This window comes from Odocoileus virginianus, chromosome 6 (assembly GCF_023699985.2).
Source record: "Odocoileus virginianus isolate 20LAN1187 ecotype Illinois chromosome 6, Ovbor_1.2, whole genome shotgun sequence".
Taxonomy (NCBI): domain Eukaryota; kingdom Metazoa; phylum Chordata; class Mammalia; order Artiodactyla; family Cervidae; genus Odocoileus; species Odocoileus virginianus.
The window spans coordinates 12943171-13963181 of NC_069679.1; the positions used below are offsets into that span (position 1 = coordinate 12943171).

At 45.0% G+C, this 1020011-nt stretch overlaps 21 protein-coding genes, 3 long non-coding RNA genes, 2 other non-coding genes and 4 pseudogenes across 45 annotated transcripts; 17 read left to right on the forward strand and 13 right to left on the reverse strand.

Moving 5' to 3' along the window:
• Positions 1-17206: 17206 nt before the first annotated feature.
• On the forward strand, positions 17207-234141 carry NEO1 (neogenin 1). Of its 9 annotated transcripts, none has more exons than XM_070468796.1 (29): positions 17207-17428; positions 83247-83564; positions 90678-90953; positions 93014-93167; positions 106285-106421; positions 135961-136115; positions 137656-137776; positions 168532-168751; positions 175749-175903; positions 180201-180349; positions 180766-180904; positions 183807-183856; positions 184801-184948; positions 188676-188786; positions 189869-190063; positions 196835-196930; positions 199633-199856; positions 199939-200077; positions 202154-202261; positions 207499-207693; positions 208368-208400; positions 211489-211557; positions 216128-216275; positions 219816-220054; positions 220604-220696; positions 224594-224752; positions 228470-228733; positions 230751-230887; positions 231578-234141. In XM_070468796.1, the coding sequence occupies exons 1-29, from the start codon at positions 17299-17301 to the stop codon at positions 231659-231661; spliced, it is 4446 nt and encodes a 1481-aa protein (XP_070324897.1). In that variant the 5' UTR covers positions 17207-17298; the 3' UTR covers positions 231662-234141. The 9 variants fall into 9 exon arrangements, with proteins under 9 accessions (XP_070324897.1, XP_070324900.1, XP_070324901.1 ...); XM_070468799.1 differs by having other exon boundaries at positions 199681-199856; XM_070468800.1 differs by having other exon boundaries at positions 168592-168751.
• A 9416-nt stretch (positions 234142-243557) lies between these two features.
• On the reverse strand, positions 243558-294021 carry HCN4 (hyperpolarization activated cyclic nucleotide gated potassium channel 4). Its single transcript, XM_020893528.2, has 8 exons — positions 292470-294021; positions 267830-268253; positions 258312-258473; positions 256073-256291; positions 253991-254137; positions 253654-253894; positions 253061-253225; positions 243558-252963 (listed from the first exon to the last, which is right to left on the reverse strand). Exons 1-8 carry the CDS (start codon positions 293255-293257, stop codon positions 251498-251500), a joined length of 3612 nt encoding a protein of 1203 aa, XP_020749187.2. The 5' UTR covers positions 293258-294021; the 3' UTR covers positions 243558-251497.
• A 191-nt stretch (positions 294022-294212) lies between these two features.
• On the forward strand, positions 294213-477986 carry REC114 (REC114 meiotic recombination protein). 3 transcript variants are annotated; one of them, XM_020893535.2, is made up of 7 exons: positions 294442-294508; positions 363471-363663; positions 393029-393118; positions 459892-459975; positions 466988-467203; positions 475025-475102; positions 477727-477986. In XM_020893535.2, exons 2-7 carry the CDS (start codon positions 363505-363507, stop codon positions 477889-477891), a joined length of 792 nt encoding a protein of 263 aa, XP_020749194.1. In that variant the 5' UTR covers positions 294442-294508; positions 363471-363504; the 3' UTR covers positions 477892-477986. The 3 variants fall into 3 exon arrangements, with proteins under 3 accessions (XP_070324908.1, XP_070324909.1, XP_020749194.1); XM_070468807.1 differs by lacking the exon at positions 363471-363663 and having other exon boundaries at positions 294213-294508; XM_070468808.1 differs by lacking the exons at positions 363471-363663; positions 393029-393118 and having other exon boundaries at positions 294213-294508.
• LOC110137267 (small ubiquitin-related modifier 1-like) lies at positions 384479-384768 on the reverse strand (annotated as a pseudogene).
• LOC110137265 (pleckstrin homology domain-containing family A member 3 pseudogene) lies at positions 456255-458411 on the forward strand (annotated as a pseudogene).
• On the reverse strand, positions 477974-542421 carry NPTN (neuroplastin). 2 transcript variants are annotated; one of them, XM_020893530.2, is made up of 9 exons: positions 542063-542421; positions 510487-510834; positions 505421-505592; positions 502084-502178; positions 490865-490998; positions 487435-487708; positions 480414-480423; positions 479521-479595; positions 477974-478993 (listed from the first exon to the last, which is right to left on the reverse strand). In XM_020893530.2, exons 1-8 carry the CDS (start codon positions 542370-542372, stop codon positions 479535-479537), a joined length of 1404 nt encoding a protein of 467 aa, XP_020749189.2. In that variant the 5' UTR covers positions 542373-542421; the 3' UTR covers positions 477974-478993; positions 479521-479534. The 2 variants fall into 2 exon arrangements, with proteins under 2 accessions (XP_020749189.2, XP_020749188.2); XM_020893529.2 differs by having other exon boundaries at positions 480414-480435.
• On the reverse strand, positions 537121-541426 carry LOC139035573 (uncharacterized). Its single transcript, XR_011488177.1, has 2 exons — positions 537857-541426; positions 537121-537180 (listed from the first exon to the last, which is right to left on the reverse strand). It is a non-coding gene; the product is annotated as an uncharacterized lncRNA (long non-coding RNA).
• A 113-nt stretch (positions 542422-542534) lies between the features above and the next one.
• Positions 542535-629183, forward strand: CD276 (CD276 molecule). 2 transcript variants are annotated; one of them, XM_070468809.1, is made up of 10 exons: positions 542535-543613; positions 615810-615936; positions 618128-618469; positions 618651-618965; positions 619571-619909; positions 620078-620374; positions 624143-624277; positions 625037-625078; positions 626443-626478; positions 627781-629183. In XM_070468809.1, exons 1-10 carry the CDS (start codon positions 543587-543589, stop codon positions 627801-627803), a joined length of 1683 nt encoding a protein of 560 aa, XP_070324910.1. In that variant the 5' UTR covers positions 542535-543586; the 3' UTR covers positions 627804-629183. The 2 variants fall into 2 exon arrangements, with proteins under 2 accessions (XP_070324910.1, XP_070324911.1); XM_070468810.1 differs by lacking the exon at positions 542535-543613 and adding an exon at positions 596359-596703.
• Positions 574192-574562, reverse strand: LOC110137261 (ribosomal protein eL22-like; annotated as a pseudogene).
• On the forward strand, positions 576698-577325 carry LOC139035474 (NADH dehydrogenase [ubiquinone] iron-sulfur protein 6, mitochondrial pseudogene; annotated as a pseudogene).
• Positions 629184-653704: 24521 nt separating the features above from the next.
• Positions 653705-666149, reverse strand: INSYN1 (inhibitory synaptic factor 1). 2 transcript variants are annotated; one of them, XM_020880981.2, is made up of 3 exons: positions 666062-666149; positions 664899-665605; positions 653705-654528 (listed from the first exon to the last, which is right to left on the reverse strand). In XM_020880981.2, the coding sequence occupies exons 2-3, from the start codon at positions 665052-665054 to the stop codon at positions 653806-653808; spliced, it is 879 nt and encodes a 292-aa protein (XP_020736640.1). In that variant the 5' UTR covers positions 665055-665605; positions 666062-666149; the 3' UTR covers positions 653705-653805. The 2 variants fall into 2 exon arrangements, with proteins under 2 accessions (XP_020736640.1, XP_020736639.1); XM_020880980.2 differs by having other exon boundaries at positions 666043-666130.
• Positions 666150-668883: 2734 nt separating this feature from the next.
• Positions 668884-691261, forward strand: LOC139035574 (uncharacterized). Its single transcript, XR_011488178.1, has 3 exons — positions 668884-669415; positions 684253-684631; positions 689022-691261. It is a non-coding gene; the product is annotated as an uncharacterized lncRNA (long non-coding RNA).
• Positions 668973-669045, reverse strand: TRNAE-CUC (transfer RNA glutamic acid (anticodon CUC)). The gene has a single exon. It is a non-coding gene; the product is annotated as a tRNA-Glu (tRNA).
• Positions 691262-793783: 102522 nt separating the features above from the next.
• TBC1D21 (TBC1 domain family member 21) lies at positions 793784-807634 on the forward strand. Its single transcript, XM_020880993.2, has 11 exons — positions 793784-794007; positions 801079-801186; positions 801321-801424; positions 802317-802411; positions 803183-803293; positions 803438-803538; positions 804449-804545; positions 804908-805008; positions 806250-806366; positions 807016-807099; positions 807476-807634. Exons 1-11 carry the CDS (start codon positions 793948-793950, stop codon positions 807506-807508), a joined length of 1011 nt encoding a protein of 336 aa, XP_020736652.1. The 5' UTR covers positions 793784-793947; the 3' UTR covers positions 807509-807634.
• Positions 807635-834623: 26989 nt separating this feature from the next.
• Positions 834624-837994, forward strand: SDR39U1 (short chain dehydrogenase/reductase family 39U member 1). Its single transcript, XM_020880975.2, has 6 exons — positions 834624-834722; positions 835038-835144; positions 835234-835316; positions 835713-835834; positions 836834-836977; positions 837246-837994. The coding sequence occupies exons 1-6, from the start codon at positions 834707-834709 to the stop codon at positions 837656-837658; spliced, it is 885 nt and encodes a 294-aa protein (XP_020736634.2). The 5' UTR covers positions 834624-834706; the 3' UTR covers positions 837659-837994.
• A 17-nt stretch (positions 837995-838011) lies between these two features.
• Positions 838012-848046, reverse strand: KHNYN (KH and NYN domain containing). 4 transcript variants are annotated; one of them, XR_011488179.1, is made up of 9 exons: positions 847887-847994; positions 847028-847248; positions 845093-846213; positions 844804-844934; positions 844621-844717; positions 841514-841621; positions 841204-841305; positions 838771-840756; positions 838012-838491 (listed from the first exon to the last, which is right to left on the reverse strand). XR_011488179.1 is itself a non-coding variant. In XM_070468814.1 (8 exons), exons 2-8 carry the CDS (start codon positions 847226-847228, stop codon positions 840504-840506), a joined length of 2013 nt encoding a protein of 670 aa, XP_070324915.1. In that variant the 5' UTR covers positions 847229-847248; positions 847887-848046; the 3' UTR covers positions 838012-840503. The 4 variants fall into 4 exon arrangements, 3 of the variants coding, with proteins under 3 accessions (XP_070324915.1, XP_020736633.2, XP_020736632.2); XM_070468814.1 differs by having other exon boundaries at positions 838012-840756; positions 847887-848046; XM_020880974.2 differs by lacking the exon at positions 847887-847994 and adding an exon at positions 847650-847742 and having other exon boundaries at positions 838012-840756.
• A 280-nt stretch (positions 848047-848326) lies between these two features.
• CBLN3 (cerebellin 3 precursor) lies at positions 848327-852948 on the forward strand. Its single transcript, XM_020880990.2, has 3 exons — positions 848327-849384; positions 849667-849786; positions 850108-852948. Exons 1-3 carry the CDS (start codon positions 849085-849087, stop codon positions 850303-850305), a joined length of 618 nt encoding a protein of 205 aa, XP_020736649.1. The 5' UTR covers positions 848327-849084; the 3' UTR covers positions 850306-852948.
• A 5693-nt stretch (positions 852949-858641) lies between these two features.
• NYNRIN (NYN domain and retroviral integrase containing) lies at positions 858642-879512 on the reverse strand. Of its 2 annotated transcripts, XM_070468812.1 has the most exons (9): positions 878958-879512; positions 878602-878816; positions 869714-870366; positions 868083-869597; positions 867009-867139; positions 866779-866875; positions 864853-864954; positions 864530-864631; positions 858642-863365 (listed from the first exon to the last, which is right to left on the reverse strand). In XM_070468812.1, the coding sequence occupies exons 2-9, from the start codon at positions 878797-878799 to the stop codon at positions 860488-860490; spliced, it is 5676 nt and encodes a 1891-aa protein (XP_070324913.1). In that variant the 5' UTR covers positions 878800-878816; positions 878958-879512; the 3' UTR covers positions 858642-860487. The 2 variants fall into 2 exon arrangements, with proteins under 2 accessions (XP_070324913.1, XP_020736638.2); XM_020880979.2 differs by lacking the exon at positions 878958-879512 and having other exon boundaries at positions 878602-878873.
• Positions 879513-901134: 21622 nt separating this feature from the next.
• NFATC4 (nuclear factor of activated T cells 4) lies at positions 901135-910343 on the reverse strand. 2 transcript variants are annotated; one of them, XM_020880992.2, is made up of 10 exons: positions 910037-910343; positions 907844-908939; positions 906208-906370; positions 905401-905600; positions 904973-905145; positions 904399-904539; positions 903449-903504; positions 903058-903184; positions 902282-902863; positions 901135-901551 (listed from the first exon to the last, which is right to left on the reverse strand). In XM_020880992.2, the coding sequence occupies exons 1-10, from the start codon at positions 910134-910136 to the stop codon at positions 901484-901486; spliced, it is 2706 nt and encodes a 901-aa protein (XP_020736651.2). In that variant the 5' UTR covers positions 910137-910343; the 3' UTR covers positions 901135-901483. The 2 variants fall into 2 exon arrangements, with proteins under 2 accessions (XP_020736651.2, XP_070324916.1); XM_070468815.1 differs by lacking the exon at positions 910037-910343 and adding an exon at positions 909315-909461.
• Positions 910344-910966: 623 nt separating this feature from the next.
• On the forward strand, positions 910967-912892 carry LOC139035575 (uncharacterized). Its single transcript, XR_011488180.1, has 2 exons — positions 910967-911166; positions 911893-912892. It is a non-coding gene; the product is annotated as an uncharacterized lncRNA (long non-coding RNA).
• An 18354-nt stretch (positions 912893-931246) lies between these two features.
• RIPK3 (receptor interacting serine/threonine kinase 3) lies at positions 931247-935346 on the forward strand. The gene is given in 11 exon segments (XM_020880972.2): positions 931247-931422; positions 931623-931763; positions 931902-932211; positions 932720-932865; positions 932991-933037; positions 933247-933414; positions 933516-933601; positions 933830-934171; positions 934315-934375; positions 935002-935120; positions 935122-935346. Coding segments are annotated over 11 exon segments (1545 nt in total). The 5' UTR covers positions 931247-931402; the 3' UTR covers positions 935227-935346.
• A 989-nt stretch (positions 935347-936335) lies between these two features.
• Positions 936336-951916, forward strand: ADCY4 (adenylate cyclase 4). Its single transcript, XM_020880999.2, is given in 27 exon segments — positions 936336-936431; positions 936722-936927; positions 938158-938355; positions 938460-938621; positions 939173-939322; positions 939768-939916; positions 939999-940110; positions 940819-940946; positions 941080-941238; positions 941492-941624; positions 941827-942000; positions 944476-944519; positions 944652-944738; positions 944931-945000; positions 945338-945435; positions 946090-946174; positions 946281-946418; positions 947333-947443; positions 947661-947754; positions 947757-947844; positions 948014-948098; positions 948549-948707; positions 949631-949777; positions 950069-950176; positions 950294-950408; positions 950702-950826; positions 950906-951916. Coding segments are annotated over 26 exon segments (3231 nt in total). The 5' UTR covers positions 936336-936431; positions 936722-936768; the 3' UTR covers positions 951059-951916.
• A 576-nt stretch (positions 951917-952492) lies between these two features.
• LTB4R (leukotriene B4 receptor) lies at positions 952493-954714 on the reverse strand. Its single transcript, XM_020881001.2, has 2 exons — positions 954399-954714; positions 952493-953789 (listed from the first exon to the last, which is right to left on the reverse strand). Exon 2 carries the CDS (start codon positions 953772-953774, stop codon positions 952725-952727), a length of 1050 nt encoding a protein of 349 aa, XP_020736660.1. The 5' UTR covers positions 953775-953789; positions 954399-954714; the 3' UTR covers positions 952493-952724.
• A 2594-nt stretch (positions 954715-957308) lies between these two features.
• LTB4R2 (leukotriene B4 receptor 2) lies at positions 957309-959407 on the reverse strand. Its single transcript, XM_020881002.2, has 2 exons — positions 959070-959407; positions 957309-958711 (listed from the first exon to the last, which is right to left on the reverse strand). Exon 2 carries the CDS (start codon positions 958692-958694, stop codon positions 957618-957620), a length of 1077 nt encoding a protein of 358 aa, XP_020736661.1. The 5' UTR covers positions 958695-958711; positions 959070-959407; the 3' UTR covers positions 957309-957617.
• A 1857-nt stretch (positions 959408-961264) lies between these two features.
• On the forward strand, positions 961265-964182 carry CIDEB (cell death inducing DFFA like effector b). The gene is made up of 5 exons (XM_020881005.2): positions 961265-961452; positions 961822-961966; positions 962865-963014; positions 963250-963440; positions 963612-964182. The coding sequence occupies exons 1-5, from the start codon at positions 961412-961414 to the stop codon at positions 963742-963744; spliced, it is 660 nt and encodes a 219-aa protein (XP_020736664.1). The 5' UTR covers positions 961265-961411; the 3' UTR covers positions 963745-964182.
• Positions 964158-970016, reverse strand: NOP9 (NOP9 nucleolar protein). The gene is made up of 10 exons (XM_020881000.2): positions 969664-970016; positions 969042-969491; positions 968008-968118; positions 967634-967775; positions 966799-966991; positions 966042-966182; positions 965525-965650; positions 965119-965355; positions 964803-964908; positions 964158-964440 (listed from the first exon to the last, which is right to left on the reverse strand). Exons 1-10 carry the CDS (start codon positions 969908-969910, stop codon positions 964283-964285), a joined length of 1911 nt encoding a protein of 636 aa, XP_020736659.2. The 5' UTR covers positions 969911-970016; the 3' UTR covers positions 964158-964282.
• Positions 970017-970096: 80 nt separating this feature from the next.
• DHRS1 (dehydrogenase/reductase 1) lies at positions 970097-978337 on the forward strand. The gene is made up of 9 exons (XM_020881004.2): positions 970097-970321; positions 970715-970889; positions 972053-972196; positions 972339-972418; positions 976143-976275; positions 976590-976736; positions 977285-977354; positions 977689-977769; positions 977947-978337. Exons 2-9 carry the CDS (start codon positions 970740-970742, stop codon positions 978081-978083), a joined length of 942 nt encoding a protein of 313 aa, XP_020736663.1. The 5' UTR covers positions 970097-970321; positions 970715-970739; the 3' UTR covers positions 978084-978337.
• Positions 978338-981366: 3029 nt separating this feature from the next.
• Positions 981367-981470, forward strand: LOC139035739 (U6 spliceosomal RNA). The gene has a single exon (XR_011488458.1). It is a non-coding gene; the product is annotated as a U6 spliceosomal RNA (small nuclear RNA).
• Positions 981471-991991: 10521 nt separating this feature from the next.
• Positions 991992-997767, forward strand: RABGGTA (Rab geranylgeranyltransferase subunit alpha). 2 transcript variants are annotated; one of them, XM_020880953.2, is made up of 17 exons: positions 991992-992095; positions 992408-992462; positions 992631-992741; positions 993119-993243; positions 993434-993621; positions 993879-994082; positions 994388-994471; positions 994558-994640; positions 994729-994830; positions 994934-995039; positions 995145-995196; positions 995331-995419; positions 995535-995623; positions 995718-995834; positions 996458-996571; positions 996816-996903; positions 997558-997767. In XM_020880953.2, exons 2-17 carry the CDS (start codon positions 992460-992462, stop codon positions 997704-997706), a joined length of 1704 nt encoding a protein of 567 aa, XP_020736612.2. In that variant the 5' UTR covers positions 991992-992095; positions 992408-992459; the 3' UTR covers positions 997707-997767. The 2 variants fall into 2 exon arrangements, with proteins under 2 accessions (XP_020736612.2, XP_070324918.1); XM_070468817.1 differs by lacking the exon at positions 991992-992095 and adding an exon at positions 992160-992260.
• Positions 997768-1000076: 2309 nt separating this feature from the next.
• TGM1 (transglutaminase 1) lies at positions 1000077-1014639 on the forward strand. The gene is made up of 15 exons (XM_020880996.2): positions 1000077-1000191; positions 1000919-1001230; positions 1001386-1001574; positions 1002543-1002791; positions 1003180-1003298; positions 1003406-1003513; positions 1003934-1004108; positions 1004528-1004666; positions 1004792-1004895; positions 1007546-1007634; positions 1008172-1008325; positions 1008432-1008713; positions 1008843-1009003; positions 1009344-1009480; positions 1014237-1014639. The coding sequence occupies exons 1-15, from the start codon at positions 1000167-1000169 to the stop codon at positions 1014460-1014462; spliced, it is 2469 nt and encodes an 822-aa protein (XP_020736655.2). The 5' UTR covers positions 1000077-1000166; the 3' UTR covers positions 1014463-1014639.
• The last annotated feature ends 5372 nt before the right edge of the window (positions 1014640-1020011 follow it).

The window sequence follows — 1020011 nt, forward strand, 5'->3', positions numbered from 1 at the left end:
CATCTGCCCAACAAACACTACCCCAGTGCCTACTGTGCCAGCTCTCTGAATTAATGAGACAAACAAGGTGTGGTCCCTGCCTGAGTGGGAGAGCCAGACCTGCAAGTTGTAATATGGCAAATAGTGTAATCACAGACGGGTGCTCGAGATGGTAACTAAACAGAAGGGAGCTGATGACTGTGTGATGGTGGGATTGTAAGAATATGGGGTTTGGGACAAGGAGAGCTTCCTTGAAGAGTTGAAATATGAAAGAAGACTTGGAATTTACCAGGCATACACACCCTAAGCAGAGGGCACAGTTTGAACAAAGGCATGGAGGCATGAAAAACGGGATAAGGACTTCCCTGGTGGTCCAGTGGTTAAGAATCCCCCTGCCATTGCAGGGCACAGAGGTTCTATCCCTGGTCTGGAAAGATCCCACATGCTACAGGGCAACTAAGCCCAAGTGCCACACTACTGAGCCTGCATTCTAGGGCCCATACTTGACAACTAGTAAGCCACCATAATGAGAAGCCCCAGCACTGCAACTAGAGAGAAGCCCTGCTCACCGCAACTAGAGAAAGCCCGTGGGCAGCAACGAAGACCCAGTGCAGCCAAAAATAAACAAACAAATAGTAAATTTAAAAAACAATAAAGATTCAGTCCTATTTCAGCCTTTGTATTTCTAGACCAAGAAATGTCAATATTAGCCAACCCAGTGTTTTTAATATCTTGGATCTTATAGAAGCTGATAATATGTTTACAGAAGCTGGGGTTGAACATACTACTGAATCTGTTTGTGATCACTAAGCCAGCCCAAGGACTGAGGGAATTAGCAGTTCAACTTCACCCGTGACCTCAGCGGCACTCGGAGTCCACCTTCTTTCTCCTCTAATCCAGCCACACTACCTCTTGGAGCCTGTGCTTTAGGAGAACTACTCTCAAATGGTTCATAAGGGCCAATCAAGGAAGCTGTGGATATTCAGGGCTGACCCCCTGGAAGAAAATCATGTTTCCTCATAAAATATCTTTCAGTATCAAAGTCAGAGGAAGAAAACTAAACCGTGTAGTTCGTAGGTTATTGTCTAGGTTGATATGGTCCACATTATGGCTCATAGTTGTTGAAGTATCTCTGGAATCCAGTACATGTAGATGGAAGGAATCTGGGTAATCTATGAAAGTAAACAAGCGAGGGGTAAAGCAAGGCACACAAAAAGTCCAATTCTTTTGATTTATGGCTTTAATTATTCTACTTGCAGTGGTTACCCTTTCTTTCTCTTAGAGCTTTGTGTTGGCGAAAGAGGATTGTGCAATAAATGCTATTTTAAAAACATTTTAATTTTTATTTATTTGGCAGCACTGGTCTTAGTTACAGCACGTGGGATCTTTAGTTGTGGCATGTGAACTCTTAGTTAAGGCATGTGGGATTTAGTTCCCTGACCAGGGTTTGAACCCAGGCCCCCTGTATTGCAAGCATCACATCTTAGCCACTAGACCAGTGAAGTCCAAATGATCTACTTTTAATTTGCTATTTGGTCTGTGAACAACCCATTTAAAGTAAAATCTCAGGATCTTTGAGGTTATTTTAGGGTTCTAAGCATTGATGACGATATCAGCATGTGGCAATCCTCAGAAAAATATCTTCCTGCCTTGTGCCGTCACACACTTCCAGGGGATTTCTTTTGCATTTTATCACGTTACATTCTATTACAGCATTTTGTTCTTGCTGTTAACTTCACAATCCAATTATTAAAGGAATCCTCTGAAGTTTTTCCCTTAGTGTTTGCTTCATTCTGATTAAAAGAGCTAAACTGAACCTTTTGAAGATCTCTGTCAAGTTGACTGAAATAGTAAAAGTTATTTGTCCTCACCCCATTTTTGTCTTCAGAGCACCACATCTAGAACTGAGAAAGGAATGTAAGCTGTTGGTAACCTAATACTTCTTATTTGTCTTGCTGAGACTGCCAACACAGTAGCCAAACTACTGTAATAATTTCTAGAAGGCATCTGTGCCATTAACGTTTGACTTATTACGAACTACACCAAACCCCTCAAATCATTTCATAGGAGTGAAAGCGGCTGTCAGGTGATAAGAGCTCTCAGTTGTTACTGACTTGGGCTAGGTTTGCATTCTACTCACAATTTTCCACCTTGTATTTCCACTTGTGTTTGAATCAGGGCAAAGTTGCATTTGGACTGTTAAAATTCATTCTATATTTCTTTTAATAGATACAAATCAAGGGCAGCCTTAGAAATGCCTAGTTGTCAATATATCCAGCTAAGTTAGAAGTAAATGTCATGTCTTCTAAAGGGTGCATTTTCTCAAGGAAGTACTGTTCAGGCATATTTCTTACCTCAATTAGTCTGATTTAGTGGTTTAGTTGGTGAGCTAGAGCCTCTGGCACTGAGTAAAATAATTTGATTTCTAAGCTGCTAGTAAGGGACTAAAAACTGTCCTAAACGATGACTTCATGTCCTGAAAGCAGAAGTACAGATCTTGACACCCTTGGTGGCATAACTGTCAGCGAAACGTGGTAGGCTTTGATTGCGTTTTCATCTAGCATTTCATTTCAGCGCCTCTCAGTGTCACATGCCTGAAGAGTCTGACTTTGACCATCAATTCCCTAAGAATTTGGGAGGTGACAGGATGGATGTTCCTTTCAGAAAGTCAGTTCCCTGAAGTGATTCTTTTTCTTCTCTAACTACCTTTAGCTGGCAAAAGGTACAAGCTGACAGCCCTCAAGACAGCACCACAGGGCATGTTTTAGAAAAGGAACAGGTTATTCTCAAAGGCTATCAGTCTGGTCTCTTTTCCCCTTAACTTCATTCAGAGGCCATGAAATTAATTGCTGCTCAGATATGGACTCTGGAAAAGCATTCACATTATGATCAGACCACCCACAACCTCAATCCAGTGGGAGAATTGATGGCATAAGAGATCAGGAGAAAGGGACCAAGATAACCTAGACCAAAGTATTGTATTCTTCTGTCTCTTAGGTTCCTGATGAACCGATCTGGCTAACAGAGCATTAAAAATAATTATTTATCACCTTGAGAAATTAGAAAGCTATCTCACTTGCATTCCTTCCTCAACAGCAAATCTCAGGGGGTTATTATTATAATATTACATATTATATATTATATTATTGTTATATTATTATTATTATATATTATATATTATATATTATAATATTAGCTAGGAATTTTTTGATTGCAAGTGACAGAAAACCAAATTAGCCTGAGCAAAGAGGAGAATTTTTTGGACCAAGACCAAAGCATTTCACAAAACCCGAAGTGTGGTTGAACCAGTCTAGTGCAGAGATGCAGCTATAACCCAGAAACACCAGACACTGAGGATTCAGATGACACTCAAGTGTCCTATTTATTGTTGCTGAAATCCTACATGTCAGCTTCATTCTCCCTTGCTGGACACGAGTTTTCTCCACATGCTGAAAAACACGGCCTTAGTTTTTGTTTTGGAATTTTAGGCTTTAAATCACCAGAAACTGGACTCTTTCAGGATTCAAAGCAAAGAGCCCCTTTGATTTGGGACTCCATCTAAGTCAGGTACACATACATAAACCAATCAACTATGGCTAGTGCATTAGAGTGTCATGACTGGACAGTCTCAGGTCAGGAGTCTATATCAAGCCCGATCAGCTGTGGCCAGGAAATAGGATCACACTGAACTAACATGGTAGCACCAAGTGCTTGGAAGAGAATGGGTGAGTGATAAGCACTCCCACAGGTGTCCACTGCACAAAGCTAAAGCAAAAAGGAAAACATTTAGACACACTACAAAAGCAAAGCAATCTTAGGCACAAATAAACATAAAGAAAGTGAAGTTCAAAGACAAAACCATTCGGTAAAGAGACTAATGTTATTTTGGTAAGAGGTATATTTCAGAATAAAAACACAATGGAAATAAATCCTAAAACATCAAGTAATACATTATCAAGAACACAGAGTAAAACCTATTAGAAATAGAAGGGAAAATGAATTGTATATGTGTAAAACCAAAGCAATTCCATCAAAAAGCTATTTCAATTGACAAAAAGAGTTCAATAAAATGGTAGGATTAGATAAATACACAAAAATCAATAGACAGCCTGTGTAACAGCAATAATGTGTTAAAAATGTGATGAAAAAGGAAACATCATTCCTAATGGCATCGAAAATGCAAAAATGGTAGGGAGCAGACTGGGATGAATATTTGATCATTAGTATAAAATTTATTTAGAAGAATAAATCATAAAGAATGACAAAGAATATATATTAATGGTAAGCCTAATGAGGAAGAATTAGCCCTGCCAAATATTAGAATGTCTTAACCTGAATAATTAAAACACTGTGGTTTTAATACAAAATAGATAAATGAACAAGATAAATAACTTTGAAACAGATCCTGATGTACTTAAAATATTAATACTGTATATGATAAGTGTAATTGCACAAATCAATGTATGAGGACAATATATTCAGCAGAGAGCACTGGGACAAATGGTGGTTATGGAAAGAGAAAGCCACACACTACTAAGACTTGAGTCAATCAAGGACTTCCGTGGTGGTCCAGTGGTTAAGAGTCTTTCTGCCAATGCAGGGGACACAGTTTCGATCCCTGGTCCAGGAAGATTTCACAGGCTGAGAGGCAACTAAACCCACATGCCACAACTACTGAGCCTGAATGTGCTTTACAACAAGAGAAGCTATCACAATGAGAAGCCCAAACACTGCAACTAGAGAATAGCCCTCACCACAACTAGAGAAAGCCCTTATGCAACAACGATGACCCAGTGCAGCCAAAAATTAATTAATTTTAAAAGAGTCAAACAAGAATTTGGAAATTTGCAGCAAATGTGATAAAAGTTAATTTTGTGCTTTTAAAAAACTCATTCAGATTAATAAGAAATACAAATAAGTAAAGATTATAAAATAGTGTCAAAACACAATGATCCCACTGCAAAGCTGGGAGTACAGATTGCTATAACCCTTTGGAATGTAATTAAGAGTACATATGTATCAAGAACATGAAAAATATTCACACTTCTTGACTCTAAATCTTTCACTGGTAAATTATCCTGACAAAATAAATTTAAAAAGTAGAAAGTCCTGTGAACCAATCTACTCACTGCAGCATCATTTGTGTTAACTACACTCTATAAAATAGTAGCCCTGTCATCTTCCAGCCCCCTTTCCCTGTTTTATTTTTGTGGCATTTATTATCACATGATGATTGTATATTGTGAGTCTTTCTCCACTAGAATGTAATGCCAGGAGAATTTGCCTACTTTGTTTCCCACTATATTTCTAGGCTCTAGAACCCTACCTAGCACATACTAGGAATCTGACAAATATTTGTAGAATGAATGAACAAATCCAAATGTCCAACAATAAGAAATGGTTTGCATAATCATGATTCACTTACCTAATATTGTGAAGCTATTATATGCATTTTTAAGAATTATAATTAATTACATGGGGAAGTATTTATCATGAAATAGAAAGTTTAATAGATAATAAGTTTATGATGAAATAATAAGGATAGGGGACTTCCCTGCTGATCCAGTGGTTACAACTGGTTAACACTCTGCTTCCACTGCTAGGGGCGTGGGTTTGATCCCTGCTTGGGGAACTAAGATCCTGTATGCCTTATGGTGCAGCCAAAAATAAAAAGAAAGCAAGATATAAATGTGTGTGTGTGTGTGTGTGTGTGTGTGTGTTCAGTTCAGTCATTTAGTCATGTCCAACTCTTTGTGACCCCCATGGTCTATAGCACACCAGACCTCCCTGTCCATCACCAACTTCCAGAACCTGCTCAAACTCATGTCCATTGAGTTGATGATGCCATCCAACCATCACATCCTCTGTCGTCCCCTTCTCCTCCTGCCTTCAATCTTTTCTAGCATCAGGGTCTTTTCCAATGAGTTAGTTCTTCACATCAGGTGGCCAAAGTATTGGAGCTTCAGCTTCAGCATCAGTCCTTCCAATGAATATTCAGGACGGATTTCCTTTAGGATTGACTGGTTTGATCTCCGTGCTGTCCAAGGGACTCTCAAGAGTCTTCTCCAATACAATTCAAAAGCATCATCGGTGCTCAGCTTTCTTTATAACCCAACTCTCACATCCATACATGACTACTGGAAAAACCATAACTTTGACTAGATGGACCTTTGTCAGTAAAGTAATGTCTCTGCTTTTTAATATGCTGTCTAGGTTAGTCATAGCTTTTCTTCCAAGGAGCAAGTGTCTTCTAATTTCATGCCTGCAGTCACCATCTGCAGTGAATTTGGAGTCCAAGAAAATAAAGTTTGTCACTGTTTCCATTGTTTCCCCATCTATTTGCCATGAAGTAATGGGACTGGATGCCATGATCTTGGTGTTTTGAATGTTGAGTTTGAAGCCAGCTTTTTCACTCTCTTCTTTCACTTTCATTAAGAGACTCTTTAATTCCTCTTCACTTTCTGCCAAAGTGTGGTGTCATCTGCATAGCTGAGGTTGATATTTCTCCCTGCAATCTTGATTCCAGCTGTGTTTCATCCAGCCTGGCATTTCGCATGATGTACTCTGCATATAAGTTAAATAGCAGGCTGACAATATACAGCTTTGATGTACTCCTTTCCCAATTTGGAACCAGCCCATTGTTCCATGTCCAGTTTTAACTGTTGCTTCTTGACCTGCATACAGATTTCTCAGGAGGTAGGTAAGATGGTCTGGTATTCCCATGTCTTGAAGAATTTTCCAGTTTGTTGTGATCCATACAGTCAAAGGCTTTGGCATAGTCAATAAAGCAGAAGTAGATGTTTTTCTGGAACTCTCTTGCTTTTTCTATGATCCAACGAATGTTGGCAATTTGATGTCTGGTTCCTCTGCCATTTCTAAATCCAGCTTGAACATCTGGAAGTTCTTTGTTCACATACTGTTGAGGCCTGGCTTGGAGAATTTTGAGCATTACTTTGCTAGCATGTGAGATGAGTGCAATTGTGGGGTAGTTTGAGCATTCTTTGGCATTGCGTTTCTTTGGGATTTGAATGAAAACTGATCTTTTCCAGTCCTGTGGCCATTGCTGAGTTTTCCAAATTTGCTGGCATATTGGGTGCAGCACTTTCACAGCATCATCTTTTAGAATTCGAAATAGCTTAGCTGGAATTTCATCACCTCCACTAGCTTTGGTGTACGTGTGCGTGTGTGTAGTGATTATGAATTTTCCTGCACTACTTTCCTAAAAAGTTAGTACACTTCAAAAAAATTTCAAAGTTTCCTTTTCTATATACATTATGATTACAAATATAGGAAAAGAAACTTGTGGAGAGAAATAAAACTGGAAGGAGATACAGCTAAACACAGGTGATTTTCATCTTCAATTTACTTTGGGGCATTTTCCAGGTGTTCCAAAAATGCATTTCTTTAATATTGGAAAATCTGATAAATGCAACACCAAATAGGACAGTTTTTAAAAAATCACCAATGATAAGAGGATATGATTTCAAATTAAAACAATGACAAGAGGGAAAAAGAGAGGAGAAAAAGCAAAAGTGCTAAAACTAGAAAATTATAAGCGAATGCTTTGATTTGCTGCTGCTGCTGCTTAGGCACTTCAGTCATATTCGACTCTGTGCAGCCTGCCAGGCTCCTCTGTTCATGGATTCTCTAGGCAAGAGTACTAGAGTGGGTTGCCATGCCCTCCTCCAGTGGATCTTCCTAACCCAGGGATTAAACCCAGGTCTTCTGCATTGCAGCCAGATTCTTTACTGCTGAGCCACCAGGAAAGCCCATGCTTTGATTTATTTTTGTATAATTAGATAAGTTTGGGCTTAAGCATATGAAAAGCTATAAATCTGATTATTTTTCGAGTCACTGCTTGCTTCTGTTATCTAATTAGATCACCACCCTTATGTTCCTCCTCTGTAGAAATTCCTAAGTCACTGAGTGACTTCTCAAAAATGCAGATTTCTGGGGCCCACCTGGGAGTCTCTAATTCAAGAGGACTGGCATGAGGTCTGGGAATCTGTGTGTGTTTTAATATTTATTTATTTATCAACTGGATCTTAGTTGTGAGTGGGATTCTCAATCTTCATTGCAGAATGTGGGATCTTTACCTGGGGCATGTGAGATCTAGTTCCCTGATCAAGGACGGAACCCGAGCCCCCTGCATTCAGAACACGGAGTCTTAGCCACTGGAAGTCCCCTGTGTGTGTTTTAAACACAGTCCCTAGGTGACTCTGTGTTTGGAAATCCCTGGGTTAAGTGACAGGAAGACTTTGCCTCCTAGGAGGAGCACCCTTGAACCTCTGGGGTAGAGAAACCTCTCTTACATTTGCCCTTGGGTCACTACCATTTCTGCAGTGTTGCCCCAGCTGCTGTCGTTCTCGGCTGTCCACCTGAGGGCATGTGTGAGGAATCTAGAACCCTCACTGGAGGGGCCAACAGACTGGCCCTCCTCTGGTCCTTGGGTCTCCATGTACTGACCCAAACACCAAAGGCTGTGCCAGGCTGGGCTGCTCCTTACCTTCCACAGAGGTCAACATGATATACGGGTTAGTGTCACCACTGAGTCAGAACCCCTCACACAAACATCATTGTCCTGCAGGCCCATTTTAAAGCATTCTGTACATCCTCCCCATTGATGCAAGCTCTCAATGCTGACCCCTCTTCCCAACCATTTCCTCTGTTCCCCTGGAAGTCCCACAGGACGGAAAACAAATGCCTCCATTTCCCCAGTCCCTGCACATGCACTCCCTCTATCTCCTGCTTTATTTGAAAGTTGGCTCTTTCCTGAGGCCACTTCTGTGGACCCTGTTTGTTCAGATCTCAAGTGACCAGGAGGAGGTATTAATATTCACCTGGGCCCCCCCTGTCATTTCTCAACATTTTGCTTATATTTTTGGGCAAAAATGAAAAATCCCAAGCGAAACAAAAATTCTGTTCAATTTTGAGAAACATGGCACCCAGGCAACCTGTTCACTGTCTTTTTTCCTTTCTTTGCTGGTCATCTAATGATGGGCATCTGAGTCACTTCTCAGATATCTTAAGTCTAAAGTGGCTTTCCCTACACTGCCTCTGCCTGCTCCCCTTCTTCTCCCTCTCCACCACCTTCAACACCTAGGAAGTGATTGCATGGCAATGTGCATGGCAGGAAAAGTCCAATACAAAAATAGCATTCCCATTGATTCTTTCTATAGCAAAACCTGGAAAGAGGCAGTCTCTTTTTGTTTCCCATTAGTAGTGAGGTTGTGGGGGTAGTAGCAGTGGGGCGCCTCCTGTATGGGAATTTCTCAGCTCAGGATGGGCCAGGAAGGGCTGAGAAAAGGGGACCAAAACACAAGTGGCCCTTATAAAGGACATAAGCTAATGGAATAAATAAGCTTCTTGTGGTTTTTAACGGTGTCTAATCAGCTTCCTAGTGTTGGAGAACTGTCTGTGTATGTGCCGGGGGAGGAGTTATAACTTGAAATAAGGAGCCTGATAATCTCTGCTTGAATCACTGCTTACTTGTTATCTAATTACATTACCACCTCTGGTAATCTCTTTTATTTTTTTGTCACTTCAAATCCTTTGTGAAAAGCAGCTTGGGGTGTGTATGCGTGTGTGTGTGTGTGTGTGTGTGTGGGTTGTGTGAGATATGAAAGCTCAATGGTGGGAAACCAGATAGAGTTGAGTTCAGAGCAGTAAGAGGGAAACCCCCAATATTTCCAAAACACACAAGTAGTCCACACAAGGAACAGCACTGAAAACTACTACCTAAAAGTTTTATGGTTTCCTTAACTCTCCTGAAACAGTGAATTCCTAGTCTTGAATACATAATCTTCTCTTTTGCGCTCCTGATCCCTTACTCATGCATAGTACCTTTACTCATTGGTTTTCTTGAGTGCTCCAATTCTTTGACATTCTCCTTTTATCTCAGTCGTTCTGTCCACTCTGGATTTATTTTCTTCCCTGTATAGACTAAATTATTTCCCACCTCAATAAATTCATTTTTCAGAATCCTTGAGTGCCTCAGTTCCTTGTCCTTTTACTTCCTCACCTACACCTAGAAACTCTAGGTCAGTAGAACTATCTACCATCTCTCTTCCTACCATGCATTGCCTGATGGAGAAGAATCACCAATGTATCATTACTAATTTCCGCTGAACCCATCTATAGTTCGTTCTCTTAAACCCTTCTGTGATGCAAACCTTTACTACCCTCCTTAAATACCCTACCACGTCCCCTCTCTTCTTGTAGTGACGGCCATGTTGCCTATATCTTGCAGAATATCAAGATGCTCTAGGGCAAATTTTGTATACTCTCACAATCCCATTTGCCTATACCCATCAGCCTTGGTGTTTCAGATGGTAAAGAATCTGCCTGCAATGCAGAAGACCCAGGTTTGATCCCTGGGTTGGGAAGATCCACTGGAGAAGGGAATAGCAACCCACTCCAGTATTCCTGCCTGGAGAATTCCATGGACAGAGGAGCCTGGTGGGCTACAGTTCATGGGGTCACACAGAGTCAGACATGACTGAGTGACTAACACACACACACACACACATCTTTGCCTCTTGCTTTTCTGGCTCTTCCCATCCAGGCAAAACCCTTGACTTATGTCTAAATTCCCTTCCATAATTTAAAAATCTTTGTATCAACATCAGATATGTATTCCTTAGACAAATGATTATTAAACCAGGTACCAGGCTGCGCAATTGAGATACAACAGACAGAACACAGCTGCAATGCCTATTGAATTCTTTGGTACCTCTTCTCTATGAATTGCACATTCCTCCTTTATTTATTTGGTTACAGTGGGAGCTGTCATATTATTCCCTGGATGGTTTGGAGTGGGCGTCTAAATCGAGGCTGGCAACTGGGAAATTTGTAATTGGGACTGACAGAATCACAAGGAAACAGAGTAACTAGGAAGCTGATAGGAGAGGCCATTTTCTGTGATATGGACCAAGACACACAGAAAGCCATTCTGCAACAAGAGTGAAGCGGAGGCAGATTCAGAGAAATGTACAGAGACAAGAGACTTTCCAAAAGAGGGTTTTTTAATTCTTTAAGGTGCTCTAGCCTCTGGTTCTATTCCTGAGGTCAGATTGCATCTTTGTTCCAGGGTTCTTCCATTAAAAGTTCTTTCTGCTTATGATAGTATTTTGTTTTAGGTTTTTGTTACTTGCAATCAAAAAGCAAGATTCTGTCATTCTTACTGGAAAGCTGGACTGCCTTATTTCGTGAGTGCTGTCTGTTGGGACCCATTCATGTATCTTTTGAGGATAAAATTTTTGAGGACTGCTGGGCAGCAAATGTCAGAATACTGCCTCTTTCAGTCTTCATTAAGGTGTCACAAGAATGGAACATGCTCAAATATGGCTGAAAGCTGCCTGGAAACCACAAGGCCAGGGTGTAACTCTGTTCTGTGAAGTCCTTTTCGCCTGTTGCCAGTTGCCTGAGACTACTGAGGTCAGATAATCATGGGCTTTACTGAATTACAGCTGCCAAATTATCTACTATGCTGTTTCTACAGCTATCAATTATCCCCTTTCTCTCTTGAATCGTCAACACATCCCTCTATATTTGCTCCTCTTATCAGCATTTAAGTCCACTCCCCTCTCAACAAAATCCGTTTGAGAATTCCCAACTCTTTCTTCCTTCTTCTTCTTCCTTGAAAAAGGTGTTCAGACTCAGTGACAAGCCTTAGCCATCAGGTGGCCTTACTCTCTGGTATAAACGCACTTACTAAGGTTGTAATGAGCACCTTATCACCAGATTCAACGGATGGTTTTCAGATATTACCTTATTTGACCTTTCGGGAGCACATGACACTACTGATCATTCCTATAGTCCTGAAACATTTTCTTTCCTTGGCTTCTGTGGTCCATATGCCTCTGGTTTTCTTTCGTGTCTGCTTAGTTTCTTTGCAAGTTCCTCTTTCTGTTCTATACTTTAAACATACCGGTGTTCCTTGGCTTTTCACCTAGCCTTCCTTTCTGTCCTCAACTTTCCTGGGACAATTGAAATGCTTTCTTGGCATTACCATATATACCTGAGTATAAGACAAACACCCTCCCTCTTTCAGCATACAATAATCTCTTAGAAAAGAGGGAGTCACTTTATATTCATTCTGACCCTCAAAACGTCCTTGAACAACAAAATGCTCTTAGGGGGAACACTCATTTGTACACAATGATCTCATTCAATGTTCATCTAGAAGCCACCTGACAGAATTGGTAAGAAAGGAAACAAGGAAATTTAACACAGATTTAGACATTACTTCTAAAAAATTCCTTCATGTTTGCAAATATTGGATGTCCTTGTAAACAAGTCTTTGAAAGATGATATAGAAGATGATATGATAGTGAATATGATTACAGGATGAATGACATAATGTGATTAGATATAGTGGTCTGGAATAAAATTCTCAGTGACAGTATCATCTATAGGGTCAAAAACTTAGGGGGAACGGGAGATGAGTGTCTTTTAAAACTATGTCAGAGGGACTTCCCTGGTGGCACAGTGGATAAGAATCTGCCTGCCAATGCAGGGGACATGGGTTCTATTCCTGGTCCAGGAAGATTCTGCATGCCACGGAACAACTAAGCTGATGCATCACAACTACTGAGCCTGTGCTCTAGAGCCTGGGAGCCGCAGCGACTGAGCCTGTGTGCTGCAACTACGGAAGCTCATGCACCCTATCACCGTGTTCTGCAAGAAGAGACGTCACCACAATGAGAAGCCTGTGCACTGCAAGGAGGAGTAGCCCTCAAGAGCTGCAACTAGAGGAAGCCCAGGCAAAGCAATGAAGACCCAGCGCAGCCAAAAAAATGGAATGAATACATAATTTAAAAGATCTGCCTGCACCTGAAAAAAAAGTACTTAAAAAAAAAAAAGCAATATCAGAGGTTCAAAATGTGACCTTGGTGATCACAAATCTCTATCAGGAGTTTCAATAAAATTATTTTTAAAATTACATTTTATAGAAATAAAATGTTTTATTTTTTAAATTACATTTTACATTTTACTTTAAATATGTAATTTAAAGTAAGTATAATTCAATTAATACATTGAGCATTATAAGTGGATTCTTGATTATTTCACCTGTGTCTCTAAAGATTTATACATTCAAGTTGACCACAATTTTATTAAGTGGAGGGATTTTAATTGGGAAAATGGGGCCTCACCCTGTATTCAGAGGCACCTTACATTTGGGTATATATGGTTTAGCTGATGACTCACCTCTCTCTGGCCCAGGTCTCCCTGTGAAACTCTAGAGGTAAATAACAAACAGTTCACTGTTTCTACTCAAATGTCACATAGACACTTTAAATTAAACTTGTCCAAAGTTAAACTCACTGTCTCCCATTACTCCTCTTCCTTGATCCCTTCTCAGTGAATGTCACCACCTTCATTCAGTGGCCCAGGCTGAAATCTGTCATCCATGTCTCCTCTCCCCCACACACCCCTGTGGTTTCTGTCTCTTAAATCTCTCTTATCTGTTGCTTCTCTTAATTCCCTCTGCTTTTACTCCAGGCCACTGGTATTTCCTTCCCAGGCTACTGTTAACAAAAATCTGAACTGGTTTTCTTGGTCTTTTCTCTTTTTAACCTGCACTCCAAAGCAGCTTGAGTAATCCTTCTAAAATGCAAATCTGATGTCAATTCCCACTGCAGGGGTAGTCAAGTCCTACCCTTCTTCTCCTTCTATATTCCTCTCAGTTTAGAGACTCACGCTGCTCCTCTAATTCTCCATCCCTCCTCCCCCGCCCCCACACACAATTTAGTCAGATTAGATGCACTTACTATGTTTTCCCACACTCCTTATCTTTCCTTACCATAACACTCTTCACACTTCTTTGTTATAATTGTTTATCTTTCCTGCTAGGCTGGGAACCTTGTCTATCTGGCTCACCGTTGCATTCTCCTGACACCTGGAAGGACCTGAGACACAGGCATTATAGACATTAAAATGAAAGGACCAATAATTTTATTATTCCAGCACATCTGGCAAATAAGGGGTCCTCAATAATAGTTGCTGAATTCATCGTCTGTTGTTGAACCAAAAATATGTGATTAACTAAAGAAACGTGTAAGAAGCAAAATTACTACTACGAAGGCCTTGTCCCTAAGGAGCACATACTCCTCTGAACTGGGTTCAACCAGAGATGGTCCCCAGAACAGGTGGCCTTGGGAAGAGAAAGGAAGAAATAGAGATTCCTACCTAGTGGAGTGTAAAGTGCAAATGTAAAAATGTCAACATCTGCGTAGAAGAAAAACCATCTTCTTAGGAGATGGGTAACTCCTAGTTAAAAAGTGCTGTGACTAGGAAATGTTCTATAGTGGGACCTACTTGTCAGGGAGCTAGCTTTCTTTCCTACCTTGGATACTGGTTTTCAGCCAGGAATCAGCTGCAGTACCTAATTACTGCTGACAATTAAACACTGAACTACATTGCCTCTCTAAAGTTGAAAAGTAATCCTTCCACTATAGAGAATAAGATTCTTACTAAGTTTTATATTCACAGGCTTTATTAATTTTTCATTTAATTTTTCTATCAAAGTACACTTAAATTTCACAAGAATATTTGCTCTAGTTATTTTTGGCCTGTGCTTTGATAACTTATACTAACACAATGGCCAGTCTGTTTTCTTTGCTGTAAAAGTGTCTTTGTGCACTATTCCTTGAACATGGGCCTCACATTCTAACTTTACTTAGATAAAAAAAAAGTGTTAATTTCATGAATGGTTTAATATCACTTCATAGGTTAATATAGTTTAGACTACATAAAATATGTTGACTAGTTGTATAAATGCGGATTGAGGTATTAGTTGAAAATCTTGTTTGGAGAATGAAAATGATAAGCTGCCTAAGAAAATCTTTTCCAAGATGCCTTACTAAAGATAAGAGAGATTAACTACCCCAGGTGATGATTTTTAAAGGGAACCTCTACAATGTCATTTACACTGAAACAAGGTGAAGGATCTGAATTCAAGTGTGTCTGAGTTACTTTACAATCCTACTCTTGAATAGTTACAAAATTTGTAACTTTTAATCTGGGGCTCCATTTATTAGTACTGTATTAGAGTGGGTTTTGTTAAAACTGATTTAAGCACAAGCCAGCAATATACAACTCAGTCACCCTATTTTACACAAAGTGTTTTAAAGTTTTGATTTTACCCTGATACACACAGTGGACTGATCAATTAACTAGACAGTTCACAAAGGTCATACATGAAAATCAATCTGATTACTTCATTAGTCACAAATCATATACTTTTCAAATTTGAAGATAAATGCAAATTTTGTTTTAGAACCCACATTACACATTTTATACTTACAACGAAAATTTTCCAGGCTTAGAAATGATGCCTGAATATCAACATTTGCCAGGCAATTTATAGTTTCCAAAGAGCTTTCTCGTTAATTATCTCAGAAAACTGAATAATGATGTGATTATTAAAGGTTAATTAAGCAAATACTTGGGAAGTAATTGGGAAGTAATGTATTTCTAATTTAACAGGTCAATCAGGGGTATTTAGGAAATATTTTTGCTGGTTAACAAGTCTAACCAAAACAAAAGGTATTTAGATTGTTTCCCTAGCGCAAAACAATAAGCCTGTGTTTGCGCTTTTAAGAGTCAATTGTTTTGAAGGGTTTCTGACTCCACTGTTTTGATGATTTGAGAGGTTTTACGAGGATTCTGAGCTTATCCCTCCCAATGTTACCGCAAACCTTACACTGCTTTCTGTCACTTCAGAATAAAAGAAAACTGAATAAAGTAATTACGAGATGGCACAGACGGCTATGGAAGTCAGAGAACTAGCCATCTACTTGTGGAAAGCAACACATTTTGATTATTGAGTATACAGAATAACATTGAGTATACAATATATAGAATAATTGTTAACTCATATTAACAATCAAACATGACTCTCCAAGTGTATAACCACACAATTTTTTTTTTCTCAAAATATCTTCCATGGGTGCAACCTGTACGATTTTCAGTATTCTCATCAGCCGTGTAAGGACAAACTGCTTTCTCCTAACTTTGCGTGACCTGGTTCTACCTCACGATTACTAAGTGGTTTAAAATCACAACGCTCCAGCTCCCGGTTCACCAGCGAAGAGATGTGATTTCCTGGTACGAAAACGCGAGGTGGCCCGCAAAGGTAGAGGTAAAAGGTCTCAGAGCCCGCGGATCGGCCCAAAGGGGGTCATGGGGTTCCGCCCAGGCCCCCACACCGGCTGGTGGAGCGGACACCGGCACCTTTGTTTGCGCTCCGCTTCCCTGGACCCCGGCCGAGAGCCGCGGGTGGGGGCGCGGGCCCCGCGGTCCGAGCGGACCTGGCACTGTCCCGGGGAAGCTCGCGGCGAGGGCTGCCAGGCCGGGAAGCGGGAGGTCAGCGGCAGCGCGGTGGGCCCCCTCCCACGGGAGCCGCGCCAGGTCCCAGCAAGAGCCGGGCGGGATCACTATTGTTTTTGGCTGGCACATAAATCCCCGCGCCGACCCTCTGCGCACCCAGGTTTCCTCCCGGAGGCCATTTGGTTTCCTCTGAGGCCCTATAAAGAGGCCCCGGGCCCAGGCTGAAAGAGGTGCGCACCCGCTCCGGCCTCCCGGACAAGCACGGGCTCGGAGCGCCTCTCATCCTCTGGTCTCCGCAGCCAGAGGCGTCTGGGGAGGTGAGGCGGGCGGCGAAGAGAGAAGGGGTGTGTTTCTCCCGGGTGCGAGGAAGCCAAGAGGAGGAGGAGGAGGAGGAGGATCCGCTTCTCCGGGGTTTCCCTGACGCCAGCAGCAGCTCTCGGCGCGCGCTCCCCGCGCCCGTCCGCGGCTCCGGGGAGAAGGGGGAGGGGAATGGGCCCGCCGCCGCGGCCGCGAGGCGTCAGCCCGGATTGTAGCGGGGGCGGGCCGCGCGCGGAGCCGAGAGGGTACGGGCGAGGGAGACGCGCGCCTGCGCGTGCGCGGGGGTGCGCGCCCGGGGTCCCCGCCCCCCACCCCTGCCGCCCGCGGTCTCCGCCCCCCTCGCGCTGGTGTGTGTGGAGCCGGAGTCGGCGGCGGGTGGCGGCGCCTGGAACCTAGAGACGGACCCACCCCCCCGCCCCCCAGCCCCGGAATGTACTGACTCCCCCCTCTCTGCTCTCCTCCCCTCTCCGCCTCCCTGCAGGAGGGAGGCGCCCCCGAGTCTCCCCTCCCGCGAGAGGGGCCGCGCGGGCCGGGCCGGGTCGGGCTGGAGCAGCGGCGGCGGCCGCCGCGGGAGCCAAGCCTGCAGCGAGGACCGGCTGAGGCGCGCGGGAGGGAAGGAGGCGAGGGCTCCGCGGTGCTGCCGCCGCCGCTGCCGCTTGCCGGGAAGAGATGGCGGCGGAGCCGGGAGCCTGGCGACTCCTCAGCACCTCCTTCTTCTGGCTCTGCTGCCTGCTGCTGCTCGGGCGCCGGGCGCCAGGCGTCGCGGCCGCCAGGAGCGGCTCCCCGCCGCAGTCCTCAGGTAAGCGGCGGCCGCGGGGCGCCGACCCGGGAGGCTCGGGGTGGGGGCGGGGGCGCGGTACCGGCACCGGCTGCGGCTGCGGTGTTTTTGTTTAGGATCCAGGAGGAAACGTGCAGGAACTTCTCTGTCTCGTCTCGGGTTGCTGAGGAGAAAGGGGATCGCGCAGGGTGGAGAGTGGAGTGGGCAGGACTGGGGCGCCGCCAGGAGAGGGGCGGCGGTGGGGGCGCATCGGGGGCTCCGGGGTCTAGTTGGGCGCTTTGTACCCGGAGGCAGGTTCACCCCTCGCCGCCCTCCCCTCCCCCAAGGCTCATCCCACTTGTAAGAGTGGGACATTCTTGCGCTCACACAAGCACCAGTAGAGGCCACTGCACACCTCATTAAATAAACAATCGTATGGCCAATTCATTAATTTCAGGAGAGGGGGGAGTCTTGAACTCCGCATTCCCTGGCCAGGGATTTCCCAGCTGAAGTCCCAGGGAAGCGCTGCTTGATCTCCAGGGACTCCTCCTGCGGGTTTTGTAGCCCCGAGGCTGCGGCAGAGCGAGTGTGTCCGAGGGTCACGACTGACCCCCCGTAACTGGTGGTGTTGACTTAACGATGAGAGCGCCTTGGAGAACAGCTCCAAGTGATTATATCTGTTAGTGTTTCCGTTATGAAAATACCTCTTTCCTGGGGATTACGACGATATTTACAGCCTGTTATCTGGCTGTTAACCTAGGGAATTGTCTTAAGTATCGGCTTTTAAGTACTTGCACGTTGTTTTCAAGTGGCAATATTTAAATATATTTATCCACAAACGCTATTTTCAGACTTTGTCGATTATAGATTATTGAAATCACCTGCATTCCTATTTATTTAAGGGGACCAATGAACAAAACGCCAAACCTGCCCGTAAGGACCTTACTGTATAATTGAGGAGCGGGACACACTCAGCAGAAGGGCAAATTAGCATGTAATCTGTTTAAATTATTTGACCAAGGCGGTGTATCATAAAACTTGACAACTTTCACCTAGTTGCATGAGGTCTGAAATTTTTATATTTGAAAGTCATTTTATCAGGCACAGTGGCAGCTTCTATTCAACTAAACTATTACTTATTTTTCCCTGGTTTATGTTTAAAATCACACTGCCATGTAACTTGTCTGATAAAAGCTTTCTTTTTTTATTTTCTCACAGAGTATATGTAGCACATAGGTTTTACCAGTGTTAAAAAGTTTTAAACCCAAAGTACTATCAAAACAGCTACCTAAACAATAGGTTTTTAGTATCAAGCTTACACTTGTACATTCAACCTGGAGTACACATGTTGATCCTGAAATGTAAGTACCTGATCCACCCCTTTCTGTTCTTGTGGATAAGCAAGAAAAATGTAGCTATCATAGAAGACTTATTTAATTTTACATGTACAATTTTATATATAATTCATCATGTTTGTGGTAGGTAATTGATGGAGTTTCTGTTTAAAATTTTGTCAGTAATTTTGTAAGTAAAGTGCTAGTAATTTTAGATTAATAAAAATAAGTCTCTTAGGAAGTCATGACAACTATTTCACCATTAATTCATTTGATGGACTTTTATTTTGTGCTGATGAGAGGTGCGAAGCATGGCTGAAATGTGCACTTTGCCTTCATGGAGTTTGCAGTCCTGCGTGTGTAGGAAAGACAGCCATTTAAATACTAATTATATAGTAATTAAGTTGTTCTGATAAGCACTACTGAGAAGACTAGGTTTTGAGAAAGCTTAGACTGCAGGGACCTAACCTAGACTGGGTGTCAGCATGTCAGCAGTGAGATCTGAATAGGAGCAGAGGTGAGGAGACGCACAGATAATTAGTGGTACAGTTGGGTCTCAAGCATGAATCTTCTGATTCTCTGCAGAGTGTTTTCCACAATCCATCCGGCCTCACTGCAAAAGCAAAAGGAGTAACTGCAGCTAGGAAGGGTTGGTCAGTTGGTCGCAGGCTGCAAAGACATTAAGGGAATTGAAAAGGGAGTCAGCAGTGACTGAACAAACTGTTTCAGTAAATCATATGTCTTTTGTCAGTGGCTTAAATTTTTTATTTCCGTTAAGGGGTAGTCTTAGATACCTTTCTGTAGGGAACTATAGCAAATAGGTGGTGGGATATAGAGATACTTGGTAGTAAAAGGAGAACAATAGAGTGTGGACAGCAGGATAAATTGGGTGTTTTTCCCAACATTGAGTAGACATGAGATGGTAGAGGAAAGAGGGGAGGACTGGTGAGAGAAAATGGTCAGCAGTGGAAGAGTTGGAAGTGATTAGCTACATGGTCTTCAGGAAGGAAGGAGAAGCAGATTACTGAAAAGATGTGCAGGGACCAAGAGAAAAAGGACATGACAGAGCCGCTTGTGCAATGCAAGTCTTCTCTAATTAGAGTGATAAGGAATGGTGCACAGGTGGAATTAGGGTGCCAGAATGGAGACTGGTAGGAAAACAATGTGAGAGCTCATTTGAAATCTGAAGTTCGAGTTTCAGGAGACTACATCAGCTGTCTACACTTTCAGTGGCAACTTTTTGTATCCCAGGAGCAGAATTAGTGAGAAGTTTTAATCCAGTATTGATTACTTCTGAGTTACATGAAATGTAGAGATTGTTTTTTAAAGGTTTTATTAAAATAATCAAATATTCAATTTTCTGATCAAATTGCAGAAGAATATTTGATAAAATGTCATAATGACGCTGAGGCTAGCCTTGACCTAGACTTCAGAGGTGTACTATAGAGACCATGTAGCTATACTTCTCTTTTGAGGTAAGAATCCTCTTGTTAACATCCTGCGTAGATGACTGTCAGCCTGAATCATTAATTTGATGATGTGATTCATTACCTCACAAGGTAGTCTGTTCCATTTCAAATAACTTCTGTTAGTTATTTAAACTAACAGAATGTAAACTTTGCTTTATGCAGTACATTTAACTTTAATTTTCACCCTCCCCATCTTTCTTGAATTTTTTTTCTCTTTTCTTGCCTTTTTTTGGTGTCACCCTATCTCTTGATTTATGTTGTACTCCTGTAATCAATTCTTCGTTTCAGGTTTTTCTTTCATCCTCTCATTAAATATTGGTGTCTAAGTTAAACTTTGCTTTATGCAGTACATTTAACTTTAATTTTCACCCTCCCCACCCCTCTTGAATTCTTTTCTCTTCTGTTGCCGTTTTTTGGTGTCACCCTACCTCTTGATTCATCTCATACTCCTGTAATCAGTTCTTCATTTGTTTTCAGGTTTTTCTTTCATCTTCCCATTGAATATTGGTGTCTAAGTTTGATCTTATTCTGTACATTTTACTTGTCTTCAGTTGCTGATTTAAGCCAGTGACTCTCCTGGTCCACTCTTCACGTATCACTCTCTAGCTTCACGGAAGAGGTACCGTACATTACACAAGACCAAAGGTAAACTTATCTTTGCTCCTCTTCTCTCATCCCCTCTCTCCAGACAATAACAAATCAATTTCTGGTCTAGGACTCTTATACTGATTGATTGATTGCATGGACTTGTTTTCCTTTGTTACCTGTCTTGGACATCACTGTTCTTCACTCAACCAAGTTGAGATTTAGAAGTCACCCTGGACTCTTCCCCTTCCCTCTTTCCCATAGCCAGTCTGTGTGTGCGCGCTCAGTCATGTCTGACTCTTTGCCAGCCCATGGACTTTGGCTGGCCAGGCTCCTCTGTCTTATGGAATTCTCCAGGCAAGATGGGTTGCTGGAATGGGTTGCCATTTCCTCCTACAGGGGATCTTCCCAACTCGGGGACTGAACACTCGTCTCCTGCGTCTCTTGCATTGGCAGGTGGATTCTTTACCACTGCACCCCTGGGAAGCAACCCCAACTATAGCCAATAGTTCTTACCACTGTGCCCCTGGGAAGCAACCCCAACTATAGCCAATAGTTCTTACCACTGTGCCCCTGGGAATCAACCCCAACTATAGCCAATAGTTCTTGCCACTGTGCCCCTGGGAAGCAACCCCAACTATAGCCAATAGTTCTTGATTTTTACCTCCTAGGTATTTCTTGAATCATCACCACCTCACCGAGTAACAACAGTGCCCCTGTGATTAATCTCTTTATCTCCACAGTTAGCCTCTAGAAATCTGTCCTGCCCAAATGAGCTTTCTTACGTATTTTTATGAGCATGCCACTCTGCTACTTATCACCTCATAGTAGTGTTCCATAGCTTGCATGTTAGAGTATAAACTTCTTGGCATGGAAATGGGGAGGCATTTATGTCTTTCACCACAGTCTCCCACACTCCCAGTTTAAAGCCTCATTTCTTCTCACGTGTACCCAGTGGTCCACCTCTCCAGGTTAACTTCAGGTCTCCAGGCCGTTGTTCATGCTGTTCTTTCTTCCTGGTGATGCCACTTCCCATCTTTTTTTTTTTTTTTCCATTTATTTTTATTAGTTGGAGGCTAATTACTTTACAACGTTGCAGTGGTTTTTGTCATACATTGAAATGAATTAGCCATGGATTTACATGTGTTCCCCATCCCGGTCCCCCCTCTCACCTCCCTCTCCACCCCGTCCCTCTGGGTCTTCCCAGTGCACCAGGCCTGAGCACTTGTCTCATGCATCCAACCTGGGCTGGTGATCTGTTTCACCTTAGATATACATGCCACTTTCCATCTTATCTGCTTTTGAAACTCATACTCATCTGTTGAGTGAATTTTTCTCTACTCGCCTGTGCCCCCAAAGAGATGTAGAGTCATCACTCTGTGTCCCCATAGCTCTTTGAGTCCTTTTCATGTCATGTTACTTCTTTCTTATCTTCTCTACTAGTCTGAACCTCTTGAGGGTTTGGATTTTTCTTAGCTGGTGTAAAACAAGCATCTGGCACAGAATTGATTACCATTGTTTATTTATTGAATACTGAATCTCTTTTATTTTTAACTCCTGGGCCTTATAGCACATATCTGATTCCTTTATATGATGGTCCTTCACATGTCTGATGACAAAAATTTTGTGTGTGTATGTGTTGCTTTCTCTTTCTTCTTTTTCTGGATATGCTGCAGTTTTAGTATTTAGTAGCTTTGTCATCTTTGGAAAGATCAGTGATCATACTAATTGATCTGTAAACAGAGACAAATGCCCTGCTTTGCCTGCGTAATAGAATGAAGTATAAAAGAGTTTGTAGATTTGCAGGGTGAATGCTCAAAGGAGATTAGAAATGTGACTGCTTTTAGTAAACCATATGAAAATTAATATGTGAATGGTGAAAAAAGACTTACCATATAGAGGCTGAGGGTTTGAACAAGACTCATGGTTCTACAGGTTTGCCTTGTGGCTCAGTTGGTAAAGAATCTGCCCACAATGCGGGAGACCTGGGTTCGATCCCTGGGTTGGGAAGATCCCCTGGAGAAGGGAAAGGCTACCCACTCCAGTATTCTGGCCTGGAGAATTTCATGGACTGTATAGTCCATGGGGTCGCAGAGTCGATCATGATGCAGCGACTTTCACTTGGAGAAGGAAATGGCAACCCACTCCAGTATTCTTGCCTGGAGAATCCCATGGACGGAGGAGCCTGGTAGGCTACAGTCCATGGGGTCTCAAAGAGTCGGACACGACTGAGCGACTTCACTCACATGGTCCTACACATTGCCATATGTCTCTTGGGGGCTATAGACAAGCAAGAATAATACCTTGTTTTTCTGAGTTGTCAGAAGAATACAGTGTTTTGATAAAATTGCTGATAAACTGATAGGTACAGTGTCTGTGTAGAAAGAATGGTTTTAATGTTTTTTATGAACTTAAAAACATAGTATAGTTCTATTAAATTTCTGGAAGTGTAGTTTTTTTTTTTTTCCAGCATTAATCATTGTTGGTTTCTTTATTACTTCTTGCTAGTATAAAATATAGGGATAATATTAAATCATTATGTAGAAGCTCTGTTTATCTATTTAGTAGTCTTTCTTGCCAAACCCTTCACTTTTTTTTACTGACTTTTGTGTGATTGGGAGATGTTTACCAGGCAGTTGGTGGTGTTTTGGTTTCTGGGTAAAATCGCATCAACAGTAAGAAAGCAGTCAGGGGAAATGACTGTAGTTAAAGATCATATTGATCAGAGAGTTAATGAGGTGAGAAAAAAATCTTATGTTTATGACTTTTTCAAAATTGACTTTTGTCATGGGACACAAGCAATGAAAGCTGATATTAAAATATAGCCCCAATTTTGGGATTTATTCAGAATCAAATGAGTTTTTGACTAAAAACTTTTGGAGATAGAGACAAAAAATTTCATATAGACCCCCTGGTATAATTTTGGTATTTTTCTTTCTAGTCACTGTCTATATGGCACATAATTTTTATGTTGTAATCATGGTATATGTACAACCTTTTATGTACATTATGCCATTTTTCTTTGTTGCCACACTATCTTTAAATCATCAATTAAAATTTTAAAAAATGCTTAAGTACGTGTTTGTTTGAAGGAAAAGAAAAAGTACCTAAAGTAAATCTTCCACCAACAAATTCCTTTTTTTAACCCACAATTAACCACTTCTAATACTTTTCCTTCTGTATTTATATATGTGTATGGTTTTATTTTTTACACATAAGCAAGATCATACTACTTACTGTTTTTCAATTTGTTTTTGGTTAACAGTGTGTTGGCGATCTTTTCATGCCACTGCCTACAGATTTCCCTATAATATTTAAAATGTCTGTATAATGTTCCAGTGAATCAATGCAGTATTAATAGTGGCCAATAAAAGTGCTATCTATTGAGTACTCACTGAGCTGTAAGTGCTCTGCCATGCTCTGATACCTGTGTTAAATCCAGTGTACAACCCTGTGAGGAAGACTGTAATATCTCCCCATTCTACAGGTGAGGTAACTGAGTCTGAAATATTAAGTGAATTGTCATAGGCCTCACAGCTTTCATGTGGAAAAGTTGGCATTCAGATCCAGTTCTTTACAGATCTAAAGACTGTTCTCTTTAGTATACTGCATACTGCTGCTAATGATGTGCATACTGCTGCATAATGCTCCTTTTATGGATGTTGATGTTGTTTTCAATATTTTGCTCTAATAGAAAATGCTGTAATGAACATATAGTCTTTCCCTTTATATTTTCGATTCCCTTATATGGGATTATTGGTGAAAAGATAATTTTTGTGTGTATGTGGGAATCAGGGTTCCATTAATTTTAAGAGTGATGAGATCATTAAGAATAATTGTACTTTTACAATTCTTCAAGATATTTTCATCTTTAATTGTGAACTTAAGGCCAACATTTTAAAATGCAGGTCCCATAGCTTCTCTGTTTCGACTCGAAACTGAAGAGATTAATTAATTATTTAATTAATAAGTAATTTCAAAGGTCACTTCTATCTTCAAGTTTCTATAACTCTGAAGTCTATAAAATTAAGTGGTAGGCTTATCTCAGCTAAATGACTTCTCTTCTGTTTGTGTTTGAACACTGATCATTTCTGTTCTTTGATTCAAGAATTACCTTTTGTTATTCTTGAAAGCCCAACTTACTGTACGTCTTTTTTCCCCTTAATGTGAAGTTGGATATGATTGGGAGAATCTTTTAAGTTGCCTGTTAATGGTCATATATGATTTTACTTCATGTGTGTAAAGATAGCTTTAGGGCTGATTTCAAGAAATTAAGTGTTAAGCAATTGTAACATGTTTTAAGTTGCAGTATTACTTGAAATATTAGATAATTTTAGGCTTATAAGGGATGTAAACTAAACTGGCAAGGTTACTGATCTAGCTGAAAAGAGCAGATTTTGCTTCTCTCTTTGACTTGCTTATGTGAAGAAAGGGGAGAGAGAGAGGTAGTGATTTTATATGTCTTATTTCACTAAAATCAGTACTTGAGTTCTTCTTTTTAAGGAGTTAGCAGTTGGACAGTTTGAGATTTGCATTATGTCTTTGCTTTTCCTATTAAAAAGAATCATGAGAAATAACCTCTTTTTGAAAAAAAATTTTATTGAAGTATAGTTGATCTACAATGCTGTTATTAAAAAGTGATTCATTTATATATATTCTTTTTCATATTCTTTTCCATTATAGTTTATTATAGGATATTGAATACAATTCCCTGTGCTATACAGTAAAACCTGTTTATCCATTTTATGTATAGTAGCTTGTTAATCCCCAACTCCTAATTTATCCTTCCCCATCCCCTTACCCCTTTAATAACAACCATAGTTTGTTTTCTTTGTCTGTGAGTCTGTTTCTGTTCTGTAAATAGTTTCATTTGTGTCATATTTAAATTCTGCATGTAAGTGATATATATGCTATTTGTCTTTCTGATTGACTTCACTTAGTTTGATAATCTCTAGGTCCGTCCATGTTGTTGCAGATGGCATTAAAAAAACTTCCCTTAAACTTGTTTTACGGCAAGAATTTTTCAATTTAATTTGTAGTCAGTTGGATAGTTGTTGTATAGCCAAAACTAAAAATCGAGGTAGTTTTGACTAGTTGCAAACATGTTATCTTGGAGGTATAATTATGCCAAAGCCATGCACTGTGGAGTTACTAAGATTCATTGGACATGTTTTCTATCCTTAGGAAACCTTGGTCTAATAGCAGAGATAATAACTTAATTTGGAGAGAGAAGGTATAATTACTGCTGTAGGTGGAAAAACAAATTCTGGAATTATTGTGTTACTATTAATCAAAATAATAGTACTGCTTTTCTCATAGTTTTGGTTCTATGTGTTTAGAGTAGTCCTAACTTAGTTTAAACAAGTCAGTAGACTAGAACTCTCAAAGGGAGTTATTTTTCATTTCCTCTGAGTGAAATGATTACTGGAATGTTTGAATATATGAGAATGCTAATAATGGAAGCATCTAGGGGTACAGCTACTTCCATGTCTTCGGGAAATCCGGAGATTGATTGTACAGGTTTTCAGGATTTATTTATTACTGGTCAGTAACAGCCAATAAAACTTACAGAGGAGCCCTGAGCAGAGTGAATTTTTAAAATGATAACCGCATGGAAACTGAATATAGAATATTTGCTTTTCAGCTGCAGAGTGAGTAAAAAAAATTACCAAGATATATCCTTATATTAAGGTCTAATTAAGATAATAACATTATCATATACAAATTCAGGGAATAGGATAACATTACAAGTTTTATTTATAATTTTTTATTCATAGCATGACTTTTAATGTAAAAACTAAAATTTGAGGATCTTTTTGGTTAATTCTTGAAAGCTTTTGGTTTGAAGGGTGTTGTTGTTTTAGAGTTACACAATGTTGTATATCCAGGAGATTGTGTGTATCTTGTGGCGATTAGTGAAGTAAAAGTGAAAGTTGCTCAGTTGTGTCTGACTTAATTCTCTAGGCCAGAATACAGGAGTGGGTAGCCTTTCCCTTCTCCAGGAGATGTTCCCAACCCAGAGATCGAACCCAGGTCTCCTGTACTGCAGGTGGGTTTGTTACCAGCTGAGCCACAAGGGAAGCCCCCTTTATTAATAACACCCCAACTACATAGAAGTCAACTGTCTTGAACCCTCACCTCCAAAACACAGCTGAAGACTAGAGGATAAAAGAAATAATCAAAGTCTCTATATCAAAGTAAATAAGTTTCTCAGAGTCCCCGAAGTCTTTGTTTAGAGCCTGTTTATCTTTAATTCACATGTAGTTCTAACAAACTCTGTTATCTGATTTCTGAGTCCATAGTTGATCAGAACTGGTTGGAAGACTTATTTTGGAAATGACCTTTAACAATAGCAATTAGTCACCTTTGTAATGAAGAAGATGTGAAATAAGTATAAGAACACAAAGATCTTCTCTTAAACAGAAGTGGTTGTCTCAGCCAGATTGAGGAGTTTCTTTTCCTTTCCATCACTGCTAATGGATATTTCCTGCCCTTGGCCATTTCTTTTGCCCCTTCTTCTATAGATACAGTCACTGTCTGGGAAGAGATATCTTCCCTCAGAAATCTCTGGAGTCCCATCTCATCTCAGAGTATTAGTGTGAGTCCAGGTCGGCCCTTGAGGTGGGAGAAAAGGAAATGTGAATAGAAAGGAAGGTGAGGTGACAGGGCAGGGTTCCTTCTCTGCTAGTCCGTGCCCCTCAAGCCGTAGAATTTCGCTATTGGCAGCATTTTAAACCCTGATGGCTCAAATATTTATATGAATTTTAATTTGGGGAGTGACATTAATTGTTGATTTGATTTTAAGAAAATAAAAAATATTTTTAAAATTTCAAACAATATCTCACTCCCTAGAGATAATCACTTTTAATGGCTATGGACTTTCTGTTTTAGGTATACAATTAAATCTTTAAAATATATAATATATACATATACAAGTGGGATTGTGCCATGCATTCTGTTTTCCACCTTGTTTTGGGACATCTTTCCATTGTGAGTACATATAATTTATCACAGCTGTTTTGATAGCCACATGGTATTTTATAGATGCTATCATAATTTATTTAACCAATTGCATTTAATGTTCTCAAATTATTTATTGCAGTCATATGCAGTGAACCCACTTTAACAAATGTCTTTGTGCACATGTTCGAAAGTACTATAGAATAAGTTTGTAAATGTTGGAATTGTAGGATAAAACTGTGTGTGTTAAAATTTTTTCTAGTTATTTCCAAGTTGTTCTTCAAGACACTGATTTTTCTCTATCAACAGCCTATTTATCCACACACTTGCCAAAATACTATTTTCAGACCTCAGGCTTTGTCAGTCAGGTAAATGAATAAAGTATATCTCTTTAAATTTTATATTTTAAAATTATTAATGGAGTTGAGCATCTTTCCGATTTTTATTAATGGTTTATATTATTTCTGAGAATTGTCTGTCTTTTGTTCATATTCCTTTATCCTTTCTCAAATTGATGGTTCATTTATAAATATAAATTAGATAATATACTTTAGGAACAATGTAAAACTTACGACTGTCAAAACTCCCGTGGCTACTTGTGGTTTTTCACAAAATGAGAAGCACACAGAGTCATTGAGTCAGCCTGCTTACCTGACTTCTGCTAACCACTGCTGATGTTTGCTTGCTGTGGATTCATAAACTTTCAAATGGTTCTGTTTTGAAGGAAAAAAAAATCTTAATCATTGGTTTGAGTGAAAAATTGGAGTTGAAACATGATATTACCTCTTTTAAGACAGGATGACTAAGTTTAGAATAAGTTCAGTTAATCAAATACTTGAAGGCTGGTTTGTCTCAAGATACCAAGGTGCTTTAAAGTGGAAAATGGATAAAGGATGAAACAGGAAAGACAAGTTTAAGGGACAGGATCTGATTTCCATTTTTGAATACCCTGAGACTGAGATGCCCGCATAACGTCTCTGTAAAGGTATTGCAGAATTGGGAGGTCTGGCTAGAAATGTAGGTTCAAGAATTGTCTGATAGAGGTGATACTTCAAGCCATGGTGGTGGTGGTTTAGTTGCTAAGTGGTGTCCAACTCTTGTGACCTCATCTACTGTAGCCTGCCAGGCTCCTCTGTCCAGGCAAGAATACTGGAGTAGGCTGCCATTTCCTTCTCCTGGAGATCTTCCTGACTCAGGGATCAAACCCGGATCTCCTGCAGGCAGCTTCTTTACCTACTGAGCTACAAAGACTAGATCATTTCCCTGAGGGAGGAAGAAAAAAACCTAGGGCAAAGACTTCATTGGGTGTCCAAAGGAAGGAAGTAATACTGTGTCTGTAGAAAAAGGTAAGTACCTAGAATCAGAGCTATGAAAAATGATAAAACTCATTTAGTTCCTGGATATCTTATTTAGAAACATTTATGTGAATAAATGGGATAGTGATAAAGTAATCTTTGTTATTTTCCCTTACCTCTATATGCATGTCGTGGCCCTAGGTTAGAGTGCTAGGCAGGGAGAGGGGAGGCTTAAAAAGACAATTCTGAGCAATTCTTTACTATAAATAACATATGTAATAACTTACCACTCTACTGAACTGAGGTGGGCAGTAAATGAGTTGTGTGTTCATGCTTAGAACAGAACCTGGTTTATCTTAATCACTCATTAAACATAAGCTCTTGTTTTTTATTATTTTTATAAACTGGATGGAAAGGCTAGCTAAAGATACATGAAAATTAGATAAAATTTATATAATTTGGCTTATATTATCTGATGACAGTGTATTACTAGATTGTTAAATGAGTGAATTTATGTAGGGAAGGATGAAAATTTGTTTAGTTTGGAGTATCTGGTTAATAAGTTTCTTGGAGGAGGCGAGACTTGAGCTGGTTTTGAAGGCATGAGTAAGCTTTTTATATGGGTAGGCTCTTCTGGCAAGGAGAGTAAAAGGAAGAGCAATATGAGTTGAGGCAGAATGTTCTTGATCAGTAAACTGTTTCTTGAAAAAGCTCATTTCTGTTACTCTGAAGTTTATCATTTGTCATGAAATGGAGGGGTAATTATTAGATGATGAAATCATAGGCCAGATAATCTTTTAAAGATTGTGATGCTAGAAAGGAAGCTGGAGGTAGTGCACATTCCAATTTTTGATGCCTGAAAATCGACCTTATCGTGACATATTTGTTTCCTAAAATGTCATCTATTTGCTGTTAGGCATTGCGGGTATCTTCTGAAACATTTGATTTCTCTGGATTTTATTCAAAACTGCAGAAATAAGTTTCAGGATGATGTGTATTGGGAAGTACTGAGGAATTCAGAAAACTTAAGATCATGGCATTTAGTCCTATCACTTCATGGCAAATAGATGGAGAAACAGTGGAAACAGTAGCTGACTTTATTTTGGGGCACTCCAAAATCACTGCAGATGGTGATTGCAGTCATGAAATTAAAAGATGCTTACTCCTTGGAAGGAAAGTTATGACTAACCTAGACAGCATGTTAAAAAGCAGAGGTATTACTTTGTCAACAAAAGTCCGTCTAGTCAAGGCTGTGGTTTTTCCATTGGTCATGTATGGATGTGAGATTTGGGCTATAAAGAAAGCTGAGCGCAGAAGAATTGATGCTTTTGAACTGTGGTGTTGGAGAAGACTCTTGAGAGTCCCTTGGTCAGGAAGGAGATCCAACCAGTCCATCCTAAAGGAGATCAGTCCTGGGTGTTCATTGGAAGGACCAATGTTGACTCTGAAACTCCAATATTTTGGCCACCTGATGTGAAGAGCTTACTCATTTGAAAAGACCCCGATGCTGGGAAGGATTGAGGGCAGGAGGAGAAGGGGAGGACAGAGGATGAGTTGGTTGGATGGCATCACCGACTCAATGGACATGGATTTGGGTAGACTCCGGGAGTTGGTGATGGACAGGGAGGCCTGGTTCATGGGGTCACAAAGAGTTGGACAGGACTGAGCGATTGAACTGAACTGAGAAATTAAATTTTTGCTACTTTATGAAGATATCCTGTTGATGGGCAGGGCTGTGGTCCCTCCCTGTTACTTGACCTGAGGCCAAACTATGATGGAGTTAATGATCATAATGGCAGCCTCCTTCAAAAGGTCCCAAGCACAGCATTGCTGCACTCAGTGTCCCCAACCCTGCAGCAGGTCACTGCCAACCCTTGCCTCTACCAGAGACTCCTGGACACTCATGGGCAAGTCTGGGTCAGCCTCTTGTGGGGTCACAGATCCTTTCTCCTGGTGCACACAAAGTTTTGTTTGTGCCCTGCAAGAGTCTGTTTCCCCAGTCCCGTGTAAGTTCTGGCGGTTCTGTGGTGGGTTAATGGCAACCTCTCCAAGAGGGCTTATGCCATACCCAGGTCTACTGCACCCAGAGCCCTTGCCCCTGCAGCAGTCCACTGCTGACCCATACCCTGCAGGAGACACTCAAACACAGCTCTGTCTCAGTCTCTGTGGGGTCTCTGGGTCCTGGTGCACCCAAGGTTTGTTATTTGCCCTCTGAGCATCTCTGGCAGGTATGGGGTTTGATTCTAAATGTGATTTCATGATTTTGCCCCTCCTACCATCTTTTCCCTTTGACTTGGGGTATCTCCTCAAAGTCACTCCAGTGCAGTTATCTTCATTAACTACACCATAATTTGGCCTCAGGTCAAATAACAGGGAGGGAACACAGCCCCACCCATCAACAGAAAATTGGATTAAAGATTTACTGAGAATGGCCCTGCCCATCAGAACAAGACCCAGTTCCCCCTCAGTCAGTCTCTCCCATCAGGAAGCTTCCATAAGCCTCTTATCCTTCTCCATCAGAGGGCAGATGGATTGAAAACCACAATCACAGAAAACTAACCAAACTGATCATATGGACCACAGCCTTGTCTAATTCAGTGACACTATGAACCATGCCTTGTAGGGCCACCCAAGACATATGGGTCATGGTGGGGAGTTATGACAAAACGTGGTCCACTGGAGAAGGGAATGGCAAACCACTTCAGTATTCTTGCCTTGAGAACACCATGAACAGTATGAAAAGGCAAAAAGATAGGACACTGAAAGATGAACTCCCCAGGTCAGTAGGTGCCCAATATGTGCCTGGAGATCAGTGGAGAAATAACTCCAGAAAGAATGAAGAGACAGAACCAAAGCAAAAACAATACCCTGTTGTGGATGTTACTGGTGATGAAAGTAGAGTCCAATGCTGTAAAGAGCAATATTGCATAGGAAACTGGAATATTAGGTCCATGAATCAAGGCAAATGGGAAGTGGTCAAACGAGATGGCCAGAATGAACATCGACATTTGAGGAATCAGAAAACTAAAATGGTCTGGAATGGGTAACTTTAACTCAGATGACCATTATATCTACTACTGTGGGCAGGAATCCCTTAGAAGAAATGGAATAGCCATCATAGTCAACAGAAGAGTCCAAAATCCAGTACTTGGATGCATTCTCAAAAACGACAGAATGATCTCTGTTCATTTCCAAGGCAAGCCATTCAATATCACGGTAATCCAAGTCTATGTCCCTACCAGTAATGCTGAAGAAGCAGAAGTTGAATGGTTCTATGAAGACCTACAAGGCCTTCTAGAACTAACACCCAAAAAAGATGTCCTTTTCATTGTAGGGGACTGGAGTGCAAAAGTAGGAAGTCAAGAAACACCTGGAGTAACAGGCAAATTTGGCCTTGGAGTACAGAATGAAGCAGGGCAAAGGCTAATAGAGTTTTGCCAAGAGAACGCACTGGTCATAGCAAACACCCTCTTCCAACAACACAAGAGAAAACTCTACACATGGACACCACCAGACTAGTCAATACTGAAATCAGATTGATTATATTCTTTGCAGCCAAAGATGGAGAAGCTCTATACAGTCAGCAAAAACAAGACCAGAAGCTGACTGGCTCGGATCATGAACTCCTTATTGCCAAATTCAGACTTAAATTGAAGAAAGAGGGAATACCACTAGACCATTCAGGTATGATGTAAATCAAATCCCATATGATTATGCAGTGGAAGTGACAAATAGATTCAAAGGATTAGATCTGATAGAGTCCCTGAAGAACTATGGACGGAGGTTTGTGACATTGTACAGGAGGCAGGGATGAAGGCCATCCCCAAGAAAAAGAAATGCAAAAAGGCACAATGGTTGTCTGAGGGGGCCTTACAGATATCTGTGAAAAGAAGAGAAGCGAAAGGCAAAGGAGAAAAGGAAAGATACACTCATTTGAATGCAGAGAATAAGAGATAAGAAAGCCTTCCTCAGTGGTCAGTACAAAGAAATAGAGGAAAGCAATAGATTGGGAAAGACTAGAGATCTCTTCAAGAAAATTAGAGATACCAAGGGAATATATCATGCAAAGACGGGTGCAGTAAAGGACAGAAATGGTATGGACCTAATAGAAGCAGAAGGTATTAAGAAAAGCTGGCAAGAATACACAGAAGAACTATACAAAAAAGATCTTCACGACCCAGATAATCATGATGGTGTGATCCAGACATCCTGGAATGTGAAGTCAGGTGGGCCTTAGGAAGCATCACTACTAACAAAGCTAGTGGAGGTGATGGAATTCCAGTTGAGCTGTTTCAAATTCTAAAAGATGATGCTGTGAAAGTGCTGCACTAAATATGCCAGCAAACTTGGAAAACTCAGCAGTGACCTTAGGACTGGAGAAGGTCAGTATCATTCCAATCCCAAAGAAAAGCAATGCCAAAGAATGCTCAAACTACCCCACAGTTGCACTCATCTCACACGCTAGCAAAGTAATGCTCAAAATTCTCAAGGCAGGCTTCAACAGTAACGTGAACCGTGAACTTCCAGATGTTCAAGCTGGTTTTAGAAATGGCAGAGGAACCAGAGATCAAATTGCCAACATCCACTCGATCATTGAAAAAGCAAGAGAGTTCCAGAAAAACATCTGCTTTATTCACTATGCCAAAGCTTTTTACTTTGTGGATCACAACAAACTGGAAAATTCTAAAAGAGATGGGAATACCAGACCACCTTACCTGCCTCCTGAGAAATCTGTATGCAGATCAAGAAGCAACAGTTAGAACTAGACATGGAACAACAGACTAGTTCCAAATTGGTAAAGGAGTACGTCAAGGCTGTATATTGTCACCCTGCTTATTTATGTGCCGAGTACATCATGAGAAGTGCTGGGCTGGATGGAGCGCAAGCTGGAATCAAGATTGCCAGGAGAAATATCAATAACATCAGATATGCAGATGACACCACCCTTATGGCAGAAAGTAAAGAACTAAAGAGCCTCTTGATGAAAGTGAAAGAGGAGAGTGGAAAGTTGGCTTAAAACTCAATATTCAGAAAACGAAGATCATGGCATCTGGTCCCTTCACTTAATGGCAGATAGATGGGGAGACAGTGGAAACAGTGACAGACTTTATTTTTGGGGCTCCAAAATCCCTGCAGATGGTGACTGCAGCCATGAAATTAAAAGATGCTTGCTCCTTGGAAGAAAAGTTATAACCAACCTAGACAGCATATTAAAAAAAAGGCATTACTTTGTCAACAAAGGTCCACCTACTCAAAGCTATGGTTTTTCCAGTAGTCATGTTTGGATGTGAGAGTTGGACTATAAAGAAAACTGAGCATCAAAGAATTGATGCTTTTGAACTGTGGTGTTGCAGAAGACTCTTGACAGATCCTTGCAGTGCAAGGAGATCCAACCAGTCCATCCCAAGGAAATCAGTCCTGAATATTCATTGGAAGGACTTATGCTGAAGTAAAACTTTAATACTTTGGCCACTTGATGCAAAGAACTGACTCATTTGAAAAGACCCTGATGCTGGGAAGGATTGAAGGCTGGAGGAGAAGGGGATGACAGAGGATGAGATGGTTGGCTGTCATCCCCAACTCAATGGACATGAATTTGAGTAAACTCTTGGAGTTGTTTATGGACAGAGAAGCCTGGTGTGCTGCAGACCATGGGGTCGCAAAGAGTTGGACATGACTGAGTGACTGAACTGCATTGAAGAGATCCTTATTTTTAAAAAATTTTGTGGAATCTTTGTGGAATAGTGTACTTCTTCTTCAGAGTAGGTGTATTTAGTTAAGAGATTTTGCAGTTTCAGAATCAGCCTTATCTATCAGCCATAAAAATTTTGGGTAAAAATATCAGATAATATTGTGGTAATGACTCAATATGTAGTTCCACTTTAAGAGTGTTTTAAATTTGCCTCTGCATATGCATAATATTTTGGCCTTTGATATAAAGTTCTCATGCTACAGTCTTTTTCTTTAGAATTCACTGGACAGCCCCCTGGCTCCTCCAGTTCAATATTGTATATAATATTAATGTTTACTATGTACCCTCATACCCTCATGGAGAAGGCAGTACCCTCATGGAGAAAGCAATATCCTCATAGAGAAGGCAATGGCACCCCACTCCAGTACTCTTGCCTGGAAAATCCCATGGATGGAGGAGCCTGGTAGGCTGCAGTCCATGGGTCGCTAAGAGTCAGACACAACTGAGCGACTTCACTTTCATGCATTGGAGAAGGAAATGACAACCCACTCCAGTGTTCCTGCGTGGAGAATCCCAGGGATGGGGGAGCCTGGTGGGCTGCTGTCTATGGGGTTGCACAGAGTCGGACACGACTGAAGTGATGTTGCAGCAGCAGCAGCAGCATACCCTCATCTTTTTTAAAAACCTCTGTATACTTGTAGAATTTTTTTGTGTGTGTGAACTTTGAGATTTAGAAATTTCACCAGAATATGATTAGATGGAAGTTTATTCATTGATTTTTTTTTTTTTTCCCCCTTTTTAGAAAGTAGGTACATGGCATTGCATTTTGGTTAGGCGTTAGATTTAAATTCAGCCAGTAATATGAAAACTGAAATATGAAATATTTGAATGTGAAATATTATCATTTTCCCACTTCACATTCCTTAGGAAGCCCTACATTGTGCTTAGTTGCTCAGTCGTGTCTGACTCTTGTGACGCCATAGATTGTAGCCTAGCAGGCTCCTCTGTCCATGGGATTCTCTAGGCAAGAATACTGGAGTGGGTTGCCATTTCCTTCTCCAGGGGAGCCCTGCTTTGGAGGCTGATATTTCATCTCTCAATAAGTTGGGCCTAGATAGCTTTTCTTCTTAGCATTGAAACAGATTTTTTTTTTTTTTTTGGTTGATCACTAAATAAAGAGGAAGATTTGCATTGTTCAAAACCATTTTTTAAACTCTAGAATTGAAAGTGTAATGAGATATTCATACTAAGAGAGGCACACTGGCGCTGTGCTCAAGTAGAAGAAGAACAAGTTCATATCTCATATTGCATGCTTATATGGAATGGCAGGTAGAATGGATTGTTTTGTTTAAATTTTTTCATGTTCTTTCCTGTATGGTTGAACTCATTTAGCTTAAAATGTGTGTATGATGTGATTTCTCTTATTAGTGAGTTGTTATTGTTCTGAACACATTTATCTTTTTCAAGGTAGGAAAATTTCTTCTGTTACTTTACTACCTATACTCTGTTATCTCTTTCTGGAAATCCAGATAAGTATATTTGCTCTATTTCTCTTTCTTTGGTGTGTTAATTTTTGCTTTATGGTTTTGAGACTGTGTTATTAGGTACATACAAATTTAGATTGTTATCTTTCTGGTGATTAAAGTCTACTTTTTCTTTTATTAATGTAGTAGTATCAGCTCTCTTTTGATTAGTGTTGAAGAATTTTCACCCTTTTATTTTCAGTCTGTTTTGTAGTCTTATGTTTTATATGTAGCAAATTGTTAGGTTTTCTTTTTTATTTAGATTGACAAGTTTTTGCCTTTTTTCTAGGGCTCTTAGTCTATCTACCTGTAATGTAATGGCTGATATACTTGGCTTTAAATCTCCCATTTTATTATTATTTTTTCTTTCTTTGCCTGTTCTGGGTTCTCTTTTCTCTTTTTTTCTTGCTTCTTTTTGGTTGCATTTTTTTCTTTTAGTTTACCAGTTGTATATTCCTTTACTCTTCATCTTGTGCTTCTTAAATATATCTTTGACTCATTACTTTTACCATTTATTGGGTAATACAAGGCCTTTAGAACACCGTAATTCTATTTTTCCTTTTCTTTTAATTTTTATGTTGCCATTGTTACATATTTTAGTTCTGTTTATATTTGATATCCACAGGACATTATTATTTTATGTCATTACTGGTTTAGATTTACTCATGTTGTTTTTATTTATCAGTTGCTCTTCATTTCTTTCTGCATCTCTGAGCTTCTATCTGGGATTATTTCCTTCTGCCTGGAGAATATTCTTTAGTGTTTAGGTCTGCTGGACATGAATTCATTCAGCTTTTGTCTGTCTGAAAACCTTTGTTTCATGTTCAGCTTTAATTTTTTTGGAGTGGGGGATGGTAGATGTAGAATTCTAGGTGGACAGTTTTTTCTTTCAGCCCTTTAAGAATGTCATTTCACTGTGCACTGAACTCTATTTCTGATGAGAAATCAGCCATAAGTCTTATTTTTTCCTCTTGTGGAGAATGTGCTTTCCTCCTTTTTTACCCCTTTGGCTGCCACTTTTAAAATTTGTTTTCTATCTTTGACTTTCAGAAATCTGACTGTGATGAGCCTCATTGTCAGTTTCTTTGTATTTTTCATCCTTACAGAGTTTCTTGTATCTGTGGAATGATTACTTTAATCACTTCTGCAAAGTTCTTGGCCATTATCTCTTCAAATATTTCTTCCCCACTGTAGTTTAGTCTAGTTTGGCTTTTTTGAATCCTCATCATTCTGATGGGTTCAGAAAAACTATGGTTTTTGTAGCTGATCTGTCCTATTTTGGCTCTTAGGGTAAGAGCAAGTCTCTTATGACTTTCTACATTCTAACCAGAGGCAACACTCTATTTATTGATTTCTTAATTTCATTTATTGCATTTTTCAGATCTAGAATGTCTGTTTTGTCTTATAGTTTCTAGGACCCTGCTGAAATTCTCCATATTGTATCTTTATTCCTTTAATCCATCCTGTCATATGTGTTCCCATGAGGATTTGCTTTTGTATTTGTTATTTCTTCTGGTTTAGGGGTTTTTGTGTGTTTTTATGTGCTTGTTTATTTGTGATTGAGTGTTAGGGATTGTGTATGAAAAATCTGAATGCTACTACTATCTTCTCCCAGAAAGGATGTACCTTTGCTTCTCTTCTGGTATGTGGTTATATGAAGTTACTAACAATCTCAGATCACTTTAATACATTCAGGGATTGAGATGATTTAAAAGTGGGCTTCAGAATTTATGAGCTGAAGTATTTTGGGTTTACCTTTATTTCTTGCATGTAGCCCTTTGAGGTCCTAATCGACAGTTTAAGGAGTTGACCTTCCGCCTTGGCAGTCCCTCACTCCAGTTTTTGTCCCCTCAGGGCTTACATCTGTCTAAAGCTTCACTCATCTTCTCAGTCTCTTCAGCAGTGGTGGCCTTTAGAATCCACAGATAACCTCTAGGTGAAAAAAAACCAGCTCCAAATACCAGATTTATTTATTTGGATTTTCTCGTTTTCTGGATCTTGGTCCCTTAGCTCCTCATGACCTTGATTGCCCTCACACAGATCTTTTATATTTTGTCTAGCTTTTTATTTCTTTTCAATGGATGAGTTGATTGGAATCATCTACTTGGTCATTCCTGGAAGCTGGAGCCTTGCAATGCCCCTTTCATCATCATTCTTATTTGTGTTCTATGAGAAAATGTCACCCTTGTCTCATTTTTCATCATGGACAGTCTGCATTTATTGCCCCTGTTATATTTTGCTTCAGTTGATGGAGCAATCACTTCTATAGCTCCTAGGTCTCTTAAAGGTAATAGTGATGGTGGGATGGCGTCTGTGTGTGCTCAGTACTGCTGGTTAATGTGGACTTTTTTTAAACTTATGTGGGCTTATGTTCTAATGCTTCAGGTCTAGATGAAAGAAGAGAAAATTTTAGACTTTAAGTAATTTTATGTTGCTAGATCATTGGTTTGGTGGTTTGTAGGGATTAAAGCCAAGGTATAGTTAGTCTGTTGTGAAATTGGGAGGTTTATTGCTACAGTGTTTGTTTTCCATGCTGGAATTAAAAAATTTGCAATTTAAATGCTGGCAGTTGGTTGTGGAGATAGCAGTAGCAGCCTCTTCTCTTTCTACCCCTTGTCTCAAAACTTTGTTTAGCACATGATCTGCAGTGTGAGTGCTTTGCCAAAAGCTTTGCCAGGCTTCTTTCTTGGAGGCAACCCTCAGCCCACATATGGTTGGCACTCTTCTGTGATTCTCACTGGGCTACAGATTTTTCTCCCAGGTGTTTTTAAAAAATGTAATCCTTTGATTATTTCAGTGTATATTGGTGGTGGAGTGTTGGGTAGGCATTGATTACATTTATGAGCTCAGCTTTGCCATCTTGAACTGATAATCTACACTGTGTATGTTTTCTCTTTTTCAGTTGGTTTAGTTTGGAGTCTGATGCAATTAAAAAAGAATAGTTCTTATTATTTTCTTTTTACTTTTATGTACATATAGATTATAATGAAATTTCTGAATGACTCTAATAGGCCAATTAACTCTTGCCTGATAGGAACTCTTACGCATGTGTGCTAAGTTGCTTTAGTTGTGTCCAACTCTTTGCGACCCTGTGGACTCCTACCTGCCAGGCTCCTTTGTCTGTGGGATTCTCCAGGCAAGAATACTGGAGTCGGTTGCCCTGTCCTTCTTCAGGCGATCTTCCTGACTCAGGGATGGAACCTGTGCCTGTTACATCTTTTTCATTGGCAGGTGGGTTCTTTACCACCTAGCACCACCTGCGAAGCCCAGGAACTCTTACAGAATGGAGTATTTTTTTTTCCACAGACATTTTTTGCGAATGTTGAGTATATTTTCAGGGCTGTGCCAGGTTTTGAGATTATAGATTTGAGCAAGTCACTCGATCCTATGTATCGGTACTTGAGGTTGAAAGACTTTTCTTTGGGAGGATGAAGGCAACAGTATTCTTAAAATGATTTTTTTTTAACCTATTGTTAATTATTCACGTGTATAAAGAGTTGATAATAGTTCTTTATGTAGAAAATATTCCAGTTAAAGTCTTATTTATAATTTTGGTTGTGTTACTCATTTCCCCCCATATATAGTAAATTTCAGTTTGTCCTCGACCAGGTGACCATATCAAATAATAAGGGTTCATGTTTTACATATGATTGCATTTACTCATGTATTATGAAAAGTAGGATGGTATGACTTCTTTTTTTAATAAGGAATTCATAGTTCAGTAAGATGGGTGGGACATGAAACAAAAAAGTAGAAATATTATATATACATTATACAACCTTTTACTTACAGGAAGAAAAATTAGGAATCTGCTTTAGCCTTAAATCTAGAGTTTGCCAGTCTGAGAATCATTCTTTGAAAGTGGTTTGAATGATTAGGTATAGTAGCAGGAATTAGGAAAGTAGATAGCTGAGGCCACAGGGGGGATTGGAAAAGAACATGGCTAGCTTCATTATGTGGTTTCAGAAGAACAAGGTGTTATCTGTTACAGACATGAAATATACTGTAAGGACATTTGGCTGTCTTTCACTTTATATCCAGTTAGAATGGTACAATTTAGTAAAGGCTGTTCAGATTGAGTCTTCCTCACTAATGTTTTGTTATGATGTACGTTGTTTTCCTCACATGCTGTTCTTAGGTTAAATCCATTATTTTATGTATGTTATGTCATGGACTGGCTGTGACAAAGGATACCTGATGCCAGACCTTCCGTTTTCAATGAAGCGGCTTCCACACTTGAGTGTTGCAACATTTGGACGTACTGGTGTGTTTTGTGAGATACTGTGAAGTGTTAATACCTTTAATTACATTAAACAAATGAAGAATTATTCTACAAACTGTAAATATGACATATAAATGCAGTTTAATAGTTCAGTTGAAGAAATATTTTTTAAAATAATATTTTTATATATTTATTTATTTTTGGCTGTGCTGGGCCTTCGTTGCTGTGTGAGAGCTTTCTCTAGTTGCAGCGAGCAGGGGCTGCTGTCTAGCTGTGGTGCACAGGCTTCTCGAGGTGGCGGCTTCTCTTGTTGCAGAGCACAGGCTCTAGGGCACGTGGGCTTCTGTAGTCGCAGCGCCTAGGTTCAGAAGTTGTTGCGCACAGGCCTATTTGCTGTGTGGCATGTGAAATCTTCCTGGATTAGGTATTGAACCTTTTCCCCTGCACTGACAGGTAGATTCTCAAATCACTGGAACACCAGGGAAGCCTTGAGGAAATGTTTAATGAATATTTGTTATGTACCATAACACAAGATAATTTCGTGATGAAAATGAATTATGGAAGACATAGAAAAAAGCAGAAGTAAGATTCTTCCATGCCTCCCCACCCACCCAATGACATCAGTGGTTTACAGTATCTTTTAAGATTAGTTAAGGTCTTCATAGGGGCTGGTTCCTTTAGCCAAGGCCAGCATGCTTAAGTAATTTTTGAAGGATAGTCACTATTTCTCAGAGCATTATTATACACATGCTAACAGAATCTATACTCCAAAGGCCTGGGAATCTGCATTTTCAGAAACAGCGAGGTTTCTTATTTGAAAGCTTGAGAAATATTTTCTAAGTGTTGACTGAAAGTCTTATGTATATAAACTTGAAAAATTCTTTCTCCAAAACAGTGAATTTCAGACTGATTCACTCAGTAAACCTTTATTGAGTACATGCAACATATGCTAAACTTTATGTTGCAAGTGTTGAGGATGATTCAGACTTATACCTTGCCTTAGTCAAGTTCACTTTAATGGGAATGAGATAGGAAAGGTGATTTGTGCATGGCCTAACTTTAAAGAATTTGAAATTCCACTAAAAGGTATTTAAATAACCATTATAATACATGCAACAGAAAAGCCCACAGTGTGTATACATGTGTAGTGTTACTGGTGTTGCCTCACAGTTAGGCTGTGTGATAGTCTGCACAGTCTACACTAATTTCTTGGATTAGGATGATGGAGGTGGAGAAGAGTTTATGGAGTAGGAAGACATTTAGGTGATAAAATAGATTTTGGTGGTAGGTTGGACTTTGTGGTGAGAAATGTGTCCAAGATGACTCCTAAGGTTCTTAGGATTTGTATAGTAGGATGGATGGTGTTATCTTTTAAGGGGAAAGAAGTAAGTTTATGGGGAACAAGAAGAACCTGAATTTAATTTTGGACATAATGAATTTGATATGCCTTAGTGTTATCCAGGGGGGCAGTTTGTTACTGTCCAGAGTGCAGTGAAAGATGTGGACTATAGGTTTGTGAATCATCTGTTTAGAATATGGTCAAGTGAAGAGGGTGGGCTGTTAGAGGGCAGAGAAGTGAGTGGAGGAGTAGGAGGAAAACCAGGAGAGGGTTGTATCATAGGCATCAAGAAAGGAGTATCAGATTTGCTGACAGATTAAGTATGGTGAGACGTGAAGGATGTCTTTTGCATTAGGCTACCCATGAGTCATTGGTGACTTTACCTAAGAGGTTTAAGTGGAATTTGAAAGCAGATTGAGGGACAAGTGGGAAGGGAGAAAATTAAGACTGAAAAGTTCCAGAAATTTAGCTGCAAATGGGGATGACTGAAAGTAGTGGTTGAGGTCTAATAAGAATGGTATGTGTGTTCAATGGGTGAGACTCTTGAGCGTGTTTAAAAGGCATTAGAAGACTGTTTGAGAGGGGGTAGTTTGAATATACAAGGAAAATGAAATAATCAATAATATGTTTCCTGGGGAGGTTGGGAGAATATGGAGTTGGTTCTAAGCACAAGTAGAAAGATTTATAGTAGGTCACAGAGGAGGAGAGAGGCTTCCTCCGCGGCTCAGCAGTAAAGGATGTGCCTGCAATGCAGGAGATGCGGGTTTGATCCTTGGGTCAGGAAGATGCCCTGGAGGAGGAAATGGCAACCCACTCCAGTATTCTTGCCTGGGAAATCCCATGGACAGAGGAGCCTGGCGCGCTGCAGTCCATAGGGTCACAAGAGTTGGACATGACTGAGTGACTAAACAGCAACAACAGAGGAGGAGAGATACGGTACTCTTCAGCTGGAGGGAAGGAGTGTAGAATATGTGGTTATTCTTAATATGGAAGTGAGGTCTTCTGCTGTGCATGTAGAGAGTTGAAAAGCAAGAACCAGTTTTCAGGAGAGTTGGGGAATGAGTTGATCACAGAGTTATTATTATCAATACTTTAAAAAAAGTACTAATACATGAATATACCATACTAGGTAAACCATGAATTTGAATTCTGTGGGAATAGCATGATTTTCTATACCTTTTCCCCTCTTACAGGCCAGGGGCCCATGAGGCGAGCACTTTCGGGGTAGTAGGTTGTCAGTAAATATTTACCCTAAACTAGGCTCTTTAAATGAAAAATGCATCAACAGCAACTACTCTTGACTGTCTTAAATTTTTCAGACTAATGATAGAATTAATAAGTGAAGGAGGCCTCTTCTTCCGTGTTTAGTTCACCATTTCATCAAATCTCTCCCTGCAGCCTACTAATAAGCTTTTATTTTTAATTAACTATCTGATTTACGCAGCAGATTTTGCTTATTTGAGGACTCAATCCATGTCTAACAGATAAAGGTAACAACAGCTCAGGCATAGTTAAGATACATTGTAAATGCATTTGGAATTGGACCTCAGGGCAATTCACTTGGACACATCCATCTATAAAAACCTGTGGTGTCTAAAAATGGGGACTTCTGTAACCTGTTCCCCCCTATTTAGAGGCTAATTATGTAGTTTATTTGTCTCAAGATTAGGCAGCCTCCTTTCTAACCTGTCCCTCGCTTTGCCCATTTCATTACTCATGGGTAAGGTAAGGAGAAGAAAATCATAGAAAGGAGATAATGACTAAAATGAAACTCTCTTGTTTGCTGATTTCTTGCTGCTGCTTTCTTATTTCTGTGGTCCATTGGAATCTGTCAGATGTGTTATAATATTTAGTGTAATAAAATGGGTTTTCAGTGTGTGAGGGTAACTCTTGTGTTGTTTAGATGATAGAGATAATGAACAGTTCCAAGCAGATAGAATTATTTCCTTATGTTTCCATATAAGCATATGGCTTTTAATGGGCGGGGAGTAGCCCTTTTCTCTGTGTCTGTCTTCACACCCCTCCCCACTGTAACTGTCAGTCTTAATCCATAGCCCTAGGCATCCCCAGCCTCCTCTCCCCACTTCCATTGATTGCTGTGTATGAGTATGAAGTGCTGTCTTTTGGTGACCTGAGCGGAGTGTGACCAAGGTCAGGCAGGGTGCAGAGGCCAAATGGAATTCAGATTATGATCCCTAGACCATGTCCCCTCTAAGTAGTGGCCTTAATTTTTATCTCTGTATCCTCAGGGCCTAATCCAGTATCTGGCATGTATATGTCTCCAGAAATGTTTTATTTTTGAATGAAAGACTATTTCAGAATTAAAGTATAGGAGACATTATTTATCTTTCTGATTTTATAGATGAAAAGCATGAGGCTTAGATTCAGAAGTAGCTATTTGTGTTCCTCTGATGTAGCTAATTATATTTTAAACCATACAAAGAGGTAAGTGAATATAATATATAATCGCAGTCTTCCAGGAACCCCAAGTTAAGGAGGATGTCAGTAAGCCATCTAGCAGCTTTCCTCTGTGTGTGTGTGTGTGTGTGTGTGTGTGTGTGTGTGTGTGTGTGTGTGTGTGTGTGTTAGGTGGGGTAGCATTTGATGTTAGTGGTTTTTGTTTTCATTTTGTTTCTGGTGCTGATATTTTTGGGATACTGTGATACGGTAGGTACAGAGTTGCAGAAGATGTAGCTTTTGCACTAAAGGAACTTGTCTAATGTATCATGAGACAACATAAGAATCAGTATGTCTTAAAGCGATATGTGATTAAATGCCAAGTAAGTGGTATACTTTTATATAAGCCAGCTTTATAAAATGAAAAAAATGCTAATGATCCATCATTAGGAAGACATGCATTTTCAATTGCTTTTCTAGAAGTGAAAACAAATTTGAGTTTGGAGAACTCTGTGTTTGGAAGTACATGTGGTTGATTATTATCTCCTTGATGGAGATGACGGATGGGTGTTGCTCGCTGTAAACTGTCCGTGTGGAGATTAGGCTGGTCGATGGAGTCTTTGTGTCTTATGATGCTTTGTCACCAGCTGAGGAATTCAGCCCATTCATTTCAGTTGAATGGTGCTGGCCTATTGTAAAATTGTTTTATCCACATGTGTGTGCATGTGTGAAAAAAGTTATGAATCTTTTTTTTTTTTCCCCCCACTGAAAGAGGATCTTCAAGATTAACTGCTTCACCCCTTCCTTTTTCTCTGGTCCACTTGATTAGCTGGAACATTACTTGAGCTCTAACTGACACTATAACTTTTTCTCTTGTAAATTGTAGCTTATTTTTCCTCTGTTGAATTTCCTTTCTTGCTAAATTTAGCAAAAATTTTCTCCACATATAGCATAACTTTATCATATTTCAATTGTTTGGGGAAGAGTTGAGTGTGGAAAGTGAGGGTAGAAATTTGGGAGGGAAATGGTGAAATGCTGACTTCAGTGAATTTATCAGAAGTACAGAGAACCAGGAACATAGGTGCAGTTCTGATCTCCCTTCTGGCTTCTTTTGGTTTATCATGGCATAACTTCACCTGCAGACAGTCATGATGAGTATTTTTCTTTTTATCAATAGCAACATGGGGATTCCTGTGACATATAGAGATATAAGAAGCTATAAAGATAATGACATTTAGTGTATAACATTTACTCTCAAGTGTTTGTAATCTAGTTGAGATGTACTACCTTCAAAAGGTTTATGGTCTGATTGAGGGGTAAAGGACCTGAAAAAGTTAAATCACTGTGGCATATATCTTGTCCTTTGTGCCAGATGAAGGCTCATTACTGTTTTCTCAGGGTTTAGAAAAGTGCCAGGTAGTTGATTTTCAGTAAGTAAGTAATCGATGGGGGTCTTCCCTATAGCTCAGATGGTAAAGAATCTGCCTGCAGTGCAGGAGACCTGGGTTTGATTCTTGGGTCGGGAAGATCCCCTGGAGAAGGAAATGGCAACCCACTCCAATATTCTTGCCTGTAGAATCCCATGGACAGAGGAGCCTGGCGGGCTACCGTCCTTGGGGTCGCAAAAGTGTCGGACGTGATTGAGTGGCTAATACTTATTATTACTACTATTGATCGATGGATAAATAGAAGGTAAACATGATAGTAAACATGCGAGAGCCTCTGAGGGCTGTGGGCAGTTGGAGAAGGCCTGGGATCTTGACCAGTGCAAAAGGTAAGTAACTTTTTTGGTCTGATTTTGTGTTTCTGATTGCTCCTGACCTCAGCACTCCCACTCCTCTCACCTCTTGCTTCTTCCCTCTGATAACTGATTTCTTCTTCTGAAGCAAGCCTGATTCTCTCACTTCTGTTCTGCCACTGCTTTGTTTATCTCCTTAACTCTTCCTTTCTTCTTCTATTCCAAAGTCATGGCTGTTTAATCTCCTTGGGTTTAGAGGGATCATGTTTTGGTTTATAAGGTGACTGTGTTTCCTTAGGACCTAGTTCCCTTAGGTCCTAGTTTCTCTAGGTCCCTAGTTCTCCCTAGGTGAGGCATTATCTGGAAAAGACCTGAGTTATCAGAAAAAGTTTCAAAACATCTATGATTAAGAGGAAAATTCTGTAGGATAGGTGACACACACAGCAGTTTTAGAGCCACATTTTCAGGCTGTCATAACTACATTTTAATTGGCTATATTTTTTTAAACACAAATTAAGCTGGTTATGTTCTCCACCCTCCTCAGTTTTGGCAGTATAAAGGCCTGTTTCACAGAGAAGAACACGTAAACAAGTAAGTACAAGGAAGCTTGTGTGAATGAAGTTGTGCTCTATAGCTCAGTGACTTTCTCTGATTTAAGATGTAGCTCTTGGCAAGTTCAGATAGTTTGTGTTTTCTGAGGGAGAAGTCCAGTCTATTTAACTCTGTTTAGTAAAGACTTAATTATGATTCTCCAGTGGGAAACAGACTCTCAGACTCATTTATTCATTCAACAAGTATTTGCATTGAGTAGCTAACATGTGTGAGGTGCTGTGCTAGGTATTGGGAGATGGAAGAAATATTATCAACCTAATATAGGGCATGGCATGCATAAAAATAGTCATAATGCTGTGTAGAAAGTGATGGATGCTATAAAAAGGGTGCAGAGTGCTTTGGGAGTTCTAAAGATGGAGAGGTTACTTCCAGAAAGTTACTCAATTAGCCTGAGTGACTCAGGGTACACTTTATAGGGATGGTAGAATATGAACTGGATGGGGAAGGGCTGTGTTGGAACACAGGCTGTTGGCCCTGGCTGAGTAGAGGATGTGGAGATGAGAAGGGGGACAGGAAATACAATGAGCAAACATCTGTGAGTAGGAAAGCATTTGTATATAGGCACAGAAAATACTTTGCAATTAGAGTGTTAATGTGAAGCACAAGATAGGGATGGGAGCTTGATCTGGCAATGGAGTGTGCTGTGAATTGGAGGAATGGGTTGTGAGTCTAGGCTATTTACTAAAAATTGGTGTTTCTTGGACCATTTTTCCTCTAGTCAAAAAGTTATTGGTTTTATTGTGGGGGGGGGAAAGTATTCCCTACTAAAATAAGTTATAGAATTCCTTGGAAGAATTGATACTGATATCTTAGATAAAAGACTTCTGTGATACACTGTATTCAGTTTTGTTTCTGTGTTAAAAATAGTGGCTGTTCCAGTGTTCTGTAGATTTTATCATTTGAAATTTGTTGCAGTTTTTCATGATGATGTCTTCAAGGATGATTGAAGAGCAGCAGTGTAGGTGATTGGGCTGATCTCACTTGTCTCTTCTCATTCCACAGAAGGTTCTGTGTAATTTAGATAATGGCAGTGCTTGCTACCTTCCTACTCCATAAGAAGTCCAGTGCCAGTAAAACGTTCTTAGAAGGTTTTAGGGGCCCGATGGAGTAGGGCATGGCGTAGGCAATCGTTGGTTACACAGATATAGGAGATGCCCTATGCTTCTGCTATGGAACATACAGTTGGTTATATTTTCCTTGTGTCTTTCTGCAAATCTCTTCCTTATGCCTCCTCACCAGCAGCGCTGGGTGTTTCTAAGGTTTGGGGAACTTTGGACAAGTTGGTTAACCTCTCTGTGCCTCAGTTTTCTTGTGGAAGGCTCTATATGTTGGAGACTTAAGTATGTTCCACCTAACAAGTCATTTACTCTGTGGTTTTATTCCTAGTAAGTGACAAGCAGGAATTTGAATTTAGGCAAGACTGTTAACCAGCTGGCTATACTGCAAAGTACTGAACAGTGTAGATTTCCCTTCTGAAATGCTGGCTTTTTTCCTGTTTGACATGCACTCATTCCCATTTCCTTTGTTTAAGTCGTACCTACTTCTGCTGTTCCAATGAGAAAGGAAAGAAGTTCTTTTTAAATTGTTTGGGAATGTATGTGGTGAAGATAAGGCCCATTACAGTATTGGAGTCGTATCGTTACTCGTTATTTACTGACTCAAATCCTTTGCTCCAAAGAGCAGAGGTTTTGCTGTAAAAAGTTTGGTGTATATTGTATCATATGCTGTTATGATAGGGCCTCAAATTTGTGACCCTAGGGATACAAATTTTGTAATAAAGTTATCCTCATGTTAAGACATACAAGGTAATTTTTAGAAATCATTTCCCCTGAAACCAGAGTTAGTAAAAAATGCTAATAATTTTTCTTGTTAATGGGTGAAATTACCTAATCTTAATCTTGGCCGTTTTTTTTTTTAATTTTAATTTTTATTGAGGTATAATTGAAGTGTAGATATAGTTGAAAGGTAGATGTAGATTTTAAGTGTGCTAGTCAGTCAGCTTGAATATATAGTTTTAATTTTTTGCATTTTTTCAATTGGTTTGTGAAAATATATTCTAATTTAAATAGTCTCTCTTTGTTTTCTATGTATGTTATGAAATTCATATGTATTTTCAACACATATGTTTTCTACTTAGGCATATGTCAAACAGTAATCTGGTAGTGGAGGTGCTCTTTTGTATGAACTTCTGATATACTTGAATAGTTTCCCTTCAAAAACGGACTGTTAGTGTTGGATCTACATAGAGTGAATAAATTTCCTGGGAGGAAACGATAATAAAATATTCAGGAAGTTATTAGGAAATGGGAACTTGTGTTCTTGTTCACTTAGATAAGCTGCTGAAACCTTTGTGTATATTAGAACAGTTTGTATTAGAGGAAGAAATGAGAGGTTTGGCAACTTTCTTCTGATAGAGTTAGGGGCTGTGGACTCTAGAATGATGGAGTGTATGGTGCAAAGTTGAAAGAAAAATTTCCCAAAGCAAAGTTGTTTGAGAATTGTTTTGTCTCTACTTGAGTGTTTCTGTCAAGGAAGAAAAGTGAGAGCTTGCGGAAGCTGGGTTATGTAAACAAGAACCTGGGGTGGAGGGGTGGAATTGTTCCCTATGCTCCCCTCCTCAGTTCTAACAGTTTTTCTTCCTCTGCTTTGTTCTCTTGTCATCATTAGACTGTTTGGCTCTGTCCTTAATTTTAGCCACTTTGTTCTAAAGTAACTAAGAACACTCACTCTCTAAGCAGTATTTTTCCTTTTATTGACTAGCATTGATGTATCAGCTGTTGTATTTAGCAAACTGGATTTAGGGGCTTGTTTTTCCTTAGCATGTGTTCATGGCAGGGCGATTCACCCTTAAGTTTATGAGTTCTGGATCCCCTCATTTTCAAGGACCCCTTTTTTAGGGTCTGGAGAGTCTGACAATGTGTTCAGTGCTTACATATATATATGTATATTTTGTGTGTGTGTGTGTGTGAAGTCTGCAAAATTGAGACTTTCTTCCCTATTCTTTTTCTTACAAAAGACCCCCACATTATATATTTTTCAAACCCTGCAAAGTTCAGATCAGCCCTGGTTCATCAGGCAGCTTGAGTATTGATTTCTAATTGTGGCTGAGGTAGATTTGAAGGAAAATACCAGGAAGGAAATATTAGTGACGAAGCTGAGCTATTTCCTGAAATTTTCAGTGGCCAGGGGTTTATTTCTGAGTGTCAGGAGCTATCCGCTTTTGCAAACATGGATCAGGAGGAGGCAGGAGAAGTTGAATTAGGGCTGGAGGAGAGGTGGAAGGCACAGTATGCCACAACCTGGGTGGTGCCCAGGTGAGGATGTTCTCCTTAGAAAATAAGCGTTTGCAAGAAGTGCTTCTAATAGCATCTTGTAACTGAGAATCCATTCGAAGATAACATACTTCATCTTGAAATCTAGTGTATTTTTAGAATTTAAGAATCAGTTTTTTGAAAAATTTTGAGAAGTCAATTTCTTAGTTAACTGACTCACTTGAGATTAGTCTTTATTGATTTGAATGTTTCTGAAAACACTGAAATGTCACTGATTTTTCTTTTTTTTGGTTGCTGTCACTTGAGATTTGATAGCTTCTTGGTTTTTGGTAGGTGTTCTTCTCTTTGTCCTTTCTTCTTTACTCTTCATTTCTTTTTCCACAATTTCTTTTCATCTCTTGCTTTCCTTATGTTTGGATTCAAAGCTCTTTCTTACACTTCTGAGGATTTTGAATGACTGGACTGTGGGTAACCACATTTTAAAATTGTATTTTAGTATTCTGCTTTCTTTAAAGATAATTGTGTGCTCTGCATGGCCTGGAGACAAATTTACAGTTAAATAGAATGTAATGTTCTAAGGAGCAATTGTATCTAGCCTGTGGTTAACTGACTCAGGTTCAGATATGCTTAAAATTATTTCACTTTTCCGGGACTTCCCCGGCAGTTCATTGGTTAAGACTTTGCCTTCCAATGCAGGGAGCTCGGGTTCAGTCGTTGGTTGGGGAGCTAAGATCCCACATATGTCACAGCAAAAAACCAAAGTGTAAAACAGAAGCAATTTTGTAACGAATTCAGCAAAGACTTTACAAATTGTCCACATTAAAAAAATCTTTTAAAAAAGTTATAAAAAAAATTTCACTGTTCCAAAAATTCCTTCTAATTGGACTAACTTCTCAGGACTGATAAGAGCTTTTCTAGAAAGTTGTATGGATCTGCCACCTGGTGGTGAAGTATTATAGCAAGTATTACAGCAAGCATTGCAGCAAATATTTCATATTACATTGTGAAGTATTTGATAAGCATTAAGATTTAAAGTCTACTTAAACTCTTCAGATATGACCTTTTTCTCTCCTAATTGTTTTGACTGAGAAAATGTTACTTAAACATTACAGAATAGGGAAATTTCAATTAATGTATTTCTGTCGAATGCATTGTATAGGATTCTTCCTGGCTAATGAGTTGAATAGTTACTCCAATCAATATGAGAATGTACTCCCGTTAAATTGAAAAAGATGAGCTTTTTGAGAAGTTTGCTAATTATTTGAAGTTTTTAATATGAATAGTCATTGACTCAGAAAAAGAAATCATAGGACAATTTTTTGGAGAGAGAAATAAAGCATACTGTTTATTCACCTTGAAAAACAGCTGCAAGCATTTTAAAGCTTTTTTTTCTTTTTAAGCAAATAGATTAGCAGTATCTTATGGCCCTCAATTAGATTATTAGTACAAAGAAATGTTTATTATATACTGGGAACTGTGTTAAGTATGGAAGAAAAAGCAGTGAATAAAAACCCAAATGTTTTTTAAACATGTGAAGTTTATAATCTAGCAAGGGAGACATACTTACAGCATACTTATAATTTAGTTTCATTCAGTGTGGCCTGATTGTTTTCCAGGATGTTTGTACTAGTTTATACTCCCACCAGCAATACATTTGAATTACCATCTCTATCCTTGCCAGTATTTGATAGGACTTATCTTTCTAACCTGTCATTTTGTCACAGGTATAGTGTTATTTCAGTGTTAGTTGAATTTGCATTTTTCTGATTACTAATGAGTTTTGCGATGATTGCAGCTGTGTAGCTGTCAGCTTCTTTAACTTTCCTGTTTACATCCTGTATTCATTTTTATGTCAGGTGTCTAGTCGGTCCTGTTGATCTGCAGTTCTTTGTACATTCCTGATACCTAATGAGTGTCTTGCAGTGATTGCAGCCTTCCAACTCTCTGCTTCTGTAACTTTTCTATTTACATTGTATATTCATTTTTATGTCAGGTTACTAGTTTTTATTGTTAATTTGCAGTTCTTTGTACATTCCTGATACCATTTTTGTTGATTCTAGACATTGCAAATCATTTTTCTCTGTTCTCTGTTTACTTTGCTTGTGGTGTCCTTTGATTAGAAATCATTAATTTTAATGTCATTAAATCTATTGATTTTTTAAGAAAATTTCACTTTACTCTTTGTGCATTTCTGTGTTAGTGACCCTTGGTCTCCTACATTCTCTGCTTCTTTAATAGTTTTAGATTCCATACTTAGATAACATATCTATTGAGTACCTGTGATATTCTAGGCAATGAGTATAGAATTGTCAACTACATATACTAAGTACTTAGCTGAAGTATGAAGCTTAAAGAAGTGCATCAGAGCAACCAGGTGGTTGGTGGTATTATTTACTGATTTAGGAAACATTGGTGATGAGAAAGTTTGGGGCAAAAGTAGGGGTTGAGTAAAGATAATTAGTTAAATTTTTAAATTAACATAAAATTAAGGGTGCATGTACATGTAGTTATAGGAATTTTATCAGTGTATGGTGGATTCCTTTATTTACCTGATGAAGGGCAACCAGATTATCTTCATTTTGTAGGGTTTGTAATAAAACAGTTTGTAATAAAACTCTTATTACCCTTTATGTATAGGTTTTTGTGTCAACATGTTTTCATTTCTCTAGAGTAAATATCCCAGAGTGAGATTGCTGGGCCATGTAGTAGGTGTTTAATTTTATAAGAAGCTGCCAACTTCTTTTCCAGAGCCGTTGCACTTTTTTATACTCCCTCCAACAGTATGTGAGAGTTCTAATTGGTGTCCTTACCAGTACTTGTTATTGTCAGTTTTTGTTTTGTTTATTGCCATTCTAGGGGTATCTTGAAGTTTAAATTTGCATTTCTCTAATGACTAATGTTGCTGAGCTATCTACATGGCCCAGCGATTGGGATATTTACTCTAGAGAAATGAAAACATGTTGACACAAAAACCCATACATAAATGCGAATAACAGTTTTATTCATAATCCCTATAAATTGAAGACAGTCTGGTTGGCCTTCATCAGGTGAATAAAGGAATCCCGTGGACAGAGGAGGCTGGCAGGCTACAGTCTATGGGGTTGCAAGAGTCGGACACGACTTAGTGACTAAACTGCTACTGCTAATGTTGATGAGCATCTTTTTCTGTGCTCACTTGCCATTATTGGTGAAGTATTCATTTAAACCTTTTGCCCAGATTAGGTTGTTTTCTGATGGTTGAATATTCAGTTTTTAGTTCTTTATATAATATATACACAATTTTCTCTGTTACTGGTTGCAAAAATTTTCTCCCAGCCTGTCTTTTCATACTCTCAATCTTTCACAGAGCAAAAAAGTTGTAAAGTTTAATGAAGTTTGAATTACTAGTTTTTAAAAATAAAATCCCTCTATCCTCTTTTTATTTCTGGCTGTGCTGGGTCTTCGTTGCCACATGTGGGTGTTCTGTAGTTGCGGCGCATGGGCTTTTCGTTGTGTGGCTTCTCTTGTTGCTGAGCACGGACTCTAGGGTGCATGGGTTTCAGGCATTCGGTTCATGGGCTCAGTAGTTGTGGTTCCCAGGCTCTAGAGCACAGGCTAAATAGTTGGTGGCGAATGGACTTAGTTGTTCCACAGCATGTGGGATCTTCCCAGAGCAGGGATCACACTCATGTCTCCTGCATTGGCAGAAGGATTCTTTACCACTGAGCTGCCAAGGAAGCCCTATCAGTTTTTTTTTTTCCTTTATGAATTATGATTTTAGTCTTATGTCTAAGAATTTGTCTAACTTAGGTTTATAAAATTTTTTCTCTTCTGATTTCTTTTAGGAATTTTATAGTTTACATTTAATATTTGGATTTATGATTCATTTTGAGTTACTTTTCATGTAAAGTCATGGTTTTTGGTCCTTTTTTTGGCATATGGATGTTTAGAGCCAACTATGCTAAAAAGACTATCCTTTCTCCATTGAATTGTATTTTCATCTGTTTCAGAAATCAGTTACCATAATTGTGCGAGTATACTGGATTCTCTTTTTGGTTCCAGTGATCTGTATGTCTGTCTCTCTGCTAATACCAAAATGTCTCCCCCCCCCCCTTTTTTTTTGTATTAGTTGGAGGCTAATTATTTACAACATTGCAGTGGTTTTTGTCATACATTGAAATGAATTAGCCATGGATTTACATGTATTCCCCATCCCGGTCCCCCCTCTCACCTCCCTCTCCACCCGATCCCTCTGGGTCTTCCCAGTGCACCAGGCCCAAGCACTTGTCTCATGCATCCAACCTGGGCTGGTGATCTCTTTCACCCTAGATAATATACATGTTTCGATGCTGTTTTCTTGAAACATCCCACCCTCGCCTTCTCCCAGAGTCCACAAGTCTGTTCTATACATCTGTATCTCTTTTTCTGTTTTGCATATGGGGTTATCATTACCATCTTTCTAAATTCCATATATATGTGTTAGTGTACTGTATTGGTCTTTATCTTTCTGGCTTACTTCACTCTGTATAACGGGCTCCAGTTTCATCCATTTCATTAGAACTGATTCAAATGAATTCTTTTTAATGGCTGAGTAATATTCCATGGTGTATATATGTACCACAGCTTCCTTATCCATTCGTCTGCTGATGGGCATCTAGGTTGCTTCCATGTCCTGGCTATGATAAACAGTGCTGCGATGAACATTGGGGTGCAGTGCTGCGATGAACATTGGGGTGCATGTGTCTCTTTCAGATCTGGTTTCCTCGGTGTGAAATACTGTATCTTTGTTGTTGTTGTTCAGTCACTAAGTTGTGTCCAACTCTTTGCAACCCTGTGGACTGTAGCATGCCAGGCTTCCCTGTCCTTCACTATCTCCAGGAGTTTGCTCAAACTCATGTCCATTGAGTGGTGAAGCCATCCAACCATTTCATCCTCTGTTGCCCCTTTCTCCTCTTGCCCTCAGTCTTTCCCAGCATAATGGTCTTCTCCAATGAGTCGGCTCTTCGCATTAGGTGGCCAGAGTATTGGAGCTTCAGTATCAGTCTATCCAATGAATATTCAGGGTTGATGTCCTTAGCTTTGTAGTAAGTCTTAGAGTGACTTGAATTCTCCAACTTTGTTTCTCAATTTTTAAATTCTTTATTCTACTTTGCTTGCTTTTCTACATATATTTGAGTCATCTTTTCTTTGTCTACAAAAAAACTAGTTGGAATTATGATTAGAATTGTGTTAAATCCATAGAACAATTTGGGGAAGAATTGACATTTTAACTGTGTGAGACTTTCAGTCCAGAAACAAAATGTCTTTTCATTTATTTAGGTCACCTTTGATTTCTTTCATCAGCATTTTATAGTTCTCAGATACTTAAGTATTTCTTGTGTGGGGAACTATTGTGAATAGTTTTGTTTTCTCATTTTGATTTCTGATTGTTGATTACCAGTATATAGAAATATGATGGATTTTTTTTTGGTATGTTGACCTTTTATTAATTTTTCTTGCCTTATTACACTTGGTAGGATTTCCAGTAAAGTGTGATATAGTAGTGATTTAAGTGCAGACATCCTTAACTTGTTCCTGATCTTAGGAGGAAAGCAGTTCAGTTCTTTACCATTAGTGATGTTAGCTTTAGGACTTTTGTGGATGCTAGTTATCAAGTTAAGTTTCTGTCCTAGTTTGCTGAGACTTCTTTTATCATGAGTGAGATTTGAATTTTGTCAAGGACTTTTCTGCACCTTGGTGAGATCATTCAGTTTTTCTTTTTAGTTTGGTAGATTACATTTAGTCTGGTGGATTACATTGTTTAATTTCTGATTATAAAAATAATCTTACATTCCTGGGATAAACTCCCACTTGATCATGACTTAGTATTCTTTATATATATTGCTGGATTTAATTTGCTAATGTTTTCTTAAATTATTTCATCTATGTTAAAGAGGAATTTTGATCTGTAGTTTTCTTATTCTGTCTTTGTCTAGATTCAGTAACTGGATAACGCTGGCCTCATAAAATTAGTTGTGACATGTTCCTTCCTTTTCTATTTTCTAGAAGAGATTGTGTAGAATGTTACTTTTTCCATAAATATTTGGTAAAATTCAATTCTGAAACCAAATATAAAATATGAAAACTTTCATAATCACAATAGTATATTTATTGCAGAAAACAAAGAAAATATTATTAAAAACTTAAAAACTATAGAAATGAATAAAGAGAACCCAAATTGCTTATCTGACAATTCACATGATTATGTTTAACATTTCGGAATTTTTTTTCTAATTTTCTTCTGTATATATGCTTGTATATATATTTTTTATTTTTTTTATGCTTGCATATTTTTAAAATGAATATGTGTGTGTGTGTTTAAAACAAAATTTGGCCGTTGGCTCAGCCATAAAGAATCCACTTGCAGTGTAGGAGACTCAGAGATGCAGTTCAATCCCTGGGTCGGAAAGATCCCCTGGAGGAGGAAATGGCAATCTACTCTAGTAATCCAGTAATCTTGCCCAGAAAATCCTGTGGACAGAGGAGCCTGGCCGGCTATACTCCATGGGGTTGCAAGAGTCAGATATGACTGAGTGATTAAATAATAATAACAAATTGGGATAATATTATAAGTGTCATTTTATACCTAGACTGTGTGTGACTACCTAATTTCACTGAATGCCATAATTTTATATAAACAGTATTTTAATGTTAAACATTTCAAGGTGGTAAATTTTTTTTTTTAATAACCTTTCTCCTGACATTTTACTTAATATTTATTTCTGGAATTAGAGTTTGACATATTGATATTTCACAGACATTGCCAAATTGCTTTCTAGAAAGAATGTGTAAATTTTTACTCTTAAGGGTACTTTAAAAAGTTTGTGTATATATTTACATCTTATGTGTAAATGCATATAAAACATATTAATATATATGAATCTTTATGTATATACATAGTTAAAGAAATTTTAAGGACTGAAGTATATTGTTCTTAAAATGAGTGTGAATACATTTTATAAATGTGCACACTTATGGATATAGTTTTGATATAGAAAGTTAAACTTTTAAATTCCAAATGTGAAAAAATTGTCAATTTTTATCCTTCTAATGATGTGATCTGTGATTCACAATTTCAATAATATTTTTCTCTATTGATTTTATCATTGAGTTTATTTTACACAATATACCTTTACTAAAATTGTTTTTGAAAATATGTTCTTTAAATTTTTTATAGGAACTGCTTATGTCATTTGTGTCAAATAGATATCTTGATTTACACAGTTAGGGAAACAGATTCCTTTGGTATAAAAGTAGGTAAGACACCCAAAATAGTAGTAAGGAATCTGTTTTACGGTATATTTTAGCAAGGTTACACATATACAGTTACCATAAGCCCTGGTTTGCTTGGGGAAGTTTTTACCTGTTGCTCCTGGTATAATTATTTTTACCATCTTTTCTTACTCTCAGAAATGTCCTGGTTTGGATAATAAATTTATATAAATCACTCTGTATTTATAATAAATTGGACCTTTTCAGAATATAAACATCAAAATATTTGAACCAAGTTTAACCAACTAAGGAACTTTCAGATTGGTATTTAGGAAATTATGTGTGCTCAGGAAAAACAGCGTTTTTTGACATCTGTCAGTCCTTTGTCAAATATGATTTTCCAGTGGCAGTTTTGAATATAACTGGTTTTATATTTGTGTACCAGCATTTTAAAATTTACCATTTCAATGTATGTTCAGTTTTATTCAGTTCCCTTTAACAGAGTAACAGGACAACAATTATTGCTTTCTCCCACTGTAGACTATGTTTTCAGGTCTTTGAGATAGTGTGAAAAACAGAACTTTTCCCCCCATGTCTTGGTATGTATAGATAGAAGCCTGGACTCAAAAAATAAATTTTATCCATGCTTAATTTGTGACAAGTGTTTTGCCAAGATTCACAAAATGAAAAATGAATCCAAATGCAAAGAATACTCTATTTCAGGGTAACTAGGGAAGAAATACAACCTGCAAAGCACAAAACTGTGGGAAGCAGAAAGTTTATTTTATGCATACTATTTTCTGGGTACTGTTCGACATTCAGGGGATGAGCACTGAATAAGATAAACAGTTCGTGTCCTTATGGAGCATATAGTTTAGTGGGGAAGACAGAGTGTTTAAACATACACTTTACTAAAAATAGGCATTAGGTATCCTGAACTTTAAGGCTTTCCTGGTAACTCAGGCAGTAAAGAATCTGCCTGCAGTGTGGGAGACCCAGTTTTGATTCCTGGGTTGGAAAGATCCTCTGAAGAAGGGAATGGCAACCTATTCCAGTATTCTCGCCTGGAGAATTCCATGGATAGAGAAGCCTGGCAGGCTACAGTCCATGGGGTAGCAAAGGGTCAGATACGACTGAGCAACTAACACACATACACAGTTCTAAACTATAAAACTACAGTATCATGGTGTGATGTGTTAGGAGTTTACTATTTCCTATATAAATTTACGCAATCTACATAGAATGAAGTGAAGTGAAGTCACTCAGTCGTGTCCAACTCTTTGCGACCCCGTGGACTGTAGCCCACCAGGCTCCTCTGTCCATGGGATTATCCAGGCAAGAGTACTGGGAGTGGGTTGCCATTTAGATGTGCCCAAATCTTTCTTGGAATTTAATCAAGCTAGGTGCATCTTTTCTGTTGTTCTTATGTACACATTTTATGTGAGTTTTTATGCAGGCTTAAATTTAATCAAAATCTCAGTAAGATTATATATAAAATAAGGACAACAATATAGCAAGAACTTATCAATGACAAATTTAGAAAATGTTCAGTTCTAAGTCTAGTTGTATATACACTTTATTCTGGGTCTACACGAAAGTGAGTTAATATGGATGCATAAAGCATCCAATTTAGAGTTATGTGAGGCCAAAGTTGTCTCAATATCATTTAAAAGCTTGAATTATGACGTTAAAGAAACTAGGAGAAGGGGGAGGGAGGGACAAGCAGTAAGAGGATAGTAAGAATGTTATAGCCAACGGGGATAAGCCCAGGTCAATCAAAATCCAATGAGGAGATAGAAACCATGCCAGTAATTTCAGCAAGGAAATGTTAATAAAAATAATTGTTATTCAGGTCAAAGGCAGGAGTAACTGCCTTTGTAGTAGTAACTCCTTTACTACTAACAGGAGTAAAAGAAAACTCTTTAAGATGTACAGAGGTAGGTACATCCCTTTAGCACCCTTGTCTCGGCTGATCCTGGTATTGGGTCACTGACAGAGGAAGCATGTTATCTGAAGAATCCAGTTCCAATAGAAAGTAGGGCAATGAAGGTGGATTTAAAGCTGAGAGGCAATAAATTAATAACTGGCTCAAGCATCACAGGAGAAGGGGTTTTACACAAAACCTCTCATTATTATCATTTCTGAGAGGATACTATAGTATTCTATCAAATTCATCTTATTGTAGACATCTCTTCAATCCAATCTGAAATTTTTGTAGTTTTCCTGTCCTAACTGAAACCTGACTTCCCATGGACAATCCTGGTCATTTCTCTATATCCCAATGACCAAAGAACAGTGAGTGACTTCAGCACTGTCCTAATATCCTTCTACTGATATTTCCAAAGCATTAATCCAGATTTCATCTGTCACGAAGACAGAAAATTTGCATGAAGTTACCAAAGGACAAGAATATAGAAAAAGAAAAGAGGACTGCTCTTTGTGAAATACTTTCATTTAGAGAATCATAGAAGGTGGCAGGGAAGTAAAGATAAAAGAAAGAATTTTGAAAGTGCACTGTGGCAGGAGAGAGCCTGAAGGATGAGGGGATGGGTGGTCAACATGAAACCCCTGAAAGCTTTAGAAGTTAAAGGGCTTGATTTTTTACAAAATAGAGATTGTTGGTAGTCCTGGAAAAAAATTTCAGTACAGCCAATGAGTGCATAAGCCAGGTTGTAAAATGTTAAGGAATGAAAAGTGAGGAAGATGAAGGCAGGAGTACAGACTGCTATTTCATGAAGTTTGACAGTGGAAGGGAAAGAGAGACAGTCTCTCAGGGCCTTTGCAAGCATAAGAGAAAGGTAAAGAAGACTTTTTTTTTTTTTTTTTTTTAATTTGACAAACGGGGCGTTTTTTTTTTTTTTTTTGAATCAAGGCAAAGATCTTGTAGAAAGAGATTGAACAGGAACAAGGGAGCAAGAGCGTTGTTCCAAATGATGAAATAAGATATAGATGAAAATGTGAGGGGAAAAAAAATGATACAAGGAGAAGAATGGGAATAAGGAATTATGCCTCTTCTAGAGTTAAACTGGGATTCCCTAGTGGCTAAGATGGTAAAGAGTCTCCCTGCAATGCCGGAGACCTGGGTTCGATCCCTGGGTTGGAAAGATCCCCCGGAGAAGGAAATGGCAACCCACTCCAGTATTCTTGCCTAGAGAATCCCATGGATGGAGGAGTCTGGCAGGCTGTAGTCCATGGGGTCGCGAAGAGTTGGACACGACTGAGTGACTTCACTTTCATGTTAGTTAAACCATATGAGATTGCTGATATTTGACCAGTTTTTACCTAAAAATTTTGTAATTTCAAATGGTTTAACTTGATTTTAGTGACAGAATGTAATAAAAGATGGGAATAGAGAAATTTGAAGTACAAAGATAAGTCCAGTTTATATAAAAGGAATTGCATTTTCTCAGTCAAATAGGAGGCAGAGTCACTTAATATAATGGGCTCAGTTCATGAAACAGGGAAAAGGGTTGGGATATATACTGTGTGGAATGTTAGGCTGGGGAGTCCAAGACATTGGTAAATCAAGAGGCATGGTCTTAACAAAAAAGAGAGGCACTAGGAATGGAGAGGATGGGCACACTGGAAAGAGATCATTCCCAGTTAGTCTGGGATGGAATTGGGTGAGATAGAAGATAATGAAGTTTTGATGCTACAGGAGTGAAAAAATGTTGCTTCCCAAGAAGATTTGGAAAGGAGGGAGAAGTGTTAGGTTTTACCTTGTTGGGCTTGAGTTAACATGAAGAAAGTCAAATTTGTGTACTGTTGTTTCAGCTGAGGGCTGAAATTTGGAAAATGAATAAAATGAGAAAATAAATACAGAGAACAGGTCATTTTATTTTATTTTATTTTGGTTAATAACTCAACAGTGTCCTAAATTTTCAAACCACTTATCTTGCTATATCTGTTTCTTTTTTTGAGATATAATTGATATAGCTTTGTATTAGTTTTAGGAGTACAACATATTTGATATATGTTTGTGTTATAAAATGATTACCAGGATAAGTTTACTTAATGTATACAGACTTACATTTATTTTCATTGAATGAGAATTTTTAAGCTTTGCTGTCTTCGCAGCTTTCAAATATACACTATATTGATAACTGTAGTTACTGGGCTTCTCTGGTGGCTCAGTGGCAAAGAATCTGCCTGCCAGTGCAGGAGATGCCTGGGTCAGGAAGATCCCCTGCAGAAGGAAATGGCTGCTCACCCTGGTACCCTTGCCTGGGAGATCCTGTGGACAGAGGAGCCTGGCGGGCCGCACAGTCCTTGGCATCGCAAAGAGTGAGACATGTGTTAGCAACTGAACGGCCGCAGCAGCAGTTACAGCCATGATGCTGTTCGTCACCCGTGACCTGTTTATCTGATAACTGGAAGTTTGTACCTCCTGACCACCTTCATCCCTTTCACCTACTCTCCACCCTTGTTTCTGTTAGCCAGCAGCCTGTGCTCTGCATCTGTGCGTTCAGTTAGTTTGTTTGTTTGTTTTTCAAATTCCACGTATAGGTGAAATCCTACAGTATTTATTTTTCTCTGTCTGACTAATTTCACTTAGCATAATGCCCTCAAGTCCATCCTTGCGAGTGGCAGGATTTCCTTCTTTTTTATGACCAAATACTGTTACACTATATGTATATCCCACATTTTCTTTATCCATTTATCCATCATTGAACACTTGGATTGTTTCTGTGGCCCGGCCTTTGTAAACAGTCCTGAAGTGAAAGTGGGGATACAGATATCTTTTTGAGTTAGTGCTTTCATTTCCTTCGTTTCCATCCAGAAGACTTACTGGGGCATATGGAAGTTCTATTTTTAATTATTTGAGGAAACTTTGTACTATTTCCCATAGTTTGTTATACCAATTTACATTTCCACTAGCTGTGCACAAAAGGTTTTTTTTCCACAGCCTCTCTCCAACGCTTGTTTGTCTTTTTGATAATCACCATTGTAACAAGTGTGAGCTGATCTCATGGTGGTTTTGATTTGCTTTTCCCAGTTGATTAGTGATGTTGAGCACCTTTTCATTTACCTGTTGGTTATCTGTATGTCTTTTTTGGAAAACTGTCTATTCTGCCCATTTTTTAACTGGATTTGTTTTGTTTTTGTTGTTTGTTTGCTGTTGAATTGTATGAGTTATTTGTATATTTTATGTATTAATCCCTTACCAGACATATGATTCGCAAATATTTTCTCCTGTTCTATGGGTTGCCCTTTCATTCTATTGTACAGAAGCTTTTTAGTTTAATGTAGCCCCACTTCCATATTTCGGCTTTCACTTTTGCTGTCATTATTTCATCTTCTTCATATGTATTAAAATATTTTTTATTCAAGGTATAGTTGATTTACAATGTTATATTAGTTCCATGTGTGCAGCAGTGATTCAAAAGTTTTATAAATTATGCTCCATTTAAAATTAATATAAAATATTTATATTCCCTGTACTATACTATATATCTTCATAGCTTATTTTATACATAGTACTTTGTACTTCTTAATCCCCTACCCCCATCTTGCTCCTTCTCTCTTCCCTCTCCTCATTAGTCACGACTATTTCTTTTATCTGTGAGTCTATTTCTGTTTTGTTATACTTTTATTTTTTATAGTCCACATAAAATTCTAACAATATTTGTTTTTCTCTCTCTGACTTAACTTTACTGAGTATAATACCCTCCAGGTCCATCCATGTTCTTGTCCATCCATGTCATTGTTTCTTGATTATAGTTATGAAACTAAATTTTGTTTAATTATAAGCAAATTTCTTTTGTCCCCTCCTACCCTGTTAAGTAGGAAATTTTGCCTTTTTAAAACTGGGCATATTTATGTGAAGTAAAAGAAGTGGGAGTACAGATTAGAATTAATTTGCTTAGTTCAGTTCAGCTGCTCAGTCATGTCTGACTCTTTGCAACCCCATGGACTGCAGCACGCCAGGCCTCCCTGTCCGTCACCAACTCCGGGGTTTACCCAAACTCATGTCCATTGAGTTGGTGATGCCATCCAACCATCTCATCCTCTGTCATCCCCTTCTCCTCCCGCTTTCAATCTTTCCCAGCATCAAGGTCTTTTCCAGTGAGTCAGCTCTTTGCATCAGGTGGCCAAAGTATTGGAGTTTTAGCTTCAACATCAGTTCTTCCAATCAATACCAGGACTGATCTCCTTTAGGATGGACTGTTTGGATCTCCTTGCTGTCCAATGGACTCTCAAGAGTCTTCTCCAACACCACCGTTCAAAAGCATCAATTCTTGGTGCTCAGCTTTCTTTATAGTTCAACTCTCACATTCATACATGACTACTGGAAAAACCATAGCCTTGACTAGACAGACCTTTGTTGGCAAAGTTCTGCTTTTTAATATGCTGTCTAGGTTGATCATAGTTTTTCTTCCAAGGAGCAAGTGTCTTTTAATTTCATGGCTGCAGTCACCATCTGCAGTGATTTTGGAGCCCCTCAAAATAAAGTTAGCCACTGTTTCCCCATCTGTTTGCCATGAAGTGATGGGACCGGATGCCATGATCTTTGTTTTCTGAATGTTGAGTTTTAAGCCAACTTTTTGACTCTCCTCTTTCACATCCATCAAAATATGGTATAGTATCAACTAATGGACCGGTCACTTGACTTTTTAGACACCTGTGTCACCATACAAAGAATGAGATCTTATATACTGTAGATGTTAATTATAAATTGACACATCCTTTTTGTAGGTGATATTTATCAAAATTTAAGATAAATATTTTTGACTCAGTAGTTCTGCATCTAGAAATCTCTTCTACAGATATCTCATACATGTATGTGCAAAGAGTTGTAGGTACAAGGATGCTCATCAAGGCATTGTTCATAGTAGCCAAAGGTTGCTCCTGTGCTACCCTTGCTACTAGCAGAAAGTTGGAGATGGCTTGAATGCTAACCAGGAGCTCTAACTCTGCTCTGTAAGGTGGCCCTATGTCCCAGTGAGCCTGGGATGAGCCTTATTTATACCTGCACTACCAGCATCATTTGAAGAGTGCTCTCTTTCCCTCTCAGTGGTGTCCTAATTTGGAAGGTAATTTAGATGTTACATATGCACACTAGTAGCATGGATTACTATGCCTCTGTTCAAGAATGAACTATATGCAGTGACATGGAGCTATATTCAAGATACATTGTTAAGTGAGTTGCAAAATAGTATGTACTGTCCCTTTGATCTTTTAAAGTAAAATCCCTAAACTCTGTGTGTGTGTGTGTGTGTGTGTGTGTGTATGTGTATGTGTGAATGAAAGAGACTGAGAGGATTGTTAAAAAGATGTGGAAGAAAAAAAAAAATTAAAAAAAAAAAAGATGTGGAAGGATTCACACTAATTTGTTAAAAAGGTAACCTCTAGAGAGAGATGGTGACCCCATGAATGGGCATATGTTGATTGATTTTTTTGTAAATAAAGGCAACAAAATGGAGGGAACTGTTGATTGCCAGCAAATTCTATAATTTTTAACTAGAAATCATTAAGAAAGTAACTATTAACATAAAAAATTATAACTATTATACTGTCTTATATTTTAAAAATGTACTGATAGAAATCATAAATTTATCACTATAATTCGACATTTACAAATAAATAACATTTTCATATTACTTCCTTCCTATTCCTTGTCTCTGTATATACATAGTTTTAGATAGTTGTTATCAGAGCTCAGAGTTAATTTCATATTTTTTAAAGTCACACTCTATAGTATGCTTTTTGCTACAGTCTAGTACTTGGCATTTGTGAATGCTTAGCTACATATTGTGCTAAATGTTCTCCATGTATTATATTATTTAACCCTCTCAACTGCATTATGAGGCAAATGACCCCTTTATTCCATTTTATAGATGAGTAAACAGAGACTAGATAATTTGCCTAAGGTCACATAATTAGCAAATGATAGAAATGGAATCTGAATTCATATAGCTTGACTCTTGAACACATACTGTTACCCACTACTCTTGTTACCTCCTTTTATAATATCAATATGCTAATAATTTATTTAGCCATTCTAGTTATATAGCTGGTTTATAGGCTTTAAAATTTGATTCTCAGAAGTTTTAAATTAAACAATCTGGTGCCTCCTCTTCAGGAACCTTTACGGGTACTGGTATATATACATGCAGTTATGGTTCAGTATTATTTGACCTTTCCTTATTCATTACATTCCTGAAAAGATACGAGGTGAAAATTTGTTTATATAACCACTTTTTTTTTTATTAGTTTCACTATTCTAAAGAATTAGTTCTCTGGAAAACAGTATTTTTTCTCTCAAATAATAAAAGTATTTAATAAAAATCATCAGTGAACTCAGCACTGTGTTTGGTGCCTTCACAGATTCTGCTTTTGTGTTTTATAATATTCTTTCACATGACACCTGTAAGAAAAGTTATTAAGTAAACACTTAAAATGATTTGTGGTTGCTCAATAATAGTGTGTAAAGCTGAACTGTCTGTTCCCATAGAGAGATTATATGGTTAATTCCCAAATCTTTTGTTTGCCTTTAGAATATGCATTTATGCCTGTGTTGAAATAGGGTAAAATTACAGGATTCCTATAGAGAAGTTACATTTATAATGTAGGAGGGGTTAGATAGCTTTCTGACTTCTGTTCCCTGGATCTAGGTTAGTTACTGCTCTTTTATCTTTGGGTGATAATAGAGCATCAATTTGGTAGAGAACTCTTAAGTGCTAGCTAGATAAGTGTCAGCTGCTGTCTTTGGTCTGAGGGAGATAATTAAGAGCTTTATTCTAAAGCTTACCTGTTGGAGTTCTAGATACTTGTTAACAATATGTTTTGTTCTTATTTTATCTAACAAGTAATTTAGAATCCTCTGCTGAATTATGTCATTTGTCAGTATTTTTGATGGTACTTCTGCTAATCTTTCTAAAAAATTTTGCATTTAATATAGCATTTAGTTGATGACAGTTTCATTGGAAATGTTCATTAGTCCCTTGATCTTGAATGGTTACATTATGTAGCTTGTGTACCTGTTCTTTTTCAGTTATCTTGTGTTTATATTTTATGTTAGTCCTAAAGATTTTCACACATGAAACAAAAAAGGTGAAAATAATAGCTATGTTATATAATACCCACTTAATTATGTTTCCGGTTGTTTTATGTGTCATAATTATTACTTTTTAATAAACTTTATTTTTAAAATTAGTTTTAGATTTACAGGATTATTGCAGAGATAGTACAGAGTTGTCATACTCCACACAGTTTCCCCGATTATGAACATCTTATATTGGAATGACGGAGAAGGCAATGGCAACCCACTCCAGCACTCTTGCCTGGAAAATCCCATGGACGGAGGAGCCTGGTAGGCTGCAGTCCATGGGGTCGCGAAGAGTCGGACACGACTGAGCGACTTCACTTTCACTTTTCACTTTCATGCACTGGAGGAGGAGATGGCAGTTCCCTCCAGTGTTCTTGCCTGGAGGATCCCAGGGACAGGAGAGCCTGGTGGGCTGCTGTCTATGGGGTCGCACAGAGTCCAACACGACTGAAGCAACTTAGCAGCAGCAGCATATTAGAACAATACATTTATTATAATTAGGGAGCCTATATTGAACATTATTGTTAAAGTCCGTACTTTATCCAGATTTCTTTAGTTTTTATCCAGTGTCTTTTTTTTTCTGTTCCAGAATCTTAGCAAGCATACTATACTACATTTAGTTATCATGTTTCCTTAGTCCCTCTTGACTGTGAGGATTTCTCAGACTTTTTTTTTTTATGACATTGGCACTTCTGAGATGTACTGATCAGGTATTTTATAGTGTTCATGTTAGGATTTTTCTGATGTTTTTCTCATGAGTTAAATGGGTTTATGGTTTTTAGTAGGAAGACCTTAGAGGTAAACTGCTGTTGTCATCATATCATTTCCAGGGTATATAATATGACTTGGGCTTCCCTGGTGCCTCAGACAGTAAAGAATCTGCCTGCAATGCAGGAGACCTTGGTTCCATTCCTGGGTTGGGAAGATCCCCTGGAGAAGGGAATGGCTACCCATTCCAATATTCTTGCCTGTAGAATTCTATGGACTGAGGAGCCTGGCAGGCTACAGTCCATGGGGTGCCAAAGAATCAGACACAACTGAGTGACTTTAACTTCCACTTTTCATAATATAGCTTATCACTATTGATGTCTACCTTGATCACCTGCCTAAGATAGTCAGTGTAAAATTTCTCCACTGTAAAGTTAGCACCATCTCCTCATCCTCTGCTTCCTGCTGCAATACCATACTCTTTTGGGAAGGAGGTCTGTGCACAGCCTATTCTTAAAGATGGGTGATTATGCTCCTCCTCCTTCAGGGCAGAGTATCTTTTTAAATTATTTGAAATTCTTGTACATGGGAGATTTTTCTTCTCTCCCGTAACATGTATTCAACCATTATTTACATCAGTATGATTCATGGATATTTGTTTTATACTTTGGGTTGGCCTTGGAGTGAAAAATGAAGCAGAGCAAAGGCTAACAGAGTTTTGGCAAGAGAACACACTGGTCATAGCAAACATCCTTTTCCAACAACACGAGAGATGACTCTACACGTGGACATCACCAGATGGTCAATAAAAATCAGATTGATTATATTCTTTGCAGCTGACGATGGAGAAGCTCTATACAGTCAGCAAAAACAAAACTGGGAGTTGACTCTGGCTCAGATCTTGAACCTCCTTATTGCAAATTTCAGACATCAATTGAATAAAGTAGGGAAAACCAGTAAGCTATTCAGGTATGACCTGAAACAAATCCTTTATGATTATACAGTGAAAGTGACAAATAGATTCAAGGAATTGGATCTGATAGAGTGCCTGAAGAACTATGGACAGAGGTTCGTAACATTGAAAAGGAGGTGGTGATCAAAATCATTCTACAGAAAAAAAAATGCAACAGGGCAAAATGGTTGTCTAGGGAGGCCTTACAAATGGCTGAGAAAAGAAGAGAAGTGAAAGGCAAAGGAGAAAAGGAAAAATATACCCATCTGAATGCAGAGTTCTAAAGAATAGCAAGGAGAAATAAGAAAGCCTTCCTAAGTGAACTATGCAAAGAAATAGAGGAAAACAATAGAATGGGAAAGACTAGAGATCTTGTCGAGAAGATTACAGATACCAAGGGAACATATCATGCAAAGATGGGCACAATGAAGGACAGAAACGGTGTGAACCTAATGCACGCAGAAGATATTAAGAAGAGGTGGCAAGAATACACAGAAGAGCTATACAAAAAAGATTTTAATGACACGGATAACCATGATGGTGTGATCACTCACCTAGAGCAAGACATCTTGGAGTGCGAAGTCAAGTGGGCCATAGGAAGCATCCCTACGAACAAAGGTAGTAGAGGGGATAGAATTCCAGCTGAGCTATTTCAAATCCTAAAAGATTATGCCATTCAAGTGCTGCACTCAATATGCCAGCAAATTTGGAAAACTCATAAGTGGCCAAAGGACTGGAAAAAGTCAGTTTTCTTTCCAATCCCAAAGAAGCACAATGCCAAAGAATGTTCAAACTACTGCACAATTCCACTCATCTCACATGCTAGCAAAGTAATATTCAAAGTTCTCCAAGCTAGGCTTCATCAGTACATGAATTGAGAACTTCCAGATGTTTAAGCTGGATTTAGAAAAGGCAGAGGAACTAGAGATCAAATTGCCAACACCTGTTGGATCATAGAGAAAGCTAGAACAATCCAGAAAAACATGTACTTCTGCTTCATTGACTATGTTAAAGCCTTTGACTGCATGGATCACAGCAAACTGTAGAAAATTCTTTAAAAAGATGGGACTACCAGACCACCTCACCTGCCTCCTGAGAAACCTGAATGCAGGTCAAGAAGCAGCAGTTAGTCATGGAGCAATGAACTGGTTCCAAATTGGGAAAGGAGTACATCAAGGCTGTATATTGTCACCCTGCAGAGTGCATCATGCGAAATGCCAGACTGGATGAAGCCCAAGCTGGAATCAAGATTGCCAGGAGAGATATCAGTAACCTCAGATATGCAGATGATACCACCCTTACAGCAGAAAGTTAAGAAGAACTAAAGAGCCTCTTGATGAAGGTGAAAGAGGAGAGTGAAAGAGCTGGCTTAAAACTCAACATTCGGAAAGCGAAGGTCATGGCATCCGGTCCCATCACTTCATGGCAAATAGATGGGGAAACAGTGGAAACAGTGACAGGCTTTATTTGCTTGGGCTCCAAAATCACTGTAGATGGTGACTGTAGCCATGAAATTAAAAGAAGTTTGCTCCTTGGAAGAAAAGCTGTGACCAACCTAGACTCCATATTAAAAAGCAGAGACATCCCTTTGCCAGCAAAGGTCCATAAGGTCAAAGCTATGGTTTTTCTAGTAATTATGTATGAATATGAGAGTTGGACCATAAAGAAGGCTTAGCATTGAAGAATTGATGCTTTTGAATTGTGGTGTTGAAGAAGACTCTTGAGAGTCCCTTGGACTGCAAGGAGGTCAAACAAGTCAATCCTAAAGGAAATCAGTCCTGAATATTCATTGGAAGGACTGATGCTGAAGATGAACCTCCAATACTTTGGGCAATTGATGTGAAGAGCCAGCTCATCGGAAAAGACCCTGATGCTGGGAAAGATTGAAGGCAGGAGGAGAAGGGGACGGCAGAAGGCAAGATGGTTGGATGGCTTCACCAACTCAGTGGACATGAGTTTGAGCAAGCTCCAGGAGATGATGAAGGACAGGGAAGCCTGGCATGCTGCAGTCCATGGGGTTGCAAAGAGTTGGACACGACTGAGCAACTGAACAACAACAAATAATACCACTTCATTTTGTGTTCTAGCTTCCGAAGACCTTTCATTTGTTCATTTGTCTCTTTGATATAGCACCATCTTGGCTTTGTTTTGCTTTTATATTTTGTTTTGCTTTTTTTTTTTTTTGCTTTTGTACTTTCCATCACTACAAGATGTTCCAGACTTTTCTGCTTTGTTCCTAGAATTAGCCATTTCTCCACTGAACCCTGGTTGCTTTCATAATACCTATTTTTTAATAGCAGTTTTATTGAGATATAATTTGCATATCATTCACCTGTTTAAAATGTAAAGTTCAGTGACTTTTTCAGATATTCACAGAAATGTGTAGTTATAACAGTAAATTTTAGAGCATTTTATCCCTGCAAAATGAAGTAGGAAATGGCAACCCACTCCAGTATTCTTGCCTCAAAATTCCATGGATAGAGGAGCCTGGCAGACTACAAAAGAGTCGGACACAACTGAGCGCACACACGCACAGGCATCCCCACAAAAAGAAAGCCTGTACCTTGTTAGCACTCACTTTGCATTTCCTGTTTTTCCTCCAGCTCCCCACCAAGATAACACTGTTTCTGGATTTATCTGTTGTGGACATTTCATATAAATGACATCATACACTATGTAGCTTTTTGCACATTACTCTTACTTAGCATAATGTTTTCAAGATTTATCCATGTTGTAGCTTCTATCAGTACTTCATTTACTTTTATCACTGAATAATAATCAATTGTACTGATATATCACATTGTACTTATTCATTCATTGTTTGATGGATATTGGGTTGTTCTCATGTTTCTTCTTCTGGCTGTTTCTTCTTCATGGCTTCTTCATGTTTCTATTTTTTTTTTCCATTTATTTTTATTAGTTGGAGGCTAATTACTTTACAATATTGTAGTGGTTTTTGTCATACATTGACGTGAATCAGCCATGGGTTTACATGTATTCCCATCCCGATCCCCGCTCCCACCTCCCTCGCGACCCGATCCCTTTGGCTCTTCCCAGTGCACCAGGCCCAAGCACTTGTCTCATGCATCCAGCCTGGGCTGGTGATCTCTTTCACCCTAGATAATATACATGTTTCGATGCTGTTCTCTCGAAACATCCCACCCTCGCCTTCTCCCACAGAGTCCAAAAGTCTGTTCTGTACATCTGTGTCTCTTTTTCTGTTTTGCATATAGGGTTATCATTACCATCTTTCTAAATTCCGTATGTATGTGTTAGTATACTGTAATGGTCTTTATCTTTCTGGCTTACTTCACTCTGTATAATGGGCTCCAGTTTCATCCATCTCATTAGAACTGATTCAAATGAATTCTTTTTAATGGCTGAGTAATATTCCATGGTGTATATGTACCACATCTTCTTTATCCATTCATCTGCTGATGGGCATCTAGGTTGCTTCCATGTCCTGGCTATTATAAACAGTGCTGCGATGAACATTGGGGTACATGTGTCTCTTTCAGATCTGGTTTCCTCGGTGTGTATGCCCAGAAGTGGGATTGCTGGGTCATATGGCAGTTCTATTTCCAGCTTTTTAAGAAATCTCCACACTGTTCTCCATAGTGGCTGTACTAATTTGCATTCCCACCAACAGTGTAAGAGGGTTCCCTTTTCTCCACACCCTCTCCAGCATGTGTCTACTTTTTGGCTGTTATGAATAATGCTGTGTACATTTGTGTACAAAAATTTTTCACAGTTTTCTTGTTTGAATCTGAATCAAGATCTACACAATTGGTTCGTATGTATGCATTTTAAATTTCTTTTAAGCTAAAATTATCCCCCTATACCTCCCTTCATTCCTTGTAATTTATTTCTTGAAGTAACTGGGTCATTTGTCACCAAGAATTTTCTCTCAATGGGGATGATGTTGATTGCAACCCCATGGGGTCTGTTACCATATTACTCTGTCCTTTTTATTTATTTTTTCTTAATTTGTCATTGGATCTAGAGCTTGATTCAGGGTTTTGCTTTTGTTTTGCTGAGACCACCACATAGATGGTGGTGGTGTTTGCTTTTATCAAGAGGCATACATATCATGTGTGTTTCCCTGTTGCTATCAGCCATCAGAGTTCAGCATACTGTAGCCATGGGTCACATCTGGTTTGTGGCCTGTCTTTGTACATAGTGTTAGCTAAAGTTGACTTTAAAGTTGGATTTTGAAAGCGTTGTTAAAAAAATGAAAAAGAAAGAATATGTGACTGAAACTGTATGTAGCCTGCAAAACCTAACATACTTCTCGCCCTTTTCAGAAAAAAGTTTGCTGACTCCTGGGTCAATGATGTTTATTTCCCCGAGTGGTTAATTTATTAAGGTTTGCAAAGTTGTGATATCATGTTATTCTTTAATTATTAGATGGACTGCTTCCATAAACAGAAACTTATTTGATCAATTTTATTGCCATCAGGACCAATTTGATTAGAAAAAACACTAAATTACATGCCACTGTTTAAAATAATGATTTGATTCTGTAATGTTCTCCAAAGTTGACCAATTAGTGTTTTTGTTTGTTGGTCATTATAATGTAATATGCTTGGTCATTCAGTCACGTCTAACTCTTTGTGACCCCATGGACTGTTCCCCACCAGGCTTCTCAGTCCATGGGATTCTCCAGGCAAGAATACTGGAGTGGGTATCCATTTCCTTCTCCAAGGGATCTTCCCGACCCAGGGATTGAACCCAGGTCTCCTGGGTTGCAGGAAGATTCTTTACCATCTGAACCATTGGTACCCAGCATATCTGAGTGTTTCAACTTTTTATGTAATTATAGTGACTAATGCTTAAGTGTCCCATGTTTGGCCAGTCTTGAGTCTTTGGGGATGACCTTAGTAATCATCAATAGCTTTGTGTTTTCTGGTGTGACAAGATGTTGCAGATTCATTTCATATTCCAGTTGCAAACCGGGAATTAACTAGTTTTTTTTGAATGTTGTTTTGTGTGAAAAAAAATGGAATTTAGAGGCCCCATCTGGGTATGGAAAGTATTTATTGCTGCTGAGCTGAGCATTGTCACCAATCCTTTTCAGTGAAGTGTTACTAGGAAATAACATATTTTTAAAATAAATAAAATACAAATTCATGTTTCACACAATTAAAACAGAGGAATACATGGCTTTTACTTAATCTTACTGATTTTACATCTGTATTGCTTCCACAACTGAGGATCTTGTTTTCTGTAACTCAGTGAATTTACTCATTTGCTTTATTCCAACACACACACACAGACACACACACACACACACACACACACACACACACACCCGTTCCCAGTCTCAGTATCAATAACAACTGCAATAAAATGGTTATTAAAACAGTTTAAATTGTGTCCTAAATTCTTGACTAGCTTCTTTTTGTGTGGTTAAAAGGATAACTGGAGATTTAGGTTTGTTTCATTTCTGATTTTAATTTTTAGAGGCTTTGAAATGTTTTTTGTTTTTTAACTGTGTAAAATATTTACATGCTCCTAATGTCAAATCTATGAACAGGATCTATTCAGAGACATCCAACTTCAATTCCAGTCTCCTGTAATCATATTTTTTCCTTCTTAGCTGTATTAAAACTCTGTGGATATGTTTTAGTATCTGACCTTTCTTAGATAAATATACCCACTTTCTTCAGCCTTGCCTTTTCACTTGATTTATTCTAGAGATCACTCCATGGTAGAATATAAAGTTATTCTGTCATTTTACCTATTTACCACTGCATAGTACCTCATTGTGTCAGTGTACCATGGTTTGTTCAATGTGTCCATTGTTGGTATCAGGATTTTTTCCATGCTGTTACTGCAAGTAGTGCTGCAGTGATGAGTGTTGCTTGCACCTGTTTGCGTATTTTGGCCAGCCTGTGGAAGGAGTAGATTCAGAGACAGGGGCTTGCTAAATCAAAGTGTGCTAGATGTTGCACTCCCTTCCCTAGCGGGCATGCCATTTTGTGTTCCCATCAGCCTGTTTCATTGCCTATAGACTATGTTGAAAACATTTGGGTTTTTGCCACTATGATAGGTGAGAAGTTGTATCTCAGTGTAGTTTTAATTTATATCCCTTATGAATGAGGTTAATTAAGCATCTTTTAAAATGATAAAAAGACCATTTTAGTCTAGTTCTACATCTGTGTGAAAATGGCATGTAATTATAGTAGTATAGAAAGTCATATTTTACTTCCACAAATGTATTTACAACTACTTGGTTATAATATACATGCATATATGTGGCTTCACTGTGTGTATTTTGGGGCTCATTCTTATCTCTCTGATACAGTCGGCATCTCTCTTAGATTTTAGAAGTCTCCTTTTCCTCCCCTCAATTATTTCAATCATAAGTATGTTACCAAGAGATTAATAGATCAGTGAATGAAATATGAATTTGTCTGTGACAGCATTACAGCTTACTAATGCAGGCTTGAGTCAACAAGTCTAAATTCAGTTTAATTTCATCAGTAAATAATACAGTTGAACAGAAGAATTCTGGAACCTGGTCTACAGACCTTGTAAGACAATCACATGAATTTTCTGAAACACCTGCTTATTCTGCAACACGAGCTTTACATGCATGAAGTTCTTTGCAGAAAATGGTTTTGACATTGTAAGACTCATTGTTAAGGATTTGTAGTCTTACGTTCTTCTCTTCAGGCTTCCCTGGCGGCTCAGATGGTAAAGCATCTGCCTACAGTGCGGGAGACCCGGGTTCTGTCCTTGGGTCAGGATGTCTCTTTTATATTTATTTAAGTTGTTAGATTGTTCTGTGGGATTTCATAAATATTGCTTTTGTTAGTAAAGCTGCTGACAGCAAAAGCTTTCAATAAATTATTCATATGCTGTTTGTTTTCTGTGTTCAAGAATTAATACCTCTATATGCAGGGGTTTTTTTTAGCTGAACTTGATAACAATTTGTAGACATATGGTGAACAGTACACTTGAATACAATGTGTAATGCTTGTTTTCAGTATGAAAAAAGTAATCTATTAGTGATCCTAAGAGCAACATCAGCTCTCCAGAACATAGCTGATTACTGAAGAATAATAGAAAAAAGCTTTAAAAAATGTGACATAATTAAATGTCAGAGAAATTTCTGCTCTTTAAAGATGTGGGCCGCTGGATTTTATCTGTTTTCGTTTGTTCCCTACCACTTGTGTACTTACTATTCTCTTTGGTTCATTGAGAACTTTAGGTCTTTTTTCACCATCTTCCTCTCCATTCCAAGTTCTGGATAATTTGTGTGTCTGCTTTGCTTATTATCTTTTTAATACCATCTTCAGTACTTTCAATATTTTAACTTCCTCATCACCAATGACTTCTCTTCATGCCACTTCAAATATCAGCTTCCATAACTGCATCCTACCCCTTGTCATCACTGAGCAGTGCTGAAATGTTGAAATTATATAACAGTCTCAGTATAGTCTCCTGTCTTTCCAGGTTTCTCACATTAAACTGGCACCATTTTTACCCATATCAGTTCACTCCTGTTTATTTCCTTTCCTATCTTTCTTAGATTCCATTGACAACCAGTTGCTGATACCTTCAACTCTCCTGTTTTGTTGTCACTTTCTACTCATGTGCCTAGAAAAAAATCAGTTTTAAATGTTTGAACTTTCTCTTTCCTTTATTCTCCGCAAAGTCATGTTCTTCTATTTGAGCCTCTTTAAATACGGTTACCAACCTTAACTGGGCGCTCAGTGCAGCTGAGGAATCCAGTTTTCCCTTTCTTTGTGCTTTCTTCCGACTGGAGCTACTTCAGGCGTTCACCACTACCTGCAGGCACCTTCCTCACATCTCCAGCCTACCCACACCATCAGCAGCTGTTCTCTCCTTATGCTTAAGAGACTGTATGAGCAATTAACAATGACTCCTATAACTTTAAAGTCTTTCCTACCCAGAGTATCAATTAAGGTGTTTTATTTCAATCATTACAGATTTTAACTAACTTCAGCAAAACAGAAAGTTTATTAGAATGATGTTGGATAGCTTAAAGGATCAATGGAAAAACTAAAGAACCAAAGTGTCTACTATAGCATTTAGATAAAAAAGGTTATTTTTCTATAAATTATCACTCTTCTCGGTTATATAATTAATTCTATCTGTTTGAATTTTCTTGAGACATTATGCCTAACGATGTATATGTTGTATGTTGTACAGTTTCTCATATACTGTAATTGCCTGGACAATCAACAATCCAGTGGAGTGCTTTGCTCTCAGTGTTTTAACATTGCAAAAGCATCTAGGAGTAAGGAATTTTTTTTGGTAAGGACATTTTTGTGTATAACAGTACCATTAATCACATCTAAGAAAATTAAAATGAATATCATCTAATATACTAAAAATTTTAATTCACCTGAATATTCCCTATATGCTATTTATAAACCAGGACTCAATAAAAGTTCACTCATTGCATTTTTGTCTCTTTAGTCATTTTTCATACCACTCTTAATATTGAATTTGATCCCTCAGTTAAGGTGGTGATCATTATGTTCATTATAAAAGTACTTCTCGTTCTTTTATAGTTAATGAGTAATTTGTGGATGACCCTCTGAAATTGTGTGACTATCCTTTTTTCCAGAAACCTCACTACTATTGCTCAGTAGTTTGAGCAATAATCAATAATGAATTAATTATTACTACAATTTAAAATTGAGTTTCTAAAAAGTTTTGTTTTTAAGTAGGAGTTTCTGAGTAAATGTTAAAGAGAAGATGTTGATAGTTGTTTAAATTCTGTAATTTTTACTATTTAGATATGGTAGACTGGTTGTTTGTATTTGACAGCCAGAGCTTTGCTTTGATACCTCACATCTGCTGTCACAGTTCATAATCTTTTACTCTTTGCAGAAACAGTGCAGCTTTTTTTTTTTAAGAAAGAACTTGCTTGTTTGCTAAAGAGAATATTAATGAAGAGTAGCATAGTTCATTGCAGTACTGACCAGTAGAAACGCAGTGTAAGCCACGTACATAATTAAAAATTTTAATGTGCCAATTTCCATGTACCATACCACATAAGAAAACCAAAAAGAAACAAGTGAAATTAATTTTAAGATATTTTATTTAAATATATCCAAAATATTTAAACATGTAATCAGTACAAAGTTATTGAGATATTTTGCATTCTTTGTGTGTGCACACAAAGTCTTCTAATTTTGGTGTGTATTTTATGTATTTAGAATGTCGCATTTCACATTTCCAATAGCCTCATGTCACTAAGTGACTGCTCTACTGGGCAGTGCCAATATCCAACTGAATATTGGTTTAGTGGTTATGATCTTGGTCACAGAAAAGCAGGACTAACTTGATTCAAATTTTGCTTTCTCCATAGGTAGCTTCTAAAAGTGTTAGTCGCTTGTTTCTGGGTGGCTCAGTGATGAAGAATCCGCTTGCCCGTGCAGGAGACGGGCTCAATCCCTGGGTTGGGAAGATCCCCTGGAGAAGGAAATGGCAACCCACCCCAGTATTCTTGCCTGAGAAACCCTTATGGACAGAGGAGCCTGGTGGGCTACAGTCCATGGGATCGCAAAAGAGTCAAACATAACTGAGCAACTAATTAACTAACAATAGGTAGCTTCATGATTTTGGACTTTACTTATTCTCTTTGTGGCTCAGTTTTCTCTTTGTAAATGAGAATAATTACTAATACTAGTTTGGAGAATTGAAAGAATACAAACAAAGCACTAGAGTAATGGGTGGTACATAGTATATATTCAGTAAATGTTAACTATTACTACTGTACCTTTAGACTTGGTCCCATAATTACCATTTTTTCATAGATGTATTTTTTAGAAATAAGACTAGATCTTGGATCCCTTGACTTCACTTTTGTATCAGGCTGTTTGTTGCCCTCAGTCTCCTTTACGTCCTGTGTGGTGACTTCAATAAGATGAACTAGCTTTTCCAGGACACTTTTGCTTTCAAGTGTTTACTCCTCTAGTTACTATAATTCATTGAAATGAGTGGGGAAATCCAACTCTGCAAATCACAATGAGTTAATAAAAGACATCGTTATGATTTTTTAAAAACCCACAAAAGTTTGACAGCTGTAATAACACTGGGTTGATGTATTTCTCTTTGTAAAATCCAAAAATTCCTCTCTATTGCAAAAGCCTATGTAGTTGTAGCAGCGAGATAAAATGTTAACATATGGAGTAGAGGTGATCTTGAATATTCATGATAGTTGTATCCAGTTCAGAGTTATTTAGAATATGTTTTAGATTACTATCCACTTTTGTATTAGGTCAGAGTAACTATAGATGATTGCACGGGAAGTAGTTAATGAAATTTTACAAAGGACATATCCTTTTTAAAAAATGTTGACAATTTACTGTGATAAAACATTTTGCAGTCAGAATACTAGTAAATTTTTAAATATTAGTCATGTTAGAAAAGTGTGAAACATTTAACAAAGTAGTATAGAATTACAGTGAATTGGTAAAACAGTGTCACCATTTGGATCTTTGGGTTACACCTCAGTGTTAATATTTGCGTTATATTATATAGCATTGAGCTTATATTTTCTTGTGTAATATACAAAAATGGAACTAAAAATTCTTGTTTCAGAAATTCAGAAGACCTTGCATCAGGTTTTGGGTGAGATGTATTACTCTTAGGACAGTCTTCTGGCCACAAATAACAAAAAGTTGCTTATAAGATGTTTAGATAACTATATGAACATGAAGATTTATATAGTTAATAGAAGTTCTATTTAGTGTAAAAATTTTTATATCTTTCTCATATAGAAGAATGAAAAATTCAGATTTTCCCTTAATTTTGAGCAGAAGTACAAGTATTGCTAATATTGTTGGCATGTTAACTGTTATTAACGTACCTTTCCTAAGAATTAGAGGATTTTCAGGTAATTGTTCAAAGCATTGGTGATATTGTTTGCAGGTTATCAGATTGTATCTAGTCTTCTTGCTGATCACATAGAAAGTTATGAAATATTAATGTTCTTTTATTTATGACACTTTGAAAAGTGATAATAAAACATTTTACACAGGGCAGATTTGAAATCATCTGAATGTAAAATTTTCAAGAATGAGGCTGATCTTAAACAGTGGAAATCTGATGTTATGCAAAGTCACTAAGAATCACTAATACTTAATTTCACCTTGGCCCACCCACCCACCAAATCTGCAGAGTTCCAAAAGGGATACAGACAAAACACAGAACAAGCCAAGGTGCAAAGGGCAAGGAGCACTGACAGACCAGAGGTCATTTTAATACTCTTGGAGTCTAGCCTCCTAGTTGGGAAGGTAGGCCTTAAATACAAAGTTAATTGGGCAGGATAAAAGACTTTTTCAGAGAGAGAGTTGTCAGGGAAGGCCTCTGTAGAAGTGACAGCTGGGTGGAAACATGAAGAATGAGAAGGAGCTAGACCTGTGATGTGAGTGGTTGTAGAGCAAGTGTTGAGGCAGAGGGAGAGCAAGTGCAGAGACTCTAGTGTGGGAAAGACGGTGGCTTGTCCAGGAAACTGAATTATGTGGCCAGAGTGTACTGAGTTAGAGTGCGATATCAGATTAGGTTGCGGAAAGGCAGGAAGCAGATCCTGTAGACTTTTTGAATGCCTTGGCAATAATGAATTTGGATTTTATATTAGCTGTAATAGGGTGCTGTTGAAAGATAAGGCAGAGAAGAAAGATGACCAAACTTGAGTTTTAAGGTCTCTTCATGTTATTTTATACATAATTGTCAAAATGTGATTAAAAATAAAAAGAAAGTCCATATTTTATGCATAGCAATTTCTAAAATGTGACTGGTAAACACAGAGTTGCTAGATGTTAGCAGTTTGGGGGAAAATAGTGTAGGCTTTTGGACTGTGAATAGTTACTATTAATTGAGGACCTGTTACCTGCCAAGCAGAAAGTGAAGTCACTCAGTTGTGTCTAACTCTTTGTGAGCCCATGGACTGCAGCCTACTGGGCTCCTCTGTCCATGGGATTTTCCAAGCAAGAGTACTGGAGTGGGTTGCCATTTCCTTCTCCAGGAGATCTTCCCGACCCTGGGATCGAACCCAGGTCTCCTGCATTGTAGGCAGACGCTTTACCATCTGAGCCACCAGGGAAGTCACTGCCAAGCAGAGCGTCCCTCATAGCTCAGTTGGTAAAGAATCTGCCTACAATGCAGGAGACCCCGGTTTGATTCCTGAGTCAGGAAGATCTGCTGGAGAAAGGGATAGGCTACCCACTCCAGTTTTTTGGGGCTTCCCTTGTGGCTCAGCTGGTAAAGAATCCAGTAAAGAACCTGCCCGCAATGTGGGAGACCTGGGTTCAATCCCTGAGTTGGGAAGAGTCCCTGGAGAAGGGAAAGACTACCCACTCCAGTATAGTGGTCTGGTGAATTCCATAGACTGTATATAGTCCATGGGGCCGCAAAGAGTCGGACATGACTGAGTGACTTTCACTTCACTTCACTTACCTGCCAAGCGGTGAGGTGGGTGCTTTTACACATCTTTACAGAAATCTCCTTAAAAGGAAGCCATTATTTTATAGGGGAGAAAATTGTTTTGTAGGGAATTCAGTCCTGAATAATCATTGGAAGGACTGATGATGAAGTTCCAATACTTTGGCCACTTGGTGCGAAGAACTGACTCATTGGAAAAGACCCAGACGCTGGGAAAGATTGAAGGCAGGAGGAGAAGGGGACGACAGAGGATGAGATGGTTGGATGGCATCACCAACTCGATGGACATGAGTTTGAGCAGGCTCCAGGAGTTGGTGATGGACAGGGAAGCCTGGTGTGCTGCAGTCCATGGGGTTGCAAAGAGTCGGACACAACTGAGTGACTGAACTGAACTGAGGGGAGAAGCAATTATTTTATAAGGGAGGAAGTTTTGAATACAGAAAGAAATTAACTAGCCCGTCAGAGCTAGGATTTGCAACCATGTCTGCCTGGCTGCGTTTTACCAAAGTTTTTTCCCACTTGGCTGTTTTTGCTGGGGGAGGGGAAAAGGAAGAAGGTTGAAGACTAAAGAAAAGAAAAGTGCTCTTACTATAATAAATTTTTATTGAATAAATTCACAGATTTTTCATTTTGAAGCGTGATTGGAAAGGTAGATGCTATAAATTAGAACAATCAAATTGAATTTCTGTATTAGGACATTATGATCTTGAAAAAGAATTTCTGATCCAGCTTTGATTATAACTGACATTCATTTTTTAAATGATATATCTGTACCGTAAAAACTTTTCAAAACGTGTTTATCAGTTAAAATCATACATGTAATATTAACAACTAGCCACTTATCTAACTTGAAATTCCCAGGAAAGGAGTTCTGCATGCTTCATAGATTGAGTTTTTGGAGGAATTAGCTGTACGGGGCAGAGAGAGGACATTGATTGTTGTATAGCAAAACGGGATAGAAAACATTTGTTAATGCATAAGTGTTCCCTGTTCTTAATAGATAACATTAGTATATTTGGTTGAGCCCTTAGGATGTTGAATTACTTGAACTCACTTTTAAATGTTTTAACTATAAATTGAGAACCAGAAGCAAGAGAGCCTGAACTCTATGGTGATAGTGAACTCTGAGAGCTCAGGAAGGATGAAATATGGGATTAAGGATTGACTGGATGGAATAGGATGATCAAAAGTAATGTCAAAGAGTAAAAGAAATATGAAGTCCATCGACATTAGTCTCTTGGCTTAGAGTGAAGAGATAATTTTCCTAGGATGAATAACACTGTACAGAGCACTTAAATTTGTAGGTGTATAAAAATGTTTGCTTATCCTTCTGTTCCATATTCCTGCTACTGTCAATAACTTTGAACCTCTTTAGGCAGTAAGACAGCTAGATATCTTTTTATTTCTGCCAGTATTCATATCCTATGTGTGTTTTTTTTTTTTAACTCTGGGTACAATACAATTTAAAATAATTATTGGCCACATAATTAAAGTGTGCAGTGAGTGTTATGATTTGTTGATATTTGGGAGTGGGGGCATTTCAGCTGAAATGAGTTTCTTGTGGATATTTTCCTTTCATAAGATGGAATTCCATCAAGAAGTGTGAAATATTCTATCAAAAAGTGAGGAATAGCCTATCAAGAAGTGAGAGCTATTCCATTAAGAAGTGAGAAATTTACAGAGACTTGGGAACATAGAAGAGATCAGATAGGATCATTAAACCTATTTCAGAATAATTTGTATGGTGACTCTGGTTGTAGTAAACTAAAATTAAACAAACTTGAGTGGATAGGGAATCAGAACCCTGGTGAGAAGTATAGGACGGTTTTTATACAAAGTCAGCTGAGAAGTGAGTGTCTGATGACACTTCTACTGTGACAAAGGAAAAGTGGTTAAAGACAGTGGTGATGGATCTTTTGAAAAATAATCCTCTGTCCTCAACAAAGGATTAATCACCACCACCAACAGAAAATTTGTTTTTAAAAAGATGACAAGGATGTGTTAAGCAATTGTTCATAGTTTTTAAAGTAAACAGTACAGAAATCAATGAAGTGAAAACCCTTCTCTCTATATCCTCTCCATCAGCAGCAGCTCAATCCCGCTACTCTACCTAGGAGAAAACTCTATTGACTGTTTAGTGTTTATTTTTCCAGACTTCTCCCTCTATATTTACATTTAAATATATGCACATACACATATATACTCGTGTACATATATTTTAATGTAAGTGGGATCATCTTGAATGTTTTTTTATTTAGCAAATATATGCATTTTGACAATCATTAAATCTCAGTATATGAATATACCCTAGACTTTTCATATTGTCCCCATCTAGGCACACTATATATATAAAGATGAAAATAGCTTTATTTCTGCTTAAAGAAACAATGAAACCACAAAAGTAGTAGCACAAAACAGAGCTAAATTTTTAAAAATAATCTTAGGACAAAGAAAACCTTTTAAAATATAACAGGTTTGCTTTTAGGTAGTTAAAATGTATTAGCTAAAAATCAGAGTAGAAAAAAGAACATTTACAAAACATCGTTATCTATGCCCAAAGATTACTTTTAGTCAATAGGATGAATAATCCATTAGAAAAATGGACAGAGTGTGTAGTGAATTTATGAAAGAAATACAGCCAGTAAACATAGAAGAGATACCTCGTTACCAAAGAAGCATTTCCATTTTCTGCCTCTTTTACATTCTGTAGAAAATTTCACTTTTTGAATACTAGAATTTTAAATATTTCTAAATCTTATTATAGGGTTACAATAAAGCTTCTACTAGATATTCATATCATCTAGCAAGGCTGGATTATTTCCAGTAGCAGGGTCTTTTTTCCTAAATGGGTCAAGTTTTGATTTCCTAATGAAAAGTAGGTTTTATTAATTAGATGTGAATATGAATTTATTGGATATTCATAGTAAAATGACTATATTTTTGTATCATACCTAAAGGAGAAGTCCAAAATAATTTTTGGACATACTATATTTTCTTACAGAAATAATAGAGAAAAGTTTTGTTTAACTTTGTTCTTTCTCTTTATTATTTTTATAGGATCCAGCATTCGGACATTCACTCCATTTTATTTTTTGGCGGAACCAGTGGATACACTCTCCGTTAGAGGCTCTTCTGTTATATTAAACTGTTCAGCATATTCTGAGCCTTCTCCAAAAATTGAATGGAAAAAAGATGGAACTCTTTTAAACTTAGTGTCAGATGATCGACGCCAGCTTCTCGCAGATGGGTCTTTGTTTATCAGCAGTGTGGTGCATTCCAAACACAACAAACCTGATGAAGGTTATTACCAGTGTGTAGCCACTGTTGAGAGTCTTGGAACTATTGTCAGCAGAACAGCCAAGCTCACAGTAGCAGGTAAGTTTCACTGAATAATTTATTTGCATTTTGAAGTTTTCATAAAGAGTAAATCTTGGTGAAAGTGGTGTTATCCTAGCATTTTCATTAAATTGGTCACAGCAAGTACACTCATTTAACAGGCATCAGTTGAGCATATACTGTGTGTAGGATTATGCTTGGATTTGCTCGTTCTGTAGGGAGAAAGCTGGAACACTTTTCCCTTTCTGGTGGCTTCAGGGTGTTATCAGAAGTACTGAACCAGGTCTTCTAATCTTTTTAACCTGGAAATGACAAAAGTTGTGTAGGAAAGTTGAGTTACTTTGATTATGAACTTTTATCCTACCCAGCATAGCCATTTAGTGTGATTCTGTAAAGCTTGTAGTATAGCCAGAGACTTGGTTCTTTATGCCTTAACCAGGGAAATGACATTTAATTGGATTTTTAAAAATCTGTAGGATGTATGTATGTGTATATACATGTGTGTGTGTGTATATACACACACATATATAAACACGTGTGTGTGTGTGTGTGTGTGTGTGTGTGTGTGTAGGATTCCCAGGTGGGTCAGTGGTAAAGAGTCCTTCTGCTAATGCAGGAGATGTAGGTTAGATCCCTCGGTCAGGAAGATCACCTGGAGTAGGAAATGGCAACCTACTCCAGTATTCTTGCCTGTAAAGTTCCATGGGCAGAACCTGGCAGTCTACAGTCCTATAGTCCATGGGGTCGCAGAGAATTAGACACGACTAAGCATGCACACATGCATGCATGTATGCCTGTGTGTGTGTGTGTGTGTGTATGAATGAGTAGAGTAGAAATGAGTATGAGTAGAAAAGTTGTAAAGAGAAAAAAGTCACTCCCTTTTAGAGCATTCCTATTTGAAGAATGTTGGAAAGTGTAATAGCAATTAAAGATCTAGAAGAGTAAGCTATGTTTCCTACAGAGGTGTAGTGGACAAACATTCAGATCAGTGTTTCTACACTTGAGAATCAGATGAAGTAAGTTCTTGTAAAGGGTCACATTGTACAAAAATTGTTTTATCTTTGGTTTATATTCTCACCTTGGTGAAATGTGAACATGTGAAAAAAGAGTATGTCTGAGACAGTAGTTTCCTATCTTATTCCCATTCCAGAGTCATGGTCCCCCATCCCCTGCTCACTCCAGGTTGTATTAATATTTGCTCATTCACTCAGTGTATGATGGCTCTTTTCTTCTTTGGAGCCAAATACTCAAAGTTGAATTTGAGTGTGATGTGTAGTCACTGTAATTATTTCATAATCACAGATTGAGGATTGAGGCGGGGGGGAAGAATCAGGCCTCTTGACAATTTGCCTTTTCCTTTTTTTCTTCTTTCTTTTAAAATTCCTTTTTTGCCAGGCTGTCTCCAACTGTTGATAAATAAGTTTACATTATGACTGACTGCCTGTATAACTCAGGTTCTTGAACTGGGCTTTTAATCTTGACTCATTCCTCTCAACTGTCCCCCACATCCAGTCACCAAATCCACTGAATTCTGCTTCCTAATTTCTCTGTACTTGATTCACATGCCCCCTCCTGAGGCCACTCCTGGTCATCCCTCAGCACAGCCGAGTAACTGTCCGGCATCTCATTTTTTCCCTTCTCTTACCCCATCTCCACTCTGTGGTCAGAGGACTCTTTCTCACCCTTCAGTGATCTAATGTAAACTGCATCAAGTTAATGGCTGACCTCTAACAGGCTTCTTGAGTCCTTTCATGAGCTGGCCTCCAGTTCTCCAACTTCGTTTCTTAGCACTCCGCCCAGAAAGTGGAAACAGCTTACATGTCTATCAAGTGATGGATGGATAACTACAATGTAGTATATTCATACATGGAATATTATTCAGCAATAATGAAGAATGAAGTGCTGAGATATATATATATATATATTATACACACACACACACACACATATATATATTCAGTTCAGTTCAGTCACTCAGTCGTGTCCGACTTTTTGTGACCCCATGAACCACAGCACACCAGGCCTCCCTGTCCATCACCAGCTCCCAGAGTTCACACAAACCCATGTCCATTGAGTCAGTGATGCCATCCAACCATCTCATCCTCTGTCGTCCCCTTCTCCTCCCGCCCTCAATCTTTCCCAGCATCAGGGTCTTTTCAAATGAGTCATCAGCTCTTCACATCAGGTGGCCAAAATATTGGAGTTTCAGCTTCAACATCAGTCCTTCCAATGAACACCCAGGACTGATCTCCTTTAGGATGGACTGGCTGGATCTTCTTGCAGTCCAAGAGACTTTCAAGAGTCTTCTCCAACACCACAGTTCAAAAGCATCAATTCTTCGGCGCTCAGCTTTCTTTGTAGTCCAACTCTCACATCCATACATGACTACTGGAAAAACCATAGCCTTGACTAGATGGACCTTTGTTGACAAAGTAATGTCTCTGCTTTCTAATATGCTGTCCAGATTGGTCCTAACTTTCCTTCCAAGGAGCAAATCGTCTTTTAATTTCATGGCTGCAGTATCATCTGCAGTGATTTTGGAGCCCCAAAATAAAGTCAGCCACTGTATATAGTAACATGAATAAGCCTTAAAAGCAGTGTGATAAGTGAAATAAGTCACTCACAGAAGACCACATATCATATGACTTCATATATATGAAATGTCCAGAGTAGGCAAATATATAGAGCCAAACAAAAGGTAGATTGGTGGTTTTCTAGGACTGGAGATGGGAGGAATAAGGGCATGGAGTGGCTGGGAAAAGGGTGAATGTAAGAAATGGGAATGACTGCAAGTGAATACAAAGTTTCTTTGGGGATGATGAAAGTGTTTCAAAATTAGATTATAGTGATAGCTGCAAAACTGGGCTTATAAATTTGAATTGTGTACTTTAAATGGTACCTTTTAAGGTATATAAATTGTAGCTCAATTAAACTTTTTTAAAATGCTGCCAAAAAAAGAGATGCTGCTGCATTGCCATTTCGAAAGATTATTGATTAGAGTTCTTTGTTTGCAAGCAATAGAAACTGACTCTGGCCAAGTCAAATACAGATGAGGAATTTTTTAAAACCTACTAAGTTGATAGCTCATAGAATTAAATGTGAGAGGTCATTTTCTCTGGGCTGTCTCGTGTCTCCACACCAGAAGTTTTTCTTTGACTGTCTGGGCAGTACCCTGGCTGTGGGTATTTTGTGCCTGAAGGTGGGATGACTGGGTAGTCTAAATACAGACACTGTTAATCCCATCGTGTCAGCCTCATGTCTCACTCCCACTCTCCTTCTGCAGTTCTCCAGAGGCAGTAGGACAAACTGGTCTCCCACGTGTGAGCACAGGAAGCTGCAGCATTTTCTGCCTCGATGTGTCGGTTATGAGTTTCTCCATCTGCTTTCCCTATCCAGAAACTTTTTGAAATCTCTTGTCTGCCAACTCCACATATGTTGTTGTGGGTTTATATTTTTAAAAATTACTCATTTTCATGAGAGCACAGGAGGGAGAATATTTTGACTTTTTAAAAATAGAACTGGTTCTTGGTTTTATTTGATTCCTTTTTTCTGGTTTTATTAGTTTCTGTGTTTATCTTTGTTAATTCTTCAAATTTTCTAATTTCTGAAAAGTAGATATTTGGTTAATTATATGTTTATTTTTTCCTTCAAAAGTCCTCTTGAAATAAGAGTATAAAAAATTGTAGCAGGGTTAGACAACTTTTAAGAGTAAAGTAATGCTTAAAATTCTCCAAGCCAGGCTTCAGCAATACGTGAACTGTGAACTTTCAGATGTTCAAGCTGATTTTAGAAAAGGCAGAGGAACCAGAGATCAAATTGCCAACATCTGCTGGATCATCGAAAAAGCAAGAGAGTTCCAGAAAAACATCTATTTCTGCTTTATTGACTATGCCAAAGCCTTTGACTGTGTGGATCACAATAAACTGGAAAATTCTGAAAGAGATGGGAATACCAGACCACCTGACCTGCCTCTTGAGAAACCTGTATGCAGGTCAGGAAGCAACAGTTAGAACTGGACATGGAACAACAGACTGGTTCCAAATAGGAAAAGGAGTACGTCAAGGCTATATATTGTCACCCTGCTTATTTAACTTACATGCAGAGTACATCATGAGAAATGCTGGGCTGGAGGAAGCACAAGCTGGAATCAGGTTTGCTGGGAGAAATATCAATAACTTCAGATATGCAGATGACACCACCCTTATGGCAGAAAGTGAAGTAGAACTAAAGAGCTTCTTGATGAAAGTGAAAGAGGAGAGTGAAAAAGTTGGCTTAAAGCTCAACATTCAGAAAACTAAGATCATGGCATCTGGTCCCATCACTTCATGGGAAATAGATGGGGAAACACTGGCTGACTTTATTTTTGGGGGGCTCCAAAATCACTGCAGATGGTGACTGCAGCCATGAAATTAAAAGACGCTTACTCCTTGGAAGGAAAGTTATGACCAACCTAGACAGCATACTAAAAAGCAGAGACATTACTTTGTCAACAAAGGTCCATCTAGTCAAGGCTATGGTTTTCCCAGTAGTCATGTATGGATGTGAGAGTTGGACTATAAAGAAAGCTGAGTGCCAAAGAATTGATGCTTTTGAACTGAGGTGTTGGAGAAGACTCTTGAGAGTCCCTTGAACTACAATGAGGTCCAACCAGTCCATCCTAAAGGAGATCAATCCTGGGTGTTCATTGGAAAGACTGATGTTGAAGCTGAAACTCCAATACTTTGGCCACCTGATGCGAAGAGCTGACTCATTGGAAAAGACCCTAATGCTGGGAAAGATTGAGGGCGGGAGGAGAAGGGGATGACAGAGGATGAGATGGTTGGATGGCATCACTGACTCAATGGACATGGGTTTGTGTGAACTCCAGGAGTTGGTGATGGACAGGGAGGCCTGGTGTGCTACGGTCCATGGGGTCGCAAAGAGTTGGACATGACTGAGCAACTGAACTGAACTGAAGAGTATTATATCCATATGGAGTAATTGACCATCATAGAACGAGAACACCTGGAATTATGTTTCTCATAATTAATTTGTTAGCCTTTAAAGAAACATTTTGTTGCAGTCTGAGCATGTTAAAGTCACTTTTTAAATACAATTTTCTTTTCCCCTTGGCAAAAACAAGTTTATTGAAGAAGAATGGAAAGAACACCTAAGGAAGAGGTGGACCAAGCCAAGAGAGGCTCTGGCCTCATTTTTATATAATTTTTAAAGGTTACTTTCCCTGATAGCTCAGTTGGTAAAGAACCCATCTGCAATGCAGGAGACCCCACTTCGGTTCCTGTGTTGGGAAGATCTGCTGGAGAAGGGATAGGCTACCCACTCCAGTATTCTTGGGCTCCCCCTGTGGCTCAGCTGTTAAAGAATCCGCCTGCAATGCTGGAGACCTGGGTTCGATCCCCGAGTTGGGAAGATCCCCTGGTGAAGGGAAAGGCTACCCACTCCAGTACTCTGGCCTGGAGAATTCTATGGACTGTATAGCCCATGGAGTTGCAGAGAGTCAGACACAACTGAGTGACTTGCACTTTCACTTCCATTTACAGTTATTATAAAAATTATTGTCTATATTCCCTGTGTTGTGCAGTACATCCTTGAGCCTGTCTTACACTCAGTAGTTTGTACCTCCCCCTCCCTTGTATCACACCCCATACTTGCCTCCCATAACCACTAATTTGTTCTCTATATCTCCTCCTAACCATTACATTCTGTGGCATCTACAGAGTATTTATGACTTTTTTTGGTTAATATTTTATTTTGAAATGATTACTAATTTGTGGACTTGTTGCAAGAATGAAACCAAGAAATCTCATATATTCACTCTTATTATCTGATAACATTTTACCACATTTGCCTTATCATCTAATATGCACATACCCAAATAAAAATTTTTTTCTGACTCTTTCAGGGTGATTTGGGAATGTTACCCCAACCCGAATACTTCTGTTTATATTTCCTAAAAAAAAGAACTTTTTCCTCAGTAAACATCCATCAAGATCAGGAAATTAACCTTAATAAAAAATGCTATCATTTAATTGATAGGTACAATTCAAATGTCACTAGTTATCTCAATAATGTTCTTAATAGCAGGAAAAATAAAAGTAAAACTTTGCCCCATCATCCCTCTTTCTTTCCAGTCCTGGATTACAAGTTTAGTACTTAGTCATTCTCTCTTTAGAGTTTTACAGTCTCAAACCATTATTCAGTTCATCCTTGTCTCATTTTGGATTTTCTAGTTTTCCTCCATGAAGGGATTCAGCTTTTGCATTTTGGGGAGGAATGTCACAGAAGAGATGCTGTATTCTTAGTGCATCATATCAGAAAGCATGTGGTGTTTTGTTCCATTACTGGTAGTGTTAACTTTTATTACTTGGTTAAGATTGTCTGTACTATGCCTCTCTACTCTAAAGTTAATAAATATTTTGTACTTTAATTAGTAATAAGTATTTGAAGAAGATATAATTTGATACTCTATAAACATCCCTATTCCTCATCCAACTTTCACTTACTAGTTTTAGCATTCATTCTTCATTCTTTGCGGCATTAATTATCATTATCCCAGAGTTAGCCAGAGGGAACTCCTTTTGATCTGACTTCTGTGTTCTTTGGCTATGTCCATTTTAGTCTTTGGGTACTTCTTTGCTTTCTGTCACAAGATGTTCCAGACTGTTATTTCCCTACTCTAGTCCTAGAATCAACCATTTATCCAAGTAGCCTTAGTTCCTTGAGGTGGGAGAATAGTATTTTAGAAATCATGATCAGGTCACCATATGTATTCATTGTTACTGAAGTAAGATGATTCTGGGCTCTTTCTGGACAGAGCTAGGATATTTGTGTGTGTGTGTGTACATATTTGTAATAACTGTATTATTGTATTGTATACAGTACAGTAACTGTATTGTAATAACTGTGAAATGTATATATATTTTTACCTCACTTCTTCCACTATGAGGAATCTGACTCCAGTTACTCCTAGTACATTATTTACTTGATCTGTATTCCGGTATGTAGCCAATTTCCTGACCCATGGACCTTCTTTTTAAACCTTGTTCTACTATACTTGTGGCCAAACAAGCTGACTTGCTCCTGGTTCCATGACTATTTTAAAGTAATTTTTAACTACATTTTATACTTTTTTTCTTTTTATTTATTGTCCAGGTCTTCCAAGATTTGCCAGCCAACCAGAGCCTTCTTCAGTTTATGTTGGGAACAGTGCAGTTCTGAATTGTGAAGTTAATGCAGATTTGGTCCCGTTTATGAGGTGGGAACAGAACAAACAGCCTCTTCTTCTGGATGATAGAGTTATCAAACTTCCAAGTGGAATGCTAGTTATCAGCAACGCAACTGAAGGAGATGGGGGACTCTATCGCTGCATGGTTGAAAGTGGTGGGCCACCAAAGTATAGTGAGGAAGCTGAATTAAAAGTTCTTCCAGGTATTAATTCATTATCTCATGTGGTTTAACTAAAGTGAAAGTGCAGTCACTCAGTCATGTCCAAGTCTCTGCGACCCCATGGACTGTAGCCTGCCAGACTCCTCCGTCCATGGGATTTTCCAGGCAAGAGTACTGGAGTGGGTTGCCATTTCCTTCTCCAGAGGATCTTCCCTACCCAGAGATCAAACTCGGGTCTCCTGCATTATAAGCAGATGCTTCACCATCTGAGCCACCAGCAAAGTCCTAGTTCAAGGTAGAAAACAAAAAACTATTGCTCTATAGCAATGTCTTCCAACCTACTTTCTGACTTGCTTTTATATAGAAGATGTCTTATTTCTGCCATGTCTTATTTCATGGCAGACAGAGGTGATATTTTTTCTCTGAATCTGTGTTATCAGTCACAAATCCTCCAAACCAGCTTGAGGTAAACAAGATTCTTGGTGTCAAAAGATGAACCACCATGAAATATCTGAAACAAAAAATACAGATTGTTTTGTGTACCTAAGGGAGAGCTATGTTTGTAAAGCATAGTCATCTTGAATAATGCAGACTAATGAAATTTTTTGCAAGACATTGTTCTTGGTTAGGAGACTGGGTTGGGAAGATCCTGTGGAGAAGGAAATGGCAACCAACTCCAATATTCTTGCCTGGAGGATCCCATGGGCAGAGGAGCCTGGCAGGCTACAGTCCATGGGGCCTTAGTGACTAAACCAAGTCTCCTATAAAATTTTTTGAAAGACACTGTTCTTAGTGTGTTGGTTAGGAGACTGGGATGGGTTGATGTCAGTAATAGAAGCATGTTTTATCATTGGTTACAGAGGTGAGAACGATGTCAGCCTTAGAAGCAAGGGGTTCCACCACCGAATGGCTAATAACTTTTAGAGGCATTGGATAAACTCATTGGTTGGCTTTCAAACTGAAGACAGTTGTGCTGAAGTGTTAGACAGTGTTTGTTACCATGACTGCAGAACTGTCATTGGTTAGTTACACAAGTTTAAAGCCAGCTCTGGTGGTTGTCACAGTGGTTATAGAACATGTTTTCCTAAGAGTTTGGAGCAAAGAGTCTCATCTCTGCCTGAGAACAGTCTTTCTTCTCCAAACTTAACAGTAGAAAGATGGTACTGATGAATCTGTTTTCAGGGCAGCAGTGGAGATGCAGACATAAAGAACAGACTTTCAAACACAGTGGGGGAAGGAGAGGGTGGGATGGATTCAGACAGTAGCATGGAAACACATACATTACCATGTGTAAAACAGATAGCAAGTGGGAAATTGCTTTATGATGCTGGGAGCTTAGGCTGGTGCTCTGTGATAGCTTAGAAGGGTGGGAGTTGAGAGGAAGATTGAAGAGCCTGAGGACATGTGTATATCTACGGCTTATTCGTGTTAATGTGTGGCAGAAACCAATACAATATTGTGAAACCATTATCTCCCAATTAAAAAAAAAAAACTAGAAATATCACCCCATCTAATAGATAACCCTATCTTCTACCCCAGGAGTATGATCTTTTATATGCCTGTAAGAGGGTGACTCTATAAAGTGTGAACACACATATAGTGGTAGCCTGATAGTTGCACCATTGTAAAAATTAAAGGAGTGACTGTCTCAGTGAGCAAGTTAAACAGATGAAGGTCAAAGATTTTTAGAAGTAGCACATAGGTATAGGGAAGGAAAAGAAAGGAAACCTCTTATGATATCTCTGTGAGTGGTGAGGATGCTAAGGTCCTGAGCTTGCTCAGTCTTTTTCCTATTTGTACCACTTATGAAGTATTTTCCTTATGTTATCTTTTAAAATGAAGGGGGTTCAAGTCAAATCTCAGTTTGGTGACCAGTAAGGACACTGAAAGCAGGAGCTATAACTTAAACATGTTTAAGCCTCCCAGAGAGCCTCAGACAAAGTTTTGTACATGGGAATTATTAAGAAATGCTTGCTAATTTAAATGGAATTTTCCTGTCATTTTTGCTTAAACTGTTTTATTGTATAAAGCCACACAGACTGAATCAGAATTTGCTATAGTGTTTTCTTAACCATTTTCTTTTGTTTAAAATTTTTTTTCAGATCCTGGTGCAACATCAAACTTGGTATTTTTGAAACAACCTTCTTCCTTAATCAGAGTCATTGGTCAGAGTGCAGTGTTGCCATGTGTTGCTTCAGGACTTCCTACTCCAACCGTTAGATGGATGAAAAATGAGGAGACAGTTGACACAGAAAGGTACCATTGTCTGCTTAAAAGCCTTTTTCAGCCTTGGCTTATGACTTGGTCTAATCTTATTTGAGAGTATTGATTAATTTTAAAAAGATTATCTCTTTTATTTTTATTTAAACACATCATGATGCTTATTTATCATTCTTGAAATATGTTTATACACTATATATGATTAGGATGTTTAAAGAATGCTTTTAAGATATTAACAGATAATTATTCCATTGGTTCTTCTTAGCTTAAGGCCCTAGGACTTCCTTCCTTAAGTTGTTGGAAGAGTTTCTTATGCTGACTACCTGAGATGTCTAACTTACTCTCATATGCATTTTGTCAATGATAGTTTTTTCCTTTACTTAAACAGTAAAAGAAAATGTATTCCTCATTTTTTTGTTTTTGACTTTTAGAATCATACCAGCTTCCTTCTATGACCACAAATTTTTCATCTTACACATAAGCCTTTTCTGTTGACATTGACCACTCTATTTTCCCTCCCAAACACTGTCATTAATTCCTTTTGTTGTTGTTCAGTTGCTAAGTCATGTCCGACTCTGCAACCCCATGAACTGCAGCATGCCAGGCTCCCCTGTCCTTCACTATTTCCGCGAGTTTGCTTAGATTGTTGTCCATTGAGTTGGTGATGCTATCTAACCCTCTCATCCTCCCCTACCCTCGTCTCCTTTTTTCTTCAATCTTTCCCAGCATCAGGGTCTTTTCCAGTAAGTCGGCTCTTCACATCATGTGTCCAGAGTTTTAGAGCGTCAGCATCAGGCCTTCCAGCGATCATTCAGGGTTGATTTCCTTTAGCATGAGTGTTTTGATCTCCTTGCTGTCCAAGGAACTCTCAAGAAGCTTCTCCAGTACCATAATTCAAAAGTATCAATTCTTCGACTCTCTGCCTTCTTTATGGTCCAGCTCTCATATTTGTACATGACTACTAGAAAAACCATAACTTTTGACTGTACGAACCTTCATCAGCAAAGTGATGTCTCTGCTTTTTAATATGCTATCTAGGTTTGTCATAGATAAGTGTCTTCCAGGAGGCAAGTGTCTTCTGATTTCATGGCTACAGTCACCATCAGCGGTGATTTTGGAGCCCAAGGAAATAAGATCTGTCACTGCTTCTACTTTTCCCCCTTCTATTTGCCATGAAGTAATGAGACCTGATGCCATTATCTTAGTTTTCTGAATGTTGAGTTTCAGGCCAGCCTTTTCACTCATCTCTTTCACCTTCTTCAAGATGTTCTTTAGTTCCTCTTCACTTTCTCCCATTAGGTGGTATCATCTGCATATCTGAGGTTGTTGATATTTCTCCTGGCAGTCTTGATGCCAGCTTGTGATTCATCTAGACTGCTATTTCGCATGATGTACTCAGCATAGAAGTTGCATAAGGAGGATGATAATATGCAACCTTAACATACTCTTTTCCCAATTTTGAACCAGTTCATTGTTCCATGTCCAGTGCTAACTATTGTTTCTTGACCTGCATACAGGTTTCTCTGAAGACAGGTATGGTGATATTCCCATCTCTTTAAGAATTTTCCACAGTTTCTTGTGGTCCACACAGTCAAAGGCTTTAGCATAGTCAGTGAAGCAGAAGTAGATGTTTTTCTGGAATTTCCTTGCTTTTTCTATGATCCAACAAATGTTGGCAATTTTATCTCTGGTTCCTCTGCCTTTTCTAAATCCAGGTTGTACATCTGGAAGTTCTCAGTTCATAATTGCTGAAGCGTGATTGAAGGATTTAGAGCATAACCTTGCTAGCGTGTGAAATAAGCACAATTGTGCGGTAGTTTGAACATTCTTTGGCATTGCCTTTCTTTGGGATTGAAGTGAAAACTGACCTTTTCCAGTCCTGTGGCCACTGCTGATTTTCCAAATTTGCTGATATATTGAGTGCAGCACTTTAGATTTTAGATGCTCACCTGGAATTCCATCACTTCCACTAACTGTGTCCATACTAATGCTTCCTAAGGCCCACTCGACTTCACATTCCAGGATGTCTGACTCCAGGTGAGTTGACCACACCATCATATTTATCCAAGTTGTTAAGATCTTTTTTGTATAGTTCTTCTGTGTATTCTTGCCACTTCTTAATCTCTTCTGCTTTTGTTAGATCCTTACCATTTCTGCCCTTTATTGTGCACATTGTTGCATGAAATAGCCCCCTGATATCTCCACTTTTCTTGCAGAGTCTCTAGTCTTTCTCATTCTGTTGTTTTCTTCTATTTCTATGCATAGTTCATTGAAGAAGTCTTTATTTTTACTTAATATTCTCTGGAATTCTGCATTCAGTTGGGTATATCTTTTCTTTTTTCCTTGCCTTTCACTTCTTTTCTTTCTCAGCTGTTTGTAAAGCCTCCTCAGATAGCCACTTTGCCTTCTTGCATTTTTTTCCCCTTGGGATAGTTTTGGTCACCACCTCCTGTACAGTGTTAAGAACCTCCATCCATAGTTCTTCTGGCACTCTGTCTACCAGATCTATTCCCTCGAATCTATTCTTCACCTCTTCTGTATAATCATAAGGGATTTGATTTAGGTCATATCTGAACGGCCTACTGGTTTTCCCAACCTTCTTCAATTTAAGTCTGAATTTTGCAATAAGGAGCTCATGATTTGAGCCACAGTCAGTCCAGTCTTGTGTTTGCTGACTGTAGAGAGTTTCTCCATCTTCGGCTGCAAAGAATATAATAAGTCTGAATTTCGGTACTGACGATCTGGTGATGTCCATGTGTAGAGTCGTCTGTTGTGTTGTTGGATGAGGGTGTTTGCCATGACCAATGTATTCTCTTGACACAACTCTGTTAGCCTTTGCTCTGTTTCGTTTTGTACTCCAAGACCAAACATGCCTGTTACTCTGTGTATCTCTTGACTTCCTACTTCTGCATTCCAATCCCCTGTGATGAAAAGGACATCTTTTTTGGTGTTAGTTCTAGAAGGTCTTAGATCTAGTAGATCTTCACAGAACTGGTCCATTTCAACTTCTTCAGCATTAGTGGTTGGGGCATAGACTTTGATTAATGTGATATTGAATGATGTACCTTGGAAATGAGCTGAGATCATTCTATCATTTTTGAGATTTCAGGCAAGTCCCGGGTGGTGCTGGTGGTAAAGAAACCATCTGCCAATGCAGGAGACGTATGAGACACAGGTTCTATCCCTGGGTCAGGAAGATTCCCCTGGAGAAGGAAATGGCCACCCACTCCAGTATTCTTGCCTGGAGAATCCCATGGACAGAGGAGCCTGGTGGATTATGGTTCATGGTGTCACAAAGAGTTGGACACAACTGAAGTGAATTCCCATGCATGCACTGCATTTTGGACTGTTGACTATGACAGCCACTCCATTTCTTCTAAGGAACTCTTGCCCAGAGTACTAGATATAGTAGTCTTCTGAATTAAGTTCACCCATTCCTGTCTATGTTAGTTCACTGATTTCTAAGATGTTGATGTTCACTCTTAACATGTCCTCCTTGACCATGTCCAGTTTACCTAGATTTATGGACCTAACTTTCCAAATTCCTATGTAATATTGTTCCTTACAGCATCATACTTTACTTTCACCACCAGACACATCCACAGCTGAGTGTCGTTCCCACTTTGGCCCAGCTGCTTCATCCTTTCTGGAGCCCTTTGCTCTTCCCCAGTAGCATACTGGACACCTTCTGACCTAGGGGCTTGTCTCCTGGTGTCATGTCAGAGTGCCCTTTCATATTGTTCACGGGATTCCTTATCGTCCTGTTCATGGGCTTCTTGCATCAAAAATACTGGAGTGGTTTGTTATTCCCTCCTCCAGTGGACCATGTTTTATCAGAACTCTTCAATATGACCTGTCCTTCTTGTATGGCTTTGCATGGCATGGCTCATAGCTTGAGTTATGCAAGCCCCTTCGCCCCAACAAGGCTGTGATCCATGAAGGGCCATTTACTTCCTTGAGAAAGGTTTTTTCTCAGTTGTATTCTGGTAAGAGAAATGGGTGGTGGTGATGGAGGTGGTGGTAATTCTGTATGATTTATTTCCATAACAGAGTCATCCTGTGCATTGTAGAGTGTACAGTAACATCCCTGGCCTCTGCCCATGAGATGCAGTAGCACTCCCAAGTTGTGACAACTAAAAATGTTTCTAGATATCGCCAGATGTCTCTCAAGAGACAAAATTATCCCCAGTTGAAGACCATTTTCCTGGAGCAGTGCTGTCCAAAGGGAACATGATGAAAGCCACATACATAATTAAAAATTTTCTGGAACACATGGCACTACTAAATACAATAATTTATACAATGTACTGGTTAAAGTGAAATTTAGTTCTACCAAAGCAATAAAGTTTATGTTTAGTCCTGCTTCAGATCCTATATTTACATTTCCTCAGTCAGTCTAGCCACATTTCAAGTGTCAGTAGCCACATGTGGCTGGTGGCTATTGTTTGGGTAGAGCAAGTGTAGATCTTCATTGACTAATTCAACGTAAGCAGGTAATCTTAATTTGTGTAGTTCAGTAAACAAGATATGGAGAGGAGTATCTGTCTAGTCAGCTTGGTGATCAGCCTTTACTGATCAGTGGGGATGCTAGAATACAATCAGATTGTTCCTCACATGTTCCATTAGCCAAACTGATAGTACCATCTTCAGTATCACCTGACTTCTTACTGAACACCTGTCCAGTTACCAGATTCTGCCTATACTTTACTCCCTTTCCCCTACTCTTTTTTCCAGCTAAATATTATACAAAGAATTCCTAAGACTTTAAAGGGATTTTTTTAAACCTACACTTACTGGAAACATAGGGAACCTTAAGATAAGGTATACAGAATTTAAGCTCTTAGTGTAGAAATTTTAATTTGCTACTTGTTAGAACAAAGTATCTGGAATAGAAGAGCTGAGATAGGTTATTTTTAAAGCATTTATATTTTATCTTTGTAGAAGTACATTCAGAAGACAAATAATAAGAGTTTGATTTCTTATATAAGAAATAAAAGTGAGAATTTCCATGATTCTCATTTGTTTATTCAATAATTATTCAACAAGTATTTATTAAATGCTCTTTACGTTAGGCCCTATTCTAGGTACAGGAAAGAGAGTAGTGAACCAAATAAGAGAATTTTGCTCTTAGGGAGTTCATATTCTAGTGGACAAGAGTCAGGCAATAATCATATGAACATAAAATTTCAGTTTATAACAAGTGCTGTGAAGAAAATTAAGACAAATTTAGTAATTTCCTAGTTACATTACTTTGAATTTTAATGATAAATAGGAGACAGAAGACTGAGTAGACTTTCCCATCTTGAGTTCTGTAGGCTTCTCAACACTTCCATTATGTGGTAGAAAAGTCTGAGAAGCATTGCTTTGCAATGCCACTGTCTCAGGAAGCTTCAGAAGAATATAAGAGCAAGACAGTGTTGGTGTTCTTCACACTCGTGTTTCCAGACCCAGGCACAGTACTTGGCATATAATTGGGTAGGAAGAGTGTGACCAATGTATTTTGGTTGAATATCTGAATGCAGTATAGGAAACTGTAAGTAGGTGAATGGAACACAACAGTGCTTCAGGTTAGATACAAGTAATTATTCAAAGTATCCTTGTTTCTGCCAGAGTCTTATGGGATATGTAGATAGACCTTAGTTAATAAATTATGTAGACCTCAAATTAGAAAGATATTTAGAAATTGAAAGAAAAATGTGGCTAGAAATCTAGATAGTAACCAGACTGGCTCTCATGAAAAAGAAAAACCAAACAAATTATTAGACATCCTTCTCAATTATTAATCTTAGGAACTAGTTAAGAATATTTCAAAACATTTCCATGACTTTTATAAATGTGTTAAGAATTGATATATTTGATTAATCTTTTGATCACATTTGTTTGGATCCAAACCAAATATAGCTATTGAAATGGGGGTGGTGGTAGAAATGTATCCCATTCATTGAGTAGTTTTATTTGAAAGGGAGAGAATTCAGAAAATACAAATGCTAAAGGCATGGTGACTGACAGCAAAATGTAATTTAGTAATTAAATAATGTTATGTTTTAGTGGAATGATAGATTGGAACTCAGCTGCAAAAGGAACAGGTTATAGTTATAAAAGTGCTTAATGTTAGATTATAACTGACAATAGTAGGAAAATTAGATTAGAATAAAGGACAAATGGAGGACTTCCATTTCCGGGAAGATTGAGTCGTATTTTCCCCTACTCTTCCTGTTGCACACAACTGAAAACTCTGGACATTACATGTAGAACAGATGTAAGACTCTGAAAGGTGGAGAGATGAAGGGACCTTAGACCTAAGAAACAACATGATGTTAAGTTCCCTGGGTTTTGTTTTTACCTTGTATATCCCAGCTGATATATATATATAAGAAGCTGATATCCTGGAAACATCACTAGGCACAAACAAAACAGCACTCCCAAAGTGTATTTTCTCTAGCCAAAGGACCAGAAAGGGGCAGTAAGATAAAAACTACCCCAACTACTCTAATCATTCCTGCTCCAGACAAATACCACATAAAAAACTGTGGCCCCATCCTCTCCCCTGCCAGCAAAGGCCTAGTGGGATGCCTGGACTTCTCCCTTCACCGTGTTGTGGTGAAGTCTCCCATCCTCCCTACTCTGTGGTGTCAGAGGCTAAGTAGACAGCCGAGACTTTCATCCCAACCAGGCAGTATTGAGGCCCTGACCCCTGCTGTATCAGTGGAGGCCCCTGGGGAGCCTGGACTTTTATCCCACCTGGCAATAGAGACACTCTTTCCCAGCTTCCCTTCTCCGCTAGGGTGGTATCAAGGGAGGCCTGTGGACAGTCAGGACTTTCAGTACCTTGTAATGTCGAACCCTCTCTCTTCATGGTGTTACTGGACGCCATGTGGGGAACAGTAATGAGGCACTCTTACTGCACCCAGCCAGGGAGCAATCTCAGTGGAGGTGTAATGAGGAGCCAGAACTCTCAGTCCTGCCAAGGCATAATGAGGAGTCCCCCTTCCCCCTCAGATGTCAGTGAAGACTGAGAGTGGAACCTGGACTTCCACCTCCACCTCACTTAATGAGGTAGCACCTCCCCTTTCCCCTGGGTGTCAGAAGAAGCTACCTGAAAGCAAAAGGTTCAGTAGGATCCAGAATCTTATAACATAATGCCCCAAATATCCAGATGTCAATGGAAAATTGCTCACCATACCAAGAATAAGGAAAATCTCAAATGAGAAAGGACAATTTACGCTTAAACTGAGATTATAGGTCTTTGAATTATGTAAGAAAGATTTTTAAAGCAGTTATCATTAAAATGCTTCAACAAGGACTTATGAATACATTTTAAATAAACAGAAAAATAGAATATCTCAAGAGATAAATAGTCTCTTTAAAGGAATAGAAGATTTATTAAAGAAGAACTAAATGGAAAATTTTGAACTAAGACAATAACAACTACAGCAAAAAAACCCAACTCATTAGATGGGCTAACAAGAGACTGGATGGGATAAAGGAAAGAATTAGTGAACTGGAAAAAAAGGGAGACAAAACAAGATGATTGATACTAGGACTGAACCGCGGGTGCCACTACGACCCTGCAAACATTGAAAGGATAATAAGAGAATACTATAAACAACTACTAGTCATGTAGTCCAGTAGTCATGTATGGATGTGAGAGTTGGACCACAAAGAAGGCAGAATGCCGAAGAATTGATGTTTTTGACCTGTGATGCTGGAGAAGACTCTTGAGAGTTTCTTGGACAACAAGGAGGTTAAACCAGTCCATCCTAAAGGAAATCAACCCTGAATACTCATTGGAAGGACTGATGCTGAAGCTACAATGCTTTGGCCACCTGATGCCAAGAGCCGACTCTTTAGAAAGACCCTGATGCTGGGAAAGATTGAAGGCAGAAGGAGAAGAGGGCGACAGAGGATGAGACAGTTGGAGGCATAGCTAATTTAATGGACATGAACTTGGGCAAATTGCAGGAGGTGGTGAAGGACATGGAGGCCTGGCCTGCTGCAGCCCATGGGGTTGCAAAGAGTCAGACACGACTTGGTGACTGAACAACAACATAAACAATTGTATATCATATAAGTTTGACTTAGACAAACCATTTTCTCTAAAACACAAACTACCATATCTAACCCAATATGAAATAAGTTAAGTAGCCCTCTTAACTCTTAAGGAGATTAAATTTGTAATTTTAAAACTCTCCCCAAAAGTCTGCAAGTCCACATAGCTTCATTGGAGAATTCTATCAGTGTTGAAAGAGTTAGAACCAATTTTACACAGTCTTTCTGGAAAATGGAAAGAATTGGAGCTAATATTATATAATGAGAATTTTACTATGCCTCACATTTTGGGTGCATGTAAATTCTGTGTTATCTCCTGGGAAACACTATGAACAGAGGAACCTGGAGGGTTACAGTCCGTGAGGTCTCAGAGGAATAGGTCATGACTTAGCAACTAAACAAGAAAATTAAAACCTTCTGCTCTGTGAAAGACCATGTTAAGAGGATGAAAAGATAAAGCTACAGATTTTTTGTGGGGACAAAATATTTGCCAACCATATATCAAACAAAGGAGGAGTATCTAAAATGTGTAAAGGTATCTCAAAACTCAGTATTTAAAGAAGTATATAATCCAGTTAGAACGTAGACAGAAGAGTCAGATAGTTCAGTTCAGTCACTCAGTGGTGTCCGACTCTTTGCGACCCCTTTGACTGCAGCACGCCAGGCTTCCCTGTCCATCACCAACTCCCGGAGCTTACTCAAATTCATCTCCTTTGAGTTGGTGATGCCATCCAACCATCTCATCCTCTGTCAGCTTAGATAGATGGTTCACCAAAAAAGATGTACAGATGGGGAAAAAAAAAAGATGTACAGATGGTAGATAAGCACAGGAAAAGTTGTTTAGTATCATTAGCCATTAGGAAGTGCAAATTAAAACCACAACATACCACTGCATACTTAAAGAGTGACAATGCCAAATGTTGTCAAGTACGTGGAGAAACGAGATCACTCTGGCATCGCTGGTAGGAATGTGAAGTGATGCAGCCACTCAGAAGAACTGTTTGACAGTTTCTGAAGAAATTTATTGCAACTGTCATATCACCTAGCATTAACATTCCTGGGCATTTATCCCACTGAAAACGAACTTAGGTTCAGACAGAAACCTGCACGTGTATATTTATAGCAGCTTTATTCATAATACCCCCAAACTAGGAACCACCCAGCTGTCTTTCATTGAGTGAAGGATTAAGTAAACAATGTCTATTCATACTCTGGAATTACTGTTCAGCAATAAAGGGAATGACCTATTGACAATTACAACAACCTGGATGAATCTCCAGAGAATTATGCTAAGTGAAAAAAGCCAGTCCCCAGAGGTTGCATACCATGTGACTATTCATGTAACATTCTTCATGAAATGCCAAAATTATCGAAGTGGAGAACAGGTTAGTGGTTGCCAGGGGTTAATGAGGAGGTGGGAGAGGGAGGGAGGTGGATATGGCTATAAAAGAGCAGCAGGAGGGATCCTTGTGGTGGTGGGAATGTCAGTCTCCTAGTTCTAGTTTCACAAGATCTTATGTTGAGGGAGACTAAGTAAAGGGTCCATGAGATCTCTCTGTATTATTCCTTGGACCTGCATGTGAATCTACAGGTACCTCTAAAAAGTTTAAGGAAAAAAAGCAAATGAGAGTGTATGTAAGATTAGCTTTCACCTCCCCTTCCCCGCCTGCTGTGTTACAGGAGGAGGTGTCTAAGAAGTTCTTTTGTGCTCTGGATTTTATTTTCCATTTTCTCTAGTACTTTTGTGAATCCTCTTTTCAGATGTTTTCCTCTCCATTGGCTACCTCTCTTTTCTCTCTTAAAAGCTTACCTGTCTCTCACTCAAATAACAGCACATAAAAACCTAAATTAAACAAGTCATTTTCTTCTGTGTTCCCCTTCACACTTACTGCCCTGACCATAAGAGTCTTTTTTGAAGTGTGCTTCTTCCTCAGCTTTTCCATCCAGTCTATCTGTCATTTTACCTCCTAAATATCTCTGAAATTCACATGTGTTGCTAACACCTTATTCCAAGCTGCTGTTGATTGTCATGTCAGTTACTTCAGTAGCCTCCTTTTAACCTCACATATACTCTGGCCTCATTCCAAATGCCCTTGCCATAGCAGTCTTTTCAAAGCCCTGGTCTTAACTACATCATTGTCAACTTCCCACCCACTTTTAAAGATGTTTAATGGACTTCCATTTTTTTCAAGTTAAGGACTCAAATTCTTAAAATGGCTATCAGAGCCTTGTGTAGTCTGGCTCCATCCTCATATTTTTGCTTTTTTTTAATTCTTACATCTGGCCATATTTGTGATTTTTTGATTCCCAGATACACTGTGATCCTTTCTGTCATAATCCTTTGCATGTGCTAGACTTGCTTTTTGAAATCTTTTCCTCCCTTTCATTATTAGTTAGTTCCTATTCATTCTTCAGATCTCAGCTCAAAGGTCATTTTTATCAGTGAAATCTCTTCCTGATTTTCTGACACATTCTTTTGGTATACCACTGTGTCGTGAAAGATGCTCAGTAGTGTCCAACTCTTTGTGACCCCATGGACTGTAGCCCGTCAGGCTCCTCTGTCCATGGAATTCTCCAGGCAAGAATACTGGAGTGGGTCACCATTTCCTTTTCCAGGGTAATTTAGATCAAACCCGGGTCTCCTGCATTAGAGGCAGATTCTTTACAGTCTGAGCCACCGGGGAAGCCCATAACTCTACCGTTGTGTAGAGTTACTATATTTTTTTTATGTCCGTCTTTCCCTCTGAATTGCACGACAGCACTGATTTTGTTTTTGCTTTTTTCAGTACCCCAGCTGTTACCTGACAGACATAGGGACACCAGAAAATAATTGTTAAATGAATGAATAAATTCCTTTCTTTAACTTAATCATCCAGCTTTTCAAAAGAGTGGCCATCATTTCATGCCTTCTCTTTACCCCTATTGTTACTGCCATGATTCATCCTCTTCTCCTTAATTCCATTACAATGACTTTACAACTTCTACTTGTTTCTTCACTAAATCTGACCATGTTATTAATCTGCTCAAAAGCCTTTCCCTTTGGCCAAAGAAATAGGTCTTAGCACACCATATTCTCCTCAACTGACCCCTGGTTACTCAGACACACATGTGTACATACACTCCTTATGTCCAGCAGTGCTCAGTTTGGGTCCGTTGACCATGAATACTTTTCCACTTACTGTCTCTATTGACTGCATCTTTGAATTTTGGAGCTCTAAGAGCTTGATTTCCTTTGTTCTATAAGCCACCATATGTTACGTGAACACCTTAAATCATTTCTGAGAAGCTGTTGGACATTCTTCCTCCCAGACTTCTTTTAAGGAAAGTAAAATCAGCTGCTTTAAGAAAGACTGACTTCTACTGTTCTTATACTCATGGCAAATATGAGGCATAGCAAGCATCAGGAATGTTTCTTAGTATAATTATTAGATACAAACTGCTATACCTCAGTTTCAAAAGTACTACACTAACTAGTGTTTCAAATTATGTTCCACTCAGCTGGGTGTCATATGTGTGTAGGGCTGATTTACCCTTTATGAATATTGTTTTCCATTTATGAAACATAGTAGAAAATTTGACCAGTAGTAAAATATAGGATATTAATTTTTGTAAATTTGCCTTGTTTTGTGAGGCACCCAAACCTTGTTTTATCTCTGTTTCTTTTATCCTAGTCATTCTTTCTTGCTTTCTTCTGTTGTATGTTGTCTAGCTTCTCTATCACATGAAGTTGTAATTTGAGGGTGTAATTAAGATAGTTCACATTGGAAGGCCACTTGATAAATTTAGTCATGATCTTTCAGAGTATTTCTTAGAGAAGTCACAACATCTGATTCTGGTTTTCCCTTCTCGGTACAGAAACTTAATCTTGCCTGTTGGATTCAGGAAGACTACTCAAATTCACAGTGTACTAAAACTTAAGTCAGTATAGTGCTTTATTTACAAAGAGAATTGTTTTAAGCGTGGTCCAGACTGAATAGTGATTTCCTCTGATTTTTCTTCCCCATCAGGAATTGATATGAAAAGCCAATTGTAATCAGAACTTTTTTGTTGAGCATAAATACAGACAGGAACTATAACAATATTAAGAGCTATAAGAAAAACCTGCCTGTGAAAGCCCAGTTAGTTACAAAACCTTAAAGTAAAAGTAAAATTGTAACTTTCCGAAGTCTCTAAATTTAACTAAACTTATTAACTTTATAAAAATTTCATCAGAATATTGATTTGTGATTTCTTCCTTAATGTTACAGAATGATTTGGCTTTCATTTTAAATATACTTTTTGAGAGAGAGAGAAAGGGAGGGAGGGAGTGGGACAAGAAATGAGATTTTCTTGTGGTAGCTATTTCACTTTCCAGGGATTACTTCAAATAATGTCAATATAACATACTACAATGTTACAGATAGCAAAATTCCTTTATAAAAATACTTTACCTGCACAAAAATTAAAAAATATATATTCTCTTTAACTAGACTTAAGTCATGTAGAGTTGGGTCAGTAATGTTTAGCATCCTTGCTGATAATGGTGTTCTGGTGGCCAGTTTGTGCCCTGTTGCCACACCCAGGAAATTGCTCTCTGTCAACCATTCTTCTCTCTCCCTTCCCTCCCTCTTTTCCTCACTTTCCTCGCCAAGCCACCATTGGAAACTTTCAGTAGGCACTGTGACCCCACAACTTACTGTTTCTGATCTGACGTGTTGCCCTCTCTGTTAGTCATTTGAATGTGGCATCTCTGTGCTGGTGTGACTCTCAAGAGTGAAACCAGACTTCAGAATTACACAATTTGAAAAAAAAAAAAAAAAAAACTGGGTGGAGTGGTTAAGCAGGGATGGATTGTGGGGAGTGGAATTGGTCACAACAGTGGTATCCCTTTGGGAATAATTAGTGTCAGAGATAATTCATTGTAACATTTTGATTTGTATTTATGATATTTATGCATGTGAAATATGAGCAAAGTAAATTGGACTAAATTAAATTCTGATATTTTACATTGGTCTCAGTCCATCTGTAGCTGTATAAATAATATAAGTGTTTTATCTGTTTTATGTAGAGAGTTTTTCAGGTATCATATTTCTCATTCTGAAACATATCAATATTTTTAATGCAGCTCTGGAAGGTTGGTATTGCTGGCAGGTGGTAGTCTGGAGATCAGTGATGTCACCGAGGATGATGCTGGGACTTATTTATGTATAGCTGATAATGGAAATGAGACCATTGAAGCTCAAGCAGAGCTTACAGTACAAGGTATGCAAATATTTATTGTATAAATTTAAAAAATACTGTTGTACTTTATGGGTTTTCTAATTGTTAAACATTAATGTAGAAGAGGCAAATACAGCATAATAGTTAAAAGTCTAAGCTTCAAACCAGGCTGCTTGGGCTCAAATGCTGGGTCTTGTATTTCCTAGCTGTAGAACTATAGGAGATTTACTGCTCTGAGCCTCATTTTCCTCATCTGTAAAGTGAAGATAATGAGTACTTACCTCATTGGAGTTGTTTTCAGGATCAGAAGAGTAATACTTGTAAAACTCCCAGAATGGTGACTAGAATATGGTATAAGCTCAAAATTAGTTGTTGTTATCTGTAGTACAAGGTAGAGAAGGGTGCAGTCTGGGGCATTTGGAAGATCACTTTTCTTGTCTCAGAATGCTTTATTTTTCTCTGACCAAGAACCACATATCCTAAGCAATGGTGTTCCCACCTTTCAGGTGAATAGATCACCCAGAAAGGAGAGAGCTGTGGCTTTCAGTGTAACACCTGTTTGATTTTGTGATTTTTTTTTTTCTTTTCAACTAATGCTGACCATCAGAGCATCTCTCTTATAGGTTCTGTGATTCGGAAGTCAAAGAAAATGGCCATGGCATATACACATAACCTCACCATCTTCCTTGCTCTTCCTCCATCTGGAAGTGTACTGTCAGAGGAACATTTACTCTCTCTCCTATGACTTGTCTGCAAATATTTGTTTGAAATAAAAATCTTGAAGACCTCTGTTACTATTAGGGAAATCTGACACTGCTTGGATATGTGGAAGTATATGTTAGCTCATGACATTCAAGTTGTCTCCAAGTGTATTATATTTGATAAACTGCTTCCTGCTGTGTGGTTTAGGGTGGTTTCATGTTTTATATGAAAGTCTTTCTCTTGGTACATTTTGTGATTTTCAGAGTGGGAAGTAGTTACATTCCTACTCTGATAGGAATTAAGGAGCACATTGGGGTTCTCTGCTGGCAGAGGCATAGAATGTTTATATTCTCTACTGCTATCTGTGGGTGGATTTATAACCTCTGAAAACCAAAAGAGCAAGTCTTAGAGTTTATATAACTATTACCTCACTTGAGCTCAGCCGTTGCTATGGCTGGATGGAAAGTAGGTTTAGACCAATTCTAGAATGACCAGTTTATTTCTTTGCCTCTGTGTCGATGGAACTGGACATATAAAATATTAGTGAACTCCATCTTATTTGGAACTCCATCTCATTTACTCTACAGACTGTCAAGTTAGTAGAAGAAAGTATAGGAGGATAACTTTGTCACCTAGGAGAAGGAAAAGATTGTTTTAAATAAAACTTTGGATGCAGAAATCATGAGGCAAAACATTGATGGCTTGGATCATGTCAGATAAAGCATGTTTTTCTTGAACGTTCAGATGATGAAGAAGAAATGAGGAGCAAAGGATGGGTTAAATATTTGGGTAAATCTAAGTGGATGTTGACTATGTAGAATGATAATGTTAAATGGGATTTAAAATAGAATACACACACACACACACACACATATAAGTCAGGAGTAAGGATGTGGACTTAGTCTTCTAAGATTCTTAAAATGTCCAGGAAGTGGTAAAAGTACTATGTTATATTAGAGGCTAATAAGGCAGGGATGTGTTCTGTAATCTTTGTGGGAGGCTTTGAAAGAACAATAGAAAAATCTAACTATAACAAGATAATAGAAGAAAGTAAAAATAAAAAGTTCTCCAGAAGGTAAGAAAAGAAAGGAAAAGGAACATAGAATAAGGTAGACTAAGAGAAAGCGAACAGTGAAATGGTAGACTTTTCATATTATTAAGAGTTAATATAGAAGGAAAATAAAGTGATTCTAAATATGTATTGTTGTTGTTCAGTTGCTCAGTCATGGCCAACTCTCTGTGACCCCACGGACTGCAGCATGCCCAGCTTCTCTGTCCTTCACTATCTCCCAGAGTTTGTTAAAACTCATGTTCATTGAGTCAATGATGCCATCCAACCATCTCATCCTTTGTCACCCCCTTCTCCTCCTGACCTCAATGTCACAGCATCAGGGTCTTTTTCCAGTGAGTTGGCTCTTTGCATTAGGTGGCCAAAATATTGCATCTTCAACTTCAGCATCAGTCCTTCCAAAGAATATTCAGGGTTGATTTCCTTTAGGATGGACTGATTTGATCTCCTTGCTGTCCAAGGAACTCTCACGAGTCTTCTCTAGCACCACAGTTCAAAAGCATCAATTCTTTGGCACTCATCCTTTTTTATGATCCAACCCTGACATCCTGTACATGACTACTGGAAAAACCACAGCTTTGACTAGACAGACCTTTGTTGGCAAAGTGATGTCTTTGCTTTTTAATATGCTCTCTAGGTTTGTCACAGCTTTTCACCCTGTTTGTCAAGCAGCAGGGTGTCTTTTCATTTCATGGCTACAGTCACCATCAGCAGTTATTTTGGAGCCCAAGAAAATAAAATCTGTCGCTGTGTCCACTTTTCCCCCATCTATTCGCTATGAAGTGATGAGACCAGATGCCGTGATCTTAATTTTTAAATGTTGATTTTTAAGTCAGCTTTTCCACTGTCCTCTTTCACCTTCATCAAGAGATTCTTTAGTTTCTCTTCACTTTCTGCCATTAGGGTCATGTCCAGGCAAGAATACTGGAGTGGGTTGACATTTTCTTCTCCAGGGTATCTTCCCGACACAGGGATTGAAACCAGGCAGGTGTCCTGCATTGCAGGCGACTTTTTACTGTTTGAGTCACCAGGAAGCCCAGATATGTATTTCCTCATAACGTAATCTCAAAACAGGAGAGGCAGAAACTGATAGAACTACAAGAAGTAGACTAAAAAAACCCATAGTCCCAAGTGGTAGATTTTAATACACTTCCATAGTAGATAGGATATGTAGAACAAAGCAAGTAAATACAAACAAAAACTGCAAACCGTCATCATATAAAACTGAACAACACAATTAACAAAGTTGACTTGACATTTTAAAAATATTGCACCAAACAAATGAATAAACTATTTTTATAAGTGCCTATGAAACTGTTATTAAAATATGCCATATACTGACCATAGAACAAATCTTAACAAATTTATGAAAATTGAAATTCTATGGAATTCTAATTTCTGTGGAATTAAGGTTGAAATCAATGACAGAACTCGGGGCTTCCCTGGTGGCTCAGACAGTAAAGAATTTGCCTGCAATGTGGGAGACCTGGGTTTAAGCCCTGGGTCAATAAGATCCCCTGGAGGAGTGCATGGCAACCCACTCCAGTATTCTTGCCAGGAGAACCCCATGGACTGGCGGGCTACCAACCATAGCGTTGCAAAGTGTCGGACACAACTGAAGCAACTAAGTATGTAGCACGCAGGGGATGCTTAGAGGAAGTGTATAGTCTTATGTGTGTTCAGTTGTGTTCTATGCTTTATGACCTCATAGACTGTAGCTGGCCAGGCTCCTCTGTCCATGGAATTTTCCAGGCAAGAATACTAGAATAGGTTGCCATTTCCTACTCCAGGGGATCTTCCGGACCCAGAGATCCAACCCATGTCTCTTGTGTCTCCTGCTTTGGCAGGCAGATTCTTTTACTACTGAGCCACCTATGAAGCTCTTACTTAGTACATATATTAGAAGGGAAGAAAGGCTGAAAGTTTAGTGATTTAAATATTCATCTCAATGAATGGATAAAAATGTGATATGTATATGTATTAATATGTATGTGTATATGTATACACATATTCACACAATGGAATGCTACTCAGCCATAAAGTATGAAATAATATCATTTGCAGCAACACGGATGGACCTAGAGGTTACCGTACACAGTGAAATTAGAGAAAGACAGATATCATATATCATTTATATGTGGAAGCTAAAGTGATAAAAATGAACTTATAAAAGACTCAACAGATACAGAAAACAAACGTATGGTTATAAGAGGAGAAAGGAGGGGTGAATGATAAATTAGGAGTTTGACATTAGCAGATACAAACGTACTATACATAAAACAACAGGGTCTTACTGTATAACACAGGGAACTATATTCAATATCTTGTAATAAACCATAGGGAAGAAAATATGAAAAAGTATATATATAACTGAATCACTTTGCTGTACACCAGAAACTAATACAACATTGTAAATCAGCTGTATTTTAATAGAATGCATGCTTAAATAAGTATCTATCTCAAAAAAAGCTAAAAGAGAAAAGAATAGCAAATATAACCCAAAGAAAACAGAAAAAAGAAAGTAGTCATAAGAACAAAAATTAATGAAATAGAAAGACATTCAAAATAAGGTGTTTCCACAAAGGCAAAAGTTGGTGCTTGTAAAGCATAACAACGTTGATAAACCCCTGAGAAGACTTAACATATAAATTGACAAGATCTTTATTTAGACCAGGAGTCAGCAAACTACTATGGACCACATCTGCTAACTCCTTATTTTTTTTTTCCCATTTATTTTATATAGCCTGTGATCTAAAAACAGTTTATATGGTTTTAAATGGTTGAAAAATATCAGAAGAATTTAATGATACATAAAATTTTATGAAATTCAGATTATACTGTCCATAAATGAAATTTTATTGGCACAAAGGCATACTCGTGTATTGACTATGGCTGCTTTCATGCTATAGCAGAGGATTTGAGTAGGCCCACAGAGCCAAAGGTTCTCACTGTCTGGTCCTTTTCAGAAAAGCCTTTGACTTCTGATAAACTCTATAAAGAACTATAGATTAATAGGTAAACAAAGACAGATAAACCAATAGAAAATGGGCAAGACTTGAACCTCACAGATCTCTGTGTCTTGCATGCTCAGTCATTCAGACCTGTGGACTCTTTGTGACCCCATGTGCTGTAGCCCCTGGCTCCTCTATCCGCAGAATTTTCCAGGCAAGAATACTGGATTAGGTTTCCCACTCCAGGGGGTCTTCCCACCTGTGTCTCTTGCATCAGCAGTTCAGTTCTCTGCCACTGAGCCACCTGGGAAGCCCTCACCAGCTGGCTACTAAACATTTGAAAAAGAGGTGGTGGTTTTTGGTTTTCAGAGGAATGTGAACAAAAGCCACAATGAGGTAACTCTGTACTTCACCAGAGTGGCTAAAATAAGAGAGACTAACAATACTGGGTATTGGCTAGGATGAGGAACAGTTGGGATGCTAATATACTGCTGTTAGAACTGTACATTGATTTAATCACTTTAGCTCTAATGCTGTTTGACAGACTCTAGGAAATGGCAACCCTCACCAGTACTCTTTTTCTTTTTTCCCCATTCATTTTTATTAGTTGGAGGCTAATTACTTTACAATATTGTAGTGGTTTTTGTCATACATTGACATGAATCAGCCATGGATTTACATGTATTCCCATCCCGATCCCCCCTCCCACCTCCCTCTCCACCTCTGGGTCTTCCCAGCGACCCAGGCCCTAGCATTTGTCTCATGCATCCAACCTGGGCTGGTGATCTGTTTCACCCTAGATAATATACATGTTTTGATGCTGTTCTCTCAAAACATCCCACCCTTGCCTTCTCCCACAGAGTCCAAAATTCTGTTCTGTACATCTGTGTCTCTTTTTCTGTTTTGCATATAGGGTTATCATTACCATCTTTCTAAATTCCATATATATGCATTAGTATACTGTATTGGTCTTTATCTTTCTGACTTACTTCACTCTGTATAATGGGCTCCAGTTTCATCCATCTCATTAGAACTGATTCAAATGAATTCTTTTTAATGGCTGAGTAATATTCCATGGTGTCTATGTAGCACAGCTTCCTTATCCATTCGTCTGCTGATGGGCATCTAGGTTGCTTCCATGTCCTGGCTATTATAAACAGTGCTGCGATGAACATTGGGGTGCACATGTCTGTTTCAGATCTGGTTTCCTCAGCCACACCAGTACTCTTGCCTGGAAAATCCCATGGACCGAGGAGCCTGGTAAGCTACAGTCCATGGGGTCGCAAAGAGTCAGACACGACTGAGCGACTTCACTCACTCACTAAAACTGCAGACAAACTTATTTTATGATACAGTGGTCGTATTCCTAGGAGTATACTCATCAGAAAGATATAAATATATGCATCCAAAAACATGCACAATGTTGTTCTCATCAGCTTTATTCACAGTGAATCAAAACCAGAAACAACACTAGAATAGGAAAATAGTGCTCTAATCATATGATGGCATGTTGCCAGTAATGAAAATTGGGAGTCCAGTGCTCAGCAGATTGATAAATCTACAAATATCATTGGAGGAAGAAAAGGCCAGGCATACAATAATGCATACTTTATGATTCCATTTTTATAAAGTTCGAAAATAGGTAGTACTCATCTGTGATTTTAGAAGTGAAAATAGTGATTACTTTTGAACAGGTTCAGGGTAGTGACTCTTGTACAGTGGAGTTTTTGTTGTGTTAATATTCTGTTTCTTAATGTAGGTGGTAGTTACAGTAATTCAGGCTGTAATGTTAATGTGTGTCACATGAGATATTTTTTGTTGTTTATAGATAAAAAGTCATGTTTAAACATTTTTTGGAAAATTTAATTTTGAATCTTGTCCCATAGCTGAAAATATTTGTTTCTTTTTCTGAAGGGAAAGCAATTACGAGAAATGGTTTTGGGTCATATATATAAATATTTATTTATATAGTTATTTTTGTATTTATAGTCATACCTGTCTGATTTCTGTTGTTTTTTAAAAAGTTATAGCTACAGGAAATGCCATAGTGCATGTTAATGCAGAAAGGGTTATAAGTTCAGTCTTCATCTGTTAAATATTTCAAATTTATTGTTTTATCGTTAACTCCTGGGATTTCTACACATGCTGTGACGTGAATTAGCCCACCGTGTATTTCCTGTCATCTTAGATTGTTGATAACACTTAAAATGGGTCATGAGTTTTTTTTTAAAACAGGAATTTTTCCTTTTCTCTTAAAACATTCATTATAGTCTATGATACACATCTTCCTACCCCACAAAAGAAGAAAATTTTCCATATGTATTTTTGTGAGGTAAATTGATATACTCTAAGTTAATTAAAAATTTAGAATTCCACAGTCTTTCTCTGAAGTCATACAGTAACATCATCTACTTTTCCTGCCCTTCTTTTCTATTCTGTCTGATCTCTGTCCACATTAAGATAATCATTGCCCCTCTTCTCATGGTCATCTTCATGATCTCATTTCCCTTTACTTCATGCTTATTTACGGTAGTCTGCCCTCATTTATTAGAACTCTTGTTCTCTTGGCTTAGGTTAAAAGCAAACTGCTTATGATGTATGTACAGAACAGAAGCAGACCCTTCGTGTGTTAACTGAGAGATACCACAGAGAAGCAGTTAAGAGCAGTCTCTGGACCCAGCATACCTGGGTTCCAGTCTTACATCTGTCACTTCTTAGCTGTGTGAACTTGGCAGAGTTACTTAACTTATCTGTGTCTTAGTTTCTTTTATCAGTTAAATGAGTTGTTATAAGGCTTAAAGAAACTTCTGGCGCTCTTCCACCTGAACCTGGGATGGAAATGAACTCATCTTTATCAAACTGTGTTTAGTGTCCTGGACACACTGTGTGATATGGTGGGGCTCTGTTCTCCTATGTCCGCTCATGAGCACGTGCTCAGTCACCCCGTCATGTCCAACTCTGTGCCCATGGACTGTAGCCTGCCAGGTTCATCTCTCCATGGAATTGTCTGGGCAAGAATACTGGAGTGGGATGCCATTTCCTTCTCCAAAGGATCTTCCGGAACCCACATCTGCATTGCAGGCAGATTGTTTACCACTGAGCCACTTGGGAAGCCCCCTAGCCTCTCACCCTAAGCTAAAATTTCCAAATTTCCAGATAGTTCTTTTCCTGATAGCTCTTTGAAGCTTTTCATAATCATCTTCTCACCCTCAGGTAATTATTATGTCTCTTAAAATAACTTTCTTTTTACCAGTAGTGCTTCTCACTGATTTGTTTATGTGCCTTTCCCCACTACTACTAGACTGAGGTTCTTATCAACAGGGACTGGTCATAATAATTTTTTGTCATTGTGCTAAGTCGCTTCAGTTGTGTCTGACTCTTTGCAACCCCATGGACTGTAGCCCTCCAGGCTCCTTTGTCCATGGGATTTTCCAGGCAAGAATATTGGAATGGTTTGCCATTTCCTCCTCCAGGGGCCTTCCTGACCCAGGGATTGAACCGAGTCTCTTAGGTCTCCTGCATTGGAGGCAGGTTCTTTACCACTAGTGCCACCTGGGAAGCCATTGTCATTGTAGGTTATCAGCAATTAATTATTGAATAAGTGAGTAAAACTTTGTGTTGAAATTTTGAAATGGACAGCTAGAATAACTTAATGTTTGTGGTTACTTTATTATTCATGTTTTCCCTTGCAGCTTGCTTTTAATAGATTTCTGAGTGAGTATGAGTTGATAGTCACTCAGTCATGTCTGACTCTTCGCAATCCCATAGACCATAGCGTGCCAGACACCTCTGTCCATGGAATTCTCCAGGCAAGAATACTGGAGTGGGTTGCCATTTCCTTCTCCAAATAAATTTTAGTTTTGTTTTTTTTTTTTGGCCTTGCCACACCACATGTAGGATCTTAATTCCCCAACTGGGGATCGAACTTGAGCCCCCTCCGGTGTCTTAAGCATTGGACCACAGAGTCTTAACCACTGGACTACCAGGGAAGTCCCAACCTCTAATATTTTTAAAGCAATTGGAATTATTTTCTTTATTTTTATTTTTTAATTGAAGTCTGGTTGATTTACAATGTTGTGTTTCTGGGGTACAGCAAAGTGATTCAGTTATACATATGTAATATACATATTCTTTTCCATTATAAGTTATATATTAAATATAATTCCCCATGCTATACAGTAGGGCTTACCTGTTTTACATATATTAGTTTTTATTCGCTAATCCCATCTCCTAATTATCCCCCCCCCTCTTTTCCCTTTGGTAACCATAAGTTTGTCATGTCTGTAAGTCTGTTTTGTAAATAAGTTCATTTGTATCATATTTTAGCTTCCACATATAAGTGGTATCATATGATATTTAGCTAATTTACTTCATTTAGGGTCACAGTATCTGGGTCCATCCATGTTGCTGCAAATGGCATTATTTCATTCTTTTTTATGGCTGAGTAGTATTCCATTGTATGTATGTATAAGTGCACACAAACGCACACCACATCTTCTTTATCCATTTGTCTGTTGATGGGCATTTAGGTTCCTTTCATGTCTTGGCTATTGTAAATAATGCTGATATGAACATTGGGGCATATATATCTCTTGGAATGATAATTTTGCACAAGATATATGCACAAGAGGGGGATAGCTGGATCATATTGGTAGTTCTACTTTTAGTATTTTGAGGAACTTCCATGATGTTTTCCATAGTGGCTGCACCATCCCGTCAACAGAACAAGAGAGTTCCCTTTTCTCCACACCCTTTCCAGCATTTATTATTTGTAGACTTTTTAATGACAGCCATTCTGACCAGTGTGAGGTGATAGATACCTCACTATAGTTTTAATTTACATTTCTCTAATAATTAGTGATGTTGAGCACCTTTTCATGTGCCTGTTAGCCATCTGTATGTCTTTGGAGAAATGTCTGTTTAGGTCTTCTGCCCATTTATTTATTGGATTGTTTGCTTTTTGTTGTTGAGTGGTATGAGCTATTTGTTTATTTTGGAAAATAAATACTTTTCAGTCACATAACAGTATTTCTCCATTCTGTAGGTTGTCTTTTTGTTTTGGTTATGGTTTCCCTTGCTATGCAAAAACTTTTAAGTTTGCTTAGATCCCATTTGTTTATTTTTGCTTTTATTTCAATTGCCTTTGGAGACTGACCTAAGAAAACATTGGTATGATTTATGTCAGTGAACGTTTTGCCTATGTTTTCTTCTAGGAGTTTTCTAATGTCATGTCTTATATTTAAGTTGTTAAGCCATTCTGGGTTTATTTTTGTGTATGGCATGAGGGAATGAAAAGCAACTGGGATTTTGAAAAACAGTTGAAAAGTTATTCTGGAAGAAGATGAATTATTGCCCTCATTTATATAATTGAAGTTATAATTACCACCTTCATATACACATATATTAACAGTACTTTATCATCTTTTGAAATTCCCATTCTTGACCTTTTGAGGCCTTCAGTAAGTCAACATAAAACAAAAACCATTAAAGAGGAACTTTCTTCCAAATGGCTGCTTAAAAATTCTCATAATCCATATTTTCTTCTTGTTCAAGACTGTGTACATTGAATCCCTCCATTTTAATTACAGCCTCATGAAATGCTCCACTCCTTTGGCTTGATAACACTGTCTCTATCCTATTTCTCCTTTTATTTCTCTATTTCTTCTCTTTTTCTTTCATGAGCATCATTTCTTTGTCTTGCTCATTAAAATATTAGTATTTTATTAGTTACTAATATTCCATGAAGTTTTGACTTCGGCTTATTACTCTTCATGCTCATGGTTTTAAATATAACTTACATAACAATAACTTCCAAATTCCTAGACCAGGCCCTCTGCTGAGTTTCAGACTTTTATAATTAGGTGCCCACAGTTACCTCCAATTTCACATGTCCAAAATTGAACTTAACATTTTCCCCTAAATATCTTTCTCCTCTGATTATTCCATATCTCTGTCTCTACCCACATATTCTCTTGTGCTAGAAACTTGGGAAGCATTCTTGATCATTCTGATCTTTTTAATTTATTCCCATATCCAATTCTCTAGGGTTTTTTCTTCTTGCTTTTACTCCCCTAGTTTAAGTTCAGTTAATCTGTTTCCTAGGTCCTCTGGAGAAGGGAATGGCAACCCACTCCAGTATTCTTGCCTGGAGAATCCCTTGGACAGAGGTGCCTCACGGGCTATATTCCGTGGGGTCACAAAGAGTCCAACACTATTGAGTAACGAACAACTACTTCTACTAGATAACTGCAGTAGTGTGGTAACTTGTCTCTTGTTCTAACCTGTTCCTTCTTCAATTCCATTCTTCACAGTGGCTAAAGTGATCAAAATCCTTTCATTAAAAATTTGGAAAAATAATTTCAGCAGATACAAGAGGCAGTTATAAATCAACAAGAACCAGGTGAATGTGCACAGTCGTTCAGTCCTGTCTGACTCTTTGTGACCCCCATGTACTGTAGCCCACCAGGCTCCTCTGACCATGGAATTTTCCAGACAAGAATACTGGAGCAGGTTGCCATTTCCTGCTCCAGGGGATCTTCCTGACCCAGGGATCGAACCCCCATCTCTTGTGTTTCCAGCATTGGCAGGCAGATTCTTTACCACTGTGCTACCTGGAGAAGGGATAGATAAAATAGTCAGTTTACAAAAATGGGTTGAAAATTATCCATTGACCTATAAAGAGTTCACCCTTGATAGTAGTAGAATAAATGCAGGTTAATGTAGCCCCTTTTGGGGCAAAATTACAGTGAAATGGGAATTCTCATACATTGGTGATAAATGTGAAAATTTCTGAAAGTGTTAGTTGCCCAGTCGTCTCTGACTTTGCAACCCCATGGACTGTAGCCCTCCAGGCTCCTCTGTCCATGGAATTTTGGGAGATCTTGACCCAGGTCTCCTGCATTGCAGGCAGATTCTTTACCATCAGAGTCACCAGGGAACCCCACATTGCTGGTAGTAGCAGGGCAAATTTAACCTTTTTTGGAGGGCAGTTTGATGATTATAATCAAAACCCTTAAAACTTGAACCTACTTTGACAAGCAGTTTTTTATCTAATAATTTGCTTTAATGAAATAACCCTTGATGTGTATAAAGATTTAGGTGTAGAAGTTGTAATGATATATATTTATTGGAATTAGAGAAAAATTCCAAACCACTAAAAGGGCCAGTACTACATGATTGATTAAATAAATAATGGTCTGTTCACATATTGCTTCCCAGTTGACTCAGTGGTAAAGAATAGGCCTGAAATGCAGGAGATGCGGGGTCTATCCCTGGGTTGGGAAGATCTCCTGGAGAAGGAAAGGACAACCCATTCCAGTATTCTTGCCTGGGAAATCCCATGGACAGAGGAGCCTGGCAGGCTGCAATTTATGGAGTTGCAAAAGAGTCGGACACAACTTAGCAACTAAACTAAATGTGTCAGAATACTATGCATCCAGCAAAAACCATATTTTAGAAGAACTATTAAATGACAAGATGCTTTGAATATTAAAGAAAAATAAATTTCCAGAATAATATGTAAGAAATATGATTTATGTCATAAAATTATCATATTCTTTGACTTTCTTTTAAAAATTACTTCAGACTAATTAGCAAGAAACCTTAAGTTTCTTCCCCTTGAGGTCTCCTCCCTGTAATTTTCAGAATGCTAGATATTTACATGTCGTAAAGGGAGCCATTTTTCTTATAAATGCCTAGCAGAGCAAGAACCAGAGCTTAAGTCTGAGCAGTATTGTTGTTGCTTCTCAAGGTATTTTAATTTCAAGGACAACAGCTATCTGCTTAAACCCCATATGGCTCTTTTGCAGTACTGTCCCTTCTGTGTCGAGTCTTTCTCTTTTCACACTCTTGCCTGGCTTTCTTCTGAAATCTCTGATACTCTGGGCCCTGCTCACTGCCATCCTTTGTACCCGTTCTCTTCCCACTAACTTCCGTTAGATACTCTTTAGTTTTCCACATATGCCTTATACATATCTTTTTTGCTTTACCTGTCACATTTAAATTTCTTTTCATTTTGTATATCTTTCTCTCCTACCAGACTTGAGTTCCTTGAGGACAGGACTAGGTTTTGTCAACTGTTAGATCCTTAGCACCTAACGTAGTGTGTGTGATTACATATTTGACAACTAATGGATGAGATTTTGGGACATTTTTATAGTTTGCTGTCTATATCCAGACTGTTTCACTATTTCACTTTATAAACTTATATTTTTGATGTTATCTCTATAAATTAAGAATGCTTTACAATTGTTTTATAATCCTACATTGGGAACTAAATCATTTTTAATTGATTTTCAGTTCTTATTTTTTTATCATATCAGTGGTCATGTTAACTTTCAGATAAATCTCATATTTTACAAGCTTGAAATAATTTTCTACTAGTTATGTAAATTTATTCTGAACTATGGTAGCCTCATTTCCATGGTAACTAATCACCTTCAGGAAAGAACCTGAAGGTATTTTAGAAAAGACAAAGAATATCCAGTGAACTAAAATGAAATGTGATGTACGGTTAGAACCTAGATTTATGTGGAATACAGACGCATGATTTTTGACCACAAAAATGTTACAGAATAGAAGAGCCACTGATATGCCTAAAGATTTTGTTTACTTGTTGTTCATGTATTAGTCAAAATACAGCCTGAGAAGAACTCAGCTCTTATGTGGTTTTATGTTAACAAATGACCCTAATCAGGAGGAAGCTTTGTGGAATTAATAATCTGGAATTGTGGTGTAGAAATGGATCCCTGGTTTCTGTAAAACCACTAAGAGCACCTCATGGAAAGAATATGGTATGATGAAAAGAGAGATGTTTTTGGAGGCATGTCCATGTGATCTTGGCAAATTAATCAGTTTACTTCATCTTCATTTTTCTTATAAAATGAGAACAGACTTCTTTGTTGTGATGGTGTACAGAAGATGCCTAATATAGCACCTGACACATTACAGGTATTTAGTAAATGTGCCTCAGCTAATGTCCTTGGGATTCAAAGAATCTTTTTTTCTATTTGAGCCCTCTTCCCTTGATCCTACTTTCTTTGGTTCTTTTTTGCCTATTTACCTAGATTCTGCTTCTTCCTCGGGACATTGAGATTGACATCTCAAATGACTTTCTGTTTTAGTTTTGTCCCATGCTACCAACTGTCACATGACCTTGGCACCATGTTTTGTGGTCTGTGAGCCAGGCCAGTCATATTCACTCTTGTGCCTAGTCTAGCTACTCGTGCTCTATGCGTGCCAGACTTTGCTTGTCTAGATGAGAAGATTGAACAAAATATTAGTAAGTATTCTTCAATCTTTACTTAAAGAACATAAAAATTGCCATATTAGGGCAAATTCATGTGCCTTCCAGCATAGAAATAAGTGAAGAGGTGTGACTGTCATCTTTGGCCTTACTTCCTCTTAGGTTGGTGCATAAGTAATTGTGATTTTGCATTGTTGAACTTTGCCGTTTGATATCAGACTATATTCCTAAATAAATGTGGTTATGTTGTACATCATTTTAATGTGCATTTCTATTTTTTTGATAGTGGCTTATTCAGTTTGGTGTCACTCAGTCATGTCCAACTCTTTGCAACCCCATGAACCACAGCATGCCAGGCCTCCCTCTCCATCACCAACTCCCAGAGTCCACCCAAACCCATGTCCATTGAGTCAGTGATGCCATCCAACCATCTTCGGTCGTCCCCTTCTCCTCCTGCCCTCAATCTTTCCCAGCATTAGGGTCTTTTCCAATGAGTTAGCTCTTCGCATCAGGTGGCCAAAGTATTGGAGTTTCAGCTTCATCATCAGTCCTTCCAATGAACACCCAGGACTGATCTCCTTTAGGATGGACTGATTGGATCTCCTTGCAGTCCACTGGACTCTCAAGAGTCTTCTCCAACACCACAGTTCAAAAGCATCACTTCTTTGGCACTCAGCTTTCTTTATAGTCCCACTCTCACATCCATACATTGACCACTGGAAAAACCATAGCCTTGACTAGTCGGACCTGTGTTGACAAAGTAATGTCTCTGCTTTTTAATATGCTGTCTAGTTTGGTCATAACTTTCCTTCTAAGGAGTAAGCGTCTTTTAATTTCATGGCTGCAGTCACCATCTGCAGTGATTTTGGAGCCCAGAAAAATAAAGTCAGACACTGTTTCCCCATCTATTTGCCATGAAGTGATGGGACCGGATGCCATGATCTTAGTTTTCTGAATGTTGAGCTTTGAGCCAGCTTTTTCACTCACCTCTTTCACTTCCATCAAGAGTCTCTTTACTTCTTTACTTTCTGCCATAAGGGTGGTGTCATCTGCATATCTGAAGTTATTGATATTTCTCCCGGAAAACTTGATTCCAGCTTGTGCTTCCTCCAGCCCAGCATTTCTCATGATGTACTCTGCATATAAGTTAAATAAGCAGGGTGACAATATACAGCCTTGACGTACTCCTTTTCCTATTTGGAACCAGTCTGTTGTTCCATGTCCAGTTCTAACTGTTGCTTCCTGACCTGCATATAGGTTTCTCAAGAGGCACTTCAGGTGGTCTGATATTCCCATCTCTTTCAGAATTTTACACAGTTTATTGTGACTTATTACTTGCTGTTTATTTTATATTTATTTTAGACTAGGGAAATGATGTTAAACAAAAAGCAAATTCAAGCAATTGTCTTATGCAAGTTCAAAATGGGTTGTAAAGCAGCGGAGACAACTCACAAGATCAGCAACATATTTGAACTAATGACTATACAATGCAGTGGTGGTCCAAAAAGTTTTGCAAAGAAGATGAGAGCCTTGAAGATGAGGAGTGCGGTGGCCGACCATCAGAAGTTGACAATTACCAATTAAAAGCTTATTGAAGCTGATCCTCTTACAACTACACGAGAAGTTGCTGAAGAACTCAACATTGACCATTCTACAGTCGTTCAGCATTTGACGCGAATTGGAAAGGTGAAAAAGCTCCATAAGTGGGTGCCTCATGAGTTGACCGAAAATAAAAAACACTGTCATTTTGAAGTGTCAGCTTTTCTTTTTCTGTGTAACAACACAAACCATTTCTCCATCAGATTGTGATATACAACACAAAATGGGTTTTATACAACAGCTGGTGATGACTAGCTCAGTGGCTGGACCGAGAAGAAACTCCAAAACACTTCCCAAAGCCAAACTTGGCCAAAAAAGGTCATGGTCCCTGTTTGGTGGCATGCTGCCCATCTGATTCATTCCAGCTTTCTGAATCCCGGCAAAACCATTACATCTGAGAAGTATGCTTAGCAGATAGATGAGATGTACTGAAAACTCCAACAGGATGAGCCCAGTTCTTCTGCATGATAATACCTGACTGCACTTCACACAACCAGCACTTCAAAAGTTGAACGAATTGGTCTATGAAGTTTTGCCTCATCCACCATATTCACCTGATCTCTTGCCAACCACTTCTTTGGGCATCTTGACAATGTTTTGCAGTGGAAATGGTTCCACAACCAGCAGCAGAAAATGCTTCCAAGAGTTCTTCAAACCCTGAAGCACAGATTTTTATACTACAGTAATAAACTTATGTCTTATGGGCAAAAATGTGTTGATGGTAATGGTTCCTATTTTGACTAAAAAGATGTGTTTGAGCCTAGTTATAATGGTTAAAATTCATCATCTGAAACTGCAATTATGTTTGCACCAACCTAATGTGTCTTGACCTCAGAATTTTAAGCTTAGCCCATTCTGGGTCTCTTATTCATTGACTTTAGCTATCTTGTCTTGAATCTGATATATATTCCATCTTTTTGAGGGAATGTGATCTATATAGTATTTACTATATTTTATTGAACAATATTTCTTTTACTTTAAGGGTTGCCATCAAATTTACCAAATTTGTTGAAGAGATCCGTGCTAGGAAGAGTGTTAGTAATTTTAATCATATTTTCAGTAAGTTTCTTGTATTAAATACATTACACATCTTAAACTTTCCATTCTCTTCTTTAATTTTAGTTATATTCCACTTTCTTCATAAAAGAAATGATAGCCAGAATTGGGAACAGCAGGAAAAGTTGAGCAGTTTTATAATTATCTTACTAAAAATTGAACTAAGAAGCTCCATAATGGGAAGGAAAATCTCCTAGTGAGAATATCTAGAAAATATTCAATATCTCTTCTTCATTGCAGATTTCTTCCCCATTTACACAGTCCTACCCTCTACCATTAAGTGTTTATTGATGACACCTTTAGGTAAACCCAGTGTATACACAGGGATGAGATTTTGCCCCAACAGGAGCGTCTTATCACAGTACAGTTACCCTCAATTTATCTGAACTATACTGCTTTGAATAGTGATCTACATTTTAGAATAACTGCTGAAAAGCTAAATGAATCTAAATCTATTCTGCTTTTCCCCAATCTTCACTGTAATGATAATCAACATTTTACTGGTCCTTTTGGTCCAGAAAGATTTCTTAGATTGAGATCACATCAGAGATTTTCAAACTTCTTTGGAGATTGGGGCAAGGAACTAAAGTAAAATCTCACTTGGAAGGCCAGAAATTTAAAACAGGTAAACATGGAACTGCTCTACTGTAGGGCTTCCCAGGTGGTGCTAGTGGTAAAGAATCTGCCTGCCAGTGCAAGTAGATGTAAGAGACATGGGTTTGATCCCTGGGTCAGGAAGAGCCCCTGGAGGAGGGCTTGGCCACCCACTTGAGTCTTCTTGCCTGAGAATCACATGAACAGAGGAGTCTGGCAGGCTGCAGTCCATGGGGTTGCAAAGAGTTGTACATGAATGAAGTAACAGCATGCATGCACTCTACTGTAAGTTGGGCAGGGTGGGGGTGGAGTTTCCTCACCCCACCCCTCCACTGCTTTTTAGATTTTCTTTCTTGTCTGTGATTACAAATACAGAATTTCAGTGACTATATTAAAAGTAGTATCAAAGATATTTTTCAAGCAATATTTATTCAGAATCTACTATAAATTAGGCAGTAGGCAGAATCCAAATCACTGGAGATAGAATCAAATAGGGTGAAGTCCTCTTCCTCAGGTGTACAGCAGGCAACCTCCACAGTGGCAAAAGCTGCAATGTTATGTGCCAGCTGTCTTTGGGATTCGTTCTTGTTCAGTTATCTCAGTGATTCCTATTCAGAAAGTAGAAGGGGAAAAAATGACATGATATTTTTAATAGATAAATTTGTTCCCCAAATTCTTGACATCATATTGTAAGTCAGAAAAGGATAATGAGTCCAGGCTGTTTTTTCAGTTGTTCTTTGCCAGTTGCCATAACATGGGTGGACCTCAAGGACATTATACTAAATGAACCAGTCGTGTCCGACTCTTTGGGACCCCATGGACTGTAGCCTATCGTGCTCCTCAATCCCTGGGATTTTCCAGGCAAGAGTCCTGGAGTGGGTTGCCATTTCCTTCTCCAGAGGATCTTCCTGACCCAGGGATCGAACCTGGGTCTCCCGCATTGTAAGCAGACACTTTATCGTCTGAGCCACCAGGGAAGCCCCAATGAAACGTTAGAGAAAGACAAATACCATTTGATCCCACTGATAGATGAGATCTTAAAGACAGCAGGAAACATTGGTGATCATTGGCAGTGGAGGGTGGGTGAAATGGATGAAGGAGATCAAGAGGTACAGCCTTCCTGTGATAAGGTAAACAGGCCATGGGAATATAGTATGTGTAGCATGGTGAGTGTACTAAGCAGTACTGGTTATATATTTGAAAGTTGCTCAGAGAGTGGATCTTAAAATTTCTCATCATAAGAAAAATATTTGTAGTGACATTTTTTTTATGTTAACTAGACTTACTGTGGTGTTCATTTTGCAGTATTACATATATTGAATCATTACATTGTACACCTGAAAGTAGTATAATGTTACATGTGAATTATTTCTCAGTAAAAGTTTAAGAAAGGAATATTTGTGTGAAAGACAAAATTCAGTAATGATCACAGAACTAAATTATTTTCTTCTATAATAGTTTTGAAGAAACAAAATGGACAGAATTTGGCATGTGAACCTTGGAATACTGAGAAATGACTAGGGTCAGTTAGGTATTCTGTGTCATTGTCAAAACCAGATCATTTGGGAAGATGCTGATCTTTACCATCCATTTCTGCTTCTGTCTTATATGGTAATATTCTTTTTTTCTCAACTGTTTTTCAAATGGTAGTACTTCTTTGATTTTTAAACCCTTAATCATAGTAATTTTCTAGTAATAAGAATGATGGAGTGCTGAAGAGTTATTTTTTTCCTGAGGAAAAAAAATCTTTCCTATTTTTTTCAACACTTCTCTGTGTTGGGAAAATCTCATAAAATGTTGAAAGATTTTACAGCAAACACCCACCACCTAGGGTCTGCAATTGACATTTTATTGTAATTGCTCGTATCATATGTATATTGCTATATCTAGTCATCTCAATTTTTTGATACATTTCAGAGTAAGTGGTAGACATCCCTGAATACTTCAGTGTGCATATCATTAGCTAGACATAATACTTTGTGGGATTTTTATTCTTTTCCGGTAAAGATTTATATACAGTGAAATGCACAGATCTTAAGTGCGTTGTTAATGTGTTTGTTGGGCTACACCATGCAGGTCTGTAAGGGCTGTATTTGCCCAGCTTCAAGACTGAAAAAAGAGCCCAGAGTCAGCAACAGAGATATCAGTGGTTTTATGGATGGGAGGATATTACATGTCTGAAACAAGATCCTGGAGTGGCACACCACTGTGTGTAGCAGATGGTGGGGCAGGATATGGTGGCAGTCTCCATTCCCAGAGAAGGGGGGAGTAGGAGGACTACCAGTTCTAGAGGAATTGATGGCTCATCAGTTACCAGGGTAATCAGCAGAGGGACAGAACCCTCACTGCCTCTTTGATAAGTAGGGTAGAGAGTTCTTTTCTAAAGCTAGAACACCATGGAACATCATTAGCTGAGGCCTGGGCCATATCTGTAGGAAGGTCAGTCATGTGAGTAAGGTATAGGTGAAGCAGGCACTGGTTATGCAAGGGATGTACAGATAGGAAGAGAACAGCCATCTTGGGTGGCCTGACTATACAATGTTCCAACAGGACGTGTTACTGTACAACCAGAACTGTTCTCAAGATACAGACTATTGCCATCACTGCAGAAAGTTCCCTTCCCAGGAAATCCTCTCCTTACTGCCCCAGAGCCATGTACTCCTCTGGTGTTTTCACACTGTCTTATTTTTGCTTCTTCTAAAGTGTCATATAAATGTAATCATGTCATGTGTAGTTGTTATATAAGGATTCTTTCACAAAGCATAACATTTTCAGTTCAGCCATGGTGTTGCATATATTAGCAATCTACTCCTTTATATCACTGAGTAGTATTTCCGAGTATATTACAGTAGATCTCTCAAAGTGGTTGTACCAATTTCCCTATCTACCAACAATGTATTTTTGGTACCTTTCTACCAACAATGTATTTTTGGTACCTTTCTACCAACAATGTAGAAAGTTTGTTGGTACCAATGTAACTTTCTCCCAACAATGTTCCCTTTCTCCGCGTTGTGGCTCGCATTTGGTATTGTCAATCTCTTTAATTGCAGTCATCCTGGTGAGTATGTAGTAGTATCTCTCCATGGCTTTAATTTGCACTTCCCTGGTGATTAATAATGTTGAATACTTTGTGAATGAATTGGTCATTCCTGTATCTTTTTGAGGTTATTTTCTAGATTTTCTAAAGTTAGATTTCCTTATAAAGAGACTGTTAGGCAATTGTCTTGTTTATTGGTTCCAGAAAGAAATGGCCAATAGAAAAATTAAAATATTAATATAATTTCAGGCCCTTGGTTTTCATGTCTTTAGAAATAATTGAATCTTAGTTTTCGATCACTTCTACTTTTATTATTTTGGGATTTGAAATTTTTCTCAGGATACCTATTTGAATTTCTCCTGAAGAAGCAAAGGAGTAAGTTAAATGTGCTATGAAATGTCAGTAATTTACAAATTGATTCCAAATATGTTTGCCTCCATATATTGTTCTTTGATAATATCTGTCCCTGGAATAAGTTGTCTTCATCTTATTGCTGTACAAGTATTTTTAAAATCTGATCATAAAATCTGGTCATTGCATTGGCAGTGGTAAGACACATTTTTATCAAAACCCCTGGGATTTTACTTTTGGCATTTTATGCTTTTAGGTAAGTTATTTATGATTCATTGGCCGTGAGGTCCAGTCAAAGAGAGCTAGAGAATCTAGATCAAATCATTGGTGTGTTAAAATGAGAAAATAATATGTAAGCACACTGTCACATTAGCCAGAGTTGTCATTCTCAGCCCTTTTTATGGGAGCATGATAATTGATTTTCAGTGGTGTGTAGCAGAATTATATTTTACATATATATGCTTTACATTTTGAGACTTTAAAGAGATTTAATAAAGTATGTGTTACAATACTTGACTCATAGCTGACACTCAACAGATTTTAATTCCCTTTTCTCTTGTAAAATCCTTAAGAGATATTGTTACTAATCTACTGATTGATAAAGCTTCTGAAAGGCCCCAAAGTATATTTTCCTCTTAAACCTTTTTCTTGGCATGCTGAAAATAGTTGGCCAGTCAATGCATTTTTTAAAATTGGAATAGTGTACAGGACAGTGGAATTATGAGCCATTTTGATTTGCCAAGAAATTTTATTATAGTAGAATATTCTCAGGTAACTTTTATTTTCTTCACAAAACATAATCTGTATATTTTATCACGTTTATGTTATATGGATCTACCTCGAAAGTTCTTTAAATTATCTTTTGAGTTAACAAGCTGTTTTCACATATATATTTCTTATATCTTTTTAAGGAAAAGTAATTCCCTAAGATCACAAAACACATTTGAAGGCAAAACTCAGAACTTCTGGTTGCTAGTCTAGTACTCTTTAATCAGTGTTTACCAGTTCATTAGGGTCTTTATTCTCTCTCAGTGGTTTAAAAACATTTTTAACTACTATAAATAGTAAGAAATACACTTTACTCTATAACCTAATATACACATATATGTCTGTCTTTGAAATAAGTTTTACAAAGCAATATCTACCCATACTTTGTGAGATAAACATTGTTTTTTAATCCACTCCATCTTGTCTTTTCCTATTCCATGTTTTAGAAAATTGATTTCATGAAACATTGATAAGTCAGCTGACAAAGGGTTGGGAGTAGTCTGCTCTGATGGAGTATCTAATCACTGATATTGTTGAGAATTGCTGGTATATACTGATGTTTTTTTCATCAGTGTGTAACTTATTTAGTTATCTTTTTATGGTAATTTCTAAGACTACTGTTGCTAGAGTTAAAGGTATTAATGTTTAAATTTTGAAGTTATTGTTTTTACCTTCTGTGGACAATGTACTTCTTCAGTGCCTGCACCAGAATTGGCTGTGCCCACTGGACTGCCCTTGGTATACCAGTGGGGGAACAGTTTGGAAAAGAAGAATTCTGCTATGTACTGAACTGCTGGAGCGCGTATTGAGCAGCACATTCAGAGACTTATTAAACTTCTACTCAGAGCTAACATGCTCATTTTCAGCTGTTATGTGGAATTTTCAAACATGCATACTTTAATTTGCATTTGGAAAAAGTATATAGAGATTTTTCTCTGCTAGGCCAATTTGGAGAATTTTCATGAGTGGTAAGGAGTGAAAAATAAATATGCCAGTAACAGTTTGATAAATAAAGAATATGTTTAGGAACAAGCTTTTCATCTTTGGAGATGAGGAATTAGTTCCGAAGAAGCTTAATGATTATTTAATCATTTTGATTGAATTATAGTTCAGGGAACTATTTTCATTCAAGGTTTTCATAATGAGATTACAAAATTATTTCTCTAGACTGTAAATTGATACTGCAAAAATAATTTTATTGCTTTTTTGCATTATAAGAATACTTGATATTTTATATTCCCTTCACGAAAGCAAAAGGAATATGGAAAGAAGAAAAATTAAAGTCACCTCTAATCTCATCACCTACAAATATCATTGCTGTTAACCTTTTAGTTTATATATTTCAAGCTATTTCGTGAACAAATTCATGAGTTTTTTAAATGAAGTAATGCTATTTATTCTAGTTTTGTTTCTGTGTCTTCACTGGGTATCGTGCTCATATCTTGGTATCCCTCCTACCTTCGTATCACACTCCTTATCTCCAAGTAGCCACTGACGTGCATTCTGTCACTGTAGGTTAGTTTGCATTTTCTGGAATTTTATATACATGCAGTTACACAAGTGTTATATGTGTTCTTTTTTTTTGTCTTCATTCAACCTATGTGAGACACACACACTACTGAATGTAGTTCCTTTTTTTTTTTTTGCTGAATAGTATTCTAGTGTATAAATATACCACAGTTGTTCCTTTACCTTTGATGGACGTTTTGGCTGTTTCCAAATTTTGTCTACTTAAAGCTGCTATGAACATTCTTGTAATTTATCATTTAATTTTAAGGTGTATTTTATCATACAGAAAATTTTCATTTCTGTGTATCAACTATGTTGAGATTTTTCCTCTTGGAATTAAATCTTGCTTAGGCTGCAGATTTCCCCCTTTCCTCAACTGAAAATATTCTTTCCCGTGTTCTTCTAATACTTTTGTAGTTTATTTTTACTTTTTAATCATTGGTTCATCCAGAGTTTTTTAAATATATAGTAACAAGTAGAGATCAAACTCTGTATTTTCCCAAATGGATTGTGGCAGAAAGTGAAGATGAACTAAAAATAAAAAGTATCTTGATGAAAGGAGGGTGAAAAAGTTGGCTTAAAGCTCAACATTCAGAAAACTAAGATATGGCATCTGGTCCCATCTCTTCATGGGAAGTAGATGGGGAGACAGTGGAAACAGTGTCAGACTTTACTTTTGGGGGCTCCAAAATCACTGCAGATGGTGACTGCAGCTATGAAATTAAAAGACGCTTACTCCTTGGAAGGAAAGCTATGACCAACCTAGATAGCATATTAAAAAGCAGAGACATTACTTTGCCAACAAAGGTCCATCTGGTCAAGGCTATGGTTTTTCTAGTGGTCATGTATGGATGTGAGAATTGGACTGTGAGGAAAGAAGAGCACTGAAAAATTGATGCTTTTGAACTGCGGTGTTGGAGAAGACTCTTGAGAGTCCCTTGGACTGCAAGGAGATCCAACCAGTCCATCGTAGAGGAGATCAGTCCTGGGTGTTCATTGGAAGGACTGATGCTGAAGCTGAAACTCCAATACTTTGGCCACCTGATGCGAAGAGCTAACTCATTGGAAAAGACCCTGATGCTGGGAAAGATTGAGGGCAGGAGGAGAAGGGGACGACAGAGGATGAGATGGCTGGATGGCATCACCGACTCTATGGACATGGGTTTGAGTAAACTCTGGGAGTTGGTGATGGACAGGGAGGCCTGGCGTGCTGCGATTCATGGGGTCACAAAGAGTCGGACACAACTGAGCGACTGAACTGAACTGAACTGAACTGAGAGTAGTCAAATCATAGAGATGGGACTTAGAATGGTGGTTGCCGGGGGCTTGTGGGAGGCCGCAGAGTGGGGTGTTACTGTTTAATAGGTATAGAGTTTTCAGTTTTACACAATGAAGAGTTCAGGAGATGGACTCTGGTAATGGTTGCCCCAACTTATGAATGTGCTTAATACCACTGAGTTGTGCAGTTAAAAATGATTAGGATAGTAAATTTAATATTTTCCTTATTTTACCACATTTTTAAAAACTTGAGCGGGAAAGTATATGGTAACAAGTCACTTTGCTTGTTTCCCTAGTTTCCCAGTTACCCTCCTATGAGATAACCACTGGACCAGTTTTCTGTGTATCCTTCTATGCGTCTGGTAGTTACATCTCTTCCCTTTGAATTCACATCTGTATAACACTTGGTCTTTTTCTCTTAAAATGTCATACCTTTTTCTTAACAGTTTGTTAAACACGTCTTTATTATCTCACTCACAGCATGCAGTGAAATGTCTTTGTAGCTTAGTAGTTGCTCATTTAAATACCTGTTTAATAATCGAGCAAACGAATGTTATGGTCCTGGAGAGCACAAGAACTGGGGAGTTCTCTGTGTGTAGAAAGGTGGTGATGTGTACAGTGTTCTCCTTTAGTGACCTCTCATGCCAGGTTCTCGCACCTTAGCAAGGTGGAGTAATCCAGGAAAACTTGTTAAGATTCTGATTCTGTGGCTGTTTGGAATTCTCAAGCATGTGTGGTGAAACCCAACAACCAACATTTTCCTAAGAATCTTTGTATTTCTCTGCACATAGTCGGTGATTCTCTCTTGGAGATACATTGTCCTGAGTCATTTGTACACTCCTACAGTGCTGAAAGGAGAGAGCTTACAGATTGAGTTTAGCTATTTTGGGAGCATGTCTAATATATGTATAATACAAAGTGAAAATAATCAACCTTGAGGCGTCCATATCTTCTTTGTGTAGACATGGCACACAATTAATGTTCCTCATAGTAATACAGGGATATCATTCAAAGAATGCCTGTTAAGTCTTGTCAGGGAAGAGGACCCTATATTTAATTAAGATTTTTTGTGAATTCTTCACACACAAAAAATCATGTTTATAGATATTTGTCCAATTTAAGAGCTTTAAGAACCCTAAGACCCCAAGTTTGAGAAACATTGCACTAGGATTAAATTCTACAATTACATAAGCCAGCTTATAAACATAAATGTGAGCGCTGAAGTTATATGATTATTAAGATTTTATATTATCATAAACATTTAAAAGCACATTTTAAAACATATGCAGAAAATTCACAGCAAAGAATAGATTGATTAATTTCTATTGGAGAAGCAGTGGTATAAAACATTAAATCCTTGAGAAGCTTGAGAATGCTTGAAAAATTCTTGTTCCCAACATGTAATTTTCTGATAGTGCTGACTAATCGATTTTTTAGAATTCAGGTAACCATTGATGTCAACAACTATTGAGTAACAGCATTGAACACCTGTTATGGTTTAGGCCACTGAGGTTTCAGTAGTAAATAGGGCAGTGATGGCCTAGGAATGGGGAAGAAAGGGCGGGCGGTGGGATGCTGTGGATCAGGAGAAGCTTCTTTTAAGGGATTGTTTTTAAAGATCTGAAGGATGAGTACCTGTTAGCTAAGTTGAGAGGTAGGGTTAAGAAAATGCAATGCACCTGGACGTGGAGATGCAGGGAGAGGATAGAAATGTAATTTCAAGTTCGTGTGGCAACTTTGTCTTAATGTTGCTTCATGACTGGTTTCACCTGTTTCACCTGGAGACTAAGGGAAACATTTACCTTCCTTGGAACAAGAAGCTTTCTCAAGAAGTATTAAGGGTTCTAATGTATTTTTGTTTCATTAGATGAGCCAGTACTGATAGCATATTTATGATTAGACTGTCAGACAACATCCATGAAGGGATTTCAAGCTGTTAAAAATGCTTGGGCTTTATTTGTTGGGTTTTCTTTAAGGGCTTACATGTAATTTTGTGAATTATTGAAAAGAAACTTAAAAACAGCAAGTGTGCAGTTTAACATGAAATGGGCAAAATTGCTTTGTTTCTCTAAAGTGCTTTTTTTAAGAATTTCAATGCTTAAACTTTTAAAATCAAACAATAGAAACTCCAACATTTCAGAGCTAATGTAAACAAAAACTGTTATATCCTGAATAGCAGCATAATCAAGTAACCTTGAAACATTGGTGTTGGCCCTGTATTGTTTTCTGTTTGAATTGAGTGGCAGTTTCCAGCATTATATAACATTGATGTGATTCACTGATGTTTCCAGTAAGGGAATTTTGCAAGTATAATATGTTTTAGTATTAGGTTCTACTTGTGCATTTAGCAATTAAAATTATTCTTGTAATGATGATGGCATTAGAAGGGATTGGGAACTGTCAAAGAGAATTGGAAGGTTAATTATCTCTTTGGTAACGAAATGCATAATCTTCCATTACGATGCTTATTTTCTTATGGTAATTGACTCATTTGCTCTCTGGTTATCAATTTAACTTCCCAACCACAAACATCTGCTCTTACATTGTGTTTAATTGGGGTGAATTCTATCTACGAAGAAGTTAAGATCCAGAGAACATTTTAAAGGTATTATTTTATGATTCATGAGAGGGGAAAGTAAATGATGAATGAAACATTGTTTCTGATGACTTTTTCTAATAGTCTTTGAAAGTCTGCTTACTAAAAATTCATACTAAAATTATATTAATTGGATTTTCTTTTGAAGAGAATATTGCTATTTTACAGAATTATGTACTCTGCCTTAAGGGGAGTCTCAGTCCTTTAGACTTAAGGAATATGTCAATTCCTCAGAAACAAGGTACCATAGGGGTTAAGATTGAAGGCTTCGAAGGTAGAAAAAATCATTTCGTTTGTAATTATTTAATCCAAAGAAGAGGGATGGGTACAAATTGAATGTGACTATTTGCTTATAATTTTTTAAGTGGAAGGGTAAATCATTTTTAAAGATGTTAATGGTTACCTATAGGTAAAGAGAGGGAAAGGGTAGAGAAAGCAGAGTGGAAGCAAGACCTGTTGGACTATACCTTTTTTTTTTATATTTAAAATTGCCAGAAAGGAGAAGCAAAATGAAAATGACTCTAAATGTGTAACTACTTGATAGTATAGCCACACAGAAAGTTAAAATTCCAAATGAAAGTAACTACTTCAAATAAATGTAACATAGTAATTGGACAGTAAACACCTAGTAGAATAGTCACAAGGACAAAACTCCAAAAATCCTCAACTTTTTTCTCTTGGTGGAAATGTTGGTCTACTGAGTCTACTGGGTGTAAGATAAAGCATATAAGGAATTAAGTTGGCATCACTGAGAACAGAAATTTTTTGCATGAGAGAAAGGAAATAGAGATGAAAAATGAATAGGTTCCAGTTAAAACCTATAGTCCCAAACTTAATTGGAGATACTAAAATGAAATCATAATTTTATATTTAAAAAGTACAGATTTCCTGACTTTATCCTCAAATCGGGCCCAAAATCAGTGACCAGAAGATACTAAAGACCACTCAGGTCATGTCAAAAAGGACTCAGGAAATTCCAGTGGATCTAGGCTTCTTTTAGTCAAAGATGGGGTAGTATGAAAATGAAAAGAGGGTTAACTTTAGTGGATTGAAACAAACCAAATATATTTTAATCCATGAACTCAAAAAAGCCTTCATTGATCACATCTGGGATGTGATATTAGAGAACCAGATCATTGTTTTGAAAACTGGTAAGCACAGAAAAAGAATCAAGCATTATCCTGTTCTTTCTATAAGAGTTATACTTAAGGGTAACCAAATAATTGATGAGGAGAATCATAGAAAGGAAGATTCGGCACTGTAAAGGTGTTAAGTTGGTGCAAATCCAGCCCAGTCTCATTGTAGAAGGAATGTTAGAATGAGTAGTACTATTTTGCAACTCCTTTTGTGATTATCAAAGACTTTTAACATCACGAGAGACACAGTCACACATGAACCTCCTGATGGAAGGACAGGGCACTGCCTGTGAAGTGGTCTCTTTCAAAGAAGAGTGGATTTGGAACTGAGAGACCATGAATTGATAACTGACATTATGTGAAAAGCTCTTATGAATAGATAAGAAAACTGAATACTGTGACTGAAAAAATAGCAGAGTGTGTGTATAGGTAATTCACAGAAGGATAAATACAGGTGACTAACCAATGTTTAGAGGTCAACCCTAAATATTCACTGAAAGAACTGATGCTGAAGCTGAATTTTGGTCATCTGATGCAAACAATTGGTCATCTGATATGAGAAGTTGGCTTAAAACTCAACATTCAAAAAACCAAGATCATGACATCCAGTCCCATCACTTCATGGCCAGTAGATGGGGAAACAATGGAAACAGTGACAGACTTTATTTTTGGACTCCAAAATCACTGCAGATGGTGACTGCAGCCATGAAATTAAAAGACGCTTGCTCCTAGAAGAAAAGCTATGACCAACCTAGACAGCATGTTAAACTCAGAGACATTACTTTGCCAACAAAGGTCTGTCTAGTCAAAGCTGTGATTTTTCCAGCAGTCACATGGATGTGAGAGTTGGACTATAATGAAAGCTGAATGCCAAAGAATTGATGCTTTTGAACTGTGGTATTGGAGAAGACTCTTGAGAGTTCTTTGGACTGCAAGGAGATCCAACCAGTCAATCGTAAAGGAAATCATTCCTGAATATTCATTGGAAGGACTGATGTTGAAGCTGAAACTCCAGTACTTCGGCCACCTGATGTGAAAAACTGACTCCTTGGAAAAGACCCTGATGCTGGGAAAGATTGAGGGCAGGAGGAGAAGGGGATGACAGAGGATGAGATGGTTGGATGGCATTACCGACTCGATGGAAATGAGTTTGAGCAAGCTCTGGGAATTGTTGATGGACAGGGAGGCCTGGCGTACTGCAGTCCATGGGGTCACAAAGAGTTGGACATGACTGAGTGACTGAACTGAATGTGACATTTGTATTTCTTTGGAGGGTGGGTTACTCATCAGTCTGACTGAAAAGGAAGATAATGTCAGTCTTATCAACTCTTTTTGAATCGTAATCATGGCTCTTCCAAAATGGTTTAAATCTTAGGGAAATAGACTTTCATATTCATTTTTAAAGACAGCTTAGAACTTTCCAATTTTTCAGTACCGTCAACTTAGTAAATATTTCTCAACAGAGAAACTCAGAATTATCATTATAATTATTCTGCCAGTTAAGTAGACCAGAATATGAGTTTTTAAAGATATGTTTTCTAACATATCTTTAAAAATATGTTATGTTTTCCTAAAAAAAGTGAGTCTCAAATAATTAAAAACTTTATGAATTCTGTGACTTTTTAATTGCTTGAAATATAAATAGCTATTTTTACTTTTATTCATATCTTAATTTCCTTTCTATTTTAAAGCCCAACCTGAATTCCTGAAGCAGCCTACCAATATATATGCTCATGAATCTATGGATATTGTGTTTGAATGTGAAGTCACTGGAAAGCCAACTCCCACCGTGAAGTGGGTCAAGAATGGGGATATGGTCATCCCAAGTGATTACTTTAAGATTGTAGTAAGTATCTTTCAAAGAAACTTAGCTCTGAAACCTTTAACTCTCTTAAATGTAGTCACCAAGAGATCTGTTATCCATAGTACATGAACTGGTGTATTACGATGAAGACAGAAAAATTCACTTAGAATACTGTTATTTCATTGGCTGATGGGATAAAGCTCGCCCAAAAATGTTTTGGTAGCTCACATACGATCACAGAGGAAACCAGTGTTTGAACTCAGCCTGAAGTTCACATCCCCTGATCAATAGTCTAGTCCTCCTACTCAGCATACTAGCATTTTAAAATATAGCCTGCACCACTTTCTGGGTAATGATTATCCTGTGTGTGTATTCACAAGTACCAGTTGTCTTCATAGCTCTGTAGTCAAGGAGCAGAAATCTGTCCTTGTTATACTGATGCTCAGGCCCTTCAAAATAAGTATACCCAATGTTGGACAGTTGTGAAAATAGACATAAAGATTCTTTTAAAAAGTAAAGCAAAAGTAATCAATTAGCCTTAATCTATTAAGAAGACAGCCATGTCTGCTTTTTACTTAATAGATATATAGTAAATGCTGGTAAAGAATCCACCTGCAATGCGGGAGACCTGGGTTCGATCCCTGGGTTGGGAAGATCCCTTGGAAAAGGGACCGGCTACCCACTCCAGTATTCTGGCCTAAGGAATTCCATGGACTGTATAGTTCTGGGATCACAAAAAGTCGGACACAACTGAGCGATTTTAACTTTCACTTTAGTAAATATTATCCACTGTTACTATTATTATTATCTAATATGCTTATAATAGAATTATCTAGGTTTTTAAAAAATGACATATCTTAAGATGCATGTATGACATTCATAGACATAATCAGAAGTAATTATAGTTGTTAAAGACAATGTCTAACTACAAATTTCTCACATAAGTAATTCATTCTTCATAGGAATACAGTTTCTATTTTTAAAATGCATAATGTTATATGTTACAAAAAAGTAATTCACAAGTATTTAATCCTAATTAAAAAGCAGTTTGTTACAGTTAACTTAGCATTTTACTTTTTATCATTATTTTCATCCTATTATAAAAAAATCTTAAACTTATGTTGTATTATATCAATAGCAATAATGATATTTGACATTCATATGCTACTTGATAGTTTAACAAAAACTTTTATATAGGGGGGCTTCTAATCTGTTATAACGATAGATATTAGAAATAATTTTAAGAAAGTACCTTGAATTCACAAATTCAGCCTTTCACTATGGTGACATAGTATTGCATGCCAGATATTCCACCAGGCAAAGGTTTAAGTTTGCATACATTGCAGATATGCCTTTCTATAAGGATTGAATTCTTAATTGTTGATGATAATGTTTCCTTTTCTAGTCAGTTAAGTCAGTACCTTGTCATTAAAACTGAGTCAACATGTTCATAGGTAAATAATATTCAGTATATGAATCATATAATTGTACTTGTGTTTTTCTCTCCAGAAAGAACATATCCTTGAGATCTGAACTAATGTTCATCAGTTGAATCATAAAATTTTGTTTTTTTCTTCCTCAGAAGGAACATAATCTTCAAGTTTTGGGTCTGGTGAAATCAGATGAAGGGTTCTATCAATGCATTGCTGAAAATGATGTTGGAAATGCACAAGCTGGAGCCCAGCTGATAATCCTTGAACATGGTAAGAGGGACTGAAATAGTAAGATGAGAGAGATTGACTGTGTGTGAGGAGCTCATACCTATCACAGGACCTATCACTCCAGGATACCTAGTGATTAATAAACTGTTTATAAAGGTAATATAGGGCATAACTACGAGAGAAAAAATAGCCATCTAAATTATCTGTGTTGTTTTAAGCGACTGAGAAAATTTTGGATAATGTTGAAAAGAAATTGGTATTAAGAAAAGAAAAACTGAACATTTATAGTCTTACACAAATAAATGGATACTCTTCAGATTTAATCTTATTTAATCTTACAAATACATTTCTAATCTATTAAAGTAGAAAAACTTTAATGTTTATTTTGCAGTGAATTTTTCTTTAATTTTTCCAAAGTAAAAATTAACTTGCCTTTTCTGATTTTCACACACCCAAAAAATACTTATTAAAAATTCAGACAACATTGAGAAGTAAAAAGGGGAGAAAAAACTCATTTTGTATCAGTCAGGGTCAGTTCTAGGGAAACCGCAAAGTAATTTCACTTAAAACCAAATTAAAAAATTGAATATTGTTTAGTAAAAATCTATTAACTGTAACAGGGGATTGAAGTACCAAGGAATTGGCTAGTAAGAAGTAAAAAGAATTCTAATGAATATAAAAGAATGGCAGACATAAGGAGCAGCCACTGGAGAGGATGTGGCTATGGTTTAATGGGTGATGGAGAAGTCGCCGTGCTGCCATCCCACAGAAGCTTGCTAAAAAAAAAGACTGCACCAGCAGATTTGGGGTACTGAAGGAAGCTACTCACCAGCACTCTGTACTGATAAGGTTTTAACACGTGTCAGGTGGCAAAAGGAGAAATATGTAAAGGGCTCAGCTTCATTTTTGCAGAGCAGGCAATAAAGTGTGAATGTGGAGCTTAAATAGTAAATTGATTACAGGCACATGCTTTAATCCCTGCCATCTAGGAGTACTGGGTATAGGCGTGCATAGATGTGTATATGGTTTTATAACCTGTTTTCTTGCAACAGCATGCTGTGGACATGTTTCCATATCATTGAATATAGATCTGCATAAACATTTTTCATTGTTGAATAGTATATATGCACTTTGTTTTATATAAATGATTCCCTATTGGTTAATATTTAAATTGTTTCCTTTTTTTTTTTTACGATGATGAAAGAGTCTGTGCTGAACTTCCTTATATGATTATATTCTCATACTAAATTATTAGAAGTTGAATTGTGAAATTGATGTGGATAACTTTTATGTGAAATTAATAAAGATAACTGTTGGATATACTATTTGTTTTAGCAGGAGAAGTATTTTTCATTTTGTGCATTTCTCAAGAATGTATAAGGAAGAGCTGCTTTACACATCTGATTTGATGTTTGAGTCAGATTTAAGTTCAGGTTCCATTGTGGTCAGGGAAGCTCATTGGCAAAGATGGCATCTACTCTGGCTTTTCACTAAAATAGCATATAGATTTTTATATACTGTTTTGAGATCGGGATGACAGAGGATAAGATGGTTGGATGGCATCACCAACTTGATAGACATGAGTTTGAGCAAGCTCCAGGAGTTGGTGATGAACAGGGAAGCCTGGCATGCTGCAGCCCGTGGGGTTGCAAAGAGTCAGACATGACTGAGCAACTGAACTGAACTGACCTGTGTTTTATCCTTTTTGAAACAAGCTTTCAGAAACAGACGTTTTGTGAGCTAGTGGAAATTCTTAGTGACCTTGTCAGGTATGCATTAAGGATGCATGGATTCCAAGAAGAAGAGTAAATGTCTTATTATTTTTGCTATTTTAATTTGCAAGATAAATATTTCTGTGGAAAACTAAAAGAGATTATAGCAATTTATAAAATCTTATCTCTGCCTTTCTGAAGTTTTTGATAGTGTAAGGGAAGTGAGAGATGTGCGTGACTTGAATACCCAGTCCATAATAAGTGTTATTTTTCTTTTTTTTTTCTTTTTTTTTCCATTTATTTTTATTAGTTGGAGGCTAATTACTTTACAACATTGCAGTGGTTTTTGTCATACATTGAAATGAATTAGCCATGGAGTTACATGTATTCCCCATCCCGGTCCCCCCTCCCACCTCCCTCTCCACCCGATCCCTCTGGATCTTCCCAGTGCACCAGGCCCGAGCACTTGTCTCATGCATCCAACCTGGGCTGGTGATCTGTTTCACCCTAGATAATATACATGTTTCGATAATAAGTGTTATTTTTCTAATTCAAATAAGGCAGCATACAGTTTAGGAGAGAGGAATTCTGTGTGAACAGGGAAGTTTTTCATGCAATGTGTTCCCTTTATGGGGCTCTCTAGTGGCTCAGATGGAAGTAAAGCATCTGCCCGCAATGCAGGAGACCTGGGTTCATGATAGGACCAGATGTTAAAAAGAGGACCTGGCTCACTATAGAAACAGAATAGTTAGAGTATCTGTTCCTATAGAAAGGTGGCCTGTAAAGGCAGAACAGGATCAGATTAATCATGGCCTTCGTTATAAACAGTCAAAGCAATTCTGTAGTAAGGGAGTCTAATGACAAAGTCAGATTTAATTAGAAGACAGTGGCCGAAGAAATATTGTTATAAGACCATGAAGAAATAATAAGTACTTGTACTAGAGAAATAGAAAGAATCCTAATAAAGAGATGATAGTATCTAATTCAGACTTTATCAACTGATTGGATATAAAGCATTATTATAGAGGAATCAAATATACTTCTAAGGTTTTATTTGGGTGACTGAAAAAATGATGCCTTTACAAAAATCAAAGAAGAAATTTAATTGAGGTGGAAGTAAACTTCTACTCAAGCTGTAAAGAACGTACTTAGAACATACTACCCTCACCTATGATCAAAAGCTGGATCATGTCCAAAACCATAATTTCTATGAGCCCATCAGGGAGCTGAGCTTGCGAAACAACCAAGTAACCTAAATTGCAAAGAATTAGACAACCTTCCTCTCCCAAAGAATGGGTCATGAGTTGTTTCACCTTTGGTAGAGCATGAGAGAAAGAGATGGCTGCCATAGAAATGCATAAGAAAAAATTAACTAAAATTTTAACAGAATTTTGAAGACTAAGTATGGACTAGTTTGGAATCACTGGGGGCCTCAGATAAAAGGGGAGTTCACACTTGCTTGCAAATATATTTCCCTGGGGCTCCAGAGGATGTTCAGTGTTAAGACAGGGGACAAGGTAGAGACTCGAAAAAAAAGTCATTTTGGTGGAGTAAAGGTGAAGGAGGTGATCTGTGGATGCTGGGAGACAGGTGCAAAGCTCCTCCCATTTACTCAGACTCCCTTAAGCCTCCAACCAGTAGGGGAGGGGCAGAAAAACTTATTTCATAAATTACTAGAAGGACATTAGAAACAAGGCTACTCTGCTTCTTGGGGGAGGATCCTCTGGTCCCTAGGACACAGGCAGAGACCCACTGCTCCTGGGAAAGGGTAGAAGAGAAAACCCTTTACCTCTGAAAGAAGTGCATAAAACTGCTTTGGGCCCTGTGATCCTACGCCAATAGCTAGGAGAGGTCTTTACTACTGGAGGAAGAATAGGGAACTACCACTAAAGACCGACACAAATACGGAGCAGATTCTGGCTGCCATAGAAAGAAGAGGCACCAGGCCTGCTTGTTACTGAGGCTGTATTGTGTGCTCAGTTGCTGAGTTGTGTCTAACTCTCTGCAACCCCATGGACTGTTGCCCACCAGGCTCCTCTGTCCATGGGATTCTCCAGGCAAGGATACTGGAGTGGGTTGCTGTGTCCTCCTCCAGGGGATCTTCCCAACCCAGGGATTGTACCCAGGTCTTCTGCTTGGCAGGTGGATTCTTTACCATTTTGCCACCCGAGAAGCACCCATATTATACTTGATCTTAGCCAGAATTGTATTAGGACAACTGAAAATCCCACCTTCTCCAACCATGACTTTATCACCAAGTAACAGATATATTTAATGGTCAGGAGCTCATTCTTATTTCTGCCTTAAACCACCACTATTTTCTGTGGACTTACACCTCAATGTCTTATTTTATCTACTTAAAGATAGGATTTATCCCCTTACTGGTTTTTCCTTCTTACCAGTTCCAGTTGCTTAAGTTATTTCTAATAGAACCTGCATCTGTCCTGCTGATTTTTAAAACACTTCTCTCTAATCTCAAGCTTATGTATATCATTTAAAAATATGATAGTCTAAAAGAATCTGGGAAAGGGAACTCATATAGAAAAAATGACACTTCACAATTTTTGAATGTATGAAAAAGTGAAATATAAAATCAGTGTAGGTTGAAGGGATCATACATTATATGGAATAAACAATTTGTTAGTGATTTGGAAAGAATTAAACTGTACATTTACCTTATATCAATGAAATAGAGTTAAAATTTAAATTAAATCCATAAAAATGTTGAAAGATGATAGAAGAGTCTCACCATTTACAGTACACCAGGATTTGTTAATTCATTCACCAGTTAATAAGCATTTAGATCATTTCCAATCTATCACAATTTAACTTATAAAAAAATGAAAGAATACAGATGAAAAATTTGGTGTCTCAGGATATAAAAATTTAAATGTTTTATATGTGAAGTATGAGAAATACTTTTAACTAAAGAGGACAAGCTAGGGAAGAATATAAGAATTACAGAAATTTGGCTGGATGGTATCACCGACTCAATGGACATGAGTTTGGGTAAACTCCAGGAGTTGGTGATGGACAGGGAGGCCTGGCGTGCTGCGCTTCGTAGGGTTGCAAAGTCCAACATGACTGAGCGACTGAACTGAACTGAACTGAATGTTGTGAATGTAACAGGAATGCATGCAAATGGATATGATAAAGTGACTAGCATAAGCATATAATTCACAATATGGCAAAGATAAAGATAGTTTCTAAACATGAGAAATGTTTCACCTCACTTAAAGATATAAAATTAAATCACTTTTGGTGAGATGCCATTTTTACCTAATAAAGATTTTATATATTTTAATGAACATTCACTATAATGTTCAGTATTATGACTGGTTAGGGTGATTATGTTTATGTCTTTCACCCTCAGTGACAATGTAAATTGTTACATCATTTACTAAATCCATTTGGACAGTTATCTTAAAAATTACTGACTCAACCTATTTACTGTTGTTTTAGGATTTTTCCCTAAGGAAGGATTTTTTTTTTTTTTTTATGAAATTAGTTTTTATTTTGACCTCAAAATAAACACTTAACATTTTTCCAAAACTCAAGATGAATACTGAGAAACAAGGGTAGAAGATTATTTTTTCCTTCCCTGGGGAAACCAGTAAGGCAGACGTTCTAACGAGGCTTGCAAGGCTCTTTCATTGGACTAATCTAGACAGTTAAGACCCGGAATCAGAGATTCAGACAAAAACTATTAATATCAGCACTGGTAATTAAAAGAGAAAAAGGTAGGGATACAGAGAGAAGAGTTAGGAAATGACTTGGATATCCCAAAATAGATGAAATAGTTAAAATAAGTATAGTACAAAGTTATGATGGAAAAGTTATTTGGCCATTAAAAACCATGTCTTTGAACAGTATTTACTGATACCAGGAAAATCTTGGTCAAGTGGTAAAGTACAAAATAATATGTATCAAATAATCCAAATTTAGTTGAAAAGATTAATATGTTACACATTTAGACAGTCCCATACTAAAATGTTAACAGTGGTTATCTTTGAGTAGTGATATTTTCTCAGTTTCCTAAAATAGCTCTATATTATTTTTATAATTAGTAAGGTTTTTTTTTTTTTTTTTTTTTTTACTTAATAGCAAAGCCATCTTTCAGTCAGTGCTGCAGTTTGGAAAAGATACCAAATACATAATTTTGAGAACTTTACCAAAAACATCATGGATAGCAGTTAAGAGTTGCAGTTAAGTTTACAGTGAACACTGAGTGTACAATGTGATGATTTGATGCATATATATATATATATATATTGCAAAATGTTTACCACAGTAAGGTCAGTTAACACATCCTTTTGTTGTTATGGTGCAAGCATTAAAGTTCAATATTCATAGCAACTTTCAAGTATCCACTACAGAATTGTTAAGTATAGCCAACATGTTGTACATTACATCCCCAGAACTTAGAACTCTTAAACTAGAAGTTTATACTCTTGGACATCTCCCCATTTCTTCTATCCCTCAACCCCTGGCAACCACCATACTGTTCTCTTGTTTCTCTGAGTTTCATGTCAAACATACTTCCTTAATATTAAACATTTAAAATGTAATTTTTAATGTTTACACATGCATTTTTGGAACAGTAATTCTTGATTTTAGAAGATTGTGACTTTAAAACTATTTAACACGGCAGTATTATTTGCTGCTAGTTCAAATTATGTCATTTTATGCTAATATACTTTATGTTTTATAATCATGTTTGAATTATTTTTTAAGTATTAGCATATAAATTATTATGAGTAGTAAGAAATAAGGTAAAATGTGTTTTTGTCTGTTAAATTTTTATTACCCTTTCTTCCTGTCAGTTGGAATTTAAAAATAGATTCCAAAACTATCATGTAAGGCTAAAATGTAAAAACACAAATGTAATTTTTCTCTGTACATTCATTCATGTCAAGTCTGATAATTGGCAGTTTTTTAGTTCCAGTAAGGGAAGGTGGGTTGATGAAAAGGGAGCAATGTGAACTTGTTTTTAGTAAAGGAAATTCATACTTTACCAACTCATTAAATGACTTCTAGGATATTATGGCCATGGTAGATAAGGATACATAGCGAATTTTACTTTTTTTTTAACAGAGGCATTTGTAAAAAATTCCATTTTGTATCTGAGGTAAATATTGAATAGTAGAAGGTCTGGAATAAGTGACTAATGACCTGGCATGATTAAAAGTTGGCTAGATAGCAGGAAATTGTTAGTCATTAGTGGAATATTTTAAATCTGCTGCACTAGAATGTATAATAGTTGGTGTTGATTTTAATTAAAAGATTAATTCTGGTTAGTTTTTTGCTTTTTTGTACTAGTAATTATGGGCTTCCCTAGGGCTCAGTGGTAAAGATTCTGCCTGCCAATGCAGGAGACATGGATTTGATCCATGGGTCAGGAAAATCCCCTGGAGAAGGAAATGGCAACCTACTCCAGTATTAGTGGCCTGGAAAATCCCATGGACAGAGGAGCCTGGAGGGCTACCATCCATGGGATCACAAAAGAGTTGGACACAACTTAGTGACTAAACAACAGCAACAACTAGTAATTATAACTTTAAGAAAACTCTAAACTCAAGATAGCTGTGTTGAAATTTGACTTCTTAACATGAATTCCATGTCTAGGAGCTTTCTAATATTGAAAATGCATCTAATCTCTATCCCTGGCTTCTGGTTCTTATCTGGCATTAACTTGCTGAGTGATTGGATCAGGTACTGAAATTCTGTGATTTTTTTTTTCATTTATTTTTATTAGTTGGAGGCTAATTACTTTACAATATTGTAGTGGTTTTTGTCATACATTGACGTGAATCAGCCATGGATTTACATGTATTCCCCATCCCGGTCCCCCCTCCCACCTCCCTCTCCACCCGATCCCTCTGGGTCTTCCCAGTGCACCAGGCCCGAGCACTTGTCTCATGCATCCAACCTGGGCTGGTGATCTGTTTCACCCTAGATAATATACATGTTTTGATGCTGTTCTCTCAAAACATCCCACCCTCACCTTCTCCCACAGAGTCCAAAAGTCTATTCTGTACATCTGTGTCTCTTTTTCTGTTTTGCATATAGGGTTATCATTACCATCTTTCTAAATTCCATATATATGCATTAGTATACTATATTGGTCTTTATCTTTCTGGCTTACTTCACTCTGTATAATGGGCTCCAGTTTCATCCACCTCATTAGAACTGATTCAAATGAATTCTTTTTAATGGCTGAGTAATATTCCACGGTGTATATGTAGCACAGCTTCCTTATCCATTCATCTGCTGATGGACATCTAGGTTGCTTCCATGTCCTGGCTATTATAAATAGTGCTGTGATTTTTAAATTTTATATATAATTAAGGAATTAAATGATCTGAGGTCCTGCATCACTCAGATAATCTGTAAAATGTAGTTTTAGAAACAGATGCATTAAATATAAGGTGTTTTTCAGGACACCCTTTCTGTCTAGGTATTAAAATAAATAGATACATTATTTGCAGAAAGATTAAGGCATTCCCAGTTAATAATTTTATGTTACCTGCTACAGTGTGTATAATGAAACAAACCTGGTGCTCAAAATCTGAAGTATTGGCTTTATGTCTCAGCCCTACTAAGATGAGGTAATCTCTATGAGTATCAGTTTTCTTATCTTTATAGATAAATAATAATAATATGAATAATAATAGTATAAACAATAATCTTTGCACAGTACACATCTGAGGGGAAAAATGGAATGATATATGTAAAGTATTTTGTAAATTGTAAGTACTCTAAGGTAGTAGTAATTTGAAAGAGTATGCAAAGGCAAACTACTGAATGGGAATTCAGTTGTCATTAAAGCAAATCAAAGTGCATATAAAAGGCTAACTTCATGAAGCAAATTTTGAGGATTTTTTTTTAAGAGACAACAAAAATCCATTCAATATTCAGTTATATCATTAAAATTTGTAAAATAGGAGAAAAGATCTGTGTGACCAGATTGCAAGGTATTTGAAATAAAACTAAGCTTGGCATGAAAGTAGATGAACATAATACATTCATGGTCAAAACTTAGAATGTGTGATTGACTGAAATAAAAGTAAATGGACTTTTCTTTTAATCTTTCCCCAGTCTCACTTTCTAGAGCTAGCCCTTGTTAACATACATTGTATATGTGTTTATTCATTCAGTAAATATTTGTTGGACAGAATTCTGTATGTGATATAAAATTCTGTGTGCATTGCACTACATGGTGGGGATTAAATAATCAACAAGCAGATATGATTCCTTGCCCTCATAGTGCTTCCGTTGTATTAACGGAGACAGACCTTTATGCAAATAAATAAACAAAATCAATTAATTAATTCTTGTGTGTACTTAAGGAAAATAAAAAGAATGCTCTGATTAAGAGTTATTGAGGGTGTATTGAGAGTTACTTTAAATAGGATATACAGAGAGTCCTTTCTGATGGGCTGTGCAAGTTGGGACCTGAGCATTACAGTAATCTTCTCTCTATATATATATATGTGTGTGTGTATGTGTTTATTTGCAGATATGAAATCATTTTTTGTGATTTTACCAAATAGTATTTTATGTACATGTCAGTACTTAAAGGTTTACCTTTTTTATTTTAACTTCTCTATTCTCATCAGACTTGAGTATGAGGAGGCTAGTGTTTTGCATTCTTGATGACAATATAAATTCTTTTGAAATGTAATTTAATAATAATTTAGAATTCACACACCCTTTCATCATATAATCCTCTTTATAATTTGTTTTGGGGAAATAGTTACTAAATATTTAAAGATATTTGTGTTAGACTAGCATAAATCTGGAAACAATCCAATCATGCAGCCAATAAGAAAGCTGATTATTAATAAATACATGAATATAATGTAATACCAGATACCTGTTAATAATGTAGATCTATATAAGATAAATAAGGTAGATATGGGAAAATACTTGTTATATTACCAATAAGGCAAGTTGCAGAAAGGATTTGTGGAAATAGTAGGAGAGAAGGCTTTGGATTTAGGAATGCTTGTATGTGTGGTGGCAGTGGTTTAGTTGCTAAGTCAGGTGTGACTCTTACAACCCTGTGGACTGTGGCCTGCCAGGCTCCTCGGTCCATGGGATTTCCCAGGCGAGAACGCTGCAGTGGGTTGCCATTTCCTTCTCCAAGTGATCTTCCCTGCCCAGGAACAGAACCCACATCTCCTGCGTGCAGCGGGATTCTTTACTGCTGAGCCACCAGGGAAGCCCCAACAGATAGGTAACGGTTGTGCTGTAAGAAAGTCTTAAAAATCTACACAAGAATCTGTTAACTGTGATTATATATGAAGAGTAGGACTGGAAAAATCTAAAGATGAGGAGAGAACAAACAATGTACTATTGTAAGTTTTTGAAAAGCCAAGTAAAAACTATTAGAAATTAAGCTTGGAATATTGCAATCAGGTCTATACATAGTGATTTTGACCCTTTTTAAGTCAAAAAAAGTGCTTAGTGTTCAGGGTAGTTTAAAACTTTCTGAGTTTTTATTTCTTGAAAGAAAATGCTTTGTGAGAAAAATATAGGTTTTTAACAGTTATTTGGCAACTACCTCCAAATAGCTTATCTTCTTACCTCCAAATATAACATCTTCTGTTACAGCATTTTTCCATTGGAAGGTGAATCATGCCATATATATACTAAGACAGTCAGTGTAATTCATTAAAATGTTGAAAGCAATTTTGTTTTGGTAAGCCAGGTATTTTATTGAATACACATACTGTGTAAATTGAAATTCATAGTTACTAACCCTACTGTGTAGGCCATCAGAAAAAGAATGTACACTCATGGAGAGTTAAGCTGGGATGGACCTTGGAGACCTGAATATCTAGTCTAGCTGAGCTGGAGTATTAGTAGTGACTCACCTTGTATCACAGAGCTAGCTGGCATCAAAGTTAGGACTGATAACTAGGTTTTCAGTTTCAAAATTCACTTTTATCTCTTAAGAAAGCTTGATGTTTTAAGACACGGATCGTTTATATTCTTTTAATTTCAAGTTTGTCTTTTAAATCTGCAGTCTACTACGGTTACACTTAATGACAAGGTTGGTCAAGTTTATCATTTTGCAAAGATGGCCATGAATCTGATTTGCCAGAGACATTCTAGTTTATGTCTGTTGTCCCAGCATAATTATCAGAAGTGCCTTTTGTTCACTCTGAGTTATCTGAGTATGGATGGTATGTTCTATAGTCACTCCAATATTTCTAGTGTATTGAATCTAAAAGGTTCTAAACAGTTACTAGGGTAGAGGTTTTTTTATTATGAATGTAAAGAATTGCAGTACAAGCTATGCTAAATGCCAAAGTGCTACTGTAATTCTGAATGGGGATAAGTGCTATCTGCTGGATTTGACAAACAAGGAAGGCTTCTTGGAGAATATGGCATTTAAACTTAGCATAGAAGGATGAATGGAATTTTAAATTGGTCACGTTACACAAAGGGGAAAAAAGAATGACATTTCAGGTGTATAAGTAAGAAGGCTCAAACTGCATTTGAACAGTAGAAAGCAGCATAGTTTAGCATTCTCAGAAATACAAAATTGTACATTGTGGAAGGTGTGTTTAAACCAGACTAATACCAAGTTAAAAGGTTGGAATTTTTTGAGTACCTATTATACCCTAGCAATTTTCAAAAGTATATGACGAAACAGTAGCACTTTAGGAGGATTGGTGTATTAGAAATATGTTGAATGAGTTTAGAGAAGAAAATAATGGTATCCGTGATACTGATAAGGAGAATTTTCTACCAAATCAGATATTATGTTTGAAATCCTCAACTAGGTGCTGACAGTGAAAAGAGAAATTCTTTTTATCCCTCAATGGCTCATATATGGGAAATGTTTATTAAATGGCAGGTAGATATTTCTACAAGGAAAATAGGACAAGATTTGTGGTTTTTTAAAATATATTTAACATAAGGGAGCTGAAAAGATTGAAGTTTTACACTGAATACAGGTAGAGAGATTCTCTGTATAAAACCAAGGTTATGCTCTTGGTTTACTTAGGTTAGGAAGTTTGTCAGCATTTCTGGTAAGTTGTTCTAGACTTTTTGCTACCCTATGGACTATAGCCTGCCAGGCTCCTCTGTCCATGGGATTCTCCAGGCAAGGATACTGGAGTGGGTTGGGTTGCTGTGCCCTCCTTCAGGGGAGCTTCCTAACCTCGGGATCCAGCCAGTACCTCCTGCTTCTTCTGCATTGCAGATGGATTCGTTACCCTCTGAGCCACCTGGGGAGTGCTCAGATAGCTCTGGGGAGGTAGAAATAGAATCAAAGTATGATTAGTTTGTTTAACATTTAAACAAACATGACATTTCATCTGTGTCAAAAGTCATGAATTTAAGACTAGGACTTGTGAGGTCCAGGTAATAACTTAGTGCCTTAATTATAATTTTTGGCATTTAGCAGTTAAATAGAAGTTTTGCAGGTGACCTTTCTGGACACAGAAGTGGATGTAGAGATTATCAGAGAGTAGATTTGAATTTGAATTGATGCTATTATTTTGTTTTAAAGAAAGAATCTATTATGCAGTGCTAAAACACCAGAAGGAAGATAGTATGTTTGAATATCTTTTAATTGGTAGCTATATTTAAAAGATGCTAAATTATACAATAATGTCATAGTTGGCAGAAAATCATTTGGGTCTAAAAGACATCACTGACAATCTGGCTGCTTGATTTCATATAATTTCAGTGCTGGATCAGAGTGTATTTCATTTCAGATTTTAGTGTTGTTGAGAATATCTCCCTGTTGACACATCCTTAAGAGAGAATTAGACATAAAAAGTATAGTATAATTTGATATGCATTTTGAGAAATGTTTTTCTATAGTGTTAGCATTTTAAATGTTACTACTGCCTCATAACTACTATAATGTCCTAATATTTTAGCTGTATGCATATTTTTTAAAAAACCACAGTCTTTATTCACCACCAGCATTACTCTCTGAGGTTCCTCTTACAGTTATACCACAAGTGATAGGAAGAATGTGAAAGACATTTTAGCTGGCTTCTAGTTTAATGACAATTTTCTCCTAATATTTAGAGCTCCTCTTCAGTTTACACTCCTTTACAAATTTTAGTAGTTGTAATTTCTTGACAGTTTCTTGCAGTTTCTTGTTAAAGATCTGGATAAGGTACTTCTTGCACTCTGTTACATTTCATACAATCTGAGGAAATAAAAACTGTCAAGAGTTTGGACTTATGAATCTTTAAAAATGCTGTGCTGTCTTGGGAAATTGTGATTAGATGTTAATGTAAATCATTAAGCACACTGGAACAAAGTCAGTTTTCCCTTTTTATTTAGTCTACATGGGTAATGAACAGAAATACTTTACACGTTTTGTCTTCCCTTTCCTCTTGGGTTTTGGAATCTTATTTAGGAGACAGCATTTTGATTTAGGATGAAAGGAGAGAAGGCTATCTTTTTTCTGGGCTCACTGCTGTGATTGGTGCGTCATTAGCGACTGGCACACCTCTTTTAATGAGTGCTTTTGATGTCAGGAAAATGTCAGATGATTTCCTTAAAATTGAAAAATCTCCCCCTCGCACAAGAATGGGAGGAGTGTTTAGTGTTCATTTTGTTTTGTAATTTCCTTCAATTGTTTATATACGATACGTCATTTGTTTCCACCAGCGGTTCACGGCTGGGGCTGCTTGACAGAACACACACCTACTAAAACTTCAGTAGCACGCCTTCCTCTGGTGTCAGGTTAGCTCTGCTCCGCCTTTGGGACTTAGTTCCCAGAGGAGGAGCTTTGAAGTCGGTGGAAGCACTCACATGCAGCTCTGTTCCCTTTCTTTGAAACTGAACACTCAAAATAAGTAGCCTTAGCCAACCATTTTTTTTGAGTATATGTTCACATTTGCCTTGTGCCCCTAACCAGTCTCTGCAGCTATTTGGATAGCTTTTAATTATTTCCTTTTGGAGTATGTTATTCTTCTGTCACACCAGGAAGACCAGTACTGGATTAATATGACTTCATTTGGGCTTCAGACTGTTGGGAGCTCCTTTTAGGGTTTTCTATTCTGCTCCCTCCACCTTCCCTATATAGCAATTATATTACATCTACTGTTCCCTTACTGCTAGCAGATGACTGCATTTCTCAATTCGCTGGAATTTGAGATTCCTTTTGTGATTTAATTCATGGTTAGGTTTTTGGTGGCAGTTCTATGGGTGTTACGTTTACTGGATGTTATGGTTTATAAATATTAGATTAAATCTTTTAAGTATGTTTGTAAAATTCTTTACAGCTTCATCTAATTTTTGTCTACTAAATCTGCCAATTTCTAAGAAAGGTGTGATTATAGATTTGTTCAACTCTAGTGTTTGTATTATTGCATTATATATTTAGGAACTATGTTGTTAATATATTAGGAATCCTGACTTAGCTTCCTGATGTATTACTATGTTTCATGCAATGTCAGACACCATGGGTTATAAGATGCATCCAGGCTTCAGAGATACTAAAATGCAAAACAAATGTGCATCTTAGAATTTAAAAAGCAGGGTATTTATTTTATCAGCAGGAAACATTTGTTTTGCCCAAATTCTTATTAATTTCAATTATGTTCTGTCCACTGTTGACTTTACTATGCCTGCTTTCTTTTTAACAGCATTGCCTGATATCTATATTTTCTAGTCTTTCATTTTCATACTTTTGTTCTTATTTATTTTATAGTGAAGTGAAGTGAAATTCGCTCAGTTGTATCCGACTCTTTGCAACCCCATGGAATTCTGTAGGCCAGAATACTGGAGTCAGTAGCCTTTCCCTTCTCCAGGGGATCTTCCCAATCCAGGGATCAAACCCAGGTCTCCTGCATTGCAGGTGGATTCTTTACCAGCTGAGCCCCAAGGGAAGCCCTCCCCCCGCTTTTTTTTATTTTGTGGTTATTGACTGTAGACCTAGCTTTATACTTACTGTCTTTATGTTCTTGTAAGTCTTGCCAACCCACCTTAATTTGTTTCTATTTATCAAATAGTTATCCTTGAAATTTGATATACATATCCACCCATATTTTCTCCCAGCAGCACTTAGGGTTAATCATGATCTCTCCCCCCTCACCAGATAATTACAAAACTTCACCATGCTTTCACTGCTTTCTTGGTCACATATTGTACCTTCCCCCCAAATACATTCTTTGGATTACAATTTCTACTTTCTTGGAATTGTTGTTTTTATTTTGCTATGTCATCATACATTTTTTAGAAAGGATGTGTGAGAAATTTTCAAGACTACATATTTGAAAATACATTATTTGCTCTCTTTTAAGGTTTCATTGTCTTTTGGCATACTGTTGAAAATCTTTTTCATCTTTGGATAATAGTCACTTGTTTTATTCTCTATAAGCTTCTGGAATTTTTATCCTTATCCTTTGAATTCTGCAGTTTCATAATGTGGATTTCTTCCTCCACTCCCAATTCATACTATCCAGTGTTGAGTGACCCCTTTAAAACAGACATCTGTTTAGGTTCAGAAAATTTTTATGACTTTATGTATTTGACATTTATTGCTTTTGCTGTTTATTCTGTTAAGTCCTCTTAAACTTTCGCTTTTCATGCCACTTCCTGTCCTTAAGTGTTTTTTCCTGGCAAAATCCTTAGAATTATTTTCCAGCCCACTAATTTTATCTTTGAGTCCAGTTTGATTTTCTGCCTACATCTTAGTAAGCTTTTTATTTTAGATATTAGTTTTAGATTTATAGAAAAGTTATGAAGATAATATAAGGAGTTGCCCTATATCCCATGCAATTTCCCCTATTGTTAATGTCTTACCTTAGTAAGATTCAGTTGTCACAAGTAATTGAACAACACTGATACTTTTTCTTATTAACTAAAGATGATACTTTATTCGTAGTTGCTTAATTTTTATCTAATGTCCTTTTTCTGTCCCAGTGTCTGTCCAGAATACCACATTACATTCAGTCAGCCTATCTCATTAGACTTCTCTTGGCTGTGACAGTTCTTCAGTCTTTACTTGTTTTTGATAACAAGTTTTGAGGAGCACTGGTCAAGTATTTTGTAGAATGTCCTTCAGTTAGGATTTGTCTATTATTTTTCTTGTGATTATACTGGGGATATGTGTTTTGGGGAGGAGGATCGAAGAAGTAAATTTCCATTCTCATCACATCATGTCAAGGTATATCCTGTCAACATAACTGGTCCCTGGGTGTTGACCCTGATCACCTGCTGAGGTAGTGTTTGTCGGGAGTGTCACTGTGAAGTGACGCCTTTTCCCCTTTTCCATACTGGACATTTTGGAAGGAAGTCACGGTGCACAGCCTACACTCAAGGAGTAGTGAGCTATGCTCCATCTCCTCATCGGCAGAGTACATAATCTCTTTGCAGTTCTTCTGCACGGAAGATTTGTTTATTCTCCCCTACTTATTTATTTAATTTGCTAATATTTTTTCAAGGATTTTTGCATTTGTGTTCATGAGGTACACTGGCCTAGAGTTTTCTGGCAGTATCTGTGTGGTGTTAATATTAGGATAATGCTTACTTTATAGAATGGCTTAGGAAGTTTTCTGTTTCGATTTTCTCAGAGAAACTGTAGAGAATTGGTATTTATCCTTTGACTGGCTGGTAGAATTCACCAGTGAAATCATCTGGGACTTATGCTTTCTTTATAGAAGGTTTTTAATTATTGACTTAGTTTCTTTAATAGATGCAGGGCTTTTGAGGTTATCTGTTTCTTATTGTGTGTCTTCATAATTTATATTTTTCAAGAAATTTATTTCATTAAGTTATCAAATTATATGGGCATAGAGTTTGAAGTACAGACAACCTTTACAGTGGTGCAAAAGCAATACACATTCAGTAGTAACTGTACTTCGAATTGTGAATGTTGGTATGTCACACAATATCTTTATGGTACTGGGCAGCAGCAAGCCAGAGCTCCCAGTGAATCATGCAGTCGCAAGGGTAAACAGCCAGTAATGTTTACAAGCATTCTGCTGTCCATATAGCCATTCTGGTTCTGTTTTATTATTCTTGTCGTCATTGCTGTTCAGCTGCTAAGTCATGTCCAACCCTTTACGACCCCATGATGCATGTGATTTCTTCCCTACTAAACTGAAAGGTCACTGCGAAAAGGATTTGTGCCTTCTATCATTTTTGTCATTTATCTTTATGATTCCCAGCATTGCCTAACATATACCATTTTGGTAAGTATTATTAGTAAATAATTTATATTTATTCTGCTTCACTTGTGTCTTTATAAGTGGATCCTTCTAAATCAACTTCTGCATCATGTTGACTTATAAATATTTGTGTGGATTTTATTTAAATATGAGTAGAGGTCTTGAGCATATCTGTTTTAATCCTGCTGTTGGGATTAGTATTTATGAATATTTGGGAAATAACAAATAGTTTTAGAATTAATTAGAGGCTCCTCATTATATTGGTATGGATAAAGGTACCTGAATTTGCATAAATATTTCAAGGAGATAGAAGATATTTGGAAGTTATTTGCATGTGAAATAGCGTTTTGATTTCTGCGTCTAGAAGTTAAATAGCATGAATCATAATATGGAAGATGATTCATAGATCAAAAATAGGCATCAAATAAATCATTGTTCTGTCACAGTAAACCTAGAAGGAGAATAGTATGTATATGTCAAGTCTTAAAATCCATGTTACAATTTCACAAAGCAGTTTGATTTTATAAAGTATCTTTTTAATAGTATGTAACAGTCAGATTTGTGCCATTTCAAACAAGTAATATGTTAAGTGTGGAATCCTTGAGATTTATTGGAAAGACCATTTTTTTCTGTTTCAGAAAATTATAGAATTTTAGAGTTACAAATTTTACCTATACAGTTATTGTGTTTACAGTAAGTCACCCTTAGTATTTTCCAGTGATAGGGCATTCTTTCTCACAAGACATCCATCCCATTCTACTGTTGAATAGAACTTTATGGTTTAAGAAATTCTTCCTTGCTAAAATCTGCTTCTATTTTCTAAAGCTTCTATGTTACCTGTACTTTGAACCTATGTTGCTTGTGACTTCTGGCATTCTGGCCAATGCAGAAGTTAAGCAGTTATAAAAATAAGTTTTTTTTTAACAGTAACTCCCAAGTTGGGCATCCCACAGAATGGGATAGGGCATAGGTAGTAGGGCTATAGCTGTTCTTTATACGAGTCTCCTGAAAGCAGATGTTTTTTGTTTTTTTTTTCCTCTCTCTTTTTTTTTTCCATTTATTTTTATTAGTTGGAGGCTAATTACTTTACAACATTGCAGTGGTTTTTGTCATACATTGAAATGAATTAGCCATGGGTTTACATGTATTCCCCATCCCGGTCCCCCCTCCCACCTCCCTCTCCACCCTGTCCCTCTGGGTCTTCCCAGTGCACCAGGCCCGAGCACTTGTCTCATGCATCCAACCTGGGCTGGTGATCTGTTTCACCCTAGATAATATACATGTTTTGATGCTGTTCTCTTGAAACATCCCACCCTCACCTTCTCCCACAGAGTCCACAAGTCTGTTCTATACACCTGAGTCTCTTTTTCTGTTTTGCATATAGGGTCATCGTTACCATCTTTCTAAATTCCATATATATGTGTTAGTATACTATAATGGTCTTTATCTTTCTGGCTTTCTTCGCTCTGTATAATGGGCTCCAGTTTCATCCATCTCATTAGAACTGATTCAAATGAATTCTTTTTAATGGCTGAGTAATATTCCATGGTGTATATGTACCACAGCTTCCTCATCCATTCATCTGCTGATGGGCATCTAGGTTGCTTCCATGTCCTGGCTATGATAAACAGTGCTGTGATGAACATTGGGGTGCACGTGTCTCTTTCAGATCTGGTTTCCTCGGTGTGTATGCCCAGAAGTGGGATTGCTGGGTCATATAGCAGTTCTATTTCCAGCTTTTTAAGAAATCTCCACACTGTTTTCCATAGTGGCTGTACTAATTTGCATTCCCACCAACAGTGTAAGAGGGTTCCCTTTTCTCCACACCCTCTCCAGCATTTATTGCTTGTAGACTTTTGGATAGCAGCCATCCTGACTGGCGTGTAATGGTACCTCATTGTGATTTTGATTGGCATTTCTCTGAAAAGCAGATGTTTTTAAGTCAGACTGTGACATTGCTAAGCCTAAGCCATCACTATTATGTAGCATTACTCCTCCGCTTTAGTTTTCTTTAATTCAATATCATTCTATTTTAAATTTGGAAATCGTGATGAATCCTCTTAGTTTGAGAAAGCAAAAAGACATCTTTTTCTTACGTGTCTCACTAATGAGCTTCCATGAAATATGCCTACTCTGTTGAGAGATACCATTGGGAAAACAACCAGTGTACAGCCTTGAACTCATTGTAACTGCCACATGGTTTTCATTGGCTCCTTTATATGACATATGACTCTCAAGAGCAAATAATTTGCAGCTCTTTTCACATTGTGTAAGTGTTTTTATTTTTAATGAAATGTTGTGATTAATAGCCTTAGTGTAATGGCTGTTTCCCCATTGAGTGTAAATGCCTCATATGAATGTCTTTAATCTGAAGGAACAGTTGTTTTATTGGACTCTTGTTGTTTTTCTGTGCTTCTCAAGATTTTTTGATTGCTTTGTTTGAGATATCTACAGTGAGGGAAAATGAACCTCTCTATTTGAATTGTGAAGTAGGACCCAGTAGAGAAATTTTAAGGGTGAACACTGAGATACTTGAACATTCATATATACATTTTTATGGGAGTTTCAGAATGGGACAAGCACTTATGGCAGTTTTGATTGGCTTTCCAACAGCAGTTATAAAAATAATTTACCTCTTGGCCCACTGGTTTCATGGTGACATTACCTTATAGATAGTATCTGAAATGACAGGATGATTTCACTAAGTCATTTTATTTTATTTTATTTTTTTTTTGGCAAACCAGACTTAAAGTTTTTATTTATTCAATCACTGAACAAATATTTATTGAATGTGTAGTAGACATTAGTTCCTGCAAAGGAAACAAATGAATACAACAATTAATGTAAAAGTACATAAATGTTTCTTATAATGGTAAGAGCTTAGAAATATTTTTAATATAATGTTTTTTATTATAGTGGTACTTATTTGAAAGAGATAATTATTGTAAAAACTTCAGAGTACTTGGAAGTTATACTTCTGGCCATGCCAGAGTAGCTAGTACTGGACTGGCTTTCCTCATGTAAGCAGCTAGAAAATTGGACTAATTATATGAAATAAATGTTTCTAGACATCTGAAAATATGCAGGACAATAATCCCTAAGAGATGACACCCAGCTTTCTTCCTGGAAGCACTTTCCAGGCTGGAGTACAGGGTTAGGAAAGGGGAGCAGAGAGCTTAGCAGTCTCAGAGAGCTAAGGAGACCGAGATCAGAGTTTAGGGCGAGAATGACAGTGGACTTTGGGGGGCAGGCTGCTAGAGAGAAGAGAGATGTGCAAAGAAGCTCAGGAAAGCTGTACAAGGTTCCCCTCGAGTCTCTCACTAAACACGAAGCTGCACAAAACGGACCAAATTCTCCATGGTAGGCAAAGAATGCCTGCTGAGGAAAGAATAGTTACTAGGAATAAAACTACCATATGACCCAAGCAAGCCCACTACTGGGCACATACCCTGAGAAAACCATAATTGAAAAAGATACATGTACCCTGATGTTCATTGCAGCACTATGTATAGTAGCCAGGATGTGGAAACAAGCTAGATGTCCTCTCACAGGTGAATGGATAAAGAAATTGTGATGCATATAAACAATGGGATGTTACTCAGCCATAAAAAAGAATACATTTGAATCAGCTGTAGTGAGGTGGATGAACTAGAGCCTGTTATACAGAGTGAAGTGAGTCAGAAAGAGAAAAATATCATATATTAATGCATGTATATGGAATCTAGAAAACAGGACTGATGAATCTATTTGCAGGACCAGGAGTAGAGACTCAGACATAGAGAGCAGACTTTGGACACAGTGGGGGCAGGAGAGAGTAGGATGAGTTGAGAGAGTCGCATTGAAATATATACTTTACCATATGTAAAATAAACAGCTAGTGGGGAGTTGCTGTATAACCCAGGGAGCTCAGCCCCTCTGTGACAGCCTAGAGCGGTGGGATGGGGTAAGAGGTGAAAGGGAGGTTCACGAGGGAGGGAACACATGTATACCTATGTCTGATTCATCTTGATGTATGTTAGAAACTAACAAAACTTTGTAAAGCAATTACCCTCCAATTAAAAATAATAAATTTAAAGAAATAGCCACTGGAAAGCTGAAAAATTACTAGAGTATACACAGAGGTGAGAAATGTTCACATTCTATTCAACCGAGTAGAGAGAGACCCCATAAAACATTCCAGGCACTCAGCAGATACTATAAAAATGCTGTATTTTAAGAATAGGGCACATACAGCTCTAAATTCAAGGCCACTGTAGAACCATACTAAAAGCTTAGAACACACCTTGATAGGAACAAGTTGGGTTAACTGCCTGCCAGAACAAAATTCAACACTACTTAAGAAAATGACAAAATTTAAACAAGCAGCAGGTAGCATACGCAGTGTCTGACATATAATCAAAATTAGTAGACATGCCAAAAAGAAAATGTGAACCACAATTTGGAGAAAAGTCAATTGTTAGAAAACAAACCCAGAAATGGAAAACATGGTGAAATTAGCAGACAAAAAATTTAAAGCAGCTGTTATAAATGTATTCAGAGATATAAAGGAAAACATGAACATAGTGAGGGAACAAATGGTAGTTCAGTAAAGAAATGGAAATGTATAAAAGAACTAAATGAAAATTCTGTGGAAAAATATGACATCTGCAATAACCCTTGAGGAGCAGAAGTTTGCCAGAATTAAGGAAAAGCAGTGATGCTTACAAGTATAAATTTATCTTTTCGACTGTCTTGTTGAACTATGCGTAAAGGCTGACATAAGTTAATACCAATATAATCACTATTAATGTAACTCTACACAGATTTCAACCTGCCAATTCAGGAGACACAGGTCTGATCCCTAGATTGGGAAGATCCTGTTTTCCATTAAACTTTTTGTGCAAATATCCTGTTTTTCATTCATCTTTTGAGGGTAAAGTTTTTTAACTGCTGAGCTTTAGTATAGAATAGTTAGGTAGCCATGTGTTTTGTAACTGTTGCTGAGAACTCGCCAGGTAGCAGTATTTGTTAGTCCTCTCTGCTTCAGTTTATCCAGAGAACCATCTGGATAAATCTTCAGATCTTCACTTCACATCTTCACTTCGATCTCCTGCAGAGTGATATTAAGCCTGCCTGGTTGCCAACCTACTGGAACTTGTTGAGCCAGGGAGATAGGCAGTTCCAAACTTTTTAGTATGTGGTCGTAATCCTTCTGACGGTCTCCTGTGAGCCCAGAGCCTCTTTGATTTGGTTTCTCCCGAATGTAAAGCTCCATTTTTATGGATGAGTTGGAGATTTTATAGCGCCTGAGGCCTCTGCCCCCTGCACCACCACTGTCTTCTGAAGTACTGCCAGTTCCTCAAGGTCAGTTGGTTTGAGTCTTATCAGTCTGTCCCTCTGGAGGCATTTAGATTGACTTTGCTCCATTAATTAATTTACTTCTCTCTCTGTTTTTGGTTTTTTGGTGGTTCTTTTTTTTTTTTTTTTTTTTCATATATTTTGGGTTGGGATTGCACATATCTCTGAGTTTTATCCAAAGTGGAGTTTGTGTGTCTGTTTCTTGTCCTATTTGTTGTTGTTGTTTTTTAATAAAGTGGTAGACCCAAAAATATATTCAACTCTCTGTCCTGAAACTGAAGCCAAAATAACCATCTTCTGTCAACTTTTCAAATTTACAAACCTTTGGCTCAGCATTTTCACTTTTAGGAATTTATCTTACAGAAATGTTTATACATGTGCACAAAGATATGTGTACGGGAAAGTTTACAGAAACACTATCTATAGGAGCCTTAAATAATTAATTAACCAACTAAATGCAAACAACATAAAGAAATGAATAAAATTGTGATACATTTGTATTATAGAGTAATATGCAGCAATTGAGAATAATGAGACCTGTTTATTATACTGATCGGAAGCTCTTAAAGACATATTATAACATAGGGCAGTTTGGAAAGTAACATGGTTGGTATAATTTCATTCTCATACTTTTGTGTACATGTAAGTGTATTATTAAAACGGTTGGAAGAACATGGACCAAAATAACGGTGGTATTTTGGAGATAATGCAAAGTGAAACTTTGATTCTTAAGATACTTTGTATATTTATGTATTATATAAGTAACTTTTATAACAAGCTTATTCATTTTTATTTTTAAATAAAAGTATGAAATAGATTACCTACTGAAGTAGTTGAACCGTGACTGGAGGTTTTCAGACAGGGGCTCTTGTAAAGGCTCTCTCTGCTCAACAGTGTCTCAGGGATCACTTGGGTATCATTTAGCTCAGGATTGCCCAAATGAGATCACTGTTTGGGGAAAAGGGATTTCATGATCAAATAAGAATCAGAAATGCTAGGTTAACAAACTGAACAGGTTTCTTCCCTACAAAATTGCTGAGTCTTTAACATGTGATAAGCATGACCAATCTCCACAATCTTTCAAATATGATTATTTTCTTTTTCTATGGCATACTTGTTGACACTCCCCCAAAGAAATGTTTCTGGAACTGTACTTTCATTCACATTGCTGTTATGTTTAGAGCAGTAAGCACCATGTAAAGTGGACTCAGTTCTGAACACTGAATTCTGAATAATGCTGTGAATGTTCGGGAAATACAAATTAAGTCATTCCTTTACATATGAAAATGCAGGGCTGGCAAAACAGACATTTTCCCCAATACTTTCTTAACTTTGGAAGGAGGTTCAGAAGATTTTTAAAGAAGCTCTAAACCTAACCTATTTTCAGAGAAAGATTATGAAAAACGAACAAGTTTTTAAAACATTTTGAAAATTACAAATGAAATTTCCAAAGAAAACTTAAATGTGCCTGCTGCTGATAGTTTGCTTGACTGGTATAAGTTGGTGTCAGATTAAAATAACTGCATCCACTTAACTGAGAGCAACATGCCCAGCACTGAATTTAATGATCTCTACCTGGAAACAGTTTTAAGTGCATAAATCTATAAGTAAAGCTCATAATTACAATCTACTAAAAGTGATGCTTTGTCAAGGTCTAGTGTATCATTAAACTGGAGCCAACAACCATAGTGGAACTTGGGTTTTCTTCCTCTTAATATGGTGTATTACACTGATTTCTGGATATTAAACTAGTCTGCAATTCCTGTGATAAATTCTACTTGATCATGATTTATAATCCTCTTACTATGTTCCCAAAAATGGATTGCTAATATTTTGTGTCTATGATGATGAGGGATGTTGCTTTGTAGTTTTCTTTTCATGTGGTATCTTGTCTGGCTTTTATATCAGAGTAATACTAGCTTCACAGAATGAGTTGAAAGTGCTTCTATTTCTGAAAGAGTGGTGAAGGATAAGTACCAAATCTTCTTTTAAATATTTGATAGCATTCACCAGCAAAATCATCTGGACTTGGGCTTTTCTCTGTGGGAAGATTATTATTTACTAATTAAATTTCTCTATTTGTTACATAATTCTATCCAGATTTTGTGTTTCCTCTTGAGTAGCTTTGGTAATTACTGTCTTCCTGGGAACTTTTTTACTTCCTTTAAGTTGTCTAATCTATTGACATAAATTTGTTCATAATCTCTCTCTTTAGTCCCTCAGTCGTGTCCGACTCTGTGACCCCATGGGCAATATGTAGCCAACCAGGCACCTCTCCCTATAGAATTCTCCAGGCAAGAATACAGGAGTTGGGAGCCGTTCCCTTCTCCAGGGGGTCTTCCCGACCCAGGAATTGAACCTGGGTCTCCTGCATTGCAGGCAGATTCTTTACTATCTGAGCCACCAGGGAAGCCACATATTCCCTTGTGATTTTTATTACCTGTATGGTTGGTAGCATTATTCCATCTTTGATTTTTTTATTTTGGTAACTTACATCACACAAGACAGATGGGTCATGGTGAAGAGTTCTGACAAAACATGGTCTGCTGGAGAAGAGAATGGCAAACTGCTTCAGCATTCTTGCCTTGAGAACCTCATCAACAGTGCAAAGGGGCAGAAAGATACGACACTGAAAGATGAACCCCCCCTCCACCCCCAGGTTGGTAGGTGTCCGGTGTGCTAACTAGAGAAGAGCAGAGAAATAGTTCCAGAAGGAATGAAGAGGCTTGGCGTCCATGGCGCTGCCAAGTTATGGATGTGTCTGGTGGTAAAATTAAAGTACAATGCTGTAAAGAATAATATTACATAGGAACCTAGAATGTTAGGTCCGTTAATCAGTGTAAATTGGAGGTGGTGAAATAGAAGATGGCATGAGTGAAAATTGACATTTTAGGAATCAGTGAACAGGAGTAGGTGAATTTAATTCGGATGACCACTATATCTACTACTGTGGGCAAGAATCCCTTACCTCATAGTAACAAGACAGTCCGAAATGCAGTACTTGGGTGCAGTCTCAAAAACGACAGAATGATCTCTGTTCGTTTCCAGTGCAAACCATTCAGTATCACAGTAATCCAAGTCTATGCCCCAACCACTAATGCCAAAGAAGCTCAAGTTGAATGGTTCTACAAAGACCTACAAGATCTTCTAAACTAACAGCAAAAAAAAGATGTCCTTTTCATCATAAGGGACTGGAATGAAAAAGTAGGAAGTCAGGAGATACCTGGAGTAACACGCAAGTTTGGCTTGGAGTACAAAATGAAGCAGGACAGAGGCTAACAGGAGAGTTTTGCCAAGAGAACGCACTGGCCATAGCAAACCCTCTTCCAATAACACAAAAGATGACTCTACACATGGACGTGACCAGATGATCAATACCGAAATCAGGTTGATTATATTCTCTGCAGCCAAAGATGGAGAAGCTCTGTATAATCAGCAAAAACAAGACCGGGAGCTGACTGTGGCTCAGATCATGAACTCCTTGTTTCAAAATTTAGACTTAAACTGAAAAAAGTAGAGAAAAATCACTAGACCAATCAGGTGTGACCTAAACACGATTATACAGTGGAAGTGACAAATAGATTTAAGGGATTAGATTTGGTAGACAGAGTGCCTGAAGAACTATGGACAGAGGTTCATGACATTGTACAGGAGGTAGTGATCAAAATCATCCCCAAGGAAAAGAAATGCAAGAAGGCGGCAAAACTGGTTGAAGAGGGCTTACAAATAGCTGAGAAAAGAAGAAGCTAAAGGCAAAGGAGAAAAGGAAAGATACACCCATTTGAATGCAGAGTTCCAAAGAATAGCAAGGAGAGATAAGAAAGCCTTCCTCAGTGATCAATGCAAAGAAATAGAGGAAAATAATAGAATGGGAAAGACTAGAGATCTCTTCAAGAAAATTAGAGATACCAAGGGTACATTTCATGTAGGATGGGCTCAATAAAGGACAGAAATGGTATGGACCTAACAGAAGCAGAAGATACTAAGAAGAGGTGGCAAGCATACACAGAAGAACTGTGTACAAAAGTCTTAATGACTTGGACAACCATGATGGTGTGGTCACTCACCTAGAGCCAAACATCCTGGAGTGTAAGGCCAGTGGGTCTTAAGAAGCATTACTACAAACAAAGTTAGTGGAGGTGATAGCATTTCAGCTGAGCTATTTCAAATTCTAAAAGATTATGCTGTTAAAGTGATGCACTCGGTATGCCAACAAATTTGGAAAACTCAGCAGTGACCACAGTCTTCATTCCAATCCCAAAGAAGTGCAATGCCAAAGAATGTTCAAACTATGGCAGAGTTGCACTCATTTCACATGCTAGCAAGGTAATGCTCAAAATCCTTCAAGCTAAGCTTCAACAGTATGTGAATTGAGAACTTCTAGATGTACGGGCCAGATTTAGAAAAGGCAGAGGAACCAGAGATCAAACTGCCAGCATCAGTTGGATTATCATTAAAAAAGCAAGGAAATTCCAGAAAAACATCTGCTTCATTGACTATGCTAAAGCTTTTGACTCTGTGGATCACAACAGACTGTGGAATTTTCTTAAAGAGTTGGGAATACCAAACCACCTTACCTGCCTCCTGAGAAGCCTGTATGCAAGTCAAGAAACAGCAGTTAGAACTGGACCTACCTAGAATAACAAACTGGTTCAAAATTGAGAAAGGAGAACATCAAGGCTATTTATTATCACCCTACTTATTTAACTTATATGCAGAGTATATTATGTGAAATGCTGAGCTGGATGAATCACAAGCTGGTATCAAGACTACTGAGAAAAATATCAGTAACCTTAAGACATGCAGATGACACCACGCTTACAGCAGAAAGTGGAGAGGAAATAAAAGCCTCTTGATGAGGGTGAAAGAGGAGAGTGTAAAAACTGGCTTAAAACTCAGCATTCAAAAAACTAAGATCATGGCATCTGGTCTTATCACTTCATGGCAAATAGATGGGGAAAAATGGAAACAGTGACAGACTTATTTTCTTGGGCTCCAAAATCACTGTGGACGGTGACTAGCAGCCATAAAATTAAAAGATGCTTGCTCTTGGAAGAAAAGCTGTGACAAACCTAAACAGTGCATTAAAAAGCAGAGGCATCACTTTGCCGACAAAAGGTCTATAGAGTCAAGTCAAACTATGGTTTTCCCGGTAGTCATGTACAGATTTGAGAGTTGGACCATAAAGAAAGCTGAGCACTGAAGAATTGATGCTTTTGAGCTGTAGTGTTGGAGAAGACTCTTATCCTTTGGACAGCAGGGAGAACAGACTAGTCCATCCCAAAGGAAATCAGTCCTGAATATTCATTGGAAGGACTGATGCTGAAGCTGAAGCTCCAATACTTTGGCCACCTGATGGGAAGAGCCAACTCACTGGAAAAGACCTTGGTGCTGGGAAAGATCGAGGGCAGGAGGAGAAGGAAGCGACAGAGGATGAGATGGTTGAATGGCATCACTGACTCAATGGACGTGAGTTTGAGCAAGCTCCGGGAGCTGGTGATGGACAGGGAAGCCTGGCATGCTGCAGTCTATGGGTGCAAAGAGTCAGATACCACTAAACAACTGAACAACAACAACATCTTCCCTTAATTTATTAGCCTCGTATTTTTAAAGAATGTGAATAAAATTAAAATTTTCCATTTGTACCGAGGTATAATTGACAAATTGGCTTCCCTGAGAGCTCAGTTGGTAAAGAATCCACCTGCAGTGAAGGAGAACCCAGTTTGATTCCTAAGTCGGGAAGATCTGCTGGAGAAGGAATAGGCTGCCCACTCCATTATTCTTGGGCTTCCCTTGTGGCTCAGCTGGTAAAGAGTCCACCTGCAATGTGGGAAACCTGGGTTCAATCCCTAGGTTGGAAAGATCCCCTGGAGAAGAGAAAGGCTACCCACTCCAGTATTCTGGCCTGGAGAATTCCATGAACAGTCCATGGGGTCACAAAGAGTCGGACACGACTGAGTGATTTTCACTTCACTTCAGTTAACAAATAAATGGTAATATATTTGAAGTGTGCAATATAATCGTCTGATACACATACACTGTGAAAACATTCCAACAGTTAAGTTAGTTAACACATCCTTTACCTCATATGGTTACGTTTTTGGGTGTAAAAATGCTTAAGATCTGCACTCTTCAGTAAGGTGAAAACTTAGATAATTCACATGAGACTTTTCTTCTGATAAAGACATCTTAATTTCCTCTAAGCACTGCTTCAACTGCATGTCTTCATTTTTAATATGTTGTATTTTCATTTCATTCAGTTAAAAAGGGTTAAAATTTTTATTTCTTTTGGTTTCTTCTTTGACTCATGGATTGCTTGATTTCCAAATATTTGAGATTTTCCCCGATTTCTTTGGATTCATATATTTGGGGGCTTTATTGTTGTATGTACATGCATTTGTAGTTGTTATTTTCAAAAACGAAATATGTAAGTCAGTGATAACACTGCTCTCAAAAACTGATAACAATTAGAAAAAGTTAAAAAGAATATAGAGGACTTAAACAATCCTCTCAGTCAACTTGGCCTAGCTAACATTATAGACTCTCCACCCAATGACTACAGATACAGATTCTTTTTGAGCACATATGGGACAGTTTTCAGGATAATCCATATGTTGGGACACACAACAAGTTTCAGTATCTTTTTAAAGACCGCAACCATAAAAAGCACAGCAGGTGTTAGATACCACAGCAGGTCTATTCTTTGTCTAAAGTTTGCTTTCCCTTGCTATAAAAGTGGTAAATCTCACAAGCGCAGTGATTTTCTCTTGTAATACCTAGTGCATATGCAGGCATTCGTCCTGGGCCTTTGCATTGCCTCCATGGGATTTGGGGGCAGGGGGGAACTGACGAAAAGAAGCAGGAGCCTGTGATCACCACCATTACCCTGAATGGCATGACCAGGGCTAAAAACTCCTATTGACTAAATCCGGAGGTCTCTTAAGCTAAAAACTATGGTTGGTTTTAATTTTAACACTCCACCACTTCCTATTCCTAGGAAGGGTGATTTAGCCCTTTTAAATGTAGTCTCCATATATAATACAGAGATATGATAGTACCAATTTCATAAAGTTGTAAAGACTAAATGAGTCCACATAAAGAATCCTGATAGCTCAGACAGTAAAGAATCCACCTGCAGTGTAGGAGACCTGGGTTCGATCTCTGGGTGGGGAAGATCCTCTGGAGAAGGGAAAGGCAACCCACTCCAGTATTCTTACCTGGAGAATTCCATGGACAGAGGAGCTTGAAGGGATACAGTCCGTGGGGTGGCAAAGAGTCAGACATGACTGAGTGACTAACTTTCATACAAAGAGCCAGAGTGCCATATAGAAAGTCCTCAATAAATGGTAGCTGTAGGGAGATTTTACATTGGTCTTCCTCTGTCCTTTTCCTTGGAGTATTTATTCTCACTGGCATATTCATTTAGACTGCCTCAGTTTAAAAGATTCTTTCATAGTTCACAGACATTTTCAGGAGGTTGTTTTCCTACTATCTCATTGAAATGAGGTCCAGAATTTTCGTATTTTCCTGTCTGCCGCCTTCTTCTAACTTCCCTGTTAAAGTTATGACACATTTCTAATTAATTCCTTCATTTGAAAATTGTGAGATTAAAATTAAAATTATGAGATTAAATGTGTACTCCAAGGTGAAGGATATTTTAGATGTATATTAGGAATGGACTTCTAAAATCAGAAGTGTCCTGTAACAGAAGGGACATACAGACAAGCATTTGAACAGCAGAGCTCTGATTTGCCACTGTTTCATCTGTCCCATTGAGTCCCTGAAGTCTGCTAGCAGTTGTAATCTGTTACTTGGTAGTGAGGACTGTACCAAACAGATGCAACAATTTGTATTTTGTGTAAACACAAATCAATATGTATTGTATTTGTGTGGCTTTGAGACTTGTGATTCATGATATTATACTGTTGTAATTAAATGAATTGATAAGATGGCAAATGAACTGTAATTTAGTGAATTGAGGAAGGTTATCAAACTTCCCTGGGTATTGCCAACCACAGAGAGCAGACTTTGATGTTAGATTTCACTTGAAGATGTGACTTTTGAACTCCTGCAGAGCTAGAGGCACGTACAGCTCTGCAGTGAGGTCACGATAGTCTGGGGCCCAAGGTAAGGTAACTAGGCTCAGCCATACTACACACATTATTCAATATTTGATACAGTGGGAAAAAATACTGAGGTTTTTTTTTTTATCACATATAAGACTTAAACATGCAAAATTTGACAGATGTTGCATGCGGCTTTTAGAACTAAAGAAAATGACTTGGGCACTGATGTGTGCTTCTGTGAGATGTTCTGTTCTCAGCTGTCACCCTCTGTCCCTCACCCACAGCCATCATAGTGACCAGAAAGTCTGCTTGCTCTGCAGTGCTGTGTCTTGACTAGTGCCCATTAGTTTTCAGTAGTTACCCCTGGCCTGCATGTTAGCCTTCAGTTTAATGGCCTTTTTTATGTTCATTCATTTTATTTTATTTCCCATCGTGGTTTTGTTTATTTCTTTTTTGTTTTTTTTTCTGTTCTCTTTTTTAAAACCGTCGTGGTTTGCCCTTCATATTCCCCAATATTTGCACATGACAAGATGTTGCCATCCCAACATTACCTCCCACTTCACTGACCAGTGCCACTACTGACCATCTAGCACCAGCCACAACTGGACCACTGCCTTCAGCTCCACGGGATGTCGTGGCCTCCCTGGTCTCCACCCGCTTCATCAAACTGACATGGCGGACACCTGCGTCAGACCCTCATGGGGACAACCTTACCTACTCTGTCTTCTACACCAAGGAGGGGATTGCGAGGTAAGTGCCTGTGTGTCCAGAGCCGGGTGGGTGCATCTTGTCCTCCCAAGACCAGTTGTGCCTGCCCTGACTCTCTGCTGTGCAGAATCTGTACCAGCTTTCAGTCCAAAAAATGTGATCACGGAGATACGTCGTCTCTAGTTGTAGGTCACGAAAAGTAAATCCCTAAACAGACGAAGGTCCTGGTATTCTTTCCTGTCTTTCTCGGATGACTTGGGGAGAGGGTAAATAAAGGTATTTAAGTAGAAATATTAAAATGTAACCAAGAATACCCTTTTTAATATGATTCAGTCAAGTACAACCTATAGGCTATGTCTTACTTAGAGCTTTCAGATTCTAGAAATTAAGGGAGTTATATCTGCCTGCACCTGTAAGGTGTGGGCTGCTGAGCTCAAGGGGTCTGCTTAATGACACAAGATTACTGAGTTACCCGTTTTCCTAAAACAATATTTTCATTACATTCCTCTCCATCCCCACTTCTTTCAGGAACTCACATTGCCTCTCCATTGCTTTTGGAAATTTTCCAGAATCACCAGGCTACTTCACTACACAGTCTACCTTTATTTTATCTATGCAACCTTATTTTCCTTTAACCCTAGTTAACTTACTTTCTAATGAAACCAATCTCATTCCTGTCACCCTGCAGCCTTTTTTCCCCCATTTTCTCTTTGGTCACTTCCCTCTTTCCCGTTTCTCAACTACCACTGTAAAATTCAGTTAATCTTTCTTGGCTCAGATTAAGCCCGATGGAGCCCTCATAAATCTTCCTCTACTTTTTCAGCACATGTAGCTTTTCTCTTATATATATATATATATTTGTGCCACTGATACTGGCACTTAGTTATGATAACACATGATCTGATACTGCCATAGTTGTTACTCTTCTGTTATTTTATGTGTGTTTATGTTGTTTTCCCAATCAGTTACACACTCTTTGGGAGGTCCCATGCCATGTGCTGACTGTGTGTTCTTAACATTGCTAAGTAGATCCCTTCGTTGTGCTGTTACTTCACACCAAAATAAGAAAGCTAAAATACCTGTTTGGGTTAAGGCAGTTAAGCTTGTATTTCTACTAGGGTGCTTACATTTGATATATATTGTATTTAATACCAAACTGGCAAGTTCAGAAGGTATAGGTACTTTAAGTCAAGTCAAGTCAGTGCCCCTTGGTTTAAGATTCTTGAGACATCTGAGTGAGTGACATAATTTGAGTCAGATGGATTGCACTGCTCACAGGGTAATGGAAGGTTCATCTGAACACTGCAGTGGATGTTTTGCAGCTAAAAGATAAGGAAACATACTACTAGTCACAGAAAGGCAAGATGTTACTACCCATCTTGAAATGTTTCCAGTAGACTTTCAAATCCCATTGCAAAGTCCATGGGGTTCCACAGAAGGACAGAAGCTTTTAGTAATTCCTCAGAAGCAATCTTACATGCATCACAGGGTCTTTGCTTCTAGTAGAAGGTCTTGTTGTTCCTTCAAGCAGGACTGCGTTTCCTTTGCAAACAACTGTCTGGCTTCTTGTCCATCATCCTCAGAAGGTCTCTTCTCGGGTCTTCCATGACTACCTGCCCAACATAGCCTCTTGGTTACTGTCACACACTGGGGCACTTGCTGGCTTGTTCCCAAGCCAGTTGTTAAATTTTCAGGAAATTTTGCAAATCCAAGGACATGACCCGGTAGCTTGAAGTTGGGCATGGGGGAGTATTTACAGTGACACGGGCTACAAACCAGAGCCAGTTGTTAAACATTTACCGGAACATCACTGTAACATACCACCATGTTTTGTTTTTTAGCTTTTTTTTTTTTCCAGAACACTTAACACTCAGAAATGTTCTCTTTTTATTAACGCATTCATTGCATTTGTCTTGTTCAGTAGAGGGTCACCATCACCTAGAACAGAGCCTGGCTTATCAGTAGCACTAAATAAATATTTGTTAAGTGAGTAATTTTATACAGTGGAGAAATAATAATTATTCAAGAAATAATGTTGATAATTAACCCCCATTTAGTAGAAGGAATAAAAGTTATATCTCTGTCTTGTGTATGACAATGTTATAAATGTATCAAAACATATTTTTTAAAACTTGTTAAGTATATTAGAAAAAAGTATAGAAACCATTTTTATCAATTGGCAGGAGCAGGAGGACAAGGCAAGTATCAATATACATAAAGAGGATCCAATTTGTGTGTCTGTTGTTGAAAAGATGGAGAAGTAAGAAACCTCTGGCCTAGAGTTTTGGATCAGAATTAGTAAGAGATTATAATAAAGTGGAAGGAAGTTTGGAGCCAAGTGTTAAAATGCAAGTAAGAATCTGGACATGATCAATTAAGAAGGGACCATTTCAGACTCTTGAGCAAGCATGTACATGGTTTTATTAAAGAGCTTTTATTAGCAGCTCTTGACAGGTTCTACACAAGATTAGAGAGGAAGAGTGGTGAAGTCAGGGAGACAGATCAGCAGTAGTTGGGTTGATCTAAACATGTGGTGGGGCTTCTTTCCTGGTGGGAAGTCAGTAAAGAATCTGCCTACAATGCATGAAACCCAGATTCGATCCCTGGGTTGGGAAGATCCCCTGGAAAAGGGAATGGCAACCCACCCTAGTATTACTGCCTGGAGAATTCCACGGACAGAGGAGCCTGGTGGGTTACAGTCCATGGGGTCGTGAAGAATTAGATAACTGAGCAAGTAAACACACACACAAGCATGTGGTGGGCCCCGATGAAGATGAGAGCAGTGGCTTGGAACAGTAAATCTGGGGAGTATTTCAGAGAAAGATTCTTGGAAACTGTAGTAATAATGTTTGCTATCTCATTACTTTAAGATCATGATTTCTGAATAGAAGCAGTGAAGGAATAGAAATAACACTGAGTTGGAGACTAGATTCCCATTATTTGTTTTATAAACAAAATTTATTTAATCTTTATAAGTTTACATTTTCTCATCTAAAAATTGAAGATAATGTATTATTTTCATAGACTTAACAACCTTTCGATGTGAGGATATATGCCACTGCCTGCATTTACAAATTCCCCTACTTCTTGCATCTGATAATTCAACCATGAGGGGGCACTGTGTGCCTTGGTAATGAGCTGTATGATTCTGTTGGGTACTCTAGCTTCTTGAAATTTTAAGGGCCCTTCCTCTGCCATTTTACCTGTGAGATATTCCCTTTTGTTTTCAATGCCATTCAACACCAGTATTTTCTATTAGCTACTAAGTGGAAAGTACAGAGTAGGTTATTCCAGAAATTAATAGTGCTTAGAATTGGGCTTCCCTCATGACTCAGCTGGTAAAGAATCCGCCTGCAACACGGAAGACCTGGGTTTAATCCCTGGGTTGGGAAGATCCCCTGAAGAAAGGAAGGGCTACCCACTCCAGCATTCTGGCCTGGAGAATTCCATGGACTGTATAGTTCTTGGCATTGCAAAGAGTTGGACAAGATTGAGCAACTTTCACTTTCAGAATTGGATAAGGGCTTCCCAAAGTGGCGCTAGCGGTAAAGAACTGACCTGCCAGTGCAGGAGACATAAGAGACGCAGGTTCAATCCCTGGGTCGGGAAGATCCCCTGGAGGAGGGCAGGGCAACCCACTCCAGTATTCTTGCCGGGAGAATCCCCATGGACAGAGGAGCCTGGTAGGCCACAGTCCATAGAGCGCATAGAGTCTGACATGACTGAAGTGACTTAGCATGCAGCCTTACATATCTGTTAGTCTGCTCCAGGATCAATCAAACTATACCCTGGGCCAAATCAAACTTGTTTTTATGGCCCAAGACCTAAGGATAAATTTTACATTTTTCAAGTGGTTACACTTTAATAGGTTATATAAATAACTACAGTTGACCCTTGAACAACATAGGTTTGAACTGCACTTTTCCACTTACATGTGGATTTTTCTCAGTAAATTTGTAGTACACTACTTCAGGATCCACAGTTGTTGAATCTCCAGATACAGAACTGTGGATAGGGAGGGCCAGCTTAACTCCGGAGATGGTCGGTAATATTTTTCATTTTGTGTCTTGGCCTATAGATACTTACTGTCAAGCCTTTTAAGAAGTTCATCACCCTGGGCTCATTCTTTCATTTAATACATGAAGAAACTGAAGCCCAGAAAGAATTAGTGACTTTGCAAGCCAGCAGTATTGCCAAAACTAGAATTGGAGCTACTAAGTTCTGACCTAGCACTGTCTTGGTACAAAGTGGACCTTTTTCTTTCTCTTTTGACTCTTAGCTAAGACATTATAACTTAACTCCCATTGTAACCTCACACATTTATGAAAATTGTCCTTCACAACTCACCCCAAATCTTCCCTGAAGTCAAAGTTTTATTTCCAGACAGACTTGGTTCTGTGACCTCAGATCAGTCTACTGTTAGAAGTTTTTTCAAGTGTTAGATGTTTCATCTTAGGGAATCATACCTACTATTGATTTTTTTCTTATCATAATGCTTCTGTAGAAATTTGTCCTAGGTTTTTTCCCCCTTTTACATTATTGTTGTTTAGCTGCTAAGTTGTTTGTATTCAACTCTTTTGTGATCCAATGGACTGCAGTCCGTCAGGCTCTTCTGTCCATGGAATTTCCCAGACGAGAATACTGGAGTGGGTTGCCATTTCCTTCTCCAGATCTTCCCAACCCGGGGATCAAACCCTCATTTCCTGCATTGATAGGTGAATTCTTTACCACTGAGCCACCAGGGAAGCCCCCCGTTTACATAGGCACAAACAAAAAGATAAAGATGATATCATTACTGGAGACAATTTACACATCATAAGGCAAATTTCCATTCATTCATTCTGCATACACTTGTGATGCTGCTCAGGGTATGAGCCTTCTGCTAGTGCTTCTGTAGTCTGTGAACGTGAATGAAACACTCTCTCACTTCAGTTTAAAACAGTGCCCCTTTCACTGTCTTTCTCGGAAAGGTCTTGTTTAAACTTTGATGCACAGTTAGCAGAACAAAGTAATCTGTGCTCTGGCATTGAGCTTTTAGTTTAGTGAAGTGTCACATACCATGCTTCATTTTAGACAGCAGTCATTTGTGATTGGATTAAATGTCAAAAACCTCACACCACAGGAAATCAGTTGATACTCTCCTAAATCTTATGATTTAGAGGTTTAGCTGAAGAGAAAATATCTATAGATATGTGAAGAGTCTCTGAGCAGTAACTTTTGTTACCATGATATTTTGCAATGGACCTGACTGTAGTAGACAAGCAGCCTCTATAAATATGATGTGGGTGGGTACTATTTGTTTGTTTTAATTAAAATAAGGTAGTTTAAAGAACCATAGAAAATTATTGAAAAACACTTGAATCTCTGAAATGCAGATATTCACTTACAATCAGACAAATTGGCATATGGTTATGTAGAACTTAACAAATTTTAATCAGTTTGTTTAACCATTTGTTTAAACAAATTTCAGGGAAAATTATCAATATTTTAAAGTAAGAATTTAATTCAATAGACTTTTAGGTAATTTCAAATAATTTCTCCCACAAAGTAGTTTTGGGCCCTTTTATTACTCTCTTAAGATAGACACCAGAGAAGGCAATGGCATCCCACTCCAGTACTCTTGCGTGGAAAATCCCATGGACAGAGGAGCCTGGTAGGCTGCAGTCCATGGGGTTGCGAAGAGTCGGACATGACTGAGCGACTTCACTTTCACTTTTCACTTTCATGCGTTGGAGAAGGAAATGGCAACCCACTCCAGTGTTCTTGCCTGGAGAATCCCATGACGGGGGAGCCTGGTAGGCTGCCGTCTATGGGGTCGCACAGAATCGGACACAACTGAAGCGACTTAGCAGCAGCAAGATAGACACAGATCTTTCTTCACATAATCAGTAATTCTTACCAAAAAAAAAAAACAGCTATTTGTCTAAAGTATTTTCTTTCATAGTATCCGTTGAAAGCAAATACAGTCTTTGTTATAGTGAGTACAGTACACTGAGCATAATTATTGTAGACACATAGACCCCAAAAATAGAGCCTGGAAGCCACCTGTTTTAAAGAACCTGTTAACTACCTTTATATTTTCATCTCATAACACCAGACCACTAGCCATTTGTACCATTTGTGATAAGATTTGTTAACTATTTCAGTTCAGTTTGAAAATAATTTTTTAAAAAGTAAGAAATAAGATTGTAAAAATCAGAGTAGTTATTAGCTTATTTTATAGATTGCTGCTGCTGCTGCTAAGTCGCTTCAGTCGTGTCCAACTCTGTGCGACCCCATAGACGGCAGCCTACCAGGCTCCCCCGTCTCTGGAATTCTCCAGGCAAGAACACTGGAGTGGGTTGCCATTTCCTTCTCCAATGCATGAAAGTAAAAAGTGAAAGTGAAGTCGCTCAGTTGTGTCCAACTGTTCGCGACCCCATGGACTGCAGCCTACCAGGCTCCTCCATCCATGGGATTTTCCATGCAAGAGTACTGGAGTGGGGTGCCATTGCCTTCTCTGTATTTTATAGATTAGAGTCATTTAAATTTTTAATGTTTTGTTCCCAGTTTTAAGTGATAATCTCTAATTTCCCTTTTATTATTATCCAAAAGATACACAACATTCTTTGATATTTTCTGTGAAAATTGCATCATACCTATAATCACCTTCTGTTTATTTCCCTAAACATAACCCCTTTAAAAAAAAAAAATCAATGATTCTTAAAGTGTACAAAATTGGTGACTAGCTACCCCATTTGAGATGGTACTGAGAAGACTCTTGAAAGGAAGTTGTGATTATGACCAACGATATCAGTGATGTTTAAGCAAGAACATCAGTGACTTCTCAGACATGTGTGACATTGCTCTTAACCAGTGTCCATATTCATGCACCGTTCCACCCCCAAAACCTTCCTTTTTTGAGAGTTAATTTGACTTAAATTTATTAAGATTTTGATGTAGTGTGGTGTCTATAGATACTGCAATGAAAATGAAACTGCACATTCTAGAAATTTCCATAATCAATGTTATTTCTTTCCAAATCCCTGTTTATCCAAAGGGAACGTGTTGAGAATACCAGTCGCCCAGGAGAAATGCAGGTGACCATTCAAAACCTAATGCCAGCCACAGTGTACATCTTTAGAGTTATGGCTCAAAATAAGCATGGCTCTGGAGAGAGTTCAGCTCCACTACGGGTAGAAACACAACCTGAGGGTAAGTCTCCCACCTGTCTGTCAGCCCCACCTGTAGCAAGACCTGTATGAAGGGCTATCTTATGTATAGCTTGGCATACCATAGTTGTGCAGGAGATAACAGTGCCTCACTTTTAGGGATCTTAGTGAATTAGTTACAGGAGATCAAGTTAATTGCATCAAACAGCAGCAAATAGTGTATGACAATATAATTCTGCGGGAAGACACCCAGATTTTACTGATTCTTTGGACCCAGTTCAGATGCCATTCTAAAATCTTCCTCTGATCTTATCTAATATTGTTTTCTGCAGTCCTAAGTTACATTATGTGTTATTTAAGTTGCAAGATGTATTATTGTACATCTTCCTTGAATTATGGTTATGAATATATCTCATTAATTTTATGGCAAAGACAGAGTATTTGTTGTCCTTTTATTTCCCACCATGTCTAATGCAGTACCTCACACAGGAAGTAGGTATTTAATAGTTATTATCAGTGGAATTGCCGTGGTCTTCATACATACCATACTCTTCGAAATCTCTTCAAGGCTTTACCTTGGACCTGTTGTCTTTTGTGCTAAATAATGATACTTCCAGTTACATTTCTTAAGATTTTTCCAGCTGAAATTAGTGTCAAGGTGATTTACCTCATAAATGTCTTCTATGTCTTGAATTTTGTTTTTTAAACTATAGGTCAGAAGTTATAAGAAGCAGTCAAATTTAGAATTAATGCTTTTCTCATGAAGCTTTCTTCTACACTGTACTTTCTTTTAACACAAGCCATTGTTTTTCTTGGGAGCCTTCTCCAGTTTTCTTTTCCTATTAACTACACTAGTGTTTCTGTGTTAACAAATTTGCAGTAACAAAAATTTTACTGTAGCTGAGGGGGGCATGGGCGATAAATTTGAGGAAGCTGCTAACTAGGATACTAAACAGATACTAAATGTATTTACCACTGAAACTATGGAAATAATTCAAGGACTCTGCCTGATGGGTGGAATAAGTAAAGTCAAGAAGCTGTGAAATTTCACTTTCTAATGCTGCAGCAAATTGTTCACCCATCAAACAGCTACTGAGGACTCAGGCCCTGCACAAGCTATCAGAGATGCAGGGACAGGACAGGAATCCTCCCCTTCAAGAACGAGCAGTCAAGATAGGATGCCATTCATCATCTCTGTAATAGAGCATTAAAGGTCAAGAATCAGACCCAGGCAACAACAAGAGAGAGCTGGGTGGGGGGTGGTGGTGTAGACTTAAGGAAAGAATGTGTTCTCACTACAGGGAAAGGATGTTGAGTTTCACAATTACTGTATTCAGATAAGAGCAGGAACAATTTATTAGATTTCTGATTCAATTTTCCTTCATTAATTCCCACGTACAGGTGTCATTCATGAGAGATAATGAAATACAGAACAAGCAGCAGTTACTGTAAAGTTAGGTAAATCAAGTCAGGTTCCTAGGAAAACATGAAAGCTGAGGCTGGTCTTAAAGCCTTTGGCTTAGAGCAAACATTCTTGGGGAAGGAAACTGCTTGACCCAATCCCAAAACTAGGATTAACAGTGTACATGCAGGGTGAGTCATGAAAATGAAAGAGACCACTGAATTTGATTCAGTGCAAGGGTTCCATCCTGGGGCTGTGAAACTTCTGAAGGTGCATGAAAATATTTGTGTGTCTGTACATATTCACATTTGCCTTTGGAGAGAACCTGTGGTTTTCTTGGTCACTTCAGAACCTAAAGTCAGACTACTGAGAACTACAGAACTAAAGGGGGCATTGTCAAGTTAGAGATGAAAGAAGAGATTTACAGAGTGCCTGTCATGTGCCAGGCACTGTACTAGGCAGCAAGAAGTAAAGATGAGTAAGACCTCTGTTCACAAAATAGTGTGGTACCAGACAAGGACTGACAAGGACTGGTAAATGGGCAGTATTGTGATCATTTATTCAAGGGAGTTTGATTAAAAGAAAGTAGCTAAGTATACAGATATGAGAGTTGGACCATGAAGAAAGCTGAGAGCAGAAGAATTGATGCTTTTGAACTGTGGTGTTGGAGAAGACTCTTGAGAGTCCCTTGGACTGCAAGGAGATCAAACCAGTCAGAAGTACAGGAAATCAGTCCTGAATATTCATTGGAAGAACTGATGCTGAAGCTGAAACTCCAATACTTTGGCCACCTGATGCAAAGAACTAACTTATTAGAAAAGACCCTAATGCTGAGAAAGATTGAGGGCAAGAGGAGAAGGGGACAACAGAGGATGAGATGGTTGGATTGGCAGCACCAATGGACGTGAGTTTGAGTAAGCTCCGGGACTTGGTGATGGACAGGGAAGCCTAGCATGCTGCAGTCCGTGGCATCACAAAGAGTTTTACATGACTGAGCGACTGAACTGAAGAATATAGATGGAAGGAGCAACAGCTTCTAGGGAGACTGTTTTAGGGATGCAGAGTGACTATTAACATGTTTTGGCAAAAGAGGAGTCAGTGGAAAGAGATTTCATCTGGATGTGTTCAGCCTGGGGTGGGGGAAGCCAAAGTGTTAGAGTCAGCCCTTGGAAAATATTTTACATTTTTAGCTTTTCAAACCAACTTAAATTTTCACATGTTTTAATGCCACTGTACAGACGAAAGAATTTATTAGCGCCTTTTTTAGGATCGAATTTGCCTACATTTAACCAGCAAATATACTGAAAGTGATTTCAAGGGAATTTGTTCTGTTTTCCTTCCCTTATAAAAAGTTAGAGGAAAGTTTTCCATAGCAGCAGAAGTGTGACAAATCCCACCTGTCAGGCTGTGCAAAATATGCTCTTAACATTAAGTGAATAACATGATTCATGACTAAATAAAGCAAACAACTGTCAGAATAACCATATTCAGGTTTCTCTACTTTGGTAGCTAAACTAATCTTAAACTGTCATGCTGTTATTTAAGAAAGCCAATTTGTTTTACATTTTGTTAGTTTTTTTTCCCCTTTCCTTAAGTCTAATGGATGTCTGTTACAAAAGCACTGGCACCAGAGAAATAATTTTCAGATGCAGAGTGTCCACCAAAGTGTAGACACAGGCAGCTGCCCAGGATTTGTTTATAAATTGGCACTGGAACCTGACAGTCAGACAAAAAGAATATAGTAAAAAAGGATGTGAACTGGGCAGACGGTCAGTCAGTCACTCATGGGGTCTTCCAGTCACATCATCCTTCAGAGGGTCTTGCATAATTCCCTACCTGATCCTCCTGAGTCCACATTTTAGAACCAGGAAGGGCTTGGTTCCTGGCTCCACCACTCACCAACTTTTCCTTCATTTGGGAATGGTTCTTAACTTCTCAGGCTCATCCATAAGTAGGGATGATAACAGTATCTGTCTCATTTGGGTTTGTATGAAGATTAAGTAAAATATAATTTAAATACATGTAAAGCACTTAATGCTGGACTGATAGCAAACATTCAATAAATGGTAGCTCTTTTTAAAATGAGTGTTTATCTAGTCTTGTCCCTTGCTGTTTTTCTTCTGTCCATGTGTTCATATGTTCATTCTAAAAGGCAAATCTGGTCATGTCTTGTCATATTCCTGCTCATAATTTTTCAGTAATTATCTAACACCTATAAGAAATAATCCAAACTCAACAGCAGGGCCTTCTCTGGCTCTTGTTATCCTTTGTAGCATTCTGTATCTTGTGTTCTGTTTCGGCCTGAAACATATAATACTGTCTTCTCACCTGTCACCCCCATTGACTAGAACAGTGTCTCCCTTGATGGTCTGAGAAAACTGCTCATTCTTTCTGCTCCCTAAAAGTCTACTTCAGTCCTTCCCTTTCCTAACCACCCTACCCAGAGCAGGATTATGTACTCTCTTCTTTCCATTTTCATTACAGTTGTTGCCTAATCTGCCAGCACTTATGATCTTCTTTGTAACTATATGTCTTACTTCCCTCTAGACTGGAGTTCTCTGTGGGCAGGGCCTCTGTCCATCATTCATTGTATCCCCATAGCCTGTCAAGAGAAGGCTGCTTTCTGTGATGTCTGCCTTTATGTGCTGCAGTCCTGCTACAAAATAGGGTTTTATAAACCATAAGAATTCTTCAGTGTTCACCTTTTTCTTTGAATAAATTTGAGATATTTCACAGATAATTTTTGGTTTTTGAGTCATAAAGAGGGAAATCATTTAATTATATGTTATCCTGAAACCTCTTGAGTCAGATCACTTGTTTTCTTAGTTTCATTGTTTTATTGTTTTGAAAACATAGCCAGGGTGCCATTATTGCTGAGAGTGGTCTTGAGGGGTACAATAAATTTTATTTATATCTTGCCATCTTGAAATCTTTCTAGTTCAGCTCCCTGGCCCAGCACCTAACATCCGAGCGTATGCAACTTCACCTACTTCCATCACTGTCACCTGGGAAACACCGTTGTCTGGAAATGGGGAAATTCAGAATTACAAACTGTACTACATGGAAAAAGGGACTGATAAAGAACAGGTATAATATGAAGCCTTTTTTTTAATGCATTGATTGGAGTAGTAGAGTTGAAATATATCAATACCTGCTTGTCTAGAAATCTGAGGAAAAAATATGTATAAGAAATGATGAGATGATAAATTCTGTTTCTTAGTAGCAAGGTTCATTCTGTAGTTTTTGCCATCAAAGGTCACTAAACATTATTAAGAAGTATTTCTCAGCAAATTGCCAGTGTTTATGATAAATTTGCTTTGACTATTAAAATAACGTTCTGTAAGAGGAATAAAAATCTGCATTATGTCAAATATAGAATTTGTGTAATTATTTGCTTCATTTCTTTTGGCTTGAGTTGTGTGTGTGTGTGTGTGTGTGTGTGTATATATATATAATATATATATATATACACACACACACATATATGTTTTATTTTACTCAAGGATGTTGATGTTTCGAGTCACTCCCACACCATTAACGGATTGAAAAAATACACAGAGTATAGTTTCCGAGTGGTGGCCTACAATAAACATGGCCCTGGAGTCTCCACACAAGATGTTGCTGTTCGAACTTTTTCAGATGGTGAGTTCTCTTCCCTGGAACAGAATACCGAGCTTGGGGGCTCTGGTAGCACAGTAACAAGATTATGGGCATTGATACCGAGGTTTGGTTCACATACCAGTTCTGGTAGTGTGACTTCAGTCAAGTCACTTTACATGTCTGAGCATGTTTCCTTACATGTGAAATTTAGATAATACCAGCTTCATTGGGTTGCTGTAAAAATCCATTGAGAGGTCATAGAACATGTAGTACCAGGTACTTGAATAGCTTCTTGGTATTTTATTTTTAGTAGATTTTTTTTGTATAAGTGAGTATTATTGCTTGTTCATAGAATAGATCATTCAAGTCTTGGCCTTACTCTACATAGCAATTATATTTCCATGCTAAATAGGCCTTTTAACTCCTCAATATTTTGTGACAGTTTACATCTCACTGTTATTTGCTTAGACCCATGACCTAAAGCAGTCGTTTTCAAAGTACAGCTTGCCAATGAAACTGAGTAGGTCAAGACCCACATTTTTTAAAAAGATATTTTTAGAGTAGAACAGAAAATAACAGTTCATTGCACTTAATGTATATATTGTATCCTGAAACTCAGCTAAATCCAAATGTTTCAAAAATGTCTTTTTCTTAAAAATGTGTGTATATGTCTATAGCCCTTACATTGAATGTATAAACAAGTTTTAAGAGCTATAGTTTGACTCCTTTAAACAAGTGGTCAGACATCACATCATCATTGGAGCAGACTGACATCATGTGATATGTTGCATCAAGAAAGACATAACTTCATCTATTTCACCTGTGCTATATCCCTGCCAAAAATGTTTTAAGTATGATCGTGATGAAACAACTAGACATACATCCAAATTGGTGGACATTCTGCAAAAAAATAAACTAGCTTGAATTCTTAGAAAATATTAGTCTCATGAAAGAAACGAAAAAGGGGAGTCATTATAGGATTAAAGAAAAGTAAAGACACGTAGAATAAAATAAAACATGTATAACCTTTGATTCCTGAATCTGGGAGTAAAAACAGTATAAAGACACTCTTGGTACAATTACTTAATAATTAGATTGGTATAGTATCAGTCAGTATTAAAAATTAGATATGTTATTAGGTATATTAGATAATAGTTTTGTGCTGATTAGATTTTAATGTGATCATTGTATTACAATTTTGTTGGAGAATGTTTTCTTAGGAGATACATACTGTAGTATTTAGGGGTGAAGTATCATAATGACTGTAACTGTCTCTCAGCTCTCCAGAAACAATATGTAGATAGATAAATATGTATAAATATAATGAGAGAAATAAAGCAGATATGGCAGAATATTAGAAAGTGGTGAATGCAGGAAAAGAGTATATGGTGTTCATTGTATTCTTGCCTCTCTTTGCACTTGACATTTTCCAGGATAAAAAGCTGGGAAAAATAAATGCAGACTCTATTTTGATTAGCCTGTGTTTAACATAGGCTTTTAAATCTACCCATGAGCCACTTTTAACTGCATTAAGTGGGTTGGCATGCTGACTCCAGTGCCTGTTGCAGGAACTGAATGTGTCTCAGCGTGGTTGGTTAAGGGCAGCACTTCGGAGGAAGAGAAATCTTGGTTCTTATACCAGTTGAAACAAATACCCTGAGCAAGTTAACTCCCCAGAGCTGCAGCTGTAGTTTTGTCACCTATAAAGTGAGATAATAATAGAAACTCCTTTGTAGGATTGTTGTAAGGATTAAACTACCTGCCATGTAGGAGCATGAAACAGATCTTAGCTGTGATGGTGGTGGTGATGATGAAAGAGAAGAAGACAGCAACAACAATTATGTTGGTGCCTCTGCAGCTGAGTCAGAGGTTCTTAAAAAGGAGATGACTGAAACCATCCATGGACTTTTTTCAGAACACAAATGGAGAAGTCCTTCTCCAGACCCTCTGAATCTCTAGGTTGAGAAATCTCTATCCTCTCTATCCTCCAGAAGACTACAGTGCAGTGGGCACTGCGTTATGTGTCTGGTCACCAAATGTTAGAATGGAAGGGAGGAATTTCCATGTATGGATTAGGAGAGAAAAGCTAAAGTCAGCATTTTGTGGTTGGAGAAGAAACTAATCAGGTTTACTTAAATTTTTTTTTCTTTGTGTAGTTACTACAAAAGAAGACACTGGAGGGCATATGTACAATAAACTTTGAGATACCCTGTCTTATGTTCTAATATGTGAGAAACTAGTTATACAGCTGTTTTGTAACTAATAGTACCAAACCTCTCACATCTGAATGAGTATTTCCTGCTATATAGTTGCCTTCAGAAGCCAAATGGTTAGTTAACTGGACTTCCATTGTCTAACAACTCTTTGCTCTCCTTGAAACTGCCTTCAGAACCAGTTTAGGAATCCCACAAGAAAGCCAAGGTCATTGATCTGTGTACTTCACACTTTGGACTTGTAATGATACTACACAGCTGATTCACTTCCTGTATTAATTAGGCTCATTTCCAGAAAATGTATCCTAAAATAAAGATATGCTATTCCCAAGAATATTCAGAAGGATACATTAAAAGTTCAGAATATAATTGGGCTCTGAAAAAGTGTAGAGTCACCGTCATATCCTTGAAATAAATATCTGACTTCCCAAAGGTATATCTTGACTTGGGTATGGATGTGTATATGTGAATGTGTTTCATTTTAAATGACTTATATATAGCCACACCTGATCCAAATACTGATCAACCAACCAAGTACTGTCAACCTTATCCAAATACCATCAACATGAGGACACTGGCTCCTGGGTTAGACTTTCAGGTTGCGTATCAGTGTTTGAGATGTGAATTTGTGTAAGGTCTGGCCAAGAACAGTCACATGATGTAATTGAAATTAAAGCTTTTTTTTTCATTTCCTTTCTGTTCTTTTTTTGTTTTTTTTTTGGTCTGTGCAGTTCCCAGTGCTGCTCCTCAGAATCTGTCTTTAGAAGTAAGAAATTCAAAGGTAAAACTTTATATTGCTTTTGTTCATTTTTACTGGTAGCCTGTTAGGCCTCAGGAGGGCTTATAAAGAGGGAGATTCTCTATCAAAACAATCATAATCAAGCAGAGAAATAAAGTGACATAAATATTACACTTGCCAGTTTAAAGCTGGACTTAGATGCCAACTTTGGTTTATTCTGTTTAATTTTACTGCGTTTCTCTAATGCCAAAATTACTTTAGCCTTTCTGCAAGTATACTGCTATTATTATGTGAACCATGGCGTTATAGACCTTAAACATCCAGAACCTGCTGATGTGGTTTTTCATACCGGAGCCATTTGTACTGTGAGGTGAGCCCAGAGTGAGTCAAAGGCAGACATCTATCCTATGGTTGCATTGCTGTAGCCAGCTCCCCTGGGCAAGTTCACTGTGCCCTGAAGACCACGTGTGCCTCTCAGATGCCCAGAGCTCCTCCTGGGCTGCACTGACAACTGAGACGGGCAGTCCTTTCAAAAAGTAATCTGGGACTCCTCTTTTAAGAAACAGTCAGCTGATAATTAACAGTCCCCTCTTGGAAAAGTTTTAGACAGAAATTATCTAACTTCACTCTTCTTACAGTAGATGTAGAAGAGAACCTAATACCGATTTACTTCCTCATCCACATGCCTCTGGCCTCCTGTTTTCCTTCAGAAACTTTCCTAAGACTTTTGCCCAGTATCTTCATTCTAGCAAAATAGATCAGGTGCCAGAGTACACTGCCCACAAATACAATCTCCCCATTTCATCTTTGAGGGGTTTAAAATTTAAAACTATCTTTGAATGATTATCAAATGGCTTAGTAATAAAACTCTGAGCACTCTGTTGCTTTTGTATTCCTTCTCTTACACGGTGAATTCAGGGTAATAATACATGAAATAGGACCAAGATCTGATATATTGTCTTTCCCTATAATCTTGTGTTTCCTAGAGTATTGTGATTCACTGGCAGCCACCTCCTCCAGCTGCACAAAATGGACAGATTACTGGCTACAAGGTTCGCTACCGAAAGGCTTCCCGGAAGAGTGATGTCACTGAGACCTTGGTGTCTGGGACACAGCTGTCACAGCTGATTGAAGGTAAGCTGCTTTGCTTGTAGGCGAAAGCTTGAAGATGGTGTCTTTCTCAAACTTTGAATTAACACTAGTCTAATGACTGCTCCTGACTGTTGACTTACACAAATCAAAAATGGTTTAAAAGAATTTGTTCAGTCAACTTCTGACCTGATAAAAATTGTAGAATACACTCTTACAGGTTCTGCCTGTTCTGTGGTGAAATTATTTTAATGTACTATCCATGTAAACAAAGCTACATAAGCAAAGCATCTACTCAATCTAGGTGGTAGCAGAGGCCTACAAAATGATTTCTTCTAACACTGGGTATCTGTGACCTGAAACATTTGTGAATGGCCACAGCCACGCAATAATCATTCCTGCTGCTACAGATATGATAAAGTTTTAGAAAATTCTGTCAGGCATAGCTCTTTTGTATGGTTTTGCCTTTATGTGAGACAAATCAAATGGACCCTAATCTATCTCTAGTATAGTAGTCAGAGTTATCCCCTTCCTCCTTTCTTAAGTAGGGGAAGTAGAGTTGGCTTTGTGAAAGCAAGTTGGCTTTGCATGAGAAGCGTTGGAAGAGAATTTTTGTTCTTTAAATGTTACAATTGTGTGATGAAAGAATAGAGACAGATGCCCCTCAGAGACTCTTGGGGTTTCCTAGCAGAGCTGGTAGAAGAGACCTGACAATTAGAAGTCTTGGCATTATTATCTAAGTCTTGAGAATTAATTTCATCGCCCTTCGGGAACTCTAAACTTTCTTTACATTGCTTCCCTCATGGCTAGAGATGACAGGATTAGAGAAGCTTGACATCGGCTACTTTTTTTTAGTGTCTCCGGGGGCCAGATTCTTGATAGAACCAAGATCTGGGGCAAAAAAGTATAATGGGTCTTCCCTTCTTTATAGGTATAGGGTTTCAAAAAATTGAGAGAGCCATTGACAGTGAAAAACAGTCCAGTAAACCAGCAGGTTTTCTCCATACTCTTCACCTCACAGATGGGATTGACTTCTTTCAAAATGGGGGAAGTTGAATATTTGTCTTCAAGGGTATCTTTCAGTTTTCTCATTTCCTCACTTGGACCCCACAGCTCTAAGCTGCGGCAGATAAACGTGACTGCAGGAGTGTTGCTGAGAAATCTCACCAAAGGAGCATTCCTGCAAAATTGGTCATGGATGTTTTTAAAAGTCAGTCTGATTATACTCCAGACACAGATGAATAACATTTCCCAAAGATGAAGCTTGTATTTTGAATATTTAATAGTAGGTACTTATTATATACCAGGCATGGTTCTTGATTCTAATAAATAAAAATAGATATAGTCCTTCCCCTGAAGAGACTATCCATTTTCTCAGTGAAACATTTGATATATAAGCAAAATACCACTTTCTTAATAAAAAACAGCCTTTTGTTAATCAAGAAAATTCTTGCATTTTAAAATTATATTTAGATTCATTCATTCATTTAATAGACTTTATTGAACTTTTATTGGCATGCAGTGGCGCTGGGTGTATAATGATGAGCAAAAGGTGTATGTGCATTTAGTCTGTCAGTTGTGTCTGATTCTTGGCAGCCCCATGGACTGTAGCCTGCCAGGCTCCTCTGTCCATGGAGTTTTCCAGGGAAGAGTACTGGAGTAGGTTGCCATTTCCTACCCCAGGGGATCTTCCCAACCCAGAGATCAAACCTGAGAAGGGAAGGTGGTTATTCTCTTGAGTATTAACTTGAAGCTGATAAGCATTAGAGGAATAGTATAGGTTCCCAAGATCCTGTATTGAACAACAAATTACAGGATTTTAAGGTTTAGCCAGTAATTGTTGTTTCTTCTTCTTGTACTACTTACAGCACTTAACGCGTTCTGCCGTATCTCTATAATGTGAATCGAGGGCCTTGGTTTTAGCCTGCGAGCTCTGTAGGTCATCTTGAGGGAGAGGAGGTCAGCCTCTGTACTTACTCTCGCTTCACCTACTCGTGTGCACTCGCTCCCACTTGCCGTCACTCTTACATTCCAGTTCCTCGGAGGAGAGGGAATGATAACCTGATGGTTGAATTCTTCTCAAGCCCCAACTGAACCATGTTTGCTAGTAGTCCAGACTGTCGTCGGCTAATGGTTACAGATGCCTGTGTGGCCCACCCTGGCACTTTCCGTGTGTGCAGGGAGGGGAGGGGGTTAGACTGACTGGGGCCTAGCTGTTCTGTTTCTCTTCCTGTCTTGCTGTTTGCTTCCTTGTGGACCAACACCAATCAGGATGGGCATGCAGAGAGCAGGCCCACCTCTCCTCTACACCATGTGACAGATTTAGCTGAGCCAGGGCTCATCCTGCATCCTGGCCAACCTCTCTCTCAGTAGCTCTCTCTTAGGAATTTTTGTACTAGTTTCTGGCCAATGATCCTGTTATTTGAATAATGGGAGGTGTAGGATAATTTTTCATAACCTTTATAAGACCTTTCACAGCATCTGGTATCAACATGCTCTAAAAAATGTATGAATGTGAACTGTACACTCAAAAATGGCTTAGATGGTAAATTTTATGTTATATGTATTTTAACACAAAAAGAAAAAAATTGACCATTACCCCACTTTGTAGACTTTTACATGTACATCTTTGTTACCTTTGATAGATTCTTATATCGCGTACTTCATTAGCTAATAGTAAAAAATATGAAAGACTGCATAGTAAAAAGGCTTTATTCCTCTTTTATTTATTGTATATACTCATGAGCAAGTAGGTTGTTGAGAAATAGATTTCTAGGCCATATTTGATACTTAAAATGTTTCTTTTGTGGTTATGGGGTGACCCAGAGAACAGAGGTAAAGTGGTAGGAGCTACACCTCTGCATTATTTTCTGGTCTTTGGTGTCTTCTGAGACCAACTGACTTTGTTCCCTTGTTGTAAGTCTTTCATTCCTTTGGCCTGTGTTTGGTCTCAGCCTCCTTAGTAACAAAGTGAAAGTATTAGTCGCTCCGTTGTGTGCGACTCTTTGTGACCCCAGGAACTGTAGCCTGCCAAGCTCCTCTGTCCATGGAATTCTCCAGGCAAGAAGTGGATCTTCCCTACCCAGGGGGTTAAACACAGGTCTCCTGGATTGCAGGCAGATTCTTTACCGTCCGATCCACCAAGAAGCCCATTTTGCCGTGCTCCTCTCCAGGAGATCTTCCCAACCTGGGGATGGAACTCGCATCTCTTATGTCTCCTGCGTTGGCTGGCGGGTTGTTTAACCCTAGCACTACCTGGAAAGTCCTCATTTCTAAGGTGTCTTCAAGCTCTTTTAAAAAATCTAAAGTCTCCTGGGAGCTTTATTTATTTTGTTTTCCTCTTGGATTGTTGGGCTTCCTATCTAGAGATAGGAGCTCCTCTGTGCTGTATTTATGTATTGCTTGTTCTGTATTAACTTTAACTGAAATGTTATCAGGATAGGGGTGGTGGTGGTGTTGGTAGTTTAGTCACTAAGTCATGTCTGACTCTTGTGACCCCATGGACTGTAGCCAACAGGTTCCTCTGTCCCTGGGATTTTCCAGGAAAGAATACTGGAGTGGGTAGCCGTTCCCTTCTCCAGGGGGTCTTCCTGACCCAGGGATCGACCCTGGGTCTCCTGCATAGCTGGCAGATTCTTTACCAACTGAGCCGCCAGGGTAGTAGCTTTGTACTAAGATGGTGGGTGAGATACTTACTTTAATGGGAGATTGTAATCTTTTGTTTTTCCAAAGCTCTTGTTTGATCCCCTTTTTTAAATTGTTTGCATTGCAGGTCTTGATCGGGGAACCGAATATAATTTCCGAGTGGCTGCTCTAACAGTCAATGGTACAGGCCCAGCTACTGACTGGCTGTCAGCTGAAACTTTTGAAAGTGACTTAGATGGTAAGAGCAACAATCAGCAGGATTGGAACAGTCTGGGTACTAACTGAAGTCAAATGAGTCAAACTATAAGGCATAGATTTGGGGTGTATGTGGCTTAAATCTGGATTTTAGTGGATTATACTGCTGTCATTCCCGTAATATAGCAAGTCTCCTAGAATGTATTTTTTATAGTGGCCTTTTGAGAACTGCCCCTGTAAGTAGAACCAGAACAAGTAAAAATGTGCAAGTGCTTTAAGTCTGGCTTTTTTACCAAGGCCATGAAGTAGGTGGATGATCTCAAAGTTAAGGCTGCACCCTATAGACTGGCCTCTATTTGAGTTACAGTTTCCCTTTTCCCTCAGTCCTAGTAACCTCACCCTTTTTCTCACCAGTTTATTCAGTGACTCCACATGAGGGTGTGTATGTTGCGTTTATCAGAGCCAAGTGCTGCACTTAAAAGGCAGAAGACCTGGGTACTTAATGTAATTCTTTGTTTACTGATTTTTAAATAGAGATAGGAGTTTATGCCTTGAGATAATGTGTGTGAACGATACTGCAAATTGCTACCTTTTAAAGCCTCTTAGTCTCCCACCATTTAAATCAATTTGTGGTTCTAAGTTTCATATTTTCTGACTTACCATATTAGTTTGAGGAGTAAATAACTGATATCATCACTGTCATGTGAAACTTGATCACCTGTTGACAGCAGTCTTCTATTTAGTGTACTGTGCCTGTCTCATTCCACCGGGTAGAGTGTGGTAATCAGCTATGGGACCAAGAGGAGTGGCAGCAATTGAAAGACAGTTTATTTTTCTCCATTGGGAAGGCTCTTGGACCTCTTTGTTTTTCCTTCCAAATTATAATAATACTGCAGTGTCTTGTGTTTCAGGTTGTTTGAGTTGGTTTTCTTAGGCTGCAGTTAAACTGTGGGCATACTTCACTATACATACAGAGTCTCTTTGAAAATTTTTGGCCATAATGGAAAAAAAAACTCAGCCCCAGATAATTTGGCAGAAACCTAAACACCTTGCCCCAAGGACAATGAAATGTTACAAAGGAAGATGGATCTGAATCTCATCTTGCTCTTCTTCTCTCCTTCCCAGAAACTCGTGTTCCAGAAGTGCCTAGTTCTCTTCACGTCCGCCCCCTGGTCACTAGCATCGTAGTAAGCTGGACGCCTCCAGAGAATCAAAACATTGTGGTCAGAGGTTATGCCATTGGTTATGGCATTGGCAGCCCTCATGCCCAGACCATAAAAGTAGACTATAAACAGCGCTATTACACCATCGAAAATCTGGGTATGTATGCTCAGTAAAGAAAGTAACTGCATGTGTGATTTGTTTCTAACTTTTTATTGTATATTTTATTTTTATAGAAAGCTTTCAAAAATAGTACAATTTTTATTCTTCACTCAGGTTCCCCAGAGGTTAACATTTTATCATACGTGCTGTATCTGCTGTGTACCCAGTGTGTGTGCTCAGTCGTGTCTGAATCTCTGCAACCCCATGGACTGTAGCCCACTGTAGCTCCTCTGTCCATGGGGTTTTCCAGGAAAGAATACTGGACTGGGTTGCCATTTCCTTCTCCAGGGGATCTTCCTGACCCTGGAATTGAACCCGTGTCTCCTGAGTCTCCTGTCTTGCAGGCATACTCTTTACCACTGAGCCATTGGGGAAACCCGTTTTGTCTGCTGCATGTACCTGGTTTTGTTTTGTTTTTTTCTTAGAGCCATTTGAGAGTAATGTTGTCCCTCCACCCACTAATGCTCTAATGTCCCTTTCCTTAAAATGAGGGCATTTTCTAGTATAATCACAGTGCAGTTATCAAAATCAGCAAATTAACTGTGAGGCAGTATCTATAGACGTCATTTATAATTTGTTAGTTGTCTCATCAATGTCCTTTGTAATGAAAGAAAAACATTGTTTTCTGGTGCAGGATCACATGTATTTAGTTAGTGTGTTTCATTAATATTCTTTCATATGGAACAGTCCTTGATTTTTCTTTTATGACCATGACATTTGTGAAAAGTACATTTATTCTTTATAGAATGACCCTTAATTTAGACCTATGTAATATTTCATCATTATATTCAGCGTACACATTTTTAGAAGGAATAGCATAGATTTATGTGTTCTTGCCAGGAGGCAGATGAGAGCCTAATGCTAGTGACGTTAGCTTTAACCACTTAGTTAAAATGGTATCTTCAACATTCCTCCTCTATAAAGTTATTTTTTTTTCCCCTTTCATAGCTAAAAAGTACCTTGTAGGGTACATGTGTTCTTGCCAGGAGGCAGATGAGAACCTAATGGCTAGTGATGTTAACTTTAACTACTTGGTTAAAATGGTATCTTCAACATTCCTCCTCTATAAAGTTATTTTTTTTTCCTTCATAGCTAAAAAGTACCTTGTAGGGAAATGCCTTGAGTCTTTGTAAATATCTGGTTTCTTGTCAGACTTTTACTCAGTATACTGTTTTAGCATCTAGTATCATCATTATGGTGTTTCTAAAGTGGTGATTTTCTAATTCCATTATTTCTTCTGCATTTATTACCTTTCTTTGATAAAGAAGAGCTTTGCTTCTCTTCCATACTGAAGGAATGGCTAATGAGAATCTCTCTATAACTAGTTTTTCTGTCCGTTTGACATCTCCTGTCTTTCTTTGAGCACTTTCTTCCTTTTTGACTCAATATAATATGTTTCAGGCTTATCTGGTATTTTCCTAGCTTTTGCCCTTGAATCAGCCATTGCTCCTGGTTTCTTTTATAGAAAATGATATTTGGAAACCAGTATTTGAGCACTATTCATGCTCATTGTTACTGGGGTAGAAATCCTGAGGAATCTATTAAAAATGCTACTAAAACTATAACTGAGTTTAAAAAGGGCACAAGGTATAAAGTAAATATGCAGAAACAGTTGTATTTCCACACTAACAGTAAGCAATTTATGTGTGTGTGTGTGTGTGTATGCGTGTGTAGAAAATCTATATACTGAAGAGTGGGAAATGATTGCTGAGAAAAGTTAAGACTTGAATAAATGGAGATATCATGTTCATAGATTAGAGGACAGTATGTTATAATGACAATCCTCTCCAATGCAATCTCAAGTAAAATCCCAGTAGACTTTTTTCCTAGACATTCATAAATTTGTTTAAAGTTTATATGAAAAAAGTGAAGGCGATAGTATAGGCAAACATTTTTTTAAAAGAATAAAGTTTAGAAGACCCGTAATATGTGATTTCAGGGTTTATTATAAAGCTACAGTGACTGAGACATTGTGGTAGGGTTGGTGTAAAGGTTAGGTGTTACTGATCAATGGAACAGAAGTTCAGAAATAGATATATGCTCAATTGATTTTTGACAAAAACATTGAGATAATTCAGTGGAAGAGAAGATAGTCTTTTCAACAAAAGGTGTGCGAATAATTGGATAACTCTGTGAGAAAGAAAAGGAACCTTCATTGACCCTTATACCATACACAAAAACAGACCTAAATAAATAACTAAAACTATAAAACTTCTAGTTGTTGTTGTTCAGTCGCTTGGTTGTGTCTGAGTCTTTGCAACCACATGGACTGCAGCACTCCAGGCTTCCCTGTCCATCACCATCTCCCAGAGCTTGCTCAAACTCATGTCCATTGAGTCAGGATGCCGTCCAACTATCTTGTTGTCTGTTGTCCCCTTCTCCTCCTGCCCCCAATCCCTCCCAGCGTCAGGGTCTTTTCCAGTGAGTCAGCTCTTCACATCAGGTGGCCAAAGTATTGAAGTTTCAGCTTCAGCATCAGTCCTTCTAATGAATATTCAGGATTGATTTCCTTTAGGATTGGCTGGTTTGATCTCCTTGCTGTCCAAGGGACTCTCAAGAGTCTTCTCCAACACCACAGTTCAAAAGCATCAGTTCTTCAGCACTCTGCCTTCTTTATGGTCCAACACTCACATCCATACATGACTACTGGAAAACCCATAGCTTTGACTATATGGACCTTTGTCAGCAAAGTAGTATCTCTGCTTTTTAATATGCTGTCTAATAGAATACAGAAAATAATCTATGTGACTTTGGGGTACACAGGGGTCTCTTAGGATGCAAAGAAGTACAAATTAAAAATGAAAAATGAATAAATTGGGCTTCATCAAAATTTAAAACTTCTACTTGGAAAGATACCAGTGAGATGAAAAGGTGAACCACAGACCAGGAGAAAACACTCATCATTCAAATATCGGACAAAGAATTTGAGTCTGGACTATGTTCTAAAAAGTTTTTTTTTAAAACTCAGAAGATAACAGTCCAATGAAAAAGTTGGAAAAAGATTTGGATGGATAGTATACCAAAGAAGATGATATATGAATGGAAAATAAGCACATGAAAAGATTCTGAACTTCATTAATTATCAGAGAAATGCAGATAAGGCCACAATAAAATATGACTACACAACTTCTAAAATTGCTAAAATTTAACAGACTGATAATACCAGATATCAGCAAGGATGCAGAACTGGAACTCATACTTGCTGGTGGGCACTTCTGATGGTACAACCACTCTAGAAAACAGTTTGGAGGTTTCTGAAAAAGTTGACTATACAATCCAACGTTCCCACTCATAGTTGCTTAACCAAGAGAAATAAAGATGCATATGTTCACAAAGATTTCTACACAGATGTTCATAATTTATTTATAATAATCTAAAGGGGGTAAACAAGTGATGAATTTTACTATATTCGTACAATGGAATGCTAGTCAGCAATTAAAAGGAATAGGTTACAGGTACACTCAACAACATAACAAATCTCACAAACATTATGCAGAGCAAAAGAAGCAAAACCACTAGACTTAGTGGAGAATACATACTGTGTTAATACATTTTTATGAAATTGCAGAATGTGTGGCTCTTATTTATGGTGACACAGCAAGGTGAGTGGGGTGACTGGAAAGTGAGGAGGTGGAACTGACTGCAGTTGACTGGGCATAGAACTCTTCAGAGTGTTGGGAATGTGTGTTGTGGTCATGATTTGTTTCTGTTGTTTAGTGCTAAGTAGCAGACTCTTAGACAGGTATATATATTTGTCAGAGCTAAAAAGGCACATTTAAATGGGTACATTGTATTACGCATAAATTATTACCTCAAAGATGAGTTACAGAGCCAACATTTTGAGAAAAAGTGATATTTTATAATAGAAAATGAATTGATTTAGATAGGCATATTTTTCCAAATTAGATATCATTATTGAGATCTTTCTTTGAAAGACTTGCCTTTTAATTTAGAATCTTCCCTTAACCAACTTTTTAAATTAAAATTTATTTGTAAATGTCTTTCCTAAGGACAATTTTAAGTGTCTAGTAAATTACTTAGGGCTTCCCTTGGGGCTCAGACAGTAAAGAATCCACTTGCAATAGAGGAGACCTGGGTTCGATCCCTGGGTTGGGAAGATCCCCTGTATAAGGAAGTGACTACCCACTCCAGTATTCTTGCTGGGAGAATCCCCATGGACAGAGGAGTCTAGTGGGCTACAGCCCATGGGGTTGCAAAGAGTTGGACACAGCTGAGCGACTAAGCACAAGAATAAGCAATAAAGATGACAGGGTCATCTTTTCTGGTAGAAGATAAGCAGCAATTTAATGCTTTAGTCAAAAACAGAGTAGCCTTTTTCTTTTTCCTTTCACAGAGAAACAGCATAGCTAACCTGGGAAGTGTTCCCCACATGAACAGTCTTACAAGGCAGTTGTAGGAGAGCAAAGGAATAGACTAGGATAAAAATACTTCTGTGGTCACCCACTCCTACTGTTTCCTTTACAAAACTACTGAAATGAAAATCCTCTTTCAGTCTTAATAGGAGAAGAAGAATAAAACACAGGAAAAACAGTGAGAAGCGTTGAAGAGAAGTGTGTTCAGAGAAGGAGGAGAGGTGGTAAGGTCACAGTAGAGCAGTCAGGGAAGAAGCTTGACTTGTACTTGAAAGACTGAGTCAGATAGTGATTGGAAACAAGAGGAGCCCTGCATGTGCTGAAGGCAGTAGACATACTTAGTAATAATGAAAGTGCACAGTGAGAAGTAGCAAAAAAAATTTGATTTGGCATAAAGTAAAATAAGCTTGCTGCATTATCAGATAGATTTAAGATACATATAATGTTGAACAAAAGAGAAGTCAGTGGAGTGGAGAAATACATGTAGAAATTCATTTATTAATCAAACTAGAGCTCCCCCCTGAGCTTCAAACCTATGTAAACATCTGCTTGCTGGGTATCTGTACTGGAATATCATAAATCATGATAGAATATCTTATAGTCTATCATCATTTATTCAAAATTAAAGTTAGTATCTTCTGCAAACTTTCACTCAATCAGCAAATACCCCAGACACTGTGCTAGAGATAGAGCAGAGAATCAGCAGATGTGATCCCAATTATTAGAGAGAATTTAATTTTTAAATAATTTAAATGGTTTAGAGTGCTGAGGAGGAGAAATGAGGTGTGCTACTGGCTATGTATTTAGAGAGGTAATCCAGTCTGGGATGGCCCCTTTCAGATGAATAGGCAGTGTCTGAGTAAATAAGAGTGCTATGTGTCCCCAGCATAGGGGACGTCTGCACAGGTTACAACCCAGTAGTAGGAGAGTGCGCCCTGCTCGGTGAGCTGAGAGATGGCCAGTAAAAAGTGAGCACAGAGAATGAGGAGTGGTGGTGGGAGGCACGTAGGTAGCATCAACAAGACTTGATCACTTATGTAGGGAAGGAGAGAGAGAGAAACAACTCCCAGCTTTCTGACTTGAGCAACAGTGTGCATAGTCATGCCATTTATGAACTCTAGTAAAAACTGGAGCAGATCTGAAGGGGTGGAGGAAGGGGAGAAAAAGACAGATATAAGACATCCAAGAGATGGAGATGCCAAACAAACAGTTTCAAAGAGGTCTGGTGCTCAGAAGAAGTCAGGACTAATTTGCATTGGATCACGTATGTATGCTAATCCAACCAAGGAAACGAATGGAAGCACATTGGGAGAGAGTGAAGAGTAGGACTAGAAGAGAGCCTAGGATCAAGTCTGGAAAATGTGTATTGTGATTCTTCTGTCCCCAGTCTCAGTGTATGGCATCACTGTCCACCATGTTGTCCAAATCAACACATTTTCCTGCCAGTCAAGTACTAAGTCTTATTTATTCCATTTGTTGTCAGTTCTTTCTCACACTGGAAGACCAGGTGCCTTTATATATTGCTCAGTGGTATGTGGAAAATGGGCCACCAAGCAGCTTTTGAAGAAATTAAGGCCACTTGAGGTGTCACCACCTTGAAAAACTGCCCAACTTTAGCAGATGTGAGTGGTGTGGGTTAACTCCCCACCCTACAACACTTCAGTGGAACCCAAGTCTTCATTTCTGAAACTAGATTCTTGAAGTACCTGTACTAAACCTTGCCCGAATCAGGAATGTGATAAAGCGGAATCTTCCTGATTTGCCTTAGCCAGTAGGAGAATGAATGCTATTCCAACTATTTATCACCCCTCTTTTTCACCAAATCTAACTAGCAGCATTTTACATGATCACTTTCTTAGCCAGTTGAAATCCTGGGCCATGTCTTCTCCAACCAAGAAGTCTGCATGAAAGCTAGATGAGGTTGGCATTCCAGAGAGTTAAGGACCTTCAGCGATTAACTGGGTTAACAGTTTGTCTCCTACTTCTCTAGCTTGGCTGTTCCAATTACTGCCTCCTCCTGAGAAGGAATGGGGTTTGTTTAATTCCAAGCTGCACCTATGGGCTTGCAACACATGGAAATCCTATTTTTTCTTTTTAATCCAAGCTTTTCACTATACAGTGACATCACTAGACCACTGATGAGTTGAAGCCAGTAGAAGATTCAGGAACAGTTACCTTGCTCCTGGGACTACAGGAAGTCGATCCCAGCCAGTTTTTCTATACTCTGTATGCTCCCATCTCCATTCCTCCCCACCCCTCAGAATAATCCCACATAAAAAATTTTAAAGTATGACCTGGCTTTTATTACAATTAATACTGTACATAATCATCTGTGAATTTTTAAAATTCTGTAGTGAGAGTTTTTTACGTGTTTCCACTTGTTTCTTTCCTTCAGATCCCAGCTCTCATTATGTGATTACCCTGAAAGCGTTTAACAACGTAGGTGAAGGTATCCCCTTGTACGAGAGTGCTGTGACCAGACCTCACACAGGTAAGGTATCCTGTCCATCTCAGGTTGTCAGCATCTTTTCCAGCCGCTTAAGTAGAATGTTAGCATGAGGCCTGCTCCATGGGTGTCAGTGGAAGGGAAAGGACATGGCAATTTAGGGTCAGGCCTCATAGGAGGGTAAATGGGCTTTCAACATGGGAAGTTCCATTAAATCCTGCTTTGCTTTTTAGAAAATACTAATCCTGTCATGTAAACAAATCTATGTAAATGTGTTACACATGTTTTTAATATGTTGTGATCTAGAAAGTGTAGTCATGAGAGAATTAAAAGTGATTTTTCATCTTTTGGTCATGTGAGTTATAATTAAAAGGAGAAAAAAGTTAAAAGGATCTCCGTATCTCTGAGAAAATACATAGGTTATTGATGGAATAAATGTATTAGATTGACAAATCCAACTTTTTTTTATTAGTACCTCAGTTAGGAAAGTATTTTTCTATGTGCTTTTTATAAGTTTTATTTATATAGAGAGTATAAAGCTGTATGTACCATCCATTTGATAAACTGTACATTTATTACAAAAGAGACCAAATATTTATTACTTTTCTTTGTAATTTATCTATTAAAATATCTTTAAAAGAATAATGTAAAGTTTCTGTAGATATATAAAACATGATTTAGATCTAGATCTGAATGAGAAAATTTACTGAAGTGAATATATTAGAATTGTAAATTTTTCTAAATGGTACTGGAAATCAAAGAATTTATCACTTTCAGTAATACTCTTTTGTTTCTCAAAACAAAATTGTGACTGTATTGCCTGCTGTGTATTCTGGATACTTTGTATACAGTATGGATCTGGAATTATTTGTTTTAAAAAGATAATCTCTGTCCCCCCTTTTTATGCTTTTACTTAACAAGATCAATACCATTATTGCATATTTGATAGTTCTGTCCTGTCTTCTGTTCCTGTGTGCTTACAATTTATAAGTTCTTTTAAAAATAGCTTTGGTATGTCAGAAAAGAAAAAACGTAAGATGAAAAAGAGAATATTTAAATAAAGGGTTTGCTACTTTCTTAAATCAGTCTGTAATAGGAAAAAACAAATTTGGAATTATTTTCTGTTATGTGACTTAAAAATAGAGTGTGGCTAGAAATATACGGGAAGAAATGTTTATAAGTCATGTTACTTAGCTATCTTTTCTAAGAGTTGTTACAATAAGAAAAAATCTCTCAGTCTTAGTGATTTTTGCACCTGAGGTGCATTTTCTCTAACTAATTGGTATGTGTCCTGATCTTTGAACAGAGCCCTTGATTATAATGTGTGCTGTTCTTCTGTTATTTTTAGTCTTCATTGTGTAGGAAATACACAAATGGAGATTATTGCTTTAGCTTGGCAATTATTCATAAATAAGGCCCCTGCTGTCTCAGATTTTAGGTTATAGGAAGGACTAGTCACCATAGCAAAATGGGAAACCCATTTTAAAACCTTCACTTAAGATAAATCAGTGTGTATGTACTTAAATAACTGACCGAGCGTTGGGAAAGCCCAGACGGATGCTTCCATATTGCCCCATGTCATGGTGCCTTTGGGCTCACTGGGGCCTTTGTTTTGACAGTGCTACTTAAAGAATATGTCTGCATATGGTTCAGGACAGCAAATGAGTATAGACTTTTCCTTCTATCAAATAAGTGCCCTGATTTCTTAAGTTCATAAAGGCTGTGTCACTTAAATCCTTGATAGCTGGGGCATTTCCCATAACTGATTGGAGTTAATCAGTGGGTTCTTCCCTGAGTCTACTGGAAAAAGTATAAAATACTCCCGCATGTTGTCAGCTTACCTTTCCTTCATGAAGAGTAATGCCCTTGAGTTCCCTTTGCTTTACTTGAATGTAAGCCATGTTGTGGTACTGCTTTTAGACCCTGGACATCAGCAGATCTGAATTGGACCCTGTGTGGGTTTCAGATACACCCAATTTCAAGACCAAGCTACGTTTCCTTTGGCTGATATTCAGATTCAGATTTTAGAGGAGAGGCCCCTACATGTCCAGTGTGATAAGCAACATCCCCAAAATTCAACCACTTTCACTGAAATACCAAAATAGATCATGAGCTTTGTGTTACTTATTTGGGAAAAATACCCTTGATTTTAAAAGCAGTTTTCATCTTTTAATAATCCTTTTTGGATAGAAGGTAGAATTTTCAAGTTATTTAAAGAAAATTTTAAGACAAAGAAAAATCAAGTTTGAATGTTGTGTGCTGTGCTTAGTCACTCAAGTCGTGTCCATCTCTTTTCAACCCCGTGGGCTGTAGTCTGCCAGGCTCCTCTGACAGTGGGAATTCTCCAGGCAAGAATACTAGAGTGGGTTGTCATGCCCTCCTCCAGGGGATCCTCCCAACCGAGGGATCAAACCCAGGTCTCCCACATTGCGGGCGGTTTACCGCCTGAGCCACCGGGGAACACTGGATCACCAAATTTTATTTACCTATTCAATATACATGACATGCAGTTTACAGTAGCAGAAAATGGTTAATTACTATTTCTCTAGATGCTTTCCTGCAATTTTTTCCTGAAAGAACACAAGTGGAAATATTCTTTTAAATGAATGATGGTTATATATTAACTCTGGATTCTCTTTCTCTTTCTTCATTTCTCACCTTTCATTCCATTATATTACCCTGCATTTCCCTTTTATTTTTGTTTATGTTAAAATGCCACTTCCATTTTTAATTACTTTTTACCTCAGACACTTCTGAAGTTGATTTGTTTGTTATTAATGCTCCATACACTCCAGTGCCAGATCCCACTCCCATGATGCCACCAGTGGGAGTTCAGGCTTCCATTCTGAGCCATGACACCATAAGGATTACCTGGGCGGACAACTCCCTGCCCAAACACCAGAAGATTACAGACTCCCGGTACTACACAGTCCGATGGAAAACCAACATCCCAGCAAACACCAAGTACAAGGTACTGGCACAGTCACTCTGGGTAAGAAAAGCTAATTATTCATACTTTGTGATTCTGAAGCTCTTGATTCATATGTTTCCAGAATGCTAATGCAACGACTTTGAGTTATTTGGTGACTGGTTTAAAACCAAATACACTCTATGAATTCTCTGTGATGGTGACCAAAGGTCGAAGGTCAAGCACATGGAGCATGACAGCCCACGGGACTACATTTGAATTAGGTATGTGTTGTCAGAACTTTGTCACATGGCCTTTCTTCTCTTCTCTTCTCTTCCCTGTGAAAGCCAGGGAAAGCCCGTGCTAATGTTGTACCACATCCCAAGTCAGGAGGCGCCTTACCACCTGTCTTTACTACCCAAGGAAAGAACTAAGTGTGTGAATTGACATATTTATAGAACACAGTGAGCAACTACAGGTGGAGTTCAGTGTTTGCTTTCTCAGCTGAAGAATTTTGGTTTTTTTCATCATTGTTCAAGAACATTAGCAAATAGCAGGAAGAAATAATGCAGAATGTACTAGAGTTTAGGAATCATGAAGCATGAGTTCAATTCCAAGGTCAGCCATCCACTGACGATATAAGCAAGTCATCCAGCCTCTGAAGCTATTTCTTCCATCTATAAAAGAGGGATAATTGCTGTCTTTTCTACTTGATAGGGTAAAATAAATTACCCAATAAATAAAGCACATGGTAAATAATAAAGCACTGTGTAGATGTAAGGAATTATGGTTTTTAACTTTGCCTTCCTGGAAAATTGAGATAGAAAAGATGAAGTGGCCTGCCCTTTACCGATACCATGCTTGCTAGAGCCTCAGCACTTTACCAGCGCTCTCCTAAACTGCCCTGGAAGCTTTCTTGCAAACTGGTTAGTGTCTTGTAAAGTCTCCCAGTAGAGTGTTCTTAGGGTTTTTGTCTGTAAGTAAACATGAAAGAAAAAACTCAACTAAGTAAATTAAGGGGAAAGCAAGCCATCTAATTTGAAAGTTTTGCTTGCTTTTTGCTCACTTGTAGGCCTGCCCTTCTGCCTCTTATACTTCCCTGGCATAGGGATGTGTGTAACCATTGGGAGGCTCTGTCTATTCCACCTTCCTGTTTCTTTCTCTCCTTTATGTGAATAATGAAAAAAATGGAACTATAAAGTCTCTCCAGACTGGGTTTGGCCCTGATGTCTTATCTTTGGCACAGTTGGTTGAATTTCCTACAGAGAAAAAAAAGGGATAGATTTGGAGAGAAAGAAATTCAGTGCACAAAAACTTAAATAGAACTTGAGTTTGCTTTCTTTGCCAGTTTTAAAAATACCTTTGTGCTTTCATTCCAGCCCATTAGGTAATAAGTGATATTCCATTAGGAGTTTACATTTCACTGGGCTTCCTTGCGTTTCATACCAGAAAAATTCTAGTATTTTAGGAAAAGAATAAATGTAAGGATATACTTAATATGCTGATTTCCCAACTAGTATCAATACATTAAAAGTTTTCAGCCATAATATGGACACATAAGGGGCTTCTGCAATGCAGGAAATGTGGGTTTGATCTCTGGGTCAGGAAGATCCCCTGGAGGAAGAAATAGCTACCCACTTAAGTATTCTTGCCTGAGAAATCCCCATGGACAGAGAAACCCAGTGGAGCTACAGTCCATGGGGTCGAAAGGTTCAGACATGACTTAGAAACTAAACCACCATTACCATGGAAACACAGATGCCCTGAAGTTCTTATTTAATTGGCTTTTCTGTTCCATAAACAGCTTTACATTTCAGAGCAATAACCTTTAATAGTTGACAGTATCTTTTCAGTGCAAATTTAACATAATAAAACGTTAATTTGTAAATCATTTATTCTTTGGAGGAATGGTGGTTTTCAAACATCTTATTTGGTTTGAAAAGCCAACTATAGGTAGAGATAAAGTTACTTTACACTTCAAAATATTCTAACAAAATAATCCAAATTAGGGGAGATAACGTAGTCTTGGGCACATTACATAACTTTTCTCATTTTCAGTCTCCTGATCTATCAAGCAGGGACTACAGGTGGCTTTTAATTTTCCCTAACCCGTCCTGCCTGACCTCCCCATTTGGGATGCCTGTTCTTTGTCCTCTCAAAATGGTATTCCCTCTTTGGTACTTTGCATATTCTTCTTTTTCTTGGGACTGTTTATAGACAGACAGTGAGTTCTTTGAAGCCAAGAGGCTTTATCTTTTTTGCCTGTACCCTTTATTGTGCCTTCTAAATGGAGAGGGTTGAGGAAATGGTGAATTAAGTTGAAATGAACAGGAATTACTGAAAGTGTTATTCTTTTGTAGTTCCTACTTCTCCACCCAAGGATGTGACAGTTGTGAGTAAAGAAGGAAAACCTAGGACCATAATTGTAAATTGGCAGCCTCCCTCTGAAGCCAATGGCAAGATTACAGGTAAGAGGCCAGAGATGCCTGTGAGTGTGTGTCTGTTCCCTGTTGCTGCATTCTAGAAGAGTGCCTTGTTCTTGGGAGGAATGGGGGTCTCAAGACTTGGCCATTTTTGGGGGTGCTACGTGTCATGATGGTCCTGGAAATTGAAGCAAGGGGTGCTATTTAGTGACATAAAAAGGAGTCACCAGCTGGTTGTCCTGACCCATATTTCATGAAACTCTGATGGGTGTGGGTTGCACTAGACAGCCTTTGGTTATGGTGGAACATACAGACTTATTTATTTTCCTGGAGAGAGCTATTCTTCTCTGTCTTTGACTAGATGACCAGGGTCTTGGGGTTGAAGACCCTGCGTAATTCTACAGGGTGATACCCAATAAGTATAAATTCACCTCTTTTACCCTGAAGCTCAAAAATACCCATTAGGCTTATAGTTCCCTTTTTCACCCAGGACTGCTACTTCAGCTTCCTGTGCTCTTACAACTAAAGTTAAAAGTCTGAGGTGGCCTAGACCTCTGACAGGACCTTGAAATTTCCCTTGGACTTCCAGAGTAGAAGGCACTGTGCCGTCCTCAGCTTTATCAGGGAGAAAAACCTGCCTCTGATCCAGATAATGTATGTTGTGGAGCCAGAGTACGCTTCCTGAAGTTCCTTTGTATGAAAAGGTGGCCTAAGGTGACTGCAGCCATGAAATTAAAAGATGCTTGCTCCTTGGAAGAAAAGCTATAATAAACCTAGACAATATATTAAAAAGCAGAGTGACCTTTGTCACTTTGCTGACAAAGGTCCATATAGTCATAGCTGTGGTTTTTCCAGCAGTCATGTGTGAATGTAAGAGTTGGACCATAAAGAAGGCTGAGTGCCAAAGAATTCATGCTTTTGAACAGTGGTGTTGGAGAAGACTCTTGAGAGTCCCTTGGACTGCAAGGAGATCAACCAGCCAATCCTAAAGGAAATCAACCCTGAATATTCATTGAAAGGATCAATGCTGAAGCTGAAGCTCCAAAACTTTGGCCACCTGATGTGAAGAGCTAACTTACTGGAAAAGACCCTGATGCTGGGAAACATTGAGATGGCATTGAGATGGTTGGATGGCATCACCAACTCAATGGACATGAGTTTGAGCAAACTCAGGGAGATAGTGAAGGATTGGGAAACCTGATGTGCTGTAGTTCATGGGGTTGCAAAGAGTCAGACACAACTGAGAGACTGAACAACAAAGGAAACTGAAAAGCATTTCTTAGCATTGTCTGACAAAACGTGGTCTGCTGGAGAAGGGAATGGCAAACTACTTAGTATTCTTGCCTTGAGAACCCCATGGATAGTATGAAAAAACAAAGATAGGACTCTGAAAGATGAACTCCCCAGGTTGGTAGGTGCCCACTATGCTACTGGAGATCAGTGAAGAAATAACTCCGGAAAGAATGAAGAGACAGAACCAAAGCAAAAACATCACCCAGTTGTGGATGTGACTGGTGATGGAAGTAAAGTCTGATGCTGTAAAGAGCAATATTGCATAGGAACCTGGAATGTTAGGTTCATGAATCAAGGCAAATTGGAAGTGGTCAAACATGAGATGGCAAGAGTGAATATCAACATTTTAGGAATCAGCAAGCTAAAATGGACTGGAATGGGTGAATTTAATTCAGATGACTATTATATCTACTACTGTGGGCAAAAATCCCTTAGAAGAAATGGAGTAGCCATCATAGTCAACAAAAGAGTCTGAAATGCAGTACTTAGATGCAATCTCAAAAATGACAGAATGATCTCTGTTTGTTTCCAAGGCAAACCATTCAGTATCACAGGAATTCAGGTCTGTGCCCTGACCAGTAATGCTGAAGAAGCTGAAGCTGAATGGTTCTATGAAGACCTACAAGACCTTCTAGAACTAACACCCAGAAAAGATGTCCTTTTCATTATAGAGGACTGTAATGCAAATAAAGGAAGTCAAGAAACACCTAGAGTAACAGGCAAATTTGGCCTTGGAGTACAGAATGAAGCAGGGCAAAGGCTAACAGTTTTGCCAAGAGAACGCAGTAGCCATAGCAAACACCCTCCTCCAACAACACAAGGGAAGACTCTATACATGGACATCACCAGCTGGTCAATACTGAAATCAGATTAATAATATTCTTTGCAGCCAAAGACAGGGAAGCTCTATACAGTCAGCAAAAACAAGACTGGGAGCTGACTCTGGCTCAGATCATGAACTCCTTATTGCCAAATTCAGACTTAAATTGAAGAAAGTAGGGAAAACCACTGAACCATTCAGGTATTACCTAAATCAGATCCCTTACAATTATACAGTGGAAGTGAGAAATACATTTAAGGGACTAATCTGATAAACAGAGTGCCTGAAGAACTGTGAACAGAGGTGCGTGACATTGTACAGGAGGCAGGGATCAAGACCATCCCCAAGAAAAAGAAATGCAAAAAGGCAAAATGGCTGTCTGAGGAGGCCTTACAAATAGCTGTGAAAAGAAGAGAAGTGAAAAGCAAAGGAGAAAAGGAAAGATATACCCATTTAAATGCAGAGTTCCAAAGAATAGCAAGGAGAGATAAGAAAGCCTTCCTCAGTGATCAGTGCAAAGGAATAGAGGAAAACAACAGAATGGGAAAGACTAGAGATCTCCTCAGGAAAATTAGAGATACCAAGGGAACATTTCATGCAAAGATGGGCTCAATAAAGGACAGAAATGGTATGGACCTAACAGAAGCAGAAGATATTAAGAAGAGGTGGCAAGAATGCACAGAACTATACAAAAAAGATCTTCATGACCCAGATAATCACGATGGCATGATCACTCACCTAGAGCCAGACATCCTGGAATGTGAAGTCAAGTGGGCCTTAGGAAGCATCACTGTGAACAAAACTAGTGGAGGTGATGGAATTCCAGTTGAGCAATTTCAAATCCTAAAAGATGATGCTGTGAAAGTGCTGCACTCAATATGCCAGCAAATTTGAAAAACTCAGCAATGGCCACAGGACTGGAAAAGGTCAGTTTTCATTCCAATCCCAAAGAAAGGTAATGCCAAAGAATGTTCAAACTACTTCACAATTGCACCTATCTCACACACTAGTAAAGTAATGCTCAAAATTCTCCAAGCCAGGCTTCAACAGCATGTGAACCATGAACTTCCAGATATTCAAGCTGGATTTAGAAAAGGCAGAGGAACCAGAGATCAAATTGCCAACATCCTTTGGATCATCGAAAAAGATAGAGTTCCAGAAAAACATCTACTTTTGCTTTATTGACTATGTCAAAGCCTTTGACTGTGTGGATCACAACAAACTATGAAATATTCTTCAAGAGATGGGAATATCAGACCACCTGACCTGCCTCTTAAGAAATCTGTATGCAGGTCAGGAAGCAACAGTTAGAACTAGACATGGAACAACAGACTGGTTCCAAATCGGGAAAGGAGTATGTCAAGGCTGTATATTGTCACCCTGCTTATTTAACTTATATGCAGAGTACATCATGAGAAACACTGGGCTGGATGAAGCACAAGCTGGAATCATTGCCATGAGAAATATCAATAACCTCAGATATGCAGATGACACCACTCTTATGGCAGAAAGTGAAGAAGAACTAAAGAGCCTCTTGATGAAAGTGAAAGAGGAGAGTGAAAAAGTTGGCTTAAAACTCAACATTCAGAAAACGAAGATCATGGCATCCTGTCCCATCACTTCATGGCAAATAGATGGGGAAACAGAGGAAACAGTGACAGACTTTTTTGGGGGGCGGGGGGGGGGGGCTCCAAAATGACTGCAGATGGTGATTGCAGCCATGAAATTAAAAGACACTTGCTCCATGGAAGAAAAGTTATGACCACCCTAGACAGCATATTAAAAAGCAGAGGCATTACTTTGCCAACAGAGGTCTGTCTAATCAAAGCTATGGTTTTTCCAGTAGTCATGTATGGATGTGAGAGTTGGACTATAAAGAAAGCTGAGCGCCAAAGAATTGATGCTTTTGAACTGTGGTGTTAGAGAAGACTCTTGAGAGTCCCTTGGACAGCACAGAGATCCAATCAGTCCATCCTAAAGGAGATCAGTCCTGAATATTCATTGGAAGGACTAATGCTGAAACTGAAACTCCAGTACTTTGGCTACCTGATGCGAAGAACTGACTCATTTGAAAAGACCCTGATGCTGGGAAGGATTGAAGGCAGGAGGAGAAGGGGACAACAGAGGATGAGATGATTGGATGGCATCACCGACTCTGTGGACATGAGTTTGAGTGAACTCTCGGAGTTGGTGATGGACAAGGAGGTGTGGCGTGCTGCAGTCCATGGGGTCACAATGAGTTTTACACGACTGAGTGACTGACCTGAACTGAACTGAGCATTGTCCCACTTCAGCTTTCAATAGGAATCCCTTTCCTGAAATCCCCAGTCTTTATGTCTTTTTTAATTTAGGTTTTAGAATTTGCCTCTCCCTTAAAAAAATTAAGTATGACTTGACATGGATTGCATTATATTTTGTCCTTAAAAACCAGTAATGATGCGGTCAGTGCCTTTTTGCACTGTGTAGTCTTGTGGTTGTGGGTCTTCCTTCCTCAACTGTGGAGATAGAGTGCCCTCTGGTGGATGTATCAGGTGATGTTTCTCTGTGACTTCACCTACCCCAAGTTTGGGAGAATCTAGCAAAGGTGGCTTGGAGAAGGAAATGGCAACCCACTCCGAGGTTCTTGCCTGGAGAATCCCAGGGACGGGGGAACCTGGTGGGTGCCGTCTCTGGGGTCGCACAGAGTCGGACACGAATGAGGAGACGCAGCAGCAGCAGCAGCAGCGGTGGCTGCCCATCTCCTAGGAGTTTTTCCGCCGGAAATCACACTGGTGAGCGTTCAAATAGCACTGTCAGGCCATTACTGGTTTTCAAAACTGCATTAACTTAATTGAAGTAGACCCTTGAAGTACAGAATGTTGGAATGATAATTAGGATGTTTTCCTTATATAATTTCCTAGCTTTTGAGAATATTTAACCCTATATTTTTATCTTAACTACTTTTATTACTTCAGCTGATACAGATAATTTATAGTCTGGCACTGTTGAAATTGTGGTTTTCTCTGTATTATATTTAATGTAGCATTTAAAATACATGTTACTATTGCTGATTTAATCTGTAACTAGTTCTCTGTTTGTGTGTGCTGTAACATATATCTTTTATTGACTTACTGATTGCAAAAGAAAGAGCAGGAATAAGGTTTCTCTTTCCATTAATTCCTTTGGATAGGTTACATCATATATTACAGCACGGATGTGAATGCAGAGATACACGACTGGGTTATTGAGCCTGTTGTGGGAAACAGGCTGACTCACCAGATACAAGAATTAACACTTGACACACCATACTACTTCAAAATCCAAGCCCGGAACTCAAAGGGCATGGGGCCCATGTCTGAAGCTGTCCAGTTCAGAACACCCAAAGGTAAAGGCCCCCAAACAGTGTTCCATTGTGTGTCTCTTGAGTGGGATTATGCGTGTACATGTCACTTTAGCATGTAGAGACTGTGGATGATACAGGAAATCCTAATGATGTGGTTATGAGCCACAGTGTGGGCATTTATCTAAAAATGATGCTACCCCCAGACCACCAGATCAGTGCTCCCTAGGTTACTGACCTAAACATATCATTGACAAGGGAACTCTGACTCCAGGCTGCTCGAGGCAGATGAACTGCTGTGATCTAAACCAGTCAGATCAGATGGGATTCTCTTGGTTCCCAGACAGAGTAGTAGCGTGTTATTGTGATGGATGATTCTCTTTCAACACATGCAGGCTCTTAATGTGAAAGTCTTGTTCACTGACCTTTGTAGAGAGAAAGAGACAAAAGGGGCCCTCTAAAGAAGACTCTAGGTAAGAAAGTGACAGTAAAATATTGAACCAGGTGAGCTTAGGAAGTAAAAGTAAGTTGGGAGCTGAGTCTGTGGAAATATGGAAAAACATATATGGATTTCTTTTCTGTTAGCATGAAAAAGAAGACTCAAGGTGCTTGGAAGTTCTCGGGGTTTTAATTTTTTCCTTTAAGGATTCTGCTGTCCCATCTTCAAAGCTTGTGATCCTTGCTCTTGTTTTTTCCTTCCCTTGTGCTTGGCCTGCTAGCGGACTCCTCTGATAAAATGGCTAATGATCAAGGTAAATGAGTAGCTGGCCTCTTTCCTTTCCTCTCTTTTGTGACCTGTTACTAGCTTTTTGTTGTTTTTGTTTTTTCCTGAAAATCAGTATCAGTACTGTGTGTTAAAAGTCACATATTTATTGGCCAAAGTAGAGTTGAGTCCATATTTGTGGCACTTGGGGTATCTGAAAAGCTGGAGAATCTACTTAGGAGCTAAACAGACTGGCAGGGAAAAAAACTGGGTTGGACTTCTACAGATGTGAGGAGATAGTCCTTAAATGTGAGTCAGAGTATCCTTGGTGCTAAGATACTAAAATTCTGTGATACAGATAGGGATTTGGGCCATAATGAGAACAAGCACACCAGTTTGTCATATTTGTAGCATCTAGAGTTTTATTGATGTCTCTAAATGAAAAGTTTAATCAAATTCAATTGAATACCCTTTTTTCCTCCCTCAACAGAGAATATACAAATGTACCCTCCTGAATTGTATGATTATCTTTCACAAAATTACGGCTCTCCATTCTCTTGTTGCAGGCTTAATTCAGGGCTCTTTTACCACTTCTTAAATATATTTGCTAATTTTATAAGAGGATAGAGACAGTGTACAATGGAAGTTTAGGAAGTATGGGCCTCAGTGTCACCATTCTGGAAATTATCTGTCAGCATAGTCTCTTCACTGCAGTCGCTGTGGTGGAGAGTTAAACTATACTTTGTGATTTTCATCTCTGGGAAGTCAGCTAAAGTTGGTTATCTGTTTTCTATAGCAGGAGCAGTTAAAGTAAATTGGATGGTTTCTTTTATTCTTTAATAGTAGTTTTTAGAAATACAAAGTCTTTGGATCTTGGTTAATGGCAAGGAAGATTCAGAGTTTGAGGTTTCAAGTTTTGGGGATTTGGAAATGTGTTTGCATTCAATGAGTCTTTTGTTCTATGTTGGGAAAACTGCAAACATGCCCGTGTGTGTGTGTGTGTGTGTGTGTGTGTGTGTGTGTGTGTGTGTAAAGCACCCTGATCATGGTAGAACCTTTGCCTTAAGCATGAAAATAGAACAGTAACAACACTGACTGTGTACAGAGTATATATGTGCTATTTTCTTCCCTCACTTCACCCCATGAGCCAGGCTGCAGTTCTCAGCTATACCACCCCTTTGGTATTTACAATTCTTTGCCCATATTTATTTTGGTATTTGGCTAATCCTTGGATTTCTTGTTCGTAAGTTAAATGTAAGAGGAAAACATTAAACATAGGAGGAAAACATAGGAGTTAAGCCAGTTGGTTTGTTGGCAAAGTGTTCATTGGTAATTATTTATGTAATGTGTTACTCTGAGTAGTTTGGCTTAAATTTGGGCTGCCTGACAAAGACGTACCTTAACTATGAAGAGCCTTACATGGGTCGTGTCATCTCTACCAGCTTATCATAGTGAAAAGAACAGGTGGAATCTTGACACGTGGTGTGTACTGTTTGGGAGGATTGGTGACAGTGGAAGTGAAGTTAAGTGATAGGTGCGGACAGTGACAAAGGTTTGAGGACTGTGAGTTAAAAATTCTAGACTACGCCCCTTACATACCCAGGAACTTCTGTTACCTTTGGGGACTTTGAGCTTCTGGAAACCTAGAAAGTAGATTTGTTTTTTTCATTTCTAGATTTATTCTGTTAAATGAACTATACATAGAAACCTTCAGACTTTAATTTCTTCCATTTCCTCCAAGGCTGATAATTTAATAGAAGTACTTGATATTATCTATAATGTTTTACAGCAACACATCTTGTTTATGCATTTCTAGTCAAGCTTTATTCATAGAAATAACTCTTAATTTATAAGCATTTCCTGAAGCTTCATGCTCTCTGCGGAGTGTAAGATGAGATTCTTCCCCAAAGATTTATTTAGTAGTTAATATTTATAAAACATTTACTTTGTGTCAGGCATTATTCAAAACATTTTATGGGATTAAATTTCTAATTAATCCTCACAACCCTTTCGTGAAGCAGGTGCCATTATGATCCCTGCTTTACAATGAGGAAACCAAGACCCCAAAATAGTAGCTAAATAACTTGCCCAAAGTCCAACATTTAGTGCCTGATGGTGCTGGTCTGCCAGCACAAGCAGTCTGTTGAGCTGGGTGAACCAAGGATCAGCTTTCCCTACAGTTCCTGCAGACCTCTTCAAGAGAAGTCTGAGACTGCCTTCCAGGCCCAGGTGTTTTCTGAGGCCTGCATATGAGTGAAGTCGCTCAGTCATGTCCGATTCTTTGCGACCCCACGGACTGTAGCCTACCAGGTTCCTCCTTCCGTGGGATTTTCCAGGCAAAAATACTGGAGTGGGTTGCCATTTCCTTCTCCAGGAGGTCTTCCCAACCCAGGGATTGAACCAGGTCTCCCGCATTGTAGGCAGACGCTTTCCCATCTGAGCCACCAGGGAAGTCGAGCTTATGAGGTGGTCCCAAGCTCAAGGTCAGCAGCCTCACTTCTTATGTTCCATGATGACGGAGTAGGAGACAGTGTCTTTGTGAGCAACCAGAGGGGAGACTTTGGTTTTTTAATCTCTGGGTGTTTAGGTTGACTGAGCAGAAACTGAGAACCTAATCTGAACCTCTGCTTGCCTTCCTGCTCCCTCTTAAGGTAACTCTATATTTAGAAAGGCAGCTTCCTATTTTGAGAAAAGAATCCAAACACTACTGACACCTGCTCAGCCAGATCAAGCCAGTCCCTCGGAAGAACCCGTTTCTTTAATGGTCCCCTCGGTTCGTTTTCCACCAGAAGCTGCTTTTGCCCTAAGTGCTCTGAGCAGTTTTTCAGCAGCTGTTTCTTGGGCTAGAGAAACCTTAACAGCAAGGGACAGCCTTGTTATACCCTGGATACAGCCATGGAACAGGAGTGTCAGCCTTTCAGATGCCTCATTGCATAGAAAGCTCTACCTTAGTTTGTTTTGCATAAATAGGCTGCATTTTCCCCTGTTGTGTGTACGTGCTACTTCCTTTTCTTATGGACAGCGTAGACTGAAAATACATTTTTTTTTTTTTTTTATAGAAAACACTCACTAGCTGTGAAGTAGACTGGTCACACCAATGGAGTGGGTTGTTACTGACATGATTTCTTCTTCTTCAGCCTCGGGGTCTGCAGGGAAAGGAAGCCGGCTGCCAGACCTGGGATCCGACTACAAACCTCCAATGAGCGGTAAAGCCCTTCCTCTGGCTTTATTTGGCTTCCTGTGGGCACAGTGCAGTTCTGCTTGAAATCTTGAAATGTTTCTTGCAGCTCCTGTGCTGTGAATTATAGCCTATTACCTATTTCTTTTTATTCGATAGAGCTGGCTTTAGGCATTTTCTGGCAAATGTTTGCCAAATTACTGTAGACCCATTTATTATAGATTCAGAAATAAAATTGTTTCCCTGCGTATAAACTTAAAATGATTCTAAACAAACAGTCTTCTCATTGCCCACTGCCTATTTTCAAAATAATTAGAACCTTACTTTAAAAAATAAACCCTCTGGTGGAATTAGCTATCATCTAAAACGAGCCTGAGAGATGCTTTGGAATCATTCATTTCTCTCCACACTGTTTACTGCGGTGCTCTTAGTTTGGGAATTCTAAAAAATTATATTCCCTCTCTCCTAGCCATCCTAAGAGCTGGTGCCTTCTAATTACTTAAATGGTGACACCTGCTTCTCTATACAACGTCACCATATGGAAGTTACTTTCGCACGTGAAATCATTTTATTGTGATAACATTGTGAGGGAGGGAGAACAGGTATCATTATTCCCATGTTTTACATTAAGAGACTCAGGGGAGAAGTAATGTGCCTGGACCTATCCACTTATTATAGAAGCCCTAGAATCAAAACCCGGGGCTTCCATCTTCATATTGTGCCTTTTCTGCTGTCACTCACAGCCTTCCTAGATCAGATGTGGGAATCCAGGATGGTAAAATGTCCACAAAGGTAGTTCCTAGAAGTGAACCATACTGTCTCCTCATGAGAAACACATGGAAGAGAAAAGAAAAAGAGTTTCTAGTCCTCCAGAAACTCCTGGTCTAATTATGGAAATAAAATGGTCTCTTAATCTCCAGCTATCAATTTAAATAAAAAGTATTGCCCAGACTTCAGTGAAATTGGCCACTTCTTTGGAGAGCCAGACAAACTTGCTTGCTTCAAGAAATTTTTAGGCTGTGATTTCTAGGACTTTATGAGTTTCTCCTCCTGGAAGGCATATGTTACATTTATGTGCTGTCCACCCGACTGTGAGAAAAGCAGTTACTTCTTTGTCTTTTCTTTTGTTTATGCATTCATTCATTTATTCACACATATTTCTAAAGGTTTAGGTGCTATGTAACAGACTGTAGAAGCAGGGGGAGTATGTAACAAGCTATCTGACAGAGAGAAGAGAAAGCTTTCTAGAAGACATCTCTGACCCAGATTTTAAAAGGCATAGAGAAAATTACTGAATGTCTAGGAGGGGGTCAAACATTTCTAGGATGCAATGCAATAAGAACATGTATGAAGCATGGCAATTTAAAACAGCCTGCTTGGAACTTCCTTGGCGGTTAAGACTGCACCTTCCGAAACCAGATCTGAAAGAGACACGTGCACCCCAATGTTCATCGCAGCACTGTTTATAATAGCCAGGACATGGAAGCAACCCAGATGCCCATCAGCAAACGAATGGATGAGGAAGCTGTGGTACATATACACCATGGAATATTACTCAGCCATTAAAAAGAATTCATTTGAATCAGTTCTAATGAGATGGATGAAACTGGAGCCCATTATACAGAGCGAAGTAAGCCAGAAAGATAAAGACCATTACAGTATACTAACACATATATGTGGACTTTAGAAAGATCGTAATGAGAACCCTATATGCAAAACAGAAAAAGAGACTCAGATGTATAGAACAGACTTGTGGACTCTGGGAGAAGGCGAGGGTGGGATGTTTCAAGAGAACAGCATTGAAACATGTATATTATCTAGGGTGAAACAGATCACCAGCCCAGGTTGGGTGCATGAGACAAGTGCTCGGGCCTGGTGGACTGGGAAGACCCAGAGGGATCGGGTGGAGAGGGAGGTGGGAGGGGGGACTGGGATGGCGAATACATGTAAATCCATGGCTAATTCATTTCAATGTATGACAAAAACCACTGCAATGTTGTAAAGTAATTAGCCTCCAACTAATAAAAATAAATGGAAAAAAAAAAAAAAGAAAAACATATTCTAAATTAAAAAAAAAAAAAAAAAAGACTGCACCTTCCAATGCAGGGATGCAGTTTTGATTCCTGGTCAGGGAACTAAGATCCCACATTCCTCACAACCAAAAAAAAAAAAAAAAACACCAAAGCATGAAACAATATTGTAACAAGTTCAATAAAGACTTTTAAAATGGTCCAAATTTAAAAAAAAAACCAAAAACACACTTTAAAACAGCCTGCTTTCTCCAGGGACCACACTGCCAAGAAACAGAATAGGCTCAGGTTAGAAAAGGTAGGTTAAAAAAAAAAAAAGGTAGGTTAAAACCGACCTGTCAAAAGCTCAGGTGCTGATGCTAAGAAATGTGAGCTTCCTCATGTAAGTAACATATGTGAGATGTCTGATACTACTGGTAAACGGTGACTTCCCACATACTGAGTATCTGCTGTTACCCTGATGACAGTGGAGAATGAGTTGGGTGCCAAGAGTAGAAAGTCAAAAAAGAGTGGTTAGGAAGCTGCTGCAATAGCCCAAGTGAGGCTTAATATCCCTAGGAGGAAGGTCTAGGGTCCCATTTGCAGCTCACTCTTACTCTAGTTCCGAAGACAGCCTTTGGCCGACTCAGAAGGTAGAGGTCCTTTGTAGTTAATTGAGAATTTGTCTCTGTGGAATGCAGGAAAGAACTGCCTCCCACAGCCCTGCTCCCTGCCTCTGATGCACAGCGCCTGCTCTACCGCTTGCCCCACCCACTAGCTCAGTACTACTGTTAATAATGGTTTTATGGAGATCCCTAATTTGGTCTCATTGTATTGGCTCCCAGTTCCATAGTCTTTCCCAAATATAAAAATGTTTTTTTATTGAAGGTCATTATATCCAGTTTAAGTTGTCTGTCTGCTGATCTCCTTCTCTGAAATAGATAGAAGTGATTCAACCAAATGTAGAAGAATAAGCTCTTAAACTTTCACAATTAGCCCAGCTTCAGCACTGTGCTTGGATGTAGCCTATAAAATCATAGAATAAGAAGCAGAAGGTCAGCTAATCCACTGTTAATGGGAGTCCCACAGTAAATGTAGTTTGAATTAGATCATGAGTTTATAAACCAGGTTGTATATAAAAATCACTTTAGGAGCCTTCCTAAGAACATTGGTTCCCAGGCCACACGTTCCTGGTAGAAATTTCCACAGCATCCCAGACATGTAGGATGGCTCTTTATAAGTACTTCTGGTGACTAAACACTCATTACTTAGCAAAGCAGCTCATCCCGTTATTGTACAGCTTTGATTATTAAGGCAATAAGAGAGAGTGGCTGGAAGAAAAGATGGCAGATATCCATGGTGGTTAAATCTGTGTTGTAGGATTTCCCATATTTTACAGTATGAGCATGCATAACTTTTGTAATGAGGTGGGAAGCAAAGTACAATGTTTCAGGAAGTGGAAGAGCAAGACTAAGAATAGAGCAGGATTACAAACAGCCTTGTAAAAAAAAAAAAGCTGAACCTCACCCAATGAGCATGGAGCAACACTAATAGGAAGAAGATCTGTTTCCTCAAGGTCCTAAATGATCTCGCCTCTGCACATCTCTCCAGCCTCATATCCATCTTTTTTTCTGCTCACATCATTCCCTCTAACTTTGGATATCTCTCTTTGCTTCAGCAACACTGGCTGCCTTTATCTCCCTTGAACGTGCTGAGCTCATTCCTGTCTCAGGATCCTCCCACTAGCTGTTCCCCCTTCTCTGAAATGTTCTTCCTTCGGGTCTTTGTATGGTAGGATCATTCAAATCTCAGCCCAAATGCCATCTCCTCAGAGAAGCTTTTCCCAACCACTTAATATAAACTCGCCACCCAGTCCTTCTGTACCATATCCCCTCCTTTTATATTTTCATGGCACTTACTATAAACTAATAATTTATCTGTTTATTGTCTGCCCCCGCTCCTGTCCTAGCATCTGCACCTTTGTTGTTCACTGTTGCATCCTGGGTACCTAGAACAATACCTGGCACATTGTAACCACGCAGTAAATATTTGTCAGATTAATGCATATGTACAGACCTTTGTTTTCCTGAAACTGAATAAGAAAATTAACTCTGCACAGACTGTGTTTATAAAAACAGACTTTATGATTCAAGTAGTTTTTTGACCGCATCCCAATGCTATATGTTGGGGAAAAAAAACTTTCGTTTTCTATGAGTGTGCATTTTTTAAAAGTTTTGAAAGTCAGAAAACTTAAAGTGATTTACAAATGGTGCTTTATAAGATGAGTTTATATATAAGACACCAGGGGACAGACTCCCTTACTGGTCCAAGCTTAGTGTTCAGTACAATCGGAGAAACTTCTATTGAACACCAGCTTTGTGCCAGGTACACCCAGGGCAGAAACTCAGCTTCCATCATCTAGAGGAGACGGCTGTATCCATGAGGCATTTTTATAGAATGCACAGTGATGACCACTTTTATAAAGAAGCTCACAGAAGTTATCTATGCTCACGTGAAGGTTCTGCAGCCTGTTTGTATGCGCCTTCAGAATTCTGCCACACTAACAAGTGTACCATTTTCCCTTCCCAGGCAGTAACAGCCCTCATGGAAGCCCCACCTCTCCTCTAGACAGTAACATGCTGCTGGTCATCATCGTTTCCGTTGGCGTCATCACCATCGTGGTGGTCGTGATCATCGCTGTTTTCTGCACCCGGCGGACTACCTCTCACCAGAAAAAGTAAGGAGCCCCACGTGTAGCCCATACTTTTTTGTATGTATTCTTTGCTTCTGTGTGACCTCTGTGTCTGGAGTTGTACACAGAGTTAAAATATGAAATACATGAAAAGCAACGTTTTAAATATTTTTAAAGGAAATGCAGAATGATTCCTCTTGTTAAATATGTGTCCTTCTGAGTTCTGGCAGGGAAGCGGGGCGCCCTCAAGATGGGTGAAGGGGGCTTTAGTGAAGGGACCATTTACAGCATCCAGGGTGAAGTTAGCATTAGGCAGCAGTATTCAAGGGCCAGCCACAGTGACAGGCAAGTGTTATCCTTAGAAAGGTGAGAGCTTTTTCTGAAGCAGAGAGAGCTGTTTTCAGAGATCTGAAGCAGCAGGAGAGGACTTGCAACAGGAACCATGTATGGTGGTAGGAATGTAACTACTGCCATCCTCTAGCCCAGCAGGGATGGGGCAGAAGAGAAAATACCTCCCACTCTCCAGTCTCTTGTCTGTGCCTTCTCCTGGCCACACTGAACTGGAAGGGCAGAGTTGCCAAGTAGATATAGTTCATTTAACTCAGCCTCTGAAGTCACAAGACCAAGTGCACAGAATCAATCTGGGAGAGGAAAGTAGATGATGTACAGCTTTGTCGGGAGCCCCTTTGGAGGACTGTCTGTCTCTGGGCTCTCAGTGAATCAGATACACAGGAGTCTGCGGAATTTCATGGCACAAATGCCAGCTGAGATGGAAGGATACCATAGACCTCTAGTTCTAAGTTTAAGAGTATTTTTAAAGATGTGCTCCCAAAGGCTCAGCTGGTAAAGAATCCGCCTGCAATGCAGGAGACGTGGGTTTGATCCCTGGGTTAGGAAGATTCCCTGGAGAAGGGAAGGGCTACCCACTCCAGTATTCTGGCCTGGAGAATTCCATGGACTATATAAGTCCATGGGGTCGCAAAGAGTCAGGCATGACTGAGTGACTTTCACTCACCAAAAGTAGCAGTTGAGGTTGGGACCACAGGAGGCAGAGTTGGTTGGAGGTGTGATGGAGAGATGTATTGATTAAATGAATGAGAAAGGATTATTTATAATCAGCATATCATATTAGCAGAGAGGTAAGGTGGCTTCTAGCCCTGAACTCACCTGGGATTTTGAGGCATGTGGCTAATTGTTTAGAGCAGATAGCACGGTGATCACCATTATGTGGTGCTTGATAACAGCCTTCACTCCTGAAGCTGAGGGAATCCTTGACCCTAGGTCACATTCTGTTCCTATCTCTGGCCAGCAAGACTGTGCCATAAAGAAAAAAAAAAAAAGGAGATTCTTGAGCAAAAACACAATATGGGTAATAGAATAACTTTAGATGCAGTATCCTAAAAGATCATAAGATGGAGGTATTGCTCCATAAAGAGAGAAAGAAATTCATGTCTGTGTGATTATGCTCACAACTGGTCTGCCCAAGGCAAGAATGCATGTATTTAATAACCATAAATCTGTTGAGGTCAAGTACAAGCTACAGTCTAACTGCTGCTAGTAATGACTTTGTCATTTTCTATAGGTTATGTGATGTTTTTAATCTTTCTTTTGCCCAAGTAAAATAGCTTTCAGCAGTTTACATTGTCACTGCCTCTTGATCACTACCACTTACAGCTTCCCCTGCCTTTCATTGTAGAAAACTGTTTTTCCCTAAAACCACTAAAATCATATTTTTCTATGCTAGAACTTTTCTACAAGCTTCTTTTTCAGCATTTCCCATTTATCTATCTTTATGAACTTGATTTTACATCTAGTTTTCAATAAAGATCTTGAGATCTTTACTAAAATACTTAGTCTTCAGATTAAGAGGCAGGAAAATTAGTTTGTCATAGGTTCTGTACTCTGTATTTGAATCTGCAGGTCCTACAGTTCCGGTCCCTTTGTTTAAAAGAGTTGTATCAAGTCTTCATAGAGTTTCCCCCTCCTCCTCCCCCAGTGACCTACTTTCCAAATGTTCCATTGACTGTGGAAAAATATGTGAGCTTTTCTTAGTACTTTTCATCTTCTCTCATATCTGAAGCACCTCCCATTTCAACTGTAGCTGTTTATAGACTCTAGCCCCTCAGAGTTTCTTAGCACATCCCTCTAGAGCCCTGTTACTCAACAGATGAGAACCACCTACCTCAGTGTACCACCATTAGATCTAAAGCCCTTCCGTGTTGGGAACAGTCATTTTCTCCCCCTTCCTCCCATCTGAAACCTCTTCTCAATTTACCTGCTGTATCCCAGTGCCTCCTGCTTTCAGAGACCTTGTCCTTGTGGTTGCCCCTCTGTCAGTACAGCTAACCTCTCCCTCCATTGGCTCCGTCCCTCTAGCATTCGACTGTGCTCAGACTTCTTCCATCCTAAGAAACAATTATAACCTTTCCTCTACTGCATGGTCCTTACCACCAACCACAAAGAAACCCTGTCGCTCCCTTCACCACAAGTTTCTTGAATACTTGTCTCCACTCACCTGTCCATTTTTTTGCTGCCCACTCATGCTTCAGTCCTTTCTAATCCAAATTCTGCCCCCACTGCTTCACCAAAGTTGCTTTTGCTGAGGTTACTACTGACCTCCATGTTGCAAAAGCCAAAGGAAATTTTTCAGTCCTCATCTTGATCTCTCAACACAGTCAACTACTCCTTCCTTCTTAAAACACTCTCTTCTCTTGTATTCCATGATTGTGTGTTCTTTTTCACAGCTTCTCCAGTCTACTCTGCCATCAGATAAACATTCCTCAGGGCCTGGTCCTGGAGTTACCTGCTCCTGTGGCTTCATTTACTTCTGAATTTCAACTACTCCCATATTTCTGTCTCTAGCCAAGGCTTCTCTCTTCTGAGTCTCAGGCTTGCTTCAGTCTCAAACCCAATTGCCTATTTTATGTTTTATATTTAATGTCTCAGATGGACACTTAGTATGTTCAAAACAATTTATAATTCTTTCTGTCAAACCGACTTCTCCCCAGTGTTAGTAAATGGCTTAAGCCAGAGACCTTGGCAATATCCTTTATTCCTCATGTGTCTTTATTTCTGTCTTTTCCCACATCCATTTTTTTCACCAAGGCTTGTCATTTCTGGTTTATTAATAACCACCAGATCTCCCTCTCCCCTCCATTCTCACTGCCCCAGGCCACTGTCAGTCAGGCTGCAGTTGTTGGCAGCTGCATTGTAACGGCCCCCTTGTTTTGTCCCCTACTCCTCAATCCATTCTTCACATCCCAGTTGGTTTAAACTTTTAACTCAAAACTGATCTCCTTACTCTCCTGCTTAAAGCCATTTAGGGATTTCTCTTTACTCACAGAGGCAAGTTCAGACTCTGGTCTTGGCTCTAAAATTCCTTAATGATTTGACCCCAGCCCATCATGCCAGCATCATTTCATATCATTCTCCCCAGGGTAGAACTTCTTGCCTCTGTTTTTCTTGTTTGTAGTTTCTCATTTTGCCTGAAGCATCTCTCAGAAGGACTGTTTTAAACATTCAAACTGTTATTGACCAATAATATTAACAGGTTACTTTTTAAAATCCTCTTAATTTCGTGCCTAGGAAACGAGCTGCTTGCAAATCAGTGAATGGCTCCCACAAGTATAAAGGGAACTCCAAAGATGTCAAACCCCCAGACCTCTGGATCCATCACGAGAGACTGGAGCTCAAACCCATCGATAAGTCTCCAGATCCAAACCCCATCATGACCGATACACCAATTCCTCGTAATTCTCAAGATATCACACCAGTTGACAATTCCATGGACAGCAATATCCATCAAAGGCGGAATTCATATAGAGGTACAGGTTTTTTCGTTTGAACCATTTTCTATTTTGTAAAGTTGCCTTAATTTGGTAATCCCTATAAGAAGTTAGGTTTAGAGAAACATGTGTTACTGCAGCAACTTCTGATGAAGACTAGCTAGCCTATAAAGAGACAGAGCTTCTGTACCCAGGTTAAACAGTCTTCTAGCTCTCTTAGGTCTCTCATCGCACTTCATCAGCTCAAGCTTTGAGACAGCCTAGCCCATGTCTGCACATTTCATCCCATCCCTTCACCTGGAGCCCAGCTCTCATTGTCGTGTTTGGCATATTCTTGGTCTGCCTGCTCTTCCTCACAGACCTGCACTGAAACATGATAGGCAGCATCATGTCAACTGCATTGACTCAACAGAGATTCCTGTAATGTGATGATGGTCATTTTCCTCTTTATTTCACTTCCTGCAACACCTTGTCCCTACTGTGTTGTCTTTGAGTCCTGAATCTGCCTTCACTTGAAATGTTTTACTGCTGAGGCTGCTCACTGGCCTAGACACATGTTTGTAACCAACCTCCATATTTAATGTCTAGGGCATGAATCAGAGGACAGCATGTCTACACTGGCAGGAAGGCGGGGAATGAGACCAAAAATGATGATGCCCTTTGACTCCCAGCCACCCCAGCGTAAGTTAAAAGCTTCTCTTTTCCCAAGTGCTGCCAATTATCCAGTCATATTGGGGAACAGCTACAAATGATCTCTTTAACTTCACTTGATCCTAATGCAAAAATTAATCTACCAAAGCTTTGGCACCTTGAGAGAAGAAGAATCAAACATTTGCCATATTTTGTGATTAGTATTTATTCTTACTAGTAGCTTCTTTAATTTCAGTGTAAATAAACTACAAGGCCAATTTCCACAAATCCCCCAGGCATTAGGGAAGTAACCAGTCTCTTTAAAAGTAGATCAAGTCTCCTCAGGAGAGATGGCGGGGCAGCATCGCTCTAGGCTGGGGCTAAGGATGGCCAGATGTCACAGTGTTCCTTAGGCTTCCCGATACTTGATCAGTGTTGATAGGCATTGCAGAGTTTTTTTTTTTAATCAATAGACTTTATATTTTAGAGGAGTTTCAGGTAGACAGCATGGAGTTTCTGTTTTTATAACTATTTTTCAACTTTATTTGACCTGTGCCTCACTTTGATAAGCATAAAAGTTGCCCAGCCTCCTGTAGTATTTGAAACTCAAGTATATTATCATGATTAAAAACCAAAATACAATGGGACAAGCAAATTACATTTGTACACTAGTGTTTCTTCTCCCTTGTTACTGTTTTCAAGGTGAGGAAGCCTTTCAGATGAACTGGCACAATGGGGCTTCCAGCGGAGGGTCCTCTGAGCCATTCTAAAGAGATAAGCAGCCACCTGCCTACCAGTACCAAATCCAAGTTTAAGAAACTATTTAATCTTGAAATTTGCTCTGGGCTGAATAGTAGGTTAGCAGACATTAATACTGTCAGTCATTGTGTTAGTTGCTCAGTTGTGTCCTACTCTCTGCAACTGTAGCCCACCAGGCTTCTCTGTCCATGGGATTCTCCAGGCAAGAATACTGGAGTGGATTGCCATTCCCTTCTCCAGAGGACCTTCCTGACCAGGGATTGAACCCTGGTCTCCTGCATTGCAGGCAGATTCTTTACCATTTGAGTGTCAGACCTAGATTTAAATCCTGAAGAATCACTTTTCAATTTAGCCTAAATGAGCTTTGGGATTTTTTTGTTCATTTCTTAAAAGATACCCCATTTCAGGACTGTCAGCCATGTCTGTCCACAAGTGACAGAGATTCTAAATAATCACAGATATCCTAACACAGATGGCACTGTATACATGGAAACCAGTGGGATCCCTGAGAGTGTCATGTCGGAACACGTGCTGTCACTCGCACACGATTCTGAGAATCCACTTTGGAAGAATAAAAGACTGATTTACTAAAAGTTCATTTCTGCACAAAGTACTTTTTGCGTAGGGTCCATGATAAGAAGAGGGGCCTATACTTGGACGTGTGCAAGGAAAACTGGTTTTCCTCTCATCAGACATGCCCTGGACAAGGTACCCAGGTTTAGAAATGTCCAAAAAGAGTGAAAGTGTTAGTCAGTCAGTCGTGTACGACTCTTTGCGACCCCATGGACTCTAGTGTCCATGGGATTTTCTAGGCAAGAATACTGGAGTGGTTAGCCATTTCCTTCTCCAGGGGATCTTCCCAACCCAGGGATCGAACCCGGGTCACCCACATTGCAGGCAGATTCTTTACTATCTGAGCCACCAGGGAAACCTCCAAAAAGAGTAGATTAGTTCATTCCAGTTACTTTTGATTTATAAGAAGATAGTAGCTTGACTACTTGATTGTTTTATATAAGGCTTTAGTTCTTGCCTGAACTTGCTTATTTTTAAAACTTGTAAAGTTTGACTATCGCTATTCCTAGATTTGTTACTTTTAAATATGTTACAGAGAAAAGATAAGCTGTACTAGTTGACAGCATTCCTGTTTGTTTTTTTCTTTTCTTTTCTTTTTCTTTTTTTGGTGGCGGGAAGGAGTATGTATAAATATACAGTGTTATTTCATTTGTGCCCCAGCAGCTGAGTGAGTGGATTCTTTAATTCAAGAATCTGATACAAGTGCCCAGATATACTTGAGATCAGGCTTGAGATTGGAGGCTGCATCCCCCATCCACCTACCGTGGCTGTAAATGTCTGAGCACTGCTGGGAATGGCTTAGTGGTGGTGGGATGAGGTTCCATCGAAGGCCTTGCACAGAAGCAGTGGATTCTGATTCAACTAATAGCTGATGCTTGCCAACTATATTCCAGACAGGCACTGTCATATTCTTTTATTTTTTTGTTTACTTAATTTGGAAAAACTGACAAAGTTTTTTTTTTTTTTTTAATCAGCTTTGTTTTACTTTTGTGAGAGTCTCTATACCTAAAGCACTTTCAAGTTGCACTTCCTGGGTAAAAGTCAGGAGTCTTTCCCCCTCACCCTAGCCTTAATTGTGAGAAACACTGATTCTGAAACACCCCACTTCTGAAAACTTCCTGTCTTCCCATGGAGGAGATGCTAACTGCCCAGCTGCCCTGAGGCCTCTCCTCAGCCAGCTTTACCATGTTGTATTTTATTCCCGGGGACTGCCTTCACTTTCAGGTCCCTGAGTTAGTTTCCCGGGCCTTGAGGAGGGGAGGGGGTGGTCCTGCTCCAGGGTCCCTGGCTGGTTGTGCCACCTGCTTGCTTGCATGTGGTGAGGAGAATGCTGCCGAACAAAGGACCTCTATTGTATTGCCTGGGATTTTCTTCACCTGAGTAGTGTTGAGTTCCGCCAAAGATCAGGGAGACTCTTGGTGACCTGACATTTTAATAGAATCCAAGGAGGGCTAATTGAGTTTTATCACAGTTTTTGAAGTCCTTGCTTAAAGGGAAGTGGGGGGTGGGCAGGAAAGACCCCACTTGTTTCTGATCAGCCCTACCTGTTTGCCTATTTCGGGAATCTAGAGCTGGTTATCTTGATGGCGGGCTATAGTCCATGGAGTCCCAAGAGTCAGATATGACTTAGCAATCACACCACCACCACCACCATCTTGGTGTTAAGCTTTCTGCTTCCACAGCTACTCTAAGGGAGTACCTAAGAAAAGTTTGTACCTCAGCTGTGCTTCTGACTTTGTTTTTCCATCTCTAGGATCGATAAGGGCGCTCATTAAAGAAGCACTTTGTCTTCATAGAAAGTTTTATGTGGAATATCTGTGTGAAAATGTGGCTTCATTTGCTAAATGCAGCAAATTGAATTCCTTAGCCAGTGTGGGAAGGAAAGAGGGAATTTAGAAAAAATCCATTTATACTTTAAAATGTGAGTAGATGTGGCTAAGGTCCCAGACTGGAAGCAGGACGAGATGGTGCCCTAGGCCTGTCTTTCATGCTTCTAGTACTAGATTAGACCTTAACCGTTCATTTCCATTTGCATTCCGTTTAAGATATGAAAACTGATTAAACAGCCACTTATTCATTCAGCCTAAATACCTATTTCATGCTTCACTCAGCAAGTAAGAAGAGACAGAATGAATTAGGAATATACTCAAAGGAAAAGGGACTTCTATCTTTATAAGCAGGAGAAAAAAATTATAGATACCGAAACCATCATTTGTTGCCTTATGGGTTTATACTTTGTGACATATTCAAGTAGGTATTTTTAATAACTCATGTAATCCATGTTTACTGTAGAATTGGAAGATAAAGATAAACCAAAAGAAATTTTTAAAAAAAATCTTCACCACTCTTCCCTACAAGATAATGTGTTAACATTTTAGTAAAAATTCTCAGGCTTTTTTCTTTCTGTGTATATATAGAGACATATGCATAAGAGTGTGTTGATTTTTTTTTAAGACAAATGTAGAACCCATGGCTAATTGCCTAAGCTGCCACCAGAAAACCAGGGAATGGTGGTACTGCATGGGTGGGGGTTGCGGGGTAACTGCTCTTGAACTGTGATGTGTGTATGTCTGTGCAAGCATGTTAAGCATTTCTCTGTCTTGTGTTCATTCACAGCTGTGATTAGTGCCCATCCCATCCATTCCCTCGATAACCCTCACCATCATTTCCACTCCAGCAGCCTCGCTTCTCCAGCTCGCAGTCATCTCTACCACCCGGGCAGCCCATGGCCCATTGGCACATCCATGTCCCTTTCAGACAGGGCCAATTCCACAGGTGAGAGATGAGGATGGAGCCCCAGGTTGAAAGCATTCTGAAAGAGTTGGCAAGCTGCACAGGGGAGGACCTGCCCCACTTAGAAGGATTTGGAGTTTTTGTCAGTGTTATCTGTCTATCGTAACAATTTCTGTTACTGACTCAAGTTTTTTCCTATAAAATTCACTTCATTTTTCTCCCAGAGTTTTAAGAGCTCAAGGCAACGTGTCATTTTAGTAAGAAATATAATGCTAATCACACAGCCATGTCTTGTTCCATCAACTTGCATCTTAATTCCATCATACTTTCAGTTTGTTTAATCCTTCAATTTGAAAGGAAAATGTAATCTGGATGATTTTTAGACACTAGAGGTTGCCTTTACCTAATGGTGGGAGGGTTCTTAGGGCAACCGCAAGGTACTTCTAATGTGAGCTCTTGATTACATGTATCTGCTGTGAACCAAAGTAAGGGCAACACACCTGGGGGCAGCAGGGCCAGCGGCCACGCTAAAGTTACGCAGATTGTAAACCTCAGGTTGCCTAGTGGAGTGAAATTAAAAAGGGCTCCCAAGCAGAGATTATCTTTAAAAATAGATGGGACATTAGCCTAACAATCTGCAGTGTATGTAAAGATACACAGTTCTAGACCACCATGTCTCAGTTTGAAAATCTTAAGAAGCAGCTTTGTCAGTTTTAAGGTGCTAAAAAAAAAAACTTCTCATATATACAGTATACTCTTTTTCCATCATTTTAAACTTGAAACTTGTCTTTTAATAGATGCAGATGTTACTAGTAGAGCTGAGTTTTGGTTGTTCTAGAAAATAAGGGAGTTTCACGTGAATCCCGTTTTTAAAAGAACTTTAAAACTTCATGCTTCGAAGCTTGGGTTGCCAGTAACATCCCTTCCTCCTTTGAGTTTTGGTCAATTATAAACAAAGCATCAATGGAGATCCAAGCTTACTAAGACATGCCTGATAACTCCTGAAGTTATCTGCTCCCAAACCCTTACTTTGTTTGGAGAATGCTGCTTGAACTCATCTCTGTAATTTGCCTTTCCCTCCCGTCAGTCCAGGTGTGGGTTCTTGCCTTTAGGGAAAGACAGCCTGCAGGAGGCTGTATGGAGAACCAGACTCTGCCTCACAGACATAATCTCAGAGCAGACCAGAAACAGCCCTCCAGACCTGCTCTTAGAAAGAGGCTTTTGTGTCCTGACTGTATGTCTCCATTTTTAAGGCAGAAAAGTCTCACCCTCTGGGATAGGAGCATGCCTAACTGTGTGGCAGGGTCTTCCCAGGGGGTCAGCCCCCTGTCTCCTCCCTCCTGGACAAAAAGAAGGTTGAAGTTTGGCAGGAAGCATAGAGCTCCCACCCACCCCTCACCCAAGGGGTCAGTGTTGATACAAGTTTGGTTCTGTATGTATTTAGGCAGAAAGCAAAAAGAGGAGAAAGTAATGATTTCCTCCGCTAAAGGGTGCCTTGTTTTAATGACCAGAGGGGTTAAAAGAAGGTAAAACTCCTAATGGAGCCTTTGAAAATGGATTTGAAATGTAGAGCAGATGTTTAGTGATCAGAGCTCTACTACTATTGTATTTCCCTGTCTCTCTGGACCCCAGTGTTGCCACAGCCCATCTTGGGCCGGGTGATCCTTGCCTAGAGGGCATTTTCTGTCTTTTCCTTGGATATTTACTTTTGTCATTACCACCTGATGCAGAAAACACACTTTCACTTGTCCAGTCTTAGACAACTCTGAGAGATCTGTCAGGAGGTAGAAATTCTAGTTACAGTGAGCAGGGGCTGTTGCAGTTTCAGGGCACACCCTTTGCAGAGAATACAGTGTACCGTGCCCTCTGGAGTTGCACTGCGCTCTGCTGCACGTAGGCAGGCCTCTTCTCCTTTTTCACCTTTCCCACCATCTCTGGCCCTCAGAAGCTTATACATCAAAGTAAGGCAGTCGAGGCAGCCGTGGTGTGGCTGTGTGCCTGAGCTGTCCTAACATAGCTACCAGTACATGGTCAGGGCAAGAGCCTCATCCTTTCTCTCTCCTCATCCTTGTTACCCTTGTTAATCAGCTTCCACCCAGCCCAGGATCACACAGAGTGGGACCAGCAGCTCCCCAGGTGAGGTGATAGCTGACCTGAGCAGGCAAGAGAAATGAGACCCTCAGCGCAGCCCTGGAAAGGATGAGAAGTGACCGAGGCCTGGGAGGTTGAGATAGCCAGGCTTTCGCCACTCGGGGAAGGTGGATGAGTCCCTTATTGCTGGATCCCAGGGCCAGACCTTTGAGTAGCACTCTTGACCCATGGCCCATCTCCCGAGAGCCCAAGGGAACAGATTCATGGCTGCCTCAGCAACAAAGGCTGCGAGAGGTTGAATTTCAGCAGGTTGCTCGTGGATTACTACTTAAAAGGGTTAATTTTCCTTGATAAGCTTGAGGAATCTAGGAGTCAAAGAAGGTCTTCCTTCAGGCTGCCTGGTGTCCTCCAGGCCCCTCCTCAGGGTGGGGATGGTGGTCTGCACCAGCTCACACTGTGTGAAAAGCCTTCCTCATATGGTCGCCCTGGGAATTGGTGCTGCTTCTGCCCCTGCAGCATCAAGGGACATGTGGACTGGGCTTGGAAGAGCAGGTAGTGTTCAGTGGATGGAGCCTGGGTTTAGGACTCAGGGGCCAGGATTCAGAATTCTGCCCATCAGTTCTGTGTCCTTGGGCCATTCTTAAGCTCCCAGCATCTGATGTGTTACTGTGAGGATTGAATGAGCTAATGAGTATAAAGCACTTAAGCACCTGATAATCTACAAAGAAAAAAACCTTTATCAATCATTCAAGCCCTGTGTTCAGCACTTTTTATTCATCTTCCTAATTAATCCTCAGTAAATTATGTGTTAGGGTTAGCGTTATTCTCCCTATTTTTATAAGTGAAGAAACAGATTTGGTTACTGCCAAGTTCACTCAGCTCATAGGAAGAGAATAGGATTCAGGTCTATCTGACTCCAGAGCCAGTGCTTTTTCTACCCCACCATGCTGCCTTCCAGAACAACTCTGATGCCTTGTCACTTATTTTGAGATTTTTGTCATGTTTTTCCTGAGCTGCCCCTTCTTCAGGCTGATATACCCCTCTTTTTCTCTCTGGACGCCCAAACACCTCATGGCATTATCTTAAAGCCACTGGCAGACCTTTGGACTTTTCGGCTGTCCAGGCCTCACTTGAGCTGTGGGGCTCTGGCTCTGGAGAGGCTGTGCAGTTGCCAGAGGGGGTACGGGCCTGTGGCACGGCCTCTCCTGCAGGGCCCACTAGGCCTCAGGGCAGAGCTGCTCCTCGTCAAGTACCCAGGTGGCCTTGGTGATGTGTTGTCTGTGAAAGGCTAGTCTCGGAAGCTGTCAGTCAGTGAATAAAATTGTAAATTTTCTTGCTTACATCTTAACAGACACCATATCAGGAACCTTTATGTGTGCTCCATAGTGAGTACTGAGAAGAGCTTTAAATCTGTAAAATTGTGACCACTTAGTTGTGTAGGTGAAAAAAGTCCAGCATCTGGTTGACAAATTCTGGGGGACTCTGAAATTAGACCATTCTTATTTAGCCTTGGCAGTGATGCCAATCTGTGTTCCCTTGAACTAGCATTGACCCGAAGTGCTCATTGAGCCAGTTTCAGGGGCCCTTAGAGGTAGGCAGCGAGAACCCCAGAATGTGCATATGTTCAGTGGTAAAATAAATGCTAACATTTAGACTTTCCTGCTGTAGAATCTGTTCGAAACACCCCAAGCACTGACACCATGCCAGCCTCCTCGTCTCAAACATGCTGTACTGATCACCAGGATCCTGAAGGTGCTACCAGCTCCTCTTACTTGGCCAGCTCCCAAGAGGAAGATTCAGGCCAGAGTCTCCCTACAGCCCATGTTCGCCCTTCCCACCCACTGAAGAGCTTTGCTGTGCCCGCGATCCCACCCCCCGGGCCTCCCACCTACGATCCAGCGTTGCCAAGCACACCGTTACTCTCCCAGCAAGGTGAGCAAGGAAAGCAGCACCGCTGGAGGGGCCCTGTGGCTCTGGCTCTAGACAGCAGTCGCCACTTCTTTGCAGAATAACAAAGCTAATGTCCTCCAAGCTGATCCTTATCCTCTCAGGGAGGATATGGGCTCCTCCTTCGGGAACATACATAAACAAGAGAATAATTTGGCAGGGAGCAAAGGCTGACTTTCTGAAGTATGTTTTGTGTGCAGGATGCTTGGTGGTAGAATCCAGTGGCGTGAGTATGAACAACAGATCTGGGCCTCCCAGAACTGCCTCACTCCATAGGATTCCTGCCAACTGGAGAAGGATTAGGGAGTCTAAAACTTGGAAGCAAGGGAAAAACCAAGGTTGCAGAAATAACCCTGCAGAAGGGTTGTTAACTCTTCGAGTTCACACAGCTCAACAAAGGTCCTCTCACCTCAAAGGCATGCTTTTTTACCTCCTACTGTTTCACATAAATTTCTCTCTTATGATGGTTTCTTTCAGAATAAGTCACTGGTTGTTAAGCTTTTGGTCTCAGGACCCTTTTTAACTCTTAAAAGCTGTTGAAGCTGCAAAAGAGCTTTTTCTTCACATGAGTTATACCTGTCATTATTCACTATATTAGAAATCAAAACAGATTTTAAAACTATTTTATTCATATAAAAATAGCAATAAATCTGTCATGTTAAGGGAAATAACATTTTCATGAGAAATAACTTTCAAAATAAAAATACAGTGAGAAGAGTAGCAGTCTTAGACTTTTGCAGCTCTTCTTTAATTTCTGGCTTAATAGAAGACAGCCAGATTCTCATACCTGCTTCTGCATTTAATCTGTTGCAGTGTATTGCTTTTGTCAAAGAAAATCTGGCCTCACAGATACGTAGTTGAAAAGGAAAGATTATTTATATAAACTTTTCAGACTGCTGTGGGTATTCTTCTTTGACACTGCAGCAAAACTCAGCAGACTGTGATTTCTTAGAGATTTGTTTGTCATGTGGAATTCAAAAGCATATAATTATTCATACTCTGTCCTGTTAAATCCATCTATACTGCACTTTGAATGCATGATACTAAACACCACATGTTGGTCATTTGGAAAGTATTGGTTCACTAAGTTACATAGATCCTCCAAATCTTGATACATTTTGTTAAATAGTATGTAAAAATACATTCATTAATATCATCAAAGTCTGTAAGTATTGGGAAGCCCTCAAGCTCATGGTTGCAGATACAAGTTTTTCAAAATTCTGATTTTTCATTTTAAACTTAAATTTTATCATTGGAAATAAATGCTGTCCATTGTCTTCCCTAAAGTGACTGACAGACTTCATTCACTGTCTAGAAAATGTCTGCCAAATGCTCAAGTCTAAATAACCTGTGTGTCAGTCTTTCTTTGAACTATTAATAACATTGTTGTTTTGTAATGAAAGCAACAGTTCAACTCACAACTCAATTACAAGTGTTTTTATTGAAGACAGCCATCATGCTTTGGTGTGCAGTAGTATTTTATCCGTATTTCCATTTTAGAATATTTAAAAGATGTGTAATCAACTTCATAACATAACTTTTTCTACATTAATTACACTGGCTCTTTTTTAAACTTGGCAAGTGTGCATGTTCATGAATGACTTTACAGCGTGGTGCCAATACCTAATTTGTGCTGAGGCCCCAGCGTTTTTTTCCCACTATTGCTTTTGTACCATCAGTGGAAGGGCAAATGTGTCTTGGTTTTATTGTGAAGAGTTTTGACTCCCAGACATTCTGTGAGGGGCCCTGGAACCCCTCCACTGTGAGAACCACTGGTCTGAGAGATGAGTTTTTAAAGCCGAGCGGACCGTCTGCTCTGGCCTCTTGGATGCCCTGCGCTTTCCCTCCTTCCATCCTGTTCCGTCCCTTTTCAGAGCAGCAGCTCTGTGCTGGGTGTGTGTGCACCCCTCACCCTGAGCAGCGTCTGGACCTCACGTACCTTTGTGAGGATCAGGGCAGCAGGCTCAGACACACCCCTGATGGTGCCGCCTTTCCCCCGCAGCTCTGAATCATCACATTCACGCGGTGAAGACGGCCTCCATCGGGACTTTAGGAAGGAGCCGGCCTCCTATGCCAGTGGTGGTTCCCAGTGCCCCTGAAGTGCAGGAGACCACAAGGATGCTGGAAGACTCCGAGAGCGTGAGTCCCCGGGCTGGCCCTGGGCGCGGGCCGGCTCGCTCATTCCGCCGGCGGGTGCTCGGTGCTCCCCGAGCCTGGGCTCTGCTGCAGGCTCCATCTGCGTGGATTGGCTTGTCACACCGGCCTTCCTTTCAGCTCTGGCCTGTCTCTCTGACCCTCTTGTCTTGGTCTGAACCGTCCACATGTTCTTTCACCCCCAGCCCCTGTTTGTGATCTTCCCTAGCAGGATGCTGTAGAGGAAGTTGCCTGAGCGATTGCTCTCAAAATAAAGTCGGCAGAGTCTCTCCTTGATCTTTCACTCCCGCATTCCAGTAGATATGCTCGACCTCTGCCTTTCCTGGCACAGGACTCTCTTAGGAGGAGAGCTTGGGGCCCAGAGATCCAGGGGTTATACCAGCGGTGTTGACTCCGACAGAGACTAAAGGGGGCAAGCGGTGGGGCCTGTGAGGTCCTTGTGACCCTGGCAGCACAAGTTGGAGGACAGGCATTTTGTGATGGAAAGAAATGAGTGGTTGCTGGCTTGGGCCCATCCTGAAGCCTCTGACTCTACCGGGCTGGCAGGGATGTGGGTAGTCCAGTCTGTCCAGCATTTTTCTCAGTCATCCCTCAACATGGTGACCTCTTTCCATGGGCCCTACTTCTGGACAGCTGTTTGGAGCATGCCTGGTAACGCTGTTCTCTTTTCTGTAGAGCTATGAGCCAGATGAGCTGACCAAAGAGATGGCCCACCTGGAAGGACTGATGAAGGACCTAAATGCCATCACGACAGCGTGACCACCTTGACCGGGACATGACTCCCGGCCCAAGTCTAGAAGTCTTGGGACTTAGCCTTGAAATCAAGGAGTTGTACAGAGCACCAGAGGACAGCACTTGAGAACACAGAGTGAGCAGGCCGCCCGGCCAGCGCCCCCGCGTGGGGCCAGCTCCAGGCCTGGCCACCTGCCTTCTCCCAGTCAGCCTGGAAGACGCCCGTGTTGAGGCAGCTTCCCTTTGCCTGCCGATACCCTGCAGGACTGGGCACCATGGGCCAAAATGCTGTGTCCAGGGAAGAGGCAAGCAGTGCAACCTATGTTTCACTTGGTGGGCAGGCCGTGTCTTCATGCTGCGGTGGCATCGCCTTTATGGAGTGTAGACATTGGCATTTCTGTACAATTTTATTTGTGTTCTATTTTATTTTACCTTCAAAAGAAAAACACTATCAAAACCAAGGAAGTCCGTGGTGTTCTCCACAAGTGGTTGACATTTGACTGCTTGTTTGAATTATGTATGGAAAGTCATTGACAGTGTGGGTTGTTCCAGGGGTTGGTTGGTTTTTGTTTTTGTTTTTATTTTTGATTCTGAGTCATTGCATCCTCTACCAGCTGTTAATCCATCACTTTGAAGGGGGGAGGAAATATTGCATTGCTGTTTGTAAGCTTTTTTATTATTTTTTTATAATTATTAAAGGCCTGACTTTCTCCTCTCATCACTGTGAGATTACAGATCTATCTGAATGAAATGTAACATTGAAAAGACTTGTTTGTTGGTTTCTGTGCAGTTTCAGTATTGGGGTGGGGGCGGGCTGGGAGGGTTGGGAATTGGAAATGGAGGGGCTGCTGAGATCCTGTGAATGTTTCAGTCATTGTACTTTCTTCCAGAAGCCTGCAGAGAACGGAAGCATCTTCTTTATTGTCCTGGCATGTCCATCTCTATTGTCACTAAGTTGCAACTGGAGTTTCATTTGGATCTAGTAAAAAAAAAAGTTCTTCTGTGCAATAGGTGGGTTCAAGGATGTAGCTGCCCTGGCGTCTTGGTAATATCCTGATAATAACATCCATGCTGAGGAGTCAGACATCATATTACAGGAGTGATGCAGTTCAGGGCACAAGCCTGGCACGTTCCTGGGAAATCAGAGAAGAGGATGGACCCCCGTCCTGCTGTTAACCCTCTGACCTTGAAGAAGTCGGATGTTAAGGTGGGAGCTTTGTTCCCACACAAGACTCCTTGCTTCTCCCTAGTTCCTGTCCTTGGTCAGTCCAGCAGTCCAGCCCTCGTTTCTACGTCTCGGAGCCCCTGTGGAGAAGGTGTTAGTAAGAATGAAGCAGGCAGGGGCTGCAGCACCAGTGAGGCTCCCAGTTCTTTCTGAAAACTGTCCCATAAGCAGCAGGGGACCAGGAGAGCGCCCCCCCCCCCTCCCAGCAGCTCAGCTAAGCCCCTAATTCAAACAGGGCAGCAGGAGGTCTCTGAGGGGCCCTGAGAGGCCAGCCATGCAAGAAGCCTCTGGCTTTTACAGGTGGTTCTCGTGTGCTTCTTCTTTAAAAGGAAAGAAGCTGAGTTTTTTTATATATTAAGAATATATGAAGAAAAAATACAGGACTGACCCTCAGGCATCTTCCCTGACTCCCCAGCAAATCCTAGCAGAGTGGGTCAGGCAGATGGAGCTGTGGTTTGGTAGCCGAGAACGATCGTCTCAGTGGCTGAGACCACCAGGGGGCGCTCAGCCTGCGGCAGGCAGGAGCCCACTTGCCTTTCTACATTGGTCATTTCCCCCGTGTAGGTCTCATCGCACATTGGCTCTTCTAGGAGATAAACTCTCTGTTTCTTAATTGGGGGCAATGAAAAGAGCAGTGCTGGACCTTCTGCTGCCCTGCTAGCCGGTCATGGAGGATAGTGCCAGGCAGGATTCTGGAAACCCAGTGCACTTCAGCTGATCCTGAAAAAAGCACTCTGGACACCAGGAGCGCTAGATTCCCCAGAAACTGTCTTACCTTTTGCCCAAAGAGACATGCTCGGTATTCGGGGCATTCCCTCCCATGAACCCTGATACTTCTGTTACCTCAGGGCCTTGGTACCTGCATACTGCCACAGAGCTGGGGCGGGGGGAGGGACCTATTTTTAAATAAATAACTGTTCAAAGTCGGGGGATTTTTTTAAAAGTAAGAAATAGGAAAGCTATTCTGTATTGCACCTTTTCACAATTTAATACATTTTCTTACATTTTCCTGTGATTTTTGAAATTAAACCATTGTATGTCTTGTCATGTCCTAGTTGAGCTGCTGGCCAGCAGCTTCCTTCAGGAAGATTTGGAACAAACGTGTCTGTTGCCTTGTCGCCTGCTGGAGTGGGGCCTGGAGGGCTGCTGGGAACTAGTTTCTGTACACACTTGTTTGGCCTTTTCTGTAGTTGATGCTGTAAACTCTATGGCTTTTTGAAAAACAGTTTCATGTTTTTATTTAGTATTGGAAATCCAATACACTTTTTTTAATTCAATCAAACTGTGGTCTGGACAGAGAGTTATTTTTCTTTTTCCTTAGGGAGACAGAACTTGCGGGGGTGGGGAATCCCATCTCCCTACCTCAAGGGGACTTCATCATTGCCCTCGTCACCATAAAGGCAGGAATGCTCAGGGGCACACAGGGTGGTGTGGCGGGGGAAGCTAGGTGGTGAGCCAGGTGTCCACCAGCCCCAGAGATGAGCCCTGTTCCCACCCCCGTTGCTCCCCTGCAGGGACTGAGAGCCTGAGGGATTGAAGGTCACACCTGTCAGAAAGAGACAGGTGACCCCAGCAGGAAAGCACAGCCATTCCTAAGTGGTGTGTAGGCCAAGTCCCTGATGTGGCAACGTCTGGGGAAGCAGCTTGGTCTGTGTTGGTGCACAGACTGGCCCCATACTCAGCCTGGGCCTTCCTGACCCCGCCCGCCCGCACCTCACACCAGTGTGTGATGGCAGAGCCCTAGAGCAGGTGTCTGCAAGGAGCCTTGCCTGGCCTGGGCTGCCTCACATGCTGACTATGTTCACTGTGTCTTAGCTTGGGCTGCTGTGACAAAAATACCATAGACTTCGGGGGCTGACACAGCAAACATTTATTTTCTCACAGTTCTGGAGGTTTCGAAGTTCAAGATCAAGGAATGGGCAGATGTGGTGTCTGGTGAGGACCCGCCTCCTGGTTCGCGTCTTTTCACTGTGTCTCACCTGGCAGAAGGGTGAGAGAGCTCTCCGGGGTCTCTTTTATTAATATAAGGGCGCTAATCCCATCCTGGGCGCCCACCCTCACAGCCCTATCGCCTTCGTGTGTTGGGGATTAGGATTTCAACATGTGAGTTTGGGGGGATGCACGCGTTCAGTCTGTGGCACCCTGCAAGCTTCCTTGTGGTGTGAGCGTCTGAGCTCAGGTGAGCGCGGCAGCCACAGGCCCTGCCCGGCCTGGGTGTGGAGGAGAGCACGGGCTGGGCGCGGAGCCCAGCGTCCCCACCTACTGCCCCTTTGGCCCCGGGACTCCATCCGCCCTGCAGCCGAGTGATCGGCGGGAAACCCAGGTCCCATCACTCCCGTCAGCCGTGGAGCCAGAGCTCCCCGTGCCGGAGCCCGTGCCCACCTGCCGCAGCCCCCAGTCCAGACGCTGTCGCTTGTGCACCCAGTGTCTGGCTGAGAGGAAGGCAGCCTGGGACACGCTTCTCGGTGTTGTCACACAGAACACCGCTACCGCCTTGTTCCAACAGCCAGGGGGGCCGTCCGGGCCCTCCTCTGCGTCCCTAGATGGAGCTCTTGGCACATTGCATAGTGATTTATCTGTCTTCAGTCTACTTGACTGGACTCCATGGGGACAGGATTTCTCACTTCTCTGAAGACCTAAGGCCAGAGGCGGATTCTGACATGGCAGATGCTTGTCCCCCAGGTGGATGGACAGAAGGCCTGGAGTGTGTGGGAGGCTTCTCACATATGCACCCCCTCCCATTCCCTTAGAGGGGTCCTTGTAAGTCCCTAGTGTTACTGGCCCTTTGTTATCCAGCGGTGAACTTGAATGTTAACAAAGATCTGTCTGCCTGGCACAGTCATATGAAATGAAGCTGATGCCACAATGACGGACTGGGTGCTGGAAACTAGGAAAATGATATCCTCCAACTGGTTCTAAGACGAACACTGAACAACACTCTGTATGAAGAAGCAATGCCCTCCTTTCCCAATCCATCAGCTCCTCCTGAATTTAGCCACCTTCCGGTCAGGGGTGTGGTGCCATCAGGAGAGACGGTAACCATGCTGAAAGTGAGTGTTAGTCACTCAGTCGTGTCCAAGTCTTTGTGATCCCATGAACTGTGGCCCACCAGGCTCTTCTGTCCATGGGATTCTCCAGGCAAGAATACTGGAGTGGCTTTCCATGCCCTCCTTCAAGGGATCTTCCTGACCCACAGATCAAACCTGGATCTCCTGCATTGCAGGTGGATTCTTTACCATCTGAGCCACAGGGAAGCCTCAGCCATCAAATTGATGGGGAGAGGACATGGGCAGGGGGTGGACAAGCCGGGCCAGCCCTACCCTCATACAAAGGATCTCAGACAGTTGGTGCCTAACTCTTCACCTTGGGTCTCCACAGGTGAGGGTGGGAAGGGGGAGAGGTGGGAGAGAATAATTCAAGGAAATAGTACTTTCCATTTTTCCTAATCTTGTAAAAGTGTGTAATGTTGAAAAATGAAATTGACGACTGCAATTACCCTCCAAGCACAGTGGATGATGTTCATCTCCAGACACTCTTACTTGACTGTGGATTAAAGAAATGAAAACATGGGCCTAGACTGAGCTCAAGATGGGAGGTCTTGCTGTGCTGTAGTGAGAAGACTTTGGAATTTCCTGAAATAATCGGGAGAGGGGAAGTAGCAGGCATATCATCAAGAAGATGAGAGAATGAGGGCTGGTGGGAGGATGCCTGCAGTGGGAAGGGGCTTCCCTTGAGGCACTCCAAAGAAGGTTAGAAATGAGATCTGAGAGGGAATTCAATGTCCTGTGCTCGTTGCAACTCCGTGACCTGAACCCCATCAACTCTCCACGTCTTCCGTAACATCTTCCATGTGCACAAGGCCTTGCACAAGTTATTGACTTTCCCCCTTCCAAGAAAGGGGCATCTGGGTCACCGTAGTGAGAGATCACGAGTGTGGCATGGTGAGTGAGGGTGACCAAAAATGGGATTGGCACGAGCCAGAAGTGACCAAGAGAGTTTAAAACCTGAGAGTTCGTGGAAATCAGGGGACACAGGAGAAGGCACGAGACCTTTCCCAGGTCAAGAAATGAGAATCCCAGCCAGCCTTATTCAGGTTTGAAGAGGCAGACTGACCTCAGGAGGTATCTGGGTTGCCACCACTCTACATTTCCAGGCCCTCCACCTCAGTGGCCCGGAGCAAAGCCCTGTCACCCATCATGGTGCACACAGGCGCCTGCCTCTAATTACTGTCCCTACCTTTTGTGGAGGTGGTCTCCCCAAGGAGAATTCTGGGAGCCATTCTAAACTCTTCACTCAACATGATAGCACTTGGCTCAGCAACCCCTGCAGCTACCATAATGTCCCCAGACTGGCTTCTCTGTCATCCATTGTGCAAACTCCTCATCGACCCATCCGCCCACCTCAGCCTCACGGGCGGTCCAGCCTCCACACAAAGTTTTGATTTTTCTAACATCCGGCCTCCCTCCCCTACTCAACATGATGCAGTGGGTCCCCTGTCACCTGCCCTGCAAAATAGGATCCGATGTGACCCTGCTGCCTCTTGGCTTTTGTTTGCCACTTAGCCTGCCCTTTGACCCAAATTTGGCCCTAGCAATACAGAGCCATTTGCACTTACAGAATAAACTTTGACGTCTGACCTCTGTACTGGTCCCTTTGCCTCAAATTGTCTCCCTGACCCCTACCTACCCTCACTGCTGGCTTTCTCTGCCTCATAAATTTCAATTTATTTTTAAACACCCAGCCTAACCATTCAGTCCCCTGGTGGTTCTTGTTCTTGATCTCTGTCTCTTCCAATACGCTGGGAACTCCTTCAGGAAAACAGTCAGGCCTGTGTTTGTATTCTCCCTTCCATTGCCTAGCATATTAGAGGTGTTCACTTGATGAACTTGCCTGGTGAAGAAGATGGACTTGCAGTCACAGTGGGCCAGTGCTGGGGTAATTTGACAAAATCCAAATTATGCTTGAGAGGATATATTCAGAAAGGTTTCGCAGCAGAGGTAAGGCTGGGCTGAGTTTAGGAATTAATGACGCTTTCTGTCTGGAGGGAGGAGGAGGCCCACGCAGAGCTGGGAATCTAACCTGCTCCACATGGCCGTGAGACACCTTGAGGATCCAGCCATCCTGCCCGGCGCTGGGACTTCTGGGACCGCGTGGGCCTCCTGTCACTAGAGAACGTGCTGGGACCCCCAGGGTATGGAGAACACACAGCTAGTGCTCCGCTTCCCCAGATCCCTGAACACTGCAAGGGTAATGCTGGCCTGGTTGAGCTAGGTTTGGTGGGGTCAATCCTAGTGAGTTAAGAATAAAGGTGAGTTTTTTCCATAAACTCAAATCCCAGGTCTTACAGAGAATTCTGGGCAGCTTCCTATAAGAGGACACAAAGAGCTGGGATCTGTTCTTGAAGGCCAAATGATGGATCACGTTCAAGAAAACCAGCTGATGAACATTCCAGACCAACACACAGGAGGGAAACTGGAACTGAAAGCAAAGAGATCTCAGTGTGGGTAGGTAGTGTGAGAAAAGGAGTATTATGGGCCAGTTAGAAAAGTCTTCCTCCCTGGAGAAGCTGGGAATCATTCGTGGTTTCACGAGTGTTCCCTAGTGAAACCACTAGGTGGCTTTTTGCAGGGCTCTGAAGAGCTCCAGTCCTTTCTGTCTCTCAGCACAGAAAGAATTCAGTGAGAGGCAAAGTGATAGATAAGAAGTGATTTATTAGAACAGGATCCTTGCGAGGCTTACAAGTGGGCGGGCAAGCATTATGGGCTACAGTTTTGTAATCAAAGAAAAAGTGGGGAGATGGAAAAGACCATCTTCTTCCTTATTCTCAAGCAGACGCCTTGCTTCCATCATCATCTCCTCCTCCAGGTCGGGCAGGGGAGTTTTCTTGTTCCTAAACGGTCAAGCAAGAACTGTCATGGCACTACAGGAAAATTATTTCAGGTCTTAGTACAATGAGGGTCTTTCACTTTGAAATGTCCCTCTCCCATAAATTATTGTTTTTTATGTGTGCGGAGAGCATGTCCTAGGGGCCATTAACTTACTGAGCTCTCTGGGATGGATGTGGGTCTCAGCCACCATTGTTTTATTGAGTGGGGGCATGTCTCAGGGTTCTGTGGTGTTGTTTTGCTGCTAAGCAGGCCTGCTTGGTTTTGTGGGCAAGCAAATCTGTTTTCTTGAGTGATCATTAACTTACAGGGGTCTCCCAAATCCCCCTAAAATTCCCTATCCACAATCCTAATGGGATTTCTGAACTATTTGGTTCCTGCTCTGTCCCTATTACAAGGACCGACTACAGGTCAGGCATTGAGGATGTGGAATGAGTATGACCATCTCTGTTGATGTGTTCACAGTCTGGAGGAGGACACAGACATGGAACAGACAGAAGCTACCATCCAGAATGAATAGTGCTAAGAGACCTGACCATGTGATCTGGCAAGGCCAGGAAGGAGCTTCCAACCCTGACTACAGCATCTGCCAGACACAGAGGAAGTACCACTGGGGATGGTGAGAATGGTGGGGGATTCACTGGAGAGAGGAAATGGTGTTTCTTCCAGCACTGCTCATACTAGATCTGAAAAGCAGGGAAGACTCAGATACTGGCTGAATAACAACAGTGCTAAGTTGCTTCAGTTGTGTCCGACCCTTTGCGACCCCATGGACTATAGCCCACCAGGCTCCTCTGTCCATGGGGTTCTCCAGGCAAGAATACTGGAGTGGGTTACCATTCCCTTTTCCAGGGCATCTTCCCAACCCAGGGATCAAACCCACATCTCTTAAGTCTCCCGCATTGGCAGTCGGGTTCTTTACCACTAGCGCCATCTGTGAAACCTAAATACAACAGTAAGTAAGTAAGTAAAGTCATTCAGTCATGTCCAACTCTTTGCAACCCCATGGACTGTAGCCTACCAGGCTCCTCTGTCCATGGGATTTTCCAGGCAAGAGTACTGGAATGGGGTGCCATTGCCTTCTCCAGGGGATCTTCCCGACCCAGGGATCGAACCCAGGTCTCCAGCATTGGAGACAGACGCTCTGCCGCCTGAGCCACTATGGAAGCCCAAGTAACAACTGAGAAACTTATGAATTATTTGTTCAAAAGAAAGTAAGGGATTTCCCTAACAGAGGACCTGAAACCTGAACACAAGCGTCAAACAGAAAGAGAAGCTACTGTCCCCTGAGGAAAAGCCAAACAAACAGGAGTGTGGAAACGGAGAGGAGCCCTGGGAGCCGGGAGCCGAAGCTCATGAGAGGGCGGCCCAGGAGAAACCGCCGGTCAGGAAACGGGACCGAGGAGTCTGACTGGCGCCACTGTGTTTTAAAAAATTGGTAAAATTTCTCATCTCCCTTCAGAATTTGTTGACGATTTTTGTGTCAATATTCATAAGGGTTACCAGTCTGTAGTTTTCTTCTTTCGTATTTTTTTTTAAAAATCTGGTTTTGGTATCCGTGTAATACTGGCTTCATAAAGAAAGCGTTCCCTCCTCTCTCCTTTTTGGGAGTTTGTGAAGGATTGATGTCCATGGTTCTAAACATTTGGTGGAATTCACCAGTGAGGCTGTCTGAACCTGGGCTTTTCATTATGAGAAGTTTTATTCCTGTTTGAATCTCTCCGCTTACTATAGGTCTATTCAGATTCCCTATTTCTTCTTCATTCAGTTTTGGTAGTTTGTGTGTTTTTAAGAATTTGTCCATTTTACCTAGGTTATCTGATTTTTTGGCATACTGTTGTTCATAGGGTTCCCTTACGTCCCTTTTCATTTCTTAGAAGTTGGTGGTATTATCCCATCTTTCATTCCTGTTAGTATTGGATTGGCCAGAAAGTCCATTTGGGTTTTTCCATAAGATGTAATGGAAAAATCTAAACGAACTTTTCGGACAACCCAGTATTTTGAGTCTTATCTGTCTCTCTCTTTCTCCTTTCTTTTTTTTGGCAGTAAATCTCTCTCTCTCTCTTTAAACTTTCAAGCAGCAGGTTTATTTTATTTGATAAAGAATTAACAGTTGGGACTTCCCTGATGGTTCAGTGGTTAGGACTCTGTGCCTCCAATGCAAGGGTTTCGAGTTTGATCCCTGGTTGAGGAATTAGGATCCCACATACCTCGGTGCAACCACAAAAAAAAAAAAAAAGAATTAACAGAGTTAATTTGATGCCCCCCAAATGAGGTAACACTGCAACATTTGCATATGAAAACTTTCCTTGAAACACTTACTCAGATTTGTTTTGGCTTGTCAGATCAAAGAAATTTCAATCTCAAGTTTGTTCACATAAATAAAAAATTTGTTACTTTGGGAAGTAACTTGTTAATTTGGGAAGTTTCGGAGTGGCAGTGTAACTGAGCAGCATGCTCTGGGGCCCTTCCCAGGACAGACACCTCTCCCTCCCATCGCTTCTGCTTTAAGTCCTCTCTGAAGTGCCTGATGGCAGTATCTGATGTACAATTCCTGAGTTGTTTCATAGATGCCAAAACCCCCACCAAATGGAAGAAATTAACTACTTGATGACCAAATACTCCATGTGCGCCTCCTGGCACTGAAGGACTGATGATGTTAACCCCTGTTATGTTACCGTCAACCAGGCAGAGAATTGTACATGAGCTGATCACATGCCCTGGGACACCAAATACTTTGCTCAAAGCCCTCACGGAGTTTGGGCTTTTTAAGCACTAACGTCCTGGACTCCCTGTAAGGCATCTTATAATAAATGCTTCACCTTCCTTCACCACAACCTGGTGTCTGTAGATTGGCTTTACTGTGCCCTGTGAGCAAGGGGATCCAGGTTTTGGTTCAGTAACAGCAGTTCTATCCCAGAGTTATAATTACCAGGGGAAAAAATGTTCTCTAGGTAAGAGTTCTGACAGCACTGTAATACTGTGTCCATCCTTTTATACCAAAGAATATACATTTTGCAAAGAGAGTTCATATTTCTATGACATCATTTTTGAAAAATGTTCTCAATTGCCTTACTGTCTCCAACAGGGTCAGTGATCAGATTGTTAAAATTTGTTAGTTTTGTTCATCTTGTCAAAGAACCAACTTTTGATTTTGCTAATTTTCTGCATTGTCTTTCTATTCTCAATTGCATTTATTTCTTCTTTAATTTTTATGACTTCCTTCCTTCCACTTGTTTACTTTGCTCTTCTTTTCCTTAGTTTCTTATGTTATTGATCCAAGATCTTTCTTTTTAATATAGGGGCTTACTGCTATAAATTTCTCTCAGAGTACTGCTTTTGTCATACCCCATATGTTTTGGTATGTTGCCTTTTGCTTCTGTTCATCTTAATTTACTTTCTAATGTTTTCTTGTGCTTTCTTCTTTGATTCACTGGTTCTGTAAAAATGCATTAATTTCCATATATTTGCAAATTTTCCAAAATTCCCTCTGTTATTGATTTTTAAAACCATTGTATGATAGTCAGAGAACACATGTCGTATGATTACAATCCTTTTAAATTTCTTGAGACTTGTTTTGTGACTTAACACATAGTCTATCTTGGAGAATATTTCATGAGCATGTGAAAAAAATATGAACTTTGCTGTTGTTAAGTAGAGGGTTCTAGATGCCCTGTTTATATTGCTCAAATTTTCTACTTCCTTGCTGATCTTCTGCCCTGTTCATCTATCCATTATTGAAATTGGGTATTGAAGTCTATTGTGTTCATTGTTGCACTATCTATTCCTTCCTTCCATCATGTCAAGTTTGCTTCATGAATTTTGGGGTTCCGCTGTTAGGTGTATATATGTTTAAATTGTTAATTGTTCTTGACAGATTGATCCTTTTATCATCTTTTGATCCTTTAATCATTTTTTGATCCTTTTAACATTTTAAAGTAGACTTCATCTTTAGCAACAATTTTGTCTCAACAATTTTGGCTTCAAAAGAAGCCCATAAAATATATAATGCATGTGTGCATTCTAAGTCACCTCAGTCATGTCCAACTCTTTGAGACCCCATGCATGGGCTGTAGCCCACCAGGCTTCTCTGTCCATAGGATTCTCCAGGCAAGAATACTGGAGAGGGTTTCCATGTCCACCTCCAGGGTATCTTCCTGACCCAGGGATGGAACCCACATCTCTTACATCTCCTGCATTAACAGACAAGTTTTTTACCACTAGAACCACCTAGGAAGCCCAAAATATGTATGTTAAATAATATAATGTCAACAAATAGTATTCTATATTATTAATATTATATTAATGGCTATTAGTAATCTATAGATTATGTATTTATATATTAAAGCTATGCAATATAAATTTGAGAGAGGTATATCTCAAAATTATATTTTTTTAAAATCTATCCTGCCAATTTCTGCCTTTCAAGTACTTGATCTATTTACATTTTATGTTAATTACTGATAAGGTAGTATTTACACTTGCAGTTTTGTTGTTTGTTTTCTATATGTCTTCAACTTTTGTCCCTCTGTTACTTTGTTACTGTCCTTTGTGATAAGTGTCCATTTTTCAATGTACCATTTTAATACCCTTGTCAAAAGGCACAAATTATAAAAGAAAAATTTGATGAGTTGAACATCCTCAAAGTTAAAAATATTTACTCTTTGAAAGACATGGTTGAGGAAATGAAAAGGTAAACCATAAACTGAGAGAAAATATTTGCAAAATATACATCTTATAAAGGACTTGTCTCCTGAATATATTATTTATAATTTAATAATCAGAAATAAATGACCCAGTAAAAACAAATGAGTAAAGATTTGAACACTTTATCAAAGAACCCATATAGATAGCAAATAAACACTCAAAAAGATGCTCAGCATCTTTAGTCATTATGGCAATGGAAATTTAAACCAGGAGTTCATATAACATACTGTCTTGAATGGTAGAAATAAGACATGATCAAATACTGCAAAGATCTGCGGTACCTGGAACTCTGATTCAGTTGCTGGTGGGAATACAAAGCAGTATTCCAACCTCAGAAAATAGTCTAGAGGTATCTGATCAAGTTAAATTTATACTTACCAAATGACTCAACAGTGCCACTCAGGAGAAATGAAGATGCAGGCTCACATGAAGACTTGATCATGAATGTTCATAGGAGCTTTATTCTTAGTAGCCCAACTGGAAACAGCCCACTTGCTCACCAGTGGTGAAGGAATAACAAACCCTGGCATATTCAGCCAGGGACACTTGCTCCACAGAACACAAAACAAAATGGACAGACCTTAAAGGCTTTTGACTAAATGAAAGAGATTAGACACAAGGGATGACACACTTCATGATTCCATTTATATGAAATTCTACCTATATTTTGCCAGAAAGGCAAAACTTTAGTGATAGAAAGCAGATTGCCAGGAGCCAGGAGCAGGAGATTGACTGCAGAGGGATGGAGGAGAATCTGGAGGAGTGAGGGAAATGTTGATTATCTGCATTATCAAGGTGGTTCTAGGACTGGATAAATGTGTCAAAACTCCGTGAACTGTACACTGAAAATTGGTGAATTTTGTTATCTATAAATTATACCTCTATAAAGAAAATAGATATGATTAGCAATAGCAACAAAAATTAAAGGTACTAGGAATAAAACTAGCAAAATGCACAAACCTTCATGAAGAAAATTGGAAAGACTTGGCAGAGACAGTTAATGCCCAGTAAATATTCCACATACCCGCCCACATCGAGCAGCCTCCTTTGCAGTTACTTTGGGGCCAAGTGACGAGCAAGGATGAGAAGGAGTGAGGTGCGTCACTGCCAGAGACTGCCGGAGAAGAGTCGTCCAGAATCTGTGGTCTCTTCCAGTTCTCTCTTCTCCTTCCACATGATCTTGGAGACCACGGGTTCCAGCTGCTGGCAGTAAGGAGAGTGGCTGCCTGGCCTGCTGGGGACTTAACCTGAGCTGGAATAAATCTTCACTGTGTTAAACCATTGAAATGTTGGGCTTTTTCTGTTGGGGCCATTAGTGCTAATTGCTCTAATACAAAAGAAACAGTAAAGAAGACCCAAATGTGGGTCTCATTCATCCATAGAAATACAAATTTTAATAATAATGTTCATGTAATTTCAAAGCAGAAGTCCAATGAGTTCTTCATGCATCTTAACAAACTGATTGTACAAAGTATATGATAGCACAGAGACTAGAGTAGCCAAGACATTGTTTAAGAAGGAGGTGAGAGGACAGGCTCTACTAAGATCTACACACTTTATAAAGCTACAGTAACTAAGACGGTTTGAACAAGGATAGACAAGCTAATGTTACTGAACAGAGAGTTTGACATAAACCCAGATGTGACATATAAGTGACGTTGTAAATTAGTAGGAACAATTGGTTGTCTATATAAGACAAAAATGAAATCAAACTGTGTCCTGACATCATACCCAAAGTCTGGGTCAGTTAGGATAAGTAAATAGAGAAAAGCAAAACTTCACGGTTTAAAAATTAACACAGAAGAATATATTTATAACAACAGAGTAAGATAGGTTTCTTAAACCAGCAAAAAAGGCACTAAGGAAGTACTAGACTTTTTAAAAAAATATTGCTAATATTGATCTCATTAAAATGTAAAACTTCTGTTCACCAAAGAACACTGAGAAAAGAAAGAAAGAAGATGTACGCCATACACTGGAAGAAGATATTTATAACACATACAATGAGCAAACAGATGTATGTATGTAAAACTCTTATGAATCAACAAAAAGACAACAATAGGAAATCAGGCAAAATACATGAAAAAATATTGCTCAGAAGAGGAAACATAAATGGCAAATGAATATTCAAAAAAATGCCAACCTTACTGATAATTAGGGATCTGCACACTAAAACACGATTGGATGTCACTAGATTGGGAAAAATAAGAAAGTCTGATGATTGTAATCATCAGCAAGAATGTGGGTTAAGAGTAACTCATACCCTGCAAGTGGGAGTGTAAATTGTTAGAACTAGTTAAAACAACTTGGCATTATCTTGTAAAGTGAAGGTTAAGTCACCCTATGACTCAGTTCTTCCTCTCCTAAATGCAGAGCCTAGAGATGCTTCGACTTATCTGTGTCAGGAGCCACAAATAAGAACATTTGTAGCAACAGTGTTTGTAATAGAGAGAACTGGAAATGATTGACTATCGTCTCCAGAAGAACACGTATGTCTATGGTGACATATTCAGATACTGAAATGCTATACAGCGGTGAACATGAGTGAACTATGCTCCATGCATCAACAAGATCTCAAAATTACAATACTGGATGGGGAAAAAAAGCAAATTACTAAAGAATACATACAGCAGGATGCCACTTATATAAAGTTCAAAATTTTACAGATACATTCAGTGGTGTATGTAAGTGGAAGCAGTATGGTCCACCTCTGGTGCAGGCAATGAAAAGGTGAGTTATTTGTAAAGAAATTTTAAACAATAATAAAAACAGACTCAATCTGCTGCTGCTTATCCTCATGCATCAGTGATTCAGAACAATATTATTGATGAAACCTTCCTCCCCACAAAGACAACTACTTCCAATCCCCTCCCTTCCATCTTGGTACACAACTGAGCACATTGTTTAGAGACATTTTATTTCTGCAGTAAAAAAAGAGTATCATGAATAGCAATGGGATGATTAAAGTTCATCTGAGTGGTTTATCTTGGAGAGCAAGACAGGGATACAATTGGGGACCAGCAGATGCTTCCAAAGGTATGCCTTATGTTCTATTTTTAAAACCAAGTGATTGGTGTATGGCTAATTATCACATTTTTAATATTAAGTATTTGCTATGGTTATATCTTCTTCTGTGTGTATGAAATATTCCACCCTCAAGAGAAAATTGAAAATGCCACATCAGGGGAGGGCCGGGATTGGAGAAGACTCAGTCTGGATGCACTGGAAACTGCAGACTCAAGAATGAAAGGACCACGGCTGACCGTGGCTCCTCATCCATGTGGGGCCTGAACTGAGGGGCAAGCCATGAGTACGGGCAAGGCTTCCAGGAAGCAAGTGGGCAGAGAGAAGATGATGGGGTTATGGCCGGGGGCCCAGAAGCACTGAGCCTTGGGAGAAAGAAGAGCTCTTTCTTCTGAGGCTGAACGGAAAGAGCAGTGAGAGGAAAGCAGGTCCTGAAAGCTGGGGTGGGCTGGGCAGCAGGACAAAACCAGCGGAGATCCGCCTTAGATTTACCAGGGGACCGGGGAGGACCTCGTCTACCGTGTTCTGTGCAGAAGAGGCGGGGGCCAGATTGCTGTTTAGGAGGAGGTGACTCAGAGGAAGGGAAATGAATGTGGGGCGTCCAGACAACTCTCAAGAAGTTTGGCTGACAAGATGAGGAGGGGCAGCTGGGAAGAGACTCAGAGTCAAGGAGGGATTTTATTCAATTTTTAAAAGGTTTTTAAAAAAAACTCCAAGTCTGATTTAACCTCACTGGGGCAGAGAGTGTCTTTGGGCAACTGGCAGCTGTAAGCACGGCAGGTGTCCGCTGGAGTCCGCTGGCATTTTAAGGAGGGGCCGGCTGACTGCCCTGGTGGGGAGAAGTGTATCATTACTGACTGTTCAGAATTGCTGCTAGCTGGAGATGGTGAAAAGTAAGAGAAAGCAAACCACATTTAGTCATTTATATTGTTTTAAGAATTTTCTACAGACTGTGCACCCCTTCTTGCCTGCATGGACAGACTGCGCCTGGCACTCAGCCCTTGGTACATGCCACCAATGGGAGTGATCAGGTCTGAATCACCAGACCCCAGGTGTGCACCCTGGCTCCTTCGCATTCTAGCCAACTGGTCTAGGCAGGTTCCCTCTTTGAGCCCTTGGGCTCACTATATTGAGGCCCTCCCTTAGGGTTTTTTGAGGATGGAATGAGAGAACAGGAAAGCACCAAGTGCCCAGCACACAGTAGGTGCTTACTAAATGTCCTTTTGTAGTCAGGGAACAGAGAAGATAGTGACTGGTATTGCTCCAGCCCCCAGTGGAGGTGCAAGGCCCAGTGCAAGCCTGTGGTGGATCCAGCGAGGGGCTGAGTGGAGGCAAGTATCCCGGATCTACCCCTTGCAAGTTGGCTGGGCATGTAGCTAATCCCTCCCACCCCCCAGTGGCTGTCTGTCTGCAAAGGCCTCCCCATAGTCCCACGACAGGCCTGCATTTTGCCCTGCCCTCCTGGTGGGTCCCTGAGGACCCATGGCCTCCTGGGCCGCAGGGGGCAGTTGTCATGGGGACGCAGGGCCTGCTGCAGCTGCCTCCTTAGCAACGGGACTCCCAGGCCAGTTACCATGGCAACAGCATCTACTAGGCAATCACCGATGGGGATGGGAACGGATTCCCTGCCCTTTTCTGAGGACTTTCCCCTCTGGAGCGCTGGCAACACAGCAATCCTCCGCCACCACCGCGCAGCCCCAGGGAATTTGCTTTCCAGACTCAGATAGCTGCCTCTCTCCTACGCTGCAAGGTACAACTCTGAGGGCCCTCGGGACCCTCTTCAGCGAGGGGTGGAGGAAGCAGCCCTGAGGGTCTTCTCAGACGGTCTGGAGTCTGGCGCCCCCTCCAGCGCCCACAGTGGGGAGCGCCATGTCACACCTCCTAACAGTGAGGCCTCCCTGGTTCCCCAGCTCCCGCAAGAGCCCAGAAGCGGTGTTGCCTCCTTTGCTACTCTAACATGCAAACCTCTGCCCTAGCCATGACACCCTCCTCCCAGCCTGGTAACCTTTTGTGACCCACCTGATCGGGCTGAGACGGCATCTCCCTCTTCAGGATCTCACTGGAGTTCATATACACACTGACTATCCTTCTCCAGGACCAAGGAGTCCCAGGGACTCTGCAGCCCCCACAGCTGGGCGGGGAGGGACCTCAGTCGGGGTCTCACACCCACACTAGCAAAGGACACACACTTTCCCTCTCAACCTCTTCTTAGTGACTCTCATGCCCACCAACAGTGCCCACTTCTGTCCATAGCCAGACCTCACACTCTCACAGCGCTGCTCCCCACCCCCTGCTCTTGGGGGCAGAGTCTTGTGCATACAAGCACCCCTTGCTCTAGGGACAATGTCCCACTGCCCTCTATGGCCAGGCTCTTGAGGCTTCAGAATCCACGCTGCACCCCCCAACCCTTGCCCCTAGAAGAAGGCAGCATCTGCTGGAATTTTTTTATTTAAATAAAATATACAACTCGGTGCATTTACCGTTTTCTGTTTTAAAAGTGGAAGATTTGAAAATTGCTTGTGAGAGATGGAGGATGGAAGGGTCCACTGACCAGACCTGGCTTCTCCAGTCTCTGGAGTGGCTGGGCTGAGTCAGAGCTTTCCTAAACTGTGTGTGTGTATCTGTGTGTCTGTGTGTGTATGGAGGGTGGTGAGACCAAGTCCTGGTGGCAGAGAGGGTCCTCACTACTCATGGCCCTGCACCCCCTCCCTCCCCCTGCCACCTCCAGGTCTAGACCGAGTTTGGATCCAGTCCTGCCCTCCTTGTGGGGCATAGGTAGGTGCCGAACTTCTATGAGCAGCACTCATAGCTGCTGCTATGTGTAGCTCTGAAAACTCAAGGGGGATTCTTCTGCCCAGTAGAGACCAAGGCCAGGTGGCTCTTCTGAAGACCCCAGGATCCTTCCCCCTTTTCTTTCCTGGATTATTGCCTCACACCCCGTGACTCATCTATAGAGAAATGTTGTCCACATCCCAGGACAAAGCCTGATCTCGTCAACATTCTGGCTTAAGAATGTGGAGGAGTGTTCCGGATGGACAAGGCAACACCAGCCCCTCTCATTATTCAGGCCTTGGCAGCCGAACCTCTTCCCACCCTTTAGGCAGTGGATGTACCACTAACCATGGCTCTGAGCTGTTTTCATAATGGCCTCCACTTTGGACCTGCTTCTGGCTCCTGGTTACCTTCAGAATCCAAGTCAGATCCCTTAGCCTGTCACATAAGGCCTTTCTTCTGACCACAGCCTCTGGATCTCTTCCCAAAGCCCCTGACTCCACAACTCCACATCTACCTCAGTCATTTCCCCACTGTGCACCCCATCTGACTCCCTGCTTCCTCCTTCCCTCCCTCTAATCTTCCCACACCTGGAGGCCAGGTCAAGCCCACCACTGGCCACACACCTTCCTAGACCCTTAGAAAGTTCTAGCTACCTCCTGTGTCCTGAGATTGTAAGTCCTGGAGACAGCAGCCAAAGCTCCTTGGGATCTCACCATAGCTCACTGGGGCAAGGTGCTGGGCACATGAGGGGGCAGAAGAAACATGATTTATTGAGCACCTACTATGGGATGTGCCAGGTGCTGGGCTGGGCATGTCACATGTACTACAGTTCTCATCTGGTCCTCATAGGTCCTTGTGAGGTGGTACCACGAGTATTCCCATTTTACAGACGGGTAACAGAAAGCTCAGATAAGTTGTTCCAAGTCACACAGCTAAGAAGTGGCAGGTCTGGGGTTGAAATCCAGGTCTGATTACCTCCAAAATGTGGTTTCTTCCCTCTATACCCTGAATGGGTGTCAAATTCAGCTCCTCTCAACACAATTTTCTAATGAAAGGAACATCAGCTTTAGCCTAAGGTAGGCCTGGATTACAATCTCAGATCAGTCCCAGCTCTGCCACTTGTAATTATGCAATTCTGGAACAATGACTAATACTTGGTTTCCTCGTCTGTGAAGTGGGAAGAATCAAAGTAGCTAAACCTCCTTCAATTTGTAAAATTGAAGAAGTTAATGTGTGTAAAGTGCTAAACCAGTGCTTGGCACAGAGCAGACTCAATAAATAGAAGCTTCCCTCCCCTCCCATTCTACAGATGGGAAAACTGAGGGCCACAGAGGTGATGGGATGTGCTTGAGGCCCTACAGGGTTGGAGAGGCACAGCCTGGAGTCTTCTGCTTCCATGGGGGGAGGTCGGGCTGGGGCTGGATTTGAGACCAGAGATGGGGAAAGAGGAGGCCTGCCGAGAGACCCTGGGGTCTTCTTCCCTGAGGACTGGAGAAGATACTTCCCCCAGGCCCTGTGGTGCCCAGCCTGCGGGCCAAGGCAGGTTACTGGATGGAGGGTGACCTGGGTGTCCTGGCAACATGGGGTTAAACTAGATTGCACACACATGTGCACATGTGTGAGTGGCTATCTACATGGCTCTACAGAGCGCTACATAGCTATACATATACACATCTTACATACATATACATATACATCTTGCTAAATTTGCAGTAGAAAAAAATGCAAGACTCTCAGGACCCTGGCCCATTTGTCCCCAGGACTCAGGCAACTGAGACTCCCTAGGAACAAACTCATGGGCAGCCCTTCCTGGAGGAACGGAGATGACTCCCAGCAGAGTGGGGCTCCAGGTTCACAGCTAAGGGCCTAGAGGTGGCTATTGCCCTACAATGAATACAATGACGGGTCTGCGCTAGGAACCCCAAACATGGGTCATCCCCACCCCTGCCAAGCCCGAGACCCCACCTGCCTTCCTCTGGCTTTTGCACTTGGGCCCTGCCTGCTCCCCTCCCCCCTCCCCTCCCTCTAGTGCTGAGTATTAAAATAGTCTATAAAAGCAAGTGACCAAAAATCTATAGCTCTAAGAATACCTGGTTATTTTCTGCTGTCTTTTGTTTTTCTGGTGTGGGTTTTTTTTAATGATAATTATTATTGTTATTGGTATATCTCCTAATCACAGTTAAACCTGAAGGAAGAAAGAAGGGAGAAAAAGAAAAAAAAGAGGAGAGGAGGAGGGAGGGCCGCAGCTCATAGATTGGACGGCAGTTTGGAGCGCACTGGCTCAGACCTGGCCCCAGGTTCCCTCTGGGGAGCAGCAGTCAGAGGGGGCCCCCCAGAAGAGGTGGCTCTTGCCCCAAATAAAGAAAGAGGGGGTGGCAAAGAACCTGAGGATGTCTTCCGAGGCAGAGTGACGTGCTGGCCAGGGACGGCACCATAGGGCCTCCCGGGGAGACCGAGGCCCCCGCTGCCCCCGCTGCCCCCGCTGCCGCCCCCACCTCTGGGAAAGAGCGGGAAGGCTGCCACCGACTCCCCAGAGGAGTGCGGGGAGGCTCTGCGGAGAGTCTGCGCCCCGTCCTGGGGGAGGGCCGGCTGAGAGGCTGAGATGAGCTTGAGGTCCTGGGTCAGGCGGCCGGGGGTGAGGGGTGGCGTGCCCCGGCGCTGGGGGACCTGGGGCGGCGGGGGGCTGGATGCAGGGGGCAGGAGCAGGGAGCCGTGGGAGCCGGAGGCCCGGGGCGGGGCACTTGGGAAAGTTCTTGGAGGGCCCGGGCTGTGGCCAGGAGGGCTGGGCCCCCCTCGGGGGGTGAAGGCGACAGGAGAAGCCCCCCCTGAGGCCCCTGCCACCAAGGACAGCCGCTCAGGCTGCCGCGGGGGTGTCTCTGGCGTACTCGGCGGGCCGGCGGCCAACCCGGGGGACAGCTCCCCGGGAGGCTGGCCCAGCTGCCCGGGGCTGGACGACGGGGACCTGGCCGAGGGCGGGGGCGGCAGGAAGGGCTCCGTGAGTCCCAGGCCTCCCCGGGCCCCCGGCAGCGGGGGCGGCGGCTGGCTGGCCTGCGGGGAGCGGGCGCCCGGCTGCAGCGGGGTGAGCAGGGGCGAGTCGGACGAGGACAGGGAGCCCCCCAGCGCCTTGTGGAAGTGACCAAACCCGGCGGTGGCAGCGGCCGCGGCGGTGGAAGGCGTGGGCGCCGGGGAGGAGCCGCCGACCCCTGGCGGCGGGGAGGAGCTGGACGAGGGGAGGAGCGGGCTCAGACCGGCCGGCGCGGAGAATCCAGCCAGTTGTTGGATGTGAAAGGAGGAGGAAGACGGCGTGTCCGCCTGGGACGGGCTGCTGGCGGGCGAGGCGGAGCCCAGCGCCGACGGGATCAGAGACTGCAGCCGCTTCAGGTGCCGGGGCGTCTGCCCGGCCCCGAGGCCGCCGAGCCCGGGCCCCGGGGGAGGCCGGAAGATGGCAGCCGGCAGGCGCGGGTGGTGGGTGAGGGCGATGGCCACGGAAGTGGTGGCGGCGGCGGCCTGCAGCGGCGCCTGGATCAGCGGGGTCCAGATGACCGGCGTGGGCGTCGGCGTGGCGGAGGCGGCGGCCTGGACGCGGTGCGCGCAGTGCGCCATCTCCCTGTCGTGCTGCACGATCTGCTGGATGATCTCGTTCTCCTGGTAGTTGAAGACGCCTGAGTTGAGGTCGTGCTGGACTTTGTGGAGGAGGATGGAGTTTTTCTTGCCTGGACCACCGAACAAGATCAGGCGCTTAGGCTGGGGTGGGAGCAGACAGAAGCCCCTTCGCCGCCCCCGCCACCTCCCTCCCGGCAGGCCGCTCACCGATGCGGTCCAGGCGGTCCAGCGCCACCGTCTCGAAGGCCCGCCGCATCATGGGGTACTCCTCCAGCACCTCATTGAAGTTGTCCACACTCAGCGAGTAGAGGCGGCAGTAGGTGTCAGCCCTCACGCTGGCTGTGCGCCGGCCCCGCGTCAGCAGGCAGATTTCTGCCAGGATATCAGGAGTGGGGGGCTCCCAGCAGATTCCAGAGAACCCCACCCCCACCCCGTTCCACCTCGACCTGGGGCCCTGCTGTCTGGGACAGAAGCTTGACAGGCTCACAAGGCCCCATCCCCAGGCTGTGACACCTTCGGATGCCAGCCTGCAACCAAATGGCTACCAGACTAACTTTCCCATCTCTGGAACCACCCCTGTACGAGGAAAGGGCAACCCAGTTTTCTTGCCTGGGAAACCCCATGGACAGAGGAGCCTGGCGGGCTACAGACCGTGGGGTCGAAAAGAGTCGGCTAGGACTGAGCATGCGCCAGGCTCACAGACACCCACTCCCAGGCAGCGGCGTGAGGGTCTGTGATGTCATCCTCAGTGACTCCCCAGCCCATCCCCCTGTCCCCCCAGGACCCCTTAGCTGCCTCACCTCCAAAATAAGAGCCATCCGCCAGCTTGGTCTCCTTGTTGCCCTTGGTGAGCACGCTGACCACCCCGTGCTGAATGAAGTACATCTTCTTGCCAATGGTGCCTTCCCGAATGATGTAGTCCCCAGGCTGGAAGACCTCGAAGCGCAGCTTGGTCAGCATGGATGTCACAAAGTTGGGATCCGCGTTGGCAAACAGCGGCATGGAGGCCACCAGCTTTCTGCAGTTAAAGTTGATGATCTCCTGCTCCCAAGATGGGTGAATTGAGAAAGGCAGGCGGAGGTGAGGGGGACGGCCCAGCAGGAAGGCCTGGCTCCCCTCCCGGGCCACCAAGCTCACCTCCCGCAGTGGCTCGCTCAGCTCGCCCAGGATGCTCTCCTCGTCGAACATCTTGCCCTGGTAGCGGTGCTCGTAGTAGTCGTGGATGCGCTGCCGGGTGTCAGGCGGGAGCTTGTGGAAGGACATGTACTGCTCCACCTGCTTGTACTGAGCGCCAGGAGAGAGAGAGTGTCACCTCCCAGCCAGCCGGTCCGACCGCCCCAGCTGGCACCACGCTGTCTCGGCTGCTGGTGGCCAGAGCCAGCGTGGCTGCTGTGGCCTTTTTGGCTGACCTTTGGGAGTGAGGGCCTCTGCCCGGGTGTGGCCCTGACTCCTAGCCACTTGGGGTGGAGGACGGGCACTACAGCATCCAGTCTTCACCACCTTCAATACAGTGATTCCTCTAAAGGTCGGTCTCTTCTGTGTCACACTGTGGACCAGAGCGGCCTCGCTCGCAGACTCTAGAAGGAGCTGTTTCCCAGCAGTTGTGACAAACTGGCAGAGGCAGCAGAATGGGCTGCATTAGAGGTTTGGAGGGATTGGAGACTGAAGGCAGGATGCCTGACGCATCAGATGGGGCATGTATCCAACCATGGCCTCCGGTGAGGCTGTCTTTGGTTAAAGATCAACTCCAGCTGGGCCTACCAGCTGGAGGGAGGGGCTGGGTAGAGAAGGGATATTAAGTAAAGGTTTGGGGACAAGAGATTTGTGAACTTAAGTGCCCAGGACTTAACCAACTAAGAAACACTCCTGCCCCCCGCCCCCAGGGGTGATGGGTGGGCGCTGCTCCAGCCATCCCTGGATTGTGGGTGGAGAGTGGGGATCCTCAGGTGCATGGCTGGGACAGGAGGCACAATTAGGCAAGAAACAGATGTTCCCCACAGGGGGACGGAAGGGACGTCCCTGTCCCCCAGGAACCATCAGAAATAGGATGTACTAGCGTTCCAAAGAGGTGGGGACACAGCGCTGCTACAGAGCGACGACAAGAGGGAGGCGACGTTCCCTAAGGTTCTTCCAGGTGCCGTGACCCAGGCGGCGGCCAGCTGGGATGAAGGAGGAGATGATGAATGGGCAGCCACTACCAGGCACCAAAGATGGCTCCTGGTTTCTGGCCTGGGCGTCTGCACTACTGTATCCACTAAGAAGACAGACAAGAGGGGAGGTTGGAGTGGAGAAGGCTGGAGACTCTTCTCATTTTGGACATGATGAGGGTGAGGTCCAAAGAGGCATCAAGTAGTGTGGGGCTTAAGAAGGAGGTGGGGGCTGATTATACTATTTGGGTCCCACTGCAGTGAGATGGATACATGAGGTGGGGGTGGGGCTGAGGTGGGAAGACAGCAGCCCCTAAGAAAACGGGAGAGAGAGAAGCAGAGATCTGGGCCCACACAACCAGGGGCCCAATGTGAGATGACTGAGAAGATGAACCAGCCAGGGAGGGTGGGGAAAAGAGCAGAGAGCATGTGGTCATGCAAACAAGTACGAAGCCCAGCAGGGAGTCATAACTGTCAGAGGCCAAGTAAGACAAGGAACCCACAGGACCCGCTGGCTTTAGCGACAGAGGGCAGAGGTGACCTCAGACTCAGTAGGCTGAGAGAAGGGCAGATTCAGCAGCCACAAACGATGCAAGTTGGTTGGATGGGGCGTTGGTTGGTTTTAGGAATTTGTCCATGAGAAAGAGGCAGAGAGCAGAAAAGATAGCAGCCGAAGCCAAATGATGGTGGATGGACAGACATTTCTAAGAAGGGAGAGAGGGAGCAGGTGTCAGTTCTGGTGGGAGGGCCCTGAGAGGAGGAGGCCTGAGGGGCCTGCGGACACGGGGCAGGGGGCCAAGAAGGAAAGGGGCCCTCAGTCCAGAGACACAGGCCCCCAATTACAGCAGGAGGAAAGGGGGTACAGATAAAAGATATTTAGAGGTGTTCTAAGGCTGGGAGCTGAGTGTCACCTAAGAGGAGTCCCCCCTCTGTCGCCCACCCAGGAAGCCTCCATCAAAGGGGGCTGGACCCGTGGAAGCCCCGTGGCCGTCAGTCCGTGCTCCCTGTGGGAAGGAGCGACGGGCAGGCTCTCCTAAGAGAGCCCAGGGTGGACCCTGGCGTTCCGCCCTACCTTCTCCTGGTACTGGCGCCGGGAGGAGTCCAGGGACTGGATGAGGGCGGTGGCATGGCCGATGAACATGGCGTAGCAGGTGGCACCCACAATCATGCTGAGCATGGTGAGCCAGACGTCCGACATGCCCACCGGGGCCTGCCGGCCATACCCGATGCACAGCATGTGGCTCATGGCCTTGAAGAGGGCGTAGGAGTACTGCTTCCCCCAGGAGTTGTTCTGTAGACAGAGGCACAGGTGGGCAGATGGGGAGAGGGGTAGGCCAAGGAGACACAGGCCCTTCTCTCCAGCGCCTAGAAAAGCCACAGCCCTCCCCCCAGCCTAACTCCCAGAGGCTGAGGCCCACGCTGCCAACCTTGTTGTCAGCTGAAAACCTTGGTTGAGGGGCGAGGAGGCTCACACTGGCAGCCTGGGGTGACCAAGTGAATCCCTCACTTAGGCCATTCTCTGGCAAGGTAGGGAGGGCAGGGCTCAGACCGGAAGTCCCAGCAAAGCAACCGGCTGAGCCTAGCCCCAGCCTGACGTCTCAGCCCCTGGGGCAGCCTGGAGTCTCCCTAGTAGTCAGGACTCCGGGCTGGGCCACCCTGCTGTCCTGCACTTGCTGAAGCAGCTCCATCCCCCCCCACCAAGCTACTGCCAAGTGAAGCCCATTTCCCCACTGACCTCAATTATAAAACCAGATATGCTTCCCCTGGGGGGACAAGCTGGGGCAGAATGAGCCAAAACCACTGTCCTCATTTTGGGTGAGCAAAGTTACAGAGCTGCCTAGCTAAGGGGCCTCCTATGTGAACCCAGCCTGCATCCAGCCAGGGCTGCAGCCGCTTGTTACCCTCCCCCACCCCAAAGGTGGATGGTCTGAAACCCACACAAGGCTGGGGGCGGGAGGATGGAGAAAGGGAGCGAGGCTCCTGGCTATTTTTGTCTGCAAAGCCAGTCGGTGTCTCAAGGAAGGCTCAGTGTGGGAACACTGGGCTCGGAAGGGCCACCTCCTAAATTTGGTGCATGTGTGGGCCTGTCACCCACACACAGAGCAAACTACCCCAAATGAGGGGGCTACCAGGTGGTGACACCCCACCTTCCCAGTTCTCTCTGCCCACAAGGCGGGTGCATTAGCATTGATGTGGAAATCAACCCTCATGCATGACCCCCAAACTCTTGCCCAGAGCCCTAAGCACTTCCGAGGTCACCAAGATTGCTCCCAGCACCTGGAGGAAGGCACAGGAACTGCCAAGTTCAAGGTCACTTGGACCATCCTGGACAGAGCTGAGCTAGTCTTGGGGTTCTCAGTTCAGACAAGGGTCGAGGTCTGCAGGGCTAATCTTCAGGGGTGGAGGGGCCCTGGGCTCCCAGCCTGGGGGACAGGGTTGGGGGGGCAGCCCCCAGTTGCCTCCAACCAGGGCTTCCGGCCTTACTGCTGAGCCTCTGGGGACCCGGAAATTCGATCCATATGGCCAATTCATTTACACTTAGCTCATCAAAAGGCTGTTTTGTAAAGGCCTGTTTGATGCTGAAAGATGCCTCAGGGTCTCTTTCACCTCTTTCAAAGCCGGTTTTCCCACCCCTGGGGTCCCTAGAGACCAAACCAAACTAACTGGGATTGAGAGGAGGAAGCAAGGGTTCCCAGAGCCAGAGAAAGGCTCACAGGTCCCGGGGCTCTTCCACCCTGCCTGGAGCTCACCCTGTCCCTGGGAGGCTGTGGGACCTTGCCCCATGGCTGCTCTCACCCACCCACAGGGTTGGAGGGGGAGGGAGGAGATCAGGCTCCACCTAACCTGCCTCCTCTGCTCAGGACCCCACGCGTGACCAGAGTGTGCATCTGTGGGGCAGGGAATGGAGGGGGGTGAGGAAGGGCAAGGGGGCAGAAGGACAGCGCTGGGCTGCTGCTGGAGCAGAAAGTGGCAGCCACGTGGGATCTGGGAGGCTTTTAAAGGGTGTTCTGCCCCTGGGAGCAGACGTGTAAGAGGGCAGGAGCCACCAGCCGGGCCTTCTCACACCTGGTATAATCTGAGGGCGGTCTGGCTGTAGCCTCCCTGGTGCAGTCGGGGCCCTGGGGAAGCTGGGTGGAGGCTCGGTGGAAGCTGTAAAGTGAGAGGCAGCAGCAGAGAGGCGTGGGCGCTGCCCTAATCAGCACCCGGTGGAAGGCCCTACACGCTGGGACTCAAGGGCTCCACACCGGGGACCTGCTCTGGCCAGGGGCGCCCTCCTCGGTCCCCCCGCCACAGCCGGGCCGGGCGCTCACCACCATGTTGTTGATGGACACCCAGCAGTCGTCGGGGAAGTCCTGCAGCATGGGCACCAGGAACTGCAGACAGCCGTCCCAGTGGCAGAGCAGGAGCATCATGCCAATGAGGTTGACGATACGCACCACGGCACTCGCCAGGTCATAGGTCATGTGAAAGATCTGCGGGCAGAGAGAGACAGTGGCCCAGTGGGCGGGGGGGTCTGGCCTGCTCCCGGACCCAGCAGATCCCGCAGTTGCTTGCAGCCCCACGCTGCTCTGCACTCATGGGGTGGTGTGCCCAGCTTGGTGCATGCCCTGGCCGTGGCGAGGAGAGAAGGCGTCAGGCCAGGCGCTGGGAGAAGCAGCCTGCAGGCAGTGGGGCCCCAGAGGGATGCCATCTGGGATCTGCGTGGATGCGGAGCACCTCCCATGGGGCGCCCAGCCGCCCAGGCCAGACACATGAAGGGAGGGCCTGCAGGGTCCATGAGGCCCAAAGTGGGCAGAGAAGCTGCTTCCTCAGCTCTCATGGGCTGTGAGGACAACACGCAGAAGAGCCAGCCCGCCGGAGGCTTCTCAGGGGACCATCGTGTGTGGTCAGGCCAGGCAAATGGTGTTTCCCTAAATCCGTCACTAGTCTCTCAGTAGACCCCAGGGAAGGCGGGCTCGGCCTAAGGCAGTCATGGAACTGAGAGGGAGCAGTATCAACACACAGGCTCCAAGTTCCCACAGTCCTTGATCCCAGACCCCACTCCTGCCCACTTCCTAACTGTGTGACCTTGAGAAAGTCCCTGAACCTCTCTGATCCTTTTTGCCTCATCTGGAAAATGCAATATAACTTCTTACTTTGAGTGGGTTGTCAGAAAGATTAAATTATACATATAAAGTGCTTAGTACTAGGTATGGAAGTATTCAATAAATTGCAAACCATTATTAATTGATATGCTGTTAATAATTTATCCTTCTGATGAGTTAATATGTATGAGAAGTAATGCTCTCCTGTACAGTTTAATAAAATACAGTAGCCTCAACCCCAGCCCACGTCAGCCTCAACCCCAGTCCACCTCAGACCCCAGAGGGGCCCCAGGCCATCCGCAGGTGGATGGCCACCCATCTATCTCTATTCCTGTGGCTCCAAAGTGAGGGGCTGAAGTGTGGCTGGGCAGGCCCGAGGGGCACATTCCAGCACCCCTGCCCCATCCCCTCCTCCCAGAGCTGCCTCTTGGTTCAGTTTCAGCAGGGGACAGAGGTGGAAGGAAGTCTAGAGGGAAGCTTCTGGAAGTTCTGACCTTGCTTCTGGCCTGGGAGACTTTGGGGGTGCCCCCACCCAGAGTTTTGGTCCCTCCATATTACTCCCAGGTAGACAGCCTTCCTGGAGAAGGGCTTTGGGCAAAAACTGTAGACTTGTCAAATGCCACAGAGAGCTAGTTCAAGTCCATTTCAGATGGGGGAATCTGAGACCTCAAGAAACATTCTCTAGATATTTCAACCCCTGGCTAGTGGTCTTTTAGCAACAGCCCTGGAGCTGGTGGTAGGATATTCTGATACTTGAGACATTAGTTTCACTTTCTTTTTTAAAAAGAATTATTATTCTTTTTGGCTGTGGTGGGTCTCCGTCGCTGTGTGGGCGTTCTTCTCTAGTTGGGATGAGCAGGGGGCTCTTCTCCGGCTGTGGTACTCGGGCTTCTTGTTGCAGTGGCCTCTCATTGCGAAGCACAGCTTCCAGGTGCGTGGGCTTCAGTAGCTGCAGTACACAGGCTCAGTAGTTGTGGCTCCCAGGCTCCAGAGCACAGGCTCACAGAGCTGTGGTGCATGGGTTTAGTTGCTCCACAGCACGTGGTATCTTTCCAGACCAGGGATCGAACCTGTGTCTACTGCATTGGCAGGTGGATTCTTTACCACTGAGCTACCAGGGAAGCCTCTTAGTTTCCCCTTCTGAAATGTGGGCTTAGCCTGGGTCTTGGTCTGGAAAAACTGAAGATGAATACGTCTTGCCCATCACCCCCTGGATTGTGCCCACCTGTGGCCCCCTTAGTAGCATGACTCTGGATGTACCAGCTGAAAAGACGAAACAGACCTTGGACAGTTTCATGAACGATGGCAGCTCGAGCTTGTCCCATCACCCCTTATATCCCTGGGACAGAGGGACAGTAACACTGTACCTGCCGGGAGGTACCCAGTCCCTCATTCATCATCTCTTTCAAACTCACACCACCACTTTGCTGAAGATGTTGTTAACCCATTTATACCCAGGCTCAGAGAAGTAAAAGCACTTGCCCTCAGTCATGGTGGCAACAGAAGAGGCAGATTGGAACCCAGGGCTACCTGCAAATTCTTAGACTGGTCCAAGGCAGAAAGGGTGGTTTTCAGTAACTACGTTTTGTAAATAAAGTGAAAGTGTTAGTTGCTCAGTTGTGTATGACTCTTTGTGACCCATGGACTGTAGCCCCCCAGACTCCTCTGTTCATGGGATTTCCCCAGCAAGAATATTGGAGTAGGGTGCCATTCCGTTCTCCAGCGGATCTTCCTGAGTCAGGGGATTGAACTCAGGTCTCCTGCATTGCAACCAGATTCATAACCATCTGAGCCACCAGGGAAGCCCTACAATTCAAACCCAACGTGACCAAGTGATGTGGCCAGATCCACACTGCAAGCTGGACCTCAGGTGTCTCATCTTGGAAGCCTGGCACACAGTGTAATACTGTGGACAGAGCTGGATGCCCAGCAGCCTAGCCCCACTGGGGCCCATAATGCAGCCCCAGGGCTGTCAGCATGCCATTGCCTGGCTGAGCTGACACATCTCTGTGTAAGTAGAGGTGGGCATAGTGACAGGCAGGGCAGGCAGCTCCTGAGGACCAGCGCCTCAGCTGCAGCTCCAAGAGAACATTCCACTTATGTCTCTTCAGTACCTGCTTAGGTACCTCCATGACCCTGGACTCACTAACCTTTCACAGTCTTGGTTGACAGGGGTGACACCAGCTCCCCGACTCTGGGGGGATGGGGAGGGTGAGTGACATGGAGCCACCTAGTCTCAGAGATGGCTAGCATCTGTTCTCACCTCCCACCACCCCTCAGCTTCCCCTCAACTACAATAAAGCTATACATCTGTCCCCACTTCTCAGGGTTGTTCAAGAAATTAAACTGGCTAAGAAAGTGCTCTGGGCCATACAGAAATACATAGGAGGCAGAGTGGGGAGAGGATCATTATTATTAAGTTCCTTCCTTTCCAACTCGTATGAACTGAACGTTTGTCTCTCCAAAATCCATACATTGAAGCCCTACACCTCAATGTGATGGTATTAGGAAGTGGAGCCTTTGGGAGATGATTCAGTCATAAGGGTGGGGTCCCCATGAATGGAATTAGTGCCTTTTTAAGAAGAGACATATGAGACAATATATGCCCACCTAAGGACACAGAAAGAGGATGGTTATCTACAAACCAGGAAGTGGACCCTTACCCCTTACCACAACTTGACTATGACAGCATTCTAATATCCTTCCAGCCTCCAGAACTGTGAAAAATAAATATTTGTTGTCTAAGCCCATCAGCCTGTGGTATTTTGTTCTAATAGCCTGAACCATATACTGCACTGAAGAAAGCCTTGGACCAATTTTAAAATACATCCCAGACTCAACAGCCTGTGATAATGGCTTCTTCCTATGTCTTGCTTTGGGTCTTAAAGACCAGATCAAGGTTGGCACATTTTAATGCAATGTGTCTTTCCTTTTTCTATCATTCTTGTTTTTCTTTTCTTTGTAACTAATTTTCTTCCAAGATCAGGCCCCTGTATAATCTTGCCTTTATCATGATCTTGGCAATGAGTATGCAGAACAAGTGGCAGGGTCTCAGGAACTGAGAAGTGCTTAAGTGACAAAGGTGAAGGTGAGGAAGACAGTGATGGGGATGATAGGGGTCAGAGGTGCTATGAGTGTACACAGTGGCATTTGAAAAAGGCCCCACTCTGGGCTTCTCTGGTGGCTCAGATAGTAAAGAATCTGCCTGCAATGCAGGAGACCCAGGATTGATCCCTGGGTTGTGAAGATCCCCTGGAGAAGGAATGGCTACCCACTCCAGTATTCTTGCCTGGAGAATTCCATGGACAGAGGAACCTGGTGGGCTACAGTGCACGGGGTCACAGAGAGTCAGACACAGCTGAGCAGCTGAGCATGCACTCGCTGAGCAGACACGAGGAACTTGCCTTTGCAGGAGGAAAAAGCTGCTTTTTCCTTCACATGGCACAGACTCACATATCCTCATAAGAGAGACTGGTGGTGGTGGTGGTGGTGGTGGCAGTGTACCTGGTATTGGCTAAAGGGTGCAGGTACTAGGAGGTCCAGTAGGGGTGGGTAGTGAGAGTTTTGGTGGTGTGAGGGGTAATGTGGATGGCTTTCACACACTAAGCTAGGGGCACCAGCATGCAAAGTCTGAGCTTTCTGCAGAGAGTTGGGGGGGGGCACTTCCATTCAGTCTAGGAGGAGATCCCAGATAGTGGACACTCACCCCTCCCCCAACACTCCACAGCACCCAGGTATGGTTCCTGAGAGCAAGGCTGAACGTTGCTGGGAGAGGTTGCTAAACACTCGTGTGTCCCCACTGTGAGTTGGGGCCACAGGCCACCTGCAAGTCAGCTGCACTGTGCAAATATTTGTCTTGCTCTTTATACCTCATTAAAACCCCTGTTTATGATGTTGGTTCTGACTCCAGGGGTTGAGTGTCTTCATTTTGAGGGCCCCACAAGGCTTGCTAGGCAGGTGGCCTGGGCAGTTCCCTCTCTAAGCCTAGCATGGCACTCGAGGGATGCTCCTACTCCTACTCCCTTCTGCATTTTCTGGACCACAGGGCAGCATGTGGTCCAGACAGGCAGGGCAACATGTCTCCCACCACCTCCCACAGTGGGCAAGTGCCTTCTCTGCTCTGAGCCTGTTTCCTCATGCCAGCTCCCAGGGCTGCCTCGGGGATCAGCTGGCACACAGGAGGTACTCAGCACATGGTAGTTCCTTTCCTTCCATCTTTTCCACAGCCCTCAAAACAAAGAGCTGATTTCCTCAGTCCTGGGGAGAGACCAGAAACTGGAGTTTCTGCCAAGGCCTCTTCTTGGTTGAGTTCCTTCCAGAGACTCATTTCCTCCTAGGGAAGAGGAAAAACCTCCTCCCTGTGTCTCTGGAACAAGTGACCACATTAAGGACAGTAGTCCAGGGCCGGAGAGAGTGGTTGGTGTGTGTGTTTCCTGGGTACAAACTGGAGGTGGCTGAGTTGAGCGTCACGCTAGGTCCCTTCCTGGGGCCCGTAGAGAGGACCCACTCCCACCCCCCAGGACCATGCTTCTGGGTCATCCTGAACTCCCAATTCTGAGAGAGGTAGAAAAATTGAGGCCCAAAAGGAGAAGAAACTCATCAGGGTTTGCATAGCCGCGCTGGCCTCACCTTCTGCCCCTAGCCCCTCCCACCACTCCAAGATGCTGCCGAGGGAAAGAAGAGGCTTCTGGGATGGGTCACTGGGGTGCTGGGCCCTGCAGGGGAACATCTGAAGGGGGGTAACCATGGTTTCTAACAATAGCCTCCGTGCCTATAACAAGCTCGCACCTCAGAGGGAGGGAAGAGGCTTGGCTGGGAGAGGTTTGGGAGGAGGATGCTGACCTAGATCACCCAGGATGGAGGCAGAGGCTGGCATCCTCTGAGACAATCGCCTACGCCTGCCAAGACCCTCCACCTGCCCTGACTCCTAGGAGTGGCTACACTAACATTCTGGAACTCTGGACTGGGAGGTTGGCCTGGGCTGGGCTGGGCTGGGGGAGGGATCTGAAGGCTGAGGGTCAGGAACCCAGCCTCTCAGCAGCTTTTCCCTCCCCACAGGAGGCCAACTCCCCAGCCCCTACCCAGGGCCAAGACCATATCCTCAGGATGACCAGCTAACATGATCCTTGCCAAGGGAGGTTGGAGGGGGACTGAGGCCCAGCCTCTGAGAACATCAGAGCACATGCGACAGCTGGGGAAACTGAAGTCCAAAGAAGGGAAGAGATTCATGTGAGTTACAGTCCTAGGAGGAGACAGAGCAGAGTCTTCTCTGTGAAATACCTACTTCCTCAGTTCAGCCTAAGATTGGAGGCCTCAAAGGGCCTCCCTGCTGCTTCCTCCCAGCCAAAGGACTTGGGTAGGCTACTGAGAATCTGGAATCAGGGCTCCTGGGGCCAGCTGGGAAACCCCAATCCAATCCCAGGGGTTCAGTGGGAGCCCTTGGCTAGACAGTGTGCCCGGCAGCCACCAACTCAAAGTAATTTCCTTCCCAGCTGGTCGGCAAGATAAGGGTGTGTGTGTGGATGGAGGGGGGTGGGGCAGGGAGTCTTCCATCTGGCCTCCCAGGATCTCCCTTCCTGCCCATGAGAGGAGGTAACGTTGTCCAGTTCCAGCCCCGACCTGGGGCTTTTGTCCAGGGTCAGAGCCTGCCTGGCCAGATTTGGGTAGCCCAGAGGGGAAACAGGCCAGAGGGGTGGTGGGGACAGTGAAAAGGGTGATTAGGGCCCATCCACGGGCCCACCCTGCCCATCCACTGGCAACTCAGCCAACTCTCCCCAGAATACATGGTCCCCAGGGCCATGGTGAGAAGCAAGGTTCACCCCCAAGGGTCTGGGGCCTGGAGACATGGACTGATGTCAGAGAAGGGAAAGAGAGACGCCTCTGCTTTATTTCCCCCCGTATTCCACAACATGTGGAATCTTAGTTCCCTGACCAGGGATGGAAACACACCCCCTGCATCTCTGCCCTGGGAGTGTAGAATTTTAACTACTGGACCACCAGGGAAGTCCTGACTCCTCTGCTTTTAAACCGCAGACCAGCGGTAAGTTCAAGACACACAGAACTTCTGGGGTTTCTTGGGGACTCAGGGGCCCCACATGGTTCTGAATTTCCACCTGGGACAGAAACCAAGAGACAAGCCCATCAGGACATTCCAGGAGGTTCACCTCCATCTTCCTTCTGCAACCACTCAGAGCTGCTCTGGCCACCACTACCCTGACCCCCCACAGGCACTATCCCCTCTTAGCCCTGAGTTCAGACCCATGTGCCAACCCCTCTCTGCACCATGTCCCTCAAGTTCCTCAAACCCAAACTGTCCCAAAGAACTCACCCCACCCCCTTCTCCCCTCCACTGCCTGCCTCCCCAGTCTGAGCTGGGAGTCTCTCCTAACAGAGGGAGCGGTAACAGACCCAGTCAGCCTCCTTTCGGGCTACCTAAGAACTTGGGAAGGGCAGAAAACTGGAGTCGGGAGACCTGGGTCAAAATCCTGCAACTGGGACAGCTGACCCCTTCACCCTCAGTTTTTTCTGACAAATATGGATAATAAATCCCACCCTGTTGACCTTGTCACCCAGGTGTGAGGAACCAATGAAACCATGGACAGAAAGTATTTGAGAAGAGTAAACGCCCTGTAGAAGCCGAGGGGTTACAAGAAAATTGAGTGGGGAGGAGCGTCTATTAAACAGTTCTCTGCACCTGGCTTCACACCAAGGGTTTTGCAAACATTATCTCTTTTAATCCTCACAACAATCCACTGAGGAAGGTATGACTTATTCCCACTTTGCAGATAAGAGACTGAGGCTCGGGGTTAAGGTTGCCTCTCTGTCAGTCAGCCAGGATTTTAATTCAGGTCTCACATGAGTCATCCTAACCCCAAAGCCCACACACGTTTCCACGCTCTGCAGGGATGTGGACCACACTGCTGGGAGCCAAAAGCACTAACTGGACCTGATCCAGCCCTGCTAGAGGTCTGCTGTGTGACCTTGGACAACCATTGCTCCTTCTATCAGCAGAAATCATGTAAACTTTTCAGCCCAAAGAGAATTCCTGTCATGAAGGGATTCTGCCAGGCTGGTGTAGGCACTTTGCAGCACAGGTGTTCATGACACCTCTGACCTCAATCTGCCAGTGCCCTGACCATCAGCCATGGGTGCTGCTGCCCAGGGCCCAGGCTGCTGCAGGGGGCGGGCAGGGGATGGGGCTTACTGCCCCACGCATGGCACTTCCGTCCAATCACGCAGAGGTTCCAAAGACCAGGAGGCTAGCAGTGAGTCATGGCAAGACATGGTCCTCTGCAGAAGCTTCCCCAGGCAGGGGCCCATGCTGGACCCTGAGCCTGGTACCTCCAGGCTGGCCTGCCTGCTGCTGCCAGCCTATAGTCCTCTCTTGCTCCCGTAGATGGCTGCATTCAGCCCACAGATGAGTTAGGTTTGTTTGGAATGGTTTTGGCCACTTAATTCTTTTACAATTTTTATTTAATTTCTATAGCCAGTACTCTGCCCAGGACCCCGAGCATCCTTTTACAGTTTGTGCTCACACGTCTTCAGGAAAGCACCAGGCTTGCATTCCCTACAGCCAGCACTCAAAGTTCTTTATCAGAGGTCTGGCTACAGGAAACCACTTTGCCTGCTAGCACTGAGGGCTGTCAGTGCCCTGAACCAGTGACTGACCGGTGAAGGGATAGAAAATGTCCCTCTCCTTTGCCCTGATTGGGACAGCTTCCAGGTGTGCTGCTGCTATTGTTGTTGTTCAGTGACTAATTCAAGTCTGATTCTGTGACCCCATGGACTGCAGCATGCCAGGCTTCCCTGTCCTTCACCATCTCCCCAGGTTTGCTCAAATTCATGTCCATTGACTCGATGATGCCATCCAACCCTCTCATCCTCTGCCACTGCTTCTGTTGCCTTCAAGTTGAGGTCAGGAGGTGTGCTATATCCTGTCACAGAGCGTCCCCTGAGACTTAGCTTGGTGTCACCCTTGTTTGGCTTCCTTCTTTCCTTTCTATTCCTTTCCTTCCTTCCCCTGTCCCTCTTCTCCAATCTCTTACCAGATTTTCCTAGAAACACTTTCTCCCCCCACACACACACAAAGTCACCTTATACAAATCCTCACCTGAGGGTCTGCACCAGAAGAGCCCAATCTAAGATAGTTGTCAACAAAATTTGCACAAAAATCCCCATTTCTGCTTCTAGATCTAGATATGCTTCTAGATCTGTAGATCTAGAAACCCAGGGCCCATCCCATTTGGCTGCAGTGGCCAGAGATGAGCAGAAGTGCCTGATACAGAGGGAAGATATGTTCTCCAGTCCACCACACTCCTTATTGTCTTTCAAATGGCCATTTTCATACGTTCTGCCAGGCTTATGAGTTTTCAGACCCCACAATAAAGTGCAGCGATTAACAAGGCAAGCTATGGAGTCCAGGTTTACCAATTAATAATTCTGTGACATTATATAAATCCCTTCTATAAATCCCTTCATCTTTCTCTATTTCCTCATGTGAAAAATGAGTACTTACATGTACCTTTTTGGTATCTTCCATGCTTGTTAGAAACTTAAATGGGATACTGCCTGTAAAGTGATTTGTGTAGTATCTAGCACATGATAAGAAGTCAAGAAATTACTAATATTTGTCCTCTTGGAGGAGATGTGCCTACTACAATCCGACAGCCCACATCCAACTATTGTTGGCCTCTCACTCTCCTGAGGTACCTCTTCCCTGAAGAGGTTTGGGTCTGAACACTCACCTCTTCCCACTGGTGAATATATCGAATGAGGCGGGAGAGACGCAAGAGGCGCAGGAGGCTGAGGATCTTGGTGAAACGGACAATGCGCAGGGCCCGGGCAGTCTTGTAGACCTCCGAGTCGATGCGTGTCTCCACAATGAGGAAGATGTAGTCCACGGGGATGGAGGAGATGAAATCTACCACGAACCAGCTCTTGAGGTACTTCATCTTAATCCGCTGCGGGTCAAGGATGATCTCTGTGTTGTCCTCCACCACGATCCCTGTGCGGAAGTTGAGGACCAAGTCGATGAGGAAGAATGTGTCCGACACCACATTGAAGACAATCCATGGTGTGGTGTTCTCATCCTTGAAGAAGGTGATGCCCACGGGAATGATGATCAGGTTTCCTACCATCAGCAGCAGCATGGTCAGGTCCCAGTAAAATCTGCCCAGAGATACACTGGTCAGTCATAGGAGGAGAGAAGGAATAAATGACAGACCCCAAAAGAAAGCTCAGAGAGAGAAAAGGTGGGAGAGAGAAGTCTTGAGAGTTTCCAAAATCCTGCAGGAGATAGGCGCATGAGTACCAGGGCAAGATGTAGTGACGGGCATAGAGAGAGGCTCTTCCTTAGTCATCCTTAGGGATGCTTTCTGCCTGCCTCTCCATGAGCTCCCCGATGACAAGCCTCCTACTCCAGTCCCTACACCCCAGTGAGAGGCTGAGAAGCAAACTAAATAATGACATCCAGAGAGAGGTGAGAGGCTGTTCTAGTGGCAGAAGTGGTTCACCCCGCACCACCCCCAGGCTCAGGCCAGGCTGTCCCATCCTCCCCGATGGTCAACTGTGGCTTGAGACAGGCTGGCATCAGACATGCCACAGACCGTGACCAGAGAACAGGGGAGGACCAGACACACAGCGGGAGTCCGGGAGACTGTGGGCGTGGGATCCAGTCCCAACTCTGTCATTAACACTGTGTGACATCAAGCCGGTGCCCTCCCCACCCTGGGCCTGAGTCTCCCCACTGTGCAATGAAGGCTGGGGTCTGCACACTCAGTCCTATAATTCTGATCTGGCCTTCTCCCACACTGGCTCTTGGGGTTGGCGGGGGGTGGGGGGGTGCGGGAGGCAGGTCTCCCTTTAGCCTATTCCCTACAGTCAGAAAATCTCTGACCATCTTTCTCCCCTAGAAGATGTGTTTGATTCTAACACAGTGGTCGGGAAGGTCAGTGATATCTTCAAATGCAGGCAGCGTGTTTTTTTTTTTTAATATATTTCAACAATTTCATTTTTTCCAACAAATAATATATACTTAGCAAAGTAGATATTTTTCATGTTCAAGTACATATTTAAATAAACACAGATTGCACAATCAATATATTAATCACAATAAAATATTACAAATATTTTCTCATTTTTTTCTTAAAAAGTTTCCTTTAAACATTATTTGGTAGAAGGTACATCCATTGTTTCAGTTAACTGGAAGTTTTTGTGATAAAAAACTTTTTTAAACTTTTATGAGAGTATAGTTGATTGACAATGTTGTGTTAGTTTCAGGTGTAGAGCACAGTGATAGGCAGTATTAATGGGGGATTTCGGGTACCACTCAATGCAATGGAATGAGACCAGTGGGGGCTTCCAGCATCACTTCTCCCAAGGGCTCAAAGCAACTGCTAATACTTCCTGGGGGAGGTGGGGAGGGACCCTCAGGGTGAAGCCTCTGAAAGGTTAAGCAATATGAGGAGGTAAAAACTAACTCACAGGTCTCCTACCTGGCCCACAAAGGGCCCTTATGGAGCATGAAGACAGCACAGTGTAGGCATAGACTCTATGTCTAGAGGCACAACCATGCACGTGCCCAAGAACCAGCCACTCCAGGGCTGGCCCTAAAACAAAAAACTTGCACCGCAGAGCTTTTCCCTCTGTTAGTAATTTAGACAGTTACACAATGACAGATAAAGGTATTATGTTGGGCAGACATAGCATATCTTCTCCCAAGAGAAATAACAGTTCAGCTATCTTTAATTCTCTACTGCAGGGAAGCCAGGAGGAAGAAAGTGGGAGGCAGAAAGACCAACTGTGCTTGAGTCTTCGGAGAGTCCCGCCATAAAACCAAAGTGCCCCTGCCTAATGAGGTCCAAGTTTGAAAAAAAATTACTTCACAGCAAATTGTTTTCCTTGTCAGACTCAAAAACGGTGCTATGAGTCAAGAAGAGAGCAGGGCCTGCTTCAGGGAAGGAGGGCGAGACGGCCGTCCCACCTCACAGAGCCCCGGGGAGTATGGCTTCCTGAAAGACAGCTTCTGGCCGCTCCTTTGAAAGCCACGTTCTTCAGGGGCTCAAGATGAAACTTCAAGTCAGAGCCTCACTGGGCTAAGGCCTTTCATTCTAAGTCTGGTGCCAAGAGGTCAACTTTATCTCCTTCCCTGCCCCACACCCACCACCCTTTCATCAGCCCCACTCCCCTTATGCCACCTGGGAAAACCCACCCCAGCCTTCACACTCACTACACAGAACACAGTGCATCCTGCTAATGACTCGTGGGCCCTGCGAGAGTGGTTTCAGCTTCTATGCTGCTCTCAAGCTGTGTACATGCTTCACTCAGCCTCGTGAACTCATTCAAAAACAGCTGCTGACAACTCATTAGTGCCATACACAGGTATCCCCTTTCACACAGCCAGAGTGCAAACACCCCTATATACACATGGTCATTGTTCCTTTTACTTAATCTCCTGGGAAAAACAAAACAAAAAATTGTGACATAAAGGCCATGGAGGGCCCTGTGGCCCTCTGTACATAAAGCTAATAATACACCCAGACTGGAAGAGTTTCTAAAATTAACAGAGCGGGTGCAAGGCGGCTGGGAATGCTGACTCGGGTAGGCCTGCCACTCCAGTGGTTTCTACACTCTCCAAGCTCTAGTTCTCTCAATTACAGCCCAAATTTGAGACAGTAATTAACAGGAGAATGTTTGCATTTAGTGATCTTCATAAAACCAAATTACACGAGGCAAAAACACCCATTTCCTTGCATTCTGACTAATTGTTTCAATCATGAGTTTCCAGATGCTAAGGGATATTTCTGGTGCCTGATCTGGGCTGGGGTCAGAATACTAGAGTACTTCTTCCCACACACCACTGTTCTGGAGCATCAAAGAGAAACTCAAAAGGCAGCATAATGTGGTGAGAAGAAATAAGTACAGGCTCTTAGGCCAAAAAATTTGAACTTGATTCCTGGTTCCATCATTTACTAGTATGTCATTTAATCTCTCTAAGCCTCAGTTTCCTCATCTGCTCCATGAGGATAATGTTAACGAACTACTGAAACTTTTTTAAGAGTGAAATGAATTGATATTTGTAAAATGCTCTGACCTATGCCTAGTCCATATTTTTAAATGAGTAAGTAATTCAAGTCAACAGGAAAGAGGTGAGGGAGGTAGGTGAAATCTTCCAGGGGGGAGTCAAAGCAAAGCATCTACTGGGGTGGTGGAAGGGAACTTAAAATGGTTCAAGTAGCCAGTGGTGGAAGTCAGGGCCCAAAATATTCCCTGGACAATTGGATGGCAGAATCTATTTATCTCAGCAGAGAGATGCCCTGATCTCAGGGAGCTCATGGTCCAATCAGAGGACAAGTTTTAGACAGAAGACAAGTTGGGCAATGATGTAAGAAACATCTGAGGCAGCCCAGGCATCTGAAAAGGTGGGCTCCTGGGGGCCCAGACGGATGAGGTCATAAAGTGCTCCTGGAAGAGGTAATCGGAGTTGGGATTTGGGAGCTGACCTTGGCCGTGTACACTATGTTCCTTACTCTTTGCCAGACGCTTGCACAGATTTCTGAAGGCTGGACCGGGCGAGAGCGAAAAAAAAAAAAAGATGTTCAGCACCACGGACAGCTCCCGGTGCGCCTGCCAGCCCAACCACACTGGTCCAGCTAGCGGAAGTTGGCAACAGTCTCCACACCTCTCTGGCTCCTCTTCTCCTCCAGTCCTAGTGATCAGAAGCATCTCAAGCGATTCCTTAATGTCCCTGTGCATTTTCATTGGGGAGTCCTTGGTGACTGAAAACCCTCTATTCAAAAAGACCCCAAAACTTGTGTATCAAGCACTTGCTAATATTTGGTGCTTTCAATGCATTATTTCATTTATTCCTCACACCAGGACTAATGTGGCTGCTATTATCTGTATTTTATAGATGATGACACTGAGACTCAGACAGCAGCATCTGCCCAAGTCTACACAGGTAGGAAGGAGCAGACCCCAAATTCAGAGAGGTCAGTGGAACTCCTGAGTCTGACCCCTTGGGATTTTAGGCACCTCAGTAGAATGTGGGGAGGTGGACAAACCTTTCTGGCATCTTTGCATCACACTGGGGAGGTAAGCCTGCCACAGCAGGTGCAGCTCCCGCCCCAGAGACAAGAAGGCTGCAAAGAGGTTTCAAGGGGACTTATCCTCCTGAAGCCAGGCCTCCGGAGGTACCTTCTGGATGAGCAAACCAACACAACTTTCGAGTACTAAAAGCACCCCAGCCATCAGCAGCCAGTAGGGCATAGTTGTACCCAACCTGTAAAAAGGAAAACTGAGGTCCACAAAGGAAGGAATAGTAACATTCCAAAGCCTCAAGCTGTATGCCCAATGCTCCCCTGCCTGCTCCTACTGGCTGTAGAATCATTCATGAATAAGTCCCACGATCCAGACTCTATACATCCATGGTGGCGGGTGGCAGGCCCTGGCAGGGAGGCAATGGATAGCCAGACTCAGGCATGCTGGAGTTGGTACAAACCTGAATTAGAAGACTTGGTCTCCCCAAAGCCAGATGACCTTCCCCATCCCAGGGTTCTCTAAGTTAAGAGGAAGTCTGACAGCAAGAGAGGGAATGGCCTGTGGGTCAACTTTGGTGGAGTGGTGGTGGTGGGGCACATGCAGAAGGAGGGTGGTGCCAGAAAGCCCAACAGCCCCCTACACTGATACCTGGAACAGTTCACGGTCTGAGAGGAAGGTTATGGCCTCAGAGGAGCTGAGGGAAGAAAAGATAGGAGGCTCCTGACCCTGAACTCAGAAACTCAAGGGCCAGACCAAGGGCCCTCTTCTTCCCTGGAGGCTGAAGAGGATGTGAAGGGTGATAAAACAGAGGGAGAAGTGGAGGTCCCAGAGCAGGGATGACCTCTTTTGGTTTTCTCTTGTCCACACCTGCCCACGCTTGCCTCTGAGCACATACGCTTTCTTACACACACACAAAAAAAACATTTTTGTACACACGCTCTCATCTTTGTACCACTGTTCATAGGGAACAATGGGATCATTGTTCATAGGGTCATCTGGCAATTTTGCCTTTGTACACATACCCATTTTCACGCATACATATTCTTGCACATCCATTTGCATACATTTTGACACAAATGGTAGCCACTGGGAATCCTGTCAGCTGCAAGGAAGAGAATGTTTGGTTTTTGCCCACTGAGATCTTTTCCATCTTCAACATTCATCTGAAGTGCTACCACTTCTGAGCAGAAGGTTGGCTTTCACTCAACCTCTCACTGATGGAGATCCAGGTCTGGCCCTGGATCTCCTAGAATGCTGTGGGTTTCTTGAGTGCAGGGGCCTTGTCCCAGACATGCTTGTGCCCCTGCAGGGCTGGTGGCAGTGGGGGAAGGTGTTCCCATGCTTTCCCTCAGATAAGCAGCATTCCCACAGCTCCATCCTGTACCCCTCCCCCCACCCCCCACACAAGAGGCTCCACTCCTAGCACCAGACTGTATTCCCACCTGCCACCTGGAGGGCCTGCTGGCTCCTCCACCCAACAAATCCAAGGCTGAGCTCAGCATCTTCCTCCTCAAAGCTGAAGGGCACAGTCAGCATTTCAATCACCTGGGCTGGAAACCTCACAGCCACCCTCAGCTGCTTTCTCTTTCCTCCTATCTGCCCCTGCAGGTCCCCCTAGCAGTGACCAAGTCTTGTCTGGCCCCTTCAATGACAGCTTCTGAATCTGTCCCCAGAGCTCTGTTCTAGATCAGTTCCCCACTACTCCTCACCCAGACTTTGTCCCTGCCACCTACCTGGTCCCCCGCCTCCTCCTTCTTTCCCTCCACGTCATGTACTCTCTGGGTTATCTGGCCAAACAACATTATGATTATGTCACTCCATGCTTGAACCCCACTTTGGAGACCCCAGTGGCTGTAGAAGAAGGTTCAAGCTCCTAGATCCAGCACCTCTGACTCCTCTTCCCTCTTCTCCCTTCCACTTCGTTCACAGGAGCCAATTGGACACCCAACTTCTGGCCTCACATCCATCCACCTCTTGGTTCCTCCTTCTGAGAATTGCCCCTACCTCTTGAACCCCCATCTTTTGAAGTCCCTTCTCTCATCCAAAACCCAGTTCAACTGCCTCCTCCTCCATGAACTTCACCTGACTGTGCAGTGTGTCTATGATAGCAGTCGTCACATTCTGCCCCTTTCATCAGGTGCCACCTCACTCTCCTTCTAGCCCCTAAACAAAGAAGCCAGGCATCTTCATGTCTGAGAACTTAGATGGAAGCTAAGAGCTTTCCCCTCCATTCCAGGCCCAGTGCAGATAATTGCACAAGCTGACCATGAAGCTGATAAGAATGAAGGACAGCTATCAACAACTTACTATTTGCCAGGTACTCATCTGAGTCCCTTATATAGACTATCTCATCTAATCCTATGAAGTAGATACTATGAATATGCCCATTTCACGGTTGAGGTAACTGAGGCACAAGAAGTTGAGAAATTTGCTGTATATGGTAGATCAGGATTTCACACCCAAATAGCTTGACTCCAGAGTCCCACTTCTGATCACTCTATACAAACATAAACCCAGTTGATAGTATTTTCTCTTTCCTAAACTCTGTGCCTCCTCCTATTCCCTCTTTCCCTCCCAAACCTGTCCCCTGGGCTCTCTTCCATGGTACCTTCATTTTCAACTTCTTCACCCTCTAACCCACCTGCTTTTTCCCTTAACTGAACTTTAGTTGTGTCCTAAGGACGTCACTCTCCCAAACCCCACAGACCTCAGGGTTAGGGTGGAGTGAGCAGCTTTGTTCACGCTAATGCCTCTTCCTGCCTGTGGTAGGAATGTCTACAAGATCCTTGGAGCATCCTGTCATTTGCTGGCCTTCTTTACAGCATCCACGTGCCACTCTTGGGGACTCTGATGAGGCTGGCACCTGGTTCACAATCTTCTGTTCCATTGCGAATCCTGCCTTCATCCTGGGTGAATCCTACTCCCTCTCATCAACCCAGCAATAACACCCAGCCTCCCACTGGCTTGAAGTCCTGCCTCAAAAGTCTTCACTCCAGTCCCTTCCAACAGCACATCCTGGACTGGGTCACTGTCTGCAGTTGGTCCATCTTTAATCTCAGATAAGCAGTGCTCTCTCCCACCCTAACCTCCTTTTCAGCCAATTCTCTTATCCAATCATGCTTAGTCTGTTCTTTGGTGTCCCAGGAGCCTACAGTCACTGGCCCTCTAATTATCCTATGCGAAACCTCCTGCCTCCTCCCATTCCCCCCCGCACATAGTGTGTACTCATCAACCTCTCTTGCCCCATCCTCTGGCCCCGGCTTCACTAAATCATAATTGTAACTCAGAGCCATCATCAGCTCTTTTCCTGTTTCCATGGAGGGGGGTGGGCTGTGCAGAAAACCTCACAACCTTAGACCAGTCCTACTACATACCAAGTGCCTTAGCTCCTTGTGTCTCTATTTCCTCATCAGTGTTTCCATACTCAGCAGGGTCCTCACCTCTGCCAGCCCATCCTCCAGGAGACCCTAACAGCCTTTCCCACCCATTCCCCACAGCAGCTTTTCCAAATTATCTCCTCTCTCCTCAAAGCTCTGAAACTACCACTTTCCCCCTCCCTCCCAGCAGATAACAGCACTTCTTCACAGAGAAAACAGAAGCCCACAGAATGTCCCCTTCTCTTCCTGCCATCAGACTACTCCCTTGCTTGTCTCCCTCCTCGCTTTCCCCTTCCCCAGTCTCCAGGCATCAGTCAATGACTCAATCTGCTCTCTCAACACTGTTCCCTTTTTCCTCCCCAGGAACATTACAGGTTATCCCCTCTCTTGCCCATATCTTCAGTCCCTTCTGATCAGCTTTTAAGATCTCGCACTTAATAAAATCACTCCTGAACCCCCACTGTCTTTTCTCCCCTCAGAACCAAGCTTCCTGAAAGATGTGTGGCCGTCCCCACTCTCTCACTTCCACGTCCATTTCCCCAGCATGCCTCTCAATCCTGCAGCAACACTGCCGAGGCACACATCCTGCTGCCAAATCCCACAATTTCCAGTCCATTCCATCTTGACCCTCTGCATCATCTGACACTGTGCACCATTTCCGCTGAGACTCTCTGCTACACTGGCTCTTCTCTCTGGTTCTCCTTTCCCTCCCGTTGCAGGAGCTCCTCTTTCCCTCTGTGACCTTTAAATGTTTTTGTTCCTTGGGGCCCCCACCTCCTCTCCCTCTTTACACTCTCCTGGGGTGACCTCACCAACTCCCAAGGTCTCAAAATTCTTTGGCTGGCTTCCAAACCAGACCTCTCTCTCCTGAGCCCCACAGCCACGTGTCCTCTTGCTGACTACACATCTACACCTGGATGTCCGATGGGAACTTCATTCTTGACAGAGCCAGATATAACTTAGCAGCTTCCCCCACAAACTTGTGCTCCCAGCATGTGATACTACCATTCATCCAGACACTTAGCCTAGAAACCTGGGAATTAGCCTCGACTCTCCCTTCTTGCTTACCTTCCAACACTCAGTCACGTGGGATCCAGCACGGCTCATCAACCCACCACCTGGCCCACTTCAGCACCTTCCTACCTGGGCTCCTGCCTCTCCCAGGACCCCACAAACCTCAGGGTCTGCATCCTCTCCATGTCTTGCGAAACCCAAAGTCCTTCCAGGCTCCCAGTTAAAATCTAAGTTCCTTGCTGTCATTTGGGGGCACTTTCTGATCTGACTCAGCCTCTTCTAGCCCTGTCCGTGGTGTTCTGCTCCAGAAACACTCAGCAGCTTTCAGTGCCCCAGACACCCGGGACGTTCCTTCTCCTCTTCCCTATGTAGGGCTTTCCTACATACTGTCCTCTGCCTGGAGATCTGCTCCCCAACCTTGCCCACTCCAGGCCACTTGGTTCAGAGGAATTGTCATTTTTCCTGGGAGGCCTTCTTTGTCTCCCAGGAAATCTGGCGAGGTACCCCTTGGAAAGATTGAAGGCAGGAGGTGAAGGGGATGACAGAGGATGAGATGGTTTGATGGCATCACCAACTTGATGGACATGAGTTTGAGCAAGCTCCGAGAGTTGGTGATGGACAGGGAAGCCTGGCATGCTGCAGTCCACGGGGTCACAAAGAGCCGGACACGACTGAGCGACTGAACTGAACTGAGCAGAGTGTTCCTCACACTAGGATGTAATTGTAGTCACTTGACTCTCTGAACTTAGTGCAGTTCCTTTTATGAGGTAGGTCCAAAAAAGCCTGGGGATGGGTGGGTGAGTGAATAAATGAATGACTGAATGAGTCCCTTGGGAGCCAGAGACTGAGTGGCAGAAGGCCCAGCAGAAGCTACACAAAATGGGCAGCCCTCTGAGACCCCGACTCCTTCCCACGAAGCTTTCACAGGCCTCCGAAGGGCAGGGAGGGACTTATCCCGTGCAACCCTCCCCGCCCCCAAGACCTTAAGACTCCCAACAACATCCACTAGCCAACGGCCCCCACCTAGTGAAGATGATGGCAGAAAAGTCACGGAAGAGGAGTGGGAGCTGGGGCTGGGGAAGGTAGATGAACAAGAGATGGGCCAGGAGAACGTGGGGTCGGGGTTCCGACATAGAGGGACGACAGGGGCTGGTGGGGGGTGACTGAGGCTAAAGATGTCAACCGAGGCCATGACTGTGTTTCCAGCCTGACCAGCCCAAGCCTGGCAAGGCAGAACACACCAAGGCTCCTCCTTTCAGGCACGCCCTTTCATTTCAGACACGCCCCTTCATTACAGACATGCCCCCTCCTTTCGGACACGCCCCTTCATTACAGACAAGCCCCCTCCTTTCGGACACGCCCCTTCATTACAGACATGCCCCCTCCTTTCAGGCACGCCCTTTCATTACAGACACGCCCCCTCCTTTCAGGCGCGCCCCCTCGATGGGGACTTGGCAGATTCTCCCATCTACTTGGTAGGCTTGCACAGACATCCAGAAGGTGGGGGGGCGGGGGGGCACGGAAGAGGCAGCTCCATTTCTTCCCTTGAATTCCCCTACGTCTCCCCCGCCTCGAAGACCCAGGATTAGTCTCGTCTCTCCACACTTGCTGTGTGCTCCCCAAGAGCAGAAATGACCCTTCTTCCTTTTCCCAGATGTAGACACAATAGCTGCACCCAGAGGGAGAAGGGTGGGGGGAAGTGAGGTCTCAGTAAAATTGTCTTATTGTTCAATAAATGCGTGTATTCAAGACTGTTGTGGTGGGGGGAGTGGGTGACTGTCAAAAATTTTTTAAATGAATTCACATGGCTATTTCTAAGTAGTGGATTATGGGTGAGGTTTGTTTTCCATATTATAGCTTTCTTTATTTTCTAAATTCCCCATAATGGGCAAATATTACATTTTAATCAGAAAAACAATAAAAAAAATTAATCAGGACTGGTGACCCATGCGGTGAAGAATCCGGTAATGTGAGACACACGGGTCCGCGGGGAACTCCTAGGCGCTGAGACAAAGGTGCTGTCTTAACGCGACGGCAGGAGGAGCAGATTTTCTGGAGGCGGTAAAGGATGAGGAGACAGAGGGAGGCCATTTGAAGGACAGGTGTAACCGGCAAAGGAGACCACGTGCCTGCCCACAACTCACACATACACACACGTACGCACGCACCGCGCGCGGGAACGCACACACGTGGGACACCTTCGTTGCCTTCCCTCTCCCACAACCAATAACAACTGTTGGGAGCAGGGACCAGCCCCTCCCCATCACAGGCTCTCCTGTCTCGTTCTCCGAGGCAGACTGAGCCCCAGCCCCCCTCGCACGCTCCACCCACCCGAGGGGGACGCGGCGCAGGAGTCGGGCATTTTTTGCCTCCCCGCCCCTCTCAAACAGGAAAGCGCTGCCTCCCACCGCCCTCAACCCCGGCCTCTGAGAGGAATAAACGCCCCCCCCGCACCAACCCCCGCTCCGGTCCATCCTCCCCTGACACAGCCTGGGGTCTTCCCCTACAGCAGATGGATGAATTGCTGTCTTCCACCTCCGCCTGGCCACTAGGCTCTATTTTTAACCCACCTCAAACTCTCTGACTCAGAATCACAGGGCTCCCAGGTAGCTGCTCCCTCGGCCGCCCGAGGCGCCCTCCCGAACAGTGCGATTCAGACAAGGGCATCCAGCTAGCGCTGGGCTTACGGTGGATTATCCGGATTCTGGAGTATCTTTGGGAACTCACTTTTCTGTGAGGATGCGCTATTACCTGAAGAACATAATTTGGCTTTGTTTCTGTTTTTTGAAGCCCCAGACAAAATGACCTCTTACCCCTGCCTCTTCTCTGGTATATCTTCCCTGGTCCCTCTCAGTCCTGGGCTGAATTCCTAACCCCTCAGCATACAATGAGGGCTAGTTGCAGCCATTCCCCAAGGAGAAGGTGAGCTATGTGAGGGCTGAAACTGCCAGAACCTTCCCTTCCCCTTCTGTGATCTTTTAATCACATAGCACAGTGCCTAAATTACCTGGGGAATCTTACCAAGATGCAGACTTGGGTGCACTGGGTGTGGGGTGAGGGCAGACACCTGTATTGCTCACAGGCTCGTAGGTGATATTGAGGCTACAGGTCCAGGGGCCACGCTTGGAGCAGCTAGGTTACAGCAGACAGTGCAGCGGTTATGCACTCTAGTGTCTGGATACCTGGCAGTGTGGCCTTGGACAAATCACTCAAGCTCTCTGAGTCTGTTTTCTTATGTACAAAATGAGACCTTTAATCCCACCTCACAGGATTCCAAGATAATTCAATGACATAATATTAATAATGTACTACACAATGCAAGTAATCAGTACATGCTGGCTACTACCATCATCATTATTATACTTACAACCACTCAGATACAGGTCCTGGCCTCAGGACTAATGGGATCCAGAGGTGTGTGGAAAGGGGACATTTCAAAGTGAAGGACCCTCACTGTACTGAGGTCTGACATAATTTTTCCATAGTGCCATGACAGTGCTGGCTTGAGCATATAGGGACAAGAAAACTCCCCCACACAACACAGAGCAGGAACTGATGATGGAAGTGTGATGTTTACTCAAGAATGAGGAATAAGGTGGTTTTCCCCCTTCCCCAAGTCGCCTTTGATTGTAAAACTGTAGCCCACTAAGTTCTTGGCATGGTATCCTCTCACCCACCCACTTGTAAGCCTCACAAGCATCCTATTCTAATAAACCACTTCTTATCCATCACTTGCCTCTTGCTGAATTCATTCTTAGCTGAGACATAAAGGACTGGAGCTCCTCAGGACCCCCCAAACTGCCACCTAGCAGTTTCAGTCCCACTTCAAGAAGCCTTCAGTCTAGGAGGGAGCAGCATGGCTTGCTGGGCACAAAAACCCCAAAAAGGACAGAGCCTGAGAGTGCCCACTGATCAGGAAGGCTGGCCTTGTGGTTGCAAGGAGGAGGTGTGTGCTATCCAGCAGAAGGAAGCTAGACCAGGGGCCAAGAGTCTTGAGTTCTACCCATCTCAGTCTCTTACTTGCTGTGTACCCTTGAAGGAGTCCCTGCTTCCCACGATCCCTGCCTCAATGTCCCCATTGGTACAATGAGAGGATGGAGCCAGACACTCTCTAAAGACATGCTGATTCCATGGATCTCTGCAGTGCAGAGGCTAAAGAGGCTAGCCAAGGGCAGCTGGCCAGGGGGAAAGCTTGCTGAGAGAAGAGTGCCCCATCTCAGAAAACCATGACACTCCCTCCCTCCACCTAATCCTGACCCAGAGAAAAGATGGGGGCATATTGAATGTCAGACTGAGGAGTCAGGACTCTTCTGGGGATATGGGGAGTCATGAACGTGCAGAGGAAAGAGTTCCTCGGGGAAAGGATTGTTATTGCACCTTCTCAACGGCACAGCTGAGCCCAGCCCTGGCCATGAGGAACATCAAAATATCAACCCGTTGCTTCTCTGAAGGCCTCAGCCCTGTACTGGAGACTCGAAATCTGTGCACTCATCAGAGACACAGTAGCATAAGAACGCGCACGCGCGTGTGCACCCACACACCAAACTATACAGCAGGGGTCACCTACTCTACCTGAACTGCCCTGAACTGCCAGGATGCTGTGTTCCTGAAGGCTAGTGCTCCAACCTCTCTGAGCTTCACTCAGACCATTTGGGGGAAATTGTAGAGGGGACCAGCAGTGGAGAACTTCTTCAGCTGGCTTACAAGAAACAAAAAAGGCTCAAGCACAGCTCTTCCCGCTTAGGAGAATGAAGTAAAAATAGAATATCGCTGTGGAGTCACACGTGAGCACAAGCTCAGGGGAAATCAGGTAGGAGAGTTCACCTGCTCCTGCAGGAAGGCACACCTCATCGAGGAGGAGACAGGGTGCATTCAGAGCAGAACTTCCTGAGGCCAAGCAGGGGACAGACAGGGTGAACAAGGACGCCGGTGGAGATGGGGGAGGCTGTGGCTAAACACTGACTCTCTCTGCGGGCCCCTCTTCTTGTTGGGATGGGGCTCTCCCGGGAGTGCCTGGGCTCTGGGGACATGAGCTGGACGGGACTCTGCCTTCCCTCCAGGAAAACACAGTTTGACAAGGACACAGAGCATAGGCCATGTTCCCTGGTGTCCCAACAGGCCCAGAGTTTTATGATTCTTTTTGCTTCTGCCGTGAGGAAGGAAAGGGAATGACTCCCCATGAATGGCCTGGAGGTATCTCACTACCAGGCTCTGGGAAGCACTGGAGGGCTATGGTGAACACACTGCAGTTGGAGACCTGCAGACGGTTAGCGCAGAAAGGGCACTCAGGGTGCCCAGCTCACTTGGGTACTCCCCAAACTTCTACCTGCCCAGGCCTCATGCACGGAGACCCAGGCATCCATAATTGCAGAAAGCTCCCAGGCGCCTCTACAACCACCAATTTCAGAATGGGGGTCGTGCTAAAACCCAACCCCTCTCCAGTTCCATTTTCAGATGAGGAGAGCAAGGCCAAAGTGGTAAGGGCGTGGCTCAGTCCACTCAGCAGCATGGGGCACAGCCCGGTCTCACCTGGCCTCTTGCTCCAGCTGGCCCCCTTGGTCCTGTCCACAGAAGCCCCGGAGCAACACGGCAGGAGGATGACTCCCCAGAGCTTCTGGAACAGGATGGACATTGTCGCATTTCCTTCCCCTGCCAATTCCAAAGCCAAAGGTCCTACTGCTCTGCCCTGCAGGATTCTTCCAGCCTTAGCTGTCCATGTGACCTGGTCTCTGTGGATCCCCCCATCTGAACTGAGACCATGTTGGGGGTTACAGGAGGGGACAGTGGCCCTGGCCCCAGAGAAGTGGTGACTGGGAGGAAGGGGTGGGTGGGGGCCTTTGCCTAGAGAAAAGCCAGATCTCCACGCCCACAGGGGCTGTGATCTAATGGCCCGGGGGTGGAGGGCAACAGACACAGCATAACCGAACAATGTGCTAGGGAGCCCCAGCCCTGATCCCCAGAATAGGGGCTGGTGGAGACACCACAGAAAGAGGAACCCCACATACACTCCAGGAGCACAGGGGCCATGTAAATGCAAGATCACGCCTGGATGGGCCTCTCAGAGTCTCAGGAAACAGGGCAGGAGATTCTCATCAGCTCTACTTGTCAGCGGCGCGGTCCCTGCCTTGCTGGCTCAATTTGCACTAATGGGGTCAGGATTACAGGTTCAATACCTATTTGGCCAATTAGCTCTGCTCCCTTCTCAGCCTCAGACTGGGCTATGACGCTGGACCCCAAGAGAGGGAAGGACTTTGCTGAGGTCACCTGGCAGAACAGGATGAGGGTCAGGAAGGCAAACCCAGCGTGGGAGGGTGTAGTTACAAGCCGGGGAAGCTTGGGATGAGAGGCCCAGGATTCCGGGCTGGGCTGGCCCTGATGTTACATGAGGACAGGCCACAGCTGCAGAGTCCCCCCTCCTGGACCATGTTTCTTCAAAAAGCTGCCAGTGGCATTTAGGAGCCTCGTGGGCTTGAGGGGGGGAGTCTTTCCTGTCCGTGGGGAAGGGGATATTGCTCAGTATCCTCTGACAAATTGTAGGTGGGAGAAGCCCATGGCTGGCTTTGGCGTCAAGTGGCCGGGGACTCAGGTTAATCATTGACAGGGGCTGCTCCAGCCTGTGATGGGGAACCGCAGGGTAATTACTTCTGGGCTCCAGGCCACACACTCAGTGACATTATTACAGTGGTAACATCTGCCTTCCGGGTCTTGGATGGCAGAAGAAGGCAGTCTTCTCAGAGGCTGTGCAGCTGGGGCTGAGGCCTGGAGAGCTGGCCTGGGCTGCAAGGACCCACAGTCAGAGGACAGAGAGAGACACAGACAAACTCACCTGCAAATGCACACACACATACTCATGCAGCATGGAGGGGCAAGACCCGGGGCCGTGGGGTCAGAGACCTCAAGGGCCAAGCTTCAGGAGCGCAGGTCCAAAAGGGCAGGTTTGGAGTAATCTGCCCCCCTTGTCTGACAATACCCAGCCAGGCGGCTCAAGCTATCAGGCACTCGCCTCCAAGAAAGTGTGCATAATGGGTCTCTCTCTCCTTCAGATCCAGCTCAGTTCTGCTTCCTCCAGGAAGCCTTCCCTGACCATCAGTCCAAACTGGTCTATCTCTTGTCTGCCCTCCCGCAAACCCAACCAGGGGACCCTAAAAGGAGCTGAAATACTACCCTCCTATTTGCCAGATGGGTAGAGATCCCCATTCTCCATGATGGGTGAAAACAGTCTTGGACTGGAGCATCTGGTCTCCCAGTGGGCACAACCTCCCTTCACTCACCCCTTCTCAAGCCCAGAAGACAAGGTATTAGCCAGTCCTGTGTTATGTATTAATTTCTGAAAGCCTCGTTTGTGCAGACATAACACATCCACCCACATGGGTAAATGCTTAGACAGACACAAAATCATCATCAGCCAATTATCAGGCCCCCGCAGCTGCTGAGAGCAGACCTGGAGGTCCCACTGCTTGCTCTGCAATTTGTGGGAGCCCAGAGGTGGGGATGGAGTGGGAAGTAGGGAGTGCCTCTACCAAGCCAGCACATCTCTCTGCCCAGCCTGAGCACTACTCTGCAGGAGCCACTAGCTGGCTGCCTGGCTGGGAAGACAGACACAGTCCCAAACAATGAGAGACCAGAGCATGGCAGTAGTGGGCACGTGTGAGGTTTGGTGGCTCCGGCTTCGGCAGCGGTGGAACCTTTGAGTATTTCTAATCCGTACTTTACCTCCCCGAGAAGACCACAGGCAGCTGGCTCAGATGCTAAGAGGTGTAAAAGAAGCTTAAAAGAAGGGAGGGTTTGGGGGGTGGGGGTGGCGAGGCAGAGGATGGAATGGGCAACCTGCCCACCCTGTCCCTAGCCCCCGTGTCTCAGGGAGGCACTGAGGTTGGCTCCAAGACTCTGTTCAAGGACTCCAGTTCCTTACTTCAGACCAAGGCCTTATCTTGGTCCTAGGCTGAGCCCTGATCCTGGTCGCACACTGAGCCTTAAGCCACAGACTGACTCCACTTCTTCACAGACCCCATGACCGTATATTTCTCTGGTGGAGAAAACACAGACACCACTGGCTACTTGTTCCCTTCCCCTTTGAACCCCAACACATCAGTGGCATCCAGATGTAGTTCCAAAATCCCAAAAGTCTCCATGTCGGGCTGTGCAGGGGGAGCAGGTGGGCAAGTGTCCCAGTCCAGATCCCCAGGGGCAGCAGCCCCAGGGTGGGGGATTAGGACAGGCATCACTCAGCCTCCGGATGCTACATTCTCAGGTATGGAAAGGCTTCCTTCTCATTGAAGAGCTTAAATTAAGACGGATCCTGAACATACGCAACAGTCCAAAATTCAGGCATGGGGCTGGGGAGACAAAAGAGTTCCAGTGATGAGACCATTCAAAAGTCTTCCCTGGACCCCTCTCTGGCTGGGGATGGGGTAGGCTATGGAGCCCTAAGACCTCTGAGCCAAAACACTTCTTGAATTATGGTTTCATCTCTGACTTGGACTTACTCTGTGACCTTGAGCCAGTCACTTTCCCTCTCTGGTCCTCTGCTCCCTACCTATAAAATAAAGGCTTTAGGCCAGGAGCTTGCTAAGCCCTGTCCAGATCTGGTACTCTGAGGCCTGTTCAATTTCCCATGCCATCTGAGCTCCTCCACACAGATAATGTGTGTTCAGTATTATCTGCAATGTTTTCATTCTTAGGAGAATGTTTTCTTGAACTACTTTTGTAATTTAGCTTTTAAAAGCTAACATACACACAAAGAAAAGAAGGAAGAGAGAGAATGGACAAGTACAAGTTTTGAGTCCTAGAGAACAGGTTCAAATTCTATGAAAAATTCTGGTGCTTCATAGCTGTGTGATTTCAAGCAAATCCTTTTTTCCCCCCCATCACAGCCTCAGTTTCCATATCTGTGGACTGCGGACAATAGAACCTATTTTAAGGGCCACTATGAAGAATAAGTGAAACATGAGAAATGAAGCTCCTAGCACAGTCTGGCATGTGGTAGTGGTCCATAAATGGTGGTTATTGGTCTGTGAGTCCACCTGGCTTCAGTCTCTATTGGTTTGAGTCTAGAGTTGTAAACTCAGAAGCCTACGGGGTCAGGCAGCTAAGCGTGCACAAGTGATACGGCTGGATACAGGCCAGAGACCACAGGACAGGTGGGGACTGGGGGCAACTGGAGACTGAAAACCAGTTTAAGACCTCTGGTGAGCTCTAGTTCCCTGCCGTGGGGTGGGAATGTGGGGCAGGAATTTCCAGTTTCCGATTTTTCAAGAGAAGCTAGGAAGCCAAATTTCTGTCTGACATCCTTCCGTTTTAAACATTGTCTCAGACTTGTTATGACACACTGCTGGCCAAACAGAACACATCTGGGTACTGTGTTTGGTCCACAGGATGCTGCTTAGCAACCTCTGGTGTAAGTACTGCTGTCTCATTTTGAGCAGCCTCAGTGACAGGGAGCTCACTACCTCACTGGGCAGACTCTCGCCCCGGCTCTGGGTAAGTGATGATGATAGAGAGTGTCTCTGAGTGGCCCGCCTAGGCTCCGGGATCACAGATTTCCAGGGCCCTGGCAATGCTTTCTTGGTAAAGCCTGGCTGGCAGAGAACATCCTCTCTGAAGCCAAGGCAGTGCCCCTGGCCTCCCTGTGGCCCGCTCTGGCTGGGAAATGTGGATTCTTCAACATCCCCTGGGCCCAAGCAGGACCGCCTGGCCGGCCTCAGTAGCCCTTCTATTAATTAGCAGCTGGCAGCAGCAGCTTCGTGAGAGCCCTTGAGCCAAGAGGTATGTGTGCTGGAGCCGGCTGCCTGCTCAGTTACATGACAAGTCCCCCGGGGGACTGGGGCCAGACCTTCTGCTCTGGGTGAATTCCCCCACGGTGGCCAGTGTTGTGACAGGCACAAGGGCCACTCAGGCTGCGATGACACTTGTCAGCCTTGTCATCTAGATGTAGATGGATGCTTACCAGGCTGGGCAGGGGCAGTGAGAAATGACAAGCAAGTTCAGCCCAGTGGGGCCGCTAGGCATGGTCTGGAGTGGGGGAAAGGGCATTAAGATTGAGGACCCCCCCACCCCGAAGGTGCCAAGGCCACTGCTCTCACTGAATGTGTCTCTCCTCCTCCCAGCCAGCCACCATCAGCTACCCCTCACACCAGCTCGCCTGCCTGGCACCTCTGGACTCCCTCACTGACAACATCTGTTCCTTGCCAGAAATCTCATTACAACACAGCAGTCACCATACTCCCTGCCCCTCCTCCAGCCGGCCGGCCCTCCGGCCCTTTGAAGGGGCAAGAAGCTGTGAAAACAGTGGGACAGGATGGATTAATGAGAGCCCTCGGGCTGCCTGGCCTCCTCCCGCTCACCCCATCCCAACAGCCAGCATCCAGGGTTGGCAGTGTCCAGGCAGTGATGCAGAAAGGGAGGGAGGCTGTGGATCTCACATCCCCAAGCCTGTGCCAAACTCTGTGGCTCAGGGCCGCTCGACTCAGTTCACAGAACTCTCCCTGCTGTGTGTCCTAGAGGCCAAGAGGAGAAGAGAGTCTCTGGTCTCAAGGAACTCAGTCAGGGAGCCCAGGTTATGCGTGGAACACACGGTCTGAACCTCAGTACTCTCAGCATGCCTCTAGGCTGAGTACCAGCAGCCTCGGTTCACCTCGCACTAATCAGGATGCAGAAGCTCAGACCCATCCCAGACCTAAGGAGTCAGAATCTGTGTTTTAACAGACCCTTGGTGAGTAGGATGACAGGACACCATGAGAAGCACTGCACTGTAACAGACCCAGAGCTCTATCCAAATGCCATGTGATGGGCAAGGAGGGGGAGATGGATGAGGGTGGCCACATTGGGCTGAGAAGGCATCCCAGAAGACCCCAGGGCCCTCAGCCTGGGAGAGGAGGGCACATGGAAGGCAGAGAGCCCAGCGCTGTGTGAGACAGCCCACTTGACTGTCCCAGAGCCTGGCACTCACAGCAGCTAAGGGAACAAATGGGGCGGGGCTGCGCAGGTGAAAGGCCCCCAGCCTCATCTTGCAGCAGCTGGACAAGGAATTGAAGCATTGCAATAGGGAGAACCCAGAGCTCTGACCCCGCCACCCAGGCGGTGTGAGGGTCCTGGGCCCCCAGCCCCATTGGGTTTCTGTGCACCCGACATCCCGGGAGCACCTCGGCCCCGCGCTGGATGCTGGCCACTGCAGCGCATCCTCCACCTGCCCGAGTCTTAGCAGGTTGAGCACGTCCTCGTCACAGGAGAATCCTGCTGCCCACTGGGCCAGCTGACAGTACCACCCAAGCAGCTCACCTTGGAATTCCCCTCTGCACCAACGCCCTTCCCCCTCCCCTAGCACCACAGCAGCCTGCGGTGCCTTTCCTGGCTTTCCACACTGACAGCAGAAGCGCTGTCCTGGACAAGACCCCCCAGGAAGGCCCCAGAATGCCCCAGGCCCAGCATCCTGCTTTTGCCTGCTTCCTCCTCACCACTGACCTGAGCAACCCTTCCCATGGTTGAAAGGGAGAGAGACAGACAGGGCACTGAGGAGGCAGACAAATCACTCGTCCCCCAGCAGGGCACCTTTCCTCCTAAAGCATCTCACCTGCCCCCCCCCCCCCCCGTTTTCATTTGCATCCTGCAGGCGGTGAGAAGCCCAAGCCTCAGGTTACAGAGGGCCCCCCCCCCACCCCCCACCAAGGCTCTGGGAGGCCAGCCCCTGCCCCTCCCAGGCCAAGACTCTCTTTGGGGCTGGCCCAGAGTGGGGTTCACAACCTGTATGGTTTTCAACTTAGGAGGGGTCCACAGACCCCAGAAATTGAGAGTGTTCATATCAGGTGTGTCTGGACATGTGTGTCTTTCTGGATAGAGACTCTATGGTTTCCAGCAGGTTCTCAGTTCTCCGATGCAGATCCAGAATCACTGGCCTGAACCAAGGACAGAGGCCCATCTGGTCTGCTCAGAACTAAGGGAAGGAAGCAGTGAGGCCAGGGTGGCAGGGCTCACCATCGCTTTTCTGTTCTCTCACAGTTTACCGTACCTCCACCGGGTGACCACAGCTGGACAACTGGTGTCTGGCTTGGCCATAGGCAACAGGATTCCCATTTTTCTGGATGGGAAAACTGAGGCACAGGGAAGGCTCATAAACCAAGCAGGCACCCCTAGTAGACAGGGCTGGGAAGTGACATGAGGTGGGCAGTGGCAGTGCCTGGGCCATGGAGCAGCACAGAACGTCAGTTTTAGGCCAACCTGGGACCTACAAGCCATTGGTCCAGTTTATGTGATTTTGGACCCAGCTGTTTCTGCCCCCAAGTAAAGGATCCTCCAGGGCCTGCTGTTTCCTTTCTTTCTCCACAGCTTCAGAAAGCTTAGGCGAGAAGATGGAATGGGCAGGGGGATGAGAAGAGTCAAGTTCCTGCCTGTCTCCACTCTCAAGACCAAGCTAGAGTTTGGGGCATGGGAGAAGCCCTAGAACTGACATCCCACATAGGGACTTCCCTCCAGCCCCCAAGGCCACAGGCGCAGCCCCAAGATATCTGCTCAGACACCTAGAGGTCACACACTCGGGGCAACCCCCTGAGGCTGACACTTGAAAGCCTGACTAGTTTCTGGGAACAGAACCAGGAACATCTTCACTGGGGGGGGGGTCTCCCCACTTCTTTTCTCTCCTCCTGGGAAAACAAGATCACACAGATACTATTTTTCATTTGTTCCAGGTTCCCACCACCAAGCTCAGCTTCCAAGATATGGCTCATGTGGAAGGAAGGACCCACCCAGGACCCAAGGGCCCAACCAGCCTTGGGCAGGAGCCTGGGGAACAATGTCCTGAGGGGCTGCATGTTCTGGTCTCTTCTCTTGCTGCTGCTGCTGCTGCTAAGTTGCTTCAGTTGTGTCCAACTCTGTGTGACCCCATAGACGGCAGCCCACCAGGCTCCCCCATCCCTGGGATTCTCCAGGCAAGAACACTGGAGTGGGTTGCCATTTCCTTCTCCAATGCATGAAAGTGAAAAGTGAAAGTAAAGTCGCTCAGTTGTGTCTGACTCTTAGTGACCCCATGGACTGCAGCCTACCAGGCTTCTCTGTCCATGGGATTTTCCAGGCAAAAGTACTGGAGTGGGGTGCCACTGCCTTCTCCGGGTCTCTTCCCTTACCAAACCCTAAATATGGCTTCAAAAGGCAAATGCAGGGTAGAAGGGGAGAAGAGGTGAGACAAGCTTGTAGAGACTGGAGTCGTCACGGGGGTAGCCAGGGCCTGGTGTGTGTGCATGTAGAGGGTAGCGTGGAGAAGCAGAGGCAACCAAGAAAAGCCTACTATTTACAGGGCCCAAGTTATATGGGCTCTTCAGAGCATAGCCAAGTCCAGCCCCTGGAAAAGGCACCCAACTTTCTCCCCCAGGAAGAGGAGATGCCAGAAGCAGTCTGTGACGGCAAGCTCTGAACTCCAAACCACAAACTCAATCTATCATGGTTTGCTGGAGATTCTTTATTAAACCAATTCTGTTGGATTGGTGCTTCCTGCCCGTCAAAATGATGAATAAATACTCAAATGGCAGGAACAATGCTTGCAGAAGCTCTTGTGAAGCCTGAGCTGGACACTGGGGATTGGCTCCACATAGAGGCCCAAGGCCAGTGACTGAAACTCGAGGGACTGAGGCTTAGGGTGCTGGGTTGGCTGGGGCGAGTGGGGAAGGGTGGTGAGGCTGGGTTGAGTTGGTGGGTGTTCTCAGCCTGGAAGACTTGGCCATAGTCCTTGCCTCTTTGACCTTGTGAAGATGAGACCAGCTGCTTTGGCCTAGAGGCATGATCACAACCCTTCCACATACAAGAGAGAGTTTTTCTTGGATTTCTTCTCTTGCACTGCACCTAGCATCAGGCTGCATACAGAAGGTGTATGCTTGCTGCTACTAATTCCTGGTGCTTGTTGCACAAACCCAGATTCAAAGCCCAGTCTGACCCTTTTCTGGTTGCCCATTTATCAATCCCATTGCAGCCACACATCCCTATCCCTACCACCCTCTTCTCCGCCATGTCCCAGATGGCCTGTGGTTAGTAGGAGATTCTGCAGCAAGGGGACTGCAGATAGACATGCCAAGATAGGCAGAGTTCGATCAGGAAGGCAGGAGAGGTTGCATAGATGCAGTCAGCCTGGCCCCAGCCCTTCAGCATCCCGAGTAAGGGGCAACTGGGAGGGGAAAAGCCAGTTCCCAGAAGGTGCTCCATTAATGCCTGTTGACAGCAGAAGCTAGGCATACCTGGGGTTGGTCCCTAGCAGTCTCCCATCACAAGCAATGAGGTTGGTGGTGAGAACTCTGAACAGAGGCTTTCAGACAACAAAGCCAGCAGGGAGCCAAGAGAGGGAAGGGAGGTCGATATTGACATGGCCTACCTGCCAGCACCACCAGGGAGTTCAGAGACAGGAGGAGCCCAGGACATCCCCCTGGGGGGGGAGGGGGGATACAGGAGACAACAGCGCCTTCCCATGCCACCCCTAGCTCAGGCTGGGATCCTCGGGTCCCAGCACTGACCTGAGGGGAGGCCACACTTTAGGAAACTGGCACAAGGAACCAGCCACAGTTCCTCATAGGAGGGTCTCCCATCAGCTCACACATTAGCTCACTGAGGATTGTAGCTGTTTGTTTAGTCTGTTCTCTGGCTGCCCATGCCCTCTGGGAACAGGAATCTTGGATATTAGGGTTAGGTAGAGCGATCCTTCAAAATAGGAAAAGGTAGGGGCCCTCCGTTCACCACCTATTTTAAGCCGTTGAGTGTTGCCTGACTGGTCATTCCTAGCACAAGAAATCTCTCTCATTGGATGGAAAACGGCTTTGCTCTCATTACAAACCTAGCTTCCCTGGAGTTTGCAAAGAGGGCTCTGCGTTGGCAAAATGTTCATTTATATTGGCAGGCAAGCAGGGAAGGCAGGGAAGAGAGCTAAATAGGGGGCAGGGCCCAGAGAGAGAGAGAGGAAAAATTAAACCCAGCTCAAAAGGGTGAACGTTTTCCAGACCCTCACTTCAATGTGTGTATCAGGAAAGCCCAGGGAGGCCCCAAGATCTTGATGAGGGTAGGGGCATCCCTGATTCCAACTTCAGAGGCAATCATCAATCTCTCTTTCTGCACAGTACCCCCACAGGCCGGGAGTGGTATCTGCTCCTCAGTGGCATCTACTCTGGTGATGAGGAGGGGGCGGGGCTCCTCTCCCTGACTGGTAGTCACACCGTTTGGGGAACCAGAGCTGACCCATGAAAGACCTAGCAGATGCTGGAGCTTGGACCACTGGGGTGAGAATGGGGCACAGGGCAACTGCTCATCAGTCAGGACACCAGGCATCTTCACTGACCACGACGAGCAAGGTCATGCTGCCCTGCTCATCTGGATGCCAGCTGCCCAGGGTGCCTGCTCCTGGCCCACTACTTGGCATGAGGGGTTGGGCCCAGGGCTAAGGTGGGTGCAGAAGGCTTTTACCCTGGACCTGAGGCCCCAGTGACCTCAGTCTCCCTCGAGCAACCCCAGTTGCAGCTTCCCAGGACACCAGAAGGCAGATAATAATGCCTGGGGTCAGCGCCCAAGGAGCTGGCTCAGATGCCAAAAGGTCACTCTCTCTTCCAGGCCCTGTTCTGCAGGCTAAAAGACCTGGAGCAGCCGCGAGGATGTCCACCCTGACTCTGCAGCCCAGAAGAGGGAGGCGGGATGTGGAGCTTAAGGTGGCAGAGCCTCATCGTGGCTGCCAGCAGGGCTAGGCCAGGCTTTGAACACCTTTTCAGCTTGCCTCTAATGTGGCCAAGAGGATGAGGTTGGGAGGCTGGAGCACAGAGGAAAGTTCTCAGCGCGGTGTAAGAGGAGGTCTGGGGGTGTCTCGGAGCCTCGAGGCGCCCCAAGCTCCCAGCGCGAGAAAGGAAAGTTAACTCCGGCTGAGAGGCAGGGCCGAGAGACAGGAAGCATGCCTGCGACCGCTCAGAGAACCCACAGGACCGTCGCCGGGCCCCCTTACCTGAAGTCGCTGTAGGGGTGGATAATCCAAAACCCGGCCGACTTAACCCTCTCCTGCTCGCGTTCTACCGCCTTCTGGCTGCCGAACATTCTCAGGGAGAATTTGTTGACCCCGGGCTGGAGCATAGCCCCGAACTGGCGCTGCATGAAGCCGGCCTGGCCCAGGCGCACCTCGGCCTCAGGGAGGATCTGGTCTCCAGCGGCCGCGCCTCCCTCTACTTTGATCGCGGTGTCCACCGAGGGCTGCTCGCAGGAGGCGGGGACCGGCTGCGGCGGCTGCTGGGGCGGCGGCGGCGGCGAGGCTGCAGGTTGCGCCGAGGCGCCGGAGCGCTCGGGTTCAGCCGCCAGGCCCGGGGGCGTCCTGTCCTCACCGGGGGACGCGTCACCCTCGGCGATGAGCCGCCGCTCCTCCACGGAGTCATGCAGGTGCCCGTGACTGCTGCCGCCCCCCGCTCCCGCGCCGCCGCCGCCCCGGCTGCCGAGCGATGCCAGGCTCCCGCGGAAGCGCCTGCAGTCGCCGTTCGTGCTGGACTTGCCCGCGCCGCGGGCTGACCCCTCGCCGTCTGCCGCCCCGTGGACCGCGCCCCGGGGCTCCGTGCCGCCCGCGGCAGCCGAGGGTGAAGGCGAAGGCAGCGGCCGCAGCCGGATGCTCCTGCGGCTGGGGTCCTGGCGGCCCCCAGCCCCCTCCTCCTCGGCGTCCTCTTCCTCGTCCATGATCCACGCCTTGGCCCCCACCTGCTGCGGAAGGCTGTAGAGTCGCTTGCGCATGGACGGCGGCAGCTTGTCCATGGCTCCAGGGGCTGGGGCGCGAACCGGGCCAGGGGCAGGGGCGCGGGTGCGGCGCCGCGGACCGGCTCCAGCTCCTCCCGCCGGTCAGTCCGCCCGCAGGGACGCGTCCTTCGCCGCCGGCGCCAGCCGCCTCAGGCGCCCATGCTAGGCAGGCTGTGAGCGGCGGGGAGGCTCCCAGTCCGGCTTCGGGTCCCGGGGCTCTCCGCGCTGCGCCTCCTCCCGGGTCCGGCTGGGCGCGGGGACCCCGCTCTCCCTCCCTCCCTCACTCCCGCGGTCAGGGGCGCGGCGCGCGGCCGGGCTCCAGGCGCCCCGCCCCCGCGGGGAACAATGGGAGCGGGTTGAAGCGGCGCTGCGGCCGCGGCGCTCGGAAAACCGCTCCGGAGCGCAGAGCGCACGGCCAGCGCTCCTCTGGGGCGTGTGTCCCGTGGGCAGGCGGGCTGTCTGTCTGTTCCGCCGCCCGGGCTTTGTGGCCAGCAGCTCGCGAGCTCGCCTCGCTTCCTCTGGCCGAGCCCGGCCAGCACGTCCCGGGGCTCCCGCTGCAGCCGAGCGGAGCCCAGCGGCCCGCCGGGCTTACATCAGCGGCCGCCTCCCCCGGAGCGCCCTCCGGCAGCCCTCGGCTCCCGCGCCCCGGAATATTCATGAAGCCGCCGCAGCTCGCGGGTTGCCATAGGAGCGGCTCCCGCAGCCCGGCCTGCCTACCTGGGCTTCTTAAAGGGGCAGTGGCGCGAGGGCCAGGGGCCGGGAGGGGGGCGGAGGCGGGCCCGGCGTGAGGCGCAGGGTGGACCCGTGCCCGACCTTAGGGGCCGAGGTGAGAGACGACCTTAATCCTCAAAGCTCGAGTGTCTTTCCTTGGCCAAAGGCTGGGAGCGCGCCCAAGCCCAGGGCTCGGGCTTGGGTTGCTAATTCCCCACCCCAAGATAGAGGGGTAGGGCGGGGTTTCCCGGTCTCTCCTCCGAGCACCGGGCTCGCCTCTCCCCCGCGGTTATGCTTTTCAGCTGGGTCTCCGACCCTCCTCCGGGGAGGCGGGCCGTCTGTTGGCGGAGTCCCGGGCCTTCCCGCAGCGCGCCTGGAGAGGGGGTTTCCGGGAAATGCACTGCGTCGGGGCTGCTCCTGGGGTTTTCCTGTGACACGGGCGGGGGCGAATCCCCCGCTGGTCTTTCCCCTGCGGAGTCTCGCGGCGACCCGGCCAGGAGGGCGTGGGGGAAACTCCAAGAGGCACAGGGCGCGCGGTTGCGACCCAAGCCCTTCGAGGTAAGACTTCGAGGAAATGCGCCTTCAGCAGTCACGGATGCGGGGTCGGATCACGCACTCCGGAGTGCTTCCGATGCGGGTTTCCGAGACTAGCTTGCTGCAGCGGGGAGCCAGCAAGCGGGCTCTCCTGGGCGACCTGGCATTCCGGGACTGGCTGTGGACCTCCTTCTCCCTGGTTCTCCTGCAAATTGTGGCACCCCAACGCTAGGGGAGGTCCTGCTCCACCCCGGCCCCTACCCCTGAGCAGAGCTACACAGCCCCCACTCCCTCTGAGTCCGCTCCCCACCCCCACCCCCAGGCCCGCCGGCGGTCCAGCTGTGCAGTCTCCGGGCTTATGGACAAATCCCACCAGCTCTGCCAGAGATACAGCGGTGCTCCTCTCCAGCCCTCTAAGAGCGCCTGACCCCCATCCTCACAAGCAGGGCTAGCCAGACACCCTCCCCCTCCCCTGGGCGGGGGAGGTGGTTGCCGAGATGGCCCAGGGGTTACTTAGACCCTGTCAGGGCCAACGTGCCAGATTAGCTCAGAGATGAGATGGGAAGGGGTTGGCTGGCGGAGGCTGGAGTTCGTGTTAATGCTGAAGTGGATTCTCAGCACTGATAGGGGGGAGGCAAAAAGATCCCCCAGCCCTGCCACCTCTCTAAAGAATAACATCAAGTTTTTCTTGAAAGAATTTTTTATTCTCATTCTTAGCTCACTTGTGACCATCTCTCGCACCCCATTCAGAGCAGAAATTTTCTGCAATCTGGCAGAAGCTTTTCTGCTCTCTACTCAGGACTACAGGACCTCCCAGGGGGAGAGGGAATGACTAGGGTGATGACATCACTGCTTGCTGGCATTTCTACTTTTGAGCAGTTCTGAGCTGACAGTTCTCTGCACAGATGCTGGGAGGCCTAATCCCTGAATGTCCTTGGGTCTCCTTGAGGAGGAGTGTTTTTATCCAGTGGTGAGCCCTGCCTGCCCTGGTGCGCCATTTAACTCACTTCTTTGGGTTTCTGTGTCAGCCGGGAGTTAGGCTGCCCTACCCCAGCTTCAGGAAGTCAACCCAGACCAGCTCCCCAGTGACCCATGGCAGGGACATCTCCTCATCTAGGAACCCCTTTCCTGACCATCCAAATTTTGGCCATGTCCCCCTTTTGGGTCCCATGGCCCAGGAGCTCCCATCAGCCTGACTATTGATTACACAGTACAGGCCGTGTCGCCTTCAGGGGAGAGCTCCCTAGGGGGAGGACAGGTCAGACTCATCTCAGGGAACTCAGCACCAATTCAGAGTTGGGGGGGTGAGGAACAGCAGATCCATAATGTCAACTCAACACATGAGTGAGGGACCCTGGAAATTAGTTAATGTCACTGAAGGGGCTCTGTGTAGTAGATGGTGGATTCAATCACGGTTCTGCTTCCTGGCACCCTGGTGTCACAGGCTGGCCAGGAGTCAGTGTCCCTTAATTCCTCCCCATCTAGCACCTCCCCTCCCCTCAGTTTAATTAATACCACCCATTCAGGGCCATCTAGGACCACCCTTGTGTGAAGAAATGACTGTTTATTAAAGCAGGTTCATGGAAACCCCTTGTGAAGCCTAGTCTTCTCCCTCTGAAAACTGTAATAGAGGATAGCTGTGGCATGCCAGCAATCTGAGGGAATTAGGAGGGGGAGACCCAGGTCTTGCCCTTGATGGGCTCCATGTTGTGGAGAATCTACATTCATGTTCCGGAAAGAGGAGAAAACTCAAGACAGAAAAGAACTGTGTGCTAAATCATGCCTTGACCAGTGAGATTTGAGGAGGGGTACTTCACTGAGGCTTGGGGGTAGCTAGGGAGCACCTTCCTGGAGGAGGTGTTGGATTTGGTGAAAGACCATGTATCCAGCACTTTACAGCTTACACTTCATTTATTAAACCGCATGAAATTTTTGTGGGCCAAATATGGTCAAAACTTTCCAGTTTCACCAAACTCAGCCTAACATTCATACTCCCATTTGCAACCTAGAAAACTAAAGCACAGAGACTTAAGTGACTTGCTAAACATCCCACAGCAAGAATATGATGGAACTGGAGCCACACCTAGGGCTCTACGGGTCAGCCTCTTCTCGGCTGAGCAGGTGACTCACACAGATGGGGGTGGGGGCAGGCCCAGGTACAGGAGGGAGAGGCAGTTCTGAGTCTAGTGTGGCTAAAGCAGAGAGCAAGCAAAGAATGGAGCCCGCACGTCTGTAGTCTCCCCACTGCTTCACTCAGGTCTCACACACTCTCCTTTCCAGCACTGCCTAGAAAGCCTGACATCTACTCTGCACTGACCTGGTAACACAATACACAGGATCTGGGGACCCCAGCAAGGGAAGGCCTTGCCTCTGGGCTGAGATAGGGAGGAGATCTCTGACTCTCCGCTGCAGTGGAGGACTGAGTACCTCTGGGAGACAGATGTGTACCCTGCCAGGCTGCAGGGGTCCTGGGTATTCCCGGAATGCAAACCCAGAAAAAATCTGGGTCCAAGAGAGCATGGGCTGGGGAGAATAGACTTCCTTCCCTAGAAGGAATGCTGAATATCAGAAGACCTGCTGGGGATAGGGTGGGGATGTAGCTGATTATATACATACCAACCGATCAGTGCCACAACAGTGGCAACCTGCATGGGCAGAAAGGAATGGAAAATTCTGGAAGTTTATTTGCTCACGGTCTGCTCTTGCTTAAAGGTGCAACTCTGGGATAGGGCAGTGGCTCCCACACTGTGTAATGCCAAGGTTTTGGCCAGTTCTGCTTGAAATTTAACCAGAAAAAGAAAGAACAATGGAGGATTTTTAGGGTAAGGTTGCCAACGTCCTTTCTTAAAAAGCTGTCTTTATCCTACCATTATATCCTTGTTGCATCTTCTGTGTTAAAATGCCCCTTTATGAAATCATAGTGCTGGGAGAGGGTATTTTTCACGTCCTTGGCTAAATAAAAAAGTTGGCATAGGATTTTGTGTTTGTTCCCCAGAATCATTTTTGAAATGTTATTTGTCTGTGGATTCCAAAAGCCTGGAAGCCCCTGCTATAAACAATAGAGCGTGAGACTGTAAAACAGAAGCTGTAGAATGAAATACTGTCTTTTACTGCCCATGTATTCCTCAGTCTTCCTTGTGTATAAGATGGGTTTAATGATATATACTTCCTGGGACTTCCCTGGTGGTTCAGTGGTTAAGACTCTGTACTTCCATGGCAAGGGGCACAGGTTCAGTCCCTGGTCAGGGAATTAAGATCCTGCATGCTGAGTGGCATGGCCAAAAAGGGAAAAAAAAAATGATGTGACTCTCCTAAATTATTTTGAAGACTACATGAGAAAACAAATGCAGTGGGCATGGCTTCTCATGTGTGGTCTGTTCTTAATAAACACTGAGTGGTAGAATGTTGAATGAAACCTGTGTTAGCCAACAGAGGGGGAGACATGTGGCCTTTGGAATTCAATTTAGGTCATATATTCATCTTAAAAATTGCTATTGCGATGAAAGGGATGTCTTGCTATACAGATTGCTTTTTCTGAATTCTCCATCCTTGATATGTCCTGGCTAGGTGTCCAGAAGGCAGGCTTTCTTCTCTCTGGGGTAGGTGCTTGTTTAAGTGGGATCAGAGGGAACTGACTCAGAGGTCACATCCTTGAGCCTGTGCCCCCAATACATGTACAATTGCATCCTTCTGTTTATCATAGATTCCATTCTCCCCATGCACCATGCAGGTCTGCACTGTGGGCTGCATCAGAGATGTATCAACTTCCTACCGACAGTCCTGATCTGGGGGCTAGGCCCCCAAGAACCCATTATATTCCTTCAGGTTTCCTATCTTCAGGCTTCCTGGTGAAGAAATGGGAAGAGGGGGTGGGACACACAGGGAGCTGGCCAATTGGTTGTACATGTATGGAGAGAAGAAGTCACCTACCCAGTCTTGACCAAGCCCTTGGCTGTCCACCCCTGAGCATGGCCACAACATGGCTGGAGGCCAAGAAGGCAGACAGATTCCCTAGCTCGGGCAGTTCCTATCTGGTTGAAGCAGAGAAAGGCTATCCCACCCAGAGGTTTGTAATCAAGGATCAGAGTAAGTAGTTTAGAAGCTCAGAGCAATGGTGCTCCTGAGCATGTTATGGTCCAGGTAGGCTTCCTGGAGGAGATGGAAAGTAAACCAAGTTTTCTAGTAGGGTTTTCTACTGGTGAATGTTTCTTAGGGGGAACTAGTAAGTGGAGCAGCCTGGTAGGGGTGAGGCTTCTCTCAGTGGGGTAAACAAGGCAGGGTCAGAGTAAAGATCCAGTTTAAGGGGTCACTAACCTGTTGTCCTAAGCTTGTCTTAGGAGAAAGTCTGCTGTCCCCATAGAAAAAGGGTATTGAGTCCTTCCAATCCCCTCTTCCCAACAACCGCCCCCAGGAGCCCACATGCCCACCCTTTCCCAGTGATATTAAGGCACTAGTGAAAGATAGCCCCCTGCCAAGTTCAACTTCCTGTTGGCCTTGCCAACTGCTTTCTTCTCAGCTCTGCCTGGTTTCTTTAGGATCTGGGAGTGTGAACTCTTCTACTGTCCTCTTCTCCACCCTTGCCTCTGTGCAGGACCCCACCTGGGAGTGCCCGGTGCCCAGCTGAGTGAGCCCAGAGGCCTTTCATCTGCAGGCCAGCCCCAGCTCCTTATCCTGCACTCCCAGCTGTTCCCCCAGTACTCTGCCAGATCCCTGGCCAAGACACCAGGCCCCTCTCCTCCCAGGGAGGCAGAAGAAAGATGTGCTGACAGCTCGGCCAGGCCTGGACTGTGTCTCTGTGTCCTGCTGGGGCTCCAGGGCGTCTGGGCCACCTGGACTCAGAGCCAGGCCGGAGAGTGAGGCACTCGCGGTGGGAGGAGGCCCCTGAGGTGCCGGCTGAGCCGAGCTGCCAAGAAGTAAGTACTAGAGACTCCTCTGCCCTATGTCTGGAATTCACAATCTATCAGGGTTGAAGTGAGTTTAGACAGGGGCCCTGGGGGTGGTTTCAGCAGCCTGGGCTGGAGGTGTCAGGGAGGGAAAGAAGAGACAGGATGGCCTGGGAGAGGGGAAAGAGTATGGGCAAATGGGGCAAGATGGGAGAGGTAGTGAGGAGAGCTGGGAAGGCGGAGCTCACCCGGGAACATGAGGTGGCCCCGGGAGTGGGCTCATAGCCCCCCACAAGCACTGGACTCCCCACTCCTGAGCTCTGCTCATGCGGTCCTCCCTGACATGCCCTCTGCCCACCCCCCCAATGCCTCTGCATGTTCTCCTTCTCCCAGTTTCACGTCACTCCTTTCATTTGTTCGGTCACCCACCAGTTTATTTATCTAGCCCAATGTAGAGAACCTCCTATATGATGCTAGAAGGTCCAGTCCCTGAGCTTAGGCACCTCAGCTGTGGAAGGAATGAGACAGATACAGAAATTCCCATCTGGAAGCCAGAGACGAGGGTCATGTGATGTGGACAAGTGGCTGGAGAGCAGAGGAAGGAGGGGGAAGGGCATAGAGGAGGGGAACAGGGCAGACGGTCATGTTTGAATTGGTCTCTGAAGAAGGCATGTGTGGTTTGGAAGAGTGAAGGCAGAGTGGTGGGTGTACCAGGCACCAGGGACCCAGTGCACTGGGCTGGGTCTGGGAGGCCTCAGCCCTGGTGTTGGGGAGCAGTGAGCAGCCACGGTGGGTTCATTCTGGAGGCAAACGGAAGCAACTGGAACCAATTCAAGACAAACCAGGACTTTGGATGTGACCTTCAAGTTGTGCCCTGGGAGCCCAGCCGTGTGCTCAGCTCTGCAGTGAGGGAATGAGAAAAAAATGACACAGTCTTTGCTCTTGAAAGCTCATAGTGGGGTTGCAGAGACTGAAGGAAAACCACAAAACCATTTAGTCATCCTCCCAGAGACAGAGACATGGGCCCCCTCCCCCATCCCAGCCCCTGGGTGCGGGGAATGTGCCACAGCCAGGGCCAGGAGGCTGGTGGGGAGATCTGCTCTCCAGCTCCCTGTGAAGCACATCTTTTATATGAGCCTCCCGGCCCAACCTCCCTCCCACAAGCCCTGCACATCAGGATAACCTGCTATTACATGAGCCTTCTGCTGGACGCCTTCCAGGGAGAGACAGTTCCGCTGTGTAATGAAAGCGGTGCCCCACAGACTACCCTGCAGGGTCTAGAGCGGAGTCAGAGTCAGGGAGAGGGTGATAGAGACTGTGACAGAGACTGATGGGGGCTATTATAGACACTGTGAGGAGACTGTGACAGCGGCAGTGACTGGGGCTGTGACAGAGACTGATGGGGGCTGTGACAGAGACTATGACACAAGGTGTAATAGAGACTGTGACGGGGGCTCTGACAGAGGCTATGACATAAAGTGTAATAGAGACTGACAGAGGTATGACACAAGATGTAATAGGGACTATGACAGAGGCTGTGACAGAGACTGACGGGGGCTGTGACAGAGACTATGACACAAGGTGTAAGAGACTATGACAGGGCTGTGACAGAGTCTATGACACAAGGTGTAGCAGAGACTATGACAGGGCTGTGACAGAGTCTATGACATAGGTATAATAGGGATTATGACAGGGACTGTGACAGAGACTGACAGGGGCTTTGACAGAGACTATGACACAAGGTATAGTAGAAACTATGTCAGAGGCTGTGACAGAGACTGTGATAGGGGCTGTGATAGAAACTATGACCAAGTCTATGATCGGGGTTGTGCCAGGAGCTGTGATAGAGACTTTGTGACAGGGACTTTGATGGGCTGTGCAAAGGCTGTCACAGAGGCTGTGACAGAAGTTGGGACAGGGATTGTAATGGGCTGTGTCAGAGGCTGTGACAGAGGCAGTAACCGAGGCTCTGACAAGGGACTGTGACAGGAGCTATGACTGAGGCTGTGATAGAGACTGCGTCGGGGCTGTGGTAGACCCTGTAACAGAAACTATGACAGAGGCTGTGAGGCTGACAGGAACTATGACATTCTGTGATAGAGACTGTGACAGGACTGTGATGGAGACTGTGTCAAAGGCTGTGACACCGTGTCAGATGTTGTGACAGGGTCTGACACAGGAACTGTGACAGAGACTGGGCAGGGACTGAGACGGAACTGTGACTAAGTCTGGAGCCACAGTCAGAGTTGGGACAACAGTTCCTGGAGCCCAGGCCCACACTCCCACAGCCGACAGTGCAGTTGGCGGTGACAGCAGCAACACTGCAAACACACAGGCCCAACCAGGCCCAGGCGTCTGTGGAACCGCCAACAGGCTGAAGCTGCCACAGGAAGAGAACAGGGAGGTGAGTGAGACCGATTTCCACCAACTCTTCTGAGCATTCCTGTTCGTCCTTCCAGGGGCAAGTTTCTGGGTTGCAGTTTCCTTACTATGCCTGCCTTGGGGAGAGTCAGATCACAGGGTGAGACGGGATAATGTGGACTGACCAAGGGGCCCTGCGAGACTTCAAGTTATTGCAAGAGGTCCCTGAATCTCCATGGCCTCCCCAAGCACAGGCTGCTGACTGAATAAGAAATGTGCCTTCCATGGATATGAACAACCATTTCCCCAGTGTGTGGGTGCTAGTGTGATGAGTAAAACAGAAATGTGTTTTAAAGCATAACTGAATTCATAGTCATGATAACTAACATTTAAGGAGTGCCAGGCACTGCGCCAAATACTTAGCATGGATTAGCTTGTGTAATCCTTGCTAGAACCCTGCCAGGTAAAGGGTATTATCCCCATTTTACAGATGATTAAACTGAGACTGGAGAGGATGACTGAGTTGCCCACCCTCCCACGGCTAGAGGAAGATAGAGCCAGGGTTTGCAGGCAGTTACATCTGACCCAGTCTCTTACCCTTGCCTACCACTGGCAGTGTTCATTGCAGCTGCTCCCATGTCAGATATATTTTGAGGTTTCAAAGTCAGAATTTTTTTTTTTTCAATGAAAAAGAGGTCCCTGTTCTCCAACTGGACCTACTGGGAAGCATTCCTCCAGTCCATGGACATTTCGGAACTCATCTTGTCTCTACCACTCCTTGTGGTGGTGGTTTAGTCACTAAGTCATGTCCAACAATTGTGACTCCATGGACTGCAGGCCATCAGGCTCCTCTGTCCCTGAGATTTCTCAGGCAAGAAGACTGGAGTGGGTTGCCATTTTCTTCCCTAGGGGATCTTCCTGAACCGGAAATTGAACACAGGTCTCCAGCATTGCAGGGGATTGGTGATGAGCAGGACATGATTTTCTGCTCAAGGAGAGCACAGAATAGCTATAATGATTCCAAGGCTGTGGTGGTCATCACAGCTTTTGATCAGGCCCTCACTGACCAACGTGGGTCATACAGTTCTAGACGAGGAGTCACTGTCCTGTCTTGCCGTGCTAACTCTGCAATCTGTTCTGATGGCCCCTTGTCTCAACACCGCTCTGGAGTCATGTTCAGAAGGGAATTCTCGGTCAGGTCCCTTGAGAACACAGGTCTCTTCACAGAGACCACCCTCCTCTGCTGTCCTTGAGGGATGGATCACAGACCACCCCAGCCCGAGGTCAGGGGTGGTGACAGGGCTAGTCCCTTTGGCTTCTCCCAGACCACCACACCTCTACCATCCTTAACACTCCACCCGCCTGCTCCTCTGAGTCTTGCAAGCCACACCCCCTCGTGGCTGTCTCCAGGGTCATTCCCACCTGGCTTCCTGCCCACCTGGAGGGGGCTCCACATGAACCGTGGCCCTGACTCTGGATGTCCAGAGCCCTTCTCAACCTCAGTCACCCACTCCATGGCTATCACTTAGCACTGCTCCACCTTCTGCAATCTGAAGTTCAGGCTCCCCGGTCTGACCTCATCCTCCGCTCCTTCCACCTTCTCTGGATCTTCCCTTTACGCCTGCTCTTCAGTGGTACAGCGAGCTCTGTCCACCCACCTCCTGCCTCATCCCTTCCTTCCCCAGCTTCGACTTCAAGACCCACCAAGCACCTCAACCTTCACCTCCAGTGCCCTCTACTCTCTTGTTCCAGCCTCACAATTTTTTTTGATTGTCAAATTGGAAACACTAGCCCTGGGTCAGTGCAGCCACCCACCTTCTCTAAGGTTCATGGGCTACAGCAGCCCTGCTGAGGTGGTCAGGGAAAAAGTCACACAGCCACTCAACTTTGTTCTCCCTCAAGTTCATAGTCTAGTGTGCCTCAGTGCGACCCACCTGGCAACCCCATTATGTTTTCCTATCTGCCTTGTCTTCATCCACCGGTTACCAATTCCCCACAGTGCTCAACCTCTTCCTGCAGGATCCTTCTCACTCGCATTTAAACCAAAGCAAATCTTTTCTCTCCAAAAAAGGTCCTCCCTGAACCCCACTGTCACTTTCTGTCCTGTCCCTAATCTTCTTAAAGGGTGGCCTTCACTTGCCTTCCTTTCTCAACTGCCACTCATGCCAGGCAAGTTTGGCCTTGGAGTACAAAATTAAGCAGGGCAAAGGCTAACAGAGTTTGGTCAAGAGAACGCACACTGGTCATAGCAAACACCCTTTTCCAACAACATGAGTGATGACTCTACACGTGGACATCACCAAATAGTCAATACTAAAATCAGATTGATTATATTCTTTGTAGCCAGAGATGGAGAAGCTCTATACAGTCAGCAAAAACAAGACTTGGATCTGACAGTGGCTCAGATCATGAGCTCCATATTGCAAAATTCAGGCGTAAATTGAAGAAAGTAGGAAAAACCACTAGGTTATTCAGGTAGACCTAAATCAAATCCCTTATGTCTATATAGTGGAGGTGATGAAGAAATTCGAGGGATTAGATCTGGTAGACAGGATGCCTGAAGAGCTATGGATGACGATTCGTAACATTGTACAGGAGGCAGTGACCAAAACCATGCCAAAGAAAAAGAAATGCAAGAAGGCAAAGTGGTTGTCTGAGGAAGATCTACAAATTGCTGAGGGAAGAAGAGAAGCAAAAGGTAAGGGAGAAAGGGAAAGATATACCCATCTGAATGCAGAGTTCCAGAGAGTAGCAAGAATGGGAAAGACTAGAGTTCTCTTCAATAAAATTGGAGCTATCAAGGGAACATTTCATGCAAGGATGGGCACAATAAAGAACAGAAATGGTAAGGACCTTAGAGAAGCAGAAGAGATTAAGAAGAGGTGGCAAGAATGAACAGAAGAACTATACAAAAAAGTTCTTAATGGCCTGGATAACCACAATGGTGTGTTCACTTACCTAGAGCCAGACATCCTGGAATATGAAGTCAAGCGAGCCTTAAGAAGTATTACTATGAACAAAGCTAGTGGAAGTGATAGAATTCCAGCTGAGCTATTTCAAATCCTAAAAAGTGCTGTTAGAGTATTGCATGCAATATGCCAGAAAATTTGGAAAACTCAGCAGTGACCACAGGGCTGGGAAAGGTCAGTTTTCATTCCAATCCCAAAGAAGAGCAATGCCAAAGAATGTTCAAACTACCATACGATTGTGCTCATTTCACATACTAGCAAAGTAATGCTCAAAATCCTTCAAACGAGGCTTCAGCAGTACATGAACCAAGAATTTGCACATGTACAAGCTGGGTTTCAAAGAGACAGAGGAACCAGAGATCAAATTGCCAACATCCTATGGATCATGGACAAAGCAAGGGAGTTTCAGAAAAGCATCTACTTCTGCTTCATTGACTACACTGAAGCCTTTGACTGTGTGCATCATAACAAACTGTGGAAAATTCTTAAAGAGATGGGAATACCAGACCACCTTACCTGTCTCCTGATTAACCTGAATGCAGTCCAAGAAGTAACAGTTAGAACCTTACATGGAACAACTGACTGGTTCCAAATTAGGAAAGGAGTACATTAAGGCTGTATATTGTCACCCTGCTTATTTAACATCTAGGCAGAGTACATCGTGAGAAATGCTGGGCTGGATGAAGCACAAGCTAGAAGCAAGATTGCTGGGAGAAATATCAACAACTTCAGATAGGCAGATGACACTACCCTAAAGGCAGAAAGTGAAGAGAAACTAAAGAGCCTCTTGATGAAGATGAAAAAGGAGAGTGAAAAAGCTGGCTTAAAACTTAACATTCAAAAGCACTAAGATCATGGCATCTGGTCCCATCACTTCATGGCAAATAGAAGGGGGAAAAATGGAAGCAGTGACAAATTTTATTTTCTTCTGCTCCAAAATGACTGCAGGCAGTGACTGCAACCTCGAAATTAAAAGGCGCTTCCTCCTTGGAAGGAAAGCTATGACAAACTTAGACACATATTAAAAAGCAGAGATATCACTTTGCCGACAAAGGTCCGTATAGTCACAGCTATGGTTTTTCCAGCAGTCATGTACAGATGTGAGAGTTGGAGCACTGAAGAATTGATACTTTTGAATTGTGGTGCTGGAGAAAACTCTTGAGAGTCCCTTGGGCTGCAAGAAAATCAAACCAGTTAGTCCTAAAGGAAATCAACCCTGAGTATTCATTAGGAGGACTGATGCTGAAGCTCCAATATTTGGCCACCTGATATGAAGAGCTGACTCATTAGAAAAGATCCTGATGCTGGGAAAGATTGAGAGCAAGAGGAGAAGGGAATGACAGAGGATGAGATGGTTAGAAAACATCACTGACCCAATGGATGTGAAGTTTTGCAAACTCCAGGAGATAGTGAAGGACAGGGGAGCCTGGCATGCTGCAGTCGATGGGGTCACAAAGAATCAGAAAGGACTGAGTGACTCAACAATAACTACTACTCATCCTTAGCCCACAGACTGGGCTTCACTACACACTGTGTCTTCAGCAAGGCCCAATCCACATTTCATTGCTGTTCCTATGTGGCCCCTGAGCATCATGTGATGCTGCTGACCACTCGTCCTCCCCCATTCTTCTCCCTTGACTTCAGAAATACATACTCTTCTGATTTTCTTTCTATACATCTGGCCAGTCCTTGATTTCCCTTGTGGGGGGAGGAAGGCCTCTTCTTCTGGCTCTTTACCTGTTGGCATTGTTTCTGAATCTGTTGCCAGCCCTTTCTTTTCTCGTGTGATCTGTATCCCTGGACACTCACATCCAGGCCTTCCCATCCTTGCCTTCAGCCCAGACCACTCCCCTGGACTCCAGACCTGTTTGACCAATGGCCTCTTGAATGTCTTACAAGTACCCCTCCACATGCTCTTCTCCAAAGACCCCCTGTTCTTCCCACTCAGTGAATGATGCCAACATCCTTCCAGTGGGTAAAGCCAGAAACCTGGGCATCACTCCTGATGTCTTCCTCCACCCCCCACTTCCCACATCCAATCAATTCAAGCATCTTGCTATTTTTCTGTTAGAAGTATCTCTCAAATATATCTACTTCTTACCATGCCCAGTGACACAACTTCAGATTACTTCTTGCCTAGGCTATGGCAACAGCCTCATAACTCTTCTCCCCGCATCCAGCCTTGTGTTATTAGAATCCATTATCCACAACACTGCCAGAGTGGTTTTCCAAAATGTAAAATTGGCCATGTCTACTGAAGACTCTTCAGTGACTTCCTCTGGAATTAGGATAAAACCCGAAGTCTCTAACTTGGTAAGCAAGCTGCTTTTTAGCCTGGCTGACAGTAATTCCCCAGACTTCCCTTCCAGCAGTGCCCTCCTTACCCTGGCACCCTCCACCCATGCACACTCATAGGCCTTCAGCTTGTGGTGATGGGGAGTCTGTTGTTAATGGCTGAGCTGGTGATTATGGAGATGTCAGTTGTTGATGATTATGGTGATAACTTTAAAACATTACCCACTGCATTTCAAAGGCAATCCTTGGAGGCAGACCCCATTCCACTGTGCTCCCTTGCTCCAGTCTCCTGTTTGTTTATGGGTGCCTATCTCAGGACCATCTCCCCAGGGATTATTTTAGGAGTCTCTGGTCAGGACTGTTGTCCCATGTTGACTCTTAGATATCAGTCTGAACCTACATCCAATGTGCGTCTCTTTCCAGCCTTGAGTTGGGCTCAGCATGTTGTTGAAGGAGCAGCAATAGCAATGCAATACATGTAAATAGCAAGACGATACATGTAAAGATGTAGCTGCTGACAGGACTTGGTGGCGAGGCAGACAAGATCTGCCAGGGGACTGTAGAAAAGGGCTCCAGCCAGCTGGTGCCCCAAGCCCTGTCTCTGCTGTGACTCTGTGATCAACCTGCGGGGTGCTTTGTCCTCAGAGGCTTAGCTCTGTAGCCCTGACTCGCCGACTACCCTCCATATACATTCAGGACTGGTGGCCTAACCCGCTTCATGGGGCACTTGGTTTGTCAGGCTAGGGATCTGATACTCCTGGTGTGGACAACATTAGCATTTATTTGCATCTCTAAATATGCATGAATGTGATTTTCCTAAAGTGGGGAAGGTGGTTGGGGTTAGAAAGAAAGGCGATGATGAAAAGGCATCTGCCCCTTTGATGGTCTGAATAACGGTCCCCAGAGATAATCACATCCTAATCCCTGGAACCTTGTGAATGTTACCTTACACGATAAAAGACACTTGGGAGATGTGATTAAGGATCTTGAATGTGGGGAGATTGTTTTTTATTTTTTGGGCAGGCCGTAAAAGCACCTCTTATAGTGTCCTTATATAAGAGAGAGGCAGAAGGGGATTGACACAGAACAAAAAGACAACATGACCCCTAAAGTATGATGCTATGCTGCTGGCTTTGACTGTGGAGGAAGGGACCACGAGCCAAGAAACACAATATGGCACTAGAAGTTGGAAAAGGCAAGGATTCTCCACTAGAGCCTCTGGAGGGAGTGCAGCCCTGCCAGCATCAGCCCAGGGGAACTGATTTTGGGCTTGTGGCCTCCAGAGCTGTGAGAGAACAAAGGCGTATCATTTCAAGCCAGTAGGTTTGTGGTCATTTGTTACAGCGGTGATGGGAAACTAAGGCAGTCCCTTTTCATCCTCCCTCTCTGCCCCCGCCCCCCTCCCCCACGTCTTCCTCTCAAGTTGGGCTAATCCCCTTGGTGTTAGCTGGGAGGCTGGATACTGGGTGGTAGAGGAAGCCCAGTGCACTCTGGCTCCAGGGAATGGTGGCTTTGGGAACTTGGGAAGGGAGGTGCCTCCTCAGAGCAGTATCACACACAGGTCACTGTCGGAATGGCTTTGCTGGCAGCAGGCACTGAACTAGGACAGAAGAGGAAGAATTCTGAAGATGCCATATGGGGATTGTGGCTGCTGGGGTGATGCTTCAGCATATGTGGGCTCCCTTTTTGGAACTCCCAGAAATACTTGTGGCAGAGGAGGAAGAGGGCAGAGGTCCTGTAGGTGCCAGAAGAGAAACAGCAGGAACTCTGGGTGATGGATGTTAATGGAACTTTATTTATAGTCCCAGACGGGAGGATTTGATAACATTTGTGTTCTGTCACTCTTCCAACTGACTACACCCTCCCTGCCTTTATCCAAGGTAGCTGATTAAGCAAATAATGACTTGCAAACCCTTTTCATCCCTTTCCCCCACTTTCTGTTTAGTTTTCATCTTTTCTTCATAGAGTTGAAGAAATGCTTTCTATATTGGGGAGAATACTCCCTTTTTTTATCATTTATTGCTACAAATACTTATTCCCCATCATCCTGTTTGTTATTTAAGTTTTGTTATGGAGTGATTGTCATGCAGAAATTTTCATTTTTATGAAGTGAAGCATATCAGACTTTGCTTTTATGATCTCTGACCTAGATAGCATACTTAAAAAGCTCCTCCCGACCTCAAGAAATATTCACTTACATTTTTTTGTCTGTAAATGCATTTTCATATACACATGTAATCCATCTTCCCCCATTAATTAGCAATGCCTCTTTTCTCATATACTACATTTCTATACACATTTCTGGAGTCTACGCTCCATGATTTCCTTTCCTTGTGCTAGTCCTATATCACTTCTTGACCACCCATTACTGTAATGTACTATTCTCTCTCTCTTTTTTTTAAAGGAATCTCTATCCTCTACTGCTCATCTCTTTTAGAATTCTCCTATTTCTTTTACCAGATTAAGCATAAAATTATTTGATTGTATTAAAAATCATGCTGGTACTTTGATTAGAATTGTGCTGAATTTATAAATTAATTTAGGGGGAATATATCTATATATATCTTTATATCACGGCAAGAGGAAGGTCTGTCTCTATTTAAATCTTTTTTGTATCTGAGGAGCATCCTGCCATGGTTTCAGCCCTGGTGCAGCCTTTTCTCTCATTTTTGTTTCTTTTTGTTCATTTCTGTCAAGTTTGGGGTGGGTAGTTTTGTAAACCTGCATTTAAGCTACCATGATTCCAGAAGTCTTTAGATTTGCACTGAATTGAGGGCGAAGGCGGGGATGATGAGCTGAAGCTGTGGGTGTGGGTGAAATTCAGAAGGAGAGTAAATGCTAAATGAGAGCAGCAGAAGCTTGCAAGGCTCCAGCATTTATGGGGAAAGTGAAAGCGGTGGATGTGAATGAGAGCAGACATGTGGAAAGGAGAGGTGAGAAACCAGCAGAGAGGTGTCAAGTAAGTCAGAGGAAGGGAAAATTTCAAGAATGGCATAGTCAGTAGAGGCCAGTGTTCTGGCAGATGGTGGAGAATGACTGTGGTGGAGCTGTCGGCTGTGTTGGTTGTAGCTGGTTACTGGTAAGGTAAACTTATCATTTAGTGTTTAAACTGGGACATTTGGAGAAGACTCTTGGACAACAGGAATAAACCAGGATTATTCCTGGCAAACTGGAACACATGGTGACCCTGGTTGGTCGTGACCTCTGAGAAAGTGGTCTCAGTTGATGATGGCCGAGGTGCCCAGGTGCATGGGTTGAAGAGTCAAGACAGTAAGAGTAGATTCTCACTTGTTTTCAGTGGTTTGGGTAATGACCTATATGTTATATGGAGAAGAATCTGAAAAAGAATGAATATGTATATGTATAACTGAGTCACTTTGCTACACACCTGAAATTAATACAACATTGTAAATCAACTGTACTCCAATACATTTTTTTTTTAAGTTTGGCCAGAAAAATTAGGAGAGAGTTGGGTCATAGCTACAGGGAAATTAAGATTGGAAGAGGGTTCATTTGCTTGTTGGTTTTGGAGTCTTAAGGAATTTGTCTGTCTGGGTAGGAAAGAACTTAGTAAAGAGGGAGAGATTGAAGATGCAAGATATAGACATGATAACTAATAAAGAGAAGACATATAGGAGGCGATGGAAGGACTATTAACAGCCCATGCAAGACATGAGTTGAGCTTGGAAGAGAAGACAGTTCTGTTACATGAGAGGCAAATAAAATAATGCATGACAAACCAGTGAAAAGTTGAGGTGTGGAGTGAGAATCTGAAGGAATTCATTTAACTTCTTAAGAGTAGTGGCTGAGAAGGAGGGGGGCCAATTGATATCAGGCCAAAAGCCTCCAAGGTGGCACTAGTGGTAAAGAACCCGCCTGCCAGAGCAGGAGACATAAGAGCCTCGGGTTTGATCCCTGACTGGGGAAGATGCCCTAGAGAAGGGTATGGCAACCCACGCCAGTGTTCTTGCGTGGAGAATCCCCATGGACAGAAGAACCTGGCAGGCTCCAGTCCATAGGGCTGCAATGACTGAAGTGATTTAGCATGCAAGCATGCATGCAAAAGCCTCCAAAAGGAAAGGACTGGAAGCATTTAACTTCTTCCCTTTCGAGATCAACAGGTCAGACTCTCTCTACTAGAAGAGGATTGTTCTGAAGGAGGTCTACTGGTGGTGGGAACTGATAGGCTGTCCAAACTCAGTGCCAGGCACTAAGTTGTCAGGGTTCTGGCTTGTGTATATAGAGCTGGAAGCCCACACATTCTAGGTGCTTTGGCACACCAAGGGCCTACCTCCATTAGAGAATTACCTTAGCGATCTCTTAGAAATCTGGACAGTGAGGACATCACTGCGTTCGTGGACAAAGATGTTGAGACTCTACAGAACCACGTTATACAGGGACACATTGGGAGTAGCAACAGAAGTCACAGGTAATCAGAGGCTCCAGCGCTCTTATCACCTGGCCTTTGGATATACCACCCTTTCAAGGAAGTCATTGATTTGCTTGAGTAATTCAGGCTGGAGGATGCACTCAAGAGAGATACTGTATTTCTTTTTACTTCAGATGGGCTTGACTGGTTAATGAAAAATGTTTATGAAATATTCATCTAATTTATACCCCAACTTGATAAAGCAGGTTCATGTAATAGAATGGTATGCATCCATTCAAAATGATACTAGAAAAAAATAAATGTATTTGATAAAATGAAAAAATATTCAAGATGTGTTCATTGAAAAACTAGTATAAACATGACAATCTGATTTTTGAGAAGAATATGTAATAGGTCTTAACTATGGACAGACATAAGATTGTAGGAATATACACCAGGTAGCAGTGTGTGTTTCTGGGTAGTGCAATGTGGAATCAAGCGTGATTTTTCTTTGTATTTACCTTTATTTTCTAAATTTCCTATGATGTGCTTGTACTGTGGGGTTTTTTTTGTTTGTTTGTTTGTTTTTTGGTCTTTCTTCTTTGGTAAATTAAATAGCATGGTTATTTTGTGAAAAAATTGCTAAGCAGCAATAGGGCCCCACCTGAGCCGGAGGGAGGAATCTGTTGAGGGGCTAGTGGATGCCATTGGAGGCACTCTCTCCAGCTGCCCTCAGCAGCTTCTCTTTCCAAAGGGGAAACAACCTGGCCAAATTTAGCAATGTACCCAGCCCAGTGCTGCTGGGTGTCACCCATGGGACACGTCCTAGAGGAGCTGTCCCACATTGCCCATCTGGGGCTCCACAGACAGCCCACCATCCTTAAGCTAGCATCTTCAATCCAGATTCCATAAATGAAATTTTCTCCCTCCTCCCACCCCTGCAGATGACTATGCTGAGCCCATGTGTGCCCAAGACCAAAGAGAGAGGAAGTTTTAGGAAAACTGAAATATCCAAGGGATTCTTGGAAGGAATAGACTGCTGTTTGCTGTGGCTGTGACTCTGATTACGTGAATGCTGTGTTTGTTCCATTGTACGAAGCTGTGGTTGTACTGACAGACTGCGGACAGAGGAGCAAGAACTCTGTTAGAATCAGATGGTTTCCACAGCTATGTGGGGAAAAGACACATGGCCAGACCAGAACCCAGCACTCAGAGGAAAGGCCCTTTCAGTTTTATCCAGAGTCCTTGGCGGGTCCTATTCAGCATCCATCCTTGTGTTGGATGGTGAGCATGCTTATTCTGCCTTGGGGTGTTGGCCTATCCTCCACATATCAATGACGTGACTCGGGAAAAGTCTTTGGGCAGTTGCTGGGCTCAGAGGCTTTGTTCCAAGTCAGCCTCATTGGAGGCACTTTGTACCTGTATCTGGCTAGTGTGCATCACAGCATAGTTGATGGGTATGAGTGGGACTCTACTGGGCCATATGGAAAGGCCTGGGGGTTACCTGGCACCCTGTTCTTTCCAGACTTCTGAGCTTTGGAACACAATCAGATGTCACCACCTGTCCCATAGAGTCTGTGAGACAGCCACAGACCTCTCCTTGGTGCAACAGGGCTTGTCTCCCAGGAAAAACACCTTTGCTGAACAATAGGAGGCGTGAAATGGGCAAGTGATGAGGGAGGGGCCTCCCCTGACCCCCTCTGTGTGTGTGTGTGTGTGTGTTTCTGCATGTGCACGCGCTCAGTTGTGTCCAACTCTCTGCAGTCCCATCGACTGTAGCCCAACAGTCTCCTCTGTCCATGGGATTTCCCAGGCAAGAATACTGGAATGGGTTGCCGTTTCCTACTTCAGGGGATCTTCCTGACCCAGGGATCAAACCTAAGTCTCTTGCATTCCCTGCATTGGCAGGCAGATTCTTTAATCTGTGCCACCTGGGAAGCCCAAGCCACCTCCATGCCAGTATGAAATTCTTTGTCATCTTTGTTACCCTCTAGCTCTCTCTGAACTTCCCACAAAGGCAGTGAAGGAAATGGGCGATGCATCCGTGACTCATGACAGGCATTCCATAAATATTTGTTGAATAAATAAATGAGTGTGGTAGTGAGTTAATCAATTACCTAATTTCGTGGGCACAGAGGCCTTATGTGGATGGACAAGGAGATGTATTCTTTTTAGGATGGGGACAGTATATAAAAATACCTATGGTTTTTGGCCAGGATTAAAAAGAAAGACTCAGATAAGGTTTGTGACTGTGATTCAAAACTTTCCTGTATTAGTCATTTATATGTATTAATCATGGTACTTTAAATAATCTTTCCTTGGCAGTAGAACCATAGATTATCACATCCAGTCAAGTCTAAGTCTCAGATAAGAAAACTTAGGTCCAGAAAGAGAAGAGAATGTCCAAAGCCACCAGGCTGATGGAATGAAAGTGTGGTTCAGGCCTCTTGGCTCCCACCCTGCAGGGCTCTCCCCACCCTTGATGCCTATGGGATTGGGGTCTTCTGCTCAGGAAGGCAGTTTCTCTTATGAATAAATGTTGGTTGAACCCTTACTAGGTGTTGCATACCTACTGTATGTCAAGCAAGTCACCAGATACTAGTGATGTGATACATTAGTAACTAGATAGTGCCTTGATAAGAGAAGAGACAGGCAGTTATGATAAAGAAGGTGTACCCAGCAAGGGGAGCATAGACTTGGGGTGATTGTTTGGGTTGGGGGAGCTTGGGGTGGGGAGCAGACAGTCCTGTTAGAAGGAGCCTGTCTAGGGCCACCTCCCTAGCAATCCAGCATCACTCTCCCCCCTGCTTCTCTGAGACGCCTGGCTCCACAAGCCCAGGCACCCAGATAAGAGTCACAGCTCAGAGTCTAAGGGGACAGATAAGTGGAGCAGGCTGCTCAGATGGCGGGGGGCCTCAGGCAGGGGTGTCAGTCTCCTGAAAAGGAAAGGACCTGCTGTCCTGTTTGAGGACACGTGGTGGGGGAGGTGTGGACCCCACAGTGGAGGCCTAAGCTCCACGGCCCTCTCAACAGCCTCTTCTCACAGGCGGTCAAACCGGGTTCTGCTCTTCAACCTCGAATCTGTTTTGTTTCGAAACCAAAACTTCGCTAGGAGGTCCTAGATGCCTCCTCATCTCTCTGCTCTCCTTTTTCACCTCCATCCTCCCATTTTCTGTCTCTCCCTCTCTCTGACAACTCACCTGCTCCTGCCTTATCAGCTCATCCTGAGCTGTTCCCTCCAGCCTTCTTAGCCTTCTTCGTTTGGATCACTCCTGGTACTCATTCTCTTCTGGGGAGGTTTGGAGGCAAAGGCAGAGATGGAAAAAGAGGAACACCCATGATTCCTCCTCCTCTTCCCGGCCCTAACAGGAGGGCTAGCCAAGGCAGGGGCCTGTGTGTCAGTTGGGTCCCCACAGGACAGGGAAAGCGTATTCACACTAGGTCATGGTTTGTTGTTGTTTAGTCTTTAAGTCGTGTCCGACTCTTTGCAACCCCATGAACTGTAGCCCACCAGGCTCCTCTGTCCAGGGGATTTCCCAGGCAAGAAGAATACTGGAATGGCTTGCTATTTCCTTCTCCAAGAGATCTTCCTGATCTAGGGATCAAACATACCTCTCCTGTATTGGCAGGCGGATTCTTTACCACAGAGCCCCCAGGGAAGGTCACGGATTAGAGGTTAATAAAGAACATTTATAGGGACTTCCCTGGTGGTCCAGTGGTTAAGACTCTGCACTTCCATTGCAGTAGGTGTGGGTCAATCCCTGGTTGGGGAACTAAGATCTTACATGCCTTGGAGTGCAGTCAAATATGTGTGTGTGTGTGTGTGTGTGTGTGTGTATTTATATTTATATTTATAAAAGGAAACCAACAAGGGACGTTAAGAAACAGCATGAAGCAGCCTCCCCCCCCTGGCCTGAAGGGGCAAATGGAAGGAGCAGCTACTAAGCCAGGAGTGAGGATGTGTCCAAAGAGGGCCACTTGACAGAAGCTGTAGTCTCTCACAGAGGGACAGGGCCCACCCACAGTGGCTTGGCAAGAAGGATGCCCTGGAACAAATGCCCCAACCTGCCCTCTGGCCTTCTGTGGTCCCCTCCAATGAACAAATCCAACCAGAGGCCAGAGGGCAAGGAGATCCACTGATGCAATCCACAAGGTCAGCTTCTCAGACATGCCACAGTAGGGTGGAGAAGTCCAGAGAGTGGGTCTGGAGGGACCAGCTGAAGGTCTCCAGTTCATCTGACTATGTGCAGGGCACACAGTACCATGTGGGTCATCTCATTTAATGACCATGACAGTGCTCTGAGCTATGCATTATCCCCATTCTAGAGACAAGGAATCTGAAGGTCAGAGAAATTAAGGAACTTACCCTGATCCTCGGCTAGAATACAGATTTGAACCAAGGCAGCTTGGCACCTAGATTGTGGTTCTGTCTATGTCTTTGCTCAGAATCTGCTGAAACCAGACAGATAGAATTTTCTGCAGTGATGGGAATATTCTATAACCATGCCACCCAATGCAGTAGCCAGTGGCCACATATGGCTATTGAGCATGTGAAATGTGGCTATGTGACTAAGTGAGAACCTGAGTTTTAAATTTCATTTCACTTCATTTTTGTTTACATGGCCACATGTGGATACCGTGTTGGATCCAACAGGTCTAGACCTCACTCTGTGGATCTTTGGCTGTTGGATCCTGGAGGGAAGAATTGCTCCCCATGTCACTCTGCAGATCGTAAGATTTTGGGGAGGGTGGATTGATTGTCAAAGTCATGGTGCTGCAGGTTGGGGTAGACATGGACCGAGAAAAGATGAGGAGGCATTCAGCTGCGCTTCCCCATCTCAGGCTGAAGAAACTCATCAGATATATCCCTCCACCTTCCCCTGGCCAGGAACACTCTTGGAGGCAAGAGAACTGTGAGCAAGACACTGGGAGTCAGGGTTCTAAGGGAAAGGGGACTGTGGTAGGTCTGCTATTCTGAGATTTTACTGCTACTGCCACTTGGCCTGAGGCAGGCCCCTGGGCACTTTTCATGCTTCTTGATCAGGACTTCTTAACTAGGCTCCTAGGGTTCCACGCATTGTTCCAGGGGAGTCTCCTGAAATTGTGTTCAAAGATTCACAGACTTGCACATATATCTCTGTCTCTAGGAGAAGGCCCACAGGTTCATTAGATTCCCAAAGGTATCTGAGACACACAGATAGGTGCGGAGCCCCTCATCCAGGTCTTTGCAGGGAGAAGTCCTCCTGCTGGCCAGCCACTTCCCTGGAGGCCCACCCTCCCCTCTGTGTTTCTTCCACTCCTGTGGTTTCGCTGGCAGCCCGTCCCCAGAGCCAGCTGGGGCCGCGTGCCTCTCTGCTCACCTGGACACAGTGCAGTGCCTCTATCGACTGCCCTATTTAGGAGCTGCTGAACTGACTGCAGAAACCAGGCCTGCATCCGCCCCCTCCAGAGGTGGCCAGGCTTTGAGGTGGGGTGTGAGCAAAAGTCCTCTGCATCTCAGGGCTTATAGGAAGAAGCCTGAGTCCTAGAGTCAAAAAAAGAATTGCAGTTCACCCTGGATCTGCGCCTCCTTGACTGACGCATTGATGAACATCCCCCAAAACTCTGTTTCCTCATCTATAAAATGGGGGGAATAATGCCTCCCTACAGGGGGTGTTGTGAGAATTAGCTGAGGTAATGGTTCTATAGCGCCAGGCACTCGATAACTGTTAGCTGTTATCTGGCACAACTGGATCCAGAAATTTTCTCCACAGTATTCCTGGCAGAGGGTTGTCCAGCTCTTCCCAGGGAGCTGCCGAATCCTGTGGCAGCCCAGGCCCCATTTGGACAGCTCTGACTGTGAGAAAGTCCTTACGTCAGTCAGGAACTCTTTGAGTTGAAGTGACAGAAATTCAACTCAAATGGCTCACCAAAAAAGGGAATTATTGTTTTAAGAAATTGGGAAGGATAGGAATGGAGGTGACCTCAAGGGCTCTAGAGAGCCGAATAATGTTGTCACGACTTTCCTTCTCTCCCTCTGCAGCTCTTGACTCTATTTTTCCATGTGACTGGGGAGAAGGCAGTCAACAGCTCTCAGCATGTATCATCACATCTTTGTGAACCAGAAGAGAGCTTCTTTCTCCCAGTGACCACACATCGATTCATAGGGAATGATTAAAACAGACCAGCCTTGCGTCACATGCCTATCCTGAGCCAATCACTGTGAGCAGTGTGTGCGCTGGTTGCTCAGTCATGTCCAACTCCTTGAGACCCCATGCATGGACTATAACCCACCAGGTTCCTTTGTCCATGGAATTCTACAGGTGAGAATACTGGAGCAGGTATCCAGTCCTTTCTCCAGGGGATATTCCAAACTCAGGAACTGAACCCGGGTCACCTGTATTGCATACAGATTCTTTACCATCTGGGAAGCCCCTGTGGGCAGGGCCATGGACAGTTGTGATTGGACAGGCCCTGTCATGTGACTGAAGGATGAGAGACAGTGTATCTGCATGGTAGCCATTTTGGAACTGTGTGGAATGTGGGAGAATAGGGTCCCCAAAGGGAGGAATGCTGTTTCTAGAAACCTGTGGAAAATCAGTGGATGTTCACCACTCTTCCTTACATCAGGCTTGATCTTTGTCCTTCTGACAGCCTTCCATTCAGCACCAGCCTTAGCTCTGTCCTCCTGTCCTGCATAAGACAAGGCTGTTCACTCTGCTGAACCAGTTCCTCAGAGACACGAAGGGTCATTATGGGCTGCCCAATCTTCTTTTCTCCAAGCATAGTTGTTCTAGCTCCTCCATCTCTACGGGTACAATGGGTTTCCAACCCCCTTCCTCCTCCACTCCTGGGCGGAAGGCAACAATCTGGTAGAATGGGGACCAGGCTTGAGAAGTAGCTTTTGGAATACTGATGAAAATAATGGGGACTTTACTATTCATTTGTGCAGGTCACTGCTGCTGCTGCTAAGTCACTTCAGTTGTGTCCAACTCTGTGCGGCCCCATAGGCGTCAGCCCACTAGGCTCCCCATCCCTGGGATGCTCCAGGCAAGAACACTGGAGTGGGTTGCCATTTCCTTCTCCAATGCATGAAAGTGAAAGTGAAGTTACTCAGTCATGTCCGACTCCTAGTGACCCCATGGACCGCAGCCTACAGGTTCCTCCATCAATGGGATTTTCCAGGCAAGAGTACTGGAGTGGGGTGCCATTGCCTTCTCTGTGCAGGTCACTAGCATGATGTTTTCTTTAGCCGCACAAGGGCAGGAAGGACAATGAAGAGAGAGAAACTGGGTGAGCAGAGGGAGGAGGGTGAACAGGAGAAAAGAGAGGAGGGAGGAAGGGAGGCAAAGGAAGGAGAAGGAAAGGACCTGGTGAGGGGGTGGGGGTGGGGAGATGATGGGGCGGAAGCTTCAGCACTCTAGAAGCTCTCAGGCTGGAAAGGACCATCAATTCCTGTCAAAGGCACCCAGCTTGTGTGACACAGACTGGAAATGGAGAAGGCTGGGAAGCATTCCCCTGACAATTTAAGGGAGGCTTCCTGAAAGAGGGAGCCTTGAAGAAAGACTGCCAAGCCTGAGCCTGGCTCTGGGAACCATCTCCTATTGCCCAACTAGAGAGAAGGGGGCAGGTGGCAGGAGGGGAAAGGGCTTCCTTCTCATTGCCCCCTCCCCACCGCCCATTGTTCTCCCATTCCCAGTTGGGCTGCTCTGCAGAGGTCACCCTGAGGCTAATGAGAAATCTTCCTGAAGTTTAAAACCAATTAAGCAGCAAACGTCTTCTGATTAGTTATTTCTCTTGATGTGAATTTTAATGAAGCATCTTCTTTCCCCTCCCTCCCTCCCATGCACCCTGGGGGTTAACCAGCCTTTGGTCTGCCTTGAAGAGCCCTCGGGGTGTCTGAAAAGGCTAAAGAGGAACAGGAGAGGGGCTACGACAGGCTCCAAACTGTTTTTCACAGCACAGCATGCTCCTCTGCCAGTCAGCCTGCCTTTCCCCTGACATTTCAGAGTTCCACTGTGTCCTAAGGCAGGGGCTGCTCTCAGAGGGGAAGGGGCAACAGGTGTGAGGGGGGCACCGAGAGACAGTGGGATAGAGGGAGGGTGAGATACAGCCATGAACCTCTGCCAGCTCACTCTAGTCAGAGACTGAGCGCAACATGTAAAAAGTTAGCCCATGACAAAAGCTAGAAGCGCCCTGCGAAAGGCGTGTGACTAGGTGGGGAGTGCCAAGCTGCGGAGTGGCACAGAGGTGGGGCCGGGGCTGCAGGAGAGGGCAGAGTGGTGCAGTGGGTAGAACTCAGTTCTTTGGGGACATGCTGAGCAGCTCTGAACACGGGAACCTCCCATTCTGGCTGCTTATCCTTCTGGAAATGTAGAGATGTGGAGATGCTGGCTCTGGCTTGGCTTTCCCTTGGGGCCTCCTGTGACCTTCCCATGAGAAAACCCAATGGAAAGTTTAGTGTAAGCCAAAAGGAGACTGGGGTAGGATGTGGGAGATGGGGGGGTATTTCTTCTTTTCTGCCCTGAACCCTTAGCAGGAGGACCCCCAGGACAGCATCTGTTGGACCCTATTCAGTTACACACACAGGCAACAAACTGAGGCCCAAAAATGCAGTTCTGTCTTCAGTATGCAGGAGGGCCAGCTGCAGAGTCTCAGGGTCTAGCTCTCTCCATCCAAAAATGGGTATCCTCTAGGACAGCCATCCCCAATCTTTTTGGCACCAGGGATCAGTTTTGTGGAAGACAATTTTTCCATGGACCAGGGAGAAGAGGATGGTTTCAGGATGACTTAAGCACATTACATGTATTGTACACTTTCTTTCTATTATTATTACATTGGCTTCACTTCAGATCATCAGGTATTAGATCCCAGAGGTTGGGGACCCTTTCCCTAGAACCTAAAGCCCCTGGGGGTAGCTGAGACCCAGAAGTGTGCTCAGGAGCCTTGCTGAGCCTGCCTGTTCAGCCCCATACTCCTGACCACTCCTTCGAGCTGAGCAGAAAAGCTCTTTTCTTAAAGGGTGAATAAAGTTCATGGTGTCTGCTGAAGGAAGGAAAGGGGGAAGAACCTCTTGGGAGCTGCTGACAAAAGAAATAAAGATGGATTTTTCTGCAGATTCCTCTTCCCTATCTCCCTTTTCCTCTCACTTCTCAGAGTACCTCTCTCCCCTCTTCCTCTCCTCCCTGCCTCTCTCCCTCCCATCCTTTCTTTGCTCCCTAGCCATGTTGGCTTTGAGGCTGAGGAGTTCTCAGGGATCTGAACAGGCCCTGGACTCCCAGGGAAAGTCTAGTGAATCTCACAGTGATTCCCTGAAAGTCAGCCCTGCTGCCTAGGTCAGAGGAAAGGTATCATTTCTGACTCAGGTATTGGAGTGATGACAAATTTAGAGTGGCCACTCCTAAGCCCAGCCCCTTTGGCTTCCGTCTTGGGTACCAGGAGCCAGCCTAGCCCAGAAGTTTGGCTCCTGATCAGGGCTCTGCAGCCCAGAACTGGGGCTGGCTGTTCCAGGTCTGAGATTTCCCTGAACTTGGCCCCATGTCACCGCCAAGCACCTGAGCCTCTCTGGTTGGCTTCACTGCCCCAGCTTTCTGGAACATGCTGGCTCTGTCCTCCTCATGCAAGTAGTGATGGATGAGGGGATGGATTGGTCAGGTCTCTTGGTGAAAAGGGAACCCAGGTCATACTACCTTGGGCACAAAAGAGACTTTACTGGTAGATGGGCTGGTCCCAGGTTGTCCCTCATGAAAATCTGGCTGGAGTCACATATGGGATACTGGCAAGACATTCCAACCTGAAGAAGCATTGCACAGTCAACCTAGAGGGAGCAGGAATACCACTGGGCCTCTGGAACATTGAGCTCAAGTCTTGAATGATGCCAGGAATCGGGGGCCTTACATCTGCATTCCTGTCTCTGCTTCGATCTGACTATAGATCAACTTCCTATACCTCCTGAGCTTCATCCCTAACAGCCTTAGCTCCTTGAAGGAGATGAAGTCTTTATCTCAGTACCAGTTCAAAAAGTCCCAGAAGAGACATGAGACTGGCTCAGCTTGGGTGTTCCTGCCTCTGGAGCTCTCAACTGCGGCCAGTGGACTAAGCACCAAAATGGCAGCTCCCATGGAAACCCTATGGTGGAAAGGGGGAAGGAGCAATTTACTAGAAGAGGTGGGGCTCTGCCCAGAAACTCATAGGAGGGATGGAGAGTAAGTATCTGCTTCACCCGCCCTGTCACTAGCAGGCCTGTGGAATATATTTGCAGTTCCTGTCATAGAAGTTTTGTGAATATTACTCTCACTAGCTCTGGTTTGTTAGGGCCACAGACAAGCTGGATGTATTCCCTTCCCTCCTTCACAACTCCTAACTTGTCAATGTGCCTCATGGACTGCTCTCACCTGTCACCCCACATGTTGGCCCTGGTGACCCACACCTGCCATCTTGCCCTGGCATCCTCTCATCTTAGTCAGCTTTACTTGAAAGTGAAAGCGAAAGTACTTGCTCAGTAGTTGCTTAGTTGTTCAGTTGTGTCTGACTCTTTGTGACCCCACGGACTTTGTGACCCCATGGTCCATGAAATTCTCCAGGCAGGAATACTGAAGTGAGTTCCCAGTCCCTTCTCCAGGGGATCTTCCCAACCCAGGGATCGGAACTGGGTCTCCTGCATTGCAGGCAGATTCTTTACCAACTGAGCCACCAACAGTTGGGATAAAATCCAAAAATAGAAGCCTAGGATTTGAAGTTTGCTATACCTGAGTTTGAATTAAGTGTCACCATTTACTACCTATTGGATTTGTTTTTGGCAGTGCTGCATGGCTTGTGGGATCCTAGCTTCCTGACCAGGGATCGAACCTGAGTCCCTCTAGTGGAAAGGCAGAATACTAACCACTAGACCACCAGGGAATTCCCTACCTACTAGATCTTAATTTCCATGAGGTCCTGATTTCTCACCTGTAAAATGAAGAAGATAATAGTACCTAATCAACGGGGTTATGGTACAGGTTATAAAAGGTAGTGGATGTAGGCTCTGGGCACCAAGTAGGCACTTAATAAGTGGTAGCCTGAAGAAAAGCCATGCCAAGGTATAGAGTCTTTTCAGCTCGTTTTTCAAACAGCAGGACCACTGTACCAGAGCAGGAGCGATTTGTGGCTGGTGGTAAGGCTGGCAGGATTATCTTCCAGTTCCAGGCTCATGGAAGCAGGCTGGGGGAAGGAACTTCAATCCACCTCCCCAGCTGAGTCCACACACATCCCTTTAGGCCAACTCTCGGGAGCCCCTTGTTTGCTGAGAGAAGGCCAAAGCCAAGCTGATAGCTCTCAGGCCTGCCAGTGGCCTCAGGGAAAGGACTGATTCCCTGGAGTCTGGACTGAGAGCAGAGTGGATCAGGGGCCCTGGACACCTCTGTCCAGAGTAAGCTTCAACTTGCAAATGTTTCAGGCCACAGTGCACGTGCATACTAAGTTGCTTCAGTCGTGTCCAACTCTTTGCAACTCTATGGACCGTAGCCCACTAGGCTCTTCTGTCCATGGGATTCTCCAGGTAAGAATATTAGAGTGGGTTGCCATGCCCTCCTCCAGGGGATCTTCCTGACCTGTGTCTCTTACATCTGCTTCAGGCACAGAGAAAACCCTGAACACAGGATCCCATGGGACCATGGTCTGCATCTGTATTCAAAGCAGCCTTGTACATCAATACCGGCTGCCACTTCTGAGGAGCTGGCCCTGACCAGGTATGGGGTATTGGCAAAATATATCACCCCCTCTTGTTTGGGCCAGCATCCTTGAGCTTCTGGATGGTAGGCATAGAAGTGACGGATGGGGGTGGGGTGCGGGGTGAGGTGCAGCTAGGAGGATCAAAGACGTGAGCACACACATGCACCCACACACTGCCAGCCCTGTGTGCAGAGGGAAGCAGATGGCCAGGACCAGAAGCCCTACCTGAAGCCTCCCAGATGCCTAATAATAATAATTGAGCTGTATTTACAGGGCACTCACCATGTACAAGGCTCTGGGATAACCTCTTTGCCTTCATGATTTCCGTGAATACTTTCCATGACCCCTAGAAGTGGGCATTAATGTCTCTGTTTTACAGATGATGGAATAGCTCAAGGGTTGAGTAACTTGCCCAAGGTCATATGGAATGTGGCAGGGCCAGCTTTCAACCTCAGATCTTTCTGATTTCATAGCTCGGTTATCTTACTGCCCACCCTGTATTTCAACAGACACAGTTTTCTGAAGGAGAGATTCAGAGGGGTCAGAGCATCCTCAGGTCAAATGCATGGTTTCTTAGAGGGAGATCTGGAGAGGAGCAGCTTCAAAATCCTTGGAGGAAGTTGCTGAAAATGCGAATTTTGGGGTCCCATCCCCTCCCTCCAGGCACCCCCTTTCTCTGGGAATTGACTCAGTGGAGTTGGGGGCCTGGGAATATGCATTTTAGCAAGCTGCCAACTCCCAAAAAAATATCTTCCTGTCTCATTATGAAATAGTGATACCGCTCACTAAGATCTCTGAGTCCAGTGGGGCTCAGGACTCTGCATTTGCAATACATTCTCCAGGAGAGACCTATGTTCACTAAAAGTTTAAAAACACTTGTTCAGGGATTTGAACATGTGGCCTTTCTTAGGTCAGTCCCAGGGATCTCTGCAGTTTGGAATTTGGGAGGAGGGTGCTCCTCAGGCTCCAGTAGACACGGTTGTTGCTCTTCTTCAGTCACTAAGTCATGTCTGACTCTTTGTGACCCATGGACTGTAGCCCACCAGGCTCCTCTGTCCTCCACTATCTCATGGAGTTTGCTCAGATTCATGTCCATTGAGTTGGTGATGCTGTCTCACCATCTCACCCTCTGCTGCCCCGTTCTCCTTTTGCCTTCAGTCTTGCCCAGCCTCAGGATCTTTTCCAATGAGTAGGCACTGTAGACCCAGGAGTACAAGAGGGGCAGAGAGAGTAGTGAGCTCTGCTTAGAAAAGGCAGCTCAATTGGGCTTCCCTGTCTATGAGCAGGAAAGAGCAGCAGTTTCTGCAGGAGCCCATCCTCCTCTGCTTCTCTGCCCAGGACCCTTTCCCTGGGAAGCCTAGGGCCATTCCATGGATCCCTCCACACTGAGCTCCTCCCACACCATTCTGCTAGACTCACAAAGCATCTCTCCCAAGAATGTCCTCCCCTGGGTAATTGGACCCTCAGGCCACTGACATTTAAAGAAATGTTCTTGACCTTTTCAGCAGTTCCATAAAATCACAAAATAGAACTCTAAATATTACTGCAGACTCCTACTTGCCCAGACCCTGGCAAAGACTCATTTTCCAGGCCAACTCAAGAATAAGAGAAAATAGCAGAATTGCCCGGAAAAAAAGGGGGGGGGGCTCTTCTCAAAACATCTCCCATTTGGTAATCATCCCATTATGGACTGCTATTATCTGCATCGGAACTCCGTCCTCTCCTACCACCAGCACCATCAACATGCTCCCCCGCACCATCACCACTCATGATCACCCTCACTCTGTTCCCATCAGCACCGTAATTACATTCCATTAAAATACAGAGGATTTATGCTCTTGAATCTCCACAGTGTGAAAAATCTGCTTGTCTTTTAGATATCTGATCCAGGACTTCTCCCCACTTCTCTTCTTCCTCCACTGGTATGGAACAGATGATGAAACAACAGATAGGGAAGGACCAACTATTGGCTTTAGAGGGAAACACAAGAGGACAGAACCTTGGGAGGAGAGAATGAATGTGTTAAACACATTTTGAAAAAATCAAAAAAGTTTAAAAATAGATTAGATATTAGATCAGGAACATCCCTTACATTTACACAGGTCAGACTAAGACCAGAAATGTAAGTTATTTTTTCATATGTTTCAAAAAAAAAGTCTTGTCATCTAAAAAGGAATCTGCAGGCTCCAGTCTGCAGGTCAGATTCAGCTCTTGGCCTGCTTTTGTATGGCTCTTGGACTACCCTGGAGGCTCAGCTGGTAAAGAATCCACCCACAACTCGGGAGACCTGGGTTTGATCCCTGGATTGGGAAGATCTCCTGGAGAAGGGAAGGGCTACCCATTCCAGTATTCTGGCCTGGAGAATTCCATGGACTGTATAGTCCATGGAGTTGCAAAGAGTCGGACACGACTGAGCCACATTCACTTCACTTTCACTTGAGTCCTTTTATATTTTAAAATAACAGCTCTGTTGAGATATAGTTCACACACCATAAAGTTCACCTTCTTGGAGTGTTCAGTGGTTTTCAGTATAGTCACAAAATTATACAATCATGACCACTATTTAATTACAGACTATTACATTTTATCACCCCAAAAGAAATCTGTACCTATTAACAGTCACTTTCCATCCCCCATACCACCAGTCCCTGACAACCAGTTATCTACTTTCTGTCTCTATGAATTTACTTATTCTTGACATTTCATCTAAGTGGAACTGCACAATATGTGACGTGCTCTACCTGAATTCTTTTACTTAGCATGATGTTTTTTTTAATTTATTTTTTATTTGGAGGAAAATTGCTTTACAGTTTTGTGATGGTTTCCGCCGTACAACAAAGCAAATTAGCTATAATTATATGTTTTATTATATACAGCTATATAATGTATACATTATATATAATATAATATAATATATAAACAGCTATATATATTAGCTGTAATTATATATATGTCACTTCCTTCTTGAGCCTCCCTCACCTCCCTGAGTGGGATGAATGGAGAAAGTAGCATAGACTAGTATAGAAAGTAGCATACACTACCACGTGTAAAATAGATAACTGGTGAGAAGTTGCTGTATAACATAGGGGGCCCAGCCTGGTGCTCTATGATGATCTAGAATATAATGTTTTTAAGATTAATCCATGCTATAGCACGTGCCATATAAGTAGTGCATATGAATAATATTCCATTCTATGGATATAGATGTCATGTTTTCTGAAATCACTTCTGACACCGTATGTGTGGTTTTTTTATCAGATACCAAATACATGTCACTTTCCCACACCAACAACAAACCATTCTTAGATACCAACTGCAGGTCCAAACTTCAATTCAGTTCTTATGCTAACTATCTAGAGTTAGCACAGACCTCGCAGTTTGAGGTCTCAGTCCCACAAGACCGCCCCCATTTTATATTACTTTATTTTCAAAGATGTATTTGTTTTTGGCTGCGCTGGTACTTCGTCGCTGCATTTGGGCTTTCTCTAGCTGCGGTGAGCAGGCCTCTCATTGTAGCGGCTTCTCCTGCTGTAGAGAACCGGCTCTAGGTGCACGGGCTTTAGTAGTTGCAGCTGTTAGACTTAGTTGCTCCTCAAGACTGCCTGCATTTTAGAGGCCGACCACAAATGAAGTGCTCGGCTTACTAACACTTCTGACTACAAATGCAGGAGTTGACCTCCCTCAGGTTTGGCAAGTCACCAGAACAACTCATAGAAGTCAGGAAAATGCTTTACTTATAATGACTGGCTTATTACAAAGGCTGCAAATGAACAGCCAATTGGAAAAAATGTATAGAACAAAGTACAGAGTATAGGCAGTGAGGCATAGAGTTTCCATGCCCTCTCTAGGGGGCACCATCTTCCCAGTAGGTCATTGTATTCACCAACCCAGAAGCTCTCTGAATCTCCTGGCTCAAGAATTTTTACACTGAGATCTCTAGCTTGTCTCTCCTCCCCAGAAGTCAGAGGATGGGGCTGAAAGTTTTCCCTCTCTAACCATGTGTTAGGTCTTTTATGACTACCCCCCATCTTGAAGCTATCTAGGGATTCCCACTTTGAGTCACCTTATTAGCGTAAAATCATGTGTGGTCTGAAAGGTCTATAAAGAACAACAAACTTCTATCACTCAGGACATTCCAAGAGTTATAGGAGCTCTGTGCCAGGAACAGGGGACAAAGACCAGATGCATTTTTTTATCATACCACAACATATCACATTTTGATTATCCATTCACCAGCAGATGGACATTTGGATTATTTCTGCCTTCTGACTATTATGAACAATGCTGCTGTAAATATTCACACGCAAGTTTTTGTGGGAACATATGTTTTCCATTTTCTTAGGTATACATCAAGGAATAGAATTGCTGGGTCATGTTTCACTTTTTGAGGAACTGCCAAATTGTTTTCCAAAGAGTTTGTACCTTTTACATTCCAACCAGTAATGTGAGATGGTTCCAAATTCTCCACAGCCGTGTCAACACTTATTATTGTCTTTCTTATTTTAGCTATTCCAGTGGCTATAAAGTGGTATCTCTTTGTGGTTGGCTTTTAAATTTTTGAAGGGTTGTAAAAGCTACAACCCTAGTGGTTCAGTTGGTAAATAATCTGTCTACAATGTGGGAGAGCCGGGTTCGATCCCTGGGTCAGGAGGATCCCCTGGAGAAGGAGATGACAACCCACTCCAGTGTTCTTGCCTGGAGAATTCCACGGACAGAGGCGCCTGGCCAGCTACAGTCCATGAGGTTGCAAAGAGTCAGACACGACTGATTGACTAACACTTTCACTTTCAAAAGCAAGCAACAAACAAAAACAAAGACTATAGAACAGAAGCTGTATGCTATATGTAGGCCATTTTTTTATTTAGATTTTTACAGAAAAGGGTTGCACACCCTTCGTCTGAAATATTCTACGTTATCTATTGAATTTAAAGGAAAAAGTACAAATATCAGGAATTTAAATCTAAATTATTTAGCTAAACTTGAAATTTTATTTTCAATATTCTATCTTAAGTATTTTTATAAAATATTCATAATTTTATACAGCAGAAATTAAAAACAATATTATACTATACTTCAATAAAAAGTTTTTCAAAAAATATTCATAAGAATTCCCTTGTGATCTAGTGCTTAGGACTCAGTGCTCTCACTGCTGGGGCCTGGGCTTGATCCCTGGTCCAGGGAACTAAGATCTCTCAAGCTGCAATGTACAGCAAAAAAAAAAAAAATCACAATTTCAGCATTCATTGTTTTTCTAGTTGCTAAAGTTAAGAATCAGCATCATATTTCAGGGATCACATCTAGATCTAACATAAAAATTTAAGAATAACACAAATTATTTAATTTTGCAAAACATTCCTCAGTCATCATGTACAACTATTGCAACTACTGTGCAAATTCATGAGTGACTCCAGAACTGTGAACTAGAATATAAAGAGAAGCAAGAAAATGATCTCTTGGCACTACTAGGATGGATGTTCCTTGTGTAAAATCTACCACATGCATGCTCTCTGAGAGGAAGGATTTGACAAGTTAATTAATTTGTCTTTACTTAAGTGCTTCTGCTGCTAAAATCCTGTGGGTTCTCAGCAGTGGACGCATCTCCAACCTTAAGAGCAGTATAGTTCAAATGTCTACTGAGTATTCAAATGTGAACATTTTACCTAGAGGTTCTAGGGCAAAAAGGGTGGATAAGTTATTCCCTGGGGCTTGAAATGTGTTAGTTATAAGAGTGGATGTTAGGGCTTTGGGTTACTTGTGCCAGACCACAGTGCTGTGTCTACAGGGGTAGAGGTGCTCATGCATTCCTTAATGAATTTATGTTCTGTGTGTTTGAAATATGTGGAAACCTCTAAAGAACAGGGACTAGTTCAGATCTGAAAGTAATATTGTATTATTATATCAGAAGATATTGAGGTATTATTATTGATTTGGCTAGGTGTGATAAGGATCTCATGGCAATTTTTAAAAGTCATCTGCTAGCACAAATATTTATGGATGAAATGAAATGATGTCTAGGATTTGCTGTATAATACTGCAGCAAAAAAAAAAAATCAGGGAGATAGAGGAAATAAGATTGGCAAAGTATTAATATTAATCATTGTTGAACTGGGTGATGATGTGAGGGTTCATTTTACCATTCACTCTACCTTTATATGTTTGAGATCTTTCCTAATACAAGGTTAAAATAAGGACAGGAAGATTGTGGGGGAGAGGGGAGAGTGCAGAGAGGTTCCTGCCTCCTGGGTCACATGCTTCTCCCCAGAGTGGAGGGGGAAGGCAGCAAGGTCACCCAGGAAGGGGCCCAGATGCAAGTACCTTTCCTAACAACCAGCTTCATAAAAGTGGGATGATAGCACTTGAACCCAGTAAAGGACTAATTAATCCTTTCCAGTATTCCAGCGGTACATGCCACCACCTGACTGATGGTATGGCGATTTTGATGTACACTGTTCTAACCCTCCCTTCCACAAAGAGGGTTCTATTTAGGATCAGGTTACACCAAGAAGGGGCTCAGATGGTAAAGAAGCTGCCTGCAATGCAGGAGACCTTGGTTCAATGCCTGAGTCAGGAAGATCTCCTAGAGAAAGGAATGGCTACCCATTCCAATGTTCTTGCCTGGAAAATTCCATGGACAGAGGAGCCTGGCAGGCTATAGTCCGTGGGGTTGCAAAGAGTCAGACATGATTGAGGGACTAGAACTTTCATTTTCTACACCAAGAAGACTGAGGATTAGGAGACCAAGCGTGCCTGGGGTGACAGATGACAGAAGAGTTCCTGAGAACTTAGGGATTGACCGCCTTGGTAGCTCTTTTCCATATAATTTTAAAAATTCGAGGACTCCTCTGGTGGTCTAGTGGTTGAGAATCCACTTTGCAATGCTGGGAACGCAGTTTTGATCCCTGGTCGGGAAACCAAGATGCTGTGCAGAAACTAAGCCTGAACACCACAACTAGAGACTGTGCACTGCAGCAAAAGATCCCACATGCCACAACTAAGACCCGATGCAACCAGAAAAAAGAAAATAGGAGATAGTTCAGGAACCAAAAAAAGTATATAGAACAGTTTGAATTAACATCCATGCACCTACCACTCAGCGTGGCAAATCTTAACATTTTGCCACCTTTACTTGATATCTTTTTAACAAATTGAAATAAAATATTAAGGATACAGCTGAAGCCTTTATGAATTGTCTCCAATTCCCTTCTCTTCCCTTTCTCCTCCAAGGTAACCACTAGCTTGAATTTGGTGTCCATCATTCCTACGAACATTTTCATACCTGAACTATTTAGGTATGTATCTAGATGTAAATGATAATTAGCCTAGTTTTAAATTTTATATAAATGGTATCACACTCAAGTATCTTTTGGCAATTCACTTTTTTTCCTCTCACATTTTTATAAGATTTATCTGTGTTGATCCTGATTATATCACAATGTATTCAGTTATTCTTCTGTTGATGGGCATTTATGTCAACTTAAACATTCCTCTAACACAAACTATGCAAAAATGAAAATTGTTGTACATGTTTTCTCATGCACCCGTATGAAGCTGGAATTTTATATTGTTGGTAGTAAAAGAACTGTTGGAAAAAAAAAAAAACTGTTGATTTTTGTAGTGTACACATCTTAATGTTTATTAACTTCTCTCCAAAGTAGATGTATGAGTCCATGTTGCGTCAGACTTCTTAATTTTTGCCCTTCTGTTGAGTATGACATGGTATGCCATATTGTTTCAATTTTGTGTCACTGATTATTTGTGTGGTTGTGCACCTTTCCCCATGTATTGGTAACTGAAATTTCCTTTTCTGTGAATTCTCTGTTCAGTCAGTTTTTCTCCATTGCATTATTAGTCCTTTACTCATTGATTAGTAGAAGTTCTTTCTATTTTCTATACATTGACCCTTGGTTGGTTTTATGTGTTACACAGATCTTCTCCCAGTCAATAACTTGACTTCTTAATAATCATAGCTCTTTTGTACAAAAGTTCTTAGTTTTTAATGTAGTTGAATTTATCTGATTTCCATTATTGTTAAAGCATTCCTCCCCCCCAACTTCAGACATGTTTTTCTACTCCAAGGTCACAGATACTCTTTTATATTTCTTCCAAAAGTTTTGAGGTTTTGACTTCAAAATTAGATCTTTAATACATCTGGAATTTATTTTTGTGTATAGTATGAGCTACAGTTCTTTTATATGAATACAACCAATGTTTTCAACAGCACTTCTCATTCGAAATTCTACTTCTATCATATATCAAACATCCATTTAGGCACAGACATGTTGATGGGCTCCCTATTATGTAGGGTTTTCAATTTGTTAATGTTTATTCCAATAATACACTCTCTTAACCACAATGTGTGCATGCCAAATCACTATGGACTGTAGCCTGCCAAGCTCCTCTGTCCATGGGATTCTCCGGGCAAGAACACTGGAGTGCGTTGCCATGCCCTCCTCCAGGGGATCCTCCTGAACCAGGGATGGAATTTGCATCTCCTGTGGCTCCTGCATTGCGGGCAGATTCTTTACCAGTGAGTCAGTGGGGAAGCCCCTTAACTACCATAGCTTTATCCTAAATCTTGATACCTAGTTGGGAGTTCTCTCCTTCAAATTTTTCTCAGCTGTTTTTTATCCTTCAACATTCCATGTAAATGTTAGGATCAGATTGTATCAGATTGTTTAGTTTCACTAAAAACCTTATTGAAATTTTGCCTGAAAGTATATTGATTATAGACAGTAAATTTGAGATAACTGTCATCTTTATAATTTTGATTTTACCCAAATACAAATATTATATTTATTAATAATAAATATCATTAATAAATTAATTGAATAAATATTGTAATTATCCAAATAGAAATATTATTTATATATAAAAATATATACACACTTATTTAGGTCTTTTTTTTCATTTATTTTTATTAGTTAGAGGCTAATTACTTTACAATATTGTAGTGGTTTTTGTCATACATTGACATGAATCTTTAAAAATCTTTCCAATAGTGTTTTATAATTTTCTCCATTAAAGGCCCTTAATGTTTTGATTAAGTTTATTATTAATTACTAGTTTTTGTTTTGTTTTGCTCTTTTACTTATATTTTTAAACAGTGTTTTATAAATATGAATGCTACTGTATATGACTGAAATTGATAATTGAGTATTTTCATTTTCTTCTATTCTTAGTTCTAATAATTTAACTGTGGATTGTCTTAGATTTTTGTATGAAAATAATTTTCCAATGCAAATTTCTCTGCCAAATAATGATAGCTTTGCTTCTTTATTTTTAATACATTTTGACAGCTCTGTTAAAGGTATGTATTTTTTCTTTCTAAGATTTTTTTTCTTTTGCACTGGCTAGAACCTCACGGTACCTTATTTAAAAGAAGTCACATTGGTCGCCCTGCTTGTCTTATTCCTAATTTTAAAAGGACTGCTTTTTGTGCATTTGCTCTAGTTTTTTGATTAATATCCTTTATCAGGTTGATGATGCTCCTTCCTAGACTTATTGTGCTAAGAGGGTTTTGGTTTTGTTTCTGTTTTTTTTTTTTTTTTTTTGTAAATCATGAATGAGGGTTGAATCAACTGCTTTTTCTGCATCTCTTAAGAGAGTCATATGAATTTCTCCCCTAATATGTTCGTGGTTCTGAGTTTCAGAATTTTAGCATTGGCTTGTACGCATGCTAGATTCACCTGGCAAGGATGCCAGAGGATGGTGACCACCACTAATAGAACATGGTGCATTTCCTCTTTCTCCAGTTCCAGTTAGAATTTGTGATAATATAGGTCAGGCCTCACTGACTCAGGCAGTGTCCTCCGGCTTCACAGATGCCTCTCTGGAGAACCATTTTTCCTCTCAGAGAATGGGAGAATCTCTCTGAGCAGCACTCACATATGAAGAAAACCCTTTGCCAGGGGTCCTTCTGCAAGTGGAAGGCCCCAGTCTGTGGGGAGACATGCACCTTCAAAGCAGCAGGGCAAGCGGAGTTGGAGGAAGGCTGGCGTGGCACGAGGTGGTGGTCAGCAGGTAGATGGCTCTAATGGGTGGGTCCGAACTCCGTAAAGACCAGAAGTGCAGGAGATTGTTGTCGTTCAGTCTCCAAGTCATGTCCGACTCTTTGCAACCCCATGGACTGTAGCACACCAGGTTTCCCTGGGGAGGAGATGGGGAACAGAAAAATATGCAAGAGGAACCATGGGGCTAAACCACATGGGGCTAAAGACTGGACTCCAGATAAACCTTGGGATCCAAATATGGCCCAATAGTGAGGGAGAAGGAGGCAAAGCATTGGGACAACATGGTGAGCACATTTTTATATGTTAAAGGGTTGAGGTGCTTCAGGGATTGCTTTATTTTGGCCCGTGAAAATAAATATATGTGAAAATTCCTGCCTCTGAAGGTCATGACTTTCATTTATATCTGTCATAACGTCAGATAGTTTTGTTTCCTTTGATCACCTAGACCAGAACCTACTCCACGAAAGGCATTCTACCTTTCTCATATTTGTTAAGTAGATGTTCATTGACAATTGAGTGAAACCTGTGCACAAAGCAGTCAGCACAAGGCCTGGTGCGCAGCGATGCAGAAACCATGGTGGCGACTCTGGGCGCTGGTTGGAGAGCTGCTAGGTGAGTAGAGACCCCGAGTGACTTTTTAGCCAAGTCTCAGACAGAGAGTGTCTTCTTGACCAAGCCCAGGGTGAGAGCCTGGTGAAAGGGCAGCTCCAGCCTCTCTCCCCGCCCCTTCCCCGTGCACACCCTCTAAAGTGCAGTGGAGCCAGACAAAAGACAAGTGACAGGAGCATGTCAATTCACAGAGGCTGCTCTCCTCAGTCTGGCTTCCCCCAGCTCATCTTTATTTATTTCTGTTTCACTAAGAAAATGAGACACATACGAGCATGTGGGCTGCTTTCTCCTTTCCCGGGAGCTGTCAGCTTGCCTGTCAGAACTTATTCTTGCAAAACCATCAGTGATTAGAAAATACCGTGGTTGATCCCCTTTCCTTGGTGCCTGCAACAGAACTGCAGGAAAACATGGATCACAATTTTCCCTTCCTCCCCTCCTGTTACCCATCTCCTCTCCATGTCCCTGCTGGGGAAGATTGGCCTCTCAACTTCCATTCTACCTTCTAGTTAGATTGATGAAAAAGCTAAAAGCTGTGTTTCTTAGACTCCTTTGCAGCTAAGCTCCTGGATTCAAAGTAGCTATCACCAATAAATGCTCTCAAATTACATTTGGAAATAAGAAGTGAGGGGGAGGACTTCTTCCTGCTATGGCAACAGCTAGACTCTGACTTCTTGTGTCCAGTGTCCATATTTGTGGAATTAAGTCCAGTTGTGGTATCTGTAGAGGTGGCAGCAATAGCGGGTTGCTGATAACTTCAGTGATGTGTTCATTTATTCAGCAGTCTGGTGGCAGAAGCCTGACTTCTATACCACAAATCTCTTCCCCAGACATACCTAATTCCTTGTATTAAATCTCCTTCTGGACAAAATACTTAGAGTGATTTCTGTTTATTGCACTGAACAGACTGATGCATCTGTCCTCTGCTATATCCCCTAAGAACAGGCAGACCTCAGAAATACTGCAGGTTCAGTTTCAGACTACTGCAATAAAGCAAACATAGCAATAAAGTGAGTCACAACAATTTTTTGGTTCCCCGGTGCACATAAAAGTTATGTTGACACTATCGTCTATTAAGTGTACAATAGTATTATGTTTTTAAAAAATGTACACACCTTAATCAAAAATACCTGGGCTTCCCTCATGGTCCAGTGGTTAGGAATCTGCCTTTCAATGCAAGGGACACCAGTTTGATCCCTGGTCAGGGAAGATCCCACATGCTGTGGGGCAGCTAAGTCCATGCATGACAACTACTGAGCTTGCTGAAGCCTGTGTGCCTAGAGCCCATGCTCTGCAACAAGAGAAGCCACTGCAATGAGAAGCCCATGCAACACAGCCAGAGAAAGCCTATGTGTAGCACTGAAGACCCAGCACAGCCAAAGATAAAACAAGTAAATAAATAGAAATTTAAAAAACACTTTATTGCTAAACATGCTAACCATCATCTAGCCTTCCAAGTTGTAATCTTTTGCAATAGTAACTCAAAGATCACTGACCATATATTACCATCAAAAATATAATAATAGCAAAAAATTTGGAAATATTGTAAGAATTACCAAAATATGACCCTGAAGACAACTAAGTGAGCAAATGCTGTTGGAGAAAAGGTCCCAATGGATTTCTTCAATGTAGAGTTACCACAAACCTGCAATTTGTAAAAAATATAATAAAGCAAAGGCTAAAATAGGTATATCGGTATGAAACATTTTGCCCAGAAGACAGCCCATTTCAGTTCAATTCAGTCTGTATTGACCTCCTCTCTGTGCTCAGTCCATTTTCTTGGCCCCTGTCTTTAGGAAGTATCTAGTCTGTCTAAAGAAGCAACAGGCTCACACACAGCAGTCTATAATAATAGCTGCAGAAGGTACTGTTGAGTTTTTCCATGCGTTCTTCTTTATTTCTTATCACAACCTTGTCATGTAAGTGTATCAGGAATGCTTTTGGCCATAAGCATTAGAAAACCCTTCCACTTACTCAGACAAGGAGTTTATTTTTTCCCACATGAATCGGTTTTCAAGTTAGGAAATTCAGCACTGTCTGGCTGATTAAAGTCATTATGAAGAACTAATTTTCTTCTGAAAAGTGAAAGTGTTAGTCACTCAGCTGTGTCGGACTCTCTAAGACCTCATGGACTATAGCCCGCCAGGCTCCTCTGTCCATGAGATTTCCCAAGCAAGGATACTGGAGTGGGTAGCCATTTCCTCCCTCAGGGGATCTTCCTGACGGATTGAACCTGGGTCTCCTGCATAGCAGGCAGATTCTTTACTGTCTGGGCCACTAGGGAAGCCCAATTTTCTCCTATCTACCTATTTTGCCACCATTAGGGTGTTTTTTTTTCTTGAATAGAATAGAATGGATGCTGCCCCTCCAGACATCCCATCCATGTTACAGACAGAAAGAAAGGAAATTGAGTGACACAAACTGTAACGGGTAAAGAGCAATAGCCTCCTCCTTGTCAGACATTGCCTTTTTTTGGAAGGGAAGGTCTCCCTGGGCTCTTCTGCCTGCATCTCATCAGTAGAGTTATGTCATGTCATGGCCACCTCTATCTGAAAAAGAAACTAAAATGTAATTAATTCACTGACCAGTCTCTATAGTAGAATAAGGCAGAAGATAATATGGTTGAAATGAATGCTGAATCAGCTAATCTACAGTAGCTGCCGGGGCAGGTGTTGTCTGGATTTTCCAGATAAGGAAACTAAGGCTGAAAGAAGTCACATGATAGCCTGAGTGAACTAAGATGATGTGGACCACAGACAGTATGTCAGTCTGTCCTGCAGAGAATTTGTGCATTGCTCAGAGAGAGGTGAAGGAGTACCCTTCATCAGTGTCTACCCCAGCCTCCTTGGTTCAATGTCCCTTGCAGTCATCCCCAGATCTTGGACAAGCAACGCGGACTTGTAGAATTCTTGAGGCCACTGCATATCTCTTGAGAAACTGACCTTTCAGATGGTGGTGTTGGAGCACTACCATGGGGGTGTATGCTGCCAGCAGACCAAGGCCACATGCCAGTAAATTTGTGTGGCACCAGCAGGGAACATCAGGGCTAACAGAGAATTTTGCTCATGGTCAAGTTGGTGTAGAGGTTGGTTACAGCATTTGGGATAACTTAAAAGAGAAATGGTGAAGAGGAAATGGCTTGAGGGGGTAGGGGTGGAGGAAGAGTCTTTGTCCCTGTTAAACTGGCTTGGGCTTGAGTGGATAGAGAGACCTGGGGTGAACGGTAGTGCTGGAGAGGGGCGCTGAGGTAGTCCTGAGGTCTGTAGCTATTGTGGATGGTCCACTACAAGACCTCAAGGAAAGTAACTATGAATTTTTGAGAGATTTAAGGAAGGCCTAAATAAAAAGATATATGCCATAGTCACAGACTGGAAGCCAATATTGTAAAAGTAGAAATGCTTTCCCTAAACTGATCACTAGATTCAGTGCAATCCCAATTAAAATCACAAGATGCTTTTATGGAACATTACAGGATGATACTAAAATTTGTGTGGAAATATAGAAAGTGAAGATTAAGCCATTCATATAAAAGAACAAGATAAGGGAAATTGTTTGAGCAGATATCAAGATTTACTATGAAGTTAGAGCAATTAAGACAGTATGATCTTCATGCCAAGATAGAAAATTGAGCCAGTAGAGTAGAATAGAGAACTCAGGAATAGCTTTTGCATGAATATATGACAAAAATAATGTTGCAGATTACTAGGGAAAAAATGAGAAATGAGAGGTGACCATGTAGATAGGTAATCATGTGTGAAAAAATCTGACCCTATTCCCATATCATCTATAAAAAATTTTTTTTGATGAATTGGAACACTCTAGATAGATTGGAGTCCTAAAAAGTAAAGATAGAATAATAAAGTATTTACAAGATAATATGGGAGAATACCTTCACGACCTTAGAGAAGGAAAAATTTTCATAAGAGATACAAAATGTACCAATCATAAAAGAGAAAATTATTCTACATTAAAAATTCTGTTTATTAAATGCACTATTAAGAGGATGAATAAATAAGACATAGAGTGGAGGGAGATATTTTCCACACTTATAACTGACATTATATAAAGAACACCTACAAATCAATAAGAAAAGACAACATAATTTAAAAGTGGGAAAGTACTCAAACAGACACACTGTAAAAAGGAGGTCAAAATGGTGAATATACTTAAGGAAAGGAATTCAGTCTTATTAGTAGTCAAAAAAATACAAATTAAAGCCACAGTGAGATTCTGTTACACATCCATTAGATGGGTTAAAAAATTTTAAAGTCTGGCAACACTAGATATTGGCTAGGGTGGGGAACTCTCTCACACTGTTTTTATTTATTTATTTATTTTCCTTGGGGTATAGTTGCTTTACAATGTTGTGTTGGTTTCTGCTCTACAACGAAGTGAATGAGCTACATGTATACACACATCCTCTCCCTCTCGGATCGCCTTCCCACCCTTCACCCACCCCACCCATCTGATCGCCACAGAGCACCAAGCTGAGTCCCTGTGTTATACGGCAGGTTCCCACTAGCTATCTGTTCCACATATGGCAGTGCACAGACATCAGTCCCGATCTCCCAATCCATCCCCCATCACCGTGTCCACAAGTCTGTTCTCTATGTCTCTACTCCTGCCCTGCAAGGAGGTTCATCTGTACCCTTTTGCTAGATTCCACATGTGAGAGCATTCTGGTGCAACCACTTTGGAAAACTGGCATATTTGAACAAAATTAAAGATTTGCTAACCCTGTGACTCAGAAGTTCCTGAATAAGAAAGTACATGAGCAAGAATGTTCGTAGCAGTATTGCTTTCAAAAGTATCAAACTGGAAACAACCCACATGTCCATCAACAGTAAAATGTATAAACTGTATTATATATTCAATGCATACAAAGGAATATTATACAGCAACAAAATGAACCCAGCTACTATATGCAACAACATAGATGAATCTCATGAACACAATTTGACCAAAAAAGCCAGAAACAAAGGAATAAACACTACATGATTTCATCCATATGACATTTAAAAACCAGCAAAACTAAATTAACTCAATCTAGGCTTGCATACTTAGGTAGGATGTGATTATTGTACATTTCATGATAGTGTACCCCTCTTGGGGAAAAAGGGGGGATAATTAGAAAGGGACATGTAAAGGTGCTCCAATGGTGTTAGATATAGTTTCTCTTGGCCTGTGTTGATTATCTGGGTAGTCACTACATGAGAATGATTAAAATCTACATTCATGTTTTATGTACTTCCCTGGGTATTACATTTCAGAATTATACTCAGAAAAGACTTTAAGAGACCTTCTGATTTAAGCCCATCCCCATTTTCTGATGAGGCAACTGAATCTGAGACCTTTAAATGAGTCATCTAAGGCCATTAATTAGTAACCATCAGAACCAGGAATACCCTCTTGTCTCCAGGGTAAAGACTTTTCCATCTACTTTACATTTGTGTCAACTCAAACATCAGTAGTTCGGTTCAGAAAGGGTTAGCCACACAGCTGGGAGAAGGGCGCTTCTGGGTGACTTGGGTCATCACAAGGGTAGGTAAAAAAAGCCTCATTCTTCTCCTAGGGTCCCAGCCCCATGCTGATGGTCCAGGCAGTATTAAGCTGGGACTCCAGTATTAAGCTGGAAGCTTCACCCTGGTGTACTTAAGGATTCCATTCATTTAAGTCATTCAGCCGTGTTCAACTCTTCGTGACCCCATGGACTGCAGCACACCAGGCTTCCCTATCCATCACCAGCTCCCAGAGCTTGCTCAAACTCATCAAGTTGATGAAGCCATCCAACCATCTTATCCTCTGTCGTCCCCTTCTCCTCCTGCCTTCAGTCTTTTGCAAAGACCCATCAAGGTCTTTTCCGATGAATCAGTTCTTTGCATCAGGTGGCCAAAGTATTGGAGCTTCAGCTTCAGCATCAATACTTCCAATGAATGTTCAGGACTGATTTCCTTTAAGATTTACTGATTTGATCTCCTTGAAGTCCAAGGGACTCTCAAGAGTCTTCTCCAACATCACAGTTCAAAATCATCAATTCTTCAGTTCTCAGCTTTCTTTATGGCCCAAACTTCACATCCATAACTACTGGAAAAACCATAGCTTTGACTATGCAGTCTTTTGTCAGTAAAGTAATGCCTCTGCTTTTTAATATGCTGTCTAGGTTTGTCATAACTTTTCTTCCAAGGAGCAAGTACCTTTTAATTTCATGGCTGCAGTCACCATCCACAGTGATTTTGGAGTCCAAGAAAATAAAGTCTGTCATTGTTTCCCCATCTATTTGCCATGAAGTGATGGGACTGAATGCCGTGATCTTAGTTTTCTGAATGTTGAGTTTTAAGGCAACTTTTTCACTCTCCTCTTTCACTTTCATCAAGAAGTTCTTTAGTTCCTCTTCACTTTCTGCCATAAGGGTGGTGTCACCTGCATATCTGAGGTTATTTCTTCCTGCAATCTTGATTCTAGCTTGTGCTTCATCTAGTCTGGCATTTTGCATGATGTACTCTGCATATAAGTTAAATAAGCAGGGTGACAATGTACAGCCTTGACATAGTCTTTACTTAATTTGGAACCAGTCCGTTGTTCCACGCCCGGTTCTAACTGTTTCCTCTTGACCTGCATATAGATTTCTCAGGAGGCAGGTAAGGTAGTCTGGTATTCCCATCTCTTTAAGAATTTTTAACAGTTTGTTGTGATCCATGCAGTTTTATTTCCCTGCCCTGCTCCATATTCCTTGGATGGCCCTTTTGGACGTAAAAGATCTGGCTGGTGTAATCAGCTCTTGTGAATTGTATGTTTTATTACCTCTCAGTCAAGAAGACAGCAACTTAAGAGACATAGAGTATAAGCTCTGAGAGGACAAGAACCATATTAGACTTGTCCAAAAGGCACTGTATTCCCAGTGTCCAGCACAGGGACTGACACAAAGAAACAGCTCCAGCAATACTGATTGGTCATTTGTTAAATGAGGGTTGGGTGGTCATTAATTGAATGGCCAGCCTCGGATGGTTGTTGGGCAAGAAGGAGCTGGGAGTGAAATAGGGAGCTGAATAAAGTTCCCATTCCTTACCTGAGGTAGTCCATGGTCAGTATATGGGCCTTGTAAGTAAGCCACCAGTGCTTGGAGGAGGGAGAGATTAATGTAGGCTATCTGGTTGAAGAAATCACATTGGAACTGTCTTGAAGGATAAACAGAAATTGAAAATTGGCAAAAGAGAGTGGAAGATATTATAGCATGGGCAACCGCAGTGATGTGGGGAAACTCCAGCCAATTTTGGAGACAATTGGTTTGCCCTCAGCAAATCATTCAGGTTGGAGGGTATCAATTCAGTCAGTGGGTCTCTCTGCCTTTTCTGACTTGGCATCCAGGAGAGCTTTGCCCCGTGGCTCTCACACATCACACCTAGCTTCTGCAGGGTGAGGTCATTCTTCCTCTATAGGGTCCAGCCCAGCCCTTATTGATTCCCGTATACTCTGTACCTGGAACAATGGCTGCCGCCATTCTCAGTGCTGGCCCTTGATGCTCAATAACTAGTTCAGTGGCTTTGCCGAATCCCCCTTTGATCATTGGGTTCTCTGTCAGCAGTGTTTTTCCTTGTGACCGTATGAATTTCAGATGACAGTTCTCCCAGATGTCCTGAATTGCTTTTTTAACAAGTTGAAGTACACAGTTCCATCCTGGCCGTCTCTAAGGCCCCAATCCTTCTGCATTTGGTCCCCTGGCCCCCCATATTTTCAGCAACCAACGTAATTAATGTGCTGTCTAATTTGTTTTCCCAGAACTGTGATTATGCTCAAGGTATCTCAAAGCTTTTTACAGTAATTACTGGGAAAAAGCTCGGAGAGTGTGAACTGTGCATGTGGAGTGAGCTGTCATCTGGCCCTTGGACACTTAGATATTAAAAATCTCTCCAACTGTGTCTGCCTTCATTTGCATTTCCAAATTTTTAGGTTAGAGGGCCTTTCAGTTGATTGAATAATGGGTTAATGGCATCCTCGCTCTAATTAAATCGAGATTGTCTCTTTGTGAAAGTGCACACTTGATCGTCTCTATCTGGATCATTCTAATTGCATTCTGAGAAGGTGCCATGGGGTCTCTGAGGAAGTGACTGTCCTGTGTGAGGGTAGAAGCTCTGGGTAAGCTCTGGTAAGGGAGCTCTTCTACCCAAGAGAGGGTAGAAGCAGGTCCAGGAACACTTAGAGGCTCCCTAGTACTGTGTATTCAGTGTTGCTATGAGACTTGGGATAGCAGGGACCTGCTCTGTCAAGTTGAATCCCATAGATTCTGTACCTTGAACAATGACTGCCGCTGTTCCCAATGCTGGTTCTTGATGCTCGATAACTAGATCTTTTTTCAATTTTTATTTATTTTTAATTTTTTGGTTATGCTGCATGGCATGCTGGATCTTAGTTCCCTAGCCAGGGATTGAACCTGTGTCCCCTGCAATGGAAGCATGGAGTTCCAACCATTGGACTGCCAGGAAAGTCCCATTGATGACTAGTTCTTAAATAAATGAATGAATGAATGATTTGCAGCTGTGTTGTCATACTAACAATCCAGTGGGGTAGTCTGGATAGTCACTTGGATATAGTTTAAATCCCATATTTCAAGATATGATTTTCAGATCCAGAGCATGAGAAGGTTCTGAACATAGGAAAAACTAGGTTTGAACAGTTTCTATATCTCTCCAAATATTGAATATATGAATATGGTCCCAAAATGAGCATTCTGTTATAACAGGAGAGGCAATCTCCTCAACAAACTCTTGCCTTGCTAACAGCCATCTCATTTCTATGCTAGTTATTCCATATGTCAAAATCTTTTATGTGAAACCCTATCCTGATACCAGTTCTAGCTAACTGAAAACATACTGTTCCCTCTAGCCATTCATCTGTATACTTAACTCTAATCTGTTTTTCCCCTTAACCCTAGTAATCCTTGACTGCAGAAAAAGACTCTGCTGTGGTGGGAAAAGTATTCTGGGTATGTCCACTACAAACACTTTGGCAAAAAATATAACAACCAGTATTATTTTTTAATGTGTGGTCTAGCTTACAAGAAAGAAAAGTGAATCTTTCATTAGCCATCAGGGGAATTCAAACTAAAACCACAACGAGATACCATTTCACACCCACAAGGATGATTATTAAAAAAACAAATACAAAATAACAAGTGTTAGTGGGCTGTAGAGAAATTGGAACCCTTATACTAACTGGTGAGAGTGTAAAATGGTGCAGCCACTGTGGGAAAGTTTGGCAGTTTCCCCAAAAGTCAAACATAGCATTATTATATTACCCAGGAATTCCACCCAAGAGAGTTAGAAAACATGTGTTCAAACAAAACCTTATGCACAGATGTTCATAACAGTATTATGCATAATAGTCAAAAATTAGAAACCACCTAAATGTTCATCAACTCAAATGGATAAACAAAGGATAGTCATGCAATAAAATGTTAATACACTTTATCTCAGGTTGCTTTTTCCCTCCACAAAAGTTGACGACCAGATGTACCGCATAGAGTTCTGTCTATTAGGAGGTTTATGGCCTTGAGTAGAGCCATAATGGGTCAGCAGTACATTTTTGGTTCATAGCAACAAATCATTCATGAATGAGAATCAGGTTTTTAAATTTTGTTATATTAGCTGGTCATACAGAACTCCCCATGAGGTCTTAGGTCTGAGATGAGGGAGAGGTATTAGTACCACAGAAGGAGGTGGCGTGGGGATTCGGAACACCTGATAGTGTAAATTATTTGAACTCTCCAGTTTTGTTTGAACTCAGTTCCTTCATACAATTGATTACTGCTGTGCCTCTCAAGTTTGTGACTCAGTGGAAGTGACAGGATCCAACCTTCATAAGTTACATTGTCATCTGGTGCCCCATGATCATACACTCTGTTTCTGCCAGGGCTCAATAGCATGCCAGGAGCTGTTGCTTGAATGATGGATATCTCTCTGCTGCAGACAGCATCAGTTCAGTTCAGTTCAATCGCTCAGTCGTGTCCAACTCTTTGCAACCCCATGAACTGCAGCACTCCAGGCCTCTGTGTCCATCACCAACTCCCGGAGTTCACCCAAACTCATGTCCATTGAGTCGGTGATGCCATCCAACCATCTCATCCTCTGTCGTCCCCTTCTCCTCCTGCCCTCAATCTTTCCCAGCATCAGGGTCTCTTCAAATGAGTCAGCTCTTCACATCAGGTGGCCAAAGTATTGGAGTTTCAGCTTCGACATCAGTCCTTACAATGAACACCCAGGATCGATCTCCTTTAGGAAGGACTGGTTGGATCTCCTTGCAGTCCAAGGGACTCTCAAGACTCTTCTCCAACACCACAGTTCAAAAGCATCGACTCCTCTGCACTCAGCTTTCTTTATAGTCCAACTCTCACATCCATACATGACTACTGGAAAAACCATAGCCTTGACTAGATGGACCTTTGCTGACAAAGTAATGTGTCTGCTTTTTAATATGCTGTCTAGGTTGGTCATAACTTTCCTTCCAAGGAGTAAGTGTCTTTTAATATCATGGCTGCAATCACCATCTGCAGTGATTTTGAAGCCCTAGAAAATAAAATCAGCCACTGTTTCCACTCTTTACCTATCTATTTGCCATGAAGTGATAGGACTGTATGCCATCTTAGTTTTCTGAACATTGAGCTTTAAGCCAACTTTTTCAGTCTCCTCTCAGCATAGCTTTGAGTATTCCAGAACTCAAGAATTCGTACTGCTCCTGTCTCCCAATAGAACTTGCCAGAGATTCCATGCAGCACATTTATCTACCACAGATACTTCTAGCCCCATTGACCTCTGCTGTGTTATTTGAGCCCAGAGCCTTTTGTGACAGCATGGACCTACTGAAGCACCCTGTCTGCCTCTAAGCTCCACTCAAAACCCACAGTTTTCTGATTCATCTGATAAATGGGACTGAATGATATTCCCAACCATAGTATGTGTTATCTCTAAAATCCAAAGAGACCTATCAAGCACTGTGGCCCCTTTTCAATGCTGGGGGTATGAGGTGCAATAGTCTCTCCTTTATTTTGGAGGGGGGCATTCCAGCACACCCCAGACTATTAGACCCCCAAATACTTCACAGTGTGTTAGGCCTCCTGAATGTTTGTAGGATTTATCTCCTACCTTCTGGCACTTGGGTGCCTTACTAAGGCTTCTAGAATACTTATCATTCCTACTTACCAGCTCTAAGTAATATGATTTCATCAATAGAGTGGACCAACCACCATGAGGTTCTGTGGAATGTGGAGATTATCAAGGTGCCTCTGGAATACAATGAGACAGACGGTAGGAGAAGTAATCTAGCTCTAGGGCAAGACTTTGAATGTGTTCTTCTCTCTGTTGGAGGTTAATGCAAACTGCTGTTGATTTGCTTTTCTGATGGAGATTAAAAATAACACCTTCACCATTTCAGTAGATGCATTTCAAGTACCACAGGCTGTATTGATCTTCTCAGTAAAGATACTGTATCTGGCATAACAGCTGGGATTGGGATTATAATTTGTTTAGATTTATGGTAAAAACAATGAATCATCTTTGCCCTGATTCATTTGATTTTTAGGTCTTTCAGGGTGGCACCAATCTCTGCTCTTCCATGCTGGATGCAGTATTATTTCTAATTTACTATCATGCCCAGGAGGCAGTGGTTTAAACCTTCCTTACTATAATGACTCTTGCCCCGCAGGTCAGGGAACCAGATGCTAAGTATATCCATCTCAATTATGCAATCAGAGACTGAGAAAATGGACTTGGGCCAGGACTCCACGTAATGCCTGGCCTCCACATACCCCATCCCTAGGCATGGGGACCATAATGGCATTTTTGGGGTCCCCATGGTAGCAGTGTCAACTAAAATCCTATGTCCAGCAGCCTTCAAATATCCAGATATTCTCACTGCACTCAGTGCGCAATTACATCAGTGACTTAGGTCCCTTTGGAGGAAGGATTGGGAGAGTATCTGCTATATACTCTTGATGCAGCATTGCAGGGTTCTTCAACACAGCTCAGCCCCTTCGATCATGTGCTCTAAAATCTGGCTCAGATTTGGGAAACAGGTGAGAAATCATGACTTTTTTTTCTTTGCAATCAACCTGCTGCTCACCCTCTACTGACTTATTTTGATCACAGTAGTTAAGCAACATCTTCATTGGCTGTCCATTTCCTGCCCTTAGAAACATCATTGTCTGTTAGCCATTGCCCTGATCCCCAAGGATCAAGGCCCTTGATTTCCAACTGACTTTGATGTTCATTATGGTAATTACACCCACATTGTCTCTGAAGTTAAGTGTTGCCTCCTGACCTCCCTATTCCAGAATTCTATCATCTCATTGACACTAGGGACGCCAGTTTTGCAGCAGCATCTCTTACCATCAGCCCTGGCCTATAGAAGACAGACAGCACTGAGCCCTCTCTCTAGCATATTCCTCATTGCCTTAATGAAGGAAGTGTCTTCTGGGCCTTCCCAGGGAACACAGTCAACTGGAGAGGTCTCCGGCATTACAAAAGTCCATTCAAATGCTTACCTCTTTGAGGGTTTTGTCCTCCTCCTTAACACTCTGCCAAGACATCTCTACCTTATTTCCTGTAGACCATCATTGATTCCAAACTTCAAGGAGCCATTCCAACAGCTTATTTAGTGCCAGCTCCAGGCATCCTTGCCGTGATTTCAAAGACAAAGTAATTGAACTGTCAGGGCTTCCCAGGTAGCACTAGTGGTAAAGAACCCACCTGCCAATACAAGAGACATAAAAGACGTGGGTCTGATCCCTGGATCAGGAAGATCCCCTGGAGGAGGGCATGGCAACCCACTCCAGTATTCTTGCCTGGAAAATCCCATGGACAGAGGAGCCTGGTAGGCTACAGTCCACAGGGTCACACAGAGCCAGACACAACTAAAGCAAATTAGCACAGCATGGCACAATGAAAGTGTCTCCATGTCATTAAATCTTCTGTTACCAGCCTTATATCAAATCTTTCTGTCCAGTAATCTTGAGATCCATCTCCATATATATATATTTTGTCATATATTTGTCACAATCTGAAGCTTTTTTGGGGAATAATCTCTTATTACACAAAAAAGACAATATTTACCCCCTAAAGCCATGCTGAAACCCAACCCCACTTATCAATCTAGGAGTGGTAATGGAAAGCTACTCTCCTAGAAGTGTGGGGTACCTCTGCTGGTCCAGAGGATTCCAGGTTCTCAAAGGCATCTATCCAAATATGCCTATCCTGTGTATCAGGATCCTGATTTTATCTTACCAGGGCCATGATTTTAGCATAGATTTGTTAGGGCTATGAATTCATCTTCCTTCACAATCAGATCTTGGTATGATTTTTAGCACAATCTGTCCTCTAGCTAAAGGTAATGAGAATCACTTTAAATATTGCCATGCAGGCTTGATGGACTTCACAATGTGTCTTGATTTGAGAGTAGGCTGTCATGAGCTTGTTATTTATGTTCCTTCTAGATTTCTATGGCAGTTTACCAACCACCTCTACTTTTAGTTGCAAGAAATGGAAAACCCAAATTGAACTGACTTGAAAAATAAAGGGGATCTATGGTTTCCCTGGTGGCTCAGAGGGTAAAGCATCTGTCTGCAAGGCAGGAGACCTGGGTTTGATCCCTGGGTTGGGAACATCCCCTGGAGAAGAAAATAGCAGCTCACTCCAGTATTCTTGCCTGGAAAATCCCATGGATGATGGAGCCTGGTAGGCTACCATCCATGGGGTCACATGGAGCTGGACACTAATGAGCAACTTCACTTTCACTTTCACTCATGGGTTCACATAGATGAAAAGGACAGAGGTGAGTGGAGCTTCAGGGCTTATTTGGTTCAGGGGTTCAGTGATACTGTTCCCCTTCAGAGTCTGGTTTCCTTCCCTCTTTCTGCTCTCCCTTCCAAGGCTTCAGCTTTATCCCAAGACTGGCTCCCTTCATGGTGCTAAAGTGGCTGCAGAAGTTCTGGGCTTTGCATCTGCTTACAATAATGTGGTGTTCGAGAAGACTCTTGAGAGTCCCCTGGACTGCAAGAAGATCCAACCAGTCCATCCTAAAGGAAATCAGTCCTGTGTGTTCATTGTAAGGACTGATGTTGAAGCTGAAACTCCAATACTTTGGCCACCTGATGTGAAGAGCTGACTCATTTGAAGAGACCCTGATGCTGGGAAAGATTGAGGGCAGGAGGAGAAGGGGACGACAGAGGATGAGATGGTTGGATGGCATCACCAACTCAATGGACATGGGTTTGGGTGGTCTCAGGAGTTGGTGATGGACAGGGAGGCCTGGCGTGCTGTAGTTCATGGGGTCACAAAGAGTCGGACGTGACTGAGTGACTGAACTGAACCGAACTGAACAATAATGTCCCAGGGAGAAGACTCCTCTGCAGGTAGCACTTTCAAAAAAAAGAGGAAGTTTCTTTCTCATATGGCCCAAACAGTTGACACTTGAATCTCGTTGGTCACATTGTGTCACATCTCCATTTCTGAGTCATTATCCTGATTATCCCCAAATAATCAGGACCCACCCAAAGGAGATGGGCTACCATCAGGAGGGGGAGATGTCTGAAATAAAAATCTTGGGTATTGCTAGAGTTGCTGGCTAGGCAGCTAACAGATAAAGATAGTTAAGTGTATTCCAAAATTTTACAAAGAAGTTGTATTTCTATGGGAACTGAAGAAAACATAAATGTAAAAATGCTCTTTGATATTCATAATAATACTGTTCTATATGCAACAAAAAATATCAAACTCCTTTTATTAGCCTTCTTCATAGCAATGTACAGAATGAGGCCAGCATTCTAAAGTCAGACTTCACTTAATAATACAATTAGGGGTGATGTTCAAAATATTTAATGAACAGCATGGCACAATTATAAATCAGTCTGAGTGGTCACCCAATCAATCAGGGATCACTGGCTCTTAATACTGCATAAATGACCTTGGCAGTCACTCTCAGCAGAGTACCACATCTAACCATCTGGTCTACCTTCAGTCACCGGTGCTGGGCACCTCACTGTAGCCCAGGGATCCTTACTGACACCCAGCCTTTCACCATACTTGGACAGAGGATCCCCACAGCCAGACACACACTTCAAGAGAGATCAGATTGTTATTGTCAAACAGGAAGGGAAGTATGAGCTAAAGAGAATGAAAATAAAACTCAGCAAAAGCCTTCCTGGTCCTCTGTTGCATTTAGTGAAGAAAGACAGCATCACAGTCAAGAAAAGCCAATGTCAAAATGAACCTGATCATTTGCAGCAGTGTCATATTGGGCAAGCTACTCCACCTTGCCAAGCTTCAGTGTTCACATCAAGTAATATAGAATTGCCTTGAAAATTGGTTATGAACATTTCAGTTCAGTTCAGTCACTCAGTTGTGTCCAACTGTTTGCAACCTCATGGACTGCAGCCTGCCAGGCTTCCCTGTCCATCACCAACTGCCGGAGCTTGCTCAAACTCATGTCCATCGAGTTGGTGATGGTCTAATGAACATTTAGAGGTAATGTAAATAAAAATGATCCTCTGGAGAAGGAAATGGCAATCCACTCCAGTATTCTTGCTGGGGAAACCCCATGGACAGAGGAGCCTGGCAGTCTCCATGGGATGACAAAAGAATCGGATATGACTTAGCAACTAAACACACACGCACAAATAAAGTGTTTAGCTAAGTGCTAGACATTTTAGTTAATCATTGAGTTAATCGAACATAAGTATCTGCTACTACCATCTCGAAGAGACTGGTTGGAAAACTTCAGACAACTCAGGGATTAATTGTAGGATTAGTCCTCTGATTTCTAAAGTAAAGGAAACTCAGGCACAGACCTCTCCATCATTTCACCCCCATTTTGGGCTTGAACCATCCACTCATCCACGCTGCCCTGTCTCTATAAATATAATGGGCTGACAGCCACTAGTGCTGGAAACAACTCTTCCTGAACTGGAATTTCTGACAGCTAACTTCCACAAGCTGTTCATGAGTTATTTCAAGGGACATTTTGCTGTCAATCACTTACCCCTGAAGTGGACTGCACAGCCTGCTCTGCACCCAGGATCATAAGAGGGGCGGGAGCAACATTTGTTTCTTGGAAATTAGAACACTAGTTCATGACCCTTAAAAGGAAGTTGAGAAAAGGACTGTGATGCTAAACAAGAAAAGGAAACTATTCTCATCAGGAACTCAATATATGTGAAGCATTATGTTACTTTGCAGAATCCTCCTAAGAATCCTGGGAGGCAGGTAATAGATTCCTATCTTACAGGTCGGGAAACTGAGGCTCAAAAATGATAATTTGTCCCATCTGGTAAAGGGAGGTGATAAGTTTCAAGTCTGGGACTTTTGGGTTACAAAGTTCTTCCAGTATTTCTCAGAGGTTGTGCTATGGGTACGATTTTGTTTTGCACATTGTTTAGCACCTCTGGCCCCTGGGCATTAAAGGTCACCAGCATGACCAGGTCATTGTAACAATTAAAATTGCCTCCACACATTTTCAAACCTCCCTTTGTTGAGGGGTGGGATGCCCCAGGCTGAGAACCACGCAGATAGATAGATCTATGGCGAATTTATCTGTAATAAAACAGCATCAGATTTCAGAATGGGATCCTGACAGAGTCAGAGGAGGGAGGACAGTTGCAGACTCCCACAACTTGTGTGGAAATACATTTGTGGATCTGAGTGTGTGTCTTCCTACCTGGAGCCAGTAATGCTCCTCTAGGCATAGTGTGTGCATGCAAACCAATGTGCCCATGTGTGGAGCATGCCCTTGACTATGGAGTGTCAAGTCCTAGCCTCCCAGGCCCCCTACTCTCTTCCTCCACATTCAGTCAGTCTCCTCTGTCCTGTTGAGTCCCCCTCCTAAATACATTGCATACACATTCCTGCTACCCTTCTCCTCATCAAGCCCGATCATCTCTCATCTGGAACATTGCAATGGCCTTCCCTCTAGTTGTAGATACCACCTGTTCACTCTTCATACTGCTGCCAGCTTGATCTTTCTAAAAGGCAAATCAAAAGACCACATCACACTCTAACTCAAAATTCCTCAGTCACTGCCACTGCCTTTGCAGTTTTAGAAGCAGACCCTGTATCTAAATGAAATCTTCAAACAGAAGTGCAATATATAAAACAGATAAATGCAGGACTGCTCTGTTGAATTATGTAGACTCCTGGCGACTTCACTTTCACGTTAGCAAGGCACACAAGGTCTTTCATGATCTGTCCCCTGCATACCTCTACAGCAACATCTTTTAATTCTCTAGAATGGGTGTGGTTTGGTGGCTAAGTCAAACCGCCTACATTCAAATTCTTTGCCACTTAATAGCTGTGCAAATTTGGATGTATTGTTTTACATCTCTGTCCCTGCATTTCCTTACTCGTAAATGGTCTAATAGCACTTCATGGAGATTTTTTTAAGAATTAGAAGAGTTTATATTTGTGAATCACTTGAAACAATCCTGGCACATAGTGAATACTCAGTAAACGTGAACTCTTATGACTTTCTTCTTTTAATTTTTAAAAAATTTCATTCATTTATTAGGTGTGTTGGGTCTTATTTGCTGGCATTTAGGACCTTTTAGTTGTGGCACGTGGGGGATCTTTAGTTGCAGCATAAAGACTCTTAGTTGTGGCATGTGGGACCTAGTTCCCTGACCATGGATTAAACCCAGGGCCTCTGCATTGGGAGCATGGAGCCTTAGCTACTGGCCCACCAGGGACTTCTCTGACCTTTCTTATATCTTACCCGGAGTTACCCTAGAATCCAAATTCCCTGGTGGCTCAGAGAGTAAAGAACCTGCCCGCAATGGGAAGACCAGGGTTTGATCCCTGGATCAGAAGGAAATGACTACCCACTCCAGTATTCTTGCCTGGAGAAGTCTATGGACAGAGGAGCCTGGTGGGCTATAGCCCATGGGGTCCCAAACAGGTGGACACGACTGAGTGACTAACACTTTCATTTTTCACAAGTACCCTAAAATGTCTTGCTACACACTCTATTACTTTGTACACTGTATATGAGTGTGAGCAGTTGTGCGGGGCTTGACTATAAGACCTAGAGTCATGAGGCTACTCGTGGACTGATCTAGCATCAAAAAGCTCTCCAAGACTTGAGGGGACTCCAGCCACCAGAGGCTTTAACCAGGTGCCCTCTTCTCTCTGAGCACAGGCTTCTACTCTGACTGGACAGCCCACTCTATTCTCTAAATTCTTATGGAATTCAGTCTGATTGAATTCAGTTTCCAGTGCCCGCTAATTGTGCAAAGTCCTTTGTGCCCAGTTACTTCATTAGACATTCGACATTATCTACTTGTCAGGAGGTCTTCTCTTGTGCAATCAGTGGCCACAGCACTTCAGAGAAAGGCTTTGCTTTTCTTCTCTAGGCAGATCTATGGATGAGGCAGTACAGCTGGAAGGGAGGTTGTGATCAGGCTTTCCACATTATATCCTACAACCTCCATGGAATGGACACCTTTCCACCTTTCTGCCTGGCAAACTTTGCATTCACCTATCAAGTTTGAACCCAAGGACCACATATTTCTCGGGCCCCTCTTCTCTGATTCTCCCAGACAGTACTGGGTGCTGTTTTTATACATGCTGGACCTAGGTACAACTCTCCATTGGAGGATCTGTCTTATCAACCTCTGTACTCCTCTCTGCCCTTTTTTCCCTCAGATACAATTCATATGTAACATTGTATTAGTTTTAGGTATGCATGACCATCTTTTCATTAGAATTCCTCCTGTGTCTCTGCTACCTGGCACACAGTAGGTGCTTAACTAAAAACTTTATTAGTGAATGAAAGAAATTTAGGTATTCATGCAAAAGAAGGTAAATTTCAGCCCATGTTTGTTCCGTTTGCTTCATGTGTTGTTGGTCATGTGTTAGCTTCTCCAGGAACATGTCTTTGATCTCCTGCCTTCCCGGACCTGAAAACAGCATTCCTCTGTGCTCTGTGTTAAGTTTGTGTGGTACCCTGTAGTTTGTCTGTTTGTTTTTTCACATTTATCACCTAGGATGGAGACTTATTTCCTTATATATTTGTCTTTTTGCCTAGAAGGGAGCTCACTGAGGGCAAGAAGTGGGGCTTATTCATCTCTAAAGCTCCTGTGTACTCAAGATACACAGGAGTATCTTGTGTACCCAAGATACTTCTTGAAATAGAGCGGGTGATCAATACATGTGTTTTGAATGCATGAATGAATATAGGCTTCAAAGCTATTCCAAAATAGCAGAAAATTCCCAACCCATTAGCTTAGTCTTTGCAATGTGATCTTGCTGCAGACCTCCTTTTTTCATTGTGTTTGGTTCAGAGTAAAACTACTTATTTTCTTTTCTCATAGTTTTCACAGTGTCCCAGAACATATTTCAACTGACTAGAGGGGGTGAAGGGATGGAAAAAATATCATTAGTGTTCCACTGTAAACAACTGAAACCCACTGTAAACCTCTTCAAAGTGGTTTTTGTATGATTGCTTTGCCTATACAAGGTCACAGCTCTCACAATTGAATGATATGTGGAATTCCTCTACTATCCCTAGTTTCTGTCTGCTTCCTCCCTCCTTTGCAAACTCTGTCATTTCTAGTCTGACACATGTGCATTATGCAAAATGCCAAGATGTTTTTGCAAAAAAAAAAAAAAAAAACAGCTTCTTCTCAATGCTTATTAGCTCAAAAACACCTCAAAAATTCCTCACACCATGCATGAAAATAAATTTCAGATGTATTAGACCTAAATGTGAAACCAAACTGTAAAACTGTGAGAAGGGAAAATAAGTTAATATCATTATGAGTTTCTAAGAAAAAGAGGATTTCTTAAATAAGGCACAAAAATTATGAACAATAAAAGAAAAAATAGATTTGAATCCATTAAAAATAAAAACTAAGTATCATAGACAAAGTTAGAACACAACTAAAACACCAGTAAAAATATGTGCAACATATTTAACAGACAAAGGAAGAGTATCTAGAATATATGAAGAACTGCTAAAAATTAATAACAAAAAGACACACTCAATATAAAATAGGCAAAGGAGCTGAACAAGGAATTCACATAAGAAGAAAACAAAATGGGCAGTGAGCTTATGAAGAGCTGCTTAATTTCACTAGGGATCAAGGAAATGGATATCTAAACAATAATGACTATTTGCAAAAATTAAAATCAGACAACATCAATATTGAAGAAGATGTGGGGAAATGTGAATTTTCAACAGTATGGACAATGTTTTAAACTAGTACAACCTCATGAGAAAATAACTTGACAATCGCTAATAAAATTAGAAATGTACACATGTGATTGAGCAATAATATTTTTAGGTTTACACCCTAGAGAATAAATTGCACATGGTTACATGGAGGCGCATAAAAGAATAAAGGGGTTGGTTTTTTTTTTGTAATCTTGATAAATTTGGGAACCTTTGATGTAACAGTGTAGCTCTCTGTGAAAGTCGCTCAGTTGTGTCCCACTTTTTGTGATCCCATAGACTATATCATCCATGGAATTCTCCAGGCCACAATACTGGAGTGGATAGCCATTCCCTTCTCCAGGGGTTCTTCCCAACCCAGGGATCAAACCTCGGTCTCCGAATTGCAGGCAGATTCCTTACCATGTGAGTCAGCAGTGAAGCCCGTCATAGTGTAGATTGACCCACAAAGCAGAGACCAGAAAAATGTCTTGCTTGCAGGTTTTTTATTTGTTGATTCATTAACATAGAACTCAAAGCCCACAACACTATAACTCATGTCTGAAGGATGTTTATCTGTGCTTAGTCACTCAGCTGCATCCGACTCTTTGCAACCCCACAGACTGTAGCCCACCAGGCTCCTAGGTCCGTGGAGATTCTCCAGGTAAGAATACCGGAATGGGTTGCCATGCCCTCCTCCGGGGAATCTTCCCAACCCAGGCCTCCCGCATTGCAGGCAGGTTCTTTACTGTCTAAGCCACCAGGAAAGCCCAAACACACTTACTTTCTTCATAAGGCACATCTCTTCCTGAGCTCAGGAACACCAGCCAGCACTTCAACATTATGCTTGGGAGTCATTTTAAACAGTGAAATCACCAACAAAGGGTATGTAAATGTGAAAAACGTCACAGTAGGTAGACTACAAAAAGTACCCTAATTTATGATATGAGAATTGAAACAAGAAGGCCGTGTGTTGCCTTGTTCCATCTTTGGGGGGGCTACAAGGATCTGATGACTCAGAATTTTCCCCTCAATGTGTAAGTCTATGAAGGACCATAAAGGGGAGGTTTATATTGATTGGGGCAGTTACAAGGAAAGTTTAATGGGTAGCCAAATTTGCAAATATAAAATCTTCAAATAAAGAGGATTTACTATATATGTAACAGTGGCTTTTCATGAAATGAAGACATTCATGTAACAAGCACCCAAGTTAAGAAATGAAACAGCCCCCCTTTGGGCTCTCTTTGAAGGATAACCACTCTCCTGACTTCTAACATCATAGATTAGTTTGTAGTATGGTTTGTTTTTTCTTTCACATTATGTCAGAGTAAGCATGTATTGTGTACTCTTGTGTGCAGCTTTTTTCAGTATTATATCTGAATTGTTGTTATCCTTATTGTTAGATAAGGCTTCCCTGGTGGCTCAGCTGGTAAAGAATCTGCCTGCAATGCAGGAGTAGGAGTTTCCTGCATTGGTTTGATCCCTGGGTTGGGAAGATCCCCTGGAGATGGGAAAGGTTACTCACTCCAGTATTCTGGCCTGGAGAATTCCACGGACTGTATAGACCATGGGGTCGCAAAGAGTCGGACACAACTGAGCAACTCTCACTTTCAATACAACTTTAATTGTTATATATGATTTGTAATATAATCTATGAATTATATTCATCCATGTTGTATTTATCATTTTAAAATGTCTTTGTCAGTCTGTTATTAATTTTTTTCAGAAGTGAGTTTGTACTCTTATTGTTGCTTCTGTTGTCTTTCTTAGAACTAGATTTCCTCATGTGTTTTACACTTTTGATTTTTAAGGTCATTTTAAGTGACCTTAAAGCAGGGAAATTCTCTGATTCTTCACCTATCCTTTTTTTTAATTAAAAAAAAATTATTGGAGCATAATTGATTTACAATGTTGTGTTACTTTCTGCCATACAAAGTGAATCAGTTATACATGACTCTTTCCTTTACTTTCTAGTAGTGGAAGGGGTGTGCTCCTGCCTTCCTCTAACTCAAGTCCCAGTGCAGAACTGATATAGGCATGTTTCAGCATCCCTCTCCTGCTGCAACTTGGGGCTATTCAGTCTCAGAGCCTGCAGGAGACTTGACTCAGGCCCTGGTTGTGATGTTGTATCTGTTCTGCTGTCTCCTTAGGTTCCTATTGACCTAGAAACAATTACACCAAGAGGCAGGGTGGCAGCCTTGCTAGTGAAAAGTGAAGTCGCTCAGTCATGTCCGACTCTTTGCGACCCCATGGACTGTAGCCTACCAGGTTTCTCCATCCATGGGATTTTCCAAGCAAGAATACTGGGGTGGGTTGCCATTTCCTTCTCCAGGAGATCTTCCCGACCCAGGGGTTGAACCTGGGTCTCCTGCATTGTAGGCAGATGCTTTACCGTCTAAGCCACCAGGGAAGGCCTTGCTAAGCCCCCCTCAAAGAAGGGCCACTGACTCCTACTCCTGGCTTCATGCAGGGAGCCTGACTCTGTTCCGGCCTTGTGTGGAGCTGGTTGGCTCTTGTTTCTCTTTTGGAATGGGTCTCCTGCCACCATTGTCTGGATCCAGACTTGGAGCCCAGCATGCCCCTGGCTTTCACCCTTGCTTGCTATTGCGAATTCCTGGTCCCAGAGATGCTTCCCTTGTCTTTGATCCCAGTTATCTCTTTTTGGTTATCTTTTAATATTGGACCTGTCCTTGCTATATTTCTGGAGATGGAAGAAGTTGTAGAGCAATAAACAACTATATGCTATGGTGCCTAGAAGTCTGTGTTGCTTTGCTTTACAAGGATAGCAAAGCCATTTTTAATCAGATCAATAAAGCACTGTTCAAGAGTCTCCACCTAGGTGGAAACACCACAAATGCCCATCAACTGATGAACAGTAAACAAAATGTGGTACACTTATATAATGGAGTATTAGCCAACCGTTAAAGAGAATGAAGTACCGATGATACATGCAATTACATGGACGGACCTTGGAAATATACTAAGTAAAAGAAGCCAAACATGAAAGACTGTCTATTGTATAATGCTATTTATATGAAATATCCAGAACAGGCAAATCCATAGAGACAGAAAGCAGACTGATGGCTTCCAGGAACTGGGGGAGCAGAAAAGGGGGAGTGACTGCTAGGAGGTATGGTGTTTTGTTTTGGGGTGATGAGAATATCCCCAAACTAGATAGTAGTGATGGTTTCACAACATTGTAAATGGACTAAATGCCACTGAATCACACACTTTATAATGGTTAAAATAATGAATTTTGTGTTATGTGACTTTTACCACAAGACAAAAAAACAGTCTCTATTCTTCTGCACAACTTTTCTACTGCTCCCATTTGAATGTATCACTCCTTAATTGCACCAGCACACTACCTGGTCTGTCCCTTTAGTGCGCATCTTCTACATTTCATTGCAAATTACCTGTGTCTGTCCCTCTGTCAGACTATAAGCATTTTCAATAGAAGAGCTGTGTCCAATTCAGATTTGTTTCTCTGTTACCTTGCTTAGTGTCTGACACAGAGAAAGCCCAACAAATGCTTGCTGAATCAATGAATGAACAAATTAGCTGAACTCAAACACAACCACTCAAAAAAAAAAAAAAAAAAAAATCGCCCTTCCTCAGGGTCTGTCAATTTATTGTTAGAATGCTCCCCTGGGGAAAGGATTTTCATTCGGAAACATATTGTGACACTCTCATTCATGGCTGAAGCCTTCCGTGAGAGAAAACAGTGCAAAGGGCCCTGACCATTCCCTGGGGTCCCCTGAAAACGTTGACCTCCTAGCTTCTGCCAGCCCTAACCTATCGTCTGCTGGAGGTGCAACTGCAACGGCTGCAGACTCAAATATTCAAAATATTCTCAATAACAAAGCTCAGAAATGCTTCTGCTGAGTCATTCTCCAGCACAAAGCATTTTCTTTATGAGGCTCTCATCTGTCCTCTGAGGCGTAAATTGCAAATATCGCAGCCTCACTCTTCAGAGGTGCGTTAAATGACTTCTCCTGGGTCAGGCAACAAATGATGAAATAAGTGATGCATCAAATTGCAAAAGACTTCAAGGGGGTCTTCCTGTCTATGCTCCTATATATGATTACATATTTGTAGGCTTGAGGGTTATAAATTTCCTGAATACACAGCTCTGAGACTGAAATTTTGAGGTACCAAAATTTCTTCCTCAACTTTAGCTTCAGTTCTTTATGATATGGCTGAAGATGTTTCTTCTTGTTCCAACTTGTGTGGAGATGAAGATAGGAAAGGGTTATTAACCACCTCCCCCACGTCAGTGCTTTATATCCTCAAATGACTTTTAAATTATCCCTTTCACTCTTCCATATTAAAATGTGCAATCTTTTTGTTAAAAATAATTGGGGACCTACCATGTGCCAGGAACTCTGGATTCCAACCTAAGTAAAATATAAACCCGCCCTTCAAAGTGGAAATTCAGTCTTTCTTTAGGGTTTGCTTGAAGTTCCTCTTTCTGACTCTAATCCAACTTGCTAAAATGTGCCCCTAAATCTACCAGCAGGCAAACATTTTACTAGCTTATTATTATTCTCTGTGTGTTTAATAAATGGAAAGAGTCTGTGTTAATCTCTCTTCATGTTGTGCCCAATGATCAGCAACCTGTGGACAGGTTGGGATTGTCTGTGCCCAGTCACATTGAAATCCCTTCAATTACCTGAAATGGAGCAGTTAGTTTTTGCCTGTGAAAGAAACAGAGCAGAAACCTGAAAATAATTGCTTTTTACCAGTGAGTGTAGAGTTCCATGGAAACATCCCCTTCTTACACATCATCCCCAGGTCTGACATCACGGAGACACCTCACCTGGCTTGACTTATGCAAACAGGGCTCTTCTGGGAAACCCCACAGACACCAGCAGTGTCCTGCAGTTTCCAATCCCTGTGTGGTTCCTGGAGCTGTGGCTGAGAGACACAGCAGGCAGAGTAAAGATGTGTATTTCTTTGTCATCTAGGAGACTGAAGCCATCATTTTCTTTGCTGTCTCATCCTCCTAGCAAGAAGGGATACATGGGGTCCCTAGCCTGCTTTGAAAAAGACATGCTAGGATTCTGAAACTAGCCCTGCAGCTTGCCTCCAGTATGATGCTGACTACTCATGAGACAAGCATCTCTGTCATTGTGCCACCTACAAAATAGAGTTACACAGTAAAAGGATTTGGGATTTTAAAAAAATGTTTAAAAAAGCTGGTAACAGTCTTCTAAGAGGGGGTCAGAGTAGCTCATAGTCACCTGTCATTCATGAGTCCTGACCACAAATACTGTTGTTCTACTGCTGTTGGTCAGCAAGGTATTGAAGGGTCTGCTTTGGATGTGACTTCTCTCTCCTCTTAATGCCTGTTGTACCATCTTCTTTCGTGTGCCTAAATTATAGCTAAATATATGAAGGCAGGGAACTGTCTGCCTTGTTTGTCACTCTTTTAGTTTGGCTTCCCCGAGAAACAGATGCTGGGACAAAAATTTAAGTGCAAGCAATTTATTTGAGAGGAGATTACAGGAAACACTGGTAGGAAAGGGAGGCAGGGAAGCCAAAAAAAGAACCATTACCAAGAAGTTATATCAGGGGTAACTGGAGCCTGATCCCATGGGTGAAGCCTGGGGAATGGGATATTATACAAATCTCAGAGTTGTCCTACCCGAGGAGTGAGGAAATTGGGGTACTTATATCCCAGTTTCCATCAGACACTGGTTGAGGGCAGTTCCTATATAATAGTAATTGTATATCAATGCAAAAAAAAGAAGAAGCTTAATTCTTACTTCACTTCATGCAAACAATTTAATGTAAGGAGGATCATATGTCTAGACGTAAAAGACAGAACTATAAAGTTTTCAGATGAAAACATAGGAGAATATATGTACAACCTCAGAGTAGTCACAGATTTCTTAGGCAGGACACAAAAAGCACTAAAAAAAAAAAAAAAAAAAACCCTGAAAAATTAATAAAACTGACTTCACTCAGAATTAAATAGTTCTGCTCTTTGGAAAACATTGTTAAGAAAACAAAAAGGCAAGTAATAGAATGGGAAGAGTATTTTCAATACATATATCTAACAACAAACTTGTATCCAGAATATATAAAGAACCCCCTACAAATCAGTAATGATAAAGATTTGAACACATACTTCATGAAATAAAATATACAAATGGCCAGTAAGCTGTTTGAAATGGGGCTCAACATCATTTGGTATCTGGGAAAGCAAATTAAAACCACAGTAAGATGTTACTATAGATCCGCTAGAGTTGCTAAAACTGAAAGGACTTGACATGCAAATGTCAGCATCGATAACTGGAATTCTCATATTTTGTTGGTAGGAGTACAAAATGGTACAACCAGTGTGGAGAACTCTTCGGCAGTTTTTTATGGGATTAAACATATCTAACCAGCAATTCCACTCCCTTGGTATTTAATGAAGATAAATGACAGCACATCTCTACAAAAAGACTAATACAAAAACTGTCTACAACAGCTTAAAAAGCCAAGCAAACAGAAAACAATTCAAATGCCTATCAACAAGTGAGGAACAAATCGTGATATAATCATGCACCAGAATGCTATTCATCACAAAAAAGAAATGAACTACTGGTTTATACAACATGGATGAAGCTAAAAGACAAAATTATACTGAACAAAAGAAGAAGATATAAAAGAATATATCCTGTGGTTTTATATATAGCTCTCTATATAAATATATATGTATTTGTGGCTTCCCAGGTAGCTCAGTGGTAAAGAATCTGGCTGTCAATACAGGAGGTCCAGGAGATGCAGGTTCAGTTCCTGGGTTGGGAAGATCCCTTGGAGGAGGAAATGGCAACCCACTCCAGTATTCTTCCCTGGAAAATCCCATGGACAGAGGAATCTGGTGGACTGTAGTCCATGGGGTTGCAAAGAGTTGGACACAATAGAGTGACTGAGCACATACATACACACACACACATACATATATATATGTATGTATAAAGTCCAGAAACAAAAAAGCTTATCTACAGTGATTAAAGTCAGATCAGTGGAAAAATTCAGACCAATGGTTGCCCCTGGGAGTTGCAAACTGACCAGAGGGAGGCACTCCCAAGGGAACTTGTTGTTCCAAGTTTGGAAATGTTCCGTATCTTTTTTGGATGGTGCTTACATGAATGTATACAGGTGTTAAAACTTGCCTAATTGAATATATAAGATCTGTGTTTTTTATTGTATAAAATTTTTATACCTTAATAAATATTACAGGCTTCTCTTTAAAAAAGAAAACACGATGGCCATTAAAAACATGGATTAATTTGTGTTCTGTCTACCCCACCCCCCCACCCCCCGTCAGCCACTCGATCGTAAGCTTCAGGTGGATAGAACACCTGTTTTATCTTCTGTATTCCCAGCACCTACTACAGTGTCTGGGATCTCTTGAATGCTCAAGTCACATTTGTTAATATCAGAGGTTTTTAAGAGCCTCTGTGCATTGAGCTGTGGCTTTGTATCGAGCTGTGGCTTTGTATCTCTCTCTGCAGACATGATCCATTCTTGGCAGACGCTGGTGGCTCCAGAAACTCGAGCACAGGTGCATTGTCTAGGAAGGGAGCTTGCAGGTGGGAGCCCAGCAGGGCCCTGGGTGTCCTTGGGCACTGACAGGGTCCCAACTGTGAGCACCATCTGCTCCTGTGAAGGGTGTCTGACAGCATCCACAGCCAGGGACCTGGAAGGTGAGCGCCTCTGAGACTGAATATCAGGCTCCCATCCCCATCCTCCTGCCTATGGGGGTGCATGGAAAGTCACTTTAACCCCACAAACTGAAAGTACCCACACATGTACTGCTTTGTAATTTACCAAGAATTTTCCCACAGATGATCTTACTTTATACTCCCTAGGACCCTGGAAGATTGGTATTGGCTAACTCTGTTTCACAGAGAGGTTAAGTGACATCCCAAGGTCACATAGCTGGCAAGTGGTGGAATTGGGATTCAAACCAAGTTTGTAACCATTTACTACTATATTAAATGCAGTACTGCTGTGTCATTTAAGGAACTTTGGAAGCCATTTCTCAAATCTGACCCCTTCAAGCTCTACTGGACTAATGGAAAGATAACTAACAAATACCCCTTATCTTGAATACAAGTTATTCTACATGCCCCTCAAAGATGAGCCTGCCTGGACCACCACTGTGATAGTGTCACTTCTCTATGTCAATTTTCCATACTCTTCACCATATACCAAGTAAAATTCACTCTCCTTAGCTACTGTTCAGTGCTCTTCTGCCTAACTCATCTTTGTGGCCTCATCTTCCTTAAAACCCCTTGCATTCTGGCTGGTTATGTCACTATCCTCATCTCTGCAACTTTACTCTTCAACTTGCCCTCCACCTGGAATACCAGTTTCATCCATCTTCCCTTGGGATGCTTTTACTGACCTTTCAAGTTGGGACTAAAATGCCACTGCCATTCCAGATTGTAGAGTTTTACATTACCTGAATCCTTAAAGCACCTTTCACTTGGCATTAATGTCAGATATCATGGGTACCTCTCTTTGTCTTCTTTATTAGATCCTAAGGTCCTAGAAGGCTATATTCATGCCTAACATATTTCCATAATCCCTGTAGTTACTAACATAGCTATATACTGTAGACATTTAAAGGTGTTTTGTTGAGTGAATAAATGACCCCTTCTCCAACCATGGCCTATGCATTTAATACCCTTTGAAATGCATGGTTTTAAAAATTGTTTGCATTTTAACTTTATGTGTTGGATTAACACAGCTTCCATCTTCCATACACAATGCTTCCAATTTGACCCAGCACAGATACCCAAGTTCTTTGCAAGTGGAGTAGACTCAAGGAGAGATTGCAGAGTCCACAGTCCTACACCGGCTTCACAAATTGCTTCTACTCTCAGGACACTATTTTGCACCTCCATCTATTCAATGAGGGTAATAATCTCTGTTTTGCTTTAATTTACCACAAGGTTGTTGAGAGAACAAATAACAGATGTAGAAGTGCTTTGTTGATTATAAATCATTCAGACCTGTTACTGAGTTGCACCTGCTGCTTGAGCCTCCCCTTTCATCGCTGGCAACATCCCACCCATTTGCTCCTCTCTTTTAAAGAGAACTGGACCATCTGGAGGGGAATGTGTCTAGGGGCTGCAGGAAGATGGATTTCCTGAATGGTGGGTAGAACTGGGGCTGTGTTTTGGTGGGGTTGAGGTGGGCAGCGCTGTTGTCATCCGAAAGGCTGCTGTGAAAAAGGAAGCCACACTTGTCCACATAGCGCAGAGACCTAGCCTAGTCCCAATGTGTAGAAATCTCAAGGCCAGTTACCAGAAATGTCTCAGAGCGGCAGATGTTCTGGGCTTCCTGACGGAAGTTGAGGGCTGGAACTACTGAAAGGCCAACTACCACTTATAAGCGTCACAGTCCCACTTGAAGGTGGAAGTTACCAACACTACTTTGCTCACCAAAATGAGATGCCCAAGGTCCAGAACTACGCCCTTAACCAGAGGGCAACCGCCAACTCCCTACTCGCCCCACCCTCACGCGAGTCTCTGGGGCTTGTCCATTGGCTTCCACTCTGGGGGAGGGTGGGCCTTGGGTCATTTCGCTTTCTGATTGGTTAGCTGCACCGATTGACAGGCGTGCTGCGGCTGCGCAAGCCAGGAAGAGAAGCATGGCGGAGGCGGGAAAAGAGCACGCGGGTCTCGGGTTACGAGCAGGAGACGCGGCACAGTGGCCTTTGCAGCGGTATGGCCGCTTCATGCCCTCCGGCACTGGGGAGCCGCCTGGGCCTGGCCAGAAAGCTGGGATGGCTTCTTCCCCGACATGGAAGGTGAGGCCTGAGGGCGGAAAGGGTTGGGAGGCTCTCACCCGGCGCCGGGAAGGAGGGACGACCGCAGCCTGCTTCGTGAGGGACTGGGATTCTTAACCACTGAGCCATCTAGGAAACCCCTACCTTGTTACCTTATCTTAAATTAGAGATAATAACGGTACCCACTGGGTGGTATGGTTGTGAGCTCTAAGTTAATATATATAAATCACTCAGTGCCTCGTATAAAGTTATAGAAGTGTTTACTGATAAAGTTATATAAGTGTTTATTTTGTCCTGGTGATATGTTTTAATGCTACGGGTTGCTGATCATTCACTTCCTTTTGGTCTGGTTTCACTGCTGGATGTGGACCCTGGGGTTTTGGATTGTGCCTGTGTATGTATGTTGGTATGATTTGGGCAGCAGTGGGTAGGAAAAAAGTGAGAGAATGCAAATTTCAGGTAAAGGATACAACATGTGCAAAGGCCCTGCTCCTGTACAACCTCAGAGAGTGTAATGTACAGACAAAAAGAGCGAGTCTGGTGCTTAGACAACAAGGGGTCAGATACCATGGGATGAGGTTGTCTAGAGAGGTAGGCAGGTACCTTATGAACAGTGTCCTAAAACCAATAGGAAGCCACTAAAGGGTTTTAAGTTGGAGCATTTTCATCTTTGAAAGATCACTCTGGTTGAAGAGTGGAGATAGAATTGGAGAGGAATACGAGTAGAGTTCAGAAGATTCCCTGGAGAAGAGCTAGGTTACCCATTCCAGTAATCTTGGGCTTCCCTGGTGGCTCAGATGGTAAAGAATCTGCCTGCAATACAGGAGACCTGGGTTTGATCCCTTGGTTAGGAAGATCACCTGGAGGAGGACACAGCAACCCTCTCCAGAATTCTTGCCTGGAGAATCCCCATGGACCGAGGAGCCTGGTGGGCTTCAGTCCATGGGGGTCTCGAAAGTGGCAGACATGATTTAGCAACTAAATAACAACAGCAGGTAGAGTCAGGAAGATCACTTAAAATGCTTTTGCAGTGTGGTGGGCAATAGCTGATAACTTGAGGGCAAGGGTGGGAGGATAGGGAGGGAGAATGGCAGTAGAGATGGGGAGACCAGGCATGTTACAGCTATGTTTTGGAGGCCAAAATGACTGGACTTGGAGATTGACTGGATATGAGTGGTGAGAATAAAGAGCTCCTGGGTTTCTGGCAGGAGCAACTGGATTGGGAAACATTGGAGGAAGAACAGTGAAGGAAAGATCCAAGACTTCAATTTCAGATGTATTGGGTTTAAATGCATTTATGCAGCATCCAAGTGAAGATGTTGAATGGAAAAACATCTGGGCTGGAGATGTAAATGTGTCATCAACATGAAGGTGACATTCATAGTTAAGAGATGATACAAGATTTCAGGACCAAGCCTCAAGGTAGGTCAGGACAGGTAGAGGGGACCGAGTCCCTAAAGCAGATTGCCAAGGGTCAGAGAGTTGGGAGATACCAGGAGAAGGCAAATCCATCAAAGCTACAAAAGATTATTACAAGAGGGAGAGAACAATTAACTTTGTTGAATGATGCTGCAGAGTGAAGAATAATGATGACTAAGGTGTGTCCTTGGATTTAGCAACATGAAGATCCTTAATGGTTTTTACCAAGAGAAGTTAAAGTAGAATGAAGTGGGTGGAAGCCAGATAGGGGTGGGCTGAAGAGTAACTAGTAAGTGAGAAAGTGTGACCAATGTGTGTGGACAATCCTGAGAGATTTGGCTGTAAATGTGAGTAGAGATGGGGCATAATGAATTGTTCACCAGTTTCTAAACTATTAGAGCTAAGACCATTAAAAAAGGCATTAAATACTTAGTTGTATTCTGTAGAGCACATCCTGAGAAATTGTAATAGTTATTGTTCAGTCGCTAAGTCGTGTCTGACTTCACAACCCCATGGACTATGGCACTCTAGTCTCCTTTGTCCTCCATTTCTCCTGGAGCTTGCTCAGGTTCATGTCCACTGAGTCGGTAATGCTATCTAACCATCTCATCCTCTGCCCCACCCGCACCACCCTTTTCTTTTTGCCTTCAGTCTCTCCCAGCATCAGGGTCTTTTCTTCCAGCATATCTTTTTGCCTTTAATACTGTCTGTGGGGTTCTCCAGGCAAGAATACTGGAATGGGTTGCCTTTTCCTTCTCCAGTGGACCATGTTTTGTCAGGACTCATTATGATCTGTTCGTCTTGGGTGGTCCTGCAGGGTATGGCTCATAGCGTCATTGAGTTATGGAAGCCACTTCTCCATAACAAAGCTGTGATCCATGAAGGGGAAGTTGTAGTATAGCTTGCAAATGCAAAATTGAATGAATAGCATTAAATTGAAGAATCACTGATCTATCATAGGATCTTGAAAGAATGGAAACGTTTGAGGACATAATTAATTGTTGAAATTGCCCAACAGGTTCCTTGATACCATCTCTTCACACCCTTATAATTCTTTCTCCTCAAGCATCTTTGTTGGGTGCACAGCCTCAGATGCAACTGGGTAACTATTAGACTCCTATCTTGCAACCTGGAGGTCAGGGACATTAGACCATTCTAAGGAGTTATTACATTTCTTTCCTCTTCTTTGCAAGGCTCTTCATAATTGCTTATAAGGAGCAGCACTTTTCAACAGTTTTTAAATGTTTGGCATTAAGCCACAGCTACAGTGACAAGAGATGAGGTTTGCTTTTGCAGTGCTTTTGAAAACTGAACATTTGTACTTTTCTTTGAATCTGTGCCGAACCATCCTACCTGCTGTGATCAGTTTCAGCCTAGGTCTGTCATTTTGGGAGGGAAAAACGAAAGAGAAAACAAGATTTATTCTATTTTATGTGTTCTGTGACTATTGTGCAATAGTAATGATAAAAGATGAGCCATCTAAAGAACTGCACTAAGTCCCATGTGAATTTCTTATTTTAAAAACGTGGTACCTCTGCAGTAAGAAAAAAAAATGTGTGTTAGGTAAAGCATAAAAATATATTATTTTGAAGAATAGAGTCATTCTGGTCTTTTTTTCTCTAGGGGACTTTTTAAGTTCAACCTTGGTTGAATCTATTTTGAGTTTTTTCATTTTTTCCTAAAATTGTGGGGAGAATCTGATTTCCTGCTCCTGTTCTATATAGTTGTTTAATGACAAAGAAGACTTTCATCACAATGGTCACAATGCTAAGGCAAAAATGTTGATTAAGAGAAAAAAATGAATAGTACAACAAGTGTAGTACTTCTAAGACTTGGAGTCCTGGTTGAGAGGTAAGGTCAAGTCTGAGACATCTTATATATAGACTATGGAATGTATATGTATATTGATTTCTTTGTCTGAATTGAATTATTCTTATGAAAAGTTACTGTCTGTAGATAAGTTAACTACAGTTAGGAAGCAGATAAACTTTTTAATTGAAGGATAATTATTTTACAGAATTGTGTTGTTTTCTGTCAAACCTCAACATGAATCAGCCATAGATATACATATATCCCCTCTCTTTTGAACCCCCTCCCATCTCCCTCCCCATCCCACCCGTCTAGGTTGATTCAGAGCCCCTATTTGAGTTTCCTGAGCCATACAGCAAATTCCCTTTGGCTATCTACTTTACATATGGTAATGTAAGTTTCCATGTTATTCTTTCCATATATCTCACCCTGTCCTCCCCTCTCCCCATGTCCATAAGTCTGTTCTCTACGTCTGTTTCTCCATTGCTGCCCTGTAAATAAATTCTTTAGTACCATTTTTCTAGATTCCATATATGTGCATTAGAATATGTTGTTTATCTTTCTCTTTCTGATTCACTTCACTCTGTATGATAGGTTCTAGGTTCATTCACCTCAAATGAATTTCTTTTTCTGGCTGAGTAATGTTCCATTGTGTATATGTACTGCAACTTCTTTATCCATTCATCTGTCGATGGGCATCTAGGTTGCTTCCATGTTCTAGTTATTATAAGTAGTGCTCCAGTGAACAGTGGGATACACGTGTCTTTTTCAATCCTGGTTTCTTCAGGGTATATGCCTAGGAATGGGATTGCTGGGTCATATGGTGGTTTTATTCCTGGTTTTTTAAGGAATCTCCGTACCGTCTTCCATAGTGGCTGTATCAATTTACATTCCCACCAACAATGCAAGAGTGCAAATAAACTTTTTGTAATACTGTGAAAAAAATTAACAATTTAGAAACTTACTTGGTGGACCAGTGGCTAAGTCTCCACACTCCCAATGCAGGGAACCCAGGTTCAATCCATGGTCAGGGAACTAGCTCTCACATGCTGCAACTAGGAGTTCACATGCCAAAGACTGAAGATTCTGCATGCCACAACTAAGACCCAGTGCAGTTAAATAAATAAATATTTAAAAAATCAACAGTTTGGGACTGTGCTATTCAGATGTCAATGTGCATATCCATCATTTTGTAAATCCTGACTTAGTAGGTCTGATGTGAGCAGTGAAATTCTGTAGTTCTAACAAACTTCCAGGTGATATGGGCTGTTGGTTCAAGGACCATACTTTGCAGAGCAAGAGTTTAGAAGACCTTGAATGAAATGGCAACCCTATAGTAAAATTAATAAAAATGGATTTGTGGGGTTATGAGGTAAGGCAATCAGATTAATAATGAATATGCAAATGTTTTATTAATAGGGTTAATATTTAAACCATCTGTCATTTAAGTGGAATGAGCAAATGAAACACATCTTGAACTTGATTTTAATTCCTTACATCTGTTAGCCCAGCCTTTCTGAAAGAATTATCATAAATAATAACAGATTGGTCCATTTTATGTATTTTATGCTTGAATGTAATTTAGTCTACTAATTTGAGAATAATTTTGAAAGGTGATGTTAATTGCAAGTTGCTTTTAAATTAAAGTTATACCACATTTTCCACACTCCAAGGATTTCTCAGACATGCCCTAATTGGTTGAACCTGACACTGTCTTATTTTTTTCCTTTCAAAAGGGGGAAAAAATCCTTTAGTTTTTATAGAAGGAACTTAAAATAATTGCCCTACTTAGAAATTAAGAAATAGAAAATGAAGTTTGTACTTAAAATGAAATTTTAAATGCAGATTCAACATAAGATATACTTTGGGTCCTCATAACAGCATCCTTTGTTTCTTTGTATTTCATGTGCCTGCATATTACATAGCATATGATAGGTGCTCAGTAAATATTTGACTGTGTGGTAGCTTACTTTTCTTAAGATAATGTGATAATTATGGTGTGATGATTTAGTTGCTCAGTTGTACCGACTCTTGTGACCCCATGGACTGTAGCCTGCCTGGTTCCTCTATCTGTGGAATATTTTAGGCAAGAATACTGGAGTGGGTTGCGATTTCCTTTTCCAGAATCTTCCTGGCCCAGAATCAAACCTGGATCTCCTACACTGCTGGTGGCCTCCTGCGTGGCAGGCAGTTTCTTTACTGACTGATCCACCCGGGAAGATATTTCTACTGTTTATTGTTTATTTTGGTATGTTTCTTACAGCAGTCCTATGAAGCAAATATTATTATACCATTGTATAGATAAGGGAACTAAAACTCAGAGAGGTTCAGTGACTTGCCCAGGAACACAGAGAACTTAGAGAATTCACACCCTGGTTTTCATGCCTCTAAAACTTGTCCCTTTAACCTCTATGCCGTTTGTCTTAGAACTGTTAATATTTCATATGGGGACTAGCTGTTCAGTAATATAGATGAGGAATTTTGAGATTAATAACAGGGTGAATGTATAAAAATGATTGTAGCTTTTTTTTTTAAGGAAAATTTAAGCTTCAGTAAAACCCCAAGAAAATTATTTTTTAAAATAGTGAAGTAGTAGTTCTTCTTTGCCTACCTGGTAATTTTTGATTGGATGCCTGATGTGAATTTTGCCCTATTGGGTGCAGGATATTTTTGGATTCCTATAAATACTCTTGAGCTTTTTGCTGGGATAAGTTATTTGGAAGCAGTGTGATCCTTTCAAGTCTTGCTTTTGAGCTTTGTCAGGTGTGACCAGAGCAGCATTTGATCTGGAGATCTTTTTTTTTCCCCTCCCGAGGTGGAACTCTTCAACATACATGCTCTACCCAATGCCTTTACACTGTGAGGTTTCTCTCTCTGCTGATAAGAACAGACCCTCTTCCCTGCTCTGTGGGAGCACTCAGGATTGTTCCTGAGGTCCTTCCCGGTGGTTCTTTGCCCAGACTCTGGGCCTTTGCTCCCACACGTGTATATGCTGAAGTTTTGAGGAGGGGTCTCTCTTGGCGTGGCTCTCTACTCTCTGGTATTCCAGCTTGCATTCTCACCCTGACCTTCCTGGACTTGAGGCTGCATCCCCTCCACTTAGGGACAGCTAGCCAGGTTCTGCCTGTGCTCCTTCTTGTAGTTTGGCCTGGAAACTTTCTCCAAGAAGTATTCTAGGTCAATGGTAAGACTCACTTCCTTTTTTCTGTTATTTCTCAGGAATCATGTCCTTTATTACTTGATAGCCAGTGTCTTAAAAACTATTGTTTCCTCTAATTTGTGCAGCTTTTTAGTTGTTTCAGGCAGGAAGGCCTATTATATACATTAGTTTGACCAGAAGTGGACGTCCATAGTGGGTCATTTGATTCAGCCCCATTTTGTCATTTTTCAATTCAGTTCATCAGTTCAACAAAAATTACTGATTTATCTACCGGGTACTTGTCATTTACTTAGGCACTAGAGAGGCTATGGGATTATCCTTGTGTTTCGTCACAGTCTTCAAATATTGGGGCACTCGAGTACAGGATTACACGTAGGGTCTGATCACTGAAGTGGTGTTTCTCAAGGTGTAATAGGCAGACTATTTTCACCAGTCCCTTGAGGTGCTGGTTGAAGATGCAGATTCATGTTTCCTGCACTAGGCCTAATGAATCAGAATCTCTGAGGATGGCTCTCCAGGTGATTCTTATGTACTGCAATCTGTCTTCATGCCCCAATTCTGAAGGAAAGGTGAGGGAGAGGGAACAGTTGATAAAGTAATACTGATATTGTTTAATTATTTATAATTTATGTAGTAATTTCATAAACCTCTTCCCACTAATTCTCACATTTAATATCTCTATTTAAATCTTATTACCCTTTTATACACAAGAAGCTGAGCTGGGCTAGGTTAAATAGCTTGCCAGAGGTTTACAAAGAAATGGAAGAACTGATTCTAAAACTCTTGTCTTCTTCAAGCCATTCTGCTGTATACTGCTGCATCCTTCAGTGGTACCTCCTTTTATGAAGATGTAGGGGGGGTGGTCATCAAGAGTTGTTATTCTTTCATGTAGGTTGCTTTTTTAAAAAGTTGACAGATTATGTTGCTTTATTAATTAGTATTAAGATTGGCTGTGAACAACAGAAAATGCAAAATAACAATGGATTAAATAAAATGAAAGTTTATTATTTACATAACAGCACAGGGCTGGTATGATACTCCACAGTGTCAGCAAACGAGAATCCTTCTATTTTGTTCCTGCCATGTCTCTGTCTCATAGTCTGCAATAGAACTGATATTCTAGATGGCCTGGTGGAGGAAGGGATGAGGAAGTAGACAAAGGGTTCATACCTGCTGTCCCGTAAGGAAGTTTCTGGTTAGTTGCCACATGACACTTTCTGCTGTAGCCAGAACTTAGACCTATGGTCGTCTTAACTGTATGAACAGCTGGAATATGTAGTCTGAATTCCATGAGATCATGTGTCCAGTGAGAATCAGGGGCTCTCTTACCATATAAGGAAGAAAATGGTTATTGGAAAACAACTGGAAATCTCTGCTAAGAAGTGACAACTCATTCCTGGTTGGAACTCAAAAAGCATTTCTAATAACAACAGCAACAAGCAAAAAAACTTATTTAGTACATAATTACTATATGTCAGTACCTAGAAAGGTGATTGACAGACATCCCCTAAATATTTATTGAATCAGTGAATCAAGGTCAGGCATTCTGGTAAATATCTGATCTTACATGATATCATTTAATCTTTTGATGACCCTAAAAGGTAGTTATTACTATTTGTATTTTATAGATGAGGAAGTAAGTGTACTTGTAAGTTGCAAAACAAGGATTTGATCCTAAATCTTTCTATTCCAGATAGTAGTAGTCATTAGTGTTGTTCACCAGATTTTACTAAGATTGCATATCCCTAGTCTCTTTGAAGTTGTGTGTCATGTGACTGGTTTTGACCAGTGAAAGGTGAGCAGATGAGCAGAAGGTGCCTCTGAAATGTGCTGGAGCTTTAAGAGCCAGTGGATGATTCATCATCTTCTTTCTCTTTGCTTCAGTATGGCAAGTATTGGCTGCCCTGTCAGGGTAAGTCCTATAGTGAGAATGATAGGCAATGTGAGGTAGGGCAGGAAGACAGGTAGAAGGATGCATGGGTAGTATGAGTGAGAAATAAAACCTTTGCTTTGGGGAGTTGTTAATTTCTACAGCACATTCTAGCCTACATCTGACTGATACAGAAATAATTTTTATAATTGTGGTTGTTTAATTGAATTGTATGTCACATACAGCGTACATTGTAGATTGCTTAGGCTTTTGTGGAAGGATCTTCTAACAGATGTTCTAACATTTTTTTCTTTTGACAAAATCATCACTTGTTCCAAAGTACCAGATTATAAATACATATTTCCAACTCTATTCTCCTTAAAAAGCAAAAAGTTAATTTGATTGTGTAACAGACATAGTTTTCATAGAGGCTATGGCTTGTTTGAAAACATGGTTTAAGGTAGAGTTTATCTAGACAAATATTTTGAAGAATTATTTTCAGTTTGGTGGTTGAAGAAGTCTCAGAAGTTATAATTTAAAATGAGGCCCGAGAAAATAAAAATTCATTTATGTTTAGGATTTGTTCCCAGCCTGCTTTGTGCTGGACACTGTTCAGGGCTCTGTTTAGAGATGATTAAGGCATCACTATTGGGAAATACAGCCAGTTAAGCTCAAGTAGCTGCTTATTTGGAATATAGGGTGCTTTTCACCTAAAAATGACAATATGGCATCTGAGAAATAAATTAGAGTGTTTCTTTAACTCAGATTTAGAAATACAGTTTGGATATTGGAACTGTTATAGTTGTGAATGAACCTTGTTAGTGAATAAATAGAAGATAGTGACTATGAAGATAGCAAGGCCGGTGCAGAGACCTAAGATAGGTGTGCCCATGGGAGGTGCTGCTTTCTAGTATGCTGCTGCTAAAGTCGCTTCAGTCGTTTCCAGTTCTTGGCAACCCTATGGACCATAGCCCACCTGTCCGTGGGATTCTCCAGGCAAGAATACTGGAATGCAGCCCAGGTTGGATGCATGAGACAAGTGCTTGGACCTGGTGCACTGGGAAGAGCCAAAGGGATCGGGCCGAGAGGGAGGTGGGAGCGGGGATCGGGATGGGAATACATGTAAATCCATGGCTGATTCATGTCAATGTATGACAGAAACCACTACAATATTGTAAAGTAATTCACCTCCAACTAATAAAAATAAATGAAAAAAAAAAAAAAAAGAATACTGGAATGAATTGCCATTCCCTCCTCCAGAGGATCTTCCCCACCCAAGGATGGAACCTGCGTCTCTTATGTTTCCTGCATTGGCAGGCAGGTTCTTTACCACTAGCGCCACCTGGGAAACCCTTCTTTCTAGTATAATTGGTGATTTCTATAGTATTTATTAGTTTGGGAGATTTTCAAGGATTTCTAAATGTATTGGAGAAATGTCCTATAACTGTGTTTTATAGAAAGATCAATAACCAGAGGGACCTTGATTAGTAATCTGGACATAAAGCCATAAAGATCGTATTCCTCTTTTGGAAGGTAGATATTTTGAGTAAATATATTCTGCTTGTGGCTAGTAATCAAGGTGAACAAGTTAACTTCAATAGCTAGGTTTAAAAGCACTTGAAAATTTTACAATCATTAATTTTATTGGATATATGTGGTAAAAAGAAGGGGAATCACATCTCTTGCTCTGATGCATGAGATCATATTTTTAGATTCTAAAGAAAAAACAAATTGCCCAGGTATTTTTTTTGGTTTGGGTGTTATGCTCTTAATAATTGTATGTGTTTTTGTTATTGTTAACACTTTACATTTCTGTGAAACATCAAAAGCAAAATGCAATTTTACAGTTTGGTAATGGTTGTATAGCAGGACCACTTTTATTAGCATAATATACCCTACAAGTTTGTTGAAATAATTTATGAGTCTCTTTAGCTACCAAGAGTGAGTAAGGAGGCAACTAATAGTCTACTTAACAATTTCACACATTTCCATATTTTATGATGCATAAATCAGCAGTTTGAGCCAGTATATAGAGCTGTGACACTTTCTAAGGGGTCTTAAAAGCAGGAAGAAACTCAAGTACATAATTTAGTTTGTCCCATCTGACAGGTAATGCTAGCCTTTCATGTAAATATAATTTAAGTACATTTGAAGTACTTTTCCATATTTTCATATATTTCTTTTAATCTCTTTGCTAGTTTTAGATTAGTCCTATAGTACATTCTCGCACTAATACATGAATTTAAAATAGAAGACTCTCTGATCATTTCACCAATATATTAATAGAAGCTGTGCCTGAAAAGCCTGCTTGCGATAGGCACGCTCTTTATCTCAGTGTGTGCTACTGTGTTGATGGCAAAATACTGCATAGCCAGAGGTCAGGTTGATGTAGATCTTTCTTTCCCCAGTTTTATTGCGATATAATTGACATTTAACAGTGTATAAAGATGTACAAAATAATGATTTGATATATATATATATATTGTGAAATGATTGCCACAGTAAGTTGAGTTAACCTCCATCACCTCACACAGTTACACGTTTTTCCCTTGTGATGAGAACTTTTAAAATCTGTCGGCAACTTTCAGATACACAATACAGTATTGCTAGCTGTAGTCATGATGTTGTACATCTCCAGAACTTATTTATCATATAACTGGAAGTTTGCACCTTTTGACCACCCCTACCCATGTTGCTCACCACCCTCTTTTTTTTCCACCCGTCTGTCCTGTTGCTATGAATTTGTTTTTTTCTTTTTTAATTCCACTGTGATATCATCCAGTATTTGTCTTTCTCTGACTTATTTCACTTAGCATAATACTCTCAGGGTTCATTCATGTTGTCACAAATGGCAGGATTTGTTTCCTTTTTTTTAATGGCCCAATAATGTTCTATTATTATGTGTATATGTGTATCCACACACCATATTATTTTTTATCCATTCATCTGTTGATCGACACTTAAACAATTAAATAATGCTGCAGTGAACATGGGGTTCAGATACCTCTTTGAAATAGTGATTTTGTTTCCTTATGATGTATTCCACACAGAAGTGGAATTGCTAGACCACGTGGTAGTTCTACTTTTAACTTTTTTTTTATAGGAAGCTCAATACCGTTTTCCATGGCGGCTGTCCCAGTTTACATTCCCACCAGCAGTGCACAAGGGTTCCCTTTCTCTACATCCTACCAACACTCATTACCACTTGTCTTTTTGATAATATTAATAGCCATTCTGACAAATGTGCGGTGTATCTTACTGTGGTTTAGATTTTATCTCTCTGATGGTTAGTGATGTTGAGCACCTGTATCTGTTGAACTTGAACTAGTTCTTTAGAAAAATGTCTTTTCAGATCCCTTTCCCATTTTAAAATTGGATTAATTGGTTTTATGCTATTGATTGATATGAACTCCTTGTATATTTTTTTAATATTAACTCCATGTAAGATAGGGGGTGAGCAAATATTTTCATCCAGAGCTTGTCTTTTCATTTTGTTGGTCATTTTTTGATGTACAGAAGTTTGTTGGTTTGATGTAGTTCCAGTTGTTTATTTTTGCTTTTGTTGCTTGTGCTTTTTCTCCCCCCCATTTATTTTTATTTGTTAGAGGCTAATTACTTTACAGTATTGTAGTGATTTTTGCCATACATTGACATGAATCAGCCATGGATTTACATGTGTTCCCCATCCCAATCCCCCCTCCGGCCTCCCTCTCCATCCCATTCCTCTGGGTCTTCCCAGTGCAATATCCAAAAAAAAAATCATTGCTGAGACCAGTGTCAAGGAGCTTTCTCCCATTGTTTTCTTTGAGAAGTTTTATGGTATCAGGTCTTACATTTAAGTCTTTAACTCATTTTGAGTTAAATTTGTGAGTGATAGGGATCTAGTTTCATTATTTTACATGGGAGTGTCCAATTTTCCCAGTATCATTTATTGAAGAGACTGTCTTTTCTCCATTGAGTATTCTTGGCTCCCTTGTCAAATATTAGTTGACCTGTATATACATGTGTTTATTCCTGGGTTCTCTATTGTGTTTCATTGGCTTATGTGTCTGGTTTTTTTTTTTTTTTGCCTGTACCATAATACTGTTTTGATGACCTAAATCTTAAGCCACTAGAAAGAAAAGATATGAATGTGATGTTCTGACACCTTAAAATGATCTTTTTCTGTGAAAACTTTGTCATTAAAAATAGCTTTTTAAAAAATTTTCTGTTGTGCTAATGTGAACATTCCAGCAAAATGCTAAATTTTCACCCATTAAAAATATTTCCCAAGAGCCATAAATAAGTAATTTTTTTCTCAGATTCCCAGATTGTATTAGGCATTATGATATTTGGAATTTCTTGGATGGGTTAGGGTATTTCATGTAGTACTCTTACTACATGTAAGCTGAATGCTTTTCTTACCCTTTACTTAATCAACAAAAAATCCTTAAGTAAAACTTTTGATTATGCTTGAATTTCTTTAATAAAGGTAGATAGAAGAGTATAGTAGACTCACATGTCCATATTAACAACTTCAGCAGTTACCAACTCATGGTCAATCTTGCTTCATTGATACTCTTTCCATGTCTATCATGTTTTTTTAAAAAAATATTTACTTATTTATTTGACTGTACCTGGTCTTAGTTGCAGCATATGGGATCTGGTTCCCTGACCAGAGATGGAACCTGGGCCCTCTGCACTGGGAGCACGGAGTCTTAGCCACTGGACCACCAGGGAAGTCCCCACTATGTTGTTTTGAAGCACATCTCAGCCATCTTAGCATTTCATCAATATTTTAGTTTGTATCTCTAAAAGATAGAAACTTAAAAAACCCCACAATCATTAAACCATTTTTTACCCAAAAAAAACAGTTCCTTGATATTATCAAATAGTGCTCAAATTTCTAATAGTTTCATAAATTTAATAATTCTTTTAAACAGGACCATACATGGTGATTGATTAGCATTTGTTTTAATCTTTAAAGTTTCTTCCATATGTTTCCCTGATCTACCCCTCTTCCTTCCTTGCAATTTATTTGTTGAAGAAACTGAGTTCTGAAGAGTTTCTGACTATATGATTTTGTGACTGCATCTCTGGAGTGCAATTAATGCGATCCTTAGTCCTCTGTATTTCTTGTGAATTGATAGCTGAATCCAGAGGCTTGATAAAATTCAGATTCAGTTTTTTTGTTTTGGGGGGTTATGGCTAGACTACCTGGTAGGCACTACCTATTGGAAGTGTGTAATGCCTATTCATGTCTCTGGAGTTGCAGCTGTTGCAGCACAATGTCTTTTTCGTTGTTCAGTCTTTCGGTCATGTCCTCTCTTTGCGACCCCATGGACTGCAGCACACCAGGCTTCCCTGTCCTTCACCATCTCCTGGAGCTTGCTCAAACTCATGTCCATTCAGTCAGTGAGGCCATCCAACCATCTCGTCCTCTGTCATCCCCTTCTCCTCCTGCCTTCAATCTTTCCCAGCATCAGGGTCTTTTATAATGAGTTGGCCCTTCACATCAGGTGGCCAGAGTATTGGAGCTTCAGCATCAGTCTTTCCAATGAATATTCAGGGTTGATTTTCTTTAGGATTGACTGGTTTAATCTCCTTACTGTCCAAGGGCCTCTCAAGAGTCTTCTCCAACACCACAGTTTAAAGGTATGAATTCTTGGGCGTTCAACCTTCTTTATGGTTCAAATGTCATGTCCATACATGACTACTGGAAAAAACCGTAGCTTTGACTATAAGACCTTTGTCAGCAAAGTAATGTTTTTGCTTTTTAATATGCTATCTGGGTTGGTCACGGCTTTTCTTCCAAGGAGCAAGTGTCTTTTAATTTCATGGCTGCAGTCACCATCTGCAGTCATTTTGGAGCCAAAGAAAATACTCTGCTACTGTTTCCATTGTTTCCCCATCTATTTGCTATGAAGTGATGGGACCAGATGCCATGATCTTCGTTTTTTGAATGTTGAGTTGTAAGCCAGCTTTTTCACTCTCTTCTTTCACTTTATCAAGAGGCTGTTTAGTTCCTCTTCGCTTTCTGCTTTGTAAGGGTGGTGTCATCTGTGTATCTGAGGTTATTGATATTTCTCCCTGCAATCTTGTTTCCAGCTTGTGCTTCATCCAGTCCAACATTTCGTTTGATGTACTCTGCGTATGTTAAACAAGCAGGGTGACAGTATACAGCCTTGATGTACTGCTTTCTCAATTTGGAACCAGTCTGTTGTTCCATGTCCAGTTCTGTTGCTTCTTGACCTGCATACACATTTCTCAGGAGGCAGGTCAGGTGGTCTGGTATTCCCATCTCTTGAAGGCTTTTCCACAGTTTGTTGTGATCCGTACAGTCAGAGGCTGTAGCATAGTCAATGAAGTAGAAGTAGGTAATTGTTCTGCTATTTGTTGAATCACTGCCTTTACTCTGTTTCTCTTCTTCCACTTTTGCTCCTGTTTTTAAGATTTGCTCTCCTGTGGCTGAGTATTTGTTTCACATTATCTTGTACATGTGAGTTCTTCCTCTTTGTAGTTATGCTCTGTGTTTCTGAATATTTCTCCTACTTGATCATTCAGACCATTAATGTGGTCTCACAAGTGTCCATCCAGTTCTTCAGTTAAGCTACTGAATTTTTATGTTTGTAAAGCATGTTTTTAGCTCCAAGGCTCATTAAATGTTATTTATAATAATAGTTGTTATTTTTTGGCTCAAGTTGCTGTTGATCTCCTCCTGCAGTGTGTTTACTGCTAAGAGCTACGTGTTCTGTGTGTTCTGTTTGTTCTTTGTCTCTTTAGCCTATTTGATATGTTGTTATTTTCCTTTAACTTATGCCTCTTCTTACCTTTGGGGCTCAAGCCCAGTATATCTTAAATGTTAAGTGTTGAAATGTGTAGAGGAGTACAAAGGAGTCAGCTGAGTAAGTTGCCCGGCTCCACTATGACTCCCTAAAGGCTGGGAGAGCACTCAGAATTTCAGAATACACAGGCTAATCTTTCTGGCATAGTTGACCAATTTCTATGGGTTAAGCTCTCTCCCAAGAACTGGGGCATTCCTGCCTTTGCCCTCTGGCTGTTTGCTTAGGCTTGGGTCTCCACTCTCAACGAGGGGGAAAACATACCAGCTCTTTTCACCTAGATTTTGAGACCTCAGCCCACCGTTCCAGCCCACTTGGATACTGATTTTAATAACTGCTCAAGGGAAGCTAATTGGTGTTTGGGTTGGGTTTGGGAAGGGAAGACTGCAGGAATGCAATCAAATTATATTTTTTCTTGAACCTCTTAGAAGTCTTAGATTAGACGTTTTCAAGCTCAGCATACTCTAAATATCTTTTAGATGAAATATGGCAAAAATGTATGGACAATAGTAACTGGAATCCCCAGAAACCTTCAAGTCTTCGCTCAAGCCTCACCTCAGTGATGCCCACATTGACTACCCTGTTTATACTGTAACATCCATGCCCTGTCTTTACAGCTCCCACACCTCCTACCCTGCTTTTTTTTTCTCTAGTGCCTAGCACTTTCTTATATACTGGATAATTTACTTATTTATTATGTTCAGTGGTGTGTCTAGAACATCTGAAGCCCCAAATGGATAATTTTTTAACACTTTCCTCTCCTAAATGATGAAATTATTTTCACAAAAATTTCATAAAGAAAAATATTTATTATGCAAACAGCAAAAGTTCTTTTTTTGAGATTCATTATTATAAGCATGGCAGTAAGATAATTAAGGAAAAGGAAATGCACACAATAGTGTAAGGCAGGAAATAAAAGCACAAATGCTTAGCCAGTTGTTTTTATATCTATTGAACAGCTAAATGTTTGAACTTTGCTTCTTTGGTTAGAGGCTGATATTTTATGTAATTAATTTCTTTGAGAAGTGATTTAAAAAAGTAAAACTGAAAATCTCCACAGGTACAATTTAGGCAACTGATGATAAAATTGCTGATATGTTTTATTCTCTTTTTATTATTTAGTTTGGAAACATTTAACAGTTTTAAAAGAATAATATTTTAATATTAAAAGTATTATTCAAATTTAGTAAAATATTTTGAGTGTGAACTAAAATTTGCACTTGCCGAACAAAAACATTCCATCTTGTTGCTTGCACTTTGGTTGTTTTAAAATTTTTAACACAAATATAAATGCCAAAGAGAAGGTTCCATGAAATGACAGCTTTGTAGTAACTCAAGTTCTGTTTCCTAGTCTTTATAATCCCTGTGCTGTCATTGTTTATTTTGAATATATGATTTAAATGTAAAAGAATGTTGTACCACAGGGTTGAAATGAAGTGCATCCTAAAGAAAGGGTTTGAGACAAGAACTTTGCAGCAAACTTGAGGTATATCAAAGCCTTGTGAACTTCTCTTGAAGCAGATATATGTGGTTAAGTCTGCATATATGTGTGCCAACTCTATAATTGGGAGTTTTCCAGATGAATGTCTATGTAGGAAACAAAGTTTATTAAAGAATTAATAATACAAATCTGAAAATTTGAATCTTAGGTAATATAGTGTTTAAACTCAGCAGTATGTATTATTTAAACTCAGCAGTTTAGAATTTAGATCAACAAAAGATTTTTCTCAGGGAGGGGTATTTCGTCGGTGACATTGATTAGAATTGCTAGCACTTGGTGGTAATAAAGAGCAGCTGCTTTTTAGTGAGTTCAGCTATTGTTTATAAATTCTCAGCAAAGCATTCACATATTGCCTGCACCAGGGTTGACTGCTGTCACCATCCCACTCTTGGTATGCTCCTAATTATATTTATTGTTTACTGTTGTCTATACTTTGTCTTGCATCTCATTCCGCATTAGATCCGTGAGGGCAGCTAATGTTTTGTTCAGTGATGTATCCCATCTAAAAAATGCTTCTGAGCATCAGTTAGGTGCTCAGTAAATATTTGTTGAATGAGCAAATGAATCAATGAAGTGGTCAAGGACATTCCTTTCTATGTTTTTTTTTTCTTTCCCAAACACTTTTGAGAGAGAGCAATACATAGTGGGTACGTTGTTAATGTTAACTGACTGACCTAAATACTTGGTTTATGGCCTCTTCTTTGGACCCTTGAGTTTCCACATGAATTCTAGAAATCAGCTTGTTAATTTCTTCAAAAGAATTTAAAGTTTTATTATTGCTGTAACAAATTGCTACAGACTTAGTGACTTAAAAAAAAACACCCAAACTTAGTTTGCTTACACTTTGCTTACAGTTCTGGAGGTCAGAAGTCTAAAACAGGTCTTAAAAGGCTAAAATTAGGGTGTCAGCAGGACTGCATTTCTTCTGGAGGCTTTAGGGGAGACTTATTTATTCCCTGTTCCAGCTTCTAGAGGCTACTTGAGTTTCTTGCCTTCTCCTACCCTTCTGTCTTCAAAGCCAGCAGTCACATTTCCTTCTCTGACTGACTCTTCTGCCTCCTCCTTTCCCTTACAGGGACCGTTAGGATTCCACTGGGCCCATCTGGGTAATCCAGAATACTCTCTTGTCTCTAGATCCTTAACTTGATCACATCTGCAAAATCCCCTTTGCCATGTAAGATAAGATATTTACAGATTTCAGGATAATGTCAGGAAGCTTTGGGTGGGGATTATTATTCTGCCTATGTCAGCATTTGACAGCATTTAACAATATTAAATTTTCCTACGTGTGAACAAAGTGTCCCTCTCCATATATTTACTGTATATTTCTGTCAGTTTTCAGCTTGTAGATCTTTTACTCCTTTTGTCATATTTATATTAATACCTAACTAGCTCAAATTTTTCATGCTGTTGTAAATCTTGATGTTTTTAAAATCCCAGATTCCAGTTGTTCTTTCCCAGTTTGTATATATTTAGTTTTCATTTATTGATGTTGTATCCTGCAGTTGTTGTAAAATTCATTTGTTAGTTCTAGGGAAGTAAATTTGATTTTCTATGTAAATGATCTTGTTATCTGTGAATTAAGGTAGTTAAGACAGTTTTTCATCTTTCTTTCTAGTCTGAGTGTTTTTTGTTTCTTTTTCTTGCCTAATTTCAGTGGTTAGAACTTCCAGTACAGTGTCGAATAGAGGTGGTGATATTCTTGTCCCTTATCTTAGAGAGAAAGCTTTTAATCTTTCACTGTTAAGCATGATGTTAAGTGTAGTTTTTTCATAAATGCCCTTCATCAACTTGAGGAAGTTCCTTCTATTCCTGGTTTGCTGATTTTTTTTTTTAAACTCGGGAATGGATACTGAATATAGTCAAATGTCTTTTGTGTATTCTTCCATTTATTGAGCAGTGATCCTATGATTTTTCTTTTTTAGTTTATTAACATGGTGAATTACATTCAGTTCAAAATACTTCCTAATTTCTCTCTTAATTTCTTATTTACCCATGGGTTATTTAGAAGTTCAGTCCTGTCACTCAGTCGTGTCCCACTCTTTGCAACCCCATGGACTGTAGCATGCCAGGCTTCCTGTCCATCACCAACTCCTGGAGCTTACTCAAACTTATGTCCATTGAGTCAGTGATGCCATCCAACCATCTCATCCTCTGCTGTCCCCTTCTCCTCCTGCCTTCAATCTTTCCCAGTATCAGGGTCTTTTCCAGTGAGTCAGTTCTTCACATCAGGTGGCCAAAGTATTGGAGTTTCAGCTTCATCATCAGTGCTTCCAGTGAATATCCAGGACTGATTTCCTTTAGGATGGACTGGTTGGATCTCCTTGCAGTCCAAGAGATTCTCAAGAGTCTTCCTCAACACCACAGTTCAAAAGCATCAATTCTTCAGCGCTCAGCTTTCTTTATAGCCCAGCTTTGTAGTGTTTAGAAGTACACTGTCTAGTTCCAAAATATTTGGGAACCTTTTCAGAGATCTTTCTGTTTCTGATTTCTAACTTAATTTGTGCTCAGAGAACATACTTTAAAATTTACTAAGACTTGTTTTATGGCCCAGAGTTTGGTCTGTGTCAGTAAATGCTCTGTGTACACCTGAGAAGAATATATATTTTGCTGATATTGAGTGGTGCCCTGCTGTGCTTAGTCAGTGTCATGTCTGCCTCTCTGTAACCCCATGGACTGTAGCCTGCCAGGCTTCTCTGCCCATGGAGATTCTCCATGTAAGAATATTGGAATGGGTTGCCATGCTCTCCTCCGGGGGATCGTCCCAACCCAGGAATCAAACCCAGGTCTCCCACATGCAGGCGGATTCGTCACCATTGGAGCCACCAAAGAAGTACAGAAATCCTGGAGCGGGGAGCCGGTCCCTTCTCCACCCAGGAATCGAACCAGGGTCTCCTGCATTGCAGGCGGATTCTTTACCAGCCGAGCTACCAGGGAAGCCCGTTGATACTGAGCGGAGTGTTGTGTAAATGTCAGTCGGGTCACATTGGTTGGTAGTGTTGTTCAAGTCTACTGTATGCTTGCTGCTTTTCTGTGTATTTGTCAGTTATTGAGAGTGGGTGTTGAAGTCTGACTATAATTGTGGATTTGTTTACTTTTCCTTACATTTCTATCAATTACTGCTTAATGTATTTTTTATGGTTTTGTTTTTTACAAATAGTTTGTGTATTTTAATGAAGCTGGTACAGATGATGTCCATTTAAAATTACTGTGTATCCCAGGCCAAAAAGTATAAATAAAGCGTTCTGTTATATATACTTCTGCATGAATAACTTTAACTGCTAATGATAATTAGAACTTTTCTGGGATCTTTTGACAAGATTTTTCTTTCATCTTAAAATGCTTTCTTTCAGTGAAGCCATCTTTGGTCATTATTCTCACCACCTCTGACATCTTGATGCCAACCGGCTATTCCACTTCTTTTGGTCCAGACCCTCAGGTGTTACCCTGGAGAAGGAAATGGCAACCCACAGTCTTGCCGGGAAAATTCCATGGACAGAGGCGCCTAGTAGGCTGCAGTCCATGGGGTCACAAAGAGTCGGACACGACTGAGCGACTTCACTTTCTTTCTTTTTCAGATGTTAAAAGTAGCTTCAAGTTAAGAAAAGGTCATTTCTCCACAGTTCAGTTCTCTGAAAGACTTCCGATTCCAACTGAAAGTCATAGACCAGGAGTGAAGCAGTCACATGCTGCAGGGCTGATTGGAAAGTCATTATATAACAATCATTATATAGCACCTGCAATGGGTGATCTTATTTATCATAAGCCTGCAAATCCACGGTTCTGGGAAAGGTGGCCTCTCTGTGCACACATGTAGTTTTTAGAAAGGAGAGTGCAGTATGAAGGGGGCTGAGATTTGATCGGGCTTCCCAGGTGGTGCTGTGGTAAAGAATCCGCCTGCCAGTGCAGGAGACGCTGGTTCTGTCCTTGGGTTGGGAATATCTGCTGAAGTAGGAAATGGCAAGCCATTCCAGTGTTCTTGCCTGGAAACTTCCATGGACAGAGGAGCCTGGGGGGCTATAGTCCATGGGGTTGCAAAGAGTGGTTAGACACGACCGAGCATGCATGCATGAGGTTTGATCACCAAATCAACACGATTAAAACAAGCGATAACAAATAATAGACACTAGAATTCAAACTACTAGATATATTACATAGAGGGGGTGCCAGTTTTCAATTCTGTTTTAAACACCACATTATAGAAGCACTATTTTAAAAAAAATAAAAAAGAATTAAGGGGAAAGAAAAAAAAAAACCTAAACCATTGAATGACCCCCTGTTTGTTCCTGATAAATTTCAATCACATCTTCTCCCTTCAATCCCAGGTCTTTTGGAGTATGATTGTCACCAGTGCTCTGGCCTTCAAAGAGAAACCGGGTTGAATTCATGTGAATGCCCTGTCTTTGAGTTTCTTGAGATATGTCATCATTTTCACTTTGAAGTGAATCTCACTGCTATCCTGTCCAGAAACTTTGAGTTTAATATGTTCTTCTCTCTTCTTATCCCCCAAGTCCTCAATTGAAGATCTTGCCTACTGGTCAGACATGATGATGGTGGCGTCCCTTGCTGTCTCTGCACAGCAGTGGCCTGGCTAGGCAGAACCTTGCCCGCTTCATGTATTTTTAAGTTCTTATTGGTGATGCAAATGTTTAGGATATTATGTCTCTTGACTAATTGACTCATTATCATTATGAGATGATCTTTTCTATACCTTTTGATGGTCTTACCTTAAATTAATATAGCTATTCCAGCTTTCTTTTGATTATTATTCAGTTCAGTTCAGTTGCTCAGTCGTGTCCGACTCTTTGCGACCCCATGGACTGCAGGATGCCAGGCCTCACTGTCCATCGCCAACTCTTGGAGCCTACCCAAACTCATTTCCATTGAATTGGTGATGCCATCCAACCATTTCATCCTCTGTTGTCCCCTTCTCCAACTGCCCTCAGTCTTTCCCAGCATCAGGGTCTTTCCAAATAAGTGAGCTCTTCGCATCAGGTGGCCAAAGTATTGGAGTTTCAGCTTCAACATCAGTCCTTCCAATGAACACCCAGGATCGATCTCCTTTAGGATAGACTGGTTGGATTTCCTTGCAGTCCAAGGAACTCTCAAGAATCTTCTCCAACACCACAGTGTTAGCAGTGTGTATTTTTCTCACCCTTTTGTTTTTTACCTGTTTGTATGTTTATATTCATATATAGTTGTGCCTTGTCTTCTCATCTTGTTGTCAGATTGTCTTTTATTGAAATGTCTAAACCATTTACATTTAATGTGGTCATTGAGAGGGTTAGGTGTAAGTAGTCTTGGTATTTTCTTTGTCTTTGTCCCACCTGTTCTTCCTTTTATATTCTTATTATTTCGGATTCATTAAATATTGTTTTTAGTCCCTTATATCCATCTTCTTTTAAAGAAGATACATAGATAAATAAGTAAATTTATTTTACTTATTTGGTAAGTAAAAAAACAGAATTGGTAAGAATTGGTGTGATTGGGCATAGTTGTGGAAAAGAATTGGACCCATTCTGTTGACCAGTGCCAGCTGCAGGCATTGCAGTTTTCAGTGTATCTCATCAGTTTGCTGAGCATACCTCTCAGACGTTATGGCTTCGCCAGTATTCAAAATTCAGTCTGTAGTAGGTCAGACCGGCAGCAGACCACCACATGGTGACCACAGTCTTTTTGGTGCAAGTTTGGCTGTGGGAAATACTTTGGAACTTCTTCTTAGTCCAGCCACTGAGCTGGTTTTCGTATAAAATCTACTTTTCGTCGCGCATTACAATCCAATTGAGAAATGATTCATTGTTATTGTGTAGAATAAGAGAAGATGACACTTCAAAACGATGATTATTTTGATTTTCAGTGAGCTCACGAGGCACCCACTTACCAAGCTTTATCGCCTTTCCAGTTTGCTTCAAATGTCTAATGACTGGAGAATGGTTGACGTTGAGTTCTTCAACAACTTCTTGTGTAGTTGTAAGAGGATCAGCTTCTGTGATTCTCTCAGTTGGTCACTGTCAACTTCTGATGGCTGGCCACTACACTCCTGATCTTCAAGGCTCTCATCTTTGCATAACTTCTTGAACCACCACTGCACTGTACATTCTTTAGCAGTTCCTGAGCCAAATGCTTTGTTGATGTTGTAAGTTGTCCCCACTGCTTTATGACCAATTTTGAGCACAAATAAGAAAATCGGTTGAATTTACTTTTTGTCTAACATCATTTCCTTAGTTTTAAAATAAATATAAAATGAACAGTAAGTAATAACTCTTTAGCAAAAAACATAGTGATAAATGTGCATTAAAATGATGTATAATATAATCACATTTAAGAATGTATTGCAGTATCAAATGGTAAAGTTCAACTGTGCAAAACTGCAATTACTTTTGCACCAACCTAATACCTGATTTGGATAATGGGGCAGAGAGTTGCTGGCAGTTTTCAGTAGGATGGTCCGGAAAGGTGTTACTTGGAAATATGATATTTAAGCAAAGGCCTGAAAAAGATCAAGGAATGAGTCATGTGGATCTAGGAGGAGACAATTTCGGATAGAACAGCAATTGTAAAATCCCTGAGCTTTATAATCATGAATGTGCCTAGCAGGTTCAAGGAGCAGCAAAGAGGCCAGTGCAGCCAGGGCAGCATGGCCAAAGGGACAATGAGAGCAGAGAGGTCATGGAGGGTAGATTGTGGAGCACCTTGCGTGAGTCTCTGAAAGAGATGGAAAGCTGCTGTTGGGTTTTGAGCTAGAAATGACATGACCTGACTTAGGTTTTAAAAGGATCACTCTGGAAGATGGTACTTTAGGACATTAGTCCGCCATCTTCTTGGATCCCTGGCTTGCTGAATAAAGTCTCTATTCCTTGCCATAAAAAGGACCACTCTGGCTACTGTAATGAGAATAAAATGTGTTGGAAAGGGAGAGAAAGAATAGAAACTGGAAAGCCAGTTAGGAGGTTATTATAATAATCCAGCTAGAGATGATGCTAACTCAGACCAGACTTGTGAGAAGTGGTTAGACTCTGCATATTTTGAAGGACTTGTTCTTGGATGTGGGTATGCAAAAAGTAGAGGATTCAAGAATGATTCCAAAAAAAAAAAGAATGATCCCACAGTTTGACCTAACAAAATGGAAGTATAGAATTATATTCTGAGGTAGGAGGTGGGAAAATTGTGGGAGTCAGAAACCTCCAGCAGTCTGGTCCATGGTAGATGTCTTGTGCATGCAGCCCTGCAGCCCCCGTTTTGGCTCTAAAGAGTGGGCCTTGGACCTGGAACACTTAACTTAGCAAGAGATAGAGTCCTCACAGCCTGTGCTTCTGTGTTCTGCTGAAGCATCATATGGCACCTGGCCAGCTGCATTGCTGTATCTGTCCCCTGGGGGGAGAAGGAGGAGTCGTTTTGCTACAGCCCTGAGGGGTGAGTACCGGCCAGCTGCCCTCCATGGCCGCCTAGAGGGATTTTCTGGCCATGGGGGAACCAGCCTCCAGTACTAAGCTTGATCAAGTACTGTTTCCTCCACTGCTTGACTGTTGTTTTCCATGGTGACTCCAGTACCACGATACAGTGAGCAGAAGTGTTTGGACTTCTACTTCTGGTGACAGGCAACAGATGCCACTTGCTTGACAGTTTGTGAATATTGAATGAATGGGAAGATTTGGATGTCAAGTTAGGGGCTGCTAATTTTGAGGTGATGGACTGTTAAGTAGAGATGTTGAGTGGCCAATTAGGTGTAAAAGTTTGGGGATTTCCCTGGTGATCCAGTGGTTAAGACTCTGTAATTCCTATGCTTGAGGAGCTAAGATCCTACATGCCACGTGGCGCAGCCAAATAAAAAAGATGTAAAAGTTTGAAGGTCAGGGGAGAAAATATGATAAAATTATTTGGAAAGAATTGCCATCTCCATAAATGAGCATTTCTGTCTAACAAGAAATGTATATAAAAATATTCTAAACAGCATTATTTGCAGTAGATTTACACTAGAAAACAATATTCATCAACAGAAGACATAGAAGAATTCTCTATGATTCCATTCATATAAATAAAACTAAACCATGGTGTTAGAAGTCAGGATAAATATTATCTTAGGGGAAGGAGGGAGCAGGTAGTGATTGGGAGATGCACTAGAGTAATTTCTAGATGTTTGTGTTAGTTGCTCAGTCATGTCTGACTCTTTGCAATCCCATGGAGTGTAGCCTGCAAAGCTCCTCCTTCCATGGGATTTTCCAGGCAAGAATATTGAAGTGGGTTGCCATTTCCTGCTCCAGGGGATCTTCGCCACCCAAGGATTGAACCTGAATCTCCTGCATTGCAGGCAGACTCTTCATTGTCTGAGCCACCATCTCAGTAGTGATTGTGTGTTTGCTTTATCGTCCCTCAGTGAACTGTTCATTTAAGTGTTGAGCACCTTTTGGGACATATGTTATAGTTATTTAAAAAAAAATGTCTAACTGTCATGTTAGAATATTGCCTCCCAAAGAATTTGTTTCAGGCTCCAGTTTCAATAGCTGTGCTTGATTGCTAGCTATCCTTGCCCTTTTAAGTGTTCATGAAAATTACAAGGTAGTCTGTTTAAAACTATGATGGAAAAGCATTGTATAAATAATTGAACTCCTAATATTGGGAAAGAGGCTGAATAACAACCACTGAGGGAAATAGTGCAGGGCTTAGCATACCTCCTTTGACATCCAGAATGTTACTCGATTTTTAAATTTGGAATTTAAAGTGAATTAGAGAAAAGTCTTAATTTTCCCCCTCAGTCTTTCCCATCAAGAAGTTTCCATAAGACTCTTACCCTTACCCATCAGAGAGCAGACAGAATGAAAATCACAATCATAGAAAACTAACCAAACTGATCACATGGATCACAGCCTTGTCTAATTCAATGAAACTATGAGCCATACCTGGTAGGGCCACCCAAGATGGACGGGTCATGGTGGAGAGTTCTGACAAAATGTGGTCGCCTGGAGAAGGGAATGGCAAACCACTTCAGTATTCTCCTTGAGAACCCCATGAACAGCATGAAAAGGCAAAAAGCTAGGACACTGAAAGATGAACTCCCCAGGTTGCTAGGTGCCCAGTATACTACTGTAGATCGGTGGAGAAATAACTCCAGAAAGAATGAAGAGATGGAGCCAAAGCAAAAACTACACCCAGTTGTGGGTGTGACTGGTGATGGAAATAAAGTCTGATGCTGTAAAGAGCAATATTGCATAGGAACCTGGAATGTTAGGTCCATGAATCAAGGCAGATTGGAAGTGGTCAAGCAGGAGATGGCAAGAGTGAACATCGACTTTTTAGGCATCAGTGAACTAAAATGGACTGGAATGGATGAATTTGACTCAGATGACCATTATATCTACTACTGTGGGCAGGAATACCTTAGAAGAAATGGAGTAGCCATCATAGTAAGCAGAGAGCCCGAAATGCACTACTTGGATGCAGTCTCAAAAACGACAGATGATCTCTGTTCATTTCCAAGGCAAACCATTCAATATCACAGTAATCCAAGTCTATACCCCAACCAGTAATGCTGAAGAAGTTGAAGTTGAATGGTTCTATGAAGACCTACAAGACCTTCTAGAAATAACACCCCAAAAGATGTCATTTTCATTTTGGGGGACTGGAATGCAAAAGTAGGAAGTCAAGAGATACCTGGAGTAATGGGCAGATTTGGCCCTGGAATACAAAAGAAGCAGGGCAAAGGCTAACAGAGGTTTGCCAAGAGAAGAATGCACTGGTCAAACACCCTCTTCCAGCAACATAAGAGAAGACTCTACACATGGACACCACCAGATGGTCAATACAGAAATCAGATTGATTATATTCTTTGCAGCCAAAGATGGGGAAGCTCTATACAGTTAGCAAAAACAAGGCCGGGAGCTGACTGTGTCTCAGATCATGAACTCCTGATTGCAAAATTCAGACTTAAATTGAAGAAAGTAGGGAAAACCACTGGATCATTCAGGCATGACCTAAATCAAATCCCTTATGATTATACCATGGAAGTGACAAATAGATTCAAAGGATTAGTTCTGATAGACAGAGTGCCTGAAGAACTATGGACAGAGGTCCGTGATATTGTACAGGAGGCAGTGATGAAGACCATCCCCAAGAAAAAGAAATGCAAAAAGGCAAAATGGTTATCTGAGGAGGCCTTGCAAATAGCTATGAAAAGAAGAGAAGCAAAAGGCAAAGGAGAAAAGGAAAGATATACCCATTTGAGTGCAGAGTTCCAAAGAATAGCAAGGAGAGATAAGAAAGCCTTCCTCAGTGATCAAAGTGAAGAAATAGAGGAAAAAATAGAATGGGAAAGATTGGAGAGCTCTTCATGAAAATTAGAGATACCAAGGGAACATTTCATGCAAAGATGGGCTCAATAAAGGACAGAAATGGTATGGACTTAACAGAAGCAGATGCTATTAAGAAGAGGTGGCAAGAATACAAAGAAGAACTATACAAAAAATATCTTCATGACCCAGATAATCACGATGGCATGATCACTCACCTAGAGCCAGACATCCTGGAATGCGAAGTCAAGTGGGCCTTAAGAAGCATCACTGTGAACAAAGCTAGTGGAGATGATGGAATTCCAGTTGAGCTATTTCATATCCTAAAAGATGATGCTGTGAAAGTGCTGCACTCAATATGCAAGCAAATTTGGAAAACTCAGCAATGGCCACAGGACTGGAAAAGTTCAGTTTTCATTCCAATCCCAAAGAAAGGCAATCCCAAAGAATGTTCAAACTACTGCACAGTTGCCCTCATCTCACACGCTAGCAAGTAATGTTCAAAATTCTCCAAGCCAGGCTTCAGTAGTACATGAACTGTGAACTTCCACATGTTCAAGCTGGATTTAGAAAAGGCAAAGGAACCAGAGATCAAATTGCCAACATCCACTGGATCATAGAAAAAGCAGGAGAGTTCCAGAAAAACATCTACTTCTGCTTTTTTGACTATGCCAAAGCCTTTGACTGTGTGGATCACAACAAACTATGGGAAATTCTTGAAGAGGTGGGAATACCAGACCACCTGATCTGCCTCCTGAGAAATCTGTATACGGATTAAGAAGCAACAGTTAGAACTGGATTTGGAGCAACAGACTGGTTCCAAATCAGGAAAGGAGCACATCAAGGCTGTATATTGTCACCCTGCTCATTTAACTTATATGCAGTGTACATCATGCAAAATGCCAGGCTGGATGAAGTACAAGCTGGAATCAAGATTGCCAGGAGAAACAGCAACAACCTCATATATACAGATGACACCACCCTTATGGCAGAAAGCAAAGAAGAACTAAAGAGCCTCTTGATGAAAGTGAAAGAAGAGAGTGAAAAGATTGGCTTAAAACTCAACATATAGAAAGTGAAGATCATGGCTCCAGTCCCATCACTGCATGGCAAATAGATGAGGAAACAGTGGAAACAGTGACAGACTTTATTTTTGGGGGCTCCAAAATCACTGCATATGGTGACTGCAGCCATGAAATTAAAAGACACTTGCTTCTTGAAAGGAAAGCTATGACCAACCTAGACAACATATTAAAAAGCAGAGATATTACTTTGCCAACAGAGGTCTGTCTAGTCAGAGCTGTGGTTTTTCCAGTAGTCATGTATGGATGTGAGAGTTGGACTATAAAGAAAGCTGATGGTGAAGAACTGATGTTTTTGAACTGTGGTGTTGGAGAAGACTCTTTTGAGTTCCTTGGACTGCAAGGAGATCCAACCAGTCTATCCTAAAGGAAATCAGTCCTGAATATTCATTGTAAGGACTGATGCTGAAGTTGAAACTCCAGTACTTTGGCCACTGATGTGAAGAACTGACTCACTAGAAAAGACCCTGATGCTGGAAAAGATTGAAGGCAGGAGAAGAAGGGGACGACAGAGGATGAGATGATTGGATGGCATCACTGACTCAATGGACATGAGTTTGAGTAAGCTCCGCGAGTTGGTGATGGACAGGGAAGCCTGGTGTGCTGCAGTCCATGGGGTCGCAAAGAATTGGACATAACTGAGCAACTGAACTGAGAGAAAAGTCAGTAGGAAATCTTGAGTATCTATGAGTTATTTTGCTTTAATTGTCTCAACTTTCTACCACAACTGTAGAATATATCTAGCAATATAAAATATAATGAGAGTAAATGCATGGTCTCATGTTTAGGTTCAGATGAAGAAAGTGAAAGTGTGATTTACCAACATAGATGATGAAGTTTCAGGATGTTTTGTTGATAGGATCACTCTTCAGTGGGATTACCCCTCCCAAGATTAATGTGAAATAGTAGGCTTCATTATGCAAGTAATGGGAGATGATGAAATCGCACCAAGAGTATTATGGTCAGTTTGGGGTACCCTGTTTTTAAGAGTGACATTACAAATTAAATCTCATCTCAAGAAAACCACCAGATTTTGAGGGGTTATGAAAATGGAGTATATGGCTGAAAAAACAGACAACAACTTGTATTCTGACAACAACTTGTAAAGTATTATTCCCATGTTACAGAAAGGAAATTCAGGCTCAAAAATAATGATTTATTAAAATGTAACTCAAAAGTGGTTGTCTCAGGCACCATTTCTCTCAATTCCTGATTTAATATTGTTGTTTCAAAATATTGGTTTTAGCTATTTTTTAAAAAGCTTGGTTATTAACCCCTGTACGAGGAGAAACTTGAAACTATAGGGGAATGATTACACATTAAATGAGGTTGAAAGGGAACATTTAGATTGGAAGATCAATGTGAGAAGATAGTTTGGTTTTAACTATCAGAACTAACTGACAGAAACATCTTAAATACATTTTTCTCTTTCTTTTTCAAGGTTTTTGACTCCAGTGAAGAATCTGGGCATCTTGTTCTCACCATAGTTATATCGGGGCATTTCTTCATTTCCCAAGGACAGACACTGTTGGTAGGTTTTATGCATATAATATGCATATATTTCTTTGTAAGCTTAACATTAATTTTGTATCCTTAAGGTTCTTCAGTCTCATTGAAATTTATCAGCTTCAACAAATTAAGCATTTATTGAATGTTCTATAACAGAAATAAAAAGACATAGTATTTCCTGCCATTAAAGGGATTTTAGGGTTTTCTTGGGAGCCAAAGTGGATCAAAGGGTTAAGATTAATCAGTATTATAAAGGATTCTTCATTGGGGAGATTGGGTTGAAGACAGTTTAGACTTACAGAGAAATGGATGGAGAGTTTTCTAGATAAAGAACACGTGCAGAGGAATTGTTGTTTAGTAACCGACTTGTTCTCAGTTGGTTATTGTCAACTTCTGATGGCCTGCTGCTATGCTTCTCATCTTCAAGGCTCTTACCTCCTTTACAGAACTTCTTGAACCACCAGTGCATCAGGCTAAATGCGTCGTTGATGTTTCAAGTTGTCTCTGCTGCTTTACAACCCATTTTGAACTCAAATAATTTGCTCGAATTTGCTTTTTGTCTTACATCAGTTCTATAGTCTAAAATAAATAAAAAAAAACACAAATAATAAGTCACTGAAAAATGAAAGTGAAAGTTGCTCAGTCATGTCTGACTCTGCGACACCATGCACTGTAGCCCACCAGACTCCTCTGTCCAGGGAATTCTCCAGGCAAGAATACTTGCCTGGTAGCTCAGACAGTAAGGAATCTGCCTACAATGCAGGAGACCCAGGTTCAATCCCTTGATCAGGAAGATCCCCTGAAGAAGGGAAAGGCCACCCAGGCCAGCATTCTTGTCTGGAGAATTCACTGGACAGAGGAGCCTGGCAGGCTACAGTCTATGGAGTTGCAAAGAGTCAGACATGACCAAGTGACTAACACTTTCACTTCCACTTCAGTAAGTCATTAGCAAAAAACTTGAAGCAAGAAATGCACATTAAAATGAGGTATAACATAACCACATTTACTTAAGAATGTATTCCAATATCAAATGGCAAAGTTCAGCAGTGCAAAACTGCAGTTACTTTTGCACCAACCTAATAATTCCCTGTGCTATACAATAAATGTTTGTGCTTTATCTGTTTTATATATTGTAGTTTTATCTGCTAATCCCTAACTCCTAATTTATCCTCTCATCTTTCCCATTTGGTAACCATGAGTTTGTTTTCTATGTCTGTGAGTCTGTTTTGTAAGTAAGTTCGTTTATATCATATTTTAGATTCAACATGTAAGTGATTTATGATATTTGATTTATTTCACTTAGTATAATAATCTCTAGATTCATCCATGTTACTGCAAATGGCATAATTTCATTCTTATGGCTGAGTAATATTCTGTTATGTCTTGGCTGCTATGAACATAGGGGTGCAAGTACCCTTTAGTAGAATTGCTAGATCATATGGTAGTTCTATATTTTAGTTTTCTGAGGAACCTCCATACTGTTTTCCTTAATAGTTGCACCAACTTACATTCCCACCAACAGTGTAGGAGGATTCCCTTTACTCCATACTCTCTCTCGCATTTGTTATTTGTTGACTTTTTAATGATGGCCATTCTGACTAGTGTGAAGTGATACCTCACTGTAGTTTTGCTTTGGCATTTCTCTAATAAGTAGTGATGCTGAGCATCTTTTTCACGTGTCTGGCTATCTGTCTGTCTTCTTTGGAGAAATGTCTGTTTTTAAATTGGGTCGTTTGGTTTTTTGTTGTTGTTGAGTTATATTATCTGTTGGTAGATTTTGGAGATTAAGCCCTTGTTGGTTGCATCATTTGAAAATATTTTCTCCCACTCCATAGGTTGTATTTTCATTTTTTAATGCTTTGATTCAGTCCCATTTGTTTATTTTTATTGCCTTAGGAGACTGACCTAAGAAAACATTGCTACGATTTATGTCAGAGAATATTTTGCCTGTGCTCTCTTCTAGGAGTTTTATGGTGTCATATCTGATGTTTAAGTCTTTTAATGGCCTTTGTTTTAAAGTCTGTTTTGTCTGATGTGAATATTGCTACCACTGCTTTCCTGTCATTTCCGTTTGTGTGAAATGTATCTTTTTCTATTTCCTCACTTTCAGTTTATGGGTTTCCCTCACCCTAAAATGGGTCTCTAATAGGCAACATATTGTAGGCTCTTATTTTATATCCAGCCTGCCACTCTGTATCTTTTATTGGAGCACTTAGTTCACTGAAATTTAAAGTAATCATTGATAGATATGTATTTATTAACATTTAAAATATTGTTTTCCAAAAGCTCTAATTTTATAAAAATGCATAACATTAAAAATGTTTTTTATTCTGAATACACATAAACACAGATATACTGTAGAAAACTTATGGAATAAAGAAATATATAAAGGAGAAATAAAAATCTCCTTGTTTGAAAGTTTATTTTTTTAAAATTGAAGCACACTTGATTTACAGTATCATGTTAGTTTCAGGTATATGACAAAGTGATTCAGTTATATATATATTTTTCAGATTATCTTCCCATTACAGGTTATTACAAGATACTGAATATAGATCCCTGTGCTATACAGTAAATCCTTGTTGCTTTTCTGTTTTAAATATGGTAGTGTGTATATGCTAATCTCGTACTCCTAATTTATTCTTCTCTCCCCCTTCACCTTTCGTAACCAAAAGTTTGTTTTCTATGTCTGTTAGTCTGTGTCTGTTTTGTGAATAAATTCACTTAATTGTCTTTCTCTGTCTGACTTAGTTCACTTGGTATGATAACTTTTACATCTATTCATGTTGCTTCAAATGGAAAAAATTCATTCTATGTATGGGCCAAGTAATATCCATTGGGCGTACCAGATCTTTATCCATTCATGTGTCAATGGACATTTAGGTTGCTTTCATGTCTTGGCTGTTGTAAATAGTGTTGCTATGACCATTGGTGTACATACATCTTTTCAAATTAAAGTTTTCATCTTTTCTGGATATATGCCCAGGAGTGTGATTGCTGGATCATATGATAACTATTTTTAATTTTTTAAGGAATCTCTATATTGTTTTCCATAGTGGCTGTACCACTTTACATTCTCACCAACCGTGCAGGAGTGTTCCCTTTTCTGCACATCCTCTACAGTATTTACTATTTGTAGATTGAAAGTTTATATTTGAATTGGTATTTAGAAAGAAAGTGAGTGAAGAAACAAGATAGTTATTAATTTCCAGTCAAAGAAATTGTACAAGAAGAGAAATGTAAGAGAAGGCTATTACATCAATTAGCTGTGATTGGTATCTATATTGACATAATAAATTTGTATAGATATTTACTGACTACATAGGCATAATATATTCATTTAGCAAATGTTTATTGAGCAATTTCTGTATGCTGGGCATTGTTCTAGGTGCTAGGGATACAGCAGTGAACAGCAAAAACAAAAATCCCTGTCATGATGGAGTGTCATTGTTCTAGTGGGGACAAGCAGTAATAAATAGATCAAATATATTTAAAAGATATGAATTTTTACTGAATCTCTTACACGTTCTGTTATGGCAGCATCCCACAGTTGTATACTGTGACAGTTCATCCCTCCACTCTAGTGGAAGATGGCTTTATCTTTGAATGTGAGATGACCTGCAAAGGCATCTTTGTGTTCTTTGTTACTTTTAAAATTGTAGCACTACTTGGACAGTTGTGCTTTATCTGCCACTATTAGGGCTTGTATCAGTTGCCAAGAGACAAGATTTCTTGTTTAACTTCGAAAGTAGGATATTCCAGATGATGAAATAAATGATGGATGTCGAGCACAAACTAATTCTCCTTGTCAGTATCATGGATCTTTGCCGAATGGTGACATTAATGCCGTTTGACTTCTTCAGACATAGCATCCCATCCTGTTCTTATCTCTGTTCCATTCTTTTGCACCAATAGTATTTGTTTTACAAACTTTGTATCATACAGGGAATGATTTTTGCACAACAATAACAAGACCAAGTTTATAAAATTCTAAGACATCACTGTTGAGATGTCTGCGGTTTGGTACATGTTGCACATACATGTATAACTTGGTTAATATTTTTAAAAATCTTCTTTAAACACTTTTTAAAAAGATACCTTCATTAAGTTATAATTTACATAAAATAAAATTCACTAAGTTTGAGTGTTCAGTTTGATGTGTTTTGATAAGTATATATATTTGTATAACTACCACACAATCATGATATAGGACATTTCAGTTCATACAGAAAGTTTCCTTGTGCGTCTTTGTAATTCGTTCTCTCTGCCCACCATTGGCATCTAGCAAAACCACTGATCTGCTTTCTGTCACCAGAGATTTGCCTTTTCTAGAATTTCATATAAATAAAACCATACAATATATAGTCATTTTGTGTCCAGCTTCTTCCACTTAGTGTAATACTTTTGAGAGTCATCCATATCGTTCATTCTTTTCATTACTGAATAGTATTCTGTTATGTGGATAAGCCTAATTTGTTTATCCATTTAATTTTTGATAGACATTGCGTTGTTTCAATTTTTTTACTATTATGAATGATGCTGGTATAAACATTTGCATATAGCCTTTTTTTTTCCATTTTTCTTTAGTAAATTCCCAAGAGAGGAACTGTTGCTGGATCATATGGTACATCTGTGTTTAACTTTATGAGAAACTGCAAAGCTGTTTTTCAGAGTTGCATTCCTACAAGCACTGTATGAGGGTTCTGGCTATTCCATGTCCTCACTGACACTTGGTATTGTCAAGTTAAACTATTTAACTGTTCTTGTACGTATGTAGTGGTATCTCATGGTGGTTTTAATTTTAATTTCCTTAAAGGCTAATGATATTGACCATCTTTTTGTGTGTATTTACCATTTGTGTATTTTATTGAAGTGTCTTGTTTCTTATTACCATGTTTAATTGAACTGTTTGTCTTTTCATATCTGAATTATAAGTTCTTATTTGTTCCTTTTTTTTGCATTTCTTTTTTAAAATTTTATATTGGAGATAGTTGATTAACAATGTTGTGTTAGTTTCAGGGGTACAGCAAAGTTATTCAGTTATACATATATGTCATCTATTCTTTTTTCAGATTCTTTTCCCATTTTAGGTTGTTATACAATATTGAGCAGCGTCCCCTGTGCTATACAGTAGGTCCTTGTTGGTTATCTATTCTAAATGTAGTGGTGAGGACATGCCAATTCCAAGCTCCCAATCTGCCTCTCCCTGCCACAGTTCTCCCCTGGTAACCATAAGTTTTTCCCAAGTCTGTGAGTATGTTTATGTTTTGTAAGCAAATTCACATGTATCATTTTTTTTACATTCTGCATGTAAGTGGTATCATATGGTATTTGTCTATCTCTGTCTGACTTCATTTAGTATGATTATCTCCAGGTCTACCATCTATGTTGCTGCAAATAGTGTGATTTCTTCTTTCAGTGGCTGATTTTCATTCTTTTATTCCATTGTGCATACGTACCACATCCTCTTTATCTGTCAGTGGACATATGGGTTGCTTCCATGTCTTGGCTATTTGTAATCAGTGCTGCAGTGAATATTATGGTGCATGTATCCTTTCAAACCATGTTCTCTGGATATATGTTCAGGAGTGCGACTGCTAGATCATTTGGTAGCTCTATTTTTAGTTTCCCAAGGAACCTCCATACTGCTCTCCATAGTGGCTATACCAATTTGTGTTCTCACCAACAGTGTCAGAGGGTCCCCTTTTCTCCCTACCCTCTCCAGTATTTATTGTTTGTAGATTTTTTGACAATAGCAATTCTGACTGGTGTGAGGTGATATCTTATGGTAGTTTTGATTTGCATTTCTCAGTTCTTATTCTGATTATAGCTGTTTTATCAGAAGTGGGTTCTGCAAATATTTCATCCAGTCTGTGGCTTACCTTTTCATTTCTTAAGTGTCTTTTGATGAGCCAAAGCCTAAAATTTTAATGAAGTCCTGTTTTTTTTTCTTTGTGTGCTATGTAAGAAATTTCCATCTACTCTGAGATTGTGATGATATTTTTCTATGTTTTCTTCTGGAAATTTTATGATTTTAGCCCTTACATTTAGACCTATAGTCCATTATGATTTTTGGTAACATTTCATAACATTAATGTTTATTATTATTTTGTATAGTATCCTTTATTCTCTTCAATTAAAGCAATATGGTATTGAAAACATTACTGTTATGGAACATAATCATGGATCTTAGGGAACCTACTTCTGGAACCTTTGAATTAATTTTTAATATATAGTGAGGGATAAGGGTCTGGGTTAATTTTTTCACGCACATATATCGCAGTTGTCCCAGCATCATTTATTGCAAAGTCTGTTTGTCATTGAAATTACCTTGGCACCTTTTTTAAAAATCAGTTTGCTGTGTATGTGTGGCTCTATTTCTGCACTTTCTTTTCTCTTCTGTTGTTGACCTAAATGTCTATTCTTACTCCAATAACTTTAGCTTTGTTGTAATTTTTGAAATTGGTAGTGTAATTCCTCCATGTTCTTTCTCTAAGCTGTTCTGTTACTTGCATTTCAGTTTAAATTTTAGAATCAGCCTGCCTGCAAAAAAGCCTGCTGGGTTTTTGATTGGAATTCCTTTGAATCTATAAATCATCTTGGGGAGAATTGACATCTTAATAGAGTCTTCTGACCCATGAACATATTATAACTCTCCATTAATTTATATCTTTTATTTATTCCATTTATTCATAAACTCTCTCAGCAGTGAATTTGCAGTCTTCACAATAGGTCTTACACATATTTAGTTAAATTTGTCCACAAATACTTTATAGTTAGGTTAAAATAGAATTTTAAAAATCTCAATGTCTAATAATTTGTTGCTAATGAGTAAAAATATATTTGAATTTTTTCATGTTGACCTTATATCCTGTGATCTTGCTGAATTCATTTATTCTTCAGCTTTTTTTGTAGATGTTTTGTAGTTTTTTCTACATAGGTGATCTGTTGCCTGAATAGACAGTTTTACATTCCTCCTTTCAGTCTACATACTCTGCCCACCTCCCTGCTGTTTCCCCCCCGCCCCCCGCCCCGAGATTGCACTGACTGGGATATCCTTTATGATGTTGAATAGAAATAGTGAGAGTTGACACCCTTGTCTTGTTCCTGGTCTTGGGAGAAAAGCATTCAGTCTTCACCAGTAAGTGTTAGCTCTAGGGTTTTTATCAATAACACTTTATGAGATTGGGGAAGTTACCTTCTATTTTAGGTTGCTGAGAGTTTTCAGTCATGAATAGGAGTTGAATTTTGTTGAATGATGTTTCTTTATCTATTGAGAAGTTTTTTTCCTTTTTTAGTTCTGTTGATGTTAACAACTTTAAAAATATTTAGCTCTCACAGATCAATGTTTATTATAGAAATTTTATTTTTAGATTATGTGTATGTGTGTGATAAAATAAAAACACACATTTAAAAAATCTTTTTGGAAAAGATCCTGATGCTGAGAAATATTGAAAGCAAAAGGAGAAGAGGGCAGCAGAGGATGAGATGGTTAAATTGCATTACCAACTCAATGGACATGAATTGTAGCAAACTCTGGGAGATAGTGAAACACAGGGAAGCCTGGTGTGCTGCAGTCTGTGGAGGGGGGTCACAAAGAGTCAGACACAACTTAGCAACTGAACCACAACATTTAAAAAACATTTTGCCCCTAAATCAAAGGATAGTTTTGTCAGTTTATGCAGCGTAGTCAGTATTTTCTGGATTCCACAAGAACCAACACATAAAAGAGGAAACATTTTTAGATTATAGCACGTTTCAGTTGCAATTTTGTGTTGGTATTACATTTACATGCCCTCTCCCTTCATACTAATCTGGATTGTGATATATTTTTAGCATTTTTCCCATAAAAGGTAGGGACAGGATAGCCATGGAAAGTTTTAGCCACTTCCATTTTAGTATGAGAATCTAATTATTGGCATGGATTAAGATGTGCTGTATTTATACTATCAAATTTTGTAGAAGCTGAACAACCACCCCCCCCCAATCCCGAGAAAGTACAAAGTCACTTTTTTCAGAAAGATTAATTGCTCAGGCTCGGTAACAGCTCCCTCTGTGATGTTATTTTATCAAAATCCAAACAGCCTCTGGGCTCTCTGCTTGGACCTGGGCAGCTATTTAGATTTGATTTCCCTTAATCTTCATAGTTCTTTGCCACCTCCTGTGAGGTCCATGGGAACTTAATGCTTCAGATTAAACTGTAGCTTGGTACAGTACTACCATAGTTTTCCATTTTGCCTGTTAAATTAGCACCTGCATCCATGTAAGAACATTATTGCCAAAAGGCTCCGTGCAGAACCACCACTAGGCCATTCTGTTGTTATTTATTTCAGAGGGTTGCTACAACCAAAGGGCTGGGAGACCTTGGCTCCATCTTTAGGCTACCCCTTTCCAGTCTGGGATTTTGAACAGATTCTCTCTTACATACTGTGGGCTTTTAAACTTGTCTTTAATCCTGATAAAATACACACATATGAAACTTAACATCCTCACCATCTTTAAGTGTGCATGAAGTACTCTCCGTTCTGTGCAGTCATCACCTATGTCTGTCTCCAGCGTTCATCTCGAAACGGTGAAGCTCCGCACTCATTAAGTAGCTCCTATCGCCCCTCCCAGCTGAGCCCCTGGCAGCAGCCAGTCTGCTTTCTGTCCCTGGATGTGGCTGCTCCAGCTCCCTCATGCAAGTAGGATCTACAGTGCTTGTCTTTTTGTGACCGGCTTATGTCACTGAGTACAGTGTCCTCAAGGTTCATTTAGTTAAAGTGTGTGTCAGATTTTCTTCTTTTTAAAGGCTGAATAATATTCCATTGCATGTATATACCACATGTTGTTTATCCATTCTTCTGTTGATGGACACTAGGTTTGTTTCTACCTTTTACCTATTGTGAGTAATGCTGCTATGAACATGGGTGTATAAATATTTCTTTGAGACTCTGATTTCAGTTCTTTTGAGTATATACCCAGAAGGGTTACTGGAACATAGGGTAATTCTATTTTTTGAGGAACTACCATACTTTTTTCCCACAGTGGCTACCCTATTTTACACTCCCGTCAACAGTGCACAAAGTTCCAGTATCTCTACATCCTCATTTGTGGTTGCTATTTTCTTGTTTTTTTTTTTTAAATTGTAGTATATAATTGACATATACCATTATTAGTTTCAGGCATACAGTGGTTCAATATTTGTGTGCATTGCAAAATGATCACCACAGTAATCTAGTTAACATCCAAACCTTCCATAGTTAACAAATTTTTTTTCTTATGATGAGAACTTTAAGATCTATTCTATTATAGCAACTTTCGAATATGCAGTATAGCACAGATCTTCTTTAATATGTGATTATGTCCTGATAAACCCATCATAAATTTAAAATATTAATTCAAAAATTGATTTAATCACCTGGCCTACTAAACATCATGGCTTAGCCTTGTTGTTGTTCAGTCACTCAGTCATGTCCAGCTCTTTGTGACCCATGGACTGCAGCATGCCAGGCTTCCCTGTCCTTCACCATCTCCTGGAGCTTGCTTAAACTCATGTCCATTGAGTCAGTGATACCATCCAACCATCTCTTCCTGTGTTGTCCCTTTCTCCTGCCTTCAGTCTTTCCCAGCATTGGTCTGACCCAGTGAGTTGGCTGTTCACATCAGGTGGCCAAAGTATTGGAGCTTCAGCATCAATCCTTCCAATAAATATTCAGGGTTTAGGATTCACTGGTTTGATCTCCTTGCTGTCCAAGGGACTCTCAACAGTCTTCTCAAACACCACAGTTCAAAAGCATCAACTATTTGGTGCTCGGCCTTCTTTATGGTGCTACTCTCACATCCATACACAACTACTGGAAAAACCAGAGTTTTGACTAGATGGACCTTTGTCCACTAAGTAATGTCTCTGCTTTTTATTATGCTGTCTAGGTTTGTCATAGTTTTTCTTCCAAGGAGTCATAGCTTTCTTCCAAGGAGCAAACATCTTTTAATTTCAGTAGCTTAGCCTCACCTATCTTAAATGTGCCTAGAACATTTACATTTGCCTACAGCTGGGGAAAATCATCTAACACAAAGCGTATTTTGTAAATTGTTGAATATCTCATGTAATTTATTGAAATATGCCCTGAAAGTGAAAAACAGAATGATTTTAAGTGTTTTGGTTGTTTATCCTCATGGTCAAGTAGTAATTGGGGGAGCTCAGCTTACTGTCGCTGCCAGGCATCACGAGAGAGCACTGTATAGCATATTGGTAGCACGGGGGGAAAGATTGAAATTCAAAGTACAGTTTTACTGGATTTATATTGCTTTTGTACCATCATAAAGTCAAATTGTTAAATTGAATCATCATAAGTTGGCAACTGTCTATATTATTAACTATTGTCACCTTGGCATACCTTTCATCCCCAGGACTTCGGTTCAGTTCAGTCGCTCAGTCGTGTCCGACTCTTTGCGACCCCATGGACTGCAGCATGCCAGGCCTCCCTGTCCATCACCAACTCCGGGAGTTTACTCAAACTCATATCCATTGAGTCAGTGATGCCATCCAACTATCTGATCCTCTTTCGTCCCCTTCTCCTGCCTTCAGTCTTTCCCAGCATCAGGGTCTTTTCAGATGAGTCAGCTCTTCACATCAGGTGGCCAAAGTATTAGAGTTTCAGCTTCAACATCAGTCAGCATCCCCAGGACTTACTTATTTTATAACTGGAAGTTTGTGTCTTTTGATCCCTTTCACAACCCTGGCAATTGCTAATTTAGTCTCTGTATCTATAAGCTTGTTCCTTTGTTTTTATTTTTAGATTCCCCATATAAGTAAGATCATACAGTATTTGTCTTGGTCTAAATTAATTCACTTAGCATGATGCCCTCAAGGTGCTTTCACGTTGTCAGATAACAAGATTTCATTTTTTAATGGACTGAATAATAGTCCATTGTATATGTAAACCACATCTTCTTTATTCATTCATTGATGGACATGAGGTGGTTTCCATATCTTGGCTGTTAAAAATAATGCTGCAGTGAACATGGGGTACATATATCTTCTTCAAGATAGAATTTTAATTTTCTTCAAAAAAGTACTCTGTGGGATTGCTGAAGCATATGCTTCTATTTTTAATTTTAAAATTCTGTTTTTAGATTTTTGAGGAAACTCCATAGTGTTTTCCTCATCAATTCACACTTCCACCAACAGTGCACAAAGGTTTCCTTTTCTCCACATCATTGCTTACACTTGTTATTTCTTGGCTTTTTCATTATAGACATTCTAACAGGTATGAGTTGATACCTCACTGTGGTTTTGATTTGCATTTTCCTAATGATTAGTATTGTTGGGCGTCATTTAATATACCTGTTGGCTATCTGTATGTCCTCTTGGGAAATATTTCTGTTCAGATCTCTGCTTATTTCTCAATGAGATTGTTTGGGGTTTTTTGCTATTGAGTTGTAGGAGTTCTTTATATGTTTGGGTATTAACCTTTATTAGATACATGATTTGCAGATATTTTCTCCTATTAGTATGTTACCTTTTCATTTTGTTGATGGTTTCCTTTGTTGTGAAGAAACTTTTTAGTTTGATGATGTAGCCGTACTTGTTTATTTTTACTTTTGTTGCTTTTGTTTTTGATGTCAGATTCAAAAAATTATCACCAAGACCTTTGTCAAGGAGCTTACTATAAATGTCTGTTTTCTTCTTAGAGTTTTATGGTATCAGGCCTTATATTCAAGTCTTTAATCCATTTTAAGTTATTTTTTGTTTATGGTGTAAAATAGTGGTCCAGTTTCATTCTTTTGCATGTGGCTGTCCAGTTTTCCCAACACCATTTATTAAAGGGTGTCCTTTCCCCATTGTGTATTATTGGCTCACTTATGGTAAAGTGAAAGTGAAGTTGTTCAGTCGTGTCCGACTCTTTGCGACCCCATGGACTGTAGCCCCCAGGCTCCTCGGTCCATGAGAGTTTCCAGGCGTGAATACTGGAGTGGGTTGCTATTTCCTTCTCCAGGGCGTGTGGTAGATTAGCTGATCATATATGCTGGGTTTGTTTCTGAGTTTACTATTCTGTTCCATTGATCTGTGTATCTTTTTTTATGCCAATATCATACTGTTTAATTATTATAGCTTTGTAATATAGTTCAAAATCAGGGTGCATGGTGCCTCTAGCTTTGACCTTCTTTCTCAAGATTGCTTTGGCTATTCAGGGTATTTTGTGGTTCCATTAAAATTTGGAGATTGTTTGTTCTGCTTATATAAAAAAATGCCACTAGAATTTTGATAGGGATTGCACTGAATGTGTAGATTGCTTTTTGTACTGTGGACATTATAACACTTTTGGTTCTTTCAATCCATGAGCATGGACTCTTTCCATTTATTTGTGCCTTCTTTTTCATTAATGTCTTACAGTTTTCAGTATACATGTCTTTCACCTCCTTGGTTAAATCTATTCCTAGGAATTTTATTCTTTTTGATGCAATTGTAAATGAGTTTTATAATTTCTTTTTCTGGTAGTTTATTATTAGCATATAGAAATGAGCAAATTTTTATATGCTGATTTTGTATCCTCCAGCTTTATTGGATTAATTTACTAGTTTTTTGGTGGAGTCTTGAGGGTTTTCCATACAATATCATGTCATCTGCAAACAGAGATAATTTTACTTCTTCCTTTCCAAGATGGATGCCTTTTTCTTTTTGTTGCCTAACTGATCAGGCTAGGACTTCCACTACAATAAGTCCCCTACATATGAGCCTTCAAGTTGTGAACTTCCAAAGATGCACATGTGTGTTCCATCAACATCAGGTATGAGTGAAATCACAGCTCGCCGCCCCCCTCCCCCGCCCCAGCTCCTAGTGCTGAGGATCCTTCAGCTCTGCCATCTCCCACCTTGTCTCATTCCTCCAGTCAGTAACTCTTCTTGCCTGTTCACGTGATGCCAGCCCCTCTGTGCCAGCTGTGGTACTGTACTGCTGTGCTTTTCAATGTACTATAAGATTAAAAAATTTTTCGTTTGTTTTTTTACATATTATTTCTGTGAAAAGTATTATAAACCTATTACAGTGCAATACTATATAGCTGATTGTGTTAGTTGGGTATCTAGGCTAACTTCGTTGAACTTACAAACAAATTGGACTTACAAAGGTACTCTCAGAACAGGATGTGTTCATAAGTAGGGGATTTACTATACTATGTTGAATAAAAGTGGCTATAGAGAGGGCACCCTTGTGTTGTTCCTAACCTTAGATGGGAAGTTTTCAGCTTTTATCATTGAGTATGATGTTAGCTGTGGGTTTGTCATATTTGCCCTTTATTACGTTGAAGAATATTCTTTCTATACCCACTTTGTTGAGAATTTTTTTTAAAGTCATAAATGGATGTCGAATTTTGTCAAATGCTTTTTCTGGATATATTGAGATTATCTGTTGATTTTTATCCTTCATTTTAATGTGGTGTATCACATTGCTTTGCAGATGTTGAACCATCCTTGCATCCCTAAAATAAATCCCTCTTGATCGTGATGTATGATCCTTTTAATGTATTATTGAATTAGGCTTGCTAACATTTTGTTGAGGATGTTTACATCTCCATATATCGGGGTTATTACCCTGTGATTTTCTTTTCTTGTGGCATCCTTGTCTGATTTTGGTAGCAGGATAATGCTAGCCTCATGAAACGAGTCTGCAAACGTTGCCTTTTTGATTTTTGGAAACTCTTCTTCTATTTTCTGGAAGAGTTTGGGAAGGTTTGATATTAATTCTTTAAATGTTTGATAGAATTCACCAGTGAAGCCATGTGATCCTGATGGATTGTTTTTTACTGATTTGATCTCACTAGTAGCTGATTTGTTCAGATTTTCTATTTCTTCATGACTCAGTATTGGTAGGTTGTCCAGTTTGTTGGCATATAATTGTTCATTACATTGTTCAAATGTAGTTCTTATGATCCTTTGTATTTCTTTGGTGTATTTGTATTCTGTATTTTGTATTCTATATTTTGTATAAATATTCTGTATTTCAGTTGTCTCTTCTTACATTTCTCATTTTCTTTGATTCCTCTTTTTCTTGTTGAGTGTTGAGTCCAGCTACAGGTTTGTTGATTTTGTGTGTCTTTTCAAAGAACCAGCTCTTAGTTTCATTGATATTTTTTCCTGTTGTCTTCTTAGTCTCTCCTTTTTCAGTTATTTTTAATAGTAGCCATTATAATGGGTGTAAGGTCATACCTCATTGCACTTCCTTAATAATTGGTGATATTGAATATCTTTTCATTTGCTAGCTTGCAATTTGTTTATCTTCTTGGGAGAAATGCTTATTCTGGTCTTTGCCTGTTTTCTGATTGGGTTTTTGTTATTGTTGAACTAACTGTGGGATTAAGTTCTTAAAACTATGATATGTCTCCAAACATACACACACACACACATACAGTTAAGCTGGTGAATGCAGGTGTTTTTTATTTTTGTTTTTTGCTAGGTTTCACATGATTTTCTTCTTCTTTCAGCTTGCATTAAGGGCAGGATGAGCCCTGTGAGCCGTTTTAAGGCTAGGGACATGGAGGTGTGGCTTTTCTCAGGCACGGGGTTCTGTACCGTGCTCAGGCAGCCGCCCTTAAGTATAAGATTGCTTTTGCCACCTGCCTCTTTGCTACCCTCTCAGTCCTGCTTGGCTCCTCCTGTCCAGGTGCTGGAGTTACTGATCATGGTGAACTTACCCTTCAGTGAGCTGCCATCTGTTTCCTTTCTCTCAAACCACTTTTTAAAGATGTGGACTTCATAACTTCTTTTGGAATAGTTCTCTAAGTTTAAAAACTTATTCTGGACTTTGCTGGTGGTCCAGTGGCACAGAATTTACCTGCCAATGGAGAGGACACAGGTTCGAGCCCTGGTCCAGGAAGATCCCAGGTGCCATGGGGCAGCTAGGCCCATGTGCCACAGCTGCTGAGGTCTGTGCTCCCTGTTGCCCATGCAGCAGGAGAAGCCACTCCAGTGAAAAGTCTGTGCCACAACCAGAGAGTAGTTTCCACTCACCACCACGAGAGAAGGCCCGTGTGCAGCACCAAAGAGCCAGCACAGCGAAACAGATAGATAACAAGTAAATAAAATTCTAAAAACCTATTCTGTTTATAAATCTACAAAGATCTGCCTTTTATCAGCACCTCCCTTCTCAACTCAGAAGTTGCAGAATCCAGAGTCTTAAGCTAAAGTTCTTAAAGATAGCCAAAGAGAAAGTCACTCAGTCGCGTCCAACTCTTTGTGAGCCCATGGACTATTCAGTCCATGGAATTCTCCAGGCCAGAATACTGGAGTGGGTCATCTTTCCCTTTTCCAGGGGGTCTTCCCAATCCAGGTATCGAATCCAGGTCTCCCACATTGCAGGCGGTTTCTTTACCAGCTGAGACACAAGGGAAGCCCAAGAATACTGGAGTGGGTAGCCTATCCCTTCTCCAAGGGATCTTCCTGACCAGGAAGTTGAACTGGGGTCTCCTGCATTGCAGGCTGATTCTTTACCAACTGAGCTATCAGGGAAGCAAAGAGAGCCAAATGGGGGAAATTATTCTCTAATATGTCAGCCTCTGTTTCCAGGCATTCCTTTTTATCTCAGTTGGTTCTGATCCAGCCCAAGTGTCTTCACCTAAGCAAAATTATGTCTGTAACAAGAAGTTAAATGGCCTTGAGACAATTTTAATTCTATTTTCTTGGGAAATACAGGTTGTCCTGGAAATGGGGTTCATAATTTTTGGTTTATCTTATTTTTCACATTCAGCTCAAATATTCTTCCCAAAGGAATATATTGTTTATCAGTGAAAATGTCATATTCCTATTTAAGTGAGCTCTGGAACTGTTAAACATTAGTTTTAACTCAGTTAATTTTATAAAATATTTGTCCAATCTCTTTAACAAGTGGTGCTGGGAAAACTGGTCAACCACTTGTAAAAGAATGAAACTAGAACACTTTCTAACACCATACACAAAAATAAACTCAAAATGAGTTAAAGATCTAAATGTAAGACCGAAACTTATAAAGTTCCTAGAGGAAAACATAGGCAAAACACTCTAACATAAATCACAATAGGAACCTCTATGACCCACCTCCCAGAGTAATGGAAATAAAAGCAAAAATAAACAAATGGGACCTAATTAAACTTGAAAGCTTTTGCACAACAAAGGAAACTATAAGCAAGGTGAAAAGACAGCCTTAAGAATGGGAGAAAATAATAGCAAACAGAGGAACTGACAATTAATTTCAAAAATATACAATCATCTCATGCAGCTCAATTCCAGAAAAATAAACGACCCAATAAAAAAATGGGCCAAAGAACTAAACAGACATTTCTCCAAAGAAGACATACAGATGGCTAACAAACACATGAAAAGATGCTCAACATCATTCATTAGCAGAGAAATGCAAATCAAAACCACAACAAGGTACCATTACACGCCAGTCAGGATGGCTGCTATTCAAAAGTCTACAAGCAATAAATGCTGGAGAGGGTGTGGAGAAAAGGGACCCCTCTTACACTGTTGGTGGGAATGCAAACTAGTACAGCCACTATGGAGAACAGTGTGGAGATTCCTTAAAAAAACTGGAAATAGAACTGCAATATGACCCAGCAATCCCACTCCTGGGCATACACAGCAAGGAAACCAGATCTGAAAGAGACACGTGCACCCCAGTGTTCATCGCAGCAATGTTTATAATAGCCAGGACATGGAAGCAACCTAGATGCCCATCAGCAGACGAATGGATAAGGAAGCTGTGCTACATAGACACCATGGAATATTACTCAGCCATTAAAAAGAATTCATTTGAATCAGTTCTAATGAGATGGATGAAACTGGAGCCCATTATACGGAGTGAAGTAAGCCAGAAAGATAAAGACCAATACAGTATACTAATGCATATATATGGAATTTAGAAAGATGGTAATGATAACCCTATATGCAAAACACAAAAGGAGACACAGATGTACAGAACAGACTTTTAGACTCTGTGGGAGAAGGCAAGGGTGGAATGTTTTGAGAGAACAGCATCGAAACATGTATATTATCAAGGATGAAACAGACCACCAGCCCAGGTTGGATGCATGAGACAAGTGCTCAGGCCTGGTGCACTGGGAAGACCCAGAGGGATCGGGTGGAGAGGGAGGTGGGAGGGAGGATCGGGATGGGGAATACATGTAAATCCATGGCTGTTCATGTCAATGTATGGCAAAAACCACTACAATATTGTAAAGTAATTAGCCTCCAACTAATAAAAATAAATGGAAAAAAAATAAATAAAGTGATGCACTCAATATGCCAGCAAATTTGGAAAATTCAGCAGTGGCCACATGACTGGAAAAGGTCAGTTTTCATTCCAATTCCAAAGAAAGGCAATGCCAAAGAATCTTTGAACTACCATACAACTGTTCTCATTTCACATGCTAGCAAGGTTAAGCTCAAAATCCTTCAAGTTAGGCTTCAGCAGTATGTGAACTGAGAACTTCTAGATGTACAAGCTGGGTTTCCAAGAGGCAGAGAAATTAAACTGCCAACATTCACTGGATCACGGAGAAAGCAAGAGTTCCAAATAAACATCTACCTCTGCTTCACTGACTGCGCTAAGGCCTTTGACTGTGTGGATCAAAACAAACAGTGGAAAATTTTTAAACAGACGGGAGTACTAGATAGACACCTTTCCGGTCTTCCTGAGAAACCTATACACAGGTCAAGAAACAACAGTTAGAACTGGACACGAAACAACTGATTGGTTGCAAATCAGGAAAGGAGTATGTCAAGGCTGTATAATGTCACCCTGCTTATTTAACTTATATGCAGAGTACACCATGTGAAATGCTGGGCTAGATGAATCACAAGCTGGAGTCAAGACTGCCGGGAGAAATATTAACAACCTCAGATATGGAGATGATATCTCTTTAATGGCAGAAAGTAAAGAGGAACTAAAGAGTCTTTTGGTAAGGGTGAAAGAGGAGAGTGAAAAAGCTGGCTTAAAATTCAACATTCAAAAAACTAAGATCATGGCATCTGGTCCCATCACTTCATGGCAAATATAAGGGGAAAAAATAGAAGGAGTGACAGGATTTATTTTCTTGGGCTCCAAAAATCACTGCAGATGGTGACTGCAGGCACGAAATTAAAAGACGCTTGCTCACTGAAAGGAAAGCTATGATGAACTTAGACAGGGTATTAAAATCAGGTAGAGAGGGAGGTGGGAGGGGGGATCGGGAGGGGAATACATGTAAATCCATGGCTGATTCATGTCAATGTATGACAAAAACCACTATAATATTGTAAAGTAATTAGCCTCCAACTAATAAAAATAAATGAAAAAGAAAAGAGTAGAGAAGTAGATGTGGTCTGGAAATAGCAAAGTGATGTCTCTGATTTTTTTTTTTTTCTAACAGAGGTCCATATAGTCAAAGCTATGGTTTTTCCAGTAGTCATGTATGGATGTGAGAACTGGACCATAAAGAAGGCTGAGTGCCAAAGAATTGATGCTTTCAAACTGTGGTGTTAAAGAAGACTCTTGAGAGTCCCTTGAACTGCAGGAAGATCAAATCAGTCAATCCTAAAGAAAATCAATCCTGAATATTCACTGGAAGGACTGTTGCTGAAGCTGAAGCTCCAATACTTTGGCCACCTGATGGTTAGATAGCATCACTGACTCAATGAACATGAATGTGAACAAAATCAAAGAGATAGTAGAGGCAGAGGAGTCTGGAATGCTATAGTCCATGGGGTTGCAAAGAGTTGATCATGACTTGTGACTGAACATCAACAACATGAATCCCAAGTATAAAAAGGCTATGGCTTAGGAAAAAAGAGGTTTTCTCAGAGCCTGGCAAAAACGGTGTCATCAGACAACAGGGTCAAGGAAAGCTCTGCTGAGATTCACTGTATCTACTGCTGCCATGAGTGGTCACCTTGCTTTTAGTAAGATTCTACTGCCTTTGCCAATTAATTAAGGAAATTAATGTAACTCCACTGTGTATGAATGTGCTTTCTCCCTCCATTCATCTGAAATACATCAGTTGGCATCAGAAGTGAGACTGGACTGGCACAGACATACCACCACCCTCATTAAAAGTTTGGAAGGAATATTGGGAAGACAAGTGAAGAAAATATGGGTGGAGACGAGAGATGAGAGCACTTATGTAAGTTTTTCCCTGGAGTAGTCACAGAGTGGAGTTCACAGACTGTTCTCTTTACCTCTGAAAAGTTGAGCCCAACGGATAACTGAAAAGAGGAAACACAAGATAGTCTGAGGCCTAATTCACCTGGCACCTCACCAAGGTGGGGAGGATGATCACAGATCCCCAAAGGAAGCTGAAAAGACAGGGCAGGTGGAGGAGATTCGATAGGGGACGCTTTCACATGTCTCTGGGATGGGTAGTCAGCAACTCTTCAGACCAGGAATGCATAAGAGCTGAAATATATTTAATGTGGGAAAGTATAAAAACAGAGCAGCAAAATGCTTTATTAACTCTTATAGCCCAACTCTTTCTGTAGGAGAAATAACAAAACACAAAAAAACTGGTATTAATTGATGCCAGTGGTTTTAAATGTGAGAAGTGGGTAATAATAAAGTTATGAAGGACTTTGTCTTCCTTGATCCTTCCTGAAAAAGTGACCAAAGACTGGTTCTAATTTATTTACTTGATTTTAAAAGTTTGTGCCAAATTTTTCCTCTCAGAAAATTTTGAAATTGAGACTGTGATTTGGACAAATATTTTTTTAAATTAATTTATTTATCTTAATTGGAGGCTAATTACTTTACAGTATTGTAGTGGTTTTTGCCATACAGTCACATGAATCAGCCATGGGTGTACATGTGTCCCCATCCTGAACCCCCTCCCACCTCCCTCCCCATCCCATCCCTCAGGGTCATCCCAGTGCACCAGCCCTGAGCACCCTGTCTCATGCATCCAACCTGGACTGGTGATCTATTTCCATATGATAATATACATGTTTCAATGCTATTCTCTCAGATCATCCCCCCTTCTCCCACAGAGTCTAAAAGTCTGTTCTTTACATCTGTGTCTCTTTTGCCGTCTCACATATAGGGTCATCGTTACCATCTTTCTAAATTCCATATATATGTGTTAATATACTGTTGCGGTGTTTTTCTTTCTGACTTACTTCACTCTGTATAATCAGCTCCAGTTTTATCCACCTCATTAGAACTGATTCAAATGCATTCTTTTAAATAGCTGAGTAATATTCCATTGTGTATATGTACCACAGCTTTCTTATCCATTTGTCTGCCGATGGACATCTAGGTTGCTTCCATGTCCTAGCTATTGTAAATAGTGCTGCGATGAACACTGGGGTGCATGTGTCTCTTTCAGATCTAGTTTCCTTGGTGTGTATGCCCAGCAGTGGGATTTCTGGGTCATATGGCAGTTCTATTTCCAGTTTTTTAAGGATCTCCACACTGTTCTCCATAGTGGCTGTACTAGTTTGCATTCCCATCAACAGTGTAAGAGGGGTCCCTTTTTTCCACACTCTATCCAGACATTTATTGTTTGTAGACTTTTTGATAGCAGCCATTCTGACCAGTGTGAGATGGTACCTCATTTTGGTTTTGATTTGCATTTCTCTGCTAATGAATGATGTTGAGCATCTTTTCATGTGTTTGTTAGTCATCTGTATGTCTTCTTTTTTCTATCAAATAAATTTAATGTGTGACACTGTGTAAGTTTAAGGCATATGGCATGTTGCTTTGATACAGTTATATATTGATATGATTGCTGATCTAGTGATAATTGTCACAAACATATTATAGTACCATATTATTATCTATATCCATTATACTGTGAATTAAATATCTGTGGCTTATTCACTACTTGCTCTAAGTTTGTACTCTTAAACACCTTCAATTCATTCCGATCATCTCCTGGTAATCACCATTTTACTCTCTGTTTTTTTACAGGTTTAACTTTTTAAGTTTCCCATATAAGTGGTATCATACATTATCTGTCTTTCTTTGACTTATCTCCATTAGTATAATGTGCTCAGGTCCATCCATGTTCCTTTCTCATAACTGAATATTATTTTGCATTGTATATGTGTTCCACATATTTTTTATCCATTCATACATTTATGGACATTTGTGTTGTTTCAGTACCTTGACTATTGTGAATAATGCCAAAATAAATATGGAAGGGCATGTATCTTGTTGAATCTGTTTTCATTTGCTTTGGGTATATATCCAGAAATGGAATTGCTGGATGTGGCAGATTTAATTTTTAATCTTTTGGGAAACCTCCACATTGTTTTCCACAGTGGTTGGAGCAATGTACATTTCAATCCACAGTATCTAAGTGTTCCCTTCTCACCACATCCTTGCCAGCATCAGTTATCTCCAGTCTTCTTGATGACAGCCAGTCTAACAGGTGGTTTTTGTTATCAAAGTAATGCAGGCCTCAGAGAAGGAGTTTGAAAATGTTTCCTTCTCCTTAATATTTGGAAGAATTTGGAAAAGATTGCTGTTACCTCTAAATATTTGGTAGAATTCTCCAGTGAAACCACTTGGTCCTAGAGCTTTCTATGTTGGGAAATTTTTGATTACCAATTCAATCTCGTTACTCATTATTGGTCTGTTCAGATTTTCTGTTTCTTCATGATTCAGTCTTCGTGGTGTTTCTAGAAATATATCCATTTCTTCTATGTTATGTAATTTGTTGGTTCTGTTCACAGTAGCCTCTAAGAGGCAGGTCTAGTGATGTTGAACTCCCTCAGCTTTTATTGTCTGGGAAGACTTTTATTTCTCCTTCATATCTGAAGTATACCTTTGCTGAGTATTCTTAGCTGGCAATTTTTATCTTTCAATATTTTAAATGTCATTCTACTCTCTCCTGACCTCTAGAGTTTCTGCTGAGAAATTTGCTGATAGCCTATTTGGAGTTCTTTTGTAGGTTACTCTCTTTTTTCCCCCCAGTTGCCTTTAAAATTCTTTCTTTATTATTGACTTTTGACAGTTTTAACATAATATGACTCAGAGCTCTTTCGTGTTGAGATAATAAGTGTTCTGTTAGCTTCGTGAACTTATATATCCAGTTTCTTCTCCAAGTTTGGGGAGTCCTCAACTATTATCTCTGTATTTAACACTCTCTGTTCCCTTCTCCCTCTCTTCACCTTCTGGGATACCCATTATTCTTATAGTTTTGAGTGGATTCAGATAGTTCTCAAAGAGCTTCTTCTTTTTATTTTTTCTTTCATTTATTTTTATTAGTTGGAGGCTAATTACTTCACAATATTGTAGTGGTTTTTGCCATACATTGACATGAATCAGCCATGGATTTACATGTATTCCCCATCCCGATCCTCCCTCCCACCTCCCTCTCCACCCGATCCCTCTGGGTCTTCCCAGTGCACCAGGCCTGAGCACTTGTCTCATGCATCCAACCTGGGCTGGTGATCTGTTTCACCCTTGATAATATACATGTTTCGATGCTGTTCTCTCAAAACATCCCACCCTTGCCTTCTCCCACAGAGTCTAAAAGTCTGTTCTGTACATCTGTGTCTCTTTTTCTGTTTTGCATATAGGGTTATCGTTAACCATCTTTCTAAATTCCATATATATGCATTAGTATACTGTATTGGTCTTTATCTTTCTGACTTACTTCACTCTGTATAATGGGCTCCAGTTTCATCCATCTCATTAGAACTGATTCAAATGAATTCTTTTTAATGGCTGAGTAATATTCCATGGTGTCTATGTAGCACAGCTTCCTTATCCATTCGTCTGCTGATGGGCATCTAGGTTGCTTCCATGCCCTGGCTTTATAAACAGTGTGGTGCAGCACTTTAATAGTGTCATCTTTTAGGATTTTAAATAGCTCAACTGGAATTCCATCACCTCCAGTAGTTTTGTTCATAGTAATGCTTCCTAAGACCCACTTGACTTTACACTCCATGATGTCTTACCCTAGCTGAGTGACCACAGCATCATGGTTTTCTGGATCATTAAGACCTTTTTATATAGTTCTTCTCTGTATTCTTGCCACCTCTTCTTAATCTCTTCTGCTTCTGTTAGGTCCTTACCTTTTCTGTTCTTTATTGTAGCCATTCTTACATGAATTGTTCGTTTGATATCCCGTTTTCTTGGAGAGACCACTAGTCTTTCCCAGTCTGTTGTTTTCTGCTGTTTCTTTGCAGTGTTCATTTAAGAAGGCCTTCTTCTCTCCCCCTTGCTTTTCTCTGAAACTCTGCATCCAGTTGGGTATGTTTTTCCCTTTCTCCTTCGCCTTTCACCTTTCTGCCTCAGCTGTTTGTAAAACCCCATCAGACAGTCACTTTACCTTCTTGCATTTCCTTTTTCAGGGGATGGTTTTGGTCACTGCCTCCTGTATAATGTTACAAACCTCTGTCCATAGTTATTCAGTAAAAAGAAGACGTGGAGCTGACTATGGCTCGCCTCATGAGCTCCTTATTGCAAAATTCATGCTTAAATTGAAGAAAGTAGGGATTCCTGTTACCATTCCAAAAAAATGTATCCATTAGCTTCTGACTAAAGGGATGTTTGCAAGCATTGGGTTCACATCTAAATCATTTTCTAAAGTTGAAAGCTGTCAGTCCTCAGATGTTTCTGCAAGTTTTTCAGCATCCTGGAAATCCAGTGTCCTTCACATCATTTATTGAGTTACTAGGGTTTTGTCGTTGGTACTATTGGCATTATCACTCTAGAGTAAGAATATTCTATCTTTAAATGTATGTTGAAATGTTTTTTTCTTGATTTGTCATTGGCTTTTTAAAAAATGAGTTTTGTTGGAACATAACTTATACACATTAAATGTACTGATTGAATTCTTTGAGTACTGATCAACGTATACAACAGTATAAACCACCATCACAATCATGATATGAAACATTTCTTTCATCGCCAAAAACTTTTTCATATCCTCTCACCCCTAGACCCAAGCAACTGTTTTGTCTTTTTCCTCTGCTTTCTGTCACTACAGATTAGTTTTGCCCTTGCTAACAATTGATATAAACAGAACTATATAGTACATACTCTTTTGTGCCTGGCTTCTTTTATACAGCACAGTGTTTCCGAGACTTGTCCATGCTGTTGTGTGTAGCATGTTCTCTCTTGTTGCTGATTAGAATGTCATTTTATGAGTGGTATCACCTTTGTTTATCCATTCACCTCTTGATGGATATTGGGTTATTTCTGGTTTGGGGTAATTATGAGTAAAGCTGCAGTGAACACTTATATACGTGAAGTCTTTGTGTGGACATATGTTTTAATTTCCCTTGGGTAAAACCTGAGAATGATATTGCTCGGTTGCATCGTAAGTGAATATTTCACTTCATAAGAAACTGCTCTACTCTTCCTCAAAGTGATTGCATGGTTTTGCCTTCCCAACAGGTCTGTTTGATGATCCATGTTACTCTGCACTCTTGCTAGCAAGCACTTTGTGTAATCAGTTTTTATAGCTTTAGGTATTCTAGTTTCTGGGTAATGGTATGTCATTGTGGTTTAATTCTCATTTTCTGTATAACTAATGAAGCACATCTTTCATATGCTTGTTTGCCAGATTAAGAAACAAAACATTTTACTGAGGTATAGTTGACATTGTAGCATTATATGAGTTTCAGATATGCAACATAATGTTTTGATATTTGTATGTATTGTCTAATAATCACCACAATAAGTCTAGTTAACATCTCTACATGGTTATAAATTTTTTTCCTTATGATAAGAACTTTTAAGATAGCAACTCTTAGCAACTTTCACATTCTCAATATAGTATTGTTCAACTGTAGTCATCATGCTGTATGTTATTTCCCCATCAGTTATTTCTTCTATAACTGGAAATTTGTACCTAAGAAACAGAACATTTTGAGAAGCCCCAAAACCTCTCTTGTGTTCCCTTCCAGTCACTATTATAAACTACCACTTTCCCAAAGGCTAACCACTGTTCTGACCTCTAACAGAACAGATTACTTTTGCCTGTTTTTGGACTTTGTATAAAGTGAATAATACAGGATTCTCCTCTGTCTGGGTTCTTTCACTCTTTGTTATATATATGAGACTTGTTCTTATTATTGTTTTCATTTATAGATTGTCCATTCTCATTTTGGAATATATCACAATTTGCTTATAAGTTGTATTGTTGATGATGTTTGAGTTACTTCCAATTTTTAGCTATTAGAAGTATATTGCTGTGGACATCTTAGTATATCTCTTTTGGTGAACACTTGTTGGAGAAGACTCTTGAGAGTCCCTTGGACTGCAAGGAGATCCAACCAGTTCATCCTAAAGGAAATCAGTCCTGGGTGTTCATTGGAAAGACTGATGTTGAAGCTGAAACTCCGATATTTTGGCCACCTGATGCAAAGAGCTGACTCATTTTAAAAGACCCTGATGTTGGGAAAGATTGAGGGCAGGAGGAGAGCGGGATGACAAAGGATGAGATGGTTAGATGGCATCACAGACTCAATGAATGTGAGTCTGGGTAAACTCCGGGAGTTGGTGATGGACAGGGAGGCCTGGCATGCTGCAGTTCATGGGGTTGTAAAGAGTCGTACTCGACTGAGCAACTGAACTGGCTGACTGTATGTATTTTTTTCGGGCATATATGATCAGGAGCAAAATGGATGAGTTTGAAGCAAAATGGATGAGTTACAGAACACTTCTCAAACTTTAATGTTCATAATAATTACCTGAACTCTTAGTAAAATGCTGAATATGAATCAGCAGGTTTGGGGTGTGGTCTGAGATTTTGGTATTTCTAACAAATTCCTAGGTGATGTGTTGTTAACTAGTCCATAGACATCCTCAGAGGGAAAGTTCAGAGAGTATGCCTATATTCAGCCTTGGTAGATACTGCCAAAGAGCTTCCCAAGGTGATTATGCCAGTTTACACTCCCACTAATAATGTATGAAGGAGAAGGCAATGGCACCCCACTCCAGTACTCTTGCCTGGAACCTAATGTATGAAAGCACTCCACGTTCTTGACAAAACTTGGTATTTTTTTTTTTTATTTTGGCAATTTGAGTAGGTGTGTAGTGATATCTCATTTTGGATTGAATTTGTATTTTTCTTATGACAAATGAAATTATATGTTTTTTCTTACGTTTATTGGTCATCTGGATATTATCTTTTGTCAAGTATCTGTTGAAATCCTCTCATTTTTCTATTCGGTTATCATTGATACAGTTCTTGCTTCTGTTACTACGTTTTTATTCCCCTTTTATGCATTTTAGTATTCTGTGATCACATTTTTATTCTTACTATGACGTATTTCTTCCAACTCTCACTGATTTTTGTCTTAGTCTTAGCCAAATCTCAGCTTGTTATTCCAATATCGGATCTTTCATATCTTGTCTCAAAAAAACCCCAGTTTTTAAGAATTTTGTTAAATTTCACACAGGCAGTTTTAATTAAAATTTACTTCTGTTTCTCGGGGTTTTTTTTTAATTTTATTTTTTCCCCAGTGGGTGTTTGCTAGCCCCAGGCTGGTGGTATGCTATAGTTACTCATCCACCTTCCTGCTATTTCTGCCTGCTGTTTATGAGAGAAATTCTTAAATTTCCTAGATCATCATTGGTGTACTGCAGTACATGTCCTGGGGCAGTTGTTTTCAGTGCCCTTGGTTGGTAGTGGTAAAATGGATTCTAGCTGGAGGGATTCTTATTTTTTCCCTATGGACCACCTTTTCCCTAGCTCTTGTCCTTCTTAATGGTGTTTTTGCCAGTATTGCTTCTGCTTTCCCTCTGAGTCACCGCACTTCTTTTCAGGAAGATAAGTCACTAGTTGACTCTTGACATTGTTCTTCCATCCAAATCTATCTAACATGTCTTACAGAAATTCTTCAACAGTTTCATCATGTGAGTGGCATCCATTCCTAGCTTCCAGTGTGGATGTAGTTCTCTCCTATTTTAGACTTGTTTTGGCATTTTAAATGTGCTGGGGTGAAAGTGTGAGTTCAATGCCCATATACAAGAGGTTCTCATCCCTAGAAGTATAAAACCTTTTAGATTATTTTTCTAATTTCTTCCCACTAAAACAGTATTCTGCCAAAGTATACCTTTTCTCTTTTGCATTATTCTGTGAGATTTGGTTGTTCATGGTATTTCAGATGAGGTTATGTCTTAGTGGTTGGGTGATCTATTGTCAGTGGGCTAGAATATCCAAATACAAATCAAGAACATTTATGTAGATAAAAGTAATTCGCTTATTATAGTGGATCTGACACATGAGGCACTCTCATTGGGTGATCTTCGACCTAAGCCTGAGCTACTTTGTTATACTAAGTGTTTTGTGGAAAGTGTGTATCTCTAGCTTCACTGATATGGTAATGGCTCTGATAGGGAATTTAAGGCCTTATCTAGCCTGCTTTGCTTTTAAAACTATAATTATACTTTTGTTCTGTGTAGCACATCGTTGTGGTCTTTTTATTTTTTATCCTTCAGAGACTAATTATTGACAATTTTAAAAAGTGCTTCTATTTTATATTTAGTATGAAAATCCTAAGCATACGAAGCCACTAATACTGACCATTTCTTCTTTTTCTTATCTTTTCTCTAAAGTGAGTCATAAGTTGGGAATAATACTTTTGAAAAACGTTAGCTCCTCACAAAGAGTTATTTCGGCACTTAAAACCCAAGTGCCTTCCCCTCCTCCTTTTTTCATTTCCTAAAATCTCAGAGTCAAATTTGCCAGATTTCATAGATTGTGTCTTTATTTTTAGATCTCCCATTTAGTTTACAAGATTTGTAGTTTGGAAGGAAAAGTGTCTCTTGAGGGCTAAATTCTGGTTGATTCTTATTGCGTAATGTTGAAAGTGCATAAGTGTGTAGCTCTCCAGATATCTGTGACATGTTTTACTATCAATGTCATAACTTCCATCAGAATATAACTTCAATCAGAACCGAAATACCACAGTCTTAAATTTTCTTTTACAGTACAAAAAAAAAGTCTTTAAAAAGTTTTCTTCTTATCATTTTTGAATGCAACAAAATAATTCTTGTATGTTCCTATTACCCTCTTATCAAATTATGTGGCATAAGTTTGGTCATAGTTCTCAGCTAGGCTTTTGGATTTCCTTATCTTGTTAAAACATTATAGAATTTAGTCTTTCTGAAAACACATCTTTGGTATAAATTTTTTTCCCACATTGTTCAAGTCTACACTAGTTCCAATGGAACCAACTCTAGTTGGATTCCTTTAAAATAGCGAATCTTTTATTATTATTATTGGAGACCAGTTGTAATTTTTTAGATCACTAATATTAGCTTCCCTGGTAGCTGGGTTTTCCTGGTAGCTCAACTGGTAAAGAATCTGCCTGCAATGCAGGAGACCCTGGTTTGATTCCTGTGTCGGGAAGATCCCCTGGAGGAGGGCATGGCAGCCCACTCCAGTATTCTTGCCTGGAAAATCCTATGGACAGAGGAGGCTGGCGGGCTGCAGTCCATGGGGTCACAGAGAGTTGGACACAACTGAGTGACTAAACACAACAATATCAGCAAAGAAACAATGAGCAGATTTTACTTTGACTGTTACTGTTAATACTTAAACTCTTCTTTTTAAACCTTTAAAGCAGTTAAATACTTGTGAATGTTTAATACTTTGGTGAAACTTGTTAAGGAGGCACAAATTTATATACTTGAAGCCAAGAAAATGCAGTCAGTTCCAAATGATGAGATTTAGATTATAAGCACCAGCACCATAATCTTAAAAAAAAAATCTTTTTATTTGGAAATAATTTCAGACTTACAGAAAAGTTGCAGAAATACCAAATGGAATTCCCATATACTTTTCACCCAGCTTCCCCTTAACATTTAACATTTGTTGTTTAGTCACTAAGTCGTGTCCAACTCTTTTTCAACCACATGAACTGTAGCCCTCTGTCCATGGGACTTGCTAGGCAAGTATACTGGAGTGGGTTGCCATTTCCTTCTCCAGGGGATTTTTCTGACCCAGAAAAATTTTTGCATCTCCTGCATTGGCAGGCAGATTCTTTACCACTGAGCCACCTGGGAAGCCCACATTTAACATAGGACAGTGACCAAAAGCAGGAAGTTGACTTTGACACACAATACCGTTAATTAACATATCTCGTTCTCAATTCGCCAGCTGTCCCACCCAACAGGATTGGGTGAGATCAATCCCACCCAGGATTGATCCAGGATCCAACCCAAGACCCCCCACAGTGCTCTTAGCTGTCCTGTCTCCTGGAGCTCCTCTAGGCTGGGGTAGCTCTTCAGTCTTTGTCATTTATGACTTCTACTGGACAGTTATTTTGTAGAATGTCTCTGAAAGACAGAGATGTTTGACCTTTATCAGTTCATCATCCTAGACAGTACATGATGTTGATATGTCTCATTACCAGTGATGGTAACCTTGATTACTTGGTTAAGGTGGTATACCAGCTCTCTCCATTGTAATGTAATTGTAACATTATTGTTTCTCCCTTTAGAATTAATAAATGTCTTTTGGAGAGACATTCTGAGGTACCCAGGTTTCCTGTTTCTCATCGTACTTCTGTCCACTCATTTTAGCGCATCCTTCAATGGTTCTTGCTTGCAGCGGTTATTCCTCTGGTGTTTGTCAAATGGTAACTTTATGATTTTTTTCTACACTTATTAGTTGAAATTCCCTTATTTTTAAAAAAGGTTTTCGCTTATTTATTTATTCATTTGTTTGATTATATTAGTATGGACTTGTGGATATTCACTTTATTCCATAGATTGCTGTTTATTTTGTCAGTAACATCATTTTATGAGTTAGAGTATCAGGATTTTTAAATTTCCTCATGTACCATAAAATTCAACTTTAGGCAAAATATTCAACTATTCTTACCCTCAGTGCCTTGAGTCATAAAATGGAAATACTGTCTGCTCTGCTGTATACAAAATAGTTTTCCAAACTATAAAATGTGATACAAATGGTAATAGTGTCAATTATTTTAAATGCCTGTGGTTATTTAGAGATCAAAGGCTGTTTTCAGGGGCAGACTTGAGAGTTAATTCTTTTAGACTGTTCACTTATTTCTACAGGGAGGACCAAGAATGAAGGTGACCAGAAGAAAGCCAAAAATAAATCATAGAAATACAGAGCAGCATGTATTCTCACATTCGACTATACAGTAAATGCCTTCTCACTTCCTTAGAATATTATGCAATAGTAAGTATATTTCTTTGACTATTAGTTTTGAAAACTCCCTTGTTTCATATAACAGAATATATCACCAACTTAAATGTGGCTTATAAAAACAACATTAACTTAATTTTTCCTGTACCTCAAACTATTGTTTGGTTTGGAAAAGTTATCTCTCATGTACTTTATTAATGGATGTATGAAGCACACAGAGCCATAAGGTATTGTGCATGTTACTGCTTTTGGCTTTTTTTCCCCCCAATTTGTTTTGTGAGCCTTTTTAGATAGTGATGACAATACTGTGTGCAGAAGTCCTTGATGTGACTTTCTCTTATTTAGTTTCTGAATCAATATATATGTCCGATGCCCAGGATCATTCATTCCTCCATCCTGTTTGCTCTAGGTGTTTGGAGGATCTATTGAATGCTAAATTCGTGGTTTAAGATTTTATTTTTTTTTGTCTTTGGGGATGAAGGTTTTATTTCCTCCTGTCACAACAGTCAGGCAAAAAATAGTAGACAAAGCTGCTAAGTAGGTCGACTTGCCTGAGCTTGGTGAGGTGGCAAATTCTAATGAGATTTCCTGACTTCAGCAGTTACTAGTGCTGGGAACAGAGAGAAGAAATAGCAGTATTGGGACTGCAAATAGTCAAGGAAGAATAAATGAGTTTCCACTTTGTTCAACATTTGTAACTGAGGAAACAGAAGATTTCACACTATGGAGTGTTTGTTTTTTCTTTTTTTCCTATTTCATGTTAACAAACATGGCCAAATAAAGGCATGGAACCAGAATGAAATAAAGAGATCACAGCAAATGATTCCATTAGTGGGCATTGGCTATTTCAGTTGCCATCTTCTGTGCTCTTGTGCAGTAGACTAGACTTGCCCCCTTGTTGTAGGTATATGTTTATGAGAGCTGGAAAGAAGTGCAGAAGCTATCAAGGTTGCTGTTTTCTGCCAGATATTTGTAGGATGGATGTTTTGTAAAATCCACAGAGACCTCAAAGTCAACAATAAGTGCTGTGAACTTCAAACTTTGTGGTTTAGCTTAGCTTTGGGTTTCAGCTTTATTTTTTTTTAAATTGGTTTTTGGCTGTTTACGTGTTTGTGTGGTGACACACAGCTGAGCTCTCCCCATGTCACCGCCATTCTAACCTGGTCTACACAGTGAGGACATCAGGCTTTCCCATGGAACACCTGCTAGGGTGTTGACACTCCTAAGTCGGTTTACTCTGATTCTTTTCATTGAGTTGATCTGAAACCTCTTATGAGGAGGAAGTACCGTGGGAAAATATTTTTTAATTGCTGCAAGGCCATGTGGAAAAATTTTAAATAGAAATATTAAATAGTCACACAAAAATTCAGTTTGTTGCTGTGAAATTCAGCCCTTCATGCTGAATCATCGGCTTGGTTGACAAAGAATCACTGGATACTTTTTAACAAATTATATTTAAAAACAAAATATCTTTAACACTTGTGTTCCCCTCATCTTTACTACCACTGACTCAAGTTTAGGCCCTCATTATTGCTCTTCTTTTTTAATTAAAAGTTTATTTTGAAATAATTATAAATTTTAGGCCCTACTTATCTCCTGCCAGGGTTATTTCAGTAACCTTCCACTGATCACTTTTCATCTCTTATTTAGTGTCTGTACTGTTATCGGAGTGATCATTCTAAAACCCAAGTCTGATCAGATCTTTCTCTTCCTTATGGTTGCTTCAGTGGCTTGCAGTTGCCTTGGATAAAACTTCCTTGGGTAGAATGCAAGGACTTTAATCATCTGGACCCTGCCTGAATTTTCTGTTTTTAACTCTTGCACTTCCTCAAATGACTTTTGATTCCACGGAAACTGTAGTTTTACTTGTCGCCTTTGCCTTTTAAATTTCTCTGCCTGACATGTTCTTATTTAATTGTCTCACTGATTAGCTCTTATTCATGCTTCAAGATACAAGTTAAACTTTTTATTCTCGATATTGTCAAACATACACAAAAGTAAAGAGGATAGTATAATGAACACCCATGCATCCATCACCCAGCTGCAGATTATTAACAGCAAATCTTTCAACTTTGTTTTTCCAACTCAGTCTTTATTGAAGCCTTCCATGACCTCCCTAGGCAGCATGAACTACCCCTGTCCTGCGTTCTCCTTGGTACCAAGGCCATTCTGCTCTTAGACGCCTCTACGTTGGTATAATCGTGCCATGCCGTGCTGAGTCCCTGAGTCGTGTTTGTCTTTCTGCAGCCCCATCGACTGTAGCCCGCCAGGCTCCTCTGTCCATGGGATTCTCCAGTCAAGAATTCTGGAATGGGTTGCCATTCCCTTCTCCAGGGCATCTTCCCAACCCAGGGATTGAACCTGCATCTCCTGCATTGCAGAAACCCCTTGTATTTCCAGGTTATGGCTGAAAATGTGAAAAGCATAAAAATTTATAGGAAGGTCCAAAGTAAATGATGAAAGTTTATCCTGTGGCTCTTTCCAGTCTTATTGAGGAAGGACAGCATTGATTCACTTTTAAGAAAGCTGATTTCATGGTTTATTTTTCAAAATAAATGTTTCGTTTAATGGAGAGCAGATGCAAAGATGCAGCGTAATCATTGGAGCAGTAAATACTTAAATATATACAGTTCAGGAATAGAGTTTATTTTCTTGTGAAATGAGTTTTATTAAGATCATATTCTGTAAATGCGCTCAAGATTTGAGAGCGTTCTGTTGTGAAAAGTATGACACTAAGAGCGGTATTAGTGAGGAGAGAAGGTGATTCTGATTTATACATGCTGCGTGCTTGTATGCTCAGTCTCTTCAGTCGGGGTCCGGCTCTTTACAACCCTGCGGGTTCCTCTGTCCATGGGAGTCTCCAGGCCAGAATACTGAAGTGGGTTGCCATGCCCGCCTCCAGTGGGTCTCCCCCACCCAGGGATTGAACCCACGTCTCCTGTGTCTCCTGCATTGCAGGTGGGTTCTTTACTCACTGAGCCACCTGGGAAGCCCATACGGACTGTAACATTCTATATACTTGTGGACTCCATGTCATTATTAAGAAACAAATATTATGGAAAAAATGAAAATAAAATAGCAAGCTGAAGACTCAGTTTCCACAGTAACATTTTATCCCACTAATTAAGGTTAGATTCCACTTAAAGTTTTAGTACTGAAAATCTGTCAGAGAATTAAAAATATTGAAAATTTTGTGTTGATTTTATGAAATTCTGGCCAGTTCTTTAGATTACTGTTACCTCCCTCCCAAAACTATTTGTAGACTATTATTTGAAAAAGGATGATCTCTTCAAGGCATGTGTTGGTAGTGAAATTAAATAATTTTTCTTTTTTTCTTTTTTTTGCTTTTTTCATTTACAGCGAATTACAGAAGATTTAAGGGTTATTTAAAGATACTTTGTTATGAAAATAGTTCAAATAGAAAAATGTAGGGAAAAAATAAAACACTTTGCACCCAGCTTCAACCAGTCTAATATTTTTCTACATTTCCATCAATTCTTACTGAAATTGATTACATTGACTAGAGAAATGCAAACTTAAACACCAGTGACACACCATTATATGTCTATTAGAATGGCCAAGATCAAACAAAAACTACAAGAGGAACTATTTGTAAGGATGCAGAGTAGATGGAGTTCTCACACTTTGCTGTTGGGAATTCAAAATCATGCAGGTGCTTAGGCAGAGTTTGGCAGTTTCTTGTAAAGTTAAATACATGCTTACTGTATGACCCAACTGAAGGCCCTTAGATATTTACTCAAGTGAAATGAAAACCTATTTTCACATGAAAATTGGTTCATAAATGCTTACAGCAGCTTTATTTATCACCCTAAACTGGAAAGAACACGAAGTCTCTCAATCACTGAATGTATAAACAAAAGTGTGGTCCATCCAGGTAGTCCTCTCAGCTGATGCACACAGCAACTTAGATGAATCTTGAGGGCATTTTGCAAGTGAAAGAAGCCAGCAAAGGAGAGGGCCTACTGTATCGTTCCCCCTCCCTGACATTGGCTGTGGTTGTTTGTCAAGCTCAAAGAACTGTAAACTTTAAAATGTAGATTTTGCTGTATGTGAATTATAACTTAATAGATATGACTTAATTTTCTCCCATCTTTTAAGGGTATAACAAAAACATTTATAGAAAAAAGTGCTATAATGCCTGGAATTCACCTCAGATTTGGCAGTTGAACTATAGATTAAATAAAATTGTCTGTGAATGAGTTGTTGGATTGGAGGATGAGTGCATAAATTGTTAGTTTTACTGTTCTCTCTACTTTTATATGTGCTTGAAATGCCCTGTAATACAAATTTTTAGTGTTGCTTATCTGATAGATGTGGAATGGGATCTCATGTGTTAAATTTTTATTTTCCTAATTATAGTGAGCATTAGCATTTTTTTAGATTAGCAATTCAGGATTCCTCATCTGTGAATTGCCTTTTTTTGGTGCCACGTCCATTTTCACATTAGCTTGCTTGTCTTTTACTTGTCAGTGTTAGACTTGTCCGTATTCTGGATATTAGTCCTCTGACATGGGCTAGTATATGGGTTGCAGACTGCTTTTCCCAATGTGTCATTCAGTTCAGTTCAGTCGCTCAGCCGTGTCCAACCGTTTGTGACCCTTTGGACTGCAGCACACTAGGCTTCCCTGTCCATCATCAACTCCCAGAGCTTGCTCCAAACTCATATCCATTGAGTCACTGATGCCATCCAACCGTCTCATCTTATGTCATTCCCTTCTCCTCCTGCCTTTAATCTTTCCCAGCATCAGGGTCTTTTCTAAGGAGTCAGTTCTTCACATCAGGTGGCCAAAATATTGGAGTTTCAGCTTCAGCATCAGTCCTTACAATGAATATTCAGGAGTGATTTCCTTTAAGATTCACTGGTTTGATCTTGCAGTCCAAGGGACTCTCAAGAGTCTTTTCCAACACCACAGTTCAAAAGCATCAATTCTTTGGCGCTCAGCTTTCTTTATAGTTCAGCTCTCATATCCATACATGACAACTGGAAAAACCATAATTTGACTAGACGACCTTTGTCAGCAAGGTAATGTCTCTGCTTTTTAATATGCTGTCTAGGTTGGTCATAGCTTTTCTTCTAAGGACCAACCATCTTTTAGTTTCATGGCTGCAGTCACCATCTGCAGTCATTTTGGAGCCCAAGAAAACAAAGTCTGTCACTATTTCCATTGTTTCTTCATCTATTTGCCATGAATTGATGGGACCGGATGCTATGAACTTCGTTTTTTGAATGTTGAATTTTAAGCCAACTTTTTTAGTCTCCTCTTTCACTTTCATCAAGAACCTGTTTAGTTCTTCTTCATTTTCTGCCATAAGGGTGGTCTCATCTGCATCTCTGAGGTTATGTTATTTCGCCCAGCAGCCTTGATTCCAGCTTGTGCTTCAATCCAGCCCGGCACTGCATGATGTATTCTGCATATAAGTTAAATAAACAGGGTGACAATATATAGCCTTGATGTACTCCTTTCCCAATTTGGAACCAGTCCATTGTTCCATGTCCGGTTCTAACTGTTGCATCTTGACCTGCATACAGACTTCTCAGAAGGCAGATCAGATGGTCTGGTATTGCCATCTCTTTAAGAATTTTCCACAGTTTGTTGTGATCCACACAGTCAAAGGCTTTTGCATGGTCAATAAAACAGAAGTAGATGTTTTTCTTTGTAGCCAAAGATGGAGAAGCTCTATACAGTCAGCAAAGACAAGACTGGGAGCTAACTATCGCTCAGATCACAAACTCCTTATTGCCAAATTCAGACTTAAATTGAAGAAAGTAGGGAAAACCACTAGACCATTCAGGTCTCCTACAGTGTAGTAGGAGCCTCGAATGAATGATCCTATATTCACTGTTTGTGGCATTCTTCATGTATCAAAGTTTTAAATTTCTCTATAATTTGATTTGGTATTTGGTCAGTTTGTTTACCAGTTAAATATGTATGACCTAAATCAAATCCCTTACGATTATACAGTGAAAGTGACAAATACATTCAAGGGATTAGATCTGATTACAGAGTGCCTGAAAAACTACAGACGTAGATTCATGACATTGTACAGGAGGCAGTGATCAAGACCATCCCCAAGAAGAGTGTGTCACTGGTGCGTTCTGATTAGTTTATGGTGGCTTTACCTGCACGTTAAGTTTCTAGTTTTTACATAGGTGGATTTGTCAGTGTATTTGTGTTTTGTGCTATTATATCTTGCTTCATAAATGCTTCTGCAGAAATATTTTCATATCCCTTTGTTTTTCAGTCTTTCTGGAATTTCTCTTTGTGTACAGCGTGTTTTAGGAACACAGAGTTGTTTTTTTTTTTCCTATGTGGATGACCAGTTGTCCTTATACTGTCCTTTTCTTACTGTTCATCCCTGGGCTGCCCACTGACGTTGGTTACCTTGCTGGGCTGTGGTCCTGCTTGGCAGGAAGAATCCTAGCCTTACCTTCCCACTCACAACTAGCAGTTGTTTCCCCTTCCCTTGAGTTTCTTTAGATAGCTTGAGATGTATGCTCTTTAGCTTTGTTTCCCCTCAAAGTTTGGAAGTCGGTCATTTAAAATTCTTCCTCAGAAATATGTTTTTGGAGGAAGGCAGGGAGAGGAGCAGATTACTGCTAATTTTACACATTGGGCTGCCCTGGAATGATCTGTTTGCATTGTTTTTTGTTATTTATTAAAGCATTAATTATACATATATGCTGCATAAAAAAAATCTTATGGATTTTGCTAGAGACTATAAATCTTTTACTGTATTCTATTTTAATTTGGATTAAGAAACCCTGGACCTTGGGCTGTCTAAATTTCTACAACGTAATTTCATTCTTTTCTGTAACCAAACTAAATTACATTGTATTCTTTGGTCATGCCATATTCCTTTACTCCTCTGTACATCTGTATCTGCTGTCCTCATTTTCTCCTGTGACTTTTTGCCCGCTTCCCTGCTTCATGTTACCTTGCTCACTAGTATGTGAGTTCTCATTGTCATATTTATCTTTTAATTACACTCACCTAGCACTGTTTCTACAGTGTAGTAGGAGCCCCGAGTGAATGATCCTACATTCACGGTTTGTGGTATTCTTCATGTGTCAAAGTTTTAAATTTCTCTATAATTTGATTTGGCATTTGGTCAGTTTGTTTACCAGTTAAATATGTATGTATTATTAGTCAGGTCCTACTGTGTATACTTAACCTATTTAATCTCAAATTTGCTAGATCCACCGAGATTCTTATGGAAATAGTTTTTTGCTTCCTGATGCTGTGTGTATAAATTTTCTGACCATCTCTTTGGTGCAAGCTCGTTGGGATCCTTTTACAATTATATTTTTTTAACCAATGCCCTTTTCCCTAAATAGAGCCATTTCTTATCCAGTGTTCAGCTCTGTTCTCTGTCTCAACCTGGTTATAGTTCATAGAAAAATTCTGATTATATCTTGCTTACTGTAGCTCTTTAACATTGTACTCCTTAATTTGAAAAGGGTTTCTTCTTATTTTTATTCCTACTGATGGAGCATTTGAGGAGGGCATGCCTGAGAAATGTGGTTTGTATAGAGAACATCCTTTCAAAACTGAAAAGAATTAATGCCCCACTGCTGTTTTTTTTTCTTTTCATAAATAAATGTTTTTGTATTGATTTAGTCTTTTTATGCAGAAAACTCATAGTAGGCCCATAAATTAAAGTTAAGGAAAGCTTTGTTATTTCTTAGAAACTAAAAGCTTTCCTTTTTGCATTTGGTCTTTTGTCACACACATTTTCTAATAACGGAAGATAGAGAACTGAGAAATAGGACTCTGAATTGTGACCCTTCTCTTTTTGAAAAAGCTTTGCCACATTGTCTTGTTCTGTTTTTAATGTCACTTAGTATTATCTAAGCTGTACTGAAATAGCAAGAGGTGGCATTCTACCTAGCTCAGCTGGTTCACTGCCCTGTTATAATTACTACTACTTGTGAAATCTAAAACTTAAAAGTTTAAAAAGATGCCGTGGTGCTGATATAGCATAGCTGAAGTGCCACTAGGAATGATTTCAAAGGAAGTGCTGTATGTAATTCTTTAGGAACTAGATCAGCTATTAATATCAGCAGTGAATAATGTGGATATACTTGGTTATAGTTTAATTCAGCCATATTTATTTCTATATCAAAACTAAATCCATTCATTTGTAGAATCATTGTTACAGCAGTAAATCTTTGAGGATATAAATGTAAATGAATGAAAGTGAAAGAAAGTGAAGTCACTCAGTTATGTCTGAACTCTTTGCGACCCCATGGACTGTAGCCTACCAGGGTCCTCTGTCCATGGGGTTTTCCAGGCAAGAGTGCTGGAGTGGGTTGCCATTTCCTTCTCCAGGGGATGTTCCCAACCCAGGGAATAAATGAAGGGGTTTTGTAAATCCTGTCTTACTTATATGCCTGAGAAACTGATGACCGTGTCAAACATAGGTGCCCCTTAGGAGATCAAAAGCAATACAGGTCTAAGAGAAGGTACTTATATAAATTTCTGTACTGACTTCATAAATTAGAAACTTAGAAAGGATTTTCTAAATTACCAAGGAAAAGATTCAAGAGATACTGACTGTATAAATGTGGAAAACTTTGGCATGTCCAATAAAATCCATTGTTGTTGCTCAGTTCCCTAGTTGTGGACCTCATGGACTGCAGCACGCCAGGCCTTCCTGTCCCTCACCATCTGCCAGAGTTGCCCAAGTTCATGCCGTTGCATCAGTGATGTCATCCAGTCATCTCATTCTCTGACACCCTCCTCTCCTTCTGCTCCTAACCTTCCCCAGCATCAGGGTCTTTTCCACTGTGTCGCATCTTCACATGAGGTGACCAAAATATTAGAGCTTCAGCTTCAGCCTCAATCCTTCCAATGAGTATTCAGGGTTGATCTCCTTTAAGACTGACTGGTTTGGTCTCCTTGTTCTCACAGCAAGTATACTGGGGTGGTTTGCCATTCCCTCCTCTAGTGGATCACATTTTGTCAGGCCTCCCTACTGTGGCCTGTCCGTCTTGGGTGGCCCTGTAGGGCCGTAGCTTCACTGAGTGACACAAGCCCCTTTGCCGCAACAAGGCAGTGATCCGTGAAGGGGATATAATCCATAACCAAACCAGAAAAATTTAAAGTGGAAGGAAGGCCACTCTAAATCAGATATAGAAACCCAGAATCTATAAAAAATTGATTAAGTTTTGCTGTATTAAAAAAATAAAAATTTTCTGCATGAATAAAATGGCCATAAAGTTTTTGAAAAAGAAGAACAATGACAAACTAAAAAAAAAATTTTTTTTCAAGTTAAGACCAAGTGTTCATTTCTTGGATTATATAAAGAATGTCTGCAGTTCAGTTAATAATAAATTATAACCCCATTTGAAATGGGCAAAGGATATAAAAAGATTATCCACAGAAATGGAGACTATGTGTACACTTTAGATAAAATATATCATGTATGTGTATCTGCTTATTTATCTAGAGGTTTTATAAAAACTTGGTCTCAGTGGTTGCTCATGTAGGTGTACTGGGTGGCTGAGGACAGAAGAGAAGAGGACTTAACTAATTTTTAATTTCCCATTTTTTAAAATTGGTTTTAAATGAGTATTACCATAGATAAGCACAGTCCAATAGAAATACTTCTGATGATGAAAATTCTTACTGTCCAGTATGGTAATAGCCACATGTGCCTTTGGAATCAGCTTTTGGAATGTGGTTAGTTTAACTGAGGAGCTGAGTTTTTAATCTCATTAAATTTATTATTTTTAATTGAAATGTAGTTACTATACTTTAGAGGCTTCCCTGGTGGCTTAGAGGGTAAAGCATCTGCCTGCAGTGCAGGACACCAGGGTTCGATCCCTGGGTCAGGAAGATCCCCTGGAGAAGGAAATGGCAACCCACTCCAGTACTCTTGCCTGAAAAATCCCATAGATGGAAGAGCCTGGTAGGCTGTAGTCCATGGGGTCGCTAAGGGTCAGACACAACTGAGCGACTTCACTTTCCTTTTCCTTTCGAGTTACTAGATTATGAAAAATGTATACAATATAGTGGTTCACAATTTTTAAAGGTTATACTCTAGTTTTAGTTATTATAAAATATTGGCTGTGTTCTGTGTTGTACAATATATCCTTGTAGCTTACTTAAACTTGATAGTTTGTACCTCCCACCCCTAAGCCACGTGTAACCCCCTCCTCCCCTCCCTGTTGGTAACTGTTAGTTTGTTCTCCATATCTTAAGAGTCTGCTTGTTTATTGTTATGTTCACCAATTTCTTGTACTGTTTAGATTGCACATGTAAGTGATATCATGCAGTATTTGTCTTTCTCTGACTTTATTTCACTTAGCATAATACCATCCACGTCCATCCTTTCCTTGCTGCAGATGACAGAATTCTTTTTTATGGCTGAGTAGTACTCTGTTGTATATATACACCACATTCTCTTTATCCATTTGTCTTGATGGATACTTAGATTGCTTCCATATCTTAGTGATTGTACATAATGCTGCTGTGAACATTGGGGAACACGTATCTTTTCGAATTAGTGTTTTGGGTTTTGTTGTTGTTGTTGTTGTTGTTTTTTGAGATATACACCCAGGAGTAGAATTGCTGGGTCTTACAGTAGTTCTCTTAGTATTTCGTGAAATCTCCATACCGTTTTTTTACAGTTGCTGCACCAATTTACATTCCCACCAAGTGTATGAGGGTTCCTTTTTGTCCACATCTCACCAGTATTTGTTATGTATGTTCTTTTTGATGATACCTATTCTGACAGGTGTGAGGTGATAGCTCATGGTGGTTTTGTGTTTTCCGGATGATTAGTAATGTTGAGCCTCTTCTCATGTGCCAGTTGGCCATCTGCATTTCAAAGAGGATCTACTCTTTATTTGAAATGCTTTTTAACATTTTGACTTTTTTCCATTATATATTACTCTTATCTGTATGTATACATATGCATATGTGTATTTTTTATGTTAAAATAGAGAAACATTTCCCAGGGAGACAAGATTGCTTCCAGGCTGAGTCCTAAGAAAAAGTAAATTAAGGTAGACCAGTAAAACTTTGGGGAATATATTGATGAATGAAGTACCCCATGCCCTGGAAATGAGACAGCATTCTGGGCCAAGCCTTACTCAAAGAGATATTGTGAAGGATTTGTATAAGCCCCCAAGGTGTTATAGTTTTCTGAGACCACACCTATGGATTCCACTGTTCCAACAGTTATTTGGGGGTGGGGGTTGAGAGAACTTCACCAGAGCAGAGGTATCTTCTATGTCTTTAGACCTTTGTCTTAAGAGATTTCAGGTCCTTAATAGTCCTTAGGATTTCTTAGCAGTTTATGACCTTCAAAAGTCTTCTGTTTATAAACTAGATATGTAGGTGTTCATATACTTCACCCTTCCCACTTATTCCTTTGCACACCATATAAAAGAGCTGGTTTTTATCCTAAGATAAATAGTGTTACCAAATTCTCAAGCCTGTATGCCTGACTCACTGTGAGGCCCATCAATACTAAACACTAGAGTTTGGAATAGAGAACGATTGCTCCAAGGAGATGAGTGGCTCATGCCCTAAGAACCCTAAAGTTACTGAAAGCTTTCAGCAAAGCCCCTTCGAAAGCAAAAGGTGAGGGAGGGGCATGGTTGTTGCAGACTTCTTGAGGTCAGGTCATGGTCAGGTAACGATGTTCCTGTAATCTCTACCAGATGAATGTTGTTCTTTGTTCTGAACAGAAAGGGCAAAGTCCCCGGCTTTCACCCTCCAAGGTCCTGGTCCTGACTAAGAGGAGGTAGAGCTCAGTTGGCAGCTCCTTCAGGGCCAGGTTCCCACATCCTGTTGTCCCTGAGGGAGCTAGGCACCCAACCCAAACTGGCCCTCAGTCTCCTCAGGCTGCACAAATGGGAGACCCCAGGTATCATAGACTGCAGCCCAGGCCGCTGCTCGTAGGTTGCAGAGACAGGGATGAGACGTTCACTGCTCCTCAAGGCCTGGGTCATGGCTAATGGAGGGCCTTAGTGAGGGCTCTGGAGCTCTGCAGGATGTAGTCCCCAGTTTGTTTCCTGGGCCCTCCAACTCACCCACTGGCCCAAGGCTGGGTGAGCAGGAGGGGCCTCCAGGAAAAGACCTGAATCCGCCTCTTACCTCACTAGTGACCACCACGCCACTAAGCCTTGACTGAAATCACTTGCCCAGTGGTCCCTCCTTGACGGTTGCCAGTGTGGCAGGGCCACTGTGGCCCTGACCAGTAGCTGAGCAGGACACTAGCAGTTGCTGACTGACAGTTGGTTGCTCGCGGGTGGGGCCCACTGAGGCACTGAGCAATGGCTTAGCAAAACTTGTTCCCTAGTTAACAGGGTGCAGTCACGAGGCTCAGCGGTGGCCGCCTGCTAAGGGCTGTGCTTGTCCTGCTCTGTTGCAGTAGGACATTTTTGAAGGATTCTACGCAGGGGAGTGACAGTTGTATTTTTTTTTAAATGAAAACGATCTTCTCACAGTTGTGCAGCAAAAAGGCTGGATGGGCAAGAAGATGCTTTAGGAAGCTAGTTACTAAATCAAGAAAATGGTGGCTCATACTCAGATGCTTGGAGTTGATTCAGTGGGTTGACTGAGGAGATATTAAAGGTAGAATCAGTAACTAGTGGCAGATTGGAAATGGCAGTGGTAGAGAGGAGAGTGATGGGGAGCATCTAGGTTTCTGGCTCAGCTGAAGGTGGCATCCTTCTTTCTGGTTAGGGGACTGCAGAGGAGAGCCAGGCTGGCAGCGAGTGTGTGTGATCACTACAACTCTGGTTCTGGACAGCTGGAATTTGAGGTGTCTTTGAGACACTCAAGCAGAGATGTCAGTTCCACATGTTCTCTTGACTGTTAACAGTTAAACGGGTTCTTTGAAGGTCAGAGAGAGGTCTGCACTAGAGATAAGATTTAGGAATCACAGGCATTTAAATAGTAATTGAGGCTGTGGATGTGGTGAGAATATCCTGGGGAGGGGATAAAAAAAATGAACAATGGAAAGAGGAGGTTGAGGAGATTAAGATAGCAAAGGAGGTGTCAGAGAAGGATCTGCCAAGGACAGGAGGAAAGCTGGGAGAGTGTGGGGTCATAGAAGCCAAGGCAGTCATGTTTCAAAAAGGAAAGGGGGTCAGCTATGGTGAATACTGCGAAGACATTGGGTAGGAGCAAGATTTTTAAAAATGAGTTAATCAGTGTGGTGTTAAACAAGAAGATGTGGAGTTTTGAAAATGGTGTGACAATTGGACAGGGAAATCTGGATAGATAATTGAACTCTTAAAAAGAGAATTATGTTTGCTTTAATCCATGTATTAATTAAATTCTTTGGGTTGCAAATAACAGAAACCCAACTCAATTTCCTTTAAACAAAATGACTTATTGCCCTGTGGAACTCTCATGTCCAAGGATAGGAGTGGCCCCTGGGACCTTGAATCTAGGGGCTCCAACAGTATCATTAGCTATGTAGCTGTGTGTCTGTGTCTCTATCTTTCTCTCTCAACTCTGCTTTCCTCTAAGGATTTCTCCTGGTGGTCCCAGGCAACTTAAGGCCTTTTTTTAATCCTTACAATTCTAATGGGAAGAGTGTCCCTCCTTCCCAGTTTTGGCAACAACCTCAGGGTTTACTTGGATTTTTCTCATTTATATCACAGGCTTATCCATAAACTAATCACCTTGGTCAGAAGCAAATAGATATGCTGACAGGTGAGGCCTGAGTCACCTGCTTACCCCTGGATCTGGGCCAGATAAGAAAGTCAGTCTTGTCTGAATCACATGGGTTATAAATAAGGTGATTTTCCAAAGGAAGATCAAGATGTGTTCCCTGAAGAAGGAAGAAGGTATGCTGGGCAGATGGAAACAACAGACATCTATTTCAACTGTAAAATAAGCCTTTGGCTCAATATATTAGAATACGCTCTTCTGCAATGTATTTTGTAGGCAACTTTTCAGCATAAACGATGACTAGATCTCTCTGTTATTATAACTTATAGAAAGAGCCTCTGGGTCTGATTCTTATGGCTAGAGAAAGGTAATTATTTTTGTTCCATGTACTGCTACCCATTTGGGATGCTAAATAATAACTAATCTTCAGCAAGTATTTGAGTAGATGCTTAATATCACCAGTCATTAGAGAAATGCAGATCAAAACCATGAGGACAATCACCTCACATAAGTCAGGATGACCACTATAAAACAACAAACAGAAAATAACAATGTTTATGAGGATTTGGAGAAATTGGAACCCTGGTGCACGGTTGGTGGGGTTGTAAAATGGTGACTGCAGCCGTGAAATTAAAAGATGCTTGCTCCTTAAAGAAAAGCTATGACAAACCTAGACAGCATATTAAAAAGCAGAGATACTACTTTGCTGACAAAGGTCTGTATGTATACTCAAAGCTATGGTTTTTCCAGTAGTTGTGTCTGAATGTGAGAGTTGGACCATAAAGAAGGTTGAGCGCCAAAGAATTTATGCCTTTGAACTGTGGTGTTGGAGAAGACTCTTGAGAGTCCCTTGGACTGCAAGGAGATCAAACCAGTCAATCCTAAAGGAAATCAATCCTGAATAGTCATTAGAAGGACTGATGCTGAAGCTGAACCTCCGATACTTTGGCCACCTAAATCAAAGAGCTGACTCATTAGAAAAGACCCTGATGCTGGGAAAGATTGAAGGCAGGAGGAGAAGGGGACGACAGAGGATGAGATGGTTGGATGATATTACTGACTTGATGGACTTGAGTTTGAGCAAGCTCTGGGAGATGGTGAAGGACAGGGAAGCCTGGAGTGCTGCAGTCATGGGGTCGCAAAGAGTCGGACACGACTGAGCGATTGAGCAGCAGCAGCAGCCTGTGACCCAGCAGCTCCACTTCTGTGTATACATCTGAAAGAATTGAAAGCAGGGGGTCTCAGAGATGTTTGTGCACCCATGTTTTCTCAGCATTATTCACAGTAGATAGGCAGAAGGTGGAAGCAACCCATGTACCCATCAAAAAATGAATGGATAAATGAAAATGTGGTATATCTGACAATGGAATAATATTCATCCTTAGAAAGGAAGGGAAGTCTGACACATGCTACAACAAAAATGAACCTCAAACATTATGCTAAGTGAAACACGCCTGTCCCAGTAAGACAAACACTATATGATTCCACTTCTGTGAGGTCCTCAGGGTAGTCAAATTTATGGAGACAGAAAGGAAAATGGTGATTTCCCGGGGGAGGGGGAGATGAGGCTCTATTGTTTAAAGGGTACAGAATTTTAGTTTTGTAAGATGAGAAGTTTCTGGGGATATGTTGTACAACAGTGTGAATGTACTTGGTACCACTTGACCATACACTTAAAAATGATTGGGATGGTTAAGTTTTTGTTTTTTTTTTTTAATGGAGTGCAGTTTATTACACCGGCGGGCCCAAGGCAGAGTCTCCTCTTAGCCAAGGGCCCCGACCAGCATTTGTGAAAATCTTTTATACCCCATGTGTACGTGTCCAAACCCACCACCCCAATCCCTTGATGCTTACAAAGGAAGGGTAAATACAATCACAATAACCCCATCATTCACGTGTTATGTGTTCAAACAGTTAATAATCAATAAGCCCGCAGTTACATTCCAACCAGTTAATAAACTGATAAGCCTGTGCTTACATTCCGATAGATACTGTCCGGAGGCAGGGGTGATTAGAGTATGTTTTCTCTTAGGTGATGAGTAACCTGGATACGATCTTCAAGGTTCCCCCGTCCGGAGGGGGGTCTTATCCTTCCATTGTCGTTCCCACAGGCGCTAAGCAGAGAGTTCAGAGTCCACTGGAGAGGTGGCCGAGCACGATCAGCACAGACAGGCCTCTCAGATGGAGTCCAAGCCCTATGAATTCCTTCTTCATTCCCCCCTCTTGATGCTCTTAACTCATATTATGAGCATCATTCATAGGGATATGCTGCACCCTGGCTCTCCAACTGCCAATTAGGGAGAATGACATCAACCTTCGGGTCACAAAGTTCATAATACATTGTAAAAATCAGGGTCCACAAAGCAGAACTATCAAGGCAACTATAACAGTGGTAAACATAGTTTTCCACCAATTGCCCTTCACCCAAGACTGAAGTCCAGAAAGGAATGCTTTAATTTGACATTGCTTTTACCTGGTTTTTCATGTCGTCTAAAGTAGTTGATACATTGTCAGATAAGTCAAGAATGTATACACAACATTCAATCTTAATTATAGCACAGGTCCCTCCTTGAGCAGCTGTGACTTTGTCCAAAGCCATTTTATTATGAATTACTGCTTTTCTCATTTAGATTTACTCTTCATTAAAGGCTTGGATGGCTTCTGTTCTATCTAGGAGGGCCTGTTTGTGAAATTAGTCAAGGCCTCTACTTTAATCATAATATTTGTTGTCCCTACAGAGGGTACGAAAAAGGCAGCAATATACTCATACCACTGAAACACAGATCTTGTCCATCTAGCATGTAAATAAGGTAGATTTACTGGGGCTTGTTGTAGGTTAGGCTTTTGTTACACTGGCATTTATATCAAATGTAACCCCATGACCCGAGTCTATTGACTGTAGGTCTTACACCAAGAGAGCAAGGAGAGGTTATGATTGACAAGAGAGAGGACAGTCTCTTTTTGTCATCCCAGAAAAGAGCAGAATGGTTTAAAATCTCCTTGGCGGAGCGGTGACACCCACCAAGGAAGTCCATCCATCACAGACAGAGGCATAGTCCTACATACCCAGAAGTTGTAGGTGTTGTGGAAGTTCGCATAGGAATGTGCCCATGAGGTGAAAGCATTGTCCTGAGTTGAGACGGAAGTTAAATTCAAAATCACGTTGATGAGGCCAAGCAGCAGGAGTTGATTGTGCGGCTTCCTCCTGAAGGGGTTCGTCTGGGATCTTCTTTTCCTTCTTCCTAAGGATGGTGTTAGTCTCTTGAGGATCAGTGGGGTCCCTCTGTGCAGTCCACTCAGCGTTTTCTGAGTCTGCGTGGTATGTTCTCTTCACCCTCGTATGATGGATCAAGGGACAATACCTGCAACTTTAACTGAGCGCTCAGTTCCCCTGCTGCCGTCCGCCACCTGCTGACGTGAAAGGTCCGGGCGTTGAGATGCAGAATCCTTCCAGAGGGGCAAGGCGCCTTCTCCCCTCTAGGAGATTCAAGCTACAAAGCCTCGGGGTGGCCTCAAATGAGACCTGTCTCCTCAAAGTGAGGAATTTCCCAGCCCATGCACCAAATGTTATAGCCACGCTTTCCGGGAAACAAACTCACTCAGAAGGACAATGCAGATAGTGGAGTGCAGTTTATTACACAGGCGGGCCCAAGGCAGAGTCTCCTCTTAGCCAAGGACCGATGGTTAAGTTTTATGTATTTTTAAATCACAATTAAAAAAAATTCTAAAGACATATTGACTGATTCAGCCAATTATATAGATTTCCTTAAGGACTAGTTTATTACACTTTGCACTAAGGATGGGTGCCTGTAGCCAAAGCCATGGAGATGTTAAGGGTTCAATTTACCAGAAGCTGCATGTAGCACACCACCGCTACCACCGCGTTCCCTTTTGTGCTGGGTGCGTCTGAACCAAAAGGTGGTTTCAGTTTGCAATGGCTTTGATAGATTTGTATGATCCACTTGCCCTCATTTTCCTAGCCTTACATAGTTCAGTTGTGTTATGTGTTATCTGTAACTACCTTTTTTAAAAGAGTACTTCTAATCTAGTTCCCAGGAGTTTGTAATTCATCATTATATTTGTTTATAAGAAATCAAGCCATGGCTTCTTTTATGTCATTGGACATTTTTATTCATTCAGCAATAAATGCCTACTGAATATCACTCTTTTTAAAATTTTACTTTTATTGAGGTGTAAATAGCATTAACATTTTATTAGTTTCAGGTATATGATGTACTGATTTGATGTTTGTATACACTGAGAAATGATCACCACAATAATCTGGTTAGCATCTGTCATCTTACATCGTTAAATTATTTTTTCTTCTGATTCGAACTTTCAAGATCTACTATCCTAGCAACTTTTAAACATACTATAGAATATTATTAACTATAATTACTATGGTATATAGTACATCTTCATGACTTGTTTTATAGCTAGAAATTTGTGCCTTTTGACCCTCTTCAAGCATTTGAATGTTATTCTTGAGCTAAGAGATAGAAGTGTGCATATGGCCCTTGCTCTCAAGGAACTCAGACCAGAAAGCTACATAGGACGGAGTGGTGTGTGCTGCAGCGATAGTGTGCTCAAGGTATAGGCACCTTGGGGATGGGCCAAGGTATAAAGAAAGTCTTCTTAGCAGAGGTAAATGACTGGGATAAACTTAAAATTTTTTTTTAATTTTTTTTTTAGGTTTTTAAAATTTTTTTAAAAAATACAAAAAAAATACTTAAGAGAAAGTAGACAAATCCAGTCTTGGTGGGAAATTTTAATACACCTCTCTCTTTTTTTTTTCTTATTTATTTATTTATTTATTACTTTTATTAGTTGGAGGCTAATTACTTTACAATATTGTAGTGGTTTTTGTCATACATTGACATGAATCAGCCATGGATTTACATGTAATACACCTCTCTTAATAGCAAATAGTAGAGCAGATAAAAATCAGTAAGCACTAGAGGATAAAACAATGAACAGTCTTGACCTTGTCAATATACATACAACACTGTACCCAAAATGATTGAATGCACATTTTAAAGTATGTATAAGTGCCAAAGTCAAGTATTTGTTAGTCTAAGGGGTGCTTAGAGGACATTTTGTAGTCATTATAAAAGTATATTGTTCAGTCGCTCAGTTATGTCTGACTCTGTGACACCATAGAATGCAGCATGCCACACTTCCTTGTCCTTCACTATCTCCTGGAGCTTGCTCAAACTCATGTCCATTGAGTCAACGATGCCATCCAACCATCTCACCCTCTGTCATCCCCTTCTCCTCCTGCCTGTAATCTTTCCCAGCATCAGGGTCTTTTCCAGTGAGTCGGCTTTTCATATCAAGTGGCCAAAGTATTGGAGCTTCAGCATCAGTCCTTCTAATGAATATTCGGGATTGATTTCCTTTAGGATTGACTGGTTTGATCTCCTTGCAGTCCAAGGGACTCTAAAGAGTCTTCTCCAGCACCACAATTTGAAAGCATCAGTTCTTCGGCGCTCAGCCTTCTTTATGGCCCAGCTCTCTGTGATTAGTCAGTCAGTTAGTTCAGTCACTCAGTCCTGCGCAACTCTTTGTGACCCCGTAGACTGCAGCATGCCAGGCTTCCCTGTCCATCACCAACACCTGGAGCTTGCTCAGACTCATGTCTGTCGATTCAGTGATGCCATTCTACCATCTTATCCTCTGTCATCCCCTTCTCCTCCTGCCTTCAGTCTTTCCCAGCTTCAGGGTCTTTTCTAATGAGTCGGTTCTTCACATCAGGTGGCCAAAGTATTTCAGCTACAGCTTCAACATCTCCTTTCTGTCCAAGAGACTCTCAAGAGTCTTCTCCAACACCACAGTTCAAAAAGCATCAATTCTTTGACGCTCAGCTTTCTTTATAGTCTAATTCTCACATCCAAACATGACAACTGGAAAAACCATAGCTTTGACTGTAAGGACCTTTGTTGGCAAGGTAATGTCTTTTTTATTATGCTGTCTAGGTTGGTCATAGCTTTTCTTCCAAAGAGCAAGCGTCTTTTAATTTCATGGCTACAGTCACCATCTGCAGTCATTTTGGAGCCCAAAAAAATAGTCTGTTACTGTTTGCATTGTTTCCTCATCTATTTGCCATGAAGTGATGGGACCAGATGCCATGATCTTTGTTTCTTGAATGTTGAGCTTTAAGCCAGCTGTTTCACTCTCCTCTTTCACTTCCATCAAGAGCCTATTTAGTTCTTTGTCGTTTTCTGCCATAAGGGTGGTGTCATCTGCATATCTGAGGTTATTGATATTTCTCCCAGCAATCTTGATTCCAGCTTGTGCTTCATCCAGCCCGGCATTTTGCATGATGTACTCTGCATATAAGTTAAATAAGCAGGGTGACAATATACAGCCTTGATGTAATCCCTTCCTGATTTGGAACCAGTCCATTTTTCCATGTCCGGTTCTAACTGTTGGTTCTTGACCTGCATACAGATTTCTCAAGAGGCAGGTCAGATGGTCTGCTATTCCCATCTCTTGAAGAATTTTCCATAGTTTGTTGTGATCCACACAGTCAAGAGCTTTAGCATAGATGATGAATCAGAAGTAGATATTTTTCTGAAACTCTCTTGCTTTTTCTATGATCCAGTGGATATTAGCAATTTGATCTCTGGTTCCTCTGCCTTTTCTAAATCCAGCTTGAACATCTGCAAGTTCACAGTTCACATATTGCTGAAGCCTGGCCTGAAGAATTTTGAGCATTACTTTATTAGCATATGAGATTAGTGCAATTGGGCAGTAGTTTGAACATTCTTTGGCATTGCCTTTTTTTTTTCCCAGTTATTTTTATTAGTTGGAGGCTAATTACTTTACAGTATTGTAGTGGGTTTTGTCATACATTGACATGAATCAGCCATGGAGTTACATGTATTCCCCATCCTGATCCCCCCTCCCACCTCCCTCTCTACCCGAGGCATTGCCTTTCTTTGGGATTGGAATGAAAACTGACCTTTTCCAGTCCTGTGGCCATTGCTGAGTTTTCCAAATTTGCTGGCATATTGAGTGCAGCACTTTCACAGCATGATATTTTAGGATTTGAAATAGCTCAACTGGAATTCCATCACCTCCTGTACTTTTGGTCATAGTGATGCTTCCTAAAGCCCACTTGACTTCGTATTCCAGGATGTCTGGCTCTAGGTGAGTGATCATGCCATCGTGGTTATCTGGGTCATGAAGATCTTTTTTGTACAGTTCTTCTGTGTATTCTTGCCACCTCTTCTTAATATTTTCTGCTTCTATTAGGTCCATACCATTTCTGTTCTTTATTGTGCCCATCTTTGCATGAAATGTTCCCTTGGTATCTCTAATTTTCTTGAAGAGATCTCTAGTCTTTCCCATTCTATTGTTTTTCTCTATTTCTTTGCATGGATCACTGAGGATCACTTTCTTATCTCTCCTTGCTATTCTTTGGACTTTCTGCATTCAGTTTGGTATATCTTTCCTTTTCTCCTTTGCCTTTCACGTTTCTTCTCTTCTCAGCTATTTGTAAGGCCTCCTCATACAACCATTTTGCCTTTTTGCATTTCCTTTTCTTGGGGATGGTCTTGATCACTGCTTCCTCTACAATGTTAGGAACCTCTGTCCATAGTTCTTCAGGCACTTTGTTTATCAGATCTAATCTCCAAGATAAGAAAAGATGAAAGACTGAAAATCAGTGATTTAAACTTAGAGCTTAAATTGATGGAAAAATAGCACATCCAGTGTAAAGAAAACAGAAGGGAAGAAACAGAGAAGAAATCAATGAATTAGGAAGCAAATATAGAAAAATAACCAACAAAGCCAAAAATAAGTGCTTTGAAAAGATTAACAAAATTGATGAACCCTAACAAAGATTGATTTTTCAAAAAATAGAGAAGATGTAATATTAAGAATGAAAAGGGAGGTACCACTTGAAGAGCATTAAACATTAAAGAAATTAAAAGAAGATACTTTTAACATCTTTATATCATGCGATTTGGTTGTTTGGATGAAATGTACAAATTTCTTGACAAATACAACTTACCAAAACAGAAAAAAAGAATAGAAAATCTAAGTAATACAATATTTATTAAGAAAACAAATTCCATTATTTAAGACCTTCCCATGAAGAAAACTTCAAGGCCCATAATTTGTCTGGCAAATTCTTTCAGACATTTAAGGAAGAACCAATACTAGTCTTGCACAAACTCTTGCAGACAACAGAAGAAGGAGGACGTTCCTAATTTTTCTTATAAGAAAGATATCAAAAGAATAATAGAATGATCTCTCTTACTGACCTTTTTATTAATGTAAAAGTCTTTAACGTAACATTAGCAAATTGAATACAGAAAAAGGATAATATGTTACAATAAAGTAGGTTTTTTCTTTTTTTTAATTAATTAATTTATTTTAATCAGAGGCTAATTACTTTACAATATTGTAGTGGCTTTTGCCAAACATTGACATTAATCAGCCACATTCGCACATGTGTTCCCCATCCAGAACCCACCTCCCACCTCCCTCCCCATCCCATCCCCCAGGGTCATCCTAGTGCACCAGCCAAAAGTAGGTTTTTTCAAGTATGCAAGGATAGCTTAATATTTTAAAAAATCAATGTATTTAACTACATTGACAGGAACTAGAAGAATTATGTGAACATTTTGATAGATATAAACTTTTTGACCCAGCAGAAAAGGGCCCTTCCAAAGACTCTACCTGTCTTCCCAGCCTCCTATCCTAGTGTTCTTATCTATGTTACACATTCCTTCAGCCATAGGTGGAGCAGTTTGTACTTCCTGAATCCTAAGTTATTTTTTTTTTTCCCATTTATTTTTATTAGTTGGAGGCTAATTACTTTACATCATTACAGTAGTTTTTGTCATACATTGAAATGAATTAGCCGTGGATATACATGTATTCCCCATCCCGGTCCCCCCTCCCACCTCCCTCTCCACCTGATCCCTCTGGGTCTTCCCAGTGCACCAGGCCCGAGCACTTGTCTCATGCACCCAACCTGGGCTGGTGATCTGCCTCACCCTAGATAATATACATGTTTCGATTCTGTTCTCTTGAAACATCCCACCCTCGCCTTCTCCCAGAGTCCACAAGTCTGTTCTATACATCTGAGTCTCTTTTTCTGTTTTGCATATAGGGTTATCGTTACCATCTTTCTAAATTCCATATATATGTGTTAGTATACTGTAATGGTCTTTATCTAAGTTATTTTTTGCCTCTATCTTTGCTCGTGTTGTACTACCTCTTCTTAATCCAGTAATTTAGACTTGTCCTTCAGAAGTCAGCCCAGGATCCTGGGAAGATGTTGGCAGCACAGTCTCCCCTCCCCTTATATACAGTAAAAGGCCTTTTATAACTTCTACCTCCACAGTCAATATGTAGAACATTTTTATGACCCTTAAAGGGAGAAAACTTTTCTGTAAATATCCTAGATAATTACTGACCTATCTGCTTTCTGTAGAAAATACAGATTAAATTTGTATTTTCTAGAGTTTCACATAGTCAGAATCGTATAATATGAACTCTTATATGTATGACTTTTTTCACTTAGCATGTTTTTTAGATTCACCTATGTCATTGTAGCTTATTCTCTCTTCCTCCATAGTTGTATTCCATCTTATGAATATTCCATAGATTATCCAATTACCTGTTCCTGGACATTGAGTTGATTCTGATTTGAGGCTTTTATGAATAAAACTATCATGAACATTACTGTACACGTTTCCTTTTTTTTTTTTAGTGTATAAGGCTTTGTGTAGATATGTATTTTCTTTTTCCCTGGGAAAATTCCTAAGAGTGAAATTGCTGGATAGTATGGTAAGTATGTTTTATACTTTATAAGAAACTGCCAAATTGTTTTCCAAAGTAGTTGTGTGCCATTATAAACTGACCAGCAATGCATGAGTATTCCAGGTGCTTCTTATCCTAGGCAACACTTGGTGTTGTTAATCTTTTTAATTTTAGCTTACCTGTTGGGTTTGTAATGGTATCTCATTATGATTTTAATTTACGTTTCTCTGATAATGAATGTTGAGTATATTTTAAGGTGTTTATTAGCCATTAATAGCTCCTCTTTTGTACTAGAATGATCAAAAGGTAACACTTCATTTGTTACCTTTTTATCAATTTTACCTTTTACCTATTGAGTTGTTTGTCAGAAGTTTTTATTTTTTAAATTAATTGTTTTTTTGGAATATAGTTGCTTTAGTGTTGTGTTAGTTTCTGCTGTAAAGCAGAATGAATCAACCGTAGGTATACATATATCTCCTCCCTTTTAGACTTCCTTCCCATTCAGGTCCCCACAGAACATGAAGTAGAGTTCCCTGTGCTATATAATATGTTCTCATTGGTTATTTTATACGTAGTATCCACAGTGTATATGTGTTAAGTCTCAATCTCCCAATTCTTCCCACCCCCCCCCCGATATCCATATATTCGTTCCCTACGTCTGTGTCTGTTTCTGCTTTGCAAATAAGATCATCTATACCATTCTTCTAAATTTGACATATATGTGTTAATATATATTTGTTTTTCTCTTTCTGACTTACTTCACCCTGTGTGACACTTTCTAGGTTCATTCATGTCTCTACAAATAACCCAGTTTCATACCATTTTATGGCTGGGTAATATTACATTGTATGTGTGTGCCACACTTTCTTTATCCCTTCCTCTACTGATGGACATGCAGGTGGCTTCCATGTCCTGGCTGTTGTAAATAGTGCTGCTGTGAACATTCGGGTGCGTATGTCTTTTTGAATTATGGTTTTTCTCTGGATATTCTGTCAGAGGTTTTTAAAATATATATATATTCTGAATTTGAAGACCTTTATCTGATGTGTGCACTGTGAACATTTTCTCCCATACTGTGGTTTACTTTTTGGCTTACTTTTTCATCTTCTTATTATTGTCTTTGGAAGAGCTAAAGATTTAAATTTTTCAGTTCAGTTTATGAAATGTTGCCTCATGGTTCATATTTTTTGTGTCCTATAAAAGAAATCTTTGCCTGTAATTAATTTATTAGTCCTGAATTTATTTTCAGTTAATTTTTATACATGGTGTGAGGTTATACATGGTGTGAGGTCAAGGGTTTTTTCCCCCATATAAATAATTTAGTTGTCCCAATACCATTTGTTTGAAAGACTATACTTTCTTCATTGAACTAATGTGGCATTTTTATTGAAATTAATTGCCCATGTATGTGAGGGTATGTTTTTGGAGTCTGTTCTGTGACATGACATGCCTGTTCTTATGCCAAAACCATACTGTCTTGATTACCCTAATTTTATAGTGCTCTTGAAACTAGTGGTGTAATTCTTTCAATTCTGCTATTTTCAAGCTTATTCTAGGTCTTTTGTGTGTTCATATAAATTTTAAAGTCAGATTTATACATTTCTACAAGGTTTTAACTGGGATTTCCTCAAGTCTGTATGTCACCTTGGAGAGAGTTCAGTCTTAACACTGTCATAATCTAGTCTGTGAACATGTATATCCCTCCCTTTGTTTAGGGCTCACTTCATTTGTTGCCTTTTTATCAAGTATCACAGTCCTGCACCACCTGCTTTCCATTGTCTGACCACAGTTGTTGCCAGTAGTTTGTCCAGGTTTCTCGTTGTTTATGACAGAAGTATAATTTTTAACTGTCATATTCCTTCTTGGCCAGAAATGGCATCATAACTTTTGAATCTTCTCAAAGTGTTAGTCAGTTGTATCCAACTCTTTGTGACCCCATGGACTGTGTAGCCCACCAGGCTCCTCTGTCCATGGCATTTTCCAGGCAAGAATACTAGAGTGGGTAGCCATTTTCTTCTCCAGGGGAATCTTCCCGACCCAGGGATTGAACCTAGGTCTCCTGTGTTGCAGGCAGATTCTTTACCATCTGAACCACCATGGAAGCCCTGAGTCTTCTCAGATCTCTCCATAAAAATAAATGAAATAGGAAGGCAAATCCAGTTACCCATGAATGCCATCTACAACACAACCAGAAGACGAGGCATTTCTTTGACCCTCAGAATATATGAGGCTAAATCACTGTCAGCTCAAGACCTGTGTGATTTCATCTTCCTTACAGGAAGAAACAAGGAAGCAGCCGAGCTTCTGATGCCTTGAGATTAGTAAAGGCTTTTCAGAATTCAGAAGTCAACTCGAGAAGGTTCTCACTAACAAAGAGGATCAATAACTGCAATGGATTGAAACAGCAAATACATTTTAATTTGTGAGTTTCAAATGATACTTCAAAGAATACCCTCATTGTCATCATTGGAGTGTACTAGGGAACCACCTCATTATTTTGAAAGCTTGCAAATATAAGAAAAAAATCAAGCATTTATCCTGTTTCCTATTTTTACCTAGAGTAACAAAGTAGTTGACGAAACAGTTTCTCCTTATAGATATATTTTAGCTCATAAATGAAGAATGAATGAGGGGCTTCCCTGGTGGTCCAGTGGTTAAGAACTTGCATTGCAATGCAGGGGAAGACCGATTTGACCCCTGGTTCCATGAGACAGCTGAGCCTGTGCAACAACTCCTGGGCCCGTGCACCCTAGCGCCTGTGCTCTGCACCAGGAGAAGCCACCGCAGTGAGACCCCTGCTCGCTGCAACTAGGAAAAGCCTGCATGTAGCCACGAAGACCCAGCACAGCCAAAACCAAAAATAAATATATTTTTAAAAGAAAAAAAAATGAATGGAAAAACTAAAACCTTGTTTTGCAACCACTGATGAAATCAGTGGGTCTTGGCAAAGATGATCAATGGCTGCTAGCTTCGCCAAAAAAGGCCTAAAAGAGATTTCTGTGGAATCACTCATGACCACGTAGGAAGTAGGTACAAAATCTAAGGGAAAAAAATCAGACCTGAACTGATCTAGCTTCTTGATCTGATTACCAGTCTATAAGAATTGAGACAGAAGTATCTATTAAAAAACAATAAGGATACAATTACAAAAGTTAGCAAGGATAACTCTAGAGTAGGGATCAGCAAAGTATAGCCCATGGGACAGACCTGCCTCACTGCCTGGTTGTGTGTGTGTGTGTGTGTGTGTGTGTGTGTGTGTGTGTGTGTGACTTGTGAGATAACAGTTTTTACATTATTTAAATGGTTGGGAAAAAAACAAAAGAACAATATTGTGCAAGATGTGAAAATTATATGAAATTCAAATCCCAATGTCCACAAATAAAGTTTTGTTGAAACACCGTCACGCTCAGCGGCTATGGCTGTTCTCATGCTGCGGAGGGCAGCCATAGACTTAAATACTTGTCACAGAGACTACAGATTCCACAAAACCTAAAGTATTTACTCACTGGCCCTTTACAGTTAGAAGGAAAAAAACAACCAGCTGATCTCTCATTTAGAGGATTAATGACCCAGTTTCTTCAAAAAAAGAAAAGTAAGGAGAAAAAAAGAGATGAAACAAAGAACCAGTAGTTTTCAGACTTATGTGACATATTAATTGTCATAGTATGTAGATCATATTTGGACCCCTATTCAAAAAAAATGAAGCAGTGTAAAGTAAAATCAGAAACATGAACAGTGATAAAGACATGTAATGCTATTATGGAGTTGTGAAATAAGATTGACCACATTATGAAAATTGTGACCGGAAGATGGGTGCATGGTTGTTCATTACACTGTTTTCTGTATTGACATAGATGTTTGAAAATCTATTTTGCAAACTTAAATTATTTCAAAATAAAAGTTTCTTAAAAACCACTTTAGGGGTTATTTCCTCTGGACCTTATAATCTAATGCCTCTTTGCTGTGCTTCTGCAAAAACATGAACTTGGCATGTTTGTTTTGTTTGTTCCTGCTGAATGGTTCATTTGATTGATTTCCTCAAACTATTGGTCCCTGGGGGTGGGGCCATGTGTTATTTGACTTTGAATCATAGAATCTGGTACATAACTGGCACATGTTAGAGCCTTAATAAATATTTTTGGAACAAATTGTGACTTTTCATGGCATACTGTGATTTCTAGATGTTAAACATTCTACAATGTAGTCTTTGCTTTGTTGACATTATTCATTAGTATTTATTTATCTTATACCTTCAAAACAGCCTGTATTTCAGCATGAAGCCAAATTGTTTATATACCTCTTACAAATCAGGAAAATGTAATTCTAAATTGAGGCAGGTTATTGAATGGGTGTGTTAGTTTGAACTGAGATAGCGTGGTGTTTATCTTCATGGTAAATGTGGTGTAGTTCTTTCCAAGTAAGACAGTTATTCTTCAAGTACAATATTGTGTATTTCTAAATATAGTGAAAAATGTCCATATTCAAATCTAAGATCAAAATCTATCCTCATACCAACTATAAATTATTTTTTTGTTACTTACTTTTTTGTTCTTTATTTGCTTAATAAATAGCAGTTGGTTGTGATTGTTGGCATTTTAAGATTAAAAAATCCAACTCTTTTTCTTTCTTTCTTCATTCTGCACATCACCTTCATATTCTGTAGCAGCTCCTTTAGCATGGATATTTTCTTTCCTGTTTTCAGTGTAATTTGAACCTCACAAACGCTGAGCTCCAAGGAAAGTGAGTTAGAAAAACAATCATGATGGTTAAGTCAGAGTCTACTTTTCAAATAAGTCACCTGGCATGTCACTGCTTCACATTCATGGTACCTTTTGGTACCCTGGGCTTGGGCTCTCACTCATATTGTGAATTGTCAAATGGTTAGTCATCAAGTTATTTTTGTAACCATATTCTCCTGTGCTCTTTTCCTCTCAGTCAGGGTATTTGTAGCAGATGTGAGCACTTTCTCTTGTTATTTCCATCAATGTTAAATGCTGTGTTTTCTTTAGGGCCCTTATAATCATATCTAGCATGGTTTTAAAGCTAGTTTACCTAGCTAAAAGCCAGCGACCACTATGATACCCTCTTGGCTTGCTTGCTCAAACTAGTAGGTGAGGTCAGACCTGAGAGGTTTCTAAAGCACTCGAGAAACTGGCTCAATGACAGTATCAACACCAAGGGAAACGGGCTTGGTTAGGGTGAGGATGCAGGTAGTTTTTCCCACCAGCCTTGGATGTTAGATTGTCTACATCTAACCTCTGCATCCGTTTATTTAGGTCCTTTTCTCTCTTGCTTTGTTGGCTTCATTTTGGTTTATCTTTATAGTAACTTGTAACTCTTACTTATAATGACAGGGACCAAGGAGAACATGGATAACTAAAATCTGGAAATGAAGTTCATAATTTATAATACTTGAAAGTCAAAGCCTGAGGCTCTCTTTATATAAAAGTGCAATGTGACCCCACCTTGGAGTTGTGTGGGGTTCTGGCCACTGTACCTCAAGGAGACTGCAGAGCTGGACAGCATGAGGGGATGGGAGGAAATAGGGGGTGTCAGCGATTGGCATCCTTTTTTTATTCAACAGATATGCAAGATACAAAGATGAATGTTCTTTGGAGTTTTCGATAAAGGGGGAACTAGAAGGGGAAGGACAGAATGACAGGTACACAGACATTACAGTGCACAGCGCCTCCTGACTGCTGATTTCAATGCAGATTTTTAGCCCTGTTTTTATGTTATCCCTGGACATCACCTGATACTGTTGACCATTCTTCACTAGAGTCTCACTCCTCTAAGCTTCCACACTCCTCTATCCTAGACTCGAGTTCTTGATATTGGCTTCTGTTCTTTCTGTCTTACAGTAAATTTGGTATTTCCTGGAGTATTCCTCTTCTCTTCCTTCCCATTATCCACACAAACCATTTTTCTACCCCAGCACTTTGAGGGCATTTGGCAGACTCTTCAGTTAACAGTGGGTTCCTTAGCCGGTGATGTTTGGCTGGGTGAGGGGACAGCATCCCAGGCCCCAGGGAGGGAAGCTCCCTGGGTGAGTGTGATGCATTCTCCCTTCCTTTTGGGCAGCTTCTGTGTCTTTTTTAAACCCTAGCACAGTGGTTGGCCATGGCAGGAGCTCAGAGACTGTGTGTGTTTCAGCAGCAGCAGGTACAGTGTGCTGTGGGAGCGCAGAGCAAGTCACTTAACTGAGAAAGTCAGGAAAGGCGGCACAGAGGTGCCATCTCCTCAAAGGAGACTGCAAGAGGTGGATTTTCAAAGATAAGGAGATCAACTATTAAAATGTAGGAATGTATGAATGACAAGTGGTTAGGTATACAGACTTCTTTTTACTAAATCCCAAAACATTAGAATGAAAAAGCTCTTTCTGAATCTTGAATAAGATGGAAGTGTAAAAAAAAAAAAGCAAGATGTTCTGCATCATTGGACGGGTAATAAATTTGTGGATCTCATTCCCAAGAAATTACATTGGCATAAAATATTTTGTTGATTTTCATGAAATTTCATTCTTTCATTCACTAAATCTTGCTGAAGCATCTTTAAGTGTCAAAGATTATATGTTGTATGTATTGTTGTTTTCATTGTTTAGTTATTAAGCCATGTCCTATTCTTTGCAACCCCATGGACTGTAACCCTCCAGGCTCCTCTGGCCACAGGATTCTCCAGGCAAGAATACCAGAGTGGGTTGCCATTTTCTTCTCCAGGGGATCTTCCCGACCCAGGGATTGAACCCAAGTCTCCTGCCTTGGCAGGCATATTCTTTACCACTGAGCCACCAAGATTGCCCATTGTATGTATAATAGTAAGCAAAACAAACATAGCCCCTGCCTGTCTGGGCTAATAGTGTAGTGAAAAAATAGACATTAAACAATGAACACACACACACATACACACAAACTGATAAATGCTATGAAAGAAAAAAGTACGGTGCTATTGGAAAGTGTAGAAGAGTTACCCAGTTGAGATTTGGGTTAGGGTGAAACGAACAGTGGTTAGAGGTTAAGTAGGTAAAAAATCGGGGAGAAGAGGCAGAGGGAAGAGATGTGTGACGTTCTAAGGAAGGGTGGTTTGGCTAAGTTGAAGAGTAAGAGCCATTGGTGCTGTCAGGGAAGAAGGCCAAACCTGTTTCGGCACAGCCACGCCAGAGTCCTGAACTGAGGGGCTGCAGGAGCTAATCTAGTGACATTTGCTAAACATCGTGATAGTTCCCAAGGATCCAAGGGGTAATAAGACACACTCTCAAACCTGCCTTGCACTGCCTAGGGATTCCACCTCATTCTTATCAGGGACAAAGAAATGTGGCTGATTACAATAGAGCATGCTAAGTACCGGATCCTGAGAGAGCATGGAATTCTGGGAGGTCAGCCAGCTTTGCCTTGTGGGGTTTGGTTGGGATAAAGTGGGGATTTAAAAGGCCAGTGAAACAGGAAGGCCACTTCAGGAACAAGCTCTGCAGCAAAGCCAATGTGTGAGGAGCCGCCTGACGCAGCAGGGACAGTGTAAGTCAGCAGGGTGGTGGGATGAGAGAGCTGTTCGTGGACTGGCTCTCTGAGACCTGGGGGTTGACTGGTGTTGAGGGTGGAGTAAGGAGGGGAGCCCGGGGGATCCTGGCTGATCCCTCAGGGTGGTGACTGACTAGGAGGTGTGATGCCATCCATGGAGGCAGCCGCCTCTGGGAATGGCAGTGTCTGTGGAGAAAACTCTCCCAGTCTGGCCGAGCTGACATGGAGGGATGTGTGAGCTAGCCAAGTGAAGTCTCAGGGGACCCACGGTGGACTAGAGGTGGGAAGTCAGAGGACCAGAGGAAGTCAGGCCAGGGCCAAGAACCGCTCATTTATTTTCTAATAAACTTTTTATTCTAGAATCGCTTTGGATTTACAGAATAGTTGTAAAGATAGTACAGAGTTCCCATAGACGGATTTATTTAGGTCCTGCTCTCATCTCTTCCTTGAGTTTATGCCATGTTGGAATAGGAATTCTTGTTTACCCAAATATTCCCACATGCATGCATATGAGGCTTAATGTGGTTAAAAATCAAAGCATAATCAAAGTATAAAAAGATATATAGTAAAAATCTTACTTCAACCTCTGCCCCATCCATACTGTTCACTCTCACTCCCGACAGATAATGATTTTTATTAGTCTCTTGTGTACTCATCCTTCCAGTTTTTAAAATGTTGTTATTATTGTTTAGTCGGTAAGTTGTGACTGACTCTCTTGCGATCCCATGGATGGTAGCCCGCCAGCCTTCACTGTCCCTGGAATTTTCCAGGTAAGAATACTGCAGTAGGTTGCCATTTCCTTCTCCCTGACTCAGGGATCAGATCCAGACTCCTGCATTGGCAGGCAGATTCTTTACCACTGAGTCACCAGGGAAGCCCTTTTAAAACGTAAATACAAGCAAATAATAAGAATATCCCTTGTATGTTCCCTCCTTTCCTTATACAAAATAACATTGACTTGGACATTGTTCTGTAGCTTGCTTTTCAGCAGAACGGTGTACCTTACAGATCAATACATAAAGACCTGCACTGTCCGGGAAGGGAGCTGTAGGCCATCCGTGGCTACTGAGCACTTGAAATGTGACTGGTGCAACTGAAAAACAGAATTTTAACTTTTATTTAAAATTTAGGTTTAAAAATTAAAGCACTGTAAAATATTTTCCCACTAAACTCTGTTGATTTGGTAGAATTTCATTTCACGTTAACCATTTAAAATACAACATCTCAACTGAGATGTAGTATAAGTGTGAATCACACACTGGGTTTCAAAGACAGTACCAAAAAAAAAAGAGAACATAAACTATCTTAATAATGTTTTACAGTGTTTGCCTGTTGATCATGTTTTGATACATTAGTCGCTCACTCATGTCTGACTCTTTATGACCCCATAGACTAGCCCACTAGGCTCCTCTGTCCATGGGATTCTTCAGGCCAAGAATACTGGAGTGGGTTGCCATTTCCTACTCCATTTTGATGTATTAAATTAAATACTAAAAATTTACCAGTTTATTTATGCCTTTAAAATGTAGCTAGTAGACAGTTTAAAATTACATAGGTGGTTCAAGTCATACTTCTACTGGACAGCACTGACATAGAGCATCATGGGTTTTTTGGGGGGTTTGGGGGTTTTTTTGGGGTTTTTTTAACAGTTGTATAGTATTTCATTACATAGCGTATCATACTTTATTTAACCAGTCCACTGTTGATGTATACTTGAGTTGTTTCCAATCTTTTACCATTGAAAATATGGAGATGCTTAACCCTATCCATGCATCACTTCATATGTGCAAGTTGATCTATGAAGGGAATCCTCAGTCCAGCAGAGGTTGCTGGGTTAAAGAGTAAAAGCATTCATAGTTCTGGTAACACCATATTGCCCTCCATAAGAGTGTACCGGGGCTAGAAGGAGGGAGCGCTCGGCAGCGGAAACGCGAGCGGGAGGCCTGCCGGGGTCGCGATTTTGCTGCCGCCTCCTCCGGGGCTAGCCCGGGGATGTCTGCGCCCACGTCTCGAGGCCCCGGAGCTCCCGTAGCGGCCGCCGTATGGGCCTTTGAGGGCCGCCACGTCCCTGCCCCTGCGGCGCTCGCGGCCTGAGGGCGGCTCGGTGCCGGCTGGGGGCGCCGGGGGCGGGGCCCGGGCGGGCGGGGAGGGGTTGCCCATGCTCTGCGTTTCCCCCATCACTTCGGCCGGCGCTGGGCCGGGAGGATGCGCGGCGCAGGGCTGTGAAGCATGGAGGGGGTTCTCTACAAGTGGACCAACTATCTCACTAGTTGGCAGCCTCGTTGCTTTGTTTTAGATAATGGAATCCTGTCCTACTATGGTTCTCAAGATGACGTTTGCAAGGGGAGCAAAGGAAGTATAAAGATGGCAGTTTGTGAAATTAAAGTCCATTCAGCTGACAACACAAGAATGGAATTAATCATTCCAGGAGAGCAGCATTTCTACATGAAGGCAGTGAATGCAGCTGCGAGACAGAGGTGGCTGGTTGCTCTGGGGAGCTCCAAAGCCTGTTTGACTGATACAAGGACTAAAAAAGAAAAATAAGTGAAACCAGTGAGTCTCTGAAAACCAAAATGTCTGAACTTCGCCTGTACTGTGACCTCCTAATGAAGCAAGTTCATACGATCCAAGAATTTGTTCACCATGATGAGAGTCATTCATCGCTCAGCATAGAGAACATGAATGAAGCCTCGTCTCTCCTTAGTGCCACGTGTAATACATTCATCACGACGCTTGAGGAATGTGTGAAGATAGCGAATGCCAAGTTTAAACCCGAGATGTTTCAGCTGTCCCATCCGGATCCTTTAGTTTCTCCTGTGTCGCCTTCCCCTGTTCAAATGATGAAGCGTTCTGTCAGCCATCCTGGTTCTTGCAGTACAGAGAAGAGTAGCCACTCTATAAAAGAACCAGTGTCTTCACTTCACCGATTCTCCCAGCGACGCCGAAGAACCTACTCAGATACAGACTCTTGTAATGATGTTCCTCTTGAAGACCCAGATAGACCTGTTCACTGTTCAAGAAATACACTTAATGGAGATTTGGCGTCAGCAACAATTCCTGAAGAAAGCAGATTTACGGCCAAAAAAAAATCTGAATCAGAAGATCCTCTTCTATCCTTCTCTTCCTGAGGAAACGGAAGTGTCCAACTTCCGCTAAGTATTGCTATGCAAAAGCTGCTGTAATTAAACTATGTTATAGGGAGTAGTTTTTCCCTTAGGATTTCTCTGCACTTTATAGAATATTGTAAAACAAACAAAAAAACAACCCACATACCTTTGAAGTGTATTTTATCTTTATATAGTTTATTTGCAAGAGTATTTTCCTAATAACTTCACAGTATGAATGTGCATCTGTTTTTTTCTTTTTTTTTTTTTAAACAAATAATGGTGTAACATTTTGACATCCATGAGGACAAATGTAGATATTTTTCTAAAAAACTGTGAGGGACTGACAGCTTAGTCAGTGCGTATTGTAGCTTATAAACATGAAATCTTATAAACCTAAGGTTTCAGTTTGACAGAAGTGTGATATATGTAACTTGTGCCATGGACCAAATGGTCACTTTACCCCAGCTGAAATGAGTTATGGTTGCAGCTTGATGGTGTTTGTATTATATTCCTTTAAGCAAAAAGGAAACATTTAATATTCGAGATATTTTTACCCCAAATACTATGACATTGAGGATTTTTAAAAAACTAGACTGTGCTGTCCTTCATATATGAAGTTGACACTACTGATTTATCAATACCAAATGTTGTATTAAAGTATTTAATTTTTACTTATTTATTTTTCTGTTGCATCAAAAAAAAAAGATTGCATCCTAACTTTTATGACCTACCAAATTTAAGATATGTGTGTATTGTTACTTACATTGTCATAGAAAGAAGTTAATGTTTGTAGGGACCTTGCTCACTTCACCAGAGAAATAAATGACTTGCATTGGAAGAGGATTTTAGTGCTTTTTTCCCAGGATAGATATTATTAAGCTACTGTTGTAAGGTATTGATATTTGCAGCTCTTTAGAATATCTAGACTTTTAAAATTTATGAATATTTATAAAAAAGGAATCTGTCAAGGTGACTGCCCTATGTAACTTGAGAATGGCATTATTTAAAGAACAAATAGCATTTTTTGGTAGTTCCTGTCCATGCCGTCAGTGTTTGCCTTGTAAACTGTTTTTCCATTCACTTTGGAGTGACGGTTTTGTCCAAGGTTTTAGATGAGGAGCACTTTAAAACAAACTGGTTTGGTGTTTTTAAGTTAATCATATGTTTAATCAATATGTGATTTTTGCATTCAAACTCATCATATAATACATTGTATTTTTTACATTTATTGATAGTTTGTCTAATCTTTATCAAATGGTAATAATATTCTTTACTGCTTTGATTTTGTTTGTATATTTAGACCTCATAGTAAATATACAAGTAAGGCATATTTTTAGCTCTTTTGCCTGTGAGCTTAGAATGTTATGTCCTAGTTCATTTTAAATTTCTCTTGTAAGTTTATGTGGGAATTGTTTTAAAAGATTTGTTTAAAATATTTTTTAAACAAATTAAAAAAAAAATTAAAAAAAAAAAAAAGAGTGTACCAGTTTGCACTCCTTCTAGCAATGTATGTGTGCTCCAGTTTCCCACATACTTCCATTTTAAACAAGTTTCTACATGTTGGGGATAATAATGAATATGTTTCTTTTTGCTGATTCTGAGAGAGTTTTAAAAAGAAATCACAAATGGTTTGCCTGACTTGTTTTTTCATTAAAAAAAAAAAAGACTCCTATTAATGATAGAATTCTTAGAATCAACATTTTAGAATGGTCTCTTTTTTTTTCCTCCATTTAAAAAAAAATAAAAGTCAAGAAATTAACCCACAGTTTCCTGAACAACAAATTTCCTTGCAGTTTGTAGCTTTCATCATATTCAAATCTAGGAAGAGAGAGTTGCTGAGAGTTCAGAAAACGTTTTTATAGAGCTGGAGACATCTCATGTCCCTCCAGCGCCCCCACTGGCTGTGGTAGACTAACATTGTAAGGCAAATGCAGTTGCACAATTCTGTATACTTTCAGCTTATCAGTTCCCTGAGTGAGTTAGCACTAAATGCCAAGTACTTCTCCTGAGCGGCCATAATCATTAGGCAGTCCACTCTATTTACATTATTAGTAAGCTACAGAAAAGTTTATCTTTACACCTTTAGGATCCAGCAGTTGTCCCTCCCTTGGATTTATGTGCCCTCCCTCTACTGCTCTCTTTGCCTTTTTTGTTTTTTCAGATTGAAATAAAGAACTAGACATTCAGCATCCAAAACCGAATTGCTTTCATTCTTCATAGGAATTGAAAATAAGATTCTCATATAGAGAAATCTCACTATATAGTTGGGATGTGGCAGATAACTTAATTAGTATAATGGAAATCTTTGGCTTCCAGGAATTATAAACTCATATTTTGCCAAATCCTAGAGGTGTAACATTGTATTTTATAGCAAATAGGACTGTAGGCATTTGCTATCTTTAAAATAGTTTGTTGATTTTCTCTATGAAAAGGTTAAGAAAAGCAATACAGGCTGAGACTATTAATGTTGATCATGACTCAGGAAGAGCACTGAGATACTGGGACTCCTTGGAAGTGCCATCCTTGGCAGTTGGTGATATTGAGTCATTTCTGTTGTGCTTAAGTTCTAGAATAACTAAATAGACAACTTTCTAATAGGAAGGAGCGGCATCACAGCTATTCCTCCTGTCTCTTTTGCTTCTGTTGCTAATTTTGCTTAATTATTTTGTTTCAGGAGGGGTTTTCACTCATTGGTAGCAAGAACTGGTTGAAGATTGTAAGACGCATGGATTGTCTGTTGTTTGGAACAACAATAAAGGTAAGATTCTGTGTGGCCAACTGTTTTTAAGCAACTGTTCATACACTTCTCATCTGCTAAGTGTGTATGGGAGTGGGTGCAGGAGCTTCTCTTTGCAGGTGAAATGGTACTGGGAAGAACACATTTGTTTAAGAAAGGTTTGCATTCTGAGCAAAACATGAAACAAGGACTATTGAGAGGCAGAAGCATAGTTACTAAGGGGATGTTGCTGAAGAACCAGGGCTTTGACTGATCTGTCAATACCTGTCTGACAGAGCTCTGCGACCAGTCTCTATCTCCCAGCACAAATTGGGAGAAGGTGGAGTTACATCATTGTTTGTCTTGCTATTTAGATTTTGAAAGTGGTGTGCTTTCAAATGCTTCACTGAATGTCTTTTCATTTTTCTCTCTTTAATACTAAATAATAAAATTCCTTTTTATTTGCTTACTTGGCTGTATTAAACATAAAGAATGATCCTCATGAAAGCAACATGAAAACTAATCACCTGTATTATTTTCTTTCAGAAATAACTGTAAAAACCAATCTGTTAACATTCACTGACTAGATAATACTGAAGTTCAGGTAAAAGATCCTAATTTTTATTGGGCTCATAGACTGAGAGTTGAAAGAGGTCTTCAGAGCACCAGTCACTCCAGAGGATCCCCAGAGAATTCAGAGGGTCCATGAACTGCATGGATTTTCACTGACCTAAAGGTCACTGAAATTTATAATTTTGTTCAGCGATGCCTGTTGGCATCAGACCACATTTGCACCAGTAGAAATCAAATGTCTTCATATCACTTTTTAGCCGTTTCAGATGTCTTCAGTGTCATTTAGGCTCATCATGCCCCAGTGTTATGGTGGTGGTTAGTCCTGCTGCTGGATCTTTTTATTGAGTACATCAATACGGAAGCATATATCTTATTAGAGTATAAATTAGTGTTAATAGTGTGATAAATTAAGTATACTTCAGTATAATTGGGCTTCCCTGGTGGCTCAGACGGTAAAGTGTCTGCCTACAATGCTGGAGACCTGGGTTCGATCCCTGGGTCAGGAAGATCCCCTGGAGAAGGAAATGGCAACCTACTCCAGTACTCTTGCCTGAAAAATTCCATGGACTGAGGAGCCTGATAGGCTACAGTCCGTGGGGTCGCAAAGAGTCGGACACAACTGAGCGACTTCACTTCTTCAGTATAATTGGTTCCCTTTGAACTCATATATTTTATGTGATTAAAAACATTGTTCTGAGAAGGGATCCTCTGGCTTCATCTGACTGCCAAAGGGGTCTGGAGCACGTACTCAAAACATTCAGGAGACCCTGTTTTCATTTTACATGTGAGGGGACTGAATTCAACATAAGCCAGTAGCCAGCTAGCTATCAGAAAACTGGACCACCCATTGGTCTCCTGACTCCTATCGATGGTGTCACATTGAATGAGTATATGTGTCTTCTAAAAAGTTATACTATGCCATGTGTCTGATATTTGAGTTTTAATTTTTTTTCTGATTGTTATTAAATTTTTAAAAAATAATTGTAAAGGGGAAATAATTTGACTGCTCAGAAGTAATCATTATTAACATTTTAAAGTTTTTACTAGGCATGTATATTGTATCAGTCAGGACAATGTTCAGATGCATGTGACTGAAAATCCAGGTGTAATGGCCCCCCGCAAAATAAAGGGTTATTGTTCTCACCAAGTGGACAAGCCAGAAGCGGGCGGCTGCTGGCAGTTGGCTCAGCAGCTCCACTGTGCCAGAGTCAGTGCCTTTGCAGGTCCGTTGGCGACTCTTTCACAGTTTCAAAATGGCTACTGCAGCCCTGTCGTATTTCCATTCATGGGAAACCAGCCTCACCTACTCCTTTTGTAAAGAAAGCATAAACTTCCCTGTAAGGCTCTCTACCTCCCACAGTCCCCGAAAGATGTCTCCTTCTGTCTCAGGGACCGAAACGGCATACTGTGGTCATCCCGATCTGCCAAGATTAGCCAGTCAGTGTTCTGGCTTTTCCAGCCTCTGGTGTGGATTGCCTCATGCAGTGAACAGTGTCTGCCATATAGATAATTTATAATTTGGGGATTGTGGTATACAGAGGGCTTTGTATCCTGCTTTCCTCACTTAACATTATATCTGGAACATTATACCAAGGCATTTCTTAGTCTTTGAAACATGATTTTCTGTGACTACCTAGTATTTTTGTTGTTTTGATGCACCGTGAATTGGTTAACAAATTCCTGATTTTTCACTATTGTAAAAATGTTTTGATTTTCACTAGGATTTATTTACAGAGTTCTTGAGATAAAAATACTGGAAGTATGAGTGTTTATTTTGTAAATGTGCCCTCCAGATAGGTTGTTCCTGTTTCTACAGCACTAACGATCTGTAAAAATGCCTATTTGTCCAGATCCTCTCCAACAGGGTGATGTAATTTAAAAACTAATTTCTAATTTGATAAGCAAAAATGAACATCTTCCTTTAATTTGCATTTCTTTGCTAACTAGTGAGAATGAATGTTTTTTTGTGTGTTTGTTAGCCAGCCATCTGTATTTCTTCTGTGAATCACCGTCTACTGATTTTGCCTAATTTCCCTCTTCAAAATCTTTAGACTCTCTGTGTATAGAGATTGCATGTTAAATGCTTGTATTTCGTGTAGTTATATAATTTTAAAGGTGATTATTTGTGTATATACCATATACTTTATATGTAGATTTTTAAATATTCAAGTTTAGGATCCTTTTGCCTGTTGTTATTGGAATGGTATTCTTTACCCAAAGATAGCTGCTTATTACTAGATTTTTTCTGAAGTATTTTAAATTTAGCCTCCTTACTAAACTATTGTTAGCTCTGATAATTTAATTTCTAGGAAAGTAATTTTATAATCTGCAAACATCTGATAATTTTCTTCCCATAGTTTATACTTACTACTTTTCTCACCTTACTGGATTATCTAGACCTTCTAGAACACTGTAATTTGACAATTATACAGTCATCCTTGACATCTTGCTGATTTGAATGGGAACAAGTGTGTAGACATTAAGAATATTTCTGGCTGTTGATTGGATATTCTTTACCATGTTAGGGAGATACTCTTTCAATTATAGTTTATTTACTAAAACTTTTATCAGGATTACATATTAAATTTTAACTCCTATCAAGATCATTATTTGTTTCACTTTTTTTAATCCTTTGATATATTAATACTGAGCCAACAGATTGTTATTTTTGCCTTACTTGGCAAAGGGTACACAACTTTTTCGCTTCTTGACTTGGATAACTTGTAGTTAGACAAGTATTGCAAAACAAACATTTTTTTCTGTAAATTGAAAGTATTTAGAAATAAAATGTTCCTTTAACAGAAATTTAACATAACTTAAATTCAAGGGGCAATAAAGATTGTTTCTTTTCTCTTTGGCTGAAATAAGTAGATTGTAAAAGATGTGCCTACTTGTAATATGGGCTTCTTTTTTTTTTTTTTTTTTTCCAGTAATTGTAATCAAAATGATCTTGGCTGATTGGCTAACAGTCGACATGTAATTCCTTATGTGAAAAGACTGATTCAAAGGAATAATCCTAAACCCACTGTCTTGACTCACCTCCTGTAACTCACCGAAGAATATCTTCATGGTTTTCTTTGGCCTCAGCCTTAAGTATCACCTCTTTGTTTCAAAGCAGTGTTGAAGTCCTTTGTCCATACTCCCCCACCCCCAATTTCTGCTTAGAGGAATTCACTGCTAGTGGTGGGGAGATTCTCACATCTTCTCGGCTGTCTTCCTTTGTGGTGCTGACTGGGCCCATGTCTTCATCGCGTTGCTGATACCCTGTAACATTAGCTACAGAGCCTGCAGCTTAAGATCTCTGCATGGAGATGCCATTCACACTTGTGAGTCAGTATTTAATGGACCCAACGCTTCCCTGAAGGTGAAACCTCATTTTCTTGTGTGTACATAAAGATATGCATAAAGAGACAGGCACTTATCCTTAACGTTTGTTTCTTCAAGGAGTTTTCTATTAGTTGTAAGAACTTGAAATTAAGTATTTTGAAGGAGGGTGGGAACACTTTTAACATATAAGTCACCACTTTTGTCATTGTTCGTCATCACTAAGTTGTGTCCGACTCTTTGCGACCCCATGGACTGCAGCACGTCAGGCTTCCCTGTCCTTCACTATCTCCTGGAGTTTCCCCAAACTCATGTCCATCGAGCCGATGCCATCCAACTGTCTCATCCTCTGTTGCACCCTTTTCCTCACGCCCTCAATCTTTCCTAGCATCAGGGTCTTTTCCAGTGAGTTGGCTCTTTTTATCAGGTGGCCAGAGTATTGAGATTCGGCTTCAGCATCAGCCCTTCAAATGAATATTCAGGGTTGATTTCCTCTAGGATTGATGGTTTGATCTCCTTGCTGTCCAAGGGACTCTCAAGAGTCTTCTCCAGTACCGCAGTTTGAAAGCATCAATTTTTTGGTGCTCAGCATTCTTTATGGTCCAACTCTCACATCTGAACATGACTACTGGAAAAATCATAGCTTCAACTATGTGGGCCTGTGTCAGCAAAGTGATGTCTGATGTCTCTACTTTTTAATACACTGTCTAGTTCTCTCATAGCTTTTCTTCCAAGGAACAAGTGTCTTTTAATTTCATGCTGCAGTCACCATCTGCAGTTATTTTGGAACCCAAGAAAATAAAGTCTTATCACTGTTTCCATTTTTTCTGCACCTGTTTGCTATGAAGTGATGGCGTTGGATGCCATGATCCTCATTTTTTGAATGTTGAGTTTCAAGCCAGCTTTTTTGCTCTTCTCTTTCATCTTCATCAAGTGGCTCTTTAGTTCCTCTTTGCTTTCTGCCATCAAGATGGTGTCATCTGCATATCTGAGATTATTGATATTTCTCCTGGCAATCTTGATTCCAGCTTGTGATTCATCCAGCCCAGCGTTTGACTTGATGTACTCTGCATATAAATTAAATAAGCAGGGTGACAATATACAGCCTTGGCATACTCCTTTCCCAATTTTGAACCAGCTGTTCCATGTCTGGTTCTAACTGTTGCCTCTTGACCTATGTACAGGTTTCTCAGGAGGCAGGTAACGTAGTCTGGTATTCCCAATTCTTTCAGAATTTTCCACAGTTTGTTTTGATTCCCACAGTCAAAGGCTTTAGTGTAGTCAATGAAGCAGAAGTAGATGTTTTTCTGGAATTAGCTTGCTTTTTCTATGACTCAGTGGATGTTGGCAATTTGATCTCTGGTTCCTCTGCCTTTTCTAAATCCAGCTTGTAAATCTGGGAATTCTTGGTTCATGTACCGCTGAAGCCTGACTTGAAGGATTTTGAGCATTACCTTGCTAGCTTTGGAAATGAGCGCAATTATGCAGTAGTTTGAACATTCTTTGGCACGGTCCTTCTTATGATTGGAATGAAAATTGACCTTTTCCAGTCCTGTGGCCATTGCTCAGTTTTCCAAATTTGCTAGCATATTGAATGCAACACTTTCACAGTATCATCTTTTAGTATTGGAAATAGCTCAGCTGGAATTCTGACACTTCCATTAGCTTTATTCGTAATAATGCTTCCTAAGCCCCACTTGACTTCACATTCCAGGATGTCTGGCTCTAGGTGAGTGATCACACCATTGTGATTATCTGGGTCATGAGGATCTTTTTTGTATAGTTCTGTGTATTCTTGCCACCTCTTCTTAATATCTTCTGCTTCTGTTAGGTCCATACCATTTCTGTCTTTAACCCATCTTTTCATGGAATGTTCCCTTGGTATCTCTAATTTTCTTGAAGAGATCTCTAGTCTTTCCCATTCTATTATTTTCCTCTATTTCTTTGCATTGATCACTGAGGAAGGCTTTCTTATCTCTCCTTGCTATTCATTGGAACTCTGCATTCAAATGGGTATATCTTTCCTTTTCTCCTTTGCTTTTTGCTTCCCGTCTTTTCACAGCTATTTGTAAGGCCTTCTCAGACAACCATTTTGCCTTTTTGCATTTCTTTTCCATGAGGACGGTCTTGATCCCTGTCTCCTGTACAATGTCATGAACCTCAGTCCATAGTTCTTCAGGCACTCTGTCTATAAGATCTGGTCCCTTAAATCTATTTCTCACTTTCACTGTATAAACATTTTCCAGTTAGCAACGTGATTTGTGTATTTAAAAAATACAAAATACTGTTACTATGTTAGCATCTGAATTTCTTTACAGAAGAAATTGAATAAAGGTACACAATGCATATCACCTATTTGGGGTGACTTTTGGGTAAACTGAGTCTTCTAAAACTAGAGAAGATATTGGACTAGAAAAAAGGAAACTAATTCTGTTAAAATAATAGGTTTATTGTTACAATTTAGTTCTATTTTTAAACTTACAGTAAAATAAATTTGATGTAGTTGCCACTTAAAAATTTTAATTGCATCTCTACCACATTTGCTGGTTTGCCAGGGGACATAAATCATACAACTCATTAAAGGCAGCACGTGATTGATTTGTCTGTGTGATTTGTAGGTAAGTCTGGCCTCTTTAAGGATAAAAGGGCACTGCAAATTAATGAGATACATTGGCTGTCAGCATTTGCCTGTCCCCAGATCCCCCACTTTGTTTTTCAGATTCACTGGCTTGTTTAATGTGGTATCTGTCTGGCTAGCTCTTTTATATACTCAGGTTTGGAAAATTTTGTTCAGCCAGGACTGTTAGCTTCACTGATGCTCCACCTAAGCAATTAGACAGCATGAAATCTTTGTTCCAAAGTAAGATGAAACGTGGATCTTTTACTGCAGTCAGTATAGTGACCTTCCTAATCTTTATGATGGGCTTTTCCATTTTTGCTGATGTCAGTCCCTTGAAGGAGATGAATATATTATGAGGCACAGCTCCCAAAAGGGAAAAGAAAACTAATTACTGGCTTTTCTATGCCCACATTGACAGTGTAGGGTAACTGCTCCCTGATTGACACCCCTTCCCCTTCAAACAAAGGGAAGATCCCACAGTAGAAGTAAAGTGATGTGACGAGGGTTGCTGAGGATAACTTTTGATTTGTCATACAGAACAAGAGTCGTATGTTCCGGGTACAGTTCAGTGGAGGCTCCAGAGAGCAGGCACTGGAACACTGCTACAGCTGCGTGCAGAACCTAGCCCAGTACATCACCGTCCAGGTGCCTGACGGAATCAGCCAGGAGTTCAGGCCAAGTCCTGACCAGGGGAAGCGCTGTGTGCAGAGCATCCCACCACAGTATGGCAAGGTGGATGAGAAACCTGAGAAGGTAATGCTGTGGGGGCCAAAATCACAGTGGAATTTGCCACGTCCACCACATTTGTAGCTTAAAGATATCTAATGTTGAGTGACTGACTTTTGTTGACATATATATAATCATAGTTTCATGTATACAATATAGTGATTTGATATTTTTATACAAAATGATCACATCTAATTACCATCTGTCACCATATAAAAGTATTACAATATTATTGACTATATTCCCTGTGCTGTACATTATATCCCTGTGACTCATTTTTTACTTTTTTAAAAAAGACTTATTTATTTTTGGCTGCACTGGGTCTTCATTGCTGTGCGGACTTCTGTTTTCTCTGGTTGCAGTTAGTGGGGCTACTCCAGTTGCAGTGTGTGGGCTTCTCATTGCAGTGGCTTCTCTTGTTGCAGAGCACGGCCTCTAGGCGCGGGGGCTTCAGTAGTTGTGGCACATGGGCTTGCTTAGTTGCTCCACCGCATGTGGGGTCCCATACCAGGGACCGAACCCATGTCCCTTGAATTGGCAGGGGGATTCTTAACCACTGGGTCACTAGGGAAGCCCATTCACTTATAACGGAAAGTTTGAGCTTCATAATCTCATTCACCTGGTTTGCCCCCCCCCCCCCAGTTCTGCAGCCATATTTGTTCCCTGTGTTTATGAGTCATTTTATATTTGTTTTTAGATACTACATATTTTATTGTGTATATATTGGGTGGGCTAAAAAGTTCATGCAGGTTTTTCTAACATCATAGGGAAAAACCTAAACGAACTTTTTGGCCCACCCTACACACACACACACACACACCTCATTTTTGTATCTATTTCAGTGTGTGTGTGTATACATATACACACACATACCTCATCTATGGCCACTGTAAACAATGCTTCAGTAAACACAGGGGGGAAAATATCTTTTTGAATTAGTTTTTGTTTTCTTTGGATAATACCCAGAAGTGGAATTACTAGATCATATAATTCTGTTTTTAATTTTTAGAGAAACCACCGTACTGTTTTCCATAGTATCTACCAATTTACATTCCCACCAGCAGTGCCTAAGGAAGGGTTCCCTTTTCTCCACATCCTCACCAACACTTTACTTCTTGTCTTTCTGATAGCCATTCTGACAGTTGTGAGGTACTATCTTGTGGTTTGATTTGCAGTTCTCTGATGATGAGTGATGTTGAGCATCTTTTCATGTGCCTCAGGCAAGGGCAACAAAAGAAACAAACAAATGGGACTAAATCCAACTAAAAAGCTTTGCATAGTAAAGAAAATGATCAACAAAACAAAAAGACAACATATTGAGTGGGAGGAGGTATTTGCAAATGATACATCCAGTAAAGGGTTAATACCCAAAATAACAAGAACTGATACAACTCAGTATCATAAAACAATCTGATTAAAAAATGGGCAGAGGACTTGAATAGACATTATTCCAAAGAAAACACTGAGTTATTTTTTTAATTCAAGGTTGATTCTCACTGTAGTTACCTATAAGGCTAGAAATTAGATTAGCTGGGAGTTTCAGGTGTATCATGGGTGTTACTATAGTACAGTGGTTCTCAGAGTATGATCCATGGACCCTTCCCTGAGACCTTTTCAGGAGTCCACAAAGTCCATATTATTTCTGCAATAATATTAACAGATTGTTTGTCCTTTTCCTGTATTGATACTTGTTATTTAATGGGATAAAAGCATTGTGAGCAAAGCTCCTGTTACCTTGGCATAGATCAAGGCGGTGGCATCTAGCCGTTCCAGTAGTCGTGTTCTTTCTTCACTGTCACTGCAGTAAGAACCAACTAACAAAATCATCTGCGTTCTGAAGCATGGCGGCTTTCTCCTAGGAAAGCACCCGTATGGCAGCACTGGGTGCTGAACCAGACTCTCTTTATGGAACACCATTCCCACTTAACAACAGACGAACTACGATTATTCAGATTTGGGTGGCTGGTGGCCATTTTCTCAAGTGAATGTAGTAATCCTGTTACTTCAAGAAGACAATTGATAGTATTTGACAATGATGAAATAACCATTTCAAGTGAAAATTAGAATCTTGGAAAACTTGTATCTGCCACTTGAGCTTCATAGCTTCCTAACCCAGAAGACTTTCTTGATGGTACTGGTAATGAACATGATTTTTAAAATAACTACATCACAAAATGTTTCAACATGTGGAAGATCTGTACAATCCAGTGAACCAGTATTTTTCAAATGGCAAATACATGGTTCTACAAAACCATGCATGGATGAAAGATCCGAAGTATGAACTACATCAATGGATTGTTTGTTTTTGTATCTGTTAACTTCCCTCACCAATTTCTCTATTTTACTGTCCCATTCCCCTCTCCTCTAGCAACCATCTGTTTATTCTCTCTCGAGTCTAGTTGTTTATTCATGCCTTTTAATTTCCACATATAAGTGAAATCATACAGTACTTTTCTCTGATTTACTTCATTTAGCATTCAGTTCAGTCAGTTAAGTTGCTCAGTCGTGTCCGACTCTCTGCAAGCCCATGAATCGCAGCACACCAGGCCTCCCTGTCTATCACCAACTCCCGGAGTTTACTCAAACTCATGCCCAACGAGTCAGTGATGCCATCCAGCCATCCTCTGTCATCCCCTTCTCTCTTGCCCCCAGTCATCAGGGTCTTTTCCAATGAATCAGCTCTTCACACGAGTTGGCCAAAGTATTGGGAGTTTCAGCTTCAGCATCAGTCCTTCCAATGAACACCCAGGACTGACCTCCTTCAGGATGGACTGGTTGGATCTCCTTGCAGTCCAAGGGACTCTCAAGAGTCTTCTCCAACACCACCGTTCAAAAGCATCAATTTTTCGGCATTGAGCTTTCTTCACAGTCCAAGTCTCACATCCATACATGACCACTGGAAAAACCATAGCCTTGACCAGACAGACATTTGTTGGCAAAGTAATGTCTCTGCTTTTTAATATGCTATCTAGGTTGATCATGATTTTCCTTCCAAGAAGTAAGCGTCTTTTAATTTCATGGCTGCAGTCACCATCCACAGTGATTTTGCAGCCCCAGAAAATAAAGTCTGATACTGTTTCCACTGTGTCCCCATCTATTTCCCATGAAGTGATGGGACCAGATGCCATGATCTTAGTTTTCTGAATGTTAAGCTTTAAGCCAACTTTTTCACTCTCCTCTTTCACTTTCATCAAGAGGCTCTTTAGTTCCTCTTCACTCTCTGCCATAAGGGTGGTGTCATCTGCATATTTATTTATATTTCTCATTTAGCATAATATCTTCTAAGTCCATCCATTTTGTCACAAGTGACAAGATCTTTTTTATGGCTGAATAATATCACATTCTCTTTATCCAGTCATCTATCAACAAACACTTAGGGTTAATTTGCTCCCATATCCTGGCTACTGTGAATATTGCTGCAGTGAACATAGGGGTGCATATATCTTTTTGAATGTTTTTGTTTTCTTTGGAAAAATACCCAGAAGTGGGATTACTGTATCATATGCTAGTCCTGTGGGTTTTTTTTTAAATTTCTCTTCAATAAATGGTGTTGGGAAAACTGGACTTTCTCATACCATATAAAATCATACAAAAATAAAATCAAAAGGGATTAAACACTTAAACATAAGACCTGAAACCATAAAACTCCTAGAAGAAAACATAGGCAGTACACTTTTTGATATCGGTCTTGGCAATATTTTTATGGGTCTCCTCAAGCAAGGGAAATACAAGCAAAACTAAAAAAAAAAAAAAAAAAATCACTGTTTTTTGTGATCACTGTTGCACAACAAGGGAAGCTATTAACAAAAAGGCTGCCTACTGAATGGGAGAAGATATTTGCAAATGGTATATCTGATAAAGGGTTACTATTCAAAATACTGAAAAGAACTCATACAAATCAACATAAAAAAAATTATAAAATGGGCAGAGGGCCTGAACAGACATTTTTCTAAAGACATACAGATAGCTAACAGACAGATGAAAAGATGCTTAGCGTCCCGTATCAGGGAAATGCAAATCAAAACCACAATGAGATATCCTCACATCTATCAGGATGGCTGTTGTCAAAAAGTCAAGATATGGAGAAAAGGGAACCCTTGGTACACTCTTGGTGGGAACGTAAACTGGCACAGCTGCTATGGAACAGTCCAGAGATTCCTCAGACCAAAGGATTTTAATATAATAATATAAAAAGTTCATTGCTATGATTTAAGATTGTGTTGAAACTAGCCTTTAAGAAACTATCACTTATTGAATTTTGATGTCAGATCAGAGTATCCATAATTACCTGAAAAACATTTTTAAAAAATAACTTTTTCCATCTATATATCTGTATGAAGCCAGATTTTACGTACTTCAACCAAAGCAATATGTTGTCAGATTGAGTGCAGAGGTAAATATGAGAGTCCAGCTAGATATTAAAAGAGAATTGCAAAAATCATTGTATTTTTGTGTTAGGAAAGTTATTTTCATTAAAGTTTTTAATACTAACATATAATGGATTTATAATTTTAAATGAATAGTTAAAATTTGTTTTAATTCCTAACATATAAATATCAGATAGATGTAATTCAAAAGCTGTCTGAGGGCCTCAGTAGTTTGTAGGAATGTAAAGGAGTCTTGTGATAAAACTTTTGAGAATCAGTTATAGAATTTCTCCTGCAGGTACATCTTCAAGCATTTCGTTGGCATAGTCCCACATGCTGCTAGCATAGGTTACCTCTGCTCTTAGGATGAAATTCCAGTTTCAGGCTAGGTTTTTTTTATCTATTTTGAGCAATGACTTTCCAAACCTGGCTTTCCATTACTTCAACCTGTAAGTTCCCCTTAAACTAACTGGACCAAGACAATTCCTTTTTACTGTTTTATCACCAACTTTCTTTTTATAGTGTATCTGGGGCAAACAGATTTTATATTATCATAAAATGTTTTTCTTTAAATGAGTACTGTATGGTTTCCCTTTGATTATATTTAGTTTGCCATATCATATTTTAATGTTTTAGAATTCTTCCCATTCATTTCTGCATGACTTTCTGTGAACATGTCAACACTAAAGCTGGTTTTTTTCTTGGATCTAATTTAAAACATTTTGCCTCATCAGCTTCTGTTTTATTAAGAATCCCCTCTCTAAAAATGGAATGATATGGCTTATTATAAGATACTTTGATGCTTACGATCTTTCACCCCTTAAATAGATTGCCTTTCTTTGTAGGCATCACTGACCAGCTGTTAGATTGAGATTATAGTACCCAGTGCATGCATGGGGTGCAACAGAACCAAATAAGGCCCCAGCATCTGGGAACTAGGTCTGGAATGCCTCATGAAGGTAATGACATAGAGGACATACATATAGTAAAGACATACACACGTCAGGGTAGAACCTGAATACAATTATCTAAAAAAAGAAAAACTGAGACAGTACCTTAAAGTAGGCTGTGGGTCTTTTAACTACAGTGGCAGATGAAGGCCCTGGCCCTCTATTTAAGCTCATCCCAAATACCTAGGTAGAAATATCCCCAAAGCAGCTAGAAAATGTTCATGTCTTTTCTTGATTCTGTATTCAAGGCCTCCTTGGATCTGTAGTTTGGTGTTCTGGGTAGATGAGATGTAGAATGTTGTGCAAAAGACTATATAGGCTTTGGAATCCTTGCCTGTTAGTAGCTATGTGTTCTCATGCAAGTCACTTACCACACGGTGAGACTACAATTCTGTCTATAAAGCACCTAGGACAATACCTGGCAAGTATCTAAATAAGATGATTCATTATTACTGCCAGTGCTGTTACCTTTTCAGATCTGCCTTGCTTCGCAGGTGAACAAATAAGCATACCAGTCATTTATTATCAAGGGTCAGCACTCACCAGTCAGTAGGGCCACAGTGAGATGGAGTGTCTAAGGCTGCAGAGCAGGAGACAAAACTCCTAAGGCCTGCCCTTAGCTTCCGCCGTTCAGATTTGGTATCGTGCTCCCTTTTACACAGTCCAGCTCCAGAGGTGCAAGCTCTGTCCAGGCTTTAGTTATCTTGCAGCTCTCCTCATTCAGGTATCTTTTTCCCAGTACCTGTATTACTTTTGTCTAAAATAGTTTTTTTTTTTTTTGCAAATTAGAGGTAATTCCGTATCTTTTTCTTTTTTTCAGGTTCTTGAGTCACTTCCTGGCTTGTATTTTTACTTTTCCTCTGTCTTGTAATTTTGCTAATTGTGGCCTAACCAGGTGTTTCTCAACCTGAGGGCTTCTGAGGCAACCCAGCCTATGGCAGTTCCTAGATGAACTCCTCCTCTGCTAGCACTAGGAGTCCAGGAAGTGGCAGCCAGGGGCTTGTTACTGTGTGCGCAGAACCTGCCATCTGTGTGCACTTAGATGGAGGACTGTCCAGTCCTTAGAGCCATCCTACTGACTTCCTCTGCTTCCATCACACTTGGCTGTAGATCAGTGTATGTGGCATATGAGTTTTGGTTATTTGAAGTTGTTTGAAGAACATGGTGTGAGCTGAACTGATGTCTCCTAGGAAAACCTCAGAGCTGGAAGAAACACTAAGCAGTGGAATCTGACTTCTGGATGAGGAAAAATGGGGTTTGCCTAAGGATTCCAGACTCATTAAAGCCCCTTACCTTTTAGCTCATTTTTATTTAGTATTCCTAACTAGTTTTCTTTCCTTTGTTCTTTTCTTCCTCTGTCCCACCACCCCATTTTTGATGCTTCAGATATACATTTCTGCCAGCACCCACTGAAATTAGCAGGACATTTACTCTGGCGGTCAGAACATACTGCTGATACACACCTTCCAGGGCAGGCCTTGGGTTCTCCCTGTGTGATACCACCAGCTCACAACCGTCTGGAGATTATTAGTACCCTAAGTGCCACTGCTCTCCAGAACACAGCTAAGTCTGCAGTCATGTGGCGAGGAAGGAAGGGTGGTGGGGCTCTTGGAGAAGTTTTTGTTTTTAGGTAGAAGCAGCCTCTAATGCCTCCAGGCTTCCGCCTACACCTTGTTCATTCTGTTTGCCTAGAAAACACCCCCAGTTCTGCTTAAGAACAGCCCCTCCGGTAAGAAGTAGCTCAGGCTCTGGAGCATTCCTACCCCTCATGCTTATTAGCACACATACTCTTCCTGTACTGCCCTCCACTACAAGCCTAAAGTCTTACACTCCCCTCCATGCCAGCACTTCCTCAGTTTCATTCAAGTTGTTTACTTGTTAGTTTCTTACTGGGTTGTGGGTTCTTGCAGGCCAGACCTCTACCTTGTTTTCTGTGGCTCCCTTCCTTTTTTCATCCCAGTGTCTAGTGCACAGTATACACAAACATTGTTGAATGAATATATCTAGGAATTTTACTAACAGAAGAACTTATTCATAACCTCAGAATGTCTAAAATGAGATTTTTTTAAGAAGTTACAAGATATGGTTATCTTGCAACTATAGTGTTCCCCCCGCCCCCATTTTGCTTTTCTACAAGGAACATGTATATTACCCGAGTAATAATCATAGTTTGTCACCTTCTATAAATTATCAGAAGCTGGGCAATGTCCACTGCCCTCCAGTACCAGCACATGGTCCTGGGCTGGGCCTCTTAAGACAGAAGTATGCCAGGGTGTCAGGCAGGAAAAGGCACTACCAGCCTGTGAGACCCAAGGACAGCAGGCACAGGGCGGTGCCTCAGATTTCCTCTCTGTGTCTCTGCTGTGGTAAATCAGGCAACAGCCAAGCTTAAACCAGGACTACACCGACAATGACTTTAGCACCTTTACTGATTCTCTTTAACATTTTAATGCATGTGTTCCACTGCTTTAATGGCCTGCGGTATTTATGATGATGCTCAGCCAGTCTAATTGCATGCTGTTTCACTGCAGAACTCAGAGCAGCAGCAGAGGGTGCCGGCTGACGCAAGCAGTCCGGGAGGAAGGACCTCGGTGGCCTGGTTAGCTCAGGTAGGGCCTACTTCCATATTCGGTTTTCATGTCAGGAAAACAGTGATCCCGAAGAACTTTGTATCCCTCTGTTCAATCCTCTGTTCTAGAACAGTAACTTTAAAGTGTTACTGTAGAAGATGGTAAAGACAGAGACAGGCCACTTCCACCTATCCTTGTTGTGAGGTTAGACATGATGGCACATACTGAAGAACTATCTTCCTGAGGAAATAAAAGACAGAAAGTGGTCTATAATGTTAGCCTTTAAATGTGTGAGATAAACAATTTATTCACCACCATCCTTAGAGAGGAATAAAGGTAAGAATTTCAGTTTAACTTTGGAAATGAAATTTGGAAACTCTTCTAAGACAAATATCAATATGAATTTGAAATCGATTCAGCTATGGTTTCTGTAGGGGCAGATCTTCAGTGTGAGGATCTCAGGTTAAGGATGTATGAAGCCCCAGGAAGACTCCGCTCTGTTACCACAGAACTGCTTTTGGATGTGGCCTCTCCACTTGAATTTTCCTGTTATCAAACACTCTTGCAGAACTATTCATTCAGGCTCAGGGTTCCTGAGGCTGGTCGTCTCCTCAATGCATTCCCTGCTGTGCTTAACAGCAGGTTCTCAGCCAACAGTTTATGCTGTCCCTAAAATTCTGCATGGAATTCATCAATATCCAATTTTCCTAAGTTTCCTTTTTACTTTATCTATTAACCTGTGCTAACAGTGGTGTAAGAAAGAAGATATGGGTGTTTCTCCACCTGGCACAAGAAGATATGGGTGTTTCTCCACCTGGCACACCACTCATGCAAAATAAATGGGCAGTCACAGATTTTAAAACCTGAAAATTAAGACTAAATAAGAATTCATGTCTATTTCCTTTAGTAAGTCAGAACTATGACAAAATTTAGAAACCTTGTTTTTGAGCAGCAGGGCAGACTTCATAACTCCCAGTTTGTAGCCTTGTATCTGCACCAGGATTATAGGTTAACTGAATCAGAGTGACTAAGCCACAGAAAAACATGAGCAGAGTAGGGTGCGATATCCTTATTCAGGAAGTATCAGTTACTATAGAAGATGAACCTCGGTCCAATTTATTTATAGCATATAGAAGAACCATGTATAAAGAAAAAGTATCAGGCTAGCTCAGATATGCTACTTGTTTGCTATAACCTTCTAGACAAGTCATTCTTTGAATATAAATTGGTAAAATTCTTTGAAAGCCATTTAGCAATGTAGATAAAATTTAATATCTTATTACCTATAATACCATTTCATCTACACAAATATACATACAAAGATGTTTTTCAGTAATTTTAATAGTAACAAAATAGGAACAATTATTCACTAATGGGACACTGAGTGGTTAAAAAGTGCCATAACCATAAGCGGGATAAAATGTAGTCAATAAAAAGTGACATCTGTCTTAATCTGTTGACAATGGAAGATATTCATAGTACATTGTTTTTTAAAGGCTACAAAACAGCACACATGATTTGACTTTTGTAGTAAAGACACACACACGAAATAAATTTGGAAGGAGATAATACTACCATGTTAATAGTGGCTCTCACTGAAGAACAGGGCTTCATTTGACTTTCATTTTCTTCTTTCTACCTTTAGATAGTCTGAAAAGCTGGTTTGAATTTAGAAAAGTCAGTTTCTATTATAGATAGTTCCTTGAGAAATGTCAACTGTATACATATACACCAAACCATGCAATCCATGGAAAGGGTAGAAAACCTACCTATCTAGCAGAATTAACATGAGGAGTGAAAAAGAAGGCTAAGTCAAGGCTCAGAGGTAGGTGGACCACACAGAGAGCTGAAGCCATCTTCACTGCTTGGGTCGGTGCATCTTTTGCGTAATCTTCCAATTTGCCAAGCACAGTCACAGACTTTTTTTTTTTAAACTCTCCTCATGTTTAAATATTGGCAGCTTAGTCAACTGACTTTAAAATACTACAGGTTACCAAAGACGACAGAGAGATGACAAATAAGCATGTGAAAAACGTGCAGTATTATATGACATCATTTGTATGACATTCCAGAAAAGGCAAAACTATATACAGTATGGAGGACAGATCATAGTTGCTAAGAGTTGAGGGTTTAACAATAAGAGCAGATAGCAATGAGGGAATTTTGGGGGGTGATGGAAGTGTTCTGCCTTCATTTAGCAATGGACACATGCCTCTACTTGTCAAGCCTCATGGACAGAACCAGAGAAAGACACAGCGAGATGTGTCCTCGGGATAGTCAGTTTGTAACCTTTATTACATTCAGAACCCAATTTCCATATGATGAACAGCTCACATCCATTCTTCCACCTATTAGGCGGGAAGGATGAACTAAGTGGAGTTCATTCATTGATAGACTTCTCAATCCACAAACTTAATCAGCACTGTACTCTTCATTAAAGCAGTCAGTATCTTTGCAAATCACTTTTAGTATACTTGAAATACTAAGGATACCAGTTTATCTCAGTCTGTACGTATAAATTAGAAACATCATGTAAAGGAACACTGGCTTTTGGTGTCTCACTTCCCGAATCTTACCGAAAGGCAGTTTTCCTGTGTTCCAATATTCAGGCTGTTGCTTTCCCCTGAACTCTCTAATAAACTACTCTTTTGGAATCCCCACAGTCTCTCATGGCATCAGAGGAGCTGCCCCTTGTCTATGAACAATCTGCATGGAATGCACAAGGATTAGGCCCCTTTCTACGCTTGTGCCTCATGGATCAGAACTTCCCGGCATTTGTGGAAGAAGTGGAAAAGGAACTAAAAAAGCTGACAGGGCTGAGTGATTAAGTCTGTGTACACACAGAAATTGGGAGCAATGGGGAAAAATACTTCATCCTAAGATTGTAGAGAATAAAGAGTATTATTCCAACACCTTTTATCAGTTTTATTTTTAAAAACAGGTGAATCCACTTTTTGTTTTTTTTTACATCATTGCACTTCAGCAATTACACAAAACACAAGTACATGCATCTACCAATTACACACCGCGTGGGAACCCTGCTGGGCGTGAAAATCTACACTCGAATCAATGAAAAAATACAGTGTCAACCTCAAAGAATAACTAGTTGCATAGAATACCATGCTATAACATTTCAAGATCATTGAAAACAAAAGGTAAATTATAAAAGTTTGCCTTAACTGAATGTACAATTAGGTTTTAACACATCAGTGCAAAAGGATTTAGGAATTTACATGATTTAACAAAAGAAAAAATAATCACTTTAAAAGCAATCATACATATATACTGTAATTCATTATATCCATTCAGTGAATTGTTCCAGCTTCTTATCAAAGTCATAGGTTAAGCCCTTAAAATTATAGATTTCAGTTTATATTACTCATCTTTATGTACCAGAACTGAACAATTTCCTCATCTGACAACATACAATAAGGAATGAGTATCAGCAGCTTAAAAATGAAACAAGCATTTATTTTGGATTTCTCCCACCCCAAAAAATATAAATATATATATATATATTTATATACTGTATATATCTGTATGTTTTGCTGTACTTTACAAAAATGTATCACTAGATGGCAGCAGTGCATTTTAGAGCTTTGCCAATTTAACAGCTGCATTAAGTAAAAAATGGCGCATGCATGATCTGACCCTCAGAGATCACCTTTTCACTTCTATTTAAATATTTTAACAAAAAATAAAAAATAAAAGCAACATTCACAGCACATCAAGCCCAAAATAGTTTACACCTTCTACACTGAAGCATTATTTAAAATGTACCTGGCTAGATCACCCTTACAGGAGAGGCTAAATAAGGCATGCTTTAGACAGTCATCATGGTGCTGCTCACTTGAAAGGGGAAAGAACCAAAGAGGTCCAAGCAGAAAATTTAGCAGGTCATGTTGCCACCAGTTTCAGGAACCTAAAGATCTGTGAAGAAAGTATTTAGAAATTAAAAGGGAACATGCACTGTTACTTAATAGTACACCAAGCACCACATAAAGCTTTGGTTCAAACAGCATGCTCAGGGATGTGGTGTGAAATTCTGATCTCCATGTGCCTAAGCAGTAGGCACTCTGGCCCAGCTGTGCCTGGCCACCATTCTTGCCTTGCCCCCGGAAGCAAAGTGGGACCAAGCAAAGTGGCCTCAGGAATAATCCACCTAAGAAGGTGACAATTTAACTTTTACCTCTTTTTAAAGAAGTAAAGAGGTAAGGTGATGCTTTGAAACATCATAGACACACTCTGAAAAGCATCTATGTTTTACAACTCAGCTGAAAATGTTCCTTTCCAGCTGCTTCACTGGACAGACAACTTGTTCCGTCAGTATTGGAAGCTCTGAAATCAACTGAAAGATCTTGCAACATAACATCAGCTATTGAAGACTTTGTGATAAAGTCAAAAGAGGCACATTCATTTGAATATAACTTAAAACTTCTAAAGAAGTCCATACTTACATTATAAGTAGTATTTAATTTGTGTTTCTCTGGCGCAAGTTTTTATCTTTGTGATTGTTGGTAGAGTTGGTTTTCCTTTGGAGGAGAAATTGCATTACAAGAGTTAAGCTCAAGGTCAGTAGCAACTTTTCAAAGTATAACACATGGAAATACAGGGACTCTTTCACTTACTGCCATCCCCGGTATAGTAAGAAATTTTACTGCATGATATTAATACACAATTAATACACCCTGTGTAAAGTGCCTACAACCTTAATCGATCCTTTTGACTCCCAAGGCAGATAATACCCAGGTAACATGGGCTTTGATTTATAAACTATAATTACGACAAAAGTGAGTTAGTAGTTTTTTCTCTACTCAACACCACTGTCTCGTCTCTTCTTAATTATATACAGGCAGGGCACTCTGGCACTGAACTAATTTGAGCACACTTCTGCCTCTGACTTCTTAGTCCCCAGCTCTAGGAAAGAGTGCAAATCTTGGATTGATTTGAAATTTGTAGTTTTGTCTCTCTTGAATACCCACAATTTAATGGAGCCAGGCAGTTTATCCATGCTACAGTCTAGCTTGAAATGAACAAAACCTGAAGCCTCAGATACACTGGTCATTTCCCCCACAGTATCAATTTAAACATATGGGGTGTGCAGAATTTTAAACATTTTTTTTTGCATGGTATTCCACTTTATACTGCTACTAAGGACAAAACTGTACAGCCTGTCCTGGGAATCAAAGGGCTATCAGTCAGCTCCATGTCCAGCTAAGAAGTCTACACTGCAACACTGCTTTCCACTCACTGTCTTCCCCTACAATCTTAGCTATGCCCTTTAATTAAACTGCAAATACAAAATAACCCAACCAGAAACTACTGAACCAAAGTCCAACAAAGTACTTACATTGGCCCAGCTGGTTCATCGTCTACACAGGTATTCAGGTTTTAATAATCCATTGAGAGACAGGAGAAGAAGGGAGAAAACTGTGAGACTCTGCATCAGGGTTAATAGAACAGCAAATGGCAAGTGGCAAACATGGCTATTCATAGCATTTATTCAAGGCCATTCCATCTGGAGGTGCAAAACACTCATGGAGTTATTATTTCTAGATTCAGGTTTTTAATGGCAGGTATGCTGTTTCAATGGTTTTAGTTAACACTTTGAATGCTTGTCATGAAAAACTGCAACTGTAGCGGACAGATAGGCTGCAATATTATTATACTCATCTTGTCCCCAAGTTCCAGTGGTTCACTCTTAAATAGATGAGAAGACAGACCAACATTTCAGTTGTAAAATCCTGCTGTTTGTTTTCTTGTGGTGAATGCATGCATAGTTTTGACTCAATCCTGCAATGTAAGATGGATGTGTATGTGCCATACGTTTAGCCACACATCCTCTCTTCCCCACAGGACACTGCTCCTGCTGTTCTGTAGTCTGGAGAATAAGATAGAGGAAGCCACAATAGTTCAACCTAATAGTGGGCCAGTCAGGCTGGGCTGTGCCAGCACCAAGTGTGTGCAGAGTAGAGGATGTTCTGTGACAGACCAGAGAAAGCTGAGTAGTGCTGACATCCCTCTAGAAAAGACTTCAGACAGAAAAACAGGCTCATTCTTGTGCCCTGGCCAAAACCAGAACCTGAACCCAGATGAGCCATGAGTTATCTTTTTTTTTTAAATCAAAACACTTACATTATCTGAGTTTAGGTGCCTTCTTAAATTGGTATTTTCTGATTCTGATTTACGAAGTTTTTCTTTCCTGTTTCAACTAAGGGCAACTTGGTCCCCTTTAATCAGGGTTATATGTGTGTGTGTATACATGTTTGTGTGTTTGTGTATACATATATACACAGACACACAATAATTTTTTAAAGGCCCATAAAGGTGGGGGAACAAGTTAAGTGCTCTTAGTTTCTTTTTATTTTACAAAAGTCAGGTAGACTAAATGATTCGGAACTGAAGGTTTCTAGAAAAACTCTCAGCAGGATTCCACAAGGGGGCTTGGTGCACATGAAGCAGTTATGGAGATTACAGTCTCAGTGTAGGCATCTGCAAGAGCACACGTCAGGAGTAATGTCTGTCAGAGGGAGACATTGCTCCACCTGTTCCTTCGAGGCAACGGAGAGGCAAAGCCACCGCCAGCACACACAGTGACTGGAGCAAAAAAGATTTCAAAAAAAAAAAAAACAAAAACAACAACAAAAAAAACAAAAACAGAAACAAAACTAACCACAAACCAATGACTTATCAGCCAAAACAATAGGCTAGCAACACACCAGTGTCCACAGGATTCTACTACTGAAAACAGTACACTACTGAACAGTACAGAGAACGAACTAAGACTCAGACACCCAAGACACCTGGGTGCTGTCATACAGTGGAATGATACAGAGACGTACCAGGCACTGAGACACACGAGCCTGGCCTACATCCTCCCTCACCGCAACAACCTAACATGCTCACCATCCCGGCCAAGCCAACCCAGCTACATGCTAGGAACTCAGCACTGCAGGGACTGACAGGAGCAAACTTAAGAGTATTTTTAGTGCTCTGGCTGTGTACCTGAAAATACAAAATTCTAAAGCAAGATAGCTGATTCAAGAATATCACCAATCTACTCCCAATTTTAAGAGAAAAAAAAAGCAGGGGAGAGGGAATCGCGATCGCCAAGCTCATCTTTTCAAAGCATGACACTGTCAGCACCAACGCAAGCACTTCACACCATGAGCTTTTCTTTCTTCAGTAATGCGGATGTATGTACACCCTGGTGCCTGACTAATAACGTCATTTCCCAGCCCAACAAGCCGATTAACGTGCAAAGGGCTGCATGAAGGGGTTTTAGCAAGAGTGGCTCTGGTGTAGCTGCCATGCCTGCAAGTGGGAGCAGCTGCTGTACACAACAGTGTCTACATCTCACAGTCCCTTCATCTCTCTCCCCAAATTCACTTTCACATTTACAAGGAACAAAGAGCCTCAGGTTTCCCATTTCCCTAACCTGAACCACTATCTGCAGCACCACTCTCTTTACAGGTCAAACAAAACAACAACTTGACCCCTAACAGGGAAATCAGGAGAGAGGGAAAGAACAGAACTACAGAAAAAAGGTACAAAAATTAAAGTAAATGAGGATTAAACAGCAAACTGAAATCCAAATTAGTTGTGAAAGTGAATGAAGTAAACTTGAAGAAAAGTGTTAACATTATGAACTGTGCATCGTATAGACTGAAGCGGAGATTAAACAAACTCCAAAAGCATGCATATCACTCACTTACCACCATGTTTTAAGGGTTTGATGCAATTGAGGGGGGAAAAAAAAGAAGTCATAGTAACCGACAAGTATCAACATACCCCCAAACCCTCAGGCCAAAAGACAGCCACTTAAACAATGACTATTCTCTCCAGCTGGGTATTACTCACAGCCACTGACTAGATGAGAAGAGGAGGGCTGGGGAATAATGGAAACAAGATGCTTCTGGAATCCATCTTATGAGTGAAGTTCCTGGTGGGACTGTTGCACACACGGATTCAGCTGAATGTTGTCTACCCAACTGAATGCACTAGAACCCTCACTCCCCTTCCCCTACATTGACCCAGAATCTGGAAGGGTGCTCTGCGATGCCTAGTAAATAGCAGCTTACTTGATATACCACCACCTCAAAAAAGATGGCTTTAATGTCAAAATGAGTTGATTGGTCAAAGCTCCTTTTTCACTGCCTCATCTCACTGAGGATGAGTTTTTATGGTTTCTAAAACCACTTAAATTTTGCCAGATCTCAGCAGAGTAGCACAAAATCCAAGAAAGATTAACAATTACTTCCAATTTGCTTCCTTGTTCAGTCCTATTATATTTTCTTCATAAGGTAGCTTGTTACTGGCTCAGATGACCCCTGGTTAAGAGACAACACATGTGTTTCGCGTATCATTTTTTTTAATTTTATTTTCATTTCGTGTATCATTTTTAAAATTCATATTTCTTTCCCAACATTCCTGGCCTTTGTAAAGCTTCATATGCTACCAATGTTTTGATCGTCTAATTGATTTTGGCACATTAGACTAGCTCTTAATTCTGAAGTGTCAAAGAGTTTGGATACATCACAGCCACTAAAAATGGTTCCCACAAAACTGCAAATATCTTTTCTACCAGTAACTTAAAGGAAAAGTGCCTATACTTGCTTATAAAGGTTATCTCCCTAATGGTGAATGTAGAAAACTCTTTGATGCCAGCACTTTTCTTAAATCAGCTTCTGTTTTCATTCAAGGTCAGTAAAATGTGCAATAGAACGGAAGGCCCCAACAACTAAGCAGGCTCATTCCCCATCTCCTCAGGGTACTGGGGAGAGATCTGAAAGCATACTCTAATCACTCTCTGGGTTCAGTCAGCAGGGAACCAACACAGAAGGTGTGCTCCAAAAGTGTCCAGCAGTAAGGTGGATGGAAGACTAGAGGGATGCTAGTTGTATCTAGTCTCTTTAGAGAAATATCATTTAACATTTTCAAAGAATGTAGTCAGGAGGTGAGTAAACAAAAAACAAAGCCCCCACCTGGCTCCATGACTCATCTGTTACTAAAAATATTGACAGTAAAAGGTGACAAGCAGATAATCCTCAAAGACACCATAATAGGGACCTAAGGGATTTAGATATAAGTTTCACTTACAAAATGTCCTAAAAATACTCTACTTTTTCTAGTAAACAAAAAGTCATGGGCCTTTTTCTTTACCTAGAAGGCAGCTAAACCTTAACCCTAACTATTTTCTACACGAGAAATCTAAAGCAGTATTTGCTTTTCTAGCGAAACACAGGCTGAACTATGTAAGTTGAAATTTGTGTGTTTTTATACTTTTGTATTATTCCCTTAGTGCTTTTCTAATATAGTGGTGAGTTACCAAAAACTCACAAACTGTCCAAATATGAATACTATGACTTTTATATAAACTTTTTTCATATAAAAAAGGTTAAGTTAGAGATACATTATTGCTGTATTTTAATAATAGTATACCCACTGGCAGAGAAAAAGCATGTCAGGCCTCTTTATAAAAAAAAAAAAAACAATTCTCACAATGGTACAAATAAGTCAACACAGAGCTATGAATGGTCATTTGATAGGTAAAAAATTTATCACCTCTAAAATTCCAAATCTGTATCAGGTATAATGTACCTCTTCATTCATTCCCAAAAGGAGTGTATGCATATATCTGTATGTAAATCTGAGGCAGGGCAGATGGGAGGAAAGCACATGAGGTGAGTTTGCTCTTGTGAATTGCACAGGAGTTAAGGGGAAACGGGCTAAAGAAGAAAAAGACACAGCATAAGGAAAACTCACGGAGGAACTTTTTTAAAAAAATTACTTCCAGAAGAAAAGAAAAAAGGGGAGGGCAGGAATAGGGAAGAGTCTGAGAAGAAGAGGGAGGAAGACAAAGGAGAAAACTATGGGATGGAAATGCTCAAGCAAGGGCAAGGGGTGGCAGAGAATGGAGCCTGGACCCTGCTGGCCGTCAGGAGGGGAATGGAGAGCAGGCAAACTCTGCAATAATCCCAGTATCCCACATTTTTCACACCAGTTCAACAACAACAACAAAGTAAAAGCTGCTTGCATTACAGCATTTTTCTAAGACACTAGAGCAAGACGGTTTTACTTTGCACTTACCCTGCAGTCCTCTTTTACACAGGATTCACTCACTCGCCATAATAATTTATCTTAAAAGAAGTACTTTCCCCTTAGGAAGTTGTTCATGAGTTTTGCTGGCCACAGATGTCTCTTATTAGAAACTCGTCCCCATTTGTGTTCAACAGTCATAGAGCTCTTAAAAAAAAGATAGCTGCTACCTTGGACAGGTGCTTGCAGTTGTCAGAATCAATGCTAACCATTCCTCAGGTTAGCACTGAGGTCTTCCACACATACTGGGACAGCAACTTGGTAAGTGAAATGGCTTCCTGCAAAAACCACTAGAATCTCTGACAGGGACAGGCTAAGCCAATGTGTCACTCTGCCAACAGAGGAGCAGCCAGCCTTGTCTTAAAAGTTAAAAAATAAAGTTTTGAAGCTCATTTTTACCTTTTTCTACTGACTTTTTGCATCTCAACCTTTCCAAAACAGAAGCCAAGAAAGGTGATATTTAACAAAGCAAAACCATTCAGAGGGAATGAAAAAGCTCTTTTCAGGAGTGAGAGAAAACCACTCCTAGTAAGCCAACACTGAAAACACACTGGCAGGCAACTCTTCCCCTTTACTCTCAGATCTAAACACAGGTACTCTGCTTTGGAAGTCCTAATTTGTAATAAGAAAGAGAAATTTTGAGAAACAAGCATTACTCATACATGATAAGCCTAAGAAAGCAGTTTTATGTCATAGAATAGCAGTTCTGTGGACCCAAGAGAAGGAAAGTAAAAAATCCCAGGAAACGCTGAGTTGCACAGAACAAGCCCAGGAATTTGCACAGGCCCGTCTGCTTCCAGCTGAGTCCAACCCGTTCCTCCATCTAGTTCATTGCTAAACGTACCCTTGGAAGGACGTCCAAATACATTGTTAGTTTCAACAAAAAACCTTGTCACCAACCTCACTACAATCCTCCCTCTACCAAGTGCAAGCAGAGAGACTGAGGAGCTGCTGAGAAAAGAGGAAAAGAAGGGGAGGTGGCTGCTGCTCTCAAACACATCCTTCCAGAGAATCTGAAGCCACTGGCATGCCCTCGGGGTCGCACTCCTTCTAAGGGAGCACCAGATGTCCCTGAGCATTCTCCACTGACACACCTGGCAGGCAGTGCATCCTGCTGGCCAGCCACAAGAACACAGACAGCTCTCTGGGGAGGGGCACAGCACTGCAGTACACACGCATGGGCCCAGAACAGCCAGACTGGAGCTGACATCCTCCCCGTCACCCAGAGCTGGCCCCCACTGAGCCTAGGGGCACACTCTTCCAGTCCAATCAGTGACAGGCAAGGGGTGGTCATGGCTGGCTGGTCAATTATTTGTTTTTGCTGACGATGTTATAGGGCTGGAGGATGGAGCTGCGGAGCTAGTTAGGAACCTGAAGTACCACGGGTGTGAGTCTCAATCAGCAGTAATTCCCCCGCCAATTACAATCAGAGAGTTAGAAATGAAACATCCATAACAAAAAACACAGAAACTTCGAGAACCTTTTCTGACTCTAGGTATGTCTATCAATCTAAGATTCTTGTTCTTTCCAATGCCTAACAATTGGCTGTCGTTCTGCTGCTCTTATTCACTCCCTTCTCTGACCCTGGGCCAGTCTGAGAGTCCTGCTCAGGCTGGGACGCCAGGCAGTACTGCTTAGCTATTTGTTTTAACTGGGGGTGGTGATGCGTCAGATGCTCTGCACCATTCTTTGTGAGACAGACAAAAAGCCAAATGGCAGGGGCCTGCTTCACCCAGAACCTTGAAAACCTTCTGAAGAGGCCAACCAAGGGAACCAAAGGGTGGCCTGTTCCCATGACTTATCCCAAGAACAGTTTGACTGGACTGGCGCAGTTACCTATAGGGGCTATACCAGGCAACCATGTGACAACCAATCAGATACCTTAAATCTGCCTGAAAAGGCCAGGTGGCCTGCGATCTTGGGGTGGCTTCTAGGCTTGACTTGGATTCTCCTCAAGCTCAATCTGCCTGATGATCTGTATTGGAGGAGGACAGAGCTGAACAAAGAGACTGACAACTGCCCATTCCCCACAAGGGGCCTGAAGGGCAGAAGGGACTGGGATTTGAGAACACCCACATGGAAGGACAGAGCTAACAATTATAGCTCGAAGTGGCTAATCTTAGGGGTAGGGGATGAGGAGCCAGTATAATAATTTTTCCTTTTCTCCTTTTGGGACTGAATCCCAACATCCTTATAGTCCTCTTTGGGTGCTTGGAAACCACCCCCAAGGAACCAGCCCCAACATTACAGCTATTTTGTAGGGATGCTCTTACCGTCAGGAACTTCATCTGGCCTCTTCCTCTTTTCATATACAACAATGATCACCACAAGGATGATGATTTCTGCCAGAATTCCCAAGAAAGGCCAGAGTGGGGCCAGGTGGCTCCGTACCCTGAGGATGGTGACCATGGAGGAAGAGCCAATGGAGTTGGTAGCATTACATTCATACTCGCCAGGGTCTTCTGTGATCTGCAGGTTCGTGATGCTCAGTTCAGTGTAATTTTCCCTGTTGATGATGATGAAGCGGCCAGAGGTATTGACAATATCCTACTCAGGAGCAAAAAAGTGAGAACACACAAAGATCAGAGTAGGTGAATTAGTGCCCAACACAGGGTGACACTTTTCTCCATCCTCAGCAAAACACTGAACTGAATCAGGGAGCAGTGTCTAGTGTCATTTTTGTCCAATCAACTTTGAACACTTGATCACTGACTTCCCTTCAATCTCAACACCAACCAATCAATAAGCTTCTAGCAGAATGAGGACTTCTCCAATTTTAATGAAGTGAAGGGACATCCTTCCCTGCAGACCCAGAAAAGATGAGTCAATCTTGAAGATGTTGCTCCAAACACCAGGAAAGAATTCCGTAACCAGAAAGAGGATGGAGAAAGGGTGTGAGCTCCGTGGTCAGGTATGTATCTGGTAACATCAGGCCTATTTGGTGACTTCAGATTCAGCATATCTACCTCACACTTGGTGAATTCTGGAAAGTTTCCCTAAACTTCCCCTAGAAACAATGCTAAGAACTTGCTCCTGGTCAGAATGGAGGAAATTCATAACTTCCACTTCCTTTCAGAATTACAAGGTTAAAGGAAAGTTTAGTCAAGAGATCTTTACTAATATATGCTACATGTTTTATATCCAACCTAAGAGGAAGGTGAAAAAGGTCTCAGAGCATGACACAAAAATGACCTCCAGAGGGAACCAGACCTCCAAAGAGATGGTTCCAGGAACATGCAAGAAGCGCCAACAGAGGGCATGTATAGAGCCACACTGCACTGAATGGACACTGCTAGAAAGAGTCACGGAAAGTTGGAGAAGAGCTAACATTTGAACTAGATTGTGGGAGAGGAGAGCTGACCAAGCAAGACAGGAATGCTCCAGGCATGTGTGGGAAGACAGGGGTGAGAGTATGACCAGGGGTTTGGGTGGAGCTGGAACAGGTTTGCAGCTCTGATCTCATGGGATACTAGCAGGGGAAAAATCTGACTCTCTGTGTCAGTTCACATGCAGCAACTAAAGGATAATCAGAAACAGTAGAGAAGAAAGGTAAATATAATCTCCAGAATGATATCTAGCTATAGCATAAATCATGTCTGCATTTAAGTATGGGTTTGGCTAAAATGAGATATTCATAGCCTTCAAAATTAGAGTTATTCTGTGAAAACGTCAACCCTAGGATTTGAAAAGCTGCCAACTCCTCTAACTCCTGCTCTACTCATTCACTAATTCCACATTTCTCACTTATGATCTTTGGTCCACAAGCCTTCAAAGGGTTTTTAAAATTTTATTTTCAATTGGAGGATAGTTACTTTACAATATTGTGATGGTTTCTGCCATACATCAACATGAATCAGTCACTGGTGTACACATGTCCCCTCCTCCTTAAGCCATCCTCCCACCTCCCTCTGCATCCTACCCCCTCTAGGCTGTCACAGAGCACCAGCCTTTGGATTTCCTGCATCATACAGCAAATTCCCACTGGCTATCTATTTTACATAATGTATATATTTCAATACTACTCTCTCAAGTCATCCCACCCTCTCCCTCCCCCTCTGTGACCATAAGTCTGTTCTTTATGTCTGTGTCTCCACTGCTGTCCTGCAATAGGATCATCAGTATCATCTTTCTAGATTCCATATATACATGTTAATATATGATATTTGTCTTTCTCTTTCTGACTTCACTCTGTATAATAGGCTCTAGGTTCATCCACCTCATTAGAACTGATTCAAATGTATTCCTTTTTATAGCTGAGTAATATTCCATTGTGTGTATGTACCACAGTTTCTTTATCCATTCATCTGTTGATGGACATCTAAATTGCTTCCATGTCTTAGCAATTGTAAATAGTGCTGCAATGAACACTGGGGTAACATGTGTCTTTTTCAATTACGGTTTCCTGAAGGTACATTGCCCAGTAGTGGGATTGCTAGGTGATATGACAGTTTTATTCCTAGTTTTTAAAGGAATCTCTATGCTGTTTTCCATAGTGGCTGTATCAATTTGCATCCTCATGAACAGTGCAAGAGGGTTCTCTTTTGTCCATACCCTCTCCAGCATTTACTGCCTGTAGACTTTTTTGATGATGGCCATTCTGACCAGTGTGAGATGATACCTCAGTATAGTTTTGATTTGTATTTCTCTAGTAATAAGCAAGGTTGAGCACTTTTTCATGTGTTCTTTAGCCATCTTTATGTCTTCTTTGGAGAAATGTCTGTTTAGTTCTTCCTCCCACTTTTTGATTGGGTTGTTTTTCTGATACTGAGCTGCATAAGCTGCCGTGTGTATTTTGGGGATTAATCCTTTATTAGCTGTTTCATTTCCTATTTTCTCCCATTCTGAGAGCTGTCTTTTCACCTTGCTTATAGTTTCAAAGGGTATTTTTAAAGTACTATCATATGCAAGAAACGTTTGTGGTCCGCCACCAATTTACCTTGGTTAATATTTATAACCTTTCTAAAGAACCTGGATTACATGATCTCTAGGGTCCCTTCTGATTCTAAAGACTGACAATCAAAGAGGATGCCTGAAAAGTATAGTTCTAGGCATACAAAGCCTGGAGAGTAATTTATGACATCCCATCTGAGAGAATAGGAGATTGGTCAAGCATTAATCAAGAGTCTCAAGTTTTGACTCTCCCAATACCATCAGGAGTCATCCCACAGATTGGAAAAGATGTTTTCTTTGACCTTTTCTGGAGCAGATACTGCCAGATTTCCAATGCCTAAGGCTGCCAGTGGGCCTCCTTAGACTGTCTCAATTCCTAATCAGTAATTTAATATGTTTCAGGAATATATAATACTATTAACTGCTCTTACTGCCTTGTCTTCCCCCAAAAATGAGAAAAATACATGAAGACCACTTCAAGAACAATATTTTCTCTAGGATAAATGGACTAGAATAATAGTAAAATTTTAAGACTGGGGTTAGCTCTTCTTGGGTATCTTATCTTGAAGGCAAACAGCCAAGCCTTTTACCAGACAGCTTTAATAAATTCATATGTAGGGATTCCATGCTAAGCAGAGACTCTCAGTGCTCTTCAAATTCATGGTATAACCATGACCCCAGAAAGGGTGACCCAAGCCATGGCAGCTAGGATGGCAGGATGCAGAGACTTGTCCCGATGTCTGGAGCACCCCAGGAGAACTCTAGCAACCACAGACACCCACACAGAGAGGACCAGGGCTGCCTCCTACTCACCACGAGCATACCATTCTCCTTCTTGTGCCATGTCCATTCTGGGTGGGGGTAGCCAACTGACTTGCAGTACATCATGGCATCCTGCCCTTCATTCTTGTTCTCACTCCGTTTATGGCTAGTGATGTCAGGAGCAGCTGTGAGAAAGTGTTGAATACAGTTACCATGGGAGCCTATGCTGAACAGGATACAAGGCCCCAGCTACTGGCTCAGAGCCCTGCTTCTTAGTCAGTCTTTAGACCCACCCTCAGATTCAGCTTCGATAACATGCATTTCAGGTCAGAATAGAGCAATGGAACCAATCCCATGCCCTAACCTCCCACCCACCAAAGCAGGCACCAGGATTACTATATGTGAAGCTCTACTAATAATATGGGTGGTTCTACAACCTACTGGAAGACAACACAGGTGCAACTGTATAAATTAAGCCATCCTTTAAAGAAATGTAAACAGAAGCTATTATCTTCTCTGCCAGTCATGTTTTTTTTTTCTCTCACAACACCTGCATTAGCAGTAATTATATATTATATCAAATGCCATATATTATGTTAAGGAAATGAGAGAGCCCTGAGATCAAACACCTAAAATCAAGTCCTACTGTAAGGTACATAAAAACAATGAATGATAAATGCTTGGAGAAGCTACCCAAGGAATATCAATAGCCAAGGTTCTCCCAGAAAATAGGGAATCCAGCAAACCAGTCTTCACAAGAGAAGAAAGAAATGAACAGGAAATTCAACCAGTGTCTCACACGGTTGTTTTAATGACTTAAGAATCTGCTTTATACACCTGATTTGCAGTTATCTCAATGAACCAGATCTTCGGGAAATTTCTAGATATGCTGGAAGCTGTTGGTCTCTGCTTTTCATGATCATTTAGGAAGAAATAAACAGCATATGTGGTTTAAATATTAGATAAAGTTCAAGGACCCAAGAAGCCTGAGATGAGAGCTAATTCTTTGAATTTGGCCTTCTTTTATCTTACCTATAAATTCCACCTTACCACATCAGTTCTACTAATCTGAAAGCAATAAAACTCAAAGTAGGCCAGACATCGCTTTGTTGGCCAAAATGAGAAAGAGAATCAATAGGCCTGGTCCAAATTCCAGTTTTGCGAGTTATTTAATTATTCTATGCTTGAATTTTATACCCATTATCAGATGGAGTTATTTCTAGCCCCTGCCTACATGCAGTGTCTTACATAGACAGATAGATGTCATTTTGAGACTGTAAAAGCCTGTATAATTATACCATGGGCTGAATCCCATGTTTTCCTTCTGATTGGCTTGGTTTTTCTTGTCTTAAAAATAATCCAATGTCCTGCTCCTCTCACACTGTGCTTCCTAAGACCACCTCCTGAGGCACCTGGATAGGAAAAGAATGATCAAGGCCCCAAGCCACCTCTACAACCTGCCAAATGAAAGCCTGGTCATTACCACTCAGTGTGAGGTGTTTTCCAGATAGGATATTATAAAGGAAATGTCTTTTTGTTTTCCCACCACAACTCCTCACTACAGAAGGGAATGAGTCAGGCTGGCTCAAGTTCTCCACATGCCAAATTTCTCCCACAGTGGATCAGTCACCTCTCAGGCCTAATGTTTAACCTGGTCACTCTTCCTCAGAGCTTTCTGCAGTCAGTAAATATTAAGAACCTCTTAAGCACTCCAAGGAGCAAGCTCCACAGCATACTAACACGCCATCATGGGGGAGCAGGGAGACACAACAAGCAGAAGAGCTACCACACTGTACCTCTAGTATGTTTCCTTCATTGGACAAACATTTGTTGAGCACTCATTATATGCCAAATTCGTCACAGAGTGGCAGGAGAAGGCCTTTCTGATAAAGTGAATTTTGGCACAGTCATGAAGAAAATAAAGGAGTAAGCCACATGTATCTGCAGGAGGAACATTCCAAGTAGAGGGAAAGGCAAAAGCTTTGGGGCAGAAATGTGCTTGTTATGTGTAACGAACAGCATGGAGGAATTTGGCTGAAACAGTAACCAAGGGGATGATGCTAAGAGATTAAATCAGAGAATGGAGCCTAGACTGGATAGGACTTTGTAGGACATACACTGTCCAACAATTCTTTGGCATTTACTCTAAGTCAGCTGGGAAGCCACTGGTGAATACTAAGCGTAGGTATGAAATTATCTGTATGTTTTAACAGGCTCCCTCTGGCCACTATGTAGACAACAATTGTAGAGAGAGAATAGTGGAAGTAAGATCAATTAGGAGGTTCTGAGAACAATCCAGAAAGGGGGAGGGGGAGGTCTGGATGAGGGCAGCCGCAGTAAAAGTGAGGAATTCTGGATATTTTCTAGGTTAATATATTTGTTAATGGACTGAAGGTAGAACGTGAGAGGAAAAGGAGCCAAGCATGACCCCAAGGTTTCTGGTCTGAGTAACTTCAAGAATGGAACTGCCAGTTACTGAGATGAGGAAGACTGCAGAAGAATTAGCATGGCTATTTTTTTGTTGTTGGTTTGTTTTATTTTGTTTTGCTTAGGGATAGAGCAATGATGATAATAAAAAACCAGGAGTTCAAAGTTTAGGAAATGTTAAGTTTAGGACTTATTTAACATCAAAGTGAAGTTGTCAAGTAGGCAGCTGAATATCAAGTCCAGAGCTCAGGGAAATGGTTGAGATATAACTTTCAGAAATCAGCTTACATGTGATGTTTTTTTCCCACTTCCATTCTCCTTTGCCCCACAGAGAATACTCAACGCTATTTACTCTGGCCCAGTTAAGTGCTTCCCTGTTAGGTCAGTTGATAAACAATCCACCTGCAATGCAGCAGACCCCAATTCGATTCCTGGGTCAGGAAGAGTCACTGGAGAAAGGACAGGCTACCCACTCGGTAGTTTGGCCTGGAGAATTCCATGGACTCAATAGTCCATGGGGTCACAAAGAGTCGGTCACAATTGAGTGACTTTCACTTTCAGTTACTTGACTAATTCCAATAGTGCTGTGAATTCAGCAACATCAGATTTTGCCTTGGAGACTCATCCCCAAGATTATACATAAGAACCACTTAGAAGACTAAAACCTGAGTTGGTTTATGGCTATACAGTCTCTAAAAAGCTACTACTCTTGAAGACCAAGACCTGGGTTTTGGTCTTTCAGTCCTACCTCAGTGCTCAGGTTGAAAACACCACACCCTCCTTTCATTCATCTACTCCAGTTTCTATGGAGGCGTCTATTTACAGACAGGAAGGTGCCTAAAAGGCTATTAGATGCAGAGACAACAGGAACTTATAGCGCCCCCCACCCCACCCCCACCCTTTGTGGCCATGTTTACATAGTAAAGCCTACAAGTTTTTATGGTTAGATCTGCTGCTTTCTCAATTCGGCAAAGAATACTGAGTGAAGCTTAGGAATAATATCCCCTCTTCCTAATGTACTCAAAAGAAAATGCCCTGATTATTCACCCTTGGATTGGTGGAAGTATCACTAGTATACTAGGCAGACAGGAAATTAACGCAGGTTATATCACTTTACCCTTATAAGGAATGATTATAACAACTATCACTTCAGCCTTTGAGTCAATGAAGTAGGTCACTTCTCTCTGTTCTTTAGGGGAGCTGCTCAATCAGAAAGCCTGTTCTTGCCCCACCAGCTGAGCTAGATGGCAGACTAACAGCAAGAAAGATAACTGAACTCTCAGAACACATCAGCAGTGGTCAAAGAAGGGGACTCTCAGGGCACAGAGGCTACCTCTTAAATAATCCACAAATTATTTGATATTCTTCCCTTCAAGAGGTGGAGCCTAATTTCCCTACCCTTGAGTGTGGGCTGGACTTAGTGACCTGATTCTAAAGAATAAAATATAGCCTATGTTATACATACATATATTTATAAAATGTTTTTTCTGTATGTATGTATATATATAAAAAGGTGTACAACTTTGGAAACTAGTTTACAAAATACAAAGTGGCTTTCTGTGCATGCATATGCTGTTTCTCTCTTTCTCCCGATCACATACTCTGGGGGAGGTTAGCTGCCATACTAGGAAGACACTCGAACAGGTCATGAAGAGGCCCACAAAGTGAGGAATTAAGGCCTTCTGCACAGTCACTGAGGCAGTCATCTAGGAAACAGATCCTCCAGCCCCAGCCAAGAACCTGAGAGACCCTGAGTCAGAAGCACCCCACTAACCTGCTCCAGAATTCCTGACCCACAGAAAACAGTGAGGTAATAAGTATTTGTTGTTTTAAGCCACTGATTTTGGGGATAACTTCTTATGCAGCAACAGATTAATATAATCACCCAATGATGCAGATATTACCCCATTTTTATAGATTAGAAAACTCAAGTTTGGTAAAGTTTTTAAGAACTAAAATTATACTGCTAATAAAAGGTAAAGCCAAAATCCAAGTTCAGGAATTTCTGATTCCAGAGGCCATGTTCTTTGTTCTTTACCAAACAGAAAGGGAAATAAACCAAACTAGAACAGAGTCCACAAACAATAAAAATATACAACATGCATTACTGGTAACTGCAAAGCAAACTGCTCAAATGTTATCTTTGCTTGCAGATGTATTAGAACACTCTAGACCAGAGGAAGGACTGATCTTTCTGCTATAATTTAACTACTGTACTTCATATATTATAATGTAAAGTGTCTTGGACTTCAAGCAGAGAAATTTGGCTCTACTGAGACTCTATTACTAACTGAGTAACCCAAGGTGGGTCATTTAAAATCCTTTGAGCTTCAGTATTTACTTCTGTAAAATGAGAATAAAATACTCACAATTCACAGAGGTCTTAGGAGGATTAATTTACATTCTCTATTAATCTAGCACACTATTGGAGCCCAGTGTCAAAAATAAATATTTAAATTTCATTTTCAGTCAGGGAAAGTTTAGGCTAAGGCAGGTGTTATGAGTTCTAAGAAATCAAAGAGATGCTGAATATTACGTCTTCTCCCTGTTTGCTGATATAAACAGGACTCTAGTTTATAGCTCTAATAAAGTTTACTCATGTCAGATACTGACAAATTATATTGAATAATGGCCTATTTATATTGATTATGGTGCCTTGCCTTATATGGGCTTGCCATTTAATAAGGAACTACTTAAACAGGTCCTGTTGGTCTGCAGGTAGGTCTGAGGAGTTGGACAGAGTAAATACCGCTTACTTCCCTTTACCTTCTCAGGAAGGCACAGATGAGGTAGCAAAGAGGTAGTAAAGATCTTTAAAAGAGATCACAGACCCACTTGGAAATTAACTCATGATCTGGCCTTATTAGCTACATACTCTAAATCCCATGAATTACTGGATGGACCCTTCTAGGGTCCCGATGAATGCAACATTGGGCCCACCATGTAGCCCTCTCCAAGTCCTAGGTTGCCCACCGATACCTGACCCGATCTCATTATCTGGGCCTTTCGCTGAGGACAAAGGCATGTTCCTCAGGACCTTCTGCTGCCTAAGCTGCAGGCACTTAGAGAAAAACATCCAGCTTCTCTGCTAGGCTGGTGGATGTACAGAGTGTCAACTTAGGCAATGGAGGTATCTTTAGTTGAAGTGAAGAACTGACTCGTCAGAAAAGACCCTGATGCTGGGAAAGACTGAAGGCAGGAGGAGAAGGGAACGACAGAGGATGAGATGGATGGATGGCATCACTGACTTAATGGGCATGAGTTTGAGTAAGCTCCGGGAGTTGGTGATGAACAGGGAAGCCTGGCGTGCTGCAGTCCACGGGGTCGCAAAGAGTTGGACACGACTGAGTGACTGAACTGAACTGAAGGTGAAATAAAGTTAACACAACAGAGCTGAGATAGGGATCAAGGTATAGGGCCCCTTACCTGCACTGCTCATTTAGTGCTCATTTTTCAAAGCAAATTCATAATCTTGCAACTAATTTTCAAAGAAACTCCACCCTTAAAAGATACTGTACAGTTCTCATCTTACAACACACTGATAATGTAGAGATTGAGATGGTCTCTGCTTCCTTCAGGCAACCTATCAAATCCCAGAGACAAATTTTCTATAGGCAAAAATATAAGTTTGGCTGAAGGTAGACAGAGAGTTAAGATATACTGCTAGCCAAGGGCCAAGCCCAAGAAGCAATACAAGACGGCCAAGACAGAAGCAAGAAAGATGTTGGCTTTTTGGCTCAGTAATTATACAGAGTAGATTCACTACTGACTGTGAGGACTAGAGCAGTCTGGGACTAGTGCTGCCTTCCGCGGACGAGGCCTTTTCTTTTCCTGCAGGTGAAACCACTGGGCAGGGGGCACTGAAGTCTCCACTAAGACACTATACTCATCTGGAGTGCTTTTAATAAGCCTGATGCCTAGGCCACATTTCATATACCTTAAAATCAAGTTTGAGAATCGCTGCTCTAACACCTTTCCTGGCATCAGTGTCTGAGGGGATTAGAGGGAGTGTCTGAGACAGGAAGATGAATGTTTCAAAGTACAGAGGGCACTGAGGTGACAGTCTCAAGGTTAAGAACCTGACAGTCACTACTATTAGGAAAAGCAGCTTAAAAATCACTTCCTTCACTAACCCATCCTCTCATCTGTGTCCATATAAGGAAACCACAGACCTTTAGAGCCTTATAGAACCTTCAAGATCATCTACCTCAGCCTACTTCATCGTATACTTGGGAGAGTCTGAGGCCCAACAAAGGAATGTGACTAGTCAGGATCATGGCAAGTTTTTAACAGCAGGGTCAGGATTAGAACCCATTTCTTCTCTCAGTCAACCTCTTTACATTGTTATCTAATATGTTCTGAACACAGCAGTGTAGTGTAGTGCTTAGGAATATGTGCTATGGCACAAGAGTGCTTGAGTGAGGATGCTGGCTCCACTGGTGGACTCTGTCACACTGAGCAAGTCATTCAATGCCCTTGAGCCTCAAGTTTCTCACCTGGAAAGTAGAGAGAATAATGGCACTTACCTCAGAGTGCTGTGAAGACTACAAGAGAGGAGCCACACAAGTAATGTACTTGGCACAGTGCCTAACACACAGTAAGCAAGCAGTAACGTTAGCTGTTCTTATTCTTGTAACAATAAAGTAGGTCAGGGTAGCACCCTGAAGAGAGGAAAAGAAGGAACAGGTATGGCTATGGTTGATGTCCAAAAAGTTCAAGCAGCTCTGCTTTCAGACTTTTCAAGTCAGGGCAATTCTGAGACAACCGGCTTTGACATCAGCTTTAACTTAACCATGACATGACCTCAAAGCATCTTCACCTGTCAAACTAGCTCCCCATCAAACAAATAAATGAGCACAAAAACACTCTGCATGCTGAAAGTGCTGTACAAATGTGAGGGATGTATTATTACTCTTAATAATGATATTTGTCACCATCACCATACAGTCTGCCTCAACCAGTTTGAACGTTGATGTATCAGTCATAAGTCCATGCAATGGAGTAAGAAGCAGGGAGTCAGGACAAGGTCACTCACAGAAGCCCTAACATTTAGTCATAATATTCAAACAGAAAGAAAGCTAATGAGTAGGGACAAGTAAAACAAGATCAATCTTGGCTCTCATTGTCACCAAGAGACTGAACTCATTTAAAATGCCCAACGAGCAGCAAGACATAATGATGGGCTTAATAAGACACCAGACCCAAATCTTCTCAGTGCTGGGATGGACCTTTCACAAGAGGTGATGGCATGTCTGTTGCAGAGGATTTGAAGACCACCAAAATCCTTTTCCAAAACCAGCAATAAAACTCAAACTCCTTGTTTGTTGGATTAATAAAAATGACTAAAGGGTGAGGATAGGGTCTGGGAGTCATGAGAAGTGTTTTTTCAACTTTGTAAACTGCATAGAAAATTTTAACTTGCTTTTGTGAGCACATTTTTTAATTTTAGAAAAGCAAGTAAGATCAAAAGAGAGGGAGTAAGGGCTAGAAAAGCTGAAAATTTTCAGGGACAGAAAATTCAACATCTATTCATTCACAAATGCTGTATGGGTAAGGTGTGGAGTCTCTGGAAGACACAAGACTCTAAGGAGTCGAAAGGCTCAAAAAGGAAGACAATCCCAAGAGAGGCTGTTTATGGGACAGAGGTCCTACAAGGTCTAGTCATCACTGTTTCCTCTCCCCTTGGCCAGCCCTGCTCCATCTTCCTCCCCCAGCATCTGCTCGGGTCACCTGCCAAATACCTAAGAAATGTAATCCTCAACAGTAATAGTATCTTCTTGTTTACACTGTGCCTCATGTTTGTCCTTTGGAAGAGAAAGAAAGAACACACCCTACTTCAGGTGCAAGGCCTTCCCTGCTTCTGCTGCTGCTAAGTCACTTCAGTCGTGTCCGACTCTGTGCGACCCCATCCCTGGGATTCTCCAGGCAAGAACACTGGAGTAGGTTGCCATTTCCTTCTCCAATGCATGAAAGTGAAAAGTGAAAGTGAAGTCGCTCAGTCATGTCTGACTCTTCGAGACCCCATGGACTGCAGCCTACCAGGCTCCTCCGTCCATGGGATTTTCCAGGCAAGAGCACTGGAGTGGGGTGCCACTGCCTTCTCCAAGGCCTTCCCTACTACATGTATATACAATCATCCCCAAAATTCCTTTCTCAACAGGGATCTACAGATTAGGGTGGAAAAGCACTGCCACCTCAGGTCTGTTTCCAAATATGTGTCCCTCCCTGTGGTTCCTTCAGCCTTTTCTTTTGTACATAACAAGTAACTCAAGATTTGGTCATGTGACATACAATGCCTTGTCCCTGGCTAGTCTAAGTCCTTAACTCCCCACAGGGCTGAGGCCAAACAAACACCTTGGGAAGTTCTCAACTGCAGGGAAAGCCAGATGGGGAAGAAGGGGTCTGAGTGTAGAGTAATGGGCTGAATTATATTGCCCTTAAGTGCCAATTTAGTTAAAACCACAAATGAAGATTATGAGTCTCCTTTCAGCAGAGATCACTTACGTTTCCTGAAAATCCCCTGACCTTCTCTGTTCTTGAGTACCACCACCTCTTGCCTATTACTTAGTAGAGTTTTTATAAATTATTATAGCTATAAAAAGATAACTTGTCTCTTATCCCACCCTAGTGGAGCTGAGAAAAAAAAAAATAAGAGTTTACATGAAAATGCTTTGGGAATAACACACACACTGGTCTAAATTCAAGGCAATTTTCTACCCCAACCACAATCAGGAGCTAGTTTCGAATATGATCCTGGGTCTATGGAAAACCTTTTTAAATTTACACAAGAAAAGTCAAATGTTCAGGCTTTATCAGACCAAACTATCCCTAACCCGAAAGACATTAAGTGTTCAGCTGTTTTCTATCCAGGTGTCAGGGGAGTGTAGGAAGAGAGGATAACTAGAATTCCATGTGAATTTTCTTGACAGATTAACATACCTGCCCAAGCTAGTTACAGAATATGTTTTAGCATTATACAAAAATAGAATTCTCTTAAGGTCTACTTCTTTAAAATTAGGATGTTAACACCACCTGCCCAATCCTCCTCACAGGCCTATTGTACAGTACAAATGCAATAGAGCACAGTACATGCCTTCGCTATGGTGAGATACTGTGTATGCTGTAACTTCCTCAGAAGACACTCCTGCCTGCAGCTTCCAGACCACTTCCCTGCCAAAGAGAATGTGAGGAAAGATGCCTCTGGGGCACCTGAACCCCACCTTCTCAAGCAGCCAACCAATGGAAAAATAACCCCTCTCCACTCTTGAAAATGCTGCACAGAAATCATTAACTCCTAATCAATATGATCAGAGTTAGTCAGGACTTGCAATTGTATGTAATTTATTCTTTAGGCTTAGAGAGCTTGATTAACTAGACACACCACTCTCCCTCCCTCACCTGTCCTAATCTGTTTCCTCTGCACTTGAACTTTGTGCCAAAGGCTCAGTCTGGAATGTTGCAGGGCTTTAACTCTCATAAGGAGGAGTCAAACATCTACTCATGTAGCTCAGCTCATCTGGATGGGGAAGGGCCCTTGGCTGGTTTAGAGAAAATGTTTTCTCATACCTTCATCCTATGTTGAACAAATATGGCATTCTTTAAAAACAGAGATAAACCCAGATCTCTGGAAGAAAATCCACAGAGTTAATCAAATCCTAGGTTCTCTGGTTTGCATGGGCTGTAACCAAGCCACTGTGACTCAATCCCTGCAGGCATTTAGAATTCAATCCTAGCTGCTAGAGGCACTGCCCATCCTTACGTCAACAAGGACACAAGTCAGGGCAAGTGTCACCAAGACACTACTTTTATTTAGTAACACCATGTAATACAAACTTTGTGTCCAAGCTTTTTTTTTTTTTTTGAGTCCAAATTTTTAGTCTTCCAAATAGTTTAAGGAAAATCTGAATACCTGCTATAAATTAAGGAAAATCTTAATACCTGCTATATATAGGCCATTCCCGTTTCCTAAATTTATCCTTCCAGTTTCTAGAAATCACCCTATAGATTTAGACAACAAGTTTGTGTCCTTTCTAAGCAAAAATGAAAAGGCCTGGAAAACACCCTCATCTCTTCAGTCTGACCTCAAACGGTAGCCCTGCCTCTCCATGGTCATTTTATAAAATGGAAAAACGTGGTGATGTGAGTCAAGACTTAAGTTCCATGCTATCATAGTGTTATCACAAACTGACAGTATGACAAGAGAGCCAGTGGTTTTCACTTTTCTGGGCCTCAGTTGCTTCTTTGAAATAATACAGGAAAGTTGGGTTAAATGTTAGTTAGCTCTAACTCTTACAGTTCTATTGGCCTTCCTTGAAACTTCCAACTACAATCTCATCTTTAAGATGCCATGCACCCAGAGGTTCTATTAAAATTCTAATGAATTACCTACAAATAGTTTAAGTTCACCCCTGTACTTTGCCAAATCCTGCTGGCACATTGGAGATAACTACACAATAATACTTAAAAGGCACTATTCTAAGAACTTTACCTAAGGATGAACCATATGAAACTGCCAACACTGAAGTATTTTTTGAACTACAAAAACGGCAACTTCAACTTATTTATTCCCTCTAACCAAGCCATGTGCCATGTGGTAGGTTTTACAAAAGATGAAAACAGAAACATAGAGAAGTTAAATAACTTGCCACAGTCATACAGCTAGATGATGGGGTTTGGATTTAAACCCAGGAAGTTGAGCTCCTGAGCCTTCAGTCCTAACCATAACACTATATACTGCCTCCCATAATGAAAACAAGAAAAGCTTGAAGACTGGAAGCCCAAGCCAAGACAGTGTCTCAGAAGGAGGGTGAGAGGCTCACGCCGCAGCCTCTGCTGGGTTGTACCTTTTACTTCAATGGTGGCATTTGCTTTAGGAGCACTGAGAAACTGATATACACAGTGGTATTCGCCTGAATCCTCAGCTCTCGGCTTATTGATCCTGCAGAGATGAGAAGAAAAATCAAGTGAGGAAGCTGGGAACAGTAAAAATACACAACAAAAGGAGAATCAAAGGGGCAACCAGGGACCCTACTCTCCGAATTGTGCCCCTGCATGCAACTCACTTCCTTCTAACTATAAGCAAAAACCTCCCTCTGTGTACTAATGATTTACTCCTTACTAGGTGCCAGGAATACAGAGATGGTCCCTAACCTTAAGATATTTCAGTCTATTGGAGAAATACATTACAAAAAAAGTAATCAAAAGAGTTGTACAAAGTACTAAAATCTACACTTAGATACAAAGGATGGGCCCATCACCAAAAAGTTCTTGCTCACCTGTGGTTCCAGTCAAATAAATAAGAGCAGAAAGAAAGCATCTTTTTCTGCACTTTGCTGAAGAGTTTGTTTTAGTGGTACTGTTCTTCCTACCCTGTATTTTAGTAGCATGCTTTTCTGTAAGTCTAATAACAGAATAGGATCAGTTGGGGGTGGGGGGAATCTGCCATCAGAGCATCAGCCACAGAGATGCAGCTCAACTCTTAGGTACAGCTAGAACTCCAGGGCCGTGCATGATCTGGCCCTTCCCGAGTGTCATCTCAGCCACTTTCTAGCCCTGCAGGTCTCTTTTCAGTTTTTCCCCATCCACCTGCTGAACTTGTTCCTAGCTCAAAATTCTGACAAAAGATGTTCTGTTCTATAGAATGCTCGTCCCATTATTCTTCATCTCCCTAACTCCTTTTCCATCAGTCTTGGCTTACATGTCATTTCCTCCCACCCCCAATCTAAATGACATCCTTCTCCCTGACATTCTCTCATACTACACTGTAACCCTTCACAGCACTTATCACAATGTCTAATTATTTATGTGATTGCTTGATGAATGTTTTCTCAACAGACCAAGTTCTATGTGGACAGGCATTGTTAATTTGGTGCACAATTCTATACCCAGCACATGCCCCAATGCCTGGAATATAGTAGAAAAATGAGTGAACACAAACAAGAGTGAACAACTACGCACAGATCCAGACCAAGTTAAGCAGAGTGAAAGGAAGGACTGTGAAAAATGTTATGTGATGAGAACAGTACTTCTGAACTCTAAAGGGTGATCCTAAACAAGCTTTCTTGGACCTGAAGGTCAGCTTCTTATCAGCTAACTGCACACTGGCTTACATACACCACCAGCTCAAACATGTGCAGAAAGGCTAGTGTGTAATTACGAAAAACAGAGAAACATCAGCTTCCAGATTAAATATTGTTTCACTCCTACTCTTCTGCTGAACAGTTAAAACATGATACTTGTGATGACCAAATCTCCACTGCACTAGTTAACATCTGAGAAAAAGTCCTAACCTCAAAACACTGGCTAAGCACATTTATCCATCTTACTGTTTATCTCAAAAAAGAAACAAGTTAAAAGACTATGGATGAGGAAAGACACAGCCCACTCACAAGACTGTCTCAGCATACCCATGGCAGCATAAGATTCTAAGAGGAGCCGTCAACATTCTACTCAAATTGACACAAATGATTCTTCTTAACATCATTACCTCCCAACAAGAAAACAGAGGCAAGTCAGTTGCTCTTAGTAATGTTCCAGAGTTAGGAAGGGGAGGAGGAGAAGCAGCAGCAATATCTTCAGGGTTTAGATTTACTGTAGTAACTTGAGAAGAGGACTCCCACACTAGGGGCCATGCCAGTGGGCTCAAAATCTCCCCACAACATTTCCTTCAACTAGCTACTGGGAAGCAACTGAAGCAAATCAAAAATGTCCCCTGCGGGCTAAGCACAAGCACAGTTTGTGACGGGCTCCATGGCTGACTTATGAGGTGGCCCAAGGGTTTCCTCAGCTGTTACTCTACAAAATGTGAGTTGTTACTCTACAGATTTCCCAAAACACTTGTGACAATGCAGAACACCCTGGAAAGCCTCAAACAGGCTGAGGAAAAGAGAAGAGGCATTCTGTAAAATCAGGTTCAAACTTATAAAGTTACAGCTCAAAGCTTTAGGGGTAACATAGTGCAAGACAAGAGAAATACGATTGGATACCTGGTATCTTTAAAGAGGTATTATAAAAAAAACAAACTTGCGAAACTAATGGACAGACCAAGAATAGAGGCCTTTTATTCCTCCCAATATCACTATTCAATTAACCTTTTCCAAACTATGAGGACATATCTCAGGCTATATTTCAAATTTCACATCAGAAGAAACTATAGTGGAAACAGATTAACTACCTTGCCACAAAATGGTATACTACAATAGAAAAACAAACAGAAATCCCCAATGATCTAGATTCTAAAGAGTCAGAAGACCTGGAACCTAGGCTTGGTTCTGCAACTTATTAGACACAGTATGTGGCCTTGAAAGGAGTCAAGCGTTATTACTCTTTGAATCTCAATTTTCTTACCTGAAAAAAGAGGAAGAGGATCCACAAATTAATGTGAGTCAATTAAACAAGGGATATGAAATGATCTCAATTCTGCAAAATACTGCAGAACGTCCCTGCTATCACTGGGTACAAAGGTTTTCCTGGTCGCACTCCAGTGCACTCTTTAGTCGCACTGCATCATCCTGCCAAATAGGATTAGCTGATCTTTTCAACTAGGAACAAACTATCCTGAAAGGTGAGGTGCCATGTGTTCTAGATATTTCAAAATACACCAAATCTTTGGGTGCTGGGTAACTTCAGCCAGCAAATATTCCCCTTTCACCAAAGGGTAATTACAGGGTACCATCCCTTTCCAGATCACTAATGAGCCCTATATACACTGGGCCTGATCAGGTTATGGTCATAATAAAACACTGCTAAAAGTTAACTCACTAGGAAATCTACTCAGTGGGAAGAATACTTATGGTGATCTTGCTCTAAGAATCCTAGATCAGATTTCAGTCTGATTCCTCAAACCACTGGATTAAGTCAAGAGACCTGCATTCTAATTGTGGCTTTTTTATTGACTAGTATTACTACCTCAAGCAAATCACTCCTGATGCCCTCAGTTGCTGTTATCATAATGAACAGATCTTTTATGGCTCTCAAACCTGGTTGCTCATTAGAAATTACTTGGAAATCCTTGGAAATTCTAGCCTCACCCCAGATATACTCTGGATTAGACTCTCTCTCGAGGACCATATATATATATATCTCATGGCTCTCCCACACAGCTTAATTACAGGTTATGAATGTGAAGTAAATTCAACCATGTACCCTCTCATCTTCCCAGGAGCTGCTAGCCCCTCTCACCTGTATTCCATGTTGCTGGCATTCTTACGAGTGGCAGTCAGTTCTACCCCATTCTTTGTCCAGTAGCTGTATGTAAGGGTGTGAGAGTTGGAGGTGAGGTTACACTGCAGGGTAACAGAGGGCGGAGGGCTTTCTCGAATAATGACTTCTTCACTGGTGACAATCCTTGGTTCTGTAATAAGAGTGCACAATGATAGGAAGCCATAGTTCCACTCTCCGTAGCCCTGGCCTGAGAGTAGGATGGGGTAGGTTGGGGAGACTAGAAGAGGGAGGGCAGACAGGACCACATGAGGAATTTCACTTTACCACTTTGGAGGAAGTCAATAAAGGAAAAACAATGATTATAAGCAAATGATCACTAGCGCAGACAACAGCCTGAAGACCAGCTGGCCTAGACGTGAAAAGAATGGGAGTATTATGGATGCTTGTACTGGCAACAATTCACTTACGCGTTTGAATACCATCATTTTTTGAGATAAGAACCACCAACCAATTCGGCTTCAATTAGAAAATCAGGCTCCACCTTGCAATTCTGAAGACAAAGGCAGTATCATTTAGATAACTAATAAACTTCCTATGGCGTCACTAGGCCTTGAAACAGTAATAGTTATAATTAGGTAATACATGTATGGCTTTTCCCACATTTAAATTTGATAAATCTATGGCAAACCAGCCATGGCCATTAACTATGCAGAAAAAGACAATATATATCTTAAAGGCAAATTTCCTACTGAAAGCCTATTGCCTTTTCCAAATTTTGCCGAGAGAAAATTCCTAAGGAACCATCAGTTCTTCTCTCCAGCCCATATTTTACTTCAAAGACAAAATATTTTCAGAATTGCACTTTAAAATATTTTTCATTCTAAGATAATCATAACTAGAATGCAGTATATGCTGGTATTATGGGCTCCTAGAATTTTAGAGCTGAAAGGCTCTTAGGATTCAATGAATCCCAGTTTTTAAGAGCTAGAAAGGTAAAATGACTTGTGCAAGGCCATAATTATTATTAGTAACAAAGCTGGGCCTAGGAAACACATCTGACCAAATTCTTTATCCCTCCCTCTCCAAGCCAAAAGTACCCCCGTAACACTTTCCACCCTAGAGAAAGCTATATACTTCATCTTTGGGTTCTACCTGGGCTTACATAACCTGGGATCACTCATTTAGTATCTACAAAAATAACCTGTGTCAAATGTTATAATACATTGAGCAGAAATATTTTAAGGCACACTGTATCAATACCATTCCTGAAAGGTTCATCTTTAAAGCACTTTGAATTCCATCACTATATTAAAGTCAAGAAGTCTGTTTGTTGTCTTTTCTTGTTCTTAATCATTTCCCAAGGTTAGTTCTTTTTCTACTTTAGGTCAATCATTCTCCAGTAAAGTTAAAATCTTTTCCAATCCACAATCAGAGGTATTTGCTCTTTAACTTTTTTCCCAATTATTTCCTAGAAATCCTTGACTAACTTTCCATTTTCCTGCACCTGGCTACTTCCTGTCTACAACTCTCTAGCAGCTCCCTGACACCATTTTATACACGTATAGTGCTGACTCTATAATTCTTAAAGACAAAACTCTCTCTCTCTTCACTTGAACCAAGCTTTGTTCATTTTGCAGGAAGGGGGAGAGGATGGAGAAGTCATGGGACACTTGAAAAGTGTAATGCCTCCTAATGAAGCACCTCCTAATCAATGTAACATTTCTGACTGTAGAGCTCATATTGTCAAAGAAACTTGTGATAAATAAAGCAAATCCTCAAGTTTGCTCAAGTAAATCGGTTCTTATTATTTTCCAACTTTGGCAAAAGGATAGTGGTTATCTTCCAATCAGCACTGGTCCTTATCGGTAACACCAAACAGGGTCTCTATGTACAGATAATGGAGGCATAGCAGCCACTAAGACAGAAGCAGATGCATGTAAACACATTAGCGCAGTGGTGTCCCATGGTTTCCAAAACAAACTGGACAGAAGCCAAATCCCTGGGCCTTAAGTCGAGCAGAACAGCTGCAAACCCTGCAATGGAAGGCGCACATACACCATCAGCAGAAAGCATCACAATTCCAGGAAAATCAAAACCAAGCAAAAACAAAAGAGATAAAGAGAACCAGTACTCCACAGAAATTAAAAAATATAAAGGCAACATTAAAACCCAAACACACTTTTAGTTTTTTACTGAATTTTTATTATCCAATTTTATTTTCTGTCCCATTTGGGACTCGTCTTCTGGTTCTTCCTCTCAGACTGCACTGAGAAAGGGTAAACTTTGAGGCCAAGAGCTTCAAGATGGTTAAATTATAAGGAGGCCAAAGTAAATGCTACTCTTACCTGTGGTGATGCAAATGACCACTGCAGCTCAGGGAGATTAAGAAGTTGATGAAAGCAACCTGGTGAACTTTCTGCCATGAATTCTCAGAAGGCAAAGGAAAGCACATTTTCCCTTAGGTGTTAAAGATCCAGGAGAGAGTCAGCAGGGAGCAAGTCGATAATTTTAACAGGTTTAAATATGATTCTGCACCATAGGAGGGTTGTGGGGTGGCATAACCTCCCTCCTATAATCACTATATATGGAAACCGGTACTAGACCAAGTTCTTTGCTCACGGTGCCACAACTGCATTCTGCACCAGGATGAAGGTGGGGCTTTTATTTCTGACCAAATATTGGTGGTCAAGCATTACTCATGACAGTCCAAGAGAGATGAATATTTAGGAGAGGCTCAAAATTCTTACCTGCCACTTATTCCTATTTAGAAGCACTGGTTCAGAGACCCTTACCCTAGTCACCATTCATATGTAGAACATGCTATGGACAGAGAGAGAACCTACAAACTGGGCATACTTCTCCTACTGCCAGGAGGTCATCCTTAGAAAATTTCAACTTCCCCTTGGAGACAAATATCATTGAGGATGCTGAAATCATAAAACAGTCCAATTAGAGTGGAATTCAGGGTGTTTAAAAAATGAAGAAGATTGGCGCTCTAAATCAATTAACTAGGATTAACTGATTGATAGGGAAGTCTGGGGAGAATCTAAACTAGCCAAGGTTTGGTTCAACCACATGCAGACACCCTTAAGTGAGGGAACTTATTTCTAGGTAAGCTGGGAGACTGCTATATACTCTCGAGAATGAGAGGCAGGTACCCCGAAGACTTATCTTCCTTCAGCCCCAAGGCATGACCTTTTAACTGTGAGTCTACCTGAGTCAGGCTCCCACAAGTACAAGAACCAAAAGCCCAGCCCAGTCCATGCCTACAAACTTCTGCAGACCTTTGTGGCCATTTGGTAACTCTGCTTTTACAAGGAAAGGAGCATGGGGGCAGGAGAAGGAGGCGTGCAAGGGGGAAAAAAAATCATTAAATAAAAGAAAAAGCACTGGGTTAATGTTCCCCATTTTCACATAGACAAAGTTTTCTTTTTCCCTTTCCAGAAGCAGGTTCTCTGATGCAACAGTGCCAACTGCAGCAGTCTCTGCTACCTCTCCTCAAAGTCCTCTTCACAGGCATCTCCTGAGTTGCTATAAAGGACAACTAACTTGCTATTTTCCACAGAAGTATATAGATCCAAGGCCCATTTCAGATGACCTCCTGTGTTATTACCAATATCCTCATAAATGCATCTTACTGTTTTTATTTAATCTCTCTAAATCAATCAGTTCGTTAAACCAGAATTGGCTCCAGGGGCTCTTATTGCATCCCTGAAAGAAGGTGAAAAGCCCAGAGGATCTTTCCATTAAATGGAGAATGCTTCCTCAATTACAATTGGGACAGATGTGGGCTAGAACTCCTGGCCAGAAGCACTGGCTCTGTGGTAGCTTCTCCCTCCCTCTCCTTCCCACCATTAAAGCAGGAAACACTATTCAGAAAGAGAAGGCCACAAAAGCTCCTGTGTCTGATGTCTCACTTGTACCTGCTACTACAGAAGAAGAGAAGGGTTCTGAGTAAACTGCTCCCCTCACTCTTACCACTCAGAGGAACAGGGTTAGAATTTAGTTTCCTCTTTTTCTTTTTTCAAGAGACAAGAAAAGGCCAGTATGAATGGCTTCCAAACTATTTCTGGGGTTGCCAGCCTCTGGGATGATAGTGTGGCACTGACTACTGTGCCAACAGTCAGTCATCAAACTATCTGTCAACAGATCCAACTCTGACCTTGAAACAGTATGATGGGGTTTAAAAGAAAAATACTTTGCAGCTTAGTGTCACCTGGTTCCTAAGAGCAAGATATATGGAGAAAATCTAAGGCTGCTGCTCTTTAGAGAATAGGAGACTAGATGAGCAGGACCATGAGGAATACACTGCTGCAGTGGAGGGCTGTTATCAGAGAAGCACATGCCACTGCTTTAGAAAAGAAAAAGAGCTAGAACTATGGAAATATCCAAGCTTACATGCCACCCAACAACCAAAACACATCACCACACCACACCCATGGCAACATTCCCATCATAGACAGGATGACACCAAGTCACAGTGAGGGAAGAGGCTGGGCAGACACAAACTTAAAACCAAAGAGGTGAAGGCAGCTACTCAGAGAGCTTCAAACAGATGAATAGAGAAATAAAAAAAATAGTTAGATTGGGGAGAGAAATAAAAATAGAAAGGCACCAGATAATAAATCAGCAAAAGGAGAGCAGGAAACCTACTACAAAATTAAAGGGGAGGGAAAGAAACAATTCAACACTACCCTGGTTTGACTGTCTGGTTTTGTGAGTTTTTAGATTTTGTTGTTGTTGTTGTTGTTGTTAGCCTCCCCAGTTCTCCCTCCCCACCTCTTCCCAATGCAGATGATTTTGGACAATCAGATTTCCCCAAGTTCTTTGTTCCTGAGGAGAGAGACACAGAGAAGGGTTGGGGGATAAGGGAGGTAAAGAGGACAGCAAAGAAGATACAAAAAAAAAAAAAGTTGCCACAGATATTTTCATACACTACAACCAGAGGGTCGTGGGTTTGAAAAAACGAAGACAAGGGGTGGGGTGAGTGATCATACTGGGGAAGAGGGAAAGGAAGCAGAAGGGAGGGTCATTGGGCCACCTCTAATGACTACAGTACTACTACTGTAGGGTGCTGGACTCACTCTGAAGGACGCTTATGGTAGCCTGGGCTCGAATCCATGTTATGGAAGGGTTTTGCCTCAAGTCATTCCTCTTGGGGTCGTTGCTGGCCCTGCACTCGTAAGTCCCAGAGTCCTCCAAGGTGAGCCGGGTTATTCTCAGCACACTCACGCCGTTTGACCCGTAGGCGGTGTTTACGGTGACACGGCGCTTCCGAGCACCGTCCCACAGCTGTCTGAAAGACTCTGCCCGGTTGACTTCTGCGTACCACCACTGGATCTCTGGCGTGGGGCTCCCGACCACGTCACAGTACAGCTCAAAGGCGTCCCCAGTGAGCTTAGTTTCTGACATGGGCGACTTGACAAACCCAGCTAGAGGGAGGGGGAGCAGGAATGCAGTGACAGGCCAATCAGAAAAAAAGAAGAATCAACAGGTGTTAATAGTAATTTAAAGAAAAGAAAAGAAAAAAAGCAAATGAGTTGCAAAGAACAAAAAGGATTCATTTTTAAACTATAAAGAGACAGTAAATAGCATTTCATACAAGCTTTCAGAAGAAGAACCACCCTGGGAAGCTTATGAAGCAAAGGCAGGCTAATTACAAGCTGGGGCAGCCCAGGTGCTGGCCAGGCAGAAGCAAGCCCACTGGAAAGCATTTTAGCAATGGGCCCAGCCGGTAGGAATGAGAAAGCCTCAGGTTTCAGGGAAGTCTCTTTCCATAGAACACAAACCATTACCTTTTCAAACTCAGGCAAGTGATGAAAGATAACCGAAGTGGCAATAGGTTTATATGCCAAGTCAGGATCTCTCTTTTGGATGGGTGAACACTTGGTTAGAAATGCAGTGTCTTTTATGGGTCACAACAAGAAGCATTAATGAGCTATGACACCTTCTTTTGGGAGTCAAGAGTCCACATCTCACCTGAAAGGCTAGCATACTTCTCACTCATGCAGGATCCTATCCTGAATTCAGGTTAGACTTTCCCCACATCCTCTTCTTCCGTGGACCCATGGCAAACAAATAACCCCGTTGTTTGTGAAGCAGCCTCTATCTGAAAGCAAACCCTCTGGTACAGGAGAGCAAGACAGTCTGTACTTCAGAGTGAGAATTACTATGGGGGTCAGCTCAGTAGTGGAAACAACAGTAACTCAACTTATTGCCAGTGTCTGGAAGGACTATTTCCTCCACAATCCCATAAATTTATAAACCAGAAAAATCTCCTGGAAAGTCAGTCTTAAAAATAACCATGACACAAAAACAAAAACCAAACCAGAACAACAACAAAAAAAACCTCATGGCATCTGACAGGCTCTCTTCACATTCTTTAGCTGCTTGGTTCCCAGAGGCCAGCTCAAAAAGAATGAAAACTGTACAAAGATGTACTAAACTTAAACTTTATGGTAAAGGCTAGACCTCACCAACATTGCCAGGCATTGCACAGGAACTAAAAGTTGATGTCTACTTTCACGTGCCCATAATTTGTTTGAGGTTACACTTGCATAAGACAAGGTGGCAATGGCAAAGAGAGAGCAAAAAAATAAAAAAATAAAATCCAGACTTATTGGAAGAACTTGGAATGGAGTCCATATCACAGTGTAAGCATACTCTCTCTCACCCATTTACTCCACCAAGGGTCCATTTGGCATTTCTACCAATTCAGGCTAAAAGGTACTAATAATTCAGTATCTAAAGTACACGCAAGAAGCTAAAAGAGGGTACTCTGAGTCACTGGGCAATTTCTCTTGGGCCCAAGCCAGATCCTCTGCAATGAGCAGAGTAAGGCCAGTTATCTACCAACATCAGGTTAAGAACATTTCAGAGAAGTATGAATTAAATGGAACAGTTTCCCTATAGACCAAAAGCCAAGGATATAATGGGATTGCTGAAAATGGAAGTTGTTAAGTGGAAATTTTTCTGTTTATATCCACAGCATATTTGTCTTTGGAGATAAACTCTACACCATGGACCTCAGAACCCTATGGGAAATACTACACTTACTCAAGTAGAGGTCAAGAACTCCAAATTCATACTACTCTTTCAAATGATAAAAGATTCAGGATCTGGGAAGGATAGGAAAGCAGTCATTAATAGCCTCAGATGAACTGTTCCGCCTTCAAAATGACACACCTAAACTACCTTTTGAGACCGGGTATCCGTTCCTTGAAAGGAACTAGTTATGAGAGGCCCCAAGAAGCCAAAAATATATCATTCTCAGGTGCAGGGGAAGTTTCAGAATTCCAGAAAGAAGACACCAAGCCATGGCATGAAAAGCTGAGCTCACTTCCAGATAAAAGGGTACCCAAGGAGCTTATGTTTTAGCTTTCACAGCAAGGAAAAAAGTATTATTCCCCTTTAATCATACTCTTGGGTCATTAAGTGGAATTCACAAATGCTCTTATTCTCACATTCTCTGTGAACTGGGGGAGTTTATGTCCACTTGAATGATGTGATAATGTGCCTAATTATGCTCTAGAAATATGTTGTTAGTGGATTTCTGTCTTTTTTCTCCCTTCTGAATTGCGCTTCAAAACAAGCTTAGATCTAAGCCTATTCAATCTACTGGCCATACTATGTAGAAAGAATGCCTGCAAGTATGTCCAGAACCACCAAGAACCCATCCAATTTCAAAATAATCACAAATCCCAAGACACCACAATTCAAAGATAGTGGAGAAACAGTCTGAACACAATTCTCCACTGCCCAGAACGAAGAAAGTCACTCAAACCAACACTGTGACTTCTGGACAAGACTTACTTCTAAGGAAGTGCTGATCTGATTTAGTTTAGTTTTCTACTCATATACAGGGAAGGGGACCAAGTCGATAATGTTCCTTGAATTAGTAAATTATATGATATATATTTAGGGCTTCCCCTGTGGCTCAGTGATAGAGAATATGCCTGCAATGCAGGAGACACGGGTTCGATCCCTGGGTCAAAAGATCCCCTGGAAAAGAAAGTGGCAACCCACTCCAGTACTGGGAAATCCCACAGACAGGAGCCTGAGGGCTACAGTGCATGAGGTTGCAAGAGAGTCGGCTAAACAAAAACAACGAGGATACATATTTAAGCAAACTTATCTAAAAAAAAAGTAAAAATCCCTTAAAACAATGACAACAGACATCTATCTGTGCTCTGAGGGCTATTATTATTTATTATTATTATTAGATATGTATATCAATAGATAACATTTTCTAAGTATATGTGTTAGACAATGTGTTAAGCACTTTTATACTACCTCATTTAATCTTCACAACATAACATAGATGCAATTATAATCCCTTTAAAAGATGTGGAAACTAAGGTCCAAAAAAGTTGAGTACTTCTCCCACAGTTACAAGCTAATAGTGAAAGAGTCTAGACTGGAATTCAGGTGTGTCCAAAGCCAAAGTACAGTCTTAACACCACAACTGCAGTCAACATGTCTCCCTGGGCCAGGAAAGTTCTAGATATTTTGGTCATCACTTAAATATAATTAATTAATTCTGGCTATGTAAAGTCAAGACTCCTCCACTGGAACGTGCAGCACACTATGATGACTAACTCCTTAAAATTATAATCCTATTGAAGAATGGAGACAGAATAACACAAGGATCAAAGTCCTAAAGCAAGTATGCGAATGTGAGTGAGTAGGGGGTGGAGGGTGGATGGTGGGAAGCAGGAGAGAAGAGTGAGGAAACAAAAGATTGTTCAGGAGCAAGACTTTCCCCATAGTTCTGATGATTCTACCACTCTGCTCTTGAGAAGCCTAGCTTAAAAGACATTAAAGGCATTTCTCTAGTGTTGTAGTTAGTGGCCAAATTACTAAAGGGCAAGCACCTGAAATTTTTATAAAACAGTTTACAAAGTGCTTTCACACATATCACATCTCATTTTGTTCACAAAAATTCACAAGGTTCATAGATCAAGCGCAGAGAGAGGTTCATGATTTGATCAAGATCACTTAGGTAGCTAATCCTGAGTGGAGCGGGAATCAAAACACAGGTCTTCAGCTTTTAGTGTACATTTCTTTCCCAAAAAAACACACTGCCTCTAAATAAAACAAGTAGGGAATTCCATGATAGCTGAACACTCATCAAAAATCATGAAAACAGATCTATTTCTCCTCCTAGCAGTAGGGAAAAGAAAAAAAAAAACCAACACTCTCTCTACACAGTACTGTGGAGTCACAGCAAGGCAAAGTTATTAGCAACCATCTACCTCATTATCCGTCCAAATTTAGCTCCAATTCAGGAGAAAAGAACCAGCTCTCAGCAACAGCAGGCGGCAAGGCAGTTCACAGTCTGACTCACTGCCCTGCCTTTCATTACCAAGGGCTTTCAAACAAATACATGCCCTCAACATGAGAGCACACACTGCTGAAAGTCAGGAGAGCAGGAAAAGCATCTGTTTGATTTCCAGGTCAAAGCTCATCCAATATTTTGGAAAACACCTAATTTCAGAAAAATACCTCTGGCCCCCTCTCCACCATCATCTCCATCCACTGTAATAGGTAACTGGGCTCAGAACTCAAACAGGTTTGACAAAGTATTAATATCAGTTCCTCCAGTTCAACAATGATAAAGAGGGAAGTCAAAGAGTGGTCACTAGCTTTGTGGGAGGGAGGAACTAGAAGCTGAGGGTGGAGGAGGGTGGCAGGCACAGTATTAAAAAATGAAGACTGTAAAACCAGGAAAAGCCTAAAGTAAAACTGTGTAACTAGGGATGGGATGAGAAGATGACAGCTGGGGCTAGCAGCCGGAGAAAAGGAGGAGCTCTCTGGCAGGGAAAACTGAATGTGTAGATATGTAGCAGAGGGTGAGAAGAAAAAGGGAACACAGAGGAACAAGCTGAGCCCAATCCCAAGAAAACTGCTTTTACATATACCCTAAGGAAGCAAAAAATGCTATCCCAGCCCCATACATGAGGAACCATCAGTGATTTTTTTACAGTCAATATTCTCATTTTTCTCCAGGGCTATCAGTGAACAGATAGTAAGATTCACTTATATTCCTCTCTCAGCTGACTACTGCCAAAGGCCAGGCCTTTAAATTTAGCCTGTTTTTGTCACCTTAAAAAAAAAAAAAAAAAACAGCTGTTCCCTTCAAGCCCCTCTCCACTACTAATTTCCTGTGGGTGGCTCATGCTGTTCTTTCCTTTGTGCCTCATAATAAAGAGGAAATGACAGCCAAGGACACAAGAAAACTTCTCTCCCCCTCCCCCATTCACTCACATCATGCACCTCAAAAAGAAGACTCTGAGCAAGACAAACTGATATCTAACTCCTATCATAGGTATGGTATTTCAAATCTAAGTGACTTTTAACTGCAATAAGCCTGCCTATTCTTACTGCTTATTTTAATCCTTAACACTATCCCTCAACACCAAAGATAGGTCCTAACTCCACAAGCACTCATTCTGTGTGTTAAAACCAAGTGTAAGGCAGGCCTGAGGCCCTGAGAGTGGATGAAAATGGGGTAACCTCATTCTCCACAGGAGAAAGGAGGTATATGGGTCTCATCTCATGGACCAGCCTGATCTGCAGGTAAGAGACAGCAGCAATTACAAAGCATTTTCCAAAGTCACACCTATTCCTTTCACAGCTACCTCTATCAGGGAGTCACGACAAAGGCTTAGAAATTAAGATCTTCTCCATTAACCAGGTTCTAATTCAGGGCCATCCTTTACTCTGAAATTATAGCATCCAAATGGCTAAAACAATCTGTTTTGGCATATTTCAGTAAGCCTTGTTTTGAGAAATAGGAGACTACGTAGTTTAGTGGATAGAAGTAGCAAACTCTAAATCTAGATTACTTGGAAGTGCTGTCACTAATTGTATGACCTTAGGCAAGTGACCTAATCTCTGAGCTTCTCCCTAATCTGTAGGCTGGGCTAATAATAGTAGCAACCTCAAAGAGTTATTGTGAGGATTACATGAAATTGACATACAGCTTAAAACAGTACCTGGCACCTAGTAAGCACTCAATAATATTAGCCATTATTCTATGTCTCCACAGAAATTATCCTGAACAAGCCAGATGCAGCAGCCTTCAGCACTGTTCCAACGACAGTCTGGGAAATAGAAACTTTCTCTTAAAGGAGCTCCAACTTAGAATCCAACTTCATCAATAAACAGAAAAAAACATAATTTTAATTAAAAATAAGAACCAGCATGGAAATATTAATTGCAGAAGGCAATGAAAAAGTTGGGAATTCCTCATTCCTTCCTATCCTTAAAGCAAACTAAAAATAAGGTGAGTGGTAACAGCAGTATGGACTCAAGGTATTAGCAAATGTTATTACAGAGTTACAAGTCATTCAATCTAAAATAATGTAAACAATATGGAAAACCCAAAAGTAATGAGAATAAAGAGAGGCAGTACAAGAGTCTCCTTTAAAAAAACAAAAAGTAAATTAGCCTACTAATTATAAATTAAGCTGCTTGGCAATGATACATGGGAAGATACTGGATATCACGCAAACTGTAAATTCCCAAAAATGTCAAATAAAATGGTAGTTACAGGATTTTGATCATATCACGTTATTTTTTAAGAAGAGTCAGTTTTTGAGTCAGTACCTCCACAACTTAAATTCTCTTAACTTTGAGCAGTTTCTTCAAGTGGGAATGATGCCACTTAAGGTAGTTGGAGAAGTCATGTGACATATATGGAAGAGTTCTGTAAGTTCTACAAATGTTAAGTTACTTTAGGATAGACAAGAAATAGGCATTCAATATGACTGATCTTCATTCAACACAAATTTTCATTCAGTCCTGCTGTCAATTCCCTTTCACAGACTAAACAAACATGACCTACCAAGATCCATGGGACTAAAACAGTGACACACACACACACACACACAGGCATAAGTATGATTAAAAGGGACTTTCCTGGGGGCTCAGCAGAAAAGAATCTGCCTGCAATGCAGGAGACATGGGTTCCATCCCTTGGTCAGAAAGATCTCCTGGAGAAGGAAATGACAACCTATTCCAGTATTCTTGCCTGGGAAATCCCATGGACAGAGGAGTCTGGAGGGCCACAGTCCATGAGATCACAGAGAGTCAAACACTACTTAGCAACTAAACAACAATGATAAAAAAAAAAAAAAAAAGTCACAGGCTTGTCTCTTACCAGAAAATACACACAAAAATTTGCATACGATATAGGGAGAGATGTCCCAGACACCAGGTTAAACACTGAGTTTTCACTGTATTGCTACTGGATGTGTGGACAGATAAGGGTCTCTCTATTTAAATTGAGAGCTCACCTTATAAGGATATGAGCCATGGTTTACAACATCTGGGTTGGCTTCTTCAACTTCTTCAAACTCAGTCTCCTCATCTGAAAAATGGGGATAATAATTCCTACCTTCTTCATAAGGTCATGGTGAGGTTCATATGAACAATGTAAGTAAAGTTACTTTGTAACCTATAGAGCTAAAAATGTAATAATATAAGATGGCTGTTTTATGCAAGCAATCTACTCTGTAATTTAAAGGATGACCTAAATCATTTCTGGGTATTCTACTGAAGTACCTCAAAAACACTGTGGGTTGAGAAAGTTGGGGGGACAGAACTCAAAGACTCACCCAGGATGAATGGGAGTTGTTCATTACACTTTTCTGAATTTTTCAATTTTCCAGACAAAAGAAGTATGAAAACCAATAACCCAGAGAATTTCAACATGTTTTAAATAGAAAGGGACATTAAATAAAGTAAGACTGCCAGAATTAAATTTTTAAAAATTAGAATACTAGTTTAAGAAAAAAGAGGGCCTTATAAAAACAGAACTTGACACCAAATCTAAGGAATAAGGAGGACTGGAAATTTTTAACAGCAGAGAAAACAAACAGCTCAGAACTCACCCCTCCTGCATTTCTTCATGCTTATCTAGCATGCTCCAGGAAGGGACTCAGTAACACTCACCTATGTCCCAGAATATCCTCAAATGGGCAATAAGAGACTGAAAACTCTGCTTATAGGCTATCTATCATAAAATTCTAGCCACTGAGTCTATGCTTTTACTAATAATGCAGTAAACAGCTTCATTATTATAGACATTCCGTGAGACTAACAACACTTCTTCCTCACATCAGGGAGGAAAGAGGCATTTTAACTTAATCTTGAGCAAAGAAAGTGAAGTGAAATATATAAAAGGACCCATCTGACTGTGACATCAAAATGACCATAACCTTAGTTTTCAACTAAGGATGTGTCCAAGGGGAAAAATGCAATAGCCACAAACTGCTGTCAAGCTAGTCTTTTCAGGAACTTTAGAAAATCTACTTTTTAACTCTACAAACAGTACTCAAACTGTTAATACACAAAGGAAAAAAGCTAGTTTCGCTAGCCATTAAAAACCATAGATGTTTCATCCAAAGGAAACAGACAATGCATACAAACCAGCAGTATCTCAAAGAACACTCTTAATGAAAGGTCTGGTTTCAAACAATGAAACCCTTACATATTTAAGCAAACACTAACAAAAGCTCTTATCCCAGGAGACTGTCAAAACTACCTATGGGCCAACAAAAACACACCCAAATGAAACTTTGAAGCCAGAAACAATTTTTTTGGAGAAGAGACACAGTAACAGAGTATTTGAAGAGTATACCTCAACTGACCCTTCATTTAGGGTTTATTAAAGAAAAAATGAAAACAATATTCTGGAAAGATTGAGTATTCCAGTTAAATAAACCATTCTCAAAAGCAAATAGGGAGTGGAGGGGAATTCCCTGACATTCTAGTGGTTAGGACTCCATGCTTTCACTGCTAAGATTTCAATATCTGGTCAGGGAACTAAGATCCCACAAGACTTGCAGCCACAGCCAAAAACAAAAACAAACTAGTAAAACTAACAGAAAAATAGATTATGTAATCCTTACACCACTCAAAAGCCATGGGCAATTAGTAATCTCCACTAATTACTTTCTTTGCAAATTTCTGTATTAGACAAGGGAAATTTGCAGAAAAAGTAATTAAAGATTACACAATTTATTTTTCTTTTAGTTTTACCAGTTTTTCCTTCCCAAATGGCACAGTGGTAAAGTATCTGCCTGTCAATGCAGGAGACGCGGGTTCAATCCCTGGGTGGGGAAGATCCCTTGGAGAAGAAAATGCCGCACCAGTACTCTTGCCTAGGAAACCCCATGGACAGAGAAGCCTGGTGGGTTATAGTCCAGGAGGTCTCAAGAGTGAGTCACGACTGAGCATGTAAAGCACCATCACAGATTCAATATAACTTTTGATGATGACCTCACTTTCTTGTCCCTGACAACATACCAACAACCAGGATTTAAATATTAAAAATAACACAATTCAGCACATTTTTCCAGAGGATAATACGGTTTATCTCATTCTTTCATCCTCATATATCCCATGAGAATGACAGGAAATACAAGTAGTTGAAGCTGATAGTGTGAATTTAATCTAGAAGATATTTTATCTGAAGAGGTAAAAAGTCCCTCTCCCACCTTCTTTTAAATAGCCAATCCCAGAAGCCAGAATCAAACACTTTGCACACAGGAAAATTCAACCTTTGAGCCACATCCCAAGATGTTAGGTAATATAGTCAGTTACAGTCTTCCCAGCTGATGAATTATTTCCAAGGTATAAATAGTTTATAGTGGAAATCACACTGGGAACTTTGTTATTATATATAAAGGCGACACTTTCTTTAGGTGGGAAAATCCTAGAGCAGTGATTTTTAAACTATCATGCATCAGAATCACCTGTTAAAACACAGATTGTTGGGCCCCGTCCCTGGAAATTCTGATTCAGTAGATCTGGAATGGGGCTTAGGAACAGGCATTTGTAACAAGTTCTCAGATGATGCCGGTATTGCTGGTTCACAGACCACACATCAACAACTACTGTCTTAGAGAGTCTGAAACTGCTAACCGGTATTGCTGGTTCACAGACCACACATCAACAACTACTGTCTTAGAGAGTCTGAAACTGCTAAATTTTTAGCTTTTTCAAATAGAAGAAAATAGGGGCAAAGGAACCACACAGATGTTTCTGAAACCATATAAAGACTCTCCTAGTAATGAGTCTGATTCATAACCAAAAGAAGGAATGTGGGCAAAATGGTTTCTAAACAAGTGTCACTCACTATGACTTCATAATAAGGACTTTTATCTAATATTTGTTCAACTTATCTATAAGCTGAGAGAAAGTTACTGAGGGCTTACTTAGCAAGGACTGTGCATAGGGACGATTAAAAGAAACCTTGCTCCTAAAGGGACTCAATTTTGTAAAACATGAGACAGGGAAACAATTACAATACAATTGGCAACAGCCACTTTTATAACAGACATGTGAAAGACAACAAAAACATAAAAGAAGTTACTAATTTTGCTGAGGGGAGAGGGCCGACACATGCATAGAAACCTCAGGCATAAAATCTGAAAGTACCCTTGTCAGCTGGGGGACAAGGCCTTGCTCTAGGCAAGAGGAAACAGTTTTGAATACAGTATTGAGAAGTGGCAGAAATAATTAGTTCTAAACAAAGCTAAAAAAATTCAACATTTTTTGAGTCATTTTACATGCCAAGCACTTGTCAAATGTTCATGCTAACTCAGAAAAATAAGACATCTATAGCCTCAAGACCTCACAATTTAGGGAAAGTGACAAGCATCCTACAGGCTAAGAGCCTGGACTTCTTTCAACAGAGTAAGTGATATGACAGATCTGACTAGTGGTTGTATGAAGGATGGATCCAAACTGGGAAAGGAGTTAGGAAACTCATTCACTAATCCAAACAAAAAATGAGCCTGAACTAGTTTAGAGAAGCTGTAGAAATGGTGAGAAGATGACGGATATAAGACATGTTTACAGGATAGAATTAACTGAAACTGACTATGGAGTGGAGAGTGATACTATAAATGGAATAAAGGAAGGCAAGCTGCAAATTGGCTTTGGAGGCACACACAGGATGGGCTGTGCTGGTGAGATGTTCAGATATTATAATAAAAAACACATACATGGATCTGGTATTTAGGAGAGAATCGGAGACTAGAAATACACAGTTGGGAATTATCAGCTTAGCTGGAAGTTGAAGCCATGGGAAGAGATGAGATCACTCAGAGGATGAAAAAGGAACTGAGGATGGAACTTTCTACATAATTAACAGTTCTTTCCAAATGATTCACCACTGAATGTAATGAACTTTTACTAGGATAAAATACACCAAAATAGGAATCAACCCCTTCCTGTTATCTGGACAATACTTCTTAACCTCACGTAAATAATTTATTATTCTGCTCTGGAAAATTAAGAAGAAAGGTCTTTTCATCATTCTGCTGTCAGGGACTCAGACTGATACAGTATCCATGCCAGAAGCTCTCACAGCAGCATTAGACTTTACTTGAGTAGACTATGTAATGCTATTAGCCTTAACAAAGAATCCTTAAACTTTCATAAAAAGAGCACCTATCTGGTTCCAAAGATTATCCTGGGAAATGCTTTTGCTCTGAAAAAGCTACCACTTATCACAACCAAATTTTCTCAACTTTTAAAAAAACAAAATGTACAGAATCTCAGCCTAAAGCCCAAGGCTAAACAAACTCTCACCCTGCACTCTGCAATAGAGACTGAAATGAAACAAAGCCAATATGCCACAGACTAAGTGATTCCAGAGGAAAAGAAAAAACCAATGAGAATTATAGCTCCTATTTAACGTTGTGATAAAAATTCATTAAGTTTGTTTTCAAGAGAACAGCATCGAAACACGGATATTATCTAGGGTGAAACAGATCACCAGCCCAGGTTGGATGCATGAGACAAGTGCTCGGGCCTGGTGCACTGGGAAGACCCAGAGGGATCGGGCGGAGAGGGAGGTGGGAGGGGGGATCGGGATGGGGAACACATGTAAATCCATGGCTGATTCATGTCAATGTATGACAAAAACCACTACAATATTGTAAAGTAATTAGCCTCCAACTAATAAAAAAAAAAAAAAGAAAGTTAAAAAAAAAATTCATTAAGTTTGTGATGTCTATGTCCTTTTTCCTGCCTTCTAGTCCTCCTCAATGTTTCTTTAAATGTTAACCAGATGTGGCTTTGGAAAATAAGGACTGTGGCACAAGCAGAAGAGTTTCCTCACTTCAGCAGTGGCACAGAAGGGGAAATTTTCTCCCCCACTCTGGGCCCCAATGGTCCCCAAATTTAAAATTTTGAGGATACTGAATAGAACTACACTGAGTTTTATTTTCACACTTTTTTACAAGGATTTATGAAAACGGACAAATTTTACTCCTTTAACTATGGACTGTATTAACAATATGTTGAAACTGCAACTTTCCCATTACTTAATTGTGACGGTGGCAAAATTTACACGAGTCCAAGCAATGTTTATGTTCTTTTTCCTGCCATCTGGTCAGCTTCAATATTTCTGCACCTATTAACCAGATATGATTTTAGAAAATAAAGACAACAACACAGGCAAGTGACCAAGAGATGCTCTACTTCAACAATGGCATACAATGTCTCTAATTTTGTATCCCCACAATACCTTGCTGTACATACTACACTCAATAATATTTGTTAAATGAATGGTGAGAAACACAATTCTCACTCACCAGGAATTAACCTTAAAATTCTTTCATTAAATTTCAACCTATTAACAACTTAAAATGTACCAGTAATTATGTTAATGAACAGTAAAATAAATGAAACCGTCTTTCTTTGATTAGCGGAGTTTTTCATATCAGAGCCATTTTTCTGAGTATCAACAGAATCATAAATTCTAGGAGACTTGGCTATGGCATATTTGAATTTATCAGAGAGTCCCTAGAAGTTACTTATTAGAAAAAAAAATCCCTAATGTCAGTTTGTTTTGTTTCTGTACATCCATTAATCCTAACTTTTTTTGTTCAGTTGCTAAGTCGTGTCTGACTCTTTATGACCCCATTAACTACAGCACACCAGGCTTCTCTGTCCTTCACTATCTCCCTGAGTTTGCTCAAACTCATGTCCATTGAGTCAATCTCTGAGTTACATCCCAAGATGTTAGGTAATATAGTCAGTTACAATCAAAGATCTATTAATCCTGGTAGGCAAGGAAATAAAAATTGAGTGTAAAAGATTTCTGATTTGAGATTTTACTTTACAGTTAGACTGCAACTTTCGTATTCTTTTTCAAATTAGGTTGATGATGCTGCCTATCATCAATTCTAAAAAAGAAGGAAGTTCTTCTAGAATCAAAAACAGCCTAGAAATCTCCTTCTTTGAAATGATAACCTTTAAGAAAAACATCTGTGGGGAAGAGTCAGGGAGTAGAACATTTTCTAACTATTCTTTTTTCTATTTTAAGAACACTCTAAAAAGATTACTGAACACATAACTGAACATCTCTGAAACCAAATTATTATACCAGGAGCTAAGCTTTACTGATGTTCATATGTGTCAGGCACAGGGCAAAGTATATCATATAATTTAATTCACTACCCCTTAAGATTGTACTGTCATTCTACAAATGTGCAGAGGCAGGATGCATACCCTGGCAGTTACAAATTAATAAAAATGTTTCATTTACTATGAACAATTAGAACTAACATCCCATATACATTATTTAATTAAAAAACATTTTATCTTATAATGACTATCACGCAGTATTTTCTACTTCTTTCTCATCGATATTACCATTTCAGGCTTTTATCACTACACAGCCATCTCCAATTATCTATTATCTCTATGGAAATTGTGTGGGCCTATTAGCTTAAAAAGTATTTGACATTACTGTGACTTACTATTTTAAGCTGGCACTCCTAAATAGTAAACTGGAACTCAGTGGTAGATCTCTAGTTCTTACTGGCAGATCTTCAAGGTGGTTGCTACGCTTAAGATTTTCTTCCCACTAAGGGATGAAAAGGAGTAGCACTTTCAATCCTTTTCCAAGCAGAATCTCAACAGCACACCTCTGTATTCTCCTATTTGAATCTGGATTTCAGGACAAATGACAGGTAGCTCTTTCTCATAAAGAAGCTTACAAACCTTGCAATAAAAATTATTTTACCAAGTATACTTTGCATAGGATGATTATCGTTGTGCTGTCTGATAAGACTGTATTAAAAGGATCATCTTTTCTTTTGGTCTTATTTCAACTGTGGACACATGTAATAGTAAAAATATTTCAATCGTCTACTTTGCAAAGTATCCACAGATACCAAGACTGCCCAAGCAGACTGTAAACCAAAGGTAAGAAACATCCTTGTGCAAAAACTTCAGAAGTAGGTCTACAAACGGGTCATCCATTTCAATAATTTTAAAACCCAGCTCCTTGGGCCCTAAGGATTCTTTGGAACAGGTTAGCGGATTTCTTCTCCCCCAAATAGTTCTACATTTATCTAATTAAATATTAATATTTCTATTTTTTTAAATAAGAAAAAACTTGCTACAGGTTGAAAATTTCTAAATCTGATTCTCACCCCAATCTAACACTTAAATAACATAGTCCAAAGAGGCTTAGAATGTAACTGAAAACCCTTACTAGAATCCCAAATTTCTGATTCCTGTTCACTACTAAAATCTCCTCCCTCCTCAATTCCTCAGGAAATCCCAATATTCAGTCAACAATCCAAAACTATTCTTTCATAATTACTTCTCAATTATACTCTTAATCATTTTGTTTCAGGTCTTCATTATCTCATAACTCCACAGTTAGGTACTACCTACAATTCCACAATGAGGGGAAGGATCAGGTTATATTACTTACCTACTGCCCCAAACATAGGCAGTATGCTTCTCTTGAAAAGGGATAGCAAAACTGTATACAGTGCACTTCTATTAAAAATTAGCAGAGTGGTCCCAGGAATTATTTACATGCCAAATAGTAAATGTATAAACATTTAATATTTTCACCAAAAAAATATGACTGAGTATAAAAATACAGCAATATATTGTTCTTTTTCCATTTAATGAAGCTTTTCCTTGTTTGGAATGAGAAAGGTCCGCTCGGTGAGCCAATTTCTTATCAAGAATTCAGTCATCATCAACATAATTCCCTTCAGTGACAATACAATAGATGCATCCTAGAGGCTCCATACATTAATATGAATGAAAGGATCTATCACTCCAATTACTATACTTAAAAAATGAAGGCTATAAATATCAAAATGAATTATAACATAATTAATACAGGGGCTTCCCAGGTGGCTCAGTGGTAAAGAATTCGCCTGCAATGCAGGAGACTCAGGCTAGATCCCTGGGTCGGAGAGATCCCCTGGAAGAGTGCATGGCAATCCACTCTGGTATTCTTCCCTGAGAAATCCCATGGACAGAAAAGCCTGGGCTACAGTGCATGGGGTCGCAAAGAGATGGACACAATTTAGTGACTAAACAATGACAACAAAGCATTACAGCCTGTAAATGCTCATGTTTTTAAAGAACAAGCTTTGAAAAGAAACACAACTACTAGCAGCACTTATCCTGAGGAATGGGAATCAAGGAGTGAAAGGAAGAACTTTAATATTTTACCTATAATACCTAAGTATTTATTTGAAATTATGTTAAGCAAATCTTTTCCTAATTTTCCAATAACTTTCCTTTTTCAAAATTTTAAGTTAAATAATTTCATGTCAAAATGTTGTTTAATAACTATTGAAGGTAGGAAGAGTCAGCCTCTCTGCCTCTAAAACTACCTCCTATGGTTAGCTATATTTACTCTTTGAAACTTCAACCTGATGAAAGCTTCATTACCTTTTAGGCAGGGATAGCTCACAAGCTTATATATCTGGTTACTGCAGGCTCACCTGGTACTACTGGGCTTTTTCAGGTTTTTCCAATGGTGTATTTTGAGAGTTTAAGATGATACACTTCTTGAGCTTTTTCAGTGACAAATGGATAGTGTTACAGAATGGTAAGGTGACACTCTTAAAACATTACTAAAAACATGTTCCACTCAAATTCTTTCCCATTCTGACTTTAAACAGCCGGTAAAATATACATACCTGTTACTGAAATACAAATGCCAGCAAGCTCATACTTTTGGCTATTTCTGAGCAGTTTTCACTTACTACTCTGTATACTCTAATTTTTTTTTCCTTTAATGCACATCAAAATTTGCCTTTTCATCCTACAGCTGTAAAATCCGATTACCCCTAACACTACCCCCACCCCATAATTGAATTTTAATGTCTACCTGCCACTGAGTAGCAAATTATATGCTCCATGGGCAAACATTTCAGAATGTTTCATGGGTACTCCACAGTTAAGAGGCAGTCTTGCAGGGAAGCACTAAAATTTACCAGCCCACAGCAAGTAACTCACAGGTTACAATCAATATTCATTACCAGCTGCCTGCCTGAAGTTCCTTCTGCCTTGATGTCCCCAGTTCCTTCAGGAATTAATTTCCTTTGTAACTGGCCTCAAAGACTACCTAAGCTGTTTCTGAAAAATATGGACTTTATACAACCCTGTGGGGATTAAAAAGCATGTTAGAAAAATCTCAATAAACATCTGCTAGGAAAAGCAAAAATACCCCCAAAGTCAGTATGCAAACATATCAGCTCAAAACATCAGTAAACTAAACAAACTTTTGTGTATTAGAAGTCTAATAGAATTTGCTACCCTTCTGTCTCAAAGGGATTCAAATAAGACAGGACAAAGAGGTCAAATGTTTATCTAGAAACAACTGAAAATACCAGAAAGGACAGGACCAAGTAGAGATGGGTAAAAAAACACTAAAGACAGACGTGTGTGCCAGTCGCTCAGTCGTATCTGACTCTTTGTAGCACCATGGACTGTAGCCTGCCAGGCTCCTCTGTCCATGGAATTCTCCAGGCCAGAATACTGCAATGGGTTGCCAGCGGGGGAGAGGGGGACTTATAAAAAATAATATATACTTATCACTATAACATAAGGCTCAAAATAATATTGTGGAGGAAAACAAAGATGAAAAATACAAGTATGAAGAACAGGAACAAGGAAATAAAGCACAAGTACTGCTTTAACCATGGAGGTTACTGTGTTAATTACTAAAGGAAAGTACAAGTTTAAAAAATTTCTGCTGCTAAAGTATGAAAACAAGATACATAACAAGATGTATATGCCTCTAAAGGTTTTTACACGAACCAAGAAAATGTAAAGCTTTCAAGACATTTACTGGGCAAATGAAAGAAAATCATAAATCAGTTTCCTACTAAAAATCATGTTGCTAAATTTCTAGCTCAAGCAATAAATATAAAAGTATGTCACTTCTATGGCATAATCTAATTTTGAAGGTACAATAAGGTACTGCAATACTAGCAAAATTACTTGCTCCAATATTACTTCAAAAATAAATATGCTAAATAAAGATCATTGCTCTGCTAAGATTGAAAGCTAACTTGAAAGACTAAGGACGCTAATCTACTGAAATAGTTTGGAATCTGCACATTTAGTGTTACAAGCATCAGGCTCCAAACAGCTTTAAATAATCAGGCTCCAAATACCTTAAGTGGTAGGTAAGTTGTGTTATTAACCTAAAAATTTCATTTTAATTACTTTCCTGTTTCTGTTGAAAGTAAGAAGTCTAATATCTCACATTATCAGAGATTTCAAATTTCTTAACCATTTCACTATAAGTATAGCTAGCTTTCAAAAAGATTAAAAAGTAAAGCAAGATTCCATATATATGCATTAATACATATTTGTTTTTCTCTTTCTGACTTACTTCACTCTATGTAACAGGCTCTATAATATCCAACTCACTAGAACTGACTCAAATGTATTCCTTTTTATGGCTGAGTAATATTCCATTGTATATATGTACTACAACTTCTTTATCCATTCATTTGTCATTGGACATCTAGTGGATGTCTTAGTGGGTGGGAGGAAGGAGAGGGTGGGACAAATCAAGAGTGCGCCATTGAAACATATACACTATCATATATAAGTTAAGTGAAAGTCGCTCAGTTGTGTCCAACTCTTTCTGGCCCCATGGACTGTACAGTCCATGGAATTCTCCAGGCCAGAATACTGGAATATTCCAGTATGCCAGAATACTGGAAGAGCCTTTCCCTTCTCCAGGAGACCTTCCCAACCCAGGGATTGAACCCAGGTCTCCTGCATTGCAGGTAGATTCTTAACCAGCTGAGCCACCAGGGAAGCCCAATCACATGTGAAATAGATAGCTTGCGGGAAGCTGCTGTGTAACACAGGGAGCTCAACCTGATACTCTGTGACAACCTGGGGGGGGGGGGGTAGGAGGGAGGCTCAAGAGGGAACAGACATACATATACTATGGCTGACTCACCCTGTTGTATGGCAGAAACCAACAATGTAAAGCAATTATCTTTCAATTAAAAATAAAAATTTTAAAAGTAAACCAAGATAACTGAAGGCTATTAGTGACAGGAAATCTTATCAAGCACATTCCTGTGTCAGCTATCATGCAAGTTGATTTATGCAAGCCTTTCATTCTAACCTGTGAGGTGTGTATTATTCCAAATAAACAGATGAGGAAACAGAGTAAGAGACTTAGCAAAAATCAAGATTCCAATCCAATCTCTTAGGCTTCAAAATCTGTTAACATAATTCTTTGGTGAAGAGGACATAAAACAGGGAGCCACTGACAGTTTTACTTGACCAGCACAGTATTTTTTTTTAATTTTTTAAAACCATGGAATTTTTTTTTTAAAGAAACTTATTTTGTATTGGGGTGTAGCCAATTAACAATGTTGTGATAGTTTCAGGTGAACTGCAAAGCCACTAAGCCATACATTATGCTGTTGTTGTTCAGTCACTAAGTTATGCCCGACTGCAACACCATGGACTGCAGCATTCCAGGTGTCCCTGTTCCTCACTACCTCCCGGACTTTACCAGAGTTCATGTTCATACATATATATGTATCCATTCTCCCCCAAACTCCCTTCCCATCCAGGCTGCCACGTAACACTGAGCAGAGTTCCATGTTCTACACTATAGGACCTGCACAGTACTTTTAAAAGTCCAGTATTCAGTCAAAGCATCTATCATATTCTCCACTTTAGCAAAGAGTACTTGCCTAGCTCCTATGGTAAACAAGTTTGCATCCCTGCTTTAATACATGTCAACAAAGACAATAAAAACAAGTGAAGAGCTGCTCTCCTTGCCTTTCCATTCCTAGAAGAGGTGTGGTTTTGACCAGAGGTTGTCTCAGGCACTATAACCCATTATCAGAGGATACTTCAGTGCAGGCACAAAATGGAGATGTTCTCAACTGAAGCTGCTCTGACTTTTACAAAGCATGTAAAGTTGTAGGTGTATTTTTGGTTAACACAATAATTTGGATATCATTAATAGCCTGGGCTAGGACCAGGGATGGAGATGGAAATGGCAACCCACTCCAGTGTTTTTGCCTTGAGAATACCAGGGACGGGGGGAGCCTCGTGGGCTGCTGTCTATGGGGTCACACAGGGTCGGACACGACTGAAGTGACTTAGCAGGACCAGGGATCTTCAATATCCCACAGTGTCTTACACAACAAGGAACCATCCCTTTTTCTACACAACTTTCAAACGACATTCAAGATGAACACTTAGTCTGAGCCTAGAATCTAACTCTTTTCTATATACACCACGAAGTATTCTTGCACGGTTTTCATCATCAATTTTCCAGGAATGAAGTTACTACGTAAAGTGAGGATGGCTGCTCCATGCTTAGTCACTCAGTCATGTCCAACTCTTTGCGACCACAAGGACTGTAGCTGCCAGGTTCCTCTGTCCATGGAAAACTTCCAGGCCAGAACACAAGAGTGGTTGCCATTTCCTACTCCAGGCCATCTTTCTGACTCAAAGACTGAACCTGAGTCTCTTGCCTCTACTGTACTGGCAGGATTCTTTTCCACTGCGCCACCTGGGAAGTCTATCAAGGATTATAAGAAGTTCAACGTTGACCTTCCCTAGCAGAGGGGGACAATTCAGTGAAAAGGCTAGTCTGGTAACAATCATCTAAACACAAATATTTTATGATATGATAGAGTCATAACCAAACCTGAAATAATCTGGCCCTTCTCACTAGAACTTTATTTTCCTCTTCACTTTCCTATGAACTACAAGAGTTGAAGTTAGCATATTAAAAGTAAACGTAAAAGTACCACCCTTATAATTAAAGCTATCCCTACATAACTCTCTACAGTAAAGCAGTTTATAAAGCATTTTCCATATGTTACTATCTTATCTCATAAAACCCCTACAGATTAAGTATTACACTAATTTTAAAAAGAGAAACCACAGGAACTTAAACAGAAGTAGAATCCAGAGCTACTGCCAAATTGAGCACCCTTTTCCATTCAACTACACTGTCCCAGAAGACGACCTAATAGGTTTTATTTATATTTCACGTTTACAACGGTGACAGATAATCAATTTACTTACCCAGTACTACGGTCTCCAACTCAGTTTAGGCATCAAATTTAAAGTATACTAATGTTCTAGTTTCATAAAAACCATGGATTATTTTTAATACTTTGTTAAACTGCCTTAAATATATTTCAAATAAATGTGTAAGAATAGTTATGATGATCTTTATACTACTTAATACTTAATATCATTAACCCTGGAGGCTAGTACACAGTTCAATTCTTATCATTCTTACAGCCACCTCACCCCAGTCCACACCAAAAGGACAGGAAGTAGATCTCTTATACTGAATGACTAATACACAGCAACATACCTCCAATCAAAAGACTTTATAATAAAGCTCATGAAACCATGATTTTTTTCTTAGTACTGAAATTTAACTATAAAGAAATTACATCCCACATACACTTTCCCTGATTCTCTAAATCAGGTGGTTATAATTAAGCAAGTTAAAATTATTCTGAACCCACTAAGAAGAAAAGGGTGTGGGCGGTCATATCTTCATTCATTTCTTTTCTTCTTCCAAGACAAGAAAGTAAATATGTTCCAAGACCCTAAGGAAAAACTGTAAAGGACAATCCTTGAACCAAGAGCCCCATCTTTGTCATATACCCTCAAACAATAGTGTCCTAAATTTTAAAATACTCTAGCTAAGGAGGGGCTTCCCTGGTAGCTCAGCTAGTAAAGAATCTACCTGCAATGCAGGAGACCCCGGTTCCACTCCTGGGTCAGGAAGATCTGCGGGAGAAGGGATAGGCTACCCACTCCAGTAATCTTGGGCTTCCCTGGCGGCTCAGCTGGTAAAGAATCCACCTGCAATGATGGAGACCTGGGTTTGATCCCTGGGTTGGGAAGTTCCCCTGGAGAAGGAAAAGGCTACCCACTCTGCCTGGAGAATTTCATGGACTACATGTATAGTCCATGGGGTCACAAAGAGTCAGACACTACTGAGTGACTTTCACTTTTCACTTAGGTAAGGAGAGAAATGGGGAACTGCAGGGGAAAAAAAAAAAAAAAACAGCCTGAGACCCTAACTTCACCTTAAAATAGCTTTAATTTTTAAAAGAATAAATGAAAAACTGTCAAATATAAGATAGCAGAATTGAAAAAATATATATATAGAAATGTGATGTAACAAAATAAAATAATACTATCCTAAACTACATTTACTCATACAGAATTTGCAATGTAACATGATTTTGCTCATATTAAATCTACTTTTTAAAGGTTTCTTTGAATACACAATACAGGTCTTTCCTGTAGCTCAAAGCCGGCAATGCAAGAGACCCAGGTTCAGTCTCTGGGTCGGGAAGATCCCCTGGAGAAGAGAATAGCAATTTACTCCAGGACTCTTGCCTGGAGAATTCCATCGACAGAGGAGCCTGGGGATCTTTGGTCTGTGGAACTGCAAAGAGTTGGACACAACTGAGTTACTCTAACCCTAATTTTTTTCTAACACTACCTTAATATACAAAAACTTATCAAATTACAAGATGGAAGATCCCCTGGAGAAAGAAATGGCAACCCACTCCAGTACTCCTGCCTGGAAAATCCCATGGACAGAGGAGCCTGGTAGGCTGCAGTCCATGGGGTCACTACGAATCAGACACGACTGAGTGACTTCATTTTTTTTTTTACTGTTTAAGTTCTAAGTAGAAGGTAAAAATAGCAAAAAAAGACATTCTTCTAGGATCACCAGATGTGCCAAATAAAAATTCCTCATTATTTTTCTGAAATTCAATAACAACTGGGCATCCCGCATTTTGATCTGGCAACCCTACACTCTTCGAGATAATTAAAATGAGCTCCCATCTCCACCAAAGTACTGCAGTACCATCTCCACTCATAAAATAGGCTGGGGTTTCTATCACAGCAGTATTTTGACTGATGAAGCCTTAAGAATTAATCTGAAGTGCTCATTTCCTGATAAGCCTTTCTTAACACCTAAAATGGACCTAATTTCTAAGAGCCAAAGGTTAAACTTTTACTAGGCTCCATCCAGTCTAATGAATGAACTCTTACGAAGCTTATGCTTCCATGTGTTAAACAGACATTGGGAAAATTTCAGTGTCCATTTTTTATAACTAAACAAAAAGAAGTTGCTTATGAAGGTTATAATAAACAGAATTCTGTTTAAAGTATTACAGGCAGGTCTTAAAAGCTACTTTAATGGATTCCGAAATTAATCTACTGTTTTTCTTGAATCATAATAACCACAGAAATTCAGAGCCAAAAACAAACTAATTTCTGATCCTTAAAAACTTCTGGACATGCCAGGAGTTAGAACTCGCATTTTCACCACAGAAGGCCTGGGTTCAATTCCAGGTGGAGGAGACATCCCCAAGCCAAAGGGCATGGCCAAAAAAACCCCCCAAAACACAAAAACCTTTCTGCAAAATCCATCTCATTGCCTTTTCATTCCCAGAGGTTTTTTTCTCCTACTGGGTTCCTAAACAAGTACTAGATATAACAAAAAGAGATATTCTATTTTATAAGGTCCCAATCAACCCGTTCTCTGCCCTACTTATAATGGCTCTGATTATGAGTGAGTGCAAATAACTCTATTCTGCCAGTTGCATTTAAATCATCTTAATACTAAACCTATGCTTTTTCTTCCCAGTGGTCTAGGACACTGCTCTTTGATACAGCCCATCCATCTTTGGAGACTACCTAATTCCCTTACTTCATTTACACTGCTACCTTGAAGGTATTAATAGATAATCACATCCCCCTGGTGCTCCCTTTTCCTAAATTTAGCTCCTTCAGGTTTTTCTCCGAAGTCTTATGCTACCATCAGCATAGAACTATCTGCATCTTTTCCTAAATGTGGTTGGAAAGGGTTGAAAATTATTTGGACATTAATCCTAGTAAGAAAATAGAAACCATAATTTTGATATGTGATCACTATCTTATTTGTCTAAGAGTAATTCAATGACATTTCACTGCACGTTACTTGAAACCTCTTTATACTTGCTCTTTTCCAGGTAGCAGCCCTTTCTGGTTTGCATTAAAGCCACTTAGTTCATCTTTCTTGATAAATTATTTGAAAGTCAGGATTAATGATATAATTTCAATGCTGGAGCTATTTAGCTATTTCTTTCCACTTGGTCCACAATGGGTTCCAACCTGTTAAACTTATAAAATCGAAAAATCCTAAATTAAATTTAATTTTCGTTTAACATTTTCAATATGGATTGAAAAGTATTTCACAAGTAGTTGCCAACACAGGACAAGACATCTTGCCTTTTTTTCCTTCAAGCAGCAGTGATATCTAAAAACAAGAAAATAAACTTGCTACTCTAGTTATCTTACACATGAAAGGCAAATAATTCTTCAGTGATGGTTCTGCTTCCCCTCTCCCTTCCTTCCCTTGGCCAGTGTTCAAGTTATTCTGTACGCACCAGAAATGTGCCTCAAACAACAGTATCAGAGTAAGCATTCAGCTCGGAATAAACAGCAGCGTTCCAGTCTTGTACTCAACTAATAACTCAAAGGTAGGGCGGGAATAATGACTAGAAGCTCTAATTTAAAAGAAAGGACAACTAAACATACTGGAAAATTTGTGCTTTGATTATGATATTCAAATTATTATAGCCTTCCCTTTTTTTGGAAATTCAAATGGGATGGAAGAATCAATATTATATAAGTAATGGGTAATGTATTGTTAAACAATGCTGTATTCTCTTTACTAATAATGACTAATAACAGTACATGTTGATATTACAAATAAATAAATGCCTTGTGAAAATCCTTATTATACTTATAGAAATCATATTGCTCCACAGTACATGGTATATGTAAATAAGACAAAACTACTCCATACATGACAATGCTCTGTCTTTCAAACATGAATCTCATAGCCTGTTAATAAATCATGAAATCAATATAGAACGTAACAATAATTTCCTTTAAATACATTACAGAGTAAGGAAAGGTACTGTTTCACAAAACATCACATATTTCTGCATACACTTAAGTCACAAATAAAACCTATTTATCTGGGTCAAAAGTTGGAAAGTCTTTTTCCAATGAGCTTTTATATTTTTAGTCATTACAACATGATTGTATATGAACCAAATTATTTCTATGTTATTAATATAAGCTAATCCCTAACTACATTTCAACACCTAGGAAATTTTAATTTGTAATGTTAATTTTTCAGGTTATTTTTAAATTATTAAGCAGCAAGGATGTGGCTGATAACTACTGACACTAGATGATGACTATATGGAAGTTTACTACATTATTCATTCTACTTTTTGAAGTTTGAAATTCTGACAAAAATGTGAAAAAGAAAAAATAGGAAATGGACCTAACCAATTTATAGTAAAATGATGAATAAATTTGTAATCTGAGACTTTGACACTCTGATTCTAAGGAATATCAATCTACAAACTTCCTCAGACTTAATTCAAGTAATGCTTGGGTTTCCCCATTCAACTATAATGAACAGATTTAAAGGTCTTTAAAAAATGCATAAGGGACAGGAGAAATTAATTCAAAAACAGAAAGCAAAGCTCCTCAAATGATAACATAAAAATACAATTAGTTAAGTGTGCGTCACTGTCTTTTCATTGCCTCTTCAATAGTCAACTACTTTTCAACCAACAGAAAACACACAAAATATCTACCTACCAGGGAGTGATTTTCATTTCTTAATTGTTTCATTCAGACTGGCAATTTTCCCAGCAAGTTTAATATGAGATCTCTATAACAGACACCATTCAGCCTTCACGGAAACATGAACTACAAGTGTCATCTGAAATAGGTTTACAGGCAGTTGGATTTCAAAACAGTGGATGCCTCAGTTTTCCTTAATATCAAAAAAGTTAAGTTTCTAAACTTCACTAAAACAAAGCATTCTCTCTCTAGGCCTTCTAAACTGTAAGGTTAATAGAACTGTGTGATTTTAGAACCAGAAGGGAATTTAGACATCACCTAATCTAGTGGTTTACAAATACTGTCATTAGCAAAAGAACAATCAATGACATAATTTATATATGCAAGCACACCCTCTACTGCATATGAAACATTTTGCCTTGTTAGTATTCTATCAGAAAGGACTTGACACTGTCTTGTATTTTATATTTAATCACTTCCAGAATATGAGTATACATTTGAAATTGATTAAAACTATTGGTACAGATTAGAACTTAACGTTTTCTAATAACAGTCTCGCATATAGAATCCTGACACCTTCAGAGTGACTTCAAATCATTTCATTATGTTTCGCTGTCTAGTTAATTTGAAGCAATACTTGGGTATAACAATGATATAAATCAAGACAAAGCAAAAGGAAGCAAAGCACATCTAAACTGACCTATTTCTGCAAAAAACCATTACCATACTGTAAGGTTTCAGTGTGTGGAAAGAAGGTTAGTGTTAAAACATTCCATAACTGTTTTCAGAAAGGCAAAAGAACACCATCCAGTACTTTTTAGTACAAGGAACTTAATACAGCTTTAATGAAAAGGTAAGACTGGGTTTTTTAATTTGAAACACAACAGAAACAAGAAACAAAACAAAAAACCAGCAGATGTCTGAGGGACATCAAATAAATCTACTACTAACTTACTGTATGCAAATAAGCTAGATACTTAGGGGAACTCTAAATATTTAGTAAACCCCATTTCCACACAGACCAATTAAAAGTTCTCAATGATAAGGAAAAAATAACCTCACGTTAATTAGGTTTGACTAATAAACATATGTCTTTGCATATATACAAAAGCAAACAATAAAAACTTAGGCCTACTTTCAATTTTAGATTACACAGTAAACCTGAATTGTACAAATCCTGACTCTTGAATAAACTCTTGAAAAACATAAAATTTACTTGTGTATTCAACTTTTTAAATGTACACATCAATACCTCTGGAATAATGCTTTTACATAGGATCACTACAATATTTTACTTTAAATTCAATGAGAAGTTTACTTTTCTATATATAAGCTTAGAATGTAATAGTTTATTTTCAACTAGTTTTACTGGAGAGGTTTCCTGCCTTTACAAAGCTAATCCTTATCAACTAAAATTAGGAATTCAGGGGGAAAAAATCCATCAAAACCTCACAATTTAAAAATGCATTATCTAAGGTGCTTAAAATTAAGCTCCATATCATCAATGGCATTTATAAAAATTCATGTAAAATGACAGTGTTTTGTTTAAAAAGGCACACTGAAAGCAAGGCCAACTGTTCTCAGGAGATGATTCTTCATCATTACATATTTTAATTTTGATGTACGGATTTACTCCAGAGGACCTTGGTCTTTTCTAACAGATTCTATTTATCCAGATGCTCATCAAAGGAAGATTCATTTCTCATTCTTGCTTCCTGTTTCTTCCTTGTACTAGAACTATAGCCTTTCTTCTTTTTCTCTCAGAACTTCATTCTCTACCTTTGATCCTGTCCAGAATGTGCTCACTGTAAACAGTAATAAGAGACTGCCTCAGACACTTTTTCACAGAATTCTCTTTTCCCAAATTTCTTCGCAAAATTTTATTCAAGCTTTCATTGAACATCTCCTGTGTGATATCCCAATCATTTTTCTACATGCTTCATTTGTACAGATATGAACACCTTATCTTCTTCCCAAATTGTCCTGTAAAAACACCTTTACATAGACCCAGCAAAAATTTCAGATTTTAAATATGAAATATCTTAACTTTGAAAAAACAGCTCAAACTAAATAAATGAAAAACAATGTCCAAACTGCCAGAGCACTTTTCTACTCATATCTGGTTATCTTTGCAGCCCTGTTAAATATTTATTTTAAAAATATGAATAAAGACAACACAATGACATTTTGCCTTTTATTAATGTCTAAATGTATACTCCACAGGAGAAAATGTTTCCCATCAAAATTGTATTAATGAGAAAAATCAAGGAATTACTTTAAGACAAAACAGTCTAATTTTTCATGAGGATCTGTATGACTCACACAAAATCAGACCTGTAATGAACTTCAATCTTAATTTATGCCAAATGTTTGGACTGTGGGGCGCATTTACATGTAAAAGCTTTTATTGTCTTTTGTTGTTTTAAACCATGATATACTAACAGGGTAAGCTCTGTTATGTCAGGCAACACAAAAACCTACCTGCATCTCTTTTCTAATTTGAATCCAGGAACCCTGAAAAGCAAAGACTAACAGCCCAGAAACAGATCCTGATGTTGTAACATGGCCTTTCCATCCTGGTCCCCTGACCAGTTTCTCGTGCCTGGGTGCTTCATTACATCAGTAGTGACACTGTTGTCAGTTGCATGAGAGTCTGGACGCTTATGATCTCCTTAGGAAATGCTAATGAATTTCAAGGCAAACAATTTCTTCTGGTCATTTAAAATCTTTTTTTGGACTAATTACGTTAAGATTTGTTGCTTGATATTTGGCATGTCATTTGTGCCACAGCTGCCATAGATACCATGTCTTTTATTGCTCATTTTAGTTCACGCAAAGGAGAGATGCACAATCAACAGCAAATGTCTAAAAACATACTCAAGGAGAGAAAACTGGCAAACCACTGAAGCAAACAGCACTCGACAGAAAAGAAAAAGAGTCATGAATCATCTCATGCAAATACTGGCATTTTTACAAAGCACAATGTTCACAACTATCTAGTATCATCCAAGCAAAACGGTTTCTTAAAATTTAGATCATTAATAATAAAATTCATTAGATTCATTTTCTCCCACTAAACAGTGTTAATTATCTATTTTTATATTTTCAATATAAATATATTACATTTTTACACTTCACATGCACTCATCAGCTAACACCTCCAACACTTTACTGTGGTCCAGGCACTACATTCTATTTCTCTTATTCACAACAAGATATTCAGTTCACTGAAATGAAACAAAAACATGAAATCTCCCAGACAATGAAATGGAAATATGAACTTCCTCACCAGAATCTACAAATGCAGACGCAACACAGCTGGTCACTTTTCTAAAAAAAGTTACATAAGCAAAAAGCACAAATCTGGGGCCTTCAAATGCCCTATTTAACTTTACTCAAGATGACAGTGAGCAGCATTAACAAAGCTCAATATATACACAAAGTAAAATAAGTAATTAAAAATAGCATTTCTAAAGGATAACGGTAGTAAATAGCTAACATTTACTCACTATAGTAAGCAAACAGTACATATAGTACTGTTATGCTACACTTAGTACATATAGTACTGTTATGCTACATATAGTAATGTAGCATATGTTACATATAGTAACATATGTTACATATAGTAACAAGTGTTACATATAGTAAAACTTTACTCCCCAAAACTAATTATATGCCAGGAAGAAATCTAAGTGCTTTAAGACTGTTTCATTTAATTCTCATATCATCCCTAGGGGAGTGTTATTATAAACCCCATTTTACAGATGATAAAACTGAGACTTAGAGGTATTAAGCATATTACTCAAGGTCAATCAGTCCAAGAGATGGGGCTCAAGCCCAGGTATATCAGGATCCAAAGTCTGTGCTCCTGACCATCATATAATACTGCCTGGTTTACACTAAACTCAATTTTAATTTCAGTCTAAAGCTTTCAAAGTCTCAACAAGAAGTTTATTTTTTAGGACAGGTTTCTTCCTTTAAAATGACACCTTAAATAAGCATTTTACTTGAAACTATGATCCTACAAGTCTAAATATCTGGATGGGAAACAAATTCTATCTGAATGAAAAGCCCTGAATCTCTCTGGTAATGGATCACAGCTAGAGGAGACCTTAAGGGTCACCTACTTAAAGTTCTTCACTTTGGGAATAAGGAAACAGACCTTTTGAAAAACATCTATACTCAATCTAAACTACCACATACTTAAACCAGAAATACTTTGGTTTGGGGAGGTTCTTTTTTGAAGTCATCATTTTAAATGGATAATCCAACTTTTCAAGATCATCTAGAATACAGTATCCACTTCTGAAACACTATAAGAAAATACAAACCCCAAGACATGAAGTCAGACTACTGAAGAGCTATTACCAACAGAAAACTTTAATCTTATAGACATGTCATAACAAGCTATAAAATGGCATCCTTACCTATATGGACTCAAACTCAAAAAACAGCCTTTCTTTTCTTGAATTAAATTTACATTCATTTGGGTCAACTACAAGCTCAGCTTCACTTCACCAGTCACGTGACTGAATTCAAGCTCATTTCAAGGAAAAGGCTGCACTATGCTGTATTTAGAACACACATCACTGAGAATAACCAGATGAGTCTTTGTAGGCCTATGCAAAAGCCTTGCTTTAGTTGCTAAGAAACTACAATTTCACTGTATTATAAATTTTCTAAGAAGCTGTGTGCCAGTACAGAGATTAAACATGTTAAGATAAAAAATCTCTCAGCTATTGTGCCTAATGAAACCTTGCTTTTCCCACAAATTGAATAGCTGAGATTATTGTTAACACAGACTAAAAACTGATAAGACAAATCAGAATAACTCTACCTTGCCTTCCACAGTAGCCTCATGCTTTGAAGGAAAACAGGGAAAATACCCAATATGCTTCACATATTCAATGCTAGAAATAGAAAAAATGTTTCCTTCCTGACCCCTGCAGTGATCATTGGAAGCCATGAAGCATACATAAGATTTTATTTGTATGATTTGGTGCAACAAACACTTACATTTAACTGATGCTTTTTTGATCTTTAGTAATATATTTTCATTGTAACCTTCAGCATTTTAAGCCTGCATTCTCCTTAGAATGGTTAACTCCATTAGCTTTATCAATGATTTTATTTTTTAACGAAAGCCATTTTAATTTCAGCTCTTCCAACAAGAGTAATTTTAAACTGTTCTAGCATAACAACAAAGAAACAACAAAGAATTAGCAAAAAGAATTTACAGTTCACTCTCCAGTAAAGTCATGAATGAGTTCAACCTCATAATTTTTTTTCCTAGAAAAATATTTTTGAAATCTCTTAAAGGCTCTCTCCACAAGGGCAGAAACTGTTCACAATACTTCTAATCTCATCTCTAAAAGATCGATTCAGCAGCTGAATTTTAACACATACCTTTAACAATCAGAATCTTTTTTGTCTAGATCCTCCATCACCATGCCTCCCCACCACGTCTCCATCTTCTCTAAAGAATTTCAGTTCAAAACCCAGTTCAATTATCTCCTTTCCACCGTACCCTGAACACATCCCAGGGACTACTTTTATGTTCCTCAGCAATAATGTCTCTTCAGTTTTTGAAACTTTTCGATCTTAAAAACACATTTCCCTCCATCTCCCTCTCTCCAGTGCTGGCCCTCAATCCCACCACTGCAGTTTCAGCTGTGTGAAAGGCCCAACCAATATCATACAGCACTTGCCAAAACTCAGCTCCTCCCTTCCCTAATATATCCTCCACACTGCAAACCAACATTACACCCCCGGCTTCCTGCATTTTACTCCCTTCCCTTATTTTCTGTCTTCCCCCACTTCCATTTCTATAGTCAGGCACCCTTATTTCTCTAACAAATAATTCCCCCTACCCCAGTTTCAACCCTTTCTCCCCATCCTCTGCTCGCTTCTCCTCTCCTTATTTAGAAACTCCTTTTTGCTCTCCCAACCACTACCCTAGAATGCCCAACACTCCACCCTCCTCAGCAAACCCAGCCCTCTTCCCCCACTTCGTTTAGAGCTTCTGCTGCTCCTCTTTCCAGATCCCCTACTGCAGTCAACCCACTACCTCGGCTTGCCACCCACCTTCCCTCCACCTCCACAGCCAAGGCTCCCGGATTCCTTACCCCCTCCTTAGGGCTCTAGTACTCTCCTCAGTGTTCTTCAGGACTCCCTTCCCCCAACGTCTCATATTTATTTTTAAGGATGTCACCAGTCTTACAGGGCCCCAGAAGAACCTTGGACGACCCCAGCGCCCGGGACCCCGGTTCATCTGTGGAGCCTGATACCACTCTGTCACCTTAAACACAAATGTTTGTCTCGTGCAGCCTTCTATAAACGCTGCACCCCTTCCTTATCCGCCCCCGCTACTCCAGCTCCTCAGGTCGGCTTCTTCGGGGACCCCTCCCCGACTCGGAGCGACAAACCCCAAGATACGGAGCCTCTAAATCAGCAACACCTCAAGCTCTTATCGGACGCCCCCACCTCTTGGACAGGCGCCTCCGGTTCTCACACCCGCGCGCCTCTTCGAACTCGCGACCGGCATTTGGTCCTGTCGGGCCCGCAGCACCTCAGACTCCGACGAGCCCCCTTCCCCGGACTCCGCCACCTCCTCCGGCCCCGAAATGCCCTCTCCGGCCGCCACCGTCCCTCAGCCCCCGCCCGGCCGGCCCCCGGCGCCCCGCTTACCGTTCTGAGCGGCGCCTGGCCCTGGGAGGAGGGAGCCAGAAACCAGCAACAGCGAGAGGGCCAGGGCACTGGGGAGCGACGAGCCCGACATCCTCCCTGCAGAAGACGGAACAGCGAATGGGCCGGGGCCGGAGCCGGGGCCGGGGAAGGGAGGGGAGGGAGGGAGGGGGCGGGCGAGTGCGCGAGGGAGAGAGCGAGGGAGGCAGCCGTGGCAGGGCTCCGTCCTTCCCCGTCCTCCTCCTACCGCCGCAGCGCCCAAGCCTCGCGAGACCTTCGCTCCGGGCCGTGGGCGGCTGAGAAGCGACAGCATCAAGGCTCGCGAGAAGAGGCAGGTACGCTCGATCCTCCCGCCCCTCGGACTCCGCGTCCCCGCCCCTGCAGAGGCTGATTGGCCTAGCGCGAGGTGGGTCACGTGCCAAGGGCGCTTCTGGCCACGTGACGGTTCGAGGCGGGGCTCCTCCGGCTCTCTTGGCCCTGGGGAACCGAGAGGTCTGTGTTTTGCTGATTCCTCTGTGAAGTCGGAGCTCCCATAAATTAGAGGAAGCTTTGAGAGTATATTTCCTCCGCCCATCCTGCCTTTCATTAGTTGGAGCTCTTGGCTGCAAAACTTAATGCACCACCGACTCTTTTAAGTTCCCTATCAAACTTCTATTATTTCTTCCTTCTGGACTTTAACCTTAGACCCACTCCTGGCATCTGGCTTCAACCTCCCACTTTAACCCCCTGTATTAACCTTCTAGGCTAAATGGCGCACTCCCCGTGCCTGATATTACCTTGTGCTTCACTGTTTCTACATCTCCCTCTGTGTGAAATGTCCTCCTTTTCCTCGCCCTTCTAGTCCCCCGCCCCCATTTTGGCCTTATTTTAACTACCTAGAATCTCAGGCCTGAAAATCAACTAGACTAATTGCTCGTTAGATAGTTTGGGCACTAAATTCTAAAGGAAGTCAACATGTATTAACTATTCGAAAAATCTTCAGAAGTATTTTTGTGCAGCAAACATTTATTGAGTACTTACTGTGTGCCGGCTTTTCACATTCAATGTGAAACCTACGTGGAAAAGTGGTACCTACTATCACGAAGTTCACAACCTAGCTTATTAGAAGAGCGAGGAAGAGGACAAATGACTGCACACCCACTGGAAAGGAGCCAGCTGGGTGCTCTGGCAGTGTCACTACTGTTTGCATGGAAGTTTGGGGAATGCCCTTTTTAAGGGTATTTTTGGTACAACCAGAGCATCATCAGTTCTTGGTTGCTAAAGGAGTTTCTGGGTCTTAGCTCATCACTGACTCAGAGCAGGCATCCGAGGGAATGTCTGTGAAATGAAACTAAGAGGGGCCAAGTAAGCAGTCCTGGAGACCTGACTCAATTTGAAGTGAAAAGTTGAAAAATCTGGAAGAAGGAGCATTCACCGTGACCTTCACTCAAGCCAAAGTGGTTTCAAGCTTTCATTGTGAACCAGACACCTGGTGGTTCCAGCCTGAGCTTTCTAGCAAGCTACAACTACGGTGTATTGTTGACTGAAATGAAGCATTATCCTTCAAGACCTCAGGTGAGTGAGTGATAAAAAGCTTGGCATGTGTCTTTGGACAAAGGCCATTGTGCAAACAGCTTTGGATGGAGGGCTACAGGGCTCCTGGTAAGACCATGATTTTCAACTGATGAGAGTTTTGATGGTGTGCAACTATCCTGCCTCATCATCAAAATCTGCATCCGATGAGGAGACTTACAACAAGGAATCCTTACAAAATAATGGTGCTCATTTAGTGGGTTGGGACATTGAGGCTGAGAGAGGCATAAATTACCCAGGATCTGAATGGTTTTGGTGATCATTACTGCCAAAAAAATCTGGTTTGTCTCCTAGGGACACAGCAGGGGTGCCTTTTCTTTCCCTCTTAAAGCAGGGAATGGCATGTGACTTGCTTCCACCAGGCCAGTGAAAGTGACATGCATCATTTTTAAGCAGAAGGATTTCTTTTCAGTTGAAGACACCAGAGCATACTCTCTTCCCTGCATGGAGATCAGTGATATTGATCACTGGCATGTGTCAAAAATGAAGCTTATGTCAGCCTGGGTTCCTAAGTTAGCATGAAAAGCCCAGACCTTCTGCCAAACTGATAGTTCCTATTGACTTAAGCTACTGAGATTCAGAGGTGTTTTCTCTTGCATAACTTGGATTATACTGGTTAGGGAAAACAAGTCCACCCCCCTACTACCACCACCATCTATTAACTGTGGCTTGGACAAGTGACCTGTCCCTCTGGATCCTATTTTTCTGTCAAATGATGTTAACAATAGTATTGATACATACTTAATTCATATGATTTAAGAGCAGTAAATGACTAAATTTATGTACAATGTTTAGATCGGTTTCTGGTTCATTTAAACACTCAAATGTTGGTGATAATGATAAATATTATTGCTGCTGCTGCTGCTACAATTTTAACTCCAGCCCTGTGCTCTTCCTACTGTGTCATGCTTCTTACAAAAAGTGATTCAGGAAGAAAATTTTTAAGTACAGTGTTACCATCAACTCTAAAAACCTGCAGTTATGAGGAATCTTTTTACCTAGAAGAAAATGTCGTCAAATCCCATGATAGTAGCTGTACTTTCAGACCTCCTTTTGGGGGGGGGGGGGGGAATCTTATAACTCAGTACCTTTTTTAAAGGAACCTAGGACTGATGCTGAAGCTGAAGCTCCAATACTTTGGGTACCTGATGCAAAGAGCTGACTCATTAGAAAAGACTCTGATTTGGGGAAAGATGGAGGACAGGAGGAGAAGAGGGCGAGAAAGGATGAGATGTTGGATGGCATCACCGACTCGATGGACATGAGTCTGAGCACATTCCGAGAGATAGTGAAGGACTATGCCAGGGAAGCCTGGCATGCTGAAGTCTGTGGGGTTACAAAGAATTGGATACAGCTGAGCTACTGAACAACAAGGAATTTAACTTTTCCCTCTTTTTTAAGCTTTGTATTACACGTAAACATTCTCTTTACAGGTATGTGCAGGTGTGTGGGAGGGTGGCTGAATTCCTTGTAGTATCTCATAAGAGACTTAGAGGTCCTCAGTGCTCAGGCTAAAACACATTTTCGTGGCCTCCAGGGACTGCTTGAAGTGAAGTGAAGTGAAGTGAAAGTCGCTCAGTCGTGTCTGACTCTTCGTGACCCCATGGACCACAGTCCATGGAATTCTCTACGCCAAAAATACTGGAGTGGCTAGCCTTTCCCTTCTCCAGGGGATCTTTCCAACCCAGGGACTGCTTGGAGATCTGGTTTTCCAGTATTGATAGTGCCTCTTAGTGGCAAGATAGAGCATTCCCAGTTGAAAAGCTTTCCTGGTTTGGTTGGTTGGTTGGTTGATTTGGTTTTGGTGTGGTTCATTGTCTTTGGAAGGATGCCAGTGTTAATAGAGTTTGACATTGAACTTCTTTATGGTTTCCCTACTCCTTTCTCTGCAAAGATTTGCTCTTTCCATTCAGATATACCACCCTACCCATCTTGATTGCTGTCATCTTCTGACCCACCAAAGTAATTTTTCACCTGCTCCTTCCAATTGTTAGCACCATCATTGAACTCCAGGTGAGTTCAGTATTCATGTTTATGATCTAGTCAATACCTTGGTCTCTTATCTCCAAAAGCCACCTCAACTGAGCTACCACTTCCAAGGTTACACCCTCAACATTTTAATCATCCATAAAAGGCTCCATCTTTGGAATATGAAAATATAATAGATCTCACTTTCCATTTACTCTCTTTTCAGTTCCATGTTCTAGGACCTCATTTGCTGTCATTCTTCAATCTCATTGAGACCACTAATCCTTTAACCCCACAAATTCTTGTTGTCCATTCTTCACTTCCCTTCTGGTCCAGTTTAGAGTCCAAGATTCATCATTATAATTGTTTCCTTACTCACCTTTATCTCCAACATTCTTTCCTAGAAAAACCACAACCTGGCTAAGCACTACACTCTGAGATGAGGTTTCACACCATGTACTTGAGCAGCTGAATGTCGCCTGAAAAAAAAATCATATAGAGAATGACATCATTTTAAATTCATGGTCTCAAACCTCAAATGCATACTCAACACCACCCAGAAATCCTACTCTTTCATTTGAAGTAAGCATGAATTTGCAACTGCAATGGTCACATGCAAGAAATGCTCATTTCTTTCCCTCCTTTGAATGAAATTTAATCCATTCTGAGCACCTTTCTGCCAAGAAGACAAGAAATTCAATTTTGGTCATAATGAGCCTCCCTCTCTACTTCCCAGAATAATAGGAAATTCCTAGGGATTTATGCAGTCCAGGACATTACTGAGTTTTTTGGTGTGAATTTTTTTTTCTTGAAGTTCACTCTGGTCACTCACTGCTGGTGTCTGCATGGCCCAGACCCACATGATCCCTTGAAAGTGAATGGTTTGATACTTCCCATCACTCCCCTCACCAGCCTCACCCTACACCCCACTCCTTTTCTGTTCTTTATGATTGCTCTGCTCCCTTAGAGCCTTTGTACATTCTGTTCTCTTTGCCTGGAATGCTCAACCCTCATCCTGTTTGCCTGGTCTACTTCTCGTCCTTCAGATGTCAGCTTCAAATCATCCCTCCTTAATATGAAAAATTAAAACCATAATGAGATACCACTTCACAAACATATTCAAATTTAATAATTTTCTGAAAACTGACAGTACCAAATGTTGGTGGGGATATAAAGCAACTGGAACTCCCATACATATACTGCTGGTATTCATACAAAAATAGCAGAACTACTTTGGAGAACTATTTGGCAGCTTCCCATGAAGTATATATATCTAATCTATGACCAGGAATTCTATTCTTGTATCCCTACCGCCTAAAAAAAAGAAAATATATTCTCACAAAATAATTTAAACAGGAATGTTCCTAGCAGCTTCATTCATAGTACCCAAAACAAGAAATAATCCAAATATTCATCAACAGGGTGACTGGATAAACAAACTATGGTATATTCATACAATGGAGTACTATTCACCAATTAAAAAAGAAGAATGAACCTCATGCAATAAAAAGAATTTTAAAAATGAAATAAAAAAGATTAATAAAAGAATAATAAAAATAATGAATAAAAAAGAATGATACATGCAATTATATGGATGAATTCAGAAGTGTAATACTGAGAGAAATGAGACCCAAAGAAGTATATACTGTATAATTCTACTTATATAAAATTCTGCAGTAGGCAAAACTAATGTATGTTAATAGAAATTGAATCAGTTTCAGTGTTTTCCTGGGTGACTGACTGGAAAGGATCATGTGGGAATTTTGCATTGATGGAAACTTTCTATGTCTTGAAGTGGGTGATGATTTCACTGGGTGTGCATTTGTCAAAATTCACTGAAATTATACCTCAGTCAAAAATGTGCAAAACAAAACTGTCCATTGTTAAGGAAGACTTTTCTGGGCTCCATAACTCAATTAAGCCTTGGGATAATATACACCCATTGCTCCATTTGCCTCTTTTTGATATCACTTATCACAGAATTTTACATTTATTTGTGTGGTCATTAGACTCACACCTGGCTCAGTTTCTACACTTCCAGGAGGAGGAAACCATGACCAACTTATTCACCTCTGACTCTCCAGTTCCTAACATGGTATTTGCCATTCAGAGGGTATTTAGTGACTAGCTCATGAGTGAATAGATGAGTCACATAGCTGGACCCAGAATCTGAGACTCCTCTATCTCAGTCCAGCGCTCCTTCCACTCTGCCATTCCAAAGAGACTCCAGCAATTACCAAGGATGACCAGCTCTCAGTGCTTCCTTGGTGTCATTAAAAACTGTTATCAAACCTTGTGTGATGAGTTAATTTAACATATCTCCATATCCAATCTCCCCATCTAGAACATGAGCTCATTTAAAACCCTTCTAAAGTTTTTCACAGCTTACAAGGCATTTCCACATTGGATATCCCATAATTTTACTTGGTCACCAAAACTCCATTTCATAAGCAAGATGACTAAGGCTCAGAAAGAGAACAACTTATTCAATATCCTCAATTGGCAGGTAATGAAACCAAATGGAATTTGAACCCAGATCTTTTGGACTGACTCCAGAGGGAAAATGCTGAGGGTGGCTATCATCATCTTGAAGAAGTCAGCCTCCTAAGATGACTCTCTTCAGATTCATGAATCTTGTCTGAGGATGAAGTAATATCCTTGGGCAAGGTCTGCTGAGGTTGGCATAAGATTGACTCATCTCCTGGCCTGGAATTTGGGCTGCTCATCATTTCTTCAGAAGGCACTTCGGGTACCACCTCTACTATGATGACCAGTGCTAGGACAGGACAGGGCAACTTAACAGCAACTTAACAGCTTGTGTTAAAGATGGGCTTTAGGGGTCAATATATAAGCCCCTTTTAATCACTGCTCAAGTATGGACACAACTAAAACAGACATAGGAGTCTGTGTCCCCCTTTATTTTATATATATAAATGAGTCAGACACGATGGAGCACACACACGCACATATATGTATATATAATTATGTATATGTAGTTAAAATCTCTGGGCTGTATAATAGTATATTATATATTATACATACATATATGCAAATAGATAAATATCTCATTCCCATCTTCAGAGATTTCAATTTAATTGATCTGGAGTGAGGCCCAGCATGTGTAGCCTCACGATGTGCTTTAATGTGCTATAATGCCTCTTCTCAAACTTTGATATGCATTAGGTCACCTGGGAACTCTAAGAAAATCCCAGTGCTTAGACTGCACCAATTAATTCAGAATCTCTGGAGGGGTGATCCAAGCGTGCAGTTTTAGGAATCCACAGATGATGCCAATATGCAGCTAAAATTAAGAACAAGTGTTCAAATGCAATCCTGAAAAAAAACAAAATCTAAGTATATAGCAGAATGACAAGACTTAAAACACAGATTTCCGGGCCCCACTGTCTTGAGGGGGTCATAGCTGGCTTATTAAATTAAGAAATGCAGATTATGTACTGTGACTGAGGAGGCAAAAACCACCCACACAGGGAGGGGCAGCAGGCAGCTCCCTCAGTATCTGAGCTCCACTTTGAGGAAGTGAAAATCCTGGATAGTTTTGATTGAAAGCACAGTTTCAATATATTCACACAAAGGAAGTCAAGTTACAAGATTGAGTACTTAACAAGTTCCAGAAACAGGGATGGGGGAAATGATGAGTGGGAGGAAGGACACTTCTCCATCTCAGGACATGAGGGAGCAGGAAACGAGCAGGGTAGCAAGCACTTACTCCGTACAAGGTGGTTGGGGCAGAGGTCACTAACTTTCCTTGGCCTCAACTCTAAGTGGTTATTTTAAAAGGTGCCCCAGGAAGAGTAAAGTGGGAATTCATGGTGGGGATCCTGAACTCAAGTCCTTATCTTAATGTTCTGAGTCTAAGTGTGAGAACAGTTGTTATACTGTAAAACAGTTAGATAACAGTTCCCAGTAGCTGTTTTCTCATCACACCCTCAGAGGTTCAGAGTCAGTAGGCCTGGGGGCATGGGGCGCTGACAATTTGCATTTCTAACAAACTCTCAGGTGATGATGGTGCTCTAGGTTTGGAGACCACACGTTGAGACTGGCCTCCACAAGACAAAGTGGACTCCCTTGGTGGTCCAGTGGTAAGAATTTGCCTTGCAATGCAGGTGATGCAGATTTGATCCCTGCTCCCAGAAGATCCCACATCCTGTGGAACAGCTAAGCCCATGCCATGCTAGAGCCCATGGGCCACAAGCATTGAGCCAGAGCACTGAGAGCCCATGCCCTGCAACTAGAAGCCACGGCAATGAGAAGCCCATGCACCGGAACTAGAGAGTAGCCCCCACTTGCCACAACTAGAGAAAGCCCACGCGCAGCAAGGAAGACCCAGTGCAGCCAAAAAATAAATACATAAAAAAGTTTTTAAACATTTTTTTAAAGGAGGATTATTAGGTTCTGGTTTTAAAGGGGATAGAGTCTGCAACACTGTTGCTGGTATCAGAATGTCCAAGTTGCTTCTAGGTCCCTGATCTTCCCACTGTTGGGAATGGATTGGGAAACATGTCCAGTGTCTCCATGTTAATAATTATAGTGGTAACAGTGGGTCTCCTTGGTATTGTCCCTTTCTCCTAAGAAATGCTCTGATCCACGTGGCTCTAATCAGACCACTTCTTTCTTGCAAGACCCTTTCCCCCTGTTTTGTTCAAGGGAGCTCTCCAGACTCCAGTGAGGCCACTCAGAAGTCCTGGGAAATTTTCGGATTAAAATTTAGGAAGGACAGTATCTCACTTATATCCCCAGTGATATGAACAACAAGATGTGAGACTTGAGGTGTCAGTGGCTAGAAGTCCTGTCACGTTTAAGTCTGCAAAAAGAGGATCAAGCTGACAAGAAATAAGGATGTTCCCTTTCCACTGTGAGTTCATGGAGGGACATTGTTTACTGTTTTATTCCCCAGTATCTAGAATAGTAAAAATGGGCTTTCCTGGTGGCTCAGATGGTAAAGAATCTGCCTGCCATGTAGGAGACCCAAGTTGGATCCCTGGCTCGGGAAGTTCCCCTGAAGAAGGCAATGGCCACCCACTCCAGTATTCTTGCCTGGAGAATCCCATGAACAGACTAACCTGGCGGGCTACAGTCCATGAGGTCACAAAGAGTCAGACATGACTGAACAACTAACAGACCAGTATACCAGCATAGTAAATGGCACAAGCAAGCATGTCATTAAATGTTTTAAACAGTTTTATTAAGGCATAATTAACAGACAACAAATTGCATATATTTAAAGTATACCATTTGATAAGTTTTGGCATATTTATACACCAGTGAAATCACTATCATTTGTCACCCCCAGAAGTTTCCATGTGCCTCTTTACAGTCCCTCCTCCCGCCTCTCCCCACCTACCCAGATAACCACTGATCTCTCTGTCACTGTACGTTTGCTTCTTTTAGAGTTTTATATAAATGGAACCATATGATATGTATTATTTTTTGACAGCTGCATAATTATTTCAAGATTCACCCATATTGTTATGTGTCAGTAGTTTTATTTCTTTTTATTTTTGTCTGCACTGGGTTTTCGTTGATGTGCAGCGTCCTCTCTAGTTGCAGCGAGTGGGAGCTACTCTCTAGCTGCAGTGCATGGGCTTCTCATTCCAGGGGCTTCTCCTTTTGCAGAGCATAGGCTCTAGGGCCCTGGCTTCAGTAGTCGCGGTGCATGAACTCTAGAGCACAGGCTCAGTAGTTGTGGCACACAGGCTTAGTTGCTCTGGAGCATGCGGGATCTTCTCTGACCAAGGATTAGATCTATGTCTCCTGCATTGGCAAGTGGATTCTTTAGCACTGAGCCACCACGGAAGCCCAATACTTCCTTCTCTATTGTGAGTAGTATTTCACTGTATAGATAAATCACAATTGGTTTATCCAGTCACCTGTTGATGAACTATTGGGTTGTTACCAGGTAATGCCTATTACAAATAAAGCTGCATGAACATTTATGCAAGACTCTGTTTGGACATATGCTTTCATTTCTTTTGGGTAAATGCCTAGGTGTGGAATGATTGGATCATATGGTAGGTGTATGATTAACTTTTAAGAAACTGCCAAACTGCTGTCCAAAGTTGGTTATACCACTGTGTTCCCAGTGGCATTTGAGACTTCTGGTTCTTTTATACTAACACTTCACAAGGTCAGTCTCTTACGTTTTAGTCATTCTAATAGGTATGTGGTAAACCATGTGGCTTTAGTTTGCATTTCCCTCATTATTAATGACATTGAACATCTTTTAATGTACTTATTGACAGCTCATTTATCTTCTTTGATGAAATGTTTACTAACATCTTTTGCCCATTTTTCATTGAGTTTTCTTATTATTTAGTGCTAAGAATTCTATATATTCTAAACATAAATCAGATGTACATTTTACATTTTCTTCCATTTTGTACCCTGCTTTTCATTTTCATAATAGTGCCTTTTGAAGAGCAAAAGTTTTTAATTTTGATCAAACTCATTTATCAACTTATTCTTTTAATGTTTATTTTTTCATGCCCTATCTAAGAAATCTTTGCCCAACCCAAAGATTTTCTCCTGTGTTTTGTTCTGGAAGCCTTAAGTTTTAGCTCTTACATTTATGTCTATGATCCATTCAGAATTAATTTTTGTATATAGTAGGAGGTAAACGTCAAGATTTCTTTTTTTTAAGGCAGTTGTTGAAAATACTATCCTATCCCCATTGAATTACCTTGGCATCTTTGTTGTGAATCAGTTGTCCACATATGTGTTGGCTATTTCTGGTTTCTACTGTGTTCCACTGATCTATGTGTGTAGCCTTCTACCAAACCATGTCTCAACTCCTATAAATGTATTCCAAGCCTTAAAATTAGATAGAGAAAATCCTTTGGAAATAATAAATAAGTAAATATTAAAAGGTTTTTTCTCATTTTAAATAAATATAATTTATTTTCTTTAAAATATAATTGACTATTTAAAGCAAAAATAATAATGTATTGTGGGGTTTATTACTTATGTAGAAGTGAAATGTATGACAACAATAATATAAAGGGCTTGGGTGGGGAAAAAGGAGTATACTGATTTAAGGTTTTCACACTTTAAATATGAAGTGATATAATATTGTTTGGAGGAAATCTGTTATCACCTAAAAATTTTGTGGAGAAACTACTAAAAAATAAAAGAGATAGTGTTAACAAACGATAGTGAGAATAAAATAGAATCTTAAAATATACTCAATTAATTCAAAAGAAGACAGGAAAGAAGGAAAATTAACAAAGAAAAAATGGGTCAAAGAAAAAACAAATAGTAATATGATAGATTAAAATCCATTCAAATTAACAGTTATATTAAAGGTATATACTCCAGTTAGAAGACAGAGATTGTCAGATTAAATAAAACAAAAAACAAGACTCAACTATATGCTATCTATAAGAAAGCCACTTCAAATATAAAGACACAGGTAAGTTTAAAGTAAAAGAATTTAAAAAGTATCCTATGCAGACAAGAATTAAAGGAAAATTAGAATGGTTATATTAATATCAGACAAAATAGACTTCAGAAGGATAAATGATACTAAGGAGTAATAGAAACATTGCATAATAATAATGGAGTCATCACCCAGAGCACATAATCTGAGATGGTATGTACATGAAAATAGAGCTTTGTAATACATGAAATAAAATCTGATAAGACTGAAGGATGAAAGACAAGTCCAAGATTATAGTTAGAGATTTCAACACTTCTCTTTCAATGATTGATAGAACAAGTAGATAGAAAAATCTATAAGCATATAGAAAACTTGTATAACACTATCTATCTACTGGACCTAATGGTTTTCATACGACACTTTACCTAAAAGAGCAGAATATGCATTCTTTCCAAGTACACATCACTAAGATGGCCTATGTTTCAGGCTATAAAACACATCTCAACAAATTTAAAAGTATTGAAATCATACAAACTATGGTGGTGGTGGTGGTTTAGTCACTAAGTTGTGCCCAACTCTTGCAACCCCATGGCCTGTAGCCCACTAGGCTCTTCTGTACATGGGATTTTCCAGGCAAAAATACTGGAGTTGGTTGCCATTTCCTTCTCCAGGGGATCTTTTCAACTCAGGGATCAAACCTGTATCTCCTACATTGCAGGTGGATTCTTTAGTAACTGAGCCACCAAGCCATAAAGGAATATATTACAAGTGGATGAGACAAAGATATCTGGAAAATTCTCCAAATAATTGGAAATTGAACAATATACTTCTAAAATAACACAGGAAGAAATCATAATGGAAATTTAAAATATGTTTGCATGGTCTATTACATTTTTAAAAGGCTTAAAAATAAGAAAAAGTATTTATTATATTTATACTGACATATTTACCATTTCTAGAACTCTCCATTCTTATGTAAAAATCCAAATTTCCGTATGATATCATTTTTTTTCCTGCCTAATAAACTTTAACATTTGTTACAGTGGTGATTTGCTGGCGATGAATTTTCCAGGCTTTTGTTTGTCTCTTTTGGAAAGTATTTTTGTCAGGTACAAAATTCCAAATTGACAGGTTTTTTTTTCAATCCATGAAAGATGTCATTGCATATGTTCTAGTTTGCAAAGTTTCTGATGAGAAATCTGTAATTCTTGCTATTGTTCCTCTAAACATATGTCTTTTTGTTTCTAGATGCTCTTAAAATTTTCTCTTTATCACTGTTTCTTCAGCAATTCAATTATATTGTGCCTTGCTGTTTGTGGGTTTGTTTCTTTATACTTGGAGTTCATTGAGTTTCTTAGCTTTGTAGGTTTATAGCTTTCATCAAATTTGGAAAATAAGCCATTATTTCTTCTAATAAATTTCTTTCTCCCTTCCCTCTGCAACTCAGATTATACCTACTTTAGATCACTTAATAGCATCTTATAGGATTACTAGGCTCTGTTCATTTTTTCTCCAGTCTTTTCTCTTTGTGCTTAATTCTGGATAGCTTTTGTTCTTTTGTCTTCAAATTTGCTGATCTCTTTTTTTCTTCAGTATTAAATTTGCTCTTAATCCAATCCTAGACAGATTTCACTTCAGATCATTGTGTTTTTCATCTGCAGAAGCTCCACTTGGGTCTTTATATATTTTTCATTTGTCTCCTCATTATTTTTGTATTTTACTTTCCATATTGAACATATTTATAAGATTTACAATAGCTATTTTAATGTCCTTGTCTACTAATTCCATCATCTCTTGTCTTTTCTGAGTTTGTTTCTATCACACATTTTTCCTCCTGGCTTTGTGTCATTGTTTTCCTGCTAATTTGCATACCTGTTCATTTTCCTTACATGTGCTACATGATAACTTGTTTTATGTTGCATTTTATTGTATTTTTTTAAAGCATGTTGGGCTCCGTTTAAATTGGTAACTAATGACAACCTACTGTATAGTACAAGGAACCCTACTCAGTGCTCTATAATAACCTAAATGGGAAAGAAATCTGAAAAAGAGGATTATGTATGTACAGCTGACTCACTTTTCTGTACAGGAGAAACTAACACAACATAGTAAAGCAACTGTAATCCAAAAAAAATTTTTTTTTAATTATTGTGGATCAATTTGATCGTTTTGAGGCTTGCTTTTCTGAGTTGTCATAACATCAGAGCAGCTGATGTTTATTCCCCAGGTTTATTAAAACCCTCTGTTAAGGTGTTGTTCTTCTTCTGAGGATGCCTCTCATTTTACAGTCTTTTCATTCTGGCTGGTGAGAACAAAAACTAGTCCCAGCTGTATGTCAGCTCCAGGAATTATTCAGCATATTGTTTTCCAGTGATTCTTTTACCAACCTTCTGATTTCACCCCAGTCATGTACAGCTTAGACTCAGCCAGAGACTAGTCTCAACTATCCTTCTGCTGATCCTAGAGCAGCAGTCCCCAACTTTTTTGGTACCAGGGACAGGTTTTATGGAAGACAGCTGGGGAGCAGTGTTCAGGTGGTAATGTGAATGATGGGGAGCAATGGGGAGCAGCATATGAAGCTTCACTCCCTCACCCACCACTGATCTTCTGCTATGCAGCCCAGTTCCTAACAGGCCTCAGACCAGTACTGGTCTGCAGACTGAAGTTTAGGGCTCCCTGCTCTAGAGCTTTCTGTTTGCATGACTTCCTCCTTTCCAGTATAGTACCCCACAAATTCTAGCCATGACGGCCTTTCCAAATTCAAATCTCTGTCTCTTCAACTTGGCAATACCAATTCTGGTTGAGTTCTCCCTTCCTGCACTCAGAAAATTTCATCAGGGCAGTAAGCTGGGGAAATTTTAGGACTCACAATGTTTGTTTCCCTTCTCTCAGTCCTGTGCTGTGTGTTCAACTTATATTTCCTTCTTTACAAGATCAGTGATACAAACCACAAAGAAGGTTGAGCACTGAAGAATTGATGCTTTCAAATTGTGGTGCCAGAGAAGACTCTTGAGAGTCCCTTGGACTGCAAGGAGATCAAACAAGTCAATTCTAAAGGAAATCAACCCTGAATATTCATTGAAAGGACTGATGCTGAAACTGAAGCTCCAATACTTTGGCCACCTGATACAAAGAGCTGACTCATTGGTAAAGACCCTGATGCCAGGAAAGATTGAAGGCAAAAGGAGAAGAGGGTGGTCGACAGCATCACCAACTCAATGGGCATGAATTTGAGCAAATTCCAGGAGATAGCAAAGAACAAGGAAGACTGGCATGCTGCAGTCCATGGGGTCACAAAGAGTCAGACATAACTTAGCTAGTGAATAACAATGACCCAGCAATCCCACTGTTGAGCATATACCCTGAGAAAACCACAATTCAAAAACATACATGTACCCCAAATGTTCATTGCAGCATTATATACAATAGCCAGGATGTGGAAGCAACCCAGATGTCCACTGACAGATGAATGGATGAAGAAGTTGTGGTACATGTATCAATGGAATATTACTCAGCCATAAAAAAGAACGAATTTGAGTCAGTTGTAGTGAGGTGGATGAACTTAGAGCCTGTTATACAGAGTGAAGTAAGTCAGAAAGAGAAGAACAAATATTGCCTATTAACGTATATATAGGGAATCTAGAAAAATAGGACTGATGAATGTATTTGCAGGCATGGAACAGAGACACAGATATAGAGAATGGACTTGTGTACACAGCAGGGGAAGGAGAGGATGGGACAAACTAAGAAAGTAGCATTGACATATATACACTATCATGTGTAAAATAGATAGCTAGTAGGAAGCTGCTATATAACACAGAGAGCCCACCCTCGTGCTCTGTGACAACCTAGAGGGGTGGGATGGTGGGGTGGTGAGAGAGGCTTCAGAGGAGGGCATATATATAATTATGACTGTTTCACATTGTTGTATGGCAAAACCAACACAACGTTGTAAAGCAATTTTCCTCTATTAAAAAAAGAAATGTTGGTTAGTTAAGTATTAGCAGGTGAAAAAATAATAATCTCTTTCATTTTGCTAGTGATTGGCTCAGAAATGTGACTCAGTTTTGGGAAATGAGACAAAAGGATAAATTAATGAAAGGTTTCTGGTAAAGATTTTCTTATTCCTAAGAGGAAAGAAACACAGGAAAACATCTAAAATTGTGGCAGTCATCTTGCTATCAGTTTGAGACAAAGAGATGGAAGAACACAGATATGGAAAGAACCTGGGCTCTAGATGGTGTCATGTAGTTAATAAATCAACTAATTCTGGAACCCCTACATCTGGACTTTCTGTTTCCTTATTGCTTAAGCCCATTTCTGTTTCTTAGAAATGAAATAATGTTTTATATGGAAAACAACATTGGATGCCTGCCCGATATTTTTTTCTGTTTTTTAATGCATGTCTGTAATATTGTTTTGTTCTATTGCCACCTTTTCATAGCCACATATTCTTACTTTATAGATGCAGTTTGCTTAACTATCTTCGAGAACAGTAATTTACTTAAAAATTTTTTTAAGTTCTGTTTCCTAAATTAACTTTGTTTCTTCTAGGGTTGAATGTCCTATTTGTTCATCTTGGTTCTTCTCTTCCATGCTGTTGGTTTTCCTAATGTCTAATGATTCTTAATTATCTATTTATATTTTTAATGCAAGACTAGGTTAATGTATAGCTTATAGTCATTCTCTTAATAATTGAAGCTATATTTCCCCAACTGCTGTCTCCTTCACTGAAGGACTGATGAAAGGCTCTAGGTAAGAAACAGTCAGAAAAGTTCATAAAGTGGCTAAAAAAGGAAAGACTTTACTCAAGGTGAGTGCTTTATTTTAATCATGAGTGGACTGCATTTAAAATTTTCTTCCTTCTTTCCTCCATTTATGTTGTGAATTTAAAGAATTGTCTTACATGTAATCTGATTCTCTGATCCCAAGACCTGACTAGGAGTTCCCTTCAGGCAGATTTTCCAATTTGATTAGAGAGTGGTAATCATGGCTTTATCCTGAGGCCAAACACTGCAGCCGGCTGCTCTATATATAGAGGAGATGATGACTGGCTGAGTTTTCCAGGGCAGACCTTTAATTAGTTATCCATGGTCCACTCATGCTCTCTGCCCTTGTTAACTCCTTGAAGCTTTCTGAGAAAAACACATCTCTAACTTATGTCTTAAATCACTGCTATATTTGCTTAGCATGTGATTTGCTCTGCTGTGCTTTCTCCATCAATTGCATGCCATCTTCATTAATTGAGCTTTTCTTTTGTGGGCCTTTGGTGCATCAGACTGAATTAATTCTCAGTTCACAGTAACCAGTTATCATCAGTCTACAGTACTGCATCATCATCATCTATTGGTACTACTATTAGTACTACTATTACTATTATTTATTTTGGTCTTCATGCAATATTCCAACTTTTTTTCTTTTTTAATTTTTTGGTCATGCCAGGCAGCATGCAGGACCTTAGTTCCTCCAACTAGGGGTCAAACCCACACCCCCTGCAGTGGAAGAATAGAGTGTTAACCACTGGAACACCAGGGAAGTCCCTTCAACGCCTGTCCTTCTTTACAGGAAGAATGTATTTTTACTTCATGTATTTTTAGGGCTTACCTGATGGCTCAGGGGGGTAAAGAAACCACCTGCAATGCAGGAAACATAGAAGACATGAGTTTGATCCCTGGGTCAGGAAGATCCCCTGGAGGAGGAAAATGGCAACCCATTCCAGAATTCTTACCTGAAAGGTAAGACAGAGGAGCCTGGCAGGCTGCAATCCAAAGGGTCTCAAAGAGTCAGACAGGAATGAATGACTAAGCACTTATGTTGTTTTTTTTTTTTTATTAGTTGGAGGCTAATTACTTCACAATATTGTAGTGGCTTTTGTCATACATTGACATGAATCGGCCATGGATATACATGTATTCCCCATCCCTATCCCCCCTCCCACCTCCCTCTCCACCCGATCCCTCTGGGTCTTCCCAGTACACCAGCCCCGAGCACTTGTCTCATGCATCCAACCTGGGCTGGTGATCTGTTTCACCCTAGATAATATACATGTTTTGATGCTCTTCTCTTGAAACATCCCACCCTCGCCTTCTCCCACAGAGTCCAAAAGTCTGTTCTATACATCTGTGTCTCCTTTTGTGTTTTGCATATACGGTTATCGTTACCATCTTTCTAAATTCCATATATATGTGTTAGTATACTGTAATGGTCTTTATCTTTCTGGCTTACTTCACTCTGTATAATGGGCTCCAGTTTCATCCATCTCATTAGAACTGATTCAAACGAATTCTTTTTAATGGCTGAGTAATATTCCATGGTGTATATGTACCACAGCTTCCTCATCCATTCGTCTGCTGATGGGCATCTAGGTTGCTTCCATGTCCTGGCTATGATAAACAGTGCTGCGATGAACATTGGGGTGCACGTGTCTCTTTCAGATCTGGTTTCCTCGGTGTGTATGCCCAGAAGTGGGATTGCTGGGTCATATGGCAGTTCTAGTTCCAGTTTTTTAAGAAATCTCCACACTGTTTTCCATAGCGGATGTACTAGTTTGCATTCCCACCAACGGTGTAAGAGGGTTCCCTTTTCTCCACACCCTCTCCAGCATTTATTGCTTGTAGACTTTTGGATAGCAGCCATCCTGACTGGAGTGTAATGGTACCTCATTGTGGTTTTGATTTGCATTTCTCTGATAATGAGTGATGTTGAGCATCTTTTTATGTGTTTGTTAGCCATCTGTATGTCTTCCTTGGAGAAATGTCTGTTGAGTTCTTTGGCCCATTTTTTGATTGGGTCATTTATTTTTCTGGAATTGAGCTGCAGGAGTTGCTTGTATATTTTTGAGATTAATCCTTTGCCTGTTGCTTCGTTTGCTATTATTTTCTCCCAGTCTGAGGGCTGTCTTTTCACCTTGCTTATAGTTTCCTTTGTTGTGCAAAAGCTTTTAAGTTTCATTAGGTCCCATTTGTTTATTTTTGCTTTTGTTTCTAATATTCTGGGATGTGGGTCATAGAGGATCCTGCTGTGATTTATGTCAGAGAGTGTTTTGCCTATGTTCTCCTCTAGGAGTTTTATAGTTTCTGGTCTTACATTTAGATCTTTAATCCATTTTGAGTTTATTTTTGTGTATGGTGTTAGAAAGTGTTCTAGTTTCATTCTTTTACAGGTGGTTGACCAGTTTTCCCAACACCACTTGTTGAAGAGGTTGTCTTTTTTCCATTGTATATCCTTGCCTCCTTTGTCGAAGATAAGGTGACCATAGGTTCGTGGATTTATCTTTGGGCTTTCTATTCTGTTCCATTGATCTATATTTCTGTTTTTGTGCCAGTACCATACTGTCTTGATGACTGTGGCTTTGTAGTATAGTCTGAAGTCAGGAAGTTTGATTCCTCCAGTTCCATTCTTCTTTCTCAAGATTGCTTTGGCTATTCGAGGTTTTTTGTATTTCCATACAAATTGCAAAATTATTTGTTCTAGTTCTGTGAAAAATACCATTGGTAGCTAGATAGGGATTGCATTGAATCTATAGATTGCTTTGGGTAGTATAGCCATTTTGACAATATTGATTCTTCCAATCCATGAACATGGTATATTTCTCCATCTGTTTGTGTCCTCTTTGATTTCTTTCATCAGTGATTTATATTTTTCTATGTATAGGTCTTTTGTTTCTTTAGGTAGATATACTCCTAAGTATTTTATTCTTTTTGTTGCAATGGTGAATGGTATTATTTCCTTAATTTCTTTCTGTTTTCTCATTGTTAGTGTATAGGAATGCAAGAGATTTCTGTGTATTAATTTTATATCCTGCAACTCTACTATATTCGTTGATGAGCTCTAGTAATTTTCTGGTAGAGTCTTTAGGGTTTTCTATGTAGAGGATCATGTCATCTGCAAACAAAGAGAGTTTCACTTCTTCTTTTCCTATCTGGATTCCTTTTACTTCTTTTTCTGCCCTGATTGCTGTGGCCAACACTTCCAAAACTATGTTGAATAGGAGTGGTGAGAGTGGGCACCCTTGTCTTGTTCCTGATTTCAGGGGAAATGCTTTCAATTTTTCACCCATTGAGGGTAATGCTTGCTGTGGGTTTGTCATACATAGCTTTTATTATGTTGAGGTATGTTCCTTCTATTCCTGCTTTCTGGAGAGTTTTAATCATAAATGGATGTTGAATTTTGTCAAAGGCTTTTTCTGCGTCTATTGAGATAATCATATGGTTTTTATCTTTCAATTTGTTAATGTGGTGTATCACATTGATTGATTTGCGGATATTAAAGAATCCTTGCATTCCTGGGATAAAGCCCACTTGGTCATGGTGTATGATTTTTTTAATATGTTGTTGGATTCTGTTTGCTAGAATTTTGTTAAGGATTTTTGCATCTATGTTCATCAGTGATATTGGCCTGTAGTTTTTTTTTTTGTGGCATCTTTGTCTGGTTTTGGAATTAGGGTGACGGTGGCCTCATAGAATGAGTTTGGAAGTTTACCTTCTTCTTCAATTTTCTGGAAGAGTTTGAGTAAGATAGGTGTTAGCTCTTCTCTAAATTTTTGGTAGAATTCAGCTGTGAAGCCATCTGGTCCTGGGCTTTTGTTTGCTGGAAGATTTCTGATTACAGTTTCGATTTCCTTGCTTGTGATGAGTTTGTTAAGATCTTCTATTTCTTCCTGGTTCAGTTTTGGAAAGTTATACTTTTCTAAGAATTTGTCCATTTCATCCAAGTTGTCCATTTTATTGGCATAGAGCTGCTGGTAGTAGTCTCTTATGATCCTTTGTATTTCAGTGTTGTCTGTTGTGATCTCTCCATTTTCATTTCTAATTTTGTTAATTTGGTTCTTCTCCCTTTGTTTCTTAATGAGTCTTGCTAGTGGTTTGTCAATTTTGTTTATTTTTTCAAAAAACCAGCTTTTAGCTTTGTTGATTTTTGCTATGGCCTCTTTAGTTTCTTTTGCATTTATTTCTGCCCTAATTTTTAAGATTTCTTTCCTTCTACTAACCCTGGGGTTCTTCATTTCTTCCTTCTCTAGTTGCTTTAGGTGTAGAGTTAGGTTATTTATTTGACTTTTTTCTTGTTTCTTGAGGTAGGCCTGTAATGCTATGAATCTTCCCCTTAGCACTGCTTTTACAGTGTCCCATAGGTTATGGGTTGTTGTGTTTTCATTTTCATTCATTTCTATGCATATTTTGATTTCTTTTTTGATTTCTTCTATGATTTGTTGGTTATTCAGAAGCGTGTTGTTTAGCCTCCATATGTTTCAATTTTTAATAATTTTTTTTTCTGTAATTGAGATCTAATCTTACTGCACTGCGGTCAGAAAAGATGACTGGAATGATTTCAATTTTTTTGAATTTACCAAGACTAGATTTATGGCCCAGGATGTGATCTATTCTGGAGAAGGTTCCGTTTGCACTTGAGAAAAAGGTGAAGTTGATTGTTTTGGGGTGAAACGTCCTATAGATGTCAATAAGGTCTAGCTGGTCCATTGTGTCCTTTAAAGTTTGTGTTTCCTTGTTAATTTTCTGTTTAGTTGATCTATCCATAGGTGTGAGTGGGATATTAAAGTCTCCCACTATTATTGCGTTACTATTAATTTCCTCTTTCATACTCGTTAGTATTTGCCGAACATATTGTGGTGCTCCTATGTTGGGTGCATATATATTTATGATTGTTGTATCTTCTTCTTGGATTGATCCTTTGATCATTATGTAGTGTCCGTCTTTGTCTCTTTTCACAGCCTTTATTTGAAAGTCTATTTTATCTGATATGAGTATTGCGACTCCTGCTTTCTTTTGGTCTCCGTTTGCATGAAATATTTTTTTCCAGCCCTTCACTTTTAGTCTGTATGTGTCCCTTGTTTTGAGGTGGGTCTCTTGTAGACAGCATATATAGGGGTCTTGTTTTTGTATCCATTCAGCCAGTCTTTGTCTTTTGGTTGGGGCATTCAACCCGTTTACATTTAAGGTAATTATTGATCGGTATGGTCCCGTTGCCATTTACTTTGTTGTTTGGGGTTCGCGTTTATACAACCTTTCTGTGTTTCCTGTCTAGAGAAGATCCTTTAGCATTTGTTGAAGAGCTGGTTTGGTGGTGCTGAATTCTCTCAGCTTTTGCTTGTCTGTAAAGCTTTTGAGTTCTCCTTCATATCTGAATGAGATCCTTGCTGGGTACAGTAATCTAGGTTGTAGGTTATTCTCTTTCATTACTCTAAGTATGTCCTGCCATTCCCTTCTGGCCTGAAGGGTTTCTATTGATAGATCAGCTGTTATCCTTATGGGTATCCCCTTGTGTGTTATTTGTTGTTTCTCCCTTGCTGCTTTTAATATTTGTTCTTTGTGTTTGATCTTTGTTAATTTGATTAATATGTGTCTTGGGGTATTTCGCCTTGGGTTTATCCTGTTTGGGATTCTCTGGGTTTCTTGGACTTGGGTGGCTATTTCCTTCCCCATTTTAGGGAAGTTTTCAGCTATTATCTCCTCGAGTAACTTCTCATGGCCTTTCTTTTTGTCTTCTTCTTCTGGGACTCCTATGATTCGAATGTTGGGGCATTTCACATTGTCCCAGAGGTCCCTGAGGTTGTCCTCATTTCTTTTGATTCTTTTTTCTTTTTTCCTCTCTGCTTCATTTATTTCCACCATTTTATCTTCTACCACTTATGTATTTTTAACTTACATAAATGGTACTAAAAAGATTTGTTTCTTTTTTCAGTCAACACTGTTTAAAATATATACCCACCCTCTTCTATAAATATACAATTAATTCTTTAGAATGCAATCTGGTAGTCCAGCAAATGCTTCACTCCATTTGTTTATTTATTCTTTGATGTTGAATACCTAGGTTCCCTCCAACTCTCTACAAATACCTCATAGGGATTCTTATTTCCCCATATATTTCAATATTTGCTATTTTTATATTTTCTAATTTTTGCCTGTCTGAGGGACATGAAGTAGTATTTTATTGCTGTTTTAATTTATGTTTCTTGAGCATCTCTTCCCATCTATAGGTTAACCACGTGGATTTTCCCATCTGCAAATTGCCTGTTCATCAGGATATCCTAGATTATGATACTCAAAAAATTTTGTTGGCTTAAAAAAAAGAAATGTTTATTTTCTGTCTTTGCTACACTTTGTCCATAGTGGTTGTCAGAGGAGCTCTAGTCCTTAGCCACTCGGGGACCAGGGATGTTGAAGCAGCCATAATCTTGGACACTGCCAGTCATTATCCCAGAGGAAAAGAGAACATGATGAATCATGCACTGGCTCTGGAGCTTCCACCCAGAAATGATACAAATCATTTCCACTCACATTTCTTGGCCATAACTAGTTACATGATCACATTTAACTTCAAGAATATGGGAAAGTACAATCCTACTGTCCAGAAGGAGAACTGAAAATATTTGGTAAGCAAGCATCATCTGTCATTCTAGTCAATGAATATTCAGTGGTTTTTTTTTTTCCCCTTCATAAGATACACCCCTCTCAACCTAAGGGAATTGTCTAAATATTGTTAAGTAGGGGAATTTTTTCTTTCTACTCTTTTAGGTTCTTGCTGGGGCCCCTGTAACAAAAGACAGATTAACAAAAGAAAAACAAGCAGAAGGTTATTCCTATGAATATTTCATATATATACATGGGTGAAACTCAGAGTAACTCAGGGAGGGGGCTTAGAACTTCAGCTAACATAGCATCTTCAACAAAGAACAATAAATTCATAGAAAAATGACAGAACAAAGGAAATAATTTCTTAGGCTTCCCAGGGAAAACTGCAGGAAGGTAAATATACAGGGAATTAATGGTAGGCAGAGGCTAGTTAGTAAATTTATTATGTAGATTCCTCTGGTGTTTCCAGACTGATAGGATCTAAAGTTACCTCTGGTGATTAATTTTTGTTCTTATTCATAAAGAAGGAGAGGGGACACTGTTGAAAATTTATATCCTGCTTTAAGGCAAGTAGGAAAAGGGCAGGGAACTATTTTTGTATTTGCTTATTCTCCACTGACTTCAGCTCAATTCAGTCCTTTTGCCAAAGTGGCATGTTTTGGGGTAACATATTTTGGTTTCCTGTATATTCCATACAGTCATACCCAACTTCTATTCCGGGAATGCATATGTTCCTTGCTTTGACCCTGGTTTCCTTCCATGGGGGTAGCTACCTTGCCTTTATTCTTTGCAACCCCTTGTTCTACCTTCTGGAAGATTCTTTCCTCTCCATCATCTTCTTTGGCCTTATCTGATGTAGGCATCAACACATTTCCATTGATAGTTGCAGGCCCTAGAGTCATTTTAAGGTTCAAAGGGTCACAGATTTTTAAAGTTTACACTTAAAATTTTTTGGCAATACAATGCTCTGTAAAACTTAGTAGCCTTAATATTTATTTGATTCCAGTCAGTTCCATATGACAGAGCTCATCCACAGTTATTTTCTAAATGAACTTGGATTTGCTACATTATTTCTTTCTCATCCAGTTCCCCATCCCTTCCCTTTCACTTAATTGCAAATAAGGTATTCAGCTTTTGTGGAAGAGCTGCACATTTAGACTCTTTTCTGAGAGCTCTTTTGTCCAATCAGAAGGAATTACTGGATACCTCACCTTTAGTTAGACCCTCAAATTGAGACATCTTCATCCATTCAAAAGTTTTTATCACTGGATGAAATGGCCACAAACTTGACTTGATCCTTAACCAAAAGCTGAGCTTTTTTTTTTTTTTAATTGTTTATCTGGTTGTGCAGTATTTAGGATCTAGTTTCCTGACCAGGGATCAAACCTGGGCCCCCTGCATTGGAAGCTCAGAGTCTTAGCCACTGGACCACCAGGGAAGTCCCAATGCTGAGTTGTTACTTGGCTTTTGACCTTTCAAGTCCTTCTCACTTTCCTTTTACTTGTTAGGATTGAGAAGCAGTTATCACTTCCAACTGCACAAGAGCCCAGTTTTCTGACCCCCCTCAATTTCCTTCCATTCCTGCTTAGAAATATGTCAATTATTTCCTGAGATTATTTCAAACACAGTCAACAGAAACTAATGCTTGCTACTATCTTCTTTTCCCCTCAGGTTAAAAGTATATTAGGTGTAAGGACCTACCTTCCAAGTTATTGCAGGTGGCAATTTTACCCAATAGTTTGCCACAAAATAACACGAACTGCTATCTTCAAACACGTGCTCACAGTGTCCTCACCATCTGTTGACCAGTTTCTAAATCATTGCACAAATTTTAGTTAATATTGTTTGGTAGGACCCCACTTCTGTATCAGTCAGGATAAACTAAATTATGCTGATATGGCAGACAACCATGAAATCTTAACAGTTCCAAGCTACAAAGCAGTATTTCTGGGTCACTGTGAGTCAACAGGAGGCTCCACTTATCAGAGTCGCTCAGAAACCCAGGCTAGTGGAATCACCACCATCACTAATATCACCTGTCATGACACCAAAGGGGGAAAAAATGTGGTAAACTGCACAACAGCTCTGCTTCTGCAGAACCATTTAAGGACTTTAAGTTTCTGCTTAAGTTTCTGCTAAGTGACACTAGTCACTTCCAAAGAAATTTTACTGAAACTAAGCAAGTTACATGTCACACCTAACTTCATGGAGACAGGAAAGTGTAATCATACCACAAACCCAGGAGGAAAATGAGAAACATTTGGTGAAAAACTGTTTACCAGACTTATCTCTAAGAAGTCATTTCCTCCTTTGCATCTGTTTTTCACCCTCCAATTTTTCTCACAAAACTATTGCTTCAATAATTAGAATTTTTTTTTTTAAGGGCCCATTGGTTCAGGTAGAAATGAAGGTTTTTGTAAAAGTTGACAGAAATGTATTGGCACTGACATATATACACTACTATATATAAAATAGATAATTAATAAAAAATACCTTGGCCACCTGATGCAAAGAACTAACATTGGAAAAGACCCGGATGCTGGGAAAGATTGAAGGCAGAAGAAGGGGACAACAGAGGATGAGATGGTTGGATGGCATCACCAACTCGATGGACATGAGTTTGAGCAAGCCCTGGGAGTTACAATGGACAGGGAAGCCTGGCGTGCTGCAGTCCATGGCCGTCTCAAAGAGTCAGACACGACTGAGTGACTGGACTGACTGAACTGAATAAGATCCTACTGTATAGCACAGGGAACTCAATACTCTGTAATGATCTATATGGGAAAAGTGTCTAAATAGAGTGGATATATGTATAACTGATTCACTTTGCTGTATAGCAGAAACTAACACAACAATGTAAATCAACTATACTCCAATAAAAATTAATAAAAAATAAACAACAAAAAAAGAAAAATATTTGGTGAATGGAACTAATGACTACCAATCTCACATACTTTGTCCATTTTTATTCTGGTTCCTATTATTTTCTGCTTACTTGTTAGAGGTCCTGGTAGGGTCTGGAAGATATTGCTGCCTCATTATTTTTAAATGTTGAAATGATCTTCTCTCCATGACTCAGCTGTTAACTTTGTTGATGGTGTCCTTCACTGAGCAGAAATCCTTTATGCTGATGTAGATAAGTCATCAATTTTTTCCAGATTAAATTTTCTACATTGGGGATCTTGTTTAAGTTTCCCATCCCAAGGTCACAAGATGTGATATATATATTATACTTTTCACACTTAGATTTTATATATATCTAAATAATTCATCTTTAGAGGTATAGAGATCTTTTATCATAATCCTCAAAATGAGTCAATATTCTCAAAATTCATTAATTTTTCACTGATTTCTGATTCCATCTTTGTCATACTTAAAATTTATTGACATCTGTTTCTGTTCCATTGACCTATTTATTTGCCTCCACTCCAGTTCTACAATGGTACTACAGTTTTGTATAATACGTAAATATACATTAGGGAGAATCCATGCTTTTCCTCAAACTTTTTTTAGTTATGATCTTCTAGTCTTTCCTATACATTTCGGAGTCAATTTGTTAAGTTTCTAGATTATTTCTGATAGAAATTCTACTCAAAGTATTGATTAATTTGAAGGATAATTTACATCTTTGTGGTGTTAAAATATCCTCCTCTTTAACATGGTATATCTTTCCAAACATCCTGGTCTTTATGTCTTTCATTAGAGATTTAAAGCTTTTCTTGTACATTCTTTGATAGATTAATTTCTATAAATATTATATAGTTTTTATTGCTACTGTGAATGTTATCTAAGTGTCAGATTGTTAACAAATGATATAGAGGAATGCTACTGACTTTAAAATTTTGTTATTATTCCAACCAAAAGACAAAGACTGGCTGAATGGATACAAAAACAAGACCCCTATATATGTTATCTACAAGAGACCCACATCAAAACAAGGGATACATACAGACTGAAAGTGAAGGGCTGGAAAAAGATATTCCATGCAAATAGAGACCAAAAGAAAGCAGGAGTAGCAATACTCATATTAGATAAAATAGACTTTAAACAATGGCTGTGAAAAAAGACAAAGATGTACACTACATAATGATCAAAGGATCAATCCAAGAAGAAGATACAACAATCATAAATATATATGCACCCAACATAGGCGCACCACAATATGTAAGAAAAATGCTAACAGGTATGAAAGGGGAAATTAACAATAACACAATAATAGTGGGAGGCTTTAATACTCCACTCACACCTATGGATAGATAAACTAAACAGAAAATTAACAAGGAAACACAAACTTTAAATGACACAATGGTCCAGCTAGACCTAATTGATATCTATAGGACATTTCACCCCAAAACAATGAATTTCACCTTTTTCTCAAGCACACACAGAACCTTCTCCAGGATAGATCACATCCTGGGCCATATATCTAGCCTTGGTAAATTCAAAAAAATTGAAATCATTCCAAGCATCTTTTCTGACTACAATGCAGTAAGATTAGATGTCAATTACAGGAGAAAAACTATTAAAAATTCCAACATATGGAGGCTGAACAACATGCTGCTGAACAACCAACAAATCACAGAAGAAATCAAAAAAGAAATCAAAATATGCATAGAAATGAATGAAAATGAAAACACAACAACCCAAAACCTATGGGACACTGTAAAAGCAGTGCTAAGGGGAAGGTTCATAGCAATACAGGCTTACCTCAAGAAACAAGAAAAAAGTCAAATAAATAACCTAACTCTATACCTAAAGCAACTTGAAAAGGAAGAAATTATGAACCCCAGAGTTAGTAGAACAAAAGAAATCTTAAAAATTAGGGAAGAAATAAATGCAAAAGAAGCAAACGAGACCATAGCAAAAATCAACAAAACCAAAAGCTGGTTCTTTGAGAAGGTAAATAAAATTGACAAACCATTAGCCAGACTCATCAAGAAACAAAGGAAGAAAAATCAAATCAACAAAATTAGAAATGAAAATGGATAGATCACAACAGACAACACAGAAATACAAAGGATCATAAGAGACTATTATCAGTAACTATATGCAAATAAAATGGACAACTTGGAAGAAATGGACAACTTCTTAGAAAAGTACAACTTTCCAAAATTGAACCAGGAAGAAATAGAAAATCTCAACAGACCCATCACAAGCGTTGAAATTGAAACTGTAATCAGAACTCTTCCAACAAACAAAAGCCCAGGACCAGACGGCTTCACAGCTGAATTCTACCAAAAATTTAGAGAAGAACTAACACCTATCCTACTCAAATTCTTCCAGAAAATTGCAGAGAAAGTTAAACTTCCAAACTCATTCTATGAGGCCACCATCACCTTAATACCAAAACCTGACAAAGATACCACAAAAAAAGAAAACTATAGGCCAATATCACTGATGAACATAGATGCAAAAATCCTTAACAAAATTCTAGCAAACAGAATCCAACAACGTATTAAAAAAATCGTACATCATGACCAAGTGGGCTTTATCCCAGGGATGCAAGGATTCGTCAATATCTGCAAATCAATGTAATACACCACATTAACAAATTGAAAACTAAAAACCATATGATTATCTCAATAAATGCAGAGAAAGACTTTGACAAAATTCAACATCCATTTATGATTTTAAAAACCCTTCAGAAAGCAGGAATAGAAGGAGCATACCTCAACATAATAAAAGCTATATGTGACAAACCCTCAGCAAACATTATCCTCAATGGTGGAAAATTGAAAGCATTTCCCCTAAAGTCAGGAACAAGACAAGGGTGCCCACTCTCACCACTACTATTCAATATAGTTTTGGAAGTTTTGGCCACAGCAATCAGAGTAGGAAAAGAAATAAAAGGAATACAGATTGGAAAAGAAGAAGTAAAACTCTTACGGTTTGCAGATGACACGATCCTCTACATAGAAAACCCTAAAGACTCTACCAGAAAATTACTAGAGCTAATCAATTAATATAGTAAAGTTTCAGGATATAAAATTAACACACAGAAATCCCTTGCATTCCTATACATTAACAATGAGAAAACAGAGAAATTAAGGAAACAGTTCCATTCACCATTGCAACGAAAAGAGTAAAATACTTAGGAATAAATCTACCTAAAGAAACAAAAGACCTATATACAGAAAACTATAAAACACTGATGAAAGAAATCAAAGAGGACACAAATAGATGGAGAAATATACCGTGTACATGGATCAGAAGAATCAATACAGTGAAAATGAGTATACTACTCAAAGCAATCAATAGATTCAATGCAACCCCTATCAAGTTACCAACGGTGTTTTTCAGAGAACTAGAACAAATAATTTCACAATTTGTATGGAAATACAAAAAACCTCGAATAGCCAAAGCAATCTTGAGAAAGAAGAATGGAACTGGAGGAATCAAACTGCCTGACTTCAGTCTCTGCTACAAAGCCACAGTCATCAAGACAGTGTGGTACTGGCACAAAGACAGAAATATAGATCAATGGAACAGAATAGAAAGCCAAGAGATAAATCCACGTACCTACACACACCTTATCTTTGACAAAGGAGGCAAGGATATACAGTGGAGGAAAGACAATCTCTTTAACAAGTGGTGCTGGGAAAACTCGTCAACCACCTGTAAAAGAATGAAACTAGAACACTTTCTAACATGATACACAAAAATAAACTCAAAATGGATTAAAGCTCTAAATGTAAGACCAGGAACTATAAAACTCCTAGGGGAGAACATAGGCAAAACACTCTCTGACATAAATCACAGCAGGATCCTCTATGACCGACCTCCCAGAATATTGGAAATAAAAGCAAAAGTAAACAAATGGGACCTAGTTAAAATTAAAAGCTTCTGCACAACAAAGGAAACTATAAGCAAGGTGAAAAGACAGCTTTCAGAATGGGAGAAAATAATAGCAAATGAAGCAACAGGCAAATAATCTCAAAAATATACAAGCAACTCCTGCAGCTCAGTTCCAGAAAATTAAAAGACCCAATCAAAAAGTGGCCCAAAGAACTAAACAGACATTTCTCCAAAGAAGATATACAGATGGCTAACAAACACATGAAAAGATGCTCAACATCACTCATTATCAGAGAAATGTAAATCAAAACCAGAATGAGGTACCATCTCACGCCGATCAGAATGGCTGCTATCCAAAAGTCTATAAGCAATAAATGCTGGAGAGGGTGTGGAAAAAAGGGAACTCTCTCACACTGTTGGTGGGAATGCAAACCAGTACAGCCACTATGGAGAACAGTGTGGAGATTCCTTAAAAAACTGGAAATAGAACTGCCATATGACCCAGCAATCCCACTGCTGGGCATACACACTGAGGAAACCAGAATTGAAAGAGACACTTATACCCCAATGTTCATCGTAGCACTGTTTATAATAGCCAGGACATGGAAGCAACCTAGATGTCCATCAGCAAATGAATGGATAAGAAATCTATGGTACATATACACAATGGAATATTACTCAGCCATTAAAGAGAATACATTTGAATCAGTTCTAATGAGGTGGATGAAACTGGAGTCTATTATACAGAGTGAAGTAAGTCAGAAAGAAAAACACCAATACAGTATACTAATGCATATATATGGAATTTAGAAGATGGTAACGATAACCCTGTATGCGAGACAGCAAGAGAGACACAGATGTATTGAACAGTCTCTTGGACCCTGTGGGAGAGGGCAAGGGCAGGATGATATGGGAGAATGGCATTGAAACATGTAAATTATCATATATGAACCGAATCTCCAATCCAGGTTCTATGCATGATACAGGATGCTCAGGGCTGGTGCACTGGGAAGACCCAGAGGGATGGGATGGGAGAGGGAGGTGGGAGGAGGGTTCAGGATGGGGAACACATGTACACCCATGGTGGATTCAAGTCAATGTGTGACAAAACCAATACAATGTTGTAAAGTAAAATAATTAATTAAAAAATAAATTAAAGAAATTTTGTTATTATTGCAAATGGGTTTACTAATGTAGAAACTTATCAGATATTCTGTTGAGTTTTCTATGCATATGATCACATTTATCCTTTGAAAATAATTATATTTTTTCTCTTCTTCTCCAAATCTTAAATCTCTTTCTTCACTTTTTAATTTGTATTATCCTAATGCTAAGGTTGAATAGAGGTGTGGATATTATTCATCCTTGGCTTGTTCATAATTTTAAATGTCTTCAAAAAGCATTTTTTGAGGTATAAGTTATATTTAGTGAAAATCATAGATCTTCAATGGGCTCTTTAATCAGTTTTGTTGGAAACAGACATTTGTTCGCCTCAGAATGTCCCCTGTGCTCCTTCATAATCTCTCGCCTCTCCAGAAGCAACTACAGTTCCAATTTTTATAATTATGTTAATTTTGTCTATTCTAGAATTTCATATGAATGGAATAATAATAGAATGTGTTTTTATGCGCCTGGCTTCTTTCAATCAGAATAAAATTTTTGAGATTCATCTGTGTTATCACTTGTATCCTTTTTAGTGCTTAATAGTATTTCATGGTATGACTATAACACAGTTTGTTTATTCTCCTTTTGATGGGCATCTGGGTTATTTCCAGTTTGGGACTTTTAAGAATAAAACTGCTATGAACATTCTTATAGTAGACTTTTTGTGGACACAGGCTTTTTTATTTTTCTAGAATTGTTGAGTCATAAAGTAGTTGTATCCTTAACTTTTTAGGAAACCATCGGTTTTCCAATGTTATTGCTACATTTTAGACTTCCAGCAGCAATATGTGAGAGGCCTAGTTGCTCCACATCTTATACATTTAGTATTGTAAACTATTGTAAATCTATTTCATTTTACCCATTGTATCAGGTATGTATGATTTCCCTTATTGTGTTGGTGCCTAATTGCTTTAATTAGCATTTCCATGATGACTAATGCTTTTGAGCACTTTTTCATCTAAGTTGACTAGCTGTATTTCACTATGTTTGGTGAAATGTTTTGAATTTTTTACCCATTTAAAAAAATTGTGTTGTTGCTTTTAGTTTTATCATTGTGTTGTAAGAATTTTTTGTACACTGTGGATAAAAAATCCCTTTATCATATATATTTATTGTGAATATTACTCCCAATTTGGCTTGCCTATTTTTTTTTAATTTTTGTTGTCCACCCCCCCAGCTTTTTTTTTGAGACTGTCAAGATAATTTAAATATTTCATTAATCAAAGTTGTACCCAAAATTGTGCTTCATTTTTTCACTATATACTTTAACTTAAGGAAATCTGTAAAATCAGTACATTTGAGAAATCCTGAAAAATTCCAGTAGCTATAAGCTATTCAAAAATTGCTTACAGAAAGTATTTAAACAGGAGTTGGGGACACTACAAAAGTTTATTTACAAAACAAAAGTAGAGTCGGAGATGTAGAAAACAAGCTTATGGCTACCAGGTGATAAGGAGGGAGGGATAAATTGGGAGGTTGAGACTGACATATACACTACTATATATAAATTAGATAACTAATAAGAACCTGCTATATAGCACAGAGAACTCCACTCTGTACTCTGTGATGGCCTATATGGGAAAAGACTCTTTAAAAAGAAGTGGACATATATGTAACTGATTCACTTTGCGGTACACCTGGAACTAACACAACATTGTAAATCAACTATAATCTAACAAAAATTTTAAAAGTATTAAAGCCAGCACCATATAAACAACATACACTTAAGGACCTGAATGCTTCACATACAGAGTCATGTTTTTTTACTCACTGATAAACTAAAGGTCCATTTCAAGATGCTTCTCTTGTAGGTTTCATTTGTTTGTTTGTTTGTTTTTTAGCAAGAAAAGCCCTATAAAGGATGGCTTCATCTAGTCTTCATAGTCACATTCATCTTCATCTTGGCTAATCTGGAAGTAACAAAGTTCCTAAGTCTCCTTCTCAGATGCAACCACATGAAGCCAATCACGAAGATCGTTCTTTTTTAAGGTATTTCTTGGTAAAGTATTATAAATTCCTTTTAGAAAACTGTTTCTGAGAAACAACTGTGATTTTATTCTTGAAGGATCCAATATGAGTAACATTCCCAAGATCTCTAATCTTTTCATTCACTTTAACCTTCTCCTATAGAAACATTCAAAATTTCCAGAGTAAAAAGGTCTATCTTTTGACTCTGTGAGTAAGGTTCAAATTAAATTTCCAGGTTGACTTTCTTGGGCTTCTTGTCTTTCTTTGGCACCATCTTGGAGACTGGCCTCTTGATCTTCCCCTGGCTTTTTTTTCCTAATATTTATTTTATTTTATTAGGCTGGATCAGGTTTTAGTTGCAGCATGCAGGATCTTCAGTCTTCCTTGTGGCATGTGGACTCTTAGTTTCAGCATGTGGGACCTAGTTCCTGGTCCAGGGAATCGAACTCAGGCCCCCTGCATTGGGAGCTTGGAGTCCTAGTCACTGGACCACCATCGAAGTCCCTTGCCTATTTTCTTGATGGTGCTTTCTGATGAATAGAAATTTTTAATTTTGATGAAGTCCAATTAATCAATCTTTTATGGTTTATACTTTCTGGATACTCCCTAAGAATTCTCTGCGTACTGAGAGGTCACAAAAATATTCTCCTAGCACTTCTAGTAATTTAATTATTTTAGCTCTTAAGTTTCAACCCATGAAATGAAGTGAAGTTGCTCAGTCATGTCCGACTCTTTGCAACCCCATGGGCTGTAGCCCACCAGGCTTCTCCATCCATGGGATCCAGGCAAGAATACTGGAGTGGGTTACCATTTCCTTCTTCAGGGGATCTTCCCAACCCAGGGATCTAACCCAGGTCTCCCGCATTGCAGGCAGACACTTTAACCCTCTGAGCCACCAAGGAAGCCCTGACTCAAATTGAGTTTTGTGTGTAGTGTGAGGTAGGGGTTGAGGTCCTTTACTTCTCATATGGATATCCAATTTTTCTAGCTCCATTTATTGAGGATATTTTCCTTTCCCCATTGAATGTGCTTTGTCATTTTAATAAAAATCAGTTGTTTGTATATATGTGGGTCTATATCTGGACTCTCTATTTGATTCCATTAGTTTATTTGACCATCCATTCTCCAGTAGCATATTATTTTGGCCGCAGTTTGGGTTTTTCTTTTTTCCTTTTTCTGTCTGAAAAATGTCATTATTTTGCTTTCATATTTTTAAAAGTTTTTACTGGAGTATAGTTGATTTACAATGTTGTGTTAGTTTTGGGTATAGAGCAAAGTGAATCAGCTATACATATACATATACCCATTCTTTTTAAGATTCTTTTCCCATATAGGCCATTACAAAGTTTTGAGTAGAGTTCCCTATGCTATATAGTAGGATCTCATTAATTATCTATTTTATATATAACAGTGTTTATATGCCAATTCCAGTCTCCCATTTTACCCTCCCTGCTTTCATATTTTAAAGGGTATTTTTATTGGAGATAGAATGACATTTGCAGTTTTTTTTTCTTTCACCACCTTAAGAAAGGTCATTCAATGTCTGCAGCTTCCAGAATTTTGATGCAAAATAATCAAATCTTACTGTTGCTTCTTTGAAAGTATATAATGCACCTTTATTCTTTGGCTACTTTTTGTTACTTAGCTTTGGTTTTCAGCCATTTGACTAAGTATTTAGGCATTATTTTCTTTGTATCTATCCTACTTGGGTTTTATCAAGCATCTTGAATCTATACATTGATATCTTTGATCAGTTTTGGAAAGTTCTTGATCTTTCTCTCTTCCAACTTTGCTTCTAACTCATTCTCTCCATCCTCTCTGCTTGGATTCCAGTTTCACTATGTGTAAACCTTTGATTGTGTCTTGCATGTCTCTTCTTTCCATTGTTTTTTCTCTGTGGGCTTCAGTTCGGATAATTTATATTGAACTTTGAGTTTACCAATTCTGTTTGTTGCTTGTAAATCCATCAGTGAGTTTGTAATTTCAGAAATTGTACTTTGCAGCTCCAGAAAAAGCCCATTTGATATTTTTACAGATTACAATTCTCTGCTAAAGTATTCTTTTTAACAATTTTGTCATATTTTCCATTTTCCCCTTCAACATATTTGAAATAGTTCTTTAAAAATGCCTTGTCTGAGGCAATTGAAACACATGCAAAAATAAACAAATGGGACCTAATCAAACTTACAAGCTTTTGTACAACAAAGGAAACCACAGACAAAATGAAAAAGATGACCTACAGAATGGGAGAAAATATTTGCTAATGATGAAACCAATAAGTGCTTAATTTCCAAAACATACAAGCAGCTCATACATTTCAATGACAAACAAAAAAACCCAAGCAAAATATGGGCAGCAACTTCCCTGGTGGTCCGGTGGCTGGGACTCTGTATCCCAATGTCTGGCAAGATGGTGGCAGCAGTGACCTTCCTCTGGCTGCTAGACCAGGGCAGCCTGGTGGCAGGGAGCCTGCCCAGGGGCACAGGTGCTTCACTGTGCAGTCCTCACTAGCTGGTGAGGAGGTCACGCACCCTGGACAGTTCTATGATCATAACAACTATAGGCAACTTCCATTTGTAGGTTGTCAGAAAGAAGTGAATGAAAACTTTACCACTGATCTGATAGCAGAGCAGCCTGTGAGTGAAGTCAGGAGGCAAGTGGCATCTCGTGACAGGAATGAAGGGGTCCAAGGCCAGCCATGGTGTACATAAACTCGGGCAAAGACACAAAGGGGGCAACATGCAGCTACTGTGGACTAGGGCTCAGACAGCACCATCACGATGGGGGTGCATGGGGGTACTTCAGTGATGGAGTGAATCAGGAGACCCTCAGTGCTGTATGTATTGCTTCACTAGTGTTGAATAAAGGGTGTTGTTCTCAAAGAAAAAAAATAATAAAAATCCTGTGTAACCTTGAAAATATGGGTCAACTGTGGGTCTTCTTCTATTATCTTTTCTTCTCCTGAGCACATATGATCACATTTTCCTGCCTTTTCACATGCCTTATAATTCTTTACTGTACACTAGAGATCTGCCAGGAGGCACTAGTGGTAAAGAACCCACCTGCCAATGCAGGAGACCTAAAAGACGCGGGTTCGATTCCTGGGTGGGGAAGATCCCCTGGAGGAGGGCTTGGCAATCCACTCCAGTATTCTTGCCTGAAGAACCCCATGGACAGAGGAGCCTGGTGGGATACAGTCCATAAGGTCACGAAGAGTTGGACAGGATGGTAGCAACTTAGCACACATGCAGAGATCTTACATATATGAACTAAGACTGAAGAATTTTCCCTAGATAGGTTTTACCCTTTCTATATTACGTAGATAAGATATGGTGCTAATCACAACTATGTGATTAGAAAATAAACTAGATTGACGTTGGGTTCTAGTTCTTTTTGACTCAGTCTCCTCTGGTTTGATTGAGAGCTAGTCATGTCTTTATTTCCATAGTCATAAGACACCGTGGGGAATTCGTTTATGCCTTTAAGAGATTTGATTAGCCTCCAAATCAATACAGCTTCAAATTTTGGCAAATATCGAGACTAGCTGTGTGTTTGACACAACCACCACCTTCCTCTAGCAGGACTTTGTCTCCTAAGCACTATGAATCTGTGCAGAAATTTCACTTTCTTGTTCTACACCTTTCCTGCTACACACACTTCCCCCAGGCTCCTGTGTCACTTATAGAAAAGTGAAAACGTTAGTCGCTCAGTCATGTCTGACTCTTTCTGACACCATGGACTGTAGCCCTCAAGGCTCCTCTGTCCCTGGAATTCTCCAGGCAAGAATACTGGAGTGGATAGCCATTCCCTTCTCCAGGGGATCTTCCTGATCCAGGGATCTAGCCTGGGTCTCCTGTAGCAAATCTTTCCTGTGAAAGAAGATTGGCTATGCTGCAAACGTGCTTTTCAATCAAAGGCCCCATATTTTTAATTATGGAAAATAATTTGACATTGTGTCTTGAAATACTTTATCTTGTTTCTTTTTCTGAGACTTCAGTTGAATGCATGTCATCCACTCCACTTTTGTCATCAGTACCTCTTAATTTCTCTATATCCTTTGTAATACATTTTATGTTGACTTTTGTACTCTGCCTAATCTTTCAACACTCTCATCTGTTCTTTGGCCAAATATATTCTGCTGCTCACCCCAGTTATTTCTTTCAGTGATTACACTTGTCATTCCCAATATTCCTAGTTATTTTTTAAATAATTGCTCTTCTTGGTTTATATTTGCAATGCTTCTCTTATGCCTTGAAAGGATATATGTATTGTTCTTAATGTAAATTCTTCTTTTACCCAGTCTGTTCATTTCACTTCTCTGATAGTCATTTGTTTGTTGGTTGTTTTTGGCTCAGAGCTCATGTTTCCTTGGAAGTGTCAGCTCTCTCAGCCAATAATGTGTACTTTGGAAGGAGGAGTGAGATTAAAGACCAGATTCCTGCTTTGACTCCTCCTTCTGAAGTTATGAGGCGAGCGCCTCAGGGTGCAGAGCCTCTGAGCATCTGTTTCCTGTTTGTCAATGACCTCAGAACCCTGCCTTTCAAAGAATGTGTTCGAACTCTGCCCTAGTCACTCCTCTTTCCTAAGAGCTGCCTCTCTGTGCAGTCATTTTTTCCCAATCAAGGTGGGGAAGAAGGAGAGACTGCTCAGTGGCTGCCTGCCAGCCTTTGTTTGTTGAATCTATTTCTCACCCCTTGTTGTTTAGGCACTAAGTTGTGGCCAACTCTTTGGAACCCCATTGACTGTAGCCTGCCAGGCTCCTCTGTCCATGGGATTTTCTAGGCAAGAATACTGGAGTGGGTTGCCATTCCCTTCTCCAGGGGATCTTCCTGACCCAGAGATGGAACCTCCATCTCCTGCATTGTCAGGTGGATTTTTTACCACTGAGCTGCCAGGGAAGACCATTTCTCACCCTAGCTGGCTCCAAAACTGTCTTTGAGGTTACCTTGCCATTTGCAACTGGTGTTATATTGGTGTTTTCTGCCCACAGAAGTGGAAAGGCAGATTATTGTGGAGGAGAGAAAATCCACAACTAGAAAGTCTTCCCCTAGATTCTCATCCATCCATGATATCTGACTTTCTCCACCTCTAATTTGCATATCCACACAGATTGGGACCTGTCTGACTTCTTTTTCTCCAAGTTCGATTCTGGGATACATCACTCCTCTTTGATTATACAGTGTCTTCAGGGCTGAATTTGGGGGAGGAAATCATCAGTTTACTTAATTCAGCATCAAGATGGAAATCTGAAACCTCCTTCTGCTTTCCATTATCTAGAAATTTCCCAATATTTTTGGTCTGCCAATGGCTCTTCATCTTATCTTCCATTTCTTTTATGTATTGGTTACTTTAAAAATTGTTTGTATATCTGCTCTGTCATTTCAAATGCAAGGCTATGTTCTGAAAGTCTTCCTCCTCTTATTTTGAAGGATCTCCTACTTGTTAAGAAGCTGGGGTCTCATCTTTGCTCTCCCTAGCTTTCCCATCTGTAACATGGGAGCAAATGGACTAGGTGGTATTTGAGGGCCTTCCCCTTCTCTTGTGCTATGACTTAAGGATCACGCCTGGCTGTTGTTTGGCTTGTTTCCTTCTTTACATTCCACATTAGTTTGGAAATGTGGGTGGGGGCGCCACATTCTCCCTGATCTCACTCTGGTCATAAGTCAAAATGGAGAGCTGAGAAACGAAGGCAGTTTCCTCTTAAAAGAAAAGCATAAACCATCTACAAAAACAATTCCAAAATGAATAACCAAGCTAGATGAACAGAGGACTATCCTGAGAAATGTAGAACTGGTGGCAGGGGGATAATTTAAGGATTTATTATTCCCAAAGCAAAAGCAGACTTCCAAATTACCTTTTATCTTTTTCTATTTTTTTTCCAAAAGCCCCACTGAGAGCCCCCAGGAGCTGCTAATAACTAGTGTGAGATCATAACTCCCTAGGAGATAGATGTCTCTGTGTGACCTGTGATGTCAGAAAACAGGGTGGTAACTTGAATGACCTCCAAGTATCTCGCATATCAAATACACAGTAGTGTCCTTTTGTAAGGGCAGAAACCATGAATATTGGGAAGAGCTAAAATCCATTCTGGGAAGGTTTGGGGGAGTTGGGAAGAGCCCACTGTCTTTTAGATCTAATTTTGACTTATATTTGGTTATTCAGCCTGTAGTCCCTGCTCATAAAGACATGAGTCTGACAGTTCAAAAAGTGAGAGGGCTGGGGTGGTGGCGTGGGCTTTGAGGTACAAGAATGAGGCACAGGCAGCCTTCACTCCTTGCCATCCACAGTTTTAGGCATCATAAGGCCACAAACTATTGACCAAGGACCTCAGCTCAACCCTCATAGACATATGGGGAAACTGAGGCTAAGAGAGGTCAGGGACTTGCCTGATGTCACAAAGAGAGTCAGTAGCTGACTTAGAACTCAAGGCCTCTTATTCCCATGCAGGAGTCCGATACCTGTACCTAGGTGCCTTAGGTAAGTTCCTGTAGCTTCCAAGACCCCATTGAGTTTGAGGGAGACCCTGAGTCAGGCCTAGAACAAGGGCTAATGAAACATGTATCACTACTACTACATGGATGCTGTGCTGTGCTGCAGGAATCCTCATTCATGACTAAAGAACTTGTTCCCTACACTCATAGCATTTCTGCAGGAAGATAGCTCTCAGTTGTTAAGTTTTCTTTGGGAATTGCTTCTGCCGAAGAAAGTAACCTGGATCAGGCCATTCCCCCTTCCCAGGAGACCCATAACCAATGGTTGAACAGTGCTTAGGTACAAAAGACCAGCCCTGGCCCTAACACAAGACAATGCTAAAGAGGTCATCCCAGCTTCAGAGTGCCTTATGGGGTTGGCTGAGGCCATTCTTGAGACTGTATTGTAGCCCAACATCTCTCTCTGCCAGTTCTTTTCTTCTTCTGGTGTTGAGCACAGAGCATCCCTAATGAACTTCCTGGGTGCTAATCTCCATATTAGAGTCTGCTTCCCAGGAACCTGTCCTGTCACACTTGGGTTGAATTACAATCATACAGAAGCCAGACCTTGAGAAGGAGCTGAAGTCAGGTGGCTTCAGTCATGTCAGGGGAGCAGCTGAAACAAGATGGGTCAGGAGGTACAACACAGACTCTGAACCTAGAGGTCTGGATTCCTGCCTCCCCATAGCAGCCATCTGCCCTGCTGTAATCTTGCCTGCAAACCCCTAAATAGATAAGGGGTGGGGGGCGGGGGGAGAGTATATGTGATTATTCCAAACTGTCATCTTTCATCCCTATTTAAAAACCATGCTGGACTTCCTGGTGGCCCAGTGATTAGCAATCTGCCTGCCAACACAGGGAACATGGGTTAGATCCCTGGCCCAGGAAGATTCCACATGCTGCAGGTGAGCAACTGAGCCCAAGTGTGCTACAGCTGTTGAGCTGATGCACCTACAGCTTAGGCTCCACAACAAGCGAAGCCACCACAATGAGAAGCCCATGCACCACAGCAAAGAATAGCCCCCGCCCCTACAACTAGAGAAAGCCTAGTCAAAGACGCAGAAATCCTGGGTCAGACTCAGCTTTTACCCTGGAGAATTCTGAGCAGAGGAATGACTTAACTTGCCTGTGTTTAAAAGGATTGCTCTGGACACTTCCCTGACCTCCACAGCCCTAGTCCACACTGCTTTCCCCTCTTCTCTCCTCCCACTTCCTCCTCCAGCTCCAAGTATTGAGGAGTATCCTTGTGGACCTTGGACGGGGGCGAGGGGGCGTGGGATCTTTCCACTTGTCACCAGAAGGGGGCGCAGGGTAGCAAATGCTATGTCACCCATGGTGGGGAAAACTTGGGGTGGTGGGGGAAGAGGGGAATTTGGAGGCAAACTTAGTTCCTTCTTAGGGTTTCCCTCGTAGCTCAGTTGGTAAAGAATCTGCCTGCAATGCAGGAGACCCGGATTTGATTCCTGGGTCGGGAAAATTCCCCTGAAGAAGGAAATGGCAACCCACTCCAGTATTCTTGCCTGGAGAATCCCATGGACAAAGCAACCCTGGCAGGCTACAGTCCATGGGGTTGCAAGAGTCTGACATGACTTAACAATCACCATCATTAGTCCCTTCTTGGCTTTGCAGACCATTTGTCTGTGGCAATAGCTTCATTAGTCCTGCCTGCTACAGGGCTAAGGGGGAAATTCTCCTGATGCTCTCAGAAGTGGCTGGCTGCAGGGGAGCCTGAGGTGGATTCTTCTGGAGGAAAAAGAGACAGAGACCCTGAACAAATGACACACTCTTCCCCCACCCCCGCCACCACATGGCCAGTCCCTGGCAGGGCTGGGAGGTGAGCCTTGGTGTCCTGGCTTCCAGCCTATTGTACTGTCTACACGTGAGTCCTGCCAGCCAGGGTTAAGGCATTTGCTCCAGAGTTCAATTATTCTTTCAGCTACAAAATGTAAGGCGGGTACAGAGGGAGCAGGGGTGAGGAACCTGGAGGCAAATAAGCCTGGGTTCCTGCCCCGAGGGAGCTCTCAAATGCTTATGGAGATAAAGCTTGAGACAAGCAGAGAACACTGTGGGCAACGCACGTCAGATCCAATCAGGGTTGAAGTTGGCACCTGCATCCTGAGGGGGACTTGCGGGAGGAAGTAACCGATTTGTCCAGTTTGAGAGAACCATTTCTGATAGACTTCCTTTCCCTGAGGGGAGGGAGTACTTAGGGTGGAGGGTGTGGAGTGATGGAGAGGAACACAATTTGACAGCTATGCTGACCCCATCAGAATGATGAGGGACTGGTGGAGAAACTTCTAGGGTGAGCGGAGGAACTTTTTGGCTGGTGTCATTCCTCAGAGGTATCACCCCTCTCCCTGAATGGACAGTCCTTGCTGCTGCTAAAGCTGCCTATTGAAAACCTGAGGCTGATCACCATTTGTCTGTGGAGGTGTCGGGTTTCCTCGGAAAGTCTGGTTGTAGAGATTTCTTTAGAAGTTGGTTTGTGATGATCTCATCTTGGGAAATGAGGAAAGGAGAAGAGATGCCAAATACGTTATTGTGCTGAAAGTCCTGTTTTAAGAAAACAAATGCAAGATTGAATGCATTAGCCACTGCCAGCCACAAACATGGAGAAAGCAGTTAAGCCAGTAAGGAGTAGTACCCCACATTTGATGTGGGAATCTAGGGTGAGGTGGGAGGAAAATCTGGTTTCCAGTCAGTGGTATGAGTGGGGAGGGAGGGGCCCGGTAAGAGGACTGACCCATCAGGGTGACTTTCCTGGTGGTCCAGTGAATAAGAGTCTATGTTCCCAGTGCAGGGTGTCCAGGTTCCATCCACAGTCAGGGAACTAGATCCCACACACCAAAACAAGGAACCTCACATGCCACATCCAAGATCCCATGTTCCTACAACTAAGACCCAGTGCAGTCAAAATAAATAAAGAGGACTTCCCTGGTAGGACAATGGACGGGAATCTGCTTGCCAATGCACGGGACACAAGTTCCATTCCCGATCTGGGAAGATTCCATATGCCACAGAGTAACGAGACCCACAGGCCACAACTACTGAAGCCCATGCACCTAGAGTCTATGCTCTGCAACTGGAGAGGCACCACAATGAGAAACCCTGTGCACAGCAACCAGAGAGCAGCCCCTGTTCACTGCAACTAGAGAAAGCAAAGAAGACCCACCACAACCAAAAATTAAATACATAAAAAAAGTTTTTTAAAAGGAAGGACTCATCAAGGAGGATTGAATGAATCATTCTCATCACTGGGGCAGTGACGCTTTTCCTTGTGTCCCCACCAGGACTGGGACTATGATAAGATGTCCTGATGATGCCCAGGCACACTGTCTCAAGCCCAACTAAAACCAAACAGCAATGGTAATACCTAAGGTTTAACACCTGGATTAACATCAGGACTTCTGGATTTCAAGAGGTTTATCCACTGTCTTCCTTACAAGGATCTCCATTGCTGACTTCGGATGCTGGACCTTTCATTCTCTGTGCCTTATTCTTCCAGCTGGAACTCTTTATCTTCCTCTTCTGTGCTCTCTTCTCTGAATGTCACAGGTCAAACCTAACAGCGGGGCCAGGGTGAGGGCGCCGTATATGAGGCACCTATGATGCAACTTGAAGGAGGTGCTCGCTTTCAGGGTCATGCAAGTGCTAAGTGATTTGAAGTTATTAGAACAAAACAACTCCCAATGTGATGACAGATTTCCCCTGGCATTATGGTGCAGTTTTTAATGTTCTTGTTTTGTTCTCTAATTTTGGCCCAAACCTCCTGTTGGGAGGGCGACCCTGACCCTCCAGCAGCAGGACACAGAATCTGAGATGGATTCCTAGGACTGGGAGCACTGTAAACCTGGGCTATGGAGAAGGAATAGGGGGCTGAATGGCTCTACCTAGGGCAGATAATGAAGACGGGATGGTGGGTTGGGTGAAGGCAGGTGGTTATACAAGCCTGGTTAGGTTATGTGTGTGTGTTGGAGGAGAAGTGTTCCTGGATGATCCTCCAGTGAGGATTAGTTCCTCTCTTTTTTTCAGGCTGCTCCTGTCACTTTGCTGGCTAGAAGCTTCCAGCTGGAAGTATTTGAATCTAGACACCTGAAAAGTGAAAGTGTTAGTAGCTCAGTTATGTCTGATTCTTTGCGACCCCATGGGTTATAGCCCACCAGGCCCCTCTGTCCATGGCATTCTCCAGGCAAGAATACTGGAGTGGGTTGTCATTCCCTTCTCCAGGGGATCTTCCCAACCCAGGGATCTAACCCAGGTCTCCTGCATTGCCAGCAGATTCTTTACTGTCTGAGTCATCAGGGAAGCCCAGACACCTGAAGTCCACTCTAATACCCAAGTGCCAGGAATAAGAAACTTTCTAGCAGGAACCTGCAGTGGTCACTATGCACCATGTTCAACCCCAAACTGGATCTGCTCATTCAGGGAAATGGAGTTGACTTAGTCTGGGCTGGCTGGCCTGCTCCAGATGGCAGCCCTGGGAACACTAAATGAGTGGGCGGGACTGGTTGTGGGATGTGGCCTTTGCCAAGATATCAAGGACTTGAGGCCTGAAAATGCACACAACTCAGGGGGTGATGTGCAACAACTAGCCTGAGTGGAGGGAGGCCAATGAGAAGACACTGGTGTCACAGGGATCCTCAGGAAAAAATTGCTGAATGGGGCCTTAAACCCCCCTTCAAAGTCAGGTTAAGGAATCCAGTTGCTGGATTTAAGAGTATTCAAACAGATGAGGAAGACATCTGTCCTTTTGTATGTCAAAGGAGCAAAAGGAAGTTGTCTGTGAATTTCACCATGAACTCAGAATTTCTGTCCTGGGGAAACTAATATGAAGGTCAGAACACCCCCTCCCTTTGTCAGAATGGTGGTCTGATGTTCTTTACAGGTATCCTGGGGAGGAGAAGATTATGGAAGGTCACCATTCCTTTGTTACTGAGCATGGCCCCACCCATCAGAATAAGACCCAGTTTCCCCCTCAGTCAGTCCCTCCCATCAGGAAGCTTCCATAAGCCTCTTATCCTTACCCATCAGATGGCAGACAGAATGCAAACTACAATCACAGAAAACTAACCAAACTGATTAACCCAATGAAACTATGAGCCATACCGTGTAGGACCACCCAAGATGGACAGGTCATGGTGGAGAGTTCTGACAAAACATTGGCCCCTGGAGAAGGGAATGGCAAACCACTTCAGTATTCTTGCCTTGAGAGCCCCATGAACAGCATGAAAAGGCAAAAAGATAGGACACTGAAAGATGAACTCCCCAGGTCAGTAGGTGCCCAGTATGCTACAGGAGATCAGTGGAGAAATAACTCTAGGAAGAACAAAGAGACAGAGCCAAAGCAAAAATAACACCCAGTTGTAGATGTGACTGGTGATGGAAGTAAAGTCTGATACTTTAAAGAGCAATACTGCATAGGAACCTGGAATGTTAGGTCCATGAATCAAGGCAAATTGGAAGGGGTCAAACAGGAGATGGAAGAGTGAACATTGACATTTTAGGAATCAATGAACTAAAAAGGACTGGAATGGATGAATTTAACTCTGATGACCATTATATCTGCTACTATAGGCAAGAATCCCTTAGAAGAAATGGAGTAGCTATCATAGTAAACAAAAGAGTCCAAAATGTAATACTTGGATGCAATCTCAAAAACGACAGGATGATCTCTGTTCATCTCCAAGGCAAGCCATTCAATATCACAGTAATCCAAGTCTAAGCCCTGACCAGTAATGCTGAAGAAGCTGAAGTTGAATGGTTCTATGAAGACCTACAAGATCTTTTAGAACTAATACCCAAAAAAGATGTCCCTTTCATTATAGGAGACTGGAATGCAAAAGTAGGAAGTTAAGAGATACCTGGAGTAACAGGCAAATTTGGTCTTGGAGTAGAAAATGAAGCAGGTCAAAGGCTAAAAGAGTTTTGCCAAGAGAATGCACTGGTCACAGGAAACACCCTCTTCCAACAACACAAGAGAAGACTCTACATGTGGACACCACCAGATGGTCAATACCAAAATCAGACTGATTATATTCTTTTTTCTGGCACATGAATGTTAACAGCAGTATTAAAAAAATTTTTTTTTAATTTGTTTTTTTTTCCATTTATTTTTATTCATTGGAGGCTAATTACTTAACAATATTGCAGTGGTTTTTGCCATACATTGACATGAATCAGCCATGGATTTACATGTGTAAATCCATGATCCCTGATGGGGATCTCCTGATCCCCCCTCCCGCCTCCCTCTCCATCCCATCCCTCTCCCTCTGGGTCTTCCCAGTGTACCAGCCCTGAGCACCCGTCTCATGCATCCAACCTGGGCTGGTGATCTGTTTCACCCAATGATAGTATACTTGTTTCAATGCTGTTCTCTCTGAACATCCCACCCTTGCCTTCTCCCACAGAGTCTAAAAGTCTGTTCTGTACATCTGTGTCTCTTTTTCTGTTTTGCATATAGGGTTATTGTTACCATCTTTTTAAATTCCCTATATATGCGTTAGTATACTGTATTAGTCTTTGTCTTTCTGGCTTACTTCACTCTGTATAATGGGCTCCAGTTTAATCCATCTCATTAGAACTGATTCAAATGAATTCTTTTTAATGACTGAGTAATATTCCATAGTGTATATGTACCACAGCTTCCTTATCCATTCATCTGCTGATGGGCATCTAGGTTGCTTCCATGTCCTGGCTATTATAAACAGTGCTGCGATGAACATTGGGGTATACGTGTCTCTTTCAGATCTGGTTTCCTTGGTGTGTATGCCCAGGAGTGGGATTGCTGGGTCATATGGCAGTTCTATTTCCAGTTTTTTAAGGAATCTCCACACTGTTCTCCATAGTGGCTGTACTGGTTTGCATTCCCACCAACAGTGTGAGAGGGTTCCCTTTTTCTCCACACCCTCTCCAGCATTTATTGCTTATAGACTTTTGGATAGCAGCCATTCTGATCGGCGTGAGATGGTACCTCATTCTGGTTTTGATTTACATTTCTCTGATAATGAGTGATGTTGAGCATCTTTTCATGTGTTTGTTAGCCATCTGTATATCTTCTTTGGAGATGTGTCTGTTTAGTTCTTTGGGCCACTTTTTGATTGGGTCTTTTAATTTTCTGGAACTGAGCTGCAGGAGTTGCTTGTATATTTTTGAGATTATTTGCCTGTTGCTTCATTTGCTATTATTTTCTCCCATTCTGAAAGCTGTCTTTTCACCTTGCTTATAGTTTCCTTTGTTGTGCAGAAGCTTTTAATTTTAACTAGGTCCCATTTGTTTATTTTTGCTTTTATTTCCAATATTCTGGGAGGTGGGTCATAGAGGATCCTGCTGTGATTTATGTCAGAGAGTGTTTTGCCTATGTTCTCCTCTAGGAGTTTTATAGTTTCTGGTCTTACATTTAGATCTTTAATCCATTTTGAGTTTATTTTTGTGTATGGTGTTAGAAAGTGTTCTAGTTTCATCCTTTTACAAGTGGTTGACGAGTTTTCCCAGCACCACTTGTTAAAGAGGTTGTCTTTTTTCCATTGTATATCCTTGCCTCCTTTGTCAAAAATAAGGTGTCTGTAGGTACGTGGCTTTATCTCTGGGCTTTCTATTTTGTTCCATTGATCTATATTTCTGTCTTTGTGCCAGTACCACACTGTCTTGACTGTGGCTTTGTAGTAGAGCCTGAAGTCAGGCAGGTTGATTCCTCTAGTTCCATTATTCTTTCTCAAGATTGCTTTGGCTATTCGAGGTTTTTTGTATTTCCATACAAATTGTGAAATTATTTGTTCTAGTTCTGTGAAGAATACCGTTGGTAGTTTGATAGGGATTGCATTGAATCTATAGATTGCTTTGAGTAGTATACTCACTTTCACTATATTGATTCTTCCAATCCGTGAATACGGTATATTTCTCCATCTATTTGTGTCCTCTTTGATTTCTTTCATCAGTGTTTTATAGTTTTCTATGTATAGGTCTTTTGTTTCTTTAGGTAGGTATACTCCTAAGTATTTTATTTGTTTTGTTGCAATGGTGAATGGTATTGTTTCCTTAATTCCTCTTTCTGTTTTCTCATTGTTAGTATATAGGAATGCAAGGGATTTCTGTGTGTTAATTTTATATCCTGCAACTTTACTATATTCATTGATTAGCTCTAGTAATTTTCTGGTGTGATTATATTCTTTGCAGCCAAAGATGGAGAAGCTCTATACAGTCAGCAAAAACAAGACCAGGAGCTGACTGTGGCTCAGATCATGAACTCCTTCTTGCCAAATTCAGACTTAAATTGAAGAAAGTAGGGAAAACCACTGAACCATTCAGGCATTACCTAAATCAAATCCCTTACAATTATACAGTGGAAGTGACAAATAGATTTGAGGATTAGATCTGAGAGACAGAGTGCCTGAAGAACTATGGATGGAGGTTCTGACATTGTACAGGAGGTAGTGATGAAAACCATCCTCAAGAAAAAGAAATGCAGGAGAAGGAAATGGCAACCCACTCCAGTGTTCTTGCCTGGAGAATCCCAGGGACAGGGGAGCCTGGTGGGCTGCCGTCTATGGGGTCGCACAGAGTCGAACATGACTGAAGCGACTTGGCAGCAGCAGCAGCAGCAGTATGTTTTAAGGGTACAGGGCTTCCCTGGAGGCTCAGATGGTAAGGAGTCTGCCTGCAGTGTGGGAGACCTGGGTTCTATCCCTGGGTTGGGAGGGGTCCCCTGGAGAAGGGAATGGCAGCCCACTCCAGTGTTCTTGCCTGGAGAATGCCATGGACAGAGGAGCCTGGCGGGCTACGGTCCATGGGGTCACAAAGAGTCAGACTTGACTGAGCAATTTTCACAAACACACACACACACACACAAACACACTCTTAACGGTACCAGTCGGTGTTATTATTATTAAGTAAAACCATTACAATTTGTATTATCTGGGAGGCATAATACCCTTAAAATCTACTAAAAACAAATTAATCTATCAGATGAGCTAATCAACAACTTTGAACAAATATCTATTATATTTATGTATTTGCTGATGAGAAATAAGTCCACAGGTGGATGACATAAGCTGAGTAAGTTGCAGCAAGACTAAGAGAAAGGCTAACTCTGTGGACCCTGGTAAGGTGGAAAGGCTTGGGTTAGGTGACAGAGTCCTGATAGAGTTAGGTGCTGTGTCCTGCAGAAGCTCTGAGAACAGATTGAGACAGGTAAGCTCTAGAAGAGATAAGCAGCTAGAGAAAACTACAGGAAATAGAACTGAATTCTTATTCCACAAAACAAAAACAAGGTGAGAACTTCTGTGGCATATGCAGAAATGTAAAGTCGGATGTGTTACTTTATTTTACATACCAACTGTTTTGAGACTTCTGGAGATGTGCAAGGCTCTGAACACAGCCCTCTCTGAGCAAGGCACTGGGAACTCCCTGGAGATATGCTTCCAGCCTTTTCTCTGGGGGGACACAATTCCTTGCCTTTGTCAAACTGTTTAAATTTACAGGTGTCTATGATATACAAGTGTCAACCTTGCGATGTAAGTGTCCTTACGATATTTCATAGATGAGCATGTTAAATCTCAGGGGAGTTAAGTAAATAAAGTAAAACTATAATTAAAAAAAAAAAGAAATGCAAAAAGGCAAAATGGTTGTCTGAGGAGGCCTTACAGACAGCTGAGAAAAGAAGAGAAACAAAAGGCAAAGGAGAAAAGGAAAGATATACCATTTGAGTGCAGAGTTCCAAAGAATAGCAAGGAGAGATAAGAAAGCCTTCCTCAGTGATCAATCAAAGAAATAGAGGACAACAATAGAATGAGAAAGACTAGAGATCTCCTCAAGAAAATTAGAGATACCAAAGGAACATTTCATGCAAAGATGGGCTCAAGAAAGGACAGAAATAATATGGACCTAACAGAAGCAGAAGATATTAAGAAGAGGTGGCAAGCATACACAGAAGAACTATACTAAAAAGATCTTCATGACCCAGATAATCACAATGGTGTGATCACTCACCTAGAACCAGACATCCTGGAAGGAGAAGTCAAGTGGGCCTTAGGAAGCATCACTATGACCAAAGGTAGTGGAGGTGATGGAATTCCAGTTGAGCTATTTCAAATCCTAAAAGACGATACCGTGAAAGTGCTGCACTCAATATGACAGCAAATTTGGAAAACTCAGCAATGGCCACAGGACTGGAAAAGGTCAGTTTTCATTCCAATCCCTAAGAAAGGCAATGCCAAAGAATGTTCAAACTACTGCCCGATTGCAGTCATCTCATATGTTAGTAAAGTAATGCTCAAAATTCTTCAAGCCAGGCTTCAACAGTATGTGAACCATGAACTTGCAGATGTTCAAGCTGGATTTAGAAAAGGCATAGGAACCAGAGATCAGATTGCCAACATCTGTTGGATCACTGAAAAAGCAAGGGAGTTCCAGAAAAATATCTACTTCTGCTTTCTTGACTATGTTAAATCCTTTGACTGTGTGGATCACAAAAACTGTGGAAAATTCTTCAAGAGATGGGAATACCAGACCACCTGACCTACCTCCTGAGAAATCTGTATGCAGGTCAAAAAGCAACAGTTAGAATTGGACATGGAAAAACAGACTGGTTCCAAATCAGGAAATGAGTATGTCAAGGCTGTATATTGTCACCCTGCTTATTTAACTTATATGCAGAATATATCATGAGAAATGCCGGGCTGGATGAAGCACAAGCTGGAATCAAGATTGTCAAGAGAAATATCAATAACTTCAGATTTGCAGATGACACCACCTTTATGGCAGAAAGCAAAGAAGAACTAAAGAGCCTCTTGATGAAAGTGAAAGAGGAAAGTGAAAAAGTTGACTTAAAGCTCAAGATTCAGAAAACTAAGATCATAGCATTCGGTCACATCACTTCATGGCAAATAGACGGGGAAACAATGGAAACAGTGACAGACAATTTTTTTTTTCAACTCCAAAATGACTGCAGATAGTGACTGCAGCCATGAAATTAAAAGATGCTTACTCCTTGGAAGAAAAGTTATGACCAACCTAGACAGCATATTAAAAAACAGAGACATTACTTTGCCAACAAAGGTCCATCTAGTCAAAGCTATGGTTTTTCCAGTAGTCATGTATGGATGTGAGAGTTGGACTATAAAGAAAGCTGAGTGCTAAAGAATTGATGATTTTGAACTAAGGTGTTGGAGAAGACTCCTGAGATTCCCTTGGACTGCAAGGAGATCCAACCAGTCAATCCTAAAGGAAATCAGTCCTGAAAATTCATTGGAAGGACAAATACTGAAGTTGAAACTCCAATACTTTGGTCACTTGATGCAAAGAACTGACTCCTTGGAAAAGACCCTGTTACTGGGAAAGATTGAAGGTGGGAGGAGAAGGGGATGACAGAGGATGAGATGGTTGGATGGCATCACTGACTCAATGACATGAGTTTGCGTAAACTCCTGGAGCTGGTGATGGACAGGGAAGCCTGGCGTGCTGCAGTCCATGGAGTCGCAAAGAGTCAGGCGTGACTGAACTGAACTGACTGACCATTCTTCCCTCATCAGTGCTGAGTAAGCAGTGGCAACTCGAGGACCAGGCCAAGCACTGGAGCAATCTGGGGTCAGGGTGGCTGCTCTGCAATGCCTTCAGGAGCCAGGTTCCTTCTGCCTTTCTCCTGTGCCTCCCTTACTTAGCTTCTGTCTGCATAGTTGCAAGATGGTTGCTTTACTGTTTGGTGTTGTGTCTGCATTTCAGGCACAGGAGAGAAAGAAGAATAATAAAGGCAAAAGGCAAGGTTCATGCCAGCTAAAACTGTTCTTTTCTATTTTTTTAATTATGGAAAAATATACATAAAAATTATCTTAGTCACTTTTCCGTGTATAGTTCAGTAGTCAGTACATTCACATTGTTGTGTAGTCAATCTCCAGTCTTGGAACTTCCCTGGTGGTCCTGTGGCTAAGACTCTCCACTCCCAATGCAGAGGGTCAGAGTTTGATCCCTGGTCAGGGAACTAGATCCCATATGCAGCAACTAAGAGTTCAAATGCTATAACTAAAGATCCTGCATCCTGCAACTAAGATCTGATATAGTTAAATAAATAAATATTTTTTAAAATCTCCAGTCTTTTTTTGTCTTGAAAAACTGAAACTCTGTACCCATTAAACAATAACTCCCCATTCTCCCTTTCCCAGTCTCTGGTAACCACCATTCTGCTTTGTTTCTATGAATTGGACCACATTAGTACCTCATATAAGCAGATTTATACAATATTTGTCTTTCTGTGACTGGACTTTTTCACTTAGCACAATATCCTCAAGGTTCATCCATGTTGTATCATATGTCAGAATTTCCTTCCTTTTTTCAGGCTGAATAATATTCCATTATACACATTACCAGGCTTCCCTGGTAGCTCAGCTGGTAAAGAATCTACCTGCAATGCAGGAGACCTTGGTTTGATCCCTGGGTTGGAATGATCCCCTGGATGAAGGGAACGGCTACCCATTCCAGTATTCTGGTCTTGAGAATTCCATGGACAGAGCAGCCTGGCAGGCTACAATCTATGGGGTCCCAAAGAATTGAACACAGCTCTTTGTGATTTTCACTTTAATTTAGTGAAAGAGCAACTTTCACTAAATACACATTACCACATTTTATTTATCCATTTATCCATCAAAGGACACTTGCATTGCTTCCACCCTTTGGCTATTGTGAATAACGCTGCTATGATCATGGGGATGCAAATATCTCTGAGACCCTAATTTCAATTCTTTATGAATATATACCCAGATTTAAAATGTTGGATTCTATGGTAATTATATCTTTAGTTTTTTGAGGAACCACCATACTGTCTTCCATAGTCTCAGCCCTTTAACAAAGGGCTTTCCCTGAAGCTCCAACCAGTGAGTTTCACTTTCATCTCATTGGCCATCTTAGATCATGTGACCACCTCTAGCTGCAAGGGAGTCTGAGAAAGGATTATTTTTAACTAGGCACAGAACAAACATTCCATGACCTGAGGAGAGTCCTCTGTGCTGGGATGGTCTAGGTGTTTATGTCCAGGAGCAAGTGTCCAAGTCACAGCTGAGCCTGTCCTACAGACACTCCGCCTGTCCCCTGCCCACAGTGTTTGCCCTTTCTGGGGGAAGTCAACACCCTCTTAAGGCACTGCTTCGGGAATGTCAGTCAGTACTTGTTTCCGTCCCTCCTGAGCTATTCTCTCCAGCAACAATTAAAGTCTCCCCACCAACCCCTACCAAGTGTAAACTGCTCTGTGCTGTTCCTTCACTGTCCATCACAGCTAAGTCGTGCCTTCCCTGCCAGACTATAAGTCCTCTGGGACAGGACCTGTGTTACCACCTTGGGGCATAAAGCACAGGGCTGACTCCTGGGGTAAGTACAGACAGCGAATTCCTCCAGACCAGTTCTAAGTCCTGCTGCAGGGCTCCTGGATCTCGCAGCTCAGGGGCACCTCTCCATGGGATGCTTCTCCCCTAGATTTTGGGGCCTAGTAAGGGCTACTCATCTTGAGAATCATGAAGTCAGGCCCAGGCTAGACAGGACCTGACAGGGTAGGAAGGAGCAGGGAGGGGGAAGCTGATGACCTTCAAGCACTCTGGACCAGAAAGACCTGGTCCTTGATCCCCCAATCTCTGCCCCATCCCTAGGAGCAGTTACACAGACACCAATGCAGACACAGCCACTATGAAACTTACTTTCAGATCACATGTGCAATTAGGTGCAGAGTTACAGATGTTCACAAATACACACACCCATGCATCACTCATACACACACACACACACACACACACTACAATTAAGTTTGAATTCAGCACTTAAATTCAAGGGGGAAAAATCTTAGTTCCTCCACTTATGCTTGGATATCCTTAAGATTCCTCTCTCCTTGTGCCTTAATTTCCATACCTGTGAACATGAGGATGATATTAATGATAGCATTTACCTCACTGAGTTGTGGGCTTTCCTGGTGGCTCAGATGGTAAAGATCTACTGTAATGCTGGAGATCTGGGTTTGATTCCTGGGTTGGGAAGATCCCCTGGAGGAGGGCATGACAACCCACTCCATTACTCTTGCCTGGAGAATCCCATGAACAGAGGAGTCTGGCAGGTTACAGTCCCTGGGGTCACAAAGAGTTGGACATGACTGAGTGACTAAGCATAGCACTGAGTTGTGAAGATGAAATGAGATAAAGCGGTAAAGTGCTTAAAACAGTGGCTGACAGAGATGCACATATATTCAAACACATTTCCGAAACCCTCTCCCATCTTGCTGCTGCCACTTGGTGGTGGACCTAGCTGCAATACAACATCAGTTCAGTTCAATCGCTCAGTCGTGTCCGACTCTTTGCGACCCCATGAATCGCAGCACGCCAGGCTTCCCTGTCCATCACCAACTCCCGGAGTTTACTCAAATTCATGTCCATCAAGTCGGTGATTCCATCCAACCATCTCAGCCTCTGTTGTCCCCTTCTCCTGCCCCCAATCCCTCCCAGCATCAGGGTCTTTTCCACTGAGTCAACTCTTCACATGAGGTGGCCAAAGTATTGGAGTTTCAGCTTCAACATCAGTCATTCCAATGAATATTGAGGACTGATCTCCTTTAGGATGGACTGGTTGGATCTCCTTGTGTCCAAGGGACTCTCAAGAGTCCCTTCTTCTCCAACATCACAGTTCAAAAGCATCAATTCTTCGGTGCTCAGCTTTCTTCACCATCCAACTCTCACATCCATACATGACCACTGGAAAAACCATAGCCTTGACTAGATGGACCTTTGTTGGCAAAGTAATGTCTCCGCTTTTTAACATGCTATTTATGTTGGTCATAACTTTCCTTCCAAGGAGTAAGCGTCTTTTAATTTCATGGCTACAATCACCATCTGCAGTGATTTTGGAGCCCCCCCAAAATAAAGTCTGACAGCATAGGAGTCCTTTTATCTCTCTGAGGCTCAATTTTCCCACCTGTAAAACAGGGATAATATTATCTTCCTGGTCCAGGTGCTTTGAGGATCTAAACAGGCCCAGCATGGAAAACTCCTAGCCTCCTCTCTGCACAGAAGTCTACTGCACCTTAGCTATTACTGTCTGTAACTGATGGAGAACAGGTCAGAGAACAGGTGCAGGGATGGGATGTGCCAAGGCAAAGGCTTGACCCCCTATCACCCTGCAGGCTGGAGATCCAAGCCTGACCCAGCCCCATCTCCTCCAGGCTGGAGTTGAGTCCTAGAAAGACAGAGCTCCAGATCAGGGTGGGGGGCGGTCAGAGCTGTCCCACCTTTGGGAGCCTGGGGTGGCCACTAGCCTGGCATGGGGCTGGGGGCAGGGCCAGCGTGGTGGCCGTGGGTGGAAGGAAAAAAGGAAAACCAGCTCAGTGGAAATTACCCTGCGGTTGGCTCAGGCGCCCACGACACACTGTATTTATAGAGAGCTGCCTGCCGCTCTTAATGCTTCACAGTCGAATTAACCCTTTCCAGGCCGCGGTACCAGTCTGGTGCCAGAGGAGAGGACTGGACTGCGGAGTCAGCCAGCCAGATCCGAGCTCTGGCTCTGCAGCCAGCGGCCTGGAGCAGGACCCAGGGTGGTCGATGACCTTCCAGCTATCCCCCTAGCAGAAAATAAACTCCGGATCTTGGGAGGGTGGGTCACGGTGGGGGATGGGCGGGGATCAGACTAGCAGCCCTTTACCAGCGCGCCCGCGTGGGTCTGCACCCAGGGCAGGGGCGGGTCCCCGCCGGTGCCCTGCCCAGCGGGCTGGCTCCGGCCTCGGCCCTAAACCGCGGCCGCGGGGCCAATCCGGCCTCTGGGGCGCACCCGGGCCGCCTTTCCGGGCCCGCGGCTTCCTCCAGCCCGCCCCGCCCCTCGGACTCCCGAGGCCGCCCCCGGCCCCCATTCGGGCCCGGCCTCGCGGCGGCGGCGGCTGCAACTCGGCAGCGCTCCGCCGCGTCCCCGAGTCCCGGGAGTCGGCGCGGCGCGGTGAGTGCTTGCGTGGCGGGCCCGGCGCTGGTCGGGGCGGCCTTTGTCTGCGGCCGAGCCCGGCCCCCGGCCGCCGGGCAGCGGGCCTGCTGCAGGACTGCTGGGGAGGGCGGTGAGCCCCCTCCCTCGCAGGGCGCCCCCGCCCCAGCCCTCTCCCCCTGCCGGGGCTGGCCGCGGCGCCGGGAGCACGTTGGACCCCAGATCTGGGGCCCGGAGGCGGCTGGGGCTGCCAGAATCCAATCCCGCCCCCAGCCCTGCCTCCCCTTCCCCTGGCCGGCGGGGCCTGAGCACTGTGGGACCTGCCCTCACCCGGGAATCCGTTCGAGGGGGAGTCTGGGCGGGTGGCCGCCCAGGGTGACCGCGGAGGCCCTGGGTGTGCAGGGGAACCGAGGCAGATCTGTCATTGTGTTGATGATTCTGGAAAGCTTCACTATCTGGAAAGCCACTATCTGGAGCTAGGAGTGAAGCGGAGTCTCCCGGGGCCCTGCAGAGGAAAACAACGTGACCTAACCACCAGCTCTGAGAAGGGGGAGCTGCCAGGGAGAGGAGGGCCAAGGGTTGGATAGGGGAGGGGGGCCCCATTCTGCTTGGCCCAGAGAAATGGAGTGGGCGATTGGAGACTTCCGTGGGTAGCAGTGGACATGAGGGAGACAGATTCAGAGAAGGACAGACAGGGATGGCTGGCCTGGGTGAAGGGATGAATAGGTGTGTGGGTAGGGGGCAGAACACAGGGAGCCGGGATGGGGCATCTGGGGGCTTGGGAAATCTCAGGGAGATGAGGGGTGGGGTGGGAGGAGAGGAGGTGGAAGATGTGGTGGAGGGAAGGTGGGGACCCAGGGTGGAGGCCCAAGTCCTCCGTTGCTGCTTAGCTAGCGAATTGGCAGGTTCGGGGGCCTAAGGCAGTGAACTGCCAGAAAGGGGATTTATTTCTAAGCCAAACCTAGCCTAATGAGAAATGCGTGATGGATGACTCAGATATGGGATCTATCATTGAGGAAAACATTAAGCAAATAGGAAAGCAAGACCCATTGGAGAGTTGAGAGGGTTTGTTTGACTTAATTGAGAAAAACTACTTAGGTTCAAATTGGATGTAGATAATTATAAATGAGTCTGATTTCATCATTAAATGAAGGCCCTAGGTCTTTTTCTTACATGCCTGTCTTTAGCAATTTGCTTCTATATTAGAAAGTAATGGAGCTGTTCTTTTTTAAGAGAGTTCTTTATTTAGTTCAGCCTCTTCTCTGACTCCCTCTTGCCTCCAGAAGTTCCTAGGAAATCTGAGGCTGTGCAGCCTTCCTGTAATTTGGGGGTCTGCACACAGGTGGGTGCTTTTGGAGAGTGAGGGAAACTGAAGTCTAAACTTGAAATTGAACTCTAAACATGTCCAGTTGGTTAGTCTGATCTGAGTGGCAGAGCTCTGAGGCAGTGGGTATGAGTGGTGGCTTATATTTCCAGCTCTTTTGGAAATGGGAATAGTTTGGGTGACTGTATTTTTCTGATATCTAGAGTTCCTGAGATTAAAAGTGAATACTTATATTAATAATTGATCATGGAAATCTTTCTGCCCTGTTTATGCATGTCACAGTCTGACCTCCTGATGTCAGCGACATTTTCCTTCATGACCTCAGATCAGCGCTGTGAATATCCATTTTTGCACTAAGGGGACTCACAGAGGAGTGAGAGCTGCATTAAGTGGCTTCAGAGATGCTTATATTGGTCCCCTGACTGATCTTGGAGTTCTTTTCTCTCTTCAGTGACATCACTGGTGGTTTCTCCTGCCTGCTTTCAGTGAGCTTTCCAATGTATTCCAGACTCCTGTGTTGCAAGAAATCGGACCATCCAGCTTGTTAGAGATGGGAGTGATAGTCACTCAGTTGTGCCCGACTTTGCAAACCCATGGACTGCAGCCCACCAGGCTCCTCTGTCCATGGGATTTTCCAGGCAAGGATACTAGAATGATTTGCCATTTCCTTCTCCAGGGAATCTTCCTGACCCAGAGATTAAACCTGGGTCTCCTGCACTACAGGCAGATTTTTTACCGACTGAGCTACCAGGAAAGCCCAAGAGATGGGAACCCTACATTAAAACAGGACTGAGGATGAGAACAGGTTTTGGGAATTGAAGACCGATTTTCCTTCCTGTCCTTGGCCCTCTGCACCTCTGCTGAGGCACCTGATGGAAGCAGGTTGCCTGGCTGACTGAGATGCTCAGATACCTGATAGCTGGGAAAGGAGCTGGAATGTCTGTGGAAAGGACAGTGGTAGAAGTGTTGTCCCTTCTGTGGAGGCTGTGTCCTTACTCTGCTGAAGTTGATTTTTGAACGGTCCTGTGGCAATGCCTCTATCCTTAAACTTTAACCTGCTCTGGAGTCATCAGTCTTTATTCTTTGGTGTCGGATTTGGGTTTGATGCTGAGCTGAGCAGTACTGTTCAGGATCAGAGACTGAGTATGATCACAGAGCCAGAAGCTGGGATGCCACAGCACTCAGAAAGTATTGGCGAACAAGTGTCTGGCCTGTTGCTTGCCACTGCTTGGTTGGATTTGTGCTATGTGAGGAAAAATGACCCAAGTCCAAGCGACCTCTGAGATGACCACCACACAGGGCCTGCGCGGTGGCTGTGAGTCATGGGGTCAGGGGAGGAGGAAGAAGGGCAGGCAGGATGATGTCACTGCCCATGAGCTTATCCTTTGAGTGGGTGGCCACTTCCACTGCTGTCCATTTCCCACACCCCTAGGGCAGGAATGACAGGGAGGTCCGCCAGCAAAAGAGGGAAGGCAAAGTCAGGGCCTAAAGGAGGGCCAGAGGGTGGGAACTGGTGATCTTGGAGAAATTTCCTTTGGTCTTGTTGGCCAGAATGGATCACACATCTGAGAGAGGGCCACATGTGCTTTATGTAACTTTCGCCTGCCACCCCCAGTTCTGCCACCCCTGCGGGATGAGGTTCCAGATAGGAGCAGTGGGTGTTCAGGTTTTGGGGGGTGGGGCTGTGCTGGATGCTTAATAGAAATTGTCCCATTTCATCATCATAGCTGTCCTGTGAGATAGGGAATCATTAGCTCCATTGTACATATGGGTAAACTGAGGCCCGGAAAAGGGAAATCACATGCCCAAAAACATGCAGCTGGCAAATGCTGAGGCTGGGTTGCTGTCTCCTCCAGGAGCTGGCTCTTTCTGCCACTCTGGAGGCAGACTTAGTTGGAACCTGGTAAGATGTGCTAAGGGCCCCTAGTAAGGTGTGCAAGGCAGAGAGGATTCATCTGGGGAACTGGGGAGACGGCAGACCTGACCTGGGTGTCCTTGCAGCCCAGCTGGAACCACTGTTAAGAGTTCTTACTGTTCCAGAGGCCTGGTCCTCAGCACACTAGTGCCTTCCAGGAGTCCCTCTCACTTCTGACCAGTGCTTCCAGCCAGCTGCCCCCATTCTCCCAAGAATGGATGCTTCCTCCACACCCCTAATGCCTTTGGGCCTTTGGTCTTCCCAAGACTTAGGGAGGGAATGTTGGAGGGAACTGCTGGGAGTGGGGATTGAGAAACATTTTTGGGGGGAGCCTCGGAGCGGGGAGAGATACTACTTCTGGGAGGCAGGACTTCCAGGTAACCTAAAGTCAATGTAGGCTCCCCAGGAACTAGACCTCCCATGGGAGAGATACTGAAATGTGTGGAGGCCTTGTACAAAGGGGTTGTAGCAGCATGGGGTCTGTGTCCTGCAGGAGGAAGGGGGAGAGGATCAACAGGGATGAGCCAGACACAGAGATGGAGCCGAATTGTGATTTGCTGCTTTGGAGCTGGGGTGCTAGTGGAGTCCTAGGTGCAGAGGGGGTCAGAGAAAGAATAATGTTCCTAGGGATCTGTACATATAGCCTGACAGAGGAGGCTCAGTGCAGAGGATTCAGGAGGCCTTCTCCCCATGCGCATGGCAATAACAGAAGTAGTCATGATCCGTAACCACTGTTTGTGTGCTTTAAATCCTTTCTGTATGTCCTCTTATTTTATCCTTACAGCAGCTCTGTGGGGTAGGCATTGTTTCCCCCTTTTTAATGAGATAGAATCAAATCTCAAAGAGGTGAAGTCATTTATACTTAATCATGTGTCTAGCCGGCCTTTGGAGTCAGAGTCTGAACCTAGGCTTGCCTGATGAACCTGAGTCTCAGCTGTATGGTGAGGCAGGCAAGAGCGCCCGATGATGTTTAACAGGTGAGGAATTGAGGCCCAGGGGCACCTGTAAGCTGGCTCTTAGTCACCTCTGATGTGACTGATGACTGAGCATGGGCCCCTCGGCAGTCTGCACCCTGTTCCCTAGGCTCAGACTCCCCTCTGTATGGTGGGCATGGAAGTGGGCACTGAACAGGTGCTCCAAGAGGCCTTCCAGCTCTGAAGCTAGGTGGAGCCTGCTATACTCCGGAGGAGGAACCCCTGGAGATCCAGAGGGGCTGGTGCTTAGGTGGAGAGGGGTCTGTAGCATTGTTCTGCCAGGGCAAACCTATTTCAGGGTAGAAACCTGAAGACTGTCAGGGCAGGGGGTGTTTGGTAGAACACATCTGGAGTAAGTGGGCCCTTCCATGAGTGAAGTCTAGAAAGGTTTCTGGGAGGGATGAAATTTCCAGACACATCTGGGTGGGCACTCAGCAGGACTCAGCAGAGGTTGAGTGAATGCAGATGTGTGTGGCACGGGCCTGCCAGAACAGGACCTGGGATCCGCCCTCCAACTTGGTCTTATGTTGTCTCATGCCTTCCCGTCCTCTCTCTACTCTCCTTCAACTCCTGCCTTCTGGCCAGACCTCTTCTGAGCTAAGTGCAGCCGTCACCTTTTCTCAAGGTTCCGTGTTTCTGATGGGGGGTGTGTGTGTGTGTGTGTGTGTGTAGCCTCTGCACACACTTCCAGTTCTGAGTTGGTGTCACGCTGCCTTGTCAAGTGGCTGTTGAACTCTGGAAGACGCAGACTCATTTTGTGGTGGCTCCTTAGCCAGAAGAGGGTGTGAGAAGGAGGCCAGCTGTTGTGGCAAAAGTCACCATATTCTTGAACCCACTGAGCCGTCTTCCTTCTCTCTGGATTCGCCTCCTCCGGGTCTCATGCCTTGACTTCAGTGTGGAGAGGGGGCCTCGATGGGGATGGTCTGGCTTGGGGAAGCTGGGGGCTCTGCTCTGTCCTGTTTTTCCTCTTCCTTGTTCTTCCTAAATCCATAAGGGAAGCAGATCGCAGATGCCAAGAAAACCTTGGCCCCACTCTGCTGGGCTGGCGCTGATGACACACTGCTGTTTTGACTCACACAGAAATCACTTTGAGAGGAAGAATTGATTTCTTCTCTTGGGTAGGATCACGGGGCTGGGGAGCAGTGCCCGGCGGACAGCCTTGAACACAAAAGGCCCAAACTAACTCATTATCAGGAAAAACCCTGCCTAGGGTTCCTAGGCAAATCTGGAGATCCCCTAAACTCTTTCTGCAGGCTCCCACCCAGTTGTGGAACACCTATACTATTAATATTAGGTCAGGTTTTTTTAGATAATTTTTCTCAGTGGAATCCCATAATCATCTTATGAAGGCAGAGTTTAGATTCCTGTTTCACACATGAGCCAGCTGAGGCTCAGAGAGGATGTTTTCCCAGAGTCACATGTCTAGGAAGTGGCCGAGTCTGGATTTGAAGCTGTGTCTCCAACTCCAGAGACATCTTCTAAAATGCCAGGGCTCACTCTGTCCATCAGGCTTCTTGTGCTACACCAGCCCAGCATGTGGTGGTGGCCATAGCACAGGAAGGGGGCCAGAACCTTCCTCTGAGGGTTAGGGAGATGAAGACCCTGAGAAGCAATGGGGTGGAGCAAGTGAGTGAGAGAGCCTGGTCTAAAGCCCACTTAAACATAAATCTTCGATGTTGCTGTTTTCCTTTTTCACTTGTTAATGAACAAAAGAATTAGATGCTTGTTGTCAAAGCAGCAGAAGTGTATCAGAGTAACTAGAAGGTGGAAGTAGATGCTTACCTTCATCCCCATGCTCCATGGTTGGGTTCACTATCATGCTTCCAGACCCTTTTTCTATACAAACATTCATCCATCCATCTCTCTCTCTATCTAAACCCACAGGCATTCATTCATTCATTGAGCAGTGCTTTGAACACTCATTATGTGCCACACCTTAGCTAGAATTAAGGATCCAATAGTATAAAGGATCTAACAAATAAAGCAGACATGGTTCCTGCTCCGGGAGGTCTCAGTGTGACACATGGTAAACAGCAATGCATAGCAGGGACATCGATAGAGTGGCAGACCCCCAACCCAGCTTTTCTGCCAAGGTGAACCTCAGGATGTCATCCAGGAAGAAGGAACTGTGCTTGCAGAGACCCTGTGAGGAAGGGAACAGGGTCTTGTAAGAGCTCTGATGAGGGGAGAATGGGGAGGTGGGCAGGGCTGAACCAGGCAAGGCCCTGTAGGCTAATTAGATATTGAAAGTGATGATGTGGTGCCCTTTTGTTTTTATAGCTGTTTTCCTGGTTGCTGTGAAGAAGTCTAGATGAGAGTATAGAGCTGGGTTGGGGGACAAGAGAGAAAGTGGAGAGGTACATTTTGTAGCCATGCAGGCAAGAGATGATGGCAGCGTGGCAGACCAGAGAGAGAAGCCAAGGTAGAGGGGAATAGAGAGAGTAGAAATACATTGGGTTGACAAGCTTTTTCTCTAAAGGATCAGAAAGTAAATTGTTTAGGCTTTGTGATTATTACAACTACTCAGTTCTACCGCTGTGATGGAAAAGCAGTCAGAGATAACGTGTAAATGAATGGAGGGTGGCTGTGTGCTGATGAAACTTGATTTACAGACATTGAAATTTGAATTTCATATGATTTTCATGTGTTATGAAGAATTCTTCTTTTAATCTTCTAACCATGTAAAAAGGTAAACCCTGTCTTAACTGGTGAACTGAACAAAAGCTGGTGGCGAGCTGAATTTGGGGCTGAGGCTGTAGTCTGCAGATCCCTGAGATATATTTGGGTGTTTGGGATGGCTGTTCTTGGTGATAAACTGTAAGGGTAAGAGAAATAAGGGTTCTGACTTGATCAGAGGTGGTGGAGGATGATGCCTTTACGAAGTGGGAAGGGCTGGGGAGGAACAGGTTTGGGGCAGGAATCAAAAGATTGAAGAGGGACATGTTAAGAGAGAGGTGCCTGTGAGGCATTGGAACAGAGATGTTTAGGAGACAGTTGGGCTTAATTTTGGAGCTCAGATAAGAGGTGTGGACTTGGAGAGGTAAATTTGGGAGTTGTCAGCATATAAATGATATTTAAAGCCATGGGAGTGGATGAAATCATCTAGGAAAAAAAAATAGTAGAAAGAATTAAGGAGAGGGTCTAGGAGCAAGCCCCTGGGGGTTCAGTGCCAGAGAAGGAAGGGCCTGCACTGAAATATAGGAGATGGAGAGAGAGGTAGGTGACTAGATCTGGGACCATGGGACCATGCATTAATACAGAAATTAGGTCACATAACTCCCAATATATAATATACTTTATTCAGTGACCCACATGGACTTATTTCCATGTTAGTACAGGTTCTTTTGAAAGGCTGTATGCTATTCCATTATACAGATGCGCCATAATTAATGTACCCGTTCCCAATTGTTTTCCATTTTTGCTGCTGCTGTGTTTGAGAATGGAGTTAGTGTTTCTGTAAACCAGTCTATACTGACCAGCCCCTGGGCCAAGTCTTCTGCTGCTTGTTTTTGTATCATCTAGAAACTAAGAATGGTTGGCCAAAAAAATCACGTGATTCCTAAAAATTATACTCAATTCAATTCCCAGTGTCCATAAATAAAGTTCTATTGGAATACAGCTCAGCTCATTCATTTATACACTGTCCCTGGCTGCTTTCCTGTGGTAAAGGCAGAGCTGAGCCATTGTGACAGATATGGGAAGGCCTGCAAAGCCTAAAATGTTCACTATCTGGACCATCACAGAAGAAATTTGCTGACCCCTGCCTGACTCAATTCTACATCCAGAACCAGCAGTAGGTCCACACACACAGGTGGAGCAGGGTATTTTGAGCATCTCCAGGAGGACACAATCTAGAAAAAAAAACTCTCTGATGCCCAAAATGCCACCATTAGCTCTTGAGTAAACCACTGCCCTTTTAAAATGTCATCCTTTAAAATTCAAACATCCTCAGCAAGTTTACCATTACATATGTATCAGTTAATCAAAGTTTGGCCCACCTGTGGCAACAATGTTACTTCTCTACTCAAAACCCTTTCTCATCACCTACAAACAAAATCCAAACATGACCTCCTGTCTGGCCCTGACCACCTGGGGAGCTTCAGGTCAGTGTTCAGGGTTCACTTTAGCACGTTATCATGTCTCTAAGGTACCACCAGCTGGTCCTCACTGTATCTTAAAACAGTACCGTGTACTGAACTTTAGTGATTTCTATGCATTTCCCTATTGGAACTCAGGCTGTTTGAGACAGACATAACTTAGTCCTCTCTCTGCCCGCACTGCCTCCCTACAGGCACTCCATGAATAGTTCAGCAAATAACTAAATACACAAACAAATGTATAGTCAAGGACTCCTTCAGTTACAGATAATAGAAACCTAGCTCAAACTGGCTTAAGAGGAAAAAAAAGATTACTCATATATCTGGGCAGTGTAAGTGTGCAGCTTGCTTCAGGCATAGGGACTTAAATGTTGTGGTCAGGGCTCTGTATCCCTCCTGTGTTCACTTCTGCCTCTGTGTATTTGTTTGGATCAATTCTTTAGATTGTTGCTAGCTGATAGATTCATTGCCCACAGCCCCAGACCACGTCCTCCTTAGCCACCTCAGCAAGAAAGAGTGCTTTCTGAGAGTGCCAGCAGCAAAGCCTTGGGAATTCTCTGATTGGGTGTGGCTGGGCGCACAGGCTTATTTCCAAGCCTGTCAGTGAGTGGGGGCAGGGCTGGGGTTCTCCAAGGAGCCAGAGCTGAGGTCTGAGGCTGGGAGTCAGCCCTACCAGCACCATATGGAGTGGGTTCCCTGCAGGAAATTGGAGCCCTGTTATCACAATGATCCAGCCTAGAATGAGAGAGGGGCACTCTAGAATAAAGGATGTGGAGCAAAATGTCTAGTGAAGGCAGAGAAGGTCTGCCCAGCATCTATTTTGCTTCTGTATCAAAGAAAGGAAGAGAAGCTGTTAGGAAGGAACCAGAGTTCAGGCCAGGAGGGGAGGCGATAATTTGCTTTAATGGGTTTGTCTTCTGGCTCCTGAGACTGCCTGTCCTGGTGCTGAGTGAACCTGGAGATGAGATCTCAGGGAAGCTATCAGGGATATTTCAGGACAACTGGGAAAGACAGCAGGGATTGGATGGAGGTGGGGAAGGTGTGGGTCACAGCATTTCACAGTTTCCCACTGTAGAGAATCAATCCAGGACCCCTAACAGACCATAAAGAAGGCTGAGCACCAAAGAATTGATGCTTTTGAACTGTGGTGTTGGAGAAGACTCTTCAGAGTCCTTTGGATTGCAAGGAGATGAAAGCAGTCAACCCTAAAGAAAATCAGTCCTGAATATTCATTGGAAGGACTGAGGCTAAAGCTGAAGCTCCAGTACTTTGGCCACCTGATGTAAAGAGCTGACTCGTTAGAAAAGACCCTGATGCTGGGAAAGATTGAGGGCAGGAGGAGAAGGGGATGACAGAGGATGAGATGGTTGGATTTTAATCATTTAAGCTTCCAAAATGGGTCCCCAGCCCACTCACTGGTCTTTTCCCCCCTCTTCCTTCCTTCAAAGATTGAGGGCAGGAGAAGAAGAGGGCAACAGAGGATGAGATGGTTGGATGGCATCATCGATTCAATGGACATGAATTTGAGCAAGCTCTGGAACATAGTGAAGGGCAGGGAAGCCTGGAGTGCTGCAGTCCGTGACTGAACACCAACCAACCCCTAGCCACCTCCCTTGCCTCATCTCTTGACAGCCTCTCCTCAGAGTCCATCTTCCCAGAGTCCACAGGGGGTGCCTGCTCTTCCATGACTTTGCTGGTGCTGCCCCCTCCCCCAGATAGCTGAAATGTTTCCTTCTTTATGAGGTCTCGACTAAGCCTCCCCATTCCTTCATGAACTGCTTGACCCCCCATTCCCATAATACGTGCTATAAACCTGCATCTGTTTGTTGTATAATGGATAAATGACTGCTCAAAGACCTAAGATGGGCAAATAACCAGTTTTATGGGGAATAAAGTAGATTACAGAAAGAACAGGTTGGTGACTTAATCTTGACAAAACCCTGGAACTAATAATCAATTGAGCACTTGAGGAAGAGTCCACCTTCTTCAATTGAACCTTTTTTTCTTTTCTGGTTTTTCTCCATGTGATTGGTCCCCCACCAGAAGCAGTGGTACTTTGGGGATGAGATAAATGGGCAGCTGGCTGAGTGGCAGCACAAGTAGGAAGACTTGGGATCCCAGAACCTTGAATAGTGGGACAGACATTCAGGGACAGACCCTAGTGCTATAGGGCTCTCCTGATTCTGTCCTCTCCTAGAGGACCTTGATGACACAAGAAATAAAGTAAGGAGAAGAGGGAAACCTTTTTAGGTAACATCCATTTGTTCTTTTCTTCATCCACCAAAAAATTATTGAGCACTCCTATGCACCAGGTACTGTCAAAACAGTAATTCAAAAGATCATGGCATGGTTACAAAACACTGTGTCTGCACTTAATGCCACCAAATTGTACACTTAAAAATTATTAAAATGGGAATTCTCTGTAGGTCCAGTGGTTAGGACTATGTGCTTTCACTGCTAAGGTCCCAGGTTCAATCCCTGGTCGGGGAACTAATCCTATGAGTTGAGGGGTGCGGCAAAAAAAAAAAAAAAAAAAACAAAGGCAAAATGGTAAACTTCATGTTATGTGTATTTTGCCATAATTAAAAAAAAAAGATCATGGCACTTGGAGTGATAGACTTAGCTTAACTGGATGAAATATAATAGTAATAAATGAAACATCCTATAAATCTCCCCTGGAATCTTTTAGAAGAGGATGGCAGAGACATGGACCCATAGCAATGTGAGCAAATGACTCTGGTCATTGGTCACAGATTTGACAGTCTATTATTTTGGGCTATTTTAGTGAAAAAAGTGGCTGGCTGCCCAATATGACCTCTACCAGGGAGAGGAAGATCCAAGACTTGCAGGGCTGTTATAAGGGAGGGGGCGGACATGTTCTCTGTGGTCCAAGGGGTCAAATGAGGAATTATATGGGCTGACAGATTTTATCTCAATAAAAGGTAGAGCTTTACATCAGTGAGAGCTGCCCAAAAGGTGGTGCACTTCTTTGGGAGATAGTGGGTACCCATCTCCGGGGGGGCAGTGGAAGTTGTAGGAATGGCCAGATAAAGCTTCCCTGTTCTGTTCTTAACTTCTGCAGCTTCTTCAGAATTTGTTCGGGGGGCCTCTTCTCATTGCATGATCTACTCAGTGATCCCAACTTTGGCTTCCAAGAGTAGCTCCCTCATCCTGCTCTGAGCTCCAGTTCTGTGTATCTAGAAATCTATCACACATTTTCTCATGGATGATCCATCCATGGCTCAAGCCCAGTTGGAATTCTTCCCCCCCATCATTTCCAGGTCTCTCCATCTTCTATGTGTGACACACACGCTCATTGGTTGAAACCTTCTGTACATCTTTGGCTCTTTCAACCCCACCCATACATACAGTCCCCAAGACAAGTCATGACTACCCTTGAAATAGCTCCTAAGCTAGGTCCAGGTATCATTAAGTGAACCTAATGAGATAGTGTTCAGTTCACATTTTGAAATACCTATCTTAGATGTGGTTTCCTTTTGCTGTTCTGAGCAGTAGCAATTTTCATGGGGTGGGAAGAGGGAGACGAGAAGGCGGGAAAGGAAGGAAGGGATGGGTCCCTAAATTAGTCACTTTGGATGCTGTGAGAAAGACCTGAAATAACAGTGACGCTAGAAGAGATGCTTATTCTCACCCATGGGACAGTCCGGGTATGTCCAGGGCTGACGCTGCAGCCCCCCAGGGGCCTTCTGTCTTGCTGCTCTGCAGTCCCCAGGGTGTTGCCTTTGGCAGCATGGTCCTCGATGGCTCACCACATCTGTGTTCTAGGCAGTGGGAAGGGGGAGAAGAGAGAGGGCATGCTCCTATTTAAAGGCATGACCCAGAAGTTGTATACATCAGTTCCTCCTACATCCTATTGGCCAGAAAATGGTCACATGGCCATTCCCTGCTGCAAGGCAGGCTGGTATCTGTAGTCTTTAGCTAAATGGCCCTGTGCCTAACAAAATATTAATATTCTACAGAAAAGGAGGAAACTAGATGTAAGGGGAACACTAGTGGTTTCTGCCATAGTCATCTTAAACGTTTCAATGTGACCTACATGGCAGCTAACTGGCTAGACCTTAAGGATATAGTACATGAAGGCTTAACATACTAATGAAGTTCCATCAGCACCCAGTAAAGCTCTTTTTTCAGGCTTCCCTGGTGGCTTAGACTGTAAAGAAACTGCCTGCAATGCAGGATACCCAGATTTGATCCCTGGGTCAGGAAGATCCCCTGGAGAAGGGAATGGCAACACACTCTACTATTCTTGCCTGGAAAATTCCATGGACAGAGGAACCTGGTGGGCTACAGTCCATGGGGTCCCAAAGAGTTGGACATGACTAAGTGACTTTCACCTTTTTTCAAAGCCCTTCTTTCATAGATGGCAACACTGATCTCAGGGAGGGGAAGTCACCTATCAAGATTGCCCAGCAAAGTGCCAGGACTGGGACTAGAACCAAACTTTGGGCTCACTATTTACTATTTCAAAGAGATCGTCTGAGAGGCAGAAAAGCAGTGCCAGGAGGCCAGGACTCTTGGGGCTAGGGAGAGACCACCTTTGCTAGCCTGTCTACCTGGGGACAGGCTAGGACAGGCCAAATTCGGACTTAAAGAAAGTAGGGAAAACCACTAGACCATTCAGGTATGACCTAAATAAAATCCCTAACGATTATGCAGTAAAAGTGGGAAATAGATTTAAGGGACTAGATTTGATAGACAGAGTGCCTGGTGAAATATGGACAGAGGTTCATGACACTGTACAGGAGACAGGAAGTAATACCATCCCCAAGAAAAAGAAATGCAAAAAAGCAAAATGGCTGTCTGAGGAGGCCTTACAAATAGCTGTGAAAAGAAGAGAAGCAAAAAGCAAAGGAGAAAAGGAAAGATATACCCATTTGAATGCAGAGTTCCAAAGGATAGCAAGGAAAGAAAAGAAAGCCTTCCTCAGTGATCAGTGCAAAGGAATAGAGGACAACAATAGAATGGGAAAGACTAGAGATCTCTTCAGGAAAATTAGAGATACCAAGGGAACATTCCATGCAAAGATGGGCTCAATAAAGGACAGAAATGGTATGGACCTAACAGAAGCAGAAGATATTAAGAAGAGGTGGCAAGAATACACAGAAGAACTATACTAAAAAGATCTTCACGACCCAGATAATCACAATGGTGTGATCACTCACCTAGAACCAGATATCCTGGAATGTGAAGTCAAGTGGGCCTTAGGAAGCATCACTATGAACAAAGGTAGTGGAGGTGATGGAATTCCAGTTGAGCTATTTCAAATCCTAAAAGATGATGCTGTGAAAGTGCTGCAGTCAGTATGCCAGCAAATTTGGAAAACTCAGCAATGGCCACAGGACTGGAAAAGGTCAGTTTTCATTCCAATCCCTAAGAAAGGCAATGCCAAAGAATGCTCAAACTACCGCACAATTGCAGTCTAGTAAAGTAATGCTCAAAATTCTTCAAGCCAGGCTTCAACAGTATGTGAACCATGAACTTGCAGATGTTCAAGCTGGATTTAGAAAAGGCATAGGAACCAGAGATAAAATTGCCAACATCTGTTGGATCATTGAAAAAGCAAGACAGTTCCAGAAAAACATCTATTTCTGCTTTATTAACTATGCCAAAGCCTTTGACTGTGTGGTTCACAATAAACTCTGGAAGATTCTGAAAGAGATGGGAATACCAGACCATCTGACCTGCCTCTTGAGAAACCTGTATGCAGGTCAGGAAGCAACAGTTAGAACTGGACATGGAACAACAGACTGGTTCCAAATAGGGAAAGGAGTACGTCAAGGCTGTATATTGTCACCCTGCTTATTTACCTTATATGCAGAGTACATCATGAGAAACGCTGGGCTGGATGAAGCACAAGCTGGAATCAAGATTGCCGGGAGAAATATCAATAACCTCAGATATGAAGATGATACCACCCTTATGGCAGAAAGTGAAGAACTAAAGAGCGTCTTGATGAAAGTGAAAGAGAAGAGTGAAAAAGTTGGCTTAAGGCTCAACATTCCGAAAACAAAGATCATAGCATCCAGTCCCATCACTTCATGGCAAATAGCTGGAGAAACAGTGGAAACAGTGGCAGACTTTATTTTTTTGGGCTCTGAAATCACCACAGATGGTGACTGCAGCCATGAAATTAAAAGATGCTTGCTGCTTGGAAGAAAAGTTTTGACCAACCTAGATAGCATATTAAAAAGCAGAGACATTACTTTGCCAACAAAGGTCCATCTAGTCAAAGCTATGGAATTTCCAGTAGTCATGTATGGATGTTAGAGTTGGACTATAAAGAAAGCTGAGCGCTGAAGAATTGATGCTTTTAAACTGAGGTGTTGGAGAAGACTCTTGAGAGTCCCTTGGACTGCAAGGAGATCCAACCAGCCCATCCTAAAGGAAATCAGTCCTAAACATTCATTTGAAGGACTTATGTTGAAGCTGAAACTCCAATACTTTGGCCCCTGATGCGAAGAGCTGACTCATTTGAAGAGACCCTGATGCTGGGAAAGATTGAAGGTGGGAAGAGTAGGGGATGATGCGATGGTTGGATGACATCACTGACTCAATGGACAGGAGTCTGAGTAAAGTCCGGGAGTTGGTGATGGACAAGGAGGCCTGGCGTACTGCAGTCCATGGGGTCGCAAAGAGTCGGACACGACTGAGCGACTGAACTGAATTACCTGGGGAGCTGCTCATCGATTGTCAGGACTCACCCTTAGGGTTAGCATGTGCCTCCAAATAGCTCTCAATTATCTTAAATAGTACTCTGTACTGAACTGCAGTGATTTCTATGCATTGGAACTCAGGCTCCTTGAGGACAGACACAGCTTGGTCCTCTCTCTGTCCCCAGTGCCTGCCTACCAGGCACTCGATGAATAGTTCAGTGAATAACTAAATACAGGAATATATATTCAAGGAGGGCTTCCCAGGTGGCTCAGTGGTAAAGAATCTGCCTGCCAAGCAGAAGATACAGGGTTGATCCCTGGGTTGGGAAGTTCCCCTGGAGAAGGAAATGGGCACCCACACTAGTATTCTTGACTGGAGAATCCCATGGACAGAGGAGCCTGGCGGGCTATAGTATGTAGGGTCACAAAGAGTTGGACATGGCTTAGTGACTAAACAATGACAAGAACAACCTTCAGTTGCAGGTAAGAGAAATTTAGCTCAAACTAGCTTGAGGAAAAAAAAAAAAAAGATTGGCTCAAGTGTCTGGGCAGTCTAGGTAGGCAGCTTGCTTCAGGCAGAGCTGGCTCCAGGGACTTAACTGCTGTTTTCAGAAGCTATTCTTCTATCCAGTGCTGGTTAGCAAAGATTGACACTAGTTCTGTGACTTGATCCTTCTTGCCTTCTGGGGGAGGTGTTGTCCAAGCAGCCCCTGCAGGGGTTGGGGAGAGGCAGGAGGGTTAAGAGAAAATGGGGCGCTGCCGGTGGTCATGGTAGGGGCAAGGAGTTCCCCTCAGCCGTCCCCAGAGCCAGGGCATCGTGGTATAGAGCCCACATCAGCCCTTGATTTTTGGAGGTCACTCTGGGGAGGTTCCTTGTGGCTCCACCTCTGCTGGGGTTGGATGCCTCAGGTGGCCTGGGCCCCTTCCTCCTGCTTCTCTGAGAAAGCCACCCTGTGGTTTTCCTGCCAGGGCTCCTTGGAATTCCCACATTTGGCTGGGACAGGCTCGATGAGGGTGGAGGAAGAGGAGGAGGGAAAACCGACTGGTGACTCATCGGGAGGGGTGGCACATGCTGACTCCAGGGCATCCTGCCTTTGGGTGAGAATTCCCCTTTGTAGAAAAGGTGGGCAGGGCGGTGTGAATGCAGCCTGAGGCCTGTGCATCTCCATGACCTGCTGTGTGCTGGGCAGCCGGTCTGTCCCAGTGGTCACAGGTCATGCTTCTGTTGCCTAGCAATACCCTCTCTGAGATGTGTTCCCCCCCTCCTGCCCTCAGCTCTAGGAGCCCAGCTATTGGGGAGGGAGCCTCTCCCTGTCCTTGGTTCTGGGCTGTCAAGGCTTCTCCCCAGGGAATGCATGAGACAGGAACTTCCCTGAGTCGAGAGTCTAGCAAAGGAGTTGTAGGGAGCAAATCCAACCCCTGGAAAGATTGAAGGCAGGAGGAGAAGGGGAGGACAAAGGATGAGATGGTTGGATGGCATCACTGACTCGATGCGACAGGGAAGCCTGGTGTGCTATAGTCCACGGAGTCACAAAGAGTCGGACATGACTGAGAGACTGAACTGATTGACCACTCCCCCTAACCCCTGGAAATCCTCACCTTCCCTCAGGAGGGAAGCACAGCTCGGCCCTTGGGCAAGCTGATTAGATTGGGAGACCTCCCCACGTTCAAGAAGGTGGCAGCCAGTCCAAGCAACCCTGGCAAGTAAACCCAGCAGAAGCAGCAGGAATTAGCTTGATGAATGGAGACAGTCATCAGAAAAGGCTTAAGAGCCAGGCAGAGTGGTGTGCATTTATTCCCGTGGTAAATGGAGAATCATGTGAAGGCCTTGTAGAGGAAGGATATGAGCAGATCCCTGCGTCAGGTCCTAAGAGGAGACGCAGAGTGTGGGATGGGCAGGGGCGGAGTGGAGGGTCACGGGAGGATCACAGGAGCACTGGCCGCCCAGGTCAGGATGGGAGATGGTAGGCATGGGCAGCAGTGGGAAGAGGGAGGGAGACCCAGGAAGGACAGGCCTTGGTCTGTCTTGGGGTAAATGAGAGCTCCTTAATCCTTAGTCTCTGTGATTCCTTCAGCAGACAGTCAGGCATGGCCGGCCACTGCCTGCCAGTATTTCCCTTCGGTCTGTGGTGGCCCTTGTAGGCAGGATGTGGTGCCTGCCAAGGGTGCCTTTATGCATGGACCTTGGAGGCTGCTGACTCAGCAGGCGGCAAGGCTTTGAGGTCGCCAGGTTTGGACCGGAACTGTCTGGGAGGGAAGTGGCTGCTCAGGGCTTCCCCACTGTGGACAGCTGGGAGGTGGTGGTGGGGGGGGGGGGGGGGGCAGGATGCACCCGGCTTGGCCAAGGGGACTCCCTCAGCTCAGCTGCTGGGTGTGGGGGAGGGGGGAGGCAGGCAGTGCTTGGCTGGGATTGGGAGGGTTGAGACTGGGTGCCTGCGACTAAAATTGATGCCGACTCAACTATTGATGCCATTCGCTCCCTGGAAGGGCAGAGAGGCGTGGCAGGGGTGGAGAATGCAAACCCTTCCCAACTTTGTGAAAAATATGAAGTCCCCTCACTTATCTGGGCTTTAATTTTTTTTCCTCTTGCAAAATAGGACCAAGTCAGGCAGCCTGGCTCCCTGGGTGGTCTGAGGAATGTAAAACCTTTCCTATTTTTGTCAATAGCATGACTTGACCCTGGTGACACATGGCTTGGTCAGGATGTGACAATCAGGCAGCAGCTGTGAGACCTGGGGAAAAGGCAGACAGCATTGGGGGTGGGGTGGGAGGAAGCCAGGGACTGGGAGCAGGGCTGGACCTGGGAGGTCGCAGAAATACCCCCACTCAATCCTGATTCCAGTCTCGGGGCGGGGATCAGTCTCAGAACAGGCCACTTCTGCTCAGTATATGCATGTTAAACTAGCCCATGTCCTTTCCCTTGAGCCCCACGCTCCTTCACCGGGCCGCCTTCAGAAGTCTCGCCCAGAAGTTCCTGCACAAACACCTTTCGCTGCACGCACCCTACCCTAAACCCTTCCCTGCTCTCTGCCTCCACAAATGCTCTACCTGGTCCCTAGGCTCAAACCATGGCCACCCTGGCTGCTTCCTCCCTCTCTCCCCTGCCCTCCATGCTGACACTTTCCCCAGACCTGCTTTGTCCCATCTATCCAACTCTTCTCATTTATCCTGCAGATGCTGTCAGTGTAATCTTTATGAAACACAGCTCTGACCATATCCTTTCTTTTATTCCAGAACCTTCAGTGGCTCCCAGCTGCCTTTAGGATAAGCTTCTGACCTCTTGTTATGTTGTTCAGCCGCTAAGTTGTGTCCTAACTCTTTGCGACCCCATGGACTATAGCATGCCAGGCTTTCTTGTCCTTCACTATCTCCTGGAGTTTGCTCAAACTCATGTCCATCGAGTCAGTGATGCCGTCCAACCATCTCATCCTCTGTCGTCCCCTTCTCCTCCCGCCCTCAGTCTTTCCCAGCGTCAGGGTCTTTTCCAATGAGTCAGCTCTTAGCATCAGGTGGCCAAAGTATTGGAGCTTCAGCATCAGCTCTTCTGATGAATATTCAGGACTGATTTCCTTTAGGATTGACTAGTTTGATCTCCTTGCAGTCCAAGGGACTCTCAAGAGTCTTCTCCAGCACCACAATTCAAACACATCAATTCTTCGGTGCTCAGCCTTCTTTATGGTCCAACTCTCACATCCATACATGACTACTAGAAAAACCAGAGCTTTGACTATATGGACCTTTGTCAGCAAAATAATGTCTTAGCCAATCTCTAAGTCTTATTCTCCTCTACCAGCTGAGCCAAACTGATCTGTGTACATACCTGCATTGCCCTGAGCAGGCCAGGCTTGACTATTCTTGGCCTGCCTCTCCTATCTTTTGTTTGCATATCAGTATCTGAGAAGGGGTGGATCCTAACTGCCTGCGGCCCTGCCTCCCCTGATCCAGCCTCCCCAGGGACTCAATTCCCTCCTGCCAGCATCTCTCACAATATCCCTCAGTGGGGAGCCCTGTAGGGTGTGGGAAGGAGAACCTCCCAGTGGGCTGTTGCAGCCTTCCACCAGGCTGGTCCAGGGGAGATGAGGTGAGAGAGAGGGCTTGGTAAGGACCTTCTGAGACAGAAGCCTCACTTCCTCTTCCTCACAGGCAGGGGCAGCCTTCCATCACGGAGAGCCCAGCTGTCAGCTGCCTCACGGGAAGATGCTGTGTGGACCGGGCAGCACGGGTGTGAGTGTGGCCCCCGCCCTGGGAGTGCTGTGGTTCTGCCTCACAGGTGAGGGGGGCAGTTTGGGGCCTCGAGGTGCCCACCAGGCCTCTCTGTCTGGCAGGGCCGGGACGGTTTTGGCTAACTGCCTCCGAATCTCCTCTGTGCCCTGTCCACCTCATTCCTACCTTGGGATCCACCTCACTTTACATTTCTTAGCCTCTGTTTTCTCATCTGTAAAATGGTAACGTGAGCACTAAATGTGATAAGGCTGTTTCTTAAACACACGTGTGCTTCCTCCCGAGGGCCTTTGCACATACTGTCCCGTCTGCCTAAAACTTTCTGCCCCCACCCATCTGCATGACTCGATCTCATATTTCATTCAAGCCATTGCTCAAATGTCACCTTGCCCAGGCTTTCCTGGCTACTGTGTATAGAATAACATCTCTTCCCTCCCTTTCCCTGACCTTACTTTATGCTTCTTCCCAACACTAATCTCCACCTGACATATTATATGTTTACTTGCTTATTGCCTGCTCTGCTCAAAGAGCAGAATGTATCCCCGGGGCCAGGATTAATGCCAGCCACATAGCAGGTGCTCAATAACCATGTTGAATAAAGGATATAAGTCTTCCCACACAGTTCTTGGCACAGAGTTGGCTTTCAATAATGGCACCTACTTTAATGACAACACCATCATATTTCAAATCCTAATCTGCTCAGAGGGAGATGGCCTCCTCCAAGGGGGAAGACAAAGCTGAGTGTCTGGTGCCATCTGGTGGTCAAAAGAAGGAAGCACCGCTTTACCCAGCGGTACTTTGATTTCTCTAGAGAAAGGGCTTTGGGTGACTCCTCAGATTTCATCCCCTATGTGCCCCCATACAAGGGGCACCCTGTTGGTCTCCAACTGGAGAGCTGGCCTGTGGTGCCTGGCAGCCTGGAAGGAGATCCAGTGACAGCTTAAGGCCTTTAGAGATGACCACACACTGCAAAGATGATGATGGGGGTGTGTGTGTGGGGGGGGGGGGAGTGTTACTTGCTCAGCTGTGTCCAGCTCTCTGCGACCCCATGGACTGTAGCCCGTCAGGCGCCTCTGTCCATGGAATTTCTCCCGGCAAGAATACTGGAGTAGGTTGCCTTTCCTCCTCCAGGGGATCTTCCTGACCCAGGGATCGAACCTGGGTCTCCTGCATTGCAGGCAGATTCTTTACTCTCTGAGCCACCAGGGAAGCCCAAAGACAATGATACCACCTCCCTGTATGTAATTAACAATGAAAATACTAACTATAAAATGCTATTTTTCAAAATGTGAGAAAACTTTAATGAGTGCTGTATTCAGCTAGCTTTGTTTCAAGACTGGTCTTCACTCTTCCTGAGTGTGCCTGCTTTGCTGGTGCCCAGAGCACACACTTAACGTAAGCATTGCCCAAGAATGGCAGTGCCAGGCTAGGGGGCACATATCAGCAAAAGAAAAGCTGTCAGGAACCCCTACCTAACGTCCCAGGGCTCTAAAAGAAGAGCTAGACTGGAGGCAGAGGTGACTGGGTGGGAGGCTGCGGGGTAAACCCACAGGAGAGAGGGCAGGGGTGGGAACAGGGCAACCTGCCCTAGGGGGCTTTTCTCTGACTATGTCAGACTCTTTTTTCATTCCCTTTCAATCTCGGCTTAATATCTCTTTATGGAGAATGTGGTTCACCACCATATTTAAATGCATGGGTAATCTTTCTTTCTTGCATAAAAACTAATCATGTTTGTTGAGGAAAAGAAAAAGCACTTGTGATTCTTTCTCATCCAGAGAAAACCACTAATAATAACATTTGGGTGCATATTATTGTTTAGATTTTCTTTTCACAATTTATAAAGATAGTGTATACTTGGGAAATGCAGCCAGCACAGACAGGTGTCATGCACCTGCCAGATTTTTTTAAAACTGCATCTTTACTTTCTATCCATTGGCTTCTTTCTTCCTTAAACTCCTAGTCACATGCTACCAAGAATTTGTGTGCTAGTTTGTCTCTCTCTCCCACTAAAATTTAAGCTCTTCAGAGGTGTGACCTTGGTGTTGTTCTCTGTGGCATTCCTAACGCTTACCCTTGGCATAGCATGTACTTACTATATTCATGTTGGTTGAACTAGAATCACAGTAAACTATCCTCAGCCCTTAAAAAAGGAGTGGACCGGGCCTGAAGTTAACTCGGAAGGGGAGGGGAACTGGGGAGGTCCTGAGTGTCCCACCCTGTTCTCACCGTCCCACCCTCAGGGGCCGCAGTGGAAGTCCAGGTTCCGGAAGATCCCGTGGTGGCCCTCGTGGGCACCGACACCACCCTGCGCTGTTCCTTCTCGACCGAGCCCGACTTCAGCCTGGCACAGCTCAACCTCATCTGGCAGCTGACAGACACCAAACAGCTGGTGCACAGCTTCGCCGAGGGCCGCGACCAGGGCAGCGCCTATGCCAACCGCACAGCGCTCTTCCCAGACCTGCTGGCTCAGGGCAACGCGTCCCTGAGGCTACAGCGCGTGCGCGTGGCTGATGAGGGCAGCTTCACCTGCTTCGTGAGCATCCGGGACTTCGGCAGCGCCGCGGTCAGCCTGCAGGTGGCAGGTGAGAGCCGCGAAAGGGGGCGCCCTCCCCCTGGCACACCCCTCACACTTCCCGCAGCCCTTTACCCACTGCCCCAGTGCTGAGGCTTGTCTTCACAGCCCCAGGCGCTCTTAATCCCCACTGTGTCCCGCTGCTCTTGCCTTAACCTGACCTTTGCCCTCTACCCTCTGCTCCCCTCCAGCTCCCTACTCAAAACCCAGCATGACCCTGGAGCCCAACAAGGACCTGAGGCCGGGGGACACGGTGACCATCACGTGCTCTAGCTACCGGGGCTACCCCAAGGCCGAAGTGCTGTGGCAGGATGGGCAGGGCGTGCTGTTGACCGACAACGTGACCACGTCGCAGATGGCCAGCGAACAGGGCTTGTTCGACGTGCACAGCGTCCTGAGAGTGGTGCTGGGCGCTAATGGTACCTACAGCTGCCTGGTTCGGAACCCCGTGCTGCAGCAGGACGCTCGCGGCTCGGTCACCGTCACGCCTCATAGAAACCCCACAGGTTTTTCTTTTCTTTTCTTAAATGTCCCTTGCGGTGGGGGGCAGGGGCGGGGAGTTGGTCCAATCTCCACTGGTCATGGTATCTGAATCTAGCTCCTTACCTTTAGTCTCCAAGAACAGAGAGACGCCCAATAATAATAACAGAAAACATACATAGGTTGCATAGAGGGAAAGCTTACCGTGGCAGGAGTAGGTGAGCGTGATGATCACAGGTCGTCTCAGCTCTCTGGGTCTCCTGACTCCAGGGCTCTGGAAACCTGTGGAAAGAGAGGAGAAGCATTCAGATCTCAGAAGAGAGTCGGAGGATAGGAGAGGGAAATGGGTCCTGGCGGAGAGGGGAGTTTTGCTAGGGTTGCAGGCTGCCCTAGGCCAGGTCCCCCGGGGAGATGGACCTCGTCAGGCCAAGGCCAAGTTGCTGTGATTCTTGTCAGAAGATTAGGGAGATGTCTGGAAGTGTTGAGACTCCATCTGTTTTTAGGTCTGGGGAGAAAATGGGAAGATGGCATGGGACCTGGGGGTCGATGGAGGAGATATGGGAGGCAGTCCGGTGGTAGCCGAGTGTCCCCACCCCTCCTCACTGCCCTGCCGCTTCAACCTCGCCCTCAGGTGCGGTGGAAGTCCAGGTTCCGGAAGAGCCCGTGGTGGCCCTCGTGGGCACCGACGCCACCCTGCTCTGTTCCTTCTCGACCGAGCCCGGCTTCAGCCTGGCACAGCTCAACCTCATCTGGCAGCTGACAGACACCAAACAGCTGGTGCACAGCTTCGCCGAGGGCCGCGACCAGGGCAGCGCCTATGCCAACCGCACGGCGCTCTTCCCAGACCTGCTGGCTCAGGGCAACGCGTCCCTGAGGCTACAGCGCGTGCGCGTGGCTGATGAGGGCAGCTTCACCTGCTTCGTGAGCATCCGGGACTTCGGCAGCGCCGCGGTCAGCCTGCAGGTGGCAGGTGAGAGCCGCGAAAGGGGCGCCCTCCCCCTGGCACACCCCTCACACTTCCTGCACTGCCCCAGTGCCAAGGCTTGTCTTCACAGCCCCAGGCGCTCTTTCCCTCCACTGTGTCCCGCTGCTCTTGCCTTAACCTGACCTTTACCCTCTATCCTCTGCTCCCCTCCAGCTCCCTACTCAAAACCCAGCATGACCCTGGAGCCCAACAAGGACCTGAGGCCGGGGGACACGGTGACCATCACGTGCTCCAGCTACCGGGGCTACCCCGAGGCCGAAGTGTTGTGGCAGGATGGGCAGGGTGCGCCCTTGACCAGCAACGTGACCACGTCGCAGATGGCCAACGAACAGGGCTTGTTCGACGTGCACAGCGTCCTGAGAGTGGTGCTGGGTGCTAATGGTACCTACAGCTGCCTGGTTCGCAACCCCGTGCTGCAGCAGGACGCTCACGGCTCGGTCACCATCACAGGTAGGGGCCGACGAGCAGCTGGGGAAAGCTAGAAAGAACCATCCCTTTTTATCTAGACTCTGAGCCAGAATTCAAATAGGCTTGGGTGGTCAAGATTAAAAAAAAAATTTTTTTTCCTTAACATTTCACATGTCTCAAATTCTCCCCCAAGCAGACCTTAAGGGACTTGCTATATTGTGCAGTAAGAATCATTTGTAGTATTTGCCCTCCTAAGAGTGTCATGGTACTTGGGGACTGAATACCTGCCTGGAATCTGGAGGTGTTCCAGGAGGGAGTTCTGGAGAAGCCACAAGGCATAGCTCTGTCTGGAGTGCTTTCCTACGGGAACCTCTCCAAGTGCTGGGAAGGTGTTGCTACGTCACCATCTGTTGCTGAGCACCATCTGACTCTGAGCGCCTGAGAGACAGCTGGGCCTCTCCAGGTGGTCAGACTCCTCACCCCATCGATGTCAGCTCTCCTGATGGAATTAAACTGGACCCAGCCAGCCTTTGAACTTCCCTGGTAGCTCAACTGGTAAAGAATGCACCTGCAATGCAGGAGACCTGGGTTTGATTCTTGGGTTGAGAAGGTCCCTTGGAGGAGGGCATGGCAACCCACTCCAGTATTTCCTCCTGGAGAATCCCCAGAGGTGCCTGGCAGGCTCCAGTCCCTGGGGTCGCAACTAACCGCGGCACACAGGACTGACCCCCTTTGGAATGGCTGGGCTCTCTCTGCTGCCCCCCTGTGGTCAAACACCAGATCAACTCTGCCCCCTTTGGCAATTCCCTCAATCTCTAGCCCAGACACACTTCCCTTCCTTTAGTGCCCACCTCAGTGGGTACCCCTTGTGCCTGGAGGTGTGAAGAGGGCTCAGACCTACACTCAGGCCAGGGAGAGGCAGCCTTCATCCTTATTTGGATCTCATTCTGGCTCCTCTGTACCTCCCCTTGGGACAGCTAACCTTTCCTAGGGACCTCCCTGCATTCTCTGGGATCAGGACAGCAGGTTCTGTCTATCTGGTTCTCCTATTTCTTTCCCATGACTTCCACCTGACCTGCAGCCCACAGAAGACCTGATCCCCCTGATAACCAGTTTCTGCGCAAGCCTCAGGCTTCACTGACTCACTCCTGTCTTCCTGTGCCCCATTTGCATGGACCTTGCGTGGCCTTCACTTCTGCCAGTGTCCATCACATTTGCCTTCTAGGAATTCAGGCTCATTCCTCCTCCTCCTCATTCACGGTTTTCCTTCTGGCAAGGCTTTATTCCCTTTGCCCACCCCCTCCCCAAGATTGACTTCACCCTCTTTCTGGAGACCCCTAGGCCTATACTTTCTGTGGGGGAGTTACTGCTCTGGGCTGTTGGATGTCCCATGGGGTCTCCTTGACCTTTTAGATACATCAGCATATGGTCTGATGTAGTCACAGGAGAGAATCAGAAATACTAGATACAGCAGGATCAACAGAGAATGAAGTTTTCAGAGAAGGGGGGAGTGATCAGAATGGGCTGCAGTTTCAGGAGAAGTCTCTAGGGACAGGTGGGACTTGAAGGGACCTTGAAGGGTTGGTGATCTTTGTGATAATTTGCACACTGAGCCGAATTGGCTATTCACCACCCTGTGTAGAAAGGGCTCATGAGTATGCAATTATACTCGTATACCTGAAGATGCAGGTCTGAAACCCCACTCTGTCCTTGACTGGCAGAATGAGGACAAGCCTGACCTGTGCTGCAGGCACCATCACCAGCCTAGGGGTGGACATAGTGGGAGCCCCTCCACCTGGGTGTTTCTGTGGCTCTGCTCCATGCTTTTCTGCAGGAGCCCCACCCTGGGATCCCCAGGGGTTTCTTCCATGTGCTTCCTGGTACTATCCTCCTTTCCTGCTCAGTGGGGACATTTCCCCACCTGAGAGAAAAATATTAAAAATTGTAGTAGCTGGCATTTAAAGTGCATTCATTTCACAGATGAGGAAGCTGAAGGCCAGAGAGAAGAGAGAACTTTCCCAAGGCCACAGCCTAGCACAGTGGCTCTGACTCTTTGGGGATTAGCCACCTCTCTGAAAACTGGATACATGATAAATGCAGTCATTTGCATTTAAGTTTTGAGGGCTTGTGGCCCCACTGCACTCATCCATGGGGGTCTGTGGACCTTGGCTCCAGCATCCTGCAGTGAGCAGATGAACCAGAATCCAACTTTTAGCCTCTCAGCCTAATTTCCTCTCCTCCCCACCACCCAGCCTCCTTTTTTGCGAGAGCAGGTCTGCCCTACTTTGGAGCCCTTGGCCTGTATTTCGCTTCGGGCAGCTTTGTGCCTTGGAAAACGTTCTGGGACTCAGACTTTGAGTCCTCCAGCCTGGTCCCTCTGCACCTGCTGGAGGTTAGTTGCATGTGCTGTATGTGGAGGGGGCTCTGTGGAGCAAGTCCTGGATGTGGAGTCTGAGGATGCAGGTCTGAGCCCCGCTCTGTCCTTGGCTGGTGGGACGAAGGCAAGTCAGACCTGTGCTCCAGGTACCAACACCAGCCCAGGGCTGGACAGGGCAGGAGCCCCACCTGCTGGGCGTTTCTGTGGTCTGCTCCATGCTTTCCAGCGGGAGCTTCCCCCGCTTTGGATTCCCAGGGGTCCCTTCCATGTGCTTCATGGGCTGGCCGGCCTGTCCTCTTGTGTCAGCTGCTGTCTTTCTCTCTTGCTCCTGTTCCCCAAGGTGATGGGTGCCTTTGCTGCTGATATCCAGAGCAACAATGTAACCGGCCATGCCTGTTGGAAGTGACTCTGGCCACAAATCCCCATATCCGTGTTAAGGCCTCCACTGCCCGAAGGTTGAGGCACTGCTCTCTGCTCTGATGGCATCTTCTGCAGGAGTTTTTGTTAGATGTGTTGTCCCCAAGGCCTCTGCCCAGGACCCCATGTGGATCCTGGGGCTGGGCTGGAGGATAGTGCATTCGGAATAGCTGTGGGTCCTTACCCAGCCGAGGGCAGCTCAGCTCCTTCCCTCTGCCCCGAGATAGCCTACAGGAGGGCCCTCAGCGTTTCACAGCACTTTCCCCTGGCAAGTCTCCTTCTCAGGGGTAAACCTGTACTCTGGTGCCCTCTGTGTCTGCCCTCGTCTTTATGCGGGAATCTGTACACATCTTCTGTCAAAGGCTGGATGTATGTGTATTTTAGGTTTTGTGGGCCACATAACATCTCTGTTGCTGCTGTCTTTCCTTTTTTGGTAACCCTTTACAAATGTAAAACTATTATTAGCTCGTGGGTTGTACAAAAACAGGCCACAGGCCAGATTTGGCCCATGGACTGTGGTTTGCCAACTCCTGATCTGTAAGGTGGAGAATATCCCCAGGTGGGGCTGGGGGAGGAAGGGGGCCTTCCTGGGGAGGAATCATAAGCCAGGTGGAGAGTGAGGAAGCACTTTTCAGGTAGAGGACACCGACAGCAGTGGTGCAGGGGCTGGGAGCAGCCAGTCATCTCTACGGAGAATGGAATTACAGAGAAGCTTGAAGCACTCTTTTCATGTCAGTAGGGAGCAGTAGAAGGTTCTTGAGCATCGTGGACCACAGATTCTTCAACCCTCCCAGGTTGAGGCCTGCCCATGGCAATCCCAGCTGTATCAGGCTTTGGAGGGTTTGTGGATGTGGGGGGAAGGGGCATGGGAGCTTATGTAAGCTCTCTTCATGGTGTGGGGGCCCCATGAGGGTAGGAGCCCCCTGTTCACACTTTGGAGTCAGAGGGCTTGTCCTCAGGGCCACTGGGGGTCAGGCATGACAGTCTCTCCCCATTCTCCCCATCTCCCCTCCCAGGGCAGCCCATGACCTTCCCCCCCGAGGCCCTGTGGGTGACCGTGGGGCTCTCCATCTGCCTCGTCGTACTGCTGGTGGCCCTGGCCTTCGTGTGCTGGAGAAAGATCAAACAGAGCTGCGAGGAGGAGAATGCAGGCAAGTGAGAGAGGGGGTGTGCATGTGTCTCCGGGTATGTTGGTGTGTCCATGACATCAATAGGAGTGTCACTTTCCAGTGACAGAATGAATGTGTGTGCAAATGCAGCTACATTGTGTGTGTGTGTGTGTGTGTGTGTGTGTGTGTGATCTGGAGGCTGAACAGATCTCGTGTGCTTAAACAAGTGTGAGCCTGCCCGTGAGTGTGTAGACGTGCTTAAACAAGTGTGAGCCTGCCCGTGAGTGTGCAGACATGCAGGGTGAGTGTGAGTGTGACTAGGAGTGAGTAGTGAATGTGTAACAAAGGGATGGATGTGTCTGTGTGTGACTGTGACAGCATAAGTCACACGAGTGTGTCTGTGAGTGAGAGCACGTGGAAATCGAGCCACGCAGGCGTGACTGCTTTGTGGGTTTGTGTGTGTCTCCATGAGAGGATGTGTCATCCTTAGAGTGGACAGTGTCTGAAGCAGCTGCTGCTTGCTGGGGTCAGTGTGGGTTGACTTGGTGATTAGTAGGTGGTAGGTTGACATTGACCAATAGGAGATTTGACCTTGGTAGGGAAGTTGACTCTGGTGAGTGGTGGGTGGGTGAGTGAGTGGATCGTCCTTGGCCAGGTGAGTGGCGGGCTCCTGCCTGGGGTCCCTCTCATCCGGCCACAGGCCAGGTCTGCTCAGCCCCATTTACCTGCCTCCTGCATTCCCAGAAGCAGGTCAGTGATGAAGGTGAGTAGGGCTGAGGAAGTTTCTGTTCCCTCTGCCAGGAGCTGAGGACCACGATGGGGATGGAGAAGGATCCAAGACGGGTAAGTCTGAACCCAGAGGGACTCTGTTGGCTGAGGACAGATGCAGGGACAGGGGCGGGGACCCCAAGGTCTGGAAGGGCCCCATTTACTTGAAGGTTTGAATGAAATGTGTCCCGTGGACTGAGGCCTCCCGGCCCAGGTGAGTCTGGCCTTTGCTCAGCAGCAGACCTGGAGGCAGGTCTCCCAGGGGCTGCTTCATTTCTCATGTCTATCGTTATCCACCTCCCAGAGCCACTCCACCCTGAAGGACCTGGCTCGGGAAGCAGGGCAGGCTGGGTTTTAGTTCCAGCCCCAGCTCATATAAGCCGAATGGCCTTGAGCAAGTCACTTTGCCTCTCTGGGCCTCAGTTTCTGCCTAGCTGCTCCTTTCAGAGGTGGTGTGAGTTAAATTAAATGGGATCATGTACGTTAAGGGCCGAATATCATGCCGGGGACCTGCATAGGGCTCCGTAGTTTTCAGTCCTGTTCTCAGCACTGTGTTTTTAGCCTGACACAGTTCCACTCTGGTAAGAGGCTGAATAACTTTGGTCAGTGCTTTTTTCTTCTGGGCTTCAGCTTCCCATTTGTAAAATGGCCTCCTGGCCTTTCCTGATGGCACCAGAGGGCTGTTTTGAACCTCTCTAATGTGACTTTGTGAAGGGCCTGGCACTGTGGAGACACCAGCCTGGAGCCTGGAGAGGGGCACCAAGGCCCTGGTGCCCCACGGCCACTGGAGGCCTCGCTGCTTTCCCTCCCCGGGGCCCAGGGACTGGGGGAGCAGGTCCTTGCTGAGCCCTCTGTGATGATGCCAGTTGACATGGGTTACCCCCAGTCCCTGGAGAAGGAAGTGCAGAAGATCAATCTCTGCAGACTGCTGTAAACTGTGCCAATTCATTCTCTGCCTTTGGTGTCCGGGTGTGGCAGGTGTAGACACAGCCTGGGATCAGGCCTCATTTTTCTTGTTCAGTTGGTAGAAGGGAGGGAGTGGGGAGAAGAGGGGAGCTTAGAGACATGCTTAGTCTCAGTTCTGCAAGATCCCGGGCCTACCTAGTGACACCTGCAGCCTCCTTTAGCACGTCACTTAACCCTATTTGTACAGCAGGCTTAGGGTACTCTCACATCTCACTCACAGGAGGGCCGGGGAGTTGTTCCCATTATAGAGATGCAGAAAACTGAGGCCTGGGGGAGGAGTGACAAGTCACAGAGCAGAACTGGAACTTGGGGCAGCAGCTGAGACCCCTTTTCCAGTGCTGTGATGTTTCCCTCACCCTCTCAACTTCTCCCTCCTGCCTCCTCCTCCTAGTCCTTCTTCTAGACTTTATTTCTTCCTTACCACCACTTTCCACAGTTCCCCCCTTCACTGTGTACTCCTTCCTTTTTTGCAGCCCTGCGGCCCCTGAAACACTCTGAAAACAAAGAAGGTAAATACATGTGGTGTTTGTGCATCTGTGTGTGTGTGTGTGTGTGTGTGTGTATGCCCTTGTGTGTAGGAGGCTAGGGGGTGGTCATTGGTGATGGGTTTGCTGCTGCCCCAAGGCTCCCTCCCCCTGAAGAACAGCCTCGACTCCTCCCTGTTGAAATGGCAGCAGGCGGAGAAATCAAGGCCCCAGTGCTCTTAACAGGATGCAAGTATGACAGAGGCTTAACCGGGACAGGAGTAAGATTGTCTTAAGGCCACTGGTACCCTGGAACCAGCTTCCTCCTATGGGGCTTCTGCCTTCTTCTACTCAAAGCTTCCATTGCCAGGTCCAGGTGGCTGCTCCAGCTCCCACAACCCTCCAGAACAAAGAGGGAAAGAGGAGAGAGAGGGGACATTTTTTTCTAGGGCTTGACTAGAAATAGCTCCTGTCACTCCTGTTTATATCCATTTGTCAGAACCTAGTCATGTGACTGCAACTCAAGTGAGGCTAGGAAATGGGGTTTTCAGCTGGACAGGCACGTTCCTGGTACATAGTCAGTGGTTAATAATTGTTAGTGATGGTTATTGGTCAGATTATCATAACATCAGCAGTTACATTAGGAAGTGGTTGGTTGGAGGTTAGTTTTAGTTTGAGATTCTTCTTTATTAAAAGTGACCAGAAGCTACACCTCTGTGTGTGTCTGTTTGTTTATAAATATATGTATATATCTGTGTGTAGTCTGTGTATTTTGAGTAAGCTATTTCTCGCTGCAGACTTATCACTAAATATGAGTGGCTTCCACTTCGAAGGTCAAAAGTTTGGGGACCTTAATTTTTGGCCAGAGGTTATGGAGCCTTAAGTAACTCTCAGGTTGCCTTGTTGTCCCTGTTAGGAAATAAACTCTCCATTCAGATCATGGTGGAGAGTGAGGCCATGGGTGTGAACGTATGGAGTGGAGAAGATGAATCAGGGGATAGACGGGGTGGGGGGCAGCATGGGGAAGGGAAGAGTGTGCCAGACCAAGGGCAGGGAAGGGTGCAAGGTGGCTGGACCCAGGGGGATTGAGAAAAGCCAGTGAGGACTGGGCAGTCTTCTTCAGGCACCCTCATGATCAGTCTGACGCCCAGCAGCTGTGTGTGTATCTGAGCCTTGAGGGCAGTGCTGGGTGTGGGGGCTGCCAGTCAGACTAACGGCCCCCTCACACATACCACCCCCATCACCCGAGTATGTGACCACATCCCTGGGGTTCTGGCATACTCCCGAGACTTCCACTCCCGCATTTAATGCTCCCCCCTCTTTTTTCCTTCCCATCATGAAATGCAGATGATGGACCAGAAATAGTCTGACAGCGAGGCTCAGGGAGCTGCTGCCCCTGCCCTGGGGCTCCCGCCTCTGGCTGCACTGGAGCCTCAGTGCGAGCTTTGGGCTGGGGGCTTCCCTGCCTCCAACAGATGGCGTCCACTCTGGCGGATCTACTCATTCTGCAAAGGACATGATACACAGACCACCCTGCAGCCTTATTTCTCTGATGGACACGATCCCCAAGTCATCCTGCTGCCTTATTTCTCCAGTGACACGATACCTAAATCATCTTGCTGCTTTATTCCTTAAGGACGCAATGCACAGACCTCCCCGCCACCGTATTTCCCCAAAGGATATGCTACACGGACCATCTGGCTGCCATTTTTCTCCAAAGATGTGGTACACAGTCTCTCAGTCGCCTTGTCTCCGATGGTCCAGATACCTATCACTTCTCAGCCTTCTTCCCCATCCGCCCGTAACTGTCTCCTCAGCGGAGGCCACTGCAGCCTTAGGATTTCCTCCAGACTAGAGGCGTCGCCTCCTGCTCTGCCCCTGAAGTCAGCCTCTTCCCTCCTCCACTAAGTGAACACAGGGCCCCTCCCCCAGGCATGCAGACGCCCAGGTGCACGTGCTGGAACACGTGAGGCCCTCCCCCGGCCCCTCCTCTTCCGGGGCGCCCGGGGCTGTGCCCTGTGAGCCCCGCCCTCCCCACGGGAAGTAAGTGCTGGTCACACTGAGTCTCTGGGCGGCTGCGCGGGCCTCCTTGGGATCTGCTGCTGTCCCTCTGCTTTTCCTTTCATTGATCCATTTAAGTAACGTTCACTGAGCATCTCTGGGCGTCAGCACTGTGTTAGGTACTGGGGTCCCTGCGCGAGAAGACAAGCCCCTCCCTAAGGAGCGCGCCCTTCAGCCAAGAAACCCTTGAGGCAAGAGGGACTCGTGAGGGGCTCCTGCCTTGCTTCCTGCTGAACCCCTCTTCTGGACCACAGTTCCCTGGATACCTCACTCCCATCCCACCCCGCATCCTTGCCCAGAAACCTGGAAAGAGAGACAGAGCCTCTCGCCCCCACTGGAGCATCTGATGGTTTCCAAAGTGTCTTTCCAGGCATGCACAGCGGGGACAGGCAGCCCAGACCCGACAGACCCGGGGGAGCTAGGAGCTGCAGCGCAGAGGAAGCCTGAGGGCAGGGACCGTCCCACCCCCACCATGGTGCTATTCCGGAGCTGGGCAGACAGTTTCTAGCTTGTCTCTGGCCAGTCCCCAACCTCCAGTGGAGTAAACTTCTGAGGACCTGATGTTCTCCTGTTGACATCCCTCCCTTCCCCAGGAATGAAAGATGTGGGGGTTTCTAATTTAAATGTGGGACTCAGAAATTTTGTTAACTGGGGGTGCATTTTGGGAAAAATAAATGCCTTTGTAGAAAGCTTTTTCTCTAAATTGTATGGCAGCAGGGATCGACTGGAAGAATTCCCTTCTGGACATTTGAGGCCCAGAGTAGGGGTGTCTGGATCTCCTTACTCTCACTGTCCTTAAGTCGCTGGGTTTCCATGGCCCCTTTTCTAACTTCAGTTACCCACTTGGTAAGGATGCTGGCTGTCCAGAAAGCCAGGCCCTTTGGTCACTGTATGGGGCTCCAGCCACTCCTAGAAGTGTCACCTAACATCTTTATCTCAGAAGATTCAGACTCCAGGCTTGTTTAAGGCATGGATGGGGAAACAGACCCAGGAAGAAGCTAACAGAAAAGGAACTCTGCATGCTCTTTTTGGCTGACACAGTGGAATGGGCACCAGGCCTGAGTCAGATGTCCAGGTCTAAGACCTCATTTAGCCCTGCCCTGTGATCCTGAACTGGGAGTTGAACTTCTCTGGGCTTTAGATTTTTATTTTTTTGGCCACGCTGTGCAGCATACAGGATCTTAATTTCTCAATTAGGGATTGAACCTTTGCCCCCTGCATTTGGATTCTTAACCATTAGATCACTGGGGAAGTCCCAGGGCCTTAGTTTTCTTATATGAAAAATGGGCCTGAAAATTTTCACCACCTTCCAGTTTCGAAGACTAAGATGAGGAGGTGAACATGGCAAGCAAACCATTTCCAGAGAACCAGGTTCAAGGATGTGGGAGCCTGAAGAAGTGCATTGGGCTCCTTTACCCTTGGGGGCCAGGGTCTCAGAACTGACCCACCAGTCAGTCCCCAAACTCTGCGGGCCCTCGGGCAGCAGGAAGAGCTCGGGCTGGGGGTCAGGCCACTTGACTTTTGTTTTGTTTTTAATTTTTTTCTTGTTTTCCTTTTTGACTTTTGTTCCTGGCTCTGCTACTGACTTGTGACCAAGTCCTTCATCCCTCTGAACCTTCATTGCTTTATCTGTTAAGAAGGGGTGAAGGGTGGTCCAGTGGTTAAGATGCTGTGCTTTGAATGCAGGGGTCATGGGTTCAAACCCTGGTCAAGGAACTAAAATCCCACATGGCCAAATAAAAAATTTTTAAACAGCAAAATATTTTTAAAAAGAAGGGGTGATGAGTGCCCTTTGGAAAGGTATGTGGAGTTCTTTCCAAACTGTGGTGCTTCTTCTAAAGTCGATGGCCCTAGAAGTGAGTCCAGTCACCTTACTAGAAGGCCCTCCCACTGGTGCTGTGGGTAGGTTTTAGATTGAAAAACCTTTCGCCGAGGTTCTGTCTTTGGCCCCATGTTTCTCCCTGTACCCTTGAGCGTGACCTCACCTCACCAGGTATCAACCACACCAGTATAATGGGGACAGTAGTAGTTCTTGTTTTGTAGGATTGTTGTGAGGGTTGGACAACATAGGAAGAAGATACTACAAACTGTAAAGTGCTAGGCACATGTGATGGCTTATCTTTCCCTCCCTGCAGTCAGGTTGCACACACTTGCTCCCTCGGCAATTTTGCAGATGGAGCACAGTGACCCAGGGCAAGTTGTCTAAACCTCAGTTTGCCTATCAGTAAAACAGGGCCAGAAATTGGTGCTTTTTCTTTTGGACAGGGCTGGGAGATGGCTCAAACACGACCCCGTATCAGATGCTTGGGGGAGGGACCTGGCGGGTGTGGGACTTCCCTAGGGGCTGCAGGGTGAGGAAGGTGGCCATTCAGTCCCCTCCAGTGACTGGTGCCCCCAGAGAGCAGTATTTTTAGCTGCTCTTCCTGGGCAAAGCTCCAACTCCTGCATTTTAATGGAGAAATAATTCTCACAGTGTGACAAGCTGTAGCCTGCAGGTGTCACATCCATATTAAAGAGGGGACAGAGCAGGGTTCATTTTCCTGGCTTGAGGTGTGACCGGAATTCACCTCCAGGACCATTTGTAACCAAGGCCGTGAAGACCAATTAGTGGCTCTGACCGTTCATGAGGAGGAGACTGGGTGTCGGGGTACAAACAGAATGGCTGGCGGGCCTGAGTCACCCTGCCTTTCTCTCCCTGCTCTCTTTCTCTTCAGAGCGCTCTCTCACAAGCATGGACAGCGCCTTCCATCGTGTCTGTTCAGGCAGAGGCACTTGACCTGGCTCATCCTGGGAGATGCTAGTGGGATGCTGGTACGTGTGGGCCAAGGAACAGTTGTTTAGTCACTGAGTTGTATCTGACTCTTCACCACTGCATGGACTCTAGCCCACCAGGCTGCTCTGTCCATGGAGTTTCCCAGGCAGGAATACTGGAGTGGGTTGCCATTTCCTTCTCCAGGGAATCTCCCCAATAAGCAGAGACCCTGGCAGATTATTTTTTATTAGTAGTAAAAAAGATTTTTTTGGCCACATGGCATGTGGGATCTTAGTTCTCTGACTAGGACTTGAATCTGCACCCTCTGCAGTGGAAGTACAGAGTCTTAATTACTGGACTGTCAGGAAAGTACCCAGATCCTGCAAATTCTGAGCGGGGCAATGGCCAAAGATCTTAATGCAAAGCCCAAGTCTTAAACTGAGACATGAAGCCAAAGATAGCCCTGAATAGCCCCGAACCCAGGCCTCCAAGTGCAGGACACTTAGGTGACCCGGAGTGGAGCCACCGTGAAGTGAGCAGCCGGAATGTGGAGGAGGTATGAGGGACAGAGGATTCAAACACCACAAATGCAAATAATATAGAAATGTAGAAACTGGTTGTCTTCACCTCCAATCCCCTCACTCAGGGGAAAGTACTACTAACAGTTTGCTATCTTTCCAGACTTTTCCCCAGGCTTACTCATTTGTAAAAATGAAATCACAGATTCTGTTCTACAGCTTTTTTTCCTTGTTTTCTTTACCATTTTCTCAAGTCAGTTCTCTTTACTTTTTATGTTGAGGTGTCTCATACACCTAGTGTGTAAAAAAGATGCTAGTCCGCAGTGTACAGCTCTGTGAATTTTTAAAGAGGTGTTTACATCACCTTGTAAATATCTCCCAGATCAAGATATAGAACACTTTCAGGATCCAGAAAGTTCCCTCCTGACCCTGCCTAGTCAGTGGCCCCACCCAGAGAGACTACTCTGGCTGTTTTCACCATCGATTCGTTTTGCTTGTTCTTGAACGTCATATAAATGGATCCTACTATATATACTATTTTGTGTCTAGCTTTTTGCAGAGACCTCCTTCATTCTTTCTAAATGGCTCCATAGTATCTCCTAGCACTGCTGTTCTAGAATAGACTTTGGCAGCTTCTACAGTTTGGAGACAAATTCTGCAGCCTTGTCCTCCAGTTGCTACAGTATGCAGCCTCATACTAATCACTGGCCCATAGGCCTGTAGATATTAAGTGCTGGTAGAGTTGCCACTTGTTTGGGCTGCCTTTGCAGCCAGTCCTCATGGCAGGAAGAACGTGCTAGTGAAGGGCACTTAGGGCCACTGGCAAAACGATTCTAGACAGGGCAGCAAGGGTGCCAGGGATTGCCACCCCAGCCAGGCACTCAGACTCACAGTGGAGCCTGACCCAGCAGCGGATGAGGCCTGTGGACCTCTCTCCCCCACCCCCCCCCAAACCATGCACTGCCTTGCCCTTCAACACCTAACTTGTGGGGGCCCCGCCTCAATTCCCTAGGAGCTAGGGGTCTTCATGGTTCTAGGACCCCAGTCTTAGAGGTGAGCTTGTCTGCCTCTTGCTGGATGGAGTGGGCCTTGGGCTGAAAGGTGCATCCTGCATGCACCGCACCTGACCACAACGGATGGGGCCACATTCATCAGCATCTCACTTAGATGCAGGTGCCTCAGGGCACATTCAATTTTCTGCACTTGTTTCTGAGGGTGTTCGTGACCTGCCATTTGGCTCCACCAGTTCCAGGTAATTACAGTGACACTATCTCAGCACTAATGAGGTGGTGCCTGTTACAGCACAGGGAACGATGGGCCTCACGGGGCACACACATCCCAGCCCTCAGAAGCAGAGGATCTGTGACCTTTGTTCCCAGCCTTTCCGCAGCACCTGAGCAGTAAAATCGCTCCCTCCCCTCAGCTGATATGATTTCCTCATCCCCATCGCCCTCCTCTGGACCTGTTTCCTCATTGTCCCTTCCAGATGGAGGCCCATGGATGAAAATGTTTCAGCCCCTAATAGATAATCCTGGGCACCACGCTCCTGCTCCACATCACATCAGTCCACTGGTTCTTAACCCTGGCTGCACCTTAGAGTCACTTAAGGAAGTTTTAATAATAGCAGTTCCCCGGCCCATCCCTAGAAGTTCTGATGCAGCTAAATGAGATCACTGCTAAATAGCTGATGTGTATATCCCAGGGGCCCAAGCCTACCTTACAAGTTAATGCAAAAGAGGATTCAGAGAGACAGCCCAGAGCAGAGGCTTCTGAGACCAGGGGCAAGAGACAAGCCAGTTGTTCTCAATGAGACTGAATCAGACCAAAGAGTGTTTGTTTTCTCACTAAAGGAGGAACAGAAAATACAGGTGCAAGGAAGGTTAAGGGGAGGGATCTTGTTTAGTGTGGAGAAGAGGAGGGCCTGTTCCTTGTGTTGCGGGGCCCAGAGGAGAGCAGGAACCCTCAGTTGCCACTCTTGGTCAGATCAGGCACCCAGGCTCTGGGGAAGTGAGAAAAGAGGGGGTGCCAGGGATGACGATGCAGCCCCCTTCAGCCTGAGGACAGGGACAGGGGGCTCCCTCCTTTTCCTCCGACTGCCTCCCCTTCTCCCTCTCCCTTGTCTCCAGGCCTCCAGATGTGCACAGTCATGCAGCTGGTCCTGGCTCCCTCCCTCCCTCCAGCACCACGAAGGGAAGGACCATCTGTCCTGCTCACTGCACCCCAGCGGGCTGTGCGCGTGTGCCAGGCTCGAGAAAGCAGCCTTCACACTCTTCCTGTTTCCCTTCCTCCCTGCCTCAAACTTGCCTCTGCCCCACTGTATTTTGTGGCCTATACTGTTCTGCAGACCTGCTGCAGCCAAAGTGACCTGAGGTTAGCGTCTTTCTTCTACCACTGCCTTCTACCACCTTCCTGAGTGGTCTCTGGCCTCTAGTCCTCCCTCAGTCTCAAAGCTTAGCTATCTGGAGTCTCCCTGTCTAGTCCCATAATTCAGGCTGTCAGGCTCCTGGGGTGCTAGTCTGCACCCTGTCTCATTCCCTTCATGCCTCTGTGCTTCAGTGTGCATGCTCAGTCTTTCAGTCATGTCCGAACTCTTTGCAACCCCATAGACTGTAACCTGCCAGGCTCCTCTGTCCATGGGATTCTCCAGGCAAGAAATACTAGAGTGGGTTGCCATTTCCTACTTCCGGGGATCTTCCCAACCCAGGGATCGAACCCATGTCTCCTAAGGCAGGTGATTTCTCTACCACTGCGCAACCTGGGAAGCCCCCTTGTATTTCAATATCCTCTCCTAAGCAGTGCCTGCAGAATGTGACCCTCACTCTCAGGGCACTGGGGGAAAGGACCAACATTATCTCTGCTGGCCACTGAACTGACATTTAGCCTTCTTTGCTAAGATAATTTGTTGCTAATGAATGAACACCCTACTTCTTATTTCTACAGCTTTCGTAATGGCTTGAAGTCTATGTGCTCACTGGTGGGCACAACAGTAAACATTCTGAGAACCCGAAGCTGACCAGGTTGCAGAGGGAGCTTAGCCTCCATGACTGACCACGCCAAGGGCTTGTGACATGGGAAGCATGGCCAGGGTGCTGATTTCCTTGGTCTCTCCATCCAGGCTGCCCTTCTGAGTATCTACCCACCTAATGCAGCCGGGAGGATAGGGGTCAGCCCTGCAAAAGAGTGTGGGCTCCCCTGGTGGCTCTGCAGTAAAAGAATCTGCCTGCCAATGCAGGAGCTGCTGCTGCTAAGTCACTTCAGTCGTGTCCAACTCTGTGCGACCCCATAGGCAGCAGCCCACCAGGCTCCGCTGTTCCTGGGATTCTCCAGGCAAGACACTGGAGTGGGTTGCCATTTCCTTCTCCAATGCATGACAGTGAAAAGTGAAAGAGAAGTTGCTCAGTCGTGTCCGACTCTTCGCGACCCCATGGACTGCAGCCTACCAGACTTGACTTGGGTTCAGTTCCTGGATCAGAAGATCCCCTGGAGAAGGAAATAGCAACCCACTCCAGTATTCTTGCCTGGGAAATCTCATGAACAGAAGGACCCGGTGGGCTCCAGTTTATGGGATCAAAAAGAGTCAGACATGGCTTAAAGACTCAACACCACCACCACAGCAAGAGAATGTGCTGGCGGCCAGGGACTCCAGACCTGGGACATCTGTGGAGTGGGCTTGGTAGTGCTGGGAGAGGAGTCCATTTTGCTCTGTCTGGAGGATGGGTGATGAGGGAGAAGGGGCCAGAGGTGACTGGTGGGGTGGGAGGAGTTGGATGGGCCGTATTCAATCCTCTTTATAAGCCTTTGCTCAAGCTCTTCCCTCACTGAATCTGCCCCCTCTTTTCTCTGCCTGTGTAAATCCTACGCACTCCCTGCTGTGAATTCCCTGGATCCCTGACTGCACCTCAAGTGTTTCACAGCCATAATAAAGCCCTGGCTCCTTTGCTGCTCTCTGGAAGTTCATCTTCTTCTCCCCAGAGTAGTTCTGGATTTGCCCGCCCAGCCCGGGGCACAGAGCAGCCCCTGTCCTCCACTAAGTACCCAAACCACATTCATCCAGTCTCTGAATGGAATTCACAGTGAGACTGAAGCTGACTTCTGCACTATCCCCAGAAGAAAAAAAAAAAAAGGATTTCCCAGCAAAGGAATAATGTAAATGAGGCTGTCAAAGGGTGCCTAACCTATTTAAAGGAATAATCTATTTTAAAAATCTCTTAGAAGCCCCTATTTACCCAGAAACAATTGATATGGTAATTGCAAGTCTTTCTCCTTTTTATTTACCATGGAAGGTTCCCTGAGCTCCGTTCACCCACCCCCACATTCTATGTGGGGACCACTACCTCCTAACCCTTGGGGTGCTGGGTACCCTGTGTCTTTGCAGGTCACTTCTGCAAAATGGGGTCAAGAACAGTCCCCCCTTCTCTGGTTGACTGAGATGAAGAGAGATTGCCCAAAGGACTGTGGCTTCAAGGGGCACCTCACCTGCACTTGAGCCGAGTGAATGGATAGGTCTGAACAGATGGCCTCAGGCTCAGCCTGTACAAACAGAAGAGATTTGACCTGAGACCTACAGAGAGGGGATAGGCAATCAGACAGTGTGTGGCGGGGGTGAAAGTGTACGGGAGGATGGAGATGGGGGTGGGGAGGATTGCTCAAGTCTCAGTTGAAGATGGCAGAAGACGAGCTTCAGGCTCGAGGGGAGGCAGCCATGGCCCCTAGGGTACCAGCATTGCAGATCAATGTAATCCCTTGGCCTGCAGATCGAATCTGCTTTCTCGGGGTTTAATTGACTTGTTGGCTTTGGCTTGGGGAAGAGAAAGAGGCTCTTTCCCAAGGGGAGGAGCTGTATGAGAGGCAGTCAAGGCATCTCCAGCCCTGCGCCACCCCCACAGAGAGAAGAAGGGAGAGAAGACACCAGTCTTACCACCTCTTCAGGATCCTGGGCTGGGCTCTCCCTGCCCACTGGAGTGGGGCAAGACAAGGTGGAGATGCCTGGGCTGAGGGGCTCCTGGGGTTGGTTGTTTGACCCTGTGCACCTGCTCTGGCTCTGTTGTTCCTAGTCTGATGTGGTCCTGGATGGGTATGTGCCTGGGGAGAGGGGAGTAAGTGAGGGAGTGGGGAGAGGAGAGTGAAGGACAGCATCCACAAATCTGGGTACGTCAGCCTGCCCAGGAAGGCACCTCCCAGCTCTTTCCCCTGCACCACTGGGTCAGAAAGTGAAAGTGGAAATCGCTCAGTCTTGTCCGACTCTTTGTGACCCAGGCAATTCTCCAGGCCAGAATACTGAAGTGGGTAGCCTTTCCCTCCTCCAGGGGATCTTCCCAACCCAGAGATCAAACCCAGGTCTCCTGAATTGCAGGTGGATTCTTTACCAACTGAGCCACAAGGGAAGCCTGAGTCAGAAGAAGGGAACAACTGTCCAGCAACTGGGAACAGCCCGCAGAGGAGGACCTAGGAGGCCCCTGCACCAGCTCAGCGCCGGCTCCATGGGACTCTGTTATATTACCTCCTGAGGTTGGTTCAATCTGAGGACAGATACATGGCTTCGGAGTAGCTGCCTCCCCAAGGCGGGGGAGGGTAACCCAACAAAGTGGGCTTGTCCTCTTTGCAGCCCCCACAGGGCCAGGCCCTCTGAGGGAGTAGATGTTTCATTGGTGGTGGTGGCAGAGGCAGCTGAGACCTCACGAGGCATCTCTTCTCTCAGTCTCCACAGCCTCCTCTCTATTCCTGTGGTTTTCCTAATAAACACCTTTGAAATATTTATGAAGGCAACTTCAATGAAGCAACACAACATTACTTTAAAATGATTTTCTTCTTCTGATAGGTAGCTTTGGCATGAGTGCTGACTGCCGAGCTCCTAAGGGCAGAGCCGTCAGGGTGAAGCCCCCAGGTACGGGGGGACTCGCCCAAATGAGCTTAGCCGTGGTGGTCCCTTCACACTCTTGAGGGGGCCAGGCCGGGTGGCAGGTGAGCAGGCAGGATGGTTTGACAGAGCTCGGGGACTGGACTCCGGAGGAAGGGGTTGACTGGCTGAGGTTCTGGGAGAACTGCTAGGAGAAGAGACTGAAACTGGAAGTTTCTGTGGAACCATGGGCAGCACCCCCAAGCTTTGCTCGTGGGAGGCTGAGGAAACCCAGGGCTGGGAGCTAGAACTCTGGGGTCCACACCCCCCTTTGTTGATAGGAAGGTTTTTGCTCTAGAAAGAGGTGGTAGATGCCAGGGAATAGGTGGGGAGGGGCCTGAGATGCCTCGACCTCTGAAGAGTTGGTGGCCGAGCTCAGCAACTACCCAGCAGTGCTGGGAAGAAAGGCTATGACAGCAATATCTTGTGTGCACAGGATGGAGTAGCATTCAGAATCTGTAGCGGGACCCAGATTTATCTGTCTGGACTTTGAAAGTCCAAGGAATCCCCACCTTACCTCCTTCCTGCACAGACCCCTGCTCTACCCTCTCATGTCAGCTAGGATGGCACTCTGTCCAGCCTCCTCCTGGAGCAGGCAGAGGGGAAATGGATGCTCCTATCCATGCCCCTGCCCCTCCCCAGGCTGCAAGGAAAACCCCTGTCTATATCTATCTGGAATGCAGACGGAGGGAGGCCCTGATGGCAAAATCCAAGGAGGAGGATTCTATCCTCATCCAGCTGATCCCCAGAAAAGTCTCTTTCTAACAAGAACTGTTTTCATCACCATTGCCTAAAGCCTGGAGCTGCTCTAATTACGTGTCAGGCTGGAATCTGACAGGAAGCATTTTAATTATTAATTTGAAGTGTGCCAAGCATCGGGATGGAGGAGGGCTGGATCCTTCAGCTCACTCATGCCCAGCCCTGTCTGCTGGGACCTCATTAGTGACACCCCAGGCCTCCCAGGCCTCCTCCTCAGCCGGAACCTCTTTCCTGCCACGGTGCAGGATCTGCGTCTCCCACTCCTCTGTCTTCCCTAATAACCTACTTTGCACAGAGCTTTCTTGTTTTCCTTATTTCCCCGAACCCTTTCACAGGTTCTACTGTTCCCCCTGTACAGGCGGGAAAGACTGAGGCCTGGGGAGGGCATGGGGTCTGTGTGATGCCACAGCACACGATAGCCATGGGCAGAATAGAACCGCTGCATTTCCTAGTTTGGGCTTTTTAGTTCTTGCCTGCCAGTGGAGGTGGCCTTCTGCTGGGCCGTCTTTCCCTATTGTCCCATCTTCATATGCATGTCATCTAAGGTGGCATGCAGAGACTTCTTTGATGTGTTGCATGCATCTGACACTTGTTTCCTTGCTCCACTGATACCCAGGCATGGGCATGCCCTTCTGGGTACTGGGCCCAGACTGCTGGTCTTGTCCCAGGTAAGGTAGGGCAGGGCCTCTCAGAGACCCAGGGCATCATCTGGCCTGTTTCCTTTTCTGCCTTGCCAAGGGAAATGCAGCTTCTGCTCATTGGTTGTTTCCTAGATTTGACCCTGCACATCTTCGTATGGATCAGGGCCCATCCTTTCTGTCATGTGTCATTGTTTCTGTGTTTCTGGATTAAGGGCCATGAAGCCCCAGACTGGACAGCAGCCCTGGACCTGAAGAATGTACTGTTTCATGTGTATCCAGATGCTGACTTGCTTCTGTATCTGAAAATATGCTTTTTTTTTTTTTTTTTTTGAGTCCCAGGAGTTTTGTAAGGTTGAGACAGCATGGCCCCAGTCCTCCTCAGGTCACGCCTGCCTCAGCCCACATCCAAGGCTTGATGTTTATGAAGTTGCTCTCAGCTGATGGCCTTTGGTGCATCTGCAGACTTCCTTTTCATCTGATTCCATGGAGGGGTCATGGTCCACTAGGGATATTTGATCTAGAAGGACTTGTGGGGTCTAGAGTAGGGAGAAGGAACTTTGGAGGAATTGGGGAAGTCTTCCCAGGGGCTTCCCTGGTGGCTCAGAGGGTAAAGCATCTGCCTGCAATGTGGGAGACTCGGGTTCGATCCCTGGGTCAGGAAGATCCCCTGGAGAAGGAAATGGCAACCCACTCCAGTACTCTTGCCTGGAAAATCCCATGGACAGAGAAGCCTGGTAGGCTACAGTCCATGGGGTGGCAAAGAATTGGATACAACTGAGCTACTTCACTCACTTCACTTCCCAAAGATAAACAGAGACTTGAAGGATAATTGGTATTTTAGTCATAGTTGGGTGAAGGAAACAGAAGCTACTGTGCTTTAAGCAGAAAAGGATTGAACACAGGGTAAATCCTGTTAAATCAGTAAGTTTTTTTACTTACTGGGTGTTTCCAAATCATTGGAAGAGCTGAAGGAGGAGGCTAAAGGCTGGGTCTCCAGGAATGACTTCTCAGAATACTGTAGAACTGACCAGCCAGGAGCCTGCTACCTTGACCACTTTAGAAAGGCATTATGGTAGGCTGAATAATGCCCCCTGCTCCCCTCAGTAGCCCCATACTAATTTCTAGAACCTCTGAATACTACCTTGTAATGGTAAAGGAGACTTTGCAGATCTCATCAAAGTGGGTATAGAGGGAACATATCTAAACATAATAAAAGCCATTGACAACAAACCCACAACCAACGTGATAGTCAATAGTGAAAACCCGAAAGCCTTCCTATTAAATTCAGGAACAAGACAAGGATGCCCACCCTCACCACTTCTATTCTACATAGTATTGGAAGTCCTAGCCAGAGCAACCAGACAAGATAAAAAAATAAAAGGTATCCAAATCAGAAGGAAGAGGTAAAACTGTCACTATTTGCAGATGACATAATACTCTACATAGAAAACAAGTCTGCACACAAAACTATTAGAATAAATGAATTCAGTAAGGCAGCAGGATATAAAGTTGATATACAGAACTCTTTTGCATTTCTTTACACTAATAATGAAATACTGGAAAGAGAAAGAAAAGAAACGATTTCATTTAAAATTGCATTAAAAATACCTAGGAATAAACTTAAACAAGGAGGTGAAAGACCTATATGTTGAAAACTATTAAACATTGATAAAAGAAACTGAAGATGACTCAAAGAAATGGAAAGATATCTATTGGTTCTTGGTTTTGAAGAATTAATATTTGTTAAAATGGTCATACTGCCCAAAGCAATTTGCCAATTTAATGCAATCCTTATCAAAATACCCATGACATTTTTTATAGAACTAGAACAAATATCCCTAAAATATATACTGGAAATCACAAAAGGCTCAGAATTGCCAAAGCAGTCCTGAAGAGAAAAGAACAAAGTTAGAGGAATAACCCTTCTAGACTTCAGACTACACTACAAAGCAACAGTAATTAAAACAGCATGGTTTTGGCACAAAATCAGACATATAGTTTGGTGGACAGAATAGAGAGCCTAGAAATAAACACACACATCTATGGTCAATTAATCTATGAAAGGAGGCAAGAATATACAATGCGGAGAAGAGAGTGTCTTCAACAAGTGGTGATGGGAAAGCTGGACAGCTTCATGTGAATCAATGAAGGTAGAACACTCCCTCACACCACATACCAAAATAAACTCAAAATGGTTTAAAGACCTCAATATAAGCCATAGAAATATTGCCATTTGCAGTAACATGGATGGGTCTAGAGAATATCATACTTAGTGAAGTAAATCAGAGAAAGACAAGTGATATATCATTTATATGTGAAATCTAAAAATAATATAAGTGAAAGTGAATTTATTTACAAAACAGAAACAGACTCACAGACATAGGAAACAAATTTATGGTTACCAAAGGGGAGAGGGAAGAAGGGAGGGACAGATTAGGAGTATGGGAATAACAAATACAAGCAACTACACATGAAATCGGAGAAGGCAGTGGCACCCCACTCCAGTACTCTTGCCTGGAAAATCCCATGGACGGAGGAGCCTGGTAGGCTGCAGTCCATGGGATCGCTGAGAGTTGGACACAACTGAGCAACTTCACTTTCACTTTTCACTTTCATGCATTGGAGAAGGAAATGGTAACCCACTCCAGTGTTCTTGCCTGGAGAATCCCAGGGATGGGGGAGCCTGGTGGGCTGCCGTCTATGGGGTCGCACAGAGTTGGACACGACTGAAGTGACTTAGCAGCAGCAGCAGCACACATGAAATAGATAAGCAACAAAGATTTGTTGTACAGCACGGGGAATTATATTCAGTATCTTGTAATACCCTGTAATAGAAAACAATCTGAAAAAAAAACACTGAATCACTGTGCTGAACACCTGAAACTAACAATATTATAAATCAACTATTTCCCTTCTCCAGGGGACCTTCCCAACCAAAGGATCGAACTGGGGTCTCCTACTTTACAGGCAGATTCTTCACCAACTGAGCTATCAGGGAAGCCCATAAATCAACTACACTTAAAAAAAAAAAAAGAATCCTGAAATGGGGAGATTATCCTTGATTATCCAAGTGGTCCCAAAATAATCACTAGGGAGGTTATATTAATATAAGAGGGAGGCAGGAGAGCAGAGTCAGAAAATAAAGAAAGGGAAAGAAATGGGATGACAGAAGTACGAGCTGGCTTGCGTGTGGAGGAGGGGGCCATGACCTAAGGAATGCAGGTACCCTATAGAAACTGGAAAAGGCAAGGAAATGGATTCTCCACTAGAACATCAGGTGGGACACAGGCCTGCTGACCTTGACTTTTTTGTCCCGTGTGTTTTTGGACTTCTGACTTCCAGCGTTAAGAGAACAAAGCTGTGTTGTTTAATGTCTCTTAGTCCATGGCACTTGGTTATGGCAGCAAAAAGAACATGGGTATAGGGGAGGAATCACTGGGAGCACTGGACTCGGGACCTTGCTGCCGTAGCCAGGCCAAGGAGCCAGGATGGTGCTGCTGCCTCCCCATACCCCGAGTTGGAAGATTCAACCCTGAAATGCGGCTGCATTTCCACGACCAGGCTTGCCAGCCCCAGACAGTCCAAAGCAGCCATAGAGAACCTCCAGATCCGCCAAGGGGCCTCTAATTGCTGTACCCCAGTGCTCACACACAGCCTCTGCTGTGAGGGGGCCACGAGGTGTCCTTTTCAGTTTTCCAATCACAGCAGTCTAACAACACCACTAGGAAGAGGTAGGAATGGGAGGCCAAGTGTTAACCAGACACAAACACAACAGGGAATGATGAATGATCCCCTTGTGGCTCAGCTGGTAAAGAATCCGCCTGCAGTGTGGGAGACCTGGGTTCAATCCCTGGGAAGATCCCTGGAGAAGGGAAAGGCTACCCACTCCAGCATCAGGACACAACTGAGTGACTTTCACTTTCACTTTCAAAACGAGTCATGTTCGGGACTTCCCTGGCAGTCTGGTGGTTAAGACTCAGGGCTTCCAATGCAGGGCGGGGGCCAGATTTAATCCCAGGTTGGGGAACTAAGATCCCACATGCTGCACCATGCAGTGAAGAAATATATAAATAAAAATGGGTCATATGCGTGAAAATCTATCGGTGGGCACACCCTGAAAGACACCCCGGCCCTTGCATGGGTGCCATATTCGTCCTCTGTGCTCCGATGAGGCTAAGCTATTTGCCCCTCCTCCCACAGTCAGCAAGTGGTAAAGCAGGGATCTAAACCAGCTTTGCTCAGTTCTAGAGCTGGAACTTCTAGGCCTTACCCAATACCGAGGGGAAGCAAGGTCAGTCCCACCATGGGACACTGCCTTGAGAACTCAGAGGCAAGAGGGAAACAGGCACTTCAGAGACTTTGAGCAGCTCATCTGCCTTGAACACTACTGCATGGAGGGAGTGGCAAGGAGGACAGGGACCAGCAGACACCAAGCTAGGGAGGTCTTAAATGTCGTGCTTAGTTTTTGTTGGTGGTGGGGTTTTTTTTGGCAGGGGTGGAGGGGTCATGAGGTATGTGAGAGCTTAGTTTCCCAACCAGGGATGGAACCAGCGCCCCCTCCAGTGGAAATGGGGAGTCTTAACCATTGGACTGCCAGGGAATTCCCTTAAATGTCCTTTGTGATCCTGAAGGCCATTAGGGAACCACTGAAGTTTTCTTTCTTTCTTTCTTTCATAGGAGGTTTTAAGGCAGGAGAGTGACAAATTGTTTTGCATTTTGTATGTGAAGGACGGTTTACACTAGACATCAGGGAGCTGAGTCAGGGGAGCAAAATGAGCTCCAACCCTAGTCACACACAGAGCCTCTCCCTTGCTTCTCCCTGATCCCTAACTCTTAATGTAGACTGAGCCTGTCCAGCCGCTGAACCCTTGTCTCATCCAGCCATCCTAGGAAGGCCACTGATCACAGGGGCAATCAGGTGAAAGAGTGATTCACTCATCACAGCCGTTCTCTATCACTGAGTCCACAGCCCAGAGCTCACATCCTTAAAAAGCAGAGGCGTGTCAGCTTCCTCGTGAAGGATGACTGGACAATGCTTGCCTTGCACCTGTGAACAGAGGAGCACCAGGAGGGGTAGAGGGCAGGGAGGAGAGGAGGTTGTCCTAGAACATTAAGCTCTCCTTTCCATAACGAAGAGCACCCTCATTGCAAACCTGGAGCTTCCTGGCAACCAGATGGGGGTGGTGGAGCACGTAATAATAACCTGGAGCTGGGTGTGCTCTTCTGGGCCTCCAGGAGAGAGCTCTAACTCCAGGCCCTCCCCCAGCCACATCCCAGCAGGGTCTTACTTAGGAGAGGAATAAAGAGACCTGGAAAGCAAGGCTAGCCAAGTCCATCCCTCACTGATATCCACTGCGCATTCAGAATGTACAGACCTGATGGGGAAAAGGCACTTGACTAAGTAAAAATTCACTTAACTGCTATCTTAAAACATCCCATCTGACACTTGAATGACAGCAGTTACCTGGTAAATGAGTGGTCCCTGTGACTGGCACTCCAGTGGGTTGTTGATGGAAGAGCTAGGAGGGCTATTTGATTTGAAGATTCCTTTATTAAAAAGAATGAACTCATCCCTTGGTCTTGCAATGATGCCTCTAAATTAAAAAGCAAAGAAAGCAAAACAAAACTGAGTGGATGCATCAGTGCTTCAAGCAGGCGGGCCCCTTGAAGAAGAGCAGGGTCAGGCAACGTGCCCTGCTTGCCCCTTTGTTCCTCTAAGACCCAGAATGACACTCCCTCCTAGGAAGACTTTGGAACTACGGCCCCCCGCTGCAAATCTGGAGAGGAGTTTACGTCCTGGGGGCAAAGGAGAGCTACTGAGAGTCTGAGCAAGGGGCATGTTCATTCAGCATACGTCCACTGGGGACCTGGAGACTGCTGGGGGCCTGGAGACAGAGTGAAGTCAGAAAGAGAAACACCTGCAGCTTTCTAGACATGCTCTCAGCCTCTGAACTGAGCACAGGAAAGCCAGAGGCAAGGGCCAGGATGGGGCCTTTCTTTGAGGGACACAGGATCCCAGTGGAGACCCAGATGCTGAGTGGACAAGACTAGACTCCACATCTAGGGGTCTGCCCGAATGGCCTTTCCTCTGACCCACACCAGGCCTGGAGCGAAATCCATCCTTAGAGGGCAGCACCTCATTCTGAGGCCCCAGGGACACTGCAAAGCGTCCCGCCCATGAAAGCGGTGTTAGACTGAGCAGCCTGGGCCTTGTCAGGCTGATCTCTTGCCTCACGTGCCTGGCTTCTCTCCTAGGGACCTTCTGCCCTCTCCCTCTGGGACCTCTGGGATGACAGGCTGCCCTCATCCATCCTCAACCCAACTCTGGGCTCATCACTTCCGGGACTTATCTTCTCTTGTTGATTTTCTTGAGTTTAACTCTCCACACTTGCCCTGGGTCTCTGGGGCAAATGTGCCACCCCCAACACTGTCCCGGGAGGGAGTGGGCAGCCTTGGAGGCAAAGGGTTCTGCCCCTTCTTTGTTCTCCGGGGTCTGCAGTGAACTCTTTTCCTTCCCCACCTCTCCAAAGTGGATGTAACTGTCACTACCTCCTTTGGGAAACCCTCCACAGTCTACTACTTGGCTCATGGAAAATTCTCCAAACCTACAGAGATCTCCTGGAAAGGCCCTACCACTGGCCACGTTGAAACGATGCAAAAGTCAGGGCCTCCAGGCCTCTTGCCACACTTCCTCTACAGGCTGTGACTTGGAGTGACCCTTGCCCTGTCCTACTTTCTTGGGGGTAGAGGCTGGGTCAGGTAGAGTGAAGGGCAGGTGAGCTGGTGTCTGTGGTCCCTTTAAGGCGGTGGCGGCAGCAGCAGTGGCAAGGGAAGGACGCCCTGCTGGGTCTGCACCACCATATTTTTGTCCACACCTTCTGCAGGGATGGGGAGGGAGCAGCTTGAGCAGGGAACTGAGAGCCACAGGCAGGTGTGTGAGCTTGAGCGTTCCTGGCAGGGAGTCAGATCTGATCAGGCACAGTGCCTAGGTGTGGACAGCAATGGGCCTGAGGTCACCCACCTTGGTCTCCTTGGCTGACATGACTGGAGACAGCAGAGTGGGAGAGCTGGGTGGTGACAGCAGCTTTGCCAACTTCTGGAGTCAGTGTTCAGGGCAGGCAGGTGGGCAGAGTCAGGTCTCTTTAGGATCTTGGCTAACTCACCCGTAATGGGGCCAATGAAGTCCTAGCATCCTGACCCCCACCCCAGAGAGGAAAGAAAGGTTCAGTGAGAATGTGTTCAGGAGGGGTGTTTAATCCACTTGTGAGATACAGTGGGACTTTGGCATGTCTGTTTTACTTTGTTGTTATTTTTCAGTCACTAAGTCAAGTCCAACTCTTTGAGACCCCATGGACTGCAGCACGCCAGGCTTCCCCATCCTTCACTGTCTCTCAGAGTCTGCTTAAACTCATGTCCATTGAGTTGGTGATGCCATCCAATTATCTCATCCTCTGTCGCCCCCTTCTTCTCCTGCCCTCAATCTTTCCCAGCATCAGGAGAAAATGAGTCGACTCTATCCATCAGGTAGCCAAAGTATTGGAGCTTTAGCTTCAGCATCAATCCTTCCAATGAATATTGAGAGTTGATTTCCTCTAGGATTGACTGGTTTGATCTCCTTGCTGCCCAAGGGATTCTCAAGAGTCTTGTTCAGCACAATTTGAAAGCATCAATTCTTTGGCACTCAGACTTCTTTATGGTCCAACTCTCACATCTGTACATGACTACTGGAAAAACCATAGCTTTGACTATATGGACTTTTGTTGGCAAAGTGATATGTATGCTTTTTAATACTAAGTCTAGATTTGTCATAGCTTTCCTTCCAAGAAGCAAGCATCTTTTAATTTCATGGCTGCAGTCACCGTCCACAGTAATTTTGGAGCCCAAGAAAATAAAATCTGTCACTGTTTCCACTTTTCCCCCATCTATTTGCCATGAAGTGATAGGACCAGATGCCATGATCTTAGTTTTTTGAACATTGAATTTTAAGTCAGCTTTTTTACTATTTTACTTACTTTTGTGCTAATCATGTGGTGTTCTCACCAATTCATTACAGTGGGTCCCTATCATGATAGTCTCTCCTGGATAACACATTATCTTGCTCCCTGATTTCTCTTCTCCCAGTCTCAGATTAGGCAGGAAAACCAGATGCCTCCCTCCTGCCATCAAGAGGATGGAGTAGCTCTGAGGGGGTCGTGGGACTCTCAAGTCCCTTGCTGCAGGTGTTCTCATCTTTTCTATTGTGAGCCAGTGTGCACACACACTCTGCTTCAGCAAAACCTTTCTCTGCTGTCTGCCGATGACCACCCCGCTCATCTTTGTAAAGTTTCACCAGACCACCTTACCTGACTCCTGAGAAATCTGTATGCAGATCAAGAAGCAACAGTTAGAACTGCACATGGAACAACAAACTGGTTCCAAATCAGGAAATGAGTATGTCAAGGCTGTATATTGTCAGCCTGCTTATTTAACTTATATGCAGAGTACATCGTGAGAAATGCTGGTCTGGATAAAGCACAAGCTGGAATCAAGATTGCCAGGAGAAATATCAATAACCTCAGATACGTAGATGACACCACCCTTATGGCAGAAAGTGAAGAAGAACTAAAGAGCCTCTTGATGAAAGTGAAAGAAGAGAGTGAAAAAGTTGGCTTAAATCTCAGCATTCAGAAAATTAAGATCATGGCATCTGGTCCCATCACTTCATGGCAAATAGATGGGGAAACAATGGAAACAGTGAGAGATTTTACTTTTGGGGGCTCCAAAATCACTGCAGATGGAGACTGCAGCCATGAAATTAACAGATGCTTGCTCCTTGGAAGAAAAGTTATGACCTACCTAGACAGCATATTAAAAAGCAGAGACATTACTTTGCCAACAAAGTTCCATCTAGTCAAAGCTATGGCTTTTCCAGTAGTCAGGCATGGATGTGAAAATTGGACTATAAAGAAAGCTGAGCACCAAAGAATTGATGCTTTTGAACTGACGTGTTGGAGAAGTTTCTTGAGAATCCCTTGGACTTCAAGGAGATTCAACCAGTCAGTCCTAAAGAAAATCAGTCCTGAATATTCATTGGAAGGACTGATGCTGAAGCTGAAACTCCAATACTTTGGCCACCTGATGGGAAGAACTGACCCATTGGAAAAGACCTTGAGGCTAGGAAAGACTGAAGGCTGGAGGAGAAGGGGATGACAGAGGATGAGATGGTTGGATGGCATCACCGACTTGATGGACATGAGTTTAAGTAAGCTCCAGGAGGTGGTGATGGACAAGGAAGCCTGGTGTACTGCAGTCCATGGGGTTGCAAAGAGTCAGACACCACTGAGTGACTGAACTGAACGGAACCTGCCCCAGATATCTCTCATTCCCACTTCCAAATGACCAAGTTCTACTCCATTGCAAATGAATTCCGTTTCAAATCCTCCTCCACCCAGAAACCTTTCCTAGATATTCTGGCCCCTAACTAATGACAGTTCAGCCCATACCAGAAAGAGGCTGGACATTTCCTGGACTGAGGGCAGCCTAGTCTTCCTGGCTCTGCTGGAGACATGAGAAGGAGAAAAGGACACTTTGGACCTGGGGCTGTTCTGTTGGTCCCTAGTCCAGGCCCCAGGCCCACAGGGAACCAAGAGTATGTTCTAGAAGTCTTGCTCCCAGGGGCTTAACAACTGAGTTAAAGAAAGTAGAACCTGATCCTTGGTGAACACGGGTTAGTTTTGCCTAGGAAAATCCATACTTTGACAACATTTCTATTTGCAGGGGTTCCAGTTATCCTGAAGCTGGGAGTGTGGGGAGCATGGGAAAGTCTAGATCCAGATCCTATTTCTGCATTTAGGAGCTGGCTGTTTGGGAATGAATAGTACACCTCTCTGGGTCTCAGTTTTCTCATTTGTAAAATGCCAATTGTCTCAGTTACTTGGAGGATTGCTGTAAAGTAGATAATTTATGTAAAGTGACTAATGCATCAAATAATGGGTATCCCATAAATAGTAGCTCTTACATAGTGTAGATAATAACAGCAAGGGTAAATCCCCAGCTCCACCAACTTCCTACTGTGCATCTTCGAACAAATTCCTTGTTTGTTCATCAGCTCCCTCACCTGTAAAATAAGGATTATGGTCCATCCATTTATTTAATAAATAATTATCAAGTAACTTCTTATGTGCCAGGCACAACTAAATCTGTCATTTAGTATACATTAAGACATGCAGCGCAATGCCCAGCATATACTACCTTGTCGGTAAATGTCAGTTTTCTTCCACAAGCTGCAGCTGGAGGATGGGACATGGGTGTGTGTGGGGGAGAGGGGAGGTTGAAACAGAGAAGGGAAACTCAGGAGGGGCACAGGTGGAAGGCTGCACCTGCCCTGAACCCCCAGCTTCCTCCTTGCCCTTTCTTTCTTCAGTTGACAGGGCCTCACTTTGTCTCTAAGGGCGGGGGATGGTGCTGGGTCTCTGAATAGTTTGCCCCACTTTCTGTCCCTTGGTTTCTGACCACTTCTGTAGACCAGATCATCTATCCCTTGCCTGGAAAACAGTGTCTCATTCTCAGACATGGTGGTAACTGCAATGTGCCCGCCGCATGAAAGTGGCATCAGGTGGAGGACCCCTGCCCCCACAAGGACAGAGCTGTCTCCTCACTAAGCTGGTCTCCTGCCTCATGCTCCAGGCTCCTTTCCCAGGGATCACAGGCTGGACCCACCACCTATGGGCTTCTCAGCCCTGAAACCCCACATCCTTCCATTTTTATTTTGCCCAGCCCTCATCAGACCAGACCCTCACAGAGAGTTGTATGTGTGTGTGAGCACCAGTGACATGAGACCTGGCATGGAGGAAGTCTGAAATAAAAGCTGATTGCATGAATGCACAGCAAATCCCCTCTGCTAATGGGGCTCATTCATTCATTCAACAAACATTTATTGAACCCATAATCCATTGGGTGCCAGGCTCTGTGTCGAGGGCTGTGACATTCAGGTTAACAGTAGCCAAGTTCTCCAAAGACTGAAAGGCATTCACAAGCTTCCTGCTCCCAACGCTCTCACTCACACAGACCCACCTGTCTCTGAGAGCCCCAGGCCCCTCCCTCGCACCCAGAGACCAGAGTGCTGGCTCCATCATGGATTTTGACTGCAGTAGATGTTTGAGTGCCGAGTCACTGACTTTGGGGTCGAATCCTGGTGCCATAACCCATGCCGGGCCCTTAGGCAAACTATTTAAATTCTCAGAGCCTCAGTTTCCTCATCTGGCAAACAGGCATAAGTAAAAATGCTTATCTCATGTTTGCCATGAGGAGTTAATGAAACAAACAATACTTAGAACAATGCTTAGTGCACAGTGCATGCTCGATGGACGTGAACTGTCATCACGACTCTACACTGTCGCAAGTGTCTGCCCCTCTCCGCCTCCTCCACAGCCTGGGTCAGCACAAGTCCAAGCACACAGGAGGCAGTCAGTGGGATCAGATCTGGGACATTCTAGGTAAGGAAACCCATAAACTAGCAAAGGGACTTCCCTGGTGTTCTAGTGGCTGAGACTCCCCACTCAAAATACAGCAAGCCAGGGTTCAATCCCTGGTCAGGGAACTAGATCCCACGTGCTGCAACTAAAGATGCCATGCGGGCTTCCCTGGCAGCTCAGCAGTAAAGAATCAGCCTACAATGCAGGAGACATAGGAGATGGCTGGTTCAATCCCTGGGTGGGGAAGATCCCCTGGAGGGGGAATGGCGACCAGTATTCAGCCTGGAGAATCGCATGGACAGAGGAGCCTGGTAGGCTGAAATCCGTGGGGTCACAAAGAGTCAGAAGCAACTGAGCACACACATATTGCAACAGGCCTGGCGTAGACAAATAAAATAATAAAATAAAAATTAAAATGAAAAAGAAACCAGCCAAGGCTTGGAGACGGAGAAGAACAAGGAGGGACTGTGCCCGGAGGAGCATGAGGGTTGAGGGGGAGGTCTTAGGGGTGCTGTGACTGCTCAAGGACGGGGAGCTTACTACTCAGAAGCATCAAGTTCTGTGGCTCAACAACTCTGACTGTTATAGCTCTTTTCCTCGGTGGCCACGTTCATGGGGATCCCACTCCACTGGCAGCAAGGTCCAGACTGGATGTGGCAGAGTATGAAGGAAGTTAAGTAATTTGGGGAGTCTTCTAGAACAAATACCCATTCCCCCCACCTTTTCTAGGACACCCTCATACCTCTGCCCTATTTGAGGCAAGTAGCCAGGTGGTGGACCAAGGAACAGGTCTGGCTAACTGAGGGCTGTTAACAGGGACCACATGCAATCCCAGAAAGCCAGAGTGAGGGTGGGGAAGGGGCTCCCAGGCAAGGTCAGTGCCTTACCTGGGACTCTCTCAGAGACCCCTGGCTCTGGGTCTGTTTCTTCCTTTGAGAAATGGGTACTATTGTATAGGTTTCTTTTCCTTGACTGTTGTAAAAATGAGAGACTGTAAGTCTGAAACCAATCTTGCCGTTGGAGAGGAAAATCAAGTGTTGGAGGTAGCATTGGATGTCTTTCTTCAGAGCTAGGTGTGCCCATACCTGGGGTGAGGTGGGGCTGCTCTGGATTGCCCTCTCCTCATTGTCAGGGCAGAACCCAGCTGGCCCTGGGTGCTTGGCATTCATCCTCTGAACCAGGGTTCCATCATTGATCAGCCCCAACTGCCTGAGCATTTCCTGGGTCTGATAAATGAGTTTAGACCCCAGGTTCTCAGGCCTGGCCAGGAAGAGCTAGCCACCACACACCCCCCTCCAACGCCCCCTGCCCGGATTGCCACCCTGGAGGCTGCACCTTGGCTAGATCCTTAGGGCTCTGACCTTAACCCTGGGCCTGAGGGGAGATTCCCATACTGTAAAGCAGACAGCCTAGGCCTGGCCCGTCTCATCCTGATAGCATCCTCAGCACCTGTTCTACACTGGCCTGAACAATCTCTATCTTCCCCATTGCTGGGACTGCACAAGCACAGTAGTTGTTGCTAGGTTGCTCTTCATGCCCTTCTGGCCCCCCACAAGAGGAGCAGAGACCCCTCCTGACAGGTGGGTTGTGAATCTGTCTTAATTAAAATGTGCAGGAGGGAGGTCCCCAAGGAGTGGTGTCCTTACCCCCCTGCTCTGAACAAGGGGCAGTGAATCAAGCTACTGTGGGGGGCAAAGAGAAGCAGTGACCCGGGGACAGCTCCCAGTTGATGGAAGTGGCCTCTCTGCCCACTCCATTCAGGGGTCCCCACCTGGAAACCACTGGAATCTGGGTTGGGGTTGCACTGACCACACTGCATGCCCTGTACCCTGGCATTTACCAACTGCTTTCACATCCCCCATCTTGTCAAAGCCCCATAGCCCCCGATGAGGTAGGTGAGGACTATCAGACCTATTTTATAGATGAGGTAGATAGGCTCAGAGAGGCAAATGGATTTGCTCAGCGTCACACTGCTGCTAGATGACAGAGCCAGGTATCGCCTACACACTGATGGTGGGGAGAGTGGCGCAGGCTCTGTGACTTTGGGCCAGTTACTTAACCTCTCTGAACCTCAGTCTTCTCATGTGAAAAATGGGGATAGTGATAGTTCCTACCTTGCCAGATTACTGTGAAGATTAAATGAAATAATGCTGTAAAATGATCTCAGCATAGTTGTGGCTTGGGGGCCTGCTCCATAAACGTGAGTAATGATTGTGATTATTATCCCAAGGGTACTCAGATGCTGCCCCTGTGTAGGCCACACCCCAGGTAAAGCGCTGTTACCTCCAGGCTCCCACCTTGTCTCTGCTGGTGTCATACAAGACCTGCTAAGCTGGGCTCAGGGTCCCGGTGTGGAGAAGCAGGGACAGAGGAGGGCTGCAGGACTCCTCTCCAAGCTGCCTGCCTAGGGAAGGGGACCAGGAGTCTGTCTCCGGCTCTGGTTCACAGCCCCATGGCAGTGGCTGCCTGCTTTCTTACGTGGACCTCAGGTCTGCTCAGGGCCAAGCGGGGACTGGCTGAGGCCCTTCTTGAGTCATCTCTAAAGGTCAAGGCTGCACATGGGAGCTGAAAAGATTGGGAGTGGTCCAGCTTCTTGAAACAGACCTCTGCCCAGCCCAGCCTGGCCCTCCAGGATCTGCAGGCTTCTGAGCATGGAGGCCTGATCATGCTAGTGTCTTTTACCTTTTCTGTGTGCTGGGCAACCCTGAGATGGGAGAAGGGGCGGGTTTGGATGCACCCAGCTAAGTTCGCCTTTGGGAGGAAGAAGCAAAAGTCAGCCTTGGAGTAAAAGACATAAAAGGCATGGGCATGTGAGTGACCGGGCCCAGTTGGAGTGACACCTCCCCCAGACTCTCGGTCTGGCAGTCTCTTCCAAATCACCAACCACAAGCCCTGGCCTTGGACCTGCTGCTTGGGAGCTCGCCTCTTGCTCACAAATCCTCTCCAGGGCAAGGCCCAGACTGGCAGCCAGCCTCCACCACCGGGCTCAAGGGTCTGCAGGGGTGGGGGTGGGGGTCCCAGGTCAGACTTCCCCTTCCTCATTTCTACAAGTTTGGACACCCCCTTCAGGGGTTCTGCCATGAGAAGGAAGGGAGGGTGGTTCTGGCCACGCTTCCTGGGAACTAAGAGGTGAGCAGGCTTCTCATGTCGAAGATGAGCTCTGTGAAAGCCTTGGGGCCTGTGGGGCTGGATCCTTAGCATTTTAAAATTTTATTATGACTGCATTTGTTTAAATATATATATATATATTTATAGCTCTATGTGCCCACCGCCCCCCAGCCCCTCCCCAGCCCTAGTTTTTCCCCTTGGCTTTCTGTCTGGTGGCCGTGTAGGGCAGCACCGTCTGCGTGCTCTTGTCTGACACCGTTTGGGTACTGCTATTCCTCGTGACCCTGCGGGTCTGCTCGGGGACCGAGGTGGGGCCTGAGCGGCGTCCAGTCAGTGGAGAGCGCCTGGGCTTGTAGGGAGCCGGGGAGGGCTTGAGGGGGCCAGCAGGGGCCTCTGTGTGGGGAGGCTCCGGGGACAGGCCCACCTCCTCCTCTGCGGCCTCCTCCTCGGCGTCCCCCTCCTCGTCGTCACAGCACAGAGCGTGGTAGAGCACTTTGTCGCTGAACCGCACCCTTTCCCGCGTCCCCGGGGTCCGCTGGGGCAGCTGGCCCTTCACAGGGCCGGCACTGAAGGCCTCCTCACTGGAGGAGTCCGGGGTCTCCACCCGGGGCCCGTTGGGGATGGGCAGGCCACCGTTCATGAGCCGGTAGTCCGGGCCGGCCCCCGGCCGGGTCGACTCAGGGCCGTCCACGGAGTCTGAGGGGGTGGAGATGTCCAGGAAGGAACAGAACTCCCAGCTGTCTGAGAGGATGTCGGCCGTCATAAAGTCCAGGTGGCCCAGGTCAAAGGGGCCGCCCACGCCCGCCTTGTCGCTGCTGGAGGTGCTGCTCACAGTGGCTGTGGTCCAGTCATCTGGCTCCAGTTCAAAGTCGAAGTCCGAGGTTAGTTTATCGATCTGGCTCACCACCTGGCCGGGCAAGGGGAGAGGAGTGAGGGGCCAGCTTCACCAAGGTGTGAGTGTGCCCTGTCCCACCCTTGGTGACCCTACAGGACACAGGTGGACTTGAGTTCACAGGTTTGTTCGCCCTGTTGAGGGCCAAAGCTGGACCAGGGTGAACACAGCAGGTTTGGGCCATCCGCCTGTTTTCCACTCCTCAATGCCTCTGGGAGAGGGAGGGTGCCTTCCAGCCCTGCACCCCATCCATTCACACACACCCCCTCCTGCCCCAAAGCCAGCTGCTGTTTTGGGGGGCAGCCCTAGTTCTCAGAGTTCTCTTCCTTTGACTGGGGACCATTTCAAACAGGACTGAGAGACTCCAACGAGTCCACTCAGTGGCGGGATGCCCACCCACCCTCGGAGAGGAAATGAGATGTGAGAACCACAAAAAGACTCTGCCCAGGCTTTCTGAAACATCCTGGACCGGCCTCTGCAGCAGGTCAGAAACTGGCCCCCATGGGTCTCCACCACCCCACCCCTACAAAGCCCCAGAGCCTCCTCTCTCCTCCCCTTCCCCACTGCTTGATGAGTGGAGATCAATCCTGGCTTGTGGGGGAAGGAATAAAGCAAGCATTATTTGGTAAGCAATAAGAAAACCATCCATCCTGGGCCAGAGCAGATTGTTAAATGCACGTGGGCTGCAGAAGTCAGCGCACCCGCCTGCCCCTGGTCCGCACAGGTGGCCCCGCCTCAGGACGGCCCCTGGGTCAGCACAGACACCGGCAGTGAAGACAGTGAGGGAGGAAGGGAGACCCGGTCAGAGACACAGGGAGAGGACACAGCAACGGGAGGAGAGGAGATGCAGGCCAGAATCCAAACCAGCAAAACAACAACAAAAGCAAAGCGGAAGGACCAGAGACCCAGGGACAAAGACAGATGCAGTGAGTCATCAGGCCCCAGAGGCAGCTCCCAGCCCTCTCAGAGCTCTCTCCCTGGGGTCAGAGTGGTCAGTCAGTTCATTAACTAACAAAGTCCCTAATTCAACAAACCTTTACTGAAGACAACGGCTGTCCAGGGATGTGCTAGGGGTTCGGCAAGGAGTGGGGTTGGTGAGTGCTCCAGAGTACAAGAGGAAAGCCAGGGTGAAGATGACCAGCCAGGAGCCCGGCTCAGAGGGGTGTCCACCTCGTCAGGAGTCAGGGGTTCTGACGCCGGTGACCTGATTTAGTCGTTTTCCCTCTCTAGTTCTGTTCCTCAATCTGTGAATGGGGAGTTGGGTGGCTTATCTATCTCCAAGTTTCCTTCCATCTTTAAGGTTCTAGGACTCTGTGCTTAGAGGACTTGAGACACTCTTTGGGGGAGTCAGTGCCTAGGGATGCCCACTTCCCACAGCCCCAGACTAGGGGTGGAAGGAACTCTTGGCAGAGGCCTATGGAAGAGCTGGGGGCATAAAGACACCCGAGTTCCTGATTTGACTTGGACATAAAATGCTCTATGTGTCTTTGAATAACTCACATAACCTCTCTGGACTTCAGCTTCAGTCATGCCAAGGGGGAATGATAAACCCGGCCCTGCCAACCTCACTAGAGCTTCCTGGGAAGCAGTGAGAAGCCACTGCTCCCAGTGCCCCAGGGATCTCTGGGGGCACTGGTGATAAAAGTGACATCATCTCCCAGCTCTGAGCACCTACTACATGTCAGGCTTTCCACCCACAAGGTCATCAATGCCTGGATTTATAGATGACGGGCCCAAGTGACCAGTCACTGGGGACCTGAGATTCCTACCCCCACTGACCCTGCAACACTGCACACAGCTGAAGTGCTGCCCTGATTTCTGGGCCTGGACAGCGAATGAGTATAAACTCCATCCTCCAGTCTGGTTACCCCTTCTTATGTCCTCCACTGCCCAGAAAGACTCCCATACCTCAGAGAAGCTCGCCCTGAAGCCTTTGCGCAAACCAAGCCCCACCTGAGAGCTAGTGGGAGCCCTGGCCTCGAGTAGGGGTTCTCAAACCCAAAGGTAGGGGCTCTCAAACCCAAATGCACAGAAGTAGGGGATGTAGGTATACACATAACTGATTCATTTTGTCATAAAGCAGAAAATGACACAACCTTGAAAGGCAATTATACTCTAATAAAAACAGACAAAAAAACCCAGATGTGCATCAGCCAACTCCCAGTGTTCTATTCAGGAGGTCCTGGTGGGGCTTGAGAGGGGCGTATCTGACAAGCTTCAAGATGGTTCTCCTGCTACTGTTGGTGCAGGAACAGACTTGGAGGACTACTGGCCTGGTGGACTGGACTTCCCAGGTGGCACAGTGGTAAAGAACTTGCCTGTCAATGCAGGAGTGGCAGGAGACAGCTGGTTTGATCCTTGGGTTAGGAAGATCCCCTGAGGTAGGAAATGTCAACTCACTCTAGCATTCTAGCCTGGAGAATCCCACGGACAGAGGAGCTGGGAGGGCTACAGTCCATGGGGTCCCAAAGAGTCAGACACAACTGAACATGCATGCAATAGGCCTAGCAAACTGGGGATTTAAGCTGGTGAAAAATAGCAGCCCAGGCACTGCCATCCTCAGGAAAGGCCCTGTGCCTGTGGGACAGCCACACCCTCTAATTAGATTCCCCTGATCAAGCACTGCTGCTGAGAGTCTGCTGCTACCTGAGGGTGCAACGATGACAGTAGGAGTCTGGAGTCAAATGACTTGGCTGTGAGCTCACAGTGTTGGCTGAGGCCAAGCCCGGCCCCGAAGCTGGGTTCCTAACCCCCTGGGAGGAAGATGCAGGGTCCACAGAGCAAGAGCCCTAGAACCTTCAGATCAGGACACTCTGCCTGCCCAAGAAGCCCTTGCCAGCCCCCTGCTCAGGAGGCCTTCAGGTTGGGGCCCTTCCCCTTCTGATTCAGAAGGCCCTTCTCTGCTTCCATTATGGGAGAGAGGAGGGAAGGGAAGGTCTGGGCTCAGGTCCCAAGCCTGCCCCAACTTGGCTAAGAGGTTTGAGCGGCAAGTGATTTCCCTCTCCATATCCCGTTTCCTCCACTGTAAAATAGGATGACACGCATCTATTTGCCAGGTATTAGAGATTAGATAGGCATGTGCTTTAAACTGCAGAGTCCGCACAAACAAGCACTTAAGAATCTGGGCTCTGAAGCTAGACATAGGGTCCAACCTCACCACTTACAGGCTGTATGACCTTAGCTGAGTTACTCAATTTCTCTGGGCTTAAATTTCTTCATCCAAGGAGAATTCTAGTAGAACCTGCTTGATCAGGCTCTGGTAAGGGTTTAATGACTTGATGCACAGACAGCACGTAGAACAACACAGACCCCCAGGATCCGCTGTGCACCTGTGGGTGCTAACATGTGGCCAGGCCCCTGGCATCAGGTCCAGGGGCAAATGGGGGTCAGCTCTTTACCAAAGGAATGCCACTGTAACAGGGACATTTCCAGGGCCTGTGGCAGAATAATGGGACATTATTAGACCTTTCAAACTGCAGCACATGGGTGGCACCTATGTTCCCTAAAGTAAAGCTGTCTACAGACAGTATAGGAGAAGAGATACTGCAGGTCAAATAGTTGAGCCTCACAGGTAGATCTTGGTCTGCTCCACTGGGTGAGACATGTCACATTCACCAGATGAATGACATAAGTGGGGGTCAGAAGGGAGTGACACGCCATGGGGACCTGATGGTCTGCGGGGCCCGGGTCAGTCCACAGCCCCTGCTGCCCATCCCCGGTGCCTCATTTCACGGGGCCAGTGTGGAAGGCAGGAATGGGGCAGGTCCCGGGCTACCTGCCTCTCTGCTGTGGCTGTCTTGAAATCTATGATTTCTCTCTGAGATTTAATAATCATTTTGCCTACATGTAATTTGGGATTGTCTTGGAGTGCTGGGAAATAATTATATACACAGAAGGAAAGAAAGGGGAAGAGAGAGAATGGAGAGAGAAATAGAAATCACAGAACCACAGACCCTTGAAGCCAAGAGGGCCTGGAGCCACCATTGAGACCACCTTTCTCATTGTGCTTGCTGACGGGAAACTGAGACCCAGAGGCCAGGAGTTGAGCTGAGACTGGAAGTGGGGAGCTCAGAACAGGAATTACCTGCTCTATAGGGGGCAAGAGTAAACACTAGATAGGAAGGGCAGGGTTAAGGGCTGCAACAAAACCTGCTGGGTCCCAAGGGTGTCCACAACCCTGTCCCTAAGGGTGTCCACAACCCATGTCCTGATCATAGCCTCAGCTACCCCCCTGAACACTGCACCCATCCAGTCTCCCCACTGACAGCAACTTCCAGTCCAGCTCCCTTTCCATCCAAGGACATTCCTAGTCAGCCAGCAGGACTACGTCACCCATCTGCTTCCCCCTCTTCCTGGCTCCTCAAACTCCTGAGCCTCCCAAACACAACCCAACACCAAATCTGATCACAGGTCCTGTTTTCTCCAGCAAGCAGTCTCCAGCCTTGCCAGGCCCACCAGCCCAACTCACTTCACAGAGCTCACTCGTGCCTCTGCGCCTCACCTGGCATGTCTCCTATCTTTCCTACTCATTCCTTCTCGCCTCCATAAGGAAGTTTTCCCTGACCCCCAGTTGAAGACAGTTTCCCTGTGAAAGGATCTCAAAGCACTCCGAACCTCTCCTGATTTTCCAGTTCTCACTGCCACCATATTATGTGCACATGTGATTGACGTCTGTGACCTCACTAGACAGGAAGCCCCATGAAAGGCAGGACTGGATCTGTCTTGCCCACCACTGCAGCCCCAGTTTAGTACAGGGATTGGCACATTCTTTACAGACACAGTTTTTGACTAAGTGCATGAGTTCAGAGAGAGGACTTAATAAAAACCACTTGGGGCTTCTTTTACAAGAAAAAGTTCCACAGTCTTAGACACCCCAACATTGCCTGCCCTAGCCCGCCTCCACCCCTGGTTGAGACCCCTCTTCAAGGAAAGCATGAATGTGTTCCCTAAGGCCCCAGGGTGAGGACCCAGGGAGCCCTGGAATCTGGTTATCCCCTCCCTGCTCACCTCTGGTCCCTTCAACTCTCTTGACAAGCTACTACTCTTCCCACCCTCCCAGCTCCCTGGGCAGCTGGTTACATAACTGGGGATTCTGCATTATTTATGATCACTGATTATTTTTTAATTCTTGATTATGTTACTTATTGTCTTCCTGGGGGGCTGTGGAGTTGGGGAAAAGGGGTGGGGAGTGAGTTGATCATGATACATGATTCTCAAACTGCAATCTGGCCTAATTGGCCAAGGAGCTTCCTGAATCTATCCAGAGGAGGAGAGCTTGAAGGGAAAAGGGAGGAAAGGAAGGTGAGACAAAAAAAATAATAAGAAAAAATCCACACAATTCTTGCTGAGCTGCGGGTGATGGAACTGACCCACTTCGGCACAGCTCTGTGGTCCCCGGCCTCTCCTGCTCCAGCTGCCTCCTGGCTGGGCCACATTTATCTCATGCCTGCACAGCCCTTGGCTTCCCTGCCACCTTATATGCAGCACCTTGCCCAGGGGACTGCACAGTCACCACCGGGCCTGTTCCCCTTGAAAACTGGATGGGGGATCCTCCACCACCACCCCTGGCTGTGAAGGGTTTGTGCCCACCCCTCCATCCTCCTGAGGTGCTTGGGCCAAGGTGGGCAACTGTGCCCTTAAGTTATGTCCTACCCAAGAGAGTCAGTGATGATGTGAGAGACACTAGTTACCAACACAATAAGTACCCTTGAACCCCTATATGCTGAGTGACATCTTGGGGAGGGGGGAACTGAGGAGGAGGAGGCCGGGTACCTGTTCAAGGTAAGCTCAGCACCCAGGAGGCCAAAGGCAAGGCCCCTACCCCTGGCCTTTGGGGCTCCCAGTTGGCAGGGATCAGGGAGAACAGGGGCTTCCCTGCTGGCTCAGCTGGTAAAGAATCCACCTGCAAAGCTGGAGACCTGGGTTTGATCCCTGGGTTGGGGCGATCCCCTGGAGGAGGGGATGGCAACCCACTCCAGTAGTCTGGCCTGGAGAGTCCCATGGACAGAGGAGCCTGGTGGGTTACAGTCCATGGGGTCGCAGAGTTGGACACGACTGAGTGACTAAGCACAGCGCTGGGAGAGCAGTGGGGAGGCAGACTCCCACCCAGAAACACAGCCAGGAAATTCCTGGAGAGCAGGTGGGATTCTCCCTGAGGACAAAATCCACATTCCACGTGGCGGCCTGTGAGGCTCTGTGTAACCCGACTCCCTGCCCACCCTTTGACCTTTCTTTCTGCTTTTCTCCTCCTGGGTCACTCCACTTCAGCTGCACTGCCTTCCTTGCTAATCCTGAAAACACCAAGCACATTTCTTCCCCAGGACCTTTGCACAGGCTGTTCCCACTGCCTGGAAGGCTCAACCCCTAGATACCATGCTCACTTCCTTTGGTTCTCAGTTCAAAAGCCATCTTATTGGAAACCCCCTTCCTACCCCCATCACTGTCACTCTCTGTCCCTTTTCCCTGCGGCACAAGGGTGGGACTGCCCACTGTTGGAGGTAATAAAGGTGCCAGCCAGGAGGTCAGTGTCCTGACTTTGACCTCTCTGATGATAGCTGAGAAGTGGATGTGATTCTAAAAGCCATACATGGAATAAGGAGCAGGCCAGTGCTTGAGTATTTCATTAGTAATATTTAACAAATGCAGAGTAAGTTTTGTGCCCTGCTGCTAAGTACTTTATATATAACACACATTTAATTCTCATCACATCCCTGAGGCTGAGGAGTGGGATGGGGAGTGGAAAATTCATTATTCTCATTTACATGGAAAATGGAAGCACAGCAAGGCAAAGTAACTCTCCCAAGTTCACACAGCTGGGTAGGGGGCAGAGTTGGATCTGAATCAGAGACATGTGGCTGCTGAGCCCATGACCTTGGCCCTGAGGCTGTGCTCTATCTCTAAAGTAAGATCCATAGAATTTTGAGGAGCTTAGAGAGCCCGCTGGGACTGGCCTGGCACTCTGGAGTTTTGGGGAACCTAGGGGAGCTGAGGGCTAATTAATGATTGACCATCACATCTCTCTGCAGCACAATTTTAGCTTTCAAAGCATTTACATTCCTCACCTCACTCAGTCCATTAAACTACTCTTCCTATTCATGGGACAGAACTTGTTCCTCATCACCTGGGAGGCCAATGGCAGAGCTGCAGAAGGGGTTTGGCAGGGTAGGGGACTATAGTACGGGAAACTCCAAATCCTTTAGGGAAGTGAGTAGGTGTTGGCCCCCTTTCACGTGTGCGTGCTAAGTCACTTCAATCATGTCTGAGTCTCTGTGACTCTAGGGACCCGAACCCACCAGGCTCCATTGTCCTTGCGATTCTCCAGGCAAGAATACTGGAGTGGGTTGCCATGCCTTCCTCCAGGGGATCTTCCCAACCCAGGGATTGAACCCAGGTCTCAATATCTACCTGTATTGGCAGGTGGGTTCTTTACCACTAGCACCATCTGGGAAGCACATTGGCCCCCTTACCGCATGCCAAACCCTGATGAAGTGTTAAGATAACACTGAGGTGCAAATGATCATCATCCCCATCTCAGAGATGAGCAAACTGAGGCTCAGGGACCTGGGGAGGGAGGGCTTTAGTGTCCCTCATCTTTCGATGAACTTCAGGCTGTATGCTTAAGATGGGGAGGAGAGTCTGCCATGGAGGGTAGTGTCCAGGGCTGTGGAAGAAGAGCAGCAAAGAGAGGATGACAGAGGGTGGTACAACTGAGCCCTTTCTCTCTGCTGGCCCTTGCTCCTTCGTCCAGCATCTCCTGCTACTCCCAGGAGTCTTGCTTGAGAATCTTGTCTTCACACCTAAGTACTTTCCCCCTCTGACATGAGAACCCCATTGGTGAGCTCTGTGCTGGTACTGCCTGGGGAGTGGGGTGTGATAAGATGAGGAAGCCAGTGTCTGCCACTGTCTTGACCTTGGGCCCACCCACACCCCCGAGGGAAAATGCCACACCAAGCTACCAAGGAGAGGCTGACAGATCCAGCTTTACAGTCCCCTTGGAGGACCAAGAGCCAAGATCATGGGTTCCAGGGAGCAGGGGGACTGCAACACTTTACTCCAAACCAGAGCTTGGCACTCCCCGCCCCAACCCAGTAACCCCATTCCTAACAAATCCCATCCTACAGGAAGTCGGTTATGGCATCTCTTCCTCTGTCTGGGCCTCTCAGAGCCTCGCCTGCCTTCCACTTCCTCTGCCCATCACCCCATGTCCAGACCCTGCCTGGGGGATGGGGGAGCTCTGAGGCTTGGCCCCTCTCCCAGCTGGGTGCCATTGGCAGCGGGCAGGCAGAGGCATACGGGGTAGACTCTGGTTGCCATAGCAACCTGCCAAAGTCTTGGGTGGAGGCACATGGCCTACGGGGTGTATGGGGGGCGGGGACTCATCTCTCCCCATCCTAGCTCAGGCCTCTGGGCTGCAAAGCCTGGGAATCTGGAGCTCTGCTGTTTGAGACATGAGAGCGGGTGAGTGTGTGTGCTGGTAAGGAACACCTAAAAGATCCGCAAATGAACTGTCACACTTCTAAGCTCCCTCCTCACCCCTAAAGGGTACACCTCAGAGCATCACAGCATGAGCATAAGGTGCCCCCTCTAAAAGGCCTCTGTCAAAATGCAAAGACAATCATTAGTCCACCTGCTGAAGCCCCAGCATAGGCATCAGAAACTTGAGTTCTAGGCTTAGTTCTGCCACTGGTAGGCTATGTGACCTTACACCAGCCCCTGTCCCTCTCTGGCCCGTTTCTTCAACAGCAAACAAACAGGGCTAGTCTAGATGACCTGTGAGATGCCTTCAAACTGTGGATGGCTACACAGTAGGGGAAGATGAAGGTAGGTGCCTGGAAGATGCTCAGTTGGGAGGAGGCTCTATGCTTATCAAAGCTGCCTCCCGGCTTAGAGTCAATCCTGGCTCTTTCTCAGCAGGCTTGCTGAGGCATAGGTCCCATGCTCCCGCCCAGGACTGAGACTTTGGATAGTTCCCATGACCCCAATGGGACCACAGAGCATCTGAAAATTGGTGGGGGGTGTGGGGGCGAGTCAAAGTGGGAACTGCAGTCCTCTGGACCACTGAAGTTGGGAGAGCAGGGGTTGCTCAGGGGCACCTCCAGGCTCAAAGATGTTCGGCTTAGGCTGCGGCCAGCCCAGTCCATGGGACGAAGTACCACCACTTCTCTCTGTCTGCAGCAATAGCCATTCCTACCTCCTGAGAAAGGATGCTCCATTAGGCTGACCCTGGGTGGAGGGGCTGCCCTGCCCAACCTCTGCTTCTGTCCCAGAATCTCTACAATCCCCTCTGTTCTGAACATGACTCCCTTCAAACACCCTCTGCTCCTTGGTTCTCAGGCCAGGCTGGAGTGCCACTTTGCCAGTCGAGAGTGGGTCCTCCACCATCACCCCCTCTTCCAAACCCTCTGAGCACCCCCATCTTCCCCACACAGCTGGCTGGGGAGAGCTCAAGCCCATAACTCCAGTTCAGTCACTCTCCCTGCCGTCTCTGCAGGGACCCTGGTTACAAGGAGTTGAAATTTGCCTAAAGCCCACCTGGCTGGCGTAATGGCACCCAGTGGGCAAATTCAGGCCAGCGGCTCAGAACGCTGGTCATGCATTTCAGGCTCAAACACAGCCCAGGGGGCAGGGCTGAGGACATGTGTATCTCATTACCCTGGCAATGTGGGAAGCAGTAATTAAACCAGCTCCGCTTAGATAGGCAGAGGGACACACATACCAGGATCTGTCAGTGACTTTTCACCCTTGGCAAAAAAAAAAACAAAACCATTCGGAATTGTGGGACAGGGACGCGTCCTTCAGAGGAGCTCCCTGCCCCTGCCAACACACACAGAAACAATGATATCCACTAGCAGCCCCTAGACCCGCGTCGAGGCGCAGAAGGCAAAGCCGGCTTTCATATTTCCAGGATCAGGGTTCTAAGTATCTGTGTGATCACCAGGGAATGCTCAGAGCTGGGACTCGAGTGGTAGGGACTGTCTCAGTAAAGCCACCCACGCTCTCCCCATGCCCTGTGTAAGCCAGTCAGAGACTGGGAGGCAGATGGTGGGGTCAAAGGTCAGCTTGGGTCCCAGAAGACTGTCTTCTACTAAGAGACTGTGGTGGGATTCCGTCTTTTATTGGCCACCATGGCAGCTCTGAGCCAAGGACCCACGACATGCTGCCTAAGCAGTCCCTGGATCAAGCAGGCCCCTCCAGCCCTGGGGTGCAGTGACATCTTTAGCAAAGCAGATGTGGGGAAAGGAGAACAAGAAGGAAGTGCCAAGCAGAGTGACACAGGTGCATACAGCTTGGCTCGTGCACACACACATACAAACACACACATGTGAGTATGTGTTGGTGCCAGGCCCAGGAAACCTGGCCTAGGGGCTGCCCAGCCCCTCACTCACCTCCCTTAGCTCCTTGGCCACCTCCTTGAGCTCTCGCAGGATGTCCTCCAGCTGCCCGATGACCATCTTCATGCGCTGTCGAATCCGCTCCCGCTCGCCACCACTGCTGGGGTCGTCACTGGGCTGCCCGAGGTCCGGGGTGCCCCGAATGTTCATCCTTCACCAAGTGGCCGCAGGCCTGCCCATGCTCCCCCCAGCTAAGCACACGCTGCGTCTGCCTCCATGGAGCCCCCCTCAGCAGGGCAGAGCTCCACATCTTAACGGCCCCCCAGCCCACCCTGGCCCTGGGTGGCCCTCACCCAGCCCCAGCCCCCTGCCACCACTCCGCTCCTCTACCTCTGGGTGGAGAATGGGACACCCAGAGGGAGACAGTCTGACAGAGGGGGTCAAGGTGAGGACACAGGAGGGCAGGGGGAGGGGCCTTGGGTCTCAGGAGTGGTTTCCAGGACTTGAAGTGCCTGTGGGTATGCTGAGCTGGACACAGAGGCAGGGGGATGACTCTGCAGGGACTGAGGGTAAGAGGTGCCCTTGGGATGGACAGAAGGCAGCAGTAATCCCCTCACAACTCCTAGGCAATTGCAAAGGCCGAGGTGTCGAGATGCAACAGACACCTGCAGAGGGATGGTGGCCAGGGCCTTCCAGATGTGAAAGGGGCTCCAGGTGTGGGTGGCTCTGGGAAGGGAGCCGGATTGGAGGAGGGCAGCCCCCTGCAGAGAGAGCAAGTCTGGCGTCAGCCTTCCCAGGCTGCAGCACCAGCCGGCAATGCAATGCCGCTGCCTCCCTCCTCACCCCAGCCTGCACCCTTCCTCGCTGGGGATTGGAGTTTTTTTGTTTGTTTGTTTGTTTGTTTTTTCCTTTGTGGGGGGGGGGGGTGGTGGAGGCAGATGCTCTAGAGCACAGTCTCTCCTCTAGAGGGGAAAGAGGGAGCCCTTGCTTTAGAAGCAGAAGTCCTCAGCCTGCCATGGGGCACCCTGCCCTGGCTCCCGCCACCCCCACCCAGGCCTGGCCCCGCTGGTTCACTGGAGGGCCCCTCCAGTCTTCCCGGCTCGCTCCAAGTGCCCCGGGGGTGCTCTCGTTCCCAGCTGGACCTTCCCTTCCCCAGCCCCGCCTTCCGTCAGAAACCCCACTCCGCTCTCGGACTCACCAAGGGTGGGGGCACCGACCTTCCTTCCGAGCAGCGTCGGGGGCCAAGTCCCAAGACGAGGTTGGGGGCCCCCAAGGCTCCCTAGGGCGGGCTTCTCTCTCTGGACCCTTCGGCCCCTGGCCTCAAGGAGGTCCTCAGAGCCGTCACCGGAGACATCTGGGCGGTGGGAGGGGGCGGGGCCTCCACGCTCCAAGGAAGGGGGCAGGAAAAATCTCCGTCAACCCCCGCCGGGCTCCGGTGGGGGGGGGAATGAGCAAGGTTCCAGCGGGTCCGGGACTCCGAGGCCACAGGTGACTCGGGCACAGGGCGACCGAGGCGACGGCGGGCCGGTCCCAGCGCGCGAGCCAAAGTCGGAGGGATCGGAGGGCGCCGGGATCCCCTCAGCCCACGCCCGGTATTCCCCGGGCTCGGCACCGTCCGGGATCCGCTCTGTCCAGTCCAGATCGGCCGGCTCCGGGCTCCACCGTGGTCTCTGCCCTGCCGGGAGTGAGCTGGCGCCCGTGGGCGCCCGGGACACGCTCAGTCCGGACCCAGAACGACCGCGCTCCGGCACCTGCGGCGTCCGGAGCGGCCGCGAGGGTCCGCTCAGCCCAGCCCCGCGGTCCTCCCGGGGCGACAACGCTCTCGCGGCTCAGTTCACTGCCGGAACGGTCCGGAATCGCCGGGTCCCGGGGGGAGGGGCAGCGTTGGCCTTGGGGACCCGGTCCCCTCCGGGCCGGGCCGAGAGCGCGCGGGGCAGGGAACCCGGCCGGGCTGGGTGCGGGCGGGAGGGGCGCCGGGCGGAGGGGAGGAAACGAGAAGAGCGAGAGGAGGAAGCGAGGCGAGGGGAGGCGAGGGGAGCCGAGGGGAGGGGGCGCGCGGCGAGCCTGGCGGGCCGGGGCGCACGGGGCTTGCAGCCTCCGCTCCGCCGCCTCCCGCCCGCTGGCTCTCGGCTCGCCGCCTGGCCGGCCCCCGGGCGCCGGGTTTGCCGGTGGGGCCACCGGGCGCCGGGTCTGGCTGGGCCTCCCTCGGCCGCCTCGCCCCGCCCTGCCCCGCCGGGCTCAGCGGGCCTGGGCCCGCTCCCCGAGCGCCGCGCCGCCCGCGCCCCGGCCGCCCCCGGCCCGCCCCGCCGCCCCCCGCCGGACTGGCCGCCCGGGCGGGCGCTGGCTCCCTCAAAGGCCGCCCGGCTGGCTCGGCTCCGCTCGCCTCGGCGCTGTAAGGGAAGGGGCCGGCCCGGCGCGCCGGGAGGGAGCTTTTAAAGCGACACACACGCCTCCCAGCGCAGAGCACCGAGCGCGCGAGCCGGGGGGTCTCGCCACCCGGGGGACGAGGAAGCGTCCGGCGCTGACGGGGGTGGAGGCGGACTCTCCCGAGCGCACTCCTGTTGACCTCGGAGTGCGGAGGGGCAGCGGGCTAGGGGCTTACTCGGGTCCTACCTTTCCGTAAGCCCCCATTACCCCTGCCCCCACTGCAGTGCGCTCCGGGCTTCCCTTTCGGCTAAATTTCCCGCATCAGACCTTCCTCCTTCCCCCTGTCATACCTCAAACTACTCCCAGACATGGCCTTAAATCAGATTAATTAAGAAAATGGAATACCGACGACATTTGCTGAGCACCTACTGTATGCCAGGCTCTGTCTGGGCTGCATGGGGCTGGAGTTGGAGATTCCGCAGATGGATGAAAGAGATACACTAGACACAGGTCATTTTGTTCAGTTCCTTATCCATTTACTCAACATTTATTCATTACTTTCTCTGTACCAGACCCCAGGCTCGACTCTGGGGTCACAGGAACGAAAAGCAGCATTTCAGGAAGCTCACAGCTTGTGGGGACATTCCTGAGTAAACTCACAGGTGGTACACGCAGAGCAAAGGCAAGTTCTAGAAGCAACATAAGGGGGGTGGGAGCAACCCAGGCCAGCGGTTGGCAGGCTGTCCCTGAGGCAACCCCTGAGCTGAATTTCAAAGGAGAAGTAGGAGTTACCCAGGTGACTGTCAGTGAGGAGGAGGTGGGGGTGAGCCTTCCAAGCACAGAGAAGGGTGGGAGCAGAGGCTCAGAAACAGAAGTGAGGGGAGGCGGAGTTTGAACCAACTGTGGCCTTTTGGAGAGATCATTTTGACAGCTCTGTGGAGAGTGGATTAGAGGAAGACCAGATCCTGAGAGACTCAGTCAGAGGCCATGGTTTGAAGCTTGGATTTTATACTGAGGTAGAGGAAAGACTCATTGGAAAAGTCCCTGATGCTGGGAAAGATTGAGGGCAGAAGGAGAAGAAGATGTCAGAGGATGAGATGGCTGGATGGCATCACCAATGCAATGGACATGAACTTGAGCAAACTTCAGGAGATGGTGAGGGACAGGTAGGCCTGGCGTGCTGCAGTCCATGGGGTCGCAAAGAGTCAGATGTGACTGGGCTACTAAACAACAAAGTGGGAAGCTGTGGTCTTAGTGAGGAACCTGGTCCTGTTCACCTCTCAGGAGATCCCTCCAGGGCGTCGTGGATGGTGGATCTGAGAGCTAGGCCCCTGACAGGAGACCAGTTAGGAGGCTGAGAGAGGAGGTGGTCTACATGGGAGTAGGGATGGAGAGGAGGCAATGCTTCAAGAAATCATTCAGGAGAATATGGGAGGACTTGGAAGATGAACTTGGAGAGGGAGTGGTGATCAAGGATACCTCTGCTTATAGCTTGAGAGACTAGGTAGATGGTTGTGTACCCACTGAGTTAGAGGAACAGATCTGGAGTGAAAATGAGGAGTCTGATTTGGGATAGGTGGAGACACCCTGAAGACAGTCGAGTATATGGTCTATGCCTGGGCTTGAGAGGGTTTGTTTTTGTTTTTGTTTTTTTACTGCCCCAGGTCTTAGTTGCAGCATGCGGGATCCTTGATCTTCATTGTGGCATGCAGATCTTTAGTTGCAGCATGGGAACTCTTGGTTGTGGCATGTGGGATCTAGTTCCCTGACCAGGGATCGAACCCAAGCCCCCTGCATTGAGAGTGCAGAGTCTTAGCCACTGGACCACCAGGGAAGTCCTGTTTGTTGTTGTTGTTGTTGTTTTGGTGGGGAGGAGGTGGGAGGAAGCAGATTGTCAGGCATTGAGGGCTGAGTGGGTGGTAAGAAATGAGTTAGTAAATATAGGTGACATTATCAAAAGTTCAGATGACAAGGGAGTAGAGGTCTTGAACTAGAGGCAGATGAGGGGCCAAGGGAGGTAGGGCTGGGTGGTGGTTTGAGTCTGGCCCACAGGAGGCTTGAATTCCAGGGACAGTGATGTGTGGTGAGTTCTAACAGTTTCACTTGTTCTCCTAGTTTTCTCAGAGGTGTGTTCAGAGGAGTCCTTTGGAGGCACTGGGTCCTCCAGAAGCTGTGGAAGTATGAATCCAGCTGCCTGGGATGGGGTAAATATTCTCCTGGGAAGGTGGGTCTCGAGGGCTCACAAATCACTTTGTTTAAAAATTGTGGTAAAATACACATAACATAAAATGTACGATCTTAATCTTTAAGTGTGCAGTTCAGTGGCATTAAGTGCATTCACATTGTTATCCAGTCATCACCACCATCCATCTCCAGAGCTCTCTTCATCTCACAAAACCAACACCAAAATTCTGTACCCAGTAACTAACTCCCCATGCCCCTCCCCCCAGCCCCTGGCACCTACTGCTATTCTGCTCTTTGTCTCCTTGAGTTTGGCTACTTTAGATACCTCATGTAAGTGAACTTGTACAGCCCCACCAGTCACTTTCCTGAAAGCTATGATGCAAAGGGACAGCCAAAGTGAAAAATGGAATAAGCCTGAGAAAATAAAGTGAGTTTCTTATCTTGGGTCCATGGAACCATCTGCCCACATCCTGGATGGGGGAGGTGTACTTGAACTTGGGTGTGTTAGGAGACAGTGAACTCAGTTTGAAAGGATAGGATGAAACTACGTAATACCTAATTGATGTTGGGTCACATTAATAGCCTGGAGGAGGACATGGCAACCCACTCCAGTATTCTAGGCTGGAGAATCCCACGGACAGAGGAGTCTGGTGGGCTACAGCCCATAGGGTCGCAAAGAGTCGGTTACAACTGAAGCAACTGGGCATGCACGCGCACACATTAGTAGAAGTGTGGTGTTTGGAAAAAGGAAGGTAACATTTCTTGTCCTCTGTGTGGGTTAAACTATGTCTAGGACCCGGATTCACTGGGTGTGTCCACAGGAGGGCAACCAGGATGGAGAATGTGTGTGTGGGGAGCAGGGAAGACTTGTGTGTATGTCCCGTGAAGAAGAGTTAGGCTAGTCAGGGAAGGCTGGAGGAGTCTCAACTCAGGAGCAGGGGTCTCTGGGTGTAAATCTTCAAAGGACTCCCACAAGGAGAGGTGATGCTCAGGCTCACCTTCCCTAGTATTTGGAGACTGACCTATCCTCTCTTCCCCTCAGCCTCCCTGGCCATCTGCCCAGATATCCCATCCTTCAGATCTCTGCTTAGATCCACCCCCACACCCACCTCCAGACAGCCTTCCCTAGTCCTTCAGTCAATAGGGAGAAGCAGAAGTACTCTTTTGGCCCTTTACCAAATGTTTCCCAGGGTATTCACTTAATGTGCTAGCTGTGTGACCTTTGGAGAGTCACTTAACCTCTCTGAGCAGGGATAAGGAGCCCATAAACATTTTTATTTTTTTTCCTGTTTTGGCTGTCTTGCCAAAAGTGGGGGGGGAAGGGTCATTTTCTACTGTCTCTTTGACTCAGAAAAATAGAGATGATAATAGTACCTACTTTTCAGGGTCATTGTGAGCACATGGAAGCACTTGGCCCAGTGCCTGGGACCTAGTAGGTACTCCATAGACTGTAGCTGCTATCAGCTCTTATTAATGGCTTTGTGTCCATAAGCCTATTTCCTTGTGAGGCTGTGAACTCCCAGACACTGTCTGCCCTTGTCTTTCACGTGGACCAATGGAGTGGAGTGGAGTTGACAGCTAGTGACTTTTACTTTGGCCTGTTTTCCATCATCCCACTTCAGGCATCCCTTTCCTTTGGGAAATTCCTCCCTGTTGCCACATAGTCCTGGTGAGGTGTCTGTTAAAATGCCCACTATTCCCACCCATCCCTACCCCATTGCCAGCAGGTAGGCATGTGATCCAGACTCCACCAATCACAGAACCCAATTTTTCAGCACCAGTAATTGGTTCAAGGAGTGGGCACATTCCCAAGCAGTGCCAATCAGACTCTTTCCCTGGGATTGATATGTGGATGCCAGGAGGAGGAAGCGTTCTTTCTCCTGAGGCACAAGGTTGAATGCTATAGTCTCAAGGCTATGAACAAGTCGTTTTTCCCATTAAATATAGGATCCAAGCAATGCAACAGAGGGAAGGGGAATTTAGAGAGCATGCTAGTAGCATTGCTGACGGTTCCAACTTGGGCTCTCATGGCCTTGGTTCTTGCAGTCCTTCTTTTAGACCTGGGAGCTACAACAACAATCTCTCCATCTAAAAGAGCCAATATGCTCCTTTATTGTTCCAGCTCATTTTGTTGGGTTCTAGTCTCGTGAAACCAATAGGAACTTGACAAACTCAGGGAATACTAAACAGATAGATGATTGGCTAAATGACTGGATTCCCAGTTGGGATGGGATGTCTAAAGTTCCTGAAGCTAGAGAGTTGGGAGCTGCTGCCCTGTGGCTATGGAAGGGAGGGAGGGTGTTTGGAATGACACAGAATCAGGCAGGCTTGGATTTGTGTCCCAGCTTTGCCATTCACCAGCTATGTGATCTTAAGCAAGTTATTGCCCTCTTTGGATAAGTTCCTTATCTGTGAAGTAGACAAAATGATAGTGACTGCACAGGATTGCCTTGAGGATGGAATGAGAAAAGGAACAGGAATCACCAACCTTAGTGCCCAAAGCGAGGGCAGGGGAGACAGGACCTAGAAAATCAGTAACTGTTTTTGTTAGCCTGCAATCCATTGTGATGGATTGTGCAAGAAGATTTCCTGAAGTAGGAAATGGCAATCCACTCCAGTATTCTTGCCTGGGAAATCCCATGGACAGAGGAGCCTGGCGGGCTACAGCCCATGGGGTCCCAAAGAATCAGATTTGACTGAGCAACTGAGCATGCAATGCATGAGATTGGCATGCAGATCAGAAGGGAATGAAGATTCAATCTGCAAACTGGATTCTCAGAAGGAGTGAGTCCTGGCACCAGGGAGGCTGTGACAGGGCCAGAATGAGTGTGTTCAGGCAGTGAGAGAGAGAGAGATAATGGAACAGCCAGCACTTAGGCAGTGGAGCTGGAAAGATCTGGCTCATCAGCTAGCTTTTCCACTATCCATGTGGCTCACTAAATCTTCCAAGCCTCAGTTTCCCTCCTCTGTAAATCCCTTCCTGAGAGTCATCCTGAGGACTAAATAAAGCAGTCCATGTAACATATGCAGCACAGGGCTTAATAGTGTTCAATGATGTAGACCATTTTTTATAAGTCTTTATTGAATTTGTTACAATATATATATATTTTTTATGTTTTGGTTTCTTTGGGCATGAGGCATGTGGGACTTAGTTCCCCTACCAGGGATCAAACCTGCACCCCCTGCATTGGAAGGCAAAGTCTTAACCACTAGAATGCCAGGGAAGTCCCAAGCTATTATTATGAATATTTATGGCTTCGGGAAATTTTTTGAACATAAAGGTGGGGTGAGTGGCTAACTCTATAGACAAACTTTTCATGTAGAATGTCCCCAAGTCAAGGAGAGTCTGTATCTGAGTTTCCCAGGAAAGGCCATTTCAACTAGGTGTCCTGTGTCCTTCTGTGACTGGACGGTGGTGGGGCTCATGTTGGGGAAGTGATGTCTGGGGATTTGTCTTGGTCCTGCCCACTGTAATCTCCTAGGCTCAGGCAAGGTTCTCAAAAGAGTTTTCTACGCTAGCTACTTCCTCTTCCTCACTCCTCACCACCCTCAAACCTTGTAACCTGGTTTAGTCAGCACTGCATGGCTGAAATCACCCTCACAAAGCAAGACTCTGATCTTGCTAAGACTAGTGGACACTTTTCCTCCCCTTGCTAAGGCAGTGGCTTAGTGGTACTCAGCCCTGCTGAGGCTCATCCTACTTCCAGGCACCCTGTCCTCTGTGGCATCATGTCTCATTTCTCGTGATTCTCTTCCTGCCTCTCTGAGGCTTGCTTCTCATGCAGTGCAGTGTCTCCTCCCTCTGGTCCCTTAAGTGTGGGTGATCCGTGGGCTCCTCGGGCTAAATCCTCACTCCATGCACCTTCCCCAAGGGAGCTCTTTCACACTCCTCAACAGTTCTTGCCTTTCAGTTTGCTATTTTCAGACGAGACCTTTCCAAACCTTCAGACCATGTTGCCAACTGCCTACTGGACATCTCCATGAGGCAGTCCTGCATACACCTCAAACTCAATGTGCTTGTATCAGAACCTATTGTTTCTCCCCGCAAATGTGTCCCCTTTTATCTTCCCCATCTCAGAGAATGACACAACCCTCCATGTAAGCCAGAGAGTTGAGATCACCTTAGACTCTGATTCTCCCACTGAGTCCCGTGGATTCTACCCTCTTGACCTCATGTAGACAGGTTTTTTGTCTCTCTACTGATGACCAGGCCCTTTCTGGCACCCACGGTCAACTAATGGATCTGCCGACCCTTAGACTTACCCTGCAGAGTTCACTGTTGATGGTATCGGCTTTCAGATCTACCTGTTCATGACCCTCCATGGTTCCCCCATCCCTGCAAGGCAAGTCCGGTCCCCTTAGTTCTGCATTCACATCTTTTCATGAGCTTGCCTTTGTCTATCTTTCCAAGCTCCTCTCTCTCACCTCTTGCTCCTGATGTCTTTGCCAGGCTGAGCGACTTGCAGCTTCTACCTTACTACCTTCTTCTACTTCCTGTCCTCTTTGCCTGGAATGCTCCCCTTCTCACCCTTCTCCTCCAGGCCAACTGCCAGACCCTCCTGAAATATTCTCTAGTGTGTGAGGTCCCTCCTCTTTGCCACCATAGAGCCCCCATTCAAGTGCAAGTTCAGCACCTGCCACATCACATTGTCACTGTGAGCCTGACTCTCTCCCATCAGACCACAAGCCGCTGGAGAGCAGACACCTTCATGCCCTCAGAGTCCAGCAGAGTCTGCTATAGTCAGTTCTCAAGGTATGTTTCTTTTTTATTTAAATCTCAAAAGTACTTAGTTGTTTTATATTTTTATTAAACAAAATATTAATATTTTAAGGTGACCTGAGATGGGAAAAGCTGGAGAGAAGGGGTATGGCACATAGTTCAGGAGTCACCCCCAAAACACAACCTGAGCCTTCTCTCCCCTCCAATGAACCTCTAACACTCAATATTGCTCTCCTCAAGAAAGACCTGTAAGTCAAATCTCGATGTGTGACTTAGACCAATCACATATCCTCTCTGTGTCTCTGCTTCCTCTTCTAAAAATGGGATGTTGGAGTATTCCAGGAAGATGATATTTTGCAGAGTGCTTTCACACGAAGAATCCTCAATCAGTCTGCCAACAGCATGGGAGAGGAGGGTGGCGTTAGCAGCCCTCTGCCTTCTGGGAGTTCTTGTTCCTGTTGTTGTTCAGTCGCTCAGTCGTGTCCAACTCTTTGCAGCCCCATGGACTGCAATCCAGGCTTCCCTGTCCTTCGCTATCTCCAGGAGTTTGTGCAAGGTCATGTCCACTGAGTCAATGATGCCATCCAGCCATCTCATCCTCTGTCACTCCCTTCTCTTCCTGCCCTCAATCTTTCACAGCATCAGGCTCTTTTCCAATGAGTTGGCTCTTCACATCAGGTGGGGGTTCTTACACTGACCTTTATCCTTTACTGTACACTCTCTGGTCAGGTCACTCTCTTTCCCTGCCTCCCTCCTTCCTTCCCTCCCTCTCCCTCTCTCTTCCTCTCTTTCCTGCTTCCTTTATATTAGTGTTTGAACCTGCTCTCTAAACTCTTAAAAGTAAGATCCCGCTTCCTTCTCCAAGTGCTGTCTCATCTTTCTGCTTTCTACAAGCAGAGTGGCCCCAAGAGTCATTCCCATTCCCTGCCTGTTCTCCTGCAGTTCTCACTCATTCTTCCTCGCTTTGCAGTCAGGGGTCCACCTCCACGGTTCCCCCAACAAATAAGTGCTGAGGTCACCAGTAACCTCCAAGATGCTCAATCCACAATCCTGATCTCACTTGCCCTCCCACTGCATTTGGTTCAGCCACAACCTGTTTTGTCAACCACCTCTGTTCCTTAGGCTGCAGGGACACCATGCCTTTCTGGATCTCTGCTGGCTGCATTTTCACCCCTGTCTCTCCGCTTGCTTTGACTGCTTTCCACCCTGCCTGTCTTCGGATGCTGGAGTTGCTCAGCGCTCAGTTCTGTGTCCTTTTCATTCCTGCCCCTCTCTCTTCCTGCTCTGCTGTATGCCCCTCTGTGGTTGCAGTTACCACCTGTAAGGCTCTCATTGTGAATAAGCATCTCCAGCCCTAAGCATCTCCAGATTCTAAGTTCCAGACTTGCAGATCCTCCCGACCCCTGGGCCATTAGTTGGTCATCAAATTCAAAACCGAGCTCAGATATTTCCTAAACAGTTCTTCCCCGTGTGTCCACTGTCTCAGCTGCTCTTACAGAAACTCTGGGAACATTCCTTCATACCTTCCCCTCCCTCTCCACGTTGAGCCCACCTTTGCTCATTCTGCCTCTTGAATATTTTCTATCTGGATATTCTCTGCTGCTCCCCTCTTTGTCTGAAGCACCATCATCTTTCTGTTAGACAATGAAATCCACCTTCTACCCTGTGCTGCTCTCTGGTCCTCTCTAAAGTATTCGCTGCCCAGGCAGCTGAAAGAATTTTTAAGAACTTTGAGTCTGGCATATCATTCTCCTACTTAAAATCCCTCACATATTTCACATTGTCCCAAAGTCCAAATTCTCCCCACATTGGCAGGTCCCTGGGTGGTCTGGCCTGTAGGTCCCAGCTGCGCTCTCCTCACCTCTCCTCCGCCCTTCAGTTGTACAGACCTCCTTTCAGTGCCTCTGGAATTGCACATGTGCTGTTATGTTCCCCCAGAGGCATTAGCCCTTCTTCACCCAGCTTACTCTTGCTCACCCTTCAGGCCCTTCCCAGAACCTTCCTTCAAACTAGCCCATGCCCCCTGGTTTTATTTTTTATGATGTCATACCTGCCTTCCCTACTAGAATGTAAATCCCTGTTATTGACTACAATAGAAGTGCTCAGCAAATACTGACAACTGAGGACGTTCAGGGCGGCCCAGCAAGTTGCTTAAGGTCACACAGCTTATCTGTAGCAGGTCTCATCTTAAACCCTTTTAGACTAGTTTTGGTGCCTCTGCCAGGGGCCCCAACACACACACACACATTCCTTTAATCAAAGCAGTAGATGACACACGATACTAGCTGTTTGGGCAACGCCCCTCTCTCCCTGCCAAGCCTCTGAGCAGAGGCCATGCTGTCTTACGTGTTCCTACACCCCTGCCTTCTCACTCAGCATCTGAGATTTGGCTGGGTTGGAATACTGTGTACCCTTGTTGGTTTGACTCTCTCTTGATGAGTTCCTCAGATTCTTTTCTAGCTCTGCCTTTCTGCCAAGCACCAGTTTCATTCTTTAGCTCAGCTATGGATTGAGCCCCCTTTTTATTTTTATCCTAAATTAAAGAAGAATAAAAGTTTAAAAGAAATTTTACTGAAAAAAATAAAGAATAAATGAGCCAATAATTGAGGGAAGTGCAAAAATAAGTAAGACAAAAAGTATAAAATACAAGAGCCTGGAAATAGTTGAGGCAGAGGTTTGGCCCCATAAAATCTGTGGACTGAGCTATCCCAGATCACTGGCCCCCACACAATTTTCCCTTTGGGGCCTTGGGTCAATTCTTCACCCACCCTCATCCCCTCCCCGGTCTGGACTCAATCCTGGTTAAGAGGTTGCTTTCCTGAGCAGACTTAGACTGCATAACCACACTCTGGCTGATAAATCCGGGAAAACACTTCTAAGGGAATTGGGATCCCAACAATAACAGGAAACAAAGACCCAGAGAGAGTTAGAAGAAGTGGACCGTGGGGTTCCGTGTTCATGCCACAGACCCAGATGATGACCGTGCTGGCTGAGCCACTCTGCGATTTCCCCCAGAGAGCCAGGCAACCTTGGCTCTGCCGCTGACCCCATTCTGGATGTGCAAGGAGAGGAGCAGGGGCTTGGTGCCAGGCTGCTGGGGTATGAGGGCTGTGGGGGCAAAGCTGAGGCTGAACCCAGGAGGAAGGGCGGGGCCAACCAGGCTGGGGCGGGACAGAACAGCAGCTTCTTGTCAAACACACAATTTAATTCTAAGGCTGTATTGCTTGTGCCTGGGAGATTTTCAGTTTGCAATAGTGTCATTTACAGATGGATTTGCAGTGGCGAATTACAAGTTTATAAGCAACAGCTTCTCTGACGCCTCAAAGGAAAAAAAACGCCTTATCCCTCTGCAAATTATAAATTCATAACTAACAGTGTTATCCAACTGAATGCAAAACAAATTCATTACCAGCCACATCATTCCATTGAATACCAAGTGAATAAACTGCACAGGGTTTTGTGAGGATCAGGGATGTGTCAGGAGATGAGGACAAGTCTGCCTCTCCCCACTTTCTTCTTTGTGTGCTCATAGGCCCACCTCAAGCTAACCCGCAGTGTAGGTGGAACTGGATGAATGTACACTCTTCGGATAGAAAGGAGGCTGGAGGTTATCATGGTGATGGTGGTGAAGGTGATGATGATGGTGGTGGTGGTGTACCACCCTACTAGTTAGTATGTGTGTGCATCTTTTGTATGACTGTCAGAACTGCTGTGGTGTTATCTTAAGGTACTAAGATACTGGGATTCCCTGGTGGCTCAGATGATAAAGAATCTGCTTGCAATGCAGGAAACCTGGGTTTGATCCCTGGGACAGGAAGATCCCCTGGAGAAGGGGATGGCAACCCACTCCAGTATCCTTGCCTGGAGAATTCCATGGACAGAGGAGCCTGACAGGCTACTGTTCATGGGCTCGCAAAAAGCTGGACACAACTGAGTGACTAACACTATCGTAAGATATTATCTTGTGAAAGTTCATATGTCTAAGTCCTTGTGAGTGTCAGGACATCCCCCTAAAGCAGAGATCATTCTGCAGGAAATGAAGGTCCTCTAAGCAGAGACCAGAATAAGAACACGGGTCTTAGGCATTAGAGTGGGGCTTCCCTGTGTCTCCCCAGGGAGAGAATCTTGGGACCAAGATTCAAAGGTCCTGAGACATCTAGATGGGAGCTCCCAAGTGGGGGGGGGGGGTCTCAAGACCATGCCCACAGTGTGAAGGAAACTTGGGGTCTCTGGTGGGCAGGCATAGGCTATGCTTTTTAACCTGGGTTAGCTAGTTCCATCTGACTCTGGGTGTATTCCCAATAGGTGGTTTCTGAAACTTACTTTTCTTTAACTGTAGAAAAGCAGAAAATGCAAATAAAACTAAAAACTACATAAACCACTCATAATTTACTTTGGGTAAAGTAAATTACCCATTAAAAGATGCGTACACATGCTAGCAGGGTGCTACACCTGCCTCCACCATCATCTCTGTAATCACTTTGGGGCAGATCAGACCTGATCTACCCTTCTCCAAACTTGGCCCCTTCTCCAATTCCATTCAGAAACTCTTGAGCACTTAAAAGACTTGACTAAATATTCGGTGAGGGGGAGAAGAAGAAATGGCCCATACTGCAGACCAAAGGCAAAGGGCAGGGATCTAGCTCTTAAAGCCTTCCTTCACTCCTCCACATCACAGGGAGTTTCCTGCTTCTCTCCTTCAGGCTGGCTTCCCTGTTTCTCTCCCTTCCTCTTGAAAAAAGGCACCTCTCTCTGTCATCTTCCTCAGGAGCAAAAGGAACTCCTCTCCTTGTCTCACACTGAGCAGGTTGCTGTCATCATTTGTCAGAACAGTTGCCCCAAGTATTTTTTTCCAAACAGTTTCCTATCTAAGAATAATTTTGGCGCCAGCTTTTCAGATAAAATATTTTCACCTTGTTTCATGAACACATTTATATTTTTAGGAATGAGGGTTATTCTACAAATGCTGGTGTGAAACCTGCTTGTGTTCATTAACGATATAGAGTCAGCATACTTTTATGTCAACAGATATATCTACATTTTCTGTTTTAATGGCTGCATATTAGTCTATATGGTTTCTTTAAACCATCTCTTTTTCTGCTTTGCATTTAGGCTGTTTCCAATTTTTGCTATTATAACACCCACACATCATCCATGCACATTTATCTACTTATTTTCTTAGGATAGATTCTTAGAAGTAAAATTTCTGAAAATGCACTTTCCAAAGGCTTTTTCATATTGTTAAACTACTTTTCAGAAAGTTTGTGCCAATTTATACTCTCATCAGCAGCTTGTATTATTGTCCTACTTACTATAAATGAAATAGTTTGTTTCAGTTATGCCCTGAAGTATTAAAGAAAGGGCCCCTGTAAACGCTTTGGTGGCAACAGTGCAACGGGTGAGACGTTCCTCAAAGGATGAAGGCTCTCCCAGGGAGCAAGAATGGGGTTATGGGATCCAGCTGCCCCTCCCTACATGGATTCTTCCAAGGCCTCCACTGAAGGATTTGACATTGATTGACTGATATTTTTTTGAAGAGAGACATCATTTCCTTTCAAATGATGGTGATGGTGATGAGTGCAGTGGTAGTGATGACAATGATGAGTGGTGTGGCGAGGACAGGGTGGTGACAGATAACAGTGGTGATGATGGTGAGTACCACGGTGATGATGGCGATGGGGGTGGTGGTGTTGATAGTGGGATGGAGGGGGCAGTGGTAACAGTTGGTGGTGGTGATGATTTAGGATGATGCTGAGATTTGCTGAAGGAGATGGTGATGGTGGCGATGACAGTGGGGCAGTGGTGGTGGTAATGAGATGTGATGATGGCAGTAAGAGGCAGTGTGGATGATAGACGGGGCAGTGGGGGTAGTCTGGTGGTGCTGAGAGTGGGTGTTGGTGGTGGTAAGGGCAGTGATGGTGGAGTATTGGACAAGTTTTTGATGATAGTACTGGGTGCTATGGAAATATGAAGGTGAAAATGGTGTAAGTGATTATGAGGAATGTAATATAGGATTAAATGGGTATGAAGAGAGAGACAGATTGTCTTCAGAATGAGAAATAATGTGAATAAAGGAAGCGGCATGAATCTAGTGCCTAGAATGGCAGGGAGGCCCACTGCAGGGCCAGAGAGCAAATCAGTGGTGGTGGGTGCTGCCAAGGGTCTTGAAAGTGGCAGGAGGACTGTGGGCTCCAGGACAGCAGCCCAGAGAGATTTTCTAGAATCCTGAGAGGAAGATGAGCAGGAGCTGAGTAGCAGGCAGGACAGAGTGTGCGGAGCTGAGGGGTCGGCCCCACTCCTGGCCTCAAAGGCCAGCAGCAGGCAGAGTAGGCTCTCCCCAGTGCAAGCAATCATCTGAGGGCCACTGGCAGCGTGGAGGAAGACGGTGTGAAGGGTATGTGGTGCATGATCCAACCTCAGAACCCACGGACCCCGACCTGCTTTTGTCCTGTGTCAGCTCCAACCGGCAATCCCGCTCTCGCCTTGATAGACGGAAGGGCCCAGAACAGTGTCCAGAACTCTGGCTCCCTCTCTAGTCCCCAGCAGCAGTTCCTCAAGTCTGCTAGATGAGCATTTACTCAGTAGCACTACCTGCAAAGAGCCCTTTCCCACTCCTCCTGGTGTAGCATGAAGCCCACTGGGCACATGCTCAAGGCTGCTGGTAAGGGAAAAAGTGAAAAACTTCAGAGAGGCAGAAGATTTATGTCTGAGCAGCCAGCACCCTGGGCCTCAGGGGTTAATCGATCCCTGAGGATGGTGCCAGGTCTCCCCTCCTACCCTCCGTCATCTTCCTCACTTCTGCACAAAAGCCACTGGAACCCATTGGGCACTCACTCTGGGAGAGGGAGAAAGATTTTTTCTCCCTATTTAATGATGCTGGTGACCTCACAAGGTTTCCATGGTGACAAGACCAAGGAACCAGGGGGACTTGGTGAATTAGGACAAACGAACCCACCCCCAAGTCATCTCCCGGACTTGGAGGGGAGGGGGCTGGATATAATCCATGAGTTTACAGAAGTGGGAAGGATGGGGTTTGGAGCATGCAGTTCTTCAGTAGCTCAATCATGTCCAATTCTTTGCAACCCCATGGATTGCAGCATGCCAGGTTTCCCTGTCCATACCAGGTTTCCCTACCATCTCCCAGGGCTTGCCCAAACTCATGTCTATTAAGTCAATGATGCCATCCAACCATCTCATCTTCTGTCATCCCCTTCTCCCCCTGCCTTCAATCTTTTCCAGCATCAGGGTCTTTTCCAATGTGTTGGCTCTTGGCATCAGGTGGCCAAAGTATTGGAGCTTCAGCTTTAGCATCAGTCCTTCCAGTGAATATTTAGGGTTGATTTCCTTCAGGATTGACTGGTTTGATCTCCTTGCTGTCCAAGGGACTTTGAAGAGTTTTCTCCAGCACCACAGTTCAAAAGCATCGATTCTTCGGTGCTCAGTTTTCTTTATAGTCCAACTCTCGCATCTATACATGACTACTGGAAAAACCATATCTTTGACTAGATGAACCTTTGCAGGCAAAGTAATGTCTCTGCTTTTTGATATGCTGTCTAAGTTTGTCGTTGCTTTTCTTCTAAGGAGCAAGCGTCTTTTAATTTCATGGCTGCAGTCACTGTCCACAGTTATTTTGGATTCCAAGAAAATAAAGGGGCACGAAGACTCTTTTTCAGGCTCTTTTTGGATCCTGAAAGAGAAATCTGTGCTCCTCTTTCCTTTCTGTGCCCCAACCCTTGTCCTTCCTGAAAAGCTCCCTTCACTGGAGGGCATGGTGCTGAGTGTGGCCCCTCACAGGGAGATGTAAATGGTCGCAGAGCACCCACAGGGAGGCGTTCTGATCCTAAGGGTAGGAAACTCCTGACCCTAGGCACCAAGGCAGGTGAGGAGACGGAGGTAGGTGGGCAATAGAGCAGAGGGGTGAGTTTGCAACGAGAAGGAGATTATCATTTGGTGAGGAATCAGGGGCTTATTTGCCTGGTAAAGCTTGGTCCTCTAAGGATCAGCCAGGGGCCAGCGCCTGAGAACATGGGCTGTGGAATCCACGTGACCAGGGTTTCAATCCAGGTGTAAATAACACCTGTACCCTGTGGTTGTAGATTTCATGGGACACATGGGTAAAGCATGTGGGCTCCCCTTGTGGCTCAGACGGTAAAGAATCTACCTGCAATGCGGGAGACCCAGGTTTGACCCCTGGGTTGGGGAGAAGGGAATGGCTACTCACTCAAGTATTCTTGCCTAGAGAATTCTGGGGACAGGCTACAGCCCATAGGGTCTCAAACAGTCAGACATGACTAAAGAGTTAACACTTTCATGCTCACTTTCTTGGGTAAAGCCTGTAGTAGGTGCTCAAAAAGTATTTCCTCACTCCTGCCCTTCCCTCCCCCACACCACACGGCCACCACAGCTTCCTGAAGGGATTTGAAGCACCACACTGCCCCTCATTAGTTTTCAGTGCTTTCAGGCACTGAATAATTTGATCCTCACATCCTTAGTAGCTTAAAGGCCACTGTACATTGTCCCAGTGCCTAAAATCCTAGCATGGAAGCACCACTGCTTTGCACCAAACCTCTTTTTACATAGTAACATCTCACTGGGAACATAACTGTCCCATCTCCGGGCAAAGGCAGTAGTGCCGGGAGGTGGGAGCAGTGATTATTTTTTAGTGCAGGTAGAGCCTGTGAGCGAGGACAGAAGAGAAAGGGGTGAGGGCAGAAAAGTGAGGGGTTGGGGGCTAAAGAGTTTGTTACACTGAAATGCTGGCCAGCTGTCATGCCATTGGCTGAGGGGTTTCCCTCATGGTGAGTGATGCAACCCAGAGATTATTCATCATCTGAGAGAAGCCACATATGCATATCTTGGCATACTCATACCATGGAAAAGGAGGAGAAATCAACAAGTTTTACCTTTTGAAGATGGCCCCTGGGAGCAAAGTAGCCAGTCCCCTCACACCAACAGTCCTGGTTGGTGGCTGCCTCCAGGTGAATCATGCCACCCCAGGCAAGGCAGTACCACGAGGCTGGGAGTCTGGAGGCAGAGAGCTGGGAGTGAACCCCCAACATTGGAGTGGAACTTGGACATTGGCTGCGTCTCTCTCTTTGCCCCAGAGAGGTTTTCCTGAGAAATCTGCTTTAATGAATTCAGAGGAGCAATTTGCAATTCAGCCCATCAAATGTTCAGAAACACTCTTTCAGCTAGAATCTCACTTGCTGGAAATCTGTACCCTGTAGTAGATGAAAATTCTCCATCAGGGACTGCACCTTCCTACTCCATACCCAGTGCAGCCTGGAGCCACCAGTGGGCAGGTCCTGCCCCCAAGAGAGTCCAGACTCACTGACCCATTGGGAACTGCCAGGTCTCATTGTCCCAGGGCTGCTGGAAACCAGGCCCAAGAGCTGGGCAGCTGTCAGCTCCAGCCTAACTGTTGCTTCCCTCCTCCTCCTTTCCCCAACCTCTCCAGCTCCACCCAGTGTGCCCCCTTCCCTTCCACCCCACCAGGGCCCTTTGAGTACCCTTGGGCTGCTTCCTCACTCCATTTTCTCAGGACATGGGAAGTCACAAAAGAACTCATGCTGGGGACTTCTCTTTTCTTTTCTTTTACATTTTCTAACTGGATTTTGCTAGCTGTATTTATTTTGATTCTGGCCATCTTACTGACCTCTCTCATAGTCTCTTATTAGTTTTTCAGTTTATTCTCTTGAGTTTTCTGGATAAACAATCATATCATGAACAAATAATGATAGCAATTTCCCCTCCTTCCTAAACGTTATGCTTTTTATTTTTTAAGTACTGTTTCGTTGGCTAGAACTTCCAGAACAATATAAACTAATTGTGGTAATAACAGGCATTCTTGTCCCACTCTAACTTAAATATGAATACCTCTTGCTGGTATTTTATTGCTAAGAATCATGTTGACTGTTGGTTGCAGATGAATATTTTTTATTATGTCAAGGAGATGTTCTTTTATTTTTATTATCCTAAGGCTTTTCATCAGAACGATGCTCAGTTTTATCAAATGCATTTTTGGTGTCTATTAACATTGTCACATAACTTATCCCCTTCTTGTAATTGACATAATTAATTATGTGGACTGATTTTCTGATATATAATCATCTTTGCCCCCTTGTTTTTCTAACTCAGGCATCTGTAGAATGGGGAGGAGAGCCACTGCCTGAAAGAAATCTGGTTGAATAGCAGATCTGTATTGTGAATCCTCCTACAATGCAAGAGACGCAGATGCCATTTTGATCCCCGGCTCAGGAAGATCCCTTGAAGGAGGGCATGGCAACCCACTCCAGTCTTCTTGCCCAGAGAATACCATGGACAGAGGAACCTGGTAGGCGAGAGTCCCTGGAGTCACAAAGAGTCGGACCCGACTGAAGCAATTGAGCATCCACGCCCTGAATCCCATGGCTGTGAGCCTGCTCAGGCTTTGGTCCCCCACACCGGTCATCAGTCAGAACAGATGACTCCTTTCAGCGGCTCCTCGTTGCCTTCAGCTGAAAACCAAGGTCTCTAGGTACATTGCTCAGGCCTCTTCCAATGAGCCTCTGTCCCTCTCCCACGATCCCCCTCCATAACCCCACCTTCTCCCCACTAATCACGTGGAAATCCTGGCAGGTGGCAAACCCATGTACCCTGGGCCTCTGGGCCTTCTCACATGCTGTTCCCTTGCCTGAAGTGCCCTTCCCACCTTCCTTCCCCAGGCCAGACCCATTCAGTTCCTCCAGGGAGCCGCCCTGCCCCAGAGGGCTGGGCGAGGAGCCCCGCCCCCAGGGCCACAGTCCCCAGCTCACTGGCTCTTTGGTGCTCACCAAGTGGAAGGTAGTTTCTCCAGCAGCTCCAGGAATCCAAAGACCCACCTGCTCCACCCGGGGTCCTACTTCCCAGACCCGAGCCCTACTACGTGTTACTCCATCTGCCCTAGAGTGAGCACACCTGGGAACACACTCAATGTGCTCACACTCAGGAATGCACACCGCTTGAGCCCCCCACCCCACCTGTGAGTTCCGGGGCTCACTATCCCAGCTCCGACAGCAGTGAACATGGAGAGGCCCTGGTCACCATCCTCACAGGCGGCAGCAGCTCCCTGGAGCCTCTTTAGAAAATGCAGTCAGCCTTGTTTCCTCCTCATAAAAATAACTTTTAGTGGAGCGTCAGGGCCCCATGGGAGAGTGCCCCCACCCAAAGCTGCTGCCATTGGAGATGCAGGCGGGGGAAGCCAAGTGGGCCCAGGTGGGACCAGATGACTGGGGATAGATGGGCGGGAGGGCCTTTGATGGGCTGTCCTCCCCTGGGTTTCCTTGCAGCCTAGATGCTGGCACATAATCTGGGCCTCTGCAAAACTGCTGCCTCTATCTCTCCACCGGGCCCCAGGCTCATCCTCCTGGGGTCTCCTCTGCCCATTCTGCAGAGCAAAGGTCCCCAGCCTCCAGGATCTAATGCCGGATGATCTGAGGTGGAGCTGATGTAATAATAATAGAAAGAAAGTGCACAATAAATGTAACGCTCTGGGATCATCCTGAAACCATCCCTCGCCCTGGTCCACGAAAAATTGTCTTCCATGAAATCAGTCCCTGGTGCCAAAAAGGTTGAGGCCCGCTGCTCTAGAGGATCCATTTTCAACCTTCCTCTTTCCCTCAGCCACCAGGGGCCAGCTGGAGTTTTTACCCGTTGGGACAAACTGATATCAAGTAGAGAACTGCTTGGCTACTAAGCCCCGGGTGGGGTGGGGCTGACTCCTCTCTTGCACCCAACTTCCTCCAACCCCTCTCCCCAGCAATCCTGAGTTATATAACATAGTCCTGGACAAGAATCTGATGAAAAGTCAGGTGACATGGCTTAAAGGATATCAGGTCCGGTGGTGGCAGACTGGGTTCCAATTTCGACTCCACCCTTTGCTGGCTGTGTGATCTTGGGCATGTTGCTTAATCTCTCTGGGCCTCCGTTTCTTCATCTGAGGCACAGAGTGCCCACCTACAGGGCTATGGTGTAGATTAAATGAAATGAAACCGACTGACTGGAAAGCACTCACGCACAGTGTCCGACACATTGTACTTGCTCCATTAATGTTAGCTGATGTTATATTGAGTTGGCCAAAAAATCTGTTCAGGTTTTTGTACAATGTTCTGGGAATTCCTGAATGAAAGTGTTTGGCCAACTCAATACATTACAGGTCAGAGCAGGCTGGGGTGTAGCTGTGACCTCATAAACTGAAACTTCACTCACTGGTGGATAGAGAAACTAGGTCCCAGAGAGGCATAAGATGTTAGGTTGCTGAAGCCCTGGACTTGTGTCTATTGAGGAGCTCTCTGCAAGGAATATGGGGCTTCCCAGGTAGCTCAGTGGGAAAGAATTCACCTTGCCAATGCAGAAGATGCATCGATGTCTGGTCAGGAAGATCTCCCCTGGAGGAGGAAATGACAACCCAGTCCAGTATCCTTGCCTGGGAAATCCCATGGAAAAAGGAGCCTGGTGGACCAAAGTCCATGGGGTTACAAAAATTGGACACGACTGAGTGACGGAGCACCCACACTTGCTGCAAGGAGTAATAATTTCAATCACAAAGACCTTGATGCCTGCAGTCCTGGGTCTCAGCCTCGGTGCTATGACCATCCTGAGCTGAGCTTAGTCCGCTCAGTCTTTGCGACCCCATGGACTGTAGCCCACCAGGTTCCTCTGTCTGTGGGATTCTCCAGTCAAGAATACTGAAGTGGGTGGCCATGCCCTCCTCCAGGGGATCTTCCCAACCCAGGGCTTGAACCCATGTCTCCTGCATTGCAGGTGGATTCTTTACTGACCGAGACACCAGGGAAGCCCACATGAATATCCTGGCAGTCTCTTAATTATATAAAAAAAATAAACAAATTTATTTACATTGTGCTTACTGAGTGCTTTACAGAATTACAAGCCCTTTATGTCTATTAACTTTATATATATGATAGCAATATTATTAATAACTTTAATTTTTCCAACCAACATGAGGTAGTACTATCATTATCCCCATTTCATAGATGAGGGAGCTGACAGTTCATGACTTGCCCAAGGTCACCAGCTAGCAAGCAGGAAGGCTAACTTTCTGCCAGCAGGGGTGTCATGGATGAGGAGACTTTGGGCTCCAAGGTGGACTCATCGAGAGTTCCTAGAGTGTTTTCCCCTATAGCTGATGCTGGGCTGGAGGAGACATTCCTGGCCGACTTGGCTGCCTGTGACTGGGTTCAGTTAGAGCCTCAGCATTGACCTACAGATGCCCATCCCTGACACCACATCTCAGGCCACAGAAGGTATTTTCCTGGAGAGAGGACGGTGGCAACTTGGAACAGGAGAGCTCTTTATTATTCAGAATAACCATACTATTTAATTTACTATTAATAATAGCTCTTGAGTCAACCTTCTCTTGAAGAGACTAGAGAACTGAAAGGATGGCCCTTCTCTTTCCTCCCCTCCTCCCTCCCTTCCTCAGAAAACTGCAGACGCCGTCACGAATGAATGAGTTGTTTGGGGGGTTAAAGTAGGAGGAATCGGGGACCATACCAAACCCAGTTACCCTTCCTCCCCGCACAGCCTTGCTCTGCTTTTCCTCTGCGGGTCCCCGCAGGGCCCCCACGCCCCGTGCTGTCAGACCCCTGAGCGTGGATGGCATCCATCCTCCTAGGCTGAAACAGAGGGCAGAGGCTGGGGGCTATGTCCCAGCTGGAGCCAAACCAAGGCTGTGCTCCGCAATCCTTGACCCCCTTGTCCTGAGGGCAGGAGTGAGTGTGTGGGGTCTGTAGCTGCGACCCCACGGGGCCCCAGCCTCTGCCCTCTTTGTTCAGTGGGGGGGCATGTAGTGTAAGGAGTAGCACATCGAGAGAGGAACAGAGCCAGAGAGGAGACCTGAACCCTTGCCAGGGGACTATTTGGCTTGGAGTTCAGAAGACTCCGGGGATCTGAGAACTGCCTTCAAAGAACGGGAGGGATTTGGTTTCTCACCCACAATTTTTAGCAAGGCCCTTCTCTGCCAGGCACTGGGGACGTGTGGCTCAGGCTCTATGGAGCTGCCAGAGCGGCAGAGGTGATGGACTGGAACATAACTCATACCACCGTAAGGCTTCAGGGGCAGAACCATCAGGTCCAGATGGAAGTTGTAGGAGGCAAGGGCTTGATTTGTCTGAATCAAAGCTAGGTGGGTTGATTTCCTGGTTCCCAGAGGTGATGGTGCAAAGACTTTCCTCCCAAGTTGAGTTTGGCTCTTGGGTGTTTATTCAAGACGGTGCACAGGCTCCTGGGCACCCATCATCCCTGACTCTGCTTCCCATATTTGAGCCCCTGTGTGATCTCAAATGTGTCAAGCGGCCCCCTGGGGCGGACCTCCCAGAAGGCAGAGGGCTTTTTCTCCCTTTCTTCTAACTGACCGACTGCCTGGAGCCGGAGGAGCAGGGCTATCCCTACGGGCTGTGGGATGAAGGACTCAGATCTGCATGTCAGCATCCTGTCCCCCACCCCCATCCCAGGGAGATAGTCGATAGGCTCCTCTCCTCTTCCTGTCCACCCCTCCACTTGGGCTGAGTCCTAGAATCCCTTAGGGGATTGCAGAGTGCTTTTTAACAGACACTGCCGTGGGGTAGTTTCAGACCAGTTGTCATGACACTTACACTTTCTTAATCTGCTAGAGCCTGGTTCCACATACCTGCACACATACTCACTCCTGAAAACACACCCTCACACGCGTGCTGGCTCTCATTGTGAGGGCCCCACTCTTTATTCAAGGAGCAGTTTTGGGTGTCTGAATGGAGGCTTGAAGACTCTGTCTTTGCAATTAACACGCTGCAGCAGTATTATTAGCCTCTGATAGGCAGGTCTGCCTTTGCCAGAGACTATAAATATGTGGGGCCAATGACTCAGCAAATCTGTTGCTATTTTTCTTGCAGGTCCGTGTGGATCTGTGTCTGTGTACACCATGGCCCCATCTCCCAGCAGCTCCCATGGCTCGTATCCATGGAAACGCAGTCCTCCCCACTCTAGCACTCTGGCTGATAAACACTGGGAGTCTCCCCAGCCCCCCACCCACCTTGGAGGGAAGCGTGGACCACAAGGGCTCCCACCGAACAGGAGGATGCCATTGACAGAGGAGGTGCTGCTTTCAAAGTCAAGGCAAGGCTAAGTGTCCAAGTCCTTCTCCTGCTGATCTGTGGTCAAGGCTTTGTCGTCTGTTCAAGGCGAGTGGCCTGGTGGGGAGCTGGGAAAGAGATCAAACTGGGTGTAAAACCTGGGGGACTTGTCTCCTGACCTTGACCCTCTCAAAAGAAGTTGTGGATCAGAGGAAAAAGTGTGGGCTTTGGAATTCTGCCCCTCCCCCTCTCTCCTTTCCTTCCACAAAGATCCACATTTGCTCCCTCTGTGCCAGGCCTTGTGCTGAGATGAATCAGAACCAGACCCTTCTCCTTGCGGGCTCACAGTCTTGGGGGAGAAGACAGATTCAGCATCGGGTCATTGAGCTCAGGGGTCCTGAGTGTCAGGTTGGAGAGGCGGGGCACAGGAGGATGGGCAGAGCTTCCCCTGCTCACCCCTGGGGCCAGGAGAGCCTTCCTTTGGGAGCTGCAGCTTGTGATGCCAGGAGGATGAGGCCGGGCAGGGGAGGTGCTGGCAGGAGGCAGAGAGGACATTCTGTGCAGATAGGCACCCCTGGCCAGTGGGTTGGTGAGACTCACACATGGACCTCTGACTGTAACTCCTATTAGTAGCTTCCCTTTGAGAAAGCGACCTAAGCTCTCTGGCCCCTAAAATGGGAAACCGCAACACCTACCTCGCTGTGCTGGATGAGAATTAAAGAAAGCATCTGGCCCCAATCTAGTGAATGTTGATTGTACTAACTCGATAACGGAACAATCCACAGACCAGTTACATTTTTCCTTTAGGATCTGTTTCCTGGTGTCAGGTGAAGAGGCTGGGCTAGATAATGTTCAGAGACCCAACAGCTCTGATTTTCCCTGTTCTCACTTTCCCTGTTTTCCAAAAAGGGAGAACAAAGTTACCACCAGGTCTCAGAAGCAAAAGAAAGGGTCATGGAATCATTCAAGGGACATCGATAGGGACCTCCCTAGTGGTCCAGTGGTTAAGAATCCACCTTCCAATGCAGAGGACTCGGGTTCGATCCCTGGTCAGGGAACTGAAACCCTACATGCCGTGGGGCAGCTAAGCCAGCACAACGCAACTGCAGAACCCGGGTGTTCTGGAGCCCCGAGCATCGCAACTAGAGAGAAGCCCATGAACTGCAACAGAGGATCCTACATGACGCAGCTAAGACCGACACAGCCGAAAATAGACAAGTAAACAAATACTTTTTTAAAAAGGACGCGGGCAGTTATTGAATAAGCACAGCTTGTTTCTCCTCTTGCTTAGGGAAAGCAGGGCCAGGCTGATGTCACAGCGGCCACTCCTGGGGCTCCAGGGGAGCAGGAGCCTCACCCTTTCCCTCAGAACATCCTGCATGACTGGACAGACCCCAGGGACCCGCGGCCACGGGGCAGCAAAGTCAGTCCCAACCTTCCCCCTATGCTGCTCACCCCACATTTCTGTCTGTTCTCTGTGGGGAAACAGGAGGACTGGAGGTCTAGAACCTGAGTTCTAAGACTGTCTGATCCACTTCTGGCCTCCACACCCTTTAGGTCCTTTTCTTTAAGCCCCAGGGAGGCTGGAGAGCTGAGATGCTTAATTTGCTTTCCCGGAGCAAAGCCACACTGACCCTGGGAGGTAAATACTATCATTCTCCCCATTTCACAGAGAAGGATACTGTGGCCCAGAGAATTTGGCTACTGGCCCCAGGTGCCCCAGGTGCGCGTGGCAGAGCTGGGGTATCAATTCAGGTCAGCGTCACTCCAGGGCCCAGGCTCTCTCGCTGCTCTGCACTCCGCCCTCAGGAACTCCGGTGAACCTCCTCAAATCCTTCGGGAAGCAGAGAAGATATAAATAGCACGTGGGATTGGGGAGTGAAAACAGCAAGTTGCAGAACCATACACACAGGATGATTGCAGCTGTGTGCAAAACAGCCTCCGAATGACATGTGCCAATATGTATACATGCGTATGAGAGGAAATGCACAGAAGTAGGCCTGGGAGGAGACCTCTGCTGCTGCTGGAACCGTGTTCATCTCTGGGTAGGGGAGGGGAGATGGGGCACAGGGGCCTGTTCCTTCACCATCCAATATATTTCTGAATTGGTTCAGTTTCTAATACAGTGTCTCTGTGTATTGCTTGTGCAGTAAAAACATGCTACTCCGGAGGAATGCTCCTGCTCTGGTGACCCGTCTCCTCATGCCAGGAGCAGTGTGGTGTGAGGACCGGGGCAGGGGGTGACCTGCGGGGGAGTCCATGGTTAGCAGGCGTGAGCCTGACAGCCCAGATGGGCTAGTTCATGGGAACTTTTCAAACAGACATGGCAGCGCAGGGAACTCCCTGGGCTTCATCTGTCTTTCAACAAATCGGAGAGCCTCCCCACCCCCCATTTATAGACAGGACCCTGAAGTTCAGAGTCAGCTTAGTCCAAGTTTAGAGGGCTCCATGGCTGTGAGTTGATTGGTTAGCAAGGCTCAGAGAATCATGAGCTTTGTCTTCAGACAGACCTGGCTTAGATTTTACACAGTCTGTCCTAGAGTCTCTGAACCTCAGCTTTTCTGTCTGTAAAATGGGATTGATACACCTACCTGGAAGAGTTTTTGTGAGTTGAATGAGATCAAGTTTGCTAAGCGGCTGTCACCCGACAGGTTTTCTTCATGGTGGTCCCCCAACTCTCTTCTCTCTTTGTCAAAGGGAAATGATGTTCTGGTATCAGCATGGCACAGAAAAAACCCAGGCCTTGATCTGAATCCTGGTTTGGCCATGTAGAAACAACTATCATACACTGAACATGTGCTGGGTGTCCCAGACCATGCCAAGGGCTGTACATACAGCTCCTTTAATCCTATTCCTGCTTTCTACCTCTGAGATAGGCATAATTTACAGATGTGGGAATTGAGGTATCAAGGTTGGCTGGCCTCTTACAATGAACTTGGAAAGAATTCCCCCTTTCCCTATTATTCAGAAGATTTTGTATAATAAGGTTTATTTGTTTTTCTTAAATATTAGGTAGAATTCACCAGGAAAATCATCTGGGCTTAGGGTTTTCTCTATAAGAAGAGTTTTTGAAGACAAATTCAGTGTCTTTAAGAATTTTAGAAGCATTTCTATTTTCTATTTCTTCTCATATTAGTTTTAATAAATTTCCTTCTCCTTAAGAAGATAATAACAATTCCTACCAGGCAGGATTATTGGGCATATTGATGGAGTTACTTACTCCCTGTGTATAGTAACTGAGCAGCATGCCCACCTAGGCCTGGAACACATTAGGTTTCCTGACATTGCACTTGGGCATCCTGTTGTCCACCACTCCCTCCATCAGAGCCTAAGAGGACGGGGATGGGGGCCAGTGCCTCCCCATTGGATGTGGGACCTGAAATCTTCTAAAATGCCAGAGAGACTTGAATGAGGGCAGGAAGGCTCTGTGAGACTGGCACTTGAAGCTGGAGGGGCTGGCCAAGGCCTCGGACCACCCCCGCTGCCCACCCCGGGAGCCAGGGGAAGCAGAGCCCCCAGGACCTCCACATGCATGGGCCCAGCAGCTCTGGTTTGGAAATGCTGAATGGCTGATGGTGCTCAGGTACTCAGGTAATGCATATAGGGAGAGAGGAAGGGAACCAGGAGATGGGGGAGGGGTGCAGAAGGTTTTTGGTCCAGAGGAGTGAGAGGTGAGTTTTAAGGCCTTCCCTGTCCAGTAAGCTTTCAGGGCCAGATGGTTACAATCACAAACCCCTGCCTCTGCCTCCTCCCTGATCCCTAACTTCTAAATCTGAATCCTAGAGGAGTGATTATAATTGCAGGCCCTGAAAGACACCCCAGGACCACCCCTCCAGCTCCAGAACCTAGGCAAGGTGGGGCCCTGCAACATACCGCCCTTGACACTTTGCGCTCCACTCTCCTTCCCCACTGAACCGCAGGGCTGAGTGGGGGTGGGGCAGAACACTCAGAATGCGAACAGGCTTTGCTCTCTTGGCTCCAGGCTTCCATCCCCTCCCTGCTCTGTGAAGCTGGAAGCAGCTGGGCTTATTGCTGGGAGTACCCATCCCTGAGTCCAGCCCCCTGGGGGCTGTTCCCAGGGATCCCCTACGCAGGGATGTTCTAGGCCCTGTGACAGCCTGGCAGAGCAGAGCCGCTCCATGTGGCATCAAGATCATAAAGAGAGCTCAGTAAACCCTGAACAGGGGCACAAGCGAAAGCACCATGGCTCCCTGGATGACTGGAACCCCTACTGTATGATCTCGGCCTATAAGGGTAAAAAGACACCCGGTCTGGTGAGGGACGCCAACATATACAAGTAGAATCACATCTTTGGGTGATACATGCAGTGCTGAGAGTGGATCAGGGTATTGCGGGGACACAAAGGAAAATGTCTAATCCGTCTGGGGATGCAGTAAAGGTGCGGTGGAGGCGGGGGCATTGGAAGAGGGAGCAAGGGTTGGGTTTAGAAAGATGAATGGGAGCTATCAGGAGGTTGACAGAGCTCGGACAGAGTGCAGGCAGCAGGAAATGCACATGCAATGATACAGGGGAGTAAGAGATCACGTGGTCCCTGATCCAGTCCATTCGTGGAGTGACTGACATGCAACACTCAGTCTTACTTCCAGGTCAGTTCCTGCTCCAGGAGGGTCCTGGACTCAAAGTGCAGCAGAAGCGCAGGGTCCTGACCTCCCCAGCAAATACTAACTAAGCTCAGAGGAAAGAGATCCCTTTCTAGCTGGACTCAGCATTTCTCAATTGGAGGGTAGGATAGCAATTAAGGATGTGCTCAGTTGCGTCCAACTCTCTGCAACCCCCTGGACTGTAGCCCGCCAGCCTCCTCCGTCCATGGGATTCTCCAGGCAAGAATATTGGAGTAGACTGCCATTTCCTTCTCCAGGGGATCTTCCCAACCCAGGGATCGAACCTGTGTCTCTTTCATCTCCTGTGTTGGCAGGAGGATTCTTTACCACAAGCGCCACCTGGGAAGCCAACAATTAAGGATGGCTGGAAGTAAAAGAAAACCTAATAGTGTCCTAACACATAAGGCAGGCAGGAGGGTGTTTGTTCCATATAACTCGTAGTTCAGGGGTGGACAGTCCAGGGCCAGTGTGAAAGCTCCACTAGGCTGTTGAGGCTCCAGGCTCCTTCCATCATCCCCTTCACCCATTCTTAGTGTGAAAGCCTTTGTCTTAGAGATTTTGCCTCAAAATAGCAAGATGGCTGTAGCAGCACCAGACCTCTGTCCACCTTTCTGGCAGAAAAAAAGATGGAAAGGTTAGGATAAACAATAAAGTCCTACTGTGTACCACCAGGTCCAAAACCCCACTTCACCTGGCCAATTATGAAGTGGCTTCCTTTGGAGGCTGGAGAAGGTGTGCAGACCAGCGAGGGGTGTAAGAGTTACCCATGAACTGGCTGTGGCACGAGGGGTGGTCACTGCTCTCTCAGCAATGTCAGCCCCCCACAGTGTCCGAGGACCCAGGCCGCTTCCTTACCCAAGAGCTCTTCCCACCAGTGATCTGACACATCCTCACCCCTCAGAGCCCTGAGCCCCGGAGGCTACTTCACTGTTATAGCACAGGTTCTCTGCAAGGCTCCCTCACCCAACCGCAGAGGGAGAGCAGAGATTCACACTGGGTCTGGCAAGGAAGGCCCAGGACTGGGCATCCGAAGGCCTGTGTGACCTTGGGGAAGTCAGGCAACCTCTCTGGGCCTTTAGTGACACCTTGTGGCAGCATCTTCTTGAAACCAGAGTAACTGAGTGAAAAAAAAACAACAACATATTTTCCTCCCACCGTTTCTATCCTCCATGCCCAGGCCTGTCTCACCTCTTTCAAAATATCTGATCCAGCCCTTCTCGTCCATGATTAAATGAACCACCTTCTCCAGGGAGCTGTTGGAGCTCAGTCCTTCCATCTGGAGCTACGGGTTCCAGAGCTCAGTGCTGTGTGGTACCTTCATCAGGTCTGGACAAGGGGATGGGGGACACAGGCTGCTCACATGAAGTCAGAAAATCTCCCCATTTTCCAGAAATAAAAAGTGAGTCCATAGCCAAGTGAGACCTTGCCTGAGATACCAGCCTCAGCCTTCCATTTGCTTTCTCTTTTCTGAGGGCCGAAGGGATCTCACTCAGCATAGGAGTTGCCGTTGCGTTGTCACACACCTAGGGAACTTCCTTCTGGGGCTCCTGTAATAACATAGTTTCAGCCTGTGTGAGGCAGGGCCCCTTGTGTTCAGCCTTTGAGATGAGTCCCCAGCCCAGCTGGTCATCAGGCTCAGAGCCTTCTTGGCTTCCTTTCCGGCCTCCGGAGGCGGACGCCCTCTGCTGTGCTCTCCCACCATCCAAACCTGCTCCTACCTAGAGATCTCCTGGTTAGAAGGGACCTAATAAAATCACTCCTAGAGGCAGCTGTTCATGACTAATAAGGGTACCCAAAGGGGATTGACAGGTTGAGAAGGGCCTTCTAGGCCCAGAGCCAAGCGCTAATGGTGGAGTTTCAAATCAGGTCTCTGTGGCCCAAAGCATTTTCTCTTCCAGCCTGGCAGTCTGACCCGCTGGCACAAGGAGATAGTTTTGGGCAGGAGAGAAAAGCTGTCCTGAGCAGTCCACATGGGCACCCAATCACCTGGGGATTGTAAAGAGGAGACTTGGTGGTGAGGTGGTGGGGGGTGAGTAACTGGTGGATAGGGCTTGGGGACTTGTCAGGTGACTTGTTTGGGGCTTCAATGGCCAAGCTTCTCATCATCAAGATTAAGGGTAATTGAGTAGCTATTCTGGGCAAGGTACTTACTACTCGAAAATTGGAGGTTGGCCTAAAACCCTCCTATTAAATGTGCACATCCCCGAGGTTTGAAAATCCCTCACAAAGCAGTGAGCATATGCAGGCCCTCCTCTGTCTGGAAAAAACCTGTGGTAACCCAGACCAGGTCTGTTATGACACAAATGTTGTGTCGCTTAATTCTCTCCTGAAGTGGACATCATGATTATCTCATCCCACAGGTAAGGAGACTGAGGCTCAGAGAGGTGTGGTTGATTGCAATTGTGCCGGGTCAAGTGTCAGAGCAGCTGGCTCTCCGAGGTCATGGCACAGTCCACCCCTCCCCCCCACACACACCTTATCCCTGGTCAGAGTAGCCTGTGTTGGGCTCCAAGAAACACCTCCCTTGTTGGAGGACAGCCATCAGAAATTCGGGAATTCCTGGGAAAGCCCAGGAATGCGGGCTTTTGAGGTCAGGGGTCAGACCACGCTTTTGGCACTGCTACATACTGGCCTGTTCTCCCTACCTGACACTGTTCCTAAGGCTATTCCTGTTATTGGTAATTTTCTGCTCCTAAACATTTGGGGGTTCCCTATCACCTTTCCCTCTGCTCACCCTCCCCTTGTAACTAGGCTCAGCCTGACCAGCCCCTCCACCACCTCAGCACGTGTGCTGACACCCTCCCCTTCAAGCTCATCTTGGCCTTCCTGTCGTCTTCCCATCATTCAAAGGCCCCTCCACCAGGAAGAATTCCTCTCTGATCGGGGCAAGTTATTTAACCTCTCCAAGCTTCAGATTGTACCTTTGGGGAATAAATGAGGGAATGACAAGAATCTGCTTCAGAAAGGGTGTGGTGTGGCTTTCACCAAATGAGATCCCGCCTCCCCAGGGCCCAGCACCATGCCCAGCCCAAGCAGAGGAAGCAGCGTCAGCCCCTTCATCCGTCGGTCTCCGGTTGGGAATCTGGTTCCCCCTCTCCAGCTCCCAGAGCATCCTTGGTCCCTGTCCTACTCTCTGCTGAGTTAGAAGAGTGACTTGGGGGCATCTTCCTCTCCTCCTGGTTCCCTTCACCACCTTGTCCTGAACTCCAAGGCCAAGGACAATGTAGCTTGTCTCCTTTGGTCATCAGAACACCCAGGAAGTGGGCCTTCCTCCCCAGCCCTGGGCAGCAAACCTGCCTCCTGGATGTGTGTGTGTGTGTGAGAGATGGGGTGGGAGCACGGCCTGCGCTGGGCTCCTGCCCCATCCCCAGCCCTGGTGAGAGGGCTCATTATCTCCCTTCCATACAAGCTAGCCTTGGGGTGAAGCCAGCCCTCAGCCTTTGATGGGAGGAAGACTTAATTACCTTCTCAGGCAGAGGATAATGAGCAGAGGAAAAGCCTGGCAAGGCTGCACTTCCCTAGTCCCTCCCCCATCCTGCCTCAGCCCCCAGCCTGTCCCCACCCCCACCTTCAGCTTCTTTGGCACAAGTGAAGCCCTTGTACCCCAGTCTGCCGTAGGATCCGGGAAGCCATGGTCCTTGTGGGATGCCCAGGTCACAGGGGCTTCCTGGAGCCTGGAATTCCCCATTAGCATTTCCTGTGGAGTCACAACAGGTGCCTTACCCAATATAGAAGGAGTGGCCAGGATCTCCTAGATCCTGGACCCTTTGGATGGGGAAGTGACAAAGCCAGACATGGTGGCTTCTGGTTCATGTGATTAAATCCTGGAACAGGAGGCAAGAGACAGGTTTCTCAGAGGAGAGTCTGGGTGGGTCACGGGCATGCCTTCAGTGGGGACTGCAGCTTTCTGCTGTCCAGGGGCCCCAGCACTCTTTGCGCACTTGGCTCACAGTGGGCAAGGAGGAGGCGAAGGAAGGGGGAAGAGAAAGTGTCAAGGGCCTCTGGACAAGAATGACAAGAAGACAGGGAGAGGGAGTTGGGCTTATGAGACGAGATCAACCTTGCAGGGCAGACTCAGCATCCTGGACTCTTGTGAGTGGCACTGGATGCCGTACCTTGAGCTGGGGCCACTCTTCTGCCCTTCCCTTGGACATGTCACCAAGTTCAGCCCAAAGTAGAGACCTAACTGGGCCCTGAGCCCCAGTGCTGCACACAGGTGGGGAGGGTGTTGATGAGCCGGAGGCCGGTTGGTCTTCCTGGCAGTGGGCCCCTCCAGAGCAGGATGGGTGGAGAGGGGCCTGAGGGAGAACTTCTGCCTGGGACAGTGTCTGCCCCCAAGCCCTTAGTGCCTCCCCATCCCAGAGAGGCAGCTGGAGGACTCGGGGCTTGGGACTGCTTGGGTACGGGCTTCTGCCATTGACTGGTTTGATGGTCCTGGGCAAGTCACTTCTACTCTTGAGCCTTAGCAGCCTCATCAATAAAATGGGGATTGTAACAGTATCCCATGGAGTCGTTATGAAGATTAGAAAGATAATGTATGTGAACTGCTTAACATAATGCCTGGCAAGGGGCAAATGCTCACAACTGTTAGCTATTATTATGATTGTTATTATTAATCTTACTGGCAGTGTTTCTCAACTTTAAAGAATTCCAGGCTTCCCTGTGATAAGCATGCAACCTCAAACCCTTCTTGTTGATGGTACAGGATGGAAAACGTCAAAGAAATAAAAGATTGAAGCCAAAAACAAATCAAAGCACTCATTACATGAAACATACTTTTACAAACTAAAAATCACCCCCACCCTACACACACACACACACAACCCAGGCTCACTTTGGGGATGGGAGAGGTAAGAATAGCTCAGGCTGGATTTGCGAGACCCTCGGGCCAAGCTGAGAGGGAGCCGGCAAGGGCTTTAGAAGGGAAAGTGGCAGAAAGCCTGGAGCCCAGGGCAGCTCCCCTCTGGCGGGCGCCTCTCTCCCTTCGGCCGCCCTGCTGTGGCCTCTGGATCCCAGCCCAGCTTCCCAATTCAGATAGTGATGTTTTGAGGGAACACAGGGAACGCTCTGGAATGCAAATACCTTTGAACCCTCAGATCCCAGCCGGCGCCCATTCACATGCTAATGTGAGAGAGTTTGGAAATAGCTTGAAGGGGAAATTGCCCACAGTAGAAACCCAGCGCAAACCTGGGCCCTGGGCACAGGGCCAGGGTCTCCAGGGTCCTTTCCAGACTGGTCCCCTAGTATCCAGTCCCCCGGCAGCTGGGTGGGTCCTACAGCTCAGGGCCCAGGAGTGGGACAGTGCCCCTTCCCAATCTCCCCAGGCAAATAAATAACAATTCATTTAAGGATAACACCTGCCTTCACTCTGTCTTCCTGTGCACGAGGTGCTTCCTCCTCTAGTTGTCACCTGTAACCCTCACCTGCAGCCCATGGACAGGAGCTCACTCAAAGTGGCCCTTTGCCACAGATCTGGCAACGGGTGTGCGTGCATGCTTAGTTATTCAATCATGTCCCACTCTTTGCGACCCCATGGACTGTGGCCCACCAGGCTCCTTTGTCCATAGGCTCTCCCAGGCAAGGATACTGGAGGGGGTTGCCATTTCCTTCTCCAGGGGAATCTTCCCGACTCAGAGACTGAATCCTGATTTCTTGCATCTCCTGCATTGGAAGGCAGATGCTTTACCACTGAGCCACCTGAGAAACTCTGGCAACTCTGGATCCAAATCCAGATATCTGTACCCCAGGATTCTAGCACCAAGGCCTTTTGCCTCCCTATGGGGTTCACAGGGCTGTGAGCCACAAGGTGGCATCAGGGAGGTCTGGTAGGTGATGGATGTGAGGGTTGGCACAGCCCGAGATCCAGGCCCTAGGATGGACCAGAGATGTTGGCTCAGGTCCAGGAGGAGCCTCTCCTAGTGCTGAATCAGATCCCAGACCAGTTCATGCTGGGATAGGAGAGCAGACAGAGCTGGGCTGAAACTCTTAAAGGGATCGTTGTGGATTTTAGAAAGGTGATCTGCTGATTGTTTATGGGTGTGCTGTGGGCAGGCCCTAGACCTAAATAATCCTTGTCTCCTTCTCAGCTTGCTCAACTCTTCTCCTTCAAAGCCCAATTCAAACACCACCTCCCCACTGAAGCCCTCCCTGACTCCTCCCAGCTAACTCCCTCCTCTGTGCTCCCACTTTCTCAAATCTCTGTGGCATCACTTAAGTTTAGGTCCACCTCCTCCCCTGGCCTGAGCTGTCCTCAAGGGAAGGATCCACAGCCAATTCACCTCCATGCCTCCAGCACGCCGCAGAGGGTCAGGCATGCAGCATGCCTCCAGCACGCCGCAGAGGGTCAGGCATGCAGCGTGCCTCCAGAAATGTTTGCAGAATGAATGAGTGAGTGTGCCAGATGGTTCCAGTTGAGGAAGGCTGTCATCTTCACTCTCGTAGGGTCACCAATGAAAGGAAGCAGGAAGGCATTGCCCAGCATAGCGGATCTTCTGTGCTCAACGCATTTTCTCTGCTCATTTCCGATTTCAGCCACAGCTGCAGCACACGCTTTGGGTGAGCTGACTCGCTCCCTGCCAGCACTGTCCCCACTACAGCGTACTCTGGAGAGGTTCACTTTCTGCCTCAGGGCCTTGTGCAATACCAGGGAAAAGCCTGCCTGGCCTGTGAACAAACACAGGCTTAAAGTGCAGGGGAGCCTAACCTCCCCGGAAAGCCCTCAGCCTAGGGGAGATTGGAGCCAGTGTGTAGCTGCTCCAGAGCCCTGCCTTTCAGGCAGACAGTTCTGAGGACAGTCTGTGCACTTCTCAGGGGTGGAGGCAGAATGGCGGCTTCTCTCCACCATGGGGACCTTGAGGATGCTCCTCATGTCGCCTGTTCCTCTTTCCCGTTGGCTCCCCAGGTTCTGGTTTTAGCTTCTATTTTGGAGAAAGCCCTTCTCCAGACAGTGAGCTACATGGTAGAAACATCTTGCCTGTAGACTCCCTCTCTCACCACGTTCTGACCCTGTTTCCTGGGACTTCCTGTCCAACAAAATCCCATCTTGGCTTTTAAGGGTTCTCTGGGGGTGTGTGTGTGTTGTGGGGGGGGGTCTCCATAGAGGAGAGTTACTCAGAGAATGATTTCCTTAAATTAGACTCCATGGTCCCCAGGGGAGGGAGGGAATGGGTTCTGGTGATGCTGGGGTGGGGTGAGGGTAGGGAGTTTGTTGGGAGTTTGATGGAAAAGTCATTTTGCCTAATTGTATTGCACACATTAAACCAACAACTGCAAGAGCAAAGGCAGGAGGTGGGGGCAGACAGAGTGGAAAAATGGCTGGAAAGAATTAGCAGGCAGGGTGGTCTGAGACTCCAGTGGGAATAGGGTTTTGGGGTTTCAGGATCCTTTGGCCAGGCAAGAACACCTTACCCCACCTCCTGCCAACCAGGGTATAGAGAAGGTGGTAGGCAGAGTGCAGGAACTGAGACTTGGCTGAATTGACTATCAACTAAAACCAGGCAAGTACCAGGTGCTTCCCTGGATCCCGCTCGTTATAAGCTGCTCTACATGCACTGCCAGATGTAATAACCCTTGCAGCAACTCTGTAAGATGGGCACTATTGGAATCCTAGTTTTCCATGATGGAACTATACAGAGAGGCAAGGGGTTTGCCCAGGGTCACACAAGAGTTTGAATGACCCCCTACGCCAACAGCTGGGGACGAGCTGATCTCTGTAGTAAAGGGGCAGAGGGGAATAGAGGCCAGACCTCGATGGAGCATGAAGGGTGGAGAGGATTTTGGATGATCTGTGATGCCGACACAGACCATATCCACACGGCAAGCCAGTCACCAGGAATGAACACATCACTTACTCCAACACTGAAGCCTGCGAAGTTGTAAAGATAGAATACGACCTTGTGAAAGGAGAAGCCCTGAGCTCTTGGTGCTTGTGGGAGGAGGATGGAGAGCTGGAGGAAGGTCAGTTCAGTTCACTCACTCAGTTATGTACAAAGCTCTGTGACCCCATGAACTGCAGCACGCCAACCTTCCCTGTCCATTTCCAAGTCCCGAAGCTTGCTCAAACTAATGTCCATCAAGTCGGTGATGCCATCCAACCATCTCATCCTCTGTCATCCCCTTCTCCTCCTGCCTTCAATCTTTCCCAGCATCAGGGTCTTTTCCAATGAGTCAATTCTTCGCATTAGGAGGCCAAAGTATTGGAGTTTCAGCTTCAGCATCAGTCCTTCCAGTGAATATTCAGGACTGATTTCCTTTAAGATTGACTGGTTTGATCTCCTTGCAGTCCAAGGGACTCTCAAGAGTCTTCTTCAACACCACAATTCAAAAGCATCAATTCTTCAGTGCTCAGCTTTCTTTATAGTCCAACTCTCACATCCATACATGACTACTGGAAAAACCATAGCTTTGACTAGATGGACCTTTGTTGGTAAAGTAATGTCTCTGCTTTTTAATATGCTGTCTAGATTGGTCATAGTTTTTCTTCCAAGGAGCAAGCGTCTTTTAATTTCATGGCTGCAGTCACCATCTGCAGTGATTTTGGAGCACAAGAAGATAAAGTCTCTCATTGTTTCCATTGTTTCCCCATCTATTTGCATAAAGTGATGGAACTGGATGCCATGATCTTCATTTTTTGAATGTTGAGCTTTAAGCCAACTTTTTCACTCTCTTTCACTTTCATCAACAGGCTCTTTAGCTCTTCTTCACTTTCTGCCATAAGGGTGGTGTCATCTGCATATCTGAGGTTATTGATATTTCTCCTGGCAATCTTGATTCCAGCTTGTACTTTATCCAGTCCAGCATTTTGCATGATATACTCTGCATGTAAGTTAAATAAGCAGGGTGACAATATACAGCCTTGACGTAATCCTTTCCCAATTTGGGAAACTGTTGCTTCTTGACCTGCAAGAAGAAGGAAGATCAGAGATATCAAAAAGGCTTCCTGGAGAAGTGCGGTGGGACCTTGAGTGGGCTATTTGCCCTCTCCAAACCCAAGATGCCTCATCTGGAAAACAGAAAGCATACTTGCCCTGCTCCCTCCTTCCACTGGGAGGATCTAGGAGTATTGGAGGGTATGCTGGAAAGTGATTAAGATTCTGTTTGGAAGCTTCAGACAAGCACAAAGCCTGAAAATGCACTCAGTTTATCCGGGAGAGGTGAAGGCCATTCCCTGTGGGGAGCACAGGAGACCACCTCTCTCTGCTCGAGCTGCTCAGTGTTCCTGGGGAGGGGTCCTTGGGACCCTTCTCTCTCTGATCAATAGGCTAGGCTCCCAGTTGGCTAGACTCAGTTGGACAGACACAGTCCCCCTTCTCACCCATGTCCCCACAGTGCCAGTCACTGCCAGCCTGGAAGCCTCCAGCCTGGTTATCCTTCCTGCCAGCCGCCTGCCTGGTGTGTCTCCCAGGGCCTGACTTCCAAGATTCAGAACCTGATGGCAAGAAGAACCCCATCTGAATCCTGAGTCCCCAGCCAAACTCCCAACATCCCATCAGCATCTCACAGGGCATTAACATCCTAACTTCTTCCTGAGAAGGCTGTGACTCTCCCAAGTCCACTCACAAGTCCACTGGAAATGATCTGCTCAGAAAATGATGGTGTTGGCTGCTATTCTGAATGTGGACATCCATCGGGGCTCAGAGGATGACCAGGTGTGGGGTGCAGTGTGACCATGGTTCATTGTGTGAACACGTTCAGAGTTCAGCTTGGGGCTGCTATCAGAAGCTAATGTTTCTAGGACTTAACTTCCTTAGAGCAAGGTTCCAGTGGGGTGAAGGAACCAGTCCAGTGGGGGTCTGGGACTGCCTGCTGGGAGCAGTGTAAGGTCATCCTTAAGAGAGGATGCTGTGGATCAGGTAGGCTTGGTCTAAATCCTGGCTCACCACTTGCCAACTTTCACTTGGGCAACGTCCTGGCTTCTAAACCTTGAGTTGCTCACCTGTAAATGAGAAGGACTTCATAGCCTGGGAAGGCTGAATGAGATGAAAAGCTGCTGGCTCTGGGCCTGGCAAACGCTATCAGGAAATGTTAACCTCTGTGATACACGTGTCTAGACATACATGCCCACATCATTGAACAGGAGGCTCCTGGGTTCACCACTTTATGGCTGGCCCTAGCACTGCCCTCCTGATTCAGGGTAGGGTCTGAGAGTCAAAGGACCAGCCTGACGGCTCAGCCCTGGTCAAGAGAGCCACTAAGTCCTGGGGATCTTAACTAGTGAGAGGCAGGCTTGGGGTAGGGAAGTTTTCAGGGCAGGAGTCTCACTCCTTTGATGACCTCGATTTTTCTCTGAGGCTTCAGGAACTCTGCTGGGCAGCGGCCCTGTGCTCTCTGGGGGGGACGATCAGCCCTGCAGCCCTGACCCCTTGAGTTGCCACATCTGAGCTGAGGACCCCAGGCTGCTGGACGGCAATTAGCTGGGTTCCCTCCCCCATGCCGTCTCCCACTTGGAGCCTGGGCTCGACAATCCTCTTTCTCACGTTTCCAGCAGCCCCTTGGCTCACTTCTCAGTCCCTCCATCACATGACTCCAGGATTCATTCATACTTTATGGCCTCCTCTTTCATCCCCTGTCCTCCATTTGGATGTTTTCTAAGAGGACAGAACTCCAGTCACCGGCCAGCCCTCCCTGCTCCAGCCAACAAAACTAATATGAGCTCTCTACTTTTCAAGAGGAGAAAAGGGTTGAAATCCAATGGCGGTGATGAGAACGGCACAGGTGGGTTGGCAAGAGAGGGCTAGGAAAAGCAGGAATGGGCTGGGCCTGGGGGCCTCCTCTGGGACTGGGGGCCTCCTCTGGGACTGGAGTCACTGATTTTGGATGGCTTAGGGATGATCTTGTCAGAAACAAAAGATATACTTGATAATCCCAGATTGCCTCTTCCTGTCCCAGGATCCCAGTCTAATTTGAAAAGCATCATGGATTCCCAGCAAGACCACTGGGGACAATTCCAGCCCTGCATCTTCCAGGCTGAGTAGCCTTAAGCAAGTTACTTAACCTCTCTGTACACCAGTTTCCTTATTTGTAAAACTGGGCTGCTGGGAAGAGAAAATGACCTTGGGCACAGGACCTAGAACACGGCAAGTTTCGCATAATTATTAGCTATTATTATCCGCACTGCGTGTGCATGCAATCTTTTCAGTCATGTCTGACTCTTTGAGACCCTATGGACTGTAGCCCACCAGGTTCCTCTGTCCATGGGATTCTCCAGGCAAGAATACTGGAATGGGTTGCCATTCCATCAAACCCATATATCTTATATCTCCTTTATTGGCAGGCAGGTTCTTTACCTCTAGTGCCACCTGGGAAGCCCATTTTCTGCACTAGTAGACCCCAAACATTTCTGACAGCTCACTCCTATCAGAAAAAAAAAAAAATTGAAGGATGTCACGAGTATATATAGATATTGATTCATTTGTAAATTATATGCATGTATTTCTGGGCTCATATATTCTATTTGTTATAAAATGAATATAAAATAGTAATTTTTACAGGATCAGATAAAAAAATCAAACAAAAGTAGAGGTTCTGTACCCTTCTTCCCACACCTTGGTGAATCCTTTTGTGCCCCCACCAGGGGCAGGAAAGTACTTTGGAGACCACTTCACGTACTAGCAGCCTGTGTCAACTGCAGTGATCTGGGCAGGAGCCCCTTCAGAAAAGCTTGTGCCAGGGCTGATGTGAGAGGAGATGCTCCGAGGCCCCCACGTGGGAGCCAGGGAGTGCTAATGTGGGTGATTAAATCATTCGCAATAATCCATTTGGAACAGCAGCCGTGTCTAACATGGGGCGTGATGACTGTTCCACAAATAGAAAGGTGGCCAGGGAGGCTGTTGGTGGGACACATTCCAAGGGCATGGGGTAGACACAGGCAGGCTCACCCTTGCTACTGTGTCTTCTCACTGCAGTTAGCCTGCCAGGCTCTCTGCCTGCCCCTGCAGTGGATCAGTCTGGCCCTTTCGTGCCCAAATGCACAGTCTTCTCCTGCCTGTGAATCAGTTCTACTCTTCCAGGGCATCCTCACTGATACCCCCTTTCTCCTTAATCACCCCCTGGAACAAGTCCTCTAGGTTTGAATCATCCTCCCTCCCTCTCCTCCTCTTTCCTTCCCTTTCTGTCCTCTAATAACAGCGGTGCACCCAGCCTGGCTGTTCTGTATATGCCACGTAAAGCAAACCTGTCGTTTCTGCTCTCCCACCATCAGTTCCCCTCTTCTTCTGGAAATCATAACCACCTTTTCCTTTTGTTAAACATCCCTTCTTTTTCATTTCAGTCTGAGATGTGGGTGTCCTTATAAGAATGAGCACGTCACTCAGGCCGAGCCACTTAGAGGCACGATGGTGGTCACATGATCCATCCTAGGCCAATGCGATCCTGCTCTGGGACTCTTGCCGGAACCACTGAGAAAACGGTGCCCTCCACTGCAATTGCTGAGTTGATAAATTGGAAACTAGACCATTTTGTGTGTTTTTTTTTTAATTATTATTTATTTATTTTTGCGTGTGTGGTTTTTTAAAAAATCAAATATATCCTGACAATTTTGACCAAAACACTTACTACCTCCTGTGATTGTTATAATATTTTCCCAACTGATCTCCCTGTTCCTCCCCTTGCTCTCTCCAGCCTACTCTCCACACTGCAGCAGGCTCAATTTTACCCTGTGTCCTCACTGTGGCCTTTAAGGCCCTCGATGACCTGCCTGATTACCAACCTGATTTCCCCTCCTGTTCCTTTCCTCTTCCCTCATTCTGTTACAGCCATACTGACCTCTTTGCTGCTTCTCAACAAATGCTGGGCATACATATCCCCATCTCTGGGCCTTTGCACTTGTGGTTTCTTCTGCTGATTATTGCACTTAGGCTTAGATAACTCTGAAGACTTACTCTGTGACTGCTTTTCCATCTCATCACAAATGGCACAGTTCCTGACCAACCGCCCTGCTCCCTCCTGCATTCTTCCATATCTCCTTAGTCTGCTTTATTTCTCTATAGCACTTGTATTGAATTGCTCAATTGTCTGCTGTCTTTGCAAGCTAGAGTGTATGTTCCACAAGGGCTGGTTTTTTCTTTATACACTGAGGTATGCCCAGGCCTAGTAAACACTGGTTGAATAAATGTGCTTCTCTTACAGTCCCATGAGGCTGAGCCCTGTCTCTCCTTGGCCTAGACCTCCAGAAGAGGGGCTTAGGGCCCCTGCTCCTCCATTTCTCCCCTGTTCCACCTATCAAGTTATGACTGGTCCCTATCCATCCTGCACTCTCCTTCAAAATCCCTATATCACATTTATAATTACTTGTGTCATGGGGGATGGAGTGGGGAGAATCTGTCTTCCCCATCACCTAGCCCCTGCTTAATACATCTTAGGTGCTCAAAACAAGTTTGTTAATAAGGCTCCAAACAGCCCTGGTCAAGGCAGTCCCTGCAAGGTATCCAAATCTGTTTTGAAAAAGCAGGCAGTTAGTTTGCTCGCTAATTACCAGCCTCACTATGGACATCCTCAGAAGATATTTCTTTTCTAATTAAAACAGCAGGGTGATTGCAGGCTCTGGGCAGTATCCTGCACCTCTCGAGGCAGGAGATAGAGGCAGGCAAAGGTGTTTCATTAGAAAATAATTGAGGAAGGGGGGCAGTCATGGTGCCCACTACCTCCTAGAAAAGTAATTTGGAGGCCTGCAATTTAGATGCAAAATGAAACAGCAAATTCAAGAATAAGATAATGAAGTCCCTGATCTGTCTCCCTATGTCAGGGCCCAGGCCTCACCTGGCCAATCCTCCTCCCACTCTCTCCTGCATGGCTATAAACTCAGCTAAGAGGAAGCTCTGCCCAGTGCCTGCTCAGGTAAACTTTGGCTTCCTACTCTCTGCGGACAGGAAGGTGGTGACTCAGGGGTGGCCCTAGGACTATGTGGAGTCTCTTTACTTCCAGAAAGACATAACATCTTGGCCCACACCAGCTTCAAGGTCTTGGGGCCTCTTAGGCATGTTTGGGTTGCTGAATGTGACATGGCCCACTTATTACATTCCAATACCTGTTCTCTCCATTTTTTCTTAGTAACAGAACCTCAGTTTTATTCCCAGTAGCAATATATCCAGCTGAAACTACATTTCCCAGGCTTCCTTACACCTAGAAGTAACCAATGACATATAAGCAGTAGTGTGGATGTTTGGAAATATTCCTTAAGGAGAAGATAGACAGATGACATGTGCTCTTTTACACTATCTTCCTGATTTCTGTTCCTTGCCTGGGATGTGGAAGTGATGGTTGGAGCTCAAGTAGCCATTTTGGACCCTCGAGGATGAATGCTGTCTGCTAAGGATAGTGGGTCAAAAGATAGAAGGAACACAGATCCTTAATCATCATGGACCTACAGTAACACCTTGGACTGCTTAAATCCAGACTTCTCCTTTGACAGACTGAACCTCTAATTTGCTTAAGCCACTGTTTCTGTTATTAGCAGCTGAATGCAAATCCTAACTAATGCACTGACTCCTTTGAAAATGTGATAAATGGACCCCACTCCACAAGCACATATATCTGCAAGAAGGCATGGGCACATATGTGTACGTACACACACATACAATTTTAGTGGGGAAGAAGCAGTCACAAACATTCTCTAAGCAAGGAGTTCAACCATCTCCTCAGTCCACCACCCCAGGTTTTAGTCACTGTGGCTTATGGGGCCTTGGGGGTATAAACCCATGATCTGGCATCTATAATTTGCTTTATTGCCTTTTTGCTTTTAGTGCTGTTAGATCAAATTTCTGTATCATGAAATAGAAGAGAACCCAGGACCTGCCCTTTCCAAGACCTGGGGGGAAAATAGACTCACACAGCCTGGTTTATTACCAGTACAAAAGTGAAAGTAAACGAGTCACTCAGTCATGTCTCTTTGCAACCCCATGGACTGTAGCCCACCAGGCTCCCCTGTCCATGAAATTCTTCAGGCAAGAATAATGGAGTTGGGTTGCCAACTGGAGTACTCCAATACTGGAGTGGGTTGCCATTCCCTTCTCCAGGGGATCTTCCCCACCCAGGGATCATAACCAGGTCTCCTGCATTGCTGACAGATTCTTTACCATCTGAGCCACTAGGGAAGTCCTATATCACCGGTATAGAGGGGATATAATCCAGGTCCACGGAGCCAGGAGGTGCTCTGGGACTCAGAGGAGGCAGTAGCCTGAAGGAATTAAAAGGGATTTCCTGGAGGAAGAGGGAACCCTGGGCCTGGAAGGGCCACCTGCAGGCAGCAAGACTTGAGAAGTAGAGATGGAGAGGGGACAGAGGCCATCTAAAAGGCAGAGGCTAAGAAAACAATGCTAAAGAGACCTTGACCTCTATGTCTACAGGGAACTGAGCAGAAGGCCATTCCCTTCTCCAGGGGATCTTCCTGAGCCAGGGATCAAACTCGGGTCTCCTGCATTGCAGGCAGACTCTTTATACCATCTGAGCCCTCTAAAAAACCCTCCTCCTCTCACCTGTCCTTCCCTCTTCCGCACCGCCCCCCCCTCCCCAGCCAGGTGGAGGTCAGAGAGACATAAACAACCCATGGTTTCCAATTAATTTTTAATTGCAACTTGAAATTCTTAATTGCAGCTGAAATGCTATCACTGGTGAAAGCGTGATGGTGGGGATGGAGGAGGGGGTGACCCAGTTAAAGATGCTCAGCCCCTGCTGCACTGGGCACTGGGCGCTGAGCCGGCAGAGGAGGGGGCCAGAGGGCAGGTTGAGCCTGGCAGGATGGCGTGGCTGTGTAGTACCCCAGCGCCCTGGACTGCCCCCTGGTGGCTAGAGGCAGGCACTTTGACCCATCCTCAGTTGAGGGCTACCTGAAAGTCCCCTGTATCAGTATCTCATTTTGGCTGTCGCGGGTCCGAACAGGAAAGAGCTGCAGGCTCCATCAGGCCAGTTAGAGGTCTCTACTGGAGCAGCGCCCAGAAGCAGAAACTCTCTGGGGTGGAAGGCCTTCGAGGGCTCCATAGGAGACCAAGGCTCTTTCCAGGGAGACCCAGACCCTGCAGAGGTGGTGGAGGTGACTGATTAGAGATTAGAGCCCAAAGTGTACTCAGTGGGGTGGGCTGAGCAGTTGTCCAGGTTTACCTGAAACTGAGGGATTTCCTGGAATGTGGGATTTTTGGTGCTAAAACAAGGAAAGCCTCAGGCAAGCCATGATGAGGGGTCACCCTAGTTGGACACAATTAGCGCCTTTGACAGCACTAGTTTTGGGGGTGAGTAGCTGCGCTGTGGCTCCTTCTGGGTGGCGGGACCTCCTAACTATAGGAGGGAGGGGCCGCTCCTTCTCCCACCGGGACCCCTTGACCTGTAGCGGCCAACATCGTGACACAGGGGCTGTCAGTGCCACTAGTATCTTGGGCATTTCACCCACTGCCTACACTTCATCCACCCGGAGCAGGAGACAGACGTGATCTCTGGACCTGCTCCTTCACAAACAGCCCCGCATTTATCAGGAGGAAGGCACATGCCTGGGCTGAGCCTCAGTTTCCCCATCTGCCTTCCCCCTTGCCCAGGAGTGGCCAGGACCAGGCAGGGGTGTGGCTGGGCAGAGGAGCTCCAGGCCAGTTGGAGGCCAGGGATGTGCTGCCTGGGCCTCAAAGCCTGTGGAGAGGGAAGAGCTCTCAGAATGCAGGAGAGAGCCCCCAACCCATCCAGATGGCGATGGGGACAGGGTGTCCAGAGATGGAGCTGGCTGCGATGTGTGCCTGCTGCCCCTCCCAGGCTGCCTTTGCAGACTCTTCGGAGAAAGCAGTTGGTTCTCCATGGGAGCTATCACCTGAGACCTGACAGCTAATGACAACAGAAAGCCTGCAACTTGGCTTCCTCCCTGGGTTTGCCTGGAAGCCTGAGTGGGGCTGCCGGGCAGGAGTGGGGGCTGGGCAGGAAGGGGTCAGACGCTGGCCTGGGGAGGAGCTGGGCTAGGGGTAGCAGCTGGAGTAGGGGCGGGGACTAGAGGGGTGAGAGTATTGAGAAGCATTGGCTTTTTTGGAGAATTGGGGGAGGCTCTGACAAGCATGCTCAGCCAGATAACTCCTCCTCCTCTCATTCACTCATTCATTCAACAGAAGCTTACTGAGTAGCTACCACGTGCAGGCCCCATTCTGGATGCGGGGGTAATCTCAGGAAAGAAACAGACCAAAGTCAGAATTCCTGTCCTTGGAGCAGGTGACAGTCTCCCCTAGAGTGTGGTTCCCAAACCCCCTTGGCCAGGCTTCCCCGCCAGCAGCACCCCTAACTTTCCATCTCCAGTTCAGGTCTGCAGTAAGGCAGATGCTGAGGCTTTGAAGCCTGAGGAGGGCGATGGGGCTTGTCTGTCCGTGGATGTCATGCCTTGCATGACATCCTCGGCCCTGAATGAGGCCCGATATAGCCAAAGCTGCTTCAGCCTCAGCAGTAGTCCTGACCCCCAAAGCTAACAAGGCACCCCAACTATCGAGGAACCCCTCTGGGATGCCTCAAGCGCCCTACTCCATACAGTCAAAACTTACCTGTCCTGGGCCCTTCCCTTCAGGTGGCCCCTGGGAGTCCATGGGGCTCAAGGGCTTGATGAAACAATCAAGTACCCATTCACGATGGAGTCCTCAACCATGCACGCTGCCCCCTTCTGTGCCTCCAAAGCCCTGCCCTTGAAGAGCCCAGAGACAAGTGGGGGGAGGGGCTGGGGTCCTCAAATGCACATGGTACCATTTTTTTTTTCATTTATTTTTATTAGTTGTAGGCTAAGTACTTTACAGTATTGTAGTGGTTTTTGTCATACATTGACATGAATCAGCCATGGATTTACATGTATTCCCCATCCCAATCCCCCCTCCCACCTCCCTCTCTACCCAATCCCTCTGGGTCATCCCAGTGCACCAGGCCCGAGCACTTGTCTCATGCATCTAACCTGGGCTGGTGATCTGTTTCACCCTAGATAATATACATGTTTTGATGCTCTTCTCTCGAAACATCCCACCCTCGCCTTCTCCCACAGAGTCCAAAAGTCTGTTCTATACATCTGTGTCTCTTTTTCTGTTTTGCATATAGGGTTATCATTACCATCTTTCTAAATTCCATATATATGTGTTAGTATACTGTTATGGTCTTTATCTTTCTGGCTTACTTCACTCTGTATAATGGCCTCCAGTTTCATCCATCTCATTAGAACTGATTCAAATGAATTCTTTTTAATGGCTGAGTAATATTCCATGGTGTATATGTACCACAGCTTCCTTATCCATTCGTCTGCTGATGGGCATCTAGGTTGCTTCCATGTCCTGGCTATTATAAACAGTGCTGCGATGAACATTGGGGTGCACGTGTCTGTTTCAGATCTGGTTTCCTCGGTGTATATGCCCAGAAGTGGGATTGTTGGGTCATATGGCAGTTCTAGTTCCAGTTTTTTAAGAAATCTCCATACTGTTCTCCATAGTGGCTGTACTGGTTTGCATTCCCACCAACAGTGTAAGAGGTTCCCTTTTCTCCACACCCTCTCCAGCATTTATTGCTTGTAGACTTTTGGATAGCAGCCATCCTGACTGGCGTGTAATGGTACCTCATTGTGGTTTTGATTTGCATTTCTCTGATAATGAGTGATGTTGAGCATCTTTTCATGTGTTTGTTAGCCATCTGTATGTCTTCTTTGAGCACTGCACCTGAGTAACAGAGACCCCCTATGTACGATATGCCAAGTGCAATATTGGCACTTCATGTAGATGACCTGTTCATGCTCATGAGAACTCTATGGGGTAGGTTTTGTCCTATCCCCATTTAAAAGATGAAGACACTGAGGTGTAGGGAGGTTCCCTGACTTGTCTGTGATCCTTCGGTTAGGGGCAGGGAGCTTGCTCACAAGCCCAGGGATCTCACCGTGGAGCCCACGCTCCTAAGGCCCACATTGTGCTCTCCTGAGGGGCAGGCAGGTTGGCAGCAACAGGGCAAGGTGGGGAAGAAAGCAGGTGAGCTCCTCAGTGCTTGCAGGGCAGGGTTCCTGTGGGCGGGGTAATCAGCAAAGGCTCCTAGGGGAGAGAGGATCATCCCCAAGGGCACACCCTGAGCAGACCCCTGCCTGTGACCTGTTCCCAGGCGGGGCCCTGCAGAGCCTCTGCTCTCTCTCAAAGGCTGAACAAGAGAACACGACATGGATCTGCCACTGGCCCTAGCAGGGTGTGTGGTCTGCTCAGAGATGAAGAGCAAGGGCATTACCAGGAAGGGGGACAGCATGATCTAAGGCCTGCAGGTGAGGGCGACTGCTGGGGCCTTCCTAGAGAGGAAGAGAAGGCTGACTTGGTGGGGAGGGGTGCTCAAGACCCACACACCAGGGTCAAGTTGAACTGGCTTGGCTGAGACCAAGGGAGATGCTGGCAGTCAGGCCACTAAGCCAGCCGAGTAGCGACCTCTGCTTTCGCCTGATTTGAGTCCAGAGCCCTGAGAATCTGGGAATAGTTGGGCTAACAGAGCCTTCCCAGATCAGGTGGCCCAACACATCTTGTGCTCCTGGGAAATAGGAGGCCCGGGGAGGGAAGGGCAGCTTGCAGGCTCCCTACCTCCTTCTGCTAGTGTGTGGCGGTCCCAGGGCAACATCAGGCAGGAAACACTGTCTGAGGTTTCCAACCATCCAGGAAGAAGCCTGAAAAGATAAATCCTCGGCAGAGAGGCATAAACCAAGGCCTAGAAAGGACAGAGGCAGACCTCCTGGCCCCTGACTTCCTGCTTTGGCCCCTTGAAGGCCAGACTCTTTTTTTCAGTCCACATCTTGGCTCAGCAGCCCTGGCACCAGGGATGACCTCCCTGTTCCTCTCTGTCTCTCCAAATGTCCCTTGGATTGGCTGGACCTTTATCTGTGGTTGGACGTAGCCCCAGGCTCTACTTTCTCCAAGAATTCTCCCAAGATCGCTGCCACCTGCCAACCTCTCACTTCCTTGATTTTCAGCCTGAGTCTGTTCTGCTGAAAGGGATGGGATGGTGTGAAATCAGGATTTCTTCCTCTGTCCTTCCACAGGCCTGCGCTCCTCTCCTGCTATGCCCTGAACTCCCCAAGGTGATGAGTTTATCAGAGGCTGATCTTCCTCCTCCCCTATGCCCCCAGAGCAGTCATGCTGGAAAGAAGAAGGCCATCAAGCCCTGGTCCGCAGGAAAAGCCAAAGCAGGCCCCCTCGGCTCCATCCTGCCTGCCCTCGTCATCGGCACGGCAGAGAGATGGCCCCTGCTCCTGCACTGGGACCACTAGGCTTTAGGCATGAGATTGGGTGACTTTAACCTCCACTTCATTCACTTCCCAGACCAGCGCCTTCCCCAGCCCTTCATGGATCACTTCAGGGTCAGACAGGCACATGTGGCTAGTAGCCCAGAGTCTGTAACACAACCCTACCAGGGCTTATCCAGTGTCCCTTACATGCCTCCAGTGACAGGCTGCTCACTACCTGTAGCATCACTCCATATCTCGCCTGGGCCGGTCAGCATCTGTGTCTCTTTAAGTCAGCAGTGCCTTGTGCCAGAGATTCTGACACCAGGTCCAAAGCTGAGCAGAGTAAAGGCTGGACAACTCATCGCTGGCACATAGAAACAGGACCAGCTTTTGCTCTCCACCCTGGCTGTTGAGTCTTTTGTCTGGGCAGCATCGCATCACCCATCTGCCCTCCCTCCCTCCTTGCTCTGTGTGATTTTCTTCTCCTTCTCCCCCCACTTCCTTGTATCTAAGGATTGCATGAGTCACTTCACTTTGAGCTGCCAGATGTCGAATGCAGTAGGGCTCAGAGTGGAAGCCAATTTTTTCCCTTTACTCAAAGGGAGTCCAGGGCTGATGGAAGCCCCCAACATCATCATCCTGGATTTTTTACATCCTGCATTTTTGACAAGGGTTGGCATGGTTGTGCCAGCTAGCGCTACATCTCCAGGGTTCTGACCAGTGCCTCCTCCACTGCCAGCTTGGATTCTCCTGCTGGCCTGGGACAGGGGGCCAGGCCAGCCTGTATCGTCTAGGGCACACTTAGGGCCAGCGCCATCCCCCAGCCCCTCGGGCACAGCTGATCTGAGAGGAGCCAAGGCCCGGGGCCCACCCCCGCTCCCCCCAGGGAGTTTTCAGCGAGAGCCTCCTATGCACCAGCTCCATGCTGGTGCTGTGGGGGAGACAGGAAGAAATAAAGCGGGCCCTCGCCTTCAAGGAATTGGCAGTCTGTTTAGGGAGACAAAATTCATACAAACAGTGGTTCATGTTTTTCAGTCTGGATTGTGCCTCTTTCTTCCACACGATCTCATTTAGTTCTCACAGCTCTTCAGCGTGGTGTTATTATCCTCACTTGACAGACAGGAAGAACGGGGCTGGGGAGGTTAAGTGACTCATCCAAGGTCACATGGGTGGGGGTGGTGATGGTGGAACTGAACCTCAGCCCACGTCCATCCACGGGTCCCCCATCCTCACTACATGGTCAGGTTGGAGGGGACACAGGGACAAGTAACCAGACAAGAGGCCCACTGACCTCTTTCCCACAGCTGAGACTGGACTCTGATCCTTAGCCATGACGATCTATCTGTCTTGAGCAATTCTTTTTTTTTTTTTTAGTATTCATTTATTTTTGACTGCTGTTGGGTCTCAGTTGCAATACTTGGGATCTTCCTTGTGCCACACAGACTCTCTAGTTATGGTGTGCGAGGTCCAAAGAGCATGGGTTCTGGACTTGCGGCATGCAGGCTCTCTAGCTGTGGTGCCCAGGCTTTGTTGCCCCATGGCCTGTGGAATCTTAGTTCCCTGATCAGGGATTGAACCTGCACCCTCTGCATTGGAAGGTGAATTCTTAACCCCTGGAACACCAGGGAAGTTCCTGTCCTGGGCACTTCTAGAGGTGCTTGATAGGCCAGACAGATTGTATGTTGGGGAGTATGAAAGTGGGAGTTAGAGAGGCCTTCTTAGTTTGAGTTCCCTTGAAAGCAAAATCTGAGACCAGGACTTGGGTGCCTGTGGTGTATTTGGGAGGGAGTGTCAGGAAGCAGGAGGGAGGGGGTGGGGTGATAGAGGGGGAGGGCAGGAAAGATGTTACATAGGAGCGTTAGCGGAGGAGCCAAGGTATGGACTGGGCTGTGCTCCCTAAGACCTCACCAACTGTTTGCCCAGTGATGGAAGGCTGGGACACTTATCTACCAGCTCCCATCCGCCATGGGTTGGGGGGGCTGCCCCAGAAGGGTATTCACTCCTCTGCCTGCCTGGATCGCACTTGCTCATGAGCCCAGCAGGCTCTTAGGGCACCAGAAAGAAAGCGGAAAGATTGGCAGCAGAGTCTTGAGGTGGACACTGAGCTGGCGTAGAACTGTCTCCTCCTCTGGCCAAGCCAGAATTGGCCTCTGTGGGGTTGCATAGAGTCGGACACAACTGAAGCCACTTAGCAGCAACAGCACAGGGAGTTGGGTAAGTTTAGTTTGCGTGTATGCTAAGTCACTCAGTCATGTCTGACTTGGTGACCCCATGGACTGTAGCTCAGCAGGCTCCTCTGTCCATGGGATTCTCCAGGCAACAATACTGGAGCGGGCTACATGGCTTTAGAAACACAAAATTCTGGACACTGCCGCTGCCGTAGAAACCCCAGCTCAGTGATCCAGAGGGTGGGCTCCGTGGAGCGGTTCCTGGCAGGTGCCCAGCCGGGTGCCCTGGAGTGCAGTGGAGAGTGAAGAAAAGTCAGAGGAGGAGGGGGAGGACAAGATGTCTACACACTCTTGATTCATTTTGCTTATGGTCAGCCTCAGTTGCCTACATACCCTTCTTTCTCAAGAGTGAGAAGCGGGTCTGAGCTGCCTGTCTTCGGCTCCCAGCACAGAGGAGCTGCCCAGGGAAGTTGCACTGAAAGAATTAGTATGGTGATGACCCAGATGATGCTCTTGGCTGCCAAAGGTTGACTCTGGGCCCCTGGACTCAGCTCAGACGGCACTGGGCCTCCAGGGGAGTGAGACGTAGAGGGCAAGCCACCCCTTCCTAAATGACTAGGGCCTCTGGCTCATAAAACCCTGGGTTCTCTCTTCCTACCCCCACCCTTCCTCTTCCACTTGATTACTTATCTCTAGAATGAAATGGTTTCAAGTTGCCAGGTGTTTGGGGGAAAATATCCCATGTAAGACACATTCCCTCTATAAACTTGTATTGTGTTTTTGATTGTCTCCCATAAAGGAAGAGATGTATCTTCCAGTTTGTGTTTACAACTGTGTAGCCGAAAAAAAAAAAATCAATTCTCTCACTTTCCATTTTTTTTCTACCAAACTTCCCCCAGCAGGATTTCTGCTGGGCTAACAGGCCACTGCCCAGAGCTCAGGGCTGGCAGTTCCTCTGCTTCATGCAGGCAACTGGGAGGAGACACAGCCCCAGGCTGGTTGCTGGCCTGCCCTATACTGGCACAGGAGGGCTTCTCATCTCGGCCTGCCTCCCAAGTCAAGTCGGCTCCTGAAGGCGGGAGTTGGCTAGAGAATCTGGCAGGCCATCCAGGCAGAGGGGAGGCTGGCAGGCAGGGAAACAGAGGTTGTCCCTGCCTGCAGACCAGCACTCTCTCCCAGGCTCAGTGCAACCTCCAGTGGGGGCAGCAAGGTCTTCTCCCCTCCAGCCTCAAGTGCTTCCACCTCCTATGAGCAGCCCTCCAGATTGAGAGGATAAATGGAACTCCTCGATCTGTTAGCTGCCTTGTTGGAGCCTCCATCTAGATTGTCTTCTGTTTCCTGTGGGGTTGTTTCGAGTCATGGTAGCTTAGAGCAAAGTTCCCCCATCAGAACATTCTGGTTTGAATCCTAGTTCTTCCCTTCCTCACTGTCTGACCTTGAGCAAGTGACTTACCCTTTCAGAGTCTCAATTTCCCCAACTATCAAATCCTATTTTAAGGATTCAAACAGACCACCTGATTGAAAACTGCACCCCCTTCCCTGCTTCATTTTTCTCCACTGTGCCCACCACCATCCTATACTCCATTCTGTTTAAGCCTTGTCAGGCCTCACATGAATGGAAGCTCCAGGAGGGCAGGGTTCCTCTTTCTTCACTGCCATGTGCCTGGCTCAGAGACGAGGCGCCATGGAGCTAGGTGGGAGGACAGGCCTGAGCGAGAAGGACGGACACATAGCCCTGAGTCTGTGCAGGGAGAAGGTTGGCTCTGTCCTCTAGCCTTTCTGGAGTCTCCGGTGGAGCAATCTGATGCGACCCCATGGACTACAGCAGGCCAGGCTTCCCTGTCCTTCACTGTCTCCTGGAATTTGCTCAAACTCATGTCCATTGAGTCGATGCACATGACTGATGCTCTGGTTCTATGAGGTGGAACAGGGAGGCAGAGGCTTGAATGATTGGCAGACATGGCTTGATTTCCAGAAAGTGACCTTGGGGCCAAACTCAACCTCCTTCAGTCTCACTTTTGAGGTCTATGGTCTAGATGTAAGTGGAGACTGTGAACAGAAAGGGAGGTCTCTGGTGGGCTGCACCCTCCCTGGCAGCGCCTTGACTTGCCAGAAGGCCTGGAAATCACCCATCACACACCTCTACCTTTCTTCAACCTCCTTCTCACACTTTATTTTGTCTGCTTCTCATGGCACATCTGTGAGAAAGCCCCCAGGAGTTATCATGCTCATTAAAAAAAATTTTTTTTCCCAAGCAGCCTGTGGAATCCCAGTTCCCCAGCCAGGGATCAAACCCGAGTTCCCTGCACTGGGAATAGTCTCAACAACTGGACTACCAGGGAAGTACCTCTTCTTTAAAAAACAAAATTATGCTCCTTTTAAAGAGGAAAAAAATGGAGGCCAAATGCAAAAACCATGCCCAGGGTCCCCCAGAGCCTGAGGCCAGGCAGACCAGGTCAGTCCCAGCACCAGCTCTGAGGGTCTCGAGGGCTGCAGCGGGACCCTGGGGTCTGCCCTGCTGCCAGCCTCCTTCCTGGCCCCGCTGGGGGACTGCCGTCTCTTTTCCCTCTGCTTTTAATTGCTTGGAAACAGAGCTGACAGCAGTGGGAACAGCTCAGCCGCTGCTGGTCTCATGACTGGAGGCTTTTGTTTGTTCACAGAATCATATTTTTACACTCTGGCTTCTGCTAATTTATGCCGCAGACCGAGCTATCCCTTGCTGAAGATGGGGTTTGGGGGAGCAGGGAGTCAATTCCCAGGTTTATTTAGTCATCTTGGCGCCTATTAGAAGCTAAGCACAGAATAAATTAACAACAAAAAAAGTAATAATTGTTGGGCTCAGTGTTTATTTCCCGGCGGTTCCCTCCTCCAGTGGGCCGGGCATGTTCCCTTTGCGCATCCTCAGTGTATCCACAGAGGGAAGCTTCGCTGGGAAAATGAAATGACTCCTCATTTAAGATGGAGCAATCAGCCTGTGCTGTTGCTGCTCGGCACTTATGGAAGCTCATCCCAGCTCAGCTCCAAGGGGCAAGCCCTCCGATACACACACACACAGAAACCATAGCCCAGTACATCTCTGAGTGTGACTTGAATTTCAGAGTTTCAGTATCCCGTGGGTGTTGGGGCTCAACTGGGAGCAATCAGGGAGGGCTTCCTAGAGGAAAGGACCCGAATAGCTGAGAATGGGAAGGGGGAACTCTGAGTCTGACCCCTAACAGGCCCCAGACAGGGATGGATACAACACTGCTTTGAAGAAGTTGTTGCTGTTCAGTCGCTCAGTCATGTCCATCTCTTTGCAACCCTATGAACTGCAGCACACCAGGCTTCCCTGTCCCTCACTATCTCCTGGTGTTTGCTCAAACTCTTGTCCATTGAGTTGATGATGCCATCCAACCAGCTCATCCTCTGTCGCCCTCTTTTCCTCCTGCCCTCAATCTTTGAAAGAAGGAAGTAGGGAGAAAGACCAGTGAGTGGGCTGGAGACCCATTTTGGGAGTTTAAATGATTGCAAAATCTTCTTAAGATGGACTCTGTTCCTCAAGTAAGGTTTAGGGCAAAAACACTTTGCATCCATTATAAATAAACCAAGGGCTGGAGCTCAGAGGGTGTGGGAGAAGACCCCCAGCTCCAGAAAGCCCTGGTTACATAAGAGAAGAGTCTCTTAATTAGTGAATGAGCCAAAAAGGGTCTGAGTAAGGCATATTAAGATCAAGCTCAGGAATATAAGGTCAGAAGAACACAGAAAGGGGCCAAGAAAGGGTGAGGGAACCAGCCCTGTTCTCAGTGTTGGCACATGGAAGGCCTTAATACATGCTTGTTCTTGGCTCCACCTTTACCTCTTGTGGCAAAAGTGGCTGCCTTGTCACCCTCCACGCCCACAAGGACCACTTTTTCTGGGTGCCTGAGCCCAGAAAGCTGTAGATTTCATCCACACATGCACCCATCCTCCCACCCAGCAGTCTCTCATACATCATTCACTCATCCTACTCATCTATCCACTCAGACTTATCCACCATCCCTCCACCCATCCACCTATATCCAGCTACCCATTCTAGCCAGCTACCTACACAATGAAGAGGCAGACAGTGGGCACAGCAGAGACTCCTCACCAGCAACCTGGGTGGCACCCTGGAGACTTCTTCAGTGGCATTGCCGAGGGCCTACCTGCAAGCCTTGGAGCCACAGGAATCTGCTTTGGTGAGCTGGGTGCTAAGGAGATTCATCTCTCTGTGACAGACTTACATTTACCAAGCTCACAGGGACTGATATTTATATACACACCCTGATGCCAACTTATTAATTTATAATAAGAAACGCTACTCAAGTGGAGCGGATGTTTGCCTTGGCAGAACAGAGTTTCTCCCAGCAGGCAAGTAACGGGAGAAGTCAGATTATCATAAAAAATTCTGAGTTGGTAATTCACAGTGAGAAATCAAATTTTTGAGGGGCCTGTGTACTCATGAACTCCCAGATCTGTCTTCTGTCTCTGAAAGCAAGTTAGAAGGTGATCAGAACACCAGCCCAGGTTGGGTCCATGAGACAAGTGCTCGGGCCTGGTGCACTGGGAAGACCCAGAGGGATCGGGTGGAGAGGGAGGTGGGAGGGGGGACCGGGATGGGGAATACATGTAAATCCATGGCTAATTCATTTCAATGTATGACAAAAACCACTGCAATGATGTAAAGTAATTAGCCTCCAACTAATAAAAATAAATGGAAAAAAAAAAAAAAAGAAGGTGATCAGAAGTCCCCTCGGTGAATCTGAATTAGAGAGCTGGGGGATTGGATGTGTGATTTGCTATTTAACAGCTTGAGGTTTCTGCTCCATCCTGGCACCTGATCTGTCTCAGGCGCCTTCTACCCCAGGGGTCAGCAAATTATGGCCCACAGGCCAAACATCACCTGTTTTCTATGTCCCAAGAGCGAAGAATGAATTTTACATTTCTAGTTCTAACAAACCTAGACAGCATATTAAAAAACAGAGACATCACTTTGCTGATAAATGTCTGTGTAGTCAAAGCTATGGGTTTTTCCAGTAGTCATGTATGGATGTGAGACTTGGACCATAAAGAAGGCTGAGTGCCAAAGAATTGATGCTTTTGAACAGTGGTATTAGAGAAGACTCTTGAGAGTCCCTTGGAACGCAAGATCAAACCAGTCAATCCTAAAGGAAATCAACCCTGAATATTCATTAGAAGGATCTGATGCTGAAGCTTAAGCTCTAATACTTTGGCCACCTGATGCGAAGAACTGACTCACTGGAAAAGACCCTGATGTTGGAAAAGATTGAAGGCTGGAGGAGAAGGGGGTGACAGAGGATGAAATGGTTGGATGGTCTCACCAGCTCAATGGACATGATTTTGAGCACATTCCAGGAGATAGTGAAGGACAGGGAGGCCTGGCATGTTGCAGTCCATGGGGTCTCAAAGAGCTGGATATGACTGAGCAACTGAACAACAACAAAAGACAAATGATATTTTGCAAAATGTGAAAATCATATGAAATTCAAATGTCAACACCCCACACATGAAGTTTTAATGAAACACGGGCCATTCATTCATTACCTATGACCTATGGCTACTTCTATGTTACAGCCACAGACTTGAGTAGCTGCCACTGAGAGTGTGTAACCTGCAAAGCCTAAATTATTCACTATGTGATCACTAGTAGAAGTTTTTGACCTGTGCTCTAGACCAATCCCTCACCTTTCTATGGGCCTTTGTCTTTTTACTGAGCTGCTCCTGTTGACCTGAGATTGTTTAGAGACCTTCTGGATCATGGGAGCTGCCAAGATGACCAGTCATGAACTTTTAGGTAATCTCTTAGTTACCTAAAAGTAACAATCATGCAGGAACATGTCATAACCACCGTGTAAGGATATCAGCCTAGCCCCCAGTGGGCTCATCAGCACCTCCACACTGGGATAATGCAAAACAGTTGTTTTCATCTTTCTGTTCACCAGCTCTCTGTTCTCCCATTCACCCCCCAGTCTCCCTCCCATCATGCCTTCATTGACCAAGCGAGTCTCACTTGCCCACCCATGGTGGCACCTACCTTTCCATCTCTCAAGCATCCAGCCATCCATCGACTGAGCCTCTGGCCCAGTCAGGCAGGTGTGATTGTGTGCATGTGTGTGCCTGTGCATGGATATGTGTGTGTGCACACATATGCACATGTGTGTGTGTATAGTGGGTGACTTTACAATTCAACAAACTCCCAGCTATGTTTGAGACTTTAATCAGAGGCAAAAGGCTGGCGAGAAAGTCACATTTCTACAGGTCAGGGTTCAGGTACCCTGAGCTGGGTTGACTGTCTCCAGCAAGAATTTTCTCTGATTGAGAACAAATAGCACCACTTCGACCCCGTGGCCTTCCCTCTGCTTCAAGGCTGTGAAGTATCGTCTGGAGTTCTTAAGAGGCAGCTGTGTGGGAGAGAGAGGGGGAAAAAGAAAAGAGGAGGCGAGGGAGGGGAGAGGAAACAGAGGCAGAACAAGAAGGAGGGCGGGCGGGGGGAGGAGAGAGATCTTGCCCTGTGGGAAGCGCTCAGATGCCGAGGCTCAGGGCCCATTGATTCATTCTTCCCAGGCTCCTTTGTCCTGGACCTGGGTGGTGTGGGCGGCTCGTCTGGGAGTGCCCAGGGGCGGTATGGGCACAGCTGGGTGCTCAGGCAGCCAGCGTCCTGGGCACTGCCTCCCCTTCCTGCCTGCCCAGCTGGGGACTTGGGTTTCTGCCTCCTCTGGCTAGCCTGGGGAGGATCTGTACAGGATTCAGCCTGAGTTTTGGGGACACTCAGGATGACAGACCCTCAGAGACAGGAGTGAAGAGGAGCTATCTGCAGTCAGCACAGCCCCAGTGACAGCTCCAATCTGGCTCAGCACGTACGTGTTGGCCTCGGTCACCAGAGGCTGGGTAGTATAGGCCATAGAGTGGGAGTTGAAACCCAGCTTCTGAGGCTTCAGCTCTGGGCTCTGTTCCCTGCTCCAAACTGCCAGGAGGAAACACACCTGTCTCTCAGCTGGGCTTTCAGAGGCCATGGGTGGAAGATTGTAATCAAATAAACAAAGCAGAGAGAAAAATCTTTAAAACAAGATGTTGACCCAAACACACAATAACTGCCTTTCCTGCTACTGGCAGAGTCCTTTAAAGTTGGTGGCATATGCCTCTGCACTGTATGGATCGAGAAACCAAGGCTTCAGGTGACAAGAGCTAAGTGGTGTGGCCAGCGTGGACCTCAACTCTAGAACTTCTGCCTACAGGGAGGCAGTATCACATAACAGTGATGGCCTTGGGCTCTGATGTCAGAAAGGCATGGTTTCAAGGACCACCTCCTCTCCAGATGGTGTGAGTCTCAATGTCCTGTATAAAAGGTTATGCTGGCAAGAGAACTGAGCTCATAGGCTTTTTGAGAAATAAAAGAGGTAGGTGCTCTTTGTAAAGTGCCTGGCGCATAGTAGGTGGCCAATATGTTAACTTTTAAAAAGTGGCTACTGGGAATGCAGATGTAGAGAACAGACTTGTGGACACAGAGAATGAGGGAGACGGGGTGGGATGAGTTGAGAGAGTAGCATTGGCATATATGCACTACCACGTGTGAAATAGAGAGCTGGTAGGAAGCTGCTGGATAACACAGGGAGCTCAGCTCAGGGCTCTGTGATGACCTAGAGCAGTGGGATTGCGGGTGGGTGGGAGGGAGGCTTGAGAGGGAGGGGATGTATGTATACACATAGCTGATTCATCGTTGTACAGCAGAAAATACTCCAATCAAAAAACAAAGTAAAATAAAAATAAAAAGTAGCTACTGTGCTGGGGTTAGAGAATTTAACAAAATCCTCTCTGCAAGGAAACCCCAGTTTGATGGGGGAGACGATAGACTCATAATTCAGAGGAACCAGTGCAGTTCAAGATGTGGGCGCTATGGGCAAGGGAATCAGATGGCTTTCCAGACATAGCAGGTACACTGATCCCCAAAGAGCTCCTGTCTATCAGGTGGGTAAGAGCAGAGGAAAAGATGTCAGGCAAAGGGCACAGATCGGGCAAGGACAGAGAAGGACGAGGTCCTCTCAGGAGTGAGGTTGCTTACTGAGGGTTTTCCCTGCTAACGAAAGGTCCCCAGAGGGTCTCCCACTGCCCAGGGCTCCTCACCACCCTCCTTCCAGCATGAGCTCTGGGAAAGTAAACTGGCTGAGTATTTGCTGAAGCCAAACACCATTTTGCTTCAGCAAATTTTCTGATGAAAAAAAATAATAATTCTGTAATGAGGTCCCAAGTTAAACAGACTTGGCATTGGCATTTGGAATTATGTGGCTCCATTCTTCAGCAGGAGGAATAGAAATAGGATAGGAGGATAAAGGGGATTAGCCCAGATACGTGTATCAGGAGGCTCCTTCACCATGTCCCCTTCCAGGAAGCCTCCCTGGCTTTCACCCTCATAGGCATCACATAGACACTCTCCCACACACTGTCACCAACTATTTCACACTCAACTCTGAGCACTCCTCTCCAAGCTCAAGCACACACACACCTCAGAGCAAAGACTCACAGACTGTGGCCACAGCCTCTGCTTCTGCTCACACACACACACACACACACACACACACACACATGCAGGAGAGCTCAGGGTGTTTCTCCAAGCCACTGCTGCATCTCATAACATTTAGATGCTGACAACCAGAAGACTGGAGGGCTCCAGGCCAAGGGGACCCCAGCCTGCTAGTTGCCACTGTCTGTATCTCCTCAGGGTGGGAGGGCAGGCGGATGCCCCTCCCCACCCCGGGCCATTCACTGAGCCCAGAGGAACCGGCAGGGCACCCACTCTGATCCGGACTCCCTCAGAGAGTCAGCTGGGGGACTTCCCTGGTGGTCCAGTGGTTAAGAATCCACCTGGCAATGCAGAGGATGTGGGTTCAATCCCTGGTCTGGGGCGATTCCACAGTGAGAAGCCCCTGCACCACAATGAAGAGGAGCCCCTGCTCACCGCAACGAGAGAACGCAGCAACGAAGATCCGGCGCAGAAAAAAACAAAGTAAATAAATAAAAAGCATGAAGTGGGGCACTCAGGTCCTCTCTGTGGCTGGAGCCCAGAAGAGGCCCCATGGGAGGCGGTGGAGTCCAGTGTATCTGGCTCAGAAGGGTCCAAAGACTAAATAATGTCACTGTCGGGTTCTTGGAGATGTAATTGGGTCTGACGGTCCTTGACTAATCTGTATTTGTCTTCCTAAAACCTCTGTCATGCTGCCCTCTGCCTGCCCAGCCGCCCACAGCCCTTGGCACTCTCGTGGCCGAGGCAGACTCACAGAGGGGCAGGGGCAGAGACCTAGTTTCAGAGCCAGGACAAGGCCTCACATTCAGATGCAGAGATCCAGACAGGCTCCAGTTTCCAGAATTAAATTTGGAAAATCTGGACTCCGTCTCTATCCGTCTTCCTGACTCCCCTGCCTCTCTGTCTTAGAGAATTTCACCAATGGTGTACATCTCCCCGGCTCTGGGGCTAGAAAGGAGGCGTATCATCCATCCGGCAGGTGCTGACTTGTACTCACAACCTGTCACCTCCCAGAGCAGGCCATGCCCAGTCTGCTAAGACGTGCTGGCTATTTTTATGGGTGAAGGTGTGATGTCACAGGTACAGGGGCTTCCTGGCTCCCAGGGAGATGACGCAATGCTTGCTTAGCTCTAATGGCCTCCATCCACACTGATCTCCAGGGTTACTAACAGCTGCTGCTTCCCACTGCTGGCCTGCCCTGTGGGGGAGGGGAGTCCAAGCATTTCCTGACACCCCAGTGTGCCTAGATCTGCTAGGGTGCTCCGGGGACAGAGTGCAACAAGAGGGAACCTGGACCAGTCAGCTTCCAGATGAGTCTTCCCCACAGATGCTCAACTCTGAGTGCTGCAGGGATTCTGAGATGAGGAGTGTCCATAATGGTTCTGCGGCCAGGAGAGCCTTAGGATGGGGAGGATCTAGACAAGAGGAAGGGGCATCCTCGGTAGGGGATGGTGCGAACTTAGGTGCCAGGATAACAGCTGACACTTCCTGAGAGTTTACTGCATGTCACGCTTTGCTCTAAGTGGTTTCGGATGGCTGAGTCTATTTAACCCTCACGGCAAATAAGGCACAGAGGAGTTAAGTAACTTGCTCAGAGTCGCACAGCTAGTGAGGGGCAAGGCTGGGATTTGAATCCAGGCCGTCTAGTCCTGGAGACCATGCTCATAACCGCTCTGCTGTGTGTGAAGTCGCCTGCGTGCAGGGAGGGTTTGGGCTGGAGGAGTTGGGGAGGTAGGGGTGTCGGGGGGAGCTGTTAACGGGCTTAGATGCCAAAGAGAGGTTTGAGAGGTGACCTGATAGGGGACGGGAAACTAAGGGAAGTGACAGCCTCTGCGTGTCCTCTCTCCCATCCATGCCATCCCCTCCTTCTGACTCCTGCCAGCTCAGAGGAGCAGGAAATGTTGTGGGTGATCTAAGATCCTCATTGCTTTGTCTGCCCAGCCTTCTCCCTGCTTCTCAGGGAGCTATCCATCACAGAACCGCCGCCCCCTCACTCACACACACAACAGAACTCCCACCTTTAACACCACTTCCCACTCAAAGGGCTGAGTACATGACCAAAGTCTGGCCAATCAGCATTCTTTCCTGGGATCTGAAAATTTAGAAGCCAAGAAAGAGAGCTCCTTCCTTCTTCCGGGAGCACTCTGCAGAGGGAACCCTGGAACAGCCTGTGGGCAAGCGTCCAGCTGTAGAGAAGTCTAGCATGGGAAAAGGAGGCCAGCATCCGTGGCCAGCAGAGAGCAGAGGCCAAGAAGATGACCTGTGGTATAGGAGCCTCATGTCCAGTCTCCCCCAGGCATCCAGCTCCCCGGCCTTCCCCAACATTTGAGTTTGTGATCCAGTAATGTCTCCTTTGAGCCTAACTGGCTCAGACTGGGTTCCCATCATTTGTCACCTGGAGGGCCCTAAACAGATATTGTCTCCGAGACTCTGGAGGAGAGGGGAACGCTGAAGTCTCCATGCAGAACTTGGGGACCACTGCAACTTCTCTGGTGGTCCAGTGGCTAAGACTCTGCCTTCCAGCACAGTGGGTATAGGTTCGATCCCTGGCCAGGGAAGTAAGGTCCTACATACTGCAACCAAATATTAAAAAAAAAAAAAAAGAACTGAGGGGGCCCTGATGGGCACTCCTTCATCTCTCCCAAGATGGGGCCCACTAGGCATGCTCTGCTCCAAGTCTGGCCTGGGCGATACTGGGGTCAGGGAAGAACTGTCTCAGCCCAACAGAGAGAGACAGATCTGTGGAGAGTGAGCACCCAACCCAGCAGAACAGAGACCATACTGTGTAGACATACCACCCCTAACCATGGAAGCTATAGCCAAGCCCCCGTGCCATGACCCAAGCTATCTATATACAAACTTTTAAGGAAGGAGGATAAGACTAAACCTGAGGCCCAGAGTCCACCAGCCTGGACTGCTTGCCAGGAGCCTAAACCTGTCCCTGCCCCAAGAAGGAGCCTGGTCTATCTCTGAATGTATGTGTCAGCCTGGGTGGGGCATAGCAGTTTCCTGGTCTTCCCCTGGTGTTAGGCCTGCCTCCAGGCTGGTTAGGGAGGTTCTTAAAAAAATAGCAACGGTACAGCCAAACCTCAGCACAGAATCATGGTAACGGGTGTTCCCTTCTGCCCGGGGTTCCAGTAGGAAACCCCCGGTCCCTGGACCCAGGTGTCTGTGCTATGTCGGCAGCTGCCTGCTCCAAGCCAACGGGCTGACTGTTCAGCTGAGGCCTCACTTTCTGCTGTGGGCTTTGTACCTTCTGTTCTGGCGCCGATTGCTGGGCTGGTTTTCTTGGGTGTATTTCTCCTGCTACCCAAGACAGTGGTCTTTCTGAGATAGACGCTGGACACAGGCGACAGGTGCTTCTGGGCCGGAGGCTCTTTTCCTAGGTCAGCTGTTCTCGCGAGCCCTCTCTTCCCCGCTAAGCTGATAACTTGTCTCTCCCCTTAAAAATAGTTACAAAACAGTGTTTCCTAAATCCTGGAGCATTTGAGTCTGGCGATGGATCATGGAGATTTGGATCTGCCACTTTCTGTGCTGGGGATCCAGCAGGGGGACATCAGGGAGGGGAGGGAGAGTCAGGCCCAGGGAGAGGGACCCTTGGGTGGCTCAGCAGCAGCGCATCACAGAGAGGAAGCAGTGTGATTCCTGGCCACGTTGCATCTCACGCTGTGGATCTAGGCTAGAGCTGGGATGCCAGGAGAACAAACTGTGGCAACATGCTCCACTTGGCTTTTGGACTTACAGTGTAACCCAAAGGGCAACTGGCAAATTATAGATAGCTCTTTCTGGCTGCCCAGGCTTGGCTCCAGCACTCGTGTGTGTGTGTGTGTGTGTGTGTGTGTGTGTGTGTGTACATGGCTGGGTCCCATGTGTGCTTCTGAGCACATGTGCGCACGCAGTGTACATACATACACCAGTGATCACACTGGTCACATCTGCTCATGGGAGGCTTCCCTGGTTGCTGAGATGGTAAAGAATCCACCTCCAAAAGCAGGAGACTGGAGTTCAATCCTTGGGTTGGGAAGAGCCCTGGGAGAAGGAAATGGCAATTCACTCCAGTATTCTTGCCTGGAGAATTCCATGGACAGAGGAGCCTGGCGGGCTACAGACCATGAAGTCGAAAAGACTCAGTCACGACTGAGTGACTAACACTTTCACTTCACTTTTTTCACTTTTCTGCTCATGGCAAAGGCTGGTCTTCAGCAAAGTTGAGATATTTGAGGATTTTGTAGCTGGACTCCACTACTCTCTCTGGCCCTCACCCTACCTCTCATTTCCTTCTTAGCCCACCGCTCTGTCCTTCCCTTCTGCACTGTTTCCCCACCAGAAGCCTTTCTTAACTGACAGTTACCCAGGTCTGACATCTGTCATGGGGTTTATAACTGCAGTCTTTTCCTTAAGGCCTTATATATCAGATCTGACACTTCTCACCATCTCTGGAAGCTACTTTTTAGTAAGAAAAATATCGGACTATCTGCACCTTTTATCGATTAGATAAGCTTCCAACTCCGGGCTGCTGTTTCAGGTTTTCCCCAACCTAGCCCCAATCTCACTTTTCTGATTCACCAGAACTTTCTAGAACTTCTCCCCAGACAGGGAATAAAAGGTGGGAGGAGGTGGCTTGGGGCCATGGGAGGACTGAGAGTTGATTTTCTCGGGTTCCAGTTCTATCTCTGCCAATAATTACTTTTGTAATCTTGAGCAAGTCCTTGCCTTTCTCTAGACCTCAGTCTTCTCTGTAAATTGGGTGCATTAAATAATATCAAAATCTCAGCCTGGGGGACCATCAGAACCTCCAAAGGTGAATTTTCAGGTTTGTAAACAGCTTATTTAGTTCACTGTGACTCTGATTGTATTAGCAAATCATTGTATTAACTTTGTGTGGCTGCCATAACAAATTACCACAAGCTGGGTAGCTTAAAACAACACAGATTCATTCTCACCTAGAGGGCCAGAAGTCTGAAATCTTTTACATTGATCTGAAATCGAAGATTCTGCAGAGCTGCAGTCCCTCCAGGAGCTCCAGGGGAGCATCCATTTCATGCTCTTCCACATTCTGGTAGCTGTGGCTTTCGTTGGCCTCTGGCCACGTCCCTCCAAATCTCCCTTTGTCTCCCTATTCTAAGGACACCAGGGATAGCATCCAGAGTCTACCCAGATGCTTCAAAATACACTCTCCCCATCTCTAGACCCTTAACCTCATCACATCTACAAAGACCCCTTTTCCAATTAAGGTGACATTTCCGGGCCCCAGGGATCAGAACCTGATATCTTTGGGGGCTATTACTCAGCCTGCTACAACCACAGCATTGAATCCATTTAGAAATGTCACCTATAACTAAAGGCAAGTGTGAGGTTTTGTTTTTAATATACATTTGTTTATATTTACATTTGGCGGCACTGGGTCTTCCGTGTTATGTGGGCTTTATCAAGTTGCAGCAATCTGAGGCTGCTCTCTCTGGTTGCAGCACGTGGGCATCTCATTGCGGCGGCTTCTCTTGCTGTGGAGAATGGGCTCCAGGGCGCGCAGGCTCAGTAGTCGTGGCACACAGGCTCAGCTGCCCCACGGCATGTGGGATCTTTCCAGACCAGGGATTGAACCAGTATCCCCTGGATTGCAAGGCAGATTGCTAACCACTGGACCACAAGGGAAGCCCAAATGTGAGCTTTTTATATTTGTCAGAGGGAGGCTGGAGTTGAAGAGGCTTCAGAAAAGTGGACAAAGTGACTTGCAAGGGTCCTCCCATTTCTATTGCTGTGCTATTTTAATTACCATGTGCTGAAGGAAACACAAGTTAATTTAATCTCACCCAAATCAAGCATAATCAAGGAGTGAAATCCATTGTCACTCAACAAAACTGGTCTCAGGCATCTGGTGTTGAGGTGCTCCACGGATAAATGATTGTCTAGATCCATGAGGGTCTTTGGTTCAGCTGGGCCACTCCCGTTGCAAGGCTTAGATGCCCCTGGCTCCTGGTTCCACAGTGGGCCCCAGGCTCAGGAGAGATGGAACCCAGGCCATGCTGGCAGACTGGCTGCACGGGCCACGGTCTCACCCTTCTGAATACACATAGACTCCACGCTCCTGCCCCAGTGCTCCCAGGCGGTCCAGGCTCTGCCCTCGGCCCACCCTCACCATTGGAAGACGCTTACCTCTCAGACCTTCCAGATCAGCCTGTAGAAGCCCTGAGCCTCTAGGCTCCCACTAGAGCCTACCACAGTGGACCCCTTACATCTGCATAACCCTGCCTGCAGCCTCACAGCACCAGGAGCACCAGCAGGGGTGGGGGTGGTATCAGACTCTTTTGGGCCCCAATCCAGCCTCTGACATTTGCCAGCCACGTTGGCTTGGGCAAGCGATTTCACCTCTCTGAGTTTGGTTTTGTCATCTAGGAAATGGAGACCATACCGTCAGGGTCATTGTGGAGGGCGGTGAGACTGTGCCCGGGAAATGGTGGCCATGCAGCCGCTGGGAACTCTTACAGCAGGTACTTGTTAGCAGCAAAAGTTGATGTAGTAACGTCAGGAGACAGAGGCCTCCAGAGAGGCTGGGTTGCTTCTGTGTAGCTGAAATTACAAAGAAGCAGAAGCCATAAGGGAACAGATAGCTAGCTGGAGGCAGGACAGAAGGAAGCAAGCAGGGGTCAATCCCAACGCCATTGGGCTCCACGGGACCCCGTAGGCCCGTCCTTCTCCCTCCTCTCACCCCTTCTTCCCCCTCCTCCAAATCTGCTGTGCCAGCCTCACTGACTCTCCCAATCCAAGCTCGCCCCATCCCTGGCCTCCCCACACACTGTGCTCCCTCTCCTCCTGGCCAATCCTACTTTCCATTCAGATCTTGGCTAAAACGCTACTTTATCAAGGAAGCGCTCTCACAAGGACAGTTTCCCCTGGTATGTGCTCATCAACATGGGTCACTGGCTCATGAACACTGGACCATATGCCTATGTCTGTCCCATGGGCAGCAGCCAGGTAAGGGGGGTGCGGGGGGAACAAAACAAGTCTCTGCTTCAGGGGCTGCAGCAGGGAATTTTTTTAGAAGAGGCTCGGAGGGTGCAGGCGCCATGAGGCATGTCCAGACGCACACGAAGGAGACAAAGAGAGAAAACAGTTAATAACCTCAGGTCCCTGGTGATCAATATACCCACAACCCCCTCTGCCAGTGGCTGAGATCAGGAGAGGGGTGACTTGCCTACGGCCACTCAGCCCATCACAGCAGGGCTGCCCTCCTGACCTCAGCCGAGGGCTCCTTCCACTGCCCTGGGCTGTGGAGAAGTGAGCTGGGCTAATGAGAACAGGGTCCAAAGTAGGAGCCCAGGGCTGTGGGACTGGAGGTCAGGGAAGGGGCAGCTGAGCCTGAGTGAGGGCAAGCTTGCACCCTGGCCCGCAGTCTCAACACACTGCCTCCTCCCTGGCTGAGCCAACCACTCGGGAGCAGCTCTTTGGAGGCTCTGTGTGTGCCCAGACTTTTAACATCTGGCATTAAAGAATGGCTGCGGTTCTTAGCCAAGGGCATCTTAAACACTCTTTCTTCCGCATCTTTTTTCTTTCCTTTGGTTTCCTTGTTAAATGAAAAGGAAACATCTCGGAGCTGATCCGTCTCTGAGTCATCGCAGGACCTGGCGGTGGAAGCCAGGGGGGACCTAGAATAGAGGAGGGTGTGCGGGCTGCCCTGGGGGGAGGTGCAGGACCCCAGGATCTGCTTGGGGGTGCTGCCAGTGTGTTGTGAGGGGTTTTTGAAGTGCCCTCCCCACTTTGGCTCCAAAGAGCCCCCATCCTGCACCCTGCCCTGATCAGCTTTACTACACAGGCCCCTGAGACAGGTCATACCCTCAGTCCTTGCCTATCTTTAAAGGAAGAACATTCTCTTCGTGGAGGGAGGGTGTGGCTTCTGCTGCTGGGGTCAGGGACTCTGCAGGTGAGCAGAGGGCTGGGGGAGACTTGGAACCTTCCCGGCTTGGGATCACAAGGTGTGTGTCACATGGGCCTTGAACCATGAGGTTGGTGTCCAGCTCACACCCTGCAGCCCACCCTGGAGGCTGTGGGATGACCCCCTCCTGTATCTTGGGTCCAGGGTTGAGCTGGTAAATGAGAAATTGGCCAAAATAGAGAGTTTTTGCTTTAATTTTTTATTTTGTATTGGGGTATAGCCAATTATGGAGTAGGAGATGGCAACCCACTCCAATATTCTTGCCTGGAGAATCCCATGGACAGAGGAGTCTGGCAGTCTACAGTCTATAGGATTGAAAAGAGTCAGACACGACTGAGCACATAGCTGATCACCAATGTTGTGACAGTTTCAGGTGGTCAGCAAAGGGATTCGGCCATATATATACATGGATCCATTCTCCCAGGAGTTTCAATACATATTCTATCTTCTGACCATTTTGACAGATGTCATGTTGCCCAGCCCCAGCACAGTTCTTGCCTCAGCTTCCCACCCCCCTTGTGGGGGAGGCCACAGGGGCCTGGGCAGTTGCCTGGAGAAGGCAGTGAGGAGGGAGAAATGCCTGAGGATGGATGAGGAGGTGGGGATGCCCTCGTGTGTACGGAGCCCCGGCTGGGCCTTCATCCTAGGGGAGCAAGAAGCTCCCCCAGCCCAAGGCAGCCTAGCCACGCAGGACCTTGAGTGATGGGCCAAGAACTCAGGCTTTACCACTGCAGGCAAGGAGAGGGATCACCCTGGGGCCTTCCGGAGCTGGTCGGGGTGTGGGCTATGTGCTCCCAGTTCCCCACGCGCTCGTGCCCTGCTGCTCTCTCCAAAGCTGACAGCCTGGCTCCCTTCTGGGGCCTGCAGTCTCTCCTCTCCCCAGGGAGGGCTCAGGCTGCAGCTCCTTCACACAGGGTGCTGCCTGGAAAAGGGACTCACAGTCAGGCTGGGGCAGGATGAGGTGAAGAAGCAGGTTCCTGGGCTGGGGTCTGGACTCAAAGTGAACCCCTGCACTTGCTGATCTTCTGTGAATAAATCAGGTCCCCCTCCAGCAGGCCCCAGGTCCCTGTTCTGACACCCAGCAGGATGGACACTCTCCCTGGGGTGCACCAGCCTGGCTCTGGCATGGAGGGACGATGTACATGGCTGGTCCCCCTGCAGTTTCTCCCAGGCGTGGGCTCCCATCCTGCGGCAGGTTCCGATGGACCCCATCATGATTTCTGCTCAGTTCTCTGCCTCCAGCTCTCTTTCCATTTTCCTCTCTCTCTCTCAATATCTGCTTCCTTCTTTCTTCTCATCTTTTCCCTGGACCTTGAAACTCCTGTTATCTTGCTGTCAATCTCTCCCACCCCCTTCTTTTTCATTTCTTTTTCTACTCTCTCACTCAACTTCAACTGTTCACACCCAGTTGGTTCCACAGCTAACTCCACAAATAATTCTTCACTTTGCTCAGAAAATAGCTCTCCTAGACCATCCCCTTGGGTCCATTCTCAAGGTTGCCACCTTAGGTCAGGTGCCCATGGCCCTAGTCTTAATCTACTCCAGAAATCTTTAAGTGGCTCCTCTTTCTTCCTTGACACCACTGCCAAAATATTTTCTCTGAATTCCATATCCCTCCTGTCTTCTTCACTAGCACAGTTTCCTGGTTCTTCAAGTGTAAACCATTCCATCTGTTACTCCCTACTTCTGTGCTCTGAGTTCCCCTGGCAAGACTAGAAGGAAAGAAGAGCGGGGCAGACAGCCTGTCAGAGGTCAGGGGTGCATACAGATGACAGGTCTTGGGGCTTGGGCCGAGCTAGGGGAACGGGCTTTACCCTAGTTTGTGGGAGGAAGCTTTGCTGGAACCAGGGGCAGACCTGAAGCTGGGAAGAATCAGGAAATAACCCAGCGGATGTGCTAAGGCAGCATGGCTAAAGGAGGTGCAAGGATACTGTGGTCACAACCAGGAGAATCAGGCGGTACAGAATTTCTGAGTCTCCAGATATCCTCCAGGGTTGGCAATGAGAACCAGGAAGGCCTCCCACCCACCAGGTACTTTGCTGGGTCGAGCCCAGAGGGCTGAAGATGCAGTTGGGCGTGGGTGTGATCAGACCCTGGAGGAGAAGAGAGGAGACACAGAGGTTGGGTCTGGAGTGGGGAGGGCCCAAGAGAGAATGCCCTGGTGGGGGCAGTCAAGGAGGGGTTCTGGAGACAGGTCCTGATGTTCCTGAGTGTGTGGTATAGATACCCTTTTATCAGCCCTATAAACTCTTTAGTAAACACTGCATCTCTCACTAATGCTCAGGTATGAGCGCATTCCTTGGGGGGGCCTGGAGAGGGTTGGGTTTCTTGCCTAGACCATCCTGTTGAGGACAGAGGTAGGCACTGAAAGTGCAAAGCCAAGAGGAAAAAGGGCCCTGAGATGGCAAGCCCTGGGGGTTCCCAGCAAACTTTCAGATTGGACTCCTCTTGTGATTGAGAAGCATGAGAACAAAGTAGTGTGTAGTCTGCCAATCCTGGCAGAAACGACCGACTTCACCCTAGAGGAGGTGTATATATGTGTGTGCAGGAGTTAAGTGTGCATGTGAGCTGAGAAAATGTCACTGGGATCCCAGGCCTACAGAGATGTGACATGACCACCAGTAATTGTAAGGACTCCCCCCCACCCCAACCTCCCACGTACCTGGAGAAAATGCTGCTGGACCATCTGTGCCAGCACAGCTCTGGCTGCAGACAGGGACTCTGCCAAACCACCCACAGCACTGTAAGGGCACAGAGGTTCAGCTGAAGATCGTGGGATGCTTTGGCAGACCCACAGACTGTTTTCCTCTCTGCGAGGCAACAGCACCAGGATCAATCCATACGTTGAATCTCATACGCAACTGTGGTTTTATCACAGGCAGAAGGCCCTGGGAAAGGAAAAAAGCCATTGAAAATCAAAAGAGGGTATCATTTAATTATTAGTAGAAGGATGCCACAGCATTTCACCCTAACTGGGGAACAGGACAAATGAGTTATTGATGCCTTAACTCAGACCTCACTTGAGAGATATGCTCCTGGGAGAGGCAGTTGGACTCTCCATCCCTGATCCAAGACCCTATGTGGTCCCTGAGGCAGCACAATGTCATGTGCCAATGAGGAGGGTCCAAATATCAAGTCCAATCTATTTGATGTTTTCTACAGGTTTCCAGAACTTTAAAAGGGCTTTGCAATGTATGATTTTCATAGTCCATAAGGCCTAGCCTGCCTGGCTTTGCAAGGGAGTTCCCAGGTGGCGCTAGTTGTAAGAACCCACCTGCCAATGCAGGAGACTGATGTAGGAGAGGCAGGTTGGATCCCTGGGTCGGGAAGATTCCCTGGAGGAGGAATGACAATCCACTCCAGAATCTTGCCTGGAGAATCCCACGGACAGAGGAGCCTGGGGGGCCACAGTCCACAGGTTGCAAAGAGTCAGACACGACTGAAGCGACTTAGCACAGAGCATGGCTTTAGAGAGCTGCACTAGACATGCTGAATCTTTGGCTGAAGAAACATTAGAATATTCTCATTAGACAGTGATCACCCGTGACCATGATGATGTCACCAGCTAGGCGTGGGTTGGTGTCCCCCAGCTTCAGAACATGCCCTAGGTCCTGCTGTAGCATATTTCAGGTGGGGGACAGCTCTGGGCGAAGTCAATACTCCTATGCTTCTCACATGCGCCTCAATGCCGAGAGGAGGCAAGAGGCTGGATCAGGTGACCCTAGGAGACCTCTTCCTTATACACCTTGGTTCTATCATCAAAGAGATTTCTGCCAATGTTGGCCCCCAGACATGAAAACCCAAACTGAAGTCGCACTAAGAAACCGTGATCTACATTTGCTGAGCACTCATTGCGTTTCATACTTTGTCCTGGACACGGGGATCCAACAGATTGCAGAACACTCATGGTCATTGTGTTGAGCAGAACCATAGGAAGTTGACCATTTTGTAAGTCAAAATGGTCAAATACTGGACGTTTCATATCACAGTTTAATACTTGGAACATTTGGGACTTCCCTGGAAGTCCAGTGGTTAAGATTCCATGCTCCCAATGCAGGGGGCACAGGTTCGATTCCTGACTGGGGAAGATCCCACTTGCCACATGGCATGGCAAGAAAAAATACTTGGGACAATCCAGTGCAGTTGGGTGATACAGAGGCAGCCACCACATGGAGTGACAAGCTTTGATGGGACCCCAAGGAGAGGAGTGAGCCTGAGTTGGGGCATCAAGAAGGCTTCCCAGAGGAAGCAGCATTAGTAAGAGCTGAAGGGTGGGTAGGGACAGTCAGGCAATGATGGGGTGGGAGAGGAGATAAGGGAGATTTCTAGGGGATAAAATAGTCTACACAGAAAGATATGCAAGAGATGCAGACCTCTACTCAGAGATGCAAGAGAACATGACACATTTGAGGCTCTGACACGGCCAATGCACTGAATTTAAAAAATGGGTCTGGTTTAAGATGAAGCTTGAGAGGTAAGCAAGGCAGAATAATAGTAGGCCTCTTAAGCCATGTTAAGGAAGTTGGATTGGACTTCATGTTGAAGGTAATGAGGAGCCACTGAAAGTCCAAAACAAGAGAGTGATGTGATAAGACTTAAGCTTTAGAAAGGTCTTTCTAGTTTCCAGAGTGGAAGCAGTATATAAAAGAGGTAGACACTGGAGTTGGGGGAACAGGAGGCTCTCCTAACAGGGTGAGAGATGGTGGTCAGTTGGACATGGGCAGGATGGTCGACATGGAGAGAAAGAGCAAGAATGATTGAGATGGGGGAAGCCTGGATGTATTTTAATATTTGATGATTGAAGGGACAAGCCAACCCAGAGTACAGGCCATTATTCATCTTCTAGCAGAGCTCCCTGGTGGAGCCAGCAACTGCTGTCAGAGAGGAAGACATCTAAGAGGACTGGATGGACTGGGCTAGAGCTGGCAAGGAAGCCCATGCCATTAATAGGATGGCTCTGAGGTTAACATAATTTAGTCTTCTAAGAAGCAAGATATCACCTTGTTTTCTTTGGCCTTGACCTGTGACCACGTGCCTTGCCTGTTCTCATCTGAGCCTCCTTCTTGTCTATCAGTCTCTGAAGCTGACAAGCCTCTTTCCCAGCTGAATAAGCCCAACCACACCTTACACTTTTGCTGACTCAGTTTGGGCCCCACATCACTTGATCTAGTTCACCCAGTGAGGAAGTCCTGGGCTTCCCCATGATCTGCCTAATGTCACACTCCTACCCCTAACTCAGCCATGTCCTCTAAGGTTTGGAATATCCATTAGCTCTGAAAATCTTTTGTCCAAAGACAGCTGATCCCTGGCGCAGCCAAGAGGGGCTGAGTCATAATTAGTGGCTTTTTCACTCTGGGAGTAAGTTGAGCCATCCACTTCAGATAAACCCATCCCAGACCCAAGCTCCAAGATAAACTCTCAGGGCCTAAGCCTGGCTCTGTGCCCCCAAATGGATGGGTCTTAATTCCTGGCTCTTCTCAAGTACATACCCCAGGAGCCACAAGTTCCTTCTTCCACTCTTGGTCCAAGTCAGAGTAAATATTTCCCTAAAAATGTTCTATCCCGCAGCAGTGAGTAGGAGAGGCATGTGAGTGAAGGAGGAAATTCTTCATGTCTGCGGGTTGAGGGGAGACAAGGACTGTGCTTCTAACAGCCAGCCTTCTTCCCCACAGTTGCAGCTCTCTGCCTCCAAAGATTAATTAAAGATGAGCATAGGCCTGGGGAGCATATGGCTTGTCAGTTTCACTTCCAAATGCAGCTCTGAAAAGAAGGTGAAAGGAAACTGTGGTTAGAGGGAGAGGATCTGGGAGGAGGCAGGAACCAGTGAGCACACAGCATTCCCGGGTCGTCTCCTCACGAGCTGTGACTGCCAGTGAGAATGCTGTTGGTTGGAGATAAGAGAAAGCTCTGGCCCAACTGGTTCAAACCATAAGGAATTTTAGTATCTCACAAAACAAGAGCCTCAAAGGTGGGGTGGCCTCCCGGGGCTCCTGGACCAGTTTTTCCTGTGCTTTTCCACTATTGGCTTCACTCTATTCTGGGAGATCAGTTCTTCCTAAATGTTCCCTTCAATTTAAAAAAAAATCAACGTGGGCTCATTATCATACCTCCCATCAAGTGTTTCTCTTACATCTCATTGGCCAGAAGTGTTCAAATACCCATTCCTAAGACAACAATTGGCAAGTGAAATGGGACCACTATGACTGCTTTAATGAAACCCACCACCTTCTAGAGAAGGGGGTTGCCCCTGAACACAGCCTGAGCTCTGTTAGTGGGAGAAATGATTGGAAGGTGGGATGGATATTGGGTAAGCAGCAATGCCTGCTACTGGTAGTAAGGTTGAAATTAGTTTTTACTCCCTGCATCACTTGGAAAGAAAGGATTTTTTTTTTAAGTGATAAGAAAGAAAAGGATGAGAGTCATGGCAGGTCAGAGGCTGAGCTGGACATTTGGACTGAGTACTTTCTGCTGCTCCCAGCACTTTTCTGCCCACTGTCTCATTTGATAATCACAATGACCCTGTGAACCAGACAGGGAAGCAATTATTATCTCTATTTGACAGGTGAGAAAGAAGAGATATCATGAGCTAAAGTGACTTTCCAAGATCCCTTTGAGCCACCCCCTTCATTCATACCACCTAGACATACTAGCATGAAATGGTGGCTTATTTTTAGATTGGGGAAAAGATTCTTTCTCACTGGTTACACAGTCCCAGGGGTCAGCAGGTAGAGGCAAGCACCGAGATTCTCAGGACATTTCTCAGGATATCAGGTCATTTTTTTTTTGCTCCTCCACTTCATGGTAAGAGTTGCAAAGATGTCCTTCTTGGCCCTTGATCACAGGCTTGTTCTATCTGTATGAAAACAAGGGGCTTTCCAAACCAACCTCGTCCTCCAAGGAGTGGCACTGTCCTTGGTGCTGTTGACCTTAATGCCTTTTCTTTTCTGCTTCAAGGCTGACTGTTTACACCAAGATCTAGAGGACTTAAAGGAATTACAGTCCACCCTAGCATCACTCCTGCTACTCCACTGAGGAATTCCTCTATGGCAGGCAAGGTAGGGATAAATAGAAAATGACTTATGGGTTACAAGCACATGGCTCTGTTTACAGCACTGAACAGTCTATATTCTTTAGTTTGAAGGTCTAACTATGCAAGGTCTAACTAAGGTCTAACATAGCAAACTATGACTCACGACCAAACCTGTGAGTCATATAAATAAAGTTTTACTGGGACACAGCTATGCCCATTCGTCTGCTTATTGTCTGTGGTTGCTTTTGGTCTGCAATAGCAGAGTCGAGTAGCCGCAACAGAGGTTATGACCCACAGAACCTCAATATTTCCTAACCAGACCTTTATAGGACATAACTTGCTAATCCCTGCTCTAGATTATTCTCTTGGGGCAGATTTTTATTCTAAGCACAATCTTGTATTACTGGTAATTCCATTTATGCCTCCTTCTCCCCCTAACTCAGGATGGGGTCTTTTCTTAGCTCCCTCCATCCCTGGATAAACAGACTTCCCTACATATATGAGTCCTAGGTCTATCTCATTTCTTTAAATTCCCACTACTCTCCTCAAATCCTAACTCAGTGGTGTTCTCTGGCCTTTTCCTACAGGTGTTTCCCAGACTTATCCATTTTAGGCACACAGCCTTATGCTTATCCTCCCTGAGCCAAGAAATTCATTGATCGAGCAACCAACGTCCTTCGTAATGAGATCTCTATGTTCTCAGTCCTTCCCTGCATTTTCTGTGGGAGGTCCAAGAATATATTAATCCATTGTCTAGCAAGTCCAGACAATGCCAGCAGTTGACCTGGTATTCACCCCTAGGAAACTTACACTTCCTTTTTAATCTTTCTCAATGTGTTAGAAATTTTCAAGTTGCAAATAACAGAATTGGTCCAATTTTTTTTTTAATGGTCAAATTTTTAAAAAATTTTCGGAAAAATCCAGAAATACTACTCACTGCTTCGAGCAGTCAGGTGATGACACCAGAACTTAGCTGCGCCTCATCTCTTGACTCCGCAACCCTCAAGACTGGCTTTATTCAGGCCAATCTTTACCGCATGGTGGGCAGAGAGCTGCAGATGGCTGCAGTTTCTCATATCCTCTCAACATCCTTAGCCGAAGAGCCATCCCCTCCATCTTAACAAAAGAGCCCAGAACTGAGTCTCAGTAGCTTGCATGAGGTCACACAATCAACTCTAAGCCAACCACTGGCCAGGGGAGTAGAATATTGTGATTGGTCAGCTGTGGGCTATGTGGTGGGGTGGATGTCGGGTAGGTAACCCCACTGGATAGATGCTTAGATAGACTTAGGTAGATGAGCAAGGACTACAAACAAACCTCTCACCCCACCTGCTGGGTTCATATTATTTCTCCCATATGGATTTCCATTTTCTCTTTCTCTGCTGTCTTTTCAAGAGGCTATAACAAAGTTTGAGTCTCTCCCAGCTTATGTAATTAAAGCCTGTGCTTCTTAGGCTTTAGGCTACCACATGGTCTCCCCCTTGCCTGCCTCACCACTCTCTTTTATCTTATAATCTCTAGCAATGTTGAGTTTTCACCACAAATTCCCCAAATGTCCCAGATCTTTACTGTGTCTTTGCACACTCTGTTCCCTCTGCCTTTCTCATTTTGTCTTCACGACACACTTCTGATTCACTGCCCAGATCAAAAATTCTCTTCTCTGGGAAGTCTGCTCCCCACCCCCAGGGCAGAAGAAAGCATTCCCTCATCTCTGCTAGTCTTATACCAACATCCAGTCTCCCTCTGATCCTGCACTTACCCCACAAGGTTTATTTCTTTTTGTTCACTCTTGGTCTTCTCCTTTAGATTATGGGCTCTTTGAGGGCAGGGACATTTTCAAGGACTGTTTGCTGAATGAAAACATCTTCCCAATACATTGACCTTTGTGTGACTTCTCTGACTTCAGCCTTATAGCAATTCCAGTCCCTCTAAAAAATAGGATTAATGGGTGACCACAAGCTTAAAGGGGACTGAAGTCAATTAGACACATTTCTGATTAATTCAGTAGACACTTAGTGAATACTGCATGTGCCAAGTCCTGCGCTAAGCAATGGAACCATGGAGTTGATTCAGGCATGTTCCCAACCTCAAGCAATTCAATGTATGATAGAGAAATGAAAATGTCTAGACTGCTTGTCTTTTCATCGTTCATCACTCTGTCTCCAATACCTAGCCCCATATCTGACACATAATCGATGTTTAATAAACAGCTGCTTAACAAATAAATGAATAAATGAGCAAGAGATGAAAGGAATGCTATGGAAGGTATAGATAAGGTTCTCTCAGGGTATGGGATAAGAAAACAGAGCTGGGGAGGTGTCATTTTAATCATCTCTTGTTTACTGAGGGTGCCAGGCATTGTGCCAATTGCTGGGAAAATGGGAAGAAAGGGCATTCATCCCCTATTCTCTAAGATCCCACAGCCAAGAGGATGAGCCAGATGTGAAAATCAATGCTTACAAGATAGTGTGAGAATTACGGAGCAGAGATAGGCTGAGAGCTATGATAAGAGAATGTGGTGGGGAGTGCAACAGGGGAAGCCAAGGAACTCATTGATCGAGCAACCAATGTCCTTTGTAATGAGATCTCTATGTTCTCAGCTCTTCCCTGCATTTTTCTGCGGGAGGCCCAAGGATATACTAATCCATTTGCTCAAGGAGATTACAATCAATATGGAGAGGGACAGAAACCACTCATAGGGCACTAGATAGAATCAAATATTGGAAAGTGCCTGGTTATGTGCTAAATGCAAGACAAAAAAGGTCACAGAATAGAGAACTCAGGCTCACAGTGGGCCCAGCTGGTTGGGAAGGGCTTCCTGGAGGAGGGACATTCTGGAAGGGAAGCTCTGGGGATTATAAATCTCCAAGGGTCTCCAATTCCAGGCTGGGGACCTTGTACATTGTTATAGTTTACTCTGTAGGCAGAAAAGAGTCACTGAAGCACATCGAATTGGGGAGGGGCATCATTAGATACAGCTTCCCTGGTGGTTCAGCAGTAAAGAAGCCACCTGCCAATGCAGGAGATGTGGCAGGAGCCTCCGGTTCAATTCCTGGATTGGGAAGATCCCCTGGAGAAGAAAATGCAACCCACTCCATTATTCTTGCCTGGAAAATCCCCTGGACAGAGGAGCCTGGCAGGCTACAGTCCATGGGGTCACAAACAGTGAACATGACTTAGCAGCTGAGCACGCATGCAAGCACCATTAGATAGAGATTTTGGAAAAATCACTCTGGGATGTAATATAGAGAATGGGGGAGGGAGATGGGGATGCAAGGTCAGATAGAGGGGCCAGCTCTGTCACAGCACCAGTGGTAGATCATAAGGGCCTCAACCACATCCTGCAGGTGAGATACCCTGGCTCCCAGCAGTTGATTTGCCATTGCAAACAGCAGCTTTCCCTCAGCAAATGAGCAAGTGCAGGTTTCTTGGGAGTTCCAGTTCACTCATTCATTCAACAACAGTTATTGTTCTAGGTATAGGTCTAGGCCATGGGGCTAGAACTGTGAACAAAATAACAAAAACCCCTGCCTTCATGAAGCATCCATCCTATAGTCATCTCTATTGCTTCAGATTGCTCCCAGGGAGAGAATAAAGCTGGCCCAGAGTTGCCTTTTAGGGTGGTACAGCTGGGCGGTTCTTTCTCAGTCACCTTTTCCTCACAACTCTTTCCCACAGCCCCCTTGGCTAATAAGCCATGTGTTTCTTCCATTTTATCCCATTTAATCCTGATCCCCAGCAGAGCCTAATGAGGTGGATGGTGGTGCCCATTATGCAATGATAATGTGTGGGCAAGGACTCCCTGGGATGCCAGTGGCAATGGCTTCCCTTAGAGGATACTGAGGCAGGGGGCACATGTGGGAAGAAGTGGCTGTGCATCAGGCAGGGCAAGGGGAGGTTTCCTCAAAGCCTGAGTTGGTCCATGGATGCCTGGGGAGGGTTGCACATCACACTGAAAGCAATACTGATAGCCAAGAGTGTTAATCAGACCCCGACATCAGGCTCTAAGATGATAACTGTGATGCTGAAAACACACAAAATAACCAGGCAGCCTTTGTAATTAACTTCCGCTCCCTTCCAGCAGTCATTTGGAGTTAATGGTTTCTTAATTCAGTGCTCATTTGGTGACTTTAATTTCCAATTAATTTTGCCAATTTTCCTCCAAGGTGTTCATGGTGTGATAGAAATTCCTGCATGGTTAAGAACCTACCACAGGGACCCAGGGGTGGGGGGAGACACTGAGACCAAGCTATCTCCAGAAGAGCTGGAGCCCGCCTGAGTGCCAGGAGTCAGAACCTCCTGAGCTTAGAGGTCCTTGGGAGAGCGCTCTGCTAGGAGGGTGCTGGAGGGATCTGATAAAGTGGTACGGGGGTTAGGGAATGCACTTGAATTTCTCTAGCTCTTGGTGAGAGTTCTGATTTCTTGCTGAGGATAGAGTAGGAGAGGAAGCTCAGCCTAAGAGAGGTGCTAGAATGGAAGAGTCAGGACCAAGGACAGCTCCCTCCCTTCTGCTGAGTGAAGGGGAATTTGAGCGGTCCTAGTGCTCTAAACTAGCTAGCACCACTGGTGCCCTGCCCAGACCCTTTTTGCGGGGCCCATGCATCCACTGCCCAGCTGCTGCAAATGTCAGCTGCCAATGGCTCGCAGGTTCCTTTTTCTCTAGAATTGCTTTTGGCAAATAGCATTCACCTCTCTTGGGACCTTCCACTCTCACTGCACTCAGAGCACCCTACAGATAAGAACTGAATTGTACAGGCAAAAAGCTGCATCCTTTCTCCTTACCATGTGCCCCCCCCCCCACCTCCACCTCAGGTTGAGACTCCTTCTATGGAGCAGGTGCTATTTCACAGGGGTGCAGCCAGACCCCAGCTGAGACCACATCCTTACTTAAATCTTCCCCATGTTCTTCTGTCTTCCTTCCCTCTCTCCCTCCCTCCCTTTCTCCTGCCAGAACCCCTCAATAAATCCTATGCACCTGAATCTCTGTCTTGGGCTCAGTTTCCAGGAAACCTAAATGACAACAGTTTAGGTCATTACATTAAACTCTTGTCGAGCTCTCACAGTATGCCAGATAGCTCTAAGTCCCTTATAAAGAGGAGTTCACTTCATCCTCAGCAACACTATAAGGTAGGTATTGTTGGTATTCCTAGTTTGAGATAAGAAAACTGAGACACAGAGAGATTGAGATTCTCGCCCAAGTCAATCTAGGCAATAAGTTCAAAACAGGAGCATGAACTCAGTCAGTCTGGTTCCAGACTCAGTGCCCTTAACCATTAAGTCGCCTAATATGTAACCAGTAAGCCCAGCAACTGCTCTAAAGGCATGGGTGATGTGATTCAAGAGCTCGAACCATCCAGAGGGGTGAGGAGTAGCTTTCCTAAGGTCCTTTGTCGGGAGGATGGGGGAAAGGGGAGAACTGAAACTTTGGAGTACCAGCCTTGTGGTGTCAGGGCTCTCTTTGTGGCAAAACCTCCTCCACCCCTCCAGGGATGGTACCAAAGACTGATAACATGACTCAGTGGAGCAAGTGAAAGTCAGACAACCCAGATTCTAATGCTGTGTCCCTGACTCCCTTCATGACTTGGGGCCAGTAATTTTCCACCACTGGACCCCTTTCTTACCTCTACCATGTGAATGGGCTGTCAGTTACAAAGACTCGAAGAGCCTCACATCTAACATTTTGGCTTTAGGCAGTGGATATGTGAAGCATCCCTGGGAATCCCCCCATGAGAAGGTGAGACCAGATGTCCATGGGAAGCAGAGAAGATACATTTCATGACTTGGAGGCATCAATGGCCCTGTCTCCAAAGGACTGGGGGGAGGGGCCCAAAGGGTCACAAAAGAACCTGGGTCACAGTGACTGCTCAAGTCAATTTAGGGAATTTGAGCATTTATTGGGTGCTAACATTATGCCAGGGACTTTGCACGCATAATTCTCGGCTCCCCAACCTAGGAGCACAATACAGGCAGAAAGAAAAAAAAGTGAAAGTATTAATCGCTCAGTCATGTCTGACTGTTTGTGGCCCCAGGGACTATAGCCCACCAGGCTCCTCTGTTCATGGGATTTCCCAGGCAAGAATACTGGAGTGGGTTGCCACTTCCTCCTCCAGGGGATCTTCCTGACCCAGGGATGGAACCTGGGTCTCCTGCATTATAGGCAGATTCTTTACCATCTGAGCCCATAATGAAGTCACCGCAATTGCCTGACTTGCTATCCAGCCCCATGTACAGATGCCCCCCAACACATACAGCGATATCTGGAGTCTCCATGGGGCATGTCCATTGTACTTGGATGAGTATTTTCTCTCATCAGTTGGGGGTATGCCATGTCCCTGCGCTCCTGCCAGAGACCCTCTCAGTGATGCCAACTTCCTAAGGAGCCACAGAAGACCCCCCGACTGCCTCCATGGTCAATCCCTTTTATGAGAAAGTCACATGTGGCTGTGCTCCCAGTGCTGCCAGTCCTCAAGAGGCCAAGAGGCAGGATATTCTCTGATGTTCCTCAAAGAAAGAGGTGAGACCCGCCCCACACACTGCACCTCCAGGCGGCTCAGGGGCAGGGTGAAGGCTGCGAGAGAGAGAGAACAGGAGTAGCATAATTATTTGTCCTTTCCTTCTCCTTCACCTTCAATCCCACCCCACCCTGCTTCCTCCTTCTCCAGACCTTAATGAGGCCACATCCAAGGGCAGCCTCCTCCCTGCTGGTCAGGGAAGCAGCGAAGGGCCAGGGCAAGAGCCCATCTGTCATCATGTCCTCTGTGTGTCCCTAAACCCAGCCAGGCTCCTGCAAGGCAACAACTCTCACCAAAGTCCCTGGCGTCAGCTGCAGCCAGATCAAAGCCTCTGCCCGGACTGGGACCCAAAGCCTGCCGGAGGGAGCCAGACCTGTCACGGCTGTCACTGTCCCAGATGGCAATCTCCTAGTCAGCGGAGCAGGAAAGGCCAACCAGTCAGGTCTGGTTTTTCACTGTTTTTCATGCCATGAGTAAAAGAATGATAGCTTGGTGGAGAAGGACACCAACTTTACTCTTGGAGCCAGGGCCATGGGTGGCATGTTGTGCAAACTCAGGCCTGCCTTCTTGGCTGTTCAAGTCAGCCCAGACGGAAGTCCCCTGGCTGTGTTCAGAGCTTCCTGTCTTACCTTCTCCATTCTACACAAGCACAGCTCTGCTGATGTTCAAAAACTTCCAGAGGACTTCACAAACCAACTGGAGGAAATCTGAAGTGTCCCATGGTACCCAAGGGCTGCCACACTCCAGCTCTCTAAACAATCTTCATTCATATCACAGATTCCAGAGAACCTGGAAACCCATTCATTCCCAAACTCACCCCTCTCTTCCAAGTTTCAGGGCCTTTGCACATGACATTTCTTCTGCTTGGAGAGCTCTACCCTCCCCTGTCCCACCTGTGGAAATCCATTTCTTCCCTAGGAAGCCTATAAATAGAAGGAGGGCCCTTGGCCATGTGGTCTGAGACCACAGTATTATCCCTTCTCCCAGCACTCAAGCTCCCCCAACCCCACTCCTTTGGCCCCTGTCTCCCCAGATCCTGGTGAACACAGTAGAATTATAGTTGTAGGGTTGGAAGGGGCCCAAGAACTCCAAGTCCCAATGTTTCTCATATTTTTTTTTTGGGTGCATCAACTCCCATGGAAGGCTGTTAAAACACGGGTCCCTGCGTGGTTTTGAGTCAGGAGATCTGGAGTGAAATCCAAAAATCTGTGTTTCTAACCAGCTACCCGGTGATGCCAACACTGCTGGTCCAAGGAGCACACTGTGAGAACTGCTGACCTAGATTTTGACTCAGAAATTAACCTTGTGTCTCTGGTTCTCCTGAAGGATCCAAGGCCGGCACACTTCCGTTTCCTAGAGAGAGAGGCAGGGCTTCCAGGCACCTACCACTCAGAGCCCTGGGGAATATCTCAGGTATTATTGTTATAATGAAGTCAATGACAAGAACATAATATTCTCTGCAGGGAAAATAATCACAGTGATCCATAAAGTAGCATACTGTAACAATATCAATAGTGGCAATAATAATAGTAATAACATGATTATAATATAATGTCATCTGCCCTAATGTGCTAAATCCAGATTGATCTGAGCAATACAGAAGAATTATTGACATACACAAATGCTCACAAAGCCTAGCTTAGGCGTATTTGGGGCCATTTGGATGATGGCAATGGTGATGATGACTATAATAACTAAGCCACATTTGTACACAGCTTTAGCATTTCTAAAGCACTTTCACTAGTTTTATTTTAGTGGCAACCCTGGGAAGGAGACTGGCAGGCAAGCTTCTCTGGTTTATAGATGAGGCTCATATTCACACGTCCTTTAAGCCCCCATTCGGCAAATGTGGGTTGAACACCTGTTTTGCACAAGTCAGCACAGAGCAAGGGCTGGGGTAGGGTTGCAGATAAAATACAGGATGCCCAATTAAATTTGAATTTCAGGTAAACAACGAGTCATTTTGTAATGTAGCTATACCCCCCATGTTGTAATTGACGTATTTCTAGGAAAAATTATTCATCATTCATCTGAAATTCAAATTTTACTGGGCATCCTGTATCTTTATTTGCTAAGTCTGGCAACCCTACTGGGGAAGGAAGGAAAGGATAAAAAGAATAAGAAATGTTTCTTACCCTTAGAACAAGCTCACCGTCTGGTTGGAGATGAAAGACCCCAGACAGATGATCCCAATCCTTGTAATCAGCAGGGTAGGAGCTTGAATGTGCACAGGAGTCACCTGGGGATGTTGCAAAACTGCCTGTTCTGACTCAGGAGGTTCAAGGTGGGGCCTGAAAGTCTTCATTTCCAACAAGCTTCCAGAAGATGCCAAGTCCACTGGTCCCAGACCACATTCTGAGTGGGGAGGGTACAGAGGAAAGCATAGAGTCTGTGGGGGCCTAGAGGAGGCACTCGGTCCATCTTTGAGGATGAAGGAAAAGTTTCTTGGAGGAGGTGGTACCTGGTAGGTCTTGTCTGGTAAGACTCAGGGGTGGAAGGTTGAGAAGAGGTAGTGGAAGGAGTAAGTACCCTTTTAAAGTCCCTGGGACGGAAGAAAGTACTACATGTTTGGGAAAGGCAGGGGGTTGTATGTGGACTGAGGATAGGTAAGGAGGCACGGGGCTCTGAGAATCCAGAGGAGGATCAGACAAGGCCCCTGCCAACTCAGACCCAACATGCCATGTTCTGTGAGAGGCAGAGCCATGGACAGACCAGCATAATCCACTGGGGCCGGTGCCAAGTTGGAGATAAACACTGGAGGAGCAGGAGCCCAGAGAGGGGTCAACTCACCCCGCCTGGGGCTTGTGGGATGACTGAATCTAATGTAACCTTAGCACAGAGCAAAAGGCCAGGCCCTTAGGAAGCCCAGCTGACACAGTATCCCACAGCCTGAACCTCAGGACTCCATTTATCTCACTTCATCTCCATACCTTGGTCAGAACATCAGTGGCAGAGAAACTGGCTATGTCAGTGGATTTGGATTCACGAATGGGGTTCAGGAATCTTATGTGGTCTTGGGGAGCTTTACAGTTAATAAACTGGGGTAGTAGCACCTGTGAGGCCTGTCCTGTGTTCTCAGATTTATCATAGGACCCAAGGCAGATGGCTAGTGTTCCTCCACATTCATTCGCTCCCCTTTCCTGTGGTAATATTAATAGATAGACTGTGTTTTCGCTGGGTACACGGCCTCTCAGAGCAAAGTCTATACTTATCCTCCCTGGATGGGGTGAACGCAACCTGAGAGTCAGAATAAGTCTGGGTGCAGAACAGGAAACTACTCTAGGTTTTCCAAGTAAAATGAGATTTAATAAAGGGGTGTTGTGCTGTGCTCAATCATGTCCTGCTCTTTGTGACCCCATGGATGGTAGCCCACCAGACTCCTCTATCCATGGGATTCTCCATGGATACTGTATTCTCCATGGATACAGTATTCACCAAGAATACTGGTGTGGATTGGCATTTCCTACTCCAGGGGATCTTCTCAACCCAAGGATCAAACCCACGTCCCTTGTGTCTCCTGCATTGGCCAGTGGATTGTCTACCACTGTCCCACCTGGGAAAGCCCTGATAAAGGGGTAGGCGCTTACAAAGTCACTGGCAGGGCTGGAAGCATGGAGGTTGTGGGATGCTGCTAGGATTTCTGATCACATCATGGCAGCTACAAACCAGGGGTCAGGATGCCCCAGGAAACTGCTCCAAAGTCACAGCCACCAACAGAAACAAGGTGACCAGACAATGCACTGAAGATCCAGCTACTGTCAAAACCCCCCATGAGCCAGTGGCTACAGGCCATCCATGTCTATCGCCTAAGGAAGAATGGCCTCAGCCCTCTTTTTGCCTTCCAAACTGCATGTGGGTGGAGCACATGGGCTGGAACTCATAACCTGGGTCCTAGTCTCATAGGACTCAGAAATTCAGTAAGGAGGTTTCCAGGCTCTGTGATAAAGTGGAAGCCACGGCAGAGGGGGTGGGGCGGGGAGCCAATTGCTAACAGTATTCACCCTCACCCTTCCTGACAGCTGAGATAAGAACAGGAGGGTGAAGGTGACATCCCAGGATGGCGGAGAATCACAACAGAGGTCACCGAGATGCCAGAGGGGCTGGGACCTTTGCATGAATGAGACATAAACTTCTACCTTGTTTCAGTCACCGTTTCAGCAGCCGAGCCTGTGTCCTGACACAGCGTCAGGATGTGTGAAATGAGGTCTCAGAGGTATCACTTCCAGAATGTGTGGTGTTGACGCTACTGGAGTAGCGTAGTAGTCAATTCAAACCTGGCCATTACGAGTATGGCAATAATTATGCCCTCAGCGGAGAAAGAAGTATTCAGGGCTGTGGGTGGCTGGCGCCAAACATGGGCCATTGCGGCTATGCGGAGGGAGGTTGTGGAACGCTTGGAGGGGATGGGGTGTTGCGGAAGACTTCTTGGAGGAGGCAGAGCCGGAGATAACGAGGAAGAAAGTAGCTTTCCAATGGAGGCCACTTTATCCTCTCTTTCCCAGGGCTGTACAAGCGGCAAGCTGTCATGGGGCAGGAGGAGAGGTGTATGCCATGATGCCAACGGTTCACCGAGGGGGCTGACTTTCAACCTGCAGCAGAATGGAGACCAGATGGTGGCCCAGGAGGTGTGCAGGGTGAGGGGCTGAGCCTGGCTCCAAAGGGAGACCCCTGTGTCTCTGAGATATTCAGACTCTGAAGACAGGACAGGATGGGGGTGAACGCACTCCAGCAATGGGCTCCAGGTCATGAACTGGTGCGTGCTTCTGACTCGCCCCCTTCCCACCTGCGGCTCCTCCTCAGGAAGGCACTCAGCATTCACTCTTCAAACAGGGGTCCCTTTAGTGGGCCTGCAGCCTGGGCAACAAGGACAGTCACATGAACCTTCGTGACAAGCACTGGGGTAAGGCCACAGCTAACCAGTCATTCTCTCATCACCCACCTGTGGGAAGAGTATGTATTTAGATGCAGGATACACCCCAGCTGGCCTAGGTCAGGGCTCATTCAGAGACCAGGCCAGGGTCGTCCAGCACAGAGGCAGAGTCCAGGGCCAGGATCAGAAATCAGCCTGGCACAGGGGCCAATCAGGTAACTAGGGTTGGGCTTGGCCTGGGGCCAAGGTCATAGCTTAGCTTGTGACGAGGACCACAGATCAACCCAGGGCCACTGGCAGGGCTCAGCCTGGAACCGGAGTATGGACTTAGTTATTTTGTTTCTTTAGTATTTATTTATTTGGCTGCATCGGGTCTTAGTTGTGGCAGGCAGGATCTCTAGTTGAGGTGTGCTAACAGTTAGTTGCAGCTTGCAGGATCTAGTTCCTTGACCCCGGGACGGAACCCAGGCCCCCTGTACTGGGCGTTCAGTCTCAGTCCCTGGACCACCAGGGAAGCCCGTGGACTTAGTCTGTGATGGGGAAAGAGCGTTGAGCTCACTGACCTCCTGTATATGAGCTCAACTTCATCAGTTTCCTAAATAATAAATCATAATGAAAGGCTATCAGGGTATAAGTGTAATATCTTCATTTACATCATTCTTAACTTTCAAAACCCTCTCATTACTCTTCCCCAAAACTTGTAGTATAGACCCTTTGTACCTCTGGTAGAAGAGGGCAGACAGGTATAGGATAAGATGAGCTGCCTCGCCTCTCACAATAAGTTTGGAAAGAGACAGAACCAGGCAAGAGGCCAGCTGAGCAGGTGCCCAGCCCAGGGCAGTCTGGTGCCCTCACAGCTTCCTGCAGTGCTTTGGAGACAAGCCCCAGGTCACCCTGAAACCCACGGGCAGGCGGCAGGCGGGCGGGCAGGCAGCTGGCTGGAGGAGTTGGCAGCAGGGACGTCCTGGATCAGAGCCTTGGGCCACAGCCAAGGCTGTTTAGTTGGGGTGGAGGGTAAGGGTGGCGATTTATTCATCCTCCTCTGCAGCGAGCCCCAGGGCAGGTGCCAGCAATTTGCCAGTCCTGAGTGACAGAGCTGGGAACCGCTGAGTGGCCAGGAAAGGTAGGGACCACCGCTTCCCGGGTCCTCATGGCCACACTCAGCCGCTGAATGAAATAAGAAATGACGGTAAGTGACAAAATCGAAAATGTAATTAAGACAGATGGAATCAACTGGTGGGGATGATAAAAGCCGTTCCCCAGGCTCTGAGATTTAAAGCGAGGTCACGGGATGACCCCATCTTGGCCACACAGCCAGCAAAGAGGTGGCAAGGGCGGGAGCTTGAGGATAGGATTCAAGCTCCACGGAGAACAGTGAGTAAACTGGGCTGCGGCTGCACCGAGAGAGATGTGGGTCGGATACAAGGATGAACTTCCTGGAGAAGCGGGTGGCTAAACTTTGGCATAAATGTGACATCATCTTCTTCCCCCAAGGACATGTACTTCACTCCTGGACTGACTTGGACACAGGGGCCTGGACAAACTGACCTCTCCAAGATCTGTAGGAATAAGAACAATTTGATTGTCGAGTGAGGAATCTGCACAGATGACATTTGGGAAGAGGAAACAGGAGGGGGCTTGGGGTATAGTCCCAGAGCCCTCCTGCAGGCCAGAAGTGGGAGGGTGGGAACTGAGCCAGGCCCCACGGAGGAGGATGTCACTGTGCTTGGACCTGACAGCTCTGAGTGACCCCCTTTTCTCTTTTCGTGCTGCCTCTTGTTAGACTAGGAACATAGTGGGTGTGAATTCCACCCCCTGAACCCAGAGGAAGCAGCAGGCCTCCTCCCGGGCTTTCCAGAGGCTCTGATGGCCAGAAGCCCAGGGGCCCTGGGAAGAGAGGGAGTTTAGGCCCCCATGGAGGGTGGGGTGTCTGGGATCCAGGGGGAGATTCACGCTAGAGACAAGGGCTCAACACTGACATCTGGAGCCGGCTTGCTCTGCCAACCACTACTGAGAGAGCCAGCTCAGCCTTTGCTGGGTGGGACTGAACTGGCCAGCTTTACTGGCCCTCATTCTCCCTGCATCCTCTGACAGTCTCTGTGCAGGGCAACAGGCTGGCAGAAAAGGCGGCTTCTTTATGCTTGGTGACCTCCCAGGCTGGTGGGAGAGAAGAGGCTTGTCCTCCAATTCAAGGCAGTCATTGAGCTCCCATCTGTTGAACATCTACTCCCTGCAAGGCCCTGATGGGCAGGGGGAGAGAAGCTCAAGAGGTTTAAGATTTGTTAGGAATGGAAACCTATTCCTAGAAATTAGATATAAGTCACTTGTCACTTAGGTAGTAACTTAGGTGGTTCACATGGTCAATGAATGCACAGGAGCTGGGGGAGGAGGAACTCTGTGCAGGCCAGAGTCCTCAGTGCAGACTTCTCAGATGAGGACGGGCATGAACCTGACCTTTGCAGGACGAGAAAGAATGACTTGAAACATTAGAGGATCGGAATGCATCCTGGCTGGCTCAGTGCCTACGTAAATGCATAGAGATGAGAAAGAATATTCAGAAAGAGTTTATTTGAACTTTAGCACAGAACTAAGGTCCAGGGTGGGGTGCACAGAACTCCTAGGAGATCCCAGCAGGTCCAAGGCCACTATGGGATCAAACTGTGAGTAAAGCTTGTGCCCAGGAATGCATTTATTTCCCCAAATGGATTAATCCATCTCCAAGTCAGCTCCAGATCCAATCAGCCAAGGACTCAGGCCTCTTACTCTTAGGTCTACAGAACAGGTTCCCCAATCCTGATCTATTCCCCAAGCCACAGAAAATGAAAGCACAGAGACTGGAATAAATGCCCCCCCCCTCTGCTGTGCCAGTAGCGAAGGATCAAAGTCACTCCACCCCCCACCACGGCCACACAGTGGTGAGACGCACGGCGGGAGAGGAGGCCAGTGCCCCATGTATTCTCCTTCCACTAGGAGCTGGGCTGTGAGCTCCACTGGCCCCAAGGATGGCCAGCAGTCCTCTGTTGCCAAAGAGGATGTAATGGAGACAGGTTGGTCCTGCCATCCCTGGACCATCTTTTATTATAGGACACGTCCTTGTTATAGATACTGAGCATAAAACAGGGCCGGCATCATCCAAGAGATTGGAGAGACACAGGAGGAGCGCTCCATCATTTCAAGTACACCATCCATCCATCCGTCAGAGGCCCAGCATTTATGCCTGCAGCTAGAACACTGAAATACCAGGTCAGGATTTATTGGAGGGGAGGGTGTTAAGTCATAATTTATGCCATTCTCTCTCTCCTTTTTAGGGATAGTCTTTCTGAAACATCTCTATCTCCCTGGCTAGCCATTCCTAATGACCTAAGATGTGTGTATCTGCAGCCGCTTTCAGGGGTGTTTTCTCCATTATCTCCCCAAACTTACCTTGGGGCAGTTCCTGCCTCTGATCTGAGGGTAGAGGTCCCCAAAGTACAAATTGAATGATGATGAGAAGATAAGGCCCCTTTGCCTCCTGGATCCCCTGGGGATGTGAGCATTTCAGGGAAACCCCACCGCTTCACCCCTGATGACTCTAAGGGAACAATGGCAATTCTAGGTCCAAGCTGTGTAGCCTTGGAGAGTTCACTCTCCACATTCTCTAGAAAATGAAGGGGCCTGATTGGATGAACTCTAAAGCTTCCTCCCCACCCCACCCCCCACCAAAAACTGGGTATGCTTGTGTCCTGAAGGCATCAGCTCATTTTAAAAAGGAAAAGGGCAGCAGAGGATGGAATGGTTAGATAGCATCACTGACTCAATGGACATGAATTTGGGCAGACTCTGGGAGGTAGTGGAGGACAGAGGAGCCTCGTGTGCTGCAGTCCATGGGGTCACAAAGAGTCAGACATGACTTAGGGTCTGAACAACAACAACTAGCAAAAGGTAGGCCTCCCAGCGTTCTGGAGAGAAGTTAAAGCCAAGGATCGTCACAGGGGCTGTGAAGATAATGCTTCGTCACCCCTCATCTTGGGAGGATCTCAAAGGGAGCTGTTCTTCTCAGGAGAGTAGTACGGGGCTTCAGTGATGGTTTCTGCATTCCTCCCCCCACCCCCTTTCCCTCTGCTCCCGTATTCTCTCTCTGACTCTGTCTCTATTCATTCTCATCTGATTTATGCCTGCCTTGAACTTTGCCATCCTGCTTCTGACAAACTGCTTATTTCAAACCACCTTTTGCCAGACCATAAATAGCCCCAGTGTTGACCCAGATGCAAACCAAAGCCTCAGTCTCCAAATTCTGATTGGTCTTATTGACATTTAATGGCCTCAGAGGAGCCTGTCTTAGCAAGAAACCCCCTTGGACATGCAAAATTGTTGGGGAAACATTCTTGAACATGGGCGGTGAACATCAAACATTCTTAGAAGCTAGGCACCATGCTCACTCTAATTTCCTCACTCCACTTTGCATTCTTTCCAGGTTTAGCTTTCTGTCCAGAACCATGAGCTCCAGGGCCCTTTCAGAGAAAGTTGACTTGGGATGGAGTTGTGTGAGATAAGGATTCACACAAAGGAAATATTGTGGATCCAAACACACATCTTAACAGAACAGTTAAGTAACACGGTTGTGAAACAGCACTGTCTTTTGATCAGTTATACAGATTTTTAAAAATTTTTTTGAATCTGAAATATCTTCACCTAGCCTGGAAAGGAAATACATTAAAGGCATACAGTGAAAGGTTCCCTTTCATTCCCATCTAAGATCCAACCAGTTCCTATGCCCCCACCTCCAAACTGCTACTAATTTCTTATTAAGTCTTCCAGACTTTCCTTATGTCTGTTATAAACAAAACCAAATATATATTCACATTTCTCCCCTATTTTTCACCAAAGTTAGTATTCTATATCCTATAGCATCCTATATAGTATAGTATCCTATATTAACTTTTACCAAAGTTAGTATAGTATATCCTATATAGTATCCTATCCTATTCTGCTCCTTTCGTATTTCACCTAATGAAATATCTTGATCTTTTTATCTCTTAGAAAGTCCCTTCATTCATTTTCACAGCTACACAGTATTTCATTGTTGATTTGATGTAATTCAAAAATCTTTCTACATCCAAACACATTTTAAAGTGGTTTGAAGGAGACCATGCAGCTTCCCTGGTGACTTGGGGGTAAAGTATCTGCCTGCAGTGCAGGAGACCTGGGTTCAATCCCTGGGTTGGGACGATCCCCTGAAGAAGGGAATGGCAACCCACTCCAGTATTCTTGCCTGGAGAATCTCATGGACAGAGGAACCTGGTGGGTTCCATGAGGTCCCTAAGGTCACAAAGAGTCAGACACGACTGAGCAACTAAGCATGCACGCACGAAGGAGAACATACGCTTACTGGAGGATGTTTGAGATAAAAGATCAACAAGACCCATCGCAGAGAGTCTTCAGTTTACATAAGAATGGACTTGGGATGCAGAAGACGAGCTTCCCCACCCCCACACCTCGCCCAGATGCTTATCCAGTTGGTCTGAGATCGGACCAGTAAGCTGCACTAGAGCAAGCTGATTCTGTTCCAGGCATCTACAGCCCTTTCTTTGAGAAGCTCTGGTGAATGGGAAAGAAAGCAAGAACTACATCCTCTGCTGAAAATATTGAGGTTGTTGCAATTAATCATTAAATTTAGCTCCAAGGTTCCTGGCAGCTCAGACCAAAGTGGAACCAAAAGGATATAGTGTTCTCCCTGCCAGAACAAAAGGCCAGTTTTTCAGGAGACATAAACACATCTCTGGCACTAAATTCTAAGCAAAATTTATCACGGGAGCCATCACTGAGGGGACACTGAGCTGCACAACAAGCAGCATCTTCCCCAGGAGCCACAGAAAATGCAGGCACATTCTTCAGAGTTTCTCTGCAGAAGTCCTGGCCTGGCCCCAAGCTCCAGACAGTCCAGCTCAGGACACTGTTTCTGCAGAAAGCTCAGCCAACGCTGGCCAGAGGGGAGAAAAAACAGGCCACCTGAGAGTGAACGTCCAGAACACCCGTGACCTGGTCAGAAAGTCTGAATGGAGAAGCTCAGTGTGACTGAGGAGAGAAAACCAGGAGACATACTCCCTGGGCTTCTGAACCCAGGGCAAGGCAGGACCTCCATCCTCGGTCCCTAGGCCGTGACCAGTATGAAGAAAGAGGCCTCTCACCTTACCCTAAGAAGCTCCTGGAACAATATGGTGGGAGGGAGGAGTGGATAGACAGCTATTTCCCCATTTTCCTCACCTGTAACTTTGAGCATTTCTCAAGTCTTCAGCAAATGGTGTCACTTTCTCATTAAGCATACAACTCAGGAATTGAGACACGGTGAATGCTCAGTAAATATTGGCACTGATGATATAGGTAGAGGGGGAGGGGCAGGAACCAGTGTGTTCCCCATCCTGCTGTCCTTAGTATATCTTAAAAATCCCCAGTGTTTTATGGATTCCAGGGGGACAAATCAAAGTATGTCCAATATCCTAAATATGGTCCCTTAACCCCAACTTCTGTCACTCAAACTTGTTGTTATTCAGTTGCCCAGTTGTGTCTGACACTTTGCGACGCCATGGACTGCAGTACACCAGGCCTCCATGTTTCCCACCATCTCCCGAAATTTGCCCAAGTTCATGTCCATTGCATCAGTGATGCCATCCAACCATCTCATCTTCTGAGGCCCTCTTCTCCTTCTGCCCCCAATTTTCCCCAGCATCATGGAATTTTCCAATGAGTCAGCTATTTGCATCAGGTGATCAAAATACTGGAATTTCAGCATCAGTATTAGTCCTTCCAAAGAGTATTCAGGACTGATTTCCTTTAAGATTGACTGCTTTCTCAAACTTAGGCAGATCAAAACATAAAGCCATTTTCTCCTCTTGGCTCACCTTCACTCTGAATTGGACAATGACCTTGGTATCGTGATGGCCACCAGGATGCCCAGAGACTTGAGGCTATGGCTGAGTTGGAATAGATGAGGACACACCTCTAGGGGGTATTTATCAGATGAAGCCTGTGATCTGGACAGATTTCATTCCTGTTCCCATGAGATGGAGGAGAGAACTAAGGAATTACAGTGAGGACTGCTAGTTCTATACCAAAATCCATTATCCTCCTTCCATAATGATAGAGTTGTAGTTAGCCATGTGGTTTTCAGCTAGGGACTACATTTCCCAACATCTGTGCAACCAAGTGCAATCGCTGGACCAAATTCTCACCGATAGTGAATGCAGTATATACCATCTCCAGGCCTGGGCCATGGAACCTCGGCATGTGCTCCATTATCCTCCCTTCCCACGAGCCCATACTCAAGACATGCCTCTGACTCAGCTACAACCAAGCAGGTAAGTACAGTGCCCTAAAAAGTGGTTCTTAATATTTTAGAGTTATCTGGGGGTCTTCCCTCGTGGCTCAGTGGTAAAGGATCCACCTTCCAGTGCAGGAGACTCAGGTTCAATCCCTGGATAGAGAAGATCCCCTGAAGAAGGAAATGGCAACCCACTCTAGTATTCTTGTCTGGAAAATTCTATGGACAGACAAGCCTGGTGGGCTGCAGTCCACAGGATCACAAAGAGTCAGACACAAGTGAGCATGCATGCATACAATCACAGTGGTCCCTAAAAGTAGAAGCAGGAGGCAAATAAATTAATGTCAGAGTGCTGTATTAGAAAGACGCAACCAGCATTTCTGGCTTTGAAGATTGGAGGAAGGGGCCATGAGCCTAAGAAGGAGGACAGAGTCTAGATACTGGAAAAGGCAAGGAAATAAGATTCTCCCCTAGAGCCTCCAGAAGGGAACACAGTCCTGTCAACACTTTGATTTTAACCAGTGAAACCTGCGCCAGACATCTGACCTCCAAAACTGTAAGAAAATTAACTGTGTGGTTTTAGGCCACCGAGTTTGTGGCACTTCATCATGGCAGCCCCAGGAAACTAGCAGGCTTGGGAACTGTTCTCTGAGTGGCTGACCTGGCCTCCAGAGCCGGGAGCTCCTTGAGGGGGCTTTGTCTCCTCCACCTCCCCCACAGCACCTGGCTTGGGGCGGGGTCCTGAGAAGGACACACAGTAAAGCCACATGGGTAAGACTGCGCATCCTTTCCTGCTTTCCGGAACAAAAGAGAAAGGCCATGTTGTGTCACTGTTTGGGACCCCTCTCATCACGGACTCCTACAACTAACCCCTGACTGTCCAGAGATAGGACTTCATTTTGGGCCTAACCTGAGCTTTCATTCTACTCATCATTTTAGAAAAAAAACCTTGATCCCTAGAGACAAGATTACAGTATGACTGACACAAACAAGCCCTGCTCCCATAGCCCAGCCTTTCATGTCCATCAAGGCCACTGGGGACTTTGGGGAAGTCTTTTTTAAAATAAATTTCTAGATTTTTTTTAAAGTTTTTTTTTCAATTAAAAAAATTTGTTTGTTTGTTTGTTTTTTTTTTTGGTCACACCACATGGCATGTGTGAGTGTAATCTTAGTCCCCTGATGAGAGATTGAACCCACACCCCTTGTATTGGAAACGGGGAGTCTTAACCACTAGACTCACTGCCAGGGAAGTCCCTGGGGAAGTCTCTGAGGGAAACTGCTGCTCTGTTAGAATATGCTCCAAGTTAGAGGGGAGGAGATGCAGGAAAAAGTGAGGATGAGATCCAGGCTCCCTCTGGAGGCCCGTCTTCAGAAGTGGATGTGAGGGCAGCTTGTGGAAGCGGGAAGGGCATCTGGCCTCTGGAGAAGGAAGCACCACGCTTGATCAGGAACTCTGGGTATACGGAGGGCTCTGCTGAGTAAGGGGTTGTGTAATGGAAAAAAAGCAAATATCTACAGGCAGGGAGGATTTACACAGAATCCTCACTGACTCTCCAGCCTCTGTTCCCAAAAGGAGCCCATCAGCTCGCTGACACTCCACTCAAGAAGCCGCCCTGCGCCCAGAGTGGCCTGCAAGCCCTCCCAAGTGCCCTCTTCCAGGAAGACCTTGGTGATCTCCCAGCTCCCCTTGGTGTTCACGCACTGACCCCTTCAGCCTGCCCCCCTTGCTCCATCTCCTTGCTCCCTGGGTCACACTTTTGTCTGCCCACCCAAACGTGAGCCTCCTGAGGACAAAGCCCTGTTTCTTCCTGAAAGCAGGCACTCATGTCTAAGCAGGAAGAACTGGAAATAAAGGATGACATTAGCTGGCAGTTGTAAAAAAGGTAAAACCACTGTTGTTTGTACCTTTGCTGGCAGACTGGAAGGTTGGTGGGAACAGGAACCCTGAGCCAAGTGCAAGAGCAGAAACTAAGAGCCCTGGGATTCAGACAGCCTTGCCAAGGTCTCCCAGTGTGACATGAGGCACGTCCCTTTACCATCACCTGCACAGGCTTGGCTTCCTTATCTTTAAAACAGAATTATAAATCCATCCATGTTCAACCATGGGGGATGATTTATGAGAAAGGCCTTAAAAGCATCAGGAATTCTTTTCAGCCCTGAAATTAGAAACAGGCAGAAGGGATGGACCCTGCACAACTGAGCCAGAATGAGAATTATGTCAAGCTAAGGACATATTGATTAAATCCAATAATCCTCTACCAAATGGACTCCTGGGGCCAACACGGAGGGATGGGATGTTGGAACCAAGGAGAGAGGGACCAGTAGAGACGTGCTGTCTTAGCCATCTGGTCAAACAGCCCTGGAGACAATAACTACCTGGAATGTCCCCTCAGAGTTCCATGTTTGGGACCAGCAGGCCAGGTCTTGATCAGACAGGGAAGAATCCAGCCTGTCAATCATTCACACTTTAGTGTGAATTCTATAGCCACTTCACCCCTCCCTAAGGGGTTAATTCATCAGCCTGAACCCTCTAGGCAAATGCAAGATTCTGTCCCAGGTATCACAGTGGAAAGAATAGGTCATGGAGCTTTCAACTACACAGCCACTGCTCTCTCTGCTCGGTTCAGTCACCCCTGAATCGCAGAAATGTGCAAATGGTCCTTCCTGCCCTTCTCACAAGCATAGGCAGTGAATGGCCATGCCCAGGAAGTAGAAAGATCCCATCCTTAGTGGTGTCAAGCCTTGGACCAGTTCCTTGAACAGGAGTCAGCCTTCCAAAGTGTGCATTAATGATATACAAGTTCCCCCATAAGCTTGGATTCCAAGATTCTGTGTCAAGGACACACACACAGATGCTCTAAGGCCCTGTTGCCTTTTCCCCAGAGGGGGGGTTTTACAATCCTCCCTGGATCCCCTGACCTATTTGCATAGGGTTACTTCGTGGGAGAACACTGGGGCTGCAGGCCTGACACTTGAGGCTCACTCTCTAAGGCACCCTGGAAAGACCCTCGAGCAGCCAACTTCCTAGGTAACTGGTTTGCACAGCATTCCCCTAGCCCTGAGAGGATTTCAAGGGCAGAGGAAGGACCAGCCTGGACTTGCCACTTTCCCATGCCCAAAGCCCCCAAACTGCAAGGGGTGCATTTTCCTTCCTTTGGAAACTGAAGGGACTGGAAGCTCTCCACCATTCTGGCATTGTTTGAATGGGAATTCAAGCCAGAAAGGGCTGGGATGGAATGAAGGAAGGAGCTAACATTTAGAGAGATAGTGGGAGACAGGGAAGCCTGGCGTGTTGCAGTCCATGGGGGTCACAAAGAGTCAGACATGACTTAGCAATCAAACAACAACATTTAGAGAGTTCCTACCCTGTGCTCAAAACTGAGACAGCACTTTATAAGCATTCGTTCATTCTTTCGATCATTAAGTCATTCACCAGTTACTTCAGCAAATACATACTAAACATCCACCACACCTCAGGCCTGGTCCTGCCTTTAAGGAGTCCACAGAATAGCAAAAGATACAAAGGTTATGTCATTACCTCTCACAAAATCCCTATGATGAAGGTACTATTCTTCCCATTTTACAGATGAGGAAACTGAAGAGCAGAGAGGTTAAGCAACTGGTCCAAGTTTACACAATTTGTAGGGGGCACATCTGGGAAACAGCTTTGGTTTTTAATTCTTTACTGCAATCCCCTCCCACAGTGTGTCTGTCCTCATAAATAAAATGGGGGTGCAGCTCCCTATTTACAACATTCCTATGAAGATTAATTAGAGACACAGAACGTTAAGCACTGTCATGATGTGGATGTTCAGTAAGTGGTTCATGACATAGTAGCTCTTGTGGCTCCAAGTCCCATGTTCTCTCACTTCCTCGTGTGTTTGTCAGAGACAGGCTGCCCCAAAGCTGTACTTAACAGGAGCTCTGGAAGGACGGAGGCAATTAAAGGCTTGGGAAAGCACGGGTTCTGTGAGAAGCAGATATTTATCAGTCTGTCACCGGGTAATAATTTTGGGGGGGGTTTATCATACATTGATATGAATCAGCCATGGAGTTACATGTATTCCCCATCCCAGTCCCCCCTCCCCACCAGTTGTGTATCCTCAGGATCTGAGAAGGAAATGAAAGTCCCAGAAGGTAAAAGCCCCACCCTCAGGGAACTCTCAGCATGGTTATGGAGGTGAGGCAGACACATGAATCCAGAGGTCAGAGGCCTGGCTATGAGCTCACAGCACAAGCACCACAGGAAGCCAGGGGTGGGCACGGGTGATCAGAAAGCTTCCTGGAGAAGAAAAATCTCGAGCTCAGCCTTCAGAGGATCTGGACGGGTGAAGAAGAGCGGCTGATAAGAGGATATTAAGCAAGCTCAGCCATTGGGCATGATGTATTTTTTAAATTTTTAAATGACTATAGACTTCAAGAAGTTGCAAAAATAGCATAGAAATGTCCTTAAGTACCTTTTGCTCAGCTACCCCAATGGTATGGGGGATCATAGGGCCAATTACAGTGATTTCAAAACCAAGAAATTGATGTTAGTGCAACACAATTAACTAGACTATAGACCCTACCCAGATTTTACTAGTTTTTGCCTGGATTCACTTTTTCTATACGTGTATGTATAGTTGTTGCTGTTTGTTATTTAGTTGCTCAGTCGTGTCTGACTCTGCAACCCCGTGGACTGCAGCATGCCAGGCTTCCATGGCCTTCACTATCTCCTGGAGTTTGCTCAAACTCATGTTCCTTGACTCAGTGATGCCATCCAACTATCTCATCCTCTGTCATCCCCTTCTCCTCCTGCCTTCAACCTTTCTCAGCATCAGGGTCTTTTCCAATGAGTCAGCTCTTCATATCAGGTAGCCAAAGTATTGGAGTTTCAGCTTTAGCATCAGTCCTTCCAATGAATATTCAGAGTTGATTTCCTTTAGGATTGACTGGTTTTATCTCCTTCCAGTTTGAGGGACTCTCAAGAGTCTTCTCCAGCACCACAGTTTGAAAGCATCAATTCTTTGTTCTATAAGTTTATTGCATGTATAAATCTGTATTACCACCACTACAATCAAGATACTAAATGGTTCTATTACAAAAGAGAAGCTCCCTTGGGGGCACAACTTTAAATGGCCCCCATTATACTCTGCTCATAGGCACCAAGGATATGACAGCCCCTGTGCTCTGCTCACAGATTGGACAGTCTACTTATCCTGTCCGGCTCTGCCCAATGAAGGGAAGTTAAGGCCTGGGTATCCAGGAGCAGATCTCCTGGTCTTGGCTGCAGCCCCCATACACAAACCCTCTGTGAAGAGGCTCATCTTGCTACTTTCTGGCAGAAGGAGAAATTGAAATTCTGCAGACTTGGTCCTCCCCAGGTGAGGCTGGGACAAGCGCCCTGTTATTCCGCACCATGGATAGATCCAGGGTGCCTGAGAAAGCAAAGGTTTATGAAGATAAAAGAAAGGACTGGGTGCGTCTCTGGGTCACCTCTTACTGGAGATGGACCAGCCCTGGGTGAATACTGACTCCCTTCCCTCAAGGTCGCAGAGCAGGGAAGTGAGAGGACATTTCAGGAGCATGGATCTCTGTTTGCCTGACTCCGCTCTGTTATTCAAGGCTCATCCTAAGTCTCTTGTTCTGAGAATCTCTCCTTGACTTTCCCACCTTGCTGGCTCCCTTCTCTGAATTAATTTACCCCAAGATCTGGCAGAACCATCCTAGACAGCCTGGGAGCACGCCGTGTGCTGCTCTCTGCCTGCTCCCACATATGAAGCTGCACCCCTACCCAGAATGTGGTGCCTTGAGACAGGACCAACTTGTCCTTTACTTGTCTCTTCTGTTCTCTCCTTCTTATCCCCCTACTCACTGTAGATCCACACAGGGCTAGGCACTCAGGTTCTTTCTGTATGACACATGAGCCAGAGGATGACTTTGTCCTCAGCTTTTTCCTTTCACAGTCCCATCCTGGGCACCTTTTTCTATCTGGCATTGTTGGTACAGGCAGTAGAGGGGAAATATTCACACTTCAAGCTGCCTGCCAGAACTCCTCAGTCCAGTTTCCTTCTCTTTCTCCCATAGGCTGTAGGACCCCTGCCCCTATGAAATCCTCATCCATGGTCTTTATTATGCCTGGAGGTTTTCCCTAGTCACCTCTCCCAATGGCATCAGTGAGAAACCTTGTCTTGGAGGCTGTGCTGTACCACCCAGATGGCCCTTGAGGGACTCACTCTTATAGTTGATGGGAGGCGGTTGTCTGACAGCTCTCATCTCTCCACTCTCTATGGGAATTGTCTCCGAAGAAAGTGTCCTTGTCCAAGATCACATTCCCTTCCCAAGGCAGTCAACACACAATGACTGGTCAATGACACAGTATAAAGGCCCAGCTCCTTAACCCTAATTCAAGACAATGCTGAAGGATCATTCCAGCATCAGAGCTCCTGCAGAATCACCTGAGACTATCACTGAGACTGCCTTGCAGCTCAACCTCTCCCTCTGCCCAATCCTGTTCCCTTTCCTCCCCAACAAGCATTGGCCCTGAGGCCATTCTCCAATAAATTTTCTGCATATTAATCATTTCAGAGTATGCTTCCAGGTGAACACAACCTAAAATCTTGGCCCCATGGGATTAGGCTTCCTACTGACACCCCTGCACCATCTGACAACTCAGACCCAGGCCCATCAAGGCACAGTAAAGCCACCGTGCATATCAATTTTTCCCCAGTTTCTTAAAGACTGTTCACTCCACTTTCAATGACAGACATCTGTCTTGCTTCTAGCAGCAGGGCTTCCCTGATATTCTCTGGGTTACCTGCCATAGCCAAATGGGCTTTGAATGCAAAGATCAGGGTTTGAGTCTCAGCTCCCCCACTGACCAGCTAGGTGAACCTGGGCTCATTACCTAATCTTTTCAAGTCACTATTCCCATGTCAGAAACAGAAATTATAACAAAAACATAAGGAAACCTGTTTAGCACAGTGCCTGGCACATAAAAATGTGCTCAACAAATATGAATTTCCTTTCCTTCTTCTTTTAGGTCTGGGGCACTTTCCATATAACTGCCTATTAACAAATTTTAGTTAACCCAGTACTGAACATCACAAGCACAGGGGAGGCACAGGTCTACAGGAAAGTTTCAAATTTTCCATGTGACAGAGCAGGGAAGTAGGTGATGGTCAATCAACTCAACTCTCCTTATATGCTAGCCTTGATTTTCATGCTGCTGGAAAATTCTTGGCACCCAACAAAAATTCTTCATAGCACAAGGAATAGCAGGCATTTTCATTTTGCTCTAAGGGGAAATGGAATCCAGCCAGAACTCCTTTTATACCTGGCTGGAGCAGGGGTGGTGTTCCCTTAAGACACAGGACCAGCCCCTTTACTCAAGCAGCAGGGAAATAGGATGGAGCGAGAGTGGTCCCTGATATTATGGCTGCTGGGGCCACACTGCTGGGTGCTGGCTGAGAGCAGGTGAGCAGACAAATCAGCCTATTAAGATCATTTTGTGAAAGTGCAACTTGTACTGAAATAATAGCACCAAGAATCCAACTTTCCAACCACTGTCTCTTCCCCAAATGCAAGGAGCCTCTGCTCCCCTCCACCATCTCCCTGCTCCCTCAATCCAATCCCTCTCCCCACTCCTCAGGTGAGCAAAAAAGGCCCTGACCTCCCCAGGCTGAGCCACCTTCTCCGAGCAGCAGCCTTCAGTGAGCTGAGTGTGCATAACGGGAGCTCGAGGGGGCGTAGGAAGCCTGGGGCAGGAAGCCACGGACCCCAGGCACATTCCAGCTCCAGCTGGGCCCTTTCTGTCAACCTTGGCCCAGCACATGCCGTCCTCAGTGACACTTGCGCTGGGCTCAGAGAATGCTGAATTCAGCCCCAATTAAGGGGCCATCTCAGGGCAGGCTGCCGGCACCAGCAGCTGCTATTTTGGGACTTGGTGAAGACACAATCTTCTCTCTCTCTTCTCCATCTCTGCTCTGTTTTATTTCTCCTCTCTCTCCTCTCTCCATTTCCATTATCTCTCTAGGTTTTTCTACCTGACTCTGCATGTCTTTTCCTCTCTTGGCTTCTCTGTCTGTCGGTCTCCCCCTCTCTGTGACTGTACCTCACTCTGCATTTCTTATCAAACCAATTTGACAAACATTCCCACTGCTACTGCACCAGGCCCTGTGCTCTGGGGAGAAAATGAGGCACAGTCTTCTGCCCTGGAGGAGCCCTGGTTGTGCTCTGCCTTTCTCTGATTCTCCCCACCCCCTCTGCATCTTAACCAGGAGGTTAAGACACTCCCTCCACCCAGGAACTCCAGGTCTTCTGAAGGCCACCTCCTGGTCCTTGTGCAGTTTCTGTATCCCAGGACCTCTCCCCTTCAAGGCTTCCATTTTCAGCAACAAAACCCCTGGCATTGTTCAGGTGGGTCTGTGGCAGAAAATGCTCCAGGATGTCCAAGAGGTGCAAGACCATGCTGCCCCACTACCCTGGGTCTGAGCAGACCTGGCCCAGGGACTGCAGTGTAGGATTGCTTGATCTCCCTGTGTCAGACCAGTAGAACATGACCCTTGTCAACCAAGAGACTAAGTATTCATAGATCAAAGTCTCTTCCTTCCAGGGGAGTTAAGTCACTCAGTCGTGTCCAGCTCTTTGCGACCCCATGGACTGTAGCCCACCAGGCTCCTCTGTCCATGGCATTCTCCAGGCAAGAATACTGGAGTGGGTTGCCATTTCCTTCTCCAGGGGACCTTCCCAACCCAGGAATCAAGAGGGTCCCCTAAAGGGCCCCTGATCAGTACCACACTGGGTTTCCGAGGATAGTCTTATCTCTATCCTCTCTGCCTTTCAAAATGCTAGGCCCAGCTCACTTCTCTCCTCCTGATCACCCAGTCCATGCCACCATCTCCTGCCCCAGCCTTGGAAGCCTGACCTGTACCATCCAACCCTGGGACCTGCTGGCTGGATTTATCTTGATCTGTCTACTGCACAATTGCACTCATCTCACACGCTAGTAAAGTAATGCTCAAAATTCTCCAAGCCAGGCTTCAGCAATACATGAACCGTGAAATTCCAAATGTTCAAGCTGGTTTTAGAAAAGGCAGAGGAACCAGAGATAAAATTGCCAACATTTGCTGGATCATCAAAAAAGCAAGAGAGTTCCAGAAAAACATATATTTCTGCTTTATTGACTATGCCAAAGCCTTTGACTGTGTGGATCACAATAAACTGTGGAAAATTCTGAAAGAGATGGGCATACCAGACCATCTGACCTGCCTCTTGAGAAACCTATATGCAGGTCAGGAAGCAACAGTTAGAACTGAACATGCAACAACAGACTGGTTCCAAATAGGAAAAGGAGTATGTCAAGGCTGTATATTGTCACTCTGCTTATTTAACTTATATGCAGAGTACATCATGAGAAACACTGAGCTAGATGAAACACAAGCTGGAATCAAGATTGCCAGGAGAAATATCAATAATCTCAGATATGCAGATGACACCACCCTTATGGCAGAAAGTGAAGAGGAACTAAAAAGCCTCTTGATGAAAGTGAAAGAGAATGAAAAAATTGGCTTAAAGCTCAACATTCAGAAAACTAAGATCACAGCATCTGGTCCCATCACTAAATGGGAAGTAGACGGGGAAACAGTGGAAACAGTGGCTGACTTTATTTTTGGGGGCTCCAAAATCACTGCAGATGGTGATTGCAGCCATGAAATTAAAAAACGTTTACTCCTTGGAAGGAAAGTTATGACCAACCTAGATAGCATATTAAAAAGCAGAGGCATTACTTTACCAACAAAAGTCCGTCTAGTCAAGGCTATGGTTTTTCCAGTGGTCATGTATGGATGTGAGAGTTGGATTGTGAAGAAAGCTGAGTGCCGAAGAATTGATGCTTTTGTACTGTGTGGTGTTGGAGAAGACTCTTGAGAGTTCCTTGGGCTGCAAGGAGATCCAACAAGTCCATCCTAAAGCAGATCAGTCCTAGGTGCTCATTGGAAGGACTAATGCTGAAGCTGAAACTCCAATACTTTGGCCACCTCATGTGAAGAGTTGACTCATTGGAAAAGACCCTGACACTGGGAGGGATTGAGGACAGGAGGAGAAGGGGACGACAGAGGATGAGATGGCTGGATGGCATCACCGACTCGATGAACATGTGTTTGAGTAAACTCCAGGAGTTGGTGATGGACAGGGAGGCCTGGCGTGCTGCAATTCATGGGGTCGCGAGGAGTCGGATATGACTGAGCGACTGAACTGAACTGAACTGAACTGTGTTCTTTGATGCAGGGTGTGGGGCAGGGACATTTAACAGGATACACCTGTGAACTCTCCAAGGTCCTTCCCCTAAGGAGTTCTCCCTTCTGGGGCTTCCCCATGTATTAGGAATAGAGGGTGCGTGATAACTTCTTATGCACATTATTGAATTAATGAATTTTTAAAAAGTTACCACCTATGATGTGCCAAGGGATTCACAGACCAGCCTCGGAGGCTTATTAGCACCATTCTAGAGGTGAAGGAACTGAAGCCCAAAGAAGTTTCCCGAAGTCAAATGATAGGAACCCAGGCTTCCTGATTCTGCAGCCAGAGCTTGTTCCAAAGCCCAGCTCCTGCTGATAAATAAAAGAAGGAAAGAAAAGACTTCAACAGAACATGGTTCTTCCCCAGGGAATTCTTAGTTTGAGTGCTAGGGGCCTCACTGCCCTTAGCAGTCTGGGCCACCAGCACACTGAGCCGGTCTCAGGCTCTGGCAGAGCAGAGAAGCCCTTGCTCTGGGCCAGCAGGGCACAGCCAGTGACAAGTCTGACAAGTTCTCAAAGGGAGTCCAGGGGCCAGAGGACACCATGGCGGAGGAAGGGGTGCTTCCTGAGCCAGTAGCAGCCAAAGGGAAGGGGAGAAGGCAGCAAGGGCTCCTGGGGGGCTGAGACTTCCACTTCTGGTGGAAAACAGGAGGTTGGCCATCAGGGCTGTCTTCGAAAGCTCGCCATGGAATGGACGTGGAACTCGGGTCCTCCTTGGTGATTAGTCGGTCCCCTCAGACCTGTGGCATGAGTGAGGTGCCTGGAGCAGGCTCTGGAGCTGGGGACAGAGAGCAGGTCTGGGAAGTTACTTTGACACATCCCTTCTTTGGTGGCTTTTTCAAGCTCCCTCTGCTCTTTGGCAGCAGCGCTGTCACGTCTAGGATGTGACCAGTGAAGAAGCAGGGGTGAGGGAGGGCGGGCCAGAGGAAGGCCGGGGCCCCTGGCTGGGTGCTGTGCAGAGTCACGGCCCTGAAACCCATCAGCAGCCCAGGTCCAGCCCAGGAGGCTACAGCCCTGACCTCTGGGGGACCCTGGTTCCCGAGCCACCCTAGCCTAGGTCCAATGACTTCCAACCAGCGGGCAGTCTCTGGAGCTGTAGGGGATCCCAGCCCACAAATTCTGGGCCCAAGGTAATTCAGGCCACCAAGCCCAACAGATTCGAAATCACCGCCTCTTCTGTGGTTCTACTACCTCTGCTCAGATCAGACACCCCTCACCTGACCCCTGGACTGCTGTCTATATGCTCGTCCAGCCTCTGTTCTGCCCCATCCACTGCAGGGCCGGCTTTCCAGCTCAGCCTCATGGCCACCCTCATCCTGCCCCAACACCCACGGGACAGTGACAGGGTCCCTGTAACCTCTCCAGGCCCATCCACACGCTCCCCAACATATCTCCCTGGGCTCAGCTTCACACAGCCACGGCCATTCCCCAAACACACCCACCTGCTCTCTCCTGCCCTCTCCTGCGCTACGCCCTCTGCCCAGGACAGATTCCCCCAGGTCTGCCTAGAGCTACTGGTCCCCTAGTCCTCAACTCCGCTTCTAGACGCCACTGAAGCTTACCTTCTTCAGGAAGACTTTCCTAGCCACCAGGCTAGGCCCAATAATGCCCCTGGTCTCTCTTTGTGCCCGATGGTCTGTGTCCTGGTCCTTCCTGGGTTGTCACTGCTGGTAGAAGTGTCTCCTTCAGAGGACTGGGCATCCTGGAGGGCAGGGGATATGTCTGATTCACCTCTGTACTCCATAGCCCAGCATAGTGGGATGATTAAAAAAAAAAAGAATAGCAGGCAGCCACTCACTAGATCCAGTCATCTGGCTGAGATGACAACACAATACACATACACACACACACACACACACACACACACACACACACACCGACCTGAGCCCTCAGAGGGCCAAGAAGTTGAGGGCTAAGCCATCATGGAGTGTGCCCCTGAGAAGGCAGGATGTGAACTAGGCCCTGGAGGCTTGCTCTGCTCCTGTCCAAGGATGCAGGTGTGGACACTTGCACCAAGCGAGGCTGGATGGAAAACGACTATGGTGGACCACAGTCATGGCCCCAGTGCCTTACCCTCCTTGTGTCCGTGCCCTTTACTGTGTGATTCTGCATTGCTCCTCCCCATCCTACCCTGCCCCTGAGAACAGCCATGACTTGCCTGGGCCTATGGGAAGCCAGCTGGCTTGAAATGTGCTGCCTTCTTATGCTCTGACATCACCATGAGAACACACCCCCACTAGCCTACTGGAGGATGAGAAACGTGGAGCAGAGCCAAGTCATCAGAGTCAACCCAGCCAAGACTAGTCTAGGGCAGTCAGTGGCCAGCCAACCCCCAGAGATGTGAGTGAGCCCAACTGAGACCTGAAGAACCACTCAGCAGAGCCCAGCCTAAATTGCTGACCCACAGAATAATAAGTTAAATGCTTATTATTTCAAGACACTGAATTCCAAGGGTTTGTTACACAGCATTATTGAGACTATACAGTGACTAAGGCTAAGGAGATAAGCCTAGGAAGATGTGTTTATCCACAATGGTGCCCACAGTGGGCTGGTTATTAGGGAGTCTGAGTAGACTCCCCCTTTCCTTCAGCATTTCCCACTGCCCTCACCTTTCCAGCCACACTGGGCTTCATGAGGCCTCACACATGTACTATATCTCTGCACAACATAGTCCCTCCTCCTAGAATGCCTGCTCTCTGTCTTGTCCTCCTTGTATCCTGTTTTTCCTTCAAGGTCAGGTCATACTCTAGAGACCTTTATGGATACACAGCCTCCTAGCCACCTTAAACCTTTTAGGAACAACACAAAGTGTAAGTGAGTAAATCCCCTCCTTTTTCTCTCTGCCCCTCCCCACATCCCACTGGTCTGCCTCAGCTTTACTGTGGCACAGTCATTAACTCATGGAGTTCTGCTAGTTTCTGAATCGTAAGTAGGTCCTGCCCAGTCATAGAGGGAGCAGGCCTCCAGGACTCCTAGATCTCCCAGAGGCTCAGAAGAGCTTCTGATACTAAGAAGCATCTGGGAAGCGGGCAACAAATAGAGATGAATACACTTCTCAGTTTTTAGAACAACGTGACATGATGCATTGTAAAGGAAAAAAAACCTGAAATCCAAAGACCTATTTTCAAATGGGCAGAAGACCTAAAAAGACATTTCTCCAATAAGACAAAAACATAGACAAATAGGCACATGAAAAGCTGCTCATCACTGCTAATTATTAGAGAAATGCAAATCAAACAATGAGGCACCACCTCACACTGGTCAGAATGGCCATCATTAAAAAATCTACAAATAATAATTGCTGGAAATGGTGTGGAGAAAAGTGAACCTTCTTACACTGTTGGTGAGAATGTAAACTGGTGCAGCCACTATGGAAAATAGTATACAGGTTCCTAAAAAACTAAAAACAGAGTTGCCATATGATTCAGCAACCCCACTCTTAGGCATATATTGAGACAAAGCTATAATTCAAAAAGATGCATGCACCCCTCTGTTCACAGCAGCACTATTCACAATAGCCAAGACATGGACACAACCTAAATGTTCATCAACAGATGAACAGATAAAGATGTGGTATAAATATACATACAATGGAATATTACCTAGCCATTAAAAAAGAATGAAATAAGGCCATTTGCAGCAACATGGATAGACCTAGAGACTGTCAGCCTAAACGAAGCAAGTCAGAAAGAGAAAGACAAATACCATATGATATCACTTATATGTGGAATCTAAAATATGACACAAATGAATATACCTATGAAAAAAACCAGACCCAGATATAGAGAACAGACCTTGGTTGCCAAGTGAGACTGTAGGAGGGAAGTGTTGGGACTTTGCGATTAGCAGATGTAAACTACTATATATAGAATGAACAACAAGGTGCTACTATATAGCACAAGGAATTATATTCAATATCTTGTGATAAACGACAACAGAAAAGAATATGAAAAAGAATATATGTGTGTGTATGTATAATGGAGTCACTTTGCTGTAGAACAGAAATTAAACACAACATTATAAATCAACTGTACTTCAATGAAACTAAAAAACAAAGATCTATTTTCAGTGCTTACCTTGCTCCTCAGCAAGGAGATCAAAGCAGTCAGTGCTAAGGGAGATCAACCCTGAATATTCACTGGAAGGACTGATGCTGAAGCTGAAGCTCCAGTATTTTGGTCATCTGATGCAAACAGATGACTCATTGGAAAAGTCCCTGATCCTGGGAAAGATCGAGGGCAGAAGGAGAAGAGGGCATCAGAGGATGAGATGGCCAGGCAGCATCACTGATACAATGAACGTGAACTTGGGCAAACTCCAGGAGATGGTGAGGGACAGGGAGGCCTGGCACATGGCAGTTCATGGGGTCGCAAAGAGCTGAACACAACTGGGCGACTGAACAACAACCTTGCTCTGTGACACCTGGCCAAGCCCTGACCCCTCCGAGCCTCAGATTCCCCATATGTATAATGAGGGGTTGTGCTGACCCTTCTCCACACTCCCTGCCAGTGCTGAGCATCTGTGACATTTGTCCATGTGTCTAGTCCTCTGTCAGCTCTGGTCTGCTTCGTTCCACCACTCCTCACTGGCTCTAAGTTCAGCATCAGATCTTCCCACCTGCCAGCAGCCCTGGCCAAACCTTTGGAAGGTGGCTACTGAGTTGGCCTGGCTTTTTTTTTGACTGCCAGCAGCCTCCACTTCCAGAGCCTGCCAGTGAGCTTAGTGGTGGGACTCATCTCTCCTGCAAGCTCTGCTGGGCAAGGCTGGGTCCCTGCCTGCCTGTCAGGGGAGTCTCGGCCTGTCTTTAGGAAATACGCACAGCGACACGTACACACAGATACACACACACACACACACACACACACACACACACACAAGGAAGCTCCTCTCCTGGCAGCTTCTACTGGGCCAGTGGGAAGGAATGCTGACAGGCTGTACTAGAGTCAGGTGAAAAGAGGAGAAAGGAAGATAATGAACCAGAGCAAAATTATCCAGAAAGGGGAAGACCCTTCTAGGCTAGCTTATTGAAGACAAGGATGAGAGATTTCAGACAGCAGATCTTCCTGGGATACAGTGCAGGAAGGAGGAGGCAGGGGCCTCTGAACTAAATCACAGCTTCTAGCCGAGATGATTGCTATCTCCAACCTCACCTCCAGCTCATTCTAGATACACTCAGATCTGTGCCCCTTGGGATACCAGGAAGGAGCCTGGGATAGGAATTCACGGGGTCCCCGTGTCCAGGGCCGGGACAGCAGGGTGGAGGGACGCCAGGCCTTCACTCACATCCAACCCGCCCCCATGGCTTTCAGATACTGTGATGGGGGCTGATGTGATGCAGAGTCTCCAGCTTTGCTTCTCTGCTCCACCTCCCTCCTGGTCTGCACCCTCTCCAGCAGAGAAGGCTTGAAGGAAGCACAGAAAGGCTGCAGGTAGGCGCTCACTCACTTCTGTGCCCACACCACCTCCCACCTCACCTCCATGCAAGTCAGAGACAGAGATTAAGAAGCTGAAATCAAACAAAACCTGAGGTTCTAGCCAGGGTAACTGCCTTAGCACCTCTGCACCCTTGGGAGATCCAGCTTTTCTTTTCTATAGCTGAATGTCTCTTTTGCAGGCAGCGGTCATCAAACCCACTCTATCAAATGGGTGCAGGGATGAAAAAGACCTTCTGAATCCATGAGGCCCTACATATACGGGAGATGTTCTCATTATTAAGACCAGAAATTGGTCTCCAAGGAGCTTTGGGTCTCATCGTGGGGGCTCAAGACCCTCTTTGCAGCCTATACTTTGAGGAACACAGTCAGGAGCTGGCCCCAACCCCTCACCCAATCAGTCAACAGCCTCAGAGCCCCTCTGGGCCCACTCCAGAGTAGGGCTGTCAGGGAGGAAGAGAAGGTGTTCTGGGCCTTCCCTTCTGAAGCTCCCACCTAGGGCACTGATGAGGTGACAGAGCCTCCTAAAGAAGAGGGAGAGGCCAGGACAGGAGTATGAGCAGGAGCTAAAGGGTGGGGCTCAGGCTCTCCAGGAAGGGATAGGGTGGCATGGGCTAGAGGAGCTAAGAGGGCTTCCTGGCAGAAGGGAAGGGCATGAGTTGACCTTGAAGGACATGACTGCTGCTGCTGTGATCCTGGGCATGGCTGACTGAGGTTGCAAGGCTCAAAGGCAGGCACACAAAACTCCTTGGGAGGCCACCCACGGCAGTACCAAGGAGCAGACTCCCAGACACAGGAATCCAGCTACAGGGGAGCCACTAGGGCATTCGAGCAGAGGCAGGATGGCACTGGTGCCCAGGAGTTCCCCTTCTGCCTTTTCTTTGAAGGAGTGAGCACGGGACTGATGAATGAATGACCCAGAACACAGGCCTGCAGGTGGCTGCCTGCTTCTGCCCTCAGGCCTGACCAGAACGGAAGCCAACTATCAGCCCTCAGAAGCACAACTTCCGGTCGTAGTGAGAATGGACCAGGGAATCCTGCTCTGTCCACAGATCTCCTAGGTCTGTCAGGGCAATCCGCCTCTCAGAACTAAGCCCTCCACATCCAGAGGCCATTTGAGCTATGTGGGTCCAGTGGCCCCAAAATGGGGATTATTATACCCAATCTAGAGATTAGAAATCTGAGTCCCATAGAGAAGAAGGGGTTTGACCTATATCGAGGTCCAGGACTAGGACCTGGCCTTCTGCTCCTCAGCTGAGTCAGTGTAGACAAAATAACCAGATAACAGAATAACCAGACAAGATAGCCAGATAACTTGGGTCAGTGCAGACAACTGGATTATCAGGAGCAAAAGAATCCATTTTGGAATAAAATTCACACTGCGGAGATATACAGTAAGCGCTGTATATGTGCACATGCTAGGTACTGAGTTAGACACTGCACAGGGCCTCATTTAAGACTCAGATCTACCCACTGGGTTCATGATCCTCACCTCCATGGGTAGGGGAAGGAACAGAGGCTTGTTTTTTTAGAGTCTGGAGAACTTTTCCAAACCACCTAGGAGGAAGGGCAGAGCCTGGGTCTGAATGTGGGTCTATCTGCAAAACTCTGCACCTTTCAACCACTATCTGGCAACACCAGACAACTGCCTGCACTGTCAGGAGCTCTGGGCCAAGGATGGAACAGCCATGCAGGTAGGACAGGAGTGAGAGTCCTACTGCCAAGCACCAGTTCAGTTTGGTTTTCTCATTGCCTCTCCCAGCGCCAGGGCCTGGCACCTCTGGGAACTGGTTCAGAGCATAACACCAGCAACAATAGTTTCACTATTACTTCTGTTTCTACGCCAACTGCTACAATTTCTATGCTGAGCTCTTTACATACACCATCTTATTGGCTCTTAAAACAAACTTTAGAGGTAGGTTCTTTTTGTTTCCATTTTACAGATAAGAAAACTGAGTCTCTAAGGAGTAAAGTAACATGCCGGTCATTCTCTCAAAGTTGTTCAGTCCACACTACCCCAAGATTTCAGGTAAAAAGAAAGACATTTTTCCAACAGTGAGAGTGGTCTGAGAGTGACATGGTCATCTCTGGAGGAGGTGATCCCCCATCACTGATTTTTAGTGTACGTGCAGAGTGACTGTGTAGATCACAACAAACTGTGGGAAATTCTTAAAGAGATGGGAATACAGGACCACCTGACCTGCCTCCTGAGAAATCTGTATGCAGGTCAAGAAGCAACAGTTAGAACTGGACATAGAACAACAGACTGGTTCCAAATTGGGAAAGGAGTACGTCAAGGCTGTATACTGTCACCCTGCTTATTTAACTTATATGCAGAGTACATCATGAGAAATGCTAGACTGGATGAAGCACAAACTGGAATCAAGATTGCCGGGAGAAATATCAGTAACCTCAGATATGCAGATGACAGCACACTTATGGCAAAAAGTGAAGAACTAAAGAGCTTCTTGATGAAAGTGAATGAGGAGAGTGAAAAAGTTGGCTTAAAACTCAACATTCAAAAAACTAAGAGCATGGCATCTGGTCCCATCACTTCATGGCAAATAGATGGGGAAACAATGGAAACAGTGAGAGACTTTATTTTGGGGGGCTCCAAAAGCACTGCAGATGGTGACTGCAGCCATGAAATTAAAAGACACTTGCTCCTTGGAAGAAAAGTTATGACCAACCTAGACTGCAAATTAAAAGCAGAGACATTACTTTGCCAACAAAGGTCCGTCTACTCAAAGCTATGGTTTTTCCAGTGGTCATGTAAGGATGCGAGAGTTGGACTATAAAGAAAACTGAGCGCCGAAGAATCGATGCTTTTGAACTGTGGTGTTGAAGAACACTCTTGAAAGTCCCTTGGACAGCAAGGAGATCCAAACAGTCAATCCTAAAGGAAATCAGTCCTGAATATCCACTGGAAGGACTGAGACTGAAGCTGAAACTCCAATACTTTGGCCACATGATGTGAAGAAGTGACTCCTTGGAAAAGACCCTGATGCTGGGAAAGATTGAAGGCGGGAAGAGAAGGGGATGACAGAGGATGAGATGGTTGGATGGCATCACCCACTTGATGGACATGAGTTTGAGTGAGCTCCAGGAGTAGTTGATGGACAGGGAGGCCTAGCGTGCTGCAGTCCATGGGGTTGCAAAGAGTCAGACACAACTGAGCTACTGAACTGAACTGAACTGAGAGGGGAGGTTGTGTACACAAAAATACTATTTATAGCTGCCTTTTAAAAATTAATATTCTATTTACTAAGGACACACATTTGAAAGCAAAGCTTTTCTTCAGGATTAAGTTCCACTTACTGATCTTATTCTATTTATAAATGTAATATAATCACAACAAGACCTTTACTTTTTCTTCAATTAAAGTTTGATTAACTCAAGTTGGAAAAACTAAACTCTTAAACAATCAGTGCAATTTACAACTTAATTAAATTTGCTTAAACAATTTCAACTACATAGGAACATTTAATATATTTGGTTTTCCTAAGTAACTTAAATGTCTAATTGAACAAGTATCTGGTACTGGTATAATTATTGTGAGTCTGACAAATTAAATTTATAAATACAGTGACTTTCACATTCTTTTAAATTTTGCAGTACTGTTTGCAAAATTCGTTAGTCTCTCATACATTTCAATGTAAAACTACATGTCTATAGGCTTCTGGTTACAGCTAAGATAGAATGAGCATACTTCTTTTTACCCCTCCCATTGGTTATAAATAAAAACCCTGGAAAAGATACATACAACACTGCCTAAGCAAACACTAACGAGTATGAAAGAGGAAATTAATAGTAACACATTAATAGTAGGAGACTTTAATACCCCACTCACAACTATGGATAGATCAACTAAACAGAAAATAAACAAGGAAACACAAACTTTAAAGGACACAATGGACCAGCTAGACCTTATTGACATCTATAGGACGTTTCACCCCAAAACAATCAACTTCACCTTTTTCTCAAGTGCACACGGAACCTTCTCCAGAATAGATCACATCATAGGCCATAAATCTAGTCTTGGTAAATTCAAAAAAATTGAAACCATTCCAGTCATCTTTTCTGACCACAGTGCAGTAAGACTGGATCTCAATTACAGGAAAAAAATTATTAAAAATTCAAACATATGGAGGCTAAACAACACGCTTCTGAATAACCAACAAATCATAGAAGAAATCAAAAAAGAAATCAAAACATGCATAGAAATGAATGAAAATGAAAACACAACAACCCAAAACCTATGGGACACTGTAAAAGCAGTGCTAAGGGGAAGATTCATAGCATTACAGGCCTACCTCAAGAAACAAGAAAAAAGTCAAATAAATAACCTAACTCTACACCTAAAGCAACTAGAGAAGGAAGAAATGAAGAACCCCAGGGTAAGTAGAAGGAAAGAAATCTTAAAAATTAGGGCAGAAATAAATGCAAAAGAAACTAAAGAGACCATAGCAAAAATCAACAAAGCTAAAAGCTGGTTTTTTGAAAAAATAAACAAAATTGACAAGCCATTAGCAAGACTCATTAAGAAACAAAGGGAGAAGAACCAAATTAACAAAATTAGAAACGAAAATGGAGAGATCACAACAGACAACACTGAAATACAAAGGATCATAAGAGACTACTACCAGCAGCTCTATGCCAATAAAATGGACAACTTGGAAGAAATGGACAAGTTCTTAGAGAAGTATAACTTTCCAAAGCTGAACCAGGAAGAAATAGAAGATCTTAACAAACCCATCACAAGCAAGGAAATCGAAACTGTAATCAGAAATCTTCCAGCAAACAAAAGCCCAGGACCAGATGGCTTCACAGCTGAATTCTACCAAAAATTTAGGGAAGAGCTAACACCTATCTTACCCAAACTCTTCCAGAAAATTGCAGAAGAAGGTAAACTTCCAAACTCATTCTATGAGGCCACCATCACCCTAATTCCAAAACCAGACAAAGATGCCACAAAAAAAGAGAACTACAGGCCAATATCACTGATGAACATAGACGCAAAAATCCTTAACAAAATTCTAGCAAACAGAATCCAACAACATATTAAAAAAATCATACACCATGACCAAGTGGGCTTTATCCCAGGAATGCAAGGATTCTTTAATATCCGCAAATCAATCAATGTAATACACCACATTAACAAATTGAAAGATAAAAACCATATGATTATCTCAATAGATGCAGAAAAAGCCTTTGACAAAATTCAACATCCATTTATGATTAAAACTCTCCAGAAAGCAGGAATAGAAGGAACATACCTCAACATAATAAAAGCTATATATGACAAACCCATATATATGACAAACCCATCACCCTCAATGGTGAAAAATTGAAAGCATTTCCCCTGAAATCAGGAACAAGACAAGGGTGCCCACTCTCACCACTCCTATTCAACATAGTTTTGGAAGTGTTGGCCACAGCAATCAGGGCAGAAAAAGAAGTAAAAGGAATCCAGATAGGAAAAGAAGAAGTGAAACTCTCTCTGTTTGCAGATGACATGATCCTCTACATAGAAAACCCTAAAGACTCTACCAGAAAATTACTAGAGCTAATCAATGAATACAGTAAAGTTGCAGGATATAAAATTAACACACAGAAATCTCTTGCATTCCTATACACTAACAATGAGAAAACAGAAAGAGAAATTAAGGAAACGATACCATTCACCATTGCAACAAAAAGAATAAAATACTTAGGAGTATATCTACCTAAAGAAACAAAAGACCTATACATAGAAAACTATAAAACACTGATGAAAGAAATCAAAGAGGACACAAACAGATGGAGAAATATACCGTGTTCATGGATTGGAAGAATCAATATTGTCAAAATGGCTATACTACCCAAAGCAATCTATAGATTCAATGCAATCCCTATCAAGCTACCAACGATGTTTTTCACAGAACTAGAACAAATAATCTCACAATTTGTATGGAAATACAAGAAACCTCGAATAGCCAAAGTAACCTTGAGAAAGAAGAATGGAACTGGAGGAATCAATCTGCCTGACTTCAGACTATACTACAAAGCCACAGTCATCAAGACAGTATGGTACTGGCACAAAGACAGAAGTATAGATCAATGGAACAGAATAGAAAGCCCAGAGATAAATCCACGAACCTATGGTCACCTTATCTTCGACAAAGGAGGCAAGGATATACAATGGAAAAAAGACAACCTCTTTAACAAGTGGTGCTGGGAAAACTCGTCAACCACCTGTAAAAGAATGAAACTAGAACACTTTCTAACACCATACACAAAAATAAACTCAAAATGGATTAAAGATCTAAATGTAAGACCAGAAACTATAAAACTCCTAGAGGAGAACATAGGCAAAACACTCTCCGACATAAATCACAGCAGGATCCTCTATGACCCACATCCCAGAATTTTAGAAACAAAAGCAAAAATAAACAAATGGGACCTAATGAAACTTAAAAGCTTTTGTACAACAAAGGAAACTATAAGCAAGGTGAAAAGACAGCCCTCAGATTGGGAGAAAATAATAGCAAATGAAGCAACAGACAAAGGATTAATTTCAAAAATATACAAGCAACTCCTCCAGCTCAACTCCAGAAAAATAAATGACCCAATCAAAAAATGGGCCAAAGAACTAAACAGACATTTCTCCAAGGAAGACATACGGATGGCTAAAAAACACATGAAAAGATGCTCAACATCACTCATTATCAGAGAAATGCAAATCAAAACCACAATGAGATACCATTACACGCCAGTCAGGATGGCTGCTATCCAAAAGTCTACAAGCAATAAATGCTGGAGAGGGTGTGGAGAAAAGGGAACCCTCTTACACTGTTGGTGGGAATGCAAACTAGTACAGCCGCTATGGAAAACAGTGTGGAGATTTCTTTAAAAACTGGAAATAGAACTGCCATATGACCCAGCAATACCACTTCTAGGCATATACACCAAGGAAACCAGATCTGAAAGAGACACGTGCACCCCAATGTTCATCGCAGCACTGTTTATAATAGCCAGGACATGGAAGCAACCTAGATGCCCATCAGCAGATGAATGGATGAGGAAGCTGTGGTACATATACACCATGGAATATTACTCAGCCGTTAAAAAGAATTCATTTGAATCAGTTCTAATGAGATGGGTGAAACTGGAGCCCATTATACAGAGCAAAGTAAGCCAGAAAGATAAAGACCATTACAGTATACTAACACATATATATGGAATTTAGAAAGATGGTAACGATAACCCTATATGCAAAAAAAGAAAAAGAGACTCAGATGTATAGAACAGACTTGTGGACTCTATGGGAGAACCCGGGGGTGGGATGTTTCAAGAGAACAGCATCGAAACATGTATATCTAGGGTGAAACAGATCACCAGCCCAGGTTGGATGCATGAGAGACAAGTGCTCAGGCCTGGTGCACGGGGAGGACCCAGAGGGATGGGGTGGAGAGGGAGGTGGGAGGGGGGACCGGGATGGGAATTACATGTAAATCCATGGCTAATTCAATGTATGACAAAAACCACTGCAATGCTGTAAAGTAATTAGCCTCCAACTAATAAAAATAAATGGGGAAAAAAAAAAAAAAAACACTGCCTAAGGACTCTGAAAAATAAATAATAGCAGGTGGACTGGAGACGGAAATAAACACTCAAAGAATGACCAATATGGAAGTGAGTTTCTTAAGTATTTTTTCCTCCACTATGTCCCAGCTTAGACTCTAGAAAGCATGAACCCCAGATTGTGCAGTGGGCACAAACAGAAAGAGCTCCAGAAAAATCCTCTTTCTCTTACCAGAGGATTGGGAGAGGGACCCTGTAGGATGACATGTGGGGTAGGGGGTGCAGCACCTCCACTTTTCTCGTTTACTGTCCAGAGTGTGATATGAGGGAAGCCCTGGTCGTGAGTTCATACTCCTGCGGTGTTGGTGGTGCAGGACCTAAAACTCTGAGAGAAATCCTTCTCTCTAGCTGGGGAAACAGAGTAAAGGGACCCTGTGGGGAGTAGGGGGAAATTCTGTTAATTTTTTTCTCTCTCTTATCTTGCATTACCCAGAAAGTGAACACAGTCAGGGGAGGTGTGTGACAACATAAGAGGCTAAAAGCCCAGGTCTCTAGCCCAAGGATCAGGAAAAGGGCTTCTAGCAGCCACAGACGGTGAGGTCAGTCATGGAGAGCTGGAAAAGAAGCTCTCTTAGATCTGTGTATAAAGTCCTGGACTCACTCTTGAGCTGTGCATTCACAGAACTGACTCAAAGCGGAAGGCAGGTCAGCACTTGGGGTCTAAAATAAATAGGATTGATTATACAATTACAGTGATTATCCGAAATGCCCCAAATAACTCCACATACAAGGAACTAGGAAAATCTCAGCTACCCTCGAAGGAAAAGATAATTAGCAGAAGTTGGCCTCAAGATGATCCAGATGATGGAATTATCACATGAAGACTATTACATCACATAGCATATATCATATAAAGTAGCTGTTATAACTATGGTTCATGAAGTAAAGAGGAATGATCTTGAAATGAATGGAAGGACAGAAATTCTTAGAAGGAAATGAAACCTATAAAAAAGAACCAAAAGAAAACTTTATAACTGAAGATTCAATAACCGAAATAAAAAATTCACTTCATGAGCTCAATGGCAAAATGGAGATGAAGAGGAAAGAGTTAACAAACTTGAAGATAGATTAGTAGAAATTATCTAACCTGAAAAACAGAAAAAAACTGGGAAAAAATGAATAGACTTTTGGGGATTTATAGGATAAGAGCAAAATCTCTAACATTCCTATCTTTGGTGTCTCAGACAGATTGGAGCAAAGGCTTGCTGCAGAAAAATATTGAAGAAATTATGACTGAACATTTTCCAAATTTGGTGAAAAGACATAAATTTATAGATTTAAACAGCTCAGCAAACCCCAAAAGAAAGACAAATTCAAAGAAAACCGGATTCAAATACATCTTAATCAAACTGCTAAAAAAAAGAAAAAGAAAAAGAAAATACTTTTTAAAAAGCCAGAGGAAAGCAATATATTACACATAAGGGAACATAATTAAAATGACTACAGATTTCTTATCAGAAGACATGGAGACCAGAAGACAGTGGAACACGAACTCTGAAGTGCTGAAACAAAAGAACTGTCAACCCAGAATTCTATATTCAGTGAAAACGTTTTTTAAAGGCAAAATAAAGACATTTTTAGTTGAAGGAAAATGAAGAAGATTAATTGCCAGCATGCTAGCTCTAAATGAAATGTAAGAGGAAGTTCTTTAAGAGAGAGAGAAATGAAGGAATTCCCTGGCAGTCCAGTGGTTAGAACTCAGCACTTCCACTGCAGTGACCAAGGTTCAGTCCTGGTGGAGGAACACAAGCCAGATGGTAAGGCCCTCCCCCAAAAAAAAGAAAGAAAGAAATGATACTAGAAGAAAACCTGGAACTTAAGGAATAAAAGAAAAGAAAGAAAAATGAGAATATCTGGAAAATCCCCCAAACACTAGAAATTAAGCAACACACTGCTAAATAACACATGGGTGAAAATCTAGGAGTTTGAGGAGCCGGCAAGCTAGTTCTTAACCACAGGCCATGTGGCTCTCAAAGTTCTTCAGAACCTTGAAGGCCAGGCTAAGGAATTTGGAATTGGCACTACATTTAATAGATAAGCATTTAAGGATTTTCACACATAAGGTGCATATTTGCAGATAGAGGCAGTTGGATATAGACTGGGGGACAGTGGGGCTAGGGCAGGAAAAATCTGTGTTCTGTCCTGCAGACAAAGTAAAAGAGGCAAAGTAAAAGTAAAGAATCTGGATGTTTCCAGATGCCTGAAACAAGACATTTTAGAAGCAGGCTTATCCCTCCTTTTTCACAGAGGTTATTTTCACGGTCGTTCTGGAGTCTACCCATGCTAAGTGAACCAGCTCCAGAGGCAGGAAGATGCCTCTGCCACCAACCAGGGGACTTTCTGAGGACAAGGGCCATGCAACTCCATAATAATGGAGGCTTCCCAAGGGTTAACTAGCCTGTGGCTCTGGACAAGTCACTTAACCTCTCTATGCCTCAATTTGTCCTCTGTACAATGAGGCTAATATCAGTTCCCATAGACTGGGTCATGACCTTGGGCTCAGCTGCCTGGAGAAAAGGTTGAATGGAGAATCTGGACCCCTGGCTCCTGGTAGCTGCTGTTGTATTCTAGCTGGAGGACGTCTCTCTAGTTTGCAGGGAGACTTGGAGGAAGGCCTCAGCATGACAAGAAGGAGTGGGACTTCTGCTCCAACGGCCTGGAGTGGGGGAGGGGAGGGCACATAAAACATCCTCTGCAGAGACTTTGATCAACAGTCATGACAGGGACGGCTTCCATCCTCTTTGAAGCAGCAGAAAGATCAATTCTCCTTCTTATCTCAGCTTCTCTGTGCGGTGGCACCACGTGTTTCTGCAGCCGCTGCTACTCCGGGAGAGACCAGAGTAGAAGGTGATGCCTGACCCAGGCCTGCTGCCTCCCCTCAACTCCTTATCCACCCCCCACCCCCATCCCGCCCCGGGATGAGAGGAACCTGGCACGTTCTGGCCTTCACCTGGCCCGACCTCAGAGGGGAGGAAAAGGAAAAAGCACGCCTACACCCCAGAAAGTGAGAGCTTCCTCGACTCCTTCATTAAACTTTCATCAGGGTCCCTCCTCACCTGTACGTCCCCCTTCTTTTGTTCAAAGCCTGGCTTTAAAACATCACATTTTGCTGAGATCTAAAGATACGAAGACAGGTGGCAGGAGACTGGATTTTCCTTACAAGTCCGCCTTTGATTAGCTGTGTGACCTTGAGCAAGTTACTTCCCCACTCTGGAGCTTAATTTCTCTATCGATGGAGCAGGGTTGCTGTAAGTGTTTTTTCAGCTTTCAGTTTACAACTCTGTGATCAAGACCAGCCTGTGCCCAGGCCAGGGTTCCATTCAGGTTCAGATGGTAGAACTGTCTTTGTCAGATCCTGTCACAGAAGAACTGCCTTCATAACTCTGCCTCCAAGTCCTTGGCCAAATGTTTTCTGTATAATCCTATCACTGGAAAGATGAGCCCATGGGCTCTGCCCATGAAGGGGAGGGACAATTCCTATAACAGCCGTCCCCAGCTGCTCGGGGACTCCAGAAGGCAGAGAAGCCTGCAGGCTGTGTCCCTGGAAGGCTGGAGGAGGAAGAGAAGGAGGCACAGGACAGGGGAGGAGCAGGTGGTGGGAGAAGGAACCTCTTAGGACCTTCTGCTTCCGCATGTTGCATGCTTATGATCCCACCAGACTGGTGAGTTAGGTTAGGGCTGGTAAGCCTCTTCTACCCTGAATGCCAGCTTACCCCACCCAGGTACAGCCCCTCCCCAGCTGGGCAAGTGAAACAGTTGTACACACAGAAGAATTAAGATCCTCCACTTAATTCTTCCCCACCCCCTGCCCTCCAGAGCAGGACCCAAAGACAGAGGACAGAGGCTGCAGGAGTCCTGGTCCTCCAAGCAGGACCCACGAGCTGACATGTCTTAGGCACCTGCCAGACGCCTCCTTCTGAGAATCCCAGTAATAAGTTTCCTGTGTCTGGTCCCTAGAACAATCACGGACCTACTCATGAGTTCAGAGCCAGTGCTCTCAGTCTCCCAGGGTCTGGAGGATAGAACTGTTCCAGAAAAGGGAAAAAATAGGTGGGAAAGGAATACTTTCGACCTCCCTGCTTTGTGAGGTGCTGATGTGTGTCAGGAGCTCCTCTCCGCCTCCAGGACTTGGTCTTCAGCATCCTCGTTCACCTCCCCAGGCCCCAGCATGGCATGCCCCCTCCCATCACTCTGGACACCTGGGGTCCTCTGGTTTTGCCCTCGGGGAAGTCCCCAGAGTCAGCCCTTTGCCTACCACCCCTCACTGGCCTCTGCACCTCGGGCTGTCTCTGGAATGGGAACCACCTGTGATCTGCTGCCAGGATTGGTTAGGCCCAGATGTGCCAGCCCTGCCATCCTGCCCAGATGTGTGTACCTGTGGGTGGGCGTGTGTTTGTGTGTACACGCATACACACACGTGCATGTACTCTGTAGTACACACTTTTTGAAAGTATAAAAAACATGTAAAATGAGATTTTATCAAACTTGACACACATGCATACCTTCCTTAAAGTCCTAATTTTGTATGTGTCCATGATAACACGGTTCTTTCCCTCCTTATTTTTCTAGTCTTTCTAATCTCTAGTAGCAAAACCTCTTGTAAACGGTGTTGAATTTGAAGCAATGGGTAACTCGACCCATTTGACCAAAGGATGAGCATGAAGAAGACTAAGATGGAGTGAAACTGAAGAACTCCCAATGTAGAATTTCTTTTCCTTTCATGGCGTTGCTTCACATGGAAGTTCATTCTCAAATGAACTGTCTCTTTCTGCTTCCAACAAAACCACCACTGGAGCACTGGCCCCCAAGTTTTCTGTCCAGCTAAAGCCCTCTACATCTCTTTTCACGAGAGCCCTGGCGTCGCTGAACTTCAGGCCCTCGTCCTACCGCAGCCAGCCTGGTAACCACAGAAGACACCTAAAGCCAATGCAGTTTCTCTTCAGTGTCTTCTCTGCTTCACGTGTAGACCAAAGAACATCAGTCATCATGGCTAATAAACACAAGAGCCGTACCAGTGCTAGACCTGACGAAGTCACCTGGGGAGGCTCATGAATTCAACAAACCGGCTTCTGGTTTCAATCTGGCTTTTAATCGGGGAGGGAACTTGATCTTCTAAAGGAGCTCTGTTAAAAGCCTGTTTTCCCACCTCCCTTTCAGAAATACGCATGCTGATGGAAGCCTTTACCATCCCATCATCTACAGGACACTAACTTTAGACGGCAAGTTTGGCGTAGAGTTGAGGTGCCCCGCACGGACATCATGCTATGTTTTAGGAAATGTGTGGATGTGTGTGTGTCAGTGGGGGGGAGTACATATGTGTGTTTGCACACACTTTGATGGGACTGTTTGGGTGTGACTACAAGGAGAATGATACTAAAGCCTGTGGTCCTGCAGTTTACGGGCGCTTGTGTATTCCTGAATTTGAGGGGTGTCATGCATGATTTTGGAGCTCTCATGTGGAATGAGTGACAGGGTTGTGACCCCACTGAGGAGTGAGCATGTGGCTATAGAGCACCGACATGGGGATCTGTCTGCCCTGGGGGCAACGTGCGCTGGGCACCCGTGGACCTTCGAGCATCATGGTCACGTTTTTTCCTCCTGCCAACTCTAGCCTTGCTGCACCTTCTGCACCAGAGAACAAGCTGGGCCTCTGACCAAACAGCCTGTCTGAGGTCAACTGTCAGCAGCAAGCTCAGTGCTCCCAGCTGCCCCTGCGGTTCTTAATACCTGGCCCAGGTGGTCATGCTAGGTAGGGGCTCACTGAGGCTGGGGTATATCACGTAGCTACTGTCTCCCCATTTTTCAGGTGAGGGAACTGAGCCTGGGAAATTAACTAACTTTCTCTGGGGTCCCAGGAGAGAGTTTCTTGGGAAGTTCAAGGTTAGCCTAGATGTGTTCTAGAAGAAATAATAACATAAACAACTGCTCAGTCTGTGCTGGACACTGTGCTAAGCACCATACAGACATTATTTAAACCTCACAATAGTATATCAAGTAGCTACTATTTCCCCATTTTACAGGTGAGGAAACTGAGCCTGAGAAGTTAAATAACTTGCCCTGGGTCACACAGCAAAGAGGTTGTAAGACTCGGATCTGAACCTGGGACTGTTTGACTCTAAAATTTGTGCTTGTCTCTCCCCATTCCCACTTACAGATTGTCCTAGAAAGATGGGAGAATGGGGCTCACATCTTCACAAAGCCATGGATAAACTTTAATTTCACAGAAGGAATTTTATACCCATGGATTTAAGATCCATGACTCTTGATGAGAAGAATAGGAGGGGGTGGGCAGGGGAAATAAAAAGCAGAGACATCACTCTGTTGACAAAGGCCCATATAGTCAAAGCTATGGTTTTTCCAGTTAGTCATGTACGGATGTGAGAGTTGGACCATTAAGAAGGCTGAACACCAAAGAACTGATGCTTTCAAGTTGTGCTGGAGAAGACTCTTGAGAGTCTCTTGGAATGCAAGGAGATCAAACCAGTCAATCCTAAAGAAAATCAGTCTTGAATATTCATTGGAAGGACTGTGGCTGAAGCTCCAATACTTTGGCCACCTGATGCGAAGAGCCAACTCATTGGAAAAGACCCTGATGCTGGAAAAGACTGAAGGCAGAAGGAGAAGGAGGCGACTGAGGATGAGATGATTGGATGGCATCACCAACTCAATGGACGTGAGTTTGAGCAAACTCCAGGAGATGGTGAAGGACAGGGAAGCCCAGTGTGCTGCAGTTCATGGGGTTGTAAAGAGTCGTACATGACTGAATGACTGAACACCACCACCACCACCTAGAGAAGGCCCCTGGAATGCGTGGAGAGAACTCCCTCTCAGCTTTGACAGGGGATGGATCCTGATGTACAGATCTCAGTCCACACTGCTGTCCCTGGAGCCCTGCATGCACAAGGTTCACACTGCTGGATCTTGTGCCTGCTTTGCCTCACCCCAGGGGCAATGATGCTGGGAAGGGACTCAGGTCAAGTGGTCAGAGACTCCACAGGACCCACAGTGGCTCTTGCCTGTGCTGGGAGACACTGCCCATTCCTTTTCTTCTTGGATTTCAGTTGCAGGGGAAATGCATTATTTTTTCATTAAAAATTCATTTTGGAACAAATAGCCTTCAGAGATGTAATTAGCCATGTTATTTCTCTCCATTAGCCGTCCCTGGAGTTTGCTGGAATTCCTTGTCCTTTTTCCTCTCCATTTCACTCTTTTCCATCCTCTTTACATGTAGGTTGTAACACTGCCCCCACTGTCTCCCCCAACCACCACTGCACACTCTGAATTTGGACTGAATAACTATTTTAAAGCCTGGATGAGGAGTTAGAGCAAGCTCCCTCCCCGCTCCCTGGGTTCTGGGGTCACAGTCCCCTGAGCTGGCAAGGGATTCATAGATGCCCACTTCTGCTCATAGGACGAGGGGGCAGCCTGACATGACAGACAGCTGGCCTGGCTGGTCGCCAGTCTAAGTCGAGCATGGAGGCTCCTGGTTCCCCACTGACGAGCTGGGTGACCCCAAGCAAGTAACTTCCGTTGCCCTCACCAGGTGGCCAAGGTTGGCAATGACATGTATAAAGCCCCTCCCCTGAGGTACACAGCAGGTGCCCTCTAAAAGGAGGGCATGGTCAGGATGTCCAGGGACAAGACAGGGGCTTCTGGGGACTGAATGAGCAGCAGACGGGGCAGCATGACAGAGGCAGCCTCTCACCAAGAATCAGAGTCCTGTGTGTGGTGGTGCCCCAGGGCTTGGAGGGCAAGAGTCAGGAAGAACCATGATGAGGACCCCCCCTCAGGAGCAAGACCACCTTCAGAGCAGGGGAGAGCCTGTGGGGACAGCTGCCAGGGCTGAAAGCACCTCTTCTTCGCTGACTGTGGTAGTTTCTATCTAGAGTTGCTCCTATGAGTTATTTCTGGCGTGCATGACAGCTGGATTGAAGGTGACAAGAGGTGTCATCTTCAACTAACTAAGGAGAAGGACAGAGCAAGGGAGGGCTCCCCAGGATGATGAGGTTGGCCCCCAGTGCAGCAAATAACCCGGGACACCCCAACTGGCTCCAGGGACTTCAGGTGGCTGGGCGGGCTATTGCTCTGGGGAATTCCAACATCACATGCTCAGAAGACAGCTGTCTCCACCTCCAACCCCCAGCCCTCTGTTCCCCTCCCGCTAGTGACATATGAGGTGCAGCTGTCTCCAGCATTGTCAGAAATACCGCACTCCATGGGGGCGAGGGCAGAAAACCTGCTGCCGAAAACCTAAACTTATCCTGGTTCCCCACAAGGAGGGGCAAAGAGAAAAGCACAATTTTAGCATAAAAGGTTGTTGGCACTTCGCAGTGAAATCAAATCAGAATGCATGTGATTTACAACAAGAGGTAGCATGCCCCAGACTCGACAGTCATGGGTAGGTGTCTTTTGAAGGAGGCTACCTGATAACTGTTACAGGGACCCAGCACATCTCATTTCACAGAGTCGTGTCATGTTGCATTGACATGAAGGGAACTGGAGTGAACTTGGTTTCTAATATGGGCCTCACCCCGCTTTCATAGCAACCGTGGTCTTCAGGTTCCTGGAGAAAGGCAGAGAAACAGGAACTGTCTGGCTCACAAGCTCTTTGAACTTCTGCACTGATGTTCTTGCAAGCCTGGTGGAAGCCAGCGGCATCTTGACTCAAGTCTAGTTCACAGAGATTTTCACAGATGTTTCCTGGGCATTGGTAATACTAATGGTGATGCCGAGGTTCCTGACCATGCCCGTGCCCTGGGCTCTCGGACCCTGCTCAGCTCTCAACACGTGCTGCTTCATACCCACCTGTTCCATGAGGTGCTATCATTCCCCTGCCTCAGGACATACGATGCTGAGACTCAGAAAGGTGAAGAGATGGTGTCAAGCAAATGACACCTGTTACCACCTCTGGGGCGGGGGGTCAGGGGGGGTGTCCCACTGCATGGAGGAGAGCAAACAGCACAGTAATGCCTGCCACCAGCAGCCCAGAATGTCAACCTGCTCCGTGGTCTGCAAGTGTATCAGGGTCACCAAGAAAGACGCGACTCACACAGGCATGGGGGGGAAGAGTGCTTTACTCAGAGAAGCGACAGAGCAGAATCAGCTTCAGTAGCTGGCATCAGTCCCCCGGGGCCCCAAAAAGACTCCTTTCCCTCCCTGCCGGGTGGAGATACAGCAGTAGGATTGGCCAGGTGCCATATGATGCACACACTCAAGCAGAACAAAGGAGTACACACTGAATCTAAAACAGGGAAAGACTACCCCACACGAGGCGGTAAGTCCAGCACAGCCTGCAAGGGCTCCCTGTCTCTTGGCAAGGGAGCACCCCAGGCCTAAGGCCCACTGTTACATGCCAAGCAGGGGTGGAAAGACAGCACGCACGAAATGGTCTTTCCCAACAAGTGGGACCAAGTTCACCTGGGGGCTGGGAGGCAGGGTCAGGATCTGAACCTGGGTTTTTCTGGCATCAAAGCCCATGAGCCTTCTAATGGAACCAGCACCATATGTCACTCCACCAGGCACCTCTCACCATTTCCACACAGGAAACAGGCATGTTTCAGTTTCATTGGGGTTCAGAAAAACTGTACCACAGATCAGCACTGTGTGTGTGCCCGCTAAGTCACTTGAGTCGTGTCTGACTCTTCGCAATCCGGTGGACTGTAGCCTGCCAGGCTCCTCTGTCCATGGGATTCTCCAGGCAAGAATACTGGAGAGGGTTGCCATGCCCTCCTCCAGGGGATCTTCCCCACTCAGGGATCGAACCCAGATCGGCATTACAAATAGCAAATAAACATGCAATGTGGAATAGGCATAGATCTATAGGCTCTGGTGGGGGTGGGGGGTAAGTTATAACCAAGAGACTCCCATAGCCACTCTCTCTTCTGAGTCTGCCTCCCCACCACTGTCCCGGCAGCCCCTGGACAACCAGAGTCCTCAGAGCAAAGATGGACTGGGAGGTTTTCTCCCTCCCAGGACTTCTCTAAAAACAAATGCTCCATCTCTCCAACATTTACCCACACTCTAATACCAAGAATAATATTTTAAAACCTGGGATTCTTGTGCCCTGAAGAATCCCCATATACAGGAATTTAAAGCAGAAAAGTGGGCCCCCATCAGGGAGCAGGGGAGTGTAATGCAGGAGAATCTATAGAATTTGGAAAGTGAAAGTCACTCAGTTGTGTCCGGCTCTTTGCAACCCCATATAGTCCACGGAATTCTCCAGGCCAGAATACTGGAGTGGGTAGCTGTTCCCTTCTCTAGGGGATCTTCCTGACCCAGGGATCAAACCCAGGTCTCCCACATTGCAGGCGGATTCTATTCCTAGCTGAGCTACATTCAAATAAATGGACATGGGACGGACCATTCAGCCCTAGAGATTGACGTGAGATTGACACATGTAAATCCCTTATAAGAATCAGAAAGAGGGGAAAACGGGATCAAAATCCTTCTCACTTCAGCGCAGGATCCTGTTTGAATATTAAGTCTCCATGCAGTTGGTATGAGGCTTTTGTAATATGACCAAACTATACTGGCTAATTGGGGAAGGGTTATTATCTGCAATTTGCCGATAAGGAGCCAGAGGTGAAAGGAAGTTCAGTAGATGATCTATGCCCGTCATGTTCATTTTAGAAGCCACATCGGATTTAGCACTCAGATTTTCCAACTCCCTGCCTGATCCTCAGCTTCTCGGAGCAAAATCATAGTTAATTCTCAGTTGTCGACGTCGTTGATGTGGAGGAACAGAGGCATAGATAATCCCAAATGGTGAGTAATGCCCTTGCCAAGCCTCCCACTCTGGACAGTTGCTTTGAAAGGCGCAGAAGGACGGTATCCTGCTGTTAGAGGCTGCCCTGTCCTTATTCCACCCCTCCCCTACTCTAAGCTGCCCCACCTCCTGTTCCTTGAAGACCTAGGAGCAACAGATCAAGAGGAAGAGGCTGTCACGCTTTCCTAGGGTGGGATGGAGTAGTGGAGAGAGGCAGAGAATAAAGCGTTTTGATTTAAAAGGCTTCCTACAGTGCCGCAAGCGAGCAGAACAGTAACAGTAAATGAGACAGTGAATTGTGTCCACTGAAGAATTCCATATGGACGCTGATTCATTATGCTAATAAGGAAGTGCAAGCCAGAGGCTGACTGTATTCTGATTTCATGGCTGGGGGATCCATGGCTCAGAAGGGGGGAACATCCAAATTTGAGGTCAGAGTCCACGCTCCAGCTCTAAACTCCTGATTTCAATTTGGTTGGTCTAATTACTATCCTCTCCTAATGACTAAGGATGCTTTAGAGCCAGATGGCTTTAACGGCTGAGACCTGAGCAGGAATGCAAGTGATGCTTAAGATGAAGAACTGATGCTGGCGCTAAGAGAAGCCAGCTCCTCGGGTTCATTCAGCAAATACTGGGCACCCACCAAGTGCCAGGAGTGGGGCTGGCACTGGCAGGGGAAAACACAAGGGTCAGACATTGACCTTGGCCAAAAGGAACTCAGGGAAGGAGGGGGATGGGGCACATATAGAAACCTCTGTACTATATACAGAGAGGGAAGTAAGAGGAGATTCAGGGGCTTCTCTTCTCTTCAATTATTTGTTCAGTCACTTGGGCATTGTCTTTAGTGCTCTAGATATAAAGATAAATGAAACTGATCTCTACCCCGTGAAGTTACCATCCAAATACCTAATCTGAGTCACCCAGGGAGTTTTTCAAAATACAGTTCCCCATGTCCCCAGCCCAGACATTCTGATTCTGAATCTCTGAAAGTTATACTCAAGAGACCTAAATCTCCTATTCTAGATGCTTTCCAGGTTTCAGTACTAGTCTGGTGGGATAACAAGTGAAGGGGGCCCAGAAGAGGGACAGCCAGAGATGGAAAGACTTCCTGGTTCGCCTCTTCCAGGAAGCCCTCCCTGATCAGCCCAGCACACTGGTCTACATGTCCTCTGTAGACCCCTACATGCCCTCTACAGCCCCCATTACACATCCTGTGAGTACTAGTTTTTCTGGGTGACGGGGAAGTTTAGTCCCCTTGGTTCTTGGGTGTGTCTTACCTCTAAAGTTGAGTGCTCCCATGTTCCAAGGCCATTGTGACGAGCATTCCAGGGGATTTATGACATATTGGCTGGCTCTGTTCAAGTATAGGAGGTTAGCAGAGGCCCAGTTCCTCCTGGGAAAGCAACTCATCCTCCAAAAGGAAGACCACTTTCCCCTGCTTAATTAAAGCATCACTTAGGGCTCCAAGTAAGCTCCAATCAGAGGCTGCTTGAAGACAGCCAGCAGGGGCCATGACCACCCTCTCTCCCGAAAACAGTCTCTCTGCCAGGCAGTCGGCCTCCTTCATCCTGGTGGGTGTTCTTCATCAGCTCTGAGTCCCTGCCTCCCTAATCTCTGGTTTGCATTAGGGCTATTTTCCCCTGTTAGGGCTATTTTCCCCTGTTGGGTGAGAAGGGCCAGAACCCTGAGCTGGCCTAGAAGGCGGAGCAGGGTAGGTCAAACCTTGGTCTCACCATCATCACTGACAACAGGACTGAAAAACACAAGTCCTTTCTTTACCCTTCTATCTAAGCCAGTGTTACTTTTCCCCCATTCGTGACATTCTAACTTTAAAGAGTTCCTGGTTTGCAAGTTGTCTTAAAGATGCTGAATTTTTCCTGGTGTTTTAGCCAACAATTTTGGCATGCTGCCACCAGGTGGCAGTAATGCTTTTGTTAGCAGGGGGTTCCACATCCAATTAACAGGAGAAGCTATTCATTTGAATTCAGCCTCAGTCATAGAATTTTCCACACTGTATATTTTTCAAAATCATAGTGACTAATTATAATGACCTTAACCAATCTCACGTCTCATGAATCATTGTGATTTAGAGAGTGATACATAGAAAAGCAGAAATGCAAAATGGATACCTCTCTTCCTGAGTTTTAAATGTTACTGCTTTATTGCAAGTTATCACCAGGCCTTGATTTGAATTTTCTTTATATCTCTCTTCATTTCTCTAAACTTAGAGAAGGATAATAATAAAATAACAAATTGTCATATGGCATTTATTATGTACAATGACTGTTGTAAATGATTTATTTACAGTCAGTCTCATCATAACTCTGTGAGGTGGATGAAGCTATTACATTCACTTTATAAATGAGAACACTGAGCCCAGGGCGGGGGGTGCTAAGCAACTTCCTACAGACCCACAGCTAGTAGATGGCAGCGTGCTGTGCCCAGCTTCAGTCGTGTCCGACTCTTTGTGACCCCATGGACCACAGCCCACTGGGCCCCTCTGTCCATGGGATTCTCCCAGGAAGAATACTGGAGTGGGTTGCCATGCCCTCCTCCAGGGGATCTCCTTGATCCAGGGCTGGAACCTGCATCTCTTACTCTTCCCGCATTGGCAGGCGGGTTCTTTACCACTAGCGCCACCTGGGAAGCCCAGTCAGTGGCAGAGTGGGTATTTAAACCCAAGCTGTGGAGTCCATCTCCTAATCAGTGATTCTCCAAGTGTGGTGACTGAGTCTGCAGCATCAGCATCAACTTCGGTCTAATAAGGAACGCAGATTCTTGAGTCCCAGGTCTTCTGAACCAGAAACTCTGGGCGTGCGGCCCATCGATCTATAGTTTCACAAGCCCTCTGGGTGATTCTGACGTGCACCTAACTTCTTCTTTGCATCATATGGATCTCCAGTTGCTCCGCGGCATATGGGATCTTAGTTCCCAACCAGGGATCGAACCTGCATCCCCTGCCTTCCAAGGTGGATTCTTAAACACTAGGCCACCAGGGAAGTCCCTAAGCCATTTATTTAAAGATAACTGTATTACTCTGATGATACACACTCCACACCTGGGTTGATAAATATCCCCCAGATAACTCTCAAGTCACACACATCCCCCCTAAACTGTCTACTCTGAATATGCCTGCCATCCTTGGGACCCCCCTCTTTCCTTGGGAGGAGTTACTGACACGGCTATGGTTGCTGTTGGGAGTATGTCTTGTCCCACAGTTGACCCCAGGCTTTACTGGGGGCTCTGTAGCTACGCGTGATGTGAGAGCTGGACCATAAGAAGGCTGAGCACCCAAGAATCAATGCTTTCAAATAATGGTGCTGGAGAAGACTCTTGAGAGTCCCTTGGATTGCAAGGGAGATCAAACCAGTCCATCCTAAAGGAAATCAACCCTGAATATTCACTGGAAGGGCTGTTGCTGAAGCTGAAGCTCCAATACTTCGGCCACCTGATGCGAAGAGCCAACTCATTAGAAAAGACGCGGATGCTGGGAAAGATTGGCGGCTAAAGGAGAAGAGGGCGGCAGAGGATGAGATGATTAGATAGCAACAGCAACTCAATGCACATGAATCTGAGCAAACTCCAGGAGACAGTAAAGGACAGAGGAGCCTGGCATGCTGCAGACCATGGGGTCGCAAAGAGTCGGACATGACTTAAGAGACTAAACAACAACCGTTGCTATGAGGACTCAGAGCAACATGGCATCCGAAAACCCTTAAAGAAAAGTTTTCTTATCCTCCAGTGGCTTTCTTATTTTACTAAAAACTACTGGAGAAAATCCTTAACCTAATGATGCAGTGGGGGAAAGAAACTGGAAAGATGCACGCCTGCAGCCAGGGCCACTAACAGCTGTTAGTGAGGTTGAACCATTTAAGGCTCCCACCTCTGGCCCCCTTCTCCAGGGGGAGCATGACCCAGCTTTCCCCAGGTTTGCTGGTAGAGAGCTTCACCCTGCTGAGGCACAACACAAGGCGGGAAGAGACTTCCACACATGCTCTGCCTAGCAGCACTCCTCTAGGGAGTGCTAGGAAAGGTGTTATTGGGACTAGGAAAACTGTTACTGCAGCACCTCACGGACTACCAAAGTCTCCTCCTGGAAGAGCAGGTCCTTGTACCCAGAATGTGGGCAGGGTGTTAACAGGTGGGCAGGGCAAGGAATAGAGGAATATAGGAGGATGAAGATGGATTTGAGTTCACTCAAATTGAGATCACTCCATTACTTTGAAGAACCCCAGATACAGATTCTATGGTTTCTGGCATAGACAGGCGGTGTTGATGTACTAATGAAGAGAGGGAGGGGACTTCTGTGGAAATTCCTATCGCCACCCCCGTCCCCTCTGCACCCCCCGACCCACCAAACTGGAGACCTCTGCGGTGGTCAGGCTTCTTGAGCTTGTCCTTGGCTTGCTATGGAGAAGGAAACGGCAACCCGCTCCAGTACTCTTGCCTGGAGAATCTCATGGACGGAGGAGCCTGGTGGGCTACAGTCCATGGGGTCGCAAAGAGTCGGATACGACTGAGTGATTTCACTTTCACTTTTTCACTGTGGCTTGCTAGCAAATGTCTTACATGTTCTTGTGAGTGCCCCGTAGTTTGCTGGGGTCCACGGAGATACAGGGAAGAGGCTGGGCAAAGAGAAGTAGAGTTTACTGGAAGAAGTCAGTGGCTTTTTAAAAACAAATTCAGCCAAGGTGAAGTAGGCAGATGGCCAATTGTTGCAGGTAGAGATTTAGTGACACAGATTCTCCGGGCACTCAGCAGATGCCTTCCTGTGATGTTTCTAATTATCTCTGCCTTATTATGTTGATGCTATATTTTTTATTATAGTGTTCTGTGAATATAGCTTTGATTAGTTTGCCACTTCCATTATGTTTAACCCTTTTTTCATGTCTTTGTTCATCATTTATATTTTAATCTTTCTGTGGTATTTAATTTTAAAGTACCCTGTTGTTAACAGCTTAGTCCCTCAATCATATCCAACTCTTTGTGACCCCATGGACTGTAACCCACCAGGCCCCTCTGTTCATGGGATTTTCAAGGCAAGAATACTAGAGTGAGTTGCCATTTCCTCCTCCAGGGGATCTTCCAGACCTAGGAATCAAACCCGTGTCTCCTGAGACTCCTGTATTGGCAAGCTGATTCTTTACTACTGAGCCACCGGGAAAGCCTAACAGCTCGAGTAGGGTGTATATTTTTTATTTAAACTGAAAATCCTTGCCTTTCACACTCCCTGGTGACACGGCATTGGAGCTAAGCACCCTGACTCTTGCACCAAACAACTCTGGGCTCAAATCTCAGCTCTGATATTTACTGTGTGACTTCAGATATACTAAGTAACCCTCTAGACCTCTGGTTCCCTAACAGGTAAAGCAGTGTAACAATTTCACCTGCCTCATAGGTGGTTGTGAAGATTAAACAGTTGTAAATACAAAGCACTTAAAATAAATAAAATCAGTGCTTTTAAAGTGTTTACAACTATTAAGGAAACTTGAGCATTTGTTTCCATAATTTATTTGGGTTTCAATCATTTTATGCTTTATGCATTTATTGATTCCTTGCTGTTTCCTATATTGTTTATTTTCTAAAGTGAATTAGAAGGAAAATGTACTATTCTGATAAATCTCTAATTTTAAAAAGTCAAAAATAAAATAATTTCTTACACTATCCTTCAATCTAACAAAAAATTGAATTTGTAGTCAAAAATCTTCCCACAAAGAATACTCCAGGCTTAGCTGGCTTCACTGGTGAGTTACACCAAATACTGAAGAAAGAAATAATACCAATTCTATACAAACTATTCTAAAAAAATTGAAAAGCGGAATAGGTCCCTACTTACTCCATGAGGCTAACATTGCCCTGATATCAAAATCAAAAACATTACAGGAAAACAAAATTACAGACCAAGCTCTCTCATGAACAATGATGCAAAAATCCTAAATAAAAATGTAGCAAATAATATCCGATGATGTCTAAAAAGGATAATACATCACCATGAGGGTTTATCCAAGGATTGACAACATTCAGAATAATTCAATGTAATTTACCGTAATAACACACTCAAAAATGAAAAACCATATGATCATCTCCATTGATGCAGAACATCCATCCCTGATAAAACCCTCACCAAACTAGGAACAGAAGGGAACTTCCTCAGCCTGATAAAGGGCATCTACAAAAAGCCTACAGTTAACATCACACCGAAACATAAAAGCCCAAATGCCTTCCCTCTAAGATTAGGAACAAAGCAAAGATGTCTGTCCTCATCACTTTTATTTGACATTGCCCTTGAAGTTCTAGTCAGTGCATAAAACATGAGAAAGAAATAAAAGACATCCAGCTTGAAAAAGAAGAAGTGAAACTGCCTTTATTCACAGAAAACATGACCATCTATGTCAGGGTTGGCAAACTTTTTCTGTAAGGGTCAAAGTAGTAAGTACTTTAGTCTGTGTGTGTCATACATCTCTGTTGAAACTACTAAACTCTGCCACTGTAGCATAAAAGCAGCTGTAGACAACAAATGAGTGAACGGGCATGACTGTGTGCCAATAAAACTTTATTTGAAAAAAAAAAACAGATTGAAGGCCAGATTTGGCCCATGGGTTAGAGTTTGCTGATTGCTGGCCTATATAACAAACCCTATTGATCCACCAAAAAAGCTACTAAGACTAATCAGTGAGGTTAGCAAGGTTGTAGGATACAAGATCAATACACAAAAATCCGCTATATCTGTAAATACTAGCAAAGAGGAGTTGGAAGTTGAAAGTTTAAAAATGACACCTTTTACAACACCATCCAAAATATGAAATATCTGTGAATAAATCTGACAAAATATATGAATAACCTACATACAAAAATGCACAAAATATTGCAGGGAGAAATTAAAGAAGACCTAAATAAATGGAGACATATACTATGTTTTATGGGTCAGAAGATTCAATAGCATTATCAGTTCTCCACAAATTGATCTATAGATTCAATGCAATCCCCATCAAAATCACAGTTGCCTTTTTTTTTTTTGTAGAAATTGACCAACTGACTAAAATTCGTAAGGAAATATATTCCTAAAGTTCAGTCTTTCCCTTTTATAATGAAAGATCCCAGGACACAGCCCAGCTCTTCCTATTCCCTTCTACTTCCTGCCAAGAGTTGCAGTTTCTTGAGTACAGGTTGTGAGAACATGACGGCTGTCAGAGGGCAGCAATCTGGCTCTGATCAGCTCAGATGACAGTGTCTATACAATTGGGACGTGGCATCAGGGCAGACCCTGCTTGTCAAGGTTAGGACAAGACCAAGACCAAGATTTTTTGTACCTTCTTGGGCCCCTATATCCTATTTTGGTTTAGAAGATGGAGCATATATGAGTCAAAATTATTTTGCTTGATCCACTCTACCAAACAGAGTTAGCAGAAATTACCGCAAATTTGGGCCTGTGGGCTCTAATTCTTAATTTCCAGTGCTGTTTTGTCTCTGACACCTTTCTACATCTGTGGTCAATAGATCAGCATCAGCAGTGCCCTGGGAGTTTGTTAGAAATGTGTCATCTTGGCCCCCACCCCAGAACTCTTGAGTCAGAATCAGAATTTTAAGAAGATCTTCAGGTGACTTGTATGCAAATTTAACTTTGAGTCACACCCATGCATATTCGGGTATCTATTAATGGGAAGTTGGGAATATATATATCAGACATGTCTAGTCACCTGCCAAGCTCTCCATTGGCATACTTTTAAGACTGAGATGCGGCATTTCAAGATATTCTCTTCAATGCAAGGCTCCTCTAGGCATCTTCCCCTATTCCAACAGGAATTCAACTCCTAATTATTGTTTTATGAGCATTTTAAATTATTTTGCATGTACCGTACTCACCTTTCCCCAACACACACGCGTGCACACACACACACACACCCTTTATGTAAACAGAAACCATTCCTTATGATGTACCATTTTATTCTTCTAGAAAAGGTAAAATGGATCTCATAGATGTGTTCAATTTGTATTTATTTTATTTTTCCATTATCAAGGCAAGGATACATTATAGTTATAGAAAAGCTTGAAAATATAAGAAAAAGGGAAAATTACTTATAATCCTATCATTCAAAGATAATCACTGTTTTGTTTTTAGGTGGTTTTTTCACGGTTTTTTTTCAGTCTTTTTTCAAACAGGATTTTTATAGTGGTTAATTCACTTTAAGAGTATATATGGTGTGGTTTTTACAATATGTAACAGACCTTTATGGAGTTTGTACATAGAATACAGACTGAATATACAGCTTTGCTTTCTGCTTTTTTCCGTTAACATTTGTATTTTCCCAGATTATTACTCATTCCTGGTAAGTATCGATTTAAAAGCTTCACAATATTCCACTGAGCATATAAACTATAGTTTACTTAACTATTCCCTTATTGCACAACATTTAGAGAGTGCTTGCATTTTTCATTCTAGTAAGTAGTGTGCAATGAAAATTATTGTGCATACAGCATTTTTCTATATATTTTCAGTAACTTCCTCAGGTTAAATTTTCAGAAGTGAGTCAGAGGCTGGGAACTTTGATTCATGGTGCAAAATCCACAGTATATCACTTAAATTCACTTTTAAAGAAAAGCCAAAGTTCCTAATCGAGGGCTGAGGTGGTTGTCCTTGCCAGGTGAAGAGAAAACCACCCATTGACAAGACGGAATGGGATGGCTTCTTTGACGAGAACGGTCACTTGGCCAAGTCACGAGACTTCATTTGTGTCAACATCCTGGAAAGGGTACAGTCCTAAGCTACCCTTGGCCTCACCCTGGAACTGGGGGCGTGGGTGGGCAAGGGGGCGGGCATGGCATTGGAAGGGGCTCTTTCAGGCACTCAGGGGGCTCACAACCTCTCACCTCTGCCCCCACCCAGGGCCTGCACCCCACGGTGAGGACAGAAGCCTGGAAGTTCCTCACGGGCTACTACTCGTGGCAGAGTTCCCAGGATGAGCGGCTCACGGTGGACAGCACAAGGAGGTAGAACGTTTCAGATCCTTTCAAGGGAGGGAGATGACAGTGTAGGTGGGAGGGGGTGTCCATCCCAGCCTGCTAGGTTCAGGCTGCTTCCTTCAAATGGACTTCTCTTTTCAAAAGGCAAAATCCCCAAGGCTCTCCTGACTCAGGGGGCATAGGCACCTCCCCCACCCCCACCCTGGACCCTGCACGCCCCACCTACTCGTGATTACCAGTCCACACCCTGCCAACTTGAGCTCAACCCTAGCACCTCCTCGCGCTGCCCCTCCACCCTGCCCAGCCCAGCCATCCCTAGGCCTGTGCGGCCTTCTTGAGGTAGGGAATATCCACACACTCAGGAGCCAGCCAGAGAACACTCCAGGACAGTTGGGGATCTAGGGCCACCAGGATAATTCAGCTCAAGATCCTTAATTAAGTACACCTGCAAAGACCCTTTTCCCAAAGAAAGTCATATTCACAAGTTCCAGGACATGGACCTATCTTTGGAGGTCACCATTCAGCCCGCTACACACCTAAGCTAATTCCAATGGTGGGCACGAAACCCTGCCTCATCCAGTCCTTCCAATCCTGAGGCTCAGGTGCTAGTGTTAGCCCGCTCTAAGACAAGGAAACGGAGGCTTAGGGAGGGCCAGTGATATCCCCGTCTTGATATCCCCTAATGGCAGACACCCAGTTCTTAAATTACGGATCCAGGATTCAGGTGCAGTGGTCAGACTGCAGAGCCGCCTCCCCTGCACTCCAGGCGCCCATCGGAGGATGGTTAGGGTTGGGCAAGTTGGGGGGGATGGGGGGCAGCACATGGGGCACGCACCGCCTGGGTCAGGGCACTGCTCGGAGTTCCCCCGACTGGCCTGGAGGGAAGGATGCCTCCTTCAGCCTGGGTCTGTCCTCACAGGAAGAACTATGAGGCCTTATGCCAGATGTACCAGAAGATTCAGCCCCTTCTGGAAAACCTGCACCGGAACTTCATAGAGACTCGGAACAATATCAGTGAGCCGAGGAGGGTGGCCTGGGCCCAGCAGAGGGGAGGGTTGGAAGCCCTTCTCCCTGACTCTTCCTATGTCACGTCTGTGCCCTGGTTCCTGGGCACTACCTTGACACATGCTGTGAATTTTGCCGGCTCAATCTCGGTTAGTCTACCAGCCCGGCTCCGCCGGCTGCCCCAAGTGGCCCAGCAGCGTGTGTCCCTGGGTGTATGCTCTTTCGCTGGTTGTCTACATCTCTTCCCTCTTGGCCTTGAACTAGGTTGGATTTGAACTGCAGGAACGCAGGACATTCCTGGCAAAGGGTACAGACTGGTCAAAGATTTGGAGGCAGGAGAAATTCCAGGCAGCTCAGGTTGTGGTGAAGGGTAAAGCTTGGTGGTCTGATGTATCTTTTTTCATTTTATTTTTCTGGTTGCTGCGCATGGGCTTTCTCTTGTTGCACTGCATGGGCTTCTCATTGCAGTGGCTTCATCTTGTTCTGGAGCATGGGCTCTAGGGCGTCTGGGCTCAGTACTTGTGGCACTTGGGCTCAGTCACTCCGCAGCACATAGGATCTTAGGTTCTGGACCAGGGGTAGAACCTATGTGCCCTGCGTTGGCAGGAGAATTCTCAACCACTGGACCACCAAGGAAGTTCCCAATGTAAACTTTTTCATAGCCCCCTTCCCAGGATGTCCTGGGTCCAACCCTCTTGGATTGGGGGTAATAAACTCAGCCATGGACCTTCTGCTAGACGTGATCTGGTGACACCCACCTGTCCCTTGCCCCCAACCTAGCACACGACATTAAAAAACTCTGTGACAAAGACCCCCTGGGCAATGTCCTCATCAATAAGAAGAGGCTGGAGAAGATCCTGCTCCTGAGTTATGTCTGCAACACTCAAGCAGGTGCGCCACAGGGCTGGGGATCCCTCCAGCTCCCCCTTCTCAACTCCTTCCTGGGACAGTGCCCCTGCCCCAGCCCAGGCTCTGCCATAACCCCCTGTCATCCCCCCCCCCGGCCCCTCCTCACTGGTCCCCCATCCACTCCAGAGTACCAGCAGGGCTTCCATGAGATGGTGATGATTTTCCAGCTGATGGTAGAACATGACCATGAGACCTTCTGGCTTTTCCAGTTCTTCCTACAGAAAACGGTGAGAGTTGGGCCTGGTTTAGGGACCTCCACGTTCCTCAAATGACCCCTTGAGGTTAGGCAGGCATTGGCAGTGCCAGTCATTTCCTCCAGCCCTGAAACAGCCCGCTGAGTCCCAGAGGAGCTTCTCCCAGAAAAAGGCAATGTCAGCCCCAGTGGGGTTTGTTCTGGGTTGGGGGGTGGAAGCATTGGAACTGAGAAAATGAGGATAACGATGCATTGGTCCAGCTCTTGTCACACCTTGAAAGGTTTGGAAAGGCCCAATGAGCGCACCTTTCCCCTGGCATTCCCCCTGCCCCAAGCATGGCTCTGCTCCTGCAAATCCTCCATGGCTCCCTACAGGCTCCATAAGAGAATTCCAAAACCGCAGCCAAACATTCCAGGCCTCTTGTCTTCACTCTTGTCTCTCACTGCTACTTTTACCTGACCTACATCCAGGCCCTGCAGGGACTCGGTATTCCCACACTGTGAGGTTGAGAGCTTTAAAGGTGCTGCTCCCTGTTACTCCCTTTCCTCATGATCTGTGACAGGCTGCCCAGAACCCACCCTCATCCCCTTCTCCATCCCTGAGACAATGTGCCTCTGCTCTTTCCTTGTCCTCATTGGTTCAGACCCATGGTATGTGTCTGGAAGAATATCTGAGTTCACTGCATTGTGAGCCATGCCCAGTCCATCTCTACATCCCCACTACACACACACACATACACACGTGCACACGCACGCGCACGCACATCACACAGATAAGATGTGTGTTTATAAACACCCATACTCCAACACCCAGACACACACAGAGACTCAGGCCAGGCCCAGCCAGACACACACAGGGCCTCCAGCATTGGGAAGTTGATGGAGCAAGGCTGACTCATCTGGTGGTTTCAAGGGGGTCCCTCCCGCCCACTCATCTCCCCCAGGAGCACAGCTGTGTCATCAACATCGGGGTAGGCAAGAACCTCGACATGCTCAACACCCTGATCAACTTCCTGGATCCCGTGTTCGCTGAGCACTTAAGTGAGTGGCCCCCTCTGCCACCATACACCTCCCCCAACCCTAGGGAAGGCGTGGGAGGGGACCGGGACCCGATCCGAGGCAGCCGATCCGAGGCAGCAGCTCCCAAGCGTGGGGGAGGAAATGAGATCATTTGGTCTTTTCTTCGGCCCCAGGAGGAGGGTTCATCTGGATGGGGGTTAGAATCTGGACAGTTGAAAATCCACCCCGAACACTCTCCAAGGGCAGATGGAAATGTGACAGCCTGGGGTTTTTTAATTTCCCAAGTGTGTTTCCGCGCTCAGTTGTTCGCCCATGTGTTTTTGCTTTATCTCCCACCCCCTGACCATGGCCCCTGGGCTGGTGCCCGGCTTCTCTCCCCACAGAAGGGAAGGGTGCGGGGGCTGTGCCATCCCTCTTCCCCTGGTTCTGCCTCTGCTTTCAACGTGCCTTCAAGACCTTCGACGACGTCTGGAGGCTCTGGGAGGTGAGGTGCCTGCTGCTCTGGGGCAGAGGGACAGGCCCTCCGCCTGGGGCAGGCAGCAGGGAGGCCCTGTCCTTGCTTCTCTTTACTGCTGGCTTTGGACGGGTTTGATTTCTGGGTGGGGGAGATCCGCTGGAGAAGGGATAGGCGACCCACTACAGTATTCATGGGCTTCCCTGGTGGCTCAGCTCATAAAGAATCCGCCTGCAATGCAGGAGACCTGGGTTAAGAAGATCCCCTGGAGAAGGGAAAGGCTACCCACTCCAGTATTTTGGCCTGGAGAATTCCATGGACTGTATAGTCCATGGGGTCGCAAAGAGTCGGACACAACTGAGCGACTTTCACTTCAATTCACTTCACTTCATTTTGGATACAGTTCAGTGGGATTTATTGGGCCAGTGACCCAGCTCCTGCCCTGTTGAGAGATGTGAGAACATCAGCTGATCCCTCTGTTCATCTTATCCCTCCACCGCACCTTCTCAGGGCAGCGCAGGCAGAAGGGGCCTCGAGGCTCATGCAGAAGTCTGGTTGGTATTCAGCTTCCCTGCCACCCTGCCTGCCCAAGGGCCCTTATTCTGCCTCTTCTTTGGCTTTCCCCTCTACCTGAGTGCCCACACCTGACTCCTGGGAGGAGGGGCCCCCCAAGGACAGGTCACACCTGCACTTCTTTGACCCCAGTCTCCAGGGCAAGATACACTCCCCCGGGAACACACCCACCGCCCTACCCCATGGCCATTGCTGCCTGCAGGATTGGGCCTACAGCTCAACCTGGCATTCAGTGCCCCACAAGTCAACTCCCCCTACCTCACTCCTCACTCCTGGCCTGTTGATCTCCATGTTCAACCACCATGCCTTTAGTGATACCCCTGGACTGCTGACTTTCCATCAACTGTTGTTTTGCCAAAGCACCACTCAAAGCTAGAGAGAGTTACCCAGTCATTCTTGGCATTCTCTCCCCCGTCTGTCTCTTTCTTCTTTCCTGCTCCCTCCCTTCCTCCTTCCCTTCTTCCTTCTCTCTTTCTCTCTCTCTCTCTCTAGCTGATGAATTCCCTAAAGCCTTTTTCCCTGAGTCTCCCAACAGCAAGCACAATGCCTAGAACCCCAGAGGTTGAATGAATGAATGAGAGTCAATGAATGAGCACATGGGCAGCAAGGCCCAGGCATGGCTGATGGGTCACGGGCTTGGTGGGTATCACACCATCCTTAAGGCCACAGGCCAGACTGAGGCTCATTGGCCCCTGCAGGTGCTGCTCACAGGGAAACCCTGCAGGAACTTCCAGGTGCTGGTGGCCTACAGCATGCTGCAGATGGTGCGCCAGCAGGTGCTACAGGAGAGCATGACGGGCGACGACATCCTCCTGGTGAGAGCGGCCTCCTGCAAAGCCCAGCCCAGCCCCACTGGCTCCCGGAGACCGCTGACACAGACTCAGGGGCCCTGGCTGCCTCTGGGCAATAGTGGGGAGACTGACATACTCCGAACACTGTGCCAAGTGCTTGTATAGACCAGCTCATGTAAACCTCCAGACAAGCCTGACACAGAAGCATGATAACCATCATCATCGCCAGTGCCCCTGTTTAGCATCTGGGGGAGCTGAGGTCCTGAACGGTTCTTAACCTTGAGGCTGGATTGACTGACAGTTAACTCTTTGGCCCTAGGGTCCTCCTGTGACAAAAGACCTAGAGTTTTCCAACAATTCTGAAAAGCAGCTGAAGTCTTTGATCCAAAACATCTTAGATGGCGCCCCCATCATAAAACAAGTCCTCCCAGAATCCCATGAAAAACTCAGGGAAACCCTGGGGACCCTCTAGTGCAAAGAATGAAAACTGCATTCCCCATCTCTCCAATATATAAAATTCTGATGGTAAAATTCAGGCACTGTGCCAAGCTAGTTGAGAAGAGATTGGGTGGCCCCAAGTGACTGCCACGAGCAGCGGCCTCATCCCCGTGAAGCAGCGGGTCACTGCCTGTGCCCAGGGAGACCTGCTTCTGCCCACCTTCTTCCGGCACAGGCCTGCAACAACCTCATTGACCTCGATGCCGACGAGCTGATCTCCGCTGCCTGCATAGTTTACGCTGAGCTCATCCAGAAGGATGTAAGTCACTCTGATTATTTGTCCTCCTTCCCTTCTTCCTCCAAGAGGCCTTCTCCGATTGCCCAAGCCCAGTCCATGGCAGGTGTAATTCAACTTCAGAGACATACCTTGTGCTATATTCTCTGCCACCAACCCACGGGGATTGCTCTGCACAGACTTCTCACTGTTTGCATGCATAATTCGTGCTTTACCGAGCAGACTGTGCTTCCTGAGAACCCAGCCCTCATCCCTCATTCCCTATCCATCCGGGTAGATCGGGGCACGGGGCTGGGCACCAGGGGCTCAGGGGAACATTACTGGCTGAACGAACTGAAGAATGAGAGCGACAGACCAATGTCTGTCCACCCTTACCTGTGAGAACCCTCCTCTCCCCCAGGTTCCTCAGTCGTTAAAGGATTTCTTTCTCTGAGACTGCTCACAATGAACAGACGCCCTCCATGGACAGGAGGAGGTGGTGCTTCAAGCTGTGAGGTCAGGATGAAGTCCAATGGGGCATTCCGGTGAGGGTGTAGGTAATACAGCTGTGATAACAACAGCCTTCTGGAGTCATGGTTTGCAGTGAGCAGTGTTTCCTGGGGTGGGGAGTGAGGGCAGAGAGAGGATTGTCTGATGAGAAGAGAGATGGGAGGGCTAGAGAAAGGGAAGAGACTGCTGGTCAGCGACTCCTCAGGGGCTGAGGGTTTGCCAAGGCTGCAGTGGTTCTGCACCAGGCAGCAAAGGGTTGAGCACATAACCGACGCTGTGAGCGGGCTGCCTCCTGTGGAAGAGATGGACACGTCCAACATGCTTGCTCAATCCCTGGTCTGGAGAGGGGGCCCGAGCCCAGGGCTTCCCACCCCATGGCTCTTCTATACTCCCCACACACGAATCATACGTGACATTGTTTTTCCAGAACCTCCCCAGCAGCCTGTGGAAGGACACAGCACAAATCTCTGGCTAGCAAGAGGCTCCTTCCTTGGTTTCAAAGCCCCTCACAATTGCACCTTCATTTCTCAGCCTGGAATGCCGCCTCAAACTAAACTCCCCTTTTCAGCCTTAATCTCTCCAGGTAGTGCCATCTCTTCCCTGACTCGGGCAGAGCAGTCTCTCCCTGAGGGCAGAAGCTCCTGCCACCTGCTCTCCCCAAAATGTGCACCTGCCCCAAGCCCCCCACCCAGCCTGCCCATGCTCTGAGGGTGACCCTGAAGGCAGACATGAAGACTGGCCAGAAGAAGCTGAACCTGCAGAGAGACAGGAGTCTGGCCAGGTGCTCCCATAGCTGCTTGGCAAGCATGTACACCTATTGTGTGTATGTACATCTGTATGCATACACATGAGCCCTGCCCAGCAGCTACACTTTTTCAGCGGGGGCTGATGGATGGGCGGGAGAGATCTGTGGTTTCGCAGTGGACCTGGCTCTAGTGGGTGAGGCACGACCATCACCGCCACGCCCCTGCTCCCACCTGTCACTCCCAGTGACCATCACTGGAAAGGCACCATGTCCCCTCTAGTGGCTGGTCTTCTTCCCCTCAGGTGACAATCTCCCATCCGTGGCTTGCTCTGAGTCTCTTGCCTGCTGTGCCTCTGCTGGAGGGGGTTACTCGGAAGAGTGGGGTCCTGCTTCCCCCTCACCCCAGGGTCTTTTCTGCAAGGTTAACAAACCAGCATTTGCTGGGCAAGAGAGTACATGAGTAAATTCATATACTGTGTACCTCCTCAAGCTTCTGTTCCCAAGACAATTTATTTAAATAAGGATCCTGTGTGGAATACACTGAACAAAGAACAAAACTGTTTTCTACTTCAAAAAAGAACCAGAATAAACGATGAGCTAACTGTGGCCTTGGGGAGAGTCCATAGAAACATCAGGTGTGCATCTTCTAATGCTTTTTTTGGCCTAGTGGCATTAATTGGCTTATGATTTTTGCTTGAGACATCAATGACAAACATCTACTCCACAACTAAGCAATTCAAGTACTTGCCTTCTAGGCCAGTGGTTTTCAAACCTGATTTTAAAATTACTGGAGCTCCATTATTACAAAATCTACACTAAGAGTTCAGTGGTTGAAATTTGGTTGGGAAGTCCAGAGGCTTTCTGTCTGTGATCTCTCTCTCAGACCCCTTTTTGGAGCTCATCATTTCCTCCAAGTTACCTCCAAGGAGGCTCTGACTTACTGGGAGCATGTCTGAACACCACTGTTTGTCTTCAAGATGACCTGGATTAAGTCTTGATGCTGAACTGATCCAGGCTCAGATAAATTCCAAGTGATACAGTGATGGAAATGAAGATCTTAGAGGACTGAACATCTCTCAGCTCACCTGCTGTGCTCCTGGCTGGTGGACTGTAGATTAAGATCTTCCCACACTGTTATTGTGTGCATCATGGAGCCAGCACAGGCTTCTCCTCTCTTAGTTTATCACTTTTATCACCCAGTGTTTTTTTTTTTTTTTCTCTAGTAAAGTCCAGTCCTGAGGTAGAACTATAGGGAGCATTCAGATCCAAGAGACTAAGTTCCCTTCAGTGTAGAGACTGTGTGGGTCTAAATAATTTGCTAATTCAACAGATATTTATGGAGTCCTTACTGTGAGCTTCCCTGGTGGTTTAGAGGGTCAAGCATCTGCCTGCAATGCAGAAGACCGGGGTTCAATTCCTGAGTCGGGAAGATCCTCTGGAGAAGGAAATGGCAACCCACTCCAGTATTCTTGCCTGGAAAATCTCATGGACGGAGGAGCCTGGGAGGCAGCAGTCCATGGGGTCGCAAAGAGTTGGACACGACTGAGCGACTTCACTTCACTTACTGCGAGGCATTGTCCAGGAACTGAGAATTCCACCATGGGGAAAAGAAGGACACAATCCCTGTTTCCATGGCACTCACAGTTGAGTGGGAACCAGACAATTAACCTTGAAGTATGTATAACTGTACATTCCTTTTGTGCTCAGAAGGAAAGAACATGGTTCTAGGAGAGAAGATAGCAATGAATGGTGGTGATGATGGTGCCAATGACAATGATGGTGATTCAGGCATGATGTTTATGAGGAGGACAGTGGGTGGGAGAAGTTGCAATGTTGGTGATGATGGTGGTGAATGGCTGCAGTCATGATGTCAACAAGGACCAGAGTGGTAATATCCACGACGGTGGTGGTGGTAGAGTTGATGTCAAAACTGGTGTAGTACTGGTGGCTGAGGTGGCAATGTAAGTTTGGGTGATGATGGTGGGGATGTTGGTGATAATGGTGGTTGTTAGCAATATTGTTGGTATTAATGGTGGGGGGTGGTTGGTGGCAGAATGTGTGATTAATTGATGACAGCGGAGGTGGCTGTAGGGATGATTTGATTCTGGCAGTGGAAGAGATGAAGATATCAGTGATGGTGATGGTAGTTCTGGCTTCCATTCAGCCAACAAAAACTGCCTACAATGCCCATTTCTGTACTGATACTGGTGATGGGGTTGGTGGTAATGGCAGTCATGGTGGAGATGAAAACAGGGACAAATTCATTCTGGAAAGACTAGTGTCTACATGATTCCAGTGAACAAGACCTAAATATAATATTTTAAAAGAGCGATAGTGGTCATGAGCATAGAGATAAAGCAAATGGAAGCACCCAGGCCCTATCCAAGCTTTCTAATACTTGGTCTTGAGCCTCATATGAAAGCTTGGACTGGCTATATCCATTCTATGATCTCATCCCACCTCTCCTCCTTTCACTCTTGTTCTAAGCCTCTTTCCTGGAGGTTATTCATTTTTCCTTCTCCCTGAATGACCCTAAGCCCACTCTTTGTTCCTGGGACCAAAATGGTTTTCTATCCAGCTAAGGCTTCACAGAGGTGGCATGTGTAAATTCAAGTTCTCTGGGCCCCAGAGTCTGTATTTTTTACTTAGAGAGGGATAAAGGAAAAGGGCGGTGACCAGCAGAGCCTAGTCCTGTGCTGAAGCCCAGACCTTTGTTTGGGGGGTAAGGGCTCTACCTATTGCAGGGGGAAGGACATAGCTGGTGGATGGGGCCTCCACTACCCAGGACTCAATTGCACTAACGTGATTGGCCTTGAGGATAGAACACTGGCTTCTCAAGTGGACATGGAGGGAAGAAAGAGAATGAACAGGAATTTAAGGAAAGAAAAAGAGAAGTGCTAGAACATTGGGGGAGGCAGTGAAATAGGTGGGAATGTAAGGGTTCTTTTTCAACTAGCGATCATCTCAGTGACCATCAACAGAGACATTAGTGTTGGCAGAACATGGCAAAGTGACAAATGGTACTTGTGCACTCAGCCTTAAGCCTGATGCTTCTCACAGATGTGTTTCCCAGGCCACTGCCCCATCCCAGCCACAATACACATGTGTGCACAGACACACATGCGCACACACACACTCTACACACCCTCACTGCGGCCCCGGGGTATCCCTGGTGGTTTTGTTGTTCAACCTGATTGAGATATAACTAAGCTGGAAATGTCTTTTCTGTCCACCTTTCAGAAGAAGGATGTTCAGGTCCATCTAGACTAAAGGAACTCTCTACTCCTCCTCCCTTCTGCACTTGCCACCTCCCCTCCATGCACACACATACACATTTCAATCCATCACCGAGTTCCGCCAGTTTTACACCTACTTAGACCAGTTGCTCAGTTCTGTCACTGCTGGGGAGGGAATATGGCTTGACCAAGCCCACTGACCCTCCTCCCTCTGGGTGGACTCGGGCCAGGGTCTGCAGGAACAAAGCTTGTGAACTCCGGGAACTGAGCTGCATCCTGGTAGGTGGGAGGGGCGGCCCCAGCTCTGGTGCTCCTGGTACTGTCACCACCAACCCCAATGAGAAGCCTCAGGCCCCAGAAGGTGGAGCTGAAGTCCCCACCCCAAAGGGCAAGGGAACAAGTCTTCCTTAATCCCACTTTCCCACTAACCGCTTAGGGGCCTGAAACCCAAGAGAGGGGGGACTGTGGCCATAAGGAGTGGCTGGAGCTCCGGGAGGTCAGGAAGGAGAGCACAATAATCACAACAGCACTTACTGAGCAATTGCTAGGTCCCAAGCCCAACTCAGATGGTAACGAATCTGCCTGCAATGCAGCAGACCTGGGTTCGATCCCCTGGAGAAGGGAATGGCTATCCACTCCAGGATTCTTGCCTGGAGAATTCCACGGACAGAGAAGCCTGGTGGGCTACAGTCCATGAGGTTGCAAAGAGTCAGACTCCACTGAGCAACTGACACTTTCACTTTTCTTTCAAGCCCCATGCTAAGCACATCACAGTCTTCCTCTCCCATAATCCTCAGATTCAGAAGACAGATGCCAGCATCACACTCTTCTTACTGGTGAGGAGCCCAAGGCACTGGACTGCACAGCCAGTGACGGCAAAGTCAGAATGTGAGCGCTGACAGCAAACCCCGTGGCCCACACCAGTAGCCTCAGTCCCCGGGTTCACATCTTCACCTGCCCATAGTCTCTCTCAAGGTCTGCCATCTCGCCGGAGGCATACATCTGCCTGGTGTTCTGTCTGGTCCTCTGTGGGCAGACCTCCATCTCACAGGCCCCCGGCAACTGAGGACCCACAGGTGGGCCAGGATGTTCCAGGGCTGGACTACGTGGGGGGGATGTGCAGAGGCTCCATTCTACTTCTCTCATCCTGCCCCGTGCAGGACATGCCTGTTAGGAGCCCAGCAAGTGTGGGGAAGGCCAAATGACAGCCACATCTACTACAACTTGGTGTGAAATAAAGCTCAGGCTGCTCCGGACATTCCTTCTCTAGGATGGGTCTGGGGGAAGTGGGGTGGGAGAGGGGAGGGGCCTGGGCTGGGGCTCTGGGGTTACAGGGAGACCACTGCACAGGGCTGAGGGTAAGGAGCCAAGAGGGGCTACCAGGCCTCTCTGGGGGGGTAGGGAAATAGTGACAACCAAGTCTGGGTGGCTGGGAGAGGAGTGGGGAGGGGAGCTGCACAGAAGAAGCCCCCCACTCCATCCTGGCCCCTGCAGACCCCTCTCTGGACCAGCCACAGGCAGAGTGATGAGATTGAGGGAGCTGAGACTGGGCAAGGCCAAGGTGGAGACAGGAGCTTCCAGCCGCTGCCAAGTGCCATCCTGCCACATGTAGGCCATCAGCCACATGGGGGGGGGGGGGAGGGGGGAGTGGGGGGAAGGGATTTATTTCTGAGGCCTCCAACAGAAGCACTAACATCCAAATGGTCCTGCCAGACCCTGGGGCTAAGTGAGCCTATAGTGAGAGAAAGATTAGCAGCAACTGGAAATGAGGGAGGTGGGTCTTGGGAGGCTGTGGGGGGCAGGGGGCAGGGTGGAAGGATACAGCCAGAGGCAGTAGCTTTTAATCTTGGCTGCACATTAAAGTCACCAGGGAGCTTTTATTAATAACCCATACCCGGGGCCCACTGATGAAATCAGAATCTCAGGGGGCAGTGCCAGGGCACTAGTATTTTTAAAAAGCTCCTCAGTTAATTCCAGTATGCAGTCAGGAGAACCCCTGCGCTCAGAGCAGATACTGGATGGACTAGGCTTAGAGGCTTAATGCCTTCCACACAGGATGGGGGAGAGACATTCCCAAGGTCACACAGTGAAGGGATCATAGCGAGGGAGGACAGGAGCGGCTCCGAAGGCCACTATTCTAAACTGATACTAAGAACCGGAGCTTGCCTCTGCAGCTTGTCTCTGAAACCCACCATTGGTTCCACCCTGGACACACCAAAGGCTCCAGCTGCCCTCTCCCCACTGGCTCTTAACTGGACCTTCCCAACTCCCCCACCCTCAGAACCCTGCATCTGAATGACTCTAGAATTAGGCATTTCAAGTTCTTTTCTGAACCAGCACATAAAAGAACAGGGAATTAATAAGTGCCCACATCTCAAAGGCCTGAGCCTCACCTGCAGTGATATGCAAATAGCACCTAAACACCCACAGTGCTGCGCTCAGAAGCTGGGAGCAAATGGAATGCAAAATACATGCAATCATTATGCAAACAAGGGCAGTCCCAGATTAATGGCCTTGATCCCTCATCCAAACAGCAGCTGTCTCTTTAGGTACAGGCATGGCTGACACGGAGGGCTGAGCTGTCTCCTGTCAGAGGCATCCTGAGGAAGGGTCAAGAGGAAGGATTGTTCTGACACCCACTTGCTGACCGTCTTCTCTGAGAAATCTGGGAGCCAGTGTCTGTCAGGCAGGAGGCTGTCCTCTGCCAGGGTTCCTTATCCAAGTCCCTGGTGCAATGTCGGTCATTCTCTCTGGGGGAAAGAGCAATGTTGACGGGGTGGTGGAGGTGATGGAGGTAATGGGATATGACAGTGGAAGAGGCAGGGCTGGGAATGGCTGAAAAGATGACACAGGTGGAGGGGAGGGTGAAGCTCCTGGAAACAGTGATGATGACAGAGGTGAAGATGGGCCTGGAGGAGACAGTGGCCACGGTGCTGGTGATGAAAAATGTGATGGAGGTGATGGTAAATGTGATGGAGGTGATGGTAAATGTGATGGAGGTAACGAGCGGTGGCGGTGGTGATGGTAACTATGGGGATGATACAGGATGTAATGCTACGGATGCTAGAGGTAATGTTGACAATGGTTGTGGCAGAAAAGATGGCGACAAGGAGGGGAGACTGATGGAAGTCATGAGGAGGAAGACAGTGCTGTTGGCGATGCCGCTGGCAATGGCAGGTGATGACAGTGCGAGCAGAGGCTGGGGGGGTACAGGAAACAGAGGTGGGGGAGAGGTGGGCGTGGTGAAGGTCACTGTCACGAGTAGCATGAGATGAGAGCAATGCACAAGCGACACAGAAGTGACGAGGTGGAACTGGGGAAGATGAGTTCTCAAAACTCTTAAGTTCAGTAGAGGAGGATGTTAGCCTGTCAGAACAAAGGCAGGAGGAAGGAAGGAAGGAATCTTTAGAAGACACACAAGGTCTGCTGTGATGGGGAGAGGAGAGGCGAGGCTCCCAAGCACAGACCCAGAAAAAACTCAGCAACAACTCCTGACCTCTCTCCTCAGCAAAGACGCAGCTACACCACTCAGTCCCACTCACTGACAGAAGCAGGCCTGAGGGCTGCAAGTGACCAGTGGGGTGACCTGTGGTTGGAGAAATCACACTGCCCACAGCTAGGCCTCAGTTTCTCCCTCTGTGAAATGGGATGAAGTATAAAAACCAAATGAATGGGTGAGTTTTTCTCTCTTCCACAGGGACCCTGTGGCTGACCACAGAGCATGTGCAGCAGAATGAAGCTGTCTTGGTGAGGGGTTAGGAAAGCAGGGAGGACATACCACATGCTGCTGGGTCTTGGGAGATTGACAAGTTCTTCTCAGAACTCAGAAATGGCCTGGTGTCACTCCTACCCCTGGGCCCATGTCCCATCCACTTCTCCATCACCCTCCCCTCATTTAGGTCACCACAATGACAGTCACCAGAGTTGTCTGCCCTATTTCCCTCCTGGGAGGCCACACCCTAAGCAGGTTGCAGGGTATGGTTTAGTCCATGAACTCTGGAGTCAGACTCCAGGTAACTATTGTGTGGCCCTCTGGACAACACATATAACCTCTCTGCACCTCTGTTTTCTCACCTACAAATTAGCAATAAAAAGACCTACTCTACAGACTGTAACACAGATGACTAAAAATTTAGTTAGTCCAGCAAATGTCAACTCAAAGAACTGGTAGCTATTGGGCAGATATTGCAGGCTTCAGGCGCACCATGAACATCTATGGCCCAGCAGTGGCCACGGACTGGAAAAGGTCAATCCTCATCCCAGTTCCCAAGAAGGGCAGTACCAAAGAATGTTTAAACCACCGGACAGTAGCACTCATCTCCCATGCTAGTAAGGTCATGCCCAAAATCCTGCAAGCTGGGCTGCAGCATTACATGAACTGAGAACTTCCAGATGTCCAAGCTAGGTTTAGAAAAGGCAGAGGAGCAAGAGGTCAAATTGCCAACATTCGCTGGATCATAGAAAAAGCAAGAGAATGCCAGAAAAACATCTACCTCTGTTTCACTGACTATGCTGAAGTCTCTGACTGTGTGGGTCATCAACTGCAGAAAATTCTTAAAGATATGGGAATACTAGATCACCTTACCTGCCTCCTGAGAAACCTGGATGTGGGTCAAGCAGCAACAGTTAGAAACTTGTATGGAACAACTGACTGGTTCAGGACTGATAAAGGAATACGACTAGGCTGTTTATTGTCACCCTGTTTATTTAACTTATTATGCCAAGCACATCATGAGCAATGTCGGGCTAGATGAGTTACAAGCTAGAATCAACATTACCAGGAGAAATATCAACCTCGGATATGCAGATGATACCACTCTAATGGCAGAAAGCAAAGAGGAATTAAGAACCTCTTGATGGGGGTGAAGGAGGACAGTGAAAAAGCTGGCTTAAAGCTATTAAAAAGAAAAAAAGGTCATGGCATCCAGCCCCATTACTTCATGGCACACGGAAGGGAAAAAGGTGGAAGCAGTGACATATCCTTTTCTTGAGCTCTAAAGCCTCTGAGGATGGCGACTGCAGACATGAAATTAGATGATTGCTTCTTGCCAGGAAAGCTATGACAAACCTAGGCAGTGTGTTAAAAAGCAAAGACATCACTTTGCTGATAAAGGTCCATTTAGTCAAGGCTATGGTCTTTCCAGTAGTCATGTATGGTTGTGAGAGCTGGATTATAAAGAACGCAGAGCTCCAAAGAACTGATGCTTTTGAACTGTGGTGCTAGAGAAGACTCAAGAGTCCCTTGGACAGCAAGGAAATCAAACCAGTCAATCTTAAAGGAAATCAGTCCTGAATATTCATTGGAAGGACTGATGCTGAAGCTGAAGCTCCAATACTTCCACCACCTGATTCGAAGAGCTGACTCACTGGAAAAAGACCCTGATACTGGGGAAGACTGAGGGCAGGAGGATAAGGGGCTGACATAGGATGAGACGGTTGGATGGCATTTCTGATATAATGAACCTGAACTTGGGCACACTCCAGGAGATGGTGGGGGACAGGGAGGCCTAGCATGCTGCAGTCCACGGGGTCAAGAAGAGTCGGACACGACTTGGCGACTGAACAAAAACAACAATGATCATTTATTCTGCAACCCAAGAAGTAGCAGCCACAGGAGGAAAGGCCTTTTCAAGACTGTGTCTTCCTACAGCTGCAAGGTATAGGCTCTAGAACCAGTCACCACCTCCTTGCTGTGGAACCTGCGCCTGCACGTTAGTCCTGCAGAGGGCGCACCTCCTCCACAAACCAGGACTCCACTGGCAGGCCAGGCTGCCCCAGGGAGAAGGCACCTTGCCTGCCCAGAGTCATTCTGCAATCCCTGTGCTCTGGCTGGGGTGGAGGGATGGCAGGGGAAGAAGCCTAGCCTCTAGCTAGGCCAGAGACACTCTGGGGGACTTGAAGAGGGTGGGGGAAGGAATCTGGTGTTGGTGGTGGTTCTCAGAAGTCCTAAGCCTTTCACTCTGGCTGCAGATTTGCTGGGAACTAGCAATTAGCTTAGGACAGAAAAGCCATCAGGGTCCCCCTGAAAGCATCTCTTGACAGCTCCAGAGCCCTGTGGGTGGATGCAGTGGGCACCATGGCCTCCTTCACGCCCCAGTTCTTGGCTGGGAATTTCCTCCTCCCCACCCCTAGGATCCCCACACACTGTGGTTCAGAATGATCTGCTGTGAGTGGTGGTCATTTACGCGGGGTGGCCTGAGGGGAGGAGAGTCTGGATGAGTCACCTCTCAGAATGTAACAAGAGCCACCTGGAAAGGATCTGTCAGCTTCCTCCCCAGACTCACAGGTCTTCGTCTGCACACACCATGCACTCAGACACCCAGGATGCTGCCATTCCCACCAGCAGAGGCTCGGTTCCGAGATGCACCCAGAGCAGGAAGCAGCTGCACCAGCCATGCCCTCCCGCCCCAGAGCAGCACTGGGGCCACACCTGGCACCTGCGATGGTCTGGGCTCCATGTGTTGCCTCTGTTTCCTCTAACCTAGACCTAAACATCACCTGTTTCACAGTGTGAACAGCCATCCAAGGTCCTCTCCTATGTTTTTTACACCCAGACCAGCAATGTCCAACAGAAATACAATATGACCCACAAATGTATTTTCTAATATTTTAACAGACACATTCAGTTCAGTTCAGTCACTCAGTCATGTCTGACTCTTTGCCACCCCACGAATCACAGCACACCTGGCCTCCCTGTCCATCACAAACTCCCGGAGTTTACTCAAACTCATGCACATCAAGTCGGTGATGCCATCCAGCCATCTCATCCTCTGTCGTCCCCTTCTCCTCCTGCCCCCAATCCCTCCCAGCATCAGGGTCTTTTCCAATGAGTCAACTCTTCGCATGAGGTGGCCAAAGTACTGGAGTTTCAGCTTCAGCATCAGTCCTTCCAATGAACACCCAGGACTGATCTCCTTTAGGATGGACTGGTTGGATCTCCTTGCAGTTCAAGATACTCTCAAGAGTCTTCTCCAACACCATAGTTCAAAAGCATCAATTTTTTGGCGCTCAGCTTTCCTCACAGTCCAACTCTCACATCCATACATGACCACTGGAAAAACCATAGCCTTGACCAGAAGGACCTTTGTTGGAAAAGTAATGTCTCTAGAGATCTCTTCAAGAAAATTAGAGATACCAAGGGAACATTTCATGCTAAGATGGGATCGATAAAGGACAGAAATGGTATGGACCTAACAGAAGCAGAAGATATTAAGAAGAGGTGGAAAGAATACACAGAAGAACTATACAAAAAAGATCTTCATGACCCAGATGATTACGATGGTGTGATCACTCACCTAGAGCCAGACATCCTGGAATGTGAAGTCAAGTGGGCCTTAGAAAGCATCACTACGAACAAAGCTAGTGGATGTGATAGAATTCCAGTTGAGCTATTTCAAATCCTAAAAGATGATGCTGTGAAAGTGCTGCACTCAATATGCCAGTAAATTTGGAAATCTCAGCAGTGGCCACAGGACTGGAAAAGATCAGTTTTCATTCCAATGCCTAAGAAAGGCAATGCCAAAGAATGCTCAAACTACCGCACAATTACACTCATCTCACACACTAGTGAAGTAATGCTCAAAATTCTCCAAGCCAGGCTTCAGCAATACGTGAACCATGAACTTCCAGATGTTCAAGCTGGTTTTAGAAAAGGCAGAGGAACCAGAGATCAAATTGCCAACATCCGCTGGATCATCAAAAAAGAAGAGAATTCCAGAAAAACATATACTTCTGCTTTATTGACTACGCCAAAGCCTTCGACTGTGTGGATCACAATAAACTGTGGAAAATTCTGAAAGAAATGGCAATACCAGACCACCTGACCTGCCTCTTGAGAAACCTGTATGCAGGTCAGGAAGCAACAGTTAGAACCAGACGTGGAACAGCAGACTGGTTCCAGATAGGAAAAGGAGTACAGCCACATTAAAACTATTTTTTAAAAAAAGGTGAAAAGATTTATCTAACCCAATATATCCATAATATTATTATGGACTAGTACAGTACACTTTCAGCACATCCTAACTGGGATGAGCCACATTTCAAGTGCTCAGTGGCCACACGTGGCCAGTGACTGGAGCATAGGGGGCGGGGGAGAGCAGCGTTTAGTCACGGCCCCTGTTACCTTCTGGGCTCTAGAAGTGTGCCGTCTGGCTTACAGGCTGGGGCCTCCTGGGGATCCTACAACAGCAGGGGCCAAGGGGCCCCAGGAACAGCAAGTTCTCCACCTTTCATCCTCCCATACAGGGGGTCCTGGGCGCCTCTGGGGGAGCTGGAGCCCACTCACAGCTAGAAGGGCCTGAAAGGCTGCAGTTGTGAGCCATGTGCTACGCCGGGATTCATGACCTCCAGAGGAGAGGATTTCGATCCGGGGACAGAGATGAGGCTTGACTACTTGGAGCTTTTTGTGTAGCAAAGTTTTATTAAAGTATGGTAGAGATAGAGAAAACTTCTGACATAGACATCAAAAGAGGGCAGAAAGAATGCCCGCCTGCTAGTTTTTAGCAAGGCCATTTTATGTCTGTTAGCGAGCTGCTAATCAGACGAGAGACACCTCAAGGCTGAAGGAATTTCGCCAGGCCCCTCTCCCACAATATGCACTTTTGAGATAGAGCGGTACAAGATGTGTCATCCCTGGCCATAAGACAATTGACATGAATACTGGTTTGTTGAGCCATTATCAGCCCAAGGTTTGAGAAAAGAAAAAAGTTAGCCTTAGGTGGAACTGATTTGAAGAAAGGCAGATTCCAAAGCAAATACATAGTTTCATTAACGTAAGAAAAACATTTCCATAAGAAAAACTGCATTGGTTAGCTCAAAGTTTAAGAAAAGTTAAGTTCAGGAGGAACCAGGTAGAGAAGGGAAAAAAGTCTGCCACTTGTAGTTTATTTCCTCCTGTTGCTTGGGGACCTCTGGCCTCCCTGCCAAGGCTGTTAGCACCCTCAGGTCCCCAAGTCCCGCCCAGGGAGCCCCCATCACACAGGAAGCTGCTGTCTGGTGCAGGCCCCACAGAGCACCTGCTTCAAATCCAGTCCTCAAGGCACTTGAGGCACCAAGCTGCACCCTGGAGCAGCTTTGCCTGGCCTGCAGCACCCCCTGAAGCCAGTGGTCCTCTGCCCGGAATGAGGGGGGCTCTGTGCAGCCCATAGGGGAAGCCGCTATTTAGAGAGTGAAAAGGAGTGGGTGAGGATACAGATCCAGGAGGCAAAGGTCTGAAGGTGAGACCTGGGGACAGGAGGTGGTAGGTCAAAGGGAAATTAAAATTAGGGAGGAGAAAGCAGCCGTTCACCTTGGAAAGACAGAGTGTGTGTGTGTATGTGTGTGTGAGATCATGTGTGCTGAGAGAAAGCAGCTGTTGGCCTTGGAGAGATTGCTGTGTGTGTGTGTGTGTGTGTGTGTGTGTGTGTGTGTGATCATGTGCACTGACGGCTGGACAAGTTTCTGAGCCAGGGAAGGAAGGAATGTAGTGAAGTCTGGGTTTGAGGCATGTTAATCTGGAGGCCATACAGAAAGGACTGGGAAGGGAGAGATGAATAAGGAAGTAACTTCTCTGAAGCAAGTGAAAACAGTCTGTGACTGACTGTGGTTGCTCTAGGGAGTTCAGTCTGGAATGGGGCCCTCCGTGCAGAGGTCTACAGGGAGAAGTGAGCCAAAGGCTTTGAGAATCCCTCTGCATGTCTCTGGGAGGCTGGGCATCTCCCAGAGAGGGATCCCAATGGCTTCTGGAACTGCACCTGTAAACCCCCTGCATCTCCTCACTCCCCTTCTCCATCTGGATTCCAGGGTCTGAGGGCTGAGCTGCAAGCCCTGGGCTCCTGCAAAGCCAACACATTCCCAGCCCACAGCGAACCTCTGTGTGGCCTTTGTAAGAATTTTAAAAGGCTGTCCCCTCTGGGCAGATGCATCCTCTTGACAGATGGTGCCTTTGAGCCAAGCAAGAGGTGCCCAGCGTGGGCTGAATTTCAACCCCCCACTTCTTCCTTGGCAAAGCCCCAGCACATACACCATATGATCATTCACAGCAGTCCTGCATAATTCACAGCATTAAGAGAAACTACAAAGGTGACAAGTCAATCTTGAAAACCACAAGCAGCCAGAGATGAGATCTTTCCCCACCCCACCCCCCATCATTCCTCCTCCTCTTCTGGATCAGGGGCCTAGAGCTACCAGGGGCCTGGATGAGGGGAAACAGAGGTGAGGGCAAGCTGGCTGGGCCCAGGGAGTCAGAGAAGCAGGGTCACAGGCCCAGGCACAAGGTCTACTATGTCTTGTCTCCTTGGAAGTCAGACAGAAACAACCCTCAGAGGGAGTCACAACAGAGACTATAATTTATTTGCAAAAAAACTGAGGCCAAAAGAGGTTAAGCGACCTGCTCAAGATGACACAGCTAATAAGAAAATGGTGGATGGTGAGAGGCAAAGTCACAGGGCAGTAAAGGTACCAGGCAGACCTAGGGTACATCCTGACCCTGACCTTGAGCATTCATTTCACCTTTCTGAATATCAGTTTGCTCATCCATAAAATGGGGATAACAGCTAATGCCCCTCCTCGAGTTAAAGTCAGCAGCACATGTAAAGTAGTTAGTGACAGTTCTAGAAACTGGGACCAAAAGCTTCCATTTCTTGCTCAGAGAGAGATGTGGACACACCATGGAGCTCCCCAGTAGATGAGGAAGTTCAGGATATTAGGAAGTTGTCGAAGTACCAGGCCTGGTGACCCTAGGAAGAAGGCTCAGAGAGGTGTGCTTGCACAGCGGTAGGAACCCTGCAGGGTCAGGGTGAGCATGGCCTGCTGGGGTCCCACAGTCCTTCCCCAGGAGCTGCTCTCGTCCAAGGCCATATCCCCTGCCCAGGGCAGTGCAGTCCAAGAACTGTTCAGTGAGGATCATGGGCTGGCTCTCTGGCCTCTTCCAGGGCTGCTCTGCAGGGCCATGAGTCCAGAAAAAAATAGGCTCTTCTTGGACAGAGAGTGTGGAAAAAGCTGTTGATGGCATACTGATCAACTAGTTTACCCAGAAAAAACAAGATCAACCAGTGTAGATTTGATTCAGAGATGCAGAGAAAGCCACTGCTCCAGATATCAGATGCTGGGATCTGATAAGCGGAAGGAAAATGTTACAAAATCTAGAGTAGAATTAGCTCAGATATAAGAGGATTTCCCCATGCCCAGGACCTACCCAGGACAAACACTAACAATCAGAGTCCAAAGCAGCCAGTTACCCTGGGTTCTACCAAAAAGGCAGGGACAGAAGTCAGGAGGCTAGGGACTTCCCTGGCGGTCCAGTGGTTAAAACTCTGCACTTCTGCCTCAAGGGGCATCGGTTTGATACCTGGTCAGGGAACTAAGATACTGCAGCCTGCGAGGCATAGCCCCAAAATAAATAAAACTTAAAAAAAAAAAAAACTGCTTGTTTCTGACTATGTGCCAAGATCCAGCACTGAGTACGTTGTAAGGGTGGGGGAAATTTATGTTAGTATGAAACTCCAATACTTTGGCCACCTCATGCAAAGAGTTGACTCATTGGAAAAGACCCTAATGCTGGGAGGGATTGTGGGCAGGAGGAGAAGGGGATGACAGAGGATGAGATGGCTAGATGGCATCACCGACTCGATGGACATGAGTTTGAGTAGACTCTGGGAGTTGGTGATGGACAGGGAGGCCTGGCGTGCTGTGATTCATGGGGTCGCAAAGAGTCAGACACGACTGAGTGACTGAACTGAGCTGAACTGAACTGATGGGGGTTCTGAGGCAGGGTTTGTTTTTCCTGGGAAGACCCTGGACTTTTCCTCTTCTCACGTGACTGAACATCTCATCTCAGTCTACCAGGCCAGACAGAGATGGAGAAGATAACGGATCTCTGGCCAAATTAAATGGTTCGCAGCTGGAGCTATTATTTACTAAGTATATGTCTTTTATTAAATGATGGACAGCTTCTGTCCTTATTCAACCTTTCAGGGCTTTCAGTTTATTTGGAAGTTTCTGTAGTTTGGGAAATTTGTTTCTGTTGCATGGCTTTAGGGCTATCCAAAACCACGGCTCCCCAGAAGAGGAGTTGCCTGCATCACTTCGGGTTCCTTTTTCTCATCAATAACTGTGTCATTAGCAAGGGTAGATAAGATGATAAGCTCTTTCCTAGTTTTCATAATGGTTTTCCTGATGAAAATCTCCTCTGATTTTCATCTCACACATGAGCTTATCTTTGCTGGGGCTACTGGCTCTGAAAAGCACACCACAACCAAATGAATGTTTCCGTCACCAGCTCCACCTCTGGGCTGTGGAACAACCACATCAATCTGTTCTTTGGGCCGTTATCCTCAAAAAGTCGGAGAAGGCAATGGCAACCCACTCAGTACTCTTGCCTGGAAAATCCCATGGATGGAGGAGCCTGGTGGGCTGCAGTCCATGGGGTCGCAAAGAGTCGGACACAACTGAGCAACTTCACTTTCACTTTTCACTTCCATGCATTGGAGAAGGAAATGGCAACCCACTCAGTGTTCTTGCCTGGAGAATCCCAGGGACAGGGGAGCCTGGTGGGCTGCCGTCTGTGGGGTCGCACAGAGTTGGACACGACTGAAGCGATTTAGCAGCAGCAGCAGCCTCAAAGGGTGTGTCTGTCAGGTGTGTCTGTTCAACAGCACAGTTGCCCAGAATAATTTAGGAAAAGTTTAATGGAGGATCTATTTGCAAAGGGAGCAGAGTTACAGGAAAGCAATAGTAGATGGTGACGCACCCCAGAGTTGGCAAGAGTGAGAAGCCACCACTGCCCCTGGCCATGAGCGGACTTGGGGGAGGAGAGGTGCCTGGACTTCAGAAGGGAAGCTGAAGCTCTGGGTCCACTAGCTCCAGCTGGGGCTGCAGCACGGAGCCGTGGGCTGTGGGAGGGTTCACAACCGGCGCTCCGGCACAAAGGGGCTGAGTGGGAAATGCCACCATCTCACTCTTCCCGTGCCCCCAACTCCTGTCAGTGCCCCCGCTTGCCAATCCAAATTGAACACCAAAGGCCAAGGAGGACTTTAGAAGCAGGGCAAAAAATGGGTCCCAGGGCAAGGTGGAGGGCGGATCTGAGGTGGTGAGTGGGGAATAGAGCTTTTTCCTGTCTGCGCCCAGTTCCTAAGAGAAACTTCCATTGGGTCCTTTGGCCTGTTCTGTCTCTCATGTCTTTGGTTGACAGTCCTAAAGCCACATCCCTTCCAAGAATCACATCATAAATAAATTACTTGCGCTCAAATCTTTGTATCAGTGTCTGTTTCTCGGAAAACCCAATCTAAGATATCCCTCGAAATCAAGAGTTATTAAATCTACTGTAATTAGTACAATGTGATGTTGATGCAGACAATCAGTTAGAGCAATGAAACAGAGTCCAGAAAAAAAGACACATTCATCCATGGATACTTGGTTTAGGCAAAGGAGGAAGTGCAGGGCAGTGGGAAAGGACACTCACTCCAGTGCATATTGCTGGGCCAAGTGACTATCTATTGAGAAAAATGAAATTTGACCCTCATCTCACACACACACAAAAATCAATACCAGGTGTTCCACACATTAAAGGTAAAATAATAAAACTTTTAGACAACATGACGGGAGTATCTCTATTACCCTGGGGTTTAGAAAGATTTCTTTGAGGCACACAAAAATCACTAAACTTAAAGCAAATTTCCCAACCATGCACCACTGACATTTGGAACAGGATAAGTTTTTGTTGTAGGGAATGTCCTGTGCATTATAGGATGTTTCACAGCATCCCTGGTCTCTACTTACTGACGCCAAAAGCACCACCATCACAGCCTCAGTCATGACAACCAAAAATGTCTCCAAGACACTGCCAAATGGCTCCTGCGGGGGAACTGCTGCCATTTGGGGAGGGGGACAGGACACCCTGGTAAACCTGAATCTCAGCTCCAACAACAACAAAAAAAATAGTGTGTGTCCCAAAAATTTCCTAGGCAATAAATTTTTTCACTACTTATCTACTATTCAGATTTAACCAGGGGTCCTGTATTTTACCTGAAACTCACCGCCAGTTGAGAACTACTGTCTTAAAGGGAAAATGATTTGATAAATCAGATTATAAGAAAGACTTCCACTCATCAAAAGAGACCTTTAAGAGAGTGAACAGGCAAGCTACCCCACAGAGGAAGATCTATACACCACATATGTCAACAAAGGGCTCACGTGCAGAATTTATAGATAACACCCATCAATCAATAAGAAAAAATCAAACAACCCTAAAGAAACACTGACAAGAGACTTGAACAGGACATTCACAAAATCAGATATCCCAAAGGCCAATGAGCACGTGAAAGGCACCCAATCTTATCAGTAACCAGGAAAATACAAATTAAAACTACAATGTGCTATCACTACACAATCATCAGAATGGCTTATAAAGATTGATAATACAAGTTTAGGCAAGGAGAGCCACAGGAACTCTTCTAGTGATGAAGGTAGTGTAAACAAAGGGAGTCAACCACTTTGACAGCCTCAATCAGGAAACTGAAAACTTGCACATCCCCTCACCTAACAATTTCACTCCTAGGAATGTGCCCTCAAGAAATATCTGCATCATAAAGCATAAACAATCATGCTCAAAACAACAGTGTATTTGAAAGCAGCCCAAAAGCCCATCAACAGTAGGAGGAAAAAATACAACTGTGGAATGGTAATCTCTCATGGGATACTACCAATAAAAATTAGCCACTGGTATGTACAATAACCTGGACAAATCTCACAAACATGTTGAGGGGAAGAAAAGAGGCAGATTTAAAAGAAGACCTATTGTCAGTCCATCTCTATAAATCTCAGAAACTAACAAAACTAATCTATGGTATTAAAAGTCAAAATAGACACCTACCTTTGGTGAAGATCAACGAGGCAGGATTCAAGACAGTGGCCAAAGTTGGGGAATAGGGGAGCTTCTGGGGGTGTGTGGATGTGCTCGTCCTGACTAGGGTGGTGGTTACATGGATGTGTTCACACTGATGTGTCAGCGTTAGACTGTAATTAAAGGTTTAGGAGGGCTTTTTTGTTAAGGTGGTTTTGAGTCCAAGTGTTTTGGTTGCCTTATTTCTAGTTACCATCTAATTCTTACTATTCAGTGACTTCTCTTTTTCCCCAGCCAGCCAATTTCACCATATTTTTAAAAGGGGTATTTTTACCTATAGCAGCCTTTTTGACTAGGCTGGTTAATCACCAAGGAAAATTTAAGTGCCTGAAAACAGTAACCCAGAAATTTATTTCTTAATTTGTAGGGTTCTTATGGGTTGTTGCCTTTTGATATTGTATCTTTCAACTTTTCACTGACTAATCTTTTTATTGTATCTCAGTTATCTCCCTTCTCCCACAAGGATGTTTCACTTAACTGAGTGTAAACACCATTACCTGGTATGGTTTATATTGCAGTCTATTTCTAAAACCTAAAATCTTGTGTAAAAACATCACCTCTAATTTCCACCCTAAAAAGGCATTTTCCATCCTTTGTTTCCTCAAATAGCCCACTCTGTATTAAATTAACAGCTCCTCTAATCTCACTTTGCACTCTCAGGTCTGGCTAGGGGACCCCTAAAAGAGAGTGGTCCGCTTTTCCACATCCCCATTTCCCTCTTCCATCCATCCCGAATCATAAAAGTATACTTTGCCTCTCACTCTCACCCACTCATTCCAGAGTTCCTAAAAAGGATGCCAAATAGTTCTAGCAGGCCAATGAATACATCAAGTTTTATTCATCTGGCAATGATTTGTCTTCTAAAGTAACTTCTAAGACTATATTGTGTCACACAATCAGCAGACATTACAAGCAAGTGTGATTTTGAGAATCACATAAGAATGTTATTTCCTCCCATAGACATTTGGTAAGTTTTCACTTCAAGATCTACGCCTTCATCACATACAGGGCCACTACACTCCTTTATGCCTATCCATGTCCTTTCCTCTGGAATTTTGTCCCGGTAAATCAGATAAGCCCTCTTATGCTGCTCATTTGCCACAGAGGGCTTCAAACCTCCGTTTTTAACTCGTGACCCAACCCGCAGCCCGGGCGGGGAGGCGGGCCGTTTCCTCAGGATTTGAGCTCTCGGAGCGGCTCGAGGCTCACGATTTGCTCCCATTTCGCCATGTTCCTGGGCGGCCGGGCACCTCTGGCCCGGACAGCAATGAAAGGACGCCTGCGGAGGAAGGCGTGAATGCTGTATCCTCTTGAAATACAGAAAGTGGGCTGCCTGCTGGGGTGCGCAGACTAGGGTGGCGGAGGCAGAGGACGAGGCCGTGCTGCCCAGCGAGACCTTGGCACGGGAGCAAGCACACAGCGAGCCTGCCGGCTGCGCTCCAGCGCGCGCTCGGCAGCTGGGAGCTGAGCTCGCGGAACACCTGCCGGGCAGTGCGCAGGCGCGGCTCTGGCGCAGGGGCGGGGCTGCCAGGCCGCAGGGGGTGGGTTGTTGCTCCGGTTTGGGATTCCCAGAATTAAGGACCATCGCCCCGAAGATTATTTATTTAGGACCATGGGGGGCAGTAGGACCCATGAGGGAACTGTGGTGCTGGAGAAGACGCCTCAGAGTCCATTGGGCAGCAAGGAGATCAAACCAGGCAATCTTAAGGGAAATCAACCCTGAATACTCCCCTTGGAAGGACTGATGCTGAAGCTGAAACTTAAGCATTTTGGTCAGCTGATGCGAACAGCTGACTCACTGGAAAAGTCCGTGATGCTGCGAAAGATTGAGGGTAGAAGGAGAAGGGGTCATCAGAGGATGAGATGGCTGGATGGCATCACCAATGCAATGGACATGCACTTGGGCAAACTGGGAGATGGTGAGGGACAGAGAGGCCTGGTGTGCTGCAATCCGTGGGGTCACAAAGAGTCAGACACGATTGGGTGACTGAACAACAACAATGGGGGTCAAGCTTTGTTTTAAGTGCTTTACTCAATAATAATAATTAAATAGAATGGATTTCCACTTTCTTTTGCTTATGTGGTGCCAAGCACTTAGAGACTGAATAATGTTGAAAGTACTATTCTTATTATAAACATAATGTTTATGGGTTAATGACATGCTAGGCACTATGATTTAACAGTTCAGTTCAGTCGCTCAGTAGTGTCCAACTCTGCAACCCCATGGACTGCAGCACTCCAGGCCTCCTTGTCCATCACCAACTCCCGGAGCTTACTCAAACTCATGTCCATCGAGTTGGTGATGCCATCCAACCATCTCATCCTCTGTCGTCCCCTTCTCTTCCCTCCTTCAATCTTTCCCAGCATCAGGGTCTTTTCAAATGAGTCAGCTCTTCACATCAGGTGGCCGAAGTATCGGAGTTTCAGCTTCAGCATCAGTCCTTCCAGTGAATATTAAGGACTGATTTCCTTTAGGATGGACTGGTTGGATCTCCTTGTAGTCCAAGGGACTCTCAAGAAACTTCTCCAACACCACAGTTCAAAAGCATCAATTCTTCGGTGCTCAGCTTTCCTTCGAGTCCAACTCTCATATCCTTGAAAAACCATAGCTTTGACTAGATGGCCCTTTGCTGGCAAAGTAATGTCTCTGCTTTTTAATATGCTGTCTAGGCTGGTCATAACTTTCTTTCCAAGGAGCAAGCACCTTTTAATTTCATGGCTGCAGTCACCATATGCAGTGATTTTGGAGCCCAAAAAATAAAGTCTGTCACTGTTTCCATTGTTTCCCCATCTATTTGCCATGAAGTGATGGGACCGGATGCCATGATCTTAGTTTTCTGAATGTTGAGCTTTAAGACAACTTTTTCACTCTCCTCTTTCACTTTCATCAAGAGGCTCTTTAGTTCCTCTTTGCTTTCTGCCATAAAGCAAAGAGGTGTCATCTGCATAGCTGAGGTTATTGATATTTCTCCCGGCAGTCGTGATTTCAGCTTGTGCTTCATCTAGCAAAATTTAGTAAATTACCAAAGGAATAAAAAGATTCACGATTCAGCAATGAACTAGCAGGACCATATCTCTCACCTGGCTTGGCTTTTCCTGCCTTTGTCTATTTGCTGTACTATCAGTCAGAGAGAAACAAAACCAGGAAAAGTCTCCCGATGGCTGTTTTACAGCCCAGAGCCAGAACCCTGGAAACAGTCTGCAGCCTGTAGCCTGTGGAGCCCTGTACCAAGGTCACAGATGTGGAGCTCTAGACCAAGGTTATTTCCAGAACTGACCAATGAGTGCCCCTAATCTTAACCGGCCAGCTCTCTGACTGCATAGTAGATAAAAATATCCACCCTATAGCACCCTAACCAATGACCTAATGCCACCAATGCAGCAGGAATGTTCTGTTTTGAGGCTATAAAAATTTGCTGTTAACCCTTAAAAGGCTCAGTTCTCCCTTGACCCGGCCCGCTCTTCAAATGTCTTCTCCCATTCTAACAAACTCTATTCATTTCTCATTCTTCCTCATGTCTAGAAATTCTTTTCCAACCTGGGCTCAGATCACAACATAGTCCTTCCTTTGAATGGCTAGGAAGTGGAATTTCTGGGCTACTGAGACCTCTGGTGGTGCAACAAGAGCGACTCATGCTAAACATTTCCCTTCAGCCTGACCAAAGGTCAATCCCTCACACACACACACACACACACACACACACACACACACACACACACACATCCAGTACTCAAACACACAGGAGCATCTGGAAAGAAAAAGACAGATCTCAAGGGCACTTCGTCTTCATGGTAGAGCCAGAGCAACAGCAGAAAGACACAGGGCTGATGCCAGAGGTGAGAAAGTATCAACTCCAGAGTAAGGCCCCACTGGGAATGGATGCCTGGATAGTGGTCTGGCTGGAGAGGGTAACATCTAGAAATCTTCATGGAGGGAAGAGAAGAGGAGAAGAGTTGGCATCTCCACAGAAGGTAAGGCTCAGGCGACACTGTTTCTATCACCACAAACTCTGGGGTCTGAGACTGTGTTAAAAAGGGAGACCAGAGGTGTTCTAGGGTCCTTTATCTGTTGGGTCTCCATGTAAGGATTTTGGTTGATTGGCTCTACCATATTTTAATCAGAAAGTACATGAAATGATGGTGTGAATAGCATTTAGCAAGTCATATCCAAGAGCCTGAGAGAAAGTGCAGATTAAAAAAAAAAAGTGATGATGTGAATAGAATTGAACAAGTCATATCCCAGAGCCTGAGAGAAGTTGCCCAAACAAAATGAAGAGGGCATTCACACAGTTAGAGCTGGCATGGGGGAAGATGCAGAGTCACCAGCAAACACCCCATCCTGTCCTGCCCCAGCCCCTGCTAAAGGAAGGATACCTCCCTGAGTCCTGGCTTCCTGTCCTGCCCCACAGTGATGGCCTGACTACCCAGAGGGACTGTGGTCAGCTCCTTGTGCTGTTTCAGGAAGCAACTGTGGGGGAAACAGTTCCATTTCAATGAATGAAGTCCTTATGATTACAACAGACTCAGGAGGGACCCTTGTCTTCCTGAAGGGCACCAGCTGCACTTGCCCTTCCACCCAGATGTGCAGATGGAAATTTCTCATGTCTTGTTATCTGGCTCAGATTTTAATGTTTTAACTGCCAATGTGTCAGACAGACTGTGAGATCTGCAAACCGTTTAATCTAACTACGTCAGTTGTCAAAGCAGAGGCTGAAGAAGGAGAAGCTGATCCACCAATCCCCAGAACCCCAAACAAAAACATCTTTAAGGCATTAAAAGCCTGCTCTCCATCAGCCTCCCAGGGGAGGAGTGGTGGCTGGGATCAGAGTGCTGTCCCACTCTGTATGTATATCCCCTCTTACAAGGGGCACAGAGCTCTAGGAGAGATTCCCACCTCACCTCCATGAGGCTATTGATGAACCTCCACCCTCCTGAATCTGTGATCTAAAGGTACCTGATTCAGCAAACACTCCTCCACTTCTCCCCACAGCTCCTCACCCTTGCCCCTTCCCCAGCACTGTCTGGCAACCAAGCCTTTGGGTTACAGAGATAGTCTGGCAACCCATAAGGTAGCCTCAGTCGCAAAGCACACTTTGTTTTTGGTCTCTGGAGATTTATTTTCTAGCTAACTCAACAACGCATTAAAGTGAAGATGAGTTCAAGTCTATCCAGCACATTCAGGAACTCTGTAACGGGAATTTATGCCACACAGTGTTCCTCCCATATATTTTTAAAAACTCATTCAGCTTTTCAGTGTGTGGAACGGTTTGGAGAGAAAAAAACATGCAAAAACAGAGACCTGTTAAAGAAACTATTGCAGAAAATAGATCAAAGAGGATAATATTAATAACTTGAAGGTGAGTAATGGTGGCACAGATAGAAATAGATGGATCTAGAAGATATTTAGTAAGTAAAGTCAACAGATCTCTTCAAGAAAATTAGAGATACCAAGGGAACATTTCATGCAAAGATGAGCTCAATAAACGACAGAAATGGTATCGACTTAACAGAAGCAGAAGATATTAAGAAGAGGTGGCAAGAATACACAGAAGAACTATACAAAAAAGATCTTCACAACCTAGATAATCACAATGGTGTGATCACTCACCTAGAGCCAGACATCCTGGAATGTGAAGTCAAGTGGGCCTCAGGAAGCATCACTACGAACAAAGCTAGTGGAGGTGATGGAATTCCAGTTGAGCTATTTCAAATCCTGAAAGATGATGCTGTGAAAGTGCTGCACTCAGTATGTCAGCAAATTTGGAAAACTCAGCAGTGGCCACAAGACTGGAAAAAGTCAATTTTCATTACAATCCCAAAGAAAGGCAATGCCAAAGAATGCTCAAACTACCACACAATTGCATTCATCTCACATGCTAGTAAAGTAATGCTCAAAATTCTCCAAGTCAGGCTTTAGCAATACGTGAACCATGAACTTCCAGATGTTCAAGCTGGTTTTAGAAAAGGCAGAGGAACCAGAGATCAAATTGCCAACATCCAATGGATCATTAAAAAAGCAAGAGAATTCCAGAAAAACATCCATTTCTGCTTTATTGACTATGTCAAAGCCTTTGACTGTGTGGATCACAACAAACTGTGGAAAATTCTTCAAGAGATGGGACTACCAGACCACCTGACCTGCCTCTTGAGAAACCTATGTGCAGGTCAGGAAGCAACAGTTAGAACTGGACATGGAATAACAGATTGGTTCCAAATAGGGAAAGGAGTACATCAAGGCTGTATATTGTCACCCTGCTTATTTAACTTATATGCAGAGCACATCATGCGAAATGCTGGGCTGGATGAAGCACAAGCTGGAATCAAGATTGCTGGGAGAAATATCAATAACCAGCTATGCAGATGACATCACCCTTATGGCAGAAAGCGAAGAAGAACTAAAGAGCCTCTTGATGAAAGTGAAAGAGGAGAGTGAAAAAGTTGGCTTAAAGCTCAACAATCACAAAACTAAGATCACGGCATCCGGTCTCATCACTTCATGGCAAATAGATGGGGAAACAATGGAAACAATGACAGACTTTATTTTTTGGGCTCCAAAATCACTGCATATGGTGACTGCAGCCATGAAATTAAAAGGTGCTTGCTCCTTGGAAGGAAAGTTATGACCAGCCTAGACAGCATATTAAAAAGCAGAGACATTACTTTGTCAACAAAGGTCTGTCTAGTCAAGGCTATGGTTTTACCAGTAGTCATGTATGGATGTGAGAGTTGGACTATAAAAAAAGCTGAGCACCGAAGAATTGATGCTTTTGAACTGTCGTGTTGGAGAAGTTTCTTGAGAGTCCCTTGAACTGCAAGGAGATTCAACTAGTCCATCCTAAAGGAAATCAGTCCTAGGTGTTCACTGGAAGGACTGATGTTGAAGCTGAAACTCCAATACTTTGGCCACCTGATGCGAAGAGCTGACTCATTGGAAAAGACCCTGATGCTGGGAAAGATTGAGGCCAGGAGGAGAAGGGGACGACAGAGGATGAGATGGTTGGATGGCATCACTAATTCAATGGACATGGGTTTAGGTGGACTCCCGGAGTTTGTGATGGACAGGGAGGCCTGGCGTGCTGCAGTTCATGGAGTCGCAAAGAGTCGGACACAACTGAGCAACTGAATTGAATTGAGCAACTGAACTGAACTGAACTGAAAGTCAACAGAGTTTTAGATATCCAAGAAGAGGTATCTAATGGGAAGTTTTTCTAGAATTCAGTACATCTCAGGCTCTCCTATGGTTCGCAGGTGATTTCGGAAGTCTTATTTTTAAAAATTGGTAACTGAGTTCCCAGAGATACATACCTGGGAGAAAGTGCAAAATGGGAAGAGATGAAGATCCTAGGCCCCAGCTTCGAGGAATATCAACATTTTAAGACCTGGAGGTACAGCAAGCAACAGAGACTGAATAAAGATAAGCAAAAGACCCAAACGAGAGTGAGACTTTTGTTGAGGCTGAGAAGCAAGCATTTCCAAAGGGAGGGACGAGTTAGCAAGTGTCCAGCAATACAGAGGTCAAGAAAAACGAAAACTAGGCATTAGTTTTGGTGAGAAGAGCAGAGAATGCTAAAGGCAAAGCCAGCGGATGTGAAGTAGAAGTAGAAAACAGACCCCACTCTTTAAAGTTTAAAAGTTTGATTATGAAGACATTAGCAGAGGAAGAACAGTGCTGGAGAAGGATTATTTTAAGTAGAAGAGCACTTGAGGACGTTTAAATGCCAACAGCAAGGAGCTGGAACAGGCAGAAGAAAAGGTAAAATAATAGGCTGGGTAGACAGAAATCCATTCTACCGCTGGACAGATTCTCTTGAACTACTGATCATCTAACTGAATGCTGCTGCTGCTAAGTCGCTTCAGTCGTGTCCGACTCTGTGCGACCCCATAGACGACAGCCCACCAGGCTCCGCCATCCCTGGGATTCTCCAGGGAAGAACACTGGCATAGACATACAGAATTCGGCGGTTTGAGTAGCTTCAGGCTTTAGGTCAAAGGTTTTTTCTACGCTAACATCTTCCCTCCTCCGCCTCTTCTCTTTGCCTTGTCCCCTCAGTCTACTCCCCGTCCCCGCCTCCTTGCCTGGTCCCAGACACGCCTTGCAATGAAAAATACCGCCTTCTCTACGAAATCTTCCGGGTCGCCAGGCAGGGCCACGCCCAGCCTCAATCCGGCCCACCCCACAACTGGAGCGCGCTTCCCGGAAAGACGCATGCGCAAAAGGCTATAGCGGCGTCCTAGAGGAGGCACCCTCTAAACCTTGCGCAGGCGCGTTAGGTCGTGGTCGCGATGCGAGTTCTTGTGGGTGAGGGAGGGCCGGAAGGTGGTGGGGGTGGGAGGGGGCAGGTTTGTAAAAAAAAAGATACATCCAGAAATTGAGGGCTTAGGAGACTGTTTCTGAGAGAGGGTACCGTCTCGTGCACAGGCTACCTGGCCTTTGCCTCCAAGCCCTAGGGGCCGAATCTCCCTAGACCCTGTGTTTCATCCTGCACGCATCGCGGGGAGGGGGCAAGAAGGAGGGGAGAAGGCTGAAGTCAGATGGGAGGGCACCAGAGAAGGGGGCCACATGCGGGACGGAAGGCCCCCCCGGGAGGATAAACACCTCGCATTTTCTGATCAGGTGGCGGGACGGGCTTCATTGGGACAGCCCTAACCCAGCTGCTGAAGGCCAGGGGCCACGAAGTGACGTTGATCTCCCGAAAGCCAGGGCCAGATCGGATCACGTGGGTATGTCCATATTCTGGAGGCATGGAAAGAAGGCTTAGTTGGGTGGCGCCGAGCGAGGCCTCGAGGCCACTGTGTGCTTTCTCCCACAGGATGAGCTCACGACGTCGGGGTTGCCCCGCTGCGATGCTGCAGTCAACCTGGCGGGAGAGAACATCCTCAACCCTCTCCGCAGGTCAGCCGGGCCCTGAAGCTGACGTTCTTCAGAGCAGAGGGCCAATTCTGATGGGAACTTGTGAGCAGTGGAGATTAGGGCTGGCAGATGGAGGACTCAACCCATATTCCGAACTGCTCGTTCCCCCACCCTCTCTCCTCCACACTCACTTGCCCTGTTTCCCACTCAGTCAGTGGACCTTACTCCCCATTCAGGATGCCCCAAGTACCTGTGCCTTTTCCCTCTACAGGAGAGATGGACCGTTTCTCTAAGCCGCTGTGAGGGCTTTACTAGGCGTGGATATAGATGGGCTCCAGGGAAAGAGGGAAGGAAGGGTATGTGCATGTATTTAGGGTATTTTATTCCCCCTTGTTTCTCCTATGATTGAGCATGCATGCATGCATGTTTCTCCTGCAGATGGAATGCAGCCTTTCAAAAAGAAGTTCTCAGCAGCCGCCTGGAGACCACCCAAATGCTGGCTGGAGCCATAGCCAAGGCCCCACAACCCCCCCAAGCCTGGGTCTTAGTCACAGGTGTAGGTACGCCCCCCCACATCACCAGCCCTTAGACTAACCCGGGAAAGGAGGCAGTCCAGTGAGGGGTAGCTCAGGCTGCAGAGTGCTGGTCTTTTCCAGGCACAGGATCTACCTAGGCCCTCATTCCACGCATATTTCTCCTGACTTTTGTGTACTTTCACTGAGAAATGGGGACCTCAGAGAAAGTGAGAGGAGTGGCACTGCTCCCAGTCCCTGAGAAAGCCCCACCTACTCCCAGGTCCCTTATTTCTCATAGCAGAGAGCTTTAGGAACAGAATTGTCAGTTTTTGTATTTTGCCTCTGGGACCAAATTTACACACACACACATATGTTTAGTCACTCAGTTGTATCCCACTTTTTGTAACCCCATGGACTGTAGCCTGCCAGGTTCCTCTGTCCATGGGATTCTCCAGGCAAGAATACTGGAGTGGCCATTCCCTTCTCCAGGGCATCATCCCAATCCAGGGATTGAACCCACGTCTTGCATTACAGGCAGATTCTTTACCACTGAGCCACCAGGGTAGATATATATATATCTACACACACACATATACTATATACACTACATATACATATACGCTAGTCACTATTCTAAGTGCTTTGCACATATTCCACATAATCCTCACAAGAAACCTATGTGATAGGTATTATTCCTATTTTAAAGATGTAAAAATTCTGCACAGAGAGGTTATATAATTTGCCTAAAGTGACAATAATTTTGGAGCTGAGATTAAAACTCAGGCAGCCTGGCACCAAAGTCTTTGTTCTTAGCTTCTGCACTCTGGCAGTCTCAGCTTGGCCCTCTAATGAAAGATAAGAATGACTCCAAGGCAGGAACAAGTCAGCTCATGAAGAAGTTGTAGGGGAAAATATCCATGGCTCTCACTACCCATGGAGAGATTCCCAAGGTGCCAAGGAGGGTGAGGTAAGGGGAGCCTTGACTGCAAAGGACCAGATGGGACAAAGGACACCCAGGGCAAACCAGTGCTATTCCACCGGCAGCTTACTACCAGCCCAGCCTGACTGCGGAGTACGATGAGGACAGCCCAGGAGGGGATTTCGACTTTTTTTCCAACCTCGTAACCAAATGGGAAGCTGCAGCCAGGCTTCCTGGAGATTCTACACGCCAGGTGGTGGTGCGCTCTGGTGAGAACAAGGGGTCTGGGTATCAGACGGGGTTGGAATGTCTTCTCGGGACCAAGAGGGGCTGGGGATAAGGGAAGCTGAGCTCACAGGAGATGCCACCACTTCTGGCTGACCTGCAGGTGGGAGGACGGACATCCCAAAGAGAGCCAGAGCCCTCACCTGCCACAGAGCAGAGTCAGTATAGGTGATGAAGGGAAAGCGGAGAGGAACAGTGGGGGTGCCTGGAGGTCAAGGGGTCTCCCTGTACCATCCTTCTTGCCTGCTCTAGGGGTTGTGCTGGGCCGTGGAGGTGGTGCCATTGGTCATATGCTGTTGCCTTTCCGCCTGGGCCTGGGGGGCCCCATTGGCTCAGGCCACCAATTCTTCCCCTGGATTCACATCAGAGACTTGGCGGGAATCCTGGCCCATGCCCTTGAAACAAGCCATGTGCAGGGGATCCTAAATGGAGTGGCTCCCGCCTCCTCCACGACCAACGCTGAGTTTGCCCGGGCCTTGGGCGCAGCCCTGGGCCGCCCAGCCTTCATCCCTCTCCCCAGTGCCGTGGTACAAGCTGTCTTTGGGCAAGAACGTGCCGTCATGCTGCTGGAGGGCCAGAAGGTGATCCCACGGCGGACACTGGCTGCTGGCTACCAGTATTCTTTCCCAGAGCTGGGGGCTGCCTTGAAGGAAGTCATAGCCTAAATGGGGAGGCTCAAGGCAGGGCCTGAGGCCTGTTCCTCAGTAGGGGCTTACTGGTGAGAGACTGCATAAGCTCGGGTTCTCCTCTAGAGACTGAAAACCATCTGGTTCTTAAGCCCTCTTTCTTGCTCACTGTCCCACTGCCCCACCTTATTTAACTGAGAGATTTCCGCTATTTCAGGGTTACAGTCGCATTATGTTGGGACCTTAACTTCTTCAACTTCTTATAGATAAATATTTAAGTTTGGTCTCCTTGTGTGTCCTGTTCCTGCCCCATTTCTCCTCCTTGGTATTCAGAGAATGTTTTGCAGTTTAGGCAATAAAGACAAATTAACTGACTAGCTTCAGCTCATCTCTTTGTTCTAGATTCTCCTGATATTTATTTCAAGGAATGTCATTCAAGATGACCCTTTCCTTTACGTGGAGTTTTGAAAATGGTAACAGGCAACATCTCCCTTCTTGGTCTCTTGACTGCCAAAAGAGCTAGCAACAAATTTGAGGCACAAGGTTATAACAAAGGTAGAAGCGAGAAGGCAAGAGGAACAGTGATCCATTTCCAGTGGGCTCTGGGGTCACCCTCCACACCTCCTTGATGACACAATGCTGTTAGGATACCAGCAGAGGAAGAAACAAGGCCAAAGTCTAGGACAGCCTCTGGTCTGTTGCTGGACAGCAGTGAACTGATAAACAATCACACACCAGCCTGTTCATCAAGCTGCAGCAGGACAAAGCTGTGCAAAGCTTAGGGCTGTCAGTAGCTAAGGACCTGCCTCTCATCTCAGGCCACTTCAGTCAACCAGAGGGCAGACGTTACCTCAAGCCCACTGCACATCCACCTGCATTGAAAGTGAAAGGTACAAGGAACCTATTAAAAACTACAAACTCAAACATTTCGGGGGAAAAGAGCCCCAAGTATTCATCAAGGACCATCTCCCTCTATCAACCCTGATTTCTGCCAGAGTTTGACTAGAAGTAATTACCCTAGCCCCCAATTCAGACCATGTTAACCAATTTTGTTTCTTCTGAGGGGGCCGTGGGTTGTCTTTGAATCACTGTCACCGCCCCAACTAGTCTCCCCAGTACGACTCCCCCCAGCCCTGCTCAGTGGGGTGTACCTCATCCATGGGGCGGGGTGGCAACACTGGGCCCCAAGGACCTCCTCCATCATTCACCTCCAATGCTAGTTGCTGGTGTGAGAATCTCAGGTGATTTCAACTCCCTGTATCACTCAGGCAGCAGAAGTCAGAGCCTAAAAAGAGAGCCTTGTCCAGGGATTTGCTACAGGGCTCACACAGCACTGAAGCCAGAGGCACCTGTCCTACTTCTTTATCTGGTCTTGGACTCTAGGAAGTTGCCTGGCTCTGTACTGTTCCTGAGGGAATGACTGGCCTCAAGGAAGCATATTTAGGGCTGCGCTAAAGGAAGGGCTAACTAGTACTGGCTATGGATGAATGTGCTGCCTTGGAGGTCGTAGATTCCCTGGCACGGGAGGACCTCAAGCAGATACAGGACAATGACATGTAGGAACCAAGGTGGACAGAGAAAGTCCTGAGGTGACAGCAGTTGGTCCAACTCTGATTCTTCCGTTTCCGTCTTCCAGATTAGTTCCTCTAGGTACAACCTCTATAAACCCTTCCCATCCGCATACACGCACACACGGAGCAGAAGTGGGATTCACTTTATGCGACATATCTGTTCTGTAGATAAAATGCTAGGGTCAGGTCACGTGGTCATTGTCCTCACAGAACATGGCTTCATCAGTTTGGTGACTGCTCAGCGCTCGAGCAAGTGCGTTAACCAGAGACTGGGACTATCCAACACATTCGTTCATCTGTAAACACCTGGATGCAACAGGAGAGCTGCCATTGAGAGGAACAAACCCTGAGAGTTTACTGGTAATGCAGTCACCCTAATTACCTGTTCTGTAAATGTGGATTGGGCGGGGAGGGTTGCCCAAAAGGGACGCAGCCATTACAGGGCACATTATACTGAGGATGCAGTGTTAAAATCCAGGACACAGGCCCTGGGGACAGAGGACCCTCAGCTCTCTGAAAGTGAGGTTCTGGTTAAGAAGCCTGTGCAACCACAGACAGACACACCTGAGACTTGGTCCAAGTACCTTTCGTCCAAAGGGTTTTCCTCCACGTTCTCATCTCTCCTCCCAACAGGCGTTTTTACCCCCGACTTGTAGGCAGAAGTAAAGACCAAGATCAGTCAAGGTCACAGGCAGGCACAGCTGAGACCAGAAGCCAAGTCTCCCTCTGCCTTCTCCACCAGCTCGCTGCTGCCCCACTGTGACCCAGACCCCGGAACATGAGCCTTTCCAGGGGCCAGCATTCCCTTTGCTGCACCCAGGAGCCCAGCCAGGCCTGGGAAGCGTTCCTGTCCTCTGGCCTTCAGAGCAGCAGCCACGAGGAGGAAAGGCTCAGCTTCCCGGCCACCTGTTCTCCCTTCCCCTCCCACCTACCCTAGCCTCCACCCCCAGCTTGGCATGGAGGAGGGGCCAGCAGTCCCAGTCTCCGGCATCCACCCCTTGCAGCAGCCCCCGCTCCTTACAGAAACCCTGCGTAAGGCAAGGTTGAGAAATTAAGGCTTAGAAGAACCTCCTGAGAGCTGGTTGAGGTCCTGACTCAAGATGAGATCAGGTCACGTCACGGACCTGTCCCCAAAGTGCTCCACACAAGAGCATTCCTCACGTACGGATGCTCCTCCACGAACCTCTCTGACAGAGCACCAACTCGGGGGAGAGACTGGGGCAGGGTGTGAGCAGCAGAGGGACCCTCAGGATGAGCTGAACTGGGTAAGACTGGAGCTGAGCGGGGGGGGCGGCCACTCAGACAGGTGAGGCTCAAAAGTTGAGACTAAGCAGGGCCTCAGAGAGCTGGTTGATGTCCCGGCAGTACGGCTCACGCTGCAGGATGAAGTCCACCTTGTGATCCTGGCCCCAAAACACCTCCAGCAGTTGGCGCCGGAGCCGCTCTGTCTCCCGCGTCTTCCGAATGCCACCATTGCCTTTGTCCTCTTCTTTTCTCCCCTGCTGCTGATGACTGTGTTCTGTGACGCCCCTGGCAGGAGGCTGAGGTTTAGAAGACCCCGGTGCCCTGGGAAGAAGCAGAACAGAATGAGCTGAGAAGCATCCTAGAGTGAGCGAGCCTGAAGTTCTAGAAACTGGCCTCCGAGTGGCAGTATCAACCTACTTCTGCAGGGAGGATGCATGGTTCCTTTGGAACCGGATGGTTAATCTCGCTCTAGTCTAATAATTACTTTCTGTCCAGCAGAGGGCGCACTCAATGCAACCAGCTATGAGTAAAAGCAACCATTTACCAAGTAACTCCGTCCAACACACTGATCAGGGAAAACAGGAAGCAGGAGCTTCCTTCCCAGGCTGAAGGGTCTGCGTCAGGATTCCTTGGGCCAGAGCCCAGGCAACCTGAACTACTATAGAATAAAGCGGGCCTGGATTGAGTCATTTTTTCACCCGACTCTCCAGGCCTGCTAGGCTCCTGCAGAGCAAGAGCAGGGCTGCCTAGGAGAGTGCAGGGCATTACCTGACCGGTTTCTTCAGGAACTCATCCAAGGTGGGGCCATTTCGCCCCAGGGGGTCATCCGGCACCATGAAGAGGTTTCCCACAAAGGTGAAGGGCAGCAGGCTGGATGGGCACAGAGAATGTGTGGTCACAGAGGGGCCCTTGCCCACTGCCCGGACAGCTAAGACCAACACCATCAGAAGCTGCCGGCTACCATCCTTCACAAAGTGGTGTCAGCCCCTTCCCAGAGTCCTCACCCGGTGGCAGATCAGAGCTGGTTCTAGAGAAAGGTCTGAGTCTGTGCCCTGTTCTCAGGGGAGGGCTCCCTCACCGCTCTCTGATGATTGCCATCCACTTCTCAGACTCCTCTGCCAGGTCCCGGAACTGGTCGTTGGAGACAATGATCCCGTCGGTCTCTTCAGCCAGCTTCACCATGAACCTGTCTCAAAAACCACAGCAGCCATATTGGGATTCAACAAGGTCCCAACCCCAGAGCACTTTATCGACGCCCATGACGCACTTCTAGTGATGGAGATCTGGCCCCTCACCTTGAACCAGCCACCAGATGACTGACTGGATACAGGCGCCATGGGTTAGGAAGAAAACAAAGATGAACTCTTCCATGTCTCCCAAGAGCAACCCCTCCAGTCACCACAACCCTCCACAACACTCTGTGCCTTGTCAATATGAGACAGAAAGACCTAGCCCTTGCTCTGTCTTCTTCCCCGCTGCCCCTTGAATCAGTCACAGATCCCTCATGCGCCTCCCCTGAGGCCTTCCACTCTGCTTCCTTCATTTCCAGTCCTGCCATTACCACCTGAGCTACTTGGACAATGCAACTGAGGTACTACTGCACAGCCTCCTAATAAGGGGGTCTCCTGCCCCCAGCTATTTACCACCCTCCAGTCTCTCCTCCCCTGAGAGAACATGCTCTTCCCCTACACAAAAGTCTTCCAAACTTGCCCTTTATCCAGCAAATGTTTCCACATCCCAGGCTTGGCAGCTAAGGCCTAGCAACCAGCTCCAAGCCACTGTTAAGGCCTTATCTCCTCCCTCCCTAAGGCACTCACAGCTCCTGAAAAAATCAATGATCAGATTTCACCCTGTTCTTCAAACATGCCCTGCGCTGTCTGATTTTCATGTTTCTCAAACTGTTCCCTTTATTCCCTCCATCTGGAAGGAAACCAGACCTAACTGATGAGAGGAATCTCAAGGGGAACGTCAAAAAAACAGATGCCTGGGCCCCATTTTATAATTCTGATTCCATAGGACTGGGGTAGAACTCAAGAGATGAGTCCTTAACAGGTTTAGAAGCCAAGAGATCCAATGCATCCAATATCCTTGTCAATCAGCAAAAACTCTCAAATCCTTCCCTTCCCACAAGACCCCAGCCAGAAGGGAGATCCCTTTCCTCTGAATTCTGTAGTGTTTGATTTACAGTTTCTTTGGGCTTTTTGAAGTGACGAATCGAGTCTTCCCTGATTCCTGCCTCCTTCGGTAGGCCAGACACCTAGTACCACACAGGCAGTCAGTATCTGAAAAACAGTGTGGTATAGCCTTGGTCGTTCAGTCGTGTCCAACTCTTTGTGACCACATGGACTGTAGCCTGCCACACTCCTCTGTCAGTGGGATTCTCCCATCAAGAATACTAGAGTGGGCAGCCATTCTCTTCTCCAGGGGATCTTCCTGACTCAGGAATGGAACTCGAGTCTCCTGCATTTCAGGCAGATTCTTTACTGTCTAAGCCACCGGGGAAGCCCTAGTGTGGTATAGAGGGGACATTAATCAGGATTCAGTATGACAGATGTCTGGCTGAGCTTCTGTCTGGGAAACAAATTAAAGAGATGACATTATAAATATATATGGTATCATATAATATACAACATGTATTTTCAAATTAAAGATAATTGTACTATTATCACATTAGATCATATGTTGTTCCACAGTATTCAGTAGGTCTGTGCTACGTCACTGTGTTTTTCACTGTAACTAGGCAAAATACAAAATTTATATTGTACCTCTGCCTATCAGGACCTATACAACTGTACAGACACGTCTTCAAAATTTATTACAAGTGACTCAACCTTCAGTTTTAATTCTGTGTTAATGCTGGCATGTAAAGAAGGTTCTCTATTTCGGATAACCTGTGAAATCTAGGCATAAAACAGAACTGCATTGGGAGAATGTGAACTGTCTTTTGTAGAATACCTGTTAGGGAGTAAAAGCTAAGCATTTGAAAAAACAAAATATATAATCAGTACAGCTTGGGAACTCTTTTTTAATTTAAAACTAAGAATCCTAGAGAATAAAGAACTTACCACCTTAATTTTTTCAAATTAGTTAGCTTCTGAAATCCACCCATGGGACTTCCCTGGTGGTCCAGTGGTTAAGAATACACCTTCCAATGCAGGGAATGAGGGTTCAGTCCCTGGTTGGGGGAACTAAGACCCCACAGGCCACAACAAAGATCCAGTGTAGCCAAAGGGAGGGGGAAAAGTCTATTAAAAAATAGTAATAATAAGTAAGATCCACCTGTCTCCCACACTGTGTACATCAGGGAGGACATGTCTTGTGTTCTTCAGTTAAACCATCTAGCAGCTTTAAGTTCCCGTTCTTCCTTTGCCACGTCATAACCTTTGCCAAGAGAATTAACTACTCCAACCCGGTCTCCATTTCTGTACAATGGAGAGAAGATGTGCTGCCACACTTTATTGAGTCTGTGAAAAACTAAAGAATATCACTGTCCTCCAACAGAGCACCTTGAGTGAGGCAAGCACGTACCTTAGCTTCTTTTGACATTCACAACGAGGAGGAATGAAAAGAAGAGGAACTTGAGACAAAGAGGTTAATCCACTAAGAGAATCCACAGTGACTATGCAAGGAGACTCAGATTCAGACCTTCAAATTCTAAGACCACTGATCTTTCACTTATCTTCTTTTGAATACCATGTTTTGTACAGCCGTATTATGCATGGAATCCATTCTTTATTTATCATTATTTGGATCGTTTACTCTGGTTTTCCCAGAAGGTTGGAGAATTTCTCTATGTGTTTGGACATCTAGGTTGTAAGAGGCATTTGGCAGTTAGCTATTCCTATCACCGGCTTTCCCATATCTCCATTAAACCAGTGTTTTCTAGATGGTAAGGTACTACCATCTAGAAAACAGTACCATTAAGATGGTACTATTAATATAAATACGAAGCATCCTTTAGTTTGATAAGTGAAAAAGTGAAGGATGAAACAGAGTTGTCCACCATCCATCTCATCCTGTCTGCAGGGCAGGTTTACCTCCCCAATCATAGGGGCACATGGAGAAGTGGCCCTTTTCCCACCACTCAAGTCTTACAGTGTGAAGGGGCCAGAGTTTCTGTCTCCCCCTCAGTCTTCCACCAGGCTCCCTGAATGTCGAGTCTGTGGATAAGAGAGAAGCAAGTACCTGTCATCATAGGAGGAGATCCTCTTGCCATCCAAGACCCGGGAGGGTGTGAGGGAGAGCAGGCTGAGGGAATACAGCTTATGCAGGAAGTGACCCTCTAGAGAAACAGAGGAGCACAGTGGGGTTACCCCCGAGGTGAACGCGGGGCCCATCCCCAGACACAAGAGACCAGGCTCAACTCACCTCTGACCTTGGAGTCCTTACTGAAACGCCACTGAGGAACAAAGACAGTTATGTCGCGGTGGCCTCGGTCCCAGAAGTACTGCACGGCAATGGCAATGCCCCGGCTGGAGAAGTAGTGCTGGAGGCCGTGCCTGCAGTGGGAAGGGGTCAGCACTCAAGGGCCCTAGAGTGGAGGCCTGGCAGCCTGGCTGGACTGCCCGCCGCTTGGCACATGTCCCCAAGATGAACACAACTGCCCATCTCTACCTCATCCCCCTCCCTGGGACCCTCAGCCCCACCAGGTACTCACACCATGGCCACGTTGCTGCCATCGATGACAATATGGCGGAGGTCTGGCTTGCCCGGCACGTTAGCAAGGCACAGGGTGAAAGGGTCTTGGAGAGCCTCCTGGAAACGCTGTGTGCCAGTCACCAGGTTGCCCCCTCGGGTGCCTCGTTTCCACGGAGACCCCCGGCCTCGAGCCACAACCAGCTGCTTGTCTGCCCGGTCTCCGCGGTCCCCCCGGTCCCCACAGTGCCATGGGGGTTCAGGCGCAGGTGGGGGGCTGGGCACTCTTGGAGGTGAGGCTTCCCCATTATGGAGCCGCTGGAGGAGGGAGGCTCCCCGGAGCTGAGATGCCCTCTGATAGAGGCCCTGGGTACCAGGAGGCTGGCCCTGGACCCCAAGCCTTCCTCTTTCTTGGGGAACTCCCTCCTTCCCCAGGGCCTTCCCCTTCAGAGGCCCTGCCTGCCCGGCCTCTCCCCCTCCTGACTGTGGCCTGAAGGCCACTAGTCTCTCCCAGGCCTCTTCCCCGAGCCACTCCTTCCACCCCAAATTCATCGCCCTGGCACCACCCGGCTTTGTTCCCTCCTTCTCCACGGCATGTCTCTCTCCCCTTGACTCTTGCCACCCTGTAGGTCCCGTGTCCAGAGACACTCCACCGTCACCCAGGGGAGTCCTGACTCCCTGCTGCTGAGCACCCAGCGGACCTGGGCCGCCCCACCCCCAGGACGGGAATGCTTGGGGCCCCTGCCCCCGGGATGCCTCCTGCACCAGGCTCAGCAGCTCCTCCTGGATGGCCTGGGGCAGCTGCAGCAGGGCCTCTGTGTGGGCATCCCCCCGGGCCTGCAGCAGGGCAGAGAACTCTCTCGGCACTCCAGCACACTGAGAGGCTCCAGGGGATGGCCCCAGACGAAAGTCCCAGCTCAGCCGCTCTACCAGCTCCTCCACTCGACTCTGGACCATGACGAAGGCCTCAGTCAGCCCACTGACCATCAGGGAGCCGGGCACTCCCGGCACCAAGTGGGCAGATGTGCTCCAAGTCAGGCAATCAAGGAAGAAGCCCTGGGCTCCCAGAAAGATGCAGTGCAGTTTGGGTGGGTAGTGGATTTCATTCTGTATCTCCGGGCTACAGAGACCCTTCAGGTACTCCTGGGGGAAAAGAGAGGGAAGGGAAGTAGGAAGAAAAAGGAGATTGCTGGGATCTTAAATGGTCCGATAGCCCCTGCAGGCCCACTGCTGTCTCCTGAGCTCCAGGATGCCTGGGCAGAGAAATGGAGCCCTATAGATCCTGGAAAAGGTGGGGATTAAAAGAGGACAGAGAAACTCACTCTCTCCCTTTTCAGGTGACAACCTGTGGCTGAATTTCCATTTAGAACTCAACTTAAGATATTGTTATAAGTAGTTGGTTAAAAGGCCGTCTTTTCTAAACATTTATGTGTGTGTATGTATGTTGCATATTTCCATCATAACGATCAACACTAACTTTTACAGAAGTCATGCATTATGCCTTACGTGCTTTATCTCATTCACAGTAAGTTCGGTGAGGTGGATACTGTTATTATTCATACTTTAAAGATAAGGAAACTGAAACTAGGACTACAAGGATAGTATTCAGTGGTGGTGCCTTACTGGAAGCCCTGACTAACTCCAGAGGAAGCAATGTGGCCTCCCACCACACAGTGAATTCCTTGGTGGGGCCTGCTTGCCCAACCAGATTATCTCTGTTCTCCCAAAGAGTACAAACTGATTTGACCTGAATCACTTATTTCCAAGCCCTGGCAGAACCTGGGTCATTACAGCAGAAATGAAACCAAAAAACTATGGACAGAGAATGTGCAAGTTCCTCAAAGCTCAGGGCCAGTGAGACAAGCAAGAAGTGAAGATCCTCCCCAGCCCCTCCTCTCTCCTGCCTCCACGGGGGAGGGAGTCTGCTTCCCCGGAAGGGTCAAGGAGAGGCATTCACCTTGGCTCTGCTGGCGTTCTCTTTGGGGCCCTCCAGCTGCAGCCAGATGTGAGGGTTCTCAGGACAGTCCTTCGGAAGGACGCTCATCCCCACCCTGAAGATGCGCTCCACATGGGGCAGCTGCTCCCGCACCGTGTCCTCGGCCTCCGCAGACACCGCAAAGCGGTCAGGGGACTGGGAGCCGGCCCCCCAGGTAGGCATGGCTGCTTGGCCGCCCAACCCTGGAAAGAGGGAAAGCAGCTCAGAGCCTTGATGTCCCCTCAGCCCAAATCTTGGTCTCCTAGCCTAACCAGCTATCAACAGGTCGCACCTAGTTATCAAACCTGTAAACAACCCAGGAGGTAACAGCACTTCAGTTCAGTTGGAATAGGGAGGGAATGTCGGATTATCTGGACACGGGGGCCTTCTCCCCGGAAGCGAAGTCACGGATAAACAAGACTGTCTATCTGGGATGGCCGTGTGGCCTTTGGAAAATGACGACCACAGCCCTGAGCAGGAACGGGGAGGAGGATCCAGCTGGGTCTGGAGGCCAGAAGGAGTGGACAGGTGACGAAAGAGCCCCTCTCCTCCGGGTCTCTGCAACCTCCGGGTCCAAGACGGCCTCTTAGAGCTGAATCCTCACCAGGGCTTGAACTGGGTTCTCCTCTGGGGTCCCTCGTCGGCCATTTCCGAGGTTCTGGCCACTCCCACCCCTCCCCCTCCCTCTGCTGCCCCCCTCGGTCGCGCCACGCGCCCCACGCTGGGCCGAGGGGCCGAGCCGGGCCCCGCCCACGGCCGCTGGCGGCTGCCGCCCCCCGCCTGCGCTCGGCACTGCGCCCTCTGGCTCCCGCAGCCCGGGCGCGGGGGAGAGCGCGCCTACCCGCCTCGCCGCCCGCTGCGGCCTCGGTCCCGCCGGCGCCGCTCGGTGCCCGCCGGCCCCAGCTTCGCCCGCGCCCCCGGCCCAGGGAAGAAGGGCGGGGGGCCCGACTCGGGGCGGGCCTTTCCGATTTCTCACCCAACGGGGACCTCTCTTCCCCACATCACAAACAATTTTTTGAGTCACTTCCTGGCCGGGGGCGGAGTCAGCTGGGCCCCTCCCGGGGCTGGGCCAGCACCGAGCCGCGAAACGCGCCCCCGCCCCCGCCAGCCGCCAGCCGCCAGCCGCCAGCTGCTCCCCGCCCCCGGCCCGAGCCCCGGCCGCGGCCCCGGTCCTGGCCCCAATCGGGGCCCCGCCCCCGGCCCTGCCCCCGGCCGGCCCGCCCCGCCCCGCCCCCTCGCCCGCCGTGGCTGCAAGCCTGCCGGGTCAGCGCTACTCGCTCCTCGGAGTTTTGAGTCGCTCCGCGCAGTTGTTTCTCAGGAATGAGGAACCACTTCATGGAGAGATGGAGGTGAAGAGGGCCTTAAAGGGACGAATCCAGTCCCTTCGGATAACGATATAGAAGACCAGGGAAAGAAAAAGACTGGCCCAGGGTCCCAGGATAGTGACACCCTTGACCCAAGCACTTTCCACCAAAACAGTTAGGGGGAAAACACAAGAACATTCCCTTTCTTCCAACAGTGGAAAAGATACTGCTAAGAGGGCTGCTGACTTGTGAAGGATTTTGAAGAGGGAAGGAGTGAAGAGGAAGGGAATGTCACAGATATGCGCGCGCGCGCGCACGCACACACACACACACACACACACACACACACACACCTGCACTCACAATCTTACACAGAAACCCATGTTCTCCGTGGTCCCAGTTCCAGCCTGCAGCGCTCTCCGGAGGGGGCTGCCCTGGGGTTCTGGTTGCAGCCCTCCTGCCTGGCTGTCTCATTTCTCCTCTCCCTCCCAAAGCCCAACTGCTGTTATTTTGTGCCCGGCCAAGGAGGAGGGAACTGCAGTGACAGCAGGAGTGAGAGGCAGGACAGAGTCGTGGGGCATGCAGACGGATGGAGAGAGACGCCAAGACCAGGTGACCAGGAGTCCCAGAGAGAGCGCTGAGAAGCAGGTTGAGGGGTGGTGAGAGCCTGGGGGAGAGGCAGGAAGAACCAAGGAGAAGAAAGAGAAGGTTTGTGGGTCACAGAGCCGCTCAGCCATGCTGGGAACAAAGCGACCCTGGCCGCCAGGTCCCTCCTTCAGCCTGGGGTTGCCTTTGGCCCTCACACTTCTGGCCCTGAGGGCCGGGTGGGCCCAGGAGGGGACAGAGCCAGTCCTCCTGGAAGGCGAGTGCCTGGTGGTCTGTGAGCCCAGCAGAGCTGCTGCAGGAGGGCCAGGGGGAGCAGCCCTGGGAGAGGCGCCCCCTGGAAGAGTGGCATTTGCTGCAGTCCGCAGCCACCACCACGAGCCCGCAGGGGAGATCAGCAATGGCACCAGCGGAGCCATCTACTTCGACCAGGTAATGACCCTACCCTGCAAAGACCTGGAATCACCGTCCAAACCCACTCTGCTGCTAAGGAAATAGCCCTGCTGTGGGGCCCACTGCCCGTCTGCTTTCCCTTCACTCCCACCATACCTTCCTTCCCTTTCTCATCATTTCTTTTTCAATCTGTCCATTCTTCCTGTTTAGTCTACTTACCACCCCTTCCTTTCCTTACTCACTGCCCCTTCCCCCAATGCCGTGGCTTCTCGGAGCCCCAGGCATCCCCCAGCCCCACTCAGCAGGGTCTGCTTCCCACAGGTCCTGGTGAACGAGGGAGGTGGCTTTGACCGCACCTCTGGCTCCTTCGTGGCCCCTGTGCGGGGTGTCTACAGCTTCCGATTCCATGTGGTGAAGGTGTACAACCGCCAAACTGTCCAGGTGACCTGAACCCTAGGCCCTGTCCCATCCCTGGCTCAAGAGGGGAAGGGAGGAGGGGAGCGCAGGGGACCCCCAGGCAGACCTCCATTAATTAACCTACATCCTGGAGGGCCAGGAGCAAGTGGGGGCAGGGCCTGCTTAGCAGAGACTGTCAAGGAGGCACAGAGTCCAGTGCTGGCCACCTCTCAGCCATCCAGGAGGGCGCACTGAGCCCCAGGTTCCCAGGTTCCAGAGTGTCTCTCTGGGGCTGGAGTAAAGGAGGGAAGTGGGGTTCCTGGGACAAGGGCCAGGGAGAGGTGCTAACTGGATTCCCCTCCCCAGGTGAGCCTGATGCTGAACACATGGCCTGTCGTCTCAGCCTTTGCCAACGATCCAGATGTGACCCGGGAGGCGGCCACCAGCTCTGTGCTGCTGCCTCTGGACCCTGGAGACCGGGTATCTCTGCGCCTGCGTAGAGGGAACCTGCTGGGTGGCTGGAAATATTCAAGCTTTTCTGGCTTCCTTATTTTCCCACTCTGAGGACTCAAGCCTTTCAAGGATGGAAACCTAGCCCCTGACTTTTTTGCCCTCTGCCCTCTGCCCCAGAAGTAGTCTTTAAGGCAGGAGAGAGATGCCCTCTGGCTGCATTTTTATTCCACTTGCTTGCATGGGACCCTGTGCCAGACATCCAAGGTGAGGAGTAGAGCTCTGGCGTCTCAGGACCTGCCCTTCTTACTCCACCCCCACAATTGCGCCCCCCCAGCCTCCCACTGCATCTCCTGCCTGCAGTCCTCGGATCAGGGCAGGGTTTGGCAGGTAGGGAGACCTGTGCTACTTTGCAGACTCTGCTCTTTCTGTCCCCCACCCCGCCACCCCTGCTTCCTGCTTGGTGCTATTTGGGAACAGGTGGTTCAGGTGAGCCTGACAGGCCCCTGCATGGGACCAGATGGGCCAGCCTTAGCATACCCAGCAGGCTCCTTCCTGTGAGGAGTGCCAGCATCACAGGTCTCAGCCACTGCAGTCAGAAGCTGAGCCAGCACTGTGTGGGCCAGGGCAGGAGGAAGGCTCAGCCACTAGCAGAAGTGTAGGGAGGGCGCAGAGAGCCCGCGACTGGTGCAGCAGGAAGGGGGCGTGCACCCAGCCTGAACACAGTACACACTTGCCATGTACACTGGGGCAGCCACAAACGTTGAACCCAGGCATCTATTTGTGGCAGGTCCCAGGTGGACTCTGGCCCTCACCTCTCCACCCAAGACATGGGGTGTGTATGTTTGCTTTGGCTGAGAGCAGGTATACAGAGCTTCTTTTGGCAGCTGGAGATAGAGGTAGGTCACACACAGGCCATGGTAGGTCTCCAGGCATGGAACACATCAGTGACTGTGGCTGCCTCCTAATGTTGCTCTACCTTTATAGTCTGAAGTTCGATCACTCCATGCTCTGACCACCACCTCCTTCCTCCCAGCTCTCTCACTGACCTTCACTGTACCTAGTTCACACATCCCACAACCTTCCTTCTTTCTCCCGATTTATGGCATCTTATCCTCCTTCTCAGACTTCCTGTTACCTTGGGTTCCATGGTGCATCTCTTCAGCCACTCTCCTGCCAGTATTATAAACTTTGTCTCACCTCTCTGTCCCATTGGCCCAGCATGGATGACCCTATCATTAAAGTAATTAAAGAATGATGGTCGGTGAGATGCTATAGGATCGCTAAAGAGAGAAGATGCTGTTACAGCTAGGTTCAGGGATTACAGGATACAAGAAGGTATGTCGTAGAGACAATAAATGTAAAATTGTATGTTAGAGTCAAATAAAAAAGGATTTGGTAGTGCTTGAGTTAAATAGGAAATACCAATGTGAAGTTGTGGTTTTCCAAAAGAAATTACTTTTTCAAACTTTATCACTAAAGTAGCGTGAAACATCAGGGCAAAATCTGACGTGCATTCTTAGCACCTGGATCTTTGCCTCAAATATTATTCACCTTTAAAGGGATTCAGGCTCCCTCAGAGAATAGTTCCATGTCATGAATAACTCTAGGCCTTGAACCTATTGGTGAAGACGAAAAGCAAAGATTTTTTTTTTTTTAATGTATAGAGTAGATCTATGAAGGCAAAGGAGCCAATTTTAATAGGCTTCCACAAATTGACCTTTGTGGAATTTGTGACAATTTGATAATCAAAAGGAAAATAATATAGTTAATTGGAACAAGGTGAATTTTTAAAATCCACAACTCTGTTGTGATTTTCAAAAAGAAAAAAGCAACTATACAAGGTGCAAAAAATGTAGTTAATATACTGAGTGAAGAAGTATGACCATAATAGGATATTTTTAGTTAATTTTGATAAGTAGAAGAGTATAAATATAGCAGATATTATATTTACTCATAAGGCACATTTATTTTTCTTATCTGCATAAGTAGGGATGGGTGGATCAAGAGAGCTCTGAGTAATTCCAGAAAAAATTGGAACTGCACCAAAAATGAAAGAGATTGATTGGCACCATCTGGTCATATATTACAACTAGGAAGGAAGAAATTCCAGCAGTGTGTTACATGATGATGAATTAGTCAAACATCCAAAAGATAACTGCTCACTGCTCAAACATGATCCTTCATTTCTTGGGAAAGAAAGCCTCTATACTACCCTACTAATTATAATCAGATTACAGTAACAATAAAACCCAAAATAATACTGGCTTAAACAAAATGGTAGATTATTTCTGTCTCACATAGGAGAACCTGCAAATAAAGAGTCCCGGAGTGGATGGCAGTTTTATGATCATCACAGCCCAATTTCCTTTCTTGCTGTTCCACCTTTAGCATATCACCTTCTGACCCAAGATGGCTCTTTGATCTCCAGTCATTACATCAGCCTTACAGTCCCCAGGAAGGAGGAAGGAAGGACACACCCATTTCCTTTAAAAGAAGCTTTCTGAGAGGTACATCCAAAAATTCTGATTGCATCTCATTGGCTAGAATTTTGTCATATATATCCACATTGGGTAGGGGTGGAAAGGCTAGAAAATGAGTCCTTATTCCAGGCAGCCATGTCCAGCTAAATGTCAGGAGTTATATAATAAGAAAAAAGGGGAGATTGGATATTGGGAAAACAACAATATTGGAGGTATTGGGGGAGTTTGTAAAAATGTAAATGAGCTAAATAAATTTTTAAATGATGTCAGTAAAGTTATTGTATTAGTTTTCTATTGCCCTGTAACAACTACCACAAAGTTAGTGTCTTAACACACTTTGACTGATTTATTATCTCACCGTTTCTATAGGTCAGAAGTCCAGCAAAGCATGACTGGATTCTCTGCTCGGGATTTCATTAGGTCATGTAGGCAGGGCTGCCATCTTTACTGAACTGAAAGAATCCATTCCCAAGCTCATTTAGAATTCAGTTCCTCATAGTTGTAGGATTTAGTTTCCTACCCATCAATCTTTGGGCCAACAAGGTCAGGCCAGGTACTTCTCACAGTACTTCTCTGACCTACCCTTAGGTTATGTCTCTGACTTTAAAAATTCTCTAACTTTAATGGCTCATATGATTAGGTTGGGCCCACACAGATAATCCAGGAAATCTCTCTAAGACCTTTAACTTTAATTACATAGAAAATGTCCCTTTACCATTAAACACAGGAGGTTTGGGTGTGGACATCTTTGGGACATTTGCATGTTATAATCATTACACTTAAAGATGAAATAATTTAAAGAGAAAGTATCCAGTTACATTACACTAATTTGTGGGAAAAGTGTGGACTTGAAAAGTTCCAGTGATGTATAAGATAAACACTGGCTCATATTTTCATCATCTTAGAAGGTCAAGTAATTCCCAAGTCCCAACCAAGAATTCATAATTAATGATAATAATTAATAATTTGATTAACAATTCAAAACATCATCTCACTGAGATAATATTCTTCTATTGGATATCTAAATTCAATAATTGGTCTGAATTGAGATAATGTCCTCTTGGGTTTACAAACCCAGTTTTATAATGAGTGTAAGTGTAAAAAAGTTTATAATCCTTATACATGTGCTTTACCAAAATGTTTGAAGCGTGTAGAGAAGCTGACATATTATAATGATGATTCTATTGAAATGTGTAGGAAGATTTAAATTTGAGGTTAATGTTTAGATAATTTGATTTGCAAAATGTATAGATTTTGACTTGGTTATATAAATAGTGTTTAAATATATAGACAATTTTTGCATAAGTAGTTTTGTGAAGTAAATAAATTAGACAACAAATAAAGCACAGATGGTGGCTAGTGTTCCTCTTCAGGCACAAAAATCTCCTAGGACTTTAAGGAACCTAAGAATAGAATCCAACTGTCCACCTTCTCTACACCCACGCCCTGGCAGCTGATTGCTACAAAGAAGTCCTGCTGAAGGATATGCTGTGGTTCTAAATCCATGGTCTCTAGCTGCCCCTGGTCCTCTGTCCTCCCAGCAGTTCTTCTGTGGTTTTCTTTGCCAGCTTCTTTTCTCATCCTCCCCAGAATCCAGCTGAAGACTTCTGTTCTGTCCTTAAACCTCTTACTCCTCCAACTCTGCCCCCACCTCCCGCAGCAGACTCTTCACTCTGCTTCACTGAGAAAGCAGAAACCCCAGGAGAGACCCTCCCACCAGCATATCCAGAAACTCACCTTCCTCATCTCTCCTTCCTATCTGGCTCAGTAGAAGTCGTGTCCTTCTCTCCATCAAGGCGCTATCTCCATCCACCAGTCGTGGATTCCGTTTCCTGCAAACATAGCCTTTTCTTTTCCTCTCCTCCCTCCTGTAGGTTCGATGTCTCCCTCCCCTCTCTTCCTCCTTCTGTTTAGCTGTTAAATAGACTCAAATCTCTTAAATCTAAAACAGAAAGAGATGGATGTGGAAACAGTGGTAGACGTGTAGTTACCCTCAGCCTTATATGCTAGTGAGCGTCACCTCTCCTCCCCTTTAGAGCCAGATATCTATGCGCACAGGTTGCTCACCCCTTAAGTCAACTGTGGCCTCTGCTGCTCTATCTGAACTGCCCTCAGCTGGTCACTCAGGCCTCCCACGTCACTAATGTCACTATCGTCTAGTCCTCTGTCGCTCAGGCTCTCCCTAACATTTGACCCTGTTGGCCACCCGCTCCTTCTAGAAGCACTCCCCTGCCCCCACTTCCCTGACTGCACACGCTCTGGGCTGTCCCTCCAACTCTCTTGAGGCCTTTTTCAGGCTCCTCTACCCCGGCCCATCTCCTAAATGTCAGTTTCTCTCGAGGTTCTGTCTTAGAATTCCTTTTGTCCTGACACAATCTCAAAAGCACGAGTCTCCATCTGACTCTTTGTGGAACTTCCACATTTTTTTAATCTACGGAACCTCCCTCCTAAATCTCAGACTTGTACATTGCCTATCCCACCTTAAAGTAAACCTGCTAAAATTAGTCTTTCATCCCTAAATCTGTTTCCTCCTTTATTCTCTGTGTCCAAAAATAGACCATCCCTGTTGCCCCAAGGAAATACCAGCCACAATCTTTCCTCCCTCTCCCACAACCCCCATCCAGTCCCTCACCTCCATCAGTTGCATCCATTGTTTCCCACCCATCCTGGCTCAAACTACTGAAATCGCAGATAGAGTTCTAGGAAAGCTTCCTAACTGGCCCCTTGGCCTTCAGTGAGTCCATTCTTCACACTGGGGTTGCCATAGTGATCTAGTTAAAAGAACTTCACTGCCTTAAAGACCTTTAGGGGATTGTGGGGGGAGAGGGTCTAGGATCAAATCCATATTCCTTAATGAGATTTTTTTAGGTCCTTTGCAATCCAGATACTGCAATCTCCTTTGATTCATTTTTCGCCATCTATAGGAATGTAGAAACTTACAAAATAGCACCATTTATTAAGCTGAGGGAAAATGGCACCCCTTATGTGTTGGGGGACATGCAGCTGGTACATTAAGGATATGCAGATTATGATCTGCTAAATGAGGAGGCACAAGCCACTACATAGGATCAGCAAGTAACTCCCTCAGTTGCCCAGCTGGGGAAGTAAAAACCGGCAGTCATTTTGATTGAAGGTATAGTACAATCCACAAAGGAAGTAAAATTGAAAGACTTATTACTTACAGATCCCAGAAACCAGGACCAGGGAAAGGGAGGCGATGAGCAAGGGGAAGGGCAGTGCTCTGACCCAGTTCACATGTGAACAGGCTAGCAAGAGCGTATTATATAAAAGGTAGTTGGGGTGCAGGTCACTAACTTTACACAGGTTCAACTCGAAACGGTCATTTTCCAAGGTACCCCAGGAAAAGCAAGTGGTAATTTGGGACAGGAATCCTAAACTCAAGTCCTTATCCAAATGTCCAGACACTGGGTCATTATACTGTAAAATGCCTAAACAGCAACTCAAAATAGCTTTTTTCTCATTATGGCTCAGAAATCAAGGGCATGGCATTTGAGTCAAAATTGATCAGGGCCAAGAGAATTGTTCTTGGACCCAACTAAGTAGACCAGCTGTTTTAGTTTGTAAATTGTCTTAATCTGGACCAAACTGAAATGGAGAAATCTTAATATACATTATACTAATGTATATTAATAGAATACATTAACAAAAGACGGAGAGGCCATAGATTAGTGGGGAGAAAGTAACTCTAGCAACAAAATGAATATACTTGTGTGACAAACAGTGAACATGGTGGTGAAGGTGGTGGGCATTGGAGCCTCTCACTTAATAGCTGCACATGACCTTCAGCAAATTATTCAACTTCCCTTTGCCTTATTATCTTCCTCTACAAAACAGAGGAAACATTGTATCTATCCCACAGGATTGGAAAGCACTGACCAAGTATCTAATACATGTAAGTTACTGTTACCATACGAACTAAGAAACAAGTCAAAACTAATGCATGTCCCAAGGATTCTTGAACAATCTTTTTACAGTGGGTAGGATTTTTGTATTGTTTTATTGTTGCCATTTACCTGCTATAATGCTTCTTTCTTTCAGATGTGTTCACTTCTACCCAGAAACACAAGGATATCATAAAGAGTCCCTAGGAAAACATGATATAGCAAGGCTTAGGGGCTGCCCATCTCACCAGATAGTTATGTATTTAAAAAAAACTTTTTTTGGAGTTTAGTTGATTTACAGTGTTATGTTAGTAATTTAAGTACTTTTTAGTGTGATACAGTATAGAATGTTCTCTATATTTTGTTTATGTCTGGGACTGTCTGATGACTTTGTAATTTCTGTGGTTGAGACTTGGGAAACTCAGCTGCCAGTGCCCAAAACGAGAAAAGGAAATTATGATAGTATAAAGGAGAGAAGCGGTGACTAGTGGTCTGCAGTGTCCACAGTGGTCAACTGTGGAACCATCTTCTTTATTTGCCCCTCTAAAAATAGGGGGAATCTCAAATCAGATTCTTGTAAATTGTTCAACAGTGAAGAAGAGAAATCTCACCAACAGGAAGCTCATAAGCCAATGTGTGTAAAATAGGAGTATTACTTAAAGTTTTCTTGAATAGAAAGTAGTGATTTGGCCAAGCCCCTTCTGGATCAACTTCCTCTTAGGAGTTATGAACCTTTCTCTTGCTGCCCCGTCCTAAGAGCACATGCGTTATTTTCAGTGAAGGGGGTCGGGGAAGACATGACGCCTCTGGATCATGTGTGAGCGGAGGCTTCAGGCTCCTGTGCTGTGGGCTCCTACACCATGCTACTTCCCTTACCACTCTGCACTGTATTTGCTTGTTGAAATGCCTCCCTGACCTGACAGGGGGCCCCAAAGGGGCAGAGACCATGCCACTCCCATTACCTCCACTCACTCCACACTAGACAGGGCCTGGCACACAGTAGATGCTTTATAAATACCACATGAGCCGAGGAGTTCTCAGGAAGGATTCCTTCCTGCCCCTCGATCCCCCCACCAGTGCTGAGTGGACAAGTGAGAAAAGCAGCAAGAAGCAGACACCTGAAGTGTGGAAGCTTGGCCAGGGTTAGGAAGGTCTCTGAGCCTGAGGGGCAATAACAGCCAGTGTTCTAGGACAGGAAGAAGAGAAATATGAGCTGTGTGATTGCCTTTGTCTGTTGTGGCTGCTATAACAAAAACAACAGAAATTCAGTTTTCTCAGCTCTGGAAGCTGGACGTTCAAGATCAAGGGGCTGGCAAATCAGGTGTCTAATAAAGAGCCCACTTCCTCACTTGCAGATGACCATCTGCTCTTTGTATCCTCAAGTGGTGGAGAGAGGAGCTCCAATTTCTCTCTCTTCTTAAAAGAACACTCATCTCATCTTGGAGGCTCCACCCTTGTTATCTTATCTAAACCTTATTACCTCCTCAAAGCCCCACACCCTAATGCCATCCCACTAAGGGTTGAGATTTCAACTTACAAATCTGAGGGGACACAAACACCCAGTCCATCCCAGTGATTAAGGCTTACTCCATACCCCGCACCACAGGAGCCAATCTTTGCATGGATTATTTCATAAGATCCTTGCACCATCCGTAATTTAGGAATTGTTAGCCTGCAATAGACAGATGGGGAGACCAAGACTTCAGGAGAAGACCACATAGGTCGCAGCCATAGAGTCAGTATTCAAACCTAGTTCTACTGTGTTTCTGACACAGCCAAGTTGGTTCAGCATGGATGCCATTCTTACACCAGCCTTCATTCATCTTCATTCCCACCTGCTCAGTTGTGTCCGACTCTTTGTGACCCTGTGGACTGTAGCCTGCTAGGCTCCTCTGTCTGTGGAATTTTCCAGGCAAGAACACTGGAGTGGGTTGCCATTTCCTTCTCCAGAGGATCTTCTCCACCCAGGTCTCCTGCACTGCAAGTGGATTCTTTACCATCTGAGCCACCAGGAAGCCCATAATTGAGTCTAAAGTTAAAACAAACAAAAAATCTGGACATGAGCTCCATTTTGATCCCTTTATTGACAAATCAAATGGAAAAAAAAAAAGGTCACAAACAGGTATAATATCATAAATGTGATTAACAGGGGAATGGGTACAGCACTGGGGAGGGAGAATGAGGTTGAACAGACCATCAGAGGGAGGATGAGGAAGGGAAGAAGAGGGGGACATGCAGGGGGAGGAGCAGGGGGAGAGAGGTATCAGCTAAAAACCCCACGGCTCACCTTTCAGTGTCTCAGCTGTCACCCAATCATTCTTTCCTGGACAGAATTGACAGCTAGAAACGGTTTAAGGGCAACACCTAAGTAGTTTGTCTACAAGATTTGGGAGATGGGGAGTTGGAGGGAAGATGGGTACAGGATTTTAAGAGCTTCTCTCACTTGAACCCCCACCTACAGTGAACAGCGAACTAAGAAGCTTAATCCTGGTCCCAGCTCAGCCACCAACTCTGTTTGACTTTGGGCAAGTCACTTCCCCTTTCTGGGCCTCTTTCTTTGGCTGTAAAACAAGCAAATTGGACTTGATGGCAAGTACTACTCTGGCTCTAGCAATATCAAGTGTTTTGGCAACATGAGCTAGGCAAGGAGACCGGCTCAGCTTTGGAGAAATGAAACTGCACAGAGGCTCAGCCAGAGTGACAGCGCTGGCCCCCACCTCGAACCCTCTCTGTTGGCGACAGCAGCAATTCAGAGGGTGAGTGAAGGCACACACACCTGTGGGAGACGCACTCTCCCAGTGAGCGATCTCTGCAAAGAGTGGCTGGGGGGAGCCAGGATTGTCTCTACACAGAAGGCAAATCCAGGGGACTGGGGCGGGATGGGAGAACCCAGACAAAGCAGCCATACTCTGTAGGGTCCGGGAATGCAGCGCACAGGGGTGGTGGGAGGAGGGGGCTGTGGGTTTCGGGGTGGGGCTGGAATGAAGAGCCACGCCAGCACCACTCTGTGCCAGACTGCTCATTTCAGTGACCCCCCAGCAACCCAAAACAGAGGCCTGGGCCCCTTGGTCTAGTCAAAGCAGCTCTTCAGGTAGAGATGCCACACTTGGCATCGAGATCCTTGACTCCTGTAGGGTCCACGTCCTTAAACCCAGGGTCAGGGAGCGTCTCCATTGGCTGGAGTCAAATGAGGTAGGCTGACTCTCTCCCCCTTGCCCTTCCGGAGCCGACGGGCAGGACAAGCCCACCTGGCTGGCATCCTCCCACCTAGCCTCCCCTGAGGCTCTAAGCCTCGGGGCCCAGGACTCCCAGTCCTTCCCTGATCGATGGGCAGGCCTAGCCTGGCCTGAGAAGGCGGTCCATGAGCCCGAGGATGGGCGCCTCTCCTTAGACTGCATGGATTTGTCTCAGCTGTTACGGCTTCAAGGGCAAAGGTTCCCCAAATGGACAGACGGGGGAGGAGCCCGTATCCGGGGTTTCTGTTTGACAGGGAATGTGGTTTCAATTCTGAGGTCCAGAGCCACACCATTTCATGGTAAGGACAGCCAGGAATAAGATTCCGGGCTGTGCGTGTATGTGTGTGTACATTCTCACTTGGGGAGAGACATTGAACCCGGCCTACCTCGGGAAAGGAACTCTCTGCTCCCCAGGGTAGACCTGCCAGAGGCCCACATCTGAGAGCCTTCAGCAGATTCTCCCAGTACCCCATACTGGGGAGATGTTTCATAGGGATGCTGGTCCCCAGTTCAAGGCAGTTCAGCAAAGCTTTGTGAAGTAACTTCTCTATAAAAGGCACAGTGAAGAGTCCCGGGGGTAGGGGTGGGGAGGCTGTGAGAGCGTGCCTGGGGGCAGGGGGAGACCTAGCAGCAGCAGCCCAGGGCCCTGGGAGGGGGCTCCCCCACTGCTCCAGCTCACTGCTCCAAGACCTTGAAGGACAGCGGAGTGACGCTCTTGGCAAAGGGCTTCATCAGACTGCTAGGATAGATGCAGCCAAGTTTCTCTGGGGTGGGAAAGCCCCAGACCCTGTAGAAGGACGGGCTGAGCCGGTCTCCGACATAGAAGGGGCCCACCCACTTGGCACTGCTGCCATTCCTGGGGAGAGACAGCACGAGGACCTGGTCCCCCACGTTCCACTCCCTCTCCTGCCTCTCGCGCCTGAAACGCCTGTTCTCTGCCTTTTCGCTGGTCTTCTCGGCCGCCCTCCAGTGGAGCTCCAGCAGCTCCCTCGTGAGCTGTAGCAGGAATAAATCCATCTTGAGCCCTTCGATGTTCGCACTGCTCATCTCCCACCACAGGGGCTCCGTCAGCCTCTCCTCGGCCCCTGTCAGGATGTGGAAGGGCGAGGCCTGGCTGGAGGAGGCCCTGAAGGCCAGGTGCAGCAAGGGCAGGCAAGCCGCCCACTTCTTGCCATGCAAGAAGATGAACTCCTTGAGGGCCCTCTTGAATTCCCAGTAGGCCCCGGAGCTCGTCAGGCAGGGGAACTGGAGGTCCCTGCTCGGGGAGGCCACATGAACTCCCAGGGCCAGCCCACAGCTCACCAGGACGTGGCGGGCAAACTGGGGGCCCTGGGCAGCCTCCAGCCTCACGGGAATGCCCCACCTGGCGAACACATGCTGAAGCAGCAGCTGGGCCACAGCCGTGTGCGTGTAAGGCTTCAGCGGGAATGCCTCCACCCACCGGGTGTTGGGGTCAGCCACGATCAGCACGTGTTTGTGGCCCTCCTCGCTGACGGTGACCGGGCCCACCACCTCAATCTGCAGGTTGGACCAGGGGGCGGTGGACCTGAGGGGCCACAGAGACTCAATGACCTTCACCTCACTGCCTAGGAGACTCCGGGGGATGCAGAACAAGCAGCTCCTGCAGTAATGTCGCACGTGCTCCTGCATCCCTGGCCACCACCCCAGCAACCGCAGCTTCCTATAGGTCTCCTCGGGCCTCTGGTGGGCCCCCATGGGGCCATCATGCACAGAGAAAATCAGGTCCCTCCGGAGCTGCCTCGGGACCACCCAGACCCTGGGCCTCTTGTCTCCCTTGAACATAAGCAGGCCACTCTCCTTGTCGAGGCTGAGGGAGCTAAAGGCAGAACTGAAGGGTGAGGAGTTAGATACCTTCTGCCCGGCCTGCAGCTTGGCCATGATATCGGCCAGGGTGCTGTCACTCCGCTGCAACGCCAGCAAGTCGGGCCGCTTGCACAGGGTACGGGGAGTCACTACGGGGGCCGGCACGTCGTTTGGCAAATTCCAACACTGATCGCCCCCCTGGGCACCCTCCTTGGCTAGGGTGTCCACCGTCACAGCAAATAGAGAGCCCCGATAGGAGGTTCGATAGATGAACGGGAGGGATGAGAGGCCAGAGGTGAGGTCTATGATGTAGGAGAGCAGGCTTGGGTGAGGTAGTGGGGTCCCGTCAGAGGAGAGGAAGCCCCGAGCCCTCCAAAGGGGCAGGAGCTCCCAGAGGAGGCTAAAGATCCAGTTGCAGTGCGTGAGGAAAACCACGGGCATGTGGGACTGGCCAAAACGCTCCAGGCCACAGGCCACGGCCGCCAGGTGGGCATAGGTCGGGGTGTAAGGGGAGCAAGAGAAGGAGAGGGAGACAGGGGGGCTGGTGGGAGACAGCACATAGAGACCGAAGCCAGCACACCACTCATCCTCCCGATAAAAGCAGTACCCCGACATGTGGATGCAGACAAAAGTGGACAGGTCGGAAAAAGGAGGCAGAACCTGGAAAAATCGAGGCATGGAAGCCGTGGGAGTCAGCAGCCGGTTTTTCCCCAGCAGGCCCTGGAGAAGGGTCAGTTCCAGCGCTCTCTTGCCCTTGTCCTGTACCAAGAGGGCCCATCTGATCAACCACGCTTTGGCAACCCTGCGGCCGTCCCACGCCTCAGGGTCCACAGAGGTCCGAGAAGCGTAGAAAAGGTCCAGGACCACGGGGGTCTCCCCAATGTAGCGGGAGAAATGCTTGAGGGCCCAGGCCACGGCGTAGGGGCTGTCTCCCCCCGACTGCGGGCCCTCGCTGTCCTCGTCGGGGAGGAGGGGCTTCGAGGTGTAGGCTACAGGGTGCTTCCTCCCCGAGTGCTCCTGGTACACAACGGCCGTCAGGGCCACTTGGCTCACCGTCACCTCCAGGTGGAAGGGCAGCTGGGGGTTGGGGACGGACAGGCAGAGAGCGGACACCAGGGCTCGCTTCAGGGCCAGGAAGGCCTTCTCGTGCTCCAGCTCCCATCGCCAGTCCGGCTTCTGCTTGAGGAGGCTGTGCAAGGGCGCCACGAGGGCTTCATAGTCGGGGATGACGTCCCGGTGGGAGTCTGTGAACCCCATAAAGAAGGAGAGGGCGGTGAAGTTGCTGGGGATGGTCAGCTGGGCCAGCTGGGCAAGAACCTGCTGGCAGGGAGCCTTTCCATCCCAGGGGATGCCCAGCGAGGGAGAGGCCACCGCCGGCTGGAGATCAATGTCCAGGGCCTCGTCCTGGGGGTCGTGGAGGCTGAGGCACCTGAGGATTTCCTCTGAGAGGGAAGGGCACTCAGCCCCGAACACGGACATCAGCGAAGAGTCCAGGTCCTCCTCTTCCTCCTCAGCCAGCTTCTGCATCTCCTGCTCCTCTCTCTGCTCCTCGTCCTGTCTCTCATCCTCCTCCTCCTCCTCTTCCTCCTCCTCCCTGACTTCTTCCACATTCTGCAGACTCTCTGGGGGGCCAGACTCTCTCGTGTCATCCCTCAGCTCAGAGATGCTGGCCGAGCTGGGAGGAAGGGTCTTCCACACCTTCAGGAAGTTGCCAATGTCAGTGTCCAACCTACACCGAAACAGCAGGGCAGAAGGGTCTGTTGGAGGAGGTGGGGGCCAGCCTGCCTGAGAGGCCATCTGTGGTGAAACTAAATGGCTGAGTGCCCCTGCGGCCAGGTCAGCCTCCCACACAGCATGACCTGTCCACAGATACTCCCTCCAGCCCCAGCATCCACTAAACCACAATGTCAGATATTCATCTGGGCTTTGAAGGCTTATTTAATCAAAACTTCATTGACAAAGTGACATTTCCAAGCAGTTTTAAGCCAATGGTTTGATAAGAATTAGATGACTGGTCCTTCCAACCAGACTCTAGGGTGAGCAAGCCAGGGGAGCTCAAGAGAGGGAAGGAGGCCTGACAAGGGGCTTAGGCGGGCACAGCACACAGACCTTGGCCACAGCACTTTTCTTCAAAATGGGGAACAGGACTGGGGGACCTGACCCAGGAAGCAGTGCCTCGCCCAGAAGGTGCTGACCACAGTCCCCTGCTGGACCCAGGGAACTGGGAGGCTCAGAGTGGGCGGAAGCCAGAGGAACTGAGTTACTACAAATCAATTCTGCTGGCACCAGCACAGTGAACTGGGGGAAGTACTTGAGTCTCAGATTCCTTGTCTGTAAAACAAGGATGGTGATCACATGTGTCTAACTCAAGCTGTGAGGGTCAAAGGGGGAAAGACACGTGGAAAAAATTCCTCTTGATATATACTCCAGACACAGCTCCCCCTGCATGCAACGAAAGAAGAACAAGGTGGTTCACCGCAGCACGGGTGCCCACAGCATAACACGGAAACTGTCAAATGGCCTCCCATCAGACACCCCGTAAACCTGTCGGGCACTCATGCAACGGAATAGAGAATGGACGTTAAAGCCAGCCACATGAACTAACATGGTGCGCACCTGGGAAAAACAATCAAAAATGGGGACAGATGCCAGCTGGGGAAGGATACATACAGTACTAAAGCATGCGTGCAAGATTGTGAAACTGTAAAACCATACTGTAATTAGTTTATGGATGCGCAGGGGTGGGTGGAAGTACAAAGAACCTGAAAAAGTCAAATCGCTCTGCTCAGTATTAAGCACTAAACAAATGTTGGCTAGCACCACGGGGAAGCTTCCGGTCAGTCCCAGGAGGAGCTGGGAGGTGGCAGGGGGCTGGGGAGGTCCAGCCCATTACCTGTTTGGCTTCTTCAGAAACTCATCCAGGGTGGGGCCATCACGGCCCAGGGGGTCATCGGGCACCATGAAGAGATTCCCCGCAAAGGTGAAGGGCAGCAGGCTAGGCCCGGGACAGAGGAAGAAAGGTCACTACGGAGCCGTTGACCCCCCCACACCCTGTTGCCAGCTGGCATCTCCACAAGAACTGAGACCAATATATCCTCCCAGCAGGTGCTGGTGAGCACTGCTCCAAGGCCCCTCTCCCTGCCTCCAACCCCCTTGCCAGGGGCTATCTGGCACCCACGGGGAAGGAACAGCCCAATCCCATGGAAGCCACCTCACCGGTCTTTGACCATCAGTTTCTTAGAATTATTCATCAGGACGTGGAGCTGCTCATTGGTGACGATGATGCCATCTGTCTCTTCTGCCAGCTTGATCATGAACCTGCGGGGAGAGGGGGAGTTGCTGTGGACCCAGTACCCAGCCTCTCACCTCCCCAGTCCTCTGAGAAACTAAATTTGTAGCTTCCTGTTGAGAAGTGTAGGACAAAAACACTGCCCTTGACAGTCAGGGAGCCAGGGCCTGAGAGCTCACCCTCGTCTATGCAGCTAGCTGGAGGGCCACGAGCCCCCGGAAAGGCAACCTGAGATGCACATCCCCCAACTGTCTATGCAAATAAAGACCCCTATTTTACACCTAAGCATTCACATACACATGCTTAGACACACACACAGAAACCCACACCTTGTCCACATCCACACGTACCTCTTTATTGCTTCGGTTTCCATACCTGTCGGTCAAACATAAGGTACCTACCCTCGATTGCTGTGAGAATTAAACTGAATGAGACAATCCACTTAAGTGTCTAGCTCAGTGCCTGCTACACAGCAGACATTAATACCCAACACTCCATGATTATTCTTCACCAATTGACAACATTCATGTACATGCCAAGACACACTTATATACATATGTATGCATCTACACACATGTAAAAATACCTACCTGAGTAAACAAATCCATTTTTCCAAGGATCACTTCTTGAAAGAGGGCTGTGACCAGGAAAGAAAGCAAAGGCTACCTACTTCTCAGCATTTGCCGCAGCGAGCCATTCTGGCAACCCCGACCATGCAATTCCAAAAGTGCCCAGCAGAGGGCCCTTCTGCAGAAAAGCCGCGCGTGCTAAGTCGCCTGTCTTGTCTGATACTGTGCAACCCTATGGACTGGGGCCAGCCAGGCTCCTCTGTCCAGGGGATCTCCCAGGCAATAATACTGGAGTGGATTGCCATGCTCTCCTCCAGGGGATCTTCCCGACCCAGGGATCAAACCCGTGTCTCTTAAGTCTCCTGCGTTGGCAGGCAGGTTCTTTACCACTAGCGCCACCTGGGAAGCCCCACAGAAAAGCCGTCTTCCCTCAAACCCAGGCCTGAATTAAAAGGCACTTAAAGACCTTATGCAGGGGACCAGTCATTGAAGGAAGGATGCTTGAACTGGCCCACCCAAACCTGAAGGCTGAGTGGATATCATGTCTTAGGGAGGAACAGAACTTCTCCCTGCCCTGCATGGGAGATGTCTAAGTGAAGCCAAGACCTGTGCCTGCTGGGCATCAACTCCAGCCCAGGGCCAGTGAGCTGGGAAGGCCTTCTTTGCCCCCAACAGAGGCAGCATCACAGGCTCCCCTGTGCACACTGGACGTGCAGTCACAATGAGTGTGCGCCGAGGACTGACAAATAGGGAGTCATTCGGCCTTTAGCTAGGAGGCAGGGGCAGTCTGACTCCATTTTCAGAGCCAAGCTCCAGCCACACACACACCTCCTCCCAGAGCCAGGGTGGTGGGAGGAAAAGACTGCAGCAATTCCTTGAGAAAACCTGAGCTTCAACCCAAACTGGCACCTGAATCAGCTGCTAGGGGAAGCAGCTTGCTTGAAGCACCAGGAGTCACTTAGGCTAGTCCCATCCAAAGACAGTTGAGGGTTTTAGCCCATAGTTTATGGGGGAGGAAAGCCTATTAACTCAGAGAAATGGGATTGCTGAGTCCCAAATTCAGGAACACTGCCTGGATTTGAATAGAACCACCTTGGAGCCATTTCCTCTCTGTGTTCCTCCCCTCTGCCTACAGAGGGCCGGTGCACCACACTTCCCTCTCTCACATGACCCTCTGACATGTTTGCCTCCATCTCCCCAGAGCAGATGAAGCAAGACTCTACCTCCACATCAGTGCAGCCCAAGCCCGGGGCCCCGCAAGAGAAGGCCTGCAAAGCCACACACCTGTAGTCGTAGGTGGTGATCTTCTTGCCGTTCTCGAGCTGGGAGGGGGTGATTGAAAGCATCTTGAGGGAGTGTAGCTTTGTCAGAAAGTGGCTCTCTGGAGATGAAAGGCAGAAGACAGCAATGGTCAGAGGAAGTGCTAAGAGGAAAAGGCTATGATGGGAACGGAAAGGCAAGGAGAAGGAAGGCGTGCTGACACTGGAGGGGCTGGGGGGCAGGGGACAGCTCACCTCTCACCCTCCGATTCTTCTTCAGCTGCCAGGTGGGTATAAACACGGTGACCTCTCGGTGTCCCCGGTTCCAGAAATACTGCACCGCCATGGCAATGCCCCGGCAGGAGAAGAAGTGCTGGAGACCGTGCCTGGAGGTGGGGTTAGGGGTCAGGGGTACCACTGAGGGAGCAATTTTCTGCCCTAGGAATGGCCCGGCCTCTCCACTCCTCCTTCAGAGCCAGCCTGGGACAGCACAGGGCATCAGAAATGCCAAGGCACCAGCATCAGCACCAATAGCGCCCTCCCCCTTCCCTCCCTCATCAAACAGAGAGCACCTACTGGGTCCACTCACCTGCTCGTGTGTGTGTGTGTGTGTGTATGTGTGTGTGTGTGTGTGTGTGTGTGTAGGGGCCTCCAGGGCAAAAGGAAGAGGGCAACCTCTACAACCAAAGAGCTCAGTTTAGGGCTGGAAGCAAACAAACATTTGCTGACCACGACCGTGTGCTGGCAATGTTCTCAGCACAGATAATAACTATTCTATGACGTGGGCAAATGAAGACACCTTGCATGTATTTATGCTGACATATATATACAGCAGGAAGTGCTGTGCAGGGAGCTGGTCTCTACAGGTTGGCACGGTTAGGAGAATCTTCACGGAGATCAGTGCTGGGCCTTCAGGGTTGGGCTGAACACTTGAAAACTAGGGTTTACAGGCCCCCTGCTATGTGAGTGAGGCAGGCTGAAAGGGAAAGATTGTGGGCCTGGGCAGATCTGAACCCAAAGGCCGGCGGGGTCCCTTACTGGCTCTGGGAGCTTGGGCAAGATCCATCACTTCTCTGAGCCTGTTTCTGCCTCTATCAAGGAAGGACAACAGAAATTCGCCTTGGAAGGCTGCTATTGTGATTCCGCAAGCACCACCCAGCATGCAGTAGCTGCTCAACATGTGCCTTTCCCTCCCCTCTTTCCCCCACTTGAACCCCATGTCACCCATATATAGAGATCAAGAAAGGAAGCCCGCAGTCTATCACCCCAGGTATGCCTTGCCTGAGCTCCCCGGCAGTCCCAGTCCACCCCAGGCCCATGCCTACTCACACCATGGCCACGCTACTGCCGTCAATGACCACCCGCCGCAACTCCGGGTTCCCGGGTTCTTCTGACAGGTCCAGCTCGAAGGGTGTATTCAGGGCCTCGTGGTACCTCTGGAAGCTGGTCACTGTGTTGCTGGCCTGTGGGTGGCGAGTCGGCTGCCTTGGGGTCCCCTCCCAAGTCCCCAGGAGTCCCTCCACCTGAGGCTGGCGCTTGCCACTGGGAGTCGAAGTGCCACTGCATGGTGGCCCCTGACTTCCAGCCTGCCCCTGGCCCTTCAGGAAGGAAGTGCTGCCCCGGGACGGAGGCTGGCCCTCACTGATGGGTTTGCCTGCATCCAGGGTAGACCCTGGACCTGTGGGCACCTTCTGAGCTGCTGACGTTTTCGGAGTTCTGGAAGTTTGGGGGGCGGCCGGGGCTTTGGGAGCTGTAGGTCCGGTTTTAGGGGCAGGCCCAGACTGGGCTCTGGATGTCTGGGGACCTGCAGGCGATGTTTTTGCTGCCTGCCTTTTCTGGGCTGTGGGAGTGTGGGGAGCCGCAGGCGCTGGTTCACCCACAGCTGCCTTTTGTGCTGTGGGCCCCACTTGGGCTGCTGGCTTTGTTGGAGCTGAAGGCACTTTGGAGGCTGCACGTTCCTCAGGGACAGCCGCCGTCATCTGGGTTTCAGGCACTTTGGGGGCTGCAGGCAGCACTGGACTTGTGGGTGGGGTTTGAGCGGTGGGCATTGCGGCAGCCATGGGCACTTTGAGAGTTTCAGGCACTGTCTTAGAGTCAGGTCCCGACGGAGCTGTCAGCCCCCCCGGAGCAGCAGGCACGCCTTGCCCAGGGGGCGGAACTGGGACGGGCTCCTCTTCTGGCCCCTTACAATCCCATGGCACACTTTCTTGATCCCCCAGCTCACTTCTGGCTTGGAGCTGGGGTGTAGAGGGCAAAGGTGGCCCTATCTGTGGAAGTCCTGGGATGGACTTATCCTTTACCCCTGAGTCTCCTGAGACCACCAGTAAACTCATGACGTTTTTAGGGGTCTCTGGCCTTGGGCAGTTCTGTAGGGCTGCCTCTCCTCCCGGCCCGCCGTCTGGTGTACAATCTGAGCTTTCCACACTGGGCAGAGGAACCAGCTCCTTCTGTTTCCATCCCAGGTTTAAGGGCAAAGGATTCTGCCCTGGCAGCTTGAACTGAATGGGGCCCAGTGGCCTCTGCCAGAAAGGGAAACTAAAGCAGGCCTGGGACAGGAGCCAGGCCAGGTGAAGAGAATGCAGTTCATTGATCCTCCAGAAGGTAGCAGCAATAGCCCCTGGCCACAGGGGTGCAAAGGTTGGCCCTGGGGTCCAGGCCTTCCAGGGTGAGCACACACTCAGGGCCGATACTGGAGGCTGGAGGGGGAGCTTGTCTTCCCCTCTCCGGACCTGCCTCTGCTGGGACGAGGCTTGGGTGTGATCCACGGGGTCCTGGCTGCTGCCGGCTTGCACTGACCCTTCCTCGCGAGCACAGTCCATACCACCTTGGTTGTTGGAAGTGACCCTGGAGGAAACCCGAGTTTGTTGGAAAGGTGGGAAGGTGAGTTAGGTCCCAAACTCTTTCCCTAGGGTTGGGGTGCAGAAACAGGAGATAAGCCAAACTGGTTCTCCAGAACTTACCGGACCAGCTGGTTGGCTGTCTCCTGCTGGGTGTTCGAGCCTGGGGTACCCGAGATTAGGGCCCCTGTGGCTCCCAGGCTGGTTAATCTCTTTGAATTTTCTGGGCTCCCCACCTCCAGAAGGGGGCCAGGACCATCTCCCACGGCCGCCATGGTTGGACCTTCCTTTTGCTGGTGGGTTGGGCAGATCAGGAGCTCAGGGTCTGAGTGGGAGTCAGAGGTGCCGATGCGGCTGAGCCACTGGATGATGTCCTCCTTGCCTGCGGCATCCCGCACCAGGCTCAGCAGCAGCTCCTGGACTGCCGGGGGCAGCTGCAGCAGGTCCCCGGCATACTGGTCACCACGGATCCAGACCAGGGCCCCAAAGGCCCGGGTCACCTCGGCTTCCCAGATGCCACGGGGAGTGAGCAAAGGGGCCGGGCCCCAGCGCAGCCGCCCCACCAGCTCCTCCAGCCAGTTCTGGGTCATGATGAAAGACTCGGTCAGCCCGCCCACCATTAGGGAGCCAGGGGGGCCGGGCACCAGGTAGGCCAGGGTGCTCCAGCACAGGCAGTCCAGGAAGAGGCCCTGGGCCCCGAGGAAGGCGCAGTGCAGAGCTGCCGGGTAGCGGACCTCCTTCCATAGCTCCGGGTTGCACAGGCCCTTCAGATACTCCTGCAGCCAGCGGGGAGAACACGAAGGAAGCCAGCCGTCAGGGGCCGTCACTGGAGCTCACTCCCCTCACTAAGCACTTGCGCTCCCCCTGCTCACCATGAGCAAAATGACCCATCCCCGCCCCCCAATCCTGCGCAGGGCCCAGCCCTCTCTCCCTGGTCCTGCCTTCTCACACTCTCCTCTCTTTCCAGGGCGCTTTGACAGATGGGGGAGGGGAGTACCTGGGCTTGGAGTCAAGGGTTCTGGTTCTAGTTCCAACCTGACCTCAATACGTTAGGGTTACTGTGAAAAAATTATCACCTTCTCAGGGGCTCAGTCTCCTCACCTGTAAAACAGCTGGATTAAATGAGACACTCCCAAGGGCCAGTCCTACCTTGGCATTCTAGAATTGTGAAATCGCTGAGGGGAGGGAGATGGCACATGACTGAGTACCCTCCAAGTTATTAACTCTCCCTGTGCCTAGGTTTCCTCATCTGGATCCCCCCCTCATTAGGCTATCAGGAAGTTTCAGTGAGTTAACACAAAGGAAGTGCTTAGCTTGAGCCTGGTACAGACTATTCCCATTTTGCAGGCTCAGAAAGGCCATATCACTGACCCAGGGACACACAGTCAGCGGACGACTGGGTGAAGACCACAGCTGCCATCTGTCCGACTCTGAAACCAGAGCTCTTTCCACCTCCTCGGGTTGACTACAAGTGACTACGGGGTAATCCTGTGAGATTCTCGTTAATCCCTCTGCAGAAGGTCTCTGGCACAACCTGTAACTGTAACCATGGTAACTCTGTTGTTCAGAGGGGACAGAGGAGAAGATGAGTCCCTGGTCTGGTATCCAAGGGATCCCCACGGATATACACAATGGTTGAGCCGGAAGGGAGGCCTCTGGCTGTCTGGGCACCAGGTCCTCATGTTTCCAGGGCTCACACACTCAGTCTTTAGAGGGCATTGGGATGGAAGAGGTTGGGTTCTTCCACTCTGACTGAGTTCCACCAGCATGACCCCATGAGCTCCGAGGAACCATGGGAATTCCCTCTTAACCAGCCAACCCTGATGACTGCATTCATCCTCAAGCCCCTCCTCACCCCTGTGTCATTGATAGTCGTCCCTCGCCCTGTCTCCCCCTGACAGATCCATAAGGAACAAATCTCCATTTTGGACCTCCAACAGCCATCCCCAAGACCACATGGGGTTCAGGGTATTCAGACCTATAAGAGTTATCCCACCTGGTCAGGTTCACCCTTGCCAGGTGGTGGGTGAGCGAGGTTGCTCAGGTCTGAGCTTACTTCTTCCACCTGGCCCAGGCCATGGGAAGATCCCACATGCCATGGATCAACTAAGCCCATGTGCCACAACTACTGAGCTGGTGCTTTAGAGACCAGGGACCGCAACTACTGAAGCTGGCACACCTAGAGCCACCTTGTTCTCCTGTGAACAACAGAAGCTACTGCAAGGAGAAGCCCATGCACTGCAAATAGAGATTAGCCCCCACTCACCGCAACTAGAGAACAGCCTGCACATAGCATAGCCAATAAATAAATAAATAAATAAATAAAATTTAAATATATATTGGAAATGAGGTTATTTTCAAAATAATAAATCTGAACTGATATTCATTGAGTACTTGCTAGGTGCCAGGCTCTTTACATACATTAACTCATTGATTCCTCTCTCAGACCTATATGGAAATTACTATCCTCCCCGTTTTAGGTGAGCAAGAAAGGACACATGTCTGAGGTCGCACAGACAGAGGCTGGGACACTCAGGCATTCTGACTCCAAAGTCTGAGGTCTTAACCATGATGCTGTCTATATATGTGTGTGTGTTCTCAGTCATTCAGTCATGCCCAACTCTTTGCCACCCCATGGACTGGAGCCCATCAGGCTCCTCTGTCCATGGAATTTTCCAGGCAAGAATACTAGAATGGGTTGTGATTTCCTACTCCAGGGGATCTCCCTGACCCAGGGATAGAACCCGAGTCTCTTGCATCTCTTGCACTGGCAGGCGGAATCTTTACCATGGATCCACTAAGGAAGCCAATGGCGAGTTCGAGAAAAAACAGATAAAGAAAAAGGCATTTACATCCAGAAAATATCTGGAGCAAATTTCCTGCTTTAAGCCAACCCCGACCTTTTTCTCCAAGAGGAGAAGAAGTAGAGAAGATGAAGGGACAAAGTACACACAGAAAAATGTTGTGTATTTGTTAAAATATATTGCCCAGTGTCCTGTGAGTCATCGGTCAATGTGTCAGTTAAATAAAAATAATACCACCAGACAGCCTACTACTGCTGTATACTTTATCAGTCCTGACTTAGGATTCTTCTTTCTCATAAGCCAGTTGCCATTCATTGTCTGCTTTCCAGAAGCACACCAAATTACACTGCAGAATACTCAAAAAGCTAAAAATAAATAAATAAATAAAAATGGCAGCACCAAAAAACTCCAGAATTAGGAGTGAAGGAGAACATTTTTTAAAGAGTGGACTCAGGGGACTTCCCTGGTGGTCTAGTGGCTAAGACTCCATGCTCCCAATGCAGGTGGCCTGGGTTCAATCCCTGGTCAGGGAACTAGATCCCACATGCTGCAACTAAGAGTTCACGTACCACAACTAAAGACTGATGATCCCACAAGCTGCAACTAAGAACCAGTGCAGCCAAGTAAATTTTAAAAAAAAAAAAAATTTAAATAAAAGGTGGACTAAGATAAAGTTGTTTGAGGAGCAGTTAGATCTGGGAGCCCACCTACCCCACTGCACAAAGGCTGAGCAAGTACCACCCTACCCACGGAAGTTTGTTCTGCAGAAGTTGATCAGTGTACTTGAGAGTGTGGGTACCATACAAAATCATGGAGGAAGAGAGGAAGGCCAACAGTGAGGTCTACAGTGAGCAATGAGTGCAGAGAAACTCCTCTTCTCTTTCAGAGATTCAGCCTCAGTAACCAACAATGGATGAAGACAGATACCCACACAAAAGGGTCTCTCTGGGGCATTTCAGAAGAGTGAGGGAAACTACAAACTTCCAGAGAGAAAAAAACACTTCACATCAAAGGATCAGGGACCAAGAATAGCTTCAGATGTCCCCAAAGCAAGAAGTCAATAGATTAATGCCTTCTCACTTCTGAAGGAAAATAATCTTCCATGTATAATTCAATACCAGCGAAACTGTCAATCAAGTGACCTTCAGATATGCAATGGAGATACACAGATATGCAACACCAAGAATTTACTTCCTCTAAAGCCTTTCTCAGGACGCTACTGAAGAGCATTTTCCAGCAAATCAAGAAAGGAAAAACCAAGAAAGGAGACCCAACTTAGAGAAAAAGCAAAAAACAATCTCCAGAATGACTGTGGAGAGATTTCAGAATGTATTCATCCATTCAAGAAATCATTACTGAGCATCTACTATGTATCAAGCATTGTTCTGGGAGGCACAGAGGACAACTAATTCAGGTTGAAGAGTGGAATTCAAGAAACAGGAAGGTTGACCTAAGTTATCAGCATGATCTTTAGCACAGCACCATCTTTTTAACTTAATGACGCTACTGACAGACGTGCCCCACCAACCCAAGACAAAGACACAGCGTTCAGGAAACACAGCGTTTAACAAAGAAAAAGGGCGAGAGGATGCCAAGAATGACAGCAGACAGGAGTCTCAGGATGATAGCCACGCAAGCCTGACCAGACAGAAAGAAGGACACCCCCAGGAAAAAAATCTGTAACAGGCCACCTTGAATCAAAACCTTATCCTTGCAGAAAATTGTAGTGAGAAGCTATGGATAGTTATAAGAATTAGCAATCAGTGCAAAGGAAAACAAACGAACAGGAAAGGTGTTGAGCTCTTTACCTCAGAAAAATTGAAAAGTAAGATAGAAAACCTATCAGAGTACATTTCAATGTTTAGATGTGAGTGATATTTGGATGGGCATAATGTTGTGAATAATAAATACAGATTTAACAGAAAATGAAATATAGCTATATTGGGAAGAAAAAGGGATGGCAATATAAAGGAGCTAAATCCTCACCTATAATGAAAGTCGCTCAGTCGTGTCCTACTCTTTGCAATCCACGGACTATATAGTCCATGGAATTCTCCAGGCCAGAATACTGGAGTGGGTAGGCTTTCCCTTCTCCAGGGGATCTTCCCAACCTGGGGATCGAACCCAGGTCTCTTGCATTGTAGGTAGATTTTTTACCAACTGAGCCACAAGGAAGCCCAAGAATACTGGAATGGATAGCCTATCCCTTCTCCAGGGGATCTTCCCCACCCAGGAATCAAACCAGGGTCTCTGCATTGCAGGCGGATTCTTTACCAACTGAGCTATTAGGGAAACCCCACCTATAACAATAGGAAGTAAAAAGGTATCTAAAATTAATCCAAAGATACAGGATCTACATATTTTTTAGGAATGTGGAGATGTATAAATGCCAGAACAGATATTTTCCACAAGGAAGAGCACAGAAGAGAGAGTTGGCAGGACAAGGCAGGGAATCACTGCATTATCCTGTGGACTTTTAAAAATCTGCTGGACTTTTAAATTATGTATTATTCTGATAAAGAAAAATTAAGTTCAAAATAAAGGAGGGACTTCCCTGGCAGATCAGTGGTTAAGAATCTTTGCTTCCATTACAGGAGGCACGGGTTCGATCCCTGGCCAGGGAACTAAGATCCCGCATGCCTCAAAGCCAAAACCTAAATAAAAATAAATGTAAATAAGCATCTTTTTAAAATGAGAGTATAATTGCTTTACAATGTCATTTCTGATGTACAAAACATGAATCAGCTACACATATGCGGAGTGGGAGGAACTGAGAGAGTACAGACATATACACACTGCCATGTGTAAAATAGACCGCCAGTGGGAAGTTACCGTACAACACAGGGAGCTTAGCTCTGTGCTCTGTGATGACCCAGAAGGACTGAATGGGAAGGATGTGGGAGGGAAGCTAGAGAGGGAGAGAGCTAAATACATGTGCAAGCACCTTTTTAAAAAAATAAATAAAAACAAATAATTAAAGGAGAAGGATCAGGTGCTCACAACACAATTAACGCATGCTGGTAAGTTGTGGGGAGCCAGTCGTGGGGAGGGCAGTCCTGATCTGTAGCATTTTCCAACTTCCGTGATGTAACTACTCCCATCCTGGCTGACTTCAAACTCTCAATAGGACTCCGCTGGCTCAAAAACTTTCAAGACTTCTCAACAATGGGTCAGCAGGAGCCAGGTACAGCACACCCCTGGCCACCACTGCTTTCAAGGCTCACAGTCACTGTGGGACAGGACAGGCCAACTCGTACCTGACAGCCAAGCCCAGAGTTGGCAGACAACACCCTGTCCCACGGCTCCCCATCTCAGTGTCGAGCTCCCCATCACCTCATTCCATCGTCTCCAAAAAGAGTAGCCGCGAACTGTCCCCTGTCCTCTCAGCATCCAACCCTTCTTCACACCATTGTCAAGAAGGACAGAAGAGCTGAGCCGGGCTTGTCGCTGAGAGTCTGGGATCATTAACTAAAAACTCTCCTTTCTACTTGCTGATTTCACCTCAGAAAGGCCACGCCTACCCAGGGCTTGTTTTTGCTGTCTAGGAGTGTGATTTCCAGCAATGCCTTCATTATTTTTTAAATCCCACCACAAGAAAACTACTTAAAGGTACTTTCGAGTTCTACAGAGATTTCCTGGAAAACCAGTGCATATAATAAACACACCCGAGTTCTTCTCCAAAGAAGCCCGTACCCTTCTTGACCACTTCTCCCCTCACTGACAGGACATCCATCACCCCTTCTCCATCCCACAAGCTTCAGTCTCACTGAGCTCTCTCTGCCAGCTGGCTGTGTATATCAACTCACTGTCAAGGTGCATGGTTCTGTGTCCTTACAGCTGGGACTGGGGTCAGCCACAGCACCTCGACATGGAAACCCTGAGACAGCCTTCTTCTTCTGTGCTCAGTCATGTCCAACTCTTCGTGACCCCATGGACTGTAACCCACCAGGTTCCTCTGCCCATGGAATTTTCCAGGCAAGAATACTGGGGTGGATAGCCATTTCCTCATTCCAGGGGATCTTCCCAACCCAGGGACTGAACCCAGGTCTTCCAAATTGCGGGCAGATGCTTTACCACTAAGCCACCAATCCGCTGCTCAAGACATCCTTATACATGGGAAATTTTTCTGCAGCAGATCGCTGAACCTTAGAAAGCATTTAATCCAAGCCTCTCACTTCACAAACAAGGAGACAGACTCAGGGAGGGAAAAGAACTCATTCAAAGTTACACAGCTAGTTAACCACAACACTTACTGACATCTCTACCCTGTAACTCTCCACATTTGCAAAAATAAGTGTGCATTATTTCGGCTGACTCTTGACAACTCTTCCATGAAGTGAGTATTACTGCTTTGTTTTATAGATGAGGAAATAAACTCAAGAGAAGGTCAGTGATTTGACCCAGGTCAGCCAGTTAGAAGGTAGCAAACCCCATCTCCAGCTCTTTCCAGCACACCCGTCTGTCCCAGCAGTTAACTTGGTGACAGCAAATTGAGCCCAGATCTCCTACTTCTAGAACAAAACCTCACCCTCCCCACGTTCCCTGCCCTCCTGCTCCAAAGCTCTATTCATCCCTTCTTTCTGCTCGTTCTTTACAATAAGGGAGGGAGTTATCCCAAACCCCTCATGTTGTTTCCATGTTAAACTGTGCTTTTCTCCAGGAGAAAACAGGTGGGAAAGAGGTGAAAGGATGGGGGTGGGGTGGGGGGGGGATGGAGAAAGTCACTGGCTACACTAGCAGGGCCTGGGGTGTGAGGGTAAGTCAGTGGCCCCAGGGACCCTGAGGCAGCAGTGGGAGCAGGAATAGCTGAGCCTGGAGAAGCTGATGAAGGATGTAAGCAGGGGTCAGGGCAGCTAGACACCCCCAGTCTCACAAAAGGGTGAGTGGGTGTCTTTCAAATTAACAAAAAGATTAAGACCCCCAAACAACCCAAAGGCTCCTCATGCTAACCCGCCTATCCCAGCTGCTGAAAAGTCTGCATCTCCAGGGCTCCTGCACATCTGCTCTGTGGGCAGACACCCCTCCCCTCCCCCAGCACCTCTGTTAGAACTGGACAAACTGCTGACGAAGCAGCTCAGCGGAGGGGCTGAGGCAGGAACTTTCTAGCCTGCCTGTCCACTGGCCAGCGTGTTCTGGGCCTCCCCCGCCCATGGCCTTGACCAATTAGGATATTGGCAGAACCCAGCTGGGGAAGGGGAGTGTGTTGGGGTGGGGTGGGGTGCATGGAGCAGAAGGGTGGTCTGGGGCTGAGGGAGGCTGCAGTGTTCCTACCAGAAAAAGATAAGATAAGGGAATCTGGGCGAAGAGGGAGACCTTGACCGTGACTGGGGGTCAGAGGGAACCTGAGAGGCCCAAGCGGAGGAGAAGCGGGGGAGAGAAGCTAGAGCGACTCGAGAAAGGCACACGGTGACCTGGCCTGCCCAGCATCCAGCCCCACACAGCAGGCCCTTTCATCTGAAGCCCACAGCCCTCCTCCCAGAGGATTCCCACCCATCCCCAAAGCCCGCTGCCTTCCAGAGCAGCTGCACCCTGCCCCTGGGCCCTCGCAAGAGGCCGCCTAGGGCATCAAGAGTGTGGGGCGCTGAGCCCAGAGCCCCTGCCACCCCCACCTACCCGCCCGAAGTGTTCCAGGAGGCCCCTGACGCTCCCCAGTCCCCAGTACCTCATCCGTAAAATGCCAGCATTTCTCTAGCGGAGTCTCTAACGGCCCCTCCAGTCCCAGCACTCAGACTCCGAGGCGCAGCCCAGGATTTAAGGAGACTTACAAGAAGGCAGAAAGACCCGGGCCTTCCAGCCTCTGGTGGAGAACAAAGAGGTATGCTGCACAGACTACAGAAATACCAGACCTTAAGTTGCTCCCCTGATGGAGGAATAGTCTGCAAACGCGGGCCTCTGGCCAGGGAAGGCTCCTGGGGGGACACACGACGCAGAGCCTTTCTCAACACACTTGAGGGACCGAAGTGACACGCAAGAGGGGTGGGGCAGAAAAGAAAGAAGGAACCGGAGGGAAGGACCCGAGGCTGCAGATGTGGAGAGGCAGGGCATGGCCCAGTACCTGCCCGCCATACTGCCCGGTCCAGGTCGGGGCGCCTCTGGGGACCCTTGTCTCCCCGGGTTGGGAGGGGGGAGAGGGGGAAGGGGAAGGGGGGGGGCGAAGGGAGGGAGAAAGGTCTGGCTGGAAGTGATAGGAGGCCAGACGCTGTTTACCTTGGCTTTGCCCATGTTCTCCCTGGGTCCCTCGAGCTGCAGCCAGAAGTAGGGGGTGTCTGGGCGGCTCTGGAAAGCGTTCAGCTTGACCCTGAAGATGCGCTGCACTTGCAGCCGCTGCCGCAGCACCCGGGGCTTCGACTTGGTCTGCACCATGAACCACTCCTGCGCCGGAGGGTCGCCCCCGGACAGGAGCATGGCTGTCCCGCCCGCCCCTGGAAGAAGGGAGCCGACAATGTCACCGGCGTCCCCGGGCCGGAGGCGCCTAGGCCACGCCCCCTCCTCCGGGCGGCGCGCCCCCGCCTCGGCCTGGGTCCCCCCGACACACAGCCCCCAACCCCGGCTCGCGCACCCACCCGCCGCGGCCCGGGCGCCCTTCCCCCGGAGCTCCGAGCCTTTCGGCGGCGGCTCCCGCGACAATCTCTTCCTGCCAGGGGTTGCAACGGGGGTGGAACTGATCGGGCTCCTGCCGCCCTTCCCTCCGCCCCCAGCCTCCCCCGCTTCAGCGCCGCGCCAGCCCCTCCAGGATGAACTTTAGCTGCGTCTGCCCGGGAGCTTAAAGGGGCGCGGAGGGAGGCGGCGGGGCGGGGGAAGGCGGGGAGAGAAGGGCGGGGGCGGGGGTCCTGAAAACCTCTGCCTTCCACTCAAGTCTTGGGCCCAGAGCCAGAATCCGGGGGTCAAAGTTAATTTCCTTCCACATTCCCCTTTCCCCAGCGGGAGGGGGAGGAAGGAAGGGCACCCCGGCGGAGGAGAGGGGGCTTGGTTTCGGGGACCTGGCCTTTCTCTGCGTTCCTCCGGCCAGCCCTGCCGCCTCCTGGGCCTCCCTAGAGAACCGAGAGCCGCGCCCCTCCTTCCCTCGCAGGAAGGGGTTAAAGGAGAGCTGGGTGGGGAGCCTGGGAGGCTGGGGCCTGAGGAAAACTCCGGGCCGGAGACCGAGCAGGAAGGAGAGGGTAAAAGCACCGCCTCCGCACCCCCCCTCCCCTGTCTGGGGACAGCCTGGGGCTGGCAGGCAGCCCAGACCCTCCTGAAGCCCCCAGGGCTGGAGGGGCGGGGAGAGCGCCCGAGTTTTCGGGAGTTTTCAGACTTGCGCTGTTTATGAAAGCCTTTCTGAGCAAGTTTGAGCTAAGCCGAGAGGGGAAGCTTTAGGATGGGAGTGAGGGTCTGGTTGCTGACAACCTCCGAGGGTTCCCTCATCTCCTGACCTGCAGCCAGGCAGCCGCTAGGCCTCGGTGGTCAGGGACCAGCCCTGGACTGGGGGGCTGCCGCCAACATCCCTCTCTGGAGGCATTCCGGACACAAAGAACAGCTTTGCAGCCCTGTGGCCTGAACAGAAGCAGGCTCTGTGGAGGGCAGAGTCTGCATCCTGGGCCTCCGGGAGCTTCCTTTTCCAACCTCAAACCCAGAGCCTCTGTCTGACAGGCGTGAGCGTACCTATGGGGACAAAGGGCAGTGGACTTTAGGCCTGCCCTGCGACATCTGGGCTCAGGGGCCATGGCACATTTCTGTACAGGCAAAGAGCAGGGGCAATCCCACTGCAAGGAAGGGGCAGGGGAGAGGGGCCCATACCCAGTGCCCCAGTGCTCTGGTCTGGATTCAGCCCCCCCCCCCCCCCCCCCCCCCCCCCCCCCCCGGTGCCACACCTCCACTCCTACTCATCCCTAGGTTGGAATCCAGAAAAGGGGATCTATGTCATCTCTGGCTCCAGGGCCTTCTGCTCTGCCAGGTCTGCTGTCCCTGGGCTGCCCCTCCAGAGTGCCTTGCAGCAGAAGACCTTCCAGTGGAGCTTCCATCTCTCTCCACTCTCCCCACTTCTAACTGCTCTCCCTTTATCAGAAGAAGCCCCTGCTTTATTGTGCCTCAGTTTCTCCTCTGAAGCAAATGACAGCCTCATACCTATGCCCCACCCTCTCCTTCCCTGAATAAACACTTATTTCCTGTTGCCCTCTTCCAACTGACTGAGAACTGCAGGCACAGTGACATCCTGAAGGAAAACTCTCAGGTTTCATCTTATGTTCAAAGGGGCCATGCAGAGGGCAGGACAAGGTCAAACTTAGGCATCAGGTTCTTGATAAGTGGGTAAAAAGAGGGTAATTTATTTGAACTCTTGCATCTCCATTTCCCTTAAATAGGGATAATGATACCTATTAAATATTCGTTAGAAGGACTGATGCTGAAGCTAAAACTCCAATACTTTGGTCACCTGATGCAAAGAACTGACTCATTGGAAAAGACCCTGATCCTGGTAAAGACAGAGGGCAGAAGGAGAAGGGGGCAGCAGAGAAAGAGATGGTTAGATAGCATCACTGACTCGGTGGAAACGAGTTTGAGCAAATTCCAGGAGATAGTGAAGGACAGGAAAGCCTGGGTCACAAAGAGTCGGACACAAGTTAGTGACTGAGCAACAACAACTGTGATACCTATGCCATGGATTGTAAATTAGACCACATGGGTACCATACCTGGTACATCGCCAGGCACCGAGTAGACACCCAGTTCATTTTCATTTTCCCTACCTTGATCTTGTCTCTTCTTCCACCTCACTTCTGGCCAGTACATCATAATACCTTCCCAGAGATCCCCTCCTTCCCAGCCTTTTATTTTTTTGCCGCCCGCCCCGCATGGCATATGAGACCTTAGTTCCCCAGCCAAGGATTGAATCTGTGCCCCCTTCGGTGGAGTGCAGAGTCTTAACCAATGAACTGCCAGGGAAGTCCCGTTCTGTCCTTTTACAGCTCACTGCCACCAGCCCATTGCCTAGATGGGGCTCTCCTCATCCTTCCTGCAAACCCATCTCCCACTCCTGTTTCTCCCTTAGATGTAGCAGATATAGTTATATAGCCTGGTTCTAGTCCCAACTTGATGTACCCTTAGAAGGTAACCAAGTCCCTTGATCGCTCCAGTCTTCCTCATCTAAATTCATTCATTGGGTCAAACACATTTATTCACTCAACAAATTCAACACATATTGATTGTCTACTATGAGCCGGGCCCTGGGAGTATAGCATTGACTAAGAAAGGTAGCACCCTGCCCTCATGGAATGGGTGAAGAAAGAAGAAAACAGCTGTGATTTCAGAGAATAAGAAATGCTCTGCTGAGAGTAAAACAAGGTGTGATGGTGGAGAGTTCCCAAAGGGATCCTCTCAGGTGAGATATTTCAGCTAGAGGGAGCGCAAGAGCACAGACACTGAGATGACAACACACTAGACTCTTCCCAGTATTTGACCTCAATCTCTCTCCAATGCAAATACATTTAGTGGTTTCTTGCCTAGAATATTGGGTTAAAACTTGTTGCATTGGAACCCTTCCTCCCTTAAGCCCGAATCTACCTTCTCAACCTTCCACACAAGTATCCAGCTCAAGTGTAAGTAGAATTAGGTCTGTCTGGGCATGTCTGACAATAGGATAGCACACCCTGCCAGGAGCCTGTTTGCCTAAGAAATAAGAGGCCTCAGAGAAGAAAGCTGTCTTGGTTAAAGGAGGGGCCTGCTCTGTGAGACTGACAGAGTAATAGAATCTTTCTTATCCCTCCAAGGCTCTAGTGGGAAAAGAGGTTTCTCTCTCAGATACCTCCCTGCCTAGCCCAGATCTACACCTAGCTCAGTTCCTGGGGATGGAAGGTGGGGAGCCCTGAGACCCAGTCAGCCTGCTTGGGACCTTTGTGAGGGAGTGACCAAGGAGGGAGACAGGATTTTCTTTAACTTTGCCAGAGTGCCCGAGCAGCTGGCACTCCTAGAAGGCTTCCATCAGGGCAGAAATGACCTCCCAAAGGCACATGGAAGAACAGCACTTAAGGTGGTTCCAAATGAGCAGGTGGAGACAAGAGCTAAGGAAACTGGGGTTAAGCAGGGGCTCCCCATGTTGGTCAGGATCTGGGTAGGAAACACATGATACCCTCAAAAGGCGAGGCTAAAGGAAGTTTTAAGAATGGGTCTTTTATGAGGATGTGGGCAGGATTAAGAAAAACCAGTAAGAGACTGGTAAGAAAACCAGTAGTACTCTAGGGTTTGTTTAGGGAAAGCAGTTGAATACCTGGAAGCCTTAAAGGGAATAGGGGAACCAAACAACAGGCCAGAGCTGGAGCTGCCAAAGGCCACAAGATATGATCTGTGGTCTTAAGGAAAGATGCAGAGCCACTGACAAGCTGGACCCGTGGAAGGGAGCTACCTTTCAACATCCTGCCAGTAGTCAAGCGTGGGCCAAACTCCATAAAAAAACAAAGGCAGTGGGGTCAAGCTGGCCATGACGTCAGCCTCCAGGACATAGGGAAGGTTGGAGAACAGCAAGGAGGGAGACTGGAAGGGACAGAAAACAGTCAGCATACCCCTTCATCCCTTAACAACCACAAGCCAATGAGGTCCCAGGGAACTGAATTTTTACTAATCTTCCCCTCACCAGCACTCTCTCAGGAACAGGGAAGAATACCCTTGCACTCCTATTCAGAACACAGGACTTACAAAAACTTGTGTACAAACCCCAGCTCTCTCAATGAATCAGTTTCTGAGGAGCTGCTGTTACAAATTACCCCAACTGGGTGGCTTGTTTTGCTGAAAGTTTTACTTTCATTTTAGTTTTAAGGGATTCATTAACAAAAGAAACATTCATCACACACAATAAAAAATTTCAATATTTAATAGAGGATTATTCATTTTAATTTCAATATACAGTCATTAAAAGAAGAGAAATAGAAACAACAGAAAAAAAGTAACAGCACATACATCTCCAAATTATGTTGACCAACATCCAGACTTGAACAACGCTGGTAGGTCCCTTATTAACAATAATCTGGAGTCCCCAGTGGGAACAGGTCACAAGACTTCTTAGACCCTGGGGGGTTAGCCAGACCCTCAAGGGCTCAAGAAAATTCTGAGACCCACTCCCTTTCTTATCTAAAGTGCCACCTGATTTGTTGTGCTTGCCGGCAAACATGGAATCCAGGCAGGTTAGAAGCAGGTCAGAGGCCTGATTTCCTGCTTCTGAAGCCTGAACAAGACTTCCTCCATTTTAATTTCTCTAACATGGCTTAAAACAACAGAAATGTATTTTCTCAAAGTTCTGGAAGCTGAAAGTCCCTAAACAAAACATATGAAGCTACTATATGTAACTGGTACATGAATAGACATGTTGTTCAACGGAACAGACTAAAAATCTAGAAAAGAAGAATCTAGACTGCATCTCGGAATTTATTATATTGCAAAGATAGCCCCTGAGTCAGTGGAAATGCCGTGTATTTTTTAATAAATAATCTTGAGACAATGAGATAGCTTTCTGAGATAAAACAAAACCACACTTCATACAACAAAACAAATTCCTGAAGAATCGAATATTTAAATATCAAAATGACATTGACTTCCCAGGTGGTCCACTGGTTAAGAGTCTGCCTGCCAAAGCAGGGGACATGGGTTCAATCCCTAGTTCAGGAAGATTTCACATGCCACAGGGTAACTAAACCCATGGACAACAACTACTAAAGCCCACATGCCTAGAGTCCACATACCGCAACATGAGAAGCCACTGCGGTGACAAGCCGGAGCACCGCACCTAGAGAGTAGCCCCTGCTTGCCACAAGAGAAAGCCCTCACACAGCATCCAAGTGCCGTGCAGCCAAAAATAAAAAAAGAAATAAAACTTTAAAAATAACATCATGAAAATACTACAACAAACTATGGGAGAATTTTTGTTGTTGTTTTTATATTTGAGAGAGGCATGACTTTCTAAGAATGACAACACAGTGGAAGTCATTAAAAACTTGTTCAATACATTAAGTTACAGAAATCTAGAATTTTTTCCCATGGGAAAATAAATACCCTAAGCAGAGTCAACAGACAAAATGAAAAGCTGGAAAAACATATTTGCCAATTATGTCACAGACCAAGACCTAGCTTCCTTGGTATTTAAACAGATCTTACAAATCAATAAGAAAAAGTCTAACTCAACAGAAAAATGAACAAAGGCTATAAAAAGTCCACAAAAGGGGAAGTATAAATTGGTTCTTAAACATATTAAAAAGATGCTGCTCTTCACTCCAAATAAGAGAAGTGCAAATTAAAACCACAGCAAGACAGCATTTTTCACCTACTAAGTGGCAAGCATCAGCAATGTTTGTTAACATACGGGATTAGCCACTTTTGTATCTTGCAGGTACGTCCTCACAGACTCCAAAGACAGCGATTGGTAATATCCATCAATTGGCAGTGTTTTAACTGGGTATATTCTGTGTCCCACCAACTGCACTCTAAGATAGTATTTTACAAATGTATTCTCACTTGCGCTTTAAAAATATATATGACCAAAGATATTCTTTGCAGCATCGTTTATTATGGCAGATTGGAAAAAATCGAAATGTGGACTCAATGAAATATTATCATTCAAAAAAAAGTGGAGAGTAGAATTAAGGTCAAAATGCAAAAGTAGGAAGTCAAGAGATACCTGGAGTAACATGCAAATTTGGCTTTGGAGTACAAAACGAAGCAGGTCAAAGGCTAACAGGGTTTTGCCAAGAGAATGCACTGGTCATAGCAGACACCCTCTTCCAACAGCACAAGAGAAGACTCTACACAAGGACATCACCAGATGGTCAATACGGAAATCAGATTGATTATATTCTTTGCAGCCAAAGATGGAGAAACTCTATACAGCCAGCAAAAACAAGACAGGCAGCTGACTGTGGCTCAGATCATGAACTCCTTATTGCCAAATTCAGACTTAAATTGAAGAAAGTAGGGAAAACCACTAGACCATTCAGGTATGACTTAAGTCAAATCCCTTATGATTATACAGTGGAAGTGACAGATTCAAGGGATTACATCTGATAGACAGAGTGCCTGAAGAACTATGGACAGAGGATCCTGACATTGTACAGTGTCAAGACCATTGGCAGTGATCAAGACCATTCCCAAGAAAAAGAAATGCAAAAAGGAAAATGGTTGTTTGAGGAGGCCTTACAAATAGCTGAGAAAAGAAAAAGATGCAAAAGGCAAAGGAGAAAAGGAAAGATATGCCCATTTGAATGCAGAGTTCCAAAGAATAGCAAGGAGAGATAAGAAAGCCTTCCTCAGTGATCAGTGCAAAGAAATAGAGGAAAACAATAGAATGGGAAAGACTAGAGGTCTCTTCAAGAAAATTAGAGATACCAAGGGAACATTTCATGCAAAGATGGGCACAGTAAAGGACAGAAATTTTATGAGACTTCCCTGTAGCTCAAACGGTAAAGAATATGCCTGTGAGGAAGGAGACCAGGGTTCGATCCCTGGGTTGGAAAGTTTCTCTGGAGGAGGGAATGGCAATCCGCTCCAGTATTCTTGCCTGGAGAATTCCATGGACAGAGAAGCATGGCAGGATACAGTTCATGGAGTCACAAAGAGTCAGACACGACTGAGTGACTAACACAACAACAATAAAAGCAGAAGATATTAAGAAGAGGTGGCAAGAATACACAGAAGAACTATACAGAAAAGATCTTCATGACCCAGATAACCACGATGGTGTGATCACTTACCTAGAGCCAGACATCCTGGAATGTGAAGTCAAGTGGGCCTTAGGAAGCATCACTATGAACAAAGCTAGTGGAGGTGATGGAATTCTAGTTGAGCTGTTTCAAATCCTAAAAGATGATGCTGTGAAAGTGCTGCACTCAACATGCCAGCAAATTTGGAAAACTCAGCAGTGGCCACAGGACTGGAAAAAGTCTGTTTTCATTCCAATCCCAAAGAAAGGCAATGCCAAAGAATGCTCAAACTACTCCACAATTGCACTCATCTCACACGCTAGCAAAGTAATGCTCAAAATTCTCCAAGCCAGGCTTCAACAGTACATGAAATGTGAACTTCCAGATGTTCAGACTGGATTTAGAAAAGGCAGAGGAACCAGAGATCAAATTGCCAATATCCATTGGATCATAAAAAAAACAAGAGAGTTTCAGAAAAACATCTACTTCTGTTTTATTGACTTTGCCAAAGCCTTTGACTGTGTGGATCACAACAAACTGTGGAAAATTCTTCAAGAAATGGGAATACCAGGCCACCTGACCTGCCTCCTGAGAAATCTGTATGCAGGTCAAGAAGTAACAGAACTAGACGTGGAATAGCAGACTGGTTCCAGTATGGGAAAGGAGTACATCAAGGCCGTATATTTGTCATCCTGCTTATGTGACTTATATGCAAAATACATCATGAGAAATGCTGGGCTGGATGAAACAAGCTGGAATCAAGATTGCCAGGAGAAATATCAATAGGTTCAGATATGCAGATGACACCACCCTTATGGCAAAAAGTGAAGAAATAGTAAAGAGTCTCTTGATGAAAGTGAAAGAGGAGAGTGAAAAAGTTGGCTTAAAACTCAACATTCAGAAAACTAAGATCATGGCATCTGGTCCCATCACTTCATGGCAAGTAGATGAGGAAACAGTGGAAACAGTGGCAAACTTTATATTTTGGGCTCCAAAATCACTGCAGATGGTGACTGCAGCCATGAAATTAAAAGATGCTTGCTCCTTGGAAGAAAAGCTATGACCAACCTAGATAGCATATTAAAAAGCAGAGACATTACTTTGCCAACAAAGGTCTGTCTAGTCAAAGCTATGGTTTTTCTAGTAATCATGTATGGGTGTGAAAGTTGGACTATAAAGAAAGCTGAGCACTGAAGAATTGATGCTTTTGAACTGTGGTGTTGGAGAAGACTCTTGAGAGTCCCTTGGACTGCAAGGAGATCCAACCAGTCCATCCTAAAGGAAATCAGTCCTGAATATTCATTGGAAGGACTGATGCTGAAGCTGAAACTTCAAATACTTTGGTCACCTGATGCAAAGAACTGACTCATTGGGAAAGACTCTGATGCTGGGAAAGATTGAAGGCAGGAGGAGCAGGGGATGACAGAGGATGAGATGGTTGGATGGCATCACCGACTCTATGGACATGGGTTTGAGTAAGCTCTGGGAGTTGGTGATGGACAAGGAAGCCTGGCGTGCTGCAGTCCGTGGGGTCGCAAAGAGTCGGACACGACTGAACGACTGAACTGAACTGAACTGAGAATTAAGGTCCTCTACTTGTCCTAATAGGAAGTATGTCCAAGACATCTGAGGATGAACTTTGTGAAGCCAAGTTCAAGGGAAGGAGGGTTGAGCATACCATCAGATGCTGGCTGCCCTAATCCATCTGCCAGTACCCACACCCATAGCTTCATTCACTGTGTCCCTAAGGGAGCTGAGGCTTCTGGGCTCTTCCCTGGCATAGGCCACTGCTAAGGCCCTGGGACAGGCCCTGGCCAGGTGTGCTCTGGTCTTGTGTTTTTGCAAAATCTGTGAAAGATATTTAAACCCCAATTGATAAGTCCACTGTGTCTTTCCTTTCACACACCCCTCTGTCACACGTCCGCTTGTGTCAGGTGGCATCAGAGCAGCCAAGTGCATTTGGGGTTCCTGGCCAGGCGGAAGGTGGGTTGGAGACACATTAATTACAGGTTGGTGTTATGGGTTTATATGGCCTAGAATAACTTCCCCCCACAGAAGCAAGTTATTTCTTGGGGTCCCTGTGTCGAAATGGTTTCCAGAAATATTCCTGTTGCCCACTGTATCACCACATCTGGGCTGGTCACACCGAGGTGTAGGTCACATGAACTGCAAGCAGTCAGTAAGAATTTTTAAATACCATGATATTTTTCTGGATGTTACAGTGTTTGTGACATTTATGCTTTTCTTAACGTGTAATTTATTTTGATTTTTTTATGCTTTATACCAAAAATAATAAACAAAATGCCAAATCCCTTGCTACCCCCTATCTTTTGGGGAAAAAAATTGTCTACTGTCTGAAATGTCTCTTCTATTGGCTTAGACCTCAGGAGTCTAGGTAGCCTGATACTATCTGTTTGGACTCCCCCTAAAGGAAACTTTTATTTGTAGGAAACCCATGTCTTCTATCTGATAATGGCCCTTTATCTCTTCTACAGAGTTACCAAAACCAAGTTTCTCATACCTAAAACATTTGCTCCCTGTCTCTCCCAAATTATAAGACAAATTAACAAACTGTTTCCCGTGTTTCACTGCTGGCAAACATTCAGGTAATACAGACTTTCAGTGGGTATTGGCATTTCTGTAGGACAGATTCCTAGAAATAGAATTGCTGTGTTAAAGGCTGTGCCTGCTTAGGTTGTTCTCCAGAATTATGGTGCTCTCAGACCATGGAAAATTACGTGGCCAATAAAAATAATGAGGGAGATGATTGACCAGTTCCTCAAAGTGGGGGAGCAGGGCACAGGCTGCAAAACAAGACAGAGAACTTGATTTAAAAACGAGGGTAGTGGGGGTGGGGAGGCAGTATTGGAAGAGAGTTCCACTTTCTGCTTGAGTCCTCTACATTTTAGAAATATTTTTTCATGAACAAGTATAGGCTCCCCAGGCGGCTCAGTGTTAAAGAATATTCCTGCAATGTGGGAGTGTTGCAAGGGAAAGTGTTAGCTGCTCAGTCGTGTCCAACTCTTTTCAACCCCTTGAACTATAGCCCGCCAGGCTCCTCTGTCCCTGAAATTCTCCAGGCAAGAATACTGGAGTGGGTTGCCATTCCATTCTTCAGGGGATCTTCCTGCCCCAGGGATCAAACCCAAGTCTCCTGCATTGCAGGCAGATTCTTTACCACCTGAGCCACCAGGGAAGCCCTGGGTTTAATCCCTGGATTGGGAAGTTCCCCTGGAAAAAGAAATGGCAACCCACTCCAGTATTCTTGCCTGGGAAATCCCGTAAACAGAGGAGCCTGGTGGACTACATACAGTCCACGGGGCTATAAAGAGACACGACTGAGCATGCACACACTGCCTTTAGAGTTTTTTAATACTAACAGGAAGAAGGCATAGCTGATATTACACAAATATATCACTACTTAAAGAATTTCCGTCTGTTATTGAGAATTTTCTCAGTGACATCTCTCTTGAACTCATTCCTGAAACAAAGACCAGCTTTAGGGTTTTAGGATTATTGTTTATCTTGGCTTGAGCTGGCAAAGAGAGTCTCTGTCCCCGACATCATTCCAGATAGGGCCATTTCTGCCTGCCTCAGTCCTGGCAGATTTCCAGCCCTCCCTAGAACAAGCCTGGGGCGGGGCTTGTGGGGATCCGCTCCCGGTTTCCCAGGGCCACCCGTGGACCCCTCCCACATTTTCCTTGTATTTATGGCCATGAAACACTGGTGCACTTTGGGTAATTGTTGCAAAACACCAAGACCAGCAATATTTCAGAGCTCTGTGGGTGTGGGGCTGGGGCTTTGAGGCTGGTGGAAGGATTTTTAGGGTGAATAGCTATGGAGAGGCTGGAGGTCTGGTGGGGGAAACAGCACACTGGGTCCTGGGGCAAGTGTGGGGTTCCTAAAGGCCACTGATGGTGGGGGGCCCAGCTGCCCAAGCGGGGCTCCAGAGGTCAGAGGCCAGCACAAGTCAAACAAAGCAGGACAGGCGGTGGGGAGCTTTGCAGCAGGATCTCTAACAAGGCCATGACTAATTAAAGCTACTCCAAAGCTATGTCCACCTCCTGCTCCCTGGCCTCTCCCATCCAGCCTGTCATCAAATCTGGTAGATGGATTTCTCTTCATCCAGTAAGTAGTGAGTGCCCACTGTGTGCCAAATGGTGTTCTAAGTACGAGAGGTCATGGTCCCTGCTCTCATGGAGCCTATCTCTAGCACTGAACAAAAAGGATGACTTAAGTATTTCATTGCAATTTTATTAAACGTTATGAAAGAAAGGAATGCTGTAAGTCCTGCACTTTCTTTAAGAAATTAACTTTATTTGCCTGTTTCCTAAACTGACCTCAGAAATTAACACTCCCCCTTATTTTGAACGTAGAGACTGGGTTTTTGGAGTAGTTTTAGGTTCTTAGCAAAGTTGAGTGAAAAGTACTGTACAGAGTTCCCATACGCCTCCTCCACTCACATAGGTGCCACTATCAACATCCCACATCAGTGTGGTGCTTTTGTAACAATAGATGTGTCAGCACTGATGCATCAGTGCCAGCCAAAGTCCACAGTTTACATTCGGGCCACATTAGGGCCCTGTTTAAAAATATGTGTATACAGTAATGTAATAACACTGCGACTCAGAGCTGCAGGCAGTAGGGAGCCTGCAAGCTTTCTAAAAAGGAAGTGGCATGCTTACCTTAGTGTTCTGCAAACAATTCGTTCACTGCTTCTTCTTATCTGACCCATGAATGTGCCCTTATCTTCTGATATTTATTTGGTTTAGATGCCATAGACACCATTTGCCCAGGCTATGGAAGTGATCTTTACACTAGTCTGCTGGTCACCAGGCCGTCCCCCCACCTTCAACCCTGATTTGACTCGGAATCCAGATCTCCAGATTACAGAGGAATGCCACTTTCTCTGTGGCATGAGTTTGCTCAGACATTTACAGTAACTCCTACCAATGGTTTTCCAGTATTCTTATCCCTGGAACCCATTTGGTGATGGCAGCAGAATATAATGATTAAAAGCATAGGCTCTGACATTTATAGTCCAGAGATGACATCCTAGCTCTAAGAATCCCAAATTCATCTTTAAAGAGACAATGATAATACTACTTGTCAAGGAGATGGGAGATTATGGGGCTTTAAAGGAGATAAAAAACATAAAGTGCTTGCATGCATGCTGAGTCACTTTAGTCGTGTCTGACTCTTTGTGACCCTATGGACTTGTAGCTCACTAGGCTCTTCTGCCCACGGGGTTCTCCAGGCACGAATACTGGAGTGGATTCCCATACACTTTTCCAGGGGCTCTTCCCCACCCAAGGACTGAACCTGTGTCTCTAACATCTTTTGCATTGGCAGGCAGTTTCTTTACCGCTAGTGCTACCTGGGAAGTCCAAAGTGCTTACGAGCATGTATAGCAAATATTTGACAATCATTAGCTCTTGGTGGTTTTGTTAATACTACTGCTCATAGTAAATCTTAAAGGAAGTCTAAAATATGAGATATAAAAATCAGTGCATATTATCTGAACATCATGGTTCTACCCAGCTTACAGGACTAATCACTCAGCCCAATCTGATGTCCTTCCACCCACAAATGCATTGTTCACCTTCCCAACATTCAGACCATACTGATTATCCACTTTTTTTTTTTTTTTTTTGCGCAAAGATAACACAGACTCTGAATTTTTGTCCATGTTATTCTTTCACTTCCTCTACCCATCAAAACCCTGTCTGAAGTCAAAGGTCTCAATCAAATACAACTTCCCACTTCCTCCTGAAGGCTTCCCTGCTGACTCAGATGGTAAAGAATCTGCTTGCAATGTAGGTTCGATCCCTGGGTCGAGAAGATTCCCTGGAGGAGGGCATGGCAACCCACTCCAGTATTCTTGCTCGGAGAATCCCCATGGACAGAGGAGACTGGCAGGCTGAAGTCCCTTGGGTCTCAAAGAGTCAGGCATGACTGAGCTTCTAAGCACAGCACAGCAATGAACAATGAAGCCAGAGCAAATTTTTGTGACAGTGTCACATTTTGGAGAACAAGACATCACCCTCTTGTTCTACTTTCTGTACTACAACTTCAGGGAAACAATGCAGAGTCTTGATGGAGGCAGGAAATAGAACGTAGCCAGAGCCACTCAAAATTGGGTGACCCCCAAATCAGGTGAGGCTATGGTCAGTAGCCAGTGGCGTGCTAAGTTGGAAGTGCTAACATTTTTCAGAATGGAGAAAATAATACCAAAACGACCTAAAATGGCATTGGAGTTTAACCTCATTGGCCTTGGAAAAACTTTTCATGCTCTGTATTTTCACTCATGTTAGGGGTGATGTTTCAGCACCTGGTTGAATCTAAATGGTATGCCTCTGTAGCTTTCTTCCTCTGCCTGTTGCCACCATGAGGAATAAGGGATGAAGAAGACTTCTCTGAGACTGAGCAATGTCCTTAAAGGACCTAAGAATGGATGGGGAGGGGGCACAGTGAAGGTTCAAAGCAAGTTCTGCCCCTTATCTCTACAAACACCCAGCCTGTTTACCCATCCCCACTCCACCCTATCAGGGAAGGACTGGGGGGTTGGGGACAGGGCTTAGATACCCAGTATTTTATCTAGCAACCTTGAGAAGGAAGGTCACCTTCTGTAGTCTCCTCTGCACTCTGCCATTTGTTACATAAGGCTCTTGTTGTTGTTCAGTTGCTCTGTCATGTCCAACTCTTCGCGACCCCACGGACTGCAGCACGCCAGGCTTCCCTGTCCTTCACCGTCTCCCGGAGCTTGCTCCAACTCCTGTCCACTGAGTCCGTGATGCCATCCAACCATCTCTTCCTCTGTCATCCCTTTCTCCTCCTGCCTTCAATCTTTCCCAGCGTCAGGGTCTTTTCTAATGAATCAACTCTTCACATCACGTGGCCAAAGTATTGGAGTTTCAGCTTCAGTATCAGTCCTCCTAATGAATATTCAGGGCTGATTTCCTTTAGGATTGACTGGTTTGATCTCTTTGCAGTCTGCAGGACTCAAAAGAGTCTTCTCCAATTCAAAGCATCAATTCTTTGATGCTCAGCCTTCTATATGGTCCAACTCTCACATCCATACATGACTACTGGAAAAAACATAGCTTTGACTATACAGACCTTTGTCGGTAAGGTAATGTCTCTGTCTTTTAATATGCTGTCTAGGTTGGTCATAGCTTTTCTTCCAGGGAGCAAGCATCTTTTAATTTCATGGCTGTAGTCACCATCTGCAGTGATTTTGGAGCCCAAGAAAATAAAGTCTGTGACTATTGCCATTGTTTCCCCATCTATATGCCATGAAGTGATGGGATGAGATGCCATGATTAGTTTTCTGAATGTCGAGTTTTAAGCCAGCTTTTTCTCTCTCCTCCTTCACTTTCATCAAGAGGCTCTTTAGTTCTTCTTCACTTTCTGACATAAGGGTGGTGTCATCTGCATATCTAAAGTTATTGATATTTCTCCTGGCCATCTTGACTCCAGCTTGTGTTTCATCCAGCCCAGCATTTCACATGATAAACTCTACATATAAGTTAAATAAGCAGGGTGACAATATCCAGCATACTCCTTCCTTGTCATACTCCTTTCTCAATTTGAAACCAGTCAGTTGTTCCATGTCCAGTTCTAACTGTTGCTTTTTGACCTGCATACAGGTTTCTCAGGAGGCAGGTGAGATGGTCTGGCATTCCCATCATACCATAAAACTCTAGCACATTGGAATTGGAAGCAATCTCAGACACTGTTTGGACCAGCCCAACTTCTGCATTTCACTACTTAAAAAGTGAGTGATATCCAAATGGGAGCATGAATCCCGCGGCCTTTGCTTCCCAGTCTGAAGTTCAATATCTGGACTGTCTGTCTGCCTCATTTGAAGGCAACTCTGCATGTTTACTTTTCATCTGATTTCACCCATGTAATAAGAAACCGACTGCAGTGTCGTGGAAAACATTGCTGGACCTGGAGTTACAAGCTAACCTGTGAATCCCAGCTCTGTCCCAGGAGCTGTCTGACTCTCAACATTACTTAAGCCCTCTGTGCCTCAGTTTCCTCATCTGTGAAAAGGGAAATAGTAATAGAACAACTTCCCGGGATTGTTGGGAGAGGATTAAATGAGGCGGGCTTTTTGAGGGCTTGATGAGATGCTTGGAGCTGAGTGAGCCTTCCCCAAATGTTATCTACTTCTATTGCTGCTGTTCTTGTACATATTTCTGAACCTTGGTTGCAGCAAGCATGGAGTTAAAACACATAATGTATGCTCCTAACACGCATCACAAAAATGGCAGCTTTTATTATTCACTGTGCAAGGAGAGACAGAGTTATAAACACTGACTCTGCTCTTTAGGACCTTACAATCTAGTAGAGAAAACAGGGAAAGTTCTCTTAAAAAAATACAATTAACAGGCAAATCTATGATTCTCAGGGGCCACATGACTGTAAATTCTTAGAAAGGAGAATTGATCTTCAAGGGATTGTCTGAGAAACCAAGAAAATGATACAGCTTGGAAGTTCATAGGAACAGGAACAAGGTCTCGCTTTTTCTGACCTTCCTCCTCCCATCTGCCTACCCACCCTCCCCCTTGTTACTGCTGCCCCCTGGTGTCTATCACCTTGCTAGCACTCCTGGGCGCTGTTCACTCCGGGGTCACTAGGAGGAAAGGGCCACCGCCTGCCTCAAAGTATTAGTTGCTCAGTCGTGTCCGACTCTTTGCAACCCTATGGACTGTAGCCTTGTCCATGGAGTTCCCCAGGCAAGAACACTGGAGTGGTAGCCGTTCCCTTTGCCAGGGGATCTTCCCTACCCAGGGATCAAACCCGGGTCTCAGACTCTTCACCATCTCAGACACCAGGGAAACCCACTGGGAAGGAAGGGATCTCTTTTCTTCAGGTTCTCCAGTCTGGACAAGGACACAAACAGCAACTGTCTAGATGGAGGGAAGGGAAGAAACCAGGCATTTATTGTTCAGTGGAAAGTGCATCCAAAGTGCCTGCGACACATCCAGTGGGCTGCAAGACCTGGGAGCAGCAGACAAAGGGGCTGTGTCTCCAAAGGTGAGAAAATTATGACACGTGAGAACCGATTGCCCCTCCTCTTACTAGAGCTTCAGCTTCACTCCCTCACTGGTGTCAGTGTATAAACATGCTTGTGTTTTTCCTTATAACAAAGATAAACATCTCAGCCCTTTTCAAGATTCACAGTTATATATTTTGTAGAATGCTTGTCAACTTGGGCTTGTTTGGTGCTTTCTTATGAACAGACTGAGGTTATGGGTTTGGGGAAAGAATATCATGGAGGTTACGTGAGATTCTTAATGCATCATATCAGGGGACCCCTGAAATCAAATGACTTATTACTAGTGATGTTAACCTTGATTGCTTGGTTAAGGTGGCATTTGCCTGGTTTATCTACTGTGAAGTTTTTATTTTTCCCTTTCTATACTCTATTTGTTAGAAGCAAATCACTAAGTCCAGACCACATTCAAGGCAAGAGGTATTAAGCTCCATCTTCTAGAGCAAGGGATATCAAAGAATTTGGGACAGTACATTAAAACCCTCACAGTAATTAGTAGGGCTAATTTTGGAGCAGATACTTTGAGGCTTTACAAATATCCTGGTCTTCCTTAAAGTTTTACCTACTGATTTTAGCACTCATCAATGGATCTTGCCTATAGCAATTATTACTACCATGGTCTAATGGTGATTTCCTATTTCCCTTATTCCTTCTACATATATTAAGAGAAATTTTTTTCTGAAAAGATTGTCCCTTCTCTCAGTTATTTAGTCAATCATTTATTTGTAGCAGTGTGGACTTACAGAGATTTATTTTATTATTTGAATTATAAACTAATATTATCATTACTTTTTACATTGCTCAAATTGTTTTGGCTTTGGCCACTGGAACATGATTTGAGTTGGCTCTTGTGTCTTTTGAATAGGTGCCTTGCTTTTTTGGCACTTACTTTCTGGCAATGTAAATTGCTCCAGAATTACCTTGTATTTTCCCTGCCCCAGTTCTAGAATTAGCCATTTTTCCAAAGAAGTATGGTTCCTTTTATTGGAGAATGGTATTTAGAAGCCAAAAGCTGGATGTTAGGTGTCTCCATTGCTAATGGAGTGCCACTCATTTTAGGCTTTCCTAGCAGACAAAGCTAGCAAATATATGTGTGTATATTAACCTTGATATACACACAGTATCTATATTTATCTCTGCATCTATTTGTGTGTTTATGTGTATGTAATATGTACATATATGTCATAGAGATACCTATGAATTATTGGTCTATGTAGATATTTATATAGCTCTATTATATATATATTCTATAACATATATAATGTTATGTTGATAGACATAGATACAGATATATGTAAAATGAGAATGAGTTCATACTGATATCTCCAACTTGAATCCAGCACCACAAAGTTTACTCTGTCCTTCTACCCCCGACATCAAGCTAACCACCCCCTTCTTTCTCTGACAGTGAAAAACCTATCTCACTACAATTTATTTACTTATTGTTCAACACTAGTATACAAGCTAAGAAGTTTCAGAATTGTTAACCTGTAATACATTTACCAGCTATAATCTTTATGTATGATTCCTTTTGTCTTACAGTATCCAGTCAAAACACTGTTTTCCAAAACTACTTGTTTAGCTCCTCCCCCGCATTTTCCATTTATATTCATAATACAGTTAGATTCATATATTACATTTTGTATTCTGTCTAGGATTGAATGACTTTTTATAGTTTTGTATACAATTAAGTTCTGTCTTTGTAGAGTTCTATAGATCTTGACAAAGAAAAGTGGCATAGAGTCATGTATTCACCATCATGATATCACACAAAACAGTTCCATCACACTGAAAATTCAATGTGCGATACCTTAGTCAACAACACCTTGTTCTCTAAGTATTTCCCCTGCAATCACTGATCTGTTTTCTGTCTCTATCATTTTGCCTCTTTCAGAATGTCATGTAAATAGAATCACACAAAATGCAGCCACTTGAGTCTGGCTCCTTTCACTTAGCAAAGTGCATTTAATGCTTATGTATCTCGTTGCATGAATCAGTAGTTCATTGATTTTTATTGCCGAGTAGTATTCCACTGTGTGGGGTTTCCCAGGCGGTGCTAGCGGTAAAGAACCTGCCTCAATGCAGGAGATGTAAGAGACACAGGTTCAGTCCCGGGGTCGGGAAGATCCCCTGGAGGAGGGCGTGGCAACCCACTCCAGTATTCTTGCCTGGAGAATCCTAGGGACAGAGGAGCCTGGCAGGCTATAGTCCATAGAGTCACACAGAGTTGGACACGACTGAAGTGACTTAGCCCATACGCACACATTCCACCACATGGACATACTACAGTTCATCTGTTTACCCACTGAAGAACATCTTGGTTGTTCTCATTGTTAATGAATAAAACTGCTATACACATTTGGGAACAGGTTTTTGTATGGACATATTTTTTTATTTACCAGGGTCAATATGTAGGGAAGAGATTGCTGGAGGTATTGCATGGCAAGTCTATGCTTAATGTTATAAGGAATACCTACACAGTTATGTCTTTAAGTCTTGTATAGTCAAGAGCTTCCTTCCCCATCTCCTTTTTTTCCCTTTTCTTTTCTTGAAATGTTTTGTGGAATCCACCAGATGATGATGCCATTAAAACCATCTCCCAAAAATACACCAACCCCCTGCACACTTCCCAAACTGCGTCTGGAGTTTCCAGGAGGTATGTGAGATGTTTCTCCTCCGCAGCCTCCTTCCCGACACTTCCCAAGTCTGGCAAGGGGTACTCCAAGCAGAGCCCAAACCCACCTGGAAGCTTGCCCAGCCTGCCTCCCCACGTGTCTTAGAGGTCCAGACATCCAGCCAGAGAAGGAGACTGGAAAGTTCTAGGACAGCTCGTCCTGCACCAAAACTCCAGGCTTCCCGGAGACCATCTCAGATTGTCCAAGGAGCAAGACAGAGCCAGGTGAGGGGAGTGCTGAGCTGCGCCGTCAAGAATGTTGTGCCTTTCTCCTCCCCTCGGTACATCTTTCTGGGTGACCTTCCACCCAGAGTCGGCCAGACTAGATCTGTGAGGAGAGGGCAGGGAGCTGTTTTAGAGCCTGAAGTGGGAAGGAATGACCCTTAGTTGACAAGCAACTCTAGTTCTCAAACTTCCTTGCCCTGGAGAATCACCTAGGGTTCTGTTTAAAAGGCAGAAACCCAGGCCTGCCCCCAGAGAACACAACAGCATAGATCAGGGGTTGCCTAGGAATCTGTATGAAGAACAAAAATGAAAAAATAAATAAAACCAAAAACCCTCCCTAGTGATTCAAGCACAAGTGATCCTCAGACCACACTTCGAGAAACCCTGGCCAAGAAAATGTTTTCTGGCCCCAACCGAAGATCCACCCTCCTTCTCCTCTCTCCCCCAACTCCAGCCTCAGGGAGTTGGATGTCTGCAGGAACCTGGGAAGAGACAGTGACCCTGGGAGCTGACCTACTTTAGGAGTCTAGTGGGAAGAGGGGTTAGAATTGTGGGCCCTTTAAATTGTGGGCCCAGAGGGCAGAACAATGCCCTGGCACGGCAGTCACAAGGAGGCAGAAGGAAGAACTGTAAGGCAAATCTACTGTACCAACCCCAACCTGTTGCTGTCGTTGTTTAGTCCTTAAGTCAGGTCTGACTCTTTGAAATCCCATTAACTGCAGCACACCAGGTTTCCCTGTCCTTCACCATCTCCTGGAATTTGCTCAAATTCATGTCTATTGAGTCAGTGATGCTATCTAACCATCTCATCCTCTGCCGCCCTCTTCTCCATTTTGCCTTCAATCTTTCCCAGCATCAGGGTTTTTTCCGACTCATTGGAAAAGTATTAAAGTTTCAGCTTCAGCATCAGTCCTTCCAACGAGTAGTCAGAGCTGATTTCCTTTAGGATTGACTGGTTTGATCTCCTTGTTGTCCAAGGACTCTCAAGAGTGTTCTCCAGCACCAGAATTTGAAAGCATCAGTTCTTCAGCGCTCAGCCTTCTTTATGGTCCAACCCTCACATCCATACATGACTACTGGAAAAGGCTAAGCCCAACCATCTAGTGCAAAAGCGCCCTTTACCTTTGGATAAGTTTCCCACTATGGCTACAAAGCCCCTCAGAATCCAGCTGCTATTTCCCCCTGGTCCCTACTCACGGCACCCCAACTTCTAGAACTTCACCAGTTCTATGAGTGTGCCAAGGCCCTGATTTGTGGGCCCTCCCTCCAGATATAGTCCATTTGGGGGTACTGCCTGGCCTGCCCTTGCCCCTCTCTCAGCCCAGTCAACGCCCAGGTCATGCTTCAGAACTCGGTCTAGAAGTCACCTCCAAAGTTCCCTCTGACCCCCACAGCTGGATGGAGCATCGCTACTCTCTGTATCCCATATCAAAATTATTTATCCCCCCCTCACCTGACATACTGTCTGTATAATAAAACTTTACTGAGTTGAATTGTTAAGTTATAATGCAGTTTTTAATCTGTCATCCCATGAGGCTACGGGGTCCTCCAGGACCCACTAGCTGGCACTTAGTAGCTGCTCAATAAATGCCTGGCAGTGAATGAATGGCAGTGACCTGGCAGAGAGTAAAACGGTCTGCCCAGGGAGGCAATGAGCCCTCATCGCTAAAGCCTTTCATTCCCAGAGACTGATGCATCCCCTGTCAGAGATCTTGCAGGGGGAGTTGAAGAGTGCTGGTTAGGACACGCATGCCCTGGGTCCCTCCTGCCGTGGGAGCACAGGGTAACCACAGTAGCCCTGCTGGAGGATACCTCTGAGAAGCAGCCACGCCCCAGCAAGGCAATCACCTGATGTCAGTCTGGTTTGCAGCAGTTTGTGTTCAGGAAGATAAAGGAAATTCATTGCAAAACAGCAATGACCAGACCAGAGGTCACCCTGGTTCTCCTGTCCTCCATTCCAGAGCCAGCTTGTGTCACACCCACCCCTGAACACATGGGGACTTGCCAGGCCTGTCTGGACACACTGGACACAGAGAGGCGTCACCAGCCTTGAGGCAAGACATGTTCCTAATACCTTGAATATCTCTGGGGCATGACCCCCTGCTGTGTGCCAGGCTCTCCCCAACCCACTGGGACTTGGGCCCCCTAGGCTGTGAAGGCAGGGGGCAATCCAGGTTTCCCAGGCTGGGCTTGTCAGTGTGATAGGTGCACATATAGAGTGGGCCGGAGTTCAGGCGATGCCAGGGCTTCTGGGGAGCCACTTAGCTTCCTTCAATCTGCCTCTGAAGCATAGATCTTTCCCAAATGTCTTCACAGTCCCCACAGAGGGGAGAATCCAGAGTATGGATGGGCCCACGCCGGTCCTCCCTCAGCCCCTACTCTGCTCCAGAGAAATAAGCTTCAGGGGCCTGACCCCCATGGGTTAGGACATCTGAGGGTGAGCTGGGGGCAGGAGCCCAGGAGTGTAGTGTTCAATCTGCTATTGATTAGCTGTGTGATAAAGGGCAAGTCCATTTCCCTCTCTGAACCTTGGAGTCCTCCTTGATAAATGAGGGAGAGGGACTAGACGAGTGTTTCCTGACCCTGTCTATGAATCAGAATCATCTCAGTGGTAGTAACAGAAAGTAACTTGAAAATAAACAGATTTTCCCAAAGCTCCTAAAGGAATCTGAATCTCCAGGGAGGAGAGGTTTACAAGCTCTTGCTCCCAACCTCACCCTGATTGGTTAGGGGGAGCCTTTGTTGTTGGTATTGTTTAGTCCCTAAGTTATGTCTGATGCTTTGCGACCCTATGGACTAGAGCCCGCCAGGCTCCTCTGTCCATGGCATTTCTCAGGCAAGAAAATGGAAGTGGGTTGCCATTTCCTTCTCCAGGGGATCTTTCCAGCCCAGGGATAGACCAGTGTCTCTTGTATTGACAGGAGGATTCTTTACCACTCATCACCCAGGAAACCCCCTAAGGAGCCTCTGGGACCCTTCAAACCCTCCCCAGCCCCCTGAACCATGACTCTGGGATGCGGTCTTCCCAGCCACAGCCCACCCCTTACCAGGTTCCAAGCTTCCTCCAGCCAGGGCTAGAGTAAGCTGCCCCATATCTCTCTCTCCAAAGAGTTCTGGAGCCGGAAGCACTAGTCAGCGAGCAGTTTATTAGCCATCAGCCTGTCTGGGCCTCCCCACGCCGAGGCCTGTACACAGTCTAGACAGGGCCTTCGCTCCTGGCAATCCTCCAGTCCTCGTGTGCCCGGCCCCACCCAGTGTCCACCCCCACCCCAGTCCTCCTCACTCTCCTGCTCCCACCCCTTCAAGGCAGCACCAGACCGGGGACCACACCTCAGCTAGAGGAGGGGAGGGAGGGCAAGGGAGAGGAGGCAAGAGCTGGGGAAAACGGAACCAGATTGGCCCCCAAGCCTCTGGAACCACCGCCCCAGGACAAGGGAAAGTGGGTAGGGCTGGGGGCGGGGTGCCAGGCGATGGTTCAGGCAGGAGGCTCTTCTCCAGGAGGTGCAGGGAAGCCGCTCAGGTCTCGGCCAATGATCTCACTCACTGTAAAGGAGGGGCAGTTGAGAGACTGGGAGCGGGGCAGGTCGCCTCCTTTTCCAGAGACCCCCAATCCATTCCAGGCAGGCCTCCCTCTAGGATGCCTCTAGGTTCCTCCTGCACTGGCTGGCTTCTCTTCCACTGGGCCTCAGTTTCCCCGCTGTGTCCTAACACCTGCTCTCAATCAAATCTTGCTCAACTCCATCCACGTGGCCTCTCGGGCCCTCATGCCAGCCCCTTCCTGCCGGCCCAGCCTGCACTGTCAGCAGGGCCGGAAGTGGGTGTAAGCCGATGGGAAGAAGAAGAGGTGAAATACGTGTCCTCATCGCCACTCAAGACCACAGTCACCACGTTTGGGGGGAGGTGAGACAAGGGAAAACTTGACTGGAACACCAGCAAACCACTGCCCCTCTCTGAAACTCAGTGCCTGAATCTGCAAATTGAGGGAGCTAGATTGAATGGTCTTGCAAGTACTTCTAGCCCTGTGTCTTTGTGATCTGGGGTCGAGGGCCTAGGCAGGAGAAGGGTGGGGCGGGTACTCCCTGCCCCCTTCAGAATTAAGTTAGCCGGAGTCAGCTGGCCACACGCACCAGGCACTTGCCTCCTGAGGCCCTCCAACTGGCCCCGAGAGGCCACTGGGGCCCAGTCTCTGGAAAGCCAAACTCCAGCCCTCAGTAAACATGCAGAGCAATCTCTTGCACACACTCACACTCGCAGCCCCGGGTCCCACACCCACCTTCCTCCAGCGTGATACCCTGGATAGGGACACTGTCTCGGAAGCCGCTGCCGTAGCCACCCCTGGATTTCTCCTGCTCCGGAGCCCCCTCCCCAGGGCCGTAGCTTGGCCCTACCTCACTGTATCCCTCAGCAGGTGGGGGGCGAACACTGCCCTGGGGAGGGAAGGGGCCTTCAAGTGGTGGGGATGAAGGCAGTGGGGGCCGGAAGGGGGATGGAGGAGGGAACTGCAGCCCCAGGGGAAAGGGGGAGCCCCGTCCTCCATAGGGGTCACTAGGGAAGGGCCGGGGAAGGAAAGAGACTGGAGGTGGGCGGGCACAACCTGTGGTACCCCCAGTCTCAGGGAACATCCGCAGGCCAGGTCTGTAGGATGGTGGGGGCCCTGTCTGGGGGTACAGTGGGGGCGTGCCATAGCTGAAGCCTTCTGACAGGTAAGGCGTTTCATAAGCAGGGTCTTCATGGGGATAGGAGGGGTAGGGGGGCCTGGGTGGTGAGAAGTCCATGTCAGAGCCAAAGGGGGGCCCCGATGCTGAGGGGAAGCCCTGGAGAGATGCATCCGGTAGAGGCTCCTCCTTGAAGATCACTGGATGGAGGGGAAGCAGGAGGACATGCTGGTGAGAGGGCTGGCAGTCTCCCCACCACACACCTGCCAACCCCACCCCTCCAGCCCAGGTTTCATCCACCCCTTAGCCCCTCCCCATGGGGCACTGCATCCCTCCGCCCCTGCCTTAACCCCCACATCCCCATCCCACCACCACGGGCTGTGCCAGAACGCACCAGGCAGGAACTTGAAACTCTGGGTAGGACTGCGCTTCCTCCGCCCATTGGAGACGTAAAAGTAGACCTGGACGGGCCGGGACACGCGCTTGTTGCTGTACTCGGGGACAGTCAGGGTCAGAGTCACCTGGGGAGGAGCAGAGGATGACGCAGGGAGCCCTCTGGGGTCTAGGCTCAGCCCAAACTCCACCTCCTGGCTTTTCCCATTTGCAAAGGAGCAAAATTCATCCCCCAGAGGTGTCCCTGCTTCCAGAATGGCCAGGTTGTCTCCTCTAGCAAAGAACAGGTAGCTTCTGGAGTCCACTCCCAAGGTAAGGGAGTCAGCTGAGAATTTCCTGACTTCTCCCACCCCACCCCACCCCCAGGGTAGAGATCCTAGGAACATGGGTACCTCATTGCTCTGCAACCGGTTCACCGTGGCCTCCTCCTCCCATTGCAACTTTCCATCTGTGCAGAAAGAAGAGGGAGCTCCAGCCCAGCCCCACAGTCCCTGCCCACTGCCCAGGCCTCTGCGTTTCCCCTCCTGTTGAGCTAAGGCCAGACTCGGAAGGTCCCAACAAAGCCTGGCTCACAGAGGGGCCCACTGCATGTTTACTCAATTGAATGGAACAGGCCGGGTTTAAAACTGTCTCCAAGATCGCAAGCCATCAGTTGAGCCAAGAGAAATGGCAGGACCAGTCCAGGGACCAGAAAAAACTCCTGAGCCCTCCCACCCAACTCCAAACATCCCCTCCCATGATAGAGCTGGAAGGAAGTTCAAGGGTAGGAAAGTGTCCCAGCTTGAAGGGAGTTAGTAAGACTCCAAGTCTCAGGACCCAGAACCTCTGACTCCGCTCTGATATGGTCCTAGGGTGCTAAACTTGAAGGCAGGGGCTGGGGCTCTGGGCAGGCAGGGTTAGGGGCGAGCTGAAGCCTCAGGTCAGGGGCGGGGTGTACCTGGACCCCTCATTCTTCCCTTCGCCACCCCTGCAGCTCTATGCTGGGGTGCCTCACAGGCTCTTGTCATCATAGTTCTGCTGCCAGTCCCGAAACTCAGGAGGGGCTCAGGGTCTGGCAGTGAGGGTATAAGTCACCTCTTCCTTTCTCATCTTCCCTGTCCACATGGGGGTAAATTAGCTCACAGCTGACTCATCTTTAATAAAAAGAATGTGTATTTCTTACATTTATTTGCCATCTTGAGCATTTCAGATGGCTGTCATATGCATGGGAAGCAGACAGTATAAGAGGAAGGGCAGTCTTTCCGTTCCATTTTACAGATAAGGAAATTGAGGCTCCACTTGCTAGTTCTGAGACTGTTCACCCTCCCTATTCCAAGCTCTTCCTCCCGGCCTGGGTACTCACCGGGGCCCCTCTCGATGAACACCACCTTGGAGTCCGGCAGGAAGTTGGAGCCAGTCAGCACGAGCTCCTCCCCACCCCTGACAGAGCACGCACTGGGGCTGTAGGCCTCCACCTGGGGCAACTCCTGAGCTGATCGCTGGGCTGCAGGGCAGTGCAGGAGAGGCCTGGCTGGGCTGCTATGGAGAGGACAGGTTCCTGCGCCCCCACCCTTCCTAGGGTAACTGCCACGGGGCCTGGAGGAGCCCTCCTCAGCGGCAGACACACAAGAAAAACAACAGTCTTCCTGGGGTCACACAGACCAGGTAAGGAACCCCTCCTGGGCAGAGAGAGAGGCCAGCAAGGGGCTGCCCAGGGGCAGATGGAGGCTAGGGTTGCTCTGGTCCAGCCCAGGGGCCGAATCTGCAGCAGGGCGAAAACAGAACACTTCCCCCAGCCCATCCACCATAGAAATAAAGGCTGGGTCCCTTAGGGGACCAGCCAGGCATGGCACACTCTGCGGAGGAGATGGGCAGACAGACACACAGACAAAAAGTTAGCCAGAGACAGAAAGATGGCACACGGCCTCTTTGCTCACAGCACTCGATGGGCACTGATGCTGTCTGGACGGAGACAACCTTGCCGCTGCCTTGGGGCACGTGTACGCGGAACACCAGCCGCACTCGTGTGTTCTTGCGCCCGATGTCCGTCTCGCCCTTCCGCAATTCAATATCCGAATTCCGAAGCTTCAGGATTCCAGCACAGTCAATGCTGAAGCCAAAGAACAGAAGGCAAGCCCTCCCATCTGAGGCCAGAAGGGGATGCCTCCCGAGAGAGGAGTCCCCGCCCTCCATCTGAAGCCCTAAATGACCTTCTCTGGGAGATTATGGGGGTGGCTGTTATAACCCAGAGTGCTCCCCACCCCCAAAGTCCCCTTCTAGATAGTGAGAGGGCCTGACACCTCCTAGGGATGATGTCTAGCTCCTCTGGGGAGAGGAAGAGTTGGCCTAGCTTGTGAGAACCTACTTGGCTGCCATGTTGTTCTCAGGGAGCAGGGTCATCTCCAACACCTTGGTACCACTGACTACAGCTTCATAGCTGGCCGTGGCCACCATCTTGCCGGTGATACGGTGCACTTGATAGAAGGCATGAGGCCGCAGGTTCCGCTCGTCTGCGGTGCCGATGAACATCTGCAGGGTCAGTGGCTTCTCGCTGTAGCCTAGGAGCTGGGGGAGGGAGACAGAGGCCACCCAATTGAAATCTCCCCTGTCTCATCCTTCATCCACCCCTAAGTTTTCAGTACCCCCCCCCCAACCCCCCACCCCAAAGGAGTGAAAGATAAAGGATATCCTGGAAGGGATTCCCAGGGGGGATTGGGCACCAACTCTCCACCAGTTGGGGAGAAAACGTGGCCTGGAGTTCAGTGTTATTCTTGGAATGAGGCCCAAACTGGGCTGGGTGAAGGGGAAAATCTTCCAAGAGAGACTGGCCCAACTCAACTGAGACAACCTAACTCCCAGTGAACTTTGGCCTCAGCCTAACCCCTCCCCCACATCTGGCAGCCCACCATTTTCCAGAGTAGACAGGAGGCTGGTGTCCCACGGGATGAATGGAGTGGGGGTGGAGGGACAGAGGAGTAGAAAGTACATCCGGGTCCCTGAAGTACACCCCTCCTCCCCCAGCACCAGTCCCTCCCCCAGGCAGCCTGCGGGGTCATTGCTGAGAGGGAGTGTGGGAAAGGGCAGTGCCATGGGTCTGCACAGCTGGGGCCCATCTGCAGGGACCTAGGACTGGAGAAGGGACAGGCTATCCGGCCTGGCTTCTACCACTTACCTTGACTACAGGGTGACCACCAGGGGCTGCTTTGACAGCTCCCCGGCTGCCCTCTGTCTCATAGTGGGCCCGGTGGTGGGCTCTGGGCTGCACCTCGATCCTCAGCTCCAGCTGCTCATACTGGCTGGGCAAAGGCCAGTCCAGCGGGGGGAGGGCAGAGGTCCTGGAGAGAGACCCAGAGAAGAGCACTGATCACCCACAGCCTCAGACCTGAGTCAGGGCAACCCTGGGTCCCAACTCCCAGGGGTGTGAGGGAGGAAGGGGCGGGGGTGGGTTTGAGAGAAAGGAAGTCAGAGCGGCAGTAAAACGGTCCACAAGCCTAGAAGCAGGGGCGATAGGGGACAGGCCTCTCAGAGGCCCTCAAGATGGGGGAGTGGGGGACACCAGGACTGAGACTCCCTTCTTCCCAGCTCTGAACACTGGGTCTGGTGGGGGTGGGGCAAGGGTTCCCCTGGATACAGAGGAACCCCAAGCCCAGTCTAACCCTGCCAGGCCTGGATGGGAAGAGTCAAATAAAGAAGCACAATTTCAAGGAATTCTCTGGTGGTCCAGTGGTTAGGACTCTAAGCTTTCACTGCAGGAGGTAGAGGTTCCATCCCTGGTCTAGCGATCAGGAGCTAAGATCTTGCATTTCAAGTAGAACATAGGGGGCTAAGCAAGCCAGCAACTACAGAGCTGGGACTGATGGCATCCCTTCCCAGGCCAGTGCACTTTCCACTAGTTGGAGCTGGACAGGTGGGTTCCAGAGAGCTGGGGGACACAGATGTGTAACTTCCCTGTAGTGAGCACCCAGACACTCTGGGCCAGGGGATCTCAACTGGTAAGTGCCCCCCAGGTGATACTTGGCATTGTTTGGAAACAACTAAAAAGTTGTTACAACCAGGAGAGTGGATAGAGGCCAGGTTGCTGCTAAAGATCCTACAATGTCCAGCACAACCGATACAACAAAGTATTATTCTGCTCAAAATATCAGGAGTGCTGGGGTTGAGAAACCCTGCCCTACAAGAACCCAGAGGAAAAAAAAAAAAAAAAAGAACCCAGAGGAATGGGAGTTAAGGTTTCTTTCCCCCAGGAAATTTTTCTGGATGAAACCAGCTTAATCTGATATCCAAGATTTAGGATTATTGAAATAGACATGGTTCTTTGAGGGTGAGAGGTGTAGAAGGGCAGTAAGAACTGCTTGTTTTAACATGAATTCTTTGACTTGCAACACATGCTACTTCATTCAAATTTTGCAGATATACTTTTAAGCCACAAGTCAGACCCAAGAAATTGAGTTAGAGAAAGGGGACTTCCTGCTGCCCATTGCAGGGCAGAATTTCAGCCCAGGATCCAGCACAAAGCTGGGGGTGGAGGACGCCTAGAGGAATTCCTCCTTTACCTAGGTGGTCCTTCTAGGGCTCCAGGGGCTTTTTCTAATTAATATACAGGGAGTGACTGACCTTTGGCAAATCATCTGTCCAAAGGAGATGCATGTTAAAAAATTCTTCCTAAAACTGAGTGAATGGCAGCAGCCAAGCTGGTAGCAGATTCTCTTTTCTGTGAGCTAGGACCTTTTTCCCAATTCACCCCTTGACTCTCCTGCTCTCTGGGTGGGATGGCTGGAGACAGTGGTGATATCAGACACAACCCTCACCTGAAGATGGGGCTGTGTCCCCCAATCCGGGCCTTGGACCAAGCCAGTGGAGAAGGCACCGCCAGGTAATCCATGCCAGCCACCTCCTTCCGAGGACCCCCAGGAGGAGCCCCGGCCTCCTCTACTCCTGAGGGCAGCTTCCCATTGCACGGGGCAGGCTCCTCAGACCGAGTCAGGGCCACCGCCTGCTCGCTGGAAGTCCTCCGGGTCTTCTGGGGGATGCTTTCGGCCGATGGGGCTCCCACGTAGTCAAAGGGGCCAGGGGAGCCAGGGTCCCGGACCAGAGGCAAGGGGGGTGGTGGAGGTGGCTCAGGCCCCTCCTCCCCTAGGCTGCCTCGGCGGGACAGAGCTGGGGAGGCCGAAGATGGGGTTCCCGAGCTGGAATAGCGCCTCTTGCCACATGGAGAGGCAGGTCGTGGGGAGGCTGGGGTGGGCCCAGGAGCACTGAGGAGTAGCCAGCTATCCTCTGGCCCCCGGCCTCCAGGACTTGGACCATACAGGCTCCAGGGGTCATCAGGGGTCCACGGCCTCGGGGAGGCCCGGGGTGAGGGCAGTGGGGAGCCCAGGCCAAAGCGGGAGGCTGCCTCATTTAGCTCAGACTCCACCTCATCACAGGCCGCATACAAGGCTGCCTCATCCGAGGCATCTGAGAAGAAGCTCCAGGAGGACAGGCTGCTGCTGCCCGGGCTTGGACTGAAGAATGGGCCCCCACCCTGCCCCCCTGCCTCTCGGTAGCCTCCAAAGCCTTCCGGTGGGGGGTAGTCCCTGGGGGAGCCTTCCCCCCAGGGATCTGGGTTGTCCTCCAGCGCAGGTGGTGGGTCGGGAGTGGGAGAGATAGAGGTGATGCGGATGCTGGGGCACTCAAGAACACGGCCTCCCCCAGCCCCCCCGGAGCTCCCTCCCGGCCCCCCCAGCCTCACTGACCGGGCTGGCTGGCTCTCCCAGGTGCCAGGTGAGGGGGCCGGGCGGGGTGGTGGGGAGTGCATGCCAGGCCGAGGGGGTGGAGGCCGGGGAATGCCAATGGGGGCAGCGCCATAGGGAGGGGGCTCCCCCAGGGCCAGACGGCAGCATGGTGGGGCGTCCTCTGAGTCCAGTTCTGTGGAAAGGGAAGGAGACCGAGACAGGGATGACACAGAAGGTAGGCAGAGAAAGAGGCAGGTGAGATGTCTAGGTTCCTTGAGTGGGCAGCCACCCCCAGCCGGTGTGCTACCCCGCCTCATCAAAGAGAGGTCTCTGAGATGCCCTTCAGAGCCACAAAGACAAAAGCAGAGTTGGACTTGGGAAGGTGGAGAAGATAGATCCAGAAGTGCTGGACCTTTTCCTACTCAGAGAACCTCAGGGCTCTGGCCCTGGGACCTGGGGTACCAGACAGGGGGCGGGTCTCAAGGTAAGGGAGGCGGGTCGAGAGGGGCTGGAGCTGGGTTTGGAGGCGTGTTTAGGGAAGCATTGGGCTGGGCTGGGGGCGACTCACACATGAACCCAATTAGCAGCGGTTCCCAAACCCCCAAACGGCGCTGGCAGGAGCCCCAGTTGCCATCGCAACGGTGGCCAGGGGAAGGGGGGCTCCAGGGCTGTGATGACGAGGGAAGGTGGCTCCTCCCTCACTCCCCCCCAATCCGGGGGCGGGGGTGCAGCGAAGGGGGTGCTACGCGCCGGCCCGGCGAGGCGCGGGGGGGCGGGGGCGCTGGCTGCGCGGATTCCGTGCGAGCGGCGGCCGCCGCCCCCGGCTCAATCCCAGCCATCTGCCTCTCATTGCGGCCAGACGGGGGAGGGGGAGGGGCGCCCTGGCGGGGCCTGAGAGCGCCCCCAGCCCCTGGCGTCCCGTCTGCGGTCCCAGGGCTCCGTCCCCGAGGGGCAAGCTCCAGAGCGCAACGTCCCCTTTCCCTGGCGGCGCCCTGGGCTCTCAGGACCGCTGTTCCCGCCCGCCCCCCATCCCAGTGACAGTCGGCCCTGCCGAGAGGCGGCGCGCAGCCAACGGCACCCCCACCCCCACCCCAGTCACGACCTAAAAAGGAGAAAGTGGTGCCGGGCCCCCAGCCTCACGTCCGCAGATCCCCCCGAGCCCCGCGACTCCCCGCAACCTCTGACCCCCGCATCTTTCACCCCAGGCTCTCTCCCCTGAAGCCCCCAGACTCAGGACAGCCGATCCCTTCCCTCAAGGAGCCCCAGACCCCTTCCCAGCCCCGCACTGACCTTCCCCCGCCCCACCCGCGCCCAGCGGGGGGGCCTCCTTTTCCTCCCCGAACACCAGCTTAAATTCCAGCTCCTCATCCTCGCAGCTCGCTGCCCCCATGGGTCCGGCCGGAGCCCCCAGGTCCCGGTCTGGGCGGGAGGGGGGATCTCAGGAGGCTGCAGTGTCTTGACCGGCGACTCCCTCCCTCCCTTCTCTGAGACGCCCCCTCCTCCGCCGCTGACGCCTCCCTCCGGACGCCCCCTCGTTATTATAGAAACTTTTCCAAACTTTTTTCCCCCAAACTTCTTCAAAGTGCCCCCCCAACCTGTCTCTGATTGGCTGCCGGGGATGCTCCAGCCCCTCCTTCAGGGATGAGATGGGAAAACCACGCGCCCCTTGTGCCCCCTCCCTCCCGCAACCCTCCCTCTCTCCCGCCCTCTGTCCTCTCTCCAGTCCCTCCCCCTTAAAAAGAAAAAAAAGAAAAGAACAAAACTGAATTGGAAAACGGTCTCTCCAGCGTTGGTAGGACCATAATGATGCCTATTGGCCCTCAGTGGTGACAATCATTTCCTACAGGGCGCAGTCCCACCGCAATCCCCAACTTAGTCTGAGTTCGGGGGCTCTGGGTCCGAATGCCTTAAAGGGGCCACATCCTGAGCCCACAGTGTAGACGGCCCACGGAAGACCCTTTCTGAAGAGTTGTGCAGCCAGCAACTAGCAAGAAAGCACCACCTCTTCTCCCCTTTCTCTCCGTCTAAGGCCAACCAGGCTCTGGGGTGCAGAACGGCTCCAGGCTGCTCTGAAGTGGAGAAGGCCATTCCTTTGAAGTCCCTAGCCTGAGGCCGCCCCGCCTAAGCCTTCTGGAAGGAAGCCTTTGCCGGGCCGAACCAGCCCCTCCACCGGTCCATCTCTCCTCGTCCCCCCAAAATTAGGAAGAGTTATTGGTCTTGAGGCACTGTTCAGAGGTCCATGACTCCTGCTGGGCGACAATCCAGGCCGGACTTTACTGCTGCCCTAGTCCCAAGCCACCCAGAGGGGCCATTAACTAGCCTCCAAGGGAAGCCGGCTCTCTCCTCTCCAGAACCTTAGTCGGGAAAGAATCTCGGATCCGATGGCATCCCGCTCCGGCTCTCCTGATAATCCTGGCCAGGTTTACCGGCGCCCCGCAGTCCCGAGACCGGGTGGGCCCCTGGGTGGGACACCTGTCACCTGGGCAAGAGAAGGAAGAAAGACTCGGACTGGAGTTCCTAGAAAGGACAGGCATAGTGGGGTCCTGTTGTGTGAGAGGGGTTTAGGTCGAAACTAGTTATTCAGATGCCGGTCGGTTAGGGTGGGGGCACGGGTGTCGGCACCATGTCCCCTACGCAGACCTTAGGCTACAAACCTATCAGCAAGCAGGCCGCAACTACCTGTAATCTAAAGACCTCCAGCTCAGGGCCCAGCCTGCAGCTGCGCCCGGGCCCCGCACCGAAGGGGTTAAGCGACGGCCCTCGGCTCAGACGTTTACAAACACTCGGGAGCCGGGCAGGGACCGCGCCCGCTACTCTAATGAGAAACAGGCTCCACGGGGCCGGGGCGCAGGGGAGGGCTGGCCCGGCCGGCCCGAGCTCCGCCGCGGCCGAGGCGACTCCCCGCCCCCCTCCCCTCCCGCCCTCCCTCTGGCCCGCCCTGGGGACCCCCCAGCCCCGGGGGACCCCAGTGACGTGCGGAGCTGCCCCGGCGGCGAGCCCAGGACCGCGACGCCGGAGGGGCGGGGAGGAGAAGCCAGGCCGGCGGGGAGAGAAGACTGTAGCCAGGCCGAGCGGGGAGGTGGCCTGGTTTGATTTTTTTTTTTTTTTTCCTTCTTTTTTTCCCCCGCTTTGGTTTGTCGCCTCAGGTTACATTTCCCTTCCAGCTTCATCATGGAAATAAAGAAAGGAGAGACCCTAGGAGAGAGACAGTGAGGAGCATCCTGAGACGGACTGCCAACCCGCACCTAAGAGGCGGACCGAGGGCCGCGGGAAGCCGAGGCAAGGCGGGCCGGGGTAGAGACCCTGACCCGGCTCTAGCTCGCCATCCCCGACACGCCGCCTACGCACTCCCCGGCCCCCCACCCCCCGCTCCGCTCCGCAGCACTAGCAGACGTGCGCATTCTTTTCAAATGTCATATTTCCTTTGATCCTGGGCAGCGTTTCTCCATGTGTCTGGCTCAGCTCCTGCCCAGCCAGCCGCTCCCCCCGCCCTCACCCCACTCTGTGTATTTTGCTGAGGTCCCTCCCTCCCCTCCCAGCATCTGGAAGGCCCTGAGGACTGGCGTTGGCGCACATTCCCCTGGAGACTCTGGCCTCGCCTTCCAGTGACTCAATTTCCCCTCTGCGGGTGGGGGCCGGGAGGTGGGGTGCGGGCGGAGAAAAGAGTTGTTGCGCGTAAATGTGGTATGAACGAGCCTTCAGACTGCTCAGAGCGCCAAGCTCTCTTCGTGGGGCAGAGGAGGGGGGCTCCCCTCGACTCTGAAAACCCTCGGATCTGTCTGAAATGCAGCTAAGGGATGGAATTTATGACTTCTGCGAGTGGGTAGTTGTAGGTTTGGGTTGATCCGCACATCTGCCCCCTGGCGACCACAAAGACCCAGCAGCCCTCCCTCCCGCGGGTCCGGTTTCTCGACCGCCGGGCCTTGGTCCCCGGTGCGCGGTCCCCTAGCGCGCACATCTGAGCACAGCTACTCTTTCTCACCTTGGGTTCGTGGAGCGTTGACTTCTGCCCTCCACTTTCACAAGCGTGACTCAACGGCCTTGGAAGTGGACTTTTGTTGTTGTTGTTCCTAAATTACACAAAATACAGTCTCCTTGTAAAGGATTCAAGCCATACAAAAATATGTAGGAAGCTGTGTTACCCCACCGTTTTGTCTAAGTCTGTCAGCCTGTATATGCACACATGCCTGGGCTTTCCATGTGGCTCAGTGATAAAGAATCCGCCTATCAATGCAGGAGGCACAGGAGACCCCGGTTGTATCCCGAGGTTGGGAAGAAGGAGGAGGAAATGACAACTCGCTCTGGTATTCTTGCCTGGAAAATCCCATGGACACAGTTGCCTGGTGGGCTACAGACCCTGGGTTTCCAAAGAGTCAGACACAACTTCGCGACTGAGCATGCACATACGCATTCCTGCCCTTTTTGTGTATGTCAGACCATGTTGCAAGCATTTTTCTTGACTTGCTTTTTTTTTTTTTCTCAGTTAACAAATGACTTGGAGATCTTTTCCTGTCAGTACATGTACATCTGAAAATAGTAATAAAAACACCCCTCTTCATTTGAGATTAGTGAGAAAGCTAGGTCTGGAACCCAGGTTTTCTGGGTCCTTGTCCAGTGCTAATTCTACTATACCACATTTTATGTAGGAATCTTTGAGTGGCCTTCCCCCAAAAAATCAAACCCCTAAAAAAGAACGAGATGCAGGTAGGTTATTGTGGAGGGCAACCACAGGGGACAAAAATGGGGAATTGGGAAGAGTGAAATGGGAGAGTGGAAAAGCCATCCACATCTGGAACATTGTCCCACTGAGCACCTTCTGTGGAGCCACACAGAATGCGATTCCAGAGACAGGATATTCATCCACTCACCCTCACTCCCAATGGTCAAAAGTTCCCCTTTTGACTGTCCCCTCACTCTTCCAGCTTTACACAAGTGTCAGAAAATGGTAGGTATTCCACAGTGCTGCAGCAAAGAAGCCCCATAAAGGATAGGAGCTATACCTGCAAGCTGGTACTCTCAGGTGACAGGGGCAAGCAGTTGGTTGCCATAGTAATAGCTGGAGTAAAAAGATGGATGGAGAATCAGTGAGATAAGTAAGATGTGTCCTATCTAAGATCTTTCATTCAAACAAAAAATATGTATTGAGGAACTTCTATGTGTAGAGGCATTTCTAGGCATTGGGTGCCTATATTTATAGACCAAGCCTCCAAGAATTGTTCATTATTATCAGGTTGGAAATACATTTCATACTTGACATCCTCTTCTTCCTTGCCCCCAACTGTACAGAACTATCTGTTTTATTCACAGAGTATCCAGTTATCTATATTTACTTATCTATCTCCTTTCTTTGCATTCCCTTCATTGCCATTCCAGTGTAGACCTTGACTTTTTTCTTAGACTCTCAATGACAGTATTAACATCAATGACATACTTTACACATTTGATAACTGAAGCATATAATTTTTAAACCCTATCTATATGATTTTCAGTATTAATCATGTATGAAACAATAATAACCAGAAAAAAATGGAGAATAATAATTTTCTTTTATTAACTTCATATGCTCATATGTTTAATAAGGCAATTAAATATATCTATATATATGGCCTATAGATATAGATATACATGGCATATAGTTACAGATTATCTACATTTATATATATATATATATATATATATATGGCAGTACAAGACAGGAAAAAAGCAACAGATTAATGTCATTTTATGCATATAATTTTTATTTTAAATATAAAGGAAATACATATACTTACATATTTATCTGTCATAAGAATGAATTATAACATTACAATTTCTGTTCCAGGTCTTAATTTTTGCAAATTTGTCAATGATAGTCAAAATTGACCTTCACATATAGACAGTATAGCTAGATTTGTTGATCTGTCTCACTTATGGCTGATCAAAGAAAACTCTAATAGTCTTAATTTTTTGAGATATAATCCATATACCATAAAATTCAGTCTTTTGGAATGTACAACTAGGTTTTAGTGTATTTAAAAGGCTGTGCAACTATCACCATATCTAATTCCAGAATATTTTCATAACCCCCAAAAGAAATGCCATACCTACTAGCAGTTACTCCCAATTTCCCACTTCCCTTTCTCCCTGGAAACCACTAATTCACTTTATGTCCCTATAAATTTGACTCCACTTAGCCTAATGTTTTCAAAGTTCATCCACTGGTAGTACATACCAGTATTTATTCCTTTTTATGACTAAATATTGGAGAAGGCAATGGCACCCCACTCCAGTACTCTTGCCTGGAAACTCCCATGGATGGAGGAGCCTGGTGGGCTGCAGTCCATGGGGTTGCTAAGAGTCAGACACGACTGAGCGACTTCACTTTCACTTTTCACCTTCATGCATTGGAGAAGGAAATGGCAACCCACTCAGTGTTCTTGCCTGGAGAATCCCAGGGACGGGGGAGCCTGGTGGGCTGCCATCTATGGTGTTGCACAGAGTTGGACACGACTGAATCGACTTAGCAGCACCATGACTAAATATTTAATTTGAAAATATTTTTCACAGAAAGCAATAGATAGAAAAAAATCTAAGGAAAAGATTGGCACAATTCATTAACAATCCCATTTCACAGTAAGTTCCAAAAATTGCAATATGTTTTTGTTTCTCCTTGAAGCTAACAGCTTTCAGGTGCCTCCTTCACTGAAAATTTTTAAATACAAACACTTCACATTTTTACTGTAATAGTTTCTAGTACTGTTAACAAATCACTTTCAAAACTGGGTGCCTTCAAACCACAGTGATCATTTGTTATCTCTCATGGTTTTCTATGAGTAAGAAATTCAGGAGTGAGGAAGGCTCCTAATCTGCTCCACAACGTCTGGTGAGGGACTTGAAGGCTAGGAGCTGTAACTGTCACATGTCTAGCTACTGGCATTTACTGTTGGATGGAACTAGCCAGAACAACTGGTTGTACCACATACATATGACTATTCGGTGTGGCCTGGGCTTCCTTACAAAACAGCAGCTTTGAGAGCATGCTTCAGGTAGAAGCTACATTCTTCTCATGACCTAGTCTTTTTATACATATATTTTTTTTCATTTATTTACTTATTGTTAGCTGTGCTTAGTCTTCATTGCTGTGTGGGCTTTTCTCTAGTTGCAGTGCATGGGTTTCTCATTGCAGCAGCTTCTCTTATTGCAGAGCAAGGGTTCTTAGGTGCTCTAGCTTCAGTAGTTTTGACATGTGGGCTCAGGAGTTGAGGCTCCCAGGCTCCAGAGCACAGGCTTAACAGTTGTGGCACATGGGCTTAGCTGCTTTGTGGCATATGGGATCTTCCCAGATCAGGGATTAGGATTGAACCCATGTCTCCTGCATTGGCAAGCAGATTCTTTACCACTGAGCCACTAGGGAAGCCTACGTCCTAGTCTTGAAAGTCACAAGCCCCTGGCCGGAATCAAGGGATGAGAACATAAACCCCCCACCTCTGGGTAGAAGTATCAGTTATATAGGAAGAGGAGCACATAGAATGCAGTAAACACATACACATGGTCTTCTTTAGAAAATTAAATCGGTCACCATCTGGTCGTAACAATCCACATTCCTCCCACGTTCATCCTCTCCCCATAAGACCTTAAAGTCTCATTCCATTACAGCACCTAGCTCAGGCACGAGGGCCCAGATCTCATCACCTCGGTCCTGGACCTTAAGCCTGAGCAAATGCAGTGTAAGAAACCACCCTGATAGGCAGTGGTTCCTTCCAGCTATGTGTTATGTAATTGGGAGATAAAATGTAAAGGTGAAAGTTGTAAACTAATAAGAAAGTTTAACAATAACCAATAATTCAGGCGATGTAACCAAACAATTCTATCCATCCAGCTATGTGTTATGTAATTGGGAGATAAAATGTAAAGGTGAAAGTTGTAAACTAATAAGAAAGTTTAACAATAACCAATAATTCAGGCGATGTAACCAAACAATTCTATCCATAAGAGATGATGGGTTGGAAGCAACAGAACCTGGCTTCCGTATAACTTAAGCAAAAGAGGAACATTTTGACAGGAGAGAGAGCAGAACTAAGAGAAAAGGAGAATCCTTATGAACTTGGGGCTTCCCTGGTGGCTCAGCTGGTAAAGAATCCACCTGCAATGTGGGAGACCTGGGTTTGATCCCTGGGTTGGGGAGATCCCCTGGAGAAGGGAACGGCTACCCACTCCAGTATTCTGGCCTGGAGAATTCCATGGACTGTATAGTCCATGGGGTCACAGAGCTGGACACAACTGAGTGACTTTCACTTTTGCTTTCTTCACTTATGAACTTGGGTTGAATCTCACTTGGTCATAGTATATGATCTTTTTTATATATTGTTGGAGTCTGGTAATATTTTGTTAAGAATTTTTGCATCTATATTTGTCAAAGATATAGGCCTTCAATTTTCTGTTTTGATAGTATCTTTGATTTTGGTATCAGTGTGAGAGTGGCTTCATAGAATGTCTTTGGAAGTATTCCCAACTCTTCAATCTTTTGGGAGAGTTTGAGAAGAATCAGTATAAGGTCTTCTTTGTATGTTTGGTAGAATTTACCTGCGAAGTCATCTGGTCCTGGACTTTTGTTTGTAGGGAGTTTTTGTTTTGTTTTGTTTTGTTTTTTGGCTGTGCCAGATGGCATATAGGATCTTAGTAGCCCCACCAGGGATCAGACTCACAGCCCCTGTATTGGAAGCATGGACTCAACCACTGGACCATCAGGGAAGTCCCTGTAGGGAGTTTTTAAGTTCCAGATTCTACTTCTTTTCTAGTGATTGGTCTGTTCAAATTATCTGTTTCTCCTTGATTCAGTTTTGGTTGGCCTTTATGTTTCTAAAAAGTTGTCTATTTCTTCTAGGTTGTCAAATTTGTTGGCATATAATTGTTCTTTTTTTGTTTGTTTGTTTTAATTTCTGTAGTACCAGTTGCAATTTCTCCTTTTTCATTTCTTTTTTCTTTTTTTTGGTTCTCTCTCCTTTCTCCTTGTTGAGTGTGGCCAGAGGTTTGTCAGTTTTGTTTACCCTTTCAAAGAACCAGGTCTTGATTTTATTGATTTTTTTCTATTGTTTTCTTAATCTCTATTTTATTTATTTCCTCCCTGATTTTTATTATTTTCTTCCTTCTGCTTACTTTAGGTCTTATTTTTTTCTTCTTTTTATAATTCTTTTAGGTGGTAAGTTAGGTTGTTTACTTGAGATTTTTCTTGTTTTTTTAAAGGAAGGCCTGTATCACTACGAATTTCCCTCTAAGAACTGCTTTTGCTGCATCTCATGTATTTTGTATGCATTTTGATTGTCATTTGTCTCCAGGTATTTTTTAATTTCCTTGTTAATCCTTTGGGTTTTTTAGTAGCATGTTGTTTAGTCTTCCTGTAATTGGGCTTTCTTGTCCTTTCTCTTCTTGTGGTTGATTTCTAGTGTTAGTCCATTGTGGTCAGAGAAGATGCTTAAAATAGTTTCTATACTCTTAAATTTATTGAAGTTAGTTCTGTGCCCTAGTATGTGGTCAGTCCTAGAGAATGTTCCATGTGAACTTGAGAAGAATGTGATTTGGGGGCTGGGGGGACGTGTAATGTCCTGAAAACATCAATTAAGTTTAACTGTTCTATTGTATCATTTAGGATCTCTGTTGCCTGATTGATTTTCTGTTTAGAAAATTTGTCCTAAAAAAAAATTGTCCTTTGATGTTAAAATCTTCTGCTACTGTATTCCTATCAATTTCTCCCTTTATGTCTGTTAGTATTTGTTTATGTACTTGGGTGCTCCTATATTGATGAGTGTACTAATAAAATCCTCTTCTTGATTGGTCCTTTTATCATTCTATATTGTCCTTCTTTATCTTTCTTTATAGCTTTTGCTTTAAAGTCTATTTTGTCTCATGTGAGTATTATAACTACCACTTTCCTGTCATTTTCATTTGCATGAAATATCTTTCCCCATTCTCTCACTTTATCCTATGTGTGTCCTTTGCCCAAAGGTGTGCCTCCTGTAGACAGCATATGGTAGGTTCGTGTTGTTTTTTTTTTTCAATCCAGTCTGCCACTCCATGTCTTTTGATTGGAGCATTAGGTCCATTGAATTTAAGGTAATTGTTGATACATACGTATTTATTGCCATTTTAAACTTTGTTTCCCAGTTGATTCTTTGTTTCTTCTTTTGCTTCTTTCTTTTTCTTTTTGTGGTTTGATACTTTCCTTTTATTTCTTGCTTGTTTTCTCTTCTTTTTGGCATTTGTCAATCTACTGTATGCTTTTTATTTGTGTCTGCCCTGTTTTTCAAGTATGTTAACCCCTTCCTATATCTGTTTGCTTTAGGCTAATAGTCATACAGCCTTTAGTATTGCTGTATTCTTTTAGTTTTTGCTTGTCTGAGGCTCAAACACATTCTGAAAAAGAAAAAAAAGAAGAAGAATCTGCATGTTTTTACTCTCCTTTCCTGTATTTTATGATTTTGATGTCCTTTTTCTTTTTCTCAAATTTTCCTGTTTAACCTTTTGCTGTTCCTTTTTTTTATCATAACTTTCACAAATAGGTATTTTTTTCCCTTTGATCTCTATACTGGCTAATTTAAGTGATTTACTTTCCAATTATGATTTATTTCTTCCTATATCTTCTTGCTTCTTTTCTACATAGAAAAGACCTTTCAATATTTCTTTTAGGATAAGTTTAGTGTTGCTGTATTCTTTTAGTTTTTGCTCATCTGAGAAATTATTTATTTCTCCTATTATAAATGATAATCTTACTGGGTAGAGTACTCTAGGATGTAGATTTTTCCCTTTTAAGACTTTTGAATATATTTTGCCATTCCCTTCTGCCTTGCAGTGTTTCTGTAGAGGAATCAGCTGACAGTCTTATGAGGGTTATCTTGTTATTAAATCTTTTTCTTTTTCTTGCTGCCTTTAGGATCTTCTCTTTACCTTTAATTTTTGCAACTTTTATTATAATATGTCTTGGTGTAGGTCTGTTTGGGACTCTCTGTGGTGGACAATCCCCTGTGAGTGCAGGCTCACTCATCAGTTGTAGGAGTATAAACTGGTACAACCACACTGATAAGATGTTTAGAAGTTTCTTCAAAAGTTAAATATACCTATCATATGACTGAACATTCCACTCCTAGATATTCACCTGAGAGAACTGAAAACATAGGCCTATACAAAGACTTATACATGACATGTACATTTGTAAGAGCCAAAAATTATTGTCCACGAACAGATGAACTGATGAAGAAATTGCAGTACAACAGAATACTACTCAGCAATAAAAAGGAATAAACTATGCATGCATGTGTCACTTCAGTCATGCCCAATCCTTTGTGACCCTATGGACTGTAGCCTACCATGCTCCTCAATCCATGGGATTCTCCAGGCAAGAAAACTGGAGTGGGTTACCATGCCCACCTCTAGAGGATCTTCCCAATGTAGGGATCAAACCCGTGTCTCTTATGTCTCCTGCATTGGCAGGTGAGTTCTTTACCACTAGTGTCACCTGGGAAGCCCTAAACTATTTATACACACAACAACAGAGGTGAATCTCAAAATAATCACATTAAGTGAAAGAGATTAGATACAAAAAGAACACATACTATGTGATTCCATTTCTATTAATATAAAATGGAAAAGGCAAACCAATCTAAAGTGACAGAAAGCAGATTAGTGGTTGCCAAGAAAGGGAAAATAGCATAGAAAGGCAGAGGGAAAGCTTGAAAGGGGGTACAGGGACGTTTAGGATGTGATACATATGTTCACTATCTTAATTGTGCTGATGGTTTCACTGGCACATAAGTATGTCAAAACTCATCACATTGTACACCTTAAATATGGGCAATGTACTGAATGTGAACTCTACTTAAATAATGCTGTTAAAATATTTAACTTAAAAAAGTTGATGGGAACTTCCCTGATGGTCCAGTGGTTAAGACTCCGAGCTTCCAGTGCAGGAGATATGGGTTCAATCCTTGGTCAGAAAACTAAGATCCCACATGCCACAGGGTGAAACAAACAAACAAAAAAACCCTGATAAACTTACTTGATTGATTCAAAGTCCTGCTTCCAGAGGACTCTTTCAGAGGACCTCACCTGTAAAAGAAAGCAGCTGAAAGAGTATCAGTTCAGTTCGGTTGCTCAGTGTCTGATTCTTTTCGACCCCATGGATGAAAGTGCATAGACCTGGTTTTTTAAAGTTTTTGTATGAGCTTAGACTAGTTACTTAAACTCTCACAGCATCTCTTTTTCTTTGTCCATAAAATGGGGCTAATAATAATCTGCATCTCAGGTTTGTTGCTAAAATTTGAGTGAGATAAAAGATGAGAAAGCTGTAGGTACATAAATACATGATTTCCCATCTCTGAAGGAGTTAGATTCATTTCTATTCCCACTTTTGCTCTCTTTCCTTCCAGACAGGGAGGGATTCTAGTCACAAAGACATCCAGAGGATAAACAATGAGGAAGGAAACATGGCAGAGGGCTTGGATTGTGTTCCCCTGAAAACACCGTCTGAGGCCAGAACACGAGACTTCCTGGAGGGTGGTCCCAAGGGTCAGAAGGGATGGAGCAGAAAATGTGAGTCAGGGAAGGAGATGATGCCCCCAAAAGGTATCTGTTGAGCTAGCTACTGTTGTGGAGCTCAGTCCTGTCAAAGGCCCTCTGGAGAGTAATAGGACATACCTCAGAACTGACCCTCTGGACCTTTCCTGGTGACTCAGTGGTAGAGGGTACGCCTGCCAATGCAGGAAACACAGGTCAATCCCTGATCCAGGAAGAGCCCACATGCCACAGAGCAACTAAGCCCTGAGCCACAGCTATTGGGCCTGTGCTTGGAGCCTGAAGCCACAACTACCGAGCCCCAGTGCTGCCACTCCTGAGCCTGCACACCCTAGAGCCCGTGCTCCGCAACGAGAGGCCACCACATCGAGAAGCCCACAGGCCGCAAGTAGAGAGAAGCCGGAGCAGAAACAAAGACCCAGCACAGCAAAAAAAATTAGCTAGTTTATTTATTAATTTTTTAGATGTTAAGGGCCTTCCCCAATAGCTCTGCGGTAAAAGATTCTGCCTGCAATGCAGGAGACACATGAGACGTGAGTTCAGTCCCTGGGTCGGGAAGATCCTCTGGAGAAGGAAATGGCCACCCACTCCAGTATTCTTGCCTGGGAATTTCCATGGACAGAGGAACCTGGCAGGCTACAGTCAATGGATTCATAAAGAGAAAAGAAAAAAGAGAACTGACCCTTTGAAAGACAGGAGACTGGGGCATTGACCCATGTCCTCCACCACGAGGGTGGCCTCCAAGGCATTAACTCTCCTCTCCTCTCACCACAATTCTGTCAAATGAGGGAGAAAAACCGAGACAGATCTTTTGGATGGGGCGCTGGCAGGATTGAGGCTGGTTGTGGGGGGCGGGGGGCAGATCCACCGTGGGTGCAGCTCAAATCAAAGGGCGCCTGAGAATGTGTGGCGGCGGGGCACCAAAAGCAGCTGCTTTGGGCCCAAAGCCCATCTTCAGGTCAACCACATGAACTTCTCAACCTTAGACAAACTGACAGCTGAGAAACTTGCGACCCGGGATTCGAGTCCTCCTCTGGACCACAGGCAGGGACACAACTGACTTCCTCAATTGCTCCCTCAGGACGCTTGTCTGGGAGAGAGAAGTGAGAATACCTGAGGGGTGAGTCATTAAAGGGGCCCTGGGAGGAAAGGGTGGGGCTGGGAATTTACCAGAAGGAAAAGCTAGCTATTTCTCTGAGCAGCAGTGCAATCATTTTTCTCTGCTCTACAAATAGTGAATTAGCAATGTTTCTCAGATTGGAAACACAATAATACTGACTGTATTAGTGCCTATCACTTATTAAGCACAAAACATGTACCTGGAAATGGGCTGCATTCTTTCCTGTGTTATTTCATTTCATCCTCACAGCAACCCAGTCCAGGCGGTAGTACAATTAATTGAAGCGCAGAGAAATTGAGTAACTTGTTAAATATCAAACAGCTAGTAACTTGCAGAGGCAGAATTAAGTTCCAGGTAGCCTAACCTCAGAGCCTGGACCTTTGACCACTAGATGACAGTTAACTCCCTATGAGAGAGAGAGCGAGCAGAGCTTTCAGCTGGGAAAGCTGCCTTACTGGGATGAGAGAGGCTAGGAGAGCACAGAAATTAAATCATCAGCATTAACTAGACATAGAAAGCAAAGAGAGAAGGACTCCACCCTGATACTAGAAGGCGAATTACGGTTGTCTGTGTATGGACAGACTCCCCTGGTAGCTCAGTGGTAAAGAAACCACCCGCCAATGCAGGAGATGCAGGTTCAATCCCTGGGTTGGGAAGATCCCCTGGAGAAGGAAATGGCAACCCACTCCAGTCTTCTTGCCTGGGAAATCCCATGGACAGAGGGGCCTAGCAGGTGGCAGTCCATGGGGTCACAAAGAGTCGCACATGACTTAGCAACTAAAGAGCAACATGTATGGACACTTGTCATTGATGGTTGTTCAAAATATTTGTAGTCCCTTCATGCTAAGGTAGAATGAAAAGAAGCTACCCTTCCAATTTCCCTTGCCTTGACGGTGCAGACAGGCAGCTTAGGTTCTGCCAAACCCACTCTATGAAGAACCAATGGTGAGCAGAGATTCCATTTGCTGAGGCAGGTGGCCCTAGACAGAGTAGTTCTTTGTGAAAACATCAGTCTCTCCACTTTGCTGAGGAAAACAAGTGAAAAGCGGCTTTTGTCCTCCTTGGAACACTAAAAGAGAAGAGCATGCCCCGGGCACTGAAAAGGATTCCCTCCAAAATGAATCCAAAAGCAGAGAGAAGCAGGGGCCACCTCAGGAGGGATCCTAAAGGTTCTGGACCCAGTTCCAATGTGTATCAGGAAGGGGCAGGTGTCCCACGGCACCAAGCTGTTCTGGGACACCAGCAGGGTGTGTCCTACAATTCAGCTCAATCCTGACACTACCTGGAGAGAGCATCAGATCCCACAAGGTAGTGAAGGGCTCTGTCCTACAAGTCTGCCCCTCCCCCAACTTCAGATAGTAGTCTCAACCCCAAGTTATCACCTGGGTTCGTAGCCAACAGGCAATAGATTGAAGTTTCCATCAAACCTTGCCTTGGTATCAGTTAATTTACTAGAGCAATGCAGAACACACGGAAAGATTTTGCTTACTAGATCTCTGGTTTATTAGAAAAGGATTTAACTCAGGAACGGACAGATGGAAAAGATGCACATGGTGAGGTGCAGCGGAAAGGGCATAGAGCTTCCGCGCCCTCTCCAGGTGCCTCTCTCCCTGAATATCGATGTGTTCGCCAACCTGGAAGCTCTCCAAACTCAACCTTTTGGGGTTTGTGGAGGCGTGATTGATTAATTCATTGCCATTGATTCAACCTCCAGCCCCTCTCTCTGATCCAGAGTTTGAAGATGGATCAGGTACCAAAGTTTCCAACACTCTAATCACAAGGTTGGTCCCTCTGGCAACCAGCCCCCATCCCTTTGGTACCTAAGGGCTGTCCAAAAGTCACTTCATCAATGTAGCAACATTCCTCTCTCAACACTGGAAATTCCAAGTGTTTTAGGAGCTCTGTGCCAAGAATGGGGTCAAAGAGCAACTGTTTCTTGTTATAAATCACAATACCATAGATTCCTCTCCAAGTAGAACGTTTTCTCCATAACTCTTCTCTGCTCCCTGGAGTGGGGGGTGGGAGTTGGTTGGTTTGTGACTTTTCTAAGTAGAATGCAGCCCAGTCTCCCAAAGTGACAGTTAATTTGCCCATAGTTGTACTCTTTCCCTCTCTGGGGAGGGTATTTTTCAGCAGCTGGGAGCAGGGATAAGATTTCCCCTGATAAGCAGATAGCCGTGTGCCAGCGAGGGGAGGACCTGCCCTGCCACAGTAACAGAGGTTCTTGTTTCTTCTTCACATCCAGACCAAAAAAAAAAAAAGAGAGAGAGAGAGAAAGAGAAATAAAAAAGTTTCTTCATCTACAAAATTTGACAATAGGTCTGACCTCTCAGAATTGTGATGACATTCCGTGAAAGGACTTTGTAAACCATCAAGTGTAAAAAACACTAGCTTTTTATCATTGTTGACGATACTGATGATAATAATGACTTATGGTGGGGAAAGGCGACTTAGCCAGACCCCTTTCTTTCCCAAAGTTCACCCTGTAAAGTTTGCACTTTTGCTCATGACATCCTCTCTGCTGGAATCACTTCTCCCGGGTTTTGTCTGTCGAAACCCTATTCCTCACTGGAACACCAAGGGCCAACCAACTTCAATCAGGTATTCAATGTGACACCAGCAGATGGATAGCTGCAAAAGCCAAGAGGAAGCAGCGGAGTGGATTTCCAGGTCAAGGCAGTGACATGTGGGAGAGGGCAGCCGCTGCACCTCCAGTCCTGGGGGAAAAGGGAGGCTGAGATGTAGCCCGACCGAATAACTTTCATAAATTCACTTTTGTGTTATTGCTCAGTCTCTCAGTTTGCAGCCCCATGAACTGTAGCACACCAGGCTTCCCTGTCCTTCACCATCCCCAGGGCTTGCTCAAATTCATGCCCAGTAGTGATGTCATCCAACTCTCTCGTCCTCTGTCGTCCCCTTCTCCTCCTGCCTTCATTCCTTCCCAACATCAGGGTCTTTTCTAATGAGCTGGTTCTTCACATCAGGTGGCCAAAGTATTGGAGCTTCAGTCTCAGCATCAGTCCTTCCAATGAATATTCAGGGCTGATTTCAATATTAGGATTCAACATTAGGATTGACTGGTTTGATCTCCTTGCAGTCCATCAAATTCACTTTAGGAGAGTTAGAAAATACAGATAAACGGGACCTTGCTGGTGGTCCAGTGGTTAAGAATCTGCCTTGCAATGCAGGGATAAAGATTCAATACCTGGTCAGGGAACTAAGATCCCACATGTCTTGGAGCAACTATGCCCACAGGCCACAACTACTGAGCCCGCACGACTCAATGAAGATCCTGCGTGCCACCAACTAAGACCCGGGGCAGCCAAATAAATAAATAAAAATTTAAAAATACATAGAAAAATATGAATATAAAATATAAGAAAACAAAAGCACCTGCAAACCTACCATCCATCACTTTAAACATTTTTCTATTTGTCCATTTAGATACTTATATATATATATATATGTATCTAAAGTTTAATGTTTCTTCCCAGTAAAATTTAATGTTCAAACCAAATAACTAAATGTTAATAGAAATCTTCATATCTTCCTAGCTAATATATGGAATTACATTTTTAGCAGGTCTTGGTGTGGTGAAACATACATAACATAAAATCTACCGCTTCAATCATTTTTAAGTGTACAGTTCAGTGGCATTAAGTACATTAATGTTGTTGTATAACCACCACCACCATCCTTCAGAAATTTTCATCTTCCTAAACTAAAACTCGGTACCACTTGAACAGTAACTCCTCATGGCCTCTCCCCTTAGCCCCTGGCAACCACCATTCTCCTTTCTGTCTCTATGAACTGATTATTCTAGGTAGCTCATAAAAGTATAATCATACAATATCTGTCTTTTTTGTGACTGGCTTATTTCACTTAGCATAATAGCTTCCAGGTTCATCCACATTATAGCCTGTGTCAGAATTTTAATCCTTTCTAAGGCTGAATAGTATTCCATTGTATGGCATATACCACATTTTGTATTCATTCAGTGATGAACATTTGGGTTGTTTCCACGTTTTGGCTATTACAAATAATGCAGCATTTACAACTAATATTGTAAATAATGCTTGCATCTCACCAATAAATACATTCGTGTATAAATATCAGTTTGAATCACGCTTTCAATTCCTTTGAGTGGAATTTCAATTCCAGAAGTGGAATTGCTGGTGACAGATCCTTTTTGCTTTTTTCTTTTCTTCTTGGCCATGTGGCAATGTGAGGTCTTTGTTTCCCAACCAAGGATCGAACCCATGACCCCTAAAATGGAAACTCGGTTTTTAATTCACTGGACAGACAGGAAAGTCCCAGCAGATCCTTTTTAAAATCAGCGAACCACACCTTCTCATTTCTCTGAGTCTGATATGATGCTAAATGATTTTGTGGCTGAACTTATGAGAAAACTGATATTCCTTCTTGCATTTCACATGTTCCATCTGGGGTAGGTTTTCTTCGTATTCCTGGTGCACATCCACTGGAAATTTCTTTAGGTGACTCTTAAGAAATTTCTTTAGAAGACTCTGAAGGTGTTAAACTCAGTTTTCACTTATTTGAAAGTGTCTTTAAAAAAAGACAAACTTTGTCTTAAAAATAACTTTACTGAGGATACAATTCAATGTTTATAGATTTCCCCCCTTTATTGTAGCACTTTGAATCATTCCAGTGTCTTCTGGTTTCTAGTGGCTGTTGAGAATTGTATCACTGGTTTAGCTGTATTTCTTGTAGATGATCTGTGTTTTCTCTCTAGCCTTTAGTTTGTTGTTCTTAATTGTTCTGCAGTTTTACTGAATTGTGTCTAGATGTGGATTTCTTCAAATTCATCCTTCTTGGCATAAATCGTGCTTTCTATATTTGTGAATTCCTATTTTTCATCAATTCTGGAAATTTTTCAGTCATTTGCTCCTCAAATATTGCCTTGCCCCATATTTCTTTCTCCTCTCCTCATGGAGAAGCCAATTTGATTACTGAAAGACCACCTCGTTTTTTTTGCCTGAACTTCTTTTTATCAGCTTGTCTCTGTTGCTGAATTCTGATGAATTTTCTCAGATCCACCTTTTAGTGTACTTTCTTCAGCTATATCTTCTGTATGGCAGTTTTAATTTTAATGGTTACATAGAATTTTTTATTTCTTGATAATTTATTTTTTCCTACATCTCTCCGGGCATTTTTATAATCTCTTATTCCTGGTTTATGTTTTCTATTCCATCTTCTGTTTCTTTAAACACTTCCCAATAGCTTCAGATTCTTCATCTGATTGTTCCAAATTCTGGACCCGTTAAAGATTTAAGCCTGTTGATTATCATTCCTGCTGATACTCATTTGTGGTGACTTGAATCCTTACATATTTTCAGTAATTTTTTGATGAGTTTATATTTGGCTGAATTTAATCCAGAAGTTTGGATTGAAGATGTTTTCTTTCTCTAGGGAGAATTCCATTTGCTTCTGTTGGACTTCAAGGAGCATTAATAACATAGGGCCATTTAACGTTTTAAGCTTATGGTTTACTTAAAAAAGGGGAAAGTTAAAATTCCAACCTCTAATCCCTATGTTAGCAGAACTCACATGGAAGCTAACACTTTTATTAATGTTGACATCTAGTGCTGCAGTCTGGATAGGTTTGCTTGTAGGTTCCCTCTGCAAGCAGGTGGAATTCTTCCTTTCTGTTAAGCATGTAGCCCCTTGAGAGTCCAAGCTTTGGGGGGAATAGAGTTGTCTCACATCTAGCTCTTTCATCTTCTTAGGCTGTATGGCTTACTCTCTGGTTCTCCCCCAAACTCTCTTACCCCTACCCACTTCCCAAAGCTCTAAGTTTCTACTTAGTTGACCTCTCTGTTTACTTACTATTTCATTTTTGCTTTGTATTATTTTGTTTGTTTCAGGGGAACGCACTTGGGAGATTATCCTTATTTCCTCGGGACCTCACCAAGTTACTTTTAAAATATGTTTGTTGTGCTTTATATAGCATTTAGGTATGCTGCCATGGGAGGCTTCTGTAAACTCTGTCACACTACTGGAAGAGAATTTTTGAAGCAAACAAAAAAAAATGTGATTATATGGTATATATTGTTTTGTAACCTGCTTTTTTTTCCTTTGATATATGATAAACACCTGTTGCACTAATAAATACAGGTCTAGAGCACCATTTTAATGACTGCATAGTCTTCCACTGTGTAATGTATTCAATCTTTTTCCTATTATTGGGTATTTAAGTTTCTATTTTTTCACTATTTTAAACAACACTTCAGTGAATATCCCGACTCTTTGGCTAAATCTTTGCATACATCATAACCTTTTTCTTTCTTTATCTGTTTATAAAAGTGATACCTGTTAATATAAAATAGTCAAATACGAAGGAAAACAAAAATTCTCCACAATCTTTTTTACTGTCACCTCAATTAATACAATTTGGTCTACAATTGAAATCTCTTAATCAAACAACAGAGGAGAATTAGGGCTAGAATATGCAAGAAGAGAGACCACAATCTCTGCCCCTCACTTGCACTCTAATTTCCTCTAATAGGGAATTAGAGCAGGTACAAAGGATGGGCTGAAGGTCACTGAAGACAATCAGCTATAAAGAACTGAAGGGATGAGAGACACCCAAATAGACTCCAAAGGCCTGGGACAACCAGGGTCAGGTGTACCCGGCCTCGCAAAAGGCCAGAGCTTCAAACTCCAGGAATCAGCTCTGCCTTGCCAGTTCCCCACTGCTGGAGGAAGAAAGCGGAGGTCTTCTCAGGCACTCACTCCAGGCTCCTCTTCCCACCCCTCCTTCTCTTAAAGACGCTTGGTTTGTTTTTTATATTTTTTTGAAATTTCTTGATGATGTGCCTGAGTATGGACTTTTTTTTCTTCATACATTTGCTGGAAACTCAGTGGGTACTTTTATATATTTTTGGCTGAGCTAGGTCTTTGTAGCTGTGTGGGCTTTTTCTCTAGTGGCGGCGAGCAGGGAAGACTCTAGTTGCGAAGCGAGGGCTTCTCATTGCAGTGGCTTTTCTTATGGTGGAGCATGGGCTCAAGTGTGCGTAAGCTCCAACAGTTGCAGCTCGTGGGCTCTAGAGCACAGGCCCAGTAGTTGTGGCACACGGGCTTGGTTGCCCCATAGCACGTGGGATCCTCCTGGACGAGGAATCGAACCTGTGTCTTCTATATGGACAGGCAGATTCTTTACCACTGAGCCATCAGGGAAGCCCAAGTTGGTCTATTTTGAGTCAAAAACTATTATAGGTTCTGACACCATCCCCAATCTTACACTTCACAGTAACTTCTTCCGATTCCCAGGTTCGTATGTCAATCTAGAGAAATCTAGCTGTAAAAGGTTTTTAAATGCACCTCTAATCGTTTATGACTACTCTCCTCAAATGGAGGCCAGGTGTTGAGACCATGAACTCAAAAAGAATCATCAAAGGAATGACTGTCCTCTCTGATGGCCCTTAGCTCCTGGACTACACTTTTTTGAGGGACTGCCAGACATGCCTTTATATTCTGTGAGATACCACCATATCACTATAAGACTTCAGATGAATTCTGTCAACTGTGCAGGTAGGTACATGAAGAGACCCAAACCATAAAGAAACCCAACTTCCTATCGCCTCTCGGTTGAGTATGGAGCACCACCCAGGATGATTAGCATCTCAGTGAAGCCTCAAAAAGTTTGGGTTGTTCGTTTATTAATCTAATTCAACAAATATTTATTGGGTACATACCTTGTACCAGCTTTTAAAGAGACTACAGTTTAATAATTCCCTAAATAGGTCAAAAATGGCATGCATTGACTCTGCCAGAATACAAGATGTGTATCCTGGAGTTCCAGTTTCTGGAGAAACCACAGTTAACTGCAGGCCACTCTTGCTCCGGCTAGAGGAATCCATGGACCACTGGGCAGGATGGAAAGTTCCACAAGGTGAGCACCTTCCAGGGAGTCTTGGCCCATGACCCACAGGGTTGAGTCTCCCCTTGAAGGACTGAGTACCTAAGACTGCTCGTATCTAATTCCACAACCTGCAGCTATGGTCAGGCCTTGGGCAGGTAAAATTTGAACACCTTTTGTCAACCCTGAATCCTGAAGTCTCCCCAAGCTCCTGAGTTCTCCAAGACCCTAGTCCAGAGCATGTCTGTCAGGAACACTTATTAATATTAAGCAGAGAACTTGTAGTGGAGGAGTGGTCATGGGGAGAGAGTCCAGAGAGACTCTGCGGGGTCTCCACGGCGTGTACACCCCAGTGTCAGCAACTCTCGGGCGGGCCAGCTCACCTAGCTGACCACAGCACCCTGGGAGAGGTCTGTATGCGGAAGGAATAGAGACCACTGAATGCTCCACACCTTCCCCACCTGCTGACGCCCTTGTGAAAATGGCAAAGCTTCAGGGTTCAGAGCCAGGCTCTGACGTCAGTTCCAGGTCAGCTTGGGCCGGGTACTTAAATGCAGGGCTTTCTCACCTATAAAGAAGTAACCAAAGTGTACCTATCCCCTTAGGGTTGATGTGAGGATTAAATGAGCTAATGGCATGTGGTGAGCTTTAGAGAAGTGTTAGCTATACTCTTAGGGCAGCTATGGGAGAACGGAAGCCTACGACCATGCTATCCTCCCCAGCGCCACCGCCCCCTCCCCAGCCCCGCCGCGGTATCCCAGGCTTGGCGCTGGAGCTGGGAATCCTGAGGAAGAAGGGAGAGAGGCCAGCGGTGGGAGGTGGTTGTGGGTTCCTGGAGGGCGAGGACACCCAGCGACAACTCTACCTGACCTGACATCCTAGGAACAGCACTAGTTTCTGTTCTGCACTCTGCCCTGTGCCCTTCCCCGCCCCCGGGGCGGGACTGTAGAGGCATCAATTAAAGAAGGAAGTGGTTCAGGCCGAGAGAGCAACCCGGGGAAGCTGGAAGCGGAACCGCGAAGGAGCCTGGAGATTGCCCCTCTCCCAGCCCTCAACCCCTCTTTCATCCTTGGGGGCTTGCAACTTCCAGGAGCTTCTCTCATCTTCCAGCCTGATGTCTGGCTCTACGTTATGGTGAGTGCAGAGTGAGATATGGATGCGCCCCCTGCCAAGACCAGGGCACAGAGGATCCCAGGGGAGAGGCTGGGGCTCGAATTGACAGCGCTGAGCCGTCACGGAGTGGGGGGGGGGGGCGGTTAGAGGGGTGCAGCTGGGAGGGGAGCAGGGAGGCCTTGGGGCCACGGCCGGCTGGTTACCTGGCCCCCCTCTCTCAGGCCCAAAGGTGCCTCAGCCCCGCTGGTGCCCATCGAGGAACTGGAGAACCCGGAGTTAATAGGCAAGGGCGGATTTGGCTCCGTCTTCCGGGCACATCACAGGAGTTGGGGCTTAGACGTGGCGGTCAAGATCGTGAACTCGTGAGTGACCCGACCCGGGGTCTGGTCCAGGAGGCTGGGCCGGGGAGGAGGGGCCGCTGTGCCGCGGGGCGGGGCCTGAGGGCGGCCGGGAAGGACCTCTCAGGAGCAGAGCTGACGGCAACCCTCTCCTGAACGCAGGAAGGCCATATCCAGAGAGGTGAAGGCCATGTCCAGTCTGCGTAACAAGCATGTGCTGCTCCTGCTGGGGGTCACCGAGAAGCTAGAGTGGGAGTACGTGTCTGGGCCGGCTCTGGTAACTCAGTTCATGGAGAACGGCTCCTTGGCGGTGCTGCTACAGCCCCAGTGCCCTCGGCCCTGGCGGCTCCTCTGCCGCCTGCTGCAGGAGCTGGTGCTCGGGATGTGCTACCTGCACAGCCAGAACCCAGTGCTTCTCCACCGGGACCTCAAGCCCTCCAACGTCCTACTAGACTCAGAGCTGCACGCCAAGGTCAGCCCATCTTCTGGACAAAGTCCTGCCCCAGAGCTGCCCCAACCCCATCCCCGGGACATAGGACCTGTACCTGCTGCAGCCCTGTCTCCTGAATACCTTCAGCATCTCCCTCTGGACACAGGGTTGCCCAAGTGTCAAGGCCCAGCCTGGAGCTCTGGCCCCTGCCACACCAGGTGATAGAGGCCTTGACCAATGTGGTCAGTTCCACAGGTCCACCCCGCCGGGCCCTCCAAAGATCCGTAGCTGATCTAGCCCGGGAGACTCAGACTTCAACCCAGTGCCATGGAGAGGGGACCCAGACCTCCAATCAGGGGCCCCACTGGTCCCACCCTTCCCCTAACCCTCCAAACCATCTTTACAAGGCTGGGCCTGCCCTTTTGGTGGGGGTGGTGGTGGTAAGAAAAGGGTTCTGGGAGTTTCTTGGACCTGCCCATTCCCTATATCCTCCTTCTTATCTCCCTTTTGTTCCTTCACCTATCTCCTCCTTCTTATCTCCCTTTTGCAGGTGGCAGATTTTGGCCTGTCCACATTTCAGGGTGGCTCACAGTCAGGGGCAGGATCTGGGGAGTCAGGGTGCACCCCAGCCTACTTGGCCCCAGAACTGTTGGCTAATATAAACCGGAAGGCCTCCAGGGCCAGTGATGTCTACAGGTAAGGCACCCACTCCAAACATATATCCCCAATTTCTACACCTGTCTGGGTCCTTCAAAGGGATGCCGTATGGAAAGGAATCTTGCCAGCAGTTGGGTCAGACCTCAGCTTTGTGTCTCCTGCAGCTTTGGGATCCTAACGTGGGCAGTGCTAGCCGGAAGAGAAGCTGAGAGTAAGACAGACTCTGGGATCCTTCACCTCAGGTGCCCCCCTCCCCCAAGCCGCCAATCTCCCAATCCCCAAGCCCTCCTCCTCCTCCTGTTTACCTGCTCAGACTGCCCCACTCCCTCCTCACATCTCCTACACTCCCCACCCCTGCCCATGATGGGGTAGCCATCATACTCTGAATGCCTTCTCTTCACATACACACCCCTACCCTAGTAGTGTCCCAGACATCATTGGTGCGGGAAGCAGTGTGTGAGAGGCAGATCCGGCCCCCACTGACTGAGCTGCCCCCGTCTGGGCCTGAGACTCCTGGCTTGGAAGAACTGACAGATTTGATGCAGCAGTGCTGGAGCCATGAGCCCCAGAAGAGACCTTCCTTCCAAGGTGCGCTGGCCATCCAGCTGGCAGTCAAGATAGGCCAGCAGAGGCTTTTCCCCAGGAAAAGAAATTTTGTTCACCTGCCACCCACTCTCCCTTCTCTCTAGAATGCCGAACAAACACCAAGAAAGTCCTTGATCTGGTAAATAAAGGAGATGTGTCTGATAGAAAGATGAATGATGCAGTCTCCATGGTGAGTGCTCAACATCCCCACCACCCAGCAGCTGGGCAGGATGGCACAACGTGGCTACCTTGGCCACTCAATGACCCTATGCTGACCACCATTCTCTAAGCTTTGCCTATGATCCCCCCCTCTCCTCACCCCATCCCTGAGTTCCCAGGCAACAGATATGGACCCAACTCCCTTGGGTTTACTCCAGCTCTCCCACCTCCATGCCCAGCCAGCTCCCCATCCTTACAGGTGAAGGAGTTCCTTTCTGAGCACAGGGGCAGCAACAGCCCAGGCCTGGAAAGGACAGAAATAGATGGTCCTAGGAAAACCACAGGAAGCCATGATCCCTTGGTCTCTGAAATGATGAACCTGAATCTGGAAGGGTGCCCCAGCTCTGTTCCTGAAAAATGTACAAACCTTCTTGAGAGCATCAGGGTCCAGAGAGAGCAGGTTCCGCCTGCCTGGACAGCAGAGACATCTTCAGATTCGACAGCCCGACCTCCTCAGACTCCAGAGACTTTACCTTTCAGAAACCAGAATCCCTGCCCCACCTCTGCTTGGACCCCAGGTCCTGGACCCCAAGGGAGTCAGGTGAGACATTGGCAGGACTACAGGATGCGCTGGGACTCCTGTGAATCCTGTCCTCTTGCCAGGGGACACTTGGGGCTGAGGGTGTCTGCCATAAGGGAACAGGCTCCAGGACAGGGAGCCTGAGAGCCCTGTGTTGTTCGTAGGGGGCTGAGAGACGTGACACCAGCTGGCCTCCCAGAGGGCCGGCACCGAACCTGGTACCAGGTACCCACTCCCCACTCCTTCCTTTCCCCGCTTAAGTCTCCCACTGGCTTCTTCCTTAAGACCAAATGCAGATCCAGGGTACTTGGGGAGGGGAAATGAGAAAGGGCTAGAGCCCACCTACCCCAGTCTTCTCATTTTGTAAATGAAGAAACTGACAGTCACTGAGCTCACACAGCAAAGCCAACTTGGCCCCTGGGCATTTGGACTTGCCCCAACACCAGCGCTGTGAACCTCTAAATTCCATCCCACTGTCGCTGTGTCGGTCCAGAGGGGCTCCCATCAGAAAAGTCTCAGATATCATCGATTCAATGGACTTGAGTTTGAGCAGACTCCCGGAGATAGTGAAAGACAGGGAAGCCTGGCGTAATGCAGTCCATGGGGTCCAAAGAGCCGGACATGACTGAGTGACTGAACAACAACATCAGAGTCTCAGATGTTAGTTGCCACTCCTTTAGCTTCTGCAAACCCAATTCTGAAGGTGCAGCATGAAGGGAAAGACTGAGACCCCACACTTGCATTTCCCCAGGGTGAACACGAGGTGTCGCTGCCCCTCCATCCTGCTGCTCTCCTTACTATAAATCTCCAGCCACTTAATCCTCCCACCATCCTCACTCTCTCTCTTAAAGGGCCATGGCTTCCTACCATCTTTAACTGCCAAGGAATACAGTTGGGAAACAACAACCGCATGGTTATACAAGGAGGAACTGCCTTATCCACGCAGGGCGTGGCACCTGGGGGTCGTGGATAGGGGCCCTCAGTGCACCCCTCATGGAGAAAGTTCAAAAGAAGGACTGCAAGAACCTGAAGCCTGGAGTGTGCCAAAGGACTGGTATCATAATAGCAAGAATTGAAGCAGCTTCTCAACTGCCCCCTGGACTTGAGGCTGCTAGACTTTCTCTGAGGGCCATCAGGCCTTCACCCAAACTGTCTTTGTGGCCCTGGGAGGCAATAAATGTGTAATTTTAACCAAAGCACCATGAAGGAGGCTAAAGCTTCAGCCAGGGGCGGGAAGAGACATGGATGAGAGATGGGGGAGCTGACATCGAGGGAGTGCGATGCACTGTGGTTTCTCTGTATGGCCAGAAGTGGGATGCTGAGGGCTGTGGGTGGGCAGTGTTGTGGCACACAAGGTCAGGGCCGTGCTGGCGGTGGGGGCAGGGAGGAATCCTGGCTCCTGGGGCAGCTCTAATCTCAGGGCAGAGCACTTCCTATAGAGCAGGCAAGACCCCACCCTAAACCAAACCCTGAGGCTACAGGCTGTGGTCCCGCCACCACCTTTTCTTCTGGGCTATGGACACTTGGTAGTGGAGTCCTGGGGAGGGGGCTCTCCCTGGGAATTCTCAGACCCCAGCACATCTTTGCCCTGCATGATGCCCCTAGCCTCCCTCGTAGGTCAGCCGCCATACTACCACCTCCCTCCCCCACACACGTTCACACACACGTTGCTTCCATGGACACATTGGAAACCTTTGATTCTCAGCTGGCATTTGGGAGTGGACAGCAATGTTTCCACGAAGCTACACGCAGACGTGCCCCTTCCATGGAGCTGGACACCACTGGAGTATAGACCGCTCAGACGTGGCCACAGCACTGCCATCCAGGCTGGAGGGGCAGGGAAGGATTGCCTCTCCTCTGGACCTAGACCCTGGTCCCCATTCAGCACCATGCTCTTCTTCCCCACATCCTTGCCAGCTTTTGCTCCAGCCCACCCTCAGTCTCCCCACACCCAAGGTCTGGGGCCATTTTGACATTTGACACTTGGTGCAGCCCACACCACCCCTTGCATCTATCCCATGGTCTGCATTCCCCTTCCTTGAGGGGAGCAGTTGTGGGGAGGCTGTGGTGTCAGGAGAGACAATCAGAGTGGGGGAGGAGGCGGAGTGCCGAGCCTGGCTAGGGTACAGGAAGGGCCGGGCCGTCCCATCGGGGAAGTGGGAGGGGGCCGAGGCGCCTGGAGGGAAGCGCCTGTTGCCCTGGGTTCAGAGCTTCTAGCCTAGCAGCACGCTCCATAACCTGCCCCAGCGTTACTCAGTTCAGCTACAGCAGTATCGCGGCCGTGAGTTGAGGGGAAAGGGGGAGGCTGGGGTTCCTTTGCTTTAACCTTAAATCCTGTGCCCCTGGCTTTTGCCTGAGCATCTCTGCAGTCTGGGTTTGAGGGGTGATGATCAAATGAGTGGGGTGTCCCCTCAGCACCAGCTGGAAAAAGGCTGGGAAGCCCAGAGAGTACCTGGAAGGAGACAGGATTGCGCTTGGGAGGTCTGGGAGCAAGTGGCTTGGTCCTGGTGAGAAGGGCACAGTTGGGGCTGGTTGGGGCCTCAGACAGTAACCCACCCTAACCCTCCTCAGGCCCAGGGATCCACCCCCAGGCGGTGTGGCGCCGGGCGGGCGAGACCATGGCCCGCCTCTTCAGTCCTCGGCAGCCCCCCAGCGAAGACCTCTTCTACGAGACCTACTACAGCCTGAGCCAGCAGTACCCGCTGCTGCTGCTGCTGCTGCTGATCGTGCTCTTGGGGCTCCTGGCGCTGCTCCCTGTGGCCTGGGCAAGTGGCAGGGTGAGCAGCGGGGTGGAGGGGGAATCTGGGGCAGGCGTCCCTGAGGACTTCGGGACAGGCACTGCCTCCGGGGCATTTTCAGGGTTGGGATTCGTGGGTCTTCTTTTCGATGTGTTTTCTTTGCTGGACCTTGCTAGGAGCTGCAGTGACCCTGCACAAGTCACAGCCTTTCAGGCCACAGTTTCTGGGCCTATACAAGGAGACAGCTGGGCCCTCAAAGCTTCTTTTTTTATTATTTTATTTTTTTCCCCTGTAGAGTTCTGTTCTAATTTCTCTGTGGGTCTGACCAATCTTAACCAGCGCCTGTGATCTGCTGGTCCTGGGATTAAATCCAACGCCAGGTTTTCTGATTTTCCAGGAGGGAAATTACACTGGGCCCCATGGGAATCTGTTTCCTGGTTTTCTTTCCCTCTTCGGGGGCTGTGCGGCAGTTGTACCCACAGACTCCCAGAAAGCACTTTCCACCCCACTCTCATTTAGTCTCCAGTTAACCTATTTCCAGCTTCTTTTGTGGGGGGAAAAGGGCTCTTCAGTTCCATTTCTGGAAACATCCTGCTCCATGTTTTCTTCCCACATTTCGGAGGCAAGGTGGGAAACCCACTGGATGAGACCAATGGTCCTCCTCCAAGTCCAGGAAGAGGTGGGGACAAATGGTGGAGACTGGGAACGGGGTGGTGCTTCTACGCCTTGAGGAATGGGGAGATCCAGCTCCTAGGCAGGCAAGGGAGTTTCTCGGTGTCCCCCTGCCAAAGCACTGGGAGGTGGGGGCAGGGCCTCGGCCCCCAGGCAGGGAATTTCCCAAGCCAATTGGCCAGATTGGATACACTCACGCTAAGTCCCTCTGTGAGCTAGAATTTTTCACTTGCTTTGGGATTCTAGGGGTGGGATGGGGGTGGGAGAGTGCTATAGTTCCTATCTGACAGGTGAAAAACCTGAGGCTCAGAAAGGTCATAGATTCACAAGTGGCCAATATGAGGTTGGAGCAAGGTCTTCTGGGTAGATGGTCTAGGTTCAGTCGCCCTGCACTATGCAAGTGAGATAGTAAGTTGAATCATAGGAGACTGCTGGCTCTGTTGATTAAAAACAGATTATTAGCATTTTCATGTATTTCAATCTAATGTGAAAGACAAGTGGAGGTGCTTTGCTCACTGCTGTCTGTTCCTCCTCTCCTTGGATAAGCTCACCAAACCCCACATTCCTATCTTGCCTCGTGTTCCCCCTCCCCACCAGGAGCTGGCTGCAGACCCAGCCTTCTTGACCACTGTGCTGTGCGCTCTGGGCGGCTTCTCACTGCTGCTGGTCCTGGCGTCCCGGGAGCAGCGACTGCAGCGCTGGACACGTCCCCTGTCAGGCCTCGTGTGGGTAGCACTGCTTGCACTAGGCCACAGCTTCCTGTTCACTGGGGGTGTGGTGAGCGCCTGGGACCAGGTGAGGCAGGTGGAGCAGGGGAATGGGGATTCCTAGGCCTCAAACATGCACCCAGGCCTGGAGGAACAGCATGAGCTTGCAACTTCCAATGCCCCTCTCCCCAGGTGTCCTTCTTCCTTTTCGTCATCTTCACTGTGTATGCCATGTTGCCCTTGGACATGCGGGACGCCATCACCGCGGGTGTCACCTCCTCACTCTCACACTTGCTGGTCCTCGGGCTGTATCTTGGGCCTCAGCCCGACACCCAGCCGGCGCTGCTGCCACAGGTGAGCACGCAGGAAGCACAGGCTGTGTCCGGGGCTGGCTCCGCTGGGCGCTGCTTGCTTCCTCTGGGCATTCACCAACTGTTTTGTCGAGCTGACTCCGTGGCAGGGTACAAGGGAGGGTCCAAGGTTCAAACAGACCTGGTGGAGCTGGTCCACAGTGCAGGCGCGATGCCTGCAAACGCCAGAAGAGGGCTCTGGCCCCCGGGGAAGGGAGTTCGCCAGGGGACCAGGGCGATGGGGACAGATGTGGATAACAGAACCTTCACAGAGAATGTAAAAATTGGAGCTTGAGCAGTTTCCTGCTGCCGCGTGGGCGGAGATGGTGGAGAGGTATTTCCGGCAGGTTTCTAGACCGAAGAGGCTATGTCGGTGCAGCAACCAAGGGTCTGGATGGGGTGGTGGGGTGAGGGAGAAGAGCACCCTACAGACTCCACAATGCGGCATCCGTTGCCTCGAGATACTCTTAACTGTAGAGTCCTCCCTGCCATCTCAGTTAGCCCCCCGCCCCCGCCCCGGGGAGCGGCGTCCTCTGAGACTGACCCTCCCCGCAGCTGGCTGCAAACGCGGTGCTGTTCCTGTGTGGGAACGTGGCCGGAGCCTATCACAAGGCGCTGATGGAGCGCGCGCTGCGCGCCACGTTCCGGGAGGCGCTTAGTTCCCTGCACTCGCGGCGGAGACTGGACACCGAGAAGAAGCATCAGGTCCTCCGGGCCAGGAGGCCGAGTGGGGCTGGGGCTCGGACAGAGGAGTTGTTTGGGTCACACAACCGGGCTCCGGAGACTGAATGACTTTAGGAGGGTCACTTGAGCTGTTTCCTCCTTTATAAAATATAGCTATTGCCCACCTTGGAAGGCGGCTGTGAGGTTAAAAAAAACTTGAATCGTGTGAAAGCCCTTTAGAGCCCTTACGATATTAAACGAAGGGCTCTAATTCCTGTGTTGGTGCTGGAAGTTTAATCCCCAACGTCGATCAGTGCCGGGCAGAGCTGGAGCCGGGCTGTGGATGGTGGGAAGGACCTGGGCCATCGCTCTGGTGAACACCTCTGGGGCTGGGGGAGTCTGCAGGCTCCTAGGGGCTTGAGGCGGGTGGGGCTCCCGGCTTTAGGGAGTGGGGGTGAGGGTTGGTGCTCATAGTTGCCTCCCTCAGGAACATCTTCTCTTGTCCATCCTTCCTGCCTACCTGGCCCGAGAGATGAAGGAGGAGATCATGGCACGACTGCAGGCTGGACAGGGGTCACGGCCAGAGAGCACCAACAACTTCCACAGCCTCTATGTTAAGAGGCACCAGGGAGTCAGGTATGAAACAGGATGGTCAGAGGGGAGGGGGCGTGGGCTGAGACCCCAGCCGCACTGATGCTGTCTGCCCTGCCCTGCCCAGCGTGCTGTATGCTGACATCGTGGGCTTCACGCGACTGGCCAGTGAGTGCTCCCCCAAGGAGCTGGTGCTTATGCTCAACGAGCTTTTTGGCAAGTTCGACCAAATCGCCAAGGTCAGAGGGGGCTTCCTTCCCTACCTTCAAACTCCCCACCCTGGAGAGACCCTGACAGGGACAGTCCTGCCTTATAAGATCCCAGTCCCACTTCCAAGCTCATGTGGACTCCCAGATACTCCACTGCGGTAGGAAACCCTCTCAGACATTCCCAGGTATGGAACTGCTCACTGCACACCTCAGACTTGGAGGGACCTTTCAACATCCTCACAGATGCCCCAACCACAACACCCCCGAACAGCCTCTGAGTCCCAGCACAGGTGTCTCTGGACACCAAATCTAGATGGATTTTTCTGATGCACTAATGTTAGGAGGCTCTTTCAAGGGAAATCTCTGCTCTCTGCATCCTCAGCTTAGCATCCCCAGGGATGCCCCCAAGGAATTTAATCTTGGGTGTCCTCCCCCCAAAAAACCCTCAATCCTGAGATGACTTTCATATGCTCAAATCTGGATACACCCTACATGTGCCAAAACTGGAGAGATTCACAAACATCCCAACCCTTCAGATGCCCTTCTGAGAAAGACACCCACATAGAAAACCTCAGCCTGCCCCATATCAAGTTGAGGGAGGCCCTAGATCTGATCTCGACACTCTCAACCTCAGAAGTTCTTCAGGGATGCCACATTTGCGCCCACTTGTCCCAGCTCCTTCCTGCCTCCTCTGGCTGCTAACCAGATGCCCCCACCCCCTGCACACCCTTCCCCTAGGAGCACGAATGCATGCGGATCAAGATCCTGGGAGACTGTTACTACTGTGTCTCCGGGCTGCCGCTCTCACTGCCAGACCATGCCATCAACTGTGTGCGCATGGGGCTGGACATGTGCCGGGCCATCAGGTCAGCTGGCGTGGGCAGGATGGATGTGCGGAGGAGCCGACAGGATGGTGGAAGTCCCCGTGGAAAGAGGGAGGGGTACAGCAAGGGTAGGGCTGAAGTCAGCACTCAGACGCTCTCTACACATCTTGCTCAGGAAACTCCGGGCAGCCACGGGCGTGGATATCAACATGCGTGTGGGCGTGCACTCAGGCAGCGTGCTCTGTGGGGTCATCGGGCTACAGAAATGGCAGTATGATGTCTGGTCCCATGATGTCACTCTGGCCAACCACATGGAGGCGAGTGGAGTGCCAGGGTGAGAGCTGGGGCTCCAGGAGGCTATAGCAAAAGACCCATCAGGCCTCCCACATGCCTGGTTTTCACAGTTCTTTAAAATGAGCATGTTCCCAAGTGGGGCTCAGGGAGATCCTGGGGACAGTGAGGGGGCCTGGGAGACACCTCCTGTAGCACAGGATCTTGCTGGAAGTCAGACCTCCAGGAAAGATCCTCGAAAGAAATGAGAGGTTTAGAAGCCCTCCCTCCTGATTTCTCCTGCCCTCTCCTTCCAGACGAGTACATATCACAGGGGCTACGCTGGCCCTGCTGGCCGGGGCTTATGCTGTGGAGGATGCAGCCATGGAACACCGGGACCCGTATCTTCGGGAGCTAGGCGAGCCGACCTACCTGGTCATCGACCCCTGGGTAAGAACCCAGCCTGGACCCCATGGCCTGGCCCACCCCAACATCCACAGCCGATGAGCCTGATCTCGTCCATGCCAGAGATTGAGCTCCTGGGTCCTGATGTGTGTATCACGAGGGACGGGACACAAGCCTTAAAGGAGTGTGGGGAGAATGGGGAAGTCAAGTCAACGTGATCTTGACTCTCAGCCCTCATATGGCCCAGGCTGCAGAGGAAGACGAGAAGGGCACTGCAGGAGGGTTGCTGTCATCTCTTGAGGGCCCCAAGATGCGTCCGTCACTGCTGATGACCCGCTACCTGGAGTCCTGGGGTGCAGCCAAGCCTTTCGCCCACCTGAGCCATGTAGAGAGCCCTGTGTCCACTTCGACCCCTCTCCCGGTATGTGCACCTCCTTCATGAGCCCAGCACTTAACATCAACCCACCCCCGTGGCCCGCTTCCAGCCCTTTTTGCCCCCTCCACCAGTGAGTCACTTGATGACATCCCAAGGTTCTGAACTATCTGGTCACCCCAGTCACTGGTTCAGGACCTTCTTTGCCCTTCTTTCCAGAGAAAGGACAAAGATGACTTCCCTCTGAGCTCAGTTCAGAGAAGACTCAAGACCCCTTAGACACCATGCCCATTGCTCCCCAGCCTCCATTCAGGAAGCCCCTTCCCCTGGAACCATACTCCCTCCTAACTCTGAGGCCAGTGCTGCACACCCATTCCCACCAGGAAATGGGTCTGTTTAGCTCAGACTGCACGCTCTCATCTTCAGTCCCTACTGGGACCAGGACAGTGGGGGCCGGTCACTCGCTGCCCCCACTCTCCAGCACTTGCACACAGATAAGATAAGGTGAAAATGAAAATCTCTCATGGCCTTGAAGAAGGAAGTAACCATGAGTGGGCAGAGTCAGGGAGACGGCAGGAAGGCCGGCCCACCCCTTATCTGGGAAAAGCTAGGGCAGGACGTTACTGGCTGATCTATGCAAAGCACTTCAAAGTAATGAGTGATTCATCACCTGCTGGGAAAGCCTGCATCTTGAGCACAGGCTCTTGGTACTTGATGATGAGTGGCCTGAACCCCCTCATGCAGGGACCCAGGCCATGTCCCTAAAGGCTTGCCCTGGGATTCGATTCCTCAGCCTGTTCTCCTCCATTGTACCCCATCTTCCCCAAAACTGTTCAGCATTCCTAGCCACTTGTCCACAGATCTTCCCAGAATCTTCTCAGCCAGGTAGACCTGCTTGGATTTATGGGGCGACTCCAGACTACCCTTTCTGTGTCATCGCCCCCCTCCCATCCAGCAGGAAAGCAGGCCAGAGACCAGTGAGCAGTGGGGAGCGGGGAGGGGTGGAGGACCTTGGCAGCAGTGGCTCAGTGGCTGAATGCCTCAGTGTGGGGAAGGGGAGAGGTCAGAGTGCTTTGCTGGCAGGATGGAGAGGAAGGAAGGACCCAAGACCCAGTGACTATTGCAGGATGAGGCCGCCCGGTGTGGGTAGGGGAGAAGGGGGCTTGCCCAGGGGCTGTAGGACAGTGCTGAGTGCAATCCTCATCCCTCATGGTGGGGATGCCTCCTCAGAACCCTGCCAGGCCTCCCTAAATCCTTCACTGTCATGCAGGCTAAGTGTCAGGGCAGAGTGGGAACCCTTTGTTCTAAGGTATCTTTCCATGCAGGACCACACCAGCCCAGAGACTCCCTTCTCAGTCCCTGACGTTCCAGGGTCTCATTTAAATGTTAAGGATCCTGAGAATCACACCTGGATTACTATTAAACAATGTGGAACTGTGGGGTGACTGGGCAGTGTTTGTGTGGTGGCTACCATCCATCCATATTTATTCCTTCTACAATCTTTCAGTACCTACTATGTGGCATGCACTAGGGTAGTTCTGGAAAAGACAGAAATGAATGAGATAGTTCCCTGCCTTTAAATAATTTATAGGCATAGGGGAGGACCGGAGGTAATTTGATAAAAGTTAGACTGAGGTGTAGATGTATAGATGGTTCCATGCCAAAAACATACCTCTCAATCAGTCTGTCTCTCCCTCTCTGCTCCTCTCATGTACACAGGGTTTTGGTTTGTGGGCCAAACCCACAGGGTGGCCCCCTGTGACCTGTTTTCTTCACGTGAGCCAGGGGAGTGGGGAAAGATGGTCAGCCTACATCTTGCCCTAGGTAGTGGCTGCGGCACTTCACCTCCTTCCTTGGCGCTCATCCTCAGTTGCATGCTCACTCTCACGTCTCTGCACACATTGCGTATTCCTTTTGGTGCAGAAGAAAATGACTAACCAGGTTTCTCTTCCTCTTCCCCTTTCTTCTCCATTTTTGGTTCTCTCCCCGACCACCTCCCAGCTCAGCCTGATCATCATGGAAAGGCAGAGGAGATTCAAATTGTTCTGCATTGCCATTCCAGTTTCAACCAACAGGGATTTTTTTTTTTTTTTTTTTTTGGCATGGAGTGATGGGCAAGTCACTGCCTTTGGAATCGGTTGCAGTCCTTAGGGAAGATGAGACACAAGAAATCACAGCCATCAAGCCTACAGAAGATCCAGGGTTGCCTCTTAAGTGATAGAAACTATGAGAAAATCAGAGGGCATAGAGACTCTTGGAGTCTGAAAGGTCAGAAAGAAGCTTGAAGAAATAAATGTGGTTTGTGGGCAGGTAGGATTTGGTAGAGATGTAAATGGAGATAGAAATGGTGATGTGTATAAAGAGAGACAGAGATAAAGAGAGAAAGGGAGAGAGAGAGAGTTGGGTCATATGCTCAAGTCAAGGCCCGTGCAAATTTGAAATGCCTCGCTGCAGAGAGGCTCCACCATGGTGGAGGGTGCTCACCATCTTTCATCTTCCTCCATCCCTGTGTTCTCCTTGTAGGAGAAGGCCCTGTCTTCCTTCAGCCCCCAGTGGAGCCTGGACCGGTGAGGTGGCCTGAGCAAATTTGAGTGGGGTTGTCCCTGTGAACTACCTCCATCCTCCCTTGGGGGCTGCTCCTGCTTTGCCCAGATGCTTTCAAGGGTCTTCCTGGTGACAGCTGGGCTCTCACTGTGCAGGAGCCGTACCCCGCGGGGACTTGACGAGGAACTAGACACCGGGGATGCCAAGTTCTTCCAGGTCATCGAACAGCTCAATTCTCAGAAGTATGGAAATCTGAAGAGGGCTGGGAGGGCTGGAGGCCAGGGCTTGGGTGGGAGAGGAAGGACAGTGCTTCCTCTGCCCAGAAAGGAAGGGAACACCTTCCCAGCTCTAGCCTTTCCACTCACCTGACCATGCACACCCCCCCCCCCCCGCCCCTTCCTCTTCTGGGCTTCCTGCCCCCCACCTCCTACCAGACAGTGGAAACAATCAAAGGACTTCAATCCATTGACACTGTACTTCAGAGAGAAGGAGATGGAGAAAGAGGTAGGCTGGGGAAATGGCACCAGAGGACTTCCCAACCTCAGTTTCTCTGCCTTGGGGAGGGGAAGGTCCTGGGGTCCCACCTCCCTTTCCCAGTTCTGGCCAGTTTGTGACCTTGGAGGGGTGAAGGGCTCTCGTACTAGTCCTTTGAATTACTGGGTGGTGATGGGAGGAAGGAGGACAGCTCCTTGGAGGACAGCTCCTTGGAGAACCGGTAGGGGCTTCCTGGGTCAGAACTGGAGGGTGGGACAGTGAAGCTGGGGACCCACTCCTTGCTGGGGATTGACACCTTCAAGGTAATTGGGCAGCACTGGTGCCGACCCCTCCCCAACCTTTGCAGTATCGGCTCTCTGCACTCCCCGCCTTCAAATACTATGCAGCCTGCACCTTCCTGGTTTTTCTCTCCAACTTCGTTATCCAGATGCTGGTGACAAACAGGTGAGAGACCCCTAGACAAGGGAAGCCCTGATTCTCCAAAAGAGAACCCCTGACCCACTCTTTCTTCCCTAACTTCCCCTCGGCTCAGGGCACTGAACCACAGAGGAAATGAAAATACTTGTCCTGGGGAACCAGTAATCGTAACCCTCATCTCACTGTCTTCCGTCCTGTGCACTTTCTGCATACCCCGAGCATTTTTACGTGCCTATCTCTCAGTTCTAACAACAGTCCCATGAGATTTGGATTTCTTTTGTTTCCATTAAGAAATCCAAATCTTACAGCAAATGAGCTTAGGGAGTAGGTCTTCACTCCTAGTTCACTGCAAGGAAGTGTGAGGACTCATTCAAAACTCAGCCAGGTGAAATAACTTTGGCCCCAAAGCCCAGAGACCAGTTTGATGCAGCCTCAGCCACTCTCATGAGCCCCAGTCCCTTCGAAAATTGTCCCTGAGTTATCACAGTACTGTCCGAGACCCTGCAGCTTTCCCAGGTCATCAGCATGTCATCATCTTTTATCAGCCTAGGCTTCAGCAGCAGCCGGTTCAGATCCCCAGCACCCATTTTTCCTGTGTCTCCTGCCCAGATTTCAGGATGCCTTCCCATCACACAGAAAGCCTATTTTGGCTCTTCAAGGCCTCATTCTGTCTCTCTTTAGGCCTCCAGCTCTGACCATCACCTATAGCATCACCTTCCTCCTCTTCTTCCTCCTCCTCTTCGTCTGCTTCTCAGAGCACCTGACGGTGAGGTGGGCTTAGGGGCAGAGTGGTGAGCTGGGGCCCTGACCACAACCTGGCCTGTAGTGGCTGCTCCAGCTGCATGGCTAAGACTCCCATGCTCCTTCCACAGAAGTGTGTCTTGAAAGGCCCCAAGATGCTGCACTGGCTACCCACCCTGTCTGTCCTGGTGGCCACACGGCCAGGACTGCGAGTGGCTCTGGGCACCACTACCATCCTGCTCGTCTTCGCCATGGCCATTACCAGTCTGGTGAGAGAGAAGGGGCTCTGTGCACCCCCAACAGAGCATGCTGGACCTTCCAGAGGCTGAAAGAGGACCCTTGGATTTGGGAGAACAGCTGGACTAAGGCCAGGGGATACTGGAAGTGTTGGACAAGTATAAATGAAAATTACAGTCATGCACAGCCTACCACCGGAGACGGCAATGGCACCCCACTCCAGTACACTTGCCTGGAAAATCCCATGGACAGAGGAGCCTGGTGGGCTGCCGTCCATGGGGTCGCTAAGAGTTGGACACAAATGAGTGATTTCCCTTTCCCTTACAGCCTACTACCTGGGCATAATCATCATTAATAACACTTCGGTGGACATCCTTCCTATGTTTTTTCTATGATAGGCTAGGCTCCTCTATCCATGGGATTCTCCAGGCAAGAATACTGAAGTGGGTTGCCATTCCCTTCTCTAGGGGATCTTCCCAACCCAGGGATTGACCCTGGGTCTCCCACATTGCAGGCAGTTTCTTTACCATCTGAGCCACCAGGGAAGCCCTACCTCACACATTATGATTTTGAAAGCTGAGTTTGGCAGGTTTTTTAGAACTTAGAATCATTCCTAGAATCCTGGCCCTGAAAAACACCTTAGGAATCATCCTCCAACCAAGTTACAAAAGCAGAAGCTGAGGCCCAGAGAGATTATGTGGTTGGCAAAAGATCACACAGTGGATCCATGACAGACTAATGCTCATGACACCCACTCCCCCAATCCCTGCTCACTCCCAGCGAGGACCTCAGCACCGAGACTCCCTCACCAACCAGGGAGGATCGCAGGATCCGCCACTGTGGCAGAGTCTGGCCCCGACTCACCCCTGGGTCAGCTGAAACCCAGCTCAAGTCACCATCGTGCCCAAGCAGCTGCCTGCCTGCCTCAGCTCCTTGTCTCCTGCAGGTCTTCTTACCAGCAGCATCAACCTGCCCTTTCCAGGCTCCCAATGTATCCTCCATGGCTTCCAACCTCTCCTGGGAGCTCCCTGGGTCCTTGCCTCTCATCAGCGTCCCAGTGAGTGTCCCTCACGGCCCTGAACGTCCTTCTCCAGAGCCTTCCGTGGCCCCTTCCCCCACTCCATCCTGTGGACAGGGACAGACACGAGTCCCACTCGGTGTGTGTTCGTGTGACTGTCACCTCTGCCCCCTCAATAGGACAGGAGCCCTGGGCTGTCCCCCGCCCCTGCCCGTGGGACAGGCCCACCTCCTGACCATGCCGCCTGGCCCCACAGTACTCCATGCACTGCTGCGTGTTGGGGTTCCTCTCCTGCTCCCTCTTCCTGCACATGAGCTTTGAGCTGAAGCTGCTGCTGCTGCTGCTGTGGCTGGTGCCGCCTGCTCCATCTTCCTGCACTCCCACGCCTGGTTGTCCGACTGCCTCATCGCCCGCCTCTATCTGGGCACCTTGGACTCCAGGTGCGCACGGCCGCTGCACAGAGGGGCCCAGGCTGGGATGGGACAGAGCAGAACTCTCTTCATCTCTCTGCCTGAACCACCCACAGGGCAAAGGCCAAGGGCCATGTGGGTGCTGGTGCGGGAAGTGTTGGGGAGGCCATGGGACAAGCCTGATCTGTGGCCTCCTCAGGCCAGGGGTGCTGAAGGAGCCCAAACTGATGGGAGCAGTCTCCTTCTTCATCTTCTTCTTCACCCTCCTAGTCCTGGCTCGGCAGGTAAGTCTCCCAGCTCAACCCTCCAGGGCCTCCCTAGAAAGGGTGAGGCTGGGTCCCCATATACGTGATTTAGTCTCTCTCACCCTTTCCCTTATCTCATATTTCCAGGGGCGAACCCAAATGGTCTGTCCGTTGGAAGCTTCTAAGTGAAATTTCTTGCTCCCTTTCTTCTTTGCTCCCCAACAGGAGTGCCCTTAAATCCTCCCCTCCGCCCCTCCCTTCCACCCCAATCTAGGGAAATCATGTTTAAGAAAAAATCCTCTTCCACTGCTGCCCTCCGTCATTTGAATCTAGATTCGAGGCAGTCTCCCTGGGCAGAGTTGCACGTTAAGTTTTTCTCTAAACTGGGGGTAGAGTGTGGTTTTAAGCATCATGGGGTGAGGGGGTGAATGCTCAGAAGCTGGACCCCCTGTACTGTGTCTCCCCCTGGCCCCCTGTGACCCTCCACAGAATGAATATTACTGCCGCCTGGACTTTCTGTGGAAGAAGAAGCTGAGGCAAGAGCAGGAAGAGACGGAGACGATGGAGAACCTGACTCGGCTGCTCTTGGAGAACGTGCTCCCTGCCCACGTGGCCCCCCAGTTCATTGGTCAGAATCGGCGCAATGAGGTGACTCCCCACCCCCAACTCCTGCGCCCCAAAGGACGAAAGTCTTGGCCTGGCTCATCTTGTCTGGACTCCTGCCTGACGGGTTGGGCGGCCTCCCAAGCCCCCATGCCTGTCAGAGGCCTCCATTTTTACAAGTTCTTAGGCTCTGTCTTTGGTGAGCACAGTCTCTGCCTCCCGAGGTCTTACTGGGAAGGTCTGTCCTCTCTGATTGCTGCTCCCTACCCTTCAAAAGCCTCAATGAGTGTCAATAGGAACGGTGTGAAGGACACAGTCCTCCCGTCTCTCTAGCCCTGCACTGTCCAGTTTGGTAGCCGTTAGCCTCAGTGTGGCCGTTCATTAAAATAGAAGATTCAGTTCCTCGGTCACACTGGCCCTATTTCAAGTGTTCCACAGCTCCTTTGGCTAGTGGCCACCATATAGAACAGTGCAGCCAACAGAACATTTCCATCACCACAGACACTTCTGCTGGATGCTGCTGCTCTAGACTCTTCTTTTCCCTACTATTGCTTTTTTTTTTTTTTAGTTTGAATAGCAAAATTTATTTCTCAGAGTTCTGGAGGCTATTACTGCTTCATTTTATCTTCCAAAGTGTAGCTATCTTTGTAAGCTGACTTAGCACTTTTCAGCAATAAGATATAAAGATAATTCCCATGGGTATGATCCCAGTTCCAAAAGAGACTCCCTTCACATTGCTGTGAGGTGATCTTGACTCCGAACCTCTCTCTTCCCTGGAATCCCAATGTGACCCAATCTTTAACTCCTGGGTCACATCCCTGGGGTAACCTGACCCTTCCCCTCTCCTTCCTTCCTGATCCTTCTTACACCGAGGGGGAGGGGTGTGGACACAGGGAGGAGGGCCCATATAGACCCAGAAGGGGGAAGAACATGGCATAGCCCCTCACCCCAGCCTCCTGCCCTCCCAGGACCTCTACCACCAATCCTACGAGTGTGTGTGTGTCCTCTTCGCCTCAGTCCCAGACTTTAAGGAGTTCTACTCTGAATCCAGCATCAACCATGAGGGACTAGAGTGTCTGCGGCTGCTCAATGAGATAATCGCTGATTTTGATGAGGTGACAGCTCCAAGGGTCCCCCCAGACCCTATGTCCTGGATCCTAGAATTTCCCACCAGGCCCTCCTTGCACTTCACTGTCCTGGCCAGGAGGACCATCCTCCCCTCCCCAGCCCTCCTGCTTCTCCTCTGATCCCCCAGCCCTGCCCCCCCCAACAACTCTGCTCACTGCCAGCTCTCACCCTGCCACCATCCCTGACCCCACAACTGGTCCTTTAGCTTCCAAAAGCCTGGGGCTGGGCTTCTGGGAGAGAACCAGAGAGACCGGGGACACAGCCTCCTTTCTGTACAGCTGCTCTCCAAGCCCAAGTTCAGTGGGGTGGAGAAGATCAAAACCATCTGCAGCACCTACATGGCAGCTACCGGCTTGAACGCCACCTCTGGACAGGATGCACAGCAGGTACCGCATCCCTTCCTTTCCTACTAACCTTCTTTTGGGCTCTCCTTGGCGGGCCCATAAGTGGGCCTTATCCTTGTGCCTTCATTGACCCATCCTGGTGGGCTGGCCCTTTGCCAGGATGCTGAGCAAAGCTGCGGCCACCTTGGCACCATGGTAGAATTTGCTGTGGCCCTTGGGTCTAAGCTGGATGTCATCAACAAGCACTCATTCAACAACTTCCGCTTGCGTGTAGGTGAGGACCCTCCCTTCCTGGGGCAGTTTGGGACCTCCTTCTCACCTTCCCAAGCTCTCCCTCCGCCAAGTCCTTTGTTAGCTGCTCCCCAGCTCATCCCAGGAAGCCCCTTCAGACTCACCCCTTGGGACGGAGCATGAAGCTGGGAGGCCCATCCACTTCCTTCCCTAAGCAGCACTCCTCTAGCCTGTCCTGCTTGCCTCCAAGGCCCCCAGCACCTTCAGTCTAGTTCCCTGAGGTTTCTTTTCCCCATCTTCTTCGTCAAAACTCCCCCTCTTTACACCTCTTGTCAGGGTTAAACCACGGACCTGTAGTGGCTGGAGTGATTGGGGCCCAGAAACCACAGTATGACATCTGGGGCAACACGGTGAATGTGGCCAGCCGCATGGAGAGTACAGGGGTCCTGGGCAAGATTCAGGTGAGGGAGCCCCTCAGGCGCGGGGGCAGGGGTAGGGCTACGGACAGCCCCGCATTCCCTCACCCCTTTCCAATCGCAGGTAACAGAAGAGACAGCCTGGGCCCTGCAGTCCTTAGGCTACACCTGCTACAGCCGGGGCATCATCAAGGTCAAAGGCAAAGGGCAGCTCTGCACCTACTTCTTGAACACAGATTTGACACGAACTGGACCTCCCTCGGCCTCCCTAGGTTGAGAACCCAACCCCATCCTCTCCATCTCATCTGTAAGATCCTCAGTAAAGAGACTCTGGTATGTCTGGGCTAGAATTGATGTCAGAGGCTGCTAGTTTAGCTGAGGAGCATCTTCTCCTCACCGCTCAGTAGGACTGCTTCTTCCCAGGCCAAACTGAATGTGTGTGTGCAAGTGTGAGCATGAGTGTGTTAAAAAGGAGTGATTTTTTTCTCACAAGCTCAGCAAAAGGACTGCCTCTGCCTCCCTGCCTGCCTGCCAACCTGATTCCAGTACTGGGGACCCTTGGAAGTAGAAAGAATTTTATCCACATGACTCAGAACAAAGATTTGTTCTCTCCTGCTTCCCACCCACAAACACTGGAAAGAACCTCCAGGAAAATGACATTTCATCTTTATTCACACAACAAACACTAAATAAGCACCTGTTATGTGCTTACTATGTAGCATGGGTGGGAGGCCTGGGATATAATCTATTAGGTCCCTCCCCATTCCAGCTGCTGTTCTCAAGCTGACCCACCATGCTTTCTAGCAAGGACATGTATACAGTTGGGGTCTCCAATTCTCAGGTCTCTCAGATTCTCCCTTGCTTCCTTTTGCCTCCTGCCCAGATGCTGATATTACATAGGTCCTGAAGCATCCATGACTCATCCTTGCTCACATTTTGGGGTCCATGAGAGGTATCTTGATGTGCAGATGTTACATGAGGATTTTTGACTTTTCTCCTAGTTGTCTTTCTCTTTTTATGCAAGAGATTCAAAAAGTAAACTGCCACTGCCGTCTTCTTAAATGCTGTCAGAACAGAGCCAGTCCAAGGCTCTCCAAGACAACAGTCTTCCCAAGTAAAAAATGACCCAACCGTCTCGCTTTTGCAAATCTTCATTTCCTAAGGGTGACCACATCACAGAGGGCCTTCAGCTCCAGCCTGCGCCACAGCATTTTAGGGGCTGGCAGGATGCTGGCGTGCAGAGTTCTAGGGAATAAGATCTGATGACTTGGCTCACTGGTGAGACTGCCTCGGGAGAGAGAGGGAAAAGAGGCAATCCCCTAAGAGATTGTCCTCTCCCATTGAGAGGACACAGAGTACTGGCAGGAGGTTGGAGTCCCACTAACAAAGATCCCCACCCCAGCCCTCTGGGCAGACACCTCCTAGAAGGTCTAAATATTCTTCCTGTGCTGAGTCAGGGAGTCTGGTGTGATGGGCACACCTGGGTGGTCTTCCTTGGCCAGCTCCTTCAGGGGTCTGCAGACCTGTGTTGTTCCAAGTATGATCTGCAGATCACCTTCCTCAGAATCGGGGTGGGAAGGTCTGATTTCTCTGTCTCTGTGTCCCAAAACTGAAAAGCATGGGAAACTAAAGGATGTGCCACTCTGCGATTGAGAAGGAGCAACCAGGAGCACCCCAGTCCCCCATCATGAACACATCACACAGACCGGAGTTGACCCAGTTTCAGACTTCAGTTTTAATTGTAAAGCTGCCTGTGGGGACCCGGTTCCCATTCAGCCCTGACTTGTGCCCCTCCCCCGCTTCCGCTCCACTCTCCCACCAGCGTTCTCCTCCTGGGGGAAGGAGGGGGATGGTCAAAAATTGGGTCAGGCCAGCGGGGAGGGCATTCCCCCAAGCTAGGGTCTTTGCGCTGAGGCCAGCCAGCAGGCCTAGTTGAGTTCGCTTCACTCGAGAGGGTTGGTGGAGGCAGTGAGGCTCTCGGTGGGGTCAGGCTCGGGAGAGGCGGGGGTGCCCCTCACCGTCTGGGCCAGGGAGCCCACGCGACGGCTGCTGGATGCCTCGGAGCCGGTGCCCTCCAACAGCTTGGCGACGAAGCCCATGCCGGCCGAACGCAACAGACCGCCCCCGGCGCACGCGTACAGCACGGGGTTCACGCTGCTGCTCAGGAAGGCCACCGTGATGAGCACGTGGCGGGCCAGGAGCAGCCGATAACCCACCAGTCCGGAACCCAGGGCCTGGCCCGCTGCGGCGCGGAACCCCTCGGCCAGGTTCACCGCGTGGTAGGGCAGCCAGAAGACGGCGAAGGCCAGGATGATGAGCGCCACCAGGCGGCCGGTGCGGCGGCTGCGGCGGAAGCGCCGGGCCCGCAACCTGCGCCCGATGTCGCAGTAGCTGGCCACCACGACCAGGAAGGGCAGCAGGAAGCCGGTGATCACCTCGAAGAACAGATGGAAGGCCCGATGTCTCTCGCTGGGATACGTCAGGAAGCAGGTCAGGCTCCTATTGTCCGGTTGCAAGTGCACCGTGCGGTACAAGAGGACGGGAGTGGCCAGCAGAACAGACACTACCCAGATGCCGGCCAGCACCCGCCAGGCGACTGCCTTGGTGCGCAGCTTCTGGGACACAAAGGGGAGGGCCACTGCCAGCGAGCGGTCCAGACTCATGGCCGTGATAAGCAGGACGCTGGCATACATGCTGACTCCACAGACATAGTGGAACAGGCGGCAGCCGGATGTTCCGAAAGTCCAGGTGCCTTGGGCCACAGAGTGGAGGAAAAAGGGGGCAGTGAGCAAGACGGCCAGGTCGGCCAGGGCCAAGTGCAGCACCATCAGGGCAGTGACAGAGCGCTTCGGCAGCTTTGCCAGGATGCTCCACACCACAAAGCTGTTGCCAGGAAGCCCTACAGCCAGTGCCACTGACAGTACGATGATGACCAGCAGCGAGATGAAATTGACACCCGGTGAGGAGGGTGCTGCAGGAGATGTAGTGTTCATGGCTATAGCAAGGACCTGGAGAGTAAGGGTGACACGCATATGAAGGAAGGGTTTCCTGACACTCTGGACACACCTAGTCTGGGTACTCTCATCCGTCTCCAAGATCAGTGCCATCAGATGCTGCTCACCAGGGTATACTACCCTCATCATCACCCACTGACCTGTCTTAAGGGGACCTGGCTGAGTAGAAAGATTAATTTCCTAACTGGGCCACAGAGCCCCTTCCTGCCCATAGACCCAATTGCAAAATATACAGCAACAGCAGAAGCAGTATTTCCAGACCCGTCAGCCACCGTCCCTTAGGAGACCCTAAAACCCAGAACCAAAGTGGAAGCTTTCCTTAACAATGCTGCACCTCTCAAAAGGCTAGCTCCTTTCCCCTACTACCCCCCCACCCCGGCCAGACCCTCAGCCCACTCAAGTGCCACTGACCTCTTCCAATCACCTACCCACTCACTCCAGAGGTGCCCAGGGTCCACCAAGAATAACAGGGATGGGGAAGATTTCGTGGACAGGAGACAAGACCAAGTCCTCTCAAGTTCCTCAGCTTGCTTTGGAAGTCCTTTGGACTTTCTCTTACAGCTGTGCTCCCTCCCCCCACCTCCCCTACTCCAGGGTACTTACTTAAGGCTTTGCCGGGCACTGGTTGGAAGCTGGTGCCAGTCCCAGGGCGAGGGCAGAATGGTGTAGCCTATCCCCAGATCTGTGCTGGTGCCAGGGGCCTGGCCTGGAGTCTGGGTGCTGTCAGTTAAGTCAGCTAGAGAGGAAGTACCAAAGAGCAGGGGAGGGGAGATGCACCTTCCTGAGGGTGGGGCGGAAACTCCTACCGGCTCCCTTCACTAGGTGGGGTGGAATAGTCTTTGTGTTCCAGAAGAGCCCAGTGGGAAGGAGGACTCCTCAGGGGTGGGGCCAGAAGAGAAGAGCCCTGAGAGGGGCAATGAGAGAGGAAAGAGGAGTGAGGGGGTGGGTAGGCTGAGATGTGGCCTCAGATGAAGGTCGAGACTGAAGAATGGAACAGAATAATGAATTGTCATGCAAGAGAAGGAGAGAAGGAAGCCAGAGAGGGGAAATGGACTCAGACTAAGAGGTCAGAATGTTGACTATCTTTATATCTTCTGTGAAAGATGTAGATTTTCAGATTAATAGGAAATGTGGACTGGGGCTTGGTTCTGGGTTTGGGTCAGGTGATGTCATGACTTAAAGAGGACAGCACTGTCTTTGACTTAGTTTCAAGCCATGACTGGGATTTGGTGGAGAGGACCCCCTTACAGCACCCTCCATCCCTCCTCTCATTTAAAAGAACTAGTTCCATTCTAGGTCCATCTCCCTTTTCTTTCGTAGAAGCCAAATGGTCTCTCTAGTATCACACAGAATGACAATTTCTTCCCCTTCATGAAGCACTTGCCTTGCACTGCCAATGTGGCTATGCTGCCACATGAATTTGGACTTAAGATGTGGGGCTGGGCAAGTAAGTCAGCACTACCTCTTTCCTACCTTCCCACAGCTGACTTCTGTCCCACCTTAGACACAGAGGGAAAGCAGAGATGAGCACAAGAAGCAGACGTGAGAGAGGGGGGAACCAGGAATGTGGAAAGCGAAGCAGCCCCCAAAAGGATCACTCTTGCCCCTCCCTGGAAGGAGGGCAGTCTCCTCTTCTTGACTCTCCTGCAGAAGCTAAGAACCAAGAAGTCTAATCTTCAATCCAATCATGAGCCTTCCTGCTTCCCTTCCAACTCCACCACTTCTTGGGAAATATGCATAATGGTGGTAATGGGTAAGAGTGTAATGGTGGTCACTGAGGTCCCTTAACCTTTGTAGTGGCCCCAGCTTTCCTGCCTTGAGAAAAGCCAGAGCAGGACTTCCCTGTGGTTAAGAATCTGCCTGCCAGTACAGGGGATAGGGATTCAATCCCTGCTCCAGGAAGATTCCACATGCCAAGGGGCAACTAAGCCCGTGTGCCACAATTCCTGAACCTGAGCCCTAGAGCCTTCAAGCCACAACGAGAGAAGCCCCCTCAGTGAGAAACTCACACACCACAATTAGAGAGTAACCCCCACTCACCACGACTTGAGAAAGCCCGTGCGCAGCTATGAAGACCCAGCACAGGAAAAAATAAGTAAATTAAATTTTTTTAAGAAATAAAAAAAGAGAAGAGCCAGATCAGAGTTGACCCAGCAGCTATCAGCTAGAGGATATGATGAAAAGAGATGGGCTGAAACCACAGTAAGAGCTGGAGGCAGAGTTGAGGAAGAGCCTTCTGGCCACAGACGGTGTGTGGGATAGGAAATGTGTAGCAGAAGTTAGGAAGCCTCTGCTCTGGTGCACAAGGACAGGAAGAAAGCCATGAAGTTAGTGTTTGGGGATAGACGCTTCTGGCTCAGAGCTCTGGGGTTACCCAGAGGCCCCTTCTGACAGGAACTAGGTTGTCTTTGCCTCCTCTTCCAAGCTGCTCCCCACCTCCATCTCTCTCTATGGTCTTTCTCCCTCTGCCCCAGACTAGACACTCTAACCATACTTTCTGCCCCCTCCCCCAAGTCCAGAGCCCTGTCCAATCCCAGTTTTGGTGACCCTGGCCCGACCCTGAGGACTGGATTTCCTCTAACTTGACTTCTGCCTGGGTGGTGTAAACAGTCAAAAAAGCAGAACCTGGGGTGATGGTCGGTGTGACCACTCAAGTAATCAAACATTTACGTTTGTTAGAGACTCAGGGGCCTGGGACAAGAGACTTGCAGTGCTAAAACTGAGAAAGTCCTAGACAAATGGGGATGAGCTGGTTACCCTAATGACCACACGTGTGTGCACATGGACATCCCCTAAAAAAGACTCCATCCTACATTCCCAAACTCAAAAAGTGACAGGATCCAGAACAATTTTGAGACCTAGAGAGATTCCAAAAGATGGGAACTGAGAAGTATTGGGGAAGGTGAGGAACAGCTAGCAATCTTGGGAGAAGCCAAGACTTGGCAGAGAGGAAAAAGAGAGAAAGGAGAAGTGGCATCTCCCTGAAAAATTCCTTTTGTCTTCCAGATAGCCACACCGTTCCTCATACCCCTCAATTCCAACCCTAGAAGCCTCCTGGGTGAATGAGTGTCTGCTCCTGAGCGCCTTTTTTGAGTCAGGTGACCTTTTCAGGGAGAGTTACATTCAGAGAAGGTAAGTCTCCGACTTCCAAGGCCCCTCCCCCGCTGTGCCAACCACAAGACAGACAAGAAAACTTTCCTTTCAAACCCTACAGACTGACTTTCCCTTCCCAGAGCCAGTTTCCCACCCACTTAGCTCTAACAGACCAAGAGAATAGATCTTATCACCATCTCTCTGCCAAGCACTCACACCTTCCCTTCCTCTTTCTCCATTTATTTCCAGAGTGGTTCTATGGGTGGGCTTGGGGGAACCAGGCCATCTGGGCTAGGGAGGACAGGTGAAGATGCCACCGAGGGCTGGCATTGCCCAGCCTCGGCCTGACCCAGCCAGCGGTGAGCTAGTTGACATGGGGTAGTTTCACTCAAGTAGGATGACCCACTGGAGGGAGCACACTTAAGCCATCCTGTAATGTATTTCACACAATTTCACAGTGTCTTTCACAATAGCTATTGGCAACAAGTTAGCAGCTCTGGCACCCGGGTACATGCCAGCCTGCAGGTACATGATATTCTTTAAAACGGGCCATCACCACTGCCAGTCCTGGGAGGAACCTGGGTCTTCCCCAGATGTATAATAATTCTGCCCAGAGAGATCTCAACGCTGGTGGGAGAAGAATCCCCAAACCATCCAGAGTGGTTCCCTGGTTCCAAGGGGGCGCTGGAAGGGGTCAGGGAAGAGCAGGCCTGGTGGTAGGGTTTGACGTCAAGGGTCCCAACCCTGACTATCCTTCTGCGCCCCGCCCCCAGGGTCTCCATTGCCACCGCCCTGCCCCACCACTTTGAGCCGAGGGGTAGCTCGGAGCTCCAAGGTCCCCTCCCTAGAGCGGCCGCCCCCTCGGGCCTCTCCGGAGCCCTCAAAGAGCCGCATGAGGAAGCGGGGACCCGCCCGCGGCAGGAGATCCCCGGCGGTGAAGAGGTAGAGCACCGGGTTGATGCTGGAGCTGAAGAAGGCCAGAGCCGTAGTTCCGGCTCGCGCCGCCTGGCCCGCCCCGCCCAGCCTGGCGAAGGCCCCTTCGGGTGGAGCCAGCGCAGCGAGCGCCTGCAGCATGTTGACGGCGTGGTAGGGGGCCCAGAGCAGGCCGAAGGCCAGCACGATGGCGCCCACCAGCCGGCCCACCCGTGTCACGCGCCGCCCGGCGCCCCAGCGGACGCCCCGCAGCCGCGCCAGCGTCACGCCGTAGCAACCGAGCACCAGCCCGAAGGGCAGCACGAAGGCGGTCAGAGTCTCCAGGCTCAGGTGGGCGGCGGCGTGGGCGGCCGACGGGTGGCACAGCTGGCACACACGGTCCGCCCCGAGGTGGCGGTAGACGGCCGCCGGGGTGGCGAGCACCAGGGCGGCCAGCCAGACGGCCAGCAGCAGGCGGCGGGCCAGGGCCGGGCTGCGTAGCCGGGGCGCCAGGAAGGGGCGCGTGACGGCGAGGCAGCGCTGCAGGCTGAGCAGGCCGGTGAGCAGCACGCTGGCGTACATGCTGAGCGCGCACACGTAGTACACGACCTTGCAGCCCGCCTGGCCCAGCGGCCAGGCCTGCCGGGTCAGGAAGGCCACGAAGAGCGGCGTGAGCAGCAGCACCGCGCCGTCGGCCAGCGCCAGGTGCAGCACGAGCGTGGCCGCCAGGGGGCGCCCTCGCGTGGACCGCCAGCCGGCCAGGCTCCACACCACGAAGCCATTGCCCGGCAGCCCCAGCAGCGCCGCCAGCAGCAGGAAGGCCGTCCCCGTGGCCCGCGAGGTCTTCCAACTCAGCAGCGTCTCATTCCCTGGCGGACGGTAGCAGGCCGACATTCTGTGCTTACAGGAGGCTGGAAAGGGCCGTGGGGCGCATTCAGGTGGGGCAGAAGCCCACGTTCCGCCTGATGCCAGTGAGAAGGGACTGAGCGTCCCTCACTCCTCTGCAGCCTGCCTCTGTTTTGTCTGGGGGCCTCTCTTCCCACCCCCCCCACCCCAGGACCCCAGCCCCAGCTCAAACACTACTCTTGGAACCCGTATCCCCTGCTCTCTGTCAGGCCACCTCCCCAGTCCTGACTCTCAGCTGTCCCTGCCTCCACCTCCACCATTCTCACCTAGCCTCTCCTTGGTCCGGCCCCATTCCCTGTATGTATACACCGCAGGGTAAAAGTGAGTGGAGGGGAGTAAGGTCTAGCGGGCAGATCTACTTACCTAGCTGGGCAGAAGCAGGGTTGGGGGCTCTCCAGGGGCCTGGGGACGCCCAAAGGCAAAGCGGCAGTGGGCAAGTTGCCTAAGTCGGTCCTGTCCCTGTTAGGTTGGCAGAGGGTGAGGCAGAAACAGGGAGGGACAAGGTGGGGCTCCTCTTGGGCCTTTCCAGGAGCCCTCCTCACTGGGCTGCTTCCCATCACTAACTCGTCCAGGCATGTGAGAGCCCGCCTCCCCAGGAAACAGGATAAGCTGAGGGGGTGCAGGTAAGGTTCCCCGGGTGTGTGGGTGAGTAGGGACACTGCCTGATCCTGCCCCTGGGTCCTGCCTCTGCGCTCATTTCCCCCCTGCAACACACACACACACCCCTCCAGTTCTCAGCCCTCCCACCCTGCAGCTCTTACTCTGTCAGACGTCCCTTGCCAGCTCTCCGCAGAGAAGGCAACCCAACTCCTCATTCCCATAGCTGCTGTATCTTTGCCTGTTTTCGGACTCCTGACCCTGCTAAGCCCCACTTTTCCTCAGCTTCCTACCTACCCCCTCACCTCCTGCCTTGGGCCCTGCCCCACTCACTCCAGCCTCACGTCTCTCAGAGGGCTATCAATGACAGCTTTCAGTGAGAGCATGGGGCTAAGTTCCCGGGGGGAGTGGGAGATGCACGGAGGTGGGACGGGCTTAGCTGCGTGAAGAGTTGTGGCACACACCCATGAAGAGGCCACACTACTGGGCTGCACGAGGACACAAGGTGAGGAAAAAGGAGAGGCTGCAGTGTAGAGACATACTGAAAGGAAGCCTTCTCTGGGTGGAGAGGCCAGGCAAAACTTAGAAATGAAATCTGGCAGACTGATAAAATTGAGGGAAGAAGGAAAAAGGCTTCTGCCTGTCAACAGCCAGAAAGGGGCTCCTTGGGCCAGGACACCAGTATTGTCTCAGTTTGGTTTCCCTCCCAGCAGAGCTTGAGTCGAGGTTGTGGGTACAGGTAATCCTGTCTTTAGGGGGTCAGCTCAGGAAGCCGGAGTGAGAGCAAGGGAAGGGGAAGAGGGGAGCCAGTGAGAGCGTGTTACTGAGTTCCTGCAGTGGGCTCCAGGAACCTCTGAGCACGTAGAATACCTTCCGGAAGGACAGAAGGCCGATGTTTATGTCCAGCTCGCCTTCCCCATTGTTTAAGGTTGTCCTAGAGGCTTTAACGCCCTAACGCACACTCGCAGCCTGCACTGTACACCTTCAGACGAGGCTCCTGGACAGTGTGTGTGTGATGTGTTCACTGACAGTGAGAGTCTGAGCTTCCACACAACTGTTCATCACAACCGTAGCTGAAGTGAGAGATGGGACACGGGATACCTAAAGCTAAGATCCATCAAAGAAGGCATTTTCTCTGCCCCCAACCATGACTGTGCGTGCTGTCGCTCAGCCATGTCTGACTCTTTGCGACCCCATGGACTGTAGTCCACCAGGCTCCTCTGTCCATGGGATTCTCCAGACAAGAAGACTGGAGTGGGTTGCCATGACCTCCTCCAGGGCATCTTCCTGACCCAGGGACTGAACCCGCATCTGTCTCCTGCATTGGCAGGTGGGTTCTTTACCATTAGTGCCACCCGGGAAGCCCCATCCGTGACTCCTTCATGCTAATTAAGTGGCCAGTGGGAGGGAAAAGTGAGTGACTAATCCACTGTGACTGAAGCAGGCAGTTCTAGAAAAGGAAGTCAGAGAAATGTTAAGCCAGCCCTTCCCCTGGACCACAGAAGGAAGAGTAGGAAAGCAGGAAGGTCAGGGTCCCAGACAGGATCCTGATGATCCTGGATCCATGGATCACACCCCATGGGCGCACACGGCCCCCTATCCTGTTTTCTCCAAACCCTGCGGGTCCTCTGCACAGCCTCCCTTTTCCTAAAACTGCAGTTCATGTGTTTTTTTCAGTAGGTGGCAGCACATACAGAGCAAATCACACAAGGCAGCTTTGCACAGATTGGCAGCTAGAAATTCCCTCCATATAAAGAAATATGCCAGAGATTACATTCCATCCAATTACTCTCACATCACACACTGTTTACTCTCACATCACACACTGCCACCAGAGACACACACACAACCTCCACGGCTTTTGCCTGGCATCTCAGGCCCTCAATCCTTCCACCACCACGCCCCTCCCCTCCCCCACCTTGGACTTTGCCCTGCGTGCTGGCCAGGCAGAGGGGGCCAGAGTCCAGGCTTGACTCATCCCCCGACTCATTGCAGCTGAGATCTCAGCTCCATAACAGAAAACACCACCACTTCAGCTCCAACCCAGCAAAGAAGCACCCAGCCTAGGACTCCAGGGAGAGGCCCCTCTCCGGGTCCCTTCCTCCACCATGGAGTACCTCTCTAACCTGGACCCCAGCGGCCTGCTCAGGTGACTCCTAACCCTCCACTCCACTCTCCAGCTCTGGGTATATGGGCAGAGCCACAACGCTCCATTCAGCCTCTAGTTTCCTAGACTCTCCAATTTGTATCCCTCTGCCTCCCTGCCACCACTTGTCATAGTGGGCTTGTCTAGATTCTGATGCACACCCAGCCCCCCATTCTCCCCATTCCCCCTCCAACCCCCCCACTTCCTCCACCCCCCGCTCAGTAGTCTCCTCCTCTCCCTGGGCCACTCTAATCTGCACACCTAGATCCTCTCTCCCAACTCCCCTAACACTGCAGCTACCCCACCCACACCCATCACCCCCAGTGCACTCAGCAGACCTCTCACTCCTTGACCTTCCTTCCCACTTACCAGGTCAGTATCCAATATGAGCTCTGACTTGGGCCGAAAGGTCTGGACCTCGGCTCCACCACCCCAGCGACCTTTCCGAGTCTGTGATCACAAGCGGACCACCCGGAAAGGCCTGACAGCCGCTACCCGTCAGGAACTGCTAGACAAGGCGAGTGAGTCAAGTCCCTGGATTCCAAGAGTGGGGGCAGCCAAGGGGCTAGTCAAGAGGGAGAGCTTGGAATGAGCAGAAAGAGCTGTGGTTATTACATGGCTGCCCCTCCCTCTGAGGGATGAAAGCAGGGAGGTCAGCCCAATGGGTTCTACTGCATTTGAGGCGATTCTTTTTTTTTTCTAAGGAGCGAGCTTGTCTTTGGGGGTGGGGAAGGAGTGGGTAGGGTTGGAACAATACATTTCAGAACTCCAATGTATGGAACGGCAATGTCTGACAGACCAAATTCAAATCCTGATTCTGCCGCTTCCTACTGTCAAACCTTGGGAAGGTATTCAGCCCATCAAAACTTCAGTTTCTTCATTTGTAAAAAGGAAATGATACAGCTACCTCCTAGGGCTATGGAAAGGTGTAGAAGATAAAGTATGAAAGTTCTACACAGATACTTGACCCTCGTGAAGACTCAAAAAGGTGAAAACAGTTACTGGAAACAGTTCTGGAGAACTCTGTGAGGGTTGGGGAGAGTGCAGTGGGGCATTGGAGATGAGACCCCATCATGGCAGGCCTTGTCAGCATAATACCTTTACACCAGAGAACTTGGCTAGCTTTTCAATTCCAAACTGGCAGGTGTGGCTTGGAGGAAAGCTGGGAGAGATGTCAGTGTCATGGTAGGAGCAAAATAGGACAAATAAGAAAACAACAGGCCCTAATGAGGGTTTCCCAACAACTAAAGAACACTGTGAGCTGGAGCCTTTTGAAGGGATGCCAGAGAACCAGGGAGGAGAGTTGGGGTTATCAACCAGCACCCAGGGCCAACTGTTAGGTGCTGGGCAGCTGGACAGGAATGGGGCACAGGATAAGCTCTGCCCCTCCCCTCCTGCTTCTTGCCACTGGGCAGGCTCTGGAGACCCTGGTGCTCAGTGGAGCGCTCACACTGGTGTTGGAGGAAGATGGGACCACCGTGGAGAGCGAGGACTTCTTCCAGCTGTTGGAGGATGACACGTGCCTGATGGTGCTGGAGTTGGGACAGAGCTGGAGCCCCCGCAGGGTGAGGCCCATACTGGGGCTGCAGACCACTGATCCCTTCTGTCTCTCCCAAGCCTCTTGTCTCGCCTAACCCTGATCTTGGGGGCAGAGGCAACGAGAGAGGTGAGGAGTTGTCAGAGGCTCCTCATAGTGGACAATCAGTCCCGGCATGGGGTGGGGGCGGGGGCGGTGTCTGTCCTAGAGCTGACCGGTTTAGTGGTAAAGCCCCAGGACATTGACCAGGGGGTGCCCTGCAGAGCGGGGTGCTGCCGTATGGCCTGGGCCGGGAGAAGCCCAAGTACAGCCAGGACATCGCCCGCATCACCTTCGACGTGTACAAGCAGAGCCCTCGCGATCTCTTCGGCAGCCTGAACATCAAAGCCACGTTCTACGGGCTCTACTCCATGAGCTGTGACATTCAAGGACTCGGCCCAAAGAGAATACTCAGGTCAGAGGCCACACGCCACACTTGCCCACCCCTACAGTTGCAGCCCCAGCAATTCCTTCTCATGCTGTCCCCCACCGTTAGCTCTCCCTTGTGGGAAATCCCCAGCCTCCAGCCTGTGGCCGCCTCCCAGGCTCCCCCAACCCCTGACTTCCTCCTGTCTCCGCCCTGCAGGGAGCTCCTCCGATGGGCCTCCTCACTGCTGCAAGGCCTGGGCCACCTGCTGCTGGGCATTTCCTCCGCCCTTCGCCGTGCAGTAGAAGGGTCTGAGCGGTGGCAGCGGAAGGGCCGCCTTAAACCCTACTGAGGAGGGGGTCTGAGCTTCCCCCCAGCCTCACCCCAAGAGACAGACTGTAAAGGACTGTGACAGCATTGAGCTTGGGGGCCTGCACGGTGCAGGCTGGCTAACTCGCTGCTCTCCCCACTGTCCTCTGATGTGGTAACAACAGGCCCGTCGGCATGATCCTTCCACTCCCAGCCTATACCCGTTCCTGACTGCCACACCCCTTCCTGACCATTGTTCCAGCCTCCCACTTACCCTGAAAGGCCCCAGCCTGTCCCCAGGTGTCTGGATCCCATCCTGATTGCCACTACATCTAGAAGGCATTACCGCTCCCCTGCTGTCCCTAGGCTCCTCGGTGCCCTGAACAGAGCCCTCTCTAACTTCACCTTGAGATCTCGATTTCTTTGTACCCTTCCCCCTGCAACATAACAGAAGTGTTTCCAATAAAAATATAAAAATGTTTATTGGTAAGACATTTGACTCCCATTTAAACTAGAACAGGGCAGGCTAGATACTTCCTCTTCCCACCCCCCATCAACACCCAGTCCCAGATCCGAAGCCCTCAGTCTTCAAGTATGGAGTTCAAGGCCCGCCTCCGCTTGGCCACCGCCCCCTGCTCCCGCTCCCAAGCCTCTCGACGCTTCAGGAAGGTCGTCAGGGCCACGTTTCGAGCCACATGGTGGCCAAAAGGGTCTCTTAGCAGCTCCTGGTTCCGCTCCCCTGCAAAAGGAACCATTCATGCTCAGTATCACCATGCACTCATCCCCCTAGGCTTGAAGAGACTCCACTTGGGGAGAAGGTCCCTCCATTTTTTTGGAACCCTGGGTCTGCTTCAGGATAAGAGTTCACACCTCACTGTCCAAATAATAGAAATGGAAGCGGAGGGCTACACGGGGGTGGGGTGGGGGGAGGCGGCTCGGGGGCAGACTACATGGAGGGGAAGGGAGAGCAGACTGCTCAGAACCCACAGCCAAAAGCACCCTTTTGAACTGAAGTCTGCTGAATTTAGGTCCACTCTCAGCCATCCAGCTTTTCAGAATAAGGAAAAGGAACGTCTGGAAAGGTCAAAGAGAGGTGCTCACCCAGCTCAGCAGCAATTTCTTTCCGGGCACCCAAGGCTGCTCCGCTCCAGATGGCATCTAGCACACGGCTGCCATGGCGACTACAGGCCAGAGTCACATAATGTCCCTGCATTGAGATAAGAAGGTAGAGCCATCTAGGGCAGTCCATAAAAGGGTGTTGTTGGTGGGGGTGGGGTGGGGAGGTGAAGTTAGAGGCCAAGTTGAAGCAGTCTAGGAACTACACATCCTCTCTGTGACTGAAGGCCAGTCCCAGGGAAAGCACACACTCTCCAAATGGAGGGATGGCAGAGGAATCAAAACAGAAGACAAATCTAACCTTTAGGGTCTTCAGCACGCGGCGGCGCTGCTTGCGTGTCACGGAGGGGCTGGAGAGGATGGCATCAAGCACATGGGAACCAGCAGGGCTTTGGGCCAGAGTCAGAAGCTGTGGTCCTGTCAAGGCACCGAGACTTCCAAGTATGAGACAAGGGCTGGAGAAGTGCAGCAGATGCTGGAGCAGCAGAGACCCAAGAACTGTGACCTCCCCCAGCTCCCTGGCGGTGGCCATTTCCACCTGAAAGGACAAAGACAGGGCATTAGGAGGCAGCCACCAAACTGCCACCCTCACTTGGATGAAGCCAGAGACCTTACCGCCCTCACCTCGGTGGTGAGGGGCTTCCTAAGCCCTGGGAGGCCTGGTTCCCAAGTAGTCACAGGCTTGGCCTCTCCCCTACCTCACCCACCTGGTGCTCCATGGGCACTGCCCCCTCCTCCTCCTCCAGTCCATAGTACACCTCATAAGCCATCAAAGTGGCAAAGAGGGGCACACAGGCCACTTGCCGGGAAGAGGGCTCTGCACAGTGGAATGCCTAGAAGGGAAGACAGAATGTGATGAAAATGAGAACTGCCTCATCCGACACCTTGGCTTTCCAGCCAGGGGAAAGCATTCAGGACAGGTGCCTGACTCCACAAGGACACAAGCTGCATGCAGAGAGGATCTCATCTTCCTTGCTGTATTCACAGCCTCCGTATATATAACAGGAGCTGAATAAATATTTTTTCCTTAAAACTTCTTTGTCCTGGGAGATACTTTTCATTCCAGGGCCATGATATGGCTCTGGCTTCATTTCCCCCATACCTGTGAACTCGCTGGGCATCACATCCCATGGATCCAGAAATACAACAACTGAAGATTAGCTAAATCCTGGCAGGTAGAACTTGAAGTCAGGGTACAGATCGGTTGCGGGTAACCCCACTCACCTCCAACAAGAGCTGCAGGACCTGGGCTTGGTGGGTCCCAACTCTGCGGCAGGCGCCAACCAGGGCAGTGACTACCCCTGGGTGACCCTGGGCCAGCACAGCTTCCAGGGCGGGGCTCAGCTCCTCAAACACAGCGGACAGCTGAGGGGAGACATGGGAGAAAAAATTTGACATTCTGGTAACAGTGGGCTAAGTTATTTGATGAAATCTTCCTGCCAAAAGCAACTAAAAATTCTAGGTAAAACATAAAAGCATTGGCAACAGCAAGACTTTGGTTTGGATGGATAAGGAAGGTCCAGAACAAAAGGAGTCTTAGAGGTGAGGCCTCACATGGGGAGGGGAAGGATAAGGGAGGGCTAGAATTAAACCTGCCCTTCCATCCTAGCTCTCAACCCAGGGGATCCCAGCAAAGCATGCCTTGGCACTAAACAGCAAAGAGAAAGAGAAGCTATGAAAGCAGTTCTGCTGCTCACATGGATTTGCAGCCAAGCACCCAGAGACTGAGCAAGCCACAGAAGCTCAAGCTGAGAACTTGAATTAAGCCAATCTCCTAGTGGCACTGGCACCTGAGAAAAGCTAAAGCACATCCTTTCTGGGAAGAAGGCACCTTCACCCTAAGCTCTGGGAAGCCTCCAGGAGTGACTTCTCAAGGGGAATGGCCAGCACACTGTTGGAAATACAGAGGCATGTACAGAGTAAAGCAAAGCCCAGTGAACAAAAACTAACAGAAACAGACTTGGCCAAGTTCGCAACTCACCAGCTCAGGGGTGGTGATAGCATCCAGGAAACGCTGCAAAGGGAAGTTGGCAATAGAATGTGCAGCCAAGGCCTGCAGCTGCCCTTGGAGGTGATCTTCAAAGAGGCTCTGGAGCCTTGGGGGCTCTGACACTAGTAGCACCTGCTCCAGGAGCCTGGAGCTTGTCTGATCTCGCAGAAACAGCAATAGGGGGCTGGGGACAAGGAAAAGGCGATCAGGTAGTCTTCAATTCATTCAAAATACATCACTGGGCTTATTATGGTGATCATTTTGAAGTGTGCTGAAATAGCAAATCACTACCCTGTGTAACAGGAACTAACATAATGTTGTAGGTCAATTATACTTCAAGAACAAACAAATGAGGAAAAGAGATCAGATTTGTGGTTACCAGAGGCAGGGGGTCTGGGGGAGGGGGAATTGGCTGGAGATAATCTAAAGTTACAAAATTCCATTTATAAGGTAAACATATACTAAGGATGTAATGCATAACATAATAAATACAATACTACCATATGTTATATACAAAAGTTGTTAAATCCTAAGAATTCCCATCACTAGGAAAAAAATTGTTTTTTCTCATTTCTTTAATTTTGTATATAAATGAGATGATGGATGTTCACTAAACTTATTGTGGTAACTGTTTCATGAGGTAAGCCAGTCAAATCATGCTGTATACCTTAAAATTATATAGTGCCGTATATCAATTATATCTCAATAAAACTAGACAAAAAAGTAAAACACACATACAGAGAATGGAAACAAACAAAATACCCACATCATGTCATTCATTTCACACAGCCTACCACCTTGATCAATCCTGAGGCCCTGTCCATACCTGCCATCTGCTGAGGAATTCCGGCTACTCAGATAGCCAATCACAGCATTGCAGAGGTGGGCACAAAACTGGGGCAGCTTGCTGTGTAAGATCTGTAAGGCCACTTGAAGGCAGAAGCTGGATATCTTGTCAGTGATAAACACTGTGGGGGAGGGCAGAAATAATAAAAGTGGCTTTCCCAAAATCCAGACAACCTACACAACCTCAAACCTCAGGCAACAAGGTACAAGGGACTATGGACAAAAATGGTCTAAACACAGCCTTTACAACATCAAACCAGGCAAGATGCGAAAAAAAGAGGAATAAGAACCTTGTTTGATGATAATCCTCTCCAAAAAAGAAGATCTGAGATCTTCCTCTATTTCCCTCCTTACCAGCAATGTCCTTTAGAAAGCAGGAGCTGAGGTTCTGAAGGCAATTCAAGAAGGTTTCAGGGACCTCAAAATCAGTTGCCTTACATTCCCGAGATGGGGCCTTTTGTGCTTCTGAAGGAAAATCAAGAACATATACAGTGGTGAGACCACAGACTGCCATCCTGAAGAGAAAAGAATTACACAGCTGAACAAGGATTTGGCCTGGAGATGAAGAATGCATATGGTACAACACAATGTCTCATCTCATCTCCATGACTGAACTGAGAATACATTTCCCTTTTAATTTCTCTAAGAAACTTCAACCAGATTCCGCATGGTCCATAGGAGACAGTCCAAACTCCTCACTCAGGAAATCAAAGTGTTCCAAAATCAGGCCTCACCTAAACTCACTATCCTATTTCCCAACATTTTTCAAAATGTAGCTCTGCTGCCTATGAGTGTATTATGAAATCAATCCAGTGGGTCTCAACAAGCACTTTTTAATGTAACATACAGAATAAAATGAAAAAGGAGGGAATTCCCTGGTGGTCCAGTGGTTATGGCTCTGCACTCCCACTGCAAGGGGCAAGGGTTTGATTCCAGGTTGGGGAACTAAGATCTTGCAAGCCACACATGGCACAGGAAAAAAAAAGGGGGGGGGGGGGAGAAAATATCAGTGGGTTGTATGTAGAAGAATCTTGCTTTCTGACCTTTGGCTTGAATCCAATATGTGTATATACACATACATGTATACTGAATGATGCTTGAAAAATGTTTTCTTACTGTGAGCTGCAGTTGAAAAAAAAAAGCTTGAGAGGCAATGCTCAAGTTAATCACCTCTTCCGCTTGCCCCCATTCTCACAGCTGTCCCCTAAACACACATAGGCGTCCTCACCTCTGGGCCTCTACATGCACTAATCTTTGGCCTGCTATATCCCTGTCCTAATTTTACCGCTAATTCCTCAAGGACATGAAGAAATCTTCTGCTTACTCTCTCCTGAACTTCCTAAACTCTCCTTCCCTGGAGGGCCACACCCCTTTCTTGTAATACTTACCAGGTGACTGGGAGCCTCGGTGCCTGGCTCTCTCAGACTCCAGAAGAGTCCCTCCCAATACCTGCAGCAAAGTTCTGACCACGAAGCTGCCATGTGTGTCTCCACAATAGAAAAGAAAATCATCACAGACCTCAGCAGCTAGTCCCAGGACCAGCTCCTCCAGGGTCTCCACATGACCATCCTTCCCATCCTCCTCCTCCTCCTCTTCCTCCTCTGCAGGGCTCCCTAGCAATCGAGGCAGCTGCAGCAAAGCGCTTTGCAAAACGTGGACCCCACATCGATGACAGGCCACAAAGCGCAAACTGGAGTGCAGAGCGGCCCATACTCGACACAACGGCTTCCGGGGACTGAACCCCAACAGTTCCTGTAGCATCTCACTGCCACTCCGGTTTGTGGCCAAGGCTAGGGCCTGAGCCTCCACTTCTTTCAAAACATTGTGCACCATCAGCTCTGAAAAAAACATGAAATACATTAAAGAGAATGAGAGGAGGATAAGGTTATGCTTTAAGGGAGACGAAACTAAGTCCTCACACCCTGGGGACCCACGAAATTGTCCTTACCTGTCCTGAATTTTATGCCCAACCAGTTCCTCCCTGATCCCTCTCCCCAAGTTGCTCCCTACCTCGTTCTTCTCCCGTCTCAGGGGCCTCTTTCAGCGCGGACAGCGCCCGGCGGAAATACCCCAGAGCTTCTGGGCTCAGGTGAGAGTGCTCATCTGGGGCCAGTTCCGAGCGCCCATCCGGAGGCGGGCAGGGATGCCGCCGGCGGTTTGGTGGGGGGCGCCCGGCGCCCTTGGCCCCGCGCCCTCGTTTTCCGCCAGCTGGGAACCGGCGCCCCTGTTTGTGGGGGGAACCTGGACCCAAGCCCATCGGTGCGTCGGGGCCGCTCCGCCCGGAAAAGCTGCCTCAGCCGCTGGGGGAGCCTCAGTCAGCCGGGTGCGGGCCTGGACCCAACAGAGTTTAGAAACTCCGGCACGCTTAAGGCGCAGCATTAGACGTCATAGCCTCGCGACTGCCTCTCTGGGGAAGGCGTGGCTGAGTCTCTGGATCGCCCCGCTCCGCTGGCGGGTCCTGGCCTCCGCCCCTTGTCCAGGCTCCTGAGTGTCACGGTCACGCGGAGTACTCTTTGACCCAATCCTCCGAGTCTCCTGCGGAAACCAGGCCAGACCGTCGTCCTCTTGACTCCTTGCCCTGCCCCTGCGACCAGAATTAAAACTCCTCGACTTCGAGAACTTCGTGAGCCAGACGGCGCGAGAACTCGAGGGGCAGCACAGGTGGCAGGTATGGAGTTCGAGCTCCCTCCACTTCGGGCTCAGGGTCCCTGGGCCTCGCGCCAACCCTCCACCCGGAAGCCGCACCTCTGAGCGAGGGGCCTGAACTCCATAGCTCAGGACTCTGCAAGACGTGCCGAGAGGGACTGCCCCGCCACAGTCCCACTCAGAGTCCCACTAAGTGGCCGGCCAGCACAGCCCCACGCAGCCCCCTTCTTCGCTTCTTGGTCTCCCAAAAAGGATAGCCAACCTTATCGGGGCCTGCGCTAGTTATCCCTCTCAGAAACCTCTCCCCATCAAAGGATCTCAACTTTGGCTCCCTTTCCTGCCACTATCAGGATCACCCCCCCTCCGACATAACGCAGTCTGTTGCTTCCCTCAGAGCAAGTCCTTGCTTCCACAGATTTAACCCCTTTGCTTGCTGAGTCATGCCTGCTCCCATGAAGGGCCAGGTGTGCGTGGTGACTGGTGCCTCCAGGGGTATTGGCAGGGGCATCGCTTTGCAGCTCTGCCAAGCAGGTGCCACAGTTTACATCACTGGCCGCCACCTGGACACGCTGCAGGCCACTGCTCAGGAGGTGAGTGCTTCCTCTGGAGTCCCAGGGGGCAGAAACCACCTGAGGGATATCTTTCCATTAGCTACTCCTCTTAATCCCTTACCGGAAACCAAAATATTCCTCAATAAGCATGAACATTTATTCTAAGTGGGATAAGTAAACCCCATAAGTAACTTCAGATCAGGGCGCATTTTGCCATTAAGTGAATTTTATGAAAAAAAAAAAAAAAACTTTATTTGAGAGCTTTAGGGATTTTGGAATTGCATTTCAGGAGTTGTGGACCTGTGCTCTTTCTCTTTCTTGTTAAGATTTTATTGAATTGTGTGTTTTCATTAGATTTTTCTACTGAATTTCAGTTAAATAAATTTTGGGGTGCCTTTGATTTTCTAGGCACTGGAGTTACCAAATTTAGTAAGACATAACTTCTGCTCTGAAGTCTAAGGCAGAAATGGATCATTTCAATGTAATGTGAATACAGGAAGTGATAAGAGATGAAAGTAATGAATATGAACATGATAAGTGATAAGTGTGTCCAGAATGTACTAGAAATGTAAGCGAGCAGTTAGGCAGGGAGGTCAGAGGGTGGGACCCAGAGCATGAATCTTCAGTATACGAGGATTGTTCTTGAACAAGTTATTCTTCTTTCTCAAGTTAGAGGAGGGGACACATTTGTAGAAGGTGAGGCAGAATAGGAAGTAGAGATAGTTCATGTCTGAGAGCTTTGTTTTTTCATTTACCAGGCAGCAGTGTTGGTGGAGTGAGGGTAAGAAGGCTGGGATGGAGTTGAGATTACAGATGAGTGGTGAAGGGTGGGAGCTAAGGGCACGAGAGATGGAAATGACCAAGAATGAGGAAAAAGAACTCCTTTCTCAAGAGAGCCTCCAAGCCTATTTGTCCCTCAGCCTCCACATGCAGAGTAATACAATACCTTGCACATGGTAGACCTCAGAACATGTCTGTAGATTTTAAACCTGGCATTCCCCATCCACCTTGCTCTGCAATGACAGTACCTAGCATGACTGAAACTCCTCAGACAGACACCAGAGGGCAGTATTGCCCACCATGTTGCCTCAGCTACTGCCTGAGTCCTAGGATTGCCTTAAGTCCCACGTTGGGGCTAACGGGAGCTGAGTTCTGTCTCAGGTTGTGGACTCGGAGCTCATATCCCTTCTGTCCCTCTCCAGGCGCAATCCCGGGGAGGCCGGTGTGTGCCCGTGGTGTGTGATTCCAGCCAGGAGAGTGAAGTGCGAAACCTGTTTGAACAGGTGGATCGAGAACAGCAAGGACGTCTGGATGTGCTGGTCAACAATGCCTATGCTGGGGTCCAGGTGCTTTTTGAACTTCGACCTCAGCTCCACACATCGGACCTCCCCCTCTGACCTCTGAGTCCTCATCCCCACTGGTTGTCCCTTCCATTATCCAGCCCCTTCTTGCCTCCAGAGCATTCATCACTCTCCCTGTACCTTCCAGCCGATCCTGAACAACTCTAAGAAGTCATTCTGGGAAAGCCCCGCCTCCATTTGGGATGACATCAACAACGTCGGACTTAGGTAGGTGCTTCCCTGGCCACCCACCTAAGGGCCTGGGCTCCCCTCAGTCACTCAGCCAAGCATGAACAAGTGTCCTCTCCTTTTCCTTCTGATCTCCTTGTCTCTTTCTTCTCCCATCTATCCTATTTGTCCACTGACCTCTGAAGAAGTTTCATCCAGGTGAATCTGGACCCAGGAATGTCAACTTCTGCCTTGTTTCTGTCAGTAGTTTTCATCTGAACTTGCCCTTGCCTGCTCTCCTGTCTCACTCTCTGCTTGTCCAAATGCAAGATCCGTGAGGAAGCCTCTTTCCCTCGGTAAAGCATGGACTATGTCCAAACATGGCTAGAGGAAAGAATTGTTTTGTTTTAGATCAGCAGAAGGTCAGTAAGGAAGATTGAGTGCCAGCCATCTTAGCCTTCCCCTCCTCACTCCAGGCCCATAGGCCTGGAGTTCCAGGTGTGAGTAGAGAGGGCAGGGGTTTCACATACATCTGGAAAAGGAATGAGATGAAACACAGCGTTTACAGTTCACCCAGCATGACTTACATCCTTCAGGTCTGTGTTTATTGTTGGGAAGAGGGTACCCTCTCAGAAACTATACTGCATGGATGTGATCAGCCACCTGTGGGAGTCACCCAGAGATTATATGCAAATCTATGTCTAAAGCATCTAAGGAAACCCTCGGCTACTAGTGGCAATCCCAGGGAAGCAGGATTACAATCCACTTGTCATTTCCAAAGTGGAATAAATGTTGTGAGGAGAGGGAGATGGTCAAGCAAGAGTCAAGAAAACCCAAAGAGCTAGAAATTGGCAACACCCATGTCATTAGCCCTCTAAAGAGAGGGGCCTTCCACACTCTTATCTCTTGCTGGTCAGGGTTTTGAGCCTGCAATGCAAAGGCCCAGACCCTGGTGCCTGAGCCCTGATGAATTCTCCAAACGAAGGTTACTCTGGGAGCCTGCTCTGGGACCCTGCCAGAAGCACACCAACACCTCCTCTCACCTCTCACACACATACTTATTATGTGCCTTTCCTCTGCATTGCCTGAAGCTGGCCTTCTTTGTGATACCATAACTCACTCTACTTGTTTTCATTTGGAGAGTCCTGTCTCCTGTGCAAAAGAAATGTTTTTCTGGTTATCAAGTATGTGTGTGTGATTTTTTTTAAATATACTGTGTAGACCAGTGTAATCATATTCCCCTAGTCACCACCCCTTTCTTTTGCCCGAGATATTGTTGTTGTTGTTTAGTCAGTAAGTCACGTCTGACTCTTTTGCGACTGCATGGACTATAGCCTGCCGGCCTCCTCTGTCCATGGGATTTCCCAGGCAAGAATACTGGAGTAGGTTGCCATTTCCTTCTCCAGGGGATCCTCCTGACCCAGGGATCGAACTGACATCTCCTGCTTTGGCAGGTGGATTCTTCACCTCTGAGCCACCACGGAAGCCCCTAAATATACTGGGTAGATTAGTATAATCTTATTCCATAATCACCACCCCTTTCTCTTTTGCCTGAAATGTAGCTACTGTTAATATCCTAGTATATATTCTACCATTCATTTAAATATTCCACTGGGAAGAGATACCATAATTTATTTATCTAACTGCTTATCTGTTGCAATAGTGGGAAAAAATTGGGCTAAAAAATATGTACCTCAGAGATTTTAGTAAACATTATCAAACTGTCCTCTAAAAAGACCCCACCAATTTATAATCTCAGGATGATGAAGGGGAATATCTGTTTCCCCACGTCCTCTATCATACTAGACAATATCAGGCCATGAGGTCAGGCAAGTTTGGCCATTCTGTTAAGCCAAAGATATCTGAAGGTATTTTTTTAATTCACATTTCTCTTTTATTTGTGAAGTTGAGCTTTTGTTTTTTACATTTATATTGGTTCTTTATTCTTTAGTGAGTTGTGTTACTAAATTATTCTTTTCATATCAATTTATAAGAGGCCTTTGTAGAATAGATTCCTTTAATGTGTATTTTATAAATATCTTTCCCAATTTATTACTCGTTACTTGCCTGCATGCTTTTCTCAGCTCTCTAAACATACTTAAATGTATATATACATGTATGTATCTGTATATATACATATATGCATATATACATATGTCTTAATGGCAATAAGTCATTTATATCTTGGTGTGGTACTGAGACAAGCTTCCCCTACCTCAGGCTTATTTATACATTGTCATACTTTCTTTTATTGCTTTTAGGCACTCATTTTTTTATACCCAAGTATTTTGGGAACGCATTTTAAAGCAATAAATGAGGTAGAGAACCCATCCCATCCATTAAATAACTGACCGTGCATGCATGCTAAATCACTTCATTCATCTCCAACTCTGAAGTGGACTGCAGCCAGCCAGGCTCCCCTGTCCTTGGGATTCTCTAGGCAAGAACACTGGAGTGGGTTGCCATGTCCTCCTCCAGGGGATCTTCCTGACCCAGGGATCAAACCCGCATCTCTTACGTCTCCCACATTGGCAGGCAGGTTCTGTGCCACTAGTGCCCCTCGAGAAGCCCGCATTATTTGTTGGCCAGATGTTTTTGTTGTCTCTCAGTTGTGTCTCCAAGGGTTGGAGACCACTGAGCGACTGAACAGCAACCAGCTCCCCCTGTTGGTTTGAAATGTTCCCTTACTACTTTGCTGAATTCTTCTTTACACTTGGATTAACTATTGAGTGTTTTGTTTCATTGACTTACTTAAGTATTATAATGCCAGTTCTGAATTCTTTTTTAAAAATATTTATTTACTTATTTGGCTGAGCCAGATTTTGGGTGTAGCAGGTGTGATCTTCGACCTTTGTTGCAGCATGTGGGATCTATGTGGGGTCTAGTTCCCTGACCAGAGATTGAACCCTGTACATTGGAAGCTCAGAGTCTTAGCCAGTGGACCACCAGGGAAGTCCTCTGCATTCTTTTAACTAGTATGTCATCATAAATTTTATGATGTAGGAGGGCAGGGTGAGGGCAGCATATCCTCCTCACCCACAAGATATTATTCTTCCTTTTTCAGAATTTTCCTGGCTATTTTCACACATTTATTCTCATTGACCTTTAGATTATTATCAATTTCCAGAAATCTTATTGAGATATAACTCAAGTTGACTGAATCTGTGGATTAATTTAAGCAGAACTCAAGTTTTACATGTTGGTTCTTCTAAACAGATTCTGTCTGTACTTGTTCTTTTTTTACATATTTAGGTAAGAAGTGGATTTATTTAGAGAGAAACACAGTCCACACATAAGAGTGTGGGCCACCTCAGAGGGAGAGAGCGGCCTGTACTTATTCTTTTATATTAAATAGAACTTTATAGTTTTTCCTTGTAGATCCTATGTGTTCATTATATTTTATCCCCCCGAGCTATTTTAGCTTTGTTGTTGCTGTCATGACAGAGCACTTTTCTTCTGTTACAGCCTTCTAAAGGTTGCCGTTTCTCCTCCTTCAGTGGTTAATTTTTCCTATGGGTTTCTTAGACTGTGGCCTCAAGCCCCTGGTTCACCAGGTTGGCGGCCCTGTTGGAGAAGGAAATGGCAACCCACTCAAGTATTCTCGCCTGGAGAACCCCATGGGCAGAGGAGCCTGGCAGGCTACAGTCCACGGGGTCGCTAGAGTCGGACACAACTTAGTGACTAAACCACCACCACCGCTGGCTCAGAAGCCACTAGGGGGCAGAAGAAGCTTCTCGAGACAGCCCTGAGTGGTTCATTTTTTCTTCTCTGCCCCACCTTCTAGAGGCCATTACTTGTGTTCAGTGTATGGGGCTCGGCTGATGGTGCCAGCTGGCCGGGGGCTCATCGTGATCATCTCCTCCATTGGGGGGCTGCAGTATCTCTTCAGTGTCCCCTATGGCGTGGGCAAAGCTGCGGTGAGGACACACTGGGGCAGGGGTTGGGGTGGAGAACAGTCCCAGTACCCGTAGCTCAGGAGAGATGGTTCCCGGTGGTCCAGGCGGTGAGGCTGACTGGCCCTCACCTCTTCCTCTGCCCCTGCATAGACAGCTCCTTAGCCTGGGCTCCTCTCAGCTGGCCGGCCAGTGCACTGGGGAAGGTGGATAGCTAAGACAGGGCTCCTGGGAAGGCCAGGGCTTTGGGGCATCCTCGGCAGAAGCAGGGAAGGCAGGAGAGGGAGGTGACACAACCAGGTGCCTTGACTCCCACCCGGCCTTCTGTCCCTCTGCAGTGCGACAGGATGGCTGCTGACTGTGCTCAGGAGCTGCGGCGCCACGGGGTCAGCTACGTGTCTCTGTGGCCAGGGGTGGTGCAGACAGAACTGCTGAAGAAGCACATAATGAAGGAGGAGGATGCTTCAGATCCCCTGATTAAGCAGGTGGGCCAGGGGAGGGCGAGGGTGGCAGGGAATGCAAGGAACCAGTCTTTTCCTCCCCGATGACAAGACAGTAACAGCAACAAAGAGTAAATACCAGGGCTCACTGTGGCAGGCGCAGGGCTGAGCACTGACGCACATTCTGTCCTTCACTCCGTGAGGGAGGCGGTAGCTCCATTTTACATATTGGGAAACTGAAACTCAGGGAGGTTAAGAAACTTGCTCAAAGTCACATATCCTGTAAGTGGAAAGACTATCCACCGCCAAAGCCCATAATCTTGACTCCACTCTGAACTAATTTAGAAGGCCAGATGCAGTTCGCATCCCCATATTCTTCCACTTAGGAAAGGCAGAAAGGCAGTGGGTACCAGTACCTGGGTACAGAGCTCACTGGATGTGGGAAGGAGTGATTCCCATACCTTCCCAGATGCTTAGCCCTGCAGGTTCAGTGACAAGGGCCTCCCTCTCCTGGAACAAAAGCTGAAAGCAGGAAAGGGACTTGGGCAGTGCTCTTGGAAATTAACCCTTCACTCTCTGCCCCTGTGTTTCAGTTCAAATTTCGTTTCTCATCCGCGGAGACCACAGAAATGAGTGGCAAATGTGTGGTGGCATTGGCAACAGGTGAAAAGGTTGGGGGCAGCTGGTAACAGGAAAGGGCATGGAGGATCTGCAGGGTGGTGGCCACTGGTCCTGAGTCCTGAGCCAGGAATATGCCCTTCTTTTCTATGGCTTCTGGACACCCAAAGGGTCCGATGCCCAGTTTGAGGTGTGGGAGCCTCAGGAATTGGATCCTGGGAACGGTGGCCAGGAGCCAGAGGCCCAGAAACCTTCTTAGGAACAGAAAGAAACAAATATGGGCTCTTTCGCCTGTCTTGGTGATGCCCTGTGCCTTTGGGCCCAAACCTTGTCACCCTGGGCCATTCACAGGCTGTCTCAGCTGTCTGTGTGCCCACAGATCCCAATATCCTGAGCCTGAGCGGGAAGGTGCTGCCATCCTGTGACCTGGCGCGGCGCTACGGCCTGCGAGATGTTGATGGTAAGAGCTCTGGCCCAGCGGCCAGCCTGAACCTTTCTTTCTTCTGTTTCCAGCTTACTTCTTCTCCCACTCTCTCCCTTCCTCCCTCACATTCTACTTGGTCTCTGCAGCCACGTGGGGGTGTCTGAGGAATGGGAAACAAGGATCTAATCCTCCTCCTTTTCCTGTGGTCCACAGGCCGCCCTGTCCAGGATTATTTGTCCTTGAGCTCCGCCCTCTCCCATGTCTCCAGCCTGGGCTGGCTGGCGTCCTACTTACCTGGGTTTCTCCGGGTGCCCAAGTGGGTCATGACCCTCTATGCTAGCAAGTTCTAACCCTGCTGGCCTCACACGACTCTGCTTCCCTTTGGGCTGAGTGGTTGGTCTGTCTCAGCTGGAACGCAGCCGCCTTCCCCGCTTGCCTGCAGCACACCCTTGATCTGAAGAGAAGTCTCTGCTCTGCCCTGGTTGAGCCCTGGGGGTCTTTATAGGTCCTTCTTCAGGCCTTCCTTACCCCTGCATTTTACTTTTTGCCTTAACACTGAAAAATGTTCTAGGGGCTAATAATAAAGCTCTCATTTCTCCTTCAACTCGTTTTTGAGCGCTTATCCTTTGTTCAGCAAGGTGGTAGGCACTTTAGAGAAAGACCTAACAATATGCAACGTGTTGAGGCTCTCAAGCAGCTGCGTCCACAGGACAAGGCCCCTTTCCTCCACACCTGCTCCTGCTCTTCCCTGTAGAGCTGCCCGTCCCATGCCCCAGCCAGGGAGTAGGGTACCTCCCCAGCCAGAAGCAGGCACACCCCTTTTTGTCACTGCTTTCCCGTGCCCTCATTCCGCCGTCTCTTCAGGGATGCCCACTGCCTTCTAGCTGGGCCTGATCCCAGGGTGAGGCCCAATCCATGGAGGGCAGAGTCCATGATGTTCAGGATTTCCTGGAATTGGGGAGGAGAATCCCCAGAGAGAGGCAGAGGACTAGCTGACAGCACTGACATGCTCTCATTCTCCCTCTTGGGATGATACCCCAGGAACTGTTTCCTGAAGAACTGATCACAAGAGCCTTTCAGGGCTGCCTTCCCTGCTTGGGGGTCTGTCCCAGCCTGAGGCACGGCAACAGGGGGTGTTGAGGCCACCTTCCCGCCAGCAGCTCCACGGTCATCAAGGTAATGGGAGAGCTACTATAAATCAGAGTGGCAGAGGCCATTTCTCATCTTCAGAAAAGGCAGGGGGAGAGCCAAGGCTTCCCACAGCTGCCCACAGGGCCTGCAGAAGCTGCGATCCTCCCGTGGCTTTCTGGAAACAGCCCCCGGTTATTGCTCCAGTGACTGCTGGGGTGGCTCTCTGACCCATGAGAGCTGATATCTGCATCTCCTCCAATCCTGCAGCCAGCGACTTCACAGTGGTTGCTTGAGTTCAGCCATGGTGAAAATATACATGCTACGGGAATCAACAACTGCTGTCAATCAGGGTTTTTTGTTTTTTTTTAAAAAAAGAGCCAGCCAGCTTACAAGCATGTGACTGGAACTGCATACCTAAACTCCACCATTTGCCGAGGCACCCCATTTAAATCACAGCGATCAGATTTCCTCACCACCCTCTCACCCCCTTCCACTCACCACCTTAATTCCCCTGAGATTGGTCAGGGGCAGCAGCAATTGCCTATATGCTTTAAGAAGGCCAAGGACCTTAGGATCTCCTCCAGCCTTCCACAGCCATCTTTAAAAGCCATTGTTGGGACAGATCCTTTCATGAGGGCCTTGTCCCCTAAAGGCCACAAGGCATGATGGGAAGAACATGGGCTTCAAAGGTGTACAAATCTGCATACAAATCCTGACTCCACCCCTTTGAAAATTAAGGGAAATAACACATATGGGCCAAGCAATACAGAGCCAGTAAAGTTGTCAGTTCTTTCTCTTGACAAATATGCAAGAGTATGCTTTGCAGCAGGCACCTTTCTTGGCTTTGGGAGAGCAGAGAACCAGACAGAGTAGGCTCCAGCCCACAGAGGACTTTTATTCAGCCCTGGAAGACCTTAGAAGTCAGCTAGACCTTCCACTTACCATAGGAAGTGAGTGAACTGGGGCTCCAAGAGTCCACACCATGCAGGGTGCAGCCTCGGTCCTGGTGTCTCAAGAAGCCGGAGGGAGCAGTTTTCTTCAAAAGACGCCACACTGCTTCCCTCCAACAAGACATAATTAATCTTAGAAATGTAAACAGTATAGTAGAGGTCTGAGAGAATGAAACATGGACAGTGAGTGTTGATTGGCAGTAGAAGAGTGTCAAGATATGAGAAACCCAATAGCAGGGAGTCCTAGGATGTGTTGGGAGTCAGTATTCATTCAGAAACATTTCTTTGACACCTGCATCCTGCCCAGCACCATGCTAGAGAAAGACTAGTTCAGTTTGGTGAGATGGGTGCTACAATAAGTTACAGAGTACAGAGTGCAGGAGGAAGCAGCTGGCTCCATTAGGGAATTGAAGGGAGTGATATTGATCAGAGATTTAAAGAATGGGGGTGGAGTATTTTCCTAACTAGGGGAGAAGAAAAGGTATTGAAACACAGAATGTTGCAGGACAGCTAGAAGTTGCTATGACGTAAGTGTAGATGTGATATGGGATAAGTTTTCAGAGAAAGGAGATGAATACAGATCAGTGATTAAGATTTAAATTGTGGGTGGTAGGTTTCCACATGAGGGATTCATCTTAGACACTGAGTGACTATTAAGGCAGAATACCCAGGAGAGGTAGGTGGTTGGAGAGAAGACAGCTGGAGCTCCAGTTCAGCTGTGGAGGTGACTTCCCTCGGAGCCCAGCGGGACAGCCTTAGAGTGTACGGCCTCAGGGTAGCTCTGCTGGGGCGAGGAGCTGGGCTTTCACTCCCCACCACCAGTACCACTGAGCAGTCACCAGCCACAGCGTGGCCCAGGTGGGGCTGGGCGGGGTAAACCAGGTCCAGGAGATCAAGGGCAGCCCTCCAAGAAGAGCTGCAGGTGTCAACCCTGAAAGCACATTGAAGGGGACGTTGGGTACAAAAATAGAAAGGAGTATCCAGGCAGAGCTGGGCAGAGCACTAACACTGTTGGCTACAAGAAGATGTAAGTGGGAGAGGAGTGTGCACAATTTGTATTTGAGGAAGCTGACTGGGGCTCAGGGGTGGGGAAGATGGACCAGGGGAAAACAGGCAGGCATCAGAAGAGCTGCGTGGAGGCTGACCAGTGTCCCAGGATGTGATGGCAATGGGGGTATGGGCTCAGGAGAGATTGCAGGAGGCAGAGTCGACAGACGGGGCCTGTCAGAAGAGAGGGGGCTGATGCAGGACTTCTATAGTGTTACCACAAGCACGGGGGTCGTGAAAGTAACAACAGGCACAGAGAAAGAAAGTGTGCTGGAGCTATGAAGGAGACACCAGCCTGCCGGAGGTCAGCCCTGGTGGGACACAGGGGCTGCTGAGATGGAGCCCCCACCCCTACCAGAGCAAATCTAGGGACTTGGCCAGTCCCCAGGAGATGCTTAATCCCCTAAAGGAGCCCAGGGCAGGATGGAAAAGAGACTTTTGATTAGCATTTTAAAATGTACACTTATAAAACACAACATTCACATAAGTCAGAATCCAAAAGGTAGTGCTCGCTTTGGCAGCACATATACTAAAATTGGAATGATACAGAGATTAGCATGGCCCCTGTGCAAGGATGACACGCAAATTCATGAAGTGTTCCATATTTTTAAACAAATGGGACCTAATTAAACTTAAAGCTTTTGCACAACAAAGGAAACTACAAGCAAAGTGAAAAGACAGCCTTCAGAATGGGAGAAAATAATAGCAAACGAAGCAACTGACAAAGAATTAATCTCAAAAATATACAAGCAATTCCTGCAGCTCAATTCTGGAAAAATAAATGACCCAATCAAAAAATGGGCCAAAGAACTAAACAGACATTTCTCCAAAGAAGACATACAGATGGCTAACAAACACATGAAAAAATGCTTAACATCACTCATTATCAGAGAAATGCAAATCAAAACCACAATGAGGTACCATCTCACGCCGGTCAGAATGGCTGCTATCCAAAAATCTACAAGCAATAAATGCTGGAGAGGGTGTGGAGAAAAGGGAACCCTCTTACACTGTTGGTGGGAATGCAAACCAGTACAGCCACTATGGAGAACAGTGTGGAGATTCCTTAAAAAACTGGAAATAGAACTGCCATACGACCCAGCAATCCCACTGCTGGGCATACACACAAGGAAACCAGAATTGAAAGAGACACGTGTACCCCTGTGTTCATCGCAGCACTATTTATAATAGCCAGGACATGGAAGCAACCTAGATGTCCATCAGCAGACAAATGGATAAGAAAGCTGTGGTACATATACACCATGGAATATTACTCAGCCATTAAAAAGAATACATTTGAATCAGTTCTAATGAGGTAGATGAAACTGGAGCCTATTATACAGAGTGAAGTAAGTCAGAAAGAAAATCACTAATACAGTATACTAATACATATATATGGAATTTAGAAAGATGGTAATGATGATCCTATATGCAAGACAGCAAAAGAGACACAGATGTATAGAGCAGTCTTTTGGACTCTATGGGAGAAGGCGAGGGTGGGATGATTTGAGAGAATAGCATTGAAACGTGTATATTACCATATGGAAATAGACCACCAGTCCAGGTTGGATGCATGAGACAGGGTGCTCAGGGCCGGTGCACTGGGATGACCCTGAGGGATGGGATGGGGAGGGAGGTGGGAGGGGGGTTCAGGATGGGGACACATGTACACCCATGGCTGATTCATGTCAATGTATGGTAAAAACCACTACAATATTATAAAGTAATTAGCTTCCAATTAAAATTTAAAAAAAAGAATCCAAAAGGTATACAAAGGTAATGTGAGAAATCTTCCTTTTATCCCTGCTCACCAGTGCCAGTCCCAATCTAGAAGCAGCCAGAGAGAGAGCCCATGCCTGTGGAAGCAGAGAGCTAAGCTTACTCAGAGAAGATTGACTGCATGCAAATCTAGGCCGCTCTTGCGCTAAAGGGTTGTATTTTCCAGGCTCCAAAGGCCTGTTCTGGCCCTTGTGTCCTAACCTTGTAAGCAAGGGGCAGCCCTGGGTCCAGAGGCCCCGCCACTTCCCGTGTTCTTATGCAGGTGCTCCCATTGCCAAAATCTTCCCTACCCTACAGGCAGGGAGAGTAAGAGAAACAGCAACTGAAGGCCTAAGGAATGGAGAAAAATGGCTGCAAGAAGCAACAGTGGTGCCGAGGAGCCAGGCCTCAGCAGCCTGGCCAGCCCTGGGCTCCTCAGAAGTGGACCCACACTGCTCCTGCAAGAGGCACATCACACCTGAAGTGGATTCCTCTAGAGCAACTGTCCAAGGGTTAGGGGTGCCCAGGTGAGGCCACCTGTGGAGCTTTTATCCCCAGGGAGTCCCCAGGGAGGTAGCTCTGAGCAACTGGCTGACACAAAAACCAAGAAGATGATGGAAGCAGGGCAGAACCAAGGGGTCTCAGATTCCAGCTTTCGGTCATTGTAATACATAATGCATAAGCTAAATGACACACCCACCAGTGCCATAACAGTTCTAAGGCCAACCATCAAAGATCAAAATGTGGGTGGTGGCCCAGTTCCTGGAAATCTCTGTCCCTTCCCCAAAAGAGTTGGAATAATTCACCTGCTCATTAGTCTGTGAAATTACCCAGCCCATAAAAACTGACACCCCATATTTCTGGGCTTCCTGTCTTCCGAGACGGCCCACACTCTGTCTGTGAAGCATGTTTCTCTCAAATAAATCCACTTCTTACCCATCCCTTTGTCTCTCATTGAATTCTTTCTGCAATGAGACATCAAGAACCCAAGCTTCATTAAGTCCTGAGAACAGGCCTGTGATCTCAATTAAAAGACCATGAGGGGGGACTTCCCTGGTGGTCCAGTGGTTAAGAATCTGCCTGCCAATGCAGGGAACACTGGCTTGATCCTTGGTCTGGGAAGATTCCACATGCCACTAAGCATCTAAACCTGTGTGTCACAACTTCTGAAGCCTGTGCGCCCAGAGCCTATGATCTACGAGAGAAGCCACTGCAATGAGAAGCCTGAGCACTGGCAGCTAGAGAGTGGCCCCCATTTGCTGCAACTAGAGAAAGTCCACGAGCAGCAAGGAAGATCCAGCACAGCCAAAAATAAATAAAAATTTAAAGTGTGACTCTCCATAAACAAACAAACAAAAAAGATGATAGGGGATTTCCCTGGTGGTCCAGTTGTTAAGAATCTGCCTTGCAATGCAGGGAACATGGGTTTGATCCCTGGTCAGGGAATTAAGATCCCACATGCTATGGAGCAAGTAAGACCACATGATGCAACTACTGAACCTGCAAACCACAACTAGAGAGTCTGCGTGCCTAAAGGAAAGATCTCACAGGACACAGTGAAGATCTGGACTACCGCAACCAAGACCCGAAACAGCCAAATAAATAAAAATTTTTAAAATGTTTAGGCTTTAACATTTAAAATAAATACACAAATAAAAAACTGTGGGTTCAAGTCCCATTCTGGGTTTAGGCTGGGCTTGAGTCCCAGTTAGAGTTACACGGTTTCGGCAGTGTAAATAGGGGGCTGGCTGTAAATGTCTAACCTGGAGCCCATCTATTTCCTGCCTCAGCTCCCTGCCCCCTGTTCAGGGGTCTGGGGCCTGGGAGAGGACTGCATAAGACAGCTGCCAGATGTCGGGGCACAGGGGGCCTCTGTGGGAACAAGCCCTGGGGAGGTTGGCCAACGCTGCATGCTCCCTGAACCTCAGCTCCGGGTCCTCCCTGCCCCACCCTTCCACTCCCCTCGGAACTCAAGCCTGAGTCATGATAGGTGCAAAGGGGATACAGAGACACAGTGCTGCCTTAGTCAGCAATGCCAGCCGTTCTGCTTCTTTGCACTGAATTCAGAGGTTCCACACCACTCCCTGTCCACTTCCTCCCCACCTCGCATGAGGCCTAGGGTGCAGACACCTCTGATCACCTTTCCTCACCTCACCCTAAGCTCCCAGCTCTGGGATCTGAAGGATCTAAGTCCCAACTCGCCTCCTCTTCCCCACCCAGATGGGTGCAGCATGTCTTGCTCTGACCACCATGGCTCACCATTCATTCATTCATGAATTCATTCTTTCCCAGGACCACTACCACCACCACTAGCTTTATCTCAATACCCTAGGGGTATTTAATTTTCCTGGGGGGCACTTACGTCTTGATGAAACCATCTTTTGTATGTATTTGCTTCTATAGAGTGGGTCTCCCCAGCTTGAGAATAAGCTTTAAGAGAGCAGGGACCTTGGCCGTCTTCGTCGTGCTATGGGGTGAGCTGTATTGGTACTCAGTGATTAGTACTCAAGGACTGACTAGCTGAATTATGCAAATGTTGTTGAGTGGCTACCATGGTGCAGGCACTGGACTCGGTGAGGGGGCACGCAATCAAAGCAGCCTTCTTGACAGAGCGTGGCCAAAGAGAAAGTAGGAATGTGCACCCCCACAGGATGACCTGACTGCAGGCACCATTGGGCCTCCTGCCGGGGAGGCACAGAGGAGATGTGTGTTTGAGCCCCAAGCCAAGACTCCTCCCCGGCACCTGCAGCCCCAACTCCAAGATCACTTCCCTGGGAACCTCACCCACTAGCATAAGAGCTCCCCCAGAGTCACACTTGTCTTTCTAAGGGCAGAGCTGTAATGTTACATTTGCCTATTAGATTACTTGACTGCCTCTCTATACTGTTACCAAAGGTTCTATGGGACAGCCTTGCTCAGGACCATAAGCTCCATGCATCCATTTGGCCTTGATGCCTACCATGGCGTCCAGGGCTGTGGCACCCAGTCACTGTCTGTTGAACAAATGCATGGACAGGGAAGAGGTAAGGGCTGGATCCTCCCCAAAGCAAGCAGCTCCTCCTTCCTGGGACTCTCTTCTGTCCCCTGTTCTCATCTACCAGCCAGAGCACCCCACAGTCTCACCTTGTTCCAAGGATTTCCGTTTCTCATGCAGGCATAGAACCTCAGGGCTACTACTTCTTGGCACCACTCACATTGTATATGCCCCAAACCCAAGGCATACCCTCGAGTTGTGCACTGGTGGTTGTCATTCAAGCTCTGCCAGGCAGTGAGTTTCTTGGCCACGTTCCCAGCCTCACCACACTCTGGGCAATTTTAAGGCAAGGTTCTCGTCTTCACCAGCCACCATGCAGTACCTGGCTCTTGTAACAAAGACTAGTTCTGGCTCAAGAAGTTTTTCCAGCTTTTCAATTGCATTTCCTGGTTGCTTTCCCTTCATCTCTTCCCCTAGATTTGCCAACCTGAGTCAGCACCTGCCACTCCCTGGGGGAAATAGGATGCTCTAGCATGGGGACTTTCCCTCTGGAGCCCTTCTGTCTTTGGGGCCCAGCCTTGGCACCCTGCCCTTCCCTCTCACTGGCCAATCTATTCCCTCTTCTTCTCCAGTTATGGGTATCTGGTGGCTCCACTGGTCATCGAGGAATTTCCCCAATCTGGCAGAGGGAACCGAAGAGCAGAGAGGAGAGAAAAAAACTGCAGCACTCAGATAAAGTAGGAAGGACCCCAGAACCTTGGGGAGGTGGTGAATGTAAAGGCTCTTTTTGGACTTTGAGTCATTCTAGCCCTCTGGGCCATCCCAAGAGTCAGATTCCTTCATAACTTTGGAGAACATTCTAGGCCTCGAATGTTCTCTACCTCATTTTCACAAAATTGTTGACCAGCACACATTTGGTTATCCCCCTCTTCCATGATGATGAATTCACCACAACTTATTTAGGCCCATTCTATCTTTGGACAGCTTTAATTGTAAGAAAGTCTGCCCCCATAACAAGTGTATATACATTCACTGGTCTTTGTTCTTTGCTCTCAAGATTAACAGAATCAATGTGGCTTCTGTTCCAACTAGAAGCCCTTAGAGTTTGAACATCATCTGCCCCTTGAGTCTTCTCCCCCAGTTTAATATTCCCATGTCCTCTTTCTGATCATGGCCTGTTCTCACCATCTTAATTTCTCCCTCTGGACCTCACTGTTTGTCCCTGTCCCTCTTAAAATGGACCACACACTCCCAACAGGGTCTAACCATCATAGATCTGGGGACTCTGCACCCCCTCATTCTGGGTCCTAAAGCTCTCTTCATGCCACTCAAAGTCAGGCCAGTACTTCTGGCAAGGTGCTGGCTCTTACCAACCCTGTCCCAACCAGAACCACCCTGTATGCCCACTGGTGTCATTCCATCACCCACACATCATGCTCTTGTGCAGAGGATGGTTTGAGGACCAAAGAACCAGACTGTACCTCTGCCCCCATTCGATGCCATCTGGTCAAATCTGGGCCCTCAAATTAAGTTTTGATCTGGATTCCATCATCCAGCATTGATCCCAACTACATGTTAGCAGCCTTCAGTTCTTGAGAATGGCAGTGTGCTCAGCCAGCATGTCACTGAAAAGTGCCACCACCAGTAGAGACTTCCCTTTAAGTTGACAAACACACATTAACCACCATTATTGGAGATGAAATCCCTACCAGTTATATCTACTATCCTATCATCCTACCAGTTAACCATTTTGTCCCTAAACATATCCTGAGATGGAGCTGATCCCTGCAGAACCTCTGGGATAATCACTGGGAAATCTGGTTTCCAGCCCTGGCTGCTACCAAATGTATGTGATTTCATGTCACCAAGTGTGTGAGGGCTGCTGGGAAATAAGCAGGGGCCGGATGACCCACCGAGCCCTCTCCAGTTCTGACATCCTGTTCTGGTGGTGGGCAAGGTTAGAGAGAAGGTCAGGAAGCTGAGGGAGAGAAACTTCCATGTTGCAAGAAATAGGAAGTGGGCACTTCTGCTCCTGCATAGGGAAGCTTCAACTCCGCCCTTCCTTCAGGGTGGCAGGTGGCAGGCTCAGCTCTTCCCCCTTGCAACTCCTTTACTGCAACTTAAGCTGATCCCTGGGCTTCCCAAGTGGTGCTGATGGTAAAAAACAGAACCGAACAAAAAAAACCTGGCTGCTAATGCAGGAGATGTAAGAGATGATGCCAGTTCAATCCGTGGGTCAGAAAGATCCCTTGGAAGAGGAGATGGCAACCCACTCCAGTAGTCTTGCCTGGAGAATTGCATGGACAGAGGAGCCTGGCCCAGACTTCCCAGCATTTGATTTCCCTTCAAGTGCCTGGGGTGCCCCCATCCATATATCTAACCACTGCTCGCTTGATACCTTGCAGAACTATGGCCTCAAGAAGATTCAGAACATCAGTTTTGAGTTCCTCACAGTAGAACTCCCTCCCAACCTGGCTCTCCAGCACACCCACGCCAGCTTCCTACAAGTCTCGCAACGCTTCACATCCCCACACCCTGGATGTTCGTTGGGCGCAGCCGAGCACAGTGGACAAGCTAGAGAGAGGGGAAGTAAGGTGTCTTCTGAAATCAGATAGCCAAGGTTGGTTGGTTGGTCAGTATGTTTTAGAGAAGGACAGAACTTTATTGTGTGTCTATAAAGGGTGATTTCAGTTGTCCTCTGAAGGGCACCCTGACTTTCAGCATGAGACCAGGCTCTATCACTTACAGACTGTGTGACCTTGGGCAGCATCTCAGTTTCTTCTCATCCTGGTTGTAAAGAATATAGTTGTTATTAACATTGGCTTCAAGGTCACAGAACCTCTCTTCAGAGTCTATCCTTTCCTTCACTCCCCAGTGAGGATTTTTCGTGCCACAGCCCCAGTCAGGCCCTCACACGTCTCTACTAGAGTCTGTTGGTGGGTCTCTCAACTCTGCCTCCCGTGGGCCCATTCCCTACTGGGTGGAACTCCTGCCTACGCCCACACTGCCCTCTTCTGTTATCCACAACAGCAATTTTAGTCATCCGACTCTGGTTGATTGGTGTTCAGTTAACACAGGATTGAGATCAGAGGGTACAAAAAGGGAATAAAATTTTAAGTTAGAGAGATTAATCATAAATCGGTGTAGGGGCACTTGGTTTCCTCCAGCTGTGTGTCCTTGGGCAAGCAACTTAACCTCTGTGGGAGCCCACTGTATGCATGGGTCCTCACTGTGCAATCATAATAGGTGGTGAGTGCCTCAAATAGGATGTCTGGGCCCAGTCAGTACTCAGTTATTCTTGCTCTTTTCTCTGCACAGAAGGGAGTAAAATCCCTTCCTCAAGCATCATGCAGACTGTGGCCTCAGACACCTGCCTGCTTCCCATTTATCCCACACAGGAGGCCAAATATAACTCCTGACACATCCTTTTGCCTTAAAGCAAGAGGCTTGTCTTGGCTCCACTGCTCTTATCTCCACAGGCACCTGGTTCAGTCTCTGCCAGCCAGCTAAGTCTGTTTGGCTATCTCTCACCCACCTTCCTGTCACAATACGTGCTTGAAATGCCCTTCCTGTCCTCTTTCCAAAACCAGGCCCCACCTTCTTGGAAGCAGATTTAAGACTCACTTCCTCCCTTAAGTCTGCTTGACACAAACCTCCCAGTTTCAGGATTGCTAATCACGAAAAAATATTTCATGCCTCCTGCAGCCTTCCTCCACCCCGTCTCCTCCACCCTTTGCGACTATGATGTAAGACTGCACCTGTCACATCTATACCTGTGGGCTGTCTTCCCAGATACCTGGTTGCACATGTGAGTGGTTATAGAGTAGGAAGCAAGAATAGACAGTGAGCGAAAAACTCAACCAACAAAACAAAAATGTAGCTGGTGAAGTGGAGAGAGGATTGGGCCAGATCAGACCTATGTTTCTCTGACCACTTACTACATGGGTGACACTTAGCAAGTTACTTAGCCTTTCTCTCTGAGCCTCTATTTCCTGGCATATTTGTTAAGAAAATCAGAAGATTACTAGGACTTCCCTGGTGGTCCAGCGGTTAAGAATCTGCCTGCCAATGCAGGGGACACGGGTTTGATCCCCAGTCAGGGAACTAAGATAGCACTTGTGGGGCAACTAAGCCCACATGCCACTAGTAGAGAGAAGTCCCTGCACACTGCAAGGAACACCCAGCCCAGCCAAAAAGAAGAAATTACGACTATGATCATTTACCTTACCCAGTACTGTTCAGGCACTGTCCTAACCACTTTACATAGACTTTTACATTTACTTTTCACTCAACACTAGCAGGTAGGTAACATTATTTTCCCTGTGCTTCAGTTGAAAATACTGAGACACAGTAGAAGCTCAACACAGATATTAAGTATCTTGCCCAGGTCACATAGCTAATAAATGGCAAGGCCAGAATTTGTACCTAGGCAGCTAGACCCCAGAGTCCATGTTCCTAAGCACTCTCTTTACTGCCTCCCACATGTAATCCTCTGTGTGTGCAAAGCTCTTGACACAGTGCTTGTCACTGCAGACCCAGTGAGGAAGCTGACTGCAAGTAGAGAAGGCCAGGACAAGTGTCTCTTTCCCTGTAACTTGTCAGGACAGAATAGAGAGTGGACACGTTACACACATTTCCAGGGCCTAAGAAAGGTGGGGAAGCAATATAAAGAATTTAAAGCCATATTTTCTTACCCAGATGTGTCTTATAAACATATATATGCCACATGGACACACACTTCTCACAAATACATCACACTCACACATACACAATCAGTGACCACTCTGAACCCATGAAGCTTCCACCAGGAAACCTTCCTGAGCTGGTCCAGGCCTCACAATCTCTCAGATCCCTAAATGTGTATAGCACTGACCATTAGGCCCAGCCAAGCCAGCCCTCACTATGTAGTGTTCTATTCATTCAAATAACTATCTAATAACTACTGAAAATTGGGACAAGGTATTGGAGAAGGAGGATCAAAAAAATGTTGTTCCTGTCCTCTGGGAACTTTGAATCTCCTAGGAGAAGCTAGCATACACATCAAGACTTCACAGTAGGACAGAGGAATAAGTGTTATCATTGACAGACTGAGGTATTTTGGAAAGCTTCCTGGAGGTGACACTTGAGTTAAATTTTAAAGGTGAACAGGAGTTATTCTGGCAAAGGAAGAGGTGTGGAGGAGAGTAAGAAAGAGGGAACAGGTTAACATGCTTGGGAAACCCCAAGTCGTTCTATCAGCTGAAATGAAGAGTTTTTCATAAAGGCAGAACATGAGGCCATAGGGATAAGCAGGGCCCAAATGCCAAAAAGCCTGATGTGCTGACCTGAGAGATTCAGAGTCTTTCCCAAAAAGCTTCATGGAAGTGTTTTTGGCAGAGACACATCACGATCGAATCTGCATTTCAGAAAGGTTGAATCAGCAACACAGAGATAACGAGGTGACAGGGTGAAAAATGAGGGGACATTGAAAAGACTTTCAACTATCTCTGGAATAAGTGAACGGAAATTCTTAGCACAGTGGGAATGGAGAGGGTATTTATGAGATATCATGGAAAAGTGCGGAGGCCATCCACTGATATAGGTAACATGAAGGCCAAAGGTTAGACTGGAAGGAGAGGAGACAATGATACTTTTTGACTTCTGGAGTTCCCGGTGTCCCTTGGACACCCAGGTGATACCTAATAGACTTATGAATATGTGTGTGTGTGTGTGTGTGTTTTCCATTTTTACAGTTCACAAGACACGTGGACTGGAGATACAAGTTTGAGGGCCATTAGCATACAGGTAGCAATTAAAACCAAGACTGTGGATGTAGTCACTAGGAGAAAGTGTGGGCCAGAAGGTCTGTGGACTCAGGACTGAGCTCTGAGGAACTCCAACTCCAAGCAGTTGAAGGCTTGGATCTGTGAACAGTCTTCCTGGAGCAGGGTGTGAAAAAAGGAATGAGTAAAGGAGATCAACAACATTTAGGGGAAAACAGGGTGAACATACGAGAAGAAGGGGCGAAACTGCAGGAGAGGCCAGAACACGGTGTCAAGTCAAGGAAAGTCTGTAGCGTCGAACACTGCAAAGGTCAACGAAGATAAGGACAGGAAACTTCCTTAGGTCTGGTAACCAAGAGGCGGCCAGTGCGGCCAGAGTGAGGTCACTCCCGCGATGAAAGGGTGGGTTTCCGTTGTTGAAGAAATCTTTTCAACTGAAACGCAGTTTGAGCAGCTGGCTGGGAACTGCACGCCGCGCTGCTTTCCCGAGCTCATCAGAGTCAAGCGTTCACACTCTCACACACCAGAAGGCTAACAGGGACTTGGCGTTTTCGAACAGAGCGCGCAGGGATCTTGCGCAGGCGCTTCCGGAGTCGGTCGGCTCTCCCGCAAGCCCCTCCCCCGGCCTGCAGAGGGAGCTGCGCCTCGGAGAAGCCAGGGCGTGACGCCGCTCTAGCCAGCGCTCCGACTCGGTGGCGGGCGCCGCAGCTCCGCGTCCCGCTCGCCTCCTCCCAGCCCAGGTGGGTCCGCCCGTGGGGGGCAGCAGTGCTTGGGAGCCGTGGGGCGGGCGGGTAGCGGCAACCTCTGGGCGCGGAGTGGTCCCCATCACCTAAGTGCCCCAACTCGACCCCGGTCCCGGCGGATCGGGCTGTGGGCAGGGCCGCACGTGTGGAAGTCCAGTTCGGGTGGGTTCCTCCTGGACTTGCAGTGTCTGTCCCGGGACCCCTTAACACCCCAGGGATCTCCGCCCGGGCTTGCTCACGGCTTCCTGGGGACAGGAGGGGCGGGGCTCCAAGGGGCGGGACTCCCATGATTGACACGTCTTTCGCCAGGTTTCACGGGCACCACTGGACCCTTCCCCTGCCCTGAATCTGAGCCAGCACCATGGTGAGAACCTAGCCCAGCGCCCTACCTCCGCATGCTCATGCCCTTGCCCTTGTCCAGCGTGGGCTTGCCTCCGTTGCCCGATATAAACCTGGGGCTCCGCAGGGGTGGTTCCGGTGGGTCTGCCCCAGCAAGTCAGCCTGCACTCTTGCAACCCGCCCATCCCTATAGCACGGGCGCCTGAAGGTGAAGACATCGGAAGAGCAAGCGGAAGCCAAAAGACTAGAGCGGGAACAGAAGCTGAAGCTATACCAGGCAGCCACCCAGACTGTCTTCCAGAAGGTGGGGCCCTCAGAGGTAGTCCCCTCTCACCGTGGCTCCCTTAGCGTAGCACTTGGCCAAGAACTGCACCTTAGAGTCAGGTTGCTTGGATCCACATCTATTCTCTCACTTACTAGTGGTGTGTCCTTAGGCAAGCTACTGAATCTCTTTAGACCTCAATTTGCCCATCTGTAAAACAGGGCTAAGGATTGCACTTACTGCATAAGGCAATTGTGAAAATCAGTGCTTGCAAGATTACATATTACCCCATCAAGTGCTTTGTATAGTACTTGTAGTAAAGTGTGGCATTCACAGAACATTCAGCAGTTCTATTTATGTTATGGAGCTCTGTAGCAGAAGAGTGATGTGATCCCTGATCCTGCTATCTATCCTCTCAGCGCCAGGCTGGAGAGCTGGATGAGTCAGTGCTGGAACTGACAAGCCAGATTCTGGGAGCCAACCCTGACTTTGCCACCCTCTGGAACTGTCGACGAGAGGTGCTCCAGCGGCTGGAGGTCCAGAAGTATGTAGGGGTTTAGGGCCCAAGGAAGATGGCCACTCCCTCTGGCCCTGCCGGCCTGAGTCCAGGGGTGGAAGAAGAATAGGGCAGCCAGGGGCATAGGCAGAGGGCAGTGGAGGGCTGGATGCAGAAAGTCAGGGGTGAACTGAGATTGGGTGTTGGAGGGCCCTGACCCCCATTCTTCCGGGCACAGGTCCTCTGAGGAGTTGGCCGCTTTGGTGAAGGCAGAACTGGGCTTCCTGGAGAGCTGCCTGAGGGTGAACCCCAAGTCTTATGGTACCTGGCACCACCGCTGCTGGCTGCTGGGCCGCCTGCCAGAGCCCAACTGGGCCCGGGAGCTGGAGTTGTGTGCCCGCTTCCTCGAGGTTGACGAGCGGAACTGTACGTTCCTGCAGATTCTGTCCTCCAGCCTACACCTGCCCCGTGTCCCGGTACTAGGGCCTCAGTAAGGTCCAGAGTTGGGAGGGATGGCCAGGATGGGCCCACTGAGCTGATGACACAAGGGATGATGAAGCCAAATGTGTCCTCCATGGAGGGCACAGAGGTGTTTCTTGGGGTCTCCAAGGGGATGCCAGGGTCCCAGCCAGGCAGCTCTTCTTGCCCTGCTTCTGAGATGTGTTGTCTGCCTATCCCCCCAGTTCACTGCTGGGACTACCGGCGGTTTGTGGCTGCACAGGCAGCTGTGCCCCCTGCAGAGGAGCTTGCCTTCACTGACAGCCTCATCACCCGAAACTTCTCCAACTACTCCTCCTGGCATTACCGCTCCTGCCTCTTGCCCCAGCTGCACCCTCAGCCAGACTGTGGACCCCAGGGGCGCCTCCCTGAGGATGTGCTGCTCAAAGGTAAGCAGGGTCAGGCTGTGCTCGAGAGGACTCTGCCGTGCTGCCCTTCTGACCCTGATGCCTAGGCCTGCTCCTGAGCCTACCACTCGGGAAAATGCTTGGCTCTGGGGATGCATAAGATCCAGCCCCTGGCTGCAGGGAGCCCAAGTGTCCACTTGGCTCCTGGTGTACCCAGCCCCTAGGTAAGGCTGGCATAGAAGTGAAACTGAAGGCAGGAAGTTCTCCAAGGAGAGGGCAGTCTGTAGGGGTAGACAGGAGCCCAGAAGGGTCCTAACCAAAGCCCCATGCCTCCTTGGCCCCTGCAGAGCTGGAGCTGGTGCAGAACGCCTTCTTCACTGACCCCAATGATCAGAGTGCCTGGTTCTACCATCGCTGGCTCCTGGGACGAGGTGAACAGTAGGGAAGAGGTGGGGGATTGGAGCCAAGAAGGAATGGAAGGATATTTAAGGCGACCTGAGACTGTTTCTTCCCACAGCTGATCCCCAGGATGCCCTGCGCTGCCTGCACGTGAGCCGGGATGAGGCTTGCCTGACTGTCTCCTTCTCTCGGCCCCTCCTCGTGAGTCCCGAAGCCTTGGCTGAAGGGTACCGTGGATGGTGGGCCTGGTGCTGTTGGAGTGATGGTCTGTCTCTGTCCCCTGCACCAGGTGGGCTCGGGCGCGGAGACCTTGCTGCTCATGGTTGATGAGTCACCCCTGGCTGTGGAGTGGAGGACCCCAGAGGGCAGGAACCGGCCTAGCCACGTCTGGGTATCCCGGGGTTGGTGGGCGGAGTCGGGGCTGGGACAGGGCTGGGGTGGGAGAGTCAGAAAAGTGGTGCAGCCTGGGCTTTCTCATAACCCTGTACCCCCAGCTCTGTGACCTGCCCGCCACCTCCCTCAACGATCAGTTGCCCCAGCATACATTTCGTGTCATTTGGATGGCAGGCGATGCCCAGAAGGAGTGTGTGCTCTTAAAAGGTGAGCCAGCCTGCAGCCTCCACCCTTTGCAGCAGCCCCCCAGCAGCCTCCCATCCCTGTCTTCCTCTCATGGGTGTCCTCTGCTACCCCTGCCCTGTCTCTCAGGCCGCCAAGAAGGCTGGTGCCGGGACTCCGCCACGGATGAGCAGCTCTTCAGGTGATGAGCACAGGCAGGCACACGCAGGAGCAGGGCTGTGCACTCTGGGCAGCTGGGTGGGGTGCCGAGGGCAGATGTCTCAGACTGGCTCCTGGGGATGACCAGCACCGCTCCCCCACCCTGGCCCCCCTCAGGTGTGAGCTGTCGGTGGAGAAGTCCACGGTGCTGCAGTCGGAGCTGGAATCCTGCAAGGAGCTGCAGGAGCTGGAGCCTGAGAATAAATGTGAGGCCCGATTCCCCTGAGCTCCTGCTCCTCTAAGGAGGGCCCATCCTAGACAGGCTCCTCGCCAGGAGGATCCAGATGAGACCTGCCGTCCTCTTCCCCGCCCTCTCCCCAGGGTGCCTACTCACCATCATCTTGCTGATGAGGGCGCTGGACCCCCTGCAGTATGAGAAGGAGACCCTGCAGTACTTCCAAACCCTCAAGGCAGGCTGGGTCTGCGGGAGTTGGCACGTGGGCAGCCCAGCGCGCAGGGGGCCGGCAGCTGACACACAGTCCCTGTGCCTGCTCTCCCTGCCAGGCTGTGGACCCAATGAGGGCAGCGTACCTCGATGACCTGCGCAGCAAGTTCCTGCTGGAGAACAGTGTGCTCAAGATGGAGTACGCGGAGGTGCGCGTGCTGCACCTAGCTCACAAGGTGGGGTGTGCGCAGGCGCCTTCCCTCCCTCACCCCGCTGGCCTGCCTCCCTCTTCCTCAGGACCTGGCAGTGTCTATGTCTGCTCCCCAGGCCTCAGCCAAGACACTCACCGTCCCCCGCTTTGCCTTCCATCTCACATGCCCTTCTGCACATTTCTTCCTTAGCTCATCTATGCTTCTCTCCCTGGGGCAGACCCCAACACCTAACCGCTGAATAGTTCTCAGAGATTTCTGACAAACTCCCGACTCTCTTTTTTCTCTGTAGTCCTTCCTAATCGGTCTCCCCAACACGTTATTTTTATCATGTCGCTGCTGCCCACCTTTGCTGCCACCAAACCAACTCCGGGCTCCCCAGGCCCTCTCCCGCTAGTGTCTGTGTTCATCCCAGCACTGTGTACCTGCCCCATCTCAGGCCACCCCGGCCCCAGCACCTTTGTCTCCCCCGTGTCCTTGATCTGGAACATGTACTGCCGGGGGTGGTGAGGTATGCTTCCCAGCTGCTCGCTCCTGTCCTCAGCTGGGGTCCCCCAGGGCCTGTGTGGGGCGCACCGGGCGAAGGCCTGATGAACGACGGCTGAGAGCTGTCTCCCCGGCCTCGCTGGGTATCTCGTCCCCCTCCTCAGGATCTGACGGTGCTCTGCCATCTGGAGCAGCTGCTCTTGGTCACTCACCTTGACCTGTCGCACAATCGTCTCCGATCCCTGCCGCCTGCCCTGGCTGCCCTGCGCTGCCTTGAGGTAAAGCCCCCACTCCTCTGTCATGGTCCTGGGTTTCCCTTTCCCCTTCCTCCACCTCAGAAGTCTACCCATCCTACTAAGAGATGCCCGGGTCATCCCAGCCCCCACAGAGGACCCCAGCATGCTCCTCTGTCACGCAGCCTGGCCCCAGGAGCCCTTCCATGCCCTGTAAACTGATCACCTGGTGGCTTGTACCAGTCCCATGCTGACAGTGGCCTGCCTGCCTTGTCTTCCCTGCTCCCAGGTGCTGCAGGCCAATGATAATGCAATCGAATCCCTGGACGGTGTCACCAACTTGCCCCGGTTGCAGGAGCTCGTTCTGTGTAACAACCGTATCCTTCCATCTGGGTGCCATTCAGACAGCAGGGAGGACACGGTGCCACACCAGGAAGGGATGGCCAGGAGGCGGGCATGCCCCTGGGTGTGAGGAGGGGGCGTTGGCCATCTCAGCTGAGAAGAGAGGATAGCCTGGCGCTGTATGAGGCTGTCATTGACTCTCACTGGTAGAGTTTTGTAGGATGGAAGGAAGTGACTTCCTCCAACCTGAGTTCACAAACCAGTGCCTACAGATGTTCTTGGGTACCACATCGTATGTTTAAAGTCAGGAGGTTTTATATTCTTTCAAAAACCTAGAGTTCCAATTCTTCTCAAAACTTGTAAGTTGAAGCATGCTTTGGCCTGCATTTCCACTAGGGAGCCCTTGGCCATTGATGAATCATGGGTGCCTCTGCAGCAGGGGTTGGCTTTCCCTTTGGCCACAGTTTCCACCACCCCTCTGGGACCATATCCCGTCAGGGTCCTGCACCTCATGCCTGGCCCCCGGGGGCAAGTGTCTGCAGCCTAGAGCCCTATGTCCTACGGGGAAGTGGCCAAGGGGCCCATCCAGCGGGCCTCTCAGTAGCAGTGCTCGTTCTGCAGTGACAGGTGTTCGGGAGCAGGCGGATCTGGAGAACCAGCTTTCCTTGACTCCTTGACTCCTGCCCAAGGCCTCCAGCAGCCTGCAGTGCTCCAGCCTCTCGCCTCCTGCCCCAGGCTGACCCTCCTTAACCTGCAGGGCAACCCGCTGTGCCAGGCGGAGGGCAGCTCAGAGCACCTGGCCGAGCTGCTGCCTTCTGTTAGCAGCATCCTCACCTAAGAGGCCCTGTCCCCACCCTTACCCTTTAACTTATTGGAACTGAATAAACAATGAAGAGGTCCCTGAGCGCTGCTAAGCTGCCGCCGCCACCACCATTATTGCTGTCACCACTGCTTTTCTGGACATGAAAGGGAGAGAGATGTGTCGGCTTCCTGGCTCTGCTTCCGTTTTATGCTCAGTCTTGCTGTTCCCTATCATGGAGAAGCAGAACCTCCTTGGTTGGAGAATCAGGGCCACGGCTGGATTGGAGTCTGCCTTCTTAGCTTAGGCTAAGAAGCTTAGGCTGGGCCTAAACTCCAGGCTGGCATCTGGTTGGGGTTCAGGTTCTAGTTGGAGTGAGGCTACAAAGCACTGGAAGTCTCTCCAACTAGAAGGGCTCAGAGAAGTTTCTTCCGTGACCTGTGCCCCTTCCAGATACCTTGTCTGCCCTGGCTCTCCTTCACCAAAGCTGTTCCCAGCAGGTGTGGGTCAGAGCGCCCTGGTTCCACTCTCTTATAACAACACTATTAGTCTCCCTGAGTAGCATGCCCAGGATAAAGAGCCCTTGAAAATACTTGATCCCACTTGATGCCCGCAAGCTCTCAGGGCCGAGATGATTAGGCCTATTGTGCTGATGAGGAAACTGCTGTTCAGACGCACCCAAGGTTGCTGAGCTCAAGTGCTGGAGCCAAAGCTGTCTCTGCAACTTGGTCTGGGATTCTAGATTCATGTTCTTGCTTCTGGATTGGGCAGAACCTGGCCTTAGCTCCTGAAGTACTGAGATGGTGTCTTTTCCCAGGGTCCCCCCCTCCAATACACACAAATACCTTGTCCTGACTCTGAAAGCCCTGGGGCACTTGAGCCTCCCGGGAGGGAAGGGGAGTGGCTCAGAGGTTAGGGCCCTGACTCAAACCTGGCTGGGTGGGGAAACTGAAAGATTGATTGAAACAAGAGGGAGAGAATGTGACCAGGCATTTTCTTGTTTCCCTGAGAAAATACCTGGGCCTACATGTACACACACTGGACTCTCAGGGCCCTCCCTGCCCTTTCCGTATCCAGAGTGATACACAAACAGCCTTCCATGAAGCCCTTTGGCTGACCTGCCTGATACCTGCCTGGAAATTTGATTTCTGCTAGTGTGATTTCTGCTCTTGAATGTGCTGGAGGTGGGGTTAGACACCCCCTGCCAGGTCTGGAGCTTCGACTTGGACAGGAAAAGGTCGTGGGGGTGTGGAGGGCTCTGCCAGGTCCTGGAGCCTCTGTCCCCACTCCCCAAGGCACCTCCCTGTCCCATGCATCACCAAACTCAGCCTCTCCTCCAGGCAGCTTCCTTGTATCTCCTTGCCCTCCCTGTTTTTACTGTCTTCTGTTTAGTGTCCCATGGGCAGAGCTGGGACTCTGGCAGGATGGAGAGAAGAGAACCCAAGAACAGGGTCCCAACCTTCCAGAAGATGCCTGACCTCCTCTTTGCCTTGGGGTTCTCTTGGTGGCCTCTGTGGTGTTTCTCCCAGGGTTGGGATGGAATTGGGCAGGTGGCTGCAGCCGGTTGGTCAGGATTCCTAGGAAGAATTCCAAGTTGAGAACCCCGGCCTCCAGCTCACCAGACATTTGTCTCAGTGGAAGAAGGGGGTACTCTGCAGCCTGCAGAGAAAGACTTCATTCCCCCCTGAGCCTCAGAGCAACGACCAAAGTCACCTCCAAACCCCTGGGGGGTTGGGGAAGGGTGAGGGTTAGAAAACGAGATAGCTTCCACTCTGACTTTCCTAATCCCAAAGGTGGAGGGACCCAGGGAGAAGGGAGCAGCTCTCACTCATACTGGGGGCTTGGCAGAGCCAGAGGAAGAAGGAGGAACAGGTGGATGGTAGGGTCAGAGGATCTGGTAGAGCCGGCAGGTCCAGGGCTGGCTGGTGGAGCCAGTCTGAGGGCCAGGTGCTGATGTCACCAGTCTGTAACAACTTGGGATCCAGGGACCTCCCTGGGCTGGATGAGTCCTAGAGCCAGCCCATGGGCAGTTTCAGAGACAGGCAGGCAGCCTGAGCTTGGGAAGACCAAGTCTGCTGGATAGAGGTGTGGGTGGAAGGGGCTCCCTGCCCCGTTGCCCTCTGAGCTTCTCCACCGAGAAGGTGCTTCTGAGGCACCCAGTTTGGCAGGCAGCATCCGTCAGACAGGTGGCCTCACCGAGTCTCCCAAGTTGAGCCCTCACAGACTCCAACCGCGCCCACTCCCTACACCTCGGTCCCCGGTTCCTCGAAAGGGAAAAGAGGGTGTGGCCCAGCGTCATTTCCCGGCCCCCAGACGCTGGACCTCCTCCCCCAAGTGGGGACCGAAGCAACCTTCCTTCCCCTTCTTACCAGAAGTTCGGCCCCGCCCTCCACCCTTAAAAACCACTTACCGGCCCGCCCCACGCCTTCCATTCGTGCGGCGGAGTCTGTCCAGTCCCATCGGTCCCGACCTGTTCCACCTCCGCCGCGGGACTCAGAGATGCCGTCGCCAACACCTTCATCAGGTGAGGGGCTCCGACGGTGCACTGCGATGCTGAACCCCAGCGATGCTGTCTGGGGGCCGAGGTCGGGGACTAAGAAGGTGGAGTGCGGGCCAGCCAGAGGCTGTCCGCCCCAGCGAGGCTCCCGGCGGAGATCCCCTGCCGAGGAAGCCTGACTTCAGGCACCTCCGCCCCCGACCCCTCCCAGCAACTCCTCACGGCTGTTTGACCCGACTACGTGGGGAAATGCCAGGACCCCCAGTGGTGAATATCGCTCATCTGTCTAATGCAGGGAGCAGTGGGTGGGGGTTCCTTCTAAGCAATGGGTCCTTGAGGCTGTCAGCATTGGATCTCTAGACTGAGGAGCTGGCATGGGGAGCAGGCTCAGGATGGTCTGCACTGCCGCCTCTCGAGGCTGTGACAAGCGTGCACTCGTTTCCTGGGGTGAGTCCTGGAGCAGGTTTCTGGATTGGGCATCTGCTTTTGAGGATGTCCGTGTAGGGTGAGAGGGGAAAAAGACTCGTCTCTCTAATGTGGAAAGTTTCTTTAGGTGAATCTGAGAGGAGTCTTTGGGGAAGGTCTCTGGGTGGATCTGAGAGAATCTCAGGGTCAGGGGCAGATCATCTGTCATCTGGCTGGGACCGAATCAGCTCTCTGGATGGAGGGTTTCCGGGTGAGCTGACTGGAGCATCCTGTAGGGGTAAAGGAGGCCTGAGAGAGTGATCAGAGCCTCCCTGCCTCTTCCACACAGGTGGTCCTCGCTCGGATATGGGCCGCTGGGGCGGAAACCCCTGGCAGCCCCCCACCACACCTTCCCCAGAGCCTGAACCAGAGCCAGATAGACGGACTCGCCGTGGGGGCCGTTCCTTCTGGGCTCGCTGCTGTGGCTGCTGCTCTTGCCGGAACACAGAAGACGATGACTGGGGCCCTGAGCGCCGTGGAGACCGGGGAGCTCGAGGGTCTGGCTCCAGGAGCCGAAGACCCGACTCCCGGGGCTCAGACTCCCGCCGGCCTGGCTCCCGGGGCAGCGCTGTGAACGCAGCTGGAGATGGCACCATCCGGGGTGAGGCCCACCTGGCCATGCTATCTGAGAGCCAAAATGCCTTAATGGGGCCTGAGGCTCATTCTGACATCTCTGGGGGCCTGGGAGGCTAGTTGGGGGTGGGGGGAGCCTGGACTCCCCGTGAAGCTTTCCTGAGCCAGAGCTGTGGTTTGCAGAGGGAATGCTGGTGGTGACTGGTGTGGATCTGCTGAGTTCACGCTCAGACCAGAACCGCCGAGAGCACCACACGGACGAGTTCGAGTACGATGAGCTGATTCTCCGCCGTGGGCAGCCTTTCCACATGGTCCTCTTCCTGTCTCGTCCCTATGAGTCCTCCGATCATGTCACCCTGGAGCTGTGCATCGGTCAGTGGAGGCTGCAATGGGGGATGGGGATGGCAGTGATGAAGACCCCAGGTAGGGTGGAGTAGGGATAGGTTAGCAGGGCTCCCAGCCCTGGTATTAGGGTAACAGGGGTGTCTTTAGGCTCCTCCCTTACCCCACTCCTCGCCCCTGCCAGCTAAGGCAGGTGTAATCATGTAAGTGTGTCCCCCGGAGGGAGGGTCTTGGCTTCCCTGTTTTCGTTTCCTAAGCTCACCCTCTCCAAGCCTCCAGGAGCATTTGTCTCAAGATACTTTTCCTTTGGATCCTTACTACCGCATCCTCTCCAGTGTTGCTGCTTTTGTGTATCTTTCTTTCTGGGTCTGCCCTCCTTCCCCAGGATGTGACTTCACTCTCTGTCCAACTCTGTCTCTCTGTACCCGTGACCCAGGGCCGGTGCCTCCCTCATTGTATTGCTTGGTGGCCACTGACTGCCTAGGCTGGTGATTATGCTGCCGCCGGGGGCGGGTGACTCCTGGTACCCTTTGATTAGGGCCTAGCCTTGCCCACCCCAGCCTCTAATTTCCCAGGTACCCTTACCACCTCCAGCAGGGATGCCCTGGGCTCTGGAAGCTGCAGCCCCAGAGAGCAGACAGACTTTCAGGACAGGAACTGCGCTTTCATGTGAGGCAGGGACACCTAGACCCAGACAGGGCGGCTCTGCTCCTCCAGCCCAGGTACTGGGACAGTCAGGCAGGCAGAGGGTGACGGTGACCTGGTCTCTTCTACTCACCTCCGAGTTAAGTGCGGAGGGAACAGGTTTGGGATGTTGGACTGGAGCTCTGCCCTGACATGTGGTCACGCATCGGGTGGGGACAGAGCTGTTCTCAATCTGGCCCAGGCAATTGTACAACTCAGGACACACATCCTGGGTGGGGCTGAGAGAAGTCCAGGGCTCCATCCACCTGCTTCAAGTGGGCTGCAGCAGCTAATCAGTGTTTCCCCCACGGCAGGAAACAGTCCCGAGGTGGGCAAGGGCACCCATGTGATCATCCCAGTGGGCAAGGGGGGCAGTGGAGGCTGGAAAGCCCAGGTGACCAAGTCCAGTGGGCAGAATCTGAACCTACGGGTCCACACCTCCCCCAACGCCATCATCGGCAAGTTCCAGTTCACCATCCGCACACGCTGTGAAGCTGGAGAGTTCCAATTGCCCTTCGACCCTCACAATGAGATCTACATCCTCTTCAATCCCTGGTGCCCAGGTGAGCTGCTGGAGCAAAATGTGGACAGGAGGGGAGGGCAGGTAGGACTTCCTTTACTAGATCTGGCTTCGTGCCTGGGTGCCTAGCCCTAGGAGAAGCCAGCCTCCCAGTGTCCAGGTGAGGGGACCTCGATGCAGGACGTAGAGAAGTGCCCAGCCCAAGGTCACAGAGCTGCATCACCTCTCTTAGTGAAGGGTCCTGGTGACAGCCACCCTTCTCCCATTATCCCTATCCTGTTTGCTCCATCCTTCCTGGAAGCAGTGCTGTCAGGCTAGAGGCATCCCTGCTCTTCCCTTGTGGTCTTGAGCCCTGCAGAAGCAGCCGAGGGGCAGGTGGGACCCAGGGAGAGGGCTGAAGGGAACCAGGCATGTGTGTTTTGGGGACACAGAGGACATCGTGTATGTGGACCATGAAGACTGGCGGCAGGAGTACGTGCTTAATGAGTCGGGGCGAATTTACTATGGGACAGAAGCGCAGATTGGGGAGCGGACCTGGAACTATGGCCAGGTATGGTTGGCTGGGGCCTCGTGCACTCGGGGGCGCTAGAGGCAGGTGAGGCGGGGTGGGGCTGCAGGTGCTAGCCTAAGGGTCACCTCTGCCCTGGCTCCCCCCAGTTTGACCACGGGGTGCTGGACGCCTGCCTGTACATCCTGGACCGGCGGGGTATGCCCTATGGAGGCCGTGGGGACCCCGTCAGTGTCTCCCGGGTCATCTCTGCCATGGTGAGCTCCCTTGCGTCTCTGAGCCCTACTGAGTCTCTGCCTGCTGTCTCCCACCCCCACTCCTACCCTTTCTGATTCTTCCAGGACCCCAGCCCTTGCAAAAGGTACGGTGGGAAGGGATCTCACTCATCTCCCCTCCCAATCTGCCCCCTAACCCTCCCCTTCCTGGCTCCTGTTCCAGCTCTATTGGAATGTAGGACCAAACCCTAAACTTGGCACACCCAGGATTCACATTCCTGTGTCAGACCAGGATGGGGGGGCAGAGGGCTGTGGGAGGGGCAGGCAGGACTCAGGCTGCCTCCGAATCCTGAGCGGTTAGGGGTCAGGGATGGTTGCAGGGCCAGGGGCTAGGCTGAGGGCCACATGGCAGGTCCAGAGCCTCTCCCCCAACTCTGCCCCACCCCATCCTGTCCTGGACAGGTGAACTCCTTGGATGACAATGGGGTCCTGATTGGGAACTGGTCTGGAGATTATTCCCGCGGCACCAACCCATCAGCGTGGGTGGGCAGCGTGGAGATCCTTCTCAGCTACCTACGCACCGGCAACTCTGTCCCCTTCGGCCAGTGCTGGGTCTTCGCCGGTGTGACCACCACAGGTAGTGGAAGGATGGGACGGGAACCGCCTCGGCCCTACACGGAGGATGGAAAAAAGCTAGGCTCCACCTTCGTGAGCCCAGCCCAGTTGTGGCTACAGTGCAGGGACAGGCGGGGGTGGCTGGCAGGCTGGCCTTAATTATCATTAATTAGTGTTAACAACCCAGAAAGGCCTGGAGGAGAGGAGGGAGAAGGGACAGGTAGGCACAAGGCCAGGCAGGTGGCCTGGCTTCCCCTAACCCCCAACACTCCCTGACTCGGTGAACTTCTGACCCTAGTGACCCCTGCCCCAGCTAGGCAACCCCAGTTGCCCGTGTCCCCTTGCTATTCCTGACCTCATGCCTCACCTGCCCCCCTACCGCTGCCCTGGCCCTGGGCCCTGAACCCCAAGCCTGCACACACACACCACCCCCCCCAACAGTGCTGCGCTGCCTGGGCCTGGCCACCCGTACTGTCACCAACTTCAACTCCGCACACGACACAGACACTTCCCTCACCATGGATATCTACTTTGACGAGAACATGAAGCCCCTGGAGCACCTGAACCATGATTCTGTCTGGTGAGGCTGGGGCCGGGCTGGGCTGCCTGTCCCTGCTGATGACCGGAGACCCGAGGCCTGAATGCCGAGAGCAGGGGAGGCCCCAGGTAGGCAGCTCACCGAGCCCTCCATCTACCTTCATCCAGGAACTTCCACGTGTGGAACGACTGTTGGATGAAGAGGCCAGATCTGCCCTCAGGCTTCGATGGGTGGCAGGTTGTGGACGCCACACCACAGGAGACCAGCAGTGGTGAGCAGGGCCCCTGCCTGGTGCCCAGACCCCACTGGGGGCCCCTCCCTGTGTCCCCAACTAGGGGAACAAACTCCCGTGTCCTGGACGGGGCCTTGGAGTCAGGTCCTTTAGTGCCACAGTTCTTCAGACAGACTCATGAGGGCAATCACCATGTGACCCTTCATTTATTTTCAACTTTCTGCATAATTATGTGCCCAAATTTTATTTATTTATCATGGTTATTACACCCAGATGGCTCAAAAGTCCAAAGATTTGAGAGAATTCAGTGAGAGGTTTCCCTCACCCTACAAATCCACTTTTCCCACTTAACATTTTTATTTATGTGTCCTGGAGGTAATTAATTGAAAGACCTTTTTATTTATACATATATTTTTGTAGTTTAAAAAGTCACTATTTTAAGTAAAGAGCTTCCCAGGTGACTCAGTGGTAAAGAATTCGCCTGCCAATGCAGGAGATGCAGGTTCGATCCTTGGCTCAGGAAGAGACCCTGGAGGAGGGCATGGCAACCCACTCCAATATTCTTGCCTGGAGAATTCCACAGACAGAGGAGCCTGGTGGGCTATAGTCCATGGGGTCGTAATGAGTCGAACACAACTGAGTGACTAAGCACTGTTTTAAGTAAAACATGCTTAGAAGAAAAAAAATATACAGAATTGCATAACATAAATTGTAAAATTTCCTATTCTCTCTCAGGTGGTTTCAGTTTTGTTTCAAGGAAATTTCTAGGCCTGAATTCCGGGAATAGATTCCAGAAATCTGTGTTTTTGAAAGATCCCCTGGTGATGTTGCAGATCGGCTGGGTTAGAGTCTTTCTCTGGGGCACAGTGTTAGGTCAGCAACAGAGTGAACCCAGCCCCTGACTTCCTCTCTTTTGATACATAGTCTTGCTTTTACCAAGTTCCTCTCATTGCTCCACTGAGTTACATGTATGGTATGGGGAAAAAAATAGGGTTCAGGTAGGTTCAAAGGAGATAACAGCTTCTATTACCCAGTCCGGCCTAAGAAATAATCACTGATGACATAACCTACTAGTCTCTTTTCCGCAATGCATGTTTCTGCAAAAATAAGATCTCTCCAGACCTTCCTGGTGGTCCAGTGGTTAAGACACCACACTTCCGCTGCCAGGGCCACAGGTTCAGTCCCTGGTGGGGGAAGTTTTGCATGGTGAGGTGTGGTCAAAAACAAAATTAGATCTCAAACAGGTCCCCCACACCCTTCCCACTTAATAATCTGGCCCCAGGCGGGCCCCACCTGCCCCTCCAGCTGCTTCTTCCCTCCCCACCTCTCGCTTCTCCCTTCCTCACCCTGAGTCAGATAGCCTTCCCCTAGCCTACCTCCTCTTCTGGTCTCTGACCAGACCCCTCCCTCTCAATCATCTCTGTAAACAGTGCCCCCTGAGTTTTACAACCCCAGAGATGCCTGTTATATTTAAACAGCCTGTCACAGGACACCAGGAGACGTGAGTTCCAGTCCCCGCTCTAGGAAGTGGGTGGGCTAGGTGGCAGGCAGGGATTCTGAGGCCAGCCGGGCCCGGGCTTGATTCTAGCTTGATCACGTCTTAGATATGTCATCTTAGGCCAGTTCCTTGCACCTCTGGGCTCTGGTGTTCCTGTTTGTAACACGGGGATGAGGCATACCTCATAGGGTGACTGGGAGGATCAAATGAGAAAGCATGTTAGACTAGCAGCATGGCTGGAGCTCAGTAGCTACTTAGTAAGGATTAGCTCCTTCCAGTCTGTCTGTGTCCGGCTGTCTTGTGTCTCCTGGCATTCACTTTGCCTTGCTGAGCCTGTTTCCCCATCTGTAAAAGGAGACCCTAGTTCGAGGTATTTTCTAAGATTCTCTCCTGTTGGACACCCCTCACTTCCTGTTCTGTGTCCTGTCAGCCACGCCTCCTCTCTATCAGCCTCTGTCCTCCAGAAAGCCCTCCAGAGCACGTTGAAGACAGACACTGTTTCCTACCAGCTCCCCTGTCGCCTCCCCACAGAGAGGATACCGTGGGCTGTAGAACTGAGAGTGGATCTGGATCTTTCTGGAATGGTGATTGTGATGTCATCGCTCTCCCAGGTGGCAAGCAGAGCCATAATGGGTTCTGGGTTTGTTTTGATGTAGGATGGGGTAGGTGGGGTGGGGCCTTGACCTCTGGGAGTCACAGACAGCCGACATCCAGCTTCAGCCAGTGGAGGAAGTGTGCCAGCAATTTGGTTAACAAGGCAGGCTTGTCCCCACAGTTGTCCCCGCCCCCCTCACCCCCACCAATGACTGAAGCAAAACAGGACTGCTCTCCCGTTTGTTTGCCCTCCCTGAGCTGGAGTGTGAAGTGAAATTGGTCAGTCGTGTCCGACTCTTTGTGACCCTATGGACTGTAGCCTGCCGGGCTCCTCCGTCCATGGGATTTTCCAGGCGAGAATACTGGAGTGGGTTGCCATTTCCTTCTTCAGGGGATCTTCCTGACCCAGGGATCAAACCCAAGTCTCCTACATTGCAGACAGACTATTTACCGTCTGAGCCACCAGAGAATCTGGACTGGTGGGGGCTGAACCCGGGCAGTGGGCGCTGGGTGGGCTTGGAAGGGTGGGCCCAGGATCTGGGGGTCCCACTCAGCCTCCTTGGATCTCTCACCCCTGTGGCGCCCTCACTCCCGTAGGCATCTTCTGCTGTGGGCCCTGCTCTGTGCAGTCCATCAAGAATGGCTTGGTCTACATGAAGTACGACACACCCTTCATTTTTGCAGAGGTGAGGGCTGTGCGCCTTGGTGCCTTCGTGGGCAGCCTGGGGAGACCAGGGCACTGGCGTTGGTCCTAGGTTCTCTGGTGCTGCCCCACTGCTGACCAACTACCCGTGTGACTTTGGGCAGGTCACTCATTCTACAAATTTTAGTTTCCCCAACTGTAAAAAGCCATAATAATGGCTGCTGTGCTTTCTGTGCTCAGGATCAAAAGAAATAATGGGTATGAAACTGCTTTATAAGTCACGGAGTCAGCAAGTGAGTGCAAGGGATTACTGTTATTAATGCCCAACGCACCGTGAGGAGCCTCCCAGATCAACTTCTTTCCTGCTGTCTGGCCTTTTCTGGCTCAGCTTGAAAAGTCTCAAAAAAAAAAAAAAGAAAAGTCTCCCAGTTTCACTCTGCCAGGAAGCTCCCAACCTTTGGATCCACCTTCCCTGCAGTTCTTAGGATCTGGGGAAGGCAGCTGGGGGGTCAGGTCCACCCTCAGTCCCTCTGGCTCATTCATTTCTGGTTCATACCCCCCACAACTGCCCTCCCGACAGGTGAACAGTGATAAGGTTTACTGGCAGCGACAGGATGACGGCAGCTTCAAGATCGTGTATGTGGAGGAGAAGGCCATTGGCTCACTCATCATTACGAAGGCCATCGGCTCCAACATGCGGGAAGACATCACGCACACCTATAAGCACCCAGAAGGTACCAGCTCCCCATCCCGGCCAGCTCTGGCCACACCAAGCGTGCCTTCCAAGCGCCTTCCGACCCAGGAGCAGCTGTAAGCTCACCCTTGACTCCCAACCCCCAGGCTCAGAAGCAGAAAGGAAGGCAGTGGAGACCGCGGCCGCCCACGGCAGCAAACCCAATGTGTACGCCACCCGGGACTCGGCAGAGGATGTGGCCGTGCAGGTGGAGGCACAGGACGCAGTGATGGGGCAGGACCTGACGGTCTGCGTGGTGTTGACCAACCGCGGCAGCAGCCCCCGCACCGTGAAGCTGCATCTCTACCTCTCTGTTACCTTCTACACCGGCGTCACGGGATCCATCTTCAAGGAGAGCAAGAAGGAGGTGGTGCTGGCGCCGGGGGCCTGTAAGTGCCCCTTCCCCAGGCTGTAGCACCCGCTCCACAGCTGGGTACCCCAGGGCGGGGGACATGGAGACCCGGGGAGGCCGGGTCTGGGGAAGCAGGCCTCGGTGACGCCAGGCCTCTTCCCCGCAGCGGAGCGCGTGACCATGCCCGTGGCCTACAAGGAATACCGGGTCCACCTCGTAGACCAGGGGGCCATGCTGCTCAACGTCTCAGGCCACGTGAAGGAGAATGGGCAGGTGCTGGCCAAGCAGCACACCTTCCGTCTGCGTACCCCAGACCTCAGTCTCACGGTAGAGCAGCGGGCTGGGCTGGGGGGATTAGGGGGTGAGGCGCAGGGCACTAGGCCAGAAGCAGTGGTGGGAGGAGGTCAGGGACCAGCCTGGGCTCTTGGACTTCGGTTCCCTTTTCTGGAAAATCAGATCTCATTTCCCTTACTCTGGGGTGGCTTCAGCTGGGGAGTAGGTTAGAGTTTCCTCTCTGGCTTTGGGTGAGCCTCCCCCAGAGGCAGGAATGTGGGTGGGGTCAGGGTGGTCTTCATCCTAAGGAGCTTTCTCTCCGTCTCTGGTGGGAGTGTCCAGGCCCATCAGTTTGGCCTGAGGCTCTGATGATGGGGGTCTCTTTCGGTCTCAGTTATTGGGAGCAGCCGTGGTTGGCCAGGAGTGCGAAGTACAGATTGTCTTCAAGAACCCGCTGCCTGTCACCCTCACCAACGTCGTCTTCCGGCTCGAGGGCTCTGGGTTGCAGAGGCCCAAGATCCTCAATGTTGGGTGAGTGCAGCCCCTCCTTCTGCCCCGGCCACTGCCCTTGCCAGCCTCCTGGATGCATGGGTCCCACCTTTGTCCCTCTCCTGCTCAGGTCAGGACAGTAAGGTCTGTCACTTGGGGCCGGCCAGCAACACCTCCTGACTCAGTTCAACCCAACCAGTGCTAAGAAGGCCTGTTTCAGGCAGTGCTCCTCGGTGTCCCTGACCTGCCTTGCTGGCTTGTTAGGGAGCTAACACCTCACACGGGGATCACTAGTAATTTGTCACTACTCTCACCCAGCACTCAAGAGTTGACCAGGCACTTTCAGGAATGTCAGCTCATTTGGAGACCCCCAGTACCCTTTAAAGCACATTACAGATAATCATATGATGCGCTTCAGGTCCCAGCTTCATCACGCATGGGCTGTGTGCTATATGTATGATCTTCTCTGTGCCTCAGTTTTCTCAGCTGTAAAGTGGGGATAACAGTAATAACCTGGCTCTGAGAATCACAGGAGACCATGCATGCAAAGCCCTCAGTGTGGTGCTGGGCACAGCATCAGTCCTCTGCTGGTAGCTGCCCCCCCTTTACAGACAGGGCGGCTGGTGGCCACATCTCCCACAGTGTCTCGGCTCCTAAGGGGCAGGCTCCACTCCTCCACCATGGCGAGCACCTCACACAGGCTCTCAAGCTGGTTGCTGGGTTGGTGCCGCGACCACAACAAGCAGTTCCTAAGGAGAGAGCCCTGTGCCTGAGGCCCTCATGCCACCTGCTGGGGCCTGATCCCAAGCCAGGGGAGGCTGTGTGCCCAGCCAGTCCCAAGGCCGTGTTCCCAGGCCATGCTGCCATCTCTGACATGGACTCATACATGCAGGAACAGGGAAAGCAGAGAAGGCCAGGGGCTGACCTTTAAGCTCAGCTTTCTGGTGACAAGGGTAGGCATTTTCCTCATCCAATAAAGAGCACCCGAGGGAAAGTGACTGCATTCACAGAGGGGCTGGGTGGGGAAGTCGAGGGTCCCTGACCACCCTACCCATCCCTCTTCCCACACACACAGGCTCTGCCTGGGGGTGGCCACCACTTTCACCAACAGGCCAGAGCTGAAAAGGCTGCTGTTCTGACCTTTGCCCCATCCTGGGCTCCTGGGTGATGGGACATCTCACAAAGGAGCGCTCTCCTCCTGTCACCCTAAAAGGGTTTCTGGCAGCTTAGAGAGCGGAGCTTGGAACTCCCAGACAACCTACCTACTGGGGTCTCTCACCTGCTGCTGACAGACAGAGGTTCCCCTGTCCTGAGGAGTCCCCGGAGCTGGGCTCCCCGCAACTTCCCTGCCAGATCTTTGATTCTCTCCCCTTCCAGGGAGTAAGGCAAGTGCCTCCCGCACTGAGCACTGGAGACTCAGCCCCTCTCTTCAACTGTGGGGCTCGTGTGAGAGTCGCGCCACTGAAAGGGCCCAGTCTGCCCCCAGTAAATGAGAGGGTTGGATGGTGGTTTCTCGAGGCAGGCCCTCAGTTGACATTCTGTGGCTCCTCCAGCTACTGTGAGCCCAGGCGGGGCCTCCAGCACAGGTGAGAGCCCCGAGCTGCTGATTTGGGTGTGTTGTTGGCTGGCCAAAAAGTTCGTTTGGGTTTTTCCCTAACATCTTAGAGAAAACCTCTGAAGGAACTTCTTGGCCAACCCAAGCGATTCCAAAATTGGCATGACTTCACTCTCATTTGCACATCAAAGGCTGTGGTATGGAGCCTCATTACGGCAGAAGGCATGCCACCCCACCTGCTGACTGGCCACTTAATAAACATTCCAGCGCTTACTCCTCCAGATGGCTGTTGTCACCACTAGAGCAGTCACCAGGGGAAGCTAGAAGTCTGCTCCAAACCCTTCTCGGGGATTTCCCCCAGAGCCTGAATCATATTCTCTAGAATGTCCTTAGGGTGGTCTTCTAAGGGAGTGGATTTGACTTTGGGGAAACAGCCTCAAGTCATTTAGAACTAAGACTGATTAATAAGGTAAATAAGCAAGCCAGGTGGGTCATAATGCCCTTTTCAATCAGAAATGAACCTTGACTGTAAAGCAGGGACAGTGACTTGGCCAGGTGTGAGTGTACGCCCAAGTGGGTACTTGTAATGTGTGTGTGGTTTTAAATGGCTGTGAAGGAAAATCTGAGAGGAGCTTTTTTAAATGTTCAGTGTGGTTAAACAAGAGCATAAATGCTAATTTGCTGCTAATACTCAAATTAGCATCAAAGACAATACTAATTTGGATGTCTAAGTTCTGATGTCCTGTCAGGGAGTTTGTTTTATTACTGGCACTCAGTCGTGGGCACATTCCTGCGTTAGTAGCTGATGTGTTTGCCTTCAACTCTCAAACCAGGGTGCAGCCAAGATCTCGCCAGACACTAAGATCAGGGTAGGGAGAGATCTTGACATCCCTCATTGGAACCTAGAGAGCAATTTATCTTGGAAATAACCTTATAAATAAAGGCTAGGCTCTGAAATAGTACAGTTCAATTACACATGTGTGTGCTCAGTCGCTTCAATTGTGTCCGACTCTTTGTGACCCTATGGACTGAAGCCCACCAGGCTCCTCTCTCCATGGGGATTCTCCAGGCAAGAATACTGGAGTGGGTTGCCATGCCCTCCTCCAGGGGATCTTCCTAACCCGGGGATCAAACCCATGTCTCCTGAGTCTTCTGCATTGCAGGAAAATTCTTTACCCCTGAGCCACTGGAGAAGCCCCACAGTTCAATTATAGTATGGGTAAATAGACTTTTGAAGGCTGGTCTGAACCCAAACAACCTTTAACCTCATATCAATGGAAAAGTGGGCACAAATTAAAAACACAGATTTGTTACCAGGCAGAGTACAGCTTGGGGCTTCCGCTGTAACTCAGTGGTAAAGAATCCACCTGCAATGCAGGAGCTGTAGCAGATTCAAGTTCATCCCTGGGTTGGGAAGATCCCCTGGAGGAGGGCATAGCAACCCACTCCATTATTCTTGCCTGAACAATCCCATGGACAGAGAAGCCTGGCGGGCTTCAGGGCATAGGGTCTCAGAGTCAGAGATGACTGAGGCAACTGAGCACGCATGCAGAGTATGTATAGCCTACCTGTTAAGTTGTAGACTGAATTTCAAGTTGGATATTCTGATAGGAAGTCTAGAAATTAAGTCGACAACCTATCAGGTAGGCTATAGACTTCTATCTTCCAGACTTTCCTACTTCTTGCCTTCATAGAGCTTGGAGGCACCTTCAAGACCATCTGATCCCACACCCTCATTTTATATTCACTTCTATTTTACATCAGAAAGTGAGGATGACTGGTACATGTTCTAAACTACACAGTTAATGGGGTAGAAGGAGTACAGAGTGGTCCAGGGACGTCCCTTGGCTGCAGGCTCCAAGCTAAATGTTTTGCCCCAAGGATAGCTCATCCTTGATGTTGGGCTGTTGGCTCATTCCCTTGAAGGACTGTGGTGTTTGCACAAGTCTGGCTCCAGAAATGATCCCCAAGGCAGGCTCAAGTTTAGCAGGAGCCAGAGGTAAGGGTTTCAGGCAGAGGCAGGAAAGGACAGATGCTAACAGGTGTGAACAACTGCAATATACATTCAATCACAGTCAATGTGTCTGCATACCTGCAGATTGCTGGAGGAGCTCAGAGAAAGGTGAGATTCATTTTCCTGAGGGTAGGAGATGCTCCAGGGAGTCCTCACTGAAGAGGAGGTGTGAACTGGGTCCGGAGGCAGCCCAGGGGCAAGGCACGAAAACACTGTGAATTCAGGGGAGGGGTGGAGCTCACTGGGGCTGGTGGGCAGAAGGAATGAAGAATGTGGTGGTGGTGGGGGCAATGATCGCAGGCAGGCGGGGTGAGTCAGAGTGAGCCTGTGTATCAGGTTAGGGAGCTACAGTTTCATCTATCTCCTAAGCAGCAAGGAAGCCAAGCCCTTGAAAGGCTCAGTTCACCTCTAAGTGATTGGAAAAATGAATGGAAAATGAGATGAGAGGCAAGGAAGGCAGTTAGAAGGCAGGTGAAATTGTAAATTCCTGGAGGGGTGATCTGGGACTAGAGGTCCATAGGAAGGAAGAAAATAAAGACACTGAGGTGTGTGTGTGTGTGTGTGTGTGTATACCAGCATGTGTATTTCTGTCTCTCTCACACACACATGAGTGTGTGTCAATTTAATTTAAACATGCCAATTGTCTGTTCTTGGGAGGGACTCCAGTTTTGTTTGTTTGTCTTTTTGGGGACTACAGTTTTGTTTTGCTTGTTTTGGGGTTTTTTTTGAGATAACATCCTAAGAGGTGATGGTAGCAGAGGAGACTTCCTTTTCTTCTACCTTCTTTCTTGGCAAGCCTGGAAGTATTTGGCAACACTGTGTCAAGCCCCAAAGTCTCCTTGTGAAGTTTCCTTGATCTTGGAAACCCACCAGGGGATGGGGCTGACCTGGTTGGGGCAGGAGCACTGGCGATGGAGAGGGAGGAGGCTGTGCACGGTCTTTGCCCAGATGTTTGTGAGAGCAGGGAGGGAGGAGTTCTGAATGCCGAGGAGATTTCCAGCTCCGGAAGCTGGCTGGGCAGCCACTGATCAAGCTTTGTGGAGGCGGACTTGGGGTTCAGGCTTTGTCCTCCGTCAGTAGGTTAGGTCGTGGGTGTAGAGATTCCAGCTGAGCCCAGAAATGCCGGAAGGGCTCCGCCTTCTGCTCCTTCCTTCCAGCTGCCCCATCAGCCCTTACTCCCCACTCCACACCCTGTCACCCCAGGCCCATGACCCTATCTCTGCCTACAGGGACATTGGGGGCAACGAGACAGTGACTCTGCGCCAGACGTTCGTCCCTGTGAGACCAGGCCCCCGCCAGCTCATTGCCAGCTTGGATAGCCCACAGCTCTCCCAGGTGCACGGGGTCATCCAGGTGGACGTAGCCCCGGCTGCCGGAGGCGGGGCCTTCTCAGACACTAGAGGCAGCAGTCGCTCAGGGGAGACCATCCCCATGGCCTCTCGAGGTGGGGCTTAGCCCTGGGCCAGGAGCAATGGGACTGATGTCAGATGAGCAAGGACACTGCCTCAAGACAGGGCCTACGGCAGAGAGGCTCCCCAGGGGCTCAGGTGCGGAGACCCGGGCCCCTGGGTGGAGCCGATCTCATTTGCACAGATGCTAGACATAGATACTAATAAACTATTTTTTAATGAAGCTGCTGTTCTGTCCATGTGTCAGTCTATGCCAAGCTAAGGAGTGTGGGCCCACGGCCTATCCTGGGGATGCAACTTGGCATTTCTGACACCCCTAGTTCTGAGAAGCATGGTTGGCACATCACCAATGGCACCCCTCAACAGCTCTTAATGGAGGCCAATTGGCATCAGGACAGCCTCCAGTGCTTCCCTGGCCAGTCTCCCCCCACCCCAGGGAGCTTCTACTGGCCGAAGCCCTTCTGAAGCTACCTAGGCTGAGGGGGACTGCCCCTTCCACAGCACCCCCTAATGGAGAGAAGGAGCTAAATTCTTTTCTATGGGCACACGTTTGAGGTAGAAATAGGCTGGACTTCTCTGTGAACAGGAAAAGTCACTTTCCAGTATTGATCTTCAAATATCCTTGTCAAAGAATTTTTATGAAAGTAATACGTGTTCAGTGTTAAGCATTAAGAAAATACAGAAAATTGTAAAGGAGAAAATAACAACAATCCTCAACTCTCACCATGTATAGAAAGTAACTTAACATTGTTTCACATGCTGCTTGCCACCACCCACCCCGGCACCCTGCCCATAAATTCCTACAGAGTTAAATATTCATTGAAAACATCATGATTAGAGATGATAGACTCTAGATGGTAGACTAGGCCCTCCTCGTCCCTCGGATCTCTGGCTGCTGTTCTCACTCTCTTCAGCTGGTACCTCTGCCTCTGCCCAGACTTGGCAGTTGGGGTGACTCAGGCCTCTGCCCCAGGCTATCTGTCATCCAGCTACACTCTTGCCAAGGTGAGCTCTGCCAGCCTTGAGGTTTTAAAGACTCCCCAAGTTGTATGTGTTCCTTGCACCCCAAACTTGAGTATGTACTGCCTTCTCAATATCTTTACAATGTGACTGGCCAGTGTGGTTGTCTCATAGACACCCCAAGTATAACAGGTCCGAAGTCAGGCTCATGACCTCCCTCCAGCATATATCTTCCTGCAGCTTCCCCTACATCAGTAAATGGCACTTCCATCTTTCCAGTTTCTTGGCCCCAGACTTTTGGAGTCACCCTTGATTCCTTTCTTTCTCTCATAACCCACATTGGCTCTGTCAGCAAATCTTGCTGGTTCTATCTCCCATTCATAGGTGTCCAGCTTCTGGCCACTCCTCATCTCTACAGCCACCGTCCTGCTCAAGCTGCTTTCCTCCCTCAGCTGGACTGTTGCACTTGCTTCCTAATTATTTCCCTACTTTGACTCTTGTCCTTTGATACCCTGTTCACACAGCAGCCAGAACGAGCAGGTGGACCAGATCATGTCAATCCTCTACTTAAAGCCTTCCACTGCATCCCCTCAAATCAAAGTCCTTATAGCGTTCTGTGACTCTGCCCTCCCTCCCCTCCCCATCCCAGGCTCAGTCCATCCAGCTCGCTGGCCCCTTCCTACCTGGACAGTATGAGGCACACTTCTGCTCCATGAGCTCTGTGGGGCTGCACTTTGCCTGAAGACTTCTCTCCCACGTGGCCCCACGGCCCACTCCCTCGTCTCCTTCAAGACTCGCTTAAGTGTCACCATCTTTTGGTCTTCTCTTCCATTCTATTTTAAAATTGCACCACCTTCCATGTTTGCTATCCCCACTGGTTCTTTATTTTTCTCCAGCGTACATGTTACCATGTGATGTCCTTATATTGAATTTTTGTATCATTTGTTTATTATCTAATTCTCTCTACCACTACTGCCCCATCCTAGTCCAATCCACCATGCTCCATTACTTGGATCGAAGCCCCAGTTCTTCCACAAGCCTTTGCCCTCCCCTGTCTATTCTCGACTTGGCAGCCAGGGGATGCTTTGAAATGTCAATCAGATTATGTTACCAATCTGCTCACACTCCCCAGTGGTCCTCACCTCTCACAGAATAACAGCTATGGCTACGTCACCTTTCTTGTTGTTTCTCAAGGCCTTGACATCATGGCCTTCCGACTGACAGTTTTCCCTGCCTGGCACATCGTTCCCCTGATATCCAGGTGGCAGGTACCTTCCTTTGAAGTCTGTCCTTAAATATCACTGTCTTAATGGAAACTTTTCTGGCCACCCAATTTTATTTTTTATTTATTTTTCTCTGTGCCAGGTCTTCACTGCTGTGCGGACTGCTCTCTAGTTGTGGTTCGAGGGAGGGCTTCTCACTGCAGTAGCTTCTCTTATTACGGAGCATGGGTTCTAAGCGCGTGGCCTTCAGTAGTTACAGCTCCCAGGCTCTAGAGCGCAGGCTCAGTAGCTGTGGTATACAGGCTTAGCTGCTCCAAGGCATGTGGGATCTTTCTGAATCAGGGATGTAACCCACGTCGCCTGCATTGGCAGGTAGATTCTTTACTACTGAGCCACCAGGGAAGTCCCTGGCCACAGTATTTTCAGTTGCAACCCATTCTTCTCACGACCACTTTTCCTGCTTTATTTTTCTCCATAACACCTATCTACATCCAACATATTCAATATTTTAACAATGCATTTATTTATTGTGTCTCCCCTGCCCCAACCGTAATATAAACTCCAAAAGAGCAGTGATTTTTGTCTGATTTGGTCTTTGTTATATGCTTAGAAGTTAGTGCACAGAAATGCTCACTGAATACTTGCTGAGTGAAGAATTTGATACTAACCTATGACTTTCCTGGTGGCTCAGATGTAAAGAGTCTACCTGCAGTGCAGGAGACCCAGGTTTGATCCCTGGGTTGGGAAGATCCCCTGGAAAGAAGGAAATGGCAACCCACTCCAGTATTCTTGCCTGGAAAATCCCATGGATGTGGCAACCCACTCCAGTATTCTTGCCTGGAAAATCCCATGGATGGAGGAGCTTGGTAGGTTACAGTCCATGGGGTCACAAAGAGTCGGACATGACTGGGTGACTTTACTTATGTATAAGAATGGCTGTCATCTTCACAGCAACTGCTTAAGGTAGTTGGATTGTAATTCCCCCTCTACAGATGAAGAAACCGAGTCAAGGGCTAAGGGAACCTGTCAAAAATCATTGAGCAGTCTAGAATAGGATGAGAACCTGGGCAGTCTAGCTCCACGGCCTGTATTTTATCTGAGACTGAAAGTGGCCCCACAGAGTTCTTAATTTCACCCTCAAACTCTTCTTCCCCTAGTTTTTCCCAACTCATTGTTACTATGATCATCTCGTTGTTCCAGCCAAAAACCAACAAATCACCCTTGATTCCTCCCTATTCTCTCCTCCAAGGTTCACCCCACCAGGATTTCTTATCAGTTCTATGTCCAAAATATATCCGACTCTGTCCTCTCCACTTACACTGTCACTGTGCTCTTTCCCTACGGAACTGCCATAGCCTCCTGATAAGTTTCCACTCTTGTTTCTGAGTAATCCAATTTCTACACAGCCAGTGAGCTTTCTAAGCTCTAAATGAAATCCTGGCACTCTCCTGCTTAAAACCAGACAGGACTGGTACTGAACCCAAGTTCATTTGTTTTCTGCTTGAAACCCAATACTCGAGAGACACGTGTTGGTGGGAAGAGACTGGCTGCATTATTCAGGAGGACATCAATCTGGGAAGATGATGGGACTAATGTCCCTAAACCATCTCCAAGTTACCGGTTACAGGATAAAGGGTTTTAACCGGTGTTTGAGAGGGGGCTATGTGCAGAAGCGCACAGTCAGCTCCAATAATAATAATAAATTGGTCATGAGGCATTCTGGTCAGCACCATCTAGAAGGGTTTATGTGCATTTAGTCTTCTACTCCAGGGTTGGTCTGCTCCGATATTCTTAAGGCCAGTCCCTGGGATTCTGAAGCAAGCAAGATTAATTGTCTCCCACTCAACTAGTCGTTTTCTAAAAGTTCTAAGACATGCCAAGGTCAGTAGGGAGAGAAGATGCAGGTAAGTTTTAAAATCTGTGCTGCTGGAGCAGCTTATGTTATGGCTACACTTCCAATGCTTTCCCAACACCCTTGGAACCATGCAAAATGCTACCCTCATCTATTTGGCCTTGCAGGCTTCTCTAACCTCAACTCCACCACTTGCCCCTGGCCCTGCTGCCTCAGCCCCATAGTCCTTCTGCTTCTCAAATTCACCAACCTTCTACCTAAGCCTTGGCATCTGTTCTTCCTTCTAAAGGAACACTGTACCCCGTGGCATGGCTACCCCTCATTCTTCAGGTCTCAACTCAGATGTCACCACCCTCAAAAGAGAGGGGATATATGTATACCTATGGCTGATGCATGTTGAGGTTTGACAGAAAACAACAAAATTCTGCAAAGCAATTATCCTTCGATTAAAAAAATAATTAAAAAAAGATGTCACCTCCCCATAGAGCTCTTCTCTACCATCAATCTGATTAGTTGGTTACCTCCAGTCTCTTATCACCCTATTTTATTTTGTATCCTACTTAGCACTTATTAACATCAGTGTGCTTCTTTGTTCATTAAATTCTCTTTTCTCTAAAATGTAAGCGCTCAAGAGCTTATCTGTCTGTTCACACCAGGACCCAGAACAGGGTCCAGCACAGAGCTACAGGAGAAGTGTTTGCTACTTACACACTTAAAAGCAACAATTTGCAATATGTAACATAACTGTTCCTTGAATTTGTGGAGCAAACTCCAACAGTGGTACTGTTTTTTAATAAAAATGTGATTTATTTGATTAATCTCTCATTCCTAGAAATTTAAGTCTTGCCAAAGTTTTACTATTTTTTTCTCTATTTTTAAAAAATTGAAGTATAGTTGAATTAGTGTTAATTTCTACTGTGCAACAAAGTCATTCATTATATGTGTATATATACCTTCTTCTAAAATACTTTCCCATTATAGTTTATCACAGGATATTGAATATATAGTTCCCTTTGCTATACAGTAGGCCTTTGTTGTTTATCTGTTCTATATATACTAGTTTGCATCTGCTAACCCCCAAATCTCAGTCCATCCCTCCCCTCCCCTCCAAAAGTTTTGCTATTCTAAATAGAGCTGTAATAAATATCCTTGTACAAGAAAATAAATCCTTGGGCTCATTTTAAAATTATTTCCTTAAGATAACCTCCAGAGTGAGAATTATTATGCAAACAAAATTGAGCACATTTAAGGTGGTTCGATACACTTTATTAGTTTCCAGAAATACATCAGTATCTCTTTTTATTGAACTTGGGGGAAAATGTGAGAGCTTAAGATTTCTAACAGCTTTGTAACTTGCTTCACATTTATCCACTTTATCCTGGTCCTCTGCATGTATCAGAACTCAAAAATGCTTGAAATCCTCAAAAAGAAAAACAACAAAAAAATGGGAAGGCAGTGCTATTCTCCAAATAGCTAGAGGGAAAGAAACGAATATATGCTGAGCTCCTACTGAGTTAAGCTCAAACTGGGTGCTTTATGGGGATCATCTTTAATTTTCTG

Coding starts and splice junctions, on each gene's coding strand:
- INSYN1 (XM_020880981.2), bottom strand. CDS start 665,054: ATGAACATTCGGGGCACCCCGGACCTCGGGCAGCCCAGTGACGACCCC. Junction 654,529..664,898: donor TGGCCAAGGAGCTAAGGGAG/GTGAGTGAGGGG, acceptor TTGCCCGGCCAG/GTGGTGAGCCAGATCGATAA.
- LTB4R (XM_020881001.2), bottom strand. CDS start 953,774: ATGAACACTACATCTCCTGCAGCACCCTCCTCACCGGGTGTCAATTTC.
- REC114 (XM_070468807.1), top strand. CDS start 294,242: ATGCTTTTCAGCTGGGTCTCCGACCCTCCTCCGGGGAGGCGGGCCGTC. Junction 393,119..459,891: donor CCCAAGGACAGACACTGTTG/GTAGGTTTTATG, acceptor ATTTTGTTTCAG/GAGGGGTTTTCACTCATTGG. Junction 475,103..477,726: donor CGGTGGCCTGGTTAGCTCAG/GTAGGGCCTACT, acceptor GAATCCCCACAG/TCTCTCATGGCATCAGAGGA.
- CBLN3 (XM_020880990.2), top strand. CDS start 849,085: ATGCTGGGAACAAAGCGACCCTGGCCGCCAGGTCCCTCCTTCAGCCTG. Junction 849,385..849,666: donor GAGCCATCTACTTCGACCAG/GTAATGACCCTA, acceptor TGCTTCCCACAG/GTCCTGGTGAACGAGGGAGG. Junction 849,787..850,107: donor ACAACCGCCAAACTGTCCAG/GTGACCTGAACC, acceptor TCCCCTCCCCAG/GTGAGCCTGATGCTGAACAC.
- CD276 (XM_070468809.1), top strand. CDS start 543,587: ATGAAGCATTATCCTTCAAGACCTCAG. Junction 543,614..615,809: donor ATTATCCTTCAAGACCTCAG/GTGAGTGAGTGA, acceptor TCTTCCTCACAG/GCAGGGGCAGCCTTCCATCA. Junction 625,079..626,442: donor TGGAGAAGGATCCAAGACGG/GTAAGTCTGAAC, acceptor CCTTTTTTGCAG/CCCTGCGGCCCCTGAAACAC.
- SDR39U1 (XM_020880975.2), top strand. Junction 835,317..835,712: donor ATCCTCAACCCTCTCCGCAG/GTCAGCCGGGCC, acceptor TTTCTCCTGCAG/ATGGAATGCAGCCTTTCAAA. Junction 836,978..837,245: donor CCAGGTGGTGGTGCGCTCTG/GTGAGAACAAGG, acceptor TGCCTGCTCTAG/GGGTTGTGCTGGGCCGTGGA.
- KHNYN (XM_070468814.1), bottom strand. CDS start 847,228: ATGCCTACCTGGGGGGCCGGCTCCCAGTCCCCTGACCGCTTTGCGGTG. Junction 844,935..845,092: donor GGCAGCAACGTGGCCATGGT/GTGAGTACCTGG, acceptor TTCCCACTGCAG/GCACGGCCTCCAGCACTACT. Junction 840,757..841,203: donor TTCCTGAAGAAACCGGTCAG/GTAATGCCCTGC, acceptor GCTTCTTCCCAG/GGCACCGGGGTCTTCTAAAC.
- CIDEB (XM_020881005.2), top strand. CDS start 961,412: ATGGAGTACCTCTCTAACCTGGACCCCAGCGGCCTGCTCAG. Junction 961,453..961,821: donor GACCCCAGCGGCCTGCTCAG/GTGACTCCTAAC, acceptor CCCACTTACCAG/GTCAGTATCCAATATGAGCT. Junction 963,441..963,611: donor GGCCCAAAGAGAATACTCAG/GTCAGAGGCCAC, acceptor TCCGCCCTGCAG/GGAGCTCCTCCGATGGGCCT.
- NYNRIN (XM_070468812.1), bottom strand. CDS start 878,799: ATGCTCCTGTCCGGGGGCGACCCTCCGGCGCAGGAGTGGTTCATGGTG. Junction 869,598..869,713: donor ACAGCCAACCAGCTGGTCCG/GTAAGTTCTGGA, acceptor GGTTTCCTCCAG/GGTCACTTCCAACAACCAAG. Junction 864,955..866,778: donor ATCACCACCTACGACTACAG/GTGTGTGGCTTT, acceptor CTCTCCCCGCAG/GTTCATGATCAAGCTGGCAG.
- NOP9 (XM_020881000.2), bottom strand. CDS start 969,910: ATGGGCTTGGGTCCAGGTTCCCCCCACAAACAGGGGCGCCGGTTCCCA. Junction 967,776..968,007: donor CTTTCTAAAGGACATTGCTG/GTAAGGAGGGAA, acceptor CCTCCCCCACAG/TGTTTATCACTGACAAGATA. Junction 965,651..966,041: donor TCCTGCAGCTCTTGTTGGAG/GTGAGTGGGGTT, acceptor CTTCCCTTCTAG/GCATTCCACTGTGCAGAGCC.
- NPTN (XM_020893529.2), bottom strand. CDS start 542,372: ATGCTGTCGCTTCTCAGCCGCCCACGGCCCGGAGCGAAGGTCTCGCGA. Junction 490,999..502,083: donor TGCCACCATTGAAGTAAAAG/GTACAACCCAGC, acceptor ACTTTCTCACAG/CTGCTCCTGACATCACTAGC. Junction 479,596..480,413: donor GATGAACCAGCTGGGCCAAT/GTAAGTACTTTG, acceptor TCTCCTCCAAAG/GAAAACCAACTCTACCAACA.
- NFATC4 (XM_020880992.2), bottom strand. CDS start 910,136: ATGGGGGCAGCGAGCTGCGAGGATGAGGAGCTGGAATTTAAGCTGGTG. Junction 905,601..906,207: donor GTGGTCACCCTGTAGTCAAG/GTAAGTGGTAGA, acceptor TCCCTCCCCCAG/CTCCTAGGCTACAGCGAGAA. Junction 902,864..903,057: donor GAGTTTCAAGTTCCTGCCTG/GTGCGTTCTGGC, acceptor CCCTCCATCCAG/TGATCTTCAAGGAGGAGCCT.
- TGM1 (XM_020880996.2), top strand. CDS start 1,000,167: ATGCCGTCGCCAACACCTTCATCAG. Junction 1,003,299..1,003,405: donor GGACCTGGAACTATGGCCAG/GTATGGTTGGCT, acceptor GGCTCCCCCCAG/TTTGACCACGGGGTGCTGGA. Junction 1,009,481..1,014,236: donor CCCAAGATCCTCAATGTTGG/GTGAGTGCAGCC, acceptor CTCTGCCTACAG/GGACATTGGGGGCAACGAGA.
- HCN4 (XM_020893528.2), bottom strand. CDS start 293,257: ATGGACAAGCTGCCGCCGTCCATGCGCAAGCGACTCTACAGCCTTCCG. Junction 256,292..258,311: donor TGTCCATCAACAACATGGTG/GTGAGCGCCCGG, acceptor CTCTGTCTACAG/AACAACTCCTGGGGGAAGCA. Junction 253,226..253,653: donor GGATGGCTCTTATTTTGGAG/GTGAGGCAGCTA, acceptor ATATCCTGGCAG/AAATCTGCCTGCTGACGCGG.
- DHRS1 (XM_020881004.2), top strand. CDS start 970,740: ATGCCTGCTCCCATGAAGGGCCAGGTGTGCGTGGTGACTGGTGCCTCC. Junction 970,890..972,052: donor TGCAGGCCACTGCTCAGGAG/GTGAGTGCTTCC, acceptor GTCCCTCTCCAG/GCGCAATCCCGGGGAGGCCG. Junction 977,770..977,946: donor CGGCCTGCGAGATGTTGATG/GTAAGAGCTCTG, acceptor TGTGGTCCACAG/GCCGCCCTGTCCAGGATTAT.
- NEO1 (XM_070468796.1), top strand. CDS start 17,299: ATGGCGGCGGAGCCGGGAGCCTGGCGACTCCTCAGCACCTCCTTCTTC. Junction 90,954..93,013: donor TGAATTAAAAGTTCTTCCAG/GTATTAATTCAT, acceptor ATTTTTTTTCAG/ATCCTGGTGCAACATCAAAC. Junction 228,734..230,750: donor ACCGTTACTCTCCCAGCAAG/GTGAGCAAGGAA, acceptor TTTCCCCCGCAG/CTCTGAATCATCACATTCAC.
- TBC1D21 (XM_020880993.2), top strand. CDS start 793,948: ATGACCACCCTCTCTCCCGAAAACAGTCTCTCTGCCAGGCAGTCGGCC. Junction 803,294..803,437: donor TGTCTGCAACACTCAAGCAG/GTGCGCCACAGG, acceptor CATCCACTCCAG/AGTACCAGCAGGGCTTCCAT. Junction 807,100..807,475: donor CTGAGCTCATCCAGAAGGAT/GTAAGTCACTCT, acceptor CCTCTCCCCCAG/GTTCCTCAGTCGTTAAAGGA.
- RABGGTA (XM_020880953.2), top strand. Junction 995,197..995,330: donor ACGGATGAGCAGCTCTTCAG/GTGATGAGCACA, acceptor GGCCCCCCTCAG/GTGTGAGCTGTCGGTGGAGA. Junction 996,572..996,815: donor CTGCCCTGCGCTGCCTTGAG/GTAAAGCCCCCA, acceptor CCCTGCTCCCAG/GTGCTGCAGGCCAATGATAA.
- LTB4R2 (XM_020881002.2), bottom strand. CDS start 958,694: ATGTCGGCCTGCTACCGTCCGCCAGGGAATGAGACGCTGCTGAGTTGG.